At 39.3% G+C, this 1,153,433-nt stretch overlaps 46 protein-coding genes, 2 long non-coding RNA genes and 4 pseudogenes across 78 annotated transcripts in view; 18 read left to right on the top strand and 34 right to left on the bottom strand.

Annotated features, from left to right (window-relative positions):
- Positions 1-127,282, top strand: part of LOC132096058 (uncharacterized) — a 332,561-nt gene extending 205,279 nt beyond the window's left edge. Inside the window, exon 2 of the mRNA XM_059501218.1 lies at positions 127,130-127,282. The gene's annotated coding sequence lies outside the window, so the exon portion shown is untranslated. The remainder of the gene's footprint in view (positions 1-127,129) is intronic.
- Positions 27,647-56,498, bottom strand: LOC132143647 (uncharacterized). The gene is made up of 6 exons (XM_059554100.1): positions 56,367-56,498; positions 55,117-55,434; positions 54,694-55,011; positions 27,937-28,008; positions 27,728-27,817; positions 27,647-27,675 (listed from the first exon to the last, which is right to left on the bottom strand). Exons 1-6 carry the CDS (start codon positions 56,425-56,427, stop codon positions 27,647-27,649), a joined length of 888 nt encoding a protein of 295 aa, XP_059410083.1. The 5' UTR covers positions 56,428-56,498.
- Positions 74,260-82,658, bottom strand: LOC132143576 (uncharacterized). Its single transcript, XM_059553971.1, has 6 exons — positions 82,272-82,658; positions 81,848-82,168; positions 81,631-81,711; positions 74,874-74,902; positions 74,515-74,583; positions 74,260-74,379 (listed from the first exon to the last, which is right to left on the bottom strand). The coding sequence occupies exons 1-6, from the start codon at positions 82,603-82,605 to the stop codon at positions 74,260-74,262; spliced, it is 954 nt and encodes a 317-aa protein (XP_059409954.1). The 5' UTR covers positions 82,606-82,658.
- Positions 120,740-122,319, bottom strand: LOC132096711 (uncharacterized). Its single transcript, XM_059502303.1, has 4 exons — positions 122,211-122,319; positions 121,528-121,845; positions 121,107-121,424; positions 120,740-120,960 (listed from the first exon to the last, which is right to left on the bottom strand). The coding sequence occupies exons 1-4, from the start codon at positions 122,269-122,271 to the stop codon at positions 120,857-120,859; spliced, it is 801 nt and encodes a 266-aa protein (XP_059358286.1). The 5' UTR covers positions 122,272-122,319; the 3' UTR covers positions 120,740-120,856.
- Positions 127,283-157,784: 30,502 nt separating the features above from the next.
- LOC132154081 (U6 spliceosomal RNA) lies at positions 157,785-157,885 on the top strand (annotated as a pseudogene).
- Positions 157,886-160,218: 2,333 nt separating this feature from the next.
- LOC132095180 (uncharacterized) lies at positions 160,219-217,446 on the bottom strand. Its single transcript, XM_059500016.1, has 10 exons — positions 217,359-217,446; positions 204,201-204,521; positions 203,789-204,097; positions 168,454-168,534; positions 166,581-166,658; positions 164,995-165,057; positions 161,423-161,503; positions 161,207-161,235; positions 160,876-160,926; positions 160,219-160,740 (listed from the first exon to the last, which is right to left on the bottom strand). The coding sequence occupies exons 1-9, from the start codon at positions 217,417-217,419 to the stop codon at positions 160,882-160,884; spliced, it is 1,068 nt and encodes a 355-aa protein (XP_059355999.1). The 5' UTR covers positions 217,420-217,446; the 3' UTR covers positions 160,219-160,740; positions 160,876-160,881.
- A 6,630-nt stretch (positions 217,447-224,076) lies between these two features.
- Positions 224,077-225,280, bottom strand: LOC132100297 (uncharacterized). Its single transcript, XR_009423103.1, has 4 exons — positions 225,193-225,280; positions 224,965-224,993; positions 224,611-224,679; positions 224,077-224,474 (listed from the first exon to the last, which is right to left on the bottom strand). It is a non-coding gene; the product is annotated as an uncharacterized LOC132100297 (long non-coding RNA).
- Positions 225,281-226,540: 1,260 nt separating this feature from the next.
- On the bottom strand, positions 226,541-251,993 carry LOC132143520 (uncharacterized). The gene is made up of 8 exons (XM_059553845.1): positions 251,923-251,993; positions 227,951-228,268; positions 227,542-227,847; positions 227,323-227,394; positions 227,114-227,203; positions 226,911-226,982; positions 226,741-226,791; positions 226,541-226,551 (listed from the first exon to the last, which is right to left on the bottom strand). The coding sequence occupies exons 1-8, from the start codon at positions 251,981-251,983 to the stop codon at positions 226,541-226,543; spliced, it is 981 nt and encodes a 326-aa protein (XP_059409828.1). The 5' UTR covers positions 251,984-251,993.
- Positions 234,320-239,283, top strand: LOC132099712 (uncharacterized). Its single transcript, XR_009423084.1, has 4 exons — positions 234,320-234,481; positions 234,609-234,837; positions 234,966-235,035; positions 239,027-239,283. It is a non-coding gene; the product is annotated as an uncharacterized LOC132099712 (long non-coding RNA).
- A 33,808-nt stretch (positions 251,994-285,801) lies between the features above and the next one.
- On the bottom strand, positions 285,802-287,010 carry LOC132093638 (gastrula zinc finger protein XlCGF8.2DB-like). Its single transcript, XM_059499301.1, has one exon. It carries the CDS (start codon positions 287,007-287,009, stop codon positions 285,879-285,881), a length of 1,131 nt encoding a protein of 376 aa, XP_059355284.1. The 5' UTR covers position 287,010; the 3' UTR covers positions 285,802-285,878.
- A 13,929-nt stretch (positions 287,011-300,939) lies between these two features.
- LOC132091082 (gastrula zinc finger protein XlCGF8.2DB-like) lies at positions 300,940-310,243 on the top strand. Of its 2 annotated transcripts, none has more exons than XM_059497832.1 (2): positions 300,940-301,294; positions 308,621-310,243. In XM_059497832.1, exons 1-2 carry the CDS (start codon positions 301,156-301,158, stop codon positions 309,754-309,756), a joined length of 1,275 nt encoding a protein of 424 aa, XP_059353815.1. In that variant the 5' UTR covers positions 300,940-301,155; the 3' UTR covers positions 309,757-310,243. The 2 variants fall into 2 exon arrangements, with proteins under 2 accessions (XP_059353815.1, XP_059353816.1); XM_059497833.1 differs by lacking the exon at positions 300,940-301,294 and adding an exon at positions 307,768-308,195.
- Positions 310,244-335,638: 25,395 nt separating this feature from the next.
- LOC132143455 (zinc finger protein 271-like) lies at positions 335,639-344,598 on the bottom strand. The gene is made up of 3 exons (XM_059553712.1): positions 344,566-344,598; positions 342,920-344,474; positions 335,639-336,405 (listed from the first exon to the last, which is right to left on the bottom strand). Exons 1-3 carry the CDS (start codon positions 344,596-344,598, stop codon positions 336,368-336,370), a joined length of 1,626 nt encoding a protein of 541 aa, XP_059409695.1. The 3' UTR covers positions 335,639-336,367.
- Positions 344,599-371,891: 27,293 nt separating this feature from the next.
- On the top strand, positions 371,892-373,514 carry LOC132143378 (E3 SUMO-protein ligase ZBED1-like). The gene is made up of 3 exons (XM_059553584.1): positions 371,892-371,916; positions 372,150-372,754; positions 372,845-373,514. The coding sequence occupies exons 1-3, from the start codon at positions 371,892-371,894 to the stop codon at positions 373,271-373,273; spliced, it is 1,059 nt and encodes a 352-aa protein (XP_059409567.1). The 3' UTR covers positions 373,274-373,514.
- A 1,306-nt stretch (positions 373,515-374,820) lies between these two features.
- On the top strand, positions 374,821-377,153 carry LOC132160667 (zinc finger BED domain-containing protein 4-like). Its single transcript, XM_059570340.1, has 2 exons — positions 374,821-376,286; positions 376,548-377,153. Exons 1-2 carry the CDS (start codon positions 374,989-374,991, stop codon positions 376,708-376,710), a joined length of 1,461 nt encoding a protein of 486 aa, XP_059426323.1. The 5' UTR covers positions 374,821-374,988; the 3' UTR covers positions 376,711-377,153.
- A 27,091-nt stretch (positions 377,154-404,244) lies between these two features.
- Positions 404,245-408,134, bottom strand: LOC132143307 (zinc finger protein 239-like). Its single transcript, XM_059553457.1, has 3 exons — positions 408,074-408,134; positions 404,948-405,237; positions 404,245-404,610 (listed from the first exon to the last, which is right to left on the bottom strand). Exons 1-3 carry the CDS (start codon positions 408,132-408,134, stop codon positions 404,245-404,247), a joined length of 717 nt encoding a protein of 238 aa, XP_059409440.1.
- Positions 408,135-437,164: 29,030 nt separating this feature from the next.
- On the top strand, positions 437,165-923,867 carry LOC132159925 (gastrula zinc finger protein XlCGF57.1-like). Of its 3 annotated transcripts, none has more exons than XM_059569770.1 (4): positions 437,165-437,707; positions 447,153-448,371; positions 453,388-453,897; positions 923,114-923,867. In XM_059569770.1, exons 1-3 carry the CDS (start codon positions 437,389-437,391, stop codon positions 453,452-453,454), a joined length of 1,605 nt encoding a protein of 534 aa, XP_059425753.1. In that variant the 5' UTR covers positions 437,165-437,388; the 3' UTR covers positions 453,455-453,897; positions 923,114-923,867. The 3 variants fall into 3 exon arrangements, with proteins under 3 accessions (XP_059425753.1, XP_059425690.1, XP_059425618.1); XM_059569635.1 differs by lacking the exons at positions 453,388-453,897; positions 923,114-923,867 and adding exons at positions 452,828-453,341; positions 635,377-635,547 and having other exon boundaries at positions 437,166-437,707; positions 447,153-448,367; XM_059569707.1 differs by lacking the exon at positions 923,114-923,867 and having other exon boundaries at positions 453,388-454,055.
- On the bottom strand, positions 473,063-575,630 carry LOC132094578 (zinc finger protein 239-like). 3 transcript variants are annotated; one of them, XM_059499413.1, is made up of 3 exons: positions 575,427-575,630; positions 474,702-474,780; positions 473,063-474,362 (listed from the first exon to the last, which is right to left on the bottom strand). In XM_059499413.1, the coding sequence occupies exons 2-3, from the start codon at positions 474,733-474,735 to the stop codon at positions 473,308-473,310; spliced, it is 1,089 nt and encodes a 362-aa protein (XP_059355396.1). In that variant the 5' UTR covers positions 474,736-474,780; positions 575,427-575,630; the 3' UTR covers positions 473,063-473,307. The 3 variants fall into 3 exon arrangements, with proteins under 3 accessions (XP_059355396.1, XP_059355291.1, XP_059355341.1); XM_059499308.1 differs by lacking the exon at positions 575,427-575,630 and adding an exon at positions 478,851-478,932; XM_059499358.1 differs by lacking the exon at positions 575,427-575,630 and adding an exon at positions 475,956-476,280.
- On the bottom strand, positions 479,732-495,218 carry LOC132156635 (zinc finger protein 91-like). 2 transcript variants are annotated; one of them, XM_059565600.1, is made up of 6 exons: positions 495,126-495,218; positions 494,853-495,052; positions 488,748-489,881; positions 485,879-487,264; positions 480,162-480,463; positions 479,732-480,087 (listed from the first exon to the last, which is right to left on the bottom strand). In XM_059565600.1, the coding sequence occupies exons 2-5, from the start codon at positions 494,977-494,979 to the stop codon at positions 480,381-480,383; spliced, it is 2,730 nt and encodes a 909-aa protein (XP_059421583.1). In that variant the 5' UTR covers positions 494,980-495,052; positions 495,126-495,218; the 3' UTR covers positions 479,732-480,087; positions 480,162-480,380. The 2 variants fall into 2 exon arrangements, with proteins under 2 accessions (XP_059421583.1, XP_059421666.1); XM_059565683.1 differs by lacking the exons at positions 479,732-480,087; positions 480,162-480,463 and adding an exon at positions 484,550-485,318 and having other exon boundaries at positions 494,853-495,175.
- On the top strand, positions 513,702-515,910 carry LOC132157325 (gastrula zinc finger protein XlCGF57.1-like). 2 transcript variants are annotated; one of them, XM_059566735.1, is made up of 2 exons: positions 513,702-515,300; positions 515,385-515,910. In XM_059566735.1, exons 1-2 carry the CDS (start codon positions 513,702-513,704, stop codon positions 515,766-515,768), a joined length of 1,983 nt encoding a protein of 660 aa, XP_059422718.1. In that variant the 3' UTR covers positions 515,769-515,910. The 2 variants fall into 2 exon arrangements, with proteins under 2 accessions (XP_059422718.1, XP_059422644.1); XM_059566661.1 differs by having other exon boundaries at positions 513,702-515,910.
- LOC132095881 (zinc finger protein 239-like) lies at positions 521,778-524,422 on the bottom strand (annotated as a pseudogene).
- Positions 533,125-538,868, top strand: LOC132092480 (zinc finger protein OZF-like). Its single transcript, XM_059498761.1, has 3 exons — positions 533,125-533,424; positions 533,567-533,909; positions 537,819-538,868. The coding sequence occupies exons 2-3, from the start codon at positions 533,614-533,616 to the stop codon at positions 538,723-538,725; spliced, it is 1,203 nt and encodes a 400-aa protein (XP_059354744.1). The 5' UTR covers positions 533,125-533,424; positions 533,567-533,613; the 3' UTR covers positions 538,726-538,868.
- Positions 576,651-586,444, bottom strand: LOC132143206 (uncharacterized). The gene is made up of 7 exons (XM_059553371.1): positions 586,111-586,444; positions 581,166-581,486; positions 580,758-581,069; positions 580,054-580,170; positions 579,645-579,704; positions 579,450-579,530; positions 576,651-576,739 (listed from the first exon to the last, which is right to left on the bottom strand). The coding sequence occupies exons 1-7, from the start codon at positions 586,442-586,444 to the stop codon at positions 576,651-576,653; spliced, it is 1,314 nt and encodes a 437-aa protein (XP_059409354.1).
- On the top strand, positions 629,369-635,547 carry LOC132161560 (zinc finger protein 271-like). The gene is made up of 3 exons (XM_059497691.1): positions 629,369-629,448; positions 630,269-630,364; positions 634,159-635,547. Exons 2-3 carry the CDS (start codon positions 630,340-630,342, stop codon positions 635,463-635,465), a joined length of 1,332 nt encoding a protein of 443 aa, XP_059353674.1. The 5' UTR covers positions 629,369-629,448; positions 630,269-630,339; the 3' UTR covers positions 635,466-635,547.
- LOC132143108 (uncharacterized) lies at positions 668,012-670,438 on the bottom strand. The gene is made up of 4 exons (XM_059553290.1): positions 670,378-670,438; positions 669,865-670,185; positions 669,436-669,759; positions 668,012-668,037 (listed from the first exon to the last, which is right to left on the bottom strand). The coding sequence occupies exons 1-4, from the start codon at positions 670,436-670,438 to the stop codon at positions 668,012-668,014; spliced, it is 732 nt and encodes a 243-aa protein (XP_059409273.1).
- LOC132096188 (uncharacterized) lies at positions 696,246-702,992 on the bottom strand. The gene is made up of 6 exons (XM_059501455.1): positions 702,923-702,992; positions 702,263-702,589; positions 701,860-702,159; positions 696,681-696,716; positions 696,490-696,570; positions 696,246-696,410 (listed from the first exon to the last, which is right to left on the bottom strand). The coding sequence occupies exons 1-6, from the start codon at positions 702,981-702,983 to the stop codon at positions 696,355-696,357; spliced, it is 861 nt and encodes a 286-aa protein (XP_059357438.1). The 5' UTR covers positions 702,984-702,992; the 3' UTR covers positions 696,246-696,354.
- Positions 710,223-743,275, top strand: LOC132091358 (gastrula zinc finger protein XlCGF8.2DB-like). Of its 2 annotated transcripts, none has more exons than XM_059497834.1 (2): positions 710,223-710,681; positions 742,111-743,275. In XM_059497834.1, exons 1-2 carry the CDS (start codon positions 710,396-710,398, stop codon positions 743,091-743,093), a joined length of 1,269 nt encoding a protein of 422 aa, XP_059353817.1. In that variant the 5' UTR covers positions 710,223-710,395; the 3' UTR covers positions 743,094-743,275. The 2 variants fall into 2 exon arrangements, with proteins under 2 accessions (XP_059353817.1, XP_059353818.1); XM_059497835.1 differs by lacking the exon at positions 710,223-710,681 and adding an exon at positions 740,446-740,807.
- Positions 725,526-726,767, top strand: LOC132096120 (zinc finger protein 239-like). The gene has a single exon (XM_059501346.1). The coding sequence runs from the start codon at positions 725,526-725,528 to the stop codon at positions 726,399-726,401; it is 876 nt and encodes a 291-aa protein (XP_059357329.1). The 3' UTR covers positions 726,402-726,767.
- Positions 749,272-756,442, bottom strand: LOC132091934 (gastrula zinc finger protein XlCGF57.1-like). Of its 5 annotated transcripts, XM_059498087.1 has the most exons (4): positions 756,073-756,442; positions 754,405-754,548; positions 753,500-753,603; positions 749,272-750,464 (listed from the first exon to the last, which is right to left on the bottom strand). In XM_059498087.1, the coding sequence occupies exon 4, from the start codon at positions 750,457-750,459 to the stop codon at positions 749,368-749,370; it is 1,092 nt and encodes a 363-aa protein (XP_059354070.1). In that variant the 5' UTR covers positions 750,460-750,464; positions 753,500-753,603; positions 754,405-754,548; positions 756,073-756,442; the 3' UTR covers positions 749,272-749,367. The 5 variants fall into 5 exon arrangements, with proteins under 5 accessions (XP_059354070.1, XP_059354144.1, XP_059354221.1 ...); XM_059498161.1 differs by lacking the exon at positions 753,500-753,603 and having other exon boundaries at positions 756,073-756,441; XM_059498238.1 differs by lacking the exon at positions 754,405-754,548 and having other exon boundaries at positions 756,073-756,440.
- Positions 758,367-974,723, bottom strand: LOC132094302 (gastrula zinc finger protein XlCGF17.1-like). Of its 2 annotated transcripts, XM_059499305.1 has the most exons (3): positions 974,667-974,723; positions 763,424-763,730; positions 758,367-759,444 (listed from the first exon to the last, which is right to left on the bottom strand). In XM_059499305.1, the coding sequence occupies exons 2-3, from the start codon at positions 763,641-763,643 to the stop codon at positions 758,555-758,557; spliced, it is 1,110 nt and encodes a 369-aa protein (XP_059355288.1). In that variant the 5' UTR covers positions 763,644-763,730; positions 974,667-974,723; the 3' UTR covers positions 758,367-758,554. The 2 variants fall into 2 exon arrangements, with proteins under 2 accessions (XP_059355288.1, XP_059355287.1); XM_059499304.1 differs by lacking the exon at positions 974,667-974,723 and having other exon boundaries at positions 763,424-763,827.
- LOC132158455 (gastrula zinc finger protein XlCGF57.1-like) lies at positions 777,049-879,396 on the bottom strand. 2 transcript variants are annotated; one of them, XM_059567919.1, is made up of 2 exons: positions 879,060-879,396; positions 777,049-779,324 (listed from the first exon to the last, which is right to left on the bottom strand). In XM_059567919.1, exons 1-2 carry the CDS (start codon positions 879,196-879,198, stop codon positions 777,541-777,543), a joined length of 1,923 nt encoding a protein of 640 aa, XP_059423902.1. In that variant the 5' UTR covers positions 879,199-879,396; the 3' UTR covers positions 777,049-777,540. The 2 variants fall into 2 exon arrangements, with proteins under 2 accessions (XP_059423902.1, XP_059423977.1); XM_059567994.1 differs by lacking the exon at positions 879,060-879,396 and adding an exon at positions 792,224-792,640.
- On the bottom strand, positions 803,220-808,214 carry LOC132131329 (gastrula zinc finger protein XlCGF8.2DB-like; the record flags this gene model as incomplete). Its single annotated transcript, XM_059543384.1, has 2 exons — positions 808,094-808,214; positions 803,220-804,055 (listed from the first exon to the last, which is right to left on the bottom strand). Coding segments are annotated over exons 1-2 (957 nt in total), but the record flags the coding sequence as incomplete, so codon positions are not given.
- On the bottom strand, positions 818,922-838,483 carry LOC132131153 (gastrula zinc finger protein XlCGF57.1-like). The gene is made up of 3 exons (XM_059543177.1): positions 838,020-838,483; positions 824,834-826,023; positions 818,922-819,239 (listed from the first exon to the last, which is right to left on the bottom strand). The coding sequence occupies exons 1-3, from the start codon at positions 838,246-838,248 to the stop codon at positions 818,922-818,924; spliced, it is 1,737 nt and encodes a 578-aa protein (XP_059399160.1). The 5' UTR covers positions 838,249-838,483.
- On the bottom strand, positions 881,635-1,011,597 carry LOC132158112 (gastrula zinc finger protein XlCGF57.1-like). 6 transcript variants are annotated; one of them, XM_059567653.1, is made up of 3 exons: positions 1,011,460-1,011,597; positions 997,217-997,415; positions 881,635-883,935 (listed from the first exon to the last, which is right to left on the bottom strand). In XM_059567653.1, the coding sequence occupies exons 2-3, from the start codon at positions 997,275-997,277 to the stop codon at positions 882,392-882,394; spliced, it is 1,605 nt and encodes a 534-aa protein (XP_059423636.1). In that variant the 5' UTR covers positions 997,278-997,415; positions 1,011,460-1,011,597; the 3' UTR covers positions 881,635-882,391. The 6 variants fall into 6 exon arrangements, with proteins under 6 accessions (XP_059423636.1, XP_059423560.1, XP_059423786.1 ...); XM_059567577.1 differs by having other exon boundaries at positions 997,217-997,468; positions 1,011,464-1,011,588; XM_059567803.1 differs by having other exon boundaries at positions 997,217-997,404; positions 1,011,464-1,011,577.
- On the bottom strand, positions 894,268-895,937 carry LOC132097799 (uncharacterized). The gene is made up of 3 exons (XM_059503774.1): positions 895,631-895,937; positions 895,385-895,498; positions 894,268-894,766 (listed from the first exon to the last, which is right to left on the bottom strand). Exons 1-3 carry the CDS (start codon positions 895,923-895,925, stop codon positions 894,546-894,548), a joined length of 630 nt encoding a protein of 209 aa, XP_059359757.1. The 5' UTR covers positions 895,926-895,937; the 3' UTR covers positions 894,268-894,545.
- Positions 904,431-917,424, top strand: LOC132131085 (uncharacterized). The gene is made up of 7 exons (XM_059543054.1): positions 904,431-904,903; positions 905,765-906,100; positions 914,705-915,031; positions 915,122-915,253; positions 915,525-915,863; positions 916,496-916,786; positions 916,920-917,424. Exons 1-7 carry the CDS (start codon positions 904,861-904,863, stop codon positions 917,024-917,026), a joined length of 1,575 nt encoding a protein of 524 aa, XP_059399037.1. The 5' UTR covers positions 904,431-904,860; the 3' UTR covers positions 917,027-917,424.
- Positions 921,272-923,121, top strand: LOC132097208 (gastrula zinc finger protein XlCGF49.1-like). Its single transcript, XM_059502869.1, has 2 exons — positions 921,272-921,656; positions 922,425-923,121. The coding sequence occupies exons 1-2, from the start codon at positions 921,328-921,330 to the stop codon at positions 922,870-922,872; spliced, it is 777 nt and encodes a 258-aa protein (XP_059358852.1). The 5' UTR covers positions 921,272-921,327; the 3' UTR covers positions 922,873-923,121.
- On the bottom strand, positions 929,402-930,523 carry LOC132130989 (zinc finger protein 260-like). The gene is made up of 2 exons (XM_059542964.1): positions 930,296-930,523; positions 929,402-929,682 (listed from the first exon to the last, which is right to left on the bottom strand). Exon 2 carries the CDS (start codon positions 929,675-929,677, stop codon positions 929,402-929,404), a length of 276 nt encoding a protein of 91 aa, XP_059398947.1. The 5' UTR covers positions 929,678-929,682; positions 930,296-930,523.
- LOC132096272 (gastrula zinc finger protein XlCGF7.1-like) lies at positions 930,546-937,877 on the bottom strand. The gene is made up of 3 exons (XM_059501574.1): positions 937,810-937,877; positions 933,954-934,028; positions 930,546-931,706 (listed from the first exon to the last, which is right to left on the bottom strand). The coding sequence occupies exons 2-3, from the start codon at positions 933,985-933,987 to the stop codon at positions 930,883-930,885; spliced, it is 858 nt and encodes a 285-aa protein (XP_059357557.1). The 5' UTR covers positions 933,988-934,028; positions 937,810-937,877; the 3' UTR covers positions 930,546-930,882.
- LOC132095401 (gastrula zinc finger protein XlCGF8.2DB-like) lies at positions 944,003-947,120 on the top strand. Its single transcript, XM_059500380.1, has 2 exons — positions 944,003-944,293; positions 946,012-947,120. Exons 1-2 carry the CDS (start codon positions 944,218-944,220, stop codon positions 946,893-946,895), a joined length of 960 nt encoding a protein of 319 aa, XP_059356363.1. The 5' UTR covers positions 944,003-944,217; the 3' UTR covers positions 946,896-947,120.
- Positions 944,793-972,321, bottom strand: LOC132159543 (gastrula zinc finger protein XlCGF26.1-like). Of its 5 annotated transcripts, none has more exons than XM_059569335.1 (4): positions 971,666-972,321; positions 965,862-966,153; positions 959,769-959,866; positions 944,793-945,918 (listed from the first exon to the last, which is right to left on the bottom strand). In XM_059569335.1, exons 1-4 carry the CDS (start codon positions 971,804-971,806, stop codon positions 945,901-945,903), a joined length of 549 nt encoding a protein of 182 aa, XP_059425318.1. In that variant the 5' UTR covers positions 971,807-972,321; the 3' UTR covers positions 944,793-945,900. The 5 variants fall into 5 exon arrangements, with proteins under 5 accessions (XP_059425318.1, XP_059425390.1, XP_059425244.1 ...); XM_059569407.1 differs by having other exon boundaries at positions 944,793-945,878; XM_059569261.1 differs by lacking the exon at positions 944,793-945,918 and adding an exon at positions 946,065-946,170.
- On the bottom strand, positions 976,640-995,183 carry LOC132130924 (E3 ubiquitin-protein ligase TRIM35-like). The gene is made up of 10 exons (XM_059542835.1): positions 995,168-995,183; positions 994,443-994,702; positions 990,775-990,941; positions 989,869-989,935; positions 980,866-981,246; positions 980,282-980,377; positions 978,546-978,776; positions 978,453-978,475; positions 978,257-978,375; positions 976,640-978,079 (listed from the first exon to the last, which is right to left on the bottom strand). Exons 1-10 carry the CDS (start codon positions 995,181-995,183, stop codon positions 977,571-977,573), a joined length of 1,869 nt encoding a protein of 622 aa, XP_059398818.1. The 3' UTR covers positions 976,640-977,570.
- LOC132091761 (zinc finger protein 501-like) lies at positions 1,002,097-1,008,327 on the bottom strand. Of its 2 annotated transcripts, XM_059497959.1 has the most exons (4): positions 1,008,162-1,008,327; positions 1,007,605-1,007,830; positions 1,006,781-1,007,520; positions 1,002,097-1,002,390 (listed from the first exon to the last, which is right to left on the bottom strand). In XM_059497959.1, the coding sequence occupies exons 1-4, from the start codon at positions 1,008,310-1,008,312 to the stop codon at positions 1,002,353-1,002,355; spliced, it is 1,155 nt and encodes a 384-aa protein (XP_059353942.1). In that variant the 5' UTR covers positions 1,008,313-1,008,327; the 3' UTR covers positions 1,002,097-1,002,352. The 2 variants fall into 2 exon arrangements, with proteins under 2 accessions (XP_059353942.1, XP_059353888.1); XM_059497905.1 differs by having other exon boundaries at positions 1,006,781-1,007,830.
- A 4,431-nt stretch (positions 1,011,598-1,016,028) lies between the features above and the next one.
- Positions 1,016,029-1,016,803, bottom strand: LOC132098654 (zinc finger protein 239-like). The gene has a single exon (XM_059504780.1). It carries the CDS (start codon positions 1,016,734-1,016,736, stop codon positions 1,016,311-1,016,313), a length of 426 nt encoding a protein of 141 aa, XP_059360763.1. The 5' UTR covers positions 1,016,737-1,016,803; the 3' UTR covers positions 1,016,029-1,016,310.
- An 11,533-nt stretch (positions 1,016,804-1,028,336) lies between these two features.
- On the bottom strand, positions 1,028,337-1,082,774 carry LOC132158722 (uncharacterized). 2 transcript variants are annotated; one of them, XM_059568381.1, is made up of 5 exons: positions 1,082,651-1,082,774; positions 1,036,991-1,037,270; positions 1,036,819-1,036,873; positions 1,029,795-1,030,439; positions 1,028,337-1,029,620 (listed from the first exon to the last, which is right to left on the bottom strand). In XM_059568381.1, the coding sequence occupies exons 3-5, from the start codon at positions 1,036,844-1,036,846 to the stop codon at positions 1,028,632-1,028,634; spliced, it is 1,662 nt and encodes a 553-aa protein (XP_059424364.1). In that variant the 5' UTR covers positions 1,036,847-1,036,873; positions 1,036,991-1,037,270; positions 1,082,651-1,082,774; the 3' UTR covers positions 1,028,337-1,028,631. The 2 variants fall into 2 exon arrangements, with proteins under 2 accessions (XP_059424364.1, XP_059424283.1); XM_059568300.1 differs by lacking the exons at positions 1,036,819-1,036,873; positions 1,036,991-1,037,270; positions 1,082,651-1,082,774 and adding exons at positions 1,057,534-1,057,645; positions 1,062,191-1,062,259.
- Positions 1,042,747-1,044,847, bottom strand: LOC132130853 (GTPase IMAP family member 8-like). Its single transcript, XM_059542727.1, is given in 3 exon segments — positions 1,042,747-1,042,754; positions 1,043,729-1,043,998; positions 1,044,175-1,044,847. Coding segments are annotated over 3 exon segments (921 nt in total). The 5' UTR covers positions 1,044,818-1,044,847.
- On the bottom strand, positions 1,066,195-1,070,356 carry LOC132143010 (zinc finger protein 239-like; annotated as a pseudogene).
- LOC132160122 (GTPase IMAP family member 8-like) lies at positions 1,072,319-1,081,770 on the bottom strand. The gene is made up of 3 exons (XM_059569878.1): positions 1,081,602-1,081,770; positions 1,073,634-1,074,308; positions 1,072,319-1,073,501 (listed from the first exon to the last, which is right to left on the bottom strand). The coding sequence occupies exons 1-3, from the start codon at positions 1,081,618-1,081,620 to the stop codon at positions 1,072,585-1,072,587; spliced, it is 1,611 nt and encodes a 536-aa protein (XP_059425861.1). The 5' UTR covers positions 1,081,621-1,081,770; the 3' UTR covers positions 1,072,319-1,072,584.
- LOC132097456 (coiled-coil domain-containing protein 134-like) lies at positions 1,082,661-1,091,443 on the bottom strand. 2 transcript variants are annotated; one of them, XM_059503297.1, is made up of 7 exons: positions 1,091,283-1,091,443; positions 1,085,701-1,085,805; positions 1,085,510-1,085,631; positions 1,085,342-1,085,426; positions 1,083,985-1,084,166; positions 1,083,832-1,083,903; positions 1,082,661-1,083,594 (listed from the first exon to the last, which is right to left on the bottom strand). In XM_059503297.1, the coding sequence occupies exons 2-7, from the start codon at positions 1,085,798-1,085,800 to the stop codon at positions 1,083,469-1,083,471; spliced, it is 687 nt and encodes a 228-aa protein (XP_059359280.1). In that variant the 5' UTR covers positions 1,085,801-1,085,805; positions 1,091,283-1,091,443; the 3' UTR covers positions 1,082,661-1,083,468. The 2 variants fall into 2 exon arrangements, with proteins under 2 accessions (XP_059359280.1, XP_059359196.1); XM_059503213.1 differs by lacking the exon at positions 1,091,283-1,091,443 and adding an exon at positions 1,086,761-1,087,053.
- Positions 1,091,444-1,091,679: 236 nt separating this feature from the next.
- On the bottom strand, positions 1,091,680-1,108,185 carry LOC132155206 (meiosis inhibitor protein 1-like). Of its 2 annotated transcripts, XM_059564108.1 has the most exons (31): positions 1,107,923-1,108,185; positions 1,107,714-1,107,822; positions 1,107,505-1,107,555; positions 1,107,329-1,107,402; positions 1,107,105-1,107,204; positions 1,106,491-1,106,694; positions 1,105,306-1,105,418; positions 1,105,031-1,105,145; positions 1,104,583-1,104,702; positions 1,104,396-1,104,495; positions 1,103,364-1,103,498; positions 1,103,132-1,103,231; positions 1,101,524-1,101,600; positions 1,100,927-1,101,053; positions 1,100,744-1,100,855; positions 1,100,523-1,100,583; positions 1,100,353-1,100,447; positions 1,099,727-1,099,877; positions 1,099,512-1,099,647; positions 1,099,136-1,099,351; positions 1,096,791-1,096,953; positions 1,096,550-1,096,636; positions 1,096,354-1,096,464; positions 1,096,030-1,096,172; positions 1,095,858-1,095,942; positions 1,095,430-1,095,602; positions 1,094,766-1,094,847; positions 1,094,523-1,094,623; positions 1,093,958-1,094,089; positions 1,092,194-1,092,297; positions 1,091,685-1,092,116 (listed from the first exon to the last, which is right to left on the bottom strand). In XM_059564108.1, the coding sequence occupies exons 1-31, from the start codon at positions 1,108,058-1,108,060 to the stop codon at positions 1,092,056-1,092,058; spliced, it is 3,576 nt and encodes a 1,191-aa protein (XP_059420091.1). In that variant the 5' UTR covers positions 1,108,061-1,108,185; the 3' UTR covers positions 1,091,685-1,092,055. The 2 variants fall into 2 exon arrangements, with proteins under 2 accessions (XP_059420162.1, XP_059420091.1); XM_059564179.1 differs by lacking the exons at positions 1,096,791-1,096,953; positions 1,099,136-1,099,351; positions 1,099,512-1,099,647; positions 1,099,727-1,099,877 and having other exon boundaries at positions 1,091,680-1,092,116.
- A 9,890-nt stretch (positions 1,108,186-1,118,075) lies between these two features.
- Positions 1,118,076-1,126,267, top strand: LOC132142901 (zinc-alpha-2-glycoprotein-like; annotated as a pseudogene).
- A 4,272-nt stretch (positions 1,126,268-1,130,539) lies between these two features.
- LOC132094965 (H-2 class I histocompatibility antigen, Q10 alpha chain-like) lies at positions 1,130,540-1,135,372 on the top strand. Its single transcript, XM_059499705.1, has 6 exons — positions 1,130,540-1,130,679; positions 1,133,743-1,134,015; positions 1,134,112-1,134,399; positions 1,134,476-1,134,754; positions 1,134,851-1,134,913; positions 1,134,989-1,135,372. The coding sequence occupies exons 1-6, from the start codon at positions 1,130,598-1,130,600 to the stop codon at positions 1,135,078-1,135,080; spliced, it is 1,077 nt and encodes a 358-aa protein (XP_059355688.1). The 5' UTR covers positions 1,130,540-1,130,597; the 3' UTR covers positions 1,135,081-1,135,372.
- Positions 1,135,373-1,139,447: 4,075 nt separating this feature from the next.
- The window catches only part of LOC132156342 (ankyrin repeat and fibronectin type-III domain-containing protein 1-like), a 23,037-nt gene continuing 9,051 nt past the window's right edge, over positions 1,139,448-1,153,433 (top strand). The window contains exons 1-9 of one of the 4 annotated variants that reach the window (XM_059565473.1): positions 1,139,448-1,139,646; positions 1,141,545-1,141,704; positions 1,145,731-1,145,929; positions 1,146,912-1,147,112; positions 1,147,185-1,147,298; positions 1,147,378-1,147,475; positions 1,147,546-1,147,636; positions 1,150,406-1,150,501; positions 1,150,592-1,150,679. In XM_059565473.1, the coding sequence (XP_059421456.1) occupies positions 1,141,555-1,141,704; positions 1,145,731-1,145,929; positions 1,146,912-1,147,112; positions 1,147,185-1,147,298; positions 1,147,378-1,147,475; positions 1,147,546-1,147,636; positions 1,150,406-1,150,501; positions 1,150,592-1,150,679 (1,037 nt within the window). In that variant the 5' untranslated portion in view covers positions 1,139,448-1,139,646; positions 1,141,545-1,141,554. Of the gene's footprint in view, positions 1,139,647-1,141,541; positions 1,141,705-1,145,730; positions 1,145,930-1,146,869; positions 1,147,113-1,147,184; positions 1,147,299-1,147,377; positions 1,147,476-1,147,545; positions 1,147,637-1,150,405; positions 1,150,502-1,150,591; positions 1,150,680-1,153,433 lie in introns of those variants that run through there. The other 3 variants (XM_059565351.1, XM_059565429.1, XM_059565520.1) reach the window with 3 other exon arrangements.

Genomic DNA, 1,153,433 nt, shown 5'->3' with positions numbered 1-1,153,433 from the left:
TATCCAGGGCTAGGGTTGCAATTCACCCCAGGGTAGACTTTAACAAAAAAAAAAAACTCTTTGTATTTGACATTAACTCACATAATCTGTGTTTACGCAGTACAGATCCAAGTGATTTCTAATTGTAGAAGACAAATGTGGCTACCTTTAAAATTTGAGAGATCTAGTACAATCAGTGATATTTATAGCGCCTTGTGAATATATTCATACTCCTTCATTTGTGTCCATGTTTAATTTTGCAGCCTTATGTTAATCTGCTTTCAATACACCATAATAACAAAGCAAAAAATGATGCATTTAACACTTTAAATGCTTTAAACATTCAACCTTTTGAAAGCTTTAAAATTATTTATGCAGTAAAGTAAATGGTTCTTTATGTGATGCGGGAGAGAGGACTCGAGAGTGGCGAATACAGTTCTTTGAGACAGAGTCTGACCACAGGTAATCCAACTTAATTGAGAGAATAACGAACTGAAGAAACCCGTAGACTGGGAAATAACTTGAACACAAAAACTCCTCTGTGGCAGGGAGGAGCAGAGCACTGGTGAGGAACACAAACTCACGAAGACGAAGGGAGAGCTCCTAACAGGTAAGCTGAAGTAGCTTTTGGCAGGTAGGGTTCTGTGGATGTATGACGAGCACAGAGTAAGTCCAGCAGCGGTGGTTATATAGTGACACACTCCGACAGGACAAGACGTGGAAGAGACACTGGTCAAAATGCACCTGTGACATCTGACAATCTGATAATGGGAGACAGGAAGAGACCGGATCATGACACTTTATATTAGTAAAACTTTAAAAAATGTCAAACTATTAAATGTGTAAGGCATTTTGAAGACTAATCTTCTTTCTTTTGAAATGGCAGCAAATTAAACTATAAACATCTTTGCAGGTGCACTAATCAAGTTTATACTGATATTTGCAGTCAAGTATGATGAAAATTACTGACTCCTTACAACAAACTGCTTGTAATGTTCCTCATATGTTGCTTTTTAAATAAAAGTGTCTGTGAAATGAACAAATCTGAATGTAATAGCAGAAAAACAAATGCCAAGACTTGTTGATACTCTCTTGATAACACAAACATCTCAGAAATGAACATGTGTAGACTGTTGAACACCCATCCACTGCCATTATAATGCTTGAAAGAGCCATAATGTGTAATATAACTCTGAAAGAAGAAAGTCATACACACCTAGGATGACTTGAGGGTCATGGGCTTATTTTAGGCATGCTTTCAAAATCAAAAGCATTTTTATTGTTGAAATAATTGAACAGTTTAAAACTGTTCAATCATACGTGCTAAAAAATTGATAAAAAGGGTTTAGTTTTTTTTGATGAAAAGGAGTTTGTTTTGGCAAAAGCAACACTTAGTAAAATCTCGTATCAAAGCCAGGCTGTTTTTTAAGGACACGTGTGTTTTAAAAGATTTTAAAGTCGTGTCCTCACTTTTGGTCACTTTTGGTTTTGGTTTGAGTCGCGGGCTGGCAATACCATGACTGAGGTGCTCTTGAGCAAGGCACTGAACCCCCGGTTGCCCCAGCATATGTTGTGTGTGTGTGTGTTCACAGTGTGTGTGCACTTTGGATGGGTTAAATGCAGAGCATCAATTCTGAGTATGGGTCACCATATTTGACTGTATGTCACTTCAGTTTCTGAGTTAATTATATTATCTAAATGTTTAGATCATTTTTTTTGGCATCCAAATTTGTGAACAGTGATGGTGGTGACAGGCCAATGACGGAGTTCACATTCAACATGAATTCATCATATTATTTTCTGGTTTTCAAGCCATTTTAATTAGATTAAATATATAAAAGAGTGTTTAATTTTTCTAATAATGTATAAATACTAAATATACAGCATATATTGCTTTTGTGGATTGATAGTCATCACTTCTAGCAGAAGTTTAGAGAACATAAGGCAGAGGGAACACATAACACTGGTTAACATCCATCTATACTATGCTGCAGAAGGAAGCACAATGAAGATCAAGGTAAACTGTATTTAATGTCTTCAGGAAACATGCAAGTATCTTCAGTTGACTCTGAAGGTGCAGTACTAAATTGAGTGAAGAGATGGATCTCACAATTATACAGTCACTGCTGGGTTCATCAGTCGTAGATCATCCTGGTAACACACAGTGTTGAGAACCAAGGATTCACAAACTATTGAAGGGGGTTGTTTTTTTGGTCTTGTGGACTATATGTAAACATCATTTATTTAAAATATCTTACTCAGGACAGTACGAAATAAAAAATAACATGCATTCAGTATGATCTCTCTTATTTTTATTATTCACATTTTGACAGATTTTGTAAGGGGTTCCCTAACTGTTGCATGCCACTGTATTTGGAGCATTGGCATCACTAGATGAAGTAAACATCTAGTGATAAACCCATTTTTGTGGAAAACCTCAAATTAGACTAAACTAGGTTTTTTTTTTTTTTTAGCTCAAAACTAGCCTGTGCTCATTCGGACTCATTTTACCAGCATGGGTCACATATAATCATAACACAACATATATACAGCTAGTTATTAAAGAAATAAAGAAGAGAAACTGGCATCTGAGGGAAAAAGTACACAACAACGATACTGTAATGAGACGTCACTCGAAGTGGGATCCATAAGCAGACTTTATTAACACTAATCAGGGTCAGGATCAGCAAACACAACAGCGTGGAACAGGCAGAATCGTGGTCGTTAAACAGGCAGAGTATCGGGGTATCAAGCAGTGTATCAAAGTCCAATAATCAATAGCAATAGTCAGAAGACAGGCAGCAACAATCGAAGATGAGGAACAGACAATATCAGCAACAGGTAATCAAACAGGATATGAACACTCAGAAATGTGAACCATAGTAAACACAAGACCTCACGATGAACACAAGGAAACTGGGAGCTTTACACTGAAGTCCAATGAGCTACAGCTGTAGCATAATCAGAGTCCAAGGACGGGGCTTGTGGGAAATGTAGTGTGAGTCAGTGTATGTGAGTGAATGGATGTGTGTGTGCTAGTATTCGGGTGATGGAGCCCTCTGCTGGTCAGAGAAGTGTATCATGGGGTTCGTCTCCATAATAAACTAAAAATGGAAACGTTTTTCCTTCACATTTTTTAAAAGTTTTGTGGACAGGCATCAGTGTTGTCAAAATAACCCCCATTCACACACATCCATTACTTAAAAAGGCTAAAAGCACTGTGTTATGCATTTACATTGTTACATTAGCACTGTTAACATCAAGAGATAACTGTTCTGATAAAGGAAGCGAAGATGAAACCATGGCAGATACCCAGGAGTGTGATTGTGAGTGTTGGTAACACTAAAAAGTGACATGTGGAGGGGTAAGTGATGCGTCAGGAACTATGTTGAGGTTAAAAGTGAGGAGGAAGTGATCCGTGGTGTGCTGTAGAGTAACCAATACTTGATCAGTGGAGCAGTGTTGTGTGTAAATAATGTCCAGCTGGTTGTCTGATTTGTGATGTGCATACGTGATGTTTTTCCCAGACCTGGCATGTCCTGGCAAGGATTTCTATATTGCCTAAAATATCCAGGTTTTGTTTTCCTGTTTTCATATCTGTTTTTGATTTAAAGCAGTGCTGCACAGACCAATCGGCGCATGACATCAAAGTATACAGCAGAAAAAGAGATATAGAAATCCTGGCCGGGATGTGTCCGGGGAAAATGGCAGATATGGTCACCCTACCATAGTTAATACTCTCTTGAGATCAAAAGATGCAAACACAGTGTGGAAGTCTGCAGCCTGAGGTTTATCTACTGTAGGTGGATGCTGAAGTCTACGAGCATTACTAGAGGAGAACCATCCTCAGGAAAAGTTGAGAGCAGCACATCTAATTCATCCAAGAAGTTGCCCAGTGGTCCTGAGGGTTGATTAACAACTATAAAATGGATGTTAAGAGGGTGATTAATAGTGGCTGAATGTGATTCAAAGGATCTGTTGATACTCAAAGATGGTATAGGAGTACATTTCCAATCATTAGAGATAAGCAGAGCAGTACCTCCACCTCTTCCAGTCAAACGGGGGGAGTGGGAAAAGGAGAAATTATTGGAGAGTGCTGCAGGTGAAGCGGTGTCCTCTGGTTTGATCCAGGTCTCTGTCAGGGCTATGAGGTTTAGTCTTGAATGACTCGTACAAGAACTAGTCGTCTGTAGTACTGCAGACTGGCAATTCCCAGAGAATAACAGAAAAAGAAAAGTAGTGTATTAGTAGACATAGGAAAAGTGCACAGGTTGTTAGGATTGTGCTGCCTATTTTGTGAGTGGTAGTGATAGTAGGGATCTGGAAACACATAGTAAGACTTGGTTATAAAGCTGACAACAGAAGAGAAACAAGTGGCATTAGTGGCATCCCAGGCCAGTAGTTGGTGATGTTTCAACATGTAATATGCATGAATATGTCACCATTTTCACTATTATTTATTTGTAGTTTACACAGAAACAGTAACAGTATTGTTTCAAAAACTTTGAAACATCTTTTTTCCCCACTGTTGCTTGCACAGTTCTGTAAATGTGTGAGAAAAAAAGAAACACTCCCTGAATGTGTGAGAATTCACCCCCATCAGTCCAAACTGGGTTCAGAGATCATCAGTTGTGTGTGGGTTAAGATCCCAGTTCCTCTTCTTTCTTCAAGCGAGTTTCTTTAATAACCTCTGCGGTCAAACACACTGAGTTCTCACAGCCAGCAATAACATGTTTCCAAACCTCAACAGTGAGATCACTGCTCTGAAAATATTAGAAAGATACGTGACGTGCGGCCAAGTATAGAAACCCATACTCGGAATTTACACACACACACACACACATGCACACGCACACACACACACATGCACACACACACACACACACACACACACACACACACACATGCACACAGCTGTGAGTAGTGATCATGTACACACAGACCCACACACACACACACACACACCACACACACAGCTGTGAGTAGTAAACACGTACACACACACACACACAGATCATTGAGTAGGGAACAAACACATACACACACACACACACACATCATTGAGTAGTGAACAAACACACACACACACACACACACACACACACACACACACATGCACACAGCTGTGAGTAGTGATCATGTACACACAGACCCACACACACACACACACACACCACACACACAGCTGTGAGTAGTAAATACATACACACACACACACACACATCATTGAGTAGTGAACACACACACACACACATCATTGATTAGTGAACAAACACACACACACACACACACACACAACTGTGAGTAGTGAACACGCGCACACACACACACACACAGATCATTGAGTAGGGACCAAACACACACATACACGCACACACACACACACACACACACACACACACATACACACACAGCTGTGAGTAGTGAACACGTACACACACACACACACACACACACACACACACACACACACACACACACACACACACACACACACACAGATCATTGAGTAGGGAACAAACAAACACACACACACACATCATTGAGTAGTGAACAAACACACACACACACACACACACATCATTGTGTAGTGAACAAACACACACACACACACACACATCTGTGAGTAGTGAACACGCACACACACACACACACAGATAATTGAGTAGGGTACAGACACACACAATTAAATTCAATTCAATTCAAGTTTATTTGTATAGCGCTTTTTACAATACAAATAGTTACAAAGCAACTACAGAAAATTATGTTTCTACAATATTTAGTAGTAGCTAGTAGTTTGTGCACGTTTGACAGGATTTTAGAAAAAAAAAATAATAATAATAATAATACAAGACGTAGTCAGCTAGATGATGAACTATCAATATTATTAATTAATAGTAATTATATGATGCAGTCACACATGTAGCAATAATTGTTAGTTCTGTTTATTGATTCAAGGTTAGGATCATCTGGGGACCTCTGAGGGTCAGCATTATCCCTTCTCAGGTGTTCTGGATCCAGACTGGAGCTTGTGTAAATCCTAGTTACCACGGGATGTAAATCCCATGGCAAAACATAGAAACAAAATAGAGACATCATTAGCATAGCTGCTGATCCAACAAAGTAAAATTAGTTTAACCCAAGCTAAAGAATAAAAATGCAGATGCAACTACACTCACAATTTAAGAGATACATTATTCGAATGCTTGGCGAAAGAGATGCGTTTTTAATCTAGATTTAAACAGAGAGAGTGTGTCTGAACCCCCGAACATTATCAGGAAGGCTATTCCAGAGTTTGGGAGCCAAATGTGAGAAAGCTCTACCTCCTTTAGTGGACTTTGCTATCCTAGGAACTACCAAAAGTCCAGCGTTTTGTGACCTTAGGGTGCGTGATGGGTTGTAGCGTGGTAGAAGGCTAGTTAGGTACGCAGGAGCTAAACCATTTAGGGCCTTATAGGTAAGTAATGATAATTTGTAACTGATACGGAACGTAATAGGTAGCCAGTGCAGAGACTGTAAAATAGGGGTAATATGATCATATTTTCTTGACCTGGTAAGGACTCTAGCTGCTGCATTTTGGACTACCTGTAGCTTGTTTATTGACGAAGCAGGACAACCACCTAGAAGTGCATTACAATAGTCCAGTCTAGAGGTCATGAATGCATGAACTAGCTTTTCTGCATCAGAAACAGATAACATGTTTCGTAGCTTGGCAATGTTTCTAAGATGGAAGAATGCAGTTTTTGTAACATTGGAAATATGATTTTCAAAAGACAAATTGACACACACACACACAAACACACCACACACACAGCTGTGAGTAGTGAACACGTACACACACACACACACACACACACACACAGATCATTGAGTAGGGAACAAACACACACACACACACACACACACACACATCATTGAGTAGTGAACAAACACACACACACACATATCATTGAGTAGTGAAAAAATAAGCACACACACACACACAGCTGTGAGTAGTGAACACGCGCACACACACACACACACACACACAGATCATTGAGTAGTGAACAAACACACACACACACACACACACACACACACACACAGCTGTGAGTAGTGAACACGCGCGCACACACACACACACACACACACACACAACTGTGAGTAGTGAACGCACACTCACACACAGATCATTGAGTAGTGAACAAACACGCACATATCTGTGAGCAGTGAGCACGCACGCGCGCGCACACACATATACACACACACACACCGTGGCAGTGAGCAGCCATTAATTTGAACCAGTGTGGTTTTAGACATGGAGAAGTACACTTTCATTGACATATTTGAAAGAATCTTTATTTCTGTGTGCAGGCTTGGACTGAAGTTAAGCTTCATGGAATTCATTACATGACAGATGCAGATGATGAATTATATCTAATTTGCTGTGTGTCTGTTTAATAATCATTTGACATTCAGGATAAACAGGCAGATCTAGTAGTAATGAAAATATTTATCAAGACGTAAGCTCTTAAGACCCTGCGGCCTCATGTGAGGACATTATATTTTTGTGAATTTAAACAAGACTTCGCTAAGTGTCTGTGTGTAAGTGCTGCTTATATGTGTGTGTAAATGAGGTGCAGGTGTGGCAAGGAGATTAGTTGATGAATAAGGTGCCGGTGTGGCAAGGTGATAGTGATGCAGTGACTCATGGGAGATGTACACGGTAATGAATTGCTGTAAAAATTACAGCATTATTTTACAGCCGCGGGCTGTTTTTTAATAATAGAGCATATTGCTGTAAACTGCAATGCATTCTGGGGTCACGTGTAGGTCTGACTCAAATTTACAGAATTTTGCTGTAAATTTAAAATCTTCAGAGCCGCATCGTTAGGTCTTCAACGGTCGAGGAGATTAATGTTAAAGGCAAGAGGAGTGATTCAAAACTGTGGTAAGTGACTTGACTTCAGTTTTTTTATTTTTCTTGTTTAGTAACTTGTAGTATATGAAGGTATCTACATTCGCGGTTTAAACTGGTAACCCCAGATTCAAGCATCATCCGTCCGCGGGGCGCGAGGCAGACTTGCGCGGGGTTTCAGTAGCGCAGTCGCGGTAGAATTTCACACATCCCCCGGCGCTATAGCGGCTATGGGCAGAAAATCTCTGGGTTCCTTCGTTATGAATGACATGTTTCAGTGCTAATAGTTTATATTCAAGGTAACTTTGTGTTTTTTAGCACACTTCGTCGTGATTATTTTATGATGTAAAACAACTTTGCACAGGCAGTCATCTGTTAACACGGGCGCCGAAATAAAACGCGTTTCTAAAGCCTCGTGGTCAGCCAGGGCCGCTCACGGAGGATGTGTGTGTCATATAAATTCTCAGTGGTGCGTAATCAGTGAGATGTAGATTTTTTGAGCCTTTGCTAACTTCAGGTAATGTGAAAACTTTAACATATCTGTTTGATATAACGTCTGCTTTGTATAGTTAGCCTAATTTATTACCATAGGGCAACCAAATACTCTTTCCTTGAAATTATTAAATATGCTATTTATAGATATGTGTCTATATTTATGTCGGCAGGCAAATCTTGTGTGTATTTTTGCACAGGGTGCACAAAGGCACCTTATCAGTGCGGTGACACTTGAACAAATGAACTGATCATGCGCGACGCTGACAAATAAACGAGTTGACTTGACTTATTGTAGTTGTAGAATATTTTTCTTTTTTTTCTGCAGTTTTATTGCGCCTTTGACTCGAATCTTATCATCAGTTGTAGTGATGGGAAGTTCGGATCATTTTACCGACTCAGACTTTTGAGTCTCGTTCAGCAAAATGAACGAATCTTTTTTCCGAGTCATTTCGTTCATTTTAGCAAAATGTAATTAAATGTTACGTGTTACTTCCCCAACACATCCGGTACATACGCAAACGTTCACACTACAAACCATACAAAACTAAAATGCTATAATAAACAGAAAAGATGAATTAATTCTGTACCTGGGTCTTCAGTCTGTGATTAGCTCACCTCACCTCTTATCTGACAAGTCTTCGGGTTTAAGTCGTTCCTTAATCACGTGACAGACCCATACACTATTTCTGACATTTGTCACTGTTTTTGTTTCTGTTTCTTGAGGATTTGTGGTGTGTTATCATTTTTTAAATAGATAAAACACTGTTATAAATAAAGTATTGATTAATTTGTATTTTGACTGTCTATCTATTTTACTTTATGGTAAAAATCGACCAAATAACAATTATGCTCCAGATGAAGTTCCATCCCAGGATTCAAAGTGTGACTAGAAATATTGAAAAGAGCAAAGAGGACAATACATTAGATATATTACAAAACATAAAAATACTTTCAGAAACAGCTAGGGGAGGACAGATACAGTGAGAGACAGATACAGGGATGAGAGGTACAGTTTCTATCTGTCTCTGACTACCTCTCATCCCTCTATCTGTCTCTGACTGTACCTCTCATCCTCAGTCTGTCTCTGACTGTAACTCATCCCTCTATCTGTCTCTGACTGTACCTCTCGTCCCTCTATCTGTCTCTGACTGTACCTCTCATCCTCTATCTGTCTCTGACTCTACCTCTCGTCCTTCTATCTGTCTCTGACTCTACCTCTCGTCCTTCTATCTGTCTCAGACTGTACCTCTCACCCCTCTATCTGTCTCTGACTGTACCTCTCGTCCCTCTATCTGTCTCAGACTGTACCTCTCGTCCCTCTATCTGTCTCTGACTGTACCTCTCGTCCCTCTATCTGTCTCTGACTGTACCTCTCATCCCTCTATCTGTCTCTGACTGTACCTCTCGTCCTTCTATCTGTCTCAGACTGTACCTCTCACCCCTCTATCTGTCTCTGACTGTACCTCTCGTCCCTCTATCTGTCTCAGACTGTACCTTTCATCCTCTATCTGTCTCTGACTGTACCTCTCATCCCTCTATCTGTCTCTGACTGTACCTCTCGTCCCTCTATCTGTCTCAGACTGTACCTCTCATCCTCTATCTGTCTCTGACTGTACCTCTCGTCCCTCTATCTGTCTCTGACTGTACCTCTCGTCCCTCTATCTGTCTCTGACTGTACCTCTCGTCCCTCTATCTGTCTCAGACTGTACCTCTCATCCTCTATCTGTCTCTGACTGTACCTCTCGTCCCTCTATCTGTCTCTGACTGTACCTCTCGTCCCTCTATCTGTCTCTGACTGTACCTCTCATCCCTCTATCTGTCTCTGACTGTACCTCTCACCTCTCTATCTGTCTCTGACTGTACCTCTCATCCTCTATCTGTCTCTGACTGTACCTCTCGTCCCTCTATCTGTCTCTGACTGTAACTCTCGTCCCTCTATCTGTCTCTGACTGTACCTCTCGTCCCTCTATCTGTCTCTGACTGTACCTCTCATCCTCTATCTGTCTCAGACTGTACCTCACATCCTCTATCTGTCTCTGACTGTACCTCTCACCCCTCTATCTGTCTCTGACTGTACCTCTCACCCCTCTATCTGTCTCTGACTGTACCTCTCATCCTCTATCTGTCTCTGACTGTACCTCTCGTCCCTCTATCTGTCTCTGACTCTACCTCTCGTCCTTCTATCTGTCTCAGACTGTACCTCTCACCCCTCTATCTGTCTCTGACTGTACCTCTCGTCCCTCTATCTGTCTCAGACTGTACCTCTCGTCCCTCTATCTGTCTCTGACTGTACCTCTCGTCCCTCTATCTGTCTCTGACTGTACCTCTCATCCCTCTATCTGTCTCTGACTGTACCTCTCATCCTCTATCTGTCTCTGACTGTAACTCTCATCCCTCTATCTGTCTCTGACTGTACCTCTCGTCCCTCTATCTATCTCTGACTGTACCTCTCATCCCTCTATCTGTCTCTGACTGTACCTCTCATCCTTTATCTGTCTCTGACTGTACCTCTCATCCCTCTATCTGTCTCTGACTGTACCTCTCATCCTCAGTCTGTCTCTGACTGTAACTCTCATCCCTCTATCTGTCTCTGACTGTACCTCTCATCCCTCTATCTGTCTCTGACTGTACCTCTCGTCCCTCTATCTGTCTCTGACTGTACCTCTCATCCTCTATCTGTCTCAGACTGTACCTCTCATCCTCTATCTGTCTCTGACTGTACCTCTCACCCCTCTATCTGTCTCTGACTGTACCTCTCGTCCCTCTATCTGTCTCTGACTGTACCTCTCATCCTCTATCTGTCTCAGACTGTACCTCTCATCCTCTATCTGTCTCTGACTGTACCTCTCACCCCTCTATCTGTCTCTGACTGTACCTCTCGCCCCTCTATCTGTCTCTGACTGTACCTCTCGTCCCTCTATCTGTCTCTGACTGTACCTCTCGTCCCTCTATCTGTCTCTGACTGTACCTCTCATCCTCTATCTGTCTCAGACTGTACCTCTCTGACTGTACCTCTCGTCCCTCTATCTGTCTCTGACTGTACCTCTCGTCCCTCTATCTGTCTCTGACTGTACCTCTCGTCCCTCTATCTGACTCTGACTGTTCCTCTCGTCCCTCTATCTGTCTCTGACTGTACCGCTCATCCCTCTATCTGTCTCTGACTGTACCTCTCATCCTCTATCTGTCTCTGACTGTACCTCTCGTCCCTCTATCTGTCTCTGACTGTACCTCTCATCCTCTATCTGTCTCAGACTGTACCTCTCATCCTCTATCTGTCTCTGACTGTACCTCTCACCCCTCTATCTGTCTCTGACTGTACCTCTCACCCCTCTATCTGTCTCTGACTGTACCTCTCGTCCCTCTATCTGTCTCTGACTGTACCTCTCGTCCCTCTATCTGTCTCTGACTGTACCTCTCATCCTCTATCTGTCTCAGACTGTACCTCTCTGACTGTACCTCTCGTCCCTCTATCTGTCTCTGACTGTACCTCTCGTCCCTCTATCTGTCTCTGACTGTACCTCTCGTCCCTCTATCTGACTCTGACTGTTCCTCTCGTCCCTCTATCTGTCTCTGACTGTACCGCTCATCCCTCTATCTGTCTCTGACTGTACCTCTCATCCTCTATCTGTCTCTGACTGTACCTCTCATCCCTCTATCTGTCTCTGACTTTACCTCTCGTCCCTCTATCTGTCTCTGACTGTACCTCTCATCCTCTATCTGTCTCTGACTGTACCTCTCGTCCCTCTATCTGTCTCTGACTGTACCTCTCATCCTCTATCTGTCTCTGACTGTACCTTTCATCCCTCTATCTGTCTCTGACTGTACCTCTCGTCCCTCTATCTGTCTCTGACTGTACCTCTCGTCCCTCTATCTGTCTCTGACTGTACCTCTCGTCCCTCTATCTGTCTCAGACTGTACCTCTCATCCCTCTATCTGTCTCTGACTGTACCTCTCGTCCCTCTATCTGTCTCTGACTGTACCTCTCATCCCTGTATCTGTATCTGTCCTCCCCTAGCTGTTTCTGAAAGTATTATTATGTTTTGTAATATATCTAATGTATTGTCCTCTTTGCTCTTTTCAATATTTCTTTACTTTGAATCCTGGGATGGAACTTCATCTGGAGCATAATTGTTATTTGGTCGATTTTTATCTGTTTTTGATGGAAAGTTTGTATGACTTCTTTGGCCATATCGGTCTATTCTTTAAGTGATGAAAGCTATCTGAAATCGTCTTTGTGGTTTTTAAAGGATTAGTTCACCCAAAAATGAAAATTCAGTCAATAATTACTTATGTCGTTCCACACCCGTAAGATCTTTGTTCATCTTCACAACACAGATTAAAATATTTTTGATGAAATCCAATGGCTCAGTGAAGCCTGCATTTCTAGCAAGATCATTTATTTTTTCAATGCCCAGAAAGCCACTAAAACATTTAACTACAGTGGTTCAACCTAAATATTATGTCTCTGACTGTACCTCTCGTCCCTCTATCTGTCTCTGACTGTACCTCTCATCCTCTATCTGTCTCAGACTGTACCTCTCTGACTGTACCTCTCGTCCGTCTATCTGTCTCTGACTGTACCTCTCGTCCCTCTATCTGTCTCTGACTGTACCTCTCGTCCCTCTATCTGACTCTGACTGTTCCTCTCGTCCCTCTATCTGTCTCTGACTGTACCGCTCATCCCTCTATCTGTCTCTGACTGTACCTCTCATCCTCTATCTGTCTCTGACTGTACCTCTCGTCCCTCTATCTGTCTCTGACTGTACCTCTCATCCTCTATCTGTCTCAGACTGTACCTCTCATCCTCTATCTGTCTCTGACTGTACCTCTCACCCCTCTATCTGTCTCTGACTGTACCTCTCACCCCTCTATCTGTCTCTGACTGTACCTCTCGTCCCTCTATCTGTCTCTGACTGTACCTCTCGTCCCTCTATCTGTCTCTGACTGTACCTCTCATCCTCTATCTGTCTCAGACTGTACCTCTCTGACTGTACCTCTCGTCCCTCTATCTGTCTCTGACTGTACCTCTCGTCCCTCTATCTGTCTCTGACTGTACCTCTCGTCCCTCTATCTGACTCTGACTGTTCCTCTCGTCCCTCTATCTGTCTCTGACTGTACCGCTCATCCCTCTATCTGTCTCTGACTGTACCTCTCATCCTCTATCTGTCTCTGACTGTACCTCTCATCCCTCTATCTGTCTCTGACTTTACCTCTCGTCCCTCTATCTGTCTCTGACTGTACCTCTCATCCTCTATCTGTCTCTGACTGTACCTCTCGTCCCTCTATCTGTCTCTGACTGTACCTCTCATCCTCTATCTGTCTCTGACTGTACCTTTCATCCCTCTATCTGTCTCTGACTGTACCTCTCGTCCCTCTATCTGTCTCTGACTGTACCTCTCGTCCCTCTATCTGTCTCTGACTGTACCTCTCGTCCCTCTATCTGTCTCAGACTGTACCTCTCATCCCTCTATCTGTCTCTGACTGTACCTCTCGTCCCTCTATCTGTCTCTGACTGTACCTCTCATCCCTGTATCTGTATCTGTCCTCCCCTAGCTGTTTCTGAAAGTATTATTATGTTTTGTAATATATCTAATGTATTGTCCTCTTTGCTCTTTTCAATATTTCTTTACTTTGAATCCTGGGATGGAACTTCATCTGGAGCATAATTGTTATTTGGTCGATTTTTATCTGTTTTTGATGGAAAGTTTGTATGACTTCTTTGGCCATATCGGTCTATTCTTTAAGTGATGAAAGCTATCTGAAATCGTCTTTGTGGTTTTTAAAGGATTAGTTCACCCAAAAATGAAAATTCAGTCAATAATTACTTATGTCGTTCCACACCCGTAAGATCTTTGTTCATCTTCACAACACAGATTAAAATATTTTTGATGAAATCCAATGGCTCAGTGAAGCCTGCATTTCTAGCAAGATCATTTATTTTTTCAATGCCCAGAAAGCCACTAAAACATTTAACTACAGTGGTTCAACCTAAATATTATAAAGTGACGAGAATACTTTTTGTGCGACAAAAAAAAACCCCAAAACAATGATTTTATTCAACAATATCTAGTGATGGGCGATCTCAAAACACTGCTCCATGAAGCTTAGAAGCTTTACAAACCTTTTGTTTTTAAATCATTTGCTCGGAACGTGTATCAAACTGCAAAAGTCACATGAACTATTGAAATTTCAAAACACTTATGACGTAACGAAGCCTCGTTTACTGAAATCATGTGACTTTGGCAGTTTGATATGCTATGATCTGAACCAAAAGATTCATAAAGCTTTGAAGCTTCATGAAGCAGTGTTTTAAAAAAAATCATCCATCACAAGATATTGTTGAATAGTCGTTATTTTGTTTTTTGGCACACAAAAAGTATTCTCATCGCTTCATTACACTAAGGTTGAACCACTGTAGTCACATAAACTGTTTTAAATATGTTTTTAGAACCTTTCTGGGCATTGGAAAAGGAAATGATCTTGCTAGCAATGTAGGCCTCACTGGGCCATCAGGTTTTATAAAAAATATATTAATGTGTGTTGTGAAGAAGAACAAAGGTCTTAAGGGTGTGGAATGACATGAGGGTGAGAAATGACAGAATTATCACTTTTGGGTGAACTGTTTTAATATGACCATGTTGGTCATGTTTTGGTTATAATGCAGTTTGAATATTTATTTGTGTCAAGGTCTATGATGGCCAATATGTTCCAAGTAATTAAAAAAAAAAACATGCAAAAATGTTCATGTCCATAAAAAAAAAAAAAATGAAATAATTTTAAAATAAATAAAGATGAGTTCAAAATAATATACTTTTTATGGCATTTTTCATGTACATTTGAAAGTGATATATAGAATTTTGACCTGTTTTTTTTTAAGATTTTAACATTTTTATTTTATTAATTTTTTTGGTGAATTATGCATTATACAACACTTTATGCAGTTAAAAATTGTTTAAAGCATATGCAGTTAATAGTTTACATTTAAAATTCAGCTGCCAGTCATTAAGTCAGCAATAGGGAAAATATACTGAATGCTATCATTTTACATACTTTGAAAAAAGCATATGTGTATTTGATAATAATAATTATGTTAATTGCCATATACAATATATTAAAAATGCAGTATATAATTTATTTTTGGTAAAAATGCAGTATACAAAATATAAAAAAATACTGTAAATTTTATGGTAAAATACTGGCAGCAGGGTTGCCAGCCAGTTACTGTAAATTTTACTGTAGTCTTGCTGTAATTTAATTTACAGAATTTTACTGTAATTGAGAATACAGTAAAAATCTATAAATTAAATTACAGTAAGTCTACTGTAAAATTTACATTAACTGGCTGGCAACCCTGCTGCCAGTATTTTACTGTAAAATTTACAGTAATTTTTTAACAGTGTAGTTCGGGTGTGGTGCAACAGTATGAGAGGTGCTAGTGTCCAATTGATGATATGGTGACATTTGGTGGTATCCGTAGAGGACATCTTATATACAGTACATACATATACAGTACACACACATATATATATATATATATATATATATATATATATATATATATATATATATATATATATATATATATATATATATATATGAATTATATATATAATATAGAATGGTCTCTGATCTATTGTCAGGTGTTCTCTAACATCATCAGGCATTATAAGAGAAACTTTAGACCTGTTAAACAGGCAAATGTAGGTTTTAAAAAAAGTATTGAATAAAAGGTTGCCATTAACTGTGGCCAATGTGTATTAGAGAAAAACTTTTATTTAATAATGATATTTCCACATATATGAAACATATATATGTTTCACATAGGCTATTTTATTATTGACAAATAAAACATAATATTACAAACAGCTGCTCAAATGATTCAAACACCAGATTATCATTGCTGTCTCATTGTGATAAACACATACATCATCATGTAGCTTTACCTGTTCTCATAATTAGTGCAAGCTGACAGTTAATTAGCTGTTAATCAGATTAATGTTAATTATAACCAGGATCAGCTAATCATTTCACTTTCTTATGGTTTTTTTAAAGCTAAATTGGATTGGATGACAATGATCTAGATATTGACTTTCATATGACTAAATCTGGATCACTGGTGCTCTCCGGAGCCCCTAATAAAACAATAATCTGACCAGAATCAGCAATAACTAATAATAAATCAGAGCTGGTTTCTTAACATGTAATATTATTATAATGGCACTGAATCAAACCATCAGGAGTCACGGTTCATATTGCTCTGCTCATGTGGTTTCTGTATAATTATTTGTCTGATTTGTGATGGTTCTTGTTCACAGAGGCATAAAGTTGACTGCAGTTTTCCTGAGCTCCAGCTTTTGTTCCTCTGATTGAAGCGTAAGTCACTTTATCATCACAGCGAACCTGAATCAACATCACAGTCTCTGTTTCAACCCACAGTTATTACAGCATGAGGTTTGAGCTCAATTCAAGACAGATTTATATAATAATAAAACTAATACAGGTCATGTTGAGGAAGATCAAGAAGTGTTCGCTCACCTTGTTCTTCTTGGATATATTATTTATTGCACGCAGTAATAACCATAAGTCACTTCATCTTTCTGCTCCTAAACATGAGTGAAGACTCATTATTTTACTGCAAATGTTTAGGTCAAATATCACCTGGTTCTTCTTGGATATGTTTCTTACTGAGCGCAATAAATGATATAAATCATATCATCTGTCTGCTCCTAAAGATGAGTGAAGACTCATTATTTTACTGCTGTTTGTCAAATATCTGTAAAAACTTCAGGTTCAGTGAAAATCTATCACACAAACATGAGGTCATGGAAAATTAGCACAGTAACAATTATATATAAACAGATATGAAAATATACATTACTGAAAATTAATCATATTGTTCACTGTGAGCAGGACGAATGGAAATGTTGATTGTTTCATTGGTTCCTTTATATTTCTATCTGTGAGCTTTAGAGCAGAAACAGTAGAAATACACTAACTTGTCCTGATCTAATGTGAGTAATAAGAGTGTGATATTTCAGAATCAGTCTTCTGTGGAGTTTATGGTTATTAATAACTCATATTAATGAGTTGGGCTGGGTTGGGAACACGGACGTGAAGGAGAGCATGTACGTCACGTTAAGATCGTACGTCTCCAGTGCGAGCAGCCGCCATTTTCTCAGCGAGAAAGAAGCGAGAAGTGAGTGGAAGACATAATGCTAAGTAAAGATTCAAAGCGTAAAGTAATCGTTTTGTTTACCCAGTTGTATGAAGGGCGGAAGGTTTTATGAAAGGTGGAAACAAAGGAGCTTAACGTTATATAAAAATAAGGCAGACGCGGTTTTCGCCTCAGACACGGAGGTCTTAACGGCCCCATTTAACGTTACTGAATGGAAGAGGTACTTTTAATATAACGTCCGTGAATGTATTTTGTCATATTTGCATAAGATTTTACATTATCTGCACTTTTTGAGGTGTTAATAGACGGTTATGGTTACGGTCACATTCACGTTAATTTATCTTATTTTTCGCGGTTAAACTGAATGTACGTTAGTCTCCTAAAGGAAACTGCATTGTGTAGTAAAGACTAATTATTTTGAGGCTGTTGAAGTGATAACTGTTAAAAGTATGTTTTGCATGTAATATTTCAGACTTGTCGAGCTCGTGTTTTCATTGTCCTCGCGCCGAGAGTTAAAGACACAGAAGCTGCTCGTGTGAGAGTCTCTGTGAGGAGGAGGATGTGTTCTTCTGAAGAGAGGACAGACGGGTTTAAGGAGAGTAAACTTCAGAATAACAACGTTATATTTATTTTTACTAAGACTAAAATAATGTTTGTTTTGTAGTTGTTGAAATCCAGAGACAAGATAACTTCATTCTTATGAGACTGATGTGAGTTATTTTTTTAGAAAAATAAATGTTTCTGTTGTGTCCTCCCTGTTTACTTCACAATTTGATGCAACAACAGTGTGATCACATGTTCATATTTTATTGAAACCATTGATATCCCTCTTTGCAGAACTCAAACTAACTTTGGAGTTAAGGACACAGAAGTCTGCTTGTGTGAGGAGGAGGTTTTCTCAGCTTCTTCAGAAGACAGGGAAAGATAGTTTAAGGCAAGTAAACCTCATAATTTCATGTTATCAGTTATCAGTTTGTGGTGTCCCCCAGGGGTCAGTGCTGGGTCCTAAACTATTCATCTTATACATGAATGATATATGTAAGGTATCAAAAATACTGCAATATGATCTGTTTGCTGACGATACAAATATTTTGGGTATTGGGGAAAACCTGCAACATCTTATGGAGGACATCACCTCAGAACTGATCAAAGTAAAGAAATGGTGTGACTTAAATAAACTGTCTTTGAATTTGGATAAAACTAAATTTATGCTGTTTGGGAAGCATAAGGGGAACAGCGATGTAAAAATGGTGATAGATGGTATAAATATTGATAGAGTTACTGAAATTAAGTTTCTGGGGATGATGATCGACCACAAGATCAGCTGGAAGCCACACATTCATCATGTTCAGTCTAAATTATCCAGAAGTATCTCCATTCTTGGTAAAGCCAAACAGTTCTTGAATATAAAAGCATTACATATATTATACTTTTCATTAATTCTGCCTTATTTAAATTACTGCGTGGAAGCCTGGGGTAACACCTACAAATCCTCACTCCGACCGTTGTGCACACTCCAGAAAAGAGCCATCCGGATAATACACAAGGCAGGTTTTCAGGATCATACAAATTAGTTATTTAGAAATTCCTGCCTACTAAAATTTTCAAATCTGGTAGAATTTCAAACAGCTCAGTTAATGTTTAAAGCCAGGAACAAACAACTACCAGATAAAATACAGAAACTTTTTACGGATAGGAAAGGGGGTTATGATTATAGGGGAAGGTGCAACTTCAGGATAGAGGGTGTTCGAACAACCATAAAGAGGATGTGCATTTCAGTCTGTGGTGTTAGGGTTTGGAATAAACTCTGTCAAGAACTTAAGCTATGTCCAAGTATGAGTTTGTTTAAAAAGAGGTTTAGACTAATGATTTTTGTGACGTATCGAGATGAAAGCTAGAGGTGAATTGAGGTCTAGTACGGTGTAGATATAACTGTACATGTGAGTGGGACGATATATTTTTGTGTATGCATATGAATGTGTATGTGGGCATGGTAGGGGGATGTGAATAAGGATTTGATGTCAAGGCTCTAGAATTTACTATAAGAATAATATTAGATTACTTTCTATTGATATATGTTTACATTAATTTTCTTTGATTTATTTGTTTATTATTATTATTTTATTTTTATTTTTTCCATAGATTATAAGACTTTGGAAACAGGATAATTATTGCAAATGCAAGTTTTGAATACTGGAGAGGGGGTAGGATTAAATAAGTTTTTTACTTCTTCCAACCCCTTTTCAGACATGTTAAAGAGTGTTAGTGTGTATTTGATTGTGTGCATATGTATGCGTTTGTGTATATATGTAAGCGATTGTATATGCATGTTGGTATGTATATGTACCTGTATATATGTATATGTATATGGGTATGTATGTATGCACGTAGGTGTGGGTATGTGTGGATATATACATGTATGTTCATATGGATATGGATGAGGGTTTCGATGCACATATGTGTCTATGCGCTCAATCTCATGTGGGAGTTAAAGACTGGCTGTATGTGATAGAAACAAAGTATAGGAACTTATTAACATGTCTGAAATAAATTAAAAAAAGAAAGAAAGAAAGTTGTGGTTGTTTTTTACTAAGAGTAACATGTTTGTTTTTTGTTTCTGTAGATGTTGAAAGCCAGAGACATGAGAGAGCATCATTCTTTTGAGATTAAGTTATTTTTTAGAAAACAAATGTCTGTGTTCATTGCAGAACTCAAACCAACTGATTTGGAGAGTCATCATTCTTGGTCTTCCCTCTTAAAGGAATAGTTCACACAATAAAATCATTTACAGTACTTGCACTCATGTCATTCCAAACCTATAAGACTTTTGTCTGACTTTACAACACAAATGAATATATTTTTAATTGTCTCATAATTTATAGTCTAGATCAGTGGTTCCCAAACTTTTCCATTCTACGACCCACCTAGACAAGTGTAATCTATTTCACGACCCACCAAAATATATATATATAAAAAAATAAGAAAACGATTGACATTACTTTAAGCCTAATCTTAAAAGTTTGATGACAGAAATTAAGTATTTAATAAAAATAACAAATTTTCACTACTAATATTTCAGTTTTAATTTTTGTTTACAGACGTTAAAATATGTAGTGTCCATAAAAATGTGAAGCAGGCTCACTCTAGTGAACTGTAATCTGCGCTGCTGTGTTTTGTTGCAGAAAATGCATTCATGATCTTCCGTTTGTGTCGGCGAGAACGGAGCACAATCCAACACTTATTTAGAAAAGCATGAGAAGCAAAGCAGAGCTATCTAACACAGTTTTGAGATTAAAATAATTGTGAAATTGGTAAAAAATTATAATAAACAGATGTGTCCCATTTTAAATAATAATAAAAAAATATATATTTATTTTTGTGATGGTTAAATAAATGTTCAGCAATATCTTCAAAAGACTTCTGAACTTTGGCAAATTTTTCTCTAAACAGAGATATTAAGGAAATATTGCGAACTTTTGTACATTTTGTTATGTGGAAATGTTTAAATCTTGTAGTGTTACAATTAATCCTGCATTTGTGCCCTGCTTATGGAATTACATTTGTTTCAATAATAATGAACGAAACTTTATAAAACTGAACGTAACTTTTTCAGAAACTATCAAAAATATGCCATTACAAAAGAAGAAAAACACTATGAAAATGAAAAAAAAATTAACTCAGTCGCACAAATTTAACAGGCTCTTCAAATATGCTTCATTCTTTGTTAATGTTTTTCAAAGATTCGTTTTCGCTAATCGTGGATTCTGAATTCATTGCTACAGATTTCGCTTACGTTTCGCAGTTTTTCGTTTGGTGTTTTGACACAAACATCTCATGGGGGTGGTGTTAACAGTGATCTACTCTGATTGGATAGTGAGCTTTTGATGGACAGGTGCTCTCTGACCGGGAAGTACAGACGCCACCCAGTGGCCTCTCTCGTCCTTCACTGTCGTCGCTCCTCTTTTGTATACTTCCTATCTCCTCCGGGGTTCTCGAGACCGGTGAGTGTTGCAGGTGTCGCTCATTTCCCAATCACTCCACGGCTCTCGGCCCCGCCCCACTCGTCACATTCGTGCAGCCCTAGACTGAACTGTGTGAGTGTGTGTGTGTGTTTTTATTGAAACGCAAATTTAGCTGCAGCCAAGTGACTTTGTGCGACCCACCTTGTTCCATTCTGTGACCCACAAGTGGGTCGCGACCCACAGTTTGAAAACCCCTGGTCTAGATAATCAGTATTTTCAAGCCTCATAAATACAGAGTTATTGTAGAAGTAATTAATTCCGATATTTATATATGAATAAATCTTGAATTATATGATAGCAAACATGTATGTTTAAAATAAAATACTGGTCTCCCAGACTAGCAATGGAGGACAAAAATATAAAATATAGAATATAAAAAATATATATTTTTTTTTTTCCAAAAATTAGAGTTTGTATGGGTTCCCTCACAACATGAGGGAGAGTAAATTATGACCATTTTCATTATTTGGTGAATAAACCCTTAGAAGAGCAGCCCTCCCCGTACATTTGTGAGGTATGTGAATGTCATGTCTGATTTAATGTTTCAATAAAGAAGCTTTCTGAAAGCAATATATTTATTCAAACAATATTACCTGCCCTCACACTAGTGCTGCCATTATAGCATTCAGTGTTGGGGTCCAAGTCCAAGTCCTTCCAACTTCCTCAAGAAAGGAGGAAGAGTACTCAGAGAGGAGCTCCTGAAACTTTTTAACAGCTGCCTTGTCCATGAGTGTGTACCTCAGGATGCACTGATTGTCACAATCTACAAGAGAAAGGGAGACCGAGCAGACTGTGGAAACTACAGAGGCACTACCACTGATATGATTTTTACTCTACGGCAGCTACAGGAGAAAGCAATGGAGCAACATCAGTCTCTCTTTGTGGTGTTCGTAGATTTCTCAAAGGCATTCGACACGGTCGATCGAGAAACTCTTTGGAAAGTCTTACAGATCTATGGATGCCCCGAGAAGCTTGTTAACATCATCAAGCAGTTTCACACAGGGATGAAAGGACAAGTCTTCATTGGTGGGGAACCCAGTGAAGCCTTCGAAGTTAACCATGGTGTGAAACAGGGATGCGTGCTTGCACCCACGCTTTTCTCGCTATATCTCACAGCTGTGTTAGATTCAATGGGCCTTGATCCGCACAAGGGGATCTTTATTCGCACTAGGACAGACGGCAAGTTTTTCAACTTAGCCCGACTTAGAGCAACCACCAAGACCAGAGAACTATGCATCCGGGAGCTGCTCTATGCAGATGATGCTGCTCTCGTGGCTAACAACATTGAAGACATGCAACATATAGTAGACCGGCTTTCGTGGGCAGCAGACTTGTTTGGACTGAACATTAACATCTCTAAGACCGAACTTTTGTATCAACCACCACCAGTGTACTCCAACAATATGAGAGAGCCACAGCCAGTGACGGTGCATGGAGTGCCCCTGAAATCTGTCAAGGCCTTCACATATCTGGGCAGTACAGTGACCTACACAAACTCCTCAGATCTAGAAGTCGAGAGGAGAATTCAGTCTGCTACCAAGGCTTTTGGCTCTCTCGAGAAACGCCTCTGGAGCTGTCACGACATCTCGTGCAGAACAAAAGTGAAAGTCTACAATGCTGCTGTACTTCCTTGCCTGCTCTATGCCACCGAGTGTTTAACGCTCTACAGCAGGCATATCAAAATACTTACACGAGTTCAAATACGTCATCTACGTGCCATCTTACACATTAGATGGCAGGATCGAATCCCAGATGTAGAGGTAATCCAACGAGCTGGCTCTGTCAGTGTTGAAGCCCTTATTACATCATCACAACTGCGATGGGCTGGACATGTGCGCCGGATGAGTGACAGCCGACTGCCCAAAGCAGTTTTTTACGCAGAGCTAAAAGAGGGCAAAAGAAGCCGTGGTGGTCAAAAACTGCGTTTCAAAGATGCCCTGAAAAGGCATATTAGGAACACCGGGATCTCCCCGGAAAGCTGGGAGGAACAGGCCCTGCAGCGTGAGAAATGGCAGCGCAGATTGACAACAGCAGTCGCAGCTGTTGAGAAAAAGCGTCAGAAAGAAAATGAGAAAGCTCATGAGAGGCGGCATTATTCCACTGCAGCAAAAGACTTTGTCTGTAGCAAATGCCATCGCTGCTGTAGGTCGAGAGCAGGCCTTCTAGCCCACATGAGAGCTTGCCTACAATAGCCTCCAATCCAGACAGTCATCGTCGATACACGACGGACTGCCGATGATGATGATGAGTTACTCAAAAAATGTAATTCGTTACTAGTTACTTCTGTAAATTGTAATGAGATTACTTTACTAGTTATTGCATTTGAAAAGTAACTTCACTACTTATTACTTTACTTTCCTTTTTTTAGGGACCTATAAAATCCGTTTTATTTTTTCCAAATTCCGTTTTCCATTTAAATTTTTCTGGATTCCATTTTTTTCTGTTTAATTTTTTTAAGTTTAACAAATTACGTTTCGGGTCCTATGAAATGTTTTTTTCTTAACCATATGTTTTATTTTTTTTAGCATGTGTAATTATTTAAATGCATAAAAACAACTTCATTTATTACATTTTTCTTAAAATAGCCTTATGAAATGTTTTTCCCCTCAGAAATTCTGTTGTGTATTTACATTTTTCTGGGCATCTAATGAACGCATAAACTCTAAATGAATGTTTTTTTCTTGTTTTAAATATTTTCCTTTTGATAGTTATTATTTGTGTGTAAAAGTGATTTTTAAAATGAACAAGATTTGTAGGTGTAATGCTCAATTTGGGTTCATTTTAGCCTAGCAATGCGTGTTTCCCCACAGCCTTGCACTGAATTCATGGCGGGACTCCGTGAGTTCATTTTCTTCCAGCAGGAGGCGCTAAAAGCGGCAGAGGAAAAGGTTTCTCCGGTAACGGCTGCAGAGCTGTGCTGAGCTCACAAACACTGCCTTACACCCGTTTCACACATACTCCGTCTGCAGTGTGTATGCGTTGCGTATTTTTTTACGCACCCATGTTAACGGATTCCAGCGTTCACACTGCACGCGGTTGTGGTCCGTCAGTGCGTTCCAGGAGCAGTGCGTCTGCAGCAGTGCAGCGATCGTTTACGTACCGAGTCTATTTTTGCTGTGCTGCATGCACTGAATTAAAGTGACAGCGCATTGTTCGCGGTAAAAATTAACATGGATTGACACGGAAATGCAGTCATTTCACGATAAATGTACCTGGCAGAAAAAAAGTTATTTAAGACCTGTTGGATTGCGTGTAATAAAGATTTAAATGCAAAAGGCACGGGAGTCGACTGTTTCTGTCAGTGGTGAGTTTTAATTTTAAATGTTTGTGATAGCCTAACAAAAAAAGTAGGCTTATGTTGTGTTTAAATGTGTTGCAGCTTGTTTCAGCAACTTATTATAAAAACCTAGCAGTCAAATGCATGAGTAATATGTTGTTTATATTTGAATTTAAATATGTCTATGAAAGATTGTTACTGTACTGTGATGAAAGAGTATCACAATGCTGAAAAAGCTTTTTTAATTATTATTTTTTTTTACATTACTTGATATCAAAATAATGAACAAATGATGTTTTTGTGGACTAAACAGCCGCGGATCAGTAGCGGACTGCAAAGTTGTCCTGTGTGAAAGCACAGACGGACTGCAGACGGATTATATGTGAAACAGGCGTTATCAAGCATTTACATGCGAAATAAAATCGAACATTTTCTAAATACAGTAGTTTTCCTTCTGAAATACAGTGATAAAAAACACCCGCTCTGGTTTTTGAAACCCTGCAATGTAGTCATTTTAAACCATTAAAAAGCAACACAGCAGTCTGTGTAAAACGTAATACTCCAACTGGTTGGGTTAAGTAACCCAGCGTTGGGTTCATCCCTTTTTGACCCAGCACTGGGTTGCCAAAATAACCCAAATTGGGTTGTTTTCATCCCAGCAGTTTTAAGAGTGAATGATTTCTCATTTTATCTTTAAATACTTTGCCCGCTGTTACAAAAAATATGCAAAACATTTATAAAACACCGGCTCTTTTTTATGAATCAGCCAAAGAATCAGAACAGGAAAGAGAGGAACAAACGAAACACTGACAACAATCACAATCACTGAGAGAGAGACGATAGAGAGACACGAATATATTACTGTTTAACCAAATATAGAAAAATAACAAAATATCAATGAAATTATAAATGACACATTTTACAGCATAATTACCCTTATTTATCATACTTGTGAATTTATGGTAAGTTTATTTCAGCTGTGCTTGTTTTCTGAGCTGCTGTCACTTAGATCAGTAGTTATAAAGTCTACATTATCTTAAAGCTTACAGAAAAATATACAATATAGTCGATTAAACACTGCAATAGTGTTACAGTATTCATATAAACCAGCGAATCATACTAACTTCAGTTAAAACATGCAGCTGATCATCTGCAGATCATATGTAGTGAAATAATAAATAAAACACAGTTTATCATTGCTCATCTGTGTTCACTGCATGAAGAAACAACCAAACCATGAGCTCTGCTCTTCAGCACAATGGATGGAAACCACAGAAACTTCAGAAGAATAAATCAACATTAGACTCGACTTACAAAACACAAATCAACATTAGACTCGACTTACAAAACACAAATCAACATTAGACTCGACTTACAAAACACAAATCAACATTAGACTCGACTTACAAAACACATATAACATTAGACTCGACTTACAAAACACATATAACATTAGACTCGACTTACAAAACACAAATCAACATTAGACTCGACTTACAAAACACAAATCAACATTAGACTCGACTTACAAAACACATATAACATTAGACTCGACTTACAAAACACAAATCAACATTAGACTCGACTTACAAAACACAAATCAACATTAGACTCGACTTACAAAACACATATAACATTAGACTCGACTTACAAAACACAAATCAACATTAGACTCGACTTACAAAACACAAATCAACATTAGACTCGACTTACAAAACACAAATCAACATTAGACTCGACTTACAAAACACACATAACTCTTAATTCTCATTTCTTTATTTCTGTGAAACTGCTCTTTCAGTTTAACTGATTGAACATTGTCAAGAGTATTCAATAAAACTCACAACAGTGAAAGTTAATCTGTGACTGTACCTTGTGTAGACGTTCCTGCTGGAGTCACTGCTGTTACTCTTTCAGTTTGATCTGTAAATATGAACGTTAGCTCAGATTCATCATACTGTAGAGAACATCACAGTCATGTTTTAGTTAACACACAAGATACCTCTAATATTACACAATGTAAAGTACTGATGTGAGAAAGTCACTGATGCTGTACCTTCAGTTTGGTGTCTGTTTGTAGTTGAGCGATGCTGAGAGTTTGTGCTGTGGACTGGAATCAATGCTGAATGGGTTGAATCAGTTTGATCTGTAAAGATGAACGTTAGTTCAGATTCATCATACTGTAGAGAACATCACAGTCATGTTTTATTTAGTTAACACACAAGATAACTCTTCACTGATGTGAGAAAGTCACTGATGCTGTACCTTCAGTGTCATCTGTGTTTGTAGTTGAGCGATGCTGAGAGTTTGTGACTCCTGTCGTTGAATCAGTTTGATCTGTAAAGATGAATGTTAGTTCAGATGAATCATACTGTTGAACATGACAATCATGTTTTAGTTAACACACAAGATACCTCTAATATTACACAATGTAAAGTACTGATGTGAGAAAGTCACTGATGCTGTACCTTCAGTTTGGTGTCTGTTTGTAGTTGAGCGATGCTGAGAGTTTGTGCTGTGGACTGGAATCAATGCTGAATGGGTTGAATCAGTTTGATCTGTAAAGATGAACGTTAGTTCAGATTCATCATACTGTAGAGAACATCACAGTCATGTTTTATTTAGTTAACACACAAGATAACTCTTCACTGATGTGAGAAAGTCACTGATGCTGTACCTTCAGTGTCATCTGTGTTTGTAGTTGAGCGATGCTGAGAGTTTGTGACTGCTGTCGTTGAATCAGCTTGATCTGTAAAGATAAATGTTAGTTCAGATTCATCATATTGTAGAGCACATGACAATCATGTTTTAGTTAACACACAAGATACCTCTAATATTACACAATGTAAAGTACTGATGTGAGAAAGTCACTGATGCTGTACCTTCAGTTTGGTGTCTGTTTGTAGTTGAGCGATGCTGAGAGTTTGTGCTGTGGACTGGAATCAATGCTGAATGAGTTGAACCAACTTGATCTGTAAAGATGAACGTTAGCTCAGATTCATCATACTGTAGAGAACATCACAGTCATGTTTTATTTAGTTAACACACAAGATAACTCTTCACTGATGTGAGAAAGTCACTGATGCTGTACCTTCAGTGTCATCTGTGTTTGTAGTTGAGCGATGCTGAGAGTTTGTGACTGCTGTCGTTGAATCAGCTTGATCTGTAAAGATGAATGTTACACTGTAAAAAAAAAAACCGTAAAAAAACGGTAAATCTCTGGCAGCAAAGTTTCCAGACGTATTCCGTCAAATTACAGTAAAAAACTGTTTCTCAAAATTACATGCAATAACCGTAAAAATACAGAAAATATTTTACAGTAAAAAATTATTAAATTACGGTACATCACTGTTGATAATTGTTATTAAACTGTAGAAAAACAGATAAATTATGTAAAAATACACTTAAAAAAACTACTTTTCAGGTTAATCTCTGTAAATATATGGCTTTTGTTATTTACTTTATGAAGTTACTCTGTCTTTATACAGTAATTTACTTTTAAAATATAGTTTATCTTTATAAAATGACTAAGAAATAATGTATAAAAACATAATAAGCGTGTAAAAATACATTAAAAACAACTACCTTTCAGGTTAATCTCTGTAAATTTATGGCTTTTGTTATTTACTTTATGAAGTTACTCTGTCTTTATACAGTAATTTACTTTTAAAATATAGTTTATCTTTGTAAAATAATTAAGAAATAATGTATAAAAATGTAATAAGCGTGTAAAAATACATTAAAAACAACTACCTTTCAGGTTAATCTCTGTAAATATATGGCTTTTATTAGTTACGTTATGAAGTTACTCTGTCTTTATACAGTAATTTACTTTTAAAATATAGTTTCTGTTTGTAAAATAACTAAGAAATAATGTATAAAAATGTAATAAGCATGTGAAAATACATTAAAAACAACTAGCTGTCAGGTTAATCTCTGTAAATTTATGGCTTTTATTAGTTACTTTATTAAGTTGCTCTGTCTTCATACAGTAATTTACTTTTAAAATATAGTTTATCTTTTTAAAATAACTAAGACAAAATGTATAAAAACCCAATAAGTATGTAAAATCGAAGACAAATATCTGTACATATATAGTATTAAGCATTTATTTTGCAGAAATATATTTTTTTTTAAATTGATTGGACAATGGAAAAACAATCATAGTACGTTAAAATACACCAAAAGTAGCTACATTTACACATAATCTCTGTAATTTAAAGGTATTTAGTGGTTGTTTTATGAAACTGCCATGTCTACCTACAATAATTTCATATTAAAATATAGCCATTTTCATGTATAGGAACTAAGAAATGTTTCTCCCAGTAAAATAAAAACAAACTATAAAAATGTAATAGGTACCTTCAATAAAACAGAACAGTCATTTTAGTGAATTGCAAACAAATGTTTAATGTTATAAATGTTAATTGGACAGTAGAAATACAAGCAGAGCATGGGAAAATAGCTACATTGAAAGGCAATATAATTGCAAGGTATTTAGTATTTATCTATACAATTGTCCAATAATGTGTTTTACTGTCAATATATTAGTTTTTACATATCAAAAATAAGGACATATTTAAAGGAATTAAAATATACAATATTTTGAACTCTGCATGGGTACAGTAAATAACGTATTTTCATTATCCATATTATTATAAGCTAAGTTCCTAGCTCCCTACTTCGTTTGCCTGGTAACACAGGGAAGCCCCACCCCTGCATGGGCATTTGCAACAGCTGTTAAACTATGATGAATGCTTTTCAAATGATGCTCACGCTATAATCATAATCACAATCACAACTGGTGACTAGGTTATTGGCTAAACACACTACATAGATATGTACAGTGCTGTTCAGAATTATTTGCCCCCTTGGTAAATACGATCAAAGATGACTGTAAAAAATAAATCTGCATTGTTTATCCTTTTGATATTTTATTTAAAAAAAAAAAATCTAACCTTTTATTGAAGTAAAATAATTGAAAGTGGGTCACATTATGAAATAAATGTTTTTCTCAAAACACATTGGGAACAATTATTTGCCCCCTTTTATTAAATACATTTTACAACCTATTTTTTCTAAGATAACAGCTTCTCCTATAATACCTGATGAGTTTGGAGAGATCAGAGACCATTCCTTCATACAGAATCTCTCCAGATGCTTCAGATTCCCAGATCCATGTTGGCGTTTCTTCTCTTCAGTTCAGCCCACTCATTTTCTATAGGGTTCAGGTCAGGGACTGGGATGGCCACTGCAGAAGCTTCATTTTGTGCTCAGTGACCCGTTTGTGTTGATTTTGATGTGTGTTTTTGGATCACTGTCCTGTTGGAAGATCTAAACATGGCCCATTATAAGATTTCTAGCACAGGCTGTCTGATTTTGATTTCTTATCTGTTGGTATTCGATTGAATCCATGATGCCATATATATGCCTGAACGAGATGTCCAGGACCTCTGGCAGAAAAAAAGCTCTTTTTCGTTTGTTTCATCTGTCCATAGAACATTTGAAAAGTAATTGACACTACTGGAACTTCAAACAAGACGGGCTCTATGGTCAGATGAAACAAAAAATTAGCTTATTTGGCAGCAAACACTTAAGATGAGTTTGGTGCACACAGGGATAAAAAGTACCCCATGTGTACAATGAAATACTCTGCTGTATCTTTAATGCTGTGGGCCTAATTTTCTGCCAGAGGTCCTGGACATTTGGTTCAGATACATGGCATCATGGATTCGATCAAATACCAACAGATAAAAAATCTAAACCTGACAACCTCTGCTAGAAATCTTATAACTGGCCATGTTTGGATCTTCCAGCAGGACAGTGATCCAAAAACACACATCAAAATCAACACAAACGGGTCACTGAGCACAAAACCAAGCATCTGCAGTGGCCATCCCAGTCCCTGACCTGAACCCTATAGAAAATGAGTGGGCTGAACTGAAGAGAAGAAACGCCAACATGGATCTGGGAATCTGAAGCATCTGGAGAGATTCTGTATGAAGGAATGGTCTCTGATCTCTCCAAACTCATCAGGTATTATAGGAGAAGGGGGCAAATAATTGTTCCCAATGTGTTTTGAGAAAAACATTTATTTCATAATGTGATCACCCCCCCCCCCCCTTCACACACACACACTTTCAATTATTTTACTTCAATGAAAGGTCAGATTTTTGCTAATTTTTTTAATAAAATATCACGTTTTTTTTTTTTTTTGTTTAAAAAAATATATTTTTTACAGCCATCTTTGATCATATTTACCAAGAGGGCAAATCATCAGCACTGTATACATCTTTATATACAGAGGTGGAAAGAGTACAAAAATATTCTACTCAAGTAAAAGTACCATTACATTAATGAAATTTTACTTAAGTACAAGTAAAAGTACCAGTCTAAAAATCTACTCAAGTAAAAGTAAAAAGTAGCTAATTTAAACTTTACTTAAGAGTAAAAATTACTTAGTTACATTTTAACAGTGGGAGGGAGTCAAAAATGGGACAGGCCAAGGGTGTCAAACTCAGTTCCTGGAGGGCCACAGTCCTGGGGCCTCATTTATAAAGCGTGCGTACGCACAAAACGGGGCTGGAATCGTACGTACGCCAGTTCCCACGCAAAGGTTGTGATCTATAAAAAACAAACTTGACGGGAGAATGTGCGCACCTTTAAGCAAACTTTGAGCCGTGCGTACGCACATTCTGGAGACAAAGGGAATTGGCGACACCGATGGTGAGGTCGTGAAGTGAAGTTAGATTGTAGAAAATAAATGTGAGAAGAACGATTATAAGAATGAATGACATTTAATTTTCACTCCATTTCATACGTTATATCCACATTATCATGAAGATTAAATCCAACAGTGTTATTTGTGCCGATTGTTTTAGGCTATATACATCTAGTAAAATCCAAACGTAATTCAAAATGTATTAAAAGTAAAATAAAATAATAATCAGCGCTGCCTTACAGTCACATTGTCCACAACGGGAGCACAGGAGGACATGGCGCGATACATGTGATAGCCTACAGAATAGCATGAAATACCCTTTTATTAGAGAACTGCAGAACACAGTGTAAAAAGGAAATATTTTCCTTAATGTACATAGCCTATATCATAAAATGTCAAAGTCTGCAAATACAGTCATGAAGCACAATCGCTACTCATCATCGGTCCTAACTATTACGGTGTTCATTACAAAACCGTCAAGAAGCATGTGTTCACTATAACATTTTCGTCTTAAATTTTCGCCCACAAATTAATTAAGTGATTTTGTCAAGGTGTTAACGATCAGTCTATTTGCTAGAAACATATAAATTCTCCGGTGACCCGGGTATGTAATGCTTCATGATGGCACTCCTGGCACTGTTGGAGGATTACGCTAATGGCAGAATAAGGAGAGAACGAGTTTTCAGGGACCATGATGATTTCCTGGCCCATGATGATGACTGGCTAATAAGCCGATTTAGATTCCCTAGAGCTGTGCTCTTGGATCTATGTGCTGAATTGGGTCCAGTATTAGAGAGGGCAACACGCCGGAACCATGCCATCCCAGTCCAAATACAAGTCCTCACCACTCTGGGGTTCTTGGCAACCGGCTGTTTCCAGCGGGAATTGGCAGACAGGTAAATTAATAATATAAAAAAACTATAAGTAATCCTCAAATTTGTCTCTAAGACCTTTTTGTATATGAAATAATTCTATTGGAATCTATCATCTCACCCTATAGGTCTGGTATATCACAGCCGTCCCTGAGTGCCATAATATCTGTCGTTTTAAATGGTATACTTAATATGGTTAGTCGATACATCAGGTTCCCCTACACTGTGCGAGAACAGGCCGAAATTAAAACGCAATTTGCAGCAATGTCTGGTTTCCCAAATGTAATCGGCGCAATTGACTGCACTCATGTTGCTATAAGGGCACCATCTGAAAATGAATTTGCTTATGTTAATAGAAAGCATGTGCATTCTATTAATGTGCAAATCATATGTGACTCCAACATGACCCTCACAAACATTGTGGCACGCTGGCCTGGTTCAACACATGATTCCTTTATCTTGACACATAGCAGTGTAGGGAACAGACTAAATGCAGGCGCAGTACGTGATGGCTGGCTTCTTGGTGAGTTTAACAATATTAAAAAGTAGAAACTGTAACAATTTTGTTTTTAATATAATTATAACCTGCAGGCGACAGTGGCTACCCCCTGAGACGCTGGCTCCTCACCCCATTTTTAAACCCGCAGAGCGCAGAGGAAACTCATTATAACGAGGTCCACTCTCGTGCCCGCGCAGTTGTGGAGCGTGCCATCGGCATCCTGAAATGCAGATGGCGTGCTCTGGATGCCTCGGGTGGCAGACTTTTATACCATCCAGCAAAAGTGTGCAAGATTGTCAGGGCGTGTGGTGTTTTGCACAATATAGCACTGAGAAACGGTATTCCTCTCCCTCCTGATCTCCCTCTACCCCAGCATTACGACCCCGAGCCACAGCCCCCTGGCCGACAAGAGGGATATCAACGAGGTGCAAGAATCCGTGAGGATGTCATGCGGCGTTTGTAAAGAAAGACAAAACTCAAGGTTCATCTTTTAATGATTGTGCAATTTCTTGCATCACTTCTCTCATCTGCCGTAGCTCATCTGCAACCCTGTTGACAGCGTTTATTGTCTCTCGCTGTAACTGCAGGACTGCGTCAGTGAGTACCCGACCACTTTTGGACGTGCCAGACGCAGAAGGGGCACTGCTTTGAGCCGGACGCTGTGCATCTGCATCTGAGAACCCCTCACCCTGAACCTCCTGTTCATTTACAGCTTCAGACTCCGGAAGGACTGGAGGACAAACAATTGGCAACATTTATCCATTTATCACCCCACACACTCAAATGTACAGCGTTAATGATTAAAAATCGGTTTAACCTTGCTCCTCTGTGGTTTCAGTCACGTCAGTGTCTCCCTCCTTTTCCGACACAATACCACACACGCTGACCTCCCCAATTATAGCCGCGATTTTGCTGTCCACTGATGTGAGATCAGCTGTACATGGGCCCCCACCAGTTGCAGCCACGCTCTGGCGGTGGGAGGACAGTTTTCTCTTTGCCTCCACCTTGAATGAATGAGAATCTTTATTTCACATATTTTGCATACTGTAAGCACATGTAAATAAAACTTTTTGAAAATCAATATTGCTATTTATATAGGTATATAGCCTAATAAAACACAAATGTAATATGTTGGTAAAAAAAAAATTTGTATACCTTCAGGTCGGACCATTTTTTCTTTAATTCTGCAACTGTCCGTTCTGTCCCACTGACACAATTGACGGCAGAAGCAATACTTTGCCACTCGCACTGCTTCTTTTTATTAGTGACCCCACTGCTGTGGCCACCAAATAACACAGTTTTCCGAGCCTCCACCTCCCCTACAAGTGTTTCAATCTCAGTATCTGAGAAATTACGTTTTTTTTCCTCTTTTCTCACCTGTCGCCATTATTAAAATTAGGCTAACAGAAATGCACGTTTTCACTTTCTTGGATTAATTAATTGGCGGGTCGCATGCCAGTTTTCCAGGTATATATGGGATTCCACTCTCATTTACATGCTGATCAGCAATCATGAGGTGATTTGCATTGACTATTTATGGTTAAAAATGGGCGTGTACAGGGCGGGATATGAGGCTGGTTCACGTACGCACATCTGCGGGTGATCTGTGATTTATAAAGGGAACATTGCTTACAGGTGTGCGTACGCACGGTTTTATAAATCGGAATATTTTTTGGCGTACGCCATTTTTGGCTTTTGGGCGCACGTAAACTTTTAGTAAAGATCCTACGCATAGTTTTATAAATGAGACCCCTGCACAGTTTACATTTAACCCTAATTAAACACACCTGATCCAGCTAATCTAATCATTTAGGTTTATTTGAAAACTACATGATATGTGTGCTGGAGCAGGGTTAGAACTAAACTCTGCAGGACTATGGCCCTCCAGGAACTGAGTTTGACACCCCTGGGATAGGTCTATTAATCTCAAACTAGTTGTTTTTAATTAAAGGAATCAGTTATTTAGAATAATAAAACATTTGGGCTGTTACCAGGCAAATCAGTACCAACAAACTCATCTTTTAATGCAGAGGAAATGCAGAAGATTCTTTGGAAGTGGCATTTAGATGTATTCCACTGTTTAGTGCAGGACAAGAATGCATTTAACCTGCAGTTACAAATGCATGAATAATGTTTTGATATACAAGACATAAAATGTTGAATACTCATTTGAAATAAGAAATTAATTATTTAAAAAAATCAAAAGATACTTTAAATGTGAAATTAAAATGGCCAGTATGTGTCAGCAAGTCACTGTTAATAAGTGAGTCATTGCGATTGAACCGAATCATTTAAACGGTTGATTCATTCAGGAACGAAACACTGTCACGTTGCTCAAAGAAGCAAAACTGTGCTTTGGTGGCTGTGTTTGGAATTATTTTCTGTTGTAGAAATAGAGATAAAAAAGGCAATATGGTGTCTAAAACGCAAGTCTCTTAATTAACTTGTTTACTGAACTGTTATATATATATGTATGTATATATTCATGATGATTTTTGGAGGAAAATATGGCATTCTTTGTGTGATTTTGATTTAATATATGAAATTATATAAATATGTGAATTTTCTGCCCGTATATATAATTTTGTGATCATTCTAAATGCATTTTAGGAGACTGAATCACACAGTGAAAGAACGCACTATAAATGCGCGCGCACATCATTAAAACAAAAATAGCACACTCCTCACCACGGTCTTTTTAGATAATTTGTGCAAAACCTCTTGCTAAAGTGTCAAAGCTTCATTTTAACCACCAATGCAATGATGCAATTATTTAGCTTACCTCTACATTCTTGCGAAGGGTTGATGTCTTATCGAGATTTTATAAGCTGCTAGTTTGGTCTTCCTAGGCAAGTACAGCTTACACTGCATAATAGAGCATACATATGGCCAGGGGTTCACTTCATTTCCTTCGAGTTCAACTTCAGAATATGACAGGGTTTCATTTTCAGCGGTGTCTGCACCACTAACGCCTGTTTTGTCCGTCTGCATCTTTCTTGTGACTTTTATTTCTATTTTTTTACTCAGTAATTAATGAGTTTTAAAATGTAGCGAAATACAATACTTCAAACAAAATATACTTAAGTAAAAGTAAAATTACAGATTAAAAAAAATACTTTAAAAAGTATTAGTACACAAAAAAGCTACTCAATTACAGTAACGCGAGTAAATGTAATTCGTTACTTTCCACCTCTGTTTATATATATATATATATATATATATATATATATATATATATATAGAGAGAGAGAGAGAGAGAGAGAGAGAGAAACAAGCATTATCAATTGTTGTGTGCTATTTTGATGGGAACTGTTTTTTTTTTAAAGACACTACCATGTCAGCTGGTGTTAGCTCCACAAGAGCCAGAAGAATCAATGAATAAATATCTGCTAAATTTATTTTACAAATTAAAAAAGAAGTGATAACGTACAGACACGGGTATGATTAAACTGTGAGCATCATCTCGCAAAGCTACATTTATCATGGTTTTCAAAGATGTGCATACCCATACAGTACAGTAGGAGAGGGCTTCCTGCATTACCAGACAGATGGAGCAAGGAGTAGTGAACTTCTGTTTTTTAAAGCAGATATTTTCTTGGTCCAGAGTTCAAAATACCTTTTAAAGGTTTAGCTAAACCAAAAACTAAACTGCTGTCATTAAAGGAGAACTCCGGTCAATTTTAACATTGAGCTAAGTTTTTTGTAAATATGGAGTGCTGTCAGTACAGAGAACAACGACCTACACCGTGTTATCCTACAGTAATTGATCGTCGAACACATACGATCCAATATTCCAAACATATTTTTATTTTTATGTAATAGTAATGACTATGTAGAAACATAGATCGTTTTTTCGTGGAAAAAATAAAAATACGTTTTGGAATATTGGGTCCTATGAGTTGGACAATCGTCTATTGTGGGCTTCACCGGAAAACAGGAAGTAAACAGAGGTATGTGCGCTGGCTGAATCACTTTTATGCATATCTTTCACATCTACTGCAGTCAGATTCACCGTGTTCACTCTGAAGGAATCACTTCACATGACTGGGCACTTGTAATGACACATCGAGGATGTTAAGAGGCTAAAAGCAGCTTTAAAACTTGCCCCGTTTAAGTCAACAGGGTGCAAATTTTAAAAAGAGGATAACACGGTGTAGGCAACACCGATTTTTGTCGTTGTTCTTAGTACTGGCAGCACTACAAATTTACAAAAAAATGAGCTCAGTGTTAAAATTGACCGGAGTTCTCTTTTAATTACTCTCCCTCATGTCGTTCCAATCCCGTAAGACTTTCGTTCATCTTCAGAACACAAATGAAGGTATTTTTAATGAAGTCCAAGAGCTTTCTGTCCCTCCATTGACAGCCTAAGTAACTGAAACTTTCAAGACCCAGAAATGTAGTAAATACATCATTAAAGTAGATCATGTGACTCCAGTGCTTCAATCTTCATTTTTTGAAGTAGTTTCAACTACTTAGGCTGTCAATGGAGGGACAGAAAGCTCTCGGACTCCATTAAAAATACTTTCATTTGTGTTCTGAAGATGAACGAAGATCTGACAGGTTTGGAACGATATGAGGGAGAGAAATTAATGACAGAAGTTTTGTTTTTGGGTGAACTATCGCTTTAATAAGTGGCTACATTCAAAGAAACATTTCTGTATATTTACACAATCGGACATTATTATCAAGGAATAGTTCACCCAAAAATGAAAATTCTCTTATGTATTACTCACCCTCATGCCATCCAAGATATATGTTTTTCTTTCTTCAGCAGATCACTTTATTTGATTTTTAGAAAAAAATAAAAAAATCTAAATTTGCTGATAACTTACTTACCCTCAGAACACAAGGGTGTCTCCTCAAGAAATGAATGCAAGTGAGAGTAGTCCAACGTTTTGGATGGTCCAAAATACATATATAGGATGCATCAAAATAATCCACACGACTCCAGTCGACAAATAAGTCTTCTGAACTGAAACAATTGATCATTTATTAAATTATCTAAATCATTATTGATTTAGAAACAAAACAATATTTGTGACACGTGGCTGAGTGTGCATCACAGACCAGATTCAGAAATAAGCATTTGCAGTTTAAAAGAACATAACTAATGTTTTGTTTGTAAAAATGTTCAATTGTTTCAGTTCAGAAGACTTATCGACTGGAGTCATGTGGATTATTTTGATGCACCTAAATATGTATTTTGGACCATTGCAAAACGATGGACTACTATTTCTTGCATTAATTTCAGGAGGACATCTGTTTTAAATTCTGTAAATTCTGATGAAGACAGAAACCCGATTACATCTTGGATGACCTGAGGGTGAGTATATTACCAGAACATTTTCATTTTTGGGTGAACTATTCCTTTAATATTTGGACTTATGTTATGGCCACTAAACTCCACAAACTTCAATAAAGTTGTATGTAACAGTAATGTACTGTTTCAATAGCACTTCAGGGGGAGATGCCCAGTCCTGATGTTATTTAACCTTAAAGGAACACTCCACCGTTTTTTGAAATAGGGGTTATTCACCGTCTCCCCTAGATTTAGATAGGTGTGCAAAAGCATTTTTGTCTCAGTGCATGCATTAACTTAGTCTGGCAAAGCTGCCGCTAGCTTAGCTTAGCATAGTGAATGGAATCCTATGTTGCCAGATAGAATGTCGAGAATAAAAGTGAACCAAAAATAAAACAAAAAAACTTACGAAATTACTTCTTGTGGGCTGCATATTCCCAACGAGTACAAATAGCAATGCAGATTAAGACTAGGCGATTTCCTAGGCAGATTTTGACTTGGGACTATATTGTGGGGAAGCACGGGCGAAGCACTGCTACTTGGGCGCATGCATGATATCTCTGCGCCCAAGTAGCAGTGCTTCGTCTGTTAGAGAGTTAAGTTTTTTTTTTTTTTGGTTCACTTTTATTCTCGACATGCTAACCGGAAAGATAGGATTCCATTCACTATGCTAAGCTAAGCTAGTGGCAGCTTTGCCAGACTAAGTTAATGCATGCACTGAGACAAAAATGCTTTTGCACACCTATCTAAATCTAGGGGAGACGGTGAATAACCCCTATTTCAAAAAAACGGTGGAGTGTTCCTTTAAGACAAAGTAATGAATATGTCATCAGACTGTGACTTTAGAAATCTTTGCATTTAGACAAGATAAAACTTTAGTCATGAAAGTAACAGGGGCTATGACTGTGTTTAAAGAAATAGTTCACCCAAAACTTACTGCCAGCATTTATCTAAACAACTGCAGTAAATTGAGTCCAGCTTCACTTTCAAAAAGGACAACAAATGTCTATAAAATGTCTATATAATGAAGATTTGTCCATCTTTGATACAGATTTCAGATTAAAAACAGTCCCCTCTTTCCACACCTGTGTTCCCATGGTCATCTGCTGCAGATCACCACAAGCACAGGTTTTTCTATAACCTGAAATCACAAAAGAAATAAATATTTTAAAATAGTTTTTACATTTAGGGTACCATGAATAACCCTTGCATAGTGCACATTTAAAGTGTAATGGATTAGTTTAAGCATTCTTTAAAATTTCCAAACTCATTATGGAGGAAACACTTAACCTGTTAATTATGATTGATATTAAAGTGTTAGTTCACCCAAAAATGAAAATTCTGTCATTAATTACTCTCCCTCATGTTGTTTCAACCCCGTAAGACTTTCGTTCATCTTCGGGACACAAACTAAGATATTTTTGATTAAATCTGAGAGCTTTCTGTCCCTCCATAGATCACTTAGAAGCCTATGGAGGAGTGACACAGCTCTCAAATTTCATCAAAAATATCTTCATTTGTGTTCCGAAGATGAACAAAAGTCTTACGGGTGAAATTATGATTTTATTTTTCTAAAATAAAATGTTTACTGTACTCTTATGATAGGAAATAACATAATTATTTGAACTGATGCCAGTCAGCCTGTTCAATAGAAAATTAACCTACTAACGTTACATGACAAAAACTATGACAAAAATTACTCAACGAAATTAACGCTGGAAAGATATGAAACCTGATCAGGAAAGGCTAATAGTAACGTTGCATTTTTTGGCTGCTATGTTATTTTAGGTAAATGTATAGGAAGCAACGTTATATACTTGATTTAGCTGCATCATATACCTAGGGGTGTAACGATCCATCGATCTGGATCAATGCATACTTTTTATATTGAAATGAGAACACTCTTACCTTCATTCGAAACGTGGAAGAAAACATTATATTCCTTTTTCCAAAATGCCAATGCAGATCCATGATAATGATGGCTCACCTTAAAACAATGAATTGAAAACACCCGCGCTAACCCACTGAGAAGACATCTCTGGCAACCGTTTGTCATTTTTCAAACTTGTTCTGTTACGACACATTAGACTTGGTGGTCGTTGTGGGCGGGACTAAGAGGACACGGAATTGGCGGCAAATTTGAATCTGCGTCGCGCGCGCACACACACACACACACATACACACACAAACAACAATATGCATCTGAATAAAGTGTGCTGTTGAATAAAAGTTTGAATGTTAAATAGTTTTATGGAGTTGAAATTATAATAATGTTATTTTCATTATTCTGTGGAAATATTTTGATCTTAGTCAAAATGCAGAAATCATGTATGTATGTATATGTATATGTATATATATGAATGACACATTGCTGGTAAATGGTAAATGGTAAAAAAGACAATGTGTATGTTCATTTGTATATGTACCTGCCTAATTTTGCTCTCATGCATTTGTTGGTGTTTTTCTGTGCACTTGTAAAACGTATCTGCAAAATTCCACAAGGAAAGTTTCTGTTGGTGCTTCTCCCAACAGGTATGACTGTGTTGGCCCCATACTTCACTACCATATCCACCCTATTTTTCAACACGGAAGAAGCTTTTCATACGAGATATTTTCATGTATGACAGTATGAGACTTCAGTTTCATTAGTCACTAGGTAGAACAACTTGAAAAATAACAAGGGTGTAGTAAACAGTAAATTACTTGTGCTATATGATTATCATGTGTTTATGATTATGATAATATTAAATGAATATGGTAACAAATATTAGTAATAAACTGTTTTTCTTCAGATGTATTGATGACACCCAGAAGTCTCACACAAGTTCAAAAATGGCTGCGCCCATTGTTATGTCAGAAATAAGATGGATAACACAATGGGCTGGATGACATGTAATATTTTTACGTTAACAATAGAAGTGTTTGCTACTAGGTTATTGCTAAGCATTTAATAGTGGTTCAGATGTTAATTGGTGATTGCTCTGTGATTTCAAGTGGTTGCCAATAGCAAGGATGGTGAATGTGATTTCACCAAGTAGAACTTGTTCCTGGATCAACTTCCTTGTTTGTCCTGGAACAACATTCCAATCAACTAAACAGATTTTAGGGATAAATTTAAAATTAATATCAAGTATTAAGACTATGGGTTAAGACTATGTTTTTATGACAGGAATGTTGTTCCAGGATCACCAAAGGTGATGATCTACTGTAGGTACACGTCTTACTTTGCAAAATCACCTCAACCATCACAGGAGATACCATAACAACAATTTTCTCTCTCTCTCTTTAATGTTTTTTTTTCTCCCTCAGAGCACAATGTCCCTTTGATAAACACTATCACAGCTGTGGCAATGTCACTGTATTAAATAATTTAACTATTTATGAAAATGAATTGTAAACACAAAATGCTATTTTTACAGGGTACAGTGACTCTAGTTGCAGCTCCAAAAACTAAATAAATTCATAAAGTCAAGTTGTATACAAGCAGCACAAAATAAAAAATAAGTGGATTCGATTAAGTCATGTTTTAGCAGTATTGCGACAGGAGCAAAACTCTAATTTATGTTTAAATGCAGACGCAATATATTTTATATATAATTACGTTTGCTTGTACTTCGCCACCTATTCGGTAAAGGAACATCAACGAACAACAACGCAACGTTGGCCCGCTCAGTCACAGTCACACTTGGCCAACAGGTGAGCATGAGCAAACATCTTTTTCTCGACCTTAGGCATTTCATGTGCAATTGTATGTTTGGTTACATATATACAATATTCAAGTAATTTCACTGTCTCTCCTATGTGCGCTGAAGTTTGATTTGATAAAGTTAGCAAACTGGCTAAACTTTACTTTTTGCATATAAAACTGCACAGTTGCGTCAGGGTAACTTATCTGTATGAAAATTACATGCGGCACTTGTTCTGAATGTAATAAATACATGCTTTGGTAACAATATATTGCTAGATTTTCTGTGTGGTTGTAATAGGCTACTCCTGAAGAGAAGTGTTAAGTTTTAAAGAACTGCGCTGATGCGATGGCTTTATTATCCGTGTATTGATCATGGATGGATAATAAAAAAATATACACAGAACAAAAATACAGTACATTACAATCTTAATACATTCACAATTCCTTTTGCATAGTGATGAGTGATTTAACATATACAACCACACTCAAGGTAATCCAATAACCACTTATAACCTCTTATTTTCACACTCGCTACACCTCGTGCTTAACGTTACTTGCTTCGGTCCACGTGCGGCAACTGCGCATTCTAAATCTACATATTAGCACTGGAAATTGACTTGTTAAGAAAAAGTGAATAAAGTTCTCTACAATATACACGCTATTCTGTGTTAAAATTTATAATAATTATTTTACATTTTTTATAGCTCACAGTTTAGTTTGTAATATGAAATGGCTAATGTCTTTACATGCCGTTTCTGTGGCCTTTCGCTAAAATCGGTAAAAGGTTATGTAGATCATCAAGTACTACATAGACATGAGGCTAATGGCCAATATCCATGTTGTGTGACTGACTGCAAACGAGTTTTTGTTAAGTACAGTGCTCTAAAAACACATTTTCATCGACACCACAAAAACCCAACTGTGACAACTGGAAATTATACAAGTAACGTTAGTCAAGGACCATATACATGTGAAAACACAAGTTGTCAGAAGCAGTGCACAGATCTCAAAAATTTGCTTGCACATCTCAGGTCACATCTTTCCAAAAGTGAGTTGGTAAAGTGTCCATTTGCTAGCTGTGGCAAACTATTTAAGCTACGGTCATCATTTACTTCACATATATCCAGGATCCATAAAAATGCGATTGCAGGGCAATTATCTGCTACATGCTCTGCAGATTTGGTGCATACTGAGCCAGCTTTTGATGCAATTGAAAGTGATACAGGTGAAAATGCATGTGAGGATATGCCAAGTGATACTGATATGAGAGCCATCTACACAAAAAATATATGTATGTTTTACATGAAACTGCAGGCAAAGCACCTCATTCCTTCATCCACCATACAGATGATTGTTGAAGAGATAAATGGCTTACATGATATTTGCAGTCAGCACACAACAAAACAATTTAAAGAAAAACTTAAAGGGATTACAAATATTTCTGATTCTGATGTAGAAGCAGCTTTGAATGGTGTGACAGATTTGCATTCTTCATGCAGCTTTCCTCTCTCCACAGAATATTCCAGGAAGCAGTTTTTTCAAAAGAACTTCTCCTATGTGCACCCACAACCTATTTACCTAGGGACAGATGATAAAAGAAGAGACAGGTATGCACAGTACATCCCTCTCAAAGAAACTTTGAATGCAATATTAAAAGATCCTGTGGTTTGGCAGGAATGCGTGAAGACTCAAAATGTCCCTCCTACAGGGGTATTAACTGATGTGTGTGATGGATCAGTGTTTCATACCAATGCTTTGTGTATGCAGTCAGGTATAAGTTTAAAGCTTATTTTGTACCAGGATGCTTTTGAGGTAGTCAACCCTCTCGGCTCGGCAAAGAAAAAGCACAAGATAGTGGGAGTGTACTTTACACTTGCCAACTTTGAGCCGTTCTATCGGTCAAGTGTTGATCACCTGCAGCTGTTGCTTTTGTGCACGGAGCAAGATTTTAAATACTTTGGGCATGATAAATTGTTTTCAAGAATGCTGTCAGACATTAAAGAGCTAGAAGACAATGGTCTAGTCACGTCTTCAGGTCATATTGTACGGGCAACGGTCTTGTGCATTGCTGGTGACAATTTAGGATCCCACTGTATTGGTGGTTATACTGAAAATTTCAGTACTTCCTCTCACTGTTGTAGGTTCTGTTTGGTACACAGAGAGGAAATTGGTAATGTGACAGTCAGATTTCCAGTGAGGACAGTTGAAAATTACAAAGAGGCAGTGCAGCTACTACAAGACAGTGAAGAAACAGTTGTAAATGGAGTGAAGTTTGACTCACTTTTCAATACTCTTCAGTATTTTCATGTTTGTCAGCCTGGCCTTCCACCCTGCATAGGCCATGACTTATTTGAAGGAGTAGTTGCCTATGACCTTTCTATTTGCCTGCAGTACTTTGTGAAAGTGAAGAAATGGATGACTTACCAGCAACTCAACCGGCAAATCAAACAATTCAAGTACATGGGTTCTGATGCTAGTTCAGTTCCTTCAGAAGTCAGTGAACGTGGAATTAAGATTGGTGGGCAGGCAGCTGAGAATTGGTGTTTGCTGCGACTCCTCCCCATCATTATTGGGGACAGAATCAAAGACACCCAGGACCAGGTATGGCAGTTAGTGATAATGCTAAAGGAAGTAGTGGAGTTAGTCTGTTCCCCCAAGATATCTGCTGCCCAAGTTAGTTTCCTTCAGGTCCACATTCAAGAATATCTTGAAACAAGGAAGCATCTATTTCCCTCTGAAAAACTGAAACCAAAGCATCACTATCTCCTACACTATCCATGGTTGATCATGAGGTTTGGCCCACTCATTCGCTTGTGGACAATGAGGTTTGAGAGCAAACACTCATACTTTAAACAACGTGTGAGGAGGACACAAAACTTCAAAAATGTTTGCAAGAGTCTGGCAAACAATCATCAGCTCCTTCAATCCTACATGAACTCCAGCTCCTTCTTTCCTCCAGCTTTGCAGGTGAAAGACTCCTCCCCTTACCATGCTGAGCTGTACAGCAGTAAAGTACGCAATACTGTTGAGGCAAGCTTGGTCACACCTGACTTGGTGTCCACAGAAGTGACCTTTAAGGGAACTCTCTATAGAAAGGGTTTCTTTCTATGCCTTAATAATGATGAGTCTGTGGAATTTGGACAAATTGAGCTTGTTCTTATGAAAGAAAACAAAGATGTCTATTTTCTTGTGACACCACACTCATCATCTTACATGCCGGAGTTTGGGCTCTATAAAGTTGGAGAAGCTGCAAGGGATATGCTTTGCATTCATGCTGATCATTGTCTAGATTTTTACCCACTTGCTGCATACAGTCTGTTTGCGATGAAAGTAATATCCCTGAAGCATAGTGTTTTAGATCTGTAGCTATGTTTCCATTTCACTGAGCATTTATTTCCCCTGTTTAGCCATGGATGACATTGCCACACTTATTAAAGAAGCACTTCCAATGTATAGCACACCGGCTACAATGCAACCCATTTTGGATGCCCTCCGAGACCTGGGTGTGGAAATGGTTGATGACATGAACCTTGTACAGACAGATGACCTTGCTGGAGTGCTCAAACCCATTCAAGCAAGGAGGCTTCTTGCACACATAAAAAGTAAGGCCTATAGTTTGAACATATGAATGTATTTTTGATTTTGTTTGTATATATTGACAAAGGGCCTGTATTTTGAATATAAGCGATCAATGATCAATCAATGTACTAAATCCTCAATTTCTACAAAGTTGTGTATTTACGCTGTAAAAATGAATCCATGTCCAAGCGTGACTTTGATCTTTTTAAGTGAATGTGTCTCTGTGCTTTTTAGGTGTCCTCTCTGCTCAGAGCGATATAGCTCCAAGCCACTCAAACATGGAAGGTGATTTCCCTAAACGTTCCACAGTCTCACCCCAAAATCTTGTAACACCACCACGGATCAGTCCAACAAGCCCATGCACACCCTTTACTTCTCAAAGCTCACTTGCAAGCTTCATCTCCTCTCCATCTGATACTGACAGCACTACTTCCTCTACACAACTGGGCAGTGACTGGCACTACAATTTTGAAGTCCCTTGGAACATGCTGCCAGCTGTTTTAAGGAAAAAATTTGAAAATCAGGAGCGACCAACAGCCAGGGAAAGGAGGGAAATGATTCGCATTATTGCCGCTGAAATGCTTGCCCTTTGCAAAAAACCATCAAAGAAGCACCTAAATGAAGTTGCACGGAAGATGGTCCTAGCATATCCAAAGTCTTTAAAAGACATGATCGAAGATGAAGTCGTTGGAAGTGGGCATGATTCTTTAACGAAACAACTTCAGAGCAGAGTTGATAACTACAGAAGAAATGAGATGCTGGGTAAGCACAACAGCACTCTAGATGACAGCAGCCCTGTTCCAGAAAAAAAGATGCAACGCAAAGACTCTTATGGCTGTATTCTTTGGGAGTCTCGGCCTGTGAATGTGGAAGCACAGATGATGAAGAAAAAAGAGATGCAAGAAATGTTCATGGTAAATGACAGGAATACAAGAAAAATAGAACAGTTAATGTCAGATACCTTCGTGTCGCAGAGAAATGACATACAGTCTGGTAAGGACACACAGGTCATTAAAGAAGAATGGCCCTATCTATTTTCACTTGTTGGCCTGAAGGAACACTTCAAACTTTTAACTGGTGTCCACATCAATGAGGCATTTGAGGAGGCCATGGCAACTAAATTTGCTAGAGTTCTTGACTACTTCCAATCTCTTCCACTTGAGAAGTCAAACATAGCTTCAAAACAGAGAGAAGAAATCCAAGCTGGTGGTGGACCCTCTGGAGCAGTGTTGATGCTACTTTTACACTTTAAAGATGATCATGCAAGAATGTTCCACATGGTCGACAAAACTTGCATTGCAGATGAGGTTCAGACAGAACACCTGCCACCCACACCATGCATTATTGTATGTGGTAAGTGAGAGGCAACAGAATTTGTGTGTGCTAAAATCAAGTAGTGACTTTTAAATTGATGGATTTTCCTGTATGACTCTGATAATATTATTATTTTAATTTTTTTCACAGGAGAGAGTCCAATGTCTGCAGCAGCTTTCATGGTGGCAGCGGACCAGGTGGTGATAATGGAAAACATGACAATCTTCACAGATGCACTGGTCTGCATGTTTGTGTGTTACTACATCTTTAACATGCACTATCCAACAGCACTTGGGGGCACACTCGAGTTTCTTCAAAGGTAAATGTAATTTAATTATCTTCTGATTGGGATTTTTTTTTTTTTTATTCTTGAGAGTAGTATCTTGTATTTGTCTCTGTATTTTTGATTTCAAGCATAGGCGTCGGAAGCAAAGAAAATGTGGGTGGGTCCTCCCCCAGAAAAATGTGACTCGACTAGATGCCATTTCCTGTATTCTGGTGCATTTTAATTAAATAATTATGGGACAATCCACAATCCGTTATTATCCTGCTTATATATTCTAATTTGCCAGCATTGACAACTTAAATCTGTTATTGTTGTTTGCAGCTCAATAGTTGATTGAAGGGTACAACTGACGGTTATTTTCGTCAGGGCTCGCTAAATCATTCTGCCCGCTTTGAATCCGACACAGGGATAAAGTATTGCGAGATTACATTTATTTGAATGAACGAATTATAGCATTTATTTGAATTAATGAGAAAGAGAGAGAGAGATTCGTACCAGCATCTGTTCAGCTTCTCACTCTATTAACAACGAAGCTGTGAGTTGAATTACTTCAAAATAGCGATGTAACCCCCTCGTTGCTAAGAAATATAATGCAGCGATTCAGTAGCAAAGCTATTTTATTACTTAAAGTTGTAGGGCAGCGTTGATAAGCTTCTGTGTGCGTGCAGCGCGATCTCCGCTCTTAGTGACATTTGTGTTAAAGGAAGTCAAGGCTGTAACTAAAACGCGGAATGGAAATTAATTTATTAGGGCATTCCTCAAGTGGAATGGATTAGACTGAAGGCACTCTTACAAGTGAACAGACATGCACTGTATTAGAGATGGTAAAAGTGAGTGGGTCCAATATCATTGGTCTTAAAAAGTGGGTGGTCCTTGTCCCACCCATATACAATGGTTCTGGCATCCATGAGTTAAACTGATTGTTGAAGGGATAGAACTTAAATCTCATATCAGCCAATATACCATAGACCACCAGTAGTTCTAAAGAGAGGAGAAAAGAGGAGAGGAAAAGAGAACAGGAAGAGAATTTAAATTTAAAAACCAACAAACTTAAGAACATATACAAATTAAAAAAAAATAAAGAAAAACAAAATAACAAAAACTACTAGGGTACAAGAACCTGTTGTCTTTAACACAACAGTAACTATCTTATCAAGTCAGTAAACCCTCCCACCCAATCCACACACACACACACACACACACACACACACAAACTTTCACAAATGAGGAGAGGAGACGAGAGATGCTTGATGTAGTTAACTTTGTAGTTATTTTTTTACAACAGGCCAGATACTTTTAAATAAGTAATATCACCTCTACTAGGTGTTTAGAGCATTTTGGATATCTCAGTCTCTCATAGACCATATTTTATTTTCTCATTCTGCACAGTTTCAGTCTCTTGTGCATATGCTGAGTCTGTCTCGACATTTCTCGCAAATAAACATTCCTTTCTATTCCTCAAATACCTTTTTAAGTTAGAAATATTTAAAGTTACATAAGTACAGACACAGTGTTGCCCCTAAATTCTCAGTAAAGTCAAAATTGTTGACATCAAGGAGATAGAAACAGCATAGAAGAACTACAAACAAGGGCTATAGTAGAGAAGTGACTCTTATGGTGCCCTCTTTGAGACAACAATTCTAACATTCATCCATACACTTCATGTGGGTACATTGATATTGATTAGATTGGTGTGTTATTGTGAGTTGATGTTTTGTTGATATGTAACAGGTGTTTGTTTTTTATTCCACTCATTTACCAACAGGTGCATATTTAAGATCAATCCTGACAAGGGTTCCAAAGTTGAACGTCTGGAAAAGAAGAAGAGCAATGCAGTGAACCCAAAAGTCCTGACGCTTATTACTCGCATTTCGGAGTTTGAGTGGAGTTCTTAATGAGTAAGTTGCTTATTGTCACTTTGCATGAATTAATGCTCTTAAGCCCAAAGTACATACTTTGTTGAAAAGCAAACACTTAGTGTACAATGTACAGCATGAGTGACGCAAATCATCATCAACAGGTTACGCAGCCAAAATAACGAGTAAAATGAACATACGTCTAGAATGACGAAAACAAACATATAAAAACAAAACAACGCAGTACAAAGTAATCGTTGGTTATTTACGTCATCGTCACTGAAAAATTACATTGTTGTGGAGAATGCTGCTTACTGGCTGAACTGAAAGCCTCTTAGGCCGCATTTACACTGCATGGTTAAAGTGACCCAATTCCGTTTTTTTTCCTCCCATGTGGCACAGTTCGGGTATGACCGGCGAACGTGTAAGCAGGAAAAAAGCACATGATCGGTTTCAGGCCTCACTCATATGTGGAAATAAATCTGATATGAATTGGATACGCGCATTTGCACCTGCCATGTATGCGGACAGATCAGATATTCCCGTCAATGCGAGTCGTACGTCATTGAAAAAGTGACTTTTTTGAAACCGATCGAGGTACAGATACATCTATAACAACTAGCAGAGTATTAATTTCGTTCATTTGTGTAAAATAAAAGGTGATCTGGCGCTGAAATGTGTTGCTTTTGAAATCATGCTGAGTGCTCGTTGTTGCTTTTGTCAGTGACGGCGGCTCGTGCACAGACACGCGCTTCAGTCCCGTTGTGGAGACTCTCTATTCGTTCCAGTGAAACCACAAAATAAAATGCACATAAAAATGTCCCTGCCCTTGATATACAATCACTGATGAACGCATTTGGTTTTAATGAGTAAAAAAACTATACGAGGGTGGAATCAAACCCAGAACCTCTGATGTGTTTAACAAAAGTTCTACCACCTATTATTCCTCTCGCACGCATTCAGCAGCTCTGTGTACAGAATCACTGTCATGAAGAATTTGTACTAAATAATTATTCTGATGCAAGGATGAAACTTGCATTTAAAATAGTTTATATGAATGTCATGTTAATACATTAAACTCTCATTGAAATTGATTTTGTGATATAATGCTATTTTCTGTTCGTTTCGCCAAGTGTAGTGTAAATGAAGATATCGGATATGAGTTACTTTTAAAAGATGATGTAAGAGGGTCGTCAAAAAAATCGGAATTGGCCATCAAGACCTGCAGTGTAAATGCGGCCTTATATACTATGCATGTAAACATGAACACTTTGTCTTAAAGGGTTAGTTCACCCAAAAACTAAGCTTCTGTCATTAATTACTCTCCCTATCTTCAGAACACAAATAAAGATATTTTTAACTCTTTCCCCACCAGCGTTTTGAAAAAAAAAAAGTTGCCAGCCACCGCCAGGGTTTTTGACGATTTTCACTAAACTTTGATGGCCTGCAGACTATTTTGTTCTATGAATATATGAACATTCTATAAATCAAAATAAAGATCCGAGCATCTGCTTTAAAAAAAAATAAAAAAAACGTTTTATTTTATCTTCACTTGTTCTTATTTTATCACCACTCTCCTAACTAATTCCCGTTTGTGCTGATCGCGTCTACGTTTGCAGACGCTTGTTTCTATGATCCGGAAGTCTCATACTCTTTCAGAACATGCGCAAGGGCTTTCCTTACCGTATGCCACCTGAAACCTGGAAAATTCTGTGTTTGGCAGTGAAAGAGTTAATGAAATCCGTGAGCTTTCTGTCCCTCCATTGACAGCCTAAGTAACTGAAACTTTCAAGACTCAGAAATGTAGTAAATACATCATTAAAGTAGATCATGTGACTCCAGTGCTTCAATCTTCATTTTTTTAAGCAAAAAATGAAAACAGCAAAAATAACGACTTTATTCAACCATTTCTTCACTTCCGACTTTATGGCAAGCGCTTTTAACATGTAATCATTCACAGGATATGAATTATTGATTTATTGATTATTGATTTTAGAAATGATTGATTTCTGCATGTAAGGGGGAGTAAATTAAGCTAAGCTATTGTGCATGTGTCAAACCTGTCTGCACACACAGTCAAATGGAGTATACTTTGGTACAGGGTTCGACTGGACGCATACGCTGAGCCTTCACGTCAAACTTTACTATACTTTGGGCTTCAGACATTACTTATTTCAGTAAGATTGAACCTAGTCTTGTAAGGCAGATGTTTTAGCTTGTACATATTGCTAATCTTTCTAATAAACCGTCTGTACTTCTCATCTCCTGACTCCTGTACTGGATGCCATTTTTTTCTCACAAGTTGTTATGTTTTCTAGAGACCCAAGGAGGATTATGTGCATGGGAGCGGCAGTTGGCCTGTCTGAGAAAACCTCTGGAATCTCAAGTCTCACAGACATATAAAAAGTCCACTGGCACTGTTCTTCATTATCTTCTAGTCATCTATCACATATTTTCCTTCTGACCTCTTCCTCACACACAGTTTGTAATGTTAAAGGAGAATTTTAACATTTACCTCTGTTGTTTGTAAATTTGTAGTGCTGTCAGTACAGAGAACAATGAAAACAATCAGTGTTGCCTACACCGTGTTATCCTCTTTTTAAAATTTGCACCCACTTGACTAAAATGGGGCAAGTTTTAAAGCTGCTTTTAGCCTCTTAACATCCTCGTTGTGTCATTACAAGTGCCCAGTCATGTGAAGTGATTCCTTCAGAGTGAACACGGTGAATCTGACTGCAGTAGATGTGAAAGATATGCATAAAAGTGATTCAGCCAGCGCACATACCTCTGTTTACTTCCTGTTTTCCGGTGAAGTCCACAGTAATCGATTGTCGAACTCATAAAATCCAATATTCCAAAACGTATTTTTATTTTTTTCTACAAAAGAATAATCACGGCAAAAAATTTTTTTTTTTCAATTCAATTCAATTCAATTCAAGTTTATTTGTATAGCGCTTTTTACAATACAAATCGTTACAAAGCAACTTTACAGAAAATTATGTTTCTACAATATTTAGTAGTAGCTAGTAGTTTGTGCACGTTTGACAGGATTTTAGAAAAATAAAAATAATAATAATAATAATAATAATACAAGACGTAGTCAGCTAGATGATGAACTATCAATATTATTAATTAATAGTAATTTATAGGATGCAGTCACACATGTAGCAATAATTGTTAGTTCTGTTTGTTGATTCAGGGTTAGCATCATCTGGGGTCCTCTGAGGGTCAGCATTATCCCTTCTCAGGTGTTCTGGATCCAGACTGGAGCTTGTGTAAATCCTAGTTACCACGGGATGTAAATCCCGTGGCAAAACATAGAAACAAAATAGAGACATCATTAGCATAGCTGCTGATCCAACAAAGTAAAATTAGTTTAACCCAAGCTAAAGAATAAAAATGCAGATGCAACTACACTCACAATTTAAGAGATACATTATTCGAATGCTTGGCGAAAGAGATGCGTTTTTAATCTAGATTTAAACAGAGAGAGTGTGTCTGAACCCCGAACATTATCAGGAAGGCTATTCCAGAGTTTGGGAGCCAAATGTGAAAAAGCTCTACCTCCTTTAGTGGACTTTGCTATCCTAGGAACTACCAAAAGTCCAGCGTTTTGTGACCTTAGGGTGCGTGATGGGTTGTAGCGTGGTAGAAGGCTAGTTAGGTACGCAGGAGCTAAACCATTTAGGGCCTTATAGGTAAGTAATGATAATTTGTAACTGATACGGAACTTAATAGGTAGCCAGTGCAGAGACTGTAAAATAGGGGTAATATGATCATATTTTCTTGACCTGGTAAGGACTCTAGCTGCTGCATTTTGGACGACCTGTAGCTTGTTTATTGACGAAGCAGGACAACCACCTAGAAGTCCATTACAATAGTCCAGTCTAGAGGTCATGAAAGCATGAACTATCTTTTCTGCATCAGAAACAGATAACATGTTTCGTAGCTTGGCAATGTTTCTAAGATGGAAGAATGCGGTTTTTGTAACATTGGAAATATGATTTTCAAAAGACAAATTGCTGTCCAATATAACACCCAGATTTCTGACTGTAGAGGAAGTAACAGTACATCCGTCTAGTTGCAGATTGTAATCTACAAGATTCTGTGTGGTGTTTTTTGGTCCAATAATTAATATCTCTGTCTTATCCGAATTTAATTGGAGAAAATTATTTGTCATCCAATCTTTTACATTTTTAAAACACTCTGTTAGCTTAGATAATTGGGAAGTTTCATCTGGTCTCGTTGAAATATATAGCTGAGTATCATCGGCATAACAGTGGAAGCTAATTCCGTATTTTCTAATAATATTACCAAGGGGCAACATGTATATTGAAAATAGAAGGGGACCTAGGACGGATCCTTGTGGCACTCCATATTTTACTGATGATAAATGAGATGACACCCCATTTAAGTAAACAAAATGGTAGCGATCGGACAGGTAGGATCTAAACCATCTTAGAGCCTGCCCTTGAATACCTGTATAGTTTTGTAGAAAATTTTTATTTTTTTGGGAAAAAATAAAAATACGTTTTGGAATATTGGATCATATGAGTCTGACATCGACTACTGTGGGCTTCACCGGAAAACAGGAAGTAAACAGAGGTATGTGCGCTGGCTGAATCACTTTTATGCATATCTTTCACATCTACTGCAGTCAGATTTACCGTGTTCACTCTGAAGGAATCACTTCACATGACTGGGCACTTGTAATGACACATCGAGGATGTTAAAAGGCTAAAAGCAGCTTTAAAACTTGCCCCATTTAAGTCAACAGGGTGCAAATTTTAAAAAGAGGATAACACGGTGTACTGTAGGCAACACCGATTTTTTTCGTTGTTCTTAGTACTGACAGCACTACAAATTTACAAACAACAGAGGTAAATGTTAAAATTGACCGGAGTTCTCCTTTAACATTCCAAGGTTTTAGAATTCTACATTACATGTTAGCACAGTAAACAAGAGATGATCTGTTCAAAAATGTTACCATCACATTTGATGCTGGCATAATACAATGTTTTTGTAATAATGAATAAAATATGTTATAAATATGGAGTTTCTGATTCTAATTTCTGAAAAATTGTAATGCAGGTTTGTTGATATTGTAGGCATTAAAAATCACTGAAGGAACCATGGACCACAAAAAGTTAAGCTTGAATTTTGATCCAGGAGACATGGGCATTTCTTTCCTGCCAGGGCATGGTAAAACCCTAAATAGACCACATTTTAATTTTTAATGATAATTATAAATATAGCTGCAAGCAGTGTAAAGCATTTTAATTCCGCTATAATGTGCTTAATCAAAATGAAGTAATTTTACATTAATTTCTGTCTTAAACAGGAAAATAATCTATAAAACATTAACAGTTATTTTATGTAAAACTACATTTTTAATCTGTAAAAATAGTATGAATTACCTTTAAAAAACATAATTTTGATGTAATTGTTAATTACAAGGAATTACTGTAATTTTAATTGTAAAACTTTAAATTACAGCAAATATCTGTAAAACAACAGCATTTTACTCTTTAATGAAAAAAAAGGGGAAATTCTGTAAAAAAATACAGAACATTACCTGTAAAATAACGTTTTTTTTTACAGTGTAGTTCAGATTCATCATAGAACATGACGATCATATTTCAGTCACTTAACACAAGATGACTCTAACATTATCTATCATTATATTAGCACATCTAAGGCTCTTCTTCATCTGATCATGAGATTGTTTTCTCACCTGAGATCTTGACAGTGTATGTGACTGAGGTCTTGAGTTGATTTCTCTGAGTAACTTCACATCTCCGCTCTCTGATTTCATCTTCATTCAGGATTGTTGTAGTCAGAGAGATGATACAGTGATCTGATGAGAATGATATCTGATATCTGGAGTCTGATCTCGTCAGTTTAACACCAGCCTGATTCACCCAGAACAGATCAATTCCCTCAGAACGGATCAAATCACCACAAGAGACTCGAGGATATGATGAATACAACTGACAGAAGAGAGTCAGAGAGAGACCTGCACTGATCTCAGTCTGTGAGGATGAAGAAAAGACTGAAACACAGAATAACACACACATCACGCACTTTACAAGCATCCTGAGAGATTAAATGAAGAATTTGCCCTTTTTAAAATGAAATCACATAATCATAAAATTACCATGAAGAACATGCAGATAAACACGAGCATCAGTTCCTTGTCGTTGTCCATTCACTGTCCATTGTTGGCAGATGTAAGATCCACAATCTTCTTCTGTGACGCTCTTGATGTTCAGAGAGCAGTCAGACCCCAGACTCAGTCTCTCATGTCTCTCTATGTTTGTCTTCTTTCTCCCTGAATTAATCAGTTCAACTGCTGATGAATCTCTGTTATAGATCCATGTAGTTGATTTACAGTCATGAAGAGCATTATTACAGGACAGACGGACATCTTCACCAGAACTGATGAACACATGAGCATCATCCACTCCACTGAGTCCTGAAACACAAGAACACATGAGTGATTATTATACTACTGTATATATTAATAAACGAAAACAAGGGTTAGTTAAATTAAGAGTTAGTTCACCCAAAAAAGAAAACTAGCCCGTGTTTAACTCACCCTCAAAACATCCTATGTGTGTTTGACTTTCTTCTTTTCTAATTTTCAGCATTGGGTGAATTAACCCTTTAATGCACACACACTCTCCAGATTTAACATAAACTCTCCAATTTAATTTATTCCTGTGTATTTTCAGCATCATTTCTCCAGTCTTCAGTGTCACATGATCCTTCAGAAATCATTATATTATTATTATTTGCTGCTGGATTATTATTGGTGCTCAATTATTAATAATGGTTCCTATTATTATCAGTGGTAAAAACTTTTTTCCTGATTATTTGATGAATATAATGCTCAAAAGAACAGCATTTACTTGAAATGTAATCTTTTGTAACATTATAAATGTTTTTACTTTCAACTGAATGCCTATTTACTTAATAAAAGCATTCATTTATATTAAACACACACACCGAACATTTGAATGGTCGTATAGTTCAAGTTTTATTTCTCATATGTAGAAGGTTTAGGCAATCCACAGCAATACAAGAATAACAACAGAAATAAATGATAAAGGAGCAAGCAAGACAGAAGTTTAAACACACTCTGTTAAATTAATTACATTTACATTACATTTAACCAGAATAAACTGTTTTTCTTGATCAGAGAGCTGTTCGAATCACAAACACACTCTTAACATGAAGATAATTCAGCATCAGATGTTTGAGTCTGAAAGCGTCTAGTTTTAGTGCGTTCAGGAATAATCCAGTATGTTCTGTTTGTAACACAATAATAAACTGATCATGTTCAGATGAACTCTTTCTCAGATTAATTCACTAACTGTCTTGAAGAGAAAACACAGATGTCTTTACCTGTGAGAAGTGAAGAGAGAAAGATCAGTCCCAGCAGACACAAGTGACACTTATCAGCCATCTTCTCTTTCTGTCAGTCTTCCTCTTCATTATATTCTCTCAACTCTTTCTTTAAATACTCTCAGCTCTTCCTGTGTTTGTTCACTTCCTCTGATCTGTTTAAGTCAAGCTAAAGCTGCTATTAATGACACGATGTCAGTGTGTGATGGAGAAGAGCTGCTTCACACTGTGTGAAACGTGTCAGAACTGAATATTGTTAACTTCATTTGATCTATTCACAATCTATAGGAGATAATTTTGTACAAGTGCTCTGAACTGATGGAGAAGTGCTGCTTCACATCATGTGAAACACGTTCATCAGTGTGAGAACTGCACATTAAGCACAACTGCTCTGAACTAGAGCTTAGATCGGGCCCAACAAATCAAGCCCGACCCTACCCGACACGTTCACTGTAATTATGAGCCCGAGCCCGATTTAAACCCGACCATTTTTCAAATGTGGGCCGTTTTAACCAGGGGCGGATATTTTTTTTTTTACCGCAGGTGCTGCTGTGCTAGATCATTTAGGCTATGGGGGAGCTGCGCAGTTATATATATATATATATATATATATATATATATATATATATATATATATATATATATGCGTGCCGCATTTAATGCACGAGACAAAGCCAACACACGTTGTCACTGTTTAAAATGTTTCCATACCTCCGATTTTCCTCCAAACTTGAATTAACTTGCAAAGTTAATTCTCCTGTTTTAATTTTTTTCTTTGCTTCTTCAAGCTCCATGTTGCACTTAATCTACTGAATAGTAGGGGAGAGCAGGGGCGAAAGTACCATTTTTCAGAAAAACATCATTTTAAAAGATAATGTTATAGACAGAGATATATTTCTGCTGTGGCCAGTAACTGGGAAGTGTGGTCTATCAATACCAGGTGGTATTTTGTAGAAATGTAGAAAGACTTCAGTATAATTTCAATTTGAACATAAGTTGAACATTGTTACTTTTGACCCCATCGGTTGGGACGAAAGTAACACACAGGTGGGTTAAAAGTAACACGACAATATAAGCTAGATTGTTTTCTGATACTCTTATTTTTTCTTAAGTATACCTGACTATGACCTTGTTAATATGTAACTACAAACATATTTTGTCTTTTATCTTTGCAAAAAAAAACATTTAAATAACATTTTCATATTTTCCTTTTAAATTTAAGTTTCATCAAATGTCTCAAAACCCAATTGTACAAACTTGATTTTTTTTCAAACATATTTTTATTTCAGTGTATTTTTATAAAACATTTTTCAACAGAATGAACAATATAAAAATTGAATTACATAAATTCTAAACATAATGTAACAGTAGGCCTATTCATGTTTCCATCCAGTTGTTTTTATGCTTCAATTCAAAATGTGCATTAAAACATCTGGAAACACTGCAAATGCATAGCTGGAGGTTTCAAAGGTAAAGTATGCCTAAAACCTAAATATAACTAAGGTAAATGTGATTTAGCAGCTGTCCAGAGAGTGATGTTCCTCTGTGTCCAGAAAAGCCCTCTCATAAACTTCTGGATAAAACCAGACCCTCTGTCTGTCTGTCTGTCTGACCTTCACTCTTGACATATTCTTTTGGTATAATATGACATAAACATTTTAATAAATGATGCAAGACACAGAAATTTACAGTATAACATGCACCGGAACAAAATAAAAACTTCTTGTAACTGTAGCGGGACAAAAGTAACAATCGTTACTTTCGTCCCGACAGAAACTCCTGACATTTAAACCTGATTTACTTTTATACTGAAAAATTCTGAAAATGCAAACTTTAGGATGTGTTAAAGCACTAAATAACCTGTAGATTGATCATTACTGTGACATATGAAACAAAAACAACAACACGACTAATTAAAAAAAATCACCGCTTCAATAATTTTCTTTTTGTACTCGAAAACAGTTTTACCGACCTAACTGCGGGAAATAATGACGAAATCATGTGATATTTCTCAGCTCCATCAAGGGTTGCGTGTTGAACATGCTGTCATAGCTTGGAATGCAAATGCAGTAATAGGCTCTGAGAAAACCACTCTGTACTTTCGTCCCACGTTACTTTCGACCCCGCTCTCCCCTACAGAACGCACAGCAGGTGTGATGCGTCACGCATGCGAGACTGTGAGTGGACGAGACGCTGCGCATGACACGTGACGTGCCCGTCGGGTCGAGCCCGGGCTCGGGCAGAAAATATGCTCTACTCTGAACCCGATCTACAGGCTGTTCTTTGTTAGTTTCTCATCTTTCTTTCAGTCGTTTCCTGCAGGCCATTACATTCTAGAAATAAAATCATTAAGTTATTAATGATAAAACTGGTTTGTTACTGTAAATGTTTCCACTATCCGTGACTCACTTGTAGAAAATTAATTCTAAAACAGTTTTTAAAGCATTTTTAAAACGATTAGCATCAACTCCAGCTTGGTCAAACAGAAAGTCTTCACACACACTACACCTGCGTCTCTAAAGTGTTTCTTCTCATGGATTGTAACGTGCTGCTTTTCTCTCTCCAGCTCTGAGAAAACAGATCAGACCCAGAGTAGTTTATTAACACTACAAACACTGAACAGCAGCACATGTTCCCTTCGGCCGCTGGATTCAGCAGTGGCTCGAGTCTCTCTGGAGGTGATCATTCTCGTGAGCTGGATTTGTGTGCTGTGACACACACTGAGCTGTTTAACCTTCAGTCTGTGCCTGAGGTCAAGACGACCCAATCAACTTTTACTTGGTTGCCTTCACCTCATAAATATGGATATATATACAACCCGAATTCCGGAAAAGTTGGGACGTTTTTTAAATTTTAATAAAATGAAAACTAAAGGAATTTCAAATCACATGAGCCAATATTTTATTCACAATAGAACATAGATAACGTAGCAAATGTTTAAACTGAGAAATTTTACACTTTTATCCACTTAATTAGCTCATTTAAAATTTAATGCCTGCTACAGGTCTCAAAAAAGTTGGCACGGGGGCAACAAATGGCTAAAAAAGCAAGCAGTTTTGAAAAGATTCAGCTGGGAGAACATCTAGTGATTAATTAAGTTAATTGATATCAGGTCTGTAACATGATTAGCTATAAAAGCTTTGTCTTAGAGAAGCAGAGTCTCTCAGAAGTAAAGATGGGCAGAGGCTCTCCAATCTGTGAAAGACTGCGTAAAAAAATTGTGGAAAACTTTAAAAACAATGTTCCTCAACGTCAAATTGCAAAGGCTTTGCAAATCTCATCATCTTCAGTGCATAACATCATCAAAAGATTCAGAGAAACTGGAGAAATCTCTGTGCGTAAGGGACAAGGCCGGAGACCTTTATTGGATGCCCGTGGTCTTCGGGCTCTCAGACGACACTGCATCACTCATCGGCATGATTGTGTCAATGACATTACTAAATGGGCCCAGGAATACTTTCAGAAACCACTGTCGGTAAACACAATCTGCCGTGCCATCAGCAGATGCCAACTAAAGCTCTATCATGCAAAAAGAAAGCCATATGTGAACATGGTCCAGAAGCGCCGTCGTGTCCTGTGGGCCAAGGCTCATTTAAAATGGACTATTTCAAAGTGGAATAGTGTATTATGGTCAGACGAGTCCAAATTTGACATTCTTTTTGGAAATCACGGACGCCGTGTCCTCCGGGCTAAAGAGGAGGGAGACCTTCCAGCATGTTATCAGCGTTCAGTTCAAAAGCCAGCATCTCTGATGGTATGGGGGTGCATAAGTGCATACGGTATGGGCAGCTTGCATGTTTTGGAAGGCTCTGTGAATGCTGAAAGGTATATAAAGGTTTTAGAGCAACATATGCTTCCCTCCAAACAACGTCTATTTCAGGGAAGGCCTTGTTTATTTCAGCAGGACAATGCAAAACCACATACTGCAGCTATAACAACAGCATGGCTTCGTCGTAGAAGAGTCCGGGTGCTAACCTGGCCTGCCTGCAGTCCAGATCTTTCACCTATAGAGAACATTTGGCGCATCATTAAACGAAAAATACGTCAAAGACGACCACGAACTCTTCAGCAGCTGGAAATCTATATAAGGCAAGAATGGGACAAAATTCCAACAGCAAAACTCCAGCAACTCATAGCCTCAATGCCCAGACGTCTTCAAACTGTTTTGAAAAGAAAAGGAGATGCTACACCATGGTAAACATGCCCCGTCCCAACTATTCTGAGACCTGTAGCAGAAATCAAAATTGAAATGAGCTCATTTTGTGCATAAAATTGTAAACTTTCTCAGTTTAAACATTTGCTATGTTATCTATGTTCTATTGTGAATAAAATATTGGCTCATGTGATTTGAAAGTCATTTAGTTTTCATTTTATTAAAATTTAAAAAACGTCCCAACTTTTCTGGAATTCGGGTTATATATAAACTGGGTTGATTTGATTGTTCTGAAGTTATGTAATTTTTTAAAATATTTATTTATTTATTTTTACTTATCTATTCTTTGGGGTCACATTGAAATGAATAGGAAATGCGATTATTTATGTATATATATATATATATATATATATATATATATATATATATATATATATATATATATATATAATTTTTATTTATTAACTTTTTTCTTTGTCAAAAAAAAATCAATAAATCCAGCATAAATCTTAAAATTTCCACACAGAAATTAAGGCCTGGTGAGAGAACAAATGCAATGTAGAATAGACATGATCACTCACACACACACACACACACACACACACACAAACACACTGTTCATATCTGCTTATTGCAGTTGTTTTTTGTTTGTTTGTTTTTTGCATTTTGTGTTTTTTATTTATATATAAGTAAAATAAAATTGTTTTGCTTTTACATTTTAGATTGAAAAAAATATGTGCCTGCAATCAAGATGTAGTGACAACTTATAGAGCATTTCTGCAAATTAATGTGGCATTATTGCAAAAGCGGGCTTTTCAAAATACCTCAAATAACAAAAAATGAATTCTAACCTTTGAGAATTTTTTTAATATATTATAATGGTTCAATATATATTTACAAAATATATATCAGAAAAGTTGTGAGAGAAGTAGTTAACCACTTTCCTAGAAAAATTATATTTGGGGTCAATATGACCCCATCATGGAAAGAGTAATTATAAAAAAATATATACATTTTTAAAAATACAAATTATATATATATATATATATATATATATATATATATATATATATATATATATATATATATATATATATATATAAAGAAAAAGAAAAAAACTTAATGACCCTATATATCCAGCAGAGGTCAAAACAGTAAATGAGAACCATATGAGGGTTAAAACACTTCAGAGATGCTAGAAAAGGCAGCTAATTTATTGGTGGTTAAATGCTATATTTATGAAAGTCTGTAGGTGTCATGAGCACCATGCCCTGAAGATACTCAAAATATTTAGGGGCAAAATAATACGTTTCAAAAATGAGGGTAGCTTTTGAATTCATTGTTCCTATTTTAATGATAGATTACTTGAGTCCTAATGAGATAAATGATCATGATGCCACAGTCGATCAAACTTGCTGTCTGCCATTTTAAAACATATTCATACTCCTCCTAGACAGCTGGTCCACTTTCACCAAACTCGATTCATATCATCTTTAGACAATGCTGGCACAAAGGATGGATTTCTTACTGAAGTACAAAACTGTTATTGTTAAACACATCATGATGGCACAATGTCAAAATGATTTTATCTCTGCAATGCATTCGTATATTGACACTAAACCTTTGACCAAACTTTAGACCCATCTCAATATCCACACTTGTACAATAACTAAACACAGTTACATAGAGACTATTGAACAAGGCAGAAAACAAGAGAGCATGAACACAACACAAGCCATAAAAACACAAGCTGTAAAACATGCTGCTGCTTCATATCAGCATTAAGACAAACATTTGCTGCTCAGAGACGTCTTTAAGAGTCCAGAACATCACCTTTCCATTCATTCCTTTAGTTTTCTGTGAAGCTGCTTCAATGTGGTTTTTGTCTAGTGTTTTCTGAAGAGTGTTTCTGCAGTTAGTTTGACCGCACTGGTTTAACACACACAGATCTGAGATCATCTCTGAACCCGGTTTGGACCGGTTTAACCCACACAGATCTGAGATCATCTCTGAACCCGGTTTGGACCGGTTTAACACACACAGATCTGAGATCATCTCTGAACCCGGTTTGGACTGGTTTAACACACGCAGATCTGAGATCATCTCTGAACCCGGTTTGGACTGGTTTAACACACGCAGATCTGAGATCATCTCTGAACCCGGTTTGGACTGGTTTAACACACGCAGATCTGAGATCATCTCTGAACTCGGTTTGGACTGGTTTAAAACACGCAGATCTGAGATCATCTCTGAACCCGGTTTGGACTGGTTTAACACACACAGATCTGAGATCATCTCTGAACCCGGTTTGGACCGGTTTAACCCACGCAGATCTGAGATCATCTCTGAACACGGTTTAGACCGGTTTAACTCACACAGATCTGAGATAATCTCTGACCCCGGTTTGGACCGGTTTAACCCACACAGATCTGAGATAATCCCTGAACCCGGTTTGGACCGGTTTAACCCACACAGATCTGACATCATCCCTGAACCCGGTTTGGACCGGTTTAATCCACACAGATCTGAGGTCATCTCTGAACCCAGTTTGGACCGGTTTAACCCACAAAGATCTGACATCATCCCTGAACCCGGTTTGGACCGGTTTAATCCACACAGATCTGAGGTCATCTCTGAACCCGGTTTGGACCGGTTTAACCCACATAGATCTGAGATCATCCCTGAACCCGGTTTGGACCGGTTTAACCCACACAGATCTGAGATCATCCCTGAACCCGGTTTGGACTGGTTTAACCCACACAGATCTGAGGTCATCTCTGAACCCGGTTTTGACCGGTTTAACCCACACAGATCTGAGATCATCCCTGAACCCGGTTTGGACCGGTTTAACCCACACAGATCTGAGGTCATCTCTGAACATGGTTTGGACCGGTTTAACCCACACAGATCTGAGGTCATCTCTGAACCCAGTTTGGACCGGTTTAATCCACACAGATCTGAGGTCATCTCTGAACCCAGTTTGGACCGGTTTAACCCACAAAGATCTGACATCATCCCTGAACCCGGTTTGGACCGGTTTAATCCACACAGATCTGAGGTCATCTCTGAACCCGGTTTGGACCGGTTTAACCCTCACAGATCTGAGATCATCCCTGAAACCGGTTTGGACCGGTTTAACCCACACAGATCTGAGGTCATCTCTGAACCCGGTTTGGACTGGTTTAACACACACAGATCTGAGATCCTCTCTGAACCCGGTTTGGACCGGTTTAACCCACACAGATCTGAGATCATCTCTGAACACGGTTTAGACCGGTTTAACCCACACAGATCTGAGATCATCCCTGAACCCAGTTTGGACCGGTTTAACCCACACAGATCTGAGATAATCTCTGACCCCGGTTTGGACCGGTTTAACCCACACAGATCTGAGATCATCCCTGAACCCGGTTTGGACCGGTTTAACCCACACAGATATAACATCATCCCTGAACCCGGTTTGGACCGGTTTAATCCACACAGATCTGAGGTCATCTCTGAACCCAGTTTGGACCGGTTTAACCCACAAAGATCTGACATCATCCCTGAACCCGGTTTGGACCGGTTTAATCCACACAGATCTGAGGTTATCTCTGAACCCGGTTTGGACCGGTTTAACCCACACAGATCTGAGATCATCCCTGAACCCGGTTTGGACCGGTTTAACCCACACAGATCTGAGATCATCCCTGAACCCGGTTTGGACCGGTTTAATTCACACAGATCTGAGGTCATTTCTGAACCCGGTTTGGACTGGTTTAACCCACACAGATCTGAGGTCATCTCTGAACACCGTTTGGACCGGTTTAACCCACACAGATCTGAGATCATCCCTGAACCCGGTTTGAACCGGTTTAACCCACGCAGATCTGAGATAATCTCTGAACACGGTTTGGACCGGTTTAACCCACACAGATCTGAGATCATCCCTGAACCCGGTTTGGACCGGTTTAACCCACACAGATCTGAGATCATCCCCGAACCCGGTTTGGACCGGTTTAACCCACACAGATCTGAGGTCATCTCTGAACCCAGTTTGGACCTGTTTAATCCACACAGATCTGAGGTCATTTCTGAACCCGGTTTGGACTGGTTTAACCCACACAGATCTGAGGTCATCTCTGAACCCAGTTTGGACCGGTTTAACCCACACAGATCTGAGATCATCCCTGAACCTGGTTTGGACCGGTTTAATCCACACAGATCTGAGGTCATTTCTGAACCCGGTTTGGACTGGTTTAACCCACACAGATCTGAGGTCATCTCTGAACACCGTTTGGACCGGTTTAACCCACACAGATCTGAGATCATCTCTGAACCCGGTTTGGACTGGTTTAACCCACACAGATCTGACATCATCCCTGAACCCGGTTTGAACCGGTTTAACCCACGCAGATCTGAGATAATCTCTTAACACGGTTTGGACTGGTTTAACCCACACAGATCTGAGGTCATCTCTGAACCCGGTTTGGACCGGTTTAACCCACGCAGATCTGAGATCATCTCTGAACACGGTTTGGACCGGTTTAACCCACACAGATCTGAGGTCATCTCTGAACCCGGTTTGGACCGGTTTAACCCACGCAGATCTGAGATCATCTCTGAACACGGTTTGGACTGGTTTAACCCACACAGATCTGAGATCATCTCTGAACCTAGTTTCGACCGGTTTAACCCACACAGATCTGAGATCATCTCTGAACACGGTTTGGACCGGTTTAAACCACACAGATCTGAGATCCTCTTCCTCTTCTTTCTATAGCTAGGTTTCTACAGAAGAACTTCTCCTTGGTAAACATGTTTGCTGTAGTCCATTTACAAATTCGTTAGTTTCATTGGTGCAGTGTTTCTAAAGTGTTTATTTGAGTGATTTTATGTGAAGCAGGGTTCCTCATTCACACACCTGGCTGTGATGTTCAAGTGAACTCAGAGACCTTGACTAGCTGATTCAGGGGTGTTTAATTAAGCTGCAGAAAGTGTCCCTCCAGGAGCAGGACTGAGGAGACTGATGTAGCTAAAACACAGATCTACACATACATTTATAAATGTTTACAGGTTACTGGTCATATAATTAGAATATCATCAAAAAGTTGATTTATTTCACTAATTCCATTCAAAAAGTGAGACTTGTATATTATATTCATTCCTTACACACAGACTGATATATTTCAAATGTTTATTTCTTTTAAGTTTGATGATTATAACTGACAACTAAGGAAAATCCCAAATTCAGTATCTCAGAAAATTAGAATATTGTGAATAGGTTCAATATTGAAGACACCTGATGCCACACTCTAATCAGGTAATTAACTCAAAACACCTGCAAAGGCCAATAAATGGTCTCTCCGTCTAGTTCTGTAGGCTACACAATCATGGGGAAGACTGCTGACTTAACATTTGTCCAAAAGACGACCACTGACACCTTGCACAAGGAGGGTAAGACTCAAAAGGTCATTGCAAAAGAGGCTGGCTGTTCAGACATTTTTCTCTGATTTTCTGAGATACTGAATTTGGGATTTTCCTTAGTTGTCAGGTGCTGGTGATTAGTACTCAGGGGAGAGTGAGCCCTGGGGATTAGCTGGGACCGGGTCTGCCCGATCCCTGACAGTTATAACGAGAAAACAAACTTTTGTTATGTCGAGATAACGAGAAAATTAAATCGTTATAACGAGAAAACAACTTTTGTTATGTCGAGATAACGAGAAAACAAGAAGGAAAAAATGTATAACGCATGGCCGCTTAGAACTTCCATACAGTTCTGTTAATATGTGAGAGAGAAAAAACACCTTCTGAATGTGTGAGAATTCCCCCCCATCAGTCCAAACCGGGTTCAGAGATCATCAGTTGTGTGTGGGTTAAGATGCCAGTTCCTCTTCTTTCTTCAAGCGAGTTTCTTTAATAACCTCTGCGGTCAAACACACGGAGTTCTCACAGCCAACAATAACATGTTTCCAAACCTCAACAGTGAGATCACTGCTCTGAAAATATTATAAAGAGACGTGACGTGCAGCCAAGTATAGAAACCCATACTCGGAATTTTTTGCTCTGCATTTCACCAAAATCATCACAAGTGCACACACGCACACACACACACACAATTTTTGCAGCCATTACTTTGAACCAGTGTGGTTTTAGACATGGAGAAGTACACTTTCATTGACATATTTGAAATAATCTTTATTTCTGTGTGCAGAGGCTTTGGTTTATATCAAGTTTATATCAAGTGTCACTAATACCTGTGTACTTACATAGTAACTAATGTGCATGTAGTATGTAACCAAATTGTAAGTACTAGGGGTGTAACGATTCACTCGTTTTCTCGATGCATCGATTACAAACCCTGGCGATTCATATGCATCGATCTTGAAACATGACTTTTGAATCATGAATCGCCGATCTTGGACAGTTATCGATTCAAAATGCTAAGAATCGAATGAATCCCGATTTCTATAGCGATTCAATGCTTTCAAAATGTGTACACATTAAATTACTACACGCACAAATTAATGGAGACCTTGAAGAGTGTTCGTGAATCGTGCCTCTTATCTGTCCTTCACGCGCTCCACTGTTTACAGACTGAGACTGTCACAGGATTGCGCTCGCGCTCCGTTCGTCTCTGACGCAGCTGACATGTGATCTATAGGACTCGTGGCCAGTAATGCTAACGTGAAGTAGTTTTACTTTTCTGTAGTTTGTCAATGGCTCTCTGCATCTTACCGACGGAGTTACCGGAGCTGTCGACAGCTGTATTTATTGCATGGACGGGGCAGAAATGTAAGTGTCTAAATCATACGCACAGTTCCACTGAATGATAAATGTGTTTAAACAATGCGGATGAACCGAATATACGAAGGAAACTTTTAAAATTAACCACAGCATTAACAACGACTTTGAAATAAGAGCACGAGATTTATCTGATAATATGCATGAAAGTAACCTAGCGTTTGTTTCATTAGCAAACAGACATCTGGCGCGTTTTCTCTCAGAATCATTCGCTGATGGAGAGGAAAAGTTAAATAGAGATGAAGACGTTTTCACACTGAAAGAGAAGCGATCTCGCTCTCATAGACGTGCCAGGCTATATCTGCAGCTAAACTGAATAAAAGCAGAATGAACTGATGAAACCCACAAACAATTTATGAATGATGCAGTGCTAATTGACATTTATTACAGTACAGAAACTATAAAGTATATTTTCTACCTTATTCTGTGCAGAAAATTTAAATAATTGCTAATTAAATGTAGCCTAGTATATAAAACAATCATAAAATTGCCATTAGGAAAAAAATATCGATTACAAATGATTGATTATTGTCCAGCAGTGTATTTGGTTTATTACAGCTAATTAAAAGTAATTAAAAAAGAAGATAATTCCTTGTAAAAATAATAATAATAATAATTATAATAATTATTATTATTATTAATATTATATAGGCTACTTACATAAAATGATTATATTTGACATTTCTGTCACTTCTGAAATTATGACTACGCCCCTGGTGTGACAAAATGTTAGTTTATACATAATATTCTTTAAGCTCTTTTTTAAAAACTTGGCTTACATACATTTTTACGTATGCCATGTCGCATCATTAAACTATCATTTAACAATGGACAAACGTTTTTTTTTTTTTATAACCTATGGTTCTCTAACCATAAATGCTACTGTAATTTGCTACTGTAATTTGCACTTAAGTGCAATGCACTTAAAGAATGCAGAATCGAATCGTTATAATCGAATCGAATCGAATTTAATTGTGAATCGAATCTAATTGAATCGTTCTAAATTTGCAGAAATCGTTCTTGAATCGAATCGAAAACCTATGAATCGTAATGGAATCGAATCGCTGCCTTGCCAAAGATTCACAGCCCTAGTAAGTACACATTGAAACATAGTATCTACAGCTGTAATATTTGTGTAACTACACACATGTAACAACCCTCAGGATGGTTTAAGTACAAATGTGTAACAGGACATTGGTAACAACACTTTTTTCACTTCACTAAGTACTCATGTAACAGGAATTATATAACTACATTTTGTAACAACAATATGCATAAGAGTAATTGGAACCATTTGATCCAGGGAGTGGAGATGGGTAGGTTTAGGGGTGAAGTGGGATCCAGGAGGTGGAGATGGGTAGGTTTAGGGGTGAAGTGGGATCCAGGAGGTGGAGATGGGTAGGTTTAGAGGTGAAGTGGAATCCAGGGGGTGGAGATGGGTAGGTTTAGAGGTGAAGTGGGATCCAGGGGGTGGAGATGGGCAAGTTTAGGGGTGAAGTGGGTTCCAGGGGGTGGAGATGGGTAGGTTTAGGGGTGAAGTGGGATCCAAAGGGTGGAGATGGAGGTGGAGATGGGCAGGTTTAGGGGTGAAGTGGGATCCAGGGGTTGGAGACGGGTAGGTTTAGGGGTGAAGTGGGATCCAGGGGTTGGAGATGGGTAGGTTTAGGGTTGAAGTGGGATCCAGGGGGTGGAGACGGGTAGGTTTAGGGGTGAAGTGGGATCCAGGGGGTGGAGACGGGTAGGTTTAGGGGTGAAGTGGGATCCAGGGGGTGGAGACGGGCAGGTTTAGGGGTGAAGTGGGATCCAGGGGGTGGAGACGGGTAGGTTTAGGGGTGAAGTGGGATCCAGGGGGTGGAGACAGGTAGGTTTAGGGGTGAAGTGGGATCCAGGGGGTGGAGACGGTTAGGTTTAGGGGTGAAATGGGATCCAGGGGGTGGAGACGGGCAGGTTTAGGGGTGAAGTGGGATCCAGGGGTGGAGACGGGCAGGTTTAGAGGTGAAGTGGGATCCAGGGGGTGGAGACCTGCAGGTTTAGGGGTGAAGTGGAATCCAGGTGGTGGAGACGGGCAGGTTTAGAGGTGAAGTGGTTTTTTTTTTTTTATAACCTATGGTTCTCTAACCATAAATGCTACTGTAATTTGCTACTGTAATTTGCACTTAAAGAATGCAGAATCGAATCGTTATAATCGAATCGAATCGAATTTAATTGTGAATCGAATCTAATTGAATCGTTCTAAATTTGCAGAAATCGTTCTTGAATCGAATCGAAAACCTATGAATCGTAATGGAATCGAATCGCTGCCTTGCCAAAGATTCACAGCCCTAGTAAGTACACATTGAAACATAGTATCTACAGCTGTAATATTTGTGTAACTACACACATGTAACAACCCTCAGGATGGTTTAAGTACAAATGTGTAACAGGACATTGGTAACAACACTTTTTTCACTTCACTAAGTACTCATGTAACAGGAATTATATAACTACATTTTGTAACAACAATATGCATAAGAGTAATTGGAACCATTTGATCCAGGGAGTGGAGATGGGTAGGTTTAGGGGTGAAGTGGGATCCAGGAGGTGGAGATGGGTAGGTTTAGGGGTGAAGTGGGATCCAGGAGGTGGAGATGGGTAGGTTTAGAGGTGAAGTGGAATCCAGGGGGTGGAGATGGGTAGGTTTAGAGGTGAAGTGGGATCCAGGGGGTGGAGATGGGCAAGTTTAGGGGTGAAGTGGGTTCCAGGGGGTGGAGATGGGTAGGTTTAGGGGTGAAGTGGGATCCAAAGGGTGGAGATGGGCAGGTTTAGGGGTGAAGTGGGATCCAGGGGGTGGAGATGGGCAGGTTTAGGGGTGAAGTGGGATCCAGGGGGTGGAGATGGGCAGGTTTAGGGGTGAAGTGGGATCCAGGGGGTGGAGATGGGCAGGTTTAGGGGTGAAGTGGGATCCAGGGGTTGGAGATGGGTAGGTTTAGGGTTGAAGTGGGATCCAGGGGGTGGAGACGGGTAGGTTTAGGGGTGAAGTGGGATCCAGGGGGTGGAGACGGGTAGGTTTAGGGGTGAAGTGGGATCCAGGGGGTGGAGACGGGCAGGTTTAGGGGTGAAGTGGGATCCAGGGGGTGGAGACGGGTAGGTTTAGGGGTGAAGTGGGATCCAGGGGGTGGAGACAGGTAGGTTTAGGGGTGAAGTGGGATCCAGGGGGTGGAGACGGGTAGGTTTAGGGGTGAAATGGGATCCAGGGGGTGGAGACGGGCAGGTTTAGGGGTGAAGTGGGATCCAGGGGTGGAGACGGGCAGGTTTAGAGGTGAAGTGGGATCCAGGGGGTGGAGACCTGCAGGTTTAGGGGTGAAGTGGAATCCAGGGGGTGGAGACGGGCAGGTTTAGAGGTGAAGTGTTTTTTTTTTTTTTATAACCTATGGTTCTCTAACCATAAATGCTACTGTAATTTGCTACTGTAATTTGCACTTAAGTGCAATGCACTTAAAGAATGCAGAATCGAATCGTTATAATCGAATCGAATCGAATTTAATTGTGAATCGAATCTAATTGAATCGTTCTAAATTTGCAGAAATCGTTCTTGAATCGAATCGAAAACCTATGAATCGTAATGGAATCGAATCGCTGCCTTGCCAAAGATTCACAGCCCTAGTAAGTACACATTGAAACATAGTATCTACAGCTGTAATATTTGTGTAACTACACACATGTAACAACCCTCAGGATGGTTTAAGTACAAATGTGTAACAGGACATTGGTAACAACACTTTTTTCACTTCACTAAGTACTCATGTAACAGGAATTATATAACTACATTTTGTAACAACAATATGCATAAGAGTAATTGGAACCATTTGATCCAGGGAGTGGAGATGGGTAGGTTTAGGGGTGAAGTGGGATCCAGGAGGTGGAGATGGGTAGGTTTAGGGGTGAAGTGGGATCCAGGAGGTGGAGATGGGTAGGTTTAGAGGTGAAGTGGAATCCAGGGGGTGGAGATGGGTAGGTTTAGAGGTGAAGTGGGATCCAGGGGGTGGAGATGGGCAAGTTTAGGGGTGAAGTGGGTTCCAGGGGGTGGAGATGGGTAGGTTTAGGGGTGAAGTGGGATCCAAAGGGTGGAGATGGGCAGGTTTAGGGGTGAAGTGGGATCCAGGGGGTGGAGATGGGCAGGTTTAGGGGTGAAGTGGGATCCAGGGGGTGGAGATGGGCAGGTTTAGGGGTGAAGTGGGATCCAGGGGGTGGAGATGGGCAGGTTTAGGGGTGAAGTGGGATCCAGGGGGTGGAGATGGGTAGGTTTAGGGGTGAAGTGGGATCCAGGGGGTGGAGATGGGCAGGTTTAGGGGTGAAGTGGGATCCAGGGGTTGGAGACGGGTAGGTTTAGGGGTGAAGTGGGATCCAGGGGTTGGAGATGGGTAGGTTTAGGGTTGAAGTGGGATCCAGGGGGTGGAGACGGGTAGGTTTAGGGGTGAAGTGGGATCCAGGGGGTGGAGACGGGTAGGTTTAGGGGTGAAGTGGGATCCAGGGGGTGGAGACGGGCAGGTTTAGGGGTGAAGTGGGATCCAGGGGGTGGAGACGGGTAGGTTTAGGGGTGAAGTGGGATCCAGGGGGTGGAGACGGGTAGGTTTAGGGGTAAAGTGGGATCCAGGGGGTGGAGACGGGTAGGTTTAGGGGTGAAATGGGATCCAGGGGGTGGAGACGGGCAGGTTTAGGGGTGAAGTGGGATCCAGGGGTGGAGACGGGCAGGTTTAGAGGTGAAGTGGGATCCAGGGGGTGGAGACCTGCAGGTTTAGGGGTGAAGTGGGATCCAGGGGGTGGAGATGGGCAGGTTTAGGGGTGAAGTGGGATCCAGGGGGTGGAGATGGGTAGGTTTAGGGGTGAAGTGGGATCCAGGGGGTGGAGATGGGCAGGTTTAGGGGTGAAGTGGGATCCAGGGGTTGGAGACGGGTAGGTTTAGGGGTGAAGTGGGATCCAGGGGTTGGAGATGGGTAGGTTTAGGGTTGAAGTGGGATCCAGGGGGTGGAGACGGGTAGGTTTAGGGGTGAAGTGGGATCCAGGGGGTGGAGACGGGTAGGTTTAGGGGTGAAGTGGGATCCAGGGGGTGGAGACGGGCAGGTTTAGGGGTGAAGTGGGATCCAGGGGGTGGAGACGGGTAGGTTTAGGGGTGAAGTGGGATCCAGGGGGTGGAGACGGGTAGGTTTAGGGGTGAAGTGGGATCCAGGGGGTGGAGACGGGTAGGTTTAGGGGTGAAATGGGATCCAGGGGGTGGAGACGGGCAGGTTTAGGGGTGAAGTGGGATCCAGGGGTGGAGACGGGCAGGTTTAGAGGTGAAGTGGGATCCAGGGGGTGGAGACCTGCAGGTTTAGGGGTGAAGTGGAATCCAGGGGGTGGAGACGGGCAGGTTTAGAGGTGAAGTGGAATCCAGGGGGTGGAGACGGGCAGGTTTAGGGGTGAAGTGGGATCCAGGGGGTGGAGACGGGTAGGTTAAGAGGTGAAGTGGGATCCAGGGGGTGGAGACGGGTAGGTTTAGAGGTGAAGTGGAATCCAGGGGGTGGAGATAGGTAGGTTTAGGGGTGAAGTGGAATCCAGGGGGTGGAGACGGGTAGGTTTAGGGGTGAAGTGGGATCCAGGGGGTGGAGACGGGTAGGTTTAGGGGTGAAGTTGGATCCAGGGGGTGGAGATGTGTAGGTTTAGGGGTGAAGTGGGATCCAGGGGGTGGAGATGGGTAGGTTTAGAGGTAAAGTCGGATCCAGGGGGTGGAGAAGGGCAGGTTTAGGGGTGAAGTGGGATCCAGGGGGTGGAGATGGGTAGGTTTAGGGGTGAAGTGGGATCCAGGGGGTGGAGATGGGTAGGTTTAGGGATATGTAAAGTGTGAGAAGTTAGATCTGAAGTTGGAGTTGTTGTACTTACATGGTAACTCCTCAGGAACTGTTCACTTAATATTAAGTGTAACATTCTGGACACCAAACATAATTTATATGTAAAGCCTAACTTACTGGCTGCTGCTGTGTAATATTAATATCAGATTAATATCAGAGTAATTACATGATAAATCTAATATACAGTGTAACACTTTCATTACCAAAAAGTGCTGTTAGTCCTGTTACACATTTGTACTTTCATTAAGAAAATGTGTTGTTACCATTGTCCTGTTACACATTTGTACTTGCACAGATACCATTCAGTGGGTTGTTACATGTGCAGCTACACAAATAATAGAGCTGTAGATACTATGTACCAATAAGTACTTATACTGTGGTTACATACTATGTACACATCTAGTTACTGTGTAAGTACACTGGTATTAGGGACACAATATAAAGTGTGACTGTGTGTGTGTGTGTGTGTGTGTGTGTGTGTGTGTAACTTTTAATTCTTTAAACAATGTAAAGACGTGTTAACTTTTTTTCTAAAACATTTTTCTCGGGTCTTAAGAGGCTAGCTTGTACAATGATATAAAAAATATTTCACCATATATATATAATATATGTATATGTATGTTTGGCAGGTTATGTTTTATTTGTCAATAATAAAATATCATATTACAAACAGCTGCTCAAATGATTCAAACACCAGATTATCATTGCTGTCTCATTGTGATAAACACTTACATCATCATGTAGCTTTGCTGTTCTCATAATTAGTGCAAGCTCACAGTTAATTAGCTGTTAATTAGATTCATGTTAATTATAACCAGGATCAGGTAATCATCTCACTTTCTGATGGTTTTTTCTGATGGTTAAGCTAAATTGGTTTGGATTACATGAATCTAGATAAAGTCTTTCATATGACTAAATCTGGATCACTGGTGCTCTACGGATCCCCTAATAACACAATAATCTGACCAGAATCAGCAATAACTACTAATAAATCAGAGCTGGTTTCTTAACATGTGATATTATTATAATGGTACCGAATCAAACCATCAGGAGTCACGGTTCATATTGCTCTGCTCATGTGGTTTCTGTATAATTATTTGTCTGATTTGTGATGGTTCTTGTTCACAGAGGCATAAAGTTGACTGCAGTTTTCCTGAGCTCCAGCTTTTGTTCCTCTGATTGAAGCGTAAGTCACTTTATCATCACAGCGAACCTGAATCAACATCACAGTCTCTGTTTCAACCCACAGTTATTACAGCATGAGGTTTGAGCTCAATTCAAGACAGATTTATATAATAATAAAACTAATACAGGTCATGTTGAGGAAGATCAAGAAGTGTTCGCTCACCTTGTTCTTCTTGGATCTGTTTTTACTGCACGCAGTAACTTCAGTGTAAGTCACATCATCTGTCTGCTCCTAAACACGAGTGAAAATACATCAGATCAAGCTGTTAAAGACCCATCCATCACTACTGTGTGAACAAGACTCATTATTTTACTGCAAATGTTCAAATATCTAAAATGTTGATTGTGTTGCTGGTTACATTATATTTCTTTATATCTTTGAGCTTTAGAGCAGAAACAGTAGAAATACACTAACTTGTGCTGATCTAATGTGAGTAATAATAGTGTGATATTTGTGTGAAAAGGAGTCAGTCTTCTGTGGAGTTTATGGTTATTAATAACTCATAGATCAACAAAACTCACCACAGAGTCATCAGTCGCTCTTCTGACATCTAAAAAATAATGACATGAGAACAGTTATGATCAAACTGTCTCTAATGCAGATGACAATCAGTTTCTAAAAGAGTCTAGAAGAATTCTAGTGTTGGAATAGAAACATCATTTCTGTTAACTCTATGATTTCTCATTTTTTATCTGAAAAACTTTGCTGTTACAGAATATGAGAAACTCTAAAAACTCACCGGCTCTTTTTTTACGAATCAGCCAAATAATCAGAACAGGAAGGAGAAGAACGAATGAAGCGGCGACAACAATCACAATCACAATCACTGAGAGAGACGATAGAGAGACACGACTGTATTACTGTGTTTAACCAAATATAGATAAATAACAACCTAACAAAGATAAATTACACATTTAACAGTATAATTATTCTCATCACACACAAAAAAACCCTGATACTTGTAATGATGATTTTAAAGTGAGTTTATTACAGCTGTGTTTGCTCTGAGCTGCTGTCACTTCATAGTTCAGTAGCTATAAAGACTACATTATCTGAAAGTAAAAATTATCAATTAAAATGTACTAAACAACTGGCCGAGCAACACTGTGAACACTGCATCAGTGTTCACTACAGTTAGTGTGACCATGCGTGTTATTTTTATGGGAAAGGTCCTTGCCACAATTTCTACATTGCCTAAATATTCAGGTTTTGTCAGTTTGCGCTGAACAGATAGATCTTTGTATGACATCTGTGTACTGTGAGAGCTATAGAGAGCAGACTCTGTTTGAATCGCTCTCACTGTAATTTGATTTCATTCACGATCTCCGCAGAGCAACTTCAAGTCAAACACACCTCTCATGTAACACTGATCTATAATAGAGAAATGAGTGTAAATGACAAGCAGCAATATGTTTCTGGATATATTATGTGTCAGATAAATTCACCCATTAACCACATGGACCCTTTAAACCCATTTACAACATTTCAAGTTAAGCTTTTATTTTAAAAATCTATTTTTGTAAAACATTTATTTGACACTTGAGTAACATTTTAATTTCAGAGTAAATTAAGACTTTTTGTTACACTTCAAGAAGTTTCAAATATTGAAATATATACTTAAATCTACAGAAGAACAAATGTTTCAGCTGAGAAAGTAATGCTGGTTTCAGCTCTTCTCATAATCAAGCTGGTGTCTGATGTACAGTGTTGCCATGGACACCGGTGAATATTAGGGGATATCTGATTGGCTGAATGCCACAATTGACCGATCAGTATCAATTTCTTTAGGGAGTTGTTTCTATGAGCTGAAAGTTATAGACATGATTGTTTAAGATCGTTTGGGTGAGAATGACATCCCTTTCATATTTAATATTTAGATAGATACTTTTCACATAACAGTATTAGTTTTCACATTTAAAGATTGTAGATGATGTACGAGAGAATGAAATGAGAACATGAATATATAGATTACAAATGAAGCATGGCTTGAGTTAAAGTTTGTGTTCAGCTGCTCTAATAATGTGGAAGATTTTTATTAATACGTTTTTAATTAATCAAGTATAATCAATGTGAATCTAGCCATTTTTGTTTCTAGTTATTATTCCATTATAATCCCATAGGTTAAGTATAGAATGGAATATGCCTACGTGGCCCGATTGTACAGACCAGATGAGAAACATATGGTCAGACATACAGACAGGGCCTTTCTCTATCCCAAATCAAGTAGAGGGCCCCTTCTCTCTAGGGAGGTATTAAAATTGTAAGCATAAGGAAAAGTCTGACTATTTGGAACTCCCTGTATAGGGTATATAAGGAGATACCACATAACATTCGAGAGATCTCCTTGCAAGGAACTCTCGACTTTATTCTCCTTGAAATAAAATATTTTTTTTCTGAAAGAAAAACCCCAGACTGAGTGTGATTCTTCAGAGAAACGGCTGACGACACTAACTCCAGAGAGGACTCAGTACATTTAGATTCTAGTGTGAATTCAGTGTGATTCTAGTGTCTGAAATGAAGATAGTGGTTATAGTGTGAATTTAGTGTGATTCTAGTGTGAATTCAGTATCTGAAATGAAGAAAGTGATTCTGGTGTGAATTCAGTGCCTGAAGTGAAGATAGTGATTCTAGTGTAATTCTAGTGTGAATTCAGTGTCTGAAATGAAGACAGTGATTCTAGTGTGAATTCAGTGTCTGAAATGAAGATAGTGATTCTAGTGTGAATTCAGTGTCTGAAATGAAGATAGTGATTCTAGTGTGAATTCAGTGTCTGAAAGGAAGACAGCGATTCTAGTGTAATTCTAGTGTGAATTCAGTGTCTGAAATGAAGACAGTGATTCTAGTGTGAATTCAATGTCTGAAATAAAGACAGTGATTCTAGTGTGAATTCAGTGTCTGAAATGAAGATAGTGATTCTAGTGTGAATTCAGTGTCTGAAATGAAGATAGTGATTCTAGTGTGAATTCAGTGTCAGAAATGAAGATAGTGATTCTAGTGTGAATTCAGTATCTGAAATGAAGATAGTGATTCTGGTGTGAATTCAGTGCCTGAAGTGAAGATAGTGATTCTAGTGTAATTCTAGTGTGAATTCAGTGTCTGAAATGAAGACAGTAATTCTAGTGTAATTCTAGTGTGAATTCAGTGTCTGAAATGAAGATAGTGATTCTAGTGTGAATTCAGTATCTGAAATGAAGATAGTGATTCTGGTTTGACTTCAGTCCCTGAAGTGAAGATAGTGATTCTAATGTAATTCTAGTGTGAATTCAGTGTCTGAAATGAAGATATTGATTCTAGTGTGAATTCGGTGTCTGAAATGAAGATAGTGATTCTAGTGTGAATTCAGTGTCTGAAATGAAGACAGTGATTCTAGTGTAATTCTAGTGTGAATTCAGTTTCTGAAATGAAGATTGTGATTCTAGTGTGAATTTAGTGTCTGAAATGAAGATAGTGATTCTAGTGCGAATTCAGTGTCTGAAATGAAGATAGTGATTCTAGTGTGAATTCAGTGTCAGAAATTAAGATGGTGATTCTAGTGTGATTCTAGTGTGAATTCAGTGTCTGAAATGAAGATAGTGATTCTAGTGTGATTCTAGTGTGAATTCAGTGTCTGAAATGAAGATGGTGATTCTAGTGTGATTCTAGTGTGAATTCAGTGTCTGAAATGAAGATAGTGATTCTAGTGTGATTCTAGTGTGAATTCAGTGTCTGAAATGAAGATAGTGATTCTAGTGTGAATTCGGTGTCTGAAATGAAGATAGTGATTCTAGTGTGATTCTAGTGTGAATTCAGCGTCTGAAATGAGGAGGATGTACAAACACACCTTCTTTCCAAGAGATTGGTGCGGTGTCTGGATTCATTGTTGTTTCTGTAGTTGACGTTACAACTATAAAAAAATAATGGAAATATAAATATCATACATTAGTGCATGAAGACAGCATTGAGACATTTCTTTTACTAGGTTCTGTAGTCCAAAAGTTTATATAAGTTATGGTGCTTAAAGCTGTTCACACTAACATGGAATGACTTTGTATGTTTATTAAATGCTCACTATATGATTTGAAACATTTAATCACTAGCCTTCAATTCTATCATTAACATATGCAATGAAAGAATATGTTTAAGATAATCTGGGTGAGAATGAAGTCTCTTTCATATATAATAAAGATACTTTTCACATAACACTATTAGTTTTCATGTTTAAAGATTGTAGATGAAGTATGAGAGAATGAAATGAGAACATGAATATATACATTACAAATGAACCATGGCTTGAGTGTAATGTCTGTTTTCTTTGGTTTTGTTTCATGCTCTTGTTTTCATGTCTTTTATTTTGTAGTCTTTGTTTCATGCTGTTAGTGTCATGCTTCCCTTGCCCTCTTGTTGTCTTGCTATTGGTTCCTCTTGTTCCTTGTGTCATGTTCCGATTGGTTGTCTTAGTCATGTATCTTGTTTCCCATTGGTCAGTGTTAGTAGTAGTAGTGTTTACGGATGGGAAGCGGGAGTTAAAGGGAAGTGGGGTGAAAGCTGGAGGAGCTGAACACGCAGTGCCAGTGTGTTTTTTTTTAATTATTATTAATATGCTTAGAAATGTTAAGAGATAGGAGTGTTTCTGATCCAAGCTCCAAGCTACCGGATGATGGCAGTAATGCACTGTTAAGTTCGGTTGCCAATAAAACGAAAAAGAAGTAGTAGTGTTTTTGCCATTGTGCTTTGTCGTTTATTAATGTTGCAACCTGCTGTCGGTGAGTCTAGTCTGTTTCATGCCTCGTCAAGTTTAGTCTGTTCACGTCGAGTCTTTGTTTCTGGTTTGGATTATGTTTGGATGTTTTGGATGGCACCTGTAAATAAACTGCACTTGGGTTCTCACTATGCTCGCCATCAGTGGACTAATCGTTACATTGAGTTAAGTTTGTGATCAACTGCTCTAATAACTCCAGAGAGGACTCTGTACATTTAGATTCTGGTGTGAATTCAGTCTCTGAAAGGAGGATGTACAAACACACCTTCTTTCTGAGAGACTGGTGCGGTGTCTGGATTCAGTGTTTCTGGAATTGAAATTACAACTATTAAAACATGATGGAAATAGAAATATCATACATTAGTGCATTAAGACATTTCTTTAACACAGTGCTGTAGTCCAGAAGTTTATGTCAGTTATGCTGCTGAAAGCTGTTCACACTAACATGGAATGTCTTTGTACGTTTAATACATGATCACTCTGATTATAAACATTTAAGCACTAATCTTCAATTCTATTCAATTAACACATACAATGAAAGAATATGTTTGCATCAGCTTTTATATGTGGGGAAAGAAAATGATTGAGGTCTACGAATTCAATGTTTGAGCTCTTGCTCTTGTAAAGCACTGACATAATACAGAACTGCATCCATACCCTGTTGATCAGTAAATCCAGATGTGTGTCCAGCTGCAGTCCTCTCAAAGTCTGGGGTGTTTAAAGATTTCTGAATTTCTGTACAAATAAAGGATGCATTTTTAGTTCAAATACACCACATTTTGGGAAAAAGCATTGAAGTAATAAACCTTCATCTTATCTCTATTTTACTAGTGTGTTTGTTTCAACAGTTCTTGTTAACAAACGAAGATCGCTCTCAGACAGTCTGATCAGTTTCTTGGCTGAAGTTTGTTCACTGATCCTCTGTATCATTGGATGTTTTTATTATTTTGAGATCTATACTGTATTTAAAAATCAGCCAACTATTAATTTAATGTCTTCTAGGTTCAAATGAACTTAATTATTCTGTAAACTACTCTGAAATAATATTGTGAATGTTTTCACAGATCTGTCTGAAAAGACACCCATCACACCCTGCGTGTTGAATGATAATGTGCTTATTGATACGTCCTGAGACTCATTTTATCTGTCATTTATTCGATGTGCTTTGTGTTGTTCTGTTTATCCTCATGTCTGCTGCTACTGTTCTCATGGAGGAGATTGGGTTCACCTGTTGCTAATGTGCTGCCCATTCACCAATCTGATTGGCTGCATCCAGGAGAAAGCCAGCATATAAAGCCAGCATTGCCTCACAACAAGCTGAGAGCTGTAGATTATATCTTGTGGTATGGACTACTTTTTGCTCGCTCCAGATAATGCCACTGTCTTTTAGTTATTGATAAGTGCTAACCATTGGTGCCATTTTGAATGTAGTTAAAGACATATTTTTGTTAAGACCTTAAAATTTTCTTGAAATGAAATCTGTTGGGAGGTGGGTGCCTTTTTGTTTGAAATTGCTTTTCTCCTGGTTCTGTGTAGTAGATGGGCAGTTTGTCTGTTATTTATTTTATTGTATGTATATGTAAATTAGGATTATAATTAAGTTAGAAACCGTTTGTGTTGTGTTGGCCTTTGCCCCCCCTCCTGAAGATTTTCACCTCCATCTTTTTCTTTTGATTCAATCTTTATTTTATGCTTATTTGTTCTGGATGTGTATTGCTGGAGAGAAGTTTGTGCTCTTTCTCCAAAACTGGTTACTGCTATGCCTTTACCCCTGGACTCAGAAAGGGCAGCAGGTAAAAGCCTGTAACCCTGGTTTCTCTGTAAACTTATTTACTCAAAGACTCGAGCAAGGCTTAAAAGACTGAAACTGCAGTGTGAAACATTTCACAAACCAGATTCTACTCCTGCATTAGTGGCTGATTTGGTTCAAACACTGGTTAAAAGTCTCTTCTCGTTCTGATAGCAGTCACTAAGTTAAGTGTTTGTTTTACTTGATAATGTCCCAAGACACTTTTGGTTTCAGTTTATCTCAGTCAGTGTTTGTTATATCAGCTCCGTTATGTCGAGCAGATTCTAGTATATTCATGTCTGTGTTTTGGTTATGATTGTGAAGAGTGGAGCTTGAGCGTATAGTGTGTGTGTGTGTGTGTGTGTGAATGTTGTCTGATGACACAGACTGTGTACTCCTGTTATATGGAGTTGTAGTCCAAAATTATCTTAGTTAAAAATATGCAGCTAATAGAGAACATACATTGAACAAATAAAACACTATTTATCATCGAACTGATATTTACACATTCATTAATTGAAGAAACAAAAACCATTGTCATCAAACAACTATCGGAAAAACTGACCACTCGCTCGACTCTTCAGAACAAAACTCTGAGTAAAGAGCAAAATATCTCAACTTTTCTGAAATATCACTAACAGGTCTTTTCTTCTACACTTTATTTGAACAACTCTTTCAGTTGAAGTGATAACATGTATTTGTTAACATGGACAATAGAGGATTCAGTAGAACGGTGTATTTCTGACTGTACCTGGTGTAGAAGTAGTTGATGTAGTTGTAGTTGAGTCTGTGATGTGGACTGAAGTCTCTGCTGTTTCTGAATCAGATCGAGCTGAAAGATCAATGTTAGTTCAGATACATCAGACTACAGAAGATGTTAATTAGTTAACACACAAGATAACTATCATTATCATTATATTAGCACATCTAAGACTCTTCTACATCTGATCATGAGATTGTTTTCTCACCTGAGATCTTGACAGTGTATGTCACTGAGGTCTTGAGTTGATCTCTCTGAGTAACTTCACATCTCCGCTCTCTGTTGTGATCTTCATTCAGGATTGTTGTAGTCAGAGAGCTGATACAGTGATCTGATGAGAATGATATCTGATATCTGGAGTCTGATCTCGTCAGTTTATCACCAGCCTGATTCACCCAGAACAGATCAATTCCCTCAGAACGGATCCAATCACCACAAGAGACTCGAGGATATGATGAATACAACTGACAGAAGAGAGTCAGAGAGAGACCTGCACTGATCTCAGTCTGTGACGGTGATGAAGAAAAGACTGAAACACAGAATAACACACACATCACACACTCTTCACTCATCACGAGAAGCTAAATGAAGAATTTGGTCTTTTTAAATTGACCATTCAATCATAAAATTACCATGAAGAACATGCAGATAAACACGAGCATCAGTTCCTTGTTGTTGATTATTCACATATTGTCTGCAGAAGTAAGATCCACAATCTTCTTCTGTGACGCTCTTGATGTTCAGAGAGCAGTCAGACCCCAGACTCAGTCTCTCATGACCCTTCCTGTTTTTCTTCTTTCTCCCTCCAGCAAACAGTTCAACTGCTGATGAATCTCTGTTATAGTTCCATGTAGTTGATTTACAGTCATGAAGAGCAATATTACAGGACAGACGGACATCTTCACCAGAACTGATGAACACATGAGCATCATCCGCTCCACTGAGACCTGAAACACAAGAACACATGAGTGATTATTATAATATATATTAATAAATGATGATATGAAACATAGCAGCATTAAAAGATTCAGATCATGCAGTCTTTTTCCTGATTTAAACTGTTAGTTCACCCAAAAAAAAAAACTAGCCCGTGTTTAACTCACCCTAGAGACATCCTATGTGTGTTTGACTTTCTTCTTTTCTAATTTTCAGTTTTGGGTGAATTAACCCTTTAATGCAAACACACTCTCCAGAATAAACTATTTATATCCCCTAATCTACAGCAGTACAGGAATAACAACAGAAATAAATGACAATTTTTCTACAAATCCTGTCATACGTGCACAAACTGACAGTCACCACTTATAAGCTACTACTAAATATTGTAGAAACGTAATTTTCTGTAAAGTTGCTTTGTAATGATTTATATTGTAAAAAGTGCTATACAAATAAACTTGAATTGAATTGAATGATTGAATGATAAAGGGGCAAGCAAGACAGAAGTTTAATGCAAACACACTGTTAAATTAATTACATTTACATTACATTTTACAAGAATAAACAGATTGTCTTGATCAGAGAGCTGTTCGAATCACAAACACACTCTTAACATGAAGATAATTCAGCATCAGATGTTTGAGTCTGAAAGCGTCTAGTTTTAGTGCGTTCAGGAATAATCCAGTATGTTCTGTTTGTAACACAATAATAAACTGATCATGTTCAGATGAACTCTTTCTCAGATTAATTCACTAACTGTCTTGAAGAGAAAACACAGATGTCTTTACCTGTGAGAAGTGAAGAGAGAAAGATCAGTCCCAGCAGACACAAGTGACACTTATCAGCCATCTTCTCTTTCTGTCAGTCTTCCTCTTCATTATATTCTCTCAACTCTTTCTTTAAATACTCTCAGCTCTTCCTGTGTTTGTTCACTTCCTCTGATCTGTTTAAATCAAGCTAAAGCTGCTATTAATGACACGATGTCAGTGTGTGATGGAGAAGAGCTGCTTCACACTGTGTGAAATGTGTCAGAACTGAATATTGTTAACTTCATTTGATCTATTCACAATCTATAGGAGATAATTTTGCACAAGTGCTCTGAACTGATGGAGCAGTGCTGCTTCACATCGTGTGAAACACGTTCATCAGTGTGAAAACTGCACATTCACCACAACTTCTCTGAACCCGATCTAAAGGCTGTTCTTTGTTAGTTTCTCATCTTTCTTTCAGTCGTTTCCTGCAGGCCATTACATTCTAGAAATAAAATCATTAAGTTATTAATGATAAAACTGGTTTGCTACTGAAAATGTTTCCACTATCCGTGAATCACTTGTAGAATATTAATTCTAAAACAGTTTTTAACAAATTTTTAAACGATTAGCATCAACTCCAGCTTGGTCAAACAGAAAGTCTTCACACACACTACACCTGCGTCTCTAAAGTGTTTCTTCTCATGGATTGTAACGTGCTGCTTTTCTCTCTCCAGCTCTGAGAAAACAGATCAGACCCAGAGTAGTTTAATAACACTACAAACACTGAACAGCAGCACATGTTCCCTTCGGCCGCTGGATTCAGCAGTGGCTCGAGTCTCTCTGGTGGTGATGATTCTCGTGAGCTGGATTTGTGGATTTATTTATTTATTTATTCTAAAAAATCCATAAATCCTACATAAATCTGAAAATGTCCGCACAAAAACGAAGGCCTGATACTAAAGCACAAATACAATGTGGAACGAGCACTCATTCACACACACATGCTCTCTCACAAACACACACCCACCATTCATATCTGCTTATTGCAGTTTTTTTGCTTTTGCTTTTTTGTGTTTTTTATTTATATTTAAGTAAAACAAAATAGTTTTGATTTTACTTTTTAGATTGAAAAAAATATGTAACTACAATCAAGATTTAGTCACAACTGTGGTATTTTTGCAAATTAATGTGGCATTATTGCAAAAGCGGACACTTCAAAATACCTCAAATAACAAAAACTAACTCAATATGACCCCAAAATTTAAAGAGTATTTGAAAAAAAAAAAATATATATATATATATGTATATATATATATATATATATATATATATATATATATATATATATATATATATATATATATATATAAATGACAGTTTTTGGAGAAAGAAAAAAGTGTAATGACCCTATATATCCAGCAGAGGTCCTTCAGGGAGCACCATGCCCTGAAGATACTCAAAATATTCAGGGGCAAAATAATGATGTTTCAAAAATGAGGGTAGTTTTTGGATCAATTGTTCCTATTGTAATGACAGATTCCTTGAGTCATAATGAGATCATTGATACCAATGAAGCCACAGTCAATCAAACTTGCTGTCTGCCATTTTGAAACATGTTCATACTCCTCCTAGACAGCTGGTCCAATTTCACCAAACTCGATTCAGATCATCTTCAGACCATGGATTTCTTGCTGATATACCAAACCGTTATTGTTTAACTAACACGTTAAACTGCATTCTTTCATCTTAGAAACATTGCCAAGCTATGAAAGATGTTACCTGTTTCTGATGCAGAAAAGCTAGTTCATGCATTCATGACCTCTAGACTCGACTATTGTAACGTACTTCTGGCTCTTCTTTTCACATTTGGCTCCCAAACTCTGGAAAAGCCTTCCTGATAATGTTCGGGGTTCAGACACACTCTCTCTGTTTAGATCTAGATTAAAAACGCATCTCATCAATTTTACTTTGTTGGATCAGCAGCTATGCTGGCAAAATAATAAGTTTCAAAAATGAGGGTAGTTTTTGGATCAATTGTTCCTATTTTAATGACAGTTTCATTGAGTCATAATGAGATCAATGATGCCGCAGTCGATCAAACTTGTTGTTTTAAAACATGTTCAGACTCCTAGACTGCTGGTCCAAATTTCACCAAACTCAATTCAGATCATCTTCAGACCATGCTGACAGAAAAAAAGTTATGAATTTATTGTTGATATACCAAACTGTTATCGTTAAACACATTTGGCACAATGTCAAAAACATCACCTTTCCATTCATTCCTTTAGTTTTCTGTGAAGCTGCTTCACTGTGGTTTGTGTCTAGTGTTTTCTAAAGAGTGTTTCTGCAGTTAGTTTGACCGCACTGGTTTAACCCACACAGATCTGAGATCATCTCTGAACCCGGTTTGGACAGATTTAACCCACACAGATCTGAGATCATCTCTGAACCCGGTTTGGACTGGTTTAACCCACACAGATCTGAGATCATCTCTGAACACGGTTTGGACTGGTTTAACACACACAGATCTGAGATCATCTCTGAACACGGTTTGGACTGGTTTAACACACACAGATCTGAGATCATCTCTGAACACGGTTTGGATTGGTTTAACCCACACAGATCTGAGATCATCTCTGAACACGTTTTGGACAGATTTAACCCACACAGATCTGAGATCATCTCTGAACATGATTTGGACCGGTTTAACCCACACAGATCTGAGGTCATCTCTGAACCCGGTTTGGACCGGTTTAACCCACACAGATCTGAGATCATCTCTGAACACGGTTTGGACCGGTTTAACCCACACAGATCTGAGATCATCTCTGAACCCGGTTTGGACCGGTTTAACCCACACAGATCTGAGATCATCAATGAACACGGTTTGGACCGGTTTAACCCACACAGATCTGAGATCATCTCTGAACACGGTTTGGACCGGTTTAACCCACACAGATCTGAGATCATCAATGAACACGGTTTGGACCGGTTTAACCCACACAGATCTGAGATCATCTATGAACACGGTTTGGATGGATGATGCTGTGAATATTCACACATTCAGATCACACTTCCTCTTCTTTCTTTAGCTAGGTTTCTACAGAAGAACTTCTCCTTGGTAAACATGTTTGCTGTAGTCCATTTACAAATTCACTCTTCCTTTCATTGGTGCAGTGTTTCTAAAGTGTTTATTTGAGTGATTTTATGTGAAGCAGGGTTCCTCATTCACACACCTGGCTGTGATGTTCAAGTGAACTCATAGACCAAGATTAGCTGATTCAGGTGTGTTTAACTAAGCTGCAGAAAGTGTCCCTCCAGGAGCAGGACTGAGGAGACTGATGTAGCTAAAGCACAGATCTACACATACGACCAGCAGATCCCAGACCTGTTCAGGAGCCTCCCCAACACTGCACACACTGAACGTCTCTACGGCTGGAGTCTCTACTAACCAGCTGATGACTGAATCAGGTGTGTTTGATTAGAGAGAGACACCATGGCCCTCACTGTTGCTGCTCTGATGGACCGATACAGAGGAGCAGAAGATGAAGCCGAACCTGACCCTCAGTCACTGTATGAAACAAGAGTTAGGTCTTACACTCCATGATGCTGTACAACGTATTACAGAGAGTCATCTTCAGATCTTCATGGACTCACTGATGACCTTTGGGTTATGAGTCTGACTCTCTAACCATTAGGCCATGACCGCCCCACTTTTGGTGGAGATGTTGATGACCCTGCAGGCCTTACACCAGTTTCTTCAGAAGAAAGACAGTCAGTGCTGATTCTGAGTACACTGCTGTCTGTCAGACAAGATGCATGAATGAGGAACTTTCCACACATTCAAGTAGTGTTGTCAAAAGACCCAGTACTTCGGTACAAAGTAGGTACTAAAAAAATGTAAATGTGACGGTACCAGGTTTCTTTAAGTACCGGTGGTACCGAGTACCCGCTCAACCCGGTTCTTGACGCATACAGCGCTATGATTTCCACGAAGCAGAAAACGCAGACGGAATCTCAAAATCCAGTCTTGATAATGAAACTTACAATTTAAATGGACAGTCACGGAATTTGTCAAAGTTAACATATATTAATCAAATCAAATCTCCGTATGGACCAGTATCTGTAAATGTTAAGCCGCAAAAGTGGGTTGAAATATGAATCCGTGTTCTGCGCGTCTCTGTGTGAATGAATGAATGGTTTGTTTACTACATAGACTGAAGCGCGTGACGCTTGCAGTAATTTCAGCATCTGCCGTCTCAATGAGGACATAAATACATAAACTACATCACCAGAACTGTTCTGAGTCACTTCACAAGCATTTTACCATTTCATCTGAGTAAAACCAGTCTCAAAATAAAAGTAGCCCGTCAAAATAAAAGTTCATTTTTACATAAAGGCATTGTGCTAGAAATATTACTATTATTTAGTAGAATGTATGTGATACTGCTACTTCTGTTGAAAAAATTAATAAAACTTTATTTTTTAAATAAATAAATCACACAATATTTCTTCCATGTTTAAATTTTAATAGCAAATCCCCTTTATTTATCAAAAAAATTTAATGTTTACATTTCATTAATTAAAAGACAAATTAAATTTGGGTGAAACTTGTTTACTGTTTTTCATAATTATATTACTTGTAGAAAAACTTGAAACATAATTGTAAATAAGTATAAAGAATGTTATTGGTTTTATTTTTAGTGATAAAAAGTTCCTTTTTTTTAATTAGAATATTTTTGTGTTTTGCTTTGGTACAGAAATTGGTACCGAGAACCGTGGATTTTCACTGGTATCGGTACCGAATACTGAAATTTTGGTACCGTGACAACACTACATTCAAGGGTGTAAATGTGTCTCTCCAAGTGACGGAGATCATCAGAAGGCAGAGGAACTGTATTTCATGACATGACAACATTGAGCACACGCTGGAGGAGAACAGAATTATCTGCTGTAAATGTGTCGAACTGACCATCTGATGAAGACATGAGGATGAGAAACTCATGATACTCAAGACTCTCTCAACCAGTCCCACGCTCCTCGAGGAATTCATGATTTTAAGTTTCAGGAGAGAATCTGCTCACTGCTGTTTTCACACTTCCATCAGTGAACATGTACAGCTCATTTATTCGCTGGATTTCTGCAGATGATTATGATAATAGTGATTATGGGATCATCATATTCCATATACAGTTTAACAGAGATGTTTTGCATCTATTCTAGAGTCAAGAACTACTTACAATCTTAAGATGGTTGACAGCCATTCTACATTCATACCTAAAATAGAGTATTAATTATAGCAGCTGTAGTGTTTCAGATCTGTGATCTCACTGTTGAGGTATGGAAACATGTGAGTTAGACCGCAGTAGAGCAGAGATCATCTCTGAACCCAGTTTAGACATACTGTGAATTCTGAATCATTATGATGACAGTTTCTCTTCTTTCTTTCAGTGAGCTTCTGTATGCCACTAAACTCCTTTCAGTTAACAATGGAATGACGATATGTAATCATCCAATCATGGGTTTGTTCCCAGAGAACACACATGCTCATAAAATTTGTATGCTCTATAAATCATAATTTTACATGATTTCTGTTTGGGGGTTGGGGGGTAGGTTTTAGTCATGTAATTTTACTTAATTTCTTGTAGGAGAAATTGATTTTGTTTAAGAGATTAATTTTTGTTTGCTTGTTTATAAATTCTTGGGCCCTATAATGCACCCGCACAATGAGACGCAAGGCACAGTGTTGTTTGTGTTTGCTAGTTTCAGTCCGGCGCCGTTAGCATTTTCCCGCCTAGCGCCACATCGTTTAATTAGCAAATGCATTTGCGCTCATTTGTGCGCCCATGGGCGTGCTGGTCTAAAAAAAGAGGTTCAGGTGCATTGCTATTTCTAAGGAGCTGAAAAAAACTGCTCAAACCTGGTCTAATGTCTGGCGAAATGTTTTTTCTTTGTTATTTAAAGAGCTTACACGCTGCTTATTAAATACAGAGACGCACAGCAGTACACAGTATATACACAGCTTCTTCTTAATGTGCACAAATGTGAATAAAAGTTTTGTAAATAATATGATCACTGATCATAATCTAAATGTACTCTGTTTGACAGAAACCTGGCTAAAACCTGATGATTACAGTATGTACAATGAGTCTACCCCCCAAGATTACTGTTATAAACATGAGCCGCATCTAAAAGGCAAAGGGGGAGGTGTTGCTTCAATTTATAACAACGTTTTCAGGATTTCTCAGAGGGCAGGCTTCAAGTATAACTCGTTTGAAGTAATGGTGCTTCATATAACATTATCCAGAGAAACAAATGTTAATGATAAATCCCCTGTTATGTTTGTACTGGCTACTGTATACAGGCCACCAGGGCACCATACAGACTTTATTAAAGAGTTTGGTGATTTTACATCCGAGTTAGTTCTGGCTGCAGATAAAGTTTTAATAGTTGGTGATTTTAATATCCATGTTGATAATGAAAAAGATGCAAACATAACCCCAGGTATTTATTCAAAACAGTGGGTAAATTAACCAAAAAAATAAAACATCAACAAGTGTTGACATTTCCCAACATCACAGCAGTAATGAGTTTATGAACTACTTTACTTCTAAAATCAATACTATTAGAGATAAAATTGCAACCATTCAGCCGTCAGCTACAGTATCACATCAGACAGTGCACTATAGACCCCCTGAGGAACAGTTCCACTCATTTTCTACCATAGGAGAGGAAGAATTGTATAAACATGTTAAATCATCTAAACCAACAACATGTATGTTAGACCCTATACCATCTAAGCTCCTGAAAGAGGTGCTTCCAGAAGTCATAGATCCTCTTCTGACTATTATTAATTCCTCATTGTCATTAGGATATCTCCCCAAAACCTTCAAACTGGCTGTTATTAAGCCTCTCATCAAAAAACCACAACTTGACCCCAAAGAACTAGTTAATTATAGACCAATCTCAAATCTCCCTTTTCTGTGCAAGATACTAGAAAAGGTGGTATCCTCACAATTATATTCCTTCTTAGAGAAAAATGGTATCTGTGAGGATTTCCAGTCAGGATTTAGACCGTATCATAGTACTGAGTCTGCTCTCCTTAGAGTTACAAATGATCTGCTTTTATCATCTGATCGTGGTTGTATCTCTCTATTAGTGCTATTGGATCTTAGTGCTGCGTTTCACACTATTGACCACACAATTATTTTGTCTGCCATAATATCATTGATCATTGTTTTCACAAAAAATATTTTCTCATAACTTGAGATCTGCCGTTTAGTTTAAGGATGAATCATTGTGCACCTGCTGGACTCCTCAAGTCATTAGGTGCTTCCACTAGCATACAAATATGTCTATATCCATATCATTTTTGGTAATAAAACATCTGCGTAATAACTATGTAATTTCAGAGTTTATCTCCATTAATTTATTAATTAGAGTAGAATATTTCATGTACCTGTGTATATTAAACTGAAAACAGAGTTTAAAATCGTTGATTACTTCATTACTTTTCTCTCTCCGGAAACAGAGTTTGTACACATGATCTAGATTGTTGTACAGTGCACAGATATTTACGGCAAGTTCATTTTTTATAATCATTTTCTAGCCTTATCTCCAAATGATTACAGCCCCATTGACTCCCTCTGCCAATGCATTGATGAAATTAATAGTTGGATGTGCCCGAACTTTCTTCAGTTAAACAAGGAAAAAACTGTCATTGCATTTGGAAACAAAAATGAAGTGTTCAAGGTGAATGCATACCTTGACTCTAGGGGTCGAACAACTAAAAATCAAGTCAGGAATCTTGGTGTGATTCTGGAGACAGACCTTAGTTTCAGTAGTTATGTCAAAGCAGTAACTAAATCAGCATACTATCATTTAAAAAAATTGCAAGAATTAGATGTTTTGTTTCCAGTCAAGACTTGGAGAAGCGTGTTCATGCCTTCATCACCAGCAGGGTGGACTATTGTAATGGGCTTCTCACCGGCCTTCCCAAAGAGAGCATTAGACAGCTGCAGCTCATCCAGAACGCTGCTGTCAGGATTCTGACTAGAACCAGAAAATCTGAGCATATCACACCAGTCCTCAGGTCCTTACACTGGCTTCCAGTTACATTTAGGATTGATTTTAAAGTACTTTTACTCGTACATAAGTCACTTAATGACCTAGGACCGAAATAAATTGCAGATATGTTCACTGAATATAAACCTAACAGAGCACTCAGATCATTAGGATCGAGTCAGTTAGAAATACCAAGAGTTCACCCAAAACAAGGGGAGTCCTCCTTTAGTTACTATGCCGCCCGCAGTTAGATTCAGCTTCCAGAAGAGATCAGATGTGCTAAAACACTAGTCATATTTAAATCTAGACTCAAATCTGTTTAGCTGCATTTATTGAATGAGCACTGTCCAATGTCCGAACTGATTGCACAGTATTTTATGTAAAAATAATTTTCTATTTTTAACTGTTTTAAATTTATTTTAAATAAGTCCATTTTTAAATCATTTCCAAAGTTTTAAAATTTCTTGTTTTTTATTTTTGTATTATTTTTCTTCATGACTATTTTACTTTCTTTTATGTAAAGCACTTTGAATTACCATTGTGTACGACATGTGCTAAATAAACAAACTTGCCTTGCCTATAAATCCTGATATGTATGGAAAATTGCGTATGTATATTTCTATGGCCATTTTGGGCATACACAACATTTATAAATGAGAGCTCTATGTCCAGTATCAGCAGTTTGTTCTGTAGCACGACACAACTCTGAGATCACAGCATGAATCTGTCCAATAATAAACTGATCATGTTCAGATGAACTCTTTCTCAGATTAATTCACTAACTGTCTTGAAGAGAAAACACAGATGTTTTACCTGTGAGAAGTGAAGAGAGAAAGATCAGTCCCAGCAGACACAAGTGACACTTATCAGCCATCTTCTCTTTCTGTCAGTCTTCCTCTTCATTATATTCTCTCAACTCTCTTTAAATACTCTCAGCTCTTCCTGTGTTTGTTCACTTCCTCTGATCTGATCGACCGAGTGTTTAAATGCTGCTTTATAGTGAGACGATGCAAGTGCGTGATGGAGAAGTGCTGCTTGACTTTTCTCTTGGTAATATTGATTAAATATTGTATTTATCCAATAGAAGACATTTGCATAAGTTTTCTAAATATTATAAAAGCCAGATGTGTTTTGAAGGCCTCATGGTCACATGACTGTAACTGTATGGAGGATGAGTAAAGATTATTAAACCGTTGACAGCTCGTGTGTAATGTATGTGCCTCTGGGGACCTCTGTGCTCCTTTAAAGTTTTACTTTTAAAAATAGACCAACAGGTAAACTGCCACAATTAAAGGAGAATCAGAGGAGATAATGAATAATTGTAGATGGTGAAGGGAGTAACACACATTAAAAAATAAATAAATAAACAAAACCTGTCAATATGCTTATTAGATGATGTGTGATAACAAAACTATATTAAAGCTGCACGCAGCAATGAAAGGGCCCTCACACCCGGGCTCACCACCACCCGGTGGCCATAGGAGAAAATATGCTTATAAAATTGTAAATATTTGTGCCAAATTTCCTGCTGCCAACAGGTGGTGCTATGATTATAACTGAATATTGGCATGTAGATGTCTTCAGCCCAGGACCCTCACCAAACGTGAAGTTTGAGGCAGATCAGACATTGCATGTTTAAGTTAGTTTAAAACTAGTAATTTCCTGTTGCCAGCAGGTGGCGTATGATTATAACTGAAATAAGTCAAGTCACTTTTATTGTCACATCACCACAGCACATGTGCCTTCGTGAGCGAAAATCTTATGAGCTTGCTCCAGAAATTGCAGAAACAATTAACATATAACTAAACAGACTTCAACAGGTGAAAATGTGCAATATGCACATACATATAGTCAGTAAACACAGTGTACTATTAGACATATTTACAGTTAACACTACACATTATACACAAAATGTACATACATACAGTTAGTACTACATATTATACACTATACACAGAATGTACACGTTCTACATTATGTAAAAATATATAAGCATAAAAATATGCTAAGGTGCAACAGAGTGTATGTGAACTGGATACAGAAATGTCACGAATGTGCATCGGATGGTATACAGTTATAAAGGGTAGGTTAATAAATTAAATGCAGTGTGTATGCAGTGTTGAACTGTTATAGTTAAAGTGCAGTGTGTGGCATACCATATTGTATGGAACCATATTGGAGCATGCTGTAGGGTGTATTACTTCTGACTGTTCATTAGTCTGATAGCCTGAGGGAAAAAGCTATCCCTCAGTTGGCTAGTACGGGATTGGATGCTGCGGAGACATCTTCCTGAGGGCAGCAGAGAGAGCAGTCTGTGGGACGGGTGGCTGGAGTCACTGATGATCCTCTGGGCTTTCCTTATACACCGCCAGGTGTAGATGTCCTGGAGGGAGGGAAGATCACCTCCAACATGGGCGGTCAGTTCACATGACCCTTTGCAGAACTTTGCGGTTGCCATCAGTGTTGTCTCCAAACAGGGCAGTGATGCAGCCCGTCAGGATGCTTGATGTTGAGTGAGAGATGGTTCTCCTGACACCATTTAGTCAGGGTCCTCACCTCCTCTCTGTAGGCCGTCTCATCGTTGTCGGGGATCAGGCCTATCATCGTTGTGTCATCAGCGAATTTGACGATGACGTTGGAGCTGTGTGTGGCTGCACAGTCATGTGTGTACAGGGAGTACAGGAGTGGGCTGAGGACACAGCCCTGAGGAGCACCAGTGTTGAGGGTCAGCGTGGATGAATTGTTGTTGCCCATTCTGACCACCTGACTTCTGCCTGTCAGGAAGTCCAGGATCCAGCTGCACAGAGATCTGTTTAGTCCCAGAGTCTGGAGCTTCGCAACAAGTGTGGCAGGCACTATGGTGTTAAATGCTGAGCTGTAGTTCACAAACAGCATTTTCACATAGGTGTTCTTAATTTCCAGGTGGGAGAGAGCAGTGTGTACGGTGAAAGCAATAGCATCATCTGTAGAACGGTTGCTTCGATATGCAAATTGTAGTGGATCCAGTAAGGCAGGCAGCACAGAGCAGATTTAGTCTCTGAAGAGTCTCTCAAAACACGTTCTGAAGATGGGTGTGAGAGCAATGGGCCTCCAGTCATTTAAGCATGTGATTTTGTTTTTCTTTGGTATGGGCACAATGGTAGATTTTTTGAAGCACAAGGGAACCACAGACAGACAAAGGGAGAGGTTGAAAATGTCTGTGAAAACACCGGCTAGTTGAAATGCGCATGACTGAAGTACATGGCCTGGGATGCCATCAGGACCCGCAGCCTTACGGATATTCACCCGTCATAAGGATCGGGTTACATCCACGACAGAGACGGAGAGTGCACTCACCTCTTCTGCTGCAGCTGTGGGAGCTCTCTCTGTGTGGGTGATGTTGTGACTCTCGAAACGAGCATAAAAGTTATATAGCTCATCTGGTAGAGAGGCGGCGATGTTCACAGAAGCTGGTTTATTCCCTTTAAAGTCTGTGATGTTATTGATGCCCTGCCACATGTTTCTTGCATCGTTGTTGATGAATTGTTCTTCAACTTTTTGTTTTTTTATTGTCTTTTTGCAGCTTTGATGGATTTTCTGAGATTGTAACTGGCTTGTTTGTGATCATCAGCGTTTCCAGATTTAAAAGCGGATGTCCGCGCTGACAAGGCTGCTTGAACATCGCTATTAATCCACGGTTTTTGTCTGCGCTACATCTTCTACACACTTCCTGATGAAAGATGTTACAGTATCTGAGTACGCCTCTATGTCGTCATCAGATGCTGGCTGGAACATGTCCCAGTCCACGTGATTAAAACAGTCCTGTAGTATAGCGTCTGATTGTTTCAACCAGCATTGAATTGTCCTGAGGGCGGGTGCTTCCTGTTTCAGTTTCTGCCTATTAGCAGGCAGCAGCAGAATGGAAGAGTGATCTGATTTGCAGAAAGGTGGGAGGGGGAGAGATTTGCAGGCGTCCTGGAAAGGAGAGTAACAGTGGTCCAGTGCACAATCACCACGTGTGTTGATGGTGATGTGTTGAAAATATTTTGGAGCTATTGTTCTGAAGTTGGCTTTGTTAAAGTCCCCCGTAACAATAAATGCTTCTTCTGGGTACACGGTTCCCTGCTCACTTCTATTCATTTCTCTGAGTGCCTGGTCTGTGTTGGCTTGAGGAGGAATGGAAACAGCTGTGATTATGACCGCTGTGAAGTCCCTCGGTAGCCAGAATGGTCGACACAGAAGCATTTGAAATTCCAGATCAGGGGAGCAGAAGGATTTAATATGTGAATCGCATCTCAGCTTGTCTAACAGACATTTCTTGCTGGAAAAAGGACATTCACCCTCAACTCAACCTTGCCAAGACAGAACTGCTTGTGGTTCCAGCAAACCCATCGTTTCATCACAATTTCACCATCAAGTTAGGCACATCAACCATAACTCCTTCAAAAACAGCCAGAAGCCTTGGAGTTGTGATTGATGATCAGCTGTCTTTCTCAGACCACATTGCTAAAACTGTCCGATCCTGCAGATTTGCTTTATTCAACATCAAGAAGATCAAGCCCTTTCTTTGGGAACATGCTGCACAACTCCTTGTTCAAGCTCTTGTTCTGTCCAGGCGGGACTATTGCAATGCTCTCTTGGCAGGTCTTCCAGCCAATTCTTTCAAACCTTTACAATTAATCCAGAACACGGCAGCAAGATTAATTTTTAATGAGCCAAAAAGAATACACGTCACACCTCTGTTTATCAATTTGCACTGGCTTCCAATAGCTGCTCGCATAAAATTCAAGGCATTGATGTTTGACTACAAAACCACCACTGGCTCTGCACCCATTTACCTAAATTTGTTACTTCAGACTTATGTGACTCTAGAAGCTTGCGTTCTGCAAGTGAACGTCGCTTGATTGTGCCATCCCAAAGAAGCACAAAGTCACTTTTACGGACTTTTAAATTAAATGTTCCCTCCTGGTGGAATGACCTCCCCATCTCAATCCGGACAGCTGAGTCTGCATCTTCATGAATCAGCTTAAAACACATCTCTTCCATCTTTATTTGACCCTCTAACTTTAACACTCACTATTCTAATTCTATTCTTAAAAAAATGAAGTATTATATTATTTTTTTATTACATTTTTTCATTTATTATGCAATTGTGTGTGTGTGTGTGTGTGTGTGTATGTATATATATATATATATATATATATATATATACTCTAACACTAGCTTGCTCTATTCTTTTACTATTCTATCTGTTTTCTTTTTATTTATTATATTATTTAAAAGCCCTTACTACATCTACTGTGTTAACCTAACTGAGACTTGTTATAGCACTTATATATCATTGCTCTTTTTGTTGTTTTTGATTGCTTCCACTGTCCTCATTTGTAAGTCGCTTTAGATATAAGCGTCTGCTAAATTAATAAATGTAAATGTATTTATAGGGTTGTTATAGAAACCCCCTGGACCTCATTAAATTTCAAAGCCTGGCTACGGCCATGATTACACATGTGTACTGATTTTCATGCATGTATGTAAAACGCACATCAATGTGCACTCCATTGAAATTTGACAAGTGGTGCTATCAAGCCATTTTGTCAAACACACTTCTGAAACCTATATCAGATGTAAATTTTCACCAGTTCTGATGCATGTGCATGTTTAGGCCCTCAAAAATGTGATTCACATTCAAATGTGAAGAAGAAGAAGAAACAAAGCAATTCTAAGAAGGTCCTCGCACCGCGATGCTCGGGTGCTAATAAGAATAGAAGCCTGAATGTAGAGAGTATAGAGCAATACTCTAATAGAATTGGTGGGCTAAAGTCAGTCACACCTCGACTTTCTTCCAAATAATGCACATTTCATTAATAAGTGACATGGCATTCAGCCAAGTATGGTGACCCATACTCAGAATTTGTGCTCTGCATTTAACCCATCCAAAGTGCACAAACACAGCAGTGAACACACACACACACACACTGTGAACACACACCCGGAGCAGTGGGCAGACAATTATGATGCTTAGAGACGAGATGAACAATGTTAAGAGCAGCATCCTCAGTACTTCTGTTCTGCCTATGGGCAAACTGACAGGTGTCTAATAGTGGCTCTACTTCTTTTTCCAACAGTAAGATTACCAGTTTCTCAAAACACTTCCCGACATTTGAAGTCAAAACCACAAAGTGAAGTTCATTATTTGATGATGCACCAGTTTTTTTTGGAATTGGTGTTATATAAGACTTTTTCCACAGAGCTGGCACAGTATGGGTATCAAGAGATCGCTGGAATAAGGGACACCATGCCATTGCAAGCTCTTCAGCACAGTTTTTTAACAAGAAAGCTGGTAACCCATCTGGCCCAGTAGCTTTGTTGATGCACAAGCACCTGAACAGATGCTGCACATCACCTGGATCTACTTCTACCCAGGGGGTATCTTTGGTATCAGCCAATGACTGTAATATACTATGACATTCCTCTAGTCATTTGCTTCAAATCTCAAATAAAACTCATTTAGCTCATTTGCTCTTTGTAGGTTGTCTAAGGTTGTAATATGTTTCTTAGCAGGGTTCATGTCAGTAACCAGTTTCATTGTTTCCCAAAGTTTTCTTGTGTTAGAAGTATAAAAACTGTGTTCCATGGCTTGCGTGTGCTGTTCCTTCGCTTTTTTCAACTGATATTTTAACTCTTTCTGTGCCACTAAAAGTCCTACCTTATCCCTGTTTCTAAATGCCAGCTTTTTATTATTTATGCACTTTTTGATGTCCTTTGTAACATATGGCTTGTTGTTAGGATAGACAACCACATCCTTTTTTTCTGCCACATTATCTGTCCATATATTAACCGTCTTATACTCTGGTTTATATGTCTTAAAAACGGACTTATAAGAAGGAATCAGATGTATAACATTATGGTCCCAATTGGACAGAGAGGGCTTTGACTTGGCTATATATGCATTTTTGACACTGTCATAACATTTGTTAAAGTTTTTTGTTTTCCTGGTTTCACAGCGCACATATTGTTCAAAGCCTGCTAATACAGTTTCTGGCTTGCAATGATTAGAATCACCCAGAAAGAAAATAGGGGCTCCAGGTGAGCGCTGAAGCTGCTCATGTACGCATTCAGCGATGCACGCGACAGCTTTACCTGCGTAGCCGCTAGGTGAAATGTACACTGCACATATGATGACACAACTGAACTCTCTCGGCTAATAAATTAAAATTAAATTACATTTATGCATTTTGCAGACGCTTTTATCATAATAGTGAGGTTTGAGTGACACAGAGCAGTTCAGTATCAGGGATGCATACCTTGTTTCTTACTGTGTGTTGTTTACACCATCTGTCACATATATACATACAAACTCCTCCTCCGCTCTTTTTACCTGACTCAATGGAGCGATCTGCGCGCACCAACATATATCCATCAAGTTCAAGTAACGAGTCCGGAATTCCCTCATGGAGCCAGCTTTCTGTAAACACCATAAGATTAGACTCACGATGTTCAAACGACTGATTGTTTGAACACTTACTGGATCACTGGACAGAAAACTTGCCCAGAGTTATCACCGCAAAATGAACAGATCGTAAACAGAGAATAGAAATTGTGTTCATTGAAATTTTGTGTTAATTGCATTGAATTATTTTAATTTGTTGAGGATTTTTGAATTAATCACATGCATTAAAGTCTTTGACAGTGTAAATTGTACTACAAACAGTACTTCAGTCTACAATATTAGTTTGTATATATCTGCATGTGTTCATGTGATTATTCAGATTCATGCAATGATGCATTTCTTCATTTGATTTTTTATCAAGTTTTGTCGACTAGGAGTAATTGTCCTCTAAAATCATCAGGCCTCAGTGACGCAGTAGGTTGCATCTCTCGTAGAGTTGCTGAATGAATTAATTTAATTGTGACTACTGTAGGTTGTGAGTCAGTTTGGAGGACACACGTTTGGACGTTTGGATTATATTTTTTGGACACATGTTTTTTTTTTAGTAAACTTCTTCAAACCCACACTACAAAAGAATCAAATGATCATGTAAAATCCAGTAATCTCTGAAAAGATTATTCGTGACATTAGAGAAAAATGTATAGATATAATAATGTGTAAAAATAAGTTGAACAATAATCTCTTATATATTTTTTAACATTTACATTTCGTTGACAATTTAAATAAACATGGACTTTCATTAACCACTTAACTCTCACCTGTGGGACACTTGGCGCTCTTTTTCGTTGTTGTCCTTTTTCTTTATCAAATCTTTTAGTAATCATCATAAATTATCATTCGAAAGCTGAGAAGCCCAAGATTCATCCTGTGAAAACATTGCTTTATCATGGAAATGGTACTTTTAAAATCTTACAGCGGTCTCCTCCCTCTTAGTGGGAAGTGACAAGTGTCATATTACCAAGTGCATTATGGTCTTTTGGAATCAAAACTTTTTATAATCTTCACAACAAACATATCATTGGATCATTGGATTTTGAGAGAGAAGTAATATTGACAGAGAAGACATATGTCACAGAAAAATGCATTAAAAAACTTTGATGACACCTGGTGGCTGTTTGTGGTATGACGCCTCTAAATAAAATCTTTAATTCTATACCAATTTTAGAGAAAAACCTGTTATGTAAAATATTTATAATAAATAAAATTAATGTAACACATTTTATTTACAGTACATTTAAACTTCAATTTTTTTTTTTTATAAAAAATAAATCCCCTTTTGACATAATCTGCTGATTTTCTTTAAAAAGAGAACAACGTTAGGTTTATATTCCCAAGTGTTCATAAATTACAAAGTTTGGTTAGTGCACTTTAATGCCTATGTTTAAGAAGGGATGTTACAGTTAAGGGAATAAAAGCTCATTTCTGTTATTGCAGGCTTCATTTGTGAATGTAAGATACTGATTTAAATTAAATCAGAAGACTGTGTTCGCCCATCAGTGTTTGCTCATGTGCTGTTCACTAACTAAAACTTACAACAACGAACATCACATTCATTGTGATTCATGCCATACACCAATGCTCAGTTTTAAAATGTTTATTTCAGGCATAATATATCAGATATATCAAATTACGATCATAATGTTTGCATAAGATGACATAAGATGCTCAAAAGTGTTTGTTTATTGAATTCACCCCTTCATCTCTGTCTCAGCGATTAACTGTCCAGTCTCTTTTTACTCGGGCGGTTGATCTTTTGATGAAAGAAATGAAAACCCATTGAATGTCTATTTCTACAGCAAGAGGAAAGTGCTTTCAGATCTGCTGTGCCTCCAGTGTTTGACTTGAGTAATGTGCTTATGATTAATAGAGTATGATATGGTGCACAGTCAGTACATGTGTCTGTAATTATAGTTATTATTTAATGAAAAAACTACAGGGGCAGTTTATTAACATAGAAGCAGGAGATCAATTAAACCTTGTTCACATTCATGTTAAAAAGCTGTTGCTGAAGTCACTTATAGTTGTGTTTCTGCTCGTCTTGACCTTTTTTCAGTCTAAATGTTACTTCAGTTGATGGTCTTTGACTGACTCGTTTCGATAAATATCTGTCACACTGCTACACATTAAATACACTCATATACAGTAAACACACAATCTGAGGAAGAATAACTGCAGCGCGGTTTAAGATGAGAGCAGTTTAATTACATTACCATTTATTAATCCATCTTTGCTGTATAATTACACTGATATAGCTCAGTGATGCAGAACTCAGCAGAACAGTGTCATTTGAACTTAACATGCATATGTGCTTAGTGTAATGCGTTCTGATCAAGCATGTTGGCAAGTGACTTCATGTCCACAGAAGTGAGAGTGACTGGCCTGTAGGTGTTAAGTTCATTGTTTTGGGCTTTTTGGGGAGCAGAATGATTGTGAAGCGTTTAAAGCAGAAGGGAACTTCACAGTTTCAATGATCTGTTGATGAACTGTGTGAAGATGGGAGCCAGTTGGTCAGCACAGACTTTTAAACAGGCCGGTGAAACACCATCTGGGCCTGAAGCTTTTCTGGATTTTTGCTTCCTGAAGGCCTTTTCAAATTGACAGTAAAACACATTTAGATCGTCAGCCAGTTTCTGATTCTCCACAGACTGTGGGGATGGTTAGAAGTAAACCACAGTTTATAAATGATAAGAATGTCCTGAGTGCACATATCCTCACAGAAACTGATATAAGATGTTACAGTCTCTGTGAGCTCCTCCAGATCGATGTCAGCAGCTTAAAAAACCCCTGAATCAGTGAGGTCAAAACAAGATTGTAAATCCTGCTCTGCTTCATTAGTCCATCTTTTAACAGTCCTTGTTATGTCCCTGTGGTTGTGCGTGGCCGTGTTTTTTTCTCTCTCTCTCTCTCTCTCTCTCTCTCTCTCTCTCTCTGACTTTTCTTAGGGTCACTCCCCTCTGGCCTGGTGATTGGCTTTGAGACCTGTCAGTTTCTATCACTGGCGTGACATTACCTCTCCTGCAGCCAATCAAGTTTCTCACCTGCAGCCAATCAAGTTCCTGCCAGCAGTTAAAAGGACGCTGAAAAGAACGCGAGAAGCAACTTGTTTTGATGCCACTCTGTTTTTGTTGTTGCTTTGTACGCTTGCTTTCAGTAACCCTTTTGTTTTCGTTGCCATCTTGTTTTGAACATCGTTTTGACATTTGTTTTACTTTGTTTGATTTCGGACTTTTTTGATGGTATTGAGTAAAAGACCCAGAGTAAAGTGAACAGGTAAAATGTCACGTGACTTACATAAAACAACACCTAGGTGACTTGATGTATATACACCCCAGGTAAGAAAGTGAATGCCAACTTCTGTATGTTTTGTTTGTTAGCTAGGGTAAGTAAGTTAGGGCGTTTTCTGACGCTGAAGATTTGACGTCTTTTCTTTTCTTTATTTTATTAGTCAGGTAAGAGGTTTACTTACAAGTTAGAATGAGTTTTGTTTTGTTCTTTTCATTTCTTTGGCTTCACTAATTGTCCCCTTCTTCTCTTGGGTTATTTATTTTTCTGAGATCTTTTTGAGTTGTAAATACTAATTATTTCGCCTTTCTTATATTCACCAGTATTACTATTACACATTTTTGTATACTTATTTTCATTTAATGTATAATAAATCATTTTTCTTTCACCATTAGTTCGTTACGTGTTGTCTCTTGTCACCCCAATCACACCGAAAAACTATCATGACCTCAATGTTACCTCTTTTGACCTTAGGCCATAAGAGTTCGTAACATTTAATGGGGGCTCGTCCGAGATTGTTTAATCCCAAAGAAAAATTATAGTTGTGATAATTTGTGTGTGATGGTGACAACTGACGTTACGTTAGTTTGGTGGCGTACTTATGCGGAGTGGTATTTTTGTGCTCGTTTACTGGCTGTGCATTATGGAAATGTTTAGTTTGCAGAAATTTATTGCCAGTCCGTCTTTAGAGCAGATTAGTTCGTGCAGGAAACAAGATTTATTGCTGATAGCTGACCACTATCAGGTTGTCGTGAGCAGACAGGCTCTTAAGAGTGACATAAAGAGTAAGCTGATACAGCGTTTAAGAGAGATCAGTGTTCTTCCTATGTCAAATACTGTGGATGATGATGAGGCTAGCGGAAATTTTGTTGTTGGTGACGTTGCAGTGGCAAATCACAGTCTTGGGGATGAGGAGGATAAGCGGAGTGGTCGAGCTGATGCTGAAGCGGAGGGGATGGCCGATGCTAAGGCCGGCTTGCCCCCGTTTGATCCACTCTCACCAAGTTCTGTTGATTCTAGAGACGGTGCGTGACTGAAAGTCCGCTTGGCCCGTTTGCAATACGAGGCACAGGAGAAGGCCCAAGCACGTCAGGCTGAGCTCAATCTGTGGCTGGAGGCTGAGTCTCAGGTAAAGCTGCGACGGCTCGATCTGGAGGCAATGAAGGGTGCTGCCGGTTCGGCTGCGCAGTCGAATCCAGGTCAGCTCTCTGAAGTTTCTCCGCGGTCTGATCCATCCCAGATAACATTTGACATAAGTAAGCACATTGCATTAGTACCCCAGTTTAGAGAATCAGAAGTAGATTCTTATTTCAATGCATTCGAACGCATTGCTACTTCTCTTCGTTGGCCTAAAGACGTCTGGTCTTTATTATTGCAGTGCAGGTTGATCGGTAAAGCTCAGGAGGTTTGCTCTACGTTATCATTAGAAGAGAGTTTGAAGTATGAGTCTATGAAGTCTGCTATTCTTCGCGCTTATGAATTAGTTCCAGAGGCATATAGGCAGAAATTTAGGGGACACAAAAAAAATTCTACCCAGACTTTTGTGGAGTTTGCACGGGACAAAGGAATTTTATTTGACAAGTGGTGCACAGCCAGTAAAGTGAGTGATTTGAATGAGTTACGAGAGCTCGTACTGCTTGAAGAGTTTAAGGGATGCTTGCCCGATCGTGTTGTCGTTTACCTTAACGAACAGAAAGTAACTTCGTTGTCCCATGCAGCCGTGCTAGCGGATGAGTTTGTTTTAACACACAAAAATGTCTTTTCACCGGTGCGTCCAGAGAAGTCACAGCCTGTTCCTCTGCAAAACCTAACGTTACGTTCCAAATCCAGTCCACCTCGTACTAGAGAGGATCGTGAATGTTTTTATTGTCACAAGCAAGGACATGTGATCGCGGACTGTTTGGCATTAAAACGCAAACAACAGCCACAAACTAAAAGCGTAGGGTTTGTGAAAGCTGTTAAGCCGACTGTTATGGTACCTAGGGAGCAGAAAATTGATGATAGTTACAGACCTTTTATCTTGAAAGGGTTAATTTCCTTAACTGGTAATCGTGAGGATCCGAGAGAAATAAGGATGCTCCGAGACACAGGTGCAATGCAATCATTTATTGTGGCAGATAGATTACCATTGTCTGAAGATTCTTTCTGTGGCTCAAGTGTACTAATACAAGGCATTGAAATGAGTTGCATAAATGTACCATTGCATCGTCTACATTTACAGAGTGAGTTATGCACCGGATTCGTGAGAGTGGCAGTACGTCCTTCTTTTCCTGTTCAAGGCGTTGACTTTATTCTTGGAAATGACCTGGCTGGAGGGAAAATATTGCCTGTGTTGGAGGTTGTTGACAAACCAGACGTGTTTAGCCAGTCAGAAGATTTGTCTAATACTTACCCTGATGTTTTCCCCGCATGCGCTGTTACACGCGCTCAGTCGCAAAAAGTGGGTAATATGGTGGATTTGTCTGACTCCTTTTTTCCTCCTCTTCTTGCTGGTAACGAATCACTGCATACTGTTACTTCCTCCAAGCAAAACAATTCACAGACAGAGGATGTGAGTGTAAATGTGTTTGACGCAGATACCTTAAAATTATCCGTGTCACGAGAGAAAATTAGTGCTGCGCAGAAAGAGGATAAGTCTCTCGTTACTACTTTTAATTCTGTTGTCTCTCTTGATGTGGCTAAGGACAAGAAAGTTGCTTATTTTGTTGAAAATGAGTTGTTGATGAGAAAGTGGTGTTCTAACACTGATTCAGATTGGGATGTTGTATATCAAATTGTTGTTCCTTCACCTTATCATCAGCATGTTTTATGTTTAGCACATGATCACCACCTTGCTGGTCATTTAGGAGTAACAAAGACGTACAACCGGATATTACGACATTTCTTTTGGCCAGGGTTAAAAAAAGATGTTGTTCAGTACTGCCGTACCTGTCATACCTGCCAAATTGTTGGGAAGCCGAATCAAGTGATTCAACCTGCTCCACTGTCTCCCATAACAGTGATCGGGGAGCCATTCGAGCATGTGATCATAGACTGCGTGGGGCCATTGCCTAAAACTAAATCTGGTAACCAGTTTTTGTTAACCATAATGTGCGTGGCTACTAGGTTTCCGGAAGCGATTCCATTAAGAAAAATCACTGTGCCCGTTATCATCAAAGCGTTGGTGAGGTTCTTTTCTACTTTCGGTCTTCCAAAAATAATACAAAGTGATCAGGGCACAAATTTTTTATCAAGACTTTTTAAACAAGTGCTTGAATCATTAGCAATTTCCCACCGAGTTTCAAGTGCGTACCATCCGCAAAGTCAGGGCGCACTTGAACGCTTTCACCAGACCCTTAAGTCAATGCTCAAGAAATATTGTATCGACACTGCTAGAGACTGGGATGAGGGAGTTCCCTTGGTGTTATTCGCAGTAAAAGAGACAGTACAGGAATCTCTTGGCTTTAGCCCAGCTGAACTCGTATTCGGACATCAGGTACGAGGACCCTTAAAAGTTCTCAAAGAACACATTTTAACCCCTGATTCGAGTCCAAACGCTAACGTATTGGAATATGTAAGTACATTTCGAGAGCGTTTCCCTCCTGCCTGGTCACTAGCTAAAGAATCTTTAGGAAATGCGCAGAAATGCATGAAGAGCAAGTTCGATCAGAAAGCAGTTGCACGTTCTTTTACACCTGGCGATGAAGTGCTGGTGCTTTTGTCCATTCCTGGTTCATCTTTGTCGGCCCGTTTCTTTGGTCCTTATGTGGTGAAACAGAAAATGAGTGAAACTGATTATATGCTTTACACACCTGATAGAAAACGTCAAACCCGAGTGTGTCACATAAACATGTTAAAAGCTTACCATTCCAGGGAGAAGCCTGAGGTTAAAGTTTCAGAGAAGACTGCAGGGCCCGCTGTCTCTTCTGTTGCACTAGCCGTGGAACTGATACCCTCTTCTTGTATCTCGGGGGCTGACGAGGATGGTGTCGTGCTTCGAAATGCTCCTCAGCAGTGCGTAAGGTTAGCCAACTCAGAGATTATGAAAGACCTTCACTCTTTTCTTAATCATTTAACTATGGACCAGGAAACGGATATTGTTAAAGTAATATCTGAGTTTGATTGTCTGTTTAGTGATGTCCCAAAACAAACTAATGTCTTGCAGCATGACATTAATGTAAACGGTGCTTGTCCTATTAAGCAACATGCTTATCGCGTCAATGCGGTTAAGAAATCTATTATGCGTCAGGAAGTAAGTTATCTGCTGGAGAATGATTTGGCTAAACCTAGTTGCAGTCCCTGGAGTTCTCCATGTCTTCTTGTTCCGAAGCCTGACGGCACGTTTAGATTCTGCACTGATTTTCGTAAGGTGAACGCCGTAACGGTGCCAGATAGTTATCCTCTACCACGAATGGAAGATTGTATTGACAACATTGGGTCTGCACACTTTGTTAGTAAGCTCGATATGCTGAAAGGGTACTGGCAAGTTCCAATTACTCCACAAGCGTCAGAAATTTCAGCATTTGTAACCCCAGACAGCTTCCTTCAGTATACAGCGATGGCTTTCGGACTCCGAAACGCCCCAGCAACGTTTCAACGTCTTGTAAATCTCGTCTTGGCGGATGTACCGAATTGCAATGCATACCTTGATGATCTGGTTATATATTCTGTGAGTTGGAAAGAACGTGTGCTTGTTGAGAACAGTGTTTGAACGTCTTCGTAAGGCTAACTTAACCCTCAACTTGGCAAAATGTGAGTTTGGCCGAGCGAAGGTCACTTATCTTGGTAAAGAGGTTGGACAAGGCCAGGTACCACCGGTCGAGGCTAAAGTTACAGCTATTGCGGAGTTTCCAGCCCCTACCACCCGACGAGAGTTACGAAGGTTCTTGGGTATGGCTGGGTATTATCGCAGTTTTTGCAAAAATTTCTCAACGGTTGTTAATCCTCTCACTGCGTTACTCAGCCCATCTAAAGCCTTTGAGTGGTCTGTGAAGTGTCAGTATGCTTTTGACTGTGTGAAGACGCTTTTATGTAATGCACCTGTTCTTGTTGCACCGGACTGTACACACAGATTTAAGCTTGACGTCGATGCAAGTGCCGTTGGTGCGGGAGCTGTTCTTCTTCAAGAAGATAAAAATGGTATAGATCATCCTGTTAGTTATTATTCTCGTAAGTTTAATAAGCATCAGCTTAATTACTCTACCATTGAAAAAGAAGCACTTGCTCTATTGCTTGCCCTACAACAGTTTGAGGTTTATCTTGGTTCTAGTAATCTTCCTGTCTTAGTGTTTACAGACCATAACCCTCTTGTGTTTTTGTCTCTAATGTATAATCAAAATCAACGTTTGATGCGCTGGGCTCTAGCACTCCAAAACTACAATTTGGAGATTAGACACAAAAAGGGTGTTGATAATGTTTTGGCTGACGCTCTTTCGAGAGTATAGAACTGTTGCATGTTTTATTTTCACAAACAGGTTTGTTCTTAAGGGTGGGAGTGTTACGTCCCTGTGGTTGTGCGTGGCCGTGTTTTTTCTCTCTCTCTCTCTCTCTCTCTCTGACTTTTCTTAGGGTCACTCCCCTCTGGCCTGGTGATTGGCTTTGAGACCTGTCAGTTTCTATCACTGGCGTGACATCACCTCTCCTGCAGCCAATCAAGTTTCCCACCTGCAGCCAATCAAGTTCCTGCCAGCAGTTAAAAGGACGCTGAAAAGAACGCGAGAAGCAACTTGTTTTGATGCCACTCTGTTTTTGTTGTTGCTTTGTACGCTTGCTTTCAGTAACCCTTTTGTTTTCGTTGCCATCTTGTTTTGAACATCGTTTTGACATTTGTTTTACTTTGTTTGATTTCGGACTTTTTTGATGGTATTGAGTAAAAGACCCAGAGTAAAGTGGACAGGTAAAATGTCACGTGACTTACATAAAACAACACCTAGGTGACTTGATGTATATACACCCCAGGTAAGAAAGTGAATGCCAACTTCTGTATGTTTTGTTTGTTAGCTAGGGTAAGTAAGTTAGGGCGTTTTCTGACGCTGAAGATTTGACGTCTTTTCTTTTCTTTATTTTATTAGTCAGGTAAGAGGTTTACTTACAAGTTAGAATGAGTTTTGTTTTGTTCTTTTCATTTCTTTGGCTTCACTAATTGTCCCCTTCTTCTCTTGGGTTTTTTATTTTTCTGAGATCTTTTTGAGTTGTAAATACTAATTATTTCGCCTTTCTTATATTCACCAGTATTACTATTACACATTTGTGTATACTTATTTTCATTTAATGTATAATTAATCATTTTTCTTTCACCATTAGTTCGTTACGTGTTGTCTCTTGTCACCCCAATCACACCGAAAAACTATCATGACCTCAATGTTACCTCTTTTGACCTTAGGCCATAAGAGTTCGTAACAGTCCTTAATACAGGTTTAGCTGATTTCAGTTTCTGCCTGTAGGTCGGTATAAGATGAACCAAACAGTGATCAGAGAGCCCCAAAGCTGCTCGAGGGACAGAGTGAGATGCATCCTTTATTGTGGTGTAACAGTGACCCAATATTTTACTGTCCCTGGTGGGACACGTGATGTGCTGCTTGTAGTATGAAGTAGAAGATACTTATGTAATAAGAAATAAAGCCAAAGCAAACAATTGAGTCAAACGAATGCTACGAATCAGTGCTGTACTATGATTAAATCAAATAAATATGCATTAATAAAGTGGCAGAGCAAGAACACATCCGCTGCAGTTTTAGATTTCGTTTGTTGTAACAGAAACAATCTTCAGAGCAGCTGAATAATATAGATAGAACAGCAAATAATAAGGGACACTTTTTTAAACAAAATTTATTAATGTATGAATTGTGTAGTTGATCAAATATTTAATATTTTTCCTTATAGAAACGTGATTTGAGTCAATTAGGTTTTAAGAAAATATATTTTGAATCAATATTATATATATATATATGAATCAATGTACCTCATTCATAAGAGTTTAGGGAGGTCAAATAGGAGTTTGACAAGATTATTAAGTCTTAACAAACACATGAGAGGATTCACATTGGAGAGAAACCGTTTCACTGCACTGAATGTGGGAAGTGTTTCAATCGTTCATCTGCTCTACACAGACATACAAAAACCTATCACAGTAAGTATTCAAGATTCATGAGATTCTGATCAAATCAGAGATGGAGTTCCTCCCAAAAATAACTGTCAGAACATTTTATCATTGTGTTTATTATTCTTCACTGTTGTATTTAAAATGACTAATTATTCTTCCACTTAAGATGTATTTAGAAAATGCAGATGACAAAAATGACTAATGACAAAAGTGTCCCCTCAGTAAAACCACCATCCCCTTTAGATTAATAATGTGTATTATGTAAAACTTATCATGCAAATGAAATGTTAGAATACTAATGTTAAAATAAAAAGCTGTGCACAACTGAAGCTGAAACAAGACCAGAAAGTATTGCTCTTCCTTGATTATAATTCAAAGACATTCCCCTGACATAATGTTCTCGTGCTGTCTGTGTGTGTGACTGTGAGCGACTGTTTGACAATAAGAGAGCTGACATTATCAAGTACGTCACCGACTGCAATAAAGAAGAACACGTCTTGTTCAAAGTCCAAAAGCAATGAAAGAAAAAAATAACCATGTACGAGTTTTTGTTTTTATAATCATTCCACAAGCCAATGTAGTTTTCTGAGTCTGAGAGCACAAATGTGTCATTTTATTTTTTATTACAGTGCATGGGAACAGAGTGTTTCGTTCCTTAAATCAGTTTTTGAATGAATCGAGCGAGTCATTGATTCACTGGTGCTGTCAGATGGACACTTGATTAGTTTCTCATTGAATCAACCGTTTGAACAAATCGTTTGATTGGAATGATTCAATAAATCATTTATTAATACATGATTTTTCTGTGGTTGTTTTATTGTCATTTTTATGTATCTATGACTGCCCTAAACCAGCCAAGGTGCCACAAAAACACATTCAGCAAAATAATGTTTAATTATCAATATTGACCAAATTCCTCCATTTCAGGTCCTAGAAGAAAAAAAAGCTTATAAATAATAGTTTGTTTAATAAGGCAAAATTTTAATTTAGATAAAAACCTTTTTCAAAATTATGTACATTTTATAATCAATGTTTCACGTCCTCCTTAGTTACTGTTGCTAACTCTGACAAACACACTACACAAGTTCTCACGCGGTGAAAAACACATCACAGAGCGAAGAGGAAACTGACAACGTGCCGAAAGACAAGACAGAGCAGGTCACTTCTGGATTGAATCAAGGTCTCAGGAGCTTTTGTCATTTTTAAAGACATTCAAACAATACTGTTTTATGGCTCTTTACTGTGTGAGAGATCACTGTAGCTCCTCACAGGATTTTGTCCACAGAATGATAAGAGCACACATTATTTTAACATATTATTTTATTAGTTAATATTTTTATTTTAACTTAAGCTCAGCAAGCCGTGCATACAGTGCTGGACATAAAATTACAGCAAAATGAGCCAATTTTTATCTTTAATATGGTTTTGGATCATTTCAAATTATTTGTTTATAACGAGGAGGACATTTTAATGGTCAAAAATCCTCTCTTGAGAAATCTCTTTGAGAAATCCAAAGACTTTGACATTAACTCACATAATCTGTGTTTACGCAGTAAACATCCAAGTGATTTCTAACTGTAGAAGACAAATGTGGCTACCTTTAGAATTGGAGAGATCTAGTACAAGTGTAGCCCTGAGTGTTTATTGCCCCCTTAAGAGACACATATAAATATTGACCCTTTAAATTTAGATTTCAGTAATGGAGTTCTGATAATAAGAATTTGGTGATAATACTGTTGTGATGTATTTTTAGAAAAAGTGTTACTGTTGTGAAACTCAGCTTCACCAATAGAGGGCACCCTTTTTTATACTTTCATACAGGTAAGCTGACGAAATTCACCTTCTAGTAATTCACCACAGCCAACATTTCCATGTGGGCCCCATGTGGGTTTTTGGTGGGCTGTCAGTTGGGCCCTGCATGGGCAACCCAAATGGGACCCGTACATTTTTGTCCATCGGCTCCATTTGGGCCCCGTGTGTGTTAAACCATAGGGGCCCATGATGGTTCCATAGTGGCCTCCAAGTGGGGCCCATGTGGGTGTTCATTAGAGGGTTCTAAATGGGTTCTAATAACTGGGGCCAAGGAGGGCCACATACAAAACCCTTATGGGGCCCAGATGGGTGATTACACTAGACCCACAAATGGCCCTTATATGGGGTTTTAGTGGGACCACAGTGGGTCAGAACTGGGCACTATTTATATTTCTTTATTAATTCCTCTGGATAAAGTTAATGTGCTAATATGCAATAAAACTCTAAATTAAAATGTTTTATTTACCTAAAAAATTGGTGCTTAATACATTTTAAATTACATTTTAAAATATTTCAAATGTGAAGAAAATGACTTCAACTCAGAATCTCTAAATCACATTTTTTATTGGGTAACACTGTAACACTTTCTATGAAGCCCATATTTCTAATACATTATAAGGGTATTCTTAGGGCATTATAATGAATGCATAATGCATTATAAAAAACGTATAATATGTTATATCAACTTATGAATAATCATAACAATTACAATACATCATAATACAATACATAATATAATTCATCATGGTTATAAGTTTAAGAGTATGATTATAACACAATGAACAGCATATTAAATCTACTTAATTTACAGTATAATGGACTGTATCATATCTTGACATTGTTTCAGATCTGCACAGTATCTTATTACAGCTTGTGAGTGGTTAGATGTTGAGTGTTACTTGAGTGTTTCCTTTGGAGCTGATGTTAATTGATGTGAGCTTAATACTCTTAACTAAAAAAAAAAATGCAATCTTTTATATGGTTACATTTTATTTTGATGGTCCCCTTAATCAATCGATTATAAGCAGCTTTGCCACTACATCCCAACTAACTCTCATTAGAGTATTAATATGCTCAGGAATGGATGAATCTAGTATGGTAGAATAAGATGACGTAGTTGCAGAGACACCTATGTCAGTTTATCTGTTGGTTGACCATCAAAATAAAGTGTTAGCATATATTTACAGTAGCAGACGTAGTAATACTCCAATGACCGCTAGTTGATATAGTTCCAGAGTTACCCAACAGCTGTCTAAGGGGTACCGTCAAAATAATCAAACTGATATTACAATAAAAATAGTTCAAAGCAAATGTGTTATATTACAAATTAATCTAATCTTATGGCTGTTTGAGTGAAAACATTTTTTTAATTATTATTACTACTACTACTTATAAATGGTCTTTGACCTCTTTAAGTAAAGTAGCATCAGAAAAATGGCAAGATACTAGACTTATAATACATTATAACTATGAGAAATATAATCCATTGTAAAAGTGGATGCAACGTGTTCATTGTGTTATAAATAATCATACTCTTAAAAGCTATAACCACAAATAATAAATATATTAAACCTGCTCTTATGAATATTCATGAGATAATCCAACATATTATAAGTTGTATTATAATGCATTCCTTATAATGCTTTAAGAATACCCTTATAATGTATAATATGGGCTTCATAGAAAGTGTTAATACAAAAATAGTTGAACAGAACAGGATGAAATGGTATTATTCCTGGCCCTGTGCAGACTTCTCAGCTTCATACCTAAAAACCAGTAAAGAAAGAAAAAAAGAGAAGGCAATTATTTTAAAATACTACTAAAACATTTACAAAAGCATTAAAAAGCATGCGTGGTTATAATTAAATCTATTACCCAATGATATCTTACACTAAATAAATACTCAGGACTCAGTTATTAAAATGTTAAATAAAAATAGGGTTTACTGAATAAATAAAATATTAAATTCACCAAAAGAATGAATTCTCACTATAATCAAAAATAAAAAATAAAATAAGATACAAGATGTATCACTGAAGAAAAGTATTCAACAAATACTCACTTAGCTTATTGAATAAAATTAAATCACCTCAAACCTCAAGTTTGAATTATCTTCAAAATGTAAAAGAAATCAAAAGGTTACACGTACCTCAATATCCTCAAAATATAGTAAGACCTTAGAAACTTGTAGGCTACATTAGCATCACTTTAGCTATCATTCAACAGTAGGCTAAAATACAGTACATAACACATCAACATGAAACATACACGCGGGTCCACGCTCACACACACACTACACGTGATTCACCCACCCCAGTCCTAGCCGGCAAAGGAGCTAAAACATAACAATTAACCGTTTCAGGCCTGGAGCGTCGCTTGTGTTCGGTGTGGCCAATAAACAAAATGACCCCTTCACTCCCTTTGGAGCAAGGAAAAAAAAACAATTAAAGATACATTAATCCCAAATGATAGTTCGTCCGTCAAATTACCGCACCGTCACAGGCAGGCAGTCTCTCACACGCGATATGGGCACACAATTGGTCCTATTGGGGGCCCACTCAGATTTGTGTGGGCCAGCCCACACTCAACCCACACTTTTGGGCTGTCCCACTCGGGCCCCACACGGGCCCCGCATTTCAGGCCGGTATTGGGGCCCCAAAGGGGCATGTTTGCTGGGATGTCCATGGACTGGAAATCACTCACACGACAGGGGTCAGGGTATATTCTGGCAAACCGTTTACCAATCACGTTTCTCAATCGGCAAAGCAATCTGTGGCACACGCCTCTACCAGCACAAGATGGGTGACTCGCGAAGCACAATGTTCTCCGTGTTTTCTCAGCACTAGATCATAGAAATACGAGGTTTGAGAAGTAGAAGGCGGGGCAACATTTAAAATATTGCAAAGTTAAAGTTCATGCAAACAGATTTTAATAGACAAATTTCAGTCAAATATTTATAGTTTATGCTTATAACAAAACCCAGTGTTAAAGCAGAGCGCAAACAATTATATCTGGAACATTAGAATACTGTAGACTATCCAATATACGTCACTTCCGCGTATCCATTTTAAGTAGATCATTAATTAAAACATTTATATTAGCAGATTATTTTATTACTAATGAGATCAATAAAAGCAGTCAAAACTAACAAAAGAGCAATAAAATGCAAATGCTATGACAAGTCTCTGTTAGCCCAATGCAGTTAAAGTAGAAAGATTTTTTTTTTTAAATAAATAAATTATATAAATAAATTACAATATTGTATTTTGGATTAGGTTTTAGGACAGCTTTGATTAAAGGATTTGATCCACTTCAAACGTTGACTGCCGTATGAACACACACACACACACACACACACACACACACACAAAGAAAACAAGTAGTTAGAATATAAATATTTAGAATATAGAAATAAAATGTTTTCTTTATGAAAAACAGAGAGCAGGTAGAGGGTCAAACCTCGTATTTTCTATGATCTAGTGCTGAGAAAACACGGAGGAACTTTGTGCTTCGCGAGTCACCCATCGTGTGTTGATAGAGGCGTGTACCACAGATTGCTTTGCCGATTGAAAACCGGGATTGGTAAACGGTTTGCCAGAATATTCCCTGACCGACAGGCTTCCTCTCGGCGGCGAAATGTTAGCTTTGGCAAAACGTCAATAACTACAGAATCTTCGGTTTCCAACTTCACAATTCAGTCCGATTGTGTGCACAAACATAACCAAAGTCCAACTGGCAAATATACAACGTTTGTCACGTTCTATTTTACAGTTCAAACACTAAAACACGGAGCGAGTTCTCGATGCAACTTCTGCTCAGCTATATAGTCTCTCTTCAGTGTTGCCAGATCTCGCGAGACAAATAAGCAACCAGGCCTGCGAAAACAAGCCCAAAACAAGCGACTTTTTCTACGGAACCCCCCTAGGTTCTGGGAAGAGAAAAATAAAGAAACTGTGTGCACGGTTTTACAGTTCGTGGGGACAGATTTTAAACTGTGGGTACAGATTGTCAATTTACATCCATGTGGACAGATTGGTAAACTGCGCAGTTTTACAAAAGTGCACACAAGGTACAGTTTATTTATTTTTCTCCCCCCTGAGCTTCAGGACAATGACCACAAGAGGGAGTTAAACCACCTTTTAACATTATAGAAAACTGATGGGATATCAAATATAGACTGATGTACCGAGAACATTATATACACAGTAAACATCTGATAATTAAAATTTGCACACACAAATAAATATCATCATGAATAAACAAATTCTTTATTATTGCATAATAAAAACTCTCCTAAAGTCCAGTCAGTCACCATCAGTCGCAACTCGCGCGCATTTATTTTTATTTTTTTTAATGCTTTATTCAGGAACAAAACATACAATTAAATACAAATCATAAAATAAAAAATATAAAAGTATAATAGATATCAATATTAATAATAATACAAGTAAATAAAATAAAAAAGCAATATAACAAATATAAACAACTATATACACAGGGGTATTGAAATCAAATCCATTTCTCTAACCACAAAATAATACAAAGGTCTTAAAAAGGATAACATTTCAAGGCTTTACAACAGTCTATAGTCTTTTTTGCCTTTGTGTTCCTCACACCCTCCAAAGATTTAAGATACTGACAAAGCTCAAATTTAAATTGTATAAAACTAGGTGTAGTTTTAGCCCATCGACATTTATGAATGTGATATTTCCCTAAAATAATAAACAAATTAAGAACAAAACAAATGTTCTTTTCTAAAGGCTTATCATAGAAAAATATGATATTCTTATCCTCCAGAGTAATTTCAATTCCAGAAATCCCCTTAAAAAAGATCCTAAAGTCACACCAAAACAATTGAGTACAAATACAATCAAAAAAAAGATGACAGACAGTCTCGTCAATTAAATTACAAAAAGGACACTTCAAATCAATATCTTTCTTAAATCTTTTAAAAATGACCTGATTAACTGGATAAATACAATGAATGATTTTAAATGAAACCTCACGAATCTTATTAGTGACACAGTATCTCCTGGAAACGATTAAAACCTCCCCCCACCTAATGTCCTGGAAGCGTGAATTCCAGAAGCTTTTAGCTGGAGGAATTCTAAATGAACAACAAATCTGTCTAAGGAAATTATTGTTGCATTTTTTATCAACAATACTTATTCCCTCTAACCTCAAATTGAAATCAATAGTTATATTCAAATCAACAGCATTAGCAGAGCGCAACAACTGAAGGAGACCAGAAGGTATTGCATCAAAAACTACTGCATAATCCTTTGCAGATATCGGAAGTTTGAATTTATCCAGAAATTCTCCATATGAAAGCAAATGACCATCATGGCGAAGCAACTGTGTCACCAATAAAATATTGTTTCTAAACCAATATTCCAAAAAAAGTGTTTTATTCCTATATTTAATATCTTTATTATTCCATATCAAACATCTATGGGGAGAGAAATTGTGTTTGTATGCCAGCAACCAGGATAACAGAGCTTGCCTATGAAAGTTAGACAGCTTAATAGGGACTTTATTAATATCAAAGTTGCAATTGAGGAGAAACTTAATACCGCCAACTTGTTATTAGATTTGATACAATTCTGAATCCATTTAATTTTATAGACAGTATTAGAAACTTCAAAGTCAATGGCATTTAAACCACCTTGATTAAATAAATTGCCTAATATACCTCTATTTAAGTAATGTGGCCTATTCTTCCAAATAAAATTGTACATTTCCTTATTAACTTGCCTAATAATTGACTTTGGAGCATCTAAAACCATTGCTGTATAAGATCATCTAGACAACCCTTCAGCCTTTGATAGCAATATTCTACCAGTCAATGATAAATCTCACAATACATTGTACGAATTGCTCTAATAAAATTATTACCAAAGCCAAAAAAACCAAGAGTATCCATCAAGAATGCTCTACGGATCCCCTAATAACACAATAATCTGACCAGAATCAGCAATAACTACTAATAAATCAGAGATCAAGAACTGTTTGCTCACCTTGTTCTTCTTGGCTCTGTTTTTACTGCACACAATAATTAATATAAGTCATATCATCTGTCTGCTCCTAAACATGAGTGAAAATACATCAGATCAAGCTGTTAAAGACCCATCCATCACTACTGTGTGAAGAAGACTCATTATTTTACTGCAAATGTTCAAATATCTAATGTTGATTGTTTTGCTGGTTACATTATATTTCTTTATATCTGTGAGCTTTAGAGCAGAAACAGTAAAAATACACTAACTTGTGCTGATCTAATGTGAGTAATAAGAGTGTGATATTTCAGAATCAGTCTTCTGTGGAGTTTATGGTTATTAATAAATCATAAAAAAACTCACCACAGAGTCATCAGTCTCTCTTCTGACATCTGAAAAATAATGAGAACAGTTATGATCAAACTGTCTCTAATGCAGATGACAATCAGTTTCTAAAAGAGTCTAGAAGAATCCTAGTGCTGGAATAGAAACATTATTTCTGTTAACTCTATGATTTCTCATTTTATCTGTAAACTCAGATGTTTGGGATTTTTTTGTCTGCTATTACAGAATATGAGAAACTGTAAAAACTCACCGGCTCTTTTTTCACGAATCAGCCAAAGAATCAGAGCAGGAAGGAGAAGAGCGAATGAAACACCGACAACAATCACAATCACAATCACTGAGAGAGAGACGATAGAGAGACATGACTGTATTACTGTGTTTAACCAAATATAGAGAAATAACAAACTACTAATCAGTGCTTTAAGTGGCCCAAAAGAGGTGCCTGTACTCTATTATAACCTTTTTTCTTTTTTGATGACTCCCCTCATCCCCTGAGGTAACAACAACTATATTGAAGGGGTTTTATATGCAGCAGTCAACAGACGACCTTATAAAAAATAATAAATCCTTTTATTAGTTTGTGGATTAGCTCGAGCTACTGAACATAAATAGAATGTGCAAAAGGATTTTGAAAAAACACCCTCAGAAAGAGCTACTGCATTACTTCATTAGCTTGCGTCTGACCTGCAGTGATATCATTCAGGCTTGGTGGCAGTGGCGCAAAAAGTGGGTATGCGCTATATGCGGCGCATAGGGGCGCCACACCATGGGGGGGCGCCAAAGCGATGGTTATTTATTTTTTATTTATTTTTTAATAATAAAAGTTCTATACATTAATATTAAAAATTATATATTAAAAAAAGTTATATCAATTTTAGAGGACTAACAGGCGCCGTTGCCCTCATAATATTCCGTCATAGAATTTAGACATATAAGGGCGTTCTCGCGAGTGGGCGGGGCGCCGTGAGCGCTGAGTGAGCAGCAGTAACGTTAGTGCATTGTCGTTGAAACTCGAAAAAGATGGATAAATAAAAAAGCTTATCGGGGGCTAAAAATAGAAAAAGAAAGAGGGAAAGGAGATGGCATGACAAGGGATGCGACAGCAGCTAAATAAGTGGATGGTGAAAGTCAACAGGTAGGATTTAAAATGTGACGTCTATGCTTTGAGGCTTGCAAATAATGTTAGGTATTCATGTTAACAGACTAGCTAGAGTTTGCTAACACGGGGAATGTAGCAGACAGAATATGAACATTTAAGAGCCAGAGGATGCGAGCTCGCCCGCGCAGTGAGAAGATTTGTGCATGCACTCATCCGAAGCGCTCAAACCTGCGCCTCAGAACGCGCGCAAATATAAGCTCTCTCATTTAAAGTATTGTGTTTAAATGACAAATTCTGACAAAAATTATGTCAAAATGCCCGTCTTGGTAAGTATCCTACAGCAGACAGGCTGAACGTAGGCCACTGTATCAGCGCATTCTCTTAAAGTGACAGTCTTTATATTAATCAAACAACAACAACAAAGAAACCACTCACTGCTCTTGATTAAAAAGCTTCTGTAACTTTAATAAAAACAATCTTTCATTTATAAATTAAATATGCGATGCTGTTTTACATTTGATTATTCAATTTCTGTACCTTATGCTACACCTCCCTAAAAAAAAAACTTTGTACTTTTACTTTACTTTTTTACTAAACTTTACTTTGTACTCTTTATCTGTATTTATTTTTGCTGTTGCTCGTAGTTAGATAGATTTTTTGTAAGTATAGTTTCTCCATAAACATAGCACATACTGAACTGTACCGAAACCGTGACTCTTGAACAGTGAAACAAACCGAACTGTGAAAATTTGAACCGTGCCACCCCCTAATGTATATATATATATATATATATATATATATATATATATATATATATATATATATATATATATATATATATATATATATATATATATATATATGTGTGTGTGTGTGTGTGTGTGTATACCATATATTTATGGTAGGCTTACAGTGGCTGTCTGATATACTTTAAAATAAACATTTATTATTTCAAGCCCTTACATGATGATGTCCGGCACAATTATTTATTTAGAAGTGGGTGTGGGGGGGGGGGCGCCAAAATGATTTGCTGCATACCCCTATAACACTGGATAGTTGCACCCCTGCTTGGTGGGGTGTCAACTAGCGAGTCATCTGATTCTGACCGTGCTCTCTTAGTAGTCTGAAGCCAGGAGAGCATATTAAGTGTTGTTCACTGTATTTGTATTATTACCGAGCCGAGTGTGCGTGTTTCACACACCCTCTCCGGTCACGTTGAGTTGTTACTTACAGCGGCAAAAGCGGCGCACGCTTTTCACTTGTGAAACTCAAGGGTGTATGGGTAATTTAGTCTCTGCTCTTGGTGGGACGAAATTAGGAAGCTTGCATTGTGAAGGGCGCTCTGAAAAGCGGCAGCGCAGGCAAAAGATTAAAACCTCTATTAAAACAGGATGTCCAAATGAGCGTACCGGTACGCTAAAAGCACATTCTGGGAGCTCGGAGAGGTGCGGGTACACTCAAAAGCTATATTTGGAAAGGGCGGTACTGAGTACCGGTGCATACCCGCCCACTTAAAGCACTCCTACTAATGCAATGATAAATGACACATTTAACAGCATACTTATCCTTATTTATCATACTTGTGATTTTATTGTAAATTTATTACAGCTGTGCTTGTTTTCTGAGCTGCTGTCACTTAGTTCAGTAGTTATAAAGTCTACATTATCTCAAAGCTTACAGAAAAATATACAATATAGTAACACAAAATAGTGTTACAGTATTAATATAAACCAGTGAATCATACTAACTTCAGTTAAAACATGCAGCTGATCATCTGCAGATCATATGTAGTGAAATAATAAATAAAACACAGTTTATCATTGCTCATCTGTGTTCAATGCATGAAGAAACAACCAAACCATGAGCTCTGCTCTTCAGCACAATGGATGGAAACCACAGAAACTTCAGAAGAAGAAATCAACATTAGACTCGACTAACAAAACACAAATCAACATTAGACTCGACTTACAAAACACAAATCAACATTAGACTCGACTTACAAAACACAAATCAACATTAGACTCGACTTACAAAACACAAATCAACATTAGACTCGACTAACAAAACACAAATCAACATTAGACTCGACTAACAAAACACAAATCAACATTAGACTCGACTTACAAAACACAAATCAACATTAGACTCGACTTACAAAACACACATAACTCTTAATTTTCATTTCTTTATTTCTGTGAAACTGCTCTTTCAGTTGAACTGATTGAACATTGTCAAGAGTATTCAATAAAACTCACAACAGTGAAAGTTAATCTGTGACTGTACCTTGTGTAGACGTTCCTGCTGGAGTCACTGCTGTTACTCTTTCAGTTTGATCTGTAAAGATGAACGTTAGTTCAGATTCATCATACTGTAGAGAACATCACAGTCATGTTTTATTTAGTTAACACACAAGATAACTCTTCACTGATGTGAGAAAGTCACTGATGCTGTACCTTCAGTGTCATCTGTGTTTGTAGTTGAGCGATGCTGAGAGTTTGTGACTGCTGTCGTTGAATCAGCTTGATCTGTAAAGATGATGTTAGTTCAGATTCATCATAGAACATGACGATCATATTTCAGTCACTTAACACAAGATGACTCTAACATTATCTATCATTATATTAGCACATCTAAGACTCTTCTTCATCTGATCATGAGATTGTTTTCTCACCTGAGATCTTGACAGTGTATGTGACTGAGGTCTTGAGTTGATTTCTCTGAGTAACTTCACATCTCCACTCTCTGATTTCATCTTCATTCAGGATTGTTGTAGTCAGAGAGATGATACAGTGATCTGATGAGGATGATATCTGATATCTGGAGTCTGATCTCGTCAGTTTAACACCAGCCTGATTCACCCAGAACAGATCAATTCTCTCAGAACGGATCAAATCATCACAAGAGACTCGAGGATATGATGAATACAACTGACAGAAGAGAGTCAGAGAGAGACCTGCACTGATCTCAGTCTGTGAAGATGAAGAAGAGACTGAAACACAGAATAACACACAATCACAGACTTTACAAACATCCTGAGAGATTAAATGAAGAATTTGTCCTTTTTTCAATTGACCATTCAATCATAAAATTACCATGAAGAACATGCAGATAAACACGAGCACCAGTTCTCAGTCGTTGTCCGTTCACTGTCCATTGTTGGCAGAAGTAAGATCCACAATCTTCTTTTGTGACTCTCTTGATGTTCAGAGAGCAGTCAGACCCCAGACTCAGTCTCTCATGTCTCTCGGTGTCTGTCTTCTTTCTCCCTGAATTAATCAGTTCAACTGCTGATGAATCTCTGTTATAGATCCATGTAGTATATTTACAGTCAGGAAGAGCATTATTACAGGGCAGACGGACATCTTCACCAGAACTGATGAACACATGAGCATCATCCACTCCACTGAGACCTGAAACACAAGAACACATGAGTGATTATTATACTATATATTAATAAATGAAGACATAAAAAATAGCAGCATAAAAATCAGAAGATTCGGATCATACATTATTTTTTCTTCACTTGATCCAAACAACACACTCTCCAGAATAATGTTTGTCTTGATCAGAGAGCTGTTCGAATCACAAACACACTCTTAACATGAAGATAATTCAGCATCAGATGTTTGAGTGTGAAAGCGTCTAGTTTTAGTGCGTTCAGGAATAATCCAGTATGTTCTGTTTGTAACACAATAATAAACTGATCATGTTCAGATGAACTCTTTCTCAGATTAATTCACTAACTGTCTTGAAGAGAAAACACAGATGTCTTTACCTGTGAGAAGTGAAGAGAGAAAGATCAGTCCCAGCAGACACAAGTGACACTTATCAGCCATCTTCTCTTTCTGTCAGTCTTCCTCTTCATTATATTCTCTCAACTCTTTCTTTAAATACTCTCAGCTCTTCCTGTGTTTGTTCACTTCCTCTGATCTGTTTAAATCAAGCTAAAGCTGCTATTAATGACACGATGTCAGTGTGGGATGGAGAAGAGCTGCTTCATATTGTGTGAAACGTGTCAGAACTGAATATTGTTAACTTCATTTGATCTATACACAATCTATAGGAGATAATTTTGTACAAGTGCTCTGAACTGATGGAGAAGTGCTGCTTCACATCGTGTGAAACACGTTCATCAGTGTGAGAACTGCACATTAAGCACAACTTCTCTGAACCTGATCTAAAGGCTGTTCTTTATTAGTTTTTTATCATCTTTCTTGCAGTCGTTTCCTGCGTGCAATTACATTATAGAAATAAAATCATTAAGCTATTAATGATAAAACTGGTTTGTTACTGTAAATGTTTCCACTATCCGTGACTCACTTGTAGAAAATTAATTCTAAAGCAGTTTTAAAGCATTTTAAAACGATTAGCATCAACTCCAGCTTGGTCAAACAGAAAGTCTTCACACACACTACATGAGCATCTTTATATTCATATCATCAACATCAAATATGCCATTTATATATATATATATATATATATATATATATATATATATATATATATATATATATATATATATATACACACAGTACAGACCAAAAGTTTGGACACACCTTCTCATTCAAAGAGTTTTCTTTATTTTCATGACTATGAAAATTGTAGAGTCACACTGAAGGCATCAAGGGCTATTTGAGCAAGAAGGAGAGTGATGGGGGCTGCGCCAGATGACCTGGCCTCCACAGTCACCGGACCTGAACCCAATCGAGATGGTTTAGGGGTGAGCTGGACCGCAGACAGAAGGCAAAAGGGCCAACAAGTGCTAAGCATCTCTCGGGGAACTCCTTCAAGACTGTTGGAAGACCATTTCAGGTGACTACCTCTTGAAGCTCATCAAGAGAACGCCAAGAGTGTGCAAAGCAGTAATCAAAGCAAAAGGTGGCTACTTTGAAGAACCTAGAATATGACATTTTCAGTTGTTTCACACTTTTTTGTCATGTATATAATTCCACATGTGTTAATTCATAGTTTTGATGCCTTCAGTGTGAATCTACAATTTTCATATTCATGAAAATAAAGAAAACTCTTGACCAAACTTTTGGTCTGTACTATATATATATACATATATAGTTAAAAAAAATCTATAAATCTTACATAAATATGAAAATGAAGGCCTGATACTAAAGCACAAATACAATGTGGAACGAGAACTCATTCACACTTTTTAGATTTTATTGTTTTGATTAATCTCTTTTTCCTTCTACTTGTATCATTTCTGTTTCAGTTTTTTCTATAACCAAATCTTTCTCTGTGTTTCCAGATCCCTACTATCATTACCACTCTCAAACCACACATCACACAATGTAGGCAGTGCAATCTTAACAACCTGCACACTTTGCCCATATCTGCTAATACACTACTTTCTTTTTCTATTGGTCTCTGGAATTGTCTGCTGTAAACAAAGCCGATTTCATTACTTCTATTATAAGTCATTCAAAGCTTAATCTCATAGCCCTGACAGAGACCTGGATCAAACCAGACGACACTGCTACACCTGCAGCACTCTCCAATAATTTCTCATTTTCCCATTTTCCCACTCCACCCGTTTGACTGGAAGAGGTGGAGGTACTGGTCTGCTCATCTCTAATGATGGGAAATTTAATCATTTACCGTCTGAGTATCAACAGATCCTTTGAATCTCATTCAGTTACTGTTACCTACCCTCTTAAAATACATTTTGCAGTTGTCTATCGACCCTCAGGACCACTGGGTAACTTTTTAGATGAATTAGATGTGCTGCTCTCAACCTTTCCTGAGGATGGTACTCCCCTAGTTGTGCTCGGAGATTTCATGTTTTGGTTACTCCACTGCACACATCGGATCACTTCCTCCTCACTCTTAACCTCAACATGGTCCCTAACACATCACTTACCCCTCCACATGTCATCTTTCGATGTAACCTACGCTCACACTCACCCTCCCGGCTATCTGCAATGGTTTAATCTGTTGATGTTAACAGTGCAACTGATACTTTCTGCTCCTATCTTACATCTTGTTTAGACACTGTTTGCCCCTTTTCTTCCAGGCCAGCCCGTAACACCCTTTCTGCCCCTTGGTTATCTGATGTTCTACCATTCTAAGCTTAGAGCTGCTGAAAGGGTGTGGCGCAAATCCAAAAATACTACTGACCTTATTGTGTATCAGTCACTCCTATCTTCCTTCTCTGTTAATGTCTCCTCTGCTAAAATTACATAATACCAGAACAAAATGAACAATTCTTCTAACTTTCTAAAATTTTCAACACCACAATCAGTCAAGCTCATATCACCAGCAAACATACTAATTTACATCCTTCTGTTCACTTTCTGAGGCAGAAGTCTCCAAACTCATCCTTTCTAATCACCCTACTACTTGTCTGCTTGATCCTATTCCATCTCATCTCCTTCAAGCCATTTCTCCTGCAGTTGTACCTGCACTCACTCACATCATTAACACATCCCTCCACACTGGTGTTTTTCCCTCATCATTTAGACAGGCTCGTATAACTCCACTACTTAAAAAACAATTTTCCTTCTTCCTTACATTGCAAAAACACTTGGACCACTTCTCTTCTCTGTCTACATGGCATCATTAGGTTCTGTCATTCAGAAACATGGCTTTTCATACCACTGCTATGCTGATGACACTCAACTCTACCTCTCATTCCATCCTGATGATCTGACGGTAGCTATTCGCATCTCAGCTTGTCTAACAGACATTTCTTCCTGGATGATGGACCATCACCTTCAACTCAACCTTGCCAAGACAGAACTGCTTGTGGTTCCAGCAAACCCATCGTTTCATCACATCAAGTTAGGCACATCAACCATAACTCCTTCAAAAACAGCCAGAAGCCTCAGAGTTATGATTGATGATCATCTGACTTTCTCAGACCACATTGCTAAAACTGTCCGATCCTGCAGATTTGCTTTATTCAACATCAAGAAGATCAAGCCCTTTCTTTCAGAACATGCTGCACAACTCCTTGTTCAAGCTCTTGTTCTGTCCAGGCTGGACTATTGCAGCTCTCTTGGCAGGTCTTCCAGCCAGTTCTATCAAACCTTTACAATTAATCCAGAACACGGCAGCAAGATTAATTTTTAATGAACCAATAAGAATACACGTCACACCTCTATTTATCAATTTGCACTGGCTTCCAATAGCTGCTCGCATAAAATTCAAGGCATTGATGTTTGACTACAAAACCACCACTGTCTCTGCACCCATTTACCTAAATTCATCACTTCAGACTTATGTGCCTCTAGAAGCTTGCGTTCTGCACACACACACACACACACACACACACACACACACACACACACACACACACACACACACACACACACACATAAGATCTCTAACACTAGCTTGCTCTATTCTTTTACTATTCTATCTGTTTTCTTTTTATTTATTATATTATTTAAAAGCCCTTTCTACATGTACTGTGTTAACCTAACTGAGACTTGTTATAGCACTTATATATCATTGCTCTTTTGTTGTTTTTGATTCGTTCCACTGTCCTCATTTGTAAGTAGCTTTGGATAAAAGCATCTGCTAAATGAATAAATGTAAATGTAGATTGAAAAACATATATGCCTGCAATCAAGATTTAGTGACAACTTGTGTGGTATTTTTGCAAATTTATGTGGCATTATTGCAAAAGCGGGCACTTCAAAATACCTCAAATAACAAAAACTAACTAATCTTTGAGAAAAATTGTTTTTAAAGTATATTATAATGTTTCAATATATATTTACAAAATATATATCAGAAAAGTTGTGAGAGGAGCAGTTAACCACTTCCAGAAAATTTATATTTGTGGTCAATGCGACCACGAAATTGAAAAAGTAATTGTAAACAAATAATAATAATAATTAATCATACAAATAATATATATATATATATATATATATATATATATATATATATATATATATATATATATATATATATATATATATATATATATATATATATATATATAATTTATTTAATTATTTATTTATTTGTATAAATATTGATCTAGGCGTTGGGGTAGAATTCTGCCATCTGCTGGTTAGAGAAAAACTTGTAGAAATTACAATTTTTGGAGAAAAAAAGAAAAGAAAAAAGTGTAATGACCCTATATATCCAGCAGAGGTCCTTTAGGGTATCTATGAGCACCATGCCCTGAAGATACTCAAAATAATTAGGGGCAAAATAATGATGTTTCAAAATTGAGGGTAGTTTTTGGATCAATTGTTCCTATTGTAATGATAGATTCATTGAGTTATATAATGAGATCATTGATACCAATGAAGCCACAGTCGATCAAACTTGCTGTCTGCCATTTTGAAACATGTTCATACTCCTCCTAGACAGCTGGTCCAATTTCACCAAAATCGATTCAGATCATCTTCAGACCATGGATTTCTTGCTGATATACCAAACCGTTATTGTTTAACTAACACGTTAAACTGCATTCTTCCATCTCAGAAACATTGCCAAGCTACGAAACTTGTTACCTGTTTCTGATGCAGAAAAGCTAGTTCATGCATTCATGACCTCTAGACTCGACTATTGTAACATTCTTCTGGCTCTTCTTTTCACATTTGGCTCCCAAACTCTGGAATAGCCTTCCTGATAATGTTCGGGGTTCAGACACACTCTCTCTGTTTAAATCTAGATTAAAAACGCATCTCATCAATTTTTACTTTGTCATCCCGTGGTGACTAGGATTTACACAAGCTCCAGTCTGGATCCAGAACACCTGAGAAGAGATGATGCTGACCCTCAGAGGACCTCAGATGATGCTAACCCTGAATCAACAAACAGAACTAACAAATATTGCTACAAGTGTTAATGCTTATAATAATTGCTGTTAATAGTGTTCATCGTCTGGCTGACTATGTTTTGTATAATTTTTTTTTAAAAATCCTGTCATATGCTCACACACTGACAGTCACCACTTATAAGCTACTACTAAATATTGTAGAAACGTAATTTTCTGTAAAGTTGCTTTGTAATGATTTGTATCGTAAAAAGCGTTATACAAATAAACTTAAATTTGGTGGTTAAATGCTATATTTGATGAATATCTTGGCATGTTGTTATGGAAGTCTGTAGGTGTCATGGGCACCATGCCCTGAAGATACTCAAAATATTCAAGGGCAAAATAATAAGTTTCAAAAATGAGGATAGTTTTTGGATCAATTGTTCCTATTTTAATGACAGTTTCATTGAGTCATAATGAGACCAATGATGCCGCAGTCGATCAAACTTGTTGTTTTAAAACATGTTCAGACTCCTAGACTGCTGGTCCAAATTTCACCAAACTCAATTCAGATCATCTTCAGACCATGCTGACAGAAAAAAAGTTATGAATTTATTGTTGATATACCAAACTGTTATTGTTAAACACATTTGGCACAATGTCAAAAACATCACCTTTCCATTCATTCCTTTAGTTTTCTGTGAAGCTGCTTCACTGTGGTTTTTGTCTAGTGTTTTCTAAAGAGTGTTTCTGCAGTTAGTTTGACTACACTGGTTTAATCCACACAGATCTGAGATCATCTCTGAACATGGTTTGGACCGGTTTAACCCACACAGATCTGAGATCATCTCTGAATTCGGTTTGGACCGGTTTAACCCACACAGATCTGAGATCATCTCTGAACCTAGTTTCGACCGGTTTAACCCACACAGATCTGAGATCATCTCTGAACACGGTTTGGACCGGTTTAACTCACACAGATCTGAGATCATCTCTGAACCCGGTTTGGACTGGTTTAACCCACACAGATCTGAGATCATCTCTGAACCTAGTTTCGACCGGTTTAACCCACACAGATCTGAGATCATCTCTGAACCCGGTTTGGACTGGTTTAATCCACACAGATCTGAGATCATCTCTGAACCTAGTTTCGACCGGTTTAACCCACACAGATCTGAGATCATCTCTGAACCTAGTTTCGACCGGTTTAACCCACACAGATCTGAGATCATCTCTGAACACGGTTTGGATGGATGATGCTGTGAATATTCACACATTCAGATCACAGTTCCTCCTCTTTCTTTAGCTAGGTTTCTACAGAAGAACTTCTCCTTGGTAAACATGTTTGCTGTAGTTCATTTACAAATTCACTGTTAGTTTCATTGGTGCAGTATTTCTCAAGTGTTCATTTGAGTGATTTTATGTGAAGCAGGGTTCCTCATTCACACACCTGGCTGTGATGTTCAAGTGAACTCAAAGACCAAGATTAGCTGATTCAGGTGTGTTTAATTAAGCTGCACAAAGTGTCCCTCCAGGAGCAGGACTGAGGAGACAGATGTAGCTAAAGCACAGATCTACACATACGACCAGCGGATCCCAGACCTGTTCAGGAGCCTCCCCAACACTGCACACACTGAACGTCTCTACCGCTGGAGTCTCTACTAACCAGCTGATGACTGAATCAGGTGTGTTTGATTAAGCCTGGTTCACACGGGACGATTTTAAAATTGTCGGCCGATTTTCCAAACCTGAGAGACCCCACACACGGCGATAAAAAATCACGGGTCTAACAGTTTTGGCCGTACAGTGTGTGGTGTGCAGCCACACGGCAAAATCAACACATCACACACGAACCGATTTGACTCCCAAGCATTCCCAGGTCAGACGGGAAATCTCGCAAAATCCCTCGAGATCAAACGTGACTTCAGAGTAAACAATCATGGCGGACGAAGAGGATGCAGTGGCCATAGTTTGTGCTTTGTTTTTAACGGGAAAAAACATAAGAAAAAACAAGAAAAGGCGATGGTCAAAGAGGTGGAGACAACGCGAGCATGGACTATACTTGGTACATCATGATATGGATGATATGGTTGTTGTTTTATCTCATAGAAATGTTGTTACGTACTACACAGATTAATAGCCGTTTAAATAAAAGTTCATATATTCGTTTCCACTGACTTTCTGGAGCGCCATGCCACCGGCTGTTTTGATTTTGTTTCCCGGTACGTCCTCGCTGCCTTATCACCTCGCTTTCTGATTGGCTACACGCCACAGTCCACAGGCTGCGTGATCGTTTGTCCTCGGGGGACACCACACACGAGAAGAAATCGGGCCAAATAAATCCAACATGTTGGATATCCCCGATTTGAGATCGGAGCGGTCCCGACGTCCTTCCGAGCAGAGGAGAGCAGACTTAACACACCACACACGGCAGGAATATCTGATCAGATTATTTTACGATAATCGGAGCATCCTAAGATTGTCGGAAGGGGTGAATCGGGGCTAAAATCGGCCTAATTATCCTGCCGTGTGAACCAGCCTTTAGAGAGAGAGACCATGGCCCTCACTGTTGCTGCTCTGATGGACCGATACAGAGGAGCACAAGATGAACCCGAACCTGACCCCCAGTCACTGTATGAAACAAGAGTTAGGTCTTACACTCCATGATGCTGTACAACGTATTACAGAGAGTCATCTTCAGATCTTCATGGACTCATTGATGACCTTTGGGTTATGAGTCTATTAGGCCATGACCGCCCCACTTTTGGTGGAGATGTTGATGACCCTGGAGGCCTTACGCCTGATTTTTCAGAAGAAAGACAGTCAGTGCTGATTCTGAGTACACTGCTGTCTGTCAGACGAGATGCATGAATGAGGAACTTTCCACACATTCAAGTAGTGTTGTCAAAAGACCCAGTACTTCGGTACCAAGTAGGTACTTAAAAAATGAAAATGTGACGGTACCAGGTTTCTTTAAGTACCGGTGGTACCGAGTACCCGCTCAACCCGGTTCTTGACACATACAGCGCTATGATTTCCACAAAGCAGAAAACGCAGACGGAATCTCAAAATCCAGTCTTGATAATGAAATTTACAATTTAAATGGACAGTCACGGAATTTGTCAAAGTTAACATAAATTAATCAAATCAAATCTCCGTATGGACCAGTATCTGTAAATGTTAAGCCGCAAAAGTGGGTTGAAATATGAATCCTGCATGTTCTGCGCGTCTCTGTGTGAATGAATGAATGGTTTGTTTACTACATAGACTGAAGCGCGTGACACTTGCAGTAATTTCAGCATCTGCCGTCTCAATGAGGACATAAATACATAAACTACATCACCTGAACTGTTCTGAGTCACTTCACAAGCATTTTACCATTTCATCTGAGTAAAACCAGTGTCAAAATAAAAGTAGCCCGTCAAAATATTTTTTACATAAAGGCATTGTGCTAGAAATATTACTATTATTTAGTAGAATGTATGTGATACTGCTACTTCTGTTGAAAAAATTAATAAAACTTTATTTTTTAAAGAAATAAATCACACAATATTTCTTCCATGTTTAAATTTTAATAGCAAATCCCCTTTATTTATAAAAAAATGTAATGTTTACATTTCATTAATTAAAAGACAAATTAAATTTGGGTGAAACTTGTTTCCTGTTTTTCATAATTATATTACTTGTAGAAAAACTTGAAACATAATTGTAAATAAGTATAAAGAATGTTATTGGTTTTATTTTTAGTGATAAAAAGTATTTTTTTTTTAAATTAGAATATTTTTGTGTTTTGCTTTGGTACCGAAATTGGTACCGAGAACCGTGGATTTTCACTGGTATCGGTACCGAATACTGAAATTTTGGTACCGTGACAACACTACATTCAAGGGTGTAAATGTGTCTCTCCAAGTGACGGAGATCATCAGAAGGCAGAGGAACTGTATTTCATGACATGACAACATTGAGCACACGCTGGAGGAGAACAGAATTAGCTGCTGTAGATCTGTCAAACTGACCATCTGATGAAGACATGAGGATGAGAAACTTCTCATGATACTCAAGACTCTCTCAACCAGTCCCACAATCCTCGAGGAATTCATGATTTTAAGTTTCAGGAGAGAATCTGCTCACTGCTGTTTTCACACTTCCATCAGTGAACATGTACAGCTCATTTATTTGCTGGATTTCTGCAGATGATTATGATAATAGTGATTATGGGATCATCATATTCCATATACAGTTTTACAGAGATGTTTTGCATCAATTCTAGAGTCAAGAACTACTTACAATCTTGAGATGGTTGACAGCCATTCTACATTCATAACTAAAATAGAGTATTAATTATAGCAGCTGTAGTGTTTCAGATCTGTGATCTCACTGTTGAGGTATGTAAACATGTGAGTTAGACCGCAAGAGAGCAGAGATCATCTCTGAACCCAGTTTAGACATACTGTGAATTCTGAATCATTCTGATGACAGTTTCTCTTCTTTGATTCTCTTCTCTTCTCTGAGCTTCTGTATGCCACTAAACTCCTTTCAGTTAATAATGGAATGACGATGTGTAATCATCCAATCATGGGTTTGTTCCCAGAGAACACACATGCTCATAAAATTTGTATGCTCTATAAATCATAATTTTACATGATTTCTGTTTGTGTGTTTGGGGGGGGGGGGGGGTAGGTTTAAGTCATGTAATTTAAGTAATTTCTTGTAGAAATTGTTTAAGAGATTAATTTTTGTTTGCTTGTTTATAAATTCTTGGGCCCTATAATGCACCCAGCACAAAGAGATGCAAGGCGCAGCACAAGTGTGTTTGCTAGTTTCAGTCCGGCGCCATTAGCAGTTTCCCGCCTAGCGCCACATCGTTTAATTAGCAAATGCATTTGCGCTCATTTGTGCGCCCATGGGCGTGCTGGTCTAAAAAAGAGGTGTGTTCAGGTGCATTGCTATTTTAAGGAGCTGAAAAAAACTGCTCAGACCTGGTCTAATGTCTGGCGAAATGTTTTTTCTTTGTTATTTAAAGAGCGTACACGCTTCTTCTTAAATACAGAGACGCACAGCAGTACACAGTATATACACAGCTTCTTCTTAATGTGCACAAATGTGAATTAAATTTTTGTAAATAATATGATCACTGATCATAATCTAGATGTGCTCTGTTTGACAGAAACCTGGCTAAAACCTGATGATTACAGTATGTACAATGAGTCTACCCCCCAAGATTACTGTTATAAACATGAGCCGCATCTAAAAGGCAAAGGGGGAGGTGTTGCTTCAACTTATAACAACGTTTTCAGGATTTCTCAGAGGGCAGGCTTCAAGTATAACTCGTTTGAAGTAATGGTGCTTCATATAACATTATCCAGAGAAACAAATGTTACCGATAAATCCCCTGTGATGTTTGTACTGGCTACTGTATACAGGCCACCAGGGCACCATACAGACTTTATTAAAGAGTTTGGTGATTTTACATTCGAGTTAGTTCTGGCTGCAGATAAAGTTTTAATAGTTGGTGATTTTAATATCCATGTTGATAATGTAAAAGATGCAAACATAACCCCAGGTATTTATTCAAAACAGTGGGTAAATTAACGAAAAAAAATAAAACATCAACAATTGTTGACATTTCCCAACATCACAGCAGTAATGACTTTATGAACTACTTTACTTCTAAAATTGATATTATTAGAGATAAAATTGTAACCACTCAGCCGTCAGCTACAGTATCACATCAGACAGTGCACTATAGAAACCCTGAGGAACAGTTCCACTCATTCTCTACCATAGGAGAGGAAGAATGGTATACACTTGTTAAATCATCTAAACCAACAACATGTATGTTAGACCCTATACCATCTAAGCTCCTGAAAGAGGTGCTTCCAGAAGTCATAGATCCTCTTCTGACTATTATTAATTCCTCATTGTCATTAGGATATGTCCCCAAAACCTTCAAACTGGCTGTTATTAAGCCTCTCATCAAAAAACCACAACTTGACCCCAAAGAACTAGTTAATTACAGACCGATCTCGAATCTCCCTTTTCTGTCCAAGATACTAGAAAAGGTGGTATCCTCACAATTATATTCCTTCTTAGAGAAAAATGGTATATGTGAGGATTTCCAGTCAGGATTTAGACCGTATCATAGAACTGAGACTGCTCTCCTTAGAGTTACAAATGATCTGCTCTTATCATCTGATCGTGGGTGTATCTCTCTATTAATGCTATTGGATCTTAGTGCTGGGTTTGACACAATTGACCACAACATTCTTTTGCATAGACTTGAACACTTTGTTGGCATTGATGGAAGTGCATTAGCATGGACATTTGTGCTTTTTCAGTTGCTTATAAACATCTAAATGGCTTAAGTATAATATCACTGTAATCAGCACAAACTGGGCCATAATAATATGTATCCATAATATCATTGATCATTGTTCTCACAAAAAATATTTTCTCATAACATGAGATCTGCCGTTTAGTTTAAGGATGAATCATTGTGCACCTGCTGGACTCCTCAAGTCATTAGGTGCTTCCACTAGCATACAAATATGTCTATATTCATATCATTTTTAGTAATATAACATCTGCGTATTAACTTTATGTAATTTCAGAGTTCATCTCCATTAATTAAATAATTAGAGTAGCGTATTTCATGAAACTTTATATATTAAACTGAAAACAGAGTTTAAAATCGTTGATTTCTTCATTACTTTTCTCTCCGGGAAAATAGTTTGTACACATGGTCTAGATTGTCATACAGTGCACAGATATTTACGGCAAGTACATTTTTTATAAATCCTGATATGTATGGAAAATTGCGTATGCATATTTCTATGCCCATTTTGTGCATACAAAACATTTATAAATGAGAGCTCTGTCCAGTATCAGCAGTTTGTTCTGTAGCACGACACAACTCTGAGATCATAGAATGAAAAAAAACGATGTCTTTACCTGTGAGAAGTGAAGAGAGAAAGATCAGTCCCAGCAGACACAAGTGACACTTATCAGCCATCTTCTCTTTCTGTCCGTCTTCCTCTTCATTATATTCTCTCAACTCTTTCTTTAAATACTCTCAGCTCTTCCTGTGTTTGTTCACTTCCTCTGATCTGATAGACCGAGTGTTTAAATGCTGCTATATAGTGAGACGATGCTAGTGTTTAATGGAGAAGTGCTGCTTGACTTTTCTCTTGGTAATATTGATTAAATATTTTATTTATCCTATTGAAGACATTTGCATAAGTTTTCTAAATGTTCTAAAAGCCAGATGTGTTTTGAAGGCATCATGGTCTACTTGACAGTTAGTGTATGGAGAATGAGTAATATGTATGTTTTACACAAAGCTCGTGTGTAATGTATGTGCCTCTGGGGACCTCTGGGCTCCTTTAAAGTTTTACTTTTAAAAATAGACCAACAGGTAAAATGCCACAATTAAAGGAGAATCAGAGGAGATAATGAATAATTGTAGATGGTGAGGGGAGTAACACACATTAAAAAATATATAAATAAACAAAACCTGTCAACATGATTATTGGATGATGTGTGATAACAAAACTATATTAAAGCTGCATGCAGCAATGAAAGGGCCCTCACACCCGGGCTCAGCACCACCCAGTGACCATAGGAGAACAGCGAACATTGGAAAATATGCTTATAAAATTGTCAATATTTGTGCCAAATTTCCTGCTGCCAACAGGTGGTGCTATGATTATAACTGAATATTGATATGCAGATGTCTTCAGCCCAGGACCCTTACCAAACACTTGACGTTTGGGGCAGATCAGACATTGCATGTTTAAGTTAGTTTAAAACGTGTAATTTCCTGTTGCCAGCAGGTGGCGTATGATTATAACTGAAATAAGTCACGTCAAGTCACTTTTATTGTCACATCACCACAGCACATGTGCCTTCGTGAGCGAAATTCTTATGAGCTTGCTCCAGAAATTGCAGAAACAATTAACATATAACTATACAGACTTCAACAGGTGAAAATGTACAATATGCACATACATATAGTCAGTACACACAGTGTACTATTAAACATACTTACAGTTAACACTACACATTATACGCAGTGTGTACATACATACAGTTAGTACCACACATTATACACTATACACAGAATGTACACATTCTACATTATGTAAAAATATATAAGCATAAAAATATGCTAAGGTGCAACAGAGTGTACATGAACTGGATACAGAAATGTCTTGTATGTGCATCGGATGGTATACAGTTATAAAGGGTAGGTTATTAAATTAAATACAGTGTGTATGCAGTGTTGAACTGTTAAAGTTAAAGTGCAGTGTATCCATATTGTATGGTACCATATTGGAGTATGTTGTAGGGTGCTGTAGGGTGTATTACTTCTGACTGTTCATTAGTCTGAAAAAGCTATCCCTCAGTCGGCTAGTACGGGATCGGATGCTGCGGAGACGTCTTCCTGAGGGCAGCAGAGAGAGCAGTCTGTGGGACGGGTGGCTGGAGTCACTGATGATCTTCCGGGCTTTCCTTATACACCGCCAGGTGTAGATGTCCTGGAGGGAGGGAAGATCACCTCCAACAATGTGGCTGGTAGTTTGTATGACCCTTTGCAAAACTTTGCGGTTGCCATCAGTGCTGTCTCCAAACCAGGCAGTGATGCAGCCAGTCAGGATGCTCTCTATAGTGCAGGTGTAGAATGATCTGAGGATGCTGGGGCTCATTCCTAACTTCCTCAGCCATGTCAGGAAGAAGAGGCATTGATGTGCGTTCTCCAGCACTGCATTAGTGTGTGTAGACCATGTAAGATACTCTGTGATGTGAACGCCAAGGAACTTGAAGCTGCTTACCCGCTCCACAGGTGTCTTGTCGATGGTGATGGGTGTGTGTTCTCTGCTCTGTCTCCTGAAATCCAACACCAGCTCCTTGGTCTTGTCGATGTTGAGTGAGATGTGGTTCTCCTGACACCATTTAGTCAGGGTCCTCACCTCCTCTCTGTAGGCCGTCTCATCGTTGTCGGGGATCAGGCCTATCATCGTTGTGTCATCAGCGAATTTGACAATGACGTTGGAGCTGTGTTTGGCTGTACAGTCATGTGTGTACAGGGAGTACAGGAGTGGGCTGAGGACACAGCCCTGAGGAGCACCAGTGTTGAGGGTCAGCGTGGATGAAGTATTGTTGCCCATTCTGACCACCTGACTTCTGCCTGTCAGGAAGTCCAGGATCCAGCTGCACAGAGATCTGTTTAGTCCCAGAGTCTGGAGCTTCGCAAGAAGTGTGGCAGGCACTATGGTGTTAAATGCTGAGCTGTAGTCCACAAAAAGCATTTTCACATAGGTATTCTTAATTTCCAGGTGGGAGAGAGCAGTTATTAGGGTGAAAGCAATAGCATCGTCTGTAGAACGGTTGCTTCGATATGCAAATTGTAGCGGATTCAATGAGGCAGGTAGCACAGAGCAGATTTAGTCTCTCAAAACACTTACTAAAGATGAATGTGAGAGCAACGGGCCTCCAGTCATTAAAGCATGTTATTTTGTTGGCCTGCGATGCCATCAGGACCCGCAGCCTTACGGATATTCACCCGTCATAAGGATCGGGTTACATCCGCGACAGAGACGGAGAGTGCACTCACCTCTTCTGCTGCAGCTGTGGGAGCTCTCTCTGTGTGGGGGATGTTGTGACTCTCGAAACGAGCATAAAAGTTATATAGCTCATCTGGTAGAGAGGCGGCGATGTTCACAGAAGCTGGTTTATTACCTTTAAAGGATGTTATGTTATTGATGCCCTGCCACATGCTTCTTGCAACGTTGTTGTTGAATTGTTCTTCAACTTTGTTTTTGTATTGTCTTTTTGCAGCTTTGATGGATTTTCTGAGATTGTAACTGGCTTGTTTGTGATCATCAGCGTTTCCAGATTTAAAAGCGAATGTCCGTGCTGACAAGGCTGCTCGAACATCGCTATTAATCCACGGTTTTTGTCTGCGCTACATCTTCTACACACTTCCTGATGAAAGATGTTACAGTTTCTGAGTACGCCTCTATTTCGTCATCAGATGCTGGCTGGAACATGTCCCAGTCCACGTGATTAAAACAGTCCTGTAGTATAGCGTCTGATTGTTTCAACCAGCATTGAATTGTCCTGAGGATGGGTGCTTCCTGTTTCAGTTTCTGCCTATAAGCAGGCAGCAGCAGAATGGAAGAGTGATCCAATTTGCCGAAAGGTGGGAGGGGGAGAGATTTGCAGGCATCCCGGAAAGGAGAGTAACAGTGGTCCAGTGCACAATCACCACGTGTGTTGATGGTGATGTGTTGAAAATATTTTGGAGCTATTGTTCTGAAGTTGGCTATGTTAAAGTCCCCCGTAACAATAAATGCTGCATCTGGGTACAGTTCCTTGAGTGCCTGGTCTGTGTTGGCTTGAGGAGGAATGGAAACAGCTGTGATTATGACCGCTGTGAAGTCCCTCGGTAGCCAGAATGGTCGACACAGAAGCATTTGAAATTCCAGATCAGGGGAGCAGAAGGATTTAATATGTGAATCGCATCTCAGCTTGTCTAACAGACATTTCTTGCTGGATGATGGACCTTCACCTTCAACTCAACCTTGCCAAGACAGAACTGCTTGTGATTCCAGCAAACCCATCGTTTCATCACAATTTCACCATCAAGTTAGGCACATCAACCATAACTCCTTCAAAAACAGCTAGAAGCCTTGGAGTTATGATTGATGATCAGCTGACTTTCTCAGACCACATTGCTAAAACTGTACGATCCTGCAGATTTGCTTTATTCAACATCAAGAAGATCAAGCCCTTTCTTTCAGAACATGCTGCACAACTCCTTGTTCAAGCTCTTGTTCTGTCCAGGCTGGACTATTGCAGCTCTCTTAGCAGTTCTTCCAGCCAATTCTATCAAACCTTTACAATTAAAATGTGTAAAGACCTCTAACACTAGCTTTCTTTTTTCTTTTTATTTATTATATTATTTAAAAGTCCATGCTACATGTACTGTGTTAACCTAACTGAGACTTGTTATAGCACTTATATATCATTGCTCTTTTGTTGTTTTTGATTGCTTCCACTGTCCTCATTTGTAAGTCGCTTTGGATAAAAGCATCTGCTAAATGAATAAATGTAACTTTAAATGTATTTATAGGGGTTGTTATAGAACCACCTGGACCTCACTACTTTTCAAAGTCTGGCTACAGCGGATAAAAAAAAATCATTAGGATATTAAGCAAAGATCATGTTTCATGAAGATATTTTGTAAATTCTCTACCGTAAATATATCAAAACTTAATTTTTGTTTAGTTATATGCATTGCTAATGATTTAATAATCGGGGGCCGATGGATGTGGGAACGAGCGGGGCCGGTGGAGTGATTGGGAAATGAGCGACACCTGCGACCCACCACCGGTCTCGAGTCCCACAGAGGAGATGGAAGGATATAAAACTGGAGCGACGACAGTGAAGGACGAGAGAGGACCAGGCCTGGGCTTTATTTTATGTTTTGGTTTTTATTTGTGCGCATCAGTCGTCTGTGAGGGGCTGATGCGCTGTTTTGTGTTTATTTTGATTATTAAAGTTTCGTTTGATTGTCCGCCGGTTCCCGCCTCCTTCTTCCCGATGATTATGGAGTTTTTATTATTACAATATGTTTTTAAATGCTTAAAATATATATATATATATATATAATTTTTTTTTTTCTAAAATATAAAAATATTGTGTAAATTATATGTACATAAATATATTTTGAAATATATTGTACCAAAAATATTTTTTGGAAAGTTTTTGTACATTTTGAAATATGTATTTTTTTTTTATTATATATTTTGCTGTATGGGGGTATTCCAAGCCATGAGGGAAATCAGCTCATACACAGCTCTAATAGACTATTGTGATTTGTGTAATCTTTCACAATAAAGTATTGGTTGTTTTACCTTTCCTTGAGTTCTTGCTTTAATATTCTGATATGCGAAAGGTTTCACAGTATAGTTTTTGACAGTTTACCCTTTCCTGAGCCCTTAACTTAACTATTCTGATAAAAAATAAATAAATAAATAAAAGAAGAAAAAAAAAACCTCACACTGTAGTTATGGTCAGTTAACTCTTTGTGTGAGTCAGTAACATCACTATTCTGATCTGTGAAAACTGACCAAAACTGAACTGTGAAAGTTTTCAGAAATCGAGCTCGAACTAAAACTGTATTTTAGTATTCCAGCAGTCTGCGTGTTTAATAGTCGACATGAGGAATCTTTAACATTCATTACTAGCAGACTTATCAATCAAGTTGGTGAAGATGACATCGGTTTGATTCCTCTAAGTGTCCAACTTAAAAAAAAAAAAAAAAAAAAAGAAAACCTGATTTTGGCCCAGAGAACAGTGTCACAAATCATGGAGAATAACCTGCATCCAGTTACCACATCATTCACAAACACACTCACCTCAGTCACTCATCCAATGGTCTCAAGATTAAGATCTTCTCAGCGAGGGTCTCTTGCCAGCCGGTCGAATCTTGAATCCTCAGATATCTGTTGAAGAACAAGAAGTTTCAGTTCAGATGAGACTGTTTTCTCTGCTCCCCTTATCACCTCAGTTTGATTCTCCTGTGTTGTGAGCTTCTCCTCAGTTGTCTTAATAAATTTACCTGCTTTCTTCAATCTGTCTGTTTGCCTCCTTGACCAGTTGTGACCGCTTTCTTTACATTAGAGTTGTTTTGGACTGATTGTTTGAACACTTTCTGGATCACTGGACAGAAAACTTCCCCAGAGATAAGCACCGTAAAATGATCTGATCGCAAACAGAGAAAATAAATTTAGTTAATTTGGAATATAAATTGTGTTCATTGTAATTTTGTGTTAATTGCATTTAATTATTTTAATGTGTTGAGGATTTTTGAATTAATCACATGCATTAAAGTCTTTGACAGTCTAAATTGTACTACAAACAGTACTTCAGTCTACAATATTAATGTGTATATATCTGCATGTGTTCATGTGATTATTCAGATTCATGCAATGATGCAGGTTTCTTGTTTTGTCGACTAGGAGTAATAGGCTACTTGCACGCAGACTCGTTACGTACTTCCGCTTTGAAGTAATAGGGCTCGCTGAGTTCCGGTTTGTCTTTCATTGTTTTGGAGGAAAATGTTCAGAAAAAAGTGTGTTTATAGATTTCAGAGACAGCAGAAGGTATACAACGCACACTGTTGTGTTCCGCTGTGTACATCTTCTGCAAAGTTCAACGGAACTTTAAGTTTTCACAGTTTTCCTTCAGATGTGGACCTTAGAAAACGGTGGCTTGTGAACATACGCCGAGACGATTTTTGTCCTACCAGCAATTCTAAGGTTTGCAGTAAACATTTTAGCAGTGATCAGATTATTGAACCGCAAACACCAGAGGCACGAAAAAAGTTAGTAACTGGCGCTGTGCCAGTGCTTTTTGCCTGGAATGATTACGCCGTTAAAGCATCGCGGTCCAGTGTGTGGGAGAGGAGAGAGAGGCCTGCTGAAGTGGTATCCGTCGAACCCATACCCATGGATGTTACGATGGATCACGATTACTGTAGCACTCATGAGCCTTCGTTTTCAGACCTGGCATGTGCTAAAATAGAAGAACTTTCTAATAAAGTGGAGGAGCTGAACAAACAGCTACAAGAGCTACACATTCAGCGTGATTTTGGATTGGAACGGTTTGCCGGCTCAGATGAGGACATCAGATTTTACACAAGGTAGGTCTAAAGATTGGTAGAATTGTACGATTAGATGTGATTACATATACTCAGTTTTAGATGCATGTACCTGCATTACTAACACGGAAACATGTCAACAATTTGTAAATGTATTTAGTAACACTTCTCCTTATAGGTTCCCCAGCTACCGTCACCTGATGTCATTCTGGTGGCTAATCGAGCCATCCATACACAAAATCATTCGTGTGTCCAGGGCTAAATCTGCTGCTAGAAAGCAGGAAGACATCATACGTGTACTGCCACCATCAGAGGTAGGTTATATTCACACAGTAAGCGTGACTACATTTACAGAACACAGTACAGGGTAGTATTTACAATGTGTTATCTATATATACTAGCAGCTACTCTTAGTCTACCTCATAAGACTCTTGTCTGTTACAGGGCTGCTCTCTATCACTTTATCACTTACAAGCTCTTTTTGCACTATACAGTATGTCTGCATTTGCACTACTCTGTCTGGTTTGCACTCTCTGCCATGTGCCCTTACTTGTATATTGCATTTGTTTTTTTATATTATATGTATAATTGTATTTATTCATTTTTCTTTGTATTTTTAAAATTCTACTTTATGTATTTAATGTTATCCGTTATCCACCAAGGGTCTGAGAGTAACGCAATTTCAATTTTCTGTATGTCCTGTACATGTGGCAGAATTGACAATAAAGCTGACTTTGACTTTAATATGTTCTTATGCAAACTTAACTTTCATGCATTTTTTTTTACCTTTCCAGAGACAGCTGCTGCAACCAATCGATGAGTTTTTTCTTTTCCTTGTCTACCTGTCAGTTGGATTAAAGGAGAGAGTCCTGGCACACCTTTTCCATATGCATCCTTCCACAGTGAGCAGAATAATTGCGACATGGACAAACTACCTCTATACGCTGCTGGGATCAGTGTGTGTGTGGCTTTCAGCAGCTGATGTAAAATCTAACCTCCCTGAAGACTTCTCTGATTTCCCAGACACACAGGTCATCATTGACTGCACTGAGATCAGATGTCAAACACCATCCTCACCACTTCTCCAAAGTGAAATGTACTCAAATTACAAATCTCACTGCACAATGAAAGGCCTCATTGGAATAGCTCCTCATGGTCCAGTGACATTCGTCTCTCAGCTTTATGCTGGGTCAGTGAGTGACAGGGAGATCTTTAAACAGTGTGGGATAACAAAAAGACTGACAGAAGACATGGCAGTTATGGTTGATAAAGGCTTTCTGATTAGTGACTGTGTCAAATGCAAAGTGTACTGTCCACCATTTCTGTCCAGGGGAAAGCAGATGCCAGCACATCAGGTGAAAGAAACGCAGGCAATAGCGAGACTGCGTGTGCACGTGGAACGGGTCATCAGGAGGATCAAAGAAAACAAACTTTTTGATGGTGTCATCACACTTTCCCACAGTGTTAATATTAATCAACTTTTTACAGTTGCATGTCTGTTGTCAAATTATCAAAACAAGGCATTAGTCAAGACATGGATCAAATGAAATCAAATCTTAGATTACTTTTTATGTTAACTACTGGAATGCTATTCCATATTTATGACTTACTCTAACTGTTAATGTTACATTTCCATTCTCAATAAATGTTAACTCAATCTGTTTATTTTAAGAAATTTATGACAAGCAAGATAAATATAATTTACTGTAAATTAAACTGACATTGTACATATCAGAAAATGAAATTGAACATAAGAAACAGACATTGTACAAATAAAACATTTAACATTTAATAACATGTTTGAGTGCTGTTTTACAGATTTATCTAATTTCTCTGACTTTAAAATTTCAGTCATTACATTGACTATTTCAAACAGCAAGTATTTACTGTACATGTGCTGGACAAAATAATCCAGTTATTTCATTGACAAGTATTTTGGCATGTATGTGTAAAAGTAAAAATAATCCACCTTCTCTCTGATAACTTTGTGCACTGAAGTGTCACTGTAGATACGCTGGATAAAATAATCCTCCTGGGCCCACACCATGAAATCACACCACTGCATTCCTGAGACCAGTAGTTGTCCCTGCACTTGGTAATAGTAGGCATGGCTCTTTTTCAGGGTGAGAAATCCATGGTCCATTTGCAAATATTTGCAGTCAACAATGTTTTTGACATTAGGACATTTAATTTCAACAAGTCCAAACTGAGGATTGTCAGTGGGATCGAAAACTACGCCATCAGGGGATGCACCAAGCCAGGGAGCATTAGGATGGATGATTAAACCACAGGGTGAGTAGTTCACATTTTTCAACTTGCTGTATTCCACTGTTACCTCTGACTCCATTTCAGCACCTCTTCTCATCTCTGCTGTCTGTCGGGTTCCTCTGATGATTCGCTCTGCAAGGGACTCTGCAGAGCTTAGGCCTCTGACATGGCATATCTCCCGAAACCTGGAAGCGGTTACTCTTGATCTGCGAAGCTGATGCCAGTCAGGACAAGAGCTTTGCTCGCGTGTTGCCTCTTCAATTTTCTGAGCCGTATCTAATGGTGTGTTTAGACTTTGAAGGTGTAAGAGCTCCTCCTCAGTGCAAACAAACATGCATTTAGATGGAGCAAGATAATATCCTTCAAGAGGCAAAGGTGGAGTTGATGGGGCATCGTGTAGTGTGATGTACCGTGATGTTAAGACAGGCTGCTGGTAAGACAATGCGCTTCCTTCCTGGACCAACCCGAATGCACTTTCAACAAGTGGCTTGTCAGGTGACATGTTCATGGTGGTAACAAGTGGCTTGTCCTCAGGGCTGAATTCTGCGTATGCCTCCTCAACTCTAAACATGCATGAATCTGGTAAAGGGCCCACCATCCCTCTGTAGAGTCCACTTCTGTAGGAAAATGTTTAGCTGTATTATTGCTTTAATTACCATTTCTATAGTTTTTTACAATTTTAATGTATTATTTTAAATGTTTAAACACTTTAACAGCATAAAGCCTTGCAATGAAATGCAGCAAAGTATCTTTGTTCTCAGCATCCTTGTAATGAAAAAAATGTGAACTTACCTCACTCCACCTTGTGCAGAACGATTTGCTACAGGTTTTGTGATGACCATGGCATTGATGGGGCCTGGTTTCACGCCCTGACAGACAAGTGTAAATAATCTTAGAGAGAAGAACAAAGCTGAAACTATAAACTTAAAATGCGCTTTTAAAAGAGTTCAGTTTCTACATAAAATTACCCTGCATAATGTAAAGAACATACTGTGAAAATTTAACCTTGATATATCTTTAATATGAACTGAATAAGATCATGTCAAATATTGAAATCATGGTGAAATAAATGGTTGAAATTGAACTTTGATGCTCCTGATGTCAAAACTACACTGTGATTTTAGTCTAAATTTCACAAGCAATGCCACATATTGTGATTATATTTTCTTATAAATAAGGATACATTTTTGATGTTAAATTACCATTGTTCGTGGTTTATGCCAGGATTGTTCTCTTTCAGTGCAGCTAAGCACAGGGGGTACAACAGATAAATTAAGCTGGGAATAATGGGCAGTTTGAAACAGCAAGGCAGTGCCTGCCACACATGAACACTTGCTGTGTGTTAGCACCACAGGTGAAACATCCCTGAGTCCAACCTAAAAATAAAAAAAAATAATTAACTTGTACTTCTTGCTAATAAAGTCTAAGTTAGTAGCATGTTAATTTTAGTAGAACAATAACCAAGGTGGCTTTGTAGGAGCAGAATACACCGTGGCTACTCTGGGTTTATGCAATACTTAAGAAATCTTATCTTAAGAAATAATGATTTCAAATTCAGACTGACAACATTCTGATTCTTCTGCAAAACCTCCTTGTTATTTGTAATACTTCAAGAAAATGAACACATCGGAACACACATGAACAATTCAGAACACGCATTAAGGCATTTGAACACACTTGAACACCTGAACAGAACACTTGAACACCTGAACTGGTTTTGAAGAACGGTGAACCCTATGTCTCTAGCATACTATTAAATTGTGTGGTGCCTCATTCTTCCTCATTGACCTGTAACACAAGGCTCTAACGCAGACTTCCCCTGACAGCCTGTCTTTATTTGATACTGAAAGCAATAACACAAGCACATATTATGCAAACAATTAAGGCATTCCTGTTTGTTTACAGTTAGCTAACAGTTAGCATTGAAAGCTGATTAACATTAAATGTTGCTTACCTTCGTAACCGTGTATATACGAGGCTGCGTATAATTTAAAGCCTTTCTCCAGCTTGCTGGATGGAGCTTTGGTTGTTTTGCAAATACGATGCACGTCAGTAACGTTAATCCGTGGGAGATCTTGGAGACTGCGGGTGTAGAAAATAGCCATTGCTAAACCGGAACTGACTGAGCCCTATTTAAAAGAACGCGGAAGTAGGTGTGCAAGTAGCGTATTGTCCTCTAAAATCGTCAGGCCTCAGTGAAGCAGTAGTTTGCATCTCTCGTAGAGTTGCTGAATGAATTTATTTAATTGTGACTAGGTTGTGGGTCAGTTTGGAGTTTTTTTTAGTAAACTTCTTCAAACCCACACTACAAAAGAATCAAATAATCATGTAAAATCAAGTAATCCCTGAAAAGATTATTCGTGACATTAGAGGAAAATTTATAGATATAATAATGTGTAAAAAAAAAGTTAACTTTCGGCAACCGCTTAACTGTCACCTGTGGGACACTTGGCGCTCTTTTTTTGTTGTTTTTGTCCTTTTTCTCTATCAAATCTTTTAGTAATCATCATAAATTATCATTCGAAAGCTTAGAAGCCCAAGAATCATCCTGTGAAAACATTGCGTTACCATGGAAATGTTACTTTAAAAAAATCTTATGCGGTCTCCTCCCTCTTAGTGGGCAGCAGGGGCCACAGCCACCCCTGTATAAACTCTGGCCATCCCTGTTGCCACCCCTGGATGATTTGCAGTGGGTACTATTAATTTAAACGCAGAATGTAAATTCACAATTGTTTGACAAGTGGAAAAAAGAAGAGGAAGAAAGAAGAAGAAGAAAAAAAAAAAAAATCATCACCAGGCTGCAGCCACCAAAAAAGATTGCAGATTGTCGCCACCAGAGTAGCTGCCCCTCCCTCCTCGCACTCCCCCGTCCAATCAAAACACAGAGTGCGCGCTTACATCACGTGATTATCTAGACTAGTGCGCATATGCATTTATAGTGCGTTCTTTCACTGGGAATTTAGAATTATCACATTTTTCAAGATATGGGGCATAAAATGTATAGATCTATATAATTTATATATAATTTCATGTTGCAACTATCACATGAAAAGTGAAGCTGTTCTCTAAAAGTCAGCATAATTACAAATGTGCTATTGATTTTATACAACAGTTCAATAAACAAGAAGTTAATATCAAGAGATATATTTGCTCTGTTTCTAAAAACAAAAATCATTCCAAACACAGCACTGTTTTGCGTCTCTGAGCATCGTGAAAGTGTTTCGTTCCTGAATGAATCAACCGTTTAAATGATTCGGATTTTTTGCAATGACTCTCTTATTAACAGTGACTAGATGCAGGGCCGGCTTTGCCGACAGGCGACACAGGCAGCCGCCTGGGGCGCCATCTGCTGGACGGGGCGCAAAATTGCAGAATAAAAAAAAAAAAGGTTAATTAAATGTAGGCCTATGCATCGTATTATGACAGCTGCGCACATGCTGTACACTTTTACTGTTCACTGTCCACACACTGCTTGTATTTGTCCATTTCTTTTACTAGATTTACAATCCTAAAAAACGACTGAGTCAATCTGACAGGCAGCTGTCAAACTCAGCTCCTCAGCAACCGGTAGTGGCGCGAAAACATCTGACAGCTGGTTTTAGCGCTTTAAATGATGGGGTAAATGAAAACACGTAATAAAATGAAAACACTATAACTGCTTTTCCTTGAGGTGAGATCTTAATGCTTCTCTATTGTTTTCTACTGTATCCTTCAGGTTGTTGCTTTTAAAGAGTTGGTGTGTGAACATTAGGGCTGGGTATCGATTCAGATGTTCCAGATCGATTCGATTTCGATTCACAAGCTCTCAAATCGATTTGATTTCGATTCTCGATTTGATTTTCGATTTGATTTTCGATTTTGATTGATATTTTCTATACTCGATTCTCGATTCAAGTCAATGAATATAGATTTAATACAAATACTATATGTATAAAAAAGAACAGTGAACAATCCACAACACTATCGTTGTCGTCTTGCTTACAAAATCTAAAATGCTTCCATACCTCTGACTTTTTATGTGTATGTGGCACCAACGTCGACAAAGCACCTGAAACCCTTTAAGCCAGTGGTTCTCAACCTTTTTTTCCAGCGGGCCGCATTATGGTCCAAGTACAAGTCTCCCGGGCCGCACACACATTACGTCACCAATACAAACCAACCTGATTTATAATATTATAGCCTAAATATTATCATATCTAATCGATTAGATTCATTGAAATAAATAAATAATTCTACTACACCTGACTCTGTCGGGAGCTGAACAATTTTGTGAAATTCGGCTCGATGTAGTAACAGCACAATGAATTTGCGATTGTAAAGCCTGTGTTATACTTTCCGCGTGAGCAATCCGGACGCAGACACGGTCAGCGCAGACACAGACTTCTTCCATTTATACTTCCGAAAGCGCAGGCTGATGGTCCGCTCTGCAACAAACATGTGAACAAATAATTGCCCAGAATCATTGCACATCGCTGTCTTTATATTCTTTATTGACGGATTGCACAGGTTCGATTGGCAATGAGCTTCTTCACACTGCCTGAACATGTGCAATTGTGCTTTTGAAGACTACTGACCACGCGCACACATTCTCCGATGGCGTAAGACGCGCACGGGGGCATGACTTGACTCGCGACATTGCAGAAAATGTGTGTTCGCAAATGTAGCCTATGTTGATCCAAATATGGAAATATGGGGGTGGAGGGCTCTCTCACCTTGGGCACCAAATAACCTAGAGCTGGCCCTGACTAGATGCCACCTACTGGGGGATTTAGTTTCACATTTAATTTACCGTTTCATTTTTTAAATAATTTCAAACATAAGTAACCAGTGTTTTACATTTAAAATATCAAAACATTATTTATTTATCTGTAACTGCATTAAACATTGTGTAAAAACATCTGGCACTTCAGATGCAGCTTCTGCATTGTAAAGATCAATTTTGTTTTGACTGATTTAATTTGCTTGGTAACATCCCAAATGCAAGTATTTGACCTAAAAGATGGTGCACACTATATTGCAAACCCTTGATTTTTTTCTTTATTTTTATGTGCCACCCCAAGATTTACTGTGGCTTCATCTGAAACCCCCCCCCATTAAACTTTTCTGGAGAAGCCACTGGTGAGCAGTGTCGAGTGTCATTTTACCAAATGCATTATGGTCTTTTGGAATCAAAACTTTTTATAATCTTGGCAACAAACATATCATTGGATCACTGGATTTTGAGAGACAAGTAATATTTACAGAGAAGACATTTGTCACAGAAAAATGCATTAAAATACTTTGGATCTCACAGGAACCTCACTTTTTTCATATCAACTTCAATTTTGGAACATTATTTAGACATAAGGCTTTAATTTTATACCAATTTTAGAGTAAAACCTGGTATGTAAAATATGTATAATAAATAAAATATAATACAATTAATATAGCACATTTTATTTACAGTACATTTAAACTTCTATACATTTTTGATACTTTAATTGTTTGAAAAAAAAAATCCCCTTTTGACATAATCTGCTGATTTTCTTCAAAAAGAGAACAACGTTAGGTTTATATTCCCAAGTCTTCATAAATTACAAAGTTTGGTTAGTGCACTTTAATGCCTATGTTAAAGAAGGGAGGTTACAGTTAAGGGAATAAAGGCTCATTTCTGCTATTGCAGGCTTCATTTGTGAATGTAAGATATTAATTTAAATGAAATCAGAAGACTGTGTTCGCCCATCAATGTTTTGCTCATGTGCTGTTCACTAACTAAAACTTACAACAACGAACATCACATTCATTGTGATTCAAGCCATACACCAATGCTCAGTTTTAAAACGTTTAATTCAGACATATTTTAGTGACAAGGAGAAAATATTTTACACTTTACATCCCATTACAATCATCATTTTTACATAAGATGACAAAGATGCTCAGAAATGTTTTTTTTTTTACTGAAACAGTTTTACTGTTTACTCTCAATGATGAACTGTTCATTCTCTTCTTACTCAGGTGATTGATCTTTTGATGAAAGACAAAAACCCATTGATTGTCTATTTCTACAGATGTCTTCATTTCTTTAGATCTGGTGTGTATACAGTTTTTTATTTATTTATAGAGTATGACATGGCTGCACAATCAGTACATGTGTCTGTAATTAAAGTTATTATTTAATGAAAAAACTACAGGGGCATTTTATTAATATAGAAGCAATAAATCAATTAAACCTTGTTCACATTCTTCTTACTAAACAAACACAGACCGAGAGAAGAAATGAAAGAAGTAGTGTTGATAGTATTGTTTATTGTTTATTGTTTTATTTGGATCCCACTATGGTGGTCGCTAGCCTTCCCGGGGTCCACTGAAATCACAATACAAAAATACAAAATTCAATTAATCAATACATCAATAAAATCTATAAAAACTATACGATATATTAGCTACCATGACACACATTTGAAAGAAGTACAAATTATGCAGTTATCCAAAAAGCAACATCTATTCAACATGCAATTCAAACAATTTAAAACAAAACATGCAAAAATAAGTAATACTTTCACACCTGTAATCTGTGTTTTATTGTTTTCTTAAATGAAAATGTACTTTTGAGTTCCCTGACGCTGGATGGAAGTGAGTTCCACTCTACAGCCCCTCTGTATGCAATAGTTTTCTTCATAAAATTACATCTTGGACTAGGAGTAATCATTATCTTGTTGCTGACTGAGCGTGTCACATGCTCAGGACCATATCCACTAAACAATATTTTTTCTTTTATAAAGTTATATGCTTCATTAGCCATGACCTTGTGCATGAGCAACAAAAGATTATATTTTACTTTTGCCTCTACTGTTAACCAAGATAATTTAATATGCATCTCACGCACACTAGCGCCAAAAGAACAGCGCAGAACTACTCTGGCTGCTCTATTCTGTGCAATTTGAAGTTTTCTTAGATGTTTTTGGGCCGCACTACTTCAAACTACTGGACAGTAATATAAGTGAGACAGAACAAGACTTTGGACAACATTTTTCAATGTAGCAGTTGGACAATATACAGAGCATTTTCTGGACAAAGCGATACCCCTACCCATCTTACTGACAATGTGGTCAATCTGGTCTGACCACGATAATAAATTATCTAGTCTAACACCCAGCAGTTTGAATCTAATAACCTGCTCGACCACATTGCTCTCTATATGCAGATTAAGTGGGGTGATACTTGGTAACATTTAGTTTTGGAAATATTCAGTACCAATTTATTCTTTTTCTGTGTTTAACTCATGCTGGAGATTCTCATTGAGTTCAGGTAATGTTGATGCTGCAGTGAACAAAGTAGCATCATCAGCATACATAACAACACTAGCCTTTCTAAAAACATGTGGAAAATCATTTATAAATATTGAGAATAAAAGTGGACCCAGGCAGCTTCCTTGTGCAATGCCGCATGATGTTGTTAAGCAGTTGGAAAGACTAGCATTGAAATAAACCTGCTGCGTCCTGTTGGAAAGATAACTATGCACCCAAGTTAGTGCTGAGTGTGACAAACCATATGCTTTGAGTTTGGCTATGAGAAGACTATGGTCTATTACATCAAAAGCTGCTGTAAAATCCAAAAACACAGCTCCTACTAGTTTCCCTTCATCCAAACATGTTAGCCACCCCTCTGTCGTTTGTGCTAGGGCAGTGTTTGTGGAAAAGCCTTGTCTATATGCATGTTGGAACTTTGTCTTCAATTCATTTGTACTGAAATAATCCATTATTTGATTAAAGATGATCTTCTCCAAAATTTTGCTTAACACTGGGAGTAAACTGATTGGTCTACTATTTGATCCAGTAAAGCCCACTTTTGCATCTTTAAGAAGGGGTATAATTAGTTAGTTAATAGTTTCCAAAGCTCAGGAAAAGTACCACTCAAAACGGACCTATTAAAAATGTGACTTATAGGTTTTGAAAGCTGAGTCGCAGCTACTTTAAGTATTCTTCCTTCCAAATGATCTATACCTGCATATGTATCAATAGATAGACCCTGTAGCAGCTTCTCTACGGCATCCTGAGTTACAGTATTGAATTGGAGATGGCAGTTTTTGCCCTGCATTATGTTATCAACCAATTTCTGGCATGCATCACTGTCAGTTTTGTTCATGTCAGATCTTAAATTATCCACTTTTCTTGTAAAAGAAATGTTAAAATAATTTGCAATATCATGTGGCTTCGTGATAAACTGCCCCTCACATTCAACAAATTTTGGGGATGACTTTGACTTCTTACACATTAATACATTCAGTATTTTCCACAGTTTTTTCCCATCATTCACAGAGTTATACATTTTCTGTTTAAAATAACCATTCTTTTTACTATGATTTAGTTTTGTGACTTTGTTTCTTAATGTGCAGTACGTCTTCCTATCTTCAGACTTCCCTGTTTTTTGAGCAACTGCTTTGGCTTTATCCCTTTGAAGCATCAATGATCTCAATTCATTGTCCAGCCATGGAGCGCTGTTACTTCTTATTGACCTTTTCCTAAGGGGAGCATGCATATTAACCAATTTCATTAATTTATCCATAAACATATTTAAAGCAGTGTTGACATTCTGTTCTTCAAGAACATCTGACCATTGCATATTATTGATGTCTAATATAAATAAATCTTGGTTGAAACTTTTAAAGGACCTGCGGAGAACAATTCTGACTCCATATTTAGGCAATTTAGTTTTTCTTGATAAAGCGATCAGATTGTGGTCACTACATCCCACAGCTTTGGAAACTGTTTGTGATAAAAGCTCTGGCATATTAGTGAATATCAGATCAATGCATGTACAGTCGTGGCCAAAAGTTTTGAGAATTACATAAATATTGGAAATTGGAAAAGTTGCTGCTTAAGTTTTTATAATAGCAATTTGCATATGAAAGTGAAGTGACATTCAACCAAGTATGGTGACCCATACTCAGAATTTGTGCTCTGCATTTAACCCATCCAAAATGCACACACACAGAGCAGTGAACACACACACACACTGTGAGCACACACCCGGAGCAGTGGGCAGCCATTTATGCTGCGGCGCCCGGGGAGCAGTTGGGGGTTCGATGCCTTGCTCAAGGGCACCTAAGTCGTGGTATTGAAGAATGTTATGAAGAGTGATCAGATGAATTACATAGTCCTTCTTTGCCATGAAAATTAACTTAATCCCAAAAAAACCACTGCATTTTTCTACTTTCCACTGCATTTCATTGCTGTCATTAAAGGACCTGCTGAGATCATTTCAGTAATCGTCTTGTTAACTCAGGTGAGAATGTTGACGAGCACAAGGCTGGAGATCATTATGTCAGGCTGATTGGGTTAGAATGGCAGACTTGACATGTTAAAAGGAGGGTGATGCTTGAAATCATTGTTCTTCCATTGTTAACCATGGTGACCTGCAAAGAAATGCGTGCAGCCATCATTGCGTTGCATAAAAATGGCTTCACAGGCAAGGATATTGTGGCTACTAAGATTGCACCTAAATCAACAATTTATAGGATCATCAAGAACTTCAAGGAAAGAGGTTCAATTCTTGTAAAGAAGGCTTCAGAGTGTCCAAGAAAGTCCAGTAATCGCCAGGATCATCTCCTAAAGAGGATTCAGCTGTGGGATCGGAGTGCCACCAGTGCAGAGCTTGCTCAGGAATGGCAGCAGGCAGGTGTGAGCGCATCTGCACGCACAGTGAGGACAAGACTTCTGGAAGATGGCCTGGTGTCAAGAAGGGCAGCAAAGAAGCCACTTCTCTCCAAAAAAACATCAGGGACAGATTGATCTTCTGCAGAAAGTATAGTGAATGGACTGCTGAGGACTGGGGCAAAGTCATATTCTCCGATGAAGCCCCTTTCCGATTGTTTGGGGCATCTGGATAGAGGCTTATCTGGAGAAGAGAAGGTGAGCGCTACCATCAGTCCTGTGTCATGCCAACAGTAAAGCATCCTGACACCATTCATGTGTGGGGTAGCTTCTCATACAAGGGGGTGGGCTGACTCACAATTCTGCCCAAAAACACAGCCATGAATAAAGAATGGTACCAAAACACCCTCCAACATCAACTTCTTCCAACAATCCAACAACAGTTTGGTGAAGAACAATGCATTTTCCAGCACGATGGAGCACCGTGCCATAAGGCAAAAGTGATAACTAAGTGGCTCGGGGACCAGAATGTTGAAATTTTGGGTCCATGGCCTGGAAACTCCCCAGATCTTAATCCCATTGAGAACTTGTGGTCAATTCTCAAGAGGCGGGTGGACAAACAAAAACCCACTAATTCTGACAAACTCCAAGAAGTGATTATGAAAGAATGGGTTGCTATCAGTCAGGATTTGGCCCAGAAGTTGATTGAGAGCATGCCCAGTCGAATTGCAGAGGTCCTGAAAAAGAAGGGCCAACACTGCAAATACTGACTCTTTGCATAAATGTCATATAATTGTCGATAAAAGCCTTTGAAACGTATGAAGTGCTTGTAATCATATTTCTGTACATCACAGAAACAACTGAAACAAAGATCTAAAAGCAGTTTAAAAGCAAACTTTTTGAAAACTAATATTTATGTAATTCTCAAAAATTTTGGCCACGACTGTAGATGTATTCCTGCCATCAATACCTACAGCGATTCTAGTGGGCTGAATAACAAGCTGGGTGAAATTACAGAGACTGGCCATTAAGGACAGTTTTTTGCGTAAGGGACAAACTTTAGAGAACCAATCTATGTTAAAATCCCCTAAAAGAAAACTGTCTTTACTTTCATCAGACACTCTATCTACAATTTCACATATTTTGTCTAAGTAACTTACATGAGCGCTTGGGGGACGATAACAGCATCCAACTAAAAAAGTGAGGGATGTGTATCTGTATCCATAATATTTCAACATCAACGCACATTATATCATTTCTTTGCATGACTACAATACTATCTTTAATGTATAATGCTACACCTCCACCGTGTTTGTCCAAGTCTCTTCTGTACAGGTTATAGCCATCAACTGCAACAACCGAGTTATCAAAACTGTCATCCAAATGGGTCTCTGTCAATGCTAAGATATGAATATTCATATAAGTATGAAGTAGAAGATACTTATGTAATAGGAAATAAAGCCAAAGCAAACAATTGAGTCAAACGAATGCTACCAAGTCAGTGCTGTACTATGATTAAATAAAATAAATATATATGCATTAATAAAGTGGCAGAGCAAGAACACATCCGCTGCAGTTTTAGATTGCGTTTGTTGTAACAGAAACAATCTTCAGAGCAGCTGAATAATATAGATAGAGCAGCAAATAATAAAGGACACTTTTTTAAACAAAATGTATGTTAGATTTGTGTAGTTGATCAAATAATTAATATTTCTCCCTATAGAAACATGATTTGTGTCTATTAGGTTTTAAGAAAATATATTTTAAAGATCAATGTCCCTTATTCATAAGAGTTTAGGGAGGACAAATAGGAGTTTCACAAGATTATTTAGCCTTAACAAACACATGAACATCCACACTGGAGAGTGTGGTCAGTGTGGCAAAAATATTTCCTGCAACTTTGAAAGAACATCAGAAAACACACAATGGTTTGAGAGATCACATGTGCTTTGAGTGTGGAAAGACTTTTATTTCAGCAAAATGTTTAAAACTGCACCAAAGGGTTCACACTGGAGAAAAACATTATAAGTGTCTATACTGTGACAAGAGATTCAGTATGTCATCAAGTCTGAAAACACATGAGAGGATTGGTGTGTGAACAGTGAACATAGTTTACGGATAAGACAGTCAAATTGCTTAGTCATGTTGTCAATATAACTGATGTATGTTCTGATGTAAACTACTGTATTGAACAGTATGCCATATGCTTATGTATGCCATATATCCATTTCAAAAGTAAACATTTACACATTACTGTATGTGGGATATTGATTGAAAGAGACTGGATAGAATTCACAGTTACACTTTTACTAGTGGTCAGTCCCAAAAATAAAAAAATAAAAAAAATAAATCCTTTACAATGTTTTTGTGCTTGGCAGTTTGTGACAACTGGATTAACCATTTTGCATTTAATGACTTATACGATGAACTAAAGATGTTTGAGGGGTAAGACTTTTGCACAGAAAACTATATAATACGTTTTGAGCAACATGACATTAGCAACTGATAATGTAGGAAACTGCAGATACATGTGCTTAATCAATTGCATGAATGTACCAAAGCAATCAAAACTTGTTAAAAAGAATGAGAAACTGGTTTTATGATGTGTATAAATGACTAGATGATGTGGAGGTTGTACAAGTAATTTTGAGAATTTCATTTCTGTTTTGCACCAAAGTGACTGAGAAAAACTGTAATACTCTCTTGAGATCAAAAGAGGCAAGCAGAGTGAGGAAGTCTGCACCCTGAGGTTTATCTACTGTAGGTGGATGCTGAAGTCTACGAGCATTACTAGAGGAGAACCATCCTCAGGAAAGTTTGAGGGCCGTTCATCTAATTCATCCACGAAGTTGCCCAGTGGTCCTGAGGGTCGATAAACTACTATAAAATGGATTTTAAGACGGTGCGTGGTAGAGGCTGGATGTGATTCAAAGGATCTGTTGATACTCAAAGATGGTAAATGATTACATTTCCAATCATTAGAGATAAGCAGAGCAGTACCTCCACCTCTTCCAGTCAAACGGGGGGAGTGGGAAAATAAGAAATTATTGGAGAGTGCTGCAGGTGAAGCGGTGTCATCTGGTTTGATCCAGGTCTCTGTCAGGACTATGAGGTTTAGTCTTGAATGACTCGTACAAGAAGTAGTCTTTAGTACTGCAGACTGGAGAATTCCCAGAGACCAACAGAAAAAGAACGTAGTGTATTAGTAGACAGGAAAATTAAGACTTGGTTATAAAGCTGACAACAGAAGGGAAACAAGTGGCATTATTCATGCCAGGCCATTATCTGGTGATGTATGAACATGTAATATGCATGAATATGTCACCATTTTCACTATTATTTATTTGTAGTTTACACAAAAACAGTAACAGTATTGTTTCAAAAACTTGCACTTTGAAACATCTTTTTTTCCCCACTGTTGCTTGCACAGTTCTGTAAATATGTGAGAAAAAAAGAAACACTCCCTGAATGTGTGAGAATTCACCCCCATCAGTCCAAACTGGGTTCAGAGATCATCAGGTGTGGGTTAAGATGCCAGTTCCTCTTCTTTCTTCAAGCGAGTTTCTTTAATAACCTCTGCGGTCAAACACACTGAGTTCTCACAGCCAGCAATAACATGTTTCCAAACCTCAACAGTGAGATCACTGCTCTGAAAATATTATAAAGAAAGTATAGAAACCCATACTCGGAATTTATGCTCTGCATTTCACCCATCACAAGTGCTCACACACACACACACACACACACACACACGGATCACTGAGTAGTGAACAAACACACACACACCCTGTGGCAGTGAGCAGCCATTACTTTGAACCAGTGTGGTTTTAGACACAGAGAAATATACTTTCATTGACATATTTGAAGGAATCCATGAAATGCTTCATGAAAATCATTACATGACAGATGCAGATAATGGAAATGTTAGATCTCATTTTTCGTGTTTCTGTTTAATAATCATTTGACACTGAGGATAAACGGGCAGATCCAGTAGTAATGAAAAGATTTACTAAAAGCATGTGAGCCTGTCCTTCAACAAAAAAACGACCATATAGGTCGTTTGTGCAAGCACCTTATTACGACCTATATTTACGTTTTAAAGTTAAGCGGCCTCTAGTGGGCATAAAAATAATGACAGTATCGCGTTGCATCAGTCGTCATAAAATGATGTTTAACGTCATTACCAATCAAAACGCACGTTTATTTAAATGCAGTGTGTGGACTTTTTACACTGATCTCACAGTAATTTGCACATATTTTATTAGGTGGCTTATTCGTTCGAATGACCACACCTAACCCCACCCCTAAACCTAACAGAAATCATGCTAAATTATGATTGATAATGATATTGAGCATATACATTTTTCGTGCACGTCTGTTCCCTGGTATCGAACCCATGATATCATGATTACATATCAAGGTATAACGCAATAATCTACCATCTGATCTAAACGAAACTCAAATCAGAGTGCAAATAAAAGAGTATAAAATATTAATATGAAAACGACCTTTCGCCGATAGGGGCGCAATTGTAGTATACGCTCTGATGGGTCGTATTTCAGGGATTTGGACAAACAACCTATACGAGCGTATTGGTTGGAGGACAGGTTGAAGCATGTTTATTACACATTTTGAGGGACACAACAAATGAACAGGGCAATAAATCATATTTCAATATTCTGTGAAATATTATATATTATTACGAAATCTTGTCAATTATTACTATTTTCAATACATCTTGCCCCAAAAACACATTACAGTATTTTACTGACACTAGGACACATTTCTCAATACTTAGGTCACTTTTGCAAAACTCTTCACACAGTGAGCCCAACAGAAGTCTATGTGGGCTAAACTGAGGATCAATTATCATTGCTTTGGCACAAAATGCATTCAATGACTACATCTCTCAAATTTCATGAATTCTTTTCTCACTCAGACACAACAACTGCCAAAACTCTTTGTACGTACAGGCCAGTTTCCACATGCATACATACTGTTTTCAAAACTGTTAAAATTATGTTCAAAACAACATACTACAACATACTACACTCGCCACGGCGGCACATATACTAAAATTGGATCGATACAGAGAAGATTAGCATGGCCCTTGCGAAAGGATGACACGCAAATCTGTGAAGACACATGCCTTTGGTGTGAGAGACCCGGGTTTGAATCCACTGTGAGACACCAATGTGTCCCTGAGCAAGACACTTAACTCCTAGTTGCTCCAGAGGCGTGTGACCTCTGACATATATAGCAATTGTTAGTCGCTTTGGATAAAAGCGTCAGCTAAATGAATAAATGTAATGTAATACAAAACTGAATAAGACAGCAATTTGCTACATTTCTACAGTAATATTTTACAGTTTTTTTTACAATCGCTATGACAGTTTTTTCAGTACATTTAACAAGTTTCCTAAACTCTTAACGCACTAACACACCTAAAACACACAATTGGCAAAACGGTTAATTTCATGCTCAAAATCACACATTGTAAACTAAACCCTAAAACTAATTTTCAAAATACAATAATAAACTAGCACAATACACTATGTCTAATAAAACACTTCAAATATGTTTCAAAATCAAATAATTATTCAAAACAATAACACATGTTCTCTTCCAACAGGAACATTTAGTCAATCATAACACAATGATAAAAAACACTATCATCAGCTGAAATTACAGAAACTGCATTATCTTATGTTTCAGATCTGCCCTTATACAATAGACAGTATATTCTATTGATCATAGATTGTGTTTTGCACTGTAGTTTCTTTTGAAACCTCTCTACATTTTTGTTTTGTTGGGTTTAGTAAATGCATGTATTTTGTTTCTTTTGCTTGCAGAAATTCAGTGCAAAAATCGAGTGACCATATCAGAGTAGCTTTATAAAATGAACGGTTCATGGGGGAACAAAGACAGACAGGATTGCTAAAGTTGCAAAGGCTTTATTTGCAACAGGACACTAGAAAAGGAAAGAAAACAAAAATACAAGACAATATATACAATATATCGGTCATTTACTTAAGCCTATTTACCGTAATTCCTCAAATAAAAACCGATAGTCAAATAAACGCCGGGCCTCTTATAGTGGTCGGGGGCGTGGTCAACACGGACAAATAAAGGCCGGTCTTAAATAAAGGCCGGGGGAAAATTTGTGCAGCAGAACCAGATAACGAACATACACGCCCACTGCCGGAGCGTTTCTCGTTCTCGAGTCAAGAACCGGTTGCATCGGTTTTTGGATTACCAGTACACTGAACCGAGAAGCATTTCTGTCGGACGCATCCGATTCGAGAACCGAGGAGCTGATGATACTGCGCATGCGTGATTCAGCGTGAAGCAGACCGACACACAGAGCGTCTGAACCGAACGGACTCTTTTGGTGATTGGTTCTGAACTGATTCTGTGCTAATGTTATGATCTCTGTCCACTGGAACGCTATCTTTTTTTATTTAAAACCGGTTATTTAAAACATTTACTTATCAAACAGATGGAATTAGAAATAAAGGCCTGCCTCTAATAAAAGCCTGTTACCTTCTGCAGTTCAGGTAGATAAAGGCCCCGGCTTTTATTTGAGGAATTACGGTAAGTTATGTTTAGAACATGATGTTATCTGTTCTGACATACAGTGTGAAAGCATTTGTAAATTTGACTGTAAAATTACATGGTTATGGTCTTGGTTGAGCTTGTGTGTAAAAGAAATTCAAGCATTTTAAATTGGTGTTAACTGTATGCATTTTGTGTCAAAGCAACAAGAAATGTGTTAATTGTATAGCCTACAAAGACGGATGTTGTGCTAACCATGTTAAGAGTTTAGGAAACTTGTTAAAGCTATTGAAAAACTGTCATAGCGATTGTAAAAAAAACTGTAATGAAATATATTTTAAATCTTAAAATTAAATGCTCTAAAAACAATTGGACAATTAGTAGATTAGCATTACTATTGTATCTGTATCAGTGGATGGTGTGTATACGAATTCTTGGAATTACACAACCATATAATAATCCAAACACAAACCTCATTGATGTGTACTGCTTACACAAATCTAGCTTTCCATTGAAAAACAACGATCTGTCGTTCTTGAGGTTTAGATCTTTATAGTGATATATAATTTGTCAAGATTAAATTTGTCCCATTTCATTTAATGTATTCATAAATATTGACACGTGTGAACATGGGGAGTGGAGGACGACCACGTCGGGGTGCAGGTTAACAGGTTAAATTATTATTATCCAATGAAATTATACATTTTTGTGACACTTTTTTTTTTATATATATAAAATATCAAAAGGATTAACAAAGCAGATTAATTTTCACAGCCTTCTTTGATCATATTTACCAAGGGTGCCAATATTTTTGGCCAAGACTGTATATATATATTTTTTTTTTTTTTTTTTTGACATAGTCTATTTTAGTATTGATAAATAAAACATAATATTAAAAACAGCTGCTCAAATGATTCAAACACCAGATTATCATTGCTGTCTCATTGTGATAAACACTTACATCATCATGTAGCTTCGCCTGTTCTCATAATTAGTGCAAGCTGACAGTTAATTAGCTGTTAATTAGATTCATGTTAATTATATCCAGGATCATGTAATCATCTCACTTTCTGATGGTTTTTTAAAGCTAAATTGGATTGGATGACAATGATCTAGATATTGACTTTCATATGACTAAATCTGGATCACTGGTGCTCTCCGGATCCCCTAATAACACAATAATCCGACCAGAATCAGCAATAACTACTAATAAATCAGAGCTGGTTTCTTAACATGTGATATTATTATAATGGTACCGAATCAAACCATCAGGAGTCACGGTTCATATTGCTCTGCTCATGTGGTTTCTGTATAATTATTTGTCTGATTTGTGATGGTTCTTGTTCACAGAGGCATAAAGTTGACTGCAGTTTTCCTGAGCTCCAGCTTTTGTTCCTCTGATTGAAGCGTAAGTCACTTTATCATCACAGCGAACCTGAATCAACATCACAGTCTCTGTTTCAACCCACAGTTATTACAGCATGAGGTCTGAGCTCAATTCAAGACAGATTTATATAAGAATAAAACTAATACAGGTCACGTTGAGGGAAGATCAAGAAGTGTTTGCTCACCTTGTTCTTCTTGGAACTGTTTCTTACTGCGCGCAATAAATAATATAAGTCATATCATCTGTCTGCTCCTAAACACGAGTGAAAATACATCAGATCAAGCTGTTAAAGACCCATCCATCACTACTGTGTGAAGAAGACTCATTATTTTACTGCAAATGTTCAAATATCTAATGTTGATTGTGTTGCTGGTTACATTATATTTCTTTTTATCTGTGAGCTTTAGAGCAGAAACAGTAGAAATACATTAACTTGTGCTGATCTAATGTGAGTAATAAGAGTGTGATATTTCAGAGTCAGTCTTCTGTGGAGTTTATGGTTATTAATAACTCATAGATCAACAAAACTCACCACAGAGTCATCAGTCTCTCTTCTGACATCTGAAAAATAATGACATGAGAACAGTTATGATCAAACTGTCTCTAATGCAGATGACAATCAGTTTCTAAAAGAGTCTAGAAGAATTCTAGTGCTGGAAAAGAAACATCATTTCTGTTAACTCAATGATTTCTCATTTTATCTGAAAAACTTTGCTGTTACAGAATATGAGAAACTGTAAAAACTCACCATCTCTTTTTTTACGAATCAGCCAAAGAATCAGAGCAGGAAGAAGAAGAGCGATCGAAACACTGACAACAATCACAATCACTGAGAGAGAGACGATAGAGAGACACGACTGTATTACTGTGTTTAACCAAATATAGAGGAATAACAAACTACCTAAGATGACACATTTAACAGTATAATTATTCTCATCACACACAAAAAAACCCTGATACTTGTAATGATGATTTTAAAGTGAGTTTATTACAGCTGTGTTTGCTCTGAGCTGCTGTCACTTCATAGTTCAGTAGCTATAAAGACTACATTATCTGAAAGTAAAAATTATCAATTAAAATGTACTAAACAACTGGCCGAGCAACACTGTGAACACTGCATCAGTGTTCACTACAGTTAGTGTGACCATGCGTGTCATTTTTATGGGAAAGGTCCTTGCCACATTTTCTATATTGCCTAAATATTCAGGTTTTGTCAGTTTGTGCTGAACAGATAGATCGTTGTATGACATCTGTGTACTGTGAGAGCTATAGAGAGCAGACTCTGTTTGAATCGCTCTCACTGTAATTTGATTTCATTCACGATCTCCGCAGAGCAACTTCAAGTCAAACACACCTCTCATGTAACACTGATCTATAAAAGAGAAATGAGTGTAAATGACAAGCAGCAATATGTTTCGGGATATATTATGTGTCAGATAAATTCACCCATTAACCACATTGCCCTTTTAAGCCCATTTACAACATTTCAAGTTAAGCTTTTATTTTAAAAATCTATTTTTGTAAAACATTTATTTGACACTTGAGTAACATTTTAATTTCAGAGTAAATTAAGGATTTTTGTGACACTTCAAGAAGTTTCAAATATTTAAATATATACTTGAATCAACAGAAGAACAAATGTTTCAGCTGAGAAAGTAATGCTGGTTTCAGCTCTTCTCATAATCAAGCTGGTGTCTGATGTACAGTGTTGCCATGGACACCGGTGAATATTAGGGGATATCTGATTGGCTGAATGCCACAATTGACCGATCAGTATCAATTTCTTTAGGGAGTTGTTTCTATGAGCTGAAAGTTATAGACATGATTGTTTAAGATCGTTTGGGTGAGAATGACATCCCTTTCATATTTAATATTTAGATAGATACTTTTCACATAACAGTATTAGTTTTCACATTTAAAGATTGTAGATGATGTACGAGAGGATGAAATGAGAACATGAATATATAGATTACAAATGAAGCATGGCTTGAGTTAAAGTTTGTTTTCAGCTGCTCTAATAATGTGGAAGATTTTTATTAATACGTTTTTAATTAATCAAGTATAATCAATGTGAATCTAGCCATTTTTGTTTCTAGTTATTATTCCATTATAATCCCATAGGTTAAGTATAGAATGGAATATGCCTACGTGGCCCGATTGTACAGACCAGATGAGAAACATATGGTCAGACATACAGACAGGGCCTTTCTCTATCCCAAATCAAGTAGAGGGCCCCTTCTCTCTAGGGAGGTATTAAAATTGTAAGCATAAGGAAAAGTCTGACTATTTGGAACGCCCTGTATAGGTTATATAAGGAGATACCACATAACATTCGAGAGATCTCCTTGCAAGGAACTCTCGACTTTATTCTCCTTGAAAAAATATTTTTTTTCTGAAAGAAAAATCCCAGACTGAGTGTGATTCTTCAGAGAAACGGCTGACGACACTAACTCCAGAGAGGACTCAGTACATTTAGATTCTAGTGTGAATTCAGTGTGATTCTTGTATCTGAAATGAAGATAGTGATTCTGGTGTGAATTTAGTGTCTGAAGTGAAGATAGTGATTCTGGTGTGATTCTAGTGTGAATTCAGTATCTGAAATGAAGATAGTGATTCTAGTGTGATTCTGGTGTGAATTCAGTGTCTGAAATGAAGATAGTGATTCTAGTGTGAATTCAGTGTCTGAAATGAAGATAGTGATTCTAGTGTAATTCTAGTGTTAATTTAGTGTCTGAAATGAAGATAGTGATTCTAGTGTGAATTTAGTGTCTGAAATGAAGATAGTGATTCTAGTGTGAATTCGGTGTCTGAAATGAAGATTGTGATTCTAGTGTGAATTCGGTGTCTGAAATGAAGATATTGATTCTAGTCTGAATTTAGTGTCTGAAATGAAGATAGTGATTCTAGTGTGAATTTCGGTGTCTGAAATGAAGATAGTGATTCTAGTGTGAATTCGGTGTCTGAAATGAAGATAGTGATTCTAGTGTGATTCTAGTGTGAATTTAGTGTCTGAAATGAATATAGTGATTCTAGTGTGAATTCTGTGTCTGAAATGAAGATTGTGATTCTAGTGTGATTCTAATATGAATTCAGTGTCTGAAATGAAGATAGTTATTCTAGTGTGATTCTAGTGTGAATTCAGTGTCTGAAATGAAGATAGTGATTCTAGTGTGAATTCGGTGTCTGAAATGAAGATAGTGATTCTAGTGTGAATTCAGTGTCTGAAATGAAGATAGTTATTCTAGTGTGATTCTAGTGTTAATTCAGTGTCTGAAATGAAGATAGTGATTCTAGTGTGAATTCGGTGTCTGAAATGAAGATAGTGATTCTAGTGTGAATTCGGTGTCTGAAATGAAGATAGTGATTCTAGTGTGATTCTAGTGTGAATTTAGTGTCTGAAATGAATATAGTGATTCTAGTGTGAATTCTGTGTCTGAAATGAAGATTGTGATTCTAGTGTGATTCTAATATGAATTTAGTGTCTGAAATGAAGATAGTGATTCTAGGGTGAATTCGGTGTCTGAAATGAAGATAGTGATTATAGTGTGAATTCAGTGTCTGAAATGAAGATAGTGATTCTAGTGTGAATTCAGTGTCTGAAATGAAGATAGTGATTCTAGTGTGAATTCAGTGTCTGAAATGAAGATAGTTATTCTAGTGTGATTCTAGTGTTAATTCAGTGTCTGAAATGAAGATAGTGATTCTAGTGTTAATTCGGTGTCTGAAATGAAGATAGTGATTCTAGTGTGAATTCAGTGTCTGAAATGAAGATAGTTATTCTAGTGTGATTCTAGTGTTAATTCAGTGTCTGAAATGAAGATAGTGATTCTAGTGTTAATTCAGTGTCTGAAATTAAAATAGTGATTCTAGTGTGAATTCAGTGTCTGAAATGAAGACAGTGATTCTAGTGTAATTCTAGTGTGAATTCAGTGTCTGAAATGAAGATAGTGATTCTAGTGCGAATTCAGTGTCTGAAATGAAGATAGTGATTCTAGTGTGAATTCAGTGTCTGAAATTAAGACAGTGATTCTAGTGTGATTCTAGTGTGGATTCAGTGTCTGAAATGAAGATAGTGATTCTAGTGTGATTCTAGTGTGAATTCAGTGTCTGAAATGAAGATAGTGATTCTAGTGTGAATTCGGTGTCTGAAATGAAGATAGTGATTCTAGTTTGATTCTAGTGTGAATTCAGTGTCAGAAATGAAGATAGTGATTCTAGTGTGATTCTAGTGTGAATTCAGTGTCAGAAATGAAGATAGTGATTCTAGTGTGATTCTAGTGTGAATTCAGCTTCTGAAATGAGGAGGATGTACAAACACACCTTCTTTCCAAGAGATTGGTGCGGTGTCTGGATTCATTGTTGTTTCTGTAGTTGACGTTACAACTATAAAAAAATAATGGAAATATAAATATCATACATTAGTGCATGAAGACAGCATTAAGACATTTCTTTTACTAGGTTCTGTAGTCCAAAAGTTTATATAAGTTATGGTGCTTAAAGCTGTTCACACTAACATGGAATGACTTTGTATGTTTATTAAATGCTCACTATATGATTTGAAACATTTAATCACTAGCCTTCAATTCTATCATTAACATATGCAATGAAAGAATATGTTTAAGATAATCTGGGTGAGAATGAAGTCTCTTTCATATATAATAAAGATACTTTTCACATAACAGTATTAATTTTCATGTTTAAAGATTGTAGATGAAGTATGAGAGAATGAAATGAGAACATGAATATATACATTACAAATGAACCATGGCTTGAGTGTAATGTCTGTTTTCTTTGGTTTTGTTTCATGCTCTTGTTTTCATGTCTTTTATTTTGTAGTCTTTGTTTCATGCTGTTAGTGTAATGCTTTCCTTGCCGTCTTGTTGTCTTGCTATTGGTTCCTCTTGTTCCTTGTGTCATGTTCCGATTGGTTGTCTTAGTCATGTATCTTGTTTCCCATCGGTCAGTGTTAGTAGTAGTAGTGTTTACGGATGTGAAGCGGGAGTTAAAGGGAAGTGGGGTGAAAGCTGGAGGAGCTGAACACGCAGTGCCAGTGGTTTTTTTTTATTATTATTTTTTTATTATTATTAATATGCTTAGAAATGTTAAGAGATAGGAGTGTTTCTGATCCAAGCTCCAAGCTACCGGATGATGGCAGTAATGCACTGTTAAGTTCGGTTGCCAATAAAACGAAAAAGAAGTAGTAGTGTTTTTGCCATTGTGCTTTGTCGTTTATTAATGTTGCAACCTGCTGTCAGTGAGTCTAGTCTGTTTCATGCCTCGTCAAGTTTAGTCTGTTCACGTCGAGTCTTTGTTTCTGGTTTGGATTATGTTTGGATGTTTTGGATGGCACCTGTAAATAAACTGCACTTGGGTTCTCACTATGCTCGCCATCAGTGGACTAATCGTTACATTGAGTTAAAGTTTGTGATCAACTGCTCTAATAACTCCAGAGAGGACTCTGTACATTTAGATTCTGGTGTGAATTCAGTCTCTGAAAGGAGGATGTACAAACACACCTTCTTTCTGAGAGACTGGTGCGGTGTCTGGATTCAGTGTTTCTGGAATTGAAATTACAACTATTAAAACATGATGGAAATAGAAATATCATACATTAGTGCATTAAGACATTTCTTTAACACAGTGCTGTAGTCCAGAAGTTTATGTCAGTTATGCTGCTGAAAGCTGTTCACACTAACATGGAATGTCTTTGTACGTTTAATACATGATCACTCTGATTATAAACATTTAAGCACTAATCTTCAATTCTATAATTAACACATACAATGAAAGAATATGTTTGCATCAGCTTTTATATGTGGGGAAAGAAAATGATTGAGGTCTACGAATTCAATGTTTGAGCTCTTGCTCTTGTAAAGCACTGACATAATACAGAACTGCATCCATACCCTGTTGATCAGTAAATCCAGATGTGTGTCCAGCTGCAGTCCTCTCAAAGTCTGGGGTGTTTAATGATTTCTGATTTTCTGTACAAATAAAGGATACATTTTTAGTTCAAATACACCACATTTTGGGAAAAAGCATTGAAGTAATAAACCTTCATCTTATCTCTATTTTACTAGTGTGTTTGTTTCAACAGTTCTTGTTAACAAACGAAGATCGCTCTCAGACAGTCTGATCAGTTTCTTGGCTGAAGTTTGTTCACTGATCCTCTGTATCATTGGATGTTTTTATTATTTTGAGATCTATACTGTATTTAAGCATCAGCCAACTATTAATTTAATGTCTTCTAGGTTCAAATGAACTTAATTATTCTGTAAACTACTCTGAAATAATATTGTGAATGTTTTCACAGATCTGTCTGAAAAGACACCCACCACACCCTGCGTGTTGAATGATAATGTGTTACGTCCTGAGACTCATTTTATCTGTCATTTATTCGATGTGCTTTGTGTTGTTCTGTTTATCCTCATGTCTGCTGCTACTGTTCTCATGGAGGAGATTGGGTTCACCTGTTGCTAATGTGCTGCCCATTCACCAATCTGATTGGCTGCATCCAGGAGAAAGCCAGCATATAAAGCCAGCATTGCCTCACAACAAGCTGAGGGTTGTAGATTATATCTTGTGGTATGGACTACTTTTTGCTTGCTCCAGATAATGCCACTGTCTTTTAGTTATTGATAAGTGCTAACCATTGGTGCCATTTTGAATGTAGTTAAAGACATATTTTTGTTAAGACCTTAAAAGTTTCTTTAAATGAAATCTGTTGGGAGGTGGGTGCCTTTTTGTTTGAAATTGCTTTTCTCCTGGTTCTGTGTAGTAGATGGGCAGTTTGTCTGTTATTTATTTTATTGTATGTATATGTAAATTAGGATTATAATTAAGTTAGAAACCGTTTGTGTTGTGTTGGCCTTTGCCCCCCTCCTGAAGATTTTCACCTCCATCTTTTTCTTTTGATTCAATCTTTATTTTATGCTTATTTGTTCTGGATGTGTATTGCTGGAGATAAGTTTGTGCTCTTTCTCCAAAACTGGTTACTGCTATGCCTTTACCCCTGGACTCAGAAAGGGCAGCACGTAAAAGCCTGTAACCCTGGTTTCTCTGTAAAGTTATTTACTCAAAGACTCGAGCAAGGCTTAAAAGACTGAAACTGCAGTGTGAAACATTTCACAAACCAGATTCTACTCCTGCATTAGTGGCTGATTTGGTTCAAACACTGGTTAAAAGTCTCTTCTCGTTCTGATAGCAGTCACTAAGTTAAGTGTTTGTTTTACTTGATAATGTCCCAAGACACTTTTGGTTTCAGTTTATCTCAGTCAGTGTTTGTTATATCAGCTCCGTTATGTCGAGCAGATTCTAGTATATTCATGTCTGTGTTTTGGTTATGATTGTGAAGAGTGGAGCTTGAGCGTATAGTGTGTGTGTGTGTGTGTGTGAATGTTGTCTGATGACACAGACTGTGTACTCCTGTTATATGGAGTTGTAGTCCAAAATTATCTTAGTTAAAAATATGCAGCTAATAGAGAACATACATTGAACAAATAAAACACTATTTATCATCGAACTGATATTTACACATTCATTAATTGAAGAAACAAAAACCATTGTCATCAAACAACTATCGGAAAAACTGACCACTCGCTCGACTCTTCAGAACAAAACTCTGAGTAAAGACCAAAATATCTCAACTTTTCTGAAATATCACTAACAGGTCTTTTCTTCTACACTTTATTAAAACAACTCTTTCAGTTGAAGTGATAACATGTATTTGTTAACATGGACAATAGAGGATTCAGTAGAACGGTGTATTTCTGACTGTACCTGGTGTAGAAGTAGTTGATGTAGTTGTAGTTGAGTCTGTGATGTGGACTGAAGTCTCTGCTGTTTCTGAATCAGCTCCAGCTGAAAGATGAATGTTAGTTCAGATACATCAGAATACAGAAGATGTTAATTAGTTAACACACAAGATAACTATCATTATCATTATATTAGCACATCTAAGACTCTTCTACATCTGATCATGAGATTGTTTTCTCACCTGAGATCTTGACAGTGTATGTCACTGAGGTCTTGAGTTGATTTATTTATTTATTCAAAAAAATCCATAAATCCTACATAAATCTGAAAATGTCCGCACAAAAACGAAGGCCTGATACTAAAGCACAAATACAATGTGGAACGAGCCCTCATTCACACACACATGCTCTCTCACAAACACACACCCACCATTCATATCTGCTTATTGCAGTTTTTTTGCTTTTGCTTTTTTGTGTTTTTTATTTATATTTAAGTAAAACAAAATAGTTTTGATTTTACTTTTTAGATTGAAAAAAATATGTAACTACAATCAAGATTTAGTCACAACTGTGGTATTTTTGCCAATTAATGTGGCATTATTGCAAAAGCGGACACTTCAAAATACCTCAAATAACAAAAACTAACTAACCTTTGAGAAAAATAGTTTTGAATGTATTTTATAATGGTTCAATATATATATTTACAAAATATATATTTCAGAAAAGTTGTGAGAGAATTAGGTAAACACTTCCTTGAAAAAGTATATTTGGGGTCAATATGAACCCAAAATTTAAAGAGTATTTGTAAAAAAAAAAAATATATATATATATATATATATATATAAATGACAGTTTTTGGAGAAAAAAGAAAAGAATAAAGTGTAATGACCCTATATATCCAGCAGAGGTCCTTCAGGGAGCACCATGCCCTGAAGATACTCAAAATAATCAGGGGCAAAATAATGACGTTTCAAAAATGAGGGTAGTTTTTGGATCAATTGTTCCTATTGTAATGACAGATTCATTGAGTTATAATGAGATCATTGATACCAATGAAGCCACAGTCGATCAAACTTGCTGTCTGCCATTTTGAAACATGTTCATACTCCTCCTAGACAGCTGGTCCAATTTCACCAAACTCGATTCAGATCATCTTCAGACCAAGGATTTCTTGCTGATATACTGAACCGTTATTGTTTAACTAACACGTTAAACTGCATTCTTTCATCTTAGAAACATTGCCAAGCTATGAAAGATGTTACCTGTTTCTGATGCAGAAAAGCTAGTTCATGCATTCATGACCTCTAGACTCGACTATTGTAACGTACTTCTGGCTCTTCTTTTCACATTTGGCTCCCAAACTCTGGAATAGCCTTCCTGATAATGTTCGGGGTTCAGACACACTCTCTCTGTTTAGATCTAGATTAAAAATGCATCTCATCAATTTTACTTTCTCGGAACAGCGGCTATGCTAATGATGTCTCTATTTGTTTCTCTGTTTCTCTAGGATTTACACAAGCTCCAGTCTGGATCCAGAACACCTGAGAAGAGATGATGCTGACCCTCAGAGGACCTCAGATGATGCTAACCCTGAATCAACACACAGAACTAACAAATATTGCTACAAGTGTTAATGCTTATAATAATTGCTGTTAATAATGTTCGTCGTATGGCTGACTACGTCTTATTTTTATTACGTATTAATTTTTCTCACAAACTGACAGTCACCACTTATAAGCTACTACTAAATATTGTACAAATGTAATTTTCTGTAAAGTTGCTTTGTAATGATTTGTATCGTAAAAAGCGTTATACAAATACACTTAAATTTGGTGGTTAAATGCTATATTGGATGAATGTCTTGGCATGTCATTATGGAAGTCTGTAGGTGTCATGGGCACCATGCCCTGAAGATACTCAAAATATTCAGGGGCAAAATAATAAGTTTCAAAAATGAGGGTAGTTTTTGGATCAATTGTTCCTATTTTAATGACAGTTTCATTGAGTCATAATGAGATCAATGATGCCGCAGTCGATCAAACTTGTTCTTTTAAAACATGTTCAGACTCCTAGACTGCTGGTCCAAATTTCACCAAACTCAATTCAGATCATCTTCAGACCATGCTGACAGAAAAAAAAAGTTATGAATTTATTGTTGATATACCAAACTGTTATTGTTAAACACATTTGGCACAATGTCAAAAACATCACCTTTCCATTCATTCCTTTAGTTTTCTGTGAAGCTGCTTCACTGTGGTTTGTGTCTAGTGTTTTCTAAAGAGTGTTTCTGCAGTTAGTTTGACCGCACTGGTTTAACCCACACAGATCTGAGGTCATCTCTGAACCCGGTTTGGACTGGTTTAACCCACACAGATCTGAGGTCATCTATTAACACGTTTTGGATGGATGATGCTGTGAATATTCACACATTCAGATCACACTTCCTCTTCTTTCTTTAGCTAGGTTTCTACAGAAGAACTTCTCCTTGGTAAACATGTTTGCTGTAGTCCATTTACAAATTCACTCTTCCTTTCATTGGTGCAGTGTTTCTAAAGTGTTTATTTGAGTGATTTTATGTGAAGCAGGGTTCCTCATTCACACACCTGGCTGTGATGTTCAAGTGAACTCAGAGACCTCGATTAGCTGATTCAGGTGTGTTTAACTAAGCTGCAGAAAGTGTCCCTCCAGGAGCAGGACTGAGGAGACTGATGTAGCTAAAGCACAGATCTACACATACGACCAGCAGATCCCAGACCTGTTCAGGAGCCTCCCCAACACTGCACACACTGAACGTCTCTACGGCTGGAGTCTCTACTAACCAGCTGATGACTGAATCAGGTGTGTTTGATTAGAGAGAGACACCATGGCCCTCACTGTTGCTGCTCTGATGGACCGATACAGAGGAGCAGAAGATGAAGCCGAACCTGACCCTCAGTCACTGCAAGAAACAAGAGTTAGGTCTTACACTCCATAATGCTGTACAACGTATTACAGAGAGTCATCTTCAGAACTTCATAGACTCACTGATGACCTTTGGGTTATGAGTCTGACTCTCTAACCATTAGGCCATGACCGCCCCACTTTTGGTGGAGATGTTGATGACCCTGGAGGCCTTACGCCTGATTTTTCAGAAGAAAGACAGTCAGTGCTGATTCTGAGTACACTGCTGTCTGTCAGACAAGATGCATGAATGAGGAACTTTCCACACATTCAAGTAGTGTTGTCAAAAGACCCAGTACTTCGGTACCAAGTAGGTACTAAAAAAATGTAAATGTGACGGTACCAGGTTTCTTTAAGTACCGGTGGTACCGAGTACCCGCTCAACCCGGTTCTTGACAAATACAGCGCTATGATTTCCGCGAAACAGAAAACGCAGACGGAATCTCAAAATCCAGTCTTGATAATGAAACTTATAATTTAAATGGACAGTCACGGAATTTGTCAAAGTTAACATATATAAATCAAATCAAATCTCCGTATGGACCAGTATCTGTAAATGTTAAGCCGCAAAAGTGGGTTGAAATATGAATCCTGCATGTTCTGCGCGTCTCTGTGTGAATGAATGAATGGTTTGTTTACTACATAGACTGAAGCGTGTGACGCTTGCAGTAATTTCAGCATCTGCCGTCTCAATGAGGACATAAATACATAAACTACATCACCTGAACTGTTCTGAGTCACTTCACAAGCATTTTACCATTTCATCTGAGTAAAACCAGTGTCAAAATAAAAGTAGCCCTTCAAAATAAAAGTTAATTTTTACATAAAGGCATTGTGCTAGAAATATTCCTATTATTTAGTAGAATGTATGTGATACTGCTACTTCTGTTGAAAAAATTAATAAAACTTTATTTTTTAAATAAATAAATCACACAATATTTCTTCCATGTTTAAATTTTAATAGCAAATCCCCTTTATTTATCAAAATAATGTAATGTTTACATTTCATTAATTAAAAGACAAATTAAATTTGGGTGAAACTTGTTTACTGTTTTTCATAATTATATTACTTGTAGAAAAACTTGAAACATAATTGTAAATAAGTATAAAGAATGTTATTGGTTTTATTTTTAGTGATAAAAAGTTCCTTTTTTTTAATTAGAATATTTTTGTGTTTTGCTTTGGTACAGAAATTGGTACCGAGAACCGTGGATTTTCACTGGTATCGGTACCGAATACTGAAATTTTGGTACCGTGACAACACTACATTCAAGGGTGTAAATGTGTCTCTCCAAGTGACGGAGATCATCAGAAGACAGAGGAACTGTATTTCATGACATGACAACATTGAGCACACGCTGGAGGAGAACAGAATTAGCTGCTGTAGATCTGTCAAATTGACAATCTGATGAAGACATGAGGATGAGAAACTCATGATACTCAAGACTCTCTCAACCAGTCCCACGCTCCTCGAGGAATTCACGATTTTAAGTTTCAGGAGAGAATCTGCTCACTGCTGTTTTCACACTTCCATCAGTGAACATGTACAGCTCATTTATTTGCTGGATTTCTGCAGATGATTATGATAATAGTGATTATGGGATCATCATATTCCATATACAGTTTAACAGAGATGTTTTGCATCTATTCTAGAGTCAAGAGCTACTTACAATCTTGAGATGGTTGACAGCCATTCTACATTCATAACTAAAATAGAGTATTAATTATAGGAGCTGTAGTGTTTCAGATCTGTGATCTCACTGTTGAGGTATGGAAACATGTGAGTTAGACCGCAGGAGAGCAGAGATCATCTCTGGACCCAGTTTAGACATACTGTGAATTCTGAATCATTCTGATGAGAGTTTCTCTTCTTTCTTTCAGTGAGCTTCTGTATGCCACTAAACTCCTTTCAGTTAACAGTGGAATGATGATATGTTATCATCCAATCATGGGTTTGTTCCCAGAGAACACACATGCTCATAAAATTTGTATGCTCTATAAATCATAATTTTACATGATTTCTGTTTGATTTTACTTAATTTCTTGTAGGAGAAATTGATTTTGTTTAAGAGATTAATTTTTGTTTGCTTGTTTATAAATTCTTGGGCCCTATAATGCACCCGCACAATGAGACGCAAGGCACAGTGTTGTTTGTGTTTGCTAGTTTCAGTCCGGCGCCGTTAGCATTTTCCCGCCTAGCGCCACATCGTTTAATTAGCAAATGCATTTGCGCTCATTTGTGCGCCCATGGGCGTGCTGGTCTAAAAAAAGAGGTTCAGGTGCATTGCTATTTTAAGGAGCTGAAAAAAACTGCTCAAACCTGGTCTAATGTCTGGCGAAATGTTTTTTCTTTGTTATTTAAAGAGCTTACACGCTGCTTATTAAATACAGAGACGCACAGCAGTACACAGTATATACACAGCTTCTTCTTAATGTGCACAAATGTGAATAAAAGTTTTGTAAATAATATGATCACTGATCATAATCTAAATGTACTCTGTTTGACAGAAACCTGGCTAAAACCTGATGATTACAGTATTTACAATGAGTCTACCCCCCAAGATTACTGTTATAAACATGAGCTGCATCTAAAAGGCAAAGGGGGAGGTGTTGCTTCAATTTATAACAACGCTTTCAGGATTTCTCAGAGGGCAGGCTTCAAGTATAACTCGTTTGAAGTAATGGTGCTTCATATAACATTATCCAGAGAAACAAATGTTACCGATAAATCCCCTGTTATGTTTGTACTGGCTACTGTATACAGGCCACCAGGGCACCATGCAGACTTTATTAAAGAGTTTGGTGATTTTACATCCGAGTTAGTTCTGGCTGCAGATAAAGTTTTAATAGTTGGTGATTTTAATATCCATGTTGATAATGAAAAAGATGCAAACATAACCCCAGGTATTTATTCAAAACAGTGGGTAAATTAACCAAAAAAAATAAAACATCAACAAGTGTTGACATTTCCCAACATCACAGCAGTAATGACTTTATGAACTACTTTACTTGTGAAATCGATACTATTAGAGATAAAATTGCAACCATTCAGCCGTCAGCTACAGTATCACATCAGACAGTGCACTATAGAAACCCTGAGGAACAGTTCCACTCATTCTCTACCATAGGAGAGGAAGAATTGTATAAACTTGTTAAATCATCTAAACCAACAACATGTATGTTAGACCCTATACCATCTAAGCTCCTAAAAGAGGTGCTTCCAGAAGTCATAGATCCTCTTCTGACTATTATTAATTCCTCATTGTCATTAGGATATCTCCCCAAAACCTTCAAACTGGCTGTTATTAAGCCTCTCATCAAAAAACCACAACTTGACCCCAAAGAACTAGTTAATTATAGACCAATCTCAAATCTCCCTTTTCTGTGCAAGATACTAGAAAAGGTGGTATCCTCACAATTATATTCCTTCTTAGAGAAAAATGGTATCTGTGAGGATTTCCAGTCAGGATTTAGACCGTATCATAGAACTGAGACTGCTCTCCTTAGAGTTACAAATGACCTGCTCTTATCATCTGATCGTGGTTGTATCTCTCTATTAGTGCTATTGGATCTTAGTGCTGCGTTTCACACTATTGACCACAAAATTATTTTGTCTGCCATAATATCATTGATCATTGTTTTCACAAAAAATATTTTCTCATAACATGAGATCTGCAGTTTAGTTTAAGGATGAATCATTGTGCACCTGCTGGACTCCTCAAGTCATTAGGTGCTTCCACTAGCATACAAATATGTCTATATCCATATCATTTTTGGTAATAAAACATCTGCGTAATAACTATGTAATTTCAGAGTTTATCTCCATTAATTTATTAATTAGAGTAGAATATTTCATGTACCTGTGTATATTAAACTGAAAACAGAGTTTAAAATCGTTGATTACTTCATTACTTTTCTCTCTCCGGAAACAGAGTTTGTACACATGATCTAGATTGTTGTACAGTGCACAGATATTTACGGCAAGTTCATTTTTTATAATCATTTTCTAGCCTTATCTCCAAATGATTACAGCCCCATTGACTCCCTCTGCCAATGCATTGATGAAATTAATAGTTGGATGTGCCAGAACTTTCTTCAGTAAAACAAGGAAGAAACTGTCATTGCATTTGGAAACAAAAATGAAGTGTTCAAGGTGAATGCATACCTTGACTCTAGGGGTCAAACAACTAAAAATCAAGTCAGGAGACAGACCTTAGTTTCAGTAGTCATGTCAAAGCAGTAACTAAATCAGCATACTATCATTTAAAAAACATTGCAAGAATTAGATGTTTTGTTTCCAGTCAAGACTTGGAGAAACTTGTTCATGCCTTCATCACCAGCAGGGTGGACTATTGTAATGGGCTCCTCACCGGCCTTCCCAAAGAGACCATTAGACAGCTGCAGCTCATCCAGAACGCTGCTGCCAGGATTCTGACTAGAACCAGAAAATCTGAGCATATCACACCAGTCCTCAGGTCCTTACACTGGCTTCCAGTTACATTTAGGATTGATTTTAAAGTACTTTTACTCGTATATAAGTCACTTAATGACCTAGGACCGAAATAAATTGCAGATATGTTCACTGAATATAAACCTAACAGAGCACTCAGATCATTAGGATCGAGTCAGTTAGAAATACCAAGAGTTCACACAAAACAAGGGGAGTCCTCCTTTAGTTACTATGCCGCCCTCAGTTAGATTCAGCTTCCAGAAGAGATCAGATGTGCTAAAACACTAGTCATATTTAAATCTAGACTCAAATCTGTTTAGCTGCATTTATTGAATGAGCACTGTCCAATGTCCGAACTGATTGCACAGTATTTTATGTAAAAATAATTTTCTATTTTTAACTGTTTTAAATTTATTTTAAATAAGTCCATTTTTAAATCATTTCCAAAGTTTTAAAATTTCTTGTTTTTTATTTTTGTATTATTTTTCTTCATGACTATTTTACTTTCTTTTATGTAAAGCACTTTGAATTACCATTGTGTACGACATGTGCAAAATAAATACACTTGCCTTGCCTTGCCTATAAATCCTGATATGTATGGAAAATTGCGTATGTATATTTCTATGGCCATTTTGGGCATACACAACATTTATAAATGAGAGCTCTATGTCCAGTATCAGCAGTATGTTCTGTAGCACGACACAACTCTGAGATCACAGCATGAATCTGTCCAATAATAAACTGATCATGTTCAGATGAACTCTTTCTCAGATTAATTCACTAACTGTCTTGAAGAGAAAACACAGATGTCTTTACCTGTGAGAAGTGAAGAGAGAAAGATCAGTCCCAGCAGACACAAGTGACACTTATCAGCCATCTTCTCTTTCTGTCAGTCTTCCTCTTCATTATATTCTCTCAACTCTCTTTAAATACTCTCAGCTCTTCCTGTGTTTGTTCACTTCCTCTTATCTGATCGACTGAGTGTTTAAATGCTGCTTTATAGTGAGACGATGCAAGTGCGTGATGGAGAAGTGCTGCTTGACTTTTCTCTTGGTAATATTGATTAAATATTGTATTTATCCAATAGAAGACATTTGCATAAGTTTTCGAAATATTATAAAAGCCAGATGTGTTTTGAAGGCCTCATGGTCACATGACTGTAACTGTATGGAGGATGAGTTAAGATTATTAAACCGTTGACAGCTGGAGTGTAATGTATTTGCCTCTGGGGACCTCTGGGCTCCTTTAAAGTTTTACTTTTAAAAATAGACCAACAGGTAAACTGCCACAATTAAAGGAGAATCAGAGGAGATAATGAATAATTGTAGATGGTGAAGGGAGTAACACACATTAAAAAATAAATAAATAAACAAAACCTGTCAATATGCTTATTGGATGATGTGTGATAACAAAACTATATTAAAGCTGCATGCAGCAATGAAAGGGCCCTCACACCCGGGCTCACCACCACCCGGTGGCCATAGGAGAAAATATGCTTATAAAATTGTAAATATTTGTGCCAAATTTCCTGCTGCCAACAGGTGGTGCTATGATTATAACTGAATATTGGCATGTAGATGTCTTCAGCCCAGGACCCTCACCAAACGTGAAGTTTGAGGCAGATCAGGCATTGCATGTTTAAGTTAGTTTAAAACTAGTAATTTCCTGTTGCCAGCAGGTGGCGTATGATTATAACTGAAATAAGTCAAGTCACTTTTATTGTCACATCACCACAGCACATGTGCCTTCGTGAGCGAAAATCTTATGAGCTTGCTCCAGAAATTGCAGAAACAATTAACATATAACTAAACAGACTTCAACAGGTGAAAATGTGCAATATGCACATACATATAGTCAGTAAACACAGTGTACTATTAGACATATTTACAGTTACCACTACACATTATACACAAAATGTACATACATACAGTTAGTACTACATATTATACACTATACACAGAATGTACACGTTCTACATTATGTAAAAATATATAAGCATAAAAATATGCTAAGGTGCAACAGAGTGTATGTGAACTGGATACAGAAATGTCACGAATGTGCATCGGATGGTATACAGTTATAAAGGGTAGGGTATTAAATTAAATGCAGTGTGTATGCAGTGTTGAACTGTTATAGTTAAAGTGCAGTGTGTGGCATACCATATTGTATGGAACCATATTGGAGCATGCTGTAGGGTGTATTACTTCTGACTGTTCATTAGTCTGATAGCCTGAGGGAAAAAGCTATCCCTCAGTTGGCTAGTACGGGATTGGATGCTGCGGAGACATCTTCCTGAGGGCAGCAGAGAGAGCAGTCTGTGGGACGGGTGGCTGGAGTCACTGATGATCCTCTGGGCTTTCCTTATACACCGCCAGGTGTAGATGTCCTGGAGGGAGGGAAGATCACCTCCAACATGGGCGGTCAGTTCACATGACCCTTTGCAGAACTTTGCTTTTGCCATCAGTGTTGTCTCCAAACAGGGCAGTGATGCAGCCCGTCAGGATGCTTGATGTTGAGTGAGAGATGGTTCTCCTGACACCATTTAGTCAGGGTCCTCACCTCCTCTCTGTAGGCCGTCTCATCGTTGTCGGGGATCAGGCCTATCATCGTTGTGTCATCAGCGAATTTGACGATGACGTTGGAGCTGTGTGTGGCTGTACAGTCATGTGTGTACAGGGAGTACAGGAGTGGGCTGAGGACACAGCCCTGAGGAGCACCAGTGTTGAGGGTCAGCGTGGATGAATTGTTGTTGCCCATTCTGACCACCTGACTTCTGCCTGTCAGGAAGTCCAGGATCCAGCTGCACAGAGATCTGTTTAGTCCCAGAGTCTGGAGCTTCGCAACAAGTGTGGCAGGCACTATGGTGTTAAATGCTGAGCTGTAGTTCACAAACAGCATTTTCACATAGGTATTCTTAATTTCCAGGTGGGAGAGAGCAGTGTGTACGGTGAAAGCAATAGCATCATCTGTAGAACGGTTGCTTCGATATGCAAATTGTAGTGGATCCAGTAAGGCAGGCAGCACAGAGCAGATTTAGTCTCTGAAGAGTCTCTCAAAACACGTTCTGAAGACGGGTGTGAGAGCAATGGGCCTCCAGTCATTTAAGCATGTGATTTTGTTTTTCTTTGGTATGGGCACAATGGTAGATTTTTTGAAGCACAAGGGAACCACAGACAGACAAAGGGAGAGGTTGAAAATGTCTGTGAAAACACCGGCTAGTTGGAATGCGCATGACTGAAGTACATGGCCTGGGATGCCATCAGGACCTGCAGCCTTACGGATATTCACCGTCATAAGGATCGGGTTACATCCGCGACAGACGGAGAGTGCACTCACCTCTTCTGCTGCAGCTGTGGGAGCTCTCTCTGTGTGGGTGATGTTGTGACTCTCGAAACGAGCATAAAAGTTATATAGCTCATCTGGTAGAGAGGCGGCGATGTTCACAGAAGCTGGTTTATTCCCTTTAAAGTCTGTGATGTTATTGATGCCCTGCCACATGTTTCTTGCATCGTTGTTGATGAATTGTTCTTCAACTTTTTGTTTTTTTATTGTCTTTTTGCAGCTTTGATGGATTTTCTGAGATTGTAACTGGCTTGTTTGTGATCATCAGCGTTTCCAGATTTAAAAGCGGATGTCCGCGCTGACAAGGCTGCTCGAACATCGCTATTAATCCACGGTTTTTGTCTGCGCTACATCTTCTACACACTTCCTGATGAAAGATGTTACAGTATCTGAGTACGCCTCTATGTCGTCATCAGATGCTGGCTGGAACATGTCCCAGTCCACGTGATTAAAACAGTCCTGTAGTATAGCGTCTGATTGTTTCAACCAGCATTGAATTGTCCTGAGGGCGGGTGCTTCCTGTTTCAGTTTCTGCCTATTAGCAGGCAGCAGCAGAATGGAAGAGTGATCTGATTTGCAGAAAGGTGGGAGGGGGAGAGATTTGCAGGCATCCCGGAAAGGAGAGTAACAGTGGTCCAGTGCACAATCACCACGTGTGTTGATGGTGATGTGTTGAAAATATTTTGGAGCTATTGTTCTGAAGTTGGCTTTGTTAAAGTCCCCCGTAACAATAAATGCTTCTTCTGGGTACACGGCTCCCTGCTCACTTCTATTCATTTCTCTGAGTGCCTGGTCTGTGTTGGCTTGAGGAGGAATGGAAACAGCTGTGATTATGACCGCTGTGAAGTCCCTCGGTAGCCAGAATGGTCGACACAGAAGCATTTGAAATTCCAGATCAGGGGAGCAGAAGGATTTAATATGTGAATCGCATCTCAGCTTGTCTAACAGACATTTCTTGCTGGAAAAAGGACGTTCACCCTCAACTCAACCTTGCCAAGACAGAACTGCTTGTGGTTCCAGTAAACCCATCGTTTCATCACAATTTCACCATCAAGTTAGGCACATCAACCATAACTCCTTCAAAAACAGCCAGAAGCCTTGGAGTTGTGATTGATGATCAGCTGTCTTTCTCAGACCACATTGCTAAAACTGTACGATCCTGCAGATTTGCTTTATTCAACATCAAGAAGATCAAGCCCTTTCTTTGGGAACATGCTGCACAACTCCTTGTTCAAGCTCTTGTTCTGTCCAGGCTGGACTATTGCAGCTCTCTTGGCAGGTCTTCCAGCCAATTCTTTCAAACCTTTACAATTAATCCAGAACACGGCAGCAAGATTAATTTTTAATGAGCCAATAAGAATACACGTCACACCTCTGTTTATCAATTTGCACTGGCTTCCAATAGCTGCTCGCATAAAATTCAAGGCATTGATGTTTACCTACAAAACCACCACTGGCTCTGCACCCATTTACCTAAATTTGTTACTTCAGACTTATGTGACTCTAGAAGCTTGCGTTCTGCAAGTGAACGTCGCTTGATTGTGCCATCCCAAAGAAGCACAAAGTCACTTTTACGGACTTTTAAATTAAATGTTCCCTCCTGGTGGAATGACCTCCCCATCTCAATCCGGACAGCTGAGTCTGCATCTTCATGAATCAGCTTAAAACACATCTCTTCCATCTTTATTTGACCCTCTAACTTTAACACTCACTATTCTAATTCTATTCTTAAAAAAAAGAAGTATTATATTATTTTTTTATTACATTTTTTCATTTATTATGCAATTGTGTGTGTGTGTGTATGTATATATATATATATATATATATATATATATATATATATATATATATATATATATACTCTAACACTAGCTTGCTCTATTCTTTTTCTATTCTATCTGTTTTCTTTTTATTTATTATATTATTTAAAAGCCCTTACTACATGTACTGTGTTAACCTAACTGAGACTTGTTATAGCACTTATATATCATTGCTCTTTTTGTTGTTTTTGATTGCTTCCACTGTCTTCATTTGTAATTTGCTTTAGATATAAGCGTCTGCTAAATTAATAAATGTAAATGTATTTATAGGGTTGTTATAGAAACCCCCTGGACCTCATTAATTTTCAAAGCCTGGCTACGGCCATGATTACACATGTGTACTGATTTTCATGCATGTATGTAAAACGTAGCTCAAGGTGCACTCCATTGAAATTTGACAAGTGGTGCTATCAAGCCATTTTGTCAAACACACTTCTGAAACCTATATCAGATGTAAATTTTCACCAGTTCTGATGCATGTGCATGTTTAGGCCCTCAAAAATGTGATTCACATTCAAATGTGAAGAAGAAGAAGAAACAAAGCAATTCCAAGAGGGTCCTCGCACGGGTGCTAATAAGAATAGAAGCCTGAATGTAGAGAGTATAGAGCAATACTCTAATAGAATTGGTGGGCTAAAGTCAGTCACACCTCGACTTTCTTCCAAATAATGCACATTTCATTAATAAGTGACATGGCATTCAGCCAAGTATGGTGACCCATACTCAGAATTTGTGCTCTGCATTTAACCCATCCAAAGTGCACACACACACACAGAGCAGTGAACACACACACACACTGTGAACACACACCCGGAGCAGTGGGCAGACAATTATGATGCTTAGAGACGAGATGAACAATGTTAAGAGCAGCATCCTCAGTACTTCTGTTCTGCCTATGGGCAAACTGACAGGTGTCTAATAGTGGCTCTACTTCTTTTTCCAACAGTAAGATTACCAGTTTCTCAAAACACTTCCCGACATTTGAAGTCAAAACCACAAAGTGAAGTTCATTATTTGATGATGCACCAGTTTTTTTTGGAATTGGTGTTATATAAGACTTTTTCCACAGAGCTGGCACAGTATGGGTATCAGGAGATCGCTGGAATAAGGGACACCATGCCATTGCAAGCTCTTCAGCACAGTTTTTTAACAAGAAAGCTGGTAACCCATCTGGCCCAGTAGCTTTGTTGATGCACAAGCACCTGAACAGATGCTGCACATCACCTGGATCTACTTCTACCCAGGGGGTATCTTTGGTATCAGCCAATGACTGTAATATACTATGACATTCCTCTAGTCATTTGCTTCAAATCTCAAAAATAAAACTCATTTAGCTCATTTGCTCTTTGTAGGTTGTCTAAGGTTGTAATATGTTTCTTAGCAGGGTTCATGTCAGTAACCAGTTTCATTGTTTCCCAAAGTTTTCTTGTGTTAGAAGTATGTGTTAGAAGTATAAAAACTGTGTTCCATGGCTTGCGTGTGCTGTTCCTTCGCTTTTTTCAACTGATATTTTAACTCTTTCTGTGCCACTAAAAGTTCTACCTTATCCCTGTTTCTAAATGCCAGCTTTTTATTATTTATGCACTTTTTGATCTCCTTTGTAATATATGGCTTGTTGTTAGGATAGACAACCACATCCTTTTTTTCTGCCACATTATCTGTCCATATATTAACCGTCTTATACTCTGGTTTATATGTCTTAAAAACGGACTTATAAGAAGGAATCAGATGTATAACATTATGGTCCCAATTGGACAGAGAGGGCTTTGACTTGGCTATATATGCATTTTTGACACTGTCATAACATTTGTTCAAGTTTTTTGTTTTCCTGGTTTCACAGCGCACATATTGTTCAAAGCCTGCTAATACAGTTTCTGGCTTGCAATGATTAGAATCACCCAGAAAGAAAATAGGGGCTCCAGGTAAGCGCTGAAGCTGCTCATGTGCGCATTCAGCGATGCACGCGACAGCTTTACCTGCGTAGCCGCTAGGTGAAATGTACACTGCACATATGATGACACAACTGAACTCTCTCGGCTAATAAATTAAAATTAAATTACATTAATGCATTTTGCAGACGCTTTTATCATAAGGTTTGAGTGACACAGAGCAGTTCAGTATCAGGGATGCATACCTTGTTTCTTACTGTGTGTTGTTTACACCATCTGTCACATATATACATACAAACTCCTCCTCCGCTCTTTTTACCTGACTCAATGGAGCGATCTGCGCGCACCAACATATATCCATCAAGTTCAAGTAACGAGTCCGGAATTCCCTCATGGAGCCAGCTTTCTGTAAACACCATAAGATTAGACTCACGATGTTCAAACGACTGATTGTTTGAACACTTACTGGATCACTGGACAGAAAACTTGCCCAGAGTTATCACCGCAAAATGAACAGATCGTAAACAGAGAATAGAAATTGTGTTCATTGAAATTTTGTGTTAATTGCATTGAATTATTTTAATTTGTTGAGGATTTTTGAATTAATCACATGCATTAAAGTCTTTGACAGTCTAAATTGTACTACAAACAGTACTTCAGTCTACAATATTAGTTTGTATATATCTGCATGTGTTCATGTGATTATTCAGTTTTATGCAGTGATGCATTTCTTCATTTGATTTTTTATCAAGTTTTGTCGACTAGGAGTAATTGTCCTCTAAAATCATCAGGCCTCAGTGAAGCAGTAGGTTGCATCTCTCGTAGAGTTGCTGAATGAATTAATTTAATTGTGACTACTGTAGGTTGTGAGTCAGTTTGGAGGACACACGTTTGGACGTTTGGATTATATTTTTTGGACACATGTTTTTTTTTTAGTAAACTTCTTCAAACCCACACTAAAAAAGAATCAAATGATCATGTAAAATCCAGTAATCTCTGAAAAGATTATTCGTGACATTAGAGAAAAATGTATAGATATAATAATGTGTAAAAATAAGTTGAACAATAATCTCTTATATATTTTTTAACATTTACATTTCGTTGACAATTTAAATAAACATGGACTTTCATTAACCACTTAACTCTCACCTGTGGGACACTTGGCGCTCTTTTTCGTTGTTGTCCTTTTTCTTTATCAAATCTTTTAGTAATCATCATAAATTATCATTCGAAAGCTGAGAAGCCCAAGATTCATCCTGTGAAAACATTGCTTTATCATGGAAATGGTACTTTTAAAATCTTACAGCGGTCTCCTCCCTCTTAGTGGGAAGTGACAAGTGTCATATTACCAAGTGCATTATGGTCTTTTGGAATCAAAACTTTTTATAATCTTCACAACAAACATATCATTGGATCATTGGATTTTGAGAGAGAAGTAATATTGACAGAGAAGACATTTGTCACAGAAAAATGCATTAAAAAACTTTGATGATACCTGGTGGCTGTTTGTGGTATGACGCCTCTAAATAAAATCTTTAATTTTATACCAATTTTAGAGAAAAACCTGTTATGTAAAATATTTATAATAAATAAAATTAATGTAACACATTTTATTTACAGTACATTTAAACTTCAATTTTTTTTTTTTATAAAAAATAAATCCCCTTTTGACATAATCTGCTGATTTTCTTTAAAAAGAGAACAACGTTAGGTTTATATTCCCAAGTGTTCATAAATTACAAAGTTTGGTTAGTGCACTTTAATGCCTATGTTTAAGAAGGGATGTTACAGTTAAGGGAATAAAAGCTCATTTCTGTTATTGCAGGCTTCATTTGTGAATGTAAGATACTGATTTAAATGAAATCAGAAGACTGTGTTCGCCCATCAATGTTTTGCTCATGTGCTGTTCACTAACTAAAACTTACAACAACGAACATCACATTCATTGTGATTCATGCCATACACCAATGCTCAGTTTTAAAATGTTTATTTCAGGCATAATATATCAGATATATCAAATTACGATCATAATGTTTGCATAAGATGACATAAGATGCTCAAAAGTGTTTGTTTATTGAATTCACCCCTTCATCTCTGTCTCAGCGATTAACTGTCCAGTCTCTTTTTACTCGGGCGGTTGATCTTTTGATGAAAGAAATGAAAACCCATTGAATGTCTATTTCTACAGCAAGAGGAAAGTGCTTTCAGATCTGCTGTGCCTCCAGTGTTTGACTTGAGTAATGTGCTTATGATTAATAGAGTATGATATGGTACACAGTCAGTACATGTGTCTGTAATTATAGTTATTATTTAATGAAAAAACTACAGGGGCAGTTTATTAACATAGAAGCAGGAGATCAATTAAACCTTGTTCACATTCATGTTAAAAAGCTGTTGCTGAAGTCACTTATAGTTGTGTTTCTGCTCGTCTTGACCTTTTTTCAGTCTAAATGTTACTTCAGTTGATGGTCTTTGACTGACTTGTTTCGATAAATATCTGTCACACTGCTACACATTAAATACACTCATATACAGTAAACACAATCTGAGGAAGAATAACTGCAGCGCGGTTTAAGATGAGAGCAGTTTAATTACATTACCATTTATTAATTCATCTTTGCTGTATAATTACACTGATATAGCTCAGTGACGCAGAACTCAGCAGAACAGTGTCATTTGAACTTAACATGCATATGTGCTTAGTGTAATGCGTTCTGATCAAGCATGTTGGAAGAAGGGTGCTGCAGGTTCTACAGTTCCCCTTCTGACTAATAAAAGTGTGAGATAATTGCAGTTGGGTACAACGCCTGCGGTTATGTCAAACAATTTCGATCATACGGTTATTTAATAATCATGACAGCCCTAGCAAGTGACTTCATGACCACAGACGTGAGAGTGACTGGCCTGTAGGTGTTAAGTCCATTGTTTTTGGGTTTTTGGGGAGCAGAATGATTGTGAAGCGTTTAAAGCAGAAGGGAACTTCACAGTTTCAATGATCTGTTGATGAACTGTGTGAAGATGGGAGCCAGTTGGTCAGCACAGGCTTTTAAACAGGCCGGTGAAACACCATCTGGGCCTGAAGCTTTTCTGGATTTTTGCTTCCTGAAGGCCTTTTCAAATTGACAGTAAAACACATTTAGATCGTCAGCCAGTTTCTGATTCTCCACAGACTGTGGGGATGGTTAGAAGTAAACCACAGTTTATAAATGATAAGAATGTCCTGAGTGCACATATCTTCACAGAAACTGATATAAGATGTTACAGTCTCTGTGAGCTCCTCCAGATCGATGTCAGCAGCTTAAAAAACCCCTGAATCAGTGAGGTCAAAACAAGATTGTAAATCCTGCTCTGCTTCATTAGTCCATCTTTTAACAGTCCTTGTTATGTCCCTGTGGTTGTGCGTGGCCGTGTTTTTTTTTTTCTCTCTCTCTCTCTCTCTCTCTCTCTGACTTTTCTTAGGGTCACTCCCCTCTGGCCTGGTGATTGGCTTTGAGACCTGTCAGTTTCTATCACTGGCGTGACATTACCTCTCCTGCAGCCAATCAAGTTTCTCACCTGCAGCCAATCAAGTTCCTGCCAGCAGTTAAAAGGACGCTGAAAAGAACGCGAGAAGCAACTTGTTTTGATGCCACTCTGTTTTTGTTGTTGCTTTGTACGCTTGCTTTCAGTAACCCTTTTGTTTTCGTTGCCATCTTGTTTTGAACATCGTTTTGACATTTGTTTTACTTTGTTTGATTTCGGACTTTTTTGATGGTATTGAGTAAAAGACCCAGAGTAAAGTGAACAGGTAAAATGTCACGTGACTTACATAAAACAACACCTAGGTGACTTGATGTATATACACCCCAGGTAAGAAAGTGAATGCCAACTTCTGTATGTTTTGTTTGTTAGCTAGGGTAAGTAAGTTAGGGCGTTTTCTGACGCTGAAGATTTGACGTCTTTTCTTTTCTTTATTTTATTAGTCAGGTAAGAGGTTTACTTACAAGTTAGAATGAGTTTTGTTTTGTTCTTTTCATTTCTTTGGCTTCACTAATTGTCCCCTTCTTCTCTTGGGTTATTTATTTTTCTGAGATCTTTTTGAGTTGTACTAATTATTTCGCCTTTCTTATATTCACCAGTATTACTATTACACATTTTTGTATACTTATTTTCATTTAATGTATAATAAATCATTTTTCTTTCACCATTAGTTCGTTACGTGTTGTCTCTTGTCACCCCAATCACACCGAAAAACTATCATGACCTCAATGTTACCTCTTTTGACCTTAGGCCATAAGAGTTCGTAACATTTAATGGGGGCTCGTCCGAGATTGTTTAATCCCAAAGAAAAATTATAGTTGTGATAATTTGTGTGTGATGGTGACAACTGACGTTACGTTAGTTTGGTGGCGTACTTATGCGGAGTGGTATTTTTGTGCTCGTTTACTGGCTGTGCATTATGGAAATGTTTAGTTTGCAGAAATTTATTGCCAGTCCGTCTTTAGAGCAGATTAGTTCGTGCAGGAAACAAGATTTATTGCTGATAGCTGACCACTATCAGGTTGTCGTGAGCAGACAGGCTCTTAAGAGTGACATAAAGAGTAAGCTGATACAGCGTTTAAGAGAGATCAGTGTTCTTCCTATGTCAAATACTGTGGATGATGATGAGGCTAGCGGAAATTTTGTTGTTGGTGACGTTGCAGTGGCAAATCACAGTCTTGGGGATGAGGAGGATAAGCGGAGTGGTCGAGCTGATGCTGAAGCGGAGGGGATGGCCGATGCTAAGGCCGGCTTGCCCCCGTTTGATCCACTCTCACCAAGTTCTGTTGATTCTAGAGACGGTGCGTGACTGAAAGTCCGCTTGGCCCGTTTGCAATACGAGGCACAGGAGAAGGCCCAAGCACGTCAGGCTGAGCTCAATCTGTGGCTGGAGGTACGCAGGCTCGAAATTGAGGCTGAGTCTCAGGTAAAGCTGCGACGGCTCGATCTGGAGGCAATGAAGGGTGCTGCCGGTTCGGCTGCGCAGTCGAATCCAGGTCAGCTCTCTGAAGTTTCTCCGTGGTCTGATCCATCCCAGATAACATTTGACATAAGTAAGCACATTGCATTAGTACCCCAGTTTAGAGAATCAGAAGTAGATTCTTATTTCAATGCATTCGAACGCATTGCTACTTCTCTTCGTTGGCCTAAAGACGTCTGGTCTTTATTATTGCAGTGCAGGTTGATCGGTAAAGCTCAGGAGGTTTGCTCTACGTTATCATTAGAAGAGAGTTTGAAGTATGAGTCTATGAAGTCTGCTATTCTTCGCGCTTATGAATTAGTTCCAGAGGCATATAGGCAGAAATTTAGGGGACACAAAAAAAATTCTACCCAGACTTTTGTGGAGTTTGCACGGGACAAAGGAATTTTATTTGACAAGTGGTGCACAGCCAGTAAAGTGAGTGATTTGAATGAGTTACGAGAGCTCGTACTGCTTGAAGAGTTTAAGGGATGCTTGCCCGATCGTGTTGTCGTTTACCTTAACGAACAGAAAGTAACTTTGTTGTCCCATGCAGCCGTGCTAGCGGATGAGTTTGTTTTAACACACAAAAATGTCTTTTCACCGGTGCGTCCAGAGAAGTCACAGCCTGTTCCTCTGCAAAACCTAACGTTACGTTCCAAATCCAGTCCACCTCGTACTAGAGAGGATCGTGAATGTTTTTATTGTCACAAGCAAGGACATGTGATCGCGGACTGTTTGGCATTAAAACGCAAACAACAGCCACAAACTAAAAGCGTAGGGTTTGTGAAAGCTGTTAAGCCGACTGTTATGGTACCTAGGGAGCAGAAAATTGATGATAGTTACAGACCTTTTATCTTGAAAGGGTTAATTTCCTTAACTGGTAATCGTGAGGATCCGAGAGAAATAAGGATGCTCCGAGACACAGGTGCAATGCAATCATTTATTGTGGCAGATAGATTACCATTGTCTGAAGATTCTTTCTGTGGCTCAAGTGTACTAATACAAGGCATTGAAATGAGTTGCATAAATGTACCATTGCATCGTCTACATTTACAGAGTGAGTTATGCACCGGATTCGTGAGAGTGGCAGTACGTCCTTCTTTTCCTGTTCAAGGCGTTGACTTTATTCTTGGAAATGACCTGGCTGGAGGGAAAATATTGCCTGTGTTGGAGGTTGTTGACAAACCAGACGTGTTTAGCCAGTCAGAAGATTTGTCTAATACTTACCCTGATGTTTTCCCCGCATGCGCTGTTACACGCGCTCAGTCGCAAAAAGTGGGTAATATGGTGGATTTGTCTGACTCCTTTTTTCCTCCTCTTCTTGCTGGTAACGAATCACTGCATACTGTTACTTCCTCCAAGCAAAACAATTCACAGACAGAGGATGTGAGTGTAAATGTGTTTGACGCAGATACCTTAAAATTATCCGTGTCACAAGAGAAAATTAGTGCTGCGCAGAAAGAGGATAAGTCTCTCGTTACTACTTTTAATTCTGTTGTCTCTCTTGATGTGGCTAAGGACAAGAAAGTTGCTTATTTTGTTGAAAATGAGTTGTTGATGAGAAAGTGGTGTTCTAACACTGATTCAGATTGGGATGTTGTATATCAAATTGTTGTTCCTTCACCTTATCATCAGCATGTTTTATGTTTAGCACATGATCACCACCTTGCTGGTCATTTAGGAGTAACAAAGACGTACAACCGGATATTACGACATTTCTTTTGGCCAGGGTTAAAAAAAGATGTTGTTCAGTACTGCCGTACCTGTCATACCTGCCAAATTGTTGGGAAGCCGAATCAAGTGATTCAACCTGCTCCACTGTCTCCCATAACAGTGATCGGGGAGCCATTCGAGCATGTGATCATAGACTGCGTGGGGCCATTGCCTAAAACTAAATCTGGTAACCAGTTTTTGTTAACCATAATGTGCGTGGCTACTAGGTTTCCGGAAGCGATTCCATTAAGAAAAATCACTGTGCCCGTTATCATCAAAGCGTTGGTGAGGTTCTTTTCTACTTTCGGTCTTCCAAAAATAATACAAAGTGATCAGGGCACAAATTTTTTATCAAGACTTTTTAAACAAGTGCTTGAATCATTAGCAATTTCCCACCGAGTTTCAAGTGCGTACCATCCGCAAAGTCAGGGCGCACTTGAACGCTTTCACCAGACCCTTAAGTCAATGCTCAAGAAATATTGTATCGACACTGCTAGAGACTGGGATGAGGGAGTTCCCTTGGTGTTATTCGCAGTAAAAGAGACAGTACAGGAATCTCTTGGCTTTAGCCCAGCTGAACTCGTATTCGGACATCAGGTACGAGGACCCTTAAAAGTTCTCAAAGAACACATTTTAACCCCTGATTCGAGTCCAAACGCTAACGTATTGGAATATGTAAGTACATTTCGAGAGCGTTTCCCTCCTGCCTGGTCACTAGCTAAAGAATCTTTAGAAAATGCGCAGAAATGCATGAAGAGCAAGTTCGATCAGAAAGCAGTTGCACGTTCTTTTACACCTGGCGATGAAGTGCTGGTGCTTTTGTCCATTCCTGGTTCATCTTTGTCGGCCCGTTTCTTTGGTCCTTATGTGGTGAAACAGAAAATGAGTGAAACTGATTATATGCTTTACACACCTGATAGAAAACGTCAAACCCGAGTGTGTCACATAAACATGTTAAAAGCTTACCATTCCAGGGAGAAGCCTGAGGTTAAAGTTTCAGAGAAGACTGCAGGGCCTGCTGTCTCTTCTGTTGCACTAGCCGTGGAACTGATACCCTCTTCTTGTATCTCGGGGGCTGACGAGGATGGTGTCGTGCTTCGAAATGCTCCTCAGCAGTGCGTAAGGTTAGCCAACTCAGAGATTATGAAAGACCTTCACTCTTTTCTTAATCATTTAACTATGGACCAGGAAACGGATATTGTTAAAGTAATATCTGAGTTTGATTGTCTGTTTAGTGATGTCCCAAAACAAACTAATGTCTTGCAGCATGACATTAATGTAAACGGTGCTCGTCCTATTAAGCAACATGCTTATCGCGTCAATGCGGTTAAGAAATCTATTATGCGTCAGGAAGTAAGTTATCTGCTGGAGAATGATTTGGCTAAACCTAGTTGCAGTCCCTGGAGTTCTCCATGTCTTCTTGTTCCGAAGCCTGACGGCACGTTTAGATTCTGCACTGATTTTCGTAAGGTGAACGCCGTAACGGTGCCAGATAGTTATCCTCTACCACGAATGGAAGATTGTATTGACAACATTGGGTCTGCACACTTTGTTAGTAAGCTCGATATGCTGAAAGGGTACTGGCAAGTTCCAATTACTCCACAAGCGTCAGAAATTTCAGCATTTGTAACCCCAGACAGCTTCCTTCAGTATACAGCGATGGCTTTCGGACTCCGAAACGCCCCAGCAACGTTTCAACGTCTTGTAAATCTCGTCTTGGCGGATGTACCGAATTGCAATGCATACCTTGATGATCTGGTTATATATTCTGTGAGTTGGAAAGAACGTGTGCTTGTTGAGAACAGTGTTTGAACGTCTTCGTAAGGCTAACTTAACCCTCAACTTGGCAAAATGTGAGTTTGGCCGAGCGAAGGTCACTTATCTTGGTAAAGAGGTTGGACAAGGCCAGGTACCACCGGTCGAGGCTAAAGTTACAGCTATTGCGGAGTTTCCAGCCCCTACCACCCGACGAGAGTTACGAAGGTTCTTGGGTATGGCTGGGTATTATCGCAGTTTTTGCAAAAATTTCTCAACGGTTGTTAATCCTCTCACTGCGTTACTCAGCCCATCTAAAGCCTTTGAGTGGTCTGTGAAGTGTCAGTATGCTTTTGACTGTGTGAAGACGCTTTTATGTAATGCACCTGTTCTTGTTGCACCGGACTGTACACACAGATTTAAGCTTGACGTCGATGCAAGTGCCGTTGGTGCGGGAGCTGTTCTTCTTCAAGAAGATAAAAATGGTATAGATCATCCTGTTAGTTATTATTCTCGTAAGTTTAATAAGCATCAGCTTAATTACTCTACCATTGAAAAAGAAGCACTTGCTCTATTGCTTGCCCTACAACAGTTTGAGGTTTATCTTGGTTCTAGTAATCTTCCTGTCTTAGTGTTTACAGACCATAACCCTCTTGTGTTTTTGTCTCTAATGTATAATCAAAATCAACGTTTGATGCGCTGGGCTCTAGCACTCCAAAACTACAATTTGGAGATTAGACACAAAAAGGGTGTTGATAATGTTTTGGCTGACGCTCTTTCGAGAGTATAGAACTGTTGCATGTTTTATTTTCACAAACAGGTTTGTTCTTAAGGGTGGGAGTGTTACGTCCCTGTGGTTGTGCGTGGCCGTGTTTTTTCTCTCTCTCTCTCTCTCTCTCTCTGACTTTTCTTAGGGTCACTCCCCTCTGGCCTGGTGATTGGCTTTGAGACCTGTCAGTTTCTATCACTGGCGTGACATCACCTCTCCTGCAGCCAATCAAGTTTCCCACCTGCAGCCAATCAAGTTCCTGCCAGCAGTTAAAAGGACGCTGAAAAGAACGCGAGAAGCAACTTGTTTTGATGCCACTCTGTTTTTGTTGTTGCTTTGTACGCTTGCTTTCAGTAACCCTTTTGTTTTCGTTGCCATCTTGTTTTGAACATCGTTTTGACATTTGTTTTACTTTGTTTGATTTCGGACTTTTTTGATGGTATTGAGTAAAAGACCCAGAGTAAAGTGGACAGGTAAAATGTCACGTGACTTACATAAAACAACACCTAGGTGACTTGATGTATATACACCCCAGGTAAGAAAGTGAATGCCAACTTCTGTATGTTTTGTTTGTTAGCTAGGGTAAGTAAGTTAGGGCGTTTTCTGACGCTGAAGATTTGACGTCTTTTCTTTTCTTTATTTTATTAGTCAGGTAAGAGGTTTACTTACAAGTTAGAATGAGTTTTGTTTTGTTCTTTTCATTTCTTTGGCTTCACTAATTGTCCCCTTCTTCTCTTGGGTTTTTTATTTTTCTGAGATCTTTTTGAGTTGTAAATACTAATTATTTCGCCTTTCTTATATTCACCAGTATTACTATTACACATTTGTGTATACTTATTTTCATTTAATGTATAATTAATCATTTTTCTTTCACCATTAGTTCGTTACGTGTTGTCTCTTGTCACCCCAATCACACCGAAAAACTATCATGACCTCAATGTTACCTCTTTTGACCTTAGGCCATAAGAGTTCGTAACAGTCCTTAATACAGGTTTAGCTGATTTCAGTTTCTGCCTGTAGGTCGGTATAAGATGAACCAAACAGTGATCAGAGAGCCCCAAAGCTGCTCGAGGGACAGAGTGAGATGCATCCTTTATTGTGGTGTAACAGTGACCCAATATTTTACTGTCCCTGGTGGGACACGTGATGTGCTGCTTGTAGTATGAAGTAGAAGATACTTATGTAATAAGAAATAAAGCCAAAGCAAACAATTGAGTCAAACGAATGCTACGAATCAGTGCTGTACTATGATTAAATCAAATAAATATATATGCATTAATAAAGTGGCAGAGCAAGAACACATCCGCTGCAGTTTTAGATTTCGTTTGTTGTAACAGAAACAATCTTCAGAGCAGCTGAATAATATAGATAGAGCAGCAAATAATAAAGGACACTTTTTTAAACAAAATTTATTAATGTATGAATTGTGTAGTTGATCAAATATTTAATATTTTTCCTTATAGAAACGTGATTTGAGTCAATTAGGTTTTAAGAAAATATATTTTGAATCAATATTATATATATATATATGAATCAATGTACCTCATTCATAAGAGTTTAGGGAGGTCAAATAGGAGTTTGACAAGATTATTAAGTCTTAACAAACACATGAGAGGATTCACATTGGAGAGAAACCGTTTCACTGCACTGAATGTGGGAAGTGTTTCAATCGTTCATCTGCTCTACACAGACATACAAAAACCTATCACAGTAAGTATTCAAGATTCATGAGATTCTGATCAAATCAGAGATGGAGTTCCTCCCAAAAATAACTGTCAGAACATTTTATCATTGTGTTTATTATTCTTCACTGTTGTATTTAAAATGACTAATTATTCTTCCACTTAAGATGTATTTAGAAAATGCAGATGACAAAAATGACTAATGACAAAAGTGTCCCCTCAGTAAAACCACCATCCCCTTTAGATTAATAATGTGTATTATGTAAAACTTATCATGCAAATGAAATGTTAGAATACTAATGTTAAAATAAAAAGCTGTGCACAACTGAAGCTGAAACAAGACCAGAAAGTATTGCTCTTCCTTGATTATAATTCAAAGACATTCCCCTGACATAATGTTCTCGTGCTGTCTGTGTGTGTGACTGTGAGCGACTGTTTGACAATAAGAGAGCTGACATTATCAAGTACGTCACCGACTGCAATAAAGAAGAACACGTCTTGTTCAAAGTCCAAAAGCAATGAAAGAAAAAAATAACCATGTACGAGTTTTTGTTTTTATAATCATTCCACAAGCCAATGTAGTTTTCTGAGTCTGAGAGCACAAATGTGTCATTTTATTTTTTATTACAGTGCATGGGAACAGAGTGTTTCGTTCCTTAAATCAGTTTTTGAATGAATCGAGCGAGTCATTGATTCACTGGTGCTGTCAGATGGACACTTGATTAGTTTCTCATTGAATCAACCGTTTGAACAAATCGTTTGATTGGAATGATTCAATAAATCATTTATTAATACATGATTTTTCTGTGGTTGTTTTATTGTCATTTTTATGTATCTATGACTGCCCTAAACCAGCCAAGGTGCCACAAAACACATTCAGCAAAATAATGTTTAATTATCAATATTGACCAAATTCCTCCATTTCAGGTCCTAGAAGAAAAAAAAGCTTATAAAGAATAGTTTGTTTAATAAGGCAAAATTTTAATTTAGATAAAAACCTTTTTCAAAATTATGTACATTTTATAATCAATGTTTCACGTCCTCCTTAGTTACTGTTGCTAACTCTGACAAACACACTACACAAGTTGTCACGCGGTGAAAAACACATCACAGAGCGAAGAGGAAACTGACAACGTGCCGAAAGACAAGACAGAGCAGGTCACTTCTGGATTGAATCAAGGTCTCAGGAGCTTTTGTCATTTTTAAAGACATTCAAACAATACTGTTTTGTGGCTCTTTACTGTGTGAGAGATCACTGTAGCTCCTCACAGGATTTTGTCCACAGAATGATAAGAGCACACATTATTTTAACATATTATTTTATTAGTTAATATTTTTATTTTAACTTAAGCTCAGCAAGCCATGCATACAGTGCTGGACATAAAATTACAGCAAAATAAGCCAATTTTTATCTTTAATATGGTTTTGGATCATTTCAAATTATTTGTTAATAACGAGGAGGACATTTTACTGGTCAAAAATCCTCTCTTGAGAAATCTCTTTGAGAAATCCAAAGACTTTGACATTAACTCACATAATCTGTGTTTACGCAGTAAACATCCAAGTGATTTCTAACTGTAGAAGACAAATGTGGCTACCTTTATTATTGGAGAGATCTAGTACAAGTGTAGCCCTGAGTGTTTATTGCCCCCTTAAGAGACACATATAAATATTAACCCTTTAAATTTAGATTTCAGTAATGGAGTTCTGATAATAAGAATTTGGTGATAATACTGTTGTGATGTATTTTTAGAAAAAGTGTTACTGTTGTGAAACTCAGCTTCACCAATAGAGGGCACCCTATACTTTCATACAGGTAAGCTGACGAAATTCACCTTCTAGTAATTCACCACAGCCAACATTTCCATGTGGGCCCCATGTGGGTTTTTGGTGGGCTGTCAGTTGGGCCCTGCATGGGCAACCCAAATGGGACCCGTACATTTTTGTCCATCGGCTCCATTTGGGCCCCGTGTGTTAACCCATAGGGGCCCATGATGGTTCCATAGTGGCCTCCAAGTGGGGCCCATGTGGGTGTTCATTAGAGGGTTCTAAATGGGTTCTAATAACTGGGGCCAAGGTGGGCCACATACAAAACCCTTATGGGGCCCAGATGGGTGATTACACTAGACCCACAAATGGCCCTTATATGGGGTTTTAGTGGGACCACAGTGGGTCAGAACTGGGCACTATTTATATTTCTTTATTAATTCCTCTGGATAAAGTTAATGTGCTAATATGCAATAAAACTCTAAATTAAAATGTTTTATTTACCTAAAAAATTGGTGCTTAATACATTTTAAATTACATTTTAAAATATTTCAAATGTGAAGAAAATGACTTCAACTCAGAATCTCTAAATCACATTTTTTATTGGGTAACACTGTAACACTTTCTATGAAGCCCATATTTCTAATACATTATAAGGGTATTCTTAGGGCATTATAATGAATGCATAATGCATTATAAAAAACGTATAATATGTTATATCAACTTATGAATAATCATAACAGTTACAATACATCATAATACAATACATAATATAATTCATCATGGTTATAAGTTTAAGAGTATGATTATAACACAATGAACAGCATATTAAATCTACTTAATTTACAGTATAATGGACTGTATCATATCTTGACATTGTTTCAGATCTGCACAGTATCTTATTACAGCTTGTGAGTGGTTAGATGTTGAGTGTTACTTGAGTGTTTCCTTTGGAGCTGATGTTAATTGATGTGAGCTTAATACTCTTAACTAAAAAAAAAAATGCAATCTTTTATATGGTTACATTTTATTTTGATGGTCCCCTTAATCAATCGATTATAAGCAGCTTTGCCACTACATCCCAACTAACTCTCATTAGAGTATTAATATGCTCAGGAATGGATGAATCTAGTATGGTAGAATAAGATGACGTAGTTGCAGAGACACCTATGTCAGTTTATCTGTTGGTTGACCATCAAAATAAAGTGTTAGCATATATTTACAGTAGCAGACGTAGTAATACTCCAATGACCGCTAGTTGATATAGTTGCAGAGTTACCCAACAGCTGTCTAAGGGGTACCGTCAAAATAATCAAACTGATATTACAATAAAAATAGTTCAAAGCAAATGTGTTATATTACAAATTCATCTAATCTTATGGCTGTTTGAGTGAAAACATTTTTTTAATTATTATTATTATTACTACTACTACTTATAAATGGTCTTTGACCTCTTTAAGTAAAGTAGCATCAGAAAAATGGCAAGGTATGAGACTTATAATACATTATAACTATGAGAAATATAATCCATTGTAAAAGTGGATGCAACGTATTCATTGTGTTATAAATAATCATACTCTTAAAAGCTATAACCACATACTCTTAAAAGCTATAACCACAAATAATAAATATATTAAACCTGTTCTTATGAATACTCATGAGATAATCCAACATATTATAAGTTGTATTATAATGCATTCCTTATAATACTTTAAGAATACCCTTATAATGTATAATATGGGCTTCATAGAAAGTGTTAATACAAAAATAGTTGAACAGAACAGGATGAAATGGTATTATTCCTGGCCCTGTGCAGACTTCTCAGCTTCATACCTAAAAAACAGTAAAGAAAGAAAAAAAGAGAAGGCAATTATTTTAAAATACTACTAAAACATTTACAAAAGCATTAAAAAGCATGCGTGGTTATAATTAAGTTGTGCCAGTACTTCATATTTTTGTTCTACTACTGAAGGTAATAAGAACAAGTTAAAAGTGACACTTAGTAAAATCTCATACCAAAGCCAGGCTGTTTTTAAGGACGTGTGTTTTATAAGATAAACACCAATACCGTATTTTTCTATTCTTTTCTAACTGGTAACAAAATCTAAATAGTTTTTAAGTTGTAACAGGAACAGATGGATGGAATTTTATTTGTATAAACCACATCAATACATTTTTTTGTCATAAAGCACACTGTACTATCACTCCTATACACACACACACACACACACACACACACACATATATATATATATATATATATATATATATATATATATATATATATATATATATATATATATATATATATATATATATATGGCATGGTACTGGACCAGATCTGGCCAACATTTAGGCCAAATTATCATAAAGGAATACACATCTGGTCCAGAGCTGGACCAGTTCTTCTGATTGGCCCAGGCCAGATTTGGCTCAGATGATTTTTGCTATCTGGGTAGCAGAGAATAAAGAGAGGAGTGGTCGATATACATTAAGGTCAGTAGGATTTTGTGATTTGCACCATACTATTTCTGCAGCTCTGAGCTTAGAACGAAGCTAATGAAGAACATCAGATAACCAAGGGGCAGAAGAGGTGGTACGAGCAGACCTGGAAGACAAGGGGCAAACAGTGTCTAAACAAGACAGAAGAGTGGAGCAGAAAGTATCAGTAGCACTGTTAACATCAAGAGATGATAACTGTTCAGATGAAGGAAGTGAAGATGAAACCATAGCAGATAGCCAGGAGTGTGATTGTGAGTGTAGGTAAAACTGAAAGATGACATGTGGAGGGTAAGGGATGTGTCAGGAATCATGTTGAGGTTAAAAGTGAGGAGGAACTGATCCGAGGTGTGATGTAGAGTAATCAATACTTGATCAGTGGAGCAGTGTTGTGTGTAAATAAGGTCTAGCTGGTTGTCTGATTTGTGATTAGCCGTAGTTTAGGGTGAACATACATGCCGTTTTTCAAAAACGTGTCCTGGCCAGGATTACTATATTACCTAAAATATCCAGGTTTTGTTTTCCTGTTTTCATATCTGCTTTTGATTTGAAGCAGTGCAGCACGGTGCATGACATAAAAGTAAAAAAAAAAAAAAACGAAAAAATTACAAAATAGAAAAATGTATATTTTAGTTGATATAGAAATCCTGGCCAGGATGCGTCCGGGGAAAATGGCACATATGGTCACCCTACAATAGTTAATACTCTCTTGAGATCAAAAGATGCAAACACAGTGTGGAAGTCTGCAGCCTGAGGTTTATCTACTGTAGGTGGATGCTGAAGTCTACGAGCATTACTAGAGGAGAACCATCCTCAGGAAAAGTTGAGAGCAGCACATCTAATTCATCCAAGAAGTTGCCCAGTGGTCCTGAGGGTTGATTAACAACTATAAAATGGATTTTAAGAGGGTGATTAATAGTGGCTGAATGTGATTCAAAGGATCTGTTGATACTCAAAGATGGTATAGGAGTACATTTCCAATCATTAGAGATAAGCAGAGCAGTACCTCCACCTCTTCCAGTCAAACGGGGGGAGTGGGAAAATAAGAAATTATTGGAGAGTGCTGCAGGTGAAGCGTTGTCATCTGGTTTGATCCAGGTCTCTGTCAGGGCTATGAGATTTAGTCTTGAATGACTCGTACAAGAAGTAGTCTGTAGTACTGCAGACTGGCAATTCCTAGAGAATAACAGAAAAAGAAAAGTAGTGTATTAGTAGACATAGGAAAAGTGCACAGGTTGTTAGGATTGTGCTGCCTATTTTGTGAGTGGTAGTGATAGTAGGGATCTGGAAACACATAGTAAGACTTGGTTATAAAGCTGACATCAGAAGGGAAACAAATGGCATTATTCATGCCAGGACAGTAGTTGGTGATGTTTCAACATGTAATATGCATGAATATGTCACCATTTTCACTATTATTTATTTGTAGTTTACACAAAAACAGTAACAGTATTGTAAACTTGCACCTTAAAACATCTTTTTTTCCCACTGTTGGTTGCACAGTTCTGTAAATATGTGAGAATAAAAGAAACACTCCCTGAATGTGTGAGAATTCACCCCCATCAGTCCAAACTGGGTTCAGAGATCATCAGTTGTGTGGGTTAAGATGCCAGTTCCTCTTCTTTCTTCAAGCGAGTTTCTTTAATAACCTCTGCGGTCAAACACACTGAGTTCTCACAGCCAGCAATAACATGTTTCCAAACCTCAACAGTGAGATCACTGCTCTGAAAATATTAGAAAGAGACGTGACGTGCGGCCAAGTATAGAAACCCATACTCGGAATTTATGCTCTTCACCAAAATCATCACAAGTGCTTTCACTGGACTGCAGTTATGCTTCATGAAAATCATTACATGACAGATGCAGATGATGAAAATCTTAATTTCTTCATTTTTTGTGTTTCTGTTTAATAATCATTTGACACTGAGTGAAAATATTTACCGTGACTTAAGCTCTTAAGACCCTGCGGCCTCATGTGGGGACATTATATTTTTGTGAATTTCTCTTAAACTGTACATGCCACAGTTTTAAGTGTGGTAAAAAAAAAGAAAGAAAAAAACCTGAAAACTAAAAAATTATTGGTGATTTACTTCTATGTTTTTGCTTATGCATATATATATATATATCGTTTTTTTTAATTCTCTAAACAATGTAAAGACGTGTAAAAAACTGTTCTTTCCTAAAACCTTTTTCTTGGATCTTAAGAGGCTAGCTTGTACCATGGTAGAAAAATATTTCACCATATACTGTATATACATGTTTGACATGTTATGTTTTATTCGTCAATAATAAAATATTACAAACAGCTGCTCAAACGATTCAAACACCAGATTATCATTGCTGTCTCATTGTGATAAACACTTACATCATCATGTAGCTTTGCTGTTCTCATAATTAGTGCAAGCTGACAGTTAATTAGCTGTTAATCAGATTCATGTTAATTATATCCAGGATCAGGTAATCATCTCACTTTCTGATGGTTTTTTAAAGCTAAATTGGATTGGATGACATTGATCTAGATATAGACTTTGGGTGCGTTGGACTTGTAGCTCGGCTACAGACAGTGATCGATGAGAGTAGCCGCTTGCAGTTGGGGGTGAGTTGAAAACGGAGCCGTCAAGTCGGACACTTTCTGCTCTCGTTAGTGACACTCCCATGGTGTTTGCATACTCTATCACAGATGAAGTGAATTAAATGTAATATTTGTAAAATACACTGACGTTTTAGAAATGTTTTCATGAGCATCAGAAACTGTTTTTACATACTTCTTATATTTTCGATATAAGCAGCGCCATATTTTCAAGAATAAAGTTCAACATAGACATATACTATTTAAATACTAATACAGTGGGGTATATGCTTTTATCAGTGTTGTGTGATAAACGGGACTCTACATTTAAAAGCTTTTACCATTCTAAAAACACAGATTTGTTGCCATTATTGGAACTGAAATGCTTCGACTAACCCGAAACACACGTGAACGTTGTCATGTGGTGAATATGGCCAATCGTCATCAGTGCTCCTGCAGCCGCTCTGGATAAACTCATAGACAGTAAAAGAAAAGGACACAGCGACTCCATGGGGTTCAACGGAGACAAGTGAAGTCAATTAGAAGCGCACACTTCCTGGGGGTCGAGCGTACTGCACAGACTCAAACTGAGCTTGATGACGTAGATGTCACGTGGGCAACCTGTAAATCTTCTAATCGCTGTGCCAAGAGAAATCTGAATCACCCACCGAATCTTGCAGACATTGTTGAATAATTTTGTCCCGTTGCTTTTATGGACTCTCTATGGGCTTCTCCCTTGACTTCATGCCTCCACGTCCCCGCAATTGCCTCATAGACAGTAAAAGATTGCCTGCGAGCTTCTCCTCCTGCGCATACGGTAATCAGCGCCGTCTCAAGTCGGATAACATTTCTAACTGGCATGCACTGCTTCAAGTCAGACTGCGATCGGTTTGCGCAATGCTGCGTGAAGTCGAACGCACCTTTTCATATGACTAAATCTGGATCACTGGTGCTCTACGGATCCCCTAATAACACAATAATCTGACCAGAATCAGCAATAACTACTAATAAATCAGAGCTGGTTTCTTAACATGTGATATTATTATAATGACACTGAATCAAATCATCAGGAGTCACGGTTCATATTGCTCTGCTCATGTGGTTTCTGTATAATTATTTGTCTGATTTGTGATGGTTCTTGTTCACAGAGGCATAAAGTTGACTGCAGTTTTCCTGAGCTCCAGCTTTTGTTCCTCTGATTGAAGCGTAAGTCACTTTATCATCACAGCGAACCTGAATCAACATCACAGTCTCTGTTTCAACCCACAGTTATTACAGCATGAGGTTTGAGCTCAATTCAAGACAGATTTATATAAGAATAAAACTAATACAGGTCATGTTGAGGAAGATCAAGAAGTGTTCGCTCACCTTGTTCTTCTTGGATATATTTCTTACTGCGCGCAATAAATAATATAAGTCACATCATCCATCTGCTCCTAAACACGAGTGAAAATACATCAGATCAAGCTGTTAAAGACACATCCATCACTACTGTGTGAAGAAGACTCATTATTTTACTGCAAATGTTTGTCAAATATCTAAAATGTTGATTGTGTCATTGTTTCCTTTATATTTCTATCTATCTGTGAGCTTTAGAGCAGAAACAGTAGAAATACATTAACTTGTGCTGATCTAATGTGAGTAATAAGAGTGTGATATTTCAGAGTCAGTCTTCTGTGGAGTTTATGGTTATTAATAACTCATAGATCAACAAAACTCACCACAGAGTCATCAGTCGCTCTTCTGACATCTAAAAAATAATGACATGAGAACAGTTATGATCAAACTGTCTCTAATGCAGATGACAATCAGTTTCTAAAACAGTCTAGAAGAATCCTAGTGCTGGAATAGAAACATCATTTCTGTTTAGTCTATGATTTCTCATTTTATCTGAAAAAACTTTGCCTGCTATAACAAAATATGATGCACATTTAAAACTCACCGGCTCTTTTATTACAAATCAGCCAAAGAATCAGAGCAAGAAAGAGAAGAACGATCGAAACACTGACAACAATCACAATCACTGAGAGAGAGACGATAGAGAGACACGAATATATTACTGTTTAACCAAATATAGAGGAATTACTACCAATAAAATGATAAATTACACATTTAACAGCATACTTATTCTTATTTATCATACTTGTGAATTTATAGTGAGTTTATTTCAGCTGTGCTTGTTTTCTGAGCTGCTGTCACTTAGTTCAGTAGTTATAAAGTCTACATTATCTTAAAGCTTACAGAAAAATATACAATATAGTCGATTAAACACTGCAATAGTGTTACAGTATTCATATAAACCAGCGAATCATACTAACTTCAGTTAAAACATGCAGCTGATCATCTGCAGATCATATGTAGTGAAATAATAAATAAAACACAGTTTATCATTGCTCATCTGTGTTCACTGCATGAAGAAACAACCAAACCATGAGCTCTGCTCTTCAGCACAATGGATGGAAACCACAGAAACTTCAGAAGAATAAATCAACATTAGACTCGACTTACAAAACACAAATCAACATTAGACTCGACTTACAAAACACAAATCAACATTAGACTCGACTTACAAAACACAAATCAACATTAGACTCGACTTACAAAACACAAATCAACATTAGACTCGACTAACAAAACACAAATCAACATTAGACTCGACTTACAAAACACATATAACACTTCATTCTCATTTCTTTATTTCTGTGAAACTGCTCTTTCAGTTGAACTGATTGAACATTGTCAAGAGTATTCAATAAAACTCACAACAGTGAAAGTTAATCTGTGACTGTACCTTGTGTAGACGTTCCTGCTGGAGTCACTGCTGTTACTCTTTCAGTTTGATCTGTAAATATGAACGTTAGCTCAGATTCATCATAGAACATGACAATCATGTTTAAGTTAACACACAAGATAACTCTAATATTACACAATGTAAAGTACTGATGTGAAAGTCACTGATGCTGTACCTTCAGCTTCATCTGTGTTTGTAGTTGAGTGATGCTGAGAGTTTGTGACTGCTGTCGTTGAATCAGCTTGATCTGTAAAGATGATGTTAGTTCAGATTCATCATAGAACATGACCATCATATTTCAGTCACTTAACACAAGATGACTCTAGCATTATCTATCATTATATTAGCACATCTAAGACTCTTCTACATCTGATCATGAGATTGTTTTCTCACCTGAGATCTTGACAGTGTATGTGACTGAGGTCTGGAGTTGATCTCTCTGAGTAACTGCACATCTCCACTCTCTGTTGTGATCTTCATTCAGGAGTGTTGTAGTCAGAGAGATGATACAGTAATCTGATGAGAATGATATCTGATATCTGGAGTCTGATCTCATCAGTTTAACACCAGCCTGATTCACCCAGAACAGATCAATTCCCTCAGAACGGATCAAATAATCACAAGAGACTTGAGGATATGAATATAACTGACAGAAGAGAGTCACAAAGAGACCTGCACTGATCTCAGTCTGTGACGATGAGACTGAAACACAGAATAACACACACATCACACACTCTTCAATCATCACGAGAAGTTAAATGAAGAATTTACCCTTTTTAAATTGACCACATAATCATAAAATTACCATGAAGAACATGCAGATAAACACCAGCATCAGTTCCTTGTTGTTCATTATTCACATATTGTTGGCAGATGTAAGATCCACAATCTTCTTTTGTGACGCTCTTGATGTTCAGAGAGCAGTCAGACCCCAGACTCAGTCTCTCATGACCCTTCCTGTTTTTCTTCTTTCTCCCTCCAGCAAACAGTTCAACTGCTGGTGAATGACTGAATCTTTCATAGATCCATGTAGTTGAGTTACAGTCATGAAGAGCATTATTACAGGGCAGACGGACATCTTCACCAGAACTGATGAACACATGAGCATCATCCACTCCACTGTGACCTGAAACACAAGAACACATGAGTGATTATTATACTATACAGTATATAAATAAATGAAGACATGAAACATAGTATAATGAAAAACAGAAGATTCAAATCTTTTTCCTCACTTGATCCAAACAACACACTCTCCAGAATAATGTTTGTCTTTATCAGAGAGCTGTTCGAATCACAAACACACTTGTCACAGGTCGGGGGTACTGTGGCACCGTGGCACCGTGCCGACCGACCTCCCCGTTAACCCCTTGGCAGTGCCCTTCCGAGGAGCTACCCCACAGCCCAGAGACGACAGACAACAGAGTAACAATTTAAAAGACTTTATTATCTAAATAATTCTAAAACTGGAGACTGCTCTGAATGTGGACGGATGGTAAGTATCTGGACACCAAGGTCAGGTCCGTTGGTGGGCGAGTATGGCACTGGGGGAAAAGCTCTCAAGCACAGTGGCGTAGATCCTCACTCCTTGTGGCCGTTCTGTCTTTTACGAAGGGGTGGGCGCAGGGGACTCGATGGAGGTACTATTTACCATTGATTTCTACTTCCCAGGATCCGGATTTGGCTAGACGGGCTAGGCACCACTACAGGAGGCGGGAATTCTTCCGAGGATGGATCAGAACCAACAAGGGAAGAACAGGAAAGTGGCAGCACTAATTCCACAGCAGCAGTTGGACGAGAGTGAATGCACTGACGTTAAGCATCTGTTCCACAGGGTCAGCCTGGACCGCGGCCGGGAAGGATCATCGGCTTGGGCAGAAACGGTACTACAGGAGGCTCGGGACAGCGTCAATGTGGGTAAGTAGCTATATCATCTATTCTCCGGCTTTTGTGTTTCAGGATCAATGCACCACCGGAACGGCCTCGGGCTCTGGACTCGGGCTGTACACCTCTTCGAAGAATGCGGGGAGCCGACACTCTGGCCTCTGGGGATCTGGATCGAACTCGGGTCACTGCTTCAGGTAGGTAGAGATCGTAGTTCGGGTAGTCAGGTCAGGCCTTCAATGGTGGTGCTTCGACGTAGGGGACAAGGCTCTTGAAGGTAGTGGCGCGAGACTGCGGCTTCAAAGCATACAGCTTAAGAGGAAGGACCTTCAGGCTGCTCGGTATAACTTCAAGAGAGCGTACTCACAATGGGCGTTCAGCTGTGATGGCTCAGCATAGAAGACAGCGCTTTAGACTGTGATGACTCAGCATATAGGCATCAATGCAACAGCATAAAGAGAGGAGACATTCAGAACGTTCAGTGTAACTTCAAGAGAGAGTACTCACAATGGGCGTTCAGCTGTGGTGGCTCAGCATAGAAGACAGCGTTTTAGACTGTGGTGACTCAGCATATAGGTATCAATGCAACAGCATAAAGAGAGGAGACATTCAGAATCGTCAGTGTAACTTCAAGAGAGAGTACTCACAATGGGCATTCAGCTGTGGTGGCTCAGCATAGAAGACAGCGCTTTAGACTGTGGTGACTCAGAATATAGGCATCAATGCAACAGCATAAAGAAAGGAGACATTCAGAATGTTCAGTGTAACTTCAAGAGAGAGTACTCACAATGGGCATTCAGCTGTGGTGGCTCAGCATAGAAGACAGCGCTTTAGACTGTGGTTGCGTTCAACTTAGATGCTTGGATCCTCCGTCCATCGACACGTTGTTGCTGCACTCTTTCCCTCGCTGCAAACACTGTACTTCACCCCACACGTGCAATCACCACAATATCACTCTCATTAATCGTGCAAAGTTCAGCAGACACCGCAGTATCACTCCAATTCCCAAAACTAGAACAATGTTCAAGTCCAGCGAGATATTTCCATGCAGGTCGATGGCGGACATCTAGTGAAACAACACAGCTTAATCCTGATAACACAGTCAATGATGTTCCTCTACGGTCTCCTTTTTTTTCTCACAACACAAAGTGGAACACTTATCTTTTAAGTGGTATCTCCGATGTATAATCCTTCCCTCCTCAACTCCACTGCTGGTAATTCATCACCACATGCACGGATTCGCTGGAAGAAGCTGGCCAGATGGACTAAGCACGTCTTCCCAACACTGCACTTGCTGATTTTTCCCCAAGAAGCTCGCGCCACAAATTATCAACGTCACAGCTTACGCACCCACACTCCTGTAGAACGCTGCTTTTATCTGTCTCTCTCGCATATCACTCGCGTCTTTGTTCTCCTCCCACAGGTGCGGCCAATCTCTCATAATCAATGTGAGCTGTCTTAGGCTCATGCGCACTAGCCACCGGAATCGGACTCTGGGTTTCCGGAAAGACGTCCAGGGTGTGGGGGGGGGGGAGAACAAAAAGAAAAGTTCCGGCTTTTAGTCACCCCGTGACATCCCCCCCTACCAATGGGTTCTAGTCCCTAGAACCCCAGACCAGACGTCCATTCACCATACCTCGCCGGCGGTTGTCCCCGATTGTCGCGCTGTGAGCGTCGGGGTGGTAATGGCGGGGGTGGTAAAGGTCCACGGTCCGCTACGGGTTCTGGTTCCTCAGGAATCACCCCCCAGCCTATTCTTAGGGGTTCAGGCATCCCAGGGGGCGTCGGGACCCTCCTTGCGGGTCCCGGATAGTTGGGACAGGGCCGAAGCAAGTTACGGTGTAACACTCTTTCGGGGCCCAGCCTCCCCTCGGAGCGGAGGACGTATACCGGCTGATTTGGATCTTTTTGCCGGTCCACCACATAAGGCGTAGCCTCCCACCGATCACTCAACTTCCCTTTTTCTTGACGTCGATTATCCCTCACTACTACTCGCTCTCCCGGCAACAACGGGGCCTCTTTAGCATTACGATTGTACAGTCTCTTACTCTTAGCTGCAGTCCTGCTTAGGTATTCGGTGACTCTCTCGCAGGCGGAGTGTAGCTGTTGGTGATGCCGACTCACCCACTCGGTAGTACTCGGGGTACCCGTTGCCGGTACGGTTCCCCAAAGGAGGTCAACGGGCAACCTTACGTGCCTCCCGAATATAAGGAAAGCGGGGGCGAAGCCTGTGGTGCTGTGGATGCTATTGTTATACGCTTGTAATAGGGAAGGGAGGCATTCTGCCCATGCGCTCTGCTGGTCCGCCTCTAAGGTCCCCAGCAAACTCAATAGGGTCTGGTTGAATCTCTTGCACCCCCCATTCCCCTGGGGGTGGTACGGGGTAGTGTGGGTCTTACGGCACCCATAAAGTTGGCACAATTCAGTGATCACCCGTGACTCAAAGTTTGGGCCCTGGTCTGACAGGAGGACCTCTGGGGATCTGGATTGAACTCGGGTCACCGCTTCAGGTTGGTAGAGATCGTAGTTTGGGTAGTCAGGTCAGGCCTTCAATGGTGGTGCTTCGACGTAGGGGACAAGGCTCTTGAAGGTAGTGGCGTGAGACTGCGGCTTCAAAGCATACAGCTTAAGAGGAAGGACCTTCAGGCTGCTCAGTATAACTTCAAGAGAGCGTACTCACAATGGGCGTTCAGCTGTGATGGCTCAGCATAGAAGACAGCGCTTTAGACTGTGATGACTCAGCATATAGGCATCAATGCAACAGCATAAAGAGAGGAGACATTCAGAACGTTCAGTGTAACTTCAAGAGAGAGTACTCACAATGGGCGTTCAGCTGTGGTGGCTCAGCATAGAAGACAGCGTTTTAGACTGTGGTGACTCAGCATATAGGCATCAATGCAACAGCATAAAGAGAGGAGACATTCAGAACGTTCAGTGTAACTTCAAGGGAGAGTACTCACAATGGGCATTCAGCTGTGGTGGCTCAGCATAGAAGACAGCGCTTTAGACTGTGGTTGCGTTCAACTTAGATGCTTGGATCCTCCGTCCATCGACACGTTGTTGCTGCACTCTTTCCCTCGCTGCAAACACTGTACTTCACCCCACACGTGCAATCACCACAATATCACTCTCATTAATCGTGCAAAGTTCAGCAGACACCGCAGTATCACTCCAATTCCCAAAACTAGAACAATGTTCAAGTCCAGCGAGATATTTCCATGCAGGTCGATGGCGGACATCTAGTGAAACAACACAGCTTTACTCCTGATAACACAGTCAAGGATGTTCCTCTACGGTCTCCTTTTTTTTCTCACAACACAAAGTGGAACACTTATCTTTCAAGTGGTATCTCCGATGTATAATCCTTCCCTCCTCAACTCCACTGCCGGTAATTCATCACCACATGCACGGATTCGCTGGAAGAAGCTGGCCAGATGGACTAAGCACGTCTTCCCAACACTGCACTTGCTGATTTTTCCCCAAGAAGCTCGCGCCACAAATTATCAACGTCACAGCTTACGCACCCACACTCCTGTAGAACGCTGCTTTTATCTGTCTCTCTCGCATATCACTCGCGTCTTTGTTCTCCTCCCACAGGTGCGGCCAATCTCTCATAATCAATGTGAGCTGTCTTAGGCTCATGCGCACTAGCCACCGGAATCGGACTCTGGGTTTCCGGAAAGACGTCCAGGGTGGGTGGGGGGGTGGGGAACAAAAAGAAAAGTTCCGGCTTTTAGTCACCCCGTGACACACTCTTAACATGAAGATAATTCAGCATCAGATGTTTGAGTGTGAAAGCGTCTAGTTTTAGTGCGTTCAGGAATAATCCAGTATGTTCTGTTTGTAACACAATAATAAACTGATCATGTTCAGATGAACTCTTTCTCAGATTAATTCACTAACTGTCTTGAAGAGAAAACACAGATGTCTTTACCTGTGAGAAGTGAAGAGAGAAAGATTAGCATCAACTCCAGCTTGGTCAAACAGAAAGTCTTCACACACACTACACCTGCGTCTCTAAAGTGTTTCTTCTCATGGATTGTAACGTGCTGCTTTTCTCTCTCCAGCTCTGAGAAAACAGATCAGACCCAGAGTAGTTTATTAACACTACAAACACTGAACAGCAGCACATGTTCCCTTCGGCCGCTGGATTCAGCAGTGGCTCGAGTCTCTCTGGAGGTGATCATTCTCGTGAGCTGGATTTGTGTGCTGTGACATACACTGAGCTGTTTAACCTTCAGTCTGTGCCTGAGGTCAAGACGACCCAATCAACTTTTACTTTGTTAAAAAAATGGTTGCCTTCACCTTATAAATATGGAATAAGATTTCGTGACTTTTCCACATAAATATAAAATATATAATTTTTTATTTATAAAGTTTATTCTTTGTCAGAAAAAATCAATAAATCCATCATAAATCTGAAAATTTCCACACAGAAATTAAGGCCTGGTACAAGAGCACAAATGTAATGTAGAATAGACATAATCACTCACATATACACGCACACGTGTGCACACACACACACACACAAAAACACTTTTATTGAGTTTATTTTTTTGAAATTGGCAAATAAAATCAATAAATCCTACATAAATCTGAAAATGTCCGCACAAAAACGAAGGCCTGATACTAAAGCACAAATACAATGTGGAACGAGCACTCATTCACACACACACACACACACACACACACAAACACAACAATCATATCTGCTTATTCTAGTTTTTTTTTATTTGTTTTTTTTTTTGTTTTGTTTTTTTATTTATATATAAGTAAAATAAAATTGTTTTGCTTTTACTTTTTAGATTGAAAAACATATATGCCTGCAATCAAGATTTAGTCACAACTTGTGTGGCATTTCTGCAAATTAATGTGGCATTATTGCAAAAGCAGGCTCTTCAAAATACCTCAAACAACAAAAACTAATTCTAACCTTATTAACTTATTAACCTTAACCTTAAAAATATTTATTTTATAATGGTTCAATATATATTTACAAAAATATATATCAGAAAAGTTGTGAGAGAATTAGTAAACCACTTCCTAGAAAAAAAATATATTTGTGGTCATTGTGACCCCAACAATGGAAAAAGTAATTATAAAAATATATATAAATTTTTCTTCACTTGATCCAAACAACCCACTCTCCAGAATAAACTGTTTTTCTTGATCAGAGAGCTGTTCGAATCACAAACACACTCTTAACATGAAGATAATTCAGCATCAGATGTTTTATACATTTATATATAAACATTTTTAAAATACAAATAATATATCTCATAATATATATATATATATATATATATATATATATATATATATATATATATATATATATATATATACAGTACAGACCAAAAGTTTGGAAACATTACTACTTTTAATGTTTTTGAACGAAGTTTCTTCTGCTTATCAAGCCTGCATTTATTTGATCAAAAATACAGAAAAAACAGTAATATTGTGAAATATTATTACAATTTAAAATAATAGTTTTCTATTTGAATATAGTTTTTAAAAAATATTTTTTTCCTGTGATGCAAAGCTGAATTTTTAGCATCATTACTCCAGCCTTCAGAGCTGAGGATGTAGGAGAAAGAGAAAGAAGAGCTGAGGATGTAGGAAGAGGAGTAGAGGGAGAAGAGATGGATAGATTGGAGGGCAATGGTATAGTGGAAAGAAAAAGAGTAGAAAATACAAGAAGAGTGCAAGCTGTAAGAGGAGGGAGGAGAAGTAAGAAGTATAGGATACACACATGTCTCAAATGAAATCAGAGCAACACTTATTGACCATATCCACTATCATTCTACTACTACAATGAGAGTCCATGTAGTCTTGTTTGAAATAGGTCTAGATTTCTACAGTAAATGTTCCTGCTTGTCCAAACATTTTTCAGAATTGAAGTTAGAGAACATACAGTTGCAGATGGACGAACAAGACTTCTTTAAATTGAACAAGAGTATGCCATTGTTGACATGGTGGTCCTGAACAACACTCTCAGCCTCAAAGAATAACACAGGCAAATCAACTGTTACACAATATCCACCAATGCAGTCTCTCCACAACTGATCGTGTTGTAAGGAGAAATGCAATCCGAATGAAGCACGTACACAAAGTGCCCTTTGAGAGGAACTCTGTTAGAGTGAAGGAGTTGCGATTCGAGTTTTGTTCAAGTACTGTATGTGCAACCCAATTACTGCATTTTTACAGTCAACACAAAGATATATTTTTCCTGAATTTTAAGTATGTGTCCATAAACTATTCCATGCTACTGTAAGGGAAAATATTTAGGCATATCTTTGTATACTATTATTTATTATTATCATTCCTTTATTTAACCAGAAGAAATCATATTGAGATGATAGTCTCTTTTTCAAATGGTCCCTGGCCAAGAAAGGCAGCACTTAAAATGTAAAAAAAGAAGAAGAAATGAAAAGAAAAACCTCATCTACAACAAACAAAGCATACCAAATTACACAATAACATATTAACACCACATAAACCATACCAAAACACATAACAAAGACAAAAGTCAGATACAACAACAAACAAAATAAAACATAATAACAAAATAACCAAGACATCCTACTTCATGCTTTATGACAGCTACATGAAGCGCCATACAAGAATCAAAACAGAACAACAGCCTATATACAATCACACTTATAGCTGAAGGCTTCTGTGACATATAATTTAAAATCATTAAGTCGGATAATAGTGCTTATCTTCAACTGTTTCTGCAAAGCATTCCAGGTTGAAGGAGCATTGTAACGGATTTTACCAAATTCAGATTTTACAGCAGGTGTAGCAAAAATAATGCTATTATTAGATCTAAGATTGTATCTATTGTTTTCTACAAAAGAGAAAACTGATAAATAAGAAGGCAACAGTCCTAACACTGCCTTATAAATAAAAAATAAGCCAGTGATGCTGTCTACGAATTGAGAGTGAAGGTCAACCTGATAAACTATACAAACTACAATGATGTGTAAAATACTCAGCTTTAGTGACAAAGCGTAGGGCAGAATGGTACACAGAATCCAATGAATGTAAAACAGACTTTGCTGCATGTACAGAATATCTCCATAATCTAAAACAGATAAAACTATAGCAGCAACAAGTTCCTTTCTTGCCTTTAAATTACAACAAACCTTATTTCCATAATAAAATCTTAGTTTAACTCTCAACTTTTTTACCAACTCATCTACATGGGGTTTAAAAGTTAGCTTTTTTTATAACACGTAATTATAACATGTCACTCTTTAAATTTTCTGAGTAATAATTTGAGGCAAATCCTGTACCTTCCTAGAATGAGTAAATAACATAAATTTTGTCTTTTTAGAATTAAGTACCAATTTTAATTTAAGTAAATTATTTTGTAAAACTGTAAAAGCATCCTACAATTTATTAAATGCCTCACAAGGAGATCTAGCAGTACTGTATATGATAGAATCATCCGCATAGAGATGTACAGCTAAATCTACATTTGTACAAATAGAATTTATGTAGATTGTTAACAACAAAGGCCCTAATATGGAACCTTGAGGGACTCCAACCATTAGTTCTGCCTCCCCTGATATAATGCCTTCACAAGTGACACACTGATATCTACTAGACAGTTTTTAAACCATTCAATAGCATTATCAGACATCCCAATTTTAGACAGATGTTTTAACAAAATAGCGTGATCAACTGTATCAAAAAATCTTGAAAGATCAATAAATAATGCAGCACAGGATTCTTTAGTCAATAGCACCAACAATATCATCAACAACCTTTGTGACTGCTGTGATGGTACTATACCCTTTCCTAAAACCTGATTGAAAAGGAATAAGATTATTATTTACTATTTAGAAGTCCTTTAACTGATCACTAACCAATGACTCAAACATTTTAGCTATTACTGAGAGTTTTGAAATAGGACGATAATTGTCCATTATAGTTGGGTCCCCATTTTTAAAAAGTGGTCTTACGCTGTCTTCCAAGATATATATTATAATGTTGTAAAGGGTATAATGTTTTGTTCCAAAGATAAATAAAAAATATAAGTTATTGGTTCAACAATAATATAAGCCACAAGTTTCAGGAGGAAAGGGTCAAGCCCATCAGGTCCAGCTAACATTTTACAATTTATGTTTTGTAACGCGAGTAAAACCCTCTCTCTTGAAATTGGCTCAAAAGTAAAGAGGTTTTTGACTCCCAAACATTGGCGTTAGAAAAAGCTGGAGATGAAAGATGTCCTAGCTCTGGCTTGAAAAGGGATCTGGCAGAGGCAAAGTGATTGTTAAATAAATCAACTATATCATTTTTATCATTAACTTGTACATTATTTACCTTTACAAATTTAGGAAGTGCGGAAAAAGAAGAGTTTTGTACTGTTTTCATTGAATTTATAATTTTCCAAAATGTAGCTGTTTTTTTTTTATTTCTTGTTGTCTCATCAAGATAGAACTGTGACTTAGCTTTATGTATTTGTGTAATACATTTATTTCTATATCTGAAATTAACCCAATCATTTTCTTGCCCAGATTTCCTTTCCTTTGCCCCGGCCAAATCCCGTTCATGCAACAGAGTGGATAATACATTAGAAAACTAGGGATTTTTCCTCCCCTTCACTTTGAACTTTCTCAGTGGTGCATGTTTATTTCAAATACACACAAATTAATCTTTAGAATACGACCAAGCCAATTCGACGTCAGGAATTAAACAAACCTTTTTCCAACCAAAATGAAAAATATCATGGATAAAAGCTTGCTGATCAAATAATTTGAAATACCTTTTCTCCACAATTTGTGGCACTGCCTTTTTAAGTTTGCAGTTTCTAATCATACCAACAGCACAATGGTCACTTATATCATTTGAGAAAATACCTTTTTGTGTGCATTTGTATTTGTATACTGCTGCTTCAAAGTGTGAACTCAAACTTCAGTAACGGTTTCACAGTAGTATTAACTGCAATCAATGCCATTACTGTAAAACAGTAACTTACTGTATTGTACCATTTGTTCTTTTTACTCTAGAGAATCTTGGCACTGTATAGCAGTGCAACTCATAATGAGTACCTGTATATTGATGAAGCAGGCTTTAATCTTCACAAAAAAGGGAGAAGAGGGAGAAATGTGATTGTCCATCGTGCTACAGTCAATGTCCTTGGACAACGAGGAGGCAACATCACTCTCTGTGCCACAATTTCTACAACTGGTGTTAATACCATTAATTGGATGCATTTGTGGCCCAAGAGGATAAGTGGTTTGGAGAGTGAATAGATGGATGGATAAAAATCAAAAATTCTTAGACTTTCTTTGATTTTGTTTATATTCTTACTGCTGCTCGGCTTAAAATACCTTCCCATTATCTTTGTTTGTTATTTTGCATCATTATTCCTGTGCTAAACCTATGAAAATTAAGAAACTAATGACTCCTTTTTTTTACAGGATCCAGTATCTACTGGCCTCAACCAGTGGATGTAGACCGGCCAGTAGCCACACTGTTGGTGTCTAGGTGTTAACACCTATAATACCATATATATCAAACAAACATGGATCTTGTCAAGGTGATCATACACACCCTTTGCTCAGCCATTTTTTCCACAATCAGGAAGAACCCAAACACCTCCAGACTGGAAGTGAAAAACTGGTCAGGAAGGAACTCCATAAAAACCCCATGGCACAGGTTAGATATGAAAACAATCATAAAACCAGTCATAAATACATCAAAAGTCAAATCTAACATCTGTCTGATCTTTTGATTTACACACACCATCATCGTGTCAGTCAGGGTGACAGAGGGGTCATGTAGCCATAAATCAGCTCATAAATCTGACCAGGTGTACATTTGACATATGACAACCTGTCAATCAATAAATCAGGTCATAAATCATCAATCTGACAGAACATATAGGAAATTACTACTGCAGTAACTGTCTTTTTGTTTTTGTTAATACGTTTCATTACACTGACGGCTCTTAATTTACTTAATTTTTTTTTTTTACTTAATTTTCGTAGTTTTTTTTTCTTTCTTTTAAAAAAAAAACTAAATATAACTGTTGATTTAACCATCATGGGATGTTCTGGGGTCTAATTTATAAAACTCTCCATAGATTTCATCCTAAAAGTGTACTTAGACACAAAAGCTAGACTTTGCGTATGCACAAAAGTTTTCAGATTTATAAAACCATGCGCACATCACAACCTGCGCAAAAATCCCTTTATAAATCCCAGTCAGGGGAAGATTGTGCGTAGGTGCATCTCCACCTCGACTCCTCCCCAAAATCACCATATATGGAGCTTACAATGCCTAGTTTTACTATACATAACCTCATCTGCATATCATTTCTATGCATATTCCCATCCACATGACACCATGTTTAACACTGTCAGAGGTACAAGACATTAGGGAAATATGAGATTCTGAATATAGACACCAACTGTGGCATCAACCAGTATCCATGTTATGTTTTGGAACAAATATATCAAAATATCTATAAAAACATAATGGTATAAAAATATTTTAGAATAGAGTTGATCTCATTCTTTCTACTGGACAAATAGTATTTCAGTTGTTTTAAACAATTTAAATCAAATTAAATGAATGAAGTTAAGGTGAACATCATTTAGCTATTTTTAGTGGAAACAGATAGGCTTGTATTTATTGTTGGGGAAATACAACTGTTTGACTCGCACTTCACTGACAAAGGATTTTAAAAATGAATTGTGCAAATCTTTGTTTTCTTTAAGTTGTATCCTTCAGATATAGTGTTATTTTTCATAATGTTGTGGAGATGACTTCATACGACATCAACACCTCTGTGCAGCTGCAGTTGTACAGTAAACTATTATCATTGGATCTATTCAAACCGGACAATGGACCGTTCGACTGCTGAATCCAGCATTGTTTCCCATAATATCAATGAGCATTTATCTCCAAAAATTTTTTTTTCTCATAACATGAGATCTGCAGTTTAGTTTAAAGATGAATTATTATGCATCTATAGCACTCCTCGCTATAGTTAAAACATAGCATGCTACAGGAAAAGTAGTTTTATACTGCAAGTATACTCTTTAAGTGAACTTTACATCATGCTTTAAGTATACTACTGTGCCCATATTTAGGTTTTAATGTGTTTATATTTTGTTACATGAATATCTGAGCATACAAAACATCCAAAGAAAGAACAGAGTATATGCTTGTAAACAAAAACATTGTATTCAAGCTTCATGCATTCTTTTTAAAACACTTTAATGTGTTTCATGGAAAATATAGAAATAACATTTTGAACAAAAAGCTGAAAAAAGACTATGATTTGGATTCAGATTGATTACAGTTTTGATGCTGTTTCATGTCAGATGATTGTGTTAGATTACATGTGTTAGTATCTGTTAGTTGATTCTTCTTCATTTGTGTTTTTTGGAAATTCTGTACAGAAGATGTGTACTAGCGCTCTCTACTGTATAATAATGAAAACATGGATTCTAGGAGTATAGCTCAAATATATTTAGACTTTTTGTAAATATGAGTCAAGTATACTTAAATGTCATTTTAAGTATATTTCTGAGGAGTACATAAAGCCCATTTCTGAGTAGTTTATTTTAAAAGAAGTATACTAATAGCACACTTGAATAAACTTCTTTTTCATAAGGGTTCATATCATTTTTGGTAATATAACTTCTGCGTAATTACTTTATGTAATTTCAATGTTTATCTCCATTAATGGGAGTAGAATATTTCATGTAACTGTGTATATCAAAGTTTAAAATCGTTGATTACTTCATTACTTTACTCCAGGAAAAGAGTTTGTACACATGGTCTAAATTGTAGTACGGTGCGTAAATATTTACGTCAGATTAATTTTTTATAAATCCTGATATGTATTGGAAATTGCGTATGCATATTCTATGTAAATGTTGTGCACACGTTTATAAATGAGAGCTCTATGTCCAGTATCAGCAGTATGTTCTGTAGCACGACACACCTCTGAGATCACAGCATGAATCTGTCCAATAATAAACTGATCATGTTCAGATGAACTCTTTCTCAGATTAATTCACTAACTGTCTTGAAGAGAAAACACAGATGTCTTTACCTGTGAGAAGTGAAGAGAGAAAGATCAGTCCCAGCAGACACAAGTGACACTTATCAGCCATCTTCTCTTTCTGTCAGTCTTCCTCTTCATTATATTCTCTCAACTCTCTTTAAATACTCTCAGCTCTTCCTGTGTTTGTTCACTTCCTCTGATCTGATCGACCGAGTGTTTAAATGCTGCTTTATAGTGAGACGATGCCTGTGCGTGATGGAGAAGTGCTGCTTGACTTTTCTCTTGTTAATATTGATTAAATACTTTATTTATCCAATAGACGACATTTGCATAAGTTTTTAGATTTTATGAAAGCCAGAAGCATTATGAAGGCCTCATGGTCACATGACTGTAACTGTATGGAGGATGAGTAAAGATTATTAAACTTTTGACAGCTCGTGTGTAATGTATGTGTCTCTGGAGACCTCTGGGCTCCTTTAAAGGGGTAAATAAAAGGTTATTTTTAAAAATAGACCAACAGGTAAAATCCCACAATAAAGGAGAATCAAAGGAGTTAATGAATAATTGTAGATTGTGAGGGGAGTAACACACATAAAAAAACTGTCCATATGCTTACTGGACGATAAGTGATGATAAAACTATATAAGAATAGTAGCCGCATAAGAGACGATTTCAGATAAATGTCTGGCATCTCGGCTTTGTTGTCGTTGTTCAATAAAGTCTCATTTTGACTTCTGAGTCTCTGTGTCTCTTGACTGATTCTTTTGAAAGCAAGCCGAGTCTCTCCACAACAAGATCCACTCATATTCAAGTAGTTTTCACAACTAATATGTATTTTCGTTAATGATAAAAATGTAATGTACAGTACACTTGTACTGTGATAAGAACAGTTCCTCAAGATAAACTTGTGGTTGATGTTCAATAGTAACAGCTCACGCAGGTCATTCTGTAAACACCTCAACAGATTAAACTTTCTCTCGAGAGCTGAGCACGGACTGATGCTGCTGTTGTGTTGACGTCTCAGACGTCATGTCCATGGACTGTTAGCTGAATGTCTGATGCATACGACACACAAAAGTGGAAACACTTCAGGAGTTTCAAAGTCATCGTCAGATTGCCTGAATTCTACAGGATTTCTGGGAGACGTATGTGCCGCGAGACTAATGTGACCCTGGAGAACAGAAGCAGTCAGAAGTAGCACTGGTATATTTGTAGCAATAGCCAACAATACAGTATATGGGTCACAATTATTGATTTTTCTTACATGCCAAAAATCATTAGGATATTAAGTAAATATTGTTTCATGAAGATATTTTGTAAATTATCTACCGTAAATATATCAACTCTTAATTATTGTTAATTTATACGGAGTGTTAATGACTTCATTTGGACAACTTTAAAATACTGATTTTCTCAGTATTTAGATTTTTTGCATTGTTGTTTGCACAGTTCTGTAAATGTGTGAGAAAAAAGAAACACTCCCTGAATGTGTGAGAATTCACACCCATCAGTCCAAACTGGGTTCAGATATCATCAGTTGTGTGTGGGTTAAGATAATAATAATAATAATTCATTACATTTATAAAGCCCTTTTCTAGGCACTCAAAGCGCTTACATAGTCAGGGGGTATCTCCTCATCCACCACTAGTGTGCAGCATCCACCTGGATGATGCGACGGCAGCCATATTGCACCAGAACGCCCACCACACACCAGCTTACTGTGGAGAGGAGACAGAGTGATGAAGCCAATCAGCAGATATGGGGATTGTTAGGAGGCCATGATGGTCAGAGGCCAATGGGCGAATTTAGCCAGGATGCCGAGGTCACACCTCTACTCTTTTCGAAAGACTTCCTGGGATTTTTAATGACCACAGAGAGTCAGGACCTTGGTTTAACGTCTCATCTGAAGGACGGTGCTTGTTGACAGTATAGTGTCCCCATAACTACACTGGGGCGCTAGGACCCACACACTCCCTATAGTGGGAAGTCGTGGCCTAATGGTTAGAGAGTCGGACTCCCAATCGAAAGGTTGTGAGTTCGAGTCCCGAGCCGGCAGGAATTGTGGGTGGGGGGAGTGCATGTACAGTTCTCTCTCCACCTTCAATACCACGACTTAGGTGCCCTTGAGCAAGGCATCGAACCCCCAACTGCTCCCCGGGCGCCGCAGCATAAATGGCTGCCCACTGCTCCGGGTGTGTGCTCACAGTGTGTGTGTGTTCACTGCTCTGTGTGTGTGCATTTCGGATGGGTTAAATGCAGAGCACAAATTCTGAGTATGGGTCACCATACTTGGCTGAATGTCACTTTACTTTCACTTTTCACTTTTTCACTTTTTTTTTTTTTTCACTTTTTCAGACCACAGGGTGAGCACCCCCTGCTGGCCTGACTAACACCTCTTCCAGCAGCAACCTAGTTTTCTCAGGAGGTCTCCCATCCAGGTACTGACCAGGCTCAGCCCTGCTTAGCTTCAGTGGGAAACCAGTCTTGGGCTCCAGGGTGATATGGCTGCCAGCAGGCAGGGAAGATGCCAGTTCCTCTTCTTTCTTCAAGCGAGTTTCTTTAATAACCTCTGCGGTCAAACACACTGAGTTCTCACAGCCAGCAATAACATGTTTCCAAACCTCAACAGTGAGATCACTGCTCTGAAAATATTAGAAAGAAAGTATAGAAACCCATACTCGGAATTTATGCTCTGCATTTCACTCATCACAAGTACACACACACACACACACAAACAAACAAATACAGATCATTGAGTAGTGAAAACACACACACACACACACACACACACACACACACTCCCTATAGTAACACACACACACACACACACACACACAGAGCAGTGAGTAGTGAACACACACACACACACACACATGCAGTGAGCAGTCATTACTTTGAACCAGTGTGGTTTTAGACATGGAGAAGTACACTTTCATTGACATATTTGAAAGAATCTTTATTTCTGTGTGCAGAGGCTTGGACTGAAGTTAAACTCCATGAAAATCATTACATGACAGATGCAGATGATGAAAATGAGTTATATATCATACTTTGTGTTTCTGTTTAATAATCATTTGACACTGAGTGAAAAGATTTATTGTTACTTAAGACCCTGCGGCCTCATATGAGGACATTATATTTGTGTGAATTTCTCTGAGACTGTACATGCCACACATGTACACACACAACACATTCAGGGCTTTTCAGAGATGCCGAATGATTGGCTATTTCACCATGAACACTTTCTCTCCTTGGTCAACAAAAAGTCTAAATTAATTTAGTGACACTCTTATGGAAATATGATCATATTTTGAAATTATCATTTAAATCAAATGTTTACATTGTGTGTCATAAATCAACGTCTCTCAGGAAAATGTTGTGGGGTTTCAAATCAAAATATGACTTTCTGTTATGACGTTGATTTCATAGACGTGCTCATATGAGGACACCGAGACTAAAAGCATGAGACACAACAAATGAATAGAGAAATAAATTATATTTCAATATTCTGTGAAATAGCATATAATATGAAATCTTGTCAATTATTACTATTTTCACTACACTGTTTTTTGTTCATTACATGTCTCCCCAAAAACAAAATATGTAAATTAGATTTAGTTTACAGATACATATAAAAACCTGTTATGGTCATTTAACACACATTTTGGAGAAAAAAAAAAAAACTATATTGAATCTGTTATATTTGAAAATCAACTTTTATACAAAGTTTGGTTAAAAAAAAATGTTTTTACCTATGCATGTTCATTCATGTGTTTTATTATTATTTTTTTTAAAGAAACTGAGTCCCAATGTTTTCTACCGAGGACATAGCATACCATATGAATTTTATATATATATATATATATATATATATATATATATATATATATATATATATATATATATATATATATATATATATATATATATATATTGAGTGTCCCTAATACCTGTGTACTTACATAGTAACTAAACGTGTATGTACTAGTATGTAACCACAGTGTAAGTACACATTGGTACATTGTATCGGTTGTATCTACAGCTCTATTATTTGTGTAACTACACACATGTAACAATATGTATAAGAGTAATTGTAACTATTTGATCCAGGGGGTGGAGATGGGTAGGTTTAGGGGTGAAGTGGGATCCAGGGGGTGGAGATGGGTAGGTTTAGAGGTGAAGTGGGATCCAGGAGGTGGAGATGGGTAGGTTTAGGGGTGAAGTGGGATCCAGGAGGTGGAGATGGGTAGGTTTAGGGGTGAAGTGGGATCCAGGGGGTGGAGATGGGTAGGTTTAGGGGTGAAGTGGGATCCAGGAGGTGGAGATGGGTAGGTTTAGGGGTGAAGTGGGATCCAGGAGGTGGAGATGGGTAGGTTTAGGGGTGAAGTGGGATCCAGGGGGTGGAGATGGGTAGGTTTAGGGGTGAAGTGGGATCCAGGGGGTGGAGATGGGTAGGTTTAGGGGTGTAGTGGGATCCAGGAGGTGGAGATGGGTAGGTTTAGGGGTGAAGTGGGATCCAGGAGGTGGAGATGGGTAGGTTTAGGGGTGAAGTGGGATCCAGGAGGTGGAAATGGGTAGGCTTAGGGGTGAAGTGGGATCCAGGGGGTGGAGATGGGTAGGTTTAGGGGTGAAGTGGGATCCAGGGGGTGGAGATGGGTAGGCTTAGGGGTGAAGTGGGATCCAGGGGGTGGAGATGGGTAGGTTTAGGGGTGAAGTGGGATCCAGGAGGTGGAGATGGGTAGGCTTAGGGGTGAAGTGGGATCCAGGGGGTGGAGATGGGTAGGTTTAGGGGTGAAGTGGGATCCAGGGGGTGGAGATGGGTAGGTTTAGGGGTGAAGTGGGATCCAGGAGGTGGAGATGGGTAGGCTTAGGGGTGAAGTGGGATCCAGGGGGTGGAGATGGGTAGGTTTAGGGGTGAAGTGGGATCCAAGAGGTGGAGATGGGTAGGCTTAGGGGTGAAGTGGGATCCAGGGGGTGGAGATGGGTAGGTTTAGAGGTGAAGTGGGATCCAGGTAGGCTTAGGGGTGAAGTGGGATCCAGGGGGTGGAGATGGGTAGGTTTAGGGGTGAAGTGGGATCCAGGGGGTGGAGATGGGCAGGCTTAGGGGTGAAGTGGGATCAAGGGGGTGGAGATGGGTAGGTTTAGGGGTGAAGTGGGATCCAGGAGGTGGAGATGGGTAGGTTTAGGGGTGAAGTGGGATCCAGGAGGTGGAGATGGGTAGGTTTAGGGGTGAAGTGGGACCCAGGAGGTGGAGATGGGTAGGTTTAGGGGTGAAGTGGGATCCAGGAGGTGGAGATGGGTAGGTTTAGGGTTGAAGTGGGATCCAGGAGGTGGAGATGGGTAGGTTTAGGGTTGAAGTGGGATCCAGGAGGTGGAGATGGGTAGGTTTAGGGGTGAAGTGGGATCCAGGAGGTGGAGATGGGTAGGTTTAGGGGTGAAGTGGGATCCAGGAGGTGGAGATGGGTAGGTTTAGGGGTGAAGTGGGATCCAGGGGGTGGAGATGGGTAGGCTTAGGGGTGAAGTGGGATCCAGGGGGTGGAGATGGGTAGGTTTAGGGGTGAAGTGGGATCCAGGAGGTGGAGATGGGTAGGTTTAGGAGTGAAGTGGGATCCAGGGGGTGGAGATGGGTAGGTTTAGGGGTGAAGTGGGATCCAGGAGGTGGAGATGGGTAGGTTTAGGGGTGAAGTGGGATCCAGGAGGTGGAGATGGGTAGGTTTAGGGGAAGTGGGATCCAGGAGGTGGAGATGGGTAGGTTTAGGAGTGAAGTGGGATCCAGGGGGTGGAGATGGGTAGGTTTAGGGGTGAAGTGGGATCCAGGAGGTGGAGATGGGTAGGTTTAGGGGTGAAGTGGGATCCAGGTGGTGGAGATTGGTAGGTTTAGGGGTGAAGTGGGATCCAGGGGGTGGAGATGGGTAGGCTTAGGGGTGAAGTGGGATCCAGGGGGTGGAGATGGGTAGGTTTAGGGTTGAAGTGGGATCCAGGGGGTGGAGATGGGTAGGTTTAGGGGTGAAGTGGGATCCAGGAGGTGGAGATGGGTAGATTTAGGGGCGAAGTGGGGTCCAGGTGATGGAGATGGGTAGGTGTAGGGATATGTAAAATGTGAGGAGTTAGATCTGGAGTTGGAGTTAGTGTACTTACATGGTAACTCCTCAGGAACTTTCCACTTAATATAAAGTGTAACATTCAGGACACCAAAAACAATTTATATGTAAAGCCTAACTTACTGACTGCTGCTGTGTAAAATCAGAGTAATTACATGATAAATCTAATATAAAGTGTAACACTTTCTTTTCTAAAAAGTGCTGTTAGTCCTGTTACACATTTGTACTTGCACAGATACCATTCAGTGGGTTGTTACATGTGTGCAGCTACACAAATAATAGAGCTGTAGATACTATGTACCAATAAGTACTTATACTGTGGTTACATACTATGTACACATCTAGTTACTGTGTAAGTACACAGGTATTAGGGACACAATATAAAGTGGGACCGTGTGTGTGTGTGTGTGTGTGTGTGTGTGTGTGTGTGTGTGTGTGTGTAACTTTTATGTATGTACGTATGTGTATGTATGTTTGGCATGTTATGTTTTATTTGTCAATAATAAAATATCCTATTACAAACAGCTGCTCAAATGATTCAAACACCAGATTATCATTGCTATCTCATTGTGATAAACACTTACAGTACATCATCATGTAGCTTTACCTGTTCTCATAATTAGTGCAAGCTGACAGTTAATTAGCTGTTAATTAGATTCATGTTAATTATATCCAGGATCAGGTAATCATCTCACTTTCTGATGGTTTTTTAAAGCTAAATTGGTTTGGATTACATTAATCTAGATAAAGTCTTTCATATGATTAAATCTGGATCACTGGTGCTCTACGGATCCCCTAATAACACAATAATCTGACCAGAATCAGCAATAACTACAAATACATCAGAGCTGGTTTCTTAACATGTGATATTATTATAATGGCAGTGAATCAAACCATCAGGAGTCACGGTTCATATTGCTCTGCTCATGTGGTTTCTGTATAATTATTTGTCTGATTTGTGATGGTTCTTGTTCACAGAGGCATAAAGTTGACTGCAGTTTTCCTGAGCTCCAGCTTTTGTTGCTCTGATGGAAGCGTAAGTCACTTTATCATCACAGCGAACCTGAATCAACATTACAGTCTCTGTTTCAACCCACAGTTATTACAGCATGAGGTTTGAGCTCAATTCAAGACAGATTTATATAAGAATAAAACTAATACAGGTCACGTTTAGGGAAGATCAAGAACTGTTTGCTCACCTTGTTCTTCTTGGATCTGTTTTTACTGCACACAGTAACTTCAGTATAAGTCACATCATCTGTCTGCTCCTAAACACGAGTGAAAATACATCAGATCAAGCTGTTAAAGACCCATCCATCACTACTGTGTGAAGAAGACTCATTATTTTACTGCAAATGTTTGTCAAATATCTAAAATGTTGATTGTGTCATTGGTTACATTATATTTCTATCTATCTGTGAGCTTTAGAGCAGAAACAGTAGAAATACACTAACTTGTGCTGATCCAATGTGAGTAATAAGAGTGTGATATTTCAGAGTCAGTCTTCTGTGGAGTTTATGGTTATTAATAACTCATAGATCAACAAAACTCACCACAGAGTCATCAGTCTCTCTTCTGACATCTGAAAAATAATGACATGAGAACAGTTATGATCAAACTGTCTCTAATACAGATGACAATCAGTTTCTAAAACAGTCTAGAAGAATCCTAGTGCTGGAATATTGATTGATTGATTCTCATTTTATCTGAAAAATCAAATGTTTTGGATTAGAATATTTTTTGTCTGCTGTTACAGAATATGAGAAACTCTAAAAACTCACCGGCTCTTTTTTTACGAATCAGCCAAAGAATCAGAGCAGGAAGAAGAAGAGCGATCGAAACACCGATAACAATCACAATCACAATCACAATCACTGAGAGAGAGACGAAAGAGAGACACGAATATATTACTGTGTTTAACCGAATATAGAGAAATTACTACCAATAAAATGATAAATTACACATTTTACAGCATAATTATCCTTATTTATCATACTTGTGAATTTATGGTAAGTTTATTTCAGCTGTGCTTGTTTTCTGAGCTGCTGTCACTTAGTTCAGTAGTTATAAAGTCTACATTATCTTAAAGCTTACAGAAAAATATACAATATAGTCGATTAAACACTGCAATAGTGTTACAGTATTCATATAAACCAGCGAATCATACTAACTTCAGTTAAAACATGCAGCTGATCATCTGCAGATCATATGTAGTGAAATAATAAATAAAACACAGTTTATCATTGCTCATCTGTGTTCACTGCATGAAGAAACAACCAAACCATGAGCTCTGCTCTTCAGCACAATGGATGGAAACTGTCAGGGTTCTGTCACTTCAGTCTAGTGTTATTCATGGTTTTGTGACAGAGCCCTGACACTCTCCTCATGTCATTGTTTTCATGTGAGTGCGTGACTTCGAGACTGCTCGAGCCATGCGCTCTTGTCTGTGTGTCCTGTTTCTTGTTGGAGCGTGGTGTTCAGATCCCCGCACTCATGTTTTGCTGAGTTTCGTGTCGGGGATCGGACACTTGCGCTCCTTGTTCTGTTTTATTGTGGTAACGTGTGGTCTCAAAGTGTTGTCTTGTATTGTTGCACACAGCTCGAGTTATCGGCTGTGTGCTTTCTTGTTCTATTTTGTCTTGTGCTGTCGCACGCAGCTTAGTTTTTACTGGCTAAGTGCTGTCTTGTGTGAACACACGGTTTATGAGCTTGCTCATTAGCTGCGTGTTTGTGTCTAATTCAAGCACGTGGCTTGCGATTGGTTTGCTGGCCATGTGCTTGTGTTTTTGTTTTGTGTGAGCACATGGCTTTTGTCTTAGTTCCTATGTGCCATGTCCTTCGTCAATTGTCTTGACCCCACCCATCTTGTTACCTGATTATTGATGTAATTTTCCCCACATGTGTTCCCTCGTTACCCTCCTCATTAGCTCCCTATTTATTGTCCTTGTGTTTGCAGTCTGGTTGCTAGTTCGTCGTCGAATATTTGTCTTTGCTTATCGTGCCTTGCCTTGCCTTGCCTGTTAAGTTTTGTCTGTTTTCCCCTACGGGGTAGTTTATGTTTGTTTATTTTATTATTACTACTATTAAAGAGCCCTTCTCTCTGCATCATTGAGTCCTCGCCTCATCCCTCTACCCAAACCCTGACAGGAAACCACAGAAACTTCAGCAGATTAAATCAACATTAGACTCGACTTACAAAACACATATAACACTTCATTTGCGTTCCTTTATTTCTGTGAAACTGCTCTTTCGGTTTAACTGATTGAAGATTGACAAGACAAGAGTATTCAATAAATTTCACAACAGTGAAAGTTAATCTGTGACTGTACCTTGTGTAGACGTTCCTGCTGGAGTCACTGATGTTACTCTTTCAGTTTGATCTGTAAAGATGAACGTTAGTTCAGATTCATCATACTGTAGAGAACATGACAATCATGTTTTATTTAGTTAAGACCCAAGATAACTGTTCACTGATGTGAGAAAGTCATTGATGCTGTACCTTCAGCTTCATCTGTGTTTGTAGTTGAGCGATGCTGAGAGTTTGTGACTGCTGTCGTTGAATCAGCTTGATCTGTAAAGATAAATATTAGTTCTGATTCATCATACTGTAGAGCACATGACAATCATGTTTTTGTTAACACAAGATACCTCTAATATTACACAATGTAAAGTACTGATGTGAGAGAGTCACTGATGCTGTACCTTCAGTTTGGTGTCTGTTTGTAGTTGAGCGATGCTGAGAGTTTGTGCTGTGGACTGGAATCAATGCTGAATGAGTTGAACCAACTTGATCTGTAAAGATGAACGTTAGTTCAGATTCATCATACTGTAGAGAACATCACAGTCATGTTTTATTTAGTTAACACACAAGATAACTCTTCACTGATGTGAGAAAGTCACTGATGCTGTACCTTCAGTGTCATCTGTGTTTGTAGTTGAGCGATGCTGAGAGTTTGTGACTGCTGTCGTTGAATCAGCTTGATCTGTAAAGATGAATGTTAGTTCAGATTCATCATAGAACATGACGATCATATTTCAGTCACTTAACACAAGATGACTCTAACATTATCTATCATTATATTAGCACATCTTAGGCTCTTCTTCATCTGATCATGAGATTGTTTTCTCACCTGAGATCTTGACAGTGTATGTCACTGAGGTCTTGAGTTGATTTCTCTGAGTAACTGCACATCTCCACTCTCTGTTGTGATCTTCATTCAGGAGTGTTGTAGTCAGAGAGCTGATACAGTGATCTGATGAGAATGATATCTGATATCTGGAGTCTGATCTCGTCAGTTTAACACCAGCCTGATTCACCCAGAACAGATCAATTCTCTCAGAACGGATCAAATCATCACAAGAGACTCGAGGATATGATGAATACAACTGACAGAAGAGAGTCACAGAGAGACCTGCACTGATCTCAGATGAAGAGACTGAAACACAGAATAACACACACATCACACACTCTTCAATCATCACGAGAAGTTAAATGAAGTAGTTGCCCTTTTTAAATTGACCATATAATCATAAAATTACCATGAAGAACATGCAGATAAACACGAGCATCAGTTCCTTGTTGATTATTCACATATTGTCTGCAGAAGTAAGATCCACAATCTTCTTTTGTGACTCTCTTGATGTTCAGAGAGCAGTCAGACCCCAGACTCAGTCTCTCATGTCTCTCGGTGTCTGTCTTCTTTCTCCCTCCAGTGATCAGTTCAACTGTTGATGAATCTCTGAATCTGTTATAGATCCATGTAGTTGATTTACAGTCATGAAGAGCATTATTACAGGGCAGATGGACATCTTCACCAGAACTGATGAACACATGAGCATCATCCGCTCCACTGAGTCCTGAAACACAAGAACACATGCGTGATTATTATACTATATATTAATAAATGAAGAAATAAAACATAACAGAATGAAAAACAGAAGATTCAAATCTTTTTCCTCACTTGATCCAAACAACACACTCTCCAGAATAATGTTTGTCTTGATCAGAGAGCTGTTCGAATCACAAACACACTCTTAACATGAAGATAATTCAGCATCAGATGTTTGAGTCTGAAAGCGTCTAGTTTTAGTGCGTTCAGGAATAATCCAGTATGTTCTGTTTGTAACACAATAATAAACTGATCATGTTCAGATGAACTCTTTCTCAGATTAATTCACTATCTGTCTTGAAGAGAAAACACAGATGTCTTTACCTGTGAGAAGTGAAGAGAGAAAGATCAGTCCCAGCAGACACAAGTGACACTTATCAGACATCTTCTCTTTCTGTCAGTCTTCCTCTTCATTATATTCTCTCAACTCTTTCTTTAAATACTTTCAGCTCTTCCTGTGTTTGTTCACTTCCTCTGATCTGTTTAAATCAAGCTAAAGCTGCTATTAATGACACGATGTCAGTGTGTGATGGAGAAGAGCTGAATATTGTTAACTTCATTTGATCTATTCACAATCTATAGGAGATAATTTTGCACAAGTGCTCTGAACTGATGGAGAAGAGCTGCTTCACATCGTGTGAAACACGTTCATCAGTGTGAGAACTGCACATTCACCACAACTGCTCTGAACCTGATCTAAAGGCTGTTCTTTATTAGTTTCTCATCTTTCTTTCAGTCGTTTCCTGCATGCAATTACATTATAGAAATAAAATCATTAAGTTATTAATGATAAAACTGGTTTGTTACTGAAAATGTTTCCACTATCTGTGACTCACTTGTAGAAAATTAATTCTATTATATATATATAGTACAGACCAAAAGTTTGGACACACCTTCTCATTCAAAGAGTTGTCTTTATTTTCATGACTATGAAAATTGTAGAGTCACACTGAAGGCATCAAGGGCTATTTGACCAAGAAGGAGAGTGATGGGGTGCTGCACCAGATGACCTGGCCTCCACAGTCACCGGACCTGAACCCAATCGAGATGGTTTAGGGGTGAGCTGGACCGCAGACAGAAGGCAAAAGGGCCAACAAGTGCTAAGCATCTCTCGGGGAACTCCTTCAAGACTGTTGGAAGACCATTTCAGGTGACTACCTCTTAAAGCTCATCAAGAGAATGCCAAGAGTGTGCAAAGCAGTAATCAAAGCAAAAGGTGGCTACTTTGAAGAACCCACAATAAGACATTTTCAGTTGTTTCACACTTTTTTGTTATGTATATAATTCCATATATAATTCCACATGTGTTAATTCATAGTTTTGATGCCTTCAGTGTGAATCTACCATTTTCATATTCATGAAAATAAAGAAAACTCTTGACCAAACTTTTGGTCTGTACTATAGTTAAAAAAAAAAAGAATCTATAAATCCTACATAAATATGAAAACGAAGGCCTGATACTAAAGCACAAATACAATGTGGAACGAGAACTCATTCACACTTTTTAGATTTTATTGTTTTGATTAATCTCTTTTTCCTTCTACTTGTATCATTTCTGTTTCAGTTTTTTCTATAACCAAATCTTTCTCTGTGTTTCCAGATCCCTACTATCATTACCACTCTCAAACCACACATCACACAATGTAGGCAGTGCAATCTTAACAACCTGCACACTTTGCCTATATCTGCTAATACACTACTTTCTTTTTCTATTGGTCTCTGGAATTGCCAGTCTGCTGTAAACAAAGCCGATTTCATTACTTCTATTATACGTCATTCAAAGCTTAATCTCATAGCCCTGACAGAGACCTGGATCAAACCAGACGACACTGCTACACCTGCAGCACTCTCCAATAATTTCTCATTTTCCCACTCCCCCCGTTTGACTGGAAGAGGTGGAGGTACTAGTCTGCTCATCTCTAATGATGAGAAATTTAATCATTTACCGTCTGAGTATCAACATATCCTTTGAATCTCATTCAGTTACTGTTACCTACCCTCTTAAAATACATTTTGCAGTTGTCTATCGACCCTCAGGACCACTGGGTAACTTTTTGGATGAATTAGATGTGCTGCTCTCAACCTTTCCTGAGGATGGTACTCCCCTAGTTGTGCTTGGAGATTTCATGTATTGGTTACTCCACTGCACACGTCGGATCACTTCCTCCTCACTCTTAACCTCAACATGGTCCCTAACACATCACTTACCCCTCCACATGTCATCTTTCGATGTAACCTACGCTCACACTCACCCTCCCGGCTATCTGCAATGGTTTAATCTGTTGATGTTAACAGTGCAACTGATACTTTCTGCTCCTATCTTACATCTTGTTTAGACACTGTTTGCCCCTTTTCTTCCAGGCCAGCCCGTAACACCCTTTCTGCCCCTTGGTTATCTGATGTTCTACCATTCTAAGCTTAGAGCTGCTGAAAGGGTGTGGCGCAAATCCAAAAATACTACTGACCTTATTGTGTATCAGTCACTCCTATCTTCCTTCTCTGTTAATGTCTCCTCTGCTAAAATTACATAATACCATAACAAAATGAACAATTCTTCTAACTTTCTAAAATTTTCAACACCACAATCAGTCAAGCTCATATCACCAGCAAACATACTAATTTACATCCTTCTGTTCACTTTCTGAGGCAGAAGTCTCCAAACTCATCCTTTCTAATCACCCTACTACTTGTCTGCTTGATCCTATTCCATCTCATCTCCTTCAAGCCATTTCTCCTGCAGTTGTACCTGCACTCACTCACATCATTAACACATCCCTCCACACTGGTGTTTTTCCCTCATCATTTAGACAGGCTCGTATAACTCCACTACTTAAAAAACAATTTTCCTTCTTCCTTACATTGCAAAAACACTTGGACCACTTCTCTTCTCTGTCTACATGGCATCATTAGGTTCTGTCATTCAGAAACATGGCTTTTCATACCACTGCTATGCTGATGACACTCAACTCTACCTCTCATTCCATCCTGATGATCCGACGGTAGCTATTCGCATCTCAGCTTGTCTAACAGACATTTCTTCCTGGATGATGGACCATCACCTTCAACTCAACCTTGCCAAGACAGAACTGCTTGTGATTCCAGCAAACCCATCGTTTCATCACATCAAGTTAGCCACATCAACCATAACTCCTTCAAAAACAGCCAGAAGCCTCAGAGTTATGATTGATGATCAGCTGTCTTTCTCAGACCACATTACTAAAACTGTCTGATCCTGCAGATTTGCTTTATTCAACATCAAGAAGATCAAGCCCTTTCTTTGGGAACATGCTGCACAACTCCTTGTTCAAGCTCTTGTTCTGTCCAGGCTGGACTATTGCAGCTCTCTTGGCAGGTCTTCCAGCCAATTCTATCAAACCTTTACAATTAATCCAGAGCGCGGCAGCAAGATTAATTTTTAATGAACCAATAAGAATACACGTCACACCTCTGTTTATCAATTTGCACTGGCTTCCAATAGCTGCTCGCATAAAATTCAAGGCATTGATGTTTGACTACAAAACCACCACGGGCTCTGCACCCATTTACCTAAATTCATCACTTCAGACTTATGTGCCTCTAGAAGCTTGCGTTCTGCACACACACACACACACACATAAGATCTCTAACGCTAGCTTGCTCTATTCTTTTACTATTCTATCTGTTTTCTTTTTATTTATTATATTATTTAAAAGCCCATGCTACGTATACTGTGTTAACCTAACTGAGACTTGTTATAGCACTTATATATCATTGCTTTTTTTGGTTGTTTTTGATTCGTTCCACTGTCCTCATTTGTTAGTCGCTTTGGATAAAAGCATCTGCTAAATGAATAAATGTAAATGTAGATTGAAAAACATATATGCCTGCAATCAAGATTTAGTGACAACTTGTGTGGTATTTTTGCAAATTTATGTGGCATTATTGCAAAAGCGGGCACTTTAAAATACCTCAAATAACAAAAACTAACTAATCTTTGAGAAAAATGGTTTTTAAAGTATATTATAATGTTTCAATATATATTTACAAAATATATATCAGAAAAGTTGTGAGAGGAGCAGTTAACCACTTCCAGAAAATTTATATTTGTGGTCAATGCGACCACGAAATTGAAAGAGTAATTGTAAACAAATAATAATAATAATAATTAATCATACAAATAATATATATATATATATATATATATATATATATATATATATATATATATATTATTTATTTAATTATTTATTTATTTGTATGGATATTGATCTAGGTGTTGGGGTAGAATTCTGCCATCTGCTGGTTAGAGAAAAAATTGTAGAAATTACAATTTTTGGAGAAAAAAAGAAAAGAAAAAAGTGTAATGACCCTATATATCCAGCAGAGGTCCTTCAGGGTATCTATGAGCACCATGCCCTGAAGATACTCAAAATAATCAGGGGCAAAATAATGATGTTTCAAAAATGAGGGTAGTTTTTGGATCAATTGTTCCTATTGTAATGACAGATTCATTGAGTTATAATGAGATCATTGATACCAATGAAGCCACAGTCAATCAAACTTGCTGTCTGCCATTTTGAAACATGTTCATACTCCTCCTAGACAGCTGGTCCAATTTCACCAAACTCGATTCAGATCATCTTCAGACCAAGGATTTCTTGCTGATATACCAAACCGTTATTGTTTAACTAACACGTTAAACTGCATTCTTCCATCTCAGAAACATTGCCAAGCTACGAAACTTGTTACCTGTTTCTGATGCAGAAAAGCTAGTTCATGCATTCATGACCTCTAGACTCGACTATTGTAACGTACTTCTGGCTCTTCTTTTCACATTTGGCTCCCAAACTCTGGAATAGCCTTCCTGATAATGTTCGGGGTTCAGACACACTCTCTCTGTTTAAATCTAGATTAAAAACGCATCTCATCAATTTTACTTTGTTGGATCAGCAGCTATGCTAATGATGTCTGTATTTGTTTCTATGTTTTGCCATGGGATTTACATCCCGTGGTGACTAGGATTTACACAAGCTCCAGTCTGGATCCAGAACACCTGAGAAGAGATGATGCTGACCCTCAGAGGACCCCAGATGATGCTAATCCTGAATCAACACACAGAACTAACAAATATTGCTACAAGTGTTAATGCTTATAATAATTGCTGTTAATAATATTCATCGTATGGCTGACTACGTCTTGTATTAATTTTTCTGAAAAATCCTGTCATATGCACATAAACTGAGTCACCACTTATAAGCTACTACTAAATATTGTAGAAACCTACACTCTAAAAAACGCTGGGTTGTTTTTCCAACCCAAATGCTAGGTTGAGGCCGCTGGATAGGAGTTTGGGTTGAAAATTGTTCTTCGTTTTAACCCAGCGGGACTGGGTTGAGAACGCGGACGTGAAGGAGAGCACACACGTCACGTCAAGATCGTACGTCTCCAGTCAGTGCGAGCAGCCGCCATTTTCTCAGCGTGAAAGAAGCGAGAAGCGAGTGAAAGACTATGGTAAGTAAATATTCAAAATGTAAAGTTATCGTTTATTGTTTACCCGGTTGTATGAAAGGCGGAAGGTTTTATGAAAGGCGGAAACAAAGAAGCTTAACGTTATATTACAAAAAAAAAAAAACGGACGCGGTTTTCGCCTCAGACACGGAGGTCTTAACGGCATCATTTAATGTTACTGAACGGAAGAGGTAATTTTAATATAACGTCAGTGAATGTATTTTGTCATATTTACATAAGATTTTACATTATCTGCACTTTTTGAGGCGTTAATAGACTGTTATGGTCACGGTTACACTCATGTTAATTTGTCTTTTTTTTCGCGGTTAAACTGAATGTATGTTTGTCTCCTAAAGGAAACGGCATTGTGTAGTAAAGACTAGCATAATTATTTTGAGGCTGTTGAAGTGGTAACTGTTAAAACTATGTTTTACATGTAATATTTCAGACTTGTCGAACTCGTGTCTTCATTGTGTCAGCGCTGTGCGCCGAGAGTTAAAGACACAGAAGCTGCTCGTGTGAGAGTCTCTGTGAGGAGGAGGATGTGTTCTTCTGAAGAGAGGGCAGACGGGTTTAAGGAGAGTAAACTTCAGAATAACAACGTTATATTTATTTTTACTAAGACTAAAATAATGTTTGTTTTTGTAGATGTTGAAATCCAGAGACAAGATAACTTCATTCTTATGAGACTGATGTGAGTTATTTTTTTAGAAAAATAAATGTTTCTGTTGTGTCCTCCCTGTTTAATTCACATTTTGATGCAACAACAGTGTAATCACATGTTCATATTTTATTGAAACCATTGATATCCCTCTTTGCAGAACTCAAACTAACTGGAGTTAAGGACACAGAAGTCTGCTTGTGTGAGGAGGTGGTTTTCTAATGCTTCTTCCGAAGACAGGGAAAGATAGTTTAAGGCAAGTAAACTTCATAATTTCATGTTATCAGTTGTTGTTGTTTTTTACTAAGAGTAAAATAATGTATGTTTTTTATTTTTGTAGATGTTAAAAGCCAGAGACATGGGAGAGCATCATTCTTTTGAGATTTTATGTAAGTTATTTTTAGAAAATAAATGTTTCTGTTGTCTCCTGCCGGTTTACTTCACATTTTGATGCAACAACAGTGTGATTACGTGCTCATTTCATTAAAACCATTGATGTCTGTGTTTTTCATTGCAGAACTCAAACCAACTTTGGAGTTGTCTTGTCTGATTTGGAGAGTCATCATTCTTGGTCTTCCCTCTTAAAGGTAAATTTGACACACAAAATCATTTACTTGCCCTCATGTCATTCCAAACCTATAAGACTTGAATATATTGAAATGAATATATTTTTAATTTTCTCATAATTTAGTTAATCCATTTATAGTCTAGATAATCAGTATTTTAAAGCCTCATAAATAGAGTTATTGTAGAAGTAATTCATTCCGATATTTATATATGAATAAATCTTAAATTATATGATAGCAAACATGTATGTTCCAAATAAAATACTGGTCTCCCAGACTAGCAATGGAGGACACAAATTAAGAGAATATTAAATATATTCATTTGTTTTCCAAAAATGAGCAGAGTTTGTGCGGGTCTGGAACAACATGAGGGAGAGTAAATTATGAACATTTTCATTATTTGGTGAACTAACCGTTTGAAGAGCAGCCACCTAGGCACATGAACATTTGTGAGGTATGTGAATTAGGGGTGTGCACGGATAGTCGAACATTCGAATATTCGTTCTGCTCTAATTATTCGATAAGTAAAAATGAAATTCGAATTTCGCACAAAAAACACATTTTCACAATAAAACCTTATTTGGTCACTTTCTGTGATTCTCCATGGCATATTTGAAGATGTATGCAAGCAAAAAATTATTAATGAATAAGGGGCTGTTCTGATATCGCGCCTAAAAACGCGTGGGGGCAGAAGCGCTCGTGAGGCGTCTGCTAATGACGCGTTCTCTCCATGAAGACGCAGAAATTTCAGCAAAGGATAAATGGATTTGCAGCACAAAAAAATCGCTTTTAGTAGCTCTGCTACTAAATTTATTTCAAAATGGCAATCCATATACACAAGGGCGTAACTTTGGGTCTACCATTGGGGGGGTTAAACTCGCGGCATATTTATTTATTTATTAATTTATTGTATTATTTTCTTGTGTAAAAGGTAACATGCTAATTTGCATAATTTAATTATGCAATCCCCCCCAAAACGGGTGACTGTATTGGAGCAAACAGCAGTTACAATTCAGTGACATTGGTTCTACACAGTCCCTGGCACCCTCTGGCTTCACCTCATAGGACACTGGCAAACGAACATCTAGCCAGCCAACTCCAGTCAACAAAACAAATCATCAGCTAACTCAGTGTTTCTCAAACTTTTCTGCCATTCCCCACTTCAGAGGTAGGAAAGGGTTTCGAGCCCCACCTGTCCCCAATCACCCCAACAAAATGTTAATAAACTAGGCTTTAAGTTTAACTGTTAAAATGTATTTTATTAATATCACATTTTAAAAACTTAACATCAAATAACAGCATTAAAAAATTTCAAATAAAGAAAATGAAAGTGTGATGAAATAAGACTCAAAATTAGATTAAAAAATAATAATAGTTGTGTTTGCATTTAGCCTCTGATAACATCAATACAAGTGTGGACTAACATTAACCTAGTTGTGCTTTGATTCATTTTGACACTTTGCAAAATCCATGCAAAAAGAACAACAAAAAAACAAACAAACAAACAAAAATAAAAATAATCTCAAATTGAACCAGAGGTGGTAAATTCCTAATAATGTACGTATTTTTTTTAGGTATTTTAATAAGATAGATACCTAAAATACGTTGCGCATACAGCTCAAGTAATGCGATCGTTATAAAGGTGTTTGAACAACAAAACACATCCACTTGCACATATTTCACAATCGGAATATCAGATATATCCTGCTATAGCTAACACATTTGTGAAATTTTGAATAAAAAAGGAAATAAAAGCAGATCATCAGTCATTCAGCACTATTGTGGCTACGGTGTGACAAGCAATGAATGGCGCGTCTCCATGGGAACCATAAAGCGATACTACGATCAATAACGGTAGCCTTGAAATACTTTTAAACTTACGTGTGAAGAGGTTAAGTAACGTCAAGGCTTACATTTAAATGTGTCTTTGTTTTGAGTGTATGGTCAATAAATAACGGAATTTAAAAGATGGGCACAAAACCTGTTTGTCATGTTTCTATTCCCCACACTTTGAGAAACGCTGAGCTAACTTAACAGCTAACTTAAGGGTACCTCCGTTTGGTCAGGATTTTTCGTTTCTTTTTTTTTTCTTTTTCTTTTTTTTTGGCTGGTGTCGACAAACAATGAAAAATCGTTGTCTGGCTGCCTTTCAGTGTCCTTTTCATCTTTCCGTCAGCTTTCTCCAACCATTCACCCCATCGACTGCGCAAAATAGTGAACAAACTTGGTACAGAAAGCGGGTTGGGTAATACCAGAGACTTTGGTAATACCAAATCGGTGCGGTGGGCGGGGGGTACATTACAGATTATTTAAAATATGATACTATCTTTCTTGCTGGCAAATGAAATTAATAAAGAAAATGAACAAAAGTATTCATTCTGAATATTTCATATCTATTTTAATCTGAATGATGTGATGATATTGGGGGGGTTATATTAGCTGGATCTGATTTTTGGGGGGGTCATGACCCCGTGCAAATTACGCGCATGCATATACAGCTATGATCAATTCCTTCATCTTGGCTGAGCTTTCAACGTTGTTACAGGAAAGGATGAAGCTGAATGTTTAGTTTTTGTAACATGACCTGCGGTGCGCTTGCGGCATTCAGAAAAGTTGAGAGGTTTTTAACTCGATGCTGTGCAGACGCGCCTGGAAAAACCGGGCGCGTCGCACAGCGAGCGCATCGCGACCACGTCGCTTCCATTATGAGCCCGTATACCGCACGCCTACATAGGAAATAACGAACTTGAGCACGCAAAAGACGTGATATGTGAACGGCCCCTAAGAACTGCGGTCTTCTACAGTAGTTCAAATATGCCGTGGAGAATCACAGAAAGTGACCGAATTCAAGAACATTGTTGCGGCATCTCTCATGCAACGAATAAACACAGCTAACTTGGAGAATACAGTGAAAACTCCTCTTCTCGCGTCTGCCCTAGACCCTCGGCACAAACATCTCAGGTTTCTCGATGAAAACATGAGAGAAGTAAGAAAAAAAACTTTTTTGAACATTATCAGAACATTTTCCTTGATGCGAGTGGTGCAGATGCAGCCGCCGTCACCAACGATGAAGAGGATGCAATGCCCACTCGTCGGAGAAGGCTGAGCCAGTTCTTCAGCGATGATTACAGAGAGTCCAGCCGAGACGAGTGGGAACAGTTCCACCAGATGAGGATCCCATTCAAGTGGTGAAACGAAAACACGAAGCTTTTCACAAAACGTATTCGCTTAGCACACCGTTATTTGTGTGTGCCGGCAACGTCTGTGCCGGCAACGTCTGTGTCGTCAGAGCGCGTTTTCTCCGCAGCCGGCCTTATTGTTAACAGACTAAGGAGCTGACTTTCCCCTGATCATGTTTACATGACCGTATTTCTTAACAAGAACATGTAAAACAATAGAAAAAAAAAGCAAAAAAGATTTGTTAAGTGTAAGCTACATTCTGTACAATAGCCTAATTGCTGAAGGCTGCTTTACATTTTCTTTGTTCACTTTTTTTTGTTTTTGCTTTTAATCTATTTTTGTTTGTTTGCACGCATTGTTAAAGGTTTTCAGCTACAAAACACTTTGTGTGATGTTCAAGCTTATTGTGTGTAAGCTTGTTCAAAATGACGGAAACAATAAATGTTGCTGAAAAATAACGTCTGTCTCATTAAACTTAATTTAAATAAACGAATATTCGAATATTCATTTTTTGTGAGTTCAAATATTCGAATGTGATATTTGCGGAAAACGGCCATCCCTAATGTGAATGTCATGTCTGTTCTAATGTTTCAGTAAAGAAGCTTTCTGAAAGCAGTATATTTATTCAAGCAATATCACATGCCCTTCACACTAGTGCTGCCATTATAGCATTCTGGAGCGCTGTAGTGGACAGAGACATTAAACCACACAAAGTGTTGAAACTTTAACACAGATTATTTACCTATCCTTACGGATATGAATACACCTCTATCTGAAAATGGGATAGAGTTTAATGAAATGTTTTCTTTTTCAAATGTGTTTCTCTTTCTAGGCCACTGATGAAGAACAGGCGGTGACTGGATGAATGCTGGTCAAAGAAGAGAACGTCCTTTCCCCTAAACTGATGCAGCAGTGGTTTTAAAGGAGGACGCTGCCCTGGATGATGTAGAAGATGTCACATGCTGTGCTGATGGGGCTTCTTCATGACTACATCAATTATGCTAAAGAGATCATGAAAATTGACTGTGATGCTTGATCTGTATTCATGGACTATGAAACAAATTGTAAGTGTATAATTTGTAAAAACAATGTTAAATGCTTTTTCTGTGTTTAGTAGAAGAGTTTACACTCTGTCATTCATACACATGCTCACATTCTTACACACACACACACAAACACACACACGTCTGTTAAATGTTATAATATCAGAGTTAATGTTGTGATTTATTTGTCTACTGTCATGCCAGAATAGTTGGTAAAGAACCTAACTAATTGTAAATTTATTGTATAATAGTGTTTTCGTATATTTTTATACAATATATACAATTGAACAAAGTCCAATTTGATCTTAAGTTATATTCAACAAATGTTCAATGCTTTATGAACTGTAGCTGTTAATGCCATCCTTTCCTGCATTACTTCTTACATGTTACTTTTTTACTTTACTCTTGTTTTTAATAAATATTTTCCTTTTGATAATTATTATTTGTGTGTAAAAGTGATATTTAAAATGAACATTATTTGTAGGTTTAATGCCTAGCTCAATTTGGGTTCATTTTAACGTAGCATGCATTGTTTCCCACATCCTTACACTCACTTGGTGGCGGCACTCTGAGAGTTAACTTTCTGCCAGCAGGAGGCGCTAAGCGGGAGAGGTAAGTTTCTCCGGTGACGGCTGCAGAGCTCACAAACGCTGCCTCATCAAGCATTACTTAGTGAGTTTATTAGGTCAGGAAACGCAAATCCTACACAGTAGCCAGAGCAAGAGAAACAATAGATTTATTTTGCATGTCTGACAGTGTAACATTAAGCAGAAGTATTTCGAATGAGTAAAACCTGTATCCTGTTTTCTGGGTAACACTGAGAATATCACTATATATTGTTGCAACACCTCCGCCACGACCAGTCTGACGGGTTACATAGAGACTACTGAACAAGGCAGAAAACAAGAGAGCATGAACACAACACAAGCCAGTACACATACTGTAAAACATGCTGCTGCTTCAACAGACACACATCAGCATTAAGACAAATATGTGCTGCTCAGAGACATCTTTAAGAGTCTAGAACATCACCTTTCCATTCATTCCTTTAGTTTTCTGTGAAGCTGCTTCACTGTGGTTTGTGTTCTAGTGTTTTCTGAAGCGTGTTTCTGCAGTTAGTTTGACCGCACTGGTTTAACCCACACAGATCTGAGATCATCTCTGAACCCGGTTTGGACTGGTTTAACCCACACAGATCTGAGATCATCTCTGAACCCGGTTTGGACCAGTTTAACCCACACAGATCTGAGATCATCTCTGAACCCGGTTTGGACTGGTTTAACCCACACAGATCTGAGGTCATCTCTGAACCCGGTTTGGACTGGTTTAACCCACACAGATCTGAGATCATCTCTGAACCCGGTTTGGACCAGTTTAACCCACACAGATCTGAGATCATCTCTGAACCCGGTTTGGACCAGTTTAACCCACACAGATCTGAGGTCATCTCTGAACATGATTTGGACCGGTTTAACCCACACAGATCTGAGGTCATCTCTGAACATGATTTGGACCGGTTTAACCCACACAGATCTGAGGTCATCTCTGAACATGATTTGGACCGGTTTAACCCACACAGATCTGAGATCATCTCTGAACATGATTTGGATGGATGATGCTGTGAATCTCACATATTCAGATCACAGTGCCTCTTTCTTTAACTGTGTTTCTACAGCTGAATTTCTCCTTTGTAAAAAATGTTTGCTGTAGTCCATTTACAAATTCGTTAGTTTCATTGCTGCAAGGTTTCTAAAGTGTTTATTTGAGTGATTTTATGTGAAGCAGGGTTCCTCATTCACACACCTGGCTGTGATGTTCAAGTAAACTTCAAGACCTAAAGGAGCAGAAGATGAACCCGAACAATACCCTCAGTCACTGCAAGAAACAAGAGTTAGGTCTTACACTCCATGATGCTGTACAACGTATTACAGAGAGTCATCTTCAGATCTTCGGGTTACGAGTCATACTCTCTAACCATTAGGCCACGACCGCCCCATTTTTGGTGTTGATGACCCTGCAGGCCTTATGCCTGTTTCTTCAAAGGAAAGACAGTCAGTGCTGATTCTGAGAACTCTGCTGTTTGTGAGACAAGATGCATGAATGAGGAACTTGAAAGATCATCAGAAGGCAGAGGTAATGTATTTCATGACAGATTCTTTATTTCTTTGAGCAACAAAAAATCTGTCAAACTGACCATCTGATGAAAGTGACGTGACATACAGCCAAGTATGGTGACCCATACTCAGAATTCATGCTATGCATTTAACCCATCCAAAGTGCACACACACAGCAGTGAACACACACACACACTGTGAACACAAATGTGAAGTCCATGATAACAGTAACATGATGATAAGAAATGTGTTTGTGTGTGACGTTGCATGACTGCACTCTCAAAACATAGGCCATGCAAATCCCCACCTCGGATCCAAGGGTACTCTAAAGCTCCTGGAGGGTGCGGTACAGACACAATTATTAACATACATCACACACTTCAGAGCACAAATCTGAGTGCTCAGAAACTCCTTTTACTGGATACACAGTGGACCTCCATCAGAGCGGCCCCACGCTCCTCTGCTGCCTCTGTTCATTCAGTAGATTACAGTTATTACCTCATTAAGCGTCTTACAAACAGTCTTCTTCAAAACTCCTCAGGGTTGGGTATTCATACCACTTTTATGTCAGGTGTTTTCCCCGTTTTTTTTTGTTTTCTTGTCAGTGTGTAACCCTGTTAAAACAGGAGAGTGAGTTTTGTTTTGGAGCTGGTTAAATCAGGCACGGAGATTCTACTGAAAAGGAGCTAACGCCATGGCCATGTGCGAACTGTTACTCCATAGGCACGTACGTTGGATGTGGCCATACATTTTGCTGTAGTAGATGTGCTCATGATTCGCGCTGCATTCCGGAGGTGTCTGTGTTTGCACACGGACGGGACGGAGGTTCAGGATGGGTTTCTTCATTGTGTATCTCACCACGGGACTGAATGATTTGGACAGACGGTCACTACAATCTTTCTGTTTTCCAAAGAACCTGAGTGCAGACAATATTCTTTGGAAAGATTTCAACTGAGCTCCAACAAGTGCGCCAACCTTGTGGTACCTCAAAACTGAGACATATAAGTAGAGCAAAAAAAATCCCTGGGGTACTTTTCAGTTATTTTATTTGGACTATGAGGACATATTGAAAGGGAAATTCACCTGGTCTGAAAATGAATATAAATACATTTTGATCTTAACATTCAATCTTTGTGGTCTGATATTTAAGTGTATGTGATTGGTGTGATCCTTTTATTTATTCATTTTTGCAAATAATGGTTATAGTGGCTAACTATATGTGCATGGGAGTTTTATGCTCATTAGGGGAAAAAACAAACAAACAAATGCATTATAGCTATATTTAAGCTTAGCGGGCCTCTCTACACTCTAACCAGAGTTGCATGCCCAAAGTTTTAGTTTCTGTGTATATATATCCTGATTTTAAATTCTAATAACCATCCACCAATTCATTTCCCCATGCATATAATAAATCCCAGAAAAAAAAGTAGAATTGAGGAGGATGGTTACACATATTCTGCTATAGAAAGAACTATGTAGCCAGTGGGGTTGCCGTGAACACATAAGTGAGCATGTAAAAGCTCCCTGCAGCCACTAGTGGAAATTCCAGGACAGGAGTGAATTTCAGAAAAAATAAAAATACAAACTACTTTCAAACAGGTTTCCCCAGCATTTCCACCCATCTTTCAGGTTCAGACAAACAAATAGCCAGTTTCAAAGTGTTTTAAACTATTTTAACATGCAAAACCTGATCCCACTTCTAATTTATACCCCTACCCCTACCCATACCCCTTGTCCCTTGAAACAAAGAGTCAAGGGGTAGGAGTGAAAATGTTCCCCTGAGAATTGGGACACCAATACTATACCGTCACACGTCATCGTGCATCATCTAACTCATACAATACACACACCAATACTGGTGTGCATGAGAGCCTTACCATTCTATATTAATGCGCTGCTTACTGACACACACACACACACACACATCAGAGATTGTGCAGCTCCCACACCCAGGAGCAAAAAAACTTGTCAACACTGTCCTATGACTTCTATTAAAAACAGTTTAAATACTGAATCGCTACATTATATTTTCCAGCAACAAGACCAAAAAAACGCTGTTTTTGAAGTAAACTCACACATTGTAAAGAGAGACACACAAACATGCATACACTTTAGGTTTAACGATTTATAATTGTTGGGAGTACTAGCCCTCCTCAACATGACCATAAATATGAACATAGAATTTAATGTAACATGATTACTTTTCATTAAAATCTTTATTAGTGCCAATAATGCTTACATTTAGCAGTGGGCATCATTTATGCTGCGGTGACCAGGGAGCTGTTGGGGGTTCAGTGCCTTGCTCAAAGACACCTCAGTCTTGGTATTGCCGGCCCTAGCTCGAACCAACAAACTTAGGATTAGGAGTCAAACTCTCAAACCATTAGGCCACAACTTCCAGTCATGGACAACATCCTACATAAGGATGAGAAAACTTCTCATGATACTCAAGACTCTCTCAACCAAGATTTTAAGTGTCAGGAGAGAATCTGCTCACTGCTGTCTCCACACTTCCATCAGTGAACATCTACAGCTCAATTTCTTAAGTATCGGTTCCGAAAACGGTTCTGGTGCGACACGTGACCAAGCGCGGTGAGCAGCCTTCCGCCAGTGTTCTGATGATTCACCAAAGGATGTCACAAAGCAAAAAACAGAAACATGGTAATTTCAAGAGTGATAAAAATAATGATAGAAAATATTTATTTTCATGCATTTTAAATGTTTAAAAATGTGGAAACCACTGATTGCATCACACCATCTCCTGATTGCATTATTATTTGGAAAATAAGGGCTTTATGGAGTGTGTATATACATGGTTATAACAAGTATAACAGTTTATATTTAATAAATTTTAAGGAAATGAACAAGTGTCTTTGCCCTCAAGGGACTATTTGGCCAACCAGCTTATTCCTGCTTGAAAAGCAAAATGCTATTGATAGTGTAAACTTTGTAGCTTTGCTGATTGATGGACTTAAGGATTGATGGATAGAAAAACTACATTCAATGAATGTAAAAGAGTAAAAAACATAATAATAGTTAATTTAAATGGAACCAGAACCAGAACCAGAAAATTTCTAACAATACCCAAACCTAGTCAAGAGCTACATACAATCTTGGTTGACAGCCGTTCTACTTTCATATCTAAAATAGAGTATTAATTATAGCAGCTGTAGTGTTTCAGATGTGTGATCTCACTGTTGAGGTTTGGAAACATGTGAGTTAGACCGCAGTAGAGCAAAGATCATCTCTGAACCAAGTTTAGACATTCTTTGAATTCAAAATTATTCTGATGACAGTTTCTCTTCTTTCTTTATGCAAGCTTCTGTATGCCACTAAACTCCTTTCAGTTAGACTGAGTTTAGACTGTTTGTAAACTGATTTTAGCAATAAGTTTAATCAAATCAACCAAACAAATGACCATTTCTGACATTCCTCTTAATTTGACATAAATGTCTATTAAACTAAAACAATATACTATGTGAGCAGATTCTTTTAACTTCCACAAGTCCTTCTTCCAAATCTTCTCTTTTATTATTTATATGTATGTATTACTTTTATATGAATTTATAACCTAATATCTGAGGGCTGCCATGTTGGGGAAAAAAACAGCATAGGTAAGTTTTGAAGCAAAGTTTTATTGAAAGTTGTTTAACTTATTTAACCTAAAATATGGCTGTACTGTTAATCATTGACTAATCATTGAATCTAACGTTAGTTTTATTTCCTGCATTTCACTTCTGCTCTAACTTGCTTTCTTTAAAATAAACCTTCCTATAAACTTAATATTGTTGGCTCTGTGATAAATGGCATGTTTCTAGATTCTTCTATGATAATGGCTGTTCAGCCAGGCGCCCCTCCCCCCAGATTCATAGTGACCCGATCCATCCCCTCACTGTCCCTATGAAAGGTGACACACATTAGTAAAACAGAGGATTAATCAGGGTTTCCACTATGCTCCATCCCGTCGCTTCTCAAATATTGCCGCCTGCCACAGCTTCAGAATCCAGTCGGGGCAGACGCAGACTGGCACACAATAATAATCTACTGGTCACCATTACTTTGTACTCATGTTCTCATGATATGTTCTCACGATTCTTGCATAATGACAAGAAGGCTTTTTCACTTAGCAAACAATGCAAAATGTGGAGACAATGACTATTTTTGTTGGACTTGCAAGACTAAATTAGGCATAACATTATCATCTTAGCCAATGCACTGTATTGCACTGAAGTTGACTGAGGTATATTTACTGACATGTAAGCCACTATAAAAATTATAAAAAAGTACTTTTTTGCAGTGCAAGGTTTATGCAAACAACAAATAAAGGCATACGTAGCCTTTTTGTCATCCTCTTATAGCTGGAAACCTTTTTTTTTTTTTTTTTTTTGTACGGAGGATATAGATCATGTTTACAAATTAATGTTTATTGTTTTTATGGTCTTAAATTATGGGCTATGGAAACATGGATGTTTAGTTCTTTATGAGTCATGCATCATTTGAAAGAGCTATTTCTATTCCATAAATTGCAACAAACTTGTAATTAACAATTAAATAATTTTTGAGTTATTCTTAGACATTTGAAATAATGACCAACTTTAGTAGTTTTAGCTGGAATTCCCAGGAATATGTTGTATTTCATGTTGTTATGAAATTTTTTTGGGGTATAGAGGGTTAACTGAAAATATAAGACTTAAAATGTTAACATTGCGATTCCTGATGACAATGAGGCAGCCACAGTAGAGAAAGACAGCATGAGGAAGAAGATAAAGTAGGATTACAGACGGAAGAAGCAGGGACAGAACAACAAGGAGGGACAGGAGTTAACGCAGAGGGAGAGAAGGTTCTGATGGTATTCTGTGTGTTCACTGCTCTAAATACTTTAAGACAGTTCAGTCAGTACACAGCAGGCAGAAAACAATAATAAGGGGTGAGATGTTTCTGGAAAGTCAGGGATTGGCCTTTAGGGGACATGAACATCATCAAGGTAACCTTGACCAGCTTTTAAAATACAATGCTGAAGATGATCAATCATTTACTGGGTGGTTATCTGCAAAGAGTGGGTGCACACATATTGGGATAGTCAAAATGAGCGTATAAATTTGACATCAATTATCAGGACAATTGCAGCTGAGATCCGGTCTTTACCAGTGTTGCAGTATTTGATTATTATGGATGGGATGAGGGATATCTCTGGTATTGAGCAGGAGGCACTGTGCTTACGTTATATTGACACTGATTTGCTGGTGCACGAAGAATTTATAGGGTTGTATGAAACAACTTATACAACAGGTGAAAACCTTGCCAGCTTCATTTTGGACGTTCTGTGGAGACTAAATTTGCCAATATCTGTCCTCAGAGGTCAGGCATATGATGGGGCTTCAAATATGGCTGGAAAGTACTCAGGTGCCCAGGCTGTTATTCAGCGAGCACAGCCACTAGCACCATATAGACATTGTCGGGCACACTGTGTTAATTTAGGGGGCTTTTACACTAGGCTTGTTTGCTGCGGTACGAGCCCGAGCGCGATTGTTTCCGGTCCCGCGTGCAGTGTTGGTCTGCTCAATAGTTGTATCAAACCCAGGTGCGATGCAATTCACCTTACGTCATCGCAAACGCACACGGAACACGCATGGAGAACACAATGCGACTGAGCAATTTTTTTGTTATTTTGGTGCTATTATGCACAGCATAGTGAACAACAACTGCGTTTATGTTCATTACCTGGTTTAATTCAGCACATATCCAGCACATATCAATGTTCCCCTTCCACTCATGATTCTCGTGTGTTGAGGAAACAATGATATCGACAGTGTTACGCATGCGCGGGATACTTTATTTCCTGAACAAGTGCGCACCTGAGTCCGTGTTGCTTGCACATTCACGCGAACCGCGCCACAGTTCGGGGCAACCGAACTCAGACCACCTTCTCCAGGTAGTCTCGGGTTCGGTATCCCAGTGCACACCAGGGTCCGATGACAGCATTCACATTAGCGATTTTTCATGTGAACCGTGCCCGTTCCGCACTACACTGCCAGTGTGAAAACCCCTTAGTTACGCAACAGGCCTGCTCAGCCTCCAGTGTCGTGTAAAATGCACTTGAGCTTGGCACATTTTTTGGGCAGTCTGGTAAGCTGAAAGACAAGTTTAAAGCCATTGTTGCAGCTGAAGGGGAAGGGCCAGCCCTGTCCATCAGGCCTTCATGTCCCACTAAGTGGACTGCACGTTCACCTGCTATCTGTGCTGTTCTCAGCCAATATGGGATGGTACTTATTGCACTAGATGAGATGGCTGCAAGAAATTCTGAATCTGCAAGCTGGGCAAAGGACTTATGTGTTCACCTGCAACAGGATAATGTTGGACTCAGACTTCTGCTTGCTTTAGATGTGATCAGTGAACTAGAGGTTCTGAACGCATTTCTCCAGAAAAACACTCAGGGCATGCTCTCTGCATTCTCTTTTGTCCAAGACAGCTTGGAATCTAAAAGAAATACTGAACACTTTGAGACAGTCTTTAAGGAGGCAGGAGACATGTATGACAGTCTGTCTCTAGAGCCCATTTGTTTCACCACGCACACATAGGCCCCCTAAGAGATATTCTGGTCAGGCTCCTGCATACACACCTGGACAACTGTGGATTTTAACAGATTAGAGTTCAACCGTGTCCTCGACAGAGAAGATGGTCAAATTACTGAGAGGTTTATGCAACCAAGCATTCAAACTGGAACTGGAAAAATCACACCTGACTCTTATTACAAATGATACAGCAGTTCGAAAATATCCTGAACTGAATGAGGAAGAATTGAAAGTCCAGTTGGACATGTTTAAAAACAAATACAAGGTCAGCACAACTGCAGATGCTGTGCATGCTTTGAAAGAAATACCCCTTGAAATCAGTGGCCTATTTGATCAGGTAGAGACAGTAAGATTGTTGATGCTGGTGCCCATATCATCTGCTGAGGCAGAGCACAGTTTTAGTGGGTTACGCAGATTGAAAACATGGTTGCAATCAACCATGACACAAAAAAAGACTCAATAGCATTGCTTTGGTTGTGGGTTCGAGTCTCGGGCCGACAACACCATGACTTAGGTGCCCTTGAGCAAGGCACCGAACCCCCAACTGCTCCCCGGACGCCGCAGCATAAATGGCTGCCCACTGCTCCGGGTGTGTGTGTGTGTGTGTGTGTGTGTTCACTGTGCACTTTGGATGGGTTAAATGCAGAGAACAAATTCTATGGGTTACCATACTTGGCTGAATGTCATGTCACTTTCACTTTCCTTAATGTCTCTGTGTTATACAAGGTGTCACAAGAATGGGAATTCACATGGAAATGATATGCAGATGAGGTTATGTATAGTCAAACTAGGAGTTGAAAGCTCCATGTATGGTAATTTTGGGGAGGAGTCAGGGTGGAGATGACCATACACACAATCTTCCCCTTACTTTTTTTTGTCGTGACTTTTGCCAAGTATGGAAACCCATACTGAGAATTTGTGCTCTGCATTTAACCCATCCAAGTGGACACACACAGCAGTGAGAAGTGAATACACCATGAACACACACCTGGATCAGTGGGCAGCTATATATCCAGCAACCGGGGAGTTCAGTGCCTTGCTTAATAGCATGGTGGGTATTGACTGTTCATTAACTCCCTCCCCCACCTACAACTCCTGCCAGCACCAAGACTCAAACCTGCGACCTTCGGGTTACAATTCCAACTTTATAACCATTAGGCCACAAATGCACCTTTTTTGCGCAGGTTCTGGCATACGCATGGTTTTATAAATCTGAAAACTTTTGGGCATACGCAAAATCTAGCTTTTGTGCCTACGTAAAATTTTAGGATGAAATCTTTTGAGAGTTTTATAAATGAGACCCCAGAACATGCACAAAAATCCCTTTATATATCCTAGTCAGGGGAAGATTGTGTGCATATTTGCATCTCCCCCCAGACTCCTCCCCAAAATCACCATCTATGGAGCTTACAATGCCAAGTTTTACTATGCATAACCTCATCTGGATACCATTTCTATGCATATTCCCATTCATGTGACACTATGTTTAACACTGTCAGAGGTACAAAACATTAAGGAAATATGAGATTCTGAATATAGACACCATTTGTGGCATAAACATTGTGGCATAATACATTGCTAAAAAAAAATCAACCAGTATCCTTATGTTTTAGAATAAATACAAACCCAATTCCAAAAGAGTTGGGACACTGTATAAATTGTGAGTTAAAAAAAGAAAGGGATAATTTACAAATATCATAAACATATGTTTATTCACAATAGAATATAGATAACATATCAAATGTTGAAAGTGAGACATTTTGAAATGTCATGCCAAATATTGGCTCTTTTTGGATTTCATGAGAGCTACTCATTCCAAAAAAGTTGGGACAGGTAGTAATAAGAGGCTGGAAAAGTTAAATGTACATATAAGGAACAGCTGGAGGACCAATTTGCAACTTATATAGTCAATTGGCAACATGATTGGTTATAAAAAAAGAGCCTCTCAGAGTGGCAGTGTCTCTCAGAAGTCAAGATGGGCAGAGGATCACCAATTCCCCCAATGCTGCGGCAAAAAATAGTGGAGCAGTATCAGAAAGGAGTTCCTCAGAGAAAAATGGCAAAGAGTTTGAAGTTATCATCATCTACAGTGCATAATATCATCCAGATTCAAAGATAATAATGGTAAGAATAATAATATCCATAAGATTCAGAGAATCTGGAACAATCTCTGTGATTAAGGGTCAAGGCCGGAAAACCATAGTGGATGCCCGTGATCTTCGGGCCTTAGACAACACTACATCTCATCCAGGAATGCTACTGTAATGGAAATCACAACATGGGCTAAAGAATACTTCCAGAAAACATTGTCAGTGAACACAATCCACCGTGCCATTTGCCATTGCCAGCTAAAACTCTATAGGTCAAAAAAGAAGCCATATCTAAACGTGATTCAGAAGCACAGGCGTTTTCTCTGGGCCAGCATAAATGGGCATCAATTACAACATCATGGCTGCGTAGAAGAAGGATCTGGGTACTGAAAAGGCTAGCCTGCAGTACAGATCTTTCGCCCATAGAAAACATTTGGCGCATCATAAAGAGGAAGATCTTAGACAGCTGAGCAACTAGAAGCCTGTGTTAGACAAGAATGGGACAACATTCCTATTCCTAAACTTGAGCAACTGGTCTCCTCAGTCCCCAGACGTTTGCAGACCGTTATAAAATAAAGAGGGGATGCCAGACAGTGGTAAACATGTCCTGTCCCAAATTTTTTGAGATGTGTTGTCAAAATATCCATAAAACATAATGGTATAAAGCAATTCTCAGATAAATATTTTAGAATAGAGTTGATCTCATTCTTTCCACTGGACAAATACTATTTTAGTAATCAAATGAAATGTATGAAGTTAAGGTGAACATCTTTTAGCAATTTTTTTTGTTGGGTAAATACAACTGTTTGACTGAGTATTTTAAAAAGTAATTGTGCAAAACTTTCTGTTTTCTTCTATCCTTCAGATATAGTGGTATTTTTCATAATGTTGTGGTTCCACCACTGAATCTACGATCTCTACCATAATATCATTGATCATTGTTCTCACAAAAAATATTTATGTGCAAGATTAATTATTGTGCACCTATAGCACTCCTCACTGTCATTAAAACATAGCATGCCACATGAAAAGTTATCAGGCATATCCAGTAGTCTACAAATATGTCTATATTCATATCATTTTTGGTAATATAACTTCTGCATAATGACTTTATGTAATTTCATAGTTTTTCTCCATTAATGAGGGTAGAATATTTAATGTAACTGTGTATATCAAAGTTTAAAATCGTTGATTACTTCATTACTTTTCTCACTCCAGGAAAAGAGTTTGTACACATGTTCTAGATATTTACGCCAAGTTTATTTTTTTTTTATAAATCCTGATATGTATGGAAAACAATATGTGTATGCATATTCCTATGGCCATGTTGTGTGTACACAGCATTTATAAACGAGAGCATTGGTCACAATGTTTCTCCCTGGAATTGAACAGCCTAGAATTGAACTGCTGGTTTCGTCTGGTCAGAGGAGAACTGGCCCCCCAACTGAGCCTGGTTTCTCCCAAGGTTTTTTTCTCCATTTTGTCACCGATGGAGTTTTGGTTCCTTGCTGCTGTCGCCTCTGGCTTGCTTAGTTGGGGTCACTTCATCTACAGCGATAACGTTGACTTGATTGCAAATAAATGCACATACACTATTTAAACTGAACAGAGATGACATCACTGAATTCAATGATGAACTGCCTTTAACTATCATTTTGCATTGTTGACACACTGTTTTCCTAATGAATGTTGTTCAGTTGCTTTGACGCAATGTATTTTGTTTAAAGCGCTATATAAATAAAGGTGACTTGACTTGACAATGTTCAGTCTCAGCAGTATGTTCCGTAGCACGGCACAAATCTGAGATCACAGCATTAATGTGTCCAATAATACACTGATCATGTTCAGATGAACTCTTTCTCAGATTAATTCATTAACTGTCTTGAAGAGAAAACACAGATGTCTTTACCTGTGAGAAGTGAAGAGAGAAAGATCAGTCCCAGCAGACACAAGTGACACTTATCAGCCATCTTCTCTTTCTGTCAGTCTTCCTCTTCATGATATGCCCTCAACTCTTTCTCTAGATACTATCTGCTTTTCCTGTGTGTGTTCACTTCCTCAAATCTGACCAACTGAGTGTTGAAATGCTGCTATATAGTGAGACGATGCCAGTGCGTAATAAAGAAGTGCTGCTTGACTTTTCTCTTTGTAATAATTATTAATTATTTTATTTATCTTATAGAAGACATTTGCATAAGTTTTTTAGATGTTATGAAAGGCAGATGTTTTTTGAAGGCCTCATGGTCACATGACTGTAACTGTATGAGTGAAGTGACATGACATACAGCCAAGTATGGTGACCCATCAGAATTTGTGCATTTTGCATTTAACCCATCCAAGGTGCACACAGACAGCAGTGAATACACACCCAGAGCAGCAGGCAGCCATTTATGCTGCAGCACCTGGGGAGCAGTTTGGGGTTCAGTGCCTTGCTCAAGGGCACCTCAGTCGTGATATTGCTGGCCTGAGACCCGAACACGCAACCTTAGGGTTAGGAGTCTATCTCTCTAACCACTAAGCCTCTGGGCTCCTTTAACCCTCTGGAGTCTAAGGGTATTTTTGGGGCCTGGAGAAGTTTTGTCATGCCCTGACATTTGTGCTTTTTTCAGTTTCTTATAAATATCTAAATGGGTAAAGTCTAATCTCACTGTAATCAGCACAAACTGGGCTATAATAATATGTGAAATGCATGCATGTGTAGTGGGTTTTCTTCTGCGTTGTGTTTGATTTTAAATAAAGAGATCCCACACAATGATGTACTTTTGTTTTGCTTTACTCTCAGCTTCACTTTGTCTGTGTCAAAAGAAATAACAGACACGATCACAATTAATCACAGGGAATTGGCAATTTCAGGTCTAGCCGTGCCTCTCACCACGAGATCCAGCGAAAGAGAGCGCTTAACAATTATAGAAATATAATAGAAAATAATAGAATAATAGAAAAACTCAATAATAATGAAAGAAAGAGAAATAAGAAGTATAGAAAAATAACAATAGTAAATGATCCATCTACATACCTGTGTCAAAAGAAATAACAGACACGATCACAATTAATCACAGGTAATTGGCAATTTCAGGTCTAGCCGTGCCTGTCAATCAACACACGATATCTCAATGTAAATTCATGTACAGAAAATACATTTGACCATTGCATGGATCCTTCAGAATAAACAAATACAACTTTATTCAATTACAAATGTATAACCCACATTAAATTCAACTGTAAATGTCTTAACGAAAAAATATATCGTTCTAAACTCATATCCTGCATATCAAGCATACTGCACGTGTAACAGCGGCCATTAATCAAGTTCGTACTTCGATCAAACATACTCTTATAACATTTATAACCCAGATTGTTGATCTCTCAGTACAGAAGAGGCAACAAATAAACTCATTATATACAGAAAATCCCAATACAACACTCAATAAAGCACATTTACACACTTGTCTGAGGAGCAGATAAAAACGTACCTCTCACCACGAGATCCAGCGAAAGAGAGAGCGCGCACGCAAATTGCATCAGCATTACCCTAATGCATGACGTCGCTTACGTAATAGTGCTTCCTTGATTTAGTGCAGAAATATTTATCAATAATGAAACCAAAAACAATACAAACAAAATAAGAAATAAACATGTATGAAGAATTGAAAACAACGCAAATTATTAAGTTTATGATCACATGACCATTGACAACTGTGCAACTTCCAAAATAAATGTCTTCAAAATAAGGGTCCCCAAACATAATACTGCTTTTGATTAAATTATGTCAATAATCTAGTGTAACAACATACACTCGTCACATTCACCCCCACTGTTTTACTCTAGATTATTGGACAGGTCATCCACTTGATATATCGGTGATGTCATTACACATAACCCACCTTAGGTTATACAGCTCTAAAGCCATCTTGTTTAAAATTCAGGTAAATCAAGGGTAGCTAATCCCCAATCTACCATTCGAAAAACCATGCCATATACATAGTTTCAAATATGACATACACCAATAAATCACTTACGCTGATTGTTTGTTTTAAACAACTTAATCTATGACAGATCATGAAAGATCATGCCACCTCTGACAGATCGACCGATGTACACTCAATCAAAAACACTGAAAAATAAAAATAAAAATAAAAAATAAAATAAATAAAAATCAAACTTCCAGAACAGGATAAACTCTTTGAGTTGACATTGTTTGAATCAATCTACTCACAGGTCTAATAAGTCTACCAAATCTTGTATATACTTTCTGCTGTTCACCAGGCTCTCTTGAAGCATGACAAGAAACCGAATCACGTTCAGATGAACTCTCAGAGATCTCTCGCACTGCCACTGAAATGTCACCATCAAGATCATTTACAGGCACGACAATCTTAGATACAGAGACTTCAGTCTCAACATCTGACACAAATGATGTTCCAGCAATTGATGTGAGGCACAAAGACGCTGAAGGAGCAGACATTCTCTCAGAACTATCATGACACTCCATCCCTCCAACCTGTTCAATTTGATTCCTCACTTCATGATCACAAATTTCATGCTCACCACTGTCAATCATGTCATCATTCAATTCACCACTGTCAGTCCCTGCGACTTCGTCTAGATTAGTAATCCATTCAGAAATTCGGTCTGTAGTATCACTCTTCTGACAGTCAGTATGTGACAAATCACAGTCTGAACTCAAATCACACTCTGCACTCACAGAATCATCCCAAGCAGGCAATGGTAAAAAGTTCACCGGCATCAACAGGTTTCGATGAACAGTTTTGGTACGACCATTAACAGGGTGGCGAATCTTGTACGTGTTCAAAGAAAAGTTCTTACTGATCACAATATACACCGTGCTTTCCCAACGATCAGCTAATTTCCTCTTTCCCTTTTCTCCTTTGTTTGCCAGAAGGACCCGATCGCCCAACTCCAATGAATGCCCCTTGCACTTGCGATTATAATATTCAGCTTGTTTACTCTGCTGCTGATGTGCATTCAGTTGTGCAATTGACATTGCCTCCCTTAAATCCTTCCCCAGAGACTGGACATATTTACTCACATCAACAGTTCCATCATCCAGAATTACACTCTCAAACAAAACATCTACAGGCAATCTCGGAGTACGGCCAAACATCAAAAAGAAAGGTGGGTAGCCAGTTGTCTCGTGTCTAGTGCAATTATACGAAAAAGTCAGTGTGTTCAACATCTGAGGCCAAACAGCTTTAGACCTCGGAGGCAGAGACCTTATCATGTCACCAAGAGTACGATTAAACCTTTCAGTTTGACCGTTACCCTTAGGGTGATAGGGCGTGGTACGAGATTTGGTAACACTTGACAACTTCAACATTTCAGCAATCAAAGAACTTTCAAAATTTGCACCCTTGTCTGAATGAATCCGTCCTGGGAACCCATACACACAAAAAAAATTGTTCCACAGAACCCGGGCAACAGACTTCGCAGTTTGATTCGGACAGACATGCGCACATGCAAGTTTTGTGAAGTGGTCGGTTACTACCAGCACATCAACCGATTTGTTATTGACATCCTCAGCCGACCAGAAATCAATACAAACCAACTCAAGCGGCGCTGTAGTGGTTATTGACACAAGTGGAGCTCTGGCCTCAGGCTCAGGAGTCTTACTCAACACACATCTCTTACACTGCATCACGTACAGTCTAGTGTCTTTCTCCATAGAATACCAGTAAAATCTTTGCCTCGCTAGCCAAAGAGTGCGGTGCTGGCCCTGATGACCTGCGTCATCATGCACCCCTTTTAGGACCAAGCCTCTCAAAGCTGCCGGGACGACATACTGAAAAGTCTTTTTCTTGGTTGTCGGATTCTTAGACACACGGTAAAGTATACCTAACCTCATTGTGAATTTGCCCCATTGTCTGAGTGTTCGCACAGTTTCTTTTGACTCACTGACTTTCTCTCTCCTAGATGGTCGTCTACCTCGCTCCACAAAGAACCTCACCCTACTTATGACCGGATCATGACATTGCTTGTCAAATAAATCTGCCTGGGTAAGTTTATCGAGTGGGCACTGCCCCGCATCCTCCAAACCCCTTAAATGCTGCACATAAGTCACTGCTCTAACAGCTGCTCCTTCCTCCCAGTGACGATGAGAGCGGAGTACAGCTGACTTCTCTTCACAGGACACTCGCCCCCCAGCCAAACTCTGAACCATGTTAGTGACCTCATGACACTTCTGCGACCCAGATATTTTCTCCATAGCTACACTCTTTGTATGTTCACAGGACAAATGAAACATATCCTGAACCCGCTCAACCTCAAGTGCATCTGCTTCATGCCTCAAGATTTCATAAGGCGTTCTGGTAAGTCTGTGCAAGATCTTGGGAGTAGCAAAAGGTTCCCGACTCAAGGCATCAGCCACCACGTTTTTTGGTCCAGGAATGTACTGTATGTCAAATTCAAACGGAGCCAACTTCGCAACCCACCTGTGCTCACAGGCATCAAGCTTTGGTTTGGTCAAAATATACTTGAGCGGGTTGTTATCCGTCCAAACTGTAAACCTATGTCCACGAAGCCAGTGGCTGAATTTATCGCATATGGCCCATTTCATCGCCAAAAATTCAAGCATGTGTGCCGGATACTTAGACTGAGCATGATTAAGTGACTTCGATGCAAAAACAATTGGCCTTGCAACCGCACAACCCTCCTGAACTTGGGAGAGCACGGCCCCAAGCCCACTGGTCGAAGCATCGACCGACAGTAAAAATGGTTTAGAGAAATCAGGATGGGCAAGCAAAACTTTCTTTACCAGTGCAGCCTTCAAATTCTCAAATGCACATATACATTCTTCTGTTCAATCCTCAGGCGTGAGCTTCCGAACAGCCCCTGACCTTTTTCCAAGACCCCTCGCTTTCCTAGGTCTCTTCTGGCCAGACATCAGCTGAAAAAGAGGCCTCGCAATCATGGAACAATTCTCAATGAAATGTTGATAGTACACAACCATGCCCAAAAATGACCTGATTTTACCCACAGATGGAGTAACCCCATCAGCTTCCATCAAGTCTTCCTCTGACACATTCACAATAGCCTCTACCTTTGTTGGATCACTCGCCACACCTTCCTGTGAAACAATGTGACCCAAAAATTTCACAGATCTCCGCAAAAACTTACATTTGGAAGGCGACAGTTTCAAATTATGATCCTTGAGCCGTTGAAACACCATTTCCAGTCTCTGCAAGCTCTCCTCCTCAGTTTTACCAAAAACTAACAGGTCATCTAAGTAACAGAGCAAACTCAAGAAATTTTGATCACCGAAAATAGTTAGCATCATTCTCATGAACGTTGCAGGACTGTTGCACAGACCCTGCGGTAAGCGGTTGTACTCATGCAACCCAAGAGGAGAGCTGAAGGCTGTAAATTTCTTGTCCTCTTCATGTAAAGGGACGTTATAGTACCCAGAGGTTAAATCCATGGTACTAAACATACCATTCCCCCCCAGAGCTGCTAACACATCTGCTTGGTGAGGGAGAGGATGTGCATCCTTCACCGTACGAGCATTCAACCACCTAAAGTCAGTGCACAGCCGCAAATCACCGTTCTTCTTCCAAACTAACACCAAAGGTGATGCAAATTCACTGGAAGATTTCCTAATGATCTCCTTCTGTTCCATCTCATCAAGCGTCTCCCTCAACTTGTGATAGTGTGCTGGAGAAAGTCTACGGTAAGGCAGACGAAAAGGTCTATCATCTAACAAACGAATGCGATGACAGAACCCCTTCGCTTCGCCACAATCCAACGAATGCCTAGAGAAAACACACTCATATTTCTTTATCAAATCAACAAGCTTGTCCCTCCAGAAAGGCGACACCTCACAGTCGTTCACATTTAAGTCTCTGAGACCCAAGCCATCCAACTGAATGTCATTCACCTGCCTAACACCCAGACACAGAACTCTTTGCTGATAAACTACCACAAGAACTACCACTGTGGATGGCCACATTCTGGAAAATCCTTCTCTCTGTCACATGATCAAAATCTTCCAAAGCGATGCACGGGTAGACATCAGCCAATTTTGCATTTCTGCGCAGCACAATTTCAGAATTTGTCGGGTTTATCATTTTCACCGGGAGCCAACCGTCGCCCCACAGAGGCGAGATCACTCTACCAACAAGAACATTACGGTGGACGCAACGAGACTTACTCGGCTCAACCACAACTGTACTGCCCACTGAAAGTTTTGATCCTGGTGGCAGCCGACCCCAAACAAGATGTTCACTCATGGGCTGCAGGACCACAGCAGACTTGGATTTTAAAGTGCCCACCATGTCAGGGATCATACTACCCTTCCACCTCTCAATGCTTGACAGCATACGCAGAAATTGACAATCCTCACTTGCATTTGATTGGTCTGGTTTATCCAGAACTCTCCAAAATCCCTCATTCGACTTCATTTCTCTAATCAGTGGTTTCAACACATTGGTTCCGATAATAAGCTGGTCTACCTGCCCACTGACAATAAGGACTGGAACACTAAAACTGAACCCATACACCTCAATTTTCAGATCACACATACCTTCAGGACAAGTCTGCTTCCCACCACACCCAACCAGAACAATGTCTGATGGGGAAAAGAATTCCTGATCCAGGACTCCAGCTTCCAACAGATGAGGTACCATGTCAGCACTCAATGTAGTCGCCATAGAGCCACTGTCCAACATCCCCCTCAAACGAACTTTGTCCTGTACTAAAACACTAGTATAAAACAGACTGTCATTTTGTGCAGAACGAATGGTATTTTGTAAAATCAAAGTTTTGTCTCTGCTTACATTCTCACAATAAAATGAATAGACCGACTCGACATCAGTATTCCAGGAGGAACTCTCATTTTGCCCCACATTGCCCTCCCCCCAATGTAGGCATTCTAGTTTCCCTGCGGCGCATCATCTCCTCGTCTGCCAGTGCCTTCCCTGGGACCGGTCATCTCACAATTGAAACTCCGGTGCCCAGACAAAAAACACTTAAAGCAGAGATTGTACATTTTGCAATGGGCAGTAGTGCTGTGATCTTTGCTGCCACAAACTCGACATTCACAACCCTGTTTGTTAGGATTGTTAGGCCAACCACCACGCACAGATTGAGTATTGCACACAAGAGCCTTTTCCAACATGGTCAAGACCTTGTCCAGAGTGCTGTTGTCAGTTACTGGTGCGGCAGTTTCAGACTGAGAAGAAGACACAGAAGATGATTCACTATTAGGCTCAAATACTTTGGCTGTTTGTTGGCAAGTAACTCGCTTAGTGGCTTTCTGTTCCCTTAGCATCTCATCTAATCGCTCTTGGACCTCAGACGCGGTCCATGACTGCGCAGATTTGCTTTTGAACACCAAAGAGAGTTCCTTATCAGGACAGTGTCGAATAAACATCACAGCCAGTTCTTTGCTCCGATTTTCCAAGGTTCTGCCCTCCTCCCTAAGGCTCCGCTCAGCCACCTCAGCTGCTTTGTTTAACCTTATCCAATAGTCCAAAGAGCTTTCATTGGAATAAGGTTTCACAGAGTAAAAATCAGCTAAAGGCATCCCTGAGCTACTGGAATCACTGAAATGATGTCTCAAGACTGTGAAAACCGCATCTACAGTCGGGGTTACTAGTCTATTACTCAGCCAGACTTTTATGATATCCCTGGCCCTCCCCATTAGTCTGTTCATCACTTCCTCAACTCTGTCAGAATCTGCCACTTCTTTTTTGTTAAGATACACTCGCATCAATTCTTCCCACTCCATCATAGAGCACTTATCTGTACCATCTCCACGATAATACGGCGGTGAGGATACTTCAGACTTCAGAACCAAATTTAACTTGGAAGCATCTATGATGGTTGCATTTGATACCTTTGTGTCAGAACTGTTAGTGGCATCTGCAAAACGACCACTAGATGGCAAACTTGAACGTCCAGTCTGCAACAGAGTGTCCCTGATGGCTTCGCCAATTTCAGAACCAATTTGTCTAACGAGGTCACTCATTTCATTTGTAAGTCCTGATTCAACATTAGTATACTCTGGTTTGACCGGTTTTGCGATGGGACTACAGCACATGTCTGGCCTAGTATCAACCGATGATCTAACTGCTTTACCCCTCCCAGTGCTTGTATACTGAGGACCCATAAACTGGAAATCTCTGTCAGGTGTGGCCAGTAATACACCTCTTCCCCTACCAGCCATAATACACTCTGCTCAAATGCTAACCTTTACTCGTTTGCCACACCTATCACCCTCAATTTCTCAACACACTTTGAAAGAACTTTGAAAAAATTACTGAATTTGAAAAATTTAAATGAAGTTAAATATCTATCACTTTATCGCTGAAATAATTTTCCCCTTAAGAAAACATTTTTTTTTTTTTTTTTTTAAACAAGCGAGAGAGAGAGAAAAAAAAATTAACCAATTTCAAACTAGTCACTACTTAAATACTCCAACCATTCACAACATCCCCGACTATGACGACAGTCCCAGCAGACGATGCAGATTATTCAGGACGACGACGACAGTCCCAGCAAACGAGGCAGATTATTCAGGACGACGACGACAGTCCCAGCAGACGATGCAGATTATTCAGGACGACGACGACAGTCCCAGCAGACGAGGCAGATTATTCAGGACGACGACGACAATCCCAGCAGACGAGGCACGCTTGCAGCGTGCCAGGTGGTCAGCAATCAGCGAACCAAACGACAGGTCACGGCACCAATTTGTAGTGGGTTTTCTTCTGCGTTGTGTTTGATTTTAAATAAAGAGATCCCACACAATGATGTACTTTTGTTTTGCTTTACTCTCAGCTTCACTTTGTCTGTGTCAAAAGAAATAACAGACACGATCACAATTAATCACAGGTAATTGGCAATTTCAGGTCTAGCCGTGCCTCTCACCACGAGATCCAGCGAAAGAGAGCGCTTAACAATTATAGAAATATAATAGAAAATAATAGAATAATAGAAAAACTCAATAATAATGAAAGAAAGAGAAATAAGAAGTATAGAAAAATAACAATAGTAAATGATCCATCTACATACCTGTGTCAAAAGAAATAACAGACACGATCACAATTAATCACAGGTAATTGGCAATTTCAGGTCTAGCCGTGCCTGTCAATCACCACACGATATCTCAATGTAAATTCATATACAGAAAATACATTTGACCATTGCATGGATCCTTTAAAATAAACAAATACAACTTTATACAATTACAAATGTATAACCCACATTAAATTCAACTGTAAATGTCTTAACGAAAAAATATATCATTCTAAACTCATATCCTGCATATCAAGCATACCGCACGTGTAACAGCGGCCATTAATCAAGTTCGTACTTCGATCAAACATACTCTTATAACATTTATAACCCAGATTGTTGATCTCTCAGTACAGAAGAGGCAACAAATAAACTCATTATATACAGAAAATCCCAATACAACACTCAATAAAGCACATTTACACACTTGTCTGAGGAGCAGATAAAAACGTACCTCTCACCACGAGATCCAGCGAAAGAGAGAGCGCGCACGCAAATTGCATCAGCATTACCCTAATGCATGACGTCGCTTACGTAATAGTGCTTCCTTGATTTAGTGCAGAAATATTTATCAATAATGAAACCAAAAAACAATACAAACAAAATAAGAAATAAACATGTATGAAGAATTGAAAACAACGCAAATTATTAAGTTTATGATCACATGACCATTGACAACTGTGCAACTTCCAAAATAAATGTCTTCAAAATAAGAGTCCCCAAACATAATACTGCTTTTGATTAAATTATGTCAATAATCTAGTGTAACAACATACACTCGTCACACATGTACATGATTGTATTTTTGAGAAAAAAAATGTTATGTGTGGTTAGTGAAAAACTAAAAATGTTAAATCACTTGAATAAGGCCATAAAACACATAAAGAACAATGGTTCCCGGGATTTTTGAGAACTGGAGCTTGTAGCCTAGAATTTTTCTTTCTAAATGATGTGAAAATCATCTTGTTTACTCACTCACAGAAAACAATATATTGATATTTAAATTTGTGTACGATTGACCGAATAGGTGGGTTCCCCATCTACGAGTTGCGGTGGTGGGGGAACCGGGGTGGGCGGGTTAATTTGTGAATAAAACACAGACTTAATTTTGGACACATGGAAGGCGGGATGAATACTCCTGTACACTGGAGGTAGTTTGAGGCAGACTGTCACCGGACTAATAATCTTGGTGACAGGGAACGGGCCAATAAATTTGGGAGCTAACTTATTAGAAACGGAACAGAGCGGAATGTTGTTGGTAGAAAGCCAGACTTTTTGACCCACGACGTATACGGGAGGCTTAGACCGGTGGCGATCGGCCTTGGCCTTTGTGCACGCCCTCACCTGGAGCAGAGTCTCGCGGGCTCTGGTCCAGGTGTGGTGGCACCTCTGGACAAAAGCGTGGGTGGAGGGGACTGAGACTTCAGATTCCGGACTAGGAAAAATAGGTGGCTGGTAACCTATGCTACACTCAAATGGGGAGAGGCCCGTGGCTGACACTGGTAGCAAGTTATGAGCGTACTCAACCATAGAGAATTGTTGACTCCAGGAAGAAGGATTCTTGGAGACTAAACATCGTAACGTTCTTTCTAAATCTTGGTTGGCCCGCTCAGACTGACCGTTGCTCTGTGGATGATAACCCGAAGGCAGACTAACCATTGCTCTTAATAATTAAGAAAACAATTTCCAAAATTTGGACACAAATTGGGATCCCCTGTCAGAAACCACATCTACTGGGAGGCCAAGTAACCGAAAGATGTGATCAATTACAGTAACCGCTGTCTCCTTGGCTGAGGGTAATTTGGGCAAGGGAAAAAAATGTGCCGTTTTCGAGAATCGGTCCACTACGGTCAAAACGACCGTCATGCCATTAGAGGGTGGGAGGGCGGTAAAAAAATCGAGAGCAATGTGGGACCAGGGTTTGGAAGGGACAGACAGCGGTTGAAGAAGCCCATCCGGAGGTTGGTTAGACATCTTACCGCTGGCGCAAACTGAGCAGGCCAAAACAAAATTGTGAATGTCGCGAGCCATAAGTGGCCACCAGACCCATTGCTTTACTAAGCACTTGGTGCGGCTTATTCCTGGATGACAAGCGACATTGGAACAGTGACCCCACTGAATAATATCAGACCGTAACTCCTCTGGAACGAACAACCGATTCAGTTGACCTTCGACTCGACCTCCCATATGAGTGATGAAATGACTATACTCTCAGGTAAAATACACTCTGGATTCACCAGGCATTCGGAAGGATCACAAAGACGTGACAAAGAATCGGGTTTGATTTTTCTGGAAACCGGGCGGTAAGATAGGGAAAAATCAAAGCAACCGAAAAAAGTGCCCACCGAGCTGCCTGGAGTTAAGACTTTTGGCAGTTCTAATATATTCTAGGTTCTTGTGATCGGTCCAGACGATGGAAGGTACCCCCGACCCCTCCAACCAATGACGCCACTCCTCCAATGCTAATTTGATGGCCAACAACTCTCTGTTACCAATGTCATAACTACGTTCGGCAGGAGATAAACGATGAGAAAAGAACACGCACGGATGCATCTTGTCGTCTGAGGCAGCATGTTGGGAAATAACTGCACCTACTCCGACCTCTGATGCGTCGACCTCCACAACAAACTGACATGTGGGATCAGGGGTTACTAAGATGGGAGCCGAAATCAAGCGGCTCTTGAGGTTGGAAAATACAGTTTGGGCTGTATTAAACCACCTGAACGCAGTACTGGGGGAGGTCAAGGTGGTCAGAGGTGAGACTAGTTGGCTGAAATTGCGAATAAAACGCAGATAAAAATTGGCGAACCCCAGAAACCGCTGTAAGGCCTTACAGGAATCTGTACTTGGCCAATCTATCACAGCCTTAACCTTGTCAGGATCCATACGTATTCCAGTACTGTAACCTCTCGAATTATGAAGAAATCAACGGCAAAGGATAAGTACTTACCGTGATGTTGTTCAGCTCTCGGTAATCAATACAAGGTCGCAGGGAACCATCCTTCTTACCAACAAAAAAGAATCCCACCCCCGCTGGAGAAGAGGAAGGGCAGATGAACCTTGATGCTAGAGAATCAGAAATATATTTCTCAATGGCCTCCCTCTCCGAAATGGAAAGAGAGTAAATGTTACCTTTAGGCAGGGACTTAACCTGGAACTAACTGGGGAAAGTTGTGGCCTAGTGGTTAGAGAGTTTTACTCTTAACCCTAGGGTTGCGGGTTCGAATCTCGGGCTGGCAATACCATGACTTAGGTTCCCTTGAGCAAGGCATCAAACCCCCAACTGCTCCCCGGGCGCCGCAGCATAAATGGCTGCCCACTGATCTGGGTGTGTGTGTGTGTGTGTGTGTGTGTGTGTTCACTGTTCTGTGTGTGTGCACTTTGGATGGGTTAGATGCAGAGCACGAATTCTAAGTAGTGTGTGTTCACTGCTCTGTGTGTGTGCACTTTGGATGGGTTAAATGCAGAGCATGAATTCTGAGTTTGGGTCACCATACTTGGCTGAATGTCACGTCACTCACTATGGCACAGTCATAGGTATGATGCGGAAGGAGAGAAGCAGTGTGGAACACTTCCTTCAGGTCCAGGTACTCCGCAGGCACGTTTGACAGTACCGCAGCCTCCTCCTAAAAAACAGAAACAGACACAGCGGGACAAGCAGAAACCAGACAAGACTCATGACAACGTTTACTCCACAAAGTAATGGTACACTCGTGGGTTGTGTTCGACTAGCCAGGGGTGACCTAAGACGATGGTTGCCACAGGGGAATCCATGAGGAGGAAGGGAAGGGTTTCACTGTGGTTGCTGGAGGTGAGGAGAGTTATGGGTCCTGTGATGTGAGGCAGTTCCTGGCCGTTGAGTGCGCTGACGGTAATTTGATGTCAAAGGGGAGTGATAGGAAGTCTCTGGTGTTGTGCAAGGGAGGTGTCCATGAAGTTACCTTCCAGAAGGGCATGACAGGTGTGAGTGTTGTTGGCCCACCTCTGTTTCACCGGAAAAAGAGTTGATGATGTTGAGGACTTCCCGGCGGGGATCCCACCCGATAGTAGCCTCAATCTTACTACCGGGCTGACTTTTTTACCGGGCAAGAAAGCAGAAGATGTCCAGAGTCACCGCAATACAGGCACAGTCCTCGGGATGGGCCACCGCAATACAGGCACAGTCCTCGGTAGCCCTGCATGGGTTCGTGATTGACGACGGGACCAGCCGTTTTCTCCCGGCTCGAGTTGCCACTCTCTGGGGTGCCGGGAAGACGTGTGAGACAGGCCTGCGCCCCCAGTCGGTCAATACGAGCATCCACGTGGAGCACCAAGTCGATGAGTCTGTTGAGGCTGGTCCGCAACTCGAGAAGGTAGATCTCCTTGTGAACACGGTCAGCCAACCCATGCAGGAACATATCCCACTGTGCCTCCTCGTTCCACTTGCACGTGGCCGCCAATGTGCGAAACTAGATGGAATAGTCCACCTCAGAGTTTTTTCCATGCTTGAGGTCCGCAAGCTCTTGGGCTGCCTCCTTGTCGGCCACAGCCCGGTCAAACACTCTCTTCATCTCCTCTGAGAGGGAGTGGAACGAGGCGCAGCATTGGTCTCGGTTATCCCACACCGCTGTCCCCCACAGAGCGGCTCTTCAGGAGAGTAAAGTAAGAACAAACACCACCTTGGACTCCTCGGTCTCAAAGGTGCGAGGCTGTAGAGAGAAATGCATGGAACATTTAGTCAAGAATGTTCTGCAGTAGTTGGGTTCACCAGAGTAGTTCTCTGGCACCAGAAGGCGTGGTTCTGGCGGGTAGTGCTTCTCGGGGATAGCCCGGGGGACAGACGGTGCGGGTGGCACAGCGGGAGTGGTCAGCTGTTGGATCTGCTGGGTGAGCTCGGACACCTGTGTCGACAGCTTGTCCGGTGTTGACAATGCTCTCCTGCTGCTGATCCATGCGGGTGACGCTGGGGTAATGAAATCCGAAAGTGACGTGGAACTCGTTGCTTCCATGTTGTGGTCAGAGTGTTCTGTAATGACCGGAAGAAGGGGAGGAAGCAAGTGCAAGTTAAATGATAATTTAATGAGCAGTCAAACAAACAAATAACACGAAGGCAGAATGATGGGTGAGTAGGGTAAGTCTGATAGCGATCCGGGGAGTGACAATGTCCAATGGTGATCCAGGGAGTGGCGGTGAGTAGAGGCAGCAGGAGAATGTGACACAGGAACTGAGATGAGCGAGCCGTGAAGGTGATGGGTGAAGTCTGTGGAAGGTGAGGAGTGGATGGGGTTCCGAAGACGAAGACGATCCAATGAACTGCGAATATCAAAATCAACTGCGGGCGGCAGATCCTTTACCTATTTGGCGCCTAAACTCTGGAATAACCTACCTAACATTGTTCGGTAGGCAGACACACTCTTGCAGTTTAAATCTAGATTAAAGACCCATCTCTTTAACCTGGCTTACACATAACATACTAATATGCTTTTAATATCCAAATCCGTTAAAGGATTTTTAGGCTGCATTAATTAGGTAAACCCGAACCGGGAACACTTCCCATACCACCTGATGTACTTGCTACATCATTAGAAGAATGGCATCTACGCTAATATAAGTCTGTTTCTCTCTTATTCCGAGGTCACCGTAGCCACCAGATCCAGTCTGTATCCAGATCAGAGGGTCACTGCAGTCACCAGGATCCAGTGCGTATCCAGACCAGATGGTGGATCAGCACCTAGAAAAGACCTCTACATCCCTGAAAGACAGCGGAGACCAGGACAACTAGAGCCCCAGATACAGGTCCCCTGTAAAGACCTTGTCTCAGATGACCACCAGGACAAGACCACAAGAAACAGATGATTCTTCTGCACAATCTGACTTTGCTGCAGCCTGGAATTGAACTGCTGGTTTCGTCTGGTCAGAGGAGAACTGGTCCCCCAACTGAGCCTGGTTTCTCCCAAGGTTTTTTTCTCCATTCTGTCACCGATGGAGTTTTGGTTCCTTGCCGCTGTCGCCTCTGGCTTGCTTAGTTGGGGTCACTTCATCTACAGCAATATCATTGACTTGATTGCAAATAAATGCACAGACACTATTTAAACTGAACAGAGATGACATACCTGAATTCAATGATGAACTGCATTTAACTGTCATTTTGCTTTATTGACACACTGTTTTCCTAATGAATGTTGTTCAGTTGCTTTGACGCAATGTATTTTGTTTAAAGCGCTACATAAATAATGGTGACTTGACTTGACTTGACAAGAAGAACACATAGAACAGGAACGAGAGATCAGGATCAAACACTGGGACTGCATACAACGCTCTGACAAACACAAGACAAAAGACAGGGCAATAAGTAGGGATCGGGTAATGAGTAGCAGCTGGTGTAGATGGACAAGTAATGGAGACACCCACATGAAACAATCAGTGCTGACGCGAGACACACACAAACTCCACCCACATTTACCAACCGTGACATCTTCTGAGAGCGAGCTGATTTTATGCACGACAAGATCCACTCAAATTCAAGAAGTTTTCACGACTAATACATCTTTTTGTTGATGCTAAAATGTAAGGTACATTACACTTATACTGTAATAAGAACAGTTCCTCAAGAGAAACTTGTTTTTGATGTTCAGTAGTAACAGCTCAGGCAGATCTTTCTGTAAACTCCTCAAAAGTTTGAACTTTCCCTCGAGAGCTGAGCGCAGACTAATAACCATAACCACTAACCTGGGAAACACACGAATTTGACATGACAGTGATTGTGACAAGTTCTTCAGTGTGAGAACTGCATACATGACCCTAGTCTCAGCTTCAGACATCACGCTAGCTGAACTTCTGATGCATATGACACACAAAAGTGGAAACACTTCATGAGTTTCAAAGTCGTCTTCAGATTGGTCGAATTCTACAGGATTTCTGAGAAACGTGTGTGTCGCATTCTTTAATGTTCTGCCTGGAAACAAAGATGCCATGACACCAAACCCCCTGACGAAAGAAGAAAGCCATAGTGTTCACAACTGTGAGGATTATCTTATTATCCTATCCTATTATCCTATCCTAGAGTCTCTAGAGTAAAAAATGGCTTTGGCCTTTCTAAGTTCAGCTGTAACTTTGTGTCACGGTGTCTGGTCTGTGTTTCCCTGGGTGTCCATTAGTGGTCTCACTTCCCCATAGTCACCCCACCGCAGGCACTACATTTCCCACATAGCTTTGTCCCTTCATCACGGTTAATTGCACACCTGTTATTGCACTCAGCTGTCTCCACTTCCTTCGTTATCCTGTCTGTTTTCTGTCTGTGTGATGGAGTCCTTATTTTCCGTCACCTGGTTTTCTCGCGTTCCCTTGTGTTCTCTAGTTTCTAGTTTCCTGTTTGTTTTGTTTATGGACTGTTTTCATGGTTATGACCTTCTGCCTATTAAAAACACTGCCCTTGGATCTCTCGTCTCCTGTGTCCTATCGTTACAGAAGGACTCCATCCAGATCAGATCCAGCGGTGTGGGATTTTGTGTCCATTCCCCAGCCAGCATGGAGGAGCGGAGGAGGAGATTCCTAAAATTAACCACCCTCCATCAAAAGGGGAATGAGGTGGGTGGTGTGGCACAAGAGTTCTGTACCTTGGCGGTAGCATTGGGATACAATGATGCGGCTTTGAAATACTTTTTCAACGTCTGTCTGGATAACCCTGTGCCGGAGAGGGAAATGAATGAGCTGGAGGTCTTTGATTTTTGGGGGTTCATACTGTACCTGCAACATCGGTCTCAGTGGGATACCCCAGCCACACATGTCTCTCCAGGTGGGATGGCTGACTCTAGACCGGGGTCTACAGACAGGAGGACCGCCAGCCCAGCGCCACTGCACAATATGGCCGCCAGTCCAGCGCCACAGCACAAGGTGGTCGCCAGCCCAGCACCACTGCACAAGATGGCCGCCAGCCCAGAGCCACTGCGCAAGATGGCCGCCAGCCCAGCGCCACTAAGCAAGATGGCCGCCAGCCCAGCGCCACAGCGCAAGCCTCCAGAGTCGAGTCAGGTTCCAGTTGACCCTCCAGAGTCGAATCAGGTTCCCGTTGACCCTCCAGAGCCATGTCAGGTTCCCGTTGACCCTCCAGAGCCGTGTCAGGTTCCCGTTGACCCTCCTGAGTCGAGTCAGGTTCCCGTTGACCCTCCAGAGTCAGGTCAAGTCACCATTAACACTCATGAGTTAACCCTCTTGGCGCCACGGTCGAGTTTACTCGACAAGATGCGGCACTGAATAAAACGGCCGATTTTGTCAAATAGGGTGTCAATTTTCATGCAACCTCCCCTGCACCAGATAGCAGACATGTAATACTTCATCTCTGACTCAAAAAAACGTAATGCTCCTATACAAAATCTTCGAGCTAGAGCGCATTGAATCAGTGCGAAAAAAAAGCGGAGCTAGTGTGAGACTGAGCCCTTTTATCTGACCAATATTGTCAACGTCAGCGAGTATTGGCAATAGATTATTATTATTATCATTATTATTATTATTTAATGGCATCAATAAAGCTTCAATAAACCCGCAATGAGGTGTTGGGACTTCTATTCACGGACACTGATTCTGAAGGGGAATAGCTGCATTCAGAAGATGCCGGTGATACTGAAAGTGAAAGTATAGCCCTACACCAAGCACAAACGGTGAATCCTTTGCCTAATGTAAATGGTCCTTTGCCAAATGTCAGAGGTGTGAACAATGTTTGCTGGGGTCAGAGTGTTCATCGCGAAATTAGCAGGCGTGTTATTGTTGCGGGGACGAGGCGGGAGATTTTTACCGCGCTAGACATGTATATTTGTCTTCTGACCGCGCCTCTCCGCAATCGCGGCGACAGTATTGTAGTGGAGACTTTGTCTAATGCCACTGGGTATGTTAGACGAGGTTGAAGTATTCATAGGACAGTTAGGAGGCAAGGTGGGGAGTCGCAATGACACTGACAGTAGTCGAGCTGTGTACACTCGGCGCGTGCGCGAGGCAGATCTGGCCGCGCTGCTCGTAGCAGAAGCAGAGGCGATGTGACACGGGGCATAGCTTTTGAACTAAACAGGTCTTGTCTACTTGTGTTTGTGTGTCATATGAATAATATATATGTGCCCCATACATGGAATCAGAGTGCCTGCTGCATGTAGTAAATTGAAAATCCCAACTGCTACATGCATTCGGTTTGTTTCTACCATTTATTAGTAATGATTTACACCGTTTGTTTACTACTTACTATTTACCTGAGCATTCAGTATTGTGCAATATAGCACACAGAAGGTGAGGGACATTTTTTGGGGGAAAGAAGTACTGCATTTTATTATTTAAACATGTGACTTTTCATGAAAATTCTATAATTCAAGATGGCCACCCCCTATGACGTCATAATATGCAAATTAGATGGGAAAATAAAATCCCTACATAAACATTGGGTCATCCTTAATATTTGTATAATTGACAGAAAGTCTCTATCTTTTATAAATTTTAAGATATAGCCTTCTGAAATTAAGATGTCAAAATAGAACGTTTTAGGAAAAAACCTCTGGCGCCTAAAGGGTTAAGAACTACCACAGTTAGACCTCAGGAGTCAAGTCAAGTCACCATTGATCTTCATGGGCAAAGTCAAGTCACCAGTGTTCTTCATGGGCAAAGTCAAGTCACCAGTGTTCTTCATGGGCAAAGTCAAGTCACTGTTGATCTTCCTGAATCCAGTCAAAACACCACGAATCTACCAGAGCCTCTCCACGTCTCTGCTGAACTACCAGAGCCTCTCCACGTCTCTGCTGAACTACCAGAGCCTCTCCACGTCTCTGCGGAACTTCCAGAGCCTCGTCACATCTCAGCCGAACTCCCTGAGCGCTCGTCTTATCCTGTCGTGGCCACGGAGGCCATCCAGGAACTCACCGCCTGCCCTGTCATGGCCATGGAGACCATTTACCATCTCCTCAGGGCCACGGAGGCCACCCTTAACCTGTTCATGTTCTCTATTTCAGGCTTACCTAACCAGACCTGCTCTCCTGTGCCATCGATCCCACTGTGGTGGTCTTCTGCGCCGCCCTGGGGGGCTTCTGTCTTCACCACACGACTGTGGTGGTCTTCTGCGCCGCCCTGGTGGGCTCCTGTCTCGACCGCACGGCTGTGGTGGTCTTCTGTGCCGCCCTGGTGGGCTTCTGTCTCGACCGCATGACTGTGGTGGTCTTCTGCGCCGCACTGGTGGGCTTGTGTCTCGACCGCATGGCTGTGGTGGTCTTCTGCGCCACCCTGGTGGGCTTCTGTCTCAACCACACGGCTCTAGTTCCACCTGATCCTCCCTGGATACTTGCCCTGTCGGCTCGGCCCTGGGGCTCTGAACTATCTGTTCCCTCCTGGTCTTGTGTTGTGTTTCTTGTTTTTTTTGTTTTCTCTCTGTTTCCCTCTATAGACCTGGCCCTCCATCCCTCCCCTTGGTCCTCCGCCGGTCCACCTCCCTCCTGGTCTCCTTGTTGTTGTTTTGTTTTTGTTTTTTGCACTTCCTGTCTCTGTTTCCCTCTATTACCTGGCCCTCCATCCCTCCCCCTGGTCCTCCGCCGGTCCACCTCCCTCCTGGTCTCTGTGTTCCTTGGTTTGCTCTTGTGTTTAGGTGGAGCATCTGGTAGCTGCCCCGTAGAGGAGGGGGTAATGTCATGGTGTCTGGTCTGTGTTTCCCTGGGTGTCCATTAGTGGTCTCACTTACCCATAGTCACCCCAACGCAGGTACTACATTTCCTACGTAGCTTTGTCCCTTCATCACGGTTAATTGCACACCTGTTATTGCACTCAGCGGTCTCCACTTCCTTCGTTCTCCTGTCTATATAACTGGTCTGTTTTCTGTCTGTATGATGGAGTCCTTATTTTCCATCACCTGGTTTTCTCGCGTTCCCTTGTGTTCTCTAGTTTCTAGTTTCCTGTTTGTTTTGTTTTTGGACTGTTTTCATGGTTATGACCATCTGCCTGTTTGGATACTGATTTTGGATTACCCATTAAAAATACTGCTCTTGGATCTCTCGTCTCCTGTGTCCTATCGTTACTTTGACTTGTAAAGGAAAATTGATCTGTTGTTAGTCATGATTTAAGAAATGTTTTTAGCGCCACATCTTGTTTTTTTATCATATTCCAAATAATTTTATTGAACCATGGCAAATTTTGTTTTGCATGCCGCTTTCTTTGCTTATTTTTTTTTATATTTGGTTAAGATGTCATTTACAGCTAACAAAGATCATGACAGCCCTGTTCACAAGATGTTTTCTCCAGGATGTCTGCCCACTTTGTTTGTTTTAAATCTTTTTCCACCAGTTGTAAATATTTCTTTGGAATGAATGTTATACACATTTTACTATTCATTGGATATTCATTTTTGCACCTTGTTTTTATAAATTTTCTAGCTACTAGGGTTACATTGTGATCAGACATACCTGTAATTAGATTATAAATTTTAATTATTCATTCGGGTTTATTTGTCAATATTAGATCTATTTAGGTTTGAGAAGATCTTGTTATACAAGTTGGTTTACTTAATAGTTGTCATTTGAAAAGATTTGGTTATTTCTTTATTTTTTTTTCTACATGATTTCTCAAACCAATTAGGAGATAAAGTAATAGTTAAAATAATAGTAAAAATAAACCTTGTTCACATTATGTGTGGTGTGGAAAGATGAGGACCCAAGAGCGATTATGCAAAAGGATACAGCTTTAATTGAGTAGCGTCTCAAAATAACCAGCCTTCGGTAAAACCAACAAAAGCAGCCGATGAACCGGTACCCAAAAGGTAAACACAAAGTCTTTACAATAATCAGCAAACAGAGGGGTCGGGCCGGCGCTCGGGCTGAGTGCGGAGATTGGCGCCTAGCGGACCTCCTTTCCGCTTTCAAGATAATCTTAGGTGGCGGGTATGGTCACTGTCCAGAGTACTCGCCAGCACCAGCAGGGCTGGACAGAGAGCAGAGCAACAGGTTAACTTAAGGCACTGTTAGATCTGACCTGTGACTGGAGCACGAGGGGCAGGGTAGGATCCGACAGGACAGGACAGGACAGGACAGGACAGGAACGAGATGGTTGTGAAGCTTCTGCATGTACAGCAAACGAAATAATCAAGCAGAGAGCACAAACACGGGGAACAAGAAATAGCCAGGATGATTAAGGAATATAGAGAACAGGTGTGAATCTATTAGCGAGACAGAGGAGAGATAATGAGGAACAGCTGAAGAGGTGAGTGAGTGTGGCTAAATAACCAGCAGAGGAGGGGGAGGAAGAGAAGGAAAACCGAAACCATGACATTATGTTTATAATTTATAATTTAATTTTTATAAATTTATGTTAAAAGGCTGTTTCTGCTCCTGCTCGTCTTGACCCTTTTTTCAGTCTAAATGTTATGTCAGTTGAAGGTCTTTGACTGACTCATTTCCCTTAATGATAATATTTGTCACTCTGAGCTGCCTTGTATTTCATCCTTTTATGTATGTATTTATTTTTACATGACATGGAGGACTCATTGTAGTACCTTCATCTTCTTTCTCTTCATAGAGATGCATTTTGGGGCCAGTGTCCTCCTCCTTTCTTTAAAAGAGTTTTGAAGAAATAACAATCAATCAATAAACAGACTTGCAACCAGAGAAGGATGTAGTTCAGTGATTTGGGTTTGAGTGTCACACTGCAGTACAGCTACACATTAAATACACTCATATACAGTAATCACACAATCTGAGGAAGAATAACTGCACGGTTTAAGATGAGAGCAGTTTAATTACAATCCCAATGCATATAATATAATATAATATAATATAATATAATATAATATAATATAATATAATATAATATAATATAATATAGTGAACTGTTGTACTTTTAGGTTATTACAACTAAAGTTCATTGCAAGATGGGGCTGTGATGGTCGCCGTGACAACTGCGGTTGTCTATGTGATGTCACGCTCTCTATTACAAGCATAATATGAAGTTTTGTATACAAATGTAATAACAGTAATAGTTGCAAATAGTTTTTTTATTTAGACTATAAGTCTATGGTCAGGGGCGCTGCACAAGATCCCGGGCCCTATGCATAGGCAGTCTTAATGCCCCCCCCATCGAAAATATATATTCCAGACTTTTCATGGGCCCTCTCTCTCTTCCTTTGGGGCCCTGGTAATCAGTACTGGTTTTACCCCCAGTCCTCCCCGTCTATGGTAGTTCACAAATTATTTCAAATGCCATAACTTTCACCTGCACTCAGTGTGGAAAGAGCTGCAAATATAAACATATTCTTGATGTTCACATGTCCACATTAGAGAGAAACTGTACAGTACATGCATTCAGCAAATTAATTTTCTTTTGGGCGATGGACCTTGTTGGGAAAACAAACACTACATCGCTGATCTGGAGTCATCTCCATTCATACAACAACATACTGTTCTCATTTGCTCTCATAGTTTATAGTTTATTCATACCTTCACAAACAGTAAATATTAAATCAAATGGATTGTTTGTTTTAAAGCCATATTAGGCTACCTTACTTTTATTTATTTATTTATTTATTTTTGGATCACAGTAGAAGACTATCCAAAAAAGAAAAAATTATTAAATAAATTGACAGTATTATAAAAAGCCTAGAATGTATGAAAAGAGCGCTCACTTTATAATCACTAAAAACTATCACTCACTTCAGTTCATTACGATCTCATGACATTCAGTTAATAAGCTCTTTATCAGCTCAAAGCATATGAATCTCTTGTCTACATCGTTTCTACACTTTCTTGAGCTTACAGAACTCAGCACTTGACAAAAATGCAGCATTTTGAGCAGTGAGTGGATTTTAACTTAAAGAGGACGTATTATCAAAAATCACTTTAACCCTTGAGTGCCCCTCATTGTGGTCAAAAGTGACCAGAAACCTGAAATGTTACTTTTTTTTCTTCAGTAAAATCAATTTAATATATTTTTGTTCTGTAATATTTGTTTTTTTTATAATCATTTTATGGTAATAATTAATATTAACACAATAATTATTATCAACCAATAGTACAAACATTTATTTTTCTCTAGTTTTTCAATCAATGCAGTATCTCTGATTAAAATAGATACTAGGCCTTTAAAATCATTTTTTTAAGCAGATTAGCACCTCATCTGAGAGCAAAGAAATAAAAACCTGTAATTTCATGGTGTAACCACTAGATGCCTGTATAGGACTCCATAGAGAGGCTTTTCCATTCTCTAGTTGTTTTTATAGATAATTGTTTATGGTTATTAGGTTGTGGTTTTAAATTCATATTAAGGCATTCTCACGTTTTGTCAAGTGTTACTTTTGTTGTTTGTTTTAAATGTTGATTGGAAGTGTCAGTTTAAAGTGAAAGTGAAAAGTGACATGACATACAGCCAAGTACAGCCAGCCCTTTTTATGAAATATTATTACTACAGTCAAACCTGAATACAGGAAGCACTTTATTATACATTAAAATTAAAATTCTATTGAAATGTAATAAAAATTAACAGGTATGCTTTATCAGAGCTTAATCCTTCTGAGCCTGATCTAATTTTAACCTCTTATTTCAGTCTTCTGACTCATTTTTGCTGTATGATTATAGCCATACCAATTCACCTGAGTGTGTTTAATTCTGTGTGTGTGTGTGTGTGTGTGTGTGTGTGTGTGTGTGTGTGTGTGAGTGGATGCTTCTGTTTTACACTCCTGAGGTTTTAAGGTGTAACCCCTTCCTTGCTGTTCACTTTTTTACTAAATTGTAGTTGAATTATTGATTTTAGTTTTAAATATTCAAAATGTAAATTTTTTTGGTCAAAAGTGACAGAAGACCACACAATGGTTAAATGTGTTTAAAGGGGGGTACAACGCTATTTTTTTTACCGTGGTTCTTCATGACGTAAACATTGACACTCCTAACTGAGATTGTAGATAGAGTGTCAATGATCCGTTTGAGCCACAGTTTGCAGTAATGCACTTATAAGTCTGTGATCCGCCATAAAGCAAGAAGAAGACGCCTCGAGAGCCTGCTGCTGTAGAAGGTGCTCAGGAGAGATCTAACATTTCAGACGTTGTGTGAATCAGAGGTAAAAAATGGTATACATACTGTTCAGTTTCTTGCATACACCAATCATTTGTGCCTTTCACAGCAAAGTATCATCTTGATAATCAATAACTTACCTTCATAGAACACATTTTTTAAATCATAAAAACATTTTTAAGTCTTTATTATTTTTTAACTCTACAGCTGTGCAGTAAAAATCACTTTAAATTCACATTTCATTCATGAAGATGACATGAAAACAACAGGAGACGGCAGCAGATCACTCACTGGCTGCTATTTCAACTCTTGCTTTTGGGTTTATTATAAAACGACTACATCTTACAATGCTTTATCTTTATCTGTAAAAAGTGCTGAATACATTTAGCCAGACTTGTTGCTGCTGTGATTTTGTATCTCTAAATTATACTGAATCTGTTTCTGACATTGGCTTGTCAGATGTTTTGTCATCACTATCAATCATGGCAATGACTCGGAGACATAATTTAGCAGATTTACTTGATCAATGGCAGATCATCATCATTATCATCATCATAAATATCTATAAAACAACACATAAAACGGGGTTACTGACTTAGACGAACATTTGAATTAATTTAGAAATGATTTAACACTCTCAGGCTAAAGTTGTTTTGTGTTTGATGACGAATCAAACCAAAAGCTGAAGAAGTTTATGTGGTGTATTTATTAGTGTCTTTGTAAATATGTATTTGTCATCACTATAAACTGATGTGACAGACTGTGATTAATCTCATTCTTTCATCTCTGTACATAAAGAGACCCAGCTCCCAGTTTGTGCTCGTCTATAATTTAAATTAAACAGTTATTTACAAAATGAGCCTGCAATAGCAGAAACAATTATTTTTGATTGAAGTAAAGGTCCACATTAATTAATAATCAATGAAATGAAAATGATCAATTAAATCAGAATAAATGTTTGAGATTATTGTTTATTTTATATGGTGTATTTTAATGTCAAATAATAATATCAAGGTTTACAGGTATGTTTTTATTATTCTTTTGCACTAAAGAGTAAACAAACATTTTCACGTCCTCCAACTTGACCCACAACATGATCAGTTTGTACATAAAATTCATTAAGTCATCATTCACTTTCAGTTAAACTTGATACTAAATTCCCCTCCCATCAGACACCTAGTGTATTGCTGGCCTTGTTATAAAATAATATTCTGTTATAAAGTAGCATGTTTCCTCTCATGCACAATAATATATAGTGTTTGCTGTGTTCATTCTTATGCTTTTCATCTAACAGTTCATCGAACACATTTGCCCTTAAAGGGTTAGTTCATCACCTGTTGATCGTAACCTGTAAGACATTCGTTCATCTTCAGAACACAAGTTCAGGTATTTCTGATGAAATCTGAGGCGCTCTCTGACCCTCCCATAGACAGCAAGGTAACTACCAAGGTCAAGGTCCAGAAAAGTACCAAAAGTGTGACATCAGTGGTTCAACTGTAGAGTTACAAAGCTACGAGAATTTGTGTGTGTGTAAAGAAGACAAAAATAACAATTTAATTGCAGATTTTGGTCTATACTGCATCACGTGTACAGTATCATGACGTGAGCGTGCGGTGCTGACCCGGAGATCTCCAGTGTGAAGCAGCATCTCTCTCACTGATCTGTTCTGAGGGTTTCAACGCTCTGGTCTTCTCTTCTCTAAGATCAGGAATCAAACACATGACATGAGTAATGAGGATCAATCCAGAATCTGCACTGGAGATGACTGGAGTGTTTTTATCAATGTCTCCACCTTTAATTCCCCAAACCATGACCAAAATAACAGAATGCAGTCTTTCTCCCCTCCTGCACACACTAGTGCTGTTCACAGAGAGCAGAAGCTGCAGAGGAAGCCCAGGTTTTTCTCAGTGATCAGGAATGCTCTGATAATGACGTTTCATGTCACGAGGTTCCTCGCTGATGGCAAACAGCACAATTATACGAGCAGCATTCGCTTCAGCAACAGTTTGATTCTCAGCCAGAAGTCTAACAATTCAATATCCAACAGCTAGTCATTATTCAGTCAAATTTAATATCATTTCCTCACATGCTCGCTGCTGCTGCAATAAATGTGAAGACCTTATGAAAACAATACAGCAATTACAACTTAAAATGTTGCTCAAACTGTATAAAGTGTGTTTGATGAATGTGAAATATGACAAATAGCATGAATTACTCGCCTAATAATTTATTTGGCATTTAAAGATCTAGTGAGAAAATTAAAACATGGGAAGCTCAAAAAACAAATGGCTTTCACATGTAAAGGTATTAAATTAATTTTTTTTTTTTTACTTTCTTTTTATTCTAAGGATCTTTCACATTTCACAGTTTACATTGGAGGCAAAAAAAAAAAAAAAAGTGAATTATACTTATATTATTAGTTATGCACTTTTCCAAATGAGACATTTGGTTCGAAAACAAAAGATTATAATTGCCTCACATATATATATATTGACCTTTTTGTGATTACATGTAAACCAAAACGTAAAAAAAAAAAAAAAAAACTATATACAAAAGGTGCAAGTGGATAAGGTTTTGTTTCATTTACACAAAACTACAAACAGACTACCTAACAGAACTACAGTTTATTTCAATCCTCTCTCTCCTGTTGACCACCCCCTTCCCAACCCTGTGTCGTCTGCCCTCGCTGCTCAGACCTCAGACAAGATCCAGTCTTATTGCACTTCTATATGCAATCCACTTAGACCATAAACCTATAAATTTCTCCTTTTCTAATCTTAAGGTCATAGTGAGTCTCTCCATTATATATATTTGGTTTATAATGTTGTACCATTCATCAGAACCTGGTAGGTCTGGTTGAAGCCATTTTCTTGTCACTGCCTTCCTGGCTGACAGTAAAAGAATCCTAAGCAGGTACTTATCTGCAGCCAAAGTCAGATTTGGGGTTTCCATACCTAGGTACATATGTAAGAAATCAAAAGGAATATTAATTTGAAAAATATTCTCCAAGCATCTATGTACCTCTTGCCAAAAGGGTACAGCCTTTGGGCAGGCCCAGAATATATGATAATGATTAGTGTCATTGACGCCACACAGTCTCCAGCATCCTGTTCCTATGTTTTGGTGAGATTTCTGGGCGGGGGTAATAAAAAATCTCATTATGTTTTTCCATCCAAATTCTCTCCAAGTTAACGAACAAGTTGTCTTCCACTGTATTTTACACATTACTTCCCAGTCATTCTCATCTATTGCTGTGCCAATTTCCTTTTCCCATTTCCTTTTGACGTATTGCGTGTTTATTGGTTTGCTTGCTTGGAGACCTTGGTACAGCCTTGATATGATTTTTGTAATGGTATTCACATTATAAGCTAACCGAAATATATTAAGAATGATGTTGTCCCTTCTGTCTGTGATTCTCCTTGTAATTTCCTCATATCTATTTCTCATTTGCAAATACAGATAGAAGTCCCGATTTACTAGGCCATGTTTTCCCTTGAGAGTTTGAAAGTCTATTAGTTGTCCTTTATGTGTAAATGTGAAGTAAGAGGTGAGGCCTTTCTCTGTCCATTCTCTGAATCTTTTATCATGTTTATTGGGTGTAAAATCTGTGTCATAGGCACACCATCTTAACATCGCAACTCCCTTGGTTAGTTTATTATTTTTACAAACTTGATGCCAGATCTTAAAAGTTAGTTTTATCCATGGATTATCTTTATTTGTCAGGTGAGGGAGTAATCTCTTATCTGCTACCATGGCTTGTATTGGGGGGCCATTTGTGGTAGCCTCCTCTATGTCTTTCCACCTTGCTGTAAAAGTTGGGTTACATAGGCATACAAGGGGTCTTAACTGAGCAGCGTAATAATAATCTCTTAGACATGGCAGTGCCAGGCCTCCCCCATCTTTTGTGATTTGTAACGTGTTGTATTTTATCCTTGGCTTTTTCCCCTGCCATATAAAGCGAGATATTATTTTATCCCATTCAGCAAATTGTTGTTTAGTAACTTCAATAGGGAGGGTTTGGAAAAGGTACAAGAGACGTGGCAAAATGCCAATCTTTACTGATTCAATTCTGTTTGTTAGCCCTAGAGAAGGGATAAGACTCCATCTTGATAGATCTGACTTAATTTTTGAATTTAATGGTTCATAGTTAAGTTTGAATAGTGTTGTAGTGTCTCTACATAAAATGACCCCAAGATATTTAATAGAATTCTGGCCCCATTTAAGATTATATTTGTTTTGTAATTCTCTAGGAGGTTCAAAGTTGAAAGTCAAAACCTGAGTTTTTTGAATATTTAATTTATATCCTGAGAATAGCCCAAATTCTTCAAGTGTTGACATCAGCCTCTGTATCGATTCCTTTGGCTGGCCTAAATAAATCAAGATATCATCTGCAAATAGAGATAGTTTTTGGTCCCCTCCTTGCATATTTATTCCTTTAATTAGATCATCTTGTCTTATACACTGGGCGAGAGGTTCTATAAACAGAGCAAATAAGGTTGGGGAGAGAGGACACCCCTGTCTGCAGGATCTTTCTAATGTAAATGGCTTTGACAAGCTGCCATTAGTTTTAATCCTAGCTGTTGGTTTATTGTAAATTGATTGGGTTGCCTTGATAATGGTTTCATGAAAACCAAACTTAGCTAAAACTTGATAAAGAAATGACCACCTCACGGAGTCAAAAGCTTTCTCTGCGTCCAATCCTATCAACATTGCTTCTATGTTATTATTTTGGATGTGTTGTATGACATGCAGAGTCCGTCTAATACTGTCCTGGGTCTGCCTCTGTCGAATAAACCCTGTCTGGTCTGTTTTTATAAGATTGGGCATAATGTTGCCGAGTCGTTTAGCTATTATTGAAGTGTAAATTTTGTAGTCTAAATTTAGGACAGAGATCGGTCTGTATTGACCACAATCTGTTTTGTCTTTGCCTTCTTTTGGTATGACCGTAATTGTTGCTTCTTTCCATGAGGGGGGGGGGGTCTCTCCCCCTTTGAGGGCCCAGTCACAGACCGCTCGTAGCCTTGGAGTTAGTTGTTCTCTAAACGTCTTATAATATTCGGATGTAAAGCCGTCCGTGCCTGGGCTCTTATGAGCTTTTAGCCTACTTATTGCTGCGTTAATTTCACTATCTGTAATTTCCTTTAATAAATTGCTATTTTCCTGTTCAGTCACTTTTGGTAGGTTCAGTGAGTCTAAGAATTTTCCCACCAAATTGTCATTATCCAACTTTGGCTGGGAGTATAGGTCTTTATAATAAGTTTCAAATCTCTGTTGTATTTTTTCCACATCATGGTGTATTAATCCGGTTTTTGGATGTTTAATCTTATAAACTGCGCTATCAGCTTGTTGTTTTCTTAATTTATATGCCAGCCATTTTGTAGATCTACCCCCTATCTCATAATATCCTTGCTTTATATATAACAACTTTTTCTGAGTTTCTGAGTATAAATTATGTCAATTTCGTTTTGTAATCTTTTTATTTCCAATTTTGTATTATTGTCTGATGAGCTTTTGTGCTGCCTTTGTAACTCCTTAAGATTGGTTTGTAATTTTTCAAGTTTCTCTTTTCTTTGTTTTTTTAACAAGGTGGAGTAGGCAATTATCTTCCCCCTTATTACTGCTTTATATGCATCCCACAGAATGGATGGAGTAACTTCTCCATTGTCATTTTCCTTAAAATATAAATCAATTTCAGTTCTTAGTTGTTCTTTAATTTTAGGATCATTTAATATACTTGAATTGAGTCTCCAGATTGTTGATTTAGGTTTATTATTAGTGTAGATGGATAAAAGTACAGGAGAGTGGTCCGATAAATCAATTGTGCCAATGTTGCATGTTTTAATTCTGTGTCTATCTTTACTAAAGGTAAAAAAGTAATCTATCCTAGAATACGTAGAGTGGGGTGCAGAATAATGCGTGTAGTCTCGTCCAGAGGGGTAAGTCTCTCTCCAGATATCAATAATTCCAGTTTCGGTCATGATACAGTTTATCTTTCTGGTGAGTAATTTTTGTTGTGGTAAGTTTGTATATGAACTATCTAGTTTAGATAGTCTTATATTCATATCACCTCCACATATCAACATTCCCTGAGTTTCTGATATCATCATTTCAAATAAATGTTTATAAAATAGCCAGTCGCTCCCAGGTGGTGCATATATGTTAAGAATAGTGACCAGTAAGCCATCAATTCTCCCCTTGACCAAAATGTATCGACCTTCTTTATCTTTCTTTTCAGATAAATGCTCATAACAGGTTTGTTGGGAAATTAGGATTGCCACCCCCCTTCGATGTCCTGACTTGTAAGATGATGAGAAAACATGCTTATATGGGCCTCTCTTTAATTTTTTGTGCTCCTCGTCCGATAAGTGTGTCTCCTGGAGCAAGGCTACATGAGCCTTTTCCTTTTTTAATTAAGCCAATATTTTGGTTCTCTTTTGTGGATTTACCACCCCATTTACATTGAAGGAGAGGATATTCAATTGATTAGTATCTGTCATTATTATTTAGGTAAGACATATTTTCAGAGCCAGTATTTCCACTCGTCCCAAAAACAGATTTCAAGCTGCATAGAACGGCAGCGAACCAAAAAAATATAGATGAAAAACTAAAATAACATATACTTGAAAACATCCAAAATGAAAAAGCTCCCATTAGTGGGGTTATCATTATATAACCCTGTAATAAGACCTGATGTAAAGTCTTTCGGAGGGTAAGCCCCCCAGTTAGGGGTGGGCCCTCTGCTGAAGCGTCCTTGTTGCTCAGTTCCCACATTCTTTGTGTGGAGAAACAAACAAATGAAATAATAATACAATAAAATAAAAACTGTCGTTTCCCGGCGTCAAATCAAAATACGCAGGCATTATTTGTATGCAAAAATCGTCTGCTCTTTGATAATTTCGTGTCTAACCGACATACTAGAACAAAATTGCACTAAAGCACTTAAGAGTACCTGAAGCTTTTAGTATATTTCCTTCATACTCCACTGTCACTTTAGACTGGCTCCCTTCGAAACTGCTCCAGTCTTTCTTTAGTCGACGGTCTTGCTCGTGTTGTGCGCTCTCCATCTCGTTGCTGCTTTCTCCAGTTCCCGTCACTCACGGACCACATCAGTCTCTTTAACTGCTCCATCATCATCGCAGGTGGTTTTATGACTGTGACGGGTAGACCCTTCTCAGACATGTCTTTCGTTGCTTCCTCGACTGTGGTATAAACTAGTGTTCCATCCGAGTAAAACACCCGCAGTTTCGCTGGGAATGGCGTCTGAAACCGTATCCCTCTTTCTTTCAGTATCTTCTTAGCCTCCGCGTATGACTGTCTTTGTCTAAGTACGTTGGGTGCGTAGTCATTATCCAAGTTTATTTGTTTACCTTTCCAAATAAACCCTTTCTTCTGCCACGCTTTTCTAAGGACCTCTTCTTTAGTCCTGTAGCTCAGAAAGCGGGCAACGATGGACCGTGGCGGGGCTCCGTCGGGTGGGGCTGGGGCGAGCGCGCGGTGTGCCCGTTCTATCTGGAGGTTCAAGGTCATGGGGAGCTGCAGATTTTCTTTTAGCAGGTTTTCGATAAAGTCTATCATTGAGGAGGCATTTTTTTCCTCACCTTCAGGAATGGAGTAGATCCTTATGTTATTTCGCCTCGATCTCCCTTCTTGGTCAGTTAGTTGCGTCTCGAGTCTGGACTGAATTTTAAACAGCTCTGTCACGATATCTTCCACCGATTGCACTCACTCCTCAGCGTCGAGTATACGGCTTTCCACATCCACGAGTCTTGCATTGGTAGCATTTATTTCCCCCTTTATTTCCTGGAGTTGTTGGGTATTGTCTTTTCTGAAGTCTTTAATTTCCATGAGAATCGCTCGTAGGTCAATATTGCCCTCGTTTTCCACTCCAGTACTAGCGCTAGCTAGGTCGCTGTCTTCGTTAGCTTCAGTTACCTCGTTCATTACTTCGGTCTGTTTCTTTGATTTCGATTTAGTCTGCCTGTCTCTTACCATCGCCCCGTCTTATACCTCCTTGTTTAGCAAAATTATATGAAGATTTTCGAGTTTTCTGGGCTTTTTAGCTAAAAATGCCGAGAGCCGCAGTTTTTATACAGCCATCACGTTGCGTGCTCGACCGGAAGCCCGGTAGTAAATTAATTTTAATGCAAGTAGAATCATAAAGAAATCAAAATGGAAACAGGTCAGTTCAGCTCAAAGGGATTTATTTATGACATCAATACAAAATATAGTAAAAACACTTTATTATGTAACAAGATCAGCAGTTTAAGACACTAACTTTTAAGCACAAAACTAAAGATACTTCTCTTTACAATGTACATAGTCTTCACTGAATAAATCAAAATACATGTAAACTAATCTAACACATGCACTCAAACATTCATAAGCTGCACAAATAAAGTGAGGAAAGAATGAGTTTGTGAGAGTGAAAATGTGAAATCCAATGTTTATAGAAATATAGTCAATTCCTTAGACCTGAAGAGCGTTTAATCAATAAACCCTCGCATTGAGTTTCTCAGTGAGGCTATTAAACTTTATATTAAATGCACCAGTTCAGCTAGAATCTGGAGATTGTACTTGTGTTGCCTTTGTTTTAAGAGAAGTCCTTCTGTATGGCATGGCTGCAGAAAGGGGTTTCTGTAGGTTGTTGATTGGCTGGACCAGTTCAGGAGTCATTGGAAGTGATGTCTAGGGCATTGGCTGAAGGATGGAGTCGTGTACACTGGATGAAGTTTTAAAGCTAGTGCAGACAACGTGTGACATAGGCAAAACATAGAACACAAATCTCTCGGAAAATGGGAAAAGTAAAGAAACTGATGTAGAAGGTCACTCTGGCAAAGTATAATTTAGACATGATTTCTATAACAAGAATACGGTTAGTTTTACGAAGAATTGACAGATAACATCATCTCAGGAAAGATTCTCTTGTGGAATTCAGCTCTGTGTGCTTCAACACTGTTCTGTTTGAATCTTAAATTGTCTGATTCGCTCCGATACGCTACATTGTTCATACAATTAATAATAAGTTTAAAGAGGTAATTGGATGAATCGGACGCAATCAGACTTTTACATATCGTTTGACCTTAAATGTGTTGGCAGTGTGTTCACAACCTCCCTCTAATGATAAAAATCCACCCAGTGTGTGTTTAATCCCCATAAATCATAACCCCTTTCTCAGATCAAGCCATTTACAAATTCTTGGCTGTGTGACATCACACAGATCCAGGCTCCTCCCACAATTGTTGATTGACACTGGTGTTTTAGCACAGACCCACTCGGAGTGTGTTAATTCATCATTATTTAGACGCCAGAGCAGATGTAGACAAGAATGTTACCTAAGCAATTCAGGAGTACAGCTTTTGGATGTAATAATAGATCTGATTATGTTCAGGGTTTAGACACACTCTCTATTTGTCAATCTAGATTAAAGACACATATTTTTAGCTAAGCATTCACACAATGTTTCTTGTAACTTGGTACTTAAGCTATATCTGTTCAAATTGCATCCCGAGGCAACTAGGAATTAGACAAGCTTTGGTCCGGATAAAACTCTTATGAAGATATGAGATGACCAATACCAGAGAAGAGATGATGTCCAACCCCCAAATTATGTTATAGACTCTTTATTAAGACCCTAAAGATTCATATGAACCTGCGGAAAATGGAAATCTGATGACCCCTTTAACATGAGTCTCAAAGTATCTTGTATGTGCCAAAAACTTTTAACGCTGAGAGTAGGTGAAAGGCTAATATTTATATTAGCTTTTCTGAAGAGTGAGTTACCAAATGATTAAGGTCTCATTTCTGTGCTAAACACACTTCACACTGAGCAGGTAAAAGGTTTTTACCCAGTATGAATAAACATGTGTCTCTTAAGGGTTGATTTATATGTAAAACTCTTTCCACACTGAGAGCAACTGAAAGGCTTTACTGAAGTGTGAGTAACCAAATGATCCTTAAGTTGTACTTTCTGTGTAAAACCCTTTCCACACTGACAGCAGATGAAAGGCTTTACTGAAGTGTGAGATACCAGATGATTTTTAAGTGCTCCTTTCTGTGTGTAACTCTTTCCACACTCAGAGCAGCTGTAAGGCTTTATCCCAGCATGAATCAACATGTGCTTCTCAAGGCATACTTTACGACTGAAAGCGTTTCCACACTCAGAGCAGGTAAAAGGCTTTTCTGAAGAGTGAGTTACCAAATGATTATTAAGTTGTCCTTTCTGTGTGAAACTCTTTCCACACTCAGAGCAGCTGTAAGGCTTTATCCCAGTATGAATCAACATGTGGCTCTCAAGGCATGCTTTACGACTGAAAGTGTTTCCACACTGAGAGCAGCAGAAAGACTTTATCCCAGTATGAACTAACATATGCATCTTACGGCCTGCTTTAAGTGTAAAAGTCTTCTCACACTGAGAGCAACTGAAAGGCTTTATCCCAGTATGAATTAACATGTGAGTCTTAAGGCTTTCTTTATATGTAAAACTCTTTCCACACTCAGAGCAGCCGTAAGGCTTTATCCCAGCATGAATCAACATGTGCTTCTCAAGCCTTGCTTTACGATTGAAACTCTTTCCACACTGAGAGCAGCTGAAAGGCTTTTCTGAAGTGTGAGTTAACAAATGATTATTAAGGTTTCCTTTCTGTCTGAAACTCTTTCCACACTGAGAGCAGCTGTAAGGCTTTTCTGAAGTGTGGGTTAACAAATGATAATTAAGGCCTCCTTTCCGTGTAAAGCTCTTCCCACACTGAGAGCAGCTGTAAGGCTTTTCTGAAGTGTGAGTTACCAAATGAACATTAAAGTGTCCTTTCTGTGTAAAACTCTTCCCACACTGAGAGCAGCTGAAAGGCCTTTTGACGCCTGTTTTTTTAATGTTGCAAATTACAGATTTTTCTCCATTGACATCTTGATCTTTCTGATCCTGATATTCCTCCTCCATATCATTCAGATCTGGTCTTTCTTCCTTCATTTTCATTAGGCCTGAAATTAAATCATTATAAAGATGAAAATAAATTTGTACATTTGAAAAATAAAAGGATAAAATGAGTGTACAAATGAAAACAATGCCAAAACGGTACCTTTTTAATACAGATCCATGAAAATATCTAAAAACACTGCATTGTGCTGAGAGGCCAGTAGATGGCAATGTCACTTTGTAAAGAAACACTACACATTGGCTACGTTTACACGCACCCAAATAATCCGTTTGTAATCTTATTAACGGCTCAGTCGGATTGAAAAACGTTAATATAAATAGCTTAATCTGATTGAGCTTGATCCTAATGAAATTCGATTGGTTTGAAGGGGTTGATTTATTCCTCTTCAATTGCTCATAGCTCATATCACCAGCAAACAAACACTCATTCACATCCTTCTCTTCACTCTCTGAGGCAGAAGTCTCCAAACTCATCCTTTCTAATCACCCTACTACTTGTCTGCTTGATCCTATTCCATCTGATCTCCTTCAAGCCATTTCTCCTGCATTTGTACCTGCACTCACTCACATCATTAACACATCCCTCCACACTGGTGTTTTTCTGTCATAATTAAGACAGGCTCGTATAACTCCACTACTGAAGAAACCCAACCTCAACCCATCTTTTTTAGAGAACTACAGACCAGTTTCCCTTCTTCCTTTCATTGCAAAAACACTTGAATGAGCTGTGTTCAGCCAAGTCTCTGCATTTCTTGACAGCAACCAATCTGGCTTCAGAAGTGGACATTCAACTGAGACTGCCTTGCTCTCAGTTGTTGAAGCTCTAAGACTGGCAAGAGCGGAATCCAAATCTTCAGTACTTATCCTGCTTGATCTGTCAGCTGCTTTTGACACGGTTAACCACCAGACCCTCCTATCAACCCTACTGGCAAAGGGCATCTCAGGATCCATGCTTCAGGTCCTTCAAAGTATCTTGGAGAGGTGAGGTGTCCAAAGTCACAACATCTAACTACTGGGGTGCCTCAGGGCTCAGTTCTTGGACCACTTCTCTTCTCTGTCTACATGGCATCATTAGGTTCTGTCATTCAGAAACATGACTTTTCATACCACTGCTATGCTGATGATAGAGCTGCAACTAACGATTATTTTTATTACAATAAATAATTAATCTAATGTTGTTGTTTTTTTAAATTAGCTAATGAATCCTTTGGATAACTTTAAAATAAAAAATACAAGTACAACTTCTAATATAATATTTCAACCTTTATTCATTTTCACCCAATGTGGTTGAAGTTTTTACAGTATAAAATAATAGAGGCAAAGAAAATTATTTTACTATGGTAAATATGAGTTTATGATAGCGTTTATAATTAAACAGTAGCCGTAAATGTACAGTTGTCTGAGACGTCATGAAATGTTCTTTAGCAACACAAACCATAAAATGTAGGCAGGGTTCTGCTATGGTTTAGCATGGTTTCCAGAGATCTGGAGCTGATTCGGGGTAGCTCGGTGGTCTGTGACTGTTGTCTCGCGCCGCGCTGTCTTTTAAGGGGCCTTTCAAATATCACGTCTTTTGCGCGCTCAAGTTCGTTATTTCCTATGTAGGCGTGCGATAAGCGCGCTCATAATGGAAGCGGTGCGGTTGCGACTTGCTCGTTTTTTTTCCAGGCGCGTCCGCACTGCTTTGAGTTAAAAACATCTCAACTTTTCAGAATGCCGCAAGCGCAAGAATATCAGACCTGAACCAGGAAGTTGGTCACCAGATTACACGGTAACCAGTTAAACCATAACACCGGAGAGCGCCAAGATGTTTTCCTCTGAGGTGCACGCGCATCGCAGTTGTGCTGCCATGGTACACCATGTCGGTTTTGCAAAGGGAACAAAGGGCCATTTTATTTGTCCTCTGTTTAAAGTATTCCCGTACTTTTGATAACAGTGGTCTCTGTTTTTGTGATAGAATGCAACTTTCTCCATTCCCGGTATGCCATTACGCGAGATGTAAACAAACAGTGTGATGTATTTTTGTAGTCGACGTAATCGATGATGTCGACGCGTCGTTGCAGCACTAGCTGATGACACTCAACTCTACCTCTTATTCCATCCTGATGGGCCGACGGTAGTTACTCACATCTCAGCTTGTCTAACAGACATTTCTTCCTGGATGATGGACCATCACCTTCAACTCAACCTTGCCAAGACAGAACTGCTTGTGATTCCAGCAAACCCATTGTTTCATCACAAGTTCACCATCATGTTAGGCACATCAAGGTTTCTAGCTGTTTATGAAGGAGTTATGGTATGAGTTTTGATTGATGATCAGCTTACTTTCTCAGACCACATTACTAAAACTGTCTGATCCTGCAAATTTGCTTTATTCAACATCAAGAAGATCAGGCCTTTTCTTTCGAAACAACTCCTTGTTCAAGCTCTTGTTCTGTCCAGGCTGGACTATTGCAATGCCCTCTTGGCAGGTCTTCCAGCCAGTTCTAACAAACCTTTACATTTAAATACAATTAATCCAGAATGCAGCAGCAAGATTAATTTTAAATTAGCCGAAAAGAATACACATCACACCTCTTGTTTATCAATTTGCATTGGCTACCAATAGCTGCTCGCATTAAATTCAAAGCATTGATGTTTGACTACAAAACCACCACTGGCTCTGCACCCATTTACCTAAATTTATTACTTCAGACTTATGTTCTGCAAGTGAACGTCGATTGATTGTGCCATCCCAAAGAATCACAAAGTCACTTTTACGGACTTTTAAATTAAATGTTCCCTCCTGGTGGAATGACCTCCCCAACTCAATCAGAGCATTGTATTCTATTTTCTTTTATTATACAAGTATTAAAAAATACCTTTAACACTGGCTTGCTGTATTCTTTTTTCTATTCTATCGGTTTTCATTTTATTATATTATTTAAAAGCCCTTGCTACGTGTTCTGTATTTATGCTAACTGAGACTTGTTATAGCACTTACATATTGCTATTTTGTTGTTTTTGATTGCTTCCATTGTCCTCATTTGGATAATTGGATAAAAGCGTCTGCTAAATGACTAAATGTACATTTAAATGTCATTTTCACTTTCACTATTTGAGCAATGCGCATGTAAAAAAAATTGATTCCAATTTGAAGCTTGTGACATAAACATGCACATTAATCCAATCACTTTATTAAGCATTCATGTAAACACTACAATCAGATTCATCAATCATAACGAATTCAGTCCGATCGAACCAAAAAGTGCCCATGTAAACATAGCCATTGACAGCTCCAGCTATCAAGGTTTAGTCTTTGATAGAGATGCACTAACTGCAATTTTCTATGCCAATTCCAAAATCCTGTAAGTGTGATCTACCGATACGGATTTGTGCAAATTCAGATTTTTCTTCACATTTTTCCCCTTAACAGCTATAATTGACTGCATATACAAAAAAATAAACTTTTCTTCAAAGCAAAGTTTTATTTTCATAAAAAAATGTAAACAAAGTAATAAAATAAGAAAAAAAAATTAAACTACAGCAAAAATAGTTTATTCAGGTAAGAAATACTACAGAAATTGAAGTAATCAAATGTAAATTTTTATCAAATGTAATTTCTGTAGTCTTCATTATAAACATTAAATACAAATGAATGCTTACCATTAAAGTTATAAAACGTATTCAGTCAAGAGCAGAAAGTGGTTTTCTTTTGTTTTTTGTTAACATGACAGACCAGCAGCAGGAATATTGTATATAATATAAAAAATAAAATAAAAAGCTTAAAAAAAAAAAAACATTCTAATATATATATATATATATAGAAAATCAGATAAATGTCAAATCAAAAATATTTTCAATATACAGATAAACAAATATGAAGGAAGGAATTTTATTTCACTATTTACAGGGTATCTGCATAATTTTTTGTAAAATAAATTTAAGGCCATTTTAAGAGCTGCTGAAGTAACACGTACGAGTAGGGTTGGATAATGTCTGTGATACAGTATTGAACCATAAAATTACATGATTTACAGTTTAGATAGGCCTACAGGTTTTCATAAAAACAAAGCATTTCAGCCTTTAGACCATTTTTATGAAAAACTATATAAATTGTCAATTTAAAACATAGTTAATTTAATACATACATTTTTATCTTAATAGTTTAGATTTCCAGAAGGCACATTAACTTCTTTCTCATGTACAACTGTGTTTGCCGTGTTAAAACATGAGTTGATATTTGCATTAATCTTACCATAAACAGCAAGAAAGGCTTGTTGGTAGGGGTGGGCGATATTAACAAAAATGTATATCTCGATATTTTTTTCAATATCTCGATATCGATATTCCGACAATATTTTTCCTTTAATCCTTTAAAGAAATGTTTGCAAATTGGCAAAGAAGGTCCAGCTGGTCTTTTGACTTGCTGCATTTGACCTATTATTGTATAGAATTACTAGTACATAAAGATATTAGACTTTATTGATTTAAACATGAACCAAGTTACTGTATTAAATATTTATTTTAAATATTTATTTTTCAGTACAATATGTAATAAATTAAGTTTTTGCTTTGCAAACAGTACTCGATTAGTAATAGACTAACAACAATGTGACTACATTTTGCAAAACAACTTTTTTTTAAGAGGTAAACATTAGAACACAACAACATTTTTGCACATTATATTAATATAAAAGATGAGGATAAAAAAAGACAAAAGAACAAAATAAATAAAGACACTGCTCTGCAGTATGTCTCCAAGGTTCTGCTGGACAACAGAACTTCTGCAATTTATGGGACAGGGACAGGGTTTGTCGACAAGACTTGAACAGTTTTGGTAGAGCTGTTTCACTGAAATATCTCCTTGAAGGCAGATTATTTCTGGGTTTTAAAGTCTGTAACAATTCTTGAAACCCATCCTTCTCGACTGATTGAATTGGCAACATAGACCTTGCAATAAAACTTGTTACAAGAGTTTGTAATCGTTTTCCAATTTTCGCTTTCATACTCTTCAAACTGTGTTTTGTGCGTGCACGGAGATGATGGAAGAGGTTAGTTGTGGCGCTCTGCTATACGGCGATCTGCATACGACTAATTCTACAGCTGGGCGACTTTTGTTGCTCGTCCAAACCATCTCCAGGCTAAATAAGCTGACCCACATCTCGCTGTTAGCTCTTCTGGCACTGGTTTTGAAGATGACTCTGTATTTTCGCTTTCTTCGCTCATTTTTGTGTTGTTGCGCTCAAAGCTACTGTATTGCACACTGTATTGACGTAAGACATCAGGGGCACTGAGGTATTATGGGTAGTTCACTGTATTAATAAAAATGTTTTAGTTTGTATTTCTAGAAGAAGCCCTGTTCGTGTTCAGAGGCTATTCCGGTGGATCTCTTGGGAAATGTATTCCATCTTTTGGACTCATCATTATACAACACAATTTTCTAATGATGCAATCACGAAGCTCGCCACTTGCGGATGCCACAGACATTTAAGAAAAAAAAATTAACTTCAGACTTCAGTTTTTCACAAACAATGCATATTTTGCCTTTTCTAGCAGCTATTTTATTAATCGTACATTGGCTTTACTCCTTATGTTTTGGATTGTTGCTTCAACTAAGAAACGTCATAACACAGCTTAGAACTCCGTAGTTGTATTGCAAATTAGTAGCAGCTTACTCTCGTGCAATCGAGGAACGATCATGATTTTGTACAAAAAAAGTCAAACAAACCCCTACTACATTATTAAAATAGCAACATATAATTGTTTAAAAGGTGATAGTGTGTATTATTTGTTTTCTCTTTAACTTCCTTCAGCTCTTTTCATGTTTGGGGGGTCAGATTGTTCAAATTATGAAATATTCGATATCCCAATTTTGCATATCGTCCAGACAACAATTTGGATATTACCGTCTAAACTATATATTGCCCACCCCTAATTGTTGGAAATGCAATTTCATTCTCTGCCACGAGGAGGCGCTTTAGGAGCTCTGAAATATTGTGGTTTTCCCGGTAAAGGCTGTACACAAAGCAGCTCCGCGCTCATAAACGCTGCTTTATCAGGAATTATTGGAAAAATTAATGCATACCAATGACATGTTTCTGAGGACAGTTGGTTCCCTTCAGACACATTCATATAAAGAAAAGACATCCGCGGCGCATGTAGACTTCAAACGTGCAGCGCTCATATTTATTCAGTGACATCATTGCCCTATACAGGCATATCGCAACTCTTGTCTTTCTGTCCCCAACTGTAAGACCTCTTGAAATTATAATTAAGACATTTCTTATACCATTTAACATATTTAAAACTTATGTCCTTATGTTTGATAGACCTCACAACAACAATTCTCGTTATTGATTAACTGGGTCTGCCCACATTGCTAGTTCATCCTGTCACGTCAAATTACAACACTGAATTAAGCATTTCTGTGGAATTTTTTTTTGCTTTATTGGCACACTATTTTTCTATTTAATGCTTTTCAGTTGCTTTGTTACAATCTATATAGTTAGAAGCGTTATATAAATAAAGTTGACTTGACAAAATACATAAAAAAAAAATAGTAGAGAAAACAGAACGAGATGCTCCGGGAGATTTATGTGACCCAAAACATGAGAATTCTTTATTTTAAGCTTTAATACATTTCAATAGCGTAACTGTCCTGTCAGGTGCGACTTTGAAAGGTGCGTGTGTGTCCTCAGTGCAAATAACGTTCAGTTTACAGACATCTCCTTATCAGTAAATGTCACAAATTCGCGTAAGCATTTCCATTTTTACATAAAGGCCTTCCACCACAGTCTGTGTGGACAGACTGAACACGGACAGAGTGAGGCAATTAATACTCAGCGCGAAAAACATTCAGTGTAGGGCTGGAAAATATATCAATATTACCGTTATTGAAAAAATATATATTGCGATACATATTGATATGATTTTAAAACACATTTCCGATATTTTGATATACATTACCAGTGTTCTCGTACATTGATTTCTTTGTAGTGTTTTTGACTATTGAATAAACATGAGCACTGCAGGTTTCAAAATAAAAATGTGGCACGAGTGTTTCGTATGAATGTATCTCTGGAGGGAAAGGACTGTCTTCAGAAAAGTTTCGATGGCATTTTCATTTTATCTGATGAAGTAGCGTTCAAGAGCGGAGCTGCTTCGATTACAGCCGTTACTGGACAACCCACTAGTTCTACCGCTCTCAGAGCATTTAAAATACCTGCTTTCTATTTGAATATACTTTGAAATGTAATTTGTTCATGTGATCAAAGCTAAAATTTCAGCATCATCACTTCAGTCTTCCGTGTCACATGATCCATAAATAAAGTGAAAAAGTGATGTGACATTCAGCCAAATATGGTGACACATACTCAGAATTCGTGCTCTGCATTTAACCCATCCAAAGTGCACACACACACACTGTGAATACACACACACCTGGAGCACTGGGCATCATTTATGCTGCGGCGCCCAGGGAGAAGTTGGGGGTTTGGTCCCTTGCTCAAGAGTACCACAGTCGTGGTATTGCCAGCCGGAGACTCAAACCCACAACCTTACTGTGTGTTCACACCAGACGCAACTTGCACGAATAAATCGCTCTATTCACGCATAGTTGTACATCTGAACATTTTGAGGTTATTAGCTTCATTCGTGCGTGAAATTAACTTCACAACAGACACAAATTCGTGTCATGGGGGGAGGGGGCTTCTGCCAGTTGAGTTCACACAGCATTGTGATTTTAACCACCATTTTTATTCAGATAATTGTTTTAATAATACTATTATCGTGTCATGAAATGTTTTAAAATTTAAACTTAAATACTTTAAAAGTATTTCAGGCGAGAATGTAGTTGTTTTAAACTCAAATATGCGGTTTATTTACAAAGACAGCGTCTGTTTAAAAATGTGTTTTGCCGATTTTCGGAGACGAGCTCCACTCGATCAGCGGGAGCTCAGTGATCATGTATCCACAGAGAGCAGTCTCTACTCGGCTAGACCTTCTGACGTGCCGCTGGCTCTGATGTCACTTTAGTGGTTCAAGATAAAATATAACTAATTTGGGGTAAATTTAATCTTTGGTCTTTAGTCAATTAACCTATAAATATGTTATATATACAAGCAAGATCCTTTTTATTCCGGTTTCTGTAAAAGAATGAAGAAGTATCGTACAGCTCTGGGTATACACATACAGCGATGATAAGTTTGTCCTCCATTGTTGTTTCCCCTCCGCTCGCTACATCGTAATCACGTCACTACTAGAGCAAGCTCCTGATTGGTTAACGCAGCGCGAAATTTTGCCAAAGTTCAGATTTTCAACTCAAAACGACTGAAACGCTCAATTTGCGCCGCATCATTCGGTTGTCAATTGCGTACCCTTACGAAAATTAACCATGGTTTTACTACAAATAAAACCAAAAAACCATGGTTAATATAGTTAAACCATGGTAACCACAAATTAACCATGGTTTTGCTATATTAACCATGGTTTAAGCATGGTATTTGTAGTAAATCTGTGGTTATACAAATGGTAGTCAACACGCCAAAAAACCATGGGTTACTACAGTTTTACTATAATAAAACCATGGTTATTTTTCGTAAGGGAAATACGCCGCCTCATTCGCGCTGCAGGTTTTATATTCACATCTTTGCATTGACTTAACATTGAAACCACTCACGCCAGATGCTCTATTCGCGTCTGGTGTAAACGCACCATTAGGGCTAGGAGTCAAACTATCTAACAACCAGGCCATGACTTCTCTAATTGGCAAATCATAAAATTTGGCAAATTCCCTTATTGACAAATCGTTCTAATATGCCAATTTGCTGATTGTCAATATTTAAAACGGTTTAAATTTTTTCAGGATTCTTTGATGAAAGATCAAAGATCAGCATTTATCTGGAAAAAAAACTTTTGTAACATTATATACTACTATACCATTCAAAAGCTTTAAATTGATGAAAAAGTATAGTAAATACATGTTATATAAGATTTCTATTTTAGATAAATGCTTTTTAAATACATTTATTTTCATCAAAGAAACCTGAAAAAATTCTAATCTGCTGTTTTGATGTTAAAGTTCAGCTTTGAAATCACAGCAATAAATTATATATTTTTGTATATATTTTCAAATAGAAAACAGTTATTTTAAATGGTAAAAATATTTCAAAATGTTACAGTTTTTGCTGTATTTTTGATCAAATAAAAGCAGGCTTGGTGCGCAGCAGAGAATTCTTTAAAAACCATTAACGATCTTAATGTTAAAAAACTTTTGACTGGTAGTGTACAGTGTTAGCCTATAGTCTGAAGTTAAATATATTAAAATAAATAATGTAAGTTTGAGATGTTTATTTGACAGTGATTTCACATTTCTTGTTTGTATGAAGGCTAAATAAAAAATAAAAGATTAATATTTATTTATGCCATTTTATTTCCCTAAAATATTATAAAGTTTTATAGTAATAGGTTTCATACATTTGGCAAATAAATTTTCCATAATTTTGTAGGTACAGAGTAGACATCTGTTGTGGCCGTTCTTGGCAGTTTTTATGAGGCTTTTTTAATATGTTCATATCGATATCGGAATCATATCATACAGACCGAAATTAATGAATAATTTCTTCATTTTTTTAGGTTTTGCATTTAGATACACATCTTGACATTCTATTTTTTTTTAACCCTTCAACATATCTGAATCATGTCCCTTATTTTTTGTTTGTTCATATTGTAAATGTGAAAAAAGTCACCAAGTGTCATCTCATTCCAATTAAGCTAACATTTTCAGTCAAAAATGACCGTAGAGGGTCAGAGGATTTTAAAATCCTAATGATTTTTGGCATAAAAACAATAGTTGATAATTTTGACCCATAGAAATGTACTTTATATATCAGTACAAATATACCTGTGCTACTTATGACTGCTTTTGTGTTCCAGGGTCACATATATCTTACAGGAAAATTCAGTTTGCAAAGCCTGCTGCAAAACGGTTACTGATTTACAGTGAAATGTAACAAACAAGCAAATAATGCTCCACTGAGACATTCACATGCAGGGCCGGCGCGTGCCTATAGGCGAACTAGGGAGAAGGCGAGAGAGAGAGAGAGAGAATTATTAATTTATTTGTTTGTTTCACATTAGGTTACAATTATCGCTCTTATATCAACAGATTTTTTTAGTAGCTATAAATGAATAAAAAAACTTTACATTTCGAATAAAAATTCCCGTCCGACAGCGCCCTTTTAGTAGGTCTATATGCATGCAAAATACTTTCAAAAATGTCAAAACGAATAAAATTATCTGGTCATGAGTACAATATCGCCTCCGTGGAAGAGCGCTTTTCGCTGCTTAGAGACAATGGGCGCGTATTTGGATTTTTATATGACATTGTATCTCTCAAAGAAAAGGAGAATACAAGAGTTCTTCAGGATTGTTTAGGACTGGAAAAGGCCCAGACTCATGGAGACTCGCGGATGTTGATGGGCATGAATAGTTTGAAGAGCTGACTGCTTTGGGCAGACGCCTGGTTGCTGGATCTAAACCACTGGATGCGCTCAAATTCATCTGTGAAAAAGGGAGGGAAAACAATTTCCCAAATGTTTTTGTAGCATTGAGAGTGCTTCTCACTCTCCCCGTCACTGTGAGCTATGGAGAACGCAGTTTCTCAAAGCTTAAACTGATAAAAATGATCTCCTTAGTACAAGTTAAACTCGAGGACGCAATCAAAGCGTTTGCCGCAGCGAAAGCCCGACGCGCACGCTTCTGAAATGAAGGCGTGTGAATGTGTGTATCAGTCAAGAAAAAAATCGAAACTGCCAGTTTTGTGAGCTAAAAAGTTGTGTGCATATGTTTAGTTTTATTATGTACACTATCTATTAACCTATAAAACAGAAATGATATGCAGCTGTTGCATTGTGTACATTTTTCACCTTTTTGCAGAATGAAAAAAAAAAAACTCTGAAAACATGCTTGCACGTTTTTATGTTAGTGTAATTTCATAGATAAAAAAATGTTTGCATGCATCTTAAGGATCCCTAATTGTGAATGTGAGGTGGGGGCGGCACAATCGTGCTCAACCTAGAGCGGCATTTGAGCTTGCGCCGGCCCTGTTCACATCATTTCCATGCTCTGAGTTCAACACAGTTTTATGATTCCAAAAAGCAAAAGTAAAGTCTAATTAAAGTAATAATTAAATATCCTCAGTGTCAGTTCAGTCACATTAAAATAAGAACTTTGAAACATGGTTTTAAGACATTTTAATTATAATCAAGGTCTTATTTTTTAAATAAAGGATCTGTGAATGTACCACAAATATTAATTAAAGATGAATGAATAATAAACACAAACCTCCTTGTTTTATTTCTGGTTCCTCGTGTTTTATTCTCCGGGTTTCTGGTTCCTCGTGTTTTATTCTCCAGGTTTCTGGTTCCTCGTGTTTTATTCTCCAGGTTTCTGGTTCCTCGTGTTTTATTCTCCATGTTTCTGGCTCCTCGTGTTTTATTCTCCAGGTTTCTGGTTCCTCGTGTTTTATTCTCCAGGTTTCTGGTTCCTCGTGTTTTATTCTCCAGGTTTCTGGCTCCTCGTGTTTTATTCTCCTGGTTTCTGGTTCCTCGTGTTTAATTCTCCATGTTTCTGGTTCCTCGTGTTTTATTCTCCAGGTTTCTGGTTCACTCGTGTTCTCTTCACTCTCCTCTTTAACAAACATCATCTTCACAGCAGCAGATCTCAGTTCAGATGATACTCCTCCAGATATTCCTGCTTGCTTCAAAACTTAGTCACGGCTGTGAGGATGAGAATATTAATTGCACAGTTTGAAAAACTGTATTGTTCGACTTATAGAAACAACTTCGCTAACAGATTGTATTGAACATCAGCAGAATAAAACAAAGCAGAGAGATGGCGGTGAAACTTATCTTCTTCCTCTGAGGTTTATTGGTGTTTGCCAAACAAACGTTACGTGTCTTATCGCCACCTGCTGGACATGAGAGTGAAGTGCCGGGCAAGAGTAAGGAAGTAACACAGGGAACCGTCTAAAAGGTGCGCTGATTTGTTTTCCTTAAAAAAAAAACCTTCCTTTCTGCAGAAAGAAATTTAAATTAATTAAAATTATAGATTTGTGTGGTATTTGATCAGCATCAACAGTCTTCGTGTGTGAGGATTAGAGGAGAAAAACAAGCGAATTTATTAGTCAAATATTTCATTGAAAATCACACAAAGTTGAAATTAAGATAAATGAAAGCACTTCATAATGATAATATGCATCTTTATAAAAAAAAAAAGTTTAGCATAAAAAACAACATCCTTGTTATGTGTCCATCTGAATATTAACTTAATAAAAACTTAAGTTGAATGACAGGTAATATGGATCCCATATCCACAAAATAAGATAGTTTGAAGATGTTTCTGAAAAAGCTGTTTTCTTGATATTGAAAATGATATTGCATTTTGCAGTGTCTAACATCAGATTATGTGGTGAAAAGAATAACTATATATATAAGTGGATATTGCTTTATATCCTCCAATTTTACAAGAAGCCATGACACTCAAATTTAGAGTCACAAATTGTTGTTAAAGTCATTTTTATTTGGTGCTGAAGAAATGTAAACTCTGGGAACCGTAATCCTACATTAATGGACAGAGTTAATCCTATATAATCTTAATCATGATTGTTGATGTTTTATAAAGCTGGTACAGAGAGGATTTGGGGAGGGACTAGGAGAGAATAAATAGTGATGACAAGATTAAAGGGTCATATGATGTGATGTCAAATTTTCCTTTCTCTTTGGAGTGTTACAAGCTCTTGGTGCATAAAGAAGATCTGTTGCAAAGTTGTAAAGACTAAACACTCAAATCCAAAAAGATATTCTTTATAAAAGTTAACAGTCAACAACACACCCCTAAAATGGCTCGTTTTAACACGGCCCCACATCTTTACATAATTATGTGAGAAGATTTGCATAATGATGCCCAGATGTTCACACTAAGAAACAAGGCATAACTTTTATTTTTCGTTGGGAGTATTGTTGTTGCACCCACCGCAATGTTGTATACGCTGTGTGTTTCACTGTGAAATCGAAACTATGAGGGATATCAAGGACGATATCCGCTACGTCATGCCTGGAGCTGATACGTTCTGGTCGCTGAGGAAATAACCCAAAAGCATTACGCTGGGGTTGGACGTGAGGGCGACTTTAGAGAAAATGCATATTCCCGAGCGCAGAACTTTAGCCGCAGGCTATCACAGTGAGAACAAGTAGAGAGGATACTAGGCGTACCTTTCATGAGTGCTCACCCCCCGTGATAAACCTCTTACACAGCTCCTTACCTTTCGTTGACTCATCGTGTCCGCAAAGAGGATTTTAACACTGCTGCTGAGAATGCGAGATGCTTTCATAGGACATAGAAAATTTGCTTTCCTGGAGGAAATTAAATCTGAGCGTGCCATATTCTGTGTGACGAGCAAACCAAATCTCCAGCTTCTCTTATGAGAACCATGCAGAAAAAAAGTGCACCCCTGTTTATAGGTGATTAAAAAATGGGTGTGGGTGGATTTTTATCGTTGGAGATTGGTTAGGTCAACACATATATATGTCCAAAAACCATGTAAAAGGTTTTTAATTTTATTTTTTATTTTATTTTTTGTATAATAGGTGCCCTTAAAAAATATATAAAATAAAAATAAAAAACGAAGAATTTTGGAAGCAAATAACAACTAGGTTCAATGGGCCAACCATTAGGGAACTGGATTAAACAGAAATATTTGACTTCTCTAATTTTTCTCAACCAATCCTTACTATGAAAGGCTGTTGGTGTTGATCAAATAACATGAGTCTATAATTTATTGATCATGGATTTGCGCAGATCGGCTTTTTTCTCAAAGGAAAAGAAATCTCCACGTATTATTTTCCTCCTCTCGTCGCTTCACTCTCCAGTCCATCGGGTGGCGCTAAACACATACGTTTGTTTGCCAAACCCCATTTAACATCAGATGAAGAAGATTAGTTTCACCGTGATCTCTGATGTTTTGTCATAATACTTGCTTAATAAAAACTGTTAGAAATGTTTTTTCTGTAAATAGAGAAATGCAGTTTTTGAATCTGGCCAGTAATACTGTAATATTCTCATCCTCACAGCCGTGACTATGTTTTGAAGCAAGCAGGAATATCTGGAGGAGTATCATCTGAACTGAGATCTGCTGCTTGTGAAGATGATGTTTGTTAAAGAGGAGAGTGAAGAGAACACGAGTGAACCAGAAACATGGAGAATAAAACACGAGGAACCAGAAACATGGAGAATAAAACACGAGGAACCAGAAACCCAGAAAGTAAAACACGAGGAACAAGGAGGTTGGTGTTTATTCTTAATTAATATTTGTGGTACATCTAACGTTAAAGGTCATTTATGTAAAAAAAAAAAAAAACAATGATCTTACTATCATTAAAATGTCTTAAATCCGTTTCAAAGTTCTTATGGAAATGTGACTGATCCGACTCCGAGGAGATGTAATTAGTAGTTTTTAATTAGACTTTATCTTTGCTTTTTGGAATCATAAAACTGTGTTGAACAAAAAATAAATAAATAAACAACAACATATGCTGGTTAGGTATGGTTTGACGCTGAAATGCTGGTCCTTTGCTGGTTTGAGCTGGTCATGTGCTGACGTGTTTTTTTTTCAGCAGGGATATGACTAGGCCTGTCAAAGTAACAACTTTTTGTTGTGCAATATACTGCGACACGTGATATTATTGTCATTTTAAAGACCATTTTAGGCACTGAATATTTAATCATAATGTAACAGCATAATAATGCAAGAAGACCTACACACTTCCAAATGACAACAAACTTTAAATTTTTAAGATTATTTAGATCATGGAAATTAATTTTCAAAATATTAGATACCTTAAAAAAACCTGAATAAATAGTAAGTAAACATTTTCTAATAAAAAGTTAAAAGTAACAAGTAAAAATAAAAATAAACTGCACAAATAACCTTTTTCCATCTACAGACTTTTCCTGACCTTTTCTCTGTAAATTAAAGGGATTGTTGACCCAAAAATGAAAAAAATATGTTTATCTGCTTACCCCCAGGGCATCCAATATGCAGGTGCCTTTGTTTCTTCGGTAGAACACAAATTATGATTTTTTTGGGGGGCTCATGATGATACATTGATGTGTAAAGACACAAAACGATCGGTCTGTGCAAGAAACTGAACAGGATTTATATATATATATATATATATATATATATTTATTTTTTCTGACCTCTGATTCATGCAATGTCCGAACTGTTAGCACTCTTGTGAATGCATTGTGAATGCTGAATCTTAATATCTCATATCATTGCATTGTAATACTATAATTGCCATTATTTATTTTGTGACATGCTTTGGTTACCCAGAAAGCAACATAGTGTTGACAACACTAGTTATTAGGGCTGTCAAAAAAGCTGAAAAACTAAATTCAAATTTTCTACTTAAATATGATCAAATTCGAATTCTATTCAAATTTAAAATGCATAATCTCAAGTTAGGGTGAAGAAAAGCTTTTTGCTTCTCTTCTGAGGCCACAAGAGGACACATTAAGCAAAATATTACTAAATGTAGTTTCATTAACAAGATTCGGGAGGAGCACGTCAGATACTTATTAGCTGCGGCACAGGTGAAGCACACTTAAGAAAATCAACCCTAGGGTATAAATACAGCTGACTTACCTGTCTCCATTGACGGTTTATCAGCATTCGCTTCGCTCTGTCTGTCATCTTATCACAGACCAAATTTTCCTGCCAACGAAGAGATCCATACCAGGGATTTTTCAGATCTGCTGCTTTTGCTGGACCCATGATCATTCCTACCTTGCAAAACATGGCACGGCTGAGCACCATTAAGCATCATCGCGACAGCTGCTCTTCTCGCCAAGCCACCCATTGTGGCCAATAGACCATGCAAGCCCCGAGCTCGCCTCGCTCGACACCACACCCCAGTTCTCACCGCAGCAAGCCTCTCTCACTTCCTGCTGCGGCTCAGCCTTTCACCGAGGCTTTTCCGGCTGAGGTGAAGTTTGAGGCTGCCTCCATTAGCGGCGCAGAGCACGTGTTGTAAATTTTCAGCTGAAGACGCAAAATGCAGGTTTTGCGGCTAAAGTTTGTTAAATTACATTATGACGTAGTTCTGTCGGATGATGATGCCGTTTCTAACCACAAAGCCAAGGCATTATTTCCAGAGTCGTCATCCACACTGAAATGTCCAAAGATATTATATTCGCCTTACCCTGCATGTTTATACCTCACTGAGATGAACATACTAATGTGGACAAGGCTTGAGGAGCCTTTTCTCTATCTCCTCACTGCCGCAGCAGTGTCTGCTCCTGCAGGAGCCTCTTCTGTATCCCCTCACTGCCGCAGCAGTGTCTACTACCGCAGGAGCCTTTTCTGTATCTCCACACTGCCGCAGCAGTGTCTGCTCCCGCAGGAGCCGCTCTCTGAATTTCTTCACTGCCACAGCAGTGTCTGCTCCCGCAGGAGCCTATTCTGTATCTCCTCACTGCCGCAGCAGTGTCTGCTACCGCAGGAGCCTATTCTGTATCTCCTCACTGCCGCAGCAGTGTCTGCTACAGCAGGAGCCTCTTTTGTATCTCCTCACTGCCGCAACAGTGTCTGCTACCGCAGGAGCCTCTTCTGTATCCCCTCACTGCAGCAGCAGTGTCTGCTCCCGCAGGAGCCTCTTCTGTATCTCCTCACTGCCGCAGCAGTGTCTGCTACCGCAGGAGCCTGTTTTGTATCTCCTCACTGCCGCAGCAGTGTCTGCTCCTGCAGGAGCCTCTATCTAAATTTCTCCACTGCCACAGCAGTGTCTGCTCCCGCAGGAGCCTATTCTGTATATCCTCACTGCCGCAGCAGTGTCTCCTACTGCAGGAGCCTCTTCTGTATCCCCTCACTGCCGCAGCAGTGTCTCCTACTGCAGGAGCCTCTTCTGTATCCCCTCACTGCCGCAGCAGTGTCTGCTCCTGCAGGAGCCTCTATCTAAATTTCTCCACTGCCACAGCAGTGTCTGCTCCCGCAGGAGCCTTTTCTGTATCTCCCCACTGCCGCAGCAGTGTCTGCTCTCGCAGGAGCCTCTTCTGTATCCCCTCACTGCCACCGCAGGAGCCTTTTCTTTATCTCCTCACTGCCGCTGCAGTGTCTGCTCCCACAGGAGCCTCTTCTGTATCCCCTCACTGCAGCAGCAGTGTCTGCTCCCCGCAGGAGCCTCTTCTGTATCTCCTCACTGCCGCAGCAGTGTCTGCTACCGCAGGAGCCTCTTCTGTATCTCCTCACTGCCGCAGCAGTGTCTGCTACCGCAGGAGCCTCTTCTGTATCTCCTCACTGTCGCAGCAGTGTCTGCTCCCGCAGGAGCCTCTTCTGTATCCCCTCACTGCCGCTGCAGTGTCTGCTCCTGCAGGAGCCTCTTCTGTATCCCCTCACGGCAGCAGCAGTGTCTGCTCCCGCAGGAGCCTCTTCTGTATCTCCTCACTGCCGCAGCAGTGTCTGCTCCCGCAGGAGCCTCTTCTGTATCTCCTCACTGCCGCAGCAGTGTCTGCTCCCGCAGGAGCCTCTTCTGTATCCCCTCACTGCAGCAGCAGTGTCTGCTACCGCAGGAGCCTCTTCTGTATCTCCTCACTGCCGCTGCAATGTCTGCTCCCGCAGGAGCCTCTTCTGTATCCCCTCACTGCAGCAGCAGTGTCTGCTCCCGCAGGAGCCTCTTCTGTATCCCCTCACTGTCGCAGCAGTGTCTGCTCCCGCAGGAGCCTCTTCTGTATCCCCTTACTGCCGCAGCAGTGTCTGCTCCCGCAGGAGCCTCTTCTGTATCTCCTCACTGCCGCAGCAGTGTCTGCTCCCGCAGGAGCCTCTTCTGTATCCCCTCAGTGCCGCAGCAGTCTCTGCTACCGCAGAAGCCTATTCTGTATCTACTCACTGCAACAGCACTGTCTGCTACAGCAGGAGCCTCTTTTGTATCCCCTCACTGCCGCAGCAGTGTCTGGGTCTTGGTACTCTTCTGGCAAAAGTCGACATCACCTCTGCTTCAAAGTTATGCCATGCATCCTAGGTTGTGGTGATAGTATTACGTATCGACGATAGTCAAGATGATGTTAGGCTCATTCTCCTATTAATGTATTTTATTATTATTAGGCAGCCTACTATAATTCGGCTATCAAAATGCTCTGTTATTCCATTTCAGCACTGCATTTCACGCTTGCCCGTGCTCACAAAGGATGATTTTAGCCTGTAGGTAGTGAAGAAGTCTCCATTCACAAATATATAAGATATAAGGTATTTCATTGCACTTTAACAGGTAATCTGATATGTGCAATATTTTAAACAAGCTCTCACTAACTGAGTTTAATGCCACAGTTACGTTAGAATGCATCTCATTTTTGTTTCTGTGGCGGTGCGTCGGTCTCATCATGAGGTGCGTGGTCTTGAGCGAGTATGAACACTCCATCAATTCAACTGAACTTTACTCCAAATATATGAACTTACCGGTTTTGAATACTTTATATCTAATGCGTTCGTTTACGTCCATATTAGGGTTAAATTGTTGGACTTTAAATAAAATCTGCTATTGTTTTTCACCGTTGACTGATTTTGCAGAATATTTAGGCCCAATCCCAATTCTATTTTATACCCCTTTCCCTTCCCCTAAATAATAAGAAAATATTCCCCTAAGGATTGGGGAACCACTACTATGCCGTCACGTCATCATTCTTCGTCTAGCTCTTAAAATACACACATATACTGGTGTGCTGGTATGCATTAGAGCCTTTAATTATCGTTCTGTATTAATGAGCTGCTTACTGACACACACACACACATATTGGAAATCGCGCAGCTCACACATCTAGGAGAAAATAAACTTGTCAACGCTGCCCCATGACTTTTATTAAATATATTTTAAATACTGAATTGCTACAGTATATTTTCCAGCGATGAGAGGATACAATCGCTGTTTTTTAAGTAAACTCACTCAAAGATAAATGCACAGATGCGAATACATGAAAATGCCTGAAAAATCTTCATTTGAAGGGCTATCTGGCCCTTCCCCTTGCCCCTACCCCTCCAACCAAAAGAGAATCAAGACACCCCTACCCCTTCACTTGAACGCACGAAACGGAGAGGTAGGGGAAAGGGCAAAGGTTAAGGGGTAGAATTGGGATTGGGCCTTAGACTGATAACTTCCGTGCGCAGATGCGGCAAATTTGTCACAGGACAAGCGAGATAACAGTGGTGCCCAACTACATAAACTTGCTGTTTAATACAGTATTTTTATATTTAATGTCAGTTTATCAGGTTGCTGAAAGTATTTTTTCAAATATTGGTGATTTCCGGTCAACTTATAAGCAAAGCTTATTCATATGACGTCGCGAGTATTAAACTCCTGTCAGATGCTGCAAGAGCTTTCCCGGTTAAGCAATCTTGGCCTTTCCATGTGACTACCAGTGAAGCTTACCCGTTCATGCTGTGAATATTGAGCTCCCATGTGATGGCGGCAAGAGCCTCCCGGCTACACAACCTTACCTTTCTGTCTTACATCAGTGAGGCTACCCATTCGATGCAGTGAGTATTGAGCTCCCATCGGATGTCGGTGAAAGCCTTCTGGCTAGACAACTGACTTTTTCTTCTCCAATCGAACCATACTAGTCCATCTTCGAATACCTCCTCCTTAGAAATTCTCAGACGCAATTCTCCCACGAACCTATATTTTAGAAGACAAAAAAAAAATCATCTGATCCTGTGGAATATTGTGCTCCAGTCAGATGTCGAGAGCGCTCACGGTTGGGTTTTCTTTACTTGTTGCCCGCAAACAGGTCTTATCCATCTGATGCCGTGAGTATTGATCTCCCTTCGGGTGTCGCAAGAGTCCTCTTTGTTGGCGGCCCAAAGCCTGTTTATCTGCTCAACTGAGCGGACGTACACGTCCGTCGTCCTGAGTCTTGATCTACAGTCGGAGGCTTCATGTGTCGTCTCAGTCAGTTATCTGCCCTGGTTGGCCACTGATTAGCAGGGGCTCATCAGCCAGTAGGGCCCATACGCCAACACCATGACCTATTCCTGTCGAGGCAACTCGGGCCCTCCTGGTCGGGCTATCCAATCACGTTGCTCTTCCTCTATCGGCCAGTAGGGCTCATTCATTCCAATGCAGTGAGGTGCTCCAGTTGTGCAACGGCTCGAGCCCTCCTGACTGGGCGCCCCAAATCACATAGTCCGATACAAGCAGTCGGTAGGGCCTACCTCTCCAAATACATGTCTTTCTAAACATGCGGCTCTCTTGTGCGAGAGGCAAGTCAAACAGTGTTCCTCTAGAAAATGTGCGAAATATGCGTTCTGTGTGAATGGCTTGTTTCAGTTTTGATGTAAACAAGATCTTCTCCAAACACATGTTGATGGCTTCAACTGGATAGGCTAACATAAACCTTATAATGCAATGACACTTACATCGTCATCGCATCTTGTGCGCCACTGATGAAGGTCAAGTATACTTCGTTAGTCCTCGCCATTTTTGTCATCCGCATGCAGGAGATCTTTTGAGACTGCGCAGATGGTACACATACACAAAGTGACTGATGAGACAGAAGTGGTAGACCTACTGCATGCCGAGCTCGTCCGCCTTTGAAAGTTGTGCGGACACGGCTGTATGTGAGACGGAACAGAACACGGACTGTGAAGTAAACCCATGCTTATAAGGCAGCCTCCTTAATGCACAATTTTTTTTTTTATTCGACAAATATTCAGAATTCCATTTTTTTTGACAGTCCTACTAGTTAAGGGCTAGATTTTCGCTGGAGGAAACAGCTGTGGTGTGATGAGCGGTGAATTGAGTTAAAAATTTATAGTATATGGGTAACCGACTGCTCCCTCGTGACCTTTTGTAAACTGTATTTATGACAAAGAACTGCACAGATATAGATATTCTAGCAATCTATCGATAAACTCACCTTGTGTCCTCTTTCTGTTTAAGTCCACTTGCTGCGGATTGAAGAGCGCACTGAAAGACGGGGAGGAGATAGGTCTGCCGCCATTTTCACATGAACTTTAAGCAGACTGAGTCTGAGGCAATCGTGAATTTGAGTACAATTTATGAAACTAAATGCTATACCCCGCTTAAAAAGCGTAGCGATGCCCATGCTTCTTGTGTACATTTCAGATATCCAAGACAAATATTTCTGGATTTAAGAGGCACCGAGATGAGGCACCGAAATCTGCTTTCTGATTCGGTTCGTTGCATACCGGTTACATAGGTACCCATTTTGGTACCCAACCCTACTCATAGTACAGCATAGTATTCGCAATTGCATTTCCATCTCCATCTCCCATTATTCACATTAAACCCTTTTTCACAAAAGTCGAAAACCACCTTAAGCGAGCATAAAAATGAGTGAGCAAAAAGCGAGGAAGGTTTTTTAAATATACTTCAAAATGTGCAAAGTAGGGTGATGGAAACCCAGCTATAGTGTAGTGTTTCTTTACAAAGTGACTGCCATCTCCTGGCCTGGCAGCATAATGCAGTGTTTTTAGGCATTTTAATGGATCTGTGTTAGAAAGGGAGAGTTTTGACATTGTTTTTGTCTGTACACATATTTTGCCCTTTTATTTTTCAAATGTATCAATTGATTTTCATCTTCTAATGATTTAATTTTAGGCCTGATGAAAATGAAAGAAGAAAGACAAGATCTGAATGAAATGGAGGAGATATATCAGGATCAGAAAGATCATGATGTCAATGGAGAAAAATCAGTGAGTTGCAACATTAAAACAACAGAAGTCAAGAGGCCTTTCAGCTGCTCTCAGTGTGGAAACACTTTCACATGTAACAGAAATCTTAAGAAGCACATATTAATTCATGCTGAGATAAAACCTTTCAGCTGCTCTCAGTGTGGAAAGAGTTTTACACAGAGAGCAATCTTAAAGAATCACTTGTCAACTCATACTGGGATAAAGCCTTTCAGCTGCTCTCTGTGTGGAAAGAGTTTCATATGTAAGCGAAATCTTAAGGATCACATGGTAATTCATGCTGGAATAAAGCCTTTCAACTGCTCTCAGTGTGGAAAGAGTTTTACACAGAAAGCAAGCCTTAAGAAGCACATGTTAATTCATGCTGGAATAAAGCCTTTCAGTTGCTCTCAGTGTGAAAAGAGTTTTACACAGAAAGCAAGCCTTAAGAAGCACATGGTAATTCATACTGGGATAAAGTCTTTCAGTTGCTCTCAGTGTGGAAAAAGTTTTACACAGAAAACAAGCCTAAAGAATCACATGTTAATTCATGCTGGACTAAAGCCTTTCAGCTGCTCTCAGTGTGGAAAGAGTTTTATAAAGAAAGGACAACTTAAGGATCATTTGGTAACTCACACTTCAGAAAAGCCTTTCGTCTGCTCTCAATGTGGGAACACTTTCAGACGTAAAGCAAGCCTTGAGAAGCACATGTTAATTCATGCTGGGATAAAGTCTTTCAGCTGCTCTCAGTGCGGAAACACTTTCAGATGTAAAGCAAGCCTTAAAAGGCACACACTAAATCATACTGGGATAAAGCCTTTCAGCTGTTCTGAGTGTGGAAATAGTTTTACACATAAATTAAGCCTTAAAAGGCACATGTTAATTCATGCTGGAATAAAGCCTTACACCTGCACTCAGTGTGGAAAGACTTTTAGACAGAGAGGGCAACTTAATAATCATTTGGTAACTCACACTTCAGAAAGTAATTTCTCCTGCTCTCAGTGTGGAAAGAGTTTTACATATAAATCAAACCTTAAGAGGCACATGTTAATTCATACTGGGTAACAACCTTTCACTTGGTCTCAAAGTGAAAATAATTTTACAAAGAAACAGCAACTTAATAATCATTTGGTAACTCGCACTTCAGAAAGTAATTTTTCCTGCTTTCAGTGTGGAAAGAGTTTCACACAGAAAGGACACTTTAAGGTTCATTTGGTAACTCACTCCTCATAAAAGCCTTTCACCTTAGGGAGTTAAAGTAAATGACTGTTATTCTGAATGACTGTTGTCATCTATTGGATCACCTCAAGGATGTGTCCTCTCTCCTTTATTTTTGATCTTGTAGTTATAGAAATAGGCATATTATAAAATTTCCTGACGATACTGTAATCGTTAGCTTAATGAGTGAGGAGGACTCCATGTTTGGTCCTGTGGTTGATGTTTTTATTATCTGGTGTCAGAATGCTTTCTTAAAACTTAAAGGCACAATATGTAAGTTTTTGCCACTGGAGGGCGTGTATTGAAAATAAACAAAGACCAGGTAGCGTAGTAGATCCCATGTGGAATCATGGGAGTTGTTGTCTTCATCCCCACAGCAGTTCATGTTCATAGATGAACTAATGATTTATTAACGTAGTCGTTTGAAGCAGTATGAAGGTGAAAGACATCGAAGTGAAACAAGGCCGCTGAACAGGTGTGACACACGTATAGCTCGAAAGCAGCAGAGCTTTTATTATGCCAGAGTCAACCGCTTCCGGTCATGCGTATGGGGGGTAAAGTAGTGCTGTTTTATCATACTAGATGCATTTGAAAGTCCTGTTATAATGCTACTCTGGGTAGTTGGCACTGGTCTATTTAAAACACAACATATTGAAGCATCTTTGGTATTTCCATGTTTTCTAGAAATTGAGGGGGTTATGACGTCATTGGCAGGCGACACAATGACATTATGGACATGGTCCATGTAACTAGTAGTTAAAATTGCTTGTTTTTTTTTATTTAAACGTTCTTTGAAACATTTGGGATTTACATTGTTATTTTGCAGACGGTTTTATCCAAAGTGACTTACAATTGGGGGATACATAAAACGATTCTTCTTAAAGACACAGGAAGTGCTTGTAATACCAAGTTTTAGACATTGTTCAAATGAGTACAAACTAGAAAGAGAAGAAATAGGGTAAGATTATTATTATTATTATTTTTTTTTTTTACGAAGAAGCCAAGAAATTTTGAAAGATTAGTTTTCAGCTGTCGCTTGAAATTATGTTAAGTACACAAGTCCGCAATACATAACACTGTTCAAGTGGTTTTTGGATATTTTAATAAAGCAATCTTACATATTGTGCTTTTAATGTTTCTAAAACTTAGATGATGACTATTGATTTTAACTCTTGGAGGAAATATGTTAAGTATAAGCAAACAGGCATTAATGAAGTATATTGTGAGTGTTTAACAGTACAAGTATCTGGGCACTGTTTTGGATAACAAATTGTTATTTTCTCCTATACTGACCGATTGTGTAAGAGGGGGCAGCATAGATTGTATTGCTTGCAGAAACTAAGGTCATTTAATGTGGACAAAACATTGATGTGCATGTTCTACAGATCTTATGTTGAGTTACTGTTATCTTTTTCACTGTTGTGCTGGTTTAATTCTCTAAATGTGAAAAACAAGAATTTTCTTTAGAGGATTGTAAACCAGGGAAGTAAAATAACGGGGAGGAAGCAGATGATTATGATCCAGTTATATCATAAACAAGTTTTGGGGAAAACCCAGAGTATTTTGTCAGATTATTCACAAGTTTGACCTTTCCTCTTCTGGCATTTGTTATAGAGCCCCTATTAGTAAAACAAATCGGTTTAGACTTTCATTTAACCCCCTCAGCTGTAAAGTTTTAAAATATAAGGTAAGAACTTATTAGGAATTAAATGGATTGTTTTTTTTAGTTTTTTATGTATTGCGTTTTGGTTGTTTATGTGAAATGTTTGATTGCTGCAACCAAATTGCCTTCAGGAAATAAATAAAGATGAACTGAACCTGCTCTCAGTGTGGAAAGTCTTTTGCACAAGTTAATATGATTATTTAGGGTCTTAATAAAAAATATATAACATACTTTGGTTAAAATTTCTCAGTTGTATTTTAAAACAACAATATTTACCGTCAAAAACAACTCTGTTCACATCGAGCCGTTTCAGAACCAGGCTCAGTTGGGGGGCCAGTTCTCCTCTGACCAGACGAAACCAGCAGTTCAGTTCCAGGTTGCAGTAAAGTCAGATTGGCAGAAGAATCATATGTTTCCTGTGGTCGTCTGAGACAAGGTCTTTACAGGTGATCTGTATCTAGGACTCTAGTTGTCCTGGTCTCCGCTGTCTTTCAGGGCTTTAGAGGTCCTTTCTAGATGATCCACCATCTGATCTGGATACATACTGGATCCGGGTGACTGCAGTGACCCTCTGATCTGGATACAGACTGGATCTGGTGGCTACAGTGACCTCGGAATAAGAGAGAAACAGACTAATATTAGCGTAGATGCCATTCTTCTAATGATGTAGCAAGTACATCAGGTGTTATGGGAAGTGTTCCCGGTTCCAGTTTACCTAATTAATGCAGCCTAAAAACACTTTAATGGATTTGGATATTAGAAGCACGTTAGTGTTTTATGTGTAAACCAGGTTAAAGAGACGGTTCTTTTAATTGAGATTTAAACTGCAAGAGTGTGTCTGCCTCCCGAATAATGTTAGGTAGGTTATTCCAGAGTTTAGGCGCCAAATAAGAAAAGGATCTGCCTCCCGCAGTTGATTTTGATATTCTAGGTATTATCAAATTGCCTGAGTTTTGAGAATCCAGCGGACATGGAGGATTATAATGTAACAAGAGCTCATTCAAATACTGAGGTGCTAAACCATTCAGGGCTTTATAAGTAATAAGCATGATTTTAAAGTCTATATGATGTTTAATAGGGTGCCAGTGCAGTTTGGACAGAACAGGGCTAATATGGTCATACTTCCTGGTTCTAGTAAGAACTCTTGCTGCTGCATTTTAAACTACCGGGAGTTTATTTACCAAGCGTGCAGAACAACCACTCAATAAAGCATTACAATAATCTAACATTGAGGTCAAAAATGAATGGATTAACATTTCTGCATTTGACATTGAGAGCAAAGGCCATAATTTTGACATATTTTTTAGATAGAAAAATGCAGTTTTACAAATTCTAGAAACCTGGCTTTCTAAGGAAAGATTGCTGTCAAATAGCACACCTAGGTTCCTAACAGAGTAGGCATCAAGTCTTAGACATTGTTCTAGGTTATTACATGCAGAGTTTTTAGGTCCTATAATTAACACCTGTTTTTTTCAGACTTTAGCAGTAAGAAATTACTCATCATCCAGTTTTTTTATATTGACTATGCATTCTGCTAGTTTTTCAAATTGGTATGTTTCGCCGGGCTGCGAAGAAATAAAGAGCTGAGTATCATCAGCATAACAGTGAAAGCTAACACCATGTTTCCTTATGATATCTCCCAAGGGTAACATATAGAGCGTGAAGAGTAATGGCCCTAGTACTGAGCCTTGAGGTACTCCATACTGCACTTGTGATCGATATGATACCTCTTCATCCACTGCTACGAACTGATGGCGGTCATATAAGTACGATTTAAACCATGCTAATGTACTTCCATTAATGCCAATAAAGTGATCAAGTCTATGAAAAATAATTTTGTGGTCGACAGTGTCGAACGCAACACTAAGATCCAATAGCACTAATAGAGAGATACAACCACGATCAGATGATAAGAGCAGGTAATTTGTAACTCTAAGGAGAGCAGTCTCAGTACTATGATACTGTTTAAATCCTGACTGGAAATTCTCACAGATACCATTTTTCTCTATGAAGAAATATAATTGTGAGGATACTACCATTTCTAGTATCTTGGACAGAAAAGGGAGATTCGAGATTGGTCTATAATTAACTAGTTCTTTGGGGTCAAGTTGTGGTTTTTTGATATGAGGCTTAATAACAGCCAGTTTGAAGGTTTTGGGGACATATCCTAATGACAATGAGCAATTAATAATAGTCAGAAGAGGATCTATGACTCCTGGAAGCACCTCTTTTAGGAGCTTAGAAGGAATAGGGTCTAACATACATGTTGTTGGTTTAGATGACTTAACAAGTTTATACAATTCTTCCTTTCCTATGGTAGAGAATGAGTGGAACTGTTCCTCAGGGGATCTATAGTGCACTGTATGTTGCAATACTTTAGCTGACGCCTGAATGGTTAACATTTTTTCTCTAATAGTATTGATTTTAGAAGTGAAGTAGTGCAAGTCATTACTGCTGTGATGTTGGGAAATGTCAACACTTGCTGATGCTTTATTTTTTGTTAATTTAGCCACTCCATTGAATAAATACCTGAGGTTATGTTTGTTTTCTTGTAAAAGAGAAAAAAGTAATCCGATCTAGCAGTTTTTAATGCTTTTCTGTAGGATAGGTTACTTTCCCGCCAAGCAATACAAAATAAAAATAGTCTGGTTAGTAGAGTCCAATCATAAAAACGGAATTCCTATAGCTTAACGAATATGCCATATTTTGGACGAATAAATAAAAAGTAGGTCAGTACACTTGAATCAAAACATAGTATGGACCAGTGTCTGTGAATATTAAGCGCAAAAATACAATATATGAATCCTGCACTTTCTGCCCGTCTGTAGTATAGTAGTATACTTTTGTTTACTTAGACAAGCAGCAGCAGCCCAATGCTCACCAGTCATCACTTAAAATACTGTATAAAGGACATTATTATCTGTTGTAATCTTACAGTAGTGAAGCAGACAAATAATCATATTTTATAATAGGGGTTAAGGTGAGCTAGTGCAGACAAAAACACAACCCTTACGAAAATTAATGTGTGGTATGATATGGTAACCACAAATTAACCATGGTTTTTGCTACATTAAACATAGTTTAACTATGGACTTTGTAGCAAATTAAATACAAATGGTAATTTGCCAAAAAAAAAAAAAAAAAAAGCTTGGATACAAAACATGGTAATTTATTATAAGGTAAAAATATGACTTGTGTTCAGTTTTAGAATTTTTCTATAAAAATACTGTAGTGATGTAATAATTTTTACATGTAGGTAATTTAGAAAGTATAGTTTTGTTAAATCTTGAGTATTAAAGTCATGAGAGAAATAGATATCAAGGTAAAATAAAGAGACTGAAAAAAATGGAAGTGAAGGGGCAGTTCAGGAGAGAACTTAAGTCTTAATTAAACCTTTTTTTTTTTTGTTAAAGGAACACTCCACCTGATGTTTTTTGAGATAGGGCTTATTCACATTATTTCCTACAATTAGATAGGTGGGCAAATGCATTTTTGTGTCAGTGCATGCATTGTTTTAGTTTGACTGGGTCGGCGTTAGCTTAGCTTAGCACAATGAATGGAATCCTTTGTTGCCAGCTAGCATGGCCTGAGTAAAAGTGATCAAAAAAAAATAAAAAAACCCACCTAATTACTTCTTGTGGCCTGCGTATTCACAACGAGTACAAATAGCGATCCAGATTAACACTAGGCGATTTCCTAGGCAGATATTGACTTGGGACTATATTATGGGGAAGCACAGGCGAAGCACTGCTACTTAGGCGAAGCACTGCTACTTCGGCGCAGAGATATCACGCAACACATGAAATCCCACGGATTCCGTCAACATACCGGCATGCAACGCGTCAAAAAAAACAGAAGAAGAAGAACATACCAGCGTGACCTGCACCGAGTGTCTTCGCTTTTGGATGTTTTATTTTGAGAAGTTACAGCAAACATGGTTATTACCTGCATAGCAAAAGGTTGTGAGAACAAGCAAAGGACATACACGAATGTAATGTTTCACAGAATTCCACCTAATGTGGAACTGAGAAATAAATGGCTAGCAGCTCTGGAGATCTGTAGTTCAACGCCTCTCAACAAAATAAAGCAGTATCGTGTTTGCGAAGAACATTTTGCACCAGAGGACTACTTTGAAAACACAGGAAGAACAAAGTGCACATGTAAGTTGTCTTTTATTTCTCTTCCTATATAATCTATATTGCCTGTGAAAACATCAACTCTATGTGAATACAGGTATAATATGGTTCGATCTATACATGCGTCATGATTAAAATAATCACTTACTCTGTGGACAGCTGTCCATTTGGTCCATTCGGCGTGGGGCGTTTTTTCCAGTTCAGTTTTTCACACCGGAAAGAAAATCGAGTACTGCAGAATGGATCAGCGCCGTGAAATCCTCTGTAGATGTGACACAACTTCGGGCACGCTCATCTTGATCTGACGTGTTGAGCCTGGTCATCAATGGCAAAAACATGTCCCACTCTCTACAGCATAGACACTCTATTTCCATCGGCATAGATTGGCATATTCCCCCACATTCACACCACCAGTTCATGTTTGCTCTCATCACGAGCGATCCTCCTCCTGTCGTTCTATTTCCAAAGCACGCAGCACATCTTCTGTAAACTCTGGTTCAAATAGGTATGGTTCTGGTTCTTGACTGTCTGAGAAGTCACCCTCTTCGTTTCTCTCAAAATCAGCCATGTTCATCGCCATTCGTGTACTGTAAGGAAAATAGCCAGGCAGCTACTATTCACGCCGATATGTTGACGGAAGTCGTGGGATTTCATGTGTTGCGTGATATCTCTGCGCCGAAGTAGCAGTGCTTCGCCTAAGCAGCAGTGCTTCGCCTGTGCTTCCCCATAATATAGTCCCAAGTCAATATCTGCCTAGGAAATCGCCTAGTGTTAATCTGGATTGCTATTTGTACTCGTTGTGAATACGCAGGCCACAAGAAGTAATTAGGTGGGTTTTTTAATTTTTTTTGATCACTTTTACTCAGGCCATGCTAGCTGGCAGGAAAGGATTCCATTCATTGTGCTAAGCTAAGCTAACGCCGACCCAGTCAAACTAAAACAGTGCATGCACTGACGCAAAAATGCATTTGACCACCTATCTAAATGTAGGAAATAATGTGAATAAGCCCTATTTCAAAAAACGGTGGAGTGTTACTTTAAATCCATACAAAAAATAGGGTTGTCCATGTTTCAGAATATGCTGTGGATGTATGATTGTTAGATTTCCCGGCCTATTTTTCACCCCCAGTCCACCCCTCATGGAATGTAATGGTGATTCTGTTGTTCTGAATTAGTTTCATCAGCTTTGCCTCAGAGGATCTCTCCAGATCTTCAAGATCCCAGCAGAGCATCTATCATGTGAGAGAGAAGCTGCTCCCCACTGGAGATCTTATGAGAAACCCAGTGTTCTGACGAGAAACTGAAAGACGTTCTCCTGCAGAACAAGCTCACCTGTGCAGACGCCATACTCCTACATCTATACTTGCGTCTGGAAGGTGTATACTTGCGTCTGGAAGGTGTTGAATGAGTGAAGACCCTGCTGACATCCTCCATAAGCTTCTTCAGTCCAAAGGTAAATGCCAGCTTAAGGAAACATTAAGCAGATGTGATGGAAACATAATTTGTGTTAAAATAAGACGAGTGTGTCAATCAAACAGTGAGGAGGAGTTCATACCTTCTCCATTAGGTCCTCCTGACGTGGCTGATATTCACTCCTGGAAAACCCATCTGATCTTCATCCAGATCCCATCCGTCATCAAAGACTGAACCCCACTCTCCATCATGATAGACCTCCACAAGGCCAGATCTCACACCGGTCTCATGTGTACACTGAGCCAGTGACAGAAGATTCAGAGATTGAGAGATTTTACTGAAAACTGCTCAGTGTTTTAAAGCCATTAATAAAACATGTTTAACCTCTGCTAACTGTGCAACAGACATGTCTGGTTGTGAAATTCCAGTTGATCACTGAACAGATCACATTTGATATTTCAGAAACATTTACGAATAAACATTTGTTTTAATTTCTATTAAACACAAGAAAATCCTCCCAATTCAAGTACTGCAAACAATGTATTTTATATTTTATAATAACAGGCTCCAGCACTCTGCTCAAACTCTTTTCAATGGCAAATGTGTCAGCTGTTAGATGAAAGCATAAGGATGAAGCACAAACGATGTCGATTTTTTAAAATAACACATCTTTCGTGGGTTTTCTGTTACATATTTCAATATTAAGCTATACATGTCTTAATACCCGGGGTCCCTTTAAAGTGAGACACCCTTCGCTGCAGACTGTAGCGCGGTGACGTCACGTACGTACGTCACGTATGTACGTCACGTATGTACGTCACGTATATGTTTACCGCGCATGCGCTTGTAATTTGCATTGCGTGATGACGTTAGTTGTTTTCGGGTCGTGCGTGCATTAAAACAATGCGCATACTTAAAAGAAAACTCTAATAAAATGTTATAAAGTATTAAAGAACATTAAGGTGTAAAAAAGATGGGAAAAACAACCATGTTTAACCATGTTTCATCTGAGGTCAAATTATACGTAATTAAAGTTTATTCTGTAATATCTGTGTAGTATCTTACAATATATTAACATTATGTTGCACTTTACTTCACTGTGTATATTGTAATATTACACTTTAATGGCACCTTATATTTCTTATTGAGCTAGTCAAAATTACAACAGATAAAAGTACAGTCGTCGGTTCTAATAGTGCAGATGGTAAAACGTGTGTTGTTCACAATATGATGCAATCTATCCGGTCCGAATCTGCCTTTTTTTCCCCTACCTTTTCAAATTTCAAATCACATCAGAAAAGCATTTATTTTAAATAAAAACGAAGGAAATAATCAAACAGTTTTGAGGGAGGGCTTTATTGTCCTAATATGCTGGCATCCATTTAATAATTTGAATTAAAATTATAATTTACACTCATTATTGCATACTGTTTTATAATGTACTACAATACCTAGGTGCAAATAATTGCCACTATTTGCAATAAGTAATATAAATAGCAGAAAATCCTGCTATTTTAACAGTGTAAATAGAATCTAGCCATTTGCACTTAGTGTAAATAGCCGCTGCCTTTCTTATTTTAATCTTTCTTTTGCTATGGTTCTTGTTTATCTATTTTTTAACTATAAAGTTGGACATTTTTCTTTTGCTTTGGCAATTCTGCATGTGAAACATTTTAGCCAATAAAGTAGTTTTAAGTTGAGTTGACTACATACAGTATATTTTCAGTGTCTGCATCCCATTTTATGCAAGGTGCCTCCAAAAAAACCAAAGTGATGACAGTGATGTTTTTTTATTTATTTCAAAGAACAAAACAGAAAATATAATTGTATATACAAATATAGATTAAGACTATAGACATGACACAAGAAAAAAAATATCTGAAATTCACCTCCATCACTGATAAAACAATAAGTCAAGCAGTAGCCCTCAAATTCTTTGAATGGATAAAACCCACACAGGACCCTCCTCCTGCGATTCCTCACACACAGGTGGACAGTCTTTAAATATCTCACTGCACCGGAGACACTGGGTCAGAGAACATGACGCCCGGACACTCAGGTTGTATTGTTCAGACAATGCACTCCAGTTCACTGCACCTTTACATAAAAGAACAAACAATACTAAAGCAAAATTAAATCATTTTGAAGAAAGGCAGAAGAGCCATACAAGGAAAATATTTTAAATGTATTTTTAAATATATTATAGCATGGTGTTAGAAAAAGTGTTATTTGCTTTGTCTGTAAACTACCTAAGAGATTTAATTTATAACCAGCATTAAATTAATACATTTTCTCAAGTCAAAATTTAGGTTGGCTTGGCTTGAGAAAGCATGGCCTGAAAGTGTGAAGTTTTTTTCAATTTGAAAATTTTACAGTTGAGGGCTTTACAGTAAAGAAAAACAGATAATTACAGTACTCTAGCCACATGAAGTGGTTCTCTTCTCTGAATTTCTTCTCACTGACAATGTCCCCAAAGAGTCATATTAAGATATATGAAGGTTTAAGAGGTAACACTTTACAATAAGGTGTCATTGGTAAACACTAGTTAATGTATTAATTAACATGAACTAACAATGAACAATACATGTGTTACAGTATCTACTAATCTTTGATAATGTTAATGAAAAAGATTACAAATATGATTTTTTTTTGCAATGCATGCAACTATCAACCCTTACGAAAGGAAAATATATTTACCAATATATTTCTTAAAATATATTGTGATGTATTGTAATATATTATTTTACCTTTTTATTTTCTAATATATTATATATTTGAATACATTGAATAATATATTGATGATACATATATCATATAATATATTGCAAAATATACAATATATTCAATATATTGCAATATATTGGAAAAAATAAATATTAAATCCCATATATAAGAATATATGCCTAATATATTACATGATATTTTCCAATATACTGCAATATATTTTTGTTTCATAAGGGAATTGCATTACTAACATTAATAAAGTCTTTCTGCTCTATTTTAAGACATCTTTAATGGTTCATTTTAGGCGAAATAAGACTTTGAAAGACCAGCATTCGAATACTATAACATAAAACATGTCATAAGTGTTTGAAATCGCACACATTTGCAATGACACTCTCTGATTATGACCAAAGCATTCTTACAATTAAAAGCAATTTAAACGCAAATTTTTAAGAAAACAAAAGTAATATCTCATATCCACCATACCTTACGAACATCCGGAAGTGAATGAACCTGGATATGCGCATTAATGACAGTCAGTACTGCGCGTACGGCGCACAATCGTATTTACGGTAAATACATATACGTTACTGCGCATGCGCGATACAAACGTCACGTACATACGTGACGTACATACGTGACGTCGACGCGCTACAGTCTGCAGCGAGGAGTACTTGTTTAAAGTGAGTGACGAATGGGAGAAATGCGGCAAGTGTCCAACAGGAGGCGCCAGAGCTGCACAATCTCTGATGACGCTTCCTCTTTAGCTGCAGGAGCGCGCACGTGTGGAGTAACGGAAAACAATTCAAATCAACGGTAACTGATTCTATGAATATTGTGTGCTTTCAGTCCGAAGTTAAATTCCCAGAGACGTGCCATTTGTGATTGACTCATGTGATATGAGGAGTTTGGACACAGTAACGTGAGTTACTTTGCTAATAGTCAGAGACAAATATTAATATTGTCACATTCAGTCTGTCAGGTTGTGACCCCATTTAAAATCACATCTTTGTGAACCTGTGTACATGTTACTGTAAAACCATTCTCAAGTATTTGACTGAATTTATGCTAGGAATCTCTTGCGTTCTGTTTTTGTATGAATATTTTAGTGTTTACTTTTTAGTTCAGTTAAGGTTGGTATGGTTTGCAATATGGCTTTTACCTGACCATGTTTTGCTTAAGTGTTTCTTTCTTTAATAGCTAATGCAACCTTTTCACACCACAGACTGAACAAAATTAAGCATTGCTTGCTTGGAAACTGTTCAACGAAGTATTGATATTTGTGTGAATATAATCATACCATTTTGGTTGATTCCATTACATATCTTTCTAAGTTACATATCTTTCTAAGACACAGTTTAACTCTTGAGTTATTGTCATATTTTATTACCAATTTCTAAACTATAACAAATAAACGGTGATAATGTGAGACATGTTGAAGGTGTCTGAATACATTTTGGTTTGACTGTGTATTTTATTTTACAGTAAAGACTATGCAGTGCTATTTTAAATTTAATTAAATGGCATGACATACAGCCAACTATGGTGACCCATACTCAGAATTTGTGCTCTGCATTTAACCCATCCAAAGTGCACACACACACAGCAGTGAAAACACACACACACACACACACACACACACGGAGCAGTGGGCAGCCATTTATGCTGCAGCACCCGGGGCTCAGTTGGGGGTTTGGTGCCTTGCTCAAGGGCACCTCAGTCTTGGTCTGACTGAGTCTTGGTCTTGGCTCAGTCTCAGCCCAAGACTCGAACCCACAACCGTTGGGTTAGAAGACAAACTCTCTAACCACTAGGCCACAACTTATCAATTATTAATTATTCAGTTTATGCACCTTTCCAGGACACCTGCAAACTAAAAAAAAAAAAAAACTAAACATTGTGTAAATACCCAAATTAATAAATATAACGAAAAATCAGTACAAATTAAACAATTTCAAACAGGGCCCACTGGTACAACCTGCACCGGGGCCCCACTGACCCCAGCTACGGCCCTGTTAACACACATACTTGGTAATAATATTCAGACATGCAGAGAATTACACAGTAGAGATTGAATATAACACTAATGTCAGGTTAACTGAAAATTAAATAATGCACTATATACAGAAGATGAAGTATGGGGGAAAATTGTTTAAATTTAATGTCCAGGTATGTTATTTTATTAAGTGTGCTGTTTACAAAAGTACAATTTTTGGATGAAAGATCAAAACGATAAACAATGTAGATTTATTTTCACAAGCGCCATTGCTCTCATTTACCAAGAGAGCCACTATTAGTGGAGGGCGCTGTAAATAAATTTATACATTATATAGATATAAAAAATAAAGTCAATAAAACCTAAACAAAAAAATGAATGTAAAAATAAATACAGAGAATAATACATAAAGGAAATACAAATAATTTCAGGATTCAATTTGTTAACCGTTGTATCCAATGCAATAGATCCAATCAATGAGGTGCACTCTCCTAATCAATCGGAAGAAATTGACATGAATGCTTTAATTGTACAAGGTCTGCAAAGGTCACAAAGTCATCAAGTAGAAGAAGAAGAAAAGTGTAGAAGAAACAGCAGGACAGAACCATGAAGAGATCGTCTCCAAAGCAAAAGAGTTAGATGATAATTAATTAGATAAAGTATAATTAATGAGATTGGTAAAATAAATGATTGTATTTGGTGATTTTTGTTCTGAATCAGAAACTATAAGAGGCGAGATTGAGGACTTAAACTTAGAAAGTTCTTTAAGTGCTGGTCTGAAAGTGAGAACAGACTTTGGCTTACTGTCTTCGCATTCAGCCATCTAAAATCTGTACAAATACGAAGGTCACCATTCCTTTTCCACACTAAAACTAGCGGAGATGCATATTCACTCTGAGACTTCCTTATAATGCCTTTAACTTCCATCTCATTCAAGGCAGTGCGCAGCTTATCATAGTGGCTGGGGGCTACACGTCGATAAGGGAGTCGAAATGGCTTCTCGTCCACCAAGTGGATTTTGTGGACAAAGTCAGTGGCTTCCCCACAATCCATTTTTCCACGTGAAAAGGTTGACTCATACTTCTCAATGAGATTCAGAAGCCTATCCTTCCACTCCTCTGACACTTCACAATCATCCAGATCCAGATCCTGCAGTCCTAAGTTATCCAACACGTTTCTCCTTCCATAACTGGTCCGTACATGACTTACAGCACACTGAACGTTACTCTTCAGGGACTCCGGTGAAGACAACTCCTCTATGGCTATACAAGTGAAAACATCCACGATCTTTACATTTTTCTTAAGAATAATTACTTTGTCTGTAGGGTTCATTATTTTGAATGGCACCCATCTGCTGCCCCACATAGGTGTGATGACTCTCCCTATGATCACGTTCCTTGGGCGGCATTTACAGAGGGTTGGCTCGACAATGACTGTGCTCCCCACAGAAACAGCTGTTGACTCCGGAAGCTGTGCCCAAGCGAGATGTTCATGATGCGGTTCTAAAGTAATTTTCTCCTTCAACTTAGCTGTCCCCACTCTGTCAGGCATGTTTTCACCCTTCCATCGTTCCACATTCGAAAGTAGAGACAGGAATTGATGACATTCAACATCCTCTGAGTTAACTGGGCTGGACACAAGCCTCCAGTATCCGCAGGTCTCTTTCATTTTTTTAATCAGCCACTTGATAGCATTGCTGCCCAGGATCAAATCGTCGGTTTGGCCTGGAACTACTAAAACTGGAACAACCATCTTGCATGCATAAACTGAGAGCTCAAGCTCATACATTAACTTTGGGGCAACACGCTGCCCGCCACAACCAATTATGACAACATCACTGGTAAGGAACTTTTGTAAATTGGGCTTGTGCTGTAACAAGAGACGTTCAGCAGCTTCACTCATTGTGCACGCCATGGAGCCACTGTCAACCATAGCTTTCAGTTGAAGGTCACCCCATACTGTTGCTGGTGTGTAAAACAGACTATCAATTCGCTGTACTCTGTGCATGTTCTGAAAAATTATAGTTTTCCCTGCAGGCTCAACAGAACTAGAAAGACTATAAACTGAGGTTGGGTCATTCATACAACACTGGTTTGGAGGAATAAACTCACGATCTACACGGTCCTCCCTTAAGTGCATATCTTCTAGTTTCCCAGCCCTTGAGACTCGCTCCAATGCAGACGCTTCCAGAGACCTGGACTGCTGGACATCAGAAGAAACTGGAAGTGCTGCAGATGACAGTTCCACTTCAGTTCTGTTCACAGGAATTGTAGTGGGTGCTGCATTCCTTACTGCAGATACAAGACTGGAATCGGAGTGATATTCATTCAAAATATCTTGAACTTCTCTCACAGACCATACGCCAATTGTTTTAGATCGAAAGGTGATGGCAAGCTCCCTACACGGACAGTGTCTGATGAACATGCGGGTTACCTCTGTTCCTGGACAATCCAGTACTTTACCCTGTTCTTTCAAGCGCTCAGCAGCGATGTCAACTGCACGATTTAGCCTGATCCAGTACCCGAAGGCGTCCTCATCTGGTCTGGGTAAGGTGGTGTAAAAGTCAGCCAGTGGAAGAGGAAAGCAAGGATCAGCTTCAAAGTGTTTCCTAAGAATACTAAAAATTGCATCAGGGTTATGCACAATGTCAATGCCACAGTTTCTTATGCCAAACTTGACCACATCCCTTGCTTTGCCTCTTAGATGGACCATAATCTCCTCCGCTTGATGCTCTTTTCTCAAATTACTGCGTTTTACATAGTCTCTCATGATATCTATCCACTCATTTAAGTCAACAGCATCAGAAACTTCTCCCATGAACTTCTCCCCTGAAATGTGAGGAGGTTCTCTCACATTTCTAGATAAGGACAACTGGCTTTGTATCAGGTCCAGCATTTGTGAAGCTGTTCCGTCTGCTGTCACATTTTTGGAGGAATTATCAACTGAATGTGCGTCAACTTTATGTGCTGGGCTTATTCTGGTAACTATGCTGTCAGCAATTTGCTGACCGACCTGGCTGATTATGTCAGTCATTTCAGTGATTACATTTGGTGGCTGTGCATTAGGGTATGGAGAAGAGGAAAACACACCCTTTTGTTCTTTTAAAGCATCCAATGCAAAACTTGTGGAAGGACCCTCACAAACTAACGAATCAGAATCTGAAGTGTTACTGTCTATGACTGCATGAGCATCACTCTGTACATCAGGCCCACTGAACTGTAAAGACTTTGGCACTTTCAATAAACCCCATCCTCTACCTTTACCTCCACAGACTGGAGTGTGATATTTATCAGGACCACTCATAATGAATACCAGTACTTGTAAAAAAAATTAATACGATAAATTAAAAAACTAAAATGTGCTGTTGTCTGTATAGCAAATTGTCCTTAGGAAATGTTGCAAATTGCTTAAGTTCAGTCACTATATCAAAAAAACAACAACAAAAAAACGTCGTTCCTGAGCAAAATTGTGTCCACCTGACTCCAGTGAAAGCTTTAAGATGAACCCTCGGCCGCTTCAGGAGCCATCTTGATTGAAGAAACAACGGGTCACGGCACCAATGTGACTGTGTTTGTGTGGATGGAATCACACAGAGCAGGTGGATGGTTACTCAAATCTTGCTTTACTGGGCCTGGGACAAACACGACCAAAAGCTGGTTAGTGTAGGTTACATCAATGCATCAATGTTGCTCATAAATCAGCAGCAAGAGATGTGAGACTCTGCTGGATACACATTTTTACAAAGTGATCGTTAACATATAGTGGAATAAAATTCAAAATAAAACATATATTAAAGAAATAAAATATAAATCACTGTCTCTGTTCTCATTTCTCATCACTTCACATAAATACAGAGAACTATAAACTTACGTTACCATCATTTTGCATATTTTTGTATAAATGAAATACAGAAAGAGAAGAACTCGGACCTAAAATGGCGCAGTTACTCAGTTAAGCACGTGCGAGCCTATAGCACATGTGTTAATGCTAACACTCAATTCGGCTAATATATTTTTACACAGAACATGACAAATGGGAATATAAAACATACCTGGGACAAACACGACCAAAAGCTGGTTAGTGTAGGTTACATCAATGCATCAATGTTCCTCATAAATCTTAAATGAAATCAACAGAGATTCGGAGTTCACAAGCAGGTTAACACATACACACACACTCTTTTAATCATAGCAAATAACACATTTGACTCGACTGACAGAACCAGGAACTGACAGGCAATTGAAGTAAACTTGTGCGTAGTATTAAAGTCTAACCTTGCACTTGAAAAGAATCTAAACTCTGTTTATGACACAGCGCTTATTGATGCGACTTACCAGCAGCGAGAGAGATGTGAGACTCTGCTGCTAATTACGTAGCTCCACCCACAATAACACGCACACAAGTGCGAGTGACTCAACATCCAGCCAATGTCGAGTTTCCCCCAATTAATGCACGAATTTAACAGCATTATTTAAACTCCGTTACACATATCCAATTGAAACACATCAAATCATATCAATACAAAACATCAAATTCTCAAAGATGAATCTGAAAGTAAAATATCCATACCTGACCTTAGAAAATACATAGTATGAAGTCAAGAGACACAACACACTACGGGCTTTCTGGCTACAGAATCACCCTGATCCTCTTGCTGCAATCGTTTAAATACCTCAGACCAAGACAAACATCCCCCGAGATGGAGACAGGAACTAACCATTGGAATTTGCATTAACTCAGGTCCCAAGCCTGGGTGGTTTTACGACCCAAAGAGAATAGAGGGTAATTCACATGGAAGACCCTGGGAAAGGACACTCCCATCACAGTAATCAAGATATCTCCTGACTCTTTGGATCTGTATTATCTTCTAATCTACCTTTGTTAGATTGAGACCATTGTACCAGTTGCACTGAGACATTTCCAACGATACTAGACATGAGTGTTAATTCACTTGCATTGACATTTTCATGTAAGCATTTTGAGCAGATTGAGTAGAAGGAAGAATGGGTGAAGGGATTTAAAATTAAACAAATGGACAGAAGGGAAGGAGGTCTCCTGCTCCTCCACTCTGTAGAGTGTCTCGAAGATGCTCGTGTATGTTTGTATTGTCTGTTTCTCAGGAGATCAAAGTATCTCATGTTCTTTCATCCTTACAGCGTGTATATATATATATATATATATATATATATATATATATAGATATTTAGATATATATATAGAGAGAGAGAGTGAGAGAATATCGATTCTGCTCGGAGTGAACTGATTTAATTTTTTTTCCGTTTTCAAGCCCTAGTTTGCACCAATCCTGGGTTTTAGGTACCATGTAAGTGGCTTGGCTTTTAGCGGCATTCATTGCCATAGTAACTTACACTCCATGACTAACCTGCTCCAGGGCAGGTTATGTTCTGGGTTAGAGATCTCAAAGTGAAGCTGGACCAGTCAGATGTAAGAAGAGTGACACATGACACAAAGTTACTCCCCCAGTTTATTTATTCATCACTAATGCTAAAAAAAAGGTTCTGGCTTTAATCTCAGTAGTTACTGAGCCATTTTAGGTTTAGATAATTATTATGATTCATATTATTATTATTTGTATTTATCAATTACAAGCAATTTTAGTTTAACAGTTATTATAAATCATTTATTTTAAATAAATATTAATGTATACAGATCATGTTATATAAATAATCTGTGGTATCAATAGATTGCATTATTTAAAAAAAATAAATCTGACCTTACATGTTCAAGTCTCTATCACTATATACACTCACCTAAAGAATTATTAGGAACACCTGTTCAATTTCTCATTAATGCAATTATCTAATCAACCAATCACATGGCAGTTGCTTCAATGCATTTTGGGGTCTGGTCCTGGTCAAGACAATCTCCTGAACTCCAAACTGAATGTCAGAATGGGAAAGAAAGGTGATTTAAGCTATTTTGAGCGTGGCATGGTTGTTGGTGCCAGACGGGCCGGTCTGAGTATTTCACAATCTGCTCAGTTACTGGGATTTTCATGCACAACCATTTCTAGGGTTTACAAAGAATGCTGTGAAAAGGGAAAAACATCCAGTATGCGGCAGTCCTGTGGGTGAAAATGCCTTGTTGATGCTAGAGGTCAGAGGAGAATGGGCCGACTGATTCAAGCTGATAGAAGAGCAACTTTGACTGAAATAACCACTCGTTACAACCGAGTTATGCAGCAAAGCATTTGTGAAGCCACAACACACATAACCTTGAGGCAGATGGGCTACAACAGCAGAAGATCCCACCGGGTACCACTCATCTCCACTACAAATAGGAAAAAGAGGCTACAATTTGAACAAGTTCACCAAAATTGGACCGTGGAAGACTGGAAAAATGTTGCCTGGTCTGATGAGTCTCTGATGATTTCTGTTGAGACATTCAGATGGTAGAGTCAGAATTTGGCGTAAACAGAATGAGAACATGGATCTATCATGCCTTGTTACCACTTTGCAGGCTGGTGGTGGTGGTGTAATGGCCCCTTAGTGCCAATTTGGGCATCGTTTAAATGCCACGGCCTACCTGAGCATTGTTTCTGACCATGTCCATCCCTTTATGACCACCATGTACCCATCCTCTGATGGCTACTTCCAGCAGGATAATGCACCATGTCACAAAGCTCGAATCATTTCAAATTGGTTTCTTGAACATGGCAATGAGTTCACTGTACTAAAATGGCCCCCACAGTCACCAGATCTCAACCCAATAGAGCATCTTTGGGATGTGGTGGAATGGGAGCTTCATGCCCTGGATGTGCATCCCACAAATCTCCATCAACTGCAAGATGCTATCCTATCAATATGGGCCAACATTTCTAAAGAATGCTTTCAGCACCTCGTTGAATCAATGCCACGTAGAATTAAGGCAGTTCTGAAGACGAAAGGGGGTCAAACACAGTATTAGTGTGGTGTTCCTAATAATCATTTAGGTGAGTGTAATTTCAGATGTATAAACTAACTTAACAAAAGTTAACCGCGAGATTCAAAAATTAGTTTTGAATCTCTCGGGGTCTCTCACATGAAGTAAATCAAACTTGCTTTGTGTTGCAAGGCTCGTGCTTTGTTTGATTTTACAGCTTTGATTTAAAGTTGCAGGAAGCTTCAGAATATTCTATTATAATATAGAATAGAGTTATGAATGAATAATATTTAAATAAAAAAACAGAAATTAAAAAGAAGTGTAGGAAAATCCAATAAAGAAGAATGACTTGGATGTGAAAACTCAGAACAGTGTTCAGTGAGTGTGCTAATGCAGAAAGCTCAGGGGATAGTATCACTCCATACTAGTCAGTACTAAAGATAACTCCGGCAGTTTGTGAGTGTGGTGAAAGCATTGCTAAAATATATAGAAAATGAAGTTATGCAGCCAATGTTATTCTAAGTCATGAATTTGGATCTTGACCCTTGTTTAGTGTTTTTTTTATCAAAATAAAAATGATACTATTATTAATTTTTCCAAACTCAGACTCATTGGCCTTGGCTCATTTTCTGTGAAGAACATTTCTAAAAACAAATGCTAAATGACCACTCACTGTACACGCCCCCCCCCCCCCCCCCCCCACCATCCCACCCTACACATTTATATTACATACAACCAAGAGCAGTTTCCTACTGAAGCTAAGCAGGGCTGAGCCTGGTCAGTACCTGGATGGGAGACCTCCTGGGAAAACTAGGTTGCTGCTGGAAGAGGTGCTAGTGAGGGAGTGTAGGGGGTGCTCACCCTGTGGTCTGTGTGGGTCCTAGCGCCCCAGTGTAGTGATGGGGACACTATACTGTCAACAAGCACCGTCCTTTGGATGAGACGTTAAACCGAGGTCCTGACTCTCTGTGGTCATTAAAAATCCCAGGAAGTCTTTCGAAAAGAGTAGAGGTGTGACCTCGGCATACTGGCTAAAATTGCCCATTGGCCTCTGACCATCATGGCCTCCTAACAATCCCCATATCTGCTGATTGGCTTCATCACTCTTTCTCCTCTCCACCAGTAAGCTGGTGTGTGGTGGGCGTTCTGGCGCACTATGGCTGCCGTCGCATCATCCAGGTGGATGCTGCACACTGGTGGTGGATGAGGAGATACCCCCTGACAATGTAAGCGCTTTGAGTGCCTAGAAAAGCGCTATATAAATGTAATGAATTATTATTATTATTATTATTCTGCCCCTGCACAATGTTGTAGCACTTTAATATATAAATGTGATCTAATAAATTTAAAGGGCAAATATCAACCAAATATGCAGTTTATATTGCTTGAAATTGGGATGAATTAAACATTTGTTGAGTATTTTAACATTTAATATTTGATTGTTTTAAATTAAAAATCCAAAACTGCAATGGGTCAACCAGACCCAAAAACACTGGCTGACTAACAACAATATTCACAAACAGCCTTTGCGGCCATGTTGGGACAGGACAATAGCTCATAATTGGCCTCCATGGCCATAACAGAACAGACTAAGAGTTCTAAGGTGGTCTTTGTGACTGTAATGGGCAGGGCTGAGAGTCCATGATTGGCTTCTAAGGCTGAGATAGTTTTGACAGGAGATTCAATGACCGTCTCCATGACCTCTTCAGGATGGGGAAGTCGTGGCCTAATGGTTAGAGAGTTTGACTACTAACCCTAGGGCTGTGGGTTCCAGTCTTGAGCCAGCAAAACCACGACTTAGGTGCCCTTGAGCAAGGCACCGAACCCCCAACTACTCCCCGGGTGCCGCAGCATAAATGATGCCCACTGCTCTGGGTGTGTTTTCACTGTGTGTGTGTGTTCACTGCTGTGTGTGTTTGTGCACTTTGGATGGGTTAAATGCAGAGCATGAATTCTGTGTATGGGTCACCATACTTGGCTGTATGTCACTTCACTTCAGATTTTTTTTCTGCCACGGGAAGTTTTGCAGCATCCGCCGCCACCTCTGGATAAATCATACTGTGCGCCATCACCTCTGGATAATATCAGCTAGAATGTTACGTGACACTGGATGTCAGCTGCGACCTGTAGTGACTCTGGACGATCAACTGTGACATTACGTGAGTCTGGATGACCAGCTGGGACATTACGAGACTGGATGATCAGCTGTGACCTGAAGTGACTCTGGATGATCAACTGGGACATTACGTGCCTCTGGACGATCAGTTGTCGTACGAGGCTCTGGAAGATCAGCTGAGACGTGACTCTGGAGGATCAACTGGGACGTTATGTGACTCTGGACGATCAGCTGTGACCTGACGTGACGCTGGATGATCAGCTGTGATGTGATGAGTCTCTGGATGACCAGCTTTGACATGACGAGACGTGAAGGATTGTAATGTAACAGGAGCTCATTTAAATACTGAGGTGCTAAACCATTCAGGGCTTTATAAGTAATAAGCAAGATTTTAAAATATATATGTTGTTTAATAGGGAGCCAGTGCAGTGTTGACAGGACCGGGCTACAGGGGTGCTGCACAAGATCCCGGGCCCTATGCATAGGCAGTCCTAATGGGCCCCCCTCCCCTTGAAAATATATATTTCAGACTTTTCAAGTGCCCTCTCTTCCTTTGGAGCCCTGGTAATCAGTACTGGTTTCACCCCCAGTCCAGCGCCCCTGCCGGGCTAATATGGTCATACTTCTTGGTTCTAGTAAGAACTCTTGCTGCTGCATTTTGGACTAGCTGTAGTTTGTTTACTAAGCGTGCAGAAAAACCACCCAATAAAGCATTACAATAATCTAACCTTGAGGTCATAAATGCATGGATGAACATTTCTGCATTTTACATTGAAAGCATAGGCAGTAATTTAGAAATATTTTTGAGATGTAAAAATGCAATTTTACAAATGCTAGAAACGTGGCTTTCAAAGGAAAGATTGCGATCAAATAGCACACCTAAGTTACTAACTGATGACGAAGAATTGACAGAGCAGCCATCAAGTCTTAGACAGCGTTCAATGTTATTAAAAGCAGAGATTTTAGGTCCTATAATTAACACCTCTGTTTTTTCAGAATTTAGTAGTAAGAAATTACTCGTCATCCAGTTTTTTTATATCAACTATGCATTCCATTAGTTTTTCATATTGGTGTGTTTCACTGGGTCGCGAAGAAATATAGAGCTGAGTATCATCAGCACAACAGTGAAAGCTAACACCATGTTTCCTGCTGATATTTACCAAGGGTAATATGTAAAGCGTGAAGAGTAACGACCCTAGTACTGAATCCATACTGCACTTGTGATCAATATGATACCTCTTCATTCACTGCTACGAATTGATGGTAGTCATATAAGTACGATTTAAATCATGCTAATGCACTTCCATAAATGCCAACAAAGTGTTCTAGTCTGTGCAAAAGAATGTTGTGATCAATAGTGTCAAACGCAGCACTAAGATCCAATAAAACTAATAGAAAGATACACCCACGATCAGATGATAAGAGCAGATCATTTGTAACTCTAAGTACTGAGTCTCAGTACTATGATACGGTCTAAATCCTGACGGGAAATCTTCAAAGATACCATTTTTCTCTAAGAAGGAATATAATTGTGAGGATACTACCTTTTCTAGTATCTTGGACAGAAAAGGGAGATTCGAGATCAGTCTATAATTAACTAGTTCTTTGGGTTCAAGTTGTGGTTTTTTGATGAGAGGCTTAATAACAGCCAGTTTGAAGGTTTTGGGGACATATCCTAATGACAATGAGGAATTAATAATAGTCAGAGGAGGATCTATGACTTCTGGAAGCACCTCTTTTAGGAGCTTAGATGGTATAGGGTCTAACATACATGTTGTTGGTTTAGACAAGTTTATACAATTCTTCCTCTCCTATAGTAGAGAATGAGTGAAACTGTTCCTCAGGGGGTCTATAGTGCACTGTCTGATCCGATACTGTAGCTGACGGCTGAATGGTAGCAATTTTATCTCTAATAGTATCGATTTTACATGTAAAGTAGTTCATAAATTCATTACCGCTGTGATTTTGGGAAATGTCAACACTTGTTGATTCTTTTTTTTTTAGCCACTTTATTGAATAAATACCTGGGGTTATATTTTTTTTCCTGTAAAAGAGATCTAGCAGTTTTTAATGTTTTTCTGTAGGATAGGTTACTTTCCTGCCAAGCAATACGAAATACCTCTAGTTTTGTTTTCCTCCAGCTGTGCTCCATTTTTCGAGCTGCTCTCTTTAGGGTGCGAGTGTGCTCATTATACCATGGTGTCAGACTGGTTTCCTTAACCTTCCTTAAGCGTAAAGGAGCAACTGTATTTAAAATGCTAGAAAAGAGAGAGTCCATAGTTTCTGTTAGAATATGTCAATAGACTGGTGACGTAGGTCTGCACGCGTTTCTCAATACAAAGTACGCTGATTTTGGACGTGCATTCTCGGTAGTGCGGACTTTGTGCATTCGACTCGGGAGTGTGATGTCCGCGACGACGCAAGTCCAGTAAATCTGCAAACAGCAGCGTACTTGATTCAGTCAGCTGACCATGGCTACTGCTATTTTCCTCTGTCAAACTGAGCACATCTAGATTATGATCAGTGATCATATTTACAAAAAAGTGCTTTCGTAGAAAGGGACCTGATATTCAATAAGCCAAGCTTTATCATTTGTTTGTCTATATTCCATCGTTTTTTTATTTGTTGAACCTCAATTAAATTGTTACTCTTACATTGGTTTGGACATTTTTGTGTATTTTCTAGTTCGGGGAGCAGACACAGTGTCTATAGTGTGATATTTAGGTGAAAGAGTCTCTATGTGCTGAGAATAAGCTGACCTCTGTGACGTGAGGCAGCTAGCAGACGGTCGGTTTAGCCAGTCTGTCTGCTTCCTGACCTGGGCCCCAGTAAGTCAAGTACAAACTCTAAGACTATGTGCCATATTTCTAGAGAGAAGAGCGGCACCAGTCCCAGGAGGGATGAAGACCGTCTCTTTTCAACAGGTCACATCTGCCCCCAAAGCTTGTCCAATTGTCTATGAAACCTTTGTTATTCTGCAGGCACCACTTAGACATCCAGCCATTGAGTGATGACAATCTGCTATGCATCTCGTCACCACGGTAAGCAGGGAGGGGACCAGAGTATATTACAGTGTCTGACATTGTGGTTGCAAGTTCACACACCTCTTTTAATGTTTTTTTTTTGTGATCTCTGACTGGCGAAGTCGAACATCATTAGCGTCGGCATGAACAACAATCTTACTGTGTTTACGTTTAGCATTAGCCAGCACTTTTAAATTTGCCAAGATGTCAGGCGCTTTGGCTCCCGGTAAACATTTGACTATGGTGGCTGGTGTCTCTATATTCACATTCCGTACAATAGAATCACCAATAACTAGAGCACTTTCATCAGGTTTCTCAGTGGGTGCATCACTAAGTGGGGAGAACCTGTTTAATGTTTTGATTGGAACAAAAGAGCTGTTTTTTGACCCACGACTACGCTGCCTCACCATCACCCAGTTGCCCTGCTGCAGGGGCTCTGCCGGAACCGAACAATGTACAGGAATCCCTGAGCTAGACGCATCCAAAGCCGTATCTAGAGCCCTAACATTCCTACTGTCCTCAATTAAAGTTTGGATGCGTGTCTTTAATTCTGAAATCTTCTCTGTCAGCCTAACTATTTCCCTGCATTTATCACATGTGAATCCCTCATCTGTGACAGATAGATAAACTGTACATGTGACAAGAGGTGCAAATAACAATAGCAGGAGAAGCCATTACTCACCGTGCTTGATGAAATATTCTTACCACAGTTTTTTGATGAACTTGTAAAAAAACTGGAGAGAGAGAGTAGTGAGAGAGAGGAGAGGAGAAAAGAAAACAGCGATAGGCACGAATGAAAACGCTAATACAGGTGCACCGCACTCACGGATTTCAAATAAAAGTGAACTATCAAATTAATCAGATTAGATTGATAGATAATATCAGAAACATGGTGGGTATAAAGTTATAGTTTACTACTTTAAACAACAGAGAGTGATAGTAAGATTCTATTGAAAACAAAGCAACATGGAGCTACGATTGCAAACAGCAGCAAGGCCATCAGGAAGCAGGAATAACACTGTCCAACAGCGACACCCACAGGTAGACACCCACAGTGACACACCTCAGGATGAACAACTGGTAAAGTCACATGACTCTGGACGATCAACTGTGATGTGTCGAGACTCTGGACATCAGCTGTAATGTGACGTGACTCTGGCCGATCAGTTGTGTCAAGACGAAACTGGATGATCAGCTGTGATGTGAAGTGACTCTGGATGATCAACTGGGACGTGACATGACTCTGGTAGATAAGATCAGCTGGGTCATTACGAGAGTCTGGACGATCAACTGTAAAGTGACGACACTATGGAAGATCAGCTGTGACATGACCAAACCCCTCAATATCAGCTGAGATGTGCCAAGGACCTGGAAGATAAGCTGTGACGTGACAAGACTCTGGATGACCAACTGTAACATGACTTAAGATGATTAAATGGGATGTCAAATGACACAAGCCTCTGGAAGATCAACTGTGATGTGATATGACTCAGGACGATCAGCAGTGACTTGACTCAGGAAGAGCAGCTGTGACTTGACTTGATTCAAGGATGGCAGCAGTTACATACCATGAACGTGCTCTGCTGTCGCAGCGGCCACCAAAACACAAGCAAGTTTAATCAACAGAGTAGCGATAAGCATTCTTGAATGTCTTGTGGTTGACAAAATTTTGTGGCCACCTTTACTGGCAAGGAGTCATAAAACAGGGATGGGTCGACAGCAACAACAGGTATAGCACAGGCACAGCAGAAAAGTTATCCAGAGACAGGCATGGATCAATCGATGGCAAATGTCAAGAGGTCAAGAGTCATTTATTTATAATTTGCATAGGTAACACTGGGAAAAACTGGGCATTGAAATGATTGTGACAAGGCTCAGACTACAAGGACAATAACAGGCCCACACATAAAAAAAATTAACATATACAGATATAAACGTAAATGGATGGTATGGAGATATTGAGTGACTTAAGTCACTATAGACAGAACAATAAACACAGACAGAGCAGTAAATAAAAATAAGTGGCAGTAACCGATACAATAGGGGTAGACATTGTTAAGAGATTTAACTAGTCCTGAGATACTAATATAGAATATTGGGGTAGAGCAGTGTCCAAAATGTATTTGTAGAATATCGCAGAGCTACAAGAAAAAACTATTAAAAGTTGCAGTGCAAGTACAATAAATAATAAACTTAAAGGCAGCATGTATTCCGGTTTTAGATGAAGGATAGTTGGCTGTTAAGCAGTCTGATGGCTTGAAGATAAAAGCTATTCTTCAGTCTGGTTGTCCATGATCAGATGGATCGTAAGTGTCTGCCAGATGGCAGTGAGGCAAACAGGTGATGAGCAGGGTGAGTGCAGTCCTTGATGATGCTGCGAGCCTTTTTCAAGCAGTGAGTTTGATAGATATCCTGTAAGGCTGGGAGTTTATGTCCAATTATGAGCTCTGCTGTTTTCACTACTCTCTGTAATGTAATCCAAAGGGCGAGGCAAATGGGTAATCTTCAGACAGGCAATAGTTCAGGCGAGGTACAATCAAAGTCTGAAACAGCAAGACAAAGTGATAATCCAAGAAAGGCTAAAGTCCAAGGCAGGCAGAGAACAGGCAGAACAAGGCAAACATGCTAGGATCAAGACACGGATGTATAAGGCAATGGACAGGACTAAACTAGACTTGATTTGAGAACTAGGACTAGGAACTGTCGCTGTAATGTAGCTATCGCTAACATGGTGATAAACACTAACAATACTCAGCCCTGAGTGGTGGTTAGGGTATCGTATTTATATTGTATGTGATTGGTTGCAGGTATTAATACTAGGGCTGGGACAACGCGTCAAGATCATCGATGACGTCGACGCAAAAAATACGTTGACGCAAAATATGCGCATCGATTCGTCAACCTGTTTTTATTTCTCTAAAAAACTTTTGCAAAACGTTTACCTTATGTGCGCTGAATATAAGCGATGTCTGTCTGTTGGATATATTCTGTCCAACGTTTTATAACCAATCCAGGGGTTTTCTGCATTGATCTTTTTTTTTGGCGACTGTCAAATCCTTATTTGATCGGTGAGTGATGTAGAATAGAATGACTGCTGCGCCTGACAGGGCACGTACGAGAGAGAGCCCCGGCTGCGTGCGCAAACTCACAGTCTTCAAACAACACGAGCGCTTCTAGCTCTCTCTCTCCCTTGTGCACATTAATCAAAAACATTAAACACGATAGAAAAAGGGCAAAACACCAAAGTTTCACACGCGCTCGCGCACTCACAGTCTTCAAACTACACGAGTGCTTCTTGCTCTCTCTCTCTCTCACTCTCTCCCTCGTGCATATTAACCAAAATCATTAGACATGATAGAAAAAGGGCGGAACGCCACAGTTTCACGTGGAGGATTCTGAGATTTTTTTTTCTCCATGAGAGGCTGCTGGCTCCCACTGTTAATTTTTATTTATTTAGTTTTTGTAAAAGCACTCTCTGTATTAGCTTAAAGCCCTCTAGTTTACATTGGTTACTGTATTCTTTCAATTGCTCTAAACAAGTATTTTGGGTGACCTTTTTTATTGAATTTTCTACGAAAACACTTTTTGTAAATAATATGATCACTGATCATAATATAGATGTACTCTGTTTGACAGGAACCTGGCTAAAACCTGATGATTACATTATTTTAAATGAGTCCACCCCCCAAGATTACTGTTATAAACATGAGCCACGTCTAAAAGGCAAAGATGGAGGTGTTGCTTCAATTTATAACAACGTTTTCAGGATTTCTCAGAGGGCAGGCTACAAGTATAACTCGTTTGAAGTAATGGTACTTCATATAACATTATCCAAAGAAACAAATGTTAATGATAAATCCCCTGTTATGTTTGTACTGGCTACTGTATACAGGCCACCAGGGCACCATACAGACTTTATTAAAGAGTTTGGTGATTTAACATCCGAGTTAGTTCTGGCTGCAGATAAAGTTTTAATAGTTGGTGATTTTAATATCCATGTTGATAATGAAAACGATGCATTGGGATCAGCATTTATAGACATTCTGAACTCTATTGGTGTTAGACAACACGTTTCAGGACCTACTCATTGTCGAAATCATACTCTAGATTTAATACTGTCACATGGAATTGATGTTGATGGTGTTGAAATTATTCAGCCAAGTGATGATATCTCAGATCATTATTTAGTTCTTTGCAAAATTCATATAGCCAAAATTGTAAATTCTACTTCTTGTTACAAGTATGGAAGAACCATCACTTCTAACACAAAAGACTGCTTTTTAAGTTATCTTCCTGATGTATCCAAATTCCTTAGCATATCCAAAACCTCAGAACAACTTGATGATGTAACAGAAACTATGGACTCTCTCTTTTCTAGCACTTTAAATAAAGTTGCTCCTTTACGCTTAAGGAAGGTTAAGGAAAACAGTTTGACACCATGGTATAATGAGCATACTCGGACCCAAGATACTAGAAAAGGTGGTATCCACACAATTATATTCCTTCTTAGAGAAAAATGGTATATGTGAGGATTTCCAGTCAGGATTTAGACCGTATCATAGTACTGAGACTGCTCTCCTTAGAGTTACAAATGATCTGCTCTTATCATCTGATCGTGGGTGTATCTCTCTATTAGTTTTATTGGATCTTAGTGCTGCGTTTGACAATTGACCACAACATTCTTTTGCATAGACTTGAACACTTTGTTGGCATCAGTGGAAGTGCATTAGCATGGTTTAAATCGTACTTATATGACCGCCATCAGTTCGTAGCAGTGAATGAAGATGTATCCTATCGATCACAAGTGCAGTATGGAGTACCTCAAGGCTCAGTACTAGGGCCGCTACTCTTCACGCTTTATATGTTACCCTTGGGAGATATCATCAGGAAACATGGTGTTAGCTTTCACTGTTATGCTGATGATACTCAGCTCTATATTTCTTCGCAGCCCGGTGAAACACACCAATTTGAAAAACTAATGGATTGCATAGTCGATATAAAAAACTGGATGACGAGTAATTTCTTACTGCTAAATTCTGAAAAAACAGAGGTGTTAATTATAGGACCTAAAAACTCTGCTTGTAATAAACTAGAACACTGTTTAAGACTTGATGGTTGCTCTGTCAATTCTTCGTCATCAGTTAGGAACCTAGGTGTGCTATTTGATCACAATCTTTCCTTAGAAAGCCACGTTTCTAGCATTTGTAAAACTGCATTTTTCCATCTCAAAAATATATCTAAATTACGGCCTATGCTCTCAATGTCAAATGCAGAAATGTTAATCCATGCATTTATGACCTCAAGGTTAGATTATTGTAATGCTTTATTGGGTGGTTGTTCTGCACGCTTAGTAAACAAACTACAGCTAGTCCAAAATGCAGCAGCAAGAGTTCTTACTAGAACCAGGAAGTATGACCATATTAGCCCGGTCCTGTCAACACTGCACTGGCTCCCTATCAAGCATCGCATAGATTTTAAAATATTGCTTATTACTTATAAAGCCCTGAATGGTTTAGTACCTCAGTATTTGAATGAGCTCCTTTTACATTATAATCCTCTACGTCCGCTACGTTCTCAAAACTCAGGCAATTTGATAATACCTAGAATATCAAAATCAACTGCAGGCGGCAGATCCTTTTCCTATTTGGCGCCCAAACTCTGGAATAACCTACCTAACATTGTTCGGGAGGCAGACACACTCTTGCAGTTTAAATCTAGATTAAAGACCCATCTCTTTAACCTGGCATACACATAACATACTAATATGCTTTTATTATCCAAATCCGTTAAAGGATTTTTAGGCTGCATTAATTAGGTAAACCGGAACCGGAAACACTTCCCATAACACCCTATGTACTTGCTACATCATTAGAAGAATGGCATCTACGCTAATATTTGTCTGTTTCTCTCTTGTTCCGAGGTCACCGTGGCCACCAGATCCAGTCTGTGTCCAGATCAGAGGGTCACTGCAGTCACCCGGATCCAGTACGTATCCAGACCAGATGCTGGATCAGCACCTACAAAGGACCTCTACATCCCTGAAAGACAGTGGAGACCAGGACAACTAGAGCCCCAGATACAGATCCCCTGTAAAGACCTTGTCTCAGAGGAGCACCAGGACAAGACCACAGGAAACAGATGATTCTTCTGCACAATCTGACTTTGCTGCAGCCTGGAATTGAACTACTGGTTTCGTCTGGTCAGAGGAGAACTGGCCCCCCAACTGAGCCTGGTTTCTCCCAAGGTTTTTTTCTCCATTCTGTCACCGATGGAGTTTCGGTTCCTTGCCGCTGTCGCCTCTGGCTTGCTTAGTTGGGGACACTTCATCTACAGCGATATCGTTGACTTGATTGCAAATAAATGCACAGACACTATTTAACTGAACAGAGATAACATAACTGAATCCAATGATGAACTGCCTTTAACTATCATTTTTGCATTTTTGACACTGTTTTCCTAATGAATGTTGTTCAGTTGCTTTGACGCAATGTATTTTGTTTAAAGCGCTATATAAATAAAGGTGACATTGACATTGAATGCTAGACATCAAGTTGTTGTTATTTTCATCTGAAAGAAGAACTTTTCAGATATGTAAATCAACATGTATAAAATGTTAGTAGTCAATTAATGGTGAGATAATCGTAATTGAATCGGTCTGAAAAATTAATCGTTAGATTAATCGATGCATTGAAAAAAGAATCGCTAGATTAATCCTTTAAAAAATAATTGTTTATCCCAGCCCTAATTAACACCATTGATATTAGGATCAAACTGCCCAAAGCTAGGAGAAGGGTTGCTAATGTAGACAAACTCATTCAATGTCAGTCATGTGTGGAGTAAAACATAGTTTATTAGGCAAATGAAAGCTTTACTGAGAAATGTAAAAGCCCCAAAAGCATTTATAATACTTTGCGGCTTTTAAATATTAAAACTACAATTATAAAATTACTTTTCCCTGATTTAAATACAATCAGCAGACAATAACCGTTGTTGATAAAAAGTTGAAATATAAAAAGTAAAGATAACAATGTATTCATAAAAAAGGTAACATTTAATCAATTACAGTTTATGAGCAAATACAAAAACAAGCTAAGCAAAAGTGAAAACTTCTTTCTCCGCTCTCTCTCTCCTTCTGACTTCTGACACGTATGGATGAGTATCGTAAGGTTTTGATATTCTTATAATCCTGCTTATTAAATGTAATATTAAATTAATGAAAATAATATGAAACCCATAAGTACAATGATATCATTTATATCATGAAGCTAAATTATATACAGGAATAAAACTTTGTAACATTGTTATTTGGGAAGAAACTGCATCTTTGAGTTGGTCTGAATCTGATTTTAATCTAATGGTTATGAAGATGTAGATTAACCCTCTGGAGTCTAAGGGTATTTTTGGGGCCTGGAGAAGTTTTGACATTTGTGCTTTTTCACATCTAAATGGCTAAAGTCTAATCTCACTGTAATCAGCACAAACTGGGCTATAATAATATGTGAGCAGCATGTATGTACATGATTGTGTTTTTGAGAAAAAAAATGTTTTGCATGGTTAGTGAAAAACAACAAATGTTAAATCACTTGAATAAGGCCATAAAACACTTACAAAACATTGGCTCCCGGGATTTTTGAGAACTAGAGCTTGTAGCCTAGAATTTTTCTTTCTAAATTATGTGAAAATCATCTTGTTTACTCACTTACAGAAAACAATATATGGATTTAAATTTTCTAAGACACTTTTGGTTGGTAAAAGTCATATGCAAGTAGGCGTCAACTATCATGAATATCATTGTGATTTACACCTGAGAAGACAAAGGCCTGCATAATGAGCTGCATAATGAGCCTCTCAGTCAGCTGTGTGTCACTGAGAGGGAAGAGTTACAAGAAAGAATGTGAGGAAAAAATCTATATAAGTTTATGTTTTTAGTTTATTTAGAATATATTTAATTATCCCACAACATAATTTAATATCCACTTGGGGGAGCAGTTAAACAATTTATTAGGAACAATCAAAGCTGACTTTCAAACTGAATTTTTTGCATCATTACTCCAGTTACCTCCTTTTAAAAATCTTAATTTCAACAAAAAAATTTTTATTGTTGTTATTATCATTATTATTATTATTAATGTTGAAAAAAGCTGAGAATATATTTTTCAGGTTTTTTAGGGGGGATAAATTGAAAGAACAGCATTGTTTGTTACAAGTGTTACAGTTACATTTATTTGCTACATTTATATTATTTACATCAAGCTTTTGAATTGTATAGTATTGTATATTGTTATTGAAACTTCATAATATTTCACTTGATTATACATTTAGTCAGGAATTATAGTTTGGAAAAAGTCTAACTAGTAAAATTTTCACACGTTATGTGAAAACTAGTTCAAGTAAATAAATGAATAAAAAGAGACTTACTAATGTTTATGATCTCTGCTGAATAAAGCACTTCATCCTTTTTTTCTGAGGAAAACCATTTTTCAAATCCTCAACCACACCACACCAGAATTATGACTTATTCCTCTCATCGTGAAGCAAACAGTAAAATAAAAAAAACTTGAAGCACAGTCTGGTTGCGTTGTCTTCTGTTATGGGCGTATTAAAGCCGCGCTTCAGTTTGAATCTGACTAGCGCGGGGTGTGGTCACATTAGATATAATGAAGGGAGACGTGAAAAACGGATATCGCGTTGTTTTCATATGGATTACTTTATCACAGAATATCTGTTTTCGGCAGCACTTGTTCAGTTTAAAAGTAGACATGTCAAGCTTTCTATAGATATCTTATATATCTTATAGACAAAAGCTGCAGACAGCACACCTTGTTTGTTATCTTTATTTTATAAATGCACCAAGTTTTGTTGTTATTATGTCCGTATACAAAAAAAGTAGACCCTTTACAGATTCATGTATTGCTCTTATCTGTACGATCAAAACTGAAATTTAAATTCTTTTTGGGGTTATCAGGAGAAAATGACTCAATGCGTATACGCGTTAATCGATTTAAGAAGATTTTTTTGGTGAGGATGCAGCATCAGATCTGAAGATGCTCTACTTACTATGATAGTTTTTTGTATGATTGTGTAGAGAAACTGAATGACTGAAACTCTTCCCACATGTCGTGCAGAGATACGGTTTCTCTCCAGTGTGAATCTTCTCATGTGTTTTCAGAGTTCCTGACTGATTGAATCTCTCGTCACAGTGTGAACACTTGTAAGGTTTCTCTCCAGTGTGAATCCTCTCATGCAGTTTCAGATGTGATGACACACTGAATCTCTTGTTACAGTGTGAACACTTGTAAGGTTTCTCTCCAGTGTGGATCCTCTCATGTAGTTTCAGATTTGATGACTGACTGAATCTCTTGTCACAGTGTGAACACTTGTAAGGTTTCTTTCCAGTGTGGATCATCTCATGTGTTTTCAGGTGTCCTGACTGATTGAATCTCTTGTCACAGTGTGAACACTTGTAAAGTTTCTCTCCAGTGTGGATCATCTCATGTGTTTTCAGATTTGATGACACACTGAATCTCTTGTCACAGTGTGAACACTTGTAAGGTTTCTCTCCAGTGTGGATCATCTCATGTGCTTTCAGGTGTCCTGACTGATTGAATCTCTCGTCACGGTGTGAACACTTGTAAGGTTTCTCTCCAGTGTGGATCCTCTCATGTAGTTTCAGACTTGATGACACACTGAATCTCTTGTCACAGTGTGAACACTTGTAAGGTTTCTCTCCAGTGTGGATCATCTCATGTTTTTTCAGATTTGATGACACACTGAATCTCTTGTCACAGTGTGAACACTTGTAAGGTTTCTCTCCAGTGTGGATCATCTCATGTGTTTTCATAGTTGTTGGCAGTCTGAATCTCTTGTCACAGTGTGAACACTTGTAAGGTTTCTCTCCAGTGTGAATCTTCTCATGCAGTTTTAAATGGCTCGCTGTAGTAAAAGTCTTTTCACACTCAAAGCACATGTAATCTCTCACAGCAGCATGTATTTTCTGATGCAATTTTACATGTTCTGGACATGAAAAACTCTTTCCACACAAATTACACGAATGTGGCTTATCCTTTGTATGAACTCTCAGGTGTTGCTTCAGTTCTGGAGCCCTCAAAAATGTTTTGTCACACTGATTACATGTGTACTGCTTCTCTCTAGTGTGGATGTTCATGTGTGTCATAAGGTTTTCTGATCGTGAGAAACTCTTTCCGCACTGATCACAAGTGAACGGTTTCTCTCCAGTATGAACTCTCATGTGTGACGTAAGGTTTGCTTTTATCGTGAAACTCTTCCCGCACTGATCACATGTGTGCAGTTTCTCTCCAGTGTGGATCCTCTCATGTAGTTTCAGACTTGATGACACACTGAATCTCTTGTCACAGTGTGAACACTTGTAAGGTTTCTCTCCAGTGTGGGTCATCTCATGTGTTTTAAAGTTTCCTGACTGACTGAATTTCTTGTCACAGTGTGAACACTTGTAAGGTTTCTCTCCAGTGTGGATCCTCTCATGTAGTTTCAGACTTGATGACCGACTGAATTTCTTGTCACAGTGTGAACACTTGTAAGGTTTCTTCTCCTCAGATTCACTCACTTCTCTCTCCTCATTACCTTCAATCAACTCTGAAAAAAAGAAAAGAAAAAAAAAACTGTACATTTTACATTAATTTTGTAGATTAACTACAAAAAAGTGACAGGACATAAAAACAAACCCTGCTATAACAGCGAAAAATAGACCATTGCATTGCAAAATTTGTTTAGTTTGTTTGCTTAATCTTATGATTAGGTTTCATTAACTGTTTTGTCTGAATGAATAAGAGATAAGATGGAATGTTTACGCAAACTCAAGGTTTATGGGTTGTTTATAGTTGGATGTGTGCTGGTCAGATGAAGTGTGAGGATTGAAGCACACACAACTAAGATTTTTCAATAAACTCTGGTCCTTTTTATCATCATCTCACTATCTCTCTTGCTTAGTCTCTTTTCTGGCTTTGCTCGGTCAACTTCTTGGTTGGTAGGAGGCTTGATGGCAAGAGGACAGTTGATGGCAAGAGACAAGACTTGATGTTAAAGGGATAGTTCACCCAAAAATCTAAATTATGTAATTAATGACTCACCCTCATGTCGTTCCAAGACCTGGAAGAGAAGACAATGATGAATAAAGTCGTTGGTTTTGCTATTTTTGGACCAAAATGTATTTTCGATGCTTCAAAATATTCTAACTGACCCTCTGATGTCACATGGACTACTCTGATGATGTTTTTCTTAACTTTCTGGACATGGACAGTAGACCGTACACACATTTTCAATGGAGGGACTGAGAGCTCTCGGACTAAATCTAAAATATCTTAAACTGTGTTCCAAAGATGAACGGAGATCTTACGGGTTTGGAACGACATGAGAGTGAGTCATTAATGACATAATTTTCATTTTTCGGTGAACTACTACCCCTTTAATGGGTTTTGGTTATCGACAACCCTACTGACTATTTGTTCAGATACCAAACAAATTGGATATTTTCTGACATCCGGGACTGGATCTTAACTATCTGGTGTTGAGACCGAGTTGCAACCTTCCACTCCCAAGCCAACAAACAAGTTGTGTACAGCCTAGTATAAAATAGTAATTTTGGTCTATATAGCAACTGTGAGGGGGTGATTTTTTTTCTATAACTCATCAGTTTAAATTATATTAAGCCTTAATGTTCTGCAAAAGTAAGGGTGTGGCCACTTGAGTGACAGGTGGATTGCCGCTGCTGACACTGCCATCGATCTAGGTGGACGTGGTTTCAGCAACCAACTCCCTCTTCTTTGCCCATTTTCGATGATCCGGGAGTGACGTGCTGCCAAGATGGCGATGGTCTTTCTCAAATGAACCACTTCATGTGCATTTGCGGTCTTAAGTCCACAAGAACTTTGGGTGTCCCATTTATCATTTTAGCGCTCAGAAGGGTGATCGTTAGTGTCTCCTCTGTGGCCCTTATGGCTTTTGAGCTACAAAACGCTCTTCAAGAGTCAACAGGTGAGGTCATAGGCACTACGTCTATGTTTTTATACAGTCTATGGTTGAGACTAAAACTAATATACATTTTGTTGGAGCGGGAAAACCTGCCAGTCTATAGGAAGTGTCCCTTGTTATTTGATGTTTCAGTAAAATCATTCAGCAGCTCTGAAGACCTTTCCAATTACAAAAATCTAAGGGGCTGTTTACACCTGTCCACTTCATACGTTTTCTCAGATCGGATAGCTATCTGATTTATCAAAACGGTTCCAATTACACCTGGTCACATGAATGTGTTTTTGCGAAACGGATTTAAATCCGATCTTCAATTCCCGCGCTATATGCAGATTTAATGGAGTGCACGTCACCGAAAGCAACAGATATGAGCTGCATTTTATTGATCATCAGCTAAAATTTCAAAATCAAAGACCGCAATAAGAGAGAGCGGCAACAGCACTGGTAAGATCATTTCGTTTCTCTACTATTAATGATGATGATTGTGTGTTAAGCGTTCGCGACTTACTTTCACTTTGATTTGCGATAGTTTGCGCGTTGGTTTAATGAATATATGCTCAGCTTCTCATCTGGTGGTGCGTGTTCCAGTAGCGTCGTCATATCTGGCTATAACATTACATATAGCTTATAACATGCCCTCACACGTTTATTTTTTAGCATTTTGGGGAGGAATACAATTTACATATGTGTTTTTAACAACCAGATGCATTTACACTTGTCTAGTTTTGTCTGGAATGTGGCCCAGACCACCTCCTGAAGTGGTTTGAGCGATCGGATTCAAATCCATCTCAAATGCGTTTCGGAGGGCATTTACACCTTGTCTTTTCACAATCGGATAGCTATCCGATCTGAGAAAATGCATGAAGTGGCCAGGTGTAAACGGCCCCTAAATATAAATCTGTGTGAAGTTTTAGAAACGTCAGCCTCATTAATGAAGAATAAACACCAACCTGTTTGTTCTTCAGTATCTTCAGTGTGTTTGATTCTGCAGGGTTCTGGATCTCCCATCTCCTCTCTTTCCTCTTTAATAAACTCAATCTTTACAGATTTCATCTCTTCTTGGATGGTTTGATGCTCCCCCACATGGAAATAACCTATATAAACATATATGTTTTAATATAGGTTTTGATATATGTTTTTAATATATGTGACATATATAAAATTGGCCGTTTTCCTATATTATATGTACATATATGTACATATATGCACATATGTGTACATATACGTACACATATATGTGCACATATACGTGTACATACATGTGTACATATACGTGTACATACATGTACATACATGTGTACATATATGTGTACATACATGTACATACATGTGTACATATATGTGTACATATATGTGTATATACATGTACATATATAGGTACATATATGCACGCATATATGCACATATATGTTCACCTATATATTAGTAAAATTATTAAAATCCATTGCTGCTAGACAACATAAATAAAAGCCCAAAATGTAGAAATTTACATCTTTTATTTACTTGAACAATCAAATATTACAAGAACAAAAATAAGACAAAAAACTGAACAGAAAAAAAAAAAAATTATCTTGTCGATCTTCTTAGCTCCGTGAGCTTTGCATTTATAGATGTGCCAATCTGTCCTCGGGTGGCTGCCGGCCACTTCTTCATTGTAGCTTCTAGAGAAGACAAAAATAATAAGACAGTATAAAAATTATAATAATAATAATAATAATATAGTGCTTCATCAGGAACCCAAAGTGCTTACAGTACAGCTGCGATTGGACACATTTTGGATAAAGGGCTGATCATAATAAAAAATGTGTCATGTAAAAACGTCAATTGGAAGATTCTGATTGGATTTTGCTAAATCTGAAAGAAATTCTGATTGGAAACATCAGCCCCCGCCAAAAAAAATTGGTTTGCTTAAAATACAGGTTAAGTACAACTTCTGCAGTTGTTTTAGGGAAATTAAGGCCGCTCTGCAGATGTCAAAATTATATTTTTCCGAATAAGGCTTGGTGCATGTTTATGCACGTCATGATTAGATTATTTGTTTCCATGTAAACTAATTCAGATTTTCCAATCCCTCAATTTTTTAATCTGATGTAAGAAACTTTGCACATGTAAACTAGAGATGCACCGATTGCAATTTTCTGGGCCGATTCCGATTTTTCATAGAGTTTGACCTGCCGATACCGATTTTAGCCGATTCCGATTTCATTTTTTCTAACCACTTTACAGCACACACAAATATTTATTTTATATCTTTTCTGTAATAGAACATTTTACAATTTGCATAGTACATATTTTTTTGAACAGATAAACGCTATAAAATATAACTCTATAAATTACTCCAGGTGTGGGTAATTCACACACATCTAGTGCAGGGTTATGGAAGAACCATTTCCTTTTTACATTCAATATCCAATAATTTTTTTATATATGTATTTAGCAAACTAAACGTCTGTATGAAGACAGGGAATGGTAATAAAATAATATATAAATAAAAAATAAAATAAATATAGCCTTGCAGTATAAAGATATTTCTCAAAGCACACACACACAGGCCTATTGTAATCACTTGTACAAACTGAATAATAAAAAACAAGTTTAAATGGGTACATTTTCTATAAATATTAGTCTTCGTTTAATTTTCTGACATACCTACTCCAGTTCTTGTTAAAACACGCAAATTCTGTGCATTTTGGGCACTTTTTTTTTCGAAATCCTATTTAGGCTATTTTGTGCATCTAAAGTGTGCTTTCCCTTTAATTGAGCGTGAGCAGTGCAGCAAATAGACTTGGCGCCGAAACACGCGCTTCACTGCTCGCGACGCTCCTGCTTGACGCTCACGCGCTGCTCCTGCTCCCGTTGTGAATGCACTCATTGATTTACGCCGAAAAAAATACGCGCTTTCGGTCTGAACGGGCGTAATTCACGAGGTTTCCTACATGTGAGTTCCGTGTGCACATGTGATTGTGATGTTGCGCGATGTTAATCATGCGGCGCCAGAGTGCATTTGACCGGCATAAAATCTGCATTTGCCAGACCGACCAGCCGGTCGCCGGTCACGGCCGATCACAGCCGATCACGTGAAAATCGGCCAATTCCGGTCACCAGCCGATCAATCGGTGCATCTCTAATGTAAACATATCTAGTTGTCAATGGGCTGCACTTTTATAGCATTTTTCTGCACCCAACAGTACCCAAAATACTTTACAATGGCCTCCCATTGACCCATTCACACACACATTTCACCGGCGAGATGCCATGCAAGGTTTACTCGAAGCAACAACAAAAAAATCAAAAATCAAGCAAATCAATCACCAGTATAGACAAAATAAGCCACAAACACAGGACAGAGGGGATTAAGGGTGAAGGAGGGGTAAATATGATTATTTATTAACACTTCAGACGACAACAATTAGTGCCATGAGGTTATTTGCAACACTATATGTTCTACAAAATAGAGGACTACACACCTTACAGTGCAATACCCCAGAAAAGTGGCTTTAGAAGAGGAAAGGTAGGATCAAGAAAAGAGCAATCGATGAATTAGTATTATATAGGCCCAAAGCAGATACAGTAACAATAATGGGTGCCCTACCTTATGCAGTCTCCATTGATGCCTAATAAACATTGATTAGTTGATTGACAAGTAGGCTATGGTTAAAGTAGTGAACTTATAAAAGTTTTGTTTTCCCTTCTTAACGCATTATGCATTTACTCACCAATAATGGCTGACTTTTTAATGTGGTCAAGGGCGACCAGCTGCTCCCCATCCCCTCTGGTTGGCTTCCCACCTTAAAGTAATATTTCAAAATTATTATGAAATGGGGGTAAAATGAAGGTGAAGAAAACTATATTTTTTTATATACACATCACGTTTTCTTGAGGTGCCAGGAAATACAAAATGGCAGGTAAAAAAGCGATGGTATGCCCGCACACAAACATAATTTGTCCCACACAATATGACTGACTTTTTTTCTTTTTTTTTTCAAGGACAGAAGAGATTAGGAACATGTTGTTTTGTACCATTCAGGTTGCTTTTCAGCAAAGTCTCCAAATCAAAGGTGCCCAGCAGCAGATTCCGCACCATGGCAGTAGCAGAGGTGGCAAGGCGGGCAGCTTTCCACGCTTCTGCCTGGCAAAACACCCCAGAGCCCTTTATAACTTCAATCTGAAAAATAATTTCACATCACAAAATTAATTTATTGGCAACAAACAAACTTTTTCATGTTTCATATTGATTCTTATGCTTAGCTTCCCAATAGTTAATAGGTTTTTTTTATGTATAAATGCAGATTGATGTGTAATGCATATTAATGATAAAGACATGAAACAAATTAATCATTGTTGCTAAACGTTATTAAAGGAGAGGAGGAGGAGGACAGGGTGGGGGAAAGGAGGAGGTTGGATGGAGAGTAGGGAAGGAGAAAAGACAGTGGGTGGAGAGGAGCAAGGGAGGCAGGAGGAAAGGATGATTGTCACTTATAACACTAATTGGCTCCTACAAAGCACACAGTTTATACCCATTCTTACTACATAATATGTTATTCACCTGTGTTTTTGCTGAGGTCTCAGCTGTTGCTGCAGTCTTGTTAGAGAAGAAAAACATTGTTAAACTCTTCAACAATTTTATGCATATGGGGCAAGTAAATTACATATTACCACTAACTCTATCCCAACATAAAAATCCCTATAGCTCAGTTGGAGCCATAAGTAAAATAAGTACAGAAAAATCTTAGGTATAAAAGGATTATACACACCTGTGGTGTCTCTCGAAAGCTCTCAGTCACCATGGGACTCTCTTTAAAGGGCTCCTCTCGGCTCGGTGTCCTCTCTGGAGTCTTAAGAGAAGAAAGAAACATAGTAAAACTCTTCAACAATTTGTGAAGGGGAATTACATTAATATGCAAGGGAGTTACTGACCGGTTGCACTTCTCCAAAAGTCGAGGAGGAGGAATCTAGATTCTCCACAGGAGTCCTTTCAGTCTGGTTCATAGAAGAAAAATATAGTTATTCTCTTCAATAAATTAAAGTGCAAATACATCAAATAATTAACACTATCAATCAGCCCAACATCACAAGTCTCTACAGCTCTGCTTGAGAAACTATTTTAAAAGCAATGAAAATCAGAGGAACTTACCTTTTGAGCAATAATGCTGAGGTCACTTTTCATTTGAGGGATTTCTAGAAAGAGGTTATAAAAAAATAAATAGAAAATAATTACAATCACTAGATCAAAATAGCACCCAGCAACTCAGTGCCCATACTCTTCGAAAGACATTTCCTGCAGCTGTGAACGCAAGCTACAACCCTCCAAATTTGGAGCCCGTTGATAAGGCTCTGCAGAGGAAACCTGGTTGTGAACGCAATTTTCTTTCTTTCCAATTTCTCCCAAATTCAAATTCCCCAGGGTTTTTTTTTCTGGAGCCAAATGCCTTCTTGAGCCGTTGAAGGCAGAGAAGCATCATTTATTCTCATGAACTGCATGTTCTCTAGGCCATGACTTTTGTTAACCCTCTACGAATTCCTCCATAAAGAGACAAATAAATATAATTCTAATTTGAATCTTATCAATGGCTATATGAGCACCCACACTACCTCACCAGCCATTTATTTTGACAAACACATGTTTCAGCCCATAAAATTTCTAAGTTTATACTTCTCTGCCACCGCAATATCCATCTCCAGAAAAAACCCTGCTATTAAATTTTCAAATATTCAAAATTAGGAATACTTACGATTGATTATAATGTCTTTCAGACGTTCATTTTCATTTTTAAGAGAATGGACTTCACTTCTCAACTCCTGCAAATTTCTTTGCATTTGGTCAAGTTTCCTTCTCTCCCACATCTGTTCGTCCAGGTGTTTTCTTAATTCGGCAGCTGTCTACGAGAAAGAGACAGAGAGAGAGAGAGAGAGAGAGAGAGAGAAGAACAACAGCTAATTGGCTGGGATGATTTCACGAGAGGTGTAAGAGGAAGGTGGCAAGAAGTCTAGGGCAGAAATCCCTCCACTTGGCTATATGTAACTAGTTGTCCGGCCTCTTGGTGGTTATTCCTTAAAACATGAAACTTCCACATCTTGTATTTCATGTAATGTATGCATGTAATACACCACACACATGATGTCATCATTTAGGCTACCTTTTTCTTAGAGGGTGGTACCATGTCCTCTTCATCCCCGATACCCTCCTCCTCTTCACTGGCCCGCTGGGAGGGAGAGAGAAAGAGAGAGAGAGAGAGAGGACAAAGTTGCCAACTGTGCTGGTGTCATACCTTGTAACAGCTACTGGTAATGCACTTTATTTAAAAAGTCTTACTTATTTTTACTGTATTGCAACACTGGATGTAGACTGGTAGTGTACCTTGTTCTTTGAAGGTCTGTCATGACGCGCCTCATCCTCCGCCTCCTCCTCCTCCACCACCTCCACCTCCTCCACATCCTCGTGGTTGTATTTAAAAGAACATCTCTTTTTCACGTCAACCTTCGGAGGGAGAGGGAGAAACAGGGGTTATAACAGCTTCTGTTAAAAGCAATTTAACGGTGACAGTGGCGCAGATGGGAGAGTACCTTGTTCTTTGAAAGTCTGTCATGACCCTCCTCCTGCTTCTCACCCTCCTGGTGCTTGTATTTGGAAGCCCCTCCCTTTTTATTGTCAACCTTAAGACAGAGAGAAACAGACTGACATTTAACCCAACTCGTATTAACTTACGTTACACCACCTTGCACATACTTATCAACAAAGCACATGAAATTATCATAGATGACACAATTACAAACCTACACACATGCTTACACATTAAAAAACAAGAGAGAGAGGGGGAGATAACTTTAAGTAAAGCACCAATTGGTGCATTCAGTTAACGTTACCTTTTTCTTTGAAGCCTTCTCAGTCTGCCCCTGCTGCTCACTGTATTTTGAGTTTGGGATGTGAGGACGTTTTGTTTGCCGTTGTGTGCCCTCGATCTCCATCATCTCGATCTCACGCAGTTTTATTTGGAGTTTTTTTTCAAATTCTGGTGTAATAATGTTATTATGAACTGCAAACATTTGTCTAATCATGTTTAACGTTACCAAATCTAGCATTAGTCCCAATTGGACTTCACTAACATTTAGGGTTGCCAACTTCAGAAAAGAAAAATGCGGGACAATCGTGGTTCTTTACAGGAAAATGCGGGACACTCAAAATATTTGTACTGTATCACATGTCATTTCGTTTCAAATGTTCTTCTCAGATATTAAACACGTTGGTTTTGCTTAACCTATTTATGTACAATTTAATTCCAAAACGAATTTTAAGGTCACACAAAAAAGTCACATACCATAGTTCAAAATAATAGCATTTATCTGAAATAGGAAGCTTTTGTAACATTATACACTACATTTGAAAGTGATAGCATACATTTCCCTCAGCAAGATTTCATGTTTTCTTGCGTTGGCAGGATGTTGGACTCATGAACAATAATCACGTTGTTTGAATTCACCAAAACGGATTTGCCGAAATTAAAACGTTAGCGCGAGTCCGGAATCCCCGGATCGAACCGGGAGCGACCAGACAGCAGAGGATTCTGTTCGTAAATCAAACTGTAATTTGTCCCAAAAGAATAATTAATTCTCAATTTAGTTGGTTATTGTCTGATGCGCGTGAGTGTGGGCTGTGATTGGATGATGCGGTGTTGTCATCATTCTCAAGTGTCATGTTGCGGTTGTATCAGTCAGTGGTTAGATCAGTAGCAGTCTATTTAATCAGGACATGGGAGGTCCCGTACGGGACAAATAAATTTGACCCAAAATTCGGGACAGTTGGCAACCCTACTAACATTAGAAAATTAGGTAACGTTAGCTAACATGAGCCAGAAAGCCTCCAAGATCTTACCTAGTAAGATCCATTTTACACTACTTTAAGTGTTTTACAAAACTATTTAATGTGGTATGTAACTACATAACGTAAGTTAAAGTTAGCGTGTAGTTAACGTAACATACTTGCCACGTCAATAATTCTGGCTCGGTGCACCGGCCAGGGTTGGCGGCCTTTTCGCCATTCCACCAGCTTCTCGGTTTCTGCAGTCCGTTCAAGAAATTCTTTAACCGAAAAATTCCGGACACAGTCGATGGCCAGAATACTATGGGCCCCTCTATCCTCACCCTCAGTCCATTCAAGTAGGACGTAGCGGAACTCCAACGCTGATATCGCCATTTTTACTCCCCAGCCGTTATCTTTCGGCGCGAAACTTAAGATAGCGCGCTGGGCCGCGTGCGGATGACGTCATCAACTACGCAGCGCGCTAGGCCGCGTGCGGGTGACGTCATCACGCGACGCTGTAGCGGCCGATCGGTATCAGCAAGAGTGGAGAAATGCTTGCCAGTATAAATAACGTTAAGGAAATAAGACGCAATTAGAGAAAAGCAATAGATATGGATCCAATACGTTACAAAAGGTACCTCGTTGACGATGAAGCACCCGTTCCAAAAAGAACAGAGAGAAGACGTAAACGAAAGTAAGTATTGTCAAAACGTGCTAGAAGCTAGTTTGCTAAGTTAGCCAGCTAACAAAGCTAAAGATAATTTCCTATACCATGTAAACATATTGTGGCATAATTTCCCTTAATGTATGTTAAGTATGTTTGTAAAATAAAAAATAAGTAAAGAAATAAAGAAAATTGTTAAAGTTGGAACTCTAGCCAGGAAAATATTTAACTTTTTGAATCTAACGTTACAGTCTTAAAGGTTTCACATCATGAATGGAATTTACCTATTTGGACAATCAGTCATATCAATCCTATTATATTGAGTGATGCATGAAGTGTTTTAACATTACCACAACATTTTTGTTAGGAAAATTTCTGAAGATATGGGTGATGATGAAGAAGCTATGGCCTCATCTTCTACAACTCCGTAAGTAGAAAACACGCACACACACATTAGGCCTACATATTTCTTGATCAAGGATTTTTATTTTAGGTATCTCACCCAAGAGGACAATCAAGATGATTCGGTGTCTACTGCTTGTGATGACACAGTAAGTTGCTAAAAATGGCTAAAATATTCAAGTTAGGTGTTTTTTGTTTTGTTCGTCCATGCACACTAGTTACTGTAAATCATCATAAGATAATTCCACAACCCAAACTTCCACCTGATGTTGCTTAAAGTGGAGCACAAATTGGAAATACCATATTACTTTGTCCTTTCCATTTTGCAGCGATACCCATGTTTTCATCTTGTTAGAAAAAAAAACAAAAAAAACATTAAGTTTTGATTCAGGTGCAAATGCAGCATCTCTCTCAGCTGGCCACATACAAAATGACAGAACCTGTCTCTCACTGTGTTTGGCCAGATGGAAATGGTGGTCAGGGCCTGATGTCACTCTTACGTCAACACAGGATAGTGGCACAAAAATATACATGTGGACAAAAGGGGGCACAGTTATTATTTTTTTAAATTAATTTATGATATAATGACAAAAAAATCAATGGAAAGGACTGTTACTGTACTGTGACTTCAAATGCAGGTGGTTTCCAACCACATGAAATGGTACATTTGTATGAGTCTGTGCAAATTTGGGTTTGCTAATCCAATGTTTTAAATTCACAGATGAACCAACCCATACCTAGCCCTAGCTCTTCACCTGGGGAGCCAGTAGAGGAACATCTAGAAGACCCCACAAGTCCAACTTTAGACCAGAAACCAACAAAAGAACAGGTGGAACTCCTGCTGCTGGCATTAAAACTCAAACACGGATTAACAAATAGAGCCTTGGAGGACATCATGCACCTTATCAACTTTAGTGCTGGTCCTGGTGGGGAATTGGTTAGTGGCTCAAAGTACCTTTTCTACAAAGCATTTGATTCAGTGAAAGACATATTAGAAGTACATTATGTGTGCAAGAGTTGCAACATAAGCATGCAGGAAGGTCCCTTTAATGTCAAGTGCCCAGTCTGTGACCAGGACACATCAAAAGCGTATGCACAAAAAGACCAGTGTTTTTTGTACTTGCCACTAAAATACCAAATAAAAAAACTGCTTGAGGACCACGAATTAGGGAAACACCTGAAACACCGTTTTGAGAAGAAGGATGCCTCCATCAAAGATATATATGATGGACATTTATACAAAACACTATCACCCCTTGCATCACCAGACAACATATCACTGACTTTCAACTGTGATGGAGTGCCAGTGCACAAATCAAACACAAAAAGTTTGTGGCCAATTTTGTGTACTGTTAATGAACTGCCAATACAACTACGTGCAAAACATGTTATGCTTTGTGGCCTGTGGTTTGGTCAAAACAAACCAAATATGAACACTTACATGAAACCATTCGTTGATGAATGCATAGAGTTGTACTCTAATGGTCTTGTATGGCAAAGTGAAACTGAGGAAGTTGTCACAAGTAAAGTACTGCTTACTACCATGGTGGCAGATTCCGTTGCTCGGCCAATGATTCAGAACTTTAAGCAGTTTAATGGAGAGTTTGGGTGTTCTTTTTGTATGCAGAAAGGAACAAGTGTGTTAAAACGCAGGGGGCGTGTAAGGGCTTATCCCTATGAAAAAGCAGAGTTGAGGAATCCCTCCCAGACTGATGATCTGGTAGAAGAGGCTCTTGCTGGAAACCCCACTAAGGGAGTGAAAGGGCCTAGTATTTTGTCTTGTTTACCTGATTTTAATATCATTGACGGCTGTGTTCCAGATTATATGCACAGTGTGCTGCTGGGTGTAGCAAGAAGCATCACCACGCTGTGGTTTCATTCTGAAAACTACCAATCGCCATGGTATATCGGACGCTCGACAGAACAGATTGATAACATTTTAACTTCTATTAAACCCCCCTGTAATGTTTCCCGTGTCCCCCGCTCAGTGAAAGAGAAAAAGTTCTGGAAGGCACACGAGTGGAACATGTGGTTGTTTTATTACAGCATACCAACATTGAAAGGGGTCTTACCTGAAAAATATCTAAAGCACTGGTTTAAGTTGGTAAAGGGGGTTTCTCTTCTACTCGGTGAGAATATATCACCACTGCACATATCAGAATCTGAGGGGTTGCTAACAGAGTTTGTTCAGGAAATGGAGACCCTTTATGGGATCAATAATGTCACTTTCAATGTACATTTGTGCCTTCATCTGCCCAATACTGTGAGGAACTGGGGTCCCCTCTGGGCACAGTCTGCATTTGTGTTTGAGTCATACAATGGGATCATTTTAGATATGATAAAGAGCAGCCAGGGAGTTTCTCTGCAGATAATGAAAACAGTTTGGCTACAGGTTGCCTTTCCATCATTTTCCCAAAAAACCATGGTGGCAGCTTCTGATGATTACTTGGCTCTCTTAGAGTCTTTTTCAGTTGAGGAAAAAAAGGTGCAGGAAGTAAGTCGCTCTCATGGTGTTACATCTCTGGGTAGGCCTAAAATTTGTATGATCAAAAATGAGGATTTTCTGGCCTTGAACAGCATCAGCAACCTAGGAAATAGAGTCACTGTGAAGTATTTTTGCAGAGTAGTGGTTAATGCTGAAATAGTTCATTCACAAAACTACTCGCGTACTTTTCGGAGAAACTCGTACACTGTCATTCTTTCTGATCGAGAGGAAAGTATTTTCTCTGTGAAGACATTCATTGTCTGTGATCTGGGGCAGGGGGAGACATGTTATGCAGTGGGGAAGTACTACCAAAAAGTGAAACAGGACATCTGCAGTCAGTTCAAGAATCCTTGTTATTTCATCCCTGTAGGGAAAAGTCTGGGGCCTTTAGTTGCTATTCAAGCATCTCAGATAAAACAAAAGTGTCTGTTCATTAAAACTGTGAGCAGAAATGTTGACATTGTCTTCAAATTCATTAACCACAGTGAAATGCTCAGATAGATGTGGGATGATGATTATTACTTGAATGTTTGTTCTATGTATTTTTATTTTATTTTTTTGTTGTTGCTACATTTAGACTGTAATGACCTTTCAGCCACATTCATCTAGAAACTGCATGAAGACAATACAGAAAACATTGCATTTTGTATTGCATTTGGTGGATGTAATCGTGAATGTGTGGATGTGTATGAACTGTAATGTGAATCTGGAAGTGACTTGAAATTGGAAAAAAGGCTTGATTGACAAAATAAAAACATGACAAACCATTTTGTTATACATTTCCTTCTTTTCCACTTCATACAAGAAAGAATTGACCTTGTAAATGTTTCAGGAAAACGTGTAGACATCATCATTTTCCATCTCCTCTCACTTAATTGTCATAGTTCAATTCCATAACATGCCAATTACATGTGATACCAATTTCATGTGTTTGCACATACATAAGTTCTTGCATATTTTTTTTTAGTTAGTTCTTAGTTATTGCCTTGGTAATAGAAAATAGGAGCTAGGCATCATGTATTACAGTTGCCAAAGTGAGATATGAGCTACAAAATGTAGCATGTAAATATGTATGTAAATATAGGGTATGTAAATACTTGTATGTAAATATAGGGCTTATATGTGGATATAGAAGGAGACCTATATGGCCTGTATATGCACATATATGCGCCTCAATTTTGCCTATATGTGGCATATACGCATATATGCAGCATATATACAGCATGAATGCACTTATATGCTGCATATAGGTTTCATATATGTGCATATATCCACATATAGGTTCTTTCCATGTGGGCCTCTTCACTTGAGGACTGATGGAGATATTCCTGCATTTATTGGTGAATTGATGAATGTGAGATTGTTGTCAGAGGAGTTTCACTGAACATGAATTTATGTGTGGAAAAGCAGATTTGCCAAAATAAACAATAAATCAAAGAGGCATTAAGTGTTGTCTCTTTGTAAATCATTACATTACTATATTATATTACAGTAGTGAGCTCTTGAACTGTCCCTCTACCCTCATCGGTGGAAACTACCAGCCTAGCTTCCAGTGTCTTCTTCTGAAAGTCATCTTTGATGATTCCACCTCTCAAACAAGACGCTATTCCAGCCTTAATGTGGTCACAAACTGGACGAGAAACGCAGTGCTGGTCTGCACATTTTTAAAATTCACACACATTGTTTTATATGAAGTGCAAACACACACACAGTGGATCCCAGATGTGATGGGAGGGGGGTAATTATGCAATCATCTTCCATAGCTTCTGAAGGGCAGTACTAAATGAGCAAAACGTATATAATAGGGTTGTGCCGATAGACGATAGTATCGTGTATCGACGATAGTCAGAGATATCGACATAAGCAGATTTCTCTGTCGATAAGACGATATTAGGCTCATTTTCCTAATAATGTATTAGATTATAATAATAATAACTATTATTTTTATTAGGCTGCTTATTAAAATAAAACTGACCAGCTATTTCACTTCCGCACCGCATTTCTCACACACAGCGTGCGAGCACAGGAGGATAAGAGCCTGTTGTCCGCTTTGACTCGGATAACTCGTTAAATCCATGAAATGAAAGAGATAGAAAATGAAGAGTTGGTGCCCCACACATTTAATGGCTGCTACACGACAACATGCTCTTCTCATATATGACAGATTAACTCTTTTTGGCATTACAAATAAAGTAATGTGGGGCGGCGGAGGCTCAGTGATTCATGTAGGTTATCTACAAACCGGAAGGTTGGTGGTTCAATCCCCGGCTCCACCTGACCAAGTGTCGAGGTGTCCTTGAGCAAGACACCTAACCCCAGCTGCTCCCGACGAGCTGGATGGGGCCTTGAATGGCTGACACCGCAGTCGGTGTGTGAATGAGTGTGTGAATGGGTGAATGTGAGGCAAGTTGTAAAGCGCTTTGGATGGCCATGTGGTCTGTTGAAAGCGCTATATAAATGCAGTCCATTTACCATTTACCAAGTAAAGACAGAATATTAACAAGGCGGCAGAGCAAACTTAGCATCCATAGTGGTTCTCACATAGACCCTCTATTTAAAGACTGATCATTATAACGCACACTAGAAGGACTACGTGAGGACCACTATGGATCATAAGTTCGCTTTGCAGCCTTTTTATTATTTTCATGCACACCGCACTATAATGTGATGCATGCAAAATACATAGTTTTGGCTGTTTCAAAGTCTCCATCCACAAACAGACGTACATCGTCTGCAGATATAAGGTATTTCATTGCACTTTAACAAGTAATCTGAACGGCCTATATATGTGCACTATTTTAAACGAGCCCTCACTGAGTTTAATGCCACAGTTATGTTAGAATGCATCTAATTCTTGTTTCTGTGGCGGTGCGTCGAGCTGGTCATGAGGCGCATGGTCCAGAGCGCTGTATGACTGATGCAGCAGTTCAATTCAACTTTACTGCAAACATATGAACTTACCTGTTTTAAATACTTTATATTTAACGTGTTCGTTTATGCCCGATATTAGTGTTAAACTGTTGGACTTTAAATGAAATCTACTATTGATTTTCACCGTTGATTGATTTTTCCGAACATTAACTTCCGTGCGCAGATGCGGCAGATTTGTCACCGGATGAGTGATATGACAGTTGTGTCCGACTTTATATATGAACTTAGCTGTTTTAAATACAGTATTTTTATATTTAACGTTAGTTTCAGTATGTTTTAAAGTATATTTTTTCAATTATTGGTGATTCCATAGGCTCTCTCGCGCGCACCTGCGTGGTTTAAAACACCAGAAAAAATGATCTCTCTCTTGCTCCACCCAAGCACGATAAGATCGTGTATTATCGATCTCACGGACTGACGATATGACGATTTGAAAAATGACCATATCGCCCAACACTAGTATATACATATATAGGCAAAATAAGTTCAAAAGTTTTCACCTCCCGGCTCTTAATGCATGGTTTATCCTTCTGGAGCATCAGTGAGCATTTGAACCTTCTGTTATAGTTGCATATGAGTCCCTCAGTAATCCTCAGTGTGAAAAGATGGATCTCAAAATTATACAGTCATTGTTGGAAAGGGTTCAAATACACGAAAATGCTGGAAAAGCAAATCATTTTGGGGAGTTTTCTGAAGGGATTTTTCTGAAGAACAATGGGCACTTTTTAACAGGGTCATATGATAAACTAAAAAAAATGTAAACTGTACATTTGACATTAACTTAAAAAAAAGTGAAAGGACATAAAAACAAACCCTGCTATAACAGAGAAAAGTAGACAATTGCATTACAAAATTTAAAGTTTAAACACCCCCCCACATGCCTACTTCACAGTGTTTTATTTACGTTTTATTTACAACACTGTTCAAGAACAACCCAAATATTCCTGAACCTGGGAGAGTAGCCTACAATGCCGTCTACACACAAAAGCTGTTTCTATAACAGGGAATTTTCAAATACCGGCATTGGCCGATACGTTTTTCTGCTTGGACTATGTGTTCTTTTATTTTGAGGGCACGCCTGACATTTATTTTGATGGTGCATAGTGCACACATTCTCCCTCTCTTTAAAAGACTAATGATATGGGATATGACGGTATCCGATTTTTATGTTGCGATTAATTGCTAATGCTAAATGAAATTTAGCTCTTAAAAGTGGTCATAATAGAGCCTAACAGGTTTAATAAAATTTTATGAACATTTAAATAACTGAACATTTAAATACAATAACCCAATACAGAAAAATATATAAAGTTAAAACTTTAAACTTTAAAAAAAAATTTAAGTGCAAAAGAACTATAAAGACAATAAGACCTCATTAGTTGAGGATACTCCACACAGAGATATGATTTCACTGCCTGTGATTGCATGAAGAAACAGATGAAACTGAGACAAACTAAATGTCTCTACAGCAAACAGACACACTACAGCAAAAAATATAAATAACTGGGCGAACACCATTTTTTGGGATGAAATTACTAACATGCCTAAGACTTTTGCACAGTAAATAAGCATAATTAAAGTATGCGTAAAATGTGTGTTAAGGGCTAGATTTCCACTGGAGGACACAGCTGTGGTGTGATGAGCAGTGAACGGAGCATTTTTAAGAGGCACCGAAATGAGGCACCAAAATCTGCATTCTGATTCAGTTTGGGTCATAAAGGTTACATATGTACCAGTGCCCTATTGGTTCATTAATTTCAGTAATTCAACTCAAATTGTGAAACTTGTGTATTAAATAATTTCAGTGCACACAGACTGAAGTAGTTTAAGTCTTTGGTTCTTTTAATTGTGATGATTTTTAACCAAAAACCATAAATTCACCAATCTCAACAAATTAGAATACTTCTTAATACCAATAATAATAATAATAAAAAAAAACATTTTTAGTGAATTGTTGGCCTGTTGGAAAGTATGTTCATTTAGTGTACATGTACTGAATACTTGGTAGGGGCTCCTTCTGCTTTAATTATGGTTAATTCAGCGTGGCATGGAGGTGATCAGTTTGTGGCACTGCTGAGGTGGTCTGGAAGCCCAGGTTTCTTTGACAGTGGCCTTCAGCTCATCTGCATTGTTTGGTCTCTTGTTTCTCATCTTCCTCTTGACAATAGCTTGTAGATTCTCTCTGGGGTTCAGGTCTGGTGAGTTCACTGGCCAGTCAAGCACACCAACACCATGGTCATTTGACCAACTTTTGGTGCTTATCATAAAACGTGTTCATGCAGTTTTTCTGACAGGAAATTTGATATATTTTATTTACGAAAAGAACTCACCATTCACTGACGCGTCTAGGTCGCAAACACTCAGGATTGTACATCTGATCTTTAATGAAACTCACGATTATGAGTAAATTTGCTTTTATCTTTGCAGGACTGTGATATGAATGTACAGAGTAACACATCTATAGCAGTAGTGTGAAATCTTATAGCACATAACGTGCACAATATACCAGTATAAACACGGATATCTATTGGTATAATATGCGTCACATGACTAAACTTGTGTCATCCTTTTCAAAAGCCTCCATTTTCACAGTCCACACAACATCGTGTAAATGGCATTTTCAAATTTATCCACTTTGGAGAGTGTTTTAAAAAGCTCAGTTTTCCTTGATAAAAACGCCATCTCAGTGTGGACGGAAGGCGAAAATGGAGAGAAAAAGATGCGTTTTCAAACAAAAACATATTAGTGTGGACATGCCCAAAAACTATAAAATAAAAATATATATAAAAAGATATAACACAGTACAGACCAAAAGTTTGGACACACCTTCTCATTCAAAGAGTTTTCTTTATTTTCATGACTATGAAAATTGTATTGAAGGCATCAAAACTATGAATTAACACGTGGAATTATATATGGAATTATATACATAACAAAAAAGTGTGAAACAATTGAAAATATGTCATATTCTAGGTTCTTCAAAGTAGCCACCTTTTGCTTTGATTACTGCTTTGCACACTCTTGGCATTCTCTTGATGAGCTTTAAGAGGTAGTCACCTGAAATGGTCTTCCAACAGTCTTGAAGGAGTTCCCCGAGAGATGCTTAGCACTTGTTGGCCCTTTTGCCTTCTGTCTGCGGTCCAGCTCACCCCTAAACCATCTCGATTGGGTTCAGGTCCGGTGACTGTGGAGGCCAGGTCATCTGGCGCGGCACCCCATCACTCGCCTTCTTGGTCAAATAGCCCTTGATGCCTTCAGTGTGACTGTACAAGTTTCATAGTCATGAAAATAAAGAAAACTCTTTGAATGAGAAGGTGTGTCCAAACTTTTGGTCTGTACTGTGTTATATCTTTTTATATATATTTTTATTTTATAGTTTTTGGGCATGTCCACACTAATATGTTTTTGTTTGAAAACGCATCTTTTTCTCTCCATTTTCGCCTTCCGTCCACACTGAGATGGCGTTTTTATCAAGGAAAACTGAGCTTTTTAAAACACTCTCCAAAGTGGATAAATTTGAAAATGCCATTTACACGATGTTGTGTGGACTGTGAAAATGGAGGCTTTTGAAAAGGATGACACAGTCACCGGACCTGAACCCAATCGAGATGGTTTAGGGGTGAGCTGGACCGCAGACAGAAGGCAAAAGGGCCAACAAGTGCTAAGCATCTCTCGGGGAACTCCTTCAAGACTGTTGGAAGACCATTTCAGGTGACTACCTCTTAAAGCTCATCAAGAGAATGCCAAGAGTGTGCAGAGCAGTAATCAAAGCAAAAGGTGGCTACTTTGAAGAACCTAGAATATGACATATTTTCAATTGTTTCACACTTTTTTGTTATGTATATAATTCCATATATAATTCCACGTGTTAATTCATAGTTTTGATGCCTTCAATACAATTTTCATAGTCATGAAAATAAAGAAAACTCTTTGAAGGAGAAGGTGTGTCCAAACTTTTGGTCTGTACTGTATATATTAAAAAAATATTGGCCGACCACTACTCTAAATTACGACTAAAACGGTTGCATTTGCGACCAAAAGTATTAAATTCTAAGTTTCTGCTGAGGTCCCACTGGCAACTAAGCCTATGTATTTGCATGTTATAATTACAAAATTAGCATGTAATGCCTTTTTTTCTGATTTTGTTTTTGATTTTTTTTCCTGTTTTGGGATGGCATCATTTGCTATGTTCACGTATTAAACTGAGATGATGCACATCAAAGGTTTAGTGGTAAAAATATTTTTGCAGCATTGCATTTACGCACACCTGAGTTGTGCAGTGCGCAACACCTCGTGTGTTAAAAAATAGTTGTCCCTGAAAGACAGCGGAGACCAGGACAACTAAAGCCTAGATACAGATCCCCTGTAAAGACCTTGTCTCAGAGGACCATCAGGACAAGACCACAGGAAACAGATGATTCTTCAGCACAATCTGACTTTGCTGCAGCCTGGAATTGAACTACTGGTTTCGTCTGGTCAGAGGAGAACTGGCCCCCCAACTGAGCCTGGTTTCTCCCAAGGTTTTTTTCTCCATTCTGTCACCGATGGAGTTTCGGTTCCTTGCCGCTGTCACCTCTGGCTTGCTTAGTTGGGATCACTTCATCTACAGCGATATCGTTGACTTGATTACAAATAAATGCACAGACATTATTTAACTGAACAGAGATGAATTCAATGATGAACTTTAAACTATCATTTTGCATTATTGACACACTGTTTTCCTAATTAATGTTGTTTAGTTGCTTTGACGCAATGTATTTTGTTTAAAGCACTATATAAAGTAGGGATGCAAGATCAAGATTTTTCTTGGCTGATTCCGATACCGATTTTTTTACAAGCAACAAACAAGAAAGAAAGAAAGTGTGCATAAACATGCATTTTTTTTTATAGGCCAAACTGGCTTTTGGCTATTGAAAACAATAACCGTAACCATCTGAAATTAACAGCAGTAACTGCGCAGTAAGTATCCTACATTCAATACAAACATAGATGGTACAGACATCAGCATTTAGCTTTTGTTTTTTAATCGGGTTGAAACTACATAGAATTGGCCTTAAATTAAAACATTAACTCTCTGTAACCAAATTAAAGGCAACAACTGCATAGTTCTAAAGTCCAATCAACACAATCAGCACACATTCAATAACATCTAGTTAGGTTTTGCTGCAGGGGGTGTCAGGGAGACGTCCCGGTTCACTGCCCCGCCACCAGGAGATGTTCTGGGTTAAGGGGCGAAACGTCAATGAGCAGTGGTCCCCAGCTGAAGACCTTGCAGCAAAACCACATGGTATGCGGTCAGGTTTAGGCCTGCCTCAGGGAAAAGGACACACTGTAATGAATTATGCATTTCTGGAGACAGTGACTACTGTGAATAGAGCAGTTGGCATTCAGGGAAGACTGGAGGACAACCAGGAAAGACTGGTGGCAGCAGGATAGACTGCTCCGGGAGAGGCGGGTTAGTAACCCAATCCTCAAGTTTTCCAGGAGGAAGACACCTAAAGCTTACTACAAGGAAGAAACAAAGAAAACAACCCGAAGGCCCTCTGAGAGAAAGGCCATCAAGGACGGATCACACGGTAACGGACACAAGGATATCGGCAAACGAGAAAATCCCAAGGAAGTGTGGGTGTAGCTGGGAAAAAACAACTTTGAGGGGACTTCACATTCACATGGGAAAGAAGAAGTGTGGTGGTGGTAGCTTGATGCAACATTGCACTGACCCTGTAAGGGCAGGTCAGACAAATGGGATCCAAGGCCAGGTTCACAACCACAGTGCCAACAGGCCCAATGTTGCAGAGGTAGAGCAGGAGGAAAGGAAGGAGGAGGAAGAAAGGGATGTTGATGAACCCCAGGAAGTAAACTCAGGAGCACCCCCAAGAATGGAGGGGAGCCAAAGGGACAGGAACCTGAAGAACCCACTCCGAAGGAACAAGATCAAGTGGCCAAAGGCCAACGAGGCTGAGGAGTGGATAAAGTTTGATGAAATACTGAGCGGGCTGCTGAAAAAAAGCTCTGCGTGGCTCAGTGGTAGCCAAGCTAAACCTGTTTGGGGAAATCCTGTATGAAGAATGCAGCAACAGGTACGGCGAGGTGACCATTAAAGAAGCCTTAATAAAATCAAAAAGGAGGAGGGAGAAAGAGATCGATGACCTGGTGATATGCAGAAGGCAGCTCCGCAAGCGTTCAAGGAAGGCAGAGGAGTCTGAGAAGGAGGACTTGAAAGCTCTGTGGAATGAGATCAGAAGACGCCTTGTTAACCTCCGGAGGGTAGAACGCATCAGAAAACGGAGAAAAAGGAAGGAGAAGGAAAGATCTAGTTTCTTCAGGAATCCATTCCGGTATGCACGTGGGCTCCTCGAGGAGAAGACAAGTGGAATTCTGGATGTCTCCAAAGAAGACCTACAAGAGCACATCCGCACTCAGTAAAGTGACCGAGCAAGGAACAAGCCACTAGATTCACCAGGGTATGTGCCCAGACCCTCAGAACTATCAGCCCTGTTTGACACATCGCCACCAAAGTTCAGCGAAATCAGGCAGGTGATCCGGCAGGCAAGATCTGCTTCAGCACCAGGCCCGAATGGAATCCCGTACAGGCTGTATAAGTGCTGCCCAGCAGTGATGAAACTGTTATGGTCCCTGATGAAAATCACCTGGACAAAGCAGACTTTACCATCTGAGTGGCAGAGGGCAGTGACAGTCTCTATTCCCAAACAACAGAATGCTAAGACCATCGAGCAGTTCAGGAGCATAGCTCTACTGAATGTGGAGGGGAAAATCTTCTTCTCCGTGATGGCAAGAAGAATGACCACCTACATTATGGAGAACAACTACATTGATACCAGCTGTCAGAAAGCCAGGATCCCAGGCTTTCCTGGCTGTGTAGAGCATGCTTTCATGATTTGGGAACAGATCCAAACTACCAAGAGGGAGAAGAAAGATCTGCACGTTATATGGCTAGACCTAGCCAATGCCTATGGGTCAGTGCCACACCTGCTCATAGCCTATGCGTTGGAATTCTTCTACATTCAAGACAACTTCAGGACCATGATCATGAACTATTACCAGGACATGCACATGTGTTTTGCACTGAAGAAAGTCGCCACTGGTTGGCAACAACTGGAAGTAGGGATCGCAATGGGATGCTCTATTTCTCCTATTCTCTTTGTAGCAGCATTTGAGGTCATCCTGATCGGAGCAAGGCAGGTGGTGGTTGGAGTCCAGCTGCCTGCAGGTCAGAGGCTCCCGCCCTTAAGGAGCTATATGGACGACATCACCTGCCTGTTACGAACCGCCCCATGTACAACCAGGTTGCTCAGGAGGTTGGATGAGCTGATCACCTGGGCCAGAATTAAGTTCAAGCCACAGAAGTCAAAGAGCCTCTCGTTGGGAAAGGAGGAAAGAAACGACAGAGTCACCTTCACCATCAGTGGGGGAAGATATCCCCCGCATCGTGGATCAGCCCATCCGAAGCCTGGGAAGACTTTATACATCCGGTCTCTCAGACAAGGATATGGGGAAATTCATCCTTCAGCAGTTGTCAGAGGGCCTGTCCAAGATTGATGCAAGCCAGCTACCTGGAAAGTACAAGGTGTGGTGTTATCACTTCACTTTGTACCCAAGGGTGATGTGGCCTCTGAAGCTGTGCGAAGTCACCTCAACAGCAGTAAGCCGGTTGGAGGCAAAAGCTAACTTTTTCATCCGCAAATGGCTTGGCCTACCACGGTGCTTCTCAGCTGCTGGGTTGTATGGATGGAATTTACTCCAGCTACCCCTGAAATCCATCACATTGGGCTAACGGCAGGAGAAGGCAAGGCTGGTGATGGAATTAAGTGATTGCTCTGACAGAGCAGTGGCTGATGCAAATGCCAGAGTTGAGACTGGAAGGAAATGGAGGGCTAAGTAAGAGGTGCAGAGGGTGATAGGAAGGCTGCAACACCAACAAATTGTAATGGCATGGTCCAGACAGAGAGGACAGGCCTTGGATGGAGGGAGCCACCCATCCTATGGTCCAAGGCAAGTAGGAAGGAGAGGAAGGACCTAGTTGTTGCAGAGGTCACCAGGATGGAGCAGGAGGAGCTCAGAGTAAGGTCTGTGGCACAGGGGCAGCAGGGGCGGTGGACAACTTGGGAGGGTGTTGTAAGCCGAGCTATCAGCTGGGCAGAGTTCTGGAAACTGCCACAAGCCCGGCTCAGTTTCCTCATTAGGGCAACATACGATACCCTACCAAGCCCAAAAAACCTCCACCAATGGCTTGGAACAGAGCAATCCTGTGATCTCTGCGGGACCATAAATGCCTCACTCCAGCATGTTCTGTCCGGCTGTAAAACAGCACTAACACAGGGTCGGCTCAGATGGCGGCATGACCAAGTGCTTAGGAAGCTGGCAGAGGTGCTGGAAAAAAGTTGGCAGGAAGCAAACAATCAGAGTCCAGTAAAGAGTCAATGTAGGATCCACTTCCTTAGGGAGGGGGAAACCGCAATGCATACCAGCAAGCGACCACCTACCAAGTTATTAACACCAGGGGCAGCGTGGAAGATGGAAGTAGACCTCGGAAGGCAGCTCCAGTTCCCACAGGAGATATGCAGCACCACATTAAGACCAGACGTGGTGCTCTGGTCTGCAGCTGTGAAGTCAGTGATAGTGATCGAGCTGACAGTGCCATGGGAGGAAGGGCTGGAAGCTGCTTACGAGAGAAAGAAGGCAACGTATGCAGACTTGGTTGCGGAGTGCAGAGAAAGTGGATGGAGAGTGAGGCTGTACCTGGTGGAGGTGGGAGCCAGAGGTTTTATGGGCAGATCAATATCATGCCTGCTCAAGGACCTGGGATTACAGGGAACCACACTGAGCAGATCCACCAAAGAGCTCTCTGAGGAAGCGGAGAAAGCAAGCCATTGGCTCTGGCTGAAACAATGTGATAAGGCTTGGGGAGTAACATCTAGTTAGGTTTTGCTGCAGGGGGTGTCAGGGAGACGTCCCTGTTCACTGCCCCGCCACCAGGAGATGTTCTGGGTTAAGGGGCAAAACGTCAATGAGCGGTGGTCCCCAGCTGAAGACCCTGCAGCAAAACCACATGGTATGCGGTCAGGTTTAGGCCTGCCTCAGGGAAAAGGACGTCCCTGCCATGCATAGTCCACCATAGGCACTGTAGGAGGTGCGACAGGCCTCAAGGTCCAGCAGAAAGACCACCTCACTGTAATTAATTATTTAGAGGTTTCTTAATCAACATTCAGTATTTTAGTTTTTAAATTTGATTTTAAATTTAAAAAAGGTCTTTACCAGTTAGACTAAATAACAATATGCTATATAAATACATTAAAATAAATAATGTTGATGCAATAAAACAAAGATGCAAAGTGTTTCATTTAAAAATTAAAATAAAATTTATTTATTAATTTAAAAAATAGGGAAATGATTCACATCTATATTTTTTTCTTGAGCCAACGGAATTTAATAACTATTGTTTCAAGGCAAAAAAAATATATAGATGTGAATCATTACCCTAAAATGTTTTAATTGGATGAATGAAACACTTTTTTTTCAGTGTGCTAGAGCAGGTGATTTTTTTTTATTAAATTAAGTCAATGTAATTTTAAGGTAAAATAAAAATAATCATCCTATACAGAACTGATGATTCTGTATATGATTCGTCTATGCAAGTTCTACTTTACAAAAAAAAAAAAAAACATTTCAGTTTTGTCACAGTTTAGTCCTTTTCATTTCTCATCCAACACGCGAGAAGTTGAGCTGAACATCGCTTCACTGTCTCCGCTTGTGCAGGGACAGAACACTCGGAGCTTCAGTGCACGCAGGAAAGGGACTTATAATTTGTGCGCCAGTACAACAGCGGCTGTTCGCTTCATATTTGTGCCTCAGACATGTAGCTCTGCACTTCCAGTGCTGATCGGCTGCCCGTGTCCTGCTCACAGATTTAGAAATACTTCCACACAAATGACATAGCGAACCATTGGCCGGAAAAAGACCAAAAACGATTTATGGCCGGTCAACCAGTGAATCCCTAAAATAAAGGTGACTTGACTTTACTTAAAATTAGAGGATTTTTGAGCATGCAATTTCAGCACTGCGGTTAGAATATATTCTAACTTAATCACCTCTGATTGGCTACTGCATTACAGCTGAGTCTGTGACTGGCTACACTGCGAAACCTTTTTAACACATAATATAAATAGAAACTATGCCTAGTAGGGCTGTGTATCACCAGCAAAGTCACGATACGACACATATCACGATACAGAGGCCACGATACGATATGTATCACGATGCAGGACTGGTCTTTTTTTTTCTTTCATTTTTTCTCCTGCATCTCGCACACACACGAGACTCTTCCCATCCCATGGTACTCCCAAGAGTAGGTCTCTACCACGGGGTGCATGGCTGTCCGCAAGCCCTACGGCCGATATATACTCTGGCCTTTACACGATCAGAAACCGGACGTTTTCTGTCTTATTGCAACTCTCTGTTCTGGACTTGCACAAACTCCATTACAATGCAATAACTTTCCAAAATATCAGTTATGTGAAATTATGAAGTCTATTAACGCCTGTTAACACAGGCCAGAGACACTGAAGACGGACGCACATAGAAACATACTGTAGCAGGCAGATCACTCACTGTTTATGATACACAAACTATTGGAAGAAAATCCTCAAAATTGATTTGAGGGGTTTATATGAATGTGTTTCTGAGGGGAGCTGACTGTCTTCTGAAAAGTTTACATGGTATAATTTCACAAAGCTTGTCTGAACTAGGGCTGTGCGATATATCGAAAATATCGAAATATCGCAAATTTGCATATCGCGATATGCATATCGTAATGATTTGCGATAAATGAACAAAGTAATACAAAGCTATATAGTTTTACGACACAGATCATCTGATACGCGGACGTTAGTTGTGTGTGTGCGTGCGCATAGCGCCCGCGTGCTCACTGCTCTGACGTCTGACCATCAACAAACCAGCACGCAGTGAGTGACGCGCTCATAGCAAACTAATATGATAAAATGAGCCAGCCTGAGACATCCACAGCTGCTGCCGACGATTTAGTGCCAAAACGAAGAAGCACCTCAAAGATATGGCAGTTTTTTGGATTTAAAAGAGATGACCACATGCAGACTGAAGTTATATGTAAAACATGTAAATCTCGTGTAGCAACGAAAACGGGAAACACTTCAAATCTGTTCAGTCACCTCAAAGCAAAGCACAACGATTTGTATCAGCTATGCTCGGCAGAAAAATCTTCAAGCTCAGGTGAATCAACCCTCGTTCACCAACCCAAGCAACAATCCATATTCCCGCCGTCATAGTGAGATAACCAAGGCCATTACACGCTATCTGGCAAAGGATATGGTTCCGATCGCCACAGTCGGGAAACCAGGGTTTTTGCACCTGATGAATACCATCGATAAACGGTACAACATTCCCTCTCGAACCTTTTTTTCACGCATTGCTATCCCCCAAATGTACGAGCATACTCGCGACCGTGTCATGTTGGAACTGAGAGATGTCGAACATTTTGCGTGTACAACGGACCTCTGGTCCAGTAGGACAACAGAGCCGTATATTAGTTTAACGGTTCACTTTATTGACAAAGCCTTTAAGATGAGAAGTCTGTGCTTACAGACAGCATATTTCCCCAGTGAACACAGTGGGGAAAACATAGGCTTTGTCTGGTTGGAATTTGAATGAGGCGCGTCTAGTGTGTTTTACCACGGACAACGCAACCAATATGATCAAAGCGGCGGAAATAAATGGTTGGCCCCGACTACAGTGCAGAATATTTAATTAGTTATCTTAACATATAATAACTTCATTAAACACATTTTATTGTATACTGTCACAGATATTTTAGTGTTGATGATATTTAAATTAATAAAGAATTATACGTTAAATTATAGATGTAAGATTTATTAAAATTAATGTTTAAAAAATATGAAACCATAACTTAATTAAAACGATTGAAACTATTTTATTTCTATTTATCCAGAAAATGCTGTCAAAGGTGACACACGCATCAGTCGTGCTCTAGGAGTGTGCAAAAAGCTAGTGGGACATTTTTCCCATAGCTGGAAAAAGAAAGAAGCGCTAAAGAAAGCACAGAGAGAGCTTAACCTGCCAGAACATGGTCTCATCACAGAGTGCCCTACACGATGGGGCACTAAGCAACAAATGATGGAAAGGATCCTGGAACAGCAGAGGGCTCTGTCACAAGTTCTCTCTGAAAATCGGAGTACAAGACATCTGGTTCCATCTTGGCAGGACATTGAGGTCCTTGAGTCTGTAAACAAGGCATTGAAGCCACTTCAAGATTTTACAGATGCTTTGTCTGGGGAAGAATACGTGAGCATTTCCTATCTACTTCCAGTTCTTTGTTTACTGAACACACAAACCCTTGCTGCTGACGAGGAAGACACAGAGCTGACATGCTCAATTAAAACCAAAGTGCTGGGCTACATGGAGGCAAAATATGAGGATCCTGCAACCCAAACTCTCTTGAACATTGCCACTTTTTTAGATCCAAGGTTCAAAAAAGACTACATTCCTAAGGAACAACTGGAAGAAATTAGTGTAAGGATAAAATCAGAAATGAAGGTAAGAATATTTTATATAGCAAGAATTATTTGAGCTCATTAATAAAATATGGAGGTACTAATCATTATTTTCCTTTTCTTTTTTTTCTAGGAGGCACAACCTGCTGTTGCCATATCATCATCAGTGGGTGCTGCTGTGTCAGGTGCTGAGGCTGAGCCATGTCAAAGTACCACAGCCACAAGTACAAAGAGGATGAAGAAGTCTTTAGGAAGCCTCTTACAGACCTCAGTCACATCTCCCTCTGAATCCTCTGACCATGCAACCATTGAAGCAGAATTTAACAGCTACATTCTGATCCCCAAAATCCACAGTGAGCAGGACCCTTTGGCATGGTGGGGAATTCACAAGGTAAATTTCCCCCACTTAAGCGAGCTGGCGGAAAAATATCTTTGTGTGCCTGCCACTAGCACACCATCTGAAAGACTTTTCAGCACATCAGGCAATGTAGTTACATGTCAGCGTGCATCCCTGAAACCAAGCAAAGTGGACATGCTGGTTTTCTTGTCCAAAAATCTTTAACAATTTTAGCATGAATGCTAAAATCTGACTTGGCAAAAACAAAACAAAAAGAGAGCTAAGAAGTAACTCCACTGTTTCTCAAGTGTTTTTGTTTACTTGAATGTTCATGTTTTCAGGTTGATGTAGGCCTAACTATATAGTGGAGCAAAGTATTAGTGATATTTTTATTTTCTGTTTGTTTACATTGTTAAAATGTAATTTTAACATTTAAATGTAATGTTAAAATGTAATTTGTGTTAATGCAACATAAAAAAAAACTGCTGTTGTTCACTTTCAAAAGTTGTAGTGATTTCTTTCCCCTAAATAATTTGAAATTTTGGTTATATAATTTCTCTTAATACAATTTTAATTGATTTTAGAAAAATAAATATCGTATCGCATATCGAATATCGCATTATTTAGCAAGATATCGCATATCGCATTTTTCTTCAATATCGCACAGCCCTAGTCTGAACATTCTGATTTAGGTTAAATAAAGATTTCAGTCTTTATTTATTATTTTTTTAAGGAAACAAATCAAATAAAAAAACTAAACTAATTCTACAGTTTCTAATATTCTGTATGTTGCTCAAAAACAAAACATATTGTCTCCAGTGTGAAAAAAATATATATTTTTACCCAGTCTTTAAAAAAAATTAAAAAATAAAAATCATAAAATTTCAGAGCTGTAACAACAATACTTCAATATTTCTTCAAAAGCAGATTGTGGATAACATTTCGGTCACACACTTCAGGTATTCAGCCAAACACAATGCACTGAATAAAAAATATTATATAAAAAGTGGACTGTGAGTCTGTGTGTTATCTCTTTGCACACAGTCTCAATCTCTGTGTAAACCAGATCATTCTCTGCAGAGAATTAACGCAATACAAAGACAAAACTCTGTTTTGTTTTTCATTCTCCGTCTCTATAAATTGTTATTGAATTAGAATTTCCACTACACTTGTTAAAGTGCAATGAAATACTGTATATCTGCAGACGATGTACATCTGTTTGTGGATGTAGACTTTATAACGGCCAAACATATGTATTTTGCATGCATCACATTATAGTACAGTGTGCCCTTTAAGAGACTGATCACTTAAATTCTAACGCACACTTAGAAGGACTACGTGAGAACCACCATGGATGATAACTTTGCTCTGCTGCCTTATTATTTTGTCTTTCCTTTATTTGTAACGCCAAGAAAGAGTTAATCTCTCTTGTATGAGAAGAGCGCATTGCTGTGTAGCAGCCATTAAATGTCTGGGACACCAACTCCTCATTTTCTATTTCTTTCATTTCATAGATTTAACAAGTCATCTGAGTCAAAGCGTTACAACTTATTCAGCTACTACAGGATCTAATACTATTTTACACGCACAAATTGTGTGTGTGTGTGTGTGTGTGTGTGTGTGTGAAATTTGGTGCTGAAGTGAAATAGCTGGGCATTTTGATAGCCGAATTATAATAGGCTGCCTATATGATTATAATTTAATACATTAATAGGAGAATTAGACTATTTCATCCTGACTAACGACAGAGACATCTGTATTATTACTAGGGATGGCCCGATACCGATACTGGCATCGGGTATCGGGTCGATACTGTCCTCATATACTCGTACTCATAAAAATGAGCCGATACCACGCACCGATACCACGTGCGTTTTGTGAAACGAAACTGGCCGCTGCGAGCCACCGCTTTGTCTAGGTGAACGCCATATGAATGTAAAATGTCGGCGGTTTGGGCTCATTTCAAGATAAGGGATGATGGCAGCAGCAAGGCAGACTGTAAGTTATGTTCAGCTAAAGTGTCAAGAGAAGGAAAAGAAAGTACATCGTTTAACACCAGCAATCTAATTAAACATCTGAAGACGCATCATAGTGCTGAATACACACAGTTTAGTCAAGCTAAACAAGTAACTCAGCAGCCAACATTAACACAGGTTTTACAGAAGCGCGAGAAGATGTCCAGAGATAATCCATGGGCACTAAAAATAACAGAGGGAATTGCATACTTTATTGCACTTGATGACCAGCCATTGTCGGCTGTTGAAAATATAGGATTTCGACATCTTCTTGGCATACTGGAGCCACGATACGAAATTCCGAGTCGCCATCACATTACTACCGCTATGCTACCGAAAGTGTTTCATGACGTGAAAAAGCACATCAGTGGCCTGTTGCGTGACATTTCGACCGTCAGTTTTACAACAGATATTTGGTCAAGCAGTGTCTGCCCAATGTCTCTGCTCAGTTTAACTGTACAGTGGATTGATGACAACTTTACTCTTCGCCACGCCACCTTACAAGCAAAGCCGTTTCGGGGTTCACACACCAGCAAAGCCATAGCAGACGCGTTCGATGGGATGCTTCAGACCTGGTGCATTCCGAAAACCTCTGTCCACATTGTGCTACGAGACAACGCTAAAAATATGATTAAGGGCACGAATGATGCTGGACTCCCTAGCCTACCTTGTGCCGCTCACACTCTCCAGCTGGTGGTCCACGAAGGACTTTTGTCACAGAGAAGCGTTACTGATGCATTAGCTATCGGACGCAAAATCGTTGGCCATTTTAAAAATTCTCCCCTAGCCTACTCCTGCCTTGAAGACATTCAGTTAGAGATCGGTCAGCCTGCAAAACGACTACAGCAGGACGTACAGACCCGCTGGAACAGTACATTTTACATGATCCAGTCCCTGATTGAGCAGAAACGGGCTTTAGGAGTTTTTGTGTCCGAACATGAACTCCCTGATAATCTCACGGCTCACCAGTGGGCACTGCTGGAGAAGGTTGTAACGGTTCTGGGTCCGTTTGAGGAGTTAACACGAAAAGTTAGCTCTTCTGAAGCCATGGCAGCAGATGTGATTCCTGCTGTCACTGTATTGCAGCGATTTCTGTCTAGAGAGGCTGACGATGACCATGGCATCAAAACTATGAAAGTGACTTTAGCTGCAGCTGTCAGGAGGCGATTTTCTGATGTGGAAGAACAACCCCTCTACAGCAACGCTACTCTACTCGACCCCAGGTAGGTGTGTGTGTGTGTGTGTGTGTGTGTGCGTGCGTGTTTGTTTCTGTGTGTGTGTGTGTCTGTCTGTCTGTCTGTGTGCGTCTGTGTGTGTATCTGTGTCTGTGTGTGTGTGCTAGATAGCGAGTTAAAAGTTGCCAATGTCTTGCTGAAAAGTACATTTTAGTATTTCATTTTCATTAATAAAATATTTGATTAGGCTATGTTATTTTAATAAATACCTATTGTCAGATGCCTCATTTTTTTCTTCCTCTGTTATAGGTATAAAAATCTTTTTTTCTTTAACACCAACACTGCTGCAAATGCCAAGGAGATGCTGATGCGTGAGCTGTTGAGGTCGTCTAGAGAAGAGGAGAATCATGACCTGCACAAACCTCCTGCCAGAAAACCACGCAGGGACCAGCAGCCTGGACAGTATATTTGATGAAATAGCAGATGAGCAAGCACCAGTCTCTCTAAACAGAGCTCAAGTAGGTTCTACTGCACAATTAGAGACATACCTAGGGGAGACCACAATTTCTCGAGAAGGCAAACCACTACAATACTGGGCAGTTAACAAAGTGCGGTTCCCTACTCTGGCCAAAATGGCATCCAGATACCTCTCAGCACCATGCAGTAGTGTTGACAGTGAAAGGCTGTTCAGCTCAGTGTCACATATTGTGAATGACGACAGAAACAGAATCACAGCTGATCATGCAGAGATGATTTTGTTCATCAAAAAGAACCTGCCTCTCATTCCCCCAAAAAGTACCTAAGCTAGTTCAGATCACATTGCTGACTGAAATGTTTGTTTAATTGAAACAAGGGAGCTGTCACTGTGCCACATAGTTTAATTGTTGTTTAATTGAAATATGCAGTAGTTTAATTGAGACTACACAATAGTTACATTGAAATTGAGTTAAATTGAAAGCTGGAGACGTTGTCAAACATTTCATTGATATATTTTTGAGTTGACGGTGTTGACTGTACAATACGTTTTATTTATATTTTGTCAGTTGTGAAGACAGTGCCAGTATTGAGGCTTTTTGTTTACACAGAAATATATATAATTTATTTTTTATTTGAAATTGCCTACATTTATTATTTTACTCATTATTTATTTTAGACTTGTTAAAACAAGCATAAAAACAGTCTTCTAACCTGTGTTCTAAAATAGTCTTCTGTCTTCTTTTCTGGTAGCCTGTAATTACTTTTGCTGCTGCACTCCAATGGTGAAGGCTTATGGTGTTTTTGTGTAGTTTTCAGTCCAAAATGGTGGCAGGACAGTCACGTCATGGGCACAGCTGTTGCTGTGGAGCGTTCTATTGAGTTTTGGCTACTTTAGGAACAAAGAATAAATTAAGTTGTTTTATGCATTCAAATAATTAGTCATGCTAAAACAATAAACAAATATCATTTTGGAATTGTAACAATAAAAAATATAAGAAAAAATTAATTGTTTTTGCCCTCATTTCCATGAGCTGAACTCAAAGATTTTAGACTTTTTCTATGTACACAAAAGGCATATTTCTGTCAAATACTGTTAACAAATCTAAGGAATGAATGGTGCTAAGCTAAACGCTAGTATAGTGGCGCCGTGCAGTACTACGCCGTATAGGTGTAGTGTGCTACAGCGATTGATTCCATGCACTGAGACAGGAGATTGGAGTTGAGGGAAGGACAGTGGAATATGGAAAAACAGTGGCGTGTTCCTTTCAACACTTTCAAGAACCTGTTTTATTTTTTTTTTCAATTAGTACTTTACAGGCGTTGAATCCATATATCTGAAATTCAAGTACTTTCAAGAAGCGTGGGAACCCTGAACATGAGCGAGAGAACTGGTGTTCAGCCATTCATATAGGAAGCCAAATGCACTGAAAGTGGGACGAAACAGCGCAATGTTACAGAGCTCGTTTCTGACCTGTCATCAATATGAATCAATAGACCGAGCCATGCTACTGAACGAATCTCGATCTACGAACGGCACGGACTAACCTCACAAGCGCAGCTGATTAGTTCAAAATATTTAATGTGCGCGCACACAAATGATGTGACGTTACACTGCGAGAGAGTGAAAACGGCAGGTCTGGTAAGACTGATTTGATTTAAAGGGCATTAAAAATTGAGCAGTGGTGGATTTTTATCATTGTAGTGTGGTTGTGCTTACATAAACACATTTAAGTCCAAAATGGATTTTGCATAATAGGTGCCCTTTTAAAGCAACTGTCTAAAAGTTTATAGGCAAAATTAGGAAGTGATATTTCTCTTTGTGTTTTGCCCTTTTATTAATATAAAAGGAATAGTTCTCCCAAAAATATAAATTCTGTCATCTATCTGTCAGTTCTGTCACAGTGTTTTATTTTCATTCTTTTCATTTACTCACACAAAGCTGTTTTAAACCTGAATAAGTTTATTTCCTCTGCTGAACATAAATGCTGTTTTGAAGAATGTAAGAAAACTGAACAGTTACTGGTCCACAGTGACTTCCATAGTGAAAAAAAGGAAGAAACCGAAGGTTGCTGCTGATTTATTTCAGTGTAGGGACGTATTTCAACCTGAAACGGAATGGTGATTATTCACCTTATTTTCCATGGCAACAACGGTGCCGCCATTGCGCTCGTTTTGTCATCTTACTTCCGGCTGAATCATGCTTCTAGAATCTTTCATTATTATTATTACACTTGAGGTTTACCTAGATTATTCATTGATTAGACTTAATGTACACCTACCAAATCTTACCTTTACCTTACCTTACCTTTTGCATATACACTGTGCAGAATTAAGAGGCAAGTTGATTTTCTGATCATATTTTTTTGGTAAAATTTACCAATTCCAAACCACACCAATCTTAACTATTAATTCTGCAAACCAGCACCATGCTGAGAGGTTTAGACTGCTCGACTGGCTGGTTGCACGTTCAATTTTAAAAAGACGAAAAAACCCTCGCTGTGTAACAGTACATGACCCACTGTCTCACTATGTGAGCTCTGTGTAGCTGTTTTTATTTTATTTTTTCTCTAGAATCTTTATCTTACTATCACTCTCTGTTTTTTAAAGTGGTAAAATATAACTTAATTCACACCATATTTCTGATATTATCGATCAATCTTATCAGATTAACTTTGATCGTTCACTTTTATTTTATATCCGTGAGTGCTGTACACCTGCAAAGCGTTAGCACTCGTTAGCTTGTCATTAGCGTTTTCATTCGAACCTATCGCCGTTTTCTCTTCTCGCTCCAGTTTTTTTCCATCAAACAACCGCAGTAAGAAGAATATTTCATCAAGCACGGTGAGTAATGGCTTCTCCTGTCATTGTTACCTGCACCTCTTGCAACATGTACAGTTTATCTATCTCTGTCACTGATGAGGGATTCACATGTGATAAATGCAGGGAAATAGTTAGGCTGACAGAGAAGATTTCAGAATTATAGACACGCATCCAAACTTTAATTGAGGACAGTAAGAATGTTAGGGCTCTAGATACGGCTTTGGATGCGTCTAGCTCAGGGATTCCTGTACATTTTTCGGTTCCAGAAACAGAGCCCCTGCAGCAGGGCAACTGGGTCACGGTGAGGCAGCGTAGTCGTGGGTCAAAACACCGCTCTTCTGTTCCGATCAAAACATTAAACAGGTTCTCCCCACTCAGTGATGCACCCACTGAGAAACCTGATGAAAGTGCTCTAGTTATTGGTGATTCTATTGTACGGAACGTGAATATAGAGACACCAGCCACCATAGTCAAATGTTTACTGGGAGCCAGAGCGCCTGACATCTTGGAAAATTTAAAAGTGCTGGCTAATGCTAAACGTAAATACAGTAAGATTGTTATTCATGCCGGCGCTAATGATGTTCGACTTCGCCAGTCGGAGATCACTAAAAATAACATTAAAGAGGTGTGTGAACGCAAGCATGATGTCAGACACTGTAATATGCTCTGGTCCCCTGCCTGCTTACCGTGGTGACGAGATGCATAGCAGATTGTCATCACTCAATGGCTGGATGTCTAAGTGGTGCCCACAGAATAACATAGGTTTCATAGACAATAGGACGAGCTTTTGGGGCAGACCTGACCTGTTTAAAAGAGATGGTCTTCATCCCTCCTGGGATGGCGCCACTCTTCTCTCTAGAAATATGGCAAATAGTCTTTGTGTTTATAGTGTTTATACTTGACTAACTGGGGCCCAGGTCAGGAAGCAGACAGACTGGCTAAACCGACCGTCTGCTAGCTGCCTCACGTCACAGAGGTCAGCTAATTCTCAGCACATAGAGACTTTTTCACCTAGATATCACACTATAGAGACTGTGTCTGTTCCCCGAACTAGAAAAAACAAAAAACGTCCAAACCAAGTTAAGATTAAAAATTTAATTGAGGTTCAACAAATTAAAAACAGAAGCAATATGGATAAACAAATGATAAAGCTTGGCTTATTGAATATCAGATCCCTTTCTACGAAAACACTTTTTGTAAATAATATGATCACTGATCATAATATAGATGTACTCTGTTTGACAGAAACCTGGCTAAAACCTGATGATTACATTATTTTAAATGAGTCCACCCCCCAAGATTACTGTTATAAACATGAGCCGCGTCTAAAAGGCAAAGGGGGAGGTGTTGCTTCAATTCATAACAACGTTTTCAGGATATCTCAGAGGGCAGGCTTCAAGTATAACTCGTTTGAAGTAATGGTGCTTCATATAACATTATCCAGAGAAACAAATGTTAATGATAAATCCCCTGTTATGTTTGTACTGGCTACTGTATACAGGCCACCAGGGCACCATACAGACTTTATTAAAGAGTTTGGTGATTTTACATCCGAGTTAGTTCTGGCTGCAGATAAAGTTTTAATAGTTGGTGATTTTAATATCCATGTTGATAAAGAAAAAGATGCATTGGGATCAGCATTTATAGACATTCTGAACTCTACTGGGGTTAGACAACATGTTTCAGGACCTACTCATTGTCGAAATCATACTCTAGATTTAATACTGTCACATGGAATTGATGTTGATGGTGTTGAAATTATTCAGCCAAGTGATGATATCTCAGATCATTATTTAGTTCTGTGCAAACTTCATATAGCCAAAACTGTAAATTCTACTTCTTGTTACAAGTATGGAAGAACCATCACTTCTAACACAAAAGACTGCTTTTTAAGTTATGTTTCTGATGTAACCAAATTCGTTAGCATATCCAAAACCTCAGAACAACTTGATGACGTAACAGAAACTATGGACTCTCTCTTTTCTAGCACTTTAAATAAAGTTGCTCCTTTACGCTTAAGGAAGGTTAAGGAAAACAGTTTGACACCATGGTATAATGAGCATACTCGCACCCTAAAGAGAGCAGCCCGAAAAATGGAGCGCAGCTGGAGGAAAACAAAACTAGAGGTATTTCGTATTGCTTGGCGGGAAAGTAACATATCCTACAGAAAAGCATTAAAAACTGCTAGATCCAATTACTTTTCTTCTCTTTTAGAAGAAAACAAACATAACCCCCGGTATTTATTCAATACAGTGGCTAAATTAACGAAAAATAAAGCCTCAACAAGTGTTGACATTTCCCAACACCACAGCAGTAATGACTTTATGAACTACTTTACTTCTAAAATCGATACTATTAGAGATAAAATTGCAACCATTCAGCCGCCAGCTACAGTATCACATCAGACAGTGCACTATAGACCCCCTGAGGAACAGTTCCACTCATTCTCTACTATAGGAGAGGAAGAATTGTATAAACTTGTTAAATCATCTAAACCAACAACATGTATGTTAGACCCTATACCATCTAAGCTCCTAAAAGAGGTGCTTCCAGAAGTCATAGATCCTCTTCTGACTATTATTAATTCCTCATTGTCATTAGGATATGTCCCCAAAACCTTCAAACTGGCAAAGTGAACTGGCTGCCTCTCATCAAAAAACCACAACTTGACCCCAAAGAACTAGTTAATTATAGACCAATCTCGAATCTCCCTTTTCTGTCCAAGATACTAGAAAAGGTGGTATCCTCACAATTATAATCCTTCTTAGAGAAAAATGGTATATGTGAGGATTTCCAGTCAGGATTTAGACCGTATCATAGTACCGAGACTGCTCTCCTTAGAGTTACAAATTACCTGCTCTTATCATCTGATCGTGGGTGTATCTCTCTATTAGTTTTATTGGATCTTAGTGCTGCGTTTGAAACAATTGACTAGGGATGGGATGGGATGAAAATTTAATATCACGATTATAGTGACTAAAATTATCACGATTATCAATATTATCACGGTTTTGTTGAAACGAGATGAAAGTGTTAAAAAATAGTTGATGCTCACACTAAAAACATTTCAGCAAGTTTTATATTTAATAATCAACAAACAACTAATAAAAAAAGCAACTCTATGCACTTAATTTAAAGAAAGATTAAATTCTGTGGCATTTCCTTCCTTACAATGAAAAGTGTAGAAGCATAGAAAAGCATAGAAAAGTCACTGACTTTCGCCATTCCTTCTCGAAAAAAAAACAAAAAAACATTGTGCGCTGCGCTTGCATCAGACTGTTGCTGGCTGGACATGATTTAATAGCGAGTTATTAAAACCGCGATAATCAAACACGGTTTTAATGATAATTCATTTTTAAACGATATTACTAACCTTCAGCACATTTTATCACGGTTATCAATAAAACAGGTTATCGTCCCATCCCTACAATTGACCACAACATTCTTTTGCATAGACTTGAACACTTTGTTGGCACCAGTGGAAGTGCATTAGCATGGTTTAAATCGTACTTATATGACCGCCATCAGTTCGTAGCAGTGAATGAAGATGTATCCTATCGATCACAAGTGCAGTATCGAGTACCTCAAGACTCAGTACTAGTGTCACAGTGTCTGGGTTGTGTCCCTGGGTTTCCACTAGATGTCCTCCTTTCTCACGGTGTCTGTCACCTTATCACTTCCTGTCTCCTTATTTGGTCACCTTCCTCCTTGTTTAGGTAATTGATTGTTCCCCACCTGTCTCCTGTTTCCCCATCATCCTTTTGTGTATTTATACCTGGTCTGTCTGAGTCTTAGTCACGGAGTCCTTGTTTAATGTTAAATGTTAATTCTTGTCCGTCATCTTGCCTTGCCTTACCGTCTTGTTTAGTTTATGTTTGGATTGCTCTTCTGGTTTTCGACTCACGCCTGGACTGTTTATTCTCTGTGGATTAACCCCTAATAAAGACATACCCGCAATTGGTTCTCTCTCCTGTGTGTTCTGTAACACCAAACGTGACAGAAGGACTCCGTCACCTTGAGATCCAGCGGTATGTCGATTTACGCACCTTCCCCAGCCACCGAGCGGGAGAGAATCATTCAGTTTGAGGGAACCCGCCTGGTCGTGTTTCGCGGGACCAGGGGAGGGCGCCGAGGGGGAGGTGGGCGAGAGGAAGCCCAGCATCGCTCTCCACCATGGCCCCCCTTTGACTCTGGGCTCACGTGGGAGGGACCAGAGCCGCCGTCTCACCAGGGCAGAAGGAGAAAGCCAGCGACACTGCCCATGATGAACGCGGGTCCAGCACCACAACACAAGATGGCCACCAGCCCAGCGCCACGGTGCAAGATGGCCGCCAGCTCAGCGCCAACGCCCAAGAGGGCCGCTGACTCATTCTTGGATTATTTCGCTACGCTGTCCAAGATCCTAGAGATTCCCAAGACGGTTAATGTCATGGCTGCTGAGCCAGCGCCACAGCACAAGATGGCCGCCAGCCCAGAGCCACAGCACAAGATGGCCACCAGCCCAGCGCCACAGCACAAGATGGCCACCAGCCCAGCGCCACAGCACAAGATGGCCGCCAGCCCAGCGCCACAGCACAAGATGGCCGCCAGCCCAGCGCCACAGCACAAGATGGCCGCCAGCCCAGCGCCACAGCACAAGATTGCCGACTCAACGCCTGAGTCTCCAGACAAGGTGTCACCGACTCGCCAACATAGAGGGCGGAGGAGGAGGAGACAGGCGTCTACCGTTCCTCAAAGCCCAGAGGACGTTCCCGAGGCGGTGCCCGATGCTGTTCCCGAGGCCGAGGCGGTGCCCGATGCTGTTCCCGAGGCCGAGGCGGTGCCCGATGCTGTTCCGGAGGCCGAGGCGGTGCCCGATGCTGTTCCCGAGGCCGAGGCGGTGCCCGATGCTGTTCCCGAGGCCGAGGCGGTGCCCGAAGCCGAGGCGGTGCCCGATGCTGTTCCCGAGGCCGAGGCGGTGCCCGATGCTGTTCCCGAGGCCGAGGCGGTGCCCGATGCTGTTCCCGAGGCCGAGGCGGTGCCCGATGCTGTTCCGGAGGCCGAGGCAGTGCCCGATGCTGTTCCGGAGGCCGAGGCGGTGCCCGATGCTGTTCCGGAGGCCGAGGCGGTGCCCGAAGCCGAGGCGGTGCCCGATGCTGTTCCGGAGGCCGAGGCGGTGCCCGATGCTGTTCCGGAGGCCGAGGCGGTGCCCGATGCTGTTCCAGAGGCCGAGGCTTTTCCGGAGGCCGAGGCGGTGCCCGATGCCGTTCCGGAGGCCGAGGCGGTGCCCGATGCTGAGGCGGTGCCCGATGCTGTTCCGGAGGCCGAGGCGGTGCCCGATGCCGAGGCGGTGCCCGAGGCCAGGGCGGTGCCCGATGCTGTTCCGGAGGCCGAGGCGGTGCCCGATGCTGTTCCGGAGGCCGAGGCGGTGCCCGATGCCGAGGCGGTGCCCGACGCCGAGGCGGTGCCCGATGCCGAGGCGGTGCCCGATGCCGAGGCGGTGCCCGATACTGTTCCGGAGGCCGAGGCGGTGCCCGATGCTGTTCCGGAGGCCGAGGCGGTGCCCGAAGCCGAGGCGGTGCCCGATGCTGTTCCGGAGGCCGAGGCGGTGCCCGATGCTGTTCCGGAGGCCGAGGCGGTGCCCGATGCTGTTCCAGAGGCCGAGGCTTTTCCGGAGGCCGAGGCGGTGCCCGATGCCGTTCCGGAGGCCGAGGCGGTGCCCGATGCTGAGGCGGTGCCCGATGCTGTTCCGGAGGCCGAGGCGGTGCCCGATGCCGAGGCGGTGCCCGAGGCCAGGGCGGTGCCCGATGCTGTTCCGGAGGCCGAGGCGGTGCCCGATGCTGTTCCGGAGGCCGAGGCGGTGCCCGATGCCGAGGCGGTGCCCGACGCCGAGGCGGTGCCCGATGCCGAGGCGGTGCCCGATGCCGAGGCGGTGCCCGATACTGTTCCGGAGGCCGAGGCGGTGCCCGATGCTGTTCCGGAGGCCGAGGCGGTGCCCGAGGCCGATGCTGTTCCGGAGGCCGAGGCGGTGCCCGAGGCCGATGCTGTTCCGCAGGCCGAGGCGGTGCCCGAGGCCGATGCTGTTCCGGAGGCCGAGGCGGTGCCCGATGCCGTTCCCGATTCGGTGCCCAAGACCGGTCTAGAGTCAGGGCTAGTTCCTGTTGACCGTCCAGAGTCGAGTCAGGTCCCAGTGGACTCTCCAGAGTCAGGGCCAGTCACTGATGACCTTCCAGAGTCAGGGCGGGTCACCGTTGGACGTTCAGAGTCAAGTCAAGTCACTGGGTGGGCTGCTGCTCGGGCCTGTTGGACTCCGGCATCGACCACAGGGGGGTGGTGGTCATCCGCTCCACCCTGGGGGGCTTCCGCTCTGACCACGAGGACGTGGTGGTCTTCCATTCCGCCCTGGGGGGCGTCCGCTCTGACCACGAGGATGTGGTGGTCTTCTGCTCCACCCTGGGGGGCTTCTGCTCTGACCACACGGACATGGTGGTCTTCTGCTCCGCCCTGGGGGGCGCTTGCCCTGACTACACGGTTGTGGTGGTCTTCTGCCCCGCCCTGGAGGACTCTGGCCTCGACCACAAGGACGTGGTGGTCTTCTGCCCCGCCCTGGGGGGCTTCATGTTGTTTTTTGTTTGTTGTTTTTGTATTTACTCCTGTCCCTGTTCCTCTCTGTAGTCTGGCTTTCCATCCCTCCCCCTGAACCTCCTCCAGTCCTCCTCCCTCCTGGTCTTCCTGTTTTGTGTTTACTGTCTGGTGCCTGTTTCCAATGTCTTTCTTTTCTGGCCCTCCGTCCCTCCCCCTGAGCCTCCACCTGTCCGCCTCCCTCCTGGTCTGTTTTGTGTCTGTCGTGGAGCGTCTGGGAGCCGCTCCGTAGAGGGGGGGTTCTGTCACAGTGTCTGGGTTGTGTCCCTGGGTTTCCACTAGATGTCCTCCTTTCTCACGGTGTCTGTCACCTTATCACTTCCTGTCTCCTTATTTGGTCACCTTCCTCCTTGTTTAGGTAATTGATTGTTCCCCACCTGTCTCCTGTTTCCCCATCATCCTTTTGTGTATTTATACCTGGTCTGTCTGAGTCTTAGTCACGGAGTCCTTGTTTAATGTTAAACGTTAATTCTTGTCCGTCATCTTGCCTTGCCTTACCGTCTTGTTTAGTTTATGTTTGGATTGCTCTTCTGGTTTTCGACTCACGCCTGGACTGTTTATTCTCTGTGGATTAACCCCTAATAAAGACATACCCGCAATTGGTTCTCTCTCCTGTGTGTTCTGTAACACCAAACGTGACAACTAGGGCCGCTACTCTGCACGCTTTATATGTTACCCTTGGGAAATATCATCAGGAAACACGGTGTTAGCTTTCACCGTTATGCTGATGATACTCAGCTCTATATTTCTTCGCAGCCGGTGAAACACACCAATTTGAAAAACTAATGGATTGCATAGTCGATATAAAAAACTGGACGACGAGTAATTTCTTACTGCTAAATTCTGAAAAAACAGAGGTGTTAATTATAGGACCTAAAAACTCCGCTTGTAATAACCTAGAACACTGTCTAAGACTTGATGGTTGCTCTGTCAATTCTTCGTCATCAGTTAGGAACCTAGGTGTGCTATTTGATCGCAATCTTTCCTTAGCCACGTTTCTAGCATTTGTAAAACTGCATTTTTCCATCTCCAAAATATATCTAAATTACGGCCTATGCTCTCAATGTCAAATGCAGAAATGTTAAACCATGTATTTATGACCTCAAGGTTAGATTATTGTAATGCTTTATTGGGTGGTTGTTCTGCATGCTTAGTAAACAAACTACAGCTAGTCCAAAATGCAGCAGCAAGAGTTCTTACTAGAACCAGGAAGTATGACCATATTAGCCCGGTCATGTCAACACTGCACTGGCTTCCTATCAAGCATCGTATAGATTTTAAAATATTGCTTATTACTTATAAAGCCCTGAATGGTTTAGCACCTCAGTATTTGAATGAGCTCCTTTTACATTATAATCCTCTACGTCCGCTACGTTCTCAAAACTCAATTTGATAATACCTAAAATATCAAAATCAACTGCGGGCGGCAGATCCTTTTCCTATTTGGCGCCTAAACTCTGGAATAACCTACCTAACATTGTTCGGGAGGCAGACACACTCTTGCAGTTTAAATCTAGATTAAAGACCCATCTCTTTAACCTGGCATACACATAACTTACTAATATGCTTTTAATATCCAAATATCCAAAGGATTTTTAGGCTGCATTAATTAGGTAAACCGGAACCGGAAACACTTCCCATAACACCCTATGTACTTGCTACATCATAAGAAGAATGGCATCTACGCTAATATTAGTCTGTTTCTCTCTTATTCCGAGGTCACCGTAGCCACCACATCCAGTCATGGTCCAGATCAGAGGGTCACTGCAGTCACCCGGATCCAGTACGTATCCAGACCAGATGGTGGATCAGCACCTAGAAAGGACCTCTAAATCCCTGAAAGACAGTGGAGACCAGGACAACTAGAGCCCCAGATACAGATCCCCTTTAAAGACCTTGTCTCAGAGGACCACCAGGACAAGACCACAGGAAACAGATGATTCTTCTGCACAATCTGACTTTGCTGCAGTCTGGAACTGAACTACTGGTTTTGTCTGGTCAGAGGAGAACTGGCCCCCCAACTGAGCCTGGTTTCTCCCAAGGTTTTTTTCTCCATTCTGTCACCGATGGAGTTTCGGTTCCTTGCCGCTGTCGCCTCTGGCTTGCTTAGTTGGGGAAACTTCATCTACAGCGATATCGTTGACTTGATTGCAAATAAATGCACAGACACTATTTAACTGAACAGAGACATAACTCAACCCAATGATGAACTGCCTTTAACTATCTTTTTTGCATTATTGACACTGTTTTCCTAATGAATGTTGTTCAGTTGCTTTGATGCAATGTATTTTGTTTAAAGCGCTATATAAATAAATGTGACTTGACTTGACTATGTAAATACTGGTAAGCCTCGGTACATTTTTTTTTTATCATTTTTCCTTGCTGCTCCATCAACTCCTTCTGACAGGGCAGTTAAATATATAGGTTAACTCTGGCCACTTCTTCATATCGTCTAACATTACCCACGTTAACAGCGATGATGGATGGGACAATTTGAGACCATTTGATCGTCGTAAGACGTTTTCATCGTGCTCCCAATTTATAACATAACGTTCTTTGTCATTTCGCCACAGTTACAACTACTAAACTAGTAACCGGACGTGCCATATCGGTTTAGCGGAAGTCGGATGACAAAATGCGAAGTTTTAAAAGTGGGCGGGGCGGAATAAGTTGAATAGGGCAGGGTTTTATTTTTGCTTTCCTCGTCGGTCTCTCACTCACAGCAACCTTACAGTTGGAAGGGTGTATTTAAAGTTGCAGTTCATATGTTTTATATCTTTGTCACCATCTCTGTTTGAAACTTGCAATTGCAGTTACATGCAGATTTATCTTCAGTAACACTTTCTATGAAGAGTCTATAACACATTATTAAGGTATTCTAAAGGCATCATAATGAATGAAACATAAAAACACTTATAATATGTTACATCATCTTTTAAATAACCTTAACAACAATTATAATACATTATGATGCTTATACATTAGTGGTTATACATTTTTAGTGCGTGATTAATTATAAAACAATGAACATCATATTAAAACTACTTATAAATTTATTTTGGATTGTTCACTGTGAGGCTAATATTAATTTTGATGTGAGCTAGTTAATAATTTCAACTGAAATAAATTATTATATATATATATATATATATATATATATATATATATATATACACACACACACACATTTATATACTTATTTAAAGATAAAGCATTCACTGATTATTTTATGACAAACATTTTACTGTCTGAAGTGCGCTCAATTATTTAGCCTATAAATCAAAATAATAATAACCATTATTTTATTATAATTATTATACATTTAGGATACATAGCCTATGCATTTAGAAGAAGCTTTTATCCAAAACGACTTACAAAAGAGGAACAAACTCCAAACTCGGTCACAATGCCAGGTTCATTATACAATATCCTACTCGTTCCCCTTACAACGGAAAGAGAATCCCTTAAGTGGCTGTAATATAATATATTCCATAATATTTTGACGACAAATGTCGAGAGCGCATCATAGCAGAAGCACGTTAAATATAATGCGGATTCCCTTTGCGCTCACACATAACTCCAACTGTGTCCTGTGAAACTCTCAAAACTCTCTCACATTTGTCATTAAAGTAACACCATACAAAACCATATACAATATGATTCGTTGACACCACTGCATGAATCCGTGAACACAGTTTCCAAACCCGAGGACCGGACGCGAAAGAGTGCGCACGGATTATGAATTTGTGGGTAATTTACGGATATAAAACCCGAAGGTACGGTTTACAAAATCTGAGCGCACGGATTGGAAATGCATTAATCCGTGGGCACGATTTGTTAAATCGAGGGAACAGTTTAGGAAGTACGGTTACTTCCAGGGCTCCGTTAGCAAACAATAGATAAAAAAAGGACTCGCACTAACCGTACAGTACTCTGACGCAGCTCCGCTCTCCGCTCACTTACTCGCGCATGCGCACACCGAGTGATATTCACGAGCGCTGCTGTAGAGTGACGTCAGCGCGTCTCGATCAAACGCCGCCCCCTCCATCTGATCTAACGGGACGCGAGACTCAAATAATTACATTACACTCACAATGCGCAATGCTCTACCAACTGAGCTACAGGAACACGAAGAAATAAGAGCAGTAACACAACATACATACAGTACAGCGAGAATCACAGTGTTTTCAACTATTATACTTTACAATAGTTCATAATAGCATCAAAGGAACAAACTGAAAAAAAGAGAAAAAATGGAAAAAACTACAGGGGGTTTATTAGAAAAGGATAAAAAAATTATATACATTCGTATTTCTTAGATATTTTAAAGTTTCAATGTAATGCTTCAATTTAAAATTATGTAATGTTAGGTTTATTATTATACCTTTTTTTTTTTAAAGTGAAAGTCGTGACATTTGCCAAGTATGGTAACCCATACTCAGAATTGGTGCTCTGCATTTAACCATCCAAGTGCACACCCGGAGCAGTGAACACACACACACACTGTGAACACACACCCGGAGCAGTGAACACACACACACACACACGCACACACACACTGTGAACACACACCCGGAGCAGTGAACACACACACACACACACACTGTGAACACACACCCGGAGCAGTGAACACACACACACACACACACACACTGTGAACACACACCCAGAGCAGTGAACACACACACACACACACACTGTGAACACACACCCGGAGCAGTGAACACACACACACACACACACGCACTGTGAACACACACCCGGAGCAGTGAACACACACACACACACACACACTGTGAACACACACCCGGAGCAGTGAACAAACACACACACAGACTGTGAACACACACCCGGAGCAGTGAACACACACACACACACACTGTGAACACACACCCAGAGCAGTGAACACACACACACTGTGAACACACACCCGGAGCAGTGAACACACACACCCTGAATCGCCCTGATCCTCTTGCTGCAATCGTTTAAATACCTCAGACCAAGACAAACATCCCCCGAGATGGAGACAGGGACTAACCATTGGAATTTGCATTAACTCAGGTCCCAAGCCTGGGTGGTTTTATGACTCAAAGAGAATAGAGGGTAATTCACTTGGAAGACCCTGGGAAAGGACACTCCCATCACAGTAATCAAGATATCTCCTGACTCTTCGGATCTGTATTATCTTCTAATCTACCTTTGTTAGATTGAGACCATTGTTAGATTGAGACCACAAGTGTTGACATTTCCCAACACCACAGCAGTAATGACTTTATGAACTACTTTACTTCTAAAATCGATACTATTAGAGATAAAATTGCAACCATTCAGCCGTCAGCTACAGTATCACATCAGACAGTGCACTATAGATCCCCTGAGGAACAGTTCCACTCATTCTCTACTATAGGAGAGGAAGAATTGTATAAACTTGTTAAATCATCTAAACCAACAACATGTATGTTAGACCCTATACCATCTAAGCTCCTAAAAGAGGTGCTTCCAGAAGTCATAGATCCTCTTCTGACTATTATTAATACCTCATTGTCATTAGGACATGTCCCCAAAACCTTCAAACTGGCTGTTATTAAGCCTCTCATCAAAAAACCACAACTTGACCCCAAAGAACTAGTTAATTATAGACCAATCTCGAATCTCCCTTTTCTATCCAAGATAATAGAAAAGGTGGTATCCACACAATTATATTCCTTCTTAGAGAAAAATGGTATATGTGAGGATTTCCAGTCAGGATTTAGACCGTATCATAGTACTGAGACTGCTCTTCTTAGAGTTACAAATGATCTGCTCTTATCATCTGATCGTGGGTGTATCTCTCTATTAGTTTTATTGGATCTTAGTGCTGCGTTTGACACAATTGACCACAACATTCTTTTGCATAGACTTGAATACTTTGTTGGCATCAGTGGAAGTGCATTAGCATGGTTTAAATCGTACTTATATGACCGCCATCAGTTCGTAGCAGTGAATGAAGATGTATCCTATCGATCACAAGTGCAGTATGGAGTACCTCAAGGCTCAGTACTAGGGCCGCTACTCTTCACGCTTTATATGTTACCCTTGGGAGATATCATCAGGAAACATGGTGTTAGCTTTCACTGTTATGCTGATGATACTCAGCTCTATATTTCTTCGCAGCCCGGTGAAACACACCAATTTGAAAAACTAATGGATTGCATAGTCGATATAAAAAACTGGATGATGAGTAATTTCTTACTGCTAAATTCTGAAAAAACAGGTGTTAATTATAGGGCCTAAAAACTCTGCTTGTAATAACCTAGAACACTGTCTAAGACTTGATGGTTGCTCTGTCAATTCTTCATCATCAGTTAGGAACCTAGGTGTGCTACTTGATCGCAATCTTTCCTTAGAAAGCCACGTTTCTAGCATTTGTAAAACTGCATTTTTCCATCTCAAAAATATATCTAAATTACAGCCTATGCTCTCAATGTCAAATGCAGAAATGTTAATCCACACATTTATGACCTCAAGGTTAGATTATTGTAATGCTTTATTGGGTGGTTGTTCTGCACGCTTAGTAAACAAACTACAGCTAGTCCAAAATGCAGCAGCAAGAGTTCTTACTAGAACCAGGAAGTATGACCATATTAGCCCGGTCCTGTCAACACTGCACTGGCTCCCTATCAAGCATCGCATAGATTTTAAAATATTGCTTATTACTTATGAAGCCCTGAATGGTTTAGCACCTCAGTATTTGAATGAGCTCCTTTTACATTATAATCCTCTACGGCCGCTACGTTCTCAAAACTCAGGCAATTTGATAATACCTAGAATATCAAAATCAACTGCAGGCGGCAGATCCTTTTCCTATTTGGCGCCCAAACTCTGGAATAACCTACCTAACACTGTTCGGGAGGCAGACACACTCTTGCAGTTTAAATCTAGATTAAAGACCCATCTCTTTAACCTGGCATACACATAACATACGAATATGCTTTTATTATCCAAATCCGTTAAAGGATTTTTAGGCTGCATTAATTAGGTAAACCGGAACCGGAAACACTTCCCATAACAACCTATGTACTTGCTACATCATTAGAAGAATGGCATCTACGCTAATATTTGTCTGTTTCTCTCTTGTTCCGAGGTCACCGTGGCCACCAGATCCAGTCTGTGTCCAGATCAGAGGGTCACTGCAGTCACCCGGATCCAGTACGTATCCAGACCAGATGGTGGATCAGCACCTAGAAAGGACCTCTACATCCATGAAAGACAGCGGAGACCAGGACAACTAGAGCCCCAGATACAGATCCCCTGTGAAGACCTTGTCTCAGAGGAGCACCAGGACAAGACCACAGGAAACAGATGATTCTTCTGCACAATCTGACTTTGCTGCAGTCTGGAATTGAACTACTGGTTTCGTCTGGTCAGAGGAGAACTGGCCCCCCAACTGAGCCTGTTTTCTCCCAAGGTTTTTTTCTCCATTCTGTCACCGATGGAGTTTCGGTTCCTTGCCGCTGTTGCCTCTGGCTTGCTTAGTTGGGGACACTTCATCTACAGCGATATCGTTGACTTGATTGCAAATAAATGCACAGACACTATTTAACTGAACAGAGATGACATAACTGAATCCAATGATGAACTGCCTTTAACTATCATTTTTGCATTATTGACACTGTTTTCCTAATGAATGTTGTTCAGTTGCTTTGACGCGATGTATTTTGTTTAAAGCGCTATATAAATAAAGGTGACATTGACATTGACATTGACATTGTACCAGTTGCACTGAGACATTTCCAACGATACTAGACATGAGTGTTAGTTCACTTGCCTTGACATTTTCATGTAAGCATTTTGAGCAGATTGAGTAAAAGGAAGAATGGGTGAAGAGATTTAAAATGAAACAAATGGACAGAAGGGAAGGAGGTCTCCTGCTCCTCCACTCTGTGGAGTGTCTCGAAGATGCTCGTGTATGTTTGTATTGTCTGTTTCTCAGGAGATCAAAGTATCTCAGGTTCTTTCATCCTTACAGCGTGTATATATATATATATATAGAGAGAGAGAGAGAGAGAGAGAGAGAATATCGATTCTGCTCGGAGTGAACTGATTGAATTTTTTTCCGTTTTCAAGCCCTAGTTTGCACCAATCCTGGGTTTTAGGTACCATTTAAGTGGCTTTGCTTTTAGCGGCATTCATTGCCATAGTAACTTACACTCCATGACTAACCTGCTCCAGGGCAAATCTAGCCTTACATATTTAAGTCTCTATCACTATATACACTCACCTAAAGGATTATTAGGAACACCTGTTCAATTTCTCATTAATGCAATTATCAGGCCCATGAAGTTGAGTTTTTTTTGCAAAAAAAACCTTTTTGATTTTACAGCTTTAATTTAAAGTTGCAGGGAGCTTCAGAATATTCCGTTATAATATAGAATAGAGTTATGAATGAAAAATATTTTAAAAAAACTCCCATAAGAAGCATTAAGAAATGTATTTAAACATCTAAAAACAGAAATTAAAAAGAAGTGTAGGAAAATCCAATAAAGAAGAATGACTTGGATGTGAAAACTAGTTGGGTGTTAGAACAGTGTTCAGTGAGTGTGCTAATGCAGAAAGCTCAGGGGATAGTATCACTCCATACTAGTCAGTACTAAAGATAACTCCGGCAGTTTGTGAGTGTGGTGAAAGCATTGCTAAAATATATAGAAAATGAAGTTATGCAGCCAATGTTATTCTAAGTCATGAATTTGGATCTTAACCCTTGTTTAGTGTTTTTTTATCAAAATAAAAATGATACTATTATTATTTTTTCCAAACTCAGACTCATTGGCCTTGGCTCATTTTCTGTGAAGAACATTTCTAAAAACAAATGCTCAATGACCACTCACTTTACACCCCCGTACACCACATTACATGACTCTGGATGATCAACTGTGACATTACGTTAGTCTGGATGACCAGCTGTGACCTGAAGTGACTCTGGATGATCAACTGTGACCTGAAGTAACTCTGGATGATCAACTGGGACATTACGTGCCTCTGGACGATCAGTTGTTACGTGACGAGACTCTGGACAATCAGCTGTGACATTACTTGAGTCTGGATGACCAGCTGGGACATTACTTGAGTGTGGATGATCAGCTGGGACATTACGTGACTCTGGATGATCAACTGGGACATTACGTGCCTCTGGACGATCAGTTGTTACGTGACGAGACTCTGGACAATCAGCTGTGATTACTTGAGTCTGGATGACCAGCTGGGACATTATGTGACTCTGGATGATCAGTTGTTACGTGATGAGACTCTGGACAATCAGATGTGACATTACTTGAGTCTGGACGATTAGCTGTGATGTTGTGAGACTTGTACGAGTCTCTGGGAGATCAGCTGAGACGTGACTCTGGAGGATCAACTGGGACGTTATGTGACTCTGGACGATCAGCTGTGACCTGACGGGACGCTGGATGATCAGCTGTGCGGTGATGACTCTCTGGACGATCAGCTGAGACGTAACGAGTCTCTGGATGACCAGCTGTGGAGTGATGAGACTCTGGACGATCAGCTGTGATGTGACAAGGCAGGATGATCAACTGGGATGTCACATGACTCTGGATGATCAGCTGTGATGTGACGAGTCTCTGGATGACCAGCTTTGACATGAGGAGACGTGAAGGATTGTAATGTAACAGGAGCTCATTTAAATACTGAGGTGCTAAACCATTCAGGGCTTTATAAGTAATAAGCAAGATTTTAAAATATATATGTTGTTTAATAGGGAGCCAGTGCAGTGTTGACAGGACCGGGCGGGCTAATATGGTCATACTTCCTGGTTCTAGTAAGAACTCTTGCTGCTGCATTTTGGTATAGCTGTAGTTTGTTTACTAAGCGTGCAGAACAACCACCCAATAAAGCATTACAATAATCTAACCTTGAGGTCATAAATGCATGGATTAACATTTCTGCATTTGACATTGAAAGCATAGGCCGTAATTTAGAAATATTTTTGAGATGGAAAAATCTCAAAGAGAAATGGCCCTAGTACTGAATCCATACTGCACTTGTGATCGATATGATTTAAATCATGCTAATGCACTTCCATTAATGCCAACAAAGTGTTCTAGTCTGTGCAAAAGAATGTTGTGATCAATTGTGTCAAACATAGCACTAAGATCCAATAAAACTAATAGAGAGATACACCCACGATCAGATGATAAGAGCAGATCATTTGTAACTCTAAGTACTGAGTCTCAGTACTATGATATGGTCTAAATCCTGACTGGAAATCTTCAAAGATACAATTTTTCTCTAAGAAGGAATATAATTGTGAGGATACTACCTTTTCTAGTATCTTGGACAGAAAAGGGAGATTCGAGATCAGTCTATAATTAACTAGTTCTTTGGGGTCAAGTTGTGTTTTTTTGGATGAGAAGCTTAATAACAGCCAGTTTGAAGGTTTTGGGGACATATTCTACTGACAATGAGGAATTAATAATAGTCAGAAGAGGATCTATGACTTCTGGAAGCACCTCTTTTAGGAGCTTAGATGGTATAGGGTCTAACATACATGTTGTTGGTGTAGACAAATTTATACAATTCTTCCTCTCCTATAGTAGAGATTAAGTGAAACTGTTCCTCAGGGGGTCTATAGTGCACTGTCTGATATGATACTGTAGCTGACGGCTGAATGGTTGCAATTTTATCTTCAATAGTATCGATTTTACAAGTAAAGTAGTTCATAAATTAATTACGGCTGTGATGTTGGGAAATGTCAACACTTGTTGATGCTTTTTTTTAATTTAGCCACTGTATTGACTAAATACCTGGGGTTATGTTGGTTTTCTTCTAAAAGAGATCTAGCAGTTTTTAATGTTTTTCTTTAGGATAGGTTACTTTCCCTCCAAGCAATACGAAATCCCTCTAGTTTTGTTTTCCTCCAAATGCGCTCCATTTTTCGAACTGCTCTCTTTAGGGTGCGAGTATGCTCATTATACCATGGTGTCAGACTGGTTTCCTTAACCTTCCTTAAGCGTAAAGGAGCAACTGTATTTAAAATGCTAGAAAAGAGAGAGTACATAGTTTGTGTTACATCATCAAGTTGTTCTGAGGTTTTGGATATGCTAACGAATTCGGATACATCAGGAAGATAACTTAAAAAGCAGTCTTTTGTGGTAGAAGTGATTGTTCTACCATACTTGTAACAAGAAGTAGAATTTACAGTTTTAGCTATATGAAGTTTGCATAAAACTAAATAATGATCTGATATATCATCACTTGGCTGCATAATTTCAACAACATCAATTCCATGTGACAGTATTAAATCTAGAGTATGTTTCCACAACTGAGACGTGTTGTCTAACCCCAATAGAGTTCATAATGTCTATAAATGCTGATCCCAATATCTCTTTTTCATTATCAACAAGGATATTAAAATCACCAACTATTGAAACTTTATCTGCAGCCAGCACTAGCTTGGATGTAAAATCACCAAACTCTTTAATAAAGTCTGTATGGTACCCTGGTTGGCTGTATACAGTAGCCAATACAAACATCACAGGGGATTTATCATTAATATTTGTTTCTCTGGATAGTTATATGAAGCACCATTGCTTCAAACAAGTTATACTTGAAGCCTGCCCCCTTAGAAATCCTGAAGACATTGTTATAAATTGAAGCAACACCTCCACCGTTGCCTTTTAGACGCGGCTCATGTTTATAACAGTAATCTTGGGGGGTAGACTCATTTAAAATAATGTAATCATCTGGTTTTAGCCAGGTTTCTGTCAAACAGAGCACATCTAGATTATGATCAGTGATCATATTTACAAAAAAGTGCTTTCGTAGAAAGGGACCTGATATTCAATAAGCCAAGCTTTATCATTTGTTTATCTATATTCCATCGTTTTTTATTTGTTGAACCTCAATTAAATTGTTACTCTTACATTGGTTTGGACATTTTTTGTTTTTTCTAGTTCGGGGAACAGACACAGTCTCTATAGTGTGATATCTAGGTGAAAAAGTCTCTATGTGCTGTGAATTAACTGACCTCTGTGATGTGAGGCGGCTAGCAGACGGTCGGTTTAGCCAGTCTGTCTGCTTCCTGACCTGGGCCCCAGTTAGTCAAGTATAAACACTAAGACTATGTGCCATATTTCTAGAGAGAAGAGCGGCACCACCCCGGGAGGGATGAAGACCATCTCTTTTCAACAGGTCAGGTCTGCCCCCAAAGCTTGTCCAATTGTCTATGAAACCTTTGTTATTCTGCAGGCACCACTTAGACATCCAGCCATTGAGTGATGACAATCTGCTATGCATCTCGTCACCACGGTAAGCAGGGAGGGGACCAGAGCATATTACAGTGTCTGACATCGTGCTTGCGTTCACACACCTCTTTAATGTTATTTTTAGTGATCTCCGACTGGCGAAGTCGAACATCATTAGCGCTGGCATGAACAACTATCTTACTGTGTTTACGTTTAGCATTAGCCAGCACTTTTAAATTTGCCAAGATGTCAGGCACTCTGGCTCCCGGTAAACATTTGACTATGGTGACTGGTGTCTCTATATTCACGTTCCGTACAATAGAATCACCAATAACTAGAGCACTTTCATCAGGTTTCTCAGTGGGTGCATCACTGAGTGGGGAGAAACTGTTTAATGTTTTGATCGGAACAGAAGAGCGGTGTTTTGACCCACGACTACGCTGCCTCACCCGTCACTCAGTTGCCCTGCTGCGGGGGCTCTGTTGCCGGAACCTGAAAATGTACAGGAATCCCTGAGCTAGACGCATCCAAAGCCGTATCTAGAGCCCTAACTTTCTTACTGTCCTCAATTAAAGTTTGGATGCGTGTCTTTAATTGTGAAATCTTCTCTGTCAGCCTAACTATTTACCAGCATTTATCACATGTGAATCCCTCATCAGCGACAGAGGTAGATAAACTGTACATGTGGCAAGAGGTGCAAATAACAATAGCAGGAAAAGACATTACTCACCGTGCTTGATGAAATATTCTTACCACAGTTTTTTGATGAACTTGTAAAAAAACTGGAGAGAGAGAGAGTAGCGAGAGAGAGGAGAGGAGAAAAGAAAACAGCGATAGGCATGAATGAAAACGCTAATACAGGTGCACTGCACTCATGGATTTCAAAAGAAGTGAACTATCAAATTAATCAGATTAGATTGATAGATAATATCAGAAATATGGTGGGTATTAAGTTATATTTTACTACTTTAAACAACATAGAGTGATAGGAAGATTCTATTGAAAACAAAGCAACATGGAGCTACGATCACAAACAGCAGCAAGGCCATCAGGAAGCAGGAATAACACTGTCCAACAGCGACACCCAAAGGTAGACACCCACAGTGACACACCTCAGGATGAACAACTGGTAAAGTCACATGACTCTGGACGATCAACTGTGATGTGTCGAGACTCTGGACATCAGCTGTAATGTGACGTGACTCTGAACGATCAGTTGTGTCAAGACGAAACTGGATGATCAGCTGTGATGTGAAGTGACTCTGGATGATCAACTCCGACGTGACATGACTCTGGGAGATAAGCTGGGTCATTACGAGAGTCTGGACGATCAACTGTAAAGTGACGAGACTATGGAAGATCAGCTGTGACATGACCAAACCCCTCAATATCAGCTGAGATGTGCCAAGGACCTGGAAGATCAGCTGTGACCTGACAAGACTCTGGATGACCAACTGTAACTTGACTTAAGATGATTAAATGGGATGTCAAATGACACAAGCCTCTGGAAGATCAACTTTGATGTGATATGACTCAGGACGATCAGCAGTGACTTGACTCAGGAAGAGCAGCTGTGACTTGACTTGATTCAAGGATGGCAGCAGTTACATGCCATGAATGTGCTCTGCTGTCGCAGCGGCCACCATAACACAAGCCGGTTTAATCAACAGAGTAGCGATAAGCATTCTTGAATGTCTTGTGGTTGACTAAATTTTGTGGCCGCCTTTACTGGCAAGGAGTCATAAAACAGGGATGGGTCGACAGCAACAACAGGTATAGCACAGGCACAGCAGAAAAGTTATCCAGAGACAGGCATGGATCATTCGATGGCGAATGTCAAGAGGTCAAGAGTCATTTATTTATAATTTGCATAGGTAACACTGGGAAAAACTGGGCATTGACAGGATTGTGACAAGGCTCAGACTACCAGAACAATAACAGGCCCACACATAAAAAATTTAACATATACAGATATAAACGTACATGGATGGTATGGAGATATTGATTGACTTAAGTCACTATAGACAGAACAATAAACACAGACAACCAGACTGAAGAATAGCTTTTATCTTCAAGCCATCAGTTAAATCTCTTAACAATGTCTACCCCTATTTTTTATCTACCCCTAAATAAATATAAGTGGCAGTAACCGATACAATAGGGGTAGACATTGTTAAGAGATTTAATTAGTCCTGAGATACTAATATAGAATATTATGGTAGAGCAGTGTCCAAAATGTATTTGTAGAATATCGCAGAGCTACAAGAAAAAACTATTAAAAGTTGCAGTGCAAGTACAATAAATAATAAACTCAAAGGCAGCATGCATTCCGGTTTTAGACGAAGGATAGTTGGCTGTTAAGCAGTCAGATGGCTTGAAGATAAAAGCTATTCTTCAGTCTGGTTGTCCATGATCAGATGGATCGTAAGTGTCTGCTAGATGGCAGTGAGGCAAACAGGTGATGAGCAGGGTGAGTGCAGTCCTTGATGATGCTGCGAGCCTTTTTTAAGCAGTGAGTTTGATAGATATCCTGTAAGGCTGGAAGTTTATGTCCTATTATGAGCTCTGCTGTTTTCACTACTCTCTGTAATGTAATCCAAAGGGCAAGGCAAATGGGTAATCTTCAGACAGGCAATAGTGGTGAGGTACAATCAAAGTCTGAAACAGCAAGACAAAGTGATAATCCAAGAAAGGCTAAAGTCCAAGGCAGGCAGAGAACAGGCAGAACAAGGCAAACATGCTAGGATCAAGACACGGATGTATAAGGCAATGGACAGGACTAAACTACACTTGATTTGAGAACTAGGACTGGGAACTGTCTCTGTAATGTAGCTATCACTAACATGGTGATAAAAACTAACAATACTCAGCCCTGAGTGGTGGTTAGGGTATCGTATTTATATTGTTTGTGACTGGTTGCAGGTATTAATACCATCGATATTAGGATCGAACTGTCCAAAGCTAGGAGAAGGGTTGCTAATGTAGACAAACTCATTCAATGTCAGTCATGTGTGGAGTAAAATATAGTTTATTAGGCAAATGAAAGCTTTACTGAGAAATGTAAAAGCCCCAAAAGCAATTATAATACTTTGTGGCTTTTAAATATTAAAACTAAAATTATAAAAATTACTTTTCCCTGATTCAAATACAATCAGCAGACAATAACAGTTGTTGATAAAAAGATGAAATATAAAAAGTAAAGATAAAAATGTATTCATAAAAAAGGTAACATTTAATCAATTACATTTTATGAGCAAATACAAAAACAAGCTAAGCAAAAGTGAAAACTTCTTTCTCCGCTCTCTCTCTCCTTCTGACTTACACGTATGGATGAGTATCGGTAAGGTTTTGAAATTCTTACAATCCTGCTTATTAAACATAATATTAAATTAATGAAAATAATATGAAACCCACAAGTACAATGATATCATTTATATCATGAAACTAAATTATATACAGAAATAAAACTTTGTAACATTGTTATTTGGGAAGAAACTGCATCTTTGAGTTGGTCTGAATCTGAGTTTAATCTAATGGTTATGAAGATGTAGATTAACCCTCTGGAGTCTAAGGGTATTTTTGGGGCCTGGAGAAGTTTTGTCATGCCCTGACATTTGTGCTTTTTCACATCTAAATGGCTAAAGTCTAATCTCACTGTAATCAGCACAAACTGTGCTATAATAATATGAGAGCAGCATGTATGTACATGATTGTGTTTTTGAGAAAAAAAATGTTTTGCATGGTTAGTGAAAAACAACAAATGTTAAATCACTTGAATAAGGCAATAAAACACTTACAAAACATTGGCTCCCGGGATTTTTGAGAACTAGAGCTTGTAGCCTAGAATTTTTCTTTCTAAATTATGTGAAAATCATCTTGTTTACTCACTTACAGAAAACAATATATTGATTTAAATTTTCTAAGACACTTTTGGTTGGGAAAAGTCATATGCGAGTAGGCGTCAACTATCATGAATATCATTGTGATTTACACCTGAGAAGACAAAGGCCTGCATAATGAGCTGCATAATGAGCTGCATAATGAGCCTCTCAGTCAGCTTGTGCCACTGAGAGGGAAGAGTTACAAGAAAGAATGTGAGGAATAAATCTATATAAGTTTATGTTTTTAGTTTATTTAGAATATAATTATCCCACAACATAATTTAATATCCACTTGGGGGAGCAGTTAAACAGTTTATTAGGAACAATCAAAGCTGACTTTCAAACTGAATTTTTTACTTCATTACTCCAGTCTCCTCCTTTTAACAATCTGATTTTCTAAAAAAAAATGTTTATTGTTGTTATTATCATTATTATTATTATTAATGTTGAAAAGAACTGAGAATATTTTTTTTCAGGTTTTTTTAGGGGGGATAAATTGAAAGAACAGCAATTGTTTGTTACATTTGTTACAGTTAAATTTATTTGTTACATTTATATTATTTACATCAAGCTTTTGAATTGTATAGTATTGTATATTGTTGTTGAAACTTCATCATATTTCACTTGATTATACATTGAGTCAGAGAAAAAGTCTTAACTAGTAAAATTTTCACACGTTATGTGAAAACTAGTTCAAGTATATAAATGAATAAAAAGAGACTTACTCATGTTTATGATCTCTGCTGAATAAAGCACTTCATCCTTTTTTTCTGAGGAAATCCATTTCTCAAATCCTCAACCACATCACATCTTTTTGGGGTGAATTATGTCTTATTCCTCTCATCACGAAGCAAACTGTAAAATAAAAAAACTTGAAGCACAGTCTGGTTGCGTTGTCTTCTGTTATGGGCGTATTCAAGCCGCGCTTCAGTTTGAATCTGAATAGTGCGTTCAGCGCGGGGGCGTGGTCACATTAGATATAATGAAGGGAGACGTGAAAAACGGATATCGCGTTGTTTTCATATGGAATACTTTAACACAAAATATCTGTTTTTGGCAGCACTTGTTCAGTTTAAAAGTAGACATGTCAAGCTTTCTATAGATATCTTTCTCATGTCTCTTCGATTAGTATTCACTGAGTTTAAGTTCATTTTACTGACGTGTTTGTAAATGAAGATCAGCGCAGACAAAAGCTGCAGACAGCACACCTTGTTTGTTATCTTTATTTTATAAATGCACCAAGTTTTGTTGTTATTATGTCTGTATACAAAAAAAGTAGACCCTTTACAGATACGATTTATGTATTGCTCTTATCTGTACTTTTTGGGGTTATCAGGAGAAAATGACTCATAATGCGTATACGCGTTAATCGATTTAAGAGGGGTTTTTTGGTGAGAATGCAGCATCAGATCTGAAGATGATCTACTTACTATGATAGTTTTTTGTATGATTGTGTAGAGAAACTGAATGACTGAAACTCTTCCCACATGCCGTGCAGAGATACGGTTTCTCTCCAGTGTGAATCTTCTCGTGTGTTTTTAGGTGTCTTGACTGACTGAATCTCTCGTCGCAGTGTGAACACTTGTAAGGTTTCTCTCCAGTGTGAATCTTCTCATGCAGTTTTAAACGGCTCGCTGTAGTAAAAGTCTTTTCACACTCAAAGCACATGTAATCTCTCACAGCAGCATGTATTTTCTGATGCAATTTTAAATGTTCTGGACACGAAAAACTTTTTCCACACAAAGGACATGAATGTGGTTTCTCCTTTGTATGAACTCTCAGGTGTCTCTTCAGTTCTGAAGCCCTCAAAATGTTTTCCCGCATTGATCACATGTGTACAGCTTTTCTCTAGTGTGGATGTTCATGTGTAGCTGAAGGTTTGATGATCGTGAGAAACTCTTTCTGCACTGATCAAAAGTGAACGGTTTCTCTCCAGTATGAACTCTCATGTGTGATGTAACTTCTCTAAAACTCTGGTTTCTTTCCAGTGTGGATCCGCTCATGTGTTTTCAGGTTTGATGACTGACTGAATCTCTTGTCACAGTGTGAACACTTATAAGGTTTCTCTCCAGTGTAAATCTTCTCATGTGTTTTCAGATTTGATGACTGACTGAATCTCTTGTCACAGTGTGAACACTTATAAGGTTTCTCTCCAATGTGAATCTTCTCATGTGTTTTCAGATTTGATGACTGACTGAATCTCTTGTCACAGTGTGAACACTTATAAGGTTTCTCTCCAGTGTGAATCCTCTCATGTGTTTTCAGGTCTCCTGACCGACTGAATCTCTCGTCACAGTGTGAACACTTGTAGGGTTTCTCTCCAGTGTGAATCTTCTCATGCAGTTTTAAACGGCCCGCTGTAGTAAAAGTCTTTTCACACTCAAAGCACATGTAATCTCTCACAGCAGCATGTATTTTCTGATGCAATTTTAAATGTTCTGGACATGAAAAACTCTTTCCACACAAATTACATGAATGTGGTTTCTCCTTTGTATGAACTCTCAGGTGTCTCTTCAGTTCTGAAGCTCTCAAACATTTTTTTGTCACACTGATCACATGTGTACAGTTTCTCTCTAGTGTGGATGTTCATGTGTAACTTAAGAGTTGATGAGTGTGAGAAACTCTTCCCGCACTGATCACAAGTGAATGGTCTCTCTCCAGTATGAACTCTCATGTGTGATGTAAGGTTTGCTTTTACTGTGAAACTCTTCCCGCACTGATCACATGTGTACGGTTTCTCACCAGTGTGGATCCTCTCATGTAGTTTCAGATGTGATGACTGACTGAATGTCTTGTCACAGTGTGAACACTTGTAAGGTTTCTCTCCAGTGTGGATCATCTCATGTGTTTTAAGGATTCCTGACCGACTGAATCCCTTGCCACAGTGTGAACACTTGTATGGTTTCTTCTCCTCAGATTCACTCACTTCTTCTCTCTCCTCATTACCTTCAATCAACTCTGAAAAAAGAAAAGAAAAAACTGTACATTTGACATTAACTACAAAAAAGTGACAGGACATAAAAACAAACCCTGCTATAACAGCGAAAAGTAGACCATTGCATTGCAAAATTTGTTTAGTTTGCTTAATCTTATGATTAGGTTTCATTAACTGTTTTGTCTGAATGAATAAGAGATAAGATGGAATGTTTACGCAAACTCAAGGTTTATGGGTTGTTTATAGTTGGATGTGTGCTGGTCAGATGAAGTGTGAGGATTGAAACACACACAACTAAGATTTTTCAATAAACTCTGGTCCTTTTTATCATCATCACACTATCTCTCTTGCTTAGTCTCTTTTCTGGCTTCGCTCGGTTAACTTCTTGGTTGGTAGGAGGCTTGATGGCAAGAGGACAGTTGATGGCAAGAGACAAGACTTGATGTTAAAGGGATAGTTCACCCAAAAATCAAAATTATGTCATTCTCACCCTCATGTCGTTCCAATCCCCTGAGACCTCCGTTCAGACCCGGAAGAGAAGACAATGATGAATAAAGTCGTAGTTTTTGCTATTTTTGGACCAAAATGTATTTTCGATGCTTCAAAATATTCTAACTGACCCTCTGATGTCACATGGACTACTTTGATTATGTTTTTCTTACCTTTCTGGCCATGGACAGTATACCGTACACACATTTTCAGTCAGGTTTTAGGCCCCACCATAGCACAGAAACTGCACTTGTTAAAATTACAAACGACCTGCTCCTTGTGTCAGATCAAGGCTGCATCTCATTTCTAGTCTTAATTGATCTTAGTGCTGCGTTCGACACCATAGATCATGACATACTCATAGATCGATTACAAAACTATACAGGTATTCAAGGGCAGGCTCTAAGATGCTTTAGATCCTACCTGTCCGATCGCTACCATTTTGTTTACTTAAATGGGGTGTCATCTCATTTATCATCAGTAAAATATGGAGTGCCACAAGGATCCGTCCTAGGTCTCCTTCTATTTTCAATATACATGTTGCCCCTTGGTAATATTATTAGAAAATATGGAATTAGCTTCCACTGTTATGCTGATGATACTCAGCTATATATCTCAATGAGACCAGATGAAACTTCCCAATTATCTAAGCTAACAGAGTGTGTTAAAAATGTAAAAGATTGGATGACAAATAATTTTCTCCAATTAAATTCGGATAAGACAGAGATAATAATTATTGGACCAAAAAACACTACACAGAATCTTGTAGATTACAATCTGCAACTAGACGGATGTACTGTTACTTCCTCTACAGTCAGAAATCTGGGAGTTATATTAGACAGTAATTTGTCTGTTGAAAATCATATTTCCAATGTTACAAAAACTGCATTCTTCCATCTTAGAAACATTGCAAAGCTACGAAACATGTTATCTGTTTCTAATGCAGAAAAGCTAGTTCATGCATTTATGACCTCTAGACTAGACTATTGTAATGCACTTCTAGGTGGTTGTCCTGCTTCGTCAATAAACAAGCTACAGTTAGTCCAAAATGCAGCAGCTAGAGTCCTTACGAGGTCAAGAAAATATGATCATATTACCACAATTTTACAGTCTCTGCACTGGCTACCTATTAAGTTCCGTATCAGTTACAAATTATCATTACTTACCTATAAGGCCCTAAATGGTTTAGCTCCTGCGTACCTAACTAGCCTTCAACCACGTTACAACCCATCACGCTCCCTAAGGTCACAAAACGCTGGACTTTTGGTAGTTCCTAGGATAGCAAAGTCCACTAAAGGAGGTAGAGCTTTCTCACATTTGGCTCCCAAACTCTGGAATAGCCTTCCTGATAATGTTCGGGGTTCAGACACACTCTCTCTGTTTAAATCTAGAGCTCAACGTCTACATCTAGATTAAAAACACATCTCTTTCGCCAAGCATATGAATAATGTATCTTTTAAATTGTGAGTGTAGTTGCATCTGATCAAATGTGCATTTTTATTCATTAGCTTGGGTTAAACTAATTTTACTTTGTTGGATCAGCAGCTATGCTAATGATGTCTCTATTTTGTTTCTATGTTTTGCCACGGGATGTAACTAGGATTTACACAAGCTCCAGTCTGGATCCAGAACACCTGAGAAGAGATGATGCTGACCCTCAGAGGACCCCAGATGATGCTAACCTTGAATCAACAAAACGATCTGACAATTATTGCTACATGTGTGACTGCATCATATAATAACTATTAATTAATAATATTGAAAGTTCATCGTCTAGCTGACTACGTCTTGTATTGTTGTTATTATTTTTTATTTTTTATAAAATCCTGTCAAACCTGCACAAACTACTAGCTACTACTAAATATTGTAGAAACATCATTTTCTGTAAAGTTGCTTTGTAACGATTTGTATTGTAAAAAGCGCTATACAAATAAACTTGAATTGAATTTTCAATGGAGGGACTCAGAGCTCTCAGACTAAATCTAAAATATCTTAATCTGTGTTCTGAAGATGAGCGGAGGTCTTACGGGTTTTGAACGACGTGAGAGTGAGTCATTAAATGACATAATTTTCATTTTTCGGTGAACTACCCTTTTAATGGGTTTTGGTTATCGACAACCCTACTGACTATTTGTTCAGATACCAAACAAATTGGATATTTTCTGACATCCGGGACTGGATCTTAACTATCTGGTGTTGAGACCGAGTTGCAACCTTCCACTCCCAAGCCAACAAACAAGTTGTGTACAGCCTAGTATAAAATAGTAATTTTGGTCTATATAGCAAATTTTGCCCTTCATGACAACTGTGAGGGGGTGATTTTTATTTTTTATAACTCATCAGTTTAAATTATATTAAGCCTTAACGTACTGCAAGAGTAAGGGTGTGGCCACTTGAGTGACAGGTGGATTGCCGCTGCTGACACAGCCATCGATCTTGGTGGACGTGGTTTCAGCAACCAACTCCTTCCTCTTTGCCCATTTTCGATGATCCGGGAGTGACGTGCTGCCAAGATGGCGATGGTCTTTCTCAAATGGAACACTTCATTTGCATTTGCGGTCTTAAGTCCACAAGAACTTTGGGTGTCCCATTTATCATTTTAGCGCTCAGAAGGGTGATCGTTAGTGTCTCCTCTGTGGCCATTATGACTTTTTAGCTACAAAACGCTCTTCAAGAGTCAACAGGTGAGGTCACAGGCACTACGTCTATGTTTTTATACAGTCTATGGTTGAGACTAAACCTAATATACATTTTATTGTAGCGGGAAAACCTGCCAGTCTATAGGAAGTGTCCCTTATTATTTGATGTTTCAGTAAAATCATTCAGCAGCTCTGAAGACCTTTCCAATTACAACAAAATATAAATCTGTGTGAAGTTTTAGAAATGTCAGCCTCATTAATGAAGAATAAACACCAACCTGTTTGTTCTTGAGTAACTTCAGTGTGTTTGATTCTGCAGGGTTCTGGATCTCTGTGGTGGATGTTGGTGATTCTGTGTCAGGTTAGTTTATCTTTTTATTTAATAGAATTAATTTAGCAGTAAAGAACACACAATAACAACAAGATTTTGGATTAAATAAACTTTATTTAAACTTTCGTTTGGAGTTAAGTGCACATACTCTTTAATGTTTAGTTTGCTGAGTTTATTCTTACCAATCTCTTTGTTTGCTTGTTTGTTGCGGCTGAGATATATGAGCTGTGGTCCGGTTTCTACCCTGGGGAGACTCCAAGGACTATTGTATTGACTTGTTCCTTTATTTATGTTTAGGAAGGACATTTATAAAGTGAAGTGATTTGATTACATTATTTGAAGTGTTTGTGTGTATATTTGATGTTTTCGTATTTGTTTGTTATGTATAATGGCCATTGTGTCTGTGTATCCCCCTTTTTGTGTTAATTGGTGCTGGCCACAAATATATAAGTTTGTTAATTGTGTCTGTATGGGTGGGTGGTGTTCTGTGATAGAACAAGTCCTGTAGTCCCTAGACCTCTGCTAATATTTGAGAGGCATTTGCAGTGATTTATGTTTATAGTATTTTTTTGGTTTGTTTCTTTTTGTTTTCTTTTTGTTTCTCTTTATGATTTTTCTGGTTTACCTCAGTCGGGTTAACATTTGTTAGCTTTTGTAACCCCCATTCTGTGGACAGGTTCTCCTTCACTCACTACTACATGTCGAAACTTTTCACGCTTCCTCTGACTCCTGGACTTCCGTGTCTTTCCTGGCTCTGCTTACAGTTCTATCTCAAAAAAAGGTAAAGATCTGAGTAATCCTACCTCCTCTTCCCTGCTCTTGGCCATGGCTCTGGTTATCGCTGCAGTACACGACTGCAAAGGAAGGAGATCAAACAAAACAGGCAGATCTTGACCCAGCACCATAGGGTATGGCAACTCAGGTGAAAGGCCTACTTCCAACAGAAATGATTGTCAATTTCTCTTTATGATTTTTCTGGTTTACCTCAGTCAGCCAGGAAAGACACGGAAAGACAGGAAAGACACGGAAGACTTGGTTTACCTCAGTCAGCCAGGAAAGACACGGAAGTCCAGGAGTCAGAGGAAGCGTGAAAAGTTTCGACATGTAGTAGTGAGAGAAGGAGAACCTGTCCCTGAGAATGCATTGGGTTATAAGGTACCTCGAGACATGGTACAATTACAGAAAAATGACAATGTAATCGGTCCCCTGTACCAGTTGGTGAAAGGGAGATCTGTAGCAGGACAGACAGAGGTAGAAAGGAGTCAAGGAGTCTTTTGTCTTCGCAATGAAGTCTTGTTTCGTAAGCAGAGTCCTGCGCCACAGTTGGTAGTCCCCAAGGAGGGTAGGGAATTAGTTCTCTCTTTGGGCCATTCGGTACCCTGGGCAGGCCATTTAGGTAGACATAAGACAACAGCAAGAATCATGCGTCACTTTTACTGGCCCAGTATGAGGAAGGACATAGCCAGGTACTGTAAGACTTGTCCACAATGTCAACAGACTTCTCTAAGGGTTCCTCCTAGGGCACCTCTTAAGCCTCTTCCCATTATTGGGGTCCCTTTTGATCAGTTGGGCATGGATATTGTTGGGCCACTAGAGAAGACTAAGGCAGGAAATCGCTATATGTTGGTAATTACAGATTACGCCACAAAATATCCTGAAGTCTTTCCCCTTAAATCAATCAAGGCTAGAGTGGTAGCATCCTCCATTATACAACTGTTCTCTCGAGTAGGCTTCCCTAAAAGGATCGTTACAGATCAAGGTTCCAACTTTGTCAGAACTCTTAAAACAGGTGTATAAACTTTTGGGTATAAAGGGAATAAGGACCACACCTTATCACCCACAAACTGACGGGTTAACCGAACGCTTCAATCAAACTCTGAAACAAATGCTTCGCAAGTTTGTTGCAGACAAAAGTGATGATTGGGATCAGTGGCTCCCATATCTGCTTTTTGCCTACAGGGAAGTTCCCCAAGCCTCAACGGGATTTCCCCCCCATTTGAATTGCTGTACGGACGGGAGGTGCGAGGACCGCTGATGCTGCTGAAGGACATGTGGAATGGGGAACAAGACTCTGTAAGTCCCACTCATATTGTTGATTATGTTATTCAGATGTGGGAGAAGCTGGAAACCATGAGTTTATTGGCCCAGGAGCATATGGCCGAGGCACAAAAACTGCAAAAGACATGGTATGATCAGAAGGCCAGGACAAGGAGCTTTGAACCAGGAACTCAGGTACTGCCAAATGGCAGGGTCCTTTTGAAGTGCTGAGGAAGCTGGGGCCAGTTACATATGAGATTGCCACCCCGGGTTAGAGACGTTCGAAATGGACTTTACATGTGAATTTGCTTAAAGAGTGGTTTGCCAGACCTAGAAATGCAGAATGAGTTATCCTGATTCGGAAAGTAGAGGATGAGGAAGAGGTTGAGTCCCAGTATCTACCAGTTTCAGCTCCTTCTAGTTTGTCACTGAACCATCTGTATCGAAGGCAACAGTTTGAAATTCAGAGACTGTGTGATCACCAAGTTTTTCAGCAGAGACCAGGGCACACCAATTTAGTTGAGCATGACATTGTGCTCCGAGAAGGAGCTTGTCCAAAACGTATGAGCTATAGGATACCTGAGCGGCTCTTGGAAGCTTTGCGCAAGGAGTTGGACGAAATGTTAGCCATGAACATCGTAGAACCATCCAAAAGTGAGTGGTGCAGCCCAGTTGTTTTAGTGCCCAAAAAGGATGGGAGCCAAAGATTCTGCATTGACTTTAGATATCTTAACTCCGTCTCAAAGTTTGACTCTTATCCGGCTCCCAGAATTGAAGACCTCATTGACCGTTTGGGCAAGGCCAATTACTTAACTACTATTGACTTAGCTAAAGGTTATTGGCAGGTTCCGTTGAGTGCAAGGTCCAGGGAACTGACAGCATTCCGGACCCCTTGGGGTCTTTACCATTTTGCTAAGATGCCCTTTGGCCTTCATGGAGCTGCTGCAACTTTTCAGCGGCTCATTGATCAAGTACTTTCAGGACTGACTGATTTTACTGCTGCATACTTAGACGACATTGTCGTTTACATTTCAACTTGGGAAGAACACCTCCAACATCTGGAAGTGGTGATAAGTCATATTAGATCCGCTGGGCTCACAATCAATCCTTCCAAGTGTTCCATTGCAATGGCAGAAACTGAGTACTTGGGGTATGTGATCGGACACGGGGTTATTAAACTTCAAGTTCAAAGGATCCAGGCAATAGAGAGTTGCCCAATTCCTCAGACGAAGACTCAAATAAGATCCTTTCTTGGGATGGCAAATTGGTACAGGAGGTTTGTACCCAACTTTTCTGTGAGGGCAGCTGTCCTTACAGATTTAACATGAAAGAACTGTCCAAACCAGATCCTGTGGACTGAGGAGGCGGAGCAGGCTTTTCAGGATATTAAGAATGCTCTGTGTCAAGGGCCAGTCTTGCATTGTCCTAATTTTGATAAACCCTTTATACTGCAAACTGATGCCTCAGGTACGGGAGTAGGAGCAGTTCTTCTCCAGGGGACGCCAGAAGATCGAAATCCGGTAGCGTACATCAGCCGCAAGTTGTTCCCCAGGGAGGTTCGGTACTCTACTGTGGAAAAGGAATGTTTGGGAGTAAAATGGGCCCTTGATACTCTCAGGTATTATCTGCTTGGACATGAGTTTGTGCTTGAGACGGACCATAGAGCACTACAATGGATGAACCGTATGAAAGACTCAAACGCCAGAATTACCCGATGGTATTTGTCGATCCAGCCATATCGATTCTCCATCCAGCAAATTTCGTAAATCTGTGCCAATTCCATGGTTTAATGACTCTTAGGCAGGCTTGCCGGCAAGCCGAGCGCAGATGGAAAAAAGACAAATTGCATGTTTCATACGAAATTATGCGAAACTCTCTTTCCTCATTTCAGAGGGCAGCTAAAGCTGCTAAGAGTAAATATTTCTCCGATTTAATTATGCTTAATAGAAATAACCCGCGTGTGCTGTTTTCCACTATTGACTCTGTGTTAAATCCACCTGTTAATCTTTTTCCTGAGCCTTCTGTCTCACTCTGTGAAAGTTTCGCAAACTTTTTCACTAATAAGGTATTGGCTATTAGATCTAAGATGTCTCAGACAGGACATGATTTGCCAGAGATTCCACTATATTCCGTCACATGGTCTGTGTTTGAGCCACTCAGCTTTCAGGCCTGTAAGGAAATTGTGGATCGTCTTAAGCTTACATCATGCCTACATGATATTGTTCCATCACATTTCCTAAAACAAAATGTGGGTGCTATGGGTTCAAGCCTGCTGTCAGTCATTAACAAGTGCTTACATACGGGCACTGTTCCTGTCTGCCTCAAACAGGCTGTGATAACTCCTTATATTAAAAAACCTAATCTAGATCAATCATCTCTCTCCAGTTTTCGACCCATTTCAAATCTCCCTTTTATTTCAAAGATTATGGAGAAAGAAGTTTTGGTACAATTACAAACTTTCCGGTTAAATAATTCAATTAATGAAGTTTTTCAATCTGGTTTTAAAGCTTTACATAGCACTGAGTCTGCTTTTTTAAGAGTTCTTAATGACATATATTTTATCACAGATTCTGTCAAACCATTGGCTCTGATCCTCTTGGACCTAAGTGCCGCTTTTGACTTAGTAGACCACAGCATTCTTCTGTCACGCTTGGAGTCTTGTGTAGGACTTCGGGGTTCTGTCTTACAGTGGTTTCGCTCTTATCTGTCAGATAGATGTTTTACTGTTCAGTTAGGTCAATATTCATCCTCTAATAAACCGCTTAATTGTGGTGTCCCCCAGGGATCAATCCTTGGGCCGGTGTTATTCTCTCTATATTTACTTCCTCTGGCCACTATCTTTAAAAAATATGGTGTCTCCTTTCATTTATATGCTGACGACACCCAAGTTTACCTTCCCCTGCAATGCAATAATGATTCTTCTCTTCAGCCACTGTTAGACTGCCTGAATGATCTTAAGGCATGGCTTTCCCTCAATTTTCTTCATTTAAATGAAAACAAAACTGAGTTTATTCTGTTCGGCCCCAAGGAAAACTGCGATTTTGACCTTGACCTCGGCCCTCTCACCAGTTGTAACTCAAAGTGTGTTAGGAATTTGGGCTTCTTATTTGATTCAAATTTAAAATTTGATAAACAGATTTCTGCTGTAGTCAAGTCATGTTTTTACCAACTTCGCCTTCTCAGTAAAGTAAAATCCATTCTTTCAAGAAATAACTTAGAAATAGCCATTCATGCCTTCATTACCTGTAGGCTTGATTACTGCAACTCATTGTACTATGGCAGTACTCAGGCATCTATCTCCCGCCTACAGCTAGTTCACAACGCAGCCGCTAGATTGCTTGCTGGGAAGCGTAAGTTTGACCATATAACACCTGTTTTAATGTCCCTTCACTGGCTACCATTCAAGTACAGGATTGGGTTTAAAATTTTATTATTTGTTTACGAAGCTTTGAATAACCTGGCACCGCAATATTTAACTGAACTTTTGGTTCCTTATACACCATCTAGAAACCTGAGATCCAGTGACCATGGCCTCCTAACAGTTCCTAAAGTAAAACTAAAAAAACGTGGCGATCGATCTTTTGCTGCCGCAGGCCCGAAGCTATGGAATAGCCTTCCGATGTTTATTAGGCATGCCCCGTCTATCTACATTTTTAAAACTCAGCTAAAGACTCATTTATTCTCCATGGCTTTTAACACTATATAGCTATTTTCAGCTATATTATATATATTAATTAAAATTTAGTTTGGAGTTAAGTGCACATACTCTTTAATGTTTAGTTTGCTGAGTTTATTCTTACCAATCTCTTTGTTTGCTTGTTTGTTGCGGCTGAGACCTGTGAGCTGTGGCTGGTGTGCCGTCAAAAGGGGTCCGGGTGGAAATTTCGGACGTATATATGGTTCCAACCAATCTTTGGGCGCAACCATTCCGGTTTCTACCCTGGGGGGACTCCAAGGACTATTGTATTAACTTGTTCCTTTATTTATGTTTAGGAAGGACATTTATAAAGTGAAGTGATTTGATTACATTATTTGAAGTGTTTGTGTGTATATTTGATGTTTTCGTATTTGTTTGTTATGTATAATGGCCATTGTGTCTGTGTATCCCCCTTTTTGTGTTAATTGGTGCTGGCCACCAATATATAAGTTTGTTAATTGTGTCTGTATGGGTGGGTGGTGTTCTGTGATAGAACAAGTCCTGTAGTCCCTAGACCTCTGCTAATATTTGAGAGGCATTTGCAGTGATTTATGTTTATAGTATTTTTTTGGTTTGTTTCTTTTTGTTTTCTTTTTGTTTCTCTTTATGATTTTTCTGGTTTACCTCAGTCGGGTTAACATTTGTTAGCTTTTGTAACCCCCATTCTGTGGACAATAAACCCTTAAGCGTTTGACGTAACCTGCTGCCTCCGTGTTCTCCTTACACTACTGGTCACGTCTATTACAATCTCTCATCTTCTCGCTGTCCTCTTTAATAAACTCAACATTTACAGATTTCTCTTCTTGGATGATTTGATGCTCCTCTTCACTTGAGAACTGATGGAGATATTCCTGCATTTATTGGTAAATTGATGAATGTGAGATTGTTGTCAGAGGAGTTTCACTGACCATGAGTTTCTGTGTGGACAAGCAGATTTGCCAAAATAAACAATAAATCAGAGAGGCATTAAGTGTTGTCTCTTTGTAAATCATTACATTACTTTATTATATTACAGTAGTGAGCTCTTGAACTGTCCCTCTACCCTCATCGGTGGAAACTACCAGCCTAGCTTACAGTGTTTTCTTCTGAAAGTCATCTTTGGTGATTCCACCTCTCAAACAAGACGCTATTCCAGCCTTAATGTGGTCACAAACTGGACGAGAAGCGCAGTGCTGCTTTGCACATTTTTAAAATTCACACACATTGTTCTATATGAAGTGCACACAGTGGATCCCAGATGTGATGGGAGGGGGGTAATTATGCAATCATCTTCCATAGCTTCTGAAGGGCAGTACTAAATGAGCAAAAAGTATATACATATATAGGCAAAATAAATTCAAAAGTTTTCACCTCCCGGCTCTTAATGCATGGTTTATCCTTCTGGAGCATCAGTGAGCATTTGAACCTTCTGTTATAGTTGCATATGAGTCCCTCAGTAATCCACAGTGTGAAAAGATGGATCTCAAAATCATACAGTCATTGTTGGAAAGGGTTCAAATACACGAAAATGCTGGAAAACCAAATCATTTTGGGGAGTTTTCTGAAGGGATTTTTCTGAAGAACAATGGGCACTTTTTAACGGGGTCATATGATAAACTAAAAAAAAAATGTAAACTGTACATTTGACATTAACTTAAATAAAAGTGAAAGGACATAAAAACAAACCCTGCTATAACAGAGAAAAGTAGACAATTGCGTTACAAAATTTGTCATATGATGCGATTTCAAGTTTTCCTTTCTCTTTGAAGTGTTACAAGTTGTTAGTGAATAGACTTTAGTCCCTAAAGTTGCAAAGACTAAAGTTTCAAATCCAAAGAGATATTCTTTATAAAAGTTAAAAAACAACCACACCTTCCTAAGACGCCTTGTTTAAACACCCCCCCGCATGTCTACTTCACAGTGTGGAAAGATTTGCATAACACCGGCCAAATGTTCACAAAATAAATCAGTGGTTACGTTTTATTTACAACACTGTTCAAGAACAACCCAAATATTCCTGAACCTGGGAGAGTAGCCTACAATGCCGTCTACACACAAAAGCTGTTTCTATAATAGGGAATTTTCAAATACCGGCATTGGCCGATACGTTTTTCTGCTTGGACTATGTGTTCTTTTATTTTGAGGGCGCGCCTGACATTTATTTTGATGGTGCATAGTGCTCACATTCTCCCACTCTTTAAATTACTAATGAATAGGGATATGACGGTATCCAATTTTTATGTTGTGATTAATTGCTAATGCTAATTGAAATTTAGCTCTAAAAAGTGGTCATAATAGAGCCTAACAGGTTTAATAACATTTTATGAACATTTAAATAACTGAACATTTAAATACAATAACCCAATACAGAAAAATATATAAAGTTAAAACTTTAAACTTTAAAAAAAATGTAAAGTGCAAAAGAACTATAAAGACAATAAGACCTCATTAGACCTCATTGAGGATACTCCACACAGAGATATGATTTCACTGCCTGTGATTGCATGAAGAAACAGATGAAACTGAGACAAACTAAATCTCTCTACAGCAAACAGACACACTACTGCAAAAAATATAAATAACTGGGCGAACACCATTCTTTGGGATGAAATTACTAACATGCCTAAGACTAAATAAGTATAATTAAAGTATGCGTTAAATGTGTGTTAAGGGCTAGATTTCCACTGGAGGACACAGCAGTAGTGTGATGAGCAGTGAACGGAGCATTTTTAAGAGCAGTGTTGGGAATAACGGCGTTTAAAAGAACGGCGTTAGGTAACGACGTTATTTTTTCAGTAACGTGTAATCTAACTAATTACTTTTCCCGTCGTTACAACGCCGTTAACGTTACTGAACGTTAAATGCGGTGCGTTACTATGCATTGATTAAATATGCAATCCGAACGCGCCCCTGGCTCACACAGCGAGTGAGCAGGTGGGTTAATAACGAGATAAGCGATTATGATTGGCTAAGGCAGAGTCATGTGTTTCATGGTAGCCAATCAGAGCCAGTGTTTTTACACACACGTGCCAGCGGCGCCAAACACACACAGCAACAGCTACACAGAGATTCGCAGCAGCAGCAGAAATGGCGAGTCAGGAGCAATCCGATGAAAAGTGGGCATTTTCAAGGTGGAGATATAAGCACTACTTTAAATTCATTGTAGTCAAAGCAAGAACGTGCATGTAATGTGTGACACACGCAGAGGTGGGTAGTAACGAGTTACATTTACTTCGTTACATTTACTTGAGTAATTTTTTGGGGTAACTAATACTTTTCGGAGTATATTTAAAGATGGGTACTTTATACTCTTACTTGAGTAAATTTTGGGGGGAAAATCTGTACTTTTACTTCGTTGTACGTGTGTGGCTTATAACAGAGGGGAGTCAAGTTGAATGCAGCTTCCAAAAGACAAAAAATAGCCGATTTAGATTTTATTAATTTTAATACAAGCACACCGGTGCGAGTCCGTTCAGCAAGTCATATCATCATAAATTCAGATCTGTGATTGCTTGCTGGCGCTGAGCCAGAGATAGATGCGTTTATACAGTGCTGCGCATTATAACCAATCACACATGATTCTTTTGAGCGTATTAAAGCATTGGCCAATCAGAGGTGTTCCGATGAGTCATCGCTAAAATGCCGGTGCTTCCTTCACTTGCTCACTGACTGAATACCTCTTTCTGGCGAATTCTCTCGTCAGAAACAACAAAGTGCAGATGTGTGTACGAATCTTTAATTGAGATATTGATTTCACAGTGTTAACAGTTTCAGTGATTTAATGGGAGTTTCTGAGAGTGATTGAAATCTAGACTGTCAGTGAAAATTATCTTTAATAATGTAAATGTTATTTGCTCTCTTTCTGAACAATGAAAGATTAGTAGCAATATTTATATCACATTAACTTTCAATGTTAAATTCACATTTAATATAAAGTCAGTCATATTAAAAATAATGGCAATATATATGGCATGACACCTATATCTGTTACTTAAGTAAACAGACAGGGTTTTATAATAAATTACATAAATTGGAGTAAAGGCTGATGAAATATATACATTTATACACGCACACATACATTACATACATTTTATCTATATATCTAAATAAAAATAGGCTCCGTATATATGACCCAAAGTAACTAGTAACTAACTACTTGAGTAGATTTTTTATCCGATACTCTTTTACTCTTACTCAAGTTACTATTCAAGACTAGTACTTTTACTTTTACTTGAGTAAATATTTCTAGAAGTACTTTTACTTTTACTTGAGTACAGTTTTTGAGTACTCTACCCACCTCTGGACACACGCATCTACAAAGCTAGTGGCCAAAAACACTTTTCTTACAAAGAGTGCAGGATAAAACTCTTGCTGTCTGTTGACGTACAATAAATATCAAAAACAAATTCGTTGACATATAGCAACTTTTTTTTTTTACAGTAACGCAAATAGTTACTTTCCCTGGCAACGAGTTACTTTTATTATAGTATAATTCAGTTACTAACTCAGTTACTTTTTGGAACAAGTAGTGAGTAACTATAACTAATTACTTTTTTAAAGTAACTTTCCCAACAGTGTTTAAGAGGCACCGAAATGAGGTGTTTGGGTCATACAGGTTACATATGTACCGGTGCCATATTGGTCCATTTATTTCAGAAATTCAACTCAAATTGTGAAACTTGTGTATTAAATAATTTCAGTACACACAGACTGAAGTAGTTTAAGTCTTTGGTTCTTTTAATTGTGATGACTTTGGCTCACATTTAACCAAAAACCATAAATTCACCAATCTCAACAAATTAGAATACTTCTTAAGACAAATAATAATAAAAAAAACTTTACTGTACATGTACTCAATACTTGGTAGGGGCTCCTTCTGCTTTAATTATGGTTAATTCAGCGTGGCATGGAGGTGATCAGTTTGTGGCACTGCTGAGGTGGTATGGAAGCCCAGGTTTCTTTGACAGTGGCCTTCAGCTCATCTGCATTGTTTGGTCTCTTGTTTCTCATCTTCCTCTTGACAATAGCCCATAGATTCTCTCTGGGGTTCAGGTCTGGTGAGTTTGCTGGCCAGTCAAGCAAACCAACACCATGGTCATTTAACCAACTTTTGGTGCTTATCATGAAACGTGTTCACGCAGTTTTTCTGACAGGAAATTTGATATATTTTATTTACGAAAAGAACTCACCATTCACTGACGCGTCCAGGTCACAAACACTCACGATCTGATCTTTAATGAAACTCACGATTATTAGTAAATTTGCTTTTATCTTTGCAGGACTGTGATATGAAGAGTGTACAGAGTAACACATCTATAGCAATAGTGTGAAAGTGCATAGCACATAACATGCAGAATATACCAGTATAAACACGGATATCTATTGGTATAATATGCGTCACATGACTAAACTTGCGTCATCCTTTTCAAAAGCCTCCGTTTTCACAGTCCACACAACATCGTGTAAATGGCATTTTCAAATTTATCCACTTTGGAGAGTGTTTTAAAAAGCTCAGTTTTCCTTGATATAAACACCATCTCAGTGTGGACAGAAGGCGAAAATGGAGAGAAAAAGATGCATTTTCAAACGAAAACATATTAGTGTGGACATGCCCAAAAACTATAAAATATAAATATATATAAAAAGATATAATACAGTACAGACCAAAAGTTTGGACACACCTTCTCATTCAAAGAGTTTTCTTTATTTTCATGACTATGAAAATTGTAGATTCTCACTGAAGGCATCAAGGGCTATTTGACCAAGAAGGAGAGTGATGGGGTGCTGCGCCAGATGACCTGGCCTCCACAGTCACCGGACCAGTTTCCAGTCAGGATTTAGACCGTATCATAGTACTGAGACTGCTCTCCTTAGAGTTACAAATGATCTGCTCTTATCATCTGATCGTGTGTGTATCTCTCTATTAGTTTTATTGGATCTTAGTGCTGCGTTTGACACAATTGACCACAACATTCTTTTGCATAGACTTGAACACTTTGTTGGCATCAGTGGAAGTGCATTAGCATGGTTTAAATCGTACTTATATGACCGCCATCAGTTTGTAGCAGTGAATGAAGATGTATCCTATCGATCACAAGTGCAGTATGGAGTACCTCAAGGCTCAGTACTAGGGCCGCTACTCTTCACGCTTTATATGTTACCCTTGGAAGATATCATCAGGAAACATGGTGTTAGCTTTCACTGTTTTGCTGATGATACTCAGCTCTATATTTCTTCGCAGCCCGGTGAAACACACCAATTTGAAAAACTAATGGATTGCATAGTCGATATAAAAAACTGGATGACGAGTAATTTCTTACTGCTAAATTCTGAAAAAACAGAGGTGTTAATTATAGGACCTAAAAACTCCACTTGTAATAACCTAGAACACTGTCTAAGACTTGATGATTGCTCTGTCAATTCTTCGTCATCAGTTAGGATCCTAGGTGTGCTATTTGATCGCAATCTTTCCTTAGAAAGCCACGTTTCTAGCATTTGTAAAACTGCATTTTTCCATCTCCAAAATATATCTAAATTACGGCCTATGCTCTCAATGTCAAATGCAGAAATGTTAATCCATGCATTTTATGACCTCAAGGTTAGATTATTGTAATGCTTTATTGGGTGGTTGTTCTGCACGCTTAGTAAACAAACTACAGCTAGTCCAAAATGCAGCAGCAAGAGTTCTTACTAGAACCAGGAAGTATGACCATATTAGCCCGGTCCTGTCAACACTGCACTGGCTCCCTATCAAGCATCGCATAGATTTTAAAATATTGCTTATTACTTATAAAGCTCTGAATGGTTTAGCACCTCAGTATTTGAATGAGCTCCTTTTACATTATAATCCTCTACGTCCACTACGTTCTCAAAACTCAGGCAATTTGATAATACCTAGAATATCAAAATCAACTGCAGGCGGCAGATCCTTTTCCTATTTGGCGCCCAAACTCTGGAATAACCTACCTAACATTGTTCGGGAGGCAGACACACTCTTGCAGTTTAAATCTAGATTAAAGACCCATCTCTTTAACCTGACATACACATAACATACTAATATGCTTTTATTATCCAAATCCGTTAAAGGATTTTTAGGCTGCATTAATTAGGTAAACCGGAACCGGAAACACTTCCCATAACACCCTATGTACTTGCTACATCATTAGAAGAATGGCATCTACGCTAATATTTGTATGTTTCTCTCTTGTTCCGAGGTCACCGTGGCCACCAGATCCAGTCTGTGTCCAGATCAGAGGGTCACTGCAGTCACCCGGATCCAGTACGTATCCAGACCAGATGCTGGATCAGCACCTAGAAAGGACCTCTACATCCCTGAAAGACAGTGGAGACCAGGACAACTAGAGCCCCAGATACAGATCCCCTGTAAAGACCTTGTCTCAGAGGAGCACCAGGACAAGACCACAGGAAACAGATGATTCTTCTGCACAATCTGACTTTGCTGCAGCCTGGAATTGAACTACTGGTTTCGTCTGGTCAGAGGAGAACTGGCCCCCCAACTGAGCCTGGTTTCTCCCAAGGTTTTTTTCTCCATTCTGTCACCGATGGAGTTTCGGTTCCTTGCCGCTGTCGCCTCTGGCTTGCTTAGTTGGGGACACTTCATCTACAGCGATATCGTTGACTTGATTTCAAATAAATGCACAGACACTATTTAACTGAACAGAGATGACATAACTGAATCCAATGATAAACTGCCTCATTTTTGCATTATTGACACTGTTTTCCTAATGAATGTTGTTCAGTTGCTTTGACGCAATGTATTTTGTTTAAAGCGCTATATAAATAAAGTAGGGATGCACGATCATGATTTTTCTTGGCCGATTCCGATACCGATTTCTCTACAAGCAAACTGGCCGATTCCGATACCGATTTCCGATTTTTTTTTATCTTTAAGAAACATACAAGAAAGAAGGAAAGTGTGCATACACAAGATGTTTTTTTTTTTTTATAGGCCAAACTGGCTTTTGTCTATTGAAAACAATAACCGTAACCATCTGAAATTAATGGCAGTAACTGCACAGTAAGTAGCCTATATTCAACACAAACATAGATGGTACAGACATCAGCATTTAGCTTTTGTTTTTGAATTGGGTTGAAACTATATAGAATTGGCCTTAAATTAAAAGATTAACTCTCTGTAACCAAATTAAAGGCAACAACTGCATAGTTCTAAAGTCCAATCAACACACATTCAATAAGAGGTTTCTTAATCAACATTCAGTATTTTAGTTTTTAAATTTGGTTTTAAATTTAAAAAAGGTCTTTACCAGTTAGACTAAATAACAGTATGCTATATAAATACATTATTCCAAAATGTTAAAATCAAATAATGTTGATGCAATAAAACAAAGATTCAAAGTGTTTCATTCATCCAATTGAAAAAAATAGGGAAATGATTCGCATCTATATTTTTTACTTGAGCCAACGAAATTGAATAACTATTGTCTCAAGTTAAAAAAAATTTATAGATGTGAATCATTACCCTAAAATGGTTTAATTGGATGAATGAAACATTTTTTCAGTGTGCTACAGCAGGTGATTTTTTTTTTATTAAATTAAGTCGATGTAATTTTAAGGTAAAATAAAAATAATCATCCTATACAGAACTGATGATTACTTCTGTCATGTATGTCGTCTATGCAAGTTCTACTTTAAAAAAATAAAAAAAAATAAAAACATTTCAGTTTTGTCACAGTTTAGTCCTTTTCGTTTCTCATCCAACACGTGAGAAGTTGAGCTGAACATCGCTTCACTGTCTCCGCTTGTGCAGGGACAGGGACAGAACACTCGCAGCTTCAGTGCGCGCAGGAAAGGGACTCATATTTTGTGCGCCAATACAACAGCGGCTGTTCGCTTCATATTTGTGCCTCAGACATGTAGCTCTGCACTTCCAGTGCTGATCGGTTGCCCGTGTCCTGCGCACAGATTTAGAAATACTTCCACACAAATCACATAGCGAATGATTACAATGTAGTCTGTGCACGCGGACGCACTTCCAGAAAAAGACCAAAAACTGGCCGTTCGCCGATCGCGTATTTTAAGCAAAAACCGGCCGGTTCCGATTTATGGCCGGTCAACCGGTGCATCCCTAAAAATAAAGGTGACTTGATTTGTCTTAAAATGAGAGGATTTTTGAGCATGCAATTTCAGCACTGCCGTTAGTATAGATTCTAACTTAATCACATCTGATTGGCTACTGCATTACAGCTGAGTCTGTGATTGGCTACACTGCGAAACCTTTTTAACACATAATATAAATAGAAACTATGCCTAGTAGGGCTGTGTATCACCAGCAAAGTCACGATACAATACATATCACGATACAGAGGCCACGATACGATATGTATCACGATACAGGACTGATCTTTTTTTTTCTTTCTTTTTTTCTCCTACATCTCGCACACACACGAGACTCTTCCCATCCCATGGAACTCCCAAGAGTAGGTCTCTACCATGGGGTGCACGGCTGTCCGCAAGCCCTACGGCCGATATATACTCTGGCCTTTACACGATCAGAAACCGGACGTTTTCTGCCTTATTGCAACTCTCTGTTCTGGACTTGCACAAACTCCATTACAATACAATAATTCTCCAAAATATCAGTTATGTGAAATTATGAAGTCTATTAACGCCTGTTAACACAGGCCAGAGACACTGAAGACGGACGCACAGAGAAACATACTGTAGCAGGCAGATCACTCACTGTTTATGATACACAAACTATTGGAAGAAAATCCTCAAAATTGATTTGAGGGGTTTATATGAATGTGTTTCTGAGGGGAGCTGACTGTCTTCTGAAAAGTTTACATGGTATACTTTCACAAGGCTTGTCTGAACATTCTGATTTAGGTTAAATAAAGATTTCAGTCTTTATTTATTATTTTTTTAAGGAAACAAATCAAATAAAAAACTAAACTAATTCTACAGTTTCTAATATTCTGTATGTTGCTCAAAAACAAAATATATTGTCTCCAGTGTAAAAAATATATATATATATTTTTACCCAGTCTTAAAAAAAATAAAAAATAAAAATCAAATTTCAGAGCTGTAACAACAATACTTCAATATTTCTTCAAAAGCAGATTGTGGATAACATTTCGGTCACACACTTCAGGTATTCAGCCAAACACAATGCACTGAATAGTATGGCAAGAGCACACCTAGCTTTTTTTTTTTTTCTTTAATGATAAGCCATGTAAAAAAGTTTCAGAAAGGCGGAGCATAGAGAGCAACAATAATGTACATTATGTGGAAAATAATGGTTCCTCTTCAGGAACTCGAGCTGCGTCGAGAACGATTGGGGAACGCCCCCCAGCGTGACGTCTCTGAATCATGTATGTAATCAGTCCAATGGATGGGCGAGACATCATAGGCGGGTGACGTCAGAGACCAGGAAGCATAAAAGCAGGAGAGGCACAACCGGCAACAGCCTTCTGTCTTCTGCAAGCGCTCTCTGTGTGTGTGTGTACTGTTCAAAGAACTTTTAAGTTTGTCAGTCTTATTTAGTGTTGTTTTTCATCCCCCATAAATGTGCCAAAAGCACCCTCCAAGACCAAACACAAAATGGGTGAAGGCAAGCAGCGTTTCAGACACAGTTTGTGCGTTGTTTGCCTGGGAGCGGAGCATACAGAGTCGGCTCTTGAGGGGGCCGACTGCCCGCATTGCGAGCGGCTTGCCCTGCATGTTCTCCGTTCCCAGAGGGCTCTCTTCACCAAGGGAGCCTTCTCTAGCGTTCCGATCTCGCTCGTGGGGTTCGCAGTTGGATTTGGCAGAGGGAATGGAGACGGGCGAGTCCCTATCTTCTTCCTCACCTGCCAGATCCAGCGCCCGCTCTCAGGGATCGGAAGCGTGCTCCGGCGCTACTTCTCCCCGGGGAGCGGGCTCGGTCGTTTCATCTATCTTCCCTCGAGGAGGTTGATGTGGTGAATGTCGCTGAGGATTCGCCCCCTCAATTGCTCCTCATACAGGGAGGCACAGAAACAGAGAGTCGCCTCACGTGCTCCTCCAGCTAAGCAGAGCCGTGGTTCCAGACGACGCTCTTGGTCGTGGGGCTTCTAAGTCTAAGCCGGATCTGCAGACCGTACTTAAGGCTAAGAGGTCTTCGGCCAATAAGCCCTGACGCCACTGGCCCGGGCCTTATGAGGGCAGTCCCGTCTGTGGTGCAGCAGGTTACACCGTATTACACGGTGTCCGTCTCGCCTCAGTGCCCTCAGGAGATCGTTCTGCCAACCCTGCCGGAGTTACAGGGCACAGTGGTCTCCCGCGAGCACCACGCCCAGTTACCGCCCGGAAACGTAGCAGTGCTGAGTGGCTCGCCGCCTCCACAGAGGTCTCTAGAGCGGTTAGCTCGGTTGTCTCCTGCCGGTCCGCCGTTACAGGGCACCCATCTAGCTGTTCTGATTACACCAGAGGTCAGTCTCGAGAGACTGACTCCCTTAGTAGATTATTTAGCAGCGTGGAAACTACTGCCAAATGTGTCTCAATGGGTCCTGCACACTGTAGAAAGAGGCTACACAATTCAGTTTGGTTCTCCTCCGCCTCGATTCAATGGGGTTTCACCCACGCTGGTGGGTCCCGATCAGGCTCTGGTCATGGAACAGGAAGTGCAAGCTCTTCTGAGGAAGGAGGCCATCGAGGTGGTCTGGCTAAAACTTTCCTTTACCCTTGTGCGGAGTATGTCCCTAAGGTTCCCTCCTCTACACCAAGGCCTGTCGTACTCCAGGCCTTCAGTCCTCCGCCCTTCAGGGAGCCAGACCAGAAGAAGCTTAATTGTATGTGTCCAGTGCGAGCATTGGACACATACGTCCACAGAGCTGCCATGTGGAGAAGGGCGGACCAGTTGTTTGTCTGTTATGGTCCCCCTAAGAGAGGTCTTCCTGCTACTAAACAGACCCTCAGCCGGTGGATAGTAGATGCTATTTCTCTTGCATATGAGCCCTCTGACCTCCCCTCTCCCCTGGGGGTCAAGGCTCACTCCACTAGAAGTGTGGCGGCCTCCAAGGCCTTCCTAGCAGGTGTCTATGCGTGACATCTGCGAGGCTGCGGGGTGGTCCACGCCTTTGACCTTTGTAAGATTTTACGGTCTAGATTTACCAGCCGCTCCAGGCCCCTCTATTCTCTCGTCCTAGCTGTGCAGTTTCCCACACTGGCAGAGATTTATAAAGTCTGGCGGCGTGGGCATTCTCGTTCCCCAATCGTTCTTCGACGCAGCTCGAGTTCCTGAAGAGGAACGTCTAAGGTTATGTATGTAACCCTGGTTCCTCGAAGGAACGAGACGCTGCGTCGCAGTGCCACACTTCCGGCATCTCTGGCCGGCGCTTGCTTCATCCTTTGAGGCTGGTGCCGGCTGTGCCTCTCCTGCATTTATGCTTCCTGGTCTCTGACGTCACCCGCCTATGACGTCTCGCCCATCCATTGGACTGATTACACACATGATTCAGAGATGTCAAGCTGGGGGGGCGTACCCCAATCGTTCTCGACGCATAGTCTCGTTCCTTCGAGGAACCAGGGTTACATACGTAACCTTAGATGTTTTTTTTTAAACCTTAAGTATTCGAACGTCAATTTTGAGCAATTTTGACAGCCCTATTCGGCTGCCAGGGGCAACGTCTTCAGAACTTCACAGAGGCGCGACTAAACATTCCAGAGCTCTTTAATTTTAGTACATTTATTATGTCGGTGGAACAGAGACGGATATACAAATACGAGAAAGAAATGAATAAAGTAAAACAATTCAGAAAGATAAGGCGAAAGAAAGGGGACCTTACAGGAACAAGCTCACACCAAGCGCAAAACAGCAGTATTTGGAGAAGCTCTAAGGCATCCTAAATATCGACCCATATGAGCTCCCTGCAGCGGCACAGAGACCTGGACCATTTACCTCCATGCTCACATGTGGACATTGTGAATTATCTTGTTTACGATGTAAGTCACCTTGGATTCACACTGTTAATGGCTTTAATCTAACCAGGACATTGAAGGAGTGGATGCCGAGTTGCCATATCCTTCATACTGATATTAATTATATTATTACATGATTTCTTGTTTGACTATTAATCAAGTTATGGCAAGAGTGAAATGTGTAACCTTATGTGCGCTTATGAGATATTAAAGAATTCTGTTCTACCCTGTATTTCTTTTCCTCAAGATTAATGTGCACATATTATGTGTGTGTATCCAACCGTAATGATAAAACACTCGCCAGTGCTAGAAAGCCTTGAATTTTAGATAAGTTCTTTGTGTATGTGTGTTAGTATCTGTCTGTACAGGGAGAAGCTCAGACAGTCCAAGGACAAACGATCAACTGCCAGTGTCCAGCGTATCAGATATACGTCTTTGGAGAGTTTATCTAGGTTTTGGAACCAATCAGAATTTTGTTGACTTATGTATTGATGCAATTAGTATCCTCTGTCAAGGTATAACTGTGGTTGATTTTGAGTTGTTCGGGGTGGCCTAAGAACTCCGTCGAGAGTATTGAAGCTGACTTCTGCTGATGAAATTGCAAACTATTTTCTTCTAGTAAAATTATTATTATTAATTGAACTCATCTCTGACTCCTGGTCTTCATTGCGACATATCTGGTCCTTGGGTTTTAACTGTAAATTCTCCTACAACATTTACATCTTACAATCACACATTTAACTACCCAAGCCAACCCAGAACTGGTTTGTCCACTTTGCAGCCCCCAACACAAAAACGTGGTACAATATGTGTCATTGGGCTAAAATCAAATTATAACTAAACATACACAGCTTTAGCCTCCATCAAAACATGTTGGAAACGTCCGTGAGGGAGCGGAGGAGTCGGCGCCGTTCGCCAGGGGGCTGGAGCCTGCTGCCTCCGTGAAGGTATCCGGAGGAGCAGGGAACGGGGGACTCCTGCCGGCTGCCCAAAACCGGAGGAGCCGTCGCCGTCCACCGGGCGGCGGAGGGGTGTCGTGCCGTCCGCCGAGGGCCGTCCAGTTCCACCGCCAGGCACCGCGGAGGAGATCGCCAAGCCGGTGGAGGGCTGAGCAGCAGTGCGTCTGGGAACTGGAATTTTTTTTTTTTTCTCTCCCCTCTCTCGTCTCTGTCGCTCCTCCTTCCATCTCCTTTTCTCTCGCCTCGTCTGTCCTACCCCCAGTTTCCCGCAGGTCCCCGTGAGCAGTCCCCCCCGGAGGGGGGGGGGGAGTAGAGCGCAGTCTCGAGGGTACCCCCCAGCCTGCGAGGGGCGATGGGGGTATGTGGCGAGTGGGGCGGGGCCGAGGGACGTGGGAACAAGGAGGGAGGCCGGCAATGATTGGGAAATCAGTGACACCTGCGACCCACTGCCGGTCTCGAGTCCCACGTAGGAGATGGAAGGATATAAAACTGGAGCGACGACAGTGAAGGACGAGGGAGGACCAGGCCTGGGCTTTTAGTTGTGTTTTTATTTTGTGCACGTCAGTCGCCGTGAGGGGCTGACGCGCTGTTTTGTCTTTAATTTGTATTATTAAAATGTCCTTTGATTGTCCGCCGGTTCCCGCCTCCTTCTTCCGGATGAATACAAAGTTTTATCATTACAGCCACATTCATGTTATTTGTGTGGAAAGGGTTTTTCATGTCTACAATATTTGAATAAACATCAGAAAATACATACTGGTGTGAGAGAATACATGTGCTTTTTGTGTGAAAAGACTTTTACTACAGCAGTGTGTTTAAAACTGCATGAGAGGATACACAATGGAGAAAAGCCTTATCAGTGTTCACAATGTGACAAGAGAATCAGTAAGTCATCAAATCTGAAAACACATGAGAGGATTCACACTGGAAAGATACCTTACAAGTGTTCCCACTGTGGCAAGACATTCAGTGTTTCAGGATACCTGAAAAAACATGAGAGGATTCACACTGGAGAAAAACCATTCAAGTGTTTACATTGTGACAAGAGATTCATTGATTCAGAATCCCTGAAGAAAACATGAGAGGATCCACACTGGAGAGAAACCATACAAGTGTCCACACTGTGACAAGAGATTCAGTCAGTCAGGACATCAGAAAAACCATGAGTGGATCCACACTGAGTAAAACCATATCACTGCACTGCATGTGAGAATTGTTTGAATCCATCTTCTAATCTACACACACACACACACACACGCAAAAAACTATCACAGCACTTACAGGTCTGATGCTGTGTCCTCACTAAATGTGGCACAATAATGAATGAAGCAATAAAATACATGTACATCTTGACAAATTAGAATGCTGTGGAAAAGTTCATTTCAGTAATTCCACTTAAATTGTGAAACTTGTGTATTTAATAAATGCAGTGCACACAGACTGAAGTAGTGTCTTTGGTTCTTTTAATTGTGATTTTGGCTCAAATTTAACAAAAACCCACCAATTCACAATCTCAGCAAATTAGAATATGGTGACATGCCAATCAGCTAATCAACTCCAAACACCAACAAAGGTTTCCTGAGCCTTTAAAATGGTCTCTCAATTTAGTATACTAGGCTACACAATCATGGGGAAGACTGCTGATCTTATCCAGAAGACAATTGCCAAAGAAGCTTGCTGATCACAAATTGCTGTATCCAAGCATGTTATCAGAAAGTTGAGTGGAAGGAAAAAGTGTGGAAGAAAATGATGCACAACCAACTGAGAGAACCGCAGCCTTATTGAGGACTGTCAAGCAAAATCAATTTAAAAATTTGAGTGAACTTCACAAGGAAAGAACTAATGCTGGGGTCAAGGCATCAAGAGTCACCACACACAGACGTGTCAAGGAATTTGCTGAACCGCAGACAACGTCAGTGGCCTCTTACCTGGCCTAAGGAGAAGAAGAACTGGACTGTTGCTCAGTGGTCCAAAATCCTATTTTTAGATGAGAGCATGTTTTGTATTTCTTTTGTAATCCATGGTCCTAGAGTCTGGAGGAAGGGTGGAGAAGCTCATAGCCCAAGTTGCTTGAAGTCCAGTGTTAAGTTTTCACAGTCTGTGATGTTTTGGGGTGCAATGTCATCTGCTGGTGTTGGTCCAATGGGTTTTTGAAAACCAAAGTCACTGCACCCGTTTACCAAGAAAGGTTGGAACACCTCATGCTTCATTCTGCTGAGCAGCTTTTTGAAGATGCTGATTTTATTTTCCTGCAGGATTTGGCAGCAGCTTTAAAACTTCAATCAGTGTACACGACTCCACTCCATCTTTCAGCCAATGCCCAATACATCACTTCCAATGACTACTGAACTTCCAGCCAATCAACAACCTTGGGAAACCCCGTTCTGCAGCCATACCATACAAAATGAATCCCCTTTAAACAAAGGCAACTCAAGTACAACATCCAGATTTCTAGCTGAAGTGAAGTGGTGCTTTTAATATAAAGTTTATTAGCCTCACTGAGAAACTCAATTGAAGGGTTTATTGATTAAAGGCTGTTCAGGATATATTGCTATAAACATGGGATTTCACATTTTCACTCTTGTCAAACTCATTCTTTCCTCTATAATGTGTGTGTGTGTTCATGTGTTAGATTAGTTTACATGTATTTTGATTTATCCAATAAAGTTTTATGTAGATTGAAAATAGAAGTATATTTTGTTTTCTGCTTACAAGTCAATGTCTTAAACTGCTGATTTTGTTACCATGCTAATAAAGTGTTTTTGCTATATGTTGGATTGATGTTATGATGATTGTTCAATGAATCACTGGAATAGTTATTCTGACCAAATTCCCAATAAATATTATTAGGTGAGCAGTTCACAGTATTTCTCACTCTAAAAAACACTGCTGGGTAAATATAGTACAGAACCTATATGGGGTTAAACTAACCCAATAAGTTGGGTTATTAATTTTAACCCAGCAAATGGGTTGTTTTTTTCTAACCCCAAAATTGGTTGTTTTTACAAAATAATGGGTTAATTTGATTTCATAAATGGGTTATATTTCTACAGATAATTTTGATTTCTTTTAAAATCATCTTGTAAAATTAAATATACCACATGATAAACAAACAAATCAACATTGCATTAGCTTATTTTTAGCACATTAAACTTTGTAATTGGACTTTACCTCATCCAAATCTCCAAAGAATCTCAAGGTTTAGTAAATTATTTTTTAACAAATAATTCATATTATTTTTAGCCATATGCACATGAAATTAAAATGCACAAAGAACTATTTTCTTATACAAATAACTCACATTATTTTTAATTCATACACTCGTAAATATGTCTCAAAAAGAAATTAACCCAAAGCTGGGTTATTTTAACCCAACCAATTGGGTTATTATGTTTAACTCTGCATGCTGGGTTGCTTTATTATGGTTTAAAATTACTACATTGCTAGGCTAAAATGAACCCAAATTAGGCTAGGCATTAAACCTACAAATCTTGTTCATTTTAAAATCACTTTTACACACAAATAATAACAATCAAAAGGTAAATATTTATTAAAAATAAGAGAAAACGGTCAAGCATGCAGGTAAGAAGAAATGCTGAAAAGTATGGCATTAACAGCTAGAGTTTAAAAATAAAGCACTGAACATTTGTAATCAAATTTTATATATTGTATAGAAATATACAAACACACTATTATACAATAATTCTACAATTAGTTAAGTTCTTTGCCATCTCTTCTGGCAGGACAGTACACAAATAAACCACAACATTAACACTGATATTATAACATTCAACAGACGTGTTTGTGAAAGAATGCAAACTCCATTTCTACTAAACAACAAAGAACAAGCATTTAACATTTTGTTTTTTACAAATTAAACACTTACAGTTTGTTTCATAGTCCATGAATTCAGATCATGTATCACTGTCAGTTTTCATCATCTCTTTAGTATTGCTGTAGTCATGAAGAAGCCCCATCAGCACAGCATGTGACATCTTCTACATCATCCAGGGCATTGTCCTCCTTTAAAACCACTGGTGCATCAGTTTAGGGGAAAGGACGTTCTCTTCTTTGACCAGCATTCATCCAGTCACCGCCTGTTCTTCATCATTGGCCTAAAAAGAGAAACACATTTAAAAAAAGAAAACATTTCATTAAACTCTATCCCATTTTCAGATAGAGGTGTATTCACATCAGTAAATAGTAAAATGTTAAATAATATGTTTTATAATTTCAACACTTTGTGTGGTTGTTTGTGTGACTCTTTCTACCACAGCACTCTAGAATGCTATAATGACAGCACACATGTAATGAATAAATATATTGCTTTCAGAAAGCTACTTTACTGAAACATTAAAACATACATGATATTCACATACCTCACAAATTTTCATATATGTGGAGGGCTGATCTTCAAAGGGTCAGTTCACAAAAAAAGGTCACTTTTTACAATTTACTCTCTCCATGTTGTTCCAGACCCATACAAACTCTGCTAATTCTTAGAACACAAATAAATATACTTAATATTCTCTTAATTTTTGTGCTCCATTGTTAGTCTGGGAGGCCAATATTTTCTTTTGAACAGACATGTTCGCTATCATATAATTTAAAATGTATTCATACATAAATATCGGAATGGATTATAAATAACTATTTCTAATTGTATTTATGAGGCTTGAAAATACTGATTATCTAGACTCTCAACTAAAAATGATGAGAAAATTAAAAATATATTTGTGTTGTAAAGACAGACAAAAGTCTTAAATGTTTAGAATGACATGAAGGCAAGTAAATTATTTTTTTGTATGAACTGTTCCTTTAAAAAAAAAGGAGAAAAATCCTGGCTGTCGACACTTTTAAAGTTGCCCATCCCTGCTATAGAGCATGTAGCCTATGAGCACTATTTTAAAATCCCAGGACAACCCTAGTCCAAACGTTCACTGCTATTTATTATTATTATTATTTTTGTGGTGGTGTTGGCGCAGTGGATAAGACACATGCCTTTGGTGTGAGAGACCCGGGTTCGAATCCACTGTGAGACACCAATGTGTCCCTGATCAAGACGCTTAACCACTAGTTGCTCCAGAGGCGTGCGACCTCTGACATACATAGCAATTGTAAGTCACTTTGGATAAAAGCGTCAGATAAATGTAAATTATTATTTTGCATTGTCTGACACGAATATTCCATTGTGTTCACTATTTTTATGTACAGGATTTCTAGGCGCAGTCAGGGGCCGGAGGGTGTCCAGTTTGGGGACCACATGATTTTGTCTCTTCCTTTTGCAGATGATGTTGTCATGTTGGCTTCATCAAGCCAGGATGATTTGCAGCCAAGTGTGAAGTGGCTGGGATGGGAATCAGCACCTCCAAGTCCGAGGCCATGGTTCTCAGCCAGTAAAGTGTGGTACGTCCCCTTCAGGTTGGTGGAGAGCCCCTGCCTCAAGCGGAAGAGTTAAAGGATCTCGGGGTCTTGTTCATGAGTGAGGGATGGATAGAGCGGCAGATTGACAGTCGGATATGTGCAGCTTCAGCAGTGATGCAGTCGATGTACCTGTCTGTCGTGATAAAGAAGGAGCTGAGCTGCAAGGCAAAGCTCTTGATTTACCAGTTGATCTACATTCCTACTCTCACCTATGGTCATGAGCTGTTGGTCATGACCGAAAGGACAAGATCCCGGATACAGGCGGATGGAATTAGTTTTATCCGTAGGCTGGCTGGGCGCTCACTTAGAAATGTGAGGAGGGTGAGGAGTTCGGCCACTCGGGAAGAGCTCAGAGTAGAGCCACTGCTCCTCCACATCGAGAGGAGCCAACTGAGGTGACTCAGGGATCTGTTCAGGATGCCTCCTGGACGCCTTCCTGGGGAGATGTTCCGGGAACCTGGATAAGTGGAAGAAGATGGAGGGATGGATGGATGGATGGTTTCTGTTGTCAGCAGGGTCACCATGGGTTTTGTTGTATTTTTTGCCATAAATTTTACAGAATTGCTGTAGTATTGTGAGATAGAAGCGACTGTATGTAGTTTTGTTGGGCCTATTTGGGAGAAAATCCATGGCCGTTTTTCACTCTTAGTCCATCCCTGAATGCAGGGGTGTAGAATCTGCTGGGGATGGGGGCGACTTGTCTGACACTTACTTTGATCCACTGCTGATATTTCCGCCCATGTTTTCTGATTTGTTTATTTAGATCTGAGTGAACTAACATTCAGCCAATCATAAGGCTAATCATTTATTGGGTGCATCTGTAATGATCTTCATTGTTCTCATGATTTTACTTTGTCCTTTTGGTGGTTTGGAGCTAAAATGCACCCCAGATAAAAGCAGAGGACGATTATGTTCTTTTTCAAACACTAAGTATGTGTTATGTCACGATGACATGAATCACGCAATCTAATTTCTATGTCATTATTTGACCTAACAAAGCATCTGTGTCACATGCGATGTGACAAAAGAACCTGTTAATAACGAGGTATGTGACGTATCATGTCACGCTGGATCCAGTGTTCATTCCTACAAGTCGCTTTGGATAAAAAGGTCTGCTATGAGTAAATGTAAATATGGACTAGGGCTGTCGCTATATAATGTATTGACAATAACCGTGATATTCAAATCATGACATATAGACATTGTGTTAATTTAGGGTGTGATGATATTGGAATCGGCGATAACCATGTTGTTTCAAATGAACAGGAAACTTATGATAACATAACACACAAATAGCCCACTCCAGCTACAGTACCTGGTTGAGCTCCCAGGTGGCTGTATTGTGCCTTAACGCTGACACTGTCACACAAGAAGTCAAGTTAAGTCTGCTTTATTGTCAATTCTTTCACATGTACTGTACAGTACATACATTCAGAGAATCTAAATTACGTTACTCTCAGACCCCCGGTGCATACAGATAACACTAACATTAGAGCCTAAAAATCTAGATCAAATATAAAATATAAGATACAGCTATACAATAAGGGAATGTAAAAAAAACATGTAATAAAATTAAAAATAAAGTTAAATAAAGCATTCATTAGGAAAACAGTGTGTCAATAATGCAAAATTACAGTTAAAGGCAGTTCATCATTGAATTCATCACTGTTCAGTTTAAATAGTGTCTGTGCATGCATTTGCAATCAACTCAATGATATCGCTGTAGATGAAGTGTCCCCAACTAAGCAAGCCAGAGGCAACAGCGGCAAGGAACCGAAACTCCATCGGTGACAGAATGGAGAAAAAAACCTTGGGAGAAACCAGGCTCAGTTGGGGGGTCAGTTCTCCTCTGACCAGACGAAACGAAGTCATATAAATCTATCTTTTAACACACTTATATCACTACACAGTACTCGTTCCGTATCTCAGGGAACCGAGGTTACGTTTAGCTGAGTATGTTTCCAGCTTCCAGTCAATCTATTTATGAATTAAATTATTAATTAGATATTTGCCTGTCGTGGGAAAGGGATCATGTAAAAAGTCCACACATTTACCATATTTTTACCATAGTAACTGTTGTTCGACCATATCATGTGTATTCAGTCCCTTTAAAAAATTAACCATGGTTTATTTCAGGAAAAGTGTAGTAACCATTTGTTTGTTTGCTGTTGTTGTTTTGGCATATTAATTTCCATTTGTTCTTTATTTGAAGCACAATTCTACAAGAAAGGTAACATACTATAAAACTGTTGGTGCTTAAAGTGTTTCACTGAGCTGAAATTTAAACTTAAAAAAAAATCTCAAGATAAATGAAATAAAAATAAAATCTAAAATAGACTCTCCTCTATTAGACCTGTCGTTTTGCATTCTTGATCTTTGGCCTTGGCTAAATCAGCTGGACACACTCTATCAGGCATCACAATCTTCCTGACTTTGCCTCTCTACATCTCTTATCAGATCGTTCGATATTTGCAAATTTAGGTATTGTCTCTAAAGCTATTGGTATACAGTTTTCTAACGTCAAAAGCATTTGAGGAGAATGGCTTACAGTCACCAAACAACTGTTGTTCTAGGTGTCATCTATAATGCACAGTTTAAAACTTTTGATATTTATTAAAATTAACCGTAAATCATATGTAAATTATGCTACTTTTTTACATGGGCTCAAACACAAATCTGAAGCTCAATAGAATTTGAGGAAAAACACTTGCAGTCATAAAACCAATGTGTTCATTTAGGTGTCAACTACAATGCATACATCATACATGTTTTATATATATATTAAAATAAATTGTAAATTGTCACTTTCAGCCACATTTCTGTGAAATGTTATTTATTTATTTATTTTTCTTCAGGTCCCTTACAAAAATTACCCATGGTTTTAACAACAACACACAAAAAATCACTGTACTTGTAGCCATGGTAACTGCAACTTAACCATGGTTTTGTTACTTCGAATAATAATTTACAAAGAAGTATTAATATACTGTATTTTTTTATTTTTCAAAGGGTTCATGAACTATTTACTGTTGGAGTATTTTTGAAGCATAATTTTAATGTGCTTCAAGTACATTTAAATTGTATTTCAGCTCATTAGAAATGTATAAGCATTACACTATTAGTATATTATAAAGCTGCTTTTTTCAGTATAAAACACGTTCACACTTAAATATATTATAGACAAATATATTATAGGCTACACAGTAATATATTTATTGTACTGTACATTTAATATCATATCTAGAAAACTTATGCACTTGAAATACGAGCAAGTTTATAGCATTTATATTAATACACACTTACTCAAGTACATTTTAATACATTATACAAGAAGAAGAAAAAAGACTGAAATGCAATAGCAAAGCTATCTTTTCTGTTAAACCTTTATTAGACGCTCTGATTCCCCGTATTATTTTCCTTCTCTCGTCGCTTCTCCAGTCCAGCGGGTGGCGATAAAACACACGTTTGTTTACCAAGCACCAATAAACCTCAGAGGAAGAAGTCTAGTTTCATCACTCTCCGTTTTGTTTTATTGTGGCGCTGTTTAATACAATCTATTAGCTGTTTTATTCTGCAAGTAGACAATACAGTTTTTGAAACTCTTTAATTAATATTCTCATCCTCACAGTCGTGACTACGTTTTTAATCAAGCAGGAATATCTGGAGGAGTATCATCTGAACTGAGATCTGCTTCTGTGAAGATGATGTTTGTTAAAGAGGAGAGTGAAGAGAACACGAGTGAACCAGAAACCTGGAGAATAAAACACGAGGAACCAGAAACCTGGAGAATAAAACACGAGGAACCAGAAACCATAAGAATAAAACTCGAGGAACCAGAAACCTACAGAATAAAACACGATGAGCCAGAAACACTGAGAATAAAACACGATGAGCCAGAAACCTGGAGAATAAAACACGAGGAGCCAGAAACCTGGAGAATAAAACACGAGGAACCAGAAACCTGGAGAATAAAACACGAGGAACCAGAAACTATAAGAATAAAACAGGAGGAACAAGGAGGTGGGTCTTTATTTTCCATTCATCTTTAATGGCTTTTTGTGGTACATTAGGTTTACAAAGTTTTAACCATCTGGGCTCGGATTTCATTGCATTCTTCTGAGATTAATTCTGGGGCAGTTTCTTGGACAGAGTTTAAATTAAAACAGAAGTAGGCTTAATCTAGGATAGTTAAATAAGGTTTTAAAATGACTTTCTGAAACACATATTTAGTACATATTACTAACTCGTATATGAGTCATGGACTAAAATAAACTAGGTTCATTTAAAACTAAGTGTGTTAATCTGAATTAGCATGATAGAGGATGCCTATAAAAGATGGAATGGACAAAGTAAAGCTTAAAATTGAATGTAACTGATAAGCAAATCTAAAGAAAACAATAGCAGTGGAAAAAAGACAAACAACAAAAAACAAACATCCAAAAAATTTTACTGAAGAAGAGAACCTTTTTTTAAAGCAAGCAAAGTAAACTGCACACATCAGGTGTCAAATAAAGTAATAATAAATTGTATTTGTAATGCCCCTTTCTTCCACTCAATGCGCTACAACGGTATAAAACAACATAACCCCATAATAGCAATCACAGCAATAACAACTGTAAGATTATAACTTAACAAGCTTCACTAAATATATATGTTTTGAGTAATTTCTAAAAGCAATCAAAAGACTTGGCATTCCTAATAGGAAAAGGCAAAGAATTCCAAAGCCTGGAAGCAATACAATTGAGAATTACCTCCCAACCATAGTTTTGAGTTTACAACGAGGTTGGTATAGAGTGGGGCTGGAAGATATATTAGAATATTAGTGATAATATCAGAATAATTTTCACGATGATATTTAATATTTCAAATTCAAGCATACTTTCCTGAAAGAACATGCCGAACGTCCAAAAAAGGAACATGTAAGTACGGACTGCTCTACGCGCCTCCACTACGAGAGCTTTCATAAGAGCGGTTGCCAGATAACAAGACTTTAAATTCCAGAATCAGAGCTTCACTGTTATAAGGATACATTTTCTTCCTAGTGTTTGCTTATTCTAAGCAATCTGGCAAATCTGGCACGTGTTTACTCCTCATTGAAGAAGCACCGCAACGATGATTTGAAAACACTACTCTCACATAGCCAGACCTTCAATGGCTTTCTTCTTTCATGAGGGGGTTTGGTGCCACGTTATCTTTGTTTCCAGGTGGAACGTTAAAGAACGCGACCCACACGTCTCGTGGAAATCCTGCAGAATTCAACCAATCTGATGACTACTTTGATACTCCTGAAGTGTTTCAACTGGGAAACTTACCCAGCAACTTGGGCTATGAGCTTCTCCACCCTTCTTCCAGACTCTAGGACCTTGGTTTCCAAGTGAAATACAAAATTTGCTCTCATCTCAATAGAGGCCTTTGGACCACTGGGCAAGAGTCCATATCTTCTTCTTCTCAGCCCAGGTAAGATGCCTCTGATGTTTTCTGTGGTTCAGGAGTGGCTTAACAAGAGGAATATGACAACTTTAGCCCAATTCCTTGACACGTCTGTATGGGTTGCCCCCTGCCTCAGTCCAATCCTTGTGAAGTTTTTCTTCCACACTTTTTCCTTCCACTCAACTTTCTGTTAACATGCTTGGATACAGCACTCTGTGAACAGCCAGCTTCATTGGCAATGAATGTTTGTTGCTTACCCTGCTTGTGAAGGGTGTCAATGATTTTCTTCTGGACAACTGTCAGATCAGCAGTCTTCCCCACGATTGTGTAGCATAGTGAACAAAACTGACCTCCTTTCGAAGGCTCAGAAAACCTTTGCAGGTGTTTTGAGTTGATTAGCTGATTGGCATGTCACCATATTCTAATTTGTTGAGAGTGAATTGGTGGGTTTTCCTTAAATGTGAGCCAAAAGCATCATAGTTGCAAGAACCAAAGTCTTAAACAACTTCAGATTGTGTCCATTGAATTTATTTAATACACAGGTTTCACAATTTGAGTTGAATTACTGAAATAAAAAACTTTACCATGACATTCTAATTTATTTAGATGCCCCTGAATTAGTATGGTGTTGAATTTTCTTAATTTCTCTTCTTTGAACAACACTTTCAAAATTAATTGGATTAGACCATTTTTGTGTAATCCAATTCCAATCCCAATTGCTTCTTTTTCAAGTTAAGTGGTCTCTCTTTCCTATTAATCTCTTATTATAATATTGCTAGAATCCCTTACAATTAATCTACATTTCATGAATGGGCATTACTTGCATGGTCATTAATTTTTAAGCACAATTTCTCCCCTAACCAGTACTTTATTTTGAACAATCAAGATATTTTATATCAGAGAAAATTTTTGTTTTTTAATAACTGGTTTGAGAAAAACATTTTGACTGTTTCCCAGTTAACTCTTATTTTAAGTTATGATGAATCCTTATGTAAATGTAATTTTCCAGTAACTCCCAAATAATTCCGCATTATCATGGAGGGTATTCCTAAAGAAGCTGTTATGATTTTAAGGGACTCCGTTAGATCATCCAGCACTTTATCTATTTTTTAGACCCATTTGGAATCCCAGTAGGAAAACTGCTTTTTGTCACGTAACTATAAGATTAGATCGCTTTTTCAAAAGGAGCTTGTAACAACTCCATATTTGGTGTCTTATCAGAGGAATGTGTTTGATCATATTGATTGGAAAAAAAGTATGGAAATCTCATTCAAATTGTTACACAGATTTTACTCAGCTAAAGTGTTTTTAAAAAGGTTTAAATCAGACATACAAGATGCTCTTTTTGTGGTGACCCTAATTTACTGATATGCATATCTTTTGGGATTTTCCTAACACAGATATTTTGATTTAATTCTCTAATGTTATCCATCACAGTGTGCTCCAGGGTTTCTTTCTGCTTTTTAAGGATGTACTGACTGTATTTTCCGGTACACTAGCTAATTCAGAAGCGCCAGATTGTCCGCTTAAAAGCAGCAGAGAAGAGTTTTTATTATGTCACAGTTGACTGCTTCTGCTCCTTCCAGTCGTGCATATCTGGGATAAAGCAGCTGTGATATGTTTGAAAGTTATGTTTTAATGCTACTAACAACATATTAAAGCATCTTTGGTGTTTCCATGTATTCTACAAAACAAAATCGAGGGGTTACGACTAGGGCTGCACGATATTGGGAAAAAATGACATTGCGATATTTTATTTTTCTGCGATATATATTGCGATATGAAATCTAATCTAAGTTTTTCTTACAAACAAAAATGGGGTGAGCACACTTAGATTGTCATTTTAAATTATTTAAACATCGACACCATCGTGTCAATTGATTAATATGCGCGAGGGAGAGATAGCAAGACAGCACTCATGTTGTTTGAAGACGATGAGCGTGCGGCCGGGGCTCGCTTGCTCGCTCTCTCCCTCTGTCTCTCTCTCTCGCTCTCTCTCTCTCTTTCGCGCGCTCTCACGCTCTCTCTCTCTTTTTCGCGCGCTCTCGCGCTCTCTCTCTTTTTCTCTCTCTCTCTCTCTCTCTCTCTCTCGTGCTCTCTCTCTCTCTGTTAAACTGACAGGACTTAAAAACACATGCATAATGTGTTTGATAAACATGAGAAACTTTCACTCTATGATGGTTAAGCTGTGCATGGTCGCAGGTCCTACAGAGGGCGCAATAGAATAATAAATCTTTGAAGGACTTCCAAATTTACTCTCCGTTTCCTAACAGTTAAAATGACAAATAAATGTATACTCTGAAATGTCCACAAGACGTGTGATTATATAACTGGATGCTAGAAATTGAACAGGAGAACGCATATTCTAAACAGCTTATTGTACAGGTAAGTTAATTTTTGTTCTAATATAATGTGCTGCTGCACTGTAACGCACATATATAGGCTACAGACAGTAGCTCGTATGTCACGTGCAGATCACTCACGCTAGAGCTTTAGCTATCAAATATTTTAGTAATCTAGTATTCTACCAAAAATTCCAGCGATTAGGGCTGGGATAAACGATTATTTTTTAAACGAATTATCTAGCGATAATTTTTTTCGATGCATCGATTAATCTAACGATTAATTTTTCCCAGACCGATTCGATTTCGATTATCTCCCCATTAATTGACTACTAACAATTTATACATGTTGATTTACATATCTGAATGAAAAAAACATGAATTCCTTAACATTGCAATATATGTTTATTGCTCTTAAAATTACAAAATAAAAGACTGACTAAGAATGCATTACTTTGCACTTGTATAGAGATAGCATTCAATAAAACCTTGAAGCCTTGAAAACACATAGCTTACTGAAACAAGCTTACTCAACACATAGGGCCTAGCTTACTGAAAAAAAGTAATTCTTTCAGATGAAAATAACAACAACTTTATTTTAATACTTGTTTAGAGCAATTGAAAGAATACAGTAACCAATGTAAACTTTAGGGCTTTAAGCTAATACACAGTGCTTTTCCAAAAAATAAAAAAAATAAAAATTAACAGTGGGAGCCAGCAGCCTGTCATGTAGAAAAAAAAATCTCTGAATGCTCCTCGTGAAACTTTGGCGTTCCACCCTTTTTCTATCGTGTCTAATGATTTTGGTTAATATGCACGAGAGAGAGAGAGAGAGAGAGAGCAAGACAGCGCTCGTGTAGTTTGAAGACTGTGAGTGCGCGAGCGCGCGTTAAACTTGGGTGTTTCGCCCTTTTTCTATCGTGTTTAATGATTTTGATTAATATGCACGAGGGAGAGAGAGAGCAAGAAGCGCTCGTGTTGTTTAAAGACTGTGAGTGCGCGCGCACAGCCGGGGCTCTCTCTTGTACACGCCCTGTCAGGCGCAGCACAGTCATTCTATTCTACATCACTCACCGATCAAATAAGGCTTTGACAGCCGCCAAAAAAAAAAGATCAATGCAGAAAAACCCCTGGATTGGACGTTGGACAGAATGTTGATCCGGCCATCGCGTATATTCAGCGCACATAAGGTAAACATTTTGCAAACTTTTTTTAGAGAAATGAAAACAGGTCGACAAATCGATGCGCATATTTTACGTCGACGTATTTTTTGCGTCGACGTCATCGATGACCTCGACGCGTTGTCCCAGCCCTACCAGCGATTAATCGAGTAATCGGATAAAATGTTTTTTTGCTTAAAGTGCAATATTAATTATACAAGAGAAAATAAGACTCCTGGGTCTCTTAAAATTAACAATTAAGTTTCCTTTTTTAGAATTTTTTTTTTTTTAAATGCATAGAATGCAATGCATACATCATAAATAAAGATTAAATTATTACCCATTGTTTCTCTGTACTTGTACTGTGAACAATGACAATAAAATTGATGAATTAAGTGCATTTAAGTGCCATTCAGTTGGGGTTTTAAAAAAAAGCATTTTCTGAGATGCACATTATACATTAAACACATAAACATTCATTTAAATTATTTTTTAATTATTGAAAATGAACTTAACTTTTTGGTAAACAAAGGGGATTTACTATTAAAAATAAAACATGGAAGAAATGTTGTGTGATTAACTTTTTTTTTAGGTTTTTTATTTTTTAGTAGTAGACTATGTACATTCTGCTGAACTTTTTGTCTTTAACCAATAGTCTTTTTATTTTGACGGGTTGACGTACCTTTACAGTTCTGTGTATGTGATGTGACGCTAGTTTTACTCCAATCAAATGGTCAAATTCTCATGAAGTGACTCTCAGTACAGTTCTGGAGATGTTGTTCATGTGTTCATGTCTTTATTGATTGACAGGAAAGACGCTGAAATCACCGCGAGCGTCATCCACACTTCCGTGCGTGTGATAAAGGAACTTGCGCTTCTGCTCCATTCATTAACAGAGACACGCAGAACATGCAGGATTCATATTTAAATAGATTGTTCTGGCTTAATATTTACAGATATTAGTCCATATCGTGATTTGATGTAAGTGCAATGACCTATTTTTGAATAATTCATTCAAAATTTGGCAAATTCCGTGCCATTCCACGTTAAACTGTAAATTCCGTTTTTATGACTGGATTCCTGATTCCGTCTGCGTTTTCTGCATCGCGGAAATCATAGGGCCCTAATTGTGTTATGCCAGCTCTATCTTGCAATGGACACACGTCACAACGTTCTCTTTACGTTTGCTCGCGCCCTCAAATCAAAACACTGCTGACTCCTTGCAGTATGCGATTTCGGAAGCAGCGCTTGTGTCTCCTTCAGCTTTGTGGGTGACTTAAACGCGTTGTGTCACATAAAAAAAAACTGTGAGATTTAAATTAAATTAAAAGAGGCTTTGAGGCAGAGGAATTTGCCTCGATAATTTTTTGTAATCGAGTTACTCGAGTTACTCGAGGAATCGTTTCAGCCCTAGCTCATGCACATAATCATTCAGCGCAGAAATGTACTGTCAACAATGTTCTGTGATTTCTGAATAAAATAGCTTAGAAACTGAAAAGTTAAATTTGTAATAACTAGATCCCACAGCGTCACTACTACTAGAGAGACGCTGCTATGTAGAAATAATTCACACACAATTGCTCTCACTAATGCATTCATATAAATGTAATCCTTACTGTGCTACTTTATCTGTATTGGATTTAGAATGAACAGAAATCTGTGAGAAATAAAACAACCCAAAGGCAAAAGAACTGATAAAAATGAGCTGTTCGGTGGTAGGAGCAATTGCCATGTGGGCAGCGCTGTGTCATATGCTATAGATGTGCACAGGTGTTTTTCACAGCTCCAGACTCATTGGTTCATTAATGATGTCATCAGCGACTAGTCGTCTTCAACTTGATTTTCATCACATAAAAGTCGACTTTAAAAAAATCAGAAGTCATTCAACCCCTAGACATCATTGGCAGAGGACACAATGACACTATGGACAAGGTCTGTGTCACTAGTTAAAATTGCTTATTTCTCTGGATTTAAACATTCTTCAAAGTTCACGTTCAGAAGTCGGCAAAATATATGACACTGTTCTTGTGGTTTTTGGATCTAAAAAAAAAAAAAAATCTTAAATATTGTGCCACACTCGCCAAAAAAGCAACCTGCAACAGTGTTGCGAGACTCGCCAAGTTTTTGTGGCTCGCATGGCAGTAAATAATATGTTGATATGATCATGCAGTCAATACAGATATTTCATAAAAACATTAAAAACAAGCAGGGCTATAACATAACCCATTATAAAACCTAACACCAGGTCTACACCGGAAAAGAGAGTGGCGCAGTCTAACAAAAGACAACAGAACCCAGTAATGTTGTCTACACTGGATGCGGCGTGATGTGACACGATCCCCATCAGTAAACTGATGCCTCGGACTATTTATGACAAAATTTTCTGACACTACGTTCAGATGATTTGCAACTGTAGTGTGGTGTCATCAAGTTTAGACAGACTTTTAGCACAGCGGGGCACGGCACGACAACTCTAGCATCCAGCGTTGACACAGTTAAACAATATTTGCTCTATTACAAATAATTTTTATATTTAAATGAATAACCAGCCTAAACTGTTAAACATCTGCATTGCAAGATGGAAATATAGACTAGAAATAAATATTTACACTTGCTCTGTCCTACCGCCGTGACACTGGCTCACTGTGAAGTTGGCAGTATTATTTTAACAGCTCTTAACGCCGAGTGTGCACTTGGATGGTTAGATTAGACTAAAGGTCTTTCCAGCATTAAGGTTATACTGCTTTTTTTTTAAATAAATCATCTTGTCTCAGGTATACATTTGACTGCTAAATAATAAATGATGATATTAAAACTTGTTTTTAACAATTTATTTGTCATCTTAATATTGATTTTATGTATGGGGGAAAAATCTTCCAGAATTTCTTTTGTAGGCCATATCGCCCAGGCCTAGTTTCTCCAAATATGGCTGATTGGCTTCAAGTCTCAGCTCTGGCTGAGCCACTCAAGGATGTTCATAGAGTCATCCCTAAGCCACTGCTGCATTGACTTGGCTGTTTGCGTAGGATGATTGTCATAGTGGAAGGTGAACTTTCGGCCCAGTCTGAGGTTCGGAGCGCTCTGAACCAGGATCTAATTAATGATATCTCTGTATTTAGCAGCATTCAGCTTTCCGTTTGCTCTGATCACTTCCCCAGTCCCTGTTGCTGAAAAACACCCCACTGCATGATGCTGCTGCCACCATGCTTCAGTGTTGGGGATGGTATTATGCTGATGATAATTGCTTGATTTCCCTCAGACATGAATGAGGAATTGAGGACCAGAGAATCTTTTATTTCATAGTCTTGAGAGTCTTTTTATATAAATTTCAATCAGGGATTCATGTATCTTTACTGAGGAGAAGCTTGAGTTTGGCCACTTTATCATCAAGCCCAGATTGGTGGAGTGTCGCAGTGATATCTGTCCTTCTGTAAATTTCTCCCATATCCATATAAGATCATGGAGCTCAACCAGAGTGACCATCAGTGTCTTGATCACCTCTCTAAGCAAGACAGTTTGGCCAGGAGGCTAGACCTAGGAAAGGTCCTGATTGTTTCAAACTTCATTCATTAAGGATTATGGAGGCCAAATGCTCCTGCATGTGAACCTTCAACACAGCAGATTGTTTTTTGTTGTTTTTGTTTTTTTGTAGTCTTCCCCAGACGTGTCTCAACACAATCCTGTCTCTCAGCTCTGCAGGCCATTCCTTTGACCTCATGGATTAGTTTTTGCTCTGACATTCATTTCAGCTGTTCAACTTAATTTTAAAAAAAATTAAGGGGTATGGAAATAGGGCTGGGCGATATATCTAACGATATAATCATGCGCATCTAGTCAGTAAATCTGGTTCCGTGATTACAACTAAATCACCATTACTTGCTTTCAAATGGAGCAGCATTTAATAGACAGAGCCATAGATCACTGACAAGCTACGCAATATCACATTCATATTCCATATTCTTCAAAGGCGATAATGAACGCGATATTGCGAACGCCATTATAAAACTAGAAGTATGAAGTATAAGAGACTTATGTAATTGGAAATAAGGCAAAAGCAAACAATTCAATCAAACGTATGCTACAAAGTCAGTGCTGTACTACGATTAAGTTAAATAAATATATATGCATAAATAAAAAGGGGTAGAGCAAGAACATATCCGCTGCAGTTTTAGGTTTAGTATGATGTAACAGAAAAAAATCTTAAGAGTGAATGAATAATATAGATGGAGCAGCAAATAATAATGTACAATTATTTTTTAAACAAAATGTATGTTAGATAATTGTGTAGTTGATCAAACATATTTAATAGTTCTCCCTACAGAAACGTGATTTGTGTCTGATGTTTTAAAAATTACATTTTGAAGATCAATGTACCTCATCAGGTAAAATGTATAAAATTGCATTAAAAGGAGAAATATTGATTGTCTGTTACACTAGAGTTGAATTTTATACACTTTCACATTCTGTTTTTGTCTGTTTGTTTGGTTGTTTTTCAAGTTACTGACAATTGAAATGTTTTTGCTTTTATTTTAGTGTTTATTGAAGAAAGTGAGGCAAATGAAGAATTGAGTGAAGATGAGGAGAATCATCATGTCAGAACTGAAGAAAAACCTTTGAGTTGCTCTCAAACCAAACAAAAAGTTTTACAGAATAGAGCCAAGAAATCTTTCACTTGTCCTCAATGTGGAAAGAGTTTTATAAGAAAAAATAGTCTTGTGCTTCACATGAGAGTTCACACTGGAGAGAAACCGTTCACGTGTGATCAGTGCGGGAAGAGTTTCACACAATCATCAAGCCTTAAGTATCACATGAACAACCACACTGGAGAGAAACCACACAACTGTTCACACTGTGACAAGAGATTCAGTCGGTCAGGAGACCTAAAAACACATGAGAGGATCCACACTGGAGAGAAACCGTACACATGTGATCAGTGTGGGAAGAGTTTCACACGATCATTAAGCCTTAAGAAACACATGAACATCCACAGTGGAGAGAAACCTTATAAGTGTTCACACTGTGACAAGAGATTCAGTCAGTCAGGATACCTGAAAGCACACGAGAGGACCCACACTGAAGAGAAACCGTACACATGTGATCAATGCGGGAAGAATTTTGTACGGAAAGGAATCCTTATGACACATATGAAATTTCATTCAGAAGAGAAACTGTACACATGTAATCAATGTGGAAAGTGTTTGACAAGCGAAAGAAATCTTGAGCGTCACATTATTGTTCATACTGGAGAGAAACTGTACACTTGTGATCAATGTGGGAAGAGTTTCACACAATCATCACGCCTTAAGAGACACATGAATATCCACACTGGAGAGAAACTGTACTCATGTGATCAGTGCGGCAAAAAATTTTTGAGGGCTTCAGATCTGAAGAAGCACCTGAGTGTTCATACAAAGGAGAAGCCACATTCATGTTATTGTTGTGGAAAGAACTTTTCACGTATTTCAACTTTGAAAGTACATCAGAAAACACACACTGGTGTGAGAGAGTTCATGTGCTTTGTGTGTGAAAAGACTTTCATTTCAGCAAACTGTTTAAAATTGCACCAGAGGATTCACACTGGAGAGAAACCTTATAAGTGTTCACATTGTGACAAGAGATTCAGTGTGTCATCAAGTCTGAAAACACACGAGAGGGTCCACACTGGAGAGAAACCGTATCACTGCACTACATGTGGGAAATGTTTCAAACATTCATCTGCTCTACACAGTCATACAAAAACCTATCACAGTAAGTATTCAAGATTCAGCTGAGATCAAATGTTATTGTACTGCATGTGTGACTAAAAGGGACTGATAGACGATATGAGAGCTGACATTATCAAGTATGTCATCGACTGCAACAAACAAAAAGGTGTCCAAAAGCATTCACTGCGCAATTTAGCCTATTAAAATGCAGTTAGAATACCCTTATGCTGTGTTCACACCAAACGCGAATAGAGCGTCAAATTCACATCTAGTTTGCCACTTTTGAATGCATTTGCGCGTCTAGAGCATAATAGACGCGCGTAGAAAGCAAAAGTTTGATTGTTCGCCTCCGAGGAGAAATCCGCTTCTTGTAGGAGGGGCAAGTGCTAGAGGTTGTCTGTTTGCAAGATGGCTGATGTTGATCGAGCACTCGGGTCTCTTCCACTTTTTTCTGCACACTTCCCCTGAATAAACATATTATCATGTTAGCAAAAAGTAGCTGTAGGCTATATTAGGGGGAAAATAGTAGTTAAAAATGATGGGAAGGCCGCGGGTCTATAAACGTGTACGTGACTCAAAAGTTAAATGTGTATTTACAACACACTCTTCCAAGCGAGGTCCTGTTTATTCCTGAAATATGAACTTGTGTATGATACTCGTGTCATATAGCTCCGGCTGACTGCTCACTGACAACATCAGTCATTCCACCATGATGAATGAGTGATTCCTAAGCAGGCTCCTGATTGGTTAACGCGGCGCAAATTGACGGCAAAGTTAAAATTTCTCAACTCGGGCATCAGATGCGAATTCGCGTCAAACACATAAATGCACAAGAGCACCATTCGCACGTATCGTGCCAGACGCTCAATTTGCGTCATTCGCATGTGAGGCAAATTCGCGTCTAACGCAGTGCGCTAAACGCCTCACGCGTGACCTCAAGACGCACGTAAACGCGTCTTTAGATTGACTTAACATTGAAATCATTCAAGCCAGATGCTCTATTCGCGTTTGGTGTGAACGCAGCATTATAGTTCCAACAATTAAAGAAAAAAAATACCCATGTATGTGATCAGTTAATCGTTACACCCCTATTTACAATGCATAGGAACAGTGTTTTGTTACTTGAATAAATCAGTTTTTGAAAGAATTGAGTGAGCCAGTGATTCAGTGGTCCTTTCAGTTGGACTCACTTGTTTTTGGGAAGTAGTGGCCTAATAGTTAGGGAGTCGGACATGTAACCCAAAGGTTGCTGGTTCAAGTCTCATACAGGCAGGGATTGTAGGTGGGGGAGTGAATGTATAGTGGTCTTTCCTTGCTAACCCACTGCTAACTAAGCTGCTAATTCACTTGCTAACTAAGCTGCTCTTACACTACACAACAACTTCTCACGCAGTGAAAAACACATCACAGAGCGAAGAGGAAACTGACAACGTGCTGACAGACAAAAACAGACCAGGTTATGAAATAAGGTCTCAGGACTCTTAGCTTTCAAATTTTGTCAATTTTAATGAAATTTAAACAATACCAGTTTGTGGCTCTTTAATGTTGTCCTCGAACGCCTAAGAACGCCTCAGTTCAGTTCCCGGTCAGGGCGAAGTTCACAGCATTTTGTCCCCAAAATGATAAGAACACACATTATTTTAACGTATTATTTTATTATTTAACATTATTATTTTTACTTAAGCACTGCAAGCCAGGCATGCATACAGAGCCGAACATGGAATAATTCTGAAAAACAATTCTAGTACACAAAACAAGTACTTTAAATTAATTCCTTTGAATATTGCTGTTACTTTGTCAGCCAACAACAGCACAGCTTAATCCTCCACACACGTTTTTATATTTAGTTATATTGAAAACTAGACTGTTTTACTTAACCTCGAAGCGTCCTAGGTTCACATTCAGATGAATCCTGTCTGAGTTATATTAAAAATTGTTCTGGCTATTCCAAGCGTGTTGTAGTTGAACAGTCCACAAGTCGTAATATAAAGTGCACACATCCATAATAAAAAGTACAACAGATAGTTTAGGGAGATGAATAAAGGCCGCTTGCAGTGAATCTATGTGTTTTTGTAAGAAAAATATCCATATATCCATAATTCAAATATAATAAACACTTTTCTCTCACTTCCGGTATCAGATGCGGAAACCGTTCTGGCAGATGATGTAACATGTTGTCATTGTCAGGGTTTTGCCCTAACACACTGTGGAAGTCGTGGCCTAATGGTTAGAGAGTTGGACTCGTAATCCAAAAGGTTGCAAGTTCGAGTCTTGGGCTGGAAGGAATTGTAGGTTGGGGGAGTGAATATGCAGTGCTCTCTCCACCTTCAATACCATGACTGAGGTGCCCTTCAGTACCAGACCCCCAACTGCCCCCAAAGTGTGTTTGCTTAACTTCCGTTATCATATGTGGAACCATTCTGGCAGATGATGCAGCACGCGCACCTCTGAGGTATTCTAGTCTCGCAAGTTTATTTATAGGAACAAAGGAAGCAAAGTTTACTTATTTTAGCAGAGGAAAACCAGACTCCTCTTGGTTTATATTGAAATCCCCTGACATGTTGTTTTTTTTTTTTTTTTGCAAATCCTTGGTTTGTACTTCTAATTTGTGACCAGCGTTTGGTTTTGTTCTTTCATCCTAAGTGACTTACAAATGAGAACAATAGAAACAACCCTTGCTTCTGCATTCTGGATAAATTGCAGAGGCTTGATAGTACATGAATTTGGTAAGACTGCTTTTAGTTCTGCTGCTCCTTGGTGTTGGAATTTGCTCCAAAAAGTTTTGAAGCTTTGTTTTTATTCCACTTGAACATTTTAAACAATAACTTAAATGTTCCAAATTTGAACAATGCAATGTTTTTAATTACCCTATTATTTCATTTTAAATTATTTAACATGTATTCTAAATCCGTTTTGTTTGTTGAGTCCATTTTTGTGATTCTGTGTAACTTGTGTAATTGTTGCCCCAGGGCTCTCTTGTAAAAGAGATTTGAACATCTCAATGGGACATTAACTGGTAAAATAAAGGGTAAATAAAATCTGCAAATCTGCAGGACCGGGTCGTTGTGAAATATGGTCTGTGAAGCTTAACTGATGATCGATCACTGATCGATCGATCTCCTAGGTTTCCAGATTGGTTGCTGTCCAGGAGGTTGTTCTATTCAAGAAACAGAGAGTTAGTAAAAAAAAAAAAACTCCCTCAAGTGTCTTTGTATTGAATGGAAGAAGGGTTACCAGTGGATTTAGAGATTGTTTCTTAAGCAGTGGGCTTACCCGAGCCTGCTTAAATGCTGAGGGAACTGTACCAGAGTGAAGAGAGATGTTGATAATGTAAGTGAAGGTAGGAATGAAGAAGAAATGGCTTGAAGGAGGTAAGGTGGGATAGGATCAAGTGGAAGTAGTAGGATGATTGGAAAGGATACGTTTGGAAACGTCCATCTCTGAGAGTGGAGAGAAGGAGACAGACTGTGTATTAGTTATGAAGTTATGATCAGTCTGCGGTGTGGAGAATTGGTCACTGATGGTTCTGGTCTTATTTGTGAAGAAAACTTAAAAGTCATCAGCTGTAAGAGTCAATGGAGGAGGAGATAGAGGCGGACAAAGAAGAGAAGAGAAAGTTTTGAAAAGTGTGCTGCATTTGCCTGGGGACCAGTTGGGGGTTCAGTGCCTTGCACAAGGGCATCTCAGTCATGGTATTGAAGGTGGAGAAAGCGCTGTACATTCACTCCCCCAACCTACAATTCCTACCGGAGCAAGGCTCAAACTCACAACCTTTTGGATTACAAGTCTGAATCCCTAACCATTAGTCCATGACTTCCCCAGAGAGTTAGGGCGAAACCCTGAGAATGCAAACATGTTACGTCATCCACCAGAACGGCTTCCGCGTATGACATACTGAAAAGAAAAGTGTTTATTATATTTGAAATATGGATATTTTTCTTACAAAAACACATGTATTCGCTACAGGCGACCTTTATTCACCCCCCAGAATCATCTGCGGCACGTTTTATTATGGATGCATGCACTTTATTTGACAGATTCTGGACTCTTCAACTACAACATCTGCTGACTGCAATGACAGAGCTTGGAATAGCCAGAACAACCGAATTCATCTGAAAGAAGAAAGTCATATACACCTGGCTAATTTAAATTTTTGGGTGAACTAACCCTTTAATAGTTCTCCCTATATAAACATGGGGTTTGGCTGTACAATATTAAATAAATAATTTGAAAAAAATTTGACACAGTCGTCTACTTTCCACTGCTGGACTCAAGACAAAAAAATTAAAAAGTTTGCCGGTGCAACCACCACGTTACACAACTCATAAAAGCAGCCATTTCTATCAGTATGTATAGCAATAATCTGAATAATCAGTCCCAAATCGTCTCGAATATCTTGTGGTGTGTACCCCGCGCTGTTACTTCAGGGTTCACTTCTATTTTCACATTTATCAGCTTTTTACGAGATACTGAAAATGAACCATTTTTTTCTTTTTATTTCAGAGTTGATTGAAGAAACAGAGGAGAATAAGGAATCAAGTGAAGTTGAGGAGAAAAATCAAGTCAAAACTGGAGAAGTGCAGAGTACCAAACAAAATTACCAAACAGTAAATATTTAAAGAAAAGAAGAGCCAAGAAATATTTCACCTGCACTGTGTGGAAAGAGTTTCACATGTAAAACAATGTCTTGTCAATGTCTTGAGCACCATATGAGAGTTCGTAATGGAGAGAAACTGTGATCAGTGTGGGAAGTTTCACACAATCATCACGTTGTAAGAAACAGATGAACATCCACACTGGAGAGAAACTGTATGCATGTGATAAATGTGGTCAAATGTTTTTGTGGGCTTCAGTTCAGAAGAAACACCTGAAAGCTCAATCAAAGAGAAGCCACATTCATGTAATTTGTGTGGCAACAGTTTTTTTTTGTGTCCACAAAATTTGAAAGTACATCAGAAAATACATACTGTACTGCTGTGAGAGAGTAAATGCTTTGAGTGTGAAAAGACTTACTTAAGTGAACCGTATCACTGCGCTGCATGTGCAAAATCATGCCCAATAAGGCCCCTTACACACAGAGATACATTTAGCTGTATTCATCCAGATGGATCCAGCGTTTTGGGAGCCTGAAACCACTTTTTTTTTTTTTTACCAGGGTGGATAAATCTAAAAACAACATCCTTGCTTTTTCGTGTGTACAGTCAGTCTGTTTTGTGAAACAATGTTATCATCACTTCACATCTTTACCCATGTCAGACGCAGCTATGTCATGGAATAATGAAAACTATAACAATGCAGACTACATGCTTGTGTTCGTGCTGCAGAAAACTATTAGCTTTACTAACTTAATTAGATTTTCTTGTTGTGTTGGGTTTGTATACAGCGTGCAAGGTTTATGCACATGCTCCACATCTTCTATTATTTTAGTGCATCTCTGTGGCAGGATTATACTTGTATACTGTATTCTTATGAGTTTCATTTAATATATGTTCATTTGTCTTGAAATGCATATTATGTGTCACTTGTAGTTTGCTTAAATTTCCTTGAAGGGAAGTAGAAGCTTTTTACCCACTGTTCTTGTTCAGTAAGAATGCTAACTGTTCTGGTTTTGGTGCTGGGGAAATTAAGGAAAATCACTTACAATTTATTATTGGTACATAAATATATTAATATTAACTGTATCTTGCCAACTGTTTCTACATGTGATAATATCCAGATATCTGTCTTTAATTCGTTTTAGTTTTTGCAATCGAGAAGCAAAATCTGCTTTACTTTAGGGCTGTGTGATTCATCTCATTTAATTTTCGATTTTTTACTTCAGAGGATTATGAAAACAGTTGTTTGAGTTAAAGCGATAAATTAGAGACAATTTCCAAATACATGTGTTTCAGGGTATACGTGCGATCAGCCACCCACTAACCCAACAGATGGGTTACACAAAAACTACCCAACACTGATAAAAAAGTGAAAATAAGATAAGTGTAGTTATCATAAAATCAGACTATATTTAGATTCACATAGACATATTATGCTGCTGTAGTTGTAGTAGTTGATGAAGTCGAATAGTGTTTTTGTTTTGCTGATGTTTTATCCATTCAATGCATATTGTGAGAAAATATGACAATATTATATAGTATTGCCTTTCCATAGAGCAGTTTTACTTTTAGCATACATCCTGACTCATATAATCAGTTTTCTAGCAGCAAATACTCAGAATAAAGTGAGATGATCTGCTGAATGTCTTGTTGAATGAGTGTTGATGGTCTGAGGCTCATCAATATTAACAGAGTTGCTGAAAAGACTCTTTATTTAATGTGAATAGTTCCTGTTTTCACCTCATTTACCATAAGATCTCCTGTAAATTGCCACTTCTCATTTCATTGGTGTCAACAGACTGAGGCCATTTGGTAAAAAAACGGGATATATATTTATTTGTTTAGGCTTTCAACTGGTTTGCTACCACTCTTTATATTTGGAAGAATTTATGTTTGTAGAACCACATCATTAGTGAAGCTCCTCCTACAACAACCAAATCATCAGTGAAGCTCCACCTACAGTAATTCACCAGTAAATGCTGGAATTCTCCCATCAGCTCACAAGTGTAGAGGAACATCAAACCATCTGGAAGACCTGAACTCTTTAAAGAATTATTATTAAAGAATACAACACAGATGAAAATAGACATAGGTTGCGTATGCTCTCCTTTTTTGTTTACTCTTTATACAAGTGACTGTCTTAGTATAAATAAGAGTAATTATATTATCAAATACTCTGACGACACAGTGATATTGAGTCTCTTAGACAAAGATCATGATATATTAGCGTATCAGTCTGAAATTGAGAATTTTGTGCGGTGGTGTAATGTAAATCATCTTATCGTAAATGTATCAAAAATGAAGGAAATGATAACAGACCCAAAAAGATCAGGTGATTATAGCCCAGTAATCATCTATGATAACATCATTGAGCAGGTGGATACCTATAAGTATCTAGGTGTGGTCATTGATCGTTCATTTACTTGGAAAGCCCACATTGATTACATTTGTTCAAAATTTCAACAACGCTTATATTTTTTGAGACGACTTAGGCTGTTTGGTGTAAATCAGAGAATTATGCAATTATTCTATTACGCTGTCTTAGGTAGTCTTTTGAATTATGGGATGCAAACTTGGTATGGCAATCTTTCGGTCCAATTAAAATCACAGCTTGCTCGTCTTGTAAAAATTGCAATGAAAGTTATGGGTGTAAGAGAGTACTCATCACTTCAATCAATTTACAAATCGTTGATTTTTAAAAATGCACAGACAATAGTGAGTGATTCAAGCCATGTTTTATTCCCAATGTATCTGCTTCTGCGATCAGGGAGACGGTATAGAGTCCCATTGTGTAAGAGCAACCGTTACAACAAGTCATTTATTCCTGTATCAATTAATATGTTAAATAGCAAGATGTAGTAATGTAGTCATGTTGAAATGTCGTGTAAATTCATTATTGAATCCTTTTTTAATAAGCCTATTATGGAAAGAGGGACCGTAGTGTAAATTCATTATTGGATCCATTTATTTATAATTTTTTAATTTGCCTATATTATGGAAAGAGGAACCGTAGTGTAAATTCATTATTGGATCCATTTTCAATTTGCCTATATGGTGGGAAGAGGGACCGTAGTGTAAATTCATTATCGGATCCATTTTTTATTTTTATCGCCTATATGGTGGAAAGAGGTGACTGTTGCTGCTGTTAATATTTTAGCTTTTTATTGGTTGTGTGTGTATATGTGTATGTATGTATATGTTGTGAATCAAAGCAGCTTGAGTCCAAGACAAATTTCCTTAAAAAGGACAATAAAGTATACAAACAATCAAACATATTTTACACCGTTTAAGTAGCATTTTACAGGCTCTTTTCTGTGTTGTTTCCTGGGTTCAGCACTACTTGTGTTTTCAGGTGTTCTTTATGTTCATTTGTTTGTCATATAAAGTGAAAACTCAAAAGGTTTTCTATCCTGTCTTAAATGGCTCACTTCAGGTGCACTTTCGGTCTTTAAGACTTCACAACGGCCGCCGTGTATGTGTCCACCTAACTCATGTATATATTCCTGCTTTATCAGTATATGTATTGTTCATTTGTGACACTATACAGTATATCCTGTACTCACTGATTATTGCATTCTGGTTAGATGCTAACTGCCTTTTGTTGCCTCATACCTTACATGTGCAATGAAAATAAAGTTTAATCTAATCTAATCTAATCTAATGAACATCCAGTGTTGGGAAGGTTACTTTGGAAATGTAATAGGTTACAGATTACAAGTTACCCTGTTTAAAATGTAATAGTAGTGTAACTTTTTCAATTACTTTATTAAAGTAATGTAACATTACTTTTGAGTACTTTTTGATTACTTTTCTAAATTTGTGAAAATTAAAGAATAATAAATAAAAGCATATACATCAACTTAAATACAGTTATCTAATAAGCATGTGACGTATTCTGTGTAATAAACTCCTGAAACATTGGTGTTTTTTGAAACTGCTGTCTCTGTATATGATGATAGTTTTCTCAAAATAAGTAAAATGCACATGAAGTGACACAGAGCAGTTCTAGAAATTATGTTTATGTGCTCGTGTACTCCTATATTGAGGCGGCAGAGGTTGAAAACACTGCAAGCTTCAGTAGGCCTATGTGTAGTAAATGAAACCATGTCTTTGCCATTAATTTACAGGAGGGGCGGACTGGGAAAAAATTCAGACTGGAAAATTCAAACTCATACAAACAAATTCATGGACAAATCTATTTTTTGTATGGACCTGACATAAAAAAGGTTTAAATCTTTAATTTGGGGACATGCAAAATAATTAAAAGTTCTCTCCTGAACTGCACCTTCACTTCCATTTTTCTCTTCAGTCTTTTTTATTTTGCCCTGTTTTCCATCTCTCTCATGACTTTAATACTCAAGATTGAACAAAACTATACTTTACAATACAATACTCTACAATACTACAATATCTTTATAGAAAAATCCTAATACTGTACACGAGTCATGTTTTCCCTTACAAAAAATTACCATGCTTTTATTAGCCTATATAAAAGTAAAATAACCTTGTTTTGTTTTTGTTTTTTGCAAATGGATTTTTATTTATTTTTAAATAAATACATTTGTAAAATAATTTTACATTTTTGGTTATCACAGTTAAACAATAGTAACCATTTTCTCTGGATTTATAGTTAAATATTAAAATGTTAATTTTCGTAAGGGTTGTGTTGTTGTCTGTCGTAGCTCCCCCTAAACCTATAAAAAAAAATTGGATTTTTTTTCAGCTAAATTACTACTGTAACATTACAACAGATAATAATGATGTCCTTTATATAGTATTTTGAGTGATGACTGATGAGCAACGTGCTGCTGCTTGATTAAATAAATAAAAAAACAAAGACAAAAAAGCATCTTTACAGATGAAACTGACCTGAAACCCTGAACAGGAGTTCTGCTTCTCTGCTCCAGCTGTGCGCTTCCACACTCCACTCTCTCGCATTGATTAGGGGCTACCTCTGATCCAAACCGTTTGGCGGAGGCGCGGAGAGCGCGCGAGTCACAACTAACACTTCATGACTTATTAGAGATTTAATTATCAAATGACGGATTCGCAAATGATCGCTTTAGTACATTCGGCAGGCAATTATACAATAATGATATTAAATAGTGGGGCAAAATCGCCTGCCAGGCCACCGGGAATTGTCCCGGTTCTCCCGGTGTCCAGTCCGCGCCTGATTTCCACAGACAGCAGAATGTGCAAGTCATATATCAAGTGTACTGACCTACTTTTGATTTAGTCATCCAAAATGTGGCATATTCCATCCGCGTTAGGCATTCCGTTTTTATGACTGGATTCTACGAACCAGACTGTATTTCCGCATCCCGGAAATTATTAGGGCGGTATGTCTCAGAAAAGTCAGTGCAATTTGGGAAATAAATCAGTGAAATCTGTATGTGGATGTGTGTAAATATTCAAATGTAATCCCCTTTGTAATCGTAAAAAATTTCATAAGTAACTGAAGTTTAATTACTCATTTTTTCTTAGTAACTGTAACTAATTACAGTTACAATAATTTTGTAATTAAATTACGTAACGCCGTTACATGTAACTAGTTACTCCCCAACACTGTGAACATCCTTATCATAACCAACCTTATCATAATCATGAACATCCTTATCATCCTTAGAAAGATTATTATTTAATTTCTATAGCCTCTAAGACTAGAGTTCTCTTTTGTGCCTGTAGGCGTTACAGAAATAAGATTATGATCAGTTTGCAGAGGAACATGAACATGAACATTTTGCTTGTCAAATTGCAAAGCAGAGGTAGAAATAAAGAACATGTCAATTCTAGATTGCAAAGATTTGTCTTTGTTAGACCATGTATATATCTGATGTCCCGGGGTTGAAATCCTCAAGTATCAAAGTGATAAGCTGGCACATACAGAAGCTATGTTTGATTGTGCGTCACGTTGAGAAGAGGATGTCTATCACTCAAATTACGCAGTCAATCATATCTTTAAAGTTGATGTGCTTAGTTCACATGATAACGTAAACATGGCGGATCGCATTCATACTTAACGAAATTTGTCTGAAGAGTATGTATCTTTTAACGCTTGTTAAGTAAGTACTTATTGAAATTAAGTAGCTACTAATTGAGTGTCATTTCGGACGCAGTAGTCTGTCTCTAGTTTGGCGCTTTTCTGACGATCTGCCATTGATCCCGCTTCGCCGCGATGACGTCATCACTAGCGCGCGCTCACTCAGTCAGCGTCGAGTCTTCTGAGGAGAGGTGAGCACATCACGGTCTTCGTATATTTAATTGTTATACACTTTACAGTTTATGCAACGAACAAGACGTCGTTTCTGCTTTGTTTTCAATTAGTACAGCTTAAAGCTTGTTTAAGATGTTGCTGGCTTAAAAACTTAGCATGTTAGGAAACACGTTAAGTTCATTCATTGAGACCTGAGGGATTTTTGTGTTTTTATGTGTTCGTGTGAATGATTTTTTCGATGTTTGAAGTGATAATGTTGCTGTTAGTGAATGTCTCCTCATCTGTGAGGGAAATGGATGCAGAACAATATCAAATTTTGCTGCTTCTATTTTTTATCTTTATATTTTGCAGATTAAATTAGTTAGTTACTTTAAATGGTTAAAATTAAACACAGCTAGTGCTAAATAGCCTACCTAATATAATTAGTCTGTATGCCACTTGAGATATTTTAAAGGGTTCATATGATGTTGCTTAAAATAACATTTGGTGTATTTGGTGTAATGAAATTTGTTTATGCGGTTTAAGGTAAAAAAAATAAAATAAATATATATATATATATATATATATATTCAACATACTGTACATTATTGTTTGTCCTCTATGACCGCCTTTCTGAAAAGTGAATTTTTTCGGTCTGAAAAGCGAGGTGTGCTCTGATTGGCCAGCTATCCAGTGCTTTGTGATTGGACGAAATGCCTCAAGTGTGTGACAGATGTTACACCCCTTGCTATACTGTGATGCGTGTCCCAGTCAGTACACCAGCGCTACAAGACAAAATCAATCTTTATTCACCCCCCCCCCCCCCCCCCCCAATTCTTCTGAACTGTTGACAACAAACACCTGCTTACCCCCATTGAAAGGCTTGGAAGAGCAAGGACAATTTTTCATATAACGTCTATTGGATTATTCTGAAAGAGGAAAGTCACGCATCTAGAGTTCTGTGAGATTCAGATCAACTCAAAGATAGAGTTCCTCTCAAAAGAACACTGTCAGAAAGTTTCATTCTTGTATACCATTTTGCTTCATGATATAAATTATATGATTTTAAAAATTGTATGAGCTTCATATTATGTAGGGCTGTGACGGTGGCTGATTTTTACCACCGCGGTAGTCATGGACCAGCAACCGCCGGTGGTGCGGTGTTTGGAAAAAAAAAAAAAATAAATTTTTATATATATATATTAGTGTCAAAATTTGCTCATTAACCAAGGCGATAATTTTTTTCCAGTTTAACGTATTCAAATTATTTTACGTAGGGGCGGGGATGGCCACCCACTCACAACTGCTGCTTCTGTCACTTTTTCTCATGACAAGAAGTGAATTTATTCAGTCGCAGACTCGCAGAATAACTGAACAGGAAACGTTTCAGACACGCGCTCCACTTCACTTTATTATCAGGTGCAAGTTAAGTGTGCTCAAAGGCGGTGCGTGCTTCCTTTGTGCATATCCTTTCATATCAAACTGCGAAATAAACTATATGCAAGCAGTGTCGTGGTCAGTTAATTCATGGAATTACCAAAAAAGGTGATTAAAGCTGACTTAAACTGTGCATGCATGTAATATATTTTATATATATTATATACAGGATAAATTATTATAAATATTATGTAAATATTATTGATAAATATTATGGATATTTGCATACAGCTTTTAATGATGTTTGCAATTTGATATACTGTACCTAATGTTGTAGATACATGTAGATACTTCTGTCAGTGAACGCCGCCTGCAAAACACTAAAATAAATATCAAAGAAATAATGCTTATTTAGGCTACAAGAAAGTAGGCTAGCCTAAATAAGAAAGTTAAATACACCGTGTCTAACGGACGCGAGCGACGCAGCGCGACAAAATACTGATTATAATCAGTGATGCTACACTGGATGTAGCACAACATGACATGATAAATCCCCGTCCGGTCTGCGAGGTAGGCTACTGACACTGAGTTCAAATGTCCTGTATAAACACTAGACAGACTAAACCTGTCGCAACGCGGTTGTGTTGCGTCCGGTTAACTTTTCCGCCACCAAGCAAGCTCAGTAACTCCTCATCTGTCCGCGCTCTCTTTGAAATAGTGAAGTGTGAAGTGAAGTGAAGTGACATTCAGCCAAGTATGGTGACCCATACTCAGAATTTGTGCTCTGCATTTAACCCATCCAAAGTGCACACACACAGAGCAGTGAACACACACACACACTGTGAGCACACACCCGGAGCAGTGGGCAGCCATTTATGCTGCGGCGCCCGGGGAGCAGTTGGGGGTTCGATGCCTTGCTCAAGGGCACCTAAGTCGTGGTATTGAAGGTGGAGAGAGAACTGTACATGCACTCCCCCCACCCACAATTCCTGCCGGCCCGGGACTCGAACTCACAACCTTTCGATTGGGAGTCCGACTCTCTAACCATTAGGCCACGACTTCCCGTTAATAGGAATCGTTGCCATATTTCTTGTTACCATCTTTTATTTATCGCGGTCTCGTTTGTATTTGGTCAGTTTGGAGAAAGCCTCACCAAACGTTACCAGCCAGCGTTTGCGATCACGAGAACTTGTGCAAACGCCGATGGGTGACATGAATGCAGATGACTCCAGATCGGCGATGTGGTATTTGCTTTCCCAACAAGATCCATCGCCCAACACTAAATTAATTTGCTGAATGTATAAACTGTATTTTCCCGCGCTCAAATCTGCCAATCTAAAGGAAACGCTGTGTTTGAGGTAATTTGTTAATTACCATAGACTTAGAATTTGCAACTATTACAGTTATTACACTTATATACAAAACTTTGTATTATGTTTGTGACGTCACGTGCACTACCGCCGGTGGCAGTAGACAACCGCGGTAGCAACCGACCACCGTGGTAACGCGGTTGTCACGGCAACCGTCACAGCCCTAATATTATGTTCAATTATCTTTTAATGCATGTATCACTTGTACTGTGAGAGATCAACTCAAAAGTCCTATTCAGATAGTAAATGTTTCTCCTGATACCTTGAGATTGAATTAACATAATAATAGATGATGCACTCATGAAGCATCAATTTTTGTGATGTGAAGCGATAATGATAAATACAATATTTGAACGAAATACTGTACATATAAAATACTTACAAATAACAGACCAGATTACAGCAAGATTTATCTTCATGTAAGTTATATTATGGATATTTGCATACAGCTTTTAATGATGTTTGCAATTTGATATACTGTACCTAATGTTGTAGATACATGTAACGGGTTGTAGAACTTTAAAATTTAAAACTTTGCTTCATGGACCAATATGGAAATCAGAAGTCTAATATGTTCAAGTATGGATGTAGAGAGTAAATGCTGAAGGATGACAGAAATCCAGTAAGTATATAGAATGTTTTTTTTTCCTTAATTGCAGGCCTTTCCCCTTCGTAAAAGTAAACACTCACAATACAATAAAATACAATAATTCACCTGTACAGTGAAAACCAGGATTCATCCATAAGGAGTACACCTCCAAAGTGCCAGACACCATCGAATGTGAGCATTTGCCCACTCAAGTCGGTTACAACAATAAACTGCAGTCAGGCCGAGACCCCGATGAGGATGACGAACAGCAGATGAGCTTCCCTGAGACGGTTTCTGAAAGCCTCACATTTTATTGTGGCCAGCATCTATATATATATATATATATATATATATAATTTTGTTCAGTATATATATATATATAGTACAGACCAAAAGTTTGGACACACCTTCTCATTCAAAGAGTTTTCTTTATTTTCATGACTATGAAAATTGTAGATTCACACTGAAAGGCATCAAGGGCTATTTGACCAAGAAGGAGACTGATGGGGTGCTGCACCAGATGACCTGGCCACCACAGTCACCGGACCTGAACCCAATCGAGATGGTTTAGGGGTGAGCTGGACCGCAGACAGAAGGCAAAAGGGCCAACAAGTGCTAAGCATCTCTCGGGGAACTCCTTCAAGACTGTTGGAAGACCATTTCAGGTGACTACCTCTTGAAGCTCATCAAGAGAAAGCCAAGAGTGTGCAAAGCAGTAATCAAAGCAAAAGGTGGCTACTTTGAAGAACCTAGAATATGACATATTTTCAATTGTTTCACACTTTTTATGTATATAATTCCATATATAATTCCACATGTGTTAATTCATAGTTTTGATGCCTTTAGTGTGAATCTACAATTTTCATAGTCATGAAAATAAAGAAAACTCTGAATGAGAAGGTGTCCAAACTTTTGGTCTGTACTGTATATATATGGTTATATAATCCAGAACACAGTGGGATCTGCATTTGCATTAATCTGTCCCTGTAACATTCAATGCTATTAAACCACATGTTGTACAGTACAAGTAAAGTGAGAGCAATAAGTGGTTGCAGGAGTCAGATTTGTCTGATCATGGGTTGAGAGGAGGGATGACCTACAAGACCATTGTGGAGGATTTGCTACTCAACAGATCTGGAGTAGAGACATGCACTCCAGCAGTAACTTGGGACCTAGTGCAACAGGGTGTGGTGCTGGACAACTCTTGATGGGCAAGTCAAGTCACCTTCATTTATATAGCGCTTTAAACAAAATACATTGCGTCAAAGCAACTGAACAACATTCATTAGGAAAACAGTGTCAATAATGCAAAAATAATAGTTAAAGGCAGTTCATCATTGGATTCAGTGATGTCATCTCTGTTCAGTTTAAATAGTGTCTGTGCATTTATTTGCAATCAAGTCAACGATATCGCTGTAGATGAAGTGACCCCAACTAAGCAAGCCAGAGGCGACAGCGGCAAGGAACCGAAACTCCATCGGTGACAAAATGGAGAAAAAAACCTTGGGAGAAACCAGGCTCAGTTGGGGGGTCAGTTCTCCTCTGACCAGACGAAACCAGTAGTTCAATTCCAGGCTGCAGCAAAGTCAGATTGTGCTGTGTTGATGCTTAACCTAAAAAAAAACATATTTTATCGGGAGTGTTTATGCTTGGATGCTGTGAAGCTTAGGAGATGTTACAGAACCATTTCATTTAAATTTCTTTGATATACTGAAAAAAAAAAGTATATATATAGATTACATTTATGCAGGCTTTTGCTGGTGGGACCAGATAAGATATATTTCTATGGGGGCGGGCGTGGCACAGAATCTTGCAGGAGCGTGACCTAAAAATCCATCCTGCGCAGGTTTCTAATCCATTGACCAATATATTATATCATAAGACGCGCTCCCTGCGTGATCGCAAAATAGAAAGTGAAAGTAAAAATGGCAAGCGCTCATTCTTCTTATATATAGTGGCTCCCAGATACACAAAAATGATATGCAATATTAGAACCTTGCAGGAGCGGAACACACATCACTTTTTAAGTTCAGAGGCAAGAAGATTCCTATAAAATGCAGGCATGGTTTTGTTTACGCAGTGAGATGTGCGACGAGTAAAAAGACATTATAAATAATTATAATCTGTAATTATGTCACCCCATGGATGCTAGAAATGTCTAGTTTGCAATAGGTTTTATTGTTGTTGTCTCTGCGCTCCGGGACACACAACATCACAGTATGCTAAGAGAAGTAACATTTCCATCATACACTTGAGATATTCAGCCAATCACAACACAAAGGATAGCTGACCAATCACCGCACGCCTTGGTTTTCAGACCAATGAGTTTTGTAAAAATCGATGAGTTTCAGAAAGGCAGGGCATTGAGGAGCAACAATAAAGTTTTTTTTTTACCTTAAACTGCATAAATACCAAATAACCAAAATAAATGTTCTTTTTAGCAATGTCAGATGACCATTTTATATATAAGGTTTGCATATATTGATGTGTTCTTTCCTAAAATCATATCCTATGCCTAAAATAACCAATATAACAAAATATTGCCTTGCTTAGTTTCGCAATGTATCACAGTGTATCGTATCACAACCCCTGTATCGTGATATGTATTGTATTGCCAGATTCTTGGCATCTGATCTTTGATAATGTGTGGTAAATACACACACGAAGTACGTGAATGAAAATACACAGCACATGTGATCGCTAATCTCGAAACTGAAAGTAAAAAGCAAGAATGCATTAAAAAGATATTTCAATGTCCTGCATAATAAAAGCAGCTCCCTACCACAATTTATATACAGAATAATTGTAAGAGAAAGTATAACATGTTTCCCCACCCATCTCGTATTTATTCCCTTTAGAGGTTCACTAGTACACCTCTTCTGTACATGGAATTGGGATGCAGCGGATTGCTGGAGAGGGTAATCATGATGCCGGCTCAACATTGTAATGTCTGTCAGCCATCAGCAATGAAAAATGGCTTTGTCTTTTGGCTCAACTCTATCTCAAGGCTTCTTTTACATGTGAAAGCATTTCTACACTAATTACAGGTTAAAGACTTTTAAGAAGTGTGAATACTCACATGCACATTCAGTTGTTTTTGTGTGTGTGTGAGAAACTCTTTCCACATTGAGAGCAGGTAAAATGCTTTATTCCAGCAAGAGTTAACACGTGATTCTTAAGGGTTTCTTAACATGTGAAAGAAAGTCTCTCCACACTGAGGACAGGTTAATTGCTATTGTGAAGAGTGAATTAGCATATGTTCATTGAGAGTTATCTCATGTGTGAAACTCTTTCCATATTGAAAGCAGCTGAAAGACTTTATCCGAGCATGAATTTTCATGTGATTCCAAAGGCTTCCACGATGACTGAACATGTTTCCACACTGAGAGCAGGTGAAAGACTTTATACCCATATGATTTAACATGTGATACTTAAGGCTTCCTTTGCGTTTGAAAATGTTTCCACACTCAGAGCAGGTAAAAGCCTTTTTCCAATATGAACATTCATCATGTGTTCGTCAAGGTTTCTTTTCTGTTTGAAACTCTTTCCACACTGAGGGCAGATGAAAGACTTTATTCTATTATGAATTCTCATGTGACTCTCAAGATATTTCTTACAAATGAATTCATTTCCACACTGAGAGCAGCTGAAAGGCCTTTTGACTCTTTTTCTTTGAATGTTGCGTTGCAAGCAGCTGTTTTCAGTTTTGGAGCAATTCACAGATTTTTCTCCTGTGACATCATGAGCTTTCTGATGCTGATAATTCTCCTCCATCTCATTCAGATCTTGTCTTTCCTCTTTCACTTTCATCAGGCCTAAAATGAAAACATTAAAGTGAGGAAAATCAATTGGGAAATTTGGAAAACAAAAGGAATTTTGTATGTTGTGTGGTGAGGAAAATAATATATATATATATATATATATAATTGGAATGTCCTGAAAAACTTAATTTCAGTAATTCAACTCAAATTGTGAGACTTGTATATTAAATAAATTCAATGCACACAGACTGAAGTAGTTTAAGTCTTTGGTGTTTTTTTTATTTTAATTTTTTTTTGTTAAATGTGAGCCAGATCATCACAATTAAAAGAACCAATTCACTATCTGAACAAATTAGAATATGGTGACATGTCACAACAAAACACCTGCAAAGGTTCCTGAGCCTTCAAAATGGTCTCTGTTTGGTTCACTAGGCTACACAATCATGGGCAAGACTGCTGATCTGACAGTTGTCAAGAAGACAAACATTGACACCCTTCACAAGGAGGGTAAGCCGCAAACATTCATTGCCAAATAAGATGGCTGTTCACAGAGTGCTGTTTCCAAGAATGTTAACCGAAGGTTCAGTGGAACAAAAAAGGTGTGGAGAAAAAATAAGATGCACAACCAATCAAGAGAACTGCAGCCTATGAGGATTGTCAAGCAAAACTGATTCAAGAATTTGTGTGAACTTCACAAGGAATGGACTGAGGCTGGGGTCAAGGCATCAAGAGCCACTACACACAGAAGTGTCAAGGAATTTGCTGAACCTCAGAGGCATCTTACCTGGGCTAAGGTGAAGAAGAACTGGACTGTTTCCCAGTGGTCCAAAGTTCTATTTTCAGATGAGAGCAATTTTTGGATTTCATTCAGAAACCAAGGCCCTAGAGTCTGGAGAAAGGGTGGAGAAGCTCATAGCCCAGGTTGCTTGTAGTCCAGGGTTAAGTTAACACAGTCTGTGATGTTTTGGGGTGCAATGTCATCTACTGGTGATGGTCCATTGTGTTTTTTGAAAACCAAAGTCACTGCACCTGTTTACCAAGAAATGTTGGAGCACCTCATGCTTCCTTCTGCTGACCAGCTTTTTGAAGATGCTGATTTCATTTTCCAGCAGGATTTGGCACCTTTCCACACTGCCAAAAGTTGGTTAAGTGACCATGGTGTTGGTGTGCTTGACTGGCCAGCGAACTCACCAGACCTGAACCCCAGAGAGAATCTATGGAGTATTGTCAAGAGGAAGATGAGAAACAAGAGACCAAACAATGCAGATGAGCTGAAGACCACTGTCAAAGAAACCTGGGCTTCATCACCACCTCAGCAGTGCCACAAACTGATCACCTCCATGCCACGCCGAATTAAGGCAGTAATTAAAACAAAAGGAGCCCCTACCAAGTATTGAGTACTGTACATATACTGTAAATAAACATACTTTACTTTTTTTAAGTATTCTAATTTGTTGGTTTTTTGTTAACTGTGAGCCAAGATCATCATAATTAAAAGAACCAAAGACTTGAACTCCTTAATTCCGTGTGTATTGAGTTTATTTAATAAACAAGTTTCACAATTTGAGTTGAATTACTGCAATAAATTCCACAACATTCTAATTTATTGAGATGCACCTGTAATTTAAAGGCCATGTTGCAGGTTAACCACCACTTTCGATTAATGCGTACATAAATCACTCAAGATATGTATTTCATTTTTAAAATGTCTTGAAAAATTTTAAACTGATTTTAAAGATCAGTTTTTTAGTTTTTGGCCTCTGTGATGACGACATGTTGGGGAGAAGTCGAGGAAAGGTAGCCTCAGCCTAGTATGATGCCGCGTTCCAGGCAACCCGTAACCAGTGTTTTTCCAACCTTAAACCCGTGAAAGTGCACTGGAACGGCAGTCAAACCCGTGACTTCCCACCCATGATCTCGTACTAGATCGATGTACTCCGAGTTCCGACAGCACGCAAAACAACAATGACAGCCCCTACGGATAATACTGCCTACGGACGCAGTGTTTGTGCAAGTGGTACACGTTGAAAAAATGATTTTAGGTCAATGTAACGTTGCAATAAAATAATCTAGCTACAATTCCTTGCGCTCAGAAAGTTTGGCGTAACTTGCCTGGAACGTTACAAAGTCGTTTGTTGTGGTATGAAATAGTGATTACAAGCTCAAAAACCTGCCTGGAACGCAGCATCAGAACTAACGTTATAGCGACTGAGTGGGATGAGGAAGAGGTGGCAAGAGCCAACATGTATGAGGGCCCGCAGCCGTGTAATTTTGAACCTGCCAGACGTGAGAGGGTAAATGAGAAATTGCCAAGAACTGATGTCCGTCAAAGCCAATTAAATGCATGGTCCGAGGAGAATGAGTGGAGAGTTGGTTAAGTGTCCTGGTGAGTTGCTATCATTTAGCATCGCAGCAATGAGCACTGGAGCTAGTCTACGAGCAGCAGTGCAGAATAACGACACATATATTTTTTACTGTCATTGAATAGCACCCAGTGAAAAATCAACGTTTTCTTTATATCTAGTGGCAGTGATCATGATGTTAGTTCAGATAAGTACCGGTAACCTTTGTCATAGTGTCGTAGAACTGGTAAACTAAGGCATCATGCTAGCTATATGGACGTTTCTAAGCGTTTATCTCTTCCTCCAGTGAAAATGTTGTTGCAAACGTAGCCGCGTGTGTCGCTATGTTTGGCAGGTGCTTGTGTGGGCGGTGCTGTCCCATGGAAACTGCATTGGAAAGCTTGTGCTCTAGGGAAGTGAGTGCGTTTTGGTCGCTGTTGGTTGATATCTATCTATCTATCTATCTATCTATCTATCTATCTATATCTGTGTATTTATCTATTTGTCTATAATCTGCGCTATCTGAATACTCTCGTCTACTACTCGTCTCTCTCTAGTCACTCTCAATGCTCTCAAGGCGGGCTTTGGTAAATTATCTCCCCAAGGTGACGTAATGCAGTGCATTGTGGGGGAAAGAAGACCGCTGTAAGATAGTACATACTTTTTCATATTATATTCCTTTTTGTGATACCCAACAACATTAAATACAATGTATAACAGTTTACATTTTTATTACCAACAACCAAATTGTAAACAGTAAAAAAAAAGCAAAGAGGGAAAATGAAATATAAGTCATATCATTGTCAAGTCCATCGCATTTTAAGACATTTGAAAGGTGGATTTAAGACATTTTAATGATAATTAAGTACTTATATTTATGTTAAAGAATGCAAAACTGTTTATGGATCCGCAGGCACCCTGTTAAATCTTGGTTAGTTTAATGTACCACAAGCTCATTAAAAATTATCGAAGAGAAAAGACCAACCTCCTTGTTCCTCATGTTTTATTCTTATAGTTTCTGGCTCCGGTTCATTTATTCTCCAGGTTTCTGGTTCCTCGTGTTTTATTCTCCTGGTTTCTGGTTCTTCTTGTTTTATTCTCCTGGTTTCTGGTTCCTCGTGTTTTATTCTCTTGGTTTCTGGTTCCTCGTGTTTTATTCTCCTGGTTTCTGGTTCTTCTTGTTTTATTCTCCTGGTTTCTGGTTCCTCGTGTTTTATTCTCCTGGTTTCTGGTTCCTCTTGTTTTATTCTTATAGTTTCTGGTTCCGGTTCATTTATTCTCCAGGTTTCTGGTTCCTCGTGTTTTATTCTCCTGGTTTCTGGTTCCTCGTGTTTTATTCTCCTGGTTTCTGGTTCCTCTTGTTTTATTCTTATAGTTTCTGGTTCCGGTTCATTTATTCTCCAGGTTTCTGGTTCCTCGTGTTTTATTCTCCTGGTTTCTGGTTCCTCTTGTTTTATTCTCCTGGTTTCTGGTTCCTCGTGTTTTATTCTCCTGGTTTCTGGTTCCTCTTGTTTTATTCTCCATGTTTCTGGTTCCTCCTGTTTTATTCTTATAGTTTCTGGTTCCGGTTCATTTATTCTCCAGGTTTCTGGTTCCTCGTGTTTTATTCTCCTGGTTTCTGGTTCTTCTTGTTTTATTCTCCTGGTTTCTGGTTCCTCGTGTTTTATTCTCCTGGTTTCTGGTTCCTCTTGTTTTATTCTCCAGGTTTCTGGTTCCTCCTGTTTTATTCTTATAGTTTCTGGTTCCGGTTCATTTATTCTCCAGGTTTCTGGTTCCTCGTGTTTTATTCTCCTGGTTTCTGGTTCCTCTTGTTTTATTCTCCAGGTTTCTGGTTCCTCCTGTTTTATTCTTATAGTTTCTGGTTCCGGTTCATTTATTCTCCAGGTTTCTGGTTCCTCGTGTTTTATACTCCTGGTTTCTGGTTCCTCTTGTTTTATTCTCCAGGTTTCTGGTTCCTCGTGTTTTATTCTCCAGGTTTCTGGTTCACTCGTGTTCTCTTCACTCTCTTCTTTAACAAACTCCATCTTCATAGCAGCAGATCTCAGTTCAGACGAAACTCCTTTACTAGACATAGTACATTTAAACTAACAGTTTTTGTAGCATCATGAGTCGCAACAAAACAACAGAGAGCACGTGAAACTAATCTTCTTCCTCTTATGTTTAATGGTGTTTGGTAAACGAATGTGTATAGCGCCACCCGCTGGACTGGAGAGTGAAGCAGTGAGAGGAGGAAAAATAAAATAAATACTTGCGAGTGTACAGATATAAATTAGTAAAAAAAAAAAAAAACAATCCAGCATAGGCTCTCCCAACAAACAGTTTTGGGTTACATAATATATGTGAAGACTATATTTATGCATATATAAATAAAAACATACATATATACATACATGGAAGAGATGTGTTTTTAGCCGATTCTTGAACTTTAAAGATTAGTTGGGCACGTCATTTCAAATTCTAACCAATGAAAACACTGCATCGTTAATGAGCTGCCATCCCGGCTTCATCTGTAGCCTACAACCCAGCTCTCCTCAGCCAGGTAAAGTTTGTTCATTTCTTAGTTAATTTATGATTTTTCTACTAAAATTTGTACAATTCGTCAACATGGAACTAAATTACACATTTTATTTTGATTATCAGAGTTGCTTGATGTGTTTTTAAATGGCCAACGGTTATAACGGCCAACTAATTAAACCACTTCAGATCGTTTTCTGATGTAATCTCTGGTAATATAACTTCAAATTGCACATGAATTCATTAAGTTAAATTACGTCCATTTTGGTGTTGTTGTTTTGATTATAACAGCTGAGCTAGCAATACAAAGATCTAAAAGCAGTTTAGCAGCAAACTTTTTGAAAACTATGTAATTCTTATGTAAGTCTTCACTTGATAGTCATTACCCTGCCTATATTTACCGGTCTGTTTCTGTTTGTTTTCATGGAGTCCTTTCTTTCTGTCACCCAGTTTCCTCGCCTTCCGAGTTTCAAGTTCCTATTCCATTCCTATGAGCTAGTTCGACTTAAAATAATTTTTAACCTGGCTGCCTTAAAATGTTGTGTTCAAAAACCATTGTTGTTTACACATATATTGGAGTTCCTTAAGTCTGGAATTAATAGTTGGGGTAACAAAAGTGGAGTTAACTTTATACTTTGTCTAACCAGCCAGTTTTAGTAAGCCCAACAAGATGAGAAAGTTGTGCTAACCTTAAATCAAGTTGAAGTAGAAGTTGTACAAACTAATTACAAATTTGTCTAGTTGAATATTTTTAAGGCAGCCAGGTTACTTTTTCAAGAAAAGATTTCTCACTAGTAACGTTAAGTTTGTTCAACTGGCTAAACTGTAATTTGCACACACAACTCAACTTTCTATTTTCCACTGTACCCCATAAAAATAGCATGGACATTTAAGAACATTCAATGTATTTAATTTTATTTCAAAATTGACAGCATGCTATTTAGTATTAGTTTGTTTGGTATAAAAACACCTTTAAAACATTTCACATAACTGTGGAATTTTTTTCTAAAAAGTATGAAAAGCACAACAGTTTACATTTCATAACGTTTCTGTCAATTATCTAAAAATAAAAAATTCTAAAGATAAATAAATTTTTAAAAAGTATGAAAATTTGTTCAACTACTGATTAGTGTACAAACAGTAAACATTTGTGTAATTAATCAATGCTACCAATGGAAACTGTATTTGAACAGTCTCTTGGGATAGTCTATGTCAAGACAGCAAAGAAGACCCGAGTGTAGCAAAGCCATTAGCAACATCTCCGAAGTCACGTTTGAAAATCTGCTCCTCCAGAACCAACGTTACAGTTACGAATGATGAATTACTCTCATCTTAAAAGCAAATGATGGCGTAGCCAGATTAAACATGCAAGTGATCACGCTGGTGTCCTGCAAAGCGCGCATAGCTTCAAATCTCCGCACAAACTATTGGATATAGCGCACATTTATCTAGGTTTAACGTTTAGACATTGTTATATGCTTGAACTGTTTTAGTACATAGGCCAGGCCAGTCGTGATAATTTGACAAGGCCAAGTTTTATCAAACTTATATGATCAGCTTACTGCTGGCCGCTTGGTCATTACTTTAAAAAAACAAAAACTTATATTTAACAAACAAAAAGTGCTCCAAACATTTTTCAAAATTAACTTAATAAAAACTGAAACTAAATAATCACTTTGCCATTACATAGAAAACTGAAATATTTTTAATAGCTTAAACAGTAGTATAAGCTGTTATGGGAGAAGAGGCACGGGCCTAAATTTGAGGCCCATCCAGGACTTTAACGTAGGAGTATAAACCAAACATCATCATCAGATCATACTTGAGCTTCACATCACAGAAATGATGAATGAACTTCCACTGCTTCATGAGTCCGTCATCATTTCAATCTCAAGGTACAGGAAAAAACATTTACTGTCCGAATAGAGATTTTGTTTTGATCTGAATCTGTGACACATGCATTATAAGACAATTGAACATAATATGAAACTCTTAAGAAAATGCAATGATATAATTTATTGCATGAAACAAAATGATATACAAGTCTTGAATCACAAAGTTAAATATGCTGGTTTTGAAAATGAACTTTATTCACTGTGAAACCTTAATGTAATATTTCTTTGTCATGTCACTTGTAATGACATTTATCCAGATTATATTTTATTGCTTGAGGAATGATTGTGTCTCATTTGTTGAGGACACAGCATCAGATCTGAAAGTGCTGGATCTTAAGATGATCGAATTACTGTGAATGTTTTTTTGTATGAATGTGTAGAGAAGATGCATAATTAAAACGCTTCCCACATTCAGTGCAGTGATACGGTTTTTCTCCAGTGTGGATCCTCTCATGTGTTTTCAGGTCTCCAGAAGCACTGAATCTCTTGTCACAGTGTGAACACTTGTACGGTTTCTCTCCAGTGTGGATCCTCTCATGTATTTTCAGGGTTCCTGACCGACTGAATCTCTTGTCACAGTATGAACACTTATAAGGTTTCTCTCCAGTGTGAATCCTCCAGTGCAGTTTTAAATGTTCAACTGTAGTAAAAGTCCTTCCACACTCAAAGCACACATGGTCTCTCACACCAGTATGTACTTTCTGATGTTTTTTTGCATTTTCTAAACATGAAAAGCTTTTTCCACACAAATGACATGAGTGTGGCTTCACATTCGAATGAACTCTCAGGTGTTTTTTCAGATCTGAAGTCCTCAAAAATGTTTTGTCACATTCATCACATGAGTACAGTTTCTCTCTGGTGTGAATGTTCCTGTGATCTTTAAGGTTTGATGATTGTGTGAAATTCTTCCCGCATTGATCACAAGTGAAAAGTTTCTCTCCAGTGTGGATCCTCATATGGTCTCGAAGACGTCCTTTTATTGTAAAACTCTTCCCGCACTGATCACATGTGTACGGTTTCTCTCCAGTGTGGATCCTCTTGTGTGTTTTCAGATTTGATGACCGACTGAATCTCTTGTCACAGTGTGAACACTTGTAAGGTTTCTCTCCTGTGTGGACATTCATGTGTCTCTTAAGGTTTGCTGATCTTGCGAAACTCTTCCCGCACTGATCACATGTGAATGGTTTTTCTCCAGTGTGAACTCTCATGTGAAGCACAACATGATGTTTGTTTGTCAAACTCTTTCCACATTGAGTGCAGGTGAAGGATTTCTTTGGGCCTCTTTTCTTTAAAGCTTTCTGTTTGGTTTGAGAGCAACGCAAAGGATTTTCTCCAGTTTTAGCATGATTTTTCACCTCAACTTCACTCAGTTCTTCTTTTATCTTGATTTCTTCATTCAAATCTGAAAATAAAAGTAAAACTGGTTGATTCTCAGTAACCCTGATGAACCCTGATGTAAAGTAGACCATTGATGTACCAAATTTTGATCATTTTGGTCGATTTGGTCATTGCAGTTTTGTAAATTATATGTCCCTGAAACTCTCCATGAATGATGTACACTGATCCTCTAATTATTATTTTTTTACATTATAGGCACAAATCCCATATTAATTATGTGTGATCAACTACACAATTATCTAACATAATGTTATTAAAAAAGTACCCTATTACAACAAATATAAATCTGCTTAGCTTTATAACGATCAGCATTATTAATGAAGAATCAAGAATAAACACCAACCTGTTTGTTCTTCAGTATCTTCAGTGGGTTTCATTCTGCAGGGTTTGTGGGAGGAGCTTCAGTGATGATGAATCTCTGTCTGGAAGAAGATTTCCCAAATTTTCACAATTAAGCATTTTTGTATTAGAAGCAGAAGAGATAGGGAGCATTACAAATACAAAGTGTTGTCTCTTTTTATGAAAATTATTATATTACTATATTAAAAGGAACAGCATCAACGAAAAAAGCAGATCCATTTAAAATGCTCATTCAGTAACACTGCACTCATATGTGCTAATTCACACATTCTGTTTTCTGTCTTTCTATTGCTAACATTTCTATCAATATTCGTTCATTCTTCTCAGTATTAACATGTCTAGAAATATAAAAGAAATTGTACAAATTGTTCCAAATATAAATAGGGATAATAGTAAGAATTAAAAATTAAAGCGTAAACAGTAATGCTATGACATCCATCATTAACGAATAAGTAACTATACAATAGAGTACATAATATATTAATAAGGTTTGAGCTCCTAAATCTTTAGAGAGCAGTGGTTTTCAACCCGCAGCCCATCACAAATTTATTGAACAAAACGCAACACTTTTGTTTTTGCCCCCTTATTTTTCATGAGTTGAACTCAAAGATCTAAGACTTTTTCTATGTACACATAAAGCCTATTTCTCTCAAATATTGTTCACAAATCTGTCTAAAACTGTGTTCGTGAGCACTTCTCCTATGTTGAGAATCCATCCACCTCACAGGTGTGGCATATCAAGATGCTGATTAGACAGCAGGATTATTGCACAGGTGTGCCTTAGGCTGGCCATAATAAAAGGCCACTCTAAAATGTGCAGTTTGATCACACAGCACAATGCAACAGATGGCGCAAGTTGTGAGGGAGTGTGTAACTGACTGCAGGAATGTCCACCAGAGCTGTTGCCCATGAATTGAATGTTCATTTCACTACCATAGGTGTTTCAGAGAATTTGGCAGACATCCAACTGGCCTCACAACCGCAGAGCAGACCATGTGTAACCACACCAGCCCAGAACCTCCACATCCAGCATCATCTTCTCCAAGATCATGTGAGACAGCCAACTGGACAGCTGCTGCAACAATTTGAATAACCAAAGATTTTCTGCACAAACTCTCAGAAAGAAATCCTCTCAGGGAACCTCATATGCATGCTTGTCGTCCCCATGTTGCAAGGATCTGTACACAATTCCTAGAAGCTGAAAACATCTCAGTTCTTGCATGGCCAGCATACTCACTGGACATGTCAACCATTGAGCATGTTTGGGATGCTCTGGATCGGCGTATACAACAGCGTGTTCCAGTTCTTGCCAATATCCAGCAACTTCGCACAGCCATTGAAGAGAAGTGGACCAACATCCCACAGGCCACAATCAACAACCTGATCAACTCTATGTGAAGGAGATGTGTTGCACAGCTTGAGGCAAATGGTGGTCACACCAGATAATGACTGGTTTTTGGACCCCCCGGACCCCCCAATAAAGTAAAACTGGACATTTTAGAGTGGCCTTTTATTGTGGCCAGCCTAAGGCACACCTGTGCAATAATCCTGCTGTCTAATCAGCATCTTAATATGCCTCACCTGTGAGGTGGATGAATTATCTCTGCAAAGAAGTGCTCACTAACACAGATTTAGACAGATTTGTGAACAATATTTGAGAGAAATCGCGTGATCAATTTAATTTTTTTTTCAGTCGATACGTTGTCATTTTTACTCATAAAGAGTAATATATCATTCGTAACAGTTTGCCTTGTGTACTGCGTTAATCTAACAGAGACTTGTTATAGCACTTATATATCATTGCTCTTTTGTTGTTTTCGATTGCTTCCATTGTCCTCATTTGTAAGTCGCTTTGGATAGAAGCATCAGCTAAATGACTAAATGTAAATGTGAAGGGTCTACTATTTTTGTGCACTCGCAATATAAAAACAAAACATTGTGCTCCTATAAAATAATGAAAACAAACACGATGCAATGTCGGTCTTCTCTTTTTGAACAGGAGCGCTTTCGAAAATGAACCCAAACTCAACGTATACATGCGACACAGACATGATAAACATAACTATAGAAAGCTTTAAATTACTAAACAAAAATCTAAACCAAAAATGCTTTCATTAAACGCTTTTCATTATATCATAATCTGTAAAGATGCACTTTTCTCTAAAGGTGCGGCTAATGAGGAGATGGCGAGTCAGGATCTGCAACTTCATCCTTGCGACACCAACTCAGAAAAGACTTGCTTGTTAGTAAATAATTCAAATATCTCCTTACTATTTCCACCTGTCACATTCATGGTAATTACTTTTGCCGGTGCTTTGCGGCAAACTTTAGCTAATTGCGTGCATTTGAATGCAGCACATTGATATTTGAATCAAAATAGGCTTCATTTGTGAACGCACACTTTCTGCAATGTCACAACTTCATTGTGCTGTTACTCCTTTCAAGCCGAATTTCACAAAATTGGTCAGCTCCCGACAGCATCAGGAGTTTTACATTTATCAGACACTTTTCTCCAAAGTGATTTCCAGTGCATTCAAGCTGTACAATTTTTTTTTACCAGTTTGTATGTTCCCTGGGAATCAAACCCATGACCTTTTGCACTGCCAACAATGCTCCACCACTGAGCCACAGGAACACATTTATTAATGGGGAGTATAATTGTAATTGATTAGATATCATAATATTTAGGCTATAATTATAAAGCTGGTTGGTTTGCATTGGTGATATAATATGTAAATGATATGCATGTAGCCCATGAGACTTACACTTGGACTATATGCAGCCCAGTGGGAAAAAAGGTTGAGAAACACTGCTTTAGAGCAATAAAGTAATTAACTGATATTATGTTATAGTTTAATACACCACAAAACATTAATATTTATTTCCAGTTTCTCCATTATAAATCTCTTAAGTATAGATTTAAAATGTCCCATGTGGCTCAATATGAAGTAAAGCAACATCTGATTTTGGTTTTAAACATGCAAAGCACAGTAATTAAAGTAATCTAGATTCAGTATTAATCAGATCTTTCATTCTCTGCCTCTTGTTCTATAGAGCCGACATTTTAACAAAAATATCAATTCCACAGCTAGTTTTGACAATATACAGCTACTGTATATCCATATGAAACAGTCAATCAAAACTGCCAAGGCGCATTGTGGGCGATTTCAGGATTTTCATTTTAGTGGGGATCAATCCCCAATGAGGGTAATTACATATATATATATATATATATATATATAATTAGATTTCAAATAAAAAATGGCTAAATCGTTTTATAAAGTATATGTGTTTATAATATGTGCTTTATTTTCACCGGAGGAAACCTGTGGTGTGATGAGGGGGGAAACGCAGCAAAAACTCCCCATTATATTTTGTAAACCATAATTATGACAAATAACTGCAGAAATGCTAGGGCTATAGCCCCCTAAAAATGGCCTAGCGATGCCCATTGGTTTAAATGCTTTTCAACATACAAAAATCCTCCTCTTATGAAAGTACAATAAAGCACACTATTTATTATGTAACTTTATACATGCACAGTACTCAATTAGGATAACAATGCTGTGGTTCCTTTTTTTAATGTCGGGAATGTGTAGCTCACATTCTACAAAGTTGTAAAAATCAATCATTTGCATAAATTATTAGACATAAATTACTGTGTTGTTTTTACACTGTGGTTGGAATTTGTAGACCGTCCCTTACATGACATTAGCGATTATCCTGAGAAAACCGAACCTAATACTAACTTTACCCGCTTTAATAACTATAATACATTTATCGAAGATATCTGAAGAGAAAACACGTTAGAAATAAAACACCAGGAGCAATACTTGATATCGTTTCGTCTTCAATCCCCTCTCAAATAACGAGACATAGAGACGCTGTAACAGCAACATTATCACTCCAAACATCGAAACAATCATTCACACGAACACACAAAAACACGAAATCAGTCAGGTCTGAATGAACTTAACATGTTTTCCTCGAATGCTTGTTGTTATATTACATCTTTATTTAACGCAGAAAACATACAAACAGCGTTGTACTCGATGAGAACAACACAGAAACAGCACTGCGTGAAATGTGTTTCATGTAAATAACGTTATGTGAAATAATGTGAATTTCTCACCTCTTCTCAGAAGACTAAATTAACATCACTGTTGCGTCTGAAAGCAGCAGCAGCAGCTTCAGCTTCTTGTTCTGCTTCTTCTGGTGTTAATGATGGTTGGCAAACCAAATTAAATAGTGCACTCGCGCCCCCTAATGGATAGGAGTGTGGAGTGCATAATGATTTAAAATTTGATCACTATAACAATACATAAATAAATAATAAAACGCTTTATTTAACATATCTGTATCCTAAATTATATTTATAAGTCTTCTTTATTTTAAGAAAATAATTCCTGAAGAGACAGATGATTTGAATTAGTTTAAATCGTGCTCCTTCATATGCGTCACACTCTATAAGAACATGTTCTACTGACTCTGCATGACCACATTTGTCACTATTTCCAGTTTCATGCTTCCCTATTAATTACAAACTTAATGAACAATGTGCAATACCCATTCTTGACATTTAAAACGTCTTATTTCCTGTATCATATCTACTGTAACATGCTCTAGCTTAAAATACCTTTCTGCAGCTCTGATAATGATTTTAATTCTCCTCCACAATTACAGCATTTAGGATTACCACCTTGCCCACATTTGCCATACTCATGGTCACCTCCACACCGTGCACATCTGTGGTTTGCTTTGCACACTGCCACTACTTCTCTGCTTATTCAGCTTTAAATGATTCAAGATAGTATTTCACTAGTTTGTTGATTCTGGTTTTGAATTTTGTGCACATGTGCATTGGACAGGGGATAATAAGGGAACTGGGGCCCTGGACAGGGGGGGGCTACAAAGATATATTGATAATCTTTATAAATAATAATAAAAAAGTATTTTGTAATGCAAATTTTACCAGGAGAACCTCACATGTATTTTACCCCTTGGATCACTTACCTAACCCTAAACTAACCCCTGAAAAAAGATTGAGCTAGTTTTGGGCTAGTTTTAAGTAGTGTGTTTTGCAGTTTAAACCTGGCAACTTTAAGAAAGTGACAGAAAAGCTGCAGGAGCCAGGACAATTTCTAGTTATTGTTTTTAGAAGAATGTGAAGCATAAGCGCTCTTATCCCTGTGACTCGGTAGTGTAAAAATTTCCATTACTAAATAGAAACTGAACTTAAATCTGTGATGTTCTTAAATAGATAAAGGCAGCTGCATTCAATCAGTGTCATACGTGAAAACAAACACATGTAATGGAGTTTATCAGATAAAAAGGCATTTATGTTCCATACAGAACACACATTTTATTTGCTAAAAATGGAAGAGTGAAGAAACATGCTTCCTACACCTTGATGGCAGACATTTAGGCCAAAGTGGGCGAAGACAAAAACCTTTGTCATTATTTGATTGTTGTTAGGCCTATTAGAAAATAAGACCGTTCCCAGCCAACAACAGCAGCCCTTTCACATGTGTGCAGTTTCTCTCCAGTGTGGATGTTCATGTGATGCTCAAGACTAGTTTTGCTTTTCAAACTCTTTCTACACTGAGTGCAGGTGAAAGATTTCTTGGCTCTTCTTTTCTTTCCGTTTGGTTTGAGAGCAACTCTAAATTTTGTCTCCAATTTTGACTTGATTTTTCTCCTCGAGTTCACTTGATTCTTTATTCTCCTCGGTTTCTTCGATCAGCTCTGAAATAAAAGTAAATAAATGGTTTATTTTCAGTATCTTGTAAAAAGTTGGAGAAATGTGAAAATAACAGTGAACCCTGATGTAACAGCGCAGGGTACACACCAAAAGATATTCGAGCTGATCTGGGGCTGATTATTCCCCTTCCAACAATCCTATGTAGTGTCCCGATTATATAATTTGTACATCGAAAAACTTATAATGGTACATTTAGTAAGAGTAAAATATATAAGAAAACAATTTTGGAATTTCAATATATAAAACAAAACATAGAAATGAAGGACTAATAAGTGAATATGTGCTCCAATGCTTTGATCTGATTATAGTGGTCATTTTATATTTTTTTATTTGCATTAGTGTTTGTTTTCCACAAAACTGTATTTTGACATACATTTTGTTTTGTAAAAAAGTGCTTAAATTTCTTTCTTAAACGAAATTTGTAGAACAAAACCTGTTCTGAACCTGGTCCAGTTTGCTTGCATTGCTCTCAATTATTGGTCCAATCTGTTTAACGGTCCATGCTGTACATCACAAATGAGTAGCACGGTTCTGTTTAGTTTGTGTTTGATGTTTTTCATATGAAACAGAAATTATCTCTCTTTTGATTTTTTCCAAAATGCAGTTGCAGTCTTGAGCCCAGCAGTGGAAAGTAGACAATAAAGAATCTTCAAATTATTAAAATTATTATTTTAAAAATATAATAGAGAAAAACACCATGTTTCAGTAGGGAATTGTATGTATGTTTAAATACTTGAGTTCCATAACTTGACATCATATGTGCGTTAGTTTAATGAGCCTTTTCTTTGAACAGATATAAACCTCAGTTACTGTGCACTCTTGAAGAGAGTTTCATCGTTTTGATTGTAGTAACAGAACGAGACATGCAGTTTGATTGCTGAATGGAGGATGACAGACAGCCGCAGCAGAGAAGAGTTAATGTGAACTTGAATTTAATGACTTCAATATTAATATGTACCTCACATTGAACTATGAAACAGCTTCAGAACACTTGAAATATTTTCTCGAAAATGTTTTGGTGCTTTATAATGTTTTTGTGCTTTCCATGCGGCTCAACAATAACACAGAATAATAGGCTATATACACAGTATCGGACTTGGATCGGTCTCGTCTGTCCGATGCCCGATCTGCAGAAAATGCCAGGATCGGAGCCGATACCGATCCCGAGTATCGGAATGATGCATCCCTAAAAAAAAAAGCACATAGGGCTGGACGATATGGCCAAATTTTATATCATAATATATTTCTTAATTTTGGTCAATATGATATAATTCCAATATCGATATGAACACTATTTTAAAAAAGCCTTGTAAAAACATTTACATTTAATCATTTAGCAGATGCTTTTATCCAAAGCGACTTACAAATGAGAACAATAGAAGCAATCAGACCAACAAGAGAACAACAACAGAATACAAGTGCCATGACATGTCTTAGTTAGTCTAGTACAGAACACGTAGCCAGGTTTTTTTTTTTTTAAGAATATGAAAGACAAGAAAATAAATGGTAAGTACTATAGTCTCGGTCTGATGACCGGGCTTGAGAATGTGACCTGAGAAGGAGTGATATGAGTCGATAGAGGAGCCAGTGGATGTTGCAATACTCTCTGAAGAGAGTCAACAAGCTCATGAAACAGGTCCAGTTTGCTCATTCTCTGCTTCGGTCAGTATAGTTTAGTTTAGTTTGACAGTATAGTTTTCATGATTTTACTACAGATCATCTTCACATCAGCTCATCTGTCATTGTATTACTGAACCAGTTCTGAAGAGTTTGTCTTTTCATATGATTTCTGGACTGAAACTGTTGAAGATGTTTTGGATTGTTTTGTTCTGTTTGTGTTTCTGGCATCTGGATGGTGAGTTTGAAATGTGTTTTTTATGACTTCAGTTGCTTGTGTTCTGGTACCATGTAATAAATGACAAGTTAAATTAGAGAGGATTAACATTCACTGTTATTCTCATACCGAAATCATTTAAGATCAAGTTTGAATTTAGGTCTATACTCAGGTTTTTAAGGGATTGATCCATTGCTCCACACAGAGACCTGATCTCATTTTCATCAGTCTGTCTGGAACAACATAAAAAAAGAAAATATTGGCCAAGCGGCAATCAGCTGGTTCCAAGCACAGCAAATTAGGTGATTGATGTTAAAAAGAAATAAAAATTAACATTAAAAAACAGGTCGGATATGCAAGTCCAACTGATGTCAAAAACTTGTAATGACATAAATTTGATGTAATTTGAACGTCAAATATTTTTGCCCACATGTACATTAAACCAATTCCAGTGTGGGATTTACTTCTTATTTTCATCCAGTTATTTTAAAGGAGTCATGACCTGTAATTTTCACTTTTCCATGAGAATCAATGTATGTTATTATTGCCAACGATTATACACTGGCCGGGAAGCCGATATTTAAAAGTGAAGCGTTTGTTTACCCCTGGGTTTGTAAACCAGCCCACGTGCACGCGCACTCAAATACGAGATTTTAATTTCTGCCCCAACTTGACGTCAAGACGGGGCAGGATATACCATATATGGACACCACAGACCTATGCTGCAGGAAGCCCGCCCTGCCCCTCTCCCCGTCATATTCAGTCGCGAAAGATGCAGAAACGTAGTGCACACGTGAGTTGCTCTGTTGTTGACTGCCAGAATCAACATGTAACTTAAATGTGTTTTCTCTCCCAAGAACGAAGCAAGCTGTCAGGGACCAGTGGATTAAATTCATTTTTAATGACGCGGTTCTACAACCCTTCCCACTGGCTTAACGTTAGGTGTCTGTGCTAATCATTTTACGCCAGAATCGTTCACAAATTTGAATGTCTAAAAAACCACAACGTGAAACAACAAAAACACCACATGATAGCAAACGTTGATCTCAATAACCACTGTAAGGTGATAAAAAAAAAGTAGACTACATCTCCGTTAATGTAATCTACATTAAATAAAAGGTATAATGTATGTCTCAGTCAAAATGATTTTCTTTACCATTCAGAGACATCTTGATGTAGACGTCCTTCCATCGACTCTACATCTTCCCTTTCCAGCTCAGGTTCAGAGTCTGGCTCGTGCATATACAGTTAAATTCCATAGGTCGCGGCCAGGTCAGGTTCATTCACCACCTGCGCCATGATGTCATTTTGGAATGATTACCTGCGGTGTCAACCCCCCTCCTTCCTGCCACCAATCAACGCACCCCTCATTTGCAATATTAAAATGACCATCCACGACAGCCAAAATATCGCATCAGATCTCGCGAGACAATAATGCCTTCAGAAATAAGGGTCAGAGGAGCTCTGTGTTTATTTTTTTTCCACTTTTCTTTTTTAGAAGGACCTGAAAGACTATAATAGAGCGTGGGTATCTAAAGTAATACTAGGTTATGACTCCTTTAAATAGTAAAAATATTTCACAATATTACTGCTTTTGCTTTATTTTTGATCAAATAAATGCAGGCTTGGTGAGCAGAAAATAATTATTTAAAAAGCATTACAAATCTTTTTCAGTTGGTTAAGTGCTGGCTAAAGAGATGAGTGTTTAGATTTTTTTTTTAAATGAGTAAAGACTCAGCTGTACGAATTGAGATTGGGAGGTCATTCCACCAGCTGGGCACAGTCCAGGAGAAGGATCGTGAGAGTGATTTTGAACTTCTTTCGGATAGAACCACAAGGCGTCGTTCACTTGCAGAGCGCAAACTTCTGGAGGGCACATAAGATTTAACCAGTGAGTTTAGGTAAGTTGGTGCCGTGCCAGTGGTCGTCTTGTAGGCAAGCATCAGTACCTTGAATTTGATGCAAGCGGCTACTGGTAGCCAGTGTAACCTGATGAGGAGAGGAGTAACGTGAGCTTTCTTTGACTCATTGAAGACAACCTTCGCTGCTGCATTCTGGATCAATTGCAGAGGCTTGACAGTACATGCAGGAAGGCCCGCCAGGAGAGCATTACAATAGTCCAGTCTGGAGAAAACAAGAGCTTGGACAAGAAGTTGGGTGGCTTGCTCTGACAGGAAGGGTCTAATCTTCCTAATGTTGTATAAGGCAAATCTGCAGGACTGGGTCGTCATAGCAATATGGTCTGTGAAGCTTAACTGATGATCCATCACAACTCCTAGGTTTCTGGCTGTCCTGGACGGAGTTATGGTTGACGAACCCAGCTGTATAGAGTAGTTGTGATGAAACGATGGGTTAGCTGGAACCACCAGCAGTTCTGTCTTAGAAAGATTGAGCTGAAGGTGATGGTCATTCATCCAGCTAGAAATGTCACTCAGACAGGCTGAAATGCAAGCAATTACCGTCGGGTCATCTGGTTGGAATGAGAAGTAGAGTTGGGTGTCATCAGCGTAGCAGTGGTAAGAAAAGCCATGCTTCTGAATGACAGATCCTAATGACGTCATGTAGATGGAGAAGAGAAGTGGTCCAAGTACTGAGCCTTGAGGAACCCCAGTAGAAAGTTGTTGTGACTTAGATACTTCACCCCTCCAAGACACACTGAAGGATCTGTCAGAGAGGTAGGACTTAACCCACAGGAGTGCTGTTTCAGAGATGCCCATCTTTCTGAGGATTGACAGGAGAATCTGGTGATTAACGGTGTCAAAAGCAGCAGAAAGGTCCAGTAAGATGAGTACTGAGGATTTTGAAGCTGCTCTTGCCAGTCGCAGGGCTTCAGTAAATGAGAGCAGGGCAGTCTCAGTTGAGTGGCCACTTTTGAAGCCAGATTGTTTGCTGTCCAGGAGGTTGTTCTGTACAAGGAACATAGAGAGCTGGTTGAACACAGCTCGCTCAAGTGTCTTTGCGAATGAATGGAAGAAGTGATACCGGTCTGTAGTTTTCAAGAAGTGCTGGCATTAGAGATGGTTACTGCCAAGAATGTCCACAACAGATGTTTGTTCATATAAACTTATGCAAAATGAATTTGCCAAGTGTATGACATCTCATTTAAAACCATAAAAATTTTTTATATAATATTTATTTTTTTTGTATTTAGCAAATACAAAAATATATTACAAACAATAAATGTGAAATCACGGTCAAATAATAATTTCAGACTCACCTAATTAATATTAGTACCTTTAACCTCAAACTATAGGCTAAAATACACTACCAGTCAAAAGTTTCTGAACAGTAAGATCTTCTTTGTTTTTAAAAAATTTTCTTCTGAAAATCAAAGTTTATTTGATCAAAAATACAGCAAGAACAGCAACATTTTGAAATATTTTTTACTACTAAAAAATATATATATATTTTATATTTAGAAATATTTTAAAATGTCATTTATTTCTGTGTTTCTGTATTTCAAAGCTATATTTTAGCATCATTACTCCAATCATATGATCCTTCAGAAATCTGATATTTCGATTTTTCTATTCAGCAAATCAGCATATGAATCTTGAATACTTACTGTGAATGTTTTTTGTATGTCTGTGTAGAGCAGATGAATTATTGAAACACTTCCCACATGTAGTGCAGTGATACGGTTTCTCTCCAGTGTGAATCCTCTCATGTTTTATCAGATTTGATGACACACTGAATCTCTTGTCACAGTGTGCACACTCGTAAGGTTTTTCTCCAGTGTGGATCCTCTCGTGTTTTTTCAGATTTGATGACACACTGAATCTCTTGTCACAGTGTGCACACTCATAAGGTTTTTCTCCAGTGTGAATCCTCTGGTGCAGTTTTAAACACTTTGCTGTAGTAAACGTTTTTTCACACTCAAAGCACATGAACTCTCTCACAGCAGCATGTATTTTCTGGTGCACGGTTAAATATTGTAAACATGAAAAACTCTTTCCACACAAATGACATGAATGTGGCTTCTCCTTTGTATGAACTCTCAGGTGATTCTTCAGATCTGAAGCCCTCAAAAATGTTTTGTTGCATTCAACACATGAGTACGGTTTCTCTCCAGTGTGGATGTTTCTGTGATCATTAAGGGTTGATAACTGCATGAAACTCTGTCCACAAAGATTACATTTGTACAGTTTCTCTCCAGTATGAACTCTCATATGTACCCTAAGGCTTCCTTTTTGTGTGAAACTCTTCCCGCACTGATCACATGAGTACAGTTTCTCTCCAGTGTGGATTTTCATGTGGCTCTTAAGATGTGCTGACTGTGTGAATCTCTTCCCGCATTGATCACAAGTGAATGGCTTTTCTCCAGTATGAACCTTCATATGCTCTGTAAGTTGTCCTGTTTGTGCAAAACTCTTCCCGCACTGATCACATGTGAACAGTTTTTCTCCAGTGTGGATCCTCTCATGTATTTTCAGATGTGTTAAATCTCTGAATCTCTTGTCACAGTGCGAACACTTATAAGGTTTTTCTCCAGTGTGAATCATCTGGTGCTGTTTTAAACTGCTTGCTGTAGTAAAAGTCTTTTCACACTCAGAGCACACGTACTCTCTCACACCAGTTTGCATTTTCTGATTACCTTTTAAATGTATTGGCTGTGAAAAACCCTTTCCTGACAAGCTACATGAATGTGGCTTGTCCGGTGTATGAACTTTCAGGTGTTCCTTCAGATCAGAAGCCCTCAAAAATATTTGACCGCACTGATCACATGAGTACAGTTTTACTCCAGTGTGGATCTTCATGTGACGTTCAAGACTTGTTTTGGATGTCAAACTCTTTCCACACTGAGGACAGGTGAAAGATTTCTTGGCTTTTATTTTCTTTAAATCTTTCTGTCTGGTTTGAGAGCAACTCAAATGTTTTTCTCCTGTTTTGACATGATTTTTCTCCTCAACTTCACTCAGTTTTTCATTCTCCACATTTTCTTCAATTAACTCTGGAATAAAAGTAAAAATTGTTAATTTTAAGCAACTTTTAATTGTTTAAATCATTCTTATATTCTGTTTTGCTGCTCAAAAATCATTTATTATTATGTTGAAAACAGCCAAGTAACTTATTCAGGTTTATTTGATGAAAATAAAGTTCAGAAGAACAGCATTTATCTGAAATAGAAATGGTAACATTATAAATGTAGTCCTGATCAATTTAAAGCATCCTTGCTAAAAAAATAAATTAAAAATTAAAAAGAAATCATACTGACTCAAAAGCTTTTGAATGGAATAGTGTATGTTACAAAGGCTTTTTATTACAGATAAAGGCTGATCTTTGGATTTTTCTATTCATCAAAGAATCCTGAAAAACTAAAATTTACTCAACAGTTTTAAATATGGATAACCAGCAAATCACCATATAAAAATGATTTATGGATCAAGTGACACTGAAAACTGGAGTAATGATGCTGCAAATTCAGCTTTGATCTCAGGAATATACTACATTTTAAAATAAAGCAGTTATTGTAAATAGTAAAAAAAATACTGTGAACGTATGATACTATGAAAATATTTTTAAAGTTTTGCTGTACTTTAGATCAGATAAATGTAGGCTTGGTGAGCAGATTAATTATTTAAAAGCAAAACATGAAAAAAAACTTAAAACCTTTACGAATCTTACAATTAAAAAACGTTTTACTGGTAGTGTAAGCTGATTATCGTTAGAGATTGAAACAAATGTGCTTTAGAAGTATAAAGTGTATGAAAAGTGCTCGAAGTTGCTGCAGAGGAAAAAAACCTTGCTGGAGACTGACTTATTATTGAAAAGGCGGTGCTGTGAGCGCGGTAGAACTAATAGTAATGGGAAGTTCGAATCATTTTACTGACTCGGGCCTTTGAGTCTTATTCAGCAAAATAAACAAATCTTTTCTTTTTTTTTTTTTTTTTTTTTTTTTTGAGTAATTTCGTTCATTTTAGCAAAATGTAATTGAAATATCACTCCCCGAGACGACTCATTCGTTCATTCTCACATTAAAGATTTGTTCAAGAACGACCCATCACTAATTTACACTAAGAGCAAATAGCAGCTTTTCTAGGAACTAGCGGCTTCTCCACTAATGGTTGTAATCATATCAGCTCCGCTCATGAATGCTTCTTTATCAGATAAAATTAAAATGCCATCAAAACTTTTCTGAAGATAGTCACTTCCTTTCAGATATACATTCATATAAAACACAGGTGATGTGTTTTGATTTTGAAACGTGCAGTGCTCATGTTTATTCAATGACGTCAAATACCATAAATAAATCAATGTATGGGGAATAATGTATATTGAAAAATTGGAAATGTTTAATCATTTCTTCATTATTTACAAATTGATACTGAACTACTGTGCAGCCCTATAAGCACAATAATGAAATGTTTTCACAGTTATTTTGGGAGGAACTGCATCTTTGATTTGATCAGAATCTCTGAATCTTGAATACTTACTGTGAATTTGTTTTGTATGTCTGTGTAGAGCAGATGAATGTTTGAAACTCTTCCCACATTCAGTGCAGTGATACGGTTTCTCTCCAGTGTGAATCCTCTCATGTGTTTTCAGATTTGATGACACACTGAATCTCTTGTCACAGTGTGCACACTCATAAGGTTTCTCTCCAGTGTGAATCCTATGGTGCTGTTTTAAACACCTTGCTGTAGTAAAAGTCTTTTCACACTCGAAACACATGTACTGTCTAACAGCAGCATGTATTTTCTGGTGCAGAGTTAAATATTGTAAACATGAAAAACTCTTTCCACACAAATGACATGAATGTGGCTTCTCCTTTGTATGAACTCTCAGGTGATTCTTCAGGTCTGAAGCCCTCAAAAATGTTTTGTCACATTCATCACATGAGTACAGCTTCTCTCCAGTGTGGATCTTCATGTGGCTCTTAAGGTTTGATGATTGTGTGAATCTCTTCCCGCATTGATCACAAGTGAATGGCTTTTCTCCAGTATGAACCTTCATATGCTCTGTAAGTTGTCCTGTTTGTGCAAAACTCTTCCCGCACTGATCACATGTGAACAGTTTTTCTCCAGTGTGGATCCTCTCATGTATTTTCAGATGTGTTAAATCTCTGAATCTCTTGTCACAGTGTGAACACTTATAAGGTTTTTCTCCAGTGTGAATCATCTGGTGCTGTTTTAAACTGCTTGCTGTAGTAAAAGTCTTTTCACACTCAGAGCACACGTACTCTCTCACAGCAGTATGCATTTTCTGATTACCTTTTAAATGTATTGGCTGTGAAAAACCCTTTCCTGACAAGCTACATGAATGTGGCTTGTCCGGTGTATGAACTTTCAGGTGTTCCTTCAGATCAGAAGCCCTCAAAAATATTTGACCGCACTGATCACATGAGTACAGTTTTGCTCCAGTGTGGATCTTCATGTGACGTTCAAGACTTGTTTTGGATGTAAAACTCTTTCCACACTGAGGACAGGTGAAAGATTTCTTGGCTTTTATTTTCTTTAAATCTTTCTGTCTGGTTTGAGAGCAACTCAAATGTTTTTCTCCTGTTTCGACATGATTTTTCTCCTCAACTTCACGCAGTTCTTCATTCTCCACATTTTCTTCAATTAACTCTGGAATAAACGTAAAAGTTGTTAATTTTATTAGAGAGACTTTTATCCATGTTAGACTGTTAACGACGACGACGAACAAAAGAGAGAGTGTGAGCACTGTGTGCGCTCAGGCAATGCCGTTCTCAGTAGTGTTGGGCGAAATGGTCATTTTTTAAATTGTCATATCGTCAGCCTGTGAAAACGAAGATACAAAATATTATCGTGCATGGGTGGAGCGAGTTTGTTCTTGTCATAGCATAACAATTTGGTGTTTTAAACCGCACAGGTGGGTGAGAGAGAGAGAGCCTATGGAATCACCAATAATCGAAAAAATATGTTTTCAAACATACTGATAAACTAACGTTAAATATAAAAATACTGTATTTAAAACAGCTAGTTCATATATAGTCGTACGCAACTGTCATATCACGCGTCCTGTGACAAATCTGCCGCATCTACACATGGAAGTTATCAATCAAAATGTTCTGCAAAATCTGTCAACGGTGAAAATCAATAGTAGAATTCATTTTAAGTCCAGCAGTTTAACACTAATATTGGACATAATCGAACATGTTAAATATAAAGTATTCAAAACAGGCAAGTTCATATATTTGGAGTAAAGTTGAATTGAACTGATGCGAGGTGCGACTTATTTATCAAAATTAATTTGACATGAACCAAGAGAAAGGAACCAAGAGAAAACATTACCGTCTACAGCCGTGAGAGGGCGCTCTGTGTTTTCAGTGGTAGGAGTTTTCAGTGTTTTCAGTGGTAGGCTACAGGAGCATCAGTGCTCCTGTAGCCTACCACTGAAAACACAGAGCACCCTCTCGCAGCTGTAGACTCGGGGGCCTATTACACATCTTCTGAACAAGTATAAACCACCCGAACAGAAACACACATGAACAGGATGGAGAAACGGTCACGATTCGCACACACATAAGGGGTGACGATAAGGGGAAGTGAGACCTCTAGTGGACACCCAGGGATACACAGACCAGACACTGTGACATTACCCCCCCCCCCCCCCCCTCTCTAAGGAGCAGCTGAGCAGATGAGAAAGAAGCCCACCAGGGTGGAGCAGAGGACCACCACAGCCGTGTGGGCAAGACAGAAGCCCATCAGGGCGGAGCGGAGGACCACCACAATGGAGTCGATGGCACAGGAGAGCAAGTCTAGTCAGGTAAGACTGAAACAAGAACTGGGGTTAAGGGTGGCCTCCATGGCCATGATGAGATGGTAAATGGCCTCCATGGCCATGACTTGGCAGGCGGTGAGTTCATAGGTGGCCTCCATAGCCTAGACGAGAGGGTAGATGGCCTCAGAAGGTTCTGCAGCAGTTGCCACCACCTCTAGAGGTTCCACAGCCGTAACGGTCTCCTTGACTGCAATAAAACAGGCAGAGAGAGCATTGCTGGGTACAACAGACAGGATGTGACGAGGCTCTGGAAGTTCAGCTGAGACGTGACCAGGCTCTGGAAGAACGGTAGTGATTTGACTGGTAAAGACCAACCATGACTTGACCCTGTTCATGGAGATCAGCGGTGACTTGACCTTGTTCACAGAGATCAACGGTGACTTGACTTGACTCATGAGGTTTAACTGTGTTTTTACTTGACTCATGGGTGTTGACCTGACTCTGGACGATCAATGGCGATCTGACTAGACTCTGGGAAATCAACGGGGACCTGATCAATGGTGATCTGCCAAGACTCTGGGAAATCAACGGGGACCTGATCAAGGGGGACCTGACTTGAATCTGGGAAATCAACGAGGGCCTGATCAATGGGGACCTGACTCGACTCTGGGAAATCAACGGGGACCTGATCAATGGGGACCTGACTCGACTCTGGAGCGTCCACGGGGACCTGAGTCAACGCTCTGGGCTAACAGCCATCTTGTGCATTGCTGCTGGGCTGGCAGCCATCTTGTGCAGTGGCTCTGGGTTGGCGGCCATCTTGTGCAGTGGCACTGGGCTAGCGGCCATCTTGTTAGGAGACACAGGTGTAGAATCGGCCATCTTGTCTGGAGACACAGGTGTGGCTGGTGTATCCCATAAACCACAATGGTGTAGGTACTTGGTGAAACCCCAAAAGTCCAGGACCTCCAGTCCCTTCATCTCCCAACGAGGCAAAGGGTAATCTAGGCAGTGATTAAATAAGTACTTAAATGCCTCATCGTTATATTCTAGCCCTACAGCCATGGTCCAAAATAGGGGTGCGCCAATCAAGATTGGCCGATCATTAATGTGCATCTCGTCAGTAAAGCTGGTTCTCTAATCAGCGTGCATCCCTAGTCCAAAACACCTGAGCCAGACCAACCACCTCACACCCTCCTTGACGAAGGGTTGCCAAGCTCTGGAGTCTCCTCCTTCGCTCGTTCATGGTTGCTGAGGGGACCGGATACAAATTCCCACACTGCTGAATCTAGGTTGGATGGAGTCCTTTTGTCACGATTCGCATACAAACAGGTAGATTCAAATGCAGTTTATTTAGGGCAATCAAAAAATCATAATCCAGTCAGGCAAAAGGTCAATATCCAGAAAAGGAGTCCAAAACATGAAACACGACAAACACCAGGGAACACAAAAAAGCAGGGTGACATAAACCAAGGACTCCATGACAATGACAGAAACAAGCAGGGTATATATGGACAGGTGCAAACAATGTGAGTGGGAACATCTGTGTGCAATGAAGTGATTAGTCCAGATAAGGGCTTGAGTGTAATGCAGTACTGAAGTGGGGTGACGATAGTGGGAAGTGAGACCTCTTAGAAGCTTAGGAGATATTGAAGCAAATTACCAGATTTATGCTTTGACAATCATACTGAATATTATCCAGATGTAGTTTTTGACTAAAATATTATGTATTTTTATGAAACCTACCTATATTCAAGTGTTGATAAAAAAAGAATGCTTTAAACTAGAATAAAACAGATGTTTTTGTTTAAAATAAGAGGCTCTGAGCTTTATTTTTGCTGTATTGCATATTCAAATGTTCAAACAGCAAAATATACTGGAGTCCATTCAATTTGAGTGAAAATCATCAAAATCACTGGCTGGCAACTTTTTTCTAAAATGCTAGCGGGAAAAGAGTTAATTGATCATTTAACAGTGATTCAAAGACTTTTGCTAAGAGCACCCATTTGGAAATCGGGTGATAGTTATTTGGGTCTGCAGGATCTCACCTTTAATAATGGAATAACCATTGCTGATTTCCACAGTTTTGGTATTTTGTTGGTGGTGAGACTTAAATTAAATACAGTGGCTATAGGTTCTGCTACAAGATCAGCTGCCAATCATAGGAAGTTTGATCAATTTGTGATTTTTAGTGTCATTTTTTTTTTTTGTCACATTTTTCTAGTGCTTTATGAACTTGTGCAGTAGAGTAATCGGCATAAAATTAAATTAATACAAAGTGCAGCTTTGAGTGTGTAAATAAATAAGAAACAACAATGGAGTTTCTTTAAAAGCCCTCTATAGTGCAGAACTACTTACTTACAGATTTAATCTTAAAGTTGACAGTTTAATAGCTGATCCCCAATTTCAAAATGTCACTGTGGAGCTAGTAAGAAAGGAAAGTCTGAATGTCCACTGAGGAAAGTGTTATATTTGTCGTAAAGTCAATTTCCTTTCTATATGATTTCTGTTGACAGCGCTGCTAAGTGCATTTGTTAGCTGCGTTGTTGTTGAAAGTAAAAATAAATTCCATTTACAAAAACATTTACTGAATAATCATATTGAATAAACAACAAAAACAGCCATCATAAAAGTTGCTAGGCAGTCCAGTCAACCGTACAAAGTAGGGATGCTCGATCCACCTTTTTTTGCCTCCGATACCGATTCTGATACCTAGGGTTCAGTTCTGGCCGATACAGATACCAATCCGATACCAGTTTTCTTTTCCCCATTTAAATAAATGTAGAATTTATATATCTCTGTGTGTGGAAATGATAATCATTATCACAATCTACAGACTACTTCATTATAAAGAAAAATAAACAATAAATATGAAAAAATATAGGCCTATGTGATTAGCACAGGTGGAGTGCACTCGAGTTTATCAACACTATGGTATATATACAGCTGACTTACCTAATCCATTGATGGTTAATTAAGACATTTTTGTTCATGTAAAATATACCTCATTATCATGTTCTAGACTTGTTATATTTATCTTTAAATAAAAAAATAAAAATAAATGTACCCCCATAATATAGTGGCAGTTAATTCTCCGTGGTATTGAATATTAATATTTTTCAAAGTATCGTATCCAATTTAGAAATTCCAGTATTGTGACAACACTAATATATGTTTAATATATTTATTAGGCTGATTTCCTGGAGGAAGACTACAATTACTTCAGGATTAAATTGAGGCTTAAATTGAACCTTCCAGGAAGCAGCAGGTTTAACCTCAATTTAACATTGCGTTTCCAGTCCTTATGTATCAAAATTATTGGCACCCTTGGTAGATATGAACAAATAAGCCTGTGAAAGTATATGTCAATTGTTAACAAGTTAGATTTTTTTTATTCCAAAAAGTAAATTGTATTCATTTTCTAAAAGATCAAAAGGTAAACATACAGGTTTATTTTCACAACCTTCTTTGATGATATTTTCTTAGGGTGCCAATATAATTCAGACTATCTCTCTCACTCTCTCGCTTTAAACAGCTGCTTTATGTATAACATAATACAAAATAATTAGCATGTTGCAAAACTGACAACAACAGCTGAGTGGATGAATTTATGCAATAATTAGTTAAAAAGAGATTTTCTAGGCATTCCTTTTCTTTTATTTGACACCTGATGTGTTTAGTTTACTTTGCTTGCTTTAAAAAAAAAGTTATCATTTTCGATAAGGTTTTTTTTTTTGCAGTATTTTTCCCACTGCTATTGTTTCTTTTGATTTGCTTCTCAGTTGCTTTTCTTTGTTCATTCCATCTTTTATAGGCAAACATTCATTAAAGATAAATGAAGAATAAACACCAACCTCCTTGATCCTGTTTTATTCTCCAGGTTTCTGGTTCCTCGTGTTTTATTCTCCAGGTTTCTGGTTCCTCTTGTTTTATGCTCCAGGTTTCTGGTTCACTCATGTTCTCCTCTTTAACAAACACCATATTCACAGCAGCAGATCTCAGTTCAGATGATCCTCCTCCAGATATTCCTGCTTGATTCAAAATCTAGTCACGACTGTGAGGATAAAATATTAAAGGTATTTGCTTTAAAACTGTGTTTTTATATTTACAGAAGCCACATTTCTAACCTATTGTATTAATAATCACCACGACAAAACAACATTGAGCACAGTGAAACTAATCTTCTTCTTCTGCGGTTTAATGGTGTTGCGCAAACAAATTGATGTGTTTTGGCGCGACCCGCTGGACTGGAGAATGAAGCAGTGAGAGGAGGAAAATAATACGGGAGAAATTACTTTGTGCGCTTATGGGTGTGCCTTTTTTTAAGCCGATCTGCACAACTAAATTTAAAAGGATTTTAAATGATAGACTCGCGTGATATTTGATCAACATCTACAGTCTTCGGGTGTGAGGATTAGAAGAGAAAAACGAGCCAATTTATTAGACAAATATTTCATTGAAAATTATACAAAATTTCATAGCATAGAGTTTTAGCATGGAAATTAAGATAAATGAAAACACATAATAATGATAGATAAGATGTAGCCTTACAATAAAACTAACTAAATCTAAAATATTCAACCTTTTGAGCTGCAGGTCCCACATGATTGGATTGCACTGGATTACACTATATCCTCCAACATCTGGACAAACAGGGACTTATGCAAGGATCTTCTTTGTGGACTTCAGCTCCGCTTTCAACAACATCATCCTGGAAACCCTTTAGAACAAACTCACACAGCTTTCTGTAGCCACCACCGTCTGTCAGTGGATCAACAGATTCCTGACAGAAAGACAGCAGCCAGTGAGGCAAAACTCACATCCAGCACCTGCAACATGAGCAACTGAGTTCCTCAGAGCTGCGTTCTCTCCCCACTGCTCTTCTCCCTCTACACCCACGACTGCCCCTCTAAAAACTCCTCTGTCAAGCTCCTGAGGTTTGCGGATGACAACACACTCATGTGACAAGTCTGCTTACAGACAAGAGGTTGAGCAACTGGCTGTCTGGTGCAGTCTTAACAACCTGGAGCTGAACACACTCAAAACAGTAGAGATGGTAATGGACTTCAGGAGAAACCCCCTGCTCTCCCCCACTCACCATCATGAACAGCACTATGATTGCATTGGAGTCATTCAGGTTCCTGGGCACCACTATCTCTCAGGACCTGAAGTGGGACGTTCGCATTGACTCCATTGTGAAAAAGGCCTTGGCCAGCTGAAACAGTTCAACCCGCCTCAGGCACAGATGACACAGTTTTACTCAGTCAGCTAGTATTGAGTCGGTTCTGTGCTATTCTGTAACTCGATGGTTTGGGTCAGCCAGCAAATCAGATTTGAGAAGACGAATGAGAAGATGGCGACTACTGCACATGACCAATTGGCTCCTTGTTTGTCGTGGTAATCAAATCAAAACTATTTCAAAATGCAGCTTTTCCCGAAGCATTGGGAACTTTTAATAACTCTCCATGCTCCAACTTCTCCCTGATGCTCTGCATGGTCAACTGTCACCTGTATGCTAATGCATGCGTATATGCGTAGTGTATTGCATAGGCTATGTAGCCTATATTTATAAGAGCCTATAATCATTATAACAGTATTTCATACAGTAATCCATGTGTGCTCTCTGCGTATATCACAATAAAATATTTGCACCAAAGGGGTAAACAAACAGAGTTTGTTTCAGTCGAAGCAAACAAGACAGGTGTGAATAGACCCATAGGTTGTGAGGGGTGGTGTTGTAGCCTTTTCATCTAGTAGGAATATGAAATTATATAGGTGCATCATTTAAGAATGGAATATGTGTTAAAAAATGGGAAATGCATAAAGTTCTGGGAGAAGAATAACTTCTTCCCAGACGCATATCTCTACTTATAGATCACTATTTGCGATTAGCGCCTAAACGGTTAATATACGCTTGTTTGCTGTTTGCGTAGACATGTTGTTTATTGTGTTACTTGTTAAAAATATTCATGCAATATGTTGCATTTAGTTAGTAAACAAAGTTCAATGCCAGTCTCTGACATGTGAAACATTGCTAAATATTAACTGTTTTGTGTTTACAGTTTGAGCGCACGTGTACACATAAATGTACAAGATTTCACGGGTAGCAGATATAGAGAGGGAGTGAAGAAGGGGAAGAAGGGGAAAGGGTAATACATAATTTTAAGATGCACTTGTTACACGTCACTTGTACTTAGTTTTATAAAAACAATAAAGTATGCATAATTACAGTTACCCTATCTGTATAGTATGTACATGTAGTTAATTAATATTATTTAGTCTACTTAAATGTATAATTTACACTGTAACCCAGACAGCAAGCAGTCCAGAATAGTGCAGCGTTTCCTTTTTTCTTTCTTTTTTTTATTAACCAAAAAACATAAATATACAATAATAAACAGAAATTTACACATTAATGCACAGAAATAAAACATGCCAGATTGTACAAACCATTGATTGATTCATCAAAAAACTGATTATTCTTTAAAAATATGGCAAGTCTCCCCTGCTTTTTTATTTATAATGTACTCCAAACTGGTGCAGTATAGTCTTTTGTCTCCTGAAGAAAGTGAATAAAAGTTGGCTTGGATCCTTACCATTTCTTCTTGTGTATATGAAATTTTCCCAAAATAATAAACAGTTGTACAATAAAATTTAAGTTATTATTATTATTGTTATTTTCATTGGAATAATACGTACATATATCAAAGTGATTAATTTAAATATAACATTTGTTTTCCTTCTAATGAAATTTTCCACATCCACCTTAAAAATGTTTGTGTACTGTATATACAATTACAAAACAGATGGACAATAGATTATTTTTCCATTGAGCAAAACTCGAATAATCAATCTCTAATTTAAATCTCTCTAGCACACTTTTAACTGGATATATAGCCTACTTTGTAAAATTTTAAATGTAACCTCTTTTACTGTATTATTTAAACCAGGGGTCTCCAACCTTTTTGTGAGTGAGGGCTCCCTGAAGGGATAAAATAGTCTTGAGGGCTACTTGTTTGATATAGGTACACACGCACACACACACACACACACACACACACACACACACACACACACACAGTTTCAAGTTTTGAAAAATACAACAACAAACAGTAATATTGTCAAATATTATGACTATTGAATATATAATTACCGTATATACCCGAATATAAGACAAGTTTTTTTGTCCTAAAAATAGGCGTTTTTGTCCTAAAAAATGTGGGGTCGTCTTATATTCGCGATATAGACAAAATCACGGGGGGAAAGGGAGAAAGAACAACGGCATAAATATGAAATGGTGACTGAATGATATACTTTACATACTTGCATGTAAAATTAGAAAAGCAACATAATATCTGTGTTTAACTAAATTAAAACGCTGCTCCTCTGCCGCGCGATACGCAGAGAGAACAAGAGAGGTGCGCGCACGAGACGCAGAGCGAGCGAGAGAGAGAGACAGAGAGGTGCGCGCGCGCGAGACGAAGAGCGAGCGAGAGAGAGAGAGAGACAGAGAGGTGCGCGCGCGCGAGACGAAGAGCGAGCGAGAGAGAGACAGAGAGGTGCGCGCGCGCGAGACGAAGAGAGAGAGAGAGAGGTGCGCGCACGAGACGCAGAGAGAGAGAGAGAGAGAGACGTGCAGATTCTAAATATTTTAAATTATTGAATTATTTTATTATGTTTTAATGATATATGAAATGTCACCAATAGTTATTTTCTCATTTTATAACATTATCATAAAAAAAATGAAAGATTACAATTCAGGCTATTTATAGAACGTGCTCGGCGGGCGACTCAGAGACTCCACGCGGGCTACCAGGTGCCCGCGGGCACCACGTTGGAGACCACTGATTTAAACAGTATGCTTCAGAAATACACCGGTTTTTTTCCAGTTTATATTCCTAAATACATTGGTCCACAACAAGCTTTTAAAAACACTTTTAAGCTTTTGTTTCACCAGTTATAATATTCCTAATATGTTTATTTGTACACCTATGTTTCGAAATATCAATATCTCCTATAAACATGCTGCCTTTAAATATTGCCTTAGAGGAATCACTTCCACAAGCTCTTAGAAAATGTATAACTTGTTGAGGTATGGCATCAAGTACAACAGCATACTCTTTTGGCGTTACTGAGAATTCACTATAAGATAAAAAAATACCATTTGAATTTAAGAGTTGTCTAACTAACACAATATTATTATTTTCATACCAACTATTATAGAAGAGAGATCTATTTTTATATTGAACGGACCTATTATTCCAAATAATGTATTTATTTGTGGATTGCACAGCGTTTCCACAGTGGATCCTGAAGCTCAGCTGCGCGTCACTAAAACACGCCCTTTACAACAACGTCATGCAACCTCATCACTTCGCCGACAAAGAGAAGTTATCAGAAAACTAATAAGAAATAAATCACTGGAACATGCACGATCAAAAAAACGAACATGATAAAAGCGGCCGTGTGTTTGCATGCTTTGTTAAATATTTAAATTCAAAAGCCTCGATGTTTTACAATAGAATTAGTGATACATTGATCATAATGAATTAATTTAGTAGGACTCAAATTAATCACACAAATGTATTTATATTTTATTTATTTATTTTTAACGCTTATGAAAATAGCCTGCTTATTCAGTCGAGTCTGTTTCTGTTGCCTATAGGCTACGTCACATTTAGAATGAATGATAATGTCTATTTTTATAAAAGCTCCCGAACAAAAAACATAATGTGTTTTAATGATAGGCACAAGGAGCTAAACTCTCGAGAAGAGACGGATAAAATATGTTAGTAAATAAATACACAATTGTGATAGAGAATAAGAAGCTTACGTCTGATTTCTTCAAGTGGTCATATTTATCATGTTTACTGTGGTAATGTTAATGCCCATCGTGCATAGTCTTTTACATCGCTTATAAATATTTCTGCCTTGTTTAGTGATTATAATCCACATCGGATTAAGTTATTCCAAACACTCGCTAATGACTGAAAGTGAGTTTTGAGAACATATTTAATAAAGTTTTTAATGCTGGTGTTCTAGCTGTTAGCTTTCTGAAATGATCCACAGTGCAGACGCTTTCTATTTTTATAAAAGCTCCCGAACAAAAAGCATTATTATATTTTTGATGACATATGCTACGTGGAGCTAAACTCTTGAGACGAGACTAATCACAGATAAAATAAATACACAATTGTGATAGAGAATAAGAAGCTGACAGCTGATTTCTTCAAGTGGTCACATTTACCATGTTTACTATGGTAATGTTAATGTTTAGCGTGCATAGTCGTTTGCATCATTAATACATATTTCTGCCTTGTTTAGTGATTATAATCCACATCGGATCAAGTTATTTCAAACACTCGCTGCTGACTGAAAGTGAGTTTTGAGCTCAACTTATTAAAAAAAGTCTTTATGCTGGTGTTAAAGCTGTTATCTTTCTGAAATGATCCGCGCTGAGCTAGAGACGGAGAAACTCCGCCTTCGTTCATAACCCCTCCTCTAGCCCCAGCTGGCCCGCTTGAGATGGGACAAAAAACCCTGGCCGTTGGCCCCGAGGAAGCCCCGACGAGGCACGATCAACCACCGGAAGTGACCGTGGAAACACGACTGGCCCTGGCATGCACTAGCACGCCCGCTATTAGACCGACAGTGGAAACACGGTAAGTAATACATTTCGAAATACTATTGTTTGAGGTAAAGAGACATAAGACTAGAGAGAAAGCACAGATGGGAGGAGGGAGAAAAACAAGGAGAAAGAAAAGGGAGGGCAGGAATAAGAAAGAAGACGAGAACACTCACACCCAACTTTAAAAGGAAACATCTGTGGAAGAGAGCGAGTAAGAAGGGGGGAGGGGTAGCAAAGAGGCAAACTCACAATAACTTCGGACAGAGATCATGATAAAATCTAACAGACACCTTAAAAACGAAGTGTAACCGGACCAAGGAAGAGGGAACACAGAAGGGAGGAGGGAAAAAAAGACAAACTCACAAAAACATTTAGCAGAGGGCGTACGAGACATAATCTAACAGAAGTTACCCTGCCTCAGGGTTAACTTCTCCAATCTTTACAGTTCTTTACAGTCCAAAACAAGCTCCATTGTGTATGTGTTTGCATTTACTTGTTTAAAATAAATATCTTGAATTGAACGTATCTTCATCAAACGGATTTGTTTGTATTCTGAAGTTCTGCTCTTTTTTACATCCTTTTCCTGATGTGTTTGCTGCATTTGCTATTTTTTGGGGCATAGAAATAGTCATAAGACATACTGCCATATTAGGAAATTTTAGCTCTCGCTCAATATTTCACTTCTTATTGACAACATATATATCAGCAACACATAACCAATAGAACGGAACGTAGATTGAACTGCACCACTTGTGTCTGTTTCATTCCGGGCTCCTGGGTACCTGTCTCCTCTGCTCAATAACCCAACCGGTTAATCAGATAATCACTTCAGATCACTGCAATTACTTAAAGTACATTTATTTTAAAGTTGATGCTTTCAACTACAACTTTACATTGCATTACTTAAATTCTTTTCTGCACTCCTGGTTGTCCACCTATGTTTGAATAAAAAAGCAGAATGATGTTAGGATTAGCGATTAAAAAGGATTTGTGAACTAGCATACTACATATATAGACAAACAGACAAATGTTTGGATGTGTCTAAATATAATAAACAATAAACAGACTCTGTAACTGATATATTTGTGACTGTGGTAGATCAGATCATCCCACACAAATCACCATCACTGAAGCTCCTCCCACATCAGTCACATCATCAGTGAAGCTCCTCCCACATCAGGCACATCATCAGTGAAGCTCCTCCCACTTCAGTCACATCATCAGTGAAGCTCCTCCCACAGCAATAAATGCTGGAATATCTCCTTCAGTTTACAAGTGAAGACAAGTGAAGGCATCAAATCATCAGGAAGAGATGAAATCTGTAAAGACTGAGTTTATTACAGAGGAAAGAGAGGAGATGAGCGATCCAGAGCCCTGCAGAATCAAACACACTGAAGATACTCAAGAACAAACAGGTTGGTGCTTATTCTTTTATTTTTAATACTGAAGAACATTAATGTTATTAAAATTCAAGGTCTTTATATGTATATGAGTATAAATGATATATATATATATATATATATATTATTGTTTTTTACTATTTATTTATTTAATTTTTATCAATAAACACCAATCTATATCAAGTGAACGATACTTTCCATTATGGCTGATATTAGTATTGTAAGTGTGACTTAAGCAAAATCTGATTTATAGTTACCAGTGGTGTTATGTCACAAAGTAAAAATACTTTGTTTGAGTACTGAAGTAATTTTGGGAGTATCTGTACTTTACTTGAGTTTTTATATTTCAGCCAACTTTTACTCCACTACATTTCCTAAATAAAATGTATACTTTTACTCCGATACATTTCTCCGAAGTATATTCGTTACTACAAAATAGTTAGAAGAACAGAGACTGTAGGAAAGCAGGTTTGAGGAATCAGTGGTCTGGTGTTTGCAAGTTAGACTGAAAACACCTTTGCTCATGTGCAAAGTGATTACATTTCCCACTTAAGTCGAGTCTGGGGTGTGCGATATACAGCATTGACTGCGATAACATGGTAAGTGTTGTTGTAATGATGTACAATTTGATATTATCAAGAAGTCTATTATTACTGAATCATACAGAGAGTGCATGCACACTGATTTATTAGTGTATTAAAACTCAAAACTTCTAAATTGTAGACAGCAAAAATGCTTCTGTATGCTTTCTATATTTATGTAATTTCATTTAGGCCTAGTTAACTTCATCTGTATCAAACAAAGAGTACCGTTTTTCTGCAGATGCATGAACACATTTAATAATCATTTTATACAAGTTCAGTAAAGCAATAAATGACTTATTTAGACAATATTGCTTGTTTTTGCTCAGTTTTTCTTATGAAAATAGTTCCAAAAAAAGATCACAGCACACTGTTTTGCAACTCTGAGCAATGGACAGTGTTTAGTTCTTGAATGAATCAGCTTTTTGAACGAATCGGTTGAATAAATGATTCAACTTTTTTTTTCATGTTTTACATTTTTTCAAATATCATTCATTCAAATGCATTCAACGTTTTATGTAAAAAAAAAACATTTGGTTCATTTATACATCTGTAACTGCAGTTTAAATGCATCCATGTCCAAAAATAACAAAATGGAAGAAATAGTTGCTACTCAAGCTATATATATATATATATATATATATATATATATATATATATATATATATGCTTCTTTTACATTTTGCATTTACTTTTACTTTCTATTACTTAAAAAACACTTTTAGTACTTAAGTATAATAAATATCACATACTTTAAGATTTTTACTCAAGTAATATTCTAAACAGTGACTTTAACTTATACCAAAGTCATTTTCTGGTAAGATATCTGTACTTTTACTTGATTATGACTTTCAGGTACTTTATACACCACTGATAGTTCCCGGTAAGTAGTACAGGTGCATGTCAAAAAAAAATGTAATATCATGGAGAAGTTTTTTTTTTTTTTTTTTAATTTCATTCAAAAAAGCTAATGTTCTTATATTCTAGATTCATTGCACACAAACTGAAATATTTCAAGAGTTTTTTGTTTTAATTCTGATGGCTACGGCTTACAACTTAGGAAAATAAAAAAATTCAGTATCTCAATTTTTTTTTTTTTCTCAAAGATCAATTAAAAAAAAACATTCAGGATCTCCAAAGCAGGTTTAATTACCCACATGGAAAAAACCTATATAAACATATATGTTTCAATATAGGTTTTGAGATAGGTTTTTAATATATCTGACATATATAAAATGTCAGATACCATTATGCACACATATATTTACACGTATATGTACACATATGCACACATATATGTACACATATGCACACATATATTTACACATATATGTGCATACATATACCTATATGTTCACCTATAATAGTAAAATTAAAATCCATAGCTGCTAGGCAACATAAATAAAAGTCCAAAATGTAGAAATGTACATTATTTATTTACTCAAGATCAATCAAATAGTACAAAACAAAAATATAGTACAAGAACAAAAATAAGACAAAAAACCTGCTAGGCAACATAAATAAAAGTCCAAAATATAGAAATGTACATTATGTATTTACAAGAACAATCAAATAGTACAAGAACAAAAATAAGACAAAAAACAGAACAGAAAAAAAATTATAATTTATTATTCTTTGAAGGTCTGTCATGACGCGCCTCATCATCCTCTTCCTTCCTGCACTATCCAATGACGTTTGATAGGGTGTCCGAGATTTTTTTTTAGCGGATAGGCATTTTCCTCCACACGGATCTGACGTTTTGTAAGAGTGAAACCGATGTTTTGAAGCCGGGTCCCAGAGTGGATATAATTGAAAACGCTGCCTTTGCGTTTCGTCTCGACGGCGAATCCATACATTTTCTGAAAATATGGCGTCATCAGCCCACGTCTCGCCCCTAGTCAAACACCACTACATCACGTAACAGCAACAAAAACATGAACAAACACTGAACGTTAACATTAACACGGATTAATAAATGTATTGTTCCATGTTCGTTTGTGTACCACGCGCAGCAAATCCATGTCTTCTTCTCCGTTTTAAGTGTATCTCTCTGGCAGAATTACAGCGCCACATGCTGGTCTGGCATGTATACTACATCGGTTTCGTGTGGACGCGAATATTTCTTGAGACGAGGGGAAAAAAGATCGGGGGTCCGTCTCCGTGTGGACGGGGCCGAAAAAGTAACGGGTGCTTATGGTTATGGATAGAAATGTAGCGGAGTAAAGAGTACAATATTTGCCTCTCAAATGTAGTTGAGTAAAGTCATGATTACTCCCCAAAAATGATACTCGAGTAAAGTACAGATCCCTCAAAATTGTACTTAAGTACTGTACTCAAGTAAATGTACTCCGTTACTGTCCGGCTCTGTATATCATGTTAATATATTGCCATAGTTAAATTCCATAACATGCCAATTACATGTGATACCGATTTCACATGTTCACACATACATAAGTTCTTGCATAATTTTTTTTAGTTAATTCTTAGTTTTTGCCTTGATAATAGAAAATATGAGCTAGGAATCATGTATGACAGTCAAAAATGGTATATATGCTACAAAATGACCAGATCCTGCCATTAGCTCTATAGAAGACATATCTTGTATGTATAGGGCTTATATGTGGATATGAAGAAGCAATACAGGAGACCTATATTTCCTGTATATGCACATATATGCACCTCATTTTGCCTAGATGTGGCATATATGCAGCATATAACAAGCAGTGTTGGGAAGGTTACTTTGGAAATGTAATAGGTTACAGATTACAAGTTACCCTGTTTAAAATGTAATAGTAGTGTAACTTTTTCAATTATTTTATTAAAGTAATGTAACTAATTACTTTTGAGTACTTTTTGATTACTTTTCTAAATTTGTGAAAATTAAAGAATAATAAATGAAAGCATATACATCAACTTAAATACAGTTATCTAATAAGCATGTGACGTATTCTGTGTAATAAACTCCTGAAACATTGGTGTTTTTTTTAAACTGCTGTCTCTGTACATGATGATAGTTTTCTCAAAATAAGTAAAATGCACATGAAGTGACACAGAGCAGTTCTAGAAATTGTGTTTATGTGCTCGTGTACTCCTATATTGAGGCAGCAGAGGTTGAAAACACTGCAAGCTTCAGTAGGCCTATGTGTAGTAAATGAAACCATGTCTTTGCCATTAATTTACAGGAGGGGCGGACTGGGAAAGAAATTCAGACTGGAAAATTCAAACTCATACAAACAAATTCATGGACAAACCTATGTTTTTGTATGGACCTGACATAAAAAAAGGTTTAAATCTTTAATTTGGGGACATGCAAAATAATTAAAAGTTTTGCAAGCCTCCTGAACTGCACCTTCACTTCCATTTTTCTCTTCAGTCTCTTTATTTTGCCCTGTTATCCATCTCTCTCATGACTTTAATACTCAAGATTAAACAAAACTATACTTTACAATACAATACTCTACAATACTACAATATCTTTATAGAAAAATCCTAATACTGTACACGAGTCATGTTTTTCCCTTACAAAAATTAACCTTGCTTTTATTAGCCTATATAAAAGTAAAATAACCTTGTTTTTTTTGCAAATGGATTTGTATTTATTTTTAAATAAATAAATTTGTAAAATAATTTTACATTTTTGGTTACCACATTTAAACAATAGTAACCATTTTCTCTGGATTTATAGTTAAATATTAAAATGTAAATTTTCGTAAGGGTTGTGTTGTTGTCTGTCGTAGCTCCCCCTAAACCTATAAAAAAAAAATCTGAATTTTTTTCAGCTAAATTACTACTGTAACATTACTACAGATAATAATGATGTACTTTATATAGTATTTTGAGTGATGACTGATGAGCAACGTGCTGCTGCTTGATTAAATAAATAAAAAAAAACAAAGACAAAAAAGCATCTTTACAGATGAAACTGACCTGAAACCCTGAACAGTAGTTCTGCTTCTCTGCTCCAGCAGTCCACTCTATTCTTTCTTTCTTTCTCTTTCTCTTTCTCTTTCTCTTTCTCTTTCTCTTTCTCTTTCTCTTTCTCTTTCTCTTTCTCTCTCTCTCGCATTGATTACTCTGAGTCTGATCCAAACCGTTTGGTGGAGGCGCGGAGAGCGCGCGAGTCACGACTAACACTTCATCACTTATTAGAGATTTAATTATCAAATGGCGGATTCGCAAATGATCGCTTTAGTACATTCGGCAGGCAATTATACAATAATGATATTAAATAGTGGGGCAAAATCGGCTGCCAGGCCGCCGGGAATTGTCCCGGTTCTCCCGGTGTCCAGTCCGCGCCTGATTTCCACAGACACGCAGAATGTGCAAGTCATATATTGCATTTTTGGGGCTTAATATTCACAGACACTAGTCGATGTCATGTTTTGATTCAAGTGTACTGACCTACTTTTGATTTAGTCATCCAAAATGTGGGATATTCCGTCCGCGTTAGGCATTTCGTTTTTATGACTGGATTCTACGAACCAGACTGTATTTCCGCATCCCGGACATTATTAGGGCGGTATGTCTCAGAATAGTCAGTGCAATTTGGCAAAGAAATCAGTTAAATCTGTATGTGGATGTGTGTAAATATTCAAATGTAATCCCCTTTGTAATCGTTAAAAATTTCATAAGTAACTGTAATTTAATTACTCATTTTTTCGTAGTAACTGTAACTAATTACAGTTACAATAATTTTGTAATTAAATTACGTAACGCCGTTACATGTAACTAGTTACTCCCCAACACTGATAACAAGTCGAAACTAATCGCCAGAAGTGCTTCCGGCTTTGCTACCGTTTGGACGTTCTAGCTTACTGCTCTGCGCTTTGCTTCTTATTTCTGTACTTTTCTCTGATTTTTCTAAGATTTGTACTTCAGCAGATCAGCACAGTGCTCAAACAACAGATTTTTGGCACAAACGCTAAAACTAAAAACATTGGGACTGGAATAATACAACATTATTATATTACATTATTGCCTCCCACTGCCAGCAGCTTACATTCCAGAGAGGGGAAAACATCTGCCTACATTCAAACAGAAGAGACAGAAAATGCCTCCTGTTGGATCTACTTGTTGCATGAACTGCTGCAAACTTCTACAAAGGATTGTGATTCTTGAAACAAAGTTACTTTCTGGACTTCCAAAACAGACGGAACACTCAGCAGACCGTAGTCATGGACCCCCTCAGCATACAGCCGGTGAGTCCCATGAATCTTCTGAATCTCAACAGTTTATACCAAGTGTAGAGGAACAAGCCGAAACTGATCGCCACACTAATAGATGGCACAAACAGGGAGCGAGACCCAAAGGAACACAAGATATCAGATTGTCACGAGTTTCTCGTATTGCTGCCATAGTTTCCTCTACCCCAGATTCGACTATGACAAGGCTTGTAAATACTGGTATTCTACCACCCCCTATACATTTGGAGAACAGATTTGAAGCATTAATAAATGTGGGTGAGGAATCCCTAAATGTGATTAAACATGGATCGGATCAGCCAGCAGCTAGCACCGCTACTAACAGGCGCTCAAGGTCGAGCAGACAACGGCATTCAGCTCAGAGCGCAGCCAGGCCAAGGACTCTGATAGTGGGTGACTCTGTTATCAGAAACATTAGTAGCAGGACTACAACAACATGCTGCCTTCCTCAAGCTACGGTCTCTGATGTGAACAAGGAACTTCATAACATTCTGATGAAGCACAAGACTGCAAATCGAATCATCATCCATGTGGGAAAGAATGATATTCGGAAAGAGCAGTCAGAACTCCTCAAGAAGGACTTCAGTGAACTCTTTGAAACACTTCAAAGACTCAAAGTTCAGTCGTTCATCAGTGGACCACTCCCAGCAAGGGGAACAAATATGTTTTCACGGTTGCTTGGGCTGAACACATGGCTACAAAGATCTTGTAATATAAAAGGAGTGAATTTCATTGACAACTTCAATCTTTTCTGGGGCCATAGACAATTGTTTAAACCGGATGGCCTCCACCCAAACAAACTTGGTGCAAGAGTGTTTAAGGACAATATCTACTTCTCCCTCCATCATCCTTCAGCAGAGTGTGTCAATCCATTCAGCACACACACACCGGGTCCGAGTCATTATGTGGTCGACATATCCCACAAGGACACTGATAACTCCATGCAGCCAAATCAAGCACTGCTGATGGACACTATCCCTGCTGAGCCCTGCCCACAGAGCTCCTCACAGACTGACAAGATTCACCACCCAAGGACGACTTTCTGGAAAACAGCCAGGGAAGCCAGAACAACACATCACAGCCACCAGAAACACAGCCCATCTCACCAGACACATTATCCCTCTCTCCAGCATCTCCACTTCTGTGCTTCTCACAGAAAATGGAGGAATTGGTGTATGTTGGGACTAAACTCTCCCACTCATTCGCTGCTAGCCCGCAGATATCAACAAAAAAACGGCGGGCCCCCCAACCACCAAAGCCTGTGGTCCCTGCTCCTGCGAGAGCTTTTCGACCACTGCCACAACGCCAGGGCTCAAACGCTCTATCTGCTGAAGGTGAACCAAAAACAACTGATAGCAGCTCTCAGTGATATGTGTCGAGTCCCCGCTATAATAGCAGCAACATTCACAAATATTTACAGAACAAGCGGGAACCCAGTGTGCCTGTAGCTTTCTCTATTTTAGTTTTATCACGTGATAGAAAGTCTAAGGCCTTCTCAAGCCTAAGGGCAAACTCATCTAATCTGCGGCCTATTATGCATCAAACTAAGATTGATGTAAAGACACAAAGCACAGCCATCAAGTTAGCATCTTTAAACATTCGCTCACTAAAAAATAAATCATTTCTAATCAATGACTTTATAACCAAAAAACAATCTGGATTTTATGTTTCTAAATGAAACATGGCTAGAATACAGCTGCAGTGCAACAGTCCTAAATGTAAATGTAAATGAAGCAGCCCCTCCTAACTTCACTTACACGAGTGTCTGCAGGACTGTTAGGAGAGGTGGGGGTGTAGATGCTCTATTTAAAGATGTCTATCAATGCAAGCAAGTGTCATTTGGTCAGTACCTGTCTTTCGAATATCTAGGGATTGTGCTGAAAGGTGCCCCACACATTCTGTTTATTAATATTTACAGGCATCCAAAATACTCTCCAGCCTTTGTTGAAGAGTTCACAGAAATTGTATCAATGATTTCCTCAGAGTTTGACTGTTTTGCAATTGCAGGGGATTTTAATATTCACATAGATAATGCAGAAAACAAAACTACAAAATAAATGATAACGGTTCTAAACACTTTTGACTTGACTCAGCATGTGCATGGACCCACAAACAAAGGTGGACACACTCTGGATCTAATCATCAGTGAAAGTAAAAAAAAAGTGACATGACATTCAGCCAAGTATGGTGACCCATACTCAGAATTCGTGCTCTGCATTTAACCCATCCAAAGTGCACACACACACACTGTGAACACACACCCGGAGCAGTGGGCAGCCATTTTTTATGCTGCAGCACCCGGGGAGCAGTTGGGGGTTTGGTGCCTTGCTCAAGGGCACCTAAGTCATGGTATTGAGGGTGGAGAGAGAACTGTACATGCACTCCCCCCACCCACAATTCCCGCCAGCCCTTTCGATTGTCAGTCCGACTCTCTAACCATTAGGCCATGACTTCCCACAGTAGGGGTCTAAACATTTCATCCATTGTTAATAAGGACATAGCACTATCTGATCACTTCTGTATTTTCTTTGATATGTTGATGTCTGCTACCACTGAATCTAGATCTGTCTCTGTCAGAAGGAGATGCATAAATGAGAACACAAGTGTACTATTTATAGAGGCTATATCTTTAACACCAAGCATTTCTGCAGACTCTGTTGATATTCTCCTTGATTCCTTCAACTCAAAAGTTAAGAATGTTATTGATGATATTGCACCAATAATAGTCAGTAAGAAAACAGACAGAAATCAGTTTGGAGAAGATCAACAGCAGTTCAGACAATGAAAAGACAATGCAGAAAAGCCGAGCGGATGTGGAGGAAGATGAAATTTGAAATTCACTATAGCATCTATAAAGACAGCCTTCATGATTTTAATGTGAAACTAGCCACAGCTAGACAGAATTTCTTCTCAAGCCTTATAAACAGTAACTTAAATAACACTCGTACTCTTTTTGCCACTGTTGAGAGACTGACAACCCCCCAAGTCAGATTCCCAGTGAAATGCTATCAGACAGCAAATGCAATGAGTTTGCTTCTTTCTTTTCTGAGAAGATCATCAATATCAGGAAGGCGATTAGCACATCCTCAAGTAATGCAGAGGTCAGACAGATTCGGCCACAATATCAAAAAGATACTATGTCTATTTTTGAAACAATTGATAGTAAAATTCTGGAAGACATAGTGCAGCACCTAAAATCGTCAACCTGTTGTCTTGACACACTTCCCACACCTTTTTTCAAAAGTGTGCTTGACTGCTTAAAAGCAGATCTCTTAGAAGAGGTGAATGCCTCACTTCTTTCTGGGACATTTCCAAACTCCCTAAAAACTGCAGTTGTTAAGCCCCTCCTGAAAAAGACCAATCTTGATAACACAATTTTGAGCAATTATAGACCAATATCTAATCTTTCTTTTATAGGCAAAATTATAGAAAAGGTAATTTTTAATCAGATGAACAAATACTTAAACTCAAAAGGATACTTGGACAATTTTCAATCTGGTTTCCGACCGCATCACAGCACAGAGACAGCACTCATTAAGATAATAAATGATATTCGCTTAAATTGTGACTGGCAAAATATCGGTGCTGGTATTGCTAGATCTCAATGCTGCGTTTGACACTGTCGATCATAACATACTACTAGAGAGACTGGAAAACTGGGTCGGGCTTTCTGGGATGGTACTCAAATGGTTCAGATCATACTTAGAAGGGAGAGGCTATTATGTGAGTATAGGAAAGCATAAGTCTAAGTGAACGTCCATGACATGCGGAGTCCCACAAGGCTCAGTTCTTGCACCGCTCTTGTTTAGCCTGTATAGGCTCCCACTAAGTCAAATGATGAGAAAGAACCAAATTGCCTATCACAGCTATGCTGATGATACCCAGATTTACCTAGCCTTATCTCCAAATGACTACAGCCCCATTGACTCCCTCTGCCAATGCATTGATGAAATTAATAGTTGGATGTGCCAGAACTATCTTCAGTTAAACAAGGAAAAAACTGAAGTCATTGCATTTGGAAACAAAGATGAAGTGTTCAAGTTGAATGCATACCTTGACTCTAGGGGTCAAACAACTACAAATCAAGTCAGGAGACAGACCTTAGTTTCAGTAGTCATGTCAAAGCAGTAACTAAATCAGCATACTATCATTTAAAAAACATTGCAAGAATTAGATGTTTTGTTTCCAGTCAAGACTTGGAGAAACTTGTTCATGCCTTCATCACCAGCAGGGTGGACTATTGTAATGGGCTCCTCACCGGCCTTCCTAAAAAGACCATTAGACAGCTGCAGCTCATCCAGAAGGCTGCTGCCAGGATTCTGACTAGAACCAGAAAATCTGAGCATATCACACCAGTCCTCAGGTCCTTACACTGGCTTCCAGTTACATTTAGGATTGATTTTAAAGTACTTTTACTCGTATATAAGTCACTAAATGACCTAGGACCGAAATATATTGCAGATATGTTCACTGAATATAAACCTAACAGAGCACTCAGATCACTAGGATCAAGTCAGTTAGAAATACCAAGGGTTCATACAAAACGAGGGGAGTCCGCCTTTAGTTACTATGCCGCCCGCAGCTGGAATCAGCTTCCAGAAGAGATCAGATGTGCTAAAACACTAGTCACATTTAAATCTAGACTCAAAACCCATCTGTTTAGCTGTGCATTTATTGAATGAGCACTGTGCAATGTCCGAACAGATTGCACTATATTTTCACTGTTTTATTTTATTTTTTTATATTTTTTTATGTAAAATCATTTTCTAACTGTTTTTAAATGTTTTAATTTTTTTAAAAGTTTTAAAATTGCTTGTTTTATTTTTGTTATTATTTTTCTTCATGATTATTTTACTTTCATTTATGTAAAGCACTTTGAATTACCATTGTGTATGAAATGTGCTATATAAATAAACTTGCCTAGCCTATATACATGCATATATGCAGCATATATGTGCATATGCACTGCATATAGTTTTCATATATGCGCATATATCCACATATAGGTTCTTTCCATGTGGGTTTGTACTCAATACTTGGTTGGGGCTCCTTTTGCAAGAATTACAGCTTCAATGCGGAGTGGCGTGAAGCCGATCAGCCTGCGGCACTGCTGAGGTGTTATTGAAGCCCAGACTGCTTTGATAGCAGCCTTCAGCTCCTCTGTATTGTTTGTCAGATGACACTTATCTTCCTCTTCACAATACCCCATAGACTCTCTGTGAGGTTCAGGTCAGGTGAGTTGGCTGGCCAATCAAGCTCCTTAATATCATGGTCAGCAAACCACTTTGAGGTGGTTTTGGCACTGTGCAAAGTCCTGCTGCAAAATGAAATCAGCATCTCCATAAAGCTTGTCAGCAGATGGAAGCATAAAGTGCTCCAAAATCTCCTGGTAGATGGCTGTATTAACTTTGGACTTGATAAAACACAATTGACCAACACCAGTCATCATGGCACCCCAAATCATCACATCAGGGGGCAGCTGTGGGCTAATGGTTAGAGAGCCGCAAACTCTATTGTGTCCAATGAATCTAGAATATAAGAAAAGTTTGCATTTTTAATTAAAATTAAATATAACTTAACAGTGTTGATGAATGCATTCATGTTGTAGAAAGAGTCCAAGTGCTCTATTTTTAAAAAGAGGAATATCATGTTATAAGTAACAGCATTGAGTGAAACATGTAGGACACAAAAAATGGAAATAAAAATTGTTAATTTAAAACTAGTTAAAGCAGCAGTCATAATAAATTTTGAACATGTGGAGTTTCTACTGATGCTTGAACTTAAATTGAAAAGCAGGGAAATTCACTTGAGCTTGTGTTTTCATTCTCTGCTTTTGAATAGTTTTGATACTGTTATAATGAATTTAAGCTTATTTTCTTTGTTTTCAGAGCTGATGGAGGAGAACGGAGAACTGAGGAAAGTGGAGGAGAAACACCCTGATAAACCTGGAGAAAAACCTGTGAGTCACTCAAAGACTAAAAATAAATTTTTAAAGATGGGAAGAGTCAAGAAATCTTTCATCTGCACTCAGTGTGGAAAGAGTTTCCCACGAAAACAAAATCTTGATGGTCACATGAGAATTCATACTGGAGAGAAACCATTCAAGTGTGATCACTGTGGGAATCAATTCAGACAAAAAAACCACCTTAAGGGTCACATGACTATCCACACTGGAGAGAAACCCTTCACCTGCAACCAGTGCGGACATAGTTTCACAAAAAAATATTGTCTAGAGATTCACATGAGGATCCACACGGGAGAGAAGCCATTCAGCTGCAATCAGTGCAAAACGAGTTTCTCATGCAAAAGAAATCTTAATACTCACATGAGGATCCACACTGGGGCGACACCATACTTTTGTGATCAGTGTGAAAAGACATTTATATGCAAAGAAGGTCTTAAGAAACACTATAGAGTTCATACTGAAGAGAAGCTGTTTACATGTGATCAATGTGGGAAGAGTTTCACACGATCATCACAACTTAAGAGTCACATGAGAGTTCATACTAAAGAGAAGCTGTTCACATGTGATCAATGTGGGAAGAGTTACCCACGATCAGCAAACCTTAAGAGACACATGAGTATCCACACTGGGGAGAAACCATACTCTTGTGATCAGTGTGGAAAGACATTTCTATACAAAGAAAATCTTAAGAGTCACATAAGAGTTCATACTAAAGAGAAGCCGTTCACATGTGATCAATGTGGGAAGAGTTTCACACAATCATCACAACTTAAGAGACACATGAATATCCACACTGGAGAGAAAACATACTCTTGTGATCAGTGTGGAAAGACATTCATATACAAAGGAAATCTTAAGATTCACATGAAAGTTCATACTAAAGAGAAGCCGTTCACATGTGATCAATGTGGGAACAGTTTCACACAATCATCAAACCTTAAGAGACACATGAAGATCCACACTGGGGAGAAACCATATTGTGATCAGTGCGGAAAAACATTCATAAACAAAGAAAATCTTAAGATTCACATGATAGTTCATACTGAAGAGAAGCTGTTTACATGTGATCAATGTGGGAAGAGTTACCTACATTCAGCAAACCTTAAGAGACACATGAGGATCCACACTGGGGAGAAACCATACTCTTGTGATCAGTGTGGAAAGACATTCGTATACAAAGAAATTCTTAAGATTCACATAAGAGTTCATACTAAAGAGAAGCCGTTCACATGTAATCAATGTGGGAAGAGTTTCACACAATCAGGATATCTTAAAAGACACGCGAGGAGCCATACTGGGGAGAAACCATACTCTTGTGATCAGTGTGGGAACAGTTTCAGTGGATCAGAAAGCCTTAAAGTACACATGAGAATCCACACGAAAGAAAGACCATTCAAATGTGATCAATGTGGGAAGAGGTTCACACAATTATCAAGCCTTAAGAAACACACGAGGAGCCACACTGGGGAGAAACCATACTCTTGTGATCAGTGTGGGAACAGTTTCAGTGGATCAGAAAGCCTTAAAGTACACATGAGAATCCACACGAGAGAAAGACCATTCAAATGTGATCAATGTGGGAAGAGTTTCACACGATCATCACAACTTAAGAGACACATGAGGATCCACACTGGAGAGAAAACATTCATGTGTGATCAATGTGACAAAACATTTCATAGGGCATCAGGCCTGAAGATGCACATCCTGGTTCATACAAAGGAGAAACCACATTCATGTTCTGAATGTGGAAAGAGATTTAAACATAAGCAAATGTTACAGGTACATCAGAAAATACATACTGGTGTGAGAGAGTACATGTGTTTTGAGTGTGAAAAGATGTTTAAGTCAGCGATCGGTTTAAAACTGCATGAGATGATTCACACTGGAGAAAAACCACACACCTGTGATCAGTGCAGAAAGAGTTTCAGACAAAAGTCATCTCTTAAGTCTCACATGAGAGTTCACATTATAGAGGAGCTGCCCACGTGTGAATAGTTTACCTAAATTGAAAATGAAAATTCTGTCATTAATTACTAACCTTCTTGTCGTTCCAAACCCATGAGATCCTCATTCATCTTCAGAACACAAATTAAGATATTTTTTATTAAATCCGAGACCACTTTGACCCTCCATGGACAGTAAGGGTCCAACAAAGGTCAAGGTACAGAATACATTATTAAAATAGTCCATGTGACATCAGTGGTACAACTGTAATTTTACAAAGCTATGAGAATATTTTTTTGTGTGCAAAGAAAAAATATGGTCAAAGGAGTTATGGGTTGGGAATGGCACAAGGGAATTTTTGTTTGAGCTAACCCTTTAAGGGTTGGGGAACGTTATATGGCAGACCTTCTGGAGCGTTCAGGTTGTTCTGGGAATGTTTAGGTGACTGTTACTATAGGATTTTCCCTCTAGGTCTCTACACAGCATTCCCATAACGTTTAAAGGACATAGAGTATTATTTCTTTGCTAGTCTTTATGTCCTTCCATCATGTTTACTGAATGTGCTCAAGAACCTTTAGTAACAGAGAACTGCAGGACTTATTTTACGCTTGCACTTGGTCTGCAGAACCATAATCAAGCATAAGCTCTGTGTGTTCATGCTTAACTAGGTGTAGATGTAATGATGCACCTCGAGCATATATATACAAATATAACCTACTTAGTTGGGAAAATATTTTAAAATACAGTGATGCATGGCTAATTTTTAAGATTATTAATGGAAAGGCTCCCCCACCACTCTGCATTTTTGTTCAACAGAAGTCATCTAGCAGCAGAACCACAAGGTCTGCCTTTAGAGGGGACTGTGTAGTCCCTCTTAGGTCCAGTTCCTTTGGCCAATTATGCTTTTCTGTGAGAGCCTCTAAATTATGGAACCAATTGCCAGTGGACATTAGAAATTCCACCTCACACCATACATTTACACACCATCTTAAGGACTGGCTTTTGAGCATACAAAAATGTGAGCATCTCTCATAATAATTAATGTATGTCTGACTCTAAACTTTAACTGTCCTGTAACCTATGGTATATGTATGATAGATAGATGGATAGATGGTTCTCTATACATTTATATAGTTTATGTTTTAGTTTTAATGTAGCCAGTGCTATGGCATTATGTTTTATTGTTGTATATCAATTGTTGTGTGACTTAATATGTTATTTTTTTTAGTTATCTTGTGCCTAGTATAACATCTTGCCAATGGGCTACAGTTGAAAATTAGCCTGCTGGCTAACACTGGCACATCAACAGTAATGTTGATTAATGTGCACTGTCCTAAAATAAATAAATGAAATGAGCCATTTGAAAATTGATTCAAATATTTTACAATTCAAATTGGTGGAGATGCAAAATGAATTGTGAAACATCTGAGAGTAGAAGTTTATATGAATGTATCTCTGAGGGGAACTGACTGTCTAGAAAGGTTTAGATCGCATTTTCTTTTAATCTTGTCTATAAATGATGCATATTTGAAGTAGAGTTCATAAGTGCAGCACTGCTTTGTTTACAGCGGTACCCCAGGAAAATCTGTATTTCTGCTGTTCATAAGCGCCACCTGCTGGCAGAGAGTGATTTTGCATCTCATTCAGCTCATCTGCTGTTTCCTGCAGATATTCTTTATGAATAGTTTCACATAATGGAAGACCACAGGCAAAGCCTTAGTTTGTTTATATCTTGTATTATACTTATTTTATTTGTGTTACTTATTATATTTCTTTCTTTTTAATTGTTAATTTAGTTTTGTTATTTCAGTTTTACAAAGAAACTTGCAGCATTTTGTTCAAGCAATAGCCTAATAAAAGGACAACTTTTGATTTACTGTTTAATTTGTCTCATATTTTTAAAGAAATCTTGAATTGTCAAATAAAAAACATGAATTGTATAATATCATGAGCTGAATAAATGATTACGTTACTTTGCTAAACACATATACACTGTGTATGTGCATCTGTGTGTCTATACTGTCCATATTCAGGAGGTACTCAAAGCTGTTCTTCTGCTGCCTGAAAAGAAAAAAAAACATAATATTTATCATTCAATTTTAGCAATAAAAAAATAGAGAATTTTTTGACCCCTTAATCTACACCAAAACTTAAACATACCAATTTTATAGCAAATGTATTTTTATAACAACATTTAAAAAGAAATATTTAGTGCCTATCCCAGTCCTGCCTTTAAACCTAACCATATACATATGTTAAAACACTAGGCTATAAATAGAAACATGAGACAGACAAGTGTAATTACAATAATTTATTGCAAAAACTGTCCCAATAGTCCAAATGACAATGTGTTAGAGCCGCAGGCCTCTCTGATGGAATACAATAGGCTTATGTGTAGAACCGAGCAGAATTTACATTGATAAAGGCTGAAAATATTATCCTGATTATTAGCCCAATCCTCTCCATGAAAGCACGTATTTCTTATTCAAACACTCCTCTTTTTTTATTTATTTCTAATGAGCACATCAGTGCAGGTTTTGCTGCTTATGGTCACTGCTCAGGATGGAGATGAAGATGGGAAGTTGTGGCCTAGTGGTTAGAGTGTTTGACTCCTAACCCTAGGGTTGTGGGTTCGGATCTCGTGCCAGCAAAAACATGACTTAGGTGTCCTTGAGCAAGGCATCGAACCCCCAACTGCTCCCCGGGCGCCGCAGCAGAAATGGCTGCCCACTGCTCCGGGTGTGTTCACACCGTTTGTGTGTTCACTGCTGTGTGTGTGTGCACTTTGGATGGGTTAAATGCAGAGCACGAATTCTGAGTATGGGTCACCATACTTGGCTGAATGTCACATCGCTTTTTTTTTCTTTTTCTTAAGATCGCTGAACAAAGACTTGAATTTTTTTCTGTTCCCCGCAGTCATACGGTTATGGATGACCATAAAAAAACTAAATGAAATTTCCCCCTAAAGTTATATTAAACATTGATTTGCATGAGTATAAAGTCTTAATATGAAGCAGTTACATATTTTGGACAGTTTGGCTTGTTTGCTCAGCATGTGATTGTTTGTGTCATTTGAAATCTCTCATGATTTAATGTATCTTTTAGACCTGGTGAATGTAAACAGGAAATGGGCAACAGAAGCCAAACAATCTGTCAGCTGCCTTCAGAGTAAAAAAGATTGAGATGTAAATCAAGTCTGAAGATTCACATGAGAGTTCACAGTGGAAAGCTTTCACTCTGAAATCACATCTGCCTTATCATTTTGAAGAAAGACCATTTAACTGTGATCAGTGCTGTGAAACACCTAAAGAAAACTCAGAAAAATCCTGGAAACATGATAACATTTTAAGCAATAAAGCCATTTATTCCATAGAATTATGTCCCAATCGGCTGCTATGAGTGAAATGACAAAGAAACATTATCCAGATTTTTTGTAATTGCTCATCCACTTCTGCTCTTCTTTGATGGTCACTTTTGCCGCATTTCCACCGAAATTACCCGGAACATTTGTACCAGGAACTTTTTTTCCCAGGAACTTTCTTCCCCCCAGACCTGTTGCTTTCTGCGTTTCCACCGCGGTGTAAAGTACCGGGAAGATTAGGCAAATAGACTGGTGACGTAGGTCTGCGCACGTTTCTCAATACAAAGTACGCTGATTTTGGACGTGCATTCTCGGTAGTGCGGACTTTGTGCATTCGACTTGGGAGTGTGATGTCCACGACGACGCAAATCCAGTAAATCTGCAAACAGCAGCGTACTTGATAACTTCAGTCAGCTGACCATGGCTACTATTTTCCTCTCTGTATATTTACAATAAAACGAAATCAAATACCACTGCCTCCTTTCGTTTTCATTTATGCATAATAACAGCTGCAGAAATGTACTTAACTTAGTTCAGGGATATGTGTATATACAGCCATTACAATGAAACGAAATATTATATAGATTTGCCTTTTTTATTTTCATTTTAACATATAGATAAATTGAATACAGACCAAAGAAAACCTGTTAGATTTACCCCGCAGCTGAATTATATTTTATGTTTAACCACTAAAGAGACATGAGAGCCAGCGGCACACATCAGAAGGTCTAGCCGAGGTGAGGCTGCATCTCGGCGGATAGATGTTTACTGAGCTCCCGCTGATCGAGTGGAGCTCACAGTCTCCGAGATCGGCGAAACACATTTTTAAATAGACGCTGTCTTTACAAATAAACCACAGATTTGAGTTTTAAACAACTACATTCTCGCCTGAAATACTTTTAAAATTACATTTCATGACACAATAACAGTAATATTTTGAAAATGTTGATCCGAATAAATGGTGGTTGAACTCAACCAATGCTGCGTGAACTCAACCAATCAGGATGTTTAGCGGCCAAGTCCCGCCCCCGAAAGTTCAGGAACTTTTAAAAAGTACCACGTCGCCAGCAGGGACTTTCTGAGGGGAATTGTTTTAACCAGAACTTTATTTAGTTCCTGGTTCCTGCGGTGGAAACACACCGAGTACCAGGCCAAAGTCCCTAGTTCCTGGGTAAAGTTCCTGCGGTGGAAACAGGGCATTTGTTTCTCTTCCTCCCTCAAGATGCTTTTATTGTCTTACAGGTTATAATTCAGTAAAGTTCATTTTCACTTTCACTTTTGTATTTGTTTCAAGTAGCTCCTTATTCATTGTATCAACCACTTATTGTTATTTAGCTTTTTTTTCTGCTGATTTTACTTGCTTCAAGAATAATTTAATAATTTAATGCCCCGTTTCCACCGCAGGCAAATTTATATAATGTTTTGTTTAATTGTAATGGCTGTATATATACACATCCCTGAACTATGTACATTTCTGCAGCTGTTATTATGTTCAAATGAAAACGAAAGGAGGCAGTGGTATTTGATATCCTTTTTAGTTTTATTGTAAATATACAGTGAGGAAAATTGCAGTAGCCATGGTCAGCTGATTGATGTTATCAAGTACACTGCTGTTTGCAGAAATACCGGATTTGCGTCATCACGAACAAACCAACTTAATAAGAATTACCCCAGATAGCATGGTCCCATTAAAACAACGTGGAGTCAGTGTTGATGCGTCAATGCCAATTACATTGAATTAACTTTACAAAGTGATGTAGCTTTAGCTTTACTCTTGCACTCTTGTTGAAGCAATACTGATATTTTTTTATTCTTATTATTATTTGCAACTAGAAAAATGTACTGTTACTTCGTCTACAGAAAAAAAATCTGGGTGTTCTATTAAACACGACCATATTACCCATGTTACAAAAACATAATTCTTCGATCTTAGAAACATGTTACCAGTTTCTGATGCAGAAAAGCTAGTTCATGCATTCATGACCTCTAGACTGGACTATTGTAATGCACTTCTAGGTGGTTGTCCTGCTTCGTCAATAAACAAGCTACAGGTAGTCCAAAATGCAGCAGCTAGAGCCCTTATCAGATCTAGAAAATATGATCATATTAGCCCAATTTTACAGACCAAACATTCAAATAATGCATCTCATAATCTTGTACTGCAGTTTTCTGATCAAATGTGCATTATTATTCTTTAGTTTGTGTTAAACAAATTATTTTTCCTTTGTTAGAAACAGCAGCTACGCTAACGATGTCTCCATTTGTTTCTGTTTTTGCCACGGGTAACTAGGATTTACACAGGCTTCAGTCTGGATCCAAAACTGAGAAGAGATTATGCCAACCCCCCAGAGGACCTCTAAATACCTCTTTAGACGTCTAAACTACCAAATTTTGCAAGGTGTTTGATTGCATCATAATAATTGCCGTTTATAGTGTTTGTTGTATGTTTGATTACATCTTTAATTTATTTTTCCATACATTTCTGCCATATGTACATCAGCTGACAGTCATCACTTATAAGCTAATACTAAATATTGTAGAAACTTAATTTTCTGTAAAGTTGCTTTTCAATGATTTGTATTGTAAAAAACGTATGTCTGAGTAGAGAGGATGAACGATTGAAACACTTCCCACATTCAGTGCAGTGATACGGTTTCTCTCCAGTGTGGATCCTCTCATGTGTTTTCAGATTTGAAGACACACTGAATCTCTGGTCACAGTGTGAACACTTGTAAGGTTTTTCTCCAGTGTGAATCCTCTGGTGCCGTTTTAAACACTTTGCTGTAGTAAAAGCCTTTTCACACTCAATGCACATGTAGTCTCTCTCACCAGTATGTGTTTTCTGATGTTCTTTCAAAGTTTGTGGCCATTTAAAGCTCTTTCCACACGAATCACATGAATAAAGCTTCTCCTGTGTATGAACTCTCAGGTGATTCTTCAAGTTTGGAGCCCACAAAAACATTTTCCAGCATTGACTACATGTGTACACTTTCTCTATAGTGTGGATGTTCATGTGTTCATTAAGTTGTGATGATTGTCTAAACTCTTCCCGCACTGATCACAAGTGAATGGTTTCTCTCCAGTATGAATTCTTATATGCCCTGTAAGGTGTCCTTTTATTGTGAAACTCTTCCCACACTGATCACATGTGTACGGTTTCTCTCCAGTGTGGATCCTCTCATGTCTTTTCAGGTATCTGGACTGACTGAATCTCTTCTCACAGTGTGAACACTTGTATGGTTTCTCTCCAGTGTGGATGTTCATGTGTACCTTAAGACATGATGACCGAGTGAAACTTTTCCCGCATTGATCTCAATTGAATGGTTTCTCTCCAGTGTGAACTCTCAAGTGAACATCAAGACTTGTTTTGCGTGCAAAACTCCTTCCACACTGGAGGACAGGTGAAAGATTTCTTGTCTCTTTGTTTCTTTAAATCTTTCTGTTTGATTTGAGAGCTGCTCAAGGGTTTTTCTCTAGTTTTAGCATGATTTTTCTCCTTAACTTCAGTTGATTCTTCATTCTCCTCATTTTCTTCTATGAAATTAATAAATTAAAAAAATGGTTATTTTTTAGTAGCTCATAGAGAAGAAAAAAAAAAACCTGAGAGGACATACAAATTAACCATGCTATAATAGCGAAAACAGGGTTGGACGGTATGACCTCAAATCAAAACCTCAATTATTTGAACACTTTAACTCGATTAGAATTATTGAATGATTATTTTATTTTTTAACATTTGTTAATATTCTGAAATTTTAAATAAAATTTAATTAAATCATTATATAAAACCTCAATTTGTAAATCCACCAATGTGCATGCATCTTTTGTGTTTTATACATAGATACACTAAGAGCACAAACAAAGAAACAATGTTAAACAAACTGTCAGATACAATAAAACAAAGATACAAAAGAACAAAAAAAACTGCTTTTAATTTTCTTCATGAAGATACACAAACATTACTGTTCAGCAGGGGTGTGTTGACACACACAACTAGGTTAGCGAGACGAGACCAGATATTTAGACTTTTTTAAAGAAATCCTCAATGATGAAATACATAAGGAAAACAACTGCAACAGCATTGTTTGTTAGTTTTTTCAACTGAAAAACACAAAGTGCATTTTGAAATCAACTTTTACCAAATTAAAATGAACTTCTATTTTAATGATTTATATGCAGTAATATAATGTAAACTAGAGCTGCATCATTCTGGATAAATTGAGAATCACTTGAGAAAATGAATGTGCACCTCTGTGAAGGGAAAGTAGTTTTATCTGATATCTTATAGAAATTGATGGTAAAATTAGCTTAACATCACAGCCTCAGGCCTAAAGTGTAAGCAGAGGTTTGATTGTTTAGATCTCTGCTCTATCATCACAATTAAACAGGGCTTTCATGTTGAGCGCTCTGTAGCTCCTCTGAGAATAACAAAAATGCATCATAGACAAAAGTCCTAATATTACTGCATCTAAAAACAAAGACTCTTGCGAGATAGAAGTGTCCCTTATTGTTTGCGGCTTCAGCAAGATTATTCAACAGATCGTACGTTTTTTCTTAATACAGTAAATACAGATCTAAAACTGCCTCAAGCTTTATAGTCTTCAGCATTAATAAAGAAGAATGAATAATACCACCAACCTGTTTGTTCTTGAGTATCTTCAGTGTGTTTGATTCTGCAGGGTTCTGGATCTCCCATCTTCTCTCTTTCCTCTTTAATAAACTCAGTCTTTACAGATTTCATCTCTTCCTGATAATTTGATAATTAACTTCACGTTAGCATTTATTGGTGAATTACTGAATGGGTGATTGTTGTGGGAGGAGCTTCAATGGACATGAATGTCTTAAGGGAAAGAAGCAGATTTGCCAAAATCAACAATAAATCAGGTAGATTTTTTATTTATTTATATATTAGTATTTATGTAAATGAAGGGGACATCTTCTAAACTGGTAAAACAATATATTTATTGTACTATATTTGATCTGCCAGAGATAAACGACAGAGAAATAACGTTATTAATAAAAATCGCATAAACATAACTTGATAACGGTTAGCATTCATTCCTCTCACAGATCTCGAGACATTCAGTAACAGCATCATCACTCCAGACCTCGAAACAATCATTAACACGAACAAACGCAAACGCAGAAACAAGTTAGCAAACGCAGAAACAGGTCTGTGCACGATTAAAACAAGGCAAAAACGACATCAAACACTGTTGCATAAACATAATGTTTAAAGTGAATTTTAAAATTATGAAACTTTGTGAAATACTGTGAATTGCTCACCTCTCCTCGGGAGACTCGACGCTTAGTGAGTGAGCGCGCGCGAGTGATGACGTCATCGAAAAAGCGTCAAATTCTAGTTGCATCCCTTCCAAGCCCGCTCCGACCCTGCGTCCCAATGTACATACTTTTCACCTTATAAGGTTGGTCTGGGAACGCCCCGTCACATGATGTGAATTCAGACCGTGGGGGAAACTTGAAATAGATGGGACAATCATGCCGAAGAGTTGCTGTGTCATTTCTGTATCGTGAAAAAACTAACAAATTATGAATTTAAGTTCTACATCCTTCCTAATAAACATACAGAACAGGAAAGGAGGACAAAATGACTACAAACAATAAGTTGTGAGGATGATCAAGGGGATTTGTGGAATCCCAATTGTGTATGTGTGCACTCAGCATTTAACCACAGGCTACGTTAAAATTGTGTTCATTATTAACGTTATCAAAACTGTGTAAGGTTGTTTCAGAAAGTGGCATGCATATCAGAACTTTCACAATTTCATTCATCAATTCCCCCAGTCTGTGTTTGCGAAGCGACAGGGATAGAATCGCGGAATCCAGTCAAAAATGGAACTTGCTGTATTAAGCAGAACGTCACGGAATTTGGCTATTTTTGAATGAATAGATCTAAAGTAGGGCTGTACAATGAAATATCGAAACGGACTAGTGTATATGGATATTAAAGTTAAAAGAGACTACAGTGGTTCTAATGAGCGCTCAATATGTGCATTTTTGTCATTCGAATAGGCTACACACAATCTTCGCTGTGTTTTCCCCCATGCCGACTCCACCCTCGCCACGGCCCCAAATTTGACTATGCCGACTGTATGGATCTGCCCTACTATCACATAGAATTTAGAATGGATGGTATATTTGCACATTGTAACGCCAGACGAGTCTATAGTAGGTGTTCCCAATTTTGGTTTGCGAGAAATTAATAAATAAACAAATAAATAGATTAAATGTGTAAATAAATGTATAAAATAAATCAGAATCAGAATCAGAAAAATCAGAAAGAGCTTTATTGCCAAGTATGCTTGCGCATACAAGGAATTTGTTTTAGTGACATAAGCTTCCAGTAAACAGAGACAACAACACACAGAAAAGAAAAAAATTTTTTACAGGAGATTTACAAATTGGCAAATAAATAAGTGTATAAACAATTGTGCTATAAATGATAATGGAATAGGATTGAGTGAGATGCAGGAATGTTCTAGGATGGAGGGGTAACAAATAAATATAAGGATATTGCACATCTTTGCATAAGCATAAGTTTAAGTGGGAAACATTTAACTGTTCATGAGGTAGATTGCCTGGGGGAAGAAACTATTCTTGTGCCTTGCTGTTCTTGTATTTGCGGCTCTGAGGCGCCGGCCAGATGGCAAAAGTTCAAAGATGGGGTGACTTGGATGTGAGGGATCCAGAGTGATTTTCTGAGTCCTTTTCCTCACTCTGGATGTGTACAGTTCTTGGAGGGTGGGCAGGGGAGCACCAATAATCCTTTCAGCAGTCCGAACAGTTCTCTGTAGTCTTCTGATATCTGATTTTGTAGCTGAACCAAACCAGACAGTAATTGAAGTACACAGGACTGACTCAATGACGGCTGAGTAGAACTGTTTCAGCAGCTCCTGTGGCAGGTTAAACTTCCTCAGCTGGCGAAGGAAGTACAACCTTTGTTGGGCTTTTTTCACAATGGAGCCAATGTGATTGTCCCACTTCAGGTCCTGAGAGATGGTGGTTCCCAGGAATCTGAATGACTCCACTGCAGTCACAGTGCTGTTCATGATGGTGAGTGGGGAAAGTGCAGGGGGGTTTCTCCTAAAGTCCACAGTCATCTCCACTGTTTTGAGCGTGTTCAGCTCCAGGTTGTTAAGACTGCACCAGACAGCCAGCTGCTCAACCTCTTGTCTGTAAGCAGACTCGTCACCGTCCTGGATGAGGCCGATGACTGTAGTGTCGTCTGCAAACTTCAGGAGCTTGACAGAGGGGTCTTTAGAGGTGCAGTCGTTGGTGTACAGGGAGAAGAGCAGAGGGGAGAGAACACATCCCTGAGGGGCACCAGTGTTGGTGGAGCAGCTGTTTGACATGAATTTCCCCAGTCTCACTAACTGTTGCCTATCTGTCAGAAAGCTGTTGATCCACTGACAGATAGAGCTAGGAACAGAGAGCTGGGTCAGTTTGGTCTGGAGGGTTGTTGGGATTATGGTGTTGAAAGCCGAACTAAAGTCCACAAACAGGATCCTCACATAAGTCCCTGTTTTGTCCAGATGTTGCAGGATGAAGTGCAATGCCATGTTGATTGCATCATCCACGGACCTGTTTGCTCGGTAAGCAAACTGCAGGGGGTCCAGTAAGGGTCCAGTGATGTCCTTCAGATAAGCCAGAACCAGTTTTTCAAACGACTTCATGACGACAGACGTTAGAGCCACAGGTCTGTAGTCGTTAAGTCCTGTTATCTTGGGTTTCTTTGGAATGGGGATTATGGTGGAGCGTTTGAAGCAGGAAGGCACTTCACACAACTCCAGAGATCTGTTGAAGATCTGTGAAAAGATGGGGGCCAGCTGGTCAGCACAGATTTTCAGACAGGCTGGTATAATGCCATCTGGGCCTGGTGCTTTTCTTCTTTGTTTTTCTTGAAGACCTGGCGCACATCATCTTCACAGATTTGAAGAGCAGGAGGTGTGGAGAGGGGGATTGCAAGAGGTGTTAACGGAGGTGTAGAGAGATGGTCAGAGTGGGTGTTGGGGGTTTCAAATCTACAATAAAACTCATTCAGGCCGTTAGCAAGTCGTTGATTAGCCTCAGTGCAAGGGGGTTGGTGTCTTGTAGTTTGTGATGGCTCTCAGTCCTCTCCAAACTGAAGTAGAGTCGTTGGAAGTAAACTGGTCTTCCAACTTTTTAGCGTAGGTCTTTTTAGCCGCTCTAATCTCTTTGTTCAGTGTGTTCCTGGCCTGATTGTACAAGACCCTGTCCCCATTTCTGTAGGCATCCTCTTTGGCCTGACGAAGGTGTCTGAGTTTTACTGTAAACCATGGCTTATCATTGTTGAATGTTAAATAAGTCCTGGTAGGAATGCATATATCCTCACAGAAACTAATATAGGATGTTACAGTCTCTGTGAGTTCGTCCAGATCGGTGGTAGCAGCTTCAAAAACACTCCAATCAGTGAGGTCAAAACAAGATTGTAAATCCTGCTCTGTTTCGCTGGTCCATCTCTTCACAGTCTTTACTACAGGTTTAGCAGATTTAAGTTTCTGCTTGTAGGTCGGTATAAGATGAACCAGACAGTGATCAGAACGTCCCAAAGCTGCTCATGGAACAGAGTGATATGCATCCTTTATTGTGGTGTAACAGTGATCCAGTATATTACTGTCTCTGGTGGGACAGGTAACATGCTGTCTGTATTTTGGCAGTTCACGGGAGAGATTGGCTTTATTAAAGTCCCCAAGAATGATTAAAACAGAGTCCGGGTGTTGTTGTTCTGTGTCTGTGATCTGATCAGCGAGTTTCTGTAAAGCCAGACTTACATGCACTTGAGGTGGAATGTAAACACTAACCAGAATGAACGAGTGAAACTCCTGCGGCGAATAGAACGGCTTGCAGTTGATAAACTGCGTTTCTAGATCAGGACAGCACATCTTCTTTAACAAAGTTACATCTGTACACCACCGTTCATTGATGTAAAAGCATGTCCCGCCGCCGCGCGATTTCCCCGTTGATTCTGCTTCGCGGTCCGCTCTGAACAGCTGAAAGCCCGGCAGATGGAGCGCGCTGTCCGGTATGGGGTCATTCAGCCAGGTTTCCGTGAAACACAGAGCAGCAGAGTGAGAGAAATCCTTATTTGTCCGAGAGAGCAGAAGGAGTTCGTCCGTTTTGTTGGGTAGAGAGCGGAGATTTGCGAGATGGATGCTAGGCAACGGCGTTCGAAATCCGCACTTCCTGAGTCTGACGAGCGCTCCCGCTCGCTTTCCCTGTCTGCGCGTCCTGAAGCGCTTGATCAGCGCCGCTGCTCCTCCGATAACAATGTTCAGTAAAACGTCTGTATAATAGAAATCCGGAAAAATATCATGTGGTGTGTTCTGCCGAATGTTCAGCAGTTCATCCCTGGTGAAACTGATCGTGTTTGTTAAACAAAAAACAGGAAAAACGAACAAAAACAGTACAAACACTGGAGAGCCAAGCACTGAAGCAGCCATGTGTGGCGCCATCTTGGTATTGCTTTTATTAAATTAAGAAATAATTAAATAAATGTAGAAATTACTTAAGTATAAATGATACATGCTTAAGTAAAGCATTTCACTTTCACTTTCAAATGTAGAAATACATAATTACTATCATACATGATATGAAATAAAAATTATTGATTAAATGCCAAATAAAATAATTGCAGATATGCTTAAATGAATAATTTTTGTCAAGAGTAATTTTTAATTGTGATATGTTTGTAGTATTTATGTTATTCTACATTTATTTATAAATAAATAAATAAATACATTTATTTATAAATAAATGTATTTCTACATTATGCCATATTTCATTTTTTTTTTCTTCAGGTGAATGAATATCCGTTGAGCGTCCAGCCGTCGCGCTAGATTGTTGTCCTGCATTAGGTAAAAGATAAACCCCGCCAAAAATAACCAACAACGAGTCTTTTGGGGAAAGACGAGCAGTACACAGTATTTCTCACTGCTATCAATCACACTTTATACAGTTTGTTAAATCGACATTTTATAGGCTCGTTTTGATATAGTTTTCATCAAGTTCAGCGATATTGTGTCTTTTCTGGAGTCTTCCTGCTGAAATAAACATTCAGTCCAGCGAGCATGTGAGGAAAGAATTTATTTAGATGGTTGTGTGAGATTGTATGCGCTCTTGTGATTGTTTCTATGTTTGTAGAGAGAACTGAATATATATATATATATATATATATATATATATATATATATATATATATATATCTTGAGATAGGGGAGTGAGATTTACCTGCAGAATAGCTACTACTCGCTGGCCTCCGTTACAGAAAAATGATAGTAAATACTATAGTGTTTTTGAACCATACTATAGTAAATTGTATTACTATATTACAACACTGTTAATGAATGCTACACCATACTGTAGTATTATGAACTGATAAACTGAAATAAATACTAGTGTAGTATAATATACCCTATAGTTGTAAAAAGCTTAATACAGTATTGGGTAAAATAATTTATTAAGAGATCCCGAAGCCGCATTATTCGGAAAGGCATGGATAATGGCTTTAAAAACGAATAACGGATAACGAATAATTCTGCCCGAATATTTGGCTGAGGTTGCAGACCAATCTGGTGTTTGCTAGGTAACAGGTGAGCCAGAATAAAATCCAAAATATCAACTAATACGAGCTCCCCGCAGCGGAAGGGCACAGAGACCTCGACCATTTACCTCCATGCACATATATGGACAATATGAATTATTTTGTTTTGGTGTAAGTAACTACACAATTCAGGAGTTTAAAAGCCACAAGTCTTTTAGGAAAGTTATAGGTCTTTCTGCTGTAGCTGAGTGCAGGACTTGGTAAGTTTATTCACATGCGTTTTTAGCGTGATTTAATTACATTGCATTTAGCAGACACTTTTTGACCAAAATGACAAAGTAACTTAATTAACTAAGACTGTTTCGTAAACACTAGATTGTAACGAGATGTTCAATGTACACAAACGTTTCCAACATGTTTTGATGTAGGCTAAAGCTGTGTATGTTTAGTTATGATTTGATTTTAACCCAATGACACACACGGTACCAGGTTTTTGTGTTGGGGGCTGCAAAGTGGACAAACCAGTTCTGGGTTAGCTAGGGTAGTTAAATGTGTGATCACAAGATGTAAATGTCCTGGTTAGATTAAAGCCATTAACAGCGTGAATGCAAGATGACTTGCATCGTAAACAATATAATTCACAATGTCCATATGTGAGCATGGAGGTAAATGGTCCAGGTCTCTGTGCCGCTGCAGGGAGCTCGTATTGGTAGATATTTTGGATGCCTGAGACCTTCTACAAATACCACTGTTTTGCGCTTGATGTGAGCTTGTTCCTGTAAGGTCCCCTTTCTTTCGCCTTATCTTTTTGCATTGCTTTACTTTCTTCCTTTTCTTTCTTGTATTCGTAAATCCGTCTCAGTTCCGCCGAAATAATAAAAGCGCAAAAATTAAAGAGCTCTGGAATGTTTAGTCCTGCCTCTGTGAAGTTCTGAAGGCGTTGCCCCTGGCAACCGATAGCTCTCCTACCGTCATGGCCAGCCGGCCAAGACCCCGCCCAAATCAACCCAAATCGGCACGTGACTCCTAACTCTCAATTGGTCTTCATCCTCACTTGAACACTTTGGCCAAATGCAGAAATACCTCATAGAAGCAGTCAAGTGCAAAGACCGCAAGTGTGGGGGCATTTGGATGTTCTGTACAGATGACGTTTTAGTGCCGATCGATAGATAAATACTTCCAGGTTGTACATAAACTGTAGAGAATATGAATCTGTCATTAAAGTAATGCAAAAACAAAAGTGCTGCATGGGGTATAAAGTATTGGTGCTCTTTGGTTGTGGGATAATAAATCTCTGAAGACAAGAACTTAATAAAGGCTTTTTAATTTTTTCACTGAGATATTCGAGTGCCTTGGAGTTCTTGTCTTTTTTAAAAATTGGTGAGAGGTACACCTACGCGTAGGTGTACCTCTCACCAATTTTTAAAAAAGCAAGCCAAGAATGTAATAAAGGCTTTTTAATTTTTTCACTGAGATATTCGAGTGCCTTCTGCCTTGGAGTTCTTGTCTTCATGAATCTGTCATTTTTCAGTCTCCTTCACTACAGTGGTACTGATATAGGCTTACTGCTAAAACACTTTGGTTAAAGTAACAAAACCATGGCTATTTTTTAAAGGGAAGAATACTTTTAGATTAGATAGTTAGATCTCAAACAGCGTATCCTTTATCATTGTTATATATTCTCATATTGCCCAGTAAAACTGTTCAGTGTAAAGAATTAAGCCATTATAGAGATAACAGGGCTTACTAGAAGCTGCTTTGAAACAATGTGTATTGTGGATACTATGCAAATAAATACATTGACTTGAACCAAGCTGAAGACTCTTACTATTAGAGATCCTGACCAATGATGCAAGCGATCAAATAAACTAATGAATGAAACTTAATCAGTACAAACAAGAGGATGGTTCTGTAGTTCTGTAGTTATTTATTTGTGAAAATCAATGCCATCTAAATTATAAGCATGTTTGTTTTAAACATTTATTTTTTAATCCATTGTCAAATGATTTAAATTTTCTTTAGTATTAATAATAGTAATTTAAAAAATTATATCGGCTATTGCCCACCCCCAACCACGCTTTCCAAGATATCGGCATTGGTGGTCAAAAGAAAACACATATCGGTCAACCACTACTTCTGTCAATGTGTACTACCTAGAAATAAATATGTAATATTAATAATAACTACACTTTTTAAGGCCTGTAATCTCAGTAATTCACATTTAACCATTCAAAGTGTATCTATTGCTATTTTAAGTATGAAGGTCCCGTTCCATGCTTGCTGGAGTAAATAGAAGGATCAGTATTGTTATCCGGGTGTGTGCTCACAGTGTGTGTGTGTGTTCACTGCTCTGTGTGTGTGCACTTCGGATGGGTTAAATGCAGAGCACAAATTCTGAGTATGGGTCACCGTACTTGGCTGAATGTCACGTCACTTTCTTTCACTTTCTTTCTTTCTTCTATCAGTGAAACTGGCCTTCAGTCATTAAACAAATATACTGTATTTATGTTGTTTCTACATTAATTTGAAGATTAGATGTGAAATTATTACAATATAAAAGTATTTTAAAAAACAGTATGTTAGGAGGGATGAATCTCAAATTAAAATCAGAAAATATCATGCAATTGATTAGGTGTTTTTTTTTTAGCCAATTGACAGCACTAATTTATTTATTTGTGGGGTTGAATACCCACTTCTTTGTTTTCACTTCTAGCAGTGATTGTTTATCATTTTAATCAAATTCAATTTCTGAAATTAAATTGCACGCCAAATAGAAACACAAAATCGTTCTATTGATATGCATTGTAATTTTTTTTTTAATTGCATATCTGTCACATGTTCTTAGCAGCTCACGATTATTTGTTGTGCAATAGTTTTGCCCCTCTAAAAAGTAACAAAACCGCTTTAAGCAATGTAGCCTAAAGACTTGTGCTTGATGATATTTGTCATTTGTTATTTACTTTTATTCATGGAGTAAACTGAATTTCATAACCTGATAAAATAAAAATACTTATTACTCACAACATTTATTCGGTCTGGAAACCTGCATGTAGGCTAAATATAACAAAAACAGGTTATTATTATTTTTTTTTTATATGAACAATAAAATAAATATAAATGACATTCTGCCACTCGATTTTGTTATATTTTTAAATAAAAATACTTTATTTAAAGTAGGGTATCAGTGACTTACAGTCATTCTTACCGCTGAAGTTGGTGCAGCGGGACCTTCTTTTGATCCATAAACAAAAACCTCTCACTTAACATCATATTCTCTTCGGTTAGGCATTTTAAATCTCTCCGAAATCATATTTACTCTCTTGGTTAGTGGTTCTCATGCCATCAGCTAAGCTTGGGGCAAGATAATGCCCAAGTCCCTTAGGGCTCTTATTAGTGCTCTAACACGGGCTCGCAGGGCAGCATGTGATTGTTGCTCGTAGTGCGGCGTGATTGGATTCGTTCCAATACATAATGGGAGTGAACGTTCGAAATGGAATGCTGCTGTTATTTTCAATAACATATTTGACGAATAATTCGCTCGAATTTCTCATCTAATCCTCACTCATGAATACGAATTTGAGGCGTTATTCGAGTCTATTTAATCCATTTTCATTTATTTGTGCACATCGTCTTTAAAACAAATCAGCGCACATAGACGCACAAATCAGATTCCCTTCTCTCGCCGCGTCTCTCTCCAGTCCAGCGGGTCGCGCCATAACACACACGTTTGTTTGAGGAACACCCCTAAACCTCAGAGGAAGAAGGTTAGTTTCACCGCGCTATCTGTTTGTCTTAATGCTGGTTTAATACAAATAAATGTTCCTTTTAATATAAAAATACAGTTTTTGAATCCGGTCGGCAAATAATATTTTCATCCTCACAGTCGTGACTAAGCTTTGAAGCAAGCCGGAATATCTGGAGGAACGACTGAACTGAGATCTGCTGCTGTGAAGATGATGTTTGTTAAAGAGGAGAGTGAAGAGAACACGAGTGAACCAGAAACACTGAGAATAAAACATGAGGAACCAGAAACCCGGAGAATAAAACAAGAGGAACCAGAAACCAAGAGAATAAATCACGAGGAACTAGAAACCTGCAGATTAAATGAAGAGGAGCCAGAAACCTGCAGAGTTAAACAAGAGGAACCAGAAACCTGGAGAATAAAATCTGAGGAACCAAAAATGTTGAGAATAAAAGAGGAGGAACCAGAACAAGAACCCCTGGAGAATAAAACACGAGGAACCAGAAGGTTGGTGTTTATTGTTCATTCATGTTTGATGACTGTTTGTGGGACATTAGTCTTAGAATGCTTTAAACCTCTGGGGTTTTTTGTTACAAATTCAAATAATTGAGGCCATGATACACCCACAAGACTTGTTCACAAGACTTTTGAAAATTGGATGTGGTATACTAGAGTTTATGCTACAAAAATGATGTGAAATTCATTCTGCCAAAAAAAAAAAATACTATGATGTTATGATAAATGTTATTTTGAATAATGTGTATGATCAAACAGTTGAACAGACTTACATAGTATATTTCCAACTATCAAATGTGCGCCAGCTACTGTTTGGTTACCCACATTCTTCAAAATGTTATCTTATGTCTTCAGCACAAGAAAGATATCAAAGGGTTAGTAAACCCCAAAAATAGGGATGGGCGATATGAGCAAAAATGTATATCTCTGGATTTTTTTGGCTGATTTGCGGTATGTATCTCTGTATTTTGTGATTAAAGTAAGCATGTAGGCATAAAAAAATGGTAAAAATCACATTACATTAACACTGTAACACTGCAATCTAAGAAAAAAAAATGTACTAAACTAAAAATGAACTAGGCTAATTGAGTGAAAAATTAATGTTGATTACCCCTAGGGATGTTCATTTAAACCGGCTTACCGTTACGGGGCGCTCACACTAGACTTTGAATGTTTGAGATTTTTCACAGCTACGACTATGGGCTGGGAGCAGGATATAATGGTTTTCCCTCAGTTATCACAACATGGATTAATATGTGCTTGTACTGTGTCTTTTGCGACTCTCTGTCTCTTTTTCTACATATATGATGTAAAATATATACACACTAAGCAATAAAAAATTATCAAATGTACCATATGTTTCCATTGACACTGCAAACCATGCAGCTTCTTGTTTTTAAAGATGTATTATATAAAATAGGACACTGCTACGGCTAAAATTAGCACTTCATCCATTTTTGAATTTCTGTACAGAGAGGTCACACAGTGACTTATCAATCTACTGGTCCCACTACTGCACGTGATGCGAATTCGCAGGTCAGAGTTCACCAAACTTGAACTTTGGAATGCAGCAAAATGCTAAATTTTTCGCACGAGCTTGCATTTCCAGTTTGATGCATTTTCATGCATATGAATGGAAGTCAATGGAACTAAATGTGCAGTGTGACCACCCCTTTAACCGACCATTAAGATTTTTGACAGATTAATACAATCAGTTAAACTGGGTGATGACACCATGATAAAGGCATGTAGCCACAACGCGTAGATGTACCTCTCACCAAAATAGTTTTAACGTATAAAGCCAGTGATGCAATAAAGGCTTTTTAACTTTTCACTATACAATTTGAGTGACTTGGAGTTCTTGTTCTTAAATATATACTATCCCATACAACCAAAGAGCACCGAGATTTCATACCCCATGCAGCACTTCTTGATTCATTCAGTGCTTTCAAAGAGTAAAGCCCAGGCCTGGTCCTCTCTCGTCCTTCACTGTCTTAGCTCCTCTTTTATATCCTTACTAGGGGTACTCATGAGACTGCGTTCTATCCCCCCCCCCAGCACCCCCCCCCCCCCCCCCCTTCTGGGGGACCGCTCATGGTGGCTGCGGGAACCTGGGGGTAGGACAGACAGACGAGGCGAGAGAAAAGGAGATGGAAGGATGAGGAACGAGAGAAAAAAAAATTCTGGTTCCCATACGCGCTGCTGCTCGGCCCTCCACCAGCTGGGTGAAAGGTGGACGGCAATGGCTCGTCCGATTTTGGGCTACCAATCACTCCACCAGCCTCGCTCCGTTCCCACAGCTCTCGGCCCCACCCCACTTGTCACACTTATATTGTATAATAAATATTAATACAAACAATGTTAAACTTCATATACAAAGCCAAAATATGTCCATGCTAAATATTATGGACAATTCATCTCACTTACTTGCTCTAAACCACCTTAATTATTCGTTACAGAGGCTTCATATTAAATCATGCAAGTGACCAGCTTATATTTGTTCTAGGAATGCATCGATCCGATACTCAGGATCGGTATCGGCTCCAATCCAGGCATTTTCTGCGGATCTGGTTGCGCTCTGTGGCGCTATATAATGGTATTATACTATTATAATATTTTCTGCTAAATTAAAGATTATGAATAGTCTTTCTTGATCGGTCCTATCTATGATATGTTGCTGCCTTTATTACTGTGCTATATATTTAAAAGAAACTTATTTTAGATTTCTATATAAATGTATATGCTTGGTTGTTCAATAATGTATTTTACAACAATGCAAAGAGCAATGTGTAACATTTTACCAGATGCGATACTTTTAATTGTAAATAAAACATTTCAATAGATTTGAAAATATTATTGTGCTCCCGTGATTTTTCTAGAATCTAGAGTATTTTTTGCTGCTGAATGTCCTCCGCAGACAGACAATCCTTGTGACAGATGCTGCTTCATTTGTAGCTTCTGCAAGGAAGAGTTGCCCAAACATCAAACTTGTTACATCCAACAAAGTCACAGATTTTATACAGCATCATAAGTTAAATTAGAGATTGGCCATTACCTGAGCTGTTCCAGGCACTCAATCAGTCCATCACATGGAGCCAGTCTTCTGGGGAAAAGTGCATCACAAAATCTTGAACAGTCAGGTCCATACATTTTTGCTCCTGCATAAGTCCTGAATGCCAGTTCTCTGAGCGTCAGCCAACAGCTGCAAAGAACATAAAAACCAGACACTGTGTCTCGGTCCAATTCAAGGCAGTTTGTCGGAAAATATAAACCGATGTTTCAGTATATTGTTAACATTTACATTTTCTGAGAATTAATGTTTCAAGTTATTACAGCAAATGTCACGTCCATAATGCTGGCATTGCTCAAGTAACAAATTAAAAGCTATATTCACTTAAGAATAAAAATAACATGTTATTTGCAAATGTGTTTGACTTTTATTTTCAGTGTGGCACATAAACAGATGCAAGGCAGAACATTAAGAGACTGAGAGCCTTAGGAATTCTTACCGGTCATTGCTTTTGTAATATATATAATATAATATATAACTCTTGTGTTTGAGAGAAATGGGCCTTTTGTATACGTAGAAAAAAGTCTTGGGCCTTTTGGTTCAGCTCATGAAAAATGGGTGCAAAAACAGAAGTGCTGAGTTCATAATGTATGCAAAAAAATTGCAAACCATGAGCAGAAATCTGTTAGAAATTTTATGAACCATAGATAAAATAACTACTGAAAGTGAGTTATTCACTCTCTCAAAAGGAAAAATTATCCGATCTTTAAAAGTCAAGCAAATTTACAGTACAAACTTTTGTTTAATGTTTAATTAGCAGCAGGCTGAAAACACTATTGAGGTTTTGATTTTAGGTCATAATCGTCCAGTTCTAGTTTAAGGTAATATGTGAATTACCATAGACTTGTAGTCTAAATAAATCAATTTGCAACTGTTACTGTTATTATATTTGTATACCAAACTTAATATTAGGCTTGTTATAAAGTGTGTGACGTCACATGCACTACTGCTGGTGGTAGTAGACAACCGCGGTGACATGGTTGATACTGTGACCGTCACAGCCCTAACTGGTATCGGATCGAATTCGGTCCGATACTCCGAAGTTTCTGGATCGGATCGGATCAGATCTCAACCTTCTTTCTTAGAGAAAACAAGTCGTTTTGTGGGAGACTTTGAGCTTTGTAACTTTGCAGATCTTACACATGCACAAACAGCTACATAACACACTATAGAAAAGGAATTCACTTACTCATTTTCATTCTATCCTTCAAGTGAACTGAATTAGTGAACTAATGTAGGGAATAGTTATTGTTTTCTGCTTTATTGGATCTGTGTGAACAGAGACAGTTTTGTTCCAATTGATTTTCATCACTTTAATGTTTTCATTTTAGGCCCAATGAAAGTGAAAGAAGAAGAGATCTGAATGAGGTGGAGAAGAAACATCAGCATCAGAAAGATCATAATATCACTACTGGAGAAAAATCAGTGAGTTGCAGCATTCAAATAACAGATGTCGAAAGGCCTTTCAGCTGCTCTCCATGTGGAAACACTTTCAAACAGAAAGGACGCTATATGAAACACATGAGAATTCATAGTGAGGAAAAGTCTTTCAGCTGCGCTCAGTGTGGAAACACTTTCACACGTAAAGCAAACCTTAAAAAACACATGCTAATTCATACTGGAATAAAGCCTTACAGCTGCTCTCAGTGTGGAAAGAGTTTCACACAGAAATGGCAACTTAAGGATCATCTGCTAACTCACTCTTCAGAAAAGCCTTTCACCTGCTCTCACTGTGGAAACACTTTCACACGTAAAACAAATCTGAAGACACACATGTTAATTCATACTGGAATAAAGCCTTACAGCTGCTCTCAGTGTGGAAACACTTTCACACGTAAAACAAATCTTAAGACACATATGTTAATTCATACTGGCATAAAGTCTTACAGATGCGCTGAGTGCGGAAAGAGTTTTACACAGAAAGGACACCTTAATGATCATGTGGTTAGTCACTCTTCAGAAAAGCATTTCAGCTGCTCTCAGTGTGGAAAGTCTTTCAAACATAAAGTAAGCCTTATGAAACACATTAGAATCCATAGTGGGGAAAAGCCTTACAGCTGCTCACAGTGTGGAAACAGTTTCACATGTAATGAAAACCTTAAGAATCACATGTTAATTCATATAAAACCTTTCACCTGTTCTCAGTGTGGAAAGAGTTTCACCTGTAAACGAGGATTTAATCATCACAGGAGAATTCACACTAGAGAGATGCCTTACCAGACAATTCCTACAAATTAAAACCCCTATGTCTGTCCTCAGGGTCGCCACTATGGGGCGCCACGTGTCAGTCCTCTTTGTGGAAGGAGATTTCGTAAAGCTTTAGACGACAGCCCGGAATTTACAGTGCAAGTAAACTGAATATACAGTATACATTTTTGTAATAATAGTCCCGGTCCCGTCCCGGTTATAACACTGACACAAGACAAAACCAATAAAAACCCATTACAAGTGATGCCTTTGTTGCATCCAGTGGGGACATAATTACTGATTATAATGACTTATACTGTTGTGTTGCATTGCATATCGTGCTGTATAAACATAAAACCATGTCTGCTTTTGTGATCCGAGAAATGACAATGAAACGAGCTACTCTACACTGCTCAAAACTCGCGTTTGAATAGTCAATGGCAAAATCTTAAAATATGAAAACATTTACAGTCTGTGAGTCAGAAGCACTAGACTGTCCTTGCAAAGTTTGAATTGCTCCACTTTATAGAAACAGCCACCGGCATTGTAGGCTAGGTCTTAGTTTAGGTCTTAGTAGGTCTTATTTATTTTAACAGTGTTCAGAAAAGCAATGCCTGAGCACATAGTGCTCACAATTCTCCCTCTTGTTTACTGTTGTAGTTAACTGTTCTGTCTAATAATCCGATAGGATGGTTAAACAAAGAAATTAATGTATACACAAAGTATTATATTATTAGCAATAATAGGGCAAACATTATAATACATTCTCGTTTGCCATCAGCATTAAGCAAATACACTTTTATATAATTTAAACAAATCTTTGAATGACTAATGAACATTATATTTCAAAAACCTTGCAAATTTTGTCAAATCCAGCTCTGAGATCTTGCGAAGTGTGCATTTTTATCCAGCATGATCATGTGTTCTCTGCCTGACGGTCAGTCCGTGTGAATTGAATGCTCTAAACTTTAAACTTGTGATTTCAAATTATGCTACGCTTTATCCATTTGCATACTGTCATATCCATGTCATTTTCACTGTATGCTGTATGTAAAATGGGTGTCACCCTGGCTTAGAAAAATATGATTTCCAATGCACACAAACTTCCCAGAATACTGAGTGCTCTGCTGGTAACAGTGTTTACTTCCCTTTTAATTTTAACTTATTTAATATTTATTTATTTGTGAAAAATACTTTGTCATCTAAAGTATGTTTATTTTTTACATTTATTTTTAATCCATTGTCAAATGAATTGTTCAAATTTCTTAAATAATAATAATAATAATAATAATAATTTCCAAAATTTCGGCATTGGCTGTCAATGCTCAGAAGAAGTGTGTTCAGAAGAAGAGCTCCCAGTCATGTGGAAATGTAAATAGTCTTGTGTAAGTAAAGAGCAAAGAAAGAGAAGTAAGGCAAACTTGATTTTTCTTTTAGACATTAACAGACATGAATGAAGTTCTTTGAAAAGCATATGTACCATATTCTAAACATGTCTATGTTCTTTAGGCGTTATGTTTATGGTGGTTTCACTAATAAACATACATTTGCAAATACATCCATATTTGTCAATGCCATAATTGTGTAATTATAACTGTCAATTCAATGACAGTTAAGATCTTATTTATACATACAGGATATGTGGATGTACCACAAAATGTCATTAAAGATGAATGAAAAATAACCAACCTTGTTGTTCTTTGTGTTTTATTCTCCGGGTTTCTGGTTCCTCTTGTTTTATCCTACAGTGTTCTGGTTCCTCCTGTTATATCACAGCTATGGAAATGTTGCCTCTGTCATGGACATTATATTTTAGTGAATTTCTCTGAGACCTCACATGCCACATTAATAAGTCTGGATGTCATGTACAAAGCATGTTCAGGGTCTTTTAGGGATACTAAATTTTTTAAGTTTCACCATGACTACACCCTCTCCTACGTCTTGAAAAAAAAAAGAATTCAGCTACTTATGGAAATATGATTAGATTTTGCAACCTTCCTTTGAATCTGAATAATTTTAAAATTGTTTGTTATAAAGCAACATCTCAGGAAAATGTTATGGGTTTTCAAATTAAAACATGACTTCCTGTCATTTACATACATGTCCATTGTAGAAGACACCAGGACTAAAAGCATTTCCATTATGGATTTTGGGAGAAATAAATTATAGGCTATATCAATTTTATCATGAAATATTAGATATTATTAAAATATGGCCAATTATTACTCCCATTATTTCTTTTTTCAACATGCTGTCCCAACAGCAACACATTAATATGCAATTTAGATAATGTATTGATACACTGTGTTTAATGGGAAAACCAGTTTATGGACATTTTTACACACATACTGCATAAAACAAAATGGTATATTAAATAATTTTGTTATATATTTTATAACAGTGGTTGCAGTCAATTCCAGTCCTCACGCCCCTGCTCTCCATATTTTGCATGTCTCTCTGTTAATACATCTGATTCAGATAATCAGCTTGTTAGAAGTGAGCTCCGTGCATGAACTTTGTTCCGACTGACATGCTCCCTACACAGTACTCCCTCAGCAGGGGAAGTCTGTTGAAGTTTACTTCACTTTGGAACATTCATTCACATTCATTGCCAAAGAAGCTGGCTGTTCACAGAGTGCTGTATTCAAGCATGTTAACAGAAAGTTGAGTGGAAGGAAAAGTGGAAGAAAAAGATGCACAACCAACTGAGAGAACCGCATCCTTATGACGATTGTCAAGCAAAATCAATTCAAGAATTTGAGTGCACTTCACAAGGATTGGACTGAGGCTGGGGTCAAGGCATCAAGAGCCACCACACACAGAAGTGTCAATGAATTAGGCTACAGTTGTCGTATTCCTCTTATTAAGCCACTCCTGAGGCATCTTACCTTGGCTAAGGATAAGAAGAAGTGGACTGTCGCCAAAAGTCCTCTTTTTAATTGAGAGCAAGTTTGGTATTTCATTTGGAAACCAAGGTCCTAGAGTCTGGAGGAAGGGTAGAGGAGCTCATAGCCCAAGTTGCTCGAAGTCCAGTGTTAAGTTTCCACAGTCTGTGATAATTTGGGGTGCAATGTCATCTGCTGGTGTTGGTCCATTGTGTTTTTTGAAAACCAAAGTCCTGCACCCATTTACCAAGAAATTTTGGAGCAGTAATAAAAGCAAGCCCCTACCAAGTATTAAATTCATGTACAGTAAATGAACATACTTTCCAGAAAAAGTATGTTTTTTTTTGGTCTTATGAAGTATTTAAAAAAAAACAAAAAAAACAATTTCAGTCTGTGTGCATTGAATTTATTTAATACACGAGTTTCACAATTTGAGTTGAAATACTAAAATAAATGAACTTTTGGACTTTGAATATGATCATATTTTCTTGACCTGATAAGGACTCTAGCGCTGCATTTTGGACTATCGTAGTTGGTTTATTGAAGATGCAGGACAACCACCTAGAAGTGCATTACATTAGTCCAGTCTAGAGGTCATGAATGCATGAACTAGCTTTTCTGCATCAGAAACAGGTAACATGTTTCATAGCTTGGCAGTGTCTCTAAGATGGAAGAATGCTGTTTTTGTAATATGGTAAATATGGTTTTCAAAACCATACTGTCTAATACAACAGTCAGATTTTTGACTGCAGAGAAAGTAAAGGTACATCTGTCTAGTTGCAAATTGTAATCTACGAGATTCTGTGTACTGTTTTTTGGTCCAATAAGTAATATCTCCGTCTTATTCAAATTTAATAGGAGAAAATGATTAGTCATCCAATCTTTTAAATTTTTAACACACTCTTTTTGCTTAGCTAATTTAGAAATTTAATCTGGTCTCATAGAGATATATAGTTGCGTATCAACAGCATAACAGTGGAAACTAATCCTGTATCTTCTAATGATATTACAAAGGGGCAACATTTAGATTGAAATTATCAGAGGACCTAGGACAGATCCTTGCGACACTCTCATTTTACTGATGATAAATGAGATGACTCCCCATTTAAATGATCAAAGTTTTAGTGATCAGACAGCTAGGATCTAAACCATCTTAAAGTCTGTCCTTGAATACCTATATAGTTTTGTAATCAGTCTATGAGTATGTCATGATCTATGGTGTCGAAAGCAGCACTAATGTCAAGTAAAACCAGCAGTGAGATGCAGCCTTGATCTGACGCAAGAAGGAAGTCATTTGTGATTTTAACAAGTGCAGATTCTGTGCAATGTTGGGGCTTGAATCCTCCTGAAATTCTTCATACAGATAATTTTTTGCAAGAAGGAGCACAATTGAGCAGACACATACTAAGTAGACATACTTTCAAAATGTTTAGACATAAAAGGAAGATTTGAAATGGGCCTATAATTTACCAGTTCACTAGGATCTAGTTGTGGTTTCTTAATAACTGCCAGCTTGAATGGTTTTGGGACGTGACCTAAAGATAACGACGAGTTAATGATATTGAGAAGCGGTTCTTCGGCTAGAAGTAACAACTCTTTCAGTAGTTTAGTGGGTACAGGATCTAATAAACATGTTGGTTTAGATGCAGTGATAAGTTAATTTAGCTCTTCCTGTCCTATAGTTGTAAAGCACTGCAGTTTATCTGTAGGTGCGACAGAAAGTATTAGATACTGTTGTCACAGTTCATGGGATCGCGTATGTGCTATGTTTACTGTTGTGTGTGGGTGTGTCTGATTACCATGACAAGCTATCAGTTCCACCTGTGGTTCATTTGCTACCCTATGTAAATGTGTGCTACCCCGTCTTGTATTGCCAGATCCTTGGTGTTTGTCCTCTCCCTCCTGGTTGTCTTTTCCTCCTGCGTCTGGTTCCTCAATCTTCTCATTTTCTCCCCAGACTTACTTCTGTTTGGCTGTCCATTTTGTCCCTGCACTACGGAGACCACCATCCTTGGTGAGCTCTGTTGTTGCTTGTTTTTTAATTTATGTTTGGCATCATTCCAATAAACTGTTTGTTTAAGCATCCGCTCTTGAATCCTGTCTTTTGATTTGTGACAGAAGGATCTGACCAAGATAGATTCAACGATAGCTTCAGGACTGCAGGGTATTTTCGCCTTAATACTTGCAACTGGGAACCGGTTATCACTAAACTGCAGTGTTTTGAACTCGCTCACAACAGACCCGGAAGAGAAGACAATGCTGCATAAAGTTGTAGTTTTTGCTATTTTTGGATCAAAATGTATTTTCGATGCTTCAAAAAATTCTAACTGACCCTCTGATGTTACATGGACTACTTTGATGATATTTTTCTTACCTTTCTGGACATGGACAGTATACCATACATAGGTTTTCAATGGAGGGACAGAGAGCTCTCGGACTAAATCTAAAATATCTTAAACTGTGTTCCGAAGATGAACTGAGGTCTTACGGGTTTGGAATGACATGAGGGTGAGTTATTAATGACATAATTTTCATTTTTCGGTGAACTAACGCTTAAAGATCACCAATTGTGCCACCCCACCACTCGTTCCTCAGATTCCAGCAGACAATGCTCCCCAGCACAAACTCTGATTACCCACCCCAGAGATATATGGTGGAGAACCCAATCTCTGCAGAGGCTTTCTAAGTAAATGCTCTGTTTTTTTCAGCTTCTCATGTTTGCCACTGAGAAGGCAAGGGTGGCGCTGCTGTCTGGTAAAGCAGTGTTGTGGAGAATGGCGGTGTGGAAGAATTGACATCACTGCTGTTCCTCTTTTGATGCCCTTAAACAGGAGATGAGAAGGGTTTTTGATCACGCCGTGACAGGTCACGAGGAAGTTAGCAGATCTCTGACAAGGAGAGTGGACCGTCTCATGCTACTCCATCGATTTCCGGACTCGAGCATCGTTGTGTAAGTGGAAAGAGGAATCGCAGTGGGACATGTTCCTGCATGGGTTGGCTGCTCGCATCCAAAGGGAGATATTTACTCTGGATATTTACCTCCAGGTTTGGATGAACTGAATGACCTGGCACTTCTCGTGGACTCACACCTTCAACAGGGTGATCATTGAGTCATCACCACTGGGGCCTTGAGTTTTCTGAATACTCAGATCTGAGGCAGTTGTTGGGTGGAGTCTCACTTAACAAAGCGTCATCTAATACTTTACTTCCGGTAAAACTGAAATGGGTGGCCAGAAGTCATGAGTGCAAGGCGTGATTGGACTCAAGAGCTGAAGGTAATTTTTTCGACTCTGCACTTTCTAAACATCTTCATATTGCTGGCCTTTAAGTTAGCATTGGAGTAGTAGCATCATTGGTTAGAGGGTTCGGGGGTTCCCTTTGTTATCTGTGCCGATCATAAGAACTATGAGTATATTAGGTCTGCCAAATGCCTTAACTCCAGGCAGGCTCGCTGGGGACTATTTTTTTGGCAGTTACAATTTTACCCTTTCTTACTGTCCAGGTTCCAAGTACATCAAACCCGATGCGCTGTCACATATTTTTATTCCGAACGCCTGTTCTCTTCCGAGTGCATAATACCTGAGAGACTCGTAGTCTCTATGCTCATTTGGGAGATAGAATCGAAGGTTTGCACAGCCTTAGAAGGGGTAATGCCTCCTCCCGGATGTCCGGTGGACTGGTTGTTTGTGCCAAAAAGGTTGCGGTCAGATGTTATTCAATGGGGTCACTGATCCAATGTGGCTTGCCACCCAGGAATTGGTCGTACTAGATTCGTGTTAAACAATGGTTCTGGTGGCGTTCCATGCCTCGTGATATACAAGATTATGTTTTGGACTATTCAGTCTGTGCTCGGGGTAAGACTTCCAATTGCCCACCAGAGGGGTTGCTTGAACCCCTGTCTGTCCCTTCAGCCAGTTTATTTTCCCTTAGGGGACAATAAACTGAAACTGAACTGATTGTTGTGAGAATATGACAAGTGCAGTGCACGTCTCTCTATAGCTCCGCACCAGTCAACGTACGAAAATGCAGTTTGAATTTGACAGCTATGTGAGGTCACTGATCTAAATCCCATATGTGGGACCATACCACTCAAAGGGTTAAAAAATGTAAAACATGTTGAAGGAACTGTCTGATCATCCAAAAGCAAAACAAAAACTGCTGTGATTGTCTGTGAATGCCTCCTGATTACAGTGGCTTTGTAAAAATGGTTTTGGGGGGAGCAGAGAGGAGCTTTTTTTTTTTTAGATAAATATGGGACTGCACACGGTTTATATGTATATTTAACCAGAAAATGGATAAATATTAATTCTGCTGTTAAAAACAAATAAAGAACTGTATAGGAGAGTGGTTATTATGTGCAAACAGTGAGAAACACTGTGAGAAAAAAAATTCTGATTTGAAGCTTGTGACATAAATGTGCACAACTTAGCCACTCTAGTTCTGTCACGGTTGGTAAACCGTGATCTCAGGGTTTTGCACTTTGTGGGTGAAGTCTGTGTGTTACGCGTCAGCACTGATTAGTTTGTGGGCGTCTCCGCTAATTGTCATCAGCAACAGCTGTCACTCATTACTCATCCCTATATATTGGCTTGTCTAACGTCTTGTGTTCGTGAGAGCGTTGTTTCATGTTTGTGACCTATGCTTTGCTTTCTTGTGTGTTTCTGCATTGGATGTCCGTGTCTCCCCGGAACCCCGTCCACTCTACGCAACCCACCACCAAGCAACACCACTTACCTTCGGCTCGCTTTCCCGCAGTTCCTGTGTCACTCTCTCCTGCTGCCAACTCACCTCCGACTTCCGGATACTTCACCCATCGCCACCATCCTGGACTGTGTATTCCTCCCAGCGTCATATTTGTGTCTCAGTAGTGTCTTGTATCATTGTCTCCATTAAATTGTGTTAACCTCGCACTTGCTTCCTGCCACTCCTTCACCCAGTCGTTACAAGTTCTTGGCAACAGGTGTGCAAGCAAAACGCAATATTACACCTTTTATTTTGTCTATAGTATGCATTTTAAGTTTAAGGTAGATGTACTTTCATTTTGAATAATGTGTGTAAGGGAAATGGGATAATTTAGCTCAAAGGGAATCATTTAAGATTTTATAGGGAATTTGAACAGAATCACTGTTTCACGGCTGATCACTGAGACGCCCTGGGATTCACTGAACGAGCCGTTTAACATCGAATCTGCACTGGATATTAATATCCAAACTATAGTGAAAACACTATTAATTAGCACAGTAACAAGATCGGTAGTTTAAGACATTAACTTGTAAGCAGAAAACGCAAGATACTTCTCTTTTCAATATGAATAAGGCTTTATTAGATAAATCTAAGACCTATAAACTAATCTAACACATAAGCATACGCACTCACACATTCACACAAGTTGCAGGAAGACAGAACTCAAAGAACGCTACATGTGCTTGAGCTAGCTTGAAATTCTAGTTTTATATTATAACAAGTCTACTTACAAACAGACCTACTTTTAATTGTTTATAATACAGTAACAATTTAATGCAACAAAGAAGTGTAAACTGTCTGTTTCATATATAATTTACCTTAGCTGTAAGGTTATTGATAATGCATATAGAAAATTTCTACAAAAAGTGCTTGATTGACTCTGGAAAATGTGTTAGAATCATATAGTATAGATAACTGTGTTATGTGCTTTCTATTATTTACAGGGGAATGCTTCAGGAGCCTTTTATACCGGTTCCGAGTGGGGGTATCAACCATTCTGCGATTCTTTTCTGTAATCTATCCGGTTTTAAAAGATGAATGCCTCAAGGTATGTGTGATATATCAGTTTATATATCTATGTAATTTTTAAAAGATATTTCACTATAGGAGGACTTTGTATGATGTTGAAAGACCCGAAACACCCAATTATTCCAGTAACATAAGATGTGTCCAGTAGCATCAGTATTTGTACAGTTAGGTACATCTGTGCCCTTTATTCGTCCCACCTGTAAATTACACATATGATATGATGATAAAAGACCAAATTCATGATAAAATGAACACGCTAAGCGTTTTTCTCCCTTAGAGAACAATTATAAAGAAAATGCTCGATGTTGCATTTTAATCTGTTGCAGTTTGGGGTTTTTTTATAGGCAGTTTCTATGCTCATGTGCCTGTTGGGGTAAAATGAGTACATTTGAGACATTTTTACAGTTGAAAACACCTTAAATAACTTGTGTACACAAGAACCCCAACCCGTGATTTTTTGCTCCACACGTGGTCGCGGGGTGAATGAGAACACAGACTCGGTACGACTGGTAAGTGCCCCGGAGGCTGATTTATTTACACACACAACTGACCACATGTGCTCAGGTGACTGGTGCAGGCTTCCACTCTGTACTCATGGGGTGCAGTGCTGTGGTAAATGTCCCTCTTCAAAATGACTACTCATGTGAATGAGTAGACAAAATAAAGACTTTTGTTAGTGTTTCCTGGAGCTTCGGTGCAACTCTCCTTGTAAGCCTTTTTCTCTGGCTTTTGTAGCCGGTGGGGGCGAGCTCCATGTGTGCCACTTATGACGCACAGGTGTCATGATTGTGTGATCAGTGTGTGGGCGGTAGTGATGCGCGGGTCGTCCCATAACCCGCGGGTAAGGGCGGGGCGGGTTAAGAAATTGCCACTTTATTGTTGGGCGGGTCACTAAAAACAAAGTTTTTAAAAATCCATTTATGTTGCATGGAATTTAGTGGTGGGAATTGATTCTTTCAAGAGATTCGTTGATTTTTCCGTTCGTTCACCAAAATGATTCATTCACTGATTCATTCAATGACCATTTCTTCATATTACACAAATACGCCAGCAGTTGGCGAAAAAGAGTGTCTTATGTGTTAGGTCTTAAGTCAACGAACGTATTTATTTGTGACAAAAACTGATTTGGCTTTATTAAAGGCATGATCGCATTAAATAGTAAATTGTTCATATTAACAAAGCACGAGGTTTTAACGTGGAGTTATGTTCAGTATTCCAAATATGAAAACATCTCGGTTACGTATGTAACCTTGGTTCCCTGAATAGGGAACGAGATGCTGCGGTGACGTCACCACGTATGGGAACACCTTCGGTGTGACGAATGACTGAAGCCCTATACCATCCCGCCAATCCTATTGGCCAAATAGCGCGTGGCACCGCCCAGCATGCGTAGGCATATATATACCTGGTGCCGCGCGCCATTTACCTCAGATTTCATGACGAAGAAGAGAAGAAAGCTATCAAGGTATGGCACGGCCAAAACCGCAGCATCTCGTTCCCTATTCAGGGAACCAAGGTTACATACGTAACCGAGATGTTCCCTTTCATAGGTCACTTCGATGCTGCGGTGACGTCACCACGTATGGGAACGCTATACCATCACGCCTGACGTACCTGATAGCTTGGATCCAAGGAAGCATCTGCTCAAGCGGAGAGAACCCGGGAGCCAGGAGCCATCCTCACATCCAGACTGTAAGATCTGATAAAAGTGCTCGGTGAGGACCAGCCTGCCGCAGCACAGATATCATCCAAAGAAGATCCCCTGAGAAAGGCTTAAGAAGAAGCCACTGCTCTTGTGGAATGACCTTTTACTCCTAAGGGCGAAGCGAGCCCGCGCGCCTCATAGGCCAAGGAAATAGCCTCCACCAGCCAATGGGACATGCGCTGTTTCGTAACTGCATGGCCCTTATTCTTATGTCCAAAACAGACAAACAGCTGGTCAGACTCACGCCATGGGGCAGTGCGATCCACATAAGTCTTCAACGCCCTCACAGGGCAAAGACTTAGATCTCCAGACTCTGTCGCAGCAGGAGAAAAAGCCTCCAGGACCATCTGCTGAAAATGAAAAGGATTAGACGCGACCTTAGGAACATAATTAGGCCTAGGTCGCAACAACACTTTCACAGAGCCTGGTGCAAACTCCATGTACGAGGGTGAGACAGAGAGAGCCTGTAAATCCCCAACTCTCTTGAGGGAGGATAAAGCCATGAGAAGAAGTGTCTTCAGAGTCAGGAGCTTATCCGATACAGTTTCCAGGGGCTCAAACGGGTGCCCTGACAAACCCAGTAACACAATGGATAAATCCCATGAAGGAACTCGCACAGGGCGGAAAGGTCTCAACCGTCGCGCACCCTGTATAAAACGAGAAACCAGTGGATGACGACCCACTGAAACACCACCTATATGCTCATGGTGAGCTGAGATAGCTGCCACATAAACCTTCAGGGTGGCTGGTGTCAATCCCTCCGAAAAACGGTCTTGAAGAAACTCCAGTACTGAAGCCACAGGGCAGTAAACTGGATCCACATCATGAGTTTCACACCATGTCATAAACAGTTTCCACTTGAAAGCATATAAGCGTCTCGTAGAAACTGCTCTAGAGTTCAGTATAGTCTCGGTAGTTTCAGCAGAAAGACCGGGACATATCAACTCACTCCGCTCAGAGGCCACGCCCACAGGTTCCACAGATCTGGCCTCGGATGCCAGATCCGTCCCTGTGCTTGCGATAATAAATCCCGTCTGAGGGGAATCTCCACCGGAGAGCCCGCTAACAGATTGATGAGATCCGCAAACCACGGCTGTGTGTGCCATCGCGGAGCCACCAGCAACAGCTGTCCCACTCTGTCCCGCCGTATTCTGCATAATACCGCTGGGACCAGACGAATCGGAGGAAACGCATACAAACTGGTCCTGGGCCAGCTGTGAGCTAGCGCATCCAGACCCAGGGGTGATGGAGGGCATAGGGAGAACCATAGCGGGCAATGCGTAGTCGTGCTCGACGCGAATAAATCCACTTTCGCTTCCCCGAAAATATGCCATAGGTGATTCACCGTTTGGGGGTGTAATCTCCATTCCCCTTGTTCCAGAGCCTGCCTGGATAGTAAATCCGCTCCGAAGTTCAGTCGTCCGGGGATGTGAACAGCCCGGATCGACAGAAATCTGTCGTGAGACCAAAGAAGAATACGCCTCGCCAGTCTGCACAGAGGGCGAGAACGTTATCCTCCCTGATGGTTCAGATAAGCCACGACCGCAGTGTTGTCCGTTCTGAGAAGCACATGGCGGCCGGTCAGTAGACTCGAAAAATACTGGAGAGCCAGAAAAACCGCCAGTAATTCCAATTTGTTTATGTGCCAGCTGCGTTGTGCCGCTGTCCACACTCCGTGGGCTGGGCGCCCCTGACAAACAGCTCCCCACCCGGTCAAAGACGCATCTGTCGTGACAGTCTCTCGGGAAGCACAAATTCCCAGCCGAACCCCGGTGAGGAGAAATTCGGCTGATGTCCATTGTTTTAACGACATCACACACCTCCGTGTCACCGAGATCGTTCGATGCGGAGAACAACGGGGTGAAATATTCTGTCGTTTCGTCCACCACTGAAACGGGCGCATGTAAAGCAAACCCAGATAAATCACGGGAAGCGCCGCCGCCATTAGACCTAGTAGTCTGAGGCACAGTCTCACTGTCACTGTGTGACCCGCCCTGAAGTGCTGAACGCATGACGTAATCGACTGAGCGCGCGGGACAGAAAGCTTTGCTGTCATCGCGCGAGAGTCCAATTCTATTCCCAGGAAGGTAATCCGTTGAGAGGGGATTAATACACTTTTCTGGAAGTTTGTGCGTAAACCCAGGCTGTGTAAATGATTCAGCACAATATCTCGATGAGAGTGTGCTTGAGTCTGAGATTGCGCTAACACCAGCCAGTCGTCCAGATAGTTTAACACACGGATGCCCCGGAGCCGCAACGGGGCCAGAGCTGCGTCCATGCATTTTGAGAATGTACGGGGAGCTAGCGCTAAGCCAAAGGGAAGAACGCGGTACTGATACGCTTTGCCCTCCAAAGCGAATCTGAGGAACTTCCGGTGTCTCTTGATGATCTGAATATGAAAATAAGCATCCTTCAGATCGATCGTGACAAACCAGTCGTTTGGTTGAATCTGAGACAAAATAGATTTTACCGTCAACATCTTGAATTTGCTCGACCTGAGTGCAAGATTTAGACGGCGTAAATCCAGAATGGGTCGTAATCCGCCGTCCTTTTTTGGTACCACAAAATAACGGCTGTAAAACCCTGACTCCATCTGAGAGGGGTGTACTTCTTCTATAGCCCCTTTGCTCAGTAGAGCTAACATTTCCTGTCTCAGCACCGCCATGTCCATCGGTTTCATCACCGTGGAGAGAATTCCGCGGAAAGGGGGCAGGCCGTTCCGAAACTGAATGGTGTATCCGTGCCAAATTGTGCGTAACACCCATTGAGAAATGCCGGGCAAGCGTTCCCATGCGGCCCGAAACAATATTAGCGGTTTCAACATGTTCGTTTCCTGCAACGCTGTTGCACACATAGAAATGTCCGGGCACGAAAGACTCACGGTGTTCGTGCACAGGGGAAGTATATGCATAGCAGACGTTGCATCTCGTTGTACGTAATCCTGAAACGTGTCCACGGCAGGAATTAGGCCAACAGATTGAGCATCGGGCTCTGCCGCTAGCGAAACAGCGGCGGCTGTGCGAGCCGTCATGACGGGCCGTTCGATGACGACCCTTTGAAGCGCTCCTCGAGCTCTGAAAACTGGATCGTGCAGAGTGTCTGAGGAAGCGATTGGTGTTACATTTCGCTCCAATGCTGTTCGAGGCGCTGTTTGCGGCGAAACAGTCAGGGTTTGAGCGTGGGGACTGCAATGAGAGTGTTGGATGCGCGAAAGCGGTCCAACAGCGCTCTCTAGCGGAGGGCACAGTCCCTGGCAGGCAGCGAAAAAATCAGGAGCTGCTGTTAGGTGCCCGAGAACGAGAGGCATTGGCCGTCGAACTCAGGTTCAGCCTTTTTCGCTGGCGTTGTTGAGCCGGTGGAACAACCCTAGGGCCCCAGTCCTTGCGAGGGGGCGCCATAGGTGAAGGCTCTTCCCGAGAGGGCACTCGCTGGCGGTGAGAGGAGGTTGAGCGAGAACGCGCGGGCGCCTGACGGCGTTCAACCTCTCTGGGTCTGCGGGGAATCAGCTGGCGGAAAGCGGCTGATTGCTGTTTCGCTGCTCTGAACTTCTCCACCACTGAAGTGACCGCCTCCCCAAATAAACCGTCTTTAGACACAGGGGCATCCATGAGGAAAGATTTATCCTTTTCCTTTATGTCGGTGAGATTAAGCCAGAGGTGGCGCTCAACCGTAATTAATCCAGCCATGGAACGGCCCACTGCTCGAGCAGTATGTTTGGTAGCACGAAGCGCCAAATCAGTTGCTCGCCGTAGTTCCTTGACCGCCTCAGGTGTAATGCCGTCCCCCTCGTCCAATCCTTTTAACAGCTCCGCTTGGTAGGCCTGAAGGACCGCCTTATAGAATGAAGCGAAGCAGCCACTTGGCCAGCGGCCATATAGGATTTTCCCACTAAACTAGACGTGACTCGACACGCCTTCGAGGGGAGGAGGGGGCGGGACTTCCACGCCGCAGCCGAATTAGGCGCAAGATGTTCGGCGAGAGTCTCTTCCACCGGCGGTATCGCTGTATAGCCATGACTCGCCATGCCCGAAATGGTGGCGAAATCCGCGGCCGCAGTGTTAGTGATGCGCGCCGCAAACAGCTGTTTCCAGGACCTCGAAACCTCCTGGTGGAGGTCCGGGAAAAAGGGTAAAGGCCTCCGGGGCTGCGAAGGTGTCCGACTAGTTAGGAAACGGTCGTCCAGCTTCGAAGAAGGTTGGGCCTCGGCCTTCTCAACCTCCCATTCCAGCCCCAATGTACCCACTGCACGGGAAACCACATCCAACAGCTCACAGTAGGAGGGGGAAACACGCCTCTCCTGTCCACTAGGAGGGAGAGGGCTCGTATCGGCCGCGAAGTCCTCAGACCCCGAGGCCGCATTGGAAAGAACATCGTCATCATGGCGGTCACAACCGAAGGAGATGGCACTACATGCCCCCGGTGTGGGCTGTAAATCCTCACAGGAAAAGACGACAGGTTCAAAAGTTTTCCTGTGTATTAGGGTAGGGGAGAGCGAGCGATGCGGAGAGTAATTTTCCATCGCTGAACTGTCCTCGAACTCCATGTCACACGTGTCACCCCAAGCTATCACCTCGTGCGGTGCCTCGGCAGTCGCAGAAGTGGTGTGGCGGGGGTTAGACACGGCAACATCGGAGAATACATCTACCCTAGAGCGAAGCACCCTGAGTCGCAGGCCATCGCAATGGGGGCATGAAGAAAGGCCGCTACTTTGTACTGAAGGAATGAAATCTGAGGTAAATGGCGCACGGCACCAGGTATATATATGCCTACGCATGCTGGGCGGTGCCACGCGCTATTTGGCCAATAGGATTGGCGGGATGGTATAGGGCTTCAGACATTCGTCACACCGAAGGTGTTCCCATACGTGGTGACGTCACCGCAGCATCGAAGTGACCTATGAAAGGGAACAAGGGTATGTGCACCAGTAACTGCGCTTTGTATCTGCTGATTGCTGATCGAGATTTACATGCTTGGCCGACTGACTCTGTATACTCCCATTCATTTCATTCACGAACGAGATTTATCAGTTCATTCAACTCTTTCACCTATGAGAAGATCGTATTCGTTCACTACATTCAACAAGTCACATGCTCCGTCACATCTTGAGTAACTCTTTTTGACAGGATGAAACGGTTCACAGAGCTGTTCACGAGCTGCGCATGTATGGAAAGCCAAGTGGACCAGAAAACGCGTGCTTTTCAATGGCGTATTAATTTTAAAACGCCGTTTTCATAACGCCGCCAGGCGTTAAATAAGCGCTGTTACGCGATAAGTTAACGCCAGATGCCACCACGCGTTAAAATAACGCCACACGCCGACAGACATTAAGTTAACACGACACGCCACTTAAGATGGAGATTTATTTACTCATCTACATGGACACTAGGGGTGGGCGGATCGATCTAAGTATCGATGCCAACACTGGTATTGGTATCGGATCGATACAAGTGTAATTAAATCGATATTTTAATTTAAATATCTCTCATCTACGTTCATTATACTTTGCTTGTGTCTTCTACCTTTACAATCCTGAGCAAACGCTGCTTTCACATCCTGGCCCACTTTGCTGCTACTCCCCCTCCTGCTGCTCTGCTGTGAGTCGTTGTTGTGTCATCACGTGACTCACTGACACAACGCGCCGAGGAGCAGTGAACAGAGTGAGCGAAGCTGATACCACATTCAGAAGGGGGGCTCAGGGAATGTAATTGCACAGGTATATTTGTTCTTTGTTTGTTCTTCAGTAATAATTGTGTGCACTTTATTTCATTTGCTTTTAAAATCAAAAGAAGGGAGAGTTTTTTTTTATTCTTTATTTTTGTTATTTTATTTTAAAAGGTTTTAAAGAATTCATTCTACAGTGCCTAATAACTAATAATTTTGTGGACTTCAATACATTAATAACAAATATTGCCTAAATAATTGATCATTCATTCACCTCAGAAATAATCTCATAGCCCAACTGCAATCCCCTACACAAAAGTTTTTTTTTTTTTTGTTTAGTAAAAAGTATCGTATCGGTATCGGCAATACTGACCCTATATGTAATTGGTATCGGATTGATACCAAATTTTGCAGTTTCGCCCAGACGCCCACCACTAATGGACAACCTATAAAAGGAGCTCGAAAAGGCTGACTCACCTGATTTTTCATCTCTTCAGCGAAGCTCACGCATCGCTGGATCACGGAGGAAGCAAGCGCCGTCTGAGAAAGCACATCAGCAGGACGAGCCATTCTGAAGCTGCTGGCATCGCCGCCTTCCATTGCCGTTCCTGCTGCGCTATCCGGCGCCTATATCCTTTCAATCCTGTTATATACAAGCTGTTCTTTATGTGTGTGTGTGTGTTCGCCCTGCGACACACACTCGTAAAAGAGCTCGCGTCTTTTTTAAGATGCCTTCCTGCGGCTCGTCAGAGCCCCACTCAGCGAGGGAGACCGGTACGTCATCTGTGTCTCCTGCCTGGGTGAAGATCATGCAGCGCTCGCTCGCTGACGGCGGATGCCCCCACTGCGAGCTGTTGCCATGGTGACTCTGAGGACTCGCCTGGCCTTTTTCTCTGAGCCTGCATTCTCCGCTGCGCTGAGGCGCCGTAAAAGCATCGCTTCCAGCGGATTCCGGAACCGTCTTCAGCTCAACCGAGCTCGCCGGTTCGCCCTGCTTCACCGGCCCCCCCCTGCATCGCTTCCCGGTGGGCAGCGCCCGCTGTTTGCCGGCGCGTCGTCCGAGGAAGTCGATCTCAGGGCCGTGTCGGGGGAAGAGGACACGCGCTCTCTGCTGGCTTCGGGCAGTGATGGCTGGGCGAGCTCCGAGGATCTCGCGCCTTCTGCTCAGAAGCCCAGCAGACAAGCTGACATCGAGAAGGAGCCGGGGCGAATGCTCGTGTTGGCCGCGATGTGTCTCGGCCGCGAGTGGTTTGCACCAGCGCCCCCCCCTCTCGTTCCCGGCTGGATGGTATTTCCCTTTCGGATGAGCGTACTTCTCAAAGCCCGCCTCATTTCTTCCTGAGCTTCACGAAGAGGTGGCGAAGGCTTGGAACGCTCCATATTCAGCACGAACTCGTTCGTCTGTCTCACTAGCATTCTCCACACTGATGATGCTAAAAACAGGAACTACCACTCACTTCCGCCGGTGGAACAGGCGATAGCGACGCACCTTTGTCCGCCCTCTGCTGGACGGCGGCAAAAGCGGTGTTGCCATCTAAAGCCTCCTGTGTGACGCTGCGTCGGCACTACTAACGATGGCTGCTTCATCGAAGCGCAGGTGTACGAGTTCCGCTGTGGCCGAGCTCTCACCCAAGCGCGCCGCTGTTTCAGTTCCAGGAATTGTGACTGTCTCAGCGTTTTCTGCAATGCGCAAGCCTGCACAGTTGCCCGCTTGCCTGCACACAAAAGCCGTTATCACAACAGCTTCAGCAACGCAGCTCGAGACCCCCGTTCTCGCTCTACTGGCCGTCGCCCCGCGCCGCGGGGACCGCGGCAGAGGATTACGGTGAGGCCGGGAGCCCCGAAGCCATCCTGGGAAAGCCATCTACGCATGCTGCATGACGCTGCGTCGGCACTACACACGATGGCTGCTTCATCGAAGCGCCGGTGTACGAGTTCCGCTGCGGCCGGGCTGTCACCGAAGCGCGCCGCTGTTTCAGTTTCCAGAGATTGTGACTGTTTCAGCGTTGTTTGCAATGCGCAAGCCTGTACGGTTGCCCGCTTGCCTGCACACGAAAACCGTTATCACGGCTACCCAGATATTTCCCGAAAAAGGTGTAATTTCTGGTGTCCCGGCCACGGCCGATGGTGCTATAAATGTAGTGACGATGCCCACTGCTCAGTGCCCATCTCCGCATATAAGCACAGCCCTTCACACAGGGCTCGCGCCTATAAAAGCGACTCAAGTCGATCACGCGCACTACATAGTAGACGTGCCCACTCCTCAGTGCCCACAATCACTATGTCACACGCGTCATGTGGTTTCTGTAAAAACGAAACCCGTGCACGTTCGTCCGGCCACGGCCGATGGTGCTACAAATGTAGTGACGATGCCCACTCCTCAGTGCCCATCTCCACATGTAAGCATAGCCCTGCACACAGGGCCTGCGCCCATAATGTCGACTCAAGTCGGTCGCGCACACTGCATAGTAAACGTGCCCACCCCTCAGTGCCCACAATTACTATGTCACACACGTCATGTGGTTTCTGTAAAAACGAAACCCGTGCATGCTCGTCCGGCCACGGCCGATGGTGCTATAAATGCAGTGACGATGCCCACTACCCAGTGCCCATCTCCACATGTAAGCACAGCCCTGCACACAGGGCTAGCGCACATAAGATCGACACAGATCGGTCGAGCGCGCCGCATAGTAAACGTGCCCACTTCCCAGTGCCCACATACACTATGTCACATACGGCGCGGGGCTTCTGTAAAAATGAGACCCGTGCACGTACATTCTGCACAGGCAGACAGCGAGTTGAAAGTGGTAAAAGTGCACACATGCAGCCCACGGTTACTCGCAGATATATCGAGTCCCACGGGACCCGCTCAGCCTCCCTCCAGTCGGTTAAGCGCCGGAACGGGGTCGAGGAAGAGTGATCTGCCCGCTGTGATCAGCGCGCTCCCCGCCTCAGATGCGCAGCACACTCGAGCGCCGCCGTTGCCCAGTCAACAGAGCGCGTTTCGCATCCAGCCCTTAGCCATTCATGCAGATGCATGGTCAGTGCTTCCAGGGGTTTCGGATTGGGTGCTAGGCATTATAAAGAGAGGCTACTCGCTACAGTTTTCTCGACGCCCACCGTGCTTTTCAGCGCGCGTCGAAACTACGGTCAAAACAGAGGTAGCACACATACTTCGGGCCGAAATATCAAAACTGTTGAGCAAAGGGGCTGTAGAGCCTGTGTCTCAAAGCGAGGGGGGGCTGTACAGCAGATACTTTCTGGTGCCCAAGAGAGACGGGGGTCTCCGGCCCATACTGGATCTAAGACAGCTGAACGGGCATTGATGAAACACAGTTTCAAAATGTTCACGACCAGGAAGCTCCTCGCGCAGATTCGCAGAGGGGACTGGTTCATGTCAATAGATCTGAAGGACGCGTATTTTCAAATACAGATAGCGTCAAACCACAGGCGATATTTGAGATTCGCCTTCGAGGGCCAGGCATACCAGTTTGCAGTCCTGCCATTCGGCTTGTCCGTAGCTCCTCGTACGCTTACGAGGTGCATGGATGCAGCGCTCGCTCCTCTTAGACTCAGAGGCACACGAGTGCTGAATTATTTGGACGACTGGCTGGTTCTGGCCCGGTCATGAGCGGAGCTCATGGACCACAGAGCCGTTTTACTCGATCACCTCGAGAAGCTCGGCCTCAGTGTCAATTGGGTGAAGAGTTCGCTGAACCCCAGTCAGACGATCCTGTTTCTGGGTATAGTTCTGAACTCGTGTTCCATGACGGCGCGGCTGTCACCACAGCGCGAGATGGGCATTCAGCGTGCAGCGAGTTCTTTCCGCTGTGGCGCGACTGTGTCGCTCAACACTGTCAAAAGATGCTGGGTTTCATGGCCTCAGCATCTCCGGTTCTGCGGCTGGGCCTGCTCCGCATGCGCCCCCTGCAGTTCTGGCTGAAGGCTCGGGTGCCGCGCAGAGCGTGGGCGTCTGGCCGGCTGCATTTCAAGGTCGATCAGAGCTGTGTTGCGGCTCTAGCACCTTGGACAGCGAACGGCTGGTACCGATCAGGTGTAAGCCTGGGGACTTCCCCGAGTGTGAAAATGGTGTCGACGGACGCCTCCACTTCGGGATGGGGAGCGCTGCTCGAAGGCAGACCGTCCTTTGGCCTATGGTCAGAACGGGAAAAGCTCCATCATATCAACTGCCTGGAAATGCTGGCAGTGGAGAATGCGCTGACGCGCTTTTGTCCCCATATCAAGGATCACCACGTCGTAGTCCGTTCGGACAACATGTCCGTGGTGTCCTACATAAATCGCCAGGGCGGTCTCGGGTCCCGAAACCTGTACAGGCTGACGGAACGCCTCCTGATTTGGGCTCAACGCAACGTGCGCTCGCTGAGAGCGGTGCATGTGCCTGGACTGCAGAATCTGGGTCCAGACAGGCTGTCCAGAGGCAATGTCCCTACGGGAGAATGGTCTCTACACCCGCAAACAGTTCGGCTGTTGTGGGAGAGATTTGGCATGGCGGAGGTGGACCTCTTTGCGTCCCACGGAAACGCTCACTGCCCCACATTCTTTTCCAAGAACGAAAGCGCGCTGTCACGGAAATGGCCGTGCTGCCCGCTTTATGCGTTCCCTCCCGTCTCCCTCCTTCCGCAGGTGATAGAACGGGTGAGAGAAACGAGATGTTCAATACTGCTTGTGGCACCTCTTTGGAAGAACCATCCATGGTTCCCAGATTTGATGCAATTAGCAGATGTCGCCCCATGGCCGGTACCGTTGAGGAGAGATCTCCTCTCGCAGGCCAGGGGCTCGATTTGGCACCCTCGACCGGAGTTGTGGTCCCTCCATGTATGGGCACTCAACGGTTACCCGCTGATCTCGCAGGGGGAGTGCTAAATACCATCACTCAGGCTAGAGCTCCGTCGACACGACGTCTGTATGCCTCGAAGTGGTCGGTGTTCTCCAGCTGGTGCACAGCTCGAGGTTATTCACCCCTTAGTTGTGAGGTGACGGAGGTCCTCTCCTTCCTACAGGAGCTGTTGGATAAGGGCAGAGCCCCATCCACGCTCAAAGTTTATGTGGCGGCCATCGCGGCGTTTTCTGAAACGGCGTCCGGTCAGTCAATAGGAAGGAACGATTTAGTCATCCGGTTCCTCAGAGGAGCTAGGAGGCTGAATCCTCCCAGACATCCGTCAGTCCCTATGTGGGACCTCGCGGCGGTTTTGGAGGCCTTGAAGGGTCCCCCTTTTGAGCCTATCCAATCGGTTAGCCTTCAGCATCTGTCGTTCAAGACAGTATTCTTGTTGGCTCTCGCTTCTGTGAAGCGTGTGGGTGATTTGCACGCGCTCTCGGTGAGCCAGTCGTGCTTGGAGTTTGGGCCCAATGACTCAAGGGTCATACTCAAACCTAGGCACGGTTATGTGCCGAAATCCCTCAACACACCGTTTCGGGCTCAGGTTATTGCCCTGTCTGCCCTGCCGGTGTCAGGGGAGGATGGAGACTCGAGTCTTCTTTGCCCTGTCAGGGTTTTAAGAGCTTATGTGTCTCGCTCTGCTGCCTCTCGGCAGACGGAGCAGCTATTTATCTCGTTCGGTGGACGTTCCAAAGGAATGGCTGTTTCGAGACAGACTCTATCCAGATGGATAGTTGACGCCATAGCGTTAGCTTACGCTTCCAGGGGCCTTCAGTGCCCGTTGGGCGTCAGAGCACACTCCACAAGAGGCGTCGCCTCGTCGTGGGCGTGGTCTACTGGGATCTCCTTGCAGGATATATGTATGGCGGCGGGTTGGGCCTCGCCGTCTACATTTATCAGGTTCTATAACCTGGAGGTTCCCGCCTTGCAAGCAAGGCTGCTGTCGGTATAGAAGAATCAGGGCCCTGAGGGGAATTCTGAATTCATGAGCGCTAGGCGCTGCCGACTGTTATATGGGCAGTATTGCGTAAGACCCGCATTGCCACATTGGTCAGGCCTTGCCTCGGCTGTGTGATGTCATATTGCCGCATCTACGGATGCTGCTAGATATGGGACGGAGGGTTTTTCCCCCTTTTTTCTGTCCCGGACTCTCTGTGAGTCCCTCAGGTGACTGTGCACTGTAAATCCTGGGCGTTGCTTCAGGTTTATCGGTGTGTGATCCCTGCGCGCACGGCGTTTTACATCGGGTTCCCGTAGCGTCTTAGCTAAGACGCAGTACGAGAGAGCTCTCGTAAGAGAACGTACTCGGTTACTAAACGTAACCTCGGTTCTCTCTAGAAGAGCGAACGAGTACTGCGTTCTCTGCCGTGCGTACAATTCACTCTGGTTCGCTTCGGCGATGAAATAAATCAGGTGAGTCAGCCTTTTCGAGCTCCTTTTATAGGTTGGGCCACACCCGTTTCGGCGGGAAGTGGCAAGAAGGGCGCGAAGCGCCCTTATTGGTCTGATGTTGCATCAGCCCGCGCTCGATAGGCTGTGCAGTTGCCGCAGAACAAGCCAATGAGCGAACGAGCCGTCTCGCCTATGGCTGTGTACTGCTGCAAATGCGCTTTACAAAAATACAAAATTAAGGATAATTTTTTGCTTCAGTATTTCGTGAAAAGAGACTTTTCCCGTAGCGTCTTAGCTAAGACGCAGTACTCGTTCGCTCTTCTAGAGAGAACCGAGGTTACGTTTAGTAACCGAGTACGTTTCGCCCAGACGCCCACCACTAATGGACACACCTCTCATGGCTACAAGAACTCTACGGCAAGTCAGAGCATCCAGTTTGCAAGAGCGCGATGATGGCAAGGATAGCCCTTACAATTATACATATAGGGGAAAAATGCCCCTGAATGAGCTTTTGTCACAAAGTTATCACCCCAGGCACGAATGAGTGCAAATTTGGAAATTATTTTATTCAACAGTTAAATTAAAGAAAGTAGTATTATTCTTTTATTTTTATATTATATTATGAGTAGGCTATAATTTCAATTTAATAAATAGTTGGCGATAGTTTCACAAAAATAGAAATTCTGTTTATTTACATTTACTCAACCCAATGATTCAGATGCAGCTTCTGTAACAAAAGTATAGCATGTGTAATTCTAAATTAAATATTAATATTTAAAGCTACATTTTGTTTGCTTTTTCACATTTAACACAATTAGGCTCTAAAATATCTTCTGAGGGTACTTTTTCTTCCTTTTTAAAAACATAATAACATATGATAAACTGAAATCATACTCAAAAGTAGATACCGGATTTATTTTACAATAAAGCAATTACAAATATAGATATAGGGAATACAGTTATCGAATGACACAAATAAGTCCAAATTTGGAAATTATTACAATGGTTAAATAAGAAAATGTATGGCAAGTCCTGACCTTTTGGATGTATTTAATTATAAATACCTTTGTAATCTATAATAACAGTACATTTATTCATTCTTGAATATTAATATAGGTACCTGTAATTTTGGCCAAATTATATATACTTTGTTTGTGAATTTGCACATGCTATAACATAAACATCATTAATGACCCCTTTGTGTTTAATAAAAAAATAAAAAAGATTGATTAGTGAAATGAAAGAATGATTTAATAAAAAATTACAGTATTGCATGATTTGTACATAATACACTTTGCATAAACGTTTGCAATTAGTTTTTTAAAAGGTAACGTTACAGTATCAAGGCCTCTATGCTTGCATTTCTTTTTTGATATTTTTTTTTTTGTTTAGGAACATAAATTAATAGGGCAATATTAGATTTTTTTTTTTTTTTTTTTAGCTTTTTGATCCCGATTTCCATTTCATTTTTATTAAATTAGTAAAATACAATCCAGAAGAATAAGTTACCAGTCAAATGAAATCAGCATCAACATTTCAGCTTTACAAGGCACAGAACTCTGCTGTTGCATTAAGGATTATACAGTCTTTTTGAGAAGACTTGGAGTTGGCGTTAATGTATTTCATAAGAACGATGTAATGAAATTAATGTTTAAAATATAAAGTTTTGAAAATGGAAATATTAAACGATTTAAATGACTCATTTATACTTTCAAATGAAACTGAAACCAACAGTAGGTGGCAGCATGTCACTGCCTTATCAATGAATCACAAAGCAAATTACTCTCTTTATGAGTTAGTGATGGTAAATCATTGACTCGCCAAATTTGTTCAAAAATGCAGATTCATTCATAAACGTTGTTCAGAAACAGCTGAGTGTTTGTTTGGAGATGCACCGTGATCAGCTGTGACTTTGTTTGAATTTGTTTTTAAGAAGTAGAGCAAATTAAGTGTTCCTGAAATTTAAGTCCATATTGTAACAATTAAAATCTCCATAATCATCGGGAAGAAGGACGCGGGAACCGGCGGACAATCAAAATAAAACTTTAATTACAAAATAAACACAAAACAGCGCATCAGCCCCTCACGGACGACTGATGTGCACAAATAAAAAGCAAACACAACTAAAAGCCCAGGCCTGGTCCTCTCTCGTCTTTCACTGTCGTTGCTCCAGTTTTTTTATCCTTCCATCTCCTTCGTGGGACTCGAGACCGGTGGGTCGAGCAGGTGTCGCTCATCTCCATTCACTCCACCGGCCTCGCTCCTCGTTCCCACGGCCCTCGGCCCCGCCCCACTCGTCACATAACCCCATCGCCCCTCGCAGGCCGGGGTGTACCCTCGAGACTGCGCTCTACTCCCCCCACCCCCACCCTCCTCCCTCTGGGGGGGACCGCTTACAGGGACCTGCGGGAGATGGAGGGAGGAGCGACAGAGACGAGAGAGGGGAGAGAGTAAAAAAAAAAATTCCGGTTCCCAGACGCACTGCTGCTTGGCCCTCCACCAGCTTGGTGATCTCCTCCGCGGTGCCTGGCAGTGGCACTGGATGGCCCTCGGCAGACGGCACGACACTCCTCCGCTGCCCGGTGGACAGCGACGGCTCCTCCGGTTTTGGGCAGCCGGCAGGAGTTCCCTGCTCCTCCCCGTTCCAGCAGATGGCAGCAGGCTCCGGTCCTCTGGCAAACGGCGCCGACTCCTCCGCTCCCTCACGGACGGCAGCCGCCCCTCCACATCGCGGGCGGCCGGCAGCAAGCTCGCCCGTCCCCGGCAACTCACTCCAGCCCACCGCCTCGAGCGTCCATGGCGGCACACTCTTTGCCTGCTCGATGGCACTGCGGATTCACCACAGCGGCGAGGGATCTTCAGCAGCGCGTCCCTCCTTCTACCGGGCTTCGGCACCACTGTAACAATTAAAACCTTCATATTCATCCGGAAGGAGGCGGGACTCCCATAAGTCTATTTTTAGGGGGGGTCAGCTCCGCAGTTCTGCTTAACTCAGCTATGATTATCATTTCAGTTTATGTTTATAAATATATATATATATATATATATATATATATATATATGAAAATTGATATTTAATTTAGAATTACATATGCTCTACTTTTGTTTCAGAAGCTGCATCTGAATCGTCATATATTTACAGACTAAAACAGTTTGGTTATCAGCATTCTTCAAAATATCTTCCTCAAACGCAATAAAGGCATAAGGTTTGAAACAACATTAGGTTGAGTAAATGTAAATAAACAGATTTTCTATTTTTGTGAAACTATCGCCAACTATTTATTTAATTGAAATGATAGCCTACTCAAAATATAATAGAATAATAAAATAATAATATTACTTTCTTATTAATTTAACTGTTGAATAAAATCTTTTCCAAATTTGCACTCATTCGTGCCTGGGGTGATAACTTTGAGACAAAAGCTATATGTATAATTGTAAGGGCTATCCTTGCCATCTTCGCGCTCTTGCAAACTGGATGCTCTGACTTGCCATAGAGTCCTTGTAGCCATGAGAGGTGTGTCCATGTAGATGAGTAAATAAATCTGCATCTTAAGTGGCGTGTCGCATTAACTTAACGTCTGTCAGCGTGTGGCATTATTTTAACGCGTGGTGGCGTCTGGCGTTAACTTATCGCGTAACGGCGCTTAATTAACTCCTGGCGGCATTATGATAACGGCATTTTAAAATTAATACGGCATTGAAAAGCACTCATTTTCTGGTCCACTTGGCTTTCCATACGCATGCGCTGCTAATAGCGCCGCGCTAGCACGCTGCTGTGGAGGGAGGAACTTCATTGAACGAGAAATGAGTCTTTTACATAGGTCAATGGATTACGTAAACGAACTTATAGCCTATATTGATAAGGTTACGATACAAAGGTCTAAGTAGCAACGTAACTTCCGTGATGTCCCCGATGTGCGGGTCGGGGCGGGTCAAGAAATTTTACTTTATTTGCGGGGGGGGGGGGCTGGGGCGGGCCAAATAATTTCATAAAAGCGGGACCCGCGGGTTGGAAAAAACCCAGACCCGCGCATCACTAGTGGGCTGCGTTTCCAGGGCGACGTTGATCTGTAACCAGGATACTTGCCACAACGTGTATTAGTGTTCTCTTTGGTTGTGGGAAATCTTAAATGTGTGCATCTTTCCACTCCGAAGATATCTGCCAATATATATATATATTTTTTTTTTCAAGGTTAGATTTTCATTTCACAATGTCTCTTCCACAATAGCTTATTATTTGATTGTTAAACTTAACATATCTCATCAAAAGTATGTTCCTGCACAACCGGAGGCTGCAGATTCAGGACCGCAGATGTAGGACCGCAGTTCTAGGACCCTAGTTTTTCGTGACCGCGCCACCTACCGTACTGGATGATAAAGCGATGGCTGCAGTTTCAGGACCGCAGTTCTAGTACCCTGTTGGTTTAGTTTGCAGTCACGTTACTTTGTATATAGCATCAATATATTAATCTCAGTAGTATTTGTTTTTAAATGCGATTTTTGATTCAAAATACAGCAGAGGTTAATTACTAGGTGTGTTTGAGTCACAATTTTAAATTGAAACCCCATCATTTAGAGGCTAAAACCAGCTGTCAGATGTTTTCGCGCCACTCCCGGTTGCTGAGCAACACGCGTGAGTTTGACAGCTGCCTGTCAGAGTGACTCAGTCGTTTTTTAGGATTGTAAATCTAGTAAAAGAAATGGACAAATACAAGCAGTGTGTGGACAGTGCACAGTAAAGTGTACTGCGTGTGCGCAGCTTTCATAATACGATACATATATTTAATTAACTTTTTTTTTTAATATAATTCTGCAATTTTGCCCCCCGTCCAGCAGATGGAGCCTGTGTCGCCTGTCAGCAAAGCCGGCCCTGTGTGTGTGTATATATATATATATATATATATATATATATATATATATATATATATATATATGTATATATGTATGTATATATGAAAAGTGAAAGTCCTTGCAGCATGTGGTGCATCTCTTCAATTCGGGCAGGGATCTTCCTTTTTGGATTGTTATATGTATCTTGAAAAAGAGAAAGCCTACTTGTTAGAATATTTTGAGATCATGAAAATATCCTTAGTATTAATATCTTTAGTATCCAAATCCATAAAATCACTTCATATTGGCCATGCAGAACATGACAGAAACTAACACATGATATCAATGGACTGTATGTGGAGTAGACCTGCAGATTAGGCCAAATTGTAACAAGCTATTAAAATTGCCAAACGCCTCATTCATCATTGCAAAACAACAGGCTAACACATACTGCAACTAGGCAGTCAGTGCAGTTTAATTATGAAAGATATTTTATACATAAATATGGTAAAACAACGACTACTAAGCCAGTATTCACACTAATACATTAAGCTGCAGGTAAATCTTACAAACCTTACATCAACCATGCTCTTGTCATCTGATAAGTTTAATTAATGTGCAGGCTAGATTCACTCATTAAAACTCATTAAAACTCAACAAGGATTTATGAAATCATAGCCACGAATTAACGTCGTAGTAATTAATAAAACTAGCTCACATATTCTTAATTTGGTGGGAATTAATTATTAATTCATAGTTAGCAGTTCTCACTATGTAAACTTCGCACCGTTTAAACGTTATAAAATAAAACTTAATTAAATATCGGTACTCACCGTCTGATTGCTGTCCACATCGTCCATCTTTAATTAGTGTTGATCCAGTACGGTAGGTGGCGCTGTCACAAAAAAACTAGCTGCGGTCCAAGAGTTGCGGTCCTGAAACTGCAGCCTCCGGTTGTGCAGGAATACCCTTCTCTATCTCATTCCAAATGTTACTCTGTGCTCTAAACATGGATATATTTTATGATATTGTGCAATGTCTTTGTTTCAGAGTATGTAAGTAGGTTACAGTTGAGACTCAGTTTATCAACTGTACCCGGATTGATGTCCTATTGTGTCACATGCTGATTAGCTGTACAGTGTTATTATAATAGAATAAAAGTAACATTTATACATATGCTACGCAAATTCTCTTAAAAATATATGTACAGTATTTGTGTTATTTCAACTGTCTATTATTAATGGAATTATTTTCTAGTATGGTGTTGTGTATACTGTACATCAATATGGTGTACACTAGGTTTGATCTATTACTGTATAAGTGTGTTAAAGGGATAATTCACCCAAAAATGAAAATTTTATATTTATCTGCTTACTCCCAGGACATCCAAAATGTAGGTGACTTTGTTTCTTCAGTAGAACACAAACAGAGATTTTTAACACAAACTGTTGCAGTCTGACAGTCTTATAATGGATGTGAACGGAAATCACAGCTAAAACATACAAAACAAAAAAAAAAAAAAAAACCTTAAACCAAAATTAAACCCTGCAACTTGTGATGATACATTGATGTGTAAAGACACAAAACGATCGGTCTGTGCAAGAAGCTGAACAGTAGCTTTGTTTTTGTCATATGTGGCCACTTGTCAAGTATGAAAAAACTAAGTTTTATTTAAATTCTGAATATATTATCATATACAGCATGCATAGTGTTCCCTTCAAATTTATTGAAAACAATCATTCATTCTTCATGATTTCACAAAGTTTGAAAAAAAAAAAAAAACCATGACCATGATTGTGACCACACAATGAAACTTTTTTTAAACTTCTTGAAAGAAGTTACGACCATGATAGAACTCTGGCCAAAAAATGGTGACTCCAGCGGTTCGTGTGTAGATTCCAACCTAAACAAAATGAAATCAACAAACATGTCTGTGATTAGCTACATTGCTCACATCTGTGAAAATGCATTGTAATTTGTACACTGCATTTAACCCATCAAAAATTGCAAGCACACAGCAGTGAACACACAAACACCCTTGTGGGGGCAGCCATTTATGCTGCTGCTCCAGGGGAGCAGTTGGTGGTTCGGTGGCTTACACAAGGGCACCTCAGTCATGGTATTGAAGGTGGAGAGACCACTGTACATTCACTCCCCCCCTACAATTCCTGCTGGCCTGAGTCTCGAAATCGCAACTTTTGGATTACTAGTCCGAATTTCTAAACTGTAGCCCATGTCTTCCCCTATGCTATGCTATGCTATTATTATGAAGCAAACAGATCATTACCAGTGGTTATTGGCTTTTCCATCTAAAAGCAATCTGAAGCATCAGCAGGCAATTGTATGAGTTTATAAAGGCTAAAATCAACTCCGACCTTCTCCCTCCGTCCATTGGATCCACAGGGATGTCCATGGGCAATTTTCTTAGACAGCTAAAACTAGATGGAAGCAGATGCCACTGGAAACTAGACTCACAGAATTTACTAATTTGTCTTAAAGTAAAAATAAGGTGGATATCGGGACTAGGGCTGAACGATATAGACAAAATTTCATATCTCGATTTTCATGCCAGATATCTCGATATCGATACAATACGATATGACTACGTGTTCTTTTGCTAAGCACGACCTGCACAACACGTCACTCTGGTTTACATCGTCTTTACTGAATCCAAAATACTTCCAAATTATGGAAGATGATTTATGTTTTGGCACCAAGTCAGATTCTGCACTGCCACCGGTCGCATTATCTCCCACACTCATTTTCTTTCTTTCTAATTTATCCGCTGTCTCTGTACAGTGTGCATAGACGTGTCACGGCCGGAATAGAGGAAACCAAAGAGAAAGATCCAATTGCGAGTATGTCTTTATTTAAGGACAACTCCAAAGGGTAAACAGTCCAGGCATGGGTCAAACCAGAATAACAATCCAACATGAAAACAGACAAAAACACACGGCAAGAGCAAGACTACGGATTAACATTAAACAAGGACTCCGTGACACATACATACTAAGACAGACCAGGTATAAATACACATGGAGAAACAAACGCTAATGGGGAAATGACTGAGTTCAATGATTGGTAACTAGTGACAGCTGGGTGCAATAAGCAGAGAACATGAGGAATGTGGTTCATAAAGTGACAGACACCGTGGGGAAGGAGGACATCTAGTGGATACCCAGGGAACACAAACCAGACACTGTTACAATACCCCCCTCTACGGAGCGGCTCCCAGACGCTCCAAGACAAGAATACAAAAACCAGAGACCGGAGGGGGGCGGACAGGTGGAGGCTCAGGGGGAGGACGGAGGGCCAGAAAAAAAAAACATGGGGAACAGACACCAGAAGTGCAAACACAAAACAGGGAGACCAGGAGGGAGGTGGACCGGCGGAGGATCAGGGGGAGGGACGGAGGGCCAGGCTAACAGAGAGGAACAGGGAAAGGAAGTGAACAAAAAAAACCCCAGACACAAAAACACAAGTCCAAGAAGGACATAACGTGATGCCCACCAGGGCAGAGCAGAAGACCACCACATCCTTGTGGTCAAGGCGGAAGCCCCCCAGGGCGGAGCAGAAAACCACCACAACCGTGTGGTCAGGGCGAGAGCCCCCCCAGGGCCGAGCAGAAGACCACCACGTCCGTGTGGTCGAGATCGGAGTCCCCCAGGACGGAGCAGAAGACCACCACGTCCGTGCGGTCGAACCAGATGCCCCCCAGGGCGGAGCAGACTACCACCACATCCTTGTGGTCGAGGCTGAAAGCCCCCAGGGTGGATCAGAAGACCACCACGTCCGTGCGGCCGGACCAACGGGAGGACGAAAGTCTGGTAATCCCATGGTGTTTATACTGGATTCCAGAAGATCTGTGCTGACTTGACTCTGCTCATGAAGATTATTGGTGACTTGCCTTTGTTCATGAAGATCAGTGGTGACTTGCCTTTGTTCATGAAGATCCCCGGTGACTTGACTTGACTCTGAAAGGTCAACGGTGACTAGACTTGTCTCTGGAAAGTCCATGGTACCGAGCCCTGACTCTGGAAGGTCATCGGTGACTAGCCCTGACTCTGGAAGGTCATCGGTGCCTATCCCTGACTCTGGAGGGTTAACGGTGACTAGACTTGACTCTGGAGGGTCAACTGGAACCTGACTCGACCCTGGAGGGTCATCGGTGACTAGCCCTGACTCTGGAGGGTCATCGGTGACTAGCCCTGACTCTGGAGGGTCATCGTGACTAGCCCTGACTCTGGAAGGTAGTGTTGGGCGATATGGTCATTTTTCAAATCGTCATATCATCAGCCCGTGAGATCGACAATACACAATATTATCGAGCATGGGTGGAGCAAGAGAGAGACTCTTTGTTCTTGTCATAGCATAACTATTGGGTGTTTTAAACCGCGCAGGTGCGAGAGAGAGAGCCTATGGAGTCACGAATAATTAAAAAAAATTACTTTCAAACATACTGACTGATTTAACTAACGTTAAATATAAAAATACTGTATTTAAAACAGCTAGTTCATACATAGTCGGACGCAACTGTCATATCGCACGTCCGCATCTGCGCAGGGAAGTTATCAGTCTAAATGTTCTGCAAAATCAGTCAACGGTGAAAATCAATAGTAGATTTCATTTAAAGTCCAACAGTTTAACACTAATATTGGGCATAAACGAACATTTAAATATAAAGTATTTAAAACAGGTAAGTTGATATATTTGTAGTAAAGTTGAATTGAACTGATGCATCAGTCATACAGCGCTCCGGACCGCGTGCCTCATGACGAGTCTGACGCACCGCCACAGAAACAAGAATGAGATGCATTCTAACATAACTGGGGCATTAAACTCAGTTAGTGAGGGCTCGTTTAATATATTGCACATACAGTATATAGGCCGTTTAGATTACTTGTTAAAGTGCAATGAAATACCTTATATCTGCAGACGATGTACGTCTGTTTGTGGATGGAGACTTTGTAACGGCCAAAACTATGTATTTTGCATGCATCACATTATAGTGCGGTGTGCATGAAAATAATAACAAGGCGGCAGATTGAACTTATTATCCATAGTGGTTCTCACGTAGTCCTTCTACGTCATCACCACATAGTGTGTTTTATAAGTTAAGTGATCAGTCTTTAAGAAAAGAACTACCTGAGAACCATGCACTATGGATGATAAATTCGCTCTGCCGCCTTGTTAATTATTTTGTCTTTACTTTATTTGTGACACCAAGAAAGAGTTAATCTCTCATGTATGAGAAGAGCGCGTTGCCATTTACCAGCCATTAAATGTGTGGGACACCAAATCGTCGTTTTCTATCTCTTTCATTTCATGGATTTAACGAATTATCCGAGTCAAAGCGTTACAACTTCACCGACTACATGCTGTAATCCTCCTGCGCGTGCGAGGTGTGTGTGTGAAATGCGGGCAGTGAAATTAAGTGAAATAGCTGGGCAGTTTAAAAGCCGAATTATAATAAGCAGCCTAATAAAAATAATAGTTATTATTACTATAATCTAATACATTAATAGGAAAATGAGCCTAATATCGTCTTGATTATCGACAGAGAATTCTGCTTATGTCGATATCTCTGAAGATGGTCGATACACGATACTATCGTCTATCGGCACAACCCTACTGGAAGGTCATCGGTGACTAGCCTTGACTCTGGAAGGTCATCAGTGACTAGCCCTGACCCTGGAAGGTCATCGGTGACTAGCCCTAACTCTGGAAGGTCATCGGTGACTAACCCTGACTCTGGAGGGTCCATGAGCACCTGACTCGACTCCGGAGGATCAACTGGAACCTGACTCGACTCTGGAAGGTCAACCGGAACTTGACTCGACTCTGGAGGGTTCACGGGAACCTGACTCAACTCTGGAAGGTCAATGAGCACCTGACTCGACTCCGGAGGATCAACTGGAACCTGACTCGACTCCGGAGGGTCAGCTGTGGCTGTCATCCTGTGCAGCGGCGCTGGGCAAGCAGCCATCTTGGGCCATGACTCTGGACAGGTGGCCATCTTGTGCTGTGGCGCTGGGCTGGGGACTATCTTGTGCTGTGGCGCTGGACCGGTGGCCAACTTGGGCATTGGCGCTGGGTTAGCGGCCATCTTGTGCTGTGGCGCTGGGCTGGCGGCCATCTTGTGCTGTGGCGCTGGATAGGCGGCCATCTTGGGCCATGACTCTGGACTGGCGGCCATCTTGGGCCGTGGCGCTGGACCGATGGCCATTTTGGGCAGTGGCGCTGGACCGGCGGCCATCCTGGGCAGTGGCTCTGGGCTTGCTGCCATCTTGTGCTGTGGCACTGAGCTGGCGGCCATCTTAGGCAACGGTGCTGGGCTGGTGGCCATCCTGGGCAGTGGTGCTGGGCTGACGACCACCCCACCGGAAGAGACAGGAGTGGCTGGGGCAGCCCACGGAAGCCGATGCTGCAAGTAGCACACAAATTCCCAGAACTCAAATGTGTCTAAATGAGCCATTTCCTCTTGAGGAACTGGGTCATCCAACCCGCTGTTAATATAATCCTTTAGGGCCGCGTCATAATATCCCATGCCCTCAGCCAGGGACCAGAACACCTGTGCCATGGCACCCACCTCATTGCCCTCTTGGCGGAGGGCAGTCAACTTCAAATACTTAGCTCTCCGCTCCACCATCCTGGCTGGGGAACGGGAAACATCAAGAGACATACCGCTGGATTTTGCTGTGACGGAGTCCTTCTGTCACGGCCGGAATACAGGAAACCACAGAGAAAGATCCAATTGCGAGTATGTCTTTATTTAAGGGCAAATCCAAAGGGTAAACAGTCCAGGCATGGGTCAAACCAGAATAGAAATCCAACATGAAAACAGACAAAAACACACGGCAAGAGCAAGACTACGGATTAACATTAAACAAGGACTCCGTGACACATACTAAGACAGACCGGGTATAAATACACAGGGAGAGACAAACGCTAATGGGGAAATTACTGAGTGCAATGAATGGTAACTAGTGACAGCTGGGTGCAATAATTAAGCAGAGAACGTGAGGAATGTGGTTCATAAAGTGACAGACACCGTGGGGAAGGAGGATATCTAGTGAATACCCAGGGAACACAAACCAGATACTGTGATAAGACGTTGGAACAGGGGGGGCTTTATTTTTTATTAAATAAATACAATTTATTTATTTATTTATATATATATATATATATATATATATATATATATATATATATATATATAATACAGAATCTGAATTAAAATGTGTTTGATTTAAGCCTACATTTTAAAAATTTGGGTCAGAAAATGTATTGTTTTTAAGCCTTTCGCACGTACGATCACACAGGTGTAATCAGTCTAGGTTGGTCCCTGGAGCGTACGATCAAATGCATCACATGATCAACTACTAAATTCAAATGTTGAATTTAGCCAGAGACAGGCGTGCTCAGAGCTGTCATATATCACAACTTTTCAGTGTTTTCAAACACATACTGTTTATTTTAGGTTTCAAACATATAAATTCACATAAGTACTAAAAAAACAATACATTTAGAGTTTGTAAAACACACACTGATGTCTATGTAAGAGGTAATAATAATCTTTTCCATTATAATTCGACACGTTTTATTCATATCAGATACACGTTGTGTAAGTAACTTCAATGTTTACTCTATTCTATTCCCAGTTCCCTAGTTCACCAGCCACTTACTTTTAAGTATTTCGGGAGAAGTGGATGAATTCATGTGTTGTAAACATAGAGGTTGTAAATCCAACAGTTCCGATTCTCTGAACTGCGTCTGCGGCACAAACTAACACGGCGGCGCCCATCGCGCATACAGCTCAACTAACACGATCGTTATAAAGGTGTTTAAACAACAATATACATTCACTTGCATGTATTTGACAATCGGAATAACAGATATTTCATGCCATAGATAACACATTTGTGAATATTCTGAATAAAAAAGGAAAAATGACATAAAAGCAGATCATCATTCATTCAGCGCTGTTGCTGCTGCGGTGTGTCACGTGACAAGCGTCACCATGGAAACGCCGCCCCCCTTCTCACAATATAGTTCCCACGTCCCTGGCACTACCAGTTTGGTAGTGTGTGCGTGCTGGCTTTAGCGGTGCATTCAAGGGCACTCATGCTGGCTTTAGCGGTGCATTCAAGGGCACTCGTAAAACTGATGTTTGTTGTGACTGCCAGAGTTGTATGCAGGGCGAGCGCGGAGAGGGGAAATCTATATGGTCTATATCGTTGCTTTTTTCGATAGTAATATCTTGAAAGTTCATATCTAGATATAGATACTATAACGATATATCGTTCAGCCCTAATCGGGACTATGAACAGACATTCAGATGTTTATCTGAAAGTGCAAAATACTGTGTGTAAATGTTGGTGTGTATAAACCTGAATTTTTACAGCACTGTAAATTTTGTATCTCATCTCTGTGTTGTGACTCGATTTCTAGTATTTTCTGAAGCATGTTACTGCTGGCTGTGGACACTGTGGTTTAACACACACATATCTGAGATCATCTCTCAGTTTGGACAAATGATGCTGTCATACATTCAGCTATCATTTCCTCTTCTTTCTTTAAATGGGTTTCAGTAACTGAAACTCAAAATTTTTCTTCTGTATAAATATTTTCTATAGTTGCTGCAAACGTTGTACAAACTCATTATTGCTGTCATTGCTGTTATTATCTAAAGTGTTTTTTACTGATTTCATATTCTCAAATCTGTCTAAATCTGTGTTAGTGAGCACTTCTTTGCCAAGATAATTCATCCACCTCACAGGTGTGGCCTATCAAGATGCTGATTAGACAGCAGGATTATTGCACAGGTGTGCCTTAGGCTGGCCACAATAAAAGGCCACTCTAAAATGTGCAGTTTGATCACAATGCAACAGATGTTGCAAGGTTCGAGGGAGCATGCAATTGGCATGCTGACTGCAGGGATGTCCACCAGAGTGTTGTGTTGAATTGAATGTTCATTTCTCTACCATAAGCTGTCTCCAAAGACATTTCAGAGAATTTGGCAGTACATCCAACTGGCCTCACACCCACAGACCATGTGTAACCGCACCAGCCCAGGACCTCCACATCCAGCATCTTCACCTTCAAGATCGTCTGAGACATAGTCACATAGACAGCTGCTGCAACAATCGGTTTGCATAATCAAATAATTTCTGTACAAACTGTCAGAAACCATCTCAGGGAAGCTCATCTGCATGCTCGTTGTTCTCAACTGGGGTCTCAATCCTGAGTGCAGTTTGTTGTCATAACCGGAAAATGCTCACATTCGATGGCAAATGGCAGACCGAGTGTATGGCGTTGTGTCACCCACACAACGCCATACACTCTGTCTGCCATTTGCCATCGAATGTGAGCATTTTCTGGTTTGCTGATGTCAACATTTTGGGTCGAGTGGCCAATGGTGGCGGTGGGGTTATGGTATGGGCAGGTGTATGTTATGGACAACAAACACAGATGCAGTTTATTGATGGCATTTTGAATGCACAGAGATACCGTGACGAGATCCTGAGAACCCATGTTACAAGGATCTGTACACAATTCCTAGAAGCTGAAAACATCTCAGTTCTTGCATGGCCAGCATACTCACTGGACATGTCAACCATTGAGCATGTTTGGGATGCTCTGGATCGGTGTATACAACAGCGTGTTCCAGTTCTTGCCAATATCCAGCAACTTCGCACAGCCATTGAAGAGGAGTGGACCAACATCCCACAGGCCACAATCAACAACCTGATCAACTCTATGTGAAGGAGATGTGTTGCACAGCTTGAGGCAAATGGTTGTCACACCAGATACTGACACCCCGCCCCACGGAACATTGCCGGGTCACCTTCTGTGTGAAAGCAAACACGTCCCGGGATTGATTCTGGCATTGAACCCGGGTCGGGAACCTAGTAACATTGCCGGGTTCAATCCCAGGATGAGTGCTGTGTGAACAAAAGCCAGATCTAATGCCGTGTCGTAGTGATGACGCACGTTATCGCGCGACTCTTTTACCGGCTGTTTTGAAAAAAAGATCGCGACAAAAAAATATGTGCAAACTGTAATGAAGCAGAGATCAGTTAGTTCCTCACTTTCCGCGCTGACGCCAAGATCGTTCGCCAGCTTCAGTGAAAGTATAACGTGCCTAACGTTTTCGACTCATACATTACACGTCACGCCCTGATGTCACGTGTTATTACGGGATCTTTACGGGTTGTGTGTGAACGTGCCCACATATTCCTGGTAATCACCGGCAGTGTGAAAGTGCAAAATCTAGCGACCCGGGAACAATTGCCGGAACACTTTACACGTGTATTTGCCGGAATCGCAGTGTGAAAGGGGCTTAAGGCACACCTGTGCAATAATCCTGCTGTCTAATCAGCATCTTGATATGCCACACCTGTGAGGTGGATGGATTATCCCAACATAGGAGAAGTGCTCACTAACACAGATTTAGACAGATTTGTAAACAATATTTGAGAGAAATAGGCCTTTTGTGTACATAGAAAAAGTCTTAGATCTTTGAGCTCAACTCATGAAAATTGGGGGCAAAGAAAATGAGTTGCGTTTATAATTTTGTTTAGTGTAGTTCGAGCTCTATAATGGTTCTCCAGGAGCAGGAATGAGGAACCTGGTGTAGCTAAAGCACATTCATTTCTGCATGTTTAGATGTTTTAGAGCAGTGGTTCCCAAACCAGTTCTTGGACAACAGTGCACATGCTGAATATCTGCTTTTGACACCTATTGGATTCTCGACTGATGAACCGATGGCTGAAACAGATGTGGTCGATTAGGGAGATATATGATGCTGTCTTATATGATCTTGCCTCTATCCAATGACGATCAAACTTTTTGGAGATATGAGTGAAGACAAATCAAGATCTGCCACGGAGAGGGTCAGATGTAGAAGCATTCCTGCTAAAATGACAGAATGTTTTTGGTGGATAGGTGTATGATCCTGCAGGCCTTTAAGTTTGTCTCTTCATAAGACAGACACCGCAGCTGTCAGTGCTGATTCTGACAACACTGCCCTCTATGAGACAAGATGCATGAATGAAGGATTTTTTGTTTTTTGGCATTGAGTATAAAGCATTGACTGGCATTGAGTTCAGGCTGGATGAGAACATAATTATTTCTGCTGCAGCTGCTGTAAATCTGTAAAGCTGGCCATCTAATGAAGATGAGCACATCCTATATGATACTCATGATACTCCAAACTCTCACAAAAGTCCCACGCTCCTCATTGAATTCCACAAATTTAAGTATAAGAGGAGAATCTAATTATCATAATCAAATTATGATAAAAGTGATTATGGAATCATCATTCCATATGAAAGTTTACAGTGATATTTAATATCTATTCCAGAGTCAAGTCTTTCTTGCAATGCTAAAATGGTTGACAGCCGTTCTACACTTTCGTAACTAAAATAGTGTATTAATTATAGCAGCTGTACAGTTTCAGAGCTGTGATCTCACTGTTGGGGTTTAATTCTGATGGCACTTCTGCTTTTTCTTTCTGTGAGCTGCTGTATGCCATTAATCTTCTTTCAGTTAACAATGGAATGAGTTCAGACTGTTTAAGAATTATAATTAAATCAATATTCATCTGAACTAAGTTCGATTTAAATTTCTATAAAACGATAATGGTATGTGAGCAGATAACTGTAACTTACCTAAGTCCTAATTTCAAATCTTCTCTTTTATTATGGCCACTTTTATTTATTTATCTCTTTTATTATTTATTAGATTTTGTTAAGGGGAAGTCGTGGCCTAGTGGTTAAAGAGTATAACTCCTAACCCTAAAGTTGCGGGTTTGAGTCTCAGGCTGGCAACACTACGACTTAGCTGCCCTTGAGCAAGGCACTGAACCCCCAACTGCTCCCCGGGCGCCCAGCATAAATGATGCCTACTGATTCGGGTGTGTGTGTGTTCACTGCTGTGTGTGTGCACTTTGGATGGGTTAAATGCAGAGCACAAATTCTGTGTGTGGGTCATTATACATCAGCTCAATCTGATTGGCTGCTCACTTACTGCCACTTCCATTGGTCCATTTGTGTCCGGATGCGTAGGACTTTGCCAGAATTAGATTAGCATTAGACTTTGCCTGTATAGGGCCCTATCATACACCCGGGGCAATGTGATGCGCAAGTTTGCGTGAAAGTGAAGTTACATTCAGCCAAGTATAGTGACCCATACTCAGAATTCGTGCTCTGCATTTAACCCATCCAAAGTGCACAAACACAGCAGTGAACACACACCCGGAGCAGTGGGCAGCCATTTATGGCCGGCCGAGATTCGAAACCCACAACCCTAGGGTTAGGAGTCAAACTCCCTAACCACTAGGCCACGACTTCCCCACGACTTGCTAGTTTCAGTCCGACACTGTTCGCAATTTCCCGTCCAGCGCCATGTCGTTTAAATAGCAAATATATACTTGCGCCTATTTGTGCGACCACATGCCAATACACATATATATTAACGGACTCATCACATGGAGATTTGGAGGATTCGTGTTTGTGCCGTAGATGATCTGCTTGCACACTTTAACTTCGTGCACGAGCAGATTGCTTTCTTCTCTTGAGAAGTGTTCATCTTTTCCACCAGCAAATTCCGCCATATAAATAGCGATCTGCCATGGCGCGAGCGCATTTCGCTCCTAAAGGGAATGGGAGATGACACTCTGATTGGTGTTTTGAACGTTATGCCATTACTTATTAAGAGAATAGGGACAACCCATTCCAAAAATGCACCTCGGCGCACGGACCGTTTTTCCTTTGTTAAAATAGCAAAAGTGGATTTGGACACACCCTGAGTGCACCTGCGCCGTGTGCTTTACACTCTGCGTTTAGATCGTTAAATTAGAGCCCATAGTGTTTACTATAGTGTTATATTGCATTAACACTCATTAAATTTGAAGTTTTACGTTTTAATCATTTTGGAGCAATAATAATTCCAAACTCAGTAAATTGGCTCTTGTAGCCAGCTGTGAGAAAAGGTGAAGTGTGTGAAAGTCAATAGTTTATAAAAATGGATTTCTGAATTAACCACAACAGAGTTATATGAAATATTATGAATGTGAATCAATTTGAACATATTTGTTGCTTTGCTTCAGTTTAACACTTCATCACATTACCAGCTCATGAAGGGAAATCACTAGATTTGTATGAAATATTTTAGCAAAGACAAAATATTATATGCAATTGCAGAGGGTTTATTAAAAACATTAGTAGCAATCGTACAAAATACAAATTAATTCTAAAAAAACATGAACAAGCAGAGAACATAAAAGAAGCCCAAAAGCAGCTCCATCACACAGAACAGAGATTATTGTACAATCAATATGTACAGTACTGTATTTACTACTGTAATTAAAGCAGTTTATACACCAAACACAAGAAAATTACTGTGAGCACTGCATGCAAATATCCATAAGATGTGTATGAAAAAAAATCACCTGGTAAAAAACAAAACAAAAAAAAAACACATAATATAAAAATGGTTGTTATCAGTATTTCTTCGTGGTGGGAAGTTTTGCTTTGTTTTCTGAGAATAATAAAAATGAACAATCCTCTATAAGTTTTGGGTATTTTAAATAATGTTGCAGATAGTGTGAAGCTGAAAAACTCACCAGCTCTTCTGTCACAGATGATCTGAAGAAGAATCACAGTAGGAGCAGCAAACACTGCACACTCAACAATAATCACAATCACTGCAGGAAAGATGAGAGAAACAATCAAGATTAAGCACAGACTCAATCTGTGAAACTGGGAATCAAATCAAAGGTATAAAACAACAAAAAATGAAAAGAAGTGTTATACAGTACCTCTGAATAATAAACGAGCAGTCTTTCTGGCTTCAGTTTCTGCTGGATCTGTGATCATGTCTGTTAATCAACCAAAATGATCAAACATAATGAACATATTAAGAAAATTTCACATCACAGAAATGATAAATGAACTTCCACTACAAAATGAGTCTATCATCTATTACATCATTATGCAATTAGAGATATTTGTGTGTAATGTATGACATCTATAAGTCTGCATGAACACTTAAATGTCGAATATCTATGATTTGACCACATCTAAAACATACGGCCATGTATGAAAACATTTTAAATGCGTAAATGTTTATCAATCCTGAACTCATGAATTAGCAGGTTGATCATTTGTGACAAACCAGTGTAAAGCAGTGAAGTGAGAGACTGCTGATGTGTGAGAGAGATGATGAACCTTGTATAGCAGCTGCTGTTGGAGTTTGTCTTGATGTCGTCTCGGAGTTTGAGCTGCTGACTGGAGTCAGGGTCGTTAAATCTGAAGCTCCAGAAGATGAATGTTCAGATTCATCATCTGCAGGACAGTAATACCACATTTTCATACTTGATAATTACAGGACACATAGTTTGTTTCATCATCAGTGTTTACAGTGTCAGTTATTGGGAAGAGAGGTGTTACTATATATTTTAAGCTTCCTTTATATTAGAGTTAAACCATAAACCTTCAAATTGTCCTGTATGAATTAAATTATTAATTCTAATGATTCCTGAACTGACCTCCTACATGGGTCAGACTGTCAGTCTATGTAAGAAACCACAAAAACACCAACATAACAGACACTTTCTGAAAAGCCCAAAATAACCGAACACTAAACACAAACAGGTCTTTCCCTTTACTCAAAAGTGCAAGAACATCACACTTAACTTTCATTGAACACTTTATTAAAACCCAAGAAATGTTTGTCAAGTTTCAATTCCTTCATTATTATAAACACCATCACTTTTAGGTCTGTTAATATTTACGGCAGTTGTGTTCTCTTCTGTCAGACTGAAAGAAGCTTTTGATCCTCTGTTTATTCTGCTTCAATGATATTAATAGTCCTTATAGTGTTACTGACTTTATGACATTGTGGTCTAAAACTTGTGGCATTGTTTTCTCACCTGAACTCTTGCCAGTATATGTGGTTGAGGTTTGGAGTTGATTTCTTTGAGTAACATTGCATCTCCACTCTCTGTTGTGATCTTCATTCAGGATTGTTGTCGTCAGAGTGATGATACAGTGACCTGGAGCTGATATCTGATATCTGGAGTCTGATTTTTTCAGTTTAACACCAGCCTGATTCACCCAGAACAACTCAATTCGCTCAGAACGGATCCAATCGTCACAAGTGACCCCAGCATATGAATAAAACTGACAGGAAAAAGTCACAGAGCGGCCTGCACTGATCTCAGTCTGTGAGGATGAAGAAGAGACTGAAACACAAAATAACACAAAATCACAGACTCTTCAATCATCATGGGAGTTTAAATGCAGAAATTCCTCTTTTTAAACTGACTACATAAAATTACCATGAAGAACATGCAGATAAACACGAGCATCAGTTCCCTGTTGTTGATTATTCACATATTGTCTGCAGAAGTAAAGTCCCCCATCTACTTTTTTGACGCTCTTGATGTTCAGAGAGCAGTCAGACCCCAGACTCAGTCTCTTATGACCCTTCTTGTTTTTCTTCTTTATCCCTCCAGCAAACAGTTCAACTGCTGGTGAATCTCTGAATCTTTCATAGTTCCATGTAGTTGATTTGCAGTCAGAAAGAGCATTATTACAGGACAGACGTACATCTTCACCAGAACTGATGAACACCGAAGTCTCATTCACTTCACTGGAACCTGAAACACAAAAACATTGGAGTAATCATTGTTATATATTAATAAATGAAAAAATGAAGCATACCAGCGTAAAAAAACAACAGAATATTCAGATCATACAGAAAATAGATGTCTTCACCTGTGTGAAGTGAAGAGAGAAAGATCAGTCCCAGCAGACACAAGTGACACTTATCGGCCATCTTCTCTTTCTGTCAGTCTTCCTCTTCATTATATTCTCTTAACTCTTTCTTTAAATACTCTCAGCTCCTCCTGTGGTTTTTAACTTCCTCTGATCTGATCCGACTGAGTGTTTATTCCTTGCACGAGCTGCATTTGACTGATAGTATATCACTGCATGCAACCGATATTGTTTTTTCAGTGTTTCCGTTTTCTATCTGATCTTCACACTGTAACCATTACTATTTGCTCTGAATCTCACCTGAACCATAAGATTCATCAATGATGCATCGACACAAAAAAACTACACAGCAGCTGAAGCATATAAAGATCATTTGTTTGTAGTTTTTTTGCAAATTATTAAAATTATTGTGATTATGGAATTTTTATAAAGTTTAACAGTGGCATTCATCATCTATCCACAGTCGAGACTTTCTTACAATGCTAAGATGGTTGACAGACATTGTACACTTTCATAACTGAAATAGTGTATTAATTATAGCAGCGCTAGTGTTTTTAGATATGAGAGCTTGGAAATGTGAGTTTGACCGCAGTAGAGCAGTGATCATCTCTGAACCCAGATTAGGCTGATGATGTGAAGTGATACATCCTGGGTTGCTGCCTCATATTCACGATCTCAACCCTATTGTCAAAACGGTCATTTTCAATTACTTGATATATTATTTAAAAAAAATAAAAATAAAAAAGTGCAATAATATAATCAGTATTAATAATGTGTGTTTTATAGTTATATTTAATGGGTCACACTATATGTAGTGTGAGGACCAAACCAGATCTCCAGCTTCTCTTATGAGAACCAGGCTGAAAAAATTATGTGCACCCATTTATAGGTGCTAAAAAAAGTTGTGTTAGGTGGATTTTTATCATTTTAGGGTGGTTGTGTTCACACACAGTCAACCCTCATTTATATCCAAACACCATTTAAAAGTATTTCTTTATTTTATTTAAAACATTTTTATTATTATTATTATCTTATTTTAATTATTTTTTCTGCATAATAGGTGTCCTTAAAGCTGCAATCAGTGATGAAAGGGCCCTCACACCGGGCTCACCACCATCCGGTGGCCATAGGAGAACAGCGAATGTTGGGAAATATGCTTCTAAAAAGGTAAATATTTCTGCAAAATGTCCTGGTGGCACTATGATTATAACTGAATGTTGGCATGTAGAGGTCTTCAGCCCAGGACTCTTATCAAACATGTGAAGTTTGGGCCAGATCGGACATTGCATGTTAAGTTAGTTTAAAACAAGCCATTTTCTGTTGCCAGCAGGTGGCGCTATAACTATAACTGAATTTGGGCACGGGTGTTTGTTCAGGACATAACACCTATCAAACGTGTGAAGTTTGGGCATCAATTTGTAGCAGTGAATGAAGAGGTATCATATCGATCACAAGTGCAATATGGAGTACCTCAAGGCTCAGTACTAGGGCCATTACTCTTCACGCTTTACATGTTACCCTTGGGAGATATCATCAGGAAACATGGTTTTAGCTTTCACTGTTATGCTGATGATACTTAGCTCTATATTACTTCGCGGCCCAGCGAAACAACAATTTGAAAAACTAATGGAATGCATAGTCGATATAAAAACTGGATGACGAGTAATTTCTTACTGCTAAATTCTGAAAAAAACAGAGGTATTAATGATAGGACCTAAAACTCTTCATGTAATAGCCTAGAACGCTGTCTAAGACTTGTGGGCTGCTCTGTCAATTCTTTGTCATCAGTTAGGAACCTAGGTCTGCTATTTGATAGTAATCTTTCCTTAGAAAGCCACATTTCTAGCATTTGTAAAACTGCATTTTTCCATCTCAAAAATATATCTAAATTACGGCCTATGCTTTCAATTTCAAATGCAGAAATGTTAATCCATGCATTTATGACCTCAAGGTTAAATTATTGTAATGCTTTACTGGGTGGTTGTTCTGCACGCTCAGTAAACGAACTACAGTTAGTCCAAAATGCAGCTGTTTTCAAAATGCAAGTTTTCTTACTAAAAGCAGGAAGTATGATCTATTTACCTATTTGGCTCCTAAACTCTGGAATAACCTACATAACATTGTTTAGGAGGCAGACACACTCTTGCATTTTAAATCTAGATTAAAGACCCATCTCTTTAACCTGGCTTACACATAACACACTAATGTGCTTCTAATATCCAAATCCACTAAATGATTTTTAGGCTGCATTAATTAGGTAAACCGGAACCAGCAACACCCAATGTACTTGCTACATCTTTAGAAGAATGGCATATACGCTAATATTAGTCAGTTTCTCTCTTATTACGAGGTCACTGTAGCCACCAGATCCAGTCTGTATCCAGATCAGATGCTCACTGCATTGACCTGGATCCAGTATGTATCCAGACCAGATGGTGGATCAGCACCCAGAAAGGACCTCTACAGCCCTGAAAGACAGTGGAGACCAGGACAACTAGAGCCCCAGATACAGATCCTCTGTAAAGACCTTGTCTCAGACGACCGACGGGACAAGACCACAGGAAACAGATGATTTTTCTGCACAGTCTGACTTTGCTGCAGCCTGGAATTGAACTGGAATTGAACTCTTGCTTAGTTGGGGTCACTTCATTTACAGCAATATCGTTGACTTGATTGCAAATGATTGCACAGACACTATTTAAACTGAACAGAGATGACATCACTGAATTCTATGATGAACTGCCTTTAACTGTCATTTTGCATTATTGACACACTGTTTTCCTAATTAATGTTGTTCATTTGCTTTGACGCAATGTATTTTGTTTAAAGCACTATATAAATAAAGGTGACATGACTTGACTAATTCTAGCATGTTTAGCACACAATGGCATATTTTATGTGTTACTAATAGTGCATAACAGTGTAAAACATGACACTTCCTGTTACCAGTAGGTGGTGCTATAACCATAACCAATATGAGCATGTAGATATCTTCAGGCCAGGACTCTAATCAAATGTGAAGTCTGAGGCAGATTGGACATTGTATGCACAAGTTACAGTAATGCTCTGTTTCACGGCACTGATAGCATGCTTTAACACTTAGCTAAGTGTTGCAAGCATGTTTTAGCATGCTTCTAGAATGTTGCCAGCCAGTTCGGTCAGGTTAAGCAGTCATGGCCATGGAAGATGCACTTTTAATAGCGAATGGACAGTGACATACTCCTGGTTAAGACCTGTAGATGGCGAAGCAGATAGAGCTTTTTGCATTTTATGCAAAAGCAGTTTTTCTGTGGGACATGGTGGAGAATACGACGTGAAGCGACATGGTGCATGTGAATACCACAGAAAAAAAGCACATCATCAAGAAACATGCAAATCAGTGCAATAATTTTTCAATAAACCAAATGACCCGCAGGCTGACAAAGTCTCGGCAGCAGAAGTGAAGAGCATTTATCATGCTGTACATCACACACATTCATATCGCTCTACCGACTGCAGTAACAAGTTAGCCCCAGTAATTTTTCCAGATTCTGAAATAGCTAAGAAAAAAGCTGTAGAAACGTTGGGTGATATTTTGGGTCAGGTAGTGTCTTAATCTTTTATTCGTTGGGTTTAAAAAAAAAATAGGCAATATATTACAGAAAGCTTGAAATGTCTACTTTTAAACGAAAATATTAAAACCAAAATAATTAGGCTACTCTCTGATTATGTAATCCATATGAAATGTGCATTTCTCTCTGGCGTTCATGGCGAGTCCGCATCGTCAGCTTCATCTTAGCAGCAACACAGAAAACACCAGTTTATTACTAAACAATTAAATGTCTCCTTGCTAATTTAGACAAATTCATAATCATTACTTTAACCGGTTCCTTGTGGCAAGCTTTATGTGTGCGGTCATAATGCTTATTATCCTGTAGGCCAGGGGTGGGCAATTAATTTTGACAAGGGGCCACATGAGAAACCTGAATCGTGTCAGAGGGCCACACCAACAATAACACTTAATTCTGCTCAGCTTTCTTCCATTGTACAATTCCCTTAATTATATATTATGAATAGCTGGTACTGGTAATCAGTAGAATAAAACTAAAATAAAATTCTGTTTATATTAGGCTAAGTGAAATTGTGGTGCATAGGTCAAATAAAACAAAAACAATCACTGAATCAGTGCAATTTAATTTTCAGTACCTTGCCTAGGCTGAGCCACCTGACAGGGCAGTGGTAGCTGATGTCACCATGTTCCATCTCATTTTCCTCCAAAAGAGCAACAAATTGTCTGTGATTTAATGCTCTCGCTCTGATGAAGTTAACTGTTTTAGTTACTGCATCAACAACATGGTTCATCTTTAACATCTTTAACACTGTCTTACACAACACTTCCTGGTGGATAATACAATGCAAAAATGTCAATTTCTGCACAGGGATTAAGTTCTGTCACTTTATCCTGCATTCTCTTTAAAAGACCGACATTTTTCCCAGTCAGATTTGGACAACCATCTGTTGTCACACCTGCCAGATTCTCCCATTTCAGTCCTAACTTGTCCAAACATTCATTTACCTCTTTGAATAAGTCATTACCAGTGGTTGTCCCTTTCATTGAATGCATGGATGCCAGCTCCTCCTTGACTTGAAAGTCTGCAGTCAATCCACGTAAGAAGATGAGAAGCTGAGCGGTATCACGCACATCGCAGCTCTCGTCCAAAGCCAGAGAAAAACAGTCAAAGTCTGCAGCTCTGTTCTTCAGCTGAAGCTCCAAGTTTCCACCGATGTCCTCAACCCGCCTCGTCACAGTGCGTCGGGAGAGTGAGATGTTCTCAAACGCGTCCTTTTTCTCCGGGCACATCAGTGCAACCGAGTCCAATAAGCACTCCTTAATAAAGTCTCCGTCTGAAAATGCCTTACTTTTTCTGGCGATTTTGTGAGAAATGACATAACTTGTCCTAACGGCTGCTTCTCTGGTGGTGTAAAGTTTTGTAAAAAGTCCTTGTTGAGTGTGCAGTTTTGCTAGCAACGCATCAGACACACTTGCGCGCTCTTTTTCAGACAGATTTCTGTATTTATCCTCGTGTTTAGTCGTGTAGTGCCGATTCAAATTGTAATATTTTAACACAGTGACCTGTGTACCGCAAATCAAGCACACAGCGTTACCTTTAATTTCTGTTAAGAAGTACTTGGCAGTCCATGTCTTGTTAAAAACACGACATTCATTATCAACTTTTCTTTTCTTAGCGTGTGCTGACATTTTGAGGGTAACACCACTTGTTGCTATTCAACTTCACTGTCGCCTGGCAACAGAGCGCGAGCCTCCGCTGAGTGCGCGCGCATTCCGCGCAACTCCCCAAACAGATCTTCGGATGCGGAGGCGTGCGCGCACTGTTAAGACGAATCTGCCCGAGCAGACGGATATTAGTTTTTTTATTACCTTCGCGCTCATGCGGACGTGTCGAGTTTGACTGCAGTATCTTCTATTCTATCCGGTGCGCCTTATAGTGCGGAAAATACGATAGATATTTTTATAATCTATGTTGGGCCGGGGCCGGACAGGGACACACAAAGGGCCGGATGTGGCCCGCGGGCCGTAATATGCCCAGGTCTGCTGTAGGCTATAGCCTATTTAAGTAATTAAATTAATATAAAGGGGCGACACATTTACTACTTTATAAAAAATGTGGGTCAGCAAGTGGGTCGGGTACAATATTTTATTTGTATTATTTTGCAGTCCGAGTTGCGGGCGGGTTAGTTGAAAACGTCGGTCGGGTGCCGGTTGTTTATACATTGACCCGCGCATCACAGGTACATACATACAGAGAATCGAAATTGCATTACTCTGAGACCCCCGGTGCATACAGATAACACTAACAGTTGAGCCTAAAAATCTAGATCAAATATAAAATATAAAGATACAGCTATACAATAAGGTAATGTAAAAAGACACATATAATGCAATGAAAAATTTAATTAAATAAAGCAGCACAAGGCACATTGCAGACAGAGTGCAAACCAGTAAAGTGAACAAACAGTGCAGATAAAAAAGATTTTAAGTGCAAAAAAAAAAAGCTTATTCAGTCTGATTAAAGTGACAAAAGGCTCAAAAGCGGTTATTTTATTTAAACTGACTGATGAGGTTGTAGAATGACATCAGTTCAATGGTGAATGAGGTAGTGAGCAGACCAATGCTGCACAAAGTGACTGGTGCATGTCATCGTATGACAGTGGGGGGGGGTCATAGTTCAGTGGTGCCTGGGGCAGAAGAGGGACGGAGGTGCAAGTTCGGGAGCGAGTTCAGCTTCCTGACAGCCTGATGGATGAAGCTGTCCTTCAGTCTGCTGGTCCTGGCCTGGAGACTCCACAGGCTCCTCCCTGATGGCAGCAGACTGAAGAAGCTGTGTGACGAGTGGGTGGGATCATCTGCGATGCAGAGCGCTTTGCGAGTGAGACGGGTTCCATAAATGTCCTGGAGGGAGGGGAGAGAGACACCAATGATCTTCTCAGCTGCTCTCACTATACGTTGCAGAGTCTTTCGGCAGGACGTGTTGCAGGCGCCATACCACAGTGATGCAGCTCTTCAGGATGCTCTTGATGGTGCCTCGGTAGAAGGTGTACATGATGGGGGGTGGGGCTCTAGCTCTTCTCAGTTTGCGGAGGAAGTAGAGACACTGCTGTGATTTTTTGGCCAGTGCTGCGGTGTTGTTTGATCACGTATGGCAGCATATTCCCTCGGCAGATAGAACGGCCGGCACTTAATAATCATAAACTCCTGCAGTGGTGAGCAGTGTTTGCAGATCACAACAGCATAGCGGCACCACGTGCATTGATGTAAACACAAAGCCCACCGTCGCAGGTTTTTTCTCCCACGACGAGAGCTCTCTCCGCTCGATAGCACGTCAGCTGATTGAGCTGAATAGTGCAGTCTGGAATGCTGTTGCTGAGCCATGAACACAAAAACACAACAGTCTCTTACAGTCCTCTAAGTTGAACGTAGTAATCGGATATACACACTTAACCTAAAATATCTGAAAAGGCTGCAGTTCACCCAAGGATGGGCTGGGACCAAAAATCGGCCCTGGCATTTTTGCCCAGACCGGCCCACCACAACAGTGTTAATTTTGACAGGCTTTTTTTTTTTTATTTAGTCTTAGTTTTATCTTGAGACGAAAATGCTTAATAGTCTTAGACACATTTTAGTCATTTGAGTCTTTTCTAGTTATATTCAATGAAAATTGATTGCATTTTTGTAAAGTTTTTGTCATTACTTTGTCAAACTGCAATTAGCAACATTTTTTTTGGTAGCTATTTTATTGCTAGTTTTCAAACAAAAATAGTAATTAATTCTTCTCTATTTAGATCCAATCATTTAAGCTTATGAGAAATTTTAATCAAGTATTGAATTTGGAAAACTGGAATAAATGTATGAAGGTAAAATGACATCATAAAGATTTGCATATGTAGGGTAGGAGTTGTAGAAGTGTACATAAAAGTGTAAGCGTAAATTAAATTTGCAAGATAAGCTATAAGGTATAAATTGCGTTTCATGCTTAAGAAAAAAATGATTTGCAGCATTTTGCTGTTACTCATAAGTGTAATTCAAGTATTGTGAAACTGCAGCTTCATGCTAAAGCAAAATAAATATGATCTGCATTCTTCTGACTTCCATTTTTCTGCACTTGCACTTTTGGCATGTTGTTTTCGCTAAAATATGGTCAAAAGTGCAATCCCTTGAACAATGATTTGCAAGCATGAACAGTGATTTGCAAGCATGAACACTTTAACACTTTAAAGAACTGCAAAACAGATCAACTGCATAGAACCAGTCTGTGTGTGTGAAAAAACTTACTGTTGCAAATGTCTAAATGACGTGTTGTGCACATGGGACAAAAAGTTCCTGAAATAAACCGATATCTATAATTTTTTTCTCTGCGCTTACAATTTTGGCACGATTCTCTCACTGACTGAGTTTTGCACGCGTGAGGGAGAGGGAGGGTCAACCACCTTCTTGTAGCCAAGCACATGAGACTCTCGCTGACTCTCCATTTACTCTTATCTGATTGGTAAAATAAATATATCATATGCCAAAACATTGGGTATTGTATTTATACGCACATTTGAACTTCTCATGAAAACTTTCCGCCTAATTCACAACATGTGCGTACAAACATGAGCTTGTTCTTAAACCTGTTCTTCTGTTAGTAAATTTTGAGTCTTCTAAATGAGCGCCTGTGTGCACGAGGTTAGTAATTAGCATAATACACGGCCAAACAAGCTCCATTTAAAAGCTTTCCACAAAGTGGCACTTGTACAGAGAAAGACAATAATGGCACCGAAACAAAAGACAAAGAAAAATAACTTTATCGATAATGAATGTGAGGTTTTTGTAACGACTGGGTGAAGGAGTGGCAGGAAGCAAGTGTGAGGTTAACACAATTTAATGGAGAAAATGATACAAGACAATAATGAGACACAAATATGATGCAGGGAGGAATACACAGTCCAGGATGGTGGCGATGAGTGAAGTATCTGGAAGTCGGAGGTGAGTTGGCAGCAGGAGAGAGTGACACAGGAACTGCGGGAAAGCGAGCCGAAGGTAAGTGGTGTTGCTTGGTGGTGGGTTGTGTAGAGTGGACGGGGTTCCGGGGAGAAACGGACATCCAATGCAGAAACACACAAGAAAGCAAAGCATAGGTCACAAACATGAAACAATGCTCTCACAAACACAAGACGCTAGAAAAGCCAATATATAGGGATGAGTAATGAGTGACAGCTGTTGCTGATGACAATTAACGGAGACGCCCACAAACTAATCAGTGCTGACGCGTAACACACAGACTTCACCCACAAAGTGCAAAACCCAGAGATCACGGTTTACCGTGACGGTACCCCCCCCCCCCCCCCCCCACCTGCTGATTGTAATCTTCAATAAGGGATTGATCCAGTATGTCCCTAGCAGGTACCCAACTCATCTCCTCCGGACCGTTCCTCCGGGCCAGCGTGCAACAACATTTTGTATGTTACAGCATCACAGACAATTTGAACATTGATAGAGGGGTATTTTTTTCCTGTTTACATAGTTTACTGCATTTGCGGATGCCTTTTTTTAATACGTACATGGGTACAGTCTATTGCACCAATGGTATTATGTATGCCACTGATCTCATAGAACCCCCTCTTAACTACCATCTGGTGTGCCACGTCATAAGGAAATTTTACATAAAAAGGCATAAGACTTCCAAAAGCTTTTACCACCTTGTGAATTGCATGGCTTATAGAGGGTTGGGAATTGAGGGCAGCTCCATCCCCAATTTCTCTTTAAAATGTTCCCGTAGCAAGTAATCCGATAGTACACAGAACTTGGAGATAAGGTGGTATAGGGTGAGAGCGGTTGGTGATGTGGTTTAGGTGTGGTTCCAATGAGTTTCATAAATCAATAAGGACTTCTCTGGGCAACCTAAAGTGACTGAACAGCCATTCGTCACTCTCAGCAAACATATCTGTGCGCTCTCTAAAGACGCGCTCTCTCCTTAGAGCACGCTCCACAATGTCTTCAAGCAGTACCAAGTGTGCCATGCCTCTAAACACAAGATGAGACACATTAATCACCGTTTATATAAGGATAGATCAGGTCATTGTTGTTTGGGCTCTAATTATATATATGTGGGTTGGTGTTAAGATTACTGGACTGGCTTGGCATTACATTGACTTTTCATATAATCTGCATAGACCATTGGGCTGTTAAACAATAGTAAAAATTATGTTATGTGACAATGCCCAGCACTAAAGTATCAGAGTGCTATACTATACTAAAACCTTTTTACTAAACCAATAAAGCTAGATAAATCTGAATTTTTCTCTGTCTCTGAATTTGTCTCTGTCTACGGTTTTTAGCACTCAGTTGTATAATTTTGAAATTTTGATAATTCTAAGTACTTTCATGTGACTGATGAAGCTGTTATAGGAAGCAAGTATAATTATTTCTTTGTGTCCAGATTTGACTAAGGCAAAAACTTACACTTCATACAACTTTGATAAAAATGCTAAACAGCCATCTAGTGGTTGCACAATAGTATTACAGATGATAAATGGTGAATAGGTTATCAATAAATTAGAGACATGTTAAGCTATATATATATATATATATATATATATATATATATATATATATATATATATATGTATGTATGTTACTATTGGTTTAACAAAAATGGAACTGTCTCTGATCAGTAGACAGGTGAAAATATACATATCTTAAACTAGTGCAGATACTAGGCCATCTTTAAGTATCTTCAAAATTACAATATTACAATAAACTAATATATAATTTATATATAATAATTCCCTGTTGAGGAAGAAAAGGATACTACACAACTCGACATTCAGTATGAACACATAGCCTAATGGTACACTTAAAAAGTATCATGTTTTAATCAAGTTGTTATTTATTTATTGTTTATATATGTGTACATTAAAAGTACCATTCTGGCAGTGAGAATGATCTGGAACTAAATTAAGATTAACGTTTTAGCATATGATATGTCTATTTTACCAATCAGATAAGAATAAATGGAGAGTCAGCGAGAGTCTCATGTGATTGGCTACAAGAAGGTGGTGGACCCTCCCTCTCCATCACGCTTGCAGAACTCAGTCAGATTGAGAAAATTGTGCCAAAATTGTAAGCGCAGAGAAAACAAAGACCGAGCTGTACATATTGGTTTATTTCAGGAATTTTACACCCCCGTGCATAACACGTCATTTAGACATTTGCAACAGTAAGTTTTTTCACACATACTGGTTCTATGCAGTTGATCTGTTTTGCAGTTCTTTAAAGTGTTGTGCTTGCAAATCACTGTTCATGCAGTACTTTTGACCATATTTTAGTGAAAACAAAATAATTCAAAAAATTAAGCGCAGAAAAATGGAAGTCGGAAGAATGCAGATCATATTTATTTTGCTTTAGCATGAAGCTGCAGTTTCACAATAGGCCTACTTGAATTACAGTTTTATGAGTAACAGTAAAATGATGCAAATAATTGTTTTCTTACGCTTGACACGCAATTTACACCTTCACAAAGCTAATCTTGCGCATGCAAAATTAATTTAAGGTGAGACACTGCAGGCAAAACACTGTTTTTTCAAGCACCTGTCAATTTTGAGATTTTGGGCTTTTTGGTTTTTCATAAAGTGCTTTTTCAAACTAGTGGAAGGAAAGCATCCAAAAGAAACTGTTAAGTGTTTCTTTTATAGCACTTTATCTGTTTGTGTCAATAGATTTCAATTACAATACATACTTTTAAAGGCCGTTTTCTCAAAATGAGTTTTTTCTTCAACACTGAGCCATAAATCTCCACTTCAGTAGCACTTACACACACCAAACTTGACATTTTTATTCCTGTCTATATTCTGAAGATTTTTGCAGAGGTATTTGTTCATATATATTTTCCTTGATTATATACAACATTTTATTCCCCCCAAAATTGTGAAAATATATTGTTTTCTGGCTCTTCAAAGTATTTTCTGAATTATGGAGTGACAAAAAAAGATAACCAGAATGCCCTCTGTAAAAACATTTGACTCTAATATGTCAAAAAAAATTTAACAAAAAATTTGAAACTGACTTCATCTAGTGTTCAGATTTTTGTACTAGACATTTATTCAAATTAGCAAATATTTCATTAAATAATGCCTCATTTGCATATTTAAACATAACATTTTTGAAAACTTGTAATACAAAAAATGTTTGCAATAATCAATGTAACCAATCAACTGGGTAAGTAAGGTGATAACTATTGGTTATTTTTTTGCCCTATTCACCTGCAGTGTCTCGCCTTAAGCTTACACTTTTATGTACACTTCCACAACTTCTACCCTGCGTATGCAAATCTTTATGACGTCCTTTTACCTTCATAATAATATATATAATTTATAAATTTTTTATCATCAGATATCAATGTCTCGTCTTAGTCACATAAAAAATATTAACAATATTAACAAATATTTTTTTGTACCCATAACAGTACAATCCCATAGATGGTGCTGTTCAAAGATACGATTGGGCCAGTCCAGTGTCAATCAAGTAAACAACCAATGGGCCGCTGAGCTATGTGTTTCATGGGCCGCGTCTGTCAGAAAGAAATAAAAAACCTAGCCTTTGTAATATTTTTGACTAAAGTGTTTTGGGCCAGCAGCCCATTGTCAATTGAAAAAACATTGGACTGCCGATCTAGGCCTACCACTTTTATGGGCCTGGTCATGGGCTGATATCTTGGTTTTTTTTTTTCGCAGTTGGCCCAAAAAAGCATGTCGGCCCACCTGGAAAGTGCCCGGAATGCCAGATGGCCAGTCCGTCCGTGTGTTCACCTGAATTTGTGCAAAAGGCCCTGATGGAGCTTGATGGAAAAAAGATGACCCCAAAAGTCACTCCTGACCACCCAGCTGTACAACACAGAGTAGGCAGAGCTTGAGACTTGATGGATTTTATTTTCCATTTGTTGTTACATTTTATGGTGTTTTTACAGCAAATACTTTTTAATAAGAGGTTGCACTTACAAGGCCCGGATATCGGTCTCAGTAACTTGAAATTGAGAACTGAATCTGAATTATGAGAAGTGAATGTGAAGATATATAGAGAGTTTAATTTTCAGTGAGGATCAAATTTTATTGGACTACAATTCAGATTCAGTTTTTGAATAAATACAATTTCAAATTATACAATTCAGATTCAGCTTTTCAATGCAATGATTCAAGCTAAACAATACACTTTCAAATTATGTTATTCAAATTTAGTTATTCAATGCAATTATTCAAGTTAAGCAATTCAAATTCAGTTTCTGGTGGCACATATTTCAGCCCATAACTCCTCACTAACTGCAGTTTTCATTTGTCCATTTGTGTCTGAATGGGTAGGACTTGTCCAGAACTAGATGAGCATCAGTCTTTACCTGTATAGTGTTAACTATAGTTTTATATTGCATTAATTGTCAGGGGAGACGGGCTGGATTCAGTTGCGGGTTACACTGAGCTTTATTGAAAGCAGATAAGACAAGGCAGATGAGTATCGTTCCACAGTTTAGCTCGTTCGACAGCTGAATACCAGAGACATGAGCGCTGGAATCTTCTTGGAGTACTGCATTCATGAGAACAAGAGGCAGAGCAAAACAGCAAAAGACACTGAAGACAAGACAAGAACAAAGACCAGCTCGAGCTATTGGTAAGAGTTACAACAGTCTGGCCATGAACAGAGAAACACAGGGAATTATAAAGTGAAAAAATTATAAGAGCATTGAGAACAGATGGCAAACAATTAAGGTTAACAACGGAGAAACAAGGAGGGCGGGGAACTCAAATCAAACACCATCCAAACACACATTCACAACCCCAAAAGGCAGGTGATTAGCCCCAAACCCTGACAAGAAATATTTTAGCAAAGACAAATTCTATGCAATTGCAGAGGGTTTATTAAGAAAATTAGTAGCAATCGTAGAAAATATAAATGAATTCTAAAAAAACATGAACAAACAGAGAACATAAAAGAAGCCCAAAAGCAGGTCCATCACACAGAACAGAGATTATTATACAATCAATGTGTACAGTACTGTATTTACTACTATAATTAAAGCAGTTTATACGCCAAACACAAGAAAATTACTGTGAACACCTCATGCAAATATCCATAAAATCCATATGAAAAAAAAATGCCTGTAAAAAAAACAAAACAAAAAACAGGTAAAAATGGATGTTATCAGTATTTCTTTGTGGTGGGGAGTTTTGCTTTGTTTTCTGAGAAGAAGAAGAATAAAAATGAACAATCCTCTATACGTTTTAGGTATTTTAAATAATGTTGCAGATAGTGTGAAGCTGAAAAACTCACCAGCTCTTCTTGCACAGATGATCTGAAGAAGAATCATAGTGGGAGCAGCAAACAATGCAAACACTGCAAACTTAACAATAATCTCAATCACTGCAGGAAAGATGAGAGATACGATCAAGATTAAACACAGACTCAATCTGTGAAACTGGGAATAAGTTAGAGATATTAGAGATCAATTAGAGATATTTGTTTGTAAAGTGTGACATCTATAATTCTGCACTTAACACTTAAACACTTAAATGTCGAATATCTATGAATTGACCACATTTAAAACATACATCTTAAACAAACATTACTATTATAATTTTTTTTTCTTCAAGATGGCAGCGTGTCCACATCAACTTGTCTGTAAGTGCGCATATAGCCGTGAGTTTCTGCTGGATGTCAGTTAAACTCTGTGCACACAGAAGAGCTGTGGGAACTCGGACTGCCTCGGAGGCCTACACCATCACCAACCCCCACTACTGCATCTCGCCCACAGCGGAGGCGTCACATGCCATGTCAAAGGAAGCAGAAGAGGGAAGCACCGAGGTATCCAGGCTAACACAGCTTAAGCTGAACTCCCTCCCCCCAGATCCCACATCCCTGGTCCTTCCATTCACCCGCCCAGCAACATACGATGACACGCACCTTGTGCAGCATTGGTCTGCTCACTACCTCATTCAGCATAGAACTGACATCATTCTACAACCTCATCAGTCAGTTTAAATAAAAGAAATGCTATTTGAGCTATTTGTCACTTTATTCCAACTGAATAAGCCTTTTTTTTGCACTAAAATCTTTTTATCTGGACTGTTTGTTCACTTCACTGGTTTGCAGTCTATCTGCCATGTGGCTTGCTCTGCTTTATTTAACTTTATTTTTATTTTTATTATTTTTTTATTTATTATTTGTTACATGCCCTTAATGTATAGTTGTATTTTAAATTTTGTATTTTATTTTTTAGGCTCTACTGTTAGTGTTATCTGTATGCACCATGGGTCTGAGAGTAATGCAATTTTAATTATCTGTATGTACTGTACATATGGAAGAATTGGCAATAAGGCAGACTTGACTTGACTTGACTACGGCCATGTATGAAAACATTTTAAATGCGTAAATGTTTATCAATCCTGAACTCATGAATTAGCAGGTTGATCATTTGTGACAAACCAGTGTAAAGCAGTGAAGTGAGAGACTGCTGATGTGTGAGAGAGATGATGAACCTTGTATAGCAGCTGCTGTTGGAGTTTGTCTTGATGTCGTCTCGGAGTTTGAGCTGCTGACTGGAGTCAGGGTCGTTAAATCTGAAGCTCCAGAAGATGAATGTTCAGATTCATCATCTGCAGGACAGTAATACCACATTTTCATACTTGATAATTACACAATACACAGTTTATTTCATCATCAGTGTTTACACTGTCAGTTATTGGGAAGAGAGTTACTATATATTTTAAGCTTCCTTTATATGAGAGTGAAACCAAGAGGCAACCTCCAGCTCCCTCTCTTGAAACCAACAGGGAAGTGACTAAAACTGCAATTCATCGACTGGCCACTGGAGACTGGCTCCAAAAGGGAGTCAAAAAAACGTTTACAGCAGAAAAAAAAACGTTTACAGCCTGGTACAAGAAAAAATATTTTGGTCTATATAGCTAATTAGGCCTTTCATGACAACTGTGAGGGGGGTGGATTGTTATTATCTTTTTAACTCATCCATATAAATTATATTAAGCCTTAAAGTTCCGCATAATTAAGGGCTTGGCTATTTGAGTGACAGGTGGATTGCAGCTGCTGTCACTGCCGTCGAGTTAGCAACGAGCTCCTGCCTTTTTGTCCATTTTCATTGTGGTGGTGTGCTGCCAAGATGGCAACGGCCGGCTCCGCCTACTTTTGGCTTCAAAACTCTCTTCAGAAACCAATTGGTGACAGCACAGACACTAAGTCTGTGTTTTTTACAGTCTATAATGTAAACCATAAACCTTTAATTTGTCCTGTATGAATGATATTATTAATTCTAATGATTCCTGAAACTGACCTCCTACATGGGTCAGACTATCAGTCTATGTAAGAAACCACAAAAACATCTACAAAACAGAAACTTTCTGAAAGCCCAAAATAACCGAACACTAAACACAAACAGGTCTTTCCCTTCGAAAATGCAAAACATAACACTTACTAACATAACAACTTACTTTTATTGAACACTTTATTTCATTAAAACTACTCTTCATTGCATAAAACACTTAAAATTTTGCTGTCAAGTTTCAATTCCTTCATTATTATATACAGCATCACTTTTAGGTCTGCTAATCTTTACTACAGTTGATTTTCTTTTCTTCTTCTTTTCTTTTCTTTTCTTTTGCTCAGAATGGATCCAATCGTCACAAGTGACCCCAACATATGAATAAAACTGACAGGAAAAAGTCACAGAGCGGCCTGCACTGATCTCAGTCTGTGAAGATGAAGAAGAGACTGAAACACAAAATAACACAAAATCACAGACTCTTCAGTCATCATGAGAAGTTAAATGTAGAATTTGCTCTCTTTAAACTGACTACATCATCATAAAATTACCATGAAGAACATGCAGAAAAACACGAGCCTCAGTTCCTTGTTGTTGATTATTCACATATTGTCTACAGAAGTAAAGTCCACCATCTCGTTTTGTGACATTGTTGATGTTCAGAGAGCAGTCAGACCCCAGACTCAGTCTCTCATGTCTCTCTATGTTTGTCTTCTTTATCCCTCCAGCAACCAGTTCAACTGCTGCTGAATCTCTGAATCTTTCATAGTTCCATGTAGTTGATTTACAGTCATGAAGAGCATTATTACAGGACAGACGGACATTTTCACCAGAACTTATGAACACAGAAGTCTCATTCACTTCACTGGAACATGAAACACAAAAGCATTGGAGTTATCATTGTTATATATTAATAAATGAAAACATAAAGCAAAATGAATGTAAAAAACAACAGAATTTTCAGATCATACAGAAAATAGATGTCTTTACCGGTGTGAAGTGAAGAGAGAAAGATCAGTCCCAGTAGACACAAGTGACACTTATCGGCCATCTTCTCTTTATGTCAGTCGTCTTCATCATATTCTCTCAACTCTTTCTTTAAATACTCGGTGGTTTTTAACTTCCGCTGATCTGATCGACTGAGTGTTTATTCCTTACATGAGCTGCATTTGACTGACAGTGTATCACTGCATGGAACTGCTATTGATTTAGCAGTGTTTCTGTTTTCGGTCTGATCTTCACACTGTAAACATTTATATTTGATCTGAATCTCATGCACTGACACAAAAAAACTACACAGCAACTATACATATGAAAATCATTCATTTGATGTATTTCTGCTAATGATTAAAAAGATTGTGGTTATGGAATCAAACTCTGTCTTTATAAAGCTTTACAGTGGTGTTTTCCATCTATTTCAGAGTCAAGACTTTCTTACAATGCTAAAATGGTTGACAGCCATTGTACACTTTCATTACCAAAATAGTGTATTAATTATAGCAGCTCTTGTGTTTTGAGAGATGTGATCTCACTGTTGAGGTTTGGAAATGTGACTTTGACCACAGTAGAGCAGTGATCACCTCTGAACCCAAATTAGGCTGATGATGTGAAGTGACATTTCCTGGGTTGCTGCCTCATATTTATGATCTCAACCCTATTCTCAAAACGATCATTTTCAATGACTTGATAGTGAATATTTACATCACATTATTTAAAAAAACTAAATAAAAAAGTGCAAGAATTGAATCACTATTATTAATGTATGTTTTATAGTTATATTTAATGGATCACACAACGTGTGAGGACCAAACCAAATCTCTAGCTTCTCTTATGAGAACCAGGTTGAAAAAAGTATGTGCACCCCTGTTTATAGGTGATTCATAATGGGTGTGGGTGGATTTTTATCATTGAAGGGTGGTTGTGTTCACACACAGTAAACACACATTTATGAAAGTGACGTGACAAACAGCCAAGTATGGTGACCCTTACTCAGAATTTGTGCTCTGCATTTAACCCATCACAGCAGTGAACACACACCTGGAGCAGTGGGCATCATTTATGCTGAGGTGCCTGGCGAGCAGTTGGGGGTTCAGTGCAATTCCCAGTGCTCCCCCTTATCGTGGTGGAGGAGTTTGAGTACCCAAATGATCCTAGGAGCTATTTTGTCCGGGGCTATATGCCCCCGGTAGGGTCTCCCAAGTCAAACAGGTCGTAGGTGATGGGTCAGACTAATAGTGGTTCAATAGCCCTTTTATAAAAAAAAAAAAAAATACAAGGACCTTGACGTTGCCTGGCATGGCACAGCCGGGAGGCCAGGCCTCCTCTCATGGGGCTCGGCCGGGCTTAGCCCAAAATAACAACTTGGGGCCAACCTCCCCAGGACCCACCATTTGCGGGAGGAATCATAAGGGGCTGGTGCAATGTGGATCGAGCAGAGGTTGCCTGCAGCGAGAGGCAGCGGGCTGGTGTGGGGTTGCTCATAGCTCCCCAGCTCAGTCGCCATGTGTTGGAGTTTACCCCGGTGTACGAAAAGGTCACTTCCCTTCCCTGGGTAGGGGATAGGTCTCTAACTGTCATTTGAGCTTACAGGCCAAATGGCAGTATAGAGTACCCAGCCGTCTTGGGTAAAGAGAGGGGCAGAGCTGTCAACTGATCACCACCTGGTGGTGAGTTGAATCCAATGGTGGGGGAGGAAGCTGGACAGACTCGGTGGACCCAAATGTATTGTGAGGGTTTGTTGGGAACGTGTGGCTGAGCCCCCTGACAGAGAGATTTTCAATTCCCTGCTCCAGCAGAGCTTTGACCAGATTCCGACGGAGGCCTAAATGTTCTCCGCCTCATCAGACACGCTTTATAAGCATTTCACACACTGCAGAGTATTGTTCTGCACATATCCCTCCCTTAGCGATAGCTGCGATACCAAGCCATTCCATGTTTGTTTTCATAGTCTTGTTTCAGTTTATAGGTTTCATATTTTAGTCTTTTTCTTGCTTTGCCCTGTTATTCGTGTTTTGACCTTTTACTCTGGATTATGGATTACCCCTCTTGCTTAGCCCTCTGGATATTGTTCGTTCATCGTAGTCTAGGAACATTCTTTGTCTTGCCCTATATATACCTGTTTGCCAGTGTTTTACCCAGGCTTGATAAGATCACGTCTCTGTGTAATAAAAGCTTGCACATGGATCTGCATGTCTCATTACTCGTCAGCCCCATTACAGAATACTCGGCCACACGAGGATCCAGCTGCTTTTCTGAGGAACACTGGCCAGGTATGGACACTGCAAAGAATTTTGTTAGCCCTTAGGCAAGGCCCACGATCGCTGGAGAACTATGTTCATGAATTTTTAGTAAAACAAAATTGAAAATTAACAAACCAGTCTATATTAAACAGTACCCTTTATCTAAATAGCATAAAGTCATTGATCATTGATCTAAAAATCCTTTAACGGATTTGGATAATAAAAGCATATTAGTATGTTATGTGTATGTCAGGTTAAAGAGATGGGTCTTTAATCTAGATTTAAACTGCAAGAGTGTGTCTGCCTCCAGAACAATGTTAGGTAGGTTATTCCAGAGTTTGGGCGCCAAATAGGAAAAGGATCTGCCGTCTGCAGTTGATTTTGATATTCTAGGTATTATCAAATTGCCTGAGTTTTGAGAACGTAGCGGACGTAGAGGATTATAATGTAAAAGGAGCTCATTCAAATACTGAGGTGCTAAACCATTCAGGGCTTTATAAGTAATAAGCAATATTTTAAAATATATGCGATGCTTGATAGGGAGCCAGTGCAGTGTTGACAGGACCGGGCTAATATGGTCATACTTCCTGGTTCTAGTAAGAACTCTTGCTGCTGCATTTTGGACTAGCTGTAGTTTGTTTACTAAGCATGCAGAACAACCACCCAATAAAGCATTACAATAATCTAACCTTGAGGTCATAAATGCATGGATTAACATTTCTGCATTTGATCACGAATTTTGTTCAGCAGGGTGTCCTCGTACCAGTACATTCACCTTATAACACACCAATTAAACCTATAGTTAAGGTAGACGACAAAACAACACTTAACCCAAGAGTTAGGGGCTATAAATCAATTGATAACACCATTGGCTCCAATTATGCCTGATGTGCCAACTGTCATTCATTTTATTCCATGTACACACAAATACTTCATAGTCATTGTGGACTCCCCCACTGTCTTTTTGGCAGCTGTCTAGAGGACATTATGACTGATTTGCCCTCTACAGTCAGCGTTCTCCAATACGCAGATGATATTTTGATAATGGGTGAAACAAAAGATGACAGTGTAATTAGCCTCTGTCATCATCTGTTAGCCCAGGCAGGATTCAAGGCCTCAAGAGACAAGCTCCAATGGTTTCAGTCCAAAGTTACTTATTTGGGACACATCATAATGCCAGGTCTGAGAACAACATCTACAGATAGGGTCAAGCTGATCAGGAAGATGAAGTCCCCTTGAACTGTACAACAGCTCCAAAGTTTTCTGGGATTAGTCAACTATTGTAGATCCTAGATACCTGACTGTGCATTGCATGACAGGCACATGAGAAGCCTGATAAATCATAAAGCTCCACCTACTACACTCCTATACTGGACTTAAAAGGCAGAACTACACTTCACTGCATTGAAGCAGGCGATCACCAAGGCCCCAGCTCTGGACCTACCCGACTATCACACAGACTTTCACTTGCAAGCCCTTGAAACGGAGGGGGTAGCCATAGGTGTCCTGTTGCAACAGCATGGTTCCAAGTATAGACCTTTAGCATGCCTACCTAAGAAATTAGATAAGATATTTACAAGTATGTTAGCATGTCTTCTTGCCGTGGCCACAGCTGCTCTGATTGTACAGATGGCTGAGAGAATGGTTCTGTCACATCCATTGATGTTGTATACTTTATATCAGGTAGGTGCAATTTTACATAATATGCAGACACAACACATGACAGCGCAACGACGCTCAGGTTAAGAGGCAACTCTGTTGGCCACCAAAACTTAACTATCCAAACCGACAGTGTCTATTAACCCGGCACTGTTGGGAGTTTTAGGAATGACTGACATGGTAGATAATGTTACAGAACATAATTGCATAATTTAATTGACTTCCTTATGTTCTTTTGGACTCGCCCCTGGATGGGGGGGGAGCACATATATGTTTATGGGTCATGTTCCAAACCTTCTAATGGCGTCTACCTTTGTGACTATGCTGTGGTGTCAGAGACAACAATAGAACAATAGACGCTTTTTCTTTAGATTATAACTCCACTCAAGCTGCTGAATTAGTAGTTTTAATAAGAGCATGCGAGCTGATGGCAGAGAAAAGCGTAACAATTTACACTGATTTAAAGTACGCATGTGCAGTGGCGGCTCCAGACAATTTTGATTGGGGGGGCAATGGGGGGTCCTGGTCATTTCAAGGGGGGTCTCATGAAAACCAACAAAAAATACAGTGAACACGGCTAATAACTGCATATTACCGCTACAAACAACAAAAACAACACAGCATATCAAATACTTTGTTTTTAATTAATTAATCAATTGCAGTTTGCAAACAATATGCTCAAACATTAAAGGGTTGGTGTTCTAAATTGTTCGCGTCTCCAATAAGCATTAATCCACAAATGACTTAAGCTGTTTACTTTTTTAACATGGCTGACACTCCCTCTGAACAGGGCCATGCAGAGACCTTTGGAGGGGCAGGTGCTCAAAGTATAAAAGGGGCACATGGAACAAGGCTTTAAATAGCGCTGTTCAAAATATCAATACAGAAATATATTGTGATGCATTCCTTGCCGATTCACGTATCGATTAGGATGGTTATGTATTGATACAGCAGCAAATGCTTTGATGCAGTTTTGAAAAAGAAACAATAGAGAAGACAATTTTAAGTTTAAAATAATAATAGCTCTCTTTCTGTCACTTGTGCCTCTACATTTCCCTCTTTTTCTTCCTCTTTCTCCATCTCCTCATTTGATCTATTACTTTCCACTAGGCTCAAGGCTCAATTTACTATTTCAGCATTAATCTATTATATAGTCAAGTCAAGTCAAGTCACCTTTCTTTATATAGCGCTTTAAACAAAATACATTGCGTCAAAGCAACTGAACAACATTCATTAGGAAAACAGTGTCAATAATGCAAAAATGATAGTTAAAGGCAGTTCATCATTGGATTCAGTTATGTCATCTCTGTTCAGTTTAAATAGTGCCTGTGCATTTATTTGCAATCAAGTCAACGATATCGCTGTAGATGAAGTGTCCCCAACTAAGCAAGCCAGAGGCGACAGCGGCAAGGAACCGAAACTCCATCGGTGACAGAATGGAGAAAAAAACCTTGGGAGAAACCAGGCTCAGTTGGGGGGCCAGTTCTCCTCTGACCAGACGAAACCAGTAGTTCAATTCCAGGCTGCAGCAAAGTCAGATTGTGCAGAAGAATCATCTGTTTCCTGTGGTCTTGTCCTGGTGCTCCTCTGAGACAAGGTCTTTACAGGGGATCTGTATCTGGGGCTCTAGTTGTCCTGGTCTCCACTGTCTTTCAGGGATGTAGAGGTCCTTTCTAGGTGCTGATCCAGCATCTGGTCTGGATACGTACTGGATCCGGGTGACTGCAGTGACCCTCTGATCTGGACACAGACTGGATCTGGTGGCCACGGTGACCTCGGAACAAGAGAGAAACAGACAAATAGTAGCATAGATGCCATTCTTCTAATGATGTAGCAAGTGCATAGGGTGTTATGGGAAGTGTTTCCGGTTCCGGTTTACCTAATTAATGCAGCCTAAAAATCCTTTAACGGATTTGGATAATAAAAGCATATTAGTATGTTATGTGTATGCCAGGTTAAAGAGATGGGTCTTTAATCTAGATTTAAACTGCAAGAGTGTGTCTGCCTCCAGAACAATGTTAGGTAGGTTATTCCAGAGTTTGGGCGCCAAATAGGAAAAGGATCTGCCGTCTGCAGTTGATTTTGATATTCTAGGTATTATCAAATTGCCTGAGTTTTGAGAACGTAGCGGACGTAGAGGATTATAATGTAAAAGGAGCTCATTCAAATACTGAGGTGCTAAACCATTCAGGGCTTTATAAGTAATAAGCAATATTTTAAAATATATGCGATGCTTGATAGGGAGCCAGTGCAGTGTTGACAGGACCGGGCTAATATGGTCATACTTCCTGGTTCTAGTAAGAACTCTTGCTGCTGCATTTTGGACTAGCTGTAGTTTGTTTACTAAGCATGCAGAACAACCACCCAATAAAGCATTACAATAATCTAACCTTGAGGTCATAAATGCATGGATTAACATTTCTGCATTTGACATTGAGAGCATAGGCCGTAATTTAGATATATTTTTGAGATGGAAAAATGCAGTTTTACAAATGCTAGAAACGTGGCTTTCTAAGGAAAGATTGCGATCAAATAGCACACCTAGGTTCCTAACTGATGACGAAGAATTGACAGAGCAACCATCAAGTCTTAGACAGTGTTCTAGGTTATTACAAGCGGAGTTTTTAGGTCCTATAATTAACACCTCTGTTTTATCAGAATTTAGCAGTAAGAAATTACTCGTCATCCAGTTTTTTATATCGGCTATGCAATCCATTAGTTTTTCAAATTGGTGTGTTTCACCGGGCTGCGAAGAAATATAGAGCTGAGTATCATCAGCATAACAGTGAAAGCTAACACCATGGTTCCTGATGATATCTCCCAAGGATAACATATAAAGCGTGAAGAGTAGTGACCCTAGTACTGAGCCTTGAGGTACTCCATACTGCACTTGTGATCGATAGGATACATCTTCATTCACTGCTACGAACTGATGGCGGTCATATAAGTACGATTTAAACCATGCTAATGCACTTCCACTGATGCCAACAAAGTGTTCAAGTCTATTCAAAAGAATGTTGTGGTCAATTGTGTCAAACGCAGCACTAAGATCCAATAAAACTAATAGAGAGATACACCCCCGATCAGATGATAAGAGCAGATCATTTGTAACTCTAATGAGAGCAGTCTCAGTACTATGATATGGTCTAAATCCTGACTGGAAATCCTCACATATACCATTTTTCTCTAAGAAGGAATATAATTGTGTGGATACCACCTTTTCTAGTATCTTGGACAGAAAAGGGAGATTCGAGATTGGTCTATAATTAACTAGTTCTTTGGGGTCAAGTTGTGGTTTTTTGATGAGAGGCTTAATAACAGCCAGTTTGAAGGTTTTGGGGACATATCCTAATGACAATGAGGAATTAATAATAGTCAGAAGAGGATCTATGACTTCTGGAAGCACCTCTTTTAGGAGCTTAGATGGTATAGGGTCTAACATACATGTTGTTGGTTTAGATGATTTAACAAGTTTATACAATTCTTCCTCTTCTATGGTAGAGAATGAGTGGAACTGTTCCTCAGGGGGTCTATAGTGCACTGTCTGATGTGATACTGTAGCTGACGGCTGAATGGTTGCAATTTTATCTCTAATAGTATCGATTTTAGAAGTAAAGTAGTTCATAAAGTCATTACTGCTGTGGTGTTGGGAAATGTCAACACTTGTTGAGGCTTTATTTTTCGTTAATTTAGCCACTGTATTGAATAAATACCTGGGGTTATGTTTGTTTTCTTCTAAAAGAGAAGAAAAGTAATCGGATCTAGCAGTTTTTAATGCTTTTCTGTAGGATATGTTACTTTCCCGCCAAGCAATACGAAATACCTCTAGTTTTGTTTTCCTCCAGCTGCGCTCCATTTTTCGGGCTGCTCTCTTTAGGGTGCGAGTATGCTCATTATACCATGGTGTCAAACTGTTTTCCTTAACCTTCTTTAAGCGTAAAGGAGCAACTTTATTTAAAGTGCTAGAAAAGAGAGAGTCCATAGTTTCTGTTACATCATCAAGTTGTTCTGAGGTTTTGGATATGCTAAGGAATTTGGATACATCAGGAAGATAACTTAAAAAGCAGTCTTTTGTGTTAGAAGTGATGGTTCTTCCATACTTGTAACAAGAAGTAGAATTTACAATTTTGGCTATATGAATTTTGCAAAGAACTAAATAATGATCTGAGATATCATCACTTGGCTGAATAATTTCAACACTATCAACATCAATTCCATGTGACAGTATTAAATCTAGAGTATGATTTCGACAATGAGTAGGTCCTGAAACGTGTTGTCTAACACCAATAGAGTTCAGAATGTCTATAAATGCTGATCCCAATGCATCGTTTTCATTATCAACATGGATATTAAAATCACCAACTATTAAAACTTTATCTGCAGCCAGAACTAACTCGGATGTAAAATCACCAAACTCTTTAATAAAGTCTGTATGGTGCCCTGGTGGCCTGTATACAGTAGCCAGTACAAACATAACAGGGGATTTATCATTTACATTTGTTTCTCTGGATAATGTTATATGAAGCACCATTACTTCAAACGAGTTATACTTGTAGCCTGCCCTCTGAGAAATCCTGAAAACGTTGTTATAAATTGAAGCAACACCTCCACCTTTGCCTTTTAGACGTGGCTCATGTTTATAACAGTAATCTTGGGGGGTGGACTCATTTAAAATAATGTAATCATCAGGTTTTAGCCAGGTTTCTGTCAAACAGAGTACATCTATATTATGATCAGTGCTCATATTATTTACAAAAAGTGTTTTCGTAGAAAGGGATCTGATATTCAATAAGCCAAGCTTTATCATTTGTTTATCCATATTGCTTCTGTTTTTTATTTGTTGAACCTCAATTAAATTGTTAATCTTAACTTGGTTTGGACGTTTTTTGTTTTTTCTAGTTCGGGGAACAGACACAGTCTCTATAGTGTGATATCTAGGTGAAAAAGTCTCTATGTGCTGAGAATTAACTGACCTCTGTATATATATATATTATACAAAACATTAAAAAACTGATACACTGGAATATAGTGATTAATATTATTATTACTGTTGTAGTTGTCTAAAATTGAACACCTTTGCGATGTAAACAAATGACAGACTACATTTGTTATTAAAATCCTTCACACTGCACTTTGATATCAGGTAAATTATGCATTTTTTATTGACATTGATATTTTTACATTTATTTCCAGAGAGATATTATTGAGTTTACAGGCTAAAGTGGTCTTGCTGTTGTAAACACTGTTGCTATTGTAGAAAAATATATATATTTGCATCACATTTAAAATATAATTGAACATAATTCATTTCTGAATTGTTTTTATTTTTATAATGATAATTCAGAGAATGAGAAAATCTGAATAAACCTTACCTGTGTTGTGATAATTATTTTTAAGCCACTCTACGTGTTAAAAAATAAATAAGTACTGTAATATAATAAAAGTTTAGTCAAATAACATAAAAAAGACCAGACCCCTCGATGCCTGTGAAACTTTTCTCCCTCAAACAGCATGCTAGTGTTACTTCTACACTACAGGCTACACACAGCAATATAAACAACATATCTGCATGTTCTCACATCACATCGTTCTTGTAAAATAAATAAACATCAAAATCACTTTGCTGAGAATGAAACACCACTTACCAGCTGCCACGGTGTTGATAATATCCTCTAGAAATAAAAAAAATGCGCGTGCGGTGTGAGGTCGTCATCGTCAGGTGAAAGGTCATCATGTTGGTCATTTTATTTACGGCTAAATTATTATTTGTACTAATATTATGATTGGGCGTGGGCAGGCATTCACAAAAGGGAATGTCATTACAAAAAAAATTCGAGGAAATATTGCTTTGACAAAAGGGCACTTAAGGGGCAAAGGAGCAGGTGCTCAAGTGAACCGGTTCTTTCGGACAGTTCGATCAAATAAACCAGTTGAAAAAAAAAAACGTTTCACCGGTTCTTTTGCGCTCGATGTAATGTCATTGGCGATGTTTGCCCTTCATTCAAGCCTTCGGTTTACCCGCGCTTATAACATTAGCACAGAATCAGTTCAGAATCATTCACCAAAAGAACCAGTTCGGTTCAGACGTGCTGTGTGCCGGTCTGCTTCACGCTGAATCACACATCCGCAGTTATCATCAGCTCCTCGGTTCTCGTATCGGACGCGTACGATTTATTATTGTTCTGCGTAGTTTGAAGAGAAACATTTTTTAATATTTATCCCAGATTTATATATATTTTTAATCAGGAAGAGGGTGGTGGGGTGAAATAGGGGGTCAAGGCGTTTTTTGGCAGGGTCTTGAGACCCCCCAAGACCCCCCCTGGCGCCGCCGGTGCGTATGTGGGGTGGTACATCACTTGGCCAAGACGTTCATGTCCCGCTTAATGACATCCTTAAAGCGGAGCTTTGGTCAGCCACAAGGGCGGTATCCCACAGCTAACTCCCCATGGAAGATGGACTTTGGGAGACGTTCATCTGGCATACGACGAACATGGCCGATCCATCTGAGACGCCTCTTACGTAATGCGGTATACATGTCACTGCTGTTAGTGAGCTTCAGCACGGTGGTGTTTGGAACCCGGTCCTGCCATAACAGGCCAAGGATCTGTCGTAGGCAGCGGAAGTGAAAAGCATTTAGCTTGTGCTCCTGCCGCCGGTATGTTGGCCACGTTTCGCTACCATATAACAAAACGGATAGCACACAGGACTCGTATACGCGCACCTTTACTTTAAGAGAAAGGTGGCTGTTGTTCCAGACGCGATGCTGGAGCCGCCCAAAGGTTGTTGAGGCACGACCGATCCTGGTATTCAGCTCAGCATCAAGGTTGTTGTTTGCTGTCAAGGTTGAGCCAAGATAGATGAATTTCTCAACAACCGACAGCACTGTGCCATTGATGGTGATGTGAGGGGGAGCAGGAACGTTCTGAGCCATCATTATTGTCTTCTGGAGGCTTATGGTTAGTCCGAACTCTTTGCAGGCAGCGGCAAAAGAATTACACATCTCCTGAATTTCTTTTTCATTGTGAGCTACGAAGGCAGCGTCGTCTGCATAGAGCAGCTCACGCACAAGGACGCGCTTCACCCTGGTTTTGGCCCTCAGGCGAGCCAAGCTAAAGAAGTTGCCGTCATACCTGGTGTGCAGCAGAACCCCAACCGGATCAGGAAACGCTCATTGCAGCACAGCCGAGAAAGAGATGCCAAACAAGGTGGGGGCGAGAACACACCCCTGCTTTACTCCGCAACAGACATCAAACTCATTTGAGCGGGCACCGTTGAACTGCACGGTTGCCCGCATCCCATCATGGAAGCCTTTGAGTATTGCCAAAAGAGTTGCTGGACAGCCGAGTCGCTGCAGAACGTGGAAGAGACCAGAGCGGCTCACATAATCGAAAGCCTTAGTCAGATCAACAAACACAATGTACAATGGGCGTTGCTGTTCTGCACACTTTTCCTGAAGCTGGCGTATCGAAAAAATCATATCCAAGGTTGAACGACCAACACGGAAACCGCACTGACTCTCCAGCAGCACCTGGTCAGCAACGCGCTGCAGTCTTGGGAGGATTATACGAGCAAGGCATTTTCCCGGAAGGCTGAGGAGCGAGATGCCTCGGTAGTTGTTACAGTCCTGCCTTTCACCCTTATTTTTGTAAAGAGTTACAATGTTTGCATTCTTAAGTTCGCTAGCGATGCATTTGTTTTGCCAACAGCTTCGAAACAAGCAGTGGAGCCGCTTGACCAATGCTGCCCCACCACATTTCAGTAGCTCCGCTGTAATTCCATCGCTTCCCGGTGACTTGTTGTTCTTCAGAGCTGCAATCGCTCGCTCAATTTCCATTATTGAGATCTCCACATCGAGCTCGTTGAGGACAGGTAGTTGTGGTACAGCAGCAGAAACAGCGTTCAAGTCAGCGTCCATCGGAGTGCCATACAACAAGCTGTAATGCTCGACCCATCTACCAAGCTGGCCTGGGAGATCGTTGATGACAGAGCCATTAGTGGCTCGCAACGATGCAGTTTTTTTCACTGTAGGACCCAGTGCCTCATTGATACCGCTGTACATGCCGCGTATGTCCCCAGTACTTGCACACCGTTCTACCTTTTCACTGAGGTCTTGCCAGTACTGCTCGTAGGCTAGAGATTTCAAAACTGCAGATGGGACACCCATATTGCATTCAAACCTGATAGGACAGTTGATCAAAGCAGCACAGCTACCATCTGAAGTGGCCATAGTAAAGCAAAAGGGTCAGGCAATAGGAGATGAATAACAGGCTGTAGGGAATAGAAAAGCTGATGAAGCTGCAAAAGGAGCAGCCAAACAACAGATCAAATTGCCATTTGATATGGGTAACAAAAATCAGGTAACTATGGCTATGCATACAGGTGGTGGTCATATGATTAGAATATCATCAAAAAGTTTTTTTATTTTACTAATTCCATTCAAAAGTGAAACTTGTATATTATATTCATTCATTACATATATTTAAAATGTTTATTTCTTTTAATTTTGATGATTATAACTGATAACTAAGGAAAATCCCAAATTCAGTATCTCAGAAAATTTGAATATTACTTTAAGACCAATTCAAAGAAAGGATTTTTAGAAATCTTGGCCAACTGAAAAGTGTGAACATGAAAAGTATGAGCATGGACAGCACTCAATACTTAGCTGGGGCTCCTTTTGCCTGAAGTACTGCAGTAATGCGACATGGCATGGAGTCGATCAGTCTGTGGCACTGCTCAGGTGTTATGTGAGCCCAGGTTGCTCTGATAGTGGCCTTCAGCTCTTCTGCATTCTTGGGTCTGGCATAACACATCTTATTCTTCACAATACCCCATAGATTTTCTATGTGGTTAAGGTCAGGCGAGTTTGCAGGTCAATTAAGAACAGGGATACCATGGTCCTTAAACCAGGTACTGGTTGCTTTGGCATGATGTGCAGGTGCCAAGTCCTGTTGGAAAATGAAATCTGCATCTCCATAAAGTTGGTCAGCAGCAGGAAGCATGAAGTGCTCTAAAACCTCCTGGTATACGGCTGCGTTGAACTTCCCAGACAGCAGTATAGTGTTGGCCCATATCCGGCCCACATCTGGCCCGCATCGATTTCACGCAGTCCGGATCTGAGCCAAAACTGCTTGCTGTCTGGGTTAGACCTCAGAAAACACAGTGGACTAACACCAGCAGATGACATGGCACCCCAAACCATCACTGACTGTGGAAACTTTACACTGGACCTCAAGCAACGTGGATTGTGTGCCTCTCCTCTCTTCCTTCAGACTCTGGGACCCTGATTTCCAAATGAAATGCAAAATTTACTTTCATCAGAGAACATATTATAACAGCAGTCCAGTCCTTTTTGTCTTTAGACGCTTCTGACGCTGTCTATTGTTCAAGAGTGGCTTGACACAAGGAATGGGATATAGCTGAAACCTATTATCTTGCAAGTGTCTGTGCATAGTGGTTCTTTTGAAGCACTGACTCCAGCTGCAGTTCACTCTTTGTGAATGTCCCCCACATTTTTTAATGGGTTTTGTTTCACAATCCTCTCCAGGGTGTGGTTATCCCTATTGCTTGTACACTTTTTTTCTACAACATCTTTTCCTTCCCTTTCACGTCTCTATTAATGTGCTTGGACACAGAGCTCTGTGAACAGCCAGCCTCTTTTGCAATGACCTTTTGTGTCTTGCCCTCCTTGTGCAAGGTGTCAATAGTCGTCTTTTAGAAAACTGTCAAGTCAACAGTCTTCCCCTTGATTGTGTAGCCTACGGAACTAGACTGAGAGACACTTTAAAGGCTTTTGCAGGTGTTTTTAGTATATTAGCTGATTAGAGTGTGGCACCATGTGTCTTCAATATTGAACCTTTTCACAATATTCTAATTTTCCGAGATACTGAATTTGGGATTTTCCTTTGTTGTCAGTTATAATCATCAAAATGAAAAGAAATAAACATTTGAAATATACGAGTCTGTGTGTAATGAATGAATATAATATACAAGTATCACTTTTTGAATAGAACTAGTGATTTTTTTAATGATATTCTAATTATATGACCAGCACCTGTATAACTAATGTACCTGACACTGACATTAAGATTTTACAGAGTTAACCTACCCAGACTGATATGGAGCACTGGAGTAAACATAACTATGCTCCAGGAAATGATGGACTCCTGAGAGATGAGAAGGGAAGAATAGCCCTCCCGAGATTAGGAATAGTATTCCTTAACAGGCACTACCATGGAATGTCACATACAAGCTGTGCAAAAGTAGTACAAGTGATTCATCGATTGTATTTTTTTGCAGATGTACACAAAAAACTGAAACTGATTTTAGATTCGTGTCTCACATGTGCAAAGGTAAACCCACACAAACCTATTAAACATGACACATTACCGCATCCGGAAGCACTATTTCAACATGTACAAGTTGATTTTACATACATGCTGCCAGTAGGTAATCTGAAATATCTTTTGGTAATTGTAGACTGATTTTCAAAGTGGCTAAAAGCATTTCCATGTGTGAAGGAAGATGCTGAAACATTGGTAAAGATTTGAACTAAAGAAATAATTCCTAGATTTGGGATACCTACCACTATTGAAAGGCAATAGGTAACACAAATACTCACTAAAGTATTGTCGATTGATTGGCACCTGAACATACCTTATCATCCACAGTCTTCATCAAATGTGGAAAGACTTAATCAAACTGTTAAACGAAGGCTCACCAAAGCCTCTAAGGATACAGGAAAGAAATGGGTAGATTTGCTACCTGCAGTATTGATGGAGATAAGAATGACTCAATCTCCCACCACTAAGTTCTAACCATTTGAAATACTAATGGGTAGACCTTTCCTGACTCCATGGGTTAACCTCTTAACCCACACCCAGACACGGGCGCACTGAACTCCCCTTGTTTGCACGTGTCAATATTTACGATTAGATTAAATTAAATGGGACAAATTTAATCTTGACAAACTATATATCATTATAAAGATCTAAGCCTCAAGCACAGACGACAGTAGGCTGTTTTTTCAATGGAAAGCTTATAAAGAATGTATTTACTAGGTTGGTGTAAGCAGTATACATCAAAACATGAAGAATAAAAACGCAGTACATACCAGATTCGTCGTAATAACGAGTCATTAACACATCCACAGCGGTAAATCCCATTTTAGATAGGAAGGAAAGGGTCAACTGAACAAAATCTCATGGAGCATGTTTAGTCCAAAGAAGCAATAATGTTGTAATATGGATAATAATTCCTTTGTTTACATTTCAGTTCTTCAGGGACAGTATAGTTTGTGTTAGTTATGGACTAACTCATGCTCAGAAACTTTGTCTTGGTAGTAAAAAAAGGGCATGGTTTTGTAGCGAACAATGTCACCAACAGAATGAGACGATCCACACAAAAAAAAGTGAAAGATAGGTGGAAGATTGTTTATTTGAATTCTGGCACTCTCGTGACAGCTCGTGATGCGCGCTCTGACGCACCTGTCATCTGATGGAGGCGGAACTTAGCGATCGCCTTTTTCTTTATTTGTTTATTTTTCAAAATGTTTCTTATATGTGTGAGTGTGTTTTATGTTGAATGTGCCTGTATCTGCATGATTACCATCTGTTTGGGTGCAAATCGGCATGCTATAACAGCTATCAATGTGATCGCTGTCTATATGAATAGAGTGTGATTATTATGACACATCTCTATGATTACCATCTCCATAACTGGCCAACAGCACGTCAACACATGATAATTGACTATATGTACAGAAATCATTGTAAATGCTGCATTTCTAGCAATCTCATGATGTAATGTAATTGGCATACAAAGTGAAATCTTTAATTTATTTATTTATTTTTCTTACACAAATTATTATTATTGTATTTTTATAGTGCTCAAATAAATCACTTATATGATGTCTAAGTTTCTGTCTATTGTTTTATAATTTAAAAAACTATGCAGTGGTATGTTTAATGATTACAATAGTTTGTAGAACCCTTCAATACAGTTGGTAAATAGTTTTATAGTTGGGGGGTGGGGGACTAGACATAATCTCAGAAAAATGGTTGTAGGAAATTCATTTTTCATGATATCTTCTTCAGATTTGAAATAGAAACTCACGAGACATGTGACTTTCAACATATTGCTTGCAATTTCAAGGCTCTTCAGTGTCTATAACTTTTAATATATTTGAGCATTATCAACTCTAGTTGATAAAAAGTAAAGCCCAAAGGTTCTGCTTTCCAAAGACACCAAAATTATGTGTGTAACACAATGAAGTAAGGAACTCTTACAATTTAAGTTAGGTAGGGCACTTTCAGCTGTGAGTGCCATAATGGGGGGTCTGGTTAGAAGGTAAAAGGTTGCGCAGGCATTACTTCATTAGGTGATCTGGAGGTGATACAGGAGGACTACATAACGTCCCTCATTGAGAAACCTAACTCCATATGTGCTGATGTTTCTTTGTGTCTCCCTCTCCCCTCAGAAAAGCCTACTCATCCCTTTGTTCCAGGGCAAAGTGTGCTTATCAAAAGCCTGAAGCCGATGAAGGTAGGAGAACAAGGTATCTTGGACCAGCCACTGTGATCGCAGTAACACGGACAGGAGTTTTGACAGATTACCAATCGCAGTGGATACATGCCTCACGACTGAAGTACTACTCTACTGGAGAGCAGGCAAGCTCCAATTCAAAGTAGAATCTCAAACAGGGATTCACCTTACTGTCTAGCAGGGAGGAAACGGCACTGATTAACCTGAGGAAGGAAATACAGTACCTCTGATAGTGGGGTGGGGGTTATCCAAGGCAAAGAAGATAGGTGGCCCATTTAGCCAAAACAGTGCTAACTCCTTACACAACCCCACCATTAAGGGCTAAATTCTATTGATGGATATACCACCGTTAGAGAGTTTTACTTGGCATACTATAGCTGAAGCAGTTGCAGATTTCATTGAAAACATTATATGCTTAGCTGAGAATTCATTGGAAGATCAACCTAACCTGCAATATCTAACACTGCAGAAGGTATACTGAAATAGAACTACCTTCTGGTTGTTCACTATAAAATATGGAGGTTTTGAAGTGTATAGAAGTGAAATATATTGGGACCCCGAAAAATGAAATATTCTAATGCCCATATATTAGCTGTTAAGAGAATGGACATTAGTGCAGCCAGGGACAGACATGGTATGAAGTAGCATTAAAAGCCTTAGACAATTTGGGATTACCTGCTACGAATTCAATTCAATTCAAGTTTATTTGTATAGCACTTTTTACAATACAAATCATTACAAAGCAACTTTACAGAAAATTAGGTTTCTACAGTATTTAGTAGTAGCTTATAAGTGGTGACTGTCAGTTTATGTGCAAATGACAGGATTTTCCAGAAAAATTAATAGAAGACGTAGTCAGCCAGACGATGAACACTATTAACAGCAATTATTATATGATGCAGTCACACTTGTAGCAATATTTGTTAGTTCTGTTTGTTGATTCAGGGTTAGCATCATCTGAGGTCCTCTGAGGGGTCAGCATCATCTCTTCTCAGGTGTTCTGGATCCAGACTGGAGCTTGTGTAAATCCTAGTCACCATGGGATGTAAATCCCGTGGCAAAACATAGAAACAAATAGAGACATCATTATCATAGCTGCTGTTCCAACAAAGTAAAATTAATTAGTTTAACCCAAGCTAAAGAATAAGAATGCGTATTTGATCAGATACAACTGCAGTCACAAATTAAGAGATGCATTATTTGAATGCTTGGCGAAAGAGATGCGTTTTTAATCTAGATTTAAGCAGAGAGAGTGTGTCTGAACCCAGAACATTATCAGGAAGTCTATTCCAGAGTTTTGGAGCCAAATGTGAAAAAGCTGTACCTCCTTTAGTGGACTTTGCTATCCTAGGAACTACGAAAAGTCCATCGTTTTGTGACCTTAGGGAGCGTGATGGATTGTAACGTGGTATAAGGCTAGTTAGGTACGCAGGAGCCAAACCATTTAGGGCCTTATAGGTAAGTAATGATAATTTGTAACTGATACGGAACTTAATAGGTAGCCATTGCAGAGACTGTAAAATTGGGCTAATATGATCATATTTTCCTGGTAAGGACTCTAGCTGCTGCATTTTGGACTACCTGTAGCTTGTTTATTGAAGAAGCATGTCCTGCAGGACAACCACCTAGAAGTGCATTACAATAGTCCAGTCTAGAGGTCATGAATGCATGAACTAGCTTTTCTGCATCAGAAAAAGGTAACATGTTCGTAGCTTGGCAATGTTTCTGAGATGGAAGAATGCAGTTTTTGCTACGAACAAAACTACGAACATAGTTTTTGGTAAAGTTACTTAAATATACACATACCCACCAGAAAATGCAATAGACTTATGGACACTGTTGCAAACTAGAAATAGCAAGAAGACCCATGGGCGTCAGTTTGGTTTGATATGTGGTGGGGACAGAGACGCATTCAGAAGTGCATTTTCAGAAGTGGTGGGTACAATGATGCATTTTTTTTCTCTTTCGCACAGGTCATGTTTTGAAAGACGTCCTGTATCTTATTAATGTAAATAAATAAAAATGTATACAAAAATGTGATGATGTCCGACTCGTTTTATGAAGAAGAAAGCCGTACAAAGCATTAGACATATGATATATGACCCACTAATCTGCTTCATATCATCATATAAGTACCATGTTGACAATATGACATGGCCATGACGTGGTTTAATGTACCTAAACAATGATTACCAAATTTCTCTTTCATGTTGCTTTGTTATAACCACTGAAAACGGGGAAAAAAATCTAACCCAAAATCGGGCCTCGCTCTACATTATCCCGCTTATTACATGGCTACCCACCAAATAAATCAATAATTTGACACAAAATATTGATTTAAAAAAGAGTTTATTGATTTAAACACGATTGTATTGCTTCCGCTAAAGAAAATAGTTCCGTCTCTACGATTAGAATCCTGCCGCGTCCATAGCAACGCTCTGTTTTTCATGGCAACGGTGTTATTATCAAGAAATAACAGACTTCATTCTACAGTGGAATTCAACCAAGCCATGTAATAATTTGATTTAATTCCCAGTACAATTTACCATATCTACACACAACACAACTTAAGCACTACAAATTTTATCAAGATTGAAAAAGCAAAAATACGTGTAGCACATGAACACTATTGACTATCACACCATGATCTGACTGCTCTCAATTCACAACAACATGCATCCATCCAATCTACATCAGGCATTTTGACTAAAACTTGATCCATTCCTCATCATCATCATCATCATCATCATCACAACTATTTCAGAATTCAGCAATAGATTCAAGCAATAATTAAACAAGATACTGACTACTCAACAATCATCTCCCCCAACACTTGCTGTATGAACGCAAACCGTGACTAGCTAATTAAGTTGGTGGCTAAGGAAGTCTAACGTAACATTAATTGCAAGAGAAGAATTAAAACAGCCGATCCCTTGTGTGCAAATGCACAAGACCTAGCCATAATACCAGCAAATCTTAATAAACATAAGTTATCGCGTCTTACCTTTGTGTCAATGGTCTGCAGACCCTTGCTGTGTGTACAACAACATCCATTTGTTCTAGAAGTTATCACTTTGATATGTTATAGTCCATGGCACTAGGATGCAACCTTGTGATATTGTATGAAGGCTAAATGACTTGCTCGTCTATGATACATTCGCCAGAAATTCTGGCCAATCCCAGCAAAGACTAGGTAGCCTCGTTCCCGCTCGTTCACTGTCCATTCCAAACTGTCAACTCATTTGAAAAACATTCTTTAAAAAAAAGAAGCGCGATAGTCATATAGACGGTTTCATCGGGCGCACGCGCCTGGACCTAAGTTAACTTCCGGTCTGTGTTGTGTATATCGGTCTGGCTGCAGTGCCTTCTACAAACGCGGTTAAAGTCAAGGCGATGAGTAGACTGAGGGCTCAGGTGGTTGTGCTGCGGCATGTGTTTCCCATACATTTATTTATTTTTGGAAACTCACCACAATTTTAAAACTGATCGATTTTCAAAAAGGCTTCGCTGAATAAACATGAGTAACGTTATGTACTGCACGTTTAATAATAATAATCCCTTACATTTATATGTTTAAATATCAAAACGAGGCACAGGTGTTTTTTATATCGCTGTTTTTCTGAAGGAAGACTTGCATGTTATATGCCTGATAAAGCAGCGTGTGTGAGCGTACTTTGTTTACAGCTGTTACTGGGGAAACCTCCATTTCTCGCGCTTTATGTCTATGCTTTAAAACATCTCCTATTGGCAAAGAATGGATTTGCATTCTCATTAAGTCCGCCTGATCCATGCAGCAAACATATTTTGTTTGTTATCAAAAAATATCTACTCTAGAGGGACTTGGCTGATGTTATTGATTCTATTTGGAAGTCTACCGGAAGTTAAGTTAGGTCCGCAAAAGCGCGCATGCGCAGTAACGTTTGTTTATGTTGTTGCCGTTGAAACCGTCTATAGAGAAAATAATAACAGTGACACGATGACTCCCCCTCCCCCAACCTAGAACGTATCCCAATGTTACAGTTGTTGCAGTTTTAATGAACAGAAAAGCGTGTAGCCAGCGCAGCAGCAGAATTCGAGGTTTAAAAAAAAAAAAAAAAAGTGGTGGGTACAAAATGACTCATGACGAAATCTGGGGGGGACACGTCCCCCCCGTCCCCCCCGAAATCGACGCCTATGAGAAGACCTCCAAATACTGCTTTAGTAAATATAGTTAGTCCAAAGGAGGCACACCAGAACAGAGTATTAATCATATATAGAATAGATAGGGTCACAAGATCACTAGTTGAACCGCACTGTAAGTTCTTATGCCGAGAAGAATAAAAAGTAATCAGAAGCCATGGCACCCATTTAGATTGCCAGGTATGTGTGGTATACGAGGAACCATGTGTGTCCTAGTGACAATAGCATTAATAGATGTATCAGTAATTTTAATGGAATCTTAAGGGAAGTGGAGAAAGTGAGGCAGAATGACACAACACCTCAAAAGAGGGAACTGTCTGAGTCAAGGAGAACTCCACCCTACACCAATCCATTAATAATTACTCTAAGACAGGGAAGAGATGAGAGTTTCCTGTGTGACCCTATATCTGTGAGTGTAGGACTGATGATGAATCTAAAAAATATAAGAAACATGTATGGTCCAGAATTTTATTTCTGTTCAGAAGCCTGCAGTTGGTCCGATGTCAAAGCTTATTATGGGACAGGAGCATGGGGAGTTGATGAAATATTCAAGCTAGGAATAGTACGGAAGGAACAACAAGGAATGATCTGGAGAGATGTGAGCATGGGCTATGCAGTGTTATCGAATATCACAATAGCTAATGTGCAGTATTCAGACACTGGAATATATTATTGCGCATGGTCCATAAAAGGAGCAGATGTTTATCAGAATGTTCAGATCACTGTCGTAACACCAGCAAAAATCATTGAAAAGGTATTTTCTGATTTGTCTCCAAACCTGATTGACCTACCACAGGATGCATACACGAAAGATATAGAATTTAATATGAGTTCAGATCTAAGTGATAATTTTAAGGAAGTTAGGACAGCTAAGGCCAAGTTTGAAGGAAATTATGCATGTGCATTAGCATTATTACAAAGAGGAGTTCTGAAGGAAGAAATAGATGGAGAATGTTGGATCTGTATGCAGCTCCATTCAGCGTGGAAAACTCACCCAATAACTAAAGAAACAGTACTGCATGTCTTGAAAGAAACAGATGCGATGTACCAAAACAGATGTCTAAAATTTTACAGATGACAAATAATCTAAGAGAATTTTTGTTTTCTGTACAGAATTAAAATTGTTGTAAAGGACCAGCTTTTCATGTACAGTCACATCTAGCAGATTTGTGTATCTGTTCCAACCAAGGAAAGCATTATGTAGGAGTGTCAGATTGTAAGAATACCATAACTAGATTTTCATATCATTTCATATCATTCTTTAATAATTGCATGCCAAAATCAGGAAAAATAGTACCTTTGTTTGGCTCCAAACTCCACCCGATTCTTGTTGTACATGTCCCAAAGTAGGACTGTGGTGATTGTCATATCATTTTAATGTATCATTCTTTAATAATTGCATGCCAAATTCATGAAAAATAGTATCGTTTTCACTCTATAGTCATATTGGAAGATTCATAAAATATTACAGTAAAATTGTTTTCTGCAATCTCCAACAGACTCTTGTTGTACATGTCACAAGGTACCACTGTGGTAATTCTCATATCATTTTACTGTATCATTCTTTAATAATCACTAGCTGTCCTTGTTGTAGTCAGATTTATGGCAGGCCATTTTGACTTTTATTCATTCACAGGATATGAATTATTGATATCAACAATTCAGTCTTCACTAGTAAAAATTTTAATTCTTGATATCAAGAATCAAATTTCAACTAGTTAAAAATATAATTATTGATATTTGTAATTGTATTTTCAGTAGTTAAACATCACCATAAGTTGCCATTCAAATTCAGTTGTTTTTATCAAGAATTAATTTCTTACTAGTTAAAATTCCAATTGCACATATTAGAAATACAATGCTTACTAGTATAAGCCTTATAATTTTGATATCAGTAATCACATGGTTACTAGTGCAAATGTCAATTCTTGATACTATTAAATTGCTACTAGTATAAATGTTCATTTTTTTAGGATCAATAATTTGATTGTCACTAGTAACAATGTTAATTTCTGATATTATGAATGTTATTGTTAGTAGTAAAAGAAGTAATTTTCTAATAATTGATATCAGGAATACATTTTTAGATATTAGAAATGACAAATGCAACATGTTGAAATAAATTTACAGATATCAGGAATTAACATTTCAACTAGTGACAAATTAATTCTTTATCTCAGGAATTCACTTTTTACTAGTTAAAAGCTCTAAGCTTCTTCTAGTAAGGATTGCATTACTGATATGTACAATTGGAATTTTAACTAGCTAGAACTCAATTCTTGATATCATCAATTTAGTTTTAATCTTCAGGTTTCTCTGTTTACAGCTATGTATGTTATGTTTCCACAATGTATGTTATGGATCAGTGTTTGCCATTGTGTTGATTATGTGTCATTATCGGTGTATCTGTACCTGTCTCTCACACAAAATTATACATTTTGTTGTTTATTTTTATTAATATCAGATTTTATATGTTTACCTTGTTTTGGGGTAACCAATATTTATCTTTACTGTCTTTATGTTTTATGTTTTACCCAACACTTTGGTATTTATCTTTTACCCTTATGTGTGTTTTAACGTCTTTAGTCTTGCCTTTTGTACTTGTGACTTTGCTGCACAAAAAAATAAATAAATAAAAAAGAGAGATAACCGTGCATATTTATGCAAAATAGGATTTCAGTTACATTAAAAACCACCAGAAAGTGATCAGGCTAAGGAATCTAACTTGCTATCCCTATCAAGGAGGCAGCAGGTCATTCTTAGTTTGAGTTGGAATAAGGTGAAGCTGAGGAGCTTCAGAACCATGGACAGCGGCTGATCCAGAGCACAGAGTAACAGTGAATGAGACAACTTCCAAAGCAAGAACAGGCATCCATACATCCTTGCCATGACTTCATTGTTGGTTAACTGCTGCATTTTATGACATCTTTTTATGGGGAAGTAAACAATCATCAAACTTTGCAAAAAAAAAAAGTAATTCATCAATGTATTAAATGATCTAAAACTTAAAAATATCTATTATGTGTTGGATAACAAGGATTCCGGTTAGTTCTGACATGTCTTCAATGTTTTTTATGACATGCCTGAACCAATAAAAACATTCATAAACAAAAAAACAAAAATACTCGGCTGTCAGGCGTTAAAAACGTTGTTATATCGAGTTTTATGTCTCCATTTTTGATAACTTCTATTTATTCAATTTATAAATACACAATGTGTTCATTATTTTAGCTTTATTATTGGTAGAACCATTGTCTCCGTTGATCACTATGCGGGTGGAGTTATGTGTGCCTCTCGTCAGCACTGATTGTTTCATGTGGGTGTCTCTGTTAATTGTTCATCAGCTACTGCTGCCACTCATTACCTGCTCCCTATTTATTGCCGTCTTTCATCTTGTGTTTGTCAGATTGTTGTTTGAAGCTTCCTGTGTGCATGCCTGGTTTCTTATCCTGGTTTCTGCCTTTCTTAACTACATTGGATCATAGCTCTTCTGGAACCCCATCCACTCACCTCTCCACTGAATCGCTCATCTCAGTACTTTCATCATGCTCTCCTGCTGTCTCCTCTCACTGCAACTTCCTGGCCACCTGTGACTTCAATATGTAGCCTACCCTTAAACCTTAAAGCCTTCGTTATAATTTTGCTAGTTAATCTTAAATGTGAAATCAAATTTGGCAGTCGTAATCAACCCGCTATTAATATTCAGTAGCATGTGCAAAACATTCACTTTTACAAACACACTGTGATCATTCATTTCATCATGTGCGATACATGACTTAATCATGTGGCTTTGCGCTAGCACAGATCAATTATGCAGCTTTGTTCAATGGAGAAACGGTGTAAGTTACTTAAATGTCTCATTTTTCACTTTGTCTTTTAAGATACAAATACCATTCATTTTAAATTTTTTGTTCTCCCATTTAAATGTTATTAAAAATATAAGTGTTAAAACATAAGGCCAGTTTGGCTTAGTTGCTTTTGAGCAAAACTGACTTGATCATAAACTGAAAATGCAAAAAGGAAGAAAAAATGGGTGAGTTTGTTTTTGTTTTGTTTTTTCAAATATATGTGACTGTGTTGTGCTTGCTTTTGATTAATGTTCAGTGCTTCATTATATATTAGCTTCATGAGAATATGACTACAGATTACATTAGATTAAATTCAGGTGTGTTCAGGTTCATATGCAAAGTAGTTTACATGTCATTTGCAGTGTATAGCAACATGTATACAGTTGTTAATGTATGCAGTTATAAGAACAGAGCAATATTAAACAGGTGATCAGTATTTAAGTGAAAAAAAACATTGATTGCATGTTTTATTTCAAATTTATAGAATTGTCTTCAAAACATTTTGAAAAGTAAGGACTGTAGTATAAAGGTTTTATTTGTAGTAATTTAAGCATTTTCTTTCTCTGACCAGACGAAACTACTGGTTTCGTCTGGTCAGAGGAGAACTGACCCCCAACTGAGCCTGGTTTCTCCCAAGGTTTTTTTCTCCATTCTGTCACCGATGGAGTTTTGGTTTCTTGCCGCTGTCGCCTCTGGCTTGCTTAGTTGGGGTCACTTCATCTACAGCGATATCGTTGACTTGATTGCAAATAAATGCACAGACACTATTTAAACTGAACAGAGATGACATAACTCAAACCAATGATGAATTGCCTTTAACTATCATTTTGCATTATTGACACTGTTTTCCTAATGAATGTTGTTCAGTTGCTTTGACGCAATGTATTTTGTTTAAAGCGCTATATAAATAAAGGTGACTTGACTTGACTTTTTACATTACATTCCATTGTAAGCCTGAAATGTAATTAACTCCTGTATATTAGAAGGTATGTATGTTCACTTCTCAAACAAAAATAAACAAAACTACAAATATTTTGGTTTTACAGTGCAGAAAAAATATTTATCATTTGAGGACATTTTGAAACACATCCAAGAGCTTCTGAAGTCATCATCTGAGCAGAAATCAGGGGAATGCCTTCTGCAAGACCACAAGTTCTGGGCAGAACTCTGCACATTTTAGGGTTTACCATATACATCCCCAAATAAAGGAGTTAAAAAAGGGCATACAAAGACAAATATGTGAAAAAGGTCCAAAACAAAGAAGATGGAATGGAAGATGCACCAGAGAGTGAAGGTGCACAAGTGAAAGAAGTTACGCAAGACATGAATGATTTACAAAAAGAAAATGAAAAAGCACATAAGAAAAAGCACCATACAATATGAAGATGATTTAAAAGCAGAAGAGGGAAAGAAAGAATCTGAAAAACATAAAGAGTTTGGGCAGATGGATGTTAAGAAAGAGGACTCAAAGGAGTTGAAGACAGCGTTACAAGAGGAAGATGGAAAGGAAGATGCACCAGAGATTGAAGCTGTTAAGAGGAAGAAGTTACACAAGACATGACAACATTTCAATTGGAAGACGGCTTAAAAGAAAGAATCTATTCATGCATCTGTACAATCCATCCACATTGCAGTTTTGCTTTTACAGGCCACAGGGTTAAAAAACAAGGATAAACCAGGAACTCGCCTGTTTTTAAATGCTCTGGCTACTGCTAGTTCACTGACTGCCCTGTAGAAGTAGATGTTGTTGTTCAAATCGAGAACTCGCTTAAAGCACAGGTGTCCTTCAAAGGTGACATGTTAGTTCACGGTAAAACAGAGATGCAAAGATGATCTGTAAGAGCTGATGAAGTCAGCAATTGCAAACAACACTACCAAGGGCACTCTATTTTAAGAAAATGGAAAACCTGAAGCAATCAGTATTTGAGTCTGGCTGTCGAGATGAGGCACCATCACCAGGTGTTCTCAAATCCATTTCATGGAGACAAAGAATGAGGGACGGGAAACATAAGAATGAAACTCTCAGCCTCCAGATGATGGTAGAAGGAAAAGAAAGATGAACCAATGAGGTTATCCAGAAGGTGATCCTCCATCCTAAGGGTGTGATGCTTTGGTCAAAGGAAAGCACTGACATATTCCACCAAAGATGTAAAGAAGACATAGTGTATCTCGATGCAACAGGAAGCATTGTGAAGAAAAGTAAACACAGCACAGGTCCTTTTTACATACAGTATATGAACTGGTGGTCAGAAACCCTAATAAGGGTTCCTCCCCTTGTCCAGAAGCTAGGTATGTGACCTGCGACTACACCACCTCATCTATTCTGTATTTTCTCAGTGCTTTCCAGAAAGACAGTGCCCAGCAATATGGACACAAAAACATCAGCACACTCATGATTATATGAGATGGATCGATGGTCCTCGTGCATACCATCTCACTCGGATTTTGCCAAACCAACCTCAATGCCTTGCTCCAAAGTTATTATCAAATACTGACAGGGAAAGGCACTGCTGAAGACTTCAGTCTTCCAATCATCCACTTTTGTCTTATAATGAAACATGCTAAATCCCCGTGCAAAAAGCAGTAAGTAATTTTTTTTTGTTACAAAAAAACAACCATATTAATGGCAACAAATTGATCATGAGGATTTTTGACAATGTTATTATTGTGATTTCTGTCTCAGTGCACCCAAGACCTACAATCTGGCCATGCATGTTTTTGGACATTTGACCACAGAAAGTTCAATTGTTGAGTTTGATGAAATGCTCCTCAGCTGCACTGTCGTCTTCTCAAGCCCATGCAGCTCTGAAAACATTCATAAGAACATCAACAACATCCAGACTTTATTAACCACAACTGGGGAACCTGCTGTTGATGACAGCAACATTGTTTCTGAAGACCTTGATGTACACAGTAAAAACATTAAACATGTCTTGAAATAATGTCTTTTGCTGACATGGTTAGAATCACTAATTCAAGCATAATGTACAGTTTCTTATTTTAGGACACCTTCAGTCAAACGCCTTTTCACAAACATTTCATGGAGGTCATAGGCACTGCATCTCTCGACCAAAAAAGGGGATCCTAATGTGTACTACAGAGAGACATTCATCTTCCTGTTGGCGGCCTACTCCTTGCCTCATGGAGCTCTTTGGACAAGCATGATGCTGGGTCAGTTACACTTTTTGTGATTGAAAGAGTCACTCAGATAAAGGCTTAAACGTATCTTTGGTTATTCACAATAATTTAGGTGTAGAGTTGTGCTTGACTGAATAGTATGTATGTCAGATGTCAGTAGTACTTTTGGCCTGATGCTAGACATGGACAAATAATGTTCATGTGGGTCAGTTAGCTGATCAAACGCTTGCTCCATAACAAGTGTCAAAATCTATTAATCACATAAAAATTAAATGTGCAAATTAATTATTCAAGGGTCATTGATCTGGTCAGTTTTGGCTTCATAACCTTTCCTCTGCTTTCAACATCGGGGAAAATTTTCAGCTTTGTACATAGCTTGTGTTCAAAGTACTGTACAGATATGATGTAAAGTATGATGGATGCAGAAATATGTCCTTAAACCATGACCAAACAACATGTAAATCTAATGTTATACTGTATCTTCAGGAGCAAGGACCCCCATCCCAGTTTTCTCAAATACATTTTCTAAGATTTCAGAGAAAACAAGCCAGGTGTTGAATAATTTGTTTGAACTTATTACTTTTATTTTCTTTGCAGAATTTCACACAGGACAAGAAGACACAATGAATTATGAAAAAGAGACAGTGAGATATGAAGAAAATTTGCTTTAAAGGAAGACAACTGACCAGATTGATGATTTTATAAGGGCCTACAGAGACACGTAGACATGTAGAATGGCCGTCTGAGGTAAATTGTTTGTCATTAAACATCAGCAAACAGCCCAGCATTTTGGGTTAAAAAATAACCCAGCCATTTTTTGAGTGCACCTGGATCTGGAAGCTGTTGTGTTCAGGAATGAGTGAAGATCACAGCCTCCATAAGCTTCTTCAGTCCAAAGATAAACACCAGTTGATGGAAACATTGAGCCAATGTGATGGAAACAGAATTTGTGTTAAAATAAGACCAGTGTATTAATCAAACTGCTGAGAAGTTCATACGTTTTTCATAGGGTCCTATACTTACGTAGCTGATATTCTCTCCATGAAAACCCATCTGATGCTTCAGCCAGATCCCACCCGTCATCACACACTGAATCCCACTCTCCATCATGATAGACCTCCACAAGACCAGATGAAGCCAGATCTTACACTGACCTCCTGTGTCGACTGCTTCAGTCTGTTGTCTTCTGCCAGTGACAGAAGATTCAGAGATTGAGAGATTTTACTGAAAACTGCTCAGTTTAAAGTGCACTATCCAAACTTAAATTGTTGTAATTTCTGAACACTTTGGAATATAGACCTAAGGTTGGTCTCTTTTTAAAATTAAAAACTATCCAAAATTAAATTGTTGTAATTTGTGAACACTTTAGAATATAGACCTAAAAATAAAAATATTATAGAAGTTTAAATTTACTGTAAATAGAATACGCTATTTTATTTATTATAAATCTTTAACAAAACAGGTTTTACTATAAAATTGGTATAAAATTAAAGCCTTGTGTCTAAATAAGTTATGTTCCAAATTTGAAGTTGGTGTGAAAAAAAAAAGAGATTCCTGTGAGATTTTATTTAGGGTGTCATTCCACAAACAGCCACCGGGTGCCATCCAAAAAAAAGAATGCAGTTTTCTGTCACAAATGTCTAAATTTCTCTGACAATCCTGCTTCTCTCTCTCTCTCTCTCTCTCAAAAATAAATACATAAATAAAACACCAAACATGGAATCCAGAGACTCAGACCTTTCCAATTATAATTGCCAAGATGATAAAAATTTTGATTTTAAAAGAACATAATGCTTTTTGTAATATGTTAAATGGTTCACAGGATGAATCTTGGGCTTCTTAGCTTTCAAATGATATATAATTCATGATAATTACTAAAAGATTTGATATTTAAAAATGTAATTTTTAAGAAATATGTTTACAAATCTATTTATTGTGACTAATATTTTAATCTTTCACCGTTAAAAAGCAAAGGTTTTCTAACCAAACATGCTCCTCTTTTCAAGGGCAAATGTGTCAGCTGTTAGATGAAAAGCATAAGGAAGGATGAACACAGTTAACTCTGTGCAACTTTGCACATAGAGAGGAAACGTTACTTTATATTAGAACATTAATTTTATAACAAGGCCAGCATTGCACTACGTGCCTGATGGGAGAGGAATTTAAAGAAGCTATCAAGTTTATCTAAATCGGAAAGTGACATGTAGACAAATTATGGTAACCTGACATGAGTGAATTTATACAAACTGATCAGGTTGGGGGTCCATTTGGAGGACACACATGCAATTGATTGTTTTCCTCTCTGTTAAATTTCTCAGTAAAGCTTTTTATTAATAAACGTTTTTATTGTTATTTTTTACCCACACATGACTGAGACTGATGAGATGGCTGTCTATGTTAGGCTATGTTATGTTTTTTCTTTAAAAAAAGCTAACATAGATATTGTCAAACGGAACACAAACACAAATAGGGGATGCTGTTTTCCTCATAGACAGTTTTTTTTAACGGAACTTTTTTTTATTATTATTATTCAGTATAACAAAAAATGACAAGTTTACAGACCAAATCGGCATACAATTTACATTCAGAAACATCAATTTTAACAGGGGCTAAAATTTATATAAAGAAAAAAATTCATTTTTATCTGTATTAACAAAAACATATTTTTAAAAAATAGACTGTATTTTTGTTGATGTCGCCGCGCTGCGATGACGTCATCACTAGCGCGCGTTTACTCATTGTCGAGTCTTCTGAGGAGAGGTGAGTTGGTGGTGTTTTGATATTCAGAATATAAATAAACTGCTATCTACACAGTTTGTTAACGAAACGATATACGAGGTCGTTTCTGTCTTGTTTTCATCGAGTACAGCACGGGTTTGTCTGTTTGCTTACTTAAACACTTAGAACTAGGGCTGCTCCGATCACGATCGTTATGCGCATCTCGTCAGTAAAGCCGGTTTTCTAATCAGCGGTAAATTCCCTCAGGTGCGTGATTTCACATAGAGCAGCTAGTACTACACAGAGCCATTGTTAACTGAGAAGATGCGCAAATCCACGTTCATTTTCAGCGTTTATTTGCGTTTATCTTCTCAGTTAACAACGGCTCTGTGTAGTAACAGCTGCTCTATGTGAAATCACGCACCTGAGAGAATTAACCGCTGATTAGAAAACCGGCTTTACTGACGAGATGCGCATTAACGATCGGCCGATCGTGATCGGAGCAGCCCTACTTAGAACAGCGGGCAACACGCATGTGAGGGAAACTAAATTCTTTAAGACATGGGTGATTTAGTGTTTATGTTCGTGTGAATTATTGTTTCGATGTTTGGAGAGATAATGTTGCTATAAAAGAATGTGTCCTTATCTGTGAGAGGAATGGATGTTAGTTGTTGCTGCGATTTTATTTTAAACGTTATTTTGAGATATAACGTAGCGTCACGTTTTGAGGTTTATCTTGGCACATCAAATTTGATATAACGTAGTTACTTTACATGTTTTAAATTAAGAACAGATACTTCTAAGTACTTAATATTAAGTTATTAAAATATGAACAGATTTCGCATAGATATGAACAAATTGATCATATTTCTGTTTAAATTAGATTTTATGATCACTGTCAGTTTCTGCACATATAAAACTATAGCATGTTAATAATTTAATTACTATTATTGCTATGAATGTATTTATTACAAAATCAAACTATGGATAGATATTGTGTGTTGTAGCCTAGTGTTAGTTGATGAAGATAGGTGTCATCGAGTTCTGCTTTTTGTTCTTATTTACATTCAGAATTACATTAATTTCTATATTTATAAACCATTTTATATAAAAACTTATATATATGCCATGTGAACAATAAAATAATTAGGGCTGCACACAATTAATTAAATTTCTAATCGCCACTACAATTATGGGTGCCACAATTATGTAATCGTCAAGTGTTCATTGTAAATTGTGATAATCGTAATTAATATTTGCAAATACATTTTCTGGAATAATCGTGCAGCCCTAAATATAATGATTTACTAGGAGACAACACAACAGTATTTGTTAGGCTTTGGTCTCTTCAAAGTTAAAATTGAGTAGTCTACATATTTACTTTTTTTTTTTTTTACAAAAACTTTTAATAAAAAAGATTAAAAAAAAAAAAACACCTCAGTAACTAATTTATAGCCATTTTGGACAAATTTGCTTCTTCCAGTCATAAGTTTGGTGAAGATCCTCCCACAAAAATCACACATTCAGTCAAGCTCCTCCCACAAAGCCTGCAGAATGAACTTCACTGAAGAACAAAAAGGTTGGTGTTTATTCTTAATGCTTCTTTCATAATGCTGAAGGTTACAAAGCTATAAAGAAAAGAGATCTCTCTTGCACTTTATGGCTGTGTGATTAATCTAACATTATTTTCTATTTTGGTTTTGGCTTCTAAGGATTTTGATAAGATGTTTTAGGTAAGACGATTATTGTGCCACATTCTGTCTAGCAAACATTCCTTTCCTTCACAGCACTTTCATTCATTCCTAAAAGTCCAAATTTCCTCAGTGATTGTTGTAAAAAGCAGTCTACTGTTATTAAATTGCTGGACGTGTTTGAGGAAGTTATTAAAACTGCATTCATTTAGTCATTCATTCATAAGTGGAAGAGATACCATACCCCAGGCAGATTTCTGTGCACATGCTCTGAGACAGAACAGTCATTTATGTTAAGCGGATGTAAACAGCTGGGACAAAATCTGATGTGTCTGTATCAGAGTATGTGAGTGGAGCGGTGTGATTTTTGACTTGGATCTTTTAAAAGTTGACATGTTGTGGTTTTCACTCGCTCCAAGTGCACTCCATCACGGGTAAAATTCAGGCCAACAAATCAGAAAAAAGGCTATGATGACGGAAAAGGACATGAGCGGGAAGTTATAGTTCTCAAGGAGTTTGTTTGTTCCTTCTAGATATATATATTTTTTTAGCTGAAAGCATGATTTAAGAAAGTACTGCAACACTTATTCACACGCAATTGCTCTCTCAATAATGCATTCAAGCAAATGTAATCTTTCAATGCTATTTCATCTGTATCAATTTCGAATGAGCAGAAATCTGTAAGAAAAGCATCGATCCGTAGGTAAATTAACTGAAGAAAACGTACTGCTATTTTCATCTCAAACTAAATTTGCATTGCAAAAAGCAGCAATAATACCTTTTAATGCGTAGTATCGTTTGTCCTGAAGCTTACTGGTATTCTGGTATTGACCCAATTACATATTGGTCCAAAAAAATACCGGTTCTCGCTCGGTACCCATCCCTAGCGTGAACACAGGTTTGAATGTTCCGTTTTTTTTCAAAGATTTAATAGACACAGGCGAATTGTTGTCATTTTAAAATAAGATCGCACTGGTGTTAGAATCGAGATCGCAATGTTTAATGATAATCATGCAGCTCTACAAGACAGAGAGGGAAAAAAGTCAGTGCAACAATACAAGACAGCTGGGCAATAAACATTGTGGTGTTTCAACACGTTGCAGTAGGTGTGATATTGCACATTAATTGACCATATAATTAAAGGAAAGCAAAATTCACTTTTGTTGTTTTTGAACATAAATGTGTTTTGGAAGTGTGTGTGTACTCCTCGACTCTAATAATAAAAATCCACCCAGTATTTTGTTTTTTTAAAACCCAATTTTAAAATCCCCTTTCTCAAATCAGGCTGTTCTGAGATTCCTGTCAGAATGATGTAGTTCTGTACAGGCCCCTCCCATGATAGTTGATTGACAGTAGTGTTTCAGCACAGACTGGACTGGTGTCTTAGACACGCCATGACTGAGCTGTCATTAGTCCACCATTGTGTCGACTCGAGTGATGGTGAAGACAAGAATGTCTCAGATTAAGCGATTGAGGTGTTTTGTTGTTGGATTTAAATAATGAATAAAGCAGTCGTTATTCACTCCAGACATCTGAGCCTCTGAAGACACAGAGGATTAACATTACTTTAGTTTTAAAATTTATCTGCTCATTTGCCTAAATGCATTAATGTTCGTGCAAATCATTTGGGATCCAGCTTCATCTACAGTAGAATTGAGTACAATGTTTTTTTATGAATCTTTGCAATTCACCTTTCCTAATAACATGCTAGTTAGCAAGTTCTTTGGCTAAAGTAAACTATCGTGAGAACTGCTTGTCACCCACGGAAGAGAGGGGCGAGGTCAGCAGAGCTCATTAGCATTTTAAACAACATGGCTTAGAACCGCACACTGACAACAGAGCTGATTTTGACAGAATAAAAAGGGTGTTCCAAGTCTACGTCTACAGAAGGGTGTTTGAGGTCTACAGAAGGTATCCCTGAACTATGAAAAATTAATTAGGCCAAGACTTGTAATTTGGCCTTCAATGCCTCTTGCCCTTTGACAACCACTCCTCAACACGTTCCCTGGCATCAAAGTCTTCCAGTTCTGGGTCTTCTATACTTATTCTGATAACAGATTGGGCAGCCCAGGGTACTGGCATGCTGAACCTCAATGTGCCCGATCAGGATGTTAACTGGTTTGCCAATTCTGAATAGCTGTGCATAGACAATCTGGCAGTCCTTCATAGACACATCTGTGTCTCCGTCAATCATGAATGATATAAATGGGTCTGCCGCAAATTCATGTCTTGCTATTCATTGTGTCTGCAATGACACCGATTAATTGATCGCATCATTTGCATTGGATTTATGGAAAGTCAGTTTTTTTTAAGAGTTAGCTCGGAATTAAATTTTGTGAAGGGAACGTCAGTTTTTATAATATAAGCTGTGTTGAATTTTGCCAAACGTTTGGTCATCTCGGAGGATCGACTTGCAGCCTCTTGTCACGTAAAGCCAGTGACGAGAGGGGCTTTACTTTGTTCCATACAGTTCTGCAAAGTCTATCTTGTATGCTTTCATTGTGGAGCTTTATAGTTTTGCGTTTAAAGTTTGAACACCCTTTTGCAAATTTTGTGTTTCCTGCACTAGCTACACACTATGTACAATATTCACAATACATTTCATTACTCTATTTTGTAACTTACCCACGGAAATTCTCGGAGCCATTATCTTCTCAGCTGTCCCCACTTTTCACTAAGGGGTTTGCATTCCATGCATGTGCAATTCATAAAACAGGCAGTGAGGCAGCTACTTAGGATGCGCTTGTACACCCCTCATGAGGATGGGTGCTGGACCTTTCTCAGTAAGTAGAGACTGGGCTTTCTTGGTAATGGTGCTGGTGTTGAGGGACCAGGTAATGTTCTCTGCCAGGTGAACACCAAGAAATGTGACTGCACCATGCCTCATGCCTTCCTGAAATCCACAACCATCTCTTTTGTTTTGTTCACATTCAGAGACCGGTTGTTAGTTTTGCACTAGTCTTTTAACCCTTATATTTACTTTCTGTGAGCTAACTTTTAATTCATTTTTTACTGCAGTCGTGAGTTAGTAGTGTGAACAGCAGGTGGCTGAACACACAGCCCTGTGGGGCTCCAGTACTGGAGGCGCTGTTCCCAATCCAGACTAACTGAGGTCTCTCTGTTAAAAAGACCAGTTGCAGAGGGAGTTGTTCAGACTTAGCAGGCTCAGCTTTCAGATCATTTGCTGAGTAATGAAGGTGCTGAACTCTATTCTGAGGTCTACAACCATCATTTAAACCTTACTGTCCAGATGAGTGAGGTGGAAATAGTGACTTTTGTGGAGTGGTTAGGATGTTACGCAAACTGCAGTGGGTCCAGTGAGAGTGGCAGCAGGGTCTTGATGTGCCTCATAATGAGCACTTCTTGATGATAATTGTGTTTGATGGGATGGTGATCATTGAAACTGGAAATGGAGGACCTCTTTGGCAGCTGTGGATTCTCAGGGCATTCTCACTATAGAATCATGGGATTTGTGCCTCTAATGTTTTAAAAGTAATAATCCGAAGACCAATGTATCCCATTCATGGAAGGTTTCAGGGGTGTGTAATTTATAAATTTGCATCAGAATGTTTGACTGCTTTCAGCTGTTTTATTGGGGTTCCTTTTTATCTCCTTTCACATTTTTTTTTTATTTACATTTTTTCAGAAGTTACTGAAAATAATTTTTGGTAATTTTTTTCAGAGTCGCTTGAAGAAAAGGAGAATAAACAATTGAGCGAAATTGAGGAGAAAAATAAGTCCAAAACTAGAGAAAAACCTTTAAGTTGCTCTCAAACCAAACAGAAAGATTTAAAGAAAGGAAGAGCCAAGAAATCTTTCACCTGCACTCAGTGTGGAAAGTGTTTCTCAAGCAAATCTAGTCTTGATATTCACATGAGAGTTCACACTGGAGAGAAACCATTCAGTTGTGATCAGTGCGGAAAGTGTTTCACACAATCACCAAGCCTTAAGAGACACATGAAGATCCACACTGGAGAGAAACCTTACAAGTGTTCACACTGTGACAAGAGATTCAGTCGGTCAGAAAACCTGAAAACACACAAGAGGATCCACACAAGAGAGAAACCATACACATGTGATCAGTGTGGGAAGAATTTTGCACAAAGAGGACACCTTACAGAGCATATGAACATCCACCTTGTAGAAAAACGTTACAAGTGTTTGCACTGTGACAAGAGGTTTAATCGGTCAGGATTCCTGAAAAAACATAAGATGATTCACACTGGAGAGAAACCGTACAAGTGTTCACACTGCAACAAGAGATTTAATCGGTCAGCAAATCTGAAAGCACACAAGACTATCCACACTGATGAGAAACCATACACTTGTGATCAGTGTGGGAAAAGTTTTGTACAAAAAGGACACCTCAAGGTACATATGAGAGTTCATTTTGGAGAGAAGCTGTTCACTTGTGATCAATGTGGCAAGAGTTTCAAACAGTCATCATATCTTAAAGGACACATGAACATCCACTCTGGAGAGAAACTGTACTCATGTGATCAGTGTGGAAAAACATTTCTGTGGGCTTCATACCTGAAGAAACACCTGAGTGTTCATAGAAAGGAGAAGCCATATTCATGTTCTTTATGTGAGAGGAGTTTTTCACGTCTTGCAAATTTAAAAGAACATCAGAAAATACATACTGGTGTGAGAGAGTACATGTGCTTTGACTGTGAAAAGACTTTTTCTTCAGCAAAGTGTTTAAAACGGCATGAGAGGATTCACACTGGAGAGAAACCTTATGAGTGTTCACACTGTGACAAGAGATTCAGTTATCGAGAAAATCTTAAAACACACGAGAGGATCCACACTGGAGAGAAACCGTACAAGTGTTCACACTGTGACAAGAGATTCACTCAGTCAATACATTTGAAAAGGCACGAGATGATTCACACTGGAGAGAAACCGTATCACTGCACTGCATGTGGGAAGTGTTTCAATCGTTCATCTTCTCTACACAGTCATACAAAAAACATTCACAGTAAGTAGATCATCTTCAGATCTGATGCTGTGTCCTCACCAAATCTACCACAATAATGTGTCAAGCAATAAAATATAATCTAAAACAAAATCTGTTCTAACCAGTCATTACAAGAAACGATATGACAAAGAAACACTATTAAAAGTTTTCACAGTAAAAAAAAGTTTATCTTCAAAACTAGCAGATTCTGTGAGATTAAGATGAAAGAAAGAACATTCTTTTTTATTGTATATAATTTTGATTTGATTTAAATGACCCTATTGTATAGGTTCATAATGTTTTTTTTTTGTCTTATGCATATATCACTTGTAGTTTGCTTACTCTTCTTTCATGAAGGAAGCTTTTTACAAAACCTATTCTTGTTCAGGAAGCGGAAGAAGCTGCTACACTTTAAAGAGAGACTGAGATTTATTTTTAATTTGTTTTTAAAATAGTTATTCTTCCACTTATGATGTATCAACAATCCTCTGTTGCGTTTCCATTATTCACAGACCAGAAGCAAGATCTCTGTTGTACTTACCAACATTCAAGTGTTGATTAAAAAAAAATGTACATGAAGCTAGAATTTTCTATTGCAAAGAAGAAGCTCTGTTCTTTTTGATATTGCATGTACAGATATTTATTTTACAAAATATTCTGGATGCCATTAAACTTTTGTGGAGATTATCAAAAATGCTGGTGCAGACTAGCAGCTTAAAAAAAGATGGCAGCTTAAAAAAAAGAGTTAATGATAAACAAATGACAAAAGAAGTTAGAAACAATACAGTTTATGGGCAAGTCGAGAATAGAAACTTTATGGCTAGTTGGCCAGTGCATCTCTACCACTAGGTCTAAAATTGAAGCTTATAAAAGGGCTTTATGTATCGGAGTAAGACAAAAACATGAACAAAAACTTACAGTGTACCTTAAACAGTGAAGTGTTAACTTGTTTTGCATCTATAGTTACAGTTCCCCTCTTCCTTGTTTTAATGCTTATTATTTTATGTGTGTGTGGGATTAATTCTCTTTCAGAAATGTGGAAGTGTAAAATTTATGGAATTGCAGTTTCTGCAAAATCTAAATTACAGTTACAGGCTAATCCAACTAGCATGAAGTTCATCACAGCAGCATCGGATGCTCCGATACATAATATCCAAGAGGGTTCTCAATTGGATTCAAGTCCAAGAGGAACATAAGCACTAGTCAATGGCATCAATGCCTCTGTCTAAAAAACTGCACACTTTAGCCACAGCTGCCAGGCATTATCATGCTTCAGGAGGAACCCAGAGCCCACTGCACCAGTCTGACACTGGCTCTGAGGATTTAATCCTAGTTCCTAACCGCAGTAAGTGAACCATTGGCTAATGGATGGAGGTCTGTGCAATCCTCCAAAGATATTCCTCCCCAGATCCTGAGTATGGTCACAAATATGGGATTTAGGACATTCGGTGAGGTCAACTATGCAGTGTTCCATATAATGCATACTTTAGGTTTCAGACTTTAAAATGCACATAAATACTAGTAAAACAATACATTTAGAGTTTTAAAAAAAGACACATCTGTGGAAGCAACAATAACCATTCAAATTTTAATTTGGCAATGTGCTTTATTTATATCAGATGCACATTGTGTAAGCATTTATAAATTTGACTTTATTCTTCACCCAGTTCTCCGGTCACTTATTAATTGTATTTTGGAAGAGACTTATGAATCCATGTGTTGTAAATCCAACCGACAGCACAAACAAATATGGTGGCGCCCATCTCACATTAATGTCACCTTTATTTATATAGCGCTTTAAACAAAATACGTTGCGTCAAAGCAACTGAACAACATTCATTAGGAAAACAGTGTCAATAATGCAAAAATGATAGTTAAAGGCAGTTCATCATTGGATTCAGTTATGTCATCTCTGTTCAGTTAAATAGTGTCTGTGCATTTATTTGCAATCAAGTCAACGATATCGCTGTAGATGAAGTGTCCCCAACTAAGCAAGCCAGAGGCGACAGCGGCAAGAAACCGAAACTCCATCGGTGACAGAATGGAGAAAAAAACCTTGGGAGAAACCAGGCTCAGTTGGGGGGCCAGTTCTCCTCTGACCAGACGAAACCAGTAGTTCAATTCCAGGCTGCAGCAAAGTCAGATTGTGCAGAAGAATCATCTGTTTCCTGTGGTCTTGTCCTGGTGCTCCTCTGAGACAAGGTCTTTACAGGGGATCTGTATCTGGGGCTCTAGTTGTCCTGGTCTCCACTGTCTTTCAGGGATGTAGAGGTCCTTTCTAGGTGCTGATCCAGCATCTGGTCTGGATACGTACTGGATCCGGGTGACTGCAGTGACCCTCTGATCTGGACACAGACTGGATCTGGTGGCCACGGTGACCTCGGAACAAGAGAGAAACAGACAAATATTAGCGTAGATGCCATTCTTCTAATGATGTAGCAAGTACATAGGGTGTTATGGGAAGTGTTTCCGGTTCCGGTTTACCTAATTAATGCAGCCTAAAAATCCTTTAACGGATTTGGATAATAAAAGCATATTAGTATGTTATGTGTATGCCAGGTTAAAGAGATGGGTCTTTAATCTAGATTTAAACTGCAAGAGTGTGTCTGCCTCCCGAACAATGTTAGGTAGGTTATTCCAGAGTTTGGGCGCCAAATAGGAAAAGGATCTGCCGCCTGCAGTTGATTTTGATATTCTAGGTATTATCAAATTGCCTGAGTTTTGAGAACGTAGCGGACGTAGAGGATTATAATGTAAAAGGAGCTCATTCAAATACCGAGGTGCTAAACCATTCAGGGCTTTATAAGTAATAAGCAATATTTTAAAATTTATGCGATGCTTGATAGGGAGCCAGTGCAGTGTTGACAGGACCGGGCTAAGTGAAAGTGAAAGTGAAGTGACATTCAGCCAAGTATGGTGACCCATACTCAGAATTTGTGCTCTGCATTTAACCCATCCGAAATGCACACACACAGAGCAGTGAACACACACACACACTGTGAGCACACACCCGGAGCAGTGGGCAGCCATTTATGCTGCGGCGCCCGGGGAGCAGTTGGGGGTTCGATGCCTTGCTCAAGGGCACCTAAGTCGTGGTATTGAAGGTGGAGAGAGTGTAATATGGTCATACTTCCTGGTTCTAGTAAGAACTCTTGCTGCTGCATTTTGGACTAGCTGTAGTTTGTTTACTAAGCGTGCAGAACAACCACCCAATAAAGCATTACAATAATCTAACCTTGAGGTCATAAATGCATGGATTAACATTTCTGCATTTGACATTGAGAGCATAGGCCGTAATTTAGATATATTTTTGAGATGGAAAAATGCAGTTTTACAAATGCTAGAAACGTGGCTTTCTAAGGAAAGATTGCGATCAAATAGCACACCTAGGTTCCTAACTGATGACGAAGAATTGACAGAGCAACCATCAAGTCTTAGACAGTGTTCTAGGTTATTACAAGCAGAGTTTTAGGTCCTATAATTAACACCTGTGTTTTTTCAGAATTTAGCAGTAAGAAATTACTCGTCATCCAGTTTTTTATATCGACTATGCAATCCATTAGTTTTTCATATTGGTGTGTTTCACCGGGCTGCGAAGAAATATAGAGCTGAGTATCATCAGCATAACAGTGAAAGCTAACACCATGTTTCCTGATGATATCTCCCAAGGGTAACATATAAAGCGTGAAGAGTAGCGGCCCTAGTACTGAGCCTTGAGGTACTCCATACTGCACTTGTGATCGATAGGATACATCTTCATTCACTGCTACGAACTGATGGCGGTCATATAAGTACGATTTAAACCATGCTAATGCTCTTCCACTGATGCCAACAAAGTGTTCAAGTCTATGCAAAAGAGTGTTGTGGTCAATTGTGTCAAACGCAGCACTAAGATCCAATAAAACTAATAGAGAGATACACCCACGAACAGATGATAAGAGCAGATCATTTGTAACTCTAAGGAGAGCAGTCTCAGTACTATGATACGGTCTAAATCGGTCTAAACGGTCTTTTTTGATGAGAGGCTTAATAACAGCCAGTTTGAAGGTTTTGGGGACATATCCTAATGACAATGAGGAATTAATAATAGTCAGAAGAGGATCTATGACTTCTGGAAGCACCTCTTTTAGGAGCTTAGATGGTATAGGGTCTAACATACATGTTGTTGGTTTAGATGATTTAACAAGTTTATACAATTCTTCCTCTCCTATGGTAGAGAATGAGTGGAACTGTTCCTCAGGGGGTCTATAGTGCACTGTCTGATGTGATACTGTAGCTGACGGCTGAATGGTTGCAATTTTATCTCTAATAGTATCGATTTTAGAAGTAAAGTAGTTCATAAAGTCATTACTGCTGTGGTGTTGGGAAATGTCAACACTTGTTGAGGCTTTATTTTTCGTTAATTTAGCCACTGTATTGAATAAATACCTGGGGTTATGTTTGTTTTCTTCTAAAAGAGAAGAAAAGTAATCGGATCTAGCAGTTTTTAATGCTTTTCTGTAGGATATGTTACTTTCCCGCCAAGCAATACGAAATACCTCTAGTTTTGTTTTCCTCCAGCTGCGCTCCATTTTTCGGGCTGCTCTCTTTAGGGTGCGAATATGCTCATTATACCATGGTGTCAAACTGTTTTCCTTAACCTTCCTTAAGCGTAAAGGAGCAACTTTATTTAAAGTGCTAGAAAAGAGAGAGTCCATAGTTTCTGTTACATCATCAAGTTGTTCTGAGGTTTTGGATATGCTAAGGAATTTGGATACATCAGGAAGATAACTTAAAAAGCAGTCTTTTGTGTTAGAAGTGATGGTTCTTCCATACTTGTAACAAGAAGTAGAATTTACAATTTTGGCTATATGAATTTTGCAAAGAACTAAATAATGATCTGAGATATCATCACTTGGCTGAATAATTTCAACACCATCAACATCAATTCCATGTGACAGTATTAAATCTAGAGTATGATTTCGACAATGAGTAGGTCCTGAAACGTGTTGTCTAACACCAATAGAGTTCAGAATGTCTATAAATGCTGATCCCAATGCATCGTTTTCATTATCAACATGGATATTAAAATCACCAACTATTAAAACTTTATCTGCAGCCAGAACTAACTCGGATGTAAAATCACCAAACTCTTTAATAAAGTCTGTATGGTGCCCTGGTGGCCTGTATACAGTAGCCAGTACAAACATAACAGGGGATTTATCATTAACATTTGTTTCTTTGGATAATGTTATATGAAGTACCATTACTTCAAATGAGTTATACTTGTAGCCTGCCCTCTGAGAAATCCTGAAAACGTTGTTATAAATTGAAGCAACACCTCCACCTTTGCCTTTTAGACGTGGCTCATGTTTATAACAGTAATCTTGGGGGGTGGACTCATTTAAAATAATGTAATCATCAGGTTTTAGCCAGGTTTCTGTCAAACAGAGTACATCTATATTATGATCAGTGATCATAATATTTACAAAAAGTGTTTTCGTAGAAAGGGATCTGATATTCAATAAGCCAAGCTTCATCATTTGTTTATCCATATTGCTTCTGTTTTTTATTTGTTGAACCTCAATTAAATTGTTAATCTTAACTTGGTTTGGACGTTTTTTGTATTTTCTAGTTCTGGGAACAGACACAGTCTCTATAGTGTGATAATTTGAAAGAGTCTCTATGTGCTGAGAATTAACTGACCTCTGTGACGTGAGGCAGCTAGCAGACGGTCGGTTTAGCCAGTCTGTCTGCTTCCTGACCTGGGCCCCAGTTAGTCAAGTATAAACACTAAAGTGAAGTGACATTCAGCCAAGTATGGTGACCCATACTCAGAATTTGTGCTCTGCATTTAACCCATCCGAAGTGCACACACACAGAGCAGTGAACACACACACACACACACACACACACTGTGAGCACACACCCGGAGCAGTGGGCAGCCATTTATGCTGCAGCGCCCGGGGAGCAGTTGGGGGTTCGATGCCTCGCTCAAGGGCACCTAAGTCGTGGTATTGAAGGTGGAGAGAGAACTGTACATGCACTCCCCCCACCCACAATTCCTGCCGGCCCGGGACTCGAACTCACAACCTTTCGATTGGGAGTCCGACTCTCTAACCATTAGGCCACGACTTCCCCGTACTATTTATAAGACTATTTGCCATATTTCTAGAGAGAAGAGTGGCGCCACCCCAGGAGTGATGAAGACCATCTCTTTTAAACAGGTCAGGTCTGCCCCAAAAGCTCGTCCAATTGTCTATGAAACCTTTGTTATTCTGTGGGCACCACTTAGACATCCAGCCATTGAGTGATGACAATCTGCTATGCATCTCATCACCACGGTAAGCAGGGAGGGGACCAGAGCATATTACAGTGTCTGACATCATGCTTGCAAGTTCACACACCTCTTTAATGTTATTTTTAGTGATCTCCGACTGGCGAAGTCGAACATCATTAGCGCCAGCATGAATAACAATCTTACTGTATTTACGTTTAGCATTAGCCAGCACTTTTAAATTTGCCAAGATGTCAGGCGCTCTGGCTCCCGGTAAACATTTGACTATGGTGGCTAGTGTCTCTATATTCACGTTCCGTACAATAGAATCACCAATAACTAGAGCACTTTCATCAGGTTTCTCAGTGGGTGCATCACTGAGTGGGGAGAACCTGTTTAATGTTTTGATCGGAACAGAAGAGCGGTGTTTTACATTTACATTTACATTACAGATCACGATCACTTTTTAAATGACAAAACACACTCATTTACATATAATTGTGAATCAGAGTATTAGATTGTTCATGACCTGGTATGCAAGTTTCCCCCTGAAGACATTTTTGACAATTTGGCATGTAAAAGAAGCGTTCTGGTGCACTCTGACAACAAAATAAAGGAAAAAGACAACATATGCTTCAAGTAAAAAACAAAAAAGACATTTATACCACAAACTTTATGGACAATGCAACATGTTCACATTACAATGCTCATTCTATCAACAAACTCCATCTTTTCACTGCAGAGGAAACAAGCTGCATCTGAAGTGGCATTAGATGTACAGTCATGGCCAAAAATATCGGCACCCTTGGTAAATATGATCAAGGAAAGGCTGTGGAAAATGAATCTGCATTGTTAATCCTTTTGATCTTTTATTTAAAAGATTAAAAAAAAATCCTTTCATTGGATAATAAGAATTTTAAATGGAGGGAAATATCATGAAATAAAGGTTTTTCTCAAATACTCGTTGGACACAATTATTTGCACCCTTAGAAATTCTTATGAGTAAAATATCTCTGAAGTATATTCCCATTCATATTCACAATTCTGAGCATTTCAGCATGATTATAAACATGAAATTATATGTAGCTGTTTCACAGAAATATAAAGAGGAGGGAAAACAAAGCCCAAATTCCCTTAATCAGCCATCACAATGAGAAAAACCAAAGAATATATTTCTGATGTACAGCAGAAGATAATTGAGCTTCACAAATTAGTGAAGTGGCTTTAAGAAAAGAGCTAGAGCAGTGAAAATTCCCATTTCCACCTTCAGGGCAATAATTAACCTTTAATCATCCTTTGGGGTCAAAATGACCCCAATGGATTTTTCCTTCATTTTTTAAAAGTGTTACCTTCATCGCAGGGGCATGAAACTCGGTGACATTTCCTAAATCATCTATCTAAACATGCACAAAAATGGTTGCAATTTTATCTCTAATAGTATCGATTTTAGAAGTAAAGTAGTTCATAAAGTCATTACTGCTGTGGTGTTGGGAAATGTCAACACTTGTTGAGGCTTTATTTTTCGTTAATTTAGCCACTGTATTGAATAAATACCTGGGGTTATGTTTGTTTTCTTCTAAAAGAGAAGAAAAGTAATCGGATCTAGCAGTTTTTAATGCTTTTCTGTAGGATATGTTACTTTCCCGCCAAGCAATACGAAATACCTCTAGTTTTGTTTTCCTCCAGCTGCGCTCCATTTTTCGGGCTGCTCTCTTTAGGGTGCGAATATGCTCATTATACCATGGTGTCAAACTGTTTTCCTTAACCTTCCTTAAGCGTAAAGGAGCAACTTTATTTAAAGTGCTAGAAAAGAGAGAGTCCATAGTTTCTGTTACATCATCAAGTTGTTCTGAGGTTTTGGATATGCTAAGGAATTTGGATACATCAGGAAGATAACAAGAGGAGGGAAAACAAAGCCCAAATTCCCTTAATCAGCCATCACAATGAGAAAAACCAAAGAATATATTTCTGATGTACAGCAGAAGATAATTGAGCTTCACAAATTAGTGAAGTGGCTTTAAGAAAAGAGCTAGAGCAGTGAAAATTCCCATTTCCACCTTCAGGGCAATAATTAAACATTTCCAACCAACAGAAAATGTTCTGAATCTGCCTGGAAAAGGATGTGTGTCTTTATCGTCCTAATGTGTGGTGAGAAGGAGAGTTTGAGTAGCTAAAGACACTCCAAGGACCACAGCTGGAGGATTGCAGAAAATAGTTGAGTCTCTGGTTCAGAAAACCTTTAAAAAATTGTCAAACAGAACCTACATCACCACATGTTGTTTGGGAGGGTTACAAGAAAAATTCTCCTAGCTCATCTAAAAACAAACTAAAGCATATTCAATTATCAGACATGGCTGGAACTTCAAATGGGACTGGCTTCTATGGTGAGATTAAATTAAAAAATTGCTTTTTAGCAGCAAACACTAAATGGGTTTGGTGAAAACGGGGATAAAAAGTAACCCATGTGTACAATGAAATATACTGCTGTATTTTTAATGTCATTGGCCTATATTCCTGCTGGAGGTCCTTGACATCTTGTTTAGCTACATGACATAATGGATATCAAATATCAACAGATAAAAAAAATCAAAAAGTGACTGACTCTGTTAGAAATATTATAATGGGCCATGTTTGGATCTTCCAACTGTACAATAATTCAAACACAAACCTCAAAAACAACACAGAAATGGGTCACTGAGCACAAAACCAAGCTTCTGCTATGGCCATCCCAGTCCTCTGACCTGAACCCTACAGAAAATGAGAGGAGTGAACTGAAGAGGAGAAGCTGGGAATCTAAATGGTCTGAAGTGATTCTGGATGAAGGAATGGTCTCTGATCTCGTCAAGTGATCTCTAACCTCATCAGGCATTACAGGAGAAAATTTAGAACTGCTAAAGTGGCAAATGGAGGTTTCAAAAAGTATTGAATAAAAGGGTGCCGTTAATTGTGGCTAGTGAGTATTTGAGAAAAACATTTATTTCATAATGATATTTCCCCCCATTTTAAATTATTTTTATCCAGTGAAAGGATACATTTTTGTTATTTAATTTTAAAGAAAAAATCAAAATGATTAACAATGCCCATGAATTTTCACAGACTTCTTTGATCATATTTACCAAGGGTGCCAATATTTTTGGCCATGACTGTATTTACAAAGACTGTTTAACGAAGCTAATGTTCCTTAAATGCATGTACACCACAGCATTTCAAATGCATAAATACTTTTATAAGGTAATGTTTTGAAATAAAAAACATACAAGCTAAAAAATGCTGGGAAAAATGTGATCCTTTTAAATATGAAATCAAATCACCAGAAGATGGCATAGTCATTCATTCAAACGGCTGATTCATTCAAAAACTAGGAAAGTGACTACTGTCTTCATAGCTGTGTGCCAAACTGAAGTGCGTGGACTCTTTTATTTAGTTAACTTTATTTGTAAATGAGCCTGAGTACTTTCTGTAAATTTTGTATTTCAGTTTTGCATATTCACATGTATAAATACAAGTAATTATGTACATTGTATTTTTTAATTCAGCTTATAATTTTTTTCCCAAAACATTCTATATGTATATTTTTATACATATTTAAACAAATTGGTCTATACATTACTGAAAGTACTTTTACAACTATTTACAACATAGCTTAGGTTTAACATCAGAAATACAACATTAGTTTGAGCCCAGCCCTGCCTCCATGTGTTCTGGGGTCTTCAGGAGGTCAATCTCTACAGTGACAATGGAACGAGGCACATGTCAAACACTCTAGAGACCACTCTGTATGATGTACCACCGGCAGACAGAAGAGAAACACCAGGCTCTGGATTGTGGCACTTCTCAAAAAAATACAGCAGCACTTGTTTAGAGCTATGACAAAATGATTAGTAGAAGAAATATTGAGGTACTTTAGTAAACTACTTTTAGTGAATACCACATTGGGGAAAAATTATTAGTCATATTTAAAAACTTAGCAAAAAAGATAGTTCACCCAAAAATGTAAATTCCAAACCTGGAACAACTTAAGGGTAAGTAGATTACAGAATTTTCATTTTTGGCTGAACTATCTTTTTAATGCTTGTGCATGACAGCATATAATTAAATGTATGTGTCCCATGGTAAACCAAGTAATTATTGCATGATAATGGTTAAATGATACCGCTCTCTCTGTAAGGATTCTAAAATTATTTGTTCTAAGAATAATATATAATAATTTAAAAGTGCAGTTTATTGCAGTTGACTGATTTACTGAAATGCTTAATTTTGAAATGTTTAATTTTGATTTCAAAGATTACATTGAAACAATACTACACTTCATTAAAATTTCTGCAATCATTTAACCCTTATCATGCAATTGTATTTATCTTGTTTATCATGGGTCACATAATACGCTGTCAGATCACAAGCCTGATCTGGGCCACATATCACTGGACTGATCTGTGCCACACTCCTCACACCAAGTAGCCAGATTGGGCCAAGATTTCTTGTTATGTTAGAAGGACAACAATGTTCATGATGGAACATCGCTCTTAGGGCCAACTTATACAATGTCTTTACTTTTGAATAACTAACAGACTTTTACTTTCTCTGGTGAGAAGTTCAACATTTTCAGTTTACATTATAGCATTTGTGATATGGGATATTTGTGCTATTAAATAAAAGTATGTAGACAAATTTTGTAACTTGAAGCATGCAATTATGGCATTTCTTTTTAAATAAGTGTTATGGTGGACAGAGGGTTAAGCACTGAAGGGCAAAATACAGAAAATGCCATAGCTGCATAACTGGTGCTTCTAGAGGAAAGATCGTCGATTTGTTAAAATACAAAAGGATGATTATTGGTCATGTCACTATAACCACATAAGTATCCAAACATGTACACACAGACATAACGGCCATGATTTTGCCAAGTAACACCTGTTCCTGAATCAGCACGTTTTATTCCTTTAACATACCTTTGTTCTAAAAAAATGTTTAGGTAAAATTAATTGCTTTGGATAAAAGCGTCTATTGCATTGTCTATTGCAAAATTTTCTATTGCATTAGTCATGTTGTTTGTAATTGCTACTTTGAATTTATGTTTAATCAAATAACAAAAATAACTGAATTGTGATATATTGTAATTGTGAAATCAAATTTCCTTTATTGTGAAATAATATGGTCATATCGCCCACTCATACTGTCAGCTAGTTTTTTAAGATTTTTTTTTTATTAAAAAAAATGGTTTTAAATTATTTCCATCTTGTGTGTGTCAGTAGGAAATATCAGTTTACAATTCCAAGAATTTATTTAGCCATTAATTGTATTAATCAGTGAGATTTTTGTCTGACAACAGCCAATGCTCCACACAGAGATCTGATCATCATCCAGTCTGTCTGGAAAGACATGAAGAAACAATAAACTGAGACAGACTCAATCCAGAAGAACTGTGACAACGTCTCCAAGATGCTCCAAGAATCCTACCTCTGAAGCTACAGTGCTGTTAAAAGTTTTAGGCACTTGTGATAAAATCTGTAAAATAAGGAGGCTGTCAAAAATAATGTCATAAATAGATTCAGTTTACCAATTAACTTCTGTTAACTAAATTAAATCAATTGCATTGAGCATCTTTTGTGTTTAAAGCAGCTTTAGCCCTCGCTGCACTCAGTAGCTTTGCAGGTAGGTTTCTTGATGCATCTTGGAGACAGTTCTTCTGGATTGAGTCTGTCTCAATTTGTTCTGTTCCTTCATGTAATCTCAGACAGACTGGATGATGATCAGCTCAGATCTCTGTCCATGACACAAAGTTACGGAAACTAAACGACCGAAAGCAATATATGTCTCCTTGTGAAAAAGAAGTGTGCTTACTTGTATTAAAAGTGTACTTGTTGTGTATTTCCAATCTTAAAAATATACTTTTTTAAAAGTGCATTTGCAGATAATATCATATAATTTAAATTAAAGGCCACTTAAGTGAACTTAAAAAGATTACACTTTAATGATGATAGGTCTTAACATACTTAAGTGCACTTTATAAAAATGCATGATAATGTCTAATTAAGTATTACTTAAACATACATTTTACATAATTATGATTTTATTGTATTTTAAATAAGTACACTTATTTTTATATATTTTTCAATATACAAAAGCACATGTAAAATAATTGATTTTAATTTCAACTTAAGTGTGTTCTCCAAAATTACATTTATGTATTTTAAATGTATTACTGTCAGTCTGTTGTTCTAAGTCACTTAAACACACATTTAAGTGCATTAATTGCAAGCAAAAGTTTAACGAATTTAAACCAAATTAATTTGGATTCAAATAGCCTACATTTGGTTTCTAATATAGGCTAAACTGCACTGTAAAAATTACTTTTAGTTAGGTGAATGAGTCTAACCAACGAATTAGAACAACTTGAACTTGAGTAGAAATGGAAAGCTTGAAATAATATGTAACCACGCAGTGTCTCTTTTGTTTAATGCGCATGCGCCAAAATATTACGTCATGACGGCGCACTACTTCACCAGTTTTTGAAAAATGCACTGTGCGCCATGTTTGTGTAACTGCGATGTGTGTGTGAGGAAACAAACAAGAAGAGGACAACTGAGTGTCACTTTTGGATGACAGATGAGACATTATGTACTGCAGCCTGTAGACGATGAATCAAGTTAGTATATCTTCATATACGTTTTCTTTATCCTTCATTTACGCGGCAGTTCTTGATATATGAACTCAGGAGGTTGAATTAATCGCTAGTTTATCTCTGACTGTATTCTGATATCAGAATGTGATCGCGTGTGTGGAATAAAAAAATTCTGATCTTGTAATATTTAATGTACAAAATCGATAATATTCAATATATCAGCCACCTCTAGAAATAATGCAGTTTTTTCTTTTTGCATTTGAAAAGCGAGATGTTCCGTTGCTGCTTCTGTTTGTAATGTAAGCTAATATGTTTCTATTTATCTGGAGTTATTCATTTTTGAAGGATCAGTACAGTTTTGTTACTGGAGATACAATGTGGAGACACAGACCCATACTGAAGAGGTGATGTTAGAAGTTTTTAATGAATTGTGCCCTAGTCAGCTCACCCTGATCACACATCACAAGCTAAAAGTGCTATATTAAGTCAGTATCCCTATGGATTGGAACTGCTTTGAATATTTTCCATTTGCAAGTAATATATTCCATTCTGTGCATTTACAGACCCCCCTCTAATCAACATATATTTTACATATTTAATCATTTTTCCTTCTTGTTTTCTCGTTATAACGACTTAATTTTCTTGTTATCTCGACATAACGAAAGTTGTTTTCTCGTTATTTACATTTACATTTACGTTTAATCATTTAGCAGACGCTTTTATCCAAAGCGACTTACAAATGAGAACAATAGAAGCAGTCAGGTCAACAAGAGAACAACTACAGTATACAAGTGCCATGACAAGTCTCAATTAGTCTAGTACAGAACACATAGCCAGGTTTTTTTTTTTTTTTTATAAATGAAAAGACAAGAAAAGGAAAAGTGCTAGTGTTAGTTGGTTAAGTGCAGGCAAAAAGATGAGTCTTTAGATGTTTCTTGAAAATGAGTAAAGACTCAGCTGTACGAATTGAGAGTGGGAGGTCATTCCACCAGCTGGGGACAGTCCAGGAAAAGGTCCGTGAGAGTGATTTTGAACTTCTTTGGGATGGCACCATAAGGCGTCGTTCACTTGCAGAGCGCAAACTTCTGGAGGGCACATAAGATTTAACCAGTGAGTTTAGGTAAGTTGGTGCCGTGCCAGTGGTCGTCTTGTAGGCAAGCATCAGTACCTTGAATTTGATGCGAGAGCATTACAATAGTCCAGTCTGGAGAGAACAAGAGCTTGGACAAGAAGTTGGGTTGCTTGCTCTGACAGGAAGGGTCTAATCTTCCTAATGTTGTATAAGGCAAACCTGCAGGACCGGGTAGTTGTAGCAATGTGGTCTGTGAAGCTTAACTGATGATCCATCACAACTCCTAGGTTTCTGGCTGTCCTCCAAGGAGTAATGGTTGATGAGCCCAGCTGTATAGAGAAGTTGTGATGAAGCAATGGTTTAGCTGGAATCACCAGGAGTTCTGTCTTCGTAAGGTTAAGCTGAAGGTGATGGTCATTCATCCAGCTAGAAATGTCACTCAGACAGGCTGAAATGCGAGCAGCTACCATCGGGTCGTCTGGCTGGAATGAGAAGTAGAGTTGGGTGTCATCAGCGTAGCAGTGATAAGAAAAGCAATGCTTCTGAATGATAGATCCTAATGATGTCATGTAGATGGAGAAGAGAAGTGGTCCAAGTACTGAGCCTTGAGGAACCCCAGTAGCAAGGTGGTGTGACTTCCAAACATCACCCCTCCAAGACACACTGAAGGATCTGTCAGAGAGGTAGGACTTAACCCACAGGAGTGCAGTTCCAGAGATGCCCATCTTTCTGAGGGTGGACAGGAGAATCTGGTGATTAACAGTGTCAAAAGCAGCAGAAAGGTCCAGTAAGATGAGTACTGAGGATTTTGAAGCTGCTCTTGCTAGTCGCAGGGCTTCAGTAACCGAGAGCAGAGCAGTTTCAGTTGAGTGGCCACTTTTGAAGCCAGATTGGTTGCTGTCCAGGAGGTTGTTCTGTACAAGGAACATAGAAAGCTGGTTGAACACAGCTCGCTCAAGTGTCTTTGCAATGAATGGAAGAAGGGATACCGGTCTGTAGTTTTCAAGAAGCGCTGGATTTAGAGATGGTTTCTTGAGCAGTGGGCTTACCCGAGCCTGCTTGAATGCTGAGGGAAATGTTCCATAGTTAAGAGAGGAGTTGATAATGTGAGTAAGCGAAGGTATGACTGAAGAAGAGATCGCTTGAAAGAGGTGAGTGGGGATTGGATCAAGTTGACAAGTAGTAGGATGATTGGACAGGAAAAGTTTGGAGACGTCCATCTCTGAGAGTGGGGAGAAGGAGGAGAAAGAGTGTGCGTCGATCATTGTGAAGTTGTCCTCAGTCTGCGGTGTGGAGAATTGGTCACTGATGGATCTTGTCTTATTTGTGAAGAAAGCTGCAAAGTAGTCCGCTGTAAGAGTTGATGGAGGAGGTGGTGGCGGCGGATTAAGAAGAGAAGAGAAAGTCTTGAAGAGTGTCTGAGCCAGACATGGGGACTTGTGACTTGGTGACTTGGACTCGAGTCGACTCGAGTCGCTATTTTTATGACTTGTGACTTGACTTAACAAAAAATAAAATACTTGAGTCTTGACTCGGACTTGGAAGTTAAAGACTCGGGACTTGACTTGACTTGACTTGAGACACGATGACTTGAATGACTTGAGTGTTAATCACATTATGTTTTCAGTTTGAATATAAAATATATAAATTATTTTTTTTTAAATAAAATTGATTACTCAGCTGGAGCGCAGGCTGAGAATCGTGTTGTCATGACTGGACCAGGACACTATCATCAGTCATACCCTCTCTACCTTACGCAGACCACGCCCACTTAGATCAGATATCACATCACATCAACATCTCAGCTTGAGGGGTACCGAGGGTCATCGCTTTTGTCGTCAATAATTCGCACCTAAAAACGCGTGGAAATCGCTAGTTGCGCCGCTTTCTCCTTGTTTCCAAAGCGCTCGGACAGTTGCGCCCCTGAGGCGTCGAGCGTGTCTCACCGCGTGTGCGTCGCGACCGCGTTGCTTCCATTAAGAGCGTGCATACTGGTGGCGCATACATGGTGGGATAGGCCACATCGTGCTTGGCTTGCAGACAAGACTCTCGAATCTTATATTTTGCAAGTGCAATACCTTGTAATAGAGGTATTGACTTACGGATGTTTTCTGAGAGAGAGAGAGAGAGAGAGAGAGAGAGACACTCGTGCTTCACCTGATGAAGGAAACCCAAACTGAGTCTGACTCCAATCACAACCCCAACATTCAGAAACTAATCGACAAAAATCTGAAGTATAATTATGATGAAAAATGAAAAAATGAATTTGAGCTCCAAACCAAACTCCAGTGTTTTTCGGCCCTAAACAGAACCACAAAACTGGCAAATTACTTATCACTCAAGCAATTAAAAGAAAGACAAATCCTTTCAAAATATCGACTCCGTGATCATGATTTGGAAATAGAGATTGGTAGACATAAAAGATCCTGGCAACCGAGAGAAGAGAGGCAAACACTGTGAGCTGAATCAAACAGAGGATGAGAAACACTTCATTCTTGTCTGTCCCAAATTCAGCACTACAAGAGAAACATTCTTCCCACAGTTTGAAGCTTTGAATCCTTCATTCTCGTCTCTAAATGACTCAGAGAAACTACTCTATATACTTGGAGAGAATGAGACAGCAGTCACAATAGCTGCTAAAAATTTATACACCATACACACCATACGAAAGGGATAATTTATTATATTCAACTGTTTTATTTGATATTCTTAATTGTATATAATTACTATTATTAATATTAGAAATATTATCTGCTGCTGCTATTTTTATTGTATTGTATTTTATTGTAATCATATTTTATTCTGTATCTAAATGCTAAATTTGGCAATACTGTAACTCAAATGTCATGCCAATAAAGCAACTTGAACTTGAACTTGAGAGAGAGAGAGAGAGGAGAAATGTAAGAAAGTTTAATGTTGTATGTAAACTGTGTTTGAGGGGAAGTCGTGGCCTAATGGTTAGAGAGTCGGACTTGCAATCGAAGGGTTGTGAGTTTGAGTCTCGGGCCGGCAGGAATTGTGGGTGCGTGCATGTAAAGTTCTATCTCCACCTTCAATACCACGACTTAGGTGCCCTTGAGCAAGGCATCGAACCCCCAACTGCTCCCCGGGCACCGCAGCATAAATGGCTGCCCACTGCTCCGGGTGTGTGTTCATAGTGTGTGTGTGTGTGTTCACTGCTCTGTGTGTGTGCACTTTGGATGGGTTAAATGCAGAGCACAAATTCTGAGTATGGGTCACCATCCTTGGCTGAATGTCATGTCACGTCACGTCGTTTGAGAGAGAGAGAGAGAGGGGGGTGTTCAGAGAGGAGTCAGTTGGATGTTTAGCTGTTATTTGTTTTATGGACTCAATGTTGAAAATGTAAAACATTTCTGTTGGCAGAAGTGAAAAATAAATAATTTTATGAAGTTACAATTTTGTTTGATTCCATGATGTATTTTACTGAACATGAGTATTTACAATGCAAATCCAAATTATTTTAATTTACTGTTACTTATATCTTGTCTTTTAACTTTATTAAGATCAGATTCTGTAAATTCTGGTAAAATTACAATAATAAGGTGACTTGACTTGGACTTGACTTGACTTACTACAGGACTTGACTTGACTTGACATAACTTGTGACTTGACTTGACTTGACTTGCCCAAGAAAAAAATACTTGGGACTTACTTGAGACTTGAAGGTTAAGACTTGAGACTTACTTGAGACTTGCACATGTGTGACTTGGTCCCATCTCTGGTCTGAGCGTCACAACAGTTGTTAATTTTGTTGTGGTAGTAGGATGTTTTAGCCGTGAAGATATTTGCAGAGAAGGAAGAGAGGAGAGACTGATACACACTGAGGTCGGTAGAGTTTCTTGATTTCTGCCATTTCCTCTCTGCAGCCCTGAGTTTAGAGCGATGTTCACGGAGAACCTCGGTCAGCCAGGGGTCAGATGGGGCAGTGCGTGCTGGTCTAGACGACAGTGGGCAAAAGTTGTCCAAGCAAGATGTTAAAGTGGAGCAAAGAGTGTCCGTAGCACTGTTCGTGTCCAGAGCAGAAAACTGAGAGAGTGCAGGAAGTGAGGACGAAACCACAGAAGATAGGCGAGTGAGCGTAGGTTCCATCGAAAGGTGACCTGCGTTGGAGTGTGAGGAACTTCAGGAGTAAGTGCTAGGTTAGCAGTAATGAGGAAGTGGTCTGAGGTATGCAGTGGAGCAACTGAAGAGTTGTCCACAGAGCAACAGCGCGTGTAGATTTGTTTTTGTAAGTAACATGTTTAAATGGCAACACCGCAAACACAGACGGAGTGCCTTCAGAAGGATGCAGAACTATTCTAAGATGTTTTAGAGCTGCTTGGATTAAACTCACTTTTAATTTTCCCTTTATTTGAAATAAAATTAAATATAATTTGTAATTTTTTGTAGTCATTATATGCTGTGACAGATATCATGTGCATTACAACTTCTGTTTGAAAAGAGCGTTCATGTGCAGTGTGTGTGTGCAGAAAAAAACAATTACAACATTATAGAACAAAACTGAATTAAATTAGCCTATGCATTTTACATATACATCACATTTCTCATCAATATGGTTAACAATAAAGATTAATAATAAGGAAAAAAAGCACATCACAAATAGCCTACATCGTTAATTCCTGTCCTACTGTAGATAAACAGAAAATCTCTGCTTATTAACAACCTAATCATGTGCCTAAAAGAAGCACAAATAAAGATATAGGTGCAAACAGAATACAGTGACATCAACCTTGGTTTTGATAAACAGTTATTTTATGACACAGAATGCGTTGGTGAAACTCATTCATCAAGCAAGAACTTAATAATCATAATCAAAATAATCATATTGATTCAAGCATTTACAAGAGAGAACTGAAGATGAACACCGAGCCAGATAACGAACGAAAGATTGACTCGGTTTCATCGGTTTTCGGATCACCAGTTGTTCTTTCGGACAGTTCGATTCAATAAACCGGTTGAAGAAAATGGTTCAACGGTTCTTTTGCACTCGACGTAATGACGTCATTTGCGATGATTGCTGATTCAAGCCTTCGGTTTACCCACGCTCATAACATTAGCACAGAATCAGTTCAGAATCAATCACCAAAAAAGCTAGTTCGGTTGAGACGCTCTGTCTGTCAGTCTGCTCCACACTGAATCACACATACGCAGTATCATCAGCTCCTTGGCTTTAGTTTTGTATTTATTGCAGTTTATATGTAACACCGTGGCCAGAATAGCGCAGGGTTTCCACAGTCAGGGACTGAAGTACGCTGCGCGTCACTAAAACACGCCCTTTAAAATAGCCTGCGTATTTAGTCGAGTCTGTTTATGTTTATTTGTAGCCACAGTAGCCTATATACGTCAAATTAAGAATGAATGATAATCTCTATTTTTATAAAAGCTCCCAAACAAAAAACATTATTATTTTTTTTATGATAGGCAACGTGGAGCTCAACTCTCGAGACGAGGCTTGTGACAGATAATATAAGTTACTTAATAAATACACGATTGTGATAGAGAATAAGAAGCTGACCTCTGATTTCTTCAAGTGGTCATATTTATCATGTTTACTATGGTAATGTTAATGTTTAGCATGTTTAGTCTTTTGCATCATTAATAAATATTTCTGCCTTGTATGGTGATTATAATCCACATTGGATCAAGTTATTTCAAACACTCGCTGCTGACTGAAAGTGAGTTTTGAGCTTGATTTATTTTATAAAGTGTTTAATGCTGGTGTTAAAGCTGTTATCTTTCTGAAATGATCCACAGTGCAAACGCTTTCTATTTTTATAAAAGCTCCCGAACAAAAATCATTATTACATTTTGATGATATGCAACGTGGAGCTAAACTCACGAAACGAGACGCCAGATAAAATGTTACTTAATAAATACACAATTGTGATAGAGAATAAGAAGCTGACGTCTGATTTATCCAAGCGCTCATATTTACCATGTTTACTATGGTAACATCAATGTTTATCGTGCATAGTCTTTTACATCGCTTATAAATATTTATGCCTTGCTTTGTTTAGTAATTATAATCCACATCGGATCAAGTTATTTCAAACACTTGCTGCTAACTACGAGTGAGTTTTGAGTTCAACTTATTTTAAAAAGTCTTTAATACCGGTGTTAAAGCTGTTATCTCTCTGAAATTATCCGCAGCGCTGAGCTCTCCAGATGGGGAGAAACTCTGCCTTTGTTCATAACCCCTCCTCTAGCCCCAACTGGCCCACTTGAGCCCAAGGTTTTCGTCTGGCCAATAACCCTGGCCGTTGGCCCCGAGGAAGCCCCGGCGAGGCACGATCAAGCCCCGGAAGTGACAGTGGAAACGCGACTGGCCCTGGCATGCACTAGCACGCCCGGTTTAAGCTTGATAGTGGAAACGCGGCTAATGCTGCTTTCAGAGGGCTTTAGAAGTTACCTGTGACCCTTATTCCTCTTCTGGGATCATCTAAAGCCCTTTGTAGCTGCATTGAAACTGAAATGTGGACCTTCAACCCATTGGATCCCATTGAAGCCCACTAAATGGAGAAAAGTCCTTGATTTTTTTCCCCTCAAAACTGTAATTTCTTTTTGACTAAGTAATGTGTTTGTAAGTGTGTTTGGTTTTTGCTGGTGTGGTCAAAGACTAATTTTAACCACGGTTGACAATAAAGGTGTACTGTATTGTAAAGAAAGATATGAAAATATTGGATTACTTGGGGGTGAGTAAATTATCAGGAAATATTAATTATGGACGTGAACTTGTCCTTTAAGTTGAATATATTTAATTAAACATTTAGATTTTTCATGCTCTTCATCAGTAGCGTATTTTAAATGTAATCATGCTGTAGTTCTTAAAAACTGATATATTTATACACTATATATATATATATATATATATATATATATATATATATATATATACACTGAAAAAAATTACTCTTTGAACGAACATAAAAAAATCATGCAAAGGATTTCCACATGATTAAGCTGCTTTATTTAAGCATTATGCAATTCTGTTATTCCAATTTAATGTACTTACGTTGGGTCAACTTAATTTATTAAGGTTGATTCAACTTATTTACTATGGTTGGGCACAGTGTCAGCCCAACTAATTTGCAATGTTTTGGACCAACTCATTTACTTAAGTTGATCCAATCTATGCAATTTAAGTTAGCCTAACAAAAGTGCTTAATGCTGAACGAAAGCCATTTAACATGGAAATCCTTTCCATGATTTAATTACATTAAAGGAGCTATGTGGAGGTTTTTTTACTTAAAAAAATCTTTAAGATAGAGTTTTCATTTGTACATGTTTGAGCCAACCATGATGTAAAAAAAATAATGACACCTCGACTGTCCACCACGGTTGCCTCTATCAGCCTGTAGGCTCAATTGTGTGTGGAGTAGTCGGGCACGAATTGGCGCGAAAATTCACAAAATGTGACGTCATGCGCGTTCTCATCTACTTGGGGTTAAAACAGTATGGGACGCCAGCCATTATAGTAAGCAGCGGCAATAGTGTTTTCAAATGGACTCTGCGGATGGAAAGAAGCGACCAGCCTCCAGCACAATTCAGACACCCACGGACTCTCCTCGTAAGTAAAAAAAAAAGAGCGTGCGCACTGAGAACGAGCATGAGACTGGCTGCAGCTCCTCTAACGGCCAATGGTGTCAGTAACGGTTAGAAATTTCAGAACCTACGCAATGCTCCTTTAATTCAAAGAATAGCTTTTGAGTGTTAATAAATTAAAACCTTTTTACCATACTCTAACGGTGAAACAACACACAACAAATGATAAAAGGTGCAATCAACTTGTATTTCCAAAATTATAATGCACATTGTTTTACAAAATACAGTTGCTTGTTGATAACATGGAAATATATCTCAAGTCTGTGAATACAGGGAAATGGGCCCTCTCACTCGCATCCCACCTAATCTACTATTAACGTTTGCACTTTGTACATCTTGAACCTGTGGTTTTATGTGATAGTGAACTCACACAGAAGTTAATAAAAAATATTTACTCAGAAGTCAGAAATATTTTAACATGTATATATTTTTACATTGAAACATTGCTAGGGACATTTTAAACAAGTTTCAACGATGTCTACAGTATGGTTGGCATCAAGGGTAAAAACAACACAAATGGAGATCTTACAATCCAGTTTAACTCCCGAAATATGTAAATGTTTAAACTAAAAAAAAAAAAAAAACTTAAACATAGGTTAGTCTTGATTTGTTATGAGAAACTAAAAAAATAATTCAGCATACAGCATTCCTTAAGTGCCAATAGACTAAACCTTGCATGAGAGAGAACATTGTTTAAATAAAAACAGAGCACAAAAAAAAAAACAGATGAGCTGAACACTGATATACTGGGAAATGGGGCCCTGTTTTTATACTCACATTCCTCTTAAAGATTTGCACCTACTAACACTTGTAGTTTAATGTGCTGGTGTACCTAAACAACAAAACAGAATGTACACGTTTCTTATTGTTTTTAGCCACTAAAGGGGTGGTCTTGGACACTGTTTTTAGGATAGAAAACAAATTCCAAATATAACAAAGTAAATAAAGTATCAGTAAATTTGCTCAACTTTGAGAACTAGAACTACTGAATTTTCCCTCAAGTTAGGATGGTGTAGCTTTTAATATGGCAATGTTTCATAACAGGAAAGCAGTGTTTTGAGAGCTTGTCCTTTGTTGGATAGTTTGTTTCCATCCAATGTCATTATGATCTTCTGCAAAACCTTGAAAGTGTACTTGAGTTCCTGGGGGTAGCTCAGGTTTAGTGCATAGACAAGACCCAGCAACATCACCACAGCAAAAGCTACATTGCCCAACTTACTCATCACTTCCACCCCCTCCAGGACAATCCCAACATCCGCGGGGTCATCACCAGATTCTGCACCTTTTTGTCGAATGACAAAGATTCCAAATACTGTCTCCGCAATGGCCATTTGATTGCTTTCATCGACATCCTGAGAATTTTTTTTTTTTAAAAAGGACAAAGAATTTTTTACTGATGTGCATTACATGCATATTTATAGCACACAATCTTTACAGTATTACTGTAAAACAGCTATCTCTTATTCCAACCCTTAATAACTTAATCCATATTCATAATAAATACAAATGTAATCAAATAACTAATTGACATTAATATTGTTGGCTGAGTCTGTGAAATACTTCAACAACTAAGCCATACCAAGGGTCTGTCTGTTGTAATCATGAGTTCAGTGTTAGTTATTCCATTCGAATAAGGTATATTGTCTTATTAAAGGAATAATAAGGAGTTAAAGTATGGCAAGTGTGTGTGTGTGTGTGTGTATTATTGTCTGAGAGAAAGACAAGGAGAGAGTGTCAGGACTCGGGTATGATCTGTCCTTTTTCTTCCTTATTTTTACTTTGTTTTTTTTTGTTTTGTTTTTTTCGTTTCGACTCATTTTTCCACACTTGTATTCATTTTGTTTTCGTTTTTTCTCTTCCTCTGAGTTTTATAGATATTCTCTGGTTTATCTTCCCTTGGCCCTAGCGCCAGCTGATCTCGCTCAGCAATCTAGGCAGCGGCTTGTCTGACGCACCTGTTCCCTCTATCTCGTTAGTACTCACCCTATTTATTCTGTTTGATTTTCACCTCTCTTTGTCAGTGTGTTCTGTGACGTTTTGGGCGTTTGACCTCGGTCCTGTCCTGTTCCTTCTTTCTGGTCTGTACGCTTGTTGGTTTGTCTGCCCAGTTGGTGTAACCTGTGCTTTGCCCTTAGAGGATTTCGGACTGCCCTTCTGGTATTCGACCAGGACTGGTTTTGACCCTGGTACTGCCTGCCGTTCTCAGCCCTGTCTGCACCTCGCTTGACCCCTTGTCTGTTCGACCATTCTCCTGCTTACTGTTTTTTGGATTTGTTACCTCCCTCTCTCCTGGTGCGCTCGGGGGCTGAGCGCACGACCTGCCCTCTGTGCGGTTGGAAGATAAGACTGTGTTTTTTTTCCCCCTCTCCCCGAGGGGTTCTTGTTTTGTTTGTTGACGCCAAGACGTTCCATTTAATAAAAAAACTATTTTTCAGCCTCATTCCGCTCTTGGGTCCTCATCTGTCTTGACACCACACACTGACCTATATATTCAGGTCTTTTTATTGTCATTCTATACATGTTGCCACATAAGAATGAAATAATTTACTCAGGACCAGCAGCGTAAAAAAAGATAGTTAACATACAGTATACATAAAATAATTAAAACATAATTTAATAACCTACAACATTTAAAAAATAACTTTGACCTAAACAAGACACCTGATACCTAAAAAGTACTCCTTCTATAATAAATAATTAATCAGAAATTTGAAACAATTTTAAAAGCAATCCCTAAGGCAGTGAATTCATGATTCTTACAGCCTCTGGGAAGAAGCTGCATTTCAGTCTTTTTGTTCTGGCGCTTCTTAGCCTCCTGCTCGAGGGGAGTGGATTGAAGAGTTTGTTTGCCGGGTGGGTGGAATCCTCCATAATACAGGATGCTCTGCTTCTGCACCTGCTGGTGTAAATTCCCTCAAGAAAGGGTAGGCTGCTCAAAGTTATTTTTTGGTCCGATTTGACCACCCTCTCCAATTTCTTCTTGCCAGCAGCAGAACAATTTCCGTACCAGGCAGTGATGGAAAAAGTGAGTGTACTCTCCACCACACACCGGTAAAAGGCTAGCAGAACTGGAGTCCCAAGACCAGCCCGCTTCAACCTCCTAAGAAAATAAAGGCGTTGTTGAGCTTTTTTTATAATGCTGGCTGTGTTGATGGTCCATGTTAAGTCATTGGAAATGTATATTCCAATATACTTGATGTTTGAGACCATTTCCACAGCTAATCCACCAATGAACAGGGGAAAGGGGGTGTAGCTTCTCCTTCTAAAGTCCACGACAATTTCCTTCGTCTTCCCCACATTAATGCAGAGGTTATTTGCTCTTCACCAGTCCTCGAGTTCTTCCACCTCCTGTCTGTAAAAGGACTCGTCGTCATGGGATATCAATCCCACCACAGCCAAGAATGGCTCCCGGCGGATAACTCAACTTGGCAGTCGGCTTTGGAGCATCAGGGAGCGATGTTGGGCCGTCAAGAGATGGAACTGTCTTCCACCCGTCACTCTGTGGAGGCCTTGTCAGCTCAGATCACGGATTTGGTGGGTCGATTCGATCGTCTCACCCAACAGGAGTTCCCTTCACCGCCTCCTGGGCCTCTCCCATCCACTCTCTCCTCTGAGCCAAGACTTAACAACCCCCCCGTGTATTCCGGTGAGCTTACTTGTTGCAAAGCCTTCCTTATTCAATGCGAGGTGGTGTTTTCTCAACAGGCTCGAACCTACGCATCGGATATCTCAAAGGTGGCCTATGTCATCTCCCTGCTCTCAGGTAGAGCACGTGATTGGGGTACTGCAGTATGGGGATCACAGGCAGGGTGCTGTTCTGACTTCGGTTCTTTTAAGGAGGAGATGATTAAGACTTTTGATCAGTCGGTTTTTGGCAAAGAGGCATCCCGACTGTTAGCGCGTCTTCAACAGGGCAGACGTTCAGTGGCAGATTATTCTGTGCAGTTCCGCACCCTCGCCGCTACTTGCAGCTGGAACGCCGAGGCTCTTATCACTCGCTTTTTAGAGGGACTCAACGACTCTGTCAAGGATGAACTGTTTGCCTGCGAGGTCCCTGAATGGTTGGATGATGTGATCAGTTTGTCCCTCCGCATTGACGCCAGGAGAGAGTTACGCCGTCGAGTCCGAGCGGACTCCGAGCCCATCCCATTCGCCCCTCCATCCCAGAGTGTCGAGGAGTGTGAGCCCATGCAGGTGGATCGCCTACGCCTCACACCCAAGGAGAAACAGCGCCGCCTGCTGGAGGGTCTCTGCCTATATTGCGCAGCTCAGGGACACCAAGCTCACTCCTGTCCTGCTAAGGCTGCTTGTTCGCCTCCGAGAGTTAATTTGAGTGGTACTGCCATCTCCCCCACTCACAGGTCATGCACTCATCTGTCTGTGTCTCTGTGTTTACTAAGCACTTTTTGTTTAAGGCTTCAGCACTCGTTGATTCAGGAGCAGAGGGCAACTTCATTGATGAGGAATGGGCACGCGCTCGGGATATATCCACCCAATCCCTGCAGTCTCCCATAATCGCTCACGGACTCGATGGCCAGCCACTTATGCAGATCTCTCGGATCACTGATTGGGTGAGTGTTCTTACCTTCGGGAACCACCGGGAGGACCTCAAATTCCTAGTTTTTAAATCTTCATCTGTCCCTTTGGTATTGGGTCATCCTTGGCTCGTTCGTTACGGGCCGAACATTAACTGGGCAGACAATTTAGTTTTGTCATGGAGTCAATATTGTCATACACATTGCCTTCTGTCTGCTTTCTCCCCGGTCTCTGTTTCTGTTTCCCCACAGGAGGAGGAGGCGGATCTTTCTCGAGTTCCTGTTTGCTACCATGATCTGCGGGCGGTCTTCAGCAGGTCCCGAGCTGTGTCTCTTCCTCCCCACCGGCCATACGATTGTGCCATCGATCTCCTCCCTGGCACTTCTCCGCCTCGTGGACGGCTGTACTCTCTCTCCGCGCCCGAGCGCGAAGCAATGGAGAAGTATTTAAGTGATTCTCTGACAGCCGGTATTATTCGTCCCTCTTCTTCTCCGGCCGGGGCGGGGTTCTTTTTCGTGAAGAAGAAAGGATGGCTCTCTGCGCCCCTGTATAGACTATCGAGGGTTGAATGACATCACAGTTAAGAATCGGTACCCTCTGCCGTTGATGTCTTCGGCTTTCGATCTCTTGCAGGGGGCCGAGTTCTTCACAAAATTGGATCTTTCGCAATGCTTACCATCTAGTGCGGATCAGGGAGGGGGACAAATGGAAGACCGCGTTTAACACGCCTCGTGGGCACTTTGAATATCGGGTTCTTCCCTTCGGGTTATCCAACGCTCCAGCTGTCTTTCAAGCACTTGTCAACGACGTGCTGAGGGACATGATCGATAGATTCGTTTTTGTTTATTTAGAAGACATTTTAATTTTCTCTTCTTCTCTTCAGGATCATGTTCAGCACGTCCGACAGGTGCTTCAGCGGCTGTTAGAGAATCAGCTGTTCGATAAGGTGGAGTAGTGCAAGTTCCACGTTCAGTCAGTTTTGTTCTTGGGACACATCATCTCGGTGGGGGGGATTCGCATGGATCCTGCTAAGGTGGGGGCCGTCTCCGAATGGCCGGTACCTGATTCCCGCAAGGCGTTACAGCGGTTCCTGGGTTTTGCCAATTTCTATAGGCGATTCATCAGGAACTTAGGGCAGGTGGCGGACCCTCTGACCGCGCTAACCTCCACGAAAGGCCAGCTTCCGTTGGTCAGCGGATGCCCAAGCGGCGTTCGATGAGTTAAAACATAGATTCACTTCAGCCCCTATCCTGGTTACTCCTGATACTTCCCGGCAGTTCGTGGTGGAGGTGGATGCGTCAGAGGTCGGCGTCGGTGCCGTGCTCTCCCAGGTATCCTCCTCAGATAATAAATTGCATCCTTGTGCTTTCTTTTCACACCGTTTGTCTTCCGCAGAACGAAACTACGACATCGGTGATCGCGAGTTGTTGGCGGTTCGTCTGGCCTTGGGGGAGTGGCGTCACTGGCTGGAGGGAGCGGCTGTTCCGTTTCTGGTGTGGACTGACCACAAGAATTTGGAGTAATTCGGTCTGCACGCCGGCTTAATGCCAGACAGGCTCGGTGGGCGCTCTTTTTCGGGCGCTTTGACTTCACCCTCTCTTATCGACCAGGGTCCAAGAACGTTAAACCCGACGCGCCGTCTCGTCTTTTCGCTTCTCCAGGCGAGCCGCCCCCCGACACTATAATACCTCCGGGGTGCGTGCTGGGGGCGCTTTCCTGGGGAATCGAGAAGCTCGTCAGACGAGCGCAGGGGGGAGTTGGGGTGCCTGCGGGGTGTCCCACGGGTCTGCTCTTCGTGCCCAGGTGAGTTCGCTCCGCCGTTCTCCAGTGGGGTCACTCCTCCAAGATCATGTGCCATCCAGGAGTGAGGAGGTCGCTGGCTGCCATCCGCCAGCGGTTTTGGTGGCCTGCCATGGCAGAGGATGTACGCCGGTTTGTGGGGGCGTGCCCGGTCTGTGCTCAAAATAAGTCATCTAATTCTCCTCCCACTGGTCTGTTAATGCCGCTTCCCGTCCCATCCCGCCCCTGGTCCCATATTGCCCTGGATTTTGTGGTTGGACTCCCTCCATCCAGTGGCAATACTGTAATTCTCACCGTAGTGGATCGCTTTTCCAAAGCGGTCCACTTCGTTCCCCTTCCTAAACTCCCCTCGGCTAAAGAAATGAACAGGGTGGTCATTGATCACGTCTTCCGGATTCACGGCCTTCCGGAGGACGTGGTTTCTGACAGGGGTCCCCAGTTCGTTTCGCATTTTTGGAGAGAGTTCTGTCGACAGATTGGAGCCTCCGCGAGTCTGTTGTCAGGCTTTCATCCACAGACCAACGGCCAGACTGAGCGCGCCAACCAGGATCTCGGTCGGATGCTCCGCTGCCTGGCATCCCATAACCCCTCCTCCTGGAGTGATCAACTCACCTGGGCTGAGTATGCTCACAACTCATTACCGGTGTCGTCTACAGGTATGTCCCCGTTCATGTGTAGTCTGGGTTATCAGCCTCCTCTGTTTTCTTCCCAGGGCTCCGAGGCAGCTGTCCCCTCAGTTCAGGCTTTTGTTCAACGTTGTTGCCGCACCTGGAGGAGGGCCAGGGAGGCGCTTATCCGAGCTAGGGGACGCGTTAAGACTGCCGCAGACTGCCACCGTAGGTTGACGCCTCATTATGTCTGCGGACAGCGCGTGTGGCTCTCCACCAAGGATTTGCCATTGAGGGTCCCGTCACGAAAATTGGCGCCTAAGTTCGTTGGGCCGTACCGTATTTCCAAGGTCATCAACCCGGTGACGGTCTGTCTCCGGTTGCCCAATTCTCTTCGTCGTGTGCACCCTGTCTTCCATGTGTCCAAGGTTAAGCCTGTCTTGCGTTCTCCCCATTCCCCTACTGTGTCTTCCCCTGTCGCCCCCCCTCCCCCTATTACGGTTGACGGTTCTCCTGCATATAAGGTTAGGAGAATCTTAGACTCCAGACGTCGTGGGCGGGGACATCAGTACCTGGTGGACTGGGAGGGGTATGGTCCGGAGGAGAGATGTTGGGTTCCGGCTCGGGACGTCCTGGACCGCTCGCTTATCGACCAGTTTCACCAACGCGGCCCTTCCTCGGGGGCGCCGGGAGGCGCTCCTGGGGGTGGGGGTACTGTCAGGACTCGGGTTTGATCTGTCCTTTTTCTTCCTTATTTTTACTTTGTTTATTTTTTATTTATTTTTTTTCGTTTCGACTTATTTTTCCACACTTGTATTCGTTTTGTTTTCGTTTTTTCTCTTCCTCTGAGTTTTATAGATATTCTCTGGTTTTTCTTCCCTTCGCCCCAGCGCCAGCTGATCTCGCTCAGCAATCTAGGCAGCGGCTTGTCTGACGCACCTGTTCCCTCTATCTCGTTAGTACTCACCCTATTTATTCTGTTTGATTTTCACCTCTCCTTGTCAGTGTGTTCTGTGACGTTTTGGGCGTTTGACCTCGGTCCTGTCCTGTTCCTTCTTTCTGGTCTGTACGCTTGTTGGTTTGTCTGCCCAGTTGGTGTAACCTGTGCTTTGCCCTCAGAGGATTTCTGACTGCCCTTCTGGTATTGGACCTGGACTGGTTTTGACCCTGGTACTGCCTGCCGTTCTCAGCCCTGTCTGCACCTCGCTTGACCCCTTGTCTGTTCGACCATTCACCTGCTTACTGTTTTTTGGATTTGTTACCTCCCTCTCTCCTGGTGCGCTCGGGGGCTGAGCGCACGACCTGCCCTCTGTGCGGTTGGAAGATAAGACTGTGTTTTTTTTTTCCCCCTCTCCCCGAGGGGTTCTTGTTTTGTTTGTTGACGCCAAGACGTTCCATTTAATAAAAAACTATTTTTCAGCCTCATTCCGCTCTTGGGTCCTCATCTGTCTTGACAGAGAGGCTCCCAAACCACCCCAGTTATTTCCAAAAAGAATCAGTGATAAGTTACTTTACCTCAAACAGACATTTGATACGCTGTTTTTGTTCATGTATAGAAAAATTATATGATGAAAAAAAACCAGGCCAAATAATTTTTATGTGGAAGTATGAACCTTTACAATCTGGCTTGCGTAAAATGCATAGCACTGAGACAGCATTAGTTAAAGTCACAAATGACTTATTGATGGCTTCCGATTCAGGATGCTTATCAATACTGATTTTGCTTGATCTCAGTGCCGCTTTTGAAACTATTGATCATTGTACCTTACTTTCTCGCCTAAAGTCTGTCTTTGGTGTATCGGACTCTGCTCTGAGTTGGTTTAAGTCTTATCTCTCAGATCGAAAACAATTAGTTGTGCTGGGTGGCTGCAGATCTGAGGTTGGCGTGATAAAATATGGCGTACCTCAGGGTTCAATTTTAGGTCCTTTACTTTGTAGTCTTTATATTTTTCCTCTTGGCCAACTTTTGAGGTCTCTTAGTCATTTTAATAATTCATAATTTTCATTTTTATGCTGAAGACACCCAGATTTATATTCACTCAAAATCTGATGTAAATGTGGCTGCTTCACATCTTTCTAACTGTATCACAGTTATCAAAAATTGGATGTCTGTTAATTTTCTATGTCTAAATAGTGATAAGACAGAAGTGTTGCTTATCGGTTCGCCTCACCAGTTACGCAGAGTGAAATCCTTAGTCTTGCATGTGGATGGCTCTGTTATACAGTTTCAATCTAAATTAAAAAACCTGGGTGTAATTTTTAATTCTAATTTAACATTTGATCTTCATCTAGGTAATACTGTTAAAGTTTCTTTTTTTCATCTCAGAAATATATCCAGATTACGGTCCATGCTGCCTTTTTCTGTAGCTGAAAAATTAATCAATACTCTGGTTTTCTCTAGAATTGATTATTGCAATGCCTTGTTAGCAGGAGCATCAAAATTTATTTTGAACAAACTTCAGTGGGTACAAAACTCTGCTGCACGTATTCTGACTAGAACAGGACATAGAGATCATATAAAACCTATTTTAGAGACCTTAGATTGGCTACCTGTCAAATTTCGTGTTGATTTTAAGATTCTTATGTTGACCTACAAGGCATTAAATGGACTTGCTCCTCAATATCTTTCTGAGCTTTTAATACCCTACATTCCGACACGTAATCTTCGCTCGGCCGATGCTGGTCTTTTAGTTGTTCCGGTAACGCACCTAAAAACAATGGGTGATAGGGCGTTCTCTTCAGTTGCCCCAAAGTTATAGAAATTTCTGCCTTCCGAAATTAGAAATGCACCATCCTTGAAAATGTTTAAATCTTTACTTAAAACGTATTATTTTAAGGAAGCATTTGGGTGAAAGATGATTTTTGTGATTGCTTACGTGATGTATTGTATGAGTTTAATATATGTCTTGGATACTTTTTAAATTGTTTTTAGGTTTGTAAAATTGTTTCTTATACTTTCTGTATTGTGTTTATCATGCCAGTTTTATCTATCTTAATTTTGCTTATGTGAGTGCTCTGAGAATTGACTTTTAAAAGGGCTATAAAAAAAAATAATAATAATAAAGACTTCATACACATCGTTTTGTTTGCATTTAGATGTATGAAACCAGATTTTATCTTACCTTTTCCAAATGAACTCCAGGCACGACAGCCAAGTTCTTCAAGTGCAATCTCGTTATTTTCCTGGGTTTGTCATCTCATGTGATCTCCTGTGATCTCGCTAGGCCATTTTCGGTGCAAGATCAGTCTGACTATATTGAATCACGTTATCTCAACAAAACTGAATTTAACAAATTTTAATTTGTTAAATTTCATGCTTATACTACATAAATTTATCACGTTCATCTTTGAAACATGAAATTATTTTGTTAAAATTACACGTTACCCTTTTTTTAATGTAACAACCAGCTAAGTTCCTTTTTTTTTGAGTGTATATGAATGTATATATGTATATATTAAAATTTGCCATTGACACTTTATTGAAGGTTTTAGATTGTAATGATTTGTAAATTAACAGTGTTCTCTGTAAAACATTTACTGCTTTCATTGTAATAATCTAGGAAAAATCTGTAAAACTGTAAAAAAAAAAAGTAAAACAAAAACAGAAAAAAAACAAAATATATATATATATACTGCTATAGTAAAATTAATTACAGTAAATTAAAATTACAGTAAAATTAAAGTAAATTATATTAAACCTGTAAAGATTTTATTTTAAAAAACAAAAAAAACTCACATATTTTTACAGTATAATTTACAGTACAATTCAAGTATATTATCTTATTTTTAAAAAGTAGAAATCCGTAAAATAGCATTGTTTAACTTTTAATGAAAATTTCTGTAAAATTATTGTTTTTGCACTTTATTTGAATTAATTTTAAGGTATTTGTTTTGGTTCTGTTGTTCGTAGAGAGTGTTTTATTGTAATACTGTATTCATCACTATTTCCTCTTGGTGCTGTGAGTTCTTCCTCCCTGCAAAATAATTTAATACAAGAGCATTTTCTGAGCTCTCATGATTGCAGATTGTTACAGCTCAATGTGAATCACTTCAAAAACTCACCAGCTCTTCTTGCACAGATGATCTGAAGAAGAATCACAGTAGGAGCAGCAAACACTGCAAACTCAACGATAATCACAATCACTGCAGGAAAGAAACAGAATCAGAAACCGAATCAGAAAGAGCTTTATTGCCAAGTATGCTTGCGCATACAAGGAATTTGTTTTAGTGACATAAGCTTCCAGTAAACAGAGACAACAACACACAGACGAAAAAAAAAAAATAATAATAATAATAATTACAGGAGAATTACAAATTGGCAAATAAATAAGTGTATAAACAATTGTGCTATAAATGATAATGGAATAGGATTGAGTGAGATGCAGGAATGTTCTAGGATGGAGGGGTAACAAATAAATATAAGGATATTGCACATTTTTGCATAAGTTTAAGTGGGAAACATTTAACTGTTCATGAGGTAGATTGCCTGGGGGAAGAAACTATTCTTGTGCCTTGCTGTTCTTGTATTTGCGGCTCTGAGGCGCCGGCCAGATGGCTAAAGTTCAGAGGTGGGGTGACTTGGATGTGAGGGATCCAGAGTGATTTTCTGAGTCCTTTTCCTCACTCTGGATGTGTACAGTTCTTGGAGGGTGGGCAGAGGAGCACCAATAATCCTTTCAGCAGTCCGAACAGTTCTCTGTAGTCTTCTGATATCTGATTTTGTAGCTGAACCAAACCAGACAGTAATTGAAGTACACAGGACTGACTCAATGACGGCTGAGTAGAACTGTTTCAGCAGCTCCTGTGGCAGGTTAAACTTCCTCAGCTGGCGAAGGAAGTACAACCTCTGCTGGGCCTTTTTCACAATGGAGTCAATGTGATTGTCCCACTTCAGGTCCTGAGAGATGGTGGTTCCCAGGAATCTGAATGACTCCACTGCAGCCACAGTGCTGTTCATGATGGTGAGTGGGGAAAGTGCAGGGGGGTTTCTCCTAAAGTCCACAATCATCTCCACTGTTTCCACTTTGTTTCCACTCCACTTTGACACATCTCCACTGTCAAAGATGAGAGATGGTCAAGATTAAAAACAGACTCAATCTGTGAAACATTGAAAACAATGAACAATGTAAAGATGTGTGGTACCTCTGAATATTGAACCAGCAGTCAAACTGACTTCAGTTTCTGTTGGATATATGATCACGTCTGTTAGTTAAGGACAAACGTAGAAACCAAACGTCAATATCATGAAATACTTGAGCTTCATATCACAGAAATGATGAATGAACCTCCACTGCTTAGTGAATCTTCATATCCTTGTATGCTCAAAAATGCACTGGTTACCATATGACTACATGAAACAATTTATGCCTCATTTATATGCAACCCTTCAGTTTGTCCTGAATGAATGATATTATTAATCCTCAAGTCATGTTTCTGTATCAGATAGTCTTCTGAAAGTAAGTTATGAAAGTTTGTTTCTCACCTGAGATCTTGACAGTGTATGTGACTGAGGTCTTGAGTTGATCTCTCTGAGTAACTGCACATCTCCACTCTCTGTTGTGATCTTCATTCAGGATTGTTGTAGACAGATAACTGATACAGTAATCTGATGAGAATGATATCTGATATCTGGAGTCTGATCTCATCTGTTTAACACCAGCCTGATTCACCCAGAAAAGATCAATTCGCTCAGAACGGATCCAATCACCACAAGAGACTTGAGGATATGATGAATATGAATACAACTGACAGAAGAGAGTCAGAGAGAGACCTGCACTGATCTCAGTATGTGAGGATAAAGAAGAGACTTAAACACAGAATAGCACACACATCACACACTTTACAAACATCCTGAGAGATTAAATGAAGAGTTTGCCCTTTTTGAAATGAAATCATATAGTCATAAAATTACCATGAAGAATATGCACAAAAACACGAGCATCGGGACCTTGTTGTTGATCATTCACATATTGTCTGCAGGTGTAAAGTCCATAATCTTCTTTTGTGACTCTCTTGATGTTCAGAGAGCAGTCAGACCCCAGACTCAGTCTCTCATGTCTCTCTGTGTGTTTCTTCTTTATCCCTGAATTAATCAGTTCAACTGTTGTTGAATAACTGAATCTGTTATAGTTCCATGTAGTATATTTACAGTCATGAAGAGCAATATTACAGGACAGACGGACATTTTCACCAGAACTGATGAACACATGAGCATCATCCACTCCACTGACACCTGAAACACAAGAACATCTAAGTGATTATTATATTATATATATATATATAATACATTTATATAATAAATGAAGACATAAAATAATCCAGTATGTTCTGTTTGTAACACAATAATAAACTGATCATGTTCAGATGAACTCTTTCTCAGATTAATTCACTAACTGTCTTGAAGAGAAAACACAGATGTCTTTACCTGTGAGAAGTGAAGAGAGAAAGATCAGTCCCAGCAGACACAAGTGACACTTATCAGCCATCTTCTCTTTCTGTCAGTCTTCCTCTTCATTATATTCTCTCAACTCTTTCTCTAAATACTCTCAGCTCCTCCTGTGGTTTTTAACTTCCTCTGATCTGCAGACTTGAGTGTTGAAATGTACAAGAGTTGTTATATAGTGACACAATGCCAGTCATAATGGCATCAAGTGTTGCTTCACATTTCTCTTGAAAAAAATCCATTCAAATTCATACTTTCCTACTCCACAGCACTAGAATTCTTCTATACTCTTTTAGAAACTGATTGTCATCTGCATTAGAGACAGTTTGATCATAACTGTTCTCATGTCATTATTTTTCAGATGTCAGAAGAGTGACTGATGACTCTGTGGTGAGTTTTGTTGATCTATGAGTTATTAATAACCATAAGCTCCACAGAAGACTGATTCTGAAATATCACACTCTTATTACTCACATTAGATCAGCACAAGTTAGTGTATTTCTACTGTTTCTGCTCTAAAGCACACAGTAAACTTTATGCCTCTGTGAACAAGAACCATCACAAATCAGACAAATAATTATACAGAAACCACATGAGCAGAGGAGTATGAACCGTGACTCCTGATGGTTTGATTCACTGCTATTATAATAATAGCAGTGTCTTTCACACGTTAAGAAACAAGCTCTGATTTATTTGTAGTTATTGCTGATTCTGGTCAGTTTGGTGTGTTTTGTACAGTAGCAGTCTCCGTGTGCTTATTATAAATTCAGGATCTGCAGGCTTGCACAAAGTAAAAAAAAAAAAAGGAATAGATTTTTACTCGCTTAGATAATTCTCATTAAATCATCTAGGGTCGGTTGTTCAAAAGTGATCTGGTCAGATTTCAGGGTAAAGCTTTAGATTACAACCAGCCACGTACTGCGTAAGTAAACAGAAATTACAGCATAATGTTTTTGTAATTATAGTGTAGCTACCTATTCAGTACTGTCTTGTAGATAAAGGAGAATAATATGATAAGTTTGGGGAATAAAAGCGTAACAATATGTAAATGTAAAAAAAAATTCTACTGTAAATATTTTGAAACTAAGGGGTACCTAATCTAATATTACTTTGCATGACCTTGTATTGTTTTTTGTTGTTGAATAAAAGACATCAATACCTCATGCTCACATGCCAGTGTAGCCTTCTATAATATTGACCCACGACTTTTATTAAAAACAGTTTGTATACTGAAATGCTACATTATATTTTCCAGCGACGAGAGGATACAATCGCTGTTTTTAAGTAAACTCACTTCTAAAAAGAACAGACGCGAATACATGCAACTTCCATCTCTCTCTCTCTCTCTCTCTCTCTCTCTCTCTCTCTCTCTCATAGGCAATATTTGAGAAAATGGTTTAGCGATTTCTAATTATTGGGGGGATTAGTCTACGGCAGTTATCGCCCTGATCAGACATATGCTATGGCACTATAATGCAGTCTGTAATGATATGAATTTAGCAAATATTAGCGATTTTTTGAGTAACATGACCGTTAATATAAACTCACAATTGAATGTAACATAAAACAAATGATTACTTTTCATTAAAATCTTTATTTATGCCAAAAAAGCTTACATTTATGTGTCTTTTTGTTCGCTGTAGCAGCCATGTTGCCGAGATAATTCATACCCCTTCGTTTGAAGTGTGGTCCCAAAAAATATTAGTTTGAAGGGCTATCTGGCCCTTCCCCTTACCCCTACACCTCCAACCAAAAGAGAATCGAGACACCCCTACCCCTTCACGTGAACGCGCAAAACGGAGGGGTAGGGGAAAGGGGAAGGGCTAAGGGGTAGAATTGGGATTGGGCCTTAATATAAAAGTCCGTAAAAGTGACTTTGTGTTTCTTTGGGATGGAACAATCAAGTGACGTTCACTTGCAGAACGCAAGCTTCTAGAGGACACATAAGTCTGAAGTAACAAATTTAGGTAAATGGGTGCAGAGACAGTGGTAGTTTTGTAGGCAAACATCAATACCTTGAATTTTATGCGAGCAGCTATTGGAAGCCAATGCAAATTGATAAACAGAGGTGTGACGTGTATTCTTTTTGGCTCATTAAAAATTTATCTTGCTGCCGTGTTCTGAATTAATTGTAAAGGTTTGATAGAACTGGCTGGAAGACCCGCTAAGAGGGCATTGCAATAGTCCAGCCTGCACAGAACAAGAGCTTGAACAAGGAGTTGTGCAGCATGTTCTGAAAGAAAGGGCTTGATCTTCTTGATGTTGAATAAAGCAAATCTGCAGGATCAGACAGTTTTAGTAATGTGGTCTGAGAAAGTCAGCTGATCATCAATCATAACTCCAAGGTTACTAGCTGTTTTTGAAGGAGTTATGGTTGATGTGCCTAACTTGATGGTGAAATTGTGATAAAAAGATGGGTTTGCTGGAATCACAAGCAGTTCTGTCTTGGCAAGGTAGAGTTGAAGGTGATGGTCCATCATCCAGCAAGAAATATCTGTTAGACAAGCTGAGATGTGAATAGCTACCGTCGGATCATCAGGATGGAATGAGAGGTAGAGTTGAGTGTCATCAGCATAGCAGTGGTATGAAAAGCGCAGAACCTAATGATGCCATGTAGACAGAGAATTGGTCCAAGAACTGAGCCCTGAGGCACCCCAGTAGTTAGATGTTGTGACTTGGACACCTCACCTCTCCAAGATACTTTAACTTTATTCTTTATCTGATAGGTAAGACTCAAACCATTGAAGTGTGGTTCCTGAGATGCCTTTTGCCAGTAGGGTTGATATTAGGATCTGGTGGTTAACCATGTCAAAAGCAGTGGACAGATCAAGCAGAATAAGTACGGAAGATTTGGATTCCGCTCTTGCCAGTCAAGGCAGTCTCAGTTGAATGTCCACTTCTGAAGCCAGATTGGTTGCTGTCAAGGAGGTTGTTGTGTGTGAGAAATGTAGAGACTTGGTTGAACACAGCTTGTTCAAGTGTTTTTGCAATGAAAGGAAGCAGGGAAACTGGTCTGATGTTCTCTAAAAGAGATGGGTTGAGGGTGGGTTTCTTAAGTAGTGGAGTTATACGAGCCTGTCTAAATAGTGAGGTAAAAACACAAAAAAAATGAAATGTATTTGTTAATTAATATGACAGCTGAAAACTAGCAGATGGGCTGAATGAAAATGCAGTTTCACTCGTGGTGGTAGGTGCTGCATTTGGAACAGCACTGATATAGTGTTTCCTTGTTTATCGCTGTATACAAAGCAGCACTGTGATTACATTACACAGAGTAAGAGAAAGACAAAAGGATACCAAAATTTTTTAATGACAGTCAGTTCCCTTCAGAGATACATTCATAAAAACCACCAATTCAGTGTTTATATTTTCTTGCAAAGAGTGAGCTTGCTGCCATGTACAGTATTTTCTCTGTTGCAGCATGTGCTCTCCTCATACCCTCCATCTTCAGCACGATCTGACATGTGTGTACACCGTGCTTACAGACTTTGTTTTATTTCTACACAAATTAAATTTTTGGAAATTAGTGCAATACAGTTTATGTGCAAGTTGATAATAGAACCTTTATGGCTAGTTGGCTAGTGCTGTCACGGTTCATGAATGCACCGTCTCCAGCTGTATTCATGTTACGTCATGTTGATTGTTTCATGTGGGTGTCATGTAGAATACATTAGCACTGCCAAAAGGTTGAACTCCAGGCAGGCTCGGTGGGCACTTTTTTTCTGATGTTTTGACTTTACTATCTCATACCTCCCGGGTTCCAAAAATATTAAACCCGACTCTTTGTCACGTATTTTTGACCATTCCGAACGCCCGTCCACTCTCGAGTGTATTTTTCCTGAGACATTAGTGGTCTCCACACTCACATGGGAGAAAGAATCGAAGGTCAGAACGGCCTTAGAAGGGGTAACGCCTCCGCCCGGGTGCCCATCGAATCACCTATTTGTGCCGGAGGGATTAAGGTCCAACGTTATCCAGTGGGGACATTGCTCTAATGTAGCTTGCCATCCAGGGGTTAACCGCACTAGATTTTTAGTCAAGCAACGATTCTGGTGGCCACTTATGGCTCGCGACATTCACAGTTTTGTTTTGGCTTGCTCGGTTTGTGCCACTGGTAAGACTCCCAATCGGCCCCCTGATGGGTTACTTCAACCGCTGCCGGTCCCTTCGAGACCCTGGTCCCACATCGCTCTAGATTTCATTACCGCCCTCCCAGGGCAACACGGTAGTTTTAACCGTGGTGGACCGGTTCTCGAAGGCAGCCCACTTTATTCCCTTGCCCAAATTAACCTCAGCCAAGGAGACAGCGTTGACCGTCGTAGATCACATCTTTCGTTTACATGGCCTTCCGATAGACGTGGTTTCCGACAGGGGACCACAATTTGTGTCCAAATTTTGGCGAGAATTCTGTAGATTGCTGGGAGCGACTGTAAGTCTGTCCTCAGGGTTTCATCCCCAGAGCAATGGTACCTAAGTCGTGGTATTGAAGGTGGAGAGAGCACTGTACATGCACTCCCCCCACCCACAATTCCTGCCAGCCCGGGACTCGAACTCACAACCTTTTGATTGGGAGTCCGACTCTCTAACCATTAGGCCACGACTTCCTCTACTCCAAGTGGGGGCGCGCACTAAGGCCAAAGCCGATCGCCACCGGTCTAGGCCTCCTGTATACGTCGTGGGTCAAAAAGTGTAGCTTTCTACTAAGAACATTCCTCTCCGCTCCGTATCTAATAAGTTGGCTTCCAATTTTATTGGCCCGTTCACTGTCAACAAGATCATTAGCCCGGTGGCAGTCCGCCTTAAACTCCCTCCTGCGTACAGGAGAATTCATCCCGCCTTTCATGTGTCAAAAATAAAGCCCGTAGTTTATTCTCCCATTAATCCACCTACCACGGTCCCCCCCCACCGCCGCGACTTGTAGATGGGGAAACCACCTATTCTGTTTATCGCATTCTGGACTCTAGAGGGAGGGGATGCGGATTTCAGTACTTGGTGGACTGGGAAGGTTACGGTCCAGAGGAGAGAAGTTGGGTACCTGCTAGGGACATCCTGGATCACTCCCTTATCGATGATTACAATCGACAGGTAAGAGATTCTGGGGACGCCAGGAGGCGTCCTTAGGAGGAGGGGTACTGTCACGGTTCATGAATGCACCGTCTCCTGCTGTATTCATGTTACGTCATGTTGATTGTTTCATGTGGGTGCAGCTCATTCCAACAGCCTACTTAATGCCCTGTCTTTCGTCTCTTGTTTGTCAGATCGTTGTTTGAGGTCCTCCGTGTTGATGTCTGTTCAGTCTCTCATGTTCCTGCCCTTGCTTTGTCTCCTGTTTGGTCGTCTCTGGATTGTATCACTCACTCACGGATTATCTTCACCTCTCACGGATCTACCACCACCATCATCTCTACCAGCGCACTCAAACCACCTACTCACCAGTCTGTGCTGCCGTCGAGGTCCCTGCGTCACTCTCCAACCTTCATCCATCACACCTCTTGTCAATAGACTCTGTTTACTCGCATTTGCCTCCTGTCCTCAATATGAGTCATTACAAGTGCATCTCTACCACTAGGTCTAAAATTTAAGCTTATTAAGGGCTTTCCATAATGTAATGGGGTAAGGCAAAACATGTTTTGGGAAAAAGACTGAAGTATCGACATAATTATTTAAATTAATCTTTAATGAAAAATTACAGTGTACCTTTAAAAATTGAAGTGTTAACTTGTTTTGCATCTATAGTTACAGTTCCGCTCTCCCTTTGCGTAATGTTTATTATTTTATGTGTGTGTGATTTATTCTCTTTCAGAAATGTGGAAGTGTAAAATTTATGGAATTGCAGTTTCTGCAAAATCTAAATAACTTGAACATCAGATATAACTCAAACAGATAATAACTCAAAAAGAATCGGACTTGTAATCCAAAGGTTGCGAGTTCTAATCTTGGGCTGTCAACACACAGCGTCTAGATTCAAAATCATTGTCAAAACTACAGTTACAGGCTGCTCCAACTAGCATGAAGTTCCTAGAGAAGATCCAACAGTACTTGTTTAGAGCTATGACAAAGTGATTAGTAGAAGAAATACTGAGGTACTTTAGTAAACTACTTTTAGTAACTACCAATACCACATTGGGGAAATACTACTAGTCATATTTAAAACCTTAGCTAAAAAGATAGTTCACCCAAAAATGAAAATTCCAAACCTGGTAAAACTAATGGTGAGTAGATTACAGAATTTTCATTTGACCGCATATAATAACATTTATGTGCCCCATGGTAAACCAAGTAAATTTTGCATGGTGGTTAAATGATCTCTCTCTTTCTCTGTAAGGATTCTAAAATAATTTGAGAGAGTTTCTGAGAATAATATCTAATAATTTATAATACATGCAGTATATTGCAGTTGACTGATTTAATGAAATGCTTAATTTTTATATGTTTAATTTTGTTTTGACTTGCCATTTCAAAGATTTTAACAATACTAGACCATTAAAATTTCTGCGATCATTTAACCATTATCATGAAATATTTATCTTGTTTATTATGGGTCACATAATATGCTGTCAGATTACAAGCCTGATCTGGGCCAGACTCCTCCCACCAACAATCGACCCTCATGTTTGCCATGATCCACGCTGTGTCATCATCGCCACACATGGCCCAGCTCTTGGTGAAAGTTTACCTGCTTCCATTGCCGAAAGGAGGCCAGCAGTTCCAGCTTGAGGCCACATTTGGGCCAAGATTTCTTGTTATGTTGGAAGGACAACAATGTTCACGATGAAACATCGCTCTTAGGGACAACTTATACATTGTCTTTACTTTTAAATAACTAAGAAACAGACTTTTACTTTCTATGGTGAGAAGTTTATTTTCAGTTTGCATTATAGCATTATAAGTGTCATGGTGGACAGAGGGTTAAGCATTGAAGGACAAAATACAGAAAATGCCATAGCTGCATAACTGGTGCTTCTAAAGGAAAGATGGTGGATTTGATAAAATACAAAAGGATGGTTATCGGTCGTGTCACAATAACCACATAAGTATCCAAACATGTACACACACACACACACACACACACACAGATGGTTGGACGACTCCATTAAGGATGCTGAAATTGAAATAGATAACTATTTTTTAAATCAGGAGAGACCTGTATTTAGCAAACTGGTCTGTTGTACTGCAATGTAAGGAAGTTAGTTAAGCATGGTGCTTATTTAAATGTATGTTTTTATAAGTTGTAGACAAAGTAGCCCCTTTTAAAGTAGTAAGAGTTAAACAGAGGACAGAACCCTGGATAAATGATTATATTCTCAAGGCATTTAGGATGAGAAATAAGAAGTATGACTCATTTAAGAGAAATAGGGATGATCAAAATTGGACAGAGTACAAAAAGGTGAGAAATTAAGTTAGCAGATTAGTGATCAATGGTAAAAAAAAAATAAAATTTATTGAGAAAATTGTGCAACATAGAAATGATTCAAGTAAGTTATGGAAGTCCCTCAAGCAGCTTGGCTAAAGTAATAGGTTGAAAACAAAAGCCATAACATAACTCTTTATTTGGGGAATAATGTCACAGCAGAAAAGGTGACAGTGGCAGATAGTTTTAATAATTACTTATCATCAGTTGCTAGTAAACTAGTGGAAAAACTACCTGTCCAGTCAGGGCAGTATGGGGAAAGTCACATCTTTGAGTTTTACACTCGGCAAGAGGTCTTCTCTTTTGAAAAGGTGTCAGAGGCAGCTGTACTTGAGAAACTTAAAATCCTGAATAGCTCAAAAGCCACTGGCTTTGACAATATTCCATCTAGATTTTTAAGAGATACTGCTGAGGTTATAACCCCATGTATCACCCATATTATAAACATGTCTATTGGGCAAGGACATTTCCCTAATGATTTCAAGCTTGCCAGAGTAATTTTCCACTTCACAAGAAAGGGAGACAGTGTTTGGAATAACGGCGTTTAAAAGAACGGCGTTAAGTAACAACGTTATTTTTTCAGTAACGGGGTAATCTAACTAATTACTTTTTCCGTCGTTACAACGCCGTTAACCTTACTGAACGTTAAATGCGGTGCGTTACTATGCATTGATTTAATAAACTATGCGATCCGAACGCACCCCTGGCTCACACAGCGAGTGAGCAGGTGGGTTAATAACGAGATAAGCGATTATGATTGGCTAAGGCAGAGTCATGTGTTTCATGGTAGCCAATCAGAGCCAGTGTTTATACACACACGCGCCAGCGGCGCCAAACACACACAGTCACACACACACATGCAACAGCTACACAGAAGGTGTTTCTCAATGTCAAGGAAGGATCCTTGGAAGCCAGTATTTCGAGGATGCTACGTCATCGACATCCGTCGAAGGACTGTTCCAATGTCGAGGATCCTCGGAATTTCAACCAAGGACTGAGTCCTTCGTTCGAAGAATATCCCATACACAGGAAAGGATGCATTTGTGTAACCTTCGCGCTCTTCGCGCTCTCAAATCACCCACAATCCTATGCGCGCAGTTTTGCTATCTTGTTCAAAAATTCAAAAATGTCGAACGTTAGCGGAGTTGGAGCATTAACGGTTTTTATTTACGTTACCAAACATTTGTTATAACTGTAGTAAATATAAGTAAAGTTTAACGTTTAAATGCCAGTACAAATTACTACCATATTGATATTGTAAATTATGCAAATACAAATGGTTAACTGAACCAGACCTGTCATTTAACAATTGGTTGCGTCATCGGCATTTCTTTTATAAATGACTAGTTAAGTTGTCCAAAGTAATTTAACGATACCATTTTTCACTGACGTAATGACGCAATTACGTGCACTTGCTAGCCTGTCCCATTTACGTGTTCTCCGAATGCATAAGAGGAGTCTCGCCTAGCCTCTGAAGGAAGTGACTTGGAAGGACGCGTCCTGCCAAGGAAGGATCCTTGACATTGAGAAACGCCTAGAGATTCGCAGCAGTAGGAGAAAGGCGAGTCAGGAGCAATCCGATGAAAAGTTGGCATTTTCAAGGTGGAGATATAAGCACTACTTCAAATTCATTGTAGTCAAAGGCAAGAACGTGCATGTAATGTGTGACACACGCATCTACAAAGCTAGTGGCCAAAAACACTTTTCTTACAAAGAGTGCAGGATAAAACTCTTGCTGTCTGTTGACGTGCAATAAATCTCGAAAGTTATGTACGAACACCTGTCTGTTCTACTCATTTCAACTGACTTGTGAAAACTGCTAAAAAAAATTAAAAAAAATCTTTGACATATAGCAACTTTTTTTTTTTTTTTTTTTTTTACAGTAACGCAAATAGTTACTTTCCCTGGTAACGAGTTACTTTTATTATAGAGTAATTCAGTTACTAACTCAGTTACTTTTTGGAACAAGTAGTGAGTAACTATAACTAATTACTTTTTTAAAGTAACGTTCCCAACAGTGAAATTAGACCATGGGAACTATAGACCGGTTTCTATTCTTTGTAATCTGTCACAGATAATTGAAAAGATTATTTTTAAACAGACTGACAAATATTTAGCATGACACAACCTACTCAATGAGTTTCAGTCTGGCTTCCACTGACATCTGTTTATTGTATCTAACTGACCACATTAGGAAGGAGGTACATAAAGGTCATTTTTGTGGTATGGTCATGTTAGACCTACAGAGGGCCTTTGATACCGTTGAACATGGTATTTTGGTTTGTAAATTACAAGCCATTGGTTTTAGTGACTTGTCAAATGGGTGAGATATTATCTGAAGGATAGGAAACAGGTGGTGGATATTGGAGGAACAATGTCTCAACCACAGTGTATAGAATGTGGGGTTCCTCAAGGGAGTGTTTTGGGCCCGCTTTTTTTCCTTATATATAATAATGACCTTAAGTCTGCATGTTCATGTGAACTTTTTTTATATGCAGATGACTCTGCGTTATTGTTTTCACATGAAGATACGAACATAGTTGAAAGAACTCTAATTGTAGAACTATCTAATGTCAGTAGGTTGATGTCAGATAATAAGCTATCACTTCACTTAAGGAAAACAGAAGCCATACTTTTTGGGTCAAAAATAAAATTGAAAAGATCCCCTGGTTTTAAGGTTTTAGTTGGTGATAATGAGATTAATGTAAAGGACTCGGTTAGTTACCTTGGCTGTGTGCTGGACTGCCACTTGTCTGGAGTGGGCCAAGTGCAAAAGGTACTTATGAACGTAAATCAGAGAGTCCAGAATCTCAAAGTTTTTGGACAAAAAACTATGCTAATTCTGGCAAATGCTCTAATTCAGCCACATTTTGATTATGCATGTTGCTCTTGGTATAATGGTGTCTTAAAGCACCTGAAACTTAGGCTTCAGATGGCTCAAAATAGGGCTATAAGGCTTGTTTTGAACCTCCCCATGAGAACTCATCTTGATATTTCTCATTTTGAGACTATTGGGTGATTAAAAGTAGAGGATCGAGTCTCTCAGAATCACCTGTGCATGGTAAATAGGACTGTGCATGGGGCTGTCCCCAAATATTTGAATAATTATTTTAATTGAGTGAGAGATGTACACAGCTACTCTACCAGAGGCAGCTCTACTGATTTTGTACCTCCAAATGTTAAGAGTAATTTAGGTAAAGATTTCTTCTTGTTTGTCGCAACAAGCTTGTGGAACAGGTTGCCAGGGAATTTAAAGACGACCAGAAGTTTAGGAGGTTTTAAGCTGGCATTGAAAGAATGGCTCAGATGCCAATGTTAGTAGGACAAAATTTTATAGTTTTGTCTTGACGGTTTTTATTTTGTGTTATATGGGTGTGATAGTTGATGTTTGATTTATTGCCACTTGCTTTGTCTACCTTTACTCAGGATCCCAATGAAAATAAGCCCTAGGGCTTTATTGTGTTATCCTGACTTTGTTTGTTTCTTTCACTGTATGATGCAGATGTATCGTATTTTAAACAATATGGTCAAATAAATCAAATCAAATCAAAATCACACACACACACACACACACACACAATAACCCTAACTGCCATGATTTTACCAAGTAAGACCTTTTCCCGAATCAGCATATTTTATTGATTCTGTCTCAAAAGATAGCCCTAAACCATTTTCTATGTTGTTTACACTTTGATTTGAATGAAAACAACATGGATCGGTGGATAGTCTACAAAATGGCACCATGCCAGGGTGACGTGGAGGAGACGAATTGTTGAAGTATTTATTTTAATTTTCTTTGCATACAAAAAAAAGTATTCTTGTAGCTTTACAAAATTACAGTTGAACCCCCAATGTCACATGTATAAGTTTACTGTTTTACTATTATTTACATTTATTCATTTAGCTGACGCTTTTATCCAAAGCGACTTACAATTGTTATATATGTCAGAGGTCTCACGCCTCTGGAGCGACTAGGGGTTAAGTGTCTTGCTCAGGGACACATTGGTGCCTCACAGTGGATTCGAACCCGGGTCTCTCACACCAAAGGCATGTGTCTTATCCACTGCGCTAACACCAACCCCCATTGGGGTTGTTTTATTTATGTTTTTAGACCTTGATCGTGGTACTGTAATTACATAGCTATCCATGGAGGGTCATAAATGTCACGTACGGGAACACAGGAGACGGAAGATCCAAGTGCAGTGTAGGTTTATTAAGGGTAATCCAAATCAGGGTCAAAAACAAGCCGGGGTCGTAACAGAACATCAATCCAAACAAACAAACAAACAAGATCAAGAACAGGAACTCAAAGACTAGGACGCGAGGAAACTAGCTGACGGAAAGAAAGGACTCCATAAAGACAATAGGAAACAGACCGGATTATATAGGGAGGATAATGACTAATAAGTGAAGACACCTGAGTGCAATTAACAGGAGTGCAATTACCGTGATGAAGGGACAAGGCTTTGTGGGAAGTGTAGTGCCTGTGGTGAGGTGCCTATGGGGAAGTGAGACCGCTAGTGGACACCCAGGGAAACAGAGACCAGACAGCGTGACAGTAAAACTCCCAGATTTCATCAAAAATATCTTAATTTATCTTATAGATATATATTGTTTTTGTTTTTGTTCAGTTTTAAAGGAATAGTTAAATTCCAGAATGATTATTTCCTGATAATTTAAACCAACAGGTTGGAGTTCCAAATTTCAGTTTCAATGTTGCTTTCAAAAGGCTTAACAAGTTCCTTGTGACCCTTATTGGGATTGTGCAAAGCCCTTTGAAGCTGCATTGAATCTAAAATGTGGACTTTTATTGAAGACCACTATATGTAGAAAAAATCCTTAAAATTTTCCCACAAATCTGTAATTTCTTTTTGACTGCGTAAAGAAAGACATGAGCATCTTGGATTACATGTGGTGAGTACACTATCTGGAAATATTCATTCTGGAAGTAAACTTGTCCTTTAAGTTGAATATATTTAATTCAACATTTTGATGAAACTGTTCCATGTTCTTCATCAGAACAGTATTTTACAAACCCGATTTCAAAAAAGTTGGGACATTGTACAAATTGTAAATAAAAACAGAATGCAATGATGTGAAAGTTTTCAGTGAGTTTCACTCCTAACCCTAGGGTTGTGGGTTTGAGTCCCATGCCAGCAATACCACGACTGAGGTATCCTTGAGCAAGGCACCGAACCCCCAACTGCTCCCTGGGTGCTGCAACATAAATGGCTGCCCACTGATCCAGGTGTGTGTTCATGTCAATGTCAATGTCAATGTCACCTTTATTTATATAGCGCTTTAAACAAAATACATTGCGTCAAAGCAACTGAACAACATTCATTAGGAAAACAATGTCAATAATGCAAAAATGATAGTTAAAGGCAGTTCATCATTGGATTCAGTTATGTCATCTCTGTTCAGTTAAATAGTGTCTGTGCATTTATTTGCAATCAAGTCAACGATATCGCTGTAGATGAAGTGTCCCCAACTAAGCAAGCCAGAGGCGACAGCGGCAAGGAACCGAAACTCCATCGGTGACAGAATGGAGAAAAAAACCTTGGGAGAAACCAGGCTCAGTTGGGGGGCCAGTTCTCCTCTGACCAGACGAAACCAGTAGTTCAATTCCAGACTGCAGCAAAGTCAGATTGTGCAGAAGAATCATCTGTTCCCTGTGGTCTTGTCCTGGTGCTCCTCTGAGACAAGGTCTTTACAGGGGATCTGTATCTGGGGCTCTAGTTGTCCTGGTCTCCGCTGTCTTTCAGGGATGTAGAGGTCCTTTCTAGGTGCTGATCCAGCATCTGGTCTGGATACGTACTGGATCCGGGTGACTGCAGTGACCCTCTGATCTGGATACAGACTGGATCTGGTGGCTACGGTGACCTCGGAACAAGAGAGAAACAGACAAATATTAGCGTAGATGCCATTCTTCTAATGATGTAGCAAGTACATAGGTTGTTATGGGAAGTGTTTCCGGTTCCGGTTTACCTAATTAATGCAGCCTAAAAATCCTTTAACGGATTTGGATAATAAAAGCATATTAGTATGTTATGTGTATGCCAGGTTAAAGAGATGGGTCTTTAATCTAGATTTAAACTGCAAGAGTGTGTCTGCCTCCCGAACAATGTTAGGTAGGTTATTCCAGAGTTTAGGCGCCAAATAGGAAAAGGATCTGCCGCCTGCAGTTGATTTTGATATTCTAGGTATTATCAAATTGCCTGAGTTTTGAGAACGTAGCGGACGTAGAGGATTATAATGTAAAAGGAGCTCATTCAAATACTGAGGTGCTAAACCATTCAGGGCTTTATAAGTAATAAGCAATATTTTAAAATCTATGCGATGCTTGATAGGGAGCCAGTGCAGTGTTGACAGAACCGGGCTAATATGGTCATACTTCCTGGTTCTAGTAAGAACTCTTGCTGCTGCATTTTGGACTAGCTGTAGTTTGTTTACTAAGCGTGCAGAACAACCACCCAATAAAGCATTACAATAATCTAACCTTGAGGTCATAAATGCATGGATTAACATTTCTGCATTTGACATTGAGAGCATAGGTCGTAATTTAGATATATTTTTGAGATGGAAAAATGCAGTTTTACAAATGCTAGAAACGTGGCTTTCTAAGGAAAGATTGCGATCAAGTAGCACACCTAGGTTCCTAACTGATGATGAAGAATTGACAGAGCAACCATCAAGTCTTAGACAGTGTTCTAGGTTATTACAAGCAGAGTTTTTAGGTCCTATAATTAACACCTCTGTTTTTTCAGAATTTAGCAGTAAGAAATTACTCGTCATCCAGTTTTTTATATCGACTATGCAATCCATTAGTTTTTCAAATTGGTGTGTTTCACCGGGCTGCGAAGAAATATAGAGCTGAGTATCATCAGCATAACAGTGAAAGCTAACACCATGTTTCCTGATGATATCTCCCAAGGGTAACATATAAAGCGTGAAGAGTAGCGGCCCTAGTACTGAGCCTTGAGGTACTCCATACTGCACTTGTGATCGATAGGATACATCTTCATTCACTGCTACGAACTGATGGCGGTCATATAAGTACGATTTAAACCATGCTAATGCACTTCCACTGATGCCAACAAAGTATTCAAGTCTATGCAAAAGAATGTTGTGGTCAATTGTGTCAAACGCAGCACTAAGATCCAATAAAACTAATAGAGAGATACACCCACGATCAGATGATAAGAGCAGATCATTTGTAACTCTAAGGAGAGCAGTCTCAGTACTATGATACGGTCTATATCCTGACTGGAAATCCTCACATATACCATTTTTCTCTAAGAAGGAATATAATTGTGTGGATACCACCTTTTCTAGTATCTTGGACAGAAAAGGGAGATTCGAGATTGGTCTATAATTAACTAGTTCTTTGGGGTCAAGTTGTGGTTTTTTGATGAGAGGCTTAATAACAGCCAGTTTGAAGGTTTTGGGGACATGTCCTAATGACAATGAGGAATTAATAATAGTCAGAAGAGGATCTATGACTTCTGGAAGCACCTCTTTCAGGAGCTTAGATGGTATAGACCCTTTGCAAACACGTGACCACGACCACGTGACGACGCCATGCTGGACGGCAAAATCACTGGACGCGCAGGCTGAGCAGTAGTAGACGAGCGGGAAATTTGAATAGTTTTAAACAGATTAAAATAGATAACGTTAACATTACCACTAAACTTCATGGCTTCTTCTATTGAAGAAATTGTAGTGCCGTTATCGGTCGAGGTAGGGCATCTGGTAGGTGCTCACAAAGAGCGATATTTGGAGAAGTTGGAGATAGCAGGTTTGGATACAGACCCTTACCTTCTTCATCCCTCGGTTTTCACGGACCTCGTTAAATCGCCGAGTCTGCCTGACTTCGGCCCACACGATTTGTACCACTATGTGGTAAACGGGGTATCCCCATACACTGGTGCTGATCTCAAAGCTTTTAAAAGTCTGGATGCTTACCAGTTCTTCGTAGCTGGCTGGGTTACAGCTACGCGATGCTACGCTAACGGCGGGGGGAGGTACCTCATAATGGCAAAGGTAAGACATCGATCTATGGTTTATTTTGTATTATTACATGGCTTAGTTGAATTCTAATGTAGAATGCAGTCTGTTATTTCTTGATAAATATTTATATAACACGTAGCCTATGATTTTAGAGTACATGGTCGGCCGTGGCTTTTTAATGGATGCCTGGACGCATCCCAGCTCTGGGAAGTGCAGTCATTAATTATCGATCACACGTTAATCCATGCAGACAGTAAATCACGGTGTGTCTGTGATCCGTAGTAACCACATATAATTGTAACATCTAGACATCTTCTTATCTGTGATTATATTCGCAGTAGCCTATGTTAAGATTCTACCAGTTAATCACAGCAAAGTATTCACAATGTGCATTTATTGTGTTACTGCAGCATTAAACAATAACATCACAATAACATTCATGTAAAAATAATGTATCTATGCCACTTTCTGTATTTGTAGGTGCATCATAACCAGTAAACCACGGAGTGTCTGTGATCAGTAGCCACACATAATTTTTACATCTAGCCATCATCTCATCTGTGATTATATTCGCTGTAGCCTATGTTAAGATTTGACTATCACAGTGATTAAGATGTATTCACAAGGGGCATTTATGGTGTCACTGCAGCAGTAAATAATAACATCACAATAACATTCATGTAAGAATAATGTATTTATGCCACTTTCTGTAATTGTAGGTGCATCACAGTCAGTCACTGTCTGAAACCCAACTACAACCATGGGTATCTTTGAAGAAGGATGGGACAGTCTTGTGCGGCCACTGTACATGTAAAGCGGGCCTGGGAGAGGTGTGCTCCCACGTGACAGCTCTGCTATACGCAATAGACTCTGCTGTTAAACATCTGGAAGACAAAAGCTGCACTGATGGGCCCAGACAGTGGGGACTTCCTCCTTTGAAAGCGGGCAAGGCTTTGTACGAAGAGGGATCAGGAATTGATTTCTCACATCCTGCCAAAAAGCGTTGTGGTGTAAACAACCAAAGCCATTCAGGTTGTCCATCTGTGAAAAAAGTGGGTGTGTCTGCAGCAGCTATAGAACAATTCTACAAGGCTCTGGATAATGCAACTCCAAACCCTTCAGAGAAGAGTGGTATCCTACGCATATTGCCACACTACTGTAAACAGTTTCAACCAAAAGTGGTGTCTCTGGGTCTACCACAGCCCCTGACTGAGTTATACAGTGCTCAGAACCGGAAGCTGTCTGCCTCGGACCTTGAGAAAAAATGTGATGCGGTATTCAATGATATGGAAGTCACACCAGAGCAGGTATAGTCATCCCTCTTAATCTCATATGACTAAAATGTGCTTTAAGGTGTCATGTCATTAATTTCATCTTCTATAATTTACAATGTTGTAGGCAGTAAAAGTTGAGGAAGAGACACGACAACAGGGAAAGTCAAGGCTATGGTTTGACATGAGGGCTGGTAGGGTGACAGCATCTAGGTTCAAGTCAGCTGCAAGGACAGACCCTACAAATCCTTCCAAATCCCTAATTAGGCAGATCTGTTACCCTGACCTATGCAGATTTTCAACAGTTGCAACCAGGCATGTGTGACATAATGACATAAACATACAGTTACTGTTTTTAATTTCACCATAGTGTAAGTGAGTAAAGAAATTAGATGTTCTTTGAACTTATGTTTCAACTATGGAAATGTATGCAATACATGTTGTGTTCTAATGTAGAGGGCCCCTGCTCACAAAAACATCAAAGAAACAAAAACAAGACAAAGAAATGCATTTATCATTGGAATATTTATTATAGTCAGTATTACAAATTATCAACATTAAATTACAAACATGATGACAGATTACATCCCTCAATCTCTTTGAGTGCCCTTATCTATTTTTAATCCCAGGTGTATGGTGTAGGTCCTTTGCCTATTTATTCCTAATGTTCCTTTTAAATGGTTCCTGTTATATTTAATTTACACCTTTTTAAACTACTCTGTGATATCTGTGATAGAATATGATACAAGAGAATATTATGTGCTATTAAGATTAGGCCAATTTTGGGTACTGACATCTATAGTACTTATAGTTCTTAGGGAAATGAGAGAACAAATCCAATGAAAAGGACACTCAAAGAGCTACGATGACTTAAAGGAATAGTTCACTTTAAAATGAAAATTCTGTCATCATATACTCACTCTCATGTTGTTTCAAACCTGCATGAATTTCTTTCTTCTGCTGAACAGAAAGGAAGATATTTAGAAGATTATCAGTAACCAGACAGTTTTTGGATCCCATTGACTTCCATAGTATATTTTTTTCTACTATGGAAGTCAATGGGACCCAGAAACTGTCTGGTTACTGACATTCTTCTAAATATCTTCCTTTCTGTTCAGCAGAAGAAAGAAATTCATACAGGTTTGAAACAATATGAGGGTGAGTATATGAAAATTATCATTTTAAAGTGAACTATTCCTTTAATAACATTATTTTTCTCATTTTCAGATGGGGATGTGAACATGAACAAAAAGCCAGAGAGACATATGAGGCTTACGCTGCACAACATCATCAGGACCTAAGTGTTCGTGATGCCGGTCTCCATATTGATACCTCCCGTCCCTACCTTGGAGCATCTCCAGATGCCTTGCTGTCCTGCTCCTGCTGTGGCGATGGTATTTTGGAAATCAAATGCCCACACTGTGCCAAAGACACCGGAGTCCTCAGTGCCACTGAAAAGAAACATTTCTGCATTGAGAACACAGATGGTACACATGCACTTAACAGAGATCATCAATACCACTACCAGGTGCAAGCCCAGTTGTTTGTGACGAAGCGGAAGTTTTGTGACTTCATGGTGTGGTCTACATCCGATTTTTTTATACAGAGAATTTTGCCTGATGCTGACTTTTTTACAGAAGCAGTGCAGAATGTTGAGGCCTTCTATAGGTCAGCCATTTTATCTGAGTTATTGGCCAAGACATATACATGCCCAGATAGACTGCTGTCAGACAAAACACAGTCCACAGACTCATGAAGTGAATTACTAGAATTGTTGGGTCTTTGTAAATTATAGTGTGGTCTAGACCTACTCCATTTGTAATGTTTTTCTTTTAATTTCTTATGATGTGATACTATAAATAAAATGTAATTGAATTATTAGTAAGATTTGCCAGTGTGTAATTCTACATACATTTAATATCCTTTTATAAAGTACAACAGCATAGTCAAAAGTTTGAGGGCTGGTTTATTTTACAAAAACATCTTTCAACACGTTTATAAAAGCCAACCTAAATTACATAATGTACACTCATATACAACTTTTATAACGTTTGTCCTGCATGTTTCAATTTAATACAAAGTGTGAATGTGTTAAGGGAACTGACACATGACAATTTTAAGAGGTTTATAAAACAGTAGAGTGATACAGTAGCCACTGTAGTGTACACACCATCTTACATTACGCAGCCACTAGCCTGGCATAACTTCAATAATAGTATATAATAGATGGTCTTAAAAGAGCTCTCATCCACAAATATGGGTTCTATGCAACTACTAACTAATAACTCTGTTACATTTCAGCTGATTTTAATGGATAAGTAAACAATTGATTGTTAAAGGGATACTCCACTTTATAATGAAAATTCTGTCACCATATAAGTTGCCCTAACGTTGTTTCAATCCTTTATGAATTTGTTCAACTATTTACACTTGAAATTGTAATTCAAATAAATGTGTTTGACTTTGAAACTTCTCTGTTAAAGAATAACAGTTTTTTTAGCTAATCAATTGGCACCACTGAGGGGCACAGATTCGTCAGGGCACAAGCCACTCTGACTATTTTGTCAAGAGAGGTGAACTCTTCTTCTTCTGACGACTTAATCAGAAGACTAATGGGCACAGGTCCATGCAACATCCTGTACTTGGATCGTGCTTGACCAATTACCCTCTCAACATGTATGCGGACTGCTGCAAGTTTTCTGGAATCTTCCAGTTCAACAGCGCCCAGCTGTTTTTTCCCCCGTGTAAAGGCAGGAGTTTCAACCCTTGCACAGTACAAGCCAACTTGTTCCTGAATCCTAAAGCCACGGTCTGCTAGGATCAAGTCTCCAGGTAGGAGATTATCCAAAAACCCACTGTTTGCTGTAATGTGAGCATCAGTTGACCGCCCACCCCAGCCCTTGGAGATGAAGGAGATTATCCCTTGTGGAGTTATACCTATTAGGTATTTTATGGTGTTGTGCGATTTATACTGAGAGTATGTCTGGGCCCTTGCCTTCAAATCTTTAGGTCTGTCAATGGTAATTTCAAAACAGTCTATTACTGACATGCAATGCTTGAAAGACTTTCTGAAACACATTGGCAGAGATGTTTGGACATCATTTCTGTCAGGCCATACCACACACAGAGGTACTAAGTTGTCATTTAGTATATTAATGACATTTGTAAACACTCTTGAAATTGTAGACATATGAACACCAAACAGATATGACAAAAAAGCAATCGGAAGGTTAAGCCTGATCCTCATTAATGTCAACAGTAGCTGGTGGAAGATGGTGATGTTTGCCGTATCCTTAAGTAATGGAGTTACCAGATCAATCATTGCCATAAACACTTTATAGTTGGGCAGTCCTGTAAAGGTTTTAAGTTTGTCACTGTTTTCAAAAGTGCTCTGTTCCAGATCTGAGGGCTTCAGCTTCTCCTTCAGAGCAAATGTATCACCCCGGAGTTGCTGACACTCAAATTCAAGAGACTCAATGTAGTCTGAAGTGAGGTTGGTTTGGCACATTGCATCACATTTGCCACTAGTTTCACTAACACTAGCCTCTTCTACAATCGCCTCTTCTACAATCTCCTCTTCAACCTCACATAACACATTCATCTCAGCTGACAGATTGAGGAGTGCCCTGGCAGCTTCACGTTTGGACGACGCCTGACGCTTTTTTTTCTTCATTGCCTCTCTGACCTCATACTTCCCTAGACTTCCCAGGGCTCGCCGCTTCTCAGGGGACTTTGTGTGCGCAAACACTGACGGCACATAATCAGGGGATAAAGGGTCATCACTCTTCTGTCCTGATAAAACAAATCATCTGCCTGAGTACCACCAAGAGGGAGCTTAGAACCATGGTCCCAGCCTATAACTATCCTCCTGAAACATCATCCATTTTCTATTTGTAAAGTAAATTGCAAAAACAACCTCTGGATGGGAAAAGGGTAATTTACAATCACTTTGAATGCAGCATGAGGTCTGCTCTGTGTTGTTTTTTCAACTTGAGGGTAAGTATATGATGACAGAATTTTCATTTTAAAGTGAACTATCCCTTTAAATAGCCTCACATGTGTCAATGTTTACATTGCGTCTAACGTAAATTTATGAGCATCAGAGAAGCATAGACATTTAAGTGGCACCAAAATCTGCTATTCCTGACATTAAGCTAACGTTAGCTACCTTTGTGAATGGGTAGCAGTAACGTTAACGTTAGACTGCACAGCCCTATCACACTAGCTGGCACTTGCTCATTACATAGCTAACTTAGGTTACTCATGTTACAAATGACAATTTGACTGGGTCTCCATCTGGACAAGGATGGCGATATGGTATTACACAAATTAAGTAAACGTAACTGGGAAATACATGAACCTTACCTTGTAAAAAATGCTCGCTGCAAATCCTGGAGTACTTGGAGGGCTGCCAGTCCTTTCGGCTGATAGCAGCAACCCATCGCTGCCTTCTCTCCCCATCAAATGGTATTCGATAAAAAGATATATTGGCTTTACCCTGTCTATTAGCACAGCCCACGGCACAACACGAAATAACCATTTTACAACTAGAACTAACTCAAACACGAACTCATTTGGCTTGCCGTCCGTCTACAGAATAGCTCTTCCGCCGTCCGTCATGGCGTTCAGAATTCGCGCGAGTAGAGCGTGACGTCACGTGCAAAGGGTCTATAGGGTCTAACATACATGTTGTTGGTTTAGATGATTTAACAAGTTTATACAATTCTTCCTCTCCTATGGTAGAGAATGAGTGGAACTGTTCCTCAGGGGGTCTATAGTGCACTGTCTGATGTGATACTGTAGCTGACGGCTGAATGGTTGCAATTTTATCTCTAATAGTATCGATTTTAGAAGTAAAGTAGTTCATAAAGCCATTACTGCTGTGGTGTTGGGAAATGTCAACACTTGTTGAGGCTTTATTTTTCGTTAATTTAGCCACTGTATTGAATAAATACCTGGGGTTATGTTTGTTTTCTTCTAAAAGAGAAGAAAAGTAATCGGATCTAGCAGTTTTTAATGCTTTTCTGTAGGATATGTTACTTTCCCGCCAAGCAATACGAAATACCTCTAGTTTTGTTTTCCTCCAGCTGCGCTCCATTTTTCGGGCTGCTCTCTTTAGGGTGCGAGTATGCTCATTATACCATGGTGTCAAACTGTTTTCCTTAACCTTCCTTAAGCGTAAAGGAGCAACGTTATTTAAAGTGCTAGAAAAGAGAGAGTCCATAGTTTCTGTTACATCATCAAGTTGTTCTGAGGTTTTGGATATGCTAAGGAATTTGGATACATCAGGAAGATAACTTAAAAAGCAGTCTTTTGTGTTAGAAGTGATGGTTCTTCCATACTTGTAACAAGAAGTAGAATTTACAATTTTGGCTATATGAATTTTGCAAAGAACTAAATAATGATCTGAGATATCATCACTTGGCTGAATAATTTCAACACCATCAACATCAATTCCATGTGACAGTATTAAATCTAGAGTATGATTTCGACAATGAGTAGGTCCTGAAACGTGTTGTCTAACACCAATAGAGTTCAGAATGTCTATAAATGCTGATCCCAATGCATCGTTTTCATTATCAACATGGATATTAAAATCACCAACTATTAAGACTTTATCTGCAGCCAGAACTAACTCGGATGTAAAATCACCAAACTCTTTAATAAAGTCTGTATGGTGCCCTGGTGGCCTGTATACAGTAGCCAGTACAAACATAACAGGGGATTTATCATTAACATTTGTTTCTTTGGATAATGTTATATGAAGTACCATTACTTCAAACGAGTTATACTTGTAGCCTGCCCTCCGAGAAATCCTGAAAACGTTGTTATAAATTGAAGCAACACCTCCACCTTTGCCTTTTAGACGTGGCTCATGTTTATAACAGTAATCTTGGGGGGTGGACTCATTTACAAAAAGTGTTTTTGTAGAAAGGGATCTGATATTCAATAAGCCAAGCTTTATCATTTGTTTATCCATATTGCTTCTGTTTTTTATTTGTTGAACCTCAATTAAATTGTTAATCTTAACTTGGTTTGGACGTTTTTTGTATTTTCTAGTTCGGGGAACAGACACAGTCTCTATAGTGTGATATCTAGGTGAAAAAGTCTCTATGTGCTGAGAATTAACTGACCTCTGTGACGGGAGGCAGCTAGCAGACGGTCGGTTTAGCCAGTCTGTCTGCTTCCTGACCTGGGCCCCAGTTAGTCAAGTATAAACACTAAGACTATTTGCCATATTTCTAGAGAGAAGAGTGGCGCCACCCCAGGAGGGATGAAGACCATCTCTTTTAAACAGGTCAGGTCTGCCCCAAAAGCTCGTCCAATTGTCTATGAAACCTATGTTATTCTGTGGGCACCACTTAGACATCCAGCCATTGAGTGATGACAATCTGCTATGCATCTCATCACCACGGTAAGCAGGGAGGGGACCAGAGCATATTACTGTGTCTGACATCGTGCTTGCAAGTTCACACACCTCTTTAATGTTATTTTTAGTGATCTCCGACTGGCGAATTCGAACATCATTAGTGCCGGCATGAATAACAATCTTACTGTATTTACGTTTAGCATTAGCCAGCACTTTTAAATTTGCCAAGATGTCAGGCGCTCTGGCTCCCGGTAAACATTTGACTATGGTGGCTGGTGTCTCTATATTCACGTTCCGTACAATAGAATCACCAATAACTAGAGCACTTTCATCAGGTTTCTCAGTGGGTGCATCACTGAGTGGGGAGAACCTGTTTAATGTTTTGATCGGAACAGAAGAGCGGTGTTTTGACCCACGACTACGCTGCCTCACCGTCACCCAGTTGCCCTGCTGCTGGGGCTCTGTTTCCGGAACCGAACAATGTACAGGAATCCCTGAGCTAGACGCATCCAAAGCCATATCTAGAGCCATAACATTCTTACTGTCCTCAATTAAAGTTTGGATGCGTGTCTCTAATTCTGAAATCTTCTCTGTCAGCCTAACTATTTCCCTGCATTTATCACATGTGAATCCCTCATCAGCGACAGAGATAGATAAACTGTACATGTGGCAAGAGGTGCAAGAAACAATGATAGGAGAAGCCATTACTCACCGTGCTTGATGAAAATTCTTACTGCGGTTGTTTGATGAACTTGTGAAAAACTGGAGCGAGGGAGAGGAGAAAAGAAAACAGCGATAGGTTCGAATGAAAACGCTAATGACAAGCTAACGAGTGCTAACGCTTTGGTGTACTGCACTCACGGAAATAAAATAAAAGTGAACGATCAAAGTTAATCTGATAAGATTGATCGATAATATCAGAAATATGGTGTGAATTAAGTTATATTTTACCACTTTAAAAAACAGAGTAATAGTAAGATAAAGATTCTAGAGAAAAAAATAAAATAAAAACATCTACACGGAGCTACAATTTGCTACAGAAGGCCAACAGGAAGTAGAGAAAACACTGTCCCTGTCACTGTCATGGTGTGTGTGTTCACTACTGTGTGTGTGCACTTTGGATGGGTTAAATGCAGAGTACGAGTTCTAAATATGGTTCACCATACTTGGCTGTATGTCACGTCACTTTCACTTTAATTTTCTCTTTATGATGCGCCAAATGTTTTCTATGGGGGAAAGATATGGACTGTAGGCTGGCCATTTCAGTATCCGGATCCTTCTTCTACGCAGCCATGATGTTGTAATTGATGCAGTATGTGGTCTGGCATTGTCATGTTGGAAAATGCAAGGTCTTCCCTGAAAGAGACGACGTCTGGATGGGAGCATATGTTGTTCTAGAACTTGGATATACCTTTCAGCATTGATTGTGCCTTTCCAGATGTGTAAGCTGCCCATGCCACACACACTCATGCAACCCTATACCATCAGAGATACAGGTTTCTGAACTGAGCGCTGATAACAACTTGGGTTGTCCTTGTTCTCTTTAGTCCAGATGACATGGTGTCCCAGTTTTCCAAAAAGAACTTCAAATTTTGAATCGTCTGACCACAAATCAGTTTTCCACTTTGCCACAGTCCATTTTAAATGAGCCTTGGCCCACAGAAAACACCTGCGCTTCTGGATCATGTTTAGATATGATATGTCTTTTTTTTTTTAACCTATAGAGTTTTAGCCGGCAACGGTGAATGGCACGGTGGATTGTGTTCACTGACAATGTTTTCTGGAAGTATTCCTGAGCCCATGTTGTAATTTCCATTACAGTAGCATTCCTGTATGTGATGCAGTGCCGTCTAAGGGCCCGAAGATCACGGCATCTAGTATGGTTTTCCGACCTTGATTGATTGTTCCAGATTCTCTGAATCTTTGGATGATATTATGCACTGTAGATGATGATAAACATGATAACTCTTTGCAATTTTTTTCTGAGAAACTCCTTTCTGATATTGCTCCACTATTTTTCGCCGCAGCATTGGGGGAATCTGTGATCCTCTGCCCATCTTGACTTCTGTGAGACACTGCCACTCTGAAAGGCTCTTTTTATACCCAATCATGATTTTTACCCTAATTGATCCTCCAGCTGTTCCTTATATGTAAATGTAACTTTTCTGGCCTCTTCTTGCGACCTGTCCCAACTTTTTTGTAATGTGTAGCTCTCATGAAATCCAAAATGAGCCAATATTTGGCATGACATTTCAAAATGTCTCACTTTCAACATTTGATATGTTATCTATATTCTATTGTGAAAAAAATATAAGTTTATGATATTTGTAAATTATTCCATTCCTTTTTTGCTCACAGTTTTTACTAACTTACTTTTTGGAATTGGGTTTCTAAATGTAATTGTGCTGTATTTCTTAAAAAACATAAAATAAAAATTTTATATTTCAGTGGCATTTGTACAGACTTTGTATTTTGTCTCCCAAATAAAACTGACAAAGCATGGTTAAGATGAAAAATGAACACTTTATTGAAGGTTTTAGATTGTAATGATTTGTAAATTAACAGCATTTCTCTGTAGAACACTTTGTTCATTCATTGTCATAATCTAGGAAAAATCTGTAAAATAAGCATTTTACACTGTAGAAAAAAGTGTAAGAAAAGTAAAAAAAAAAAAAAAAAAAAAATGACTGCCAGCAATCAAAAACAGTAAAATTAAACTATCTATACCTATTTAAAAAAGGATAAATCCGTAAAATAACATTTTCACTAAACCTTTTAATGAAAAATACCTTTAAAATAATTATTTTTCACTATATTTGAATTTAGATATTTTACTTTATTTGTATGTATTTATTTATTTTACAGTGTACTCTGGCCTGTTTTTTGTAGAGAGTATTTTATTGTAATACTGTATTCATCACTATTTCCTCTCGGTGCTGTGAGTTCTTCCTCCCTGCAAAATAATTCAACAAAACATTATTTTTTTTAGCTCTCATGATTGCACATTGTTCCAGATCATTTCAAAAGCTCACCAGCTCTTCTTGCACAGATGATCTGAAGAAGAATCACAGTAGGAGCAGCAAACACTGCAAACTCAACGATAATCACAATCACTGCAGGAAAGATGAGAGAAACAGTCAAGATAAAAAAACAGACTCAATCTGTGAAACAGGGAATCAAATCAAAGGTATAAAACAAAGAACAATGTAAAGATGTGTGGTACCTCTGAATATTGAACCAGCAGTACTGACTTCAGTTTCTGTTGGATATATGATCATGTTTGTTAGTTCAGCTCAAACATAATGAACATCGAAACCAAACATCAACATCACAACATACTTGAGCTTCACATACCAGAAATGATGAATGAATGAACTTCCACTGCTTCATGAGTTTATCATCTATTATTATCTAGGATTACGCTTAGGACCCTTTTATGCTCAGAAAGTTCAGTGGTGTAATGAAATGAAGTAAAAATACTTTGTTACAGTAATTAAATATTTTTGGGAGTATCTGTACTTTACTTGAGTTTTTATATTTCAGGCAACGTTTACTCCACTACATTTCCTAAATAAAATGTATACTTTTACTCCGATACATTTCAATATACAAGTATATTCGTTACTTACTACTAAATAGTCAGAAGAACACAGACTGTAGTAGAGCAGGTTTGAGGAATCAGTGGCCTGGTGTTTGCAAGTTAGACTCCTAAAGACACCTTTGCTCATGGGCAAACAACCGCGGATGATTTAATTTCCCACTCAAGTCGAGTCTGGGGTGTGCGATATACAGCATCGTCTGCGATAATATGGTAAGTGTTGCTTATGATGTGCAATCTGACATTATCAAGTAGTCTATATCACCGAATCATACACAAAGTGCAGACATTCTAAATTGTAGACGGCAATAATTCTTCTGTATGATTTTAAAATGTATATAATTTAATGTTGTTAACTTCATCTAAATCACACAAAGAGTACCGTTTTTTCTGCAGATGCATAATCACATTTATCAATAGATTTAGACAAGTTCAGTAAAGCAATAAGTGATTTACATTTTAGACATAATATTGCTTGTTTTGCGTCTCTGAGCAATGGACGATGTTTACTTATTGAATGAATCAGCTTTTTGAATGAATCGGTTGAATAAATGATTCAGTGATTCACTCATTAACACGGTCAAATTATTTGTTTCTGAATGAATCAGCCGTTTGAATGAATCATTTAAATCGCAATGACTCATTAACATTCACTTATTGGTGGTTCAAAACAGTGACTTCAACTTCTACCAAAGCCATTTTCTGGTAAGATATTGTCACAGTGTCTGGGTTGTGTTCCCTGGGTTTCCACTAGGTGTCCTCCTTTCTCACGGTGTCTCTCTCCTTATCACTTCCTGTTCCCTTATTTGGTCACCTTCCTCCTGTTTAGTAATTGATTGTTCCCCACCTGTCTCCTATTTCCCCATTATCCATTTGTGTATTTATACCCGGTCTGTCTGAGTCTGTGTTACGGAGTCCTTGTTTAATGTTTATAGTTATTCACGTCCGTCGCTTCTTGCCTTGCCTTGCCTTGCCTTGCCTTGCCTTGCCTTGCCTTGCCTTGCCTTACCTTGTCTTCGTGTCTTGTTTATGTTTGGTTTGGATATTCTGGTTTTGACCCTGCCTGGACTGTTTACCCCTTTGGATTACCCTTTAATAAATGACTTACCTGCAATTGGTTCTATCTCCGTGCCTCATTGGATCCCTGCCGGGACAGAAGGACTTCGTCATTCTAGGAACCAGCGGTATGTCGTTTTTCCGTTCCCCAGCCAAGATGGCGGAGCGGCGAGCCAAGTATCTTTGGTTGATCGCCCTCCGCCAAGAGGGCAATGAAGTGGGGACCCTGGCTCAGGTGTTCTGGTCCCTGGCCGAGGGCATGGGTTACAACGATGCGGCCCTAAAGGACTATTTTAATGGTGGGCTGGATGATCCAGTGTCTCAGGAGGAGATGGCGCAGTTAGAGACACTGGAATTCTGGGAATTTGTGCGCTACCTGCAGCATCGGCTTCGGTGGGATGCCCCAGCCACTTCTGTCTCTTCCAGCGGGGTGGTCGTCAGCCCAGCACCACTGCCCAGGATGGCAACCAGCCAAGCGCCACAACCCAAGATGGCCGCCAGTCCAGCACCACTGCCCAAATTGGCTACCAGCCCAGCGCCACAGCACAAGATGGCCGTCTGTCCAGCGCCACAGCACAAGATGGCCGCTAACCCAGCGTCAATGCCCAAATTGGCCAACGTTCCAGCGCCACAACCCAAGATGGCCTCCAGCCCAGCGCCAATGCCCAAATTGGCCACCGGTTCAGCGCCACAGCCCAAGATGGCCGTCAGCCTAGCGCCACAGCACAAGATGGCCGCTAACCCAGCGCCAATTCCCAAATTGGCCACCGGTCCAGCGCCACAGCACAAGATGGCCGTCTGTCCAGCGCCAATGCCCAAATTGGCCAACGTTCCAGCGCCACAGCCCAAGATGGCCGCCAGCCCAGCGGCAATGCCCAAATTGGCCACGGGTTCAGCGCCACAGCCCAAGATGGCCGTCAGCATAGCGCCACAGCACAAGATGGCCGCTAACCCAGCGCCAATGCCCAGATTGGCCACCGGTCCAGCACCACAGTACAAGATGGCCGCCAGTCCAGCGCCACAACCCCAGATGGCCGCCAGCCCAGCACCACAGTACAAGATGGCCGCCTGTCCAGAGTCATGGCCCAAGATGGCTGCTTGCCCAGCGCCGCTGCAAAGGATGAGAGTCTCAGCTGACCCTCCGGAGTCAAGTCAGGTTCCAGTTGACCCTCCGGAGTCGAGTCAGGTTCCAGTTGACCCTCCAGAGTCGAGTCAGGTGCCAGTTGACCCTCCAGAGTCGAGTCAGGTGCCAGTTGACCCTCCAGAGTCGAGTCAGGTGCCAGTGAACTCTCCAGAGTCGAGTCAGGTGCCAGTTGACCCTCCAGAGTCGAGTCAGGTGCCAGTGAACTCTCCAGAGTCGAGTCAGGTGCCAGTGAACTCTCCAGAGTCGAGTCAGGTGCCAGTGAACTCTCCAGAGTCGAGTCAGGTGCCAGGGAACTCTCCAGAGTCGAGTCAGGTGCCAGGGAACTCTCCAGAGTCGAGTCAGGTGCCAGGGAACTCTACAGAGTTGAGTCAGGTGCCAGGGAACTCTCCAGAGTCGAGTCAGGTGCCAGTGAACTATCCAGAGTCAGGGCTAGTCACCGCTGATCCTCCGGAGTCAGAGCTAGTCACCGCTGATCTTCCAGAGTCAGGGCTAGTCACCGCTGATCCTCCAGAGTCAGGGCTAGTCACCGCTGATCCTCCAGAGTCAGGGCTAGTCACCGCTGATCCTCCAGAGTCAGGGCTAGTCACCGCTGATCCTCCAGAGTCAGGGCTAGTCACCGCTGATCCTCCAGAGTCAGGGCTAGTCACCGCTGATCCTCCAGAGTCAGGGCTAGTCACCGCTGATCCTCCAGAGTCAGGGCTAGTCACCGCTGATCCTCCAGAGTCAGGGCTAGTCACCGCTGATCCTCCAGAGTCAGGGCTAGTCACCGCTGATCCTCCAGAGTCAGGGCTAGTCACCGCGGATCCTCCAGAGACTAGGCTGGTCACCGCGGATCCTCCAGAGACTAGGCTGGTCACCGTTGACCTTCAAGGACTGAGTCAAGTCACCGGTGATCTTCAAAGACTCTGTCAAGTCACCGGTGATCTTCAAAGACTCTGTCAAGTCACCAGTGATCTTCAAGGACTGAGTCAAGTCACCTCTGATCTTCATGAACAAAGGCAAGTCACCTCTGATCTTCAGGAACAAAGGCAAGTCACCATTGATCTTCATGAGCAAACACAGGTCACCAATGATCTTCATGAGCAGAGCCAGGTCAGCACCGATCTTCTGGAGTCCAGTAGAGACACCATGGAATTACCAGAGTCTCGTCCTCCCGTTGATCCGGCCACACGGAAGTGGTGGGCTTCTGATCCACGCTGGGGGCTTGGTGCATCGACCACAAGGATGTGGTGGTCTTCTGGTCCGCCCTGGGGGGCTTCCGCCTTGACCACAGGGGTGTGGTTGTCTTCTGCTCCGTCCTGGGGGCCTTCCGCCCTGACCACATGGTGGTGGTGGTCTTCTGCTCCGCCCTGGGGAACTCCGGCCTTGACCACAAGGATGTGGTGGTCGTCTGCTCCGCCCTGTGGGGCTCTGGCCTCGACCACAAGGTTGTGGTGGTCTTCTGCTCCGCCCTGCGGGGCTTCCGCCTTGACCACAGGGGTGAGGTGGTTTTCTGCTCCGCCCTGCGGGGCTTCCGCCTTGACCACAAGGTTGTGGTGGTCGTCTGCCCCGCCCTGGAGGGCTTCCGCCTTGACCACAGGGGTGTGGTGGTCTTCTGCTCCGCCCTAGGGGGCTTCTGCCCTGGCCACACGGTTGTGGTGGTCTTCTGCTCCGCCCTGGAGGGTTTCCGCCTTGACCAAACGGTTGTGGTGGTCTTCTGTTCCGCCATGGTGGGCGCCACGTGAAGTCCTTCATGGACTTATGTTTTTTGGTTTCTGTTATGTTTCTGTGTGTTCCCCTCAGTGAGTCTGGCCCTCCGTCCCTCCCCCTGGACCTCCTCCGGTCCTCCTCCCTCCTGGTCTCCCTGTTTTGTGTTTACACTTCTGGTGTCTGTTTCCCATGTTTCCTTTCTGGCCCTCCGTCCCTCCCCCTGAGCCTCCACCTGTCCGCCTCCCTCCTGGTCTCTGTTTTGTGTCATGTCGTGGAGCGTCTGGGAGCCGCTCCGTAGAGGGGGGGTACTGTCACAGTGTCTGGGTTATGTTCCCTGGGTTTCCACTAGGTGTCCTCCTTTCTCACGGTGTCTTTCTCCTTATCACTTCCTGTTCCCTTATTTGGTCACCTTCCTCCTGTTTAGTAATTGATTGTTCCCAACCTGTCTCCTATTTCCCCATTATCCTTTTGTGTATTTATACCCGGTCTGTCTGAGTCTGTGTTACGGAGTCCTTGTTTAATGTTTATAGTTATTCACGTCCGTTGCTTCTTGCCTTGCCTTGCCTTACCTTGTCTTCGTGTCTTGTTTATGTTTGGTTTGGATATTCTGGTTTTGACCCTGCCTGGACTGCTAACCCTTTTGGATTACCCTTTAATAAATGACTTACCTGCAATTGGTTCTATCTCCGTGCCTCATTGGATCCCTGCCGTGACAGATATGTGTACTTTTAGTTGAGTATGAATTTCAAGTATTTTATACACCACTGAGAAAGGCACTGGTTACCATGTGACTACATGAAGCAATTAATGCCTCATTTATATGCAATACTTCAGTTATTCCTGAATGAATGACATTATTAATGTCTCTGTATCAGATGGTCTTCTGAAAGTAAGTTAAGAAAGTTTGTTTCTCACCTGAATACCTGACAGTAAATGTGACTGAAGTCTTGACTTGAGTAACTTCACATCTCCACTCTCTGTTTTCATCTTCATTCAGGATTGTTGTATTCAGAGAGATGATACAGTGACCTGAAGCTGATATCTGATATCTGGAGTCTGATCTCTTCAGTTTAACACCAGCCTGATTCACCCAGAACAGATCAATTCGCTCAGAACGGATCCAATCACCACAAGAGACTAGAGGATATGATGAATATGAATACAACTGACAGGAAAGAATCACAGAGCGGCCTGCACTGATCTCAGATGAAGAGACTGAAACACAAAATAACACACACATCACAGACTTTACAATCATCATGGGAGTTTAAATGTAGAAGTTACCCTTTTTAAATTGACCACATAATCATTAAATTACCATGAAGAACATGCAGATAAACACGAGCATTAGTTCCTTGTTGTTTTTGTTGTCCTTTCGGACCCGTCCATTGTTGGCAGATGTAAGATCCACAATCTTCTTTTGTGACGCTCTTGATGTTCAGAGAGCAGTCAGACCCCAGACTCAGTCTCTCATGTCTCTCTGTGTCTGTCTTCTTTTTCCCTCCAACAATCAGTTCAACTGTTGAGGAATAACTGAATCTGTTATAGATCCATGTAGTTGAGTTACAGTCAGCAAGAGCATTATTACAGGGCAGACGGACATCTTCACCAGAACTGATGAACACATGATCCACTCCACTGAGACCTGAAACACAAGAACACATGAGTGATTATTATACTATAATAAATAAAAACATAAAAATAGCATACATTATTTTTTCCTCACTTGATCCAAACAACACACTCTCCAGAATGATGTTTTTCTTGATCAGAGAGCTGTTCGAATCACAAACACACTCTTAACATGAAGATAATTCAGCATCAGATGTTTGAGTGTGAAAGCCTCTAGTTTTAGTGCGTTCAGGAATAATCCAGTATGTTCTGTTTGTAACACAATAATAAACTGATCATGTTCAGATGAACTCTTTCTCAGATTAATTCACTAACTGTCTTGAAGAGAAAACACAGATGTCTTTACCTGTGAGAAGTGAAGAGAGAAAGATCAGTCCCAGCAAACACAAGTGACACTTATCAGCCATCTTCTCTTTCTGTCAGTCTTCCTCTTCATTATATTCTCTCAACTCTTTCTTTAAATACTCCCAGCTCCTCCTGTGGTTTTTAACTTCCTCTGATCTACAGACTGAGTGTTGAAATGTACAAGAGTTGTTATATAGTGACACAATGCCAGTCATAATGGAGGTGTTGCTTCACATTTCTCTTGAAAAAATAAATTCAAATTCATACTTTCCTACTCCACAGCACTAGAATTCTTCTAGACTCTTTTAGAAACTGATTGTCATCTGCATTAGAGACAGTTTGATCATAACTGTTCTCATGTCATTATTTTTCAGATGTCAGAAGAGAGACTGATGACTCTGTGGAGAGTTTTGTTGATCTATGATTTATTAATAACCATAAGCTCCACAGAAGACTGATTCTGAAATATCACACTCTTATTACTCACATTAGATCAGCGCAAGTTAGTGTATTTCTACAGTTTCTGCTCTAAAGCACACAGTCAACTTTATGTCTCTGTGAACAAGAACCATCGCAAATCAGACAAATAATTATACGGAAACCACATTAGCAGAGGGATAGATTACAACCAGCCACGTACTGCGTAAACAGAAATTACAGCATAAAGTTTTTGTAATTATAGTGTAGCTACCTATTCAGTACTGTCTTGTAGATATAGGAGAATAATATGATAAGTTTGGGCAATAAAAGCCTAACAATATGTACATTTACAAATTATTTCTACATTATTTCTAAATTATTTATATATATATATATATATATATATATATATATATATAAACAGAGGTACTCAAGTAGTGCAACATATGGGTCATTGTTTCACTTTTAGACTTTCTTTTCCAGAGTCTTTACAGTTTGCACAGTTCCTTTCTCAGTTGCTCTCTTGGGGACATATTTGGCCATAATGTCTCTTCCTCTTTACACTCTGCTGTGGAAAAAATTGCTTATTGGATTTGCTGTCAGCATAGCTGATTTCCTTTCTGAATGTCCAGTAGGGTTGAATTGATCTTGGTAGTACAGATCTCTCTTTAGACCAGCCACCTCTGACAGCGTTTCTTAATGCTTGCATCTCAGCATGCTCTGCTGTGGCTTTGTTGAAAAAAAAATGGGAAGTTGTGATGTCACCCAATTAACCTCCAATTCTTCTGCCAACAGATCCTCTTTCTCCTCTGTAAGCATGGCTCAGAACATCAGCAATATACTTCATAATTATTTGCCAGGTTTGTACATCACATTGAGATTGTACGTCTACAGACATAGAAGCATTCTTTGGAGTCTCATCTGAGCTTTCTAAAAAAGCTTTCTAATGGTTTGTGGTCACTTTTAATTGTTTTCTTTTCCATAAACATATTGGTGGAATTTCTCACAGCCAAATACCATCACCAGCAGCTCTTTCTCAATTTGTGCGTATCTACACTGACAGTCACTCAGGGCTCTAGACCCATAAGCCACTGGCCTTCCTTCCTTCAAGATAACAGCACTGATTCCTTCTTAGCTTGCATCCACCAACAGTGTTACAGGCTTGCTGACATTATAGAACTTCAATGTCGGACTGTGAGTAATACTTTGTCTCAGTTTTTCTATGCTTCGGTCCCTGAGCATCTTCCCAGTGCCATGCAGTGTCCTTCCCCAGCAGTTTTCTCAAAGAAGCACTGATTTACGATAGGTTGGGGATAAATTTATCCAAATATTGAACCATCCCCAGAAACTGATTTTTGTTTATTCTCTTTTGTTGGTCGCTAAGTTACTGCTCTGATCTTTTCCTCATCTGGCTTTTTATTTATTTTTAATTATTTATGCATTTAGCAGACCCTTTTATCTAAAATGACTTACAGTGCATTCAGGCTTACAATTTTTAGCTAACATTTTCCCTGGCAATCAAACCCACAACCTTTTGCACTGCTAACACAATGCTCTACCACTAAACCACAGGAACATTTAAGGTTTGTATTTGATACAAAAATGTATTTGATTTCCTTCATTCTGATTTTGCATTTGTTTCTTTTTAAATTCAGATTGTTTTCTCTTGCTCTTTTCAACAGCTGAATAAGTCTCAATTGACCTATTGTAAGCCCCTCCAAATGGCAGTCGAGTATCAGTTGCACGGGAGTCGAACTTGGACATCTTTAGGTTTCAGCACCATAGAGAAACATTGGAAGATCTTAAGCTTGCATCCATTCAATGGTGTTTATGTTACAAAAATGGAAAAACAATGTGACTAGGGTATTTATAACACTAATTCTAGTTATCCTGAGAGGATAGGAAATGGAATTTATTTTATTCAGTTTCCTAAATCCAAGAGAAATGTCCCCAAGCATTCAACCCCAATCACAATGAAGACGTAAACGTTCATTTTCTGGTTGTCATAACAAGTTATACTTTACACCTGCTCAAGCAAAATGTAATGTTATATTGTGCTTCAGCAAGGTATCTCTGGCTAAAACTAGCCTAGACTAGCTAAAACTCATCTGACTAACGTCAGCATTAAAGTTAGTGAGTCCATGCTAACGTACAAACCTAAATAGCGAACTATTCTCACGTCATGTACCGTGCAGTGAAAGTAAAAAAAAAAAAACTTAAACAAAGGTGTATATATGAGATATTAATCTCCATTAATCTGGTTAAATGTTTTTTCACTGACAGTTGTCATTGTAAGACAGTGAGCAACTTCGTTTGTTTGTCCAATTTCACAACAGTAACTAAGGGGGGCGGGGCTTACCGACAGGTCAATATTGTCTCCTCATACTAATAGGTCATCAATGATATTCACAATACCTTCCAGACTTCTTATCGTTTGGGCTATGGAGCTTTGAAAGACCCCCGAAGCTGAAGAAATGCCGAAAGGCAAAACGAAGAGAGTGATAACGTCCAGTGTGTGTGTTTATTGTGCATAAATGTGAGCTCCCTTGATCTAGCTTGATTTGCCAGAAGCCTCGATTTGCATTAAGTACTGAGAAGTACTTTGGATTGGGCATTCTTGAGACTACCTCTTCCACAGTTAGCATTGGAGAGTGCTCTCCTTTTATCCTTTTATTTAAACCTCTGGTGTTCATTAATATGCAAATTATGCTTGATGTGACCACATTCACCATGCGATTGGCCCAGTCAGTAGGCTCAGTTTGTTTTGCAATAACTCCATCTGTTCCTGTCTTTTTAGCTCTTTGGGGACTTTATCTCTGAGAGCTACTGGGATCCTCATTTGAGCATGCACAACTGATCTGACTTCTGTATTTATTTGTATATGATGTTCTCCAGGTAAGCACATTTTTGATAGGCAGCATGTCAAAGAATTGCTGGAGAATCATTCTGTATTGTCTCAAATACAATCCTGTATTTCTGTCCCTTATACTCACAGGTGATGGCTTTCTTGCCTATTGGCTCCATTTTGTGACTTGAGTACACCACTAGCTTGCAACTAGATTTCCTGTGATGTTTAGCACTTAGTATATAGTTTCAAAACATTGCATTCTGCACCAGTATCAAGTTTGACCTTGACATTTCTCTTATTTAAGAATTTCAGTCCAGTCATCTTCATTTACATTTTGAGATGTGATAGATATGTTCTTGACCTGCTCCTTCTGTACTGTTCCAATGAACATTTCTTCGCTCTGTTCAATAGTGTGAATTTTTTTATACTATGACTTGCTTGGTTGGCATTTAGACGTCCACATTTTAGCAAAGTGATTTTTCTTTTGACTGTTCTTACTTGTTTTCTCAAAGGCAGGACAATTTCTGTATTCATGTTTGTTTTGCCACATTTGCTGCATTCCTATTTTGTCAGCTTGCTGTGACCTGATTTGTCATCTAATTTGTTTGGATTCACGGTTTTCACTCTATGTGCCTCAGTTTCTTAGATGTAATCTCACTGGCTAAGCTGATATCAATAGCTTTTTGGAGAGAGAAATCTACCTCTCTCAGTAGTCTGCCTCTCAATTGATCTCTCTTTATGCCACATACAATTCTGTTATGAAATAATGAGTTGTGTAGATCTCCAAACTCACAATCTTTTGCTTTATTTTACAGGTCTGGGACATAAGCATCAATAGTTTCTGTGAGTCCCTGCGAGACCATAAAATGTCAGAACTGGGGCTCGAACTTGGGTCTCTGATCCCAGAGTCTTAATATCTACCACTGAGCCACAGGAGGAAGTTGAACTCAATAGTCAGACGCCTTCTTAACTTAACTCAGAAGAGTTTATTTAACAAAAACGGCAAAAGAGAACAAAATGACCTTTGTTTAAAGCTAGGTTACAAAACAGAAAAATCTTCAGACCAGAAAGGGTCAAAAAGAGTAAAATAGTCTCCAAAACAAGAACAAGATTGCTTAGGAACAATAATAACCAAGCAAAGATGCAAAGGAAGTGATCAGCTTAAATAGACAGCCCAGAATGAGAAACATGTGAAAACAATAACACTGATTATGAAAGGCACAATGTTGACGTGAGGGACCTCTGGGGACCTCTCAAAACAAAAGCTCTGACAATAAAGAACACATGTCTGATGTATGGTAAGTTTTCTGAGGTTTACATAAGTCTTAAACTTGTCCTTTAGTACCTGTATTTTGTCTTTTTCCTCCTTTGTTAAGTGAAATTTGTTACAGACTTTACAGGTGCTTCTCAGTAAATTAGAATGTCAAGGAGAAGGTCATTTATTTCAGTAATTCAACTCAAATTGTGAAACTCATGTATTAAACGTGCAGTATGGAATTTTTGGCCACCAGGGGTCACTCAATCAAAATAATTAACATGAGACGTACTTTGATGACGTCGGAAAAGAGCGTAGGTTCATGGGAGTTGTTGTTCATTGGAACACGCGCTCTGTCGCTCCCCACATTCCTCACTCATTGCCGGCGACACACGGGGAAGTCGTGGCCTGGTGGTTAGAGAATCGGACTCCCAATCGAAAGGTTGTGAGTTCGAGTCCCGGGCCGGCAGGAATTGTGGGTGGGGGGAGTGCATGTACAGTTCTCTCTCCACCCTCAATACCACGACTTAGGTGCCCTTGAGCAAGGCACCGAACCCCCAACTGCTCCCCGGGCGCCGCAGCATAAATGGCTGCCCACTGCTCTGGGTGTGTGTCCACAGTGTGTGTGTGTGTTCACTGCTCTGTGTGTGTGCACTTTGGATGGGTTAAATGCAGAGCACAAATTCTGAGTATGGGTCACCATACTTGGCCGAATGTCACTTCACTGGATGTGTGGAGCAAGCGTCTCAGCTGCGTGGCGTGTCAGTTTTTAATTCGGCTCCCATGTTAATAGGTTAGAGCTTGCAGACTGCCTCAAATATTGCACCTGTCAAACATAGTCTATTTTGCCGTCAATACTGTTGACGGTGTCCTTTATCAGTAGGCTTTATATTTATGTTCAACATGAAGTATAGATATTGTTGTCACGAAGACAAGAGCCTGGTCTGTCGGCGGTCTCCCTCTATAATTTTTCTGCTTTAAAAATAGCAGATATCACTATATCTACACCATTGGGGGTGGTGTTAGCGCAGTGGATAAGACGCATGCCTGTGGTGTGGGAGACCTGGGTCCGAATCCACTGTGAACCGCCAGTGTGTCCCTGAGCAAGACACTTAACCCCTAGTTGCTCCAGAGGCGTGCGACCTCTGACATATATAGCAATTGTAAGTCGCTTTGGATAATTTTCCAGCAAGATTTGGCACCTGCCCGCACTGCCAAAAGCAGCAAAAGTTGGTTAAAGGACCATGGTGTTGGTGTGCTTGACTGGCCAGCAAACTCACCAGACCTGAACCCCAGAGAGAATCTATGGGGTATTGTCAAGATGAGAAGATGAGAAACAAGAGACCATACAATGCAGATGAGCTGAAGACCACTGTCAAAGAAACCTGGGCTTCATCACCACCTCAGCAGTGTCACAAACTGATCACCCCCACGCCACGACGAATTGAGGCAGTAATTAAAGCAAAAGGAGCCCCTACCAAGTATGGAGTACATGTAAGGCTAACAATTCATTAAATGTGTGGTTTTTTTTTTTTTTATGAAGTATTCTAATTTGTTGAGATCGTAAATTGGTGAGTTTATGTTAAATGTGAGCCAAAACTACTTCAGTCTGTGTGCACTACATTTATATAATACACAAGTTTCACAATTTGAGTTGAATTCCATGACATTCTAATTTATTGAGATGCACCTGTACTATACAGTACTGTATGTCAAAAGATGATTATATATAGTTAATAAAGTAGATTAATATGAACATAACTCAACATATTACAAATCACTAACCATTAATAAATCAACTAAAACAAAAATAATAATTTTCTAAATATTTACATGGAAATTGAAGCAAAATAGATTTTTTAATTAAGAAATGACAAAACCACTTTAATTACAAAAAATCTAAGAAGTACAAAAAATCTAGATAATAAATAATTAAAGCAGTATATAAACATGGGAAAACTCCCATGTATGTTGTATGTTTGTGTGTAGAAACGTTTCTATCAGTCTGATCAAATAACCAGTCTTTTAATCTGTGTCTTTCGTTAGATTGAAAATGGAAAGTCAAGCATATTGAATTCTGGGATTAATTATAAAAATAAGATGCTGATTCTTCATCTCTGTGAAACTGATGAAGCTTCTCAAACTGCGGTTTAATCTGATGCTTTGTGTGCTCAGTTTGAGACTGAAATCAAACCACATTCACTTCAGTCATCTCAATCAACACAATCACATCATTCATATCTGAGATCAACTCAGAGACTGAAATATAATAGATCCAGAATCACATCACTGATTGGATTTACAGAAATAATCATCTGTAATCCATTATACTAAATATATGAGATTATAACTGTATATACTGTTCTGCAGCTGTAATGGAAATGACTCTGATGACCTCACCTTGATGTGCTGCTCCTTTCATTTTTTCATTGCATTGAAGTTTCTCTTGTGAGAACTTCAGGGCTGTATTGAGCTCCTCTTTGAAATTAAAGTAAAAATACATTAATAAAACAACACCAGATTGCAGTGAGAAGAAAAGAAAATACACTGACATTTTCAGTCACATTAGTTCTTGATGGGCTTAAAAACTCTATTCTATGTGGGTTTGCTTTGTTTTATATTTTGTTGGAAGAGTAAAAATATTTGGTATGCGAGACAAACAACGGTTTCACTTGCTTCACTCTCCAGTCCAGCGGGTGGCGCTAATATCACAGACGTCTTTTTGCCAAACACCATTTAGTCTCAGAAGAAGATTCGTATCACCGCGCTCTCTGTTGTGATGCTGGTTTAATACAAACGGTTAGAAATGTTGTTTCTGGAAGTAGAAAAATACAGTTTTAGAAATCAACATATACCTATGATATTCTCATCCTCACAGTCGTGACTAAGTTTTGAAGCAGGCAGGAATATCTGGAGGGGTATCATCTGAACTGAGATCTGCTACTGTGAAGATGGAGTTTAAAGAGGAGCGTGAAGAGAACACGAGTGAACCAGAAACCTGGAGAATAAAACACGAGGAACCAGAAACCTGCAAAATAAAACACGAGGAACCAGAAACCAGGAGAATAAAACACGAGGAACCAGAAACCTGGAGAACAAAACACGAGGAACCAGAAACCTGGAGAATAAAACACAAGGAACCAGAAACCTGGAGAACAAAACACGAGGAACCAGAAACCTGGAGAACAAAACACGAGGAACCAGAAACCTGGAGAACAAAACACGAGGAACATGGAGGTTGGTCTTTACCCTTCAATAGTTTTTAATATCTTAACAAATTATATATTATAATATAGTATAATACTTTAGTAAAACAATTGTGGTATTACAACCATTAATTTTTGGTTCTTGAATCATGGTTTAAAAAAAAAGGATACTAGGTTTAATACCGTTTTATTGTAGTATTCAATATAACTGTAGAAAAACCATGTATTTTGCTGTTTGTGGCATATTACGCTTACAAAAGCTTTAAGCCTGTGGGGTCTGATCCCGCATCGCATTCTCAGGTAAATTCTTATGGAAGTATATGGGTAGAAAAATTCATTTTGAAATGTAAATGCGCAATGTATTTCTGTAATTAACTTTACCATGCATATCTGCAACATTTAGTGCAAAATTAAAATCAAAATTCAATCATATAATTTGCCATTTTTCAGTTTTAATATGTCAATTATTTTTAACCCTTTAGAAGTTGTAAAATTAAACTGAAACTGTATTTCCCAAATAGAATAGATATGTGTAACATGTCCAAGGTAGCAAAATGCAGTGTGAATTTTAGGGCTGCTCCGATCGGACGATCGTTAATGCGGTACACTTTTTGATTTTTCTGTAAAAAAATCTACTTTGCATACTTTGATCACTTATAATGCACACTATGTGGTGATGATGTAGGACTACGTGAGAACCACCATGGATGATAAGTTCACTCTGCTGCCTTATTATTTTCATGCAAACAACACTATAATGTGATGAATGCAAAATACATAGTTTTGGCCGTTACAAAGTCTTCATCCACAAACAGATTTACATCATCTGCAGATATAAGTTATTTCATTGCACTTTAACAAGTAATCTGAATGGCCTATATATGTGCAATATTTTAATCGAGCCCTCACTAACTGAGTTTAATGTCACAGTTATGTTAGGATGCATCTCATTCTTGTTTCTGTGGCGGTGCATCGGTCTCGTCATGAGGCGCGTGGTCCAGAGCGATGTATGACTGATGCAGCAGTTCAATTTAACTTTATTCCAAATATATCAGCTTACCTGTTTTGAATACTTTCTATTTAACGTGTTTGTTTATGCCCAATATTAGTGTTAAACTGTAAGTGAAATCTACTATTGATTTTCACCGTTGACATTTAGACTGATAACTTCTGTGCACAGATGCGGCAAATTTTTCAAAGGGTGCGTGATATGACAGTTGCGTCCATCTTTACTAGCCATTTTAAATACAGTATTTTTAGATTTAAGGTTAGTTGGTCAGTATGTTTGAAAATATTTTTTTTTTCTCACGGGCTGACGATATGACGATTTGAAAAATGACCATATCGCCCAACACTAACACAATTGTCTACTTTGTACTGCAGGGCTCCAGACTGTGACTAAATCATTTAATTTCGCAGCCATTCTTTCTGCCGGTGTGACCACCACATTACCCAACTCATAAGAGCTGGTGTTTCTATTGCATATGAGAAACATAAAATGAAACAAAAGCATAAAAAAGGTGCTAATCGTTTGAGCTGCACCGTTTAGCAACTTGGACAAAAAAATTGTGAATTGTATAGAAAAATTTAGATATGGCGGATTTTGATATAACCCATGATGAGACTGGTTTTCCTTTGCTAAAGTAAGGAAACTTTGTTTCCTTTGCTCCTATAAACAAACTCGCGAGACTAGCATATCTCAGAGGCATGCTCTCTGCATCATCTGCCGGTTATATTAGTGGTTTCCAGTTCCAGTCCATGTTCTGATGTGAAGTAAACCCTTGCGAACAGGGTGCACAGAGGTATGCAAATGCATACTTTGACAGGCAGGTAGGAAAGCTATTTAAAACACTCTGACATTTTGATTGGACATACATTTCTTGGTCCTACGCCTTCCACATAATATATAACATCTCGGTTACGTATGTAACCTTGGTTCCCTGAATAGGGAACGAGATGCTGCGGTGACGTCACCACGTATGGGAACACCTTCGGTGTGACGAATGTCTGAAGCCCTATACCATCCCGCCAATCCTATTGGCCAAATAGCGCGTGGCACCGCCCAGCATGCGTAGGCATATATATACCTGGTGCTGCGCGCCATTTACCTCAGATTTCATGACGAGAAGAGAAGAAAGCTATCAAGGTACGGCACGGCCAGAACCGCAGCATCTCGTTCCCTATTCAGGGAACCAAGGTTACATACGTAACCGAGATGTTCCCTTTCATAGGTCACTTCGATGCTGCGGTGACGTCACCACGTATGGGAACGCTATACCATCACGCCTGACGTACCTGATAGCTTGGATCCAAGGAAGCATCTGCTCAAGCGGAGAGAACCCGGGAGCCAGGAGCCATCCTCACATCCAGACTGTAAGACCTGATAAAAGTGCTCGGTGAGGACCAGCCTGCCGCAGCACAGATATCATCCATAGAAGATCCACTGAGAAAGGCTTGAGAAGAAGCCACTGCTCTCGTGGAATGACCTTTTACTCCTAAGGGCGAAGCGAGCCCGCGCGCCTCATAGGCCAAGGAAATAGCCTCCACCAGCCAATGGGACATGCGCTGTTTCGTAACTGCATGGCCCTTATTCTTATGTCCAAAACAGACAAACAGCTGGTCAGACTCACGCCATGGGGCAGTGCGATCCACATAAGTCTTCAACGCCCTCACAGGGCAAAGACTTAGATCTCCAGACTCTGTCGCAGCAGGAGAAAAGGCCTCCAGGACCACCTGCTGAAAATGAAAAGGATTAGACGCGACCTTAGGAACATAATTAGGCCTAGGTCGCAACAACACTTTCACAGAGCCTGGTGCAAACTCCATGCACGAGGGTGAGACAGAGAGAGCCTGTAAATCCCCAACTCTTTTAAGGGAGGATAAAGCCATGAGAAGAAGTGTCTTCAGAGACAGGAGCTTATCCGATACAGTTTCCAGGGGCTCAAACAGATGCCCTGACAAACCCAGTAACACAATGGATAAATCCCATGAAGGAACTCGCACAGGGCGGAAAGGCCTCAACCGTCGCGCACCCTGTATAAAGCGAGAAACCAGTGGATGACGACCCACTGAAACACCACCTATATGCTCATGGTGAGCTGAGATAGCTGCCACATAAACCTTCAGGGTGGCTGGTGTCAATCCCTCCGAAAAACGGTCTTGAAGAAACTCCAGTACTGAAGCCACAGGGCAGTAAACTGGATCCACATCATGAGTTTCACACCATGTCATAAACAGTTTCCACTTGAAAGCATATAAGCGTCTCGTAGCAACTGCTCTAGAGTTCAGTATAGTCTCGGTAGTTTCAGCAGAAAGACCGGGACATATCAACTCACTCCGCTCAGAGGCCACGCCCACAGGTTCCACAGATCTGGCCTCGTATGCCAGATCCGTCCCTGTGCTTGCGATAATAAATCCCGTCTGAGGGGAATCTCCACCGGAGAGCCCGCTAACAGATTGATGAGATCCGCAAACCACGGTTGTGTGTGCCATCGCGGAGCCACCAGCAACAGCTGTCCCACTCTGTCCCGCCGTATTCTGCATAATACCGCTGGGACCAGCCGAAACGGAGGAAACGCATACAAGCTGGTCCTGGGCCAGCTGTGAGCTAGCGCATCCAGACCCAGGGGTGATGGAGGGCTTAGGGAGAACCATAGCGGGCAATGCGTAGTCGTGCTCGACGCGAATAAATCCACTTCCGCTTCCCCGAAAATATGCCATAGGTGATTCACCGTTTGGGGGTGTAATCTCCATTCCCCTTGTTCCAGAGTCTGCCTGGATAATAAATCCGCTCCGAAGTTCAGTCGTCCGGGGATGTGAACAGCCCGGATCGACAGAAATTTGTCGTGAGACCAAAGAAGAATCCGCCTCGCCAGTCTGCACAGAGGGCGAGAACGTAATCCTCCCTGATGGTTCAGATAAGCCACGACCGCAGTGTTGTCCGTTCTGAGAAGCACATGACGGCCTGTCAGTAGACTCGAAAAATACTGGAGAGCCAGAAAAACCGCCAGTAATTCCAATTTGTTTATGTGCCAGCTGCGTTGTGCCGCTGTCCACACTCCGTGGGCTGGGCGCCCCTGACAAACAGCTCCCCACCCGGTCAAAGACGCGTCTGTCGTGACAGTCTCTCGGGAAGCACAAATTCCCAGCCGAACCCCGGTGAGGAGAAATTCGGCTGATGTCCATTGTTTTAACGACATCACACACCTCCGCGTCACCGAGATCGTTCGATGCGGAGAACAACGGGGTGAAATATTCTGTCGTTTCGTCCACCACTGAAACGGGCGCATGTAAAGCAAACCCAGATGAATCACGGGAAGCGCCGCCGCCATTAGACCTAGTAGTCTGAGGCACAGTTTCACTGTCACTGTGTGACCCGCCCTGAAGTGCTGAACGCATGACGTAATCGACTGAGCGCGCGGGACAGAAAGCTTTGCTGTCATCGCGCGAGAGTCCAAATCTACTCCCAGAAAGGTAATCCGTTGAGAGGGGATTAATACACTTTTCTGGAAGTTTGTGCGTAAACCCAGGCTGTGTAAATGATTTAGCACAATATCTCGATGAGAGTGTGCTTGAGTCTGAGATTGCGCTAACACCAGCCAGTCGTCCAGATAGTTTAACACACGGACGCCCCGGAGCCGCAACGGGGCCAGAGCTGCGTCCATGCATTTTGAGAATGTACGGGGAGCTAGCGCTAAGCCAAAGGGAAGAACGCGGTACTGATACGCTTTGCCCTCCAAAGCGAATCTGAGGAACTTCCGGTGTCTCTCGATGATCTGAATATGAAAATAAGCATCCTTCAGATCGATCGTGACAAACCAGTCGTTTGGTTGAATCTGAGACAAAATAGATTTTACCGTCAACATCTTGAATTTGCTCGACCTGAGTGCAAGATTTAGACGGCGTAAATCCAGAATGGGCCGTAATCCGCCGTCCTTTTTTGGTACCACAAAATAACGGCTGTAAAACCCTGACTCCATCTGAGAGGGGTGTACTTCTTCTATAGCCCCTTTGCTCAGTAGAGCTAACATTTCCTGTCTCAGCACCGCCATGTCCATCGGTTTCATCACCGTGGAGAGAATTCCGCGGAAAGGGGACGGGCCTTTCCGAAACTGAATGGTGTATCCGTGACAAATTGTGCGTAACACCCATTGAGAAATGCCGGGCAAGCGTTCCCACGCGGCCCGAAACAATATTAGCGGTTTCAACATGTTCGTTTCCTGCAACGCTGTTGCACACATAGAAATGTCCGGGCACGAAAGACTCACGGTGTTCGTGAACAGGGGAAGTATATGCAGAGCAGGCGTTGTATCTCGTTGTACGTAATCCTGAAACGTGTCCACGGCAGGAATTAGGCCAACAGATTGAGCATCGGGCTCCGCCGCTAGCGAAACAGCGGCGGCTGAGCGAGCCGTCATGACGGGCCGTTCGATGAAGACCCTTTGAAGCGCTCCTCGAGCTCTGAAAACTGGATCGTGCATAGTGTCTGAGGAAGCGATTGGTGTTACAGTTCGCTCCAATGCTGTTCGAGGCGCTGTTTGCGGCGAAACAGTCAGGGTTTGAGCGTGGGGACTGCAATGAGAGTGTTGGATGCGCGAAAGCGGTCCAACAGCGCTCTCTAGCGGAGGGCACAGTCCCTGGCGGGCAGCGAAAAAATCAGGAGCTGCTGTTATGTGCCCGAGAACGAGAGGCCTTGGCCGTCGAACTCAGGTTCAACCTTTTTCGCTGGCGTTGTTGAGCCGGTGGAACAACCCTAGGGCCCCAGTCCTTGCGAGGGGGCGCCATAGGTGAAGGCTCTTCCCGAGAGGGCACTCGCTGGCGGTGAGAGGAGGTTGAGCGAGAACGCGCGGGCGCCTGACGGCATTCAACCTCTCTGGGTCTGCGGGGAATCAGCTGGCGGAAAGCGGCTGATTGTTGTTTCGCTGCTGTGAACTTCTCCACCACTGAAGTGACCGCCTCTCCAAATAAACCGTCCTTAGACACAGGGGCATCCATGAGGAAAGATTTATCCTTTTCCTTTATATCGGTGAGATTAAGCCAGAGGTGGCGCTCAACCGTAATTAATCCAGCCATGGAACGGCCCACTGCTCGAGCAGTATGTTTGGTAGCACGAAGCGCCAAATCAGTTGCTCGCCGTAGTTCCTTGACTGCCTCAGGTGTAATGCCGTCCCCCTCGTCCAATCCTTTTAACAGCTCCGCTTGGTAGGCCTGAAGGACCACCATGGAATGAAGCGAAGCAGCCGCTTGACCAGCGGCCATATAGGATTTTCCCACTAAACTAGACGTGACTCGACACGCCTTCGAGGGGAGGAGGGGGCGGGACTTCCACGCCGCGGCCGAATTAGGCGCAAGATGTTCGGCGAGAGTCTCCTCCATCGGCGGTATCGCTGTATAGCCGTGACTCGCCATGCCCGAAATGGTGGCGAAATCCGCGGCCGCAGCGTTCGTGATGCGCGCCGCAAACGGCTGTTTCCAGGACCTCGAAACCTCCTGGTGGAGGTCCGGGAAAAAGGGTAAAGGCCTCCGGGGCTGCGCAGGTGTCCGACTAGTTAGAAAACGGTCGTCCAGCTTCGAAGAAGGTTGGGCCTCGGCCTTCTCAACCTCCCATTCCAGCCCCAATGTACCCACTGCACGGGAAACCACATCCAACAGCTCACTGTAGGAGGGGGAAACACGCCTCTCCTGTCCACTAGGAGGGAGAGGGCTCGTGTCGGCCGCGAAGTCCTCGGACCCCGAGGCCGCAGTGGAAAGAACGTCGTCATCATGGCGGTCACAACCGAAGGAGATGGCACTACATGCCCCCGGTGTGGGCCGTAAATCCTCACAGGAAAAGACGACAGGTTCAAAAGTTTTCCTGTGTATTAGGGTAGGGGAGAGCGAGCGATGTGGAGAGTAATTTTCCATCGCTGAACTGTCCTCGAGCTCCATGTCACACGTGTCACCCCAAGCTATCACCTCGTGCGGTGCCTCGGCAGTCGCAGAAGTGGTGTGGCGGGGGTTAGACACGGCGACATCGGAGAACACATCTACCCTCGAGCGAAGGACCCTGAGTCGCAGGCCATCGCAATGGGGGCATGAAGAAAGGCCGCTAAGCGCCTCCTGTGCATGGTGTAAGCCTAGGCAGACTACGCACCTGTCATGAGTGTCCCCCTGAACGATGTACCTGGTACACGGGTCCTTGCACTTCTTGAAACTCATCGCGTCCGCGGAGAGGAGTATACTGCTCGTGACGATCGCTGAGAACGCGAGACAATAGGGCACAGAAGATTCGCTTCGTACTGAAGGAATGAAATCTAGGTAAATGGTAAATGGCGCGCAGCACCAGGTATATATATGCCTACGCATGCTGGGCGGTGCCACGCGCTATTTGGCCAATAGGATTGGCGGGATGGTATAGGGCTTCAGACATTCGTCACACCGAAGGTGTTCCCATACGTGGTGACGTCACCGCAGCATCGAAGTGACCTATGAAAGGGAAATACATTTAAACTAGGGCTGCACGATATTGGGAAAAAATGACATTGCAATATTTTATTTTTCTGCGATTTATATATTGCGATATTTTTTCTTACAAACAATAATGGGGTGAGCACACTTATATTCTCATTTTAAATGATTTAAACATCGACACCATCGTGCCAATTGATTAATATGCGGGAGGGAGAGAGAGAGAGCAAGACAGCGCTCGTGTTGTTTGAAAACAGCTCGCTCTCTCTCGGTCTCTCTCTCTCTCAATTCAATTCATATTGCTTTATTGGCATGACATACAAAGGTACATATTGCCAAAGCATTGTACATAGCAGAATAGAAACAAACAAAACAAAAATACATATATATTCATAAGAAAAAAAATTACATGCAAAATAAATCCATATACATATCTATAAACATTGATGGTACTTCTAATGAACTCTCTGTCTGTCTGTCTCTCTCGCGCGCGCTCTCTCTCTCTGTCTCTCGCACACGCTCTCTCTCTCCCTGTCTCTCGCGCGCACTCTCTGTCTCTCTCTCTCTCTGTCTTTCTCGCGCGCTCTCTCTCTGTCTTACTCGCACGCTCTCTCTCTCTCTGTCTTACTCGCGCGCTCTCTCTCTCTCTCTCTTTCTCTCTCTGTCTCTCTCGCGCGTGCTCTCTCTCTGTCTTTCTCGCGCGCTCTCTCTCTCTCTCTCTGTCTTACTCGCGCGCTCTCTCTCTCTGTCTCTCTCTCGCACGCTCTCTCTCTCTCTCTGTCTTTCTCGCGCGCTCTCTCTCTCTCTCTGTCTTACTCGCGCGCTCTCTCTGTCTCTTTCGTGCGCTCTCTCTCTCTCGCGCTCTCTCTGTCTCTCTCTCTCGCTCTCTCTGTCTCTCTCGCGCTCTCTCTGTCTCTCTCGCGCTCCCTCTCTCTCTGCCCTGTTAAACTTGCATGTGGTTTTCAGTCCTGTCAATTATAAACTTTCACTCTATGACGGTTAAGCTGTGCAATTAATCCGAGAATCACATTCGTCAAGGGCCAGGGAGCAGCTGGCCCTTACAGTTAATGAATAACGGATCAACTACGACAGCCTACATCGCACATCCTGCGATGTGATTATTGTGGATTCGTACATCGCGATATTGATGCTTAAACGACACATCGTGCAGCCCTAATTTAAACCACTTAACTTAATGATTGCCATCGGCATGTGAAGAGAATTTCAACAAGTATAAAAAAAATGTTTCTGAAGACAAACACCTATTGCACCTTTAATTAGAAACTTATTGGGCTAATACGGTCAAAAACACACACTATTTACATAGGAACACAGTTAATATCTAAAGTGAAAGTAAACAGTTGAAAGAAAAACAGATGCGTCCAGCTCTTAAAGGGACCATACTAAACATTCTGCCGCTTGTCATTAAAGAGAAAGACAGTTCACTCAACAATTTTAATAAATTATAGTCATTTAGGTTCTATAAAGTCATTATTTACCCTTGCGTTGGACAAAAGAAGATATTTTGTAGAATGTGGGTAACCAAAAAGTTGCAGGAGCCCAGTGTCTTTGATAGTACAGGGAACTACACTGCGACCAAAATGGTCACTTATGCAAACTTTTGAAATGCCATTGCGACCCAAATTTTTATGGGTTCGCAAATGTATCACTGATTATTTTTGTACCTACTTATGTGTTATGCTATGAATTAATATGAGCATTTATTAAAACAGAAATGTGTATTTTAAGAATACGTTTTATAACGTGCTCCGAGCATTCAACACATCAAGTTGGCTTCAGCCCCGCGATGCGGGAAAGCTGAACTGAGCCAGATGGTTACTCGCGCGCACTGTTCGGTCTGCACGAGAGAGCCGCGTCTCGCGGACAGCAACACTCAACCGAGCTCTCCTTCAGGGCGTTTGCGTCCTCCTGCACCTGAACGAACAAATACAAATCGCAGTTTAAATAAACAGAAAAAAAAGCGAAAAGCGAATGAGCTCAATTCAGCACCGCGGTGTTCTGGTGTTCAGGGCGCAAGCAGAGAGTCTCTAAAGCCGAGTTCAGACTGCACGATTTTCAAAGTAGTCGGGTCACTGTTTTTTTCACACTGCATGACTATCTTGGCCAGCATTCAGTCACTGCTGTGTTCACACTGCACGATGGATGAGCGACAGAAGGTTTCACACTGCATGACTTTACAATAGGAAGAATTGACGACAACTCTGTCTGGCATGCAAACTACACTTCACAACCAAACACACGCGAGATGTGACAAGAAAACAATGCGATATCACGCGTACAAGACTGTAGTTCTCTAGGGAGACTGGGATTATTATTAAAAATGGTAGTCCGCAAGAAGCTTGCAGTAAGAATTGCCTGTGCGCTGATTTGCAGCGAAAACAAGAAAAAGAAAATACGATTATGGAGGAGGAAATGGTTGAGGAGACGCGAGGAACAAGGATTGTGTGTTCTTATATCATGCTTGCTGATATTGTGGTCTATAACTCCTCCCCGAACTCCCCGCTGCTCTGTATCTTGCTCTCTCATTGGCTGTCAGTCATCGCTGATGTAGTTTTCAGTCAGAACACTTTTCACACAGCATGATTTTGAATCGCCGACAGGTCCAGATATTTAGCATGCCAAATGTCTCACGAGCATCGGCGACTTGTCGGCGATTCTCTCAGATCGCATCTTTGCTCATTCACACAGCGTGATTGTCACACGCGTGAACGAGCACCGATTTGCCTGTGATTTCAGGCAATTGCCTGCGATTTCTCAAAACCTGTCGGCGAGCCAAAAACTGGGTTAAAATCATGCAGTCTGAACGCGGCTTAAGTCTTCTTGCTTTTGTACCGACAACAAATACAAAATATGTCAAAATACCCGTCTTGGAAAGTGTGTTTGAAAAAGTCTGTGGTTATGTCTTAAGTGAAAGTAAAGAGTTGACAAAGAAATTGAATGCGTCTCTTAAAGTGATCGCGCCTAATTTACTAGCTCTGCTGTCGGTGTCTTTAATGTATGAAAATTAAAGTAAATCACTCACTGCTCTTGACTGAATTACTAGTTTTAACAAGAATTTATCAAGTCAATTAAGTCAATCCAAAAATCTGATAGAATTGATTATATTGTTTTACTAGTGGGTGCAGGACACTAGTTCATTTATGTAAGTGAGTATGGCAAAATACAGTGATCTGTGAAATATTATAACCCAAAAATTCTTCATACTGTAGACTACCAGTGAAATTGATTAATAATAATAATAATTAGGGACCTGACCATTTTGTGCTTAAGTGTTTCTTTCTTTAATTGCTAATGCAACCTTTTCACACCACAGACTGAACAAAATTAAGCATTGCTTGCTTGGTAACTGTTCAACAAAGTATTGATAGTTGTGTAAATATCGTCATAATGACAGTTGTCTGAAGTTTTGGTTGATTCCATTACATATCTTTCTATCAAAGTTATCTGACATTATCAAGAGGAATTTGTTCTGAGTTATTGTCATATTTTATTACCAATTTCTAAACTACAGCAAATAAACTGTGATAATGTGAGAAATGTTGAAGGTGTCTGAATACATTTTGGTTTGACTGTGTATTTTATTTTACAGTGAAGACTATGCAGTTCTATTTTAAATTAACAAAAACAAACTTAAAAATTGTGTAAATAGCACAAATAAATAAAGAGAATGAACATACAGTACAAATTAAACAATTTTAAGCAGGGCCCACTATACAATGGGGTTAGAGGGCAGCTACAAGACGGAGCAATGCACTCTGTGTACTATAAGAAATAAAACAAGAAGACATGGGGTTTAAAAGATGGCAAGTAAAATAAAAAGCAAATCTGTATGCAATACAGTTTCATTATTGTTCATTATTCTCCAGTAATTACTATACTATAAATAATTTGTGCGACCAAATCATGTTTTGTGCCAGTAACTAAAAAAGTTAGTAGCGCAAGTGCCACCAGTGGAAAAGGTTAGTGTAGTTCCCTGTAGTAGGAAAAAAAAGAATATGAAAGTCACTGGGGACCAGTGTTGGGGTAGTTACTCAAAAAATGTAATTAGTTACTTCTTTAAATTGTAATGAGATACTTACCGCAGATAGTTACTGCATTTGAAAAGTAACTTCACTACTTATTACTTTACTTTTTTAATTTTTTAGATGATTTCTTTTTCCAAATTCCGTTTTCCATTTAAATTTTTCTGGATTCCATTTTTTTCTGTTTAGTTTCTTCTCATCTCCTTTTTAATGGTTAAATTTAATAGTATTAATCAAAATGCATGTCTTAATTTAAATCATAACACTTATACATTTTCACAGCAATTTATTAAAAGTTTAAAAGAAATTGTTGTTTAGGGCCCTATGAAATGTTTTATTTTTTCTTCACCATATGTTTGATTTTTTTTTTTTTTAGCATGTGTAATAATTATTTAAATGCATACAAATAACATTTATAAAAATTTTCTTAAAATAGCCTTATGAAATGTTTTTTTCCTCAGAAATTCTGTTGTGTATTTACATTTGTCTAGTTATCAAATGAAGGCATAAAACATTCATTTAGATTTTCTTTAATATATTGAAAATTAAGCAAACTTTATTTTTTGGTAAACAAAGGGAATTTACTATTTAAAATTAGGGCTGCAACTAACGATTATTAGGATAATCGGTTAATCTGTCGATTATTTTTACGATTAATCTTTATGTACTTATATTTTAGTTTTGCCCATTTTTTCCAATTAAATTATTAACAAAGGGTCTTTATCATTCAACATAGACTTTTTAGAGATTTTAACCATTTTGCATTGTCATATCCTCATCAAAAATATACCTGGAGTTGTTTTATTGTGTTAGTAATCCTTTGTCGAACTCTTCTGCAATCAGAACACTGACCCATACTCTAGCAAATTTCACAAGGAGATTTAAAATAATGTTTTCACCATGGCAGTCCTTAGAGCTCCTAAAGTAGTTTAACATCCCGAACAAAGCTTAAGGAATCTTTCAGAACATATTTTCACGAAGAATAAGAATAAAACAAAATAAATTTGCAATACATTGCAATTTATTATTTTTTTCCTGTAAACACACAACTTATACCTGGGAAACAGCTTTATAGCTTATGCTGTGAAATTGTAAACAATCCTTCGAATAAAGTGCCAGTGGCATGAAACCTGAATGGAACTCACAATTTAAAGTAAAATCCATCAGAAGGTTGTCCAGAAAAAAAAAAATTGACACACAAAAAACCTGCTGTGTGAAAAAGAGCAGTGAATACTTAGAAAAAAAGTGCATTTCAAATATCTTTAAACATTTACCTCTCTCATTCAGTCATAATTAGGCTGCACGACTGAATTATGAACTTGTAAACGACAAACTGATCACAGAACAGGTTTGTAAATCTTTTAAAAAGCAATGTTATCAGCTTTTACAACTAAACATTTGCAAACAACATTGTACTGGAGAATCTGCACAAATAAAAGTCTTAAACAGTTTACAGGTTACTCTTCTTTTTTGAAGGCTCAAAGTAAAGTTCTCCCACAATTTGGATGACTTCGTTCGATTAGTTTTATCTTCCGCTTTTTTCTTTTTCTGTCTTTTTCTTTCTCAAGCTCACTGCAGTCTGTCTCCACCATCTAGCTGAATGCTGCAGATGCAGTTCGGGAAGCACGTGACATAAAACGAGGCCAGCTATTGGCTATTCGCTACTTCTCCTGCTGTACTGGCGGAGTAAAACCTGCGGTGGCTCAGTACTGCCACACTTTGGTCACCGCAGATTTAAAATATGCACAAAATATGCACAAAAAAAGTTGTTTAGCAACTAATCGATGACTTAATTAGTTGACAACTATTTTAGTAATTGATTTTAATCGATTAAATCGATTCGTTGTTTCAGCTCTATTATAAATTAAAAAATGGAAAAAATGGTTAAGCAAGAGCACCTTTAAAGCGCAAGAAATAGAGGTTTCCCTAATAACAGCTGTAAACAAAGCAGCGCTGAGCTCACAAACGCTGCTTTATCAGACATATAACATGCAAGTCTTCCTTCAGAAGTACAGTGATATAAAAACACCTGTGTCTCGTTTTGATATTTAAACATATAAATGTTAGGAATTACTATTATTATTAAATGTGCAGTACGTGCTCATGTTTATTCAACAAAGCCTTTTGCAAAATCGCTTATTTTTAAAATCGTGGCAAGTCTCCAAAAATAAGTAAATGTATGGGAAACACATCCCACATCACAACCACCTGAGCCCAACTTCAGTTAACTCATCACCTTAACTTTAACTGCGTTTGTAGAAGGCACCGCAGCCAGACCGATATACACAACACAGACCGGAAGTTAACTTGGGACCAGGCGCGTGCACCTGATGAAACCCTCTATAAGATGACATTTCAGCACTTAACAAACGGAGAGATACTCCTACGTAGCACTTGAACCACAGCTGTGCAATGTTGGGAAATGCACGTCAAACAATAACGAATGATCGTAAAATTACTCGTAGAAAACACTCTTAAGCACTAAGATCAATTACACACCGAACTTTCCACACAGGCAAATACGGCATGTGTAATGCAGGAAAGCGCGTTCCTATAGTCTAGTAGTGTAGTTACCAATATTATTAGTGTAATGCATTACTTTACTTTGTTACCCAAAAAAGTAATATAGTTACTTTAATCCGTTACTTTGTAACTCGCTACCCCCAACACTGCTGGGGACCAGCAACTTTTTAGTTTTCCACATTCTTCAAAATTACTTTTTATGTTCAACAGTAGAAAGAAACTCATTCAGGTTTATAACAAATTGAGTTTGAAAAAATGATTACAGTTTTCATTTTTGGGTGAACAATTCCGTATTTTAAAAAAACTAACTTTTCTTGACTGACAAACTTTATTACAGTTGCTAAAGTTCAGCAGTAATAAAATTACTTTTTCTCATTTTCAAAAACTTTTCACTTAATATTTTTGCAACAAATAGTATCGATAACTGTATCGGTATCGATAAAATGTTATATCATTAGTAACTGCACCTATTAATGGAGAACAATAATTTTATGATAAAATTATCTTTGTTTTTTTATACCCCATACATTAGCCCCAGCGCTACCAAATCTGCTTCTGGTGCTACCATCTGTGGCACTGCTCTCAAATGTTAGTCTGGAGTTACATTAGGGTTCACTTTTATGTTCAAGTTATTTGTTAATAACTTATTAGCCATTTTTACAATTATTTCAGATTTGATTGAAGATAAAGAGGAGAATGAAGAATCAAGTGATGTTGAAGAGAAAAATGTCAAAACTGAAGAAAAACCTTTGAGTTGCCCTCCAACCAAACAGAAAGATTTAAAGAAAAGAAGAGCAAATAAATCTTTCACCTGCACTCAGTGTGAAAAGAGTTTAAAAGGCAAAACAAGTCTTGAGTGTCACATGAGAGCTCATACTGGAGAGAAATCATTAACTTGTGTTCAGTGTGGGAAGATTTTCTCACAATCAGCACATCTTAATGATCATATGAACATTCACTCTGGAGAAAAGCTGCACACATGTAATCAGTGTGGTAAAAAGTTTTTATGGGCTTCAGTTCTGAAGAAACACTTGAAAGTTCACTCAAAGAAGACGCATTCATGTAATTTGAATTTTTCAAATTTAAAGGTGTGTCAAAAACATACTACTGTAGGAGAGTACATGTGCTTTGAGTGTGAAAAGACTTTCACATCAGCGACCAGTAGAAAACTGCATGAAAGCATCCACACTGGAGAAAAACATCTCAAGTGTTCACACTGTGACAAAAGATTTAATCATTCAGCACATTTGAAAACGCATGAGAGGATCCACACTGGAGAAAAACCTTATAAGTGTTCACATTGTGAAAAGAGATTCAGTGATTTATCAAATCTAAAAGCACATGAGAGGATCCACACTGGTGAGAAACCTTATAAGTGTTCGCATTGTGACAAGAGATTCAGGGAAACATCAAATCTAAAAGCACATGAGAGGATCCACACTGGAGAGAAACCTTACAAGTGTTCACACTGTGACAAAAGATTTAATCATTCAGCACATTTGAAAACGCATGAGAGGATCCACACTGGAGAGAAACCTTATAAGTGTTCACACTGTGACAAGAGATTCAATAAGTCCGGAGACATGAAAGCACATGAGAGGATCCACACTGGAGAGAAACCTTATAAGTGTTCACACTGTGACACGAGATTCAGGGATTCATCAAGTCTAAAAAAACATGAGAAAATTCACACTGGAGAGAGACCTTATAAGTGTTCACACTCTGACGATATTCAATAAGTCAGGAGACCTAGAAAACACATGAGAGGATCCAACCTGCAGAGAGACTATCACTGCAACATGACGAAGCATTATCTAAAGTTACCACAATGAATAAATGTCATCTTCATCTTCAAAACCAGGGAATTCAACTGTGAGATTCAGATAAACACAATTTTGGACTTCCTGCCTAAAGAACAATGTCAAAAAGTTTTATTCTTGTATGCCATTTTGCTTCATGATAAAAATTATATCATTGTGTTTTCTTATGAGTTTCATAATATAATTTCAATTGTCTTATAATGCATATTAGATTAGATTCAACTTTATTGTCACTGCACATGTAAGGTACAAGGCAAAGAAATGCAGTTAGCATCTAACCAGAAGTGCAATTGCAGTAAGTACAAAATATACAAGGTCTACAATATGTTACAAATGTACAATAACTACAGATAAGTATTATGGACATAATTTAGAGATTTTAAATACTATCAGCATGATATACAGATAAGTGTACTATGAACATACTATACAGATGGAGTATATAAAAGTGTATGTACACTATAGGCAGAACTATGAACATATGAACATAATTTACATTGCAATGGACAGTAAAGTGCATAGAAAATATTACAGTGTGCAAATGGATTACTTAGTGTTTCTGGATGAACAGACAGTAGTGCAAGTGATAAGTTTTTGCTTGTTGTAAATAAATCAGTCAGATGTAATGATGAGAAGGGGTGAGGAGTCTGTAGGAGTTTCTCAATGACAAGGAAGGATCCTTGGAAGCCAGTATTTCACATCCGTCAAAGGCCTGTTCCAATGTCGAGGATTAAAGGAATTTCAACCAACGACTGAGTCCTTCATTCGAAAAATATCCCATACACAGGAAAGGATGCATACGTGTAGCCTTCGCGCTCTCAAATCACCCACAATCCTATGCGCACAGCTTTGCTATCTTGTTATCTTGAACGTTAGCGGAGTCGGAGCGTTAACTGTTTTTATTTACGTTACCAAACATTTGTTATAACTGTAGTAAATATAAGTAAAGTTTAACGTTTAAATGCCAGTACAAATTACTACCATATTGATATTGTAAATTATACAAATACAAATTACGTTATTGATGGCTAACTGAACCGGCCCTGTCATTTAACAATTGTTAGCTTGGATGCGTCACCGGCATTTCTTTTATAAATAACTAGTTAAGTTGTCCAAAGAAATTTAACGTTAATATTATACCATTCACAGCGTTATTCAAACGGACCTTTTTACTGACGTAATGATGCGATGACGTGCACTTGCTAGCCTGTTCCATTTACATGTTCTCCGAATGCTAAAGAGGAGCCTCGCCTAGCCTCTGAAGGAAGTCACTTGGAAGGACCAGTCCTGCCAAGGAAGTATCCTTGACATTGAGAAACGCCTAGTGTGTATGGTGGGTGGGGGTGGGGGGGTGTTGAGGGGTTTTAGAGGGCAGAGTTCAGAGAGGAGACAGCTGTAGGGAAAGAGCTGTTCCTGAAACTTGAGGTCCTTGTCCGGAGGCTCCTTAAGCACCTCCCGGAGGGCAGGATGTTAAACAGTCCATGGTCAGGGTGAGAGGAGTCCTTGAGAATGCTGCGAGCTCGTCGTAGACAGCGTTTCCTCTGGATGTACTCAAGAGCAGGAAGTGGTGTCCCTTGTGATGCGTTGGGCAGTTTTCACCACTCTCTGCAGTGAATTGCAGTCAGCAGCTGAGCATTTGAGCTGGTATATAAGGAACTATACTCTCATTCTGGCATGATAATCAAGGAACTTTTCTGCCGTACCATGGGTGCAGCAGGCGCAATGATATTATGCAGCACCTGAAAATATTCAGACAGAAACCCAACCAAAAAAAAAATAACCTTTACTTGACCAAAGCAACAGTTTATAAAGGAAAAGATGGACCTGTTACAAATTAAGAGGGAAACCAATGAAACATCACATTAAACATAAAACATTCAATAAATCAAAGTCAAATCAATTAGAAAAATATTCAATCAATATAAAGAAAAACAAAATATAAATTAAATACCATAAATGTACAAACAACAAAATCTATTAATCAAAGACATAACCTTTTCCTCATCCCTTGGGCAACCTCAGCAAATGGTACAGGTCCTGGTCATATAATTAGAATATCATCACAAAGTACAGACTGATATATTTCACATTTCTTTTAATTTGTTTAATTATAACTGACAACTAAGGAAAATCAGAATATTACTTAAGACCAATACAAAGAAAGGATTTTTAGAAATCTTGGCCAACTGAAAAGTATGAACATGAAAAGTATGAGCATGTACAGCACTCAATACTGAGTTGGGGCTCCTTTTGCCTGAATTACTGCAGCAATGCGACGTGGCATGGAGTCGATCAGTCTGATGCACTGCTCAGGTGTTATGAGAGTCCAGGTTGCTCTGATAGTGGCCTTCAGCTCTTCTGCATTCTTGGGTCTGGCATAATCGCATTTTCCTCTTCCAATTAAGGTCAGACGAGTTTGCTGGCCAATTATGAACGGATACCATGGACCCTGATTTCCAAAGGAAATGCAAAATTTACTTTCATCAGAGAACATAACTTTGGACCACTCAGCAGCAGTCCAGTCCTTTTTGAAGCCAGACGCTTCTGACGCTGTCTGTTGTTCAAGAGTGGCTTGACACAAGGAATGTGACAGCTGAAACCCATGTCTTGTATACGTCTGTGCGTAGTGGTTCTTGAAGCACTGACTCCAGCTGCAGTCCACTCTTTGTGAATCTCCCCCACATTTTTGAATGGGTTTTGTTTCACAATCCTCTCCAGGGTGTGGTTATCCCTATTGCTTGTACACTTTTTTTTCTACCACATCTTTTCCTTTCCTTTGTTTCTCTATTAATGAGCTCTGTGAACAGCCAGCCTCTTTTGGAATGACCTTTTGTGTCTTGCCCTCCTTGTGCAAGGTGTCAGTGGTCATCTTTTGGACAACTGTCAAGTCAGCAGTCTTCCCCATGATTGTGTAACCTACAGAACTAGACCGAGAGACCATTTAAAGTCCATTGCAGGCGTTTTGAGTTAATAAGCTGATTAGAGTGTGGCACCAGATGTCTTCAATATTGAACCTTTTCACAATATTCAAATTTTCTGGGATACGGAATTTGGGATTTTCCTTAGTTGTCAGTTGTAATCATCAAAATTAAAAGAAATAAACATTTGAAATATATGAGTCTGTGTGTAATGAATGAATATAATAAACAAGTTAAACTTTTTGAATGGAATTAGTGAAATCAACTTTTTGATGATATTCTAATTATATGACCAGCACCTGTATATAAAGATGAATTGTAAATGTAAATGTGCAAACCTAACGATAAAGAATTAAAGAATATTCTTTGTTCTGGGTCGTTATTATAAACTGAATGCGAATGACAAACGGACATTTAAATAAAGATTAACCTTAAATAAAGAAATGTTCTTGGTTTAGATGTATGCGTGTTCACTGTTGGGAATTTGTCATGGTGCAGCGTCTGGTGTTGACACTGTGTTTATTTTTTTATAAATTTTCATAAATTTTTCATTGATTACTGAAGAAGCTTTACAGATAAATGGTATTCGGACCAGCCCTAGTGTGTAGTGTATGTGTTGTGCTTGTACAGTGTGTAGCTGGTCTTCAGATTGGAGCATTAGGAGTACAGGTGGACAACAAGAACTTTGTTCACAGCACAGACTATAAGACCGGTAATATGGCATAATCCAGGGCACGCACCTTCCTTCAGTCCACTATTTGTGTCCTTCACCTCACTCCCCTACTCCCAAACAGACTCACTTTTCATACTGTAGCATGTGGTACTCCCACCTCATTACATTTCCGCTGCAGTGAGATTTTGCGCATTTCCATCATGCATGGACAAGGTAATAATCCTCTTTAAATAGTTTGTTCCTAATTATCAGTTTGTTCTGATTTGTCAACAATGCAAACAGTCACATGGTGACTGGTTTCCATTCCACCACACATTATAACATCAGGTTTCAATTTTTTCACATTTCTCCTTTTTTGTTTACTTACAAATAATCTGTTGTTGCTTTTATTTCAGATTTTATTGAGGAAAGTGAGGAGAACAAAGAATTGAGTGAAGTTGAAAAGAAAAATCATGGCAAAACCAAACAGAATGCTTTAAAGTCAAGAGGAGCCAAGAAATCTTTCACCTGCAGTCAGTGTGGAAAGAGTTTGACAAGCAAATATAATCTTGATGTTCATATGAGAATTCACACGGGAGAGAAACCATTCACTTGTGACAAATGTGGGAAGAGCTTCACACAATTGTTAAGCCTTAAGGTACACATAAACATCCACACTGGAGAGAAACCACACACATGTGGTCAGTGCGGGAGGAGTTTCACACGAAAAGAAAGCCTTATGACACATATGAGAATTCATACACGAGAGAAACCGTTCACATGTAATCAGTGTGGAAAAAGTTTTGCATACTTAGCGAACCTTAAGGTACACATGAGCATCCACACTGGAGATAAACCTTACAAGTGTTCACACTGTGACAAGAGATTCAGTCAGTCAACAACTCTGAAAACACATGAGAGGATCCACACCGGAGAGAAACCGTACACATGTGATCAATGCGGGAAAAGTTTTGCAGGAAAAGGAAGACTTATGACACACATGATTGTTCATACAGAAGAGAAACTGTACACATGTAATCTTTGTGGAAAGAGTTTGAAAAGCATATATAGTCTTGATGTTCACATGAGAGTTCATACTGGAGAGAAACCATACACATGTGATCAGTGCGGGAAGAGTTTCACACAATTAGCAAGCCTTAGGAAACACATGAACATCCACACGGGAGAGAAACTGTACTCATGTGATCAGTGTGATAAAACATTTTTGAGGGATTCAGTCCTGAAGAAACACCTGACGGTTCATACAAAAGGGAAGCTGTATTCATGTTATTTGTGTGGAAAGAGTTTTTCATGTTTTTCAATTTTAAAAGAACATCAGAAAACACACACTGGTGTGAGAGAGTTCATGTGCTTTGAGTGTGAAAAGACTTTTACTACAGCAAAGTGTTTAAAACTGCACCAGAGGATCCACACTGGAGAGAAACTGTATGACTGCACTGCATGTGGGAAATGTTTCAATCGTTCATCTTCTCTACAAAGACATACAAAAAACAATCACAGTAAGTATTCAAGATACAGCTGAAATTGAGTTCCTCTCCAAATAACTGTCAAAACATTTTATTATTGTGCTTTCTTATTTATTTTCACTGTTGTTTTTAAAATCACTAATTATTGTTCCACTTAAGATGTATTTAGAAAATGCAGATTCAAGATATACTGTCATGTAGCTTTGCAACTGATCCTTATTTGTTTCTCTTGTAAGCCGGGTTGGGTACCAGAACACAGTATTTAATGGGGTATTTTGTTCATGGAAAAAGAAACCAATGCCTTTAAAGAACCGAACTTATGTGCCGTATCATAAGAATAGTAATACTGAGATACCTTAACGAGAGATCTATCATTACTTGAATCAATTCTTGAATGTTCGCAAAGACCCACCCTCCATAGTTACTGTTGCTAAATAATTCTGCTCTAACACCACATCATGTTCTCACGCAGTGAAAAATTCATCGCAAAGCAAAGAGGAAACTGACAGCGTGCCAACAGACAAGACACATCAGATTTCTTCTGGTATGTAAAAATGTCTCAGGACTCAGCTTTTAAATTTTGTAACTTTAAAAGAAAATCAAATAATACCATTTTGTGTCCTGACAGATCGCTTGTAGCGCCAAAGTTCACAGGATTTTGTCCGCAGAATAAGAGCACACTTTTTTTTTTTTTACATATTATTTTTTTATTTCACATTATTATTTTAACTTAAGCAGTGCAAGCCATGCATATAGCGGACAGCTTAAATCATGGACAGATTTTCTGGTATCCAAAACAAGTACTTTAAAGGATTTCCTTTAGCTTATTGCCATTACTGTGACAGCCTAAAACAGCAGAGCTTAGCCCTGCGTGCTTTTTATATATATAAAGTTTAAATTTAATTTATCTTTTTTGACACTGTTTTAACATGGATGTGTATGGAGAGCGGACATAGCTGTCGAATAATATTGTGGATAGCAACAGTGGCACATAATCTCTGCCTTCTGAATGGTCTGATCACCTGTTAATGAAGCTCCTGGTCAATTTTGTTGTTGATCAAACATATTTGTTGTTTTCCCTAAAAAAAACATGTGGTTTGTGTCTATAATATTTAAAAACAAATAATAATAATGATTTGAAGATTTTTTTTTAACACAATTGTCTACTTTGTACTGCAGGGCTCCAGACTGTGACTAAATCATTTAATTTAGCAGCCATTTTTTTTCTGGTGGTGTTACCATCACATTACCCAACTCATAAGAGCTGGTGTTTCTGTTGCATATGAGAAACGTCAAATGAAACAAAAGCATAAAAAAGGTGCTAATCGTTTGAGCTGCACCGTTTAGCAACTTGGACAAAAAAATTGTGAATTGTATAGAAAAATTTAGATATGGCGGATTTTGATATAACCCATGATGAGACTGGTTTTCCTTTGCTAAAGTAAGGAAACTTTGTTTCCTTTGCTCCTATAAACAAACTCGCGAGACTAGCATATCTCAGAGGCATGCTCTCTGCATCATCTGCCGGTTATATTAGTGGTTTCCAGTTCCAATCCATGTTCTGATGTGAAGTAAACCCTTGCGAACAGGGTGCACAGAGGTATGCAAATGCATACGTTGACAGGCAGGTAGGAAAGCTATTTAAAACACTCAGACATTTTGATTGGACATACATTTCTTGGTCCTACGCCTTATACAGTATATACAAATACATTTAAGCCGCTTAATGATTGCTATGAGCATGTGAAGAGAATTTCAACAAGTATAAAAAGAAAATGTTTCTTAAGACAAACACCTATTAGAAACTTTTTGGGCTTATAGTCAAAAATACACAATATTTACATAGGAACACAGTTAATATCTAAAGTGAAAGTTAACAGATGAGAGAAAAACAGATGTGTCCAGCTCTTAAAGGGACAGTATTAAACATTCAGCTGCTTGTCATTAAAGGGACAGTTCACCCAACAATTTTAATAAATTATAGACATTAGGTTATAAAAAGTGATTATTTACTCTTGCATTGGACAAAAGAAGATATTTTGTAGAATGTGGGTAACCAAACAGTTGCTGATGCCAACTGACTTAGTAGGAAAAAAAATGAAAGTCACTGGGGACCAGCAACTTTTTAGTTTTCCACATTCTTCAAAATAACTTTTTATGTTAAACAGAAGAAAAAAAACTCATTCAGGTTTATAACAAATTGAGTTTGAAAAAAGCGCTACCAAATCTGCTTCTGGTGCCACCATCTGTAGAACTTAGTGGCACTGCTCTCAAATGTTAGTCTGGAGTCCTGCACTGTTACATTAGGGTTCACTTTTATGTTCAAGTTATTTGTTAATAATTTAATAGCCATTTTTACAATTATTTCAGAGTTGATTGAAGATAAAGAGGAGAATGAAGAATCAAGTGATGTTGAAGAGAAAAATGTCAAAACTGAAGAAAAAGTTTGAGTTGCCCTCCAACCAAACAGAAAGATTTAAAGAAAAGAGCAAATAAATATTTCTCCTGCACTCAGTGTGAAAAGAGTTTAAAAGGCAAAACAAGTCTTGAGTGTCACATGAGAGCTCATACTGGAGAGAAATCATTAACTTGTGTTCAGTGTGGGAAGATTTTCTCACAATCAGCACATCTTAATGATCATATGAACATTCACTCTGGAGAAAAGCTGCACACATGTAATCAGTGTGGTAAAAAGTTTTTATGGGCTTCAGTTCTGAAGAAACACTTGAAAGTTCACTCAAAGAAGACACTTTCATGTAATTTGTGTGGTAACAGTTTTTTGCATCTACTAAATTTAAAGGTGCGTTATAAACACTACTGTAGGAGAGTACATGAGCTTTGAGTGTGAAAAGACTTTCACATCAGTGACCAGTACAAAACCGCATGAAAGCATCCACACTGTAGGAAAAACGTCACACGTGTTCACACTGTGACAAAAGATTTAATCATTCAGCACATTTGAAAGCACATGAGAGGATACACACTGGAGAGAGACCTTATAAGTGTTCACACTGTGACAAGAGATACAATAAGTCAGGAGACCTAGAAAACACATGAGAGGATCCAAACTGCAGAGAGACTATCACTGCAACATGACGAAGCATTATCTAAAGTTACCACAATGAATAAATGTCATCTTCATCTTCAAAACCAGGGAATTCAACTGTGAGATTCAGATAAACACAATTTTGGAGTTCCTGCCTAAAGAACAATGTCAAAAAGTTTTATTCTTGTATGCCATTTTGCTTCATGATAAAAATTATATCATTGTGTTTTCTTTTGAGTTTCATAATATTTTCAATTGTCTTATAATGCATATTAAATTAGATTCAACTTTATTGTCACTGCACATGTAAGGTACAAGTAAACACAATGGAGTTAGCATCTAACCAAAAGTGCAATAAGCAGTAAGTACAAAATATACAAGGTCTACAATATGTTACAAATGTACAATAACTACAGATAAGCATTATGGACATAATTTAGAGATTTTAAATCCTATCAGCATGATATACAGATAAGTGTACTATGAACATACTATACAGATGGATTATATAGAATGTAGTAGTGAAGAGGGGGAGGAGTCTGTGTGTATGTTGTGGGGAGGTGTCAGAGGCCAGAGTTCAGCAAGGAGACAGCTGTAGGGAAAAAGCTGTTCCTGAATCTTGAACTCCTTGTCCGGAGGCTCCTGAAGCGCCTCCCGGAGGGCAGGAGGTTAAACAGTCTGTGGCCAAGGTGAGAGGAGTCCTTGAGAATGCTGCGAGCTCGACGTAGACAGCTTTTCCTCTGGATGTCCTCAATAGCAGGAAGTGGTGTCCCTGTGATGCGTTGGGCAGTTTTCACCACTCTCTGCAGTGAATTGCAGTCACCAGCTGAGCAGTTACCATACCAGGCTGTGATGCAACTGGTCAGGATGCTCTCAATCACTCACCGGTAAATGTTCACTGGATGGCTGAAGACAGCTGGTTCTTCTTCAGTGTCCTGAGGAAGAGGAGGCGCTGGTGAGCCTTCTTGACCAGGCTGGAGGTGTGTGTAGTCCAGGACAAGTCGATCCATACACAGGCTTGCAGCCGTGGGTGTAAAGGGAGTAAAGAAATGGGCTCAGCACACAGCCCTGTGGTACGCCGGTGTTGAGTGTGATGGTGGTGGAGCAGGTGTGGCCTGACCTAACATGCTGAGGCCTGTTGGTCAGAAAGTCCATAATCCAGTTGCAGAGGGAGGTGTTAATGTCCAGGTCTCCAAGTTTTGTGGTCAGCTTGGAGGGAATCAAGGTGTTAAATGCTGAACTAGAGTCAACAAACAACATCCTAACATACGTGTTGTTATTGTCCAAGTGTGTGAGTGCAGAGTGCAGCACTGTGCATACTGCATCCTCTGTGCTCCTATTTTTACGGTAGGCAAATTGGTGTGGCTCCAGTGTGGATGGGGGGCAATCTTTGAGGTGTGCTAGGACCAGTCGCTCAAAGCAATTCATAATAGCCATGTTTCCACTGTCGGGCCAGTGTGAGCCAGGGCTTAAAACGGGCAAGGCAGGGCTAATAGCCTCGAGCCAGTAGCACCGGGAGAATAGTGCAGCGTTTCCACAGTCGGTCCTGAAGCTCTGCTGCGCTTTACTAAAACCCGCCCTTTACATGCCTCTCAGGAACAACGTCACACAACCTTATAATTTCTCCAACAAAGAGAAGTTATCAGGAAACTAAGAATTAAGTCACTGGAACTAGCACGATCACAAAACGAGCGTGATAAAAGTAGCGTTTTTTTTTGCATGCTTTGTTAAATTTTTTAATTCAAAAGCATCAATGTTTTACTATAGAATAAGTGATCCATTGATCATAATGAATAAATTTATCAGGACTCAAAATTAGTCACACAAAAATAAATTTATTTCTGTTATTTATTTTTAATGCTTAAGCGTTATGAAAATAGCCTGCTTATTCAGTTGAGACTGTTTCGGTTTATTTGTAACCACAGTAGCCTATAAATCACATTTAGAATGAATTATAACATCTCTATTGTTATAAAAGCCCCTGAACAAAAAACATTATTATATTTTTATGATAGGCTACGTGTAGCTAAACTCTCGAGACAAGACTTATGACAGGTATTACAAGTTACTAAATAAAAACACGATTGTGATTGAGAATAAGAAGCTGACGTCTGATTTCTTCAAGTGGTCATATTTACCATGTTTGATGTGGTAATGTTAATGCCTAGCGTGCACTGTCTTTTGCATCGTTTATAAATATTTCTGCCTTGTTTAGTGATTATAATTCACATTGAATCAAGTTATTTCAAACACTCGCTGCTGACTGAAAGTGAGTTTTGAGCTCAACTTATTCAAAAAAGTTTTTAATTTTTAATGCTGGTGTTATAGCTGTTAGCTTTCTGAAATGATCCGCGGCTCTGACGCTCTATATTTTTATAAAAGCTCCCGAACAAAAACCATTATTATATTTTTATGACCGGCTACACGGAGCTAAATTCTCGAGACGAGACTTATGACCGATAAAATATATAAAATTCAGGATTGTGATAGAGAATAAGAAGCTGACGTCTTGATTTCTCCAAGTGGTTGAATTTTCCACGTTTACTATTGTAACGTTAATGTTTATCATGCATAGTCTTTTGCATCAATATTTCTGCCTAGTTTAGTGATTATTATACACATCGGATCAAGTTATTTCAAACATTCTCTGATGACTGAAAGTGAGTTTTGAGATCGACTTATTTTAAAAAGTCTTTAATACTGGTGTTAAAGCTGCTTTCTTTCTGAAATGATCTGCAGCACTGAGCTCTCCAGACGCGGAGAAACTCTGCTTTTGTTCACAACCCTTCCTCTAGCCCTAGCTGGCCCGCTTTGGCCCAAATTTTCCATGTGGCCAATAACCCTGGCCGTTGGCCCCAAGGAAGCCCTGACGAGGCACGATCAAGCCCCAGAAGTGACAGTGGAAACGCACTAGCATGTCCGCTATTAGCCCGACAGTGGAAATGTGGCTAATGATGGGTGTGAGTGCTACGGGACGATAGTCATTAAGGCACATTGGAGAGGATTGTTTCGGCACTGGCACAATAGATATGGACTTAAAACATGTTGGCACAGTTGCTTGGGTGAGGAACAGGTTGAAAATGTCTGTGAAGACCCCTGCAAGCTGTTCTGCACATGTCCTAAGCACACATCCAGGAATGCCGTCCGGGCCAGCAGCCTTGCGTGCGTTGATCTGGCTCAGTGCAGTGTGGACATCTGTGGAGGTGAGTTTAAGGGGTTGGTGGTCTGCTGAGGGTGTGATTTTGGTGGCCATCTTCTTGCTGTCGCTGTTGAAGCGAGCATAGAAGTAATTTAGCTCATTAAGGAAGGAGATGTCCGTGACTGTTGGAGTGGAGTTGCTTGACTTGTAGTCACTGATGACCTGGATGCCCTGCCACATGCGTCGGGGGTCAGAGTTGGAAAAGTCTTTCTCTACATTCAGCTTGTAGCAGTACTTGGCCTTTTTGATACCCCTTTTCAGGTTAGCCCTGGATTTGCTGTAGGCCTGAGCACCATCTGACCTGAAGGCAGTGTTGCGGGCTTTCAGCAGAAGTCGCACCTCCTTGTTCATTCATGGTTTCTGATTAAGGTATGTTGTGATCTGTTTTTCTTTTGTAACACAATGGTGGTGTTGATGTAATTCACTAAAGAGGAGGTATAGATATCAATGTCTGTGTGAGAGCCACAGGCAGCCTGAGAAGCAAACATACTCCAGTCCGTGTATTGAAATCTGTCCTGAAGTTTTGGCCACACTTTGATGGTCATCATTGATGGCGTGGTGAGAAACAAAGAAAGGTGATCAGACTGTCCGATGTGGGGGAGGGGTGTCACGGTGTAAGCTCCATCAATGTTTGTGTAAACATGATCCAAAGTCTCCTCTGGTGTGGCAGGAAACATGCTGGTGGAATTTGGGGAGTACTGACTTTAATTTGCGCTGATTAAAATCACCCGCGACAATAAAAGCAGCCTCCGGGTGAGCAGTCTGTTGTTTACTAATGGCTGCATGAAGTTCGTTAAAAGCAAGCTTGGCATTAGCATCCAGTGGAATATAAACTGCGGTTATTATGGTGGAAGTGAACTCCCGCAGCAGATAAAAAGGTCTACACTTTTTTTTTCTTTTTTTTTGTGATTCTCATTGTCATCATTGTGGTTGCCGCAACCCCCAGCTGCTCCTTCGTCGAATCTGCCGGCTGTTCCACGTTATAGCCACTAGCTGCCTCTCACTCAAGCCACGGGCCATTCCTAACTCTTTGCAAGGTCTTTTCCCCCTGGATAATCGAAAAAATAATTCATGAAACTTGCTAAGTTTCTGTACATTTCAAATGAAGGTGCATGAAAAGTAAATAAATCCTTGATTAATATGAATATTTTAATAAAATGTGTGTCTCCACATACTATTCAATAAAATGAGTGCATTGAATCTATTAAATAAGAGCTGAGTGAGTTGTGGATATGGTAAGATTAAACTTATTTTAGTGAATAAAGTACCAACTTTTCGGCCTTGTTAGGGTGGGTAAGTTACACAAAAAAATATTATTTTATCCTTGCTTCTAGAAAATCCTCAATCTATATGCATCATAACAGCTTAAAGTGGTCATAGACAACGTTTCACTTTCACCACTAAGCCATTAAATGTGGTGTTTACATGGAATAATCTTAATTTGAGTCTCCGCATCAGTAGGAAAGCAATAAAACGAGCATCTTCCATCTGAAGTCTTGTGTTGCATTTAAGGGCAAAGGAAAATAAATTGTTGACCACCAATATAAAATGTGGGAACCATTAATTGGTTATTCTAGAATTAATTGTATTACGTATTATACTACGACTGGAAAAAACTGTAAATTGATAAACTGTTTGGTGTGATGAAGTTTAATGTCTCCAACAGCCCCATGTGGTTGCATTTAGTAACTTGTTTGCAACCATATTTTTTAACGGTCATATGATGTTGCCAAAAAGAACGTTATTTTGTGTACTTGGTGTGATGCAATGTTTATGTGGTTTAAGCTTCAAAAAACATTTTCCAGATAATGTTCATTATTGTTGATTCTCTATGCCTCGCCTTTCTGAAACGTGTCTATTTTTACAAAGCCGTGCAAAAATAAAACCATATCTGCATTTGTGATCAGTGAAATGACAAACAACAAGTGCTAGTCTACACTGATCAAAACTTGTGTTTGAATCATCAGTGGCAAATTATTTAAATGTATGAAAAAAAACATACAGACAATTAGTCAGAAGTGCCAGATTGTCCTTGCAACGTTGGGACTGCCCAACTTTTTAGAAGCAGCCTTTGAGCACAGACCCATTGTCTTCTCTCCCAGGATCAGGCAATATTCTGTGCTGCACAGATCTGAATATTTGGGTTGATCTGTTCTATAACAGTGCTGTAAATACAACTTAACCACTGATTTCTTGTTGTTTCTTCTTCTGGAAGACCAAACATAGTAGTTTTTTTTAAATAAACACCTGCCTTAGGGGAAAACCGAGGAATTTGGTGACATTTAGAAACATGCATTTTTTATGGTTTCATTCATATTTATTTTATTTTATTTATTTATTTTTAATAAATAAGAGTTTTGACAGAAAATTGCAACCATTCAGTAGAATGGCCCATTTATATTAGAGAACCTTGTGTGATTTCCACTGAAACATACTTTTCTCATTTTGTCTTCTAATCCTCAACCAAGAAGTTGTTGGTGTGTATCGAGTGCCATGCGAGTCTATAATCTTAAATTAGTTTAATTTATTTGTGCAGATCGGCTTTTTAAAAAAAATATATATTTATTTTTCCTCCTCTCACTGCTTCTCTCTCCAGTCCAGCGGGTAGCGCCAAAACACACACGTTTGTTTGCTAAACCCCATTAAACTTCAGAAGAGGAAGATTTGTTTCACCGTGCTCTCTGTTGTTTTGTCGGGAGACAGTTCTAGATAGTTGTTTCTGTAAATAGAAAAATATAGTTTTTGAATCAGATCAGTAAATACCTGTAATATCCTCATCCTCACAGTCATTGATTCATTTTTAAAGCAAGCAAGAATATCTTGAGCATCTGAACTGAGATCTGCTGCTGTGAAGATGTTGTTTATTAAAGAAGAGAGTGAAGAGAACACGAGTGAACCAGAAACCTGGAGAATAAAACAAGAGGAACCAGAAACCTGGAGAATAAAACAAGAGGAACCAGAAACCTGGAGAATAAAACAAGAGAAACCAGAAGCTTGGAGAGTAAAACACGAGGAACAAGGAGGTTGGTGTTTATTCTTCTCTTTGTGTGTTACAAGAGCGGAGTAGTGATACGTGTAATCTGGATTATGTAGTCCAATTCCATTTTTAAATGTAGTTTTAAAATACTCGTAATCCGACTACAGTTACTTTTTATTGATATATTATTCACACAATAGCAATGCATTATTCATAGTTTATGTATACATTCAGAAAATCTTCCAGTTTTGTGGACATTCACACAAATGGCCCCTGGATTTACACAGATCATTCATGTTTTATGTTTCAACACTGATGGACATGCTAATTTTGAATTGAATTCTCACACTATATTATTTAGCCATGTAGCCTGTTACTATGTCTTTGGAAGGCTTTTGTCTTTCAAACACATTAAATTCAGAAAATCATGTTATTTACATGAAGTGCAGGTGTTATGGATCAACTGGGGATCGTGTTCAGATGTCACGCCCACGGACCGTTGGCTGAACAGATGCATACAGCACACAAAAGTGGAAACACTTCGGGAGTGTCAAAGTCGTCATTGGATTTGTTGAATTAGGATTTCCAGGAGAGAACATCCTATATATATATATATACAGTACAGACCAAAAGAGTCACACTGAAGGCATCAAGGGCTATTTGACCAAGAAGGAGAGTGATGGGGTGCTGCACCAGATGACCTGGCCTCCACAGTCACCGGACCTGAACCCAATCGAGATGGTTTAGGGGTGAGCTGGACCGCAGACAGAAGCCAAAAGGGCCAACAAGTGCTAAGCATCTCTCGGGGAACTCCTTCAAGACTGTTGGAAGACCATTTCAGGTGACTACCTCTTGAAGCTCATCAAGAGAAAGCCAAGAGTGTGCAAAGCAGTAATCAAAGCAAAAGGTGGCTACTTTGAAGAACCTAAAATATGACATATTTTCAGTTGTTTCACACTTTTTTGTTATGTATGTATATAATTCCATATATAATTCCACATGTGTTAATTCATAGTTTTGATGCCTTCAGTGTGACTCTACAATTTCCATAGTCATGAAAATAAAGAAAACTCTGAATGAGAAGGTGTCCAAACTTTTGGTCTGTACTGTATATGTATATATATTTGAGATATATATGAGATATTGTGTCACTGTGAAATCGTCCCTAAAATCCACACGTGTGTGGTCTCTTGGTCTAGTCGAATATTAGAATGTTTTTAGTCATTTTCGTGAATCTGTATGAACAGGGACCGTTTTAAAAAAAAAAGTTTCCGTCTGTATACAAATATTTCCCTTGTATTTTCCAAATATCCCAATAGATTTTCATATTTTGTATGGTTTTATTTTAGGCCTGATGAAAGTGAAAGAGGAAAATCAAGATCTGAATGAAGGGGAGGAGAAACATCAGGATCAGAAAGATCATGGTGTCACTGGAGAAAAATCTGTGAGTTGTAGCATTACAATAACAGATGTCAAAAGGCCTTTCAGCTGCTCTCGGTGTGGAAACACTTACATACATAAAAGAAGCCTTATGAAACACATGAGAAGTCATAGTGAGGAAAAGCCTTCCAGCTGCTCTCAGTGTGGAAAGAGTTTCACATGTAACAGAAGCCTTGAGGATCACATGTTAATTCATACTGGAATAAAGCCTTTTACCTGCTCTCAGTCTGCAAACACTTTCAAACAGAAAGAAAGCCTTATGAAACACATGAAAATCCATAGTGGGGAAAAGCCTTTCAGTTGCTCTCAGTGTGGGAAAACGTTCACGTGTAACAAAAATCTTAAGGATCACATGTTAATTCATGCTGGAATAAAGCCTTTCACCTGCTCTCAGTGTGGAAAGAGTTTCACACAGAAAATACACCTTCAGAATCATCTGGTAACTCACACTTTAGAAAAGCCTTTCATCTGCTCTCAGTGTGGAAACACTTTCACACGTAAAGCCAACCTTAAGAAACACATGTTAATTCATACTGGGATAAAGCCTTTCTCCTGCTCTCAGTGTGGAAAGAGTTTCACACAGAAAGGACACCTTTATCATCATTTGGTAACTCACTCTACAGAAAAGCCTTTTACCTGCTCTGAGTGTGGAAAGTCTTTCACACGTAAAGGATACCTTGAGACTCACATGTCATTTCATACTGGAAGTAAACCTTTTACCTGCTCTGAGTGTGGAAAGAGTTTCATATGTAAAGGAATCCTGAGGAATCACATGATAATTCATGCTGGAATAAAGCCTTTCAGCTGCTCTCAATGTGGAAAGACTTTTACACAGAAAGGACACCTTAAGGTTCACACTGCCAATACACATTTATGTGCAAAGAACACGTAAAATGGGTTTTTGCATCTGATAACAAACTTGTGCACAGTGTAGTGATGGATATTGTTACGCTTTTAAAGGTATTACTGCTCTTACTGATACTTCTGATTCTTATCGGTTCTTTTGACATTTGAAAAGAAAAACAAATCAGACATTTTAAAGAAATTAAGAACACATTCAGAACATTGCTGACATTTGATTTGAAATTCTTAATCATTTAAGCTAACCGCAGATGTTTTGGCATGTGTGCCAAAGGATAAGTATTGTCTACAATTTGCGCAATAACTAAATAACTTCTTAGACAAATTATTTATACATTTTTCATCATCTGTGGCTTCACATACAAAATGATCCCAAATCTGTCATTATTATGTGTATTATAATATTGACTTTTCCCTGTAAACTTTTACCTACCATTGAAATCTGCTTGTGAATAAACACATCCATGTGTGGCTCAAATGGGTTCTACCTAGGGCCCGGTCAATATTGTCCCATACAAGAACACGTCTTCTGTTGAGAAACTGATAGATTTAATCTCTTCAATTAAATTGTACAAAAACATGCTGAAAAAATGAATCAAACACATCTGGTTTATATTTATTAATGGCAAGGTAATGTCTCGTTCACACTAAAAGTGACATGCAACAACAAAGCAGAACAATCCCATTCATTTAGATAAAGAGTCAGTACTTTCTGGAAGACATGAGCGACAGTGACAACTGGCGAACGGATGTGGGCCTCGTATGGATCAATGGATGCAGTTATAGGTGGATGTCCCTTCCCTGCGCTCCTGCTATTGGGGAATATGCCACCCTGTACCTTTGTGATTGATTTAAAACGCTAGGTATGTAATGGTCTACAAATATAAGGGAATAACAGATAGCAAGATTTACTATTTAATCAATTTTTTTAAATACATTTTTATGAGAATTTCTCATTTGACCCATAATTGAAATGGGTGCTTTTAACCAAGTTTCCCAAAAGGGTCAGGAAGATAAGTTGCAGACCATTCCCAAATAAAATGTCTGCATATGAATTCAGTACAGTTGATAGCGTTCCGAATGTCATCTTTGTAATGTTGCTATGTGACCATAGAAAGTGTCCCCCTTAATTCATATTGGGAACATTAATATATGACCAACAGAGGGCCATGTAAGTACATTATTTTAACATCCCCTTTTAATGTTTTTCATGAGACCATAGAATAACCAATACATAATGTAAATTAATTAATTATATTCTGACTCTGGCAAAATATAAATGCCGGTATTACTAGATCTCAGTGTGGCATTTGACACTGTTGATCATAACATACTTCTACAGAGACTGGAAAACTGGGTCTGGCTTTCAGGGATGTCACTCAAATGGTTCAGGTCATACTTAGAAGGGAGAGGCTATTATGTGAGTCTAGGAGAGCATAAGTCTAAGTGGACATCCATGACATGCGGAGTCCCAAAAGGGTCAATTCTTGCACCGCTCTTGTTTAGCCTGTATATGCTTCCACTAAGTCAAATAATGAGAAAGAACCAAATTGCCTATCACAGCTATGCTGATGATACCCAGATTTACCTAGCCTTATCTTCAAATGACTACAGCCCCATTGACTCACTGTAAATGCATACCTTAACTCTAGGGGTCAAACAACTAAAAATCAAGTCAGGAATCTTGGTGTGATTCTAGAGACAGACCTTGGTTTCAGTAGTTATGTCAAAGCATTACCTAAATCAGCATACTATCATTTAAAAAACATTGCAAGAATTAGATGCTTAGTTTCCAGCCAAGACTTGGAGAAACTTGTTCATGCCTTTATCACCAGCAGGGTGGACTATTGTAATGGGCTCCTCACCGGCCTTCCCAAAAAGACCATTAGACAGCTGCAGCTCATCCAGAACGCTGCTGCCAGGATTCTGACTAGAACCAGAAAATCTGAGCATATCACACCAGTCCTCAAGTCCTTACACTGGCTTCCAGTTACATTTAGGATTGATTTTAAAGTACTTTTACTCAATGACCTAGGAATGAAATACATTGCAGCTATGCTCACTGAATATAAACCTAACAGAGCACTCAGATAATTAGGATTGAGTCAGAAATAGCAAGGGTTCACATAAAACAAGGGGAATCTGCTTTTAGGTATTATAACTGCATGACATACAGCCAAGTATGGTGACCTATACTCAGAATTCGTATTCCAAAATATTTCAAAATCTTACTGTTTTGCTGTACTTTGGATCAAATAAATGCAGGCTCGGTGAACAGAAGGGACTTCTTTAAAAAAAAACATTAACAAGCTTACTGTTCAAAAACTTCTGACTGGTAGTATAGGCAACTTTAATTTTTCTCTAATTTCTAGCTTTTAATTGGCTTAGAAATCTATAAATGCTGGACAATAACAAATAATAATAATTTTTTTTATATACTACAAACACTGTTTATCACATAATAAGGCAGAATAGTTTCTATACTGTAATAAATGCTATGTCAATTAGCACTGCATTGTTCATATACTTTATCTATCACCTGCTGGAGATGACTTGAAAAACAATTAATTGTCGTGATCGTATATTAATGTCTTCGTGTTTGCATAAGTTTCTGTTTTCCTGTGAGCACCGCAGCGATAGCTGGACGCTTTTGTCCATATTAGGAATTTCCTGAAATTAGAAATTCCTTATATCGCTCCGGCTTCCGAGTATGAATGAAACACACACTGCATGAGAGTTTAGCGCTCTGTGATGTTCATCTCGCTGTATCCTGGGTCCGAATGAAATATCAGGCCAAGCGCAAACTATCATGTCTCTGAGTTTGTATCTATATTTATTCACACCAGCTCTTGAAAACAAAGTGATGTCATGCCGCACGCGTCACTGTTTCTGTGTGGAGTCAAAAGGGTCTAACTCTATGCCACCGCATAACAAAAGGTGTGTTAAATATGTATGAGAATATATATATATCCGAGTCCTGATCGGGAGGTAACGTCCGATTCCAATCGAGTCGGAAACCACGCTATCGGGCCTGATTTCCGATCACCTGATCGGATCAGGACATCCCTAATAGTAACTATTCTGCCTTATTATGTGATAAACAGTGTTTGTAGTATATAAACAAATCATTATTTGTTATTGTCCAGCAATTATGTATTTCTAAGCCAATTAAAAGCTAGAAATTAGAGAAAAATTAAAGTTGCCTATACTACCAGTCAGAAGTTTTTGAACAGTATGCTTTGAAATGCTGCCATGACGCAATTTGCCTATAGATATGCACATTGAAGGATGTGGCCTATCAATTGAGATGAATTCATAACAACTTCCTGTTTCATGGAATAATATCAAAATCAAAAAAGAATTGAAAAAGCTGTGTTCCCTTTAGATTTTAAACAAGATTTTGGGACAATCAATAACTACCGAGAAGACGACCTAAGCGTTCTCACAGGAAAATAGAAATGGAAAAGATCTTAAATGTAAATATAGGAAAGACAATGAAGTACTTTAAAAACAAAAACTAAAACTTTAAAATCAATGGAATTTATCAGGTAACCAGTGAAGTGAAACTAACATGGTTAATATACAGCCTCTATTTTTGTCCCTGTCAAAAGAGCGAGCAGCAGCATTCTGTACCAACTGTAAATGTGATAGTGAAAACTGGCTAATTCCAGCATAAAGAGCATTACAGTAATCCAGTCTGATTGATTGAAATGAAACTTAAACTTTTAGACAGTTAGACAGTCAGACTTTAAATCCAAGAGGTTGTAAGTCCCAGGCTGTCAGGAATTGTAGGTGGGAGAAGTGAATGTACAGCACTCTCTCCACCCTCAATACCACGAATGTGCTGTCCTTGAGCAAGGCACCGAACCCCCAACTGCTGCCTGGGCGACGCAGCATAAATAGCTGCCCACTGCTCTGGGTGTGTGTTCACTTTGGATGGGTTAAATGCAGAGCACGAATGTATGTCACTTCACTTCACCTATGTTGCAAAAAAACTGGCTCTGACTACATAGTTAATTTTTTTTTGTCAAATTTCAATTCAGGATCAAAAATAACTCCCAGATTTTTTACCTTTTCATAGATTTTTTCTTCAAAAAAGGATGCAGATTAGGTCTTAAATTATGTAAAAGGTGGAAAGGGCCAAACAAAACTTTTTTTCCAACAGTAGAAAATTTTCCATCAATTTCTTGATGTCCTTTAAACAAGCCAGCAAGGAGGACACTGAATCAGAACCTGATTTTAGAGGAAAATAAAGCTGAGTGACATCTGCATAAATGTGGTATGAAACTTTATGAGACTCAAATATAAAACGAAGAGTGTAACTTGGCAGTTTTCATCCAAAATATTTTAAATTGTGTTCTGAAGACAAACAAAGCTTTTTTGGGTTTGGAACGACACGGGGTTAAGTGATTAATGACAACATTTACATTTTTGGGGTGGAGTAGCCCTTTAGAAGTTTAATATGGCAAAAATATGGTACTTTTTAAAAAAATAACTATTTTATTTCATTTTTTTATATAAAGTTTTAATTTCTTTGTTTACAGATGTTGAAATATGCTCACTCCGGTGAACTGTAAGTGTGCTGTTAAATTTATCATTAGGTTCTGCTCAGAAAACGCTCTTATGATTATTGCATGTCTGTAGATAGTAGAGCACAACCAAAAAGTTTGTTTTTGGTGAAGCAGTAGTTTGGAGATTAAGTAATGGTGAAATAGGTAAGAATAATAAACGTATGTCTCTCTAAATAAACACTAAAACCCTAAATGACAAATTTACTTCAGTCAGAAATTTACTTTTGAACTGGTTAAATAAATGTTCAGCAATATCTTAAAAAACATTTTATGGCAAAACCATTTAATGGCAGACAGTTTCCTTTTTGCAGGGGCATACATTTAATCTAACAGTAAGGGGTGTGGGGGGGGGGGGGGATAAACATAACATTTCTAAAGATACATTTTTGAAGGGGACACAAATAATACAACTACAAATTTTACTTGTATGGATTAAGTATACACAGAGGAAAGCCTTACTACTATTAGTGACACAAGCTGTCCCTTGTAGACGTTGCGAGCAGGTGACATTATTATTGTTAACATTGCGGACTAAACGAAAAATACATTGACATCATCTGTAGAAAAAAATAATTTCATCCAGTGTTTCACCCAAAAAAGAAACTCACCTCATGTTTTACTCACCCCTAAAGCATCCTAGAAAAGAATATGAACATTTGTATGTATACAGTAAATTTATTTGTGTAGAAATGCATTACATGCGAAAAGAAAATGAACATTTGCATATCATCTTATATACATTTTTCCCCATGTAAAGTCATACTTAGCAATACAGTTTGCATAAACTAAGACGTTCAAATTTTCTGTGAAAGAACTGTTGAAAAGGAGCTGAATTGTAAAGATAATAATTCTAGAATTAAGCCAAAGTGAGTGAGAAAAACCGAAAGTGAACAGTAAATGAATAGGAAAAATGCAATTAATGTTTTAGGTTTTTCATTGAAAATGGTATCATGTAAATGCCATAAAAATAAAAATAAAAAAGAATGCCTAAAAGTGGAAAAAAATTCATGAAAAACACAATTATGATGGAATAACTAATTAATAATAATAGTTAATAACGAAAGACATAGATCAATGTTTTTTCACTTCCTCCACCTTGCAACTAAGTTCTAAGAATAAGTCTTAATCAGCATAATGTCTATTTACCTCAGAAATAATGTAAAGATTCTGAGAGAAAATGCACCTTTAAATATGGATGTAAATAGTGGTTCGACTTTATTTCAGTCAAAGTTTCTGCTTTATTTTCTGTATCGAATACTTGTCTGTGTTAAAGCTCTTCCAACACTCACAGCACAGTTTAACTCTTTCAAGCATTATTTTCTTGTTCTATTTTTTAAGAGTCAACCCTTGGAAATCTCCATCCAGATCAGTTCAATTTTCGGTTGCACTTTATTTTACAGTACGTGTACTAACATGTACTTATACTTTACTTACAGTGTATTTATCTAAGAAAGTTCTGGTAATACAAGGTAACTACATGGGGTAGGGGTAGGTTCATGGTTAGTAACTAGTTATTACATAGTTATTGTAATTACTATAATAAGTACATAGTATGTACATGGGGAACAGGACTGTAAAATAAAGTGCTACCCAATTTTCTCACGGCAAAGTGAGAGCGATGAGGAGGAGCTCTGAGACCAGCTTTCCATATAAAACTCTTCACACACAGACGACTTCGCTTTCGTATGAATTCTCATGCAACTATTAAATCCTTGTTTAAAAGTGAAACACTTTTCACACAGAGCAAGTAAAAGGCTTTTTCCCAGTGTGAATTAGCATGTGATATCTAAGGCATTCTTTACGCTTGAAAGTGTTTCCACACTGAGAGCAGGTGAAAGGCTTTTCTGTAGAGTGAGTTATCAAATGAACCTTAAGGTGTCCTTTCTGTGTAAAAGTCTTTCCACACTGAGCACAGGTAAAACGCTTTATTCCAGCATGAATTAACATGTGATTCTTAAGGCACCCTTTACGTTTGAAAGTGTTTCCACACTGAGAGCAGCTGAAAGGCTTTTTCCCAGTATGAATTATCAGGTGATTGTTAAGGCTTGCTTTACGTGTAAAAGAGTTTCCACACTGAAGGCAGATGTAAGGCTTTTGTGAAGAGTGAATACGCACATGCTCATTGAGTTTTTTTTCCAATGAGAAACACTTTCCACAATGAGAGCAGCTGAATGGCTTTGTGGTAGAGTGACTATAAACATGATCATTAAGTTGATTTTTCTGTGTAAAACTCCTTCCACACTCGGAGCAGGTGAAAGGCTTTTTTGAAGAGTGAGTTACCAAATGAATCTTAAGGTGTCCTTTCTGCACAAAACTCTTTCCGCACTGAGCGCAGACGAAAGGCTTTATTCCAGCATGAATTAACATATGATTCTTCAGGCTTCCTTTACATGTAAAAGTGTTTCCACACTGAGAGCAACTGAAAGGCTTTTCCCCACTATGACTTCTCATGTGACTTTTAAGGTTTGCTTTACGTGTGAAAGTGTTTCCACACTGAGAGCAGCTGAAAGGTTTTTCTGGAGAATGAACAAGCACGTGATCATTAAGCTGTTTTTTCTGTGTAAAACTCTTTCCACATTGAGAACAGCTGAAAGGCTTTATTCCAGCATGAACTAACGTGTGGTATACGAGGCTTCTTTTATGTTTGAAAGTGTTTCCACACTGAGAGCAGCTGTAAGGCTTTTTAACATCAGTTATCTGAATGCTGCTTTGTGAGCAACTCCTTTCAGTTTCGGAGTAATTCACCGATTGTTCTTCAGCATCTTTCTGATCCTGATGGTTCTCCTCCACTTCATTCAGATCTTGTCTTTCCTCTTTCACTTTCATCAAGCCTAAAAATTAACACATTAAAATGATGAGAATCAATTTGGGACAATTGGAAAATATGAAATAAGGATATGTTTACAAGTCAATAATAACATTATTTAATCCTCCTCTTAAATTTTTATTATTAGTCAAACAACCAGTAATGAAATAAAAATTGTATGGCCTATGCAAATATGACGTTAATGCATCCAACATGAAAGAAATACTTGTGCTCACTTGTCAGCAACTGTTTTAGCATTACATTTAAGTGAAAATCAAATACGGTGCAATATGGGTTTTGAAACCAGCAAAAATAGGGGAAGGGAGGGAGGGATGTTCATTTAGTGTTTTCTTTTTGTTTCTGGAGAATAATCAATGCCACTTAACCTATAATTAAGTATTAACCGGCAAGATTATGTTAACTCACAATTAAATCAGAATGGACAATTGCCATTAAAATAAAGATACATTTAGAAATTTTATTACATGTAGTTAATAGCGGCATAAAACAACAGAACATCAGGATTCACAAATGTTCACATAAAGCATCTTCAGCAGTGGCCGTTTCTCCATTAGGGTGATTGGGCAACGCACCAATCTTTTTTTTTTCTTTTATATTCAACCACAGTGTTACACTAGTTTTCACTATTCTAGACTTTTTGTTCTGCCTCTAAATAGTCCAATCAGCGTTGAGTCCCGTTTTGTTTAGTACCGCCCCTTTTGGGGCGATTTCTGTCAAACTGAGAATTAATATCTTAATATTTATTAATATCTTTATCAAATGTGAAGAAAAAAAACGAGAGACGGGGACAGGCCTTTGTCAGCTGAACATCGTACATCTACATCACGGCGAACGTTACCTCAGCACAGATTAATTATATCGTGACATCGAAAGAAATACAATACATGCGTTGTAGCAATAAGGATAAATTGGCAATTAAAGAATTAGGACCACCAACACCAAATTTAAACATCAAACAAGTATCTACAAAAGGCGGGATGTTGTATAAATTTTCGAGGACTTGATATGATCGGAGAAAATGGCTAGTAGGCTGCGAAGTAGCTGATGCTTCTGCTAATTTACCGCTGCATTTTGTTCCATCACGAGTGTGACGGACATCGCATGGACAAATACAGGTGTCAACGAAGGTGAAAAAACACGAAAGAGCAAAGATGAATATGCATAGTAGGGAGCAGTGTAATATAAGTGAGCAGTGTGATATAAATGAGCAGTGTAATATAAGTGAGTTGTGTAAACAGTTATTTATGTGACTTCAATTATTTCTTATTAAACTGAAATTGAAGTAAAAAGCTTTTTTGGAAAAACTACATCCAGGCATCAGTCTTCATTTGCTGCTGAATTGTGTTAACACATATAGAAACATAAGGGGAGCAAGAGATTGATTCCTTATTGTCAGGAGACGGTTTTATCCAATGTGACTTACAAATGAGAACAATGGAAGCAATTAAAATCAAGAAAAAAAATCTATATGCTTAACGCAGTGCACATAGCAAGATTTCTTTCTTAATTATATAATAAAAAGAAAACAGATAGAATAGAAAAAGAATATAGCAGGCTAGTGTTAGAGGCCTTTTTGCTTTAATTAATTGTATAAGTGTATAATTAATTGTATAATAAACAAAGACAACAGACACGGTTACATTTTTGAATTAGAATAAAGAGTGCTAGAGTTGGAGGGTCAAATAAATATTAAGCAGCTATTAGTAGCCAAAATGATAAACAGAGGTGTGACATGCATTCTATGGAGCTCTTTACAATTAATCCAGAACATTGCAGCAAGATTTAATTTTAAAGGTTAAATTGAACTGACTGGAAAACCTGCAAAGAGAGTATTGCAATAGTCCAGCCTGGACAGAACAAGAGCTTGAACAAGGGGTTGTAAAGCATGTTCTGAAAAAAAAGGGCGTGATCTTCTTGATGTTGAATAATGCAAATCTGCAGGACTGGGCGGTTTTAATATGGTCTGATTAAGTCTAAGGTTTCTAACTCGAAGGTTCCTGGCTGTTTTTTGAAGAAGTTATTATTAATGTGCCTAACTAGATGATTAAATTCTGATGAAATAATAGCTTTGATGGAACCACAAGAAGTTCTGTCTCAGCAAGGTTGAGTTGAAGGTGATAGTCCATCATCCAGCAAGAAATGTCTATTAGACAAGCTGAGATGCGAGCAGCTAACGCTGGATCATCAGGATGGAATTAGAGGTAGAGGTAGAGTTGTGTGTCATCAGCATAGATGTGAAAAAAATTCTAAATGACCGAACCTAATGATGGCATGTATACAGAAGAGAAGTGCTCTAAGAACTGAGCCCTGAGGCACCCCAGTAGTTAGATGTTGGGAATTTGGACACCTTACCTCTCCAAGAAGGTCCTTGAAGGACCTATCTGAGAGATAAGACTCAAACCACTAGAGTGTGGTTCATGAGATGCCCTATGCCAGTAGGGTTGGCAGGAGGATCTGGTGGTTAACCATGTGAAAATAGAGGACAGATCCAACAGGTATTGATGATTTGGAATCCACTCTTGCCAGTCATATTTTCCACAAGTTGATGTGATTCTTTAGGGTCTTAATCATAGACCCTAACATACTAGGGTTGTCCAAAAAATAATAATTTAATAAAAATCAGTGCGATGTGCATCAGGCAGTCATGATTCAGTTTATCTGGAAGAGAAGACAAAAATGCAGAAGACCTGAGCTTTGAGGGAGCACTTTAAATTGAGTGAGGATAAGACAAAGGCAGTGTGCCAGATACGCGATATGAAACTGGCCTACCACTGGGGGTGTGCCATATCATACTGTCCACGATAATACTGGTATACATTTTTACATGTAAAAAAAAAAAAGTGTCATATCACGATATCAGTGTTATATTGAAACAATGACATATGGTGGATATACATTCCCTAGCACACACAACACCACCACTACCACAAACCCAATAGGCGTGTTCGACTTGTAGCAGCGCTGAGCAGACTGATTGGTGTTTGACAACAAAGTATCTTGAGAGGGGTTTATAGAGCATATTTGGGCGCACACTCTCACCTTCAAAAATAGACAAGGAGCTTATCTTAAGTAAAGCGGCATGGAGAGAGGGGAGGGGGCCTGTGATTTCAACCGACAGCCTGAGGCCAGCATAAAAAGACAGCCTGTGGGTAGTCACAAAAACGCAAAAATTTCACGTGTTTTAAGCCTTGCCAAATTAAACATTCAAAACAGTTAAATGCATTCCAACGGGAGACGCAGAGAGCTCTCTTCTTCGTTTACTCCTGTGCCTGAATAAACAAAGACACTTCGCTAATTTAAACATACATGCACAAAAATACATGAAAAGCTTATTTTTGAATAGATTTTTAGAATTTTTAGATTTTTACAAAATAATTTGTAGGCTAATTTACTTGTGGTTGTGACAAAAAAAAATAAGAAGAAGAAATAAAACGTTATTGTTATAAATGAGCCCATTTATAAATGTCAAAGATGTTTTGAGTCTTTTTTAAATTACTAAAGGCAAAATATGTACTTTTTTATTTATTAAAATATCCAAAAAAACACTAGAACAACAATGTTATATATTTTGCTTGGTAACTTATATTATCCCAAATGTTTCGAAGAATGTTTAAATCCAGAGAAAATATCAGTTTTAAATAGTGACATGGACCATGTCCAAAGAGTCATTGTGTGACAATGATGTCATACACCCTCAATTTCCTGATTTGTTCTGTAGAAAACATGGAAACCCTAGTCTTGCGTAGCCAGACCTTGAAACTGAAGGTCTGTAATCTATAGTAGCTTTCATTGGCCAAGACCCGCCCATGACGCCGTGTGACCGACATGTCAAACAACCAATCACAGTTTGTTTTGTTCAGTCACGTTTCGAGGCGTGGAAATGTTGTATAAAACTCTTGAACATATTTTAATTCTATGCCGCTAACTTTAAATATTTCACATACTTTTGAAAATCCAGCGTTTAGTTGATCCTGATAAGCACTCGTTGTCACAGTTGTAAACACTAGGCTTTTTTCTTTCGTGAGGGGATTTGGCACCATGGTATCTTTGTTTCCTGGCGGAACGTTAAAGAACGCGACACACACGTCCTGTAGAATTCAACCAATCCGATGAGGACTTCGACACTCCTGAAGCGTTTCAACTTTTGTGTTCCATATGCATAAGATATTCAGCCAATGGTCCATGGGCGTGACATCTGAAGCTGAGACTATGGAAACCCCAAAGACACTTTAAAGGGTTAGTTCAACCAAAAAGGAAAATTATGTCATTAATGACTCACCCTCTCATGTCGTTCCAAACCCGTGAGACCTCCGTTCATCTTCGGAACACAGTTTTTAAGATATTTAAAAAGATATTTAAATCATTTGTGGATTAATGCTTATTGGAGACGTGAACAAATGATTCAGTTTGATTCGGTGAACTGGTTCAAGAAGAGCCGGTAAAATCAAATGATTCGTTCGCGAACCGGATATCACTAAACTGCAGTGTTTTGAATGCGCCCACAACAGACCCGGAAGAGAAGACAATGCTGAATAAAGTCGTAGTTTTTGCTATTTTTGGACCAAAATGTATTTTCAATGCTTCAAAAAATTCTAATGGACCCTCTGATGTCACATGGACTACTTTGAAGATGTTTTATTACCTTTCTGGACATGGACAGTAGACCGTTCACACAGTTTCAATGGAGGGACTGAGAGCTCTCGGACTAAATCTAAAATATCTTAAACCGTGTACAGAAGATGATCAGAGGTTTCACGGGTTTGAAACGACATGAGGGTGAGTCATTAATGACATAATTTTCCTTTTTGGGTGAACTAACCCTTTAATATGTTGTGTGTTTTATTAGACAGGTGATGACTGCACAAAGTAGCATTATAACAGAACTTTAAAATGTATCTAAGATGATAAACAAGCACTGCTTTACCCCACATACTCAAGACCTGAAGGAAAAGAAGCGACTGACTGTGGCATAATAAAAGCTCTGCTGCATTCGATCTGTATATGTGTCGCACTCGTTCAGCTGCCTTGTTTCACTTCCACAGCTTTCAGCCTCACCCTGCTTCATTCAACTTCGTTAATAAATCATTAACTCATCCATGATTATTATTTCTGCCCCAGCCCGGTCGGATTGCATCTACTGTGGTGGGGATGGAAACAACAACTCCCATGATTCCACTGTCACGGCTTCATCAAACTACGACTTTGTTTCTTTTGAATATGGCTCCTCTAGCGGGGAAAACGTACTTATTGTGCCTTTAAATTAAATCATTACGTTAAAAAAAAAGTCATATGAATGAATGAAAACCAATCTCTTGAGTTTATGATTCATTCATCAAATACAGTTTTAACAGTTACTGGTCCCCACTGGTATAATATAACAAAATCTTTATTTTTAGCGTAACATTAGTTAATCATTTAATGTAAATAATTAATACATTTGATGGCGGCTATATACTGACTAAACTACTTAATATTGTTACATGTTTTCAACACATAAATGTAGCCTACTGAGTAAACTGTTTGTGAAGCTGTTTCAAACATAAAGCTCACGTGATGAGCTGGTCTCTCTCTGGAACAGCGGCTGGTTTAAAATATCATGGATAAACACCAACCGTCTTGTTTCTCGTGTTTTGTTCTCCCGGTTTCTGGTTCCTCGTGTTTTATAATGCAGGTTTCTGGTTCCTCGTGTTTTATTCTGCAGGTTTCTGGTTCAATCGCGTTCTCCTCTTTAACAAACACCATCTTCACAGCAGCAGATCTCAGTTCAGATTATACTCCTCTAGATATTGGTGCTTGCTTCAAAACTAGGTCACGACTACGAGGATGATAATATATTAGGTATATTCTGACCTGATTCAAAAACTATTTTTCTATTAACCGAATTTCTAACAGTTTGTATTAAAACAGCCTCACGGCAAAACAACAGGGATCACGGTGAGACTAATCTTCTTCCTCTGTAGTTTAATGGTGTTTAGCAAACCAACGCATGTGTCTTAGCGCCACCCGCTGGACTGGAGAGTGAAGCGACGAGAGAAGGAAAATAATATTGGGCTACTCAAGCCTCAAGCGTATCAATTTTCTATGATGCAACTTATTAGACAATGGAATTAATGATGGATTAAGCATATGCAAAATCCACTTTTACATGGGATCTCAATTATTCTACAACTACTGCATCAACTTTTTTTTTTACACAAAGCCCAGAATCAGAATCCGAAAGATCTATTTTTTCAGGTGGGATATGGCCTCGTGGGAAAAAACTATTCTTGTGTCTTGCTGTTTTGGTGAACAGTGCTCTCCCAGCAAACAGATACAGCCATGGCCAAAAATATTTGCACCCTTGGTAAATATGAACAAAAAAGGCTGTGAAAATTATTCTGCATTGTTAATTCTTTTATTTTTTTAAATTCACAAAAATGTATCCTTTCATTGGATAATAAGAATTTAAAACGGAGGGGAAATATCATAATGAAATGAATGTTTTTCTCAAAGACTCGATGGACACAATTATTTGCACCCCTAGAAATTCTTTTGAGTAAAATATCTCTGAATTCCCATTCATATTCACAATTTTGAGCACTCCAGCATGATTATAAACATGCAATCATCCAGCTCTCGCTTTCCTGTTTCACAGAAATTAAGAGGAGGGTAAACGGAGCCCAAATTCCCTTAATCATCCATCACAATGAGAAAAAACAAAGAATATATTTCTGATGTGCAGCAGAAGATAATTGAGCTTCACAAATTGGTGAAGTGGCTTTAAGAAAAGAGCTAGAGCAGTGAAAATTCCCATTTCCACCATCAGGGCAATAATTAAGAATTTCCAATCAACAGAAAATGTTACAAAACTGTCCGTTAGAGGATGTGTGTCTATATCATCCTAATGTGTGGTGAGGAGGAGAGTTTGAGTGGCTAAAGACACTCCAAGGACCACAGCTGGAGAATTGCAGAAAATAGTGGGGTCTCAGAAAACCTTAAAAAATAGTCAAACAGAACCTACATCACCACATGTTGTTTGGGAGGGTTACAAGAAAAATTCTCCTAGCTCATCCAAAAACAAACTAAAGCATATTCAATTATCAGACATGGCTGGAACTTCAAATGGGACTGGCTTCTATGGTCAGATGAAACTAAAAGAATAAGAATTAGAATAAGCAATGTATTGAAATCGTGGGTTTGTCTGATGCTTACTCACAACTCAGTTGATCTCAACTGATCAAACACAAAAACATATTTCTGCGTAATTGTGCAGGAAATATTAAACATGAACATTTTTCTGGTATTAGTATCAAATTGATTTGTATATACTATAAATATTACAATACAAGCCTCTGTTACTATGTTGCTCTACATTGTATTGAAATTCAAAGCTTACCATGCATCATCTTGGAAATGAAGATTTGTCTTTAAATCCATTCATCTGGTGTTTGCTACTCTAATGAATGATACTTAAGATGCAAGGGGAATTCACAACCTTAATCAAATAACCTTTTACATGCAGCACGTTTGCATTGTAAGAATGTACAGAAATACTTCATATAATATATAATATACTTTCAGGTGGAGCAGCATTTACAATACAAAGCCATAACTGACAAGTTAATAATGATAAGAATAATAAGAACTTGGATAAATCATATTGTCATAGTACCGTGTTAATTATTCCCATTGATTCAATAAAAGCGGTTAAATCTTCCGTTTATCCAGTTACCGCTGGCATTTCATGGGTTTCTTCTGCGGGGCATATTTGGAGCTCTCTAGCCTTCGGATGGAGATTTACTTCTGATCACAAAACCATGCGTCACAGAAAGATTCGCATGAAAATCGAAGCTCATGTCTAACTGCGATTTCGATTTCATTTAGATTTATCATGCAGCCCTAATTAATAGCATTAAGAAAATAGTTTGTATCCCTAAAAATTTATGTCTGTCATTTAAAAATTTTATGTTATCCTAAACAGTAATACAATACAAACAGCAAGTCTTGTTGTATTGTCTCCATAATTCGTTCTATATATTCACGCAAAGGGCCGGGCTGACCCAACTCAGATGACCCGGTCCGCCACTGCCTGAAAGTGCTGGATCTGAAGATGATCTACTTGCTGTGATTGGTTTTTGTATGACTGTGTAGATTAGATAAATTTTTGAAACACTTCCCACATGCAGTGCACGGATATGGTCTCTCTCCAGTGTGAATCCTTTTATGTGTCTTCAGGATTCCTGAATTACAGAATCTCTTGTCACAGTGTGAACACTTGTACGGTTTCTCTCCAGTGTGGATCCTCTCGTGTGTTTTCAGATTTGCTGACTGACAGAATCTCTTGTCACAGTGTGAACACTTGTATGGTTTCTCTCCAGTGTGAATCCTCTCATGTGATTTCAGATGCGTTGAATGATTGAATCTCTTGTCACAGTGTGAACACTTGTAAGGTTTTTCTCCAGTGTGAATCCTCTGGTGCCGTTTTAAACTGCTTACTGTAGTAAAAGTCTTCCCACACTCACAGCATATGTAATCTCTTTCAACAACATGTACTTTCTGATGTACTTTCAAATGTTGAAGACATGAAAAACTCTTTCCACACAAATCACATGAATATGGCTTCTCCGTTGTATGAACTGTCATGTGCTGCTTCAGGGCTGCAGCCCATAAAAACATTTTACCGCACTGATCACATGAGTACAGTTTCTCTTTAGTGTGGATGTTCTTATGCTCATAAAGGTGTGATATTTGTGTAAACGTCTTCCCACAATATTCACATGGGAATGGTCTCTCTCCAGTGTGAACTCTCATGTGAACATCAAGACCATATTTGCGTGTGAATCTCTTTCCACACTGAGTGCAGGGGAAAGATTTTTTGTCTCCAGTTTTCTGTAAATCATTCTGGTTGATTCGAGAGCAACTCATAGGTTTTTCTCCAGGTTTGACATGATTTGTCTCCTCAACTTCACTTGATTCTTCATTCTCCTTGTTTTTTTTAATCAACTCTGAAATACAAATAAAAATAAGTTAAAAAGCAAATCTGTAACTTGTAAAAATCTCAGAAATGTGAAGATAAAAGGGAACCATGTAGCAACTCATAATGTAATAACTGCACTTAATGTGATATTACAGTATTATTGTAATACAATTAGAGCCCAACCGATATGTAATTTGGGTGACAATGCCTATACCAATATTAGGGATTATAAAAAAAAATTGTTATGTGTAAGCTAATTATTATAGTACAGTATAGTCAAAAGTTTGGACACACGAATGGGAAGGTATTATAGACTGGTACTTTAAATTAGATTGGTAGTGTAATTTACTTCAATGGGACAGTCACTAGGGCTATGTATCGCCAAGAATCTGGTGATACAATATGTATCACGATACAAGGGTTGCGATACGATATGTTGCAATACATTGTGATACTGTAAGCAAGGCGATATACTGGGATATTTCTTACTTTAGCTATAATTGACAGCATATAAAAAACAAAAATCTACTTTTCTTCAATGAAAAGTTTTACTTTCATAAAAACATAAGTCAGTAATAAAATAAGCAATAAAATAAAAATGGCTAACAACAGCAATAAATGCAATAGAAAAAAAGAGCTATGAAACTAAGTTATTAGGTTAAGCAAGTTTTTATTCAGTTAAGAATTACTACAGTTATTTTTATAATTTTCATTAAAAAAGTATATTTATAATGAAATGCCTTTATTACTTCTTAGAACACTATGCATTAGAATTAGGGGTGATCCGATTGATCGGCAACTGATCACAATCAGCCGATAATCGCTTTGGGATGATTAATTGGTGGTCTCTAAAAAGGCCGATCTCATATCAAGCTGATGACGCACGCGCCTGCCGTCAGTATCTGTCTGGTACATGTAAAATAATTATAATGCTTTAGGTGAAGTACAATTCACATTTCTTCATTAAATAACTGATAACGCAAGTTGAACAAGTTTCTGTGAGACATAATTTCACAAACAGCGTGAATGAATCACCGTGCGCTCTCGCTTTCTCTCTCAAAAAGCAAATATCTTCAAATCACACCGCTTGAACTATAAGGGAGCTGCACGCTGCACAGTTGACACGGGAAGTGTCACTTGCACTATCAAGGCAGTGTCGCGTCGTCACTAAAGTTTATAAACTGCAATTTTTTATTTTTAAATATAGGGAGTGTTTAAACGATTCAACACTCACGCGCTTTCCTGGAGACCATGCATTCATGCACACTTGCAGCGCACACACATAATAATAACAGCTTCACATTACTTTGTTTGCAGTTCGTGTGTGGTGTGTATTTTTTCTGCGCTCTTGTTAATGGGTTAAAGCGTTCACACTGCACACAGGGTTGCGGTCAGCAGCAGTTCTATCTACACAGAGTCTATTTTTCGATGTGCTGCACACACTGAATTAAAGTAGCATCACATTGTTAGTGGTAGATAGAAAGAAGAAGAAGAAAGTGAAGTGACATTCGGCCAAGTATGGTGACCCATACTCAGAATTTGTGCTCTGCATTTAACCCATCCGAAGTGCACACACACAGAGCAGTGAACACACACACACACTGTGAGCACACGCACGGAGCAGTGGGCAGCCATTTATGCTGCGGCGCCCGGGGAGCAGTTGGGGGTTCGATGCCTTGCTCAAGGGCACCTAAGTCATGGTATTGAAGGTGGAGAGAGAACTGTACATGCACTCCCCCCACCCACAATTCCTGCTGGCCCGAGGCTCGAACTCACAACCTTTCGATTGGGAGTCCGACTCTCTAACCACCAGGCCACGACTTCCCTAAACATGCATTGACAAAAATGTAGTAATTACACCACAAATGCATATATAATTATAGTGCTATAATACTGTGTTTTACAGCCTATACATAAGCTATGGCTTTTGGCTAGGTTTAAAGGAAAAGAGCACTTTTTAAATAAACAAGGAAATCATTTTAAAGTTTTTAGTTCTTTATGAACCGCAGGACTGCTTGTAATAATTAAATGCAAAAGGAAGTAGAGCTGACTGTTTCTGTCAATGGTAAGTTTTAATTTAGATTGTTTGTGATAACATTAGAAAACTACTTTTAATGTTTTGCTTTAGCAATTTAATAAATCAATCTAGAAATAAGTGCAAAAGTAAAAAGCATTGAATAATTGATAACTGACTGTATTACTGTACTGTGTAAAAAATGAATCACAGTGTTGAAAAAGCATTATGAGTAACAATGTTTGGATTTAAAATTAAAATACTGGATAAATGTTGTGTTTGTGGTAAACAGCCGTGGATCAGGAGCAGACTCCTGTGTGAAAGCACAGCTTGTACTGCTTCTGTACCACACAAGGACTACATACACACTGCAAAGAGTATGTGAACCTCACACACAGCTCACAAAAGGTTTAGCAGATACTGCTTCCTATGATCGGCCTAAAAAATCCTGATCTGAGCACCCCTAATAAATGATACAATACTTCAGCATGTTGTGTGCCTTTTTCTGTGTAAGCCAATTCGAAGCCACATCATCTCGCAGAAGGATTTATTTCAAACACTTGACTGACGTTATGGAGTGAGTTTGGAGTAAAAATGTGTTATTAAATGTATGTATATATTATATTTGTATAGTAGAAGTTATGAATGGCTGGTAACTTAAATGGCACATATTATGCGAAAACCACTTTAACATGGTGTTTGGATATTTGTGTTGGCAGTGTGAGAACACAACCACTCTACAATGATACAAATCCAACCAACTTTTGTCTACATCACTGTGTGGAAAGATTTGCATATCACTGCCCAAATGTTCAAAGAAAGGCAGCGTAAGTTTTATTTCCACATTTGCCGCCATCTTGTTGAGATACTTGTGTGTCTCGTCAAAGTGAGAAAACGAAATTACTTTCTTTGGCCTTCCAAAAGAGGACTGCACCATTTTGAGCAGTGTAGAGTAGCATTTGTTGTGTTTATGCGGCGCAGTACAAGTCATTATTATCAGTAATTATGTCCCCACTGGATGCAACAAATGCCTCCTTTGTAATGGATTTTATTGGTTTTGTCTGGTGGTGCCGGGACATGGCATCACACTATGTTAAGGGCCGTAACATTTCCATCATACGATTGAGGTATTCAGCCAATCACAACGCAGTGGATAACTGGCCAATCAGCGTACACCTCACTTTTCAGAAAGATAAGCTTTGTAAAAATCAATGCATTTTACAAAGGCAGGGCATAGAGGAGCAACAATAATGTACATTGTGTGAAAATTTACTTTTTTTATTTTTTTTTTACCTTAAATCTTAAACACATTGCATTACACCAAATGCACAACATAATGTTCTTTTTAGCTAGGGCTGTCTAATTACTAGCATGCGATTGTCACGCGCATCTTGTCAGTAAAGCTGGTCCCCGATTACTAGTAATTCTCGATCACGTTTTCAGATTGAGCAGCATCAAAACTTTTATGAGTATTTCTCTCTGATCTATACATGTTTTCTATTATAGATCAGTGGAATTGCTACACGGGTAAAAAGGATTGCATGAGCTAAATTACTTTATTCCATTCGAGGGTTATATTTGACAGATTATACCATATGCAGTCCGTGTTATCTATTGAAATGCCTTTAAATGTTCAATAAACCCCATAAAATGCAGATTTACACTTGTGTGTAAAGTGAAAACAGACGGCACAGTTTTCGGCACGATATCGGCTTTACTGGCTAGATGCGCATCACAATCGCATGCGATTAATTGCACAGCCCTATTTTGAGCAACTTCTCACGACCCATTTAAACCAGTACTAGTCCTGCCGTTTTGGTTTTCCAAGCAATGTTATGCATTAGGCATCAGACTTTAGCCAATAAGGTTTTTTTTAAGATACCGAAAAAAATAACGAACTCCAATGTCAGGGAATTTCGAAACTTATGCAGGTCGTTAAAACCTCCTCAGACCCCAGAAGGTTAAATCTTTGTAAACCTAATTTACCACAAACCTCCTTGATGCTCGTGCTTTATTCTCCATCTTTCTGGTTCTTCGTGTTTTACTCTGTAGATTTCGGGTTCCTCGTGTTTTATTCCGCAGGTTTCTGGTTCCTCGTGTTTTATTCTCCGGGTTTCTGGTTCCTCGTGTTTTATTCTCCAGGTTTCTGGTTTTATTCTCAGTGTTTCTGGTTCACTCGTGTTCTCTTCACTCTCTTCTTTAACAGACATCATCTTCACAGCAGCAGATCTCAGTTCAGATGATATTCCTGCTTGCTTTGAACCTTAGTCACGACTTTGAGGATGAGAATATCATTGACCGGATTCAAAAACGGTATTTTTCGACTTAACAGAAACAACTTTTCTAACAGCTTGCATCAAGACAAAACAACAGAGGAGCACGCCGAATCTGATCTTCTTCATCTGCGGTTTAAGGTGTTTGGCAAACAAACGTTTTAGCGCCACCTGCTGGATTGGAGTGTGAAGCTTCGAAAGGGAAAATAATACGAGTTTATTTTAAAGAATGTTATGCACGATGATTTTGATTTTGGGTAGTTTTGATGCCATAAGCCAGTTTTGATGAATTAGCAATAATCATAGATAATTAATGAATTATCAGTTATAGTTACAGATGTCACAGCACTTGTAAACCACTTTGGATAAAAGTGTCTGTTAAATGCAAAAGTATAAAGTGATACATATTTTAATAATTAAAAATTAGTTTACATTCAAATGTATGTAGGTAAGATACACAATCTCAGATATGGAGTGGATAAAAAGAAGAAACATAGAAAAAGAAAAAATTACCCATAAAAATGACAGTAGAATTACTAGCATTAGTAACTTTCTATGGAGCTAAAAATGCTCAGCTAACAAATTTTGGTTCCCAGAATCGGTATCGATCCTCCTCCTTAATATTGCAATACCAAAAACTATTAGTGATCTCAACTGCTCGAAAATAACTGTGATTATCAAGACTCCACAAAGATTACATGTCAACTCGCATGTGTAGTTGACTTTGATTTGTTTAAATGAAAATTGGTTTCTTTTTTAACATCTGCCAATGCTCCGCTCAGGGCTCCCGTAGTTCTGAATGGGCTCAACCCTCCCCCCGAACGTTTACCATAGAGATTTAAGATTCAAGATTTTGGAAAGTATTCAGACCCCCTTAAATTTTTTACTCTGTTATATTGCAGGTATTTGCTAAAATCATTTAAGTTACACACAGTACCCCATATTGACAGAAAAACACAATTGTTGAAATTTTTGCACATTTATTAAAAATGAAAAATCACATGGTCCTAAGAATTCAGACCCTTTGCTCAGTATTTAGTAGAAGCACCCTTTTGATCTAATACAGTCATGAGTCTTTTTGGGAACGATGCAACACATTTTTCACATCTGGATTTGGGGATCCTCTGCCATTCCTCCTTGCAGATCCTCTCCAGTTCTGTCAGGTTGGATGGTAAACGTTGGTGGACAGCCATTTTCAGGTCTCTCCAGATATGCTCAATTGGGTTTAAGTCAGGGCTCTGTGCCCTGTTGTTAAAATAGCATTTGTGCTCATTTGTTGTGCTGGTCTAAAAACAGACGCATTGTTTGTGCATAGCTGTTTCGAGCCAACTGAAATAGACTGCGCCAATAACCAAATAAAACCTGGTCTTAAATTGCATATTCCAAGTTAGAGATCACAGTTACTGCCAAAACTGGAAGTGACGCAACGAGAGGGAGTGCGGTCCATAGGAAAACAATGGATCGTAATGACAGTTCAGACACTGAGGAAATTTTAAATGTTTAATTTACACTCATGGCAAACCACAGATACAATTATGAGCCTGTTATGCAGCCAAGAGAGCAGGTACAGGCCAGGATTAAACAGAACAACGGTCAAACGAGACAAATTGATTTGTGCTGCGAGGAGAAATGGGCAGGTGTCTTGGTGAGAGGCATGTTAGCTTACAGATATACAGACGTTAGCTAACAATATGTAATCAGGCAGCAGCAAAGCTTGTATTGGTCATCTATGAGTATTAATACTTACCAGTAACAGAATATACGTGTTGCTCAAGCATCACACTCGTCAATATACAGACACTAACCTTAGGTGATATAGTGTTTTTTTTTCCATCACCGCAGCAAAGAGATGAACACATTTTGTTTCATTATTTATGGGAAATGTGAGTTCATGGTCACAGCTGAGGAAAGTCAGTGCTGCATGCAGGCTTAGTGAAAAATGTGACCCCCACACATTTTTTGATGCCACTGGTTTAAGACAATTTTGACAGCATACAGGCAAGTCGTCCCCTGGGCCTATGACATTCTTAGCAGGAAGGCCTTAAAGGAGTCATACCCTCGTATTACCTTGGATACCTACTGCTGTATTATAGTCTTTCAGGCCCTTCTAAAAAAGAAAAGTGGAAAAAAAATAAACACAGAGCTCTTCAGACCCTTATCTCTGTAGGCATTATTGTCTCGCGAGATCTGATGCGATATTTTGGCTGTCGTGGACGGTCATTATAATAATGCAAATGAGGGGCGCGTTGATTGGTTCCAGGAAGGAGGGGGGGGGGGGGTTGACAACGCAGGTAACGCTTTAGCATATCATTACAAACTGACATCATGGCGCAAGTTGTGAATGAACGCGACCGGCTTCCCGGCCAGTGTATAAGTATGAGGCGCCGTTTAGGGCTTAAATCAAACTTCATTCACGCACACATAGGAAACACGCTTGCATATATACTAAGTGGTCACACATACATGTATATGGACTCACGCACATAACGTTACTCATATGAGACACGAGCACAGCACACACACACAAATATAAGACGAGCACAGCACACACACACAAATATAAGACGAGCACAGCACACACACACAAACTAGACGGCGCCTCATATATAAGCGTTAGGCAACAAATAAACAATAACCGAATTCATGATGATCTCAGTCATTTGTTTTTTGCAAAGTACGTTAGCAGCCATTCCCCATACCTCGAAGCTAATACTTGTTGTGCCTGAACGCGTTCATTGAACGATAGTTCATATTTTCGCGTTCATATTTTGGGCGAACATGAACTGAACGTACCGCATTACTGCCTGATGAACGTTACTGTGAAGTCGTTCATTCTGGTGTCTGTGAACGCCACGCTCTCTCTCCGTTTAACTTAGTTCAGTAGGATGCCAGATTTCTATAAAGCCTTCCAGGCGAAAACCCACCTAAAACCCACCATAAACCGGCCTTAATATGTAGCGGAAAAAACACCCAATCTGGCAACACCAGACTCTCTTGTTCAAACGCGTTCATCAAAATGAACAAATCTTTTTTCGAGTCATTTCGTTCACTTAAGGGGCTTTAAATGTTACTATTAACTGGCAAATTCCCCGAACACATCAACCTACGCAATCTTGATCATATTCTGAATTAAGAAATCATTATAATGCAGTCAAAATATGGTATATCCTGCCCCGTCTTGACGTCAAGACGGGGAAGAAATCAAAATCTCGTATTTGAGTGCACGTGCACGTGGGCTATTTTACAAACCCTGAGGTAAACAAACACTTCACTTTTAAATATCGGCTTCCCGGCCAGTGTATAATCGTTAGGCAATCATAACATACATTGATTCTCGTGGAAAAGTGCAAATTGTGGGTCATGACTCCTTTAACAGCATGTGTTGTGTCATCCATTAGAAGACCATTTCCAGAGGAAGAACTTTATAAAGGTTTTGAATGGCCCAACAAACTGAACCAACAAATATTATTTCCTAGCACCGTTAATACCAACTTCAAAACACAACATTGCAACAGTTAATATATATATATATATATATTAAGGGATTATCTTGGCAAATAATAAGTGCTCACTAACACAGATTTAGACAGATTTGTGAACAATATTTGAGAGAAATGGGCCTTTTGTGTACATAGAAAAAGTTTTGAAAAATAGGGGCAAAAACAAAAGTGTTGTTTATAATTTTGTTCAGAAAACCAGCGGCTGCCACTAGAATGACGCCAGTGAACCACAGGTTGGGTTCGCTGGTCTTAAGTTAGCTTGGATACTGTACAGTAGCATCTCGAATAGGCCTACTGTCTGTATGAACAATAAGATTCAAACGCTTATATGAATTTGAGTCATGCACACAACACAAAACTGACTTAAACAGCTTCAGTTGAGAACTGAATTGAGACAATTGAGACTTGAGACAAACAATTGAGAACAGTGACTGGATCTAAAACCTTCATATGATGCACAGCTTGTTTCTCCGTCGCTGTAACTTACCCAGAGTGAAACCACATGAGAGGCTCTTCTCGCACTAATTGTCCAGTTCATATAGCGTGTTTTCTGAGAAACCTGTTGTGAGTCTTGAAAACAGACTGGTTTGAGTTAGGTTATAGGATAGCCACACAAACAATTACAGAACTTTCAGAACCTTATTGTGTTACTATCACTAAAGATGAAAGTTTTTGCCTTTCCCTAACTCAGAGTTGCTCTCATGCTGTGTTCACACCAAACGCGAATAGAGCGTCTGGCGCGAATGATTTCAATGTTAAGTCAATGCAAAGGTGCGTTTACGCGCGTCTGGAGGTCTCGCGGCGCGAATTAGGCGTTTATCGCGGCGCGGAAGACGCGAATTCGCCTAGACGCGCGAATGACGCGAATTGAATGTTTCGCGCGATACGCGCGTTAGGCGCGAATGGTGCTTTTGTGCATTTAAGCGTTTGACGCGAATTCGCGTATACTGCCCGAGTTGAAAAATTTGAACTTTGGCGTCAATTCGCGCCGCGTTAACCAATCAGGAGCCTGCTAGGAGTCACTCATTCAATAGTATGTTCCTGCAGCCCCCGGTTGTGCAGGAATACCCTTCTCCACTCATTCAACAAGGAGGAACGACTGATGTTGTCAGTGAGCAGTCAACCAGAGCTATATTACAAAAGTTCATTTTTCTATAGAGACAGGAATAAAAATGACCTATATGGGTGATTCTTTAACTATGGTACTTTTCTTGTCCCTGGATGAAATAATAAAATCTAAAAAACATTTCTTCTTTTTTGTTTTTGTCACACTTACTTCACCCTAAGGGGAACTTATAAAAAATTTATCATGGCTCAATCATTCTTTTTATTATATAATATGAGGCCTTTTATACATGTTTTTTACTGTTTTCCCTCCGTCCCTAAGCCAGACTTTGTACCTTCAACCTCGTTTAATTCTAAATTAAATATTTAAAAAATGTATATTTCAAGTACAAATTATAAAAAAATGTCTATTTCAATTATACATATTAAATATTGCAATATTTATTCACATTTTCCTATATTTTTCATAAGTAGAACCCTTGTCCCTTGGGTTCACTGTCATTTCCACCACACTGTACAAAATAGAATCCTGGAATCATTGATTTAGGTTTGTATACTTGGTAACCATAGCAACAGAAACCCCACAGTGGAACACATGGCTGAGTGAAAGGGTGACCTCTTTTGGGGGTAATGAAAAGAAGAAAAATGAAGGTAAATATGACTAAAACTGAGAGTATGTTTATTGGTCGTCATTTCCAAACGGCTCATATTTCACATGGACGTAAAAATAACTGTATAAATTTAATTTAATAATGTGTAATTTGTGTATATTTAATGCTAACTCAAAAACTAATATTAGCAGGCTAACATAGCATGATATTTTAGAGGGAAAGGGGGGAAATGTCATTTCCACCACAGTCATTTCCACCACGGGGTTCATTGTGGTGGTAAAGACATGGTGTGGTGGAAAAGACATTGTTCATGCAAAACAGCAAATTATTTGGGCTATAATACTAAAACTTTAATGTAAAAAAAAACAACAACATATAATTAATTAAGTTAAGGTAGTAAGGAAATATTTTATCATTTATTATTGTTAAAATATTTTTGGTAAATAAGAGAACAATTGTTAAGTAAGTTTGACATGATGTATTGGCTCTTTCTTTAAGATGGCAAGCAATACCACTGCACAGAGGTCAAAATCTTATAGAGAAAGAATAAAATCAGACCCACTTAAATATGCAGAATTCCTCAAGAAGGACAGAGAAAGATACCTGAAGAAAAAGCAGCAAGGTGTTGTTAAATCTGTGACAGAAATGCCAAAAAGAGAACATCGAAAAATGAGAAGACAGTGGCGAATTTCTCAACAAAACAGACGTAGGAAATTGAAAATGGTCTCAGCAGTGAATAGTTTTATAGCACATACAACACCACCAGAATCACCAGACAACATGAGTGTTGATGCAGAAGAAATCCCTGAAACACCTCAGCTGTGTGAGCCTACACCAGAGAGAATTCCACAGAGGAAAAGAGGGAGAAAAAAGGTTGCGAAGGCAAGAACAAAGGTGTACAGAGATCTTAATCACATTAAAGAAAAGCTTGAGGATGCCCTCAGAAAAGTTGAAAAATACAAAAAAAGATGTAATCGACTTAGGAAGAACCTGGGGACCCTAGAGTCACCTAAAATGAAAACAAAGCAACATATGCAGCAAGGAAGCAAGCAATTAAAGAAGACACTCCTATTCCATAACACCATTATGTCAGAAATAAGAAAAAAGTATCAGAATGTTGACAATCGTAAAGCTCGGCAACTGATCTCCAAACTTGTGGCTGGCAAGATCTTGAAAAAATACCGCCTGGTCACCATGGCCAAGAAAGAGTTTGGATTCTCTACAAAGCTAATCAGGACAAACATGACAAGGGCAGACAAACTCAAATACACCCGCAAAACACAACGAAACAGAATCAGCCAAGAAGTGAAGGAAAAGATAACAAAGTTTTTAGAACGCGACGATAACAGTAGGACCACTACTGGAAAGAAAGAGACAATTACAAAGATGAAAAATAAAATGCAAAAGCGCTTTCTGGTGGATTCTTTGCAGACACTGCACCTGAAGTTTAGACACGAACATCCCGAAGTCAGACTCTCCTATGCAGAGTTTTGCAAAAAGCGACCCTTTTGGATTGTTACACCAACGATCAAAGACAGAGACACGTGTCTGTGTAAGCTACACTCAAACATACAGTTCATGGCAAACAAACTATTCTTTCACAAAGTCATTAAAACGTCTAAAGTCACCGATCTCATGTATTCAATTGCATGCAAAAATGTGACAAAAGAATGCATGTACAGGGAGTGTCTGGATTGTAAAGACCATGAGCTCCAAACCTCTGCCTTCGATGCTGGGGAGCAAACCTGGTGGTTTGAATGGAGAAGTTCTGTGGAAGACAGAGAAAAAAATAAAAAAGATGGCTCCAAAGAAATGATTAAAGTTCACCACACAACGAAGGAAAAAGTATATGGGACATTGAAGACACTGTTGGATGACTTTTCAGACCAACTGAAGAAAAAGATGGGAAAGCACATTCACAACATAAAACACCAATATCTGTCTTTGAGAGAACTAAAAGAAAAGATTGACGAAAGAAAGCATTGTTCTACAAATTGACTTCGCAGAAAATTACATGTGCAAATTTTACAATGAAATTCAAGCTGTCCATTTTGGTGATTCCCACCAGCAGGTAAGCCTCCATACTGGTGTGGCTCACACTAAGAATGGTGTTGTGTCTGTTTGCACCATTAGTTCCTCAATGCGCCATGACCCACCTGCAATCTGGGCTCACCTCAAAAAAGTGCTTACCTACCTCAAACAACTAAACACAGCTGCAACCACCCTGCATGTCATAAGTGATGGCCCAACCACTCAGTATAGGTCAAAAAAGAACTTTTTTTTCCTGAGCAAAGTACCATATGAGCTGGGATTCCAAAAGGTGACCTGGAATTTTCTGGAGGCCGGACATGGGAAGGGCCCAGCTGATGGAATTGGTGCGGCTGTTAAGCGCCAGGCAGACTCGCTTGTGGCCAAAGGCACTGACCTTCCAACTGGAAAAGTGATGTTTGAACAACTGCTTAACCAGCCATCGACTGTCAAGTTAATGTACATCACTGAGGGGGAAATTGAAGAGATGGATAGTCTCCTTCCTGATGGCCTGCTGACCATCAAAGGAACCATGCAGATACATCAGGTATCACACGTCACCTTTGTAATGAGAGTTTAACATTTTTCAATTTATATCTCCACAGTGTTTAAGTGCATTTTGTTCTTTTAGATAGTCTCTACAAGACCGGGGGAGATTTCTTGGCGAGTTCTCAGTTGCTTTTGTGCAGATCCCCATCCTTGCCAGTGTTTTGGTCTCAAAAATGTTGACATACTGGGAGCACAGAACATGGAGACTGCATTGGGATCACCAAGTTCAAGCACACTTACCAGCACCTTTCAACCCATCATAGACCTGCATGAAGGACTGATTGGAAGTTGGTGTGTGGTACGGTATGATGGGGATCCTTACCCTGGCATTATACAGGATGTGGACCCTGAGGGTTGTGCTCTGGTGAAAACCATGAGTCATATTGGCAAAAACAAGTTCTTCTGGCCTATGAGAGACGATGTAATTTGGTACCGGCCAGAAGATGTGATCAGGCTGGTTCCAGAGCCTCTACCAGTAACAAAGAGGCATGTGATGGTGGAACCAACAGTTTGGAAGGAAATATGCTCTGTTCTTGACCATGACACATAACTGAACCTCAGGCCCATACACAAGTTTGCCAGATACAGTATTTTGCAAATACAATGTCTATTTTGTCAGATTCAAGTTGTTATTCCACATTATTACGTTTGACAGTACATGGATTTACGACATAACACACATGACAGTAACGTTTAAGTACAGAGTGTTTGCTCTGGTTCAGCATATAGGCATATAGAAGTTTTCGATTTCAAAATATTGCCTATGTTTATCTGTTATTCAACATTTATATTCAGCTGGTTATATTAAGGTTATATTAAGGTAATGATGACATAAAGGGTTTGCTCTAGTTTGTACTAGTTTGTACTAGTTCAGCATGTAGAAAGCAGTGAAGAAATGTTTTTTTTTTTATTTCTAACACATTCATGTTTTTTAATTTTTTGGATTGTTTTTTATTCAAAAATATTGGTTATATATTTTTGTTCACTAATGAAATAAAAAATAATTTCTAATAGTTTCTAATTGGAAGTTGCCTATCTATGTCATTTCCACCACACATTGTCTTTTCCGCCACGCCATGTCATTTCCACCACAACACATATTTTAAAGTAAAACATATAAAAAACATACAATCAAACCAACTATATTCAGTGGTGTTGATCATTGTGCAGTTAGGGGTAAGATATGTGTATACACATTGAGAAATACATGATTTTGAGCTATGATAAGTAAATTAAATGTTCCAGTGATCTAGTTTTAGGTGTTTTTTAGTGTAAACATTGTAAAATCTTTACAGTTACATTTCTGAAAAATAAATAAATTACAAATTTGATCAGAGATGTGTGTGCTATTTAATCAAATATGTTTATAACAGAAGATATTTAATTATTTTCTCTTCAAAACACACGTTTTGCTATGTGATGGAAATGACCGTTTTCTTGGACTGTCAGATAAAAATGGAATAAAATATATATTATTCAATAAAAATCAGCACAGCCAACTTAAGGGAAGGTTTCTAGACAGTCTCAGAAACCAACTGATACTAAAAAACTGTTTGTAGAAATGTTTTTATTTTCTGAAACTGTCTAGCTCAAAGAGTACCATAGTTGAAGAATCACCCATATACAGGGGCGATTCTAGGATTTTGATTTTAGGGAGGCTCAGCCCCCAATAAGGGTATGATTAAAAAAATATTATTTAACTATAAGGATAGGGTGGTATGCTACTAACCTTACTGCAATCCACTATTCCATTGTATTCCCTGTATTTATGGGAGTGTAATAAAAAATAATTATTGGATGTGACCACTAGAAAATAGGGAATGACGATTTTTTTTTTTTACAATGAAGACCTCGTGATTCATTCACTGTACAAACACACACACACGTTTCCAGTACAAACACAACATTTTACTGTTTGCATTTCTATGCTCACATACAAACCTCAGATAGGATTTTTTTCCTTTGACGATACCACTGCTTTTTCTTATAAAATGTACAGGGAAATTGGCAGACAATTAAAACAATGTCAGGGTTCAATGACTGAAATGAATCTTGGGAACACAGTGGTATTGTGTGTGTGTGAGAGGCTGTCTACGTTCTATTCTCACCTGACTGTTGCTCATTTGCTGACCTACTCCCGCACGACAAGAAAAAATGTCGTATATCCATCTACAATGAAATATAATTTTTTTTAGCCTTTATAATCAACAATACGGTTGGATATTCATAAAGTCACCCCATGAAAATTGATGTAATTTTAAGTATTTTAACTAACCAGCTAATATTCATTAAGAATATAGACAAACCATGTATTAATGTAATTGTCTATTGGCAATATGATTAATCTGTTCTATATTTATTTCTATTTATTAAAAATAACAACATGAATTATCAATTTGCCACTTCTATAAATCAAGTACAAATCTAGTATAAATAGTATAAATCAAGAAAATCAAAAATCCCTTTACTCTACGCTTACTCTAATTTATGTATCATGACACTCCTCCTGATTCATTATTACTTAAAGGCAGGGTAGGTAAAAAAAATTTCCAAATTTGTTTAAACATTATTTATATATCAATACATAATTAAAATGTAAGTACTCTGAAAAAGAAAGTATAAAAATCGAGTGTCTGTAGACCTCTCACGACTGTTTTAAAGACAGCTCATTATTTCCATTCACTCCACCCCCTCCCTTCTGGGCTCCTTCCAAAGCCTCTACTACGGCTCGCTAAGTAATGTTATGTTAGCTATATTACGCAGCTACGTGTGCTAATGACACATGCTTCATGAAAAAAATATGTATGATCAAAATACAAAAAGAAAGATTTACCTGTCCAGCAGAAATAAAGCCATCAAGGAGTCACTTTTCAGCCCCTTGAGTTCCCTCAGTTCTCGCCATCACTGGAAAGCCACGCCGATATTAACTCGCGTTTTATTTCTTTGTTTATCCAAAGACTTTTTGTTCATTGCCTTTTCTTGTACTGTTACTGTCTTCCTTTTTTGCCTGGTTTGCCTTCACTAACTGCATAGGCTGGTACTGTGAATTTTGCTTGCTGTTTCTCTGCCATTGTTTTGGTATTCCTAGGATCCGTGCCTGTTGAATTCCTCAAATCAAACGTGCGCGCGCAAGTGGGCAGGTCATGTGTGACAAAAGGGTGGTTGCCATGGTTGCGAGAGAGTGACAGTCGCCTAAGCCAATCCTATGTTTCGTCCCGAAATGGAAATAATGAGCTGTGTTTAATACAGATTAAACGGTCTAGAGTCACTCGATTTTTATACTCTTTTTATCAGAGTACTTACATTTTAATTATGCATTGATATATATAGAAAGTTTAAACAAATTTGGAAGAAAGTTGTTTATACATGTATTACCTACCCTGCCTTTAATACAAAACTATATTAAATAATACAAATAAAAAATAACTCCACATTCTCTCTCTGGGCCATCTAGTGCTTTCAGACAATGATGTGTGTCTTTAATCATTTCTGTGCATGGCTGCATAATGTAATGTCAAAATACATAATAATATGTCTGTAATTTTAAAAAGTAAATTAAAATAAATCATGATCGTTTTCTGAATCTAAAGTATGTTTTCATGGGTGTTAATCACTTCATTTTTGTAGCAATAAAAAACAACTATCACACAAGGGCTGAAGGTGAACGCAGCAAAACGTATTGGTATTGGATGAGAAACCGAGCCGTCCCGTGTGCTCCCAATGCTCCAGTAACATTACATTATGTAAACTGCAATGCATTTATGACAAAGAACTGCACCGATGCAGATGTAATATTATAGCATTAGCAATCTATCAATAAATGCCCGCACACACAACACACACCTTGTGCTCTCTGATGTTCGCTCTGCTCGGCGCCCCTGCAGATTGAAAAATGCGCTAAATCCAAGCAGACTCAGATAAGGGGAGGAGCCGAAACTTGACGCAGCTTGCCGCCGTTTCAAATGAGTTTTTTTAAAGGGGACTGAAGCGATCAGAAATGTATTAATCAAATATTTTTTAGGGGGGCTGGGCAGAAGTTTAGGGGGGCTGAAGCCCCCCTAAAAAGGGCCTAGTGACGCCCCTGCCTATATATATATATATATATATAAAAAACATATTAATAGATTAATTGAATAAAGGCCAAAGATAAGAAACGTTTCGTTTTACCCCAAACGAATTATATTTTAACTTGAACCACTAAAGAGACATCAGAGCCAGCGGCAAATGTCAGAGGGTCTAGCCGAGGTGAGGCTGCTCTCGGCGGATACTTGAGCTCTGAGCTCCCGCTGATCGCATGGAGCTCATCTCCGAAATCGTCGAAACACATTTTTATAAATAGACACTGTCTTTCTAAATAAATCACATATTTGAGTTTAAAACAACTACATTCTCGCCTGAAATACTTTTAAAACTACATTTCATGACACGATAACAGTAATATTTTGAAAATTATCCGAATAAAATGGCGTTTGAAAACTCAGCTGGCAGAAGCCCCCCCATGACGCGAATTCGCGTCTGTTGTGAAGTTAATTTCACGCGCGAATGAAGCATATTACTCGCGCGAATGATCTCGAAATGGTCAAGCGGCAAACTAGACGCGGTAGACGCGAATTTGACGCTCTATTCGCGTTTGGTGTGAACACAGCATCAGTTTGGTGCTTAATTGCTCTTAAACTCAGACGCCAACAAAGAAAAGTTTAAGCTAAATTAGGAGCTCTCTGATAGGATTCTTAAAATCTTTAAGGGCCCTAATGTCATAAACACTGCGCAACAGAAGCCACGCCCATCAGAGACGGCCAATCGGATCACAGGTACAATAAAATCACAACAGTTTTTTGCTACTGTTATGAATAAGATATGAAACTTTAATACACAAGGGAAATTCCCAATATTAAACAAATAACCAAATTTACATGCATAGGACATCTGCGTTCTAAGAATGTACAAGAATACGTCAGATGTATAAACACTGACCCATTATGTGATGTTTTCTCATTAAAATGGTACAATTTACTCTAAATGCAATAGAACATGGGAGCACTAGGAAATAGGAATATGGCGGTGCGGTGGTTTCACTTCTACAACATCATGAGTAATCCAGTTCTGAATTATAGATTAGTGGTGTGGTGTAATAATAATGGATTATGGTCACATGGACTTAATAGACACACACACGCGGTGACCATAAATTACTCAAGAAATATCAGATTTTATTTAAAATATCACTTTACCTCAAACATCTAATTTTTATAATTCTTGGAAGTCAAACTCAATTGAAAATAACATTAGATTAAGCAGACCTAAAATACGAAAGAGATTTCACTTCTGGATTGCAAAATAACAAACACATCAGTGACGAATGTCTCAATATTATCTCATGAAGAAACATTTGGCATTATACAGTTGGCTTGATAATATTTATGCGCCAATGATAAATTGTGTTTTTTAATATACCCAGCACCAAAAGTAGAACAGTTAGCATTAAATCTTATTGATACTACAGTCTTTTGTAATTTAGCCCCAGGACTTAATAATGGTTTTAGGTTTCCATTCCTACTTACAAGAGAAGCAAAGAAGGAGCAATCACAAAGCTACATGACAGTTTTTCTTGCATCTGCATTTCCAAAATACATCTTAAGCAGAATAACTCAGTCATTTTAAAACCAACAGAGAACAATTTTTAAAATAAATCTCAGTCTCTCTTAAAGTATTACAGTCTCTTCTTCAGCTTCCCGAACAAGAACAATTTGTAAAAAGCTTCTACTTCATGAAAGAGTAAGCAAACTCCAAGAGACACATGCATTAAAAGATAATTGAACATGAAACTCATAAGAAAACACAATGATATCATTAATATCAGGAAGCAAAATGATCCGCAATATTAAAACATTTTGACATTGTTCTTTGGGGAGGAACTCCATCTTTGAGTTGAACTGAATCTCAGAGTTCATCTGCTGGTTTTGAAGATTAACTTTATTCACTGTGATAACTTGATTCACTGTGATAACTTTAAATGTTTCTTTGTCATATCACTCGTAACAACTGGTTAGAAACAGATTAATCCAGATGATACTGCTTAATGCATTACTGTTTCAAGTTTGATGAAAAGGCAGCATCAGAAGATGATCTACTTACTTTGTTTTTTCTGTGAATGTTTTTTGTATGACTGTGTAGAGAAGATGATTGACTGAAACACTTCCCACATTCAGTGCAGTGATACGGTTTCTCTCCAGTGTGGATCCTCTCATGTTTTTTCAGGCTTCCTAAACGACTGAATCTCTTGTCACAGTGTGAACACTTGTATGGTTTCTCTCCAGTGTGGATGCTCATGTGTTCTTTAACATGTACTGATTGTGTGAAACACTTCCCGCACTGATCACATGTGTATGGTTTCTCTCCAGTATGAACTCTCATGTGACCATCAAGGCTAGATTTGCATTTCAAACTCTTTCCACAAAGATGACATGTGTACAGTGTCTCTCCTGTATGAACAATCATATGTGCCATAAGACTTCCTTTTCTTGCAAAACTCTTCCCGCACTGATCACATGTGTACGGTTTCTCTCCAGTGTGGATCCTCTCATGTGTTTTCAGGTCTCCTGAATGACTGAATCTCTTGTCACAGTGTGAACACTTATAAGGTTTCTCTCCAGTGTGGATCCTCTCATGTGTTTTCAGGTATCCTGAATGACTGAATCTCTTGTCACAGTGTGAACACTTATAAGGTTTCTCTCCAGTGTGGATCCTCTCATGTGTTTTCAGGTATCTTGAATGACTGAATCTCTTGTCACAGTGTGAACACTTAAAAGGTTTCTCTCCAGTGTGGATGTTCATGTGTACCTTAAGGTTTGCTAAGAGTGAAAAACTCTTTCCACATTGATTACAGAAGAAAAGTTTCTCTCCTGTATGAACAATCATATGTGTCATAAGACTTCCTTTTCCTGCAAAACTCTTCCCGCACTGATCACATGTGTACGGTTTCTCTCCAGTGTGGATCCTCTCATGTATTTTCAGGTTTCCTGACCGATTGAATCTCTTGTCACAGTGTGAACACTTAAAAGGTTTCTCTCCAGTGTGGATGTTCATGTGTACCTTAAGGTTTGCTAAGAGTGAAAAACTCTTTCCACATTGATTACAGAAGAAAAGTTTCTCTCCTGTATGAACTCTCATGTGTGTCATAAGTCTTCCTTTTCCTGCAAAACTCTTCCCGCACTGATCACATGTGTACGGTTTCTCTCCAGTGTGGATCCTCTCATGTATTTCCAGGTTTCCTGACCGATTGAATCTCTTGTCACAGTGTGAACACTTAAAAGGTTTCTCTCCAGTGTGGATGTTCATGTGTACCTTAAGGTTTGCTAAGAGTGAAAAACTCTTTCCACACTGATTACATAAGAAAAGTTTCTCTCCTGTATGAACTCTCATATGTGCCTTAAGGCTTCCTTTTTGTGTAAAACTCTTCCCACACTGATCACATGTGTATGGTTTCTCTCCAGTGTGGATTAATTTGTGTATCTTCAGGTCTCCTGACCGATTGAATCTCTTGTCGCAGTGTGAACACTTGAAAGGTTTCTCTCCAGTGTGGATCTTCATGTGATGCTTAAGTTTTTCTGATCTTGCAAAACTCTTCCCGCACTGATCACAAGTGAATGGTTTCTCTCCAGTATGAACTCTCAAGTGAACATCAAGATTATATTTGCATGTCAAACTCTTTCCACACTGAGTGCAGGTGAAAGATGTTTTGGCTCCTCTTTTCTTTAAATCTTTCTGTTTGGTTTGAGAGCAACTCAAATGTTTTTCTCCAGTTTTGACGTGATTTTTCTCTTGAACTTCATTTAATTCTTCGTTCTCCTCACTTATTTTAATAAATTCTAAAATAAAAGCAAAAACAGTTCATTTGTCAGTAACTTGGGAGAAAAAGAGATACGTGAAAGTACATAAAAGTGAACCCAGTTGTAATGGAGTAAAGACGATTTCTATATAAAATTTAGTTCCTTTTGATGCAATTTTACAAATCAAACCTCCCTGAAACTTTTGAGTTACACTGATATTCAAAATAGTAAAACATTATAAACACAAATCCCATGTTTCTGCAAGGAAAAGTATTAAATATTTTTGATCAACTACACAATTATCTAACATAGAGGGTTCTGTGACTGTTTGTAAAGTCTAATGAAAAATTGTGTGTTCTTATTAGTGCAAATGCTACAATAATATATTGTCCGAGAGCTTTCTGTCCCTCCATTGAAAATGTATGTACGGTACACTGTCCATGTCCAGAAAGGTAATAAAAACATCTTCAAAGTAGTCCACGTGACATCAGAGGGTCAGTTAAAATTTATTGAAGCACTGAAAATAAATTTTGGTCCAAAAATAACAAAAATGACGTCTTTATTCTGCACTGTCTTCTCTTCCGGGTCTGTTGTGAGTGCGACTGCTGTGACTGTTGAAGTTCGACACTGCTGACGTGTTTTCTTTGTTATTGGGCGCACCAAAAAACACATCAGCAGTGTCGAGAGCCACTCTTGCACTGTATAATAAAAACAGACACTTTTCAGCTGCTCCAGCAACAGACGCAACCTGAAAAACTATCGGAATGGATTTTTGCCGATAACTGATTGTTCCAGCAATCAACTATCAGTGCCCTGTTTTCACTCAAAACAAAACTACTCTGCTAGCTGTGAGCATGAGACTGTTACTAAAAACTGTGCTTTATGCTGGACAGTATTTATCGCAAGTTGATCAAATTGCAGTAATCAAATACGGTTTGAATGATAATTAAAAGATGAAACGTTAATACTAACTGTGGGGAATTTTACAGTGTTTAATCCTCAAACCGCTAATTGTTACATCCCTATTCTAAAGCAGCGGTTCTCGATCCTGATCCTTGCAATGCCCTGCTCTGCATCTCTCGCTCTCATTCAGGTTGTCAGATCAGCTCCAAAAAAATTTTCCATTTATACACTTACCTTCAAAAAGCAATAAGAAGCATTTATACATGAACGCGTGTACAGTTGCTGTGCTGTATTAAAGCTTTAATCAGAATAAAACCATACATTGTCACTTCACGTCACTTCCGGTTTGTTGTTGGCGGCTGTACTGCGTTTGAGCTCCGTCACTATATTCTTTTCATTGACTATTTTTAACTCAAAAATCAATTTTATACATCATTGTTTCCGTTTATATAACGTGTGAATATATCCTCTATTGTATTCTACAACAAAAACAATCAGAGCGCCTCGCTATCACTAGTTTTATTTTGATCTCCCGGGTCCGCTATTAGCTTTTAGCCCGTTAGCATCAGCGGCGTGGTTGCAGCTAACTGTGCTTACATTGCTAATACTCTATTCACACACATTACCACTGCTGTACTCACTGTTACTTGCTTTAATGGCGGATGAATGTCTCCACTCTGTGCAGCTCGAGCTCGAGGCCGTGGGAAAGCAGATTCGCGACCTGGAGGTGACGCAGGCCCGGCTGAGAGAGCGGAGAGCCGCGCTGGAATCATCCCGGGCTGACGCTCACAAGTCCGGGGTAAGTATACAGCGATCTGCTAACAGTCCCACCACGTCTACTCCTTGTGTTTCTCTGCACAGGCCCGGTGCACCCAGGACGCGATCTTCCCAGATGTCCTTTACTGCGACGCCGGGACACCACGGACCCTGGGTGCATCCACAGCGGAGGACGCGAGCCGGGTCCCGGGCGACGACTTCTCCCCCTCCTGCCTTCGACATCTCCATCCGGAACCGTTTCGCTCCCCTCCGTGAGACAGGACGCGACGCTGTGATCATCGGAGACTCCATCGTCCGACACGTAAGTGCTACGTTAGCCGAAGGTAAAGTGCACACTCATTGTTTGCCTGGTGCTCGTGTTCTCGATGTTTCTGCGCAGATACCCGCGATCCTGAAGGCCGACGAGAGCCCCAGAGCGGTCGTGCTTCACGCCGGGGTTAACGACACCACGCTGCGGCAGACGGAGACGCTGAAGAGAGACTTCAGCAGCCTGATCGAGACGGTTCGCAGCACGACGCCCGCGGCGACGATCGTCGTGTCAGGACCACTGCCCACGTATCGACGAGGACACGAAAGGTTCAGTAGACTTTTTGCTTTAAATGAATGGTTGTTGTCATGGTGTAAAGAACAGAAACTGCTATTTGTTAATAACTGGAATCTTTTCTGGGAGCGTCCTAGGCTGTTTCACGCTGATGGATTACACCCCAGCAGAATCGGAGCAGAGCTGCTCTCTGACAACATCTCCAGGACACTTCGCTCCATGTGACTAGTAAGACAATTCTCTAATAACTATTATGATGAGTTTTGTTCCACCCGCTTAAATGATAAAAGGTCAAAATATAATGTAGGATCTAGAAAAAATCTTATCGTAATTAAACCAGAAAAATGTAAAGTAAATGAACAAAAAACAATTTTTAAAGTTTGGGCTCATAAATATTAGATCACTCACACCCAAAGCAGTTATTGTAAATGAAATGAGCACAGAAAATAGTTTTGATGTACTCTGCTTGACTGAAACCTGGCTAAAACCAAATGATTATTTTGGTCTAAATGAGTCTACTCCACCGAACTACTGTTATAAGCATGAGCCCCGTCAGACTGGTCATGGCGGAGGTGTTGCAACAATATATAGTGATATTCTCAATGTTACCCAGAAAACAGGATACAGGTTTAACTCTTTTGAAATACTTCTGCTAAATGTTACACTGTCAGACATGCAAAAGAAGTCTAATGTATCTCTTGCTCTGGCTACTGTGTATAGACCACCAGGGCCGTATACAGAATTCCAGAATTCCAAAAATACACATGAATTAGACGAAATTACTGACAACATGGGCACTATTTTCTCTAATACATTAGAAGCTGTTGCCCCCATCAAATTGAAAAAGGTTAGAGAAAAACGTACTGTGCCATGGTATAACAGTAATACTCACTCTCTCAAGAAAGTAACTCGTAGTCTTGAACGCAAATGGAGAAAAACTAACTTGGAAGTTTTTAAAATTGCATGGAAAAACAGTATGTCCAAATATAGACAGGCTCTAAAAACTGCTAGGGCAGAGCATATCCACAAACTCATAGAAAATAACCAAAACAATCCAAGGTTTTTATTTAGCAAAGTGGCTAAATTAACAAATTACCAGACGCCACCTGATTCAAATATTCCACCAACGTTAAATAGTAATGACTTTATGAATTTCTTTACTGATAAAATAGATAACATTAGAAATACAATAGCGAATGTAGATTCTACAGCGTGTTAGACTTCAGTTTCATCCATCGCACCCAAAGATAAACTGCAGTGCTTTACAAATATAGGACAGGAAGAGCTAAATAAACTTATCACTGTATCTAAACCAACAACATGTTTATTAGATCCTGTACCCACTAAATTACTAAAAGAGCTGTTACCTATAGCCGAAGAACCGCTTCTCAATATCATTAACTCGTCGTTATCTTTAGGTCACGTCCCAAAACCATTCAAGCTGGCGGTTATCAAGCCTCTTCTTAAGAAACCAAAACTAGATCCTAGTGTACTGGCAAATTATAGGCCTATTTCAAATCTTCCATTTACGTCTAAAATTTAAAAAAAAAGTTGTGTCTGCTCAACTGAGCACCTTCCTGCATAAAAATGATCTGTATGAAGAATTTCAGTCAGGTTTTAGACCCCACCATAGCACAGAAACTGCACTTGTTAAAATTACAAATGACCTGCTTCTTGCGTCAGATCAAGGCTGCATCTCATTTCTAGTCTTACTTGATCTTAGTGCCGCGTTCGACACCATAGATCATGACATACTCATAGATCGATTACAAAACTATACAGGTATTCAAGGGCAGGCTCTAAGATGGTTTAGATCCTACCTGTCCGATCGCTACCATTTTGTTTACTTAAATGGGGTGTCATCTCATTTATCATCAGTAAAATATGGAGTGCCACAAGGATCCGTCCTAGGTCCCCTTCTATTTTCAATATACATGTTGCCCCTTGGTAATATTATTAGAAAATACGGAATTAGCTTCCACTGTTATGCTGATGATACTCAGCTATATATCTCAACGAGACCAGATGAAACCTCCCAATTATCTAAGCTAACAGAGTGTGTTAAAAATGTAAAAGATTGGATGACAAATAATTTTCTCCAATTAAATTCGGATAAGACAGAGATATTAATTATTGGACCAAAAAACAACACACAGAATCTTGTAGATTACAATCTGCAACTAGACGGATGTACTGTTACTTCCTCTACAGTCAGAAATCTGGGTGTTATATTGGACAGCAATTTGTCTTTTGAAAATCATATTTCCAATGTTACAAAAACGGCATTCTTCCATCTTAGAAACATTGCCAAGCTACGAAACATGTTATCTGTTTCTGATGCAGAAAAGCTAGTTCATGCTTTCATGACCCCTAGACTGGACTATTGTAATGCACTCCTAGGTGGTTGTCCTGCTTCGTCAATAAACAAGCTACAGGTAGTCCAAAATGCAGCAGCTACAGTCCTTACCAGGTCAAGAAAATATGATCATATTACCCCAATTTTACAGTCTCTGCACTGGCTACCTATTAAGTTCCGTATCAGTTACAAATTATTATTACTTACCTATAAGGCCCTAAATGGTTTAGCTCCTGCGTACCTAACTAGCCTTCTACCACGCTACAACCCATCACGCACCCTAAGGTCACAAAACGCTGGACTTTTGGTAGTTCCTAGGATAGCAAAGTCCACTAAAGGAGGTAGAGCTTTTTCACATTTGGCTCCCAAACTCTGGAATAGCCTTCCTGATAATGTTCGGGGTTCAGACACACTCTCTCTGTTTAAATCTAGATTAAAAACGCATCTCTTTCGCCAAGCATTCGAATAATGTATCTCTTAAATTGTGAGTGTAGTTGCATCTGCATTTTTATTCTTTAGCTTGGGTTAAACTAATTTTACTTTGTTGGATCAGCAGCTATGCTAATGATGTCTCTATTTTGTTTCTATGTTTTGCCACGGGATTTACATCCCGTGGTAACTAGGATTTACACAAGCTCCAGTCTGGATCCAGAACACCTGAGAAGAGATAATGCTGACCCTCAGAGGACCCCAGATGATCCTAACCTTGAATCAACAAACAGAACTAACAATTATTGCTACATGTGTGACTGCATCATATAATTACTATTAATTAATAATATTGATAGTTCATCATCTAGCTGACTACGTCTTGTATTATTATTATTATTTTTATTTTTCTAAAATCCTGTCAAACGTGCACAAACTACTAGCTACTACTAAATATTGTAGAAACATAATTTTCTGTAAAGTTGCTTTGTAACGATTTGTATTGTAAAAAGCGCTATACAAATAAACTTGAATTGAATTGAAAGCTAACAATAGCAGTAGCATTTACAAACAACAGCGTATCTAAAACTATGAGACGACAACAAACAAACATACCATTAAGAGCTGTGCTTGCACAGGTTCAGTGCGATCCTTTTCATTAATATTGTCTGTGTCTCAATCGGGAACAAATTGATAAGCATTAAAGAGGATGTCATTGTTTACATTACTACCAGAGCACATTCTGAGCTTGAGGGGCGGGATGTTCAGATGTGCTCTAGAAGTGTTTTAGCAAATCACAACATTATTAGATTTATTATTAGAATTATCAATGCTGGCAACAGTTGTGCTGCCAAAAATTGTTTGGAAACTGCAATACTTTTTAAGGATTCTAGGATGAATAAAGTTTAAAAGATCAGCATTTATTCAAAATCTAAATATTTCTAACAATTTATAGGGATGCATGATAACCGATAATTACTTAAATATGAAAGCCGATAACCGATATGTTGGCCGATAAATCTAAATCCAAATTTTTACATAATTTGAGAGCCTGATAACCAAAAACGTCTCCCCACTAAAAGGCTTAATCACTTCAACATAAATCAAAGTCGAGAAGTCGTGGCCAAATGGTTAGAGAGTTGGACTTGCAATCGAAAGGTTGTGAGTTCGAGTCTCGGGCCAGCTGGAATTGTAGGTGGGGGGAGTGCATGTACAGTTCTCTCTCCACCTTCAATACCAAGACTTGGGTGCCCTTGAGCAAGGCACCGAACCCCCAACTGCTCCCCGGGCACAGCAGCATAAATAGCTGCCCACTGCTCTGGGTGTGTGTTCACAGTGTGTGTGCACTTCAGATGGGTTAAATGCAGAGCACGAATTCTGAGTATGGGTCACCTGGCTGAATGTCACGTCACTATAAAAAAAAAAAATAAAAAAAACAAAGCAACCTTACAAATAAATAAAATAATGCTTAAATAAAAGTTACTGGACAACATTACTTACATATAAAAAAATGTACATAGTGGCGTAGCGGATTGGGGGGCCCGGGGCATGTTGTGGCGTAAACATGGCACATAAACCCAAACAATACACAACTTTTTTTATGGTAATATTCGGTATATTGGCTCTTCCCGCCAATATATTATTCATTATTCAAGAATATATTAAAATGAAAACATTTACATGTGTGGAGATTTAATTTTACATAAAGTTTGAGTAGACAGGAATATTTTCTATAAAAAACATGTTAAAGTTTACTTAAAAATATTAACAAATATTGCAAATTAATATATAGACATATATTGCAAATAATAGATTTACAGTCTGATATCTAGATGTATTTACATGTAAAGGAAATAAATATATTTAAATATTTCCAATATATATATTCATATATTTATAATAGGTTTAAAATATTAAAAAGTGGCTAAAATCTAATTGACATATATTTAAAATATTGACGGTTTCAACGGCAACAACACAAACAAACGTTACTGCGCATGCGCGCTTTTGTGGACCTAACTTAACTTCCGGTAGACTTCCAAATAGAATCAATAACAACAGCCCAGGCCCGGTTCCCCGATAACGTTCACTCTTAGCGCGCTAAGACCTCGAAAGATATATCTTATTAAAGTTGTTGATGTTTCTAAGTGTGTTCCCCGAAGTGTCCCTTAGGAAGCTTCTTAGCACGCTGCCTCTTACGTCCGACGTTACAAGAGCGCTGTCCAAAGTCAGGGTGCTGAATTAGTTGGCATCGATTGCTCATGAATCGATTTTCCACTTTACGCAAAGGTGCAATACAGCGTTAAGAAAGACAACACGTTCTATGCAAATGAAACATTCCTCAGATTATTACAGTAACATTTATTTTAACAGTTTAAGTTATCAGTAAAATATAGACTTTAAATTAAATTATCAAAGGGTCAGTAATATGTTCACACGATATGTTGTGACGGGTAGACGAACCGGGTATCCCTCGCTAATCATCCACCCTCCTTATCCCGTTGTGCCACTTGTGCCGCTTCTTGACATGGGTTTAACGACTTATAAAAATTATGTAATACACTTTTATATTAATGGTAAAGTACTTTACAATCAGTATTGATTTGCAAGCAGCTGCAGTTACTTCTGTTCAATGCGGTATTGATTGCCATTGGTTAATTTTTTCAATAAAAAGCAACCTATCTACAATGAACATATAGAGAGAGAGTTAGAAACAGAATATGGTGGGGAAGCAACGAAAAAAAAGGGCACCAAGCTTCTCGTCAGAGGAGCTTGATGTTTTGCTGGACGAGGTGAGCTTGCACAAGGTGACACTGTTTTCCAGCTTTCGGAATAACTTGTGCAACCGCAACAAAAAAAGAGTTATGGAGCGACATAGAAAGGAAGATGGCTGCTTGCGGATCAGGCACACCAAGGTCCTGGCAGGACGTCAGGAAAAAATGGCATGATTTTTCAAGCCAGGTGAAGGTGAGAGGTTCTGCTATCCGTAGAGACCGAGCGAGGACAGGTGCGGGTGCAAGTTCGCCTGGACTTCGCTACACGACACCACGACATCGCTCCATAATCTCACCATGTCGGTGTAGCGAAGAGTTGGTGAACCTTGAAAAGGAGAATTTGGTCGTGTTGAAGGACATTCGGTGCCAGTTGACCGAAGGAAATGAGCTCGCTCGGCAGTCTCTGGAGCTGAAGAGAGCCAAGCTGGAACTGGCCAAGCAGCAGCATGCCCTAGCAGAGGCGCAATTCAACAGGCCCTCAATCTCCGTCCCAATCTTGCTGCCAGCTGAAGGTGAGCCAGTTGTTCTTGGTTTATAGATTTTGATGATCCTATCCTTTCCTCACAGTTCCTAATCTGATTTTGGTATGTGTTTGTCTTTTATAGATGCTGAGCAACAGTCACACCAGTGACCGTGTCCCTGTTTGTATGCGCATTTTCATTAAAAATGTATCATCAACAAGATTTTGTCATTCTGTCATCCTTAATGAGTCAACAACTGATTATCTAATGCCATTGGAAACCTATGCATCAAATCTTGCTCTATCTATGAGATTATTTATCCTTATTTATCCACAAGTAAAATTAAGCAGTGTCAATCTAATTGTACATTCAGATATAAAGACTCGTTTGAAGAGGTTGCGTAAAGACATTAGTTTGTAATGTACATTATCTGTAATATAAATGAATGAAGATGAATCAGCAATGTGACGTGGTAATTTGGGCATATAATAACTTTTGACTCCGAAATTCTAACGTGATAACAGTACAGAATTCAAATCACACACAGAACATTTAATGGATGCAAGGTTTGAAACTCAAGTTTATTTTTTCAGAAAACTAAAAATTCCATCATAATACGAATCAAAAGAAAAATCCATTCAATCATGGATGATGGCTAATGATAGCTCAGCAAGTTATTCCGAAAAAGTAAATATAAGTCAAACAAAAACGTTTGCAATCAAAAGCTGCCTTGCCTCAACCCCGGCAGCGTGCAGGGCAGCCCTCTGTGGAGGATAAAGGACCTCAACTTCTCCCTCTCCATCTTCCTCCTCATCCACTTCCACTTCCACCTCCTCCTCCTCCTCCTCCTCCTCCTCCCCCTCCGGAATAGGTGCGCCTCCACGCACAGCCATGTTATGGAGTATTGCCGTTGCCACCGTAACTACGCAAGAGCTGTGAGGCTTCATGCGCAGTCCTCCTGCCGACTTGTGCAGGCACCAAAAGCGCAGCTTCCAGATTCCAATTGCACACTCGACAACGTTGCGCGTGCGAACGTGTGCAGCATTGTAGGCTCTTTCAGCCCGAGTCTGTGGGTTGGTCAGAGGTGTGAATAGGTATGTTCTCAGAGGGTATCCACTATCCCCGAGGAACAGGCTCTGACCAAACCCCTCTCTCTCTGCTTGTTCACCCACGGCAGAATTGGCCCAGACAAAACTGTCGTGGGTGCTGCCTGGCCACCTTGCCACCAGGTCAGAGATCACACCCCTATGGTCCACTATAACCTGGACGTTTATGGCCGCGTATCCCTTTCGCGATATGTACGTCTGATCAAGCACTGATGGATTGGCGATAGGGATGAGTGTGCCATCCACCAGGCCCAAGACTCTGGGGATGCCAGCAATGGCATGACAGCCCTGGTGCACCTCCTGGATCTCCTGACGTGTTGCCGGCAGCCGGATGTAATCTCCGGCATGGCGCAGAAGGGCGTTGGTGACAGTGTGGACGCACCTCCACACAGAGGTCTTGCTTAGTCCGTAGCCCTCTCCCACGACCTCGATGAAACTCCCTGTAGCAAAAAACCTTAGCGCTGCAAGCAGCTGGACTTCAGGGCTTAAAGCGAAATTCCGGCGCGTTTGCCTGGCAAGCGCAGGTCTGAGAAGGTCCAGCAGCTCCATAATGAGTTGTCTTGGGAGGCGAAACTTTTTGAATATAGCCACGTCAGGCAAAATGTCAAAAGGGCTTAAGTTTTGCCGAATAAAAAAATTTACATGGACTAAACGGCTCCGTTGCCGGCACCATAGTTTGACTTGTACTGCGCTGCGCTGATGTCTAAAGACTGCTGCACAGTGGCGGAGACTAGCGTCTTGAGCTCAAACAACGCTAAGAGAGAGCTACGAATGGTCCAGACTAGGGCTGCAACTAACGATTATTTTGATAATCGATTAATCTGTCGATTATTTTTACGATTAATCGATTTAAGAGATTTTAACCATTTTGCACTGTCATATCCTAATCAAAAATATACCTGGAGTTGTTTTATTGTGTTAGTAATCCTTTGTCGAACTCTTCTGCAATCAGAACACTGACCCGTTCTCACAAATTTCACAAGGAGATTTAAAATAATGTTTTCACCATGGCAGTCCTTAGAGCTCCTAAAGTAGTTTAACACCCTGAACGAAGCTTATTAAGGAATCTTTCAGAACATATTTTCACGAAGAATAAGGATAAAACAGAATAAAATTGCAGTGTATTGTATTTTATTATTTACTGGGAAACAGCTTTATAGCTTATGCTGTGAAATTGTAAACAATCCTTCGAATAAAGTGCCAGTGGCATGAAACCTAAATGGAACTCACAATTTAAAGTAAAATCCATCAGAAGGTTGTCCAGAAAAAAAAATTGGACAGTCACACACAAAAAAACCTGCTGTGTGAAAAAGAGGAGTGAATACTTAGAAAAAAAGTGCATTTCAAATATCTTTAAACATTTACCTCTCTCATTCAGTCATAATTAGGCTGCACGACTGAATTTTGAACTGGTAAACGACAAACTGATAACAGAACATGTTTGTAAAGCTTTAAATGTTAACTGTTAAAAAGCAATGTTATCAGCTTTTACGACTAAACATTTGCAAACAACTTTGTACTGGAGAATCTGTACAAATAAAAGTCTTAGGGGCCGTTCACATATCGTGCCTAAAAACGCGTGGAAAACGCTAGGCGCGCCGCTTTCTCCTTCTTTCCAAAGCGCTCGTGCAGAAGCGCCCCTGAGGCGTCTGCCTTTGATAAGCAACCATGACGTGCTCTCTCCTTGAAGACGCGGAAATTTCAGCAAAGGATAAATGGATTTGCAGCTCAAAAATCGCTTGCAGTAGCTCTGCTACTAAATTTATTTCAAAATGGAAATCCATATACAACTATGATCAGCTGTTCCTTTCATCTTGACTGAGCTTTTAACGTTGTTACGGGAAAGGATGAAGCTGATTGGTTAGTTCTTGTCACATGACCCGCGATGCGCTTGCAGCATTCTGAAAAGTTGAGATGTTTTTAACTCGATGCGGTGCGGTGTTGGAAATAACGAACTTGAGCGCGCAAAAGACGCGATATGTGAACGTCCCCTTAAACAGTTCAGTAGTGCAGAGTTTACAGGTTACTCTTCTGTTTTGAAGGCTCAAAGTAAAGTACTCCCAGTCTCCCACATCCTGCTGAATGCTGCAGAGACGCTGTTCGGGAAGCACGTGACATAAAACGAGGCCAGCTATTGGCTATTCGCTACTTCTGTTGTACTGGCTGAGTAAAACCTCCGGTGGCTCATTACTGCCACACTTTGGTCACCGCAGATTTGAAATATGCACGAAATGAGCCGCTTACGGCAAATAAAAGTTATTTAGCAACGAATCGATGACTAAATTAGTTAACAACTATTTTAATAATCGATTTTTATCGATTAAATCGATTCGTTGTTTCAGCTCTAGTCCAGACCAACCTTACGAAAGTGTGACTTACAGAAGATATACTTAGCGTACGAACGTTTCGGGAACCGTGCCATAAGGTTAAGAGAGAGGTTAAGGAATAGGTTAAAAACTACTTAGCGATAAGAACGTTTTGGGGAACCGGGCCCAAGTCCCTCTAGAGTAGATATTTTTTGATAACAAACAAAATTTTGCTGCGTGGATCAGACGGACTTAATGAAAATGCAAATTCATTCTTTTCCAATAGGAGATGTTTTAAAGCATAGACATAAAGCGCGAGAAATAGAGGTTTCCCCAGTAACAGTTGTAAACAAAGCAGAGCTGGTACGCTCACACGCTGCTTTATCAGGCATATAACATGCAAGTCTTCCTTCAGAAATACAGCGATATAAAAACACCTGTGCCTCGTTTTGATATTTAAACATATAAATGTAAGGAATTATTATTACTAAACGTGCAGTACATAACGTTACTCGTGTTTATTCAACAAAGCCTTTTTGAAAATCGATCAGTTTTAAAATTGTGGTGAGTCTCCAAAAATAAATAAATGTATGGGAAACACATCCCGCAGCACAACCACCTGAGCCCAACTTAAGTCTACTTATCACCTTGACTTTAACTGTGTTTGTAGAAGGCACCGCAGCCAGACCGATATACACAACACAGACCGGAAGTTAACTTAGGTCCAGGCGCATGCGCCCGATGAAACCGTCTATATTTCAAAATATATTTTATTCCATTTTAATTTAAGATATTTAAATATACATAAATCTATTTATTATTAATATATTTCAATCTATTTGACTTCTGTATGGGTTATATGCTGGATTTTTCATTTTCAATAAAAATGGTCTAAAGGCTGAAATGCTGTTCCATAAGTGTTTAAAAAATAAATAAATAAAAATATATACCTGAACTGTAAATCATGTAATTTTATGGTTCAATGCTGTATGTTACCATAAACATTTTCCAACACTTCTTCTAATTAATGCTGCAGATAGCGTAAATAATGAAAGAAAGTTAATTATAATGTTAAAAATGTTTTTAATTGACATTTAAACTCCTATCTGATTATATTTATATATATATATTTTATCACTTTCTTTAAATAAATTACTAACATAAACTTTTTGGCATATGGCACTCATGTTAAAATAAGCATTACAAAATTATCGTGATTATGATTTTTGCCATAATCGAGCAGCCCTAGGAAAAACTCTAGTCTAGATGAAGAATAAACACAAACCTCCTTGTTCCTCTTGTTTTATTCTCCGGGTTTCTGGTTCCTCATGTTTTATTCTCCAGGTTTCTGGTTCCTCGTGTTTTATTCTCCAGGTTTCTGGTTCACTCGTCTTCTCCTCTTTAACACACTCCATCTTCACAGCAGCAGATCTCAGTTCAGTTGTTCACGTTACTCCTCCAGATATTCCTGCTTGCTTCAAAACGTAAAGACTATGTGGATAAAATTACAGGTATTTATTGACCTGTTTCAAAAGCGGAATTGTTGTACTTACAGAAACAATTCTAACCGATTAACATCCCTACAAAACAACAGAGAGCGCGGTGAAACTAATCTTCTTCCTCAGTGGTTTAAAGGTGTTTGGCAAACAGAGTCTGTGTTTAGCGCCAAACGCTGGACTGGAGAGAGAAGCGACGAGAGGAGGAAATGTATTACTCGGTGCGTGTGTTTAATGTGTGCTGTTTTCTTCATCTTCTTATTCATTACAAAAAGCCGATCTGCACAAATAAATAAATCTTCCCGAGTAAAAAGTAGAGGAGAAAAACGAGCTAATTATTAGTGAAATATTTAACTGAAAATCACACAACGTTGCAGCATGTAAATATAGAAAGAAAGATCAATGAAAAAACGCGGCAATGCTAATAATGCCTAATAATTAAAAATAAAACACTCATAATTTAAACAGGTTTAGCATGAAAAACAACATCCTTCGATTATGTGTCCATCTGGGACTTAACACATAACCTACAGTGTTTACAAGGATATTTTGAATAAAAATGTAAAGTTGATTGAAACACAAAAATTAAAGTAAAGTACAGATACAACCAAAAAATGAATCTTAATGAATGTGAAAAAGTGAAGTGACATTCAGCCAAATATGGTGACCCATACTCAGAATTTGTGCTCTGCATTTAACCCATCCGAAGTGCACAAACACACAGCAGTGAACACACACAAACCGTGAACACACACCCGGAGCAGTGGGCAGCAATGTATGCTCAAGGGCAAAGTCGTGGTATTGCCGGCCCGACACTCAAACCCACAACCCTAGGGTTAGGATCCAAATTCTCTAACCACCAGGCAAAAAGTCATAGATTTGCTCAGTGAGAAGTGAGCAGGGAGCAATGAACATGGTGCAGGGATCATTTAAATCAGAACAAAGTTCATTCTCTTAGACATGCAAAATATGCAGACCTGGGTGTGTCAGTGCTGTTGGATTCAGTGTCCATTTTGTGGAACCACCTGCACAAACAGCAGAGAAAACCATTATGGAGATGTGAAAATCAACGAAACAGGAAGAGGGAGAAGAAATGTATATTTGCATACAATGCATGCCAGTGAGTTAAAGAGACTACACATTAGATTTTGCAGTATTTTTTCCAGCAAACAAAGAACGTTCCTCTAATGTTAGTTTTTGGTTTCAGTTTTTTTTTTACATGGAGACCAAATACTAACCTTAGGGGAACATTCTTTTTAGCTTGTATTTTTTGTAACCATAAAATAACGTTCCCAGAACATTGCAGGGTGGTTAGGTTTTTAAATAACTTAAAAATTACTTATACAGAACGTTCCTTTATGGTGCCTATAAAACTATCTTTCCAATGAAAAGGTTGAAAAGGTTAAACATTAATGAGCTGTTCTTGGATAGTATATGTCCCTTATGCCATATTATTATTATTATTATTATTTTAATATATTTAATATATAATAATTTAATATAATGTCTTAATTGTTAAGAACAGGTACATTTTGTGCCAATTTGTGCCAATAGGGTTGTAAATAAAATAAAGAAAAGCTCAAAAACATATATGTGCTGTTAGTGCTCCTCACCTCACAAAATAAGACAAAAGTATGCCAAACATATAACGTTGCTGTCAAATTATTATTTAAAAAAAAAATACTTGTCTAACAGGGTGGAAAGGAGCATAACAGGGTGAAATGGAGTATTACAGGCTGGAACACCAGTGTTAACAGCTTCGTTAATGGTGAACAAGCTTTCCGTCATTGTCCTGCATGGTTTCCCATCTGTAATGTGTGGATTTCACCTATATAATATCGTTCCAAAAAATAAATATATGAAATAAATAAATTAATAATCCAGATTTCCTTTGGGTGAGGGGCACAAAAATTAGCTATGTGGTTCCTTGTCACAATCAATCATGGTGGCAAAAAGATTATCTGTTCAGATGGCTAGAGAGATAATTACAAATTAGAGAGGACAGACATAATAAATATTTTTTTATTTATATTTGATTAAAAATAAAGATGTTATAAATCATTTGGATTAACTAGATTAACAAACAAACACAAAAACCATCACAAGAAGGAAGAGTAATGGACAGTGATGCATTATTTTTTTACCTCCAAGATCAAGTTCTGTACCAGTGACTTGGGAGCTTAAGGGGTTCTTGGACAGTATCTTTTATATATATATATATATATATATATATATATATATATAGAGAGAGAGAGAGAGAGAGAGAGAGAGAGAGAGAGTTATTTGCTATATACACTTAATACTATTTATTCTATTAGAATTTCCTGTAAAAGGATTGTAAATTATTTTGACAGGACAAACATTCTCCATAATATAGCCTAACAGGGTGGAACTTTAAGGGTGGGACAAGCAAAAACTAAAAATAAACAAAAGTTAGGCATGAGAGTTAAAGCTTACCTCGGTTTCCAGTGGGAAAAATAAATTGTCACTTCTATAAATTGGTCTCAATGAAAATGCAGTTGGTTTTGGAAGGTAAGAAAGTACTAACAGGGTGGAAAATGACTTCAGAGACACAGTAATTGAAGAAAAAAAAAACCCCTATATTTTCATGATTAATGTGCATGATTAGAGGCAGTTTAGCCTAGTCTATAACATAATTCAAACAAATTTTATGGTTTATATTTCTTGTGGAACTTTGCACTGAGGACATAATAAAATTGAATGCATATATCAATGAAAAGGTGTATAAAATACAAAATAGTAATTTCTATTATCCCAGTTTAAGTGATAAAGAAGACCTAAATATACAATTTAAGCAATATCTTATTAATATGGGACTCATTTTAGACAAAATATGATTAAAATAAATCATTGGAACATAAAAGTCAATGTATAACAGGAACAGAGCGCTGAAAATCGTTTAATGCAGCATTAATTAAAACACAGAAAATAGATAAATCAAAACACGATTTAAATTATAATATTAAGCCAGGGTTAAGTGTAGAGTGATAACAAAAATCATAAATTAGTGGGTTTGTTTAATCTTCATTTACTGCGCGCCTCTGATCTGCACGCTTTTCTCCAGCACACTTTCACTTGTCTACCACAGAGAGTTACACGCTCACAGAATAATTTTTTGTGTGACTCGCTCGTTTATGGATCTCTTTATTGAATGATTACTTAAAATTAATATATTTATCAGAGTAAATATGATTTCGGAGGGATTTAAAATGCCGCACAAACGTATTAATTGTATGTCATGTTTTATGATGGAACACCGCTATTGTTTTGAGACGCACGTTCTGTTGCGGATTTCCTTGGAACTATTATTTCATTGTAAAATATAAAAATATATAAAAATATAATATGGAAAATAGTGTGTTTACAATGTAGGCTTCTTTTAAAATGTACACTTAATATTAGGCTACCTTTTTTTTGTTGAACTGTTAGGCCTATATAAAATCAATGTCAAATATGCAATATTTTGGATATTCAGGGAAAATTGCATTCTTGTATAGGTTCCAGAGCGAATTATTAATGATATTTATTATGGTTCTTTCCAGTTTGCATAAGGCGTTCTGACTGGAGGATGGCTGGATTGGCGCTTGAAAAGTTTTCAACTTCTGCCACGAGCAACGGACCCACAATAAATTTCGCCATGCTTGACGTCACTCCATTCAAAGTAAATGAGAGGCGTTGATGCCTAGTGTGAATGAGGCGTTATATGTCTGGATACCGCTGCACAAATCTTTCAACCATGAGAAATGCAGTTCCAGCATGGCCTTACATCCAGGACAGCAGAATGGTCAGGATGACCTGAAACACATAACCAACTGAAATCAGTTTAAATGTATTTAGTCTTGCCTGAGTGATGCTGAAACAACCAGGTTTAGTTTTTCACCCAGGATAAACTGCTTCCTGTGGAACAGACTTCATGAAGAATGATCTCTTGATCCTGGATCCTTGCTGCCATCAACTTGGAGATGATTTGGATGATATGTGGTTGTGTCTAAAGGGTAATGAATCAACTTTACAAGAATACTGATAGCAGCACTATTGATCCTGTAGCTTATATACATTTTTTCAGTACCGAACAAGTCAGGAACCAAATTTGTACCAGTTCTTGAAACCCATCTATACTCCACTTGAGGGAGAAAAACGGAAATTATTAATCCCACATACACTCAACATGATTCCAGCAGCCTCGGTCTAATTAACGTTGAATTTTATACAGCGGTTTATATTCAAGTTCATAACATGGCTAGCATGAGCATCATCAAGCTCAAGCGGCAGGCATTCAAACAAACTAACTAATTAACGTTACTACGGTTAAAATTTTAAGAATTAGAAAGTGAATACTGTATAGTTTATCGTGTTAAATTTCAAATAATTGAAAACAGGTAACGTTATATTAGAGATTTTAACAGTTAACGTTACCTTAGACCACCTCTGAGACTGTTTTTGAGCTAATTAACCAAACAGAGCATTTATTTATTAAATTGAATTAGAAAACCTACAAAAATACAAAACACTACTCCTTTTTTATGGCATTTAACGTTATATCAGTTAAAATCTATGAATTTAAAGTAGATTTATGGCGCTTACCTTTTCCACCATGTTCATCCGCTGGAAACTGACCGTTACAAAATGACATCGCGCACTTCACTCAGAAAGTGATGTGTACTGCTAGTTTAAGGTTTAAAAGTTAATTTGTCCCGTACACTCTTTCATTGACAAACATTATCACCATTTGCTAAGTAAATTGTTTATTTGTTTTGTTCTTAAACTGATGGCAAATTAGTCCATTTGGGAAAACTGTTGATAGATGGCTAGGAAAGAAGTTAAACTTTGAAACTACTAGTTATCTTTTTTTGCTCAAGATGATAACATCTTGAGCAAAATAGAGTATAGAGTATAGATTTCAGGAGGAAAACACTGGAAAAATAATCATTTTATGTCACGTGGCACAGGCATGAATCTAAAGGTAAAATTACAATACATATAAAAATGATTTATTTTTATTTATTTATTTTGTCTGGACCTCTGCTTGGAAAATATAGACTATCCAGCGATAAAGACTTCAGACTTGACTAGGACTCCAGTGATAAAGACTTCAGACTTGACTAGGACTCCAGCAATGAAGACTTCAGACTTGACTAGGACTCCAGCGATAAAGACTTCAGACTTGACTAGGACTCCAGCGATAAAGACGTCAGACTTGATTAGGACTCCAGCGATAAAGACACCAGACTTGACTAGTACTCCAGCGATAAAGACTTCAGACTTTACTCAGACTCTAGGTTAAAGACTTCAGACTTGACTCAGACTCTAGGTTAAAGACTTCAGACTTGACTGGGACTCCAGCGATAAAGACTTCAGACTTGACTAGGACTCCAGCGATAAAGACTTCAGACTTGACTAGGACTCCAGCAATAAAGACTTCAGACTTGACTAGGACTCTAGGTTAAAGACTTCAGACTTGACTAGGACTCCAGCGATAAAGACTTCAGACTTGACTGGAACTCCAGCGATAAAGACTTCAGACTTGACTAGGACTCCAGCGATAAAGACTTCAGACTTGACTAGGACTCCAGCAATAAAAACTTCAGACTTGACTAATACTCCAGCGATAAAGACTTCAGACTTGACTAGGACTCTAGGTTAAAGACTTCAGACTTGACTAGGACTCTAGACTTCAGACTTGACTAGGACTCCAGCAATAAAGACTTCAGACTTGACTAGGACTCCAGCAATAAAGACTTCAGACTTGACTAGGACTCTAGGTTAAAGACTTCAGACTTGACTAGGACTCCAGCGATAAAGACTTCAGACTTGACTGGGACTCCAGCGATAAAGACTTCAGACTTGACTAGGACTCCAGCAATAAAAACTTCAGACTTGACTAGGACTCCAGCGATAAAGACTTCAGACTTGACTAGGACTCCAGCGATAAAGACGTCAGACTTGATTAGGACAACAGCGATAAAGACTTCAGACTTTACTCAGACTCTAGGTTAAAGACTTCAGACTTGACTGGGACTCCAGCGATAAAGACTTCAGACTTGACTAGGACTCCAGCAATAAAAACTTCAGACTTGACTAGGACTCCAGCGATAAAGACTTCAGACTTGACTAGGACTCCAGCGATAAAGACGTCAGACTTGATTAGGACAACAGCGATAAAGACGTCAGACTTGACTAATACTCCAGCGATAAAGACTTCAGACTTTACTCAGACTCTAGGTTAAAGACTTCAGACTTGACTGGGACTCCAGCGATAAAGACTTCAGACTTGACTAGGACTCCAGCGATAAAGACTTCAGACTTGACCAGGACTCCAGCAATAAAGACTTCAGACTTGACTAGGACTCCAGCAATAAAGACTTCAGACTTGACTAGGACTCTAGGTTAAAGACTTCAGACTTGACTAGGACTCCAGCGATAAAGACTTCAGACTTGACTAGGACTCCAGCGATAAAGACTTCAGACTTGACTAGGACTCCAGCGATAAAGACGTCAGACTTGATTAGGACAACAGCGATAAAGACGTCAGACTTGACTAATACTCCAGCGATAAAGACTTCAGACTTTACTCAGACTCTAGGTTAAAGACTTCAGACTTGACTGGGACTCCAGCGATAAAGACTTCAGACTTGACTAATACTCCAGCGATAAAGACTTCAGACTTGACTGGGACTCCAGCGATAAAGACTTCAGACTTGACTGGGACTCCAGCGATAAAGACTTCAGACTTGACTAGGACTCTAGGTTAAAAACTTCAGACTTGACTAGGACTCCAGCGATAAAGACTTCAGACTTGACTAGGACTCCAGCGATAAAGACGTCAGACTTGATTAGGACAACAGCGATAAAGACGTCAGACTTGACTAATACTCCAGCGATAAAGACTTCAGACTTGACTAGGACTCCAGCGATAAAGACTTCAGACTTGACTAGGACTCCAGCGATAAAGACGTCAGACTTGATTAGGACAACAGCGATAAAGACGTCAGACTTGACTAATACTCCAGCGATAAAGACTTCAGACTTTACTCAGACTCTAGGTTAAAGACTTCAGACTTGACTGGGACTCCAGCGATAAAGACTTCAGACTTGACTAGGACTCCAGCAATAAAAACTTCAGACTTGACTAGGACTCCAGCGATAAAGACTTCAGACTTGACTAGGACTCCAGCGATAAAGACGTCAGACTTGATTAGGACAACAGCGATAAAGACGTCAGACTTGACTAATACTCCAGCGATAAAGACTTCAGACTTTACTCAGACTCTAGGTTAAAGACTTCAGACTTGACTGGGACTCCAGCGATAAAGACTTCAGACTTGACTAGGACTCCAGCGATAAAGACTTCAGACTTGACCAGGACTCCAGCAATAAAGACTTCAGACTTGACTAGGACTCCAGCAATAAAGACTTCAGACTTGACTAGGACTCTAGGTTAAAGACTTCAGACTTGACTAGGACTCCAGCGATAAAGACTTCAGACTTGACTAGGACTCCAGCGATAAAGACTTCAGACTTGACTAGGACTCCAGCGATAAAGACGTCAGACTTGATTAGGACAACAGCGATAAAGACGTCAGACTTGACTAATACTCCAGCGATAAAGACTTCAGACTTTACTCAGACTCTAGGTTAAAGACTTCAGACTTGACTGGGACTCCAGCGATAAAGACTTCAGACTTGACTAATACTCCAGCGATAAAGACTTCAGACTTTACTCAGACTCTAGGTTAAAGACTTCAGACTTGACTGGGACTCCAGCGATAAAGACTTCAGACTTGACTAGGACTCTAGGTTAAAAACTTCAGACTTGACTAGGACTCCAGCGATAAAGACTTCAGACTTGACTAGGACTCCAGCGATAAAGACGTCAGACTTGATTAGGACAACAGCGATAAAGACGTCAGACTTGACTAATACTCCAGCGATAAAGACTTCAGACTTTACTCAGACTCTAGGTTAAAGACTTCAGACTTGACTAGGACTCCAGCGATAAAGACTTCAGACTTGACTAGGACTCCACCGATAAAGACTTCAGACTTTACTCAGACTCCAAGTTAAAGACGTGTGAACATCTCTGGTCAAACTCAATCGAAAATAAAATTAGATTAAGCAGACCTAAGAGCGATTTCGCTTCTGGATTACAAAATAACAAAAAACACATCAGTGATGAATGTCTCAATATTATGTCATGTAGAAACATTTGGCAATATACAATTATCTTGATAATTTTTATGTAACAATAATAAATTGTGTTTTTTTAATATACCCAGCATCAAAAGTTAAACCTTTAGCATTGGACGTAATCATTATTACAGTCTTTTGTAATTTAGCCCCAGTACTACTTTAATACCGGGTTTAGGTTTCCATTCCTACTTACAAGAGAAGCAAAGAAGGAGCAATCACAAAGCTACATGACAGTTTTTCTTGCATCTGCATTTCCAAAATACATTTGAAGCAGAATAACTCAGTCATTTTAAAATAACAAAGACCAATTTTAAAAATAAATCTCAGTCTATCTTAATGTGTTACATTCTCTTCTTCAGCTTCCCGAACAAGAACAATTTGTAAAAAGCTTCTACTTCATGAAAGAGTAAGCAAACTACAAGTGACACACATGCATTATAAGATAATTGAACATGAAACTCGTAAGAAAAAACAGTGATATCATTAATATCATGAAGCAAAATGATACGCAATAATAAAACATTTTGACATTTTTCTTTGGGGAGGAACTCCATCTTTGAGTTGAACTGAATCTCAGAGTTCATCTGCTGGTTTTGAAGATTAACTTTATTCACTGTGATAACTTTAGATGTTTCTTTGTCATATCACTCGTAACGACTGGTTAGAAACACATTAATCCAGATGATACTGCTTAATGCATTACTGTTTCAAGTTTGATGAAAAGGCAGCATCAGAAGATGATCTACTTACTGTGTTTTTTCTGTGAATGTTTTTTGTATGACTGTGTAGAGAAGAAGATTGACTGAAACACTTCCCACATTCAGTGCAGTGATACGGTTTCTCTCCAGTGTGGATTCTCTCATGTGTTTTCAGATTTGCTGAATGACTGTGGTTGCAGTGTGAACACTTATAACGTTTCTCTCCAGTGTGGATGCTCATGTGTTCTTTAACATGTACAACCCGAATTCCAGAAAAGTTAGGACGTTTTTAAAATTTTAATAAAATGAAAACTAAAAGACTTTCAAATCACATGAGCCAATATTTTATTCACAATAGAACATAGATAACATAGCAAATGTTTAAACTGAGAAAGTTTACAATTTTATGCACAAAATGAGCTTATTTCAATTTTGATTACTGCTACAGGTCTCAAAATAGTTGGGACGGGGCATGTTTACCATGGTGTAGCATCTCCTTTTCTTTTCAAAACAGTTTGAAGACGTCTGGGCATTGAGGCTATGAGTTGCTGGATTTTTGCTGTTGGAATTTGGTCCCATTCTTGCCTTATATAGATTTCCAGCTGCTGAAGAGTTTGTGGTCGTCTTTGACGTATTTTTCGTTTAATGATGCGCCAAATGTTCTCTATAGGTGAAAGATCTGGACTGCAGGCAGGCCAGGTTAGCACCCGGACTCTTCTACGACGAAGTCATGCTGTTGTTATAGCTGCAGTATGTGGTTTTGCATTGTCCTGCTGAAATAAACAAGGCCTTCCCTGAAATAGACGTTGTTTGGAGGGAAGCATATGTTGCTCTAAAACCTTTATATACCTTTCAGCATTCACAGAGCCTTCCAAAACATGCAAGCTGCCCATACCATATGCACTTATGCACCCCCATACCATCAGAGATGCTGGCTTTTGAACTGAACGCTGATAACATGCTGGAAGGTCTCCCTCCTCTTTAGCCCGGAGGACACGGCGTCCGTGATTTCCAACAATAATGTCAAATTTGGACTCGTCTGACCATAAAACACTATTCCACTTTGAAATAGTCCATTTTAAATGAGCCTTGGCCCACAGGACACGACGGCGCTTCTGGACCATGTTCACATATGGCTTCCTTTTTGCATGATAGAGCTTTAGTTGGCATCTGCTGATGGCACGGCGGATTGTGTTTACCGACAGTGGTTTCTGAAAGTATTCCTGGGCCCATTTAGTAATGTCATTGACACAATCATGCCGATGAGTGATGCAGTGTCGTCTGAGAGCCCGAAGACCACGGGCATCCAATAAAGGTCTCCAGCCTTGTCCCTTACGCACAGAGATTTCTCCAATTTCTCTGAATCTTTTGATGATGTTATGCACTGTAGATGATGAGATTTGCAAAGCCTTTGCAATTTGACATTGAGGAACATTGTTTTTAAAGTTTTCCACAATTTTTTTTATGCAGTCTTTCACAGATTGGAGAGCCTCTGCCCATCTTTACTTCTGAGAGACTCTGCTTCTCTAAGACAAAGCTTTTATAGCTAATCATGTTACAGACCTGATATCAATTAACTTAATTAATCACTAGATGTTCTCGCAGCTGAATCTTTTTAAAACTGCTTGCTTTTTTAGCCATGTGTTGCCCCCGTGCCAACTTTTTTGAGACCTGTAGCAGGCATTAAATTTTAAATGAGCTAATTAAGTGGATAAAAGTGTAAAATTTCTCAGTTTAAACATTTGCTACGTTATCTATGTTCTATTGTGAATAAAATATTGGCTCATGTGATTTGAAATTCCTTTAGTTTTCATTTTATTAAAATTTAAAAAACGTCCCAACTTTTCCGGAATTCGGGTTGTACTAATAGTGTGAAACTCTTCCCGCACTGATCACAAGTGTATGGTTTCTCTCCAGTATGAACTCTCATGTGACCTTCAAGGCTAGATTTGCATTTCAAACTCTTTCCACAAAGATTACATATGTACAGTTTCTCTCCTGTATGAACAATCATATGTGCCATAAGACTTCCTTTTCTTGCAAAACTCTTCCCGCACTTATCACATGTGTACGGTTTCTCTCCAGTGTGGATCCTCTCATGCGTTTTCAGGTTTCCTGATAGACTGAATCTCTTGTCACAGTGTGAACACTTAAAAGGTTTCTCTCCAGTGTGGATGTTCATGTGTACCTTAAGGTTTGCTAAGAGTGAAAAACTCTTTCCACATTGATTACATAAGAACAGTTTCTCTCCTGTATGAACTTTCATATGTGTCACAAGGTTTCCTTTTTGTCTGAAACTCTTCCCACACTGATCACATGTGTGCGGTTTCTCTCCAGTGTGTATTAACTTGTGTTTCTTCAGGCTTCCTGACCAACTGAATCTCTTGTCACAGTGTGAACACTTGTACTCTTTCTCTCCAGTGTGGATGTTCACATGTCTCTTAAGGCTTAATGATTGTGTGAAACACTTCCCGCAATGATCACAAGTGAATGGTTTCTCTCCAGTATGAACTCTCAAGTGAACATCAAGTTTATATTTGCGTGTAAATCTCTTTCCACACTGAGTGCAGGTGAAAGATTTCTTGGCTCCTCTTTTCTTTACATTTTTCTGTTTGGTTTGAGAGCAACTCAAATGTTTTTCTCCAGTTTTGACGTGATTTTTCTCTTGAACTTCATTTAATTCTTTGTTCTCCTCACTTTCTTCAATAAACTCTAAAATAAAAGCATAAACAGTTCATTTGTCAGTAACTTGGGGGCAAAAGAGATACGTGAAAGTACATAAAAGTGAACCCAGTTGTAATGGAGTAAAGACAATTTCTATATAAAATTTAGTTCCTTTTGATGCAATTTTACAAATCAAACCTCCCTGAAACTTTTGAGTTACACTGATATTCAAAATGTTAAAACATTATAGACACAAACCCCATGTTTCTGTAAGGAGAAGTATTAAATATCTTTGATCATCTACACAATTATCTAACCTAGAGGGTTCTGTGACTGTTTGTAAAATCTAATGAAAAATTGTGTCTGACTGGTCCAAATGCTACTATATATATATATATATATATATATATATATATATATATATATATATACACACACACACATATGGAATGATGTTCCGGACATTATTCAAAAGGAATTGCAAATTGTAATTGCAATTGCGTTTTTAATTTGTGGAGGCATAAAATGTGACATAGTCCAAACGCAAATGCAAATCACGCATTACCGTTTGCATTTTCGTTTAATTGAACACACAGTGTCTGCCAAATTTAAAATGGAAATGCAAAATCCGTTTGCAATTGTGATTCCCATATCTTACGAGCTATGAGCCTGTCTTATTTAAATAGCAATATTAATTACCACATTTGCCTTTTCACTCTCTCTGCACTGTGCATGTAAACTGCCAAAACTCAAATGGAATCGCAATTCCTTTTGCATTTGTATTTCCAACGTCTACACGGAAACTTGTCAATCAAGTGACAGAGGTGGGGCCATTTTATTGGGCGTGTTTGCACTGGGAAGTGCCACAAACACAAACCAGAGTATAAAGAAAGTCAGAAGATATGCGAGGCAACGGAGGCGAAAACTACAAGTGTAACGTTACCTAGGGGTAAGAAAATTCCCACCCAGACCAAAATTTTCTAATTGCGTCCCTTATGATAAGTAGGCCTGGCACGATAACAAATTTTGCTGAACGATAAATTGTCCAAGAAATTATCGCGATAAACGATAATATTGTCGTTCTAAAACCAGTTTCAACCACTGATCTATAATATAAATCAGTGGTTTCAACTAATATAATGATAATGGCATAATGACTCAGGTACACCTTTTCAAAGATCAATAAACGTATTTTATTTTATGGCAGATTCCGAGCAAGAAATACCAACATGTTGACTTTGTGTGGCTTAAAATTAATTAATTTTGTATGTTATATTTATATGCCTGTTAGGGATGCTCATATTGACCGTTTAACCGTTAACTGAAAGTAAACATTTCGACCGATGAAGGGGCTGTTGACATATCACGTCTCTTTTTGTGCTCAAGTTTGTTATTTCAAATGCGGTATGCGCGCTCATAATGGAAGAGACACGCTTGTTTTTTCTAGGCACGTCCGCACCACATCTAGTAAAAAACATCTCAGCTTTTCAGAATGACGCAAGCGCATTAGCTCATGTGACAAGAACCAACTCAGTCAGCTTTCTTCGGGTTGAAATTCCCCGTTGTTTTTGAAAAATGAGGTGCACTGAATTAAACAACTACCTGCATGGGCCACTTGCAGATGGTGAAAGCAATCCCCTTACATGGTGGAAGGTACATGAGGCGAATTTCCCTAACATCAGTCATTTGGTTAAAAAGTACTTGTGCGTCCCCGCCACTAGTACACCCTCAGAGAGGGTGTTCAGCGCTGCTGCAAATGTAGTGACATCCCAAAGGTTTTTTCTAAAACCAGCTACAGTGAATATGTTGGTCTTCTTGACCAAAAATCTTGAGGTGTAAGCCCTGTTGTTTTTTTGAAAGCTACTTTACTTTATCAGGTTACTTTAACATGTTTGGTACTTTATCAGGATTTATTTGCAGTTGTACTCTGTTGTAATTTTGAAACAACTGAAGACATGGTTGGTGATTGTTACTTTTGCTGTTTGCACTATTTTTGCACCATGAGAGTATAAATAAATACAGAATCTGTTTACATTTTAAACTTGTAATTGATTTGAATTATACTTGTGTAATTGTTGTTGTGTGATGTTTTTCAGCACAGTCACTGGAACACAACTTAAACATAACATAATCTGATATTTTACAGAAGAAAATAATTTATCGTCATTTGTATCGTTATCCATATTGCCCATTCCTAATCAGAGGTCAGAGGAGAATGGCAGACTGGTTAGAGATGATAGAAAGGCAACAGTAACTTAAATAACCACTCATTACAACCAAGGTATGCAGAATACCATCTCTGAACACACAAAACATCGAACCCTGAAGCAGATGGGCTACAGCAGCAGAAGATCACACTGGGTGCCGCTCCTGTCAACTGAGAACAGGAAACAGAAGCTACAATTCTCACAGGCTCACCAAAATTGAACAATAGAAGATTGGAAAAATGTTGCCTGGTCTGATGAGTCTCGATTACTGCTGCAACATTCAGATGGTAGGATCAGAATTTGGCATAAAGAACATGAAAGCATGGATCCATCCTGCCTCGTCTCAACGGTTCAGGCTGGTGGTGGTGGGTGTAATGGTGTGGGCGATATTTTCTTTGCACACTTAGGCCCCTTAGTACCAACAGAGCATCATTTAAATGCTACAGCCTACCTCATTAATGTTGCTGACCATGTCTATCCCTTTATGACTACAGTGTACCCATTTTCTGATGGCTACTTCCAGCAGGATAATGCACCATGTCACAAAGCTCAAATCATCTCAGAATGATTTCTTGAACGTGACAATGAGTTCACTTTACTCAATTGGCCTCCACAATCACCAGATCTCAAGCCAATAGTGCACGTTTGGGATGTGGTGGAACGGAAGATTTGCATCATGGATGGATGCTAATGCATGATGAAAAAACACTACCGCATGCCACTCAGAACAGTGTAGTTTTTTTAAACAGAGAAAACTGTAAAAACGGCGAGAAAGACTGCTGCATGTGGCACAAACTCTGGCAGCTGCCAGAAGCGACTAGTGACAGCTGCCACAGTCTCTGGCAGCTGCCGATGCCACTGGAAGTGGCGCTGCGACCTGCCACTACCAGAGGGAGTGCGAGCCCCTGTAGGTAATTCAGCGTTCCTAAAGCGCCACCTCAAAGCAGAAAATATATTTGCATTTCCAACAAGCCATTTTCTGTAGTTTATGTTCAGATCAATGCAAATATCAACAAGAGTTTCCCACACATTGATTTATTTGTGGCGGGCCGCTCCAATATCAAAACTGACTGCCACAAATAGATTTTCCAAAAGACTTTGACTTAATTCATTAAACATGAGCACTGCATGGTTTTAAATCAAAAACCAGTGCGGTGTCAGGACAGCTGAGGACCCAAGAGCGGAATGAGGCTGAAAAATAGTTTTTTATTAAATGGAACGTCTTGGCGTCAACAAACAAAACAAGAACCCCTCGGGGAGAGGGGGAAAAAAACACAGTCTTATCTTTCAATCGCACAGTGGGCAGGTCGTGCGCTCAGCCCCCCGAGCGCACCAGGAGAGAGGGAGGTAACAAATCCAAAAACAGTAAGCAGGTGAATGGTCGAACAGACAAGGGGTCAAGCGAGGTGCAGACAGGGCTGAGAACGGCAGGCAGTATCAGGGTCAAGACCAGTCCAGGTCGAATACCAGAAGGGCAGTCCGAAATCCTCTGAGGGCAAAGCACACGTTACACCAACTGGGCAGACAAACCAACAAGCGTACAGACCAGAAAGAAGGAACAGGACAGGATCGAGGTCAAACGCCCAAAACGTCACAGAACACACTGACAAGGAGAGGTGAAAATCAAACAGAATAAATAGGGTGAGTACTAACGAGATAGAGAGAACAGGTGCGTCAGACAGCCGCTGCCTAGATTGCTGAGCGAGATCAGCTGGCGCTAGGGCGAAGGGAAGAAAAAACAGAGAAAATCTATAAAACTCAGAGGGAGAGAAAAAATGAAAACAAAATGAATACAAGTGTGGAAAAATGAGTCGAAACGAAAAAAAATAAATAAAAAATAAACAAAGTAAAAATAAGGAAGAAAAAGGACAGATCATACCCGAGTCCTGACAGTACCCCCTCCCCCAGGAGCGCCTCCCGGCGCCCCCGAGGAAGGGCTGCGTTGGTGAAACTGGTCGATAAGCGAGCGATCCAGGACGTCCCGAGCCGGAACCCAACATCTCTCCTCCGGACCATACCCCTCCCAGTCCACCAGGTACTGATGTCCCCGCCCACGACGTCTGGAGTCTAAGATTCTCCTAACATTATATGCAGGAGAACCGTCAACCATAATAGGGGGAGGGGGGGGCGACAGGGGAAGACACAGTAGGGGAATGGGGAGAACGCAAGCCAGGCTTAACCTTGGACACATGGAAGACAGGGTGCACACGACGAAGAGAATTGGGCAACCGGAGACAGACCGTCACCGGGTTGACGACCTTGGAAATACGGTACGGCCCAACGAACTTAGGCGCCAATTTTCGTGACGGGACCCTCAATGGCAAATCCTTGGTGGAGAGCCACACGCGCTGTCCGCAGACATAATGGGGCGTCAACCTACGGTGGCGGTCTGCGACAGTCTTAACATGTCCCCTAGCCCGGATAAGCGCCTCCCTGGCCCTCCTCCAGGTGCGGCGACAACGTTGAACAAAAGCCTGAACTGAGGGGACAGCTGCCTCGGAGCCCTGGGAAGAAAACAGAGGAGGCTGATAACCCAAACTACACATGAACGGGGACATACCTGTAGACGACACCGGTAATGAGTTGTGAGCATACTCGGCCCAGGTGAGTTGATCACTCCAGGAGGAGGGGTTATGGGATGCCAGGCAGCGGAGCATCCGACCGAGATCCTGGTTGGCGCGCTCAGTCTGGCCGTTGGTCTGTGGATGAAAGCCTGACGACAGACTCGCGGAGGCTCCAATCTGTCGACAGAACTCTCTCCAAAAATGCGAAACAAACTGGGGACCCCTGTCAGAAACCACGTCCTCCGGAAGGCCGTGAATCGGGAAGACGTGATCAATGATCACCCGGGCCGTTTCTTTAGCCGAGGGGAGTTTAGGAAGGGGAACGAAGTGGACCGCTTTGGAAAAGCGATCCACTACGGTGAGAATTACAGTATAGCCACTGGATGGAGGGAGTCCAACCACAAAATCCAGGGCAATATGGGACCAGGGGCGGGATGGGACGGGAAGCGGCATTAACAGACCAGCGGGAGGAGAATTAGATGACTTATTTTTAGCACAGACCGGGCACGCCCCCACAAACCGGCGTACATCCTCCGCCATGGCAGGCCACCAAAACCGCTGGCGGATGGCAGCCAGCGACCTCCTCACTCCTGGATGGCACATGATCTTGGAGGAGTGACCCCACTGGAGAACGGCGGAGCGAACTGACCTGGGCACGAAGAGCAGACCCGTGGGACACCCCGCGGGCACCCCAACTCCCCCCTGCGCTCGTCTGACGAGCTTCTCGATTCCCCAGGAAAGCGCCCCCAGCACCGCCCCGGAGGTATAATAGTGTCGGGAGGCGGCTCGCCTGGAGAAGCGAAAAGACGAGACAGCGCGTCAGGTTTAACGTTCTTTGACCCTGGTCGATAAGAGAGGGTGAAGTCAAAGCGCCCGAAAAAGAGCGCCCACCGAGCCTGTCTGGCATTAAGCCGGCGTGCAGACCGAATGTATTCCAAATTTTTGTGGTCAGTCCACACCAGAAACGGAATGGCCGCTCCCTCCAGCCAGTGACGCCACTCCCCCAAGGCCAGACGAACTGCCAACAACTCGCGATCACCGATGTCGTAGTTTCGTTCTGCGGAAGACAAACGGTGTGAAAAGAAAGCACAAGGATGCAATTTATTATCTGAGGAGGATACCTGGGAGAGCACGGCACCGACACCGACCTCTGACGCATCCACCTCCACCACAAACTGCCGGGAAGTATCCGGAGTAACCAGGATGGGGGCTGAAGTGAATCTATGTTTTAATTCATCGAATGCTGCTTGGGCATCCGCTGACCAACGGAAGTTGACCTTGGTGGAGGTTAGCGCGGTCAGAGGGGCCGCCACCTGCCCGAAGTTCCTGATGAATCGCCTATAGAAATTGGCGAAACCCAGGAACCGCTGTAACGCCTTGCGGGAATCAGGTACCGGCCATTCGGAGACGGCCCCCACCTTAGCAGGATCCATGCGAATCCCCCCCACCGAGATGATGTGTCCCAAGAACGAAACTGACTGAACGTGGAACTCGCACTTTTCCACCTTAACGAACAGCTGATTCTCTTAACAGCCGCTGAAGCACCTGTCGGACGTGCTGAACATGATCCTGAAGAGAAGAAGAGAAAATTAAAATGTCATCTAAATAAACAAAAACGAATCTATCGATCATGTCCCTCAGCACGTCATTGACAAGTGCTTGAAAGACAGCTGGGGCGTTGAATAACCCGAAGGGAAGAACCCGATATTCAAAGTGCCCACGAGGTGTGTTAAACGCGGTATTCCATTCGTCCCCCTCCCTGATCCGCACTAGATGGTAAGCATTGCGAAGATCCAATTTCGTGAAGAACTCGGCCCCCTGCAGGAGATCGAAAGCCAAAGACATCAACGGCAGAGGGTACCGATTCTTAACTGTGATGTCATTCAACCCTCGATAATCTATACAGGGGCGCAGAGAGCCATCCTTCTTCTTCACGAAAAAGAACCCCGCCCCGGCCGGAGAAGAAGAGGGACGAATAATACCGGCTGCCAGAGAATCACTTAAATACTTCTCCATTGCTTCGCGTTCGGGCGCGGAGAGAGAGTACAGCCATCCGCGAGGCGGAGAAGTGCCAGGGAGGAGATCGATGGCACAATCGTATGGCCGGTGGGGAGGAAGAGACACAGCTCGGGACCTGCTGAAGACCGCCCGCAGATCATGGTAGCAAACAGGAACTCGAGAAAGATCCGCCTCCTCCTCCTGTGGGGAAACAGAAACAGAGACCGGGGAGAAAGCAGACAGAAGGCAATGTGTATGACAATATTGACTCCATGACAAAACTAAATTGTCTGCCCAGTTAATGTTCGGCCCGTGACGAACGAGCCAAGGATGACCCAATACCAAAGGGACAGATGGAGATTTACAAACTAGGAATTTGAGGGCCTCCCGGTGGTTCCCGAAGGTAAGAACACTCACCGAATCAGTGATCCGAGAGATCTGCATAAGTGGCTGGCCATCGAGTCCGTGAGCGATTATGGGAGACTGCAGGGATTGGGTGGGTATATCCCGAGCGCGTGCCCATTCCTCATCAATGAAGTTGCCCTCTGCTCCTGAATCAACGAGTGCTGAAGCCTTAAACAAAAAGTGCTTAGTAAACAGAGACACAGACAGATGAGTGCGTGACCTGTGAGTGGGGGAGATGGCAGTACCACTCAAATTAACTCTCGAAGGCGAATGAGCAGCCTTAGCAGGACAGGAGTGAGCTCGGTGTCCCTGAGCTGCGCAATATAGGCAGAGACCCTCCAGCAGGCGGCGCTGTTTCTCCTTGGGTGTGAGGCGTAGGCGATCCACCTGCATGGGCTCACACTCCTCGACACTCTGGGATGGAGGGGCGAATGGGATGGGCTCGGAGTCCGCTCTGACTCGACGGCGTAACTCTCTCCTGGCGTCAATGCGGAGGGACAAACTGATCACATCATCCAACCGTTCAGGGACCTCACGGGCAAACAGTTCATCCTTGACAGAGTCGTTGAGTCCCTCTAAAAAGCGAGCGATGAGAGCTTCGGCGTTCCAGCCACAAGTAGCGGCGAGGGTGCGGAACTGCACAGAATAATCTGCCACTGAACGTCTGCCCTGTTGAAGACGCGCTAACAGTCGGGACACCTCTTTGCCAAAAACCGACTGATCAAAAGTCTTAATCATCTCCTCCTTAAAAGAACCGAAGTCAGAACAGCACCCTGCCTGTGATCCCCATACTGCAGTACCCCAATCACGTGCTCTACCTGAGAGCAGGGAGATGACATAGGCCACCTTGGAGATATCCGATGCGTAGGTTTGAGCCTGTAGAGAAAACACCACCTCGCATTGAATAAGGAAGGCTTTGCAACAAGTAGGCTCACCGGAATACACGGGGGGGTTGTTTACTCTTGGATCAGAGGAGAGAGCGGATGGAAGAGGCCCAGGAGGCGGTGAAGGGAACTCCCGTTGGGTGAGACGATCGAATCGACCCACCAAATCCGTGATCTGAGCTGACAAGGTCTCCACAGCGTGACGGGTGGAAGACAGTTCCATCTAGTGACGGCCCAACATCGCTCCCTGATGCTCCAAAGCCGACTGCCAAGTTGAGCTCTCCGCTGGGTCCATTTTTGGTCAGTGTGTGGTGTCAGGACAGATGAGGACCCAAGAGCGGAATGAGGCTGAAAAATAGTTTTTTATTAAATGGAACGTCTTGGCGTCAACAAACAAAACAAGAACCCCTCGGGGAGAGGGGGATAAAAAACACAGTCTTATCTTTCAATCGCACAGTGGGCAGGTCGTGTGCTCAGCCCCCCGAGCGCACCAGGAGAGAGGGAGGTAACAAATCCAAAAACAGTAAGCAGGAGAATGGTCGAACAGACAAGGGGTCAAGCGAGGTGCAGACAGGGCTGAGAACGGCAGGCAGTATCAGGGTCAAGACCAGTCCAGGTCGAATACCAGAAGGGCAGTCCGAAATCCTCTGAGGGCAAAGCACACGTTACACCAACTGGGCAGACAAACCAACAAGCGTACAGACCAGAAAGAAGGAACAGGACAGGATCGAGGTCAAACGCCCAAAACGTCACAGAACACACTGACAAGGAGAGGTGAAAATCAAACAGAATAAATAGGGTGAGTACTAACGAGATAGAGAGAACAGGTGCGTCAAACAGCCGCTGCCTAGATTGCTGAGCGAGATCAGCTGGCGCTAGGGCGAAGGAAAGAAAAAACTGAGAAAATCTATAAAACTCAGAGGGAGAGAAAAAATGAAAACAAAACGAATACAAGTGTGGAAAAATGAGTCGAAAGGAAAAAAATAAAAATAAAAAATAAACAAAGTAAAAATAAGGAAGAAAAAGGACAGATCATACCCGAGTCCTGACATGCGGGTGTTTTTATATCACTGTATTTCAGAAGGAAACCAACTGTATTTCGAAAATTTCATTTCATTTTGCATGTAATGCCTGATAAAGCAGCGAAATAAATTTAAAATATATTTTAAAAATGCATAGAACATAAAGCTCATGTTGAGTATGTGTTTACATAGACTATATGCGAAATTATATTCATGTCTCATATGATGTATTTCTAATCTATTTTTAATATATATACTGACTTAAAAAAATGTTGTGAGAAATCAAGAGTAACAGGCTAAAACTGCGGCACGACAAACTAGAAATTGTACAAAAATTAGGATATTAATTTGTAATGTTTAGATTACATTTAAGGATGTGTGCATTAAAAGACCTGCACTCCCACGGGAGTACCATGGGAACCATGGGACATGACACAATCATGTGCTGTGCGGGACAAGATTTGATGGGTGAATGCGGGTGCGGGCAGTAAGGTCCTAGCATTTTAAATAGCTTTCCTACATGCCTGACAACATATGTATCTGCATACATCTGCGCACCCTGTTCGTGCAGACAGAATACGTCATTATTGCATTCAAGCACGCTGTGCAGACAGAGCTAGAATGGCAGACAAACATCAACAAGCCGGTCTTCCTTCCTGGTATTGTAATACTTTTAAAGTTTTCTTCCTGGTTAATAACACATGATGTAGCCTAGTGGTTCCCAATTTCAGTGCTCTATAAATGAAGCATATAGACTTTATTAGAGCCACAGAATGACAAACGTTTCAATGAAAATCTTCAATATACAATTCATTATGTACATTAACAACGATTCGGGCAAATATAATGTTATTTAATGGAAAACCACGTGAATGGTGCTCTGTGGCAGGGCAGGATTTTCTGTCAGCTGCATTTAAAACCGGGTCTGAAGTTTCTCGCTCTATTCAGCATGCAGCATCATGTGTCTAAACAAATAGCACATGCTGTCAGTGATATCAACCACTAGAGGCCGCTCTCACACTGTATAATGAAAACAGACACTTTTCAGCCGCTCCAGCAACAGACGCAACCTGAAAAACTATCGGCATGGATTTTTGTCGATAACTGATTGTTCCAGCAATCAACTATCAGTGCCGATTAATCTGCAAAACTGATACATCGGTTGACTTCTACTCCCTACTCCCTGGGCAGGGCAATCTGTTGAAGTTTACCCCACTTCGGAACATTGATTCACGGATTTTGCGCTGTGCAACGTCTACACACAAGGACAAGTGTGACATTGTATACCTCTGTAAATAAATACAATTTAAAATCATGTCTCGCACACTTCAGTGCACTTTGAATGGAACATATATGTTCACTTCGAACTGGAATCATGGTGGAATATCCTGTGATGTCCACTAAGAACAAATAGAACAAATGTCTGAAGCATAAGAGAAACATATAAAATGTGCAGAGCATGGCGGCACGAAGACTGGAATTAAAAACCGCAGCTTTAGATATTACATGGAACAAACATGGAAACAAAAAGCAAATTGTTTCTGAAGACGAAAGGTACATTCATATAATTTATTAATATAATAATTTGTTAAATTCCTTTAGCACTCTTTTAAAACCTCCCAGATTTTCCATCCTGTTTTCAATCAAAACAAAACTACTCTGTGAGCTGTGAGCACATGAGACTGTTACTGAAAACAGTGCTTTATACTGGACAGTATTTATTTATCGCAAGTTGATCAAATTGCGGTAATCAAATACGGTTTTAATGATAAAAGATGAAACGTTAATACTGTGAGGACTCTTACAGTGTTTAATCCTCACACCGGTGATTGTTACATCCCTATTCTAAAGCAGCGGTTGTCGATCCTGTTCCTTGCAATGCTCTGCATCTATCTCTCTCTCTCATTCAGATTGTCAGATCAGCTCCAACAAACTGTTCCTTTTATACACTTACTTTCAAAAAGCAGTAAGAAGCGTAATACAAACCCGATTCCAAAAAAGTTGAGACACTACAAATTGTGAGTAAAAATAATTTACAAAATACCATAAACTTATATTTTATTCACAATAGAATAAAGATTACATATAAAATGTTGAAAGTGAGACATTTTGAAAAGTCACGCCAAATATTGTCTCATTTTGGATTTCATGAGAGCTACACATTCCAAAAAAGTTGGGACAGGTAGCAATAAGAGGCCGGAAAAGTTAAATTATTAGGTCAATTGGCAACATGATTGGGTATAAAAAGAGCCTCTCAGAGTGGCAGTGTCTCACAGAAGTCAAGATGGGCAGAGGATCACCGATTCCCCCAATGCTGCGGCGAAAATTAGTGGAGCAATATAAGAAAGGAGTTTCTCCGAGAAAAATTACAAAGAGTTTGAAGTGATCATCATCTACAGTGCATAATATCATCCAAAGATTCAGAAACTCTGGAACAATCTCTGTGGGTAAGGGTCAAGGCCGGAAAACCATACTGGATGCTCGTGATCTTCAGGCCCTTAGACGGCACTGCATCACATACAGGAATGCTACTGTGATGGAAATCACAACATGGGCTCAGGAATATTTCCAGAAAACATTGTCAGTGGACACAATCCACCGTGCCATTTGACATTGCCGGCTAAAACTCTTTAGGTAAAAAAAGAAGCCATATCTAAACATGATTCAGAAGCAAAGGCGTTTTCTCTGGCCGAGACAGATAACGAACAAAAGATTGACTCGTCCACGAGTCAAGAACCGGATCTTTCAGACGTGTCCGATTCGAGAACCGAGGAGCTGATGATATTGGGCATGTGTGATTCAGCGTGAAGCAGACCGACACACAGAGCATCTGAACCGAACTGGTTCTTTTTTTGATTGATTCTGAACTGATTCTGTGATAGTGTTTTGAGCGCGGGTAAACCGAAGGCTTAAATCAAGGGCAATCATCGCAAATGACGTCATTACGTCGAGCGCAAAAAAGAACCAGTGAACAGTTTTCTTCTTTCTTTGGTTTATTGAAAATTTGGTTTATTGAAATGTCCGAAAGAACTACTGGTGATCCGAAAACTGATGCAAACGGTTTTTGACTTGAGAACGAGTCAATCTTTCGTTCATTATCTGGCTCGGCGTTCATCTTCAGTTCTCTCTTCACAGCAGTTCAGTCAGTGTACTGTTTGAGTAAATGAATTACTCCGGGATATTGGTTTGTTTGAACTCAGAGGGAGTGTCAGCCACATTAAAAAAGTTAACAGCTTAAGTCATTTGTGGATTAATTCTTATGCAAACAGTTTTAAATGATTCAGTTCGATTTGGTGAACTGGTTCAAGAAGATCCGGTTACATCGAATGATTCGTTCGCGAACCGGATATCACAAACTACAACATTTTGAATCGTCTCACAACAGACCCGGAAGAGAAGATAATGCTGAATAAATTCGTAGTTTTTGCTTTTTTTGGATCAAAATTTATTTTTTGATGCTTCAAAAAATTCTAACTGACCCTATGATGTCACATGGACTACTTTGATGTTTTTCTTACCTTACTGGACATGGACAGTATACCGTACACACATTTTCAATGGAGGGACTGAGAGCTCTTGGACTAAATCTAAAATATCTTAAACTGTGTTCCGAAGATGAACTGAGGCCTCACGGGTTTGGAACGACATGAGGGTGAGTTATTAATGACATAATTTTGATTATCGGGTGAACTAACCCTTTAATGTTGTGCATTGCTTATCAAGCTGCGTGTAATGAAGCTGAAGAGCTGAATGGACACCGGTAAACTGAAGTGCTGCCAGCTTATTCAACACAGGGAAACGCATTATATATTCAGATATTTATACAACATAAATATAATATTACAACTTATATACATTCAAAGACCCACGTGCACATGTGAACTCAAACTAAGTTGCGTGCTAATCAGAATGTGTAACTTCTGTTGTGAATGCGTTCTTGGCACTTATATAATTCATAATATTCATTATTCAAGAACACTTGAAAAATGTCCACAAAAACGTTTTGGTGCTTTATAAGGTTTTTGTGCCTTTCGTGGGGCTCAACAATAACACAAAAGTATAAGCACAATAACGGTTTTGGATCTGTCTCGTCTGACCGATACTCGATCTGCAGAAAGTGCCAGTAACAGAGCCGATACCGATTATTGGACCGATGCATCCCTAATTACTAATAATATAAAAGCATTTGTTATAATACATTTTGTATACATTTATTCCTTTGTTTAACTGTTCTATCTGATTATTAGACAGACTTCTATGATCCATAGTAGACAAAACTGTTAACAACAACAGCAAAACAAGAGGGTGAATGTGAGCACTGGAATAAAAGTTAAATGCGCCGTCAAAATAAAAGTCCCGCCTCGAACACATCAGCCAAGCAGAAAAACATATTGGCCAGTGCCCATTTTGAAAAATGCCAAATATCGGCCGATTTATTGTCATTAGCGATATATCGGTCGACCACTACTCTCTATATTAATAAGCCAATTTATATTGTCAATGGTTTTATGTTACATTGTCTGGAGATTTTTTACGTTTTTCGTTGTCCAAATTTAGTTTTCATTCTATTTATTTTGAAGGGGCAAATTATAATCTATTGATATATTAAAATTAAAACATTTACATGTGTGGAGATTTAATTTTACATAAAGTTTGTAATGTGTTAAATATTGCAAATTAATATATAGACATATATTGCAAATTAATATATGGTCATATTTTGCAAATAATAAATTTACATAGTCTGATATCTAGATGTATTTACATGTAAAGGAAATGAATATATTAAAATATTTCCAATAAATATATATTTTCATATATTTATTATATGTTTAAAATATAAAAAATGGGCTAAAATCAAATATTGAAAATTGTAAATATATTTAAAATATATTTCAAAATATATTTTAATTTAAGATATATAAACATATATAAATCTATTTATTATTAATATATTTCAATCTATGTGACTTCTGTATGGGTTATATGCTGGATTTATCCTTGTCAATAAAAATGGTCTAAAGGCTGAAATGCTGTTCCATAAGAGTTTTTTTTGTTGTTGTTGTTGTTTGTTTTGTGAAAACCTATATCTGAAAAAAAAAATGTTGATTAACATTTAAACTCCTATCTGATTATATATATATAAATATATATATATATATAATTATTATTATCTAACTTTGCGGGCCCTGGTATATTTTTTTATCACTATCTTCAAATAAATTACTAATGTAAAGTTTTGGGCATATGGCACTCATGTTAAAATAAGCATGATTCCAATATTGACCGAAATAATCGTGTAATATATTGTGCTGAGAGGTGGTTTAGGAGAGATGAACGACAGACACATACTCTGCAAGCATACTTGTTTTTTTACTGAGAACTCACACTCAATAATAGGCCATACACGTACATTCAATAGGGGCGTGCTTTCATAAATCTCACTCAGAATAATCTATTACACTCCTTACCCCTTAGATTTGAACATCTTCCTTACAACATAAACAGCTTGAAAACATTTTTTTTTTTTTTTTTTACTACAACAGAAAAAAAACTAATGGCTTCCAACCATTTAGATGACAGTATTACAAAATAATATAACAAAATATTACAACAGCTGTTTCTATAACTTCAAGCATTAGCAAAGAACACCCATAATACTGTAACTTATAAATCCAGCCTTTTTGGAGCAGTACGCATCCTCTGAGGATATCTCCGAACAGTTTCCACAGCAGGTGTTGCACTCCTTGGAACTTGTGGTGTCAATTTCTCTGTGCTCTCAGGGCTCTTAGGCTCAATGATTGGCATGGAACAGTCACCAACGGTAGGAAAATTCAGTGGTCCTCTGTTATCATCATGACACTTGAATTCGGGATCTCTAACACACCAGGCATGGGGGATCCTTCTGCAGTGTTTCTGGGCAACATATGGTCCACATGCACAGTGCGCCTTCTCTGACCCTCCTGCACGACATAACTTACAGGACCCTTTCGCTCAATCACTGTTGCACTCAACCATTTCTCCTGCCCTCCTCTGAAATTTAGGACTCTTACTGGTTCTTCCTCCACAAAGGATCTTAGGACTCTTCTTCCTCGATCATGTTGTTTCTTTTGTTCCAGCTGTTTTTCTTGAACCGACTTTGCTAGATCAGGCTTCAACAGTGAAAAACGAGTTCGGATGTAACGTTTTAGAAATAGCTCGGCTGGTGTTTTACCAGTTACGGTATGAGGTGTAGAACGATACATTATCAAGAAATTTGCCAATTTGTGCTTGAGTGAAAGCATCTTCTTACCATGTTTTTCACAAACATTTTTCAGAAGTGAGTGTTTAAGTATCTGAACAGATCTTTCTGCAGCACCATTCGAGGCCGGGTGATAGGCAGGGACTCGTGTATGTTTTATTCCATTTCCCTTTAGGAAATCAGTGAACTCAGAAGACACAAGCTGTGGCCCATTATCGGAGACCACCTCCTCTGGTATTCCATATGCTGCAAACAATTCTCGCAGTGCATCGATGGTGAGTGAGGAGGTGATTGATGACATTGGCACCACCTCTAACCATTTTGAATGACTGTCTATCACTACTAGGAAGAACTGCTTGTCTTTTTCTGCAAAATCAATGTGGATCCTCTGCCATGGCCTCTCAGGCCATCTCCAAGGATGAAGGGGTGCTCCTGCAGGTGAATTTTGAACTGCCAGACAGCAGCTACATCTGCGCACTCTCTCTTCAATGCAGCCATCTAATCCTGGCCACCACAGGTAACTACAAGCAAGGGACTTCATACGGCAGATTCCTGGATGCTCATGGTGTAGCTCGTCCAGTAGTCTTGAACGATATTTGGGTGGAATTACAACACACAGCCTTGGTCCTTGGTCCTATGACATTTTTGCATGCAAATGAAGGGGAAAACTTCAAGATATCGGCCCTAAAAATCGGCAGCACATATCGGCCATCGGCAGACCCTGACCTCTAAACATCGGCTATAGAAAAACCCATATCGGTCGATCTCTAGTAATGCATAAGGAACAGGTCTAGCTTTCTGAAAGATTGGTGTTGCATCAGGACAGACTCGGATAGTTGCTTTGAAATCCTTAATGGCACTCGGTTTGTCAGAAAATACCTCTGTGTGTCATCTCAAACACAGTTTTCACTGCTGGGTCAGAGGCCACTTCAGCTTTCTCCACATTGAAAATGTTTGGCCAATCTAACTGAATTTGAACTGAATAACTGAATAACCTTTGACAATGACCAATGGCAGTGTCATATTCTGCTTTTCATACTGCACTGGCACATCTATAGATCCCAGCAATGGAATTCTCTCACCTGAATATGTAATTAGCTGCATGGTGGTTTTGCTTAATGGTAAGTGTGACAGGAACTCCTTGTATGATAGTTCTGACATTAGCGACACAGCTGCCCCAGTGTCCAGCTGCATGTCCATACACTTCCCATCCAATTTCACATACACTACAATGCCTTTTTTTCCATCTGAGGTTGTGTATATTGTATACACACCAAATAACTCTGATTCATCCTCTTTTGCTTCATTACCACTCTCTGCTTCCAAATACTGTGTCTGTCCAGCTGCTCTTTTATTTCTACAGGCTCTTACAATGTGTCCGATTTTGTTGCACCCATGACACTTCTCATTTTTGAACCTGCAGTCTCTAGCAGAATGTTTCCCAGCACATCTGTAACATTTATTGCTTTCTTCTGGTCTCTGTTCCCTCTTCTGGTATTATCATTTTTCAGAATCAACTCTCCCCTTAAACTTTCCTTTTCCTCTTTTATGAAACAGTTTTGCTTCATTCATTAAAAAGCTTCTACAAGAATTTACTTGAAAATCTTTTTAAATCATATTTAAACAGGGTCCAAGTGGTCTGTGATGGGGTTGAACTCCAAAACAACTTTCTGTAAGAAAAAACACTCAATATCGATTAGAATTTCATGCCTGAGGTGGGAAAATTTATTTTCTTAAAGGTTTGACTAATCCACTATCACATGAAATTATCAGAAATATAACTATTTAAAGTATATATAGAAAAAAAGGTATGACCCAAAAGGCACCCATTTCAGAGAATCACTCCTGTCACATATTTACTTATGTGTCAAGGTAGATTGGAGTCTTATTATATCATTTGATTACAGAAAAAAGGTTTTAAACAGGGTAATGGATCAAAACATACAAGTAACAGGATGTACATTAATCTTACATTTTAACACCTTTTTTCTTTCTATTTTTTAAGATTGTAGAATAGATTTAGTCTATAACCAAGATTTCAATACATGATGATTGTGAATGGGATTTTTAGTTTTAGTTTAGGGATTTTAGTCATTAAATGACTTGAGGCTTCAAGACTGAACTCAGACTCCAGCGATAAAGACTTCAGACTTGACTAGGACTCTAGGTTAAAGACTTCAGACTTGACTAGGACTCTAGGTTAAAGACTTGAGACTTGACTAGGACTCTAGGTTAAATACTTGAGACTTGACTAGGACTCCAGCGATAAAGACTTCAGACTTTACTCAGACTCTAGGTTATAGACTTCAGACTTGACTAAAACTCTAGGTTAAAGACTTCAGACTTGACTAGGACTCCAGCGATAAAGACTTCAGACTTGACTAGGACTCCAGCGATGAAGACTTCAGACTTGACTAGGACTCTAGGTTAAAGACTTGAGACTTGACTAGGACTCTAGGTTAAATACTTGAGACTTGACTAGGACTCCAGCGATAAAGACTTCAGACTTTACTCAGACTCTAGGTTATAGACTTCAGACTTGACTAAAACTCTAGGTTAAAGACTTCAGACTTGACTAGGACTCCAGCGATAAAGACTTTAGACTTGACTAGGACTCTAGGTTATAGTCTTCAGACTTGACTAGGACTCTAGGTTAAAGACTTCAGACTTGACTAGGACTCCAGCGATAAAGACTTCAGACTTGACTAGGACTCCAGCGATGAAGACTTCAGACTTGACTAGGACTCTAGGTTAAAGACTTGAGACTTGACTAGGACTCTAGGTTAAATACTTGAGACTTGACTAGGACTCCAGCGATAAAGACTTCAGACTTTACTCAGACTCTAGGTTATAGACTTCAGACTTGACTAAAACTCTAGGTTAAAGACTTCAGACTTGACTAGGACTCCAGCGATAAAGACTTTAGACTTGACTAGGACTCTAGGTTATAGTCTTCAGACTTGACTAGGACTCTAGGTTATAGACTTCAGACTTGACTAGGACTCTAGGTTAAAGACTTGAGACTTGACTAGGACTCCAACAATAAAGACTTCAGACTTAACTCAGACTCTAGGTTATAGACTTCAGACTTGACTTGGACTCCAGCGATAAAGACTTCAGACTTGACTAGGACTCCAGCGATGAAGACTTCAGACTTGACTAGGACTCTAGGTTAAAGACTTGAGACTTGACTAGGACTCCAGCGATAAAGACTTCAGACTTTACTCAGACTCTAGGTTATAGACTTCAGACTTGACTAGGACTCCAGCGATAAAGACTTCAGACTTTACTCAGACTCTAGGTCATAGACTTCAGACTTGACTAAGATTCCAGCGATAAAAACTTCAGACTTGACTAGGACTCCAGCGATGAAGACTTCAGACTTGACTAGGACTCCAGCGATAAAGACTTCAGACTTGACTAGGACTCCAGCGATAAAGACTTCAGACTTGACTAGGACTCCAGCGATGAAGACTTCAGACTTGACTCGGTCTCCAGCGATAAAGACTTCAGACTTGACTAGGACTCCAGTAGGGCTTTTAACGAATATTCTAAATTCGAATATGTATTCGAATAGTTAAAAAAAAACGAATTTCGAAGGTGAAAATTACTATTCGAATTAAAAAAAAAATTTGGAAAAAAGGCCCGCGGTAGTAGAGGCGTGGTTGTCTGCTTTGCGAGTGGGCGCGCTAGCGTGCCTGTGGGTTCAGGGACAGGTCACAGGAGTCGCACAACTTGCACTGTCTGGCACAGCATCACTGCTGAAAGTTATCGCGTCTTCATGGAAGATGCCAGCAAGTGCAGAGCCCAACTCGACCGCAGCAGAGAAAATGAGGTAAAATTGTTGACCCGCGAGATAAAGTTGTATGCAAGCTATTTAAGATACAGTTAGCATACCATTCGACCACTAGCAACATGAGGTCACAGCTCAAAAATGTGCACCCAAATGAGCATGGCATAATGTGTGGAACTCCAGCTAAACAGTCACGTCTTGACACTTAACGTTACTTTGCATTGCTCGACGCAAGCACTTTGTCTGCAACACGACAAGAGGCCATAACGGATAAAATAATTTCGTTCATTTGTAAGGACATGAGACCGATCAGTATCGCGGATGGGGCACGCTTCGGGGAGTTCTGTCTAGCAATGGATCTGAGGTTTGATTATTTATCGTTTCATGTCAAGGAAAAGTTCCATGTTTACCACAGCACAGCTCGCTCGGAGCATTCAATGTCAGTTCTATATGCTGTAAAACTTCAATTAATATTAATAATATTTGTTTCAATCACTGAATGAAGCCTGCTATATTTGGGACAACAGTCGCGACCTTAAATTGCTTGCACAAAAATGTGTTTGTTCATTTAGACCATTATGCGCAGAGAACGTGAGGGTGAGAGAGCGTGAGGTCTGCAGTCTTGACCATTAGTTGATTTCCTTGTTTTTGTGTAGGTAATACGTTGTCATAAATGTTTAAACTTAAATAGACTATCTATACAAGTACTTATGTCTCTTTGTATTATTTTTGCCTGTTATTGACGTAATGCACGTCATTGACAACATGTGCAACCAGATGTTCGAATAGTTTGAATATTCGTGTATTTTTTAGAGGGAATATTTGAACGTCAATTTTGAGCTCCAGCGATAAAGACTTCAGACTTGACTAGGACTCCAAGTTAAAGACATGTGAACATCTCGTCAAACTCAATCGAAAATAAAATTAGATTAAGCAGACCTAAATTACAAGAGCGATTTCGCTTCTGGATTGCAAAAAACACATCAGTGATGAATGTGTCAATATTATCTCATGTAGAAACATTTGGCAATAAACAATTAGCTTGATAATGTTTATGTAACAATAATAAATTGTGTGCTTTTTTAATATACCCAGCATCAAAAGTAGAACAGTTAGCATTAGAGCTTATCATTACTACAGTCTTTTGTAATTTAGCCCCAGGACTCCTTTAATACCGGGTTTAGGTTTCCATTCCTACTTAGAAGAGAAGCAAAGAAGGAGCAATCACATTACAGTTTTTCTTGCATTTGCGCTTCCAAAATACATCTTAAACAGAATAACTCTGTACAATTTAAAAAAATAAATCTCAGTCTCTCTTAAAGTGTTACAGTCTCTTCTTCAGCTTCCTGATCAAGAACAATTTGTGAAAATCTTCTCCTTTACTCCATGAAAGAGTAAGCAAACTACAAGTGACACACATGCATTATAAGATAATTGACCATAACTTGAAACTCATAAGAAACAGTGATATCATTAATATCATGCAGCAAAATGATAAGCAATAATAAAACATTTTGACATTGTTCTTTGGGAAGGAAATCCATCTTTGAGTTGAACTAAATCTCAGAGTTCAATCTGCTGGTTTTGAAGATTATCTTTATTCACTGTGATAACTTGATTCACTGTGATAACTTTAGATGTTTCTTTGTCATATCACTCGTAACGACTGGTTAGAAACAGATTAATCCAGATGATACTGCTTAATGCATTACTGTTTCAAGTTTGATGAGTGCTGGATCTGAAGATGATCTACTTACTGTGTTTTTTGTGTGATTGTTTTTTGTATGACTGTGTAGAGAAGATAGACGACTGAAACACTTCCCACATTCAGTGCAGTAATACGGTTTCTTCCCAGTGTGGATGTTCATGTGTACCTTAAGGTTTGCTAAGTGTGAAAAACTCTTTCCACATTGATTACATATAAACAGTTTCTCTCCTGTATGAACTCTCATATGTGTCATAAGGTTTACTTTTTGTGTAAAACTCTTCCCACACTGACCACATGTGTACGGTTTCTCTCCAGTGTGGATTAACTTGTGTTTCTTCAGGTTTCCTGACCGATTGAATCTCTTGTCACAGTGTGAACACTTGAAAGGTTTCTCTCCAGTGTGGATGTTCATGTGATCCTTAAGGGCAGTTAAATGTGAAAAACTCCTTCCACATAGATTACATAAGAAAAGTTTCTCTCCTGTATGAACTCTCATATGTGTCATAAGGTTTGCTTTTTGTGTAAAACTCTTCCCACACTGACCACATGTGTACGGTTTCTCTCCAGTGTGGATTAACTTGTGTTTCTTCAGGTTTCCTAACTGACTGAATCTCTTGTCACAGTGTGAACACTTGAAAGGTTTCTCTTCAGTGTGGATGTTCATGTGATCCTTAATGTGAGTTAAATGTGAAAAACTCCTTCCACATTGATTACATAAGAAAAGTTTCTCTCCTGTATGAACTCTCATATATGCTGTAAGGCTTCCTTTTTGTGTGAAACTCTTCCCACACTGATCACATGTGTGTGGTTTCTCTCCAGTGTGGACTAACATGTGTTTCTTCAGGTCTCCTGACCGACTGAATCTTTCGTCACATTGTGAACACTTGTAATCTTTCTCTCCAGTGTGGATTTTCATATGTACCTTAAGGCTTAACGATTGTGTGAAACACTTCCCGCACTGATCACAAGTGAATGGTTTCTCTCCAGTATGAACTCTCAAGTGAACATCAAGATTATATTTGGATGTCAAACTCTTTCCACACAGAGTGCAGATGAAAGATTTCTTGGCTCCTCTTGTCTTTAAATCTTTCTGTTTGGTTTGAGAGCAACTCAAATGTTTTTCTGAAGTTTTGACATGATTCTTCTCCCGAACTTCATTTAATTCTTCGTTCTCCTCACTTTCTTCAATAAACTCTAAAATAAAAGCATAAACAGTTCATTTTTCAGTAACTTTGGGGAAAAAAAGAGACACGTAAAAGTACATAAAAGTGTACCCTGTTGTAACAGAGTAAAGACGATTTATGTATAAAATGTAGTTCCTTTTGATGCAATTTTACAATTTATACTTCCCTGAAACTTTTGAGTTACACTGTATTCAGAATATGATTTTTTAAACATTATAGACAAAAATAGGGCTGGACGATTAATCGAAAAGTAATCGAAACTGAAATTCAGAACCTCTAACCGACGTAATTTTCCCATGATGGTTATTTAGGTTTTTTAATCCTGTTTATACTTCCCCCTTAAAAGCACATGTAGCCACATGACTCTGCCCCGTCCAGTTAGAGGCATAAAAGCAAAACACGGAGGTGAACGCCGGTTCAACACATAGTGATGGCGCAAGAGCGGTGAGCCTTGCGTCTTCACTAAACTTTGTCAGTTGTAATTGTTTTATGGTTTGGACATTCAAGTGATTAGACGATTGGATGTGTATTATTTTATTCGAGCTACCATGTTTGCGCAGCTGCATTGTGGCACAAACACTCATATAAACTGTTGCTGTGAAGAAACTAGTTGTCAGCGCTGTCCTGTGATTTATCACTAAAGTAGCTTAGAATCTCAAAACTTATTATAGCATATTTTTCTACTTTTGAAGGAGACGTTATGACTAATTTACACACGCAATCACTCGTGTCTCGTACTGGTGCTGTGCAACCCTCTACATTGCGAGTAATCACTGGCTTTTAGCCATTGGCTAATAAGTTCTTAGATTTTACTCGCCAGTGTGTGTGTTCAAGGCTATTATAAGATTAGCAAATTTTTACTCGCTGAACACCGACTAAGCGCTTCAGAGTTCTCTCTCCATCAAGTGATCTGTACTTTTCAGTTCATCTCAATGGATGCACAGCGCACCTGTATTTGATGCTCTGTAAACTCTGTGTGAAGGCGCTCGACTCTCCGTCGCTTTACTGATAGCGCTGTTTCTCACACATGCAAAGAGAGAGAGAGCGAGGGTCTTCCCACACTGAATCGACATGCTACATGTAAACTATATTCTTTGTTATCTTCTCCTGTCAAAGTAATGGAGGTCATTTAGAATTATTCAACTTTTTCGAACAAGCAGAAGATATGATAAGATAAGCAAATGGCAATTTCATTGGCTGACGCTCAACTATTACCATCCCTGTTTTGATTTCAGCAAATCAGTTCGACCGAACCCAGACAACGTGATTAATATTCATGAACCCAGCAGCTCATCAATCCATAGTGCATTGTATATTGTTAGCTTGGTAGTAGAATAAGTAGTAGTATTATCTTTTAATAATAATTAATATGATCTATTACTTTTTTTTTTTTTTTACAGAAACCCTCAATGACCAAATATATCTTAAGCTTCACCACCAGTCTTAAGTTCAGTTAACATGACAAATATGCATTCATTTATGGTTACCAAGTTTTAGTTCTAATCACTAAAGTTCTATCATTAAATAGTGCTTAATACCAAAATATAATGCTTGACCGACTGAATAAGAAGCTAAGATTTAAGAAGCTGTGCCATTTTACAAAGATAACCTGATTAGAATATATATATATATATATATATATATATATATATATATATATATATATATATATATTTACATGTGTGTGTGTAAAATAGTATATCAGTCTGGCGAGTAAACAAAAAATATTACTAGCCAATGGCGATTATATTTGTCACGTCCCCGGGCTGATCTGTCTGTTTTTCCCAACAGTGTGTGTGGTTGTTTACACTTACCATGTGCTTCTGTGTCACCGTGGTGCCTTGTCTCCGCCCTCTTGTTTCATTATTATCTTGTTATTGGTCACCATCACCTGCTCTGCATCATCACAATCACTCCTCTATTTAGTCTTCTCATGTGTGCTGTCTGTTGTCAGATCGTCGTGTTGTTCTCGTTCATGTCTCAGCCTTGTCCTCACCTCTTTTATTTAGCCTGCACAGAGATCGTGCCCATTTTGTTTTCATCCTTTAGTTTTGTTTTTTCCCTCTTCCTCCTGCTTTCAGGCAGCGCTACTCTTCAGCCTTCCGGGCTCGCGATCACCGATCGCTGTCACTCTTCTTCTTCGCCGCACCGCAACGCGCCACCAGTTCCCCGCCTCCCTGTCAGTTTATCTGGCCATTGCATCAGTGGATTTCTAAGTGGAATTCGTCCAGAAGGCTCTTTTGGGTCTGCTCCAGACTGCCCTGTTCCTGGATTGTTTTTGTTTGTTAATATTTTATTTACTTTTATTTATTTCTGTCCTTTGAAATTAAAGCCCATCTAATAAACTGACCTTTTTGAGCACCTGCAACTGAGTCCCAGTCTCGCTTTGACAGAACGATCTGACCACCATGGACTCAGCAGGTGCAGATCCCCTCAGATCAGCCGTCACCCAGCAGGGCATTCTCTTGGGCCAGCATGCCTCCCAGCTAACATCCACATCCCGGGAGGTTGAGTTCCTTAATGCCCAGTTGTCGGAGCTGACTGCCCAGCTCCAGGAACTTCGAAGACAGACATCTGCCAGATTGGAGGACCCCACTAGCCTATCCTCTACCCGTCATGACCCTGAGCCTCAAGCCAACAACCCACCTCCCTATGATGGGAACCCTAACTCCTGCAGAGCCTTCCTGTCTCAGTGCTCCCTAGTCTTCGCCCTCCAGCCCCACCGGTATGCCCAGGAAGAGACTAAGGTGGCTTATGTTTTAACCCTCCTTACAGGCAGGGCCTGTGACTGGGGAACTTCAGTATGGGAGGTCCGGGCTCCCTTTTGTGCTTCTTTTGAGGACTTTCGACAGGAGATGGTCAAGTTATTTGATTGTTCTGCTCAGGGTGATGAGGCAGCAGCCCAGCTGGCACTGCTACGGCAAGGAGGCCGTTCAGTGACTGAGTTTGCCATTGAATTCAAAACCTTAGCAGCGGCCTGTGACTGGAATGAGGGGTCTTGCAGAGCTGTGTTCCGCGCTGGACTAGACAAGGAGATCCAAGACAAGATCGCCACCCAAGAGCTTCCAGTTTTGATGATCTGGTCGACTTGGCCCTCCGTGTAGAGAACCGCCTTCGCCTTCGTCACCAACAACTGACTGCTCGCACTTCTTGGAGGGTGGGAGAAATGACCAGCGAATCCACCCCGGTCCTGCCTCTGCCATCTCCTGCTGACCCTGAACCTATGCAGGTGGGACGTCTGCGTCTCACTCCTCAGCAGAAGCAAGAGAGTCTCACCCGGGGCTTATGTTTCTACTGTGGGAGGGCCGGACACTTCGTCGGAAAATGCCCGCTAAAAGCCAGGGCCCATCAGTAGCCAGGGGGATTCTGGTGGGCACATCTCCTCTTAATTTCCCCCACTCTTCCCGCACACTACTTCCCGTGGGTGTCCAGTTTGGAGGTTCTAGTCACTCCTGCTCGGCCCTGGTGGATTCTGGGGCTGGTGGTAGTTTCATGGATACGGCACTGGCCAAGCACTGGGGAATTCCTGCCATTCCCCTCTCTACTCCTATCCCTGTTCGGTCTCTTGATGATTCCCTATCACTCACCTCACCCCTCCTGTAAGTCTTATTGTTTTGGGCAATCACCATGAGATAACCGAGCTGTACCTTCTTGATTCCCTGAGTGCCCCCGTGGTTCTGGGACACTCGTGGTTGGTGCAGCATGGCCCTCATGTGGATTGGGCCAGAAACTCAGTTTTGTCTTGGAAGCAGTCTTGAGTCTTGTTTGGGTTCTGCCTCTTTTCCTGGTGCTGTGTTTCCTGTTGTGCAGGTGGATGATGCGGATCTGTCCTGGGTGCCGGAGGAGTACTGCGATCTGGGGCAGGTCTTCAGCAAGTCCCAGGCTGTGTCCCTGCCTCCTCACCGGCCTTATGATTGTGCCATCAACCTCCTCCCAGGCATTTCTCCGCCCAGGGGTCGGTTATATTCCCTGTCTGGTCCAAAAAGAGAGGCTATAGACAAATATAATCGTGAGTCCCTTGATGCCGGTCTCATCTGTCCCTCCTCGTCTCCTGCCGGCGCATGATTTTTCTTTGTTAAGAAGAAGGATGGCTCCTTGCGCCCTTGTATTGATTACAGAGGTTTGAATGACATTACCATTAAGAATAGGTACCCCTGCCCTTAATGTCATCTGCCTTTGAACTTTTGCAGGAAGCCAATGTCTTCAGTAAGTTGGATCTCCTTAATGCCTATCACCTGGTTCAGATTCGAGAGGGGGATGAGTGGAAGACAGCATTCATCACTCCTTCGGGACATTATGAGTACCGGGTGCTACCCTTTGGCCTGACAAATGCCCCAGCTGTCTTCCAGGCCCTTGTTAATGACGTGTTGCAAGACATGGTTAACAAGTTTGTCTTTGTGTACTTTGATGACATTCTTATTTTTTCTCCTTCACTTCAGGTACACACCCAACACGTGCGCCAGGTGCTACAACGGCTGCTGGAGAACCAGCTATATGTTAAAGCGGAGAAGTGCGTTTTCCACTCAAAGTCAGTTCCCTTCCTGGGCTATATCATTTCGGCGGAGGGAATCAAAGCAGATCCCGCTAAGGTAAGGGCCATAGCCGAGTGGCCACCTCCAGAGTCACGCAAGGCACTGCAGCGGTTTCTGGGATTTGCCAACTTCTACAGGCTTTTCATCAGAAACTTTAGTCAGGTTGCTGCACCCTTGACAGCTCTTACCTCCACTAAGGTACCGTTTAGGTGGAATTTGAAGGCTCAGGAGGCCTTTAATGACCTAAAGTCCTGATTCATTTCTGCTCCTTTTCTTTCGTTTCAAGACCCTGAGCGTCAGTTTATTGTGGAGGTGGATGCTTCTGAGATTGGAGTAGGTGCGGTCCTTTCTCAGAGCTCCCCCAGAGATGGGAAGGTACATCCCTGTGCCTACTACTCTCACCGCCTGAGCCCAGCAGAACGGAATTATGACGTAGGGAACCGGGAGCTGTTGGCGGTCAGACTGGCCTTGGGTGAGTGGCGTCACTGGTTGGAGGGGTCAGCGCAGCCCTTCTTGGTTTGGACGGACCATAAGAATTTGGAATGCGTCCATTCGGCCAAGAGGGTGAGTTCACGCCAGGCCCGATGGGCACTCTTCTTTGGCCGGTTCAACTTCTCTCTCTCGTATCGCCCAGGCTTCAAAAATGTAAAACCTGATGCCCTCTCCAGTCTTTACAGGGATAATAAGAGAACCGATGCATCAACTGAGACCATTATCCCTAAAGAAATTGTGTTGGGGTCCCTCTCCTGGGACGTGGAGAGGAGAGTGCTGGAAGCCATACGAGAGAGAGAGGTGCCAATGGGGTAGACTTTTCGTGCCGGCTGTGCTGCGCCTTGAAGTCCTCCAGTGGGGGTATTCATCCAAGTTAGTCTGTCATCCTAGGGTTCGGAGATCTCTGGCTGCCATCCGCCAGCCATTTTGGTGGCCATCCATGGCCCAGGACGTCAGGCAGTTTGTGTTTGCCTGCCCAATTTGCGCCCAGAACAAGAGTTCTAATCAGCCTCCTGTTGGTCTGCTACACCCCTTACCCATCCCCTCCCGCCCCTGGTCACACATAGCCCTTGACTTTGTCACTGGTCTTCCACCATCGAGGGGTAACACCGTAGTATTGACGGTGGTTGATCGCTTCTCTAAGGCAGCGCATTTCATCCCCCTTCCCAAACTGCCTTCAGCTAAGGAGACAGCTCAAGTGGTGGTTGACCACATCTTCCGGATTCATGGCCTTCCAGTGGATGTGGTTTCTGATAGGGGGCCACAGTTTGTCTCCCGGTTCTGGAAGGAGTTCTGTCGACAGATCGGGGCCTCTACGAGTCTGTCGTCAGGTTTTCACCCTCAGACCAATGGGCAGTCCGAGCGGGCAAACCAGGTTCTGGAACAAGCTCTCCGCTGCCTGACGTCCCATAATCCGAGTTCTTGGAGCCAACAGTTATCCTGGATTGAATATGCCCATAACTCCTTGCCAGTAGCGGCCACAGATATGTCTCCATTTCAGTGCTCCATTGGTTTTCAACCTTCTATGTTCCCCTCACAGGAGCCCGATGCTGCTGTTCCGTCTGCCTTAGCCTTCGTCCGCAGGTGTCGCCGCACCTGGAGGAGGGCTGAGGAAACCTTGGCTTGGGTTTCCAGATGAACCAAAGCAGCGGCTGACCGTCACCGTATTCCTGCTCGACACTACGTATGTGGTCAGAAAGTATGGCTATCAACCAAGGACCTTCCTCTCCGGGTGGCTTCTTGCAAGTTAGCCCCCAGGTTCATGGGGCCATACCAGATCACCAAGGTATTGAGTCCGGTGGCGGTAAAGCTCAAGTTACCTCCCATAGTTGGTTCCAGTCTTTCATGTTTCTCGGGTCAAGTCTGTGTTTCATTCTCGCCTTAACCCATCTGCTACTAACCCTCCCCCTCCCCCTCTAGTGGATGGTTCCCCAGCCTTAACTGTCAGGAGGTTGCTGGATGTCAGACGTCGAGGTCGGGATTTCAGTATCTGGTGGACTGGGAGGGATATGGTCCAGATGAGAGGAGTTGGGTCCCGGCTCGATATATTGTGGATCGGTCGCTGATCGAAGACTTCAACCAGCAGCGTGGTGGTTCCTTCCCTGGAGCGCCAGTGGCCGCTCCTGGGGAGGGGGGGTAATGTCACGTCCCCGGGCTGATCTGTCTGTTTTTCCCTATAGGGTGTGTGGTGGTTTACACTTACCATGTGCTTCTGTGTCATCGTGGTGCCTTGTCTCCTCCCTCTTGTTTCATTATTATCTTGTTATTGGTCACCATCATCTGCTCTGCATTATCACAATCACTCCTTCTCTATTTAGTCTCCTCATGTGTGCTGTCTGTTGTCAGATCGTCGTGTTGTTCTCGTTCATGTCTCAGCCTTGTCCACACCTCTTGTTTAGCCTGCACAGAGATCGTGCCCGTTTTGTTTTCATCCTTTAGTTTTGTTTTTTCCCTATTCCTCCTGCTTTCAGGCAGCGCTACTCTTCAGCCTTCCGGGCTGGCGATCACCAATCGCTGTCACTCTTCTTCTTTGCCACGCCACAGCGCGCCACCAGTTCCCCACCTCAACACCGCCCCCGCCTCCCTGTCAGTTTATCTGGGCATTGCATCAGTGGATTTCTAAGTGGAATTCGTCCAGGAGGCTCTTTTGGATCTGCTCCAGACTGCCCTGTTCCTGGATTGTTTTTGTTTGTTAATTTTTATTTTTTTTTATTTTATTTTCTGGCCTAGACAAAAATCCCATGTTTCTGTAAGGAGAAGTATTAAATATATTTGATCAATTACACAATGCATTGACATGCATTTTGTTGGAAAAAAAGGGTCACTTATTATTTGAATTAATTAATTTTACAACAAACAAAACCTAAAACTGCTTGAAAGGTTATGGGCCCTATTTTAACAATCTAAATGCAAAGTGTAAAGCGGATGACTCAGGTGCACTCAGAGCTTGTCCAAATCCACTTTTGCTATTTTAACGATGGAAAACGATCCGTGCACTGGGGCACATGTTTGGAATGGGTTTTCCCCATTATCTTAATGAGTAATGGGCATAACGTTCAATACACCAATCAGAGTGTCTTCTTCCATTTCCTTTAAGAGTGAGATGGCGGATCGCTATTTACATGGTGGAATTTGTTGGCGGAAAAGCTGAATGCTTCTATTCTCGAAGAAACCGATCTGCTCCTGCGCGAAGATAAAGCACACAAGCAGATCCACGGGACAAGCAGGAATCCACCAAAGCTCCAAGCGATGAGTCAGTTAATATATATGTGTGTTTATTGGCACAATTAATATATATGTGTGTTAATTGGCACAACATATTTGCATAATATATATATATATATATATATATATATATATATATATATATATATATATATATATATATATATATTATGCAAATAGGTAGCCTAATTCTAATACATGCAATGACTATCCATCATTACATTTTTATATTTATGTAGCCTACACAATAATATTGTTTTACACTGTAAATCCTTTTGTTCTACCAGCGCGCGCTCTTTAAATAACAAAAAAATATTGCTCCATTGACTTTGGACTAGGTTTGAGTTTGTCTATGGCGCAGTCTATTTTCAGGTCCTTAAAATAGCAATGCGCCAGAAATACACCTGAACACACATCTTTTTTTAGACCTGCACGCCCATGGGCGCACAAATGGGTGCAAATGCATTTGCTAATTAAACAACGTTGCGCTAGACGGGACAATGCAAACGGAGCCGGACTGAAACTAGCAAACACACTTGCACTGCGCCTTGCGTCGCATTGCGCCGGGTGTATGATAGGGCCCTATAACTGTCACTATTGTTAACCATCTAGGGTCGAAGATCCCACTGATGTGGTTTGTCATGTTTATTTTTGCAAAAAGAACTAAAAATACACCAACATTTTTGATTGGTCAGATACGAAATAAGGTACCATTTGAAATCGCAAAGGGTAGGGCTATGTTGGTAGCAGTGAGACCCGCGTCACAACCGGGGTTGTCTACTGCCACCGGCTGTAGTTCATGTTATGTCACGCTTTCTATAACAACCATAATACAAAGTTTTGTATACAAGTGCAATAAAAGTAATAGTTGCAAATTATTTTATTTAGACTAAAAGTCTATGGTAATTCACAAATTACCTCAAATGCCATACACAGCATTTCCTTTAGATTGGCATGTTTGAATGCAGGAGAATACACAGTTTATGCATTCAGCAAAGACATTATCTGTTGGGCGTTGGACCTTGTTGGGAAACAAAGTACTACATAGTAGATCTGGAGCCATTTCTATTCATGTCATCAATCCACATTTGTACAAGTTCCCGTAATTGCAAACCTGGCTGGTCAGGTTTGGTGAGTCTATCTCCAAACTGGCCAAATACAAACCAACTAGACATCGATAAATTAAATATGTTAAAAATAAAGGTGGCAACGATTCCTATTTCAAGGGGAGTACATGCAGATGAGGAGTGGGCGACTGCAAAACTTAAATTTAATTATATTTAAAATGAATGCACAGTCGATTACGTTAAAGCCCCTCCCCTTCCATTCTATCATCCTCTCAGGTATACCCAGCGCTCACTTAAGGTTATCAAAGCTAGTAAAACGCTTGTCTCACTGACTCATTTAGAGCTCACGATGAAGTGGGCTATTACCTCATATTTTAGCAAAAATGCCTCAATGTCTAAAGACAGTACCTCAGCCGAAGGAGTGACTGTAGATTCAGACAAAGAGCAAGAAAATGAGTAGGCAAGTGAAGGGCCAACTCCTGCAGCTAAAAAGAAATGTGTAAAATTCCATACTGAATGGCTGTGAGAATTTCTATGGCTAAGGTACAAAAAAGAGAGAAATGAAATTAATATTGTACACAGTTAGGAACTAGTGCAGGAAACACAAAATTTGCAAAAGGGTGTTCAAACTTTAAACACGAAACTATAAAGCTCCACAATGAAAGCATTCCATCAACATGTTTCCTGCCACACTAGAGTAGACAAAACTTTGGATCATGTTTACACAAACATTGATGGAGCTTACACCGCGACCTCCCTCCATCACCTCGAACCTCATCAACCGTGAAGCCATCAGTGAGGACCATCAAAGTGTGGCCAACTGCTGATCATGCTGATAGTGTTTAAAATTATCTTTCAAGCTGTTTAATGGCATTCAGCAGGTGTTGCAGTGCTTCAGTCCAAAAGAAGTGGAATAAAAAACAATGAACATGAAAAACAACTGTGCCCTTGGCAACACTGGTTCAGATGGAGAACACAGAGCCATAGTTCACTGATAATCTACACAAAGTCGCTTTCAAAACCGCAGGCGATTCCTTGCAATTTTGAAAGTGATTTTGTGTAGATTATCAGTGAACTGATGTCAAAATAGCCGTCCTGGCAAGTAACTTTGTAGATTTAACAATTATTTATCTATATTGAATTTATACACTGGAGTACAGATGCACTGATCAACCAGACTTTTTTTTATTTATATTTTAGACTATCTTGTTCTGTGCTTGCACACAAACTGCACTGCAATCATTTTCCCAATGGCCATTTGTGTGGAAATGCTATTATGTAAATGGCCATTAACATAGGCCAGAGATGCTGAAGACGGACACAAAGAGGAGAAAATACAGTAACAGACAGAACAAGATCACCATTCACGATGCGTAAAATATAGGAAGAAAATCCAAACATTGAAATTTATATGAATTTTAAATTCATATAAAAGTCAGGTTATTCTGTTTTTGAAATTATACCGTCTAAATGTAAATCAAACATTGCAAATATACTCTCAAAATATTTTAACTTTAATCTTTATTCATGAAACATTCTGACTTTGTTCTCAAAACATTTCGACTTTATTTTGTTTAAATATTACGACTTTAATCTCGTAATCGTATATTTAATCTTATATTCTAAAACGCTCTCGTATGGTTCGGCAAGCACTAGAACAGATTTAATATTTAAATCAGACAACGCATCTGTAAAATGAATTACCATGATTAACATGTAAAACAAACAGGGTTCGGATAATGTATGTTTTTGTTGATGGATGCGCATTCTGGATTCCCAATACATTAGGACTACAGCAATGAAAAAAACGGGTGCTGATAGCGCACAGGCATAGGTGAGACCAGAACATCACACACTGATATTTGTCTTTAAACTAGACTGATGTAAGCTTTGCCAGTGTAAACATTTAGGAGCCAGAAGACATGAGCTTGTGTGCGCAGTGAGAAGATTTGTGCATGTGTTCATCTGAAGCGTGCCAACCTGTGCCTCAAAACACACAATATTAAGCTCTCTCTAAGGTATTGTGTTTAAATGGACAAATTCATACAAAAATTTGCCCGTCTTGGTAAGTATACTAAAGCAGACATAACCGGCTGAACGTAATTACAGTGTCTTAAAGTGACAGCACTTTCTTAATATTAATCAAACGGCAACAACACAGAAATCACTAACTGCTCGGATAGCTTTTACAATTTTAATTAAGATTAATATTTAATTTATAGAGTCAAATATGCAATGCTGTTTTACATTTCATTACTTTTATAAAATTTCTGTACTTAAAAACTGTTAGACCTAAAAAAAAAACTGAAAATCACTGTTCATTTTATTAGAATCTTTATTCCATTATTTGTGCTGTTCCTTGTAGCTAGTTAGATTATTTTTATTTTCTTTATTTTTATTTAACAGTATAGTTTTCCCCTAAACATAGCACATACCAAATTGTACCAAAACCATGACTCTAAAACCGAACCTTGAGTGAGTTGAACCATTCCACCCCAAGTGAGTAGTATCTAACTTAAAGCCATAAAAAGTTTTAAATATGTTAAATGGTATAAGAAAAGTCTTAATTATAATTTTAAGAGGTCTTACAGTTGGGGACAGAAGGACAGCTGGATTAAACTTCAAAAGGCAATGATGTCATTGAACAAATATGAGTGCTGCAGTTAAAACGCAGGGCGGATGTCTTTATTTTAATCTATCTGAAGAGAACCGACTGTCCTCAGAAATGTGTAGTTGCCATTTTTATTTATTTAAACCTTTAATTCCTGATAAAGCAACATTTATAAGTGCAAAGTTGCTTTGTGTACAGCTGTTATCTGGGAAACTGCAATATTCCAACCACCTCATTGCAAAGAATGAATTTGCATTTCCAAAATGCCTTTCTTGCAGTTTATATTCAGATCAATGCGAATATCAACTCATGTTTTCATGCAGCAAACAGTTGTAAATGAGTTAATGTGCCTTCCAAAAATCTAAACAATTTTTAAATCTAAACGATTTTTTTTTAAATGACAATTTATATGATTAATTTATATTTTTTCATAAAAATGGTCTAAAGGCTGAAATGCTTTGGTATAAGATTTTTGTTTTTGTGGAAACCTGTATCTGAACAGTAAATCATGTAATTTTATGGCTTAATACGGTGTTACTATAGACAAAAGCTGTAGTCTAGAGGAAGAATAAACACAAACCTTCTTGTTCCTCCAGTTTAATTCTCCAGGTTTCTGGTTCCTCGTCTTTTATTCTCCAGGTTTCTGGTTCCTCGTGTTTTATTCTCCATGTTTCCAGTTTCTCGTGTTTTATTCTCAATGTTTCTGGTTCCTCGTGTTTTATTCTCCATGTTTCCAGTTTCTCGTGTTTTATTCTCCAGGTTTCTGGTTCACTCGTGTTCTCTTCACTCTCTTCTTTAACAAACTCCATCTTCACAGCAGCAGATCTCAGTTCAGATGATACTCCTCCAGATATTCCTGCTTGCTTCAAAACGTAGTCAAGACTAAGGGGATAATAGGCTATTACAAGTATTTACTTACCGATTCAAAAACGGTATTTTTCTATTTACAGAAATAATTCTAAAAGCTTAGCATCACAACAGAACAACAGAGAGCGCGGTGACGCTAATCTTCTTCCTCTGATGTTTAAAGGTGTTTGGCAAACAAACAAATGTGTTTTAGCGCCAAACGCTGGACTGGAGAGAGAAGCGACGAGAGGAGGAAAATAATAAAGGGAAATTTCATAGAAATTACTCGGTGCGTGCATCTATATGGTGCGCTGTTTTCTTCTTCTTCTTCTTCTTCTTTATAAAAAGCACAAATAGAGAATTAAAATTATAATCTTTAAAATCTGACCTTCATTCTGAATTCAGTGGCGCAGTATTTTTTGTTATTTAAAAAGAGCGTTAATAATATGCTTGGGTCCACAACATTACACACACATGAAGAATTCCCATCACCACAAAACTGCTCATCCCCACAGACATGTACAGAGGGAAAGTGCTTTATTTTGAGTTTTTTTTTCTACCATTTAAAATACAATGATGTATTCATAACTATCAAATATATTATATAATTAAATGGCATAAGTGGTGTATAAAGAACCTGAAGAATATATTTTAGTTAGGAAATTAAGTGGAGTAAAAGTTGTCTGAAACACAAAAATTCTAGTAAAGTACAGATAACTTTTGTTTTTACTTTTTATTTATTATATTATTTAAAAGCCCTTGCTACGTGTACTGCATTTAAGCTAACTGAGACTTGTTATAGCACTTATATATCATTGCTCTTTTGTTGTTTTTGATTGGTTTCATTGCTCTCATTTGTAAGTCGCTTTGGATAAAAGCATCTGCTAAATGACTAAACGTAAATGTAAATAAATTAAAAAACCATGGACACTAACAGACAATGGGACAGAGGGAAATGTAAAGGCAGAAACAGATGGAATGATAATGTGCATTTGATCAGATTCAGCCTTCAGGTCTGGAGACCGGGAGGCTTACAGCTCAGCCAGAGTCAACCTGAACACTTAAATTCTTCGAACTCCTGTCATATGTGGCAAGGCATACAAACTATCACAGACTACAAACCATCCAGCACTATGTCTCCCTCGAGCTCTGCCTCCCTCCCTGATGAGCTTAATCACTTTTATGCTTGTTTTGATTAAAATAATAAGGAGGTCACTTCACTCTTCCCTCACCCACCTGGACAGTCATAATACAAATGTGATAATGCTGTTTATTGATTTCTCCAAGCTTCCCTGAGGCTGTGACCCCTCTGAACTCCACACCAGTAATCTAACCTGCACCTGCACTTCACTGGTCACAGTACTTTACATACATGTATTTGCACTACTCCTATTTTGAATAGACTGTACACTGTTCAAGCTTTTACACTGTAAACTGTCTAACATTGTTACTGTACAAAGCACAGTAAACTATTTATAAAAAAATATTAAATTGGTCAATATTTCAAATTGGTCTTTGAACTTAGCTTTATTGCATGGCAAGTGCTCCAAATGAAGACTTTGCATGCAACAATCAGGCAGCAATTGACATTGTTGGCATTGTCAGTTTGACAGTACTCTAGCCCAATGATGTTGGGGGATCCAGTGAGGGCGACAGTGATATTTCAGAGTGACCATGCCACTCTTTATCACAACCTTGCTAAAATGTAGCAATTAAGTGCCAGAATGAACGCTCATTGGCACCCCTTCAGCTGGTGACGCCCCTAGGTGACCACCTAGATCTCCGCCTAGAAACAGCACTTTGCTCAGTAATGAAAGAGGCAGGGCAGCGTTTTTATTATTTGGTTTGTGACATCCTTTAAGGCTGCTCACAGCACTTGGTCACGTGTCGCACCTGAACCATTTTTGGAACCGAAACTTAGAAATTGCACACGGTGCTGGTTCTTTAAAAAAAAATAGAACCAGTTCTGAACAAGAACCAGTTCTTGGTTCCCAACCCTAATTTTTTTAAATTTTGACATACCAGAAGTGGACGTTTCTGTAGAATGACCCACCACATGTCGGTGCTGTTGGTTGCAGTGTGAATTCTGTGGTGCCACCTTCACAAACAGCAGAGAAAAAGAGTTCATCTATCCTTAAGAAGATCAGAGCTTCATCATACACAGAAGAGGGTTTAAGACTCAGTTCGGGGTCATATAATGTGGAGTGTTGGAGTGTTACAAGCTCTTGGTGCATAAAGAAGATCTGTAAAGTTGCAAAGACTAAAGTCTCAAATCCAAAGAGATATTCTTTATCAAAGTTAAGACTCTGCCAAGCCCCCTTAAAATGGCCCATTCTAGCATGCCCCCAGATGTCTACGTCACTATTTGGAAATATTTGTGTAACAACACTCAAATGTTCACGCAAAGAAAGAAGGCATGCTTTCATTAACCGCAGTAAGTGTTGAAGCAGTCATGTCAGGGAGATGCTGTGTGAATCTAGGAGAAAGCAAATACACTTGATTTGGCCTTCTGAAAGTAGATGCCTTATAATCTGACTCTCCTGAATCAGCTACTGTATTTATGTTTTATTATTAGTTTAAGTATTTGACTGTTTTATTGTGTGTGCGTGTGTGTGTGTGTGAGAGAGAGAGAGAGAGAGAGAGAGAGAGAGAGAGACCGGGTCACTCACATCACAGTAGAGTCAGCTGTCTTAAATACGGCTTGTGTACTGCAAACACATACGAGCTTACAATCCAGTGCAAACATACAAATATTGTAACATCACTGTGAGGACGAAAACATTCCTATAAAAAAATCAAGCTTGGCCAGTGGCTTTTTACAGTGATTTAATATTTAGTGAAGTTTTAACCATATGATAAAATAAAAACACTATTGCTGTGAAGATCGCTTAAATATAAAGTTTATTTATTCATGTTATTCATTAGCCTTGACATAATTGTATTAACAGTTCCTTGTGTGCAGAATGATTCCTGTCAGTTCACCAGTCAGTCAAACTATCTGTTCCCAAAATAAATGTACAAACGAATAAAAACAACAAGTGCATCATTTCTTTTTCATTTAGTCATTAAGCATCATATGAATTCTGTAAATGACATTCAACGGCTATTTGAATTATACTTAAATATAAACATTCACTCTGTTATAAAACTAAATCATTATGCAAAGTCACACATTTGTAGCCTAGTGTGTTTAAACTCCACCCACGATCAACTGAAAGATAGAATACAACCAACTTACTACTCCTTTTCAATAATCCGACTTGCATTCCAATACTAAAAAAACGTATGTTTGCTACTTATGTCTCATGTCAACTGTAAATGGTTACATACAACTTAACAGATACAAAACACATTCCCATTTCCCAGAATTCCATTATAATCAGAGAACATCTCCTCTCGTAGCACTACTTACAACTAGTCTTGCTGATCCTAGCACTTAGAACTGACACTCTGTTTAAAAACAGCACTCACTGATGCTCTTATTGTACTCTACCTTTTTATATATATGTATAATAATTGTATAGAGAATTGCCTTAAAAAGAAAACTGTGTAGGCTAGCATGTTAGTAGCTTTGGTTAAAAATGCGTCAGCCAAATGTAATGCAGCCTAATGTATCACATACCAAAACCCAGAGACACTTGAAGCCTCAGATTTCACAGCTATTTCTCCAGTTTCGTTTCGTAGTCAGTTTGCTGTCTGGGTCAGCTCTTACAGTTTCAATAAATACAATAAATAATTTTGTTTGTTGTTTGTTGTGAAGTTATTCCCCCTGCATTAATCCTACAGAAGACATAGAAGATATTGCATACTATATATCCACAACAGTCCTGCAGGAAATTCCTTTAGGAAAATGAGCTGAAAATCCTGTAGGAAATCTGCATAATATTCCTGCAGGATTCCTGTAGGTTATTTTTGTAAGGGTTTATTAAACTGAATTAGAAAACCTACAAACATACAAAACACTACTCCTTTTTGATGGCATTTAATGTTATATCAGTTAAAATCTATGAATTAAAAGTAGATTTATAGCGCTTACCTTTTCCTCCGTGTTCATCCGCTGGAATTTAACCGTTACAAAATGACAGCGGGCACGCGCACGTCGCGCACTTCACTCAGAAAGTGACGTGCACTGCTAGTTTAAAGTCCCCGTGGAACGGAAGTTGCAAACATCTCGGTTACGTATGTAACCTTGGTTCCCTGAATAGGGAATGAGATGCTGCGGTGACGTCACCACGTATGGGAACACCTTCGGTGTGACGAATGTCTGAAGCCCTATACCATCCTGCCAATCCTATTGGCCAAATAGCGCGTGGCACCGCCCATGCATGCATACGCATATATATACCTGGTGCCGCGCGCCATTTACCTCAGATTTCATGACTGAAGAAGAAGAAAGCTATCAAGGTATGGCACGGCCAGAACCGCAGCATCTCATTCCCTATTCAGGGAACCAAGGTTACATACGTAACCGAGATGTTCCCTTTCATAGGTCAATTCGATGCTGTGGTGATGTCACCACGTATGGGAACGCTATACCATAACGCCTGACGTACCTGATAGCTGGGATCCAAGGAAGCATCTGCTCAAGCGGAGAGAACCCGGGAGCCAGGAGCTATCCTCACATCCAGACTGTAAGACTTGATAAAAGTGCTCGGTGAGGACGCGCCTCATAGGCTAAGGATATTGCCTCCACCAGCCAATGGGACATGCGCTGTTTCGTAACTGCATGGCCTTTATTCTTATGTCCAAAACAGACAAACAGCTGGTCAGACTCACGCCATGGGGCAGTACGATCCACATAAGTCTTTAAAGCTCTCACAGGGCAAAGACTCAGATCCCCAGACTCCGCCACAGCAGGGGATAAAGCCTCCAGGACCACCTGCTGAAAACGAAAGGGATTAGATGCGACCCTAGGGACATAATTAGGCCTAGGTCGCGACAACACTTTCACAGAGCCCGGTGCAAACTCCATGCACGAGGGTGAGACAGAGAGAGCCTGCAAATCCCCAACTCTCTTGAGGGAGGATAAAGCCATGAGAAGAAGTGTCTTCAGAGTCAGGATTTTATCCGATACAGTTTCCAGGGGCTCAAACGGATGCCCTGACAAACCAAGCAACACAATGGATAAATCCCATGAAGGAACTCGCACAGGGCGGAAAGGTCTCAGCCGTCACGCACCCTGTATGAAGCGAGAAACCAGTGGATGACGACCCACTGAGACACCACCTATATACTCGTGGTAAGCTGAAATAGCTGCCACATAAACCTTCAGGGTGGCTGGTGTCACTCCATCCGAAAAACGGTCCTGAAGAAACTCCAGTACTGAAGCCACTGGGCAGTAAACTGGATCCATACTATGAGTTTCGCACCATGTTGTAAACAGTCTCCACTTGAAAGCATATAAGCGTCTCGTAGAAGCTGCTCTAGAGTTCAGTATAGTCTCGGTGGTTTCAACAGAAAGACCGGGACATATTAACTCACTCCGCTCAGAGGCCACGCCCACAGTTTCCACAGATCTGGCCTCGGATGCCAAATACGTCCCTGTGCTTGCGATAATAAATCCCATCTGAGGGGAATCTCCCACGAAGAGCCCGCTAACAGATTGATCAGATCCGCAAACCACGGCTGTGTGTGCCATCGCCGAGCCACCAGCAGCAGCTGTTCCACTCTGTCCCGCCGTATTCTGCATAATACCGCTGGGATCAGACGAATCGGGGGAAACGCATACAAACTGGTCCTGGGCCAGCTGTGAGCTAGCGCATCCAAACCCAGGGGTGATGGAGGGCATAGGGAGAACCATATCGGGCAATGCGTAGTCATGCTCGACACGAATAAATCCACTTTCGCTTCCCCGAAAATCCGCCATAGGTGATTCACCGTTTGGGGGTGCAATCTCCATTCCCCCCGCTCCAGAGTCTGTCTGGATAGTAAATCCGCTCCGAAGTTCAGTCGTCCGGAGATATGAACAGCCCGGATCAACAGAAATTTGTTGCGAGACCAAAGAAGAATACGACCAAAGAAAGGTAATCCGTTGAGAGGGGATTAACACACTTTTCTGGAAATTCGTGCGTAAGCCCAGGCTTTGTAAATGATTCAGCACAAAATCCCGATGAGAGTGTGCTTGAGTCTGCGATTGCGCTAACACCAGCCAATCGTCCAAATAGTTCAACACACGGACGCCCCGGAGCCCCAACGGGGCCAGAGCTGCGTCCATGCATTTTGAGAAAGTACGGGGAGCTAGCGCTAAGCCAAAGGGAAGAACGCGGTACTGATACGCTTTGCCCTCTAAAGCGAGGAACTTCCTGTGTCTCTTGATGATCTGAATATGAAAGTATGCATCCTTCAGATCGATCGTGACAAACCAGTTGTTTGGTTGAATCTGAGACAAAATAGACTTTACCGTCAACATCTTGAATTTGCTCGGCCTGAGTGCAAGATTCAGACGGCGTAAATCCAGAATGGGTCATAATCCGCCGTCTTTTTTTGGTACAACAAAATAACGGCTGTAAAACCCTGACTCCATCTGAGAGGGGTGTACTTCTTCTGTAGCCCCTTTGTTCAGTAAGCTGACATCTCCCGTCTCAGCACCGCTATATCCATCGGTTTCACCACCGTGGAGAAAACTCCGCGGAAAGGGGGTGGGCCTTTCCGAAACTGAATGGTGTATCCGTGACAAATTGTGCGTAACACCCATTGAGAAATGCCGGGCAAGCGTTCCCACGCGGCCCGAAACAATATTAGCGGTCTCAAAATGTCCGTTTCCTGCAACGCTGTCACACACATTGAATTGTCCGGGCACGAAAAACTTGCGGTTTTTGTGCACAGGGGAAGTGTATGCATAATAGTCGTTGCATCTGGTTGTGCGTAATCCTGAAACGTGTCCACGGTAGGAGTTAGGCCAACAGATTGAACATCGGGCTCTGCCGCTAGTGAAAAAGTGGCGGCTGTGCGAGCCATCATGACGGGCCGTTCGTGCAAGACACTTTGAAACGCCCCTCGAGCTCTGAAAGCTGGATCGCGCAGAGTGTCTGAGGGAGCGTTTGGCGTTACAGTTCGCTCGAATGCTGTTCGAGGCGCTGTTTGCGGCGAGACAGTCAGAGTTTGAGCGTGGGGACTGCAATGAGAGTGTTGGATGCGCGAAAGCGGTCCAACAGCGCTCTCTAGCGGAGGGCACAGTCCCTGGCAGGATCAATTCAGCCATGGAACGGCCCACTGCTCGAGGAGTATGTTTGGTAGCACGAAGCGCCAAATCAGTTGCCCGCCGTAGTTCCTTTACCGCCTCAGGTGTAATACCCTCCCCTTCATCCAATCCTTTTAACAGCTCCGCTTGGTAGGCCTGAAGGACCGCCATAGAATGGAGCGAAGCAGCCGCTTGGCCAGCGGCCATGTAGGATTTCCCCACTAAACTGGACGTGACTCGACACGCCTTAGAGGGAAGGAGGGGGCGAGACTTCCACGCCGCGGCCGAATTAGGCGTGAGCTGCTCGGCGAGAGTCTCTTCCACCGGCGGTATCGCTGCATAGCCATGGTCCGCCATATCAGCAATGGTGGCGAAATCCACAGCCACAGCGTTCGTGATCCGTGCCGAAAACGGCTTTTCCAGGACCTCGAAACCTCCTGGTGGAGGTCCGGGAAAAAAGGTAAAGGCCTCCAGGGCTGCGCAGGTCTCCGACTAGTCAAAAAACTGTCGTCCAGCTTCGAAGAAGGTTGGGCCTCGGCCTTCTCAACCTCCCATTCCAGCTCCAATGTACCCACCGCACGGGAAACCACGTCCAACAGCTCACTGTAGGAGGGGGTAACACGCCTCTCCTGTCCACTAGGAGGGAGAGGGCTCGTGTCGGCCGTGAAGTCCTCAGACCCGAGGCCGCGGTGGATAGAACGTCGTCATCATGGCGGTCACAACCGAAGGAGATGGCGCTACATGCCTCCGGTGTGGGCCGTAAATCCTCACAGGAAAAGATGACAGGCTCAATAAAAGTTTTCCTCTGCACTAGGGTAGGGGAGAGCGAGCGATGTGGAGAATATTCCAACGCTGAGCTGTCCTCAAAATCCATGCCACACGTGTCACCCCAAGCTATCACCTCGTGCGGTGTCTCGGCAGTCGCAGAAGTAATATGGCGGGGGTTATACACGGCGACATCGGAGAAAACATCTACCCTCGAGCACTCTGAGCCGCAGGCCATCGCAATGGGGGCATCAAGAAAGGCCGCTAAGCGCCGCCTGTGTGTGGTGTAAGCCTAGGCAAACTACGCACCTGTCATGAGTGTCCCCCTTCACGATGTACCTGGTACACGGCTCTTTGCACTTTCTAAAACTCATCGCGTCCGCGGAGAGGAGTATACTGCTCGTGACGATCGCTGTTGAACGCAAGATAATAGGGCACAGAAGATTTGCTTCGTTACTGAAGGAACGAAATCTGAGGTAAATGGCGCGCGGCACCAGGTATATATATATATGCGTACGCATGCATGGGCAGTGCCACGCGCTATTTGGCCAATAGGATTGGCGGGATGGTATAGGGCTTCAGACATTTGTCACACCGAAGGTGTTCCCATACGTGGTGACGTCACCGCAGCATCGAAGTAACCTATGAAAGGGAACGACTTTTCTCCAGTGTTGTGACGTATTTCCGAGAGAAACGGAATAATAAATGAGGAAAATAGTGGGCGTGGCTTATTTTCCAACTAGCACCTGATTGGATCTAGATAAGTAGGTGTTTAATTAAAAAAATGGAGGCAGATCTAAACGCAAGTTTACAATCGGTTGTTGAGGATTACTCGCCACCTGAATCACCGCAATTTAGTTTGCAGCAGGAGGAGGAGGAAGATGAAGAACAGAGAACAGAGGATCATTTCATGTTCTGTCCAATTTAGGGAGAACAAAGTAAATATAGTCAATTTTGATTTCATGTGGACTTTAAGGTTTAAATGTTAATTTGTCCCGTACTCTCTTTCATTAACAAACATTAACACCATTTGCTAAGTAAATTGTTTGTTTTGTTCTTAAACTGATGGCAAATTAGTCCATTAATTAAGTGTTTTCTTTCTATGAAGGATAGCCTACGCTTATTAAAGGCAGGGTAGGTAAAAAAATGTATAAAAAACTTTTTTTCCAAATTTGTTTAAACTTTATTTATATATCAATACATAATTAAAATGTAAGTACTCTGAAAAAGAAAGTATAAAAATCGAGTGTCTGTAGACCTCTCACGACTGTTTTAAAGACAGCTCATTATTTCCATTCACTCCACCCCCTCCCTTCTGGGCTCCTATAGATTATTTATCGTCTCTACTACGGCTCGCTAAGTAATGTTATGTTAGCTATATTACGCAGCTACGTCTGCTAATGACACATGCTTCATGAAAAAAATATGTATGATCAAAATACAAAAAGAAAGATTTACCTGTCCAGCAGAAATAAAGCCATCAAGGAGACACTTTTCAGCCCCTTGAGTTCCCTCAGTTCTCGCCATCGCTGGAAAGCCACGCCGATATTAACTCGCGTTTTATTTCTTTGTTTATCCAAAGACTTTTTGTTCATTGCCTTTTCTTGTACTGTTACGGTCTTCCTTTTTTGCCTGGTTTGCCTTCACTAACTGCATAGGCTGGTACTGTGAATTTTGCTTGCTGTTTCTCTGCCATTGTTTTGGTATTCCTAGGATCCGTGCCTGTTGAATTCCTCAAATCAAACGTGCGCGCACAAGTGGGCAGGTCATGTGTGACAAAAGGGTGGTTGCCATGGTTGCGAGAGAGTGACAGTCGCCTAAGCCAATCCTATGTTTCGTCCCGAAATGGAAATAATGAGCTGTGTTTAATACAGATTAAACGGTCTAGAGTCACTCGATTTTTATACTCTTTTTATCAGAGTACTTACATTTTAATTATGCATTGATATATATAGAAAGTTTAAACAAATTTGGAAGAAAGTTGTTTATACATGTATTACCTACCCTGCCTTTAAAGTGCAGTTTTTTGGGTTGCGTTCATATTCTGCTTGTCTGTCTGCTTTAATAAATAAAATTATTTGGGAAAACTGTTGATAGATGGCTAGGATAGAAGTTAAATTTGAAACTACTATTTATCTTTTTTTGCTCAAGCGTTTTGATTATTAGCTGTTTTAGCAGATAATGCTTTTAAGTAAAATATTAAAACTATAGATTTCAGGAGGAAAACACTGGAAAAGTAATCATTTTCTGTCACGTGGCACAGGCATGGGTCTAAAGGTAAAATTACAATACATATAAAAATGATTTGTTTTTATTTATTTTGTCTGGACCTCTGCTTGGAAAATACAGAGGCCATGCCTCTCAGAACATTAATGAATACCCCTAACTTTTATCATAAAGAAATGCTTTATTTGTATGTTTTTGTAATATCCGTGTCACACGTTTCCTTGTGTCAAGGTAGATTGGGGTGTTATTATAGGATTTGATTACAGAAAAACAGTTTTAAACAGGGTAATGGATCAAAACAAACAAGTAACAGGATGTACATTAACCTTACATTTTAAGACCTTTTTTCTTTTTTACAAAGATTGTAGAATAGATTTTGTCTATAGCCAAGATTTCAATACTTGATGATCGTGAATGGGATTTTTTTTTGCGAGTCATTAAGGGCCGGTTTCCCGTATGGGGAAACCTGGATTTATTGAAGTAGCTTTCTCACACATGGATTACAATAGTCTCAGACTTGCACTAGTCTAGACTTAAACAATCGGATTTCTAGAAGTAGGATTAGACCTAATTCAGATCTAAATGAAGTCTTAAATTAAACCTGGTCAGAAGCAGGTTTAACCTCAGATTAAAAACTTCTTGCCTCAAGGCTCACGTCCACAATAGCAGAAAATGGATTACCTCGACTATTTCAACGACAATCAGAGACCACCACCAAGACCAGAAAGAAGGTTGCTGAAAGACAGGAGCAACCCACTAAATGACTTTGATGATTTACATTTTCTTGACCGTTTTCGTATGTCAAAGGAAAATGCAACAGAAATAATTGGTTTGCTGCAGCTTTCAGGTGACTTAGTCAGGGGCACCCCTATTTCTCCTTCCTTACAAATATTAATTACCTTAAGGTTTTTGGCATGTGGAACCTTCCATCGTGAAACTGGGGATTTGTGTGGTGTAGGTGAATCAACAGTGTGCAAAATAGTACACAAAGTCTGCAGTGCTATATGTGAACTGAAAAAGGATTTCATCAAATTCCCAAATGCTGCTGAACAGGCCACCTACAAGGTAGATTTCTATGAATGTGGGAACTTCCCAGGAGTCATTGGTTGTATCGATGGCTGCCACATTCCCATCAAGTGTCCATCTACAGCAGATGCTGAGGAATTCAGAAATCGTAAAAACTGGTTTTCTATAAATGTACAAGGAGTGTGCACTCCCACTATGCAGTTCTCCAATATTGTTGCACGTTGGAAAGGTTGAACTCATGACTCAAGGATTTTCCACAACTCTTCTTTGTACGGTCAGTTTGAAACAAGACAACACTCTGGAATTCTACTTGGTGACAGTGGGTATGCACAGACAAACGCATAAAATACACTGCGGTTTGAACCTAGGAGGTGCTGCATTGTTATTATTGTTATACATTGACTCCAGCGATAAAGACTTCAGACTTTACACGGACTCCAAGTTAAAGACATGTGAACATCTCTGGTAAAAACTTAATCGAAAATAAAATTAGATAAAGCAGACCTAAAGTACAAGAGCGATTTCGCTTCTGGATTACAAAATAACAAAAAACACTTCAGTGATGAATATCTCAATATTATCTCATGTAGAAACATTTGGAAATATACAATTAGCTTGATAACTTTTATGTAACAATAATAAATTGTGTTTTTTTAATATACCCAGCATCAAAAGTTGAAACATTAGCATTAGAGCTCATCATTATTACAGTATTTTGTAATTTAGTCCCAGGACTCCTTTAATACCGGGTTTAGGTTTCCATTCCTACTTACAAGAGAAGCAAAGAAGGAGCAATCACTGCTACATGACAGTTTTTCTTGCATCTGCATTTCCAAAATACATATTAAGCAGAATAACTCAGTCATTTTAAAATAAAAAAGAACAATTTAAAAAAATTAATCTCAGTCTATCTTAATGTGTTACATTCTCTTCTTCAGCTTCCCGAACAAGAACAATTTGTAAAAAGCTTCTATTTCATGAAGGGTAAGCAAACTACAAGTGACACACATGCATTATAAGATAATTGAACATAACATGAAACTCGTAAGAAAAAACAGTGATGTGATATTAATATCATGAAGCAAAATGATACGCAAAAATAAAACATTTTGACATTGTTCTTTGGGGAGGAACTCCATCTTTGAGTTGAACTGAATCTCAGAGTTCAATCTGCTGGTTTTGAAGATTAACTTTATTCACTGTGATAACTTGATTCACTGTGATAACTTTAGATGTTTCTTTGTCATATCACTCGTAACGACTGGTTAGAAACAGATTAATCCAGATGATACTGCTTAATGGATTACTGTTTCAGTTTGATGAAAAGGCAGCATCAGAAGATGATCTACTTACTTTGTTTTTTCTGTGGATGTTTTTTGTATGTCTGTGTAGAGCAGATGATTGACTGAAACACTTCCCACATTCAGTGCAGTGATACGGTTTCTCTCCAGTGTGGATCCTCTCATGTGTTTTCAGATTTGCTGAATGACTGAATCTCTTGTCACAGTGTGAACACTTGTATGGTTTCTCTCCAGTGTGGATGCTCATGTGTTCTTTAACATGTACTGATTGTGTGAAACACTTCCCGCACTGATCACATGTGTATGGTTTCTCTCCAGTATGAACTCTAATGTGACCATCAAGGCTAGATTTGCATTTCAAACTCTTTCCACAAAGATTACATGTGTACAGTTTCTCTCCTGTATGAACAATCATATGTGCCATAAGACTTCCTTTACCTGCAAAACTCTTCCCGCACTGATCACATGTGTACGGTTTCTCTCCAGTGTGGATCCTCTCATGTTTTTTCAGGTATCCTGATAGACTGAATCTCTTGTCACAGTGTGAACACTTAAAAGGTTTCTCTCCAGTGTGGATGTTCATGTGTACCTTAAGGTTTGCTATGAGTGAAAAACTCTTTCCACATTGATTACATAAGAACAGTTTCTCTCCTGTATGAACTTTCATATGTCTCACAAGGTTTCCTTTTTGTCTGAAACTCTTCCCACACTGATCACATGTGTACGGTTTCTCTCCAGTGTGTATTAACTTGTGTTTCTTCAGGCTTCCTGACCAACTGAATCTCTTGTCACAGTGTGAACACTTGTACTCTTTCTCTCCAGTGTGGATGTTCACATGTCTCTTAAGGCTTAATGATTGTGTGAAACTCTTCCCGCACTGATCACAAGTGAATGGTTTCTTTCCAGCATGAACTCTCAAGTGTACATCAAGTTTACATTTGCGTGTAAATCTCTTTCCACACTGAGTGCAGGTGAAAGATTTCTTGGCTCCTCTTTTCTTTACATTTTTCTGTTTGGTCTGAGAGCAACTCAAATGTTTTTCTACAGTTTTGACGTGATTTATCTCTTGAACTTCATTTAATTCTTTGTTCTCCTCACTTTCTTCAATAAACTCTAAAATAAAAGCATAAACAGTTCATTTGTCAGTAAGTTGGGGAGAAAAGAGATCCGTGAAAGTACATAAAAGTGAACCCAGTTGTAATGGAGTAAAGACAATTTCTATATAAAATTTTGTTCCTTTTGATGCAGTTTTACAAATCAAACCTCCCTGAAACTTTTGAGTTACACTGATATTCAAAATGTTAAAACATTATAGACACAAACCCCATGTTTCTGTAAGGAGAAGTATTAAACATCTTTGATCATCTACACAATTATCTAACCTAGAGGGTTCCGTGACTGTTTGTAAAATTTTATGAAAAATTGTGTCTGACTGGTCCAAATGCTACTATATATATATATATATATATATATATATATATATATAGACACATATGGAATGATGTTCTGGACATTATTCAAAAGGAATTGCAAATTGTAAACATCTACACAGAAACCTGTCAATCAAGGGGTGAGGCCATTTTATTGGGAGTGTTTGCATTGGGAAGTGATGTCACTCAAAGTCGACGTTAATGAATAATTGTTAATTAATTAGTGTGGACTTTGTCATCTAAATACTTAATTAATAAGGTTAAGGATGTGTCTTACAAATTACTTCATCTTTTCTATCCTGTGAAGCTTTACTTAAAAAAGATGTTTCCTGATATTGACGCTTTATGTTCTTTTTGTGGTGCTGAACAGGAATCCATTTCTCATCTCATCTGGGAATGCACATATACAAGTCTGTTCTAGTAGAATTTTTGTATCTTCGATCATACTAAAATGTACCATGTTTTTTACTTGCGTAAATATGAGTTAACAATAGTGTTTATAATTAAACCACAGTAGCCACAAATGTACAGTTGTCTGAGACGTTATGAAATATTTTTTTAACATCATGAACCATAAAATGTAGTCAGTGTTCTGCTATGGTTTAATTTCATAATAGGTAAACACAGGTCACAAGTTAACACCGTCACATTTCCTTGATTCAGCAGCTGCACGATGTGACGCCGAGAGTCCTGTCTTGAGATCTGGAGCTGATTCAGTGTAGATCGGTAGCTCGGTGGTTCGTGACTGTCGTCTCGCGGCGCGCCATCTTTTAGCGCGTGTTCAAAACCCGCACCAACACAGACGTACTTCATTTTTTTATTTTTTTGTTTATCCTAAATACTTCAGCTGCAAAACGGGCGATCATACTAATAACTTGTAATCTTTACAAGAATATCTGAATCATGCAATGAGCAAGTCTGCGTTTATTAAACACTTTATATCGCGTCAGTTTGTGCTTTCAGAATCGCCAAATCTACTGCCGTCGTTCCAGCATATCTGCAACGGAGACCTGAACCAGGAAGTTGGTCACCAGATAACACGGTAACCAGTTGAACCATAAAGGATATGCAATACCACTGCCTCCTTTCATTTTTCATTTCAACAATTACAGCAGCAGAAATGTACATAGTTCAGGGAAATGTGTATATATACAGTCATTACAAATGAAACTAAATATTATATCAATTGCATCTTTTATTGCCGTCGACTGTGAGTGAAGTCACTTCCCAATGCAAACATGCCATAAAATGGCCCCACCCCGTCACTTGATTGACAAGTTTCCGTGTAGACGTTGGAAATTCAAATGCAAAAAGAATTGCGATTCCATTTGACTGCGTTTTGGCAGTTTACATGCACAGTGCAGAGAGAGTGAAAAGGCAAATGTGGTAATTAATATTGCTATTTAAATATGACAGGCTCATAGCTCGTAAGATATGGGAATCACAATAGCAAACGGATTTGCATTTCCATTTTAAACTTGGCAGACACTGTGCGTTCACTTATTGATTTGCATTTGAATTGTCACATTTTATGCGTCCACAAATTGAAACTGCAATTGCAAATACAATTTGCAATTCCTTTTGAATAATGTCCGGAATATCACACATGGCAGCAACTCAATGCATTTAGCAATCTAGATGTGGTGAAAAGGACTTCCTGAAGTTCAAACTGAGCAACAGACTGGGGAAGAAAGGGAATTCCAGTGACTTTGAACGTGGAATGGATGTTGGTGACATACAGGCTGGTCTGCGTATTTAAAAACTGCTGATCTGCCATCTCTAGGCTTTACAGAGAATGGTCCGAAAAAGAGAAAATATCCAGTGAGTGGCAGTTGTTTACAAAAATGCTTTGTTGATATCAAACGTAGGGATGTGCGATATCTTATCGTTTGCGATATACCATTTGAAAATTCTCACAAAAAAAAATTGTCTCCTCACGATAATAACGATAAGTTGATTTCTCGATATTGTCAATTCTTTTACGATATTCGATATATATCTCGATATGTTTGCATTTGCATTTAAATAATAAAAAATAAAACATGATTTTCTTTTGCCCATTAAAAAAAACAAAAAAAAAACATTTAGATTAAACAGCTAATTTAAGCAGTTAAAAAAAATCTAGACCAAGAGATAACTTACTGCTTTTTATTAAATGAATACATGTAGGCCTATATGTAACTGAAGTAGTGCAAATTAAGTAACAGTTACAGAAAGTGCATTCTGTCAACTTTTTAGTGCATGCAATTCACAATTTAAACTATGCAACTGGGATAAGTATTTTATTTTATTTTTTTAACAAGTTTTTAAGCTAAGAACACAAGTCTGTCAACTGTCTGTGGTTTTAAGAGAAGCTCTGTGGCATGAAACTATGTTCCTACTGACACTAAAAACCTCTTAGAAAAAACTCTTAGATGGGGAGCTAGTTGCTGAAGCACATAGCTATTTCTTATATATAAATATATATAAATGAATACCAAAGACTTTTGCATTCTCTCTGTCTATATTATGGAAACTGGTAAACATATCAGTGAAATTCCCCAATAGTAATTATAAATGGCCATAGCCTATGTTTCTCTATTAAAACATCAGCGGTCGAGTAAGTGCATTTATTTTGTGATCACAAATGCAAACAATACAGTTGAGATCTCACAACAGAACACAGACCGGCTGAACGACGCTTTCATTAGATCGCTCAATACCAGCTTGTTAGTGTTTTCAGATTATCGTCAGCGGCTCTTCCGCAATGAGGAGTGAGCATGTGCGCATGGTTGCCAGATTGCTTAAAATATGCAAACACCGGGCCGAAAATGTATCCTTGTAACAGTGGAGCTCTGATTCAGAGATTTAAACTTTTGTTATCTGGCAACCGCTATCATTACAGCTCTCGTAGCAGTGGGGCGTAGTTACAGGAGAGTTACAGGTTCCTTTTTTAGACATTCGGCGCGTTCTTTTGGGAAAGTATGCTTGAATTTGAAATATTCGATATTCGCTACCTCTACAATTTGGAACTGGTTTGGTTACAGAAAATCAGATGAGGAGCAAACTACCGTTATATGCAAAGTTTGCAGAAAAACGGTCATTACAAAGAGTGGAAACACGTCCAATTCACGTTCCACCATCTGAAACACAAACCAGAGTATGAAGAAACTCAGAAGATACGCGAGCCGACAGAGGCGAAAACTACAAGTGTAACGTTACCTAGGGGTAAGAAAAGTCCCAACCAGACAAAAATTTTCAGCGCATTTGATAATTGCGTCCCTTATTATAAGTAGGCCTGGCACGATAAAAATCTTTGCTGAACGATAAATTGTTCAAGAAATAATTGCGATAAACGATAATATTGTCATTCTAAAACCAGTTTCAACCACTGATCTATAATATATAGATCGTTATTTCAAATGCGGTATGCATGCTCATAATGGAAAAGACACGCTTGTTTTTTCTAGGCACGTCCGCACCACATCTAGTAAAAAAACATCTCAGCTTTTCAGAATGACGCAAGCGCATTAGCTCATGTGACAAGAACCAACTCAGTTAGCTTCCTTCGGGTTGAAATTCCCGTTGTTTTTGAAAAATGGGGTGCACTGAATTAAACAACTACCTGCATGGGCCACTTGCAGATGGTGAAAGCAATGACCTTACATGGTGGAAGGTACATGAGGCGAATTTCCCTAACATCAGTCATTTGGTGAAAAAGTACTTGTGCGTCCCCGCTACTAGTACACCCTCAGAGAGGTTGTTCAGCGCTGCTGGAAATGTAGTGACATCCCAAAGGTTTTTTCTAAAACCAGCTACAGTGAATATGTTGGTCTTCTTGACCAAAAATCTTGAGGTGTGAGCCCTGTTGTTTTTTTGAAAGCTACTGAATCACACTAGTATGTGTGTTATACATGCACTACCAGACATGTTCATGTCAGCCTCATTTCTACATTTTGCAAGAGTATATCATTGTTTACAGTTTAATTAAACTTATTTAAATTTAATTTATGGATTTGTTTTAAGTTATCATCTTGTTTTGCAATATTTTGTAAACTTTCTGAAGACATAGTTGGGATTGTTACTTTCTGATTGTGTTTGCACTATTTTTACAATTTGTTCCATGGGATAAGAGTATTGAAAATTTAACTACTTAATTGGTGGTAGCATGTTCCATTTACGTATTATATTTACATTCTAATAGTGTGTCTGTCATTGACTGTTTTGTTTCACACTGAACTTCTTTACTTTATCAGGTTACTTTAACATGTTTGGTACTTTATCAGGATTTATTTGCAGTTGTACTCTGTTGTAATTTTGAAACAACTGAAGACATGGTTGGTGATTGTTACTTTTGCTGTTTGCACTATTTTTGCACCATGAGAGTTCAAATAAATACAGAATCTGTTTACATTTTAAACTTGTAATTGATTTACTTTTGTAATTGTTATTGTGTGATGTTTTTCAGCACAGTCACTGGAACACAACTTAAACATAACATAATCTGATATTTTACAGAATAAAATAATTTATCGTCATTTGTATCGTTATCCATATCGCCCATTCCTAATCAGAGGTCAGAGGAGAATGGCAGACTGGTTAGAGATGACAGAAAGGCAACAGTAACTTAAATAACCACTCATTACAACCAAGGTATGCAGAATACCATCTCTGAACACACAAAACATCGAACCCTGAAGCAGATGGGCTACAGCAGCAGAAGATCACACTGGGTGCTGCTCCTGTCAACTGAGAACAGGAAACAGAAGCTACAATTCTCACAGGCTCACCAAAATTGGACAATAGAAGATTGGGAAAAATGTTGCCAGGTCTGATGAGTCTCGATTACTGCTGCAAAATTCAGATGGTAGGATCAGAATTTGGCATAAAGAAAATGAAAGCATGGATCCATCCTGCCTCGTCTCAACGGTTCAGGCTGGTGTTGGTGGGTGTAAATGTAAGGGAGATATTTTCTTTGCACACATTGGCCCCTTAGTACCAACAGAGCCACAGCCTACCTCATTAATGTTGCAGACCATGTCCATCCCTTTATGACTACAGTGTACCCATTTTCTGATGGCTACTTCCAGCAGGATAATGCACCATGTCACAAAGCTCAAATCATCTCAGAAGGATTTCTTGAACATGACAATGAGTTCACTCTACTCAATTGGCCTCCACAATCACCAGATCTCAAGCCAATAGTGCACGTTTGGGATGTGGTGGAACGGAAGATTTGCATCATGGATGGATGCAAATGCATGATGAAGAAACACTACCGCATGCCACTCAGAACAGTGTAGTTTTTTTAAACAGAGAAAACTGCAGAAACGGCGAGAAAGACTGCTGCATGTGGCACAAACTCTGGCAGCTGCCAGAAGCGACTAGTGACAGCTGCCACAATCTCTGGCAGCTGCCGATGCCACTGGAAGGGGCGCTGCGACCTGTCGCTACCAGAGGGAGTGCGAGCCCCTGTAGGTAATTCAGCGTTCCTAAAGCGCCACCTCAAAGCAGAAAATATATTTGCATTTCCAACAAGCCATTTTCTGTAGTTTATGTTCAGATCAATGCAAATATCAACAAGAGTTTCCCACACATTGATTTATTTGTGGCGGGCCGCTCCAATATCAAAACTGACTGCCACAAATAGATTTTCCAAAAGACTTTGACTTAATTCATTAAACATGAGCACTGCATGGTTTAAAATCAAAAACCAGTGCGGGTGTTTTTATATCACTGTATCTCAGAAGGAAACCAACTGTATTTCGAAAATTACATTTCTTTTTGCATGTAACGCCTGATAAAGCAGCGAAATAAATGTAAAATATATTTTAAAAATGCATAGAACATAAAGCTCATATTGAGTATGTGTTTACATAGACTATATGCAAAATTATATTCATGTCTTATATGATGTATATTTAATCTATTTTTAATATACATACTGACTTAAAACAATGTTGTGAGAAATCAAGAGTGACAGGCTAAAACTGGGGCACGACAAACTAGAAATTGTACAAAAATTAGGATATTAATTTGTAATGTTTAGATTACATTTAAGGATGTGTGCATTAAAAGACCTGCACTCCCACAGGAGTACCATGGGAACCATGGGACATGACACAATCATGTGCTGTGCGGGACAAGATTTGATGGGTGAATGCGGGTGCGGGCAGTAAGGTCCTAGCATTTTAAATAGCTTTCCTACATGCCTGACAACATATGTATCTGCATACATCTGCGCACCCTGTTCGTGCAGACAGAATACGTCATTATTGCATTCAAGCATGCTGTGCAGACAGAGCTAGAATGGCAGACAAACATCAACAAGCCGGTCTTCCTTCCTGGTATTGTAGTACTTTTAAAGTTTTCTTCCTGGTTAATAACACATGATGTAGCCTAGTGGTTCCCAATTCCAGTGCTCTATAAATGAAGCATATAGACTTTATTAGAGCCACAGAATGACAAACGTTTCGATGAAAATCTTCAATATACAATTCATTATGTACATTAGCAACGATTCGGGCAAATATAATGTTATTTAATGGAAAACCACGTGAATGGTGCTCTGTGGCAGGGCAGGATTTTCTGTCAGCTGCATTTAAAACTGGGTCTCGCTAGTTTCTCGCTCTATTCAGCATGCAGCATCATGTGACAAATAGCACATGCTGTCAGTGATATCAACCTCTAGAGGCGGCTCTCACACTGTATAATGAAAACAGACACTTTTTAGCCGCTCCAGCAACAGACGCGACCTGAAAAACTATCGACATGGATTTTTGTCGAAAACTGATTGTTCCAGCAATCAACTATCAGTGCCGATTAATCTGCAAAACCGATACATCAGTTGACCTCTACCCCCTACTCCCTGGGCAGGACAATTTGTTTGAAGTTTACCCAAGTTTTCATGTTGTTAAATGCGCAATCTAAGGAATTGGACATCTTTTTTCGTATTCAACACGGGGACAGTTCCTATATGATTTTTGCAACGACTGATAGCTTGAGGTGTTACGAATGCGGGGATTTAGGACATAAAAAGTTCACGTGCCCGCATAAGATACAATCAGAAAATGAAAAGAACGAAATGGATAAGCAAACAGTGCAAAGCGAAAAAAGCGAAAGTCAAGATAAAGAAAAAAGGCCAATAGTCGCAAAGGATGGAATGATTCCAGGGAAAAAACAAAAGATAAATGCGGTTAACGAGAATGATTCGGAGGCTACGGTTTCAGCAGAGAAACCCAGCGTTATCCCTCAGACTGGTTCTCCACCCGAGAAGAGTGCTTTAGATCCAAGCTCAAAGTCGTAGGTGAGTGAGTTTATTTCATCTATGCCAGCTGGTGATAAGGTTGTAGGCGAGTGTTAGCGTGCTACAGAATAATGTGGTTATGGAGAGTGAAAACAGTGAAGACATGGGGGATAGTGACAATTGTTCGGTTTTCTCGGAGATTGATTGTAGTCAGGCGGTGGAGGAGGTGTACTCTGTCGAAGAATTAAATGCATTTCTGGATTTAACTAAAGGGAAAAAAGTTGATGTAAAATATTTCCCACTTGTTAATAAGTTTATAAAATCCGTGGTGAAAGCACAGAAGTCGACGGGCTACGAGGTCATTTCAAAACAGAAACGATTTAGGCTGAAAAAGTTTCTAACAAACGTACGTAAAACTCAGAAAGAAAACGTAAAATTGTCAAAATGGAAAAAATAAAGCACATGGGTGTGGGATATTTCCTAATTGTTGTTTTTCTTTTCTATCATTTGATTTTTTCCATCTTCCCTGCCATGCAGATTCTTAGATTAGGATCATTGAACGTTAATGGATTAAGGGATGGAGGAAAAAGAGTTTTACTCTCTGAGTTTCTTAGGCTTAAAGACTCAGAAGTTATATTTTTACAAGAAACCCACAGTGATATAAAAAATGAATCGGAGTTAAATTTGTGGTGGGAAGGAAAGTTCTGTTCAAGCCATGGCACAAATGTTAGTGCAGGAGTAGCTATTTTATTTGCAACTCATCTTAATGTTAACATTTTATCAGAAACAGAAATAGAGAGAGGACGTATTTTGATGGTGAAAGCAAAGGTTGAAAATCAGATATTCGTTTTTCTAAATATTTATGCTCCAAATAAAGGGGCAGATAAAATAATCATGTTTAGAAAACTAGGAGAGTTTTTAAAAAGCTAGACTTTAGATGGTATGTTAATTATTGGTGGGGATTCGAATTGTTCTCTTAACTTTCTGGTAGATAGGAATAATGAAGAACCACATCCTGTATCAGCTGCTGTTTTAAAAAGTTTTATAGTTCAGAATGATTTGGTAGATGTATGGAGAGACAGGAATAAAGAGGTGAAGCACTTTACATGGACCAAAGTTTCGCAGGGAAGGATAAGTGTGGCCAGACTGGACAGGTTTTATGTCAAGTGTGCTGAAAATAATAGAATAATGGGGTGTGATATTTTTCCATGTTGTCTATCAGATCACAATTTTATCACAGTGAATATTGTTTTGAATCAAGCAAAATGTAAAAGTCCATATTAGGAGAAAAAACTGTATTAGGAGACGTAATACATCAAGATCAATCATACTGCATACCAGAAAGATCCATATATGATAACATTTTTATGATAAGGGACATTTTAGATTACACTAAACTACATGAAGTGAATGTTGGTTTACTGTTCCTAGACCAGGAAAAAGCATTCGATCGAGTGGATCATGGTTTTCTGTATGATACAATGACTGCTTTTGGGTTTGGAGAAGGTTTTATGTCGTGGATCAAACTCTTATATATGAATGCTTCTTGTATTCTAAAAATAGGTGGTGGGTTAAGTAAACCAATAAGTTTGCTTAAAGGCATAAGAGAAGGATGCCCACTATCCGGTGAGTTATACGCATTAGCAGTGGAACCACTCCTATGCATGTTGAGAAAGGAAATGTCTGGTCTACAGGTAGATGGTAGCTGCAATGCGTTTTTAGTTAACAGCATATGCAGACGACATAACTGTGATCGTGAAAGATCAAAGAGATATTGATGTTGTTACTTACAGTATCTCTTTGTATGAGAGAGCGTCTTCTGCTAAACTGAACTGGAGCAAAACCGAAGTTTTTGGTGCACTGAAAAAGAGGAATGTGGTCATATCAATGTAAAACCTGTTATCCCTGGAAATCTAAGGTGGGAAAAAGATGGATTTAAGTTTTTAGGCATCTTTTTGGGTTCAGAAGAATACCAAAGGAAAAATTGGGAAGGCGTTAATGATAAAATTTGTAAGAGGTTATCAAAATGGAATTGGATTCTACCTCAATTATCATATAGAGGGAGAGTACTGGTAATTAATAATCTTGCGGCCTCTATTTTATGGCATAAATTAATTGTTTTAAATCCACCAGATGGTTTTATTAAAGAAATTCAGTTACCTGCAGTTAAGTGAAGGAGGTCAAGGCCTTATGGACATTAAGTCCAAGGTCGCTGTGTTCAGACTGCAGATTGTGAAAAGACTACTATATAATCAGCCGCAGAACTGGACTGAAATAGCTTGTACTTTATTAAGAAGAGTTGGGCGGATGAACGTGGATAGACACCTATTCTTAATGAATTTGAAGGAAGTAGATTTTAATGGACTCCCTTCTTTTTATGAATCAGGTTTAAATGTGTGGCAAATATTTATTGTTAAAAGAGAGCTGTCCGAAGTAACCCATGAGTGGGTGCTGGAAGAACCTTTGATTTTTAATCCTCTTTTATCTAGTGGGATGCTAAAATCTAAAGGTGTATGTGCAAGCTTAGTTAAAGCAGGAATATGTAAAATCGGTCAGCTTCAGTCGGGGGGCAAATGGATTGCTGCAGAAAAACTGGCCTCGAGGATTGGTGTTCATTCTGTTAGGATTGTTGAAAAATTATTAGCTGAATTGCAGGAGTGTTTTACTGTAGGCTACCTGTGCAAGCAGAAATGGTTGAAACTGTTTTCCCCAGCATCAGGGTGGGTGTAAATGTAGGAGATTGGCAGGAGGGTGATGAAAGATTACTGTCTTTTAAAATACCTGAAATTGGTCGTTTTGATACAATATCAAAGAAGGCATTTTATCTTGTATGCGTGAAATACTTAAATTTAAGAGCATTGCAAGATATTCCAGAGACCAAATGGACTAATTTACTTGAATCAGAGGCCTCTCCAAAAGGATGTTGGAGGACGTTGTATAAGAAACCAATTGAGAAAAGAAGTAGAGATTTGCAATGGAGGATTTCTCATGGGATTTTAGCAACAAACTGTTATAAAGTTCATCTCAATCCTTTGCAAGGAGAAGGAGAAGTTTTGTGGGCTACCAGAAACAGTGTTTCATATATTTATTGAATGTCCCAGGCTAACAGGAATTATGGGTGTGTTAAATAACCTGAGTCATAATTTTGGTTTTATTTTTACAAATAGTTTTTTTATTTTTGGTCCAAAATATAGCACCTCAAATAAAAGTAAAATTGTCCTGATAAATGTTTTATTTGGTATGGCAAAAATGGCAATGTGGCTGACGAGAAAGAGGAATAAGCAGTTAAATAGTGAAAATGATCCTTTGGACATGTTCAAAGCTCTGGTAAAGAGTAGGTTGGTTATGGAGTATAAATATTATGAACTGGTGAATGATACTGATTCTTTTGATGTGATGTATTGCTGTAAAATATGCTTTTTTAATTTAAATTTTTTTAAAAGGTTTTGCTATTTATGTATTAAGGTGTTGAAGGTGTATACATTTCTGGTATAGATTGTAATTAAAGAGATGTTAAAAGTCAAAAAGTCTCTCGCGCGCGCGCTCTCTCTCCCTGTCTCTCTCTCTCTCTCTCTCTCTCTGAGCGGATGCTGTGTGAGTGAGTGGGCGGAGTTTGCGGTGAGAGTACTGCTGGTGTGAGAGTGCTGAGTACGGGCCGAGTGTGTTTGGACTCTGTGAGTGTGAGTGAATCTAATTTTCTTTCTTTCTGGCTTTTTTTCTGGTCTTTCTTTTTGCTTGTTGTTTTTGTGTGGTTTGGGGGGTTTGTTGTAGTTGTTTTGGGCCGCGTGCCACCTTACCGGGAGCATGACGGCCCCACACTCACGGTGTTGTTTGGGTTCATTGACCCGGCGTCATGGCGTGAAAGTGGCGTCCGCGGTTAGTGTGGAAAAGTGCTGTCTTGCAGTGGGAGAGGTAGTTGGGCATGAAAACATAATGTCTGCCTCTAGGATGAATAATGCCACTGTGGTATTTCTCAGTACTGTCGAAAAAGCCAATGAATTAGTTGAGGCAGGAATCGTTGTTGACGATCTGTTTAACCCTGTACTTCCGCTTTCTACACCTTCAAAGAAAGTCACGCTATCTAATGTACCGCCATTTTTAAGTGATGAGATACTAGCTTAGGCTTTGTCTCGGTATGGAAAACTTGTCTCCCCCATTAAAAAGATCCCTATCGGTGGTGGTTCGCCTTTATTGAAGCATGTCGTTTCATTTAGGCGGTTCGTCTACATGGTAGTGAATGATGATGCTGATATGGATCTGTCTTTGCACTTTCGGGCGGATGATTATGATTACATCATTTACGTGACATCGGGAAACATGAGATGTTTTAGTTGTGGCCAAACTGGTCATTTAATTCGTGCTTGTCCCGGGAAAAATGCAAACAATGTGTCAGGTGGTGGTGACGTCAGAAGTGATGTTGTTGTTAGTGCTGAAGCAGGGCCGGTTGACGAGGCTCCGGGTGGGTCAGGGACAGGGTTACACGTCTCGTAGGCTAGAAGTGATGTTGTTCCTGTGGTCGCTGTAGCTGAAGAATCTGCGCTTGAAAGTACAGTTTCTGGTGTTACATTAGTTGTGTCTAATGTTCAGGCGGGGGGAGCCGTTATTGAGATGGAGAAGCATTTAAACGATGCTCTCGATGTTGAGCTACAGCCTACTGTGGAGAACATAGGTGACGTCATTCCAATGGAAACGGTGCAGGCAGATTTTAAAGTCCCGTTAAAGAGGAGGAAGCCTGGTAAAACTGGGATTGATAGACACGCGAAAAAATCAGATACAAGTGAGTTGTATGATGACACGGAAAGTGATAGTGCATCATCTGATTCAAGTGTTTGTCTTTCTCAGAGTGATTTTTCTGGTCATTATGAGGTTGATGATATTAAACTGTTTCTTAGAGCTACTAAGAATAAGAGGGGTGTGTGCATTAATGATTTTTTTCCTAATACAGAGCAGTTTGTTGAGAATACTAAGGCTTTTATGATGGAGGGATCCTTTACAAATAAAGAGGTCTACAGGTTAAAAAAAATAGTGAGGAAACTTAATTCTGAGTGTAGTAATGAGGATAGGGGGGAAACCTAATTCCATGACTTTTGGTGGGTCTTTTCTATGGGCATTGTTTTTCTTTTTTTTCTTTTCTTTAAGTATGTGTCACGCTAATGTTGCTACTCTGAATCTGAATGGTGCCAGAGATATGTATAAAAGAGCAGCATTATTTGAAGTAATTCATCAGAAAAAAATTGATGTTATGCTGTTACAAGAGACACATACTGATTTTAATAATGCTGCTGATTGGGCAGTGGAATGGAGTGGGGTTGCTGTTCTAAGTCACAATACCACAATTAGTGGTGGAGTCGCTGTTCTCTTCGCTAAGGGTTTCAGCCCACACTCTTATCAGGTTGAAGAGGTTATTAAAGGTAGACTTTTAAAAGTAAGAGCCTCTTTTGAAAATGTTGTCTTTGTTTTTATTTGTGTGTATATACCGACTTCAGCTGTTGAGAGAATGCTTTTTTTAAGTACTTTGTCTTTTGTCTTAAAAAAATGTTGCTGTTGACGAATATTTAATTTTGGGTGGTGATTTTAATTGTACAGAGTCTAATTTGGACAGAAATCATGTGGAACCTCATGTACCCTCACGTCAGCGTCTTGTTCAGTTAAAAAAAACACATGAATTAATTGATATTTGGAGGCAGCTTAATGGAGAAAAAAGGCAATACACTTGGTCTCATGTTCGTGGTAATACATTTTCTTTAGCAAGACTGGATAAGTTTTATGTTTTTAAACATCATGGCAGTATTGTTGAGAGCTGTTCTATTATTCCATCAGGTCTTTCGGATCATAGTATGGTGCAGTGTGGTATCTGTTTAAATTCTATCAAGCCAAAGAGTGCCTATTGGCACTTAAATACCACTTTATTGGACGACAAGTGTTTTAGGGAAAGTTTTAAATATTTTTGGAGTATGTTTAAAACTACAAAGAATTCTTTTAGAACACTGCAGCAATGGTGGGACTTTGGGAAAGTCCAGATAAAGCAACTATGTCAGCAATACTCTCAGAACGTCACTAGAGAGGTAACCCTGAGTTTGAGCTCCTTAGAGACTGATATTTTAAAATTGCAAGAATTGGCTCACTTGCCTGAGGTGGAGTCTCTTATAAAAAGTAAGAAGACTCAGTTATCTGACCTTTTAGGGGTTAAAACGCAGGGTGCTCTGGTCAGGTCACGGTTTCTAAGCATAAATGAAATGGATGCACCATCAAGGTTTTTCTTTAGCTTGGAAAGGAAAAATGGGCAGAACAGAGTTATTCATGCCTTACGGTCTAAATCTGGAGCATTGCTGACTGACCCTAAGGACATCCGTAAGAGAGCAGTCAATTTTTATGAGTCTTTATATAAAAATGAACTGGGTCCAGATTATAGGTGTGACAGTGCTTTTTTTGAAAATCTTCCTCAAGTGGCAGAGGAAGTCAACGCAAAGATCTCAGGTGCTGTGACCATGGGGGAACTGGTTAAAGCCCTCCAAGGCATGGCGTTGGGAAAAGCACCAGGGATTGATGGTTTGCCTGTTGACTTTTATAAGTCCCTTTGGTCAGAGATTGGAGAGGACATGCTAGAGGTGCTGAATGACAGTTTAGCCGGAGGGCTTCTGCCGTTGAGCTGCCGCAGAGCGGTCCTGACTCTCCTACCCAAGAAGGGTGATCTGACGGACATCAGGTGCTGGCGGCCGGTCTCCCTCCTGTGCGGCGACTACAAGCTGCTTTCTAAGGTCTTAGCTAATCGATTGGCAGAGGTTATGGACCAGGTAATTCATCCTGACCAGACATACTGCGTCCCCGGGAGGTCAATTTTTGATAATGTTTTTCTGATTCGTGATCTTCTTGATGTCTCTAAGAGGCTAAATTTAGATTATGGCTTAATATCATTAGATCAAGAGAAAGCCTTTGATCGCGTTGAGCACACTTATTTATGGAGAGTTCTGGAAGCCTTTGGTTTTTGCAAAACATTTATAGATCATGTGAAAGTTCTCTATAGTGACGTTCAGAGCACTCTCAAGGTTAACGGTGGTTTGTGTGCTCCCTTTAAAGCCTGCAGAGGTATTAGACAGGGGTGTTCCCTTTCTGGTATGCTCTATTCTTTGGCCATAGAGCCTTTATTACAGCAAATTAGGTTGAAACTTGAAGGTATTTCTTTGCCAACGTGTAATTGCAACTTTTCATTATCAGCGTATGCTGATGATTTAGTAGTTATGATTAGTAAACAAAGTGATGTGCAGGTTTTATTTGAATTGCTTGGAGATTTTAAAATATTGTCTTCTGCTAATGTAAATTGGAATAAGAGTGAAGCCCTTCTGATAGGAAGCTGGGAAAGCGGAAAACCACAACTCCCTTCTGGTTTACAGTGGGAAAAAGAAGGATTTCGATATTTGGGGGTTTTTCTGGGTGAGGAGACAGTAGTACAGAAAAACTGGGAAGGTTTAATCGAAAAAGTCAAAGGACGCCTAGGCAAGTGGAAGTATTTGTCTCCAAAATTGTCATATAGAGGACGCATTTTAATTGTTAACAACTTGGTGGCGTCTTCCTTATGGCATAGGTTCGCCTGTGTAGATCCTCCTTTGCAATTACTTTTAAAAATTCAGACTCTCATGGTGAACTTTTTTTGGGATAGGTTACATTGGGTTTCACAAAATGTTTTGTTTTTGCCTAAGGAGGAGGGTGGCCAAGGACTAATGCATCTTCAAAGCAGAATTGCAGCCTTTCGGTTGCAGTTTGTGCAAAGATTGCTGGATGGACCTTCAGACTGTAACTGGCGCGCTGTTTCATGCCTGATTCTACGGAGTGTTGCAGGTTTGGGACTGGACAAAGCACTTTTCCTGATGAATCCCCTAAAACTGGACATTTCTAAGTTGCCAATTTTTTATAGGAATACTTTTAAAGTTTGGAGTCTCTTTGTTGTTCAACGTCCAGAAAACTCACCTTCTCTTTTCTGGTTACTGGAGGAGCCTTTAATCTATGGCGCTCGGTTGGATTTAACGGACAGTTCCTTTTTTCCTGGACTCAATAGGGTGCTGGTGGGACATGACGTTATCACTTTGAGTCAGCTACTGAACATTGTAGGACCAGACTTCAAGGATGAAGTAGCTCTAGCTCAACACTTGGGAATCAGGTCTATTCGTCTGGTTACCCAGTTGCTCATGAAATGGAAAGCTGCTCTTGAAACAACTGAAATGGAATTGTTAACGGAATATTGTGAAGGCTCTTGTGTTGCAAATCCTAAATACTCTTTTCCTTGTTTATCTTTGTCCATAAATGTTGAAGGGATCATTTCCCCTTTTTTTAAAAATTCTGCATCTCTGTGTAAAGACCTTTTTTTAAGTACTGGTAAATCTTTGTACAGGTCTTGTGTTTTGGTGTTTAGCAAAAATGTTTTAAGTGCAAGAGTTGATACTCCCTGGCGTGCTGTTTTTAAACTGGATGAAGGCGTAAAGCCTGAGTGGAGGTCTTTGTATAAACCACCGTTGACCAAGAGAACAGGTGATTTACAATGGAAGATCATTCATGGCGCTGTTGCGGTTAACGCTTTTGTTTCAGTTTTAAACCCTGAGGTTGACTCTGGATGTCCTTTTTGCTCTACTAGAGAAACCATTTTTCATGTGTTCATGAATTGTTGTAGACTACAACCTTTGTTTGAAGTTGTAAGCGATGTTTTTACGAGGTGCAGCGAGACCTTTTCTCTGGAGACGTTTATTTTGGGGTACAAGTATGTGAGGAAAAAAAGTGTTGTCTGTCAGCTTCTGAATTTTGTTCTAGGCCAAGCAAAACTGGCCATTTATTTAAGTAGGAAAAAGAAAATAGAACAGAATCTAAATCAGAATATGGTTGCCTTGTTTTCTAACTTGGTAAAGTCAAGAGTTATGGTAGATTTTTTATATTATAAGTCTATTGATGATTTTGTTACATTTGAATGTATTTGGTGCTACAAGGAGGCTCTGTGCTCTGTTTTTGAGGGTGAATTGATTTTTGTGCTGTGAGTTTTTATTTTTATTTATTTATTTTTTTTTTTTATTTTTTTTTTTTTTTTTTGTACATATATATTTTGGTGTAGAAGTCTATGGTAAATACTAGGCAATGTCTTGTATACTGTATTGTAATAAAAGTTTTGTTAAAAATCAAAATCTCTCTGTCTGTCTCTCTCTCTCGCACTCTCTCTCTCTCTCTCTCTAGCTCGCTCTCTCTCTCTGTCTCTCTCTCTCGCACGCTCTCTCTCTCTCTTGCTCGCTCGCTCTCTCTCTCTCGCTCTCTCTCTGTCTCTCTCTCGCGTGCTCTCTCTCTCTCTCTCTCTCTCTCTGTCTCTCTCGCGCGCTCTCTCTGTCTCTCTCGCGCTCCCTCTCTCTCTGCCCTGTTAAACTTGCATGCGGTTTTCAGTCCTGTCAATTATAAACTTTCACTCTATGATGGTTAAGCTGTGCAATTAATCCGCGAATCACATTCGTCAAGGGCAGGGAGACTGGCCCGTACAGTTAATGAATAACGGATCAACTACGGCAGCCTACATTGCACATCCTGCGATGTGACTATCGTGGATTCGTACATCGCGATATCGATGCTTAAACGACACATCGTGCAGCCCTAATAGATAACATGTAAAATGTTGAAAGTGAGACATTTTGAAAAGTCACGCCAAATATTGTCTCATTTTGGATTTCATGAGAGCTACACATTACAAAAAAGTTAGTACAGGTAGCAATAAGAGGCCGGAAAAGTTAAATGTACATATAAGGAACAGCTGGAGGACCAATTTACAACTTATTAGGCAATTGGCAACATGATTGGGTATAAAAAGAGCCTCTCAGAGTGGCAGTGTCGCACAGAAGTCAAGATGGGCAGAGGATCACCAATTCCCCCAATGCTGCTGCGAAAATTAGTGGAGCAATATCAGAAAGGAGTTTCTCCGAGAAAAATTACAAAGAGTTTGAAGTGATCATCATCTACAGTGCATAATATCATCCAAAGATTCAGAAACTCTGGAACAATCTCTGTGGGTAAGGGTCAAGGCCGGAAAACCATACTGGATGCCCGTGATCTTCAGGCCCTTAGACGGCACTGCATCACATACAGGAATGCTACTGTAATGGAAATCACAACTTGGGCTCAGGAATACCTCCAGAAAACATTGTCAGTGGACACAATCCACCGTGCCATTTGCCATTGCCGTCTAAAACTCTTTAGGTAAAAAAAGAAGCCATATTTAACCAAGATTCAGAAGCAAAGGCGTTTTCTCTGGCCGAGCCAGATAACGAACAAAAGATTGACTCGTCCACGAGTCAAGAACCGTTTCTGTTGGACGCGTCCGATTCGAGAACCGAGGAGCTGATGATATTGGGCATGTGTGATTCAGCATGAAGCAGACCGACACACAGAGCATCTGAACCGAACTGGTTCTTTTGATGATTGATTCTGAACTGATTCTGTGCTAATGTTATGAGCGTGGGTAAACTGAAGGCTTGAATCAAGGGCAATCATCGCAAATGACGTCATTACGTCGACCGCAAAAGAACCAGTGAACAGTTTTCTTCTTTCTTTGGTTTATTGAATCGAAATCTCCGAAAGAACTACTGGTGATCCGAAAACCGATGCAACCAGTTCTTGACTTGATAACGAGTCAATCTTTCGTTCATTATCTGGCTCGGCTCGGTGTTCATCTACATTTCTCTCTTCACAGCAGTTCAGTTAGTGTACTGTTTGAGTAAATTAATTACTCCGGGATATTGGTTTATTTTAACTCAGAGAGAGTGTCAGCCACATTAAGAAAGTTAACAGCTTAAGTTATTTGTGGATTAATGCTTATGCGAACCATTTAAAACGATTCAGTTCGATTTGGTGAACTGGTTCAAGAAGATCCGGTTACATCGAATGATTGTTGAATGAACCGGATATCACAAACTGCAACGTTTTGAATCGTCTCACAACAGACCTGGAAGAGAAGACAATGCTGAATGAAGTCATAGTTTTTGCTATTTTTGGATCAAAATGTATTTTCGATGCTTCAAAAAATTCTAACTGACCCTCTAATGTCACATGGACTACTTTGATGATGTTTTTCTTACCTTTCTGGACATGGACAGTATACCGTTCACACAGCTTCAATGGAGGGACTGAGAGCTCTCGGACTAAATCTAAAATACCTTAAACTGTGTTTCGAAGATTAACAGAGGTCTTACGGGTTTGGAACGACATGAGGGTGAGTTATTAATGACATAATTTTGATTATCGGGTGAACTAACCCTTTAATGTTGTGCATTGCTTATCAAGCTGCGTGTAATGAAGCTGAAGAGCTGAATGGACACTGCTAAACTGAAGTGCTGCCAGCTTATTCAACACAGAGAAATGCATTATATGTTCAGATAATTATACAACATAAATATAACATTACAACTTATATACATTCAAAAAGACCCACAAGCACATGTGAACTCAAACTAAGTTGCATGCTAATCAGAATGTGTAACTAACTGCGTTCTTGGCTCTTCCCGGCAATATATTATTTATTATTCAAGAACACTTGAAAAATGTCCACGAAAATGTTTTGGTGCTTTATAAGGTTTTTGTGCCTTTCTTGGGGCTCAACAATAACACAATAGTATAAGCACAATATCGGATTTGGATCGGTCTCGTCTGACCGATACCCGATTGTTATGTGTCAGAACGTAAATGTTGTTTAATGATTGTTGTATCACATGTGAGTGTATGCATGTTTCTTGTGGTGTTCTTCTCTCTCTCCCCGCTCATTTGAGTGCAACAGGTGCAGCTGCTAAGTGGGTGCGGCTGAAGCCACTCAGCATATCAGCGTGTGTATAAAAGCAGAGTGAACCGTCTCTTCGTCGAGTTCACCCTCCTGCTTCTATGGTAGAGCGTGTGTGTACGACTCCTGCTAGAACAAGTTGTAAATCTAGAGTGAGATTTGTGTTGTCAGTTTACCAGTGAGGGCTGTGCTGTGCCCCAGCCCACGTGAACTTTTCCACAGAGGAGCTTAAATTGTTGTAGCGGTATAGGCCGGTAATTGTTTTTAGCTTACTCCTCTTACCTTTGTAAAAACTCTGAGAGAGACAAGAGGCCCTTTTTCTTTAACATTATTTTCTCCCGTTTACTGGTCAGTAAGGGAAGTAAGAACCTTCTATTTTATTTAATATTTAATTCCAGGTAAGAGGGTTTAAAACTTGGTTAGAAATTCCCTTTTTGTTTGTTGTTTTGGCCGAGTGTAAAACCTCTCAGTCATATACTTTTTTTTTTTTAAACTGCAAGGACCCAGTTGTAAACAAATAAATTTTCTTTTCCCTTGATATCTTGGCTGTGTGCCGTTGTGTTTATGGGAGCAGGAGATTGAACTCCGGGCGTCATTCTTTTAACGGGTGTCGCTCTCAATGTTCGTGCATGTGGCACGTAACATAATGGGGGCTCGTCTATTAAAAATCATAATTCTTTGATCGTGAAACCAGGGGAAAACGCCAGAGTTGGTGAGTAAAACTCTATTGTTTTTTTTCTTAACTGGTCGGATATCAAACTTTTTTTGTTGTGGGAGGAAATATGGAAGGTGAGGTCGAAGCCTTTATTAAGTCTCCGTCTGTAGAGCAGTTGGATGACTTTAATAAGAAGGAATTGCTGCAAATTGCAGAGAGTTTTAAAATATCCATTTCGTCTTCGGCATTAAAGGCTGATATCAAGAATGTAATCTTGTCCGAGATATCTCTTGGTATCGTAGGCGGGAAGTCCGTTGAACCTCCTGCACGTGAGTTTGATCCTGCAGTCGCAATGAGGTTAAAAGAATTAGAATTACAAATTAGGCGTGAAGAAAACGAATCGCGTCTGCTATGTATACGTGAACTTGAGTTAATCCGTTTGAATAAGCAGGCCGAACGGGCACAGCCTCCTGTTGGTGAACCGCACGGGATAGGTCAATTTGATCCAACCCGTTACATGAAGCTTGTTCCTCAATTTAGAGAGTCGGAAGTAGATGCCTATTTTACAGCTTTTGAGAGGGTAGCTGGGAAGCTGAGCTGGCCTAGGGATATGTGGGCAGTGATGTTGCAAAGCAGCTTCGTGGGCAAAGCACAAGAGGTTTGCTCTGCTTTGGCCATTGAAGACTATGATAAAGTAAAAACTGCTGTTCTTAGAGCATATGAGCTCGTGCCCGAAGCATACAGGCAGAAGTTCAGAAATCATACTAAAACGGCCAGACAGACCTTTGTGGAGTTTGCTCATGATAAAAAAGCAATGTTACAAAAGTGGTGTGCTGCGTCTGAAGTTACAACGTTTGAGGGCCTCCAGGAATTAATATTACTGGAAGATTTCAAGGGCTGTCTCCCTGAAAGTTTAGTATTACACCTGAATGAACAGAAGGTTTCTACTTTGTCCGAGGCTGCAGTATTTGCTGATGAGTACGTGTTAACACACCGTACTGTTTTTTTCACGCCCCGCCCGAGTCAGAACGCTAGGACATATAGGCCTATGGAGAGAAATGTCGCGGGGGCGCGTTCCCTAGTGTCTGATTCCCGTGCGAGCACACCAGGGAGAAGTACGTTTAAGGACGAATCTAAACGTGTATGTTTCTTCTGTCTTGATCCCAGTCATTTAATTGCAGACTGTAAGGCATGGAAACAGAAGAGTGTAGCTGCTAAGACGAAAAGCGTTGCTCATTTAGTTCTTGAACCGCAGAACAAAGGAGTAGCTGATGCGTTTCCACCTGAAACGGAATTGTTTAAACCATTTCTGATGAGCGGGTCAGTTTCTTTTTCTCCAAACACTACGTCACTACCAGTTTCCATCTTGCGAGACACGGGCGTCGCCCACTCATTTATTCGCGAGAATGTACTGCCATTGTCCGAGAATACGTATACGGGGACGGATATATTAGTTTGTGGAATTGAACTGGGGTGCATTAAAGTCCCTGTGCATTCTCTGTTCCTGAAGTCTGAGCTGGTCACCGGTTTAGTAAATGTGGGTGTGTGTGCTAAGCTACCAGTTGAAGGTGTAAATTTCATCCTGGGAAATGATCTGGCAGGAGGAAATGTTTTTCCTTTCCCGTTAGTGTCCGAGTGCCCCTCAAGAGATTCACCCTCGCTGGCTGTCTCTCCTCATCTATTTCCAGCCTGTGCGGTGACGTGTTCGCAATCACGAAAATTTGCAGACACCGTTGACCTATCTGACTCGTTTCTACTAAGCTCGAAACCTACGGAGTTGTCCCTGTCAGTGAGTGATAATGTGTTGGAGACCAGCTCTGATGTGTGTAGTCGAGGGCAAACTGTTATTGGACGGACGCAACTTAGTCCCGCTCAAAAGACAGACTCTTCTTTGTCGCGCTGCATTCAATCCACAGTAAAATGTAGAGATGAACTTGATCATGTAAGGATAGGATATTATTGGGATAGAGATGTCTTAATGCGCAAGTGGGTTCCAGTATCTGGGGACAAGGCTGATTTAGACCATGCTTACCAAATCGTAGTACCTACGTGCTATCGCCCTGTAGTGCTTGAACTGGCTCATGATCACCTTATGGCAGGCCACTTTGGAGTCAATAAAACTTGTAAACGTGTTACGAAATATTTTTATTGGCCCGGAGTTAAAGCGTGTGTCGCAAAGTATTGCCGTTCCTGTAATGCGTGTCAGGTTGCGGGGAAGCCTAATCAGGTCGTGCGCCCTGCGCCCTAACACCCAATCCCCGTGGTGTGGGAGCCGTTCGAACGACTAATACTGGATTGTGTTGGCCCCCTGCCAAAGTCTAAAGGTGGTCACCAGTATATTCTCACGTTAATGTGTGCAGCCATTTGGTTTCCGGAGGTGGTTCCCCTCCGTAACATAAAAGCTAAAACAATTGTAAAGGAACTAATTAAGTTTTGCTCTCTTTTTGGTTTGCCACGCGTAATCCAAACAGATCGTGGAACTAACTTCACATCAAAGTTGTTTAAGCAGCTCCTTTCTAAAATTGCAGTGTCACATCAAATGTCCAGCGCATTTCATCCGGAGTCCCAGGGAGCGTTAGAGCGGTTCCATCAAACGCTCAAAACCATGTTGCGTATCCACTAAGTAGATGCGGTAAAAGACTGGGCTGACAGTTTACCCTTATTGCTTTTTGCCGTATGAGAAACTGTGCAAGACTCCCTAGGTTTCAGCCCAGCGCAGTTAGTGTTCGGACATTCAGTTTGTGGTCCCCTTAAGCTTCTGAGTGAGCAGTTGCTGGAGAGAGAGGTTGCGCTGGTACCAGTGACTGAATATGTAGACACGCTCCGTAAGCATTTGAACCGAGCTTGTGAGCTTGCCAGGTCAAATCTAACAGATTCTCAAACCGTTATGAAAAAAAACTACGATCGCAAGAGCGTTGTTCGTTCATTTGCTCCTGGAGAGTCTGTGTTGGCATTATTGCCAGTTCCTGGATCGTCATTACAGTCACGTTTTACTGGTCCTTACATTATCGAGAAAAAGGTGAATGAAACGAATTATGTACTGAGAACCCCCAAACCGTAGGAGGGAAACTTGAATGTGTCACATTAATATGCTAAAGCCTTATTTTGCGAGAGATCAGCCTGAAGAGCCCGTTAGGAGCGTGTCGTTGGTGGCTCCTGTTCTCTTGAACAATGAAGATGAGGTTGTAGGAATTATTCCAGCGCTGGGAGAAAGCTTGCAAAACTCTAATGTGCTCAACAATTTACAAACCTGTCTGGGTCACTTGTCAGATTGTCAGAGAGAAAGTATTATAAAATTGATTTTCTCTTATGTTCCATCTCGCACTAATGTGTTGTTCCATGACATCGACGTTGGAGATGCAGCTCCGGTTAAACAACACCCGTACAGGGTGAACCCTCTTAAACGTGGTATCATGAAAACTGAGGTCGAGTGCATGTTACGTAACGGTTTAGCAGAACCTAGTCAGAGCGCGTGGAGTTCTCCCTGCCTGTTGGTGCCTAAAGCCGATTCATCATTTCGATTCTGTACTGACTTTCGAAAAGTTAACTCCATTACAAAACCTGACTGTTTTCCGTTACCAAGAATCGATGATTGCATCGATAGAGTCGGACCTGCAAAGTTCGTTTCGAAGCTAGACCTTTTAAAAGGTTACTGGCAGGTACCTCTTACTCCACGCGCTGCTGAAATTTCAGGGTTTGTGACACCTGACTATTTCTGTCAATATTCTGTGATGGCGTTCGGAATGCGGAACGCCCCGTCAACGTTCCAACGCTTGATGCAGTTAGTATTACGTGATGTACAGAACTGCACTGCGTATCTTGATGATATTGTTGTGTATTCTTCCACATGGGAAGAACATGTTGAAACTTTAGGTGAAGTATTCTCTCGACTAGCTGGTGCATCACTAACCGTGAACCTGACAAAATGCGAGTTTGCCAAAGCCTATGTCACCTATCTGGGGAAACGCGTAGGTCAAGGTCAAGTCTGCCCTATAGATGCCAGTTGTAGCGATAGCTGAATTTCCTGCACCCACAAACAAACGTGAATTACGCCGGTTCATCGGAATGGCTGGGTATTACCGGGGGTTTTGTCGCAATTTTGCCACTCTTGTTGCACCCCTAACAGACCTTCTCCGACCGTCACAAAGTTTTAACTGGACATCTACTTGTGAACTTGCTTTTTTGGGAACGAAAGATCTGTTATGCAATGCTCCAGTCCTGACCGCCCCTGACTTTAATCGCCCTTTTCAACTTGAGGTTGACGCGAGTATGGTGGGCGCAGGAGCTGTCCTTTTGCAGACGTCTGATATAAACATCAAAAGACCAGTGTGTTATTTCTCGAAAAAGTTTAATCTGTGTCAGTCTGGGTGGCTCAACGTTCCCTATTAAAGTTTATACGGACCATAACCCGTTAGTTTTTCTCAACCGCATGTACAATGCTAACCAGCGCTTAATGCGTTGGTCCCTCGCAATACAGGAATTTAATTTGGAGATCGTTCATAAACGCGGTAGTGAGAACCTGATCGCCGATGCGTTATCCAGAGTGCACGGTGCTGAACATATTGAATAGGCTAAGAGATCAATGTGCTGTAGCCATTAATCTTTTGGGGAGGGGAGGAGTGTTACGTGTCAGAACGTAAATGTTGTTTAATGATTGTTGTATCACATGTGAGTTTATGCATGTTTCTTGTGGTGTTCTTCTCTCTCTCCCCGCTCATTTGAGTGCAACTGGTGCAGCTGCTAAGTGGGTGCGGCTGAAGCCACTCAGCGTGTCAGCGTGTGTATAAAAGCAGAGTGAACCGTCTCTTCGTCGAGTTCACCCTCCTGCTTCCATGGTAGAGCGTGTGTGTACGACTCCTGCCAGAACAAGTTGTAAATCTAGAGTGAGATTTGTGTTGTCAGTTTACCAGTGAGAGCTGTGCTGTGCCCCAGCCCACGTGAACTTTTCCACAGAGGAGCTTAAATTGTTGTAGCGGTATAGGCCGGTCATTGTTTTTAGCTTACTCCTCTTACCCTTGTAAAAACTCTGAGAGAGACAAGAGGCCCTTTTTCTTTAACATTATTTTCTCCTGTTTACTGGTCAGTAAGGGAGGTAAGAACCTTGTATTTTATTTAATATTTAATTCCAGGTAAGAGGGTTTAAAACTTGGTTAGAAATTCCCTTTTTGTTTGTTGTTTTGGCCGAGTGTAAAACCTCTCAGTCATATACTTTTTTTTTTTAAACTGCAAGGACCCAGTTGTAAACAAATACATTTTCTTTTCCCTTGATATCTTGGCTGTGTGCCGTTATGTTTATGGGAGTAGGAGATTGAACTCCGGGCGTCATCCTTTTAACGGGTGTCGCTCTCGATGTTCGTGCATGTGGCACGTAACACCGATCTGCAGAAAGTGCCAATAACAGAGCCAATACAGAGTATCGGATCGATGCATCCTTAATTACTAATAATATAAAAGCAATTGTTATAATACATTTTGTATCAATTTATTCCTTTGTTTAACTGTTCTATCTGATTATTATACAGACTTCTATCCGTAGTAGACAAAACTGTTAACGACGACAGCAAAACAAGAGGGTGAATGTGAGCACTGGAATAAAAGTTAAATGCGCCATCAAAATAAAAGTCCCGCCTCGAACACATCAGCCAAGCAGAAAAACATATAGGCCAGTGCCGATTTTGAAAAATGCCAAATATCGGCCGATATATCGGTCGACCACTACTCTCGGGAAGGGAAGTCGTGGTTAGGGAAGTCGTGGCCTAATGGTTAGAGAGTTGGACTCCCAATCGAAAGGTTGTGAGTTCGAGTCCCGGGCTGGCAGGAATTGTGGGTGGGGGGAGTGCATGTACAGTTCTCTCTCCACCTTCAATACCATGACTTAGGTGCCCTTGAGCAAGGCATCGAACCCCCAACTGCTCCCCGGGCGCCGCAGCATAAATGGCTGCCCACTGCTCCGGGTGTGTGCTCACAGTGTGTGTGTGTGTGTTCACTGCTCTGTGTGTGTGCATTTCGGATGGGTTAAATGCAGAGCACAAATTCTGAGTATGGGTCACCATACTTGGCTGAATGTCACGTCACTTTCACACTTTCACTTTCACTCTATATTAATAAGTCAATTTATATTGTCAATGGTTTTATGTTACATTGTCTGGAGATTTTTTACGTTTTTCGGAGTCCAAATTTAGTTTTCATTCTATTCATATTGAAGGGGCAAATTATAATCTATTGATACATTAAAATGAAAACATTTACATGTGTGGAGATTTAATTATACATAAAGTTTGAGTAAACACTAATATTTTCTATAAAACACATTTAAATGTATTTAATAAAATGTTTGAATGTTATAAAATATATTTAAATTTATAGAAATTTAATATATGTACATATATACAGAAATGTAATGTGTTAACAAATATTGCAAATTAATATATAGACATATATTGCAAATTAATATATGGTCATATTTTGCAAATAATACATTTACATAGTCTGATATCTAGATGTATTTACATGTAAAGGGTATAAATATATTTAAATATTTCAAAATATATTTTAATTTAAGATATTTAAATATATATAAATCAATTTATTATTAATATATTTCAATCTATGTGACTTCTGTATGGGTTATATGCTGGATTCATCCTTTTCAATGAAAATGGTCTAAAGGCTGAAATGCTGTTCCATAAATGTTTTTTGTGTGTGTGTGAAAACCTATATCTTAACTGTCAATCATGTAATTTTATGGTTCAATACTGTTAAATTTACTAACTCTTAAAATGCGTCATACATTGCTTTAATTATTTTTTATAATTCTGCAGATACCATAGATAGTGAAATAAAGTTCAATCTTTCTAATTCCCTTGATGTGCGTGTTAAAAATATTTCTGATTAATATTTAAACTCCTATCTGATTATATATATATATATATATATATATATATATATATATATATATATATATATATAAATATCATTATCTAATTTTGCGGGCCCTGATATATTTTTTAATCACTATCTTCAAATAAATGACTAATGTAAAGTTTTGGGCATATGGCACTCATGTTAAAATAAGCATGATTACAATATTGACCAAAATAATCGTGATTACGATTTTTGCCATAATCGAGCAGTCCTAGGAAACACTCTAGTCTAGATGAAGAATAAACACAAACCTCCTTGTTCCTCGTGTTTAATTCTCCAGGTTTCTGTTTCCTCGTGTTTTATTCTCCAGGTTTCTGTTTTCTCGTGTTTTATTCTCCAGGTTTCTGTTTCACTCGTGTTCTCTTCACTCTCCACTTTAACAAACATCATCTTTACAGCAGCAGATCTCAGTTCAGATGATACTCCTCCAGATATTCCTGCTTGCTTTAAAACTTAGTCACGACTGTGAGGATGAAAATATTAAAGGTATTTATTGACCTGATTCAAAAAAAAATATTTTTTTACTTACAGAAACCATTCTAACCGATTAACTTCCCTACAAAACAACAGAGAGCGCGGTGAAACTAATCTTCTTCCTCAGTGGTTTAAAGGTGTTTGGCAAACAGAGTCTGTGTTTAGCGCCAAACGCTGGACTGGAGAGAGAAGCGACGAGAGGAGGAAATGTATTACTCGGTGCGTGTGTTTAGTCTCACGCATGTTATCTTGGTCTTCCTGAGTGAGAATTAGAGGGAAAAAACGAGCTAATTATTAGTGAAATATTTCACTGAAAATCACACAACGTTGCAGCATGTAAATATGGATTAAAAATGAAAAATAAAACCCTCAAAATTTAAACAGATTTAGCTGTTTATATTGTCTAATTCAAAACAATATCAGAATATCCTTGTAAACACATAACCGACTGTTTACAAGGATATTCTGATATTGTTTTGAATTCAAGAAGAATTCCAATCACCCACAAAACTGCTGGTCCACAGCCAGGTAGGGAAAGTGCTTAATTTGGATTTTTTTTGTGATGTATTCATAGCTATCAAATATATGATGTAAATGACATAAAAAAGCCAAATAAATATTATAAAGTAAAAGAAACACAAAAATTTAAACGAAGATATGCCCAAAAAAGTACTTTAACGAAAGTGAAGTGACATACAGCCAAGTATAGTGACACACCCGGAGCAGTGGGCAGTCATTTATGCTCAAGGGCACCTAAGTCGTGGTATTGCCAGCCCGAGACTCAAACCCACAACACTAGGGTTAGGAGTCAAACTTTCTAATCACTAGGCCAAGACTTCCCCATATTGAAGTATCACTTTAATGATGTTACAACATACCACTGGTTACCGTTTAACCAAAATATTTTATTTTGAAATAAAATTCACAATGATGGCATCACTTGACTTCCTTCCTTCCATTTCCTGAAGATCTATGAAGAAAGGCCACAGTCTTTCTTCAATTATCAGAAATGTTCTCATTTATCTCATGATTTCAAATGAAGCTTTTAGTGGAAGTCACTGATATTACCTACTTTATTGTTAGGGAATTGTAAAAAAACTAGAATACAAATGGATTAAACTACTTAATGCAGTGTGTATACCATGACTGACAACATAGTTTGCATCGCAAAATGTTGGCGTTCTCTCGTAAAGATATTTGCGTTCTGTTTCGCAAAACCAGCTGAGCTCGGACATACTCTTCCTGTTTACTTTACAGCTTAGTGCAGTGGTTTTCAACCTGTGGGCCGCGATGGTATTGCAGGTGGGCCGCTAATTACTATTAAAATAAAATTTAAAATAATAAAAATATTAAAATAAATAATAATTGTTAATATGTAAAAATGTCTAAGTCATAACATAACATCATTTCATATATATATATATATATATATATATATATATATATATATATATATATCTCTCCTAGGAAACACTCTAGTCTAGATATATATATATATATATATATATATATATAGCGATAAAGACTTCAGACTTTACTCAGACTCTAGGTTATAGACTTCCGACTTGACAAGGACTCCACCGATATAGACTTCAGACTTGACTCAGACTCTAGGTAAAAGACTTCAGACTTGACTCAGACTCTAGGTTAAAGACTTCAGACTTGACTAGGACTCCAGCGATAAAGACTTCAGACTTGACTAGGACTCCAGCGATAAAGACTTCAGACTTGACTAGGACTCCAGCGATAAAGACTTCAGACTTGACTCAGACTCTAGGTTAAAGACTTCAGACTTCACTAGGACTCCAGCGATAAAGACTTCAGACTTGACTAGGACTCCACCGATAAAGACTTCAGACTTGACTCAGACTCTAGGTTAAAGACTTCAGACTTCACTAGGACTCCAGCGATAAAGACTTCAGACTTGACTAGGACTCCACCGATAAAGACTTCAGACTTGACTCAGACTCTAGGTTAAAGACTTCAGACTTGACTAGGACTCCAGCCATAAAGACTTCAGACTTGACTAGGACTCAAGCGATAAAGACTTCAGACTTGACTAGGACTCCAGCGATAAAGACTTCAGACTTGACTAGGACTCCACCGATAAAGACTTCAGACTTGACTCAGACTCTAGGTTAAAGACTTCAGACTTGACTAGGACTCCAGCCATAAAGACTTCAGACTTGACTAGGACTCAAGCGATAAAGACTTCAGACTTCACTAGGACTCCAAGTTAAAGACATGTAAACATCTCTCGTCAAACTTGAAAATAAAATTAGATTAAGCAGACCTAAATTACAAGAGCGATTTCACTTCTAGATTGCAAAATAACAATAAACACATCAGTGATGAATATCTCAATATTATCTCGTGTAGAAACATTTGGCAATAAACAATTAGCTTGATAATGTTTATGTGACAATAATAAATTGTGTTTTTTTAATATAACCAGCATCAAAAGTAGAACAGTTAGCATTAGAGATTATAATTACTACAGTCTTTTGTAATTTAGTCCCAGGACTCCTTTAATACCGGGTTTAGGTTTCCATTCCTACTTAGAAGAGAAGCAAAGAAGGAGCAATCACAAGGCTACATGACAGTTTTTTCTTGCATTTGTGTTTCCAAAATACATATTAAGCAGAATAAGTCAGTCATTTTTTAAAAATAACAAAGAACAATTAAAAAAAATAATAATCTCAGTCTCTCTTAAAGTGTTATAGTCTCTTCTTCAGCTTCCTGATCAAGAACAATTTGTGAAAATCTCCTTTAATTCATGAAAGAGTAAGCAAACTACAAGTGACACACGTGCATTATAAGATAATTGAACATAACATGAAACTCATTAGAAACAACATTGATATCATTAATATCATGCAGCAAAATGATACGCAATAATAAAATATTTTGACATTGTTCTTTGGGGAGGAACTCCATCTTTGAGTTTAACTGAATCTCAGAGTTCAATCTGCTGGTTTTGAAGATTAACTTTATTCACTGTGATAACTTGATTCACTGTGATAACTTTAGATGTTTCTTTGTCATATCACTCGTAACGACTGGTTAGAAACAGATTAATCCAGATGATACTGCTTAATGGATTACTGTTTCAAGTTTGATGAAAAGGCAGCATCAGATCTGAAAGTGCTGGATCTGAAGATGACCTACTTACTGTGTTTTTTGTGTGGTTGTTTTTTGTATGACTGTGTAGAGAAGATGGACGACTGAAACACTTCCCACATTCAGTGCAGTAATATGGTTTCTCTCCAGTGTGGATCCTCTCATGTATTTTCAGATTTGATGAATGACTGAATCTGTGGTTGCAGTGTGAACACTTATAAGGTTTCTCTCCAGTGTGGACCATCTCATGTGTTTTCAGATGTGTTGACCGACTGAATCTCTTGTCACAGTGTGAACACTTGTATGGTTTCACTCCAATGTGGATCCTCTCATGTTTTTTCAGGTCTCCTGACCTATCGAATCTCTTGTCACAGTGTGAACACTTGTATGGTTTTTCTCCAGTGTGGATGCTCATGTGTTCTTTAACATGTACTGATTGTGTGAAACACTTCCCGCACTGATCACATGTGTATGGTTTCTCTCCAGTATGAACTCTCATGTGACAATCAAGACTATATTTGCATTTCAGACTCTTTCCACAGAGATTACATGTGTACAGTTTCTCTCCTGTATGAACTCTCATATGTGCCATAAGTCTTCCTTTTCCTGCAAAACTCTTCCCGCACTGATCACATGTGTACGGTTTCTCTCCAGTGTGGATCCTCTCATGTGTTTTCAGGTATCCTGAATGACTGAATCTCTTGTCACAGTGTGAACACTTAAAAGGTTTCTCTCCAGTGTGGATGTTCATGTGTACCTTAAGGTTTGCTAAGAGTGAAAAACTCTTTCCACATTGATTACATATAAACAGTTTCTCTCCTGTATGAACTCTCATATGTGTCATAAGGTTTCCTTTTTGTGTAAAACTCTTCCCGCACTGACCACATGTGTACGGTTTCTCTCCAGTGTGGATTAACTTGTGTTTCTTCAGGTTTCCTGACCGACTGAATCTTTTGTCACAGTGTGAACACTTGAAAGGTTTCTCTCCAGTGTGGATGTTCATGTGATCCTTAAGGTGAGTTAAGTGTGAAAAACTCCTTCCACATTGATTACATAAGAAAAGTTTCTCTCCTGTATGAACTCTCATATGTGCTGTAAGGCTTCCTTTTTGTGTGAAACTCTTCCCACACTGATCACATGTGTGTGGTTTCTCTCCAGTGTGGACTAACATGTGTTTCTTCAGGTCTCCTGACCGACTGAATCTCTCGTCACATTGTGAACACTTGTAATCTTTCTCTCCAGTGTGGATTTTCATATGTACCTTAAGGCTTAACGATTGTGTGAAACACTTCCCGCACTGATCACAAGTGAATGGTTTCTCTCCAGTATGAACTCTCAAGTGAACATCAAGATTATATTTGCATGTCAAACTCTTTCCACACAGAGTGCAGGTGAAAGATTTCTTGGCTCCTCTTGTCTTTAAATTTGTCTGTTTGGTTTGAGAGCAACTCAAATGTTTTTCTGAAGTTTTGACATGATTCTTCTCCCGAACTTCATTTAATTCTTCGTTCTCCTCACTTTCTTCAATAAACTCTAAAATAAAAGCATAAACAGTTCATTTTTCAGTACCTTTGGGGAAAAAAGAGACACGTAAAAGTACATGAAAGTGAACCCTGTTGTAACAGAGTAAAGACGATTTATGTATAAAATGTAGTTCCTTTTGATGCAATTTTACAATTTATACTTCCTTGAAACTTTTGAGTTACACTGATATTCAAAATATTATTTTTTAAACATTATAGACAAAAATCCCATGTTTCTGTAAGGAGAAGTATTAAATATATTTGATCAATTACACAATGCATTGACATGCATTTTGTTGGAAAAAAGTGTCTTAATTTTACAACAAACGAAATCTAAAACTGCTTGAAAGCTTATGGGCCCTATTTTAACGATCTAAACGCAAAGTGTAAAGCGGACGACGCAGGTGCACTCAGAGCTTGTCCAAATCCACTTTTGCTATTTTAACGACGGAAAACGATCCGTGCACTGGGGCACATTTTTGGAATGGGTTGTCCCCATTCTCTTAATGAATAATGGGCGTAACGTTCAATACACCAATCAGAGTGTCTTCTTCCATTTCCTTTAAGAGTGAGATGGCGGATCGCTATTTACATGGTGGAATTTGTTGGCGGAAAAGCTGAATGCTTCTATTCTCGAAGAAACCAATCTGCTCCTGCGCGAAGTTAAAGCACACAAGCAGATCTACGGGACAAGCCGGAATCCACCAAAGCTCCAAGCGATGAGTCAGTTAATATATATGTGTGTTTATTGGCACAATATATATATATTATGCAAATAGGTAGCCTAATTCTAATACATGCAATGACTATCCATCATTAAATTTTTATATTTATGTAGCCTACACAATAATATTGTTTTACACTGTAATCCTTTTGTTCTGCCAACGCGCGCTCTTTAAAGAACAAAAAAATATTGCTCCATTGACTTTAGACTAGGTTTGAATTGGTCTATAGCGCAGTCTATTTTCAGGTCCTTAAAATAGCAATGCGCCAGCAATACACCTGAACACACCTCTTTTTAAGACCTGCACGCCCATGGGCGCACAAATGGGTGCAAATGCATTTGCTAATTAAACAACGTGGCGCTAGACGGGACAATGCAAACTGCGCCGGACTGAAACTAGCAAACACACTTGCACTGCGCCTTGCGTCGCATTGCGCCGGGTGTATGATAGGGCCCTATAACTGTCACTATTGTTAACCATCTAGGGTGGAAGATCCCACTGATTTGGTTTGTCATGTTTATTTTTGCAAAAAGAACTAAAAATACACCAGCATTTTTGATAGTTCAGATACGAAATAAGGTATCATTTGAAATCGCGAAGGGTAGGGCTATGTCGGTCGCAGTGAGACCCACGTCACAACCGGGGTTGTCTACTGCCACCGGCTGTAGTTCATGTTATGTCACGCTTTCTATAACAACCATAATACAAAGTTTTGTATACAAGTGCAATAAAAGTAATAGTTGCAAATTATTTTATTTAGACTAAAAGTCTATGGTAATTCACAAATTACCTCAAATGCTATACACAGCATTTCCTTTAGATTGGCTTGATTGAATGCAGAAAAATACACAGTTTATGCATTCAGCAAATACATTTTCTGTTGGGCGTTGGACCTTGTTGGGAAACAAAGTACTACATCGCAGATCTGGAGCCATTTCCATTCATGTCACCAATCCACATTTGTACAAGTTCCCGTAATTGCAAACCTGGCTGGTCAGGTTTGGTGAGTCTTTCTCCAAACTGACCAAATACAAACGAACTAGACATCGATAAATTAAATATGTTAAAAATAAAGGTGGCAATGATTCCTATTTCAAGGGGAGTACATGCAGATGAGGAGTGGGCGACTGCAAAATTTTAATATAATTATATTTAAAATGAATGCACAGTCGATTACGTTAAAGCCCCTCCCCTTCCATTCTATCATCCTCTCAGGTATACCCAGCGCTCACTCAAGGTTATCAAAGCTAGTAAAACGCTTGTCTCACTGACTACGTTTACATGCTGTTAAAATTCGGGTTATGGTCGGGTTAAGGTCACTATTTGGGTTTCTGAAACATTCGGGATAACCCGTTTACATGCGTGAGCAGAGAGAGTTACCAATCCCGATGTAAACGGCGACGCACGGTTAGCGTCTGGACGTACGGACAACAAGACGCAATATGCGTCATTTCCGATTCTTCTTCCTGTATCCAAAGACAACAACAACAGCAGCAGCAGCAGGCGGATAATGAATAGTTTGGGGCAGATAGCGATAGTCTTTGTTTGCGCTTTGGCGCTGGTACTGATCCACCAGCAGCACTTGACACTACGGTGCCTCTATACTGCACGTGGGGTTTTTTTATGCACCGTCTCTACTCAAAAGACCAAGATTCCTTGCGAATAGAACATGCGCAGAACACACATTTTGATGGGGATATGCCGAAACGCGTTTACAAGACCAAGTTATTGCTCACGATGAAGCGGTCCATTACCTCATATTTTAGCAAAAATGCCTCAATGACTGCGTTTACATGCAGCCAATAACCCGTTCAAAACCGGGATATTAGCAATAACCCGGTCACGCACGGCCATGTAAACACCGGCAAAAACCCGGATATGCTCATATCCCGGTTTTTAAAAACCGGGATATTATACCTGGGGTACCCCTTTTCTAACCCGAATATTTGGTCTTGTAAACGCGTTTCGGCATATCCCCATCAAAATGTGTGTTCTGCGCATGTTCTATTCGCAAGGAATCTTGGTCTTTTGAGTAGAGACGGCGCATAAAAAAACCCCGCGTGCAGTATAGAGGCACAGTAGTGTCAAGTGCTGCTGGTGGATCAGTACCAGCGCCAAAGCGCAAACAAAGACTATCGCTATCTGCCCCAAACTATTCATTATCCGCCTGCTGCTGCTGCTGTTGTTGTTGTCTTTGGATACAGGAAGAAGAATTGGAAATGACGCATATTGCGTCTTGTTGTCCGTACGTCCAGACGCTAACCGTGCGTCCCCGTTTACATCGGGATTGGTGCTCACGCATGTAAACGGGTTATCCCGAATGTTTCAGAAACCCAAATAGTGACCTTAACCTGACCATAACCCGAATTTTAACAGCATGTAAACGTAGTCAATGTCTAAAGACAGTACCTCAGCCGAAGGAGTGACTGTAGATTCAGACAAAGAGCAAGAAAATGAGTAGGCAAGTGAAGGGCCAACTCCTGCAGCTAAAAAGAAATGTGTAAAATTCCATACTGAATGGCTGTGAGAATTTCTATGGCTAAGGTACAAAAAAAGAGAGAAATGAAATTAATATTGTACACAGTTAGGAACTAGCGCAGGAAACACAAAATTTGCAAAAGGGTGTTCAAACTTTAAACACGAAACTATAAAGCTCCACAATGAAAGCATAAATCCACAATGAAAGCATTCCATCAACATGTTTCCTGCCACACTAGAGGAGACAAAACTTTGGATCATGTTTACACAAACATTGATGGAGCTTACACTGCAGGGTTTCCCAGACATTCATTAATTTGTGGCGGCCAATATCAACGCTGACCGCCACGGATTGATTCAGATTTTTAAACTATTTAATATGGGTACAATTGTATTTTATTGTAGAGCTGCGCGCTGCATGCTTCCTCCCTCTCACAAACTGACAACGGAGGCACGCACGACTAGCCCCTCCTGTTCGAAAACGATCTGAATCAAAACACGAGCATGTGTTAGTTAGAGGACGGATCACCGGTGCTTAATGCTTATTCCCCCAGCGAAGATTCCAGAATCAATCTGGAGTTGAATGGTTAGTAATGAACAGTGTTGCTCAACATAACTCTGAGAAGTTAGTCTATGTTAAGCGCTGTCACGTTTCCATTACAGATTCACGCAAAACTTTTGTGTTTTTTTTCTTCTAAATATCGATAAACAACTATTGCGAAATGACGGCGTTTCCATTAACCGATGTTATGCGACTAAAACGTCATTTTTTTCCTCTCGCGATCAGTGATTTCCAAAATTATGTCAACAGATGTTGGTAGGTTTATATATATCACAGCCACCAGGCTAGACATTATATTATTATTATCTCCAGGTTCAGGTTGGTGTGTGTTGGTTTTTGTCCACCTCAATCTCCAGGTCTGTGTGTGTGTGCGTGCGTGCGTGCGTGCGTGTGTGTGTGTCAGAGTCTGTGTGTGTCCACCTCCAGGTCCAGTTTGGTGTGTGTGTGAGCCTGTGTGTGTCTGAGTCTGTGTGTGAGTGAGTCTTTTTGAATGTTTGAGTGTGTGAGCCTGTGTTTGAGTGTGTCAGTAAGTTTGAGTGTGTGTGTGTGTGTGTGTGTGTGTCCATCTCCAGGTCCAGGTTTGTGTGTGTGTGAGCAAAATTTGCAACAAGAAGTCTGTGGAGCAGTCAAAGCATAGAAAGTGTAGCAATGGCATAGCAATGTAGCAATAGCAATGTCTTTAAAGGGATAGTTCACCCAAAAATGAAAATTCTATCATCGTTTACTCACCCTCAAGTTGTTCCAAACCTGTATGAGTGTCACTAAAAATATATGATATATTTAACTTAATTTGTATATTCATTGTACATTTGTAACATTGTAGACACTGTATATCCTATACTTTTTATTTTTTATACTTTTTATATTGCACTTCTGGTCTGCATTTCATTGCCTTGTACCTTACATGTGCAATGACAATAAAGTTGAATCTAATCTAATAAAACAGACTTTGCAGAGATGTATGGCATGAAGCAAAGCCCCTCTTTCCGCCGGCTTTAATCGACAAGAGGCTGCGAGACGAGCCTCCAATATGACAGACAAAATTTAGGTCCAAGCTAATTCTTCAAAAGGAAAATAGACTTTTCATAAATCCAACATAATCAAATGACACTGCATGCACTCAATGGCGATTCATTGCAATTTTGAAAACGATTTTGTGTAGATTATAAGTGAACTATGTCAAAATAGCGGTCCTGGCAAGTAACTTTGTAGATTTAACAATTATTTATCTATATTGAATTTATACACTGGAGTACAGATGCACCGATCTACCAGACTTTTTTTTATTTATATTTTAGACTATCTTGTTCTGTGCTTGCACACAAACTGCACTGCAATCATTTTCCCAATGGCCATTTGTGTGGAAATGCTATTATGTAAATGGCCATTAACATAGGCCAGAGATGCTGAAAGACGGACACAAAGAGGAGAAAATACAGTAACAGACAGAACAAGATCACCATTCACGATGCGTAAAATATAGGAAGAAAATCCAAACATTGAAATTTATATGAATTTTATATGAAATAGCGGCGGTAACCAAGGAATCACTGTATTACTGTACCATAAGTGCTGCCTGCTGTCAGAGAGTGAAACTGCATCTCATTAAGCTTACCTACTGTTTCTGTTTCATGCAGATGTTTTATGTAGCATAATTTCAGAAAGCCAAAGTCAGGTTATTCTGTTTTTGAAATTATACAGTCTAAATGTAAATCAAACTTTGCAAATATACTCTCGAAATATTTTAACTTTAATCTTTATTCATGAAACATTCTGACTTTGTTCTCGAAACATTTCGACTTTATTTTTTTAAATATTACGACTTTAATCTCGTAATCTTATATTTATAATTTTTTTTTACATGGCACTAAAACGCTCTTGTATGGTTCGGCAAGCACTAGAACAGATTTAATATTTAAATCAGACAACGCATCTGTAAAATGAATTACTATAATTAACATGTAAAACAAACAGGGTTCGGATAATGTATGTTTTTGTTGATGGATGCACATTCTGGCTTCCCAATACATTAGAACTACAGCAATGAAAAAAAAAACGGGTGCTGATAGCGCACAGGCATAGGTGAGACCAGAACATCACACACTGATATTTGTCTTTAAACTAGACTGATGTAAGCTTTGCCAGTGTAAACATTTAAGAGCCAGAAGACACGAGTTCGTGTGCGCAGTGAGAAGATTTGTGCATGTGTTCATCTGAAGCGTGCCAACCTGTGAGTGAGTAGTATCTAACTTAAAGCCATAAAAAGTTTTAAATACGTTAAATGGTATAAGAAATGTCTTAATTATAATTTCAAGAGGTCTTACAGTTGGGGACAGAAGGACAGCTGGATTAAACTTCAAAAGGCAATGATGTCATTGAACAAATATGAGTGCTGCAGTTAAAACGCAGGGCGGATGTCTTTATTTTAATCTATCTGAAGAGAACCGACTGTCCTCAGAAATGTGTAGTTGCCATTTTTATTTGTTTAAACCTTTAATTCCTGATAAAGCAACATTTATGAGTGCAAAGTTGCTTTGTGTACAGCTGTTATCTGGGAAACTGCAATATTCCAACCACCTCATTGCAAAGAATGAATTTGCATTTCCAAAATGCCTTTCTTGCAGTTTATTTTCAGATCAATGCAAATATCAACTCATGTTTTCATGCAGCAAACAGTTGTAAATGAGAAAGAAGTTAATGTTCCTTCCAAAAATCTAAGCAATTAAGAATTTTTTTTAAATGACAATTTATATGATTAATTTATCTTTTTTTTCATAAAAATGTTCTAAAGGCTGAAATGCTGTTCCATAAGTGTTTTTTTTAATATTTTGTGTTTTATTTTTTGCAAGCCCTGATATATATTTGAAACTCTATCTTTAAATAAATTACTTATATAAAGTTCTGGACATATGGCACTCATAATCGTATTATATTGACCAAAATAATCAGGATTATGATTTTTGCCATAATTGAGCAGCCACGGCAAAAGCTGTAGTCAAGATGAAGAATAAACACAAACCTTCTTGTTCCTCCAGTTTAATTCTCCAGGTTTCTGGTTCCTCGTGTTTTATTCTCCAGGTTTCTGGTTCTTCATAATGTATTCTCCAGGTTTCTGGTTCTTCGTGGTTTATTCTCCAGGTTTCTGGTTCTTCGTGGTTTATTCTCCAGGTTTCTGGTTCTTCGTGTTTTATTCTCCAGGTTTCTGGTTCCTCATAATTTATTCTCCAGGTTTCTGGTTCCTCGTGTTTTATTCTCCAGGTTTCTGGTTCCTCGTGTTTTATTCTCCAGGTTTCTGGTTCCTCATAATTTATTCTCCAGGTTTCTGGTTCCTCGTATTTTATTCTCCAGGTTTCTGGTTCACTCGTGTTCTCTTCACTCTCTTCTTTAACAAACTCCATCTTCACAGCAGCAGATCTCAGTTCAGATGATACTCCTCCAGATATTCCTGCTTGCTTCAAAACGTAGTCAAGACTAAGGGGATAATAGGCTATTACAAGTATTTACTTACCGATTCAAAAACGGTATTTTTCTATTTACAGAAATAATTCTAAAAGCTTAGCATCCAGACAAAACAACAGAGAGCGCAGTGACGCTAATCTTCTTCCTCTGATGTTTAAAGGTGTTTGGCAAACAAACAAATGTGTTTTAGCGCCAAACGCTGGACTGGAGAGAGAAGCGACGAGAGGAGGAAAATAATAATAAGGGGAAAACTTATAGAAATTACTCGGTGCGTGCATCTTATAACGTGCGCTGTTTTCTTCTTCTTCTTCTTCTTCTTCTTCTTTATAAAAAGCACAAATAAACGAAAGGGAATTAAAATTATAATCTTTAAAATGTGATCTTAATTCAGTGGCGCAGTATTTGTTATTTAAAAAGAGCGTTAGTAATATGCTTGGGTCCACAACATTACACACACATGAAGAATTCCTATCACCACAAAACTGCTCATCCCCACAGCCATGTACAGAGGGAAAGTGAAGGCAGAAACTGATCATAACTGTGACACCTCTCATGTGCTCTGGATCCAGACTGAAGCTTGTTTAAATGCTTGATTACCCATGGCAAGAAAGGGAAACAAATAGAGACATAATTAGCATAGCTGCTGTTCCAACCAAGTAAAATTAATTTGTTTAACCCAAGCTAAAGAATGATAATGTGCATTTGATTCAGCCTTCAGGTCTGGAGAACGGGAGGCTTACAGCTCAGCCAGAGTCAACCTGCCGGACCAAACTCACACACAAACAGAGGATTGAAGAACACTTAAATTCTTTGAACACCCATCGTATGTGGCAAGGCATACAAACTATCACAGACTACAAACCACCCAGCACTATGTCTCCCTCGAGCTCCCTCGAGCTTAATCACATTTATGCTTGTTTTGATTAAAATAATAAGGAGGTGTCCTTCAAAGCTAAACTTCCACCCAATATACTGCCACTCACACTCCCCAGCTCCACTCTGCATAAGGTGAATTCACGGAAGGCAGCTGGTCCTGAGGGAATACTTGGTTATGTGCAACTGTCCCCACTAGTTTATAAAAACCTCCACCATCGCACTCACCCCATTCATTGCCAAGTGTTTTGAGAAACTGGTTATATGCCATTTAAAATACTGTCTCCCTGATACACTAGACCCATTTCAATTTGCCTATCGCCGCAATAAGTCAACAGAGGATGCCATCTCAACGGGATTGTCAGTTTGACAGTACTCTAGCCCAATGATGCTGGGGGATCCAGTGAGGGCAACAGTCATATTTCAGAGTGACCATGCCACTCTTTATCACAACCTTGCTAAAATATAGTAATGTAGTGCCAGAATGAGTGCTCATTGGCACCCCTTCAGCTGGTGACGCCCCTTGGTGACCACCTAGATCTCCGCCTAGAAACAGCACTTTTCTCAGTAATGAAAGAGGCAGGGCAGCGTTTCTATTATTTGGTTTGTGACATCCTTTAAGGCTGCTCACAGCACTTGGTCACGTGTCGCACCTGAACCATTTTTGGAACCGAAACTTAGAAATTGCTCACGGTGCTGGTTCTTTTAAAACAATAGAACCGGTTCTAAATAAGAACCAGTTCTTGGTTCCCAACCCTAATTTTAAGAAATCTTGACATACCAGAAGTGGACGTTTCTGTAGAATGACCCACCACATGCTGGTTTGTGTTTGAAGAGATATTCACTCAGCGGATCTCAGTTGAGCCAATCGTCTCTGAAAAGGACCTCAGTGGAGTCAATCCATGATGATGTGATGATTTCAACCACCTAGAAGATGTGATTAGACAAGAAATTTCTGCTGTCTGAGATCAGATGGAGAGTCAACACAGAGACATTTCCAATAAATATGGACTATAGGTTCAGACCACATTAGCTTCTGACTGATCACTTGTCGGTGCTGTTGGTTGCAGTGTGAATTCTGTGGTGCCACCTTCACAAACAGCAGAGAAAAAGAGTTCATCTATCCTTAAGAAGATCAGAGCTTCATCATACACAGAAGAGGGTTTAAGACTCAGTTCGGGGTCATATGATGTGGAGTGTTGGAGTGTTACAAGCTCTTGGTGCATAAAGAAGATCTGTAAAGTTTCAAAGACTAAAGTCTCAAATCCAAAGAGATACTCTTTATCAAAGTTAAGACTCTGCCAAGCCCCATTAAAATGGCCCATTCTAGCATGCCCCCAGATGTCTACGTCACTATTTGGAAATATTTGTGTAACAACACTCAAATGTTCAAGCAAAGAAAGAAGGCATGCTTTCATTAACCGCAGTAAGTGTTGAAGCAGTCATGTCAGGGAGATGCTGTGTGAATCTAGGAGAAAGCAAATACACTTGATTTGGCCTTCTGAAAGTAGATGCCTTTAGGAATCTTTAAGATTATTTACAACAGAACAGCAACGCATTTTATGGATGACCGTTTTGTGAACCTTGGAGAGGAGGTAATTCTGATTTTGCTACTATAATCTGACTCTCCTGAATCAGCTACTGTATTTATGTTTTATTATTAGTTTAAGTATTTGACTGTTTGCGCATTGTGTGTGTGTGTGTGTGTGTGTGTGTGTGTGTGTGTGTGTGTGTGTGTGTGTGTGAGTGAGAGAGAGAGAGAGAGAGAGAGAGAGAGAGAGAGAGAGAGAGAGAGAGAGAGAGAGACCGGGTCACTCACATCACAGTAGAGTCAGCTGTCTTAAATACGGCTTGTGTACTGCAAACACATACGAGCTTACAATCCAGTGCAAACATACAAATATTGTAACATCACTGTGAGGACGAAAACATTCCTATAAAAAAATCAAGCTTGTCCAGTGGCTTTTTACAGTGATTTAATATTTAGTGACGTTTTGACCATATGATAAAATAAAAACACTATTGCTGTGAAGATCGCTAAGTTTATTTATTCATGTTATTCATTAGCCTTGACATAATTGTATTAACAGTTCCTTGTGTGCAGAATGATTCCTGTCAGTTCACCAGTCAGTCAAACTATCTGTTCCCAAAATAAATGTACATAAAAACAACAAGTGCATCATTTCTTTTTTATTTAGTCATTCAGCATCATATGAATTCTGTAAATGACATTCAACGGCTATTTGAATTATACTTAAATATAAACATTCACTCTGTTATAAAACTAAATCATTATGCAAAGTCACACATTTGCTCTGGGAGAGTCAACAGAAACAAGAGCTGAGGTCATTCTTTGGCATCGTTTATTTTAGGGTAAATGTGTTTAAAGCTATGGAATTAACCAACTAATAAATCAAACAAAATCATATTCTGTGCATATTAATAAATGCAGTAAAAACAACAACTGTTAACAGATATAAATGCAAGTACAGGAAATATTAATGCATGTTTTTAATGCAAACTTCAGCAAACATATCTGGAACTAATGCTTCTGCTCATTTTATATTGTTGGTCTGGTTTCACTCCATGGATCTGACGGTGATATCTAGTCTCTTCCATCCTGTTCAGCTCACGTCTTGTAGATCTGATGTCATAAACAATAAAAGCAACAGCAGCCACGCCCACCAGAGCCGAGATGACCAATCGGATCACAGGTTCAATAAAACCACAACAGTGGAAGTAAGCTGAAAAAAGAGAAATTCTAAATCCGAATTGTGCATTTAACTCTTTTTCAATTAGGCTTACAGGTTTTGTGGTTTATATTTAATTATATCAAGCATTCATTGGGAAGGAAACAGCATTAGCTAGAACTGTTTAACATAATTAACACCATTCTAGACTCTTTTAAAAGCTTCAGCCTCTTCTGTAATCTCAGCTCTCATAGAAACCCTTTGTGATTATGTGATTGTTTCTCTGAGATCCTTGTTTTGTCTGGGTGTTTTATAAAGCTACAGGGCTCGTGCTCAGACACCTGTCTCACAGCTGCCGCTCGTCTGCGGTCTGCTCTCGGTTCCAGTGAAATCACAGAAAGAAATAAAAGGAAGTGCACTTATTTGCACAAACATATTTATCTTTCTATGAATGCATGAGCTGATCAAATAAACCTTGAATGCAATGTAAGAAAAAGCATCTGCCAAATGCATATATGCAATGTAAATTAACATCTTGCTGGATTGCTTAGCACTCATCAGCAGTAACATAAAGTGACACTTAAGAATATGTTTGGAAACAACTGCATGAATGTGATTTCTGACTTTCAGAGTGAAATATATTAGTTCTCACATATATTATAAGGGATGTACCTGAACACGGCTGATGGAGTTCAGTAATGTTGGCGTCCTCAGTCTGGTTGACAGTTAATGACAGAAAATTGGACCTTGATGAACTTTCTGGTGATGAAGTACATTGTGGAGATTCTGATAATGACAGATACTTTGACATCAGTCTCAACGTACACACTTCTGATCTTTATTTATAGCAGAGCCATAGCAATATCAAAATATAAATCAAATGAAGAATGGTCAAGCTAACATTTTTACCACACTCACCATAGACAGTAAGATTGAAACGCATGTAGCTGGTGTCTTTGCTGTTTATGCTGATAACTGTTACTTTATAAAGTCCAGAGTCGGTGGTTCTGGTGTTTGTGATGGTCAAAGATCCAGTCTGCTGATCCAACTTCAGTCTGTCTCTGAATCTCTCATCAGGACCATCATATGTCGAGTTGGTTTGTGAGACACTTTCGACTTCAGCGATTCTTGTGCTTCCAAACATCCATTGTATCAACAAATATTTCTGTACTTCAGAAAGATCAGTGTTTAGAGTGACAGAATCTCCCTCCATCACTGATAATGTCTTCACATCTACAGAAAAATGATTACAATAGACTATAGTTAAAGTGATTTGTATTATGCATTTTTTTGGGTGAAAATTGGATGAATTGCATTAATTAGGATGTAAGAATTTAAAGTGGTTGATATTAGACATTAAAACAATGACAGTTCAGTTTCAGGTATTTCTTCTCTCATGAAAACAGAAGTGAAACAAACAGTTGTCTGTGGATCAGACTGATTTCAAACTAAATATCAATCTTTGTTTGGATTTGCTTCCACTAGTACTCAGCTGGGGTCAAAACTACTACATTACATTTGCAAAGATATTAAAGAGATATGAAACTGATACACTTTTTTTCGTTTTATGAAAACCACAATAACACAATCGTTTATTTATAAAAATGAGTGGACCGTCATAATTAAAAAACACTCATAACTTACCAACCAGACCCCACGAGCACATAAAGAACAAGACAAAAGCATTAACCATATTCCCTGGACGTTTGTCAGCCACTTTAAAGACGCAGTAAACCTCTCTACCCGTTTACATCAACAACGATCACTTTGTCTCTTCATGTCGACAAATATTAGTAGGTGTTCCCACTGGTTGCCTAAAGAGGATGTTGTGGCAAGCTGTTCACTGAATAGGTTTTCTTACCATTTAAAATCTACGTTTTGGAGGAGTTATTTTGTACATTAAGTTCTTAAACTTAAACACCTAAAATAATAATAATAGTAATAATAATACTTACCATTGTAGTTGTGCACAATAAAACACAAAGTACAATTTTATGCATATTAAATAAAACCTACTTTTTCAAGAAATCCTCGTGTACACATTTACAAAACAGATGGACTCCTTTTCCATCACAGAAATAATCAATATCAAAATGAAATTTTTCTAAGACACTTTTAGTTGGACACATGTACAATTTTAGATATAACCTATTTTACTTCAAGCTTTTATGGTTGGTTTTATCACCCACAATGCTCTTAATATATTTATGAGGACGTAATGGTGCCCCATTGAAATGTTCTGTTTCCCACGTTCTTCAAAATATCATCCTTTATGTTCAGCAGAAGATATATGTGCAGGTGTGTAACAACATAAGGGTACAATGAAAGAGTTTTCATTTTTGGGCGAACTATCCCTTTAAGTTATTTCACACAGTGTTGCATAAGTTACTCAAAAAAAACTAACCCACTACAATTTACTAATTACTTCTTTAAAACTGTAATTTGAATACATTACTGATTACTGCATTTAAAATAGTAATGCAACATAAACTAGTTCTTCTATTATTGACTGAAAAAATGCATAAGTAGCCTGTTATTTTTATAGCCCACACTCCCAAAATCTACAAAAACTTTTTTTTTTTTTTTTGTAGAATAAAGAAAACAAATAGGGTGAGCTTTCTGCATTCAGACTCCATGAATTTCTTCCAGAAACGAGTCACTAAAATGAAAGAAAGCTTGAAGTGTCTTTATTAAATAAAGTAAGTCAAGTCGGAAACAAATACTCTGTGATAATATAATCTGCATGAATCCAACACGAGGTACATTCTCTCCCGTATGAGCTTCATGTGCACGCGCATTGATGATGACGCGGCTTAATGCAGCGGATCTCATTCTAATGAGCCTTTATATATTTACTTATTTTAGTGTTACAGTGACATAAACTTGTACACATTCACTTGTTGAAATTTTCCCAAACTATAATGCCAGACTAAAATATTTCGAGTGAAACATTTTTAAATATGATTCATACGAACTGAAATACGATCTTTAATTGCATCTAAATGTTGTACTCGTCTGCGTTTTAGCTCGCATTCTCCAGTGATTTATTAAAGGGCACACTGACGCGCAAAACACGATTTTTTTCCTTCAGGATTATTAACACTGCATTTGTAACATAACTAACGTAATTTTATTGTCATAAGTGACTGTAATACAATTACACACATTTAAAAGGTAACTCATTACTTTACTCCGTTACCAGGAAAAGTAATTAGATAATAGAAAACGCGCTTTACCCCCAAATCTGTTCCACACAATCCTGCAGCAACCACCTTTACAGTGTGCTTTTATGAGAAGAAGAAAAAACCCGGAACATTTGAAACAGTACCAAAAGAAAAAGGTGTTTAGGTGGTCTGTTTAGGTGGGAAGTCGTGGCCTAATGGTTAGAGAGTTGGACTCCCAATCGAAAGGTTGTGAGTTCGAGTCCCGGTCCGGCAGGAATTGTGGGTGGGGGGAGTGCATGTACAGTTCTCTCTCCACCTTCAATACCACGACTTAGGTGCCCTTGAGCAAGGCATCGAACCCCCAACTGCTCCCCGGGCGCCGCAGCATAAATGGCTGCCAGTGTTGGGGAGTAACTAGTTACATGTAACGGCGTTACGTAATTTAATTACAAAATTATTGTAACTGTAATTAGTTACAGTTACTACGAAAAAATGAGTAATTAAATTACAGTTACTTATGAAATTTTTAACGATTACAAAGGGGATTACATTTGAATATTTACACGCATCCACATACAGATTTAACTGATTTCTTTCCCAAATTGCACTGACTTTTCTGAGACATACCGCCCTAATAATTTCCGGGATGCGGAAATACAGTCTGGTTCGTAGAATCCAGTCATAAAAACGGAATGCCTAACGCGGACGGAATATGCCACATTTTGGATGACTAAATCAAAAGTAGGTCAGTACACTTGAATCAAAACATGACATCGACTAGTGTCTGTGAATATTAAGCCCCAAAAATGCAATATATGACTTGCACATTCTGCTGTCTGTGGAAATCAGGCGCGGACTGGACACCGGGAGAACCGGGACAATTCCCGGCGGCCTGGCAGCCGATTTTGCCCCACTATTTAATATCATTATTGTATAATTGCCTGCCGAATGAACTAAAGCGATCATTTGCGAATCCGCCATTTGATAATTAAATCTCTAATAAGTCATGAAGTGTTAGTCGTGACTCGCGCGCTCTCCGCGCCTCCGCCAAACGGTTTGGATCAGACTCAGAGTAATCAATGCGAGAGAGAGAGAAAGAGAAAGAGAAAGAGAAAGAGAAAGAGAAAGAGAAAGAGAAAGAGAAAGAGAAAGAAAGAAAGAATAGAGTGGACAGCTGGAGCAAGCAGAACTACTGTTCAGGGTTTCAGGTCAGTTTCATCTGTAAAGATGCTTTTTTGTCTTTGTTTTTTTATTTATTTAATCAAGCAGCAGCACGTTGCTCATCAGTCATTACTCAAAATACTATATAAAGGACATCATTATTATCTGTAGTAATGTTACAGTAGTAATTTAGCTGAAAAAAATTCAGATTTTTTGTATAGGTTTACGAAAATTAACGTTTTAATATTTAACTATAAATCCAGAGAAAATGGTTACTATTGTTTACCTGTGATAACCAAAAATGTAAAATTATTTTACAAATGTATTTATTTATAAATAAATACAAATCCATTTGCAAAAAAAAAAAAAAAAAAAATTACTCAAGGTTATTTTACTTTTATATAGGCTAATAAAAGCATGGTTAATTTTTGTAAGGGAAAAATATGGATTATATATAGGATTTTTCTATAAAGATATTGTAGTATTGTAGAGAGTATTGTATTGTAAAGTATAGTTTTGTTCAATCTTGAGTATTAAAGTCATGAGAGAGATGGATAACAGGGCAAAATAAAGAAACTGAAGAGAAAAATGGAAGTGAAGGTGCAGTTCAGGAGAGAACTTTTAATTATTTTGCATGTCCCCAAATTAAAGATTTAAAATAGATAAAAAATAGTTTTGTCCATGAATTTGTTTGTATGAGTTTGAATTTTCCAGTCTGAATTTTTTTCCCAGTCCGCCCCTCCTGTAAATTAATGGCAAAGACATGGTTTCATTTACTACACATAGGCCTACTGAAGCTCGCAGTGTTTTCAACCTCTGCCGCCTCAATATAGGAGTACACGAGCACATAAACATAATTCCTAAAACTGCTCTGTGTCACTTCATGTGCATTTTACTTATTTTGAGAAAACTATCATCATATACAGAGACAGCAGTTTCAAAAAACACCAATGTTTCAGGAGTTTATTACACAGAATACGTCACATGCTTATTAGATAACTGTATTTAAGTTGATGTATATGCTTTTATTTATTATTCTTAAATTTTCACAAATTTACAAAAGTAATTGAAAAAGTTACACTACTATTACATTTTAAACAGGGTAACTTGTAATCTGTAACCTATTACATTTCCAAAGTAACCTTCCCAACACTGATGGCTGCCCACTGCTCCGGGTGTGTGCTCACAGTGTGTGTGTGTGTGTTCACTGCTCTGTGTGTGTGCATTTCGGATGGGTTAAATGCAGAGCACAAATTCTGAGTATGGGTCACCATACTTGGCTGAATGTCACTTCACTTCACTTCACTTCACTTAGGAAAAGTTTTTTGCAAGCTACACTCCTAACCAGCAGGTTTCGGTGACGCATGCCAACCGCCATTAAAATCTACTCTCACAGCAATCACACTTTCAGCAATTCAGTAATAAATGCTGCGATATTCCCATCAGTTTACAGGAGCATCAAATCATCAGAAAGAGGTGAAACTTGCAAGGAGTGAGTTTATTAAAGAGGACAGAGAGAAGATGGGAGATTCAAAGCACACTAAACATACTCAAGAACAAACAGGTTGGTGATTATTATTGATTCTTCATTAATGAGGCTGATGGTTATAAAGCTTCAAGCAGATTTAGATTTTGTTTGATGTAACATGAACAATTGCTTACCCCTGCAAACAAACGTATTAGTTCTCCCTATAGAAACATGGGATTTGTGCCTATAATGTTTTAACCCTTATGCGTTGTTGGGGACGTTTTCGTCCACTAGGAGGTAAAGTTGAGTCTTATTTTGGCCACAACTTTCTCTGTGTTTGAGTTAATGGAATGATTTTTGGTGACAAATCTTATTTTGACACATATTTTGGGAAAATGCTTTGAAAATTTCAAACACTGTGGGCAAATTCACTATCCTTTGGTTTATTTTGTGGATGAAATCATCCACTAAATTAAACTGCTGTAAAAATGTATCAAATAAATATTTTTTTCTCATTTTTTTGCATAAATCTATTAATCAACCTCAGTCCTGATCAAAACTACCAAATGTTAAAAAGAAATCCAATATTTTAACTCTTTAATTACCAAGTTCATAAATGATGTCACTGATTTGAAAAAAAAAAAACCCAGCACAAAATGACTTATTTTCAATAAAAAAAGTGATTGTGGACAGGATATTTTTTTTTACCTTTTATCACAGTCTTGGGCATGTCAAAGATTAGTAACAACATTGGCTTTGATGCATTGTTAGTTTTTGTGCAGCATTAGATTTTAATTTTTTCTCCCTCATTTATTGTTTGTGGCTGTTTTTGCCCCATTGACTTCCATTATAACGACATTTTTTGATTGCAAAGCCATGACACCATATAATCATGCATTGATTGTGGTTTTCCCTTTTGGCAAGAGGTAAAAAAAAATGTTTTTTTTTACAGTTGATCACTTGGTGGGACCATTAACCCTTTAGATAGACCTGTGCAGAAAAAGGCTTAGTTTCTGGCTTGTATATGGAGTAAAACAGCAAATTATATTGTGTGTGTGTGTGTGTGTGTGTGTGTGTGTGTGTGTGTGTGTGTGTGTGTGTGTGTGTGTGTGAGAGAGAGACCTTTGTGCACTTACCTTGATATATCTAAAAAAATACAAATATGCACCTCAGCTCTCAGAACTACATGGAGTAAACAATAACAAAGTAAGTATATTTATGCACCTGCTGCCTTTTGATGGTGAGAAGCAGAGATGGCCTATGTGTGAAATGCTTGTCTTTTCTTGATGGTAAAGTGACACTTTTTGATTTTTCTGTAAAAAAATCTTTGCATCAGATTTATGAACATAATTTATTGTGAACTAAAATTTAATACCAACTTCAAATTAACTGCAGCTTACTGGAGGGTTCAAGCTGCATAATCATTTCTAAAACTTTGGTATAAGCCAAGCCCTTTCTCGTGTTGCTTGCTGCTCTTCTCTTGGTAATTCCATTCACTATACTTTCTGCAGAAGATCAATCTGTCCCTGATGTTTTTTTTGGAGAGAAGTGGCTTCTTTGCTGCCCTTCTTGACACCAGGCCATCTTCCAAAAGTTTTGGCCTCACTGTGCATGCAGATGCGCTCACACCTGCCTGCTGCCATTCCTGAGCAAGCTCTGCACTGGTGGCACTCCGATCCCACAGCTGAATCCTCTTTAGGAGACCATCCTGGCGCTTGCTGGACTTTCTTGGACGCCCTGAAGCCTTCTTTACAAGAATTGAACCTCTTTCCTTGAAGCCTTTTATTATGGCCAGGTGTGCCTTAGGCTGGCCATAATAAAAGGACACTCTAAATCTGAATAAAGTTTTATGCTGTTGTGGCAGAAGACCAAGGGTTTAAGAGACTGAACACCTAGCGTCTACACCACCCTGAAGTTTAACCAGGGACTATACAAATTTGCTCTTGAGGCAACACAGGCTCATTCACAGTGAGTAAGCAGGAGATGCGTATATATAAAAGAAAATATAAGTTTATTAAAGATAAGCACAGAGGAGACGAGCAAATTATAAAGAGTTAAGTAGTTATACAATATAATGAAATACAAGAATAGTGATCTGAATAGCCTCAGACGTCTGAATTCAGAGTGCAGGAGACATGACCACAGGGAATAAAGGGCACAAAAAGGCCTCCAAAGCAAGTCACTGTTCCCTTACACCTGTACATAATAAACACACTCACACCTACACACACCAGAATCATCACAGCTCCAGTTATAAAACTACAGTCACCCCATAACATTAAACAATCAATTAATGCACATCAATTAGAAACTCGAAAGAAACAGTACAGTTTTCTTTCAAAAGAAAGAGAGAGAAAAAAAGAAAATGGTAATAATGGTCACTTATTAATTCACAAAATAAAGCACAGCTCAAGATAAATAAAAGAAAAAGAACAGTGCAATTTTTACAAAACAATATAGAAGAAACAACCACTATTAGTGTTGTTAGCTGTGTTTTGGGAGATATAAAGTACTTTTGTACCTATTTACCACAAAAATCCTCAACTACACCATTAGCTTACATGTGAAATATAACATTTTTGCAAAAAGAATTATTATCTAAATTTGATTTAAGTTGTTTCTGGGAATTGATCTAGGTGTTTGATGTAGAATTATGCTATCTGCTGGTTAGAGAAAAACTTGTAGAAATCATCTTTTTGAAAGAATAGTGTAATGAGTATAAAAACCCAGCAGAGGCCCATAGAGACCCATTCATTTTTCTGGAAGCGGCCAACTACTCACAACTTTTCTGAAATATATTTTGAATATTTATATATTGAAACATTATAAAATACATTAAAAATATAATTTTTTTTTTCAAAGGTTAGAATATGTTTTGTTGTTTGCGGTATTTTGAAGTGCCCACTTTTGCAATAATGCCACATAAATTGTTACATTAGACAGCAGTTCCCATGTTACAAAAACAGCCTTCTTTCACCTCAGAAAAACTGCTAAGCTTCGAAACAATTTATATATATATATATATATATATATATATATATATATATAGTATATATAGTGGATATATATATACATATATATCCACTAACTCTTTGGTCACTTCTTTACAATAGAAATGCTACTGTAATTTCTTAAACAAGCACGTGGACATCGAACCATATAAACTCTGAACTCTTTATTCTGAAATGGCGATGAACAATAATTGCAACTCACATAATTAGAAACACATTGTATTCTCCTGTTTTAGCTTAGGTTTACAAATGATAGCACTATTCTATGATATATAATGATTATTTTACTTTGCACAAGGCAATTAATAATTTTAATAAGTTTGGTGTTACTGGAATAGCCTTCATAACACTTTAGATTCAACACAAATCACTAAACTGAACTAAGTTCGTTTAGTTAAGGTTGGCTTGTCATGGTCAATTTAGAAGAAATCTTTACATTTCTCCTTTATTGACCAAAACAAGCTAACCTGCATAACATTCAAGTCAGGAGGAAAGACTCTCATTATCTGGGGAAGTTATGTAATACATTTTAGTTATTTTCTTTACCCCATGCACAAGCAGCGTCTTGTCAAAAGTTTGCATATATGCGCATATTATTTAGCCTAGTTAACACCTTTTTTGTATTTTCAATGGGGCGATTGTGATGACGATTTAGAAACACATTTTACCGTAGGCTACTCACATGCCTCCAATAAAGTAGGCTACAGTACATTATGCTACTTAGTTCAACTTTATATAGGTTTATTTATTGGTTAGTGCTCACAAATCAACCTTGACACAGGTTTTCAGTCCATTAGCCGTAAAGTCAAGACCAGGTAGCTTGTTCAGCACCATTAACCTCCACAACACAAGCTGAGTAAAACACGAGTGGAATAGAAAGTGCCGATGAGTGCGCGACAAACATCTCCCGATCTGAGATTTGATAAATATAGTTCTTTGACAGGGAAGTGCGCCAACTGGAACATATTTAGGACTATAATATAATAATAATAATCAATAAACCAGCTCGGGGAACAGCGCACTTCCTCCTCTCTCCCGAGGAAGAAAAGGGGCAGGTGCAGACACCATTGGGCTTTCGAAACTGCGCCTCGATCGCGACACGCGTTCAGGACACATATATATCTTTTTATATACTGGCTACAATTATACTGGTTCCTCTTTAATCCACATTCACAAGTCCTTATCCTATCTCTTTTAACGTCTCTCCGTTGAAGATTGTTTTTGAGTTCAGGATCTGGTCTAGTGCGAGCTACTGAAGGACGACAGAGATTCAGCGCAACAGAAACATTAAAATCTCATCGATCATCGTAAATACATTCAGTTTCTTCACAGCTCTACAACAGCATGTGGAACATGTTGATCTTTGTGTTTTTATTATTCATTCACGGTAAGTTTTGAACCTCGATTTCCTTTCATTTTCATGTTTAAGTTAGTCATGTTTAGGCACGTTTGTATAATTTCTCTGGTTAATGATTATTTATGACAGAAGAAGTAACACATACAATAGAGATAACCTTGAAGAGTATTTTTGTCTTCAATAGTCAAGATGCCATTGAAACTGCATGATAGACCACATACAGTTGCATAAACATTATGTTAAGACTGTATGAAGAACTAGTTTTACAAGCTTGCAGTTATCAAGGGAAAGTCCATCTAAATTTTCCAACTCAACTCAAACCAATCTACCACTTTATGTTAGTAACATGAAAAAAGATGACCAAATTTTAGTCTGAGCAGTTAATGAAACCGTCAACAATTGGTTTAAGTTAATGTTTTGTGGTTGTTTTCATTTATTTATTCAATTCTGTATACTACAAGATGAAAACTCTGACAGTAGATTGAGACAAAATATTTATTTTCAAGTTACAATCTTTGAAAACACTTAATTTAAGGATAAAATACAAATTTTGTTGTCCAAGTTGTTATGAACCTAGTTTCTTTTGTTTTGTTTGTGTGTGTGTGTGCTGGTGAACATAAAAGAAAACATGCACCTTTGACTTTCATATACTATGAAATACTGTGGAAATCAAAGGGAACCAAATGACAGCATATCCATTTTGAAATACATTTATCTTGTTACGTTGCTTAGCTATGTTGTGTACGGTCTTTATTTTCTCAGTTTTCCCTTCACAATCTGAAGAGTAATTCCTAATCAGTTTGTCTTTTCAGCAGCTACACAGTGATTTCAGCTGAATGTGTTTGCTGAAGTTAGTGTAGAGTCATTAAAGCGGTTGTGTTTGTTTTCCAGGTGTGTCTGCTACAGAGACGGATGAATCGGAGTCAGTGACTGTGATGGAGGGAGATTCTGTCACCCTACACACTAACCTTTCTGAACTACTGAACGATGATACAATACTGTGGATGTTCGGACCTAAAGACGATCTCATATCTCAAATAAAGAGAAAGCATGACTTGACCACATTTTTTGTCACCAATGATGCTGGAATCGGTGGCAGATTGCAGGTGGATCAAAAGACAGGATCTCTCACCATCACAAACACCAGAATCAGACACTCGGGACAATATAAACTCACCATCTCTAGAGTAAAGATTACGACGAAGACATTTGATGTGACTATCATGGGTGAGTATCTCAAGTCTTTCACTGTAACATCAGCTGCTCTTCCACCATTGGGCCAAACTTTTTCCATTGCTTATGCATTCTATTCCAAGATCGAATTGTACGTTTATATTTCACAATTCTGACTCTTTTTGGCATAATTTTAAGTTTGTAACCCTTTTCACCATAGGCTCGTGATGAGGCAAGTACATTACACAGCAATCTATGAAGTATGTAACCCTCTTAACCCTAATGCTTAGTAAAATGGTGAAAGAGACATTGCATTGTATAATAACCCTGTCTAGGAACACTATGATTCTCACTATCTCTTTGCTTATGGGGACCTGAAAGAATACTCTTGGTTTTAAAACATAGAATATTACCACAGAAAATACTGAGCTACACAAATACAATGGCTGGTGAAAGAATAAACAACAAGATCGCCATAGCTCAATTTCCTCATTTTGTATTATACAAAACTCACATAACAGTTGAACAGCAAAAAGCAAATATGAAAATAAATCCAATTTAGAGAAAAAAAAACCCGGGTAATGGAGTCACTAGTCTGTGATAACCTGAGTGCACTCTTATTTTTTTTAGTTCTTTTAGCAGGCCTGCATTAAGTTAGTTCGTTGGCGCGCTTAATGTTGAAGCTCATAAAATGAACAAAGCAACAATACCTCCGGGTGTAGAGTGAAAACCCCGAATCCTACCGCAATTGTAATTCTCTCTCTCTTGTCAGGCGAACTCTGTTTGCAAGCGGCACAGCGAGGGTTAATACCGTCATCCGTCCAGCATCGACAGCCAAACGGTCCCCAATGAAGAACACATCTGCGTCAATCAGCGAATCTCTTCTCGATATTGTCTTTCCTCGTCCAGCAGGCAAACGATGTGTATGCAGTCACTACCACGACTGTATGACAATAACTTTCTGCAAAACCACGAGCTAATCAGCTCACGTCACAGTCCAAAAACACACATCTCCGATGGCATTTCACGTTCCCTCAGTCACAAACTCTCATGCAGAGAGCGCGTTTTCTAATAAAAAATATAGTCCAACTTAAAGCGTTAAACCCACATTAATAGCAGACTAGCCCTCGTGCTCACTCTCGTGCGCAGTTCTTTTTTTCCCTTTTTCCCGTTTCCGCTCTCGTCTCTCGCGGGATTTCACATAGTTCAACAAGAAACTTCATTAATCACTAAATCTCTAACATTAACAAATTGATAAGTGAGCTTCTCTTATGTAATCAACCATCCTTAAACATTTTAAAGAGAACACAAAACTTAACTGTTAAATTACATCGTTTTGTATAAACACTTTATCAAACAAAATACAATAACCCATATATTTCAAAAATAAACAAAATAACAAAAGGACTGATATTGATCAGGTCATTACACTCTCCCCCCACCAATATAAGACATGCCCTCATGACTTGGTGCTTTAGCAATGTAAACGCAACACAACCTATTAGTGAGTATAACCTTAAGGGACTTACACCTAAAAGATCACTGGGCACTTATCCACTTATAAAGGCAAGAAACATATCTCATAATAGGAGCTTTTATGACACTTGGATCTCCTAGTGTGTCATATGTTAATATGGATGGAGCTCTTCTGACTCTTTGAGTTCTGCTAGTCAGAGTCTCAGGCTTTGTACCATCTGGTAACATTTGAGTTTCCTCATTAACAACTTCATTTCTTGGAGACTTTTCCCTCATTTCACCTGTTTCATGTGTCCCTGTTTCTCGACTTATCTCAGCAGACTCTGGTTCAGACCCCCCTTTGTCTGTTACGGTTTCCTCTGTAACCTCTTGAATTGCTTCTGGCTGTGTCACTTCTTGACGTTCAGTCACCTCATCCCATGCCATATCCAGGTCCAAGCTAAATGGTTCTGACATTCCTTTTTCTACTCCAGTCCTGTTAGCTTGGGCAGATAAGTCATAGCACATTTCCCTTCCTTCATCCTCAGAATCTGTGTACTCTTTCCCATGACAACTATCTGGTTTTACTTCTTTGTCTTTGTTCTCTGGTGTCTCAGATGAAACCTTGCTTCTCTCTGACCCACAGTTTCGAAGTTTATGAAGTCTCTTTCGTTTCTTTCGAAGGACTCTCACACCAGGTACAGGGTCAACCTCAGGCGTCGGATCCAAGCAGACATTTTGTCCAAGAGGCAGGATGTTATTCCTGTGGAGAATTTTGATAGGTCCATTCCCATCTTCTGGTTTCAACTGAAACACTGGTAAGTTTGGCATCTGACTTTCCACCACATAAGGATTTGAAGCCCAGCGGTCTGCTAACTTATGCTTCCCCTGCAACCCTAGGTTCCTTATCAAGACTCTGTCTCCAGGCAACATCTGTGAACACCTAATCTTCTGGTCATACCTCCGTTTATTTCCTTCATTCTGCTTGGCAGCAATGGACTCAGCAAGTTCATAGGCAGCTTTTAACTCCTTTCTCATCTCAGTTACGTACTTTAGGTAAGTTTCCTGCTGTGTGTCATCGCTGGATGTCCCAAAACACAAATCCACTGGGAGCCTTGCCTCACACCCGAACATAAGGTAATAGGGCGAAAACCCAGTAGCCTCATTTGAAGTGCAGTTGTAGGCATGGACAAGGTGTCCAGTGTGCTGATTCCATTTCCTCTTACTGCTTGGCTCCAGAGTCCCGAGCATGTTTAACAAAGTCCTATTAAACCTCTCAGGCTGGGGGTCTCCCTGCGGATGGTAGGGCGTAGTTCTTGATTTTTCAATTCCAAGAGTGCCAAGTACCTCATGTACAAGCCGACTCTCAAAATCTCTCCCTTGATCACTGTGCATCCTCCTTGGCAATCCATAATGGACAAAGTACTTCTCTATCAACACCTTCGCCACCGTAGAGGCTTTCTGGTCTCTCGTTGGAAAAGCTTGGGCGTAGCGGGTGTAGTGATCAGTAATAACCAGAACATTTTCTATATTGCTTGAATCGGGTTCAATGGACTAAAAGTCCATACAGACAAGGTCCAGTGGTCCATCGCTTTGCAAATGAGACAGCGGAGCAGCTTTCTTGGGTAGAGTCTTTCTCTTTATACAATGGATACAGGACTTGCAGTAGTCTTCCACATCTGACTTCATCCATGGCCAGTACCGCCCACTTCAAAGCCGTAGGTTTTGTCAAGCCCTAAGTGACCACAGTCATCATGCAGAGATGTTGTTACCATCTTCCTATACTTTTCTGGCAAAACTAGCTGAGAGCGAGGGGGTTTTCCAGGAGGACTTGTGACTCGATACATGCCTCCTTTCCGCATCTTTAAACGATCCCATTCTCTCAACAACAGAGAGCAGGTTAGATGCTTTGTCTTGTCAACTAGTGTCAAATCTCCTTTGTTGAGAGCTGACCATATCTCGCCAATGCCAGGACATTCTTGCTGAGCATTTGACAGCTCAGTTGAACTCAGAATAGGCATTTCCTTTATACTCAAGGCAGACATATTACAGTAGGCTTGCGGAATAGCATGTGAAGAGGGTCCCAATTGGTCAATTGCCCTACTAGGACATGGATTTCTACGTTTATTCACTTCAGCCATCTGACACATGGCTCTCACACCGGCTGCAGATATGTCTTTCCGTTCTGATACTTGAGTGAGCGTAGGATGTGGCCGACGAGACAGTGCATCTGCATCAATGTTTTGAACTTCTGACCTGTACTTGAGACTGAAGTCATACGTGGATAATGCCGCAAGCCAACGGTGACCTGTGGCATCCAGCTTGGCCGACGTCAGCACATAGGTCAACGGGTTGTTCTGTTCTCACCTCAAACTTCGTCCCATACAGGTAATCGTGCAGTTTGTCCACTACCGCCCACTTCAAAGCCAGAAACTCTAATTTATGAGCAGGGTAATGTCGCTCAGATGGGGTTAGGCTTCTACTGACGAAAGCAACGGGTCTTAGCCCTTCACCTTGATCCTGGTATAACACGCCACCTAGCCCTTCTTGGCTGGCGTCAACATGTAACACATAGGGAAGCTGAGGGTTTGCAAAAGCTAACACCGGGGCTTGAGTAAGTCTCTGCTTCAACTCTACAAAGGCTGCCTCACACTTGTCATCCCACCTACTACCAAAAGGCTCTGATGGGTTCAGGTAGAGGTTATCCTTTTTTCCCTTGGATTTCTTGGCAACTGGTGGGTAACCGGACAACAGTTGGTTCAACGGATAGGCAACTTTGGAGTAATCTTTCACAAAGCGCCTACAGTATCCACAGAAGCCAAGAAATGATCGCAAAGCAGTCACAGTGTTTGGTCGGGGCCATGTGGTTACTGCTTCAGTTTTCTCTGGATCGGTAGACACTCCGTCTTGAGATATAATATGCCCCACATAAGTCACTGATGGTTGACAAAACTGGCATTTATCCAGCAACAACTTGAGACCCTCATCCTTCAAGCGGTCCAGCACCTTTAACAACCTATCCTCATGCTCTTGGAGTGTTGCCCCAAACACGATGAGATCATCCAGATATACCAAGACTTCAAGCAAGTTCATATCTCCAACAGTTTGTTCCATGATTCGTTGAAAGGTTGCTGGAGCCCCTGACACTCCTTTTGGCATCCTTTCAAATTGGTTAGAACCCGCTGGGCAGATGAAGGCTGTCTTCTCTTTATCGGAGTCACTCATTGGCACCTGATAATATCCACTCCTCAGGTCTAACACACTAAACCACTTGCTTCCATTGAGACAGACCAGTGCGTCTTCGATCCTCGGTACTGTGTACTGATCTGGAACAGTGCGTCGATTTAGGGTCCTGAAGTCCACACACATTCTTATTTTACCTGTCTTTTTCCTCACCACCACTATAGGTAAGGCATACGGACTTCTTGATTCCGTGATGATCCCAGCATCTTTAAGCTGTGACAGATGTTGTCTCAATGCCTCTAGATCCGCAGGCGCCAGTCGGCGAGATCTCTCTCGAAAAGGTTTGTCCTCTGTGGTTTTGATAGCGTGATGTGCACTTTTACAACAACCAACATCAAACTCTTGGGTAGAGAAAACCTCATGTCGTTCCATCGTTCCATCATTTTGCCCACCAATCTCTCCTTCCACTCCTCAGGGACTGGTGAATCTCCGAAATTAAAGGAAGATGGGGTTAATTTTCCCGGTGACTCAGTGTTAGGCTTTTGGCTTACAGAAGACGAGGACACCACATCTACTGGAAACAGATGAGCAATAGGCATTCCTCTGGTCAATGTAACTTCTTTTTTCGATACATTCCTGACCAGCACAGTGATTTTCTTTGCCATTACAACAGTGGGTACCTGTAACTCTGGTCTGACCAAAAACTCTCCTAAAAACCTTGCATCATCACCGGGTTCTTCAGGTGAGTCCACCAGAATGGCTTGAGCACGTGGAATCCCTTGAAACTTTGGCACACCTGTCACTCGAGCTACCCCTCCAGGGTGCACAAAAGCTCTTTTGAAAGCAGGATGAATGTGCATGCTACTGACTAAATTCTCTCCTATTCTCTCTTTACAGCTCTTTAGTAGTCGTCTCACTGTCGGTGTGTTTGTGCCAACGAGTATGAATGCTTCACCTCTCACAACTGGGTCAGGACACACCAACACAAGGGCATCAATAATCTCAGTCACTCCAACGTCAGCTTCCAAAAACTCCAGCTTAAGTGACAAATAGCCATTATATGGATAATCAGCAGGACTGAGGCCCCATATCTGCAAGGCACTGATAGGTGTCAATGGCAGGTGTGTCAAATATCTGTTGTAGAAGGATCTGTACAGCAAAGTCACTTGAGAACCAGTATCGAGTATGGCTTTAGCATAGATGCCTTCAATCTGTACTGGTACAACAGAACTTGGCCCCGCTAAGCCCTAAGGTATAGTGTCCTCCACTTTCTCATCTGGTTTGATGCACTTGGTGGAACGTGTTTTCACCACAGGGAAGCCAGGCCGTTCCTTTACTGGTTCCCGCGGTAGTTTCCCGACTTCTTTGTCAGTTTGATGAGGCGCTTGTTGACCCTCTTGAGATTTTCTTCACCATCACATTCCCTTTTGAAATGTCCATCCTCCCCACATCTATAGCAAAATATCCCTGGTCTATCTTTCTCAGTGCCAGCTCTTTGCAGGGTTTCACTCCCCCTGTGTCTAACCTTGGCAGGGATTTCAAATTGTGGACCTTGGGTATTTGGCGGGGATGTTACTGTAGCAGCTTTAAGGCTAATCATTTCTGCTTTCATGACAGTAATATCTCTTCTGAGTTGTTCAACTTCAGGATCAACTTTAGTTTCAGGAGTGGTCCTGGGGACAGGAATAACAGTCAGTGACGTCTCTGGGCTTTTGACATCATTCCTGCTCTGAAGCATGTCCTCTTCCTCTCTGACCTCTTTCAATAAGTCACTGAAGGTAGGTGGTTCACGCAGCTTATGTGTCATGCAAATGCGAAGGGCAATCATGTCTTGTGGCAAGGCACCTCTCACAATCTGCTCGATGCAAAGTCGATTCATTTCCAACAGCTGTACCCCTCCTTTCCTGAACACACAGTGTAACAGTTTATCTAGCCTGATCAAATAGGCGGGCAGCTTCTCACCTTCACATTGAAGTGTGTGTCGGAATCTAATAAGAAGATCAGATGGACTTTCAATTGTTCCAAATGCTGTCTCCAGAGCTTGCATGTAGTCATATGAAGTATCAGAAGGGTTCTGTGCTCGTAGAAACCTCACTATGTCAGCAGCTGGACCTTTAAGACTTTCCACTACCCTCTGTTTTTTCACATTGTCACTGCATTGCCATTCCTCCAATAAATGCATAGTCTGCTCTGCCCAAGCGTCATACTCTTCTTCCCCACTGGGGGTGGGCCTCACTCCAGAAAACATGCGGACCTTCCTGTAACTTTGAGTATCAGCAGGTGCAGTATTGCATTTGTCCACCCAGGAACTTATGGCATTGATCAGAGCAGTGTTCATGTCAAGAGGCGAAGGGTTAAGTAAGCCTTTAACATCAGTAATAATCTTTCCTTCATGCTTCAAAAAGGACAACAGCTTGGCTTCAAAACCTTCACCTTCTGCGAGAACAGGGAGCGCATGAACAGGCCAAGGACCAGCTTTTCCAGGGAGCCCAACACAGTCAGGTATAGTCTGCTTAGTAAGATCAGTGGATGTCTGAATCAGCACAAACTGGGTTTTGGAAGCTACATCTAGACAGCGATCCACTATTTTAGCAATTCCAAAAGCTTTAACATGATTCAAAGCTTGAAGCAGAACATCATCTGTGACATTGGCATCAAAACCACTTAGCACTACTGCATTCTCACGAGCTATTTGCTTCCTTTTACATCAAGCTTCAATCTCATTAACATCCATTTTGTGGATATTACAAAGCTACTAAAATCCCGGACGAGCCCCCAAAAATGTAACCCTTTTCACCATAGGCTCGTGATGAGGCAAGTACATTACACAGCAATCTATGAAGTATGTAACCCTAATGCTTAGTAAAATGGTGAAAGAGACATTGCATTGTATAATAACCCTGTCTAGGAACACTATGATTCTCACTATCTCTTTGCTTATGGGTACCTGAAAGAATACTCTTGATTTTAAAACATAGAATATTACCACAGAAAATACTGAGCTACACAAATACAATGGCTGGTGAAAGAATAAACAACAAGATCGCTATAGCTCAATTTCCTCATTTTGTATTATACAAAACTCACATAACAGTTGAACAGCAAAAAGCAAATATGAAAATAATTCCAATTTAGAGAAAAAAAAACCCCGGTAATGGAGTCACTAGTCTGTGATAACCTGAGTGCACTCTTATTTTTTTTTAGTTCTTTTAGCAGGCCTGCATTAAGTTAGTTCGTTGGCGCGCTTAATGTTGGAGCTCATAAAATGAAGAAAGCAACAATACCTCCGGGTGTAGAGTGAAAACCCCGAATCCTACCGCGATTGTAATTCTCTCTCTCTCGTCAGGCGAACTCTGTTTGCAAGCGGCACAGCGAGGGTTAATAGCATCATCCGTCCAGCATCGACAGCAAAACGGTCCCCAATGAAGAACACATCTGCGTCAATCAGCGAATCTCTTCTCGATATTGTCTTTCCTCGTCCAGCAGGCAAACGATGTGTATGCAGTCACTCCCGCGACTGTATGACAATAACTTTCTGCAAAACCACGAGCTAATCAGCTCACGTCACAGTCCAAAAAACACATCTCCGATGGCATTTCACATTCCCTCAGTCACAAACTCTCACGCAGAGAGCGCGGTTGTGAATTTATATGGCACAATTCTGACTTTTCTTGCAATTGCAAGTTTTTATCTTGCAGTTTTATTTTTTTCTCCCATTGTTTATATCTCTCAATAATGACTTTATAACATGCAATTACAAATGCTTTTTTTTTATATTTAATTCAGTGGCGTGATTGAACTTTGATAAACAGTGTTCTTGGCCAGCTACAGAGAAGCTGTGAGCCAGACAACAGACAAAAAAAAGACCAATCCGAAATGTTTACATAGTGTATAGTGGTTATAGTTATTCAGGTTTCATGATTTCAGGCCACACGTTTGCAGTTATTGAGTGAGGGTTTCCAGATTTTGCAACACACATACAGGCTTTCATGATGGGAACATTTTGTTAATGTTTTGCAGGTGTGGTTAGTGAGATGGATGGATTGAAATCAGTGTCAGTATCAGTGACAGAAGGAGATCCTATCACTCTATGTATCGATGCTGAAACACACAAAGATGCTCTGATGCTGTGGAGGTTTGGAGATAAAGGAATCCTCCTCGCTAAAATCGATAGTGAAACACGTGACATCTCATTGAACAATGCTGACGAGAGATTCAGAGATCAACTAGAGCTGAATCAGAACGGATCGCTGACTATCAAGAAGAGCAGAAGTGAACACGCTGGACTCTATGAGCTCCAGATCAGAGGCCGTGAGGGCTCACAGCGATTCCTTCTTTCTGTCAATGGTGAGGAGCTGAAAGAGCTAGACTCGGCATACAGTATTACTAGTCCTTTCAGATTATTACATTCACTGTCTCTCTTTATCGCTGTCCCAGATCCAGGTCTTTCTTCCGGTGCTATAGCAGGAATCTTTTTTGGTGTTTTAGTTCCTGTTTTGCTGCTTGTGGCTGCAGCTTTGGCCGTGAATCACTATCGCCACAGGATCTCTAAATTAAAAAAGCAAGTGGGTAAGTATTATATTCTCTAAATAGGATTTTAATCTCCTCCAAACTGTCCTTTAATTAATTTGAGTCACGCATTGATCCATTTATTTTAGAGTCCATTCCTCTGAAACTGTAGTTTGGCAAGCTACTTGCCTTCTACTCCTGCATTAATAAATAAATGAGCCGATTGCTGATCGATAAAGGTCATCAAATACAGGATTTTAAATGATTCGAATGACTTTTCTGACAGGGACTTTGACCCTCATGAACACATTTCTGTTCTGTGTTTCTACAGTATGTGAAGCTGTGCCAGTTGAAGAGAAAGATGAGACCGTGACGGAGGGAGATTCTCCAACTCTTCGCACTGGCCTCACTGAAATAAATGCTACTGAAATGATAGAGTGGTGCTATGAAGAAGACAACAATCGCATTGCTGAAATCACTGGAGGGAGCAGAAGGAAATCTACGTTTGCTGGTGCTGATGGGAGATTCTGGAGCAAACTGACGCTGGATGAAAGAACTGGAGATCTCACTATCAGTAACATCAGAACCATTCACTCTGGACTCTATAAACTAAAAATCACCGGGAGCACCATGAAAACCAAACACAAGAGATTCATTCTTTCTGTCAAAGGTAAGTATATCACATCTCTTCCAGTGTGCTACTGAGCCCAGGATCTGAAGCACATTCACACACACACACACATTCTCAGAGTGCTCAAATATTACATTTCTTTTAGATCGCTTGAAAGTATAGGACCACGTATTCCTAATGTCATGGGAATAAAGCCTATACAATTAGAAGATAAAGCTGTAATATTGCATGAATGAATATGCATATTTTAAGGAAAAATAATTCAGAAAGTGAGAAAGGGCATGATCAGGAATCATAGATAGTCAGAGATTCAGTCTGACTTGTCAATATCGATTACTTAATTTTAATTTATCTTAAGGCTACATCTACTTTAATCCATTTAAATCTGCAGTGAAAACTACATTTTATGACGCAGCTGTAGTAACAAAAGTAGCTTATTTCATTAAGAGAAAATAAGTGGTTTTAATCAAATTAAAATGGTTGTTTGTATTTGACTATTACTTATGTTATCTAAATAATACAGCTGGTCCAAAAGGATTCCCTGTATAGTTTACAGCATTACGGTTCAAAAAAGTCTCAAGAAAATGTATGAGATATTGAAAATGCGAACAGAATTAATTCAGTGGCTTGTTTTCCTGTATTCCTCTGTTTCTGTGTGCTGTGACATGAAGTGGAGTCGATGTCAGTGAAGGAGGGAGCTTCTGCTCTTCTCCAGACTGCTGCTGCGGTTCAGACAGATGATCTCATAGTGTGGACGTCTGGAGCTCAAAACCGTCTCGTTGTTAAACGGGATTCAGGAAAGGTGACATATGGTAAGCAATTCAGAGACCGACTGACTCTGAACCAGACGACTGGATCGCTGACCATCACGAACATCAGACTCACAGACTCTGGACATTTTAAACTGCAAATCATCAACAGCGAACAGACCACATTCAAAAGATTCAATGTGACTGTCACTGGTGAGTAACAAATAAAGAAACAAAGCAAAAATGTAAGTCTGTATTCACTGATTATCATTTTGTATCTTCTGAAGTCAACAAAAAAGATGACCTGCTTCTTTCACTTGTTTTAATTTCTCTGATTGTCTTTCAGACTCCACAGCTGAAGGAGTGAATGAAGAGATGACTGTAGTAACGCCGCTGTTAAACGGAGAAGTTACTGATGGAGGCAACGAGCAGCAGGCAACCAGTCCAGTTTGAGGAGATAAGACACGCCCACCACTGTGACATCATCCACAATCATGCCCTACATTTCTGCTGTCAGTGAAAAATGTGAAGAACACTGACAAAAAGTTCCAGTGATTTCTTGTGTGATGAGCACATGACAAGCAACAGGTTATACAAGATGTGATATCTGACACGGCAACAAGCAGAGAGTGTTGAGTCCCAAACTAAACCATTCTCTGTCCACACTGAAGACGCTTTGATGACACTGTGAACTGATCTGTGGTGCTACAACTATCACATCAATACTGGAATAGATGTACCTACATTGTTTACTACATCTGAACCAATTCCAGAGAGTCAAGATGATGCAAGAACAGGCAAACACTTGTCACTTAAAAAACTACTGTGTTTACTTGTTTATCTCTATCATCCCTTACCAAAAAGTAGTATACTTCAAGTTTATTTGACTAAGTATACTTAAGTAAAGTTCAAGGATATTTTAAAGTATACTTTATGTAGCAAGTATACAAATATCAGTGTTCTAGTAGTATACTTGTAAGTTTACTGTTTCAATACTCCTTGGGACTAAATTGGCCCACTTTCTAGTATATAAAAGAATACTTAAGTATACTTTAAGTATAACAGTAGCCAACTTTGAGTACACTACTAGTTTACCTCTATGTTTGTAGCTTGTACTGCAATTACAAAAGGTGCACTGATAGTTTACTAATTAAAGACTTTGTACACTTTGAAGTATAGTCTCAGTAATCTACTAGTCTAGTAGTTCTGCAAGTACTCATAAGTTCTTTAAGTCAACTTCCCTTTTTAGGTTTAATGTGTATATATTTTGTTATATGAATATCTGAACATACAAAACAGCCAAAGAAAGAACAGGTATCTGCTTGTAAACAAAAACATTGTATTCAAGCTTCATGCATTATTTTTAAACACTTTAATGTGGGGTTAGTTTCATAAAAAATAAAGAAATAAAATTTTGAACAAAAAGCTGATAAAAGACTATGAATCGGATTCAGGTGGATAATCAAAACGTAGATGGAGTCCATCAGCTCCCCAAAGCTTGACTAATTATTACCTCTTCATCGGTCTACATTTTATTCCAAAACGTTACTGCTTTGATGCTGTTTCATGTCAGATGACCGTGTTAGATTACATGTGTTAGTATGTATTAGTTTATTCTTCTGTTTGTTTTTTAATTCTGTACAGAAGATGTGTACTAGCGCCATCTACGGTATAATAATGAAAACACAGATTCTAGGAGTATAGCTCAAATATATTTAGACTTTTTGTAAGTTTAAGTCAAGTATATTTCTGAGAAGTACATAAAAAGTAAACTAAAAGCATACTTTCCTATTTTTAGTTTAAAAGAAGCATAGTAATAGCACACTTGAATAAACATTTTTTTGGTAAAGGATATCAATATTTATTTACTCATTTTTTCTGTTAGTGGAGCTTGTGTTGTAAGCTATGATGCATTTAGTCAGGTAGAGATCAGAGAAAGTCTCCATTTCAAGGTTTTGTTGTCATATGATGTTGACTGATGACTGATGATGATGATGCCGCTTCTATAATAATAACACTTGAGTTAAATTTGTGCCGGTCGGACACTAAAAATGGTTATTAAGTAAACTTTGCTCATCTTCACTTTGTCTCCTGCTCTTTCCTGCCTCTCTTGACGCATTCCAAAGAATCCAAATTGTTCTCCAAATTGGTGCAGTAGTCCTTAGTCTCCTTTAGAAAATGAATGAAATTTGGCTTGGATCCTGACCATTTCTTCTCATGTACAGTATGTGAAATTTTGCAAAAGAAAAAGTTTTACAAGAAAATAAGTTATTTTTAGCGTCACTGTAATAATATATCCACATATAGCCTATCAACTTGAATATAGTATTTGTTTCCCGATTTATATTTCTAAATACAGTGGTACATATTAAGCTTCTATGAGAAGTTGTATCACCCTATTTATTAGTACAGTACAACTTTCTACCTCAAAAAAAAAAATCCCTTCCTAAAGCAAGTCATTACTCGCAATCCTGCAGCCTTCAGTAAGGAATTATCAGTATTAAAACAGACAACTAAAGGGTGTTTTTTCTGCCTTATTCTTTGACCCCATTCCCCCTTTCTCTCTCTCTCTCTCTCTCTCTTTCTGTCTCTCTCTCTCTCTCTCTCTCTCTCTCTCTCTCAACAATCCAGTGCTGAACTGTGCGATTCACACTCCAGAGCATTGGGTGGCAGAATGGCGCGGTTTTTTTTTCAAACGATCCGAGCAAGAGAAGAAGAGCTGCGCTCCTAGCTGCTGTTTCAAAAGATTTGCCACGTTTTCAAAGCGTCCCGAAATCATTCACGAATGAAAACATGCATTCGGAGCCCAGGAAGATCAGAAACCTGTAAAGATAGAGTTTACTGAAGAGTGCAGAGAGAACACGAGTGATCCAGAACCCTTCAGACTCAAGCAATAGGAAACTGAAGAAGAAGAAAGAGGTTGCTGTTTATTCTTAATTCTTCATGATGCTCTAAAACAACAAGGTTATTAGAACAGAAATTGAAATAATTGCATCAGATTTTATGGTTGTAGTCAGTCAGTATTAAGAAGTCTATTACACTAAGGTAAATGTAAAGATAAATTATGGAAATTGGCTTAAGAAAAAAATAAAGATGCTCAATGATAATAAAACCTCTAGTATCAGAAGTACTAGTAAATAATATAAATAACGGCACAGAGCCACAGATGGTTGGATCTGAGTAGTGGGTTGCAAGAGTCTGTGTTATGATGTGTAATAGTTAAAGCAATTGTTCACAAAACAATACATTCTGACATTATTGTATGCGTTGCACACATAGGACAAAAACATTCAGCCTCGGCTCTTAATCGTCATTTATGTTAAAATTTGCAAAGCATACCAAATTGAACAAAACAATATAAATGCAAAAATTACCAAAAATTAAAATGATAAAAAACGATATTGATTTTTTGAAAGGCAATGCCGATATCTTGGAAAGCAGGGGGCCGATAGCCGATATATGTGTGTGTGTGTGTGTGTGTATAATTTTTTTTATTATTCATACTTAAGAAATACGAAATCATTTGACAATGGATTAAAAATAAACATACTTATACTTTAGATGACAAAGTTTTTTTCAAAAATAAATAAATATTTAATAAAAATATAATTAAAAGGAATTAACCAACAGGGCACTCAGTATTCTGGGAAGTTTGTGTGCACTGTGAATCATATTTGTCAAATAAAGCCAGGGCAGCACACAGAGAAAATGACATGAATATGACAGTGGGCAAATGCATAAAGCGCAGCATAATTTGGAATCACGAGTTTATATTCATGTTAGACAAAACTGTTAACAACCTCAGTCAAACAAGAGAGTGTGTGTGCGCTCAGGCCCTGCCTTTCTCAGCACCGTCAAAATAAAAGTCCCACCTAAAACACATCGGCCAAGCAGAAAAACGTATCAGCCGATGCCGATATTTGAAAATGCTAAATATTGGCCGATATATCGGTCTGCCACTATTCATGAATATATAACGTATCCATAGCAAAATCCATATCATGGAACAACATAATACCCATTGTCACATTCATACCTGAATAGCGCCCACCCTTAATGTAATCTAACACTGCAAAATAATAATAAGATTAAAAGATAACATCATTATTATTTACTGAACTCTTAAATTAATCTCAATTATATAATGAAAGCCATAAAAAAATCAAGACAATTATTTGTGACATAATCGTCATAATCACCAAAGCCCTAAAACAGAAAATTAATCGCAATAACTGTGACTATTATTAATCGTCATCAAAATTGCATAATCTTGACAGCCCTAGCTGTGGGCACAGGTGCAGCTAATAAGGCTTGTGAGACAGATTTAAAAAACACACAAGGTTCCCAGATAAAACTAATCCTGTGCGAATAGGGCTTTAGTTTGTCTACTTCCCAACAGACTGTGTTTTGTAACTCGTTTGTGTGTGAAAAAGTACTAGTTTAGTACTCAAACGACATGTTAAAGTACTTTCTGATCATGTGTGTACTTTCTGCTGATTCGTCAGGGTTCAGTCTTTTCAAATATTCGTTTTTTGTGAGCAAATAAAAAACATTTTTACTTTTTTTTTTTTTTTTAGAGGTGATTGAAGTAAAGGAGGAGAACGAAGAATTGAGTGAAGTTGAGAGACAAAATCACTTCAGAACTGGGAAAAAAAACTTTGAGTTGCTCTCAAACTAAAAAAATAGCCAAGAAATCTTTCACCTGTCCTCAGTGTGAAAAGAGTTTGACATGTAAATATAGTCTTGACGTTCACATGAGACTTCATACCGGAGAGCAACCATTTAAGTGTTCACTTTGTGACAAGAGATTCAGTCTTTCTGGATATCTGAAAATAAACGAGAGGATCCACACTGGAGAGAAACCGTTCACTTGTGATCAATGCGGGAGGAGTTTCACACAATCATCAAGCCTTAAGAACCACATGAACATCCACACGGGAGAGAAACCGCACACATGTAATCAGTGCGGAAAGCCTTTCAGACAAAAAGGAAACCTTAAGACACATATGAGAGTTCATACAGGAGAGAAACTGGTCATTTGTGATCAGTGCGGGAAGAGTGTCGCAAACTCAGCTAGACTTAAAGGGGTGGTTCGGGATTTTTGACATCGGACCTCATTTTTAAGTCAGCCTGGTTGTTATTCATCAGTGGAGACATTTTTTTTTAAAAATGATCCAGTCCTTATATTTGGATAGTTGGCCGATGCTTGGCTAGCGCGAGTCAATGGGTATATGTTAGCCAGCCATTAAAAACCTTTTTACCCACTCCACAGTGCACCAAACGCAAATCAATTATAACACTAGACTATCGATGCAAATGTCCGTTGATAGAATAATGTTAGAAATCAAACTTACCTTTCATCTCAATGATCCTAAAGGAACTAGTTTCTCAGCCGCTGCGGAATTTTACTTTGCTCCGGTTAGTAATGATCAGTGTGTCAGCGGCAGGTAAATACACTTGCGTCATGTGTGGACCGGCTCACTCGGTTGCCTAGGTAATCAATATCACTCCGCTGCTGCTGTCGACAAGGCTTATGATTACAGGGAACAAATTATAACTAATGCAATGTGATGAAAGGTAAGTTTGATTTCTAACATTATTCTATCAACGGACATTTGCATCGATAGTCTAGTGTTATAATTGATTTGCGTTTGGTGCACTGTGGAGCGGGTAAAACGGTTTTTAATGGCTGGCTAACATATACCCATTGACTCGCGCTAGCCTAGCATCGGCTATCTATCCAAATATAAAGACTGGATAATTAAAAAAAAAAATGTCTCCACTGATGAATAACAACCAGGCTGACTTAAAAATGAGGTCCGATGTCAAAAATCCCGAACCACCCCTTTAAGGATCACATGAGAGTCCACACCGGAGAGAAACCGTATGCATGTGATCAGTGCGGCAAAACATTTATGTGGGCTTCAGTTCTGAAGAACCACCTGAGAGTTCATACACAGGAGAAACCACATTCATGTCATTTGTGTGAAAAGAGTTTTTCGCAGCTACAAAATTTAAAAGTACATCAGAAACTCCATACTGGTGTGAGAGAGTACATGTGCTTTGAGTGTGAAAAGACTTTTACTACAGCAAGAAGTTTAAAACTGCATGAGAGGATTCACACTGGAGAGAAACCTTACAAGTGTTCACACTGTGACAAGAGATTCAGTCACTCTTCAAATCTGAAAACACATGAGAGGATCCACACTGAAGAGAAACCTTATCACTGCACTGAATGTGGGAAGCGTTTCAATCAATCATATTCTCTACACAGTCATACAAAAAAACATTCACAGTAAGTAGGTCATCTTCAAGCAACAGGACAAATAATCGTTATCCCAATGAATACATTTAATCTTTTTCAAAACCAGCAGATTCAACTGTGAGATTCAGATTAACTCAAATATAGTGAACTCAAGGAACTGTGAATTTTTTATTATTATTGTGCTTTCTCATGAATTTCATATTACGTTTAATTGTCTTATAATGCACATGTGCCACTTGAAGTTTGTTTACTTTTTCATGAAGGGAAAGTAGAAGCTTCTTCCGCTTGATATGTGTTTAGGAAACGGAGATGCAAAATATACTGTCATGTAGCATTCTAATTGATCCATATTTGCTTCTTTTGGATGAATATTTGTACCCTGGTATTAAACAAGCCCTAATAAATTACAAAAGACTGTATCGATCAGCTCTAATGTTAACTTTTCTGCTTTTGGTGCTGGTGACCCTTCAACTGTTGAGTTTAAAATATTCTAGCGGTCCCCCCAGATCGCTTTTTAGTTTTTCCTTTTAATTAAAAAAATTAATAAACTTGCTCACCATAACATCAACCATCTGATATTCTGATTCGCAGGTTTGTGTAAATGAGTGTTTCTTTTGTCATTTAAAAACCATTCTAAATGATCTTGATCTCAATCTGTAACGTGAGATGGGTGCTGCAATGTTCGTTCATGCTGCAGTTCAGAGAGTCTTGCCAGTTGGATTTAACGCACGTACATTCATAAATTTCTCCTGAAATACATGTAACTTTAATAACTTTATAGTCACTTAAGGTATGTGTATCTGATATTAATAAAACACGTCGCAAATTATATTTGAATGTCTTGTCATTGCTGCTTCCAGAAACATCTATATTTTACAAACTCTAAATTTATTGTTTTACTATATTACTTATGTGTATTTGAATGTCTGAAACCTAAAATAAACATTATGTGATTAAGAACACTGCATAGTTGTCATATGACGAGTGCAGCGGCGACTCAACGTCAGCCAAAGCACGAAAATGCTCGAATGTGGCAGTTATGTGATGTCACAGTAAAATAAAAATTACAATAAAAATCCCTTATGTTGGACCATACCACTCAGCAGGTTAAGAAAATACACCTACAATTTATTATGAACAACTCTCTTTAATGATTGCACTTAAAATTACAGTAAATTAAACTATGGGTAGCCTATGTTGTGTGTGGGTGATCTAAAGTAATGTTCCTATGATATTTCATAATACGTTTTTTTGAACCAATGCTTCTGCAAATACGAGGTTTATTTAAAGATATAAGCAAAATATGCAAAGTTTTTTTGTGTGTGTGTATTTAGCGTTTTAAAAAATTAAGAATAGTATGCAGAAAAATACAATGACAAAAAAGACTTTCAATTCGGAAGATTTATTGATAAATTTAAAACCGAAAGCCCAAAAAGCACACGTTCCTAATGCAAATACAATCAGCAGACATTAAAAATTGTTGATAAAATATAAAAAGTAACTATCGTATTAATAAAAAAGTATCTTTTAATCAGTAATTATTCAATGCAAAAGTGAAAAGTTAAAACTGATGAGATGGATCTATCCTACTGAAAAGCAGGGATTGGTATCATTAAGGTTTTAATGGTATTAAAGTCCAACTGAAAACTTTGTTTGCCTAAATTGATCGTTTTGTGTTGAACAATTCATCCATGCAAGTCAATCCACACAAAAAAGTATTTTGGCTTCGTAATCTTTAATCAAAATCAGAAAGTGCCCCTCCCCTCTGCATTGGAGGACCTGATGACGTAGATTTGACGGTTTGGGTGTCTTCTTAGGATCAGTTAACCACGCCCCTCCAACTGACAGTAGACAGGCTGCCTGTGTGTTTGCAAGGATTGACAGCGCGTGAAAGGAGAGATGACAAGGAGGTGCATTTTTGGTAGTGACACTCATGAAACCCATTCCCTAAAATTCCCTCGTTACGGTCCAGATGGTTCGAATTTTTACATTTCGAGGAAGGAGCGATAAGAGAGAGGTCACGGATGTTCTCGAAGCACTTCACGCACAAATGCTTCAAAAATTGGGCAGAACACGAAATGGGGAGATATCTGTCATTACCAGATAACGCGGTCCCTTCAGTGTACACCGTTGGAAAGGGACAGCTGGCGGTTTTTCAGGCGTCGAGTAACCCTTAACAACCGATTGTAAACTTTGCGTTTAGATCTGAATGAAACACCTACTTTTCTAGATCCAATCAGGTGCTAGTTGGAAAATAAAGCCACGCCCACTATTTTCCCTCATTTAATATTCCGTAGGTGTTTCTCAATGTCAAGGAAGGATCCTCGGAAGCCAGTATTTCGAGGATGCTACGTCATCGACATCAGACGAAGGACTGTTCCAATGTCAAGAATCCTCGGAATTTCAACCAAGGACTGAGTCCTTCATTCGAAGAATATCCCATACACAGGAAAGGATGCATATGTGTATCCTTCGCGCTCTTCGCGCTCTCAAATCACCCACAATCCTATGCGCGCAGCTTTGCTATCTTGTTCAAAAATTTCAAATATGTCGAACGTTAGTGGAGTCGGAGCGTTAACGGTTTTAATTTACGTTACCAAACATTTGTTATAACTGTAGTAAATATAAGTAAAGTTTAACGTTTAAATGCCAGTACAAATTACTACCATATTGATATTGTAAATTATACAAATACAAATGGTTAACTGAACCGGACCTGTCATTTAACAATTGGTTGCGTCATCGGCATTTCTTTTATAAATAACTAGTTAAGTTGTCCAAAGTAATTTAACGATACAGCGTTATTCAAACGGACCTTTACACTGACGTAATGACGCAATTACGTGCACTTGCAAGCCTGTTCCATTTATGTGTTCTCCGAATGCTTAAGAGGAGTCTAGCCTCTGAAGGAAGTGACTTGGAAGGACACGTCCTGCCAAGGAAGGATCCTTGACATTGAGAAACACCTCGTTTCTCTCTGAAATACATCACAACACTGGAGAAAAGTCATTTGCAACTTCCAGTTCATGCAGACTTTAATATTTTTACGATACTGCAGATGATTCCAGTGTATAATTATTAATTTTTTTCAACTTAGGGGGGTTGTGCGGACGGACGATTGGCTTTATATTCTAAAATGTAAAAATCTATATCAAATAAACAGCATGTTTGAACAAATTACTATTACAAAAACAATCAATATAAAATCAATATAAAACCTCTATTTGTAATTGCACCAGTATAAAGCTATGTTTTGTGTTTAAATGCATACATACAAGGTTAACCTATAATTTTGATATTAAAGTATTCTGTTAAGTAATGGCCTACAAATCAAATTCAATAAATGAATCAAATGTAAAATAACACAGTATTGTCTTCCCTGTATAAACTGATGTATTAATGCTTATTAATGCTACTAAAGTAATTCAGACAAGATCAGAGAGTGAAGTTTTGTTTGATTATCATTAATGACCCAAACAGCTGCAGGTTTATTAGACTGCTGTCACTTTAAGAACTAATACATGGATCCAATGTACTGACACATCAGATTTTCTCCAATACATCAATTTACCTCAAACATCTTGTCTTCATGAATGTTTTCATAGTTTTGATGTCACTTCCTGTTTGTTGCTGCAGCGAGTTTTGAGTTTGAGCTCCATCAAGTTAGTTCTTTGTCTATTTTTAATCTTACAAATAAAAAACACCATCACTTCCATTTCTAAAACATGTGAATATATCCCCTATTGTATTCTACAACAAAAACAATCAGAGCCCATTGTTATCACTAGTTTTATTTTGATTTTCCATGTCCACTATTAGCTTATAGCCCATTAGCATCACAAGTGTGGTTGCAGATAATCTTACTTACATTGCTAATACTCTATTCACACATTACCTTTGTTTTACTTACTGTTACTTGCTTTACATACTCATACAATTACAAAAATATATGGGTATTCAAGGGTAGGCTTTAAGGTGGTTAAGATCCTACCCGTCCAATCACGATCCCTTTGTTTTATTTAATTTATTCAGCTTTCAGATGATGTACAAAATCTCAATTTAAATGACTGGTGTCGCGTTCCAGGGCCACAAATGTCTTGATATTATTGCATATAGAAATGGTTGGCTAGATTCAAATAGCTTCACAATATTCATTCAGCAATAATAAATTGCAAGTGTTTTTTGTATGCCTGTGTAGATTAGATGAATTATTGAAACACTTCCCACATTCAGTGCAGTAATACGGTTTCTTTTCAGAGTTGTTGACCGACTGAATCTTTTGTCACAGTGTGAACATGTATACGGTTTCTCTCCAGTGTGAACTCTCATGTGAACATCAAGATTGTATTTGCTCGTCAAAATCTTTCCACAGGTGGAAGTACAGGTGAAAGATTTCTTGGCTCTTCTTTTTTTTAAATCTTTCCGTTTGGTTTGAGAGCAACTCAAAAGCTTTTCTCCGGATTTAACATGATTTCTTCCCTCAAATTGACTTAATTCTTCTTTCTTCTCACTTTCTTCAACTCTGAAATAAAAGTAAAAACAGTTCAGTTTTTATGTGAAAGGACATAAAAATGAATCCTGATGTAACAGTGGAATGTAGACAATTTTGTGCTAGGGTGTTGCTATGCAGTTGCTTACTTCTTACTAGTATTCAGGCCAAGGACAGAGGCATTCTTATGGGTTATGCATTGTGTGGTGTATCTGAAACTACATCACATGCTTTTAATGTGTAGTCAATATAATATGTGTCATGATATGATATGTTTAAGAAAGGGGAGGATAGGATGAAGTATGAGGATATTTTAGAAGAAGGTTTACAGAGCACTATGTAAATGCACATATGACTTTAGGGTCTGGAATATAGAGTAGATGGGAACACTAAACCAAATCTGGAGCATGAAGAGCTAATTGTGAATGATAGAGCTGAACACGCAGCGCTTGCACAAACACAAACTCTGATTGGTCCAGGGATTGGGAAGAAGTAATAAACCTACATACAGATTTTGAGCTTCAGACACACCACCCATGAAAGTTTAATTTGCCATCCAGAGTAGCTCACAAACCATTAAACAAGTAGAAGACGACGACACTAATATTAGGTGGTAAAATAGTAAAATAGCTATTATATGGAGAATCACTTGAACTTTTTTCATGAAGAGATATGTTAAGGTGTGGAATCTTTGTGGAAACCTACAGTTTCCGAAGTGAGGAGGGAACATTACTGTATTAATTAGTTTATATATTAGGGGGGGGGCGGATCAATCTAAATATCGATAGTATCGATGGCAACACTGGTATTGGTATCGGATCGATACAATTGTATTTGAATCAATATTTTAATTTGAATATCTCTCATCTACGTTAATTATACTTTGCTCATGTCTTCTTCCTCTACAATCCTGAGCAAACGCTGCTTTCACATCCTGGCCCACTTTGCTACTCCTCCCCCTCCTGCTGCTCTGCTGTGATTCGTTGTTGTATCGTCACGTCGTCACAATGCGCCGAGGAGCAGCGAACAGAGTGAGCGAAGCTGATAGCACATTCAGAAGGGGCTCAGGGAATGTAATTGCACAGGTATATTTGTTCTTTGTTTGTTCTTCAGTAATAATTGTGTGCACTTTATTTCATTTGCTTTTAAACCAGAAAAAAGGGAGAAATTTTTTTTTATTCTTTATTTTTTTTTTTTAAAGGCTGTAAAGAATTCATTCTACAGTGCCTAATAACTAATAATTTTATGGACTTCAATACATTAATACAAAATATTGCCTAAATAATTTATCATTCATCCACCTCAGAAATAATGACATAGACCTACTGCACTCCCATACACAAAAGTTTTTTTTTTTTTTAAGTTAAAAGTATCTTATTGGTATCGGTATCGGCGATACTGACCCTACATGTATTTGGTATCGGATCGATACAAAATTTTGCAGTATCGCCCACCACTATTTATATATATATATATATATATATATATATAGATAGATAGATAGATTTTATTTTTTACTTAAAGACAGAAAACAACAGTCAGTGATTCAGAATCATTGTGACTCTTAGGAGACTAACTTTCACAGAAGAGACTTTGTTGCTCTGCATATAAAGATTAACTACTTACTGTGATTTAAGACTGATCTGCTGATCTGGTTTCTCCACTGTGTGGATCTTCATGTGACTTTTAATAGTGCTTGTTTCGCACAGATCAGACGGTTTCTCTCCAGTGTGGATCCTCTTATGTGTTGTTAGGGTTCCTAACCGATTGAATCTCTTGTTGCAGTGTGAACACTTGTAAGGTTTTTCTCCAGTGTGGATCATCACGTGCCGTTTTAAACTGTTTGCAACAAAAAAAGACTTCCCACACTCAAAGCACATGTAATCTCTCAAACCACTATGTATTTTCTCATGTCTATGTAAATTTTGCAGCAGTGAAAAACTCTTTCCACAGACAGAACATGAATAGGGTTTCTCATTCGTATGAACGGACAGGTGTTCCCTCAGGTTTGATGCCCAAAGAAATGTTTTTCCACACTGATCACATGTGTACGGTTTCTCTCTGGTGTGGACTCTCATGTGAACATTAAGATTACTTTTTGCATGAAATTCTTTCCACACTGATCACATGTGAATGGTCTTTCTCCAGTGTGGATTCTCATGTGAAGTTTAAGACTTTGTTTGGCTGTGAAACTCTTTCCACACTGATTGCAGGTGAAAGGTTTCTTGACTCTCCTTGTATTTAAAAATGTATTTTTAGTCTTACAGCGGCTCTGAGTTTTTTCTCCAGGTTTGTCATGGTGTTTCTCCTCCACTTCACTCAGTTCTTCACTCTCCTCGTTCTCTTCCATCAGCTCTGAAATGAAAGAAAAACAGTTTAACTTCATTTTCAGCACATCAAAAACCATTACAAAAAGTGAAAGGGCATAAAAGTGAACCCTGATGTAACAGCAGACATAAGACAACTACTAGAAATTATTTTCCATTTTTTTCATTAATTATATAAGCAGTGTATAGACATATGGGAGACCCTGGAAAATATAATTTTTCCATTACCGTTTGGTCCAACAGTGAAGGGAAAAGGCAGACAGAAGGGATAAAACAGTTTACCTTTTTTTGAGCCAGGATAATATAACACAGAGTATAGTGTCATAAATGTACAGTAATTATTTTTAGGCAGAAAACACAAAAAAAATGTTTGAGATTGCACGAATGCAAAATCAAAGTGAAAGTGTCTCACAGGCTCTGGGTTCCACAGTTATGTAATTCTAAAAAACATGACTGTGTTGATCTCACTGTCAGGTCCATCACATTTAGGTGGATTTAAGACATTTTAATTATAATTATGATCTTATCTTTACATTAAGCAATGTAAAACATTTTAAGGATCCACAGGCACACTATTAAATCTTTGTTACCTTAATGTACCACAAATAGGCATCAAAGAGGAATGAAGAATACAGTACAACCTCCTTGTTCCTTGTGTTTTATTCTCCGGGTTTCTGGTTCCTCGTCTTTTATTCTCCAGGTTTCTGGTTCCTCGTCTTTTATTCTCCAGGTTTCTGGTTCCTCGTCTTTTATTCTCCAGGTTTCTGGTTCCTCGTCTTTTATTCTCCAGGTTTCTGGTTCCTCGTCTTTTATTCTCCAGGTTTCTGGATCCTCGTCTTTTATTTTCCATGTTTCTGGTTCCTCGTGTTTTATTCCGCAGGTTTCATCTTGAAGATGATGATTTATCCAGCTAATATTTTATTGCTTGCACTATTGTGTAACTTTTGGTAAAGATGCAGCGTCAGATCTGAAAGTGCTGGATCTGAAGATGATCTACTTACTGTGAATGTTTTTTGTATGACTGTGTAAAGCAGATAAACGACTGAAATGTTTCCCACATGCAGTGCAGTGATAAGGTTTCTCTCCAGTGTGAATACTTATGTGTGTTTTCAGATCTCCTGAATTACTGAATCTTTGATCACCGTATGAACCCTTGTAAGGTTTCTCTCCAGAGTGAATCCTCTGGTGCTGTTTCAAATGTTTAGCTGAAGTAAAAATCTTTTCACACTCACAGCACATGAACTCTTTCATGACAGTATGTACTTTCAGATGTACTTTTAAATTTTGTAGAAACGAAAAAACTCTTTCTACACAAGTAACATGAATGTGGTTTCTCCTTCGTATGAACTCGCAAGTGTTTCTTCAGGTCAGGAGCTCTCAAAAATGTTTTACCGCATTCATCACATGCGTGCTGCTTCTCTCTAGTGTGGATGTTCATGTGATCCTTAAGGTTTGCAGGGTGAGTGAATCTCTTTCCACACAGATCACAAATGTACGGTTTTTCTCCAGTATGAATTCTCATATGTGTCGTAAGGTTTACTTTTTGTGTGAAACTCTTCCCGCACTGATCACATGTGTACGGTTTCTCTCCAGTGTGGATCCTCTCATGTGCTTTCAGGTATCCAGACTGACTGAATGTCTTGCCACAATGTGAACAGTTGGATGATTTCTCTCCAGTGTGGATGTTCATGTGCTTCTTGAGGTTTACTTTCTGTGTGAAACTCTTGCCGCACTGATCACATGTGTATGGTTTTTCTCCAGTGTGAATCCTCTCATGTGTTTTCAGGTCTCGAGACTGATTGAATCTCTTGTCACAGTGTGAACACTTGTATGGTCTCTCTCCAGTGTGAACTCTTGTGTGACGCTCAAGACCTCTTTTGCTCGTCAAAATCTTTCCACACAGAGTACAGGTGAAAGATTTCTTGGCTCTTATTTTCTTTAAAACTTTCTGTTTGGCTTGAGAGCAACTCAAAGGTTTTTCTCCATTTTTCACATGATTTTTCTCCTCAACTTCATTCAATTTTTCTCTCTCATTGTTTTCTTCAATCAACTCTGAAATAAAAGTTAAAATTGTTCATTTACAGTAATTCTTAGTAACTCATTTAACAGTATAAAGTAGACATTTGCTATAGAACTTTTTTGGCCATGATGATGCTTTATTTTATAGAGAATGTGAAGCTACATAATGCGTTGCATGCTGGGGTGCCACTGCCATTCTGGGAGGATCATCCTCATACCTTTCATACAAATGCTGAAATAAATATGTACACCAGCTTATCTTGGTTATTGCCTCAAATTTATATTCATATTCTTCATTGGATCATTTGCAGGGAAAAGAAAACTAGTTTATTGCTTCACATGATAATCAGATTTTTTTCTCTTGAGTTTTGCAGATATTCATTAACTTTGATCTGAAAACAGTGTCGCCCGATGGACGTGGATGCTTCAGCCATCATATGGTAGATAATCCAAATAGTGTTTTTTGGATGACAGGTGACAGAAGTTGATCCATTTCTTTGTTGGATACGTTGAAGAAGTATAACGGTCATTGTAAATAGAAATGTTTCCGTGGCCATGGAGAAGAATCAGAGATTGTGGGTCACATCAGCAGACAGAAAAAAGTGCTAGGGCTGTCAAAATGGCTGAAAAAGGTTTTTAATTAAATATCATTATTTCAACAAATAATGTAAATAGTATAATTTCAGATAGGGTGAAGAAAATGCTTTTGGCTTCTCTCACAAGAGGGTGCATCGAGCTAAATATTACTGCACATTTATTCATAGCATAACATAACACTACTATTTGTGGAAAAGAAAGTGCATAATGTATAAAATAATGTTTATAAACCAATTATAATTAAGTTTCTTAAACAACTATAAACAAAACAGCATCAGGTATGTATGCATAATTTAATACAAAGGGACGAAATCCAATCACACAGAGTACATTTTTCATTTAAAAACACGAGTTGCAGTGGGATGAGGAAACAACCCACAATAAAGTCTCAAAATATGTTTATTCAAAGTTGCACTTGCATTCATTTTACATTGCTTTCTAAACATGAGGCTCTTTTGTGCTAGACCCGAGTGCAACGGAGAAAATGTGTGAAATATGCGTTCTGTGTGAACAGCTTAGTTTTGACGTAAACAACATTCTCCTCTATATTTTCTCTTTTCCCACCATATTGGTAATTAACAACACAGCAGTGCAGTATCTAGTGGCTTCAACTGGATAGTCTAACAAAAACATTAAAATGCAATGACACTTTCTTTCGTTTACTAACAAATGTTATTGTAAAGTGAAGTGAAGTGACATTCAGCCAAGTATGGTGACCCATACTCAGAATTTGTGCTCTGCATTTAACCCATCCGAAATGCACACACACAGAGCAGTGAACACACACACACACTGTGAGCACACACCCGGAGCAGTGGGCAGCCATTTATGCTGCGGCGCCCGGGGAGCAGTTGGGGGTTCGATGCCTTGCTCAAGTGCACCTAAGTCGTGGTATTGAAGGTGGAGAGAGAACTGTACATGCACTCCCCCCACCCACAATTCCTGCCGGCCCGAGACTCGAACTCACAACCTTTCGATTGGGAGTCCGACTCTCTAACCATTAGGCCACGACTTCCCACAAAATAAAGGTTAAAATAAAATCCCTGGATGCTTGTGAACAGTTTTGTAGCATTTTAAAAATGCCGGCTTAATGTAACTTAGTGAAACAGTAATGCTAAGACATGCAGATGAGCCCAGAATATTAATAATAACATTATTAATAATAACGCTTTCCTCTCCTTAGAAATGAAGAACACATTTATGCATTAAGACAGAGTATTTAAAGTTCATATTTTGGGTTCATCCATTTTCTACACATAGTATGCTTTATTAGTATGGTGTATACAAAATGTGGTCTTTTAAAATTACTGTCTCTGTCGGTAAGCATTCAACGTGTAAATAAACACGTTGCGTTTACATTTGGGGCTTATGTGTGTATATACACATAGCATGCTTTACAATTTTGTCTTTATCACTATCTTTGTACCTTAAGCAACACTAAGCATTATTTGTGTCAAAGGTGATGTTAATTATTAAACCAAACAAAATCAAAACTTAAAAAAAAAAAAAAAAAACAGCAGGAATATGATTCTTTTATTTAGGTAGTGAGTTTAGGCTGTAAAATTATTTATAGATTTACTATCCGGTGTCTTTTCGTCATTTCCATGACCTGCTAACCTAAATCTGGTTAAACCTTTATAACCTTCACCCTTTACTGATGATGAATTAAGAATAAACGCCAACCTGTTTGTTCTTCAGTATCTTCACTGTGTTTCATTCTGCAGTGTTTGTGGAAGGAGCTTCAGTGAATATGAATTCCTATGTGGAAGGGGCAGATTTACTACATTTTAACCATGTTAAGTAAATATAACGAATTTTATCTGCTAAAGAAAAAAATATATATAATAACAAAATAAAAAATCAAATAGCAGCATCAAAACTGGACATCGGTTCGCATTCATTCCTCTCACAGATAAAGAGACATTTAGTAACAGCGAAATCCCTCCAAACATCGAAGCAGGTGGGTATTCCAGAAAGCAGGTTATGTGACATACCCGGGTAAGTTTAAGGGTAAGTTAGTGGATAACCTCAACTTTCGGTTCCAAAAATGGAGGTAACTTTCTGGGTATGTATGTAACCATAGGGACTTACTCTCTGAAGATAACCTGCTCGGTAGCAGGTTATGTTCCAGGGTTAGTTTGTTTCAGAAGGTTACTGAGTATGGCGTGCCCTTTTGATGACGATCCTGTGGACGTGGAGGCACAAATTATACGAGGTTTTTTTCGCCGGGAGAGAGTTATAAGACCGCGAATTGATGTATTTTCATTTCCTAATGATTATTTGAAAGAGCGTTATCGATTTTCAAAAGATTCGTTAATTTATTTAACACATCTCTTGAGACCACATATTGCAAATGTCACAAACCGCGGGTCTGCGCTTAGAACAGAGAACATTCTGTGCATATCACTTCGGTTTTTCGCGTCAGGGCATTTTTTGTACAATGTGGGCGATGCAGAGCATGTGGGAAAGGCAACTGTGTGTAGAGCCATTCGCACAGTATGTCAGGCACTTAAACGATTCTTACACACATTTGTACAGTTCCCTGGCCATAAACCTCTGCGTGTTATTAAAGAGGAATTCCACAGAGTGGCAGGTTTGTCCTTTGTAGTAAAATCTATGACGCATATTAAATATGTAGTCATACTATTTATATCTATACATGTATTCATCCTGCACACACACACACACACACACTTTAAACTTCCATATATGACTTTCTATTTCAGGATTTCCAAATGTAATTGGGTGCATTGATGGCACACACATTCCTATTAAAGCTCCTTCAGTAAATGAGGGAGACTATGTTAATAGGAAATCCATTCATAGTATCAATGTGCAGGTAACAATTTCATTTTGTGTTCCTAATTTTTTGTCTTGTTAAAATCATTAAACTCATTACTTTTTCCCACTAACTATAGGTAATATGTGAGGCAACCCACATCATTACTAATGTGGAGGCAAAATGGCCAGGATCTGTGCATGATGCCAGAATTTTACGCGAGTCATCATTATGTCAGGCATTTCAGGAGGGTATGTTTTGCTGTATAATTTTTTTTTTTTTTACTATATTTGTATTGTACACTTGAATCATTACAGGACAGTACAATGGTTACTTGCTGGGGGACAGAGGATACCCTTGTCTGCCCTATTTAATGACACCCTACCCTGAACCTGATCCCGGACCACAGACCCGCTTTAACCTGGCTCACAGCCGAACACGGGCCAAGGTGGAGATGACCATAGGGATCCTGAAGTCTAGGTTTCAGTGTCTGCGTGGGCTCCGGGTCAGTCCAGAGAGGGCATGCGACATCATAGTGGCTTGTGTTGTGCTTCACAACATTGCCACTATAAGAGGAGAGAGCCACCCTCCTTGGATTGAGGAAGATGGCCCAGAGGAACCCCAACAGGGTTTTGCACACAACAGAGATGGAAGACTATTGAGAGACAGGATTTGTCAAAATTACTTTTATTACAATGTTTGCACTGGTCTGCTCTGCAGTTCATTTCTTGATTTCCTGCAAAACAATGAAAGTAAAAATGAAATAAAATGAAGCAAAACAAGCTTGAAATAAAATTTGTTGTTTTTTTATTACAATGCTTTATATACACAACACTTTTAACATGCAACAGATTAATCAGAAGTTCTCACCTTAAGGCGATGCTCCAGTAATTCAATTTCAAGTTTTGCTTTTTTAATTTGAAGCTGTATAAGGTCCATCTCCATGTCACTTTTTCTTATTTGTTTTTGAAGATGGACCTTATACAGCTCCTTTGCTGGCAACTAGGAAGGCAAAAAAAGTTTAATGAATGAGATTCTGTCAGACAATAAAAGTAAAATATGGACAACTGCACTCAAATTCTTACTCTGGTTAGATTGTGCATTGAGGTTGAAGGACCTTCATCTGTGGGCAAATCCCCAGGTATGTACTGTGAAAGGACAATGACAGTTTGTTACTCTAATGTAAAAAGGGGGCATACATTATAATGGTGTGCATCATACCTCAGTGGATCTACCAGCATTGTCCACTTCTGTCACAGCAGATGTGGTCTCTTCATCGTCATCTTCATCCTTAAGTGGAAATATGCAAGTATACATTATCTGGCAAAAATAAACATAAAAAATATCTAAAAGCAACTAAAGGTACCTGACAACAAAACACTTACAGCTGTGACAGACTGTGTTCTTTCTGTAGGGTCCAATAATACAATCCCTCTGTCAGTATCTATAAGAAAATACAACCCATACAATTCTCAATATTATCAAAGAGAAACCAATAATGCAGGAAAAAATATCAAAGCAATATAACTAAGACCACAGTAGCCTATACATCATATGTAGTTAAATAATGTAAGCCTGCATAAAAACGTTAAGCATGTTCAAAAAGCCTTTATAAGTGACAGAGAGTAATTTATTAAGTCATAATGAGAACAAATCACAGTGGCAAACTTACATGTCACCATGTTACTTGTGGTGCATGGTGTGTGTGATGAAGTGCCCCCTGGAATGCCAGCAACCACTGGTCGCCCTTTATTAAGGGACAGAGCCAGCTCCTCAGATGGGGTTAGGGGAGGTGGTGGTGGGCCCCCGCCAGTTAGACGGGCTTCAGCCTTCTTTCTATTAGCTACATGACAGAAAGAATATACTAAATCGTGTTTAATAAATAGTTCAGTAATTGTGTAATCAAATATTACCTTTTTGCAGAATGTTTTTGTGTTTCATTTTGACTTGGCTCAAAGTTCTTCTGGCTCCAGAAGGATTACACCTTATTAAATAAGAAACCATATATTCCTAGTCAATATACACTATTTTAATCTGAAGAAATGAATGGCAGGAAAAGCAAATGCTTTCGTAGTGATTTAACAGTCAAAAGGATGCGGAAGGGGTGTTTAATTATTGTGCACTATAATAAAAGGGGAGGCAATATAAAATTTGCAATTTAATACACTCACGCATTTACTCTGTCCGTTATTTTTTGCCAAGCCAACTCTCTTTCTTTAGCCCATGCAGCCGTATTGCTTTTTTTCATTATTATTGGCTTGAATTCTTCGTATGCGTGCATTAAAACCTCCAACTCCGCCTCAGTAAAGTATGCCGCTCTTTTTTTTTCGTTGTCATTTTCCATTTTGACTCGTGAAATCGGCGATCCATTGAAAATGCCTTTATGCACGCGCATTAACTCTGGGTAACCAGTAGGAGGTTGATTAAACTAACTCTTCTCAGGTGTTTTGGAACCGACATACTCATGGTATGCGGGTTTGGGGTAAATCAACCCAGAGGTTATGATTTACCAAATGGTAAGTTAACCTTGCTTTCTGGAATACCCCCCAGTCATCCACACGAACATACAACAACACAAAATCTCTCAGGTCTGAATGAACTTTACATGCTCACATGCTGCTCTAAGTATTTAAGTCGGCAAACACATAAACACTGCTGTACTCGATGATAAGACAACGACCTCGTTTATACTGCATAAACATACGGTGTAAAGTTTTTTTGACAGTTGTGTACATTTGTGAAATACCGTGATCTGCTCACCTCTCCTCAGAAGACTCGACGCTGACTGTGAACGCGCGCGTCGCGCGCTAGTGATGACATAATCGCAGCGAGGCGGAAAAGCACCCGGCTGCAGCCTGCAAATCGGGGCGGGGCTGCACCTGGGGCGGGGTTGCACGTGCAGCCCCGCCCCACACCTACTCTGATTGGTTAGATCGTCTTTCATAGACTTACATGATAGGAAATGTGTGCGTAGTTGGTGTAGGACGGAGAACGCTGTTTAAAAAGCTAAAAACGCTGTAGTTTTACAAAGCCTTCATAATGCACAAAAGAAGAAAAATAAAACATTAGCCTGTAACTCGCCATGTCCCTGAAATGATTGTTTTGTTAAATTAAGATGATCTTTAGGCTAACATACGAATATAGTAAATTATTTGGGTTGATTATCCACAGTAAGACGATCAGGTCTTCATATAGAAGAATGGAATTATGAATTAAATAATTTTAGAAAATTTTATTATTTCATATCATCAGAGTATGAGAAAGGAAAATGAAAGGGGTATATCATTACTGTTTTAATTTATATAGCATGAAAAGACAATTATTGTTACATATAATTATCCGTCAAGCAGTTGATAAATAACACTGCAATATTCTAATGTGTCTGCCAATTAAATTTTTACGAAACTTTTAATTTTCTTTACTACATTGCAAAACATAGACTTTTTCTCCCCTTTATTTCAGGAAAATATGCTGCTCCTCGTTATTTGAAAGTGAAGAAATCGATAAACTTTTATTTCTATCGGCCAGTGATGATTCTGAAAGGACATACCTGTAAACCGTTGCTATAGTAACGAACACAATTTCATGATAATTGTGCTCTTATCTTAGTGCAGTCTCACAGCCACTGTCAAATATTGAGATAAACTTTATAAAGTATCATCTATTTATATTAAATTGGTATCTTCTCCGATATCCATTTTGTGACCATTGAGCCGATTCTTTTCAATCAGCAGGAATGATTCGGGATATTGTAGCCTACGTTTAATGTGGCTTAATGCATTAAAACAGTGTTTTTAAAAGACCTAACTCAGTTAACAAATTAATAATAAAGCATTCTATTCACTGACAGGCAGATGAGTCCAGAATAAGAATACAATGTGTTTAATTACGTGTTAAGCGTTTTCCTCCCATAGAAAACCATTAGACTAAAAGGAAAACGCGTAACGTGGTGTAATGCATTGAAACGTGTTTTAAAATGACCAAACTCAGTAAACATTTTTAATAACACATTTTATTTACAGACAAGCAGGTTATGGGTGGAAATTAAATGCTTTGTGTTCGTATTCTGTGCTCATATCTGCTTGTCTGTGAAAAGAATGCTTTATTAATAATTTGTTTACTGAGTTTGGTCTTTTTAAAACACTGTTTTAATGCATAAAGCCACGTACTTTCACGTTAAGCGTGCTTTTAGAATGTCCCAATTATTAAATTATGAATTAATCTGGTCAAGAAGAGTAAACTTGCAGCAGCTAACATCTCTTGATTCAATAAATCAGACACAGTGAGTCAAGTTAACAATAAAAAACTGCATTATAGAAAAGGCATTGTAAAACTGTACAGCGTTTTTAGCTTTTTAAACAGCGTTCTCCGTCCGACACTAACTACGCACACATTTCCTATCATTTAAGTCAATGAAAGACGATTGAACCAATCAGAGTAGGTGTGGGGCGGGGCTGCACGTGCAACCCCGCCCCAGGTGCAGCCCCGCCCCGATCTGCAGGCTGCAGCCGGGTGTCGAGGCGGGATCAATGGCGATCATTAAAAAAGCGCCAAACGAGATTTAAAACGATAAAGCGTCTATAAAACAACACATTTAACTAAAACAAGGGTTACTAACATTTACTGACATTTAAATTGATTTAGATATGATTTAACACTAGGTTTTTTTATGATAAGAATTAAAACCAAAAGCTGAAGATGTTTGCTGGTGTATCCATTAGTGTTTTTGCAAATATATACAATCACTATAAACTGAAGTGACAGACTATCCTCATTCTTTTGTCTCTAGACAGTGTGCAATTAGACACATTTAGTGCTACACATCATACACAGTATGAACACATTCTACATTATTTAGACTTATATACACATAAAATATGCGAAGGTGCAACAGATTATACATGAACTGGATACGCAAAATGTCATGGATGTGCATTGGATGGTATCCAGTGGTAGCAGATAGATTACTGTTATTAATGCAGTGTATATGTACAGTCCAGTAATTAACTGTTGGAGTTAAAGTGCAATGTATAACATACCGTGTGGTGGGAATAAGCTGTAGGGTGCTGTAAGGTCTATTAGTTCTGACTGTTCATTAGTTTGATAGCCTGAGGGAAACAGCTTTCCCTCAGTCGGCTAGTGCAGGATCAAATGCTGCCGAAACGTCTTCCTGAGGGCAGCAGGGCAGTCTGAGCCAGTCTCAGTCTAGTGCCACAGCATATGTCTGACCAGGGCGATAACTGCCGTAGACTAATCCCCCCAATAATTAGAAATCGCTAAATCATTTTCTCAAATATTGCCTATTCGAGAGAGAAAGAGAGAGAGAGAAAGGGAAATGGAAATTGCGTGTATTCGCGTCTGTGCATTTATCTTTTTAGAGTGAGTTTACTTAAAAACAGCGATTGTATCCTCTCGTCGCTGGAAAATATAATGTTGCGATTCAGTATTTAAACTGTATTTAATAAAAGTCGTGGGGCAGTGTTGACAAGTTTATTTTCTCCTCGATGTGTGAGCTGCGCGATTTCCGATATGTGTGTGTGTCAGTAAGCAGCGCATTAATACAGAACGATAATTAAAGGCTCTAATGCACACAAGCACCCCAGTATATGTGTGTCTTGTAAGAGCTAGACGACGAATGATGGGGTGTGACGTCAGGGTAGTGGTGTCGCAATCCTTAGGGGAATATTTTCCCCCCTACCCCTTGACACTCTGTTTCAAGGGACAAGGGGAAGAGGTAGGCGGATGGGTAGGGGAAGGTGAAGGGGTATAAAATAGAATTGGGATTGGGCCTTAGTCAGGGTGCTCACCTCTTCTCTGTAGGCTGTCTCGTCGTTGTCGGTCATCAGGCCTATCACCTTTGTGTCGACAGCGAATTTGACGATGACACTGGAGCTGTGTATGGCTTCACAGTCATGTGTGTACAGGGAGTACAGGAGTGGGCTGAGGACGCAGCCCTGAGGAGCACCAGTGTTGAGGGTCAGCAGGGATGAAGTGTTGTTGCCCATTCTGATCACCTATGGTATTAAATGCTGAGCTGTAGTCCACAGAAAGCATACTCACATAGGTGTTCTTATTTTCCTGGTGGGAGAGAGCAGTGTGCTGTTTGCAAGCAATTGCATTGTCTGTAGAACAGTTGCTATGATATGCAAATGTAGTGGCAGGAAGCACAGAGCAGATGTAGTCTTTTACGAGTCTCTCAAAACACTTTCTGAAGATGGGTGTAAGAGCAACAGGCCTTCAGTCATTCAAGCATGTGATTTTATTTTTCTTTGGTATGGGCACAATGGAGGATTTTTTTGAAAGACGAGGAAACCACAAACAGAGAGACAGAGAGGTTGAAAATGTCTGTGAAAACACCGGCTAGTTGGAATGTGCATGACTGAAGCACATGGCCTGGGCTGCCATCAGGACCTGCTGCTTTGCGGATATTTACCCGATGTTACAGTATCTGAGTATGCCTCTATGTCGTCATCAGACGCTGCCCGGAACATGTCCCAGTCCACGTTATCAAAACAGTCCTGTAGTATAGCATTTGATTGGTCCAACCAGCATTGAATTGTCCTGAGGATGGGTGCTTCCCGTTTCAGTTTCTGCCTATAAGCAGGCAGCAGCAGAATGGAAGAGTGATCCAATTTGCCGAAAGGTGGTCGGGGAGGGATTTGTAGGTGCCCCGAAAAGGAAAGTAGCAGAAAGTCCAGTGCACAATCACCACACGTGTTGATGGAGATGTGTTGAAAATATTTTGGAGCTATTGTTCTGAAGTTTGCTTTGTTAAAGTCGCCCATAACAATAAATGTCACATCTAAGTAAGCAGTTTCCTGCTCACTTATATTCCCATACAGTTCCTTGAGTGCCTAGTCTGTGTTGGCTTGAGGGGGGATGTAAACAGCTGTGATTATGGTCACTGTAAATTCCCTCGGTAGACAGAATGGTCGACACAGAAGCATATGAAATTCCAGATATGGGGGCAGAAGCATTTAAGAGTGTAGGTTCCTCTCATCACACCACGAGTTGTTGATAAAGAAACAAACGTCCCCACCTCTACTTTTCTCTGTGAGCTCTTTCATTTTGTCCAAGCTTTGTATAGAGATAAGCTCAATGGCTGGAAACACTGCAAACATCCAGGTTTCTGTGAGGCAAATAATGCAGCAGTGCCTTGTTTCTCATTGGTATGAGATGCGTGCCCGCAGTCTACAGAGTTTGTTGTCCAGTGACTGAACATTATTTGGCAAAATGGTTGGGAGAGGAGGTCGGAGGGGACGATGTCTGAGTCTGACAAGGACAATGGCTCTCTTCCCCCTTTTCCAGCAGCGTTACCTCGGTCATGACTGTGTGGTGCCAGACAAGGGGCTCTGATGCGGTGTCTGTAAACAAACTGCTGGCATTCAAGAACTCGAAGTCTGGTTTGCATTGTGTGATTATACCAACAACATCCAACACATAGAACAACAACATTACAATTAAAACAAGTGAAAACCAGCATAGTTTTCTTTGAGCTCGCAACACTGCTGCCATACTCGGCGCCATCTTGAAACATTCATCACTAATCGTGCAACACCAATGTACTACGTCATCCGCTGGAATGACTTCCATGTACGACAGATATGGACATCAAATAGAGACAGTAGGAAGTGTTCATTTATTGATAATAAATTGATGTTTGCTAGAAAAGGTATGTTTTTTTTAAAGCAATGCAGGGATTACATCTTATTAGGAGGTTACAACATTTTGGCGTGAGTCAACATATTTATGAGATGGTTTATAAGAATCTTGTTGAGATTGTTGTATGTTTTAATATGACTATGTATGGAATATTGCCAGTTAAAGAAAAGCAAAAACTGGGTTTAGTCAAAATTGCTAGTGCAATTTTAGGACAACTACAAAGACAATTGAGTCAAGCAAAAGGCACAGATTATTCCTGAATATTGTTCTCATCAATTAAATATTAAATTTCAATGTTTACCATCAAAAAGACATTTTACGCAACCTTAAGCAAGGAAAAGTTTGTATCAAATGTCATTTGTGCCAACTGCCATTAGAATTTTAAATACTGGGATCGGAGTGTGAGTAGGGGTGATTGTGTTACTTGTTGTCTTTCATGTAATTTGTGTGTTGGTGTTAAATGTATTTGTGTAGTGAAGCCAAAGACAAATTTCAACGTGTGGACAATAAAGTGAAAAGAAAAAAAAGAAAAATATTCAGGACAATCAAAGAACTCATGAACAGCTGTAATTTGCACGCACATCATACATGATTTATGAAGCTCTCTAGTGATAGCTTATTTTCATATTAGCCAATCAGAGTCATTCAAACTTTTCCAGATATTACAATTATGAATACATAAACATTTAAAATATATTGCGGTAGGCCTACACATGGTTATAAAGTACATTAAAATCCCACTAAAAGTGTAATCATTTTGTTATGTTCTTACACAAAGTAGGCATAAAATATACTTTAAGTAAGAGTAACATGAGTGTGTTTTCTGAAAATACACTAAAACGTCACTGAGAGTATGCTTAAGTTTAGTATCTTCCTTATTAAAAGTGAAACTAAGTTTATATTTATTAACATAGTGTTTCTACTATAGGTCTTAGAAATATATTAGAAGTATGCTTGTGTCTAGCATATTCCTTAAAAGTGTGGCTGCATTCAATTATTATCAAAGTATTTCTAGTATACTTTTTAGAAATATTAAAATGCAATTCAGAATATTTTTAATGCACTTCAAATTCTCATGTTGGGAATACAGATGTATTATAAACATACTACTTGAATCTCAAGTATATTTTGTATACGTTTAATAATACGTCTTTTCCACCTGGGTTGGCCATGACTGTACACGCATTATTTTCCTCGTATTATTTCTCTCGTCTCATCGCTTCACTCTCCAGTCCAGCAGGTGGAGATAAGACACATACGTTTGTTTGTCAAACACCATTAAGACCTCAGAGGAAGAAGTTTTTAGACAGTCCATGGTTTCACCATGATCTCTGTTATGTTGTGATGCTGTTTTAATACAAACAGTTATAAGTTGTATTTCTTTACATAGAAAAATACAGTTCCGGTCAGTAAATACATGTAATATTCTCATTCTCACAGTCGTGAGTTTTGAAGTAAGCAGGGATATCTTCTGTATCATCTGAACTGAGATCTGCTGCTGTCAAGATGATGTTTGTTAAAAAAGAGAGTGAGGAGAACACCAGTGAACCAGAAACCTGGAGAATAAAACACGAGAAACAAGGTTGGTATTTATTCTTTGATGACTGTTTGAGGCATAATCAAAGATCCTTAATGTCAAAATAAGACAATTGTCATTAAAAAGTTTTAAATCAATGTTTCAAAGTTCTTATTCAAATATGACTGAACCAACACTTAAGAAAACTTAATAGACTTTATTTTTGTGTTTTGGAATCATAAAACTGTGTTGAACTCAAGAGCGTGTGAGACTGAATTTGTTTTTTAACTAGAAGCCCAATTTTAAGTCGCTATAGGACTGTGGTTATTTTTAATGATGTGGATGTTTTAGTAGAGAATTATTTGTTTGTTCGGGAAATTTGACTGTAAATCAGTTACAGTTTTCCAGCTGGCTTTGCAAACTGACTTTTACTGTATATACCTGATAGCATTGTCACAACATTGGAAGTAAACTTGTTTATCCAAATGCCTGATCTGTGATCAGTGATTTCTCAAGAGTAATTATTCAAGTAATTATTAAGTCAATATAATAATACAGTTGTACCTCAAGAAACATATTTTTACGTGAAAACATAGGTGCACCTCAGGAAACATTATAAAATAATAATAAAAATACAGGTCGGGACCCCTTTAAAAAGTATAAAATTTGAAGTGCTGATACCTTTAGATTCCCTGTATTCAGCTGTGAAATAAGAAAGGGATAATCAGTGGCTAGCTGTGCATTAAAAAATTTGAATGCATGACGTGGAGGTGAAGACCCACCCGACGCGCAGCTGAGGATGTTTGCCTCCGCGAAATGACTTGGAACTAACTGTGCAGTTAAACTAATTTAATCAACACCTGTCAGCCAATCAGAATCGAGTATTCAGACAGACAATGGCATAATGTAGATTAGAAAAATACTTTTCACAATACATGAAGGGGCATATTTACACAACAATATTCTAAAAATGGAAATTTTTTCTCAACATTTTTAAGTTTTGCATTTCTTTATGAAAACAGTAACATCATGTGCATGTGTATTACGTGTTCAGTTTATAGGTACGAGGCAGAGAGAGCTCAATGCACTGCAAATAGGAAAAAAATATATATATTTTAAAGTTTGGGAGGAGCACATTCAGATAATTAACCTGGCAAATTCATCATCAGAAATTACACAATCTATCCTATCAGCTCAAGAGAGAGCTTCTGTAAATAGCCCAAACCATCTTACCTTCATTCTCTCTACAGTATTGCAGCAGCCCTTCACCATCCTGACTCCTCTCCATCGGCCCATTGCTATCCCAGCACAGGGTTGGGGGGGATCCGGGCCTAAATAACAAGTACTGACCCCTCTCCTCGGACAGGGGGAATACCCTGGGTTCGGGAGGTATTACTGAGCATGCAAAATACACATAACCTTTACTCTGATTATTATATGTAAGTGTAAACATCAATGTGACAACACACATACTGCAATTGCTCAGAACACAACCAAATAAAGAAAGCGCTGCAAATGAAATTCTTTAATGCAGCGGTCAAACTGATGAAGTATTTGCATGTGTTTTCTGAATTTGCAGCGCGTTGAGCTTTCGGCCGCCTTATACAGATGCATAGTCATTCTTGATAAAGTGATGTCACCATCTACTGGCCTGGAAACACAATGCAGAGTTTTTAGCCTTTTTTATGGATCTGTGTGAACAGAGACAGTTTTGACAAATATTTTATCCTTTTATTTTCCAAATGTCCATATTTATTTTCATCTTTTAAATGATTTCATTTTAGGCCTGATGAGAGTGAAAGAAGAAAAACAAGATCTGAATGAAGTGGAGGAGAAACATCAGGATCAGAAAGATCATGATGTCAATGGAGAAAAATCAGTGAGTTGCAGCATTCAAATAACAGACGTCCAAAATCCTTTCAGCTGCTCTCAGTGTGAAAAATCTTTCAAATATAAAGGAAGCTTTATGAAACACATGAGAATTCATAGTGAGAAAAAGCCTTTCAGCTGTTTTCAGTGCGGAAACACTTTCACATGCAACGAAAACCTTAAGAATCACATGTTAATTCATGCTGGAATAAAGCCTTTTACCTGCTCTGATTGTGGAAAGAGTTTTACACAGAAAGGACACCTTAAGAATCATTTGGTAACTCACTCTTTAGAAAAGCCTTTCAGCTGCTCTCAGTGTGGAAAATCTTTCACACGGAAAACAAACCTTGAGGATCACATGTTAATTCATGCTGGGATAAAGCCTTTTACCTGCTCTCAGTGTGGAAAGAGTTTCACACAGAAAGGACAACTTAAGGATCATTTTGTAGCTCACACTTCAGAAAAGCGTTTCAGCTGCTCTCAGTGTGGAAACAATTTTAAACATAAAAGAAGCCTTATGAAACACATGAGAATCCATAGTGGGGAAAAGCCTTTCAGCTGTTATCAGTGTGGAAACACTTTCACGTGTAACGAAAACCTTAAGAATCACATGTTAATTCATGCTGGAATAAAGCCTTTCACCTGCTCTCAGTGCGGAAAGAGTTTTACACAGAAAGGACACCTTCAGAATCATTTGGTAACTCACTCTTCAGAAAAGCCTTTCATCTGCTCTAAGTGTGGAAAGTCTTTCACACGTAAAGGATACCTTGAGACTCACATGTTAAGTCATGCTGGGTAAAAGCCTTTCAGATGCTCTCAATATGGAAAGATTTTCATCTGTACATGAGGAATTGCACTTTGTTAACGAGGCTGCGTTCCACTCCACTTTTAGACAAATGCTCGCAAACTTCTCTGAGCACTTCCCCTCAGGGAAATCCCAGCTGCCATTTGGAAGTGCGTTCCACTTTGTGAAGTGAATAAGGAAAGTTTTAACATGGACAGTCCTTCAACCCCTCTATTTTGAACGAGGATGGAGGATTGAATGAGATGGAGGGAAGTTTGTGAGTAAAGGACATAAAAATATGGACTGGAACGCCTTAAATGAACATCACATTTTAATTTTTGGGTGAACCATCCATGTAAGGTTTTTAAAGGTATTACTGCTCCTACTGATACTGCTGATCCATCTGGGATTTTAACAGTATTTTTATGGAAACAAAAACAAAACATAATCAAGAATTCACAAACAAATTAAGACCAATGCTTACATTTAGAAAATTTCTTTCTCAATACTATAAAACTATAAAATAATATTCATATCTCTAAATGATTATGTTCTTGTTCACACAAGGTTTGAATTCATTAATTTAAGCAAATTGTGTCTGTTTTGGCATGTGTAAGTATGTATGAAATGTGTAAAAAGTCAAAAGTAAATTTTCTGTTTACATGTAACACACTGCTACTCAAATAAATGTACTTTATGAATTCATATGGGCATATTTATTGCTCTAAAGACATCTTGGAAATAGAATTGCTTTTGACTAGTAATTTATTTATTTATTTTTTACTCACCAGAATAAAATAGTATTACATAAAGTTATCTCTCTACACACACAGACACACACACACAATTTTAATTATAGTTACTAAATGGTATGGGGCATGGACAGCTGTGGCCTAATGGTTAGAGAGTTGGACCTGTAACCCGACGGTCACAGGTTTGAGTCTCAGTTCTGGCAGGAGTTGTAGGTAGGTGGGGGGGTGGGATGAACAGCACTCTCTTCCACTCTCAGTACCCATGTCGGAAATGCCCTTGAGCAAGGCACTGAACCCCCAATTGCTCCCCGGGTGCTGGATCTATAGCTGCCCACTGCTCCGGGTGTGTGTTCACTTTGTGTTCACTTCTCACTGCTGTGTGTGTGCACTTGGATGGGTTAAATGCAGAGCACCAATTCCGAGTATGGGTTGCCATACTTGGTAAATGTCACGACTTTCTTAAATGGGCCGTGCAAGCCATAATTCATTGTCACTCTCACACACTTCTCCTTTCACATACAAATATGTCTATTAACTCTCACACTCATTCTCCTTTCACATTCGGGTCATTCCTGTTATAGTGACTTTTATGTCCCAATGATTTATTTAATCATATTTTCTCTAAAATGAGTCACATATTTATAAGATATCTCTTAAATTGTATATTTAGGTCTTTATCACTTAAACAGGGATAATAGAAATTATAAATACTATTTTGTATTTTAGAGACCTTTTCATTGATATATGCATTCAATTTTATGATGTCCTCAGTGCAAAGTAACTGACATGGTTAACCACCAGATCCTCATATCAACTCTATTGGCAAAAGGAATCTCAGGAACCACACTTCAGTGGTTTGAGTCTTACCTATCAGACAGGTCCTTCAAAGTATCTTGGAGAGGTGAGGTGTCCAAGTCACAACATCTAACTACTGGGGTGCCTCAGGGCTCAGTTCTTGGACCACTTCTCTTCTCTGTCTACATGGCATCATTAGGTTCTCAGAAACATGGCTTTTCATACCACTGCTATGCTGATGACACTCTACCTCTCATTCCATCCTGATGATCCGACGGTAGCTACTCGCATCTCAGCTTGTCTAACAGACATTTCTTGCTGGATGATGGACTATCACCTTCAACTCAACCTTGCCAAGACAGAACTGCTTGTGATTCCAGCAAACCCATCGTTTCATAACAATTTCACCATCAAATTAGGCACATCAACAATAACTCCTTCAAAAACAGCCAGAAGTCTTGGAGTTATGATTGATGATTGCGTTCTGCAAGTGAACATCCCAAAGAAGCACAAAGTCACTTTTACCATCTTCAAGAATCGGCTTAAAACACATCTCTTCCATCTTTATTCGACCCTCTTCTTTAGCACTCACTATTCTAATTCTATTCTTTAAAAAAAAACTAACTACCTTTCTAATCTGTTTGTATTCTATTTCCTTTTTCATTTATTATGCAATTATATGTGTGTGTGTGTGTGTGTAAAGACCTATAACACTAGCTTGTTCTATTCTTTTTCTATTCTATCTGTTTTCTTTTTATTTATTATATTATTTAAAAGCCCTTACTACGTGTACTGTGTTAAGCTAACTGAGACTTGAAATAACACTTATATATCATTGCTCTTTTTGTTGTTTTTGATTGTTTCCACTGTCCTCATCTGTAAGTCACTTTGGATAAAAGCGTCTGCTAAATGAATAAATGTAAATAAAATGATTAAAAAACTCAAAATTTGTTTTTATTATGTTATAGACTAGGCTAAACTTTCTCTATCATACATATAAATAATGTGAAAATATAGAATTTTTTTTTTTTTACCATTTTCTTAAATTATCGTGTCCCTGGAGTCATTTTCCACCTGTTAGTACATACTTTCTCACCTTCCAAAACCAACTGCAATTTCATTGAGACCATTTTATAAAAGTGACATAATTTATTTTTCCCACTCGAATTCATCTGTACAAACTGAGGTAAGCTTCAACTCTCACTCATTTTTGTTTTTAGTTTTTGAAATGTTATTCTGCTTGTCCCCCTTATTCTGCAAGTTCCACCCTTGTTAGGCTATATTATGGAGAATGTTTGTCCTATCAAAACAATTTAAAAAAACAAATCTAACATAGTTATAAAAGTTATGTTAATGTGTAGAAGTTTAGCTAGCTAAATGTTGATCACCCAATGAGCTATGGCTAACTAAGCTCAAAATTGGCCACCCTGTTAAATTTGTTTTGCAACCTTTGCAATCTCTAGAAGTAAGGCATTCCTACAATAATTTACATATACAAAAAAGGGAACCAAAACCATCTCTACAGATATTTATGATTTGACAAACAAACTGAGCACATTAAACAGAAAATAATATTTGCTTACCGTAGTTGTGTAACATACAGAAAAAAATTATATATATATATATATATATATATATATATATATATATATCACCCTGAACACTGGCGTGCCACAGGTCTGCATACTGAGCCCTCTTTTGTACTCCCTGTTCACCCATGACTGCTTTCTCGTTTATGGCTCCAACACCATAATCAAGTTTGCAGATGACACCATGGTAGTAGGTCTGATCAAGGATGACGATGAGTCAGCCTACAGGGATGAGGTGCAGCACCTGGCTGTGTAGTGTGCCACCAACAATCTGGAACTAAACACCCAGAAGACTAAGGAGATCATTGCGGACTTCAGGCGGACAAGGAGTTATGCACACACACCCATCTACATCAACGGAGGTGTAGTGGAGCGTGTGTCGAGTTTCAAGTTCCTTGGCATCCACATCTCTGATGACCTCACCTGGTCCCTAAACACCTCCACGCTGGTCAAAAAGGCACAGCAGCGCCTTTACTTCTTACATAGCTTTAAGAAAGTTCACCTGAGTCCCAGGATCCATGTGGAATTCTAACACTGAGAGAATTGAGAGCATACTCACAAACTGCATCTCAGTATGGTACAGCAATTGCTCCGCATCTGACCGCAAAGCACTCCAGCAGGTGGTGAAAACTGCTCAACGGATCACCAGCACCCAGTCAACTTCCATTGAGAACATTTATCACAAGTGCTGTCTGGGCAGGGCAAGAAACATCCTCAAGGATGCCTCTTACCCTAACCATAGACTTTACACCCTCCTTTCATCCGGCAGGCGTTACAGGAGCCTGCAACCTTGCTGCACTGGTCACAGTACTTTAAAAATATGTATTGTGGTTCTCATATTTTGCACAGACTGCTCATTGTAACATTGTAACTGTAAAACCATTTTATTAAAGTGTTTGGCTATGGAGAAAACAAATTGACTGAACTACTATTTATTCCATGACTTGATGTCCTTTGTTGAATAGGATGACTAACAACATCAACATTAATATTGCATCAGTAGAATATGCAGGAGACATGCATTACACACAGGCTGATATATTTCAAATGTTTATTTCTTTTAATTTTGATGATTATAACTGACAACTTAGGAAAATCCCAAATTCAGTATCTCAGAAAATTTGAATATTACTTAAAGGCCGTGTTGCAAGGTTAATTTTTTAACGAATTTGTGCAATTTGCTTATTGGTAATAAACATTTAAACTGTTATCCATTGTATTTTATGTTGTTGGGTATCACAAAACGGAATATAATACGAAAAAGTAGGTACTATCTTACAGCGGTCTCCTTTCCCCCACAATGCATTGCATCACGTCACGTTGGGGAGATAATTTACCAAAGCCCGCCTTGAGAGCATTGAGAGTGACTAGAGAGAGACGAGTAGTAGACGAGAGTATTCAGATAACGCAGATTATAGATAAATACATAGATATATATAGATAGTTAGACTAGATATATAGATAGATAGACAGACAGATAGATAGATATCGACCAACAGCGACCAAAACGCACTCACTTCCGTACAGCACAAGCTTTCCAACGCAATTTCCTTCCAACATTTTCACCGGAGGAAGAGATAAACGCTTAGAAACGTCCATATAGCTAGCATGATGCCTTCTATTTCTAGATGACAAAGACAAAGTTTACCAGTACTACGACACTATGACATAGGTTACCGGTACTTATCTGAACTAACATCATGATCACTGCCACTAGATATAACAAAAACTTTGATTTTTCACTTGGTGCTACTCAATGACAGTAAAAAAAAATAAAAATAAAATGAATAAAAAAAAATATATATATATATATGTGTGTGTGTCGTTATTGTGCATTGCTGCTCGTAGACTAGCTCCAGTGCTCATTGCTGCGATGCTAAATGATAGCAACTCACCAGGACACTTCACCAACTCTCCACTCATTCTCCTCGGACCATGCATAGTCTTTGACGGACACCAGTTCTTGTCAATTCCTCATTTGCCCTCTCACGTCTGGCAGGTTCGAAATTACACGGCTGCGGGCCCTCATACATGTTGGTTCTTGCCACCTCTTCCTCATCCCAGTCAGTTGCTATAGTTCTGATGCTGCGTTCCAGGCAGGTTTTTGAGCTCGTAATCACTATTTCATACCACAACTAACGACTTTGTACCGTTCCAGGCAAGTTACGCCAAACTTTCTGAGCGCAAGGAATTGTAACTAGATTATTTATTTTATTGCAACGTTACATTGACCTAAAATCGTTTTTTCAACGTGTACCACTAGCATAAACACTGCATCCGTAGGCAGTATTATTCGTAGGGGCGAGTTGTCATCACGAGTTGTGTATAAACCGTTAATACCAAAAACTTAAAAAATAGGTCCTTAAGACCATTTTTGAGACATTTTAAAAATGATATACATATCTTGAGTGATTTATGTACCCATTAATCAAAAGTGGTGGTTAACCTTCAACATGGCCTTTAAGACCAATACAAAGAAAGGATTTTTAGAAATCTTGGCCAACTGAAAAGTATGAACATGAAAAGTATGAGCATGTACAGCACTCAATACTTAGTTGGGGTTCCTTTTGCCTGAATTACTTCAGCAGTGCGGCGGGGCATGGAGTCAAACAGTTTGTGGCATTGCTCAGGTGTTATGAGAGCCCAGGTTGCTCTGATAGTGGCCTTCAGCTCTTCTGCATTCTTGGGTCTGGCATATCGCATCTTCCTCTTCACAATACCCCATAGATTTTCTATGGGGTTAAGTTCAGGTGAGTTTGCTGGCTAATTAAGAACAGGGATACCATGGTCCTTAAACCAGGTACTGGTAGCCAGAGTCCTGCACAGGTCCTTTTTTGGAGACCCACGCCCGCCTGTACCCGCAAAGTTCAGCACCAGATCTGCCCCGTCACCCCTGAAAATATAAAAATTAAATCCGCATCCGCCCAGACCCGTTAATATTTGGCCCATTACCCAATCTGCGCCCGCAATAAATCACACAAGCTAAAATAATTCCAATTAAAGTGCTTTAATTTTTATCTCGGACCTCTCTCTACACAACAGCATCATGAATGGGCTAATGAAACAGGCTAAAGTGTGCTTTGTTTAGTGTCATTCAAGTAGTCTACCATCGGCACCTAAATAGGCTATGGAACCTAATAACTATAAGCAAAAAGACCTATTAATGAAAAAAAAAAAATTACAACCTGAGCATGTCACTCACAAACTATGCATTTACTTTCCCGTATAAGGTTAATGTGCAGTAAAAGGATATCGTCCATAGAACCAGGTTTAAGTTGCGTTCTCTGTTCAAATCTAGCTGTGGAATGTCTCTCTCACTCCCAGCGCTCGAGAAGCATCAACAAAAGTTGCACGTGATGGGTCAAATGTCATATCATTGTTGCATTTGTGTAATGGTAATTTACGAGTATGATGGACTGGGATGGACTGGCGTTAAAGGGGTTGGCTGATGAGGGTTTGGTGAGCCTCTTTGATATGAAATCAGTCTGACCACTAATAGGTCTTGTAGCACTCTGCCTTCTGACAAAATCTGTGCACTGACGTTGCTGGCTACGGGGGGGTGGATCAAAGGTGAGAGTGTTTGGAGGGATGGTTAGGGTGTGGCGGAAAAGAGAAGGAAGCTTTATGCTAATGTCTGCTATGTGAGCTGGAGGACACTGAAAAGAAAAAAAGGGTTATAAGTAACAGGATGGAAATATTGGGATGTGCGGGCCGGCAAGTAGAGGCAGCTTTAGACTTGCTTCGGTTGCTGTAGATGTTGGCTGCGGGAAAGCAGAAGGGCTAGTAACGTTTGACGGGGCAAGCGTAAAATGCCTGGGTAGCCTACTGTGTTGCCGGCTTAGCAATTGGTTGCCTGATTTGACAATCCCTCAGGCCTTGTCCACATTAATACGTTCCTGTTAAAAAACATATTTTCCTCTCGTTTTGGCCTTCCAGCCTTAGCATGTTTAGTCTTGTAACACATTGTACCAATAGACATGTTTATAGTAGTAATGTTAATTTGCAGTTATGTGCTATTCACTTTCACATGGTTTCTAAAGATATTTATTTACACAATTGCTGTCCTGCGGAAAACACGAGGGCAGTTGCGTTTTAGATAAATTCTGAGTGATCGCGCCAGTAAATGGTGAAAGATTTCCATAAATATAATGATTCTGCCAGAAGAATTGCATGAAACTTATGTCTGTATCTTCTCAGTGAGGTTTGGACATGCACAGTAAGGCAAATGTAATGGCTTCAGACATTTCAGTGTGGATGACAACTCTGGAAAAAATGCCTTCTTGGCTTCATGGTTAGAAATGGCATCCACATCCGGCAGAATTACGTCATAACGTCGTTTAACAAACTTTAGCTGAGAAACCTGCATTTAGCATCTTCACCTAAAAATGACGACACACCAAATGAATGCCTGCTGCGATCCAGTGCTCGAGGAGAGCCGGGTCTTGAGCGGGACAATGGTGGTGTCGAGCGAGGCAAGCTCAGGGCTTTGCACGGTCTATTGGCCACAGCGTGTGGCTGGTCGAGAAGAGCAGCTGTCGCAATAACGCTTGGTGCTCGGCGGCTGTGTTTGGCAGGGTAGGAGTGATCATGGGGCCGGCAAATAGCGGCAGATCTGAAAAAATCTCCCGTACAGACATCCTCGCTGTACGGAAAATTGGGTCTGTGATAAGATGGCAAACAGAGCGAACCAAATGCTGAAAGTCGAGAGATGATGAAGGTAGGACTTACTTGATTATTTATAGGTGTTTTCTCTTGAGCTGATTGGTAAACTGTGCAATCACTAATGATGAACTCGCCGTGTTAATTATCCGTGCATGCTCCTCCCGAAAATTGTTTAAGGGACGTCACTTAAAGGCCTTTGCAGGTGTTTTGAGTTAATTAGCTGATTAGAGTGTGACACAAGGTGTCTTCAATATTGAACCTTTTCACAATATTCAAATTTTCTGAGATTCTGAATTTGGGATTTTTTCTTAGTTGTCATGAGATTTTTAAAATGTGAGTCAAAATCATCACAATTAAAAGAAAAAAAGGCTTAAACTATTTCAGTCCGTGTCCACTGAATTTATTTATAATATACAAGTTTCAACTATTTGAGTTAAATTACTGAAATAAATGAACTTTTCCACAACATTCAAATTTATTGAGAAGCACCTGTATATATTTCCCATTGCTTTATTTGTGGCTTTTGACTTCATTGAATAAACATACATTTCAAAATCAAAACGCGGCGGTGTCGTCTATGAATATATTTCCGTAGAGAAAGCTCTGTCTTCAGAAAGGTTTCGATGGCATTTTTATTATATCTAGTAAAGAAGCGTTCATGAGCAGAGCTGCTTTGATTACAGCCATTACTGGAGAAACCGCTGGTTCTACCACTTCACAGCGCATCCTGCTGGCAGACAATCAGTATGCATTTTCAATAAGCCCGTCTCCAGCAACATGTTTTTGTTTTTTTCTGCAGTATATCTGAACACTTTTCATACTCTTTATCCTGCCTGAAGCACATTTGTTTCAATCTACAAGAATAATCAACCTACACTACCAGTCAAAGGTTTTTTTTTTGTTGTTTTTGAAGTCTCTTCTACTCAAGCCGGCATTTATTTGATCCAAAGTACAGCAAAAACAATAAAATATAGAAATATCTATACTATTTAAAATAACTGCTTTCTATTTGAATATATTGTAAAATGTCATTTATTCCCGTGATCAAAGCTAAATGTTCAGCATTATTACTCCAGTCTTCAGTGTCACATGATCCTTTAGAAATCATTCTAATATGCTGATTTGCTGATTGTCGATGTTTTTTCAGGATTATTTGAAGAATAGAAAATCCAAAGATTTTTATCTGAAATAAAAATCTTATGTAACATACACCATTCCTTTCAAAAACCTTGAAGTCAAAAAGCTTGAAGTTTTAAGAAGAAATTATAAAAATTTATACTTTTATTTAGTAAGGATGCTTTAAATTGACGATAAAGACATTTATAATGTTACAAGATATTTATATTTCGGATTAACTCTGTTCTTCTAAACTTTCTATTCATCAAAGAAACCTAAAAAATGATATGCTGTTATCAATGTGTTTTGAGCAGCAAATCAAAATATAAGAATGATTTCTGAAGGATCATGTGAAAAGCATAATTTTAAATAGTAAAAATAGTTCAATTGCTGTTTTACTGTATTTTGGATCAAATAAATGAAGGCTTGGTGAGCAGAAAAGACTTAAAAAACTGAAAAAACAAACTAACCTTTCAAAAACTTTTGGCTGGTAGTATATGTTAGCCTATAGTTTGAAGATATTCTAATATTGCATATAATTTTCACATATCAGTGGGGGAGTATTTAAATCTCTTTTGAACAAGCACTCCTGGTGGTGGATGAGAAGATACCTCCTGACAATGTAAAGTGCTTTGAGTGCTTAGAAAAGTGCTATATAAATGTAAGGAATTATAATCTACAGCTCTGAAAACACCCTAAGATGGTTTAGATCCTACCCATCCAATCTTTTGCCTATTTAAACAGGGAATCATCTCAATTAATGCAAGTATGTAGTGCCACAAGGATCTGTCTTAGGCACTCTGCCATTTTCAATATACATGTTGCCCCTTGGTAATATTATTAGAAAATATGGGATTAGTTTTCACTGTTATGCTGATGATACTCAGCTATATAGATCAACGAGACCAGATGAAACTTCCCAATTATCTAAGCTAACAGAGTGTGTTAAACATGTTAAAGATTGGATGACCAATAATTTTCTCCTATTAAATTCAGATAAGACAGAGATATTAATTAGTGGACAAAAAAAACAGTACACAGAATCTAGTAGACTACAGTTTTCAACTAGACGGATGTACTGTTGCTTCCTCTACAGTCAAAAATCAGGGTGTTATATTAGACAGCAACTTATCTTTTGAAAATCATATTTCCCATGTTACAAAAACTGCATTCTTGCATCTTAGAAACATTGCCAAGCTACGAAACATGTTACCTGTTTCTGATGCAGAAAAGCTAGTTCATGTATTCATGACCTCTAGACTGGACTATTGTAATGCACTGCTAGGTGGTTGTCCTGCTTCTTCAATAAACAAGCTACAGGTAGTCCAAAGTGCAGCAGTTTGATTACTTATGTCATGAAAGTATTATAATTTCCCTGATTTTACAATGGCTACCTATTAAGTTCTGTATCGGTTACAAAATATTACTACTTATAAGGCCCTTAATGGTTTAGCTCCTGTGTATCTAACTAGGCTTCTACACTACAATCCATCAGGCTACCTAAGGTTGCAAAACTCTGGAATTTTGCTGTCATAGTATCTATGACAGCAAAGTCTACTAAAGGATAGAAGTCGACTGTATGGGTTTTTCACTGGCCGATGCTGATATTTAGAAATCAGGGCAACTGATAGTGGATTTTGCCAATACCAATAGCTAGGTTGGACCACACTGGTTGATACAGATTAATTAATTAATTAACACTTAATGATTATCTAATCAAAATAAAAGAGCAGCGGTGAGTCTTGGAGAACTCAAAGGCATCACACACACTCCAGACATGTCACATTCAACACAAGCAGTGGTCTAAAACAGTTTATTTAATCTACAAAATGGACACAATTTTACTTCAAGAATGAACAATGAGACATAGAGATGTTTGAAGTATATATTCACATTTGAGTATATACAGTACATTTATTTGTGTAGAAATGCATTACATGTAAAAAGAAAATTGATTTTACACACATTTCTTTCATAGAAGTCATACATAGCGATGCAATTTGCTTAAACTAATATGAAATTCAAATTTGTCTGACCAAAAATATTGTTCAAAGAGAGTTTAATTATGAAAATCATAATTAAAGAATTAAGCCAAAGTGACTGGAAAAAAACGAAAAATTAACTCTTAATAAATACCAAAATGCATAAAATATTTTCAGTATTTCATTAAAAAATTGTACTATGTAAATGCCCCCAAAACAAATGAATATGTTCCAATGATTATGTGACATCTCATGAAAAACACAGTTATGAAGGATAAAATTGGCAAAACAAAAATGAATAATGACAGAATAGATTGAAAATCCTCCACCTTGCAACTGAGGTCTAAAAATGAAGCCAGAATCAAATTAATCTGAAAGTTGAAAAAGTTGGGTCTGAAAGTTGCTAAATATAGTTCTGAAGTCATGCTTGTGTGAAGTGACGGCTCTCAAATAGTGTCGCGTTCCGAACGTTGTTTAGACGACAAAGGTATTGCGGTATTTTAAAAGTTGATTTCATACGAAAAATAAACACCAGTATTCGGTGTGAAACAGTATACCGCCCAGCATTAGAGTCAACCCTTAGAAATCTCCTTCCAGATCAGTTCAATTTCCTCAGGGCACAGTGAAAGCGATGAAGATGAGTTCTGACACCAGCTTCCCAAATCTTCTCACACAGACGACTTTGCTTCACTTGGAATTCTCATGTGAATATTAAATCCTTGCTTATAGGAAAAACTGATTCCACACTGAGAGCAAGTAAAAGGCTTTTCCCCATTATGGATTAATGTGAATCTTAAGGCATTCTTTACGACTGAAATGGTTTCCACTCTGAGATCAGGTGAAAGACTTTTCCGAAGAGTGAGTTATCAAATGAATCTTGAGTTGAACTTTCTGAATGAAACTCTTTCCACACTGTGAGCAGACAAAAGGCTTTATTCCACTGTGAATGAACATGTGATTCTTCAGGCTACCTTTCTGTGTAAAACTCTTTCCGCACTGAGAGCAGCTGAAAGACTTTATTCCAGCATGAATTAACATGTGATTCTTAAGGCTTGCTTTACGTGTGAAACTCTTTTCACACTGAGAGCAGGTGAAAGGCTTTTCTGAAGAGTGAATACGCACATGCTCATTGAGATGTTTTTTGTGTGTAAAACTCTTTCCACACTGAGAGCAGCAGAAAGGCTTTTTTCCAGCATGAATTAACTTGTGGTGCATAAGGTTTCTCTTCTGTTTGAAAGTCTTTCCACACTGAGAGCAGTTGAAAGGATTTTTCCCAGTATGCATTATCATGTGATCATTAAGGCTTGCTTTACGTGTGAAACTCGTTCCACACTGAGAGCAGCTGAAAGGCTTTTCAGAAGAGTGAATACGCACATGCACATTGAGTCGTTTTCTCTGCGTGAAACTTTTTCCACACTCAGAGCAGGTGAATGGTTTTATTCCAGCATGAACTAACATGTGGTACTTAAGGCTTCTCTTCAGTTTGAAAGTGTTTCCACACTGAGAGCAGCTGAAAGGTTTTTCAGAAGAGTGAATACGCACATGCAAATTGAGTTGTTTTTTTAGAGTGAAACTCCTTCCACACTCAGAACAGGTGAAAGGTTTTTCAGAAGAGTGAATACGCACATGCTCATTGAGTCGTTTTTTCTGTGTGAAACTCCTTCCACACTCAGAGCAGGTGAATGGTTTTATTCCAGCATGAACTAACATGTGGTACATAAGACTACTTTTCAGTTTGAACGTCTTTCCACACTGAGAGCAGCTGAAAGGCTTTTCAGAAGAGTGAATACGCACATGCACAGTGAGTCGTTTTCTCTGCGTGAAACTTTTTCCACACTCGGAACAGGTGAAAGGTTTTATTCCAGCATGAACTAACATGTGGTACATAAGACTACTTTTCAGTTTGAACGCCTTTCCACACTGAGAGCAGCTGAAAGGCTTTTTGACCTCGGTTATCTGAATGTTGCCATTTTCAGTTTTAGAGAAACTCACTGATTTTTCTCCAGTGTTGAAATCATGATCTTTCTGATCCTGATGCTTCTCCTCCACTTCATTCAGATCTTGTCTTTCCTCTTTCACTTTCCTCAGACCTGAAATGAAAACATTGTAATGATGAAGATCATTGATGCATCCAATGTGAGTGAAATACCCACGCTCAGTTGTAAAGTCATCATAGGCAAGTTATAGCAATACACTGCTATTATAGGTTTTCTGAGGATGTCACCAACTGTTAAAGCATTAGATTTAAAGGTTCACTAAGGTATTTTCTCCAAATTACGTTGATATTTGAAAGCTCCAAAACAAACACGCCTATACCCCAACAGGGGTGTATTCCAGAAAGGAGGTTCAACAAACTCGGAGTTAAAACTTGAACTCTGATTTGACTTACCCTGAGATAGGAAACTCAAGAGTTTTTGGCTTCAGAACCACCAAATTGTGTATGTTGACTGAGTTAAGAACGTGCATTACGACTATTGAGAAGCCATGATCAATGGATCTCTGAAATTATGATCACCATGGCAACAGCACCCAAAAAAAACTTCTGCATACTACACAATACTTAACTTTATTTCCTAATCACTATTATAATACCAGAGGTGAAAACCGTCAGAACAGTAAGTTATTAAACAAATCTTCATGTGCATTTTAGCCAAGTGGTGTAACTTTGCTTTGAAAAGTGGTGGGGACACCGCGCAACTCGTTTTGCTAGATTTTTATTTAATAACCTAATTTAGGGGACTGGGTTTAGAGTTGGAAAAAACAAATTTTTGCTTTTTCAAAAATATCATCATTGTACCAGAGGCGGCGCCAGAAAATTTTGAACGCAGGTGCTGAGGGGTGGTAGATCACTGACGGGGAGCGGCAATTCAAGTTGCATAACGCGAGGTAAACAGCAAAGATACACTTTTCAAAATGAAAATAAAATAAATAAAAGTAAAACTAAGTGCTGCCGGTGAAAGTGCTTTCAAAGTTTTTCTTCCCCCCACAAGAATACCAACATGTTCACCTTCTCTGGTTAAAGAAACAGTCTTTTACTTAAGTGTGAAAACCATCAATATTCGCGTAATTTTTGCTGTGCACCTTGGTGCTCCTGCTCAGCAAGTAGGGAGAGCACGGAGCACAAAGTAACGCAATTAGTTGTAACACAAGGTTTGAATATTTACCAGTTACATTATCAACATTATACAGAAACAAATGTGTGGCAAAATTCAATAATCTTTTGAAGATATCACTGACCATTTATTTTAACATAGTAAAATTACAATTCTGGATTATTAAGTAAAATTTTCATCCCAGTTTTCTTTATTCATTTATAATGAGAAAAATCTGCTATTATTTTAATTGCCAATCTGTTATTTATAAGTTCAGATTGCTTTTTAATGCTTTGATGACTAGCAGTTTTAAATTCCACTTGCGCAGATGAGGTACCATGATAACACTGTGTTACAATGTGCTATTGTATGACATTATCGATGTAATTTACTTTAATGAAATTTTTATGAAACCAACGAGTACCACATGGATAAAGACTGCCAGTCAGTGTTTAATGTTTAGAATTAGAATACATGTAAAGCATTTTTTCTCATTTATGTGGGTCCGCAAGCATTGGTTGCAATGTGTTCATTGTCAAACTCTAAAATCTGATTATTTAAATTCTTAAAAAACACCATTGTTTTACTTTTTTATTTAAATTAAAATATATATTATTAAAAATAATATATAATATACATTAGGGATGGGTGTTTTGAGCAAATATCACATTCGAATATTTGAGCTCACAAAAAACGAATATTCGAATATTCGTTTATTTAAATTAAGTTTAATGAGACAGACGTTATTTTTCAGCAACATTTATTGTTTCCATCATTTTGAACAAGCTTACACACAATAAGCTTGAACATTACACATCGTGTTTTGTAGCTGAAAACATTTGACAATGCGTGCAAACAAACAAAAGTATAGATTGAAAGCAAAAAAAAAAAAAGTGAAAAACAAAAGAAAAAACGTAAAGCAGCCTGCAGCAATTAAGCTATTGTAGAACGTTGCCTACACTTAACTTTGAAACTTTTAAACTGTCAGCAAATCTTTTTTGCTTTTTTTTCTATTGTTTTACATGTTCTTGTTAAGAAACATGGGCATGTAAGCATGATCGGGGGAAAGTCGGCTCCTTAGTCTGTTAATAATAAGGCCGGCCTAGGAGAAAACGCGCTCTGACGGCACAGAGGTTGACGGGACTCACAAATAACGCTGTGCTAAGTGAATAATTTTTGTGTAGTGCATCGTGTTTTCGTTTCACCACTGAATGGGATCCTCATCTGGTGGAATACATGGCTCCAGTAAGAACTGTTCCCACACATCTCGGCTGGACTCTCTGTAATCATCGCTGAAGAACTGGCTCAGCCTTATCCTTACGAAAGGATCAGGCTCAGCCTTACGAAACAAAGTGACATATTCTAGGGCTGTGCAAAAAAAATCGAATGCGATTTTCATGCGCATCTCCTCAGTAAAGGCGCTCCTTGATTAGTATATCTCCAGCACGTGTGTTCAGATCAGGATTGCCAGGTTTTCAAAACAAAACCAACACAATTGCTTCTCAAAACTAGTCCAATCGCATTTCGCTTTTAGTTTTTTTGGCGGGGTTCCCTTGGTCTAAGATCCGAATTTTAGTGGCTAACCAACCCGCAGACTTGGCACCACTGGTTGGCATTTACTACACAGAGCCGTAATTCACAGACAATCTACACAAAATCGATTTTAAAACCGCAGGCGATTCTTTGTCGACTTTGAAAGCGATTTTGTGTTAGTTGACGGTAGACTACGGCTCTGTGTAGTAACTGCTGCTCCACCTGAACCAGTGTTGCCAAGTCTGTGGAAGTTTTTCATGTCCGCGGTTTGAAGCAACCCCAATACCAATAACATGATATTTAGCGCCTAAAATGCAAATTTTACCAAGGTAACCCTGCCAAAAAATTTCTATTTTAAAATAATAATAATAAATAAATAAAAATCTGAACCCCAAGTGGATGCACACAAACTGAAAACGTCAAAAAGTGATACTTTGTGCCCACTTTCCCCATATAAACCAGAATGCACTCAAAGCGCAAAATTTATTTGGTCGCAATCTGGAGACCTATAACCAAAACAGGTTATTCTAATTTTTTTAAATATGAATAATAAAATAAATATAATGAAAACTCGCCCATTCGATTTTAGTCCGTAAGAAAGGTGCATATCCATGTGGAGATGGCGAGTGAGTGGCATTCGGCAACCTCTTCTCAGCACCCGACACTGTATCAGAAAGCACTAGTTTATTAATAAATAATTAAAATGTCTTCTTTTCCCCTGACACATTCAGAATCACTTTGCCAGTGCATTGAGGCAATTGCTTTATATACAAGCTTGAGCATGGAATGCCTAGCCTATATTACAGTATGGTTAATATATTATTATATTAATCAATTTAATATAATGTGCAACTAGTTAACTAAAATCTTTAGTAGATGGCAGGTCTACTTAGCACAAGTCAGCGCTCCATTTTTAAAATAAAATTCTATAATGACATTACTATAAGCGTGACGGCTGCAAATTAGAGGCTGACATTTTTTCGGGATTCCTGCGGGATTGGGAACAAAATCACTATTAATCATGGGAATGGGACGGGATGGGAAAAATGTCAGCGGGAGTGGGCGGGACCGGGAATACACGACTTTAATCCCTACCTTTATACACAAATATAGCTTGCCTTTTATATAAATGAACTATAAACTGTGGGCGTGCGATATGACGATTTTTGATCGTGGACAATAAAAATGTCTCTACGATCTGCTTTTGAAGAAATACCGTAGTATTGTGCTGCAGCGCACATTCTACCAGCTGCAGTTCTGGCGCCTCCGACATATACTGAACACCACACCACATGCATTCACAGCAGTGTTAACTCAGCGCTAGAGTTACTCTCTCATTTACATGTGCTTTTAAATGTTTCATTCGCACGCTGCTCTGACCTGTGCTTGAAACTCTCCTGTTACCTTATTTATTATTTTTTTTATTTTAATATAGGCTACGTTATGAACATAACATTGAAATAAAAACATACTGAAACACTTTATCCACGGAATGAAGGCGGAGCGGTGTTTCCATCAGTGAGAGCGGAGCGGAGTGATTATTAAATTCTCGGAGCGCAGAGGGTCATTTTTGGTCATACAGATAAAAGTAGGCTAATCAATCTTTCGAATCCGTATACGTTTATTTGTGTGCTCTCCGAATAACAACGAACCGTTGTGCTTCTGTAAAATAATTAAAGCAAACTAGATTCAGTTTAGGTCTAGGTCATGTGAACTTGAGCGAGAAACTTCGAAACTCAGTTTATGAAAAATAAATCTAGAGAGTGAAATGTCTACTTTCAAATAAAAGAAAGAAAAAAAGAAAATGTGTGGGTTAGCATAGATGATTTAAATGAAATGTAATGTGTGGCTTTCAGTTCTTTAAAATAAAAATACATTTAAAAAATTTATTTTACTAAAGTGGGCATGCCCGGAATTTGTCAGTTACATTGAAAAAAAAAAACGTCAAAAAAAAAACAACAAAAAAAACAGTAGGCTACAGATCAGTAGTCAGTTTTTTTCGGTGTAACTGACAAATTCCGGCCAAAAATGTCACCCTCTACTGCAAATCACGTTGTTATTGAAAAGTGAAAAAAAAGTGAAAGTGACGTGACATTCAGCCAAGTATGGTGACCCATACTCAGAATTTGTGCTCTGCATTTAACCCATCCGAAATGCACACACACACAGAGCAGTGAACACACACACACACACTGTGAGCACACACCCGGAGCAGTGGGCAGCCATTTATGCTGCGGCGCCCGGGGAGCAGTTGGGGCTTCGATGCCTTGCTCAAGGGCACCTTGAGTCGTGGTATTGAAGGTGGAGAGAGAACTGTACATGCACTCCCCCCCCACCCACAATTCCTGCCAGCTCGAGACTCGAACTCACAACCTTTCGATTGGGAGTCCGACTCTCTAACCATTAGGCCACGACTCCCCCACATTGCGCTATATGAGTTATGCATGAATAGGAAGTCAAATGAATTAATTTATTAATTCATCACCCCAATTAGATTATGAAGGATGATTTGTTGATCTTGTATTCCATTTAATACATAGGCTACCTTCCGCAAGATATTTTTCAAAAAGTGGTAGGGACAAAATCGACCATGACCAAAAGTGGTGGGGACATGTCCCACCAGTCCCACCTGAATATAACGCCTTTGTGGTGGGCTATCCCATGTAAAAAAAAAAAAAAAAAAAAAACATGGCAGCAGAAAAAAAATAAGGTTAAGGTATCAGTTAAAATTAATCAGATAAAAGTTTCAATACCTTTTGTAAAAGGTTAATGTAGACATGTTTTTACAAGCATTTGACATTTAATAAATATTCAAACAAAAGCCAACACGGATAAGTTTTTTACCCATTTCTATCTGCTAATATCTGTCCTGTGCACTCAAATGGAGCGCTCTCTTCAAGACACACCCACTCTTACTGCTGATTGGCTACAGGTGTGTTTTAGGTCTCGGTCTGATACTGTGGTCAAAAGTGTTTTTCAAAAATCACTTAGTGTACCTTTAAGTGAATATTACAGTGTGGTGTTTTGTGGTTCTGAAACCAGCAGGATAATCAACGCCCGTTAACCGATAAATTAACCGTTCACCGCGGTCATCTTAAATTACAACTAAAATTTCTCAGAGATCAGAACACCAGCCCTGCGTCCCATTGTGCATACTATCCACCCAATCTGCCCTAAATAGTATTGAAATGTACCAAGATCACATAATTTAGGATGGATAGTGTGCACATTGGGACACATGCTAGGAGTCACACATCATCACATCACGCACCTGCAGCACATTAAAGTTAAATAACGTTAGGTCTACTACACGCAACTGATTTCCCTTAATTAACTAAATGAAAGAAAACCCGCACACACGAGCGAAAATAAAATGTAAATCTTCTCTGTTCAGCTGCATTTTAAGACATTTGACATTAGGACACGTTTTAAGCGTCAGTGGATAATAAAGAACAACCACCTTGGTCCTCGTGTTTTATTCCGCAGGTTTCTGGTTCCTCGTGGTTTATTTTCCAGGTTTCTGGTTCCTTGTGTTTTATTTTCCAGGTTTCTGGTTCTGGTTCCTCGTGGTTTATTTTCCAGGTTTCTGGTTCCTCTTGTTTTATTCCGAAGGTTTCTGGTTCCTCATGGTTTATTTTCCATGTTTCTGGTTCCTCGTGTTTTATTCTCCAGGTTTCTGGTTCCTCGTGTTTTATTCTCCAGGTTTCTGGTTCACTCGTGTTCTCTTCAATCTCTTCTTTAACAAACTCCATCTCCACAGCAGCAGATCTCAGTTCAGTTGTTACTCTTCCAGATATCTCTGCTTACTGTGAGGACAATAATAAATATTTTTTTAATAGATTCAAAATCTTTTTTAACACTAACGTTACCGTTAAATTTCTAACAGTTAGTATTAATCCAGCATCACGACGAAACAACAGAGAGCGCAGTTGAACTAATCTTCTTCCTCTGAGGTTTAATGGTGGTTTCCAAACAAACGTACGCCTCTTAGCGCCACCCGATGGACTGGAGAGTGAAGCGCCAATAGGGGAGAAATAATACGGCGAAAGTAAGCACCTTTATGACATTATCTGCTAAATGCATAAATGTAATTTAAATATAATTACAACGTTTACAAAACACATGTTCAGCTCCCTTGTTTTAACTAGCAAATATTCAAAGGTTCACATTTGGAAAAAAATTATGCTTCATTTATGCTGGCCTGAAATGTGACCATTTATGCAGTGGCGAAGCAAGAGTTTTATACATGGGGTGGCCAAGGCTAATTCAGGGGGTCCATAGACCTTGACAGAAAATCAGAATATAACTCCAACCTGGCATTTAAAAAGCATTAATAAATCCTACGATTGCTGATTACTTCACAGTATCCTATATTAGCTACATTTATAGCGTAACTTCAAATGTTAGTTATTATATTATCTCATTAACCAGTGGTTGGAGCAAAATATCTATAATTAACTTGTAGGCTATAGTTTATTTTATAAATGTTGTTCAGAGAGCCTAAAACTATAAATTACTTCAAACAGGGCTGCCAGATTTTGAGTTCAGTCTGGAGTGAGAATTATTCAGGAATAATTAACCAGCCTGCGATTAAGTACACTATCAGTCAAAAGGTTTTAACAGTAGATTTTTTAAGTTTTTTTTTTTTTTTTTAAAGAAAACTCTTCTGCTCACCAAGCCTGCAATTATTTATTCCAAAATACAACAAAAGCAGTATTATTGTGAAATTGGCCTATTTTTACTATTTTAAATAACTGCTTTCTTTTTGAATATATTTTAAAATGTAATTTATTCCTGTTATTTAAAAGCTGAATTTTTGGCACCATTACTCCAGTCACACGATTCTCAAGAAACATTTTATTATTATTATTTAAAATAGTTAAGTGCATTTTTTTCCAGGATTATTTTAATGAATAGGAAGATCAAAAGATCAGCATTTATCTGAAATAAAAAGCTTTTGTAACATTTTACACCATAGCATTTAAAAGCTTGGAGTCAGTATTTATTTATTTATTTATTTATTTATTTTTGGGGGGGGGGGGGGGGGGTTCTTGTTATTTAACAAGAACGTTTTAATTTAAATTGATCAAAAATGATGATAAAGACATTTATAATGTTACAAAAGATTTATATTTCAGATAAGTGCTGTTCTTCTGAACTTTATTAATCAAGGAAACCTGAAACAATTCTAGCTGTTTTAAACATAATAATAATAATAACAGTATTTTTTCTTTTCTTTTTTTTTGAGCATGCAATTCAGAATATTAGAATGATTTCTGAAGGATCTGTGACTGGAGTAATGATGCTTAAAAAATCAGCTTTGAAATCACAGGAATAAATTACATTTTAAAATATATTCAAATAGCAATCAGTTATTTTAAATAGTAAAAATATTTCACAATATTACTGCTTTTGCTGTTTTTTGGATCAAATAAATGCATTTTTATTAATTGGTGTCTTTCCGCGGTTGAAACACTCGTTGGGTGATTACATACACTATACATTCAGTAAGTTGTAGTGTATATTTCAACATGGATTGGATGTTCATTCAATCTTTATTTCATAAGAATGCACTCCTGCTTCGCTAGAACATGGATAAAAGCTGAAAGCTCAAAAACTGTATTTATCGTTTGAAATTCTTAATAAAATTTAAATGAATAATTTGAATGCTGAGACTTTGTTTCCTTAGGCCTACTCTGTCGTGTCTGTCGGCTTGTTGTCTTTTTCCTCTCTGCTCTGCGATGTTTCACTCCACGGAAAAATGAACGTGTGTCACGAGAGCGCGTACACGAGAGGCTGGATCAGATGTCAGATGTCTCTGTTGGGGAGTAAATAGTTATAAGTAACGGCGTTACGTAGTTTAATTACAAAATAAATGTAACTGTAATCAGTTACAGTTACTAAGAAAAAACGTGTAATTAAATTGCAGTTAGTACTTATGACATTTTTAATGATACAACACATCCACATACAGATTTAATTGATTGCTTTCCCAAATTGCACTAACTATTCTGAGACATTTCCGCGATGCGAAAAGTAGTTCAGTACACTTGAATCAAAGCATGATATGGTCTCTGTGAATATTAAGCCATAAAAAGAGAATATATGAATTCTGCACGTTCACGCAGAACTGTGGAAATCAGGCGCAAACTGGCCATCGGTAGAATCGGGACTATTCCCGGTGGCCCGGCCCTCTATTTTAATATTGTTATTGTATTGCCTGCCGAATAAACTGAAGCGATTATTTCAGAATACGATAATTAGATCTCTAATAAATCATGAATCGATTAGTCGTGAGTGCACTGCTTCGTATTGCTTGCTCTCGCCTCCGCCAAATGGTTTGAATCAGAGTTATCGATGCGAGACTTGAGAGAGAGACCGGTGTGGATTGTGTGAAGCGCACAGCTGGAGCAGAGAAGATAACGTAGTGTTCAGGGTTTCAAGTGCAGGTCAGTTTCATCTGTAAAGATGCTTTTGTAGTTTTGTCTTTGTTTACTTAGTTAAGCAGCAGCAGCACATTGCTCATCAGTCATCACTCAACATACAAAGAACATCATTATCTATTGTAATCTAGTAGCTAGTAATTAAGCAGACAAATAATCATATTTTATAATAGGGGTTAAGGTGAGCTAGTGCAGACAAAAACACAACCCTTACGAAAATTAATGTATGGTAACCACAAATTAACCATGGCTTTTGCTACACTAACCATAGTTTAACCATAGAATTTGTAGTAAAAATAAATACAAATGCTAATTCATTTGCCAAAAAAAAAATAAAACATGGTAAAAGTCAAATAAAAATCTTGAGGAGAGATGGATATCAGGACTGAAAAGAGACTGAAAAGAAAAATAGAAGTGAAGGTGCAGTTCAGGAGGGAACTCCTAAATTATTTTGCATGTCCCCAACCTAAGGATTTAAACTTTTTTATGTGAGGTCCGTACAAAAAAAAAAAAAAAAAGGTTATACATGTGTCAGAATGTGTTATGGGTGTGAGATTGTGAGATTTTCCAGCCTAATTTATTTCTACCCCAGTCGATTCCTTGTGGAAATTAATGGCGCAGAAATGCAGTTTCAGTTATACATAGGCCTACTGAAGCTACTGTAACAGTGTTTTCAGCCTCTTCTGCCTTAATATATAATCTCTGGAACTGCTCCAAGTCATTTCATGAGCATTTTACTTATTCTGAGAAACTATCATCTTATCATAAAGAGACAGCAATGTTTCAAAAAGACACCAATGTTTCAGGAGTTTAGTACACAGAATAGGAGACATGCTTAATTGATAATCATATTTGAGTTGATGTATATGCATTTATTTTTAATCAGCTTCCCCCCCCCCCCCAATCCATTGTTAGATGCATTGTTTCCTGTAGTTATGCAAAGATTTGGTTTCAAAAGTATCAGTTAACTAATTCTTATGGTTTAAAAAATACACAAAAGTCTTAAACAATACACTAGCTCAAATTATCAAATGAAAACAGAAATGATCAAATCGAAACAAAATTTCACAATATTAACAGAATCAGAAATCCACTTGAATAAATATAACTTATACAGAAACTAAACTAATTTGTAAAAGATGAAAAGAATAGAAAATCACAAACAAAACTACAACACAAAATAAAGACTTAAACTTAAAAAAAAAAAAAAACCTAACACAACTAAGACAAAATCCGATGCCATGGGTCCGATAGCACGGCCGTGCCCTAACACACACACAGACTCAATGAAGTTTGATCTGGAACGAGACAGCGGTGCTGCCACTGCGAGGGTTTGATCCACTCAAACGATCGCTGGAAGAGGACAGATGTCATCACATTCATCAGCCAAACAGAATAGCCACGGCGAGATACCAAACAAGGAAGAGGCTGTCCACACAGTCCCCTCCATGGGCTTAACTGGGGATCGGGAGCCCCTCGTTGAAAACAAGAGTTTCAAGTCGTTGTTTACTTCATTACTTTTCTCTCTCCAGGAAAAAGAGTGCATTCGTGTGGTCTATAATGTCTGTAAGTAAGGTGCGTACATATTTATGCCAAGTTTGTTTTCTAAATCACGATATGTCCGGGGAAAATTGCATACAAAATGTCTATGCCCATTTTGTATGTAAGCAAGATTTATAAATGAGAGCGCTGGCTTCATTTTATATTTTTCTTATAAAATGTAACGCAAATGTGTGCATATTTAATTATATAGTGCCTCAAATGCATATCTAAATATTCATTTCAGAAATCTTGTAATACAAAGAAGGTTTCAAATTCTTAATGTAATTAAGTTATTTATTTATTTTTTTACTCTTGTTCACCCACAGTGTCTCGCCTTAAAATTAATAAACTGAAATAAACAAATAAATAAATAATTAAGGGTATTAAATTGTTAATTTAAAATCTTGGTCAAGTTAGGTTGTCCACTGACTCTCATCAGCATCAAGAAGTGATGACATGAAGGAAACGGTTTTGTCATTGATGGTTCAGCTTCTGAGGCCCTTGACATACACTCTCCACATTAAGATCAGCTGAAATGTTTTATTCCAGTATGAATTATCATGTGATTGTTAAGGCTTGCTTTGCGTGTGAAAGTGTTTCCACACTGCGAGCAGCTAAAAGGCTTTATTTCAGCATGAATTATCATGTGGTTATTCAGGTTTGCTATACGTGTGAAACTCTTTCCGCACTGAGAGCAGCTGAAAGGCTTAATTCCAGCATGAACTAACATGTGATTTTCAAGGCTTCCTCTACGTGACAAACTCTTTCCACACTGAGAGCAGCTGAAAGGCTTTGCTAAAGTGTGAGTTAGCATATGCTCATTAAGAGTTCTTTTCTGTGCAAAACTCTTTCCACACTGAGCGCAGACAAAAGGATTTATTCCAGCATGAATTAACATGTGATTCTTCAGGTTACCTTTATATGTAAAAGTCTTTCCACACTGAGGACAGGTTATGTGCTTTTCTAAAGTGTGAGTTAGCATATGCTCATTAAGAGTTCTTTTCTGTGTGAAACTCTTTCCACACTGAGAGCAGCTGAAAGACTTTATCCGAGCATGAATTTTCATGTGATTCCAAAGGCTTCCACGATGACTGAACATGTTTCCACACTGAGAGCAGGTGAAAGGCTTTTTTCCATTGTGAACATTCATCATGTGTTCGTCAAGGGTTCTTTTCTGTTTGAAACTCTTTCCGCACTGAGAGCAGGTAAAAGGACTTTTGGCTTCTTTTCTTTGAATGTTGCGTTGTGAGCAACTGCTTACAGTTTTGGAGCAACTCACTGATTTCTCTCCAGTGTTGGCATCATGAGCTTTCTGATGCTGATGCTTCTCTTCCACTTCATTCAGATCTTGTCTTTCCTCTTTCACTTTCATCAGGCCTAAAATGAAAACATTAAAAGTGATGAAAATCAATTGGGACATTTGGGAAAAAAAAGGAAATTTGGGTGCTTTCAACACAACAGCAAGCAAACATTTTTTCTTTGCATTTTCTTTTTTAAGTTTTCCATACAGATGACAACATTGTCAAAACAATCCCTGCTAACACAGATCCATGAAAACTAAACTAAAACATGATGTTATGCTGACAGACCAGTAGATGGCAATGTCACTGTAAAGAAAAACTGGGTTTCATTTCTTTGTTTGTGGATCCTCCTTTTTTTTCTTTCCTTGCCTTACCTCTTGTCTAATCTCCACCCCCTTAGGATGTGAGGGAAGGATGCAAGGAAAAGAAATGAAGACAGAGGAATCAAAGGATCAGCACTGGAATATTCTTGACCACTCCAGAATCACTTGACCATGTCATCAGCTTCACTAAAAGGATCTGCCCCTATATTGTTAACATTTCTTAAGGAATTCATAATGAATATTAATAAAGCAAGATGCTCTCTTGAAATATATGGCATTTATGGTATAGGTACACCCTATGCACCTATCGACTGAACACGTCATATAGACGTGCATGACCTCACTGTTCACAAATGTGTATTTCTGTAGCTTGTAAACTTTTGCAATTTAATACCCATTTTCAGGAGTTCACAATTTACGGCACCCAAATTGCCATTTGTAGATAAACGGCCAATATGCATAAAAAGCTTATTTTGTTTTCTATGAAAATTGTGTCTTCTAAACACCTCCTTAAACTGAACCCAAATAGAACATTAATGTGTAATTTACATGACTCCATTTTCAATGAAAATTTATGCATTTGGACAGAAGAGATAAAATGTCATATTTATTTTGTAACAATTTATTTATTTATTAATTTTTACAATAGTGCTCTCATTATAACATGCCTAAAATGCTAGCATTTCTGTTTTGAGCTGAAGATGACCAGTAGAGTGACGCATTTGATAGCAAGTCTTTAATCATTGGGATTCAACTCATAATTTCATATAGAATACGCCTCGTTATTTATGCAACATAACTTTAATATTAAGACGTATAGGCTATTTGCAAAAAAAGGGCCCGAATGCACATGAACAGATCTGCGGGGTTCTGAATGCGAACTCATTTTGTGGACGCGTTCTTCACAAAACAATGTGCAGAAACACGGCAGCTAAACTCTAAAAATTCACAGCGTTTTATTATAATGATGTTCTCATTATAGTAGTGTCTATATAATAGTCCCATTCATAGTTATTAATATTCTGCTTTGTAGTTTGACCTGCTCGCGCGCCATAGTACTACAATGAAGCGCTAGACTCAAATCCAAATCTTATATCAGGTAAATATTGTATCCACAACATATATACACCGGCTGAAATGTTTTGAAATCACTTGTACCCTACCTGTTCGAAAAAAATCCAGCTCTGTGTCAGTTTGAGTCTTGGTAAAGTTTTAATTCCCTGCCGCCAAGATGCTCCTCTGTTGGTCACGGATTATGGAAAGTGAACAAAAAAAATCTATAGGGGTGGTTGGTTTTATTCACACACTTTAAAATATTAATTTGAAGCTTCTTTCTTTTCAGATTCTTACAGATTTATCATAATAGTCAGTATATTAACCTTATTGGGATAAAACCTGTAGTTCTATGTGAAATCAGACACTTGAGCTCCCCCATATAGTCAGAATGGCATAATCAATAACACCCCGCGAATATTCGGCTGTTAGATTGGTAGTCGAATCAGGCTCCTCGAATCAAAGCATCGAATCGACGACTATTACAAAAGTACAGTGTAATAAATTAACATTAATTACTTTTTTGGCAGAAAACAGGTAAACTTTCGCCCAAAAAATGAGATACCACGAATGTAAAAAAGTGAATCTGATGTGTCTCACGTGATCTGATAACAGATAAAAACAATTATAAAAAAACAATGAGCGAAAATAAAATATTAATTTCATCAATCAGTTCCATTCCATTTTTAAGACATTTGAAAGGTAGATTCTTTTAGACATTTTAATGATAGTTTTACATTAAGGGAATTAAAACTTTTTAAGGATCAGCAGACACCCTGTCAAGTCTATGTTACCTTGTTGTACCACAAACAGTCATCAAAGATGAATAAGGAATAAAGATCAACCTCCTTTTTCCTCGTGTTTTATTCTCCAGGTTTCTGTTTCTTCCTGTTTTATTCTCCAGGTTTCTGGTTCCTCGTGTTTTATTCTCCAGGTTTCTGGTTCCTCGTGTTTTATTCTCAGTGTTTCTGGTTCCTCGTGTTTTATTCTCCAGGTTTCTGGTTCCTCGTGTTTTATTCTCCAGGTTTCTGGTTCCTCGTGTTTTATTCTCCAGGTTTCTGGTTCCTCGTGTTTTATTCTCCAGGTTTCTGGTTCCTCGTGTTTTATTCTCAGTGTTTCTGGTTCCTCGTGTTTTATTCTCCAGGTTTCTGGTTCCTCGTGTTTTATTCTCCAGGTTTCTGGTTCCTCGTGTTTTATTCTCCAGGTTTCTGGTTCCTCGTGTTTTATTCTCCAGGTTTCTGGTTCCTCGTGTTTTATTCTCCAGGTTTCTGGTTCCTCGTGTTTTATTCTCAGTGTTTCTGGTTCCTCGTGTTTTATTCTCCAGGTTTCTGGTTCCTCGTGTTTTATTCTCCAGGTTTCTGGTTCCTCGTGTTTTATTCTCCAGGTTTCTGGTTCCTCGAGTTTTATTCTCCAGGTTTCTGGTTCCTCTTGTTTTATTCTCAGTGTTTCTGGTTCACTCGTGTTCTCTTCACTCTCCTCTTTATCAAACATCATCTTTACAGCAGCAGATCTCAAATCAGATGATACTCCTCCAGATATTCCTGCTCGCTTCAAAACTTAGTCATAACTGTGAGGATGAGAATATTAAAGGTATGTGCTGAGCTGATTCAAAAACTGTATTTTTCTATTTAAAGAAAGTAAATTTCTAACAGTAAGTATTAAGCCAGCATCACGACAAAACAACAGAGAGCGCAGTTGAACTATCTTCTTCCCCTGGTGTTTAATGGTGTTTGACAAACAAACGCACGTGTCTTAGCGCCACCCGCTGGACTGGAGAGAGAAGCGACAAGAGGATCGATGGAAATAAATGAGAGAAAGTGTACAAAGTGCATTCTTTCAGTCAACGTTATATAACATTGTTATGAAATAGTAGTCTGTTTGTGAAATTGACCAGTATTATGGAGAACTGGACGCCTCAAGTAGACAGATTTTTTTTTCATGAGCTTGAAGAATGTAAAGCTCTCTCACCTACATAAAACAAATTCATGTACAACATCATGTTTGTAGATTTAAATCTGGCACAACCAACTCTACTTAACTTCAACACTACAACAGACAACACATAAACAGAAAAATAAAATAACAAACACAAGCAGATTCATTTTCAGTCTTAAAAGGTCTCTCCGAATCAGAAAAAGTAACAACAGCCTATTCATAAAATATTATGCCTGATCCCTGATGAGGTGCAGCCACACAGACATTTAAAAAGCATGCTCAGCGTTCTCATATCTGACCAATAAATACTCAAACATTAAATAATTACACTTAAAAAAAAATGCCATATTTAAATAAAAGCTCTGCAGAATATCTGACCTGACAAAAAAAGAAAAACTTTACTTTAGAGTAAACTGTAGAGCTGTTGAAGGTGTAAAGATGCTAGATAAAATATATTTGTGATTTTGCTAACAGTGGAGCTGCAGTCATGTTCAAGTACTCGATGTCTCTAAAGTGGATTTACATAAACCATGTACATCTTACCGACAGTTAGCCTATTCATTGTCCATATAACTTCTGAGAGGAAAATATTCAATAAGAATTGCAGATGAGCACATCTAATAGACATTAAATGGATGTCTGAGAGAGTGAGTGATGTATGCACTGTTAGAATTTGCATTTTCAACACTGTTTACATTAGTTAAATGTAAGTAATGTAAATAAACAATTCTACATAAAGTAACTAAAGATAAGTTATGTTTTATTGGCCCAATTAGTACTGTTATTAAATTGAAGAGCATTTGTGTTGGATAAAATGCCAGTTAACACATCAGCAACTACTTGTACAACATGTAAATGTAGTTCCTTAGCAGATAAATCACAGAGGTGATGTGAATCTTATCTGGATGTTACAGGGACAGATGAGTGAAAATTTCTCAATGGTAGTGTAAAACATCCTTTTTACCTTGTCAAAAACAGCTCTTTTCAGAGCAAGCCGTTTGTAGCATTTTCCTTTAAATGCAGATGAGCTCTGCTGACCCCGCCCCTCTTTTCTGAGCTGCTCTATGAGGGATGTTTACTTTAACAACATTCATCGTGAAACTTGCTAATTGGCACATTATTAGGAAAGGCAATATGCAAAGATACATTAAAAAAAACCTTATACTCACGTCTTCTGTTGGTGAAGCTGGATTACAAATAGTTTGCGTGAACAGATGCATTAAGGTGCTATGACTGCCATGTTCATTATTACATCCAACAACAGAACAACTCAATCACTTAGGAGACATTCTTGTCTATATCTGCTCCAACTGTGAAATAATGGTGGACTAATGACAGCTCAGTCAGGGCTGGTCTAAGGTAAGACACCAGTCCAGTCTCAAACGATCAATCAAAGTATCGTGGGAGGGGCCTGTCTGTGTGATGCCACCCTGGCCACCACATAGACACGCCCCTGGGCCCCGGGTTTGAGACTATCACAGGTGAGAGAAACTCTTCAACTATTAGCATCATGTTTAATGAAAGAAAGGAAGGCTCAAATTATGGCTGGGTGAGGTGTCCTCTTTTTACTATTAGCTTTTTCAAATAAAATTTCATATATACATATATATATTTTTTTTTTTTTTTTCAAATAATCACAGTTGACAGGCTAAGAAAAAAATGCCAATGCATATATTTAGGAGATTAAATGATGTGAGTGCATTACAGTGCCGCTGATCACATGTTTACAACTTGGCTCTGTTTGTAACTCACACGCTCTCTGAAGGAGAACATATGGTGAGCATGATTTCACCAAGTACAACATGTTCCTGGAACAACATTCCAATCAACCAATCAGAATTGAGATTTTGAGACAACTTTTCAAGAAATATCTGATTTAGGCTTAAGATCAGGGTTAGGTGCTTCTACACTCTTGTTAATCAGCCATCATTTCCCACTGATTTTAGGAATAAATTATCGGTAGGGCTAGATTTAGGGGCAGGGATTGGGTTAAGTTTATATTTTTGGACAATAATGTTGATCCAGGAACATGTCTTACTTGGCAAAATCATGGTGACCTAGAACATATCATAGAACAGGAGCAAGTGGTAATTATAACTTTCATATATTGGTTGAATGAGTTCACCAAACTGGACCAAATTAATCAAAAGGGTTTGCATCTTGTGTAATTTTGTACATTGTGAATAATTGCAAAAGATCCAGCCCAGTCTGTCTTCCTTGTATCTGATGCATGTTTTGCGAACTTAATGCTACAGCTGATTGCTTCTGTTGTCCTCATTTGTAAGTCCCTTTGGATAAAAGCATCTGCTAAATTACTAAATAATAATAAATAATACGAGGAAAAGTACTGCAATTTTCTGCTGTTATTTTAAAATTGGTTGAGGAAGTTAGTTCTGCTATAAACTTCTCAACATGCAGTCAGCCTCTGATTGCTTTTAATCATTGCACAAAAAGATTAATGTAATATTTATCAAAATTATTACTGGGTGGGCTAGACAGATATTTAGGTGGGCTCAGCTCCTAATTTCAGCAAATTAACTCATTAACATCCCACCTTAAGCCATCTTTAAGCCTAAAAGTAAGTGATCCTTGTATTTAAGGGTAAGATCTTCAGAGAGGGATAACAACTAAAGAATGGAAAGAGTGTGTGAGTGAAGGTGGTTGTGAATATATGTAGATGTGTGTTAGTTACAGGATCAGAGAATGACACCGTTCCTCTGTCATAGTCCAGGTGCACTCTCACATACTCAAGGTACTGTTCAACACGAAAGTTAAAAGGTCCAGACAGTCCTCCCTGTTCATACTCCACACTCCAGACATCAGTGTTAAAACAATCACGTCCCTTCCTCTGGTTTGATGCTGTAGTTACTCCAAGAATCCAGACTAAACACCCTTTAACCTCCACATCCCAGCAGTGTGTTCCTGAGTTAAAACCCTCTGAACCCAGAACACAGGGATACCAGTTAAATCTCTCTGGATTATCAGGAACAGGTTGAATGTTCTTGTTGTGACTCACACCGTCCAGAACATCATACAAAACAAGATCTCTATGAGCCGTGTTTGGATCCAGAATCACAAGAGCTGATGGGACACAATCAAAAGACAATTTTATTCTGATGTTCACATAACATGGTATAACAGGAGTGAATTATACACAGATTATGATTATGAATTATGACATCCTGTTAATCAAACACATCAGACAGTTGCTATGCATTTGTTTATCTGTATGTGAGCTCAAAACTTCTGCAGACTCACTGTATTGGACGATGTCCTGCATCTTCTTCCAGACTCTGAAGGGCAGGTTTCCCAAGTATCGTGGCACATGAATCAATGCTCCAGAAGGTGTCTGTGGATCCGGCTGTGAGATCTGGACTCTGGAAGAACATTCAGGATCAGAACTGACCTTTGACTTCAGAAGTAGAGAGACCAGAGACACCAGCAGATCACTCACCTTTCCATTGAGACTGGAAACTCCTGCCGAACAAACACACCATTGATCATCAACAACTCAATCAATCAATCAATCAATGATCTGAAACCAGACCTTCAGAAAGTAGACATCACTGGCTTTCATCATCTCCTCTGTGTCTTTGATTGTGTGTGAAAGAGCTGAGATGTGTCTGCTGATCTCCTCCAGCTTCTCCTTCATCATCTGCTTCTTCTGCTCCTCTTCCTTCCTCAGTGCAGTGATTGTAGCTTCTTCTTCATCTCTGAGAAACTGGTGAAGCTTCTCAAACTGCTGTTTAATCTGACGCTCTGTGTGCTCAGCTTGAGACTGAAATCAAACCACATTAATTTCAGTCATCTCACTTGTCTTATTCTGGAGACACAAATACCTAAATTTCATCAGCTTCATTTTGCAAATTAAGTTTTAAATACTTTTTAATGAGAAACAATTGATACTGATATAATTTGAAGTGATATCTTTTGAAAGCACATCTACTGAACTTAAGAAACATGAATTAGAATTTTTAACTGACGGGACTTTAAAGCATGGCAACCATGTATGAATAAAAACAAACATTTTATATTAAAATTTAATATTTGTGGTGGCGCTTGAGGTTTGAAAACTTGCTAAAAGTGAAATATTAACATCAGTTTAATAATGTAAACTTACAATAGTCAAAGACTATTTCTCTTTTTGAATGTGGACTAGCCATCTGTCAAGTGTGTTTCCTTGCCTTGGCCTGAAATACTGGAATCGACTAGTGGGACAAGTGGTGTGGAGAATGAATGGATGGACTCTTTTTGCTCCCATTTTTCATCAGGTAATATGTGTCAGTTCGACCTAATATGGCTGAGAGGCTATTGGGCTCATGAACTGGGGAGGACTTGGGGGTTTGGTGCTTTGCTCAAGGGCACCTCAGTCATGGGTATTAAAGGTGGAAGAGAGTCTCGGTACCTGCTGGGTTACATGTCCTTTGGGTTATCAGTCAGACTCTCTAACCATTTAGGCCACAACTGCATCAAAATAGGATAATCAAAATTAATTAAGACTAGATAATTAAGCAACAATTAAGAGTTACTGAAATAATAATGAGCTGAATCACTAGTTGCATTTACATGAACAGTTTTTGCTTCCATCGGATAGAATTCATTCTGGTTGACGAATCCGAACGTATTGTTTACATGAAAGCTAAATAAAGTGATTGGGTTGATATGCGCACTTATATGTCACTAGGTTTTAATCAGATTTACTCCTTTGACATGCGCACACTGCATGAATATACAGGGTTTCGCGCTGTTGTCGCATAATGTTTTAAAAAGCACATGTGATATTTATTTATTAGGTGACGACCAGCATATGAACTGTTGTGCAGTGCTGATTACTTAAAAAAAAAAAGTAGGAAAAGTGCCTCTTCCCGCACCCAAAACCAGTCGTCTGGTGGTTAATGAGATTCAAGAATTTTATTCATCACATACACGATTATATAGAGGATATATAACCAGCAGTGAAATGTGAGTAATGAGTCTTAAACAGGCACTGGTGGGATGTTGTGCTGTTCACTTCACACACGCTGAGTGAAAGGGGAGTTTTTATTTTTTTAATATTGAGAGTAATGACATTGGGGTTTTTGCTTTGTAGCTAATGAGATTGCCACATATTTCTGCCCATGAAGCAGCCAGCTAATAGATGTTTTATACAAATGACTGTGTGCACGTGTGTGATTGTGTTTTCCAGTCAATAAGAGGACATGCATTTATGTCAGACAACCCAATTCAGCTGCTCCAATCAAATTTGCAATTATGTAAAAAAAGAAAAAAAAAATCAATCCTCACATTGATGTGTCGAAGTGTTTTCTCAAACTCTCCTTTAATGTTTTCCTTGTGTTGAAGTTTCTTTTTTAAGGTCATCAGTGCTGTATTGACCTTCTCCTGAAATTTAAAGTGAAAATCTATGAGACACCAGGAATGTGTGTGATATGTTCATATATGTTAAGCACAATATAGGCAAAATGGTACAAAGTAATTTGTTTGTATATATAATAATTTAACCCACTGACGTCACACAATTCCAGACCTTGGTATACATATACAGATATACATACATACAGTACACACACACACACACACACACACACACACACATACGTATATGGTGGGACCACAGTACAATATATAGAAATAAAAATCATACACAGGTCCATCACAATAAATTAGTATGTAGTGGAAAAGTTCATTTATTTTAGTAATTCAACTCGTGTATTAAATAAATTAAATGCAAACAGACTGAAGTAGTTCAAGTCTTTGGTTCTTTTAATTGTGATGATTTTGGCTCACATTTAACAAAAACCCACCAATTCACAATTTGAGCTGAATTACTGAAATAATTATTTTTTGAGAAGCACCTGTATCTGTCTTACCTTATGTGATGAAACCACTTCACTGATGGGTCTGAATTTATGATTGTCATGTCGTTGTGATGTAAAACACACCACACACGCAGGCCGTTTGTCTTCCAGACAGAAGAGTTTGAGTTTCTCACTGTGTAAACTGCAGAACTCCCCTGATGAATGCCTCTCATTTCTCTGCTTCAGGAACGATTCACACAAGTTTTTTAATGCAAGATTATATGGAGGTTCAGCATGTGATGATTCTCTCCTGCAGACAGGGCACTCCTGAGTATCCCTGGTTCTCCAAAACTGTTGAAGACACTCTTTAAAGAAACTGTGACTACATGATAAAATAACAGGAGCCTTGAAGATTTCATAGCATACAGGACAAGAAAGCTCTTCTAAAGATAGTGAATCAGTTTTTTACTTTTTGAATGATGATTAAAAAAAATCTCAAAAATGAGCTGTCTTTTCAGAAACAAAACGGCTGAAAAATCCTTCAAAGTGTTTCTCTTCATTCTCCACTGATTACTGATTTTTTTTGTGATTTGATCAGTAGAGAAGAGAGAGGAGAAATAAGACAGTCACTTCCTGGTAAGTGATGTAAGAGGGTGGAGCTTCAGCATCTTTATCATCTGGTTTCACGTTTAACTCTTTGTCTGCCTCATCAGATGCTGTGTGGTGATTTAATATTACAGTTCTTAATATTATTAGTATTCATATTATTATCTGAACATATGATCTTAAAATCTGATCAAGATCAACATTATTGTACACAGGATGGTGTGGAGCTTTAGTTCTGTGTGAATCTGAAGTTAACGACAGAAAAAGAGAATTTTTTAATTTCTGATTCACACACTGAAAAGAAATAAACAAGATAGCTCAAAAGTAGAAACGTGAAGGGTTTCTATTACATACATAAATTTACTGTAGCTTCAAAGTGGAGCACGTGGCACATCATGTGGGACCTTCTGATTTCTGTCAATCACTGTTTTAGCAAGTTGAATGGGAAACTATACTACACTACACTTTTTATCAAAAGCAAGCAGCAGGCATTTAAAAGATATTCGTCAACCTACATCCTCTGATTAAAACCAGACTGTCGAGTTTGTGATTGGGAGATCCACACAGGCCATGTGAGACTCAAATGAGACATGGGGTTCGTCCACTTCGTTCACCAGTGAAAGTGATTTTTTGCCTTTTTGGGATGAACAATAAAGCTACTTTCACTCAGATTAATACAAATTTTCCATACCTGCAGCACTAAATGTGTATTTCAGTAGGATGAAGCTAGAAAAGATACAAGTATTGCTGAACCAGAAACCAATTCAGAAATGAGCCTGTAAAATGTTAAAGACTCAACGCTGAGTAAATGAGAGAAGTCAACGTTTTTGGTGAAATTTATTAGGCACTTATTGAGAAATGTAAGACATGGAAATCCCCAAAAGCAAACATAAGACTACACGGCCTTCGAAACTAAAACTAAGAAATTATTCCTGAAACAAGCATGATCAACAAGAAATTAAAAACAGGCAATAACCATAAGATGTTGATAAAATAAGTTTATTCAATTATTACTGGAAGCAAATATAAAAATTAAGTAAAAGTTTAAACAAATGAGAGCAAACTCTTTCTTTACTGACGTATTAGAGGGCCAGCACATCTCAAGAGAAGAAGAGAAGAAAAATGTATTATGGATAACAATAAAGAACCAGTTAAAAATGTATATTAGATTAGATTAGATATTGGAGTCTTCAACTCCCTGAACTGTGGCAGCACAAGAAAACTGAGTTCATATAAAAAATTAAAAAACACTATACTTATAAAGAAGAACTGAGTGATACAAACTCATTAAGAAAGTTAAAAAAACTTACCGATTATTTTCGATAACTTTGGAGGATGTTTCTTTGTCAGGTCATCCGCTGCAGCTGATAAGGACAGATTTCGATGGAAGAAATGTCTTTATCGTGTCACGTTTGGTGTCACCCATTGGCGAAAATCCCAGGTGGGTCAGGACCCCTCCATCTGAGGGTTCTCCCCCCTAAAAATATTATTAAAAACCATGCTGCATATTGTAAATGACCTTTTATACTTTAAATTACCTTGTAAGTAGTAAAACAACACAAATGCAAACGTGCCAAAAATGCGTTTTAAATTTAGAAACATTTTGAGACTCCCCTCCCTTGCCCTTGCTTCACAATGCTTTGGTCCAAACACCTGCTTTCCTCTTTTACGTCACCTAAGTATTGCCAAGTCGAACTGGACTACTTTAACACTGTTTATGCAGGTTGTTATTCATGTCTTCAAGTTGAAGCGACCCCAATAATGCATGCATATTTTACCAGAGGAACCCCGCCAAAAAATGTGTATTTTACCTCCCGCAACTTGATTTTTCCTTTTCTTTGTAACCAGGGAACCCCCTCGAAACGCGATTGGGATAGTTTTTGGCTAGTATTGAGTATTCACTTAAACATTCGATGAAGTGATTATTTACTCTTTAAAACAGATGATGCCAATGTATTTTTCAATGAGTCCTCCATGTTAGCAATAATAATGTTACCTGCTTGACGGACAGTAATGTATAACGGACACGACAGCTTGAAGTTGTATAATTTGGCACGGTTACATTTACATTTAATCATTTAGCAGTCCAAGGCGACTTACAAATGAGGACAGAAGACGCAATCAGACCAACAAGAGAACACTAATAGTAGTAAGGCATTCTTCTGTGTAAAATTTTCTTGTACAGCTAAAGTTGTACAGCTAAAGTACAACTTTAGCTGTATTATTTCTGTCTCCTTCAACAACTGCTCTTAAGATTTTTTATATTTATAGAAGAAACATTAAACCAAGTGGGATTGTCATTTTAATCCCATCAAATCTGGTCAACTGCTGTGCAGAATTATGATCTATTTTAATGCAATGAAGATTGTGTTATAAATCAGTAGTTTGGCCATGAAACTCTAGTGTATGGCGCACACTTGACATGTAATCTGTAAGCAATCACATCATTTACTGCATGGCACAAGCTTTGTCAGCATAATGAATGATGAATGAGAATAAACACCAACCTGTTTGTTCTTCAGAATCATGATGGTTCATTCTGCAGGATTCTGGATCCCTCATCTTCTCTCTGTCCTCTGCTTCTTCTGTGAACTCTTGTTTGATTTGTGGAAGTTCTGGCAAAAAACAAACAAGTTCCATTTCTAATAGAGATGATGTGAGATGAACAATAAATATTTCACACTATACACTAAATACAAACCCGATACCAAAAATGTTAGGTCACTGTTCAAATTGTGAATAAAAAAAGAATGCAATGATGTGGAAGTTTCAAATTTCAATATTTTATTCAGAATACAACATAGATGACATATCAAATGTTTAAACTGAGAAGAAAAAAAAACACCAACTTATGTGTTAATGTTAGGCTACTCAGTCAGGCGCTCGCTCACTCAGTACGCGCTGAAGGCTCGGTGCAAAATGGCTAATGCGTTTAACAGACCAGAAATAGAAGATCCTCCAATAACCAACAGGTCTGGTGTTTGGGTGCACTTTGGATTCCCTGTAAGCTATAATGGTGATGGCAAGACAGTGGTGGATAAAAAAAAACAATGGTATGTCGCATCTGCTACATTACAATAGGGTAAACCAGGGGGAATACTTCAAACATGTCAACTCATTTACGCCGACATCACCCTAGTGTGTCAATATCTGGAACAAGACAAAAAAAGGAGAAACATAAATGCAACAAACTATCCACGCAGCATTTAGACAGACATTTCCAACAGATTCAAACAGGGCAAAATACATCACCGTGGCGATTGGTACATTTACGTTATAGCCGCGGATATGAGACCTTACTCTGTAAGAACAGACCGTAATTCCTGCTTTGTTCCAAAAAACATAAGCCCAAATAGAGAACCAATTGAGTAAAAACACACTCAATATAAAGAGTTATAGAGTTCCATATAAAAAGAGTTACATCTTTGTATTTGTTCATAACTACTACAACAACATAACATTTTCATTTTTTTTATAAGGAGCTGTTTTTGTTTTATACAGTATGCTGCTAAGAAAACACCATAGAAGATGGGTAAAGACTAGCTCCATCATTGTTCAATGTAAAAAAAAATAATAATCATACTTTGTTAGTTTTAATAAATAAAACGTTTTTAAATAATCAAGGAAATTTATCTGCCATTTTTTTCTTTTTGCTGTATCTAAAACGTACCGAACCGTACCGTACCGAACCGTGACACCAGTGTATCGTATGTGTATTATGTATATATGTATAATATGTATAATATGTATATATATATATATATATATAATTTTAGGGGGGAAATAAGTTGATATTAAATTTCATGGCATCAGCACATCTCAAAAAAGTTGGGACAAGGCCATGTTTACCACTATGTGGCATCCCCTCTTCTTTTTATAACTGTTACGTCCAAGGACGTATATATATTTGTGAGACCTGCATGGTACTGTGGTATGTGTTTCTTTCTTCCTGTTGTTTTTGTTTTGTGTATCCTGCTCTCCTTTGGCTCCTCCCACTCTTTCACTCTGGCAGGTAGCTGATTGCGTCCCCAGCTGCACCTGCTTACCAACCAGGAGGGAAGCAGCATAAAAGCCAGCAGAACTCTCAATCGGGGAGAACATTTCTCCAGAGCTTGGTCTGTGTCCTGCCCGGTCCAGTTGTTTGAAACTGTTGTGTTGAATGCTGTAGTCTGCTCATTGTTGAATGCTGTAGTCTGCTCATTGTTGAATGCTGTAGTCTGCTCATTGTTGAATGCTGTAGTCTGCTCATTGTTGAATGCTGATGCCTAAGAGCTCTGTTGCTGGTGAGACGCCCCTAACATTTCACTGTTATAAAGCCACCCCTTTTTTTTCCCTTTTCAGGCTGTTATTCTCCTGATTGTTTACTTTTTTTGTGTTACTTGGGAACTGTAGGGAGGTGGGCGCCATTTTGTTTTGTAATCCTGTTTTCTCCTGGTTTGTGGTTCGGTAGGGAGTGAGTGTACATTTCTGTCATTTTTTTTGTGAAGCTTATTAAGAATTCAATTTCCAGGTAGACTAAACTTTTGTTTGTTATTTTGGCATTGCCCCCTTCTGAAGTCTTTGTTCCCCTAAAGTTTTGACATGGATGTACACGTTCTTTCTGTTAAGAGCTTTTAAATAAAAGCCTTAAAACGATTCTTGCTGTTGTGGTGCTGTGGCAGGGCCCTGACTAATGCTCTTTAAAATCCTAATTTTGTTACGTTCAGACAAGAACCCTAGACACTAGTAGGACGTAACCATAACAGTCTGTAAACGTCTGGGGACTGAGGAGAAAAGTTGCTCAGGTTTAGGAATAGGAATGTTGTCCCATTCTTGTCTAATACAGACTTCTAGTTGCTCAACTGTCTTGGGTCTTCTTTGTCACATCTTCCTCTTTATGATGAAAATTTATTAGCAGCAAAAGGAAGCTCACTGGGCTTTCATTCTGAAACAGAGCAACAAGGTCATAGCTTCAAAAGAGGGAGTAGCGCAAGGCACAGGACAGTACTCAGAGCTCATGGCAGTGTTCCAGGCTTTGAAAACACTGAAAAAAATTATTTACAGGCCATAATAGTGACGGATTGCAGTTGCAACAGGAATTAATGACAATTTGCAAATCTGGAATGAGACCAGTTACACCAAGTCAAAAGGTAAGCAAATTGAACACGCAACATTATGGCAAGAGATACAAAAAAAAATAATAGGTGATTTTGACGTTACAGTGATACATCAGCAAGGATATTCCTAGGCAGACAAAGGAAATAATGAAGTTGATAAATTAGCGTGCATGAGATGAATAGTAGTGATTAAAGAAACAGAAGGTAATATAATACAGAAAATACATGACCAACTTATACACTCAAGTGTAAATTTAGTTGGCAAAGTTTTGACAGATAATAAAATACATATTTCTAACTGGAGACAGAAATATAGAAACATAAGGTTAAATTGTAAACAGTGCATGCGTAAAGGCTATAATAAAACAATACGAAGTGATTTTGGAGCTATTATACCAGACAGAGTTAACCATGAATGGTCTTTGGACATCGCTGGACCTTTGATCCCAAGGTCTAAAGACGGTAATAAATATCTATTGGTGGTAGTAGATGGCTTTACGGGCCGAATTTTGGGAAAGCCTTTAAAAGAGACAAAAGCAAATGCAATTATTAAAGATGTCAATGAATTACTGGTAGCTTGGGGCCGGCCAGAAAAAATTAGGGTTGACAACGGCACATATTTTATAGGAAAACAGTTTGAAGACTTTGTAACTGAAAAACATATCAGTTTAATTAAATCTATAAGATATTGCCCAGAGTCAAACGCAATAGCTGAGAGATCTATAGGGATTATAAAAAGCTGGAAACGGGCCAATTGTAATGATAGATGGGATGAATATATGGAAGATTTAATGTTTTATGTTCATCTTTTTAGAGATCAAACGTCAAAAGACCAGCAAGAAGACTCTTGCCGAGTAGGAGACCACGTCTGGATCAGGTTAGACAATAAACATAAAAATAAACAGTTTTTAGAGATTTAATTACTAAGAAGGATAAAATAATTAAAATAGTTGATAAACATACTGTGGAATTAGCAGATAATGGCCTCTGGAGTGAGAGGAATTTGGTCTTGGTTAAAAACAAGGACAAGAAAATTTAATTCTAACAGGAAGAGTAACAATGAGCTCGTTAAATTGGTTGAGATTAATAACCAGAGAGGTGTGATTAGAATTGAAACTAAAATGCCATGCTAAAATGCCACAAATACAGAGATATCAATATCACAAAACTCCTGGAGGAATAAAAGCAGCTTTGTGTGTTCTCTGCCAAGAATGTAGAATTAGTTTCGCTAAAGTTGAAGTAATAATGACACAGCGGCTTGGAGAAAAGTAAACCGTTTGTGGACAGGGAATATGTGATTAAATGCGATGCATGTCTAGATGACATTAAACACCGTAAATTGCTGGTACATGGCAGACATAAAGTTTGGTCTTGGAACAAGACCTTTGGTGATTTATCTAGTAAAGGCAAAATTGATGGTTCAAGATTGCACGTTGATAACATGACTTATCAACAACAGCTGGGAAATTCAGGCGTCGATTATCTATGGTCATACCGTATTAAGAGAAATATGGATGACATTCAAAGTAAATGGCTCCTAGTTGACCCCAAAGGTCTGGGAACGGAGCTGGAGTGCTTGAAAACTTGCTTTGACGAGAAGGTCAAAGCATGCCGGCCAGATAAGGGAACTGGAATTGGAAAAAAAAACGTATAATCTTTTTGAACGTAAAGACTGGTACAGATTGGAGATCGGGGGATTAGATTCTTGTGCACTGCTTGCATAATAAATTTACAGCTGAAGTTGTAAAAGTGGTCAAATTTGATGAACTGCTTTTTATTATAGGCAGAGGAATTTGTGGAATTCCTGGAGGAAGAGGATTTAACTCCGACGCAGCCCGCCTTCACGCCCCAAGGTGCTAAGGATCAAACAAGCGGCTCGCACACCAGAAGGTATGCCTGGAAAGCCAGATCCCCTCTCTTGGCTTCTGTAGAGGAAGTCAGAGAGAGGGGAAGAGCCGCACGTTTCTGAGTGAGGACCCCTGGGGGCGTCTTATTGGGGCCTGTGTACATGAAATTACGAACGGACGATTGTTGAGAGCAAGATCTGGGACACTATCTTAGCATTGTCAAGCAGAGCACAAATATTTGGTCACCTGATACTACTGTATCTGGAAATGAGAAAAAAAAAAGAGTGCAAGGGGAAAGAAAGAATGCTCGAGTTTGGGTTGAAAACTATATGGATGTGTTTCATACCAGCTTACTGATGCATGACGGCACTGTGTATATGATTATTGCAAAATATCATAAGTTTAAATAACATGTTGAACTGTACTTTAGCTTGAAGATGTTAGGATGAAATCAGCCAGCAAAACTGGTAGTAATGGTAGTAATTTAAGAGCCGTAAGCAAGAACTGACCACAGGGAAGTCTTCTGAGCAAATTGTAAGTATTTTTGAAATGCTTATAGTTTTGTCCAGGGTCGACTTTCCTTACCTACCTGAGAATAATAAATAAACAGGTAAAAGGTGTATAGATAAAGGAGACACCATAAAACAATACCCAATCATGTTCCCAATTGACCTAATAAGTTGCAAATTGGTCCTCCAGCTGTTCTTTACAGGTAAATGTAACTTTTCCAACCTTTTATTGCTACCTGTCCCAAATTTTGACATTTCAAAATGTCTCACTTGCAACATTTGATATGTTATATATATTTCTCCATTAGGGCGATTGGGCGATGCACCACCAAAGGAAAAGGAGGGATTTTTTTTCTTTTACATTTAACCGCAGTGTTACACTAGCTTTCACTATTCTAGACTGTTTGTTCTGCCTCTAAATAGTCCAATCAGCGCCAAGTCGCGTTTTGTTTAGTACCGCCTATTTATCGGGAGATTTCTGTCAACAAATAACACGAAAGAGCAAAGATGCATATTTATAGTAGGGAGCAGTGTAATATAAGTGAGTTATGTAAACAGTGATTTATGTGACTTCAATTATTTCTTATTAAATTGAAATAGAAGTAAAACGTTGTTTTTGGAAAAACTACATCCTGGCGCCAGTCTTCATTTGCAGCTGAATTATGTTAAAACACATATAGAAACATAAGGAGAGCAAGAGAATGATTGTTAATGTCAGTTTATTTTTTATTAATACTATAGTAGTTCAGTTCCCTTTAAATCTTTAACTAGCCGTTAATTTATCAATTGAATGGGTGACCTATACTCAGTAATTGAGCAAACATTTGCCCCCCCTGAGAGAATTGCCAAGAGTCGCCACTGCTATATTCTATTGTGAATAAAATATTACTTTATGAGATTTGTAAATTATTCCATTCCTTTTTTACTCACAATTTGTACAGTATCCCAACTTTTTGGGAATTGGGTTTGTTCTAAGACGAATTACATACAAAAAAACACAAGTTTTGTCAAAGCTACCTCCAAAGCAGCCTCCAGAAACCGAAATTTTTGCGCAGTGCTACTTTTCAGTCTGTTTCCAGCACAGCTGAGTAATATAAAAATCAGAGTCATGATAAAGAGAATCTTTGTTATAATAATAACACACATCACATAAAAATCACATACTTTCTCATAATTGCTTAAATCTCATAATGACACACTTTCTTGCAATAATGAGATACTGTTATGTAATAATCAGAAACGTTCTCAAAATTATTTAGATAGATTCTCATAATGAGATATAAAAATTATCTCATGACAGCGAGTGGATTTTGAAGCTGGAATAATGAGTGGATTCAAGAGAGGAATAACATGGATGGAGCTTTCTTGGCAAGGAGGATTGTGTGCATCAGGTACAAGGGAGAGGGCTTATTTACATTAGATAAGACAAAAGTTAAAATATCTAACTTGTTTATCGACTTGTTAATAGCAATTTGCTGTGGATGTGCCGATCAGGTCCAGTCGGGTCTGTGTCTTCCCAGCCGGGTTCGGGTCTAGTTTTCAAATAATTGACAGGTCCGGGTCTTTTCAATTTTTGGACCTGTGTAGACCTCTACATGGAGATGGTTTGGTCATGTTTTATGCAAACTACTAACCTTGTGCGGCCGCTCATTTACAATACTCCAAATTCACTAACATTAGGATGAGGTTAAGAACAAATTCATGCACATACAAACCTGTTTTATCTCAGTATCTTATAATAATGTTACAATTTTAATGCAGATACAGAGCATACAACAAAATATCTTCTAATATAATACGCTTAGTGTAGCTGTTAGGAAAGTGACTTACACAGAAGACACTTTACTGTTCAGCACATAAAGATGTACATTGTGATTTAAGAATGCTTTTCATATGAAAGAAAAAGAAGATAACTGAACTAACCTCTCATCACGTGGATTGTGGTGATCTGGTTTCTCCGCAGCATGGAGCCTCAGATGTTGCTTCAAGTGTTTAACAGAGAAACTCTTCCCGCACTGATCACACGTGTGCTGCTTCTCACTGCTGTGGATCCTCTCATGTCTTTTCAGATTTCCTGCCTGATTGAATCTCTTGTCACAGTGTGAACACTTGTACGGTTTCTCTCCAGTGTGGAGCCTCTCATGTGTTTTCAGATTTTCTGCCTGAGTGAATCTTTTGTCACAGTGTGAACACTTGTAAGGTTTCTCTCCAGTGTGGATCGTCTGGTGGTGTTTTAAATTGTTCTCTGAAGTAAAGGTCTTTTCACACTCAAAGCACATGTGCTCTCTTACATCATTATGGTTTTTTTGATGTTCTTTTAAATATTGTAGAAGTGAAAAACTCTTTTCACATAAGTGACATGAATGTGGCTTCTCCTTTGTATGAAGTCTCAGGTGATCCTTCAGGTATGAAGCCCACAGAAAAGTTTTGCCGCATTGATCACATGCGTACAGCTTCTCTCTAGTGTGAATCTTCATGTGAAGCGTAAGCAGTGTTGGGGAGTAACTAGTTACATGTAACGGCGTTACGTAATGTAATTACAAAATTATTGTAACTGTAATTAGTTACAGTTACTAAGAAAAAATGAGTAATTAAATTACAGTTACTTATGAAATTTTTTACGATTACAAAGGGGATTACATTTGAATATTTACACACATCCACATACAGATTTAACTGATTTCTTTCCCAAATTGCACTGACTATTCTGAGACATACCGCCCTAATAATTTCCGGGATGCTGAAATACAGTCTGGTTCGTAGAATACAGTCATAAAAACGAAATGCCTAACGCGGACGGATTATGCCACATTTTGGATCACTAAATCAAAAGTAGGTCAGTACACTTGAATCAAAACATGACATCGACTAGTGTCTGTGAATATATAGCCCCAAAAATGCAATATATGACTTGCAAATTCTGCGTGTCTGTGGAAATCAGGCGCGGACTGGACACCGCGGGAGAACCGGGACAATTCCCCGTGGCCTGGCAGCCGATTTTGCCCGCTATTTAATATCATTATTGTATAATTGCCTGCCGAATGTACTAAAGCGATCATTTGCGAATCCGCCATTTGATAATTAAATCTCTAATAAGTCATGAAGTGTTAGTCATGACTCGCGCGCTCTCCGCGCCTCCGCCAAACGGTAATCAATGCGAGAGAGAGAGAGTAGAGTTGTGACGTTCGCGAACGAACCGATTCTTTTGAACGGCTCATAAACATGAACGATGGGAGCCGAGTCGCGGCTGGAGGGGAGCCGTTCTTTCTGTCGTTCTTTTTTCCTATGCGTATTTCACACAGATGCACACAAATGAGCTCCTCCGCGAGACAGAACAGTTATAGGGGGAGGGGCGCACCCAGCGCAGGCAAACCCTTTATAGCGTGATGATATTAGTTATTAGTTGTGCATGTTCATTGCAGCCCACTTTGTTATTGTTCATTGACTTGAAGGGGCTGATGTCCTATTTGCAAAGTTTACAGTAGTAATAGTATGTAGTATGTAGACATTTCCATTTTATTTATTCTAATTTTATCTACTTTCAATATTTTTTGTTTTCTATCAAAATGTTCTTGTGTGATAACAATGTTCTTGTGTGAAAGTATTTGTAGTAAAAGCTGTTTTGCACAGAAATTCATTGCAGCCGGCTTTGTTTTTGATGTTTATTTGAGTAGGTATTGTATGAATAACATAAGTCAACGTAGCTTTACACACACACACACACACACACACACACACACACACACACACACTTTGTACTAAAGTAAAAATAGTGATGTCACCAAAATAGTGACCAAAATATTGATGTCACTGTCTAAGCAGAGGGATTTGTGCAACCCTATGGAATATAGTCCACACATGACAAACGAGGTAATAATCAATATTTCAGAATAATTCAAACTCAGATATTGGTGTGTGATATCTGAGTTTTAATTATTTGACTATATTGACTATTTGACTATATATATATTCTTTTGAACGGCTCTTTGAAAGGAACGGATCGCGAAGATCCGGATCCCCTCAAAGAGCCATAAATCCCATCACTAAGAGAGAGAGAGAGAGAGAGAGAGAATAGAGTGAATTGCTGGAGCAGAGAAGCAGAACTACTGTTCAGGGTTTCAGGTCAGTTTCATCTGTAAAGATACTTTTTTGTCTTTGTTTTTTTATTTATTTAATCAAGCAGCAGCACGTTGCTCATCAGTCATCACTCAAAATACTATATAAAGGACATCATTATTATCTGTTGTAATGTTACAGTAGGAATTTAGCTGAAAAAAAAATCAGATTTTTTTTTATAGGTTTAGGGGGAGCTACGACAGACAACAACACAACCCTTACGAAAATTAACATTTTAATATTTAACTATAAATCCAGAGAAAATTGTTACTATTTTTTAACTGTGATAACCAAAAATGTAAAATTATTTTACAAATGTATTTATTTAAAAATAAATACAAATCCATTTGCAAAAAAAAAAAAAACAAGGTTATTTTACTTTTATATAGGCTAATAAAAGCATGGTAATTTTTTGTAAGGGAAAAACATGACTCGTGTACAGTATTAGGATTTTTCTATAAAAATATTGTAGTATTGTAGGGTATTGTATTGTAAAGTATAGTTTTGTTCAATCTTGAGTATTAAAATCACGAGAGAGATGGATAACAGGGCAAAATAAAGAGACTGAAGAGAAAAATGGAAGTGAAGGTGCAGTTCAGGAGAAAACTTTTAATTATTTTGCATGTCCCCAAATTAAAGATTTAAACCTTTTTTATGTCAGGTCCATACAAAAAAATAGTTTTGTCCATGAATTTGTTTGTATGAGTTTGAATTTTCCAGTCTGAATTTTTTTCCCAGTCCGCCCCTCCTGTAAATTAATGGCAAAGACATGGTTTCATTTACTACACATAGGCCTACTGAAGCTTGCAGTGTTTTCAACCTCTGCTGCCTCAATATAGGAGTACACGAGCACATAAACATAATTTCTAGAACTGCTCTGTGTCACTTCATGTGCATTTTACTTATTTTGAGAAAACTATCATCATGTACAGAGACAGCAGTTTAAAAAAAACACCAATGTTTCAGGAGTTTATTACACAGAATACGTCACATGCTTATTAGATAACTGTATTTAAGTTGATGTATATGATTTTATTTATTATTCTTTAATTTTCACAAATTTAGAAAAGTAATCAAAAAGTACTCAAAAGTAATTAGTTACATTACTTTAATAAAGTAATTGAAAAAGTTACACTACTATTACATTTTAAACAGGGTAACTTGTAATCTGTAACCTATTACATTTCCAAAGTAACCTTCCCAACACTGAGCGTAAGGTATGATGATTGCGTGAAACTCTTCCCGCACTGATTGCAAGGGTAAGGCCTTTCTCCGGTGTGGATCCTCATGTGCGCCGTAAGATGAGGTTTTTGTGTGAAACTCTTCCCGCACTGATCACATGTGAATGGTTTCTCTCCAGAATGAACTCTCAAGTGAATAACAAGGCTGTGTTTGTGGGTGAAAGTTTTCTCACACTGGTCACATGCATAGGATTTCTCTCCAGTGTGGTTTCTCATGTGTCCTTGAAGGTGTACTTTTTGTGTGAAACCCTTCCCACATTGATCGCACGTGAACGGCTTCTTTCCGGTGTGGATTCTCATGTGAACATCAAGATTACGTTTGCTTGTCAAATTCTTTCCACACTGAGTGCAGGTCAAAGATTTCTTGGCTCTACTTTTCCTTAAAAATGTATTTTTGGTCTTTGAGCGACTCAAAGGTTTTTTTTCAGGTTTGTCGTAATGTTCCTCCTCCACTTCACTCAGTTCTTCACTCTCCTCGTTCTCTTCCATCAGCTCTGAAACGAAAGGGAGAAAAGGCTGAATTTCATTTTCAGTACATCAAAATTGAAAGAGAGAAATATGAAGTGAAAGGACATAAAAGTGAGAACTGATGTAACTGCAATACATTATCATAATGATTTTAATAATTGGTTATAGCATACATCCCTGAAACCTTCCATGAATTAGATACATTGATTTCCCAGCTATTTTTAAAGCATTAAGGCAATAAAGTATTTCTGACTTAATTTTAGCACCACTTCTTCGAATTTAAGTAATTGATATGATCATTTAAAGCAAAACTTTGTAACTTTTTCTGTGTTCAAAATTTGCTAAATGTATATGATGAGCGAGTACATCATGAATGCATCTACCAAACCGCATTTTTGTCTTATCGCAGATCACTACTGTACATTTATAATAAGTGATTATGTTTGGACTATTGTAGCCTGGTTGGGTCGCCGCTGCGGAGTAACACATACCTGCGTGAATCGCCATAGACATAAACTTAGAGAAGTAGATCCGGTTAAAATGTTCTTCCGCGGGATGCGTGCAGCTCTGTTTATAAACCGCTAGAGCGCCAAAGGTTAATGGCGCCAATAGTGTTGCTTTAACCCTCTGGGCTTCTTCGCCCGAAAACGTTTTGAAATGTTTAATTTTTTTGCTTCATCGGATGGGTATGAAACTTGGTGACTTTTGTTGTATTACCTATATGAACACACAAAAAAATCAAGGAGATGATTCTGATATGTTAAAGGGTCGTAAAAAAAAAAAGTCACACTTAGCTTCCTCCCGCCCGAAAACGGGCGACATAGGAAATGAATGGGAAATACGAAAAAATAGGAAAACTCAGAGAAACTTTTGGTGGTACAAGCTACAGATCAGCGACTGTGCTGAAAAAAAGTGTACAGCAATAAAGGGGTGACACTCTAGAACATCAAGAGTGCAAATAAGATCCCCCCCCCCCCCACACACACACACACCCACGCACACAAACACATACACAGATAAACTGGCGACTGCAACAGCAAATTTGTAGAATATTCCACATAAAATCAATAAATGAAAAAATAAAACTTGCTCAAATGCACACACACACACACACACACAGAGAGAGAGAGAGAGAGAGAGAGAGAGAGAGAGAGAGAAAGAGAGAGACTGGTAAGACTGCAACAGCAAATTTTGAGAATATTCAAAAATAAATAAATAAAAAATACAAAAAGAGACTCTCGCTCAAATGCAACACACACACACACACACACACACACACACACACACACACACACACATTCACTCACACATACACACACACATTGTGTTCCCTTTCTAACCAAATGCTATAGTTTGATTGTAATCATAATGCAAAACCTGATACTTATCTAAACATTTTTGTTAAGAAAATAAAGTAATCATCTTTTAGAATATCTAAATGTATATCTAAATAAAAAAAACGAATAAGATAGAGAAATCATGTCTAAAACAACAAAAGGAATCAAAAAGCCTTTCTATATAGGATATATAGGAAGCTATAGACAGCCTACAGGCTGGTACAGGACATTACACAAAAGTGGCTATTTTTTAAAGCCTCTAGATGAAGTTCTTTTCCTGGAACATTTTTTTTAGGCTGGCACTCTATTTTGATGTGAAATGCTGCATTTATTGAATTATTTTTTTTTAATAAATATAAAATAAAAAATGATATATTAATTCTAATGGAAAAAATAGCTCATAAAAATTATATAATTAATGCAAAGTATCATAAAAAAATCTAAAAATTCTAAATAATAATCAGAAAACATTATAGATCAAAAATATATTTGATTGGTTATCCTGGGAAAAAGTAAAGTACAATTTTAAGGCTTCGCCCGTTTTCGGGCGGGAGGAAGCTAAGTGTAACCCATTTACGAAGAAGCCCAGAGGGTTAAAGGGTGTTTCTTAAAGCGCCAATGGTGTTGCTTTAAGAGGACATTTGATAATTCTATTTAATAATTTATATTTTACTATATTTTATCTCTTCTTTCATTTGGATTCCAGTGTCAAATAGAGTCTCGTGCCACCCATTAACACGGATCTGGGAGGCACAAACTAAACAGTATGATTATTGGTTATGACTATTTATTTAATAAAAAAATAATTATTTAAATAGCAGTTCCATATAACAACTTATTACAAACTGGTTAGTACTATAAAATAATGCCACCCCATGCTTGCTATTATTTCATTAAATCATCTCAATCTATTGCCACACTTTTTAAACAAGTATACATAACAAACTGTATAGTGTTGGTCGCATTCATCAACCCAGTTACCAAAGTTACTGTAAGAAAAATAATCTCTATCACTATGAATAACTGCTATACTTTATGGGAAATAAATTAGTAAACTAGCTTATCAGATTTTGCTTAAAATCATATACTTAGATCAATTATTGTGTTTACTTTTGCGAAAACTGTGAACACTTTTAACTAAATCTGATTTAATCGAGTTTTTCAGAATCACGGATTAATGAGAAATCAATAATAAACACCAACCTGTTTGTTCAGTATCTTCAGTGTGTTTGATTCTGAGGGTTGAGGCTTCTTGATCTCTCATCTTCTCTCTGTCCTCTTTAATAAACTCAGACTTTACAGCTCTCCTGGTGATTTGATGCTGGTCTTCTCTTCTGAATCGATAGAGATGTTCCAGGATTTATTGGTGAACTACTGTGGGAGGAGCTTCACTGATGATGTGCTTCATGTGGGAGGAGCTTCACGGATGATGCGATTCATGTGGAAGGAGCTTCACTGAAGGTGAATTGCAGCATGAGAGATGAAAAAAACACCGTACCAAGATCGTTTTTACAACACAGTGTAAATATCTATATTTTTAAACATAAATAATGGTAAGAAAAACAGCTGAAAAACTAAACACACAAAAAAAATTATTGTTGACACCAAGGAAATGAGCTTTAAGTGGCAATTTACAGGAGATCTGAGGCATCAGCATAATATATGAGGTGAAAACCAGAGCTATTTACATGAAATAAAGAGTCTTTTCAGTAGCTCTGTTAATATTGATGAGCTTCTATCAACACCCATTCAACAAGACATTCAGATCATCTCTCTTTATTCTCAGTGTTTGCTGTTGGGGCCAGATTTGAGGATATAAAAGCATATAAAACTGCTTTACTGAACTACTGCTATTTATCAAAATATGACATTGACTAAATAAATAAATCATTGATAAATTACTGACAATAATAAACAAACACTAATGACACTAAAAAACTATCTTACAACACCAAAGCCTAACATGACCATATGGTAAACTTGATTTTTATGTACATAAACTGACAATGATCATAACATTTTTCAAAGCAATATTTAATGCTTCCCTAGTCAAACTTCATATATTCCCATTTATGAATAGATTTGAAATTTCAAATCTTCAAAATTTGAAAAACGTTCATTACTCATTACAGGAACAAAATGTGTTTGGAAATACCGTTGCAATGCAGACCTATTTCAATTTTAACAAGTAAAAATAATCTAAATGTCAGCGGAGAAAAAAAAAGGTCAAAATAAAAATGGTAGCAGCAATAGGCTACTTGAGATCGATTCCCATACCCTTCACAGATTATTATTATTTATTTATGTATTTATTTATAGTATTATGACTGGGCATTCACTAACAGTTCAACTACAAACATCAAAACAAAACATCAAAACATTCAAAATCGCTCCGCTCTGAATGCATTATTTTTTCCTCACATGCTCCTACAGCAGTAACTTTAAATGATCCCGATGAAAACAAAGCAGAAACGAGCCTGTAAAACGTCGCTTCAACAGGCTGTAAAGTGTTTGATGGTTGTGTAAATGTGTGAAATACTGTGAACTGCTCGCCTCTCCGGGATTTATACTGTCCTCTAAAACCGTCGGCAATTACCGGTGATTAGTCTTTTCTCGGTACAAGTTTTGTGTTGAATGAGTCGATGAATTAATAATTTATGTACCAACAAAAAAAATCTTAAACTATTGGCTTTATTTCACATCAACAATTAATCACAGTAAGATTTTCTCTCTGCCTGTGAGGTTTTCAAAGTTGTTTTTGGATGCGAAGTACTTTTCTTCTGCTGTCTAAAGTTTTGATGACTGCTAATTTAAACTCGCATACGTTTTATGTCTAGGTTATTGATAGAAAATTAAACCTATGCTAATTTAGGCATTGCATGCAGGCATATGAGATTTTATCATGGCTGCAACATCGGGGGCAATTTTAAGATTGTTACATGTGGTTTAACTTTAACGGTGGTTTAACGTTAGAACCAGCAGCCTCGTGCATACAGTGTGGTTGTGCTTTGGGTGATCCTTGAAAGAGTCCCAGCGCTAGGTCCTTTCTGACGCCGTCCCCTCCACTCTCTCCCACTTGTGCACTTTCTGTACCGTCCTGTATAAACATTTACATTTAATCATTTAACAGACGCTTTTATCCAAAGCGACTTACAAATGAGAACAATAGAAGCAGTCAGGTCAACAAGAGAACAACAACAGTATACAAGTGCCATGACAAGTCTCAGTTAGTCTAGTACAGAACACATAGCCAGGTTGTTTTTTTTTTTTATGAAAGACAAGAAAAACAAGGAAAGTGCTAGTATTAGTTGGTTAAGTTCTGCTGAAAAAGATGAGTCTTTAGATGTTTCTTGAAAATGAGTAAAGGGACTGAGAGCTCTCGGACTAAATCTAAAATATCTTAAACTGTGTTCCAAAGATAAACGGAGGTTTTACGGGTTTGAAACAACATGAGGGTAAGTTATTAATTACATAAATTTCCTATCTGGGTGAACTATCCCTTTAAAGCAACACAAAGACAAAACTCTGTTTGGTTTTTCATTATCAGTCTCTACAAATTGTTATTGAATTAGAATTTCCACAACACAGTGCAATGTAGCACATGAACAATTTCTTATCAATGTTTCAAGAACAAGCTGGATCCTTGATGACTCTACAAGGAGAACGAAGAAATGGTTTACTGAAAAGTTCTTAAAAAGCAGGATTTCATATTATACCATTTCTTTAAACCATTGGTTCTCAAACTGTTTATACCAAGTATCACTTCAGAAAATATTTGTTATTAAATATTAAGTTCCACCTTAATGACCAATATTACATTTCAGCAGCGTAGTAGGCCTAACTATTCAGCTACAGCTCTACAGTTAAAAAATGAGGCAATTTTATTCTAACAAGAATATTAATTGTTGTCAGACACTTTACCATGGTAAATACAGTTTGAACATTAACACTACATTGTGCTTACGTACAAGTAAATGAAAAAAAAAAGTTTAAATTAAAATGTTATTTTAAATGTAATTATGTAACAAGTTACAAAACTGTAGGGTACATTAACTTACATACTTAAATGTGCAAAAAAAAACTTACTCAAAGATAAAATTAGTTTAATTTATTGATTCACCTGCGTAACAACTAACATTAGAGGGGGCCTGACACTTTGAGAACCATGGCTTTAAACAATCCTATTCATTTTCATTAATTCATTAAAATTGTACCGACATTTGCACTTATACGTTTCAGAAAACACTTTGAAACTACTATAAGAATAAAAAACATATATAACACACCTAATGCATGGGATTCATATCAGGAAATTTACACAATCAGGACATTAACACATAACTTACCAGCAACAGATTAGGTGAGCATCTAACTTGATCATCTGTGATAAAGCAACGCAAAAATACACACACGGGTATTTATTTATCTGCAGGTTAAGGTCCTTTCACACTGGACGCGATTTTGACGCGCGAGCCACTTTTATTTTTTTCGCTTCGACGTCGATTTTTTTTTACTTTTGAGGCGACAAAAAGGCTTCAGCCAATCACATACAAGGAAACAAAGGTGACGTCACAGCAAAAATGACAGATCTTCTGATTACTTGTGTGTCGGCGAATCCCGTTTTGTTTGACAAATCTAATAAAAACTACAAGGACAACGATTTGAAGGACAATGTGTGGTGTAGCATTGCCAACCAACTAGGGTATCACGACTGTGAGTATGTTGTGTGATAAAAACAACAGGGGATAGAAAGCTAACACTATCGTCAAAGATAGCAATACAGACCGTGTTTACTTTGAATATGTAACAAAAATGTAGTGACTATTTAAGAGCTGCTTTTCTATATACATTCTTTGTGTGATATCCAGTTTCTAGTCGAATGATTTAACTTCATGTGTTACATGCAATAAGGTGTATTGACTTTACAAAACGCACTTTGTTTAGTTGAAGACGCAAAAAAACTGTGGAAAAACCTAAGGGACACCTATATGAGAAAAAGGAGAGAGGAAAAGGAAACTAAAAGTGGACAGGCTGGAAGTGTTAAAGTTGAAGTGTCCATTTTCTCAACTGTCGGCGCGAAAGTTTTGGAATGTTGAAGCTCTCTGAACGTCACAGACATCGCAAATTCGCGTCGCGGCTGATGTGAATGGTTTTGACGCGAACTAATCGCACGCGAACTATTCGCTTTTTCGTTTCGTTTCGTTTCGTTACGCATCCGGTGTGAAGGGGCCTTTACATCCCTTACGAAGAATAACCATGGTTTGTAGTAACCCATGGTTTTTTGGCGTGTTGACTACCATTTGTATAACCACAGATTTACTACAAATACCATGGTTAATATAGCAAAACCATGGTTAATTTGTGGTTACCATGGTTTAACTATAGTAACCATGGTTTTTTGGTTTTATTTGTAGTAAAACCATGGTTAATTTTCGTAAGGGATGTCCTTTAAGGACATATTTCAACGATGAAAGTTGGTCATGTGCTGGAAGTTTTTCAACCATTCGGCTTTAAGTGTTGAATCAACGTTGTTTCAACTTTGAAACCACAACTGACCTTATTTCAACCATATTTCAACGTTGAAGGTCGGTCATGTGCCGGCTGGGATATTTTAAATGTAAATATGCAAATTAAAGTGAATTTAAAGTGGAGAGGTACTCACCTCTCCACAGAAGGGGGATGAAGTGTGGGGATTAAATTTAGAAGGGGACGGCGTTAGACTTTGCTGGACTCAGTATTGTCTTAGCGTGTTACAAACGGCGATGTGTGAGGGAACAAGATTGATGAGAACGGGTTGGAGGGAAAGAGGACACGTTCCAGGTAAAGGCTTGGATGGCAAAAATGGGGTCTGGGAATGTCACATCTAAGATCGATCTTGATGAGTTGGACAGTCCAATTAGCAATGAAATGAAAAAGAAATATGTAAAAATAATTGTAGAAGTCATACCCTGGATTTAGAATCATGGTGTTCCCAAAAAGAAAATGTGCATTTAGCATAACAGCCCTGAACAAAGTAAAAGAGAGTTTGGAAACGTGGAAACAAATTAAGAGATTATAAAAAGTGGAAAAACAAACAAAAAGACAAGTCAAAGGAACATAGAAATTTTTATTTTTATTAAATAACAGGCATGAAGCAGCAGAACGCAGAGAAATACATTTCAATGTCATTTAGGAATGAACTAAAATTATAGTTCTGTAGCATGTGAAGATAAAAGAACAGATCATATTATTCAGAATTCTTCTCTTTTTTCCCTTAGACTTTGATCTGGACTCCTGGCTTCACCCCTTTAGAGAAATGCCACAACAGCACCAGATTTAGCCAGCACCGCTGCCTCCATCCTACAGCGCAGCTGCATCTGCACGGCAATCCTTGCCACCTGACGAAAGACAAACACAGATCTTCAAACTGACCCTCAACAACTTCAACAGCATCATTATCAACCAGAAAGTCTGCCACCAGCGACTGCGTAAGAGTAGTGAAATACTCCATGACTGGAGTCAGCACCATATCTAAAGTTTATGAGAGAATGACACTGCAGCCTGAACGAGGATGAACTGGAGGAAAGAGGAGCATGTTGAACTGTCCACATTTGAGAAGTATTGGCTGTGTGGACACCTGAATACCTTCACAACAACACCAGAAATCCTCTGACAAGAGCCAAAAGAGAGATCAAAAATATCAAACAGTGAATATATTCAGTGATTATATTTCCATTCTGATATGTCTGACAATAAGCGAGATGTTTTCGTAAACTTTATATGTATAATGGGTAAATCCAAGAAACCTTCCTCCAAAGCTCCTGAGAAACTCTGCTCAAGTGCACTGAGGGGAAAACCTGCTTTAAACACAAAGGATGCTCACACTAAATGTTGATTTAATTAATTTCATTTCAAGTAAAAAAAATCTATTTCTAACATTATTTTGACAGCATTCTGATTTTACAGCATGTACAGGAAGTGCCTAATGCTTCTAACAGTGCTGTAGCTCTGCAGCCAGGTTTCTTGAAGCATCTTGAAAACGTTGCCATCAGTCTAATGTTTGCTGGGTACTGAAGTACATAAATCTTTCTTAGTGTAACACAGTATGCAAGATTTAATCTGATAACACATTTTTTTAGACTGAAGCCCTATAAAGTGAGCACACGCTTTCGAGTGCAGTTTTGAAAACACTAGACACTCCACATAAAGCATTAAGGCGACTGATATTGTGGTCTGCTGGCATCTCCGTGTGGTCCTGCAGCTTGCCTTTCAGTTATTTATAGATGTATAAAAATTGTCTTGACAAATGTAAAAAAAATACAGATTTTGCGGTTGAACTGTATACATCAATTTTGAATTATTATCCATCCATCCATCCATCTTCTTCCGCTTATCCGGGGCCGGGTCCCGGGGGTAGTAGTCTAAGCAGAGAACCCCAGACTTCCCTCTCCCTAGACACTTCCTCCAGCTCTTCTGGGGGGACACCGAGGCGTTCCCAGGCCAGCCGGGAGATATAGTCTCTTCAGCGTGTCCTAGGTCTTCCCCGGGGTCTCCTCCCAGTGGGACGCGCCCGGAACACCTTCCCGGGAAGGCGTCCAGGAGGCATCCAGAACAGATGCCCGAGCCACCTCAGCTGACCCCTCTCGATGTGGAGGAGCAGCGGCTCTACTCTGAGCTCCTTCCGGGTGACTGAGCTTCTCACCCTATCTCTAAGGGATCGCCCAGCCACCCTATGGAGAAAGCTCATTTCGGCCGCCTGTATCCGGGATCTTGTCCTTTCGGTCATGACCTAAAGCTCATGACCATAGGTGAGAGTAGGAACGTAGATTGACCGGTAAATCGAGAGCTTCGCCTTGCGGCTCAGCTCTTTCTTCACCACGACAGACCGGTACATCGACCGCATTACTGCAGAAGCTGCACCGATCCGTCTGTCAATCTCCCGTTCCATCCTTCCCTCACTCGTGAACAAGACCCCAAGATACTTAAACTCCTCCACTTGAGGCAGGAACTCCCCACCAACCTGAAGTGGGCAAGCCACCCTTTTCCGACTGAGGACCATGGCCTCGGATTTGGAGGTGCTGATTCTCATCCCAGTCGCTTCACACTCGGCTGCAAACCGTCCCATTGCATGCTGAAGGTCCTGGCTTGATGAGGCCAACACGACAACATCATCCGCAAAGAGCAGAGACGAAATCGCGTTGTCACCAAACCTGACCCCCTCCGGCCCCTGGCTGCGCCTAGAAATTCTGTCCATAAAAATCATGAACAGAACCGGCGACAAAGGGCAGCCCTGCCGGAGTCCAACACGCACCGGGAACAAGTCTGACTTACTGCTGGCAATACGAACCAAGCTCCTGCTCCGGTCGTACAGGGACCAGATAGCCCTTAGCAAAGGGCCCCGGACCCCATACTCCCAGAGCACCCTCCACAGTCGAATGCCTTCTCCAAATCCACAAAGCACATGTGGACTGGTTGGGCAAACTCCCATGAACCCTCCAGCACCCTGTAGAGGGTATAGAGCTGGTCCAGTGTTCCACGGCCTGGACGAAAACCACACTGTTCCTCCTGAATCCGAGGTTCTACTATCGGCCGGATTCTCCTCTCCAGTACCCTGGCATAGACTTTCCCAGGGAGGCTGAGAAGTGTGATCCCCCTGTAGTTGGAACACACCCTCCGGTCCCCCTTCTTAAAAAGAGGGACCACCACCCCGGTCTGCCATCCCAGAGGCACCGTCCCCGACTGCCACACGATGCTGCAAAGGCGTGTCAGCCAAGACAGCCCCACAACATCCAGAGACTTGAGGTACTCAGGGCGGATCTCATCCACCCCCGGTGCCTTGCCACCGAGGAGTTTCTTGACTACCTCGGTGACTTCAGCTTGGGTGATGGACGAGTCCACATCTGAGCCCTCAGCCTCTGCTTCCTCAATGGAAGACGTGACAGCGAGATTGAGGAGATCCTCGAAGTATTCCTTCCATCGTCCAACGACATCCCCAGTTGAGGTCAACAGCTCTCCACCTCTACTGTAAACAGCGTTGGTAGGGCACTGCTTCCCTCTCCTGAGGCGCCGGACGGTTTGCCAGAATCTCTTCGAGGCCGACCGATAGTCCTTCTCCATGGCCTCACCGAACTCCTCCCAGGCCCGAGTTTTTGCCTCCACAACCACCTGGGCTGCAGTCCGCTTGGCCTGCCGGTACCTGTCAGCTGCCTCAGGAGTCCCACAAGCCAACCAGGCCCGATAGGACTCCTTCTTCAGCTTGACGGCATCCCTTACTTCCGGTGTCCACCACCGGGTTCGGGGATTGCCGCCTCGACAGGCGCAGGCACAGGAGACCTTACGGCCACAGCTCCGAGTGGCCGCTTCGACAAGAAAACAGTTCTCAATTTTGAATTTGGTAAAAACAATGATCATTATTTCAGATGTTTCTAGTCTTAACCTGTGGGCCCACTTGTCATTACATGTTTTAAACTGTAATATCTTAGTCTGAATTTAAAGTAATCTTGACAAACTACTGTATATATCCACTGAAAGATTAAAGACTCTAGTTTTCATATTTGGTGACTAATTTCTGAAATATTTTACAGAGCAACTGTAATTTATTAATTTGTAAGTACTCAGAGTCAGAGAGCGAGTTCTGACCTTTACTTTTAAATAATGATGCACATATGAAATCATGAAAAAAAGAAAGAAAAAAAAACGTAAAAACCTCCAATAATTTTCATGTCAAGGGTTAAAAAGATAACATTGATTCTATTTTTGGAGAAAAAGAAAGGTATGAAAGGGACAAATAAAAAAATATATCTAAACCTCACATAAAAGTGTTACAGCCTCTAGGCCTCCTTCGTAACAGTACATAACGGTTTGTAAAAAGCTTCTACTTTCCTTCAAGAGTAAGCAACTACAAGTGACACACATGCATTCGACAATAGAATATACCGTAATTCCTCAAATAAGCCGGGGCCTTTATTTACCTGAACTGAAGAAGGTAACAGGATTTTATTTGAAGCAGGCTTTTATTAGAGGCAGGCCTTTATTTCTAATTCCATCTGTTTGATAAGTAATTGTTTTAAATAACCGGTTTTAAATTAAAAACGATAGCGTTCCAGTGGACAGGCATAACATTAGCACAGAATCAGTTCAGAATCAATCACCAAAAGAATCAGTTCGGTTCAGATGCTCTGTGTGTCGGTCTGCTTCACGCTGAATCACGCATGCGCAGTATCATCAGCTCCTCGGTTATCGAATCAGACGCGTCCGACAGAAATGCTTCTCGGTTCAGTGTACTGGTGATCTGAAAACCGATGCAACCGGTTCTTAACTCGAGAACGAGAAACGCTCCGGCAGTGGGCGTGTACGTTTGTTATCTGGCTCTGCTGCACAAATTTCCCCCGGCCTTAATTTGTCCGTGTTGACCACGCCACCGGCCACTATAAGAGGCCCGGCATTTATTTGACTACCGGTTTTTATTTGAGGAATTACGGTAACATGAAACTCATCTAAAATTACAAGTATAACATTTATATCATGAAGCAAAATGATATACAATAATAAAACATTACAACGACATTGTTCTTTGGGTAGGAACTCCATCTTTGAGTTTATCTGAATCTCAGTTGAATCTGCTGCTTTTGAAGATGAAGATGAACTTTATTAACTGTGAAAACTTGTGTCTGTCATGTTGCTTGTAATGTCTGGTAAGGACAGATTTATCCAGGTGATATTTTATTGCTTGCAGCATTACTGCAGTATTAGATCTGAAAGTGCTGGATCTGAAGATGATCTACTTACTGTGAATGGTTTTTGTATGACTGTGTAGAGCAGATGAACGATTGAAACACTTCCCACATGCAGTGCAGTGATACGGTTTCTCTCCAGTGTGGATCCTCTCATGTGTTTTCAGACTTCCTGCATGAGTGAATCTCTTGTCACAGTGTGAACACTTGTATGGTTTCTCTCCAGTGTGAATCATCTCATGTGTTTTCAGACTTCCTGCATGAGTGAATCTCTTGTCACAGTGTAAACACTTGTAAGGTTTTTCTCCAGTGTGGATCCTCTCATGTGTTTTCAGGTTTCCTGACCGACTGAATCTCTTGTCACACTGTGAACACTTGTAAGGTTTCTCTCCAGTGTGAATCCTCTCATGCAGTTTTAAACGGCCCGCTGAAATAAAAGTCTTTTCACACTCAAAGCACATGTACTCTTTTACACCAGTATGAAGTTTCTGATGTTGTTTCAAGGTTTGTAGCTGCGAAAAACTCTTTCCACACAAATCACATGAATGTGGCTTCTCCTGTGTATGAACTCTAAGGTGCTGCTTTAGGACTGAAGCCCACAAAAATGTTTGCCCGCACTGATCACACGAGTACAGTTTATCTCGAGTGTGGATCTTCATGTGACTCTTAAGGTTTGATGATTGTGTGAAACTCTTCCCACATTGATCACACGTGTACGGTTTCTCTCCAGTGTGGATGTTCATGTGCTCTGCAAGGACTTCTTTTCGAGAGAAACTCTTCCCGCACTGATCACATATGAACGGTTTCTCTCCAGTGTGGATGTTCATGTGACCCTTAAGTGTTGCTGATTGTGTGAAACTCTTCCCACATTGATCACATGTGTATGGTCTCTCTCCAGTGTGAACTCTCATGTGAATATCAAGATTATTTTTGCGTGTGAAACTCTTTGAACACTGAGTGCAGGTGAAAGATTTCTTGGCTCTTCTTTTCTTTAAATCTTTCTGTTTGGTCTGAGGGCAACTCAAAAGTTTTTCTCTGGTTTTGAAATGAGTTTTCTCCTCAACTTCCCTCAATTCTTCACTCTCCTGGTTCTCTTCAATCAGCTCTGAAATAAAAGTAAAAATTGTTAGTTTTCAGGAACTTTTCATCAACCCTGTTACCAAAGTTACTGTAAGAAAAATAATCTCTGAAACTATGAATAACTGCTATAATTTATGGGAAATAAATTAGTAACCAGCTAATCAGATTTTGCTTAAGTCATTACTTACTAGATCAATTGTGTTTACTTTTGATTTATAAAAAGCAAACTGTATAGAAATAAAAATGTGGTTAAAATGGCTGCAAAATAAAACTGTGAATCAGCCATTTAACTAAATCTGATTTAATCGAGTTTTTCAGAATCACGGATTAATGAGAAATCAATAATAAACACCAACCTGTTTGTTCAGTATCTTCAGTGTGTTTGATTCTGAGGGTTGAGGCTTCTTGATCTCTCATCTTCTCTCTGTCCTCTTTAATAAACTCAGACTTTACGGCTCTCCTGGTGATTTGATGCTTGTCTTCTCTTCTGAACTGATAGAGATGCATTTATTTATTGGTGAACTACTGTGGGAGGAGCTTCACTGAAGATGAATTGCAGCATGAGAGAAGATGAAAAAAAAAAACACCGTACCAAGATCGGTTTTACAACACATTGTTAATATATATATTTTTTATACATAAATAATGGTAAGAAAAACAGTTGAAAAACTAAACACAGAAAAAAAAATATTGTTGACACCAAGGAAATGAGCTTTAAGTGGCAATTTACAGGAGATCTGAGGCATCAGCATAATAAATGAGCTGAAAACCAGAGCTATTTACATGAAATAAAGAGTCTTTTCAGCAGCTCTGTTAATATTGATGAGCTTCTATCAACACCCATTCAACAAGCAGTGCCGTCGCTTCCTACACGCAGAGTACGCAGTCTGCGTAGGGCACCAACTCCCAGAGGGGGTGTTCTGTCGATTTGTGCTGCCTTGTCGAAAAATGCTACCTCCCATTAAAACCAATGGTAGCATAATTCGATAGCGAAAAGTGTTACCTATCAGATTTTGCTTCATGCATGATATTAATAAGGTGTGAGGCTTTATTAACATGTACACCTACCCCAACCCTAAACCTACCCTTACAGTATGATCAATACAGTGTTGGTAGCATAATCTGATAGGTAGCATTATTTGTCAGAACACCCACCATCCCAGTTGCTCAAAAAAAAAAAAACCTTCCGCCATTCTCCCGTCCGCGCTCGCGACCGCTTGCACCTCATGTTTTCAGCTGAATGTTCATAATTGATGGATGAACATCTATGTCCGGGTAAAGGACATCAGCAATCCGGCGCAGAGAAAAGAAAACTAAAAGTAAAACAATAAAAAAAAAAAAAAAAAGTTGGCTTGACGTTAGATGTTCCAGAGTCTCAAATTTAGGGACCGTCTCTAAAGTTACATGCGAAATTGGTATACACTTTTCTAACGTCAGTAGCATTTGAGGAGAATGACTTACAGTCATAAAAACAACTGGAATTGTTTATCTAGGTGACAGCTATAAAGCGCAATTGAATTGAATGTTGGATATTTATTAAAATAATAAATTATGCTACTTTTTCACATGGGCTCAAACGCAAATTTGAAACTCAATAGCATTTGAGGAGAAAGACTTGCAGTCATAAAACAATTGTAATGTGTTCATTTAGGTGTCAGCTACAATGCACACCTTATACATTTTTAATATATATTAAAATAAATTATAAATCATTTAGGTAAAAAATAGGCCCATTTATCACTTTCAGGAACATTCCTGTGAATGTTTTTTTTTTTTTACGAAAATTACCCATGGTTTTAATAATAACACCGCAAATCATCGTTCTTGTTGCCATGGTAACTGCAAATTAACCATGGTTTTATTACTTCAAATAATAATTTACAGAGGAGTATTAATATACTGTAATATATTTTTGTTGATGTTGTTGTTGCTATAAAAAAGAGCTTAGCCATCAATAGCCTTTAAAATGACTTAAAATGCATTACATAAAAAAAAACAATGAGGCAATAATGATTGGTTAATAATAAAACTGTTAAAATACATAATGTAGGCAAATACAAAATAAACAATTTATGTAGTTATTACAAATGCCTACAAAGGGAGCCAAATGCCATGTAATTGCTTCTGTTACACTTACAGGAGAATCAAATCCTTGTTTAGGCTACTGACCAAACATTTAATTCAAATAGTCACTTAATCTTTCATTTTTGGCCACCTTTTTGCTATAGATGACTCAGCCTTTATAATTTCTTCAACAAAATACATGCATATCACAACCCTTACAAAAATAAACCATGGTTTTATCATAGTAAAACTGCTTAATTTCCTTTTGCATGATTTCTTAATGCTTGAGACTATAAAATAAATTAGAGTCATAATAAAGTTATAGCCATAGGTACATGTCGAGAGCTACAATTGTAATTTGAAAATAATACAATTTATTCATTTAGTTTTTTATTTGATTAAAGTTATTTTTTCACCCCTATAGTAGGTGTTTTTTTCATCATCATATTTGAGGAAGGGGTCACAACAATACAATCCTGCTTAGGGCACCCATTTGGCCAGCAGCGACCCTGTCAACAAGACATTCAGATCATCTCTCTTTATTCTCAGTGTTTGCTGTTGGGGCCAGATTTGAGGATATAAAAGCATATAAAACTGCTTTACTGAAGTACTGTTATTTATCAAAATATGACATTGACAAAATAAATAAATTATTGATAAATTACTGACAATAATAAACAAACACTAATGACACTTAAAAACTATCTTACAACACCATAGCCTAACATGACCATATGGTAATCCTAAACTTGATTTTTTTTTTATGTACATAAACTGACAATGATCATAACATTTTTCAAAGCAATATTTAATGCTTCCTGTGTCAAACTTCATATATTCCCATTTATGAATAGATTTGACATTTCAAATCTTCAAAATTTGAAAAACGTTCATTACTCATTACAGGAACAAAATGTGTTTGGAAATACCGTTGCAATGCAGACCTATTTCAATTTTAACAAGTAAAAATAATCTAAATGTCAGCGGAGAAAAAAAAAGCTAAAAATGAAAATGGTAGCAGCAATAGGCTACTTGAGATCGATTCCCATACCCCTCACAGATTATTATTATTTATTTATGTATTTATTTATAGTATTATGACTGGGCATTCACTAACAGTTCAACTACAAACATCAAAACAAAACATCAAAACATTCAAAATCGCTCCGCTCTGAATGCATTATTTTTCCCTCACATGCTCCTACAGCAGTAACTTTAAATGATCCCGATGAAAACAAAGCAGAAACGAGCCTGTAAAACGTCGCTTCAACAGGCTGTAAAGTGTTTGATGGTTGTGTAAATGTGTGAAATACTGTGAACTGCTCGCCTCTCCGGGATTTATACTGTCCTCTAAAACCGTCGGCAATTACCGGTGATTAGTCTTTTCTCGGTACAAGTTTTGTGTTGAATGAGTCGATGAATTAATAATTTATGTACCAACTTAAAAAAAAATCTTAAACTATTGGCTTTATTTCACATCAACAATTAATCACAGTAAGATTTTCTCTGAAAGCACAGAACAAACAATAATTAGCTTAAAGAAAGAAATCTAACAGATAAAACTATTTTGACAAATACAACATACAAAACATACCTCGTTGGCTGAGTACCGAGAGAGGAATTAGTTTCAGTCTTTTTCTTCTTCTTTCTGTTTATCTTATTTCTCTTAAACTTAGCTTAGTGACCACACTTTAGTCATACATCTTTCTTTCTCTCGAGAGATCGCTTCTTCTGCGGAAATTAACCTCTTCTCTGCATACAAAGCTCACTCTTAAGCTATAGCGCCCCCTAGTGGCACTTAACGGTAGTAATAATAATAAAAATACAGAAAATGAATAGAAACGAAAATGTAGCAGTAACAAGATTGATGAGAACGGGTTGGAGGGACAGAGGGCACGTTCCAGGTAAAGGCTTGGATGGCAAAAATGGGGTCTGGGAATGTCACATCTAAGATCGATCTTGATGAGTTGGACAGTCCAATTAGCAATGAAATGAAAAAGAAATATGTAAAAATAATTGTAGAAGTCATACCCTGGATTTAGAATCATGGTGTTCCCAAAAAGAAAATGTGCATTTAGCATAACAGCCCTGAACAAAGTAAAAGAGAGTTTGGAAACGTGGAAACAAATTAAGAGATTATAAAAAGTGGAAAAACAAACAAAAAGACAAGTCAAAGGAACATAGAAATTTTTATTTTTATTAAATCACAGGCATGAAGCAGCAGAACGCAGAGAAATACATTTCAATGTCATTTAGGAATGAACTAAAATTATAGTTCTGTAGCATGTGAAGATAAAAGAACAGATCATATTATTCAGAATTCTTCTCTTTTTTCCCTTAGACTTTGATCTGGACTCCTGGCTTCACCCCTTTAGAGAAATGCCACAACAGCACCAGATTTAGCCAGCACCGCTGCCTCCATCCTACAGCGCAGCTGCATCTGCACGGCAATCCTTGCCACCTGACGAAAGACAAACACAGATCTTCAAACTGACCCTCAACAACTTCAACAGCATCATTATCAACCAGAAAGTCTGCCACCAGCGACTGCGTAAGAGTAGTGAAATACTCCATGACTGGAGTCAGCACCATATCTAAAGTTTATGAGAGAATGACACTGCAGCCTGAACGAGGATGAACTGGAGGAAAGAGGAGCATGTTGAACTGTCCACATTTGAGAAGTATTGGCTGTGTGGACACCTGAATACCTTCACAACAACACCAGAAATCCTCTGACAAGAGCCAAAAGAGAGATCAAAAATATCAAACAGTGATTATATTCAGTGATTATATTTCCATTCTGATATGTCTGACAATAAGCGAGATGTTGTTGAATTTGGTAAAAACAATGATCATTATTTCAGATGTTTCTAGTCTTAACCTGTGGGCCCACTTGTCATTACATGTTTTAAACTGTAATATCTTAGTCTGAACTTAAAGTAATCTTGACAAACTATATATCCACTGAAAGCTTAAAGACTCTAGTTTTCATATTTGGTGACTAATTTCTGAAATATTTTACAGAGCAACTGTCATTTATTAATTTGTAAGAAGAGTACTCATCAGAGTCAGAGAGCGAGTTCTGACCTTTACTTTGAAATAATGATGCACATATGAAATCATGAAAAAAAGAAAGAAAAAGAAAAACCAGTAAAAACCTCCATTAATTTTCATGTCAAGGGTTAAAAAGATAACATTGATTCTATTTTTGGAGAAAAAGAAAGGTATGAAAGGGGTTTGAATATAAAGAAAAAAACAATAGATTCACCATTTTTGATGAAACGTGAACTAAGTCTAAGCAGTGTTGTGAAGGTTACTTTGGAAATGTAATAGGTTACAGATTACAAGTTACCCTGTTTAAAATGTAATAGTGTAGCTTTTTTAATTACTTTAATAAAGTAATTTAACTGATTACTTTTTGAGTACTTTTCAAAATCTTTAATAAATGTTAATTTGCAACTGTTAATCATCTTCAATCATTTAACACCATGCAGGTTTAACCTTACAGTAGTGCTCAATAGTGTCAGACTTTCAGCATCCTTCATCACTTGAATTAAGATGATCACATTTGAACACATCCACCACAAAATCAGTTTAGTTCTGCCTTTTACTTCGAGATTGATCTGAAGGTTAAAGCAGATTTAAAATCATAAGAAATTGTTTAGTGAAACTGTTTTTGACACCAAATCTTTGCATAACTACAGGAAACACTGCTTCTAACAATGCTTTGGAAAGAAATAGTTAATTAAAAAATAATAAATAAAAGCATATACATCAACTCAAATATGGTTATCTAATAAGCATGTGTCCTATTATGTCTACTCCTGAAACAATGGTGTCTCTTTGTATATGTTGATAGTTTTCTCAAAATACGTTAAATGCTCATGAAGTGATTCAGAGCAGTTCTAGAGATTGTGTTTGTGTTTATGTACTCATATATTGAGGCAGCATAAGCGGAAAACACTGCGAGCTTATGTAGTAAGTCTTTGCCATTAATTTCCACGAGGGGTGGAGTAGGAAAAAAATTCAGACCGGGAAACTAAACTCATACAAACAAATTAATGGACAACGCTATTTTTTGTATGGACCTCACATAAAAAAGGTTTAAATCTTTAGTTTGGGGACTTCTCTCCTGAACTGCACCTTCACTCCCATTTTTTCTTTTCAGTCTCTTTATTTTGCCCTGATATATCTCTCATGAATTTAATACTCAAGATTTAACAAAACTATACTTTCTAAATTGCCTACAATTTATTCATAGAAAAAAAATGTATATATATATATATAAATACAGTACAGACCAAAAGTTTGGAGACACCTTCTCATTCAAAGAGTTTTCTTTATTTTAATGACTTTGAAAATTGTAGAGTCACACTGAAGGCATCAAAACTATGAATTAACACATGTGGAATTATATATGGAATTATATACATAACAAAAAAGTGTGAAACAACTGAAAATATGTCATATTGTAGGTTCTTCAAAGTAGCCACCTTTTGCTTTGATTACTGCTTTGCACACTCTTGGCTTTCTCTTGATGAGCTTCAAGAGGTAGTCACCTGAAATGGTCTTCCAACAGTCTTGAAGGAGTTCCCTGAGAGATGCTTAGCACTTGTTGGCCCTTTTGCCTTCTGTCTGCGGTCCAGCTCACCCCTAAACCATCTCGATTGGGTTCAGGTCCGGTGACTGGAGGCCAGGTCATCTGGCGCAGCACCCCATCACTCTCCTTCTTGCTCAAATAGCCCTTGATGCTTTCAGTGTGACTCTACAATTTTCATAGTCATGAAAATAAAGAAAACTCTTTGAATGAGAAGGTGTGTCCAAACTTTTGGTCTGTACTGTATATATTTTTGCAAATGGATTACCATTTGTATTTATTTTTAAATAAATACATTTGTAAATTAATTTTTTATTTGTGACATGGACAGTAGTTTTGTTTCTCTGCTCCAGCTGTGCGCTTCCACAGTCCATTCCATTCTCTCTCTCTCTCTCTCTCTCTCTCTCTCTCTCTCTCTCTCTCTCTCTCTCTCTCTCTCTCTCTCTCTCTCTCGCATTGATTACTCTGAGTCTGATCCAAACCATTTGGCGGAGGCACGGAGCGCGCGAGACGAAGCATTAACTGTCATTACTAACCGCGGTGTGATATTCAGAAATGATCGCTTTTGTACATCCGGCAGGCGATTATAAAATAAAAATATTAAAATAGCGGGACAAATCGTTGGCGAGGCCATCGGGAATTGTCCCGGTTCTCCCGATATTCGGTCCGCGCCTGTTTTACACAGACACGCAGAACGTGCAGGATTCATATTGTCTTTTGCGGCTTAATATTCACAGACACTAGACCATATCATGTTTTGATTCAAGTGTACTGACCTACTTTTGATTTATTTGTCCAAAATGTGGCATATTCCGTCCGCGTTATATCAATCCTGTTTTTATGACTGGATTCTACAAACCAGACTATGTTTCTGCAAAGTATCGGTGCAATTTGGGAAAGAAATCAATTAAATATGTATGTGGATGTGTGTAAATATTCAACTGTAATCCCCTTTGTAATCTTTAATAAATTTTCATAAGTAACTTATTTAAATACTCATTTTTTTCTTAGTAACTGTAACTGATTATGGTTACATTTATTTTGCTATTAAATTACTCAACGCTATTACATGTAACTAGTTACTCCCCAACATTGGGTCTAAGTTTCTCGTTGCAGGTCTTTTACGTGTGTTTGAGGTTGAAATGATATCAAATACTGCCATACTGCCCTTAATACTTCTGAATGCGATATCTACTTCATAATTATTGAGAAATGTATGAAAAAACATGTTTCAGATCACTTGAACCATATGGAAATGAGGGTTGTTAGACTTAAAGAGAAGCAAAGAAGGATCAGTTGCAAAGCTACATGACAGTATATATTGTATCCTTGATTCTAAAATACATCATAAGTAGAATAACTATTTATTTTCACAACAAAGAACAAATACATTTTTTTTATCTAAACCTCTTTTTATCTAAAAACGTACAGCCTCTACACCAGCCTCCTTCGTAACAGTACATAACGGTTTGTAAAAAGCTTCTACTTTCCTTCATGAAAGAGTAAGCAACTACAAGTGACACACATGCATTCGACAATAGAATATAACGTGAAACTCATAGAAAATTACAAGTATAACATTTATATCATGAAGCAAAATGATATACAATAATAAAACATTACAACGACATTGTTCTTTGGGTAGGAACTCCATCTTTGAGTTTATCTGAATCTCAGTTGAATCTGCTGCTTTTGAAGATGAAGATGAACTTTATTAACTGTGAAAACTTGTTTCTGTCATGTTGCTTGTAATGTCTGGTAAGGACAGATTTATCCAGGTGATATTTTATTGCTTGCAGCATTACTGCAGTATTAGATCTGAAAGTGCTGGATCTGAAGATGATCTACTTACTGTGAATGTTTTTTGTATGACTGTGTAGAGCAGATGAACGATTGAAACACTTCCCACATGCAGTGCAGTGATACGGTTTCTCTCCAGTGTGGATCCTCTCATGTGTTTTCAGGTTTCCTGACCGATTGAATCTCTTGTAAGGTTTCTCTCCAGTGTGAATCCTCTCATGCAGTTTTAAACTGTCCGCTGAAGTAAAAGTCTTTTCACACTCAAAGCACATGTACTCTTTCACACCAGTATGACGTTTCTGATGTAATTTCAAAGTTTGTGGCAATGTAAAACTCTTTCCACACAAATCACATGAATGTGGCTTCTCCTGTGTATGAACTCTCAGGTGTTTCTTCAGGTTTGGAGCCCTCAAAAATGTTTGCCCGCAATGATCACATGAGTACAGTTTATCTCGAGTGTGGTTCTTCATGTGACTCTTAAGGTTTGCTGATTGTTTGAAACTCTTCCCGCACTGATCACGTGTGTGGTTTCTCTCTGCTGTGGATCATCTCATGTGTTTTCAGATGTGTTGACTGATTGAATCTCTTGTCACAGTGTGAACACTTGTACGGTTTCTCTCCAGTGTGAACTCTCATGTGATTATCAAGATTATATTTGTGTGTGAAACTCTTTGGACACTGAGTGCAGGTGAAAGATTTCTTGGCTCTTCTTTTCTTTAAATCGTTCTGTTTGGTTTGAGGGCAACTCAAAGGTTTTTCTCTGGTTTTGAAATGATTTTTCTCCTCAACTTCACTTGATTCTTCACTCTCCTGTACGGTGTACATTTTAGGACATCCTAATGTAGGCGTGATGCCGTTTTGTCCGATGACTGAAGCCTTTTAGTCTGAGGCATGATGCCTTTTCATTTGATGATTGAGGTCTGAGGATGTCCTAAAATGTACACCGTACTCCTGGTTCTCTTCAATCAGCTCTGAAATAAAAATAAAAACGGTTAGTTTTCAGGAACTTTTTATATAGGAATATAAAAGTGAACCCTGATTTAACAGCAGAAAAAAGACTGTTATTATATAAAATGTTGATTGTTTTGATGCGTTTAGATAATTTATACATCCCTGAATATTTTCATGAATGAGGTACACTGTTATTATACTGTTATTATACACAGTTATTATTTTCTAAAACAATTATAGGCACAAATCCCATGTTTCTATGGGGAGAACTATTAAATGTTTGATCAAATATCCAACATATCTAACATTTCAGAAGAAAAAGTTCCCAGTTCATAGAAAGTGTCCCTTATTATTGGATGCATCAGAAAGATTATTCAGACGCTCTAAAGTCTTTTACAGCAGAAATATAAAAGTGCTTGAAGCTTTATAAGCATCAGCATTATTAATGAAAAATCAAGAATAAACCTCAACCTGTGTGTTCCTCAGTATCTTCAGAGTGTTCCATTCTGCAGGGTTTGTGGGAGGAGCTTCACTGATGATGTGATTATTGTGGGAGGAGCTTCACTGAACATCAATTTCTCTGGAAGCAGATTTTGAAGTTTTTTTATAATTCATTTACACATTTAAGCATTTACTCAAGTGAAGCCAAAGAGACCAGAGCCAAGCAAATATAATGCGTTTACTCTTTGAAAATTATATTATTACAACTTAAAAAAAGTAACAGCTCTGACACAAAGAGCACATCAACTTAAAATGCTCAGAAATTAACATTGCACTCACATATGTGCTAAATCACACATTATGTTTCTGTTTTCTGTATTTCTATTGTAAACATTTCTATCCATGTGTTTTTTTTTATTCTGCTCCATGTATTAACATAAAATATGATATCTGTATAGAAATAAAGAAAAGAATATAACGTGAATTTCTTTCAAACATAAATAACAGTAAGAATAAAAAAGCTGTTCTAGAACAGTTTGGCTGCCTATCAGGGTACAAGTTAAACTTAAAAAAAAAAAGAGTTAATTTTTGTTAACCAATTTGTCAAATATCTTTCTCATTCTTCATTCCCCTTTAAGTTGGCCTTGGATGGGTTTAAATATCTGGGGATATTTATCACTGGTAAGCTTAAAGTCTTGTTTTTTAAGAACTTTAGACCACTTGTGGAAAAAAAAATCAGGTCTTAATGAACTTGTTTTCTTTACATGCTTGTTGCCTGTTGTTCTGAGGTCAGCAAATATTCGGTGTCCGATAAAATCATATATTGTTGCATAAACAAATTGTGTGAAATGGATTTTAAAATTGTTTAAATATGTGAAATATGCTGCATGAATTGCTCACCTCTCCTCAAGAAGACTCACTGCAGCTGCATCCGAGAGATGTTATAAACCGAGACAAAGAGCCTTTTAGTTTTTTAGAGCCTTTTGCCTTTTAGTTCTGGCAAGACTGGTCAAACTAACACAGAAGCTCTGTAGTGAGAAAACAAAACACCTACAGTTGTTATGTCGTGATGTCGGCAAGAAACAGCAATGGATTCTTCTCAGGAACTTTTAATAACTTTTTAAACGAGCCTAGTAACCCACATGCACAGCACTCTCTGTAACAACTCCAGTTACCCTTCCTCTTATAGACTTTTTTTTTTTTTACAGAAGTAAGGAAGGAACTAGAGTGACATCTAATGGGATTTTCCAACAGTACAGTCTCTTCTGATAAAGCCTGTCCAAGGATCAAGCTTGACCTTCAACAGTATCTTGTGCGATTAGCTCTAACCACTCAAAGCCATTCCCCTGTTCGAGTTTCATCCACATACACTGAGAAAATACTGAAGGCCAACACACGTGCAAATACACCACAGAAAATAGAGAGTGTACATATATATATATATGGAATATAGAAAATTATAGAAACTTCCATCACACTACAATACTAATTTCTCGCTTGACATGGCATCAAATTAATATTTTACATATTATTTATTTATCGTGTCTGACCTTAGCCTATCATCTGTAGCAGGGTTAACTAATATCTTTCAGTCGGTTGCCTGCTGCTCATGAGTACAAAAAGTGTAATTAATTTAGTCATTTCCAGTAGCCAATATTTTAATTAATTATAAAATTCACACATATTTTGTATTTTTATTTATTTAATCCACAATCCATTACCGTATACTGGCACTATATATGAAAATGGACTGTGGATTAAATGTATAAAATTGTCAGTTAATGTGAATGATAGATTTGTTAGGAACTTCACACTTACACCTGTCCCTTATGAAACAAAAATATATTTCAGTATATATCTTTTTTTTTCAAAAGAGCAATGATATATAAGTGCTATAACAAGTCTCAGTTAGGTTAACACAGCACATGTAGCATGGTCTTTTAAAGGTGCCATGTGTAAAAATTGAGGTAAAAATATAAAAAAAAATGACCTACATGCTTCAAAAGAATGAGAAGAAATAAGGGTGATGATGTCATTAAAAAAATGTCAAGTTATAGTGCTGCAGAGATATCAACCTTAATTAGCATTAGCATTACTAGCCCCAGCCCGACAGGTGTCGTAATACCAGTTTCGGCCATGGGAGGCGGTATGCGGGCAACATAACCACCAGCCAACCTGCAATACACGAATAACTCGCACGGCTTGTGGGCGTACCTGATCCTGATGTCAATCATGTGGAAAGTACAGCCCACTACATTTCAGTTCAGGGAAGAGAGCGGAAGGGTGACTGAAGCCCTTGGCAAGAGACCCTTACCACCACCACCCGCTACAGGGAAACAACCGCGCTCGGAATCACAAATCAAATCTGATAAGAAAAGGAGCCGTACCAGAGTAAACATCGGCACTGCTTTCAATCGCTGGAGACAACTGATGGACCTGAAAGAAATGAGGTTCGACACCGAACTTGCAACATTTCTTTTGGATTGGTAAGTTAGATGCTGTTAGTATTTTGTTAGAAGTTTGTTTTATATGTTTGCGTATTTATTTCGGGAAGTTATAACATAGAAATGTATCGAAGGCTGTTCGATAAACGTGCTAATGTTAGCGATGGCTAACCGTAGCTGCGTTTATTACTATAGTAGAGATGATTGGTTCACGTGCGCTAAGAATCTGCCGTGTAACATTTACAAGTGCCAAAACGGTATTGTTTGAATTGCGTAATAAAATTGACAGAATCTGATATTTTTTTATATCATAACTAACCTGCTCTGTCTAGTCTGTTGGTCTCCGTGTCCTCTTTGCTTCGTGGTTTTTCTGTACGTGAGAAAATTGATGTGTGGCGTGAAAGCGTGTGAAAAGAGTCAATTGCGTGTGTCTCACGGTGAATGCTTGAGAGTTGGCAGCTCTGGTTACGTTGGTTGGCGCTAGCTTGGTCAACATCAGCTGTCTGATGTTGACCAATGATGTTGACAGAATGCTGTCTGTCAAATTAATTTAATTTAAATAATGTGTATATACAACTCAAAATGTAATATGAACAAAACGAATATGAACATATTCACTGGTAAAGGTGAAGGGGAGTAGCTTGAAGATGTCATGTTTCAAAATCACTTGACATCACCCAACGTTCCTCTGGAGGCAAAACGTCCTCTTATAGGCTTCGGCTATGGCTGTAGGGTTGTTGTGAAGGTGGGGGCGGAGCATAGAGACTATGCCGTTTCTCGTTTGTTACTCTAGAGTAGACCAATTCACTTTATTGAGGCATACTGCCCCCATCTGGTATGGAATGTGGAGTATGACTTGATTTTTTTGCCAGACATGACAGATGGCACCTTTAAATAATATAATAAATAAATAAAAACAGAAAGTTAGTGTTAGAGGTCTTTTTTGCTTTTGTTAATTGTGTAATAAATGAAAAGTAAACAAATAAAAAAATTTGAGAAGCTAGCATTCTTCACAAACATACACACACACACACACACACACACACACATATATATATATATATATATAATAGAATTAGAATAGAGAGTTAGAGGGTCAAATAAAGATGGAAGAGATGTGTTTTAAGCCGATTCTTGAAGATGGCTAAGGACTCAGCTGCTCAGATTGAGATGGGGAGGTCATTCCACCAGGAGGAACATTTAATTTAAAAGTCTGTAAAAGTGACTTTGTGCTTCTTTGGGATGGCTCAATCAAGCAACTTTCACTTGCAGAACGCAAGCTTCTAGAGGCACATAAGTCTGAAGTAACAAATTTAGGTAAATGGGTGCAGAGCCAGTGGTGGTTTTGTAGGCAAAAATCAATCATAAACATTTCGTTTATCATGAACAATCATTAGTTTTCATAAACTAATATTAACTAACAATTCTGATTTTAATAATGCATTAGTAAATGTTGAAATGAATATTAACTAAGATTAGTAAATGCTGTAGAAGTAAACTAAAGTTTGTTCTTTGTTCACTTGAACTAACTAATGTTAACTAATGAAACATTGCAAAGTGTTTCCAAAATATTGTTCAAACTGTTACTGTCCCGAGTTATTATTTTGGAATAATTAGACATATTAAATATAATTAAAATAATAATACGACTAAAATACTAAATAGAATTACATTTGTTCTTTCTTTATATATAATGTGTTAACATGAAGTGAAACAAGGACATACACACACATGTGTGTGTGTGTGTGTGTGTGTGTGTGTATATATATATATATATATATATATATATATATATATATATATATATATATATATATATATATATAGGTATTTTGAGCAGTGGGGTTGCATAAAGTATATACTGTAATATAAAGTTGTTATTTATGCTAATGTTACAAAATAAACATTCATTGACCTGTACTTTTTAATTGTGATACTAAACTACATTGAAAATAAAGTACTTTTGTACTCTTACTCACGAAAAAATCAAAAGGAGTACTGAGTATTTTTACTGGAGTAATATTTTATTAGGGTTTCTGTACTCTTTCTCAAGTACTTGTGTCTTGTACTTGGTCCATCACTGAGATTATTGATAATAATGTGACTTCTCTCTTGTCAGATTCGGTGTGTCTAACATCGTGATGTACTTCGGGCGTCTGCGCCAATCCGGCTCAAACCCTTATGAGACAAACAGGACAGCGGGACGAATCATCACCCATCCGAATTATGATGATTATAGTCTTGACAATGATATAGCACTGGTCCAGCTCTCCTCCTCTCTGAACTTCTCTAAATACACTCGACCGGTCTGTCTGGCTACTGCTAGTAGCACATTTTCTCCAGGTACGGAGAGCTGGGTCACTGGATTGGGCAGGCTACAACCTGGAGGTGAGTGAGTACTCACTTTAAACCTCAACAATTCACCTAGAAAACGTTTCTAAAAGCCGTAAACTTTGAGCTCTCATCTGTGTCACAGGCCCGTTTCCTAACTATCTGCAAGAGGTGATGCTACCAGTTGTGATCGACAATTACTGCAGAAGTGTTTATGGATTCTACACAAGGAATATGATTTGTGCTGGATTGGTAAATCAGGGAGGGAAAACTATTTGTCCGGTAAAATACCAGTCACTCATTTGAACACTTTTTAATGCAAAGCAATTTTCAAACCACAACTAATTGGTTAATTGAAATGAAGACCTAAAAATAATTCATTGCTGAATTTAGACACAATTTTGTGTAGCTTGTCAGTGATGCCGTGCTGGAGATGAACTACTAATCACTGGAGTGGCTTTACTGATGAGATGCGCAGGAAAATCACATTCGATTTTTTGCACAGCCCTACCTCGAAGGTTTCTAAATTCAACGAGCTCTTGCAGTGTTGAGCAATGTAGCCTGTATCACAGACGTGAATGTAGATCTCTTGAAGGCAACACTATTGCATACTTATGTCTATTACAGTTGTTTGCAGAGTACTGTCAGAGAGACAAATGCTGACTGTTTGTCAATTCAGGGAGACTCTGGAGGTCCGATGCTCAGTAGAAATGGTTCCCTGTGGATTCTGTCCAGGATTTCGAGTTTTACTGGAGAAATATGTGATGATCCCAGATATCCCAGTGCGTTTGTCAGAGTTTCTCAGTACCAGGACTGGATCAAGTCTTACACTGGCAGCAACCCACCTGGATTTGTTGCATTCAATCCAACATCCAGCTCCAACTATGGACGCGTTCCCAACCTCCTCTTATTCCCTCTTTCTCTTATATTCTCCATCATTCCTACTTTCCTAAAAATCGGTTGAACATTAATTCTCAGGTTTCTTTGGTGAAGAGCACAGTTCTGCTTTACATGCTCTCTAAACAGGTGAAAAGAACAATTAATAGCAGATATACAACAATACCAATAACTTTTCTATGTTTACATGTCTGATAACCAGCATAACATATATAGGGGCTGATGTATAAACGCTGCGTATGAACAAAGTGGACATAGAAATATGCATACGCAATTTTTCCACACACATATCAAGATGAACAAGGTGTAAATACTGTGTGTGTGCACCGTACAGACACTCTAGACCATGAATACCCATGCTTTTACTGGAGTGAGCAAAACAATGACATACACAATCATTTTAAAGTATGTTTACATTTGATAAAACACATTTAGATTAAATGTGATTCTCACATTAATGGAGTTAAGCACTGAAAATTCATAAAACCAGCATCCAGACTGTGTCTGTCATTTCTGAGCGTTATTACCCGTGTTTGATTTCCTGTTACCGATTCTGTCTGTTATCTCCTACGTACCTTTGCTGCCTGCCTACCGAGCCCTTGCTTGTTACTGGATTTTGATTCTCTGTTCTTCCCCCGCTGTTGATATTGCTGGTGACGACCATTGCCTGTACGACTACGAGTCTTTACAATAAAGCCTGCATTATGGATCCCATGTCGTGTTCTGGATCATTACAGCTGTACTTCTACTCTCTAAGATGATGACTTCTTACTGTGTGAGTAACGAACCATAGTGATAAAATTCTAGCTAGGGCCAGGTGGCCTTGACGTTCTGGTATGTTTGTGTGTATGTGTGTTAGTATCTGTCTTTACAGGGAGAAGCTCAGACAGTCCCAGGACAAACCATCATCTGCCAATGTCCAGCATGTCCTCGATATAAATCAAATTCTATGGGCGGTCGAGCATTCTCGGTTTCAGCACCACGTCTATGGAATGCTCTACCACCGGAAATTAGAGGCTCTCCAAAATTAGATTGTTTTAAGAGTTCTTTAAAGACACATCTTCTTAGAGCTGTTTATTGTAATTGAATGTGATTGTAAGTGATGTTTTTTATTGAATTTTTGTATTTTTGTAATGTTCTTCTTATAGCGCTTTGACTCTAAGAAAAGCGCATTAGAAATAAAATGTATTATTATCAGATATACATCTTTGGAGAGTTTATCTAGGTTTTGGAACCTATCAGAATTTAGTTGACTCATGCATTGACACAATTAGTATCCTCTGTCAGGGTATAATTGTTGTTGATTTTGAACTGTATGCAGAGCGGCCTACGAACTCCGTCGAGAGAACTGACGCTGACTTCTGCTGATGAAACTGCAAACCATGTTCTTCAGTAAATTTTTTTTTAATTGAACACATCTCTGACTCCTGGTCTTCAATCACCATACCTTGGGTTTTAACTGTACATTCCCCTACGAGATAATTTTTAAGTGATATGCTGTTTTAATGTTTAAACCACAGTGAGGATTACTTTGCACATGGTGCATTTGTTCTAAATAGCAAAATTCATGTTCTGAGATATTTTTTGGTGAATAATGATCATTGATGTGAACTTGACTAGAAAGTTACTCTTAAATGTAAAGCATTACAATATTGCATTATTCCATTAAAAATATATAATAATAAGTGCATTACTTTTTATTGAAAGTAATGTAATGTATTACATTACTTTTGTATTACATTTTGTCGCCTGGGCTGGGCTTTCTTATTATTTTTAAAGGGGTCATCTGATGAGATTTACATTTTTCTTGTCAAGTTTCACATCCAAGAGAAGTTCTATATGAAAGTTAAGAGTCAACCACTCCCACCTAAAACGGCTCGTTTAAACACGCCCCCACATCTCTACGCCACTATGTGGGAAGATTTGCATAATGCTGTAACTTTTATTCTCGTATTGTTGTTGATGCCCTGTTACTCTAGGCCTTCGCCTCCGCTTACTCTAGAATGCCATATTTGACGCTGTGTTTCATTGTGAAATCGAAAATACTTTGTTTGGTCTTCCAAAAATTATGTTTTTTTACAAGGTTCGGGAGGAGCACGATCAGGTAATCATCCAATTTGGCACAGGTGCATCTCATTTAGCTAACCATCTTAACTAGCACAACGAGTATACATATGCAGCCTTCCAACCTCCTGTCCTACGAGTTTTTCGGCATCCCTCCTCCACCCCAACTCCTCACTTCTAATCTATTTTTATCCCAAATTATGGATAGGGGGAGTTCTTTGGGTTCGGGGGATGTTCCGGGCCTGGACCCCAGTGCTCCAAAATAAGCTTACTATTTGCTTTCAGATTAGATGTAAGGGTGAACTCGTGAAGAGGACACAACTAGAAATCAGTGGTTTAGTTGTAATTCAACACTGTTCCATAATAGTTCAGCCCAAATATTCAGATGTGTGCTGCACATTTCATGGAGGAATGTTTCCTGATCTGCCGGCTGTTCTGGCTCAGTCTGTAAGTACGTTTTTTATATTTGAAAAATTTGCCACTAATGCAAGTTTTGTTATTATTATTAAGTCATTATAATCAGTAATTATGTCCCCACTGGATGATACAAAAATCTTGTTTGTAATGGGTTTTATTGGTTTTGTCTCATCGCGCTGGGACACACAACATCACAGTATGTTAAGGGGTGTAACATTTCTGTCACACACTTTAGGCGTTCAGATAATCACAATACATTGTATAGCTGGCCAATCAGAGCGCACCTCGATTTTTTTCAGAACGATGAGCTTTGTAAAAATCAACGTGTTTCAGAAGGTGGGGCATAGAAGAGAAACTATCATGCACCGTTTGTGGAAAATAATGTGTTTCTTGGACTTTAAACACCATAAACACATTTCATTACACCAAATACACAAAATAATGTTTTTTTTAGCAACGTCATATGACCGCTTTAATACCAAAAAAAAAGTTATATTTTTGGTGACTGTAAAGGCCTTTTTACACCAAGACTGAAATTAATAAGTTTAGGCTCTGCACTTACTCCCAATTTCTCTCAACAGGGGATGGGAAAGATGTCAGTAAATAGATGTCACGCACAGACAGACAGCAGCCTAATGATAACCCCTTTCCAATATAGAGACACACTGTATTTAAAAGACAGTGAAAAGAAAACTGTAAGATATGCTAAATTTATTTTCAAGATATTTTGTTATTGACAAGCTGAGTCAGTGTATTTTATGTAACAAAACAAAAAAAATAAAAAGGTCCATCTCCTTCCATTAAAATCTATATCAAGATCATAAAATTGGTATTTTATTTTACTATATGGTGTCACATGTATGGAATATGCATGGAAATAATATGCAGATGACATTATGCATCATAAAACTAGCTGTTTTAAGCTCAATTTATGGTTATTTTGGGGAGGAGACAGGGTGGAGATTCATGTTTTTAGGATGAAATTTAGGAAGTTTTATAGCTGAGGCCCCTGGAGCTGTGTGATCTGATCTGGGATGCTGAAAGTGTAATTATCAATGAAAAAAAGATTAATCATGATTAATATTTGTTATGTGTTTACATCTATATTTATATTCATATAGTTTAAATTATAAATAAATATATTTAATAAATATATTTAGTATATCTGAAATATATACATGTGTATATTTATATAAACACAGCACACATACATAATTTATGTAAACAATAACTTTTATTCTGGATGCAATTAATCACGATTAATCATTTGACAGCACTAGCTGAAATCTTTTAAACAATAGTGTACACAAAATTATGAAGTAGCATAACCGTTTCAACATTGATAATAATCAGAAATGTTTTCTTGAGCATTATATCATCTTCTGAGAATGATTTCTGAAGATCATGTGACACTGAAGTAATGATAATGAGAATTCAGCTTTGATCGCAGCAATCAATTACACTTTACAATGCATGCACACAGAAAACAGCTATTATAATTATAATATTTCATAGTAATATTTCAGAACATTACTGATTATTATGGTGTTTTTTATCAAATAAATGCATCCTTGGTCACCACCACCATCATGCTATTTATAATATATTAAATTTCCCTTTTTTCTGACATAGTAGATATGGTCATTTTTGTGTGTAAATACTACATTAACATGCACACGGAAGAAATATAAATCCTCTTTTACTTTTTTCCATTAATTCTGTGACAATAGTTCAAAGTTTGCTTACAAATACTTCAGAGTACAACTCCAATTCCAGAAATTTGTAGAAGTACAAAGAAAATATTTCCAATGTTTTTGCTGACCAACTAAATACATTTCATAATGTAGGGTCGTCAGCTGCTTCTCTGAAGGATCACACTCAGTCTGGGGTTTTTCTCTCAGAAGAAAAGACTTTATTTCAAGGAGAATAAAGTCGAGAGTTCCTTGCAAGGAGATCTCTCGAATGTTATGTGGTATCTCCTTTTATACCCTATATGGGGCGTTTCCAAATAGTCAGACTTTTTCCTATGTTTACAATTTTAATACCTCCCTAGAGAGAAGGGGCCCCCTACTTGATTTGGGGTAGAGAAAGGCCCTGTCTGTATGTCTGACCATATGTTTCTCATCTGGTCTGTACAATCGGGCCACGTAGGCATATTCCATTCTATACTTAACCTATGGGATTATAATGGAATAATAACTAGAAACAAAAATGGCTAGATTCACATTGATTATACTTGATTGATTAAAATCTTATTAATACAAATCTTCCACAATAAATATAAACAAATTTCGATTTTGATGGCTTCAACAACCTCCAAATAAACTGGGACAGAGGCAAAATAAAAATGAAAAGGCTTTTTCCAAATTAAACGGTTTTGTAACAGTTAAGAGTAGGCAGGTTGTTTTAAAACGAATGCGGATGAAAAACACAATGCACAACAAAACACATTAACACAAACACACATAGAAAAGAGATACAGAAACACATACACATTTATAGCCAGCACTAAAAAATATTGAGTAGATGAGCAATACTTATTCAGTACAGTTTGTCAGCATGAGAGAAGTGTTACTGTACTGCTTTTCTTCACTAGTGATTCCAGATATGATATTCATTTCAGATTCACACTCACTCTTGATTCAGGTATAATCAAACAAAAATAATAGAGCAAAAAAAGGCATTTATGAAAGAATAAAAAATGGCAATGACAGTGAGCGGTTTCAAGATATCAACAAGTAAAATGATCATTAATTAGAAAAAGAAACAGTTGAAGAAGTTTGTAGGTAATCTTATGTGTGTGATTATTATTGAGGTTTCTCACTGAATCACACAGATCCTCTGGTTTGCTAGCTTCCGTGTGGCTCTGAATGCAAGTCGAACTGCCTCTCCACGACTGATTCCTAAGCTCTCAGCCTCCTTTATGGTGCTCTCTTCCTCCTCAGGAGTCACCACCACCTTCCCCATGAGTCTGGCTATAGCTGCTATGTACACTTCACTGAACATAACATGCAGAGCTTCCTGTCGAGACTCCTCTGCTAAACTCCAATACATTATCTGCCATTCTGTTATAATGCCCCCTTTCTGTTTCTGTTTTAACTGCTCCACTTTCTCACGCAGTTTCTGTTTCTGAATCTCCCGAATGCATTTCTCTGTTCCTTCAAACAGGTCATTAGTAAAGTGGCCTCCATTCTCACTCACCATCTTCTCTATTTTACTCAGAAGATCTTTGAACTGTGAGTAACTGGAAGATTCATTGTCTAAACAGAAGAATCGGTTTCCACAGCTCTGTACCAGCTTCTTAAGATCTGGATCACTTTCCTGTAGAAACTCATCAATGGTTTGCTTTTTCTTATCTAACTGATCTTTGTGTGTGAAGATGACCATGGCATATTTCTCTATTTTTTCTCCAAACACTTCTTTTAGCTCCTTTATTGTATTTTTCTCCTCCTCAGTGAATCGACCCACTTTTATCACAATAATAAAAGCATGCGGTCCTGGAGAGGCATACGTTATGCATTTCACTAATTCTTTAATAACCTCCTCATTACTGAGTTCATTATCATAAATTCCAGGCGTGTCGATCACGGAGATATTTTTACCCATCCTCTCAGTGGTTTCTGACTGACACTGTTTTGTTTCAGAGTTTGAGCTGACAGTGGATTTAAACACTCTTTTACCAATGATAGTGTTTCCTGCAGCACTTTTCCCAGCTCCAGTTTTTCCCAACAGAACCAGCCTGATCTGGTTTTTCCTCTCAGGAATCTGAATGTCATCTGGATCTTCATCCACTGAACTTCCTTCTGAAACTACATCACAACAATGTGATATTTACTGCTCTTCTCTTTTAAGATTTTTACATTTAAGGCACTTGGAGATGCTCTTAACTAATTACAGCACAACAAAAATATCAGTGCTTTACATTTAATGAACAGGTGAGCACATTATGTATTACTGCAGAAATTCACAACAATGAAACTTACAATTTGTTACAATGTCCTTGCTTTCACTCCTCTTCATTCGTTCCATGCTAAATTTCCCTCTGTTTTCCTCCATCCTTCCTTCAATCTTCTGCAGTAGTTCTTGTACCTGATCATCTGATTTGCTCTTGTTATTGAAACAGTAAAACTTTCCTCCACATACAGTCACCAGTCGCTGGAGATCCTCGTGGTATTGCAGATATTCATCAATGGTCTGTGGTTCATCCAGTTCCTCCAGATCATCTTCATGTGTGAACAGGATCATGATGTACTTTTGAACTTCAGGACCAAATAAACCCTTAATAAAATCCAAGATCTCTTCCTCATTTTCCAGTGGTTTCTCTAGAGGAACGGTGAGCAGAACTGAACTGAGACCTGCTGAACATCGAGAGAGCAGCTGATCTTTCATCTCCTCCAGCCGTTCTTTACTCAGATCTGGATCCAGTAGATCTGGACAATCAATCACAGCAACCTGCTTCTCTCCAACCTTTGCTTCTGCATCACAAACTTCAGCTTCCTGCTTTTTAAGTTTAAACTTTTTTCCTCTCAGTATGGTGTTTCCAGATGAGCTTTTCCCAGAACCCTTTCTGCCCATCAGAAGAATCCGGATCACTGGATCATCTGAACTGGAGCTGATCGCTGACATCTCTGAAAGAGACAGAAAATATGGAGTAAGATTGTGTAGAACAGAAATATTACAAAGTGTTCTCCAAAAGTCTGACAACACTTTTTTCTTATATATATATATATACACACACCCACTTTTCTGTTCATCCAGGTTGCATTTAAATGAACAAAAATAATTCCATAATTATTGATGACGACAACTGTTAGAAATAAATACTTAAACTCGTTTCTAGACACAGCAGTTTATCAACACAGTTATCAACTGCAGTAAAAACAGTTTGCAATTTTTTTGGCGAAATCCACAGTGCACTATCCGAATACTGCATGTAATTCTTCATGATTTGTGACATTATTGGTCAGTTAACCCTTCCCTGAGTCTGTAGATTTACTGTTGTGAGTAGTGAAGTAAAAAAAAAACTGCACTATAAAAGACTTCAAATTACAACCGAAATCAGCCCTCTGAGATAATAGTAATTGGTGCAATACAGTTCCTTTCATACAATTCATGCAATTAGAGAATTAAAGATTTGGTGCTTTGAGTACAATTCTTTCATACTGACCACTGGATGCTCAACATGGCACCTCATGGCAAAGAACTCTCTGAGGATTTAAAAATTAGAAATGTTACTCTCCACAAAGATGGTCTATGATACAAGAAGATCAGAAACACCCTGAAACTGAGTTACAGTACAGTGACCAGGGTCATCCACTCTGTGGACGTCATCAAGCAATAACGTCTCTACCTGTTTTCTCAATGAAATGTGGTATCAATGAAAATTCTAATTAAAGCTGCAGTCGGTAACTTTTGACGCTCTAGCGGTTAATAAACAGAACTGCTTGCGTGTTGCGGAAGGACATTGTAGCCGGAGCTACTTCTCTCTGTTTATGTCTATGAAGAATCACAAAGGTACTGGGTTACTCCACCGCGGTACCCCTGAAGCAATCTAAAATAGTCCGAATATAAACACTTATTATAGGTGTACCCTAGTGATTCACGAAAGGCTAAAAACACGGTTTGGAAAATGTATAACATGCAGATTTTTGTATTCTTTGAACACAAAAAAAAGTTACGGACCGCAGCTCTGATTGGTTGTTTCTTTACAGAAACAACCAATCAGAGCTAAGAAACAACCAATCAGAGCTGCGGTCCGTAACTTTGTATATAATAAGCGAGTACACCATGAATCCATTTTCCAAACTGTGTTTTTAGCCTGTCGTGAATCACTAGGGTACACCTATAATAAGTGTTTATATTCGGACTATTTTAGATTGCTTCAGGGGTACCGCGGCGGAGTAACCCAGTACCTTTGTGATTCTTCATAGACATAAACAGAGAGAAGTAGCTCCGGCTACAATGTCCTTCCGCAACACGCAAGCAGTTCTGTTTATTAACCGCTAGAGCGTCAAAAGTTACCGACTGCAGCTTTAAGTCATTTGTGTCAACATGATGAAACATTAAAAAAAAAAAAAAGTTATTTGTGTGAAAGCATATAATATATATATTACCATATAATTCACTTAAGTTAATTGTGTTTGTGGTCACAGTTTCATTCGCGGCTCCTTTATGTTCTTGCAGTTAGATTTGTGAAACTTGTGGTCACAGTTTCATTCGCGGCTCCTTTATGTTCTTGCAGTTAGATTTGTGGACCAGCTCGACCATAGACATCATATAGGTAGACGCCCTATTGGCCGCTCGGCGATGAGATTTGCGGCCGCCATCTTGAACCGGTCGTACTCCTAGTTTCGTTGCGTAGAAGCAGTTAAGATACCAGAGCACTGTGCAGCATTTTCCTGTTCTAATCGGCGGACCATCGCAAGTACGGCTCGGGATTATTTTTCACAAGTAAGATTTAACATTACTATTGTACTATTGGTTGTAGTTTGTCCTTAAATCCAGATAATTGAGAAGGAGCAAGGATCTTTGATAGTACTGTACTGAAATCGTAGCTAGCTAACGTTAGTTAGACTATGTAACGTTACCTCCCTCAACTCAAGTGTTCCCACATAACTTACTATTACTACTCAGATCAGAAAGAAGTTCGAAAAAGCACCTGTTAGACGCACGAAACTTACTTTTAGCGTTAGGTAACGTTAAGTGCCTATTACCAACACAATCCAATCTGAAGTTTATACATACATTGTCCGACAGAATATAATAACTGTTATTTGTGTTTGTGCACGTGATATCAGGAAGTAATGTATATTAAGGTCGCTTTGTTCATATTTTCTCTGTTCTGTAAAGTGTATTCGAGGACTGTGTAAAGCACTATATAAATATATATTATTTGTATTCTTATTATAAGGTGCTAAGAGCTGCAGAGAGGTTGATCCGCCAGGCTTCAGCAATACAAGCTTCTAAGGTGTCAACAGTCACAGAAGAGAGAGTGTGTGTGTGTGTGTGTGTGTGTGTGTGTGTGTGTGTGTGTGTGTGTGTGTGAGAGAGAGATGGAGAGAGAGGGAGGGAGGGAGAAGAGTGTGTTGTGTGTGTGTGTGTGGTGTGTGTGTGTGTGTGTGTGAGAGAGAGAGAGAGAGAGAGAGATCCAGAGAGAGAGTATATGTCACAAATTATAATTAATTGTTTCTTCAACTTATTAAAATATCTTATTTTACTGCAACTATCTGTTTCTGCTTCTTTATCATATTTATAGTGTGTGATTTATAAATATTCTACCTCACATATTTAGATTTTGGGCGTCTGATCACTTATATCTTATATCAGAATATAATATGTAACTGTAAAGCCTATTATGAATATTAAAATACGCTGAACCATGTGTCCTGTATCATAGCTGCATGAATGAACTTTGCAGCAAAAAACCCGCGTCAAAATCAGTTAGGTATTCAGTGAGATATGATTAATTTAATGCGCTGACAACTCATTGCATCTGGCAAACAAGTTACACTGAGTGGAGCTGGCGACCGGTCCAAGATGGCGGCTCCACGGCTCGTTCGTGCCAATAGGCAGTAGCGTTCGATGGGGCGTCTACCTATATGATGTCTATGAGCTCGACCGGTTACTTCCTGAGAACCGACTCAAAAGAATGTTTTGTTCAAGAACCAAACACTAAATTCACTATTTTAAATTCAACTCTAGCCAATTCAGGTCATCGACCCACTCTTTAAATTATGACAGGCGAGTTACAGCAGAAAGACGGTCATTGTGACACTATAAAGTGACGAAATTATATCATCATGTGCTTTTAAAACCATGTCATATGTTTCACGTTATAATATCGACTGGGAAAATAAGCATCGTTGCACTTTGATCGGGCGAGACATCCGCATTTAGCAAAAGGGTGCAAAGGTGACTTTCCCCAGATAATTACATTTCCAGAACTAAACGTCAGATTTGCATATAATTAACTATTGGTTCAGACGGACTTGCAAAAATGCCTGCAATTGTGTTTAGGTCAGTATTCATAGCTATGATGAAATTTTAAGCAATCCGAAAATAAAAGAAAAAATCATTTTTATATATTTAAAAAAAAACATTTTCGGATTAAGTTTGATTTCATTCACTGAAACTGGAAAGGCTTATTTATAAAACAGGAAATAAATGCGTGGGGTTGTAAATATACCTACAATCCATCATATGAAAAAAAATGTCAAATGCTTGTTATCGTGTGTCAGATACAGAGATGTATAGTAACGAAGTAGAACTACTTCACTACTGTACTTAAGTACTAAAAGGCGGTATCTGTACTTTACTAGAGTATTATTTTTTTCTCCTACTTCCACTTTTACTTCAGTACATATTTTCGATGAGTTTAATACTTTTACTCCGATATTTTTTTATGTGCTACATCGTTACTCGTTACAATTATAAAAATGTTACGAATCATTCCATTACAAACAGAACTGTAGATGGCAGGTTTGATGAAGCTGGCACATCATTGAGCGAATCAAGCGATTAAAAAGACTGCGCGTGCTGACTGAACTGCTGTGAAGAGAGAGATGAACACCGAGCCGAGCCAGAATAATGACTCGTTCACGAGTCAAGAACCGGTTGCATCGGTTTTCGGATCACCAGTAGTTCTTTCTGACAGTTCGATTCAATAAGCCAGTTGAAGAAAACAGTTCACCGGTTCTTTTGCGCTCGACGTAATGGCGTCATTGGCGTTGACTGCAAGCCTTCGTTTTACCTGGTAGAGTTGTGACGTTCGCGAACGAACCGATTCTTTTGAACGGCTAATAAACATGAACTATGGGAGCCGAGTCGCGGCTGGAGGGGAGCCGTTCTTTCTGTCGTTCTTTTTTCCTATGCGTATTTCACACAGATGCACACAAATGAGCTCCTCCGCGAGACAGAACAGTTATAGGGGGAGGGGCGCACCCAGCGCAGGCAAACCCTTTATGGCGTGATGATATTAGTTATTAGTTGTGCATGTTCATTGCAGCCCACTTTGTTATTGTTCATTGACTTGAAGGGGCTGATGTCCTATTTGCAAAGTTTACAGTAGTAATAGTATGTAGTATGTAGACATTTCCATTTTATTTATTCTAATTTTATCTACTTTAAATATTTTTTGTTTTCTATCAAAATGTTCTTGTGTGATAACAATGTTCTTGTGTGAAAGTGTTTGTAGTAAAAGCTGTTTTGCACAGAAAATTATTGCAGCCGGCTTTGTTTTTGATGTTTATTTGAGTAGGTATTGTATGAATAACATAAGTCAACGTAGCTTTACACACACACACACACACACACACACACTTTGTACTAAAGGTAAATCCAAAATATTGATGTCACTGTCTAAGCAGAGGGATTTGTGCAACCCTATGGAATATAGTCCACACATGACAAACGAGGTAATAATCAATATTTCAGAATAATTCAAACTCAGATATTGGTGTGTGATATCTGAGTTTTAATTATTTGACTACAAATCTCACCTCATTTTTCCTCCCAATGATTATTTCCAGGATAAACTGAGATGCCCCCAAGCTGGCTTCTTAAAACTGACTAAATATTTAAAAAGAGCCAAAAGAGCCGTTCTTTTGAACAGCTCTTTGAAAGGATCCGGATCGCGAAGATCCGGATCCCCTCAAAGAGCCATAAATCCCATCACTATTACCTGGGCTCATAAAATTAGCACAGAATCAGTTCAGAATCAATCACCAAAAGAATCAGTTCGGTTCAGACGCTCTGTGTGTCGGTCTGCTTCACGCTGAATCACACATGGGCAGTATCATCAGCTCCTCGGTTCTCAAATCGTTCACGTCTGACAGAAACGGTTCTTGACCACTGATCTATAATATACAGTAAGTTATATATATATAGATCAGTGTTCTTGACTCGTGAACGAGTCAGTCTGTTGTTCGTTATCTGGCTCGGCTCGGTGTTCATCTTCAGTTCTCTCTTCACATCAGTTCAGTCAGTGTACTGTTTGAGTACATTAATTACTCCGGGATATTGGTTTGTTTGAACTCAGAGGGAGTGTCATTAAAAAAGTTAACATTAATATTAACATTAACATTTGTGGATTAATGCGTATTGGAGAACCGTTTAAAACGATTCAGTTCGATTTGGTGAACTGGTTCAAAAAGATCCGGTTACATCGAATGATTCGTTTGCGAACCGGATATCACAAACTGCTTTGTTTTGTACTCTCTCACAACAGACACGGAAGAGAAGACAATGCTGAATAAAGTCGTAGTTTTTGCTATTTTTGGACCAAAATGTATTTTCGATGCTTCAAAAAATTCTAACTGACCCTCTGATGCCACATGGACTACTTTGATGATGTTTTTCTTACCTTTCTGGACATGGACAGTATACTGTACACACAGCTTCAATGGAGGGACTGAGAGCTCTCGGACTAAATCTAAAATATCTTAAACTGTGTTCCGAAGATAAACGGAGGTCTTACGGGTTTGAAACAACTTGAGGGTAAGTTATTAATTACATAATTTTGCAAATTGGGCGAACTAACCCTTTAATCTGCTTTTTGTTTACAAAAAGTTACAGTCAAAGGAATTGTGATTGTCCTTTAGGTTAATCATTTGAAATAGTAAAAACAATATGTTCAAACTTTTGACTACTTTCTTTAATAACTACATAACACAATACTTGTACTTTTACTTTCAGTACTTGAGTAGTAAATTTTCAAATAGACTACTTGCAATACTTAAGTACAAAAAATGTTGAATACTTTAGTACTTCTACTTAAGTGTGGTGCTTAAAGAGCACTTCAACTTCTACTCAAGTCATTTTTTTGATAGAGCACTTGTACTTTTACTCAAGTCTGGGTCTCTAGTACTTTATACATCTCTGGTCAGAGATGAAGCAGCGTGTGTGTTGATTTATCCAAACCTTAACTGCACTTTAAACAACTGCTTTATGTCAAAATGTACATCCATCTGAAGTTTATGGTTTAAACTAAAATCCCGGATGCGCTCTTACCAGTCGGTGGTAAAGGCCCCGTCGCCATCTTTACTGTATCTGACGGATCACAAGTCTGTTGTAAAAAACAAATTCGATTCACATCAGGAAAATAATCTTAATATATATTTGCAATAGTTTATAATGTCAATATATTCGCGTAAAATCCATTGTTGCACGAATATAGATTCACCAGGAGTCGAGCTGCTGCTGCTGCGACGTTCGTTCTTTATCTTTAGTTTCACTTTTGTTTTGCCCCACCCTGTAGTGTGACGATGCTGTTTTCCCGTGCCTGATTCCTGCATGCTCAAGTGTCTTTTGTCAATAATTCGAAATGTTCTTGATTTGAGGCCGAGAACAATAATAATTATAATGAACTGAAAATCAACATAACAGCATAACCTGGAAACAATTAATGCAAACTGCGAGAAACACATAATAACCCACAAAACATTCAACATACGCAGTTAACCCTCTATTGTACGCATTATGTTCTAACCATGAAATATTTTTTAAAATAAGTTTTATTACATGAAATAGCTTCAATTATACGAATCCAAAAAATAATTTGAAAAATTTTGGGGGGGTATTTAGGAAAACGTTGCCATATGGCAACAGTGTACCTCAATGGAAAATGGCCAAAAATGTAGTTTTTCTATTAAATTATGATTATCTTTTCTATTTAAATTGACATTTTTTTAGATATTGATAGATTTTTATACTTGGAACTCATGCAAACCAAAAGTAAGTAGGTTCCTATCATTTAACCTTCAGAATGGTACTTAAAAGTACTATAATAATGCTTGCATACGGACAAAAAATGCGCTTTTGTACCATATATGCATATCATATTCATCAACTGCTTATTGTTTTACATCCACAAAGTTTCCGACAACAAAACAAGTCTTTTTGAAAGTATTTTGGTTGCACTTTATTTTACAGTACGTGTACTTACATGTACTTATACTGTACTTACAGTGTATTTATCTAAGAAAGTTCTGGTAATACAAGGTAACTACATGGGTGGGGTAGGGTTAGGTTTCGGGGTAGGTTCAGGGTTAGTACCTAGTTATTACATAGTTATTGTAATTACTCTAATAAGTACATAGTATGTACATGAGGAAGAGGACTGTAAAATAAAGTGCTACCAGTATTTTATACAAGTTAATGCAAGGCTCTCCCTTGAGATCATAACTGAACACTCATTAGTTCTCTTTGATTTAATGGTTAGGGTTTGGGTTAGATTCATGTGGATTGAAGGCTGTCCTGGTCCCTTCTTTTGAGCTCTCACAAATCCAGTGCTGTCAATGAGTAATAGTAGGGCTAATACCCACTTTCTATAATAAAAAGCCAGAACAATAACCTAGGTACTGACCAGGAAACCAAATTCATCCATGGTCATTTTTTTTACTGGGCATAATATGCCCTGTGGGGCCAAATATAAAAATTTGTATAGCTACAGCTATTCTGGCAAAATAATTTATTTGCCTCAGTGTTTGGTCTGACATCCTCTTTCACTCCATACCATACCATCATTCAAACTTTTTTACACCCTTTCAGACTCCCTTTTGGCCAAAAACCTTTTTCTTGAGATATCAACTGATTCTGAGCTCAATTATTTTAGCTGTGGAATGGCACAGATTCTGAGTTGGTTAATATGAAGTTTTTTCGTTAGGAGAGTGTAGATCTAGTATCATTCCACATGGCTTCTACATGTCTTGCAACTCGGAAACATCAGTCACCATAGAGTTTAGTTTAACGCTGCTATATAAATCTCTTTTTTTGCCTTTTTCATAATTATAATTTATCAAATGTCACTTGTGTAAATTATTTGGCGATACTTTTTTGGTAGCTTTACTTTACTGGTTACATGAAAAAAGTCATCTGATTACAAAACTCACATTAATTGTAATGTGTTACCCCAACACTGTTGTGCTGTGCATATTTGCATTTGCACAATTTTTTGCAATGTCAAGCAATGTAGCCTATCACAGACATAACTGTTGATTTCTTGAATGTAACAAGTTTTTGTTGATTACGGAGCAGAGCTTGCGAATTATAAAAAAGATAATGTAGACACAATGTAAATAAGATAGCAGCCTTTTAGAGACTATAAATATTATATTCTTGATCGACTTCTGCATAGGATACACCTGTTCATTTTTTCTTATAGCTCCTTTGGAAAGTTCCTCGCTCTTCGTACCTCACCTCCTAGTGTATGGTGCATCTAGAGAACTGAGATCTGGGTCATGAGCTGGAGGACAAAGGAGCGAGGAAACAAGGAAGCACCTGAGTATTGAGAAGCATCCTTGGTGATGAGAAAAATGCTCAGCACTCCAACTAGTAGTAACTGAAAAACTAAATGCTTCATTGGAGACAGGCCGGTGCATTTTATCATTGAGCTACACATTTGCATATTTACAGTATGTATATAATAGCTGCTTGCTATATACTGTCAGAGATATAAATACAGACTGTCTGTCAATTCAGGGAGACTCTGGAGGTCCAATGCTCAGTAGAAATAGTTCCCTGTGGATTCAGTCAGGCATTTCGAGCTTTACTGGAAAAAAATGTGATCATCGGTAGCAGGACTGGATCAAGTCTTAGCAACCTACCTGGAAGTGTTGCATTTTATTTTACTATTTGGTGTCACATGCATTGTGAAACTAGGCATTTTAATCTCCATATATGGTTATTTTGGGGAGGAGACAGGGTGGAGATTCATGTACTTGCTTTTCCTCTGATGGGCGATTACTAAGGGCAGGTTCTGGTAAATGCTTTTGTGCGTACGCAAATCTTTATGATGAAATCTACATAAAGTTTTATACATGAGGTCTCTGGAGCTCTGCGATGTGATCTGGGATACTTAAAGTGTAATTATCAAATCTTGATGAAATTAGTGCTGCTTAATTGCGATAAATCCCATTCAAAATAAAAGTTGTTGTATATATAATATACATATGTGTTCTGTGTTGATTTATTATGTATATATAAATACACACTCATACAATATATTTAGAAAAATTTACGTTTACATGTCTATATTTATATTCGTATATATTATTATAAATAAATATATTTCATATATGATTTTTCTTAATGAAATATATACACAGGTGTCAAATCATATATACACAGAGCACAAACATATATTATGTATACAAAAACTTTTCTTTAGTTCTTAAGCATGTTGGTGATTTACAATACTACAGCTTCAATGATGTTGAGATTAAATTAAATTAAATTAAATTAAATTAAATTAAATTAAATTAAATTAAATTAAATTAAATTAAATTAAATTAAATTAAATTAAATTAAATTAAATTAAAGCATTTAGCAGACACTTTTATCCAAAGCAACTTACAGTGCATTCAGGCTATCAATTTTTACCTATCATGTATTCCCGGGGAATCGAACCCCCAACCTTTAATAACCTCCTCATTATTATTATTACCTTTATTTAACCAGAATAAAACTCATTGAGATTAAAAATCTCTTTTCCAAGAGCGTCCTGGCCAAGACAAGCAGCAGCACAATTAACAAGGTTACAGACATAAAAACATATAACGTCAACATATAGCAATTTGTACAAGTAATAAATAATTATAAAGTCATAAGAAATCAGAATTTCACATATTATCAGCTAGTTTGTGTAACTTCCATGTTGTTTAAAAGTAATTTAAAATTAACCAATGAAACTGGCTCCTTAAGATTCAGGACATTTTGCAGCTGATTCCAAGTGCAGGGGGCCGCATACTTGAACGCCCCTTTTCCCAGTTCGGTCCGGACTTGAGGGACAGATAATAATAATAAGTCCTCAGAACGAAGACAATATCTTCTGTACTTTTCTTTTCGATGTAAGATTGGAGGTATGGGGGAAGCAGACCAAGAATTGCCTTGTAGATAAAAATGTACCAATGATTAAGTCTACGGGTGGACAATGCAGACCAACCCGATCATACAAAGAACAGTGATGAGTAAGTGCTCTAAAGTTTGTGATAAACCTAAGAGCTCCATGATAAACAGTATCCAACAGTTTCAAGCTTGTGAAGGAAGCATTCATGTATATAACATCGCCATAGTCCAGCACTGACAAGAAAGTGGCAGCAACAAGCCTCCTTTTGGCCTCAAAGGAAAAACATGACTTGTTTCTAAAATAAAAACCCAATTTCAGCTTTAGTTTTTTTTACCAACTGTTGAATGTGAGGTTTAAAAGAGAGTGAATCATCAATTAGGATACCAAGATACTTGAATTGAGATACAGACTCAATCTCGGAGCCCTGAGAAGTAGTGATGGGTAGAAGGTTCCGTGACTTTGATTTTGCATTTGAGAACAACATAAGTTTAGTATTGTCGTAAAGGTACGTTGTACAGTATCAAAAGCAAGTTGAAGCTGAAAAAGAGCTTGGTTTGGAGTTGATGCAGAGCAGTACATCACAGTATCATCGGCATAGAAATGAAAATTTGCATTGGAGACATTTTGATCAAGATTGTTGATATATAAAATAAATAGAAGTGGTCCCAGCACTGACCCATGGGGCACACCCTTGGATATACTTAGAGGGCTGGAGGTGAGACCATCTGCCTGTACACACTGGGATCTACCTGATAGATAGTTTTCAAACCAGCAAACTGTTTGTTCTGACAACCGACACTGAGAAGTCTTTGTTTTAATATTGCATGATCCACAGTATCAAAAGCCTTCGATAGGTCAATGAAGAGAGCCGCACAATGTTCTTTTTTATCTAAAGAGTCAATAAAATAATTTACTACTTTTAGGACTGCTGTAGTTGTGCTGTATTTTTTACGAAAACCTGACTGAAAATTAGACAGAATATTGTTGATAGTTAGAAACTCTTTCAATTGTTCGTTCACCAGAGTTTTCATAACCTTGGCCAGGACAGACAGTTTCGAGATGGGTCTGTAATTATTTAAATCAGTCGGGTCGCCTCCTTTTAACAGAGGAAGAATAAATGCGGATTTCCATGTAAGTGGAATTTCATTCGTGTCCAGAGAAAGATTAAAAAGATAAGTCAAAGGTGGTGCAATAAAATCAGATGCTAACTATAGAAAATAAGGCTCCAAGTTATCAGGACCAGCCGATTTTCTAATGTCTAAAAGTGTGAGGGCTTTATGCACTTCTGAAACTGAAAATGGCTTAAAACTAAAAGATTTACTGACTCCAGAATGACCATGAGAATTACCTTTAGGATGATTCTGATGTGAAGTGTTGAAGGAATCAAATAATGAACCAGAGGCAATAAAATGCTCATTAAAACAGCCAAGCATCTCAGCCTTATCGGATAATTTATGTGAGTCCTTAAGAATACATGGTGGCAGCTCAATGCCAGTTTTGTTTCCAGCCAAGGATTTAATCGTCTTCCAGAATTTTAAGGGGTTATTTAAATTATGTGAAGTTTCTATAAGAAAGTGGTCAGCTTTGGCCTTTCTGATAGCCACAGTGCACAAATTGGCAGTCTCCTGAAGAGCAGCCAATCAGAATCCAGGCTTGTTTTCCTGGCTTTTGCCCAGGTCTTATCACACTCATGAAGAGAGTTGGCTGAATCTACAGTGAACCATGCATTGTTTCGGCCTTTTACTCTATATTTTCTGAGGGGAGCATGCTTGTCAACAATTTCTTTAAAACCATCATAAAAAAAATTTCCAAGCATTTTCAACATCTGCAATAAGATACATTTTATCCCAATCAAAATAAAACACAGGTCATATAAAAACCCTTGTACCGAAAAATGTTTTGTGTCGCACTTAATAATGATACGTGGCTTGGTTTTGGGAATTTTTGTGTTTCTGACCGTGGCAACAACACAGTGGTCACTAATGTCGTTTGCAAAAACAGAAGCTGCTGAGTATTTGTAAGGAACGTTGGCTAGGATAAGATCAATTAAAGATGATTTATCTGGACATTTCAGGTTAGGTCTAGTGGGACTGTCAACGAGCTGAAAGAGATTTAGCGAATCACAGTAAGCTTTAAATTCATCAGATACTGGATGTAACCAGTTCCAATTTAGATCTCCAATGACTACAATTTCGTTCTGATTTAGTCCTGATAAAAGCTGCATTAAAGAAGGCAGAGCATCCCTGACAGCTGATGGTGTCCTATAGCAACCAACTACCATAATGTGGAGGGTCCTAGAGACCTCGAGATCAAGAGCTAAAAATTCTAATTGCTTACTCACTGATTTAGAGAGAAGCATATTTACACAAAACTTATTTTTAATATATACCGCGACACCCCCACCCCTTCTGGGACGATCAGTCCTATATACGTTGTAACTATCAATACTGATGTCCTCATTCAGAACAGATTTGCTTAGCCAAGTTTCTGATAAAACAATTACATCAGCTTCAGTTGAGTGTGCCCAAATACGAATCATATCTATCTTTGCAATCAAACTACGAACATTCAAGTGAATAAAACCAAGGCCAGCCCTGGATTTAAAATCAGCAGGGGTATTGAAACATATAGCAGAGTCTGGGCCTGGATTAGGTTGCACATTTCCTGAAATCAACAGCAACAGAACAATTAAACACCTCAGCTTAAGTGATTTAAATGATTGAATAGAGGATTCATTCTTTGAACTTATTTTTAGTACAAAGCTACGAAGGCAGCTTTCAGAAATAGTAAAATTGTCTTGTAAAGCCATAACACTGATCAGACGGGCCAAGTCCGCAGTGTCAGAGGAGAAGAACAGAGGCAGGTGCATTGATTTAATGCCGGACACACAAACAGATGCGCACGTCCCCGGCGTATTGTGACTGTATTTAAAAGACCTGCACGGGAGTAGTTGGTCCTGTGCGGGCTTCCATACATTCCGCTCAAGGTTAGTAAACACATTACAAAAAAGGGTAGCGCCATAGCACGTTCCGTTCCTAGCCGATGCGTTAGTAATCCAGTCCAGATTTTCATTACTGAGATCATTACTGAGTACATTATCATAAAATCCAGGTGTGTCGATCACTGGGATATTTTTGCCCATCCTCTCAGTGGTTTCTGACTTACACTGTTTTGTTTCTGACTTTGAGCTGACAGTAGATTTAAACACGTTTCTGCCGATGATTGTGTTTCCTGCAGCACTTTTCCCAGCTCCAGTTTTTCCCAACAGAACCAGCCTGATCTGGTCTTTCCTCTCAGGAATCTGAATGTCATCTGGATCTTCATCCATTAAACTTCCTCCTGAAACTACATCACAACAGTGTGATATTTACTGCTCTTCTCTTTTAAGATCAGTTTTAGATTTAAGGCACTTGCAGATGCTCTTAACTACAGCACAACATATGTCAGTGCTGAGCACAACAAATGAACAGGTGAGCACATTATGTATTACTGTAGTAATTTACAACAACAAAACAACTTACAATTCATGTCAATGTCCTTGCTGTCACTCCTCTTCATTCGTTCCATGCTAAATTTCCCTCTGTTTTCCTCCATCCTTCCTTCAATCTTCTGCAGTAGTTCTTGTACTTGATCATCTGATTTATTTCTGTTATTGAAACAGTGAAACTTTCCTCCACAAACAGTCACCAGTCGCTGGAGATCCTCGTGGTATTGCAGATATTCATCAATGGTCTGTGGTTCATCCAGTTCCTCCAGATCATCTTCATGTGTGAACAGGATCATGATGTACTTCTGAACTTCAGGACCAAATAAACCCTTAATAAAATCCAAGATCTCTTCCTCATTTTCCAGTGGTTCCTCTAGAGGAACGTTGAGCAGAACTGAACTGAGACCTGCTGAACATCGAGAGAGCAGCTGATCTTTCATCTCCTCCAGCCGTTCTTTACTCAGATCTGGATCCAGTAGATCTGGACAATCAATCACAGAAAACTACTTCTCTCCAACCTTTGCTTCTGCATCACAAACTTCAGCTTTCTGCTTTTTAAGTTTAAACTTTTTTCCTCTCAGTATAGTGTTTCCAGATGAGCTTTTCCCAGAACCCTTTCTGCCCATCAGAAGAATCCGGATCACTGGATCATCTGAACTGGAGCTGATCGCTGACATCTTTGAAATAATCAGAAAATATGGAGTAAGATTGTGTAAAAAAACACAGAAAAATACTACTTCTACACCGTGTTCTCCAAAAGTCTGAAAAAATACTTTTTCCTTAAAAAAAAAAAAAAAAAAAAAAAAAAAAAAAATATATATATATATATATATATATATATATATATATATATAATAATTTACATTCCAAGTAATATAAATCAAACTGCAGTTGGGTTGTTTTGATCAAGTAATAATCAGTGTTGAGATTTAGAAGGAAATATCAGAGTTAATTTTCCCCAAAAAAGTTACTCCAGTTACTTTGTATTCTCATTTATTGGCTGAAAGCTCTCATGTTGCCATGTTGAGAGAAATTGTGAGCAAGTGCAGAGGCCCTTTCTTAACATGATGTTACTGTAGCTCTAGACTAAATATGAACATGTATTTACTCATCTCACTGAACAAAAACAGATTACTCAAAATTAATAAAAAGTCAAATGCAAATTCAGATTATACAAATCTGCATCAACTAAATTTGTAAATCCGATTTAATTAACCAAAGTCTTTGCTACTGACCTTCGATGATCAAATTAAACTATACTTATACGCAAAATGACCTATTTAAGTTTCATTTTTATAGTTGAATAGTGTTGATCTTTCTTCTCCTGAATCATAAACTGTATGTATGTGATTCCATGCAATACACCGAGCTTTTCAACGCGCTGCTTTTGCAAGGTTCTGTGAAAACGTTTCAGCTTTTATTTTCCTTTTATGACCTGAAGAAGATATCACAGGTAGAATAGCACGTCTTTTCAAAGTGAAAATAGCCTTGTAACCTGACCTGAATACATTGCAGTGATTCATTAAAATTGACTTATCGGCTTCTGTTCACAAACAACAAGGGCACTTGTCAGCTTCTGCAGTACAACACGAACACACACACACACACACCTACACACACATATACACGTATACACATTTCAATGTGTCAACATTTGAAGTGGATCAAAACCTTTCTTTAAAGTTGTACTAAAACCAAAATGCCTTTTTGTGTTTAGGACAACTTTGATTCAGCAATTACTCTAAACTTAGAAGTAATGTTAGTGTTCTTTGGAGATGTAATGTTCCAACAAGCCTGCTTGATCATTTACCGAAAAATGCCAAAATTATTCAGCAAAATAAGATTTTCTTATTAAAGTGATACAATTTTGTGAAGCAAAATGATTACACCCCTCCTAAAAGTTATAAAAAAAAAGCAGTGAAAGCACTTGGGAGAGAACTGCAAGGAGATTATTTCTTAGCATAAAAGAGGACAATGGTAAAAGAGCAATACCAAATTACTGTTTTAAGTGTAAAAAAATAAAGCAGAAGTAGCACCAACTTTCAAAAACAATGGACTTGTGATAAGGCTCCTGAAATACCCAGGTCTTCACTTTATGTTTTCATTTAATGATGAGTGAATTTTTGCTAGTGTAAGAACTACAGAACCCCAGACACTTTGATCTTCTGAGACATACAGTAGACAAATCAGTGCATTAACATACCTGTACAGGCCTCTTTTCCCACATCTCACTGAGAGAAGATGCAGGAAAGGCCTCTCTCACATATGCAACAGTTCCTCCTCATCCCCTTCCTTCCCCTCACCCAGCTCACTCAGAATGGTCAAGAGTAGAATATAGTGGTCTACATTAATGCAAGTGATATTTACGGTCCTGTTTGGTGTCATTTGAATTGTCTCAGGGCGACTGGTACAATGGTCTTAATTTTACAAGTAGTAGACTAAAGGGTTATACAGATCCTAAGAGTTAAGAGATAAAGAGATATTTTGCTCACAGGGTGTGCCATTTCCCAGTGTCTCATGCAAAATGCCTTTTGTCTCAAAAGGTTATAACTCTACACGATCCATACAAAATCCAATTGTTAGTTCCTGTCTCCATCTCGGGGGATGTTTGTCTTGGTCTGAAGTACTTAGGGAAATGTTGCAAGAGAATCAGGGCAATTCTGTAGCCAGAAAGCCCGTAGTGTGTTGTGTGTCTCTTCACTTCATACTATGTATTTTCTAAGGTCAGGTATACATATTTTCCTTTTAGATTCATCTTTGAGAATTTGATGTTTTGTCTTGATATGATTGGATATGTTTGAATTGGCTATGTAATTAGCAGAATACATATTTACCTGACTGATAACAAATTGTTACATTTGATTTTATCCTGTTTTACTCTGTAATTATTGACTCTTGTAGATTATGATGTATCTTTGTTACCGACATGAGCACCCAAATGAATGATTAACTTTTAAAATAAAGAGTTAACTAGAATAATCAAATGTAAAATGAATACTAATTAGAAACAGACAAGCAACCAATCTGCATTTCAACCTAAATTCGAGGTCATACTAAAATGGAGTCAGATTATAAAGATCATAAATTGAATAACTTTGCAGGCTGAAAAGACCAAATATGCAGGAAAAAGTAAGAAAAAGAGCAGGAGAAATAACATGCAAGTGTCTCAGAGCCGGCAAAAGCTATGAAAAGAGACTTTATCTCACCTTTATCTCACAGAGTATGACGCAGCCTGCAGAATTGACTTGCCACCTCTAGAAATTCCTACTGTAGCCAAAGCAAAATAAACTCATTTAACCTCTTCCAGGGCCCATATTTACAAATGAGAGACTTCTGAGAATCCATACTCTGGTCTCAAGAGACCAGGTCAATCATTTCAGATCCAAAAGCATCCAAAATGTTCTGGTGTTGCTAGAGGAGGAGTACAGTGAGAAGTGCTTGGTACCCACAGAGACGTTCAGTAGTAGTAAAGCTTTTAAATAGGGATGAATGAGTGCTGAAAGTGTGAGGGAGTTCACACACTGTGTGATGTAATACAAAAGCTTGCTACCCTCCCCTCATTCCCTGCATTACTGGGCATTTTTTCAGCATGACAATGAATATATTCATTCTCCCACAGTGAAAATCCTTCAGTGGAATTGTATTTCACTCAATCTTAATGCTCTTGAGCAGCTGTGGGGGATTCTGTAGAGACGAGCTGAACAAAACTCCCCATTAAAGACCATTTAAGGAGGTCGTCCAGGAATTAAACCGGACAGATGTCAAAATTTGTCATGAACTTCTACACTCAGTGCAGAGAAGAGTCAGAGCAGTATACTTTAAGTTTTGGTGGACATACTAAGTACTAGAATATTATACATTTTATGAATTAAATCTACGGTGTACTCACTGCCTTATTGTCAATTCACTAGTTCACGCTTACATATAATTAGCTGAGGTATGGTATGCGTATTTGGCGTGCTGTCCGGGGAAGGGCTCCGAGCCCGGGAATGGCCCGAACCTAGAGTACCCCCTCTTCCCCTTCTATTTATAAAGTGAACTTAAAGTGAGGAGATGGGGTGGAGGAGGGATGCTGATAAACCGTCAATGGATAGAGGGAAGTCAGCGATATTTATACTATGGGATTGATTACTTGATTATGGTCCACCTATGTTGATTAGGCTAAGTATCTGACACGTTCCTCCCGAATCTTATTAATAAAATTTCATTTCACTAGTTCACGCTTACATATAATTAGCTGAGGTATGGTATGCATATTTGGCGTGCTGTCCAGGGAAGGGCTCCGAGCTCGGGAATGACCCGAACCTAGAGTACCCCCCAAAAAAGCAAATGTACAAGAGGACAGCCGCCAGTTTAAAGAATTCCCCCCCAAAAAGCATAGAGTACTGGCGGGGGGTGATTTGGTTTCCTGAGAAGTCGTCTCGTTGGCAGGCTGGAAGGGCCTACATACTCCAGAGGGAGCGACTTGGGCGTTGGGAGAGTAGGCCCTACCGGCTGCAGCTAGTGAACTACGTAGTTGTTGGCGCCCGGTCGGTAAGGCTCGAGCCGATGCTCAACTGGAGCTTGTGGCGTTGGAACGGTGAGCCCTACCGGCCGATGAGGAGGAGCAGCGTGGTTGTGGTGCCCGACCGGGAGGACCCGAGTTGCCTCGACCGGAATAGGTCACGGTGTCAGCGTACGGGCCCTACTGGCTAATAGCCCCTGCTATTCAGTGGGTGAAGGGCCTAATGCTGACCGAGAGGGCCCATGAAGCCTCCGACAGGAGATTGAGACTCAGAATGACGGACGTCTGGGTCCTCTCGATTTGACAGATAAAAAGCTTTGGGTTGGCCGACAAGGAGGACTCTGGCAACATCCGAAGGGAGATCCCGACTCACGGCATCGGATGGATGAGACTCACTTGCGGCCGGCAAGCATAGGCCCGACCGGGAGAACTCTCGCCAGAGGTCTGAAGGGAGCACACGCATCAGACAGGTAAGCCTCGCCGGATGGGGAGAGTGGAAAGGAAAACCTGACTGGGAGGACTCTCGCGGCATCCGATGGGGCATTAAACTCAGAACATCGAACGGGTAAGCCTCGCCAGGTGGGGTTAAAAGATGTGAGGGTAGCTGAGGGTAGCTGAGAGTTGTTGGGGTTTTTTTTTTTTTGCAGGATTTGGCGAGAGGACGAGACTCGTAGCGTTGGACGGTTAAGCCTCGCCTACCGTCAAATGGAAAGGTAAGTTGTGTGGCCGAGAGACTGTTACCGACGTCTGAAGGGAGCACACGCATCGAACGGGTAAGCCTTGCCGACCATAGAGTGGAAACGTAAAGCAAGTCTGTCCAGGAGGCTCTCGCCAGCATCCGAAGGGAGCACGCGCATCGAACGGGTAAGCCTCGCTGACCATAGAAAAGGAAAAGGTAAGGTTGTCTAACCGGGAGGCTCTCGCCGGCGTCCGAAGGGAGCACTCGCATCGAACGGGTAAGCCTCTCCGGATGTGGGACAGAAAAGGTAACGATAGGTGGCCAGGAGGCTCTTGCCAGCATCCAACGGGGACTTCCTGTTCCCCAAAACAACTGGGTGAGCCTCGCAGGCCGTAGGATGGAAAAGGTAAGTTTGTGTGGTCGTTAGGCTGTCGTCGGCGTCTTATGGGAGTTTGCTACTCGCGGCAAGAGACGGGTAAGCCTTGACGACCGTAGGAAGGAGGGAGGGTTTATTTGTGTGTTTGGTACCTGCGGCATCGAACGGCTTGCTTGTAGGTTTTGTAACCTAAACCACGTGGAATGGTCGTGGTTGGCTGGCCAGGAGGCTCTCGCCAGCGTCCGATGGGAGCACTCGCATCAAATGGGTGAGCCTCGCTGGCCAAGGATGGAAAAGGTCAGGTTGTCTAGCCGGGAGGCTCTGACCGACGTCCGATAGGAGCTTAGCTCCAGGAATCGAACGGGTAAACCTCACTGGCTGAAGGACGGAAAAGGTTGTCCAGCCGGGAGGCTCTTACCTTCGGCCGACAGGAGCTTAGCTCCCGGAATCGAACGGTTAAGCCTCGCTGGCCAAAGGACGGAAAAGGTAAGGTTGTCTAGCCGGTAAGCTCTCACCTACATCCAATGGGAGCCTTGACTCCATGCATTGGATGGGTAAACCTCTCTGTACGTAAGACAGAATGGCAAAAGGGTAGCCGGGGGCTTTCACCTACGTCCGAAGGGAGTGTGAGCTCCTGGCAACGAACGGGTAAGCCTTGCTGGCCGCAGAATGGAAAAGGCGAGGTTGTCTGGCCGGGAAGCTCTCTAGCATCCGAATGGAGCTCGAGCTCCTGGCATCGAAGAGAGAAGCCTTGCCAGCCATAGGATAGAAAAAGGTAAGGTTATCTGGTTATCGTCGCTGGTGGTCGGATGAAAAGTCCAAGATTGCTTAAGCGGGAAAGCATCTGACAGGAGTTTAATACTCACGATGTCATACGAGTAAGCTTTGCTGATAGTTGAACGGAGAAGGCTAAGGTTGGCTCAACCGGGAGCACTCTTGCAGCGCCTGACAGGGAGTTCGATACTAAGGAGGATTTGGTTGTCTACGAGGGTAGACGCTGTGAGGCTTACTTGAATAATTGTTTAGCGAATCCAATAAGCTGCTTCCGATAATGAGTCCGAAAAATTTTGGTGCAGTCGTTGTATTTGAAATTAAGCGTGCAAAAATAAATTGGATTTCCTGTGCCAGTGTACCCCGAATAGGTGCCATGTATCGGCGATGTGGTCGTTGTCGAATTGTCATATTGTCAGCACATGAGATCGATGGTACATATCGACGATGTAATCGTGCATGGGTGGAGTAAGAGAAAGATTCTTTATACTTGTCTGAGCTTACTATTTGCCATTTTAACCATGCAGGTGCACGAAAGAGCCTATGGAATCACCAATAATCGAAAAAATATATATTTTTCGGACGTGCTGATAAACTGGCATTAAATATAAAATACTATATTTAAAACTGCTAGTTCATGTAGTCGGCACTACTGTCATCTCGCTTGTCCTGTGAATTTATTTATTTATTATTATTATTATTATTTTTATTTTTTTTAATTTTTTTTACGATAGTAGATTCCATTTAAAGTCCAACGATTTAACCCTAATATGGACGTAAACAAATGCTTTAAATATAAGGTATTCAAAAACCGGTAAGTTCATATATTTGGAGTGAGTTCGGTTGAAATGATGCCTTGGTCATACGCGCTCTGGACCACATGCCTCATGATGGGACCGACGCGCCGCCCCTGAGACCAGAATGAGATGCATTCTAATATAGCTGTGGCATTAAACTCCGTTAGTGAGAGTTCCTTTAAAATATGGCACGTATCGGATTTACCTGTTAAAGTACGATGGAATACCTTATATCTGCTAACGATGCATGTCTATTTGTGGATGGAGACTTCTTTGCCACCTACAGGCTCACATCATCCTTTGAGAGCATGGGCGAGCGTGAAGTGCAGTGCTGAGATGGGATAACGGAGCGATTTGATAGCCGAATTATGGTAGGCCGCCTAAAAATTATAATAAAAAAAAACGTGGATTGGAGATTGAACGTTATTAGGTGGATATGGGCCTAATATCGTCTTGGCTATTGTCGATACATGATGCTATCACCGCAACCTAGGATGCATGGCATACCTATAAGCGGAGGTGATGTGTGTGTTGTTGTTTTTTTTTTTTTTTTTTGCGTGTGAACAGACGCTGCTGCAGCAGCGGGGAGATATGGGAAAGGCTCCATTCAGGAGCAGACACTGCTGCGGCAGCGAGGAGGTATAGGAAAGGCTCCTGCGGGAGCAGACACTGCTGCGGTAGTAAGGAGGTACAGGAAAGGCTCCTGCGGGAGCAGACACTGCTGTGGCAGTGGGGAGGTATAGGAAAGGCTCCTGCGGGAGCAGACACTGCTGCGGCAGTGGGGAGATACGGGAAAGGCTCCTGCGGGAGCAGACACTGCTGCGGCAGTGAGGAGGTATAGGAAAGGCTCCTGTGGGAGCAGACACTGCTGCGGTAGTAAGGAGGTACAGGAAAGGCTCCTGCGGGAGCATACACTGCTGCGGCAGTGGGGAGGTATAGGAAAGGCTCCTGTGGGAGCAGACACTGCTGCGGCAGTGAGGCGGTATAGGAAAGGCTCCTGCGGGAGCAGACACTGCTGCGGCAGTGGGAAGATACGGGAAAGGCTCCTGCGGGAGCAGACACTGCTGCAGCAGTGAGGAGGTACGTGCAAGGCTACTTGCTTCGGCTGCTGTAGATGTTGGCTGTGGGAAGAGAAAAAAAGGGTTAGTGACATTTGATGGGGCAAGCTAAAAATGAATGGGTAGCCTACTGTGTCACCAGCTCAGCAATTGGTTGCCTGATTTGACAATTCCTCAAGCCTTGTCCACATTATTATGTTCCTGTTGGAAAAGCATCTTTCCTCTCATTTGGCCTCCGGGCTCTTTAGACGGTCTCCCGAGTGGATACGTTTGGAACGCTGTTTTCAAGTTGTAGTATGGACTGTGGAAACAGAGGCTTTTGGAAACGATGAAGCATGTTTAGTCTTGTAAGACGTTGTACCGAAAGACATGATTACAGCAGTAACGTTAACCCCTTACCAGTCACCCCCCATTTTTGGCATGGAGACAGAAATTACATACCCAAGATAAAGATGTTTCTGCTCATGATTCTTTCTGACTAGATCCATGATCAACATTTGTCCACGAGCTAACACTTCGACGTTTACCATTCGGGAATAGGAATCGTTTTCCTGACATAATTAATAAATAACTGTCACTGAAATGATGTTTTATCGAAATATTGGTCAAATATCAAAGCCAAAGTCTTTAGACTTTCAATTGATGCAGGGTTTATCCAGATCAAGTAAGAGAGTGATGTTTAACGTGCTGTGAAAGTGAAACGATAATAAACTGGGGCCGTTGGCGATGCTTGCAAGCAAATGGGTTAATAGCAGTTATGTGCTATTTGCTTCCAAGTGGTTTCTAAAGATATTTACTTGCCAGTTTTTTCGTATTACGGTCCTTAAAGTCCCCGTGAAACGGAAGTTGCAAACGACTTTTCTCTAGTGTTGTGACGTATTCCCGAGAGAAATGGAATAATACATGAGGAAAATAGTGGGCGTGGCTTATTTTCCAACTAGCACCTGATTGGATCTAGATAAGTAGGTGTTTAATTCAAAAAATGGAGGCAGATGTAAACGCAAACGTGAATGGTGAAATAGGTCCCTAAATGATTTGGTCCTACCAGAAAACTTGCATGGAAATTAAAATTTAAAATTAAATTAAGCATTTAGCAGAGACGCTTTTATCCAGAGACTTACAAGCTTTTTTTTTTTTTTCTCCATGGAACTTATGTCTGTATCATTTCCGTGAGGTTTAAACGTGCGCGGTAAGGCGAATGTAATGCCCTTGCTTCGTGGTTAAAAGTGGCATCATCATCCGACGGAACGTTTGTATCTGTAGTCCAAATCTATGCGCAATCCACACTCCAGATCAGCAGGTTGCGGTAATGCACCTTTACGCTGGTTTGGCAAAACACTAGCAGAAGAAGACGGAACTGCGTCATGACGTCGTTTAACAACTTTCTGCTGTAATCCAGAGCTCGGGGAGAGCTCGGTCTTGGGCGGCACGATCGTTGTGTCGAGCAAGGCGAGCTCGGAGCTTGCGCGGTCTATTGGCCGCGACGTGTGGCTTGGCGAGGAGACCAGCTGTCATGATGACGCTTAATGCCGCTCAACGGCCGTGTTTGGCTGGGTAGAAATGATCTCGGGTCCGGCAAAAGCAGCAGGTCTTATAAATCCCCTGTGTAGCTCTCTTCGTTGGTACGAAAATTGGGTCCGTGGAAAGGTGACAGACGAAGCGAACCAGCATGCTGATAAACCGTCAATGGATAGAGGGAAGTCAGCAATATTTATACTATGGGATTGATTACTTGATTATGGTCCACCTGTGTTGATTAGGCTAAGTATCTGACGCGCTCCTCCCGATCTCCCGATCTTATTAATAAAATTTCATTAAATGAAAACTAAGACTATATCAACAATTCCACTGATGAAATAAGACGAGACGTTATTGCAGACTGCTCACATCCCTTTACTACTCATGCCTTCATAAGTATATTTTTTTCATAAATATCAATAAGCAACATGTTTTGCTTATTTTGAGCAATCTGGCAACCATGTGCATGCACTCACTCCTCTTTGCGTAAGTGCCACTGCCAATGATCTGAAAAACAAATACGCTGGAGTTTAACATCTAAATCAGTGGTTCCCAATCCTGGTCCTGGAGAACCCCCAACACTGCACATTTTAGATGTCTCACTATTCAAACACACCTGATTTTTAAAAATGTGCAGTTTTGGGGGTGCTCCAGGACCAAAATTGGGAACATCTTGGTTATGTATGGTAACCCTCGTTCCCTGAAGGAGGGAACGGAGATGTCATGTCAGATAATCGATGAAATTAGGATCTTGCCAGAGAGACCAACCCACCCCGAGTGTAACTAAATTAGACAATGCACATTGGCACTGCTCCTCCTGTTGTGAGGAGCATGAGTTCCAGGAACCAGGTCCGGTTGGGCCAGTTTGGAGCCACTAACAAGACCTGCTCTTTGTCCTCCCTGACCTTGCACAGTGTCTGTGCGAGAAGTCTCACTGGGGGAATGCATTTTTGCCCAGGCCCAGGGGCCAGCTGTGTGCCAGTGCGTCTGTGCCGAGCACTTCCTCTGTTAGGGAGTAGAACCACTGGCAGTGGGTGGTTTCTGGAGATGCAAACAGGTCTACCTGAGCAATGCTGAACCAACTCCAAATCAGCTGAACTGCCAGGGGGTGTAGTCTCCACTCTCCTGGAAGAGCTGCTCGAGACAGCTCATCGGCTGTCTTATTGAACACTCCCGGGATATGGATGGCATGAAGGGACCTCAGATGCTTCTGACTCCACGGGAGGAGGTGGTGGGCGAGTTTTGACATGCAATGGGAGCGTAAACCGCCTTGACGGTTGATATACGCAATGGTCAGAGTGTGTTGTCTATGTGAACCACAACGACCCGGCCCCGAATGCGCCATCTGAGGCAGCTCAGGGCAAGGCGTACTGCTAGCGACACAAGGCAATTAATATGCCAACGCAGTTGGGGATCCCTCTAAACTCCTGACACTGTATGCCCATTGCCTTCCTCCGGAGGATGGAGTGGTGCAGTCACTATCTCCCAATAAGCAGTCTCGTCCATCTCTGTGTTACCTGTCTCAGGGCCTTTTGCACTTTCGCTTGCCGCCAGGCTGTGTGTTGGCAAGAACTGTATCTTATCCTGCTCTCTCATGTCAGCCAGACACAGCCAGAGATGGTGGCTCCTGGACCACCAATGTGGACATCACATGGCCCAGGGACTGCGCGGTCACCTTCGTCGATCAAATAGCAAGGTCAGTCATATCACGCAGTTCGTGTAGATCTGCCTGGTCGTGACCAACCTCATGCAGGACTTTCAGTGCTTTGGCCTGGTGGACCTGCAGTAATGCCATGGTGCAAAGGTTGGAAGCCGCTTCCCCACAAGCTCTGTAAGAACTGCCAGTTAAACCTGACGAATACTTGCAGGCTCGTGAGGGGAGGCATGGGTCACCCCGCAGAGTGGAAGTGGCTGAAGGACATAATTGCATGGGCAACAACTGTTCCACCGAGGGAATGCCCTTGTACCCCCACATGGCTCCACCATCAAGGGTGTTGGGAGCAGATGAGCCACAAGACTTGTTTCAGGCAGTAAAAGGTGCCTTCCATGATCTTGTGAGCTCCTCATGCACTTCCAGGAAGAATGGCAATCATTTAGCACAGAATTTTAACTGCTATTCACTGGGAATTAAATAATAATAATAACAATAATTTAACAGATGTAGAGATATGTAGACTGGGGGGGGGGGGGCAAATCGTAACTACATGTAAACTTTATTTGGCAGTTTTTACTTGGAAATTTTTTTATTTGTTTTTATTTTTTATTTGTCATCTGTGATCCCTCAGAGTATGTCCTAAAAGCTTGCTAAAAGAATGCTTACACAGTGTTATCTTATGATTATTGCTATTCAACATCTTAAAGAGTAAATTAGTACAACTGACTGCTCATTGACTGCTCTTCATTTCTCTCATGGTCATTGGACATCCACTGTGGAAATCGACCGTCTGAGATAATAGTAATTGGTGCAATACAGTTCCTTTCATACAATTAGAGAATTAAAGATTTGGTGCTTTGAGTACAATTCTTTCATACAGACCACTGGATGCTCAACATGGCACCTCATGGCAAAGAACTCTCTGAGGATTTAAAAATTAGAAATGTTACTCTCCACAAAGATGGTCTATGATATAAGAAGATCAGTAACACCCTGAAACTGAGTTACAGTACAGTGAGTAACAGTACAGTGACCTAACATCCACGGTTCAATGTGTTCTTTTTGAGATGTATGTGCTACTTCCATATACAGTAAAAGAAACTACTTCGGCTGTGCATCCTGCGTCATCAATCCGGAACTAAAGTTCGATTCAGTTCGATATGTGAACCGGTTACTTCCTGAGAACTGGGTCAAAAGAACGATTTGTTCAAGAAACAAACGTTACTATTTTCAGTGCAACTCCAGCCATTTCAGGTAATCGACCCACTCGTTAAATTATGACAGGCGAGTTACTGCAGAAAGACGGTCATTGTGACACTATAAAGTAATAATAATAATAGGTAATAATTTAAAGCTTGAATGCATTGTGAGTCGCTTTGGATAAAAGCGTCCGCTAAATGCATACATTTAAAATTTAATTTAATTTAATAAAGTGACGAAATTATATCCTCATGTGCTTTTAAAACCATCATATGTTTCACGTTCTCATATCGACTGGGAAAATAAGCATCGTTGCACTTTGATCGGGTGAGACATTTAGTAAAAGGGTGCAAAGGTGACTTTCCCCAGATATTTACATTTCCAGAACTAAACGTCAGATTTACATATTATTAACTATCGGTTAATAATCAGTCGGTCAGACGGATTTGCAAAAATGCCTGCAATTGTGTTTAGTTTAGGTCAGTATTGTCATTGCATAGCTATAGCGAAATTTATTGAAGCAATCCGAAAAAGAAAAAAAAAAAAAAGAAATTTTTTTACATTTTATATTAAAATACATTTGTGGATTAAGTTTGATTTCATTCACTGAAACTGGAAAGGTTGATTTATAAAACAGGAAATTATAAAAACATGCGTGGGGTTATGGTTATACCTACAATCCATTGTAGGAAAAAAAATGTCAAATGCTTGTTATTGTGTGTCAGAGATGAAGCAGCGTGTGTGCTGCTTTATCCAAACCTTAACTGCACTTTAAACAACTGCTTTATGTCAAAAATATACCCATCTGAAATGTAGGGTTTAAACTAAACTCTTACCAGTCGGTAGTTCAGGCCCCGTCGCCATCTTTACTGTATTTGACAGATCACAAGTCAATGAAAATGCTTCCCAAAAAGCAAATGCGATTAACATCAGGAAAATAATGTTAATGTAACCGAGCGTTTATGCAGGGTCCGCCTAAACACTTAGTAATAAGAAAACAATAAAACGAGAGACAGTCTGAACTCTTCTTCATTTTTATTGTTCCTCACACCAAAGAGAGCTTCCCAAAAACCCCCCGCGACACTCTAGAGGAGAAAAGTGCGCACGCCCATTGCCTATCTACGGCAAGCCCCAAGGGGATAAATGCATTACACACACACACACATATAAAAGAGCGCCAGTACATCCAGAATTAGTGCAATATAACAGAATCAAATAAAGTCTGTTACATATGCCCCCCCCCTCACAAAATAAACTTCCCCGTTTATGTGCCAGAATAACATTCAGAAACCATAAACATCTGTGTACAATAATACACTAAACAAAATACAGAGCAAATTTTTAACATAATGGCAACAAGCCAATGAAAAGAACAAAACATTCCCCTTTTATATAGATTTCGTTTTCTCCAACTCATAAAAAAATATATATATATGGAAAGAGAAATATATACATGTTAATGTTTCCTCATTTTTCAACCGCTTGCCCTTCTCTCTCTCTTTTTTTTTATAGAACAAGAGGCACAGCAATAGAAAAAAAAAATTCTTACTAACCCTCACCCATACACAAAAGACATTTCAATACAGAACAAAATCCTTTAAATGACCAGGAGGTCTACGAACTCGCCCAGTCTCAAGAAAATTTGGCTCAGACTTCTTAACTGGACACTGCGAGTCAGACAACGAACTCAGATCTTTCTGGGGAGAAACAAACTTTGCTTCACCAGAAACTTCAGACCCCAGGGGAATTGACTCAGGCTGCAAGTCTGAAACATCGGACAGTGTCCAAATCTGTGACAAGGAAGAAACAGGTAATGTGTATGGCCGCACCCTATTATAATGCACCACCTGTGCCCTCTTACCAGCATCAAAAGGATTTACAATCCTATAAGTCAGTCCCAGTTCACCACGAGTCCATGACTTGCACAATTTAATAAGGTCCTGTCCAATGTGGTGCCAGCTTCATGCGACTCTCCACCGGGTTGTGGAGCCACACCATGGCACCTACCTCATAAGGCCGGTGACGCAAGCCAACATCATGGTACAGTTTTTGATGGTCGTGGGCTGCCTCACTGTGCATCCGTGCACTGCTAAAGGCAGAGTTCAGTTTTTTCATCAATGAGGAAACAAACTCAGCATGTGATACCGATAACTGAGAGTCAAGAGCACGAGAGGGTAACAGCACATCAGCGGGAACATGTGCTTCCCGAAGAAGAAAGGTGTGAAACGAGTGCTTGAGTGAGTGGTAGTATTATAAGCAAATGCCACATGCTTCACATACTCGTCCCATTCCCCACCATAAGTCAACAGTGTCTTAGCCAGTTGATCAATCAGAGTTCGGTTAAAGCGTTCAACCATGCCATCTGATTGAGGATGGTATGGCGTGGTGCGAGTCTTTTTAATGTTCAGCAAACGGCTGTCTGAGTCTGAACCACCTCCGCCTCAAACTGACGACCCTGATCTGAATGCAAAGTCTCTGGAACGCCATGAAGTAGAACATAGTCCTCAAACAGACAATGTGCAACTGTCTGTGCTGACTGATTTGGTAAGGGATACAAGTTGATGAATTTAGTGAAATAGTCTTCAACAACCAGCACATAACGGTTTCCTTTTGATGTCGCTGGCAGCTCTAAGATGTCCATGGCCACTCTTTCAAATGGCCGCACTGACTGGAATCCACCCTTTGGCACGGTGGGCTGAAACAGGACTGCGCCGTGTCTGACATACCTTGCACTGCTCACACCATTCCTTGATGTCTCTGTACATGGAAGGCCAGTAACAAAATTGTCTTGCTCGTTCCCACACACGCTCTGAAGAGAAATGGGCAGAAGCTGGGGCTCCATGCAATTGCAAAAGAATGTCAGAAATTAGTGCAGAAGGAACAACAATTTGGACTACAGGTTTACTTGTGAGGGGGCAGCAAACTGAGCGGCATAACAGTCCATCAATGATAGAAAGGTGGTTGAATTCAGTCCAAAGCTTCCGTAAGCACCGAGAAGCACCTTGTAATTTTCTCCTGGATGGTCTTTGGGAGTGTGCCACCCAGTTCAAAGCAGTCTTAATGTCGGGGTCAGCATTCTGCATAGCTCTAATGTCTGACAAATTGTGGGACAGCGCATTAATGGGAGACATGCCATCTGAATTTACAAGTAAGTCTTCCGCAGTCCCATCACCTGTACAATCTTCGACTTTAGAGGAATGTACAATGTACAATAGGTGACTCGTCCAATGATATAGGAGGCGCAGCTGTGGAAGAGGTCACTGCAGCTACATCAACTGGGGCATGAAACAGCTGAACATCAGAATTGTCAAAATCCGAGCCTTTGTCAGTCCATTGTGAACCCCAGCCAGTGTGTGAGCTACTATTAGACTGGAAGAATCTGCCATATTGGGTTCCAGGTATCCAACAAAGTCACTTGTTGCATGAGCTGCATTAGGCAGACACACTTTGACTGGCACCACTGACTCACTGAGAGGTGGCACATTTATAGTGGTTGCCAGTGACACATTGCAGCATGTCGGAACAAAGTCTTTGCTGGTTAGTAGAGGAATCGTGATGTCCCACAGTTGGAGCTTAGCATGGCTAAGGTCCAGTAAGGCATGATTTTTCAACAGAAAGTCCCAGCCCAGCAACACCATCTGTGTGGTCTCTCTTAGCACATGAAATACATGCTGCCATGACTCAGTTCCCAGCTGGAATGTTACAGTGATGGTACCCAGTGTATCAAGCATTTGTCCATTCACTGCATGGGCTGACACATAGTCTTTTCTCAACGGGCGATTACGAAGTGTAGGAATTGACATACGAAAATCTGCACTCATAAGAGACACACTGGAACCAGAGTCGACTAACATTTTAACCTCCATGCCTTCAATAACTCCTCTCACATATGACACTAACAGCTCCTTGCCAGCGTCCGAACTTAAATAATTGTCTTTTGATACAGAATTACAGTCGTCGACATTGTCAATTTGAGGGCCCATAGGAAACATAGCTGGTGTTTGGGCCTCAACATCAGCTACAGTCAGTTTCCCGGCTGATAGCGGCGCATGAAATGCACTCCCCGCTTTCTTGAATCATCCTCATAGCTGTTCCATCTGCTAGAACCTGGGCTGGGGCTGCGTCTCGCAGGAGACAAAGGAGAGTGTGAGTCTTTATAGTTACGCATGTCCATACCTGATGCACGCTCATCACAGTGCTGGAATTTCCTCTCAGGTGAGCGGCCTCTCCGAGCGCCATTAAAGACACGTGACTGGCATCCTCGACCCCCGCAAACACACTGGCACCTTCCATTAAACTGAGAGCGGCTTCCATCCCACTCGTCCATCGCTCTAGAACTCACTCTGGCCTTTAGTTTTTGATTTTCATCACCCAAACGCCTCATATCTCATATCCCTCATTTCCTCAGTCAATCGATCCATAGCTCTGTGCAGCCCTCCATTATCAGTCACAGAATAAACAGCAGCCACTGCTCTACCATCAATAGTATTTCCTGCCACATTAACAGTCGTGTAATCAGTCTTCATTGCTTCTCTAGCGTTTTCACACCGACCTGCAATTATCACAGCCTCCTCCAAATCCGTTGCTCCTTGTTCATGGCACTTAGCTCTGAGCCCAGTATCCAAACCAGCAAGGAAACGATGAAATTTTTCTTCCCTCTGGGCTCTGTCGCCCTATTCAGGAAACGCCTCGTCCACTAATCTGCTGATCTCTGCTGCATACACCTCCAAACTTTCCCGCAGCGTACGAGGGCGGGCTGATAGGCTGGCTCTGAAACGATCCATGAACTGCCGCTGTCCGAAAGCTTCCTTGAGTCATTCTTTGGTCTCTGTATAATCAGCCTGAACAGTATGAGGAAGGCTGTCCCACAAAAGAAATTCTGCGCTGCTCAGGCGCGTTGGTAGAATACGCGCCAGTTCATAATTATAGGACGCAGCGCCATCTCCCTCTGTGAGCGCTCTGACCGCGACCTCGAACTGCCGTGCCCAACAGAGAAAGCTCTGCTTCTCGTCACCGGAGGACGGCGGTAACTCAATTCTCACGTGTCTGTTAATCTTGTCGCGGTTCTGTCTCGAATATAAATCATCCTCGTCTTTACACCACATGATGGTCGAACCCGCATGTGCTAACTCCACCTAGAACTTTGGACTATAAACTAACTAGTTAAACACTCGTAAATGCGAACAAAACAAAACCGCTGCCACCAATGTAACCGAGCGTTTATGCAGGGTCCGCCTAAACACTTAGTAATAAGAAAACAATCAAACGAGAGACAGTCTGAACTCTTCTTGATTTTTATTGTTCCTCACACCAAAGAGAGCTTCCCAAAAACCCCCCGCGACACTCTAGAGGAGAAAAGTGCGCAAGCCCATTGCCTATCTACGGCAAGCCCCAAGGGGATAAATGCATTACACACACACACATATAAAAGAGCACCCGTACATCCAGAATTAGTGCAATATAACAGAATCAAATAAAGTCTGTTACATTAATATAGATTTGCAATAGTTTATAATGTCAATATATTCGCAAAAAATCAATCGTCACAAAAATAGATTCACCTGAGCCCCTTTCACACTGCCATTCCGGCAAATACACGGGTAAAGTGTTCCGGCAATTTTTTCCCAATGCAAGTGATTACCCGGGATATGTGCGTGCTTTCACACACAACCCGTAAAGATCCCGTAAGGACACGTGACATCAGGGCGTGATGTGTAATGTACGAGTTGAAAACGTTAGGCACGTTATACTTTCACTGAAGCAAGCAAACGATCTCTGCGTCAGCGCGGAAAGTGAGGAACAAACTGATCTCTGCTTCATTACAGTTTGCAATTCTTTTTTTAAAAGAGTCGCACGATAACGCGCGTCATCACTTCGACACATAATTAGATCTGGCTTTTGTACACACAGCGCTCGTCCCAGGTTGGACCAGGCAATGTTACTAGGTCCCCGACCCGGGTTCAATGCTGGAATCAATCCCTGGACGTGGTTGCTTTCACACAGAAGGTGACCCGTCAATGTTCCGGCAATATCCCGGGTCTGACGTGCAGTGTGAAAGGGGCTCAGGAATCGCGCTGCTGCTGCGACGTTCGTTCTTTAGCTTTAGTTTCACTTTTGTTTTGCCCCACCCTGTAGTGTGACGATGCTGTTTTCCCGTGACTGATTCCTGCATGCTCAAACGTCTTTTGTTAATAATTTGAAATGTTCTTGATTTGCAGCTGAGAACAATAATAATAATGAACCGAAAATCAACATAACAGCATAACCTGGAAACAATTAAAGAGTAACTAAACCCTAAACCAACCTTTTTTAGTTGTTTAGTTAGTAGTTTAGTTTAATGATCTGTAACGATGGGGCTTTATTAGTGCTGTTCATTGATTCGAGTAACTTTTTTAAACATTTGAGTATAAAGTATTTTAATTCTACGTACTATGATGACGAGTCCCGTTCAGAACATCAATATGACAGGACAAAAACAATAAAAACCCATTACAAACAAGGCAGTTGTTGCCTCCAGTGGGGACACAAAACAGAGCCGGCCAAGCCACTAAGCGACCCTTGCAATTGCAAAGGGCCCCGTAGCCAGCAGAGGGCCCCCTAGAGTCACTCTAAAAATAATTGTTTCTGCAAGTATTCTCGTAAACACAGTCGGTTATGTTTTAAGTGAACGTATACAGTGGCCTGCTGCTCAGAGAAATTCGCTGTACCGGATAAATCTGTCTCTCTCTCTCTCTGTAAAATAGACGATGTTAAAGGGGGTGTGTTTCAAGATACACAATGGAGTAGACCAAACTTAACAGGGAGGGAGGGCAAAACACTCATGCAAACAAAATATATCGGCCACGGCCGAGCGATCGACTCACTCATCCAGATGGCCAGTCCGCCCCTGAGCGCAACTGCCCGAGCGCTTTGGAAAGAAAGTGTGTGTGTGTGTGTGTGTGTGTGTGTGTGTGTGTGTCTGTGTGTGTGTGTGAACTCACTGGGCGCGTTGACACCATAGACAGTAAAAGAAATGGACACAGCGACCCCATTGGATTCAATGGAGACAAGTGAAGTCGTTATCTCTTTATTCCTGGGACAACTTTGCCATCGGAAAGGGTGTGTATGCCACGGGCTGTCCACAGACTGCGCTCCAGACTGACCACACATCGTGATGTTACATTTCTTAAGTAAAAATTGAAAAAAGAAATTATCGCGGCCGAAAAAAATGCATTTTTATTTTTTTAGCGATTAATTGATTTATCGAATATCACGACAGGCCTACTATTTACATAATTAAATTAAAGTTTACGTAAACTCGTTTTTCCTCGTCAATCATTCTCCATTCATAAACATTATTCAAAAAGGGCGCGTCTCGTGCACGGTAAAACTCTCTCCAATATATCATATGAAATATTTACATTATAATGCTTGATCTCTAGATAAAAGGCTGTGGATTTGCATAAAATGACTTTATTTTGTGTATTTGTATTTTATGTTTGTTGCTGTTTTTAAACGACTCGCTACCGTCTGCCTGTTAGATCACACACATCACAAGGACTATGAATCGGCATCAAACGCACAATAACTGGAATTTAAAACTGTGAAGAAACAAATGATCAATAAACTGTTGGACAGATATACATTAGGATTTGTGCGCTCGACATTTCTTCGCTTTGTGCCGTGAACTTTTAAATGCCCACTTGAGCAGCGCAGCGCTGCACACTGTGACTCCATGTTACTTTGAGCACATCATTCTGCACAAATATGGATTTTAAGAGTTCTATTGAAATATTACCTAATTCTTATTATTGTTACTATTAATCTTGTTCGGGTGTTTTAGATGTTATTGTTAATTTTGTTTATTTCAAAAAGTCAAAAATTTTAATGTTCTATTTATTATTATATATAATATTTTATTTAAATGTTATTCTATTTGCTCGATTTCATTTAAATTATATATAGGCTGTTGTTTGTGCCTCTTAAACTCTGGTGTCAATTAAAAATGTTTCTTTGAAGGTCAGTGAAAATCACTTTATCAGTCTTCTTATTCAGGAAGTTCATCAGTGTGTGTTCGTTGAACTGCACTGCCATTCAGCTCAGTGGTATCATAATTTTCCTTTTAGACATCAAACATGGACCTCAACTCAAGAACTCAAGGTCTTTTATTGTCATTCTGTAGGCTACATGTTGCCACATAAGAACAAAATACTTACTTAGGACCAGCAGCGTAAAAAAGATAATTAACATACAGCATACATAGAATAATTTAAACATAATTTAATAGACTAAAAATTTAAAAAAAAATAACATAGTAGATATAATATGTACAGTATAGTTATAAGGTAGTCATTGCTTTTCTTTAAGCCTTACTTAAAACGGTCAAAGGGGCCTCCAACCGAATTTTGCTTAGGGCCCCCAAAGGTCTAGGGCCGGCTCTGACACAAAATAATGGATTATGATGAATTGTACTGTATTTTTACATGTTGCGTATTGCGTCCTGTAAACATAAAACCATGTCTGCATTTGTGATTGGAGAAATGACCGGCAGCTGATACTCTACACTGCTCAAAATTTGTGTTTGAATCATCAATGACAAATCCTTTAAATTAAACGTACTTACAGATTGTGAGTCAGAAGCGCCAGACTGTCCTTGCAAAGAGTGAGGAACTTTGCTGTCGTACCATGGGTGCAGCAGGTGCAACATAGAGCTGATAAAAGATGCTTGTTGTTTATACACCTCTGCAACTACACAAACTAGCTGGGGACTATTTTCAGGTGCTGCGTAATATCATTGCGCCTGTTGCACACATGGTACAGCAGGAAAGTTTGTTGATTATTATGCCAGAATGAAAGTATAGTTCCTAGCCATATCGGCCTAGAAAATCACAACTTTTCATTTTACGTCAGTCTTAGTACACAATGTAACTACAGAAGAGTCCAGTTTTAAGTAGGAAAAATATTGAAACTCTTCGGTCATTTTTGAGCGAGATGGTAACAGTCTAATCAGATTCAATGATCTATGCTATGCTAAATTAAGTTAAGTTAAGTGCTACCGCCAGACCCGGAGATCGGCTGAATGGATTCAAAAATGGTAAAACTCATCTGTTTAACTTTTTAACTCTAGGGGAGTTGGGAAATGATCCTATTTTCAAAAATAGTGGAGTGTTCCTTTAAAAGTGTTACAGCCTGTACATCAGCCTCCTGCATAATGGTTTGTAAAAAGCTTCTACTTTCCTTCATGAAAGAGTAAGTAAACTACAAGTGATACACATGCATTCGAGAATAGAATATACTGTAAAATGAAACTCATAAAAATACAATGATATAATTTTTTTTATCATGAACCAAAATTTTATACAAGAATAAAACTTTGTAACATTGTTCTTTGGGTAGGAACTCCATCTTTGAGCTGATCTTAATCTCAGTTGAATCTGCTGCTTTTGAAGATGAAGATGAACTTTATTAACTGTGAAAACTTGTTTCTGTCATGTTGCGTGTAATGTCTGGTTAGGACAGATTTATCCAGGTGATATTTTATTGCTTGCAGCATTACTGCAGTATTAGATCTGAAAGTGCTGGATCTGAAGATGATCTACTTACTGTGAATGGTTTTTGTATGACTGTGTAGAGCAGATGAACGATTGAAACACTTCCCACATGCAGTGCAGTGATACGGTTTCTCTCCAGTGTGAATCCTCTTGCGTAATCTCAGATGTGTTGACTGAGTGAATCTAATGTCACAGTGTGAACACTTCTATGGTTTCTCTCCAGTGTGGATCCTCTCATGTGTTTTCAGGTTTCCTGTATCACTGAATCTAATGTCACAGTGTGAACACTTGTAAGGTTTTTCTCCAGTGTGAATCCTCTCATGCAGTTTTAAACGGCCCGCTGAAATAAAAGTCTTTTCACACTCAAAGCACATGTACTCTTTCACACCAGTATGACGTTTCTGATGTAATTTCAAATTTTGTAGCTGCGAAAAACTCTTTCCACACAAATCACATGAATGTGGCTTCTCCTATGTATGAACTCTCAGGTGTTTCTTCAGGTTTGAAGCCCACAAAAATGTTTTCCCGCACTGATCACATGAGTACAGTTTCTCTTTAGTGTGGAGGTTCATGTGTCTCTTAAGTCTGTCTGATCTTGCAAAACTCTTCCCGCACTGATCACAAGAGAATGGTTTCTCTCCTGTATGAACTCTCATGTGCTCTTTAAGGCGTACTTTTTGTTTGAAACTCTTCCCGCACTGATCACGTGTGTGGTTTCTCTCTGCTGTGGATCATCTCATGTGTTTTCAGGTATCCTGAAAGAACGAATCTCTTGTCACAGTGTGAACACTTGTACGGTTTCTCTCCAGTGTGAACTCTCATGTGATTATCAAGATTATATTTGTGTGTGAAACTCTTTGGACACTGAGTGCAGGTGAAAGATTTCTTGGCTCTTCTTTTCTTTAAATCGTTCTGTTTGGTTTGAGAGTGACTCAAAGGTTTTTCTCTGGTTTTGAAATGATTTTTCTCCTCAACTTCACTTGATTCTTCACTCTCCTGGTTCTCTTCAATCAGCTCTGAAATAAAAGTAAAAACGGTTAGTTTTCAGGAACTTTTTATATAGGAATATAAAAGTGAACCCTGATTTAACAGCAGAAAAAAGACAGTTATTATATAAGATGTTGATTGTTTTGATGCGTTTTGATAATTTATGCATCCCTGAATATTTTCATGAATGAGGTACACCGATCTCCAAGTTATTATTTTTTTAAACAATTATAGGCACAAATCCCATGTTTCTATGGGGAGAACTATTAAATGTTTGATCAAATATCCAACATATCTAACATTTCAGAAGAAAAAGTTCCCAGTTCATAGAAAGTGTCCCTTATTATTGGATGCATCAGAAAGATTATTCAGACGCTCTAAAGTCTTTTACAGCAGAAATATAAAAGTGCTTGAAGCTTTATAAGCATCAGCATTATTAATGAAAAATCAAGAATAAACCTCAACCTGTGTGTTCCTCAGTATCTTCAGAGTGTTCCATTCTGCAGGGTTTGTGGGAGGAGCTTCACTGATGATGTGATTGTTGTGGGAGGAGCTTCACTGATGATGTTATTGTTGTGGGAGGAGCTTCACTGATTATGTGATTGTTGTGGGAGGAGCTACACGGTCGATGTGATTGTTGTGGGAGGAGCTTCACTTATGATGTTATTGTTGTGGGAGGAGCTTCACTGAGGATGTGATTATTGTGGTAGGAGCTTCACTGTCGATGTGATTGTTGTGGGAGGAGCTTCACTGAACATCAATTTCTCTGGAAGCAGATTTTGAAGGTTTTTTATAATTCATTTACACATTTAAGCATTTACACAAGTGAAGCCAAAGAGACCAGAGCCTAACAAATATAAGTTGTTTTCTCTTTGAAAATTATTATATCAGAATCAGGAAGAGCTTTATTGCCAAGTGTGCTTGAGCATACAAAGAATTTGTTTAAGTGACATAGGCTCCCAGTACACAGAGACAACAACACACAAACCAAAAATAAATAAATAAATAAAATTAGGCAAATAAATAAGTGTATAAACAATTGTGCTATAAATGATAATGGAATAGGATTGAGTAAGATGCAGGGATGTACTAGGATGGAGGGGTAACAAATAAATATAAGGATATTGCACATTATTATTATTTTTATATTACAATATTAAAAAAGTGACAGCTCAGACACAAAGAGCACATCAACTTAAAATGCTCAAATTAACACTGCACTCACATTTGTGCTAAATCACACATTATGTTTCTGTTTTCTGTATTTCTATTGTTAACATTTCTATCCATGTGTTTTTTCATTCTGCTCCATGTATTAACATAAAATATGATATCTGTATAGAAATACAGAAAATAATATAATGTGAATTCTTCCAAACATAAATAACAGTAAGAATAAAAAAGCATACACACAGAAATTCGATGTCACCCATCTTCATTAACAACTACAGGCAAATAACTACACTAGAGTACATCATTTATAAATATAATTTGACTTTCTAATAAGTACATTCAGAGAAATAAAATAATTAACACTTAGTTTTATAGGTGCAGAAACTGAAACTAATAAATAAATAATTATTATTATAAAGCTGATTTGACACAGTCTGTATTGTTAAAAGCACTATATAAATAAAGGTGACCTGACCTGACCGGACTATTGTTAATATCATAACATTTAGGTTACAAGTGCATTTAGAAGAAGTTTTGATCCAAAACGACTTACAAAAGAGGAACAAAGCAATTAGTCAAAAGTCAGTCATTATACACAATGATAAGATTATTAAACTATAATAATAAAGTGCTACGATTATCACAATGAAACAATATTATGACATCATTCTTATTAAATCAGTGTATTGCACCTTGTGCACGCTACAACTGATAGAAAATCATTGCAAGCATGCAGTTTAATGTAAGACAATTGAATGTACTTCACTTAATAATGCTACACAATAAAACAATGTACTATAAGATTTGTTCTTCTAAAATGAGTCTTTTAGTAAAGTTTACAAACCCGTGGGAACGGATTGCGAAAGCGTCACAGATCACGAGATTCAGTAACAACAACATTACCACTCTAGACATTCAAACAATCATTACCTGCTGTTCCCAGGTCAGCAAATATTCTATATCCGATCAATCCTATATTGTTGCATAAACAAATTATGTTAAATGTATTTTACAATTGTTTAAATAAGCGAAATAAGCTGCATGGATTGCTCACCTCTCGTCAAGATCTCGCATTGTGGGTGATTTGAGAGCGCGAAGGCTGCACATATGCATCCTTTCCTGTATATGCAATATTTTTCGAATGAAGAACTCAGTCCTTGTTTGAAATTCAGAGGATCCTCGACATTGGAACAGGCCTTCGACGGATGTCGATGACGTAGCATCCTCGAAGTGCGTTCCATTCGACAGGGTCCCTACGCAGTGTTCACTGCTCCCTACTCCCTGAGCACTGTATATCAGTTGAAGTGGACTTCACTGACAATAACCGCTCATTTGGTACGCCCTGCAAACGTCATCAAAGAAAGTCAACGATGGGGTCGCGCAGATTATGATATAACAAATATATAGGACTACATTAATATTTTAATTTATATTTACAATCACATTTAAAATAATGTACACTATACAATAAAAAAGAAAAAAACATTGAGTACTATATAATAAAAAAACGTATGTTTATTGTACACTTTAATTGACTATTGCTGCTATTACTTGACTATTAACAGAATTGAAGCCCTGCTGTAAACTGTCATGCAAATATGAAAATAAACTTTTATTTGGTTAACTGTGTATATATATATGTGTGTGTGTATTTTTAATAAATGGTCATATAATTGCATAGCGGTCTCGTGCGCCTTCTTCCCGCGCACAGCCGTATAGTAAAGGGGTAATTAAAGTAAAATAAAGAAAAATGGCAGAGCCTCATCGGCTTCTAGTCGCTTTTACATTATCATACCTTTTTACAATCCGTAATGAATGAACGAAGACAGCGAAGACGGCCGTTCTGACTGGTGATGACGTGCTGCGCGCAATGACAGTTGGGGGATAATCGCTTTCCACTTCCTGTGAAGTGATGTATCGATGTTCCCTTATTCCCTGTGCCGTGCGCAGTGCCCTTCGAACTGAACATGTTCGCTCCCTTCGGATTGGAATCTCACTTAAGATGGCGGAATACCCTGTGAAGTCTACTTCGCAGTACACTTACGGTCGAATGGAACGCACCTCTGGCTTCCGAGGATACGCCTACGTTACCCTCCTCCTTCTTCTTCTTAATTTATTGGGGGTTGGCAGACCAGCTTTCGATGCATTACCGCCACTCACTGAACTGGAGTGTGGAGCGTCGATGGGAAATGAGAGAAAAAAGGAAAAGAAAAAGAAAAAAATCCTGTTTCCTTTAAAAACCTCAATATTGCATATTGCATAGGAATTCGTCCACTTTTTTGGCCAGAATATGTTTTAATGATCATTTCTATGGAGCTAGAATTGTGTCTTTATTACATGCGAGAAAATAAATGATCTGAGAGAAAGAAAAAAAAGTTTGAGAGAAAAAGTTATCACACCAATAGCAAAAAGTTATAATATTTGAGACTAAAAAAAGTATTGAGAGAAAGTATTTTCTCATAGAACATAAAAAAAATATACATTTGAATTATTTTTTTTATTTTTGAGAAAAAAAATATCTCTTAAAATACTTTGAAAAAAACTCTCAAATATATATCAGTGTGAAAACATTTTCTCTAAAAAAACAAAACGCTTTTCTTTGCTTTCGATGCAATTTCTTGCTCTCGTGTCAGGATTTTGCTTTCACTGTGAGAATTGTGTCATGGGCGGGGCCACGTTCCTATTGGCCAGTCGGGTGAGCATCGACATGACATGAAACACATTAACCCAAACACACATACACAAGAGATGCAGAATCACATATACATGAACTACAAATATTGATAAGTAAATGAAAGTTTGTCAGCACGAGACCTTATTGTAAAGTGTTACTGAACTGCTTATCTATACTGGTGTTCTTTTTCAGTTAACAAATATTCTTAATCTATTTGTTGCATCCAATTGCTTTCCTAAGTGCCCACCACCCCCACACCCCACACACAATTCCTCACACAGCCCTGGGTCATGGACACACACTCTGACATTTTGTTTGTTACACTTCACATTTCTGTGCCTAGAAGGCTATAGAAAGACCCCATTTCTAATAAGCAGTAAAAGCTAATGGTTAGTTCTTATACAGGACGTCCCATATTATTTGCACACCTTATTTCAAACCATTTTACTGCAGCATTTTCAAGAAATGAAAAATTATGACACTTTAGCAAGCAAAATAACATAGTATTTCTAATAAGTAGAAAAAATGAATGGTCATTTCTTATACGGGACGTCCCATACTATATGCACACCTACTTCCAGTAGGTTATTTTACGGGCGTTGTAAATACGGGAAACTCTGACCACATGCAATTGTTGACGAACACCCAATTTCTATATCAAACTAGGCTAAATTAAACAAAAGCATATGTATCATATTGTTTTATTTACAAGTTTTGTGTCTGACTGTTCATTGCATCTGAAAATTACTGTCAGAAACTTTTTTTTCACCCCCCCAAATAAATTGTCTGCTTCCTCACATTATGTACTCTGGTGATGACCCTGATCACAAGCCTGTCCTTATCCCAAAAAACCCCTGCAAATTTGGCATTAGATAAAACATAAGCAATATCTTTTGTCTTCAAAGTTGAGCAGCAACACATCACTGGAACAGATTAATACATTCACACAGAGCACTGATTTAAACCTGACGTGATTTACTGTCATAATTTAACATATAGCAAAACAAATCAAACACATTAAACACACATGAGAGTTAGTGGATACATGTGTTGCACATTGGTCTTCACATCTCAAATGGCTATCATGAGAACCACGTGACAATATGAATAAAACCACAGTTCAGACTGATAACCCTGTAGTACTGGTTTACACACGGTTAGTGCATTCCTGACACGGGTCACCTCACAGATATCAAATACAGACACTGCTTCTAAATAACATAAACACCAAAATAGAAAGCCACTAGTTTTAAGAAAACCATGATTATGTGTTTATTATATTCTGGAAGAGGAGGGAATTGGAAATGCACCCCTTCAGTTAAAAAAAATATATTCAGTTTGAATGGGTCAACAACAAAAAAAATCTTATTTTTTGAAGATATATCCTGACATCTTCTAAGAGCATATCATATTATTTCTACAATTTTAAACAAGCTTTCTTGTTTCTGTCAAGCCAGTTTAAGTATGTATAGTAAATATTTTTTTAAAGTGCTTTATTGTATGTCTGATCATGACTGAGTCTCTCACTGAACTCCACACATGTCCTGTTTTCCTGTGGCTCGGAGCACATGTAATACTGCCTCTATATTAGTGACTCCTTGTCTCTCGAGTTCCTTTGTGGTGTTCATTTCATCCCCTGTCACCTTCAACCGTCTGACTAGAACTGTTATGTACTCATGAGTTTTGAATAAATGGGTTTCTTCACACTGAGACTCTGCAGCTAAACCCAAATGCTCCATTTTCTCATGAAATTTCATTTTCTGAATCTCCTGAATGCATTTCTCTGTTCCCTCAAATGTTTCATTTCTGAAGTAGCCTTTATTTTCTGCCACCATCATCTCTATTTTACTGATCAGGTTTTTAAACTGAGGGAAACTGGGAAATGAGTTGTTCAGACAGAAGAATCGTCTTCCACAGCTGTGAACAAGGGACTGAAGATCTGGATCAGCATCCTGTAGATAGTCTTCAATGGTTTTCTTGTCTTTATCTAATTGATCTTTGTGGGTAAAGATGATCATGGTGTATTTTTCAATCCGTTCTCCAAACACTTCTTTGAGATGTTCCACTGTATTTTTCTCCTCCTCAGTGAATCGACCCACTCTAATGACAATAATAAAAGCATGCGGTCCAGGAGACGAGTATGTAACACATTTCAATAGTTCAGTTTGAACCTCTTCTTCACTGAGTTTATTATCAAAAAGTCCTGGTGTGTCGATAACTGTAATCTCTTTACCCATCCTCTCAATAGTTTTTGAGATGCACTGTTTGGTCAGAGATATTGAACTGGCTGAAGATTCAAATACGTTTCTGCCGATGATGGTGTTTCCAGTGGCACTTTTCCCAGATCCAGTTTTTCCCAGCACAACCAGCCTGATCTGGTCTTTCCTCTCAGGAATCACATTGGTCAACTCTGAAGATTTAGCCGGAGACTCTCCTGAAACTAGAACAGAAAGATCAAATCATTAATAAAGCTGTCTCAGTCTATTCGTCCCTTTAGATCAGTGCTACAAACAAGTGAACATGTTGTTAAATGTTTGTATTATTAACGTCATTTATAATGACAAAAACCTACAAATGACATCAGGAGCTTCCTTGCTTGCTCTCCTCCTCATTCGGTCCATGCAAAATTTCCCTCTGTTTTCCTCCATCCTTTCTTCAATCTTCTGCAGTAGTTCTTGTACCTGATCATCTGATTTGCTCTTGTTATTGAAACAGTGAAACTTTCCTCCACATACAGTCACCAGCTGCTGGAGATCAGCATGATCATTGCTTTGTAGATGTGCTTCAGTGGTCTCATCCAGATCATCTAGTTCATCTTTATGTGTGAACAGAATCATGATGTACTTCTGTATTTCAGGACCAAATAAACCCTTTATATAATACAATATCTCTTCCTCATTTTCCACATTTCTCACTACAGGCACAACCAGCAGAACTGCACTGAGACCTGCTGCACATCGAGAGACCAGCTGCTCTTTCAGTTCTTCCAGCTGCTCTTCATTCAGATCTGGATCCAGTAGATCTGGACAAACAATCACATACACCTGCTTCCCACCAATATGTGTTTTACCCTCAAAATCTTCAACAAACTCATTTTCAGCTTCATGCTTGTTCTGTTGTACATGAACTTTAAACTTTCTTTCTCTCAGTATAGTGTTTCCAGATGAGCTTTTCCCAGAGCCCTTTCTGCCCATCAGAAGAATCCGGATCACTGGATCATCTGAACTGGAGCTGATCGCTGACATCTCTGAAAGAATTATGATATTTCAAGTCAAGTGGTCATTCATGCATGCAAAGTATAAGAAAAATGAGTTGCTCTGAAACAAAAAACACGTTCAAACCTACAAAGTAAACCAATTGAAAAAATTTTTTAAATGTATATTTTTATTTTTTATTTGTTGTTACTGATGTCTTATTTAACTTTTTGCTCAACATTTAGAAGGTGCTTTCCAACTGCCAACTGAACATCACAGTGTCTTTAGGCATCCAAATAGGGATTCTGATGTGAAGGCAGTAAACATCTTTATTTTAAAGTGTCAGCTGTGTTTGATAATGTTGCAGGCAGTGGTGTACTCATTTGCTAAACTGTGAGTGCAGTGCATTAGCATTCGTGTTATTAATTGCAATCCTTTATCATAGTTCAAATCATACTTATCTTCATTGAAATAAGAGGTATCATATTAATCACAAGTGCAGTATGGAGTAAGGCAAGGCAAGTTTATTTATATAGCACATTTCGTACACAATGGTAATTCAAAGTGCTTAACATAAAAGAAAGTAAAAAAGTAATGAAGAAAAATAACAAGAATAAAACAAGCAATTTTAAAACTTTTAAAATTATTAAAACTGTACTCATTTAAAATTAATTTAAAACAGTTAGAAAATGATTTTACATAAAAAGAAATTAAAAAAAAAACAGTGAAAATATATATTGCAATCAGTTCGGACATTGCACAGTGCTCATTCAATAAATGCACAGCTAAACAGATGAGTTTTAAGTCTAGATTTAAATGTGACTAGTGTTTAGCACATCTGATCTCTTCTGGAAGCTGATTCCAGCTGCGGGCGGCATAGTAACTAAAGGAGGACTCCCCTTGTTTTGTGTGAACCCTTGGTATTTCTAACGGACTCGATCCTAATGATCTGAGTGCTCTGTTAGGTTTATATTCAGTGAGCATATCTGAAATATATTACGGTCCTAGGTCATTTAGTGACTTATATACGAGTAAAAGTACTTTAAAATCAATCCTAAATGTAACTGGAAGCCAGTGTAAGGACCTGAGGACTGGTGTGATATGCTCAGATCTTCTGGTTCTGGATGAGCTGCAGCTGTCTAATGGTCTTTTTGGGAAGGCCGGTGAGGAGCCCATTACAATAGTCCACCCTGCTGGTGATGAAGGCATGAACAAGTTTCTCCAAGTCTTGGCTGGAAACAAAAGATCTTATTCTTGCAATGTTTTTAAATGATAGTATGCTGATTTAGTTACTGCTTTGACATGACTATTGAAACTAAGGTCTGTCTCCAGAATCACACCAAGATTCCTGACTTGATTTTTAGTTGTTTGACCCCTAGAGTTAAGGTATGCATTCACCTTGAACACTTAATCTTTGTTTCCAAATGCAATGACTTCAGTTTTTTCCTTGTTTAACTTCTGGCACATCCAACTATTAATTTCATCAATGCATTGGCAGAGGGAGTCAATGGGGCTGTAGTCATTTGGAGATACGGCTAGGTAAATCTGGGTATCATCAGCATAGCTGTGATAGGCAATTTGGTTCTTTCTCATTATTTGACTTAGTGGAAGCATATACAGGCTAAACAAGAGCGGTGCAAGAATTGAGCCTTGTGGGACTCCGCATGTCATGGATGTCCACTTAGACTTATGCTCTCCTAGACTCACATAATAGCCTCTCCCTTCTAAGTATGACCTGAACCATTTGAGAACCTCAAGGCTCAGTACTAGGGCCATTGCTTTTCATGCTTTACATGTTACCCTTGGGAGATATCATCAGGAAACATGGTGTTAGCTTTCACTGTTATGCTGATGATACTCAGCTCTATATTTCTTTGCGGCCCCGTGAAACATACCAAATTGAAAAACCAAATGGATGACGAGTAATTTCTTACTTCTAAATTGTGACAAAATTAATGTTGAATGTCGGACCTAAAACCTCCGCATGTAATTACCTACAACACTGTCTAAGACTATATGGCTGCTCTGTCAGTTCTTCATCATCAGTTAAAATCATCATATACAATTTAAACTGAACTAAGTTGAACGATGGCATCACTGACTTCAATAATGAACTGCCTTTAACTGCAAACTGAGTGTTCACTGTTGTCCTTTTGCATTATTGACACGTTTTTACCTATTTGATACTGTAAATCTGCTTTGATACAATCTGTGTTGTTAAAAGAGCAATATAAATAAAAGTGACTTGACTTGACATAAGTGTTAAATAATGTTTTTACGTCATCATTTTGAGAACGGATTGGATCACTATATTATTTTTTATGTAAAAGAGCAAGCTTTGTCAATGGTAGCGCTCTCTGCTAACTTGCTCATGTACTCTTCTCTGAACCATTTCACAACAGATTACAATGTCAATGTTATCTTCTCAATATTATTAACTCGTCGTTATCTTAAGGTCATGTCCAAAAACCATTCAAGCTAGTGGTTATTAAGAAACCACGACTATATCCTAGTGAACTGGCAAATTATAGGCCCATTTCAAAACTTCCATTTATGTCTAAAATTTTAGAAAAAGTTGTGTCTGCTCAATTGAGCTCCTTCCTAAAAAAAAGTTATCTGTATGAAGAATTTCCAATTCTTAAAAATACGAATGACCTGCTTCTTGCATCAGATCAAGGCTGCATCTCATTGCCAGTTTTACTTGGTAATATTATTAGAAAATACGGGATTAGCTTCCACTGTTATACTGATGATACTCAGCTACATATCTCAATGAGACCAGATGAAACTTCCCAATTATCTAAGCTAACAGAGTGTGTTAACATTTTTAAAGATTGGATGACCAATAATTTTCTCAAATTAAATTCGGATAAGACAGACATATTACTAATTGGACCAAAAAACAGTACAAAGAATCTTGTAGACTACGGTTTGTAACAAGACGGATGCACTGCTACTTCCTCTACAGTCAAAAATCTGGGTGTTATATTAGACAGCAACTTGTCTTTTGAAAACCATATTTCCCATGTTACAAAAACAGAAATTTTCCATATTTGAAATACTGCCAAGCTATGAAATACACTCATCTAAAGGATTATTAGGAACACCTGTTAAATTTATATTAATGCAATTATCTAATCAACCAATCACATGGCAGTTGCTTCAATGCATTTAGGGGTGTGGTCCTGGTCAAGACAATCTCCTGAACTCCAAACTGAATGTCAGAATGGGAAAGAAAGGTGATTTAAGCAATTTTAAGTGTGGCATGGTTGTTGGTGCCAGACGGGCCGGTCTGAGTATTTCACAATCTGCTCAGTTACTGGGATTTTCACGCACAACCATTTCTAGGGTTTACAAAGAATGCTGTGAAAAGGGAAAAACATCCAGTATGCGGCAGTCCTGTGGGTGAAAATGCCTTGTTGATGCTAGAGGTCAGAGGAGAATGGGCCGACTGATTCAAGCTGATAGAAGAGCAACTTTGACTGAAATAACGACTCGTTACAACCGAGGTATGCAGCAAAGCATTTGTGAAGCCACAACACGCACAACCTTGAGGCGGATGGGCTACAACAGCTGAAGACCCCACCGGGTACCACTCATCTCCACTACAAATAGGAAAAAGAGGCTACAATTTGCACGAGCTCACCAAAATTGGACAGTTGAAGACTTGAAAAATGTTGCCTGGTCTGATGAGTCTCAATTTCTGTTGAGACATTCAGATGGTAGAGTCAGAATTTGGCGTAAACAGAATGAGAACATGTATCCATCATGCCTTGTTACCACTGTGCAGGCTGTTGGTGGTGTTGTAATGGTGTGGGGGATGTTTTCTTGGCACACTTTAGGCCCCTTAGTGCCAATTGGGCATCGTTTAAATGCCACGGCCAACCTGAGCATTGTTTCTGACCATGTCAATCCCTTTATGACCACCATGTACCATCCTCTGATGGCTACTTCCAGCAGGATAATGCACCATGTCACAAAGCTCGAATCATTTCAAATTGGTTTCTTGAACATGACAATGAGTTCACTGTACTAAAATGGCCCCCACAGACACCAGATCTCAACCCAATAGAGCATCTTTGGGATGTGGTGGAACGGGAGCTTCGTGCCCTGGATGTGCATCCCACAAATCTCCATCAACTGCAAGATGCTTTCCTATCAATATGGGCCAACATCTCTAAAGAATGCTTTCAGCACCTTGTTGAATCAATGCCACGTAGAATTAAGGTTTCGCAGTTCTGAAGGCGAAAGGGGGTCAAACACAGTGTTAGAATGGTGTTCCTAATAATCCTTTAGGTGAGTTTATGTTATCTGTTTCTGATGCAGAAAAGCTAGTTCATGCATTCATGACCTCTAGACTGGACTATTGTAATGCACTTCTAGGTGGTTGTCCTGCTTCTTCAATAAACAAGCTACAGCTAGAGTCCTTACCAGGTCAAGAAAATATGATCATATTAGCCCAATTTTACATTTTCTGCACTGGCTACCTATTAAGTTCCGTATCAGTTACAAATTATCATTACTTACCTATAAGGCCCTAAATGGTTTAGCTCCTGCGTACCTAACTAGCCTTCTACCACGATACAATCCATCACGCACCCTAAGGTCACAAAACGCTGGACTTTTGGTAGTTCCTAGGATAGCAAAGTCCACTAAAGGAGGTAGAGCTTTTTCACATTTGGCTCACAAACTCTGGAATAGACTTCCTGATAATGTTCGGGGTTCAGACACACTCTCTCTGTTTAAATCTAGATTAAAAACACATCTCACAAGCTCCAGTCTGGATCCCGAACACCTGAGTAGAGATGATGCTGACCCCTCAGAGGACCTCAGATGATGCTAACCCTGAATCAACAACAGAACTAACAATTATTGCTACTTAATAGACAATCACATAATAATTGCTGTTAATAATGTTCATCGTCTGGTTCCTGTCATTTGCATATAAACTGATCACCACTGATAAGCTACTACTAAATATTGTAGAAACATAATTTTCTGTAATTTTGCTTTGCAATGATGTGTATCGTAAAAAGCACTATACAAATAAACTTTAATTGAATTGAATATAATGTTTTATAAACCTGTTGTAGGGGTATATATTAGGCCACTTAAAAAAATAAATAAATAAAAATAAAATGTGACCTGCTCTTTAAGTGTCATATTGTTCACAAGCTGTTGCTCTCTTAGTATAGTAGTCAACATTTAAAGTGGATTAAAAAAATTCATCAAAGTTCTCCTAAGACGAGAACATTTTTTAGGTGTGACCTCGGCATCTTTGCCAAATTCACCCATTGGCCTCTGGATATCATGGCCTCCTAACTCTGTCTATACTATATCTACTGATCGGCTTCATCACTCCATCTTCTCTCCACCAATGAGCTGGTGTGTGGTGGATAGTAAAACCTGAATTTTTTTGACTTGGCTGCAGTAAGTTGATTGAAACTTAAATTTACTTAAATTATTGCCCTGATGGTGAAAATTTCATTGCTTTAGCTCTTTTCTTAAAGTCACTTTGTAATTTGTGTAGCTCAAGTATTGGGTTTACACCTTGTGATGGATGATTAAGGGAATTTGGACTTTGCTTTCCCTTATATATATATATATATATTTCTGTAAAACAGGAAGTCAAGGCTGGATAATTTTATGTTCATAATCACCCTGGTGTACTCAAAATTGTAAATATGAATGGGGATATACTTCAGATATTTTACTCACAATAATTTCTGGGGGTGTCAATAATTGAGGCTGTGTATTTGAGAAAACGTTTATTTCATGATGAGATTTTCCCTTACTTTCAATGGTTCTTGTTCAATGAAAGGTTAGATATTTTTCTGAGTTTTTTTAAATAAAAGATCAGAAATAAAATATTATTTTTACAGCCTTCTTTCATCATTATTTACCACGGGTACCAGCAAAACTGACCACAACTATATACAGTATATTGGTCAACATTTGAAGTGGATCAAAACTTCTCTTTTCGAAAGACATCCTTGGATTTTTACTGACCACAGAGAGTCAGGACCTCAGTTTAACGTCTCATCTGAAGGACGGTGCTTGTTGACAGTATATTATTATTACACTTGAGCACTAGGACCCACACAGACCACAGGGTGAGCATCACTAACACCTCTTCCTCTTCCCGCAGTAACCTAGTTTTCCCAGGAGTCTCCCATCCAGGTACTGACCAGGCTCAGCCCTGCTTAGCTTCAGTGGGAAACCGGTCTTGTGCTCCAGGGTGATATGGCTACTGGTATTCACAACACAAATGCTTACAGTAAATAATAATAATAAAAAAATCTTGCTTTCATGTTTACCGTGAAGTTTTAAACATCTCTCTGCCAATTACTTTCAATCTTGTACAGAAATGTACATAGGAGTTCAAGAGAGTACAGGTTCAGATATTAAAAAAACTTTGTGTATTTGATATATTCAAAAATATAACGTCATGCCAAAGGTGTTTGCAACATAAGACAAATGTTTTCTTTTGAGATGTGTGATATTCTGAACGCAGTGCTTCATTTTGCAAGAGATGCAAGTCATTCTGTGTGTGCAATTCTTGATGCTGTGTGTAAAGTTTCGAAAATGTAAGTAGTTGAAAAAAGTAAATAAAAGGGTACAGTTAACCTATATTAGAGAAAAAAATATATGCATTTATTAAACTGAAAATGGATACAAAGAATATCGTTGAAAGAAACTAGACTAACTGGTTTGCTACTTTTGGGTGTGTTGTAAATCATATTTATTTTCAAATAAAAGAAACGGAGTTTAAGTTACATTCGACATAGCAACAAAATACACCAGCCTTTGATCTTCACTTCGAGAGGTCAGAACTGTCCGTCTCTTACTGCACTTCTTCCTCTCCTCCCTCACTGCAGCCGTATACTTTCAAGACTGGGAGAGGAGCAAATGAAAGTATTTTAGTCTGTCGTCTCTCAAAAAGGATTCGTGTTACGATGAGCGCCGTCATGCGGAAAGGAAGTGTAGGTTAAACACTGCGCAATGTCCGCATTAACCGATTACGCGAGTTTTTGTACCAGGACTAAAATAACTACATTTGGTACGAATATCAATTTTTTATATTATATATTCATTTTAAATTAAATATTAATTTATATTAATTGACTTCGACAATATGATCTGTTTGGCGTTCCTTTACGAAAGAAGAAGACAACACTATTACAGAACAAACAAATGCAAGAGTATTTAGCAAACCTACAAAAAATATCCCTCCCAAAAAAAAAAAAAAAAAAAAAACAAGGCTTTAAAATTTAAATCATTATTTGCTCAAATACAAAATGGCGATTGACGTCAACAAGTCCATATAATAATAGGATATTTCTTACTTGAAGGTCTTTCCGCCATCTCCAGACATCAGATATCAAGTCCAATATAAGGCTCCTTAGAAAACAATCAAAGTAAAAAAAACATTAATAAATCTCACTCTTAATGAAACATGTCACGTCGAGGAGTTCGTCAGGTAAAGCTCGAGAGAGGTTTCTTTCACTTTGGTTGTTGTTATTAAAGCTCCTCCTCGCTGCAGGAACCTGTTTTCCTGTGTTTCCCAGTGAAGGTGCGTCATCTCCGTGCTGCTGACATTGCTCCGAGCTGTAGTTATTTACTTATTTTAAATGGAAAAAGGTGATGTCACATGCGGCTAAATATGGTAAGGCATATCTCATAAGAAACCATTTTGCATCTTTGTTTTCATTGTATTTACTCAAGATTATTTTTGGAATTATACATTACATATATATATTGCTTTTTAATACAGATAAGGGAAATTTGAATTGTAAGGAACAACATGTTATACATTTATTTTATTAGGAAAATACCGTATACATAAGATGAAGTGGTCTTAGTGTAGACCAAATCCTGCACATTTTATAAATCACTTCATTATGTAAATCTCTTGGGGAAAAAAAATATAGAAAAAAAGAAAAGCACTGAAACCACTTAACATATAATTGACATTTTAATGTGGTCACGGAGTCATGTTCAGGGGGCCCGGGAAGTATAGCACCGCCCCTGGGTGTAATTCAATTAGCCCATAGAGTTTAGATGAGTGGATACAGCCAAACTGACCCCGAACCAGCCAAATCTTGTCCACCCGGCCAAACCATTTTTTTTACCCACACAATCAATTCAAAACCACCCAAACTGGCAACACAAACACACTCATCCTTAATAGTTTCATTTTGGTAGGCTCTGTCCTGTTGCAATGCTGTTTTCCTGTGGCCGGTTCCTGCATGATCACTTTCTTTACATTTTAATCATTAATTCTTCAAAACATCCTTGATTTGTAGCTTAGAGCAATAATGATGATCATGAAATGAAAGCCAACATAAATGCATGTGCTATAAACTAAATACAGCCAACGAATATGCAGATAAACACTCCTAGAGTCTGTTAAATAGACTTTATTCATTCTGTCAATAATAATCTCCCACTGATGCTGCACAGATTTCAATAACAGTCACATGAACAGATTAATAAAGCGTCTTTGAAAGTGTCTCAGACTGAAGTGGTTTCAGATGATCGTCTCACTTCAGCAGCTGGAGAAACCAAAGTGAATCAGAAACACATTCACACTGATATCATTCATAAACAGTATCTCTCACGGCTGTGCAGCTCTGATCTCAGATCAGATCATCAATGCTCATCCTTCACGCACACACACACTGACGATATACAATTTTTTTTCATGAATTATAGTTTCTAAAGAAAGCAGAAATACATGAATTACCCACAATTCTCTTATTAGACTATAAAGTACCCCCAAATAAAGCATTTATATTGAATCTAAACAACTTCATTTCATATGTATATACTGTATATAATCAAAACTTATCAAGTGTTAAATATTGAAATATCAGTGTTCAAAATGCCTTCATCGAAGACACAGACCCACTTTGACCACGCCCACGTTCCCAAATCCCGCCCACCACTGCTAACGCTCCCATTAATCTGACTCCACCCACTCTACACAGAATGCTATAATTACCCCGCCCACACTTGCTCCTCCCACCACTCTGACTCCTCCCCTAACACACACTCCCATCACCAGCAGTGACTCCAATGAAGATCCTCCTAAATCAGAGTTTGAAACAGATTCAAGTGTTGTGAATCTGGATCCTGTAAACATCGACGGTGCCCGTGACAGATTCAGCAGGGCTCCCTGATTGAGTGTAAATGGCTGATCTCCAGTCAGAGCTATAACTCTGTGCGAGAGCGAGAGATCCTCGGCCCTTTCCGGATGTCTTTCCTCTTCTCCTCCTTCCTCCTCCTCTTCTCTTCCTCGCGGAGGATCTTCTGGAAGGCCTCGGCCGTGTGCAGCACCTGAAACACAGACAAAACTATCAACACAAGAGTCAAAATAAACCTGTGGATAATTGAACAATATAAAGACCAAATAAGTAGAAGTCTTTGCAAACTGAAATCAAACACATTACGTTTAATTTTCTGTGATTACTGCTCAACATCTGAAGCTCTCCTGCCTCCTACTGGCTTTACCCAGTAATGTCAGTCAGTGTGTGTGTGTGTGTGTGTGTCTGTGTGTGTGTGTGTGTGACTCACGTCGTCTCGTTCGGTGCGATACGGATTGACGAAGTCTGCAGATCTCTCTGTGATCCCCAGCTCCTGTGACATCTGAAGCAAAGGCAAACAGCGTTAAAGCTCATGTTTCAGTGTATGCAGTGTGATGTCAATCCCATGATGCCTCAGTCTGACCAGCGTGAGCACGTGTTGATGGGCTCCTCCGCTGAAGACGCCCGTCTGGTTGCAGAAGTGCAGACCCCAGCGCAACAGACGACTCCAGTCCGCGTTACGATCGTAGTAGTGATGGACGATACGAGGGAAACGCAGAGCCACGTCTCCGAAGAACGCCGTGTTCTCCACCACGTGAGAGTACGCTAGACACAGACAGATCAACCGTCTCAATAACACTGTGACTGAGACTACAGCATGAGCTCACTCAGAAATAACACCAGATCATCTCCTGTAGGAACAAACGACTGCTGAAACTGAAGAAGACTGTGAGTGAGATGTGGTTTTGTTTCTGTAAAGCTGCTGTGAAGTGTCTGTACTGTGTACTGTGCTAGAGAAATAGACCTGACTTGACTAAAAATGGTCTGAGAGTGTTTGATATGGAAGCCTATTTATGCCAATTAAAACTCAATCATGCATTGGTTAACCATAATTATGAGATTGAAAAGTCAGAAAATGTCTAAATTATGACATAAGAAGTTAAAACTATGATATTAAAAATTCTAATTATCACAAATCAAAATGAAATTATGAAATACTTCTAGTCATACCAATGAGAAAAACAAAGCTATGACAAAGTTTATAGTTAAAGTTATGTGATAAAACTTAGTAATTGTAGAAAAATCTGAGATTAATGATAGTCAAAAAATGTATTTGTGACCATCTCATGATTTTGATTTATATAGTAACAATTATATGAAAAAAGACATGAAAAATAAAAGAAAATTTAAATAAAAATTATGAAATACTAAGATAACAGTTATGAGAAAAAAAACATCAATTAAGTGGAAAAGTTTTGTAATTTTTATATGTAAATTGGAAATAATGTCCAAGTAAAAAATATTATAGTGATCTCATGATATTAGGTCAAAAGTTAGGACCTTTTATCTTAATTTAATAATGATTTATTGTCTATGAATTAAAAATATGACATTTTAAATAAAGTTGAACTATGATGATTGAAAAAGAATTTAAAGTCAAAATTAAGACAAAAGGGTCACTTATGAGTCAAGATGATGACATACTAAGTTATACTTTTGAGATAAAACTATTTGATTAGGAGAAAGTAAAAAAGGCAATTTAAATAATGTTAATGTTATGTTTTTAATGTTTAAATGCTACGTTTTTAATATAATTTAAATTGTAATTAATTTTAATTATGATATTAAGTAGAAATATGACACTCAATTTATATTAAAAAAAAAAACATTTTAACGTGTGATAATTAAGATGTTTTAACTCAAGATTTCAACTTTTGTCATGATTATGACTTTTTATCTTAAAAGTTTCTAATAAAGATTCAGCATGTGGAGTCTCTCACCTTCTTTGATTTTGTCGTCGAGTGGGAACGGATCGTCCGGCTGCATGTTAGCGGCTATGAGAACAGATCTGGAGTCCTCCAGCACCTGAACACACACACACACACACACATATCAGATCAGCTCCATCACACTCAGTGTCTCACACACACACACACACACACACACACCTTGAAGAGGCCCTTCAGCATGATGTCGATGATCTTGTACTGCTGGTTGACATCGTTGAGCTCCACCAGGTTCTTCAGTGCGTTCAGCTGATCCTTCCTCTTGCTCTCGAACAGACGCTTATCTGAGAAGACGTTCAGGAAACCACACACACACACACGCGCACACACACACACTTGTCTGAGGAGGATACAGATCTCCAGGTTGGAGTCATGTTGGGGTCTCTGTGCGTCCGAGTCAGAGCCGAGAGCCACAGGAGCCGCCAGCAGCAGCAGAGCACAAACACTCAACATGACCACTAGAGGGAGACAAACACCACACAACCACAGCATGAACCAAACATGACCCTGGCTGCATCCGAAAACTTAGGCAGGTCACTTGCTGATTCGCCGTCATATCAGACGATGACTTTGCAGGCAGCGTTTTTTGCACGAAGGCACCTAATGAAAGATTTTGGACAGGCTTCTGAGGCGGATTAATTGATTAATGATCTACAACAAAATATAGAGAGCTTTGGTGATAACTAAGTGGATATTTCATTGCTGCAATATTAATTTCTTGATAGAAATGACATCAAAAGTGGAAAACTTTGATCAAAAACAAACATTTACACACAAACTGACCACCGACCGCAACTTTCAGACGCCATCTTTATTTTTTGGCTTAACTGGCATCTCAGGAGACAGGAACTGAAGCTGACATTGATTTCTGATGTCCCTTGATGCCTTCCTACCTTGGAATGCATCCTCTGAAGGCAGCATTTTTCAGTTTTCGGATGCAGCCAAAATATCATAAACCGATGAAAGAAAATTAAATCAAACATGCATGGAAAAAATAAACACCACAAATGTGAATAACTTAATAATTCAAACCTTAAGACTCCAGTAAGGTTAAAAAATAAATAATAAACAAACACACTAGGCATCAAATTTAACATCAGACTGAGGAAAGAATTTGGAAATGCCACTTCTGGCTAATTAAAGGACATTTCTATATTTAATACTCGATTGCATGTTTATTAGGGCTCAAAAACATTGAAACCAACATTTCTGAGAAGCTGTTTTCAATCATACATTGTGAAAGGCACAAATAAAAATGAACTGAATTAACAATTCAGTGAAAGATGATAGTGATAATGAAGGCTGAATTCAACTGTTAAACATCACTTCTGATAAAATACAACAGGCTCCGTTCAGATTTGCATCCAAAAAATAACAGTCCCAGAAATGTTCAATCTTTAATCATTTACTCACCTTCATGTCTTTCAAACCTGTATGAGTTTCTGTGAATCACAAAAGACATTTGGACATTATGCCCCAACAGTGGAAATCAATGGGGTCCAATGTCGTTTTATATATTATTTTGTGTTCTTCAAGAAAAAAAATAAAGACACACAGGTTTAAAGCTAAAAGAGCAATGACCTAATTCTGGATGAACCGTCCCTTTAAAGCATATTCCACTGAAGATTAAAATAAAAAATAAAAAAAACAAATGACAGGCTGATTCAATTCAGTTTTATAAAGAAAATATATTACTGTTAATGACTTAATAAACACACACAAAACTCAAATATAAGTGCAAAAGTGAGTTTGTGGTTAGTTTGCAATGCTCCAGCATCAGCTTCACAAACAGAAATGATAAACCTAGAGGGATCAGACAGATTTATGATTAATATTTCATGCGTTTGCTCAAAGCCAGACTTTTCCCTCTTCCCTCTTCAGAGGGATGTTTTACTTTCGGTCCTGAGACTCTGCTCTCAAACCATACCAGACCAACCATAAACCACCAGACTGATGATAACATCACGATATAGAGACGAAAACCATCTCAAACCAGACCAGACCGACCATAAACCACCACAGACTGATGATATCACGATATAGAGACGAAAACCATCTCAAACCAGACCAGATGACCATAAACCACCACTGACTGATGATATCACGATATAGAGATGAAAACCATCTCAAACCAGACCAGACGACCATAAACCACCACTGACTGATGATAACATCACGATATAGAGACGAAAACCATCTCAAACCAGACCAGACGACCATAAACCACCACTTACCATAAACCACCACAGACTGATGATAACGTCATGATATAGAGACGAAAACCACCTCAAACCAGACCAACCATAAACCACCAGACTGATGATAACGTCATGATATAGAGACGAAAACCATCTCAAACCAGACCAGACGACCATAAACCACCACAGACTGATGATATCACGATATAGAGACGAAAACCATCTCAAACCAGACCAGATGACCATAAACCACCACTGACTGATGATATCACGATATAGAGACGAAAACCATCTCAAACCAGACCAGACGACCATAAACCACCACTGACTGATGATAACATCACGATATAGAGACGAAAACCATCTCAAACCAGACCAGACGACCATAAACCACCACTGACCATAAACCACCACAGACTGATGATAACGTCATGATATAGAGACGAAAACCACCTCAAACCAGACCAACCATAAACCACCAGACTGATGATAACGTCATGATATAGAGACGAAAACCATCTCAAACCAGACCAGACAACCATAAACCACCAGACTGATGATAACATCACGATATAGAGACGAAAACCATCTCAAACCAGACGAACTATAAACCATCACAGACTGATGATAACATCACGATATAGTGACGAAAACCATCTCAAACCAGACGAACCATAAACCACCACAGACTGATGATAACATCACGATATAGAGACGAAAACCATCTCAAACCAGACGAACCATAAACCGTCACAGACTGATGATAACATCACAATATAGTGACGAAAACCATCTCAAACCAGACGAACCATAAACCACCACAGACTGATGATAACATCACGATATAGAGACGAAAACCATCTCAAACCAGACGAACCATAAACCACCACAGACTGATGATAACATCACAATATAGAGACGAAAACCATCTCAAACCAGACCAGAGCGACCATAAACCACCACAGACTGATGATAACGTTATAGAGACGAAAACCATCTCAAACCAGACGAACCATAAACCACCACAGACTGATGATAACGTTATAGAGACGAAAACCACCTCAAACCAAACGATCCATAAACCACCAGACTGATGATAACATCACAGTATAGAGACAAAAACCATCTCAAACCAGACAAACCATAAACCACCACAGACTGATGATAACATCACGATATAGAGACGAAAACCATCTCAAACCAGACCAGACCGACCATAAACCACCACAGACTGATGATAACATCACGATATAGAGACGAAAACCATCTCAAACCAGACGAACCATAAACCACCACAGACTGATGATAACGTCATGATATAGAGACGAAAACCACCTCAAACCAGACCAACCATAAACCACCAGACTGATGATAACGTCATGATAAAGAGACGAAAACCATCTCAAACCAGACCAGACGACCATAAACCACCAGATTGATGATAACATCACGATATAGAGACGAAAACCATCTCAAACCAGACGAACCATAAACCACCAGACTGATGATAACATCACAGTATAGAGACAAAAACCATCTCAAACCAGACAAACCATAAACCACCACAGACTGATGATAACATCACGATATAGAGACGAAAACCACCTCAAACCCCACCAGACCAACCATAAACCACAAGACTGATGATAACATCACGATATAGAGACGAAAACTATCTCAAACCAGACCAGACTGACCATAAACCACCAGACTGATGATAACATCACGATATAGAGACGAAAACTATTTCAAACCAGGCCAAGTCGACCATAAACCACCACAGACTGATGATAACATCACAATATAGAGATGAAAACTATCTCAAACCAGACCAGACCGACCATAAACCACCACTGACTGATGATAACATCACGATATAGAGACGAAAACCACCTCAAACCAGACCAGACCGACCATAAACCACCACTGACTGATGATAACATCATGATATAGAGACAAAAACCACCTCAAACCAGACCAGACCAACCATAAACCACCAGACTGATGATAACATCACGATATAGAGACGAAAACCATCTCAAACCAGACCAGACCAACCATAAACCAGACCAGACCGACCATAAACCACCACTGACTGATGATAACATCACGATATAGAGACGAAAACCACCTCAAACCAGACCAGACCGACCATAAACCACCACTGACTGATGATAACGTCATGATATAGAGACAAAAACCACCTCAAACCAGACCAGACCAACCATAAACCACCAGACTGATGATAACATCACGATATAGAGACGAAAACCATCTCAAACCAGACCAGACCAACCATAAACCACCAGACTGATGATAACATCACAGTATAGAGACGAAAACTATCTCAAACCAGACCAGACCGACCATAAACCACCAGACTGATGATAACATCACGATATATAGAGACGAAAACCATCTCAAACCAGACCAGACCAACCATAAACCACCAGACTGATGATAACATCACAGTATAGAGACGAAAACTATCTCAAACCAGACCGACCATAGACCACCACTGACTGATGATAACATCTTGATATAGAGACGAAAACCACCTCAAACCAGACCAGACCGACCATAAACCACCAGACTGATGATAACATCACGATATATAGAGACGAAAACCATCTCAAACCAGACCAGACCAACCATAAACCACCAGACTGATGATATCACGATATAGAGACGAAAAGCATCTCAAACCAGACCAGACGACCATAAACCACCAGACTGATGATAACATCACGATATAGAGACGAAAACCATCTCAAACCAGACGAACCATAAACCACCATTGACTGATGATAACATCACGATATAGAGACGAAAACCATCTCAAACCAGACAAAAAGTGACGTGACATTCAGCCAAGTATGGTGACCCATACTCAGAATTTGTGCTCTGCATTTAACCCATCCGAAGTGCACACACACAGAGCAGTGAACACACACACACACTGTGAGCACACGCACGGAGCAGTGGGCAGCCATTTATGCTGCGGCGCCCGGGGAGCAGTTGGGGGTTCGATGCCTTGCTCAAGGGCACCTAAGTCGTGGTATTGAAGGTGGAGAGAGAACTGTACATGCACTCCCCCCACCCACAATTCCTGTCGGCCCGGGACCTGAACTCACAACCTTTCAATTGGGAGTCCGACTCTCTAACCATTAGGCCACGACTTCCCTTCAGACGAACCATAAACCGTCACAGACTGATGATAACATCACAATATAGTGACGAAAACCATCTCAAACCAGACGAACCATAAACCACCATTGACTGATGATAACATCACGATATAGAGACTCAGTTTTCAGTCCAGAAACCCATTTAAATATCTTTTCCTCCATACTCTGATTTGAGGCGGAGTCATCTGAAGTCTATAGACCCCACAGCACTTCCTCGTGCCTGCAGGGGTTAACAGTTCAGCTGGTTAGTCCTGACACTTCACAGCTCAACACAAATACCCGTAGAAAACCTTATATCGTTCAAATTATTTACAGAATACAGCTTAAGCATGATGACTGATTAACATGGGAAGAGAATCGTGATTGTGTTCACGCGCTGTCAGATACCATGGTATTACTATGGTACATGACTCCACCATCATCACTGCAGCAGTATTCCTCAATAACTCAACCTTCAGATGACTGCACTCACACTAAACCACAGCAGAATAACAAACAATCACATCCTTGTCCTCTGTCAGATGTTGCAGCGGCGTTTCATTCACTCACCTTCAGCACTGAGCGTCGGTAAACACGCGTCGAGCGGCCGTCGGATTCAAACTCCAGCGTCGCGATGCGAGCGGCGCGTCGGACCGGATCATTCACATGCCGCGCGTGTCCTCCAGTCTGCTCTGCTTCTACGCGCGCGCCGCAGGTTTCCGCACGGAGCTATTAGAGGGACGCACGCGCGCCGACGTCATCGCGATCGATCATCATTTACAGATTAAAACAGATTAATTTAGTTATTTATATTATACTCTATATTTGACATTTCTTTGTTGTAGTTTATATTTGTTCAGTACCTTTATATTATCTGTTGGAAAGCAATAAAAAAAACGATAATTTACAGTAAAAAATAAACATTAAAACAAAAAACAAAAAATAAAACGAGCAACTTTTAATAGCAATAATGAAAATTAATAAATAACCATTTGTCACCATGCAAATAACAAAAAGTGACACTAATTATTATTAAAATGAACGAATGAATATCAACCTATAACCATTTCACTACACAAATGACAGCTGAGTAACTACTTATTAATAGCAATAATTAAACATAAAATTTTTTGATACTAAACAAATTATATAATAAAATATTTAAACAATAACAAATGTGAAATATTACATAACTGATTGTTATTAATATAAATAAATAGGCACATATAATTATTTCAGTAGCAAACATCCTCAGCAGGAACAGAAGTCATCAGAAGTGTGTTACTGTGTGTGTGTGTGTGTGTGTGTGTGTGTGTGTGTGTGTGTGTGTGTGTGTGTGTGTTTCATAGGTCCTGAGTGCTGACTGTGAAGTCTGACAGGCAGACAGAGACCCGTCCAACCCGACTGACACACATTGTTAAGGAAAGCATAGTTGTGTGTGTGTGTGTGTGTGTGTGTGTGTGTGTGTGTATTAAGGATACAGCATGTGTCTGCTCGAGCTCTCAGAGGGAGGAAGATGTCTGAGCGACTCTTGTATAGCCTCCATCCTCATCCTCAGATCACCAGGAGGAGAAAGAGCACAACACTAAACACACTCACACACACACACACACACACAAACACCTTAATAACACACTCAGAACATTTCAGAAAACTTCCAAGCAGGTGTGATCTGGAGCTAAACTCCGCAAAGCTGTGGCTCTCCAGGAATTGAGTTTGAGACCTCTGTTATAGACCCTATACATGTGTGTGTGTGTGTGTGTGTGTGTGTGTGTGACACACCTGTGTGAGCATCAGTCTCAGTGTGTGTGTGTGTGTGTGTTACACACCTGTGTGAGCATCAGTCTCAGTGTGTGTGTGTGTGTGTTACACACCTGTGTGAGCATCAGTCTCAGTGTGTGTGTGTTACACACCTGTGTGAGCATCAGTCTCAGTGTGTGTGTGTGTGTTACACACCTGTGTGAGCATCAGTCTCAGTGTGTGTGTATGTGTGTGTGTGTGTGACACACCTGTGTGAGCATCAGTCTCAGTGTGTGTGTGTGTGTGTGTGTGTGTGTGTGACACACCTGTGTGAGCATCAGTCTCAGTGTGTGTGTGTGTGTGTGTGTTAAACACCTGTGTGAGCATCAGTCTCAGTGTGTGTGTGTGTGTGTGTGTGTGACACACCTGTGTGAGCATCCGTCTCAGTGTGTGTGTGTGTGTGTTACACACCTGTGTGAGCATCCGTCTCAGTGTGTGTGTGTGTGTGTGTGTGTGTGTGTGTGTGTGACACACCTGTGTGAGCATCCGTCTCAGTGTGTGTGTGTGTGTGTGTGTGTGTGACACACCTGTGTGAGCATCCGTCTCAGTGTGTGTGTGTGTGTGTGTGTGTTACACACCTGTGTGAGCATCCGTCTGTGTGTGTGTGTGTGTGTGTGTGTGTGACACACCTGTGTGAGCATCCGTCTCAGTGTGTGTGTGTGTGTGTGTGTGTGTGTGTGACACACCTGTGTGAGCATCCGTCTCAGTGTGTGTGTGTGTGTTACACACCTGTGTGAGCATCCGTCTCAGTGTGTGTGTGTGTGTGTGTGTGTGTTACACACCTGTGTGAGCATCCGTCTCAGTGTGGTGTGTGTGTGTGTGTGTGACACACCTGTGTGAGCATCCGTCTCAGTGTGTGTGTGTGTGTGTGTGTGTTACACACCTGTGTGAGCATCCGTCTCAGTGTGTGTGTGTGTGTGTCACACCTGTGTGAGCATCCGTCTCAGTGTGTGTGTGTGTGTGTGTGACACACCTGTGTGAACATCCGTCTCAGTGTGTGTGTGTGTGTGTGACACACCTGTGTGAACATCCGTCTCAGTGTGTGTGTGTGTGTGTGTGACACACCTGTGTGAACATCCGTCTCAGTGTGTGTGTGTGTGTGTGTGTGTGTGTGTGTGACACACCTGTGTGAGCGTGTGCGTGTGACACACCTGTGTGAACATCCGTCTCAGTGTGTGTGTGTGTGTGTGACACACCTGTGTGAACATCCGTCTCAGTGTGTGTGTGTGTGTGTGTGTGACACACCTGTGTGAACATCCGTCTCAGTGTGTGTGTGTGTGTGTGTGTGACACACCTGTGTGAACATCCGTCTCAGTGTGTGTGTGTGTGTGTGACACACCTGTGTGAACATCCGTCTCAGTGTGTGTGTGTGTGTGTGTGTGTGACACACCTGTGTGAACATCCGTCTCAGTGTGTGTGTGTGTGTGTGTGTGTGTGTGACACACCTGTGTGAACATCCGTCTCAGTGTGTGTGTGCTGTCATCAGTGAGGTTCGTCGCTCCTTGTTTCTCAGTCTCTTCACACACAGACTCAACTTCAGTCCTCCAGTGTGAGACGCTGCCGCTGAAACACACCAGCTGCACACAAACACACACTCAGACAGAAGAACAGGGCTGAAGCGCATGTATGGGGCGGTTTACACCTGCGCACTTCATGTGTGGTGTGTGATCAGATAAAGACCAGGTGTAAATGCCCTCCAAAACACATCCCAGACAGATATAAATCATATCACGAGGAGGTCTGGGCCACACTTCAGATGAAACTGGACCAGTGTGAATGCATCCGGTCGTTGAAACCACATATGTAAATTTAACTCCTCCCAAAATGTTCACATATATATAAAATACAGCGCAGGCATTGAAGATTGGATTTATATCTGTTTTGCGACGACACATTTATGTGGTCAAGTGTAAATGGAAACATTTTAACGAATCAGATAAATATCCTATCAGTGAAAACACAAAGTGACCAGGTGTAAACAGGCCATGTGTGTGTGTGTGTGTGTGTGACCTGTGTGAGCAGCTGCAGCGCTGCAGGTCTCAGTCTCTGGTCACAGGAGAGTAAAGAGAAGAGCAGGAACCGCATCCACGGCTGACACACCATGTGCTGCGCTACACACACACACAGTAACACAATCTTGAGTGTTTGACTCATCTCATAGATTAATCAGGTGAATGACCCCTCACAGAAACCCCAGCAGTGACCAGTGAACCTGTTTTCCTGCAGGAGTGAGGGTGTAGTGTGTATCTGTACCGGTGTCAGGGCTCCGTCTGCGCAGGAATCCCATCAGAGACCCCAGACAGTTCAGAGCGGCGCTGACCATCAGATCCTGCGTCTGTCACACACACACACACACCAGTCATCACACGTTCACTCTCGCTCACATCAGATGTGTGTGCTCACACTCCTTCACCCTGAGTTACTGAGAGCAGTGAAAAATGACCCAGCTTTTAAAAACAGCTTGTCGAGTTCTCATTGTGCTGTATATTATCATCAAATCATGTATTCAGTATTGTCAAACTGTTTTCTTTCAGTTAGAATGGGGTTTGTGGTTCTTTTTTAAACTGATCGTAGGATTCACTGATCTGAGCTCAAAACTCTTTGATTGATAAAATCATTATTGGTGGATATTTTTGTCAATATTCACTCAGCAGATCGACCTCAGGTCAAAGAGACCCACTATCAGTCAGATCCAAAACTGTGCCAAGTGAATGAAGAATGAAGAATGAAAACAAGCTGACAAAATGACTGAACCCAAGATTTGGAAATTATATAGCATGATGAGAAATTTACAGGCACTTTTTGTGGGAAGTTGTTAAACCGTGTGAACAAAATCACTGTTTTGATCCAGTGCTTTTTAGTAAAAAAAAGAAAACACAACATAAGGGTCAAACTAAGTTTATGTGTGTGTGTGTACCATTAGCATGAGTGCGCTCAGTGCTGTCATGAGGCTCATAGCGCCGCTGTGTCCGATGGGATGAAGAGCACCATCTGCAGAGGTCAGAGGTCGCTGCAGTGCTGCGTCACACACACACAGCAGAGCAGACGTGTCCACATCCAAACACACCTGCATGAAGCGCACACTGCACTCTACACACACACACACACGCACACACACAGAGTCTGATCTCAGCTCAACTGTAACGGTCTCAAAGAGTCTCTCAGTCACAGCAGATCTTTATTTGTTCTGATTAAAGATCAATGATACGTAAACTCAAATAAATGAAGAAACATCTGCAGATCATGTGATCACTTCAGATAAACTTCACTTCTGCAAAATGGCAAACAATTACAAACCTTTATTGTGTGTGTGTGTGTGTTTAACTGTGAGTGTGTGTGTCTTACTGATGAGCAGTGTGTCCGTGTGTCTCTTGCTGAAGGCCAGTCGTCTGATTATCTGATGCAGATCCACACTGACGCTCCTGTGAACCTTCAGTGCACACACACACAGACGCGTGTCAGGTGTGTATTAGTGAGAGGACACTGATCTGAGCCGTGCAGGGCGAGTGTGTGGTACCTGAGCAGAGTGTTTGTGCTGCAGGAGTGTGAGGGAGGAGAGCAGGAGCAGACAGGAGCACAACAGTGATGAAGATGAGGAGGCAGATAAAACCTCCTCCAGCAGCTCCATCAGCCTGACGTTTCCCAGCAGCAGAGACACCGCTGAACACACACACACACACACACACCAAACAGACTTCCTGCTGTCTCTCAGCTCATCCAAACCTCAAGCATGTTCATCGAGCATCAAGAAAGGCAAAGAACGCTCTAGAGTAGAGCAAATAAAGCTTATAATAATAAAACATGAGATTTCCACCAAAGTTTCTGAGTGTGTGTGTGTTACCTCTATCCGTAGCGTGTGAGGGACACACGGACAGGAAGCAGTACAGGAAGTTGAAAACAGACAGCAGCAACTTAGAGTCACTGGAGTCCAGCTTTCCTGCTAGATTACTGACTACAAACACACACACACACACATGTATGAACATAACTCTGTCTCTCTCTCTCTGAGTGTGTGTGTGTGTGTGTGTGTGTCTCACCGTGGTACAGGAGTCTGAAGTCAGTGTGCTCTCTCTGAGCAGACGAGTGAATCACAGACGACACGTCCAGCAGCACAGACAGACCGTCTGAAACACAGCAGACGTACTGTGATCAGTTTATGAGTGAATCCTGGGGCGGGGCCTGATATAAGCTTCTGGCTGCTGATTGGACCATGTTTCGTTCAAGAGCAGAGGATCTGAATGCGACCGGCTTTATTTCTACACTGCTAAAACTAAAGACCTGTGTGTGTGTGTCTCTGCAGGACGCTGAGCAGCACCGATCGGATCTGATCACAGAGATCAGACGTCCCGCTGAAGCTGAGGCTGTCGGCCGATCGCAGGAAACACTGCAGCACAGCGACGGCTGAACGAGACGCAGCAGACTCGCCGTCACACGCCACGGCCTGAACACACACACACACACACACACATCACACAGAGTCACCGTCATTTAATAATGTCTGACACTAGAGAACCCAGTCTTAAAGCAGTGCTTCTGAACTTGTTTGTAATCTCAACTGGTCTAAAAGGAATCATACCAGATAAAGTCACCAGTGTGGCCAGCAGCGCTGCAGGGTGTGTGTGTGTGTGTGAGTCACCAGTGTGGCCAGCAGCGCTGCAGGGTGTGTGTGTGTGTGTGTGAGTCACCAGTGTGGCCAGCAGCGCTGCAGGGTGTGTGTGTGTGTGTGAGTCACCAGTGTGGCCAGCAGCGCTGCATGGCGTGTGTGTGTGTGTGTGTGTGAGTCACCAGTGTGGCCAGCAGCGCTGCAGGGTGTGTGTGTGTGTGTGTGTGTGTGTGTGTGTGTGTGAGTCACCAGTGTGGCCAGCAGCGCTGCAGGGTGTGTGTGTGTGAGTCACCAGTGTGGCCAGCAGCGCTGCAGGGTGTGTGTGTGTGTGTGTGTGTGTGTGTGAGTCACCAGTGTGGCCAGCAGCGCTGCAGGGTGTGTGTGTGTGAGTCACCAGTGTGGCCAGCAGCGCTGCAGGGTGTGTGTGTGTGAGTCACCAGTGTGGCCAGCAGCACTGCAGGGTGTGTGTGTGTGTGTGAGTCACCAGTGTGGCCAGCAGCGCTGCATGGCGTGTGTGTGTGAGTCACCAGTGTGGCCAGCAGCGCTGCAGGGTGTGTGTGTGTGTGTGTGTGTGAGTCACCAGTGTGGCCAGCAGCGCTGCAGGGTGTGTGTGTGTGTGTGTGTGTGTGTGTGTGTGAGTCACCAGTGTGGCCAGCAGCGCTGCAGGGTGTGTGTGCGTGTGTGTGTGTGTGAGTCACCAGTGTGGCCAGCAGCGCTGCAGGGTGTGTGTGTGTGTGTGTGTGTGTGTGAGTCACCAGTGTGGCCAGCAGCGCTGCAGGGTGTGTGTGTGTGAGTCACCAGTGTGGCCAGCAGCACTGCAGGGTGTGTGTGTGTGTGTGTGTGTGTGTGTGTGTGAGTCACCAGTGTGGCCAGCAGCGCTGCAGGGTGTGTGTGTGTGAGTCACCAGTGTGGCCAGCAGCGCTGCAGGGTGTGTGTGTGTGTGTGTGTGTGTGAGTCACCAGTGTGGCCAGCAGCGCTGCAGGGTGTGTGTGTGTGTGTGTGTGAGTCACCAGTGTGGCCAGCAGCGCTGCAGGGTGTGTGTGTGTGTGAGTCACCAGTGTGGCCAGCAGCACTGCAGGGTGTGTGTGTGTGTGTGTGTGTGTGTGTGTGTGTGTGTGTGTGTGTGCGTGTGAGTCACCAGTGTGGCCAGCAGCGCTGCAGGGTGTGTGTGTGTGTGTGAGTCACCAGTGTGGCCAGCAGCGCTGCATGGCGTGTGTGTGTGTGTGTGTGTGTGTGTGTGAGTCACCAGTGTGGCCAGCAGCGCTGCAGGGTGTGTGTGTGTGTGTGAGTCACCAGTGTGGCCAGCAGCGCTGCATGGCGTGTGTGTGTGTGTGTGTGTGTGTGTGTGAGTCACCAGTGTGGCCAGCAGCGCTGCAGGGTGTGTGTGTGTGTGTGTGTGTGAGTCACCAGTGTGGCCAGCAGCGCTGCAGGGTGTGTGTGTGTGTGTGTGTGTGTGTGAGTCACCAGTGTGGCCAGCAGCGCTGCAGGGTGTGTGTGTGTGTGTGTGTGTGTGTGTGTGTGTGTGTGTGTGTGTGAGTCACCAGTGTGGCCAGCAGCGCTGCAGGGTGTGTGTGTGTGAGTCACCAGTGTGGCCAGCAGCACTGCAGGGTGTGTGTGTGTGTGTGTGTGTGTGAGTCACCAGTGTGGCCAGCAGCGCTGCAGGGTGTGTGTGTGTGTGTGTGTGTGTGTGTGTGTGTGTGTGTGCGTGTGTGTGTGAGTCACCAGTGTGGCCAGCAGCGCTGCAGGGTGTGTGTGTGTGTGTGTGAGTCACCAGTGTGGCCAGCAGCGCTGCAGGGTGTGTGTGTGTGTGTGTGTGTGTCACCAGTGTGGCCAGCAGCGCTGCAGGGTGTGTGTGTGTGTGTGTGTGAGTCACCAGTGTGGCCAGCAGCGCTGGAGGGTGTGTGTGTGTGTGTGTGTGTGTGTGTGTGAGTCACCAGTGTGGCCAGCAGCGCTGCAGGGTGTGTGTGTGTGAGTCACCAGTGTGGCCAGCAGCGCTGCAGGGTGTGTGTGTGTGAGTCACCAGTGTGGCCAGCAGCGCTGGAGGGTGTGTGTGGATCAGCTCCAGCAGCTCCTGCTCCTCAGTCTCCTCTGACAGACGTCCCGTCAGAGCCGGTGCTCCGAAGCGCTCCGAGAGCTCGGGATACAGGAAGATGAAGCTCAGGACGGAGAGAGGAAGAGAGAGAGAGAAGAGCGGCGGACAGGAGGACAGAGCGCGAGAGAGGACGCTCACACACACCTGCACAAACACACACTTCATCAGCATCATCACACTCGACCTCTCGCTGACACACCTCCTGGATTTAAATGAACTGTTGCTATAATAACCCTTGAGGGGTCAGGTGTATGTAATGTAGTGAGCTGAGGTGACAGGAAGTGAGGTCAGAGCAGTGGCAGACCGTGTCCAGACGAGGCCCGGCGTGTTGAGTGACAGACAGCAGATAGAGCACTGAACTCAGCACAGACGCAGGGAGATCCTGAACACACGAGACGAAGCGCAGCACAGCGGAGAACACAGCCGAGTCGCTCAGAAACCTGCGGTCACATGACCATCATGAGGATCTCCGTTAGTCAGTGACATCACACACACACACACACACACACATGCACAGACCTGTCCCCGTGCAGCACAGACAGGTGCAGCAGGTAGATCAGGCAGTGCTGAGTGTTTCTGAGGGATTGTGGGAAATCAGAGAGCACAGACAGCCAATCAGACGCGCAGCAGCACAGAGACGGCAGAGACTCCTGCAGGACACACTCCACATCTGCTCAGCACACACACACACACACACACACAGAACATCAGAGGACTGCTGTGTTTTCTTTAAAACTTAAAAAGAAAAAAAAATTCAAAACTGTAAATGAAAATATATAAAACGAATAAAAAATACAATAATATATTAATGTTACATAAATCACACTGACACACCAATGTCATTATCATTAAGTAAAACTAAAAATATCACTTAAACTATCAAATTAACAAATTAACTTATTTCAGCTAGTTACCAAAGCAACATTTAATTCTCAAGTACTAAAACTAAAACTAAAATAAATGATAAAATAATAACTATATACACATGTAAAAAAAATAAACAATAATAAAAAAATACAATGACAAAAACTTCAACTGAAACTAAAATCTGTTCCTGGAAAACATAAACTGTAAATATGAATAAAAGCTGTTCAAATAACACACACACACGTGTACACACACACACACACACACACACGTGTTACCTTGCAGCTCACTGGTGCAGGTGTGTTCCTGTGAGATCAGACTCATGCAGAGCTTCAGCAGGAAATCACAGCAGATCTGATTCAGAGACACGTTCCTGAAACACACACACACTTACTGAACACCTGCTGCTAAACACACACTCTCTGCCTCTGTGTGTGTGTGTGCTCACCTGTTCCCTGAACACAGCTGAGCTTTACTCTCCAGAGTCAGTCTGATGAATCCAGACGCGGCTGACACACACACACACACACACACACAGAGAGAGAATCAGTAACACAGAGTCATGCGTCTAAACTGCACCAAACACACATGAAGACCAACATCATTCGCCTTTAGAGTAACATGACCTGGCCGTGACCTTTGACCTCTGAGCCGTGGGTCAGGTCTTACCGAGCTTCCTGGAGAAGGAGGTCATGAGATCAGGACACAGAGAAAACTGACACGACAGAGCCGAGAGGAAGAGCTGCAGCACCTGAGGAGACGAGACGCGCTCGCACACACCCTGCACACACACACACACGAGAGTGAACATGTAGAGTTAAGCGTGTGTGTGTGTGTGTGAGAGAGACTCACAGTCACTGCTGGGATGCAGGCTGCGTCGCAGCAGTGCAGCAGAAACACACACACAGACTCCAGCGTCTCCTGAGATGAACACACACCGTCCTTCAGAGACGAGTCACACACACACGCCTGCACCAACCTACACACACACACACACGCAGTAAATAATCAAAACAAAACATTTGAGATACAAACCAAAAATAAAACAAATACTTTAAAAACAAAAATTAATCAAATTAAGCAAGTATTAAAAATTAAATAAAAATGCAAAATGTAAATAACAGTTCAATATTCAGTTCAATACAGTTCATTTTAACATTTTAATTATAAATAAAATAAAATGAAGACTAAGTAATAATTTAAAAAGCAAAAACAATAAAAATGAATATTTTTTTTACAAATTAAGATGAAGCTTTTAAAAAATAAATCTATTAAAAACTAATTAAATCATAAATATGTACATTTAAAATAAACCATTTTAAAATAAAACATCAAAATAAAAACTTTACTTAATTGAATGTAATTATCACTTGATTAAAACTGAATCTTGATTAATATTTAAAACAAGTATCTCTTTTTTTTATTTTAGTATGTGTGTGTGAGACTGACCTGCAGGCGGCGTCGAAGCACGTGAGCGTCTGCAGTAAAACTCCTGCTGTCACTGACTTTGAGCCAGAGCAGCTCTCCTGCACACACACACACACACACACACACACACACACACACACAGAGGATGATCACATGACCACTGCTCAGGACACACACTAGGCTTGTACACTAGCGAGAGCAGCCGCTCGTGTCGAGCCGGACACATTCTGCTCCCAGCAGTGATGCTCTCAAAGTGAATTACATCCAACATTTGTCAAATACACAGAAACATACATATATATTTATATTCTGCGTAATACAGCGCCATCTGTTCATGAATAAAGTTCAACATAAATACTGTTTAAAGTGTAACTAAACCCCTGCTCAGAGCCTGACTCCACCCACTGACAATATTTGAAAAATGCTGAAAAGTGGGCAGATCACAGCGGAGATAGAGGGGACGAACCTAGGGCGGGGCTGAGCGAGTGCGGCGTGATCCTGAGACTCGCAGTGACGGATTGATTGACAGCTGCTGTCAGAGACGCTAAAATGGAGAGTGACTGTAATGATGCAAGTAGCATTGCAACAGAGCGATCATTTGAAGTAGAGGACTTTTCTCCCCCACTTTTACCTGAAGTGGAGGGTGTCGAGGTTTCTGTTCATATCAATTCGAGCCGCTGGCTCAAACTGCGGCCTTACCTCCCGCACCGCGTCGCTTTTCAGCGCGAGCTGTGTGGAGAAGCCCATTTCCACCTCCATTGCATTGGAGAAGCAATCCCGTGTAAAATGCAGTTTGCACACTCGAGCTCTAGGCGGGAACTTGCGGTCTTCCAGGCCAAGTGCATGCAACCACTGGCGCTTAATTTTAAAGTCTGCTGGTAAACTATGCAGTCCAGCAGTGCTGTAGCGACTAGCAACACACCTCCGTACCATCCTGACCACTGTACTAAATACTGATAAATCTACGCTAACTTGAAGATCTAAATAACTATATAATTAATATGCCAAATAGATGCTATATTAGTCTATCCTGGTCGTTACCAATACTCGCAATTCCAGCTCCTGACTCACTACAGTGATTTTGATGGTTTTATACTGCCAAGGGCGTGGTAGCTCGTACCAAGGGGCGTGGTGAGCTGGAAACCGCTTGCGTCACCTGCCACCGCTTACGTCACTTGCCACCGCAACATCCAATAGGAAAAACCAACTGCAGTAGCCACCGTTCAACCTGAAGAGGGCAGCACTCACACGTTTTTACACCATATATTGTAGAATTAAAACACTTTATACTCAAATGTCAAAAAAGTTACTCGAATCAATGTACAGCACTAATAAAGCCCCATTCTTATAGATCATTAACTAAAAAAAGTTGGTTTAGGGTTTAGTTACTGTTTAAATACCAGTAAAGTGGGTGTATGTATGCTTTCATCGGTGTTTACACTAAAAAAGCTTTTACTGTTATAAAAACACAGATTTATACAATTATAGTTAGTTAGATCTAAACATGCAACACACATCGTGCTCGTCATCACAGAATCTGACCAATGAGAATAAAGTGTGTGATCGTCACGGCTCTGACAGACTGCAGCGCTGATTAAACTCTGATGTCATAACCAGAAGTCTGCTCACTCTGCTGTGTTTGTGATGCTGTTCAGTGAGTTTGGACATCACGACCTCCACGATCCTCCTGACGTCTGCGAGCTGCACCGGACTGGACTGATGACTGGGCCTGTGCAAACACACACACACACACATACACACACACACATACACACACAAACACACGTGATTCACTGTGCTGCTCCGCTACAGTAACCAGGAACATCCACTCGACCTCTGTGTGTGTGTGTGTGTGTGTGACCTGAGCAGGACGGCGGCGGCTCGCACCGCACACATGGACACCTGCAGACAGGACGAGGCCACGCCCTCCACGATGACATCACACACAGCAGAAAACTCAGAGGTGGTCGGGAAGAGACGCACCGCTGCAGGCTGCCTGTCAACACACACACACACACACAACACACAACACATGCATGCAAGCACATTACATTTTAAGTAGGTGTTTTATTTAGGCTTTTATTTTATCTTATTTATATACTTTTTATTTTAAAATGTGACCCGTTCTGGCAAAATGGGTCAGAAAACACATGGGTTAATTCTGAGATACAGGCAGAACAAGTGGAAGATTTGATTTTGGTCAAATTTGAGGTATTCACAAAAACATGTTCATTAAGTCCTCTTCTAGCATTCTAATTAAACATCAAAATGATCTTTTATATATTTTTATGTGCTCCTTCTGAGAGGATTACCTCTTTTTCCGCTCGCTTCTTGTGATCCCATAAATCATTTTGGAAATGAAGCAATCAAAATAAACACTTCCTAAAAATTTATTAAATTATAAACCATGTTAAATTCAAATAAAAACTAATTTTGAAATAAAAGCAGTCAAAACAAACACTAAAAAATACTGAAAAGAAAGCTTTTTTTTATTATTTGTTTTGATTGTTTAAAATATGATTTATTGTATATTTCAAGTGTTTTGTTTGAATTGTTTTAAAATAATTTAATTCAAAAAGAAATTTTTGGATACAATTGTTTATTTTATTTTATTATTTTTATTTCAAAATTATTAATGTTAATTTAAATTTATTAACTTTTTGTAAGTTATTATCTTCAAATTACTGGATGATTTAATCAATAATTAACCCTGGGTTATATTGGGACCGAAATGATCATTATTTCAGTATATATACACATTCATACGTATGTGTTTGTGTGTGTGTGTGTGTGTGTGTTTGATTGTTTGATTGTTTGAGTGTGTGTGTGTGTGTGTGTGTGTGTGTGTGTGTGTGTGTGTGTGTGTGTGTGTGTGTGTGTGAGTGTGTTAGACCTGTCCAATATGACCGTCAGCAGCTCCAGTCCTTTTTTCTGCACCTCTGTGTTGGATTTTCCCAGAGTCTCTTTCAGAGAGCGAACCAACGGCTCCACGCCTCAAACACACAGACATTAACAGTCAGACTGAGGACTGTGAGAAGTGAGTGCATGTGAATCACACACACACACACACACACTCGTACCATAGACGGCGTGGCACTGCGAGAAGAAGAGCGGATCTTCAGACAGCAGCAGCAAACAACTGAACACCGACCACAACAAGACGTCACTGCAGCCGCCGCTTATCACCTCCAGCAGGAACTCTGACACACACACACACACACACACACACCCAGAGCTGAAACTGTGACCCTGGTGTTTCTAGCACTGAGTCTCTTCTGTGTAAGATCAGTGTGAGTGTGAAATGAAGAAGGCTTGTACTTGATGCAGTGCAACTGAGTGGAAAACTCTTGATTGCACTCATAAACATTTCTCAAAGCACGTCAGAAGTGACTCCAAACCAAGGAGAAATTAACATTTTAAAACTGTGGGGGCTGTCATCAGACGTGAACCACTGAGTCTCTCACACACACACACACACGTCTCCGTTTACACTGATGTGTGAGATCAGTGTGAGAGGGTCAGGCTCACCGGGTAAATCAGCCTGAATGAAGGATGAAGAGAAGTGAAGAGGAGCGTGAATCAGCACGGCACACACACAGCGCACAGAAACCACCTGCAGAGAGTCCTGAGCGCTCAACAGCAGCTGCAGCACACACACACACACACACACACACACAGATGAGTGCTCTCTGCTGTTTAAACCACAGTCCACCAGGGGGCGTCAGAAAGTGTCCAAAGTGTGTGTGTGTGTGTGTGTGTGTGTGTGTGTGTGTGTGTGTGTGTGTGTGTGTGTGTGTTGAGACCTTCTTCAGGATGAGCGGCAGTGGCTGATACAGCAGAGGATCTTCCCCTCCGTCCTTCAGATTCATCAACACACACACGACATCAGAGTACTGACACATCTGCTTCACCACCCCTGAAACACACACACACATTTATTACAGGCCGCTCTTGAGCTTTTAACCTCCAGATCCAAACACTTGAAAACCGTATCATTTGTATAATACAGAGTAAATGAAAGGGCCGTGTAATCACGACTAGCACCAATATGTGCCCACGTTACTGCACGACTACATTTGACAGAGCTCGTGTGATTTGGAAGAGACACATCGACCTGAAACATGGAGCAAAGGTGAATGATGCAGCTTTATTTTAATATTCTGTGCTGCATTAAAGCATCGTGTATGAGATGTATGACAGTCACTCATATTTCTGTTTGCTTTACGAAAATAAATGTTTTGTTAGATGCAATGTATCCATAAAATAAATAAATAATGACAAAATGTATTAAACATTACAAGTTCAAAACAAACTCCAAAAACTCAAGCATGCATGCATAATATAGTAATAACATGCATGTATGAAACATAGTGCATTTGTCTTGAAAACACTTGGAAAAACTACATTTTACTATCTTCTCTCATCCAGTGTGTGTGTGTGTGCGTGTGTGTGAGAAAGCGTGTGTGTGAGAGCGTGTGTGTGTGTGTGTGTGTGTGTGTGTGTGTGTGTGTGTGTGTGTGTGTGAGAGAGTGTGTGTGTGTGTCTCACCCAGGCAGTTGACGGTGAGCGCTGTGGTGTGTGTGAGAGCGTGTGTGTGTGTGTGTGTGTCTCAACCAGGCAGTTGATGGTGAGCGCTGTGGTGTGTGTGTGTGTGAGAGCCTATGTGTGTGTGTGTGTCTCACCCAGGCAGTTGACGGTGAGCGCTGTGGTGTGTGTGTGTGTGTGTGTGTGTGTGTGAGTCTCACCCAGGCAGTTGACGGTGAGCGCTGTGGTGTGTGTGTGTGTGTGCGTGTGTGTGAGCGTGTGTGTGTGTGTGTGAGTCTCACCCAGGCAGTTGACGGTGAGCGCTGTGGTGTGTGTGTGTGTGTGCGTGTGTGTGAGCGTGTGTGTGTGTGTGTGAGTCTCACCCAGGCAGTTGACGGTGAGCGCTGTGGTGTGTGTGTGTGTGTGCGTGTGTGTGAGCGTGTGTGTGTGTGTGTGAGTCTCACCCAGGCAGTTGACGGTGAGCGCTGTGGTGTGTGTGTGTGAGAGCGTGTGCAGTAGTAACACACACATGCGCTGTCGGAGTGTGTCTGGAAGAGTCTGAACCGCAGCGGAGGAACTCCAGATCCTGAACATCACGTAACACACGGCGGCCTTCACGTCCTCGTCTGAGACCAGCAGAGCGGAGCACACACACTCCAGCACACACACTACACACACACACACACACACATAAACATCAGCACGAAGGAAGTACACATGTAAGCGTCTGTAAGATGATTCTCACTGATAGTAAATTAAGGGCCATCAGACTACTCAATGTCAATGTGTTATTGAATTATTCTTATTTATTATATTATATGAATCTAAGGGATACTTCAAGTTAATATTTAACCCCCCCCCCCCAAAAGTGAATCCCCACTATGAACATAAACATCGACACTAGTTACCTAAAGTCAGAGTCAGTCTGCAGATTTGAGCGGACATATCTAATAGAATAATGCCCAGTTCAGTCACTCTTCAGCAGATCTGTGAGTGTTTGATGCCTAGTGTTTATAAACCTGTTCAGATTGTACAAGTGTTAATGAGTGTGGTGTCAGCGGAGGTCAGACAGTCTTACAGCGGCTGGACGTCAGCGTCTGACTCAGAGCAGGATGAGCGTCCAGCAGTTTACCCAGAAACATCACGGAGGACAGAGACGCTCTCTCCCCGTCAGACCACTGAGAGACACACAGACACTGTTAACAATCACCACAGCACTGGCTCGTGTGTGTGTGTGTGTGTGTGTGTGTGTGTGTGTGTGTGTGTGTGTGTGTGTGTGTGTGTGTTTGTGTGTGTGCACACCCGTGAGTGGGTCTGGTCCAGGATGAAGAGCAGAAGCGCTTGACTCGGGACGTCCAGTGTCACCTGCACCAGAACTGAACACAAACACACATTGATACGGTCTACTACTACTGCACTATTCTCCTTTTCACACGCCACAAACAGGGAAGATCAGAGACCAGCGAGAGATTGATCACCTTGAACAGTCTGATCCAGCAGAGACGAATCCACAGCACTGAACAGCGTTTCTGAAACACAGTCAGCAACCTCATGAAACAGCTCAGAGCTGAACAAAACTGATCATACAAAACATATGCATATGTGTATATAATATACACATATGTGTGTGTGAGTATATATATATACAGTTCCTCCCACAACTACAAGAATCTTGTGTGTGTGTTACTCAGTAAGGATGAGATGAAGTGCGTTCTTCGCTGTTCTTCGCAGTACAGCAGCTCCCGAGCCGCGTCCACGCGCATCACGGACACGAGCGCCGCGCGCTTGCGCACCGCCTGTGGGGAAATGTAAATAGCAGTCATGAGTCGCCACACCGCGGCACTCTTTAAACTCAAACTTAGTTTATATTATTGATCGAAAAAACACGGTTCTTACCGACACATCCGACCTGTCCATCATCTCCGCGACGCACGCGACGCAAATGCCGCCGCGTTCCCACCGCGGTCCGTGAGCGTCGTGTATCTTCTCACAGAATACGTCTAAACTCGACATTGTTTCCACGTAATAAGACATGAAAGCGTCTAGGGGATTATTCTAGAGGCGATATATGGGTTGTGCAATGTTAGAGCTATTAACAGACAGAGACGTTAAATTGAAACGCTGCGCGAGGACGTTGCCCGCTAGTCCGACCAATCAGAGCGAGATCACGACAACCGTTAACCAATCAACTCCAACTTTGGAAAAATGCGTTCTTCAGCGATCTCCCGTGACATTCGCACTCTGGGTCATGGTAGTTAATATTAATATAGTTCAGTTCCAATTAATATTTATGGATATAATAGTAATGGGCAAAACAAGATTTTGTTGTCTAATATTACAGATGCTCTTACACAGTTAAAATCTAAATTTCATACAAATTTGGTTCTAATTAGAGGTGATTTTAATATGGCACCTGATGAGTGGCTGGACAGATCTCCTTGTTATACAAGCCACCATTTCAATATTATTATTCAGGAGTTTTGCCATTTAAATTCCCTTACAGATATATATAGGGTCAAGCATCCTAATGCTTGTCAGTTCCCTTTCATAGGTCACTTCGATGCTGCGGTGACGTCACCACGTATGGGAACACCTTCGGTGTGACGAATGTCTGAAGCCCTATACCATCCCGCCAATCCTATTGGCCAAATAGCGCGTGGCACCGCCCAGCATGCGTAGGCATATATATACCTGGTGCCGCGCGCCATTTACCTCAGATTTCATTCCTTCAGTACGAAGCGAATCTTCTGTGCCCTATTATCTCGCGTTCTCAGCGATCATCTACGAGCAGTATACTCCTCTCCGCGGACGCGATGAGTCAACGAAAGGTAGGAGCCGTATGATGGGTTATCACGAGGAGGCACTTATGAGAGGTTCGTTGCAGCCTCTCTACAGGTTCTCTCCTTGATAGCCTATGGCTACAGTAAAATATGCATACACTTACCCTGTGCACTAACGCCATTAGGAAGTATCCGCGCTCTGGAGTGTATTTCTTAAGTCGCCTCGCGTCTAACCCCCACCGTTTCGCTTCTGCGGTCGCCGAGGCCCCGCACGAGGTGTTGGTTAGGGGCGATATGTGCGGCTTGAATATGAATACAGTGATGCACTGGAGTTCCATGTGCTCGCTCTCCCCCACTCGAGCGCGTTAATCAACAGTTTTTGCTCTTCAAATGGTGGATTACGGCTCACACAGCCGCCGCGTTTTCGCTAGCGGCTTGGCCCGATGTTATCTTGTTGGATCGAATCCTGCCGTGGATACGCTTCAGGATTATATACAACGAAACGCAGCGAGTTTGACGCACACGCTTTTCTTCATGTTAATATGCCAGGGACTATGCCCTTCACTGAGAGTGCTGTTAGACTGCTAATGCACATCTACCCTCTCACTGCAGTCCCCATACTCTAACTTTGACTGTCTCGCAGCAAGGGCACCTCGAGCGTCATTGAACTGAGCTATCATTCGCGCGCCCCTTCAGACACTCTGCACAATCCAGTCTTCAGAGTTTGAGGGACGGCGCGGAGGCTGGCAAAGATGGCCAGCGTATGACGGTTCACACAGCCACCGCGTTCTCGCTAGCGGCGTGGCCCGATGTTTATCTTGTTGGATTAAATCCTGCCGTGGATACGCTTCAGGATTATACACAACGAAACGCAGCGAATGTGACGCATGCGTTTTTCCTTCATGTTTGCTTAGGACTGTGCCCGCCTCCAGAGAGCGCTGTTGGACTGCTAATGCACATCTAAGCCTCTCACTGCAGTTTCCACACTCTAACATTTGACTGTCTCGCAGCAAAGGCTCCTCGAGCGTCATTTAACTGAGCTATCATTCGCGCGCCCCCTCAGACACTCTGCACAATCCAGTCTTCAGAGTTTGAGGGACGGCGCGGAGGCTGGCAAAGATGGCCAGTGTATACGGTTCACACAGCCGCCGCGTTCTCGCTAGCGGCGTGGCCCGATGTTCATCTTGTTGGATTAAATCCTGCCGTGGATACGCTTCAGGATTATACACAACGAAACGCAGCGAGTTTGATGCATGCGTTTCCTTCATGTTCTCTAACATTGACTGTCTCGCAGCAAAGGCACCTCGAGCGTCATTGAACGGAGCTATCATTCGCGCGCCCCCTCAGACACTCTGCACAATCCAGCCTTCAGAGTTTGAGGGACGGCGCGGAGGCTGGCAAAGATGGCCAGTGTATGACGGCTCGCACAGCTGCCGCGTTCTCGCTAGCAGCGTGGCCCAATGTTTATCTTGTTGGATTACACCCTGCCGTGGATACGCTTCAGGATTATACACAACGAAACGCAGCGAGTTTGATGCATGCGTTTTCCTTCATGTTCTCTAACATTGACTGTCTCGCAGCAAAGGCACCTCGAGCGTCATTGAACTGAGCTCTCATTCGCGCGCCCCCTCAGACACTCTGCACAATCCAGCCTTCAGAGTTTGAGGGACGGCGCGGAGGCTGGCAAAGATGGCCAGTGTATGACGGCTCACACAGCTGCCGCGTTCTCGCTAGCAGCGTGGCCCAATGTTTATCTTGTTGGATTAAATCCTGCCGTGGATACGTTTCAGGATTATACACAAAAAAAAAAAAAAAAAACGCTAATATTGTTTCGGGCCGCGTGGGAACGCTTGCCCGGCATTTCTCAATGGATGTTACTGAACTTCGGAGCGGATTTATTATCCAGGCAGACTCTGGAACAAGGGGAATGGAGATTACACCCCCAAACGGTGAATCACCTATGGCATATTTTCGGGGAAGCAGAAGTGGATTTTATTCGCGTCGAGCACGACTACGCATTGCCCGCTATGGTTCTCCCTAAGCCCTCCATCACCCCTGGGTCTGGATGCGCTAGCTCACAGCTGGCCCAGGACCAGCTTGTATGCGTTTCCTCCGATTCGGCTGGTCCCAGCGGTATTATGCAGAATACGGCGGGACAGAGTGGGACAGCTGTTGCTGGTGGCTCCGCGATGGCACACACAGCCGTGGTTTGCGGATCTCATCAATCTGTTAGCGGGCTCTCCGGTGGAGATTCCCCTCAGACGGGATTTATTATCGCAAGCACAGGGACGGATCTGGCATCCCAGGCCAGATCTGTGGAACCTGTGGGCGTGGCCTCTGAGCGGAGTGAGTTGATATGTCCCGGTTTTTCTGCTGAAACTACCGAGACTATACTGAACTCTAGAGCAGTTTCTACGAGACGCTTATATGCTTTCAAGTGGAAACTGTTTATGACATGGTGTGAAACTCATGATGTGGATCCAGTTTACTGCCCTGTGGCTTCAGTACTGGAGTTTCTTCAAGACCGTTTTTCGGAGGGATTGACACCAGCCACCCTGAAGGTTTATGTGGCAGCTATCTCAGCTCACCATGAGCATATAGGTGGTGTTTCAGTGGGTCGTCATCCACTGGTTTCTCGCTTTATACAGGGTGCGCGACGGTTAAGGCCTTTCCGCCCTGTGCGAGTTCCTTCATGGGATTTATCCATTGTGTTACTGGGTTTGTCAGGGCATCCGTTTGAGCCCCTGGAAACTGTATCGGATAAGCTCCTGTCTCTGAAGACACTTCTTCTCATGGCTTTATCCTCCCTTAAAAGAGTTGGGGATTTACAGGCTCTCTCTGTCTCACCCTCGTGCATGGAGTTTGCACCAGGCTCTGTGAAAGTGTTGTTGCGACCTAGGCCTAATTATGTTCCTAAGGTCGCGTCTAATCCTTTTCATTTTCAGCAGGTGGTCCTGGAGGCCTTTTCTCCTGCTGCGACAGAGTCTGGAGATCTAAGTCTTTGCCCTGTGAGGGCGTTGAAGACTTATGTGGATCGCACTGCCCCATGGCGTGAGTCTGACCAGCTGTTTGTCTGTTTTGGACATAAGAATAAGGGCCATGCAGTTACGAAACAGCGCATGTCCCATTGGCTGGTGGAGGCTATTTCCTTGGCCTATGAGGCGCGCGGGCTCGCTTCGCCCTTAGGAGTAAAAGGTCATTCCACGAGAACAGTGGCTTCTTCTCAAGCCTTTCTCAGTGGATCTTCTATGGATGATATCTGTGCTGCGGCAGGCTGGTCCTCACCGAGCACTTTTATCAGGTCTTACAGTCTGGATGTGAGGATGGCTCCTGGCTCCCGGGTTCTCTCCGCTTGAGCAGATGCTTCCTTGGATCCAAGCTATCAGGTACGTCAGGCGTGATGGTATAGCGTTCCCATACGTGGTGACGTCACCGCAGCATCGAAGTGACCTATGAAAGGGAACATCTCGGTTACGTATGTAACCTTGGTTCCCTGAATAGGGAACGAGATGCTGCGGTTCTGGCCGTGCCGTACCTTGATAGCTTTCTTCTCTTCTCGTCATGAAATCTGAGGTAAATGGCGCGCGGCACCAGGTATATATATGCCTACGCATGCTGGGCGGTGCCACGCGCTATTTGGCCAATAGGATTGGCGGGATGGTATAGGGCTTCAGACATTCGTCACACCGAAGGTGTTCCCATACGTGGTGACGTCACCGCAGCATCTCGTTCCCTATTCAGGGAACCAAGGTTACATACGTAACCGAGATGTTCTCTTGTGGCAAACTTAATGGATCCTGAGTCTAACGCCGCCTTCACACTGGCAGTTGAAATCAGCTCCGTAATACGCAATACGCCCCCAGTGGACATCGTACACAACGGTGAAAAGTGTCGGAAGCCTCGGAACCGAGTAGAACAAAAATGGCGGAAAGGTTGGAAAGGCTGACAGCGCGACACCCTGAAATACTCCCTGAAATCCTCACCGTTGTTCAGACGCAGCTCACCCACCAGGCGGTGAAACTCCCCGTACTGATACCTCTCTGCCAGGTAGTATTTTACTCACATGGATCTCTTTTTTTTTTGCTTGCTTCTCCAGTATAGGAGAGCAACAGCAAGACCATTGACAAGTCTACGATTAGCCATAATATAATTTTCTGGCTGTATGTGAATGAGCGGGAAAATGGCCACAACATTGAATTGTACAATATTTAAATATTTAATTATTTAATTGTATTAACTGCATAAATTACGTTATAAAATCATTAAAATGAAAAAATGACATGAAAACTTGTCGTTATAAAATCATTATTTATTTTATTAAAAGTTAAGAATTCAGGTTTGTTTATCAGTACCATAGCAACGCCAACTTCTGCTGGAATTGTCGGATAGGAACCGTCCGTAGCCTTTCGCAAGAGTTCAATTTTTTGAACGCATCCGGATGGCCAACGGACACGATTTTTTTCGCACCGCACTCATTCGCACCTGGTTCGGACCCATTCGCATGCGGTCTGCGAATCTCCATAGAAAATGAATGACTTCCGGTCGTTTCGCTGCCGTATCGGAGCTGATTTCAACTGCCAGTGTGAAGGCGGCGTAAGTCACGGATGGACTTTTGGCTCATTACTGAGGAATATTCTGGGCTTACGAATAATGTTTCAATTTCTGTGGCACCATTGACCGATCATTGCCTGGTTTCATTAACTTTGACACCAGCAATAAAACAAACCAACAGGAAAGATATTGGAAGTTTAATGCAGAACTTTTAAAGGATAAAGATTATTCAAGTCAAATAAGAAATTTGATTAATGAGATTACAAATGACTTTTCTTTAACTTTAAATGGGAGTGTTTTAAATGTAATACTAGGGAAATCTCAATTCGGGTTGCTAAAAAAAAAAAAACAGAGATCTGAAGCAAAAGGAGTTGATGTTAATTCAAGAAATGAATGCCTGTTGTAATAGACATGATTCTAGATGTTGAACAGTTACTCTCTCTTCAAGCTTAAGAAAAGCTCAAGGAGCTTTTGTAAGGTCTCGTGCAGAATGGCTGGAAGAAGGAGAGAAGAATACAGTTTCGATGATTTGTTTCGATGTTATGAATGGTCTCTTAAGTTGAGGTGGATCCAAGCCTTCCTTAGAAATAAACATTCAGTTTAGGTTTTCTTCTAAAAACGTTTAGATTCTTTTGGGGACATTCTTTTTAAGATGTGATTTTGAGCCGTCAAAATTAAAGTGTAAATTATCATCTATTCATGGTCAGGTATTATTATATTGGAAATTAATATACAAACACAACTTTTTGCCACATAGTTGTTCTTTGTGGAATAATATCCCTACCAAGGGGAAATAAGTGTTTGTTTGTTTTCAGGACAGGATGGACCTATGTCTGGTCCATTGTACACATTATGGATGGGGATGGAAATTTCCTTGGTTATGATGATTTTCTGTGAAAAATACAATATTATTTGTACTCAGGAATTGTAGGTGTCTTTGTTGAAAGCTGTTCCTGCTGGTTTGATTCAGCTGATTAAAGGTGCATTGTGTTATTCACTACCAAGATTAGGTAATCTAATCATCTCTGGTATTAATTTTACAGAGCAGATCTATAATAATGTGTTCCTGTAGCTCAATTGGTAGAGCATTGCAATAACAAGTGCAAGGTTGGGGGTTCGATCCCCTGGGAACACATTAAAAGTTGATAGCCTGAATGCACTGTAGGTCGCTTTGGATAAAAGCGTCTGCTAAATGCATTAATTTAATAATACAGTTTTAAGAACATTTGTAAATACACACATTTTCCCTTCTGAAGTAAATAAGAGACTACTTGTTTTCAGTTTTCCTGAAGATGAAGTGGTTTGAATTAGAACAAGATTTCTCTCTTATCCACTTCTACCAAAAGCAAAAGAAGTCACAATATTTATCACTGTAATGAATTCCTCAGAAGGTTTAATTTGGATTGTAATGAATGCACCTTTTGTGGAGCAGACACAGAGTCATTGGAGCATTTTTTTTTATGCAAACGCTCAAAAAAATTCTGGGAAGACCTTTATGCTTGGTTAAGTTTGAAGTATGTAATACCTGACCATTTTAAAATGGTAAAATACTTGTGTTTTTCTGTAAATTGTGATGTTGAATTTTGTGATTTTGGCCAATTACTTCATTTATAAATCTAGATTTTTTAATAACTCCCCCACTTTATTACTTTTCCAGCTAGATTTAAAGGTCTTCTTCAACTCCCTGAAGCTCATGTTAGCTGATGTTGCATGATGGCTAGCATATGTGTAACTTGTTTTGGTGGCTTGTGTTAAAATAACGTAGTGAATTTACACAAAGTCAGTACACAGACATAGTTTTGTTACAGTTTTGCTGTGCTCATGTCTTCTTTGTGTCCCCAGGCATCAAAACAACAAAGCACAACTGTGGTGGCCCAGGCACCTTCAGCTACAAGTAAATTGCTTTAACTGTGTCTTAATGTGCTGTCAATTGCTTTTGGATTCTGAACAGGTGTAGTGAATTGGAAAAGATATTCAAAGAGACACTATCAAAAGTAGAGAAAGCCTGACATCATCTCTAGGTGCAGTCGTGCAGCCAGCTTCAGAAAGACTGTGGGGCTGGTCACCAGGATAATGGACAACAGGGAGTGCTTTGAGGTTTTACTGCTCAGGAATGAGTTGGATTGCTTCACAGACGATGGAGGTCTTGAAGAGTAAAGTGTGTGTGTGCACATGCATTGTGTTTTTACTGTAGCAATTATGGTTACTTGCCATTCCTGTGTTTTCAGTGTAGTGTAAGATGTGTTTTTTTGTATTATTATTATAACTCAAAAACAATTAAAACTTAAATTGTGGAAATTATTCTTCATTATTTTATTCTGGTTTACTTGTATGTTATTTTGCTTAAAATAAAAAATGTAACAAAATTCTGGTTGAGGTAATTGTTTGCTCGATTAATGAGGAAAGGTCACCCATTCAACTGATAAATTAACAGCTAGTTAAAGATGTAAAGGGAACTGAACTGTTACAGTATTAATTAAAACAAATTGACTCTAACAATCAATCTCTTGTTCTCCTTTTGTTTCTATATGCATATTAACACAATTCGGCAGCAAATGAAGACTGAAGCCAGAATGTGGTTTTTCACAAAAACTCTGCTGATGTAACGTTCACCATGAAACTGTTAAGCACGAACTAGATAAATTGTTTAACTCACTTTACAATAAACAGAATCCCGGAAAGTGCTTAAAATAAAACTGGCACTTAACATTTTAAACCTCTGTATGTTCAAATAATAAAATAAATCATAATAACAATAATTAAAACATATTGGGAGATACAAGAATCTTTTAGAATTTGTTTAAAACATAAATAGTGTCGATAGAATAAATGTAATACCAAAAAGTGTACCAGTTTTGTTTACTTCACCAGCTCCTTGTAAACACTTTGAGAAGATTGAACAATTCGTCCTCAAAGTTATAGTTCGTTAAGCGTTGAACATATTTGATTATGTTTTATTATAGATCAGCGAATAAACATTGACTGCCTAAGTAAACTCGCTCTGTATTAATTCAGTCTTGCTCAGTAGTGTAGCCAGAAAAGAGACTCTGGGTGTGCATATGAAAATCTGGGTGTGCCACAATTGTTGTCAGATTACTGTGCAAAATTATTAACCCTAACCATAACCATGCCCCACACAACCATAAAACTATATAAAATAATATAGCTGCTAGCAGCAATACGGGGCCAAGCCCTGCAAGGCACAACAAGCAGACCAAGTATGGCGCACATCAAGCACAGCAGCGCAGCAAGCATTTAAGCACCAAGAGAAGTCCGGAGCCTGAAGAACAAAACATCAGAAATCGGTTATAGTACTTTTATGCGGCTCGGCCCGAAGATCATTTGAGCAAATGTTGGACAATTTTGGACCAATTTTGATGGAGGAGTTTTTTTCTGTATCAGGGGTGCAGGAGGATTCACATCTGTTGATGTTGGGCCCGGGGAGGGAGAAACATCCTCATCAGGTGTAACGTTAGGCCTTGTGTCCGGCATTCCATCAAGCCGAGGTTTTTTTTTTTGCTAAAAAAATTAAGAAGGGAGCTCTGGGACATATTGCTAGCTAGCAATGTGCAATCAAAAATCCTCTGTTTATATCATAGACAGTAAGGTTTATATGCAGCAAAGATCTCTGGGGAGCTGCTGGGGTCACAGTCAGCTGCTGTTTGCTTATTGGTTGGCAGTCCGAATGTCGGCAGATATTTTTTAACGAAAATAATTTAAAATGTAAATTACATTTTAAAATTTTTAGCATTATGGCACCATACATTGGATTCTTATTTCTGTGCCCGAGAGTATGAGTTAGAATGTTTAGTGACGTCACAGAACTGCCAGATTCAAACTGTTTTCGCGCGCTGGCTGGCGCTGAGCCAGAGACGGACGCGCTCAGCGCTTGTCATATAACACAACTAATATGCAGTGTTTTCAACCACATAATGTTTATTTTAGGTTTCATACATTTAAATATACATAATCACTAGTAAAACAATACATTGGTAACTTAGTTAGTAAAATACACACTGATGTCTATGGAAGCAGCAAAAACTATCTATCTATTCAAATGTAATTTGCCGACGTGTTTTATTCATATATCAGACACACATAGCAGAACAATAAAGTTTACTCTATTCTTCTCCCAGTTCAACAGCCACTTGCTTTCATGTATTTCGGGAGAAACTGGGGAATTCAAGTGCTGTACGTTAAATCCGGCTGACAGGACTCTGAACTGCAGCGCTCATCTCATTATAGATCGAGATAATTTATAAAGGTTTTTAAACGAAGAATCGGAATATCAGATAGTTGACATGGTAAGCAAGTTTGTGAATATATTTTAATAAAAAATGAAAAACGAAATAAAACGAATAGCGATACATCTGCGGTGTGTCACGTGACAATCATGACACGTCGCCATGGAAACAAGGGGTCGGTTAAAATATTTGTAACTTACGTGCGAAAGGGTTGATTTTAAAATATATATTTTCTAAGTAAACAACAATAGCCCAAGTTTAGTAAACATTTTTTATTGAGACTATAAAAAATAATTCTGCATCTATTTTAGGTGTGCCAGCTCAGCTGCCATTGTGGGTGGCACCGGCACACCCTGGCACACCCGTGGCTACGCCACTGGTCTTGCTTCAATACGTCTGCCCAGATACAGATGATGTCGTCAATCTATTTTCTTATTGGTTAAACCATTGATATATTAGACTTATCTATAAACACAGAAACACCATCCGCCATTTGCAACTGGTTTTCTGCTGCATTCAGTTTCTGCATTCAGACGTGAAGGAACATCTCGGTTACGTATGTAACCTTGGTTCCCTGAATAGGGAACGAGATGCTGCGGTGACGTCACCACGTACGGGAACACCTTCGGTGTGACGAATGTCTGAAGCCCTATACCATCCCGCCAATCTTATTGGCCAAATAGCGCGTGGCACCGCCCAGCATGCGTAAGCATATATATACCTGGTGCCGCGCGCCATTTACCTCAGATTTCATGACGAAGAAGAAAGCTATCAAGGTACGGCACGGCCAGAACCGCAGCATCTCGTTCCCTATTCAGGGAACCAAGGTTACATACGTAACCGAGATGTTCCCTTTCATAGGTCACTTCGATGCTGCGGTGACGTCACCACGTATGGGAACGCTATACCATCACGCCTGACGTACCTGATAGCTTGGATCCAAGGAAGCATCTGGTCAAGCGGAGAGAACCCGGGAGCCAGAAGCCATCCTCACATCCAGACTGTAAGACCTGATAAAAGTGCTCGGTGAGGGCCAGCCTGCCGCAGCACAGATATCATCCATAGAAGATCCACTGAGAAAGGCTTGAGAAGAAGCCACTGCTCTCGTGGAATGACCTTTTACTCCTAAGGGCGAAGCGAGCCCGCGCGCCTCATAGGCCAAGGAAATAGCCTGCACCAGCCAATGGGACATGCGCTGTTTCGTAACTGCATGGCCTTATTCTTATGTCCAAAACAGACAAACAGCTGGTCAGACTCACGCCATGGGGCAGTACGATCCACATAAGTCTTTAACGCTCTCACAGGGCAAAGACTTAGATCCCCAGACTCCACCGCAGCAGGAGAAAAAGCCTCCAGGACCACCTGCTGAAAGCGAAAGGGATAGATGCGACCTAGGGACATAATTGGGCCTTGGTCGCAACAACACTTCCACAGAGTCTGTGCTATAAAAGTCAGGATTTATCCGGAACAATTCCAAGGGCTCAAACAGATGCCCTGATAAACCATGCAACACAATGGAAAAACCCATGAAGGGACCCGCACGGGGCAGAAAGGCCTCAGCCGTCGCGCACCCTGTATGAAGGAGAAACAGTGGATGACGGCCCACTGAGGCACCATTTATATATTCGTGGTAAGCTGAATGGCTGCCACGTAAACCTTAGGGTAGCTGGTGTCACTCCATCCAAAAAACGTTCCTGAAGGAACTCCAGTACTGACGCCACTGGGCAGTAAACTGGATCCATATTATGAGTTTCACACCAGGCCGTAAACAGTCTCCACTTGAAAGCATATAAGCGTCTCGTAGAAGCTGCTCTAGAATTCAGTATAGTCTCGGTAGTTTCAGCAGAAAGACCGGGACATATGAACTCACTCTGCTCAGAGGCCACGCCCACAGATTCCATAGATCTGGCCTCGGGTGCCAAATCAGTCCCTGTGCTTGTGATAATAAATCCTGTCTGAGGGGAATCTCCCATGGAGAGCCCGCTAACAGATTGATCAGATCCACAAACCACGGCTGTGTGTGTGCCACCGCGGAGCCACCAGCAGCAGCTGTTCCACCCTGTCCACCCGTATTCTGCGTAATATCGCCGGAATCAGACAGATTGGGGGAAAACGCATACAAACTGGTCCTGGGCCAGTTGTGGGCTAATGCATCCAAGCCCAGGGGTGCTGGAGGGCATAGGGAGAACCAAAGCGGGTAATGCGCAGTCGTGTTTGACGCAAACAATTCTACTTCGCTTCCCCGAAAATCTGCCATAGGAGATTCACCGATTGGGGGTGCAATCCCCACTCCGCTTGCTCCAGAGTCTGCCTGGATAGCAAATTCGCTCCAAAGTCCAACGTCCGGGGACATGAACAGCTCGGATCGATAGAATTTAGTTCTGAAAACAAAGAACATGTTTCGCCAGCCTGCACAGGGGGCGAGAGAATAATCCTCTCTGATGATTCGGGTATGACACAACCGCTGTGTTGTCTGATCTGAGCAGCACATGACGGCCGATCAGCAGATTCGAGAAATACTGGAGAGCCAGAAAAACAGCCAGTAATTTCAACCTGTTTATGTGCCAACTCCCTTGACAAACAGCTCCCCAGTCGGTCAAAGACGCATCCGTCGTGACAGTCTCTCGGGAAGCGCAAATCCCCAGCCGGACTCCGGTCAGGAGAATTCAGTCAGGAGAATTCGGTTGACATACATATTTTTAAGCGACATCACACATCGCCGTGTCACCGGAATCGTCCGATGCGGAGACAACGGGGTGAAACATTCCATACGTAAGCCCAGGCTGTTAAATGATTCAGCACAAGATCCCCATGAGAGTGTGCTTGAGTCTGCGATTGCGCTAAACACCAGCTAATCGCCTAAAATAGTTCAAACACGAACGCCCTGGTGCCGCAACGGGGCCAGAGATCCATCCATGCATTTTGAGAAATACTGATACGCTTTGCTCTCTAAAGCGAATCTGAGGAACTTCCTGAGTGCAAGATTCAGATGGTGTAAACCCAGAATGGGTCGTAATCCGTCAGTGTTTTTTTTTTTTTTTTTTTTTTACCACAAAATGACGGCTGTAAAAAACCCCGCCTCCATCTGAGAGGGGTGTACTTCCTCTATAGCCCCTTTGCTCAGCAGAGTTGACATCTCCTGTCGCAGCACCGCTATTTCCATCGGCTTCGCCACTGTGGAAAGAATTCTGCGGAAAGGAGGCGGCCCTTATTGAAACTGAATGGTGTATCCATGACAAATCGTGCGTAACACCCATAGAGAAATGTCGGGCAAGCGTTCACACACGGCCGAGACCATACTAGCGGTCTCAAAATTTCCGCTTCCTGCAACGCTGTCATACATGTTAAAATATCCGGGCATGAAAAGCTCGTGGCGTTCGTGCACAGGGGAAGTGTATGTATAAGAGCCGTTGCGTCTCGTTGTGTATAATCCTGAAAACGTGTCCACGGCAGGAATTAGGCCAACAGATTGAACATCGGGCTTTGCCGCTAGCGAAAAACGGCGGCTGTGCGAGCCGTCATAAAGGGGTCGTCTGTGCAGGACCCTTGAATCGCCCCTCGAATTCTGAAAGCTGGATTGCGCAGAGTGTCTGAGGGAACGTTTGGCATTACAGCTCAATCCAATGCTGCTCGAAGCACCGTTTGCTGCGAGGTAAACAATGTAGAATGTGGGGACTGCAGTGAGAGGGTTAGATGTGCATAGCAATCCAACAGCACTCTCTGTTGGAGGGCACAGTCCCTGGCAAGCATTAAGGAAAACGCATGCGTCAAACTCGCTGCGTTTCGTTGTGTATAATCCTGAAGCGTATCCACGGCAGGATTTAGTCCAAAAAGATAAACATTGGGCCACGCTGCTAGCGAGAACGCGGCAGCTGTGTGAACCGTCATACACTGGCCATCTTTGCCAGCCTCCGCGCCGTCCCTCAAACTCTGAAGGCTGGATTGTGCAGAGTGTCTGAGGGGGCGCGCGAATGAGAGCTCAGTTCAATGACGCTCGAGGTGCCTTTGCTGCGAGACAGTCAATGTTAGAGAACATGAAGGAAAACACATGCATCAAACTCGCTGCGTTTCGTTGTGTATAATCCTGAAGCGTATCCACGGCAGGATTTAATCCAACAAGATAAACATTGGGCCACGCTGCTAGCGAGAACGCGGCAGCTGTGCGAGCCGTCATACACTGGCCATCTTTGCCAGACTCCGCGCCGTCCCTCAAACTCTGAAGGCTGGATTGTGCAGAGTGTCTGAGGGGGCGCGCGAATGATAGCTCCGTTCAATAACGCTCGAGGTGCCTTTGCTGCGAGACAGTCAATGTTAGAGAACATGAAGGAAACGCATGCATCAAACTCGCTGCGTTTCGTTGTGTATAATCCTGAAGCGTATCCAGGGCAGGATTTAATCCAACAAGATGAACATCGGGCCACGCCGCTAGCGAGAACGCGGCGGCTGTGTGAACCGTCATACACTGGCCATCTTTGCCAGCCTTCGCGCCGTCCCTCAAACTCTGAAGACTGGATTGTGCAGAGTGTCTGAGGGGGCGCGCGAATGATAGCTCAGTTAAATGACCCTCGAGGAGCCTTTGCTGCGAGACAGTCAAATGTTAGAGTGTGGAAACTGCAGTGAGAGGCTTAGATGTGCATTAGCAGTCCAACAGCGCTCTCTGGAGGCGGGCACAGTCCTAAGCAAACATGAAGGAAAAACGCATGCGTCACATTCGCTGCGTTTCGTTGTGTATAATCCTGAAGCGTATCCACGGCAGGATTTAATCCAACAAGATAAACATCGGGCCACGCGCTAGCGAGAACGCGGCGGCTGTGTGAACCGTCATACGCTGGCCATCTTTGCTAGCCTCCGCGCCGTCCCTCAAACTCTGAAGACTGGATTGTGCAGAGTGTCTGAGGGGGCGCGCGAATGATAGCTCAGTTCAATGACGCTCGAGGTGCCCTTGCTGCGAGACAGTCAAAGTTAGAGTATGGGGACTGCAGTGAGAGGGTAGATGTGCATTAGCAGTCTAACAGCGCTCTCAGTGAAGGGCATAGTCCCTGGCATATTAACATGAAGAAAAGCGTGTGCGTCAAACTCGCTGCGTTTCGTTGTATATAATCCTGAAGCGTATCCACGGCAGGATTCAATCCAACAAGATAACATCGGGCCAAGCCGCTAGCGAAAACGCGGCGGCTGTGTGAGCCGTAATCCACCATTTGAAGAGCAAAACTGTTGATTAACACGCTCGAGTGGGGGAGAGCGAGCACATGGAACTCCAGTGCATCACTGTATTCAGATTCAAGCCGCACATATCGCCCCTAACCAACACCTCGTGCGGGGCCTCGGCGACCGCAGAAGCGAAACGGTGGGGGTTAGACGCGAGGCGACTTAAGAAATACACTCCAGAGCGCGGATACTTCCTAATGGCGTTAGTGCACAGGGGAAGTGTATGCATATTTTACTGTAGCCATAGGCTATCAAGGAGAGAACCTGTAGAGAGGCTGCAACGAACCTCTCATAAGTGCCTCCTCGTGATAACCCATCATACGGCTCCTACCTTTCGTTGACTCATCGCGTCCGCGGAGAGGAGTATACTGCTCGTAGATGATCGCTGAGAACGCGAGATAATAGGGCACAGAAGATTCGCTTCGTACTGAAGGAATGAAATCTGAGGTAAATGGCGCGCGGCACCAGGTATATATATGCTTACGCATGCTGGGCGGTGCCACGCGCTATTTGGCCAATAAGATTGGCGGGATGGTATAGGGCTTCAGACATTCGTCACACCGAAGGTGTTCCCGTACGTGGTGACGTCACCGCAGCATCGAAGTGACCTATGAAAGGGAACGATATAAACACCAGAAAAAGACCATACATTCACACATGGCTTTTAAACAATGGGCATATGTGTCGCCAAACTCTTTGCTCTACTTTGTGTTTTTCTTCTTTATAGGACTCCGCCTTCAATTCATGCAGGTAACGTTAAAGGAAACAATTAGAACAGAAAGTGAAAGTAACTTTTGAATTTGAACATTTGGCATATGTATAAGAACATAATTGAAATCTTATTACAAATTTATGCTGTATAGTAAACTTGAAAGATATAACTATAACTTCTATACTCGTTTAACTAAATATGAGTTTTGTAGATTATATGTCCATGAATACTCTAGAATTTTCAGTATATTCTAGTCAAAATCTCAAATCTGAAATTGCATATGATAAAGAAAGGTGTTGGTAGCTAAGCTGCTGTCATGTTGATCAAAATTCAGGTTTAGTCTCCCAGAGATCAGGACTAGTCTAGATCCATATGATACGATTCAGTATCTTTGGTTCTTTGTGTTGCTTAAACTTGAGACTTCAGTCATATATTTTACTGTTTTCTCCATCAGGAATTCAACATTGTATCACGATTTTTATTTATTTTTTGCTCTTTATTGCAGAGAAACACTCGCTGTATTACATTTACACAGGTTTGTCCAAACCTGTCGATCTGCCGGGCATCTATGAATTCACTGCTATGGGTCTCTTGATGACATACAGATCGACTATTACAATAGTGAAGAACAGAGAAATATTCCCAAACAAACCTGGATGAAGGAGAAAATGGAAAAGGGTTACTGGGAAGAAGACACTCAGTTTAGAAAGCGCAAAGAACAGTGGATCAAGAAGAATATCGACTCTCTGATGAAATGCATGAAACAAAATGAATCAGGTGAGGAGCATTTATACAGTTTAATTTGAACCTAAATAAATTCATTGTACTATATTTTCATTATATTTTTTCTTACCAACATTTTGATCCATCTCCATTTCAGATCTTCATGTTCTTCAGTGGAGACACGGTTGTGAAGTTGAGCAACAGGGAAGTGAACCAAAACGCATTAATGAGTACTGCTATGATGGAGAGGACTTTGTGTCTTATGATTATAAAAAGTCTCAGTGGGACGACCCAGCTGACACTAATTTAATATCCAAGTGGAAATGGGATAATGTGCCGATCTTAAAACAACACACAACAGACTACCTGAAAATGGAGTGTGAGGACTGGCTCAAGAAATTCAGACAATATGCAGATGAGGAGCTCAAAAAAGCTTGTGAGTAAATGTACAGCATTTATATTTGATATTCATCTGCAGATGATTGATAAACTGATTCCTGTGTTTTCAGCTCTTCCAGATGTTCACATGTTTGCAAGGAAATCCAGGAATGAAACCCAGCTGAAAATCATCTGTATGGCCTCCAGCTTCTACGCCAAAGACATGATGATGACCATTAGGAAATATCGCACACCTCTGCCTGAGATAAAATCCACTGAAATCAAACCAAACCCTGATGGGACCTTCCAGATACAGAAGAGTGTGGAGATTAGTGAGGATGAAAAAGAAGCAGAATATGACTGTTTTGTGTCCCACAAGAGTATGGAAGAACCAATTATCAAAAAATGGGGTAATCAAAGCAGTTACACATACATACAGAAACATCACTTGATGAATTAAAAATACATTTAAGTTGTGAATTTCCATTTTCCCCTTATTTTTTGGATTTTTTACAGAGAAAAAACGCCCGGGCTTCCCACCAGACACTTTCATAGTTATGATTGTAGCAGGGATTGCAGTTTCCGTTCTGGCAATTGTTTTAGTGGTTTACATCAAGAACAAGAAGAATTGCTCTAATGGTGAGTAGTCACTAATTAAAGATGATCCACACATTCTTGTTTTTGGTTTTTTTGGTTAAATGTGTACAAAATATTTTGTCTGAAAATAGTCAGCACCAACACCAAGATGTGAAACCAGCTTTTCATATAAAAAAAAATGCATCACTGCATTATTATTTGCCCGGAGTTTTGGTGCAACCTTATCTAAATGGTTAATTTTACAAGGCACTCTACTTTCTCCTACAGATCAAGACAACAGTAGCGAAACACCAGGCAGCAGTGACGCAAGCTCAGTGGAGCTTATTTCCTCTCAGGTAATTATACATTAGATGGAAGTTCAGTGCTGTTTAGACACACTTCTTTCTTTTATTTCCACAACTTTGTCTTTATGTTTGAGACTGCAGTTGTCAACTACTTTGAAGGCAGGGACAGTTCTGCTTAAGTCAAGTTGATTAAGCACCATTATAAGTCGAGGACAGCAATATGCTTAGCCTTTTGGGCGAGCTGCAAAGGTTTGATTGCACACACCTGGATACAAACAAAAGTGAGTTTCAGTAAAAGTCAAAAGCAGATGTATAGACCTTAGTCAGGGTAGTGCCATATTTAGTTTTTTACAGGAACAAAAACAAGGCTGTGAGGGCTGAAGTGCAGTATGTTCAATGGTTTGCTCTGTTGCTTATGATCGGTGTGTTAACAATAAACTACCGATCGTTCAGTCGAAATCTCTGGTGGATAGTTGTGAGTTATGAAAATTATGCATGCCATTAAAAAGATTGTAAATGTATCCCTCAAAGCATTGTTTTCATTTTTGTTAAGTTTAATATGGTTACTAACCTGAGATGTACTCCATGAATTGCAAGTCCCATTAAACTCTGTTGGTTATGACAAAACTTAATATGACTTGTTTTAATATTTAATAACATGATCGTTTCTGTCTGTTTTCCAGGGTGAGGAATCCAGTGGTGACAAATCAGAAGATTATGTAGAAATTAAGCTGGGCCACAAGCCTATAAAAGAGAGCTACTGAACAGCTATTGTTTTAAAGCACATATAAAATAATTAATGCAAACACAGTTCATAATGTTCACCTAATGACCAGTAGTAAATTGACATGTACATGTAACATCTGAAACAAGAGTGCATGGGTATAAAAAGTGCATTCTGAAAGTTTCTTTAGAGCAATGTAATTCAGAAAATACATTTCACACTGTGCAGCTGGGAAAAATGACGCAAGCATTTCACAAGAACACATGAAAGAAATGGTTGTGTCACTCTTTGTCACTATTGTCTTGCTGCACACTTCCTCCAAATAATAATATTTTGTCCAGATTTCTTTTTTTTTTTTAACAAAACCCATCTACATGCTACAGTTTCTGTTTCAGTTCTGGCGCACCCGTCCCAACATCCTTCACCATACAACGCCTACATTTGACATCATACGTTTTGCAATGCAGCAGTGCTCTGTCATCACGAAATGTTGAATTAATACTGAGAAAACATTTTCCTTTACTTCTTTATTGTTCTGTTAAACTGATGTGTCATTTTGTTCAGAGACTGACATTCACAAACAGAATGAAAATAGTTTTCTATGTTTTACATTGTAATGTCCTTGCAGATGTTTTATATAGGTCTCTTAAAGGACACTGAGAGACAGAGGAGCAGAATACAGATATGCAGTATTCACGGCAAACATTAATTGCACTAATAGTGAAACATTACACAAACCAAGCATAGAAGTGACAGTATAATGGGATAATGGGTATAGAAGAAGTGTCATTGAATATCAGGCTGAAACAACGAGAAACCTATGCACAGATCAAATTTCCACTCCTTGTTCTCTATTTCTGTTTAATTGTAACTTTATATATATATATATATTAAAGTTGTATGTATGGATACTTATCTCTGTTGTCTGACTTTCTGATGTTGGCCTGTTTGGACTGATATCCATTATCATACTACTACACATTATAAAAAATTAAATAATTAAATAATAATAATTAGCTGCTTTCTGCTCCACTTTACTCACATTTAAACCCAAAGTTCTTGATGAAATGATATTTCTTTTCATTGCGGAGAAACACTCACTTGTAGGGTTTGTCTAAACCCGTCTCTCTTCCGGCCATCTATGAATTCACTGCTATGGGTCTGCTGGATGTCAGACAGATTATTAGTGAAGAACAGAAGAAGATTCCCAAACAGACCTGGATTCACTGGGGAAAAGGCACAAGAAAGATGTGAAGAAACATGTGGTTTCATTTGAGTCATAATATTCTAATGGACCGTTCCAGACACCATGAACCAGGTGAGGATCGCTCATACAGTGTAACCTACCTATGGTAATATGATTCATATTACAGTTGTATAATATCATATAATAGTCATATCCAGTTCTTTACATACTAAAATTGGTGCTTGAAAAACAATCACTAAAATCAGAAGCTCATGTACCAAATCCCCAGAACAAGTTTGCTCAGTTTCTACTTTACACTACATTCTCTACATGAGGCACAATGTTCAAAATTAAATCTCTTGAGAAATGTAACATTTGGAGAACCCTAAAATCCCTTAGGAAACCAACAGCAATCACAATGCCAAGCTCTTTTCAGCAGTTGACACTCAATGCTGGTGGATGTGGACAGTGTTACACAAAAAACAGAAGATCATACTGTCAGTCACACTGTTTTTGTTACTGTATTGCATTATTGTTTTCAAGTGGGTTATTGTAACAATCTTTTACAAACAGCTGTTGCCTCGCTGTAAATGATATGAAGGCAAAAGGTAGAAACTATAAAGCTGTGCTTGTGCTCCTAACAGTCGCTGGTGTAGTGCTTTACATCTTGAAGAAGAAAGGGATTATTGGTGAGTAGTGACTGATGTGGATGGCGAAATCTTCATTTTATGTCATGAACTGATTTAATTAAAGCTTTAATCCACGCTGGTTGACACACAAACATACTCATATGCTAAACACAGAAGCTTGTTTAGTCATTTCAGAACAGCTATAGCATTTGTGCATCTATTTATTAATGTGTTTCGACTACTGTCATGTTTAGACAAAAAGATTCATTTAAAATCTCAATTAATTGTCGTTTGGCAGAAGAAATCTACCTCTAAACTTGAAAGAAATTAGGATTTGAACGTTATCGTGATCATTATCATGCAGTTTGGACCAATATGAACCATTTTATTGTGATAATTTTTGGTTCATATTACCCAGCCTTAGACAAACCCCAATTAAACACACCTCGATGACTTCAGGATCACTAGAAACTATAACTGGACCTTTAGTAGCTCAAGATTTATGATTTATAATCTCAATATCTAATCAGTTTAATGCACTGTTTAATTATATTATTAGGATTTTTTGGATCCAATGATCCAAAGTTAGTCAGACACTAACTCTTCTGACACTGAACATGACTCCTATTTAGATATTTATTGAGCTGTATTAAATTAAATAGCACTGCACTGTCTTTGTGATTGATATAACTGTGGTTTTCCAGGACAAGATACTGAATTGAATGCAACTGCAGCTAATTCTGAAGAATCCAGATGATATTTTAAGCAATTGCTTGAATTTTTTATCAGGCAGTTTTGAGTGAATTCATACCAAAGCACTCTAGAAACACATTTCACTGTTTCTCTAACAGGACGGACGACAACTTCTGAATCATCAGATAGCAGTTCGTACTGCTCTGTAGATCTTTAGTATGTGGTAAGTATATTTCAAATGGAATATCAGTGAGTTTGGACACACTTTGTTTCTCCACAGGCTATAGTGTAGCAAAAGTTAAATATCATTTACATTACTACCTCCAGTAAATAATTGAGTAACTATTTCTGTCTGTGTTTCAGTATTAGGGCTGCAGTAACAGATTAACAGAGTCTACAGAAACATCACCACTACAAGAGGTCAAAGCTGATAAAGATTGGCGATGATTGTCATTGTCAACACTATTTTGGCTTGTAAATAGTTGATTATCTCCATTTCTGCCTTTACTGAGTTTAATTGTTATTTAGCTGTATGTAGAGGCATACGTAGGAACGATGTGTGTCTCACAGGACCACTACATATAGAGCAATAATAATCTAAATATAAATCGTTTATGTTTACAGTATATGCATTGCATACTTATTTAAGGTAAGTTAACACATGTAACAATGCTACAGAAAAAAATTGATCATGCAATGAGAAACATTCAGGGCAAATAGAAACAGTGGAACATTAATTGCGTGAAGACAGAGGCACTTTGCTCCTCGAGCCATTGATGTTTTTACACCATACGTGTAGAGTGCTTGGGTCTGTACCATGAAGCTGGTTCATCACTTACTTACTATTATTCTACCTCTGAACGGCCAAACTTGACACACTTAAATTGTTTTTAATATGCTAAATCTAAGTGGCAATAAAAATAACCCAGAGCATGCTTGAGAAATGGTCACATATCCTAATAATTACCCTGTGTACTCTATAAAATATTGTCTTATATACTCTTGAATGTCTTATACTGTGAAATACTGTTTCTGAATATACACGATTGGTTGATTGATGTTAACACTTACTTCATTTATATAATAACAAAATGAACATTTGAAGTGTATCAAATGAATTTATGCTATCAGCGGATGTCTGTATGTTATTGGTCAGGGATCTATTTATTCTTAAATGTTATTTCTGTTATTACTGTTTTCTTATTTTTGTATCCATTCATGATTTCTATTTCTGCAACATCAATGCTTGAACGACAAACTATGACAATGATCTCAGGCGCTGATGGTGCTTTATAAGTGTATTTGAATATCATTCTGTGTGATCTTTATAGCCATACTAAAAGTGATAATGGTTAAATTACCTCAAATAATTAACTCTGTGTGAATAAACAAGTGTTTACAAGTTGCTGGAATCGTGCCAATGGTTTTGCACTTGATTGCTGAATACACACTTCCTATGTGTACACATTTTGAGAACAAATAAAATGAACCAACTAACAAAACTTACAACTTGGCAGAAGATCTATTCATTAATTTTAATATTATCATTAATAACTTTTTTAATTGAACGTTAATTGTTGGTAATATTGCTGGCAACATCTAACCTACTAACTTTGTGAAAGAACTGTTTAATGTGTAAATATATGATACATGTATTTATTAATTGAACACTGAATATAAACACTTTGTGTGATTAAAGACTCTTCAGTTCCTCCCAGATACACATGAAGTCATCGTTTTTTTTTTCATTGGTTAAAACATCATCCGTTATTTTCTGTGGTTAGTTTTCTGTTGCTGAGAGTTTTTGCGTTCTGTCATTTAAAAGGAATCAGTCAGCTTTACACATTTAAAGGCTTTCAGTCATGGGAACGAGGGTGGCGACGAAGATATTTGCTCTTCTTTGTGTGTGTCTTATTTATGGCACTCCTCCTATTCTTCAAGCAGGTAAAGGATTTAAAGTTTGTGCATTTGACAGAGAATAACGTAACTGAAAGTAACGAGATTTAAAACGTCATTGTAACGAAAGTAATTCAGTTTGAGAAGAAATGCATGCAAATATATATATATATATATATATATATATATATATATATATATATATATACACACACACACACATTATGGATCCGTTGAATGTATCTGATTGGCTGACGAACGTTCTGCGGTGTGAAAGAATTCTCTGGAAAACCAACGGCGAACGTAGTTCCAGGCAGTTGACCGCATTACAGTTCCATATCACTTCGCATAGTAATAACGGTCACGCAGATTGCAGAAAAAGGTGTTAGCCTTAGCGACTTAAAGGCTACACATGACATTTCTCACTAGCTAGACCGCGCTCTTTACAGACGTTGCTGCAGAAAAGTGTTTAGAGACGCACATAGGTGAGAGAGAAAAAGAGAAAGAGAAAGAAAGAGAGAGCTTGTGTAAATTAGGATCTCTCTTTCTTTTTCTCTCTCTCTCTTTGTGTGTGTCTCTGTCGCTCTCGCTCTCTTTCTAATAACTTCATTATTAACTGCATTAGAATACTATCAACGGCTCAAGCCTCCACTACCAGCTTCAAAACAACGTTTTGGTACTGTAACAACCGCACAAAAGGACAGGGAAGGCAGAGACCCACACAATCAGATGGCAGTTTATACACGGTTCTTTATTGCTTGTTAAAATATGGCAATCTCTCATAAAACAGATTACCCCCCTGGTTAGCCGAAATTGGCCCACATACGAAACAGACGAGCTCCCGTCAGACGAGGAGAATACACAGAAAATCTTATCAGTTTATGAGTCCACCTAATCAGCTTCTCCACTCTCTGTATTATTTCAAACGGTTACATCGGTCACGAGCTCACCTAGCCCACAATCATGTCCCTAGCTGTCTAACACATTTACCCACCACTGACTGCCTATCTTCACCGCCGGAGATACTAATTATCCCGAGCGGCCGTCTAGCGTTTCCCCATCAGTGAGAGCTCGCGGAATCTCTCGCGAATAGTATACTCAACCCATCCTTAAATAATCATCATCTCCTCCTACATCAGCTGTACACTTTAATTTAATTAGGCCACAACAATTCATTCAAATTAAGGGGCGTGTACATTAACACCTAATTCCAATTATTTCCTTCTCATTACAGTACTAGCCAAAGAGGAATTGGATGAGATGCGGAAGAAATAGTCCTACTTACAATAGCGAAACAGGACGAATCCTTTTAAATAAATTATCGGATCGATGTCTTGAAGTGTGGTAACCGTAGTATAAGCGGAATAATTGACTCCGGGCCGTTAAATTATTAGAAAAATAATGCACACCCGAGGTGTAACGGCCACTCCGCTTCGCGTCATGACCGCATCACCACCTCGGGTGTGCATTATTTCAAATTCAACGGCCTGTCGTCAATTATTCCTTATATATATATATATATATATATATATATATATATATATATATATATATATATATATATATATATATATATATATATAATAGTCTACAGAGAAAACGTTCCAGCCTATATATATATATATATTTTTTATAACCACATAAACTAACCAGTAAAAGCTGCAGATTTTTACGATTAGGAAAGAGTCCAGATACAAACACACGCACACAATCAATGCCAACTGTATAAAGCAAAAGCCGGATTGGCATTTTATTATAATTTTTTTGGTCCAAAAAGAGGACATGTCCTGGGAAATAAAGGAAGTAGCGTCTGCACACACAGACGAAACTTATTAGAGAAGTGTGACTTATACCTCTGTAAATAAAGACAATTTAAATTATAGTCTTTCACACTTTAATGCCATTTGAATGGAATATACGCTCGGTTCAAACTGGAATCATGGTCAATATCTGGTGATGTCCCTGACACAGCAATATATTGGCCCAGATCCGGCCCACATCCGGCCCACATGAAATCCATTCGGGCCGGATCTGGGCCGACACTGCTTGCTGTCTGGGGTGCACTTCGCATGGCACTTAGGGTCAAACAGAACGAATGTCTGAAGTGATGAGAGAAACATATAAACTGTCCAGAGCGGGAATGGAGTTGAAACCGCTGCTCTAGTCTACAGAAATGTAGAGAAGTCTAGTAAATCTACAAATGGAAATAATTATGTGACGATTGACCATTAATGATGAACAACTGCCTTTATCAAGCGGAATCACAGAACGAAAGAGAAACACAAGAAACACAACTGACTTCAGACACAGAAGAAGATGACATCAGTGGAAATATAGAAGACTTTAAATCTCTCAAGATCTGATTAAACAGCTTTACCAGCTTGTCATTATTAGGCAGATTGAATTTATTTGTGTCAGCGAACATCAAGGCTTTACAGATCATTTTGTGAACAAAATGTTTTCATGTGAAGTAATGCAAAGACCACAAACATCCAGAATCAGCAATATGAGTCTCTACAATGGTGACAGTCAACAAAATCCTTAATGCTGCAATGCATGCTGGGATACATGGGTAAGTCTTGCACTGTGCTGATAAGCACATTCAGTGCAGCGTTTTGTTGAGTCACCGTCGTTGAGACTCATATTGCTGATTCTTGATGTCTGAGGTCTTTGAATTGCTACAGATGAAAACTTTTTGTGCACAGTGATTTGTAAGTTATTTAAATCAGATTTTTATAGTACTATTAGATGCTAAAGCAATGCAACATTAATTTAATCAGGAATTGGACTTTAAATGAAATCGGTGGGTTATCTGCCCACAACTTTCCCAGGCTGCCCACATTTTTATACAATTTGGATTATGGATTACATAAAATGTAAAATTAGAATGAATTTTTTTTTTTAGTTTATAGGCCGACGTTCTGCAAAGGCATTCCATGCGAGGTCAGAGAATTTTTTTTTCTTAGTTCAGAGCAATGGTTTGGGAAATTTCAATCAGGTATAGTGTGTTACAAAATCGAGAAAAAATCTGTCACTGCTTTCTCCTTCACTTTACTTGTCTTTAAACTAGTGAATAGTTTTGCATTCATATTTTATTTCTCTTCACTGCAGAGAAACACTCGCTGTATTACATTTACACGGCTTTGTCCAAACCTATCAATCTGCCGGGTATCTATGAATTCATTGCTATGGGTCTGCTAGATGACAGACAGATCGACTATTACAATAGTGAAGAACAGAAGAAGATTCCCAAACAGACCTGGATGAAGGAGAAAATGCAAAAGGATTACTGGGAAAAGGGAACCCAGTCAAGAAAGAGCAAAGAGCAGTGGTTTAATGTGAATATCGACATTGTGATGAAACGCATGAGACACAGTGAATCAGGTGAGGATCGTTCATACAGTTTAACCAGCATATACATGATCGGTCGATTTATATTAGCATCTTCTCACAGCCATTTTGATACTTTGTCTGTTTCAGATCTTCATGTTCTTCAGTGGAGACACGGTTGTGAAGTTGAGAAGCAGGGAGATGAAGTGAAGTTTTCTAAAGGCATTAGTGAGTACGCCTATGATGGAGAGGACTTTATGTCTTTTGATGTTGAAGCATCTCAGTGGGTCACCTCAGTTGATGCAGCTCTACCAACCAAGAGAAAATGGGAAAATATACCAATCCTAAACCAATACACCAAAGGCTACCTGGAGAAAGAGTGTGTGGATTGGCTCAACAAATTCAGAGAATATGAAGATGAGGAGCTCAAACAGGGCTGTGAGTAAATTAATTAGTATGGTTGATGCACTGCCGAAGATGGCACTAATTGATAAACTGATTCCTGTGTTTCCAGCTCCCCCAGAAGTTCATGTTTTTGCAAGCAAATCTACCAAAACCAAATTGAAACTCATCTGTATGGCCACCGGATTCTACCCCAGTGACGAGATTATGGCCATTAGGAAATATCGCACATCTCTGCCTGAAAATGAGGTTGAATCCACAGGAATCAGACCAAACCATGATGGATCCTACCAGATGAGGATGAGTGTGGAAATCAACAAGGATGAAGAAGCAGAATATGATTGTTTTGTGTCCCACAAGAGTATGAAAGAACCAGTTATCATCAAATGGGGTAGGCAAACTGAAAGCATTAATTCAATTGTGATATGCATCATAATGCTTTTCAGATATTAATCAGAATTCAAACATTATTAATGTGGTTTTCCAGGACAACAGAAGACAACTACTGAATCATTGACTCCCAGTGTCACTTATACTGAAGAATCTGCTGGTATGTTTCGTCAATTGCTCTGTTACCAAGCAAACTTCAGATATGAGTTTTAATGTTTCGTTGTTTCTCCAACAGGACGAGAGAATGCTGGCGAAGCACCAAACAGCAGTGCGACCATGTTCATACTCTCTTTCTCTCTCATATTTCATTTCATCTGGATAATTTGAAGCACTTTCTTAATGCACTCAATGACACCTTACAGCATCATCAGCAAATTGTTCATTTATTTTCTAATGCGTTAGAATTAATTTAGACGGCAAAGAGCAATAAAAATGATTTACATTTTTTTTACAGGAATTCAATGACAGCTTAAACAGACGATAACTAATCATGCAAGACAAACTAAGTATTATTATTTCTTCCCACTGTCAGAATACAATCAAGTTGAATAACTAATGTCTGCTATACTCTTTAATTATTTAAATGATTGAATTACTTACTATATCTGTAAACATGTTAAGAACAGTAGGCTAGCCAGCAAATAAAACCATCATCTAACAAACTCTATTTTTGTGGAAGAATTTTTCAATGTAAATATATCATTGATTAAAGTCCTTATGAACAATTAATAGTTTATCAACATAATAATAAACAGTTTTTTTTGTGTTGCTTCACCGCGTTCTGCCCAGATACATATCAAATTTAAATTATGGCTTTATTGTTTTATTTTCTTATTGGTTACAACATAATTAAATTTTTTTCTGTAATTCCTATGCTGCTGTATTGCGTTCAGCGAATACACTGAACAAAATTATTCAATTATTATTCAATGGCTGTGTGAAGTTGCTGGATATGGGCAGGAACTGGAACACGCTGTCGTATACGCCGATCCAGAGCATCACAAACATTCTCAATAGATGACATGTCCAGTGAGTCTGCTGGCCATGCAAGAACTGGGATGTTTTCAGCTTCAGGGAATTATGTACAGATGCTTGCAACATGGGGCCGTGCATTATCATGCTGCATCATGAGGAGATGGTCGTGGATGAATGACACTACAATGGACCTCGGGATCTCCAATGATTTCCCAGTGTGGACCGGACATGTGCCTGTTAATCGTGAGCAGGTTTTTCTTCCTTACCATTAGGGGTGCTAGAGTGGATGAGCAGGAATGAGCAAAGGAGCAAAGAATATTTAAGGAATAATCTAAAGGAAAGATGTTCAATAAATGTAAATATCTAAGAAGAAACACAATGAGCTGTATTAGCAACTAGGGGTTGGAGGGAAAAATATTATGGAAGTTATGACAAAACAAAACAGAATAAATAAAATGTAAAACAAACTAACAAAAACACACACAGAAAGAGGAGAGAGCAGGCCTGTGGATATAACATGGTCTAAAGAGTAGAGGGCACTGTTGAGTCGTACCAACATGATATGGCTGAAAGAGAAGAGATGGGCCAAATACTTAATAGTCCTTCTGTAAACAGGACAGGGTTTAATTTAATAGGCCTAATGGTGAATGAAGGTTCCTCAGGGGAGAACAAGTGGCCCCTCATCCCCTTAGCTGAGCAATCAAACAGAGATGACCTTCAGCACAACTGGGTACCACAACTGATGGTGGTTCAACGACCAGCTGTCAGGGCCGTCATTGGATTTCCAAATGGTTGGATCCGTCGTACAAGGAACCCTAAACAGAGTATTTGACCTTCTGTGTCAGTGGCATGGATGAGTCCTCTCCCGGTGTCTGAACCCCGAGCATTATCAGGAAGGCTATTCCAGAGTTTGGAAGCCAAATGTGAAAAAGCTCTACCTCCTTTAGTGGACTTTGCTATCCTAGGAACTACCAAAAGTCCAGCGTTTTGTGACCTTAGGGTGCGTGATGGGTTGTAGCGTGGTAGAAGGCTAGTTAGGTACGCAGGAGCTAAACCATTTAGGGCCTTATAGGTAAGTAATGATAATTTGAAACTGATACAGAACATAATAGGTAGCCAGTGCAGAGACTGTAAAATTGTGGTAATATGATCATATTTTCTTGACCTGGTAAGGACTCTAGCTGCTGCATTTTGGACTACCTGTAGCTTGTTTATTGAAGATGCAGGACAACCACCTAGAAGTGCATTACAATAGTCCAGTCTAGAGGTCATGAATGCATGAACTAGCTTTTCTGCATCAGAAACAGATAACATGTTTCGTAGCTTGGCAATGTTTCTAAGATGGAAGAATGCAGTTTTTGTAACATGGGAAATATGGTTTTCAAAAGACAAGTTGCTGACTAATGTGACACCCAGATTTTTGACTGTAGAGGAAGTAGCAGTGCATCCATCTAGTGGCAAACTGTAGTCTACTAGATTCTGTGAACTGTTTTTGGTCCAATAAGTAACATCTCTGCCTCTGAAAATTATTGGTCATCCAATCTTGCAATGCAAGCGATAGAAAGTTGCAGGAATAAAAACTTTATCGAAGAAATTGGGACAGATTAATATGATATGTAACACCACTGAAGAATTCACTCATAAAAGAATTGGATCAAAAAGAAAGAAAGTAGTCCCAGTGGACAAACGTGTTTAGTCAAGCAATTAACACTAGGAATAACATCAGTGGAAAAAAATATATATTTTATATTTAAAAAATATTAAGAGTAAATAATACATTCAAAAATCAATGCAGAATTTGTAAATCAGTTGCAGAAGAAACACATTAGTATGGGGTACAATAAGGGAAATGGGAGGAATACAATGGAGAAAGAACAGCAGTGACAAGTTAGAAAGCAGAAATGCTAGCTAAATGTGTAAGAAAAAAGTGTGAAGGATAACAGACATTAGACAAACATGAAACCATATCATACAAGTCATTCTGACTGCAGTACATTAAGACAAAACTGGAATAATAAGTGAACTAATTAAGCAGTTTGTTGACCAGTCCTGCCAAAGAAGTATCCTTGACTTTGAGAAATGCCTGAGAAATTTTTCAGATGACGAATGCGAAAAAAACGCTTGTGAAAAATTCACAATCACTGTGTGCAATGGCCTTTATAATCTTATCAAATTATTCAGATATTCTCAAAGTATTCATAATAATGTATTTAGGATTACATTTATGACTGTGACATGTAGCCATCATGCATTATCTGTGAGAGAAACAAGTGACTCGTTCTGACATGGTTTTTGTAAGTATCAGACGGTTTAGTTTAGTGTGGTTTAGCAGCAGCGGTCACTGTTTTATCACCATAGCAACTACAGCTAAGACGCGCATGGCCTCTAACTCGGCTCAGCAGTAAAACCACTTCCTGTTCATGTTTTAACAAGTCATTTCTCATCATGAATGTTGATGTGGCTTCATAAATAGGCCTAGACGTGTCCGGCCTGTGGGACTGTTGTTCCAATTCCTGTTGCTACCGCTGGTCAGAGGTTATTTTATTAATTATTTCATTATTCACAAAGCTCCACAGCTTCATTGCTCTTGTGCAAAGTATGAAATAAGAAACAGTTTCAGTAGAAACAATGAAGCTGGAGGAGTGTGTGGGCACTGGAATCTCTGCGGGTTTGAGTGTGCGTGGGAGACAAAGTTTATTGTCATTTTTAGCTTGTGTGGTGAGAGATGAGATGAGACGACTTGTCTGCAGAAGGCACAGTGAACGTTTAACACTGTCATGGTGACAAACACTAAAGACGAGAGACAAAATACTTCCCCAGATGACAGCTTTAACAATAGAGATCAGGCTCTCAAACTTTCTCCCACTAGTCTAGATGTATACAGTTTAACCAGTAACCTCTACTCTCTGTAAAACAGTATGAACACAATATTCACTTGCTTATTTTGTCTTATTTAAGCTACTGTAATTCACTATACAATGGCATAAGCCAGTCCTCTGTAATGCGTCTATGAGGATGCTGACAGGCAGACAGTCCAAACACATTATGCACATTATTTTGCTGTAAACTGGTTACCAATCAAATTTAGAACTGTTTTTAAAACTTTAACCTTAGTTTTTGAATCTCTACATAATAAGGCCACATCACATCTTCCAAAAGCAATCTCCACTCACAAACCAAACAGGTCCCTATAGGATCCAATCATCTTGGATTGGGAACTGAAGCGATCGAGTCTTCACTGTTGCTAATCTATAGAACAAATTACCAATTTCTGTTAGAACTGCATCCTCTTTACCATTTTATAAGTAGCTTATCTGCTTCAAAACATCTATTTTCCATAGCTTTTATAAATGTATCTTGGGCTTTCTTATATTGTGTTTCATATTTGTCTAATTTTAGCACTGCTCAACGGGGAGTTGTGTTTAAAGTGATTTAAAGAAAGAAAGAAAGAAAAAGAAAGAACAGTAAATTATTCCTCCTGGGCGGCTGCGAGATCCCACGCCACCTTCATGTAAATGACAACATGCAAAAAACACGTCACGTCTGAGCAGATCTGTGTGGAATAATGAGCGCTTATTGAGTTTTTTTTGTTGTAATTAACCAAATTAACCGAATTAATTTAATCCTAACTATAAAAGTATTTTAGTAGCCTATAGCCATAATCGCACGTCCTAGTTGCGTGTAGCCTACAAGATAAACACATCCTTCGCGTGGGCGCGCGCGCTGAGAGTCACGCAGTGAGCTCGCGCACATCCTCTCCATCCGCGTCATTAATATTGTCAGTCTTAATGACGGGAATAGATGCGTTTCGACAAAATTAGACTGTGATTTATAACTCCAAGTTTAACTTGATGATATTCTGCGCGACTGGAGGGAACTTCAGAGGAGATTGACGGAGAATAACCCGAATCATTCACGGTAAAACTCTTCATCTCTCATTCCGATGCATGATACCTGATCCAAAACTCTGATAAACAATATCATCTGATAGATAAATAAACCCATAGTTGTGTTTTCCAACTATGTGGTTAGTCGGTTAATTTATAGGCTTTGGTAAGTAATATTTTCGTTGTTTATGTGAATAACCGCGAAAGGACGGAATAAACCATATAAAACTTTGATCGAAGTTCAGATAAAGCTTTATTTTGTCGAGGAAGCCACAAACACTTTAGTTTAGATGTAGTAATGTAATGTTCTCATTGTTTATAAAGCGCGTCAACGGAACGTTTGGCTTCACAATGTTTCACTAAGAGGAGAAAACGGGAATAATCAGTTAAGATGACTCTCACACAAACTCGTTGTAATAATGATGTTGTGCGTGTTTTAGTGTGTGATGCCGGTGTCAGGACACCGGTCATATTCTTCAGTTTAGTGTGTTTGTATGGGATGTGATGAGGAAATATGTTTAACTCACGGCTATATAAAGCAGGAAGCGTGTGAATGAAAGAGGAAGATGAGAATCATGTTTGCAGAAATTATCAGTATCAGTAACAACTAGTCTCAATTAGTCTAGTATAGAACGCATAGGTAGGTTTTTTTTTTTTTAAATAAATGAAAAGACAAGAAAAGGAAAAGTGCTAGTATTAGTTGGTTAAGTGCTGTCGAAAAAGATGAGTCTTCAGATGTTTCTTGAAAATGAGTAAAGACTCAGCTGTACGAATGGAGATTGGGAGGTTATTCCACCAGCTGGGCACAGTCCAGGAAAAGGTCCGTGAGAGTGATTTTGAACTTCTTTGGGATGGTACCACAAGGCGTCGTTCACTTGCAGAGTGCAAACTTCTGGAGGGCACATAAGATTTAACCAGTGAGTTTAGGTAAGTTGGTGCCGTGCCAGTGATCGTCTTGTAGGCAAGCATCAGTACCTTGAATTTGATGCGAGCAGCTACTGGTAGCCAGTGTAACCTGATGAGGAGAGGAGTAACGTGAGCTTTTTTTGGCTCATTGAAGACAACCCTCGCTGCTGCATTCTGGATCAACTGCAGAGGCTTGACAGTACATGCAGGAAGGCCCGCCAGGAGAGCATTACAATAGTCCAGTCTGGAGAGAACAAGAGCTTGGACAAGAAGTTGGGTTGCTTGCTCTGACAGGAAGGGTCTAATCTTCCTAATGTTGTATATGGCAAATCTGCAGGACCGGGTCGTTGTAGCAATGTGGTCTGTGAAGCTTAACTGATGATCCATCACAACTCCTAGGTTTCTGGCTGTCCTCGAAGGAGTTATGGTTGACGAACCCAGCTGTATAGAGTAGTTGTGATGAAACGATGGGTTAGCTGGAACCACCAGCAGTTCTGTCTTAGTAAGATTGAGCTGAAGGTGATGGTCATTCATCCAGCTAGAAATGTCACTCAGACAGGCTGAAATGCGAGCAGCTACCGTCGGGTAATCTGGTTGGAATGAGAAGTAGAGTTGGGTGTCATCAGCGTAGCAGTGGTAAGAAAAGCCATGCTTCTGAATGACAGATCCTAATGACGTCATGTAGATGGAGAAGAGAAGTGGTCCAAGTACTGAGCCTTGAGGAACCCCAGTAGCAAGGTGTTGTGACTTAGAAACATCACCCCTCCAAGACACACTGAAGGATCTGTCAGAGAGGTAGGACTTAACCCACAGGAGTGCGGTTCCAGAGATGCCCATCTTTCTGAGGGTGGACAGGAAAATCTGGTGATTAACGGTGTCAAATCACAATGAATAGTGTTGATGTTTTTAAATTACTAATATCACATATCATTTATGATAGATAGTATGCACAGTGAGACGCGGGCTGTGTGTTTGTGTGATCACCTGATGATGATGATGAAGGATCATATGTTCTGTCAGTAGTTATGTCGTGATGGCTCCGCCCCAAAGGAGGCGTTCCCTCGGCCCTGTCTCACCCAAGCGCATCTATAGGAGCCTGTCACTCAAACTGAAGGGCGGGGCTTCCCCCAGTGAGGCGGAGCCGTCTGATTGGAGGAGGCGGCTGAGCAGAGGACCAGCGGAGGTAAAAATACACACACACACACACACACACACACACACACATATATATATATATATATATATATATATATATATATATATATATATATATATATATATATATATATATATATATATATATATATATCAGTGGTGTAATTAACCAAGGAAAAATACTTTGTTACAGTACTTAGGCTAATTATTTTTTGGGAGTATCTGTATATTTCAGCCAACTTTTACTCCACTAGATTACCTAATTAAAATGTATACTTTTACTCACATACATTTCCCCAAAGTATATTCACTACTTGCTACCAAACAGTCAGAAGAACACAGACTATAGGAAAGCAGGTTTGACCAATCGGTGGTCTGCGTTTGTGAGTTAGACTCCTAAAAACAGCTTTGCTCATGTGGTGTGCACAACCACGGATGATTTCATTTCCCGCTCAGGTCGAGTCAGATATAGTGCAATATACAGCATCGTCATTGATAATATGGTAAGTGTTGCTGTAATGATGGCCGTAGCCAGGCTTTGAATATTAGTGACGTCCAGGGGGTTTCTATAATAGAATTGTGCTATAATAACCCCTAGAAATACAACTAATTATATACACTAACACTTGAGAAGAGACATGGAGATGAAATGTAGAAATGTAGTTGTTTTTGGAGGGATGCTATTTTTTAAATCATACCCTATTTATTGCATTAAAGTTTGTTAATAATTTAATCAGTTGTTTATTATTCATGCAACCATACATATTGCTGTTATAGTTTTTATTTATAATCATTATAAAGCTGATAACTTTGTCTAGTGCTCTTATGAATGTTTCTAGCATGATATATGAAAGTTTAACTGCTGAATAGCATAGGCTTCTTAATGGCTAGTATTTGTGTATTTCGTTTCATTCTGTACTTTAAGTTACTTGTTCTGCAGATCTCTGCACTAGAGTTAGACAGCGCTTTGATAGCGTTGATAACGTTTCTGACAGGTAATATTTATATATATATTTTCCTTACCAAATGTCATTAACTTTTTTGATCGGAGTGACTATTTACAGTAATTTCACACCAAACGTGTTATTTTCGTCTAGTCATTATTTTCGTTGGAAATATTAGTGTTATTTTCATCCTAACTGTTGGTTTCAGTGGTGCAGAAAGTAGACGTGTGTCATACAACTTTTGATGTGATTGACTTGGGTTCGAATCTGCCTTTTGGCGAACTTTTTTCTTCCTTTTCAAATGTCAAATCACATCAGAAAAGCACAAATTTACACTCAATAAGTTATTATTGCATACTGTTTTATAATGTACTACTGAGGTGCAGATAATAGCCACTATTTAGAATACATATTATAAATAGCAGAAAATCCTGCTATTTAAATATAGTATAAATACAATCTATTGCTATTTGTACTTAGTGTAAATCGCTGCTGCCTTTTTTGATTTAGATTTTTTTGATCGCTCTCACTCACAACTCTCTGAAGACTCGTTCACTTCAGTTGGGTCTCGATCATTTCACACCACGGACGCTAAACATTCTGGAATATAAATGCAGACATTCACATGAGGAGTTTAGCAGCAAATTAGTCAATCAAAGAACATTAAAAAATCAAAAATTGACCTCATAGCTGGCTAGGGGCCTGGTTGTAATGATGTGCAATCTGACGTTATCAAGTAGTCTATATCAGTGGTTCCCAAACTTTTCCATTCCACGACCCACCTAGACAAGTGTAATATATTTCACGACCCACCAAAATATTAAAAAAAAAAAAAAAACAACGAGTGAAATTACTTTAAACCTAATCTTACTTAAAATTTTTATGACAGAAATTAAGTATTTAAGAAAAATAACCATTTTATTTTAGAGTACAACTGAAAATTTCACTACAAATTTACAAGTTTTAATTTTTGTTTACTGGCGTTAAAATATGTAGTGTCCATAAAAACGTGAAGCAGGCTCACTCCAGTGAAGTGTGATCTGCGCTGCTGTGTTTTGTTGCATTCATGATCCTTCCGTGTGTGTCGGCGAGAACGGAGCACAATCCAACACTTTTTTAGAAAAGCATAAGAAGCAAAGCAGAACTATCTAAAACAGTTTGGAGATTAAAATAATTGTGAAATAGGTAAAAAAAGACCGATTGAACCTTTTAATGACATTGCTCTGAGACCTTCAAAACACGCAACGCACACGGACTTAATTGCAATTTGAAAATCACACTAAGGATATTGCAGTTCATTATTAATGTTGGTGGGCTATATCGTTGTGATGAGTGGGTTCCCAGTTCCCGCCTCCTTCTTCCTGTGATTGTGAAGATTTTAATGTTTTACACTGGTGCCGAAGCCAGGGAGGAAGGAGGGGCGCGCTGCCGAAGATCCTTCGCCGCTGGGGTGAATCCGCAGTGCCATCGAGCAGGGCGAAGGAGTCTGCCGCCGAGGGTGCTCGATGTGGTGGGCTGGAGTGAGTTGCCGGGGGGGGGGGGGGGGGGGGGGGGGCGAACTCACTCCAGCCCACCGCCTCGATGACTCCTTCGTGGAAAGAGGTGGGAACCGGCGGACAATCAAACAAAGTTTTAATAACCAAATAAACACAAAACAGCGCGACAGCCCCTCTCGGATGACTGCCGTGCACAAATAAAAAACAAACACAAAATAAAACCCAGGCCTGGTCCTCTCTCGTCCTTCACTGTCATCGCTCCTCTTTTGTATCTTTCCGATCTCCTCCGTGGTTCTTGAGACCGGTGAGTGTTGCTCATTTCCCAATCACTCCACCGGCCTAGCTCTGTTCCCATGGCACTAGGCCCCGCCCCACTCGTCACATTCGTGCAGCCCTAGACTGAACTGTGTTAGTGTCTGTGTGTCATTGAAACGCAAAATTAGCTGCAGCCAAGTGACTTTGTGCGACCCACCTTGTTCCATTCCGTGACCCACGAGTGGGTCGCGACCCACAGTTTGAAAACCCCTGGTCTATATCACCAAACCACACACACTGTTTTGCGTCTCTGAGCAATGGACGGTGTTTACTTATTGAATGAATCAGCTTTTTGAATGAATCAGTTGAATAAATGATTCAGTGATTCACTCATTAACACGGTCAAATGAATCATTCGTTTGAATGAATCGGTTGAATCTCAATGACTCACTCATTAACATTCACTTGCTGTCACCTACAGGTGGTTTTAATTTCACATTTCGACTATTTTTTTTCATGTTTTGAATTATTTCAAATATCAGTATTCAATGTTTTATGTTAAAAACAAAACATTAGGCCTATTCATGCATCTGTATCTGCAATTTAAATGCATCCGTGTCCCCTCTGAGAAACATAAACTGTTTAAATACATGCTATTTCAGATGCAGATGTCCAGAAATGTTTTCTTATGTTGGAATAAAAGATACTAAGTATCAGAAGAAGTGCTTCTTATTCTTACCAAAAAATAGATCATGAAAGAAAGAGTTAGAACTGAACACAATCTTGCTACTCAAGATGAACATTTATATGTGATTAAAATATGTGATTTTAAAACATTTTTATCGATTGACATACAAACTTTTTATAGATTTAAGATTTCAATTTAAGGTTTAATTCTATAGATCCCCCAGAAAGAGATCCAGACGGCCTGCACCCCTTGGCCCCGTTTGATAATCCAGCCCTAAAATAAAGATAACTGAATAGCCTTACTCTAATCTGTTAACATGGGTGCAGAAAAAAAAATACACACTGCAAACGGAGTATGCATCTCAATGTTTTTTTTTTCACTTGTAAGTAAAATAAAGTACAAATGAAAAATATTGTAAATATGTTCAGTAATTATAGTAGTAATAACTGCCAGCTCTTGCAAAAAAATAAAAAATAAAAAATCTAATTTGGTCGGTAAATTATTTCACATCGTCGGCCATTGGCAGGTGTGGCAAAAAGTTAGTTTTAGGCCCTGCATACATACATATATATACATGTATATAAATATATATATATATATATATATATAGAGAGAGAGAGAGAGAGAGAGTGTGTCCTGCTGTCTGCATGAGTGTGTGTGTGTGTGTTCAGTACTCGTGTCTGTGGGATGCGCTGGAGAATGAAGACACCCTCGCAGTCCAGCATCTGTTATCCAGAGAGCGAGTTACAGAAGCACAGGTGAACGGCGTCAGTGAACTCGGCCTGGTGCCGCTGGACGTGGCCGCTCTTACCCATAATGCACCACTGCTGCAGGTGCTGGTGAAGGCCGGAGGCAAACACAACCCCACCTGTGAGTGACACACACTAACATCACACACACACACACACACACACACACACACACACACACGATAAATGTGATGCAGAATAAACCCAGAATTGACTGTATAACAGGGAATATCACAGCAAAGTTTGGCTTCTTTTGGCTTTAGTATTTTAAAGCAGCTATACTGTGCGATGAGACAAAAACAATAAAACCCATTACAAACAAGGCATTTGTTGCATCCAGTGGGAACATAATAACTGATTATAATGACTTTTACTGTCACGTTGTGTTGTGTATCGTGCTGCGTAAACATAAAACCATGTCTGCATTTGTGATCGGAGAAACAACAAACAATAAGCTCTACTCTACACTGCTCAAAACTCACGTTTGAATCATTATTGGCAAATTCTTTAAATATGTAAACGTACTTACAGGCTGTGAGTCAGAAGCACCAGACTGTCCTTGCAAAGTTGGAACTGACCCACTTTATAGAAACAGCCTTTGAGCACAGATGCATTGTACCAGGTTCAGGAAACAGTCCTCATCGTTGAAATGTTCTGGATTGAAATGTTACATTTAACATACTATAATTATTTTATAAATCATGATTACTAATACATTATTAGATATGAAAAAAATGTGAAAGAAACCAGAAAGGATTATTGTTAGATGCTTTAATAAATTGTAATAAAAAAATCTAATAAATTATAAGTAATAATGATTACTATTACATTTTAATTGTTTTAAATCAGTCGATTAGACATGTTTTCTGATTATTATTATTAAATTAAACTAAGTCAAGCTGTTAATGTTTTATGAGTTTAGTCGATTAGATATTTGGATTATTAAAATCGACCAAGAATCCAGAAAACACCAATCATGGAATTTGTGAGAAAATCAAATGTAATTTAGTAAAAAAAAATAAAAAAAAAAAAAGAGAATTACATCAGTTTTCATCCTTCAGTGGGTTGATGACATATAAATGCCTCTCGCCGTCCTGCCGCAGTGAGCTCGACCTCTGATTGGTCGCTGAAGCTGGACGAGCTGGTGTCATTAGCCGAGCAGAAGCAGGAGGAGTGGAGGGCGGAGCTTCTGCTGAGAGTGAAGGCGGAGCTTCAGTCACAGACAGACGTGCAGAAGAACGTAGATTTGTGGACGCGGCGGTGGGAACTTTACCGTCGCATGAGGGACAGATTCCACACAACCGGTATGAACACACACACACACACACACACAGATGTCATGTGACTCATCACACGGGTCTCTCCCTCTCTCTTAGCTCCGCCCAGGCCGCCCGCTGGAGCCGTCCTGCTGGTGATGAGTAACAGCTGTCTGTGTGTGCGAGTCTCTGAACCCACCGGTCAGACGCACGGACTCATCACCCGATACAGAGGTGGGATGCCTTCATACGACCGCAGTCATGTGACTGATGATGTCAGCACTCACCCGTGTGTGTGTGTGTGTGTGTGCAGTTGAGTGGAGCTCTTCGTCCTGTTTTCATCCTCTGAGTGGCACTGGATTCATCACAGACACCAGAAGCCCAGAGTTTAGCATCACGGGACTCCAGACTGTAAGACACAAACAAACTCAGCAATATATGATATACAGATGTGATGTTTCTGACTCGTGTGTGTGTGTAGGGTGTGCAGTATTACGTGCGGGTCAGTGCGTATAACGTCAGAGGTTGGGGTCCGTTTGTGAGCAGCAGCCCCCCGTGTGTCGCCCCGTCCAGTGAGTAACATGAACCATCTCTGTGTAAATAAAGTATAATCATCAGTGTAATAACCAATCCAGACCAGTTTCACTTCCGTTCAAAAGTTTAGGGTCTGTATGGTTTCAAATAATTCTGTTATTCAACAAAGACACATTAAATTGGTCAAAAGTGAGTAAATACATTTATAACAAAAGGGTTTCAAATAAATGCTGTTCTTTTGAACTTTCTATTCATCTGCGAATCCAGACAAATAAAATGTATCACAGTTTCCCACAAAAATACTGGGCAGCACGACTGTTTTTAACATTGATAATAATCAGAAATGTTTCTTGAGCATCAAATCAGCACATCAGAATGATTTCTGAAGATCATGTGACACTGAAGTAAAGATCACAGGAATAAATTACAACAATAAATTAAACCACCGTATTTTCCGGACTATAAGTCACACTTTTTTCATAGTTTGGCTGGTCCTGCGACTTATAGTCAGGTGCGACTTATTTATCAAAATTAATTTAACATGAACCGAGAGAAATGGACCAAGAGAAATGAACCAAGAGAAAACATTACCGTCTCCAGCCGCTAGAGGGCGCTCTATGCTGCTCACTGCTCCTGTAGCCTACACTGAGCAGCATAGAGCGCCCTCTGGTGGCTGTAGACGGTAATGTTTTTTCTTGGTTCTTGGTTCTAAATAAATGCGACTTATAGTCCAGTGCGACTTATATATGTTTTTTTCCTCGTCATGAAGTATTTTTATACTAATGCGACTTATACTCAGGTGCGACTTATAGTCCGAAAAATACGGTACAACATTTTCACATATAAAACAGTTATTTCAGGGTTCCTACGGGGTTTGGAAAAGTTTGATTCAATTATTTTCCATGGAAAAAAGAAAGCAGAATATGGAAAAATATTTGTGTTTCCAGCCTTTTTTTATAATAGAAAATTCCGAATTTACTGAAAATAAATGTATCGTACAAGAAGTGAGGTTTCATGGCAGCTGATTCTCTTGTGATCACCAGATATGACTGAATGAATTCAAGGTGCAATTTTTCATCATGCTGTTAGAATTAGGGCTGGGTGATTTTCCCGATTTTATTGATTCACTTGAATTTAATGTTTTGCCACAATTAATTTTTTTTTAAATATCGAGGAATCGTGATTTTGAATAGAAATATTACTAAATGTTAGAATTAGACACTTGTTAACAGTAAGAGAAAAGAAGAATCCAACACATCAGAGCATTAACCGCTCGCGTGTGACACTTGACACGATCTGTGAGGACCATAAATACAGCACTGAATGTGCTCTTGTGTTGACAAACTTCCTTTAACTTGAGCGCTGTGTTTCTAGAGTGTTGTTTCATGCATGAGACACTGCAGGAGACACAAGCACAACAGTCAAACACAGCCATGTTTACACAGAAAGAAAACAGTGGAAAAGCAGTACAATCGAATGAAACCTGTAATGAACTACTGTTTTTTCATGTTTGCATCATGCTGACAGGCTGAAAGCTGCTGTTCATTGTTTTTACAGAACATTTATAGTTAATAATAATCTGCTGGTGTTATACCTTCAGTCATTTTGCATTTGAATTACCTTGAGTTTTGAGATTTTTCTCGCATTATTTCTGAACACATAATATGTAGAAGACACGTTTGTACAATATGTAGTTCCATTCATGCATCTTTTCTGCGAAGATATTTAACAAGTGCTTTGTGTAACGTTTACATCATGATTATAACTTCATGTGTGGTGTGCTTGCAATAGAGTTTACGGTAACTAGAAGGTTAGGAAAGAGAAAGTTACTTGAATCATGTTGTAGTTACATTTTCAAGTTGACTAATCAAAAATAATAAGAAAAAAAAACAATCGAGAATCAGTCATATGTTCTAAAAAAAAAAAAAATTAAGATTGAATTTTTTTGCCAAATCGTCCAGCACTATAAAGCATTTTGGGTTTGTTTACACTATTCTTAGCACTGTATTACATAATTTGAGGATCTTTGCAAAAATAAGAAATCTACAGACTTGTATGTGCGCAGAAGAAGCCAGTAAACGGAGCGTATAGGACCGTGCACACTGGTTGTGCCATCAGCTCATTTCACAGTGTGGTTTCTGGGTCACCACAGAGCACGCACTGAAGAGACATAAGGCCTAGACATATGACACACTGTCCAAATGAAAGCCAAATCATAAACACTTTTTACAGTACCAGTCTTTTTATATACCCTTCAACTAGGTGAAGTCATGCCATCAGGCTGCTTCGTGTCATGGCTTCTCCTGCGTCACAGAGGAGGTGTTCAGTCCAGTGTTCAGAGGAACCCTGAGCTGGCACATCTCTGTTCATTCATGTGCATCCATGCTTTCGTTTAATCATAGTAAGATGACAGGGATACACAAAGAAAGTAGGTTATATAAAACTAGAAATTGTAATGCGTAAACATGCAAAACATTTCTATGTGCATGTGAATAGTTCCTCAAAGGCACAAAAAAAGTTTATTTTATGCATGTAAAAGTCTGTAGTTATTTATTTATTTATTAAATTAGGGACTTATGTCACTTTGAGAAAATCTATGAAAAAAACCCCTGAAAAAATAAAAAATATTTTCAGATGACTACTATATACCAAATATAAAGCTGAAAATAATGCTCTATTAACAATTTATGTTCAATATGGTCTAATTTGATTCTGGAAAAGTATGGAATTTTAAAATGTGTAGGAACCCTGTTGTTTTGAATTGTAATAACACTGTAGTGTGTGTATGTGTGTGTGTGTGTGTTTAGGCTGGAGCTCATGCTGCGGTGTGACGGTGAGACGCAGGAATCCAGCCGCAGCTGTCAGGAGAATCTCACTGCAGATCAGAGAGCCCACACTCAGCGGTACACACACACACACACACACACACACACACACACACACACACACACACTGAATCACTGTTCATGCTGATCATCAGGTGTGTGTTTCAGAAAGCAGGAGCTCAGTGAAGAGAGTGTCTGTGTCTCGTGGTCTGAAGCAACTCTTTCACTCCAGCAGGTTCGTTCGGCTCTTACAGAGGTGAGACACATCTTCATCACTTCAGATCAGATCAGTGCTTCTCAAGCTCACCACTCTAAACACATTCATTCAGTTTGATCCTTGAAGAGCCAGATTCTTACTGCACTGGGAGAAAATCTCAAAGGAAGCCTCATTTTTAGTGATTTCTAGTGTATTGGTATACTTTATTCATATTTTTTATCTGTTTTGTTTGTTTTATATTTTTTATTTATTTTTTACTTAAAGTTTTAGTATTTTTGTGTTTATATGGCTTTTATTATTATTTAGAATTTGGTTTTATTCTCCCCTTTTTTATTCCAATTTTGGTTAATGTATTTGTATTCTTGTTGTGTTTTTATCATTTGTATCAGTTTTCTAAATGTCTATATAGCTTTTATTTATATTTTGAGCTAGTGTTTTTCCCCCTTTTCTTTTTTATTAGTTTTTATAAGGTCTATGTAGTTTTTATGACAATTTGATTAGTTTTACATTTTTTAAATTGAATATATATATATATATATATATATATATATATATATATATATATGTCACAGTGTCTGGGTTGTGTTCCCTGGGTTTCCACTAGGTGTCCTCAGTTCCCACAGTGTTTATCATTTATCACTTCCTGTCTCCTTATTTGTTCACCTTCCTCCTTGTCTAGTTAATTGATTGTTCCCCACCTGTCTCCTGTTTCCCCATTATCCTTTTGTGTATTTATACCTGGTCTGTCTGAGTCTTAGTCACGGAGTCATTGTTTAATGTCCTATAGTTATTCATGTCCGTCGCGCCTTGCCTTGCCTTGCCTTGCCTTGCCTTGCCTTGCCTTGCCTTGCCTTCGTGTCTTGTTTATGTTATGTTTGGATTTACCGGTTTTGACCCTGCCTGGACTGTTTACCCCTTTGGATTACCCTTTGAATAAATAACTTACCTGCAATTAGTTCCCTCTCCTGTGTTATCTGTAACACCCAACGTGTCAGAAGGACTCCGTCACACAGGGAACCAGCGGTATGTCGTTTTTCCATTCCCCAGCCAAGATGGCGGAGCGGCGAACCAAGTACCTTCGGTTGATCGCCCTCCGCCAAGAGGGCTATGAAGTGGGGGCCCTGGCTCAGGTGTTCTGGTCCCTGGCCGAGGGCATGGGCTACAACGATGCGGCCCTCAAGGACTATTTTAATGGCGGGCTCGATGATCCAGTGTCTCAGGAGGAGATGGCGCAGTTAGAGACACTGGAATTCTGGGAATTTGTGCGCTACCTGCAGCATCAGCTTCGGTGGGATGCCCCAGCCGCTTCTGTCTCTTCTGGCGGGGTGGTCGTCAGCCCAGCACCACTGCCCAGAATGGCTACCAGCCAAGCGTCACAGCACAAGATGGCCGCTAACCCAGCGCCAATGCCCAAATTGGCCACCGTTCCAGCGCCACAGCCCAAGATGGCCGCCAGCCCAGCGCCAATGCCCAAATTGGCCATCGGTTCAGCTCCACAACCCAAGATGGCCGTCAGCCTAGCGCCACAGCACCAGATGGCCGCCAGTCCAGTGCCACAACCCCAGATGGCCGCCAGCCCAGCACCACAGTACAAGATGGCCACCTGTCCAGAGTCATGGCCCAAGATGGCTGCTTGCCCAGCGCTGCTGCACAGGATGAGAGTCTCAGCTGACCCTCCAGAGTCGAGTCCGGTCCCAGTGGACCCTCCAGAGTCGAGTCCGGTCCCAGTGGACCCTCCAGAGTCGAGTCCGGTCCCATTGGACCCTCCAGAGTCGAGTCCGGTCCCATTGGACCCTCCAGAGTCGAGTGCGGTCCCAGTGGACCCTCCAGAGTCGAGTGCGGTCCCAGTGGACCCTCCAGAGTCGAGTGCGGTCCCAGTGGACCCTCCAGAGTCGAGTGCGGTCCCAGTGGACCCTCCAGAGTCGAGTCCGGTCCAAGTGGACCCTCCAGAGTCGAGTCCGGTCCCAGTGGACCCTCCAGAGTCGAGTCCGGTCCCAGTGGACCCTCCAGAGTCGAGTCCGGTCCCAGTGGACCCTCCAGAGTCGAGTCAGGGGCCAGTGAACTCTCCAGAGTCGAGTCAGGTGCCAGTGACCTCTCCAGAGTCAGGGCTAGTCACCGCTGATCCTCCAGAGTCAGGGCTAGTCACCGCTGATCCTCCAGAATCAGGGCTAGTCACCGCTGGTCCTCCGGAGTCAGGGCCAGTCACCGCTGGTCCTCCGGAGTCAGGGCCAGTCACCGATGACCTTCCAGAGTCAGGGCCAGTCACCGATGACCTTCCAGAGTCAGGGCCAGTCACCGTTGAACTTTCAGAGTCAAGTCAAGTCACTGGGTGGTCTGCTGCTCCGCCCTGTTGGACTCCGGCATCGACCACAGGGGCGTGGTGGTCATCTGCTCCACCCTGGAGGACTCTGGCCTTGACCACAAGGGTGTGGTGGTCTTCTGCTCCGCCCTGGGGAGCTTCCGCTCTGACCACACGGACGTGGTGGTCTTCTGCTCCGCCCTGGGGGGCTTCCGCTCTGACCACACGGACGTGGTGGTCTTCCGTTCCGCCCTGGGGGGCGTTTGCCCTGACTACACGGTTGTGGTGGTCTTCCGCTCCGCCCTGGAGGACTCTGGTCTTGACCACAAGGGTGTGGTGGTCTTCTGCTCCGCCCTGGGGGGCTTCATGTTGTTGTTTTTTTCCTTTTGTTTTTGTGTTAATGTCGGTCCCTGTTCCTTTCTGTTAGTCTGGCCCTCCGTCCCTCCCCCTGAGCCTCCACCTGTCCGCCTCCCTCCTGATCTCTGTTTTGTGTC

Source organism: Carassius carassius, chromosome 1, assembly GCF_963082965.1.
Source record: "Carassius carassius chromosome 1, fCarCar2.1, whole genome shotgun sequence".
In the NCBI taxonomy this organism is placed as follows: Eukaryota; Metazoa; Chordata; class Actinopteri; order Cypriniformes; family Cyprinidae; genus Carassius; species Carassius carassius.
This window is presented reverse-complemented; position numbering and strand designations above follow the sequence as displayed.

Excerpts from the sequence above, each read along its gene's own strand:
- LOC132131153 (XM_059543177.1), bottom strand. The coding sequence starts at position 838,248 with ATGGAGTTTGTTAAAGAAGAGAGTGAAGAGAACACGAGTGAACCAGAA. Across the intron at positions 826,024-838,019 it reads TAAACTGGAGGAACAAGAAG|AGTTTATTGAAGAAAGTGAG; the intron begins GTTTGTGTTTAT and ends CTTTTATTTTAG. Across the intron at positions 819,240-824,833 it reads CACTCATCAAACTTGAAACA|CCTGATCTAGCAAAGTCGGT; the intron begins GTAATGCATTAA and ends TCACTGTTGAAG.
- LOC132130989 (XM_059542964.1), bottom strand. The coding sequence starts at position 929,677 with ATGGAAGAGAACGAGGAGAGTGAAGAACTGAGTGAAGTGGAGGAGAAA.
- LOC132096188 (XM_059501455.1), bottom strand. The coding sequence starts at position 702,983 with ATGGCTGATAAGTGTCACTTGTGTTTGCTGGGACTGATCTTTCTCTCT. Across the intron at positions 696,717-701,859 it reads ATTTACTGTCAGGTATTCAG|AAACTGAAGTCAGTACTGCT; the intron begins GTGAGAAACAAA and ends TATATCCAACAG. Across the intron at positions 696,571-696,680 it reads TGCTGGTTCAATATTCAGAG|TGATTGTGATTATCGTTGAG; the intron begins GTACCACACATC and ends TCTTTCCTGCAG.
- LOC132096711 (XM_059502303.1), bottom strand. The coding sequence starts at position 122,271 with ATGGCTGATAAGTGTCACTTGTGTCTGCTGGGACTGATCTTTCTCTCT. Across the intron at positions 121,846-122,210 it reads TCTCTCTTCACTTCTCACAG|GTCTCAGTGGAGTGGATGAT; the intron begins GTAAAGACATCT and ends CTTGTGTTTCAG. Across the intron at positions 121,425-121,527 it reads TTATCTGCATGTTCTTCATG|TCTCTTCTTCATCTTCACAG; the intron begins GTAATTTTATGA and ends TCTGTGTTTCAG.
- LOC132158722 (XM_059568300.1), bottom strand. The coding sequence starts at position 1,057,627 with ATGTTAATCGCATTTGCTTTTTGGGAAGCATTTTCATTGACTTGTGAT. Across the intron at positions 1,030,440-1,057,533 it reads GGGGCCTGAACTACCGACTG|AGATGTCAGCGATCAGCTCC; the intron begins GTAAGAGTTTAG and ends TGTCTCTTTCAG. Across the intron at positions 1,029,621-1,029,794 it reads CAAGGACATTGTAACAAATT|TTTCAGAAGGAAGTTCAGTG; the intron begins GTAAGTTTCATT and ends GTTGTGATGTAG.
- LOC132160122 (XM_059569878.1), bottom strand. Across the intron at positions 1,073,502-1,073,633 it reads GGAAGCTCCTGATGTCATTT|TTTCAGGAGAGTCTCCGGCT; the intron begins GTAGGTTTTTGT and ends TTTCTGTTCTAG.
- LOC132143108 (XM_059553290.1), bottom strand. The coding sequence starts at position 670,438 with ATGGCTGATAAGTGTCACTTGTGTCTGCTGGGACTGATCTTTCTCTCT. Across the intron at positions 670,186-670,377 it reads TCTCTCTTCACTTCTCACAG|GTGTCAGTGGAGTGGATGAT; the intron begins GTAAAGACATCT and ends CTTGTGTTTCAG. Across the intron at positions 669,760-669,864 it reads TTTTGTGCATATTCTTCATG|TCTCTTCTTTATCCTCACAT; the intron begins GTAATTTTATGA and ends TCTGTGTTTAAG.
- LOC132095180 (XM_059500016.1), bottom strand. The coding sequence starts at position 217,419 with ATGGCTGATAAGTGTCACTTGTGTCTGCTGGGACTGATCTTTCTCTCT. Across the intron at positions 204,522-217,358 it reads TCTCTCTTCACTTCTCACAG|GTCACAGTGGAGTGGATGAT; the intron begins GTAAAGACATCT and ends CTTGTGTTTCAG. Across the intron at positions 161,236-161,422 it reads GATTCGTAAAAAAAGAGATG|ATGTCAGAAGAGAGACTGAT; the intron begins GTGAGTTTTTAC and ends ATTATTTTTCAG.
- LOC132093638 (XM_059499301.1), bottom strand. The coding sequence starts at position 287,009 with ATGAAAATGAAGGAAGAAAGACCAGATCTGAATGATATGGAGGAGGAA.
- LOC132092480 (XM_059498761.1), top strand. The coding sequence starts at position 533,614 with ATGATGTTTGTTAAAGAGGAGAGTGAAGAGAACACGAGTGAACCAGAA. Across the intron at positions 533,910-537,818 it reads AAAACACGAGGAACCAGAAG|GCCCAATGAAAGTGAAAGAA; the intron begins GTTGGTGTTTAT and ends TTTTCATTTTAG.
- LOC132094302 (XM_059499305.1), bottom strand. The coding sequence starts at position 763,643 with ATGATGTCTGTTAAAGAAGAGAGTGAAGAGAACACGAGTGAACCAGAA. Across the intron at positions 759,445-763,423 it reads AAAGCACGAGCATCAAGGAG|AGTTGATTAAAAAAAACAAG; the intron begins GTTTGTGGTAAA and ends TTTGTATTTCAG.
- LOC132131085 (XM_059543054.1), top strand. The coding sequence starts at position 904,861 with ATGTGGAACATGTTGATCTTTGTGTTTTTATTATTCATTCACG. Across the intron at positions 904,904-905,764 it reads GTTTTTATTATTCATTCACG|GTGTGTCTGCTACAGAGACG; the intron begins GTAAGTTTTGAA and ends TTTGTTTTCCAG. Across the intron at positions 915,864-916,495 it reads ATTCATTCTTTCTGTCAAAG|TGGAGTCGATGTCAGTGAAG; the intron begins GTAAGTATATCA and ends TGTGACATGAAG.
- LOC132094578 (XM_059499413.1), bottom strand. The coding sequence starts at position 474,735 with ATGAAACCCACTGAAGATACTGAAGAACAAACAG. Across the intron at positions 474,363-474,701 it reads AGATACTGAAGAACAAACAG|ATTTGAATGAAGAAATCAAG; the intron begins GTTGGTGTTTAT and ends TTTTATTTTCAG.
- LOC132130924 (XM_059542835.1), bottom strand. Across the intron at positions 989,936-990,774 it reads CACAATCCACGTGATGAGAG|CTGTGCTGGAAACAGACTGA; the intron begins GTTAGTTCAGTT and ends TATATTACTCAG. Across the intron at positions 978,476-978,545 it reads GTGATGTCTACTTTCTGAAG|GAGTTTCCAGTCTCAATGGA; the intron begins GTCTGGTTTCAG and ends TTTGTTCGGCAG.
- LOC132097456 (XM_059503213.1), bottom strand. The coding sequence starts at position 1,086,809 with ATGTCTTTTGTGATTCACAGAAACTCATACAGGTTTGAAAGACATGAA. Across the intron at positions 1,084,167-1,085,341 it reads CGACGACAAAATCAAAGAAG|CGTACTCTCACGTGGTGGAG; the intron begins GTGAGAGACTCC and ends GTCTGTGTCTAG. Across the intron at positions 1,083,595-1,083,831 it reads ATCGCACCGAACGAGACGAC|GTGCTGCACACGGCCGAGGC; the intron begins GTGAGTCACACA and ends TCTGTGTTTCAG.
- LOC132159925 (XM_059569635.1), top strand. The coding sequence starts at position 437,389 with ATGATGTTTGTTAAAGAGGAGAGTGAAGAGAACACGAGTGAACCAGAA. Across the intron at positions 437,708-447,152 it reads AAAACAGGAGGAACAAGGAG|TGTTTATTGAAGAAAGTGAG; the intron begins GTGGGTCTTTAT and ends CTTTTATTTTAG. Across the intron at positions 448,368-452,827 it reads TCATACAAAAACCTATCACA|AGTTGATTGAAGAAACAGAG; the intron begins GTAAGTATTCAA and ends TTTTTATTTCAG.
- LOC132161560 (XM_059497691.1), top strand. The coding sequence starts at position 630,340 with ATGAACTTCACTGAAGAACAAAAAG. Across the intron at positions 630,365-634,158 it reads CTTCACTGAAGAACAAAAAG|AGTCGCTTGAAGAAAAGGAG; the intron begins GTTGGTGTTTAT and ends AATTTTTTTCAG.
- LOC132097799 (XM_059503774.1), bottom strand. The coding sequence starts at position 895,925 with ATGGAGGGAGATTCTGTCACTCTAAACACTGATCTTTCTGAAGTACAG. Across the intron at positions 895,499-895,630 it reads TTTCAATCTTACTGTCTATG|AATCTCCACAATGTACTTCA; the intron begins GTGAGTGTGGTA and ends TGTCATTATCAG. Across the intron at positions 894,767-895,384 it reads ACTCCATCAGCCGTGTTCAG|CTTACTTCCACTGTTGTGGT; the intron begins GTACATCCCTTA and ends CTCTTTTTTCAG.
- LOC132156635 (XM_059565600.1), bottom strand. The coding sequence starts at position 494,979 with ATGGTGTTTGTTAAAGAGGAGAACATGAGTGAACCAGAAACCTGGAGC. Across the intron at positions 489,882-494,852 it reads AATAAAACAGGATCAAGGAG|AGTTAATTGAAGAAAATGTG; the intron begins GTTGGTGTTTAT and ends CGTTTATTCCAG. Across the intron at positions 487,265-488,747 it reads ACATACAAAACAAATTCACA|AGTTAATTGAAGAAAATGTG; the intron begins GTAAGTATTCAA and ends CTTTTATTCCAG.
- LOC132143520 (XM_059553845.1), bottom strand. The coding sequence starts at position 251,983 with ATGGCTGATAAGTGTCACTTGTGTCTGCTGGGACTGATCTTTCTCTCT. Across the intron at positions 228,269-251,922 it reads TCTCTCTTCACTTCTCACAG|GACTCAGTGGAGCGGATGAT; the intron begins GTAAAGACATCT and ends CTTGTGTTTCAG. Across the intron at positions 227,204-227,322 it reads AAACACAGATGACACTGAAG|ATCAAGTTGGTTCAACTCAT; the intron begins GTACAGCATCAG and ends TCATCTTTACAG.
- LOC132143307 (XM_059553457.1), bottom strand. The coding sequence starts at position 408,134 with ATGGCTGTGTCAGCAGCGGCAATCCACCTGTCACTCAAGTGGCCACAC. Across the intron at positions 405,238-408,073 it reads GCCACACCCTTACTCTTGCA|AGTTGATTGAAGGTAATGAG; the intron begins GTACGTTAAGGC and ends TTCTTTTTTCAG. Across the intron at positions 404,611-404,947 it reads ACCTTACATCACACATGAGA|ATTCACACTGGAGAGAAACC; the intron begins GTTCATACTGGA and ends CTGCATGAGAAG.
- LOC132091761 (XM_059497905.1), bottom strand. The coding sequence starts at position 1,008,312 with ATGCATCTCTATCAGTTCAGAAGAGAAGACAAGCATCAAATCACCAGG. Across the intron at positions 1,007,831-1,008,161 it reads TGAAGATACTGAACAAACAG|AGCTGATTGAAGAGAACCAG; the intron begins GTTGGTGTTTAT and ends CTTTTATTTCAG. Across the intron at positions 1,002,391-1,006,780 it reads TCATACAAAAACCATTCACA|GTGGCAAGGATTGCCGTGCA; the intron begins GTAAGTAGATCA and ends GTCTTTCGTCAG.
- LOC132091934 (XM_059498029.1), bottom strand. The coding sequence starts at position 756,202 with ATGGTGTTTGTTAAAGAGGAGAACGCGATTGAACCAGAAACCTGCAGA. Across the intron at positions 750,465-756,072 it reads AAAACACGAGAAACAAGACG|GCTTGATGAAAGTGAAAGAG; the intron begins GTTGGTGTTTAT and ends GTTAATTTTTAG.
- LOC132143647 (XM_059554100.1), bottom strand. The coding sequence starts at position 56,427 with ATGGCTGATAAGTGTCACTTGTGTCTGCTGGGACTGATCTTTCTCTCT. Across the intron at positions 55,012-55,116 it reads TTATCTGCATGTTCTTCATG|TCTTTTCTTCATCCTCACAG; the intron begins GTAATTTTATGA and ends TCTGTGTTTCAG. Across the intron at positions 27,818-27,936 it reads AAACACAGATGACACTGAAG|ATCAAGTTGGTTCAACTCAT; the intron begins GTACAGCATCAG and ends TCATCTTTACAG.
- LOC132158112 (XM_059567425.1), bottom strand. The coding sequence starts at position 891,088 with ATGGAGTTTGTTAAAGAAGAGAGTGAAGAGAACACGAGTGAACCAGAA. Across the intron at positions 883,936-890,709 it reads TAAACTGGAGGAACAAGAAG|AGTTTATTGAAGAAAGTGAG; the intron begins GTTTGTGTTTAT and ends CTTTTATTTTAG.
- LOC132094965 (XM_059499705.1), top strand. The coding sequence starts at position 1,130,598 with ATGGGAACGAGGGTGGCGACGAAGATATTTGCTCTTCTTTGTGTGTGT. Across the intron at positions 1,130,680-1,133,742 it reads TCCTCCTATTCTTCAAGCAG|AGAAACACTCGCTGTATTAC; the intron begins GTAAAGGATTTA and ends TCTTCACTGCAG. Across the intron at positions 1,134,400-1,134,475 it reads TGAGGAGCTCAAACAGGGCT|CTCCCCCAGAAGTTCATGTT; the intron begins GTGAGTAAATTA and ends CTGTGTTTCCAG.
- LOC132096120 (XM_059501346.1), top strand. The coding sequence starts at position 725,526 with ATGAGAGCTCATACTGGAGAGAAATCATTAACTTGTGTTCAGTGTGGG.
- LOC132160667 (XM_059570340.1), top strand. The coding sequence starts at position 374,989 with ATGTCGGCGGTTTGGGCTCATTTCAAGATAAGGGATGATGGCAGCAGC. Across the intron at positions 376,287-376,547 it reads GCTACTCTACTCGACCCCAG|GTATAAAAATCTTTTTTTCT; the intron begins GTAGGTGTGTGT and ends CCTCTGTTATAG.
- LOC132143576 (XM_059553971.1), bottom strand. The coding sequence starts at position 82,605 with ATGTGTTCTTGTGTTTCAGGTCTCAGTGGAGCGGATGATGCTCATGTG. Across the intron at positions 74,584-74,873 it reads GAGCGACTGATGACTCTGTG|GAGCAGACAGATGATGTGAC; the intron begins GTGAGTTTTGTT and ends ACTCGTGTTTAG. Across the intron at positions 74,380-74,514 it reads ACAGATCCAAGAAGAACAAG|GTTCGCTGTGATGATAAAGT; the intron begins GTGAGCGAACAC and ends ATGTTGATTCAG.
- LOC132155206 (XM_059564108.1), bottom strand. The coding sequence starts at position 1,108,060 with ATGTCTTATTACGTGGAAACAATGTCGAGTTTAGACGTATTCTGTGAG. Across the intron at positions 1,101,054-1,101,523 it reads TGCTTCGACGCCGCCTGCAG|GTTGGTGCAGGCGTGTGTGT; the intron begins GTCAGTCTCACA and ends GTGTGTGTGTAG. Across the intron at positions 1,100,448-1,100,522 it reads CAGCTGTGTTCAGGGAACAG|GAACGTGTCTCTGAATCAGA; the intron begins GTGAGCACACAC and ends TGTGTGTTTCAG.
- LOC132095401 (XM_059500380.1), top strand. The coding sequence starts at position 944,218 with ATGATGTTTGTTAAAAAAGAGAGTGAGGAGAACACCAGTGAACCAGAA. Across the intron at positions 944,294-946,011 it reads AATAAAACACGAGAAACAAG|GCCTGATGAGAGTGAAAGAA; the intron begins GTTGGTATTTAT and ends ATTTCATTTTAG.
- LOC132158455 (XM_059567919.1), bottom strand. The coding sequence starts at position 879,198 with ATGATGTTTGTTAAAGTGGAGAGTGAAGAGAACACGAGTGAAACAGAA. Across the intron at positions 779,325-879,059 it reads TAAACACGAGGAACAAGGAG|AATTTATTAAAATAAGTGAG; the intron begins GTTTGTGTTTAT and ends CTTTTATTTTAG.
- LOC132096272 (XM_059501574.1), bottom strand. The coding sequence starts at position 933,987 with ATGAAACACAGTGAAGATACTGAAGAACAAACAG. Across the intron at positions 931,707-933,953 it reads AGATACTGAAGAACAAACAG|AGTTGATTGAAGAAAACAAT; the intron begins GTTGGCGTTTAT and ends CTTTTATTTCAG.
- LOC132097208 (XM_059502869.1), top strand. The coding sequence starts at position 921,328 with ATGAGACTTCATACCGGAGAGCAACCATTTAAGTGTTCACTTTGTGAC. Across the intron at positions 921,657-922,424 it reads GCAAACTCAGCTAGACTTAA|GGATCACATGAGAGTCCACA; the intron begins AGGGGTGGTTCG and ends CCACCCCTTTAA.
- LOC132157325 (XM_059566661.1), top strand. The coding sequence starts at position 513,702 with ATGGAGGAGAACGGAGAACTGAGGAAAGTGGAGGAGAAACACCCTGAT.
- LOC132143378 (XM_059553584.1), top strand. The coding sequence starts at position 371,892 with ATGATCAAAGCGGCGGAAATAAATG. Across the intron at positions 371,917-372,149 it reads CAAAGCGGCGGAAATAAATG|AAAATGCTGTCAAAGGTGAC; the intron begins GTTGGCCCCGAC and ends CTATTTATCCAG. Across the intron at positions 372,755-372,844 it reads GGATAAAATCAGAAATGAAG|GAGGCACAACCTGCTGTTGC; the intron begins GTAAGAATATTT and ends TTTTTTTTCTAG.
- LOC132143206 (XM_059553371.1), bottom strand. The coding sequence starts at position 586,444 with ATGTGCCCGGAGAAAAAGGACGCGTTTGAGAACATCTCACTCTCCCGA. Across the intron at positions 581,070-581,165 it reads TTATCTGCATGTTCTTCATG|TCTCTTCTTCATCCTCACAG; the intron begins GTAATTTTATGT and ends TTTGTGTTTCAG. Across the intron at positions 579,705-580,053 it reads AACAGCAGCTGCTATACAAG|ACATGATCACAGATCCAGCA; the intron begins GTTCATCATCTC and ends GTTGATTAACAG.
- LOC132159543 (XM_059569126.1), bottom strand. The coding sequence starts at position 971,806 with ATGTCCCAATTGATTTTCATCACTTTTAATGTTTTCATTTTAGGCCTG. Across the intron at positions 966,154-971,665 it reads CCAACACTGGAGAGAAATCA|ATGGAGTTTGTTAAAGAAGA; the intron begins GTGAGTTGCTCC and ends GCTGCTGTGGAG. Across the intron at positions 959,867-965,861 it reads AATAAAACACGAGGACCAAG|GTCTGAGGAAAGTGAAAGAG; the intron begins GTGGTTGTTCTT and ends TTTTCATTTCAG.
- LOC132091358 (XM_059497834.1), top strand. The coding sequence starts at position 710,396 with ATGGAGTTTAAAGAGGAGCGTGAAGAGAACACGAGTGAACCAGAAACC. Across the intron at positions 710,682-742,110 it reads AAAACACGAGGAACATGGAG|GCCTGATGAAAGTGAAAGAG; the intron begins GTTGGTCTTTAC and ends GTTTTATTTTAG.
- LOC132143455 (XM_059553712.1), bottom strand. The coding sequence starts at position 344,598 with ATGCAATGGTCTATTTTTCGCTGTTATAGCAGG. Across the intron at positions 344,475-344,565 it reads TTTTTCGCTGTTATAGCAGG|TTGATTGAAGGTAATGAGGA; the intron begins GTTTGTTTTTAT and ends TTTTTTTCAGAG. Across the intron at positions 336,406-342,919 it reads TCATACAAAAAACTATCATA|ACTTTGATTGTACCTCGCCT; the intron begins GTAAGTAGAGCA and ends TTGCTGTTTCAG.
- LOC132091082 (XM_059497832.1), top strand. The coding sequence starts at position 301,156 with ATGATGTTTGTTAAAGAGGAGAGTGAAGAGAACACGAGTGAACCAGAA. Across the intron at positions 301,295-308,620 it reads AAAACACGAGGAACAAGGAG|GCCTGATGAAAATGAAAGAA; the intron begins GTTGGTGTTTAT and ends ATTTAATTTTAG.
- LOC132098654 (XM_059504780.1), bottom strand. The coding sequence starts at position 1,016,736 with ATGAAGAACCACACTCGAGATAAACTGTACTCATGTGATCATTGCGGG.